Here is a 1,146,871-nt window from a genome sequence, read left to right on the forward strand (position 1 = left end):
AACCCTGCAGGAGCCAATAGCCAGGATGCACCCATCACCCACAGCCAGTAGCGCTTTGGCCCCATCTGCACCTGGAGACCAAAGGTACCTCTGAGGCAAGGCTGACACAAGAAAGGGAAGAATTTGGTTGGGATGTACTATGGCTTTACTGGGAGTCTGTGGCTTTCAGTCAGAGGGTGGGAGGGAAGAGAGTGAAGTGCAGGAGCTGGAGCAGTCCACCCTGCGTGGGCTGCACGAGGATTGGTAGAGCAGCAAGGAGCCTGCCTGCACACCCGCACAAGGCTGGGCTGTCAGCTGCCTCATGCTGGGATGCTACAGGATTTTTTTTTTTTGGGTAGTATCCAGAACAAGTTTGAATAAAACAAAGTTGAAAAAAAAAACATTTAATAAATACCAGTGGTAAACACTGTACTCTTCTAGAATGAGTTCTGGATTTTAAGCATTTTTGTTGAAAATTGAAATTTACTTTCCTTCTTTGGTCAAATTTATTAAACTAACTTATTACTTTTTCCTTCTGAAATAACTTCAGAGATTCTGTTAATTCTAGAGAATATGAAAACTGAGAAAACTCCTTAGAAGTAAGAAAAGAAAATTTATGAAACAGTGCTCCAATTAGCAATAAGATTGCTTATTGCAGGGCACCAGGATCTCTTAAAATCCTAACAGCCTCTTTTTCAAAATTAAAATATTTAAAGCTGGGTAGCAGTATATTGGTTTTCCCCTTTCTGACCTTTAGATCTCTTTAGAATCACATTTGTAAGGATAAAGAAGTATTTTCTTTCAGTACTTTTAACAGTGTGATGTTTTATCTGAATTGAAAATTTCATTTAATTCCTGTCTTTATTTTTTTTTTTCACCAGTCTTTACTGTGGCTGCATCTGCAGAAACTGGGGGTGTAAGAGAGGGAGAAGTGTGATTTACACTGGTAGAGCTTACTGCTGAACTCAGTGGTGTTGTGTGAGGTAAAGCTAAGCACATATATTTGCCTTATGATTGGGATAGAGTATGAGTATATGCCTCAAGACTGGGATTTTTCCATTACCCATTTAGGTTGGCTGATATTTTGTGTCACTAGATCATCCTCTCTTCAATTTTTGTTTGTTTGGTTTTGTTTTTTATTTGGACCCCCTACCCCCCCAGAACTTAAAGGTTCTTTATATATCACTCTAACAAATACATTTTTTCTACCTGACTATCTATATGGAGTTTTACTTTCATTTTTTAAATTTCTCCCTGATGCTTCTGTTTCAAGTATTTGATTGTGGTTTTTTTCACTTTTGTTCTTCATTTTTGTTCTATTTTAAAATCCTCTCATTTAGATTTCATTCTAATTCTTCCAACAGTAATACCTCACAGATCTTTTTCTTCCCAGTGCATATTTCCATCAGTTTTTCTCAGTAGATAGCACGTATGCTCTCTCCAGCTTCCAGTAATTATCACTTTTATTCTTGATTTCCAAGTGACAATATAAGTGATTAATTCCGTGCAATTATTTGTGATCCAAAGTTGACTAAAAAAAGGGCTTTTACAAGCTGGATTTGTCCGTGAAACTTTATGCTTAATATAAACCCAACTTCTATCTGCTGCAATCTACCAGGCTATTGAAGGATGTAGGGGGATGGAGAAAAGGATTTGGTAATGGTTCTCTTAGAAACAAAATATATCCTTCCAGCCATTGAATTGCTGCTAATGGCACTGGCCCCTTCAAAACCAACCACACATTATGCAGATAAGATGCCAGGCCAGGAGCTTTGTGTGATCTGTGAATTTATGGAGGTCCCCCCACCTCCAACTCCTTTCTAACTCTGATATTACTGAAGATTGTCCCTACTGAGAAAAATACATAGGTATTTATTTCTTTCAAAGTCTTAGATCAGGTATTCTCCTCTGTGTTTCTCATTTCTCAAATCTCTATAGGGAAGCCAATAGCTCTAGGCTAATAACTTTATGCATTTATATTTTATATAAATTAATATAGGTTGTAGAGTGATAAAAACAGAGCTCTGCACATCAGCTTCCTGCTTCTGCTATTGAATGCAAGTAATTCACAAATACAAAAAACCTCTTTTAGTCCTTTCTGGGATTGTGCTGTATTTACTGAGGAGCTCCCATCATTCTGGGAATGGGACCTCTGAAAATATACTAAAAAATTGGCTGCTAGAGTTGTTTAGGAGAACAAGAGGTTCTCAGACTTCTGAAATTTTAGATTAGAATGATCATGTGTATCTCCATGGCTACCAGATCAGTTCATGAGCATCCTGGCAGATTTCTGGTAGCCATTTTGGAAGGTCTCATAGATAAACTGCTTAATGAAAATACTACTGTGGCCATGCAGGCTTGCTGGGGAAACCAAGAAAGGTTGAACCAAATGACCCCATCTATGGTCCCTTCCAACCTTAATCACTTTGAACGCTATAAATATTTGACCATGAGTTAGAAGGGGGAACATGTTACTGCACCACCTTATTATTTGATCCTGCTAGACTTGGTGTCAGGGCTAGAGATCAACAGCATAGTCAGTTTAGTGTCTTGGGATCCAGTGATCGTGGGTCTGTCTACAGTTCTGTGAAACCTCAATTTCTAGAATGCAGGTATTTTGCTATGGGAGGAGGAAAAGTGGTGGTGCCACTGAAGGGAAGGCTTTATGTATTGTGTCTACTTCCAGAAGCATCTTTTGATGTTTAAAGAGGCGCACAGGACACAAAAGGAAAACCTCTTCAGAACGCTCAGCACTTGGGTATGCCATCTGTACCTTCAACGCATCTTGGGTGTGCCACACTGCACATAAAAGAAAAACTACTTGCAACGGAGATGGGGAGAGAGAAACAAACACTATCTTAAAGTTATCCTAAAATACACAGCACTGATACTCAGCCTACAAGCAACAGAAATATGATACAACACTTTTCAGGCGGGGCATACTGAGCTCTTGGAGGTTGGTTCTTAATCTGGTGAACAACTGCACATGAGCATTCACTTACATGTCTTGGTCTTTGAAAAATTGAGGTTAAAATACTTATCCAGGCTCCCAGTTGATGTCTGGTAACAGAGAACCCACAGTTACTAATTTCAATAGTAGATTGTCTCTAGTTTAGTTACAGTGGTTTAAGATTTTACTGTCCCAGCAGCTGCACTGTTTGAGAAGTGACAAAATGGGATGTGTAACCACTCCCTGGGCCACAGCTACGTTTATCAATTTAAATTATTAAATATGTTGTGCTGTGTTGAACAGCCAAAGCGAGGGGAAAGGAGGTGGAGATACACCAGGACATCCACATCCATTGTTACAAGATTCTTCCATTACAGAGTGAGAGATGTGAGCTGGTAGTGGAAGGTAAGGTCACTAAGAGACAGTATTGCCTCAAATCACTGAAGCAAGGTTTGGTCTTCAGGCTTCCAGAATTTGTGATTTAGTTAAAAACTGGACTCTGTCTGGTTGAGTTAATCTGAAATGACAGTAACCCCAGATTTCAAGGTGTTACTGATATATACTGCAATGCCAATAAATACTGTTTTATCATGCAAGCATATATAAACCAGATAAAAACTGTGCTTCTGTTTTAATATATATTTCAATAAGCAATTAGAAAAAAAATAATTATCTTGCACTGTAAGTGGTACCACTTTTACGTTTATTTCCATAGCCATCCTGTTCCTGAGGGAAAACCATGGTGCTAATGAAATAGAACTGGGAAGAGTTTACCTATCTAGGTTTACAGATCCAGAGTTTCAGATGGATTATTAAACTTGTATTTCCACTTTGGGAAGTTCATTTAGTAGGTAAAACTTACATATATATTAAGTAGTCCATTTTTTACTATCCTGTGTAGTCTTAGATATGACTTCCTTAAGTGACGAGGTCATTGATCAAAGCTTTCCTGTGCTTTAAATCTTTATATCTTGGAATAATCTCAAGACTGGGATCACTGACCTGTGTATGATCAGTGTGTCTGACAAGCAACTGTCTCATCAGCAGCCATGGCTTAAGCAGTTATTGCTCCCTACATTATGCTGTGGGTGTTTTTATGTGGCTATTCAGCAATGAGAACTTGTCTCACAGAGTAATAACCCTTTAGTACTTTGTGGCCTATTTGTATTTCCTGAGTTATTTTTCAGGTTGTTTGTCATTTCCCTGGTGAGGTTCATTGCATGGTTTCATAAATTCTTAAGTGACATAGCTCTGAATGTCCAAACCAAAGGCAATTTAAATGACTTTATCAGGATGCTTAAATGCCTCTTCCTGTTAAGTCTCCTTTATTTGCATTTATCTGTGGTGTCTATTAGAATCAGTTTAGCATGGTGCAGTTTTCTCTGCTCCTTAGGTCTCTGCATGTGGTAACTGCTTGTCTTTTAGTCCCTCAAGGGACTAATGCAGTCCAAATGAGGGAAGATAATAATGCTACAGTTATTTGGAAATTATGACCAGTGCATTCTGTTGAAGGGATGCAGTTTCTTTTCAGAGCTGAAAAAGGGATTATATGTCCAAAACCACTGTGTTGTTGTTTTGGGTTTTTTATGCTCTCAACAATGTCAGCTAGTCTAATAAATGATTATGTCTCTTTTTCCAAGCCCTGCTTTTGCTTCCTTGGTGGACCTTTGTATGAATGGAGCATGACTGGAAGATAGTTCAGCAGTCATCTGATTTGGGAGAAGGCTAAGTCAGTGACGGAACAAAGGTCCCTTCTTGGAGGATTGCACCAAAAGTGTCAGGCTGCTCCTCAGTGGCAGGTCTGTATTTCCTCAGTCCCTGTCAGTTGTTCTTACACTCTCCTTTCTGCTACAGTAGCCCAGCTCACAACCTGGTAACCACAACCACATAAAAAGTATTTTCTAGATTAATCAGTTTTCTCCTCAGATCCTTTCATGGCTATTCCTTGGGTGATGGCAGAGAAGGTGATACAAAAGGAGATGATGCCTCTGCTTGTCCTGGCACAGTGACAAAAACTCACCAATCTGAAGTATTTGTTATTGCTCTTAGTTTGAGTTACTGTGTCTAAATGGTGCAGTAGACAAACACTTCCTATTTCTAGATTTATGCCACATCTAAATAGTTGCACTGGCAAAATTTACAAGTGGAGGAGTGGTTTTGATAGCTTATTTTCTCAGCTCCCTAGAATGAAGAATACAGCAAAATGTCAACTCTTTCTGGTAAAATTGGCTGAACTTCAGCTTTTGACAGTCTATCAAGCTATTGTGGTATGAATATTTTACATTTATCACCAACGTGCAAAGTATCTGAGCACAGATTAGATTTTCATTAATACAGCTATATATCTTCTTGCCACAGTGCATCAAAGTTCCCTATCCCTCATGAGGGAATAAAATACTTCAATTTTTTTCTTATTCTGAAGGTATAGAAAATATTTCTGGGATGTATCTTAGTTCTATTTCTTTTTCCCACTCCTAAAATAACAACACAACTTTCATTTTACAATAGTAAGTGTGTATAGGAAGTCTACAAAACATACTCTGTACAGTATCTTTAGTTAGATCAGAGTTAACTTTATTTAAATTTGGAAATACATTTGATATCTGCAAAATAAAAGCTTATATTTAAGTAATGAATGAAATTAATGAACCTGGAAAAATAAGCTAGCCATGCAATTAGTCTTTTGAGTAAAAAAACACTGAGATGGATGAGAATTAAGGTGGTGCTTATGCTGTAACACTAGGCTTAATCCTCTGCTATTTGTGTTAGTGGAGATGAATAAATTGTGAATTAAGATGTCCCCCAGAGCTTAACTTTATTCCCACTGAAATTCTTAAGTTAACCTGAGCAGGTAGTGGGGTCAGACTTGTAAAGTAAAATCCTGAATGCGATAATGGGACTTGTTATGGAAGATGATTTCTCCCTTACCATCCTACTGTAGATTTAAAAGGATAGTGTTACATCAGTTATCCAAACATTGTCTTCACAAGCAGATGGTCTAGAATTTTTTTTTAAATAAAAATTTGTATTCTGAAAAAAGTAGAATAATCAGAAGTGCTTAAATCTTCTATACCCAGGTTCATTTTGGTTTTATTACTAACTTAGTGAGTACAAGATTTTCATGTCCAAATAATCTTGACAGGTGACAGAAAAGGAAGTAGTTCTGCTACTCATGTGCTAGGAAGATTTTTCTAAGTATTAAAAAGTACTATATCATGCCTCAACAGATTAAGGGCCATATATGATCATTCAGATGTATAACCTTCTCTCATCCCAAGGTTAACTACTTTTTTTGTCATGGCTGATGTCTTTGTAAGATGTACTTTGGGCTTATTTATCTCTGATATGGCCTTTATAATATTAAATTGCATGTTGTGATATAGCAAACAACAAAGTAAGAGCTTTTTTTTAAAGGTTAGCATCACAATATTTGTAACATAAATATAATTCCATTATTCAACAGCCCCATTCAATTACAATTGTCCAAATGTCAGTCTGAAACCTTGAATTCGTGTTTTCCTCATAAATATCTATTTTTAAACAGCTTCTAGATAACCACATTATCAGGGGGATACCTTAAATATTAAATAATTATCAATTAATATTTTGCTTTAAAAAAAAAAAACAGTAAGATGAACCTTCTAGGACATGTCAAAACCTTTCTCTTTGAGTATCCTTTCTTCTAATGAGACCTAAAGCAGGTGCTCAGTGGAGAACCACACAAATTACTATCTTAAATACTCCGTCTCTCAACCTCCTACAAATGGTTTGTGATTGAAAGATCTCCTAAGCTAGGGATGTTATAAAGTATTTCCATGTCTTCAGTACCACTCACAGGTTTTTCTTCTTTTCTTCGGAAGTGTGAAAAGTCAGTGATTTGACAGCATGTTACTCGGGATTTTTTTGGCATGGTATTAAAACACGGAAAGAACTTTCTCAAAGAACAGAGAAGGGAAGAATGGAGTTTTAATGGCATTGATGTTCCAAATATCATTGCTTTTCCTTCTTGCAAGAGCAATTCCACTGGCATTGTCTCACTACTCCAGATGTCCCTCATTTCCAAATTCCAGGCTGCTGGCTAACACATTCTGGGTTCCAGAGGAAGGTCTTGGGAGATGGAACGTCTTCATCTGAGGAAGAAGGCCTTCTTTGCCCTTTTTCAAGGGGTTCTTGAGCTTGGCTCAGCTTTCAGTGCTGAGCCCCTGCTGTGGAGCACGGGGAGAAGTACTCATGGCAACCCATGTTGCTAGGCAGATGGATGATTGTGTTTTGTTCCTGCTACTGTGTTCTTGGGGATCCTGGCTTCACTTCCAGATATAATTAATGGTAATAAAGTCTGAAGGTTAAAATATAGGGATCTCTAGGGCCATTTCTGTGCCTGGGTTGGACGGGGAACAGTATCCTGGCACTTAGACATAAAAGAAAGAACTTTTTTCTGTTGCAGGTCTTTAGGCATAGTCCCAGAGGCCGAGCACTGCCAGCAGCTCCTTGACATTGAAGAATATTGCTGCAGTAAAGAAATGCTTCCTTTCTCCTAGCAACTCATTTTTAATGTGTGTTCAGTCACTTTTCTTCAAGTGCAGCTTTGTTGAAGCTGGACAGGAGGAGCTAAAGATCCATAGGATTGTAGCTGTTCGTGAGCAGTAAGAGATATTTGCCAGGACAGTTCCAAAGCCATCCCATGGTCTGAGAAGGGTTTGAGATGCTGCTATTATCAGCAGCCTTCAAACCTGATTTTCCCTTTCTTCCTTCAGTGTTTTACTTATGGACTCAGAAAGCCTCTGAGCTTTTTCCCTCCAAAAAAACATCTAACCCTTCCTGCCTTCCCCTCTATTTCTTCCTCTCTTCTAATTGCAGGGTCCATCTTCCTGGATTGCCGCTGTACTAATCTGAATCCCCCTGGCTTCCCCTGCCCGGCAGAGGCACAGTCAGCAGCCGGGGGTCACCCCCCTGGATCTCGAGGAGAGTCGGGGAGCGGCTGAGGCAAAAAGTTTCACTGTCTGCCTTGTTTGGGGGAGTCGACTCAAGGCTGGGGAGACAGTTTCAGTTTTAATCCAGGCTCCGGGGAGCTCGGAGCTGCAGAGCATTGTGCAGCCAAAAGTGGCCTCGAGGCTTTCCCAACATCTTAAAGACCGGGGCGGTAACAAGGGGAAGGGAACGCCCATTGACCAATGGGGGGATTTGGGGGCGTGGACGGTGAAAGGATAGACAGATACAAAAACCAATGGGGGAAACTTAAGGGAGGGACCCCGGACCCTCATCCAATCCCACGATGCCCAGGGTAGAAGATTCGGGAAGAATGGGATGGGGAGCCGAGTGATGGACAGGGTACCAGGGAGGGGACGGGGAAGTGACCGAGCATTTTCAGGGAGATTGGCACTGAGGGAAAGGCAGGAAAACAAAATAAAACACTGGATATGCTGATCAAGATGCTTGTCAGATCCTTTTCTGGGTGTCTTAAGAGGACAGAACACTATTCACTTTTTGATGGATTGTATTTTTACTACCTCTGTGACTCATATTTGCACTCAGTGAATGGCAGAGCCAGCACAAGGTAGAAGGAAGATGTGCAGCCAGCAGGAGGGAAGGAAGGGCTAGACTTGGATCCCTCCCTTTTAGCACTGGTGAACTCTGTATACAGTGTCAAGGAATCATACATACGCTGACATTTTATTTAAGAGGTCAGATTTTGGGCTGCTAGGTTTATTACCTGTATAAAAAGTACAGCAAATTATGCCAATTTATGCACTTTTATGTACAATTTATGAACCTTTTGCTGTTTTGTAGGTGAGAACAGGAATAACAATTTTTTTGAAAGAAAGCAAAATTATGACAGATAAGGTTAATATGAATATACCAGCAGCTTGGAAGAGGTCAGGAAATAATGGAGGGCACGTCTGTATATCTGTCTCTGCCTGCTCTGTTAGGCTTCTCTTCATCTGCTCCAAGCATGGGATCAAAGCCTGCAGTTACAAAGAGAACAAGCCGGAGGAGAAACTGTCTTCCCCTCCTACACATGAAACGAGGTAGTGCTCTCATGTAATTTACCTAAATTCTGTAGGGAAAGATACAGTATAGGCGAGGAATGACAGAGTCTTTTTCTCATTTTTATCTGGTTACTGTGTATCATTTGCGTGAACAGCTAGTGTTTAGCTAATACTCTGTTTTGAAGAGTCTGTTTCTGAGTCACTGGAGTCCACTGCTCATCCCAGGGGAAGAGTGGAATGAAGGTACACTTGGGTCATTCATGTCACATTGGTGAAAAAGGGTACAGTGACATGGAAATGCCTGCTGAACAGCACAGCTGTACCCCTTTAGCTGCAGAGGAACTATAGGTAAGAGTCCTGCCAGAAAATCATAATTACCCACCTACTTTCTCTGTGAAGGATAAATGAGTAGGCTTCTTTGTGCCTTCACTTACATGATCCTCAAGGACCCACAGAGGGTGTCCTATAGTGAAGATGTTTGGCAAATGTTTGGAGCAAAGATGTGCTGAGATGCTTGCAGCCCTGAAGCCATGAGGGGATACAGCTTTGTAGCTTTTTGTTATTATACCTCCTTGAACTGCTCTCTCTTAATGTCACTTCTTCCATTTTAGACCTGTTTTTTTTTTTTTTTTTTTTTTTTTTTTTTTTTTTTTTTTTTTTTCTGAATAACATTTCTGAACATATGCATGGAAAATATGCAAAATGTGTGATAGGACCCTGATAGCTGAGAAGAATGTATGGGATGAAATTAGGAGTGGAGGTAAGGGAACCTTATGTCTATGAGACTTCAGTGGATTCACGCTTTAAATCAATGATGCTGGATTATTTTATAATTTTCCTGAGATATCTTCTGACATTTTTAAAATGAAGAATCACAATTTTAAAAGGGTATGTTCTCTTCAGAGGAGCTCTGTAAAGATCTTGCATGCAGCAGCTGATATTTCAAGCTGTTGAATTAGTAGTTCTGGGTTTCATTTTGTACTTGTCTGTGCCAAAATGTGATTAGTTGTTTCAGCCCACTCATACCCTTGGTTTGAGGTATCTGTGCATTAAGTTAAAAGGGAAACAGCTATATGGTTCAGGTCCATATATGAGGTATTTGATCTGCATTATAATTGTTAACATTTTTTCCCTACACAGATTTTTCAAGATACATTGCCAGGAAATTTTAAAGCAGTGAGTTCTCATTTTGAACTGCTTTCCCACTCAGTATTTTGTTCTGCTTCTGGAGACAGGAAAGACACCAAAGCCTGATGTGCTAGGAATTGGGAGAATAAGGATGGTTGACTGCAAACTACTGGGAAAAAAAAGGAAACTCCAGGCTAGAGTGGACAATGCAAATGAAGCACTTTGATTTACAGTAATTGTCCTGAGTGGAATCTCAACAGCACAGGCAGGACAGTGCAAAATGCTGTTTGTTGAAATTTGTATGAGCTCTGAGACAGTGAAGATTCTGCAGCTAGGCTAAAGTTATAAAACTTAACAAGTTTGATATGAACATCCAGGGTTTGAGCAGTTCTATACTTCCAACAACACCTTCCCCAAGGAGCTATTCTAACAGCTCATGAGGGCCAGTCAGTGGCTGCAACAGGACATAGATGTTGTGATGTAAATGACATGTCATAGCTGTGGTACACTTCATGATTTCCCCTTTCTTCATCAGCATTTACACACTGCTTTCTTACCATCCCTCTTGGAGGAAACAAAGATTAGTGCCTGTCAAAGAGGAAGGAGTTGTGAGGAAAGCCAAGTGCAAGCCCTGGAGAAATTGCTGGGAAGATGTTAGAGGTGGATGCCCAAGTGCAGTTACTGTCTTACCATGTCACAGTTGCAGTGACTCACTTCCATTCAAAATCTACTATGAACATGCAATAATCTCAATAAATATGCAATATGCAATATTGTATTTATTTTAAAACTAAGAGTTTTTCATATTTTGGGCATGGATTTGTCATGAAAACTCAAACAACAGGAACAGGATTTTATGAAGGTTTTTTTAGGGTTGTGTATTAAATACTTTGAATTAGTGTCGCATTTGTAGAAGAGCTATAAGTATCCTATGATGAATGATCTGGAAAATAATAAAAGAAATCTAATGCTGGGTACAGTATTCAAGAACATGAAATTCTACATTTGAGATAGGTGAAGAAAGAGATAAGAGAGGTCCATCCTTGCCAAAACAATGTAGTTTGCACTTTTCTTCAGCTTCAAACATGTGACTGACTCACCATCATAGGTGTATAATCAGGAAAGACAAGTTTTCTTTGTGGAGTGGTTAAAGGAATAAGAAATAGGACCCCTGTAAGACTGAAAGATAAAGGTTTTTTTCTTCTGCTGCTGCATCCTCTAAATTAGTCTGCTATGCTATTCTCTATAAAATTTCTGTTAGCAATTTGAGAGGAAACAAATCTGTACTCCTGTAGTCAAACATGTAGTTTAAAATATTTAGTTACTTTAATAAACTGCTCAAGTCGGTAGGTAACCTTTCAGAGGGATCAACTTTGTTAGAGAGCATAATCAGCTGTTTTCCCAACAGAATAAAGATGTATTGTCTTGGGTATCTATTATATCCTCTTTACTCTGAGCCATGTTCAATAAAAAATGCAAAAATAAGTGGCTGAAAGGCAAATAGCAAATGTTAAAATATTATTAAAAAGTGATCGTTTTTATAAACAAAGAAGCCCTATTTGTGCTCCATGTGTTTTTGTGAATTTCAGGCTTCCATGAATATTGAGAACATCATTAACTCTTTGTTTGAGAGGTGAAATTGAGTGTGTGAGGAGGAGTCATCCATGTGGGCTTTGCAAAACTGAACACCTGACAAACAAGCACCTGCTGTAGTGAGGACAGGGTTTTAGCTCTAGGAATTTAATAAATATTTATTTTGTAGGAATATATGGTTGCATCTTGCCAGAATATTAATTTTTGTATTTTTTTCTACTTTCACAGTTGTTTTAGAGTCAGAAGAACCAGGCATCGCAAGCCTGTCTGCTAAAACTCACAGCTAAATTTAAACCGCAGAGTTTTATTTAATATCACTAAGACAGAATATTTTAGCTGTTTTGGCGTGACGGCATTTAGAATAAAACGTTCTTTCACTTTCTAAAGCTCAGACGCAAGGAAATCTCCGCAATCGCTGGGGAAAGCTGTATTTTTAAGAGAAACGGGAGTCCTTTGCCGCTGGTTGAGGGGCTGGCTGGATCGCTGTCTGCAAGGGCGGCGGGCGCGGAACGGGGGCTCGGACACGTTCCCCCCGCTCAGCCCGGCGGTGCGAGGAGAGGGCCCGGCCCGGCCGCGGCGCCATGGCGACAGCGCGGCGCCGCGGCCATGGCGGAGCAGGAGAAGGGCAGGGGTAAGGCCGGGCCCGGGCTCCCCCATGGCGGAGCAGGAGAAGGGCAGGGGTAAGGCCGGGCCCGGGCTCCCCCATGGCGGAGCAGGAGAAGGGCAGGGGTAAGGCCGGGCCCGGGCTCCCCCATGGCGGAGCAGGAGAAGGGCAGGGGTAAGGCCGGGCCCGGGCTCCCCCATGGCGGAGCAGGAGAAGGGCAGGGGTAAGGCCGGGCCCGGGCTCCCCCATGGCGGGTGTGCGGACAGACCGCGGGCCGGGCGCCACCGAGTGAGGCCCGCCCGCCTCAGGGCTCGGGCGAGGGAGGGGCGGCGGCGCGGGGAGCTCTGGCCGGAGCTGGTGCTGGGGGACGCTCACCGCGGGACACAGACACGGATATACATACTGAAGTGCACACGCACACACACACGCACGCACACGCACACACACGGGTTTGTGCGTGTGTGTGTTTGTATTTCGGCCTTCGACATCTTCACGAGGGGAAGAGGAGGGGCAGACACCGAGACCTTTCCTCTGGCGTCCAGTGGCAGGAGCCGAGGGAATGGCCTGAGGTTGTGCCAAGGTAGGTTTAGGTTGTGTATCACGAGGAGGTTTAGGTTGTGTATCACGAGGAGGTTTAGGTTGTGTATCACGAGAATCCTTCATGCAGAGAGTGGCTGGGCACTGGAACAGGCTCCTCAGTGAAGTGGTCACAGCACCAGCCTGACAGAGCTCAAGAAGTGCTGGGACAGCACTCTCAGGCCCTTGGTGTGATCCTGCGCAGGGCCAGGAGTTGGACTCGATGATCCTTACTCCTTCCTGCTCAGCTCATTCTGTGATTTTAGATATGTATGTGCACCTATCTGTTCGCACACATTGTGCATGAGTGTGTGTATACGTGTATATGAAAGAACACACACGTGCATATTTACACAAACAAGATGCATTCCCTGACTTCCCATCCCATTCAGGGTGGCCACACCACTGCCTCTTGCCTCAGGGTAGGGGCTACTCTGCAGCACTCCCTGCCACAGGGGTGCCACAGCTGCCTCTTGGTGCTGGCAGCCTTGTGGTGTTGCTGCCACCACACAGGGTGTGCCCAAGCTGGATGGTGACAAGGCTGACTGCCTTGTCATGGCATGGGGTGGCTGCCAGGGCAGCTGGGATGGCTGAACCTGCTGCTGGCTGATTGTGGCCCTTCGCAGTAGTTTCTGGATGCATTGGGCACTCTCTGACAGAAAAAAGTAATCTGTGCTGCTGATAGCACCATGGCTTATTTCTAGAGGCCACTGTGTTCTACTTTAGGGAGTGTTGCCAGAAATTCTATTTTATAGGCTAGAGGTAATTCCTTCTTCAAGGATATTCAAGTATCATTTCAAGGAAAACATATTTTCTGTAAAGCCCACAATATTGTTACTTCTGAAATCCATCCTTTCTGTAACTAAACTTGTGTGTGTTGCAGTAGTTTGCAAAGTCTGAACATTGTAGTTGAGATAATTAATCAATGGAATATTTAATATTTTTAGGAAACAATGCATGTTGCAGAAAAGTCTTGTATAAACAGTTGCCGTGGATGGTACTAAATGACTAATTTAATTTTTGTAGAAGTATTTCTAGCTGCACTTTGCAACATAGATATCTTGAAGAAAGAAATTAAACAGTAAGATGTAGCTTCCTTGATCACTGCTCTTAAAGTGTTTTTTAAAATATTTTTAAGAATTTTTGTTTAATCTTGTGGAAGCCTGTCTTTTACATCTTTCTAGTGGTGCAAAGGCACCTGAGGCACAGTACTGGCAGAGGAGGATAGAAATGATAGCCTAGAAGTCTGCTGAATCATCTGAGATGAGGGAAGTAGTACTGGGAAGCCTGGCTCCTTATATTTTGGGTTCCCATATGTATAATATTGAGATTTTTACCATTTTGTCGAGCCACAGCCAGAAACTCTAGGAGAAGGAAGGTCATGGGTTTTTGATTGCTCAGTTAAAGACTTTTAATGCCTTTCTTTTTGTAGTTTCAAAATGAGAATACTTTGTAAGAAGTTTCATTATTATATTACTAAAGACAGACTCCCTTGAGGGTTTTTTATGCTTCATGTTTTTTAACATTCTATAAAACACTAATGTCAGTAGAGCATCAAATGTCATCTTCTAGAGGAGAATTGTAGCGTCATCCTGAATGACCTTGACCCATAAACTCCATCCCTGGCCCAACCAGTGGATCATGGGAAGTGACATACTGGACTTTTTCTTATCTGTAGGATGAGGACAAAAACTTGTGTCACTCAGACAGTAACTTCTGTCACTCATGAGAATCCCAGCCTGCTATTAGGTAAAACAGTTGTTTATTGCCTTACAAAGGTGCCTCATTACTGTAAACATGGCTGAGGAGAGCTAACAGTCAGTGTCTCATTAACAGAAGCAATCCCTTAGGATTAAGTCGCTTATACCATTTCAGAATTGCTATTAGCCTTCCTGCTGATAGCAGTTAGAGGGTTAATTAGGATTCTCCAATGCTGGATTCACACATCGATTGTGCTTCCCTTCAGCAAGTACTCCACATCTATGCAAGCTGCAGGTTTAACTTTATTATGCTTCAAAATAATACCATTAGTTGTATTGTCAAATAATTAGTCCTTAGGGTATTCCGCTCGGTGCTTTGCAGAACTACAATTCCACCAGCTTTCCTGGAAAGGTTTCCCTTAGGTCCTATTATTTCCAAGTTCAGTCTTCGTCAAAGTTGAAATGCCTGCTTAAATGTTTTACAGATATACATGATGTACACAAGGAAAAACAGTGAGAGGCCAAATCCTGCTACCTTTTGCACATGTTACTCACATGAGTATTACCCTCTAGCTTATGCAAATGTTGCAAAAAAAATCTTTTATGTGCATAAGTGTTAACGGGACTATGCCCATACAGTATGTATGAATTTATGTCTGAATTTATATCCCTACAGCTGTGCTTTCAACAATGTTTAATGTTTCTTCTTCACACCTATCTGATTACGCTAGAATGTTTGTTTAATCTTTCACATTTGTACATTTGTCCCTATCTTCCTTCCTATCATTCTGTTTCTTTCCCCTTTTCTGCTACTTAATTCAGTCTGTCTGTTCTTCCATTTGCTCTCAGATACTGTCTTTGTAATTTGACATAACATGTCAGATTTTCTAAGTTTTAATACCTCTGATCTCAATACCGATGTTGCTAGAACCTGAAAGCAAAATGTCATACTGGTACTGCCTCAAGTAGAACTAGACTGAAGACAAATTATTCTCCATCTAGGATTTAAGAAATCACATGAAAGTACATAAAGGAGAAAACACTTCAGTGTTCCTGTATCATTATCGAAATGTTATGTAATTGATCAGTATTAGTTTTTCAAAGACCATATTCTTTGTGCTAGATAGTGCATATTTAAAATGACATTAATAAGTCATGAATTTTAATCCAAAGGGAAGTATATTGAATAGTCTGAGCTGCTACTTCACCCACTTACATCTGTATGGAACCAAATACCTGGTTGTGGATAATATCTGTCCCCAGAAATTTGCTTGATTCTGCTGTGAAGACCTATGGAGAGTAACTGTTCAGCAATGATGGTTTTCTCTGGTAAATAATTAGTAGTTGTTCTAGGTAGCAATTTGTAATCAGGCGTCACAAAATTTGTAATCGGGTGTTGCACACCATGGATGAAGATGCACCATCACGTGGATTTTGGGAAAGAGTTTTCACTCCTATTTTAGTATGTAAATACAGTAACAGTGTGTTCAGTCATACATGTATGTCTGCTCTTTGCCTGCCCCAGTTTGATGCCTGGCATACTGGTGAGATCAGAGATACTGTAGGTAACATTTGCAGAGAACTAATTATGCATTCAACTACTACCCTCTTTCGAAGAAGCAGAGTTATGCCTGTATCACCTGCCCTGCTGAATCTTGTGCCTGGAAGGAGGATCTAAACCTTCCTGTCCACATCACCTCACCTGTCTTTGCCTGCCTTTTGTATTGCTATAGATACTGAAAATGTGCTATTACTGCTCATTCTGTTTTAATGGCTTGAGTCGAAGCTGAGAGAGCCTTGTAGCTGCCGTGAGCACTGTAGGCAGTCATAAGCATTAAGTCTGCTTGGAGCACATTTAATTAACATGAAAGTTTCAAACCCAACACAGAAAAGCACTTAAGCTGTGCACGACTTTGGGGAATCCCACTGAAAGGGATGATGCACATGATGTTGAAGCATGTGAGTTCTTTTAAGAACTTCTTATACTGAGAATTTTAAAATGTATTTCTGAGAGTTTCACAAATGAGCACCAGCATTTGAAAGGTACAGAAGCTCTGAATTGAATGCAATAAACCTTCAGGCTAAAGTAGTCTATCAGACAAATTTTCTCTAATTTAAAAAGTGGCAGTGTTTAATTTATGGGGAAAACACATGAAATTAGTATGAGCTGTTAAGAATAAGTAGCTTTCATAGGACTCAAGCAAGAAGTATTTCAGCTCTAGAAGAAAATCTGAATATATGAGATTACTTAGGAAATCAATGTGCAGTTTTATCACATTTATCACAGATGAACGCTTTGAATATTTTTATATCCTGTTGTTGATATTGCTGTAAGAAATTACATTAGGAGGAAAGTTTATAGTCTTTATTAGACTGTAATGCAGTTTAACATGCACCCTGACATCAATCTGATTTATGTTTTAATATTTGTATTTATTTGAGAATGAAACAAAAAGTAATCAATGTCAATCTCCCATGACAAACACAGGTTGTAGATCTGAACCTGTTGGCTATACTCCCACAGTAGAAATTGATCTCAAATGGATGTAGAATAGGTACTTGCAGATTAACAGGTTTCTTGTTTCCATGGTGCATAAAATGGCAGAATTTTTTCAGTTTGGCTCTACTTCTAGCTGATGTAGTGCATAAAAAATTGGGTGGTGTGCAAAGAAAGGCTTTAAACTTTTTTTTGTCTTTTCAACAATGCCAACCAGTGAGCTCAAGAACTCCCACAAATTACCTTTCCAACAGCAGTTAGCATGTTATTAAGAATTTCCATGTCTACATACTAATTACTCTGAGATCTGAGGGGATGGGAGGTTTTTTCAGCTTAGCAGTACCTGTTTTTGTGTGAACAGATACTGCTTTGTTGCTATTAGCAATAAAATGTGTTGGGCAAAAGATTGTGGAAGGAAAATGGTCTTTGGATAACAGAAATGTGATGTGAACCTGTTGTCACAGCCAGTGTTTAGCCCCCAGCCTGGAGGTGGCCATGCAAACAGGGGTGTTTGCCACACCATTGCTCTGGCCTGGCCAAATCATGCCATGAGGTCCAGCTGTGCTGCTGCTTTCTGCCTTGAGATAATGGCTGAGGTGCGGGAAGAAGCTTAAAATAGCTCCTACACATCTGTGAGGTATCCTGAGGGAAAGCAGAAGGTGCATCAGTGATGTCCCAGTTCAGCCTGTGCAGAGGTGGGCCTTGTTCTCAGCATGGCAGTGGCATGGGAAGCGAATGGAACAGTCAGTGACGGAACTTGGAGTGCTGCAGAGGTGGCTGGAGAAGCAGCGCTTGCAGATGCCCAGTGGGAAGGTAAAAGCTTTCAGCACAGGGAGGTGCTGGAGGTCCCACACCAACCTCAGGACTATGTGCTACCTCAGCAATATTTTTATCAACAGCCTTAAATTGTCAATGCCCATCTTTAAGAAAATACAGACTCCCAACTTTTGGGAAATATATTCTTTGCTGTTCAGTGTTGCATAGGTGTGGGTAGGATGTGACAGGCTCATGAATGTGAGATTGGAACGGATTTTCTTGATTCCAGCCTAGGGCTGTATAGAGTCATAACCTTCAAAAGCTTTCCAAGTACTATCTTAAAAATGGTAGAGATTATTGTGTCACTGGTGGAATCTCACAGGAGGTTCTGAACCGTTATTGCTGATGGTCAGGAAAATTAGAAATTAATTCTGGAGTTCATTTTTGAACAACTTGTGTACTTATTCTCCAAGTTTGCTAACTTTTTCCTTTAGCTTAGCCTGCCTGAAATGATGAATGCCAGAAGTGTCTTATTCCCCATTATATTAAATGTATATGTCAGTTGTCAGCTAAAATGCTGTTAAAATTCAGATTATTACTCTTAGGTAAACAGAAAGAAAATTGGAAATTCGTATTCATTCATGGTATGTGAAGATAATGATTTAGCACTGTAAGCGATACTTTCAAGGCAGTGCCTTAAAAACCAAACAGCTGCAGCAGCAAACCCCTGTAATTCCTTGCCATTTTGTTTTACTCTAACAGTCTTCCTTTGCTTGGGCAAAGACATAGTACTGCAGATAGAATTGCAACCAGTCTAGAAACTATTTTTTAAACCCATTTAAGACACCAAATTGAAGGGTTTCTGATATATTACATAATAACAGCCTGTATTAAGTAATATCTAAACCCCTCATTCTGCCATTATGTTGCACATTCAAAAGAAGAACATTTACATACTGCACTGTTCTAGCAGCAGTACTGTGGTATTGCAGTTAAACTTCATAATGTCTAATGCTGAAAATAAATTACTTCTCAGAGCACTCATATCCAGTTGATTCTGGTGCGTGGTTCTGGACCACTTGAGCAATCAGTGTGCAGAGGCAGTTCAGGAGGAATATTCAATTTACAAGGTGTTTGCTGCTGCCACACATGCAATCAAGTGTGCATTGGCAGTGACAAGTGACATGGTGCCCTGTTGGGACTGTCCCACATCCTTGGCAGAGTGAGCTGCTTTTGTGGGTCCCACAGCAGCGTGTGCATTGCCTCATTTTGGTGAAACTTGGTCTGGTGCATATGTGGGTGTCAGAGTTGTCCTCTGCAGCTCTGCCATCTGCTTGCAGGGCCAGCACTGTGGAGAGTGCAGGAGAAATGGAGACAGATAACAAATGCCTTCTGTGAATGCACAGCGTAGCAGCAGACCTGCGTTCTGCCAGTGTGACAGCCTATGGAAGCTGTTCTTTTTCAGCTGCAGCTGGAGATACAGCAAGACTCAGCATCACCAGGAGAGCTGTATATCCTCACAGGGCAGATTGCTATTGGGGATGAAAGAGAATGCAAGTATGGGCTAGACATAGCTCTTTCATTATATCGCAGGTGTGGCTGAGATGATGGATATAGAACAAATTGCAGTGAGATGACTGTTTTTGCCAGCTCTGAGCTTCCACAAGAGTGCTGGCTGGTCCAACTGCCAGAGTTGTGATTTCAGGGATGTGTGAGACATTCCTAATGGAGATTTATACTGAGTTTATCTCTGCCTTGTGAAAAGGGACACTGCATGCAGCTGGTATTGACTTAAAAAAAAGTATCACCGTTATACTTTATTGACTTTAAAAAAGTATCACCTTCATCCTTGACATTAGGCTAATTAATGTCAAGCACTGACATTTCTTTCACTTCAGTGAAGGAAGGATAACATCATGAAGTATAAGATAATCATTGCATATTACCTCTGAATCACAGGTGTGCAGAAAGCAATCCAGATCTATGCAAAGATTGGACTTCCTTGCTTTCTTTGGATGACTGGAGGCACATCTCCACATCATCTGCTCCACATCTCTTCAAGAGAAGATCTTATGTATTAAAAGGATATCCCCTGAGGCTTCTGGGTCTCTGACCACTCTGCTTGTCAGAGAGCCGAGTCCTCGGAAGCCGGATAGCGTAATGAAATCTTCCTCTATGAAGGCGGGACGGCACACAGGCGGCTTTATTCCAGGAGGGTTTATTGAGGAACAGCAATTCAGGGAGCGAAGGGAAAAACAACCACTCCGGGAGGGAGCTCGCTCTGAGAGCGTCGAACAGGGGGCGGAATCGGGATTATAACGGGGACAAGAGAGGGAGGGTCCAGGCACGAAGCGTTCAGTGAGGGAAGGCTTCGGGGGCAGAGTCAGGGTCGAGTGGCAGGGTTATAACCAATGAGGGTAAGGGGAAAGAGCGGTTTCAGGGAAGGAACCAATGGAGGTATAAAGAACAAAGAATTTTCTAGCACCAAGGGATGACAGACATACTGATTGATAACAGGGGAGGCAGGGAACTACACACCTGTCACCTCCCAGGGTAATTCGGGGGGACAGTTTCCCAAGTCCCCTCCCACATCTCCCCCGTTCTTGTTAATTAAATAAATATTTGCCAAAGTCTTGGTAAGCGTCTTTTTGAAGATGGTTAAGGCAACTGAAATCAGAAGGATAATTATGAAAATCCAAAAGAGTCCTTTTAAAATGGAGGCTGCCCACCCGGGAATGCCCCACTGCATCAATAGTTTGTGGACGGGGTCCACAGCCGAAGTTTCCGTTTTGATGTCCTGTACTTCGGTCCGGATCCGCTGGATGTTGGCTTGGATGGAAGTGCTCCGTGATGTTAAATTGAAGCAACACAATCCTTCGAAGTCCTCGCAGCTGTGGCCATGGGCGAGCAGCAGGAAATCAATAGCCGCTCTGTTTTGTAATGTGGCTTGCCTGGTGGTTTGCTGGTCTGCCAGAAGATCGGAGAGGGCGGCAGACGAGGCGTTGGCATGCTTACTTATCCAACATTCTAGGTGAGAAAGCTCACCGAGGGCCTTAGCTGCCGCATACCATGGTAAAAAGATGGATACAGCGACCCTCTTTGTTTTTCCCCAATCGTAAATTTCGGAGTCACAATTTTCGTCGAATTGAGCATATGATCTTTTGGTGCGTGCCAATTGTCTTTCTTTTTTCCAATCTAGAATTTGAGTTCTGTTTGGAGTGAGGGTAGCAAGCTTGCCAAGGCTGCATGGGCCTCCCTGGAGCCGAGATGGAATTCCCGACCATACTCTGTCCCCACAGATAAGAAACATCCCCCTGGGCAATGTCTTGGGATGAGTGGATGAAACCGAAATCACCTGGCTAGTATAATTGCACCAGGTTTGGCTGTTATATTTTTTACTGATAGGTGTTACATCTTTCCGGTATGTGTTTTTGGCCAAGTCAATTCCGTGCCAATTTTGACTTGGCCTCCTATAATAGAATTTGACACAATATCTAGCTGTGGAGGACCCCAGTAAGTCCAATTCTTGGGGTTCCTCTTTGCTGTTGGGCAAAATTTTGGTCCACTCATCCCAAGTATCGACCGGGTTAGGCCTCCTACCCGTGGTTCGGAGCAGGTCGGAATTGGATACCGGCCAATCATCAGCTACCAAGGGGACCCCTACCAGGCAAGTGGACAGGGGATTGTCCACGTTGCCCATGGCCAGACATAGGTTATCCTGCTGCAAGGACTTTGCCAGCGTGATCCAGACGTTTTCTTTCGGCTGTGGTACCACCCAGCCATCTGCTACATGCAGCCACAGGAGGATGGAAAGCGTGGCTGCAACCAGCTGGGCGCAGTGGGACATCTTCTGTTGTTTCTTTTGGGTGAATGATGTTCTGGCAGCCATCCTAGTACTAAAATTAAACAAAACAATATTACCAACATACATTTGGTTCCCTCCCCTCCCCCAGCTCCCCCTTTTGGGTTAAAATAAAAATAAATTTCAGGACGGAGGGGTAAAGGGATGACGGGTTAGGTATGAGGGTAGAGGGAACGGCACAGGAGGGGATGGGGTGGCGGAAGTTGTTAAGTCTTGCAGAGGTAGGTATGTCCTTGTGATGAGGACCCGGGAGACGATGTTGGGTGGTCTTCCGGTCCTCTTCTTTTTTCTCCGTCGCCACGCCACTGCATTATCTGGTGGTGATTGTGATGGGGTCGCTGGGTTGCTCCTCGCTGGGGGGTCCGTGGTAGTGCTCTCCAGGTACGGTTTGACGTATTTTCCAGGAATCCATTTGGGACCCTGGGCTGTGGAAACACAAGCGTACCCTCTCCCCCACGTTATCAGAGGGTACGGCCCTGAGATGATTTTTGATTCTGGGTCTCTGATGAGGACTGGCGGACGCTCTTTCAAAACTGCCCTGGTGTTATTGCAAAAGTGTCTGAGTGCAGGGGGATTCGGCTCTCGGTCAGAACAATTTAAGAAATTAAGAACATAAAGTGCCTTGCATAATCTTTCAACTGGTGTCATGGCCAGAGCCGAATCGTGTTGTTGTTCTAGCAGCCTTTTTAACTCTTTGTGGGAGCGTTCCACTATTGCCTGTCCTGTGGGGTTATGGGGAATGCCGGTGGAATGGGCAATTCCCCATTGTTGTAGAAATTGTGCGAATTTTGTCGAGGTGAATCCAGGCCCATTGTCCGTTTTGATGGCTTTTGGGACTCCTAATGTGGCAAATGCCATGAATAGATGTTTGATGATATCTTTTGTTTTCTCACCAGTGTGGAGTGACGCGAACACGGCCCCAGAAAATGTGTCTATGGACACATGCAGGTATTTCCGGCGGCCAAAAGGATTATAGTGAGTGATGTCTGTTTGCCACAGCTCCAATGCTGCCAACCCTCGGGGGTTTATCCCCGTTGGCAGCGGTGGAAGGGCGAAGGACTGACAGTTTGGGCATGTGGCTAGTATGGCTTTGGCTTGTTCTTTTGATATTTTAAATTGTCGGGCAAGGGCAGGTGCATTTTGATGGAAAAACGCATGGCTGAGCCTTGCCTGTGCAAAGATGTCTGGTAAGGTTAATGAAAGTGCAGGTGCAGAGTAATGAGATGTCATTGCAAGGAGGTCGGCCATCCGGTTCCCCTCTGCAATAGCTCCTGGCAGGTCTGTGTGAGCCCGGACGTGCATAATATAATAGAGTTGCTCTCGGTGGGAGATCAGCCAGATTAATTCTGTGAGCAAATCGAATAACTGTTTGTTTTGAACTTCTTTGAGCAGGGCGTGTTCTGCCCGTTCTGCTACCCCGGCAACATAAGCCGAATCTGTTACCAGATTGAAAGGTTGCTGAAATTTTTTGAATGCTCTCACGACCGCAGCAAGTTCTGCGATCTGGGGGGAACCCTCAACCAGTTGGATGTCAGACTCCCACTTCTGACTCTCCGGGTCCTTCCAAGTGATTACCGATTTGTGGGATTTTCCCGACCCATCGGTGAACACCGTGAGAGCACCTTTAATAGGTGTTTTATTTTTGAATGACTTTGGGGCCAAATATAACGTGTCTTTGAATATTTTATGTTTAGGGTAATGAATGGAAATCTGTCCAGGGTAACTGTCTAAAGCAATTTGCAAACTTTCGTTTGTCTGAAGCAGGGATTCCAATTGTTCCAAATTAAGAGGTAGGTAAATGCACGCCGGGTCACACCCTGCGAGGGTCCGGAGGCGTTGTCTGGCTTTTATTATTATCCTAGCCATCAACTCTGCAGGAGTTGAAATAGTTTTCGCTGGCTGGTGCGGGAGAAACAGCCACTCAATGATAAGGAGTGGGTCCTTCCGCCCAGTGTCCCATTGAAAAAGCAGACCATGGAAGTTTGGGCACTTACCCAGTATGGCAAGGGTGACGGGAAGGAGCCGATCCACACGGTGGGCCTGACGGGATCGTATGGCCTCAGCGACTCTCTCCAGGGCTCCTTTGGCGGCAGGTGTTAGCTCGCGAGGGGAAGCTAGGTCGCCATCTCCTCGTAGCAGGTTGAAGAGCGGCGCCAGCTCCTCCGTGGTGAGTCCCAGGAGAGGTCGGATCCACGTGATGGTACCGCAGATCTGCTGGAGATCCCGCAGGGTCCGTGGGTCGTCTTTGACGGTGACAGATTGGGGCGCGACAGTCCTTCCCGTAATGTGAAAGCCCAAATACTTCCATGGCGCTGACAGCTGGATCTTTTCTTCAGCAATTTCAAACCCTGCAGCTTTAATGGCTTTAACAGTTTTGGAAAGTGTGATCTGCAGATAAGCTTGTGTTTCAGCGCAGATCAAGACATCATCCATATAATGCAGGATGATCGCTTCAGGGAACAGCTTTCTGATCGGCGAAAGCACCTGGGCCACAAAAGTTTGGCAGAGCACCGGAGAATTTTTCATTCCCTGGGGCAAAGTGGCCCATTGGTACCTCTTATAAGGCTCCGCCCTATTGATTGAAGGGACGGAGAACGCGAATCTGGGGGCATCTCCGGGATACAATGGGATGTTGAAAAAGCAGTCCTTGATGTCAATGACTGCGAGCTGCCAATCCCGGGGAAGCATGGAGGGTGAGGGAAGGCCAGGCTGCAGGGGGCCCATGTCCTCGATTACCTCATTGACCCTGCGCAGGTCTTGGAGCAGGCGCCATTTGTCTTTGCCAGGTTTTTTAATAACAAAGACAGGAGTGTTCCAGGGGCTGGTGGAGGGTATTAAATGCCCCAGGCGAACCTGCTCCTCTACTAATTCATGGAGCGCTTTTAATTTCTCCTCCACAAGGGGCCACTGGTCCACCCACACGGGAACATCGGTTTTCCAATTCAGCGGTGGGGAGGTGCGCTCCGCAGTGGCCCATACTAAAAATCCCATGCAGGGCTAGGGATATCGAGGCGGGCACCCCATTGGGACAAAACGTCCCTGCCTAATAACATGATGTTAGATGAAACAACAAAAGGCCGAATGGTGGCAATCTGTCCCTCAGGGCCCTCCACACTTACCAGGTGTTTGCTGCGCATGGAGTTGACAGCTCCTCCCACTCCGGAGATTGTGCCACAAGGGGGCACCAACTCCCAGTCGCGGGGCCACTTTGACCGGGGTATGATGGTGACGTCTGCCCCGGTGTCTGCCATCAGGTCCAGTTTGATGGACTTTCCCTGAAGCGATAGAACAGTCTCAATCATTGGTCTGGATTTGCAAACATTTTGTGTGAGGAAGACAAAATTGTCTTCCCCGGAGTCATGTCCAGCGAAATAGTCCTGTACTGGTGGATCGGTGAGGTCGGCCACGTCGAGGAGGTACATGGCAGCGAAGGGGAGCCCCTTGGTGATGGTGCAAGGTGGTTGATGGCAGACGACCGAGACGGTGACCTCGGACCCCGGCTGAAAACACACCACTTCAGGAACGACGGTAACACGGTCTGGTGTGAGCCTGCAATCTCCGAGTATTAACACTGTTACCTCACAATTACGGTAAGGGGGTTCCAGGAACCCAGCGGGAACTCTCACCAGGTCCTCATCCTGGAGAGTCACAGTGATGGAGCTTTTGAGGACCCGGTGAGTGTCTGAATTTAAGTTGCGGGTTCTACGGAAGAGGCGGAGCCCGTCGTCGTGGCTCCGCCAACCCTCCGGAACTGTCCGCTGGGCCACCGGTCCTCCCGGATGGTGGGGAGGCCTGGGCGCTGTGAGGGGCCACTTGTTGTCCTTGCGCGGCCCCTCCCCGCGCTCCGCGACCCGTTTCCCGCCTGCTGATGGTAGGGCATCGGGTTCCTGGGTATTGGTCTTGGGGAGGGTGTGTACGAGTAGTGTGGTTGCTCCGGGGGCCAGTATGGGCAGTTGGCTTGTATGTGGCCCATCTGGCCACACCCGAAGCACCGGATGGTGTTCATCGTCAACATCGCCTCCCCAATCCCCTTACTTACTGCAAGGGCGACAGTGGTCTCGGTGGTGGCGGCTTTCGTGCAGGCCTCCACCATCTGTGCGATGGTGGGTTCGGGGTCCTGAGGTAAAGTCCTTAATATCTTCTTTGTCTCGGCTGTCGCGTTGGTCATGGCCATCTTTCTCAGGAGCTCTTCCCTCGCTGCAGGATGGTCTATCTGCCGGTCGATGGCCTCCCTCAGCCGGTCCACGAATTTTATGAAAGATTCCTCTGGGCCCTGGGTAATAGCTGAAAAGTTCTGGAGGGGGGTTTTCCCATCGGGGATTTTTAACAGTGCCGCTCGGCCAGCCTCCTTGATGTCATCTAGGACCTCCGTGGGTAACAGTATTTGGTCCTCTGGCTGGCTGAACTCCCCCTCCCCTGCCAGGGCTTCTATGGCTTCCTCTCCCTCTCCAATTGCCTCCGCTAAATTGTGTTTTTTCAGAAGAGGCTTGAGGAGCTTTCTCCATTGAATGTCCCACAATAAAAGCTCGGTGGGAGTGAGCAGGGACTTGGCAATATATTTAACGTCATGCTGGACCAATGTATGGCCCGAGAAAGTGAGGTCCAATACATTCTTAAAGAAAGGAGAGTCTCGACCATAGTCTTTGGCAGCCTTCCTCAGTTCTTTAATCTCCACATATGGGAGTTGCTCCCAGTGTGGCCGCTGCCCCCTGGTCCTCACCACAGGTGCTGCGAACGGCCCCAGATCTTTTGCGAATTCCAAATCCCCATCCTTAATTGCCTCTGCCCTGATCCGGGCCCACCCACCTCCCGGCCTAGGTGTGGGCCGGGGGCTGTCGCTGTCCCCATCCTCATCGGAGGATGAGGCAGGACGAGCAAGGGCTCGGACCTTCCCCTTGGCCGGTGGGCTTCGGTGGCATGAAGCCCGGCAGGCCAAGATGGCCTGCTTCCGGCCAGGCCGACTTCCGGTTCCGGTGGCGTGGGAACCAGAAGAGGCCTGAGGGGAGGCGTGGCCAGGCTCACCCACCGGGGCGTGGCCTTCCGGCAGGGGGTTCCCTCCCACCGGGGCGTGGCCTTCCTGCAGGCCGGTCCCTCCCGCCGGGGGCCCACCCAGGGGTGTGGCCATGGGGGCTGGAGGGGCGGGTCCCGACGACGTAACAATCGACGCGGTGGTAGGGGCGGGACCCGACGCAGGGGCGGCACTCGACGGAGGTGGAGCCTGAGGGGGACTGGCAGGGGCCCGAAGGGAGTGAGGAGGTGGAGAGGAGGCGCCATTTTGTCCCTCGGTGGCGGGCTGCTCGGCCATGTGGCCGGCGCCATTTTGTGAGGTGTGGTGACAGAGATCAGGAATCGAATAACATGGTTTTAAACTGGGTACAGGGGTTTGAGGGCTTTGGGGAGAGGAAAGAGTCGCACTGGGATGGCCAGTCCCAGGACGAGGAGAGGACAGAGTGGGGCGGGGAGCAGCAGGGAGACGGCAGCAGCCCTGTGCCTGGTTATGGCAGGATCTGCTGCCCGACCCACCCTTAGGGGAAACCGGGTTAGGAGTGGGGGGGGCGGGATGAAGGTTAGGAGAACCGGGAACCCAACTCTCACCCTTTTGTTTAAATAAAGTGTAAATAGAATGAAAAAGTGGAAAAAAATGCCCCACAGAAAAATTCCCCTTTACTTGTAATGCGTATAACAGTTTCCCAATATTTCCCCAGAAAATAAGAGAAGAAAAATCATCCCTGGAGGTGTCAGGGAAGTTATCGAAAATAAGATTAACAAAAGCCTTAAGGTCCCTCTTTTTAAAAGAAATGTTACCCAAAACAAGGGAGGATTTAACGTGGAGGTAAAAATCCCGCCGGGCAGGAGACAAGCGATTGCCCATTCTCACTGCAGAAAAAAGGAAATCCCCAAAGAGACAAAGAGAGAAACGAAAAGGAAAAGAGACAGGGTCGGGTGCCAGACAGGGCACCAGGAACTCACCACAAAAAGACCGCTGTCAAAACGAAAAAGCCTCTGAGGGGGAGAGGAAGCGCTGCAGGTCTCGTCCCGTTCGGAGTCTGCTCCCAAACTCGAAGTCGAACCAGGACGAGGTGTCTGCAGCCCGCGAGGTAGGCGATCTTCTTCAACGAAGAGCAGCCGCTCGTGGAACTGGCGGCGAACGGCGCTTTTCGTCCTCGGGCAGCCGGATCACAGAGCCGATGCAGCCGAGGAGACGCTCTGCGGCTGACTCCTGAGAGGGGCCAGTCTGTTCGGGCGCCAGTTGAGGCTTCTGGGTCTCTGACCACTCTGCTTGTCAGAGAGCCGAGTCCTCGGAAGCCGGATAGCGTAATGAAATCTTCCTCTATGAAGGCGGGACGGCACACAGGCGGCTTTATTCCAGGAGGGTTTATTGAGGAACAGCAATTCAGGGAGCGAAGGGAAAAACAACCACTCCGGGAGGGAGCTCGCTCTGAGAGCGTCGAACAGGGGGCGGAATCGGGATTATAACGGGGACAAGAGAGGGAGGGTCCAGGCACGAAGCGTTCAGTGAGGGAAGGCTTCGGGGGCAGAGTCAGGGTCGAGTGGCAGGGTTATAACCAATGAGGGTAAGGGGAAAGAGCGGTTTCAGGGAAGGAACCAATGGAGGTATAAAGAACAAAGAATTTTCTAGCACCAAGGGATGACAGACATACTGATTGATAACAGGGGAGGCAGGGAACTACACACCTGTCACCTCCCAGGGTAATTCGGGGGGACAGTTTCCCAAGTCCCCTCCCACAATCCCCCATCATTCTGCACATTCGTGTGACAAAGCATGCTGTTTCACTGTCCTTAATGTTGGCTGTGTGCAATAGCAACTGCTTGGCAACTTGTCTATGGACACCAGGTAGCAGGTGTTCTGTTAGAGCTGGACCTGTGCAAATGACTTCAGGCTTTGTGAAGGCAGACTTAGATGCTAGTTGACTAGCTGCAAAATGATGCTGTGCTTTGCTGGCTGAAATGCAGGTCATAATTGAGACCAATTAGATCCAATTTGGATACATGATTCTTCTTAAGAGTCCTTATTGTGTGCTGCTTCTGAAGTAATAATCTGCAACAGTTGTGACACCTGTGAAACAAGCAGTGTGGGTATGGCTGACTGCTTGGGAAGACAGGCAGGGCCAGGTCCTGAGAGCTGCAGTGGAACATTTCATGCCATGCCTATATTGTTGCTTTAAAAATGTTACAGCTACTTCTGGCATAAAATGTTTGACAGCTTATCAAATGAAAATGTGTGTCACTGTAATCCATGAGTCAGTAGCTTTTTCTGTCCTGTAATACCACTGTAACTTTCCCATCACAGGGTCTTGAGGCCCATGTCATCAAACTTCCAAGAAGTGCAAAAAGGCTAAATGGGCTTGAGGGAAAAAAAAAAACATCTGTTCCAACATTTGACCAAATACTAGGATGAAAAAAGAAGAAACTGGCTTTTCTTCAAGGACTCTGCAACACAAATGCAGAAAGTCTGGGCAAGCAGACTTATGTGAAGTCTGGGAAGAGAGAAATCCCCAGGGCACAGGTAGGTGCTGTTGTATTACAAAAGATGCTCAAGAGGACTGCCAAGTGTTTCTGCTGTAAGTAATGACGACTCCAGATTAATTCAAGACCTAGGAGATTATCCCTAATTTTTATTTGAGGTTTGAGCTTACACAGAGCAGTCACTACACGCATTCCTTCTATTTCCCAGTGTTATGTATTCTCCAGAGGGTATAGACAATAAGATGTATTTTATAGTTCACAGCATGACCCTGCACTATTTACAACAGGGGTGAGGTGACAGTGGGTCAGAACACAAGGAATAGGGTGCTTAAGAAGATAAGGTCAGAGCATTAGGTCTCACTGTTGAATATTTCAGAGCTCAGATTTTGTACTCATGGTGATAAAAGTCTTTAAGCTGTAGCTATAGAGAAAGGTGCAAGACAACTATGAAGTGACACAACAAGGTGCTTGTCACTGGCCATGAACTGTGGTACCCCCAGCAAGAGACTGTGGGGGATGACAGGAGGCCAGCACCAAGGAGCAGGAGCAGAGCAACAGTAAATTTGAGCTGGAGAAGGACTGGGTATTTTGCACTTCCTTGCTACTTAAAGGAGGTAATCACAATAATCTCCCTGCCCAGTGTCATCCTGGCTGGTCAAAATAAAGAGCAGAAAACCTGCCTGTGCAGCTGCATGTGTGGGAATCCAAATTGAATTGCGTTTTCTGGTGGAAAGGTTTCTGCCCACTACCAGCAAAGTAGTGGATGATTACCTCCACTGGAACATTTTCCTTGTAGATGTAAAAGGAATGTTCTAGAACAGCTTAAAAATTACTCATTAGAAAATGTGTCAGAATGTCTTGCAATTTTAATTGACAATGGGCCAACTTTTCTGGTGTTCTTATTTTCCTGGACATGCTGGTAGGTCCAGAACACTTAATCAGTAGGAGAACCTGGAGCTGTAGCCCAGTTCTGGCCCCAGCCTACAAACTTTCAAGACCTGGGCTAGCCCATCTCGGCTATATGCTGTTATGGACCATTGCCTGGGCTTGTGTCAGCTCAGGAATCCCCGCCAGAGTCTGTGTCATCCTAATTGCTTTGAGCTGGAACATGATGCATGCTGCATCCCAGATGCATGGTCATACCAATAAGCCAGCCACTGCACCTCCATTTCTCCTTTTTGGCAGATGTGGATCAAATCCCAAATTCATTCTGTGAAGTAGGAAGAACTCCTTTCATATCATCCTGCCAAACAAACAAAACCAAAATCAAAACCAAACCAAACCAAACAAAAAAACCCTTAACAAAGAACACCCACCCCTTCTGAAAAAAAAAAAAAAAAGAAAGAAAAAAGAAAGAAAGAAATCACTCGCTCATCAAACCTCCGTGCTTCAGGTTTGAGAAGACCGAACTCCATAATAGTATAGTCAGGTAGTATTCCTTGGTAATTTCCCAGGATTGCAGGCTTCTCTGCTGATGCTTATACAGAATGATGGTTCAGTATCTATAGATACATATGCAGATATAGGATGTCTACACAGATTGCGTACAGTAAAACATCAGGGCATATTCTGCTGAGCTTTTCCTGGGATACATGAGGAGCTTGGATTGATATATACCTGTGGTGCATCACTCAGACTAACTGCCTACAGGGAAATGATTTTTTCCCTGTAGTGTAGTTCCCAGGACTGTGTAGATTGAGCTTACCCTCACCAACAAGGTGTTCAGGAACTCTGAGCAGCAGGAAAGAAAGGATTTTCTTCCCCTTGTCTGTAGAGCAAGCACATGAAGAGAGCTAAAAATACAGAAAATTATGGTTTGTTGGTCCTGTCCAATATACAGACAATTTTGTTTTGGAGCAAATATCTCTTGAGGAATTTGCAGAGGTAGCAAGGGTATCCCTCATATTTTGCCCATCTCCATTCTCATAGGCAAATGCGTTACCTGTAGAAAGCCCAGGCAATAGTTGTAGTACCACTCGGGCTTCATGCTGACATACTTTGTATCCCCTGGCTTCAAGAAACACAGAATTGAGAAATGCAGGCTAAGGACAGAGGATGCAAACAGGATCCTGGTCAGGATGTGGGAGTCATGTTTAATAGAGCAGCTGTTGAAGGTGTTACATCATAATGACTCAGGGCAGACAGGTATGAATGATCAAGGACTGCGGCTACAGATCTCTGTGAACTGCTGTGGGCCCAGTCTGCCCAGCACAGGCCAGGGAAAACAATGGCATCTTGCAGGAGTAGCCAGAAGTGACATCATTAAAGTGGGCTTGATAACCAACAAGAATGTGTACCATGAGGGAAAGAAATATTTTTCCTGCTGATGAACAGTCGTGTCTGATTCAGAAGGGAGAGCAGAAGACAGGATTGTCCATGACTCCAGCACCTTTGGAGAAAGATAAGTTGGACGAAAACTTTGTCAATGGTGTATATTCCCTTTCAAATCAGTGACGTTTTAGTATGAACTGTGTTTAGAGGTAGTGTGAACTATGGGTTTGAACACCTTTGGAAATTCTAGGTGATGCAATACATTGACTATGGCTTCTTTCCCTGCTTGATGTGGCATTCTTCGTGTCCTCTTTTGTTCTGTGTTACAATGTCAAGTAGTTTAAGAATTTTTTGAGCAACTAGAAGCTTGACTGCTTCAAGGCAGTTTCTACACTTTGTTTCTCAACAGTTGAATGAATTGTTAATTGCTCCATTCATTTTGTTAATTTTCGTTCCCACATGTATTGAAACATCTGAATCTGTGGTAGATTAGAATGCCATGGCATTTAAAATGCCATCTACTGAACAGTCAAAACCCAGGATAGTATTCAGAATATCTTGTTTCATTAGGTTAAAAGTTACTGGCAACTTGTAACTTCAGTAGTTGCTGCCAACTGACTAGCACAAACTAGATATATTTTACAAATTAATGTATTATTACATTTTTGTACTTCACAGTTGACATGCACAGTTGCTTTATAATGCTTTAATGAATTTGTATACTTCTAAAGGAAGTAAAGATATTTCCATTGTGCTTGGTCTGAACTCTTGTTTTTTTTTATTGCTATCAGAATTCTTTAAAATAATTTCATTTTTGTAGCCAAAACTGGAGTCAAGCTAGTGCTTTCTTTTTACATCACAATTTTGCCCATGTTACAATTATTTTATGTAAAGAAGACAAAAGGAAAAACTGTGTTTAATATTTTTCTGTCTGAATATGAAATAGATTTTGCAGTTTACTTTTCCACAGCCTTCATCAAACTGATGGCCTGTATTTTAACATCAGACATCAAATTATTTACCTGATTTTTTAAAAAGTCTATTTGCTGTTGGAAGGTTTTTTTAATGGTTGTTCACACTAGGTGCCATGGGGCTGTGCAAAGATCATTCTGATTGCTCCACTCTGAAGGTTCCCTCCTGTCTATCTGTTTCTAAATGTAATCCCTTTATTTTTTTTCTCTGTTAGTTTTCCAAAAGGCAGTTACTGTGGTGGAAACAACCAGGTAACTTTTCAGCTCTCACTTGTACTGCCATTAGGAGAAGAGGTGTGACAACAGCGTGAGGTGATGCTCTTGGTCCAAGGTTGCTCGCATTCACAGTGATGGGTGTGGGATTTTGGTTTTGTTGATTCGCACTGGTGATGGGCTTTGCTTCTTATCTGGATGCCACATGGTGTATGCTGTGACAAACATAAGCAATGGGGAGCAATGACCTGGCTAGTTCTCAATAATTCTCAAAAACATGAAAGAAAAAGCTTTTGCTGTTCTTGAGATTTCATTTTTTGTACTTTAGGAATGCTTGAAAGTGACCTCTGTGTAAACCAGTTAAGCTTTTTTTTTCACACAGACTAAAATTCAGATTGCCTGAGTATAATCTGTGATAACATGGGATACCTCTTAGTAGGAGAGAAATCCCTCTCCTGAGTCTGCAGGCCATAGTTTGCATCCCCAAACTGGAGTAGGTGATACAGGCAGTGAAGACACCAGCTTAGTCAATTCTTGGGAACTGACGTATACGAAATTTCATAAAACTATGTATATTATCTCTTCACGTAATCTGAATGTCAAAACTCAGGTTTGCTGTTCAGGAATAGGTTTACCCCTTATTTGGAGGAATCAAGCTCCATAAACCTCTTGTTTTTCCTCAAAATCTTCTTGTTTTGTCCTTTTAGAATGCAAACTCTTCAATGATAACATATCTTAATTACTTAATATGTATCACAAGACACAGTGAAACAACATTGTGTATTCTACAAGCTTGCAGCTTAATCCTATTGTATCTTTTCTGATACCTAATATATGAATATTATACATCCTACTGCAGGTACAGAGTAGAGAAGACAATATTTCTCTTACCTCGATATTTTTAGAGCATGGCCTACAATTGCTGGTTCAGCATATTGGGCTGACTGTACATTTGGCTTCCTCTGAGAAGGAATTGAGAAGGTCACTAAGAAAAAACTTAATTCATGCCTTTTCCTCTATGGAGCAGAAGGATCTTGCCAATAAGTCAGATTCAAGTGGTCTCATGATGATTTTCTCCATGTTCCTGTTCCTCAGTGATTTCCTTAAAACGGTATTAGTTAAATGCTTGTATTGGTTTGAAAAGACAGGAGTCTGTGAAGGAAGGCAAAAGCCTCCTGTGAAATGGAAAAGGTAAAATCCCTCCCTCTGAATTACTACAATTTTAAAAAAGGCTCTCAGGCAAAAATATGGGAATGGAAATAACAGTTCTTTACTAGGAGAAAAACGAAATAAAAAATAATAATAAAAATGTAATTAGTACAAACAAAACTAGTGATGGAGTCAGAAACCTGACACCCTGAGGAGTCAGGGTGTTGACAGTAGTCCAGTTAAAATAGTGGCAGCTCCTCCTGGAGTGGCAGATGAAATGCTGCTGAAGTGGTGATCTCTAGAAGGGTAGAGTTTTCTCTGAAGGTCTTGTAGTAGTTGGGCCTGGTCTTCCTCTGGGAATCCAGCAGAGAAGAAGCTGCTTCTCTGGGAATCCAGCGAAATGGCTGCCAGTGTCCCAAAAAGTGCTGATTTTATGCAGGTAAGAATGCTTGGCTCCTCCCTCTGAGTGAAGCATCTCTCAATGGGATAATGTAACTTTACCAGTCATGCAGTGAGTCATTCAATGGCCCATTAACAGAAGATACCTCCCCAGAGGGAGACATTGTTCTTGGAAGAGGTAAGAAAACTGCCCCACCTCCAACAGCAATAGAATACATGCTTATCTTACAAGCCAGGACATTATGCATGTAAGGTTTTCTTCTTTGGGGTGAGGCAAGATTTCTGAGTTATTTTTATGTCAGCCAAGCTCCCCACACTTCATATGAATTCAACATACATGTTTGTGGCAGAATACTGATATCATCAACAACAATTCATGTTATGAGACCACGCTGGCTTTCCCTTTTTATTGTGCAGACACAATGCCTTGATAAAACTGATGAGCTTATTTGACAGTGTTTGAAAATTCACCTGTACAGGTGATGTTGAGTATTGTGACAGCTTTTGAATATGTTGACCAAGGTGATGGTCCAGTTAGATCTTGGTTAAAAGCTTGATTAGATCTCATAATAGCTCATTGATAACATCCTCAGAGTTTGCATTGTGAAGTCTCTTGCTGTTTTTATTCTTTATATTTGAGCAAATATACATTGTACCTTTCTTCTCATTAGAACTTCTGTCAGTTTTGGAGGTGTTTGGTTTTTTTTGTTTGTTTTGTTTGTGTTTCCTCCCCCCTCCCCAATTCTTATGCCCGTTTCCATTTGTGGCTTTGGGAAAGATTCTGGCAGAGGTCATGTGAAACAGTGTCTGCAAACATCAAAGGCAAATCTATTATGGTTCTTAGTTTGTCTCTTTCATCCTAAAAGCACGCCTAGAGTGGTCATAGGAGCCTTATAGAAGTGTTGGAGTAGAGTGGAGAGGGTGGTTAAAAACAAGAAGTTGCATCTGGTGAGCAGAAATAGAATGCTGACAGAAGTTGAGTGTGGATTGCAGTGGATTTAAAGATGCACGTTTTTTCGTGTGGCTGCCTGCACAGTAACATCCTCTCTTGTGTCAGCTACCTTCTTAACAATGTTTCTTTTTCTTCATGGCAGTCTTTGTATCTCATTCCCAATTCAGCTGACAGGACCAAGGTTGCTGCCTACTTTTTTTGGTTGAAAGAATGGCTAGTGGAAAAGAGAAGGAATGGTGCTGAGTATAAAGCCACTGATAAGATTTTGTACTTCTTTTTGTACTTCTTTGTACAACTTTGTACAGTTGATAAGCCCTAGTTACTGGATGGGGAAATCTACAAAAGAGTTGTTGATAACAGCACTTAAAATAACACTAGAATAACAATGTAAATGATTCTGAAACTGTCCTGGTTGTGTCCCTTGTCCCTTCAGACTGACAAGTTCCACAAGGCAGGCCCACATGAGAAAGGGTTCCTGTCAGCAGAGACTTCAGGGGCTTCCTCACATCTGCCTGTAGTCACAGCATGGTACCATAGAAAGAGGATGGAGTAATTAATAATTAATAAGATATCTACATGCATATAGGAGCTTAAATATAAAATTGACAATATTTATTAAAACACACCTAAATTAATGTTTATAAAGACTAATGTTTCAGGTGTGTGCAGCAACACAAAGTAATAAAATCAAGTCCACTGGTACTTCTACAAATCAACCCTTAATTTTACTCTTTTAAGTAGTGTAAAAAGAGTTTAAAAGTGTTTCATAATGCAAATAGTTCATTAGGATGCATTGGGACTAATCTTTTCCTGTGAGCAACAGACAGATGCTGCTCCCCAGCATTTTAGTGATTGTTTAATGCTGGACTATCTCTTATGATAACTCATTTTTTCTCTTTAGTGAAAGAAAGGGTTGGCTTTCTGAACCATCTGAGCAGCTGGCCCCTAGGAAGGAAAGAAAGCAAGCTAATCCATTAAGTGAATGGTAGAATCTAGCAAATTGTATCAACTAGAAATCCTTTTTAAAAATTCTCATTACTCAAGAGTCTGGCAGAGCCACATCTAGCTAAGTGGTTTATGTTCCCTACAAAGTCTGAAAGTGTGGTCTATGAAGAAGAAATGTCACAACTGAAGCAGGTATTCTGCTTAAGGGCTGCTCAAATGGGCCTCAGAGTGCTAGGGAACAGTCTGGGCAAGCTGAAGAGGAACAATTCATTCTTCAAGAACCACCAGAATTGACTTGGGAGTCCCAGTTCTCTGTCAGTCTTACTTAACTGGCACTATTGAGAATTTTATCTAGTTCACACTAAACAAAATGGGAAAATAGCAAAGGATTGTATAGGAAAGAAAACCTGATAGTGAATACATTTTCAGTTAATGTATTTATTTGAGAAATAGATTTTAGGACATTTTTTCTTCTTATTGCATTTGTGATAGGAAAATAAATTAGGATGGGACAATGTTGACAAGTATCTCAAGCATTTTAACAGCATAAAAATGGAAATAATGCATCATGCCTACAGTATTTCTTTGAGTGAATAAATAGATGTTGCTATAGGAATCCTTTTTGGCATGCTATATTTCAATGTTTATTTATTTACTCCATTACAAGAAGTGAGAAAATTCTATCCTTGACACTGTATATTGTTTTTCTAGTTTGTAGAATAAGTGAGTGAAATCTTTTTCTGTTAGAGTGTAGATATTCCTGTTCTGAAAGACTGCTAGACCACTGTCCATGAAACTTACATTGATCTACCCATGGTGGAGAGTCTCCTTGTACAGAATGATTTCAGTACATTAAAGCACCACATCCACTGAGTTAACTGTGGTGTCTGATCTCTTGATGCCCCTCTTGAATCAGTAATTTTAAAACTTAACCTATTTCTTATCCTGGGGTTGGAATCCGTGTACTTTTCCCTCACAAGGAAAGGTTTACAGTGAATTGTATAAATTTTCAGATAAACAGCTTTGCCAGCCTGAACTATGTTGAGCATCTTTGGCTTTCATTCCTGGAGGAAAGACAACAAATATAGCCTGTAGCTTATTGCGAGTTTACTCATCTCACAAAGAGTCTTTGAAAGGACAACAGTATATTATGTTTTCTTCCAGGGATATGGCTCTTAGTCACAACTTCCTCTTGGTTCTTGGAAGAGATACAGATTATCTGGTACCTAGGTTAAATCAAGTTCATCCCATTTGAGGCCTTTTCTTTATCAGATCTCTTCAGAAGGTAAGATTAAAGTATACTATCTTCATGGAAAAGAGCTTGGAAAGGCTGGGTGCTTACAGAGTACCAGCACTAAAAATCTCTCCCTGCCTTCTCTTGGCTAATTTTTATTTCTACAGAAGACTCATATACCATGCCAAGAATATACAGCTATAAATATTCCTTCAATGTTTCTCTATTGCAAGTTGTAGTGTACAATTGAAGCGCCTGATGTTAAGAACTAAACTCTGAGTCTACATGGGAGACATGATGCAAGATTCTTTGAAATAACCAGAAAAAAAAAACCCACCAAAACTTTTCTACAAGGAATCAGGTCCACTTAGATTTAACTAGGTGTTTTTTTTTTTTTTTTTTTTTTTTTTTTTTTTTTAATAATTAAAAGTTAATTTTACTGGCACATAGGCAGAGAAAAAGTAGGCATTATTGTCAGGCTGTGAAAAGGGTACAGTTTGTCCTGTGCCTGGGGACTGCATAGGACTTCTCATCCTCAGGGAGCTCCAGTCTCCAGTCCATCACACACATACCTGCCCATGCTTCCACTGGGGCATAAAGTTAGGGAGAGGAATATAGGATATGTTCCTACTTATATTCTCCTTGTCTATCCTCTGGGGACTTCAGTACCAAATACAGATGGAAAGCAGGAGTCAGCTGTAGCTTTATGAGGGGATGCACCTTTCTTCTACTTGCAGAAGATGTTCCTAATATCAATCCACTGTTGTATTGAAGTGCTTTGTAGCCAGCATTGGGCTGGCCTTGGCCAGCTGCCAAGCACCCTTTGCAGCCTCTTTCTACCCTTCTCAGCTGCACAGGAGAAAAAACCACAATAAAAAAGCTCATTGGTCGAGATAAGGAGGAGATCACAAAGCCAATGTGTCATTCAGCTGTGTTCAGTTCTGATACCCTTTGTCAGCAAAGTGGCATTTCTGTCATGAGTGCAAGAAGGCAAATGAAAAAAATGCACACTACAGCCCCAGGGGTTCCCAAACTATTTGGATTGTAGAAAACTAGGTATAAATTTGTTGTGTCTGTAGAAAACAGATCTGGTGTCTTAATGTTGGCCTGAGCTGCTCAACAGCACGTAAGGCCACATCAGCTAAAGAAGGAAATATATTGTCTATTAGAGGAGGGTTTTGTTTTAGTTATTATATTGAAAATACAGAAGACAAGTATGAAAATGAACAAGTGTTCCTCATACCAATCTCAATTTGGCTGTCATTCACATTTTCCTTCTGGAATCTCTGTGGAGGCTTGGAGGCTAGCTTAAGAAATGCTGTCTCATGGGTTGCAAAACATAGTTTGCAAAACAGAGTTTGGGACCAAGGGACCAAGAAGTCAACTTCATGTCACTTTGTTTCCTATATTCTGTCATTTGAAGTCAAACTAATAAATGGAATACCAGTTCGCTATTTTTTTTACCCTGGCTTTCTTGCCAGGGAGATTTCCTTTTGAGATAGACCCATTCCCCTCCTTATATTTTTTCTTCAGAATTTATTTCCTGATTCTTAGCTTGCTCCAAGAATGCAATTTCTGGCTTATGTGAGATATATCTGTGATAACTAGTGGTTCTTCTTTCCCCATTCTTTGAGATTGAGATACAAAAAGCAAATGCAGAAAATTACACCTTCTCCTTTGCTGAGATTGTCCTTCCTTTCCAAACTCTTACTATGAATTATTTACCATGAGCCATATTCATTGTGTACAGATCTTATACATCTTATCTCTTTATCCCTGGTTCTCAGCTTTTCATACATCATGACTGAGTGGACATGAGAGCACTTACGTTTTCCTGGATGCAGGAACCTGGATGAAGTGACAGCCCCATCTCAGGGCAAGTGTGGTCCAATGTTTGCTTTGCTCCTTCCACTGGCACAGTGGCAGCCAGGGAGGGCTCAGGCCTGTGGTCTAGGGTGAGCTGTGGCACACTCTGGGCAGAGTCCCACCCAGGCAGCTGTGTGTTCATACACCTGAGGCATACCATTGCCAGCAGGCTTGATGTAGCTGCAGAGCCATAGCAAGGCAATATTACTAATATAAATGACAGATCCTGCATTTAGAGTGGAGGTTTTTCATAACTTCTGCTTTTTCAAAGTATCTTTCCTGTCTGCTCTTTATCAGTTTTGGTGTTTCTGCTGTCGTAAGTCCCAAATTGGAAATATATTAGCTGTAACAGCTCAGTGAATCATTCTTTATGTTTCTTTTTGCAGATGGCCTAGTAGCTGAAATTGAGAAAAAGATTACAGAAGCTTTTGAGGTGTTTGACCGTGAATCCAATAAAACTGTGGATGGCAGGTTTGTAAATATATTCACAAATATATTACAGAATCTCAATAGAGATAAACAGCTCCCTAAACTGGCATCTGCTTTACCAGAAAATGTCATAGAATCAGTTCTTTTCACCCTGTTGGACAAGTATGTTTGTAGTGGATAGACCTTGGATGGATGCCTAAATATTCTTGGATGCTTTTAATTCTGGTATTTTTAAAGTTTGAATATTTGACAGTGCTACTTGAACTTAATTTTAACATAAACATTCATACACGTATAACTTATGTTATAAAATGCATAAACCACATGTTTATGTCTCAGGGAGCAGGCTCTGAGGTTATAAGCTGTTGTCATGAAAGTTTACTGAAGTAGTTTTTCATATTTATAATTACTATTTTCAAAATAATATAATTTTAATTATAAATCAGTTATTGAATAGAAACACTACAATGGAGTGTGAGAACTGGTGAAATGTTGTCATTAGACATTCTGCATGAAGACAAATTGAAAAACATATTTAAATGTTCTGAACAGCTTTTCTGTATTACAGAGAGGAAATGGAGGTGCAAAATATTTACGTGATGGTTGTAGCAATGCATGTTTACTAACGATTCTAAATGTAAGAAATTGCAGGTATTCCATAGAAGTAATGGTTTTTCAGCTATACCCGATGGGGAGAATATCAGGATATGTCTCCATACTCAGTATAGTTGCTGTTCCCTTGTCCGTAGGGCTCTGCAGGGGAGAGTGATCTCTTAAAGCTCTTAAATCTCTTGGTCTGTGCCCAGGGAGGAGCCTGATGACCAGGGCTGGAGCTGTCTCGATGCCCCCTGGTGCCCTGCTCCTGGCTGGACAGTAGGGTGAGCCCTGGCTGCCCAGCCTGGGCAGAGCCCCCACCAGTACCACCCCCAGCCCTCACTGCATCATGGCCTACTCACTGCTTGTTTGTTTGTCTGTAGTCTTGGCATCTGCAGTCTTGGTTAGGCAGCTGTAGAATTTTCTCCACTTCTCACTCTGTTATATATGGATATACAGCTTGGGAGCATATTACAACAATGAAATGATACAAGTAGACTTTTAAAAAAATGTATTCATTCAGACAGGGGACATCCAAAAGTCTATTTAATGTAGTAAATGCACAATTTCACATTAATTTTTGTGTAGTACGGGTACAGACAATGAACAAAAACTTACTGTCTAATTATACCTAGGTTCATATTGCAGAACTGTATCACAAATGGGATTATTAATGGCTGATTATCTTGTATCAGAAGGTGGCAGCACAGCACAAGTCTTAACCACAATTGTAGCTTTATCAGTGTTAATGCCTGAAATATCAGATATCCATGAAGAAAGGAAAATGATACTGGTTTGACAAGCCAACATAGGTATTCCATGACTCCTAGTACAAATTAGTAAGAAATTAAGCACTAGGAAGATGGTATTTTTCATTAATATTTCATGTTCTTCAGTCAAGGACTTTTGTGATATTGCAAATATTGTTATTAAAAGTGTTATATGTAAAGTGAAAACCATGACCCAAAATTGTCATTGCATCTGTGTTACAAAACTTGTATGATCATAACTTTGATTTAAACTATTGTTTTGTATTCTAGTAACTACACAGCAGAAACTGCAGCTGCTGAACTAAGTGAGAAGAAGGGGCTGGGAGCAAAATAGTTTCCTATCAGGTCCTTTAAACTCCATGTTATTACCAAATGGGTCCTGACTTTTTTTACCACAAGCACTTCAAGCAAAACCCTCATGCTGGCATGCAGGCAGACTGCCAGATAGAGCATCCAGCAGTGCCAGATTTTGCAGACTCTTCTAGGGTCTGACTTACCTCAGACACATCACAGTTCTGCTGGGTGTGAGTGAAGTGGGGCAGGAGGGTGATGGCAGCATTCCCATTCCTGGCAGTCTGTGAGAGCAGAAACAGTGTGGGACAACAAGGACGTAGGATTTGTGTTGGATGTTGCTCTGGTGGAGGCAGGGAATAATTACAAGTAGCTGGAAAATATGAAGGAGTGCAGAAGTGAGAACAACAAATGCAATATTAGACATACTAGAAGTAGGATTATGGACAAGGATTATGTCTAAATGAGTGACCTCCCTGAGGCCATTAGCCATTCACACCCACAGGGGCAGGGTCATTTGAGTAGATGGTTTAATTTCATAACACATGGATGTGTGGGATTTGGTTTTGCTCTGTAACTAGTTTTGTGCAGCCAGCCTTTTTCTCTCTTTTGTATATTGTAGTGCTTCTCATGTTTTCAGTCAGAATGGGAACTCCTTGGGACCTGTCCGAGGAGGTCATAGACTTATAAATATAATTTTGCATGTGTTTAGTGTGCTGCATTCAGGGCCTTACGGTTGTAAGAAGATTTTACAAAAATCATTCCTGCTTGTACTACCATTTTTATTAGGCAATCTGATTTTTGCACAAAATGGAAAAATTTACCACTGGTCAAGATGAAGGAACCACAGAGGTTTGGATCATGAAAACCACTGGCACTGTGAATAGATATTCAAATGTGCTTAAATTTTTGTGTTGTTGAATTGAATTGTAAGTCACAAGCTTTATTAATGCTTCTGTTATTTTTATTAAATCATACCATAAGTCTCATTAAAGCTTCATTACAGCCTTACAATAATTTTGTTTCTAGTCTGTGACATTGTTCATCTGAGACAACTTTGAGGCACTGCCAGTTTGGTCAGAATTTTATTTAGAGCCTCAGAACAGCTGCACCAGGTTCAGCAGTAAATGCAAGCTATGAATATATTTACAGCATAAACAGAGTGGTGATAAGCCACTTTGTTGCTCTGTTTGACTCTCTGAGAGCACAGGATGGACATACAGGGCTGCCTTCTTCCTCACCTTTTGTAATTGTTCTTTAATGCAGTTAGAATTTGTATCTTTATAGCATTTAATGGAAGTATGTATTTTATTTGTTACTTTGCATCTCAGTAGATTTTCAAGTGGTTTGTTAACTACAGATATATAGACTTTACTGAAAAACATTACAATTAGAGAACAGCAATGTAAAAGTAACTTGCGCACAGTAAGTGCAAGTGCAACACAATAGTAAAGAATCTTTTAGTGAAATTGCAAGAACAATTTCAAGGAGCTTCAGAATATTTTCTGTCCGAAAAAGCAGACATTCCTTACTGAGGCATCAACTTAAAATTCCAAATAGATTTTCTTGTGTGCCTTTATGTGCACACCCCTATATGCAAGCTCTGAATTGGTATCTGTATTCTCAAAAGTCTTGTATTGCAGACTTATTAACACAGATCCTTCCTTCCTTCCTTCCTTCCTTCCTTCCTTCCTTCCTTCCTTCCTTCCTTCCTTCCTTCCTTCCTTCCTTCCTTCCTTCCTTCCTTCCTTCCTTCCTTCCTTCCTTCCTCTCTCCCTCCCTCCCTCCCTCCCTCCTTTCCCTTTCCCTCTTTTCTTCTTCTCCTCTCTTTCAGAGAGATTGGTTGCATTATCAGGTCACTGGGTTGCTTCCCAAATGAGGCAGAAGTACAGGAACTACTTGCAAAGGTAAATATTTCGATCTACTTTATTTTTTTTTCAGTCTTCAACTTGCAGAAGTTTGGCCCTTCTACCTTGCTGAATGGGAAATCTAAACTCTTTTCCAAGATGTTGGAAGTGTCATGGAAGTGTTTCCAGCAGACAGTCTTGTAGTTTGCCCTGAATCAGTTCTTTAGGCTGATGAGGTAGCGATGTGTTAAAATGAGGAGTCTTTGACTCTTTTTTGCCCAGAAAGGGACTGTGACACTGTGCCAAGCTGGAGGGACATTTTTAGAAAATGGAGGAAAAACTGACTGATGAAAAAGAATGTCCTAAACCTCAGTCAGATATCCAAACTCTAACCATCTCCCTCTTTTGGACATGCCATGGAAACACATTGCAGGGTTAGGTAGTAAAAATTAGTTCTTGAGCAGGTGTTAAAATTAAACATCAGATTCAAAAAATACCTAGAGGGAAAGCCTGCCATTTTTTGAACTAGGTCCTGTTATTGCTGCCTTATAGCAACCTTTCAACATTCTGTCCTTCATGAGGTCTTTCTCAGTCTTGGGATTTCTGAGTTATAGGTTAGAATCTTTTCTTACTTGATTGCTTAAATTTGTAAATCAGGCTTCAGGACATGAAACATCATAAAACCTAGTGGTCCTCTCATTCTCCCAGTGATAGACAGGGTAAGGTAAAGAAATTACATTTCTCCACATTCTTTTCCTATACTAATTTTTGTCTCCTTTCATCATGCTTGTAATAGAAAAGTGGTGTGCTGGTGCCTTGGCATTGTGTAATTAATAAATAGGACAAAGAAGTGGGAAAAAGAGTTCATATTCTTTTTGCAAATGGGCACACTGCTTTAAGGAGTGGACAGTGCTGGAGCTGAGAGGTGGGGGTAAGGATTTTTCTCCTATTCTTGTGTAGGTTAGGATGCTGGGAATTGATATCTCATACTGTTTTCTTCCTGCTCCAACAAAAATTTGGATAGTTGCAGTAGTAGTGTCTTCTCACTAGGCTTGTCTGGTCTCTTGTAGATCTGAATTTAGTGTGAGAAGTCTTGCACTAAGTCTTGTGAAAATGATGCAGCTGCTTCAGATGAGGAAGTGCAGAGATCCACTAGAGGAGAAAGCTCTTTTAACTTGATACTGCAATCTGTTTGCTCTGGTTCTGTACTCTCAGAACCAGATTGTCTCAGCTCCCACTGACAAACAAGACAAAATGGAAAGAGAAATTATGGTGCTTAATATAGATGAGGTTTTTAGTGTCCCACAGTGACTTTTCTTTACAGCAAATGAACAGTGCAACTCCTCACTGAAGATACAGATTTGTGAAAAGGGGATGCCTTGACAATCCTGTTCAAGTCCAGGGGAACCAGGAGAATTTAAGGCCTGCCTCATCCTCTGGAAGGGATTGGACTTTTTTTTTTCCCCCCAGTTTTCAATATTACTAAAAATGTGAGATAAGTAATACATAAATAGTACAATGCAATGTAGCTATGAGGTCGAAGATTCTTGAGATATAACAGTGTAACATGTATGAAAATGCTGATTATAAGAATATTAAAATACAAATACTGCAAGAAGAAAGAATACATTCAGAGTGATGGTTAACCTTAAAGAACACTGCACTAGCAAATAAATAGCAAATAATGTTTCATGGTGCTTGTAAATGAAGCTTTGGCATAGGTACATAGAACAACACTATCTTCTTGTGGAACCCTTCATATATTATGATAATCACATAATTTATGTAAGATGGCACTGTAATTGGCTGTAGTAATACCATTTTATCTTAATCTAGATAAGGTAAAAATTCTTTCTGTTAGCCAGTTTGTAACCAAGCTATTTCCCCAGTATTGTTGCCCATTTCTGTTTCTCACTACGTGTCTCTGTCATCTCATCTTCCTATTAGCCTTACTGTTAAACTAGCACATACTCCCATCATGTTATTAATATCTGCAAAAGCAGTATTCATATAATTATGTAATCTCTATAAATTAACATATAACATTTCTTATATTGCCTTATACTCAATTTTGTACTTAATATCATATCTCTAGGGTACTTAATATCATATCTCTAGGCTTACTTACAAAGATAAGATTAAATGCTAAATCTAGAGATGGTGGAAACTTACCTAAGGGTTACTACAATGCCTGGAGTTCGGTACAGTGCTCTGCCTGGTAACTCTGGAGGATGTTTTTGTTTCTTTGTATTTCAAGTACCCCAGTATTATGGCTGAAAGAACAGAGATACAAAACATAATAGGTGCTACAATACAGTTGTTGTGGGAGCTGTGGATGTACTCAAAGGAAAGGAATAGAGTGAAACTCACAGAGTCTGAACAAGCAAATACTGTTACTGTGAAAAGAGGAGGAAATACAGAAAAAGAAAACGTGAATTAGAAATGAGGTGTAGAGTGAGCATGAGGAAGAGTAAGAAGTGATAGAAATAGGATTAATTTTAACTGCTCAAGATGCTACTGTATCTATAGACACTCTGAAATGGAAGCTGTTTGTTCCATGTCAGAGGAAGGTGAGGTTGCTGATCACCTCCCAGGACAAAGTTTTGCCAGGTATTTTGTTACATATTTTCAATCAAGCAAGCAGCAAAACAAGTGATTCTGTAATGGTAAAAGGTTCCATTTGGTTTAGAATGAAGCATGCAACATCTTTATTTCCTTGCTGAAGATCCTTTATGCTGGGCTCACCAAATAGAAGGCAAATGGCTGTCTTGCCCCTTCCAGAACACTGGAAAAGAGCATGCAGCAGCAGTTACATCTTTCCATTTAAGCAACTGGATGTATAAGGAGCTGCCCCAGCTATGACCCAGTGTCCAGGAGGAAGATTCCTTACTAAACTTTTCCTGGCTCAGTTGTAAGATATGAAATCAGTGCCTGTTTGAGTTTTCTTTCAATCTCAGCTGTGTCTCAGGGGGCCTAGCAACCTCAAGGCATGCATCCAGTTTCAATACAGACAGGAACAGGCTAGCTCAATTAACAGGGCTCCTTTTGCAAGCAAAACTTGAAATTTTCAGGGAAGGGATGCACCCCAATGACAGAGAGCTGTTTTTTACCTTGTTGCTTATCTCCTGTGGAATTATAGGAATGCATTGAGAATGCTGCTAGAAATCCCCAGCATTTTGGGACTAATTTGTTTGCTGTTTTGGGTAGCATTTTATAGGCTGCCTTATGGCTGTTTTGGTTTGCCCTGACTCAGTCTTGTCTGCCACTCTGGTCCTTCCCCTGACAACTCTCTTTAACTATGAAACATGAAAGCAACAGAGTCTATCGTTAAGGTGCATTGACTGGAGATATATCCAAGCTAGCCAATTAAATATGCCCAGAAACATCCTTGAGTGTTGAAGCCAGCAGGCACAAAGCAGCTCATGCCCAGCCTGGTAAATGCTTTATGTAAAGGGCTGCACCAAGCATCCTGCTGGGGAGAAGTCCAAGCCAGCATCTGCTGGGCTAAATGTTGGGTGGCATAGTTCAAAATCATGCCAAGGGAACATGCTCATGGTTTGCTGTAATGAGTGTTCCCATTACACTGCTTGGGAATGCTCCAGATCCTGATAGACTTTACTGATACGGCTTCAGCGTGAATGTTTAAACCTCTGCTGAGTTATTGTGGCAGGTAAGATCAGTTCCTCGGTGTCCAGTTCCTTTGCATGAATGGTTTTGAAGCACAAGAGGGCAATACTGAGTTGCTGCAAGTGTCTGGTAGCAGACCTGTATTTCCCTGGGATATTAGTTCTTCCTTGAATCTCTTTCTATTTGATCACAAGCTTTTCACTCAGATGCTATGGTGCCATATGATATTAAAGACCTGATATAAATATCCAAAGTCTAATGCTGTAGTTTTAATGCAGGGATCACCCCAATTTTCTGTTTTTTGGGTTAGTTTGCTAATGAGTCATATACACTGCCACACTTAAATTTTATTTTTAGATTGAAGAACCGGATGGATTCGTTCATCTGGAAAACTTTCTTCGAGTGATGACAGAAGTTCTACTTGACAGAAGGTAATGGAAAGTGAATTTTATGTGTCTGTAGTTTAGTCCAGATTGACAGGGTTGATCCTGAAAAACAGAAATTTTATGTAACTGGAAGGAGTATAGATCTTCTTTGTTATTTGAACTCCTTTTACATTAGCTATATAGATTTTGTTTCAAAATTAGTTCATCTACATTAAATTATGTTGTACTGATGATATACGTAATACTAACTTATAATCATAATTGTGATAATATGTAGCTTTTTAAAAAAAATTGAATCAAAATTGCTATTCAACACACTTTGTATACCTCTGAAATATTTTGCATGCAAATTAAGGTCACAACTATTGCTTTCTCTGAACATATGAGTTACAGTTACTGAGAAACACTGAGTGTTACAGTGTATTCTAAAGAAGTTGTGCAAACAAGCTTCATATTTATGTCTCAAAATGGCTGCCAGGTAGAGCTGAACAATTAGCACTCTAAAAGACTGCTGATCTAGAAGTGATCACAAACGTGCATAGAAGTCTTTGCACATCCACAAGGACTCGTGCTATTTTGACATTTTACACTAAAGCAAGATTACTTACAAGGAGTTTAATTTTAAAGATGGTAGTCAAGGCTTTTGAGAAACTCAGTCTTGTGCAATCCTGAGAAGTTATTTTGCATATAGAGGGCCTTTGGTAGGAGGGTGTTCTACATATGAAGTAGCTGTGGCTCCACACTGATGTTCAGAAAATGATGCCTTGCTGCTCTGGGCTCTTCTCCTCCTCCTCCTCCACACCCTCTTCATGCAAGCTCACACACACACACACACACACACACACACACACACACACACACACACAAACACACACACACACACACACACAGATACCTCCTGCACGCTTTCCCCAGGCTAGTGCAAGCTTGTCAAGACCCACTCCATCTTCTGGGGCACTGTCCATAGTTCAGTTAAGCAAGGGTACATGAGATTTGGATAATAAAATCCAAGGCTTCTTAGAACATTTGATTTTTAGATAGTAAAAGACTGAGGCAGGTTCGGACAAAGCAGTCAAACAGTTAGAACTTCCCTGGAGCTCCTTCTCTTTAGTATTCTGAGGGTTTGGGGTAAACCTGCTGGGATATGGAAAGTCTCCATTGCTGCCCTGAGCTTTCTTTCCTGCTCCAAAATCAAACATGAATATGCATGCATAAACGTGCCCAGTTCTCCCCTCTCTCTGAAATTGTTAGTGACAGACCTTTTATAGCTACCAGCCTCCTTTGCTCATCATCAGCTCATTAGGCTGCCCAAATCCCACTAGGTGATCTGTTGTCTAGTTACCAGCCTACCTGGACAAAACTTTGTTTTCTTGGTTTGTCCATTTCTGTTCAGTGCACTGGCTTTGTGGAATGATTCATCTGTTGCTGATTCCTGCTAACCCACCAAGCCAGCCCAGACATGCAGAAGACATTAATCTGGCTCCTCAGCACATGGGAAATTAAACAGTAGTACAACAAAAGATGTAAGAGTTAAATATATGCACAGTTCCAAAAGGTCAGGCTGCAATTAAATGTTTGATAGACAAAACTTAGTAAATTCTCATAGAATATAAGCCTTCCTTTCCCTTAGTACTCGTGTTTAGTTTTTTCAGAACACTGGCAGTTACTTAACTTTTCTGATTCCATGGTTTCAGATTCCAGCCTATTCCAGAAGATGTTATTCTACATGCATTTGAGGTCTGTAACAAAATATTCAAGTACCTAATTGCTGGGAAGAAGTTTCTGCTTTTTGATACAATAAGCTTAAAACCACAAGTTTTATTCTTTTTCTTTAAAGGCTTTGGATGAGAATAAATGTGAATATATTACCAAAGAGGACCTGGTCAAACATTTGACTGAAGAAGGTAACATGACTTCTGTAATATCAATATTTAAGTAAAAAGCATTACATAGTATATGGTACCTTGAGGTCCTCACCCTGCAGGCCAAAACCTGCAGGAGTAGATACATTGTCTTCAAACAATGCTGTTGCTGTAATGAGTGGTTACAGACTAGGACGTTTCACTTGTCAGTGATGCAGGGAAAGAGCATTTATCTGCCTGCTTGCAGACATTATAAAATAGAGATTTTTATTCTTATCCTTATCTGTAATTCAATTATGTCCGGATATTTTGTGATTCTGTGCACACCTCTGTGCTCACTAAATATGTGACTCTTTTGCTGTCCTGTAAAATTGCAGCTTAGATTTCTGGATGTTTCAGTGGTTTCAGTGCTCATTATCTTGATCTTAATTCTAGAGCTGCATGCAAACAAAGAGATTCAAAGGTGAGATTTAAGTTGTACATTCTGTAATCCTCAATATTTCTTGAAGAGCCTGCTTTTCTTGCATGGCTGACTCATGCCTACCTGCCTCATGTTCAAAAGGGTGTGCAGGTTTTGTGCGAGATCTAGCCTCAGATGGCAACCTGGTTCTCTGAGGGATGAAGTAGGCCATAAACAGCTTTGAAGAGAAAAACCGGAAGTCTTTCATGATGTGAATACAAGTGCAAGGAGAGCCAAATGAGAGATACTAATTCTAATGTCAGAAGAAAACCTGACAAAAGTGGTTGTTTTGAAATCCATGGCAGAGAGGAACAGGCTGTTTTGGGGTCTGTGAACTAGAAGATCAGATAGGTCCAGATCATCTGTCTCCTTCCTTTTGGACTGGCTCTCTTGGGTGCAGGACTTATATTGGCAAAAGGGAAGGAGTAAGATACTTAGTTTTGTTCCTTTTCTCCTCTGTGTGAGAATCAAAAGGAGATCCTTACAAGGGAAAGGCAGTGGAATTTGCCAGTCCTTGAAAGTATACTTACCAAGATAAAATGTTATTCTGTGCTGTCTTTCAGGTGAGCCCTTTACTCAGGAGGAAATGGAGGACATGCTCGCCGTTGCTCTAGATCCAGAAACAAATACTCTTCATTACAGAGAATACCGTACAAAGCTGGTAGTAGATGAAACTAAGACCTTCCCTTTTAATGTCTGAGATGCCTTTTGGTAACAGCACCATGGCTTGACAGATAGTTGAAATATGTATTTTAAAGTATAACAAAGCTCAGCGTGTGACTTGGTACTTATAATTAAAATGAAATCTGTGAAGTTACATTTCCTTGGGTTCTGTGTGTGTGTGTGTGTATATATACATTTAAAAATATATTCACACCTGGAAAAAGACCTCTTGACAGAAATACCGTGTAAGGTCTGGAAAAGAAATCATGGAATTTTGTTAGATAATAGCAGGAAATATAATGTTAATGAAGTAAAGAAATAACTCTATGACTGCTCTTGAAAAAATAAGAGAAAATGAGACCTGTGAAAACATGTAATAAGCAGGTAAGTGAGTATCTTAAAATGACTAATATTAGTGAGATGAAGCTTTTAGATTTAATTGTAGTCAGTCCTTGTTTGTGTTTAACTAATAAGGAACCAGGTAGGTTGCACCTTTTGAAATAATATAATAGATCAAATAAACTTTCTATAATTTCTAATGTTTTTCAAATATTTGTGTTTTGTTTACCATAGGCAATTGAATTGGACCAATTAGTTCCTGTTTATATTACTAATCTACTGACATGGTATTTTGCTTTCATATTAAATGTGCAGAGAACACTCCAACCATTTCCATAGTCAATCTTGAGAACATTTTGGTTACCTTGGTTACTTTAGGCAAAGAACCATTCCTGCTTTTGTAACCAGCTTGAAAGTCAGTAATTTAAACTCTTCAAAACTTAGGATCACAGGTTGAGAATTTGATTTTCATAAACTGATGAAGCACATGAAGCACGATTTTTTGAAAGATATTAGCATAGAATGGGTGTCTCAGCTTTTCTTGCTAGCAGACCACCACAGATCTCACAGCTCTTCTTATTTCTAGTTTGATAATTTTCTGTTACTGTACTGCTGTTCTTTAATTTGAGTTCAAGTTCTTTCCCCCTGAGGTCTTGCCATAAATAATCTTCTAACATGTGACCAGCAGCTGATGAGGTCTCAGCTTGTAGGAGATTCTGTGTTTTGCTTCTCAAGAGTAGCATCTTGTACTCCACCCCATTTCTGTTTTACTACTCTCTATCAAGTTTGCTTTCCTCTTGTACTATGTTCCGCCTCTCCTTTATTTCATGTGCATATTCCAGCTTTGTGTCATCCACAGCCCTCATTAGCTGATGAAATCTGGAGAAGACTGACACAGAGAGGCACTGAGTGCCTTACTCCCTGTCATGTCTTTTGTCCTACCCATTTGTTTCCTTTGGGCTGGAAGCTCAGACAAACTTTTCATTCACAGCTAAAAGTGACCTGCTGTGCTTCACAAAGAAGAGATTAGCATGATCTAAATGGGGTGATGGAAGCAGTATGAAAGAGACCATTTTTTGATTCGATTTTTACTTCTCTAACCCAAGTTGTCTTTCACTGATACTTGCTTAAACAGCAAGACAATGAAGAATTAATGCAGGTAGACAACATTTGCACAGTTCTAAGCTGCATCTGGGAAACACTGTTGCACTGCTCCTAAGACTCAGCAATACACTCTGGTTACCACAGTTACTGTGTGTTCCAACTTCATTGCCAGTAAGAAAGAAAAGCAAAGGCTATCATTATTATTACACTGGGAGAAGATACAAGGTTTTAAAGGTTAAAGCAAGAATAACAAAAGCCTTTTAAGAAAATACATTTTTATTAGCTTTCTTCAGTCTCTCTTTCAAAGCTGAAATTATTTTCTCTAGATGAATCTTCCAATTGATGTGGAAGTGTATTATACTGGATTTCTGATGCAGGTGGTGTGAGTAAAGTTTCATTCATATGCAGACTTGGAGTCCTTGTCAGTGTCATTTTGGATATCAGCAGGAAGATACTTATTTCAGGATATAATTTCATAGCTCCCAGTGCTCCAGAGAGCAGAATTTGTTTCTAGTGGTGTTTCCCCAGAGGCCGCCTCAGCTGTTGCTGTGTCAGATCAGGATGTCCACATACAACACTGTTACCATTCGTAGTGCAGATAGGATATTAACATGCATTCTTTTATTTTATATATATATATATATATATATATATATATATATATATATATATATATATATATATATAATTTTGCAGTCCTCAAATGCAAGGAAAGAGGGTATTCTGGCAATTAAGAAGCGGGATTGTGATTGTGTCTGAATTTATTGTACCACAGCTCTTCTAGTTCCATCTTCTTTTACCCATCCCCAAGAAAGATAGATGCAAATGTGACCAACAAAAGCAAGTTGCAGTCTTTTATTTGGGCATAAGTAAGCAAGTTTTATTGCCCAGAGAGTTTCCAAACTGGGGGTGAAAGAATTGTCGAGAACCAATCTCGGACTCTGTAGGATCCTAAAACCTGAATGCACTCTTACAGCTAGGATCAAATAGAGAGGTCTGACAGGCTCATGAAGCAGCTGTCCCAGGGCTCACCCCAGAGGAAGTTGAGCAGTGGCCACACAAGGCTGTTCCCTTGCCTGTGCCTTTCATGACTTGCCAGCCTGTGGCCATTCATTTCCCCATGGTGGTGGTAGGCTGCATGAGGGACTGAGTGCCCTGCTTCTCTGTGCTCCCTGGGGATGAGCAGGGACCCATACCTTAGGGAAAGGGAGAGAAAACTTAGGGAACCATTTTGGTGAAACCAATGAAACACAGCTGAAAAATTAAAACTCTGTAATTTTAATAAAGATTTGTAGGGAATTATATATTTATTTTTACAGTGCTGGACGCATGTGGGGACTCATTGCCAGCAATGGACTTGTGCCTCTCTGAGAACTCCTGATCCTTTTTTATTACCCTTAATAATTTCCATATGCATAGAATTTCACAGTAGGTTCATGCATATTCACTCTGCTGATTTCAGTTACACTTACAGCTAGTTACACTTGTACTCAGTTTTTGTCAGAAAGTACAGAAAGAACTCCTGGGTCACTCTGCACAGTCTTTTTCAAGGTCCGAGGAGTCTTACCTCTTATCTTTTTAGCTTGGAAATTTGCATTCTTTCTCTTTAGCTGGAGTAATTTTGCTAGTGCTGCAGTTACTAGACTAAACAGCATATTTTACTTATGTTAGCAAGCTCAAAGCGACACATTTCACCTAAATCTAAATGGATTTAGATCTAAATGGATTTAGATCTAAATGATTTAGGTGAGACTCTGTCTCACCCTCTTTGTTTCTAAATGTGAAGGAAAAATATGTTACTTTGTCCTCTTCTTTGTGGTGAACAAATTGAACTGCTGAGTGGTCGTGAGCTATCTTTTATTACATGCCTCTCTCTGCTGGTTGTTTTGTTTTTCCCTTAAGATCAGGAACCAAGGTTTGGGACTGGAACAAAAAGAAAAATCTCCATGGAGGAACCAGTGTAGCACTTGGATTTCACACAGGGACATAGAGCCAAGGCATTGAAGAAACTGGAAAAGTCAGGGTTTTTTGACCTAACTGAAGGAGGGAGAGGGAAGGGAACTCTTTATCCAGATATAAAAAAGAAAACAAAATTAAAAGAAGAAGAAATCAAAGAAGCAAACACTGGAAACCATCTACACGTACAACTGAATCAACAGGCTGTTTACATCACTACTGTGAGTTTTAGGCTGGACAAGACTTGTTTAAAATTTTAAGTAGGTTCAGCTGTGTCAGGGCATATCTGGTGTATAATGGAGACCTCAGTCTTACTGATACTGTGGAGGAATTCTTCTAGCTGCTGAGCTTCTTCTTGGGAGTACAGTTGCTCATACTCCAGGTAATATATTGCTTTTTGTCTTCCCTTCATCACCTTTGAAGTTGTTTCTCCAAAACACTCTTCTGTCTGTTAGTGATAGTCCCATATATATTCATACCTGAAGACTTCAGTGTTTTCCCACTACAATGCACCAACATGATATTTACAGCTGCTTGAGATCTCCACTGGCTCGAGATCTCTACTGTGGGTAGAAACAGAAGTTGCAGGACTTCCTCCACCAACATGCTAATGGGCCACATCAGAGCTGGGACTCCATGGAAAGAATTGAGCTGTTCATCTGTGTACCTCCACCCATGATATCACACAGGTAAGAGCCTGAAAAATTTTCAGGCTCTTAGCTCTGTTCAGGAAATAAGAATTTCTTATTCTTATTTCTTATTTCATTTATTACCTTTTTCTCTTGTTTCAGTTGGTCTTTTCTCTTGATTCTCTTATGTGTCATTTCATTAATACAGTTTGTGTGATATCTTACAAGAATTGAAAATGCAGGAGAGTTTTGCTCTGCCTCACACCACTGATGCACTGCTGCACACTCTGACAGCTGCCCATATCAGGGTGGGATTTATCACCAGTTCCAGACTTGTTACCCCTGAAATCAGCATGGAAAAGCCTTCATCACAGGCAACAGGAAAAGCCTGAGCCTTGAGTTGCATGGGGGAAAGTGGCTGGGTATGCTGATGTTCAACCAAGGCTGGATGGGAACAGGAAGTTAGGATGTTTAAGGTCCAGTAATGCACTGTTATAATTGTGTGAAAGGGGGAGAGTAGTCTTGACAGTGACAGGAGGCTGACAGGAGGTTTAATTTTGGACTTTGTGAGAGATGTTGGAAGGTCACACAGTCTCTTGTTACCTGACCTTTCCATGTATAAACTCAGGGGAATTATAAAGAATAGGAGACAGGGAGCATCAGCCTTGCCTACTTGTATTGCTGACTTTTTGTATCACTAATTCTGATGTTTGCATGGTGTTTTGTACTATGATAGTCTGGTAACATAATTAAGGTAACATAATTAATAAAATTCTCAGCCTTCAAGTCTTTTGTTCCAGACTGTATGTTCAGGTCTCAATTTCTAAACAGGTCAGTCCATATTAAGTATGTTTTTCATTGCACACAACTCGTATTTCATAGTATCTCATGCCATGATAGGTTTGACTATAAAACTAACTATTAAAACATCTGCTGTTATTGTTGCAGGGTGTTTTTGGTAGGTCAGTGCTAGGCATGGGGACCATGCTGATTTAAAAGCTAAAGAAAGATGTAGGTTGAAACAAAGCAGATTCTCCCATTCAACCTATTTTGAATCCCTGGGGCTACTGTTTGGCTTAGTGTAGTTCTGAAAGCAAGAAAATGTTACTCACTATGCTCAAAAGATTGATCACAGCATTTGTGTCCTGAGGCCCAAATCCTAAAACTCTTATTCACAGAGAACTTCCATTGACTTCAAAAGGAATTCTGTCTACAGAACAGCTTCAGAAATAGTGATGCACTGCCTCACAAAGCACTATAAAACTTTTTAGTCTCTTTAAAGAAGATTTATCTGTCAAAGATCCAAAAGAGATGTCCAACCAGCTGCAAGTTGTGTCATTGAAATGACCAAAACTGTAAAACTGTGGGTGTAAATAGTTAATTCTTGTCTATAGTAATGCAAGCAAGACTTAGCAAGAGTGAGCAGTCAGAACTTTTCCATATTGTTCAGAGCACAAAAAGTGAAACTAGGCATGCTTCTGCATGGAGATGTAAAATTATCTTTTCCTACTATTATCCTGGAGACATCGCATCCTTAAAAACACACACACATGTTGCTTCTGTGTTTTCATATACTAAACCAATTCCTTTTATTCTGGACTCTATTTCTTCTAGAAGCCTTTTAGAAGAGGCTTCCTTGTTGCAATTACCTGCCTAAATGGTAGCATAAAAAATAGTTCATAATAAGATGCTTCAAATAGAGGAAAGCCCTTGAATATTTGCTGTCAACAGCAGTGTCTTTCTTGCCAAGACAGCAGCATCCCCCAGTACAGAACAGATCCTAAGATTTGCCTTACAATATGCAGCCATGTCTTCCCCTAGATACCACCCTAGTGATTAAAATAATTAGAGTGGAGTTCTAAGGGTTTCAGAGGTGTGGTTTTGAAGTGATAATGCAAGAATTTGAAACTCTCTGAGGTCTTCTGCATCCATGAATTATTCAAGTTTTATGCATTGCAATAGATTTTACAATGAAGGCTATATTATGGTTCATTTGGAAACTGGTAGCAAAGACTGAAATTTTAATCCATAGTAACACAGCCAGGAAAAACTCAGTATTGCTGAAAGGACTTTGTTCCAACTTTGTTGGAAAACCTATTTGCATGATGAAGTTGCATTCAGTATTTCAAAGAGAAAACTAAAACCACCCCATCATAGCCAGTTTTCATCTGGTCTTAAGGTGTTGCTTTGAGAAGCAATGCCATTCTTCAGAGCTCCCACAAACACAGAGGTGCACTGAAATTCAGCTCAAATTTAATAGAAAACTGAGAACCTGTCTCTAGTTCTTCATGCTTTGTCAAAGTTGCAGAGACTAATTGTTACACTAATATGATGGTTTACTATCATTGAGATCATGAAGGGATAACTTTCTGAGAAGCTATGTATAACTAGTAGTGGGAAGAAGACCCCTCTAAATACAGGGCCCTTGTCTCAATCCATTCAAGACAAAAAAAGAAGGCAAGAAAGAAAGCAAGAAGGAGAGAAGGCAAAAGAGAAGGCGAGAAGGTGAGGAGAGAAGGAGAGAAGAAAGAAAGAGAAACAACGAAAGAAAGAAAGAAAGAAAGAAAGAAAGAAAGAAAGAAAGAAAGAAAGAAAGAAAAAGAAAGAAAGAGAGAGAAAGGAAGAAAGGAATAAATAAATAAATAAAGAAAGAAAGAAAGAAAGAAAGAAAAGAAAGAAAGAAAGAAAGAAAGAAAGAAAGAAAGAAAGAAAGAAAGAAAGAAAGAGAAAGAAAGAAAGAAAGAAAAGAAAAAAAGGAAAAAGAAAAAATACAAGAGCTCCACCAGAGCCACAGTTTGTTGATGTTCAGGAAATGTTGTAAGACATATCTATTTGCCCAGGATAGCTATTACTTGGTGTACAGAGACTGGCTTAAGTCCCAGATTTAGCTGTTTGGATGCAGTTTGTTTCCAATGCTTGTCTCATCTGGAGGCACAATGCAATGCTGCTCTCATTCACCTTTTTATTACAGTAACCAGGTTCAAATGGGGAAAACCCCCAACAGTTTAGTCTAAGAATATTTAGCACAAAAAGCAGGGGGCACACACTATAAACCCAATTACTCTTTTTATAGCTATTTAATTACAGCTCTTTTATTATTTATATTAAAAAGCCATGGGTTTTCTATGTTGCTACTTTGTCAGGACAGGTTTCCTTTGATGTCACACCAGAGTACATATCCTGGAAGAATCTTTAAAAATCCACTGGAAAAAAAGGTAAAAGAAAATGCGGAGAGAATGTAAGCATTGGCTTTACTACACCAATGTGAAGAAAGAGGTTTGTCCTTTTTCTTCATTTCCTATTGTCAGTGTGCATTGGGATTTCAGGAAAATGTTCTCACAAAACTCATGTGGCTCTGATGGGGTAGAACTAAGTAGCCATGAAGAAAAGTGGCATGTTGAAATGTGTCATTTGCATTTTCTCATGTAAAAGACTGAAACTTCTTTTTCCATCTTTCAAACCACGAGGGGATGCAATATCTTTTGGCAAAGTAGTACAACATAAGATGCACTTGTTGGTGATATCTCTGTTTTCTTCTTCAAAAAAGTACCACCTCTCCAGCATAACTAGTGGATTAGTTGGAGTAGAGGATCTGCCACCAGAATGTAGTCTTCAAAACAGCTAAATGAACACTGGAGACAGTAGCAGACACTGCAGAGCTTAAACCCCCCTCAACGAAGAGATAAATCTTTTTGTTTCTAATTGCCAAGGGTATGTTCTCTCTGGCAGAGATGATGTAGCAATACCCAGTGAGAGGAAGAGTTCCACTGACAAAAGGGAATAATGATAGCTCTTTATTTATTTTGGGTGTGATGGCAGAATTTTAACAAGAGAATGCTCCATAAACTCTCTGTGTAGCATCCTTATTTCAGAATCTGGGCACTTGATGCTGAGGAGAAAGGACCATTTAAATGTTCTGAGGTACTTCTATACCTACAGACAGTAGTCCTTATCTGTAGAAGAACACATTCTCTATGTAAGCCATGCTAGCTGGCCTGCAGTAACCAGAAACTGTTGCTCCCACAGGAGGCAATGTCAGCTGGAAGCGTGCAGCTAAAAAATGAAGAGAAAGTCTGTTCTGTTTTCTCAGGATAACACAGAAGTTAAACTTCATTGCTCACACCCTACCTGTTCTCATGGGGGAAACAAAGGTTTTACAGTGATCCAGACAGAAGGGGAAATACTGAATGGCAAAGTGCAGACATTTGGGACATAAAGTTGGAAAAAGTGACCTACAGGTAGATGTGTTGAACCCTTACACCTTTTACATGCAATGTTCACCCCCAAGATAGATAATGTCAATCAAGTCACGTGCTATTATATGCTTACAGAAAGGTGAGCACAGGAAAAACATCCGAATTTAGAGGAAAAAAATTACACAAATCAAGGTGGGAAGTAAAATCCAATTTTGTGGTGAGGGCTTGACACATTAAGTTCCTACAAAACAAGAAGCAGCAATATCTGCATTCAGAGACTCACAGTGAAAGTTGCTGCCTGGCCTAATATGAAATCTTCAGGAGCTCAATAACCATGGAAACCTCAGTGAAAGGAGTGCATCTTCAAAAAAATTCAGAAAAGAGAAGAAGAAATGGTAACTTGAGAGCAATCAGAGGCAAAAATACATGTACTTCCTTCCCCAGAGATGCTTGTAATACAAACAGATTTTATATTAAAAAAAAATATTCTTACTGGCATCTGTAGGAAACTATTTTGTGCAAAGGCTTTATAGTATCTTTTATACAGTTGTCACATATTTGCATTTATGAAGGCCTCAGTTTTAGAAGCTTTGGGGCAAATTAACTCCCAGTTTTCACTTATAAGAAATAAGAAATAATTTGTCTTCCTCACATTTCTCAATAGCTTCAAAACCAATAAAAGCCAAAAAGAAGTAGCTCTGGAAGACTACAGCATGCCTTTCTAACTTGTATTTAATATGTATTGTACTGTCCCTTATTAGGAGCCAAGTTTGCATTAGTGCTGTCCAAATATGACTCTTATTTCTATACTCAGTGAGGTCTGTGAGTGACACTGTCAAAAACTACAGGTAAATAATTTACAGGGGAAAAGACCAGCTCTCTGCATCAGTTAATGAATAAAGCTCAGGGAGCAACAGAAGAAACGATGCATTCAACACTGCTAAAATTTAACTCTGTAACTTACCTTTCAATAAAACTTCATAAGAAGGACAATAAAAATGGCAACAGAAGAACATTCTTCTCCTTTCTCTATTGTCATTGCCTTCTGTTTGTTCAACTCTTATGTGTATCCAGCTGAGACTAGTAAGTTCACTTTACTTTTGTTATGATCTGAACCAGATATAAACTGTAAGGTAGAACTCTGCACTAAACTTTTGCTTTGTTGATGAAATCTTTAATCCTTACAATATTTGTTAAAGAATAACAGGTACGATTCTGTTTGCCAGGCATTTTTCAGATTTGTTCAGAGGTGGCTGTTTTCAGTTGCTGCTGATCAGTGAGTGTTCCTCTGAACAGCTATTCCTCACCTGGGGAGGAAACCTTGCACTGTCCCATTACTGCTCCATGTCAAAGAAATTGCATTAATGACAAGCCTGATTGCTGAGAGTCACAATCCTCTTGCTTAGGATTGTAAAAATAAACTAAACTCTCCACATTCTGCATTACTACAATGATGTTACCAATAACAATAATAATCTCCCACAACACTTGATAAAGGTCCAGCTTTACCATCCACTAAGTGTTCATCTCACAGAGATGGTAAAATTTTCATCATCTTTGCCCTTCACACAGTAAACACCCGAGGGTATTTACTTTGTACAGATGTACAGAGATGCCCCTGGAGATGTCAGGAAGGGGTCCCAAAATCCCCATCTCCTAGGTCTTTGTCAAAGGGGCTCACAGTTAATGTGAGCAATAATAGTTAATAGTTAGCAAGCTCTTTGTCTTCTGTGTTCATACCATAGACTCTATTTTCATACAAATTTTCAGTCAACTGGTTATATCTCCATATAGTGGGGTCCCTGTAGGTTGAGAAGAAATTGGTGTCTTTGAAAAAAAGTGTGTATAACTGAGCTACGTGTGCTGGGTCTGGTTTGTACAATTAACTAGTTTCTGGCCCATTAATACCTGCACTGTCGAATGCATACTAGGGCTGTTGCTAAAGGGGCCTGTATATTTTGGAATAGAGGACAAGTGCCTATACCATTTCAGCTGTACATCTAGCCAACATCAATGTGAAAAGTGCAAATCACAAGAGCCACAAGGTCTTTAACTTGGAGCCTAATCTAATGGATTGTTGTAAAATCTGTGCCTTGCTTGAGCATTTTACTGAAGGCAGCCCAGAGGAACATGGTTAATGTACCCAATTTCATGGTATTGTGTAGATCTCTCGTTGCTCTAAAATCTGCAACCTGTAATATTTCCTTTGAGTTCTCTTTGCCTACCTTGATTCTCAGAATGCTCCAGACACATGTCCCTAGGGAACCAACAGTGGCAAACTGCTTTCTCATCTTCTACCTGTCCTCACACCAATGCATCCAAAGAACATAATTATTTCCTACATTGGAAGTCTGGGTGAAGAGCTGTGCCTTCAACAAAAGTGCATATGTGAGAGCATACTTTGAGTGCCATCTTCCTCCTCCTGGAGGAAATGCCTCATTCTGCAGGGATTCTGATGGTGTCAACTGCATACTTTGGATGCCTGCTACTTACAGAACTCTGTAGATTGGCCATGCACTGCTACATTCACAGATTATAAAATGGTTTCTATTTTTGCAAACATTCTTTCAGTTACTCATTAATTTGGGCTCCATGATCCACTTTCCTGCATGGCCAATCTGGTCTGTGAGTTAAAGGAAGCTGTTCCTTTGTAAACAGAGCCTGTTAGGACAAATTTTTCATATTTATTCCCCTTACTGACATCTTCAAGACGATGAAGAGATTGAGCCTGAGAAGCCAGAGTTAGCCTGGGACCTTCCTTACAGCAGACGTGATGTCAAAGTGCGCCAACTAAAAAGTCTCATTAGGATGCCCCATCCTGGTACCAGCCACGTGGCAGGTATTGTGAATAAGAGAATGAAGTCCCTGTTTAAATTTAAGGAACTTCTTACCTGCTTGAAGAAGGCATGCAGAAGAATTTCAGGACTAGTCTTTGCTTCATGGAAAAAAAAGTTCTTGTGATTGTGATGTAAGGAAATTATCCTCATTTATCAAGACAAGAGCTGTATGGTTTTTGTGTTTTAAGGATTGCTGTTATCAATATCCCATGTGACTTAATCTTGAAAAGCAGTAATGAGTATGCAGGATGTTTGGTTTAGTTAGCAAAGTAACTTAATTTATGTAATCCACTAAAAAACCACCTCCATGACCTTTTTGCTCAAGGGAATGTGAATGTGAGCACATGATTCAAGACTGAGGACCATTACTGTTAACACTTATGAGATGTATAAAATAAATATCTGTAATGATTTCTTGCTTACCTTCTTAAAGTTTTAGTATCTCCTTAGTAAGTCTGAATACAACTCTAATGCCTAATTAACCCCAGGTTTATTTCACTAGTATGCTATTGTCTTGGTTCGACAAGACAGGAGTCTGTGAAGGAGGGCTAAAGCCTCCTGTGCAATGGAGAAGGTAAACCCCCTCCCTCCGAATTACTAGGAGTTTTAAATTAAAAGGCTCTCAGGCAAAGATATGAGAATGGGAGTAACAATTCTTTACTAGGAGAAAAACTAGACAACAATTTAAAAAGGCAAATGCAATCGGTACAAACAAAACCAGTGAAAAAAGTCCACAACCTGAGGATTCGGGGTGCCAGTAGCAGTCCTGCTGGGACGATTGCTCCCCTTGCAGTGGTTGATGAATTGCAGCTGCAGTGGTGATCTTTAGAAGGGTATAGTTTTCCTCTGAAGATCTGGTGGCAGTGGGGCCGGTCTTCCTCTGCGCCGGGGTTGCCTCTGAGCTCCGCCGCCGCCGCCTCCCCGGCTGTTTCGCTGCGAGATCCCGCGAAGAGAGAGAGAGAGCTGCTTCTCTGGGAATCCCGCAAAGAGAGAGAGCGAGCTGCTTCTCTGGGAGTCCCGCAAAGAGAGCTGCCTCCTCCCCAAAAAGCTACCCCTTTAAACAATAATAGAGTGCTTGGCTTCCCCCTCTGGGTGGGACCCCTCACAATGGGATGGTGTTACATTTACCAGCCCGGCAGTGAGTCAGTCAATAGTGTATAAACAAACCATTGCCTCTACGGGGCAAACCATTGTCTTTGGGAGAGATAACAAACCTGCCCAACCTTTCGACAGATGGCAAATAGAATACAAGCTTATCTTACAACCCAGGACAGCTATAAAAAAAAAAAGAGCAACAAGTGTTGAGGCAGCCCATATAGTAAACAGTTCAACTTAGGAGGAGATGTGCATGTTTTTCTTTAAACACAGAAAATGGTAAACACAAAGTCACACAAAAACCCACACCCAGCCATCCATTCACCCTTTGCCAGACTCCTGAATGCTGCCAGGACCTTCCCCTGAAGAAGCATACAAGATTGTAGCCTTCATTTTATTGCTATTTGCATGGCAATTACTAATCCTGAAGTTCCCATATGGCCCTGGCTGCCCATTCTTTTTCCAGATGGATTTGAATTATACGCAGCAATTTTGTCTGCCTAGTTTCTCAGAGACTCATGCAACAAAGATTCTCCAACTCATGTGGACCCCCACTGATAAGCTATCATCTGAGCACCTTCTTAAAATACTTCCTTAGAAGATTCTAACCTTCCTTTTGAAGTCCATGGGAATTTGGCACTTTTTAGAAAAATATGTTTGCTTTCCAGGTAGGTCTGAGAACCACCTTCATGAGACATCTACCTTTACAAGTGAAATTGAGGGTGACTGACAGGATAGACTCTATCTCCACACAGGTTCTCCAAGTGCTCTATGGCATCTAATAGAAGGATTTCAACTAAAGAAATTTTGACAATACTCTTACTGATCCCTCTGGAGATTTCTTCATACTTTTTAGCAACAAAAATGTTTTGTCTGTGATAAATACATCAGCTTGAAGCCCAAATAAAATGAAAATTCTCTGAATGATACAACTTTTCACAAACTCCTCTCTAGCAGGTGATCCTTACATCAACTGTCATCACTACCCTGAGGTAGAGTGCAGCTTTTCCTAGGAATCAGAATTGGTGCATTTATTTTTATGTTTTAAGTAGGCCTAGCATGCTACAGAAACACTCAATTTCTTTTGAGATCTTCCCCTCTCTGGTACTGGTTCATTTATTTATTTGTATGTAGACACAGAAGAACACACATCCCAGGTTTGCAATATCTCTTCCACTCAGAAAAGACAGACTAAAATGTAAATAACATGGGAGCAAACATCAGCCTCTCACTGCCAACAAGAACACAGATAATACAAAATCACCAGTTCCTGTCCTCAGGCTGCCTCCCCAGCTGCACTCTGTTCCCATCAGTGAACAGCGAAGCCCTGGCTTCTCCCAGCAGTATGGAATGGCTCCCGAACGCATTCACAAACACAGAAATTTGCCAGCTCCAGGGCACAGATTCCAGCTCTTTTGGGCCAAAAGCATGCTTCAGTTTGTAGTCTCATTAGAGAAGGAACTGTGTGAACATACTGGCACCCAAGGCTTCTCAGTAAACACCAAAATTATCAACAAGTGCCCTCACTTAGCAATGTTTATCCCAGAATATTGGTTCATACTTTCAAATAGGACCAGTCTCAGCTGTCACTGCAGCCCACTGCATTTTTCTATCGCATACCTGACTGCTTCCCAAAACTCCTTGGTCACAGAATGTCATTGTGAGTCTCCTACAGCACCAGCCACTTCCAGGCCCTCACCCAGCCTGTGCTAGGACATTTGGAACAAATGCCTTATTGTAAATTGACGTTGTTGCATTATTCCAGATCAGGCATCATGCAGTGAATATAGTGGTGAGGCTAGCAGCGGTTAAATGCTCAATAATGCTAGTTGCATAGGTGAACATTTCTTTAATATGGACAAGGCTAAATAATCAAATTAAAATATAGGTGATTATAAACACTCTTGAGAGTGTTTTTAATGCATAAAGAGACATCCTGATGGGTCTGTGAAAAAAGCAGTGAGGGTCTGTGCAGGCAGACTAAGAGTTTTTTCTTTTTTATTTTCCTTTTCATTGCAATTTTGTATTATTGTTTTTATTTATTTATTTATTTCAGTTGTTAAACTGTTCTTATCTCAACACATGACTTGTCTCACTTTTACCTTTCCAGTTCTCTTTCCCATCCTACTGAGGTGGAATCAGTGGGTGACTGTGGGGTGGTAGATTGCTGGCTGGAGTTAAACCACAACAGGCTGTTAGATTAAAATGGCTTTTTGAAACTGATGCAGCTTTATGTCTGAGCATAAAGCTGATGCTCTCCAGTTCAACTTGCACATGCTCACATAGTTACAAACTAAATGGGTGTAACTCGTAAAAGGAGATTTACATTCTGAACAAATAACCATCAAGGAGGCTATGCTAATTTCATTAAGGAAATTTGAACTTCCATTTATATTAAACTGGTGAAACTTTCATGAGCAGACAAGTGCTATCTAAAGAAGAGAAGACCTAGTTCTGCTGAATTTGGTAACATGGGGTAATGCATTACACTCTGCCAAAGCTTTCCAGCAGTAGAAAGAAATGCTCATCAGTTTCTGCCAGCCCACCTCTGAAGCTGTGTTTGTCTCGCTAGATGCGCAGGCATGGGATTATTTTCCCTCTGTCATGGTGTCTGACAGAATGGTTATGGACCAGAAAAAAGACACTTCACACAGCTGCCCTGTACTTGTGTTGCTTTCAGGGAGTACAACTTGGGACCACAGACAGAGAGTGAGTATTCCTGTGCCACACTACGACACGAAATAACTCACACACACACACCAGGTGCAAAAGAGGGGGAAAAGCGGAAGTTTATTTCTGACTCCGTAACATATAGAAGTCCTAAAATAACAGTGGATTGGAGGATGAAATTGCCACCTCTCCAACCACACTGGTCAAACCAACAGGCCACCAATTCTCTTCTCCCACAAAGAAGAATGCAAAACAATCATTATTGACATGAACAGTGTGAGAATTCCAGTAGAAATATGTAAACATCAGAAGGCATAGAAAACTTTTAGAAGAACTTTAAAATAACAGGAACTCTCAATGCAACAGGGCAACATTCCTGCCCTGAATCTGGGCAGGAATACTTTACCCCAGCCTGCCTGGGCACACAGGCTGTTGGAGTCAGCTCCTGCACACTGATGTCTGTACTCAGTGACAAATCTGCTCTTTTTTTCTTAACCTGAAAGAAGTTTCTGTACACAGCAACTCTGTTCACTGTGTTCACCTGGAGCACTGACTTCAAGGTGACCCTCTGATGAACAGGGATGCCTTACTCATTCCCTGCTCTCCAGAGCTGTGCTGCCAAGTCTGAACACCCCTTGACTGACAGACACAGAAACTGAAGTGATCTGGGTCCAGTCATGAATCCTCCTGGATTTCCCCACTGGGTTACTCATGAAGTCAGAGCAGGACAGCAGAAAACACTGGAGAAAAACACATTTTAATAGACAGGGAAGGGCAAAGAGAGCAGCTCTGTACCTTTCTTGGTTCCTGATCTACAGCCACAGGATATGCAAGGTCTAGCCATGGCTCTGCCTCCCCAGCTGCATGTGAGCTGATGAAGAGAGGGATCCAGGGACCAAATTGTGTCTTTCAAAGCAAACTACAGATAGGTAACAAAGAGCTTTGAAGAAAATGGCAGGCAGATAAGCTAGTCATCAGCCCTCTGCAGTTGCTTCATAAAGAATATAATCAGTGTGGAATGATTTACTGCAAAGAGAAAAATGGAACAATAAAATTTTTGGAAATCTGCAATCTCTGTGGCTCACTTTTAACCCTGAACTGTGAATAAAAGGAGTGTATGAGATGTTTGAAGAGGAGCCAAAAAAGAGTTTCAGATGAAACAGATGCTCTGAGATCTAGAGTGGCTACTGTTATAAAAATCTCAAGAGTATACACTGCAGTGAGACCTCTGATGCAGCTTATCATGAGTGTAATTCTCTGTTGCTTGAGCACTGAGTTGAATTAGTTCACCTCACATGAGCTGAGAGGCAGGAAAGAAATCCTGCTGACTTCTATATCATCTTTCATTTAAGGCATTTACACATTGAAAACGTGATGCCAGCTCTGTAGCTGGTCTGCACTGCTATAAATTACTCCTACAACAAGAAAGGATGCAGCATAAAAATGTGATTATGTAAGTGCTTTGCTGCTTGTTTCTCAGGGCTGCTTGGTCACTTTGCTGTGCTATGACCACTTATCTGCTTCCACACCATCTGCCCTGTGTCCCTGGCTCTAGGGTGAAGCAGGCACACATGCTGGTTTGGCACTTGCTACCCTCCTTTGCCTGCTTTCTCACTTTGGCACATGCTAGCCTATATTCCTCCTATTAATGCTGTTGTTTGCTAATACCATTAATGCCACCTTCTCCCCTTTTCTGCCCAAAGATATTTGCTGAAACTAATTCTTTTGGAAGACATATTTTATCTTGGTAGCTAGAAGGTTCTTTGAAAAACATTTAAAATAAATATTTCACCATTTAATATCTTCAGCCATGTCTCTGTGCTCAGGTAAAATTGCTAGCAGCATTCCAGAGCCAATTCCTGGCAATGCAGGAGGCCCACAGAGGGAAGGAAGGTTTCTAGACAAGAAGCAGCCTGTATCTTTCTTCATGAGAGACTGTGACTGGCTGTTGTTACTCCAATGATTTTTTACTCCAATGATTTTTTCCTCTGTTGCTGTTCTATGTAATATCTTCATTGCTGAGACTTGGTGCTTTGCAATTTATAGGTACTCCCAGTTTTTCAGGCTTGTCTTTAGTTCTGGAGTTGCAATGAATACTTATTGTGCCTGAGAAACAGAAAATGGGATTTGTCAAATTTCAGTATTTGAATTTATGAACTTAACCAAAATTGGCTGCATGCCTGTCATTGCAATGCATCCCACTGCATAAAATGATTGCAAACTTCTCTATGCAAACCCTGCTCCATGAGTATATGTATGTGCATGACACTGTATCCTTTATTACTTATGAAAAACCCATCAATATTTTATTAATAAGCAGACATTGATTTTTACTGAGAACATAAAGATTTATGGAAGAAGGCAGAGCTGTGCAGCAAAACCTATGACAGCAGTTTCTAAAAAGTCTATGGAATATTTTATATTTGAAACATAGAAAAAAATGCCATTCAGAGTGAATCCAAATAGACAGTCCTTTGTGGAAAATAAATTTCTTCTGGTATCAAGTACAGGTGAATTTTAAAGACAACTGGTTTGCAACAGAATAAGACTCTTTTTCCAAATTTGAACACAAGTGGCTTCCTTTTATTTTATGGAGATATTCAAGGAGGCTCTCAGTGGAGCAAAGAGAGTACAAGCTAACATCTGTGCAGTGGCCCTGAGGCAAAAGGACTACACCAAGCAAACAAAGAGATGTAGCCCTGTCAGGAGCACAGGAAGACCCCCTGCTGTTGTTTGCTGTAGGAAGAGGTATACTCAAAGTGGACTGATTTGGGTCTGCTGGTAACAGCAGGAAGCTGAAGCTGTAATAAGGGCATCCTGGAGGGTTCCCTCTCTACTCTACACCACCTGCAACTAGGGATTGTAGCAGTGACTGGGAAGTACATATTTTCCAGTGTCAGTGTCTATTTTTACCCTGACACACAAGGTAAATCTTGGGACTGATTTAGAAATTGTGACATAGCCAACACCCCAGCAGATGGCTCATATGGAGGAAATGCCCAGCCTTCATTCTCCATGACATCATGTTCAACAAATGTCAAGAGCAAGTAGGAAAATGCCCTACAGACACATTGTATGTCCCAGATAGTATGGAAGTAACATTACCTGCAGTACCAGAAGAACAAATTCAGTCCATACAGCTGAATTCCTCCTGTACTGCATGTATTCATAAAGTTGGCAGAATACTCAGCCTGGGGTGATGTGTGGTTCTGCTCATGTGGGGGCTATACAAAAGGGTAAAGGGACCTAATGTGTGTGATGTACCAGAGCTTTTTACTGGAAAGGTCCTATAGTTTGGTAAGGGGAAGAGAGCCAGAACTGGAATAGTTTTAGAGATTAAATATGTCAAACTGAGAAAGTTCTGGTGATTTTATTTGTAGCTCTTAATAATTAGCTGCTTCTATCTTTACAATTAATTCTTCATCAGTATTACTACAAATGCCTTCAATTTCCTCACTGTCCCCCAGTGGACTCCAGCTCATTAACATGCAGCTTTAAGCAAGTATTGGAGATGTCAGGCATTTCAAATCTCCCCTAGGAAGCTTTTAAAAATTGTGAGTAAGACCTGATACTGAGAATTATTAGCATCAAACCTGGAAACAAAGCTTCTGTGCAGGCAGTGATGACTCAAGTTACAGTTGCTGTCACCTTTTGTACTCTGAAATTTATTAAAAATGTGAACACCTCAAAGCATTTCTTTGATGCAGCCAACATTTCTAGCTCCTGTAAACTGCTGTTTGTGGATAGAACTGGGCTTGTGCCAGCATTTCAGATTTAAAAGATAAAGCTGAACTTCTAGGTCGGATTTAATTGCACTCACACTGAGAAATACTCAGAAGAAATCCACTGAAGGCAGCAGAGAAATAGTACACAATGGCAAACACACTGCAGTATGATGGAGAAACTGGAAGGTTTTATACTTGCTAAAAGACAGGTCATGACAGTCCACAGATGTGTCATACCTAGACCGAGATCAAAATCCAGCCACAATGCTTTGAGACCAGCTTTAGCTTGAACCTCTAACACTTAAATCTGCATCCAAGGGCTTTGGCTCTTGCTCATTTACTCACATATGTCTAAACAGCCCCATTTTTTCGCTCCGTCTCAAATTAAGAGCAACAATCAGTCTAACTTCTGAACTGCAAGCATAAATGATTTACCAGGACTAAGGTTAAGGCAGATTTCCATGACTGCCAGCTACGATGACAGAAGAAATGTGTAAACTTGAGAGCTGTGGAGCTCCCAGCATGCCATGGGCATGTTGGTGATTCTGCTAATCGTCTTTCATTAGTGACATATGGATTGTAAGGTTTTTTTAAGAGGAAACGAAACCAACTTCCATATTAGAGAGCCTAAAGAGAGAGAGAAAGCCACGCCTCAACGGTTCTCAGAGAGAAAATTGTTAGCCTAGAGAAAGGGTTCTTCACAGACCTTCTTGCTGGAGTGATACTATTGTACCCCATACTTAGTTCAGCACAAAATAAAAAGAATGGGAAATATTTTAGCAGAAATACCTCAAACTAGAAAATATAGAATATCTCTCAGCTTCCAAAATTGTTCATAATTCAATAAAGTCTTGAAAACCAAAGTGCCAGTAAATACTGACCCCTGTCAGGAAGGAGAGCTGATGCAACAGCAGCAGACCTATTGACCAACAAAATTACAAACCGGCAAGCTGCGAGAGGTGCTCTCCAAATGCACCTTCTTAACATTTCCTGCCAACGTGAGACATGAGGAAATGCAAATTTGCTACTGAGACTCGTCAGGCTCAAAGCTCAATTTCACTATGTCCTCAGGTCCTATTTTCTGGCTGGAGGTGTTCTACATTCTCACCAGACATGACCTTACTTCTCCACCCCAAATCAAACCTAGCCATGAGCTAAGGACCGAGAAAGGCATCCTCCTCAAGATCCTGCTATGTGGAAGGCATCTACTTCTGTCCTGCTGGGCTTCTCCATCTGCTCCAGCATCCCTTCACCCGCGCTGCTGGCAGGCACCTACCGAAGCCGTGAGTGTGAACCCATCTCGTTTGGGGTGATGCCGGAGCCCTCACCCAGCCGGGGTCTGAGAGTGCTAGGAAGAGTTCCGCCTGAGGAGACGCGCAGCGCTTTGCCGCCGCAGGCAGCGGTTCCCCGGAGCAGAGGCAGCGCTGCGCCCATCCGGGTCCCGGTCCCGGTCCCGGTCCCGGTCCCGGTCCCGGTCCCGGTCCCGGTCCAGGTCCCGATCCCGGTCCCGGTCCCGGTCCCGGTCCAGGTCCCGGTCCCGGTCCCGGTCCCGGTCCCGGTCCCGGTCGCGGCGCGGCCGCCGCTCTGTGCCGTGCGCTGCCGGCAGAGGGCGCGCGCCGCCCGCCAACGCCTCGGGGCCGCGCCCCCCGCCCGGCCGCCTCAGCCCCGGGCCGGGGGCTCCGAGCTCGGCGGACGGCGCCGTCCCGAGCCCGGTCCTGCCGCCGGGGCCGGGAGCGGCGCGGTCACTCTGCCCGCCGGCCTCCCACGGGACGGTGCCCGGCCCCCGCGCTCCTCCCGCCCGGCTGCCGGGGGCCGCGGAGCCGCCGTGAGCCCCCGGGTCTGTGCGGGGAGCGGCGGCCGCGGGGCTGGCAGAGCTCGGCGTCCCGGTGCCGCCCGGGCCCGGCGCGCTGCTGGGAGGGGCCAGCGCGCCGTGCCCCCGGCGCTGGGCAGCGCCGTGCTGCGCCCGGGGCCACGGTACCCGGGAGCGGACGTGGTCGGGGCAGGCAGAGCTGGCAGCTGGGGAATTCAAGGTCTGCCGAAAAAAGAAGGAAATCTGCCAGCTCGGCGCCAGGACTGAGGGCAGAGAACGAGCGGTTCTACACCGCAGTGTGAGCGCTGCCCCCAGTCAGCGCCGCGGGGCCAGGGGAGGCTGCTGTGCAGCCCTGTGCCGCCGTGGGCTCGCACGGCATTTCCCTGCCTTACCTTGTCATCCCTCTCACGTCTGCCTACGGAACAAACCACGGGATCTCCACATGCGGATTTATGTGAAACCCATTCACGTGCAACAGCAGCTGGGGTGCGCCTCCTTTGTTTGGCCGTTTGTTCCGCTTTTTGGGGTCACCTATGTAAACGCAAAAGGCACCGCGATGCAGCCTGGCTATCTCGGATGGCATCGCTTGTGTCAGCTTTAGATTAAAGCTTTCCTAAACACATCAGGAATGGCTGCTCCTCTCTCAGAGTGACAACGCAGCGAAGTAAAAACACAACAAGCATTTTACACATCTTTACTACTGGTAGAGTTTCTGGAAAGACACGCAATCTCTGGGAGCTTCCTTGCTCAGCGATTCAGCAGGCTGGTTTTGTTTCCTTATGGCTGTTGTGGCCCAGGTTACACTAGGGGTGCTGGAAGGATGCATTTATATGGAAGTAAAAACAGGAGGTTGGAAAGGTGGATGCAAGTCCCCTGTGCGTTCTGCCCTCTCAGTTGCATCAACATATCCATGTTATGATCCTGTCAGGGGATCTCGCATTTAGTTCTTTATTGCCTCCATTTCTGAGAAAATTACCAACTCGTTTTGAGGGAGAAGATTTATTAGAGATGATTTTTCTATCTACAGGATTTGAAATAAAAAGGGATATGTAATAGATACACATGATCAGCAAATGGAAATCGTAATTAGAAAGAAAAGATTAACAGAGACACAAGTCTGTAGAATTTCATTGTTAAGAGATCGATTTATTATGCCCTTGACTGCAAGTTAAATTAATACACGTAAAATTACAACATAGAAAAGAGATGCCAGTGACTGTCATAAAACCAGCTTGCTTTTCTTTCCTAGTTATTTAGGGGGGATTGGGAATACTTGTGAAATCACGTTCATTAAAGCCTGAATAGAGGCAACTAACCAATAACTGCGGTGGAAGCAACAAGGTTCTCCCCCCTCCTCGTACCCACCCGCCCTTTTCAAGAACGGGGGGAAATCACAGACGTCAATCAAGAAATGCTGCAAAATAAAATGGACCCTCCCGGCAGCCGAGGCATCGCGCAGAGCAGCGGTGAGGCTCTGGCAGTCTGCTGGCAGCCTCCGGCGCTGCCAGCCCTGCAGCTGCGCCGCTGACCGGGGCGAGCACGGGGCTCTGCAGCCCGGGTCTTTCCTTCCCTCCATTCCAAAACTGTCAGGCACAAATGGGCAGGAGGACATTGGCTGCCAGGGGCGCGGAGGCTCCTCCCAGAGTCTGGATCCCGATATTTTTGGAGGATTTCTTCTAACTCAGTGACAAACCTTGGCGAAGGGAAGAAGTTGCCGCTGTAGCGGAGGCAGAAAGCTCCTCTGCTTGGGAGAGCGCGGCTCTCGCTCCCTCTTTCGCCTTCCCAAGGCTACGTTGGATGCTTCACCTCAGCTGCGGATGAGAGCTGCGCTGCCTATTGCGGGGGTGGGGGGAACCGCTACTGATTTGGATGTTGCTGTTTCTGTGAAAACACGGTTTGTAAGGGAATGAAAGGGGCGACAATGAAGAAAAACCGTTCGGGAAAGAACCCCAGCCCCAAGCGTTTTCCCGAGAACTGACGGGTGTTTTGGGGCTGAGCGATCCCGTCGGAGACGGCGGAGGGAGCCAGCCTGCCCGCTCCGCGGTGGACTTCCCGGCACCGGCTATTCCCTTCGGATGCGGACTGGGAGACCTGTAGGAAATTCTCCCGCCGCCCTGCGAAGCCACCATGAATTCAGTGGCTGGAAACAAGGAGAGGATTGCGGTCACGGCGCGGGGCAGAAAATATGGGGTAAGTTGTCGACGCCGGGGCGGCTCGGAGCGCTGGTCGCCACGGTGCCGGGGCTCCTGCGCCCCCCTCCCGGCGGCTGCCGCCGATGGTCTCCCGGCCCCGCGCAACTTCCGCGGTGCGGGGCGGCGGCGGCTCGGGCGCCCCGCGGAGGCGGGAGCAGCGCGAGGGCCACCGCGGGCGCGGAGCGTCCGAGCAAAACTTGCCGGCGCCGCCGGGCTTCCCTGCCTGACCCGCTGCTCCTTCTCCTGCTCCAGGTGACTGACCCCTGCTCCCCCACCAAGCCCGCCGCCCCCTTCTCCCCCGAGAGCTGGTACCGGAAGGCGTACGAGGAGTCCCGGGCGGGCGGTCGCCCTGCGCCGGAGGGAGCTGGTTCTGCCCTGGGCTCCTCCGGCACCCCGTCTCCCGGCTCTGGCACCTCTTCGCCGGGCTCCTTCACCGGCTCGCCGGGACCCGCCTCGCCCGGCATCGGCACCAGCTCCCCCGGCTCCCTGGGCGGCTCGCCGGGCTTCGGCACCGGCTCGCCGGGCTCCGGCAGCGGCGGCGGCTCCTCGCCGGGCTCGGACCGCGGCGTCTGGTGCGAGCACTGCAATGCCCGCCTGGCGGAGCTGAAGAGGCAGGCGCTGAAGCTCCTCATCCCCGGACCCGTCAGCAGCAAGGTGAGCGCGGGGCCGGGGGAGGCGGGGGGGATCCCTGCGCTCGGAGTGGTCCCCAGCAGCCGCCGGGGCTCCCCTCTGCCGGTATCACCGCGGAGCGCTTTGCGGTTTGTGTTCTCTCTCTTCTTGATCTTGTTCCCTTGTTCCATCCCCTGCTGCCTCATGTGGGGCAGCGTGACTCTGCCTCCGGAGGGCGGCCTGGTTTCAGGAGCATCTGTGACAGTCCTTCCAGCGTGCTTCTTTTCTCCATCTTTCATTGTATTGACAGTGATTCGGTGCTATTTCCTGGGCGTTTTTTTTTTTTTTTTTTGGTGGGGGTAAGGAAGGGTGGGAATATTACTGGTCACTGGTCCCTTGCCCTTTTGCTGTCTTTGATTCCTACAGCTTGGATTTACAAATCGTCGTTAGACTTGTCAGACAACTTAGCAGTGAAGTGTGTAGGTATGGTCTGATGCCAGCGGTTTCTACTTCCATTAAGGGAGAAACCTTTCTGTAGCTCTGGGTTGACATGAGGCATTGAAACACTTTGTGAGCCCAAAGGTCACTCAGTGAGGCTGTGGCAGACCATGGCATTGAATCCAGTTGTGCCAGGTGTCTTTAGCAGAAGGATAACTTGGTGATGCTTCTCTTATAGAGAAATGCCAGATTTTTTTTTTTTCCCCAATAAGATTTGAAAATACTTGAAGCTGCTGGACTCTGAATGTTGGGTTGAATAATCCTGTGCTGAAAGAGGATGTAAGCATTGCTGACATTTTGTCTCACGTTTTAAGAGCTCACTCATCCTGAATACAGTTGGAAACCTGCTTTCTAACTCTCTTGGGGTATTTGGTACCTCCAAAGGCGTACTCTGAAGTTCCTTGTTTTGTTTGGGATTTTTTTTTTTCCTTTTGGTTGTGCATATAAGATTAAGGCTAACAGCCCTAAAGGAATGACCAGCAGCCCTTGGCTGACCTCAAGCTACTAAAATAGTAAGCACTGGGTTCCTCCATAGCAACCCCATGAGCATTATATTGTGCATGGGTCTGCAGCTCCTGGAATGCAATTTTGTTTGCCTTGTTGGGTCCAGGTACTATCAAATGATAATATTTACTCTTCCACTTCAAAGAGTTTTCATTAGTGGTTACAATAAAGAGATATCATGGAAGAAAGCCGTCTGCTGGGAGAGGGTCCCTGGTACTGCTGTTGTGTTGTACTCTCCATGATTTATTTATGTGCTCTTTGAGAGGGAGCTGGTGCTCTCATGAACAAAAGACTCAAGGGCTGGTTGTTACCTTGTCTCAAGAGCTGACTTAACTGAATTATTCATGAACAGGGAAAGGTGGATCCATCAAAATTAAGAGTAAATTTAACCATTAATACATGGTTGATTCACTTTAAAGTGGCCCTGTACCAAAATCTTGTTAAATTTCAGGCTGTGTGATTTGACAGTAATTACCAGCTGTGAGTATAGGTGGGAAATTACTGATACAGATATGGGAGCCATCAGACTAACTGAGAATTAGGGGTGGAGGGGAGGATGAAACTAACATCAAGGCACAATGCTAAATAGAAATTGACTGATTTTAGTCCTGTAAATATTTGCAGAGGGCTCCTTTACTGCAGTAGTGATTGAAATTGCCCATCCTAGCCTTCCTGAAAGGTTATCCTTGTGTTCCTGCTGCTATTTGTTCTGCTGCTCACTTAGTTTAGCTGATGGTGTTGTACAGGCCAATCTTTATTTGTATCAGAAGCCTTTTAGTCTTCTTACCTATGTTCCTTTTTCTCTTCTTATGCCTCCTTTCCAAACTTTGCGCTTCTGTAGGAGTGACACTGACAGAAGTGCTGTCCAATCTGTGCACTTAGGATCAAGGGAGGAGGCAGAAGCAAGGTGGTCTCCATGGGCATGGGTGACCCTCTCCCCTATTTGCTATCCTCAATAATAGTTGCAGGCTCAGTCGTGAATGAGGTGCCTTTGTTGAGTTGTCAGCTGGCTGTGACTGTTTGCAGAAGCATCTTTCTCTCATCCTTTCTGGCTTGTGACTGTTAAGAACTTTCTGGGCTTGTGATTTTTGCCTTCAACAGTTGCTGCCCAGCAGAGTGAGGCTCTGGGCTGGATGATGTGGGGCACAAACATCATGGCTGGTGCCATTGACTTCTTTGGGCTGGGTATAATGTCTTAAAAGTCTGTTTTTCCTGGTGTAATGGGGTAGCCTTATCTTTGTCTGCTTTGAGGAAAGCAAGGTGTTGGTATGGGCTCTGCTACTTCAGTCAGGGCCCATGAGCTGCCTCTCTGTGTGCCATAGTAACACTCTGGGCTTCCCTTCTGAGTGTGAGATGTACAGGGTTTCTCAAAAATCTGGAAACCTCTTTGTGTATGGGGAAAACTGGCTTTGGTTTGGATTGAGACTGAAGTCTAAGTGTACTGTGTTAATGTAGCTGGCATTTTTTCAGGGTCCTGTGAGTTCTGCTCTTGATTGCTCCTTGGAAATGGGGGCTTTTTGAGTGTGGAATGGATCCTGCCACTTGAATTAAGTGGAAGAAGGAGCAGATCATATTCCTGATTCTGGGTATTCCCTCAGAACTTGCAAAACATCCTACAATTCAAGACTGTGGTGCCTGTAGGACACAGCTATATTGGTGAGATTCCTTCATTAGAACTATGAAATGAAGCATTTAAGATGTCTGTAGCCAGATCCGATGTATTTTCTGTTGTTGCTGTTGAAGGCAGCCTAGTATTATGGTATTATGAGAGTACATAAACACCTGTTTCCCATTTATGTTGTATTTAGAAATGCTCATCATCTGGGATAGTGTGTGTTGCAAAGCAAGCAGAATATGAGAGTATCTGTGTTTTAATGTGTACCTAGTAGCAGGTATTGGAATCTGCAGTAACCTATCCAAATGTGAACCTACAGTGGTATTTATGACAGTGTTCAGTCCTGTAAAGGTTTGCATATATCTGTCAAGTGTAATTGTGTGCTTAATTGCTTCATAAACACACCAGGCTTTATGCATGAAGCTATGTACCAAAACTTTTAATTTGATTGAGAAAAAGCCACACTTTAGCTAGAGCAAACTGCTTCTGACTAGGTCATTGTTAGTGTTGAGGTGTTTAGCTTTCCATTCTAAATAGAAACATTGTCTCCTAATACATCAACAGGATGGAAACTTTTTTTTTTTTTTGGTGAGGCACAAAGGTGAAGTATATGTAATTATAGCTACATTAATTTATTTTAGCCATTTAAAATGCCAGGTTCCCTGCCAATAGCAAAAAGAATAGTGCTAAAAGCTTATTGTTTCTTTCTCCTCCTCTTGCGGTACAGATGTGACTTAATGATGTTCAGCAATTACGTGCATAGAAGGGGTTATATTTTGTGTGAATTAAATCTTATTGTAACCCCCAAGCAAAGCAGGCCTGTGGGAATTGACTAGCACAGGTGGCTGATATAGATGCACACTGCAGTTTGTGACTGAGGGCATCTTGGAGCTTTTGGTGCCTGTTGTTTGTGGGGTTTATGTTGCATGATGATAAAGATTATCTCAAATTATTAATACAGGTTTATTTTCTATACTAAGCTTTTTCTTAGGCTACATTTTTAGAAGAGCATCAGACAAAGTTCTAGCATAGAAATTTCTGGCATCATACTCTCAAATATATCAAAATTTCTGTGACATATGTTTGTTTTGAATTCAAACCTGTGATATCACCTGTCTTCAATGAACACCTCACAGGCATCTAACAATTAAAAAGTTGTTATATTGATGTGTAACAAATCACATTGTGTGCAAATAATCCATGGAATGCTAATAAGAATGCTCACAAGCTGACAGTTATAAATTTGTTAGCACATAGTTCCAAAAATCCTGAATATGGCTTTTAAACTAAACTAATTTAAATGCGTAGACATGAATTGCTACCTGGGCATATTGTGATTGGGTCAGGAAGTAAGGGTCTACTATAAATGGTGAGGATGGATAGCACTGATGTTGTTAGGTGGTTTATATTGTAGACCTCCCCTCACCTAAAAAGTCTGTGCTTCTAAGAATTGGGTAAATTCTGAACACAGTCTTTTCCATCCCTCTGAGCTCAAGAGGGAAGGAAAGAGCTAGCATTCAGGGTACAGTTTTGTTTTGGTATTTTTTGCCCACTTACTGGCACTATCTGATTTCTTTTTTTTTGATGTTTGTTTTGTTTTATTTTGTTTTGTTTTGCTTTGTTTTTTGCTTAGATATTGTTGAATTAGTCTTCTCATTCAGTGGTCAAAATCTTGACTCATAATTATTAATAATGAAGAAAACCCTGAAGCTGACATAATGAAAAATAGGTTTCTGTTAGCTGGTAGCTACTTTAGAAACATTCCCAGTAGAGACAGGACAGTAATAAACCCTTCCTCAAAGCTTAGCAAATGGCAGAATAACAGAATTTCACTTCTGTCCAGACCTTTAATTTGTGAACAAGAACAGCCAGTCTGTATAGTGACTTAATTCACTGTGCAGAAAAATCTCAGGCACCTAATCATTTCATCCCAACTCATTGTAGTGCAGATAGGATTATTGCATTAGAAATGTGATTTTAAATGGCCCGAGGCAGTAATTTGTCAGCATTTGGGAGGATTAACTCCATTAAAGTTTAGGCAACAACAACCATTCTTTTGTGTTGCATCACAGGTCACAATGCCGAAACATTTAGCATAACTCATCTGTGAATCTTTTTACAGTTGTATGATTCCTAGCAAGTTGAGAAACCGAGCTACTTCACTTGCACTGGAATTACAGCTTGCAGAGGTCTGGAGGAGGCAAATAGATATGCCTTTGCTGCTGATGAATTAATGTAAGCCCTTTCCTAGGAGCAGCTGTAAGTCTTGCTGCTGCAATCTGCAGAGTCAACATGTGAAATAATATAGCTATTTCTTTTGAGCTTGCAAATATCTTTGAGGTAAGGGTGAAGATGCTGTGTGGTAAAGACTGCTCTTTAGGAAGCTGTCAAAGCCATTAGCTCTGCAGATTTCTCTATGGGATGAAAAAGGCTTGTCATTACTAAGTGCATTGGAAATTAGAAACCAGTTTATGGTTCTATTTTGTGAATTGTAACTATAGTGTTTCCTATCAGAAAAGGTTCTGTTGCGGAAGATAGATAAATATGATTATTCATAAATGATACAGCCAGGATGAGAACAGTTCTCCCAGCTGGCCAGATGACACCCCTGCCTTTGGATGGGTCCTGGGGTCAAATGGACTGTTCCATCTCACCCCCCAAAAGATGTATGGTTCATCCCACACCTCTGTCCCTCCCCTAAAACATCAAGTGTCTGTAACCCCATTGGCCATGCTTTGTTCCAACCCACCTTGAAGCCCCTTTATAAGGAGGCTTCAAGGGGCCACGCGGTTTCTTGGAACTTCCTCCTCTCTTGGAACCTTCTCTCCTCTCTTGGAGCTTCCCCTCTCCTGGAGCATCCTTTTGTCTCTCCCCTCCCCCACCCTCTCAGGCCCGGCCACGTGCTGTGTCTGGGAGCACGAGGCAGGACCTTCTGCACCCCCAATAAACCTCTTTCCCCAAGAGCAAACTTCAGAGATCTCTGCCTCCTTTCATCTACACCGTGCTGGAGTGTGGTATTTTCCACAAGGTTCTGAGCTCAGAACTTTGAGGGTAAAGAGAGAAGTATTGGTGAAGTAAACCTCCAGGGAGGAGAGCATTGTTTCTTTTTTTTTTTACAAAGACTTGGCTGTGCTTCTGAAAACATTCTGTTCAGAAATACAGAGTCAATGCTGAATATTTAATTGGCCTCTTTATCTGCTGGGTGATGAAATTACTTCAAGGTGTTTTATGCATGCCATGAATGCGCACTGATGTCCAAAATAATCTTGTATCTTCAGATAGTCACACATTTCCTTATAAATAAATGTTGCAACATCCACAGAAATCTTGTATGATAAGTGAAGGACTTTGGTGTATAGTTTTGGAAGGGGACAAGGCACAAAGATTGTCCATCTGAGTTCCCCAGACAGTGTTTGAAAAAATGTCACACACTACCAGTGTGGATCATGGGCATGTGATGGGAATCACGCTGGCATCAGCAGATTATTAGAACATTGCAGGGCTGAAAGACACAGTGGTTTTGCCACATCAGCAGCGTGTGGCCTTTGACATCATGTAATTGGGGTGCTTCCAAGCACTGAACCTGCAGCACCACAATAAACTTGACTGTCATGCTCTACATAACGTAGTCAGAACTGCAGCATTTTGTGACATGAGGTCTGCGTGTCAAAAGCACGAGAGATGTTCTAAGCTAAATTGCCAGCTTACATCTTGCTAGCATAATCTGTGGCTTGAGAGGCATTGAAGTTGTTAAAATGGAGGAAAACAAGCATACACCCTTCCCCTCCTGCCACCAAATAAATAAACCCTAGCCCACAGTATCTGTTGTTGAAGCTGCAATTCAAGAAGTATCCCAATTGCAGAAAAGCAGATTTTTTAATCAGGCTGTTGTTACAAATTACAGCTTGCTTAATTAAACAGACAAAGTAGTATCCTAATAGCAGAAAGTGTAGAAGTTTAGAAGAACCCAATGATTGTGTTGCCCATTTTTATTTTCAATTACTTTCTATGCAATCTTCCTACATTAAACCAGGCTTATTTTTGTTCTTTTTTCTTTTTCATAACTATAAGCCTAGTGAAGCTGCTAAGAATTGTGTTTGTCTCTGGCTTTGAAACCTGAGATATATAATCAGACTTGGTACAGATTAGATTTTTTTGTACAGTTATAATACATTGTATCATCTGCAACCAGGATATGAATCTGCTAATGCCTCTTTTACTTGTACTCTCCTGCTCAGAAAATTTTACAGTGTAGCTGAGTATTTTGATGAGAGAGTGTTTGAAGTTTCTTTAAGTAAAATTACATCAACACAAGATACTTCATAGAACAGGGGAGAATTGACTGAACTGTTTTGAACTTGTCTGAAATTCAAGGCTGAAACATGAAGGCTGAAACACTCTGCGAGGCATACCAGAACATGAAAATTCTTTCCTTGGTATAGCATGACTGTTTCTTCATTCTGGATCTGAACCTTGTAACTCTAGTGACTTGCATGAAACGGACCTTAGTGGGGGCATTTGGACTTCAGGAAAATGAGTAGGATTTAATTTAGGCCACAGCTCTATGCATGATATGCTTTAACCAGGGAATACTTGTGTGCCTTCAAAGCAGTGGGCATGCTGCTCTGGCAGAGCAGATCTAAGATGTCCCCTTGTGGGCTTCCCATGTGCCTTTCCTTGTCAGAATCCATGGTATTGATGATTCCGAGATTGTAGAAAGTCTCTGTCTTTCTGCCCCGCTGCCAAAGAAGAAGCCATAATTCGTCTGTGCTGGTTTTCAAGGTTGTTTATTCTTGCTTATCTCTAACATGTTCTGCTGCCCTGCCACAGGTCTGTCCTGCAGGGCAGCGTGTGGGGCTCTGCCCTCAGTGGGATGTTACAAACATTAAATACCAGAAACTACCTGTGCTATATTTACAATAATGTGCCCATATCTGTCACCTACGTTGAACAGTGTGTCCCCAGCCTAAACCAATAGAAAAATGCCAACACTACAGTGAAACATGGAGGGCATGAAGAAGGAGAAAAAGGACAAGACACACCCAATTTCCTCCATCTTGTGCCCTTTGGATCCCTAATCTGGAATCCTAAAATTTTACTTTTGCACCCGTGCTACACTTAATTATTACTTATATCAAACACTCAGAGCTGGTAATTAATCCTGTAAGATTGAAAACTCTTTTCCATGGACAGAGATCAGAGACAGTGTCTCTGGGGGCTGTGTACAGGGGGGTTCCTGACCCTCTGCCAGGGTCCCAGGCCTTCCAGGGCAGCCAGAGGGAAGCCCTGGATTCCCACATTTCCTCTGTCCTGTGAGCTTCCCATGTGCCTTTCCTTTGTCCTCTCCATATGAAGGTCATAAGTTAGCAACCCTGCAGGTCTCCTGTGTAAGTACACAGTGATTGCTCCCTGCCTTAGTTCTTATAAAAATGATAGCTCAAACACTTTCAATAATGCTTCTTTCTAAACTCAGATCCTTTTGATCAGGGAGTGACTAGATGTGCTATTACAGCAGCAGATGCAAGGAACCAGTGATCTCTGAGCAAGCTACTGATGAGAGCAGCATGAGCATGATGCATCCAACCATAGCCTCCATTGTAACTGGAGTACAGAATACAGGGATTATTTTACAAAAGAGACAGTAAAAGAAAATATGGTACCAGCTATACAAAAAAATCAGTCTTAAGGAATTGGTGTGTTCAATTGCAGCTTGAATTTATTGCTATGGTATCAGAATTCAATTTATCTTATTTAAGATAATACAACATAGTAAGGCTGTTAAAAACTACTTACTGTTTCAACATTGGTATATTTCTTAAAAATTATTTTTGTCTTCAACTATGTTTATTTTTGTCTGTCATGGTTTAACCCCTAGCTGTTGCTTGCTTGATCCCACACCTCTGGGATCAGGGAGAGAATTGGAAGGGTAAAAGCTGGAAAACTCATGGATTGAGATAAAGAGAGTTTAGTAGGGAATGCAAAAGCCATGCACACAAGCAAAACAGAACAAGGAATTAATTCACCACTTCCCATGGGCAGGCAGGTGTTCAGCCATCTCCAGCAGAGCAAGGCCCCATCACACCTAATGCTGACTTGGGAAGACAAATACCACCACTCCACTTTGTCTTCACAGCAAAATGCTGTGGAAAACACAGGGAAGAAAATTAACTCTACCTCAGCTGAAACCAGCACATTGTCATAAGGATCTGTTTAATCTGTATTGGTAAATCATTTAGTTTGTGGTTGATCTTGAATTTTTTATATATTATAAGACATTTTCTGGGAGGAAAGAGAAAAGACTTAATTCTGAAGAAACTTCAGACTGGTTTCCTCTTCTCAGCTTTCATCTGAAACTGTATTTGGTAGTAGTGTTTGTAGGTTTGAAAATAATAAATTGCCAGGGAAATTCTGCTCAAGACAACTGAGGAAACCAGTGGGATATTAAACTGGATTTGGTTTGCAACTCACCATGAAAACAAAAGACTTCCCTCAGAAGGAACTGAATACTTCTAGGTAAAGCATTTTTTAATATTTTTTTTTTGTATTGTTTAAGTTGTTACACCTTCCTATTAAACAAAGAAGGGCTGAGGTTTCTCAATTCATTGCCCTCCAAATTACCTTGTTGTTCGGGTTTAAAAGCAAAACCAGTGAGAGACTCCAAGTCAGAAATACAATTTATTGGGAAAAGGACAAAAACACATGCAATAATACAAAGGGAAAAACTACTGACAAAGTCAGAATACAACCTGGCTAGCATACTGTTAGCAGTCTAAATTGGAGTAGCTGTAGTCCTCTTGGGATGGCAGATGTAGTTGCTGTGTCTTCTCAGAGAACCTGTGAAAAGGCTGCTCCTCTGTCTAGAAATCCCCAGTTTTATCCAGGCGGGAATGCCTAGCTCCTCCCCCCTGGGTGGAGCATCTCACAATGGATTATTATGAGTCACAAGGTGTGTCCTTAATCACCTCCTTCTCCTGGACAGTGTATCTCTGAGTCATGTGGCAAGGCATTGATGGGGCTATTAACAGCAGATAAGGAAAACTGCCCCGAGGCAACTCCTACTCAGATGGTAATAGGAAAACTTTTTTTTGGTCTTCAATCTTGGACACTTGTGGCCTGTAAGTTAAGTCCAAGTTATCTGCTTTGCTTTTTGTCTGGTCAATGATCTTATCCAATAGATTTGGTGATTCAGGAAAAAAATTGTCAAATGTCTTTGAAAAATTACTTTATTGTAGTAAGAACTGCTCCAAGCCCAATTGAGTCTGCACCTGGAAAACACTTTAAGTTTCTTGCTGGTGGTATGTGACAAAGGAACTGTGTATGCTGAATGTAGGATATCTGTATCCAGTGCAATATGACGTGAATGTGAATGTGAAAAATCCGTCTCGCTCTAGGAAAGCTAGCTTCCTTTTCTGTAGAAAAATTTAAAAGTGGGAATATAATCTATATTTTGGCTTCCAAGTTACCTTCAAGTAGAACTTACTCTATATGCATTTTTTTCCTTTCAAATGTGTTTTGACCTGTGGATTTCTTATAATCTATTAATAGCAAGACTGTAGTCTATTTCCCTATGCTCCCTAAATCATATATAGTTTGACGTGATCACTTACTTGTACCTGAGTATTCACAACAGCTTCTCTATTCCATGGATTTGCACTGGAACAAAATTCTATTCACATGAATGTTTGGGTAAAAGCAAATGAAAGAAGACTTTGATATCTACCACACTAAATATTTTATTTTCCTGAAGAAAAACTGAAATTTCACAGTGGTTTGGAGGTTTCAACTTATTTCAGAACTGTGTGAGGAGACCTGCCTCAGGATGGAGTTAATTTTCCCCAAATTGTGCATGTTTCATTCCTTCTTCCTCTACCTCCCTCAAAACTGACTGAAGATGAATTGAATAGGGATTCAAACCCTCAGTTTGAATACAAACCCTCAGTTTCTGTAGCCCTCTGTGTTGTTCTGGTGAGAATTTTCCATTCCTTTTATCAGAGGTGTACTTGAAGATATGAGGGACAGTCCTGCAGTGCAGAGGGTGCTTGCTTGGAGCTCATTATTAAAAGCAGAGCAGAACGGGCCTCAGCATGTTTCTGTCCTGGCTCCTGTAAGTCACACAGTCAAACTCCCATCTTACCAAAGCCAAACTCAGACTTTATTATGCTGAAGTTATTCAGGAGAGCAGACTTCTGCATGCTAACTGATTGCTTGGATGATTACATGCTACTATTTCAGTTGGAAAGTTTTATTTTTCTGTGCCTCTTGGCTAAATGAACCTCTGACTCGTTAAGTGCCAAATGCTGAAAGAATTACTTGTTTACTCCATCCACCCGATGGACTCCAGCAGAAAGCCTAGTGGGCAATAAGGCAGCTTTGGCTTTAAGCAGGTGCTGAACAGTGAGAATAGAAGCCATTACTCTTCATTTCTCTATTAGTTTCACTGCTCATTTAATAGTGATGGGCAAAGAAAAACATTAATATCCTATCCTGCAGCCAAATGCACTGAAGTGGGAGTGTGACTTGTGTGTTTTCCTCTTTCCTAATGGTATCATTAAAATTTAACTAGTCCTCTCGATCATGTTATTATTCCCGGGGTTAATATGCTGAGATTGCTGGCAGCATTCCCGCAGGAAGAGTTAACAGTGGCTGAGGCTCTGTGGCTGGCATTTGTTGCTCAGAGGGAAGTGTTGGGACTGGAGAAGCCCTGGCACCAGAAAGGCACAATCAAGTCTTTGGTGACAGGGGCATTTACAATACACAAACATATTCTTTGCCATTTACTTCTCTCTTTCCACTCCCTCCTTCCTTTTCTCTCCTCATTAGCCCTAAAGCTGTCAGTTCATCTCATCTGCTATTGGGTTTCTAATGGAAATTCTTGACAATAAGTCTGCATATGTGTGAACCTAGTACTGTGTGTGATTTAAGAGATTGTTAGACCATAGATGGCTTTTACTGGAGGTCAGGTAGGCTAACCAAGAGGGAGATGCAAATAAAATGGTATTTGTTAGAAAGGAAGAGCTGGCTGTCTGGGCAGGCTGAATGTGGGGAAATGATGGGTAGCTGGAAGGCCATTAATGATGGCTTTGTAAGCAGCTATGCAGTGTGGGTGGTGAGCCTAAATCCAGAGCTATACTTGTATTATGCCTAACAAGACTTCATTTTTTTTTCCCCTGTGTGTCAAATCCTTTTCTGAATAATGGATTTCACAAGAATTCTCTGGATTTTGCATTAGATTTAGAGGTGGGTGGAAGAAGTTATGGTTGGTAGGAGAAGAAACTGGCTTTCACCATTACCTTGAAAACAAGGCTCTGCAAGATTTTACGGAGTTGATCTTTGTAAAGTCATGGATTACAGTGCTCTGGCAAAGAGGCTGTTGGGTGAGGAATAAGAGATAGGCAGTCAACTCATTGAAGTGCTTTCTCAGTTTAAATGAATAGTTGGGATCTACTTCTTGTAAGCTCTTGACAAGAGCTTAATTGTTACAGGTATTTGATCACATCTTTCCTTTGTCCTGTTTGTTTGGTTTTTTTAATCAATTTTCAAATTTGCAAGGAGTGGGGTAGACACTTAAGGCAGGTTGGCCAATATGTTTTTGTCTCCTAAAAGACATGAGCATCTGTAAGTACAGAAAGGGCCCAAGGAGAAATGTGTAAGGAAGAATACAAGATGTGGACATGGAAATGAAGTGGGGAATTAAGTTTGTCCAGGCAGCAAAGCAACAGTGCTTCCATGGAACAGGTGGCATGCTGGGAAAGCAAGGAGAAATGGGTAATAAATCAGTGTTCTGTAAAAGCCTGAGCTTATTTTAAAGTCTTGTAGGAATTATGCATATGGAGTTTGTGTTCTGTTTTTCCTTAAAAAAGCTATCACTAAAATTTATTGTCTCTGTTTCTCTCTTTCTTAAAACAGAAACTAGCAAGCAGCTAGAAGAGTAGAAAGCATTGACTGAAGGTTGTCTTTGGTTTAATGCACTTTGGTATTTTTCATTCTGAAATTAATTTTTTTAGCCGAAGGCTAAGGTGCTGGCATATCCTGTGATCTAAAGATGTGACTGGCTTTTCTTTCTTACATCTAATTGGTTTGTTTCTCTTTTTACCAGTCACAAAGATATCTGTGTTCCATAATGTCAATTTGAGACTTGGTATGAAATAGAAATTCAGTTAATTGCATTAGCAATTTTGCCCAGCATAACAAATAAATGATGTATGTTGTAGTGCATCAGCAATAGGAATGAATTCAGTCTCACTTTTTCTTTTCCCTGTGCCTGTCTCTGAAGGGAAAAAATGTTGGATTTCCAGATTAATTTGAATTCTTATAGTGTTAAGCTTACTAATTCTGCAGTATTATTGTACTGGACACTCTAAGGCATATTATTAAGTAGCAGTACTTGTTAATCCTTTAAAAGCAGAATAGAATAGACTTGAGGTGTGAGAGGACAGCTGAAGGTGAGGGAGGGTATACATGAAGGCTGAATGCACTGGCACTGATGGCTCTAAATGAAGCACTTTACAGATCAAAGTGCTTTAAATTGCCATCCTTCTTTGTCAGTCCTAGTTACTTGGTTCTTCCTAGCCTCGTCTGCTTCTGTCTTGCCTGTTTAATATTCTACTTAAGTATAACAAGAGATGAAACATCCCAGATGCCTGTATCCTCCAGGAGTCAGCACTACTGATGGGAATACTTGTGTTAGCAGTTTATAAGCAATGAACTAAACAGGGCTATAAAGAGGAGAGGTAGCAGGAAGGAAACCATTGTGACTTCTCTTAATTTGCTGTTCTTTTTATCAGCAAAGAAAATAAATTTTGTAGCTTTCCTACTCCAAACCCATGTGCTCTGGGTAATACAAATTGTCTCAATAAGCACACACTGCTAAGGCCTAGATAAGGGTAATTTCTGTGCCTGAAATATCAAGGACTAGAGTGTGCTATATGGAAAGCTGGTGTGGAATCGGGCTGCTGAGGAAGCTGTGTGTAGTAATGTGCATGGGTGACACTGATAAATGGCTCCTCTAAGCAGGCATCTACAGCAAATTGTCACATTGAGACTTCCCAGCATACCCTAGACCTCTGCATGAATGAAATCTCTGTTGTGTCATTATTTACCCACCTCCATATGAAATGAGAGGATAGGATTCATTGCTTCAGTGCAGCTTTTATAGGAATTTGCTCTCTTTATGTACGCATTTGCATCTATATTTCTTTTTTTGCACTTTCTGCAGCAATGGCTGCAGAATTCCTGGTGTTCTCACTGTGATTAGAGATACAGCTTTCTGAAATGGGATGAAATGGCTTTCAGGGTAAAGGATGGGTCTTTTACTTCTAAAAACCTAAAATGAAATGTATTTTATTTATTCTGATTTTTGACTAGACACATGTATAATTCAAGGTAAATAATAAGCGTGGTTTGTTTTTTGTTGATTTATTTTGTTGATTTATTTTATTTATTTTGTTTTAGTAGAGGTTGTGGTGGCTGGAAAAGGGGAGAAAAGCATGAATTGTTTTCCTTTCTTGATGAGTCATAATTACTGTCTTCAAAAGGTAGTGAGATATTCTTCAAATCTATTTTGCACTGAAGGAAACCTCATCTTTTCCTTGTTTCCTGTTATCACTGGACATCACTGATTCATGACAGGAATCAGACTTTCTTATCGTCTTTCTTCAGTATACTTGTTTTTTTACTTTTTCTGTCTTTGAGGTTATTTTCTAGGATAACTTAGCATTGAAACTCTAGTAATTTAAGCTTTGATGGAAAGGTCTCTTGAGGTCAGGGTAGAATTTCTGGCCAACCTAGAAAAAAACATAGCCAATTTTTTTGTAGTTAGCATATATTCCCAGTACATAAAGATCCCGATAAATTCCCTACTCAATTCCAACCAATACATCAAGCTTCAGGGCTCTAAGCTGCTAGGAATTTACCTGCAAGGATATAAAATGATAACCTCTGATGCAGCTGCACACAGGTAACACTGTATCAGGGCAGAAGGACTGAGCACTTACACAAAACTTGGCTACTGGATTACACTAATAAGCACCTTGGCCAAAGTTTGCTGTTATGGTGATGTGCTAAATCTGACAGGGAATTTGGGTGCAGCTGAGGTGAGGATGGATGTCCTGTCCCACCACCCTGCTGTGGTGTTGATGGCTGTCTCCTGCTATCTGCTCCACCCTGCTGCTGCAGCTCTCTTAAATTGTTTCTTCATTATTGGCTCCCTTAGCTTCTTGCCGTTTCAGCCTTTGCCCTCGGACTATTTCTGTGTATCTTGCTGGTTTCAGTAAAAATGTTGAATATTTGCTGGTGATGTGGAATGGGACTTTGTCCACCTAATTTTCCATAGGTAAGGACCTTTTTTAATAACTTGGTGGAAGAGGACAGTTCTTAGAGGTAGTTAGGTGGTTTGTAACATCAAGATGCTCACAGAAATCACAGAATTCCACACAACTGTGAATATTCACACCAATGTGCCCATTACCAAAGTATGTACATAGATCTCATCTGAGTGAAATGTTTGTCTCTTCTGTTTTTACAGATGAGATGAGTTACAGAACAATGTGGTTAACTTATTACTTGCATGAAATGAAGTCCAGGGTTCTTATGTGCTTGTGATGTTAATTATCAGACTTTCCCCTTTTTTGCTAATGTTGATCATCCCATTCTCCAGCAGTTTTGTGCTGAGGAGGTGTTGATTTCTCTGACTCTGTACAGAGAGGGAGAAGAGACTTGTGGTTTGCATTTCAAAGCTGTCAGCCTTAAAGGAATTGGACTATGGCAGTTGAATATACGGTAACTAATTACCCATGTATATATAAAAAAAAAATATTTGGAAAGACCTTGACTTCTGATTCTTTGTCTGGTGCCAGAAACTGGCTGCTAGTTTAAAAACAGCAAAATTGCTAATGGAGTTAGGTGTGTTTTATGTGATTCTTTTTCCCCCCCGGAGTGTGTTTATTAATTCTTTCTTCCTACCTTGGACAGTTCATGTCTAAGGATTATTTAATTGTCCTTGACTTTTTGCTGGTGTGCATGACATGCTTTTAGGCATTCTGTATTCATGTAGTATTTGTTAATGTTTGTTTTGTATTCTGTCTGCCTCTCTGCCCTTCCAGAGATCAAATGGATGATTCAAGACTTGACAGCATATAAATGCTATTAAACTGCATCTGAAAGAACAGAAAATGAGGCCTTTGTCATTTAATTAGTTAGAACATTAATTGGAATAGATTCTTCAGTGTTTTTCTTTTCAGTGGAGAAGTAAATGTTTGTGAAAGTGTTTTTCTACTTTTTATAAAGTTTGTCATTAGAACATGTCTAGAATTTAGAAGTAGCAATTTGTATTGGCTTACATGATATCTCAAATGTGTTCCATCTCTGTTTTCTTTCCCTAGACATTCTTTTACATTGTCATTATTCACAAGTTTTAAACTGCAAAAATATTAGTTTTTGGATTTTAATTCTCTTTGTCTTCACTGAGGATTGTATTGCTTTAACTGCAGTTGTCATTATATTTGTTAAGCAAAAAGGGGCATCTATACATTTTTTGTTTCCATCCTTTCTGATCCAAACATAATCTTTATGAGGTATTTATTAGATCCTGTCAGTAACCATCATGATCCTTGGGCTGAGACCCTGAGAACAGTAGGCAAAAAGCACACTGAGATACTGCTGTCTGCAGTTTTGCCAGGTGACTGGGAAGCCAGGTTAATGCTTTATTGCAATTCTATGGAGTGATCTCACTGTCTCTTTCTGACAAAGTTTCATCTCTCAGAAAAAAACCCCATGCTATGAACAGGAAACAAAAATATTTTCTATCATGGGTTAATTGTTTGATGCCTGCTTTCTTGCTGGCTATTATGTTAATAGTAACTTTTTAGGGTGACACTGAAGTTTATCATCCATGATTAAAGAGTGTTGGAATGTATGTTGCTGCTCTAACAGCCTTCCCTTTTGTAGCTATTTTGCACGAGTTCCCCTGAGTTCCTCAAAACTGTCTTCATGTATTTCTTGTGGTGCCTACCAGAGTCCACTATGTGTTGCCAGGCTTCATAAAAATGTTATATATCCCTTTAGGCAGAAGAGGGTCTTTTAAGGCACTTCTGATGGTGGCTGCCTTGAATGAGGAGGAGTAATTTCCCCAAAGCCAACCCCAGTGTGCTGGACAGCTGGTTAGCAGGGATGTGTTTGCTTTGCTCAGCCTTTAAAGTCCTGCCCTGCAGCTCTCGCTTGTGGTGCCAGCCAAGTGGCTGTGCTGGTGAGCTCGGTGTCAGTGCTGCAGTGTCCCCTGAGAGGGGTCTTTGGAGACACCATGCTCAGTGTGGGCAGTGCTGGATGTGCTGCCTCTTTGTCTGTAGAATGGCTTGTTAGGCTGCCTTTAATTTGAACCATCTGTAGCAATGTGCATGCTCTGTTATAATACTGTTTTTATGTCAAACCTTCAGTGGCATGCTGTGAGAGAGCTGGAGAGCGGCATGGGAATTAAGATAGAAAATCCACGGGAAACATATTGCAGGGCATGTACAAATAACTGGAAAATAATTATGCTCGTTGTTAACTGTACATCCTGCACCAGACCCCATAAATGCTTTTATTCTGTTAGCTGTAGTGACTCTGAAATGGCAGGGTATAAAACAAGGGTGAAATGCATCTGTTTATTAAAGGGCACACTTATGTTGAGTGAAGCAGTATTGGACTTTGTGCTTTCCTTTATCATTTTCTGTGGAAGGATCCATTCAGGCAGTCTGAGACTTGTTACAGCAACCAAAACATAGAGTTGCTAATTGGCTTACAACTCTGTCCTTCCTTTACATACTGCTGTTTCTCTTCCTGTAACCAGGAAACATAGTGCATACCTCTTCCCTTTAGAAAAACTTCTATGCTTTTTTTAACCTCTCTACCCTATTTTCTGATCCCTTTTGATAATTTTATTTTCCCTAACTAATGGCTCACCTGGACAGGATTGCCACTGGCTTTGTGATTATAGCAATTAATTCTAACCCTAAGGAAATGGCTTGCTGTGTTGCCTAGCAGCCAGGGTCTGCAGGAGCTGGTAAAAAAGAACAGATCACACTTGCCTTTACTTTCCTTTTAACCTTGTTATTGATTTTTCAAGGAAAGCAGCTTGCTGTGAAGGATCTTGTCCATTTTCAGGTTGACCAAGTTATTCCAAAATCTGTTGACTAATTTTTCAGAGTTGCTGTGAATTTCTTATGACTTGGAGCAAACTACAGTGGGTTTGGCATATCTGTAAACAGGGCTTCTTGACAGTGTTAAAGGGATTGAGGACTACAGCTGGAAACTCTGTCATAACAGTATTTTCGTCTGCATGTTAGACTTGATTCTATAGTGGTGTTTAGCTGAGCCTTAGTGTTGTCTTTCACTTGGTGGTGTAGAATAATGAAAATCCAGTTTTAAGTGAAGTTAGGGCCTTGGGAATACAGTGTTGTCTTTAGCAAGCTTGCTCACAGATGAGTAACTAACACCAGATGTGTAAGCAAGAGCTTTGAATGCTGGAATTGAGCATTGTGTGTGTAGGTATCTGAAAGCAGGCCTCACTCTGTGCACCAGGTGTTATCAAAGAGCACCTCTCAACTAACAGCAGAGGCCATAATGTGAACAAGCTGTCTGAGCTGGGGTGGCATGGCACAATTAAATCTTTGTAGGGCTAACCTCAGCCTGCTGAATTGGCTGCATGAGAGGGTAGATCTGCCTACAAACACAGGGCTAATAAACCTACAACTTGTTTTTGTGCCTCCATAGCCCCCGTAATCATTCTTTTGCCCAGATGGAAAATTTAAACCAAGCTCACAATTATTTAGTCCAGCATCCACTTCAAAGCAGGGTGGACTTCAGTGTTAAATCAACTTGTTCTGGGGCTCATGCCCCAGATGATGAGCATCTGCAAGGCCAGATATTGTACAGCCTCTTGTACCCCTGTTGCCCTTGCTTTTGCAATCCTGTCCTCTCAAGTGCACATTCTTGCCCTGTCTCATGCCAGCATTTTCTTTTCTCATCTCTTGGTGAACTTGATAGGGAGCTAATGTGGCAAAATCAAACTATTCCCCAAATTCATGGTACTGGCAAAAAGGGAGCTTATTGCATTCAACATTCCTCAATAAATCAAACCTTGTTTAACCTGTGATCTTCAGTCTGGAGGTATTTGTGTTTTTTCGAGCTGATTCTACACCCAGCTGACTGATCAAGACATGAACTTCTTATCTTACATCACTATACATAAGCACTATGATTCAACTTATAGCCATGGGCAAGAAATATTTTTTTCCTTTTCCCCCAATGTATATGAGTGCATGATGAAAAAACATGCTTGTAACTAGAGGGGAAAAAGCCAGCCTTTTCACAAACTGCAGTCTTAGTTATTACACTTCTGCTAGCATTCCTCATGGTATTTTGCTGGGTTACTATTTTTTTTAAGGTGACAGAAAGATGATCAATTTAAATGTGAGAATCCCTACCCTTAGAATTGGTGGGAAGGCAGTGAATTTGTATGACAGTGCAAATAGAAGAACTGCAGTATTGACAGTAGCAGTTTAAATGTAGTGTTTCATACTCTACTGATGTGTGGTCATGGGAGACCACTTGCAGTGACAAATAGTGGATTATATATAATCTAATCAAAGAAAGTCTAAAGGAAGGAAAAAGGTGCTTGAAATCCATAAGTGGGTCTTACAGACACATCTGGGTTCCCCCTGCATGTGCTGAAAAGATGGAATTTAAGCCTGCTGAGACCAAGGTGTTTGTGCTGGGCTGTACTGGTGTCTGTTTCCTTACCAGGCAGTCCAACAAGCAACCTTATTTTCTGCAGCTACCCTGATCTGCTTTTCCTGTGGCTAAACAGCCTTCTGCAGGTGCCTGCCTTTGGAGGAGTGTGACAACAGGTGCATGGGTCTGGTCCAGGTTCTCTGTTTCTGGTCAGCACAGGCAGTGAGCCATTAAGCTCCTCTAGAGCATGTCCCTTAGCTGTTCAGGGCTTCAGCCTGTGCTGTTGATTATTTTTCCCTTTAGCTCTGCTGGAAAAAAGAACTAAGTGCAAGTCCCTTGTCTGTAACTACCAGTCATACTTCGGGGTTTAGTACAATACAAGGGTACTTCTACCTGTTAGAGGTATTTCATCAATCAGAGGAATCCTAGGAATAGAGTAAACATTGATTGAATTCCTTTGCACTTCCCCTTTGTTAACATTTCTGTCCTATACACTCATTAGCTGTCTCCGCTTCCCTTCTTTTAAAATTTTTTAAAAACATTATAGCTGTTCTGAAAACTTACAAAATGACCCAAAGTTTCTTTGAGTAACCCTCTTGGTAAAAATAAAACTATACCTCTAATTGTCAAATTTTAATGAGATAATGGGACTAACCTGGCTGCCAGACACTGAGCAAGTATCCTTTTAACTTCAAATGGTTCTGAATTTGGTCTACTCCGGTCGTTTTCAAAGCTCATGTATTGTAGTTGTCTCTTGGGCCAAAAGTGTAGCAAGGTAGAAATGAACCCTGACAATGGCTTTCCCTCTCTCTGAGTGGATATTGGTTCTCCCACCACTGCAGGAATGGAATTCCTACATGTGAAGAAACATGGATGCTAGACACCCATTCTTAACCTGGGCAGATCCTCTCGAGGTTGATTGCCTGGGTTTGCTGGCCAAATTGCCTGGTGGCGTTTTGACTCCACAAGTGGCTTCTATCTTGTACTGTGAAACCTTGGTGAGCATGGGTGATGGAGAAATGACAGAGCCCAACCTGGTTTGAGGGCTCCGTGTGGTGGAAAAGTCTCTCTTCCAACCCATGCTTCCAAAGAAAACTCTGCAGCCTCTTGTTGTTTGGTCTCAAGGCAGTTTATTGCAAGCTATCTAGAAGGTTGTCTTCTCTGGCTACTGTGTTTTGCTCAGCAGCTCAGGCAGAGGCACACACACCCCTGACACCCTCTCTGTCTGCTGTCTTCTTCTCTCCTCCCACCCCTGGCTGCTGCTATCTTTTATATGGTACATTACGTGATACATGTTTACAGTTTTTCCCCAGTACCTACTACCTATATTAAATGATGCTTTTCTACTCTAAACCAATCTGTGCGTGCCAACATCACCAAGAACATGGAGGTAAGGAAGAAGAAAGAGGAAGGACAGGACCGGCCAAAATTCCTCCATCTTAAAACCTCTGATCCACCATGTACAAAACTAAAACCCCCCTGTACAGGTGTTAAAACCCCCCTGTACAATACTAAACTATTCTTGCCTCTACTTTGTAACTACTTCTACTATAATATCTAAACTTTTGTGACTTCTTGTTCTTCCTGCAAAGTTGGTAACTCATTCCATGGCTCAAACTCAAAATCACAGCTGTTTCCAGCTGCCTGCCAGGGTCTCAAATGCTTCTGACCTGGACCTGGAACCTCCAAAAATGTCTGAGGGACATTTTGAGTTCCAACAGAGAAAGAAATGGCCAGACAAAGAGAAAAATCCACCTCAAGTTTTAATTCATTGCTGTCAGTTTCCAATGTCTTTTGAGCTGCCTCCTTGTAGCAATGGGAATCATATTTAATAGGAGCCTTTCCATCTTCAGATAGTTTAATTATTCAAAATGCATTAAGACTTTTTAAATATCGGGACAACCTCTAGCAATAGATACATGAGTTCAGTTTTTAAAGTGTGCCCAATAATTCCCAAGTATTAATAAATTATCCTCCAGGCTTTTGTCTGCCCTGGGGGATATATGACTAGAGATCAAAGGCATGGAGGAGTGAAATGACTTGCCACAGTCACAGAGAGTGTGATAGTGTGATTCCCAGGACCTGTGTTTTAATGACAAAAAGCAATGTGTCACAGTGAATAGTTCCTAAACTTCTATATGGAAGCTGAAAATCTCTTTACAGTAGCATAGACAAATCTGATGGCCTTGAACAAACTGTTACCTACAAGTTATGTTTGCCTTTGTTTGCCCTGACTCCTTCGTGACTCTACTAAGAATGTGAATTCTCATTGGGAAAAACTTTGACTTGTACAGTGCATGGCATAAGGGTTCTTTATATTTTTTAGTTACTGTTTTTAGCTGTTGACTTTAAGTGCTACTAACATGTTAAATATAAAATAAATGTAGAAAAAGATTTTGTGTAATGTTATTTCAAGTTTTATTTTCCCTAATGTATTTTTTTGCATTGCTGTTTAGCACTGTGTGTGTCTATAGTGCTTTAGATTGTCATAAAGCCTTATATTCTATATACTTGCATAGAATATTATTTTCTCCTGTCTAGTTGCTGTTGTTATACAAATTAAATGCTCAAATAGTGGTCTATTTCACCCTCTCTCACTTACCCACCTCTTATTCTGAATTATGAAAGAACTAGGTACATTTGAATTAACTACTCCTGCTCTGTGTTGTTGGGTTTTTTTTTATACACTGCATATAAATGCATTGACAAATTTAAATTAGCCTCAATAGTAACTTATTGTTTGACTAAGATCTACTCTACCCTAGTGTATACTGTAAAGAAAAAAAGAGTGTGCTAATGTCACAAACACGTCCTTTCTTTAAGGTCTCTGTAGTTTTAAGCTGCATGGTTGCCTGTGTAATGCTTGCTGACACTCACAATTTTGTCTTCTAATTGTAGCAGGGGAAAATACAACCCCTGTCAGAGTCAGTGGTGGGTCAACGCAGAACAAAGGCAGCAATCAATCCATGGCCTAATTAAAGGCAATGGTGCCAGGAAATGATAGGGAATTCAACATCCTGACACTCAAACTTCCCTAATTGGACTAGTGTTCTTAATAAACTGCCCTGTGCCCCACTGCATATTGCCCCAGCTATGATATCTCACTCTGTGCTGGGTGTTTAGCTTTGCTCTCTAGTTCAAGGCAGAGTTGGAGAATCGATTAGCAGAGATTGCTGTCAGCTCATGCTCTTTCACTTAACTCTCTTTGGTAAAGGCTCAGTTTCTGAATGATGGTTATAAGCCAGACAACACCCTACCATGGTTGTTAAGCTCACAAAAAAGGATGAGGTAGCTCAGAGAGGAATATTAGCTGCTGCTGTTCTCAGGCTCTTAAAATCAGAGAGTGAATAGGGGAAATGGTACTTTTGGATGTAGGAGGTGACTTTGGTTCATTAATGATTTCATTTGCAGTGTTGTAGTTTCTACCTGATGAAATTAAAGTCCCTCTGAAGAACTTGAGATCAGAAGAAGGGATCAGAAGAACAGGCAATATTTGTGACCAAGGAACAAAATTGCTTTCTGCATCCATACTTGCATTTCACACATCTGATAAAGTATAGCAGTAGCTGCAGGAATCTGAGGAAAAATTTTTCAATCTCTTTGAGTTCTCCTAAGTGTAAAGCCAATAAATACATGTTAACATGAGTTGTGCAGTATGTTCTAGTTAAGTAATTTTAAACCAAAGTTTAAAAGCAGATGCTCCTGCAGAGCATCTTAAGTGCAAAAAAGAAATCCTAATAGAATCTTCAGTAGCCTTTGGAGACAAATATCTTTTGAGCATCAGACTAATTGTATTTATGCAGAAATTTCTTCTCCAACACTCATCTGGTGGACATATCTGTACAATGGTGAGCAGTAGTTAATTCTTTCTTTCACATTGAGAAAAACCTGCTTGGGAATGTAGTGGAATTAAAGTCTGGAAAAAATATTAAAACCTAGCACTTTTTTCTGGACATGAAGATCTACAGCTGGGGACAGGGAGAAGATTGTGGGTGGTAAATTACAGTATGTCAGAGTTGCTATACAGTTGACAGTACCATGCTATATGTAGTTGATTTGATTCTGAATTTTTGCAGTTGTATCACTCTTGCACATCCCTCCTCAGCTGTATAATAAGATGTCATAATACAAGATAGTCAACAGTTATTTATGAACTTCCATGGAATGTTGCACATATAACATTGTTATGATACAATTAATGAGAGATTCCTCTGCCTGAATTAAGGTGCAAATGAGACCAAATGCTGAAGCCAATAGTAGAGATTTTATTTAACAATGAATGTAAGGTAGAGAGAAACAGAAATGTGGGGTGGTTGGGGTGAGAGAGAGGTCAATCTAGAAGATGGTCAGCACCTGTGGATCCAGTGGCTTCCTTTCATCCTAGACTTCTTGGTGGTGGGGATCCTGAAGTTATTAAAAGTTTTTTGCTATTAATACATTTTAACAAAGGAATTTAATGCTAATTTGTTACATAATTCTATAATGCTCTTTCTTAAATCATCTCTCTTCTTTTGGGTTGCTGAGTTTCTAGGGTCAATGGGCGTGAGTTGGTGGTTGTGATCTCCCCCTAACAGAATTACATTTTACCTAGTCTGAGCTGATTCAGCATAGTTGCTGAGTTGGCTTTCCTTGTGGCCCATAAATTCTGCTTTTTTTTCCTGTCCATTATCAATGATACATTCTTCTCCCCCAGCTTTGTTAACCTCCTCCTAGGTCTGAGATAACACCTAGACAATAGTACCACTTTTAATCCCAAGTTCCTGCTGTGTGGGCTTATCTTACAGTCCAAGTTCCCTTCTGTGCTTATCTCATGGCAAAGTCCTTCTGTGGCCTTAATAGTGTTTGAGATGGGCAGCTGTACTCTTTGGGTCCTATCCATATGCCAGCATATTTCTGTAGGGCTGGGCTGCAGGTTAGGCTGTGGCATTGGTGTGCCCCTGGCAGCAGCTGAGCCAGGAGCCTTCCCCTGGGCCAGCTGCCCATCAGTGAGTGGAACATGTGCTTGTTCAGTTTGCTTAGGAATGTGAGTGCTGTGTACAGTGCAGACAGGAATTGTTCCCTGGAAATGAAACGATTTGAGATATTTTTGATTTTTTTTCAGAGAAATTGCAGTAATTATGACCACATCTGTCTAGCTGCTCATTGAATTATTTAAGTGAGTTATCCCTATGACTCTTGCTTCTTGAATATATCTTGTCTGAGAATTGGATGCCACTGAGAAAGAGGTATTCTTCATTGTAAAGTGGAAAGACCATTATAAAACAGTATTTAAAATACAGATAAATGCAAGCTACCCTGTTTGTGTTAATAGTGATGTCTTTTTTTTTTTTTTTTTTTTTTTTTTCACTCCAGAGCCCTGTAGAATTTCAGGGAAAAAAAATATTTATACATATATTAAATAGATCTGAGGTAGCTAGATAGTCTCTAGACACAAAAGAGGCCGGTCTCAGGTGCTTTCTCCATGTCCACTGTACCTGACTGCAGAATAAAATCTTCCGATGAAAAGGCATTGAAGGAAGCACTGAGTAACTTTTTTCCTGTTTTCTGGTAAAAACTGCTGCTGATGACACTTGTAAACATGTTTAAATTATGCAGTCTAAAAGCAACAGAGCAGATTTTTTCTTGACAGACAGATTTGAGTGGAGTTGTTTTCTAGTAATTAATCACAGTAATGAAAGTTAATGAAGTTTGAACTTCAAACAATTTGAAGAATAACTAATAAACATAACTAATGAGTGGGCTCTCTGTGTATGTATTAGAAACAGGGTTTCTTTTATGCTACTTAAAAAGACTTGGAAATGTCTCAGTTGCCTATTGTAGGAGGTGTGGAAAACTCTCCACAGACTTGCCTGTCTCCTAAGCGGCCAGCCTCCTGCAAATTATACACCTTGCAGGGAAGCATTATTAATTCCAGTGGAATGGCCTGTGGCACCATCCAAATCTGTTTATAATCCTTCAGCACTCTGATATTGCCTATACTCCTAACAAGAAGGATCCAGAGGCATGTAGAGGGGGAGAAATGGATCCACATGTCAGTGTGAGTAGTACTTTAGAAAAAAAAATAAACCAGCAATTGTTCCCTGTTAAATATCTGCACTTCAACTCTGTCTAATAGCAGAGGAGTTTCATAACTGTTTGCAAATTAAAAAAAATAAACCTAAAAATTAATAATTATATCTACCCAATGAGCCAGTTCCCAAAGATGTGGGGCAGGGCTTTTTTTTAATCTACGTGGTATTCTGATAAACTAAGTTCTTGGTCAGATCCATGAACATCATCTCAAAAAAAAAAAGAAAAATAGATTTGGTGGGGGGAGAGAAGCCAAGACCAAACCATAATGAAATCACTGTGTTGTATCCCAGGCTGTCAAAGGCTGGTATATCATTATTTATCTTCTTAAGCTGATGAATTTATTACTGTTTTTGGTTGCTCTAACAGGTTGCCATGTACTGGGACCTAATAGATGCATATTATATATGTGTGTGTCTATATTTTTTGTATTGTACATACATTTAACATATATATATATTACTTAGCTGCAGATCTAGCTGAGTAGCAAGTTTCAGCAAGAGCAGAAGGACCAGTTAAATTCTGAGCTCTTTCTAGTTGGCAGGTTAATAACACAGCTCTGCTTCTATCTGGCGAGATAAGTTTTCCCCAGCCTCATTCTGTTTTACTTCTGTGCAGTGTGTAGCAGATGGATTTGAGTCACAAGACTGGCTGATGCATCATGTAGTATGCAGCCGAAGATAGAAACCTGTGTAAATTCTCCTAAACTTAGTGCAGAGAATAATGGTGGAATAAAACAGGACGAGTAGGTTTTTGGGTAGACTTCAGAGGATTTGTCAGCATCAAATGGAGAATTTCCTCTGGCTTTTGAGCTGATAATGTACTTCAGTTGCAACTGAGTTTTTTCTGGTGCAGTAGTTCAAAGGCATCCAGATTACAGCTAGTCCATGTTATTACTTGTCAACTTTACATGTTAATTAAATCAGAAAGCCTTCTGATGAAGTGATGATTTTTCATCATCAATCTGCATCTGAGCCACTGCACAATATTTGTTTGATACCTGCTCTTGTTTATGGCATTAGCAAGATGAAGTCTTTCAAAGAGTCCAGCTGCTTTCTGCTGTTGCCGAGTCACCAGTTGCACTTCAAATTGCACTTTGACTGTTCATATGAAAGCTGGGGGTGTAACTGAGTCCTCTGTGGGCTGGTGGCTGTTTACCCCCATTTTTAGCCCTGAGTGGAAGTGGGCAAATGAGAAGTTTTCACTGGTAGAATGTGTCAAATATGGACCAAGGACTTTGCATGCCAGTGCTTGACCTTCTGCCAGATGTACATGTTGTAATGGTATTCAGACAGGGTTATTAACTTATGCCTACCTTTTTCTGAGATAGTCTTTTTGAATTGGCATCACTGACAAAATTGGTATCTTCTTTCTCATATGTATTCAGATTTCCAGTGCATGCCTCCTAACCTGTAGCCATCAGTGAGCTTTTACCAACTCATCTGATTACAGCAATGTTGCTCCTTTTGCTTGTTCTTGCCATTAAAAATCAGTATTTGCTGACACCTACACAACATTCAAAGCTGAAATTCATTGATGTGAGCCATGAACACTTGATGTCTGTCAGATGCAGCAGGGCACTAATTACAGGAAAATGACAGACTCCTTAACAATGTTGTTATGTTTTGAACATTGAACTTAATGTTATCTAGTGTCTTACATGAGATTGTCCTGTTTATAATAGGGCAAGCTAGGGGAAATAAAAATACAGCTCATTGAAATTGTTTATGAAAGTTTGTACACAGTGTCCTGTTCTTTCTTGCTTCATTAGTATTGGTTGAGTTGTTTTCTGCTCTTTTTTACCTTTTCGTGCCTCTTGGGTAGACTCCATGTTGGCTGTTGTATTTCATTATTTGCTCAACTCTATCTGTGCAAAACAGGGTCCTATAATGGTGTGCACTACATACACAAAAGAAAGGACTGCTCTCTGCTCTGTAATGATAGCAGCAACACTTAAACTAAGGAGACTGTCTGAAGGTGCTGCTCTGAGTATGTTTTCTCTTGCTGGTGACATGAGAGGGCTGTTTAATGATGTTACACCAATACTTATTCACCCAGGCAGTTTTATGTTTGGAAAGATTCCTAACACTTCTAAATGCTGTGTAGCCCCAGAAAAGGGGTTGCCAAGCTTAGAATGGGGGGGTCTCCGTATATTTCCAGAGCGTGCAGGTGTCGGAATCTGTGGTATTGATGATTCCGAGATTGTAAAAAGTCTCTGTCTTTCAGCCCCGTTGCCAAAGAAGTCATAATTCATCTGTGCTGGTTTTCAAGGTTGTTTATTCTTGTTTATCTCTAACATGTTCTGCTGCCCTGCCACAGGTCTGTCCTGCAGGGCAGCGTGTGGGGCTCTGCCCTCAGTGGGATGTTACAAACATTAAATACCAGAAACTACCTGTGCTATATTTACAATAATGTGCCCATATCTGTCACCTATGTTGAACAGTGTGTCCCCAGCCTAAACCAATAGAAAAATGCCAACACTACAGTGAAACATGGAGGGCATGAAGAAGGAGAAAAAGGACAAGACACACCCAATTTCCTCCATCTTGTGCCCTTTGGACCCCTAATCTGGAATCCTAAAATTTTACTTTTGCACCCGTGCTACACTTAATTATTACTTATATCAAACACTCAGAGCTTGTAATTCATCCTGTAAGATTGAAAACTCTTTTCCATGGACAGAGACCAGAGACAGTGTCTCTGGGGGCTCTGTACAGGGGCGTTCCTGACCCCCTGCCAGGGTCCCAGACCTTCCAGGGCAGCCAGAGGGAAGCCCTGGATTCCCACATGCAGGGAAACCTGTAGAAGGATTCTAGGACTGAGGCAATGGGATGGAAATGAGCTTCACGACTTTCAATGGAACTTTCTACAAATTTAAATGCCTGAGTTTCACAAGCAAAAAACCTATTCTAGAAGGGCCACAGGAAATTTAAGCTGGTATAAGTTTTCTACAGAAATCTTCAGGTGAAAGTTGTCAAATTTTGATGCGCTGTGGTTAAATCATATTATCACTCTAACTTATCATCACAATTGTAATAGCATAAATGGATTTGATGATTAAGTCAATATACATGATTTGACATGGTAATAAAAAAATAATTCTAAGCTGTAAACTGTAAATAGAGCTACTTATTCTGTTTTTATTGTAGAAACAAATGGAGGATAAAATGTTATGTGGATAAAAAATTCCCCAGGTCTCTGAACTTTCAATGAGTAACGCATTGGACAGAAAGTAGAGATGTTTGAAGAAACATATTTTTGTTTTTCTTTTCCTCCAGGCAGCAATTTTCATGACTATATGGAAGTTTTGCCCTGCAAGGCTTATTTAACACCTGGATCATTATAGCACTATAACTTCTAGGATGTTTCTACCCAAAGGCAAGAGGAGGTAACTTTGGTAAATGGCATATAATTCTAGGTCTTGCATCTTTCACCCTACCCAGTGCTTAGTGCTTTGCTCTGTAAACACGGGTGGAGACAAGCTTTGGCTGAGAAATAAAATGTCATTAAATGCTCTCACAGGTTATTACCTTGCTTACAGATTAGCTAAAACTGTCAACACAATCAAACCCTTCTGCTTGTGTGGTGACAGCCCTTTTCTGGGGATTGTTTTTCAGTGGTCAGTGTGTATAGCTATTGCTCTGATCCTGCAAGCAATTGAACTGGCAGGGTAATTCTGTGCCAGTGTGTCTGTGAAGGTTGGTAATGGGTTCCTGGGTGTAGGTAAGTGGTTCTTGTGCTGTCAGTGCAAGTGCCAACTTGCCCTGCCAGTGAGCACTTCTATCTGGCCTTTGTCCTTTCTTGCTGTGGTGCCCAAACGTGCACAGTTAGTGCGGGGTGCTTCTCTTGTAGTATGGCACTGTTTTTGCCAGTTTTGCTGGCTGTGGGCTAGCTCTAATGTATGGGCTTTCCATTAAGCACCAGGGGGCTGCTCTGTGTCCACGTATGTATGTCAGCTTGGTGCTTTGTGTTCAGAGGCAGCACAGTGTGCTGGCATATTTTGTCATTTGGTATGTCAGGAAGGTGCATGGTGTGTGTTACTCCTATGATGCCAATGCACAAGCTCCTCTCCTGCTTCTCACTTTTGTGTGAACCAGTGCATGGCACTTCAGCTAAATTCTGTAGTCTGTAGTCTGTGGTCTTAGGAGCATGACTCTCTTCAGTCTTAAAATCCATGGAAGGATGGCTGTGTGAGGAAATCCTTGATTTGTGAATAAGAACACTTTGTCTGGACTTGGGCACAGCTTGGTTCTTAATTCTCCGTGATTGCTTGGGCTAGAGCAAAATGAGCGCAAAAGGGTGGAAATGATTATTCTGTTTTGTTTGACACAGCCTAATCCTAGTGAAAATATAATGTGCAAGGCAGCAGGGAGCACAAGGTGCTCTCAACTTGAGTAGATTCTGTCATTAGCGGAGTCATGTAATCACATCAGACTTTAATACTCTCACCTGCTGGATTTTGTTTTCTTTCAAATGTCTATAAAATAGAGGTGTTTTTTTTTTCCTCTTGTGTTTTTTTTCCCCTGAAATCCTGAAATCAGTGCTGTGATGACCTTTATACCTAGTCTACTGCTCAAGTAGTGTCTGGAGAAATTCATAAGACTTCAAAGTAAGTTTTGCTTGGATGAGGATATCGGCATTTGGTCCAGTGGATATGGGTATAAAAGAAATACTTTGGAGAGGTGGGGATGTGTTGCCTGTGCTTTTTAAAATGTTATTTCACGTGAAATGCTTCATCTCTGTGTAAAACAGCATTAAGTGCTTTACTGCTGTTATGGTGTGAGCCTTAGTAGAGGGGAATTACAGGAAGGGGTAAAAGGGAATTTTGACTTGACTTGCTATGAATCCCTAATCAGGTGTTGAGTGAGTGCCTAAATATTAACACCTTTCAGGACACTAAGCACTTATAAATTCTGCCTTAAATTCCTGTATGGATACTTGGCATGGAGAAGGCAGAAGCAATTTGTTATCAGGGTAGGCATGCATTTGAAAAGAGTTTGTTGATTTGAGAAGCAGTGCCTAATCAGGTGCAATGATGAGCTAAATTTCTAGTTCAAATGCAGCTGTATGTGAGCAAAACTGAACAAACGTTGTTTTCTGGATTTCAAATTGCAGGTGTACCCCACTTCCAATTTTCCCTTACCAGTAGAACTGCCACCTAGCAAGCCCCTCAGTGTTGGGCTGATCCTAGCTGGAAGGTCAGCCCCTCAAGAGTGACTTGCCCTCCAGCAGGATGGTGATGAGAATTGAAGGGCAAAAGCAAGGGGGAAACACTTGTGAAATGAGATAAAGACAGTTTAAAAATGAAAAAAGAAAAAAAGATCTCCCCTCATTCCCACACTGAAAAACAAGCCATACAAAAAGTTGTAGTGGGTTCTTTTTGGCTAATATTTTTTTATTTTAGGGTTCTTGTGGGTACAGACTACAGATACATGATTTGTACAGAAAGTAAAGGTGGAAAGTATATTGAGCATCACTTTATCTCCCCTTTAAATCCTACGTTGTGACTTAATGTTTACCTTTTCCTGATTTTAAGTCTTATAATTCAAGCAGCTCCCATCACATTTCTAACCCTTCTGTTGGATGGCAACTGAAAAAACAGGTACAGCCAGGTATCTTCATCTATCCATCTACTCAGCACAATCTGTGGAAAAAAATAAGGCATGTGAACCTCTATATTAGGAGGTAAAATTTTATTTTTATAGTCAAAATTATGTGAACAAGCAGAAGCAAAGAAACAAAGCCAAAGTCTACATTAAGTTAACCTAATTATCTGAAGGTGCTGAAAGTTTCTATTTTGGGTGAAGTTCTAGACCCACTCTCACTTTAGCCCTGACTTTAAAATTTTGTTATTCAGATTTTTTCAGTTTCCATTCTTCCTCATGACAGAGCTAGCTGCAATTACACAGAAAATACTTAGAGTGCCTGTGGGCTTTCTCAGCATGCAAAATAATCCTGAACTGTGGCCTTTCTTTAAAAACATCAAATGCTATTACTGGAGAGCCTGTATTCTTCAGAATAAGCAAGAGGGCGTAGGAAAGGAAGAAAAGGGTCAAATTGCCTGCAGCAAGTAAAAGCAAGTGTGCTTTAGGTAGTGATGGACTGGCAGGTTGTCAAAACACAGACGGATGTGTCTGTAATGTATGAACAACATGACATCAGAACGGTGCTCTGCTTCCCCAGCCTCCTTCCACCCCTGTCGAGTCATTAGCTGCATTGCATAATTTGTGTGTGTGAAACATTTAATAAAGTCACTGTGGTACTTGTCAGGCTACCTGTCATTATCCCCCATGTTAGGCAGTTATTCTGTCTGCCTCTACTTTGGTTTGCTCCGCGCCTCGGGAGGTACAGCACAGCTGACTTGGATTGCAGTTTTAACTGGCGCCTAAAATTGCCCCTTCTAAAAGGCATTGATTGACTTTTGGTGGGAGTATTTTGTTGTTTATTTTTTTACCTTTAACTTTTCTCAGTTCTCTTATAAAAGTGCTGTACACTTCTGCTTAGAAGCATGTATATTTTATGCTTTTGGTAGTCTGAAGAAACCCTTATGAATGTGTTGGGCTCTTAAAAGTATTTAAACTCATGCATATAAAAACAAATTTTCATCATTGTTAAAATTTATAGGACCAGATTTTTATCTCAGAAAATTAGCAAGGAGGAAGTGGAGAAAGACTCCCTATATTCTTTGATGTGTCAAGTTGTATCTGTGAGGAGGGAATGGGTGGCAAAAGCTGGGAAGTTTCACTGCTGATGAAAGCTGGCCACAGGAGGCGAGTTTTTTGGTAATGTTTGCTGAGTGTCCTAGGATCTTGCTTACAGTTATATTGTAAAGAATATAAGATACAGCAAGACACGCACACACAAAAATTGTAGGCAAATTTGGCCCCCAAATACATGTCCATCAAACTGTCCAGGCTTGTTTGCCTTCATCTTTTCACTCTGGCAGGTTTCAGGTAGCTTAGAGATGTCACAGGCACTCGAGAATAGCTCCTGTCAGTGATGTGGGCAACCCCCTCTGTGTTCCATGTGTATGCAGGAGATGTTGAAGTAGCCAGCTTCTCTGATTTGGGTTTATGCTTATTTCTGTTGTTTCTATTTCTGCCTAAGTGTGGGCACAAGTCACTTCAAAAAAATGTCTGGAATTGGAATTGTGCTCCAGCTGAGGACATTCTGACAGTGCAGTGTATTAAAATCAGAAATAACTGGGCTGTCACACTGTGTGCCTCTAAGGCTGATGTGTACCAGTAACATTCAAGGACAAGGTAGGGATGTGAAGGTGTGTGTAAGGTCAAGGGGACAGATAACTATCGGAATCTTCAGGGAGGATGAAGGGACTGATGGAATTATGATGCAGGTGGCCTGGAAGTATGAAGCATAGAGATGGGATATGTGGGATAAACACTGGGTTTGGATGTGGGATATGGGGAGAGGAAGAGGGGACATCCAGGTGCTATAGGGTGTTTTCAGCTGCAGGTTCTGTGTTGGCCTTTGCCCAGACTGCTGCATCCCAGAGTGAGCTCTGGCTTCATTTCCTGGTAAAAGCAGACAAGCACAGCTTGTGGCATGGCCTCCATAGTAATGAAGAAATGGTAATTAGTCTCTTGGGTGAGTAGCTGTGCGAGGCTGCAGGAGATCTGTTTGTTGCTTATGTCCCTCCAGAAATGCCAGTACAGGGACAGAGCAGGGTGGGACCACTTGTCCTGCGGCAGAACCAGCCTCTAACTTGCCTTCTGCAGAGCAGGTTGCCACAGTAATTCACAAATGAGTGTGATGTGGTTAATATTATAAATCACACCAGAAAATTAATCTTGAGAGTAAAAACTCGGCTACATAAAACATCTTAAGTCAAAACAAGGCCTGAACGATGCAGGTCTGGAGCAACTAGAATTAGTTTAGGGAAGTGACACATTGCTGTTTGAAAATGCTGTTCTTGGTTGCTTAAGAAAATTTACTGGTCTTCACTAGCAGCACACCCTTCTCTGAACTAGCATTTTCTTTTTCAAGTGTGTGACACTTCTGTGTTGGTGTGGTAGAGCTCCAGATCTCCCCTATAGACAGAATGGTTTTCTTGGCAATCTGCAGTGCAATTATATGTTGAAGCATGCAGTGAGAGACTACTTTTGGCCAGTGATAAAATGACAATGATTGCACATAATTGCTGAAAACAATTTTGAATTTTATTAATGAGATACTCCAAACAACATCTTGTAGACCATTGTCTCAGTTAACAGCCAATTCCGTAAGAGTTGTGTCGTGTAATTTACATTTATTTCCCCTATTTGTATTGAAATGACACTTGCTGTCCATAATTACCCATCCTCCAGATACAAGTTGTTGCTTTTCAATTGCTGTTTCCCTTGAAAAAAGTGGAAATAAACACACAATCTAGAGTCATATTGATTAGTCTCATCCAGGGTACAAGTAGAGTTTCTATTATGCATCTCTTTTTCTACATTTTGGGAAGGCTAGCTACAGGCACCAAGAATAATTCTTATAAAAATTAAAGTGGTAAGGCTGGTCACAGGGAAGGGGTTTTTTTTACCCAACAGTGGGAAGTTGTAGGACTCTTTCTGGTCCAGATTCAGCAAAGATTTACATATGTAACTTTCTATATCCTGCTTTCATTAAGACTATATAAAGAAAAATGAATAATGAATATGTAGTAAAAAAAGGAAGAAACAAATCTTAGCAGAGAGAAAAATTCAAAATTGTCATGTCAATTTATGGTGTGGTTTGGCACTACTCCTGGGAGGAGAAAGCAAGTAGGAGCGACGGGTACAATGAGGTGTTTGTGGGAATTCTGGATCTCGTTACTTACATATCAAGCAAAGGCAAGGACATGTAAATTCCACCTATCTGGTGAGAAAGAAAAGATTTCCTTGTGTGTCCTGCATATAATGAACAACTTCTCCCCAAACTTTGATATTACTCTTTACTTTTCGAGTCAGGTGGAGGAGGGATAAGTGCTGTTGACTCTCATCTCATGCCTCCCACTCTTTCTTCCCTTCTGTCTTCCTTGCAGTGAAGTTTTGGGTGTACTATCTTCAGTGAACTTGGTTCAAATTAGTATAAGAGTTCCTCACTGATGCTGAAATCAGCTCACCTGAGTGAATTCCTACAAGCTGGCCCTATTCTGGGAAGGAAATGGGATCTGAGACTTCTTGAGGTCCCTTTCAGTCTGAGGGATGCTGTGATCCTGTTCTGTGATTAATGCATGCTTTACCCCTGTGTTCCAGCGATGCTGACTCCAATCTGAGGAGCAGGAATTACTGCGCTAGGTTATATGTAATGCTGCCCTTCTTTTGTAGCATTGCTTTAGCAAGTTTATTTTAGGTTGAAGCTTTAGTAGTTGTCTTGGATCAACACATTAGGAAAAGCAGTTCTCCAACAGAGCAGCAGAGGAAGCTTTTATGTGCATCATTTCTTTCCATAAGTATTTTCAGATATTATAGGTTTGAGGAAATAAAGTCTATTGCAGGAAGATGTGGGGAAAATGAACAATTCCACTTGTTCTTGCTTTGTTCATCAATGCTCTCTGTTTTGGGATAGAGGAAATGCTGAGGTAAACATAGGGTTTGGGACTTTCTTCCCAGCTGTGACAGGTTTAATAGAATAGAATAGAATACATATGATTGAGTGATTTCTGGTTTGGTTTGGTCTCCCATCAATTGCTGCCATACCTGGCGAGATATTACTGCCAGTTTCCTGCAGGCGGTGTGAAGCCTAGTAGAATGTTTTATCTCACTGCAGGAGAGGAGGAAGAGATGGTTAAATTAAACAATTAATTTTTCTACTGTGAATTCCAATGCTAACAAATACCTACCTAGGCTAGTGGAACTCCATCCACAGACTTGATATTACCCTCTATGGTGAAAGAGCAAGCAGGAAACTTCTGACAAGGATCTATCTTGATTACTGAGTCTTCAGATTTTTGTATTGTGGTAACTAAAATGCTGTATATTTGTACAAAACATGCATGTCTAAATATTATCATAAGGGGCAGTATATTAAATAATTAAACTCTTTGCTTAATCAAAAAATTATTATATTAAAAGATCCTTTTTCAGAGGAAATGCTCTGCAATTCATCTTCTCATTCCCTGTCCTCTGTAGGAACTGATACCTTAGTTGTTGCAGAATTCACACAAAGGGTTGTATAGACTGAGGAAAAAGAGCCGAAGACAGCTTTTCTCATTCCTTCAATGATGAACAAATATGTCACTGTGCAGCTCTTGTGAACAGCACAGTCTAATAGACAGTTGAATTTCTCACTTATCTGATGGATTACAGGAATATTTCTACAGATGCTACGTGGTGCAATTAAGAAGGAAAGGTACATATCTCTCCCCCCCTTCTCTTTTCCCTCTTCATTTTCTCCTGCTAGCTTTGCCTTTGTGCTGACTTGCTAAGGAGGAGCAGAAATACTGGATTCAGAAATGCACTGCTCTGAATAAGAGTGTTCAGTGTAGTCGCTGCATCACTGAACCTGATAATAGAAGATTGGTTGTGACTTTTTTTTTTGCTTGTGAATGTATGAATAAATTTGTTGATGATTTTGTCATTAGGGAGGTCTCCCAATGGTAAGTTTAACAGCTCTTGTCCCTTACCTTCTCCTTAAAACAGGATCGCAAGAGCCTAATAGGTCTTAAATAAGAAAAAATGTTGGTCTGAACTGGTAGAAAGAATGGAGTGAAGCACAAAAAGCTTGCAACTCTGATTACAGGGATTAGTTAATCAAACACTGAACTTACTCATTTAATCATGGTTTCCTTCATCTTTTTCAGGAGCCTGCAGTAACCATAAAAATGAAGGATTTCTTTTAACTTTGCAGGTAGCAACACTGGAAATACTTCAGCTGGTTCAGTTAGTTTTGAAGAAACAACGGTACTAAAGAGACCTGTAATCAAAAAGGCCTGTAAATAGTAATCACTGGGTAAGAAATTATGGCCTCTTTCAGACACAGGGAATATCTAAGTAATCCCTGAAGCTATGGGTGGGCTAGAACCTGCTGTGATGTCTGGAAAATGGCACCTTAGGTGTACATGGGCAAGAGAGCATAATAATCCTTTATTAAAAAAAAGGCAAACCACTGAAAATTCAGATGACATCCCCCTCCCCAACAAAACACAAACCATAGTACATTTTTTTCCCCCAAATTCACTGTATTATTCTTATTCAGTTTCTTTTTGCAGAGGTCTATTTTGATCAGTTTTTGAGAAGAGAATGAGAGCCAGATGCTGACATTCACAGCATTAAATATCTGTCCATCAAGCAAGCCTTGGATTGCTTTTATTAATAGCCATTAAAGACTATGCACATTAAGCATGCACTTGTAGGAGAATAGTCTTGTGCACAAGGCACCTTTGTGATGTACTTACCTTAGTATGAGGTGGGTTGAAGCCTTTCAATTTAGTTTTGACTCCTAAACAGAGATATGTATGCTTGCCTTAAATGCCCTACTCTCACCTCCCCTCCCCTCTTCTCACTTTTCCCCCCCAAAAATCTTAATTGAGTATCTTCAGGAAGTTTGTGGGGCCGGAATGGCTTGTCATATAGAAATGAACTATTTTTACATAACTGATGTGTACAGGAAAGTTAATTCTTCTGCTTTGAAGAATAACATTTAGTCAGAGTATGTAATGTCTTCTTGCCAAACTTGAAAAGTATTTCACTATTAAAGGTAGAAACATCTTATTTGTAAGACAATTTCAGCTGTTCTTGTGGTTGCATGTGAATGCAAGATGAATCACAAACACGAGAGAATTAAGTTCCATTTGGGCAGGTATGTACTACTTGTTCTGTGGTACATGGGTTACTGTTTTTGTGTCTCTGTGGGTAGCAGAGTTCCTCAGGGGCTCAGATTTGTAAATTAAGCCAGTCCCAGTGATGGTATGAATTTGTAGTGAAGTAGCAAGGTGAATAAGGGCATTGGGATTCAGGGGAATATATTTTCCTTAGTGTTTGTACTGTCTCACACATACACTTCTGTCAAGTAAGGTTTTCTGCCAGATAATTCTGGCATTAGTGTGTTGATTATGCAGCCTTTAACTGTTGCAGCACTAAAAAATAAGAAGTTTAAGAAGGTTGTCACTGAGGAGGAGGTACAGCATCTGAAAACAAGAAACCAGCCCCTGGATAGAGGCCCCATCAACATGTACCATTCCAAAACAGGCTGGTCCCAAGACATGAGGGCGTTGCAGGATGAGTGATAAGACCTCTAGTATGTCATCCATGATCTGAAGATTCTCTATCTGAACAGTATAAAAGACCCAAAAGCTTGGGTCACATTTTTTGCTATATAGTAAATGTTTCATTATTTCACAAACTACTGAGGTTTTGTGTGTGGTTTTTCTCAGTCTGGAGGCTCTGTGAAGGCTTGGGATTACTATCACAAGGCAATGTGTCCCTTTTCTAAAATCTTGAATCACAAGTCTTTCAAGAGTCTAAATCTGTAGAGTGAAGTTGATCATAAATTCATTCTCCCTCTATTTATTGAAGCAGTGTGAACTGTTTCTGATGAGGTTATATGCAGAGTACATTTTCCTGCCTGTTCCTCTGATTTGCTGCCCCAAGGGAGATATGGGACCTTGAAAAAAGATTTGACTACATGAGTGGAGGAGAGCCTGACCTTCAGATGGTTCACCCTCCACAACTGAGGGTGGGGAGATAAGAGTTTAGGCATATACTTGAGGGAAGAGAGATGTGCAAATCTTGCTTAGGGAGGCAAAATCCTTATGCTTAATTACTGTTTTATCTGAAGGAAACTTGATGGTTTTGTTCCTGCTGTTTCATTCAGGAGCAGTAACTGATGTGGGGGACAGAGTAATAGGAAAGAAATCCTTACAAAAGCTTTCTAGAAGCCGACATTTCATTCTGGGATTTTTTTGTTTGGTAGCAGCTGGCTTGCCAGCTTGCAGTACTGATCTCTGGGTGTTACAGCAACTGCCTTCTTTCCAAAACCCATCCTTTTATTCTACCTCATCTTCTCTAGCCAGTGGTGTGTTTCATGAGGTACAGGGGTGATCACAGTTGCTGCTAATGGCTGAGAAGTGAGACATTTCTGGGGTGCTAGGTGTTATCTAGACATAGATGACGCTTGAAATGAAAGTTTTTGATGTTAAATCCAAGTGGTCACTAATCTCTGGGCAATAATCATCTTTGCCTCAGGTCACTGTTGTTCATGTGAAAATGAGCACATGAAACATTTTGCAGGTTTACTTTTATGTGCCCTTCAGAGGTGTTTTGATGCCAGTTTAAACCACATCATAACACTTAATATCTAGGTGTCTCTGGAGACTTGAAACCCTCATGGTCTCAAAAATGTGATGGAACTATTTATGTCTGAGTATTTCTGTTCTGCCTGATAGCAGCTCTCTCAACATGTGTTTGTGTCTAGACTGTCAATCTAGTTGTCAATAGAAGGATCAGATATTATTAACTTTATGAATCTATGTAGTCAAGCTTTTATAATAAATTGTGACTCAGAACTTAACTCAGGTTATTGTTGCTATTGCCTGGCAGCATGATTTCCCAACCTGAGCCTATCAAACATTGTGCTTCTCAGACAGCAAGCAGCTTGAAGAACAACATGAAAACAGCAGGATAAGAGTGATAGAAAGTGTTGGACTCTTTCTTCTTGAAGTGCTGCAAGACTAGTGCTGAAACACTTGTAACTCTTGAATCTGAGGGCTTTCTTTTTCCATTTACTGGATCAATCACTTTTAGTTGGTGAAATAATGAAATATCTTTATTTGGAAACAGAGAAATGGTGTTGCACGTTAGACCTGTGTTGCAGTGGCGTTCAAGGTGCTTGTAATACTTTTCTTGGACTGATAAATTCCACTAAATCTGCAAGTGAGGACACTCTTTCTTTCATACTATCATGTAGTACAGGACTATGGGGAAAACCTTATTGTGCCATGCTTCATGCTTTCCTAGCTTGATAATGAGTTACCAAGAACTATTGATGAAAAACATGGGTTTTCTTGTTGGTTTTATTCTTCCATCCAGCTGTGTGCTTCTTTAGCTGTAATTTGATATAAACCACACTTCAGTAGTCCACAAATGTATGTTCAGGCAGTTAAGTTGTACGTCTAATCCTTTTCTGCCATAATTTAAGTCATATATTGGTTTAACAGTATTTGCTTTCTGTTGACTGTTATTCCCTACATGGTTCGAAGTTGTTTTCTTCTTTCACTTCAGCATTGCTATGGGTATCAAAGCTATACTGATCATCCCTTTTAATCTCTCCCTTTCTGCTGCTAGTAATTCAGTTTGCCTTTTTGGGGATTCTATCTATTTTGTATGAATTCTTAAAAACTACTTTATTCTTTAGGTATTTTTGGTACGTCTCATTGAACCATGTCAGACTAAATATATAGTCTGTACCTTCTTAAATTAATTGCACTTTTTTTTCCTTTTTTCCTATCTTAAAATTCTAATTCTTAATTCTTATTAAAAATAATGCAAAGCCTAAGGTAGATGTAGTTGTCTGAGCTGTGCTATCAGGTATTTCTTCACATTCCCTGTTGGTTAATAGACTATCCTACAGTAATGGATTTGTCTATTCTGCATTTTTCTACTTCTAGTTATTAATCTAACTTCCTTATTGTAACTTTTTATTTCCCTTGGTAGTTGTGACTCATGGCATGCCCATGCCTTAGCCTTTCTGACTTTTGTATCTCCCCTGCTTGTGTTCCTTTATACTCACTTGTATCAATGTATCTTGTACCTCTCCTCTTTTGACTTTTGTGATCCTGAAAAAACTCTTCATGAAGCCTTACTGAGCTGCTGTTATATATCTTGACTTTCATCCCCAGAACATTTTGCTATTGCATCATTTAATGCTACTCTCCTATAGAAAAGAGCAGCTTTTCAGTTTTCCCTGAGTTTCTTCCTGTGGGATCACAAACTCCCTCGCCATGTCCTCCCCTCCCTATTCACACTCATTGTTGCAGAATCACTTCAATCTAAAATGCCTTTAATCTTAGTCTGGCAACTAGGAGCATTTGTTGCAAAGGGGGTTGGTTACAAATGTGATCACTATTTTTGATAGAATTGACAAACTAGGGTGACTGGAGTCTGAAGGAAACTTGATACCAGAAGGGTTTGTGTTACTCAAAATCAGATTAAATATCTAGAAATAGAGAAACTCTCATGCATCAGGGACAAATGAATCCCTAAACGAATTGGTATAGAAGAGATGGATGGACCATTACTGTGATCAGATACATCCATTTCTGTGCTTGGCTGATAACCTGAGAGGTGGCCAATTGGTGAATAGTCTGTCAGGAAGAGGGAAGAAAATTTAATCTTCCACCGTCTATCAACAGATGTGTATTTTGGTGTTAAGGATTAAATAATCGTAATAAACATCAGTGTTGCAACTGGCCTTGATAGGGAATTATGTATGTATGTGAGCTGTGTATGGGATCAGATGCCAATATGTCTACTGGTGGTGTCCATGGAGAGGAATTTATTCAAGGTTTGGGGAATTGTTTTAAATCTACCCTTGTAACATTTCGTATTGCTTATAAGTGTAATGCATCCGCAGCAAATACATGTGTGTGGGGACAGATGACTGAAGATGCAGTAATTTTCATTTTCCAGTTCTGCATTTGCCAGCAGGATTGGCCTCATGCTTATTGTCCATTCTATGATATTTGTGTTGTAGATACCTGTAGACTCTTGAGCACAGAGAAACTGAGATTACTCAGTTGTTCCCATGTCTGTGTTTATTAGGCATATGGCAAACAGAGATGGAAGCTTCAGCTATAAGGTTGCTCTGAAATTCACTATTTTATGAAACTTTCTAATGCCAAGAAGGACCAAATGTCTTTTAGCTGCTTGTTGTTTTGTGTTTCTGTGGTGGCTTCTTTGGGGGTATTTTGACTGTTTAAATCATGTTCCCAAATAACTTCTTCTGTGTGTGGGTTTTCTGTGACTTGGTATAAAGTACATCACAGACTTTGGAAACCAGGGAATCATGCTCCACAGAAGCATTGTTTGTTTGTTTGTTTTGTTTTGTATTTCTGCTTGATGTCCTTATCAAAGCAAAATGCTTTTCCTATGTTAAGCATGTTGCTGTGGATGTAAATGATGCTGTGTGTCTTAAGCATGAGCTAGTGTGAAGCAAACAGACCACCCATTTTCAAAATGTTCCAGAGAACAAAAGATGTTCATACTGACAGATCACATGTTCCATCATTGTAGCACCAAACTATTAAGTAAAACTGTCCCTCAAGGCAAAACATTTCATTTATTATGCTTTGAATGAGTATCTTGTTTATTCCGATGTACTAAGTAGCTAAATCCAGATTGTACTGCAGGCAAGGAAAATTGATTTATCACAGATCTTTGTTATTGGGTGCTTTATATTTAGTGTAATTACCTTTAGTTTTAGACTAAGGAGGATATTTTGAAGAGCCAAGTCCTGCTCCAGAATATGCAATTTGCTGTTTTTAAGCTTGCTCACTCTAGAAGTTGTGGTGACTGACAGCGTGTGCTTGCAGGAGTGAGCAAGATGCATAAGCAGCATGTGCATACTTGTCTTTACTGGAGCTTTTATATTGAGTAGGGAAAAAACTTGGGTTTCTTAGACACTGGATCTTGTTTTGAAGAATGAAAATAGGTGTGGTCATGCTGAATTCTGCTTATGTAATCTCAGTAAGGGTCATCTGGTTAACATGGGCTGTCATTAGAAGACATAACATGAGGTTTCTTGTTCTGACATTTGTTTCCCTAAATTGTCAGAAGAGATGGGGGAAGGAGTAAACTGGGGAAGACAAAGAAAGGAATTCTGTAAGGCATGGAAGTGTTTGAGAAATTATGTGCTTATGAGTTATTGTGGAGGTGGGAGGCAAAAATGTTCTCAGTGTCATTTATATCTATACATAGGATCTTGATCTAGCAGAAGGGGCTAAAGCTCAGGGAGACAACGGTCACACCAGAATTAGTGGTAACAACTAAGAATCAAAAGAAAGTAAAATCCCAGCTTCAGATGGTCTAACCCTGTGCAGTGCTACTCAGTCATCTTGTGGAGACACATGGTGCTGATTAAGCTTAAAACTGCAAATAATGGTATAAATTGACTGGCTGGTTGTAGGCTGTTTATGATCCCTAGCTTAGCGAGATTTTGTTACCTCGTCCGAAAAACATCAACTTGGACGATCATGTCTAAGACTTTTGGGAAAGATTTTAGGGAAAGCCAGTGGTAACATTGCTAACAATATCTCCTCCCTCCTCCCAGATGCCTCCAATCTTTCCATTCTCTCTTTTTCTTGAGAGAGAAGAAATACTTACTGTTACATGTCCTGTAGCTCTTGGCGCGCTGGAACTACTCATGGGTTTTCATTCCATCTGTGGACTTGGTCTCTGTCCTCTAGATTCTTTGAATTTGTTTCGGGCATGGCTTTGTGATGAGCTATGCCACTGAGATTTAGTAGCAAAACCTTCTCTGACACACTGTTAATCTGAGAAAGCTGCAGTGATGCCGAGCCTCATTTCCTCCATCTGTGGAAAACTGAAAAAATGGTGGAATGAAATATTACCTGTCTTATTTCACAGGAATTGCCAGCAGCCCAAGGAAGCTGTGATCTCTAGACGAGCACTGAGCAAGTATATAGCACACCTGCCTCTGGCTTTAACTGATTTGTCTAAACCGTGATACAACTGATCATGATGGTTTGTATCCCTTGGTTCTAGAATAGGAACAAGGAATTTCTATGGAGAGATTATTCTTAGAAGTCTGTTTTCTGACAGCTAGTGCTGCCACCTCAAAGATTGTTGTAGGATCTTTCTGAGACTTGAATCAAAGTTGACGCTGACACTATGGCTGTGCTGGGTGTTGGAGTCAGTTAATACTGACTTGTGTGTGCTGGGTGGGTATCTTCCTATGCAATCCCCTGTGACACCTGAATCATCTGGCTGACCAGGAATATGTCTACAGTAATTGTGTGGAAATCAGGAGCACACTCATTAAAGAATACTAGCAGGCTACAGCTTAGCTTTCCATTCAAGATATTTCTCTGTAGCACATGTGTGTTTTATCTTTCTCATTTGTTCCTTTTGGGAGGGAAAGGAGAGGGGGAGAGCAATAAGCTACAGAGCCTCCTGAATCCAATTTATTTTTTCTCTTCCCCTTTTGAAAGTCTTATTTCCCTACTCAATGCAGACACAGCCGTGTGGTCTAACTACAAAATAGATTGTAGTCAATTCTGCCATCTGCTGATGGTCTATTCTGGCTGCTTGCCAGCATGCTTGTAATATGGAGCTAAATCCAAATTAGCTGAGGACATCAGTAGGGTTTGCTCCATGCTATAGGTAAAGAGAGGCAAAATGTGGCCTGGCTTTTGATAAAACAATTATTTTTGCACTACTAGAGTTGTTCTTCATGATCTAAATGAGCATTCACAGGCAAGAACCGAGTTTTGGTTTACAGGTTTAATAACTATGTCATATTAATCTCTCAATTACTGCTGGTTGCAAAAAGTGATAGCTAACCAGTGTCTTGAATTTGAATGTTTCCAGTTTCTGGGAATATGGGCAGTGAGAGGGGATTTCATGTGTTGTCAGGGAGTTAAACCTTGCTTGTGTTTGTATTGGGATATACCAAGCTTGCTTCTACTGTGATTTGCAAACAGATAAAATTGCAGTGATATATTAATTGTTTGCAGATGATTTGGTGAGGGAGCTTCCAGAAACAGTATCTAACAGTGTTTGTGGTTTTGGGGAAAAACTGAAAGAACAGAGTGGAACTCTATCCAGCTGTTGATTTTGTATTTTCATTCCTAGTACTTGCCTTGTCCTAGGTCCCAGTGCCTTTTTGAATGTATCCCAGCACTAAAGGCCCCCTCTTGGGCCAATCTCTTCCTAACGATTGAAACACAAAAGCAACAAAAATGAGAGCAAGCTTACAATGAGCTTGTAGCAGATAACTTACAGAGCATATAAAGATACAATACTGAAACAATCTCTGAAGATATTCCTCCTTTATTTATTTTTATATTAATTTTTCCTATAAAAGAAACTGTTGCTGTGTCTGCAGTAGGCAGGATGCAGATGCTTTCAAACAGTTATGTGACATTGGCCCTCATTTTTTAGGACAGGCTGGTCACTGGAGGAAGGGGAAAGGGGCTTCTGGTATATTGCACATCAGACTGAATTTGAAGTGTTTTGCATCTTCCTCAGCATGATACAGTTTCCTGATTAGAACAGAAGTTCTAGCTGGGTTGTGTTTCTAGTGTAATATTTTTTACATGGTACTTCCAATGCTATATTTTAACTTCTTCTTAGTAGTTGAATATGAAACAGTTTGCAAAGAAATGATCACTGGAGTTTTTAAATCCTGTGCATGTTGGGCAAATAATGTGAGAAGGAGTTAAAATAAATGTGGAGTGTGTGGTATTTTAATAAGAAACTGTACCCAAAGAACATGCTTGTTAAGGAATCTGCCCATGAGAGCTGCTGAGAAAGTGGTATCTTTTAGTCTTGAGTTCCCGTGTTTTATCTGTCTGGCTGCCATGTTATTCTTTAAAGTATTTCTGATAACACCTGTCTTGGGAAAGTTGAAGCTAAGACCAGAGATATTCTTGATGCTTTTTTTTTTTTTTTTTTTTTCCCCCACACTGTAGTTTCCCAGCAGAGCATCTAGAAACTCAGTGACACACCTGGAAGATTCTTTCCTCTGGGTTCCTCTACAAGTTGTACTGTGGCTTGGCCTCCATTTCTACTAGATATGCTTTAGGTAAAGGTACCAAAGATTAGTGTAAATGCAGAAGGAAGGCTATAGAAAGATCTGAGTAGGCCTCAGATAATGACAAAATAATTTTGAAATTTTAGCTTTCAATCCTGGGGGTACTTAAGTACCTACTTTGTTGTATGCACCATGTACAAAAAGCAATGGGACTCCAAAGACCCTGATGCAGTGCAAGGGTTACATAGCTTTACAAGCAGGCTCTCCATCTTCTTGCATCACAATATGGTTTTGAACTGAAATTCTGAGAATACCTGGTAGTTGAAGTACAAAGAAGGTGAGTGTTTTTCACCAACTGTGGTTTTCCAAATACACTTTGTGCTTACTGCTTTCCAGTTCTAGATACTGCCCCCGTTTCCCTTTTTTGTCTGGAGAAGCAGGAAGTTACCAATTTATTAACAACATTTCATATTCTCAGACAAAAAGGCCAGCTGTAAATTAGGATGAGGGGAGAGAGGGAGTGAGTATGAACCACTGAAGAGGTTCATGGGCTCTGCAGCAATACACGCTCTGTCTTGGATTGCTGCCAGCCACTGGGGGTTACAGTGCTGTGGGAGGGGAAAAGGGGTAGGTACAGAGATTTATTTAGCTGTTAATTCAAGTGGCTTGTAAACTTCTGAATGTTGAGCAATCAGCCCAGTAGGGGAGCTCTTCCACTGTCTTGTGATGTGTGCTTGCTATTAAGTGTTTATAATAGAATGAAAGCATGTTGTGTTAAAACACAGGGTACTTAGCAAGCAGCCTGCCCTTGGCTAATCTAACAGACATCCTGTTTTTGGCTGGAGAAGTAGAAGAGGTCAGCATAGCCTTTATTTTTTAAAATTATGTTGCTTAAATTCTTGTTGACCTCCATCTTCTTATGAAGTAACTGAAAAGTCAAATCCACAAATTCAGCAGCTTTTCTTAAAATCTTAAGTGCTTCGCTGGCACTGATATTGAGGGAGAGGGTATCGGTGTCTCCTTGCCAAGGCAGTGTGCACAAGTTCTTACCTGAGCAGGTGTTTAGAAGGAATAGGTGACATACACAAAGGGATCAAGTGCATCCCCAGAGAGTTTGCAGATGATACCCAGCTGAGTGGTGTGGTTGATGCCCCTGAAAGATGGAATGCCACCCAGAGGACCTGGATGAGCTTGACAAGTGGGCCCATGGGAGTTTCATGTGGTTTAACAGAACCTAGTGCAAGGTACTGTGTGGGAACTCAAAATGTCCCTCAGACATTTTTGGAGGTTCCAGGCCCCGGTCAGAAGCATTTGAGACCCTGGCAGGCAGCTGGAAACAGCTGTGATTTTGGATTTGAGCCATGGAATGATTTACCAACCTTGCAGGAAGAACAAGAAGTCACAAAAGTTTAGATATTATAGTAGAAGTAGTTACAAAGTAGAGGCAAGAATTTTTTAGTGCTGTACAGGGGGGTTTAGTTTTGTACATGGGGGTCAGAAGTTTTAAGATGGAGGAATTTTGGCCGGTCCTGTCCTTCCTCTTTCTTCTTCCTTACCTCCATGTTCTTGGTGATGTTGGCACGCACAGATTGGTTTAGAGTAGAAAAGCATCATTTAATATAGGTAGTAGGTATTGGGGAAAAACTGTAAACATGTATCACGTAATGTACCATATAAAAGATAGCAGCAGCCAGGGGTGGGAGGAGAGAAGAAGACAGCAGACAGAGAGGATGTCAGGGGTGTGTGTGCTATCTTTTAGATAGCTTAGAATAAACTGCCTTGAGACTGAACAAGAGACTGCTGAGCCTTTCTTTGGAAGCATGGGTTGGAGGAGAGACTTTTTCACCACATGGAAACCCTGAACCAGGTCTGGGTTCCGTCAGTGGTCTACCAGGTTTGGGGCACCCCTGGTATCAGCACAGGCTGGGATGAGCAGATGGAGAACAGCCCTGGGGAGGACTTGGGGGTGCTGGTGGCTGAGAGGCTGGATGTGACCCAGCACTCACAGGTCGGAAACTCAAATGTATCCTAAGCTGCATCAAACAGAGTGGCCAGCAGAGCAAGACAGGGGATTCTGCCCCTCTGCTCTGGTGAGACCCCCGCCTGGAGTGCTGCATCCAGATTTGGGGTCTCCAGCTGAGAGCACTGGGATTGTTCCATCTAGAAAAGAGAATGCTTAGGGGTGACCCAATTACAGGCTTCTAGTACCTGAAGGGCATCTACAAGAAAGATGGGAAGACAGTCTTATTTACAAGGGCATGTAATGGCAGAACATGGGGTATGGCTTTCAACTGAGAGTAGGCTAAATTAGATATTGGGGGAAAAAAAAATCTTTATTGTAGGGATAGCAAGGCACTGGAGGCTTCCCAGGGAAGTTGTGGATGCCCCATCCTTGGAGCTGTTCAAAGCCAGGTTGGATGCGGCACTGAGCAAGCTGGTGTAGCAGAAGTTGTCCCTGTCCATGGCAGGAGGGTTGCAACAGGATGATATTTAAGGTCCCTTACAAAACCCAGACATTCTGTGGTTCTATGATTTTTTAAAGTGACTTTTAAGCAATTGGCATTTGTGCCTTTGATTTGTTTATTTCTGTTTTTAAGTACAAACTTTTAAGTTTGCCTTATTCTCTTCTGTGTCTGTACTCTTCATTTGTGTTGGGAATATTGAGTATGTATGATCTAGGGTGGCAAGAGGACACATCAACTGAAGAGATTAAATCTTAGCCAAAGGTGTTTTATCTACAATTTTAATTATATGGTTGTGTTAACTGAATGTAAATAAAACACTTCTAAAGTAGTCTGACCTAAACCATAATCTCTTCTTGGCTGTTGTCTGTGGCTGTCAGGAAAGGTGGTGGCAAGATATATTTGGGATGTTGGAGAGTTGTAACGTGCTTTATGATGCATTTTAGTGTCAAAGTGAGTACATGAAACGGTGTGTAATTGTACATCCCCAAAGATGGTTGCTATGTAAGTTTAGAAATACAAAGTAATAGGAAGAGTTCTCCACCTAAGAACTTTAAAGGTTTTTAGATGTGATTAAAGAGGTGGAAAATAGTGGATGAATTTTTCCTGGTTTGTTTTGTCTGGCTAGATCTTGTGAACTCCTTCCTGCTATAAGCAAATTGTAAAAAGCAAAGAATAGTGGTAAACCCATCATGCATGTCTTGTGCTCAGATGGGGAGTTTAAAAATATTTTTCTAGGCTTTCCATCAGTTGGCTGTAGGCACAAAGCAATTCTTTTGCTTTAAGACTGGTGTTTAAGGACTGTGGAGAGGAAAGGGGCAGCATTCCTGAGGAAAAGGGAAGATCTGTTTGTGCAGAGGAGTGGCCCCAGTGCAAGCTGGTCTTACAGCCATACAGCTTCCAGGACTTGTGTGCATGGTGAGGGAGGAAATAGAGCCTGATTTCCCCTGATACAAGATGGCAAATTTCAGTTTTGCGTGGGAACTGGGTGGCAAGTCCTGAAAATGTGCAAGGCCCTGCTCAGAGGGGCACTCTAATTTCTGAGACCATGGTTGCACCAGAATCTGTCGTCTGGTGCAGGTGAGAATTGCATTTTCCCCAAATTTTTGGAAAACACTATTCTGCTTCAGTGAATAGCATGTGAAATCTGCTCTTGTTTAGATCAGATATATAAGGGAATAGCTTTCTTTTTCAGTCCTTCATTTTATTCCTGATACAACAAATGTTTTGTGCTTCCACTAAATGCCAACAGATAACAGATGTGTGTCTAGCCTTCCACTAGTTCCTGTACAATATGAAGGTGTGTTCAAGGCTGCCACAGCAAGGTACCAACCATACAGTAAAATCCTTAAGAACCTTCCAGTGTTTTTAAAAGAAGTATCTGTTTCCATCATATTGAATTGAATGTTTCATAGAATTAAAAAAAACAGAATAAAACCAATCCAAACAATTGTTACCAAGCTCAGTCCACCTTTTTTAAAGTCTGTGGTGGTCAAATAGTAATTGGTACCAGTTGTGTCTTGATACTCTTTAGCCTATGGAGAGGTTAAATACTTTTGCATTTTTAGTAGATATGGCAGCAGCTGTTAAAGTTTATTTTCCTTAAAGGTAAATGAATGTTTAGCTGCAAGAAAGTCAGTGCAGGATTTCTGAGCCGGAAGAATCTTGAGTGTTAATAGCAAGAGTTGTGAAATATGCGGCAAATCTCTGAAATAATTCTAGATCATGTCAAACATATTGAACGCTGTATGTAAATAATAATATTTTTCTTGGAGGTGGATCAAAACTCTCTTTTGTTCTGTTTTAAATAGCTAAATAATAAACAGGTTAGTGACTAAGGATTAACATTTATTTTAGTAATTTCAGGTCTGCTTGATTAGCAGCAGGCTTCTTTCTAGGCTTCACTTTTTTTCATGCTGGGCTATCAAACTGCAGGGTGTACAGGCTCTCCAACTGACTTTTCAAAGTGGTAAGAGACAGTGTTCAGAAAATGTGATTCTGGACTTAAATATACTTTATTTATTTACATCCAGGTAAATATACTTTAAAATAAGCCAACAGACTTCAAACCTTACAGCTGGTCTTTTGCTGTACTGAATAATTGGTTCCTTTTTCTCTGTTGGTTCCTTGCTGATCCAAGATATTTTCCTAATTAGTGATTTATTTTCTTTAGCAACCTTTAGTAGAAAACTTTCCTGAGAGTATTTTTAGAACTAGAAATAAATGAGAAATTATTAGCAATTCATTCTCTATTTACATGCTGAGGAGCTTGAATAGATGGTAACAAAGCGGACCTTGTGTGGTCTGTACCGAGCAGCAGGTTAATGGTGTGTGGCTTTCCTGTAGTCTTCCTTCTGCTACAGAACAAATGGTGATGGCACTCTTGGGTCCAGGAAACCAGTGTAAAGTGTTTGCCTGTGTGAGTCTGACACTGCCAGCAGGAGGTCTTCCCATGTTTGTTATCTGTCTTCTGCCAGGTATCTGCAGGACAGATGTGCAGTGCAGTCTCCACATGCTGAGGCTCAGGATGAGTCTGTTGGTAGAACAGATGCTGTGAAAGTCACAGCACCTATGGCTCTCCTGTCACACACACTGAGAATATTCTGAATTGGTATGGATAGAGCCATGCAGAGTCAGGATCAAAACTGGGACTAAGAGCTGGTGTAAAGTGTGAAAAACTGCAGTGGTCCCTCACATGAAAAAAAAAAAAATTGTGCATCAAATTCTGTTTCCCTATTAGTAAAGAATGGCAACAGGACATGCAGTAGGTTAAACTGCACACAGTACCTTCATTGTAAAGTTCATTCCACATTAAATATTGGATTTATCTGGACTTTTTCATTACCTAACTCATTGAGAGATTGTTCTCTCAGCAACACCAAAGCACCAATTCACATATCTGATGTTTTTTTGTTTTTTCTTTTCTTCCTCTCTCTAACCTCCCCTGTCAGCTTTTCCATTTTTATGGAAAACAAAATGCTAAATAAATTAAAGCAAACCCCACAGCTGGGTTTAGCCCTGTTTTTCTGAAACAAGTCTGGCATGCCTTCTACCTTTGAGAAACCTACATGTTCTGCAGAATTCTGGGTTACACATCAGCAATATATACTGTGGTATTGTGAACTGTTGGTAGTATTTCTAGATCAAAATGATCAGTTGGCTGTTGATTATATAGGAAAAGATTTAGCTCCTCCTGTGTTAGGAACATGGGTATTGACTACTAAGCACAAATACTATTTTGATGTGATGATTTTATTAAAAAAAAAAACAAAAACAACAAAACCCAAACCACAATACAAACAAAACACCAATCCAAATCAAAATCCTAAGTAAATAAACCAATCTTTATTCCTAAGTCATCCACTGTTACTAGATGTAGCACTGGGGAGCATCAGGAACTAGTTGCTATCCCAGAATGCCTACTGGCATTTGAAAAAGCAAATCACTCTGGAACAGTTATGTGTCTATTCCCTTTTTCTAAAGCAAATGAGATGGTTTGGTTTTCATTATTAGATACAGGAAAAGGTCATAATTGCAATGATACAGCTGGTTTTTAATAAATTTTCTTCCACCACTACAGTTCTATATGGGTCTTTAGAAAAAAGAATACGAATGCTGTCAATTGTAAGTACCCATGTAAGTACTCTATACTTGGAACATGTCCTGAAGATAAGTTTGACTTCCTGAAGGGAAGTGTAGGGATCTGAGAGCTGATTTACAGAGCAGCCATAAAATGAGTTTGTGTGGTTTAAGTGTACTTAGAGTTGTTCAGGGATATGTGTGAGCTGGTGACAGTGCCTTGTATGGAAAAGATCAAACTAATTAAACATCTGACTAATGGCATTCCATCAGATACTCATATTTATTTAGGAGAATTGCTGTCTGTAACGTCTTGAAGAGAAGGAGAATAAAGTAGAAGAAAATATAGACGCCTGGGGTTTTGTCTGAGATGAATCTGTGGGTTTTAGGTATATTTTTTTAAAATCAGAGAGCCGACTGAAGGTTTACAGACAATTCAAATATGCTGCATGGAGCTTTCTGTTTGATAATGAAGTACAGTTTTGTTCTTATCAGTACTGACTGTTCTCAACATAACTACAGGCATGTGAGAAACAGGATAATAAAAAGCTGAAGCCAGTTGAAGTCAGTTGTTTGAAATTATGTTGTTTCCTCCTATGTAGTTCAAGAGTTCAAAACATTCTTGTGAAAAGTGTAACAAGCAAGAAATGCTGTACCTAAGTATGTTAAGTAATAGTAAACTTGAAAAAAGTTGTGTAACTGGTATTTTCAGGGTTTCTTTTGCAGTTTTCTGATCATAGCTCGAAATGTTTATCAAAATTTGATTTCAGTCATTCCTGCTTTAGTGGCTCAAAGCCTTTGAACATTCTTACTGTTTGTCTTCCTGTCTAAGGAGGATGGTCCACAAATGACCATTTATTGCTGGTCCCCCATCTTGTGTGTCTCCAGTTTGCTTTGACTCCTCTTTCCAAGCTCTGAATCCTTCTTTTGTGTGTATAAGACAAGTTCCAGTTTGAGTTTTTGCTTGAATCTTTCTTTACCTTTCATTCAATATTCATGTGGGCAGCTTGACTGGGCCTCAAAATTGATTTGTGGGAGTGGAAATACATTGTGTGACTGGGGTATGTCTGAACTCCCCTGGCTGGGATAGCAAGCTGGGGAGAGGGGATGGTACCATGAGTCAAAATAATTCTGGTGCCTGTAGATGGGCTCTGTGTGTATGGTAGGAAAACTACTTCAACCTCAGTAAAGGATTCTACTGAGTTGCTATTTATAATGGCTTTGGTGGATTTGACCTTGAAATTTCATGTCTGAGAATGTAAGGCTAATTTGTAGGATTGAGAGAGACTTCAATGACCCCTATCTTAACTCAGCTGTCAGAAAGACAGATTGACCCCCTTCCAAGATCTTTCTTATCATTCATCACTTCTGTTTTAGTCTGAGAGCTCAACTACTCACTTACAGTTGCCCACAAACACACTGCTTGCATGTGATAAGGAGGCATTTGTTAAATCATTTTTGAAACAAAAGCTTAGAGAGGTAGGCTAATTTTGGCAACCTTTTGGTTAGTTTTCTTCCCTTATTCCCAAAATTACAAGTAATTTACAATATACTGTCTTACTTAAAAAGTTACAGTAGTTCTTAGCATGAATGAAATATATGTCAAACTACATTGACTGTATTCTTTGGCTATTGCAAGCCTGATACATATTCCTTCAGAAACTAAGTCTAATAATATATCTAGGAGTCCAAATCACTTGTAACATTCAACAGCTACTTGAATGTCCTACACTGGTCACTACAGACAGTGAGGTTAGTTGTAGGTTAGTTATTTGCATCTGAAGTGGGGAAAAATAATTCTATTGTATGTAACTTTTCTTATTTCCTCTGTTTTTCTCTTGTTGGGAAAGACCTGCATTCAAAAGTAGTTCTTATTTTGGGGCTGAGTACTGCTTAGGTTTCTCAAGGAGCAGAAGTGGGTGGAGGTGGGTGTTTTGTTCCTTTGATATTTTTGGATTTCTTTGTATGTTGACATTTTTTAGTACTGCAAAAATGTACTTTTTCACATTTATTTCTAGCAGCATTAATTTCTAGCAGCATTTTTTTTTCACACAATATATAGCAGAGGTTAGTTTAGGTCTCCCTGATTTTATGCACTACTTCTTTGAACACTTTAAGAGTGTATGAAGGTACAGTTTTACTTCTTGTTTCTCTGTTGTATTCTTCACTGTAGTGTAAGGCTGATTCTGAGCTAACAGAGAGGGAAGCTGGAAGCAGCAAGGTTTGTGTAGAGTTTACCACATTTAAACCAGCATAGGAAGAAAACAAACTCAGAAGCTTATAGCTGAGTATATTTGTTTCAAAGTTGAATATGGTTTGAGCAAACTACTTGCTATGATCATGTGTTGCTCTTTTGATGCATTAGAATAGAAGCTCAGAAAGACAGTTTAGAAGAAGATTGAGGTTATTCAAGTTTAAGAGGAAAAGTTCTGTCAAGAAAAATGATTCTAAGAGCAGTTCAAAGAAAAAAATCAAAACATGAAGGATGAAATATTGCAGAATTATAATGCTGTAATTTTTAACCTATGCCACAGACTGCATTTCAGTCATTGTGCATAAATTTTAGTCCAGCAGTCTGCATATCATTTATGTAGGCAGCTTTTCAGCTTTTCAGCTTTTCTCTGTTCATTCCATTCACTTCGAAATATTCCATTTTAAGTTCCACTTAGTCTTACAGCTAAACTGCAAACTGTATGTTTCATGATATCTCTTGCATGCTTCATGCTTTACTGATTCCTATGGATCTGCTTGCGCAGATAAGTACTTGGCTGCTGTAGGGAAACCCAGAGCATTTGGTGTTTTAGGGTCCAGACCTCAGCCTTCCTCTGATGGACTTATTGGAACATGAAATTTTGAAGTCAGTATTCATTCAGGGTATAGTTTAAAAAAGAAATAGTGAGAATTCCTGCTCTTAAGTTTGAGAATACTTTAGAAAAAACCCTGAACCTTTCTATTTTAAAGGGCATGATGTGTTTTAAGAGATTATTGGCAGCATAAAGATGCAAAACTACTGTGTTGAAAGATCGACAGGCAAACACGTCTGTGACAATGGACAATCTACAAAACTTGCATAGGACAAAACTTCTTCCCTGACTTTGTTATTGAAGGTCATAGGTTGTTGTTCAACCACTTTTGTGCTGTGTCCTCCCTTGTAACATGAATGAGAGAATAAATAATACCAAGAGCGGTTGAACTGATGACTTATTTCCTTCTCCATAGTTCCAAGCATTTGCTTTTGGGATTTTAAAATTTTTTTCATTGTTTCCCTTCTTTAGTATTTGAATACATGAGCTTGTTCTGTTTATTAGCTCTGGAATCTGGAAAACATCCCGTGTCATAGAGGGCCCAACTTGTACCTGACACAAGTTTAAGAAGAAAGGAGAAATATCCTGGGCAATTATTGATGGAGACTTATCTCAGGAAACTGTTACTGGAAGCACTTTTAGAGTACAAAAAATCTTTCCACAACTTGATTGTTATAACGCCAAGTACAAGAGTTGCCAAGCCTTCAAAAATCAAAAGACTGGCATGATAAATACCAACTTCCATAATATGACAATTTAATTTTAAAAGGTACCTTGAAAATATTGCTGTTTTTCAGTGTCTGTGTGAGGAGGAGGAGTGGGGATAGGTTCAGAATTTCTGGAAGTTTGGTACAGTGTCTCTCAAATAACCTTTACCACCTCCTGGTAATGCCACCATGTTGACCCCACACAAGTTCTAACGAAGGCTGCAGCCACCCTGCTGCCCTCCCAGAGCTTGCTGAGATCTTGGGAAGGATTAGTAGCTGGTGGCTCCTTCTCTGGCAAATGACAGGGCTGAAGGGAAAAACTTCCAGGCGATCTTCCCTGTCCTTTCCCCCCCATACCTGCTCTGCTGGGCAGAAAAGAGGAATGTTTTCCCCTTCTGCAAGAAGGAAAAAATGCACTTCCCAAAGCTTTGACAAACAGTCAAATTCTAAGAGATCAAAGTTTCTCTACTGACTTGTTTTGTTTAATGTACTATATTTTGGGGTGGGTTTTTTTTTTTTTTTGTGGTTTTTTTTTTTTTTTTTAGTGTAGAGTTAACAATGTGAGTGCTTGAATGAATAACTAGTTTTGAAAGTTCTAGGACAACTTTGCCGAAGAAGTGTGACAGCAGGTAGAAACACTGATGTATTTTGCAGCTACACCAGAGACTGTTCCTTGTCAGTGGCTTGCTCTGGTTTCATGATTAGGGGGCTACTAAATGATTGTATAGTGCTTTTTAAGGATTATCAGATCTTTGGTCTAACTTCCATTAGAAACCAAACAAAAACATACCTCCGAAGAAAAGACCCTACACCTTCAAGTAATACTTTTTCTGTTTCACAAAGAAGCAATTATGTTCTATAATTGAACCATTTTAATTTAACTGCTACTTTTAAAGAATACTTTTTGTGGCTTTTTTCCCCTCTCTCCCCTAGTAAAAGCAATGTAATGAATGTAGCCAAGACAGTTTGATCAAGTTTGCTGGAGCAGTGAGATGATTCATTGATAAGTTGGTGAGCTAGATGGTCAAAAAACTACTATGGGAGTGAGCAAAGACCTGAAGAATGCCAAGGCAGATCTTTGATTATTAAGATCAGGTATGAGAGAGAAAGAGAAGTCAGTTTCTGAAGAAGCAGTTCCACCTTAGATTCTAGGTTTGGAAATGATGGTTAACTCAGTGTTAAAAGGAAAGAAGTGATCATATCTAGCAGAGACATGGTGTTTGTGTGAGTGTGGACACTGTTCTGTGTTGCCTGTGGAAATCTCTGCATGCCCTCCCCTATTGGGCTGCCCCCATATTGCCCATTATCTTTAGTGCCTGAACAAACCTGGTGCTTTAGAGCATCTCAAGATAATCAGTCATCAGTCTGCTCAGTCATTGCAGCCCACAAACATAATGTAAAGGAACAAGAGAAATCAAAATGACCACATTTCCCTTGAAATATAATTTCTGAAACCTGAATTTCCCATCAACATATGAGCATTGGTGTGCACGTATGTAGGCACTGTGTGTGTGTGTGTCTTTGTGTCATATGTGTGTTTACAAAATTATCAAATGGGTAAGAACAACAATAACATATATATTTGGAGTCTGAGCAGAATTATCCACAAATGGAAGAGCTGGGGATTTTTTTCCCATTTGTTTGCCATTAGTGGGTATTTTCAAGAAAATACTGTGTTCTAATGAAAACCTAGCAGTTGGTTTTTCATATGCATGTACATAATCCACTCAAGCTATTCCCTATTCACCTCATACAACTCAGTTCCCTCCTTCCATTTAGGAAATTCAGCATTCTCTAAAGCCCAGATAGGGGTTATCAATCATGTTCAGTATTAGGTTACTTGCAGAAGAGAGTCATTACCTTTAATGTGTAATAACTGTGCCATGAAGGTAATACAATAAAATCCAAGAAATGTAATTTAAAAAGGCTTCCTGCTCAAGCTTAAAAAAAAAAATGTTATAATCTCATCCTTAGGGTCACAGAAAATCTGGTTTATTTTATTCCTTCTACTTTGTGTCTTTTGGGGCTTCTTGCAGAGTCATGCATCATCTGCCTGGGATGGTTCTCAGTGTGGGTCTGCTGCATTCAACTATTTCTGTAGAAACACCCAAGAGTATTGGTGGTGTAGTACAGCTGCTATGCAGCACAGAGAGCAACTGACCATTGTGTTGGATTGTGATTGTAACGGTCCTGCTGAAAAATCCTTTGATTTGATGGATTACAGGGAGTAGGATTACACTGTATTTTTGACATAGGTGTGAATGGTACCCTAATAGAGGTTCTGGAAACTTGAAAGAACATAAGCAAGTTTTTTGTGGTCAAATGTACCCCCAGGGAAGCAAAAATGGCAGTTTTTTGGAGTGGCTTCAGTGGAAGGTCAGGGTGTGGAGCTGCTGTTACTGCTGTGTACCTTTTCCTTTGGCTTTGTTCTCCAGCATTGACACAAAACTCTACCTGCAGTCACTCTGAACGGGAACAAGATAGTGTCAGCCTTAGAAGGTAGAAAAACAATGAAGAAACAAATAGTAAAGAGGACTCCTGTCTTGGGAAGAGCAGTGTAACCTGGTTATTTCAAGCAGTGTTTTGTGGGAGATTCCCTGCTCTCTCTGGATTTCCTAGTAACCATTTAATGCAATAGTTCTATTATCATTATTATTATTATTATTATTTTTTTTAAATTTAATTATTATTTTTTTTTAAATCTGGCAGTGGAAGATCCAAACACTGTAGTTTCAGACTTGAACAATGTTTCTCCAGTCCTAGAGATGATGTGGCTGGTAGATGTCTTTTAATGAGAGGATAATTCCTTTTTTTTCCCCCTCAGTGCCTTGGATTAAAAATCTGACTCAGTTGCCAGAATTCTCTCTTCATTCACTTTATTGTCAGATGTTTACCATTTAAAAATATTTGGTGTACTGTTAATTTTAATTTTATTTCACTAATTTTTCTCTATTGGGTACTTTCCCACAAGGCTATATGTTGTTCCACTTACTATAATTCAAATTTCAACAGCTAGGTGTTTCTGCTGGTTTGATAAATTCAAATTTCAGTGTTGGAATTTTCAACAGGGAGAGGGCTTCCATGAACTATTCTCACTAGAACTACAGATGGTAGACTCCATATTTTTAATTTCCATCTTTCTGAGTGTCTTTGCTGTGATATATTTTGCTGTTAAAATTTTAATGGGGTTCTTATTATTTTCTGTTGGAATACGCTTCCTCCTGCTCTTGTCTCTGATTGTTCACATCTTGGAGAGCAAAGCAACCTTGATAGGTAAAAATGACCTTCTTTGGAAGGTCATCTTTAGGTGCATTTCTTTTAGGTGCATACTTCTAAGTAAGGAAGCAACCATGCAAAGTAACAAAATCAGTCAAAAAAACCCAAAATCAGTCAACTGAACTCATGTCCCTTTTGATCTATAATTGTAACTAAGCAGTTGGAGTTTACAGTACTGGTTCTCTGTACTACTAGCAGAGGTAGTGATCGATATTTGCGAGGTAGATTGAAACAAGAACTAGAGTACTGCTGGGAAAATGCCATTTAGGATTTTACCCCAGAGGAAGACACTAGAAAGCATGGACAGCTATCCAAGCTCCTGAGCTACTCCTACATAGAATCACAGAATCACAGAATAATGAGGTTGGAAGACACCTCTAAGATCATCAAGTCCAACCTATGCTCTAACACCACAACTAGACTATAGCACCAAGTGCCAAGTCCAGTCTTTTTTTAAACATATCCAGAGATGGTGATTCCACCACCTCCCTAGGAAGACAATTCCAGTATTTTATTATTCTTTCAGTGAACATTTTTTTCCTAATACCCAACCTAAACCTTCCCTGATGTAGCTTGCAGGCTTTGGCCAAGTTATGTGGTACCAAGGGGTCTGAGGTAGCTCCCGCTGGGCAGGAGTGGACTGTTAGCAAACAGTGTCTTGCCACTTCAGCTCACTTAATATTCAACTCTGAAATGTGATGTTTCAGTAGGCAATATTAGCAATTCTGCTTCTTTAACAGTCCAACTTCAGTACAGTAGTATGAGTTTATAGTTTCACTAGATAGTTCTATATGTAAATACTTTGAAAAAAGCCTGAAGGCATTTGGATTTTCTCTCAATAAGAAACAGCTCTTTTCACCAAAGCTCTGAAAAAAATAGCTATCAATTAAAAATAGAGGCAGCTAAATATACATAAAGCTTTCCTCTTCCTTGTGTTACTTTCCACATATGCAACCAAAACTCAAACTGAACTTGCTCTTAAAAATTCTCATTATATTGATGTTGCTTTTTCTCTGGACACTGAAATAATACAGTAAATGTGCTCTCTGCTTAAGTGCAACTTTAATTTGAAAATCACATCCATAGCAGATCTCGGAAATCCTATTTGGAATTACTAAGCATGATTGCTCATGCTGGAAGTGCTTTAAAAATTCAGTCCAGTCAGACACCAGAAACTATTTCAAGTGACTTTTCTAGCCAGCCTTTGTTGCATGGCATGGATTAGTCTCTGCATATCAAATATAGTCAATACACTAATTATTCTGTGGAGCAGGAGTCTTGACAAAGCACTATGGAATAAATTTTAAAAGAGAATTGTTGTTGATATACACTAAAAAAATATGAAGTACATTTGTGAAATTACTTCTGTTGTGAATTAGTGTCTTGGCTTCAATTAATACAATAAAAGTATCTAGAGACTATTTTCAGGATCAAAGGTGTTGATGCAACATCATATTTCATTTATTAAATATATTTTTCCTAATACTGCACCTATTGCTACTCATCACTTGTTAGATGTTTCTTACTTTTATAGCCTTAAAAATTTATCTGAAATTCCAAGGGTCAAACTTTGTTTCTTCCTGAAATAAAATGCTGCATAAGTGAGAGAGTAAATATGCATATATGCTTGTGGTTGGCTATCAGATTTTGCTTAACTGGAAACCACATCTGAGTAAGTACCAACTTTTGGAAAGATGTCAGCATGTTGTGAATCCTGACCCCTTACTGGAGGAGTGTGTGTGTGTATGGACAAACCAAGATAACAATTTTGCAGTAGATTAAACAGGGTTTTGACTAAGGCTGCATTTCCATTAAAGTTCTTACAAAACTTTTCTCAAATACTTGGCTATAGAGCAGTGATGCTCTTACTTCTCACTAAAACAAGGCATCACAGCCTTAGTCACACATCACTTCAGTTTGTTCTGGGCATTGCCAGTATGCAGTTGGAGATGCTATCCAGAATATCCTGCAGCTGTTTGGACTAGCATTGGTTTGGAAGATAAACATCTTAAAAGTTGTCAACCATCTGAGGGAGCCCATCTTTCTTGGATTAAGTCTCTGCTGGACTGGTTGGAGATCCCAGTGGCTGGGTAGCTGCTACTCAGACACCCAACATTCCCATTTGCTGGAATGGGAAGCAAAATTCTGTCAGTGAAGCTTCAAGCTGGTTAGAAGTGGTGTATAAAAGTCTAATCTGAGAGTAAATAATGCAGGCAACCATGCAACTTTCTGCATAATGATTTCTGGCTCACAGCATGGAAGTTTTCTATGAGCTGTGGGTTTTCCAAGAATACTGAATGTAATCACAGACAGCAAATTCATATTAACACTGCAATTTAGGAGTAATATGTCTCACTTCAGTACTCTTCTTTTGAGAGTGTTCAGTTCTAAAGTGAGAGACACTGTTGGAATACTCTTGAAGTGTAGTGGCAACTGGTGATCTTTGCTGACACCCATTTTAGCTTTGATTATAGTAAGGGCTAGGAAACAAGACGGATGTTCCCAGTTTAGCTCTTAAATCATTAATATAAAGAATGGTTTGAAATGTGCTTTGCTAAACAATGCCAGTCTGGAGACTTGCCATTTTATGTGTTGTTGGAGAATTTGCCCACTTTAATGTGAGAAGTAGTTTTCAGTATTTTCGGTTTTTAATACTGAAATGACTTGTAACAAAAAATAGTTTTATGGTGAATCTTGTAAATAACTTTGCTTAAAGGGATATCTTATTTTTTTCAGGTTGCTGCCTTGCATTGTAAGACTGCATAGCAGTGGATAGTGTGCCTTTTCTTTATTTTTTTGTGTGATTTTACTTACTGTGTATAAACCCACATAACAAACCCAAGATTGGTGTGCAACTATATAGCCCTTGTGTTCACCTATGTGTCTGTGAGGTTATGTGGTTTCCTCTGAAATGGAAATGACTTTAAAGTGTATGCTCTACTTTTCTAACTTGGGAGCAGTGTGTCAGACAGGAGAGCCTGTGAAACTGGGGAATAAATTTTTTTTTTCTCTGAAGGCAGAGTAGATCTAGGGCTCCTATTCCTTTGTTCTTTTAATAGCAGCCTGCTTTTGTTTTGCTTTAAGAAAATGATTCTGTAGTCTGTTTACTGTGGCCAGAATCTCAAGCAGGGAGAGATGATAAAACCATCTGGTCTGGTGCTCCAAAACACAGTTTGTTTGGGTTTGTGATTAAAAAAATGTGAAAATACACTTGCTTAAAGAGGATACCTCTTTCTTTGGACTCTTAGTGGAAATGCAATGGCTTGAGCAAAGCTTATTTATTTCCATAATTTACCCTTGTGTCTGTTTCTTATGGCTTCTTTTAGCTTTGTTGCTTGTTTGATACTTTTGCACAATGTTAGTTAAAATCTGAACTAGGAATAGAGGCATCAGTAGTGTCAGGAGATGTAGGCACAATGTAACTTAGCATTTCTTTGGCTACCTTAGACTGATCTGGTTGCTTGATTTTTATTTTGCTTGATATCTGTGACTAGACTTCTGTCAAATGTATATACACACACAAAGTGGTTCTACTAAGCTGAGTTTATTATTTTTATACAATATATCTAAGTAATATATTAATTCATTGTCTTGAGTTCATAGGTCTTAAACATACAGAACATGCTTAGTATGACAGCACAGTGGTAACAAATTCTTTTTTATGCCTTTGCTAGATTTAAATTTGACAGTGATTTCTGAGCTGTTGCTCACAGCATACTTGTTAGTAGTTAGATGGGAGCAGTAGGGTTCTGTGGCAATGACTGTCTCCAGCTCCCACTCACATTAGGAGAAAGCCACACACGTGATGCCCTTGCCAAGTGTAAATCTGTGGTTCCTGTCATCTCTGAACTAATGCAAAATAATGGCTTGGAGAGATGTACACTTTGTGCAATAGGAGGTTGTAGGGACTGTGTCTTAAAGTTCCTACCAGTAGCCATGCACTGTTGTGTGAAAGCATTTTGGAAACGTTGAATTGCTGGATTTTGTGTTTCTTAAAAAAATAATAATAAAAAAATTCCTGTGAGTTTCATCACAAGATTTATTTGTGCTGTTAACTGCTGTGATGAAGGTGATCCCTGCAGTCTTCAGCACAAGCTTGGTAACAGATGACTTTGTCAGAGCTGTATATTGGATCTGTTACAAGCAAATGATATATGACTTGGTCAGATCATGTTTATCTTGGGTTTCTGTTCTCTAGTAGTAGAAATTTTGTTGCACAGTCTTTCATGGGATTATTTAATAAAGACAGATATGCCAGAAGTATGTGCAACACATGCACTAGTGTACAACAAACATTAAAAGCCTAAATTTCTCTAATTTAAAATCAAGATTTTCATTTAAATCTCTTGACAAAGGAGTTCTTAACTCCTTTGTCAAGATAGGAAAATACTTGCCATGTATTTTATGCTGGTTTTTGTAAAGCTTCACCGTTTCTTTTAGGCTGATGGATCAATTTCTTCTGAAAAGCAGGACATGGACTTGTCCTGGGCTCCTTGCTCTCTGTTTCTCAGTAGTGGCTGTTTTGCATTGGATTTGGAATTGGTTCTTAGTTGCCTATAAAAATATAATGAAACAAGAATAAAATACTAATTTATATTCAACTTGGAGAATTTTAGTTTTCTTTGTTTGTATGGCTAACCCAAGGGAAAACAGCAGGACAGTGTTTGTGAGTTGGGCAAATTGGATTTGTTCTTTGAATTTGTGAAAGAAATATTTAGATATTGAACAAAACCAGTTGCAGTATCTGACCTGCTTATGGATTCACCAGGCTTTTTTTCATACTTGAAAAAGCAAAACTTGGATAAACAGATGGAAAATACCATTGGAACTGGAATGAATATAGCTTTTGGTAGAAACCAAAATGTGATTTGATCTAGTAACCTTTCTTTTCTATTATTTTAATTCATAGTATTGCATTCAGGGAACAAAATGAGTCTTCCTGTGGGTTATTCATCACCTGTAATTTTCCATAAGTGTTTCTCAAAATCTCCTGGAGTAACTGTATTTGTTTCACATATCAAAGGAAGTGAGATCAAATCCTGTTATGGTGTTCTTTTCCATCAGGTTAACTGAGTTTTCTCATTTTAGAATGAACTTATGGGGGGATGGGCAAAAAACCCATTAATATCATATCAGCAGTTTTTTGGCTCTTACATATTCAAAATTGCATCTTGCAAAGACAAAATAAGAAAAACCTTAGAGAAGATGAGACATGAGAGACATCCCACAAATATGTGAGTGTAAATGTGTTCCATGTGAATGTTACAATTGCTGGGCTCAGGCAAAGAACCTTGCAATAATGTGCAGTTCCTAACTCTAGTCCTCAAGCTGTCCGTTATAGAAAAAATTCTATTGTTTCTGTAGCCATTGGAGGGAAAACTGGCCATACACAGCCCCTCTGACCCATGACTACTTGGGAACTGTTGATTTCCTTTCCCCCTTCCCTATATAGTCAGAAATACTAAGTGATTTTTATTTTGAATTAACTTTTTGTGGGATAGCGCCATTGTCAGAGGAAATTTGATGTGGAAAGTGCTTGCATAGACTCCATGGGGAAAGTGTTTTCCTGGAGTCTGAGGTGCAACATATGGGAAAATAGATTCTTGAGAAAAAAAAAGTGTTGTCAGAGTATTTGGTTGAGTGTATTTGTAACTCATAGGTTCAAATCATGTTGCCTGAGTGAGGCAGAGCAGTCATCACAGAACTTAGGAGAAAGTTTGCCATTTTAGACCCAGTTTGCATGAGGAGATTAAGCTTCTACCTGGGCAACTGAGTATATTGCTTGGTGGCTTAGACAGTGGCATTCTGTGTAAGAGTTTGATGGTAGGAAGCATCCTATGCCTTACACAAACATCCAGAATTTTGTGGGGTGAGGACACAGATGATAGAAGCAGAATACTGTGTTTCACAGGCATTTATCACAAGAATTAAAGTATTCTGACTCATCTGGAGATATTCTCATTCTATCTGATTAGCAGTGGCACAAAGATGTTCTCTACAACATCAGGCCAGATTTTGGTGTCTGAAACATTGTAGTTTTGGAATGCATTCCCTGTGGAACCTGCTGCTCTGTAAATGGGGTTGCAAGCTCTGCTCCTCTGGTTTGTCCTCCAAGCATTTTGGATAGGCTTTTTTGGTGGGTGCCTTATAGATTCTGATTGCAGAATCTCTCTGCAGGAAGTCAAAGGAGAAGAGGTTTCAAAAAAGGGTGACATCAGCAGAGAAGTAAGGTGATTATTTCACTATTAACCAGGCCCTTTGGTTATTGGCAGCAGCGTGAATTTATCACTGACTTGGAGTTGCTGTGTCCTCTTGGAAGTCCCATTCTTTGGAAGCACAGCAGCCTGGATTTGGCTCTGGCTCTGGTCACTCTTGTACCACTCTCTCTTGGTACTGCTTGCAAAGTACCTACTTACCTCAAAGTTGATGGTAATTCACCTCTTTCTAAAAATGAAAGTATTTGCTGGTTAAGTTTATGGGAAGAAACCTCAGAAACTGGCTTTTAGTTAAAAAAGAAACCAAACCAAACACCATTTTACAGCTCATCTTTTTGTTTCAGAGTCATGTTTTTGTACCCATTTTTTTTTTGCATTTGACAGACGATCAGTAGCTGCCAGATGCTAATGAAATTGTAAGGGATGGAGATGCTGAAATGGCATCCCTTTGGTACAACTAGTGTATTCCAGGGGCAGTCATAAATGCAATCTAGCAGAAGCAGGGAGCCATTTCACTCCAGCACAGATGGTTAAATGCAGCTGGAAGAGAGGAGGAGAGAGGATAAACCCCACCTGAGGGGTGACAGGGGACTTGTGAGTATTGCAGCCTTGCAGCTGGGATATAGGATAGGGCAACTTCAGAGATATGACCTATCAAGAATGATGCATCTAGGTGGGATTTACAGCTCTGTATTTGTCTGCCCAGGTAGATGATCAAGGTTCTCTGACAAGCTGCCTGGTTGAAAGTATTTTTATTATTTAATTTTAACCTTTTGTTTTTAATTGTGTAGGGCAGTGTATCAAGTACTCTAGTAGCAGAGCTACCACTATGGCCAAATTCAACTAAATTGTTGAGGCTGAGGGTCCATTTGTTAAACTCCATCCTCTAGTGCATGGTGTTATTTTTTTTGTAATTTTTTTTGTATTTTTCCTTTTGGGTGGCTGAACTCTGTTGGGGAATTGGGGAAGAGCCCAGGGATGCAGTTATCATGGTGCTCAGTAATGGAAGCTCTGCAAGTAAGAATGCGGGGCTGTGAGACCTTGGGTGTTGAGCTGGCAGTAAAACTGTCCCTTAGGAAAGTGTTGCAGTTGCTTCTTCATGATTTGAAGTACATCTTCTTTACTCTTCTCATCACCATTTAGGTTGCTCTGGTGATATATTTAAAGAAATGGGGGAGATAACAATTTTAACTTTCTGACTTTTCTGATTGCATTCTCTGACCATAAGGACCTGAGGATGAGTGGAATTCCTAGTGTTATGGGTCACCCTTCTGCTCCTTAATACTATTGTTCCTGCTCTAGTGTGGCAAAGATTATATGCTTGGGTTGCAACATGTCTAAAAGTGTGGTGATCATATCTAAATCTAGCTAAATATGCCATTACATATAGACAATTTCAGTTTTAATTCCTTTTAATCAGATATTCAGTGGTGACCCAATATTCAATAGCATCTGTGGGTGTTTTCCCCCCCAGTATAAGAGATTCCCATGTTTTTTCCCATCTGAGTATTACCTAGACAGGCTGTTTCTAAAATCAGTTTCTGGACTTTGTCCAGGATGTATGCAGCACTGGGTTGTAGGCTGTGTAAAAAGATGCTTATGAGACGTTTTAATTTTTTCCTCTTTCTAAATGTATTCCACTGTGAAGTTGAATTGTTGAAGAGCTGCATATAATCTGAGAAATTACACCTGAACTGTAGAAACAAAATATGTAAGAGGTGTAGACCAAACTTCAGTTGTACAGCTTGTGCCCAGGGGGCCAAGGAGGCTGATGGCATCCTGGGCTGTTATCAGCAATAGTGTGGCCAGCAGGACCAGGACAGGGATTGTCCCCCTGTACTGGTGAGGCCACATCTTGAGTGCTGTGCCCAGTTCTGGGCCCCCCACCCCACGAAGGACATTGAGGTGCTGGAGAATGTCCAGAGAAGGGCAATGGAGCTGGTGAAGGGTCTGGAGCACAAGTTCTATGAAGAGCAGCAGATGATGTTTAGCCTGGAAAAAAGGAGCTTCATGAGAGATCTCGTCAGTCTTTATGATTGCTTGAAAGGAGCTTGTAGCGAGGTGGCAGTGGTCTCTTTTTCTTAGTAAAAATTGACAGGACAAGAAGAAATGTCCTCAAACTGTGCCAATGGAGGTCTAGACAGGATATTAGGAAAAGCTTATTCACAGAAATTCACCAGAAATGGTTGACAAGTACTGGAACAGGCTCCCTAGGGAAGTAGTTGTGTTGCTGGCCCTGTAAGTGTTTAAAAGATGTATAAAACTTGTGACTAGGCACATGGTTCAGTGGTGGACTTGGCAATGCTGGGTTCATTGTTTGATGGTCTTAAAGGTATTTTCCAACCTAAATGATTCTATGATTCTAAAATCTCTGCTAATCTGTATCAGCACTATAGGTGACAGAAACATGTTTGTGAGGGCAAGCAGGTTATTAGTGAATTTCAGATCAGAAATTCACTAGTCTTTCTTCTTTTTGTAGGTAGGTGTTGGAGTCCCAACAATTCAAAGGGCCCATTCTATGAATGATGCTAAAGCTGAAGCAGTTTCATTTTACTGGAGAACCTTGACAAATTGTTAATCTGCTGCTCCTGAGAACAGGAGTGAAAGAGATCCATTCAGGAAGATGTATTGCTTTCAAGGATAAACCCAAAGAAAATCAATCTGCAGCCATCAGATAAAGCCACTTCCATGTCGGTTGGAACTCTGTTTATTGCAGGAGTTTTAGCCATGCTGGTCTGGAAATTGCTGTGTTTGTTTTTATACACAGGAGTGTTGTTCATGTTACTGTTTTTTTATTATTGTGAGGGTTTTTGTTGTATGGGAAGGTGCATGTGTGGATTGTTTGAACTTTTTTCTTCTTTTATTATCTTATATGCCATCTATATTGCTTGGTATTGTGCTTTCACATACCAAGGAGCCATCATCATTTCATGAAGCAGATTTGTGTGAGAGTATTTCATTTCAGAATTCAGAAATGTATATCTAATTTTATCATATTTACAGTTTTTGCTCTATTTCTTTCATAAATAACTTTAGTGTGCATTAAGAAAGAACAAAGAACAAACATTCAATTCCCTGATTGTTCAGTATTTACAGAATAATCTTGAAAGCATCCTCCTACCCTAGCTGAAGACAACTGATGCCTTTTTACAGGATTTAGAATACATGGATGTGGTTCCTGACTTCGCAGAGGCTCTCACTTTAACCTGGTTGTGTTCTCTGGATACTCCTTGGGTATAAATACACCTGTCATAGCAGTGGCAGATTCATCCTCGCATGAGAGTGATGATGCTCTTTTCCTGTACCTGTCATTACTTAGACCAGAGGGGCAGGAATACCTGACTGTGTGCTTTATTTACCAATGTGCTTTATTTTACCAATGTTTTACCAAAGGGGAGTCCAAGGTTGATATTCAATCTGTGCACTAATGGACAAGAAAAATTACAAATGTGGTGTTCTTCTGTCATCTCAGGGGTGCTGCTACACTTCTGCTATTTGTGTTGCTTATTCCCAACACTTTAAAAGTTAGATTTTTTGGAATAGCCTTCTGTTTGTTTAGGAACTGCATGAAGCCAGCCCTAAATCACCCTATTACTGTTTGGTCTTTTGAGTAGTAGGTGGAATTATTCTTTAGCGCCTAAGCTGATTTAAAGGATGAGAGATAGCAGAAATCAGATTTCTTTTGTACTTAAGGTAAGAGTAAATTGCCTGTTTGTGATTTGTATTTGACAGTACAGGATGATTCTTCAGAACATAAATATGTGCTTTATGTGGTGATCTTAAGAGGCCCTTTATCTTGGTGATGTTTTTCAAAGTGAAGATATGGTCTGAAAATTGTAAGGTGAGAGTCTAAACTGAAACAAAGTGACATGGTCTGTGGAGTTCATCTAGTCACAGGCTGATTCATCAAGTTTAATCCATGCTCCTTTTCAAACTGCCTGTGAAAGTGGAAAGTGTAGTATTTCTTTTATGCTGTACTATTTTGTGACATTTTCCCACAATTTGTGAGTGCTTTTCTTTTCCTTGTATTACCTGTGACCTTCCCTCTGCATAGATAGTATCTATGTGAGTGTTCATATGGAGTGTCCATACTTCTGGGAGAATGCAAGCAAAGCTTATAAAAGCAGACTTTGCCCTTGTGTTTAGGGAATTTCAGGATGTTTGTACTAGGAATCCATGTAAATAAACCATCAGCAACAATTTTGATTTTTCAGTGGAGAAAATGACTTGGAATGTATTTCAGTATTTTAGCCTTGCTAAACTACATGCTGTATAATGCTTAGTCAAACCACTTGATGTATTTAGGGTATTTTTATAGTCAGTGAAGGAAGGCACAGTCCTCAAAAGGTGACTTTACTGAGACACTCTTAAAGGTGACCTGTTTTCTCCTTTAACTGTAGTGTGTATTTAGGCTCACGCGAGTATCCCATCTTTGTATATGGCTTCATGATGTTGTCCAAATGCTGTTCAGATATGACCTGAATTGAAATCTTTTGCATCATATTCTCTTTTCATGCCTGATGTTACCTTTGGCTATATTGCTGTGTCAGTGAGGAACAGTTACTACTCTTTGTTTTGTCTTTTTGAGGTATGTGTAATTGTCAGCTTTTCAGAATAGGTTGAAGTTGTGGTACAGAACTATGAAAGTAACAAAAAATTCAACTGCACTTGTAAATGTGTCCAAAAGTCTGCCAAGCATGTGGACTCCTGTAATTTAATGATCAGATTCTCAGATTCCACATGGATTCCTAAGACAAAAGGTGTGCTTGCACCAGCAAAAACTGGTTGCAGGTATTCGTCTTTTAGTACAACTAATAAAATCCTATCTCTGAAATAGTTGGACTTGTCATTGAGAGATCCCTAAATGAGGGATCCTGACCTTATCACAGATTCCAGGTCAGGAAGGCTAATGTTTTCTATGCTGAATTTTATGAGACCAATGAGCCTTTCCTTGGTCAATAAAGTTTCACTTTGCTGACTATTTTGATTTCTTTTCCATTCATTTCAACTTCCTGCAAGAATTCCATTTGCACTGGCTTACTGTATCCTTCTCATCATGTTGAGTTTTGGTCTTGGACTAACAGCCTGCTTCATAAGATGTGCTAAATCTTATGTTGGATGGAGAAAAGTGGATATCTCATCAGCTCACTAAGGGAATCTTGGTAGGGGAAAAAAATTAATATACTCCTTCCACTCACAGTAGTGTTAGTTAATCTGCCACCTGGGCAGATCTGGCTTTCAGGTGGGGTGTAGCTGCTTCTAGTTTTGTGTTTGTTATCATCTCCTTCTGCTCCCTGATGGCTGGGCTTTGGTCGCTTGGCAAAGACAGTGATGATCTGAATGATAACAGACAGAAGGACATTCAGTGTACCCTTGCTAGTCTGTGGGTTTGTGAGACAACTTTAGGGAGGTCAAGGCAGAGAACAAATTTATTTTTTCTTAATTATGAGTGCTAATCCAGTAGAGGAAGTAGCAGAATTAGACTGGTATCTGTTAGCTAGTCTGTACTGCATGGAACATAGCTTGGGGGGCATAAATCTGTACCTGGAGTTTTTGTGTATACCTTAAAGATTTAAATGAAAAGGTGAAATGGTATGTGTAAAGAAATGTGCAGTGCACAGAACTTTCCGTCTGATGCATTTCTGCTATTGCAGAAGCATTTCTGCTACTGCTCAAACCTAGCTCTTTGGCAATGCAACCTGCTCTCCCCTCTGTGCAATGACTTCCAGTGAAACAGTGCCAAACTTGAAGTGCTTAGTGAGTAGGCTTAGCATAACTGAACTATTAATTAAAATTCTGGAGTAGAAACTGAATATCCAAGGCTAGTCAGAGTGTAACTACAAAAGTGAAAATACAAAAGTGATTGAAATATATCTCAAGCCCCTAGCTTGAGGCTGAGTCTCAGTAAAATCCATTGCAAATCTCCCTGTAGCCTATTTCACATACAAAGTAATTTCTTTGATTTGGATTTCTCTAGCTGCATATATTGTGATTTGTGTGGTCAACATCTGTTGGTCTAAGCACCTGGTATGTCAAAAGAAGTGTTCATATTCTATTTTATTTGCTTCTCCATCTGGAGAGAAGATGAAAACTAACAGTTTAATTTTAGAGCTGAAAGATGATTACATACTGTAGTGGTGAGTGGAGTAGAATTCTGGCAGAGCAAAATGTCCAAATATCCACTTTCATAATGTCTGCTCACTAGTGTTTGTGTTTCACTTCAGTCAACACCCTCCATCTATTAATATTTCTCCATCATACCTAAAAAATAAATTATCTGTTTAATCTTCTTTACATGCACAGCTAAGCTGGCAGGATGTTGGTTACTAAAAGTCAAAATCTTGAGCAGTATCCCTTTCAAACCTTTTCAAATTATGCCTCAATTGAGAGACTGATATTCAGCATCTGTTTTGAAGAATGCTGAGGATGCTGAGATAAAAAACCAACTAACTCAGTGGTATTAATTTGCTCAGCTACTTGGTCAAAGATTTCTTATGGAAGGAAAACATGGTCAAAGACAGTGTTCCAGAAACTTGCTTTTCTGTTTCTTCCTTTTGAAAGGGGAAAAGAAAATGCTCCAAGAACCATTTTTTTTTTTTTTTACTTAAGCTTCTCTAATTTTAAATAAGAACACTATTTTCTCAATTTTTCAGAGACAGTGGAAAAGGGAGTTAATTCTCAACACACAGTGGTCTTCTAGCATTTCCTTAATGGTAACTGCTGTGTGCTGTGTTTGCTGATAGTTGTTGAAGTGCCATATACAAATAAATCCTATGGAAGGACTTCTTTTTAATTAAAAATGGCTGGAAAGAAATTAAAGTTGTTGCATGTCTCTGCAGTACTTATAGAACAATGAGTACTGCAAAACTAAAGTTTTCAAAGGAAAACTTCGAGACTCTGTGTGGAGGGAAAATGGAAAGATGCAGTCCTGAAATTCAGTACTAATGGAATTACTGTGAGCAAGACCAGGCCTTGAGTGTTTTAAAGGATATACAGCACTTTGAAGAGCTAAAGACCTGCTCTTGTTTTCTGACTGCAGTAAAAGTTATTTATCATTAGAGGCAAAAAATTGGACTCCTTCTTGCTCTTGCAAGATTTAGTTTCTTTTGGTTAGTATTTTACATTAAAAAATCAAATGTGTTTCAAATTAGGGTAATTTGAGGTTTTGGATAGGAGCTTTCTCATAAACATAACCAGGAAAAGATGTTCCATGAATTAAGTTGCATAATATCTGAATTTGTGACCGTGTTTTATTTCCCCGTCTGCCCCACCCAAACAATACCAGAAGAGTTTACATTTATTTTTAGCTTCACAGGGTTTCTATTTTATTTTTCTAGTCACTTACATATCACAGTGGTATCCTGACTTCTGAAAAGTTTCAGGTAGCTGGAAACCCTGGAGAGCTCCAATGGGCAGGAGAGTGTTGGGGGGATGGCAGGGAAGGGAGAGGGGGCTGGTTCAGTACCCACAGCTCCTCGCCTGCATGGTGCCTCTGTGCTCTCCAAGAGCAGAACTGAGAGGGTGGTATTGCAAACATCTGAAAACTGAATTTTGTACTGGCACAAAAGCTCAGTGGCCCAAGTCAGGGAGCTCCTCAGCTGTGAGCAGGGTGCTGTGGGTCTTCAGTATGGCTACCCAGACACTATGTTTGTTGGGCAAGCCTTTGTACACCTCTGTGATAGCTGTGACATGCATTTCCCTCACATGGGATTTTTCTGCATATAGGACTGCTGTGATACCGTTTAAAATTATCATCTGGGCTGTTTCTTATACTATTTACTTCTGGTTTTAGGCTTGTTTTAAAATTAAGTGAACTTTGTAGAAGGCAAAGGGGCAACATTTCTGTAGGTTAATGTGCAGTCATAAAGCTATTATGACTCAAATATGTCCCTCCCTGTGGAAGTCCCTTTACAGCCTTATTTGGCTACATGAAGAACCACTGGGTTGCAGACTACTGACTTCACCCTAAAAAATCCTTTCTGTTTTAGACATTGCTTGTGGTGACTTAGGCAACCTGTTTCATTGATTTGTCTCATGGGTGATATACTAAAGCTGCAAATGAAATGTGACAGAGGAATCACTTTCCTGAGATGAGACCTAAGGACATTTTAATGCATTGCATTAAGAATAGCTTAAGACTTAAGGAAGTGTCCCATATCTGTCAGCAGGACCACAGTTGCTTCCCACCTAGGCAGAGCATGTCCCAGAGCTGAAGGGTACTTTTCTGCACATTTGCTCCTGCTTTGCAGTATGCTAAAATGTATTTGACAGTAGACTTGGTCATATGAGTTCTGAGCCCAGTTTGTACATGTAGAGTAGGTGATTTCTGCTCTGTCACTGTAAAGGAAACCTGAGGATTCCCTCATCTGAGGAAGTAAAGGAGAAGGACTTTCAGTAGTGGTTGCTGTGATGTGTAATGTATGTACAAAGATGGGGAATCTCTAGCAATGATGTCCCAGATGGTGACTGGAGCATCTGTTCTGCCATGTACCATAGCCCACATGGATCTGGATTGCTCCAAAAGAAATAAGGAAAAATGTCAGAAGCTTCCGTCTGAACATCAGGAAACACTTTCACCATGCATGTGACTAAGCACAGACTCAAGTTGCCCAAAGAGGTTGATGTTCAAAAGCTGCTTGGACCAGACCTGGTCCTGGCAGTCTGTTTTAGGTGGTCCTACTTGGGCAGGGATGTTGTACAGACAGCACCTCCAGAGGTCCCTTCCAAACTCAGCTGTTCTGTGATTGTTTCTGTGCTTCTCTTACTGAAGAGTCTACAAGTACTCTTGGACCAGCCAGAACTGGGGACCTGGGCAAGTAAAGCATTTGAAGTGCATGGTTTTTCAATTTCTGCTTTTGCAAGAAGGGGTCAGAATTATTTATTCATTGTTTTGAAAATTTCATCTTGAAGTTACAAGTGCTTCTAAATGTCTTTGAGAGAAATAACTTGGGCTGTCTTCAAACCTTTGAGATTTCTTTTTATATTGCCCTCTGAGAGCTGACTTTATATGCTATTAAAAAGCAAAGGCCCTTTTCTGTGTAGATTTTTTAAAAATACCAACATGGGCATGAGAAAACTAGCCATAACAGATTTCAGGCCAGAGATATTTCAGTGCTTATTTGTGTGGAAGAGGGCTGCAAACACCTTATGCGTCTGATATGTCTGGCATTGCTGCCAAGTATAAGTGTGAAACCAATTTCGTACAAAGCCTGGCTGGGAACAGGGGCAGAAGGTTGGATGGGGAATGAGAGGTTCACATCTGTTGTAGAAGATGGTGTAGAATGTTCTAGCTGTGCAGGTATAATTCTCCCTAGAAATAAAATGAACTTAGTAAGTAGTGGTATATTCAATATTTATTAAAAAAAAAAAAAAAGCCATAAAAGCTCTGAATGTATACATACATGTGTCAGATTTCATTAGTTATATTTCCACTGGATACCAACTGATGCCTCTGTAATCCTTCCTTTTTCTATGTCCCTTAAGTTTTGCATAATAAATTCAGAAAACGCTACAGAAGTGGATGCCAGAAAAGGTCTCTGGTGAAATTTTATGAGCATGTCAGAAAATATTCTGTGTATGGTAACTTGGGAGAGTAAGTTAAATTACAATACTAAATGCAGGGTTTAGTTGAGAACACGAAAAGCATTTCATATTAGGGGAGGGAGGGGGGAGCTGGACTTCCCAGTAACTCCAGGCTGCCAGTCCCTCTGGTAATCAGTGGAGTCCTCAATGGGAACTCTGTAAACATTAATAAAACAAATGATCCCAGTGTTCTAGTATCACATCTGGAAAACCCTAGAAAATCTTATATGCAGCTCGTGTAGTGTTCATGATAATATAATTTCAGACAGACACTGTGAGCTGGAGACACAGTTCTGGTTATTAATATCAAACTATATAAATGGCAAAAAATAGCTAAAATGTTTGTAATTAAAAATGTCAAATAATTTGATTATGTAGTGCAACTGTATATCCATCTGCAGAATTGAAGTGTGGGTGACAAAAAATCCACTCCACTTTACAACATACTAGGTGGAGCCACTTCCAAAGTGGTCTGTTGGCATATAGGAATGCATGCAGGTCATTGCATGCAACTTCCAGAAGCAGTTTGTTTTTCCTATGGGACACAGCTTGTGTTCTTGCTAGCTTCAGTAGTGCAGTATATAGGGCTCTTCTGCCTGTGCTACTTGCTCATAAGAAAAAGTAAATACAAACTAAGAGTGAATCATTGTAGGGCAGTCTCTAACCTTTGCTCAAGTCCTGAGTAGAAGGGCTGACAATGGACAATCTGTTTAATTTTTATAGTATTTTAATTACTTGGTGGCTGTTTTTTTCTCTTTTTCTGTTTTCCCATCTGCTGCAGTTAGCTGGACTTAGGGGCCCCAAGAGATGACTGCTCTTGCACCCCTTCTAATATAACAGTAGAGACTCTGTCTTATCTTGCCGTGCACAAAGGTGGACAGTGCAGTTTCTGAGGAGATGGAGGTTTTAAACCCCAGAAGGCTCCTCTGCTGCCTGGTGTGTGTGGCCTGAAGGGTGCAGCTATGTGGAGAGAATGGTCCAGCTGCTTTAGCAGTCTGGGAGGATCTAATGATCTTGGCAGAACACCTCTGGAGCTTAGAACTGTAAAAAACAACCTCATGCTTGGCAGCTTTTCTTTGCAAGGTTGTTTGCTTCCCTGCCAGGTGTCACTGATCAAGAGTCCCTGTTGTTCATCATAGTTTATCTAAGGGCTGTAGGCACCAAGCTCTGAGATGCAGATACTGCAGTGGGAGCTGGCTGCAAAATGCTTCACTGGCCATGCTTTGGGAATCTGGCTTAAAAACCACAGTGGCAACTTTAATCACTGCTGACCTACTCAGGCTCCTTCAGACCTCTCTCAATCTTATCTCCCTCTCAGTGCAGCTCTTCTGCTCCAGCACTAGAAATAGAAATAGTGAGATTTGATGCTAACTCCAGGACATTATGCTCCTTAGCTTGTGCCTCATTTCCTTCAGAGAAGGGTAATCTCTGATGGGAACTGATTGGTTCTGCCTGGATCAGAAGGAGTAGTTGTATATGAGAGATAAGTAGACACTAGTCATAAAAGGGGAACCAAGCTCTGGAAACAAAAATAAGGTAATGCAGTGGTAGGAGAGTTTTCTCACAAATGTTTTCTTTCTGTAGCTTTCAGCTATTCAGACAAAAATAAATTTTAGCCAGTTAAAATAACAACTCCCCTTTCCCCCTTCCTTGCACTGTTTCCTTGAAGCATCTTTCTCAGATGATGTTGACACTATTGTCTTTGTTTGTTTAGTTTGTTTTTAAAAAAATCTAAATCCAGATGGTTTGTCAATAAATAACAAAAATCAGGTTTTCTTTTTCCCCAGGTTGCATGAATTATGCATGTATGTAGAATTTAAAATGTGTTTACTTAATTGGTGGTTGCTGAAATTCATAGAAGGTAGTTTAAGAGGCCATTGGGTTACTGTGTTGATTGTAAATTATTTTTATTTAAGAAGGTATGTCTAGATTTTCTTTATTGGGTTTGATTTCTGAATGTAAGACCTGAATCAGTAGTGGGGAAACCTGGAGCTTGATTTAGAGGGTAACTGTAGATTAATTGTGGGAAGTCCCCTTGGGGAGAGGGAAGAGCAGCATCATAGTGGCAGTGATTGTTTTTAGAACTATTAGCTTTGTTCATTCAGATGTGATTCCCATTTCCCTATTGATAATGCACTGGTGCACAAGAAGTCCTGTATTATTCTGAAGTCATGATCAGTGTCTTTCAATCTTTACAAAAGTTGGAAATTCATACTGCTCCTCACTGGTTTTCATCTGAAGAGAGCTTTTCATCTAAAACTGTAACTTGAGGTACATTGTATTTTTGTTTAAGACTGGGTAATGTTACCAGTCTATACCACTTGGGGACTGTTTGGAAAAAGATTTGTAATCTTAGCCTTCATCAGACCACACAAGTCAAGAGGCTGATCCCCTCTTGGGCTTGTCAGCGGTCAGCTTAATCAGGACAGAACTTGAGCTGTGGAGGGAATGGGCTGGACATGTTTTTAGCCCGCACTTGTAGGTCGGTGTCATGGGGGGCCAGCAGCACTGAGCTGTTTGGCAGTGAGGGCTCATTATGTGCCTGTCCCCTGTGGTCCCTCAGCAAGGGCTTGAGGCTTCTGTTCACTGTGAATGGATGTGAGGAGGGGAGTGCTTGGCAATGCTTTCATTGAGACCTTGGTGAGGACTCTTTCCAGCTGAGCCCCGTTGCATTCTTCATCATTTGAATTGTTTGGCACTTTGTGAGGGTGCAGAGGATGGAATACAGGCTGTGGCAGCCTGGGGTTTCACAGTGTGAGTAATTTTGAACAAATCCAATAGCTCTGCACTGAAACAATGCCTACTTTTTGAGTTCGTGTTTATTCTTTTTTTAATAGGTGACAGCAACAGCAGGGATATTAGCTGTACTCCAAAGCTCCCCTAATCTGTCTGTAAAGATATATATTGAAATAGAGCATTTGCCAGCCTGGAGAAGCACGGTAGTAAATGTTGCTTGCTGTGAGTGTTCAGAAGCGGCAGGGGTCTCAGGGGGCTGTTTGTGGCCCACAGGATCATATTGTACCCTATACCAACTTCAGTTGCCTTCAGATTCATGAAGGTTTCTTCTATACCCACATCACCAGATATCTAGCAGCCAAGATGGTCTCATCAGTCTCTGGACCCAAGCTGGCACCTGCCCTCAGGGCAACCCCTATATCTTGCAGCTCTGTCAGCTTGAGCTAGTGCTGGTGTAGTAGGTGCCTTCTGGATCACTTGGCACAGAAGCAGCCAAATTCAGGTTCTGCAAAAGCCATGGTGAGTGGAGTTGGAGCTCTCTTCTTGTCATGTAAAGCCACACTCAGCAGCCCGACAGCTTCCATCCTGACCACAGCTTCTTGTCTTCCCCACACATCTTCCTGCACTCACCAGCCCCTCAAAGCCAGACTCTGTCACTTACTCTTGGCACAAAATACCAAAACCTGTGCAATTCCTGCCTCGGCAGATGCAGGCAGAGTCTGCTGAATTGGAGCTAAGCATATGCTGAAGTATACACACGAGTTTATAGTTTGGGTAGAAAGTCACACACTGACATAGTGTAATGAAATTTAGCAGGTATGTTTGCAGCAAACTTAAGCAAAACAGGTTGTGTGTCATAACACACTTTCTGCCATGTGTGTTGGCATGTCTAAACAGTGCAACTACCCTAAGGCTGGAGAAAAGAGCTTTGCTTGGAGACAAGGTGTCCTGTGCACGGCAGTTTGTCCTCATGCTGTTTGTGAGGAAGTCCTGACAGTTACTCAGTTTGCCCTGAGAGCACTTCAGAGTCCTGTTACTTTCATGAGTTTCTTTAGGATTTTGCTTTTTTCTCTTTCTTCCCCTTTGCATATCACAAATGTTTATAATGTGCTAATAAAATATAAGCTGATCTTGCAACTGGAATGGAAATCTGAAAACAACTTTGCTCATGAAATTATTCCCAGCTGAAAAACTGAGGTGTCCTCTTACCCTGTATCCTAGATGGAATAAATGTTCTTTCATAGTTGTTCTAATGCTTTTAGATTTGGCTGTCTGAGAGTTAAGGGCACGCAACACCCTCAAAGGTAGATTTTAACTTTTCTGGTGCATTTTTTGTTTGTTTTCATATGTCTGTAATATTTTTTACAAGCATAAAAATGGTATCAATATATCTAAACTGTTGCATATGAGAAATCTGTAGAATATGATGAGATGAGAAATGATAAAAGAAGTATACATGCATATACAAATTTCACTTCAAAAGAGAAGTTTTTGATGTGACATCTCATTTTTAGGTGTTCCAGGGATCATGGAGAGTAATTATAAGTGATTTCATGTACACAAAATAAATTAAGCAAAACCATAATTAGACAATTTGATAACTATGTCATTAACAGGCTGTGCTAATGGAACAGCTATAAATACAAAACTATATCTGGTTACTGTCTGGTATTACATCAAAGCTGAGGAGCTTTCACAAGCAAAGATAACTCACACTGAAATAGTGTAAAACTGTTAGAATTAAATTTCCCTGCGTTGCACACTGGGATTTTTCTTTTCTCAGTTCACAATATTAATAAAAACAAACCCAAGTGCTAATAGAAAAGAGCAAATAATATGTACACCCAAAGTGGTAAGTATAGTGTCAATTAACCTGAGCTGGGGTTTGTGTGCAAAGTGGGGTGGTGTCACATCAGAGGGGAAGGAGAAGGTTTGGGGGGAGTACCTGCAGAGTTTGGGAGCTGCACACCTGATAAGCCTGGTGAGCCCCAGGCTGGACTCCAAGAAGCTGTGCAAACCAGGAAGGGAGCATGGCCATTGTATTGCTGGCAGAAAAGAAACAGGATGGTGGTTCTTTTCCCTCTCTGAGGTAAAAAGGAGAATTCCAAGAGGCTGAGTCACTGAAAGGTAGTTTCATCTTGGACAGGATGAGAGTTTGCAGAGTCCTGATACAGAAGGAAGCAGAACAGCCCTTCCGTGGGTGAATGGTTTGGGTTGAGAAGGAGGTGACAATGATACCAGGCCAAATGTTGCTTAAGGGGAAAGATTTCCCAGATGGCAGTGAGATTGTGAGAGCCTGTATGGCTAGACAGCAGTGGACTTTGGCTGCCTATGGAGCAAGTATCTGTCAATAGCTGGTATGTGGCCACTATTTAAAGCAGCAGCCCACTGCAGGTCTGGTATTTATCAAGGATGATGTTTCAGACAGGTGGTGTCAAACATCAGTGTTGCTTACAGGATGCAATTTCTCCCCATCCAAAATACATAGCAAAATAGCATAAAGTCCTTTGGGAAAGCAGGGTAGTATAGAACTCATTGATAGGAAAGTTGTGATCTTCCTTCTAGGTCAGCAATTGTTTGCCCCATCAATAGACTTTCAAATTTCTTTTGTCAGAAATTAGGAGAAAAAAAAATTCTTCCAAAGGTCATTGCCTCAATTTCTTCTCTCTCCCTCCCTCATCCCCTTCCAGTCTCACCATCAGCTTGAAGTAGGTATTTTGTCTTTTTCTTCTATAGTCTAAAGGATTGTACAGTCATTTTAGGACAGCTCTCAGTGTCTCAAGATCTCTTAACTAACCCTCCAGCTTTCTCAAGGCCTACTTACTTGATCCTGGGTGCTTTCCCATGAAGGAACTACCTTCTAAAGAAGGCGTGTAACAGCTCTTTGAATATTGAGTTGCATGTTTAGTTAAGAAAAAAAGCTGATGGAAGTTCCCAGTCAATAATATTAGTGTGAGATGTGACTGCCACTGAGGGGTAGGAGCAGGCTTGTGTGCAGCTTGGAATGCTCTGCATGTATAAGGATTTGAGAGCCAGTGCAGGGAGGAGACTCCAAATTACATATTCTTAGCAATGTTATCTAACTAATGCAAAGTTGAAACATACAGAAGAGGCAAATACATTTCAGTTTTTCATGTGCTTCTTGCTATGGATGTGCATGCGAGAGGCTTCATCATTGCTGTGAAGTTGTCTTTGTGATCTCCTTTCCCAGTGGTCCAGAACAATATTTATTTTCTTGTTTCCTAGGTGGCATGCAGATAAGCTTCATCTGATTTGAATAAAGTGGGCAGAAATTTACTTCTACTTGCTAAGATTAAGATTTCTTGGGTTGCTTAGTGTTTTCATGTTCAAGGACATGAAAGAAGATCAGTTTAAAAGAGTGAATTTCAAAGGTCCTGTTAAACTGCAACTCTTCAGGTTTTAACTGTCCATGATTAGTTCTGTACTAAGGCTTGCAGTGCTCTAATTCTAATCAATCTATATCCTTCACATTCCCTCTTCAGTCAAGCTGAGATGGGCAGAAATCTGATAGCAGCAGAAAAGAAGCTGGAAAAGAGAGCCTGAATGAATGTTGCTTGAGAAGAGCATATTCAAGATGAATGAAAGGTAGCTTTGCTTCACCTCATTGGAACCTTAGTGTAAAGTGGACAAAATTATAAAATTCTTTCCAAAAGTGAAGTGAGTTAGACAAAAGAACACAATAACCCAAAATGAAAAGGAATTTTCGCAAAGGCAAAATTATTTACCCATTGAATAAGCCACCCACAACCGTATCAATCTATTGACTTTTTTCCATTTTTTTGGTTATTGTTTCCCTTCCAAAACAGTGATCTCACATGCAATTTAGAGATAATAATGCTCCTCAGGGAGGAGAGAAAAGCATAAGAGTGAGTTGTATAAATGGTTTAAAAAAGTAGAATACAAAAGTTAGCTGAAGAGGAGCAAAAGTTTTTTGTTCTCTGATGCCTATCATTGGTAGATGTGCTGAAGCAAAATAGATTTGTTCACAAAATTGTACATATTGAATAGTTCTTTTGAGATTGCTAAATCATTGAATGAACTCCACAATAATCTTTCTAATAATTGTTTGCTTAAAATAACATATTCTCATGTTTGAAAAGCAGTTACAAGTGGTTTTAGCTTGCTGCAAACCTCCTTTAAATCAGGGGAACAGTAAGCATATAGGTGTACAAACATTGTCCTGGCCTTCTCATTTGTGATATTGAGTTACCCTTCTTCAGGTATGACAGCTTTTGGCAAAGTCACTGGTTACTATATCAATAGTGGCTCAGGCTGGCCTTTTGTTAAAGAACTCTAATGCTTTCCTCTCAGGAAAAGCAAGCTAAACTTTGAAAATTTGGGTGCGTGTCAGAACAAGAATTGCTACTGTAGCCTGGTTACTCAAAGTGGTTCAAGTGATCTGTTGATTAGATGTTCATCAAGGCTTCTAATAATGAGGAGTTTTGAAAGGATGAAAGAAAAACGAATGTTATTCCAGTATTTTAGCATGTCTGGCCCATGCAATCATGGTCATTCATGCTTTATGCTTATCCCAGATGAGCTTGAAAGGGTGGGTAAAAGGATATCAACTGCACAGAACAATGTCTTTGTGAATGGCATCAGAGAGATTTTATGGCAAAAAGGTATATCTGCCACTATGGTGAGGAGTGAGAGTAACTTTTGGTTGATAAGGCTAACAATTTGTAAGCTCATGAAAGACATCTAATCCTGACAATAGCTACATCAAATTTGTGGCTGGACCTCAGTTGTGTGAAGAAGCAGCAATAGCCACTGACTTCTGAGACGTGACCTGAGCAAAAATGAATGCATCTGAAGTACATCTGGGCTTCCATGCATGACACTAAATTGCTTATAGCAATGATGCACAAAAGTACCAGGGGATCAAGGTGAACAATCAGTTGAATACAAGCTCATAGTGTGCTCTGGTGGCTAAGAAAGCAAATGCAATCTTTCCATATCTAGTCAGGAAAGTAGAATGCAAAGAAGAGAGAATAGAGCTGCTGCTTTTTCTAGCATAAGGGTTGAAGTTTCTGCAATTCTGTGTTTGTTTTTATTCTTTGTTCTGTCAAAAGGGTGCTGATAAATGCTTCCCTTTCAGCAACAGCTGAGTTTGTCTGCCACATTACTGTAGAAGAATCTTCCCTCTAGGAGACCCTGTTATGGTGTGGACAGAGATTTAGCAGAACTCTACTCAACTTCATAGCAGAGCTCTTTGGTTAAGACTTGGATTTGCACCACTGAATGTGAATTTAGATATTCCTGCTGCTAGTTCATATTTTCTTTCCAACCCAATTAAAAATCTGGCTGCTGCCTACCTATCGAATGCTAACACCTGTGTGCCAGATGTGTACAGCTGTAAGTCCATCAGTGCTGATCCATCAGCAGAGCCATGAGCCAGTCCATGGAGCAATTAGAAAACACTTCTGGGTGTTTTTATTTCTCCTCATTTTTCTGTCCCATTTTTAATTCTCCTGTTTTCTCAGGATTTTCTGTCTTCTGCTTCCTGCTGCTTTGAGTTTGTAAGGTGAGCCTTGCTCAGACTTTCTGTCTCTTTCAGATAAGAAAACACCCTAAACCAAAGGAACACATTTTTCTGGCTGCAGAGTGGCTGGTTAATACTGACAAGTGTTAAATTATAGAAGTCCAAATGTCAGTTGTATGTACCAGCTCAAGAAAAACACCTTGAAATACAGATGTTGTGAGGGTTATATCAGACAGGATTAAGACTTCATTTTTGAATTCCCTCTCTTTCTGAAAAGAACTGGTCTTCCAGATGTGTTTTAGAGATACTGACTGTAGGACAGGGTGTACTCTCATTGCCTTTTTGAAATGAAATGCTCAAGTCAGCAGCAGAATGTTCAAGTTTGACAGACAAGAATGGCAATAGTTAAAGAGGTGAGGCATAATAATACTGCTGAGATTTTTCCTGCTTCTGGTAAGAGAGTGCTTTTACAAGGGCTTTCTGGAAACAGGCTAATGTAAAAAAGCTTTTTCTTATTCTGCTAGGCTTTCCTTATGACTACTCTCACTACTGTCCCCAGCATGGAGTAACAGTGGGGAATGTTGCCACTAGGGAAAGACGAGCGTTTCAGAAGGAAGAGTGTGAAATATGTTCTCTTCTAGCAGAGGAGATGGTTTCATTCACTCAGCTGGGAGTGGTAACGGATGGCTTATTTGAAAATGCTTTGTTGGGTGTGAGGGGTGACTTCTGTGGCAGGGAGGGTAAGGAGTTTGGTCTTGCCCAGAGAATGTGTCAGTTGCTGCATAGAGAGCAATAGAAAAAGGGAGGAGGCCACCTTACTGCCCCCTTGGTCTTGCCCATGTGCAGCCTTGGCTTTTACTTACCAGAAGACTGCTCATGCTAGAGCAGGTCCCATCAACTTAAATAATTCAGATGATTCAGTCTTTACTGAATGATGTGAACTTATTTTTATCCAAGAGCTCCCAGCTCAGTTTGGTGCAGTGCCACTAATTTAAAGTCACAGTGTATATCCTGTCATATTTATTTGACAAAAACCTCCCATTGGCTTCAGTATATTTGGACTTACTTTTGCTTTAACAGAAGTGGTGCATTGTAATGATGAGGAGCTGTTTTTTCAGCTATTGGGGATCTGGAATGCTGCAAACAGAAAATCTCTCAAATGTAGCCTAGAAGATGATAGGACATGTTTAAGTTAGGATGCAGAGTCACTTAGAAAATAGCGTGAGTGCCTTGGAAAAGTAAATTACAAGTATAATCTCTTTATTGGGCAGGAAAGTACACCCTCAAGAGAGAAAAGAGAATTGATGATATTTTCTCATTTTTCCTTTTTTCTTTTTTCCCCCTCCTCCTTTTTTTCCTAAATAGAGACTAACTGCTGACTAACAGTATTGTGTTTAGAGCAGAGATACTTGTGCAGTCATGGAATAATTTGAGGATTTTTATCAGGGTAAAACTTCCTTCCTACTGAAGTTTCTTAATTAGTTCTTCTACACCCTGCCTATGGAGTGGGAATATCTGGAAAATGCACTCCTTCCTGGGAAGAACTTTGATCATTGCTTTCCCCTACCTCTCCGCTTACCTTATGTGATGAATTAAATACCAGCAGTCATTTCTGCATGGACCCATTCAGAAACAAAAGAACTCCATGAGCTTTCTGTGAGCATCTTCAAGCAGAAGCTGGCCTCTGTGATTTAGTTAGTATGGACTGCTTTGTCATGTGTAACTTGCATAGGCTGTCATTGACCAAATAAAATACAGTTATGTATGAAACATTAGTGAGTATGAACTATATTAGTATCTGCCTGCTGTAGGCTTGCAAAAGAGTAGAATGTGTATGAGGCATTTGTATATGAATCTATGATCAACTAGGTTCCATGTAACATGTAAAAGTACAGATTGTTCATCCTATTTCTTGTCTGTCTCTGTGTCCACCAGCTGAGCACATCCTACTTTCATTGTGTCCCCTTGTGAGATTTGTGTAAATGTATGTGTGAAACAGAGGGTGCTTCGTGCTGGAAGTGGTTGTTTGCTTTCTCTTTTGAGGAAGATGGGCTCTAAGCTGGGTGGCAGGAAGGAAAAGATTTATTCTCTTTGTTATCTTCTTTCCTAGTGATGGAGTTAGAACACTGTGAACACTATGCAGCAAGGTGCAGATTTATGAAGGGGTATGAAAGAGGTAGAGGATGCTTCTCCATTACCTTGTCATACAGTAATCATGCAATTCCTTCTCCCTCATGAAGTCAGGACTGCATTTACCCTGGCAGAGCTGTCTGTGTACTTCAGTGTTTAAGTAGCGCCTGTTTTCTGTATATGTTTTCACTGGGTAAAACAAGAATTCATCAACTCATCTATGATAGGTCTCTGACACAGAATTTCCTCCCATCTTCTTTCTTTCCCATATGGGTTATTAGTTTAGGAACAAAGATGAGAAATTAGTTACTGTCTTGGTGTTTACTTGACCTTGAGAACCCAAAGGTAATATGAAAAGCCTTCTTGCAGAATAGCTGTGTTTACTCTGTTTAGTTTGCTGCTTGCCTCGTGCATTTATGCAATGGTCTGTATTGTGGCTGATCTCCTGAAGTTTTCAGACCTCTTACATGCCTTCATTTGTTTGTTATAGGAATAGAAGTTTACAGTAATACTGTTTATACTAAAGTTGGGTGAACCATTGCAGCAAGAAGAGATACCATCATGAACCTTTGCCCTGAACTCAAAGCAAACTCTCTTGTGGTTTTTAAAGTTCTGTTTCAGTTTTCAGTGTCATTGCTTTGTCAGGACTGGAAATGAATGCCAAAATATAAATGGCATTTTCAGTGTCAACCTCAGATTTCATGAGCAAATCTGCTCCTGTGCCAGGGAGTGTGGAATTTCTTAGACCTCACATGTTTTGTTAGAGACTATAACCCTTTTCAGCTCCTGCTGCTCTGTGCAGCTGGCTCACAGTGCTTATCCAGAAAGGCTTGCCCGTCACTTCTGTATGGGACAAGATATTGGCTATTGAACTAATAAGCATTCCTGGGGGAATGTGTGCAGAGGATTGCTTGCAGATGAAATACTGAAACAGCCAGTGTAGTATGTCTGCTCTTTGAGCAAGGGTAAAGGGATTGTTCAGCTTTGGCCTCTTCCCTGCTAAAGGTGTTGTAAGACTGTCAGCCACTTCTGTGAAATTGTAGTAAAGCTGCTTAGCACAAAATAAGGAAGTAAACTCTCTAGGCTCTCTCAGTTTTGATTTGAGAACAGAACTGTGACTCATGTCCTTCTGGAAGCTGAGTTTATCCAAATTTATTTGCTGTCCTGAAAACTTTTCTGTTTTATATCCTAGATTTGGATCCAGTATTGAGCTATCCATCTAGTAGATTATGATAGATTAGTAGAGCCAATCTTGGGAGTAATCAGTTCAAGTTGTGCCTGTTTCTTCTTTCTGCTCCTGAGGAGGAACAGCCTACCTTCTTCTCTCCCTCCCTTCCTCCCTCTCTCTCTGTTTATTGTTGTATCATAGAATGATCTGATGTTTGTTTTAACATTGAGATGAAGCTGAATTCACTGCTGTCCAGCACTCTTTAAAGTTGGTGTGCTACTTGAATATTTATATCATGATGACATTTGCTTATGTTAGAGAAGGCTTTATTTCCTTGGAATATTTATCATAGTATCCAGAAATTTCCATGTTCCAACTGCTGCTGGATCTGAATATTGTATATAATTACCTGTTGCTTTGGGGAAGTTGACTTTCAAAGAACAGCAACCACCTCTGTGGCAGTTATTAGCTGAAGGAAGAGCTGGCAAGGATTTTTCCTGCACTGATGTGGAGCAGCCTGAAAAGAAGACTCATACCTCACTTCAGCTATATAGGCAGCTTTGTCTAGCTTATTATGGGGAAAATAGAGAACCACTTCCAAGCACACCTGGCATCATGGAGTGGATGCCTATATCTGATGTGATCTGTTGACCTAGTTATGATCTGGGATGGAAAATGTGATTTGACATACTTTGCATCCTGTTTTTTCCTCCTGATTTCCACTGGTCCCTTTCCTGAAGGTTAATGGGGAAGGGTTAGTGTAGAATCCAGTTCCTGCCTTCCTGACACACTTTGATGCTCTGACCCCCTTTGTGCATGGAATAGAAATGACCAGCTTGATCAGACCCTCAGCCTTCTGTTGTTTCCCATCATCTTATATGACTCTCCTGGGCTTCTGTGGCTGGAACTGCTCTTTTGCTGTTGTGCATAAGGAGACCCTGTGATTTATGAATCAATTAATCACTGCATGCTGAGGAGCTGTTCATGGTAGTTAAACAGTGAATGTAAAATGCTTCAGTCTATAATAAAGACAGATCATAATGAATATGACCCTCTACCAATGAATTCTCTTCCTCCCTATATTATACCCCCTATCTACTTTCTCAGCACAGCCAAACTATCAAGACATGAAATTTGTTTATCTCAATGCATGGGGTTCATCAAATTACTTAATTATTTGATAAGAGTACTGACTGTAGTTTTTTTCCCTTCACACAGACATGCACTTTCTGATTTTGCTGCTAAAGCTGTTAAAGTCACAAAGATAAAAAGATTCTAATACTCTTGATTTTAAAACTTTTGGACTACTCGTAAAAAAATCCACCAGTAAGTCTCTAAAACTTAGGGAGGGGCAGGTGAAGTCTGTCCTGCCTGATCTGTAAAACCACAAGAATGTGGTGTGAAAATTCCAAGAAATATTTCTATCAAATAACTGCCACTTTTTGCTCTGTGCAGTGCACACATCGTTGCTGTCTCTAAAACTGTGTGGTACTATAAGAACCAGGCCAGTTTGGTGACAAGCCTGCTTTAAGATTGCTGTTTGGCTTCACAATTTGCATTTCAGTGATGGCGTCAGATCAGGGCTCATGTTGCCCTGTTGGCAGCACCACTGATGTTCAAATATCTACCCATGAGGTAAGGCTATGAGACAAGAGGCTTTAGAGCTGATTATGTGGTTTTGCATCAGAACTAGGCTTTCAGACAAGAAAACGATTCTTTACAGATTACTAATTCTATACATGTTGTATTTAAAAAAAAAAAAAAATAAAATTTTTACTTTTATGTTATCATCAGATAACCAAAATAGTGCTAGAATTTTCATTAACAAAAAGGTTGTTTGTTTACCTTTTTTTTTTTTTTTTTTTTTTTTTTTTTTTTTTTTTTTTTTTTCTGGAAAGTGTATTCTTGGTAAATGACTTGATCAGCTATCCATCTGTTTTGAATTCTGAAAAGGATTTTTCAGAGAGTGGTGATACTTTTTGATACTTTTTTTTTTTCTCTGCTGTTTTTGAAGTGTTAAATTTTTGTTGCAGAGTATTTCCTGGGTTTTCTGAATACCAAAAGCTGAGGTTGATGAGTAGATGGATTTGTGAACCTTGCAACAAGTCCACTGGCTATAGTGGAGCTGCTCTTAATCTCACCTATGCAACTAAGAGCAGATTTCATTCAAGCCAGAAATTAGGTGCAGTGGTGTGAAGCAGGTTAATTCCTTTTCTCTGCAATGCATTGAAGCTTGCAGTGGATTTATAATATTTGCCACTTATCACTAAAATAATTTTTCCTTTCCAACACAGTCTAGTTTCTCGGTTTTGTTCAGCTCTGCTGCTGGCATATGTTGACTCTATCTAATGGCTTTTGTTTGCATTCTAAGCTTATCTCATAAATTTGCTTTTGAAATGTAGTTATAATATTTCACTGTGGTGACTGTGGTTAAACATTTCTCTCCTATCCCCACCTTACCCTTTTCTGTTTGATTTTTAGGACCCAGGTTTCTCTTCAGTGATTCATGAGAAGCTCCAAGTTCCCAATACCATTCGTAAGGCGTGGAATGAGAAGGACAACAGATGTGATGTTTGTGCCACACACCTGAACCAGCTGAAGCAAGAGGCCATTCAGATGGTGCTGACCTTGGAGCAAGCTGCTAACTCAGAACATTATGATGCCTCACCAGTCTCTCCCCCACCTCTCTCCAATGTCCCCACGTTGGTGAGTCCCCGGAACATGGGCAGCCTGCAGCACAGGGACTGGGCATACCTGCCTGCTCCTTATGCTCCATCTAATTATACAGGCTTTGCTGCCAACAAACACAGTGGAAAACCCAACAGTCTAGGAATTGGAAATGGGGTGGAGAAAAAAAATGGCTCTCCTGGACACCAAGCCAAGGTCAGCTTTCAAATGGCCACCAGCCCCAGCAATGGTAATGTTCTCAACTCTGTGGCTATCCAGGCCCACCAGTACCTTGAAGGCACCTGGTCTTTGTCAAGAACGAATGGAGTCACTCTCTACCCCTACCAAGTAAGTATTTTCAAGTAACAGAACGTTTCCTTCCCACTGAAGCTGGCAGGGGCATGCTAACACTGTTTGCTCCTGTGAGGTAGAAGTTGAGCTGTCTAAGTGAGCACTAGGACAAGTAGTGCTGTAAATGACTGATAGGGGATTGAGTTGGGGGAGACACAGATCAAAAGTGGTATTAATGAGAATACCTTCTATGAATTCAGCTGTTACTGTTACTAGCAGAACCGAGCTGGTTTTTTTAATGGCAGAGAACTAATCATACAGTATTTTCAATTATTTGCTTGTGGGAATCCAGGGCTTCCCTCTGTCTGCACTGGAAGTTCTGGGACCCTGGCAGGGGGTCAGGAACCCCCCTGTACAGAGCCCCGAGAGACACTGTCTCTGATCTCTGTCCATGGAAAAGAGTTTTCAATCTTACAGGATGAATTACAAGCTCTGAGTGTTTGATATAAGTAATAATTAAGTGTGGCATGGGTGCAAAAGTAAAATTTTAGGATTCTAGATAAGGGGTCCAAAGGGGACAAGATGGAGGAAAGTGGGTGTGCCTTGTCCTTTTTCTTCTTCTTCATGACCTCCATGTTTCACTGTAGTGTTGGCATTTTTCTATTGGTTTAGGCTGGGGACATACTGTTCAACGTAGGTGACAGATATTGGCACATTATTGTAAATATAGCACAGGTAGTTTCTGGTATTTAATGTTTGTAACATCCCACTGAGGGCAGAGCCCCACACGCTGCCCTGCAGGACAGACCTACAGTAGGGCAGCAGAACATGTTAGAGATAAGCAAGAATAAACAACCTTGAAACCAGCACAGATGAATTATGGCTTCTTCTTTGGCAGCGGGGCACAGAGACTTTCTACAATCTCGGAATCATCAATACCTCAGATTTCGACATTTGCTCACACAGTCCTCACTCACTTCCACTCAAAATAGTCAGAGCAACAGTCGGGAGCCAGCCACACTTGGTTACTCCCAAGAGGAAAGTGACACTAGTGCACCAGTGATTTCTGAGCTGGTGTTCAGGGAGGATCTGGATGATCTTTTATTCCATCCTCTGTGTGTGTGATTATTTGGATACATATAGCAGCCACTGACTTCTTAGACATGTTTTAAGTTGACTACATTCTTGATGCCAGTGGGTTTGATGGGTCCAGTAATCTTCAGATCCTAGCAGTTCTGGGAGATTTTAATATATTTTTCAGCATGTTCTTTTCCTCCTCTTTGGTCTGTTGCTTTCTAGTACATCACACCTGTAAGTACCTGTAGAACCCATCCACACCAGAAGGCACAGAAGAAGATTTTTTGTGCAACAGGAGATGGGCTTTCTGACACACTAAACTGCAGCTGATGGGATTCTCAGAGTACCCAAGCACTTGCAGATTGTGACATAAGCCTGTTCTTCACATGTTCTCACAAATGTCCCAGCTGGCTTCCTTAGACACATAAATAACTTTGGAAGTTGGTCTTTTTACTAAATGATAAACATACTACAAGATAGATCCCTAAATTAATCTTTAACTTTTATTAGTATGACTGATATTATAGCCAGAAAAAACGTGATGTTATTATTAAGAATTAAGATATTGTCATGCACCAAAGCAAACTGGGTAAAACCAGAAATTAAGTTCAGTTATTTTATCTGGAAAATATGTGACTTTATGCTTTTGTGGATTTATGCTCTACTGAACCTGAATAATTTTTGGGTAGGTCAGTATGTGATCATAGTTTTGATCTAAGGAAAAAATGTGATCTATGCTTCAGCTACTAAAAAACTAAACAAAGAATACACCTTAACAAATCTGAATAGCTGTTATTTGTATTGGGAAAATTAATTCCATTTTAATGTATTCACAATTTTTTAGATTAGTGTTCTGTGAAAATGTAGGTTTTGTTTACTTTTTGTAATGTTTGAATTTCCTTGATGATTAATTTTGTCTTAAAAGCATTCACTAAGACGAATCTAATATTCAGAATTTTCTAGACAGATTCTGTAGTTTGGGACCAGTTAAATTCAGGACTCTTCTCTACTCTTGATTTTCAATAGCCTTGAAATAGAAAAGACTGCCTGCTCTCAAGACACCTCTCAGCCAAAAAACTCCAAACCCAACACAAAACCCAACGAAAAGCCCCAATTAACAGCAAAATAAACAAAAAATTATGAACAAAACAAAACAAAAAAAAAATCCCAAATGAGTCTAGCAATGCTGGTCTGTGTTAGAATATGTTGATCATAAGTTTCATCTTTTCCTTTAAGATTCTACTCTCAAATGTTAAAATTCTTACTGTATTCAAGTTGCCACATTTAATTCTCCAGCTGAGAAATAACAATTATAGCTTTTTTCTTTAAGCACACTAAAAGGATTTTAGTGCTTGTTTGCATAGTATCTGTGTTAGAGTGGGAATTAGTCTAGTAAGAAAAAAAACTTTGAAAAGTAATTTGTTTATAATTTCAAGTATGGGTAAGACGCAAGCATTTCTTTTTTTTGCTTTTGTGTGCAGAAACCAATCTTACTTGCTACACATTTTCAAAACATTTTAGATCTCTGTCCCACACAAATACATTTTTGTTATGCACTTACAGTTGCAAAACTCTGCTGGGGAACAGCGTGAGGAAGAATGAATCTGTTATCTCATCTTAATTAGAACCCTTCTTGATTTGGAGGTGAATTAAAAAAAAAAGTGCTTTTAGCCTACTTACTTGTGAATGTTTATATATTAATTAAGTTTTCTTGCCTTACCTTAAGAATAGTGATTAGAAAAACTTCATTGTGTGTTAGCTGAGAGGAGTAGAAAATAATTTCTTGGGATAAAAAAAAGCTTGCACTTCACACAGAGAAGAACAGTACCCTTCCACATCATAATCTTGTTAAGCAGATGTCCAGGGAGAAGTCAGTCTCATGGCTCTAGACTTAATGGCACCTGTGGTAGACATATCCCATTGTAAATCAGTTTTTCTTAGACAGTCTAGATAACTTGAAAGAAATGGTTGAGTACCTTGAAAACCGATTGTGATGTCTTCCTTAAAGTATCATGAAAAAAAAAAGAGAAAACATTAGTTTGAAAGTGATGTTCTGTGGCTCAGAATTGATTCACTGCAAATTTAAGCACCAAAAATATTCCTACAGTTGTAAGTTGCAGGATGTTAACTCCTTTTTAGCCTCTTCCCTACCAGACTGCCTAAAATTAGAACCTTATTATGGGCAGTTAATTACTACTTTTGTTTCGGTTCCAGTAGAAAAACAATAACAATAAATGAGTATAAAAGGGAGTGTTGTGATATTGTAAAGCTCAACTGCTGCAGTAGTTTAGGACAAGTCTTAAATGCCACTATTCAATTAATTTTGCAGAAAGAGCACTTTCCAATGAGGAGTAATTGTAATGTACAAATCAGAATTTATACATTACAAGTTTTAGTAATATGTTATATGTTTAAAACCTGAAAAAAATGGAAGTGTACCAGATTTAACGGGCAATTCATGTCAGATCTAAAAAGTTTCTGGCAATTTCATGGATGCATTATTGGAACTAGTGAATGGAGTCTCCTAAGAACGTCAGAGGAATAGCTTCTAAAATTTTTTTAGGCAAAACTGATCCTACCTGGAGACTGGGAGATGGTGCAGATGACCACATCAGTCTCCACTGTCCCTGTTTTATATGATTCCATATTAAGGCACTCCTCAAAACAGAAACAAAAATCTGATTCTAAAGATCTGTGATGTCCCCTAGGCCTGACTCAAAGAGGGCTGAATCAGATTTTGGTGGTAGGTCCTTTTGCAAAACAGGGAATCAGAAGCAGGGAAATGGAATTGATTGGTCTTAAGCAAAGAGTGTGACCCATTACAGCACTTCTACAGAAACAGGAATGCTGAAATGGTCAGGGTGAAACTGACCTCTTTCTGTTTAATACATGTAGAAAAATACCAGCCAAACTTTGGTAGAATTTGATTCAGTCTGAAAATAGTTCTCTTTCAGTGCTGGTCAGCAGAGAACATTTTTGTGCCTCATGGGTCAGACGGTTTTGACACTTGTAAAGAGTTCTGTGGATCTCCCTATCAATCAAAGGGATTTCAGTCCTCCCCTGCTCAGAGAAAACTCTTTTAAATTGTTGAGGTTTACCTGAGAAGGGCTGTAATTATTTCTGCAGCTGCTGGTATGAATTACAGGATCCCACAGTGTTAAGTACACTTTTGTTAGTTACCAATGATTACTGAACACTTCTAAAGAGAAAAAACCCTCTGGGCCTGGGGTGCTAATGTAGGAGAGAAAAGTCCAAATTCCTTGATGAAATTATTGCTTTTTGTCATTTTCATAGAGAATGAAATATTAAATTTAATGCATAACACTTTTATTACTTTATTATCACAAGCTGATAAAGTAGCTAAAACAAAAGCTGTCACATTAAAGAATAAGATTTGAGTCCTTTAGAGTTCAGACTGATGCAGGGTTCGCTTTCAAAGGGAAAGGAGTTGATAATAGTGACTAGATTAAGCTGGTTGCACATTTTTCTAGAGTCAAAGCTCTCCAGTTTTTACTAAAATGTTAAATTACCTACTTGCCTCTCATGTTGGTGTGTCTTTAAACCAACAGCATGTTATTAACTTCATCATGGTTGTAGTCCCAGAGCATAAAACAGTAGGCATTTCCTTGCTCTTCTAGTTACCCTCCTGAATCTGCACAAGAATCTTTCATGTCTTGAAGTACATAATTTTAAAAGGCAAACAAAAGGAAATTTAGCACAGTGTTTTTGGTAGATTTGAGTGACAGGAAGGTCAGAATGAGCCCAAGAACTGGAGAAAGTCAACAGTTTCAGGAACAATTTAGGCCATAAAAGGGAATGATGGGTAACAGAAAATGTGGAGGCTGATGTGGGTGAGCACCTCCTGTTCCTGACCTTGAGGCTGTGAAGTTTGCTTTTCGTAAGCAACAAAACAGTGCATGTAAGGATTTGAGTAGGGGCACTGTGAACAGAACATATTCACAGAAAAGGTGTTTCTTTCTCTCCTTTACTTAAAAAGACTCTTTTGACCAAAAGTTTGGAAAATTAGATCTTAAACTACTGAGAGCCTCTTGGCCCCAGGCATAATGATCCCTAACCTATTCAGAATTATAAAAGTCTTTGTGTACAATTGATAAAAGTCTTCAATATGTGCTTTCTGTTACCTCTTTATGTATAATGTGTGTTTAGAAGAACAGTTCTCTGAGAATGTACCAGCTTGTTCTGGAGCACTACTGTGATGAATGATTTGTTTGGAGTTTACTAAGGTCATGGCTCTCATATAACACATCAGTTCATTCAGGCCCAGGGTTTTAAAAAGAGACTGGTAATGATTAGAGGTGCAAGATGGAGAGCCAATGCCTGTATGGGAGGTATTGCCATCCAGGATTTTGATTCCAAGTTTTTTCCAAGTCTTTGCTGTATAATGTATTTCTCTTCCATTTGCTGCTGCTTCTATTGCTTCTTAGTGTTCAGCAGGATGAAGATAAAATGTTAATGATTGCTACATTTGTGCTAGGGTAATTTAAGTAGCTTCTAAAACATACAATGCAAGGTACAGAAATCAAACTACTTGCTCTATTTGCAGACCAGCAGGTGTCTTCCATAATTATTCCATGCTTCCTAGAGACAGACTTATTTTACCAGAGCATCTTAGCAACAACAAAAAGAGGTATCTGTATACTGACCTTTCTAGTAAGGTGTTCTTATGCAATCACACACAATTCCCTGAGATACCAAATGCTGGAGGTATTTTGCCTTTGTGCAGTTAGGCTTTGGTCCAGACTTTTTTGGATGGCTTATGTTTCAAAAGCAGTTCAGTCACTATATGTTTGAGATCCACATTTGACTATGATGGCTCCCTGAATGTAGTAAAAACCTTTTTGTTCCTATTACTGTGAGAATCATAAATGATGATGCTGAGAATTCTTGCACTGATTTTTTTTTTTTTTTTAATTCTCTGACCTGGACTCTTAACAAAGTGACTCCATAATCAGACTATATACTGAAAATTTAAGAATTTTATTTACAAAGATTGTTTGACTGGGCCAAGAAACAGATTGTCAAACAAAGTCATTGGCACTGAAATGATATCATTGCTTGATTATCTTTGTTGCCCTCTTCCCCCATGCATTAGTTGTTATCTCTGAAGTAGCTTTCTTCTTAAAAGCCTTTTTAAACCAAATCACTAATAATTAGATATGACTCCACTAAAGTCAGCGTATGTCATCGGTTGACATTTTGCCATGATTGTTTGATCATCCAATTTAAGTATTACTGGAGTTGGCTATTTGTATTTCATTCCTCCTGTCCACCCCTTCAGCTAACAGCCCAGTTGTATACTGCTTTTCTAATATCATCAAGGGGGGGAAACTGGAGTCTATGTGAACTGTAGGTGAGGTTTATTTTTTTGCACTACTCTGGCATGATTTGATCTCTTATGGCATTTTTATGCATGGCTTAATGACCTTAGAATCATTACTTTTCCCCTTCATGACACTGTGGTGACCAAGGGAGGAAAGAGGTAAAGGGTATCCCATGGACTGAAAAGAGCTAAATAGGCTTATCCTGTGAATATGAATACCCCGTGACTCAATTGTGATGTGAGGAAGAAATCTGGACTATTATAGGAGTGAGTTAATCCTGCAAATTAGCAAAAGCCAGAAGATCACAATTAGTGAGGATTTGTAGTCTTGGTTCCTTCCCTGCTTGTAGCTTAAGGATATTGTCCATGTGAAACTAGTTTCATTTCTTAAATAATAGCTGTGCTGATTGCTTGCAATTGAAAAAAAATTTTAAAAAATTTAATTGAAAAAAATAGAAACTGAGAGGAGGTGTTTTAACAGTGAGAAAATGGATGTAGAGATGGGATAGAAAAGGGGGAAGACAAACTGAGACATTGAGGCAGAATTGTCCTTTTATTTCCTATGGTGTAAACAAGGTGCCACAGAACTAGAGAGAAAAATGGTCAGCTCCTGCTTTTTTTTTCATAGTTTGATAACATAGCTCGTACAGCCAATTTGGAAGTGAAGGGAAATACATTTTTTTTGCAATGTACTGTTTTTTTGAAACTTATTAGAAAAAGTATTGAGGCCAAAAGCTTAGGAAAATTCATAAAAGGATTATGTGGACAGTAAAAATGCCCCTTCTTTATGATATTAAGGTTCAAAAAAGTGGGATATAAATTGCTATATAGAATAAGGTATTTGGTATAATCTGTGGAGAAGGCTTCTTTAAGTACATCCAATATATAGGTAAGATCTATAATTTCTGAAACTGCCACTGAATCTTGCTGGCATGGGTATAACTGGGTTCCCTGGGAGGAGGATACTCAGTGCTTAAATAAACTGTGTCCCTCTGTTCTGAAAGTGAGTGAGAGGTGCTGTGTTTTGGAGGGAGGCCTGTGATAAACAGATCCCTGAAAAGTGCTTTTCCAACAGTTTCTACAACATTTCTGGAGTTCCATGTAGATGTTGCACATTTCAGAATTATTTTAACCTTTTTTTTTTTTTTTTAATTCCTTACTGAAGTGTGTGAAGATTATAAAAGTTCTCTTGGGTTGAATCATTCATCTGAGAAACATTTTGGTCTTTACTTTTGCATAAATATTCAGTCTTGTGGATGAGACTCCAGTATTTTACTAATTTTTCAGCATCTGTTGCAAAGAGAGGGAAAAATAATGTACTAAACCAAAGGCAGCTCACTCTAACTGAGATCAGAAGGAGGGGATGACAAAGGAATTGGAAAGCAATATTTTAGGAGCTTCCCTTTAAATTCCTAAGGGATATCACTCAAAAAAGACACAAATCAATGTACTGTCTCATTGACTAAGGCATTTGCTTCTTGCCTTGCTTTACATAAATGGGACATAGAAGAATTAACATTAGATTTAGAAACACCATATTTTTATGCCTTTTATAGAATTCTGTTCTTTGACTTCTTCTTAGAAAAGTATTTGAGACTTTAAATATGAAGAAGTATGTTACTATACAAAAAATAAACTTACAAAACCTATTGCTTTGATACTATGCTGTGCTTATGGGAAGTAAGGAATGCATGGCTAGAGACTCATGTAACTATGAAATGTGATTCTACAGAGCTATCATGTAAAACCATTGTTTTCTCTAAAGTGCTTCTGAAATAGAATCAGAGAAGGAACATCAACTTGTCTAACTTGTCTCTTGGACCAGTTCTCTTCAATTCAGTAGCTTTGAGTTAAAGTGGTTGGTCCTCCACTTATATTCCTTCCAGGGCACTGAGGACGTGAGAGATGGGTGTTGTCAGATAGAACACATTTGGGACCAGACCCTCTTCTGTCTCACTCCAGGATGATGGCTTAGCAGCTGACATGGTTACATTGGTGTAATACAGATGAGACTGAGAGCAACACCAGCCCTGTAAGATCTGCTCAGCCGGAGTGTAGGAACAGCTGTGATTGGAGCCAATGTGGCATTTTGCACTCAGAGGGGCCAACTCTTCCCTTTTGGGTCTGTGAATGGGGAAGCTTTTCTTCCTCCATACTTTTCTTGTGTCACCCTGCTCTGAAGAGTCTGTTGGAACTGTTCTTGACAAATGAAAGCAGAAACCTGATTGTCCAGCTTCTTTTGAACTTTGAATATGTCAAGATGTGTTTTATGAAGGAAAAGGAAGAATTGCATCTGTATAAAGGTGAGAAAAAGCCCCTCTCAGCTAATGAAAGCATCTTTTAAGTGTGCAAACTGCTCTGAGAAGAAATTAAATTGCACTTCACCTTTCACTTCCACATAATCTCTCAAGCAGAATTCAGAGGTGCTCCACAAGTAAAAGGAATGGTGATGAGCTTTCATCTTCCAAGAGGTTGGTTGGTACTCATTGTGGCTAATGTTGCTAGCAAACCTCAGCAGAAGGTTATAGTTCCTCCTTGTATGAGAGCACTGAAGTTACCATCTCATCTGTCATTCGGGTATCTGAGGACTTGGGTTCTATACACCAGGAAAGTCTCATGTCTGACTGCTAGATGTGAGTGTCAAGTTGCTAAAGTGCAACCAGTGCAAGGTCACAGTTGTGTGCATTGGTGCGTGAGTGAAACATTTCTATTGTGAGAGCTCTTTGAATCAAATACATGCATCTGTCAAGCTTTACTTCAAATTGATACTTTTTTAACTTGGGAAAGTGGCATGTATAAGTGCATATTAAATATCTCCCTAAATTTATGTAAAGGCTGGTGGGAAGGGCAGAAAAAGAATTAAAAGTTTGAGCACTGCTTGATGAAATCACTTCTGCTTCCCTGACTTTGCTGTGGCTGCATGCTTAGTGTCACTGGATAATTGTAAAACATCTGTAAAGTGAATCCTGCAATCCTGCCAGTTCTATACTTCAGGGCAGTTAATAAAAGCAGAGTTTAGGCCTGGTTTTGTAAAAAAAAAACCCACTTTTTAAAAGCATACAGTGATATACTCTTTCCTGTAAAAGATAGATGACAGATACGGTTTATTTTTGCTTTCCTTCCTGACAGGTTTCAGGCTGATGGAGCTAGGCAATGTAGCTGGATTTAAACACAAATCATAAGCACAGTCATCTCTTTGTTTTATTCTTGTATATTTTCTCAGTTATTGCTGTGCCACATAGAAAATGGAAAATTAATTCAAGTGCTATTAAATAAATTATACAGAGTGCATCACAAGAAAATGTAATGAGATACTATCAGTGTTTAATTGATCAGTTTCTCTGATCCCTGAAGCCTTTGTGTGAAGTTTGTTGCCAGTGTGTAGGAGGTGGGAAAGGATGTAACATGAATTGTAATTGTACGATACCGATACATCATGGCATTGATCAGAGACAGGACTGACAGGGAAAATGTGCTCAGAAAGCTTTGTCTGTGTTTGGACCAGTTTCTACAAAAGTAATTTGGAAGAGTCTTGCAATGCTAGGTGTGTTGAACTGAGGCTTAGTTTGCACACTTGTTGAGATTTCTAATACTTTACTTTGAAGCAATATAAACAAAAAATAATTTTGTTTGTCCTGTCCAGTAAATAATATGACAAGATACTATTCAAATGACTTGAGAACAATGCAGCAAAAGGTTCCTGGCCACCATGCTTTGACAAATTACAAGAGCATCCGAGGGGGTCCTAAAACTTATCTATTTCATTTTACTTTTACATGTAAATAATGAATGAGGGATCAAATTGTTTTCATGCAGCTAAGTGCTTTGGAAGGAAAAATCTAGTTCTTGTGTTACTAGCATTTCATTGTTTTCCATCCTTAGTCAGTTGTCACAAGGGTCTTTGCCTCTGTAATCCTAAATGCAGGGATATGCCATTTGCAGCCAGAATTTAGCAGTGATGTTTATGATCTCCTGACTGTTGTCTTGCACTTCAGAACCTTTGTAAAGATCCTTTTAAACGTTGCCACAGCCCAACTTATCAAGATTTATTCCTATTTATGTAAAAGTAGATGAAAAGCAGACACCTGACCTGCTTTAGTTCAAGGTTTCTGGAAAGGGGCTTGAGATAGGGGTGTTATGTATGTACAGATTATGAGGCTTTTCCAATCTCAGCAATATGGATTTCTCTGCTTCCTTTTCCATTCACTGCTCAATCACCTTAATCATATATTATGCATATTTGCTACTTCTCCCTTCCATCTCAGTGCTTTGTCTCTGGAGCAGGGACAGTTGGCACCAGTGCAATGGGCCATTACTTCTGTGGCCTCTAGGCATTTTATGATTCAGTGAATATGAATAATAAAGCACCTTATTCCTCCTCTGTTCTCCAGGGAAGGTGATTTCAAGTGTGGCAGTGGAGAATTATTATGGCTTGGTTTCCTTTTGAGTGTGAGAGAGTGGGAGGGCACCTACACATTATAAATGCATAGCAGAAATACTGGAAATCAACTTTTTACTCCTCAGTATCCCATGCTATCTGCTGGAAAATTTTATATGATTCATTATTTAAAAAAAAATTCTTTGGTAATGCTATTGCTGCTAGTAGTTTTTTGTCCAATTTAAATACATTGATTATAAATACCTCTTCCTAGTTTCTTGAAAAATCTTTAGATGCTACCACAGAAAGCCAAAGAACCTTTCAGTAGCCACAACTCTACTACAGCAAGAGTTTGTGCTTAGGCCATTAGAGAATTTCCTCCCAAGGCTTTTTAAACATTGCATGGACATGGAGTGGGGAAAAATGAAATTTTACTGGGAAACATAATGTAAACACAGTTGAATTGGTAACTATATATTTTGCAGACTTTAAAGTCCATATCTTTAAAATGATAAAAAATTATTGGAGGGAGGAAACAAATTCTATTGTGCTATGCTTTATGTGTTTAGAAATAGATGTACAGGGGGGTTGAAGGATATTCCTTAGGTGGCTGCTATGCAGCCTGTGAAGAGATGAGAGAATAACCTTTTCTCCTGTTACACTCAGGTCAAAAAGGGCAATCTTGTTATTTCATGTGTTGAGGTTAGATTTTTCTGTGCCTGCCTGAAAGAATCAATATCATAGTGGATTATGAAACAGAAATCATAAGGGTTCAGAACCATTTGAAAAAACATTGGTAACAGAAGGGACTGACTAAAAATATCTTGCTGGTTGATTGTTTTTTTTATCTTCAAATACAGCTTGAGCTGGAATTTTATCAACTGCACAGAGTTCATACACTCTGCCTTTTAAAACAAGCTGCTACTGTGCTTTCTGAGAAAAAAAGAAACTTGCAAATAAAGACTCTGCTTTAGTGGGATCCACTTGAAAGCATACCCTTGGGAGAGAAAAAGACTGTAGAAGTTCTAAATTGACCTCTGAAGTTTTTAGGTTTTAGCATCTTTGAAACATATTTTTTGAAAAAGCTCCTTAGTCCAGGATATATCTTTCTTGTTTACTTGCCTTGATTTCTGACTTTATAAAAGTATTTTCAGGAAATGTTAAAATCCTTTTGTTCTGCTACAGTACTGTGTTTTTTCCTAGGGAACCTTACAGTAATGCTTTTCTGCTGTAAAAAGGAAAAAATTACTTTGAAACAGTAATATTTTTTTGTTGGGGGTTTTATAATCATCTTTTTATGCTGGGTAAGACTGAACCCTGTGTGAATGAACCCCATTGTCCATAGAGGACACTGCAGTAAACACCAGCAAGCATTAAATTTAGAAGGCTTGGTTGTTATCCTGCATATATAGTACTTCTCTACATTCTGGAGCTGCTTCATGCCCATCTTGTATTCCCTTTGTTCTAGAGTGAATGTCTGTGCAGGATGACTTATGAAGTGCCTATAGTAAACCCTGTGACAAGACAGTGGGGCCTTTTACTTCAGTTAAACAGATCACAGCCTATACTTGCACTGACCTGTGGTCAGTGATCCTACTTTTGACGTGTTGCTATGGAGCAGCAAATCAGTCCATGATGCTCTGTTAAAAAGTAATTACAGTACAATAAAGAGTTCCTTTCAAAAATTAATTGAAAAGTAACTTCTGACAATTTTACATTGTAAACCCTCTAAATAAAATGGAGGGAGAACATTCAAAACAGTTCAGGTGCAAAGAAAACTTCTCGGTGCAGTAAGCCAAAATTAAAACTGAAGATGACAATGAGACATTTATTACAGTTCAGAATAGTTTACTAGAGTTCAGGCATAATTTCAGATGGTGTTTTAGTTTGTTGCTGTTATATTTGAATTTCATGAAATACATTTAGTTAAATCTATTGTAAATCTGTTTTATCCCCTAGGGGCCAGTTAGTATAATCCTTCTGTTTGCTTATAAAAATATCAGCCAGTTGTTCCTGCACTAATTTTAATCACTGTTTATTTTTAAACAATAGTGAAGTGCATTTTGTCTGTTTAGTTTCTTGTGCAAAGTCCTTGGGGCAATGAATTTTGGTTGTTTTTCATGTCCTGTGTAGAAGAAAGTTTATATTCATTATCAGAATGTAAAAAAAAAAAAAAAGATAAAAAGAAGAAAAATAGGTATAACAGTGTCATTTGAAGTTAATTTAGACTGACTTCGAAGAGAAAGAAAGCAATGTAGTTGTAAGACTTGATAGTATACTTTCAGACAGTAATAAAAATGAGCAAATTATACGAGTAAAAATTAGGAAATAATAAGCTTTCAAGGATGCAAAACTTTAAAAGACAAGAGTCTTAGACAGTTTATGAAGAACAAATCTACCTGAGATTAATGTAGTTCAGAGATAGGCAATAATTTATAACAAAACCTGGAAGGGCATGCTCTGGATAGGTACTGTGAACAAGTTCTGCTGTGAAAGTATACACATAGTGTAGCTATGAATAAAGAGTAAAGAATTGGTAGTATTTACTATGTGTGCTGCATTCCAGAGTTAAATGCATTGGGTGGCAAGATGCATAAGACCTTGCATATGTCTTTTCTTAGACAGCAAATCATACAAAATCATTAAAGTTGTGTGGTGTCTACCCTTGGTTTGATCTGAGTTCTGTTGTAGTGGAAAATAATTCCTGATGAATCAGGTTGTTATTTGTCCATTCAAAATTGCCATGATAGGTTAGACTGATAGAATTTGAAAGAATATAATCTCTTGAGGAATGATTGTTATTTGTTAGTGCTGCCTAGTGCTGAATGGATATTCAGTAGTTCTCTCTCCTGCATTTTCAGAAACAGCTGTAAAGCACACCCAGAGTAAAGCCTGTGCCCCTTTCTCTCTCTAATTAATTTTTCAGAATGGTGCAATTTTGAGAATGTGCATGTCTGTAGAGTATATCTTCCAAATTGATCACTGATTTTTTAAAATCCCATCTGAAAATAGTAAAGAAAATATGTCTCAGCATTTTCTAAAAAAGAGTAATTTAAAATCAGTGATGAGAGTCAAATATTGTTCTTCATCTGTCCTTATTCAGCTTGTCAGTGGAGATGGGGATTGGTATTAATTACTCAGTTTGCAAGTGAATGTGCACAGAATTAAAGCTGAGAATGGACAGTTAGCATGTTTAAAGTTCTTAGTGTACAAAGGCCCTAAGGGGACACATGGGAATGTCATGTACTGTAAAGCTGTCATAATGAAGACTGATTATGATGGTTCCTGCAAACCAAAATGCAAATTGCATATCCTGGGGAAAGATCATTGTGTGCACTTGAATTAAATGCTAGATCAGCTTTGGATAATGTAGTATTGAGTTAGAGCCTGGAAAACTGTGCTAAGCTTGGATCCCTTCAAGGCTTGCAAAATCTAAGATGAAACAAAAAAATTGAATGGAAAACATACCAGAAGTTGCAGCAAATAAAAGGAGACAAAAACATGATTAGCTTGGAAAATAGGAGTAGTCTAGGAGCACATGTAAAAAGCTGAGGCTGTTCAGTGCTCTGTGTAAAAGGTCCATCCCATTCCAAGTAGAGTGCTGTACCAAGTGTGTGTCCTGATGGTCACAAGTTCATCCATTTGTGCCACTGAAAGGGAACCAGAACAGAGAGAGCCTCACTTACTAACAGTATACAGTATGCACCAACTAAGTTTAAGTCCAGTTGAGGATGTGCTTCTGCTTCGCCTCTTTTTTTTTTTTTTCTTTTTTTCTTTTTCTTCCCCGTTTCGTTAGATGAGAGGGCAATAAATCTAGAGCAAACAGAAGACAGCATAGCATAACTGAGCACCTTGTCAGCCTATGGAATTCACCCCAGGAAGTGGCCTTCAAGTCAAATGCCTACAGTTGGGTGATTTTTATGACTGTTAATAACAGCTGTAGCTATGCAAACTAAGGTAATAGGGCAACCAAATGTATGGCTTAAGGCATTCACCTTCAGAGCAGGAAGCAAATGTTTCTGTCCAGTTTCTGTCTCATTTGAAGGCTCTTCTGGAACTTTTTGAATTCTTTCCATGTATTCCTGTTATAATTGTTGCTGTAATAAAATACTTTAAAAATGTTAGCAGGATTTTTTTATTATTAACATGAAAAAAAGATATGTTCATGTATTCTGACAGATTAGAAAGACCAACCTTGTTAAATTTATAGAGGTCACTCCTGCTGGTGCATAACTTCTGCAGAACAGTCAGGTTTTTTTCTTTAGCAATAAAAAGCTAAGGACTCCTCTGGAAATGAGACACTTTCATGGCTGCTCCCATGTGCACTGGTAACTCGATATAAGCTGTTGCCCCATCTTGGTACAGTGAAGTAAGGAGCATCTTCAAGGGACTATTCATAGTAGGGGGACAGAAAAGGACAATTTGGATTGTTGTGGATCTGCCAGCACTAATATTATTAAACCTGTGTCAGCAGTTTATAAGAAAACTGATAGTCATTATTTATTTTCGATGGGGAAGCCCCTGGAATGGTACTAGTTTCCATATAGAAACTTTCCAGATCCCTGGGGGTCAAACACATGCACCTTTCCATGAGCAGGTTAGTAAGAGACTGCCAAGTGTGTATTGATCTTAACCCCCAAAAAGGAGGGGGGGGCTAAGATCTTGCTCACCTTGAGGTGATTAAGTGTGTGGACTGAATTTGCATTATGCCACATTCTTATGCAGCAATCATTTCAGGACTCTCTAAGCCTGTCAGATGTTTTTTTCCATACTGTAAATGAAGTAGTTCTTTCTCCTTGCATTTTCGTGATAGAATTCAGCCATATATCTTTGCCTAAATAAAGACTAATGAATCCACCTATGTGTGGATAAACTAATTGTGTTTTTTATTCCTTATTCTCTTGCTAGCTACAGAAAGAAGTTCCTTTCTGGGTCAGTAATGCCATTTAAGTTATGCCCACAAGCTGTCACACTGTGGTATATTCTAGAGCTGTTTTTGTCAACTGACAAGTGAAAGGTCAGTGTCTCACAGATTGTTGTTTGTGATAAGGAAACAGCTACAGTAAGATTTTAACTTCTTATGATGTCTTGACATTGTTGTAAGTTGGTAACTGATCAGAGAAACAAGAGCTTGTTTTCATAACAAATGCATTACTCCTGCATGCAGTGAAATAGAGCTGTGCCTCAGCTTCAAAAATGCAGTCACTTCATTTAACTACAGCCCCACGTGTACAGACAAGAGTCAGACATACTCCTCTTTTGATTGCTGCACCAGTTATTTTAGCACAAGTAGCCTGGCTGCTAAGGACTCAAAAGGTAGCTGTTGAAACAAGGGATTACAGTGAGAGTGCTGGATCTGGATATATGAAAGAAACTTTCACTGAGGCACACAAAAGAAAGGCATTTTCTCTTGTGAAGTGTTACTAATCTGATAAAAAAGAAGTCATAGTACAAAAATATCTGATTCATTTTCAGCTGCACAGATTTATAATGCAGCAAGATGTACAGATAACTAAGAGAATTAACAACTTCATAAAAGTAGATAAAAAAAAAACTTCTGAAAGCTATATGCTATCACAGGGACATTTCTCTCTCTCTCAGGATTTTTCATAGAGGTGCACAGAGAGAAAGAAAGAGGAAACAGTTTCTATTTCTGCTCCTTGTTTTTCCTATGTGGAATGTGCTTGGTGAATTCTTTACCTGGAGTGAGTGCTTGATTGGATTCTGGTGAGCATTGTTTGATCCTGATGGCCAATCCAACCCACCTGTGTCTGAACTCGAGAGAGAGGGTCACGAGTTGTTAGATATGGTAGAGAAAGTAGTATGTAGTTTTAGTATCTTCCTTTATATAGTATATTAATGTATTTTAGCATAGTTATAATAAAGAAGTCATTCAGCCTTCTGAATTGAGTCAGACATCGTCATTGCTTCCCATTGGGTTCGCCTGCATTTACAATAACAGGCAGCCTCAGCTTTCCTACAGATTGATATGTTATTGCCATCTTCTTGATGAGAAAGAAAGCAGTTTTATTGTGTCGCTGCACAGTGCCTTTTCTTGCATTGCCAAAATGCTTAGATACACAAAACTGAGAACAGAATCTCTCTTTGCTAGCTGATGTAACTATTTTTCATTTGCAGAGTCGGTATGGGAATATGTCAGCTGGGAAACCTTAGATTGCTGTTGTGTCAGCAGAGGATTGGCTGGTGGAACTTTGTGAATGAGAGGCGTACACGGGCCTGGCTGATGATGCTTTACTCTAAAGGCATGGCTCACAGCCCTACAGGGGACTGCCTGTGGCAAATCTGCTTCACTGAGGGCCCTCTGGGGCAAGGAGGGCCTGCATATTTACACCCCGGAATGGCTATCCAGCCTGTAGCTTCCTTGGAGAGGAATAGAAAAGGCTGGCATAATCCTGAAGGGGCATGAGAAAACTTTGAGGGTATTGAAAAAGGTAGTTCTGATAGGTGTTTTGGTTTTGTAACAAGGTAGAGACCTTACTTTTCAGAAAATAATTCAATAATTAAGAAGTAGGCAATAAATAAAATTTGTATGCTGTGTCACTCTGATTAAAGGAGTACTGCAGATTTGAATCTACTTCTGTACAGGGGTTGAGTTCACTTGAGATAGATATTTGCTATCCTGAATTCAAGGTGTGTTATCTCATCATAAAAGGAAGCCTGGTTTGACAAGCAGGATATTCCCCTTACAGAACCATGCTGGCTGTGACCAGTGACTGTATTGTCCTTCAGGTGTTTTGCAGTAACTCCTAGTATGATCTTCCTCATAATTTTACCAGGCACTGAAGAGAGCCTGACAGGCTTGTAGTGACCAGGGTCATTCCTTTTACCCTTCCTGAAAACTGGGACAGTGTTTTGAAGCTTTCAGTCAATCAGGACCTCTCTGGATTTTCAAGACTGTTCAGTAATCATTGTGAGATGTCTCACAATGACATCAGGCATCCACTTGAATAGTACTCTTGGATAAATCCCACCAGGCCTCTTAGAGGGATCCAATTGGAAAAAAAACCCTGTTTTGTAAGGCAGAACAGTTAACGTGTAAGAATTTGAGGAAAATGTCTTATGGAAAAGGAAACCACCATTATTTGGATGCCTGATTAGCCTTTAAGTAGCTGATCTTGAGACATTCAGCAATTTGTGGCAAATTGTTTCCATTTAATGAGTTCTCGAGTAATTTATGGAAGTAAATATAAAATAGCAGCTTTGATGGGAAGATGTGCCCATGCCTGTAAAAATTTGGATTTCATCTGTGCTGAAGAGTTCACACTGGATTTTTGTTAATAATAATAGTGATAACGATGATAGTCATCATCACCATTATTATCTCCTTTATTGTTGGAATCTGTAGTATTGATTATTCCGAGATTGTAGAAAGTCTCTGTCTTTCTGCCCCGTTGCCAAAGAAGAAGTCATAATTCGTCTGTGCCGTTTTAAAGGTTGTTTATTCTTGCTTATCTCTTAACATGTTCTGCTGCCCTGCCGCAGGTCTGTCCTGCAGGGCAGCGTGTGGGGCTCTGCCCCTCAGTGGGATGTTACAAACATTATATACCAGAAACTACCTGTGCTATATTTATAATAATGTGCCAATATCTGTCACCTACGTTGAACAGTGTGTCCCCAGCCTAAACCAATAGAAAAATGCCAACACTACAGTGAAACATGGAGGTCATGAAGAAGGAGAAAAAGGACAAGTGTTATGGTTTGATATTGGCATAATGCCAGTGCCCCTATGAAAATGTAATTTTTCTATTGAATGCTGTGAAGTGGAATTGAGAACAGAGTAAAGTAGGCTTAAGCTTAATAATAGAAAAAAACTTTATTAAGCTATTATTATAAAAGGAAAAAAAAGGAAAAAGAAAAAAAAAAGCACAAAATATCAAAATGAAAACCTTGCAAAGTATTCTTCTTCCTACTACTCAACTCTAACAAACTACAGTGAGACACAATCTGGACTTTAATTAGGTTTCTACTTTCTAGACAATTGATACTCAGCCTATCGAGGGAGACAGGAGTTTTTCTTGTGCCACAGACCCCCCAAGAAAATACAGCTGCCACATCTTGTGTTTCTACACATGGTACTGCCTGGAGAAAAAATGTTTTCTATAGTGACTCTCTCCTTTCTATGCACAGTGCTCTCACTACTAATGTATGGATGGACAGACTGCTTTTAGGATTTTTCTTTTTAAGGATGCCCTGCTAAGAGGGGAGAAAACAACAGTTCATTTTTTTTATTGTTTGGGACCACAGTCTCCCCTGTTTTTCTTATTTCTCTTGGGGCCGAGGGTCTAAGAACAGAGATTTTCTTCTCTTCTCCTTCTTTTGAGGACAGGGGGCACTACTACAAACTCCCTAACTTTTTCTCTGTTCACTCTACTTCTGTCTTTTCTTAGCTGAAGCAAGTCTCTTGACTCACTAGCATCTTCCTAAAATACAGTTTCACTTAAAAGAGAAGATTAATTTAATTTGTGGCTAACATGGAAAAATCTAGCCAAAAGCTACTCCTTCTCCCCCTCCCATCTAAAATTTCTCCTTCTAACATCCCAGGGTCTATAGTGTCCCTCTTCCTATTTTTTAAACTAAAGAAGAGAAAAAAAATTCACAAAGCTTTCATTTTTCAAGAAAAAGTTAAAAGTCCAAACTCCCAGGATAGCTCAATACCCAGACTCCAGCTCCCACACAACTAGACCCCTTGCGCCCCACCCCCCCCCCCTTCTTTCCCCACAGTAAAATTACTAACAAAACTGCTACTGTCTGTTTTTCTCTCTCTCCCAGGAGAAAAACTCTAAAAAGAAAAAAACAAAAACATCCTAAATTTCTCCACCCTTCTATCTACAAGAGGCCAACCCTGTTCTAGTCCCTCCACCTTTGAACCTACATCAGTCAGGCCATGGGCCTTCCCCTCCCCCACCCAGCCACGGGCCAAGCAAAAGAAAATTCTGCACTATACACTAACCAGAACTAAAAAGAGTAAGTTCTCCTAAGAATTCTACTTTTAACTCCTCTGTATTCTCAAAAGCGTATCCACCTTTAATTAATCAATATCTAAACTAACCTCTTCCTTCCAGAAAAATTATTTTTCCGTGTCAAACCACGACAACAAGACACACCCAATTTCCTCCATCTTGTCTCCTTTGAACCCCTAATCTAGAATCCTAAAATTTTACTTTTGCACCCATGCCACACTTAATTATTACTTATATCAAACACTCAGAGCTTGTAATTCATCCTGTAAGATTGAAAACTCTTTTCCATGGACAGAGATCAGAGACAGTGTCTCTCGGGGCTCTGTACAGGGGGGTTCTTGACCCCCTGCCAGGGTCCCGGACCTTCCAGGACAGCCAGAGGGAAGCCCTGGATTCCTACACTTTATAGAGGGACATGGGAGGTGGCTGTAATAGTCAAGTCATCTTTCTTTTGAACAGCAGGAAGCTGGAGATTGCAATTAAACTCTACATGCTACAGGGTAACAAATTTATGTTTAAATAAAAGTAGCTTATGCTAAATCATAACTCTGATTAAATACAAAGCTTAATCAGCATTCTTGCCATGCCAGTGATTCTCCCTTTGAAAAACCTCACTCTTTCTAAGGTGTCTTGTTTTGTGTTTATGCACAATCTGCGCTGTTGCAGTAGCCCCTTCCACTAGATCAATATATCGGATGTTGCGTGCAAGTTTGTGTAAAGTAGGAGCAAAACGTGTGCAAAGATCCTCCCTGGAGTTTCAGTGCTCACGATGAGCAGTGTGTTGCCTTCACTAAGCAGCTTCAGTCCATCTGCATCCAAGAATGAGTTTGAATGCAGCAGACATTGTGTGTCCTTTGTCAGCCTTTTCTGGTAGAACACTCCCTTTTGACAAGGAAAGGGCTATCAGGATCTGCGGTCTTGCTGTTGTTCAGTCTGAATCAGTAGTTGCAGTGGTCTCTGGCTATAGAGCTGCTCAGTATTTTACTGGGAGAGCAAAAGGTCATAATCAAATGGCAGAATCCTGTAGGATTGTGTCAGTGCCCTTAGTTATGGGAACTTCCTTACTGATTCAAAATTATTTATTTTCTAAAGGTGAACTTTGTGCTGAATAATTCTTTAAATGTGTCTTCTGTTGTAGTGAGAGATTTGTGAGAGATGCAGAGTATGTCGTTGGTACTCTGTGGTTTACTAAAAGATAAATGACTTTGGAAATCACCACCACTTTCAAGCTGCTCTGATTGAATGCCGTAATTGTTCCTTTTTGCCCTGTGAAGGATGTGTTAATACTTTGATTGTTGTGTGGGCAGCACAAGATTTCTCTTCTTCTCTAACCCTCTGCCCTTAAAATCCAACTTCAGTTTAATGATAGTTCAGTATGTGCTCTACAAGCTTTAACTCAAAACATTTAAAGCTGTATTTAACAAGGGTATTTGAAACCGACCCATTGTTATTTATCTTTTGTATTTTCACATGCTAAGATCTCCCCACAACATGGTAAAATTATGAAAATGAAATGTCAAATTACCCACATTTTTCTTTTTTCTACTGAATACAATGAATCCTAGCTGTTCTTTTGTCCTTTGAATGCCTCCAAACATAAATTTATGCTGCACTTTTCTGTTACTGAACAGAACTTAATGCAGAATTTCCATGTTAGGCAAAAAGTCATTATTACCAGAAGGGCTCAGAGAAAATTGCTAACTTGTGGGAAGAGGGCCTACTACTTACTGATAAATTCCCTTGGAGAGAAATGCCTTTTGCAGGTAAGGTAGAATTCCAATATTTTCTTTATTAACTTCCCTTCTCAAGACGCTCAAGAAGTGTCAGCTCCTTCTCAGTTTCTTTTCTGATGCTGCTTCCTATAGGCAAGTTACTGTAATTCCACTGACAGTTTTAGTGACTGGGAAGCTGGTGGCTGACAGAAAACTTGTTCTTTATCTCATTCTGCAATCAACTGCACCAGCACATCAGACAGTGAACTCTTATGTACTAAAGAAAGCAGACAAATTATTTCAGTTTTCAAAATTAATTTGTAAATTAGAGTCTTGCCTCAATGTTTAAATTCTTAAACCTTAGTAGATCAAGCCCAGGAAAAACAGGGCTGCTTAGTTCTTGGGGAAGATTTGGTTTTCCATGCTTGTGTCAGAAGAAAGACCACATGCAGGATGTACTGTGAGTTATGCCTCCCACTGCTTGTTTCATTACTCCCATACACCAGAAACCAGCCTTCTCGAGCCAAATGGGAAGAGTAACTTTATCTTGTTATGACTGAGAAGAAACTGATGAGCCAAAAGGAGCTGGTTGGAAGGTAAAAGATTAATGTTGTAGAACAGCCAGAATACCTGATTGTGTGTAATGGAAAACTTGTTAAGTCATACTATAAACAGGTTTATATTAATTTATGGTGTTTTGGGTACGAAGAGCTTTGAGAGATGCATCCTTTAATGCTTCCCTCAACTCATCATTAAAAGAGGAGTCTTTAAGAAGACTCTTTTTCTTGGTTAATGTAGACATTTATTGTCTAAAATAACCCAGGAAGTAATTTAGTCAGTATTTATTGGGCAGAAAATTCAATGCTGCTCTGAATAAAGAGTGGATTGCCAAAGAAGTCATTCATAAGTGTATGTGAGTTTATGAAAGAGAGCTTTCTACCTTCAGTTTCTTCTTGCTGGTGAGCTTCTCTCTTGAGGTTAGGAGTTCTGGACACTGAGAATTGCTTTATAGTGAACTTGAACACAGATTTATGCCTTGAATTTAGCTTCAGATATGGATATATTTCACACATTTCTGTGCATCCACTTCCTTCGTCAGTTAGTGATGTTAGCTAGATTGTGAGGATATTCCCAAATGTTTCACTACCTCCAGAGAAATGGATATTTCACATTTTTCATAAATGCTAACTTTCATTTGTAACATAATTTCAGTTGGGAGTCCTCAGTTAGGAGTTTTAGAAACATTAATGATCCTGGCTATAACATACCCTTATGTAAATATATTTAACTTCATACTGCATGATGGCAAATCTTATGTACAGAGAGACTTTGTAATTGGAATGGGAAGAGATTTTATCCTGGCTGACACCTGTGGTTTAACTGCAGAGCCATCTTTTCCCTATGAAGTACAGAATTTAAATAATGATTTATCTCCAGCTCTTGCTGTGTAGTGTTAGAAAGCAGTGAAAGAGGAGGTTAATGGTTGCCTTGCATTCATGAGACAGAATAAAAAAATTGAGCCTTGGGAGGGATATCTGTCTTCTTCCATGTGCACTTAAAAGGTTTTATTGAGGCATGAAAGGTTGCATTGTTTCATGCTTTGTCTTTTTGTTGCTTATCCAGGCAGTGATGTACTGCCAAAAATTCTATAAAGGAATTTCTCAAAATATATCCTATTAACTGATATTAAACCTCATGTATATGCTATGTGGGTACTCACAGAAAAGAAAGAGAATTTAGGAATGGAGTATTTTCCCCCTTAAGTACAGAAACAGCATTTACTAAGAGAGTTGGTGACAGTAAAAGGATAGATTTCCATGAACTCTTTTTGCCAGGTATATGTTAATATGGAAAAAGAGAAAGGTGAAAAAAAAATCACCCGAGTTTGTTAATGTCCAAAGAGTAATTTTCAACTATATTTTTTGAACTGGAATGGGGAAAAAAATTTCCAAGAGCTTTGGAAAAGTCTGTTCTATCAGCATTTTTCCTTAAATGCATGATATATCCTGGGTGATTTACTCAAATTTGTATATGTGTGAACTTCAGAAAACAAGGCCAGAAGAGGAAAAGCTAATTTGGTACTATTACTGTAGCCCAGAGTAAATGAGTTAGTAAGATTGCCTCCAAATCCCACTCTCAGTTTGGCTTAATAGCTTGAATGATTTCTACACTTTTAATCTGTGAGGCAAAAGAAAGAAATGCAAAATAACTGACTTGAAGTCAGTAGTTTTTGGATATGTCCATGTTCCTTTCTACCCCCTGCTTTATATGTATATGTATTGCATTCTGGGAACAATGAGGTTTTATCAGTCAAATATTGTGGGCACATATCTTGGTGTCTGGTGAGGTACTGAGCCTGTAGATTGACCCACATGTACAAATTTGTGCAGTAGAAACTATACTTTGGAAAGTACTGGATATATAAAAGGTTCACAGCTGGACACAGAATTTGGCATGGCACCACCTTTTCCTTTGTTTCCACTGGCTGCATGACCAAAGGGATGTAAGGAAAAGATAGCAACAGTGACTTGAACTCGTTCAGACAAAACCTGTTAGAGGTTATGAGTGTTGCAGTATCACAAGATACTTCTGTGGGCCTTTTGCTATGTAACACAAAGTAGTGCTGCAGGTTTCTCAGATTAAAAATTAGAGAATGTCTGAAATTCAGGTTAATATTTCAGTTTTTGTTGCTTCTAAAGACATTTCACTATTGAAAAAAATCCCACAATAGCAGAAAATAAAAAATGCTAAAAGTGCAGATCATTTCTAAGCTAGGAGATCCTGAACTGTAGCTAGGCCAGTTCTTATTTTATATTGATTTTTTTGTATCTTAGGTATGTTCCCATTTTGGTATCCCTGTTATATGGTCTTGACTAAGAAATCAAAGGAAAAGAGGAGCAAATGGGACTGCTGAGGGAAAAAGTAAATCGATTGAGCGCAAGGATAGGCATAATGTATATTTGGAATTTAGTTCTGAGTGAGTTCCTGCTAAGAATAATTTTTTTTTGCCTAGGAAGATTGCCAGCATCAGTAAAGAAACCAGGCAGTGTTGCTGGACCCTCAGGATCAAGAGGGTCCTTTACAAGCCCAACATGCTGTTTTGTAAGTGTCCATCCAGGGCACTCAGGGATGCTGCTTTTCGCAGATGATATGTCAATGTAAACAGCAGCTCCCTGTTTTCTGCAACAAAGCAAGTGGTGTGATTGAGCAGGAAGGAGAGCTGCTGCCTGTCCAGCAGGCACTGGTGGTCAGTACCATAGAGCTGTTTCAGAACTTGAGCAGCTGACCATCCCTGTAGTACTTGGACTGTTGTGGAGGACACAAAACAGCATTTATATTATATTATTTATATTACTGGAACCCCTACAATTAGGGAACAACCCCATTCTACATCTGCCCATAGTATATGCGATTACTAAAATAAGTATTATTTTTTTCACTTCTCTCTGTTCTGTTTTTGGTACTCCACAAATACAGAATTTGTGAGTATATTTGGTTATTTACACCTTCTTCTTAATTTCCTTTGTAGTTTACAATAAGAAACTGTCACCTAAATAACAAGCTTTATAAAATCTTCATCCCCATTTATTGAAAAGCATTAACATTCTATTTGCTGACTAATATACACTTCTCTCTGAGTGCATAGGTGAGGGACAGTGGTTTATATCTTTCTAAAGGAATCTCATGTCTCTTTGGTAAGTGATTATTTTGGAGTGCTTGTGTATAAGGACTACTTATCCAAAAAACTCAGAAATTAAGTATCTAGACAATTTCTGGGAAGCTTGAGAGTTTTTCAAGCAATGTGCGCCATCAGTTTGAAGCATTTACTTGTTCTGAAGTTCATGTTAGACTTGTGGATGTGGACGAGGATCATCAGAAAGTCTCTACAATTGCAGAAACCACGTCACCAATGTGACTTTTATGTTGTCCTAAACACCAAGACACACAAATACTTTCCTGTTTTGCAATCGTCTGAAATGTCTCTCTCAAGCCTCATAATTTCACAACTCAGGGGATCTGCTGATGCCAATAGAAGTGTATTGCAGTGGCTGTGAAAATTCATATTTGGAGCTGCAAATCTTTATTTGGCAGAAGATGGGGAGTTTATAATTTATTAGAAATGTTCTTCTTTCCCTCACAAATAAAAATCAGTTATTCAACTTTGCTTTTAATTACTGAAATGTTTAACAGGTGAAATAAAGCAAGCCTAAGTGGAAAAATAACTGCAGGATGATTTCAAATACTTTTTTTTGATGTGCCTCACAAAGATGTTCTGCTGGTTTTGTGGTGTTAAGTAGAGGTATGAAATTGAACAGGTGAGAGACTACCTCTTGGAAACTTCCTGCAGGGGGAAGAAAGCTATGCCATGGATGATTGCTAGCAATAACCCGGGAGGGTTCTTTTTAGGCATATGTTGCAATTTTGTGACATGCATTGGTGAACAGAAGCCATTTGTCATGGAAATGAGGAAGGAGGAAAGGGAATTTGTTAGGAATTGCATGAAGTATGGGAGATGACATGACAGCATTGTAAATCCATGCAGAGTAAGTCAAGAAACTGAACTCAAACGATCGAGGAGTTGCTTCAGTAGAGCTTAACCAGCTTTCTCTCAAGTCAAAGATTTTCAGTTGATTTGAGGAGAACTGGGTCAAGTCTGATAGAACTTGGATTCTTTTCAGACAATGAAAGGCTGAGATGTGACTTCCTAATAAGAAAAAAATGTCAGATGGGCCATCAGAAGAATGAAATCACATGATGTTTAAAACCGTTTAAGAAAGGCAATGAAAGTGAATATTAATGATCCAAATTTTGCAGAGAGATGATAAATTGTCTAAAATCCCGAGGGACTCTCTCCTGTGCTGTTGAGTTTGCTAGAGAAAGGTCAACAAAAATGTTTAATACACTAGAGAGGTGTTATTTTATGAAGACAAAAAATACTGTTCTTTTAATTCCCTTCCAACCCCCTCTGAAAAAAATATACCTACAGAGTATATTTTACACTGAAGTAAAATATACCTACTTTGCACAAATCTAATCTGTCTTTCTTTTATCTTGAGGTAAGACGAAGCAAGGTTTATAGTTTACTCTTTCTTTTCTGTGTGGATAGAAAACCATACGAATTATTGACATTTTTAGTGGTGGGATGAATTTGTCCCATTCATATTAATGCAGACAAGGTTAGAGCTGAGCTTAAGTACTGTAGATTAGTATGAAAGCAGCAATAAGCATTTCATTTTTTTTATTCACAGAGCAGAGAAGAGGGAGTGGAGGAAGCACCTCTCTCTTACTCCGTCTCCAGTCCGGAGGCATTGCTGGATTAGGATGGGGCAGCCAGTGAGCTTTAGCTGATGACACTTCTGGTTTTTTTCTGTCTTCAGATATCTCAGCTTATGACAGAGACCAGTCGAGAGGGCCTGACTGAAGCAGCACTGAACCGCTACAATGCAGATAAACCCTCCTTGTACAGCTTCCCTGCTTCCCAGAGCACATATGTTGCCAGTGAAGTATCCACAGGCACCTCGGTGGCAGCATCATTTTTTGCCAGGTAAGAGAGATTTCTCAGATTTTCCTTTGCTGGACATATAATTTCTTTTAAAGGACACAACTCCATAGTGAAGAAGGATATAATGTCAAAACCTGGGTATAGATATACATCTATCACAAACTTGCAGGAATTACCATGAAAATGTTGTTTAATCCACCTACATGCATTTATCTGTAAAATGGGATGACACTTCTACCCTCTTCTGTAAAATATCTCTTCAATGCTTGATTTGGGTTAAAATGTGATTGTGCTCCCAGAATAGCACTTGACTTTGTGACATATTTAAAGGGGTGTATCCCTGAATGAGAAGGGCCCATCCAAGTAATTTCATGAGACAGGCAATTAACTATAGAGCTAAGTGGAGGTGGCTAGTTCAGTTTGGTGGCAATCTTCAGACCTCTTTTGTGAATTTTACATCCATCTTGGGAAATTATCAATTTTTCACTTTCAGACTCAAAAGTTAAGGTTTCTGATTTCAGCTTCAGCCCCTGTCATTACACTAAATTGAGCTGAGGGTCTAAATTCAGCCTTGGAACATGCTTTATGTTGAATAGTCAGACATGAATGAGATAAAGTTTAATTAAAAAAAATCTTGTGGCTATTTTGATTAATTTGTTAGTAAAATGTTTTGTTAAATGAGCATATCAGCTAATAAGTGAGATTTCAATTATCACCAACAAAAATGTTTTTTTTGTACAGAAATGTGCACCTTACAGAACAGAATATTTTTAGCCCAGTTGAATCCTTATGTAACAAAAGACATTGAAATAATCCTTGTCTTAAAAGACATTAAAAAGCTTTTTATTAATTAGAAGATTGATTTGGGAAGAGTAATGAAATAACAGGAGAGTAAGCCATTATTATAGCACTTCCAATCCAATGCAGTGAGAGATCCTGATTTCAAAACATGGAGTGAACTTTGAGCGAGCGCCTCAAGCACTTTCCAATCAGCTTCCTTCCCTTGAGAGAGTCAAATTATTAGTAATTCCACGTGCTTCTATTTTATTTTAAAGGTAAATGGAAAACTTATAAAGTTGTTGGACTCCATAAATCTGGAAAAAATATTTTCCTCTCTTATTTTTCCTCACTAACATGAGGACTGCATGTGTTCGATCAGTGTCATACAGCAAGTGAGTCATGTAAAAGGATCAAGTGTAGCATTTTAGATGGTCCAGTTGTCTGGGGCAACTTTGCCATTTTTTCTTTGCAGATGAGATGCTGCAATAGCAAATGTGAATAATGACAGTGGTCTTGGTTTGCTGCCCTTTTCTGTTTAACTGCAGGCAATTTAAATTAAAATTGCTGAATGTACACACAGTGTAATATCTAGTTGGAGTGCAGATTGGGATTAGCACATATTTTAGAATGAATTGATTTATGAAGATGACTTAACTCATTTGTTCTTCATTGTTTCATTGTTTATGTTGAGAGAATTCATTTGCTCTTAATATACTTTGCTGAAATGTAGGAAACTAATTAAATTTGCTCAAAATCCCTAGTGTAAATCATAGCATTTTAAGTAGAACTCTGTTAGATTCTAGCTGATGTTGTGAATTCTTGGGTGTGCTTGGTCCAGCAGAGATCTCATGTTTAGACTGTTTATTTTTAAACTGTTCTTAGCAAGACAAAAGTGCCTGGTTTAGTTTGGGGTATTGCATAATTAGATTAATATCTCTTATGTAAGTCAGTTTTGTCCTGGATTTCAAATTACATAATCTGCTGGCAATTAAGCAGCAAATTCAAGTCAGTTGTTCACTGCTTGACCTTTTAACAAGAAAATCTCCAAGTTGTTTTCCAAACCTGAATCATTAAGTTTTGTTTTATGTCATGTGTGTCTATTTGCTCTTCTGTCAAGTTGTGGTAAGAAGTGTAGGGACCTACTTGGTACGTGTATTTATGAAATGTGAAGTAGAAGGCAGCAGTTGTCTAATTCATTAAAATGGTGCACTGTTTACTATGTGAAACAGTTCTTTGTATCAGACCTGTGAATTCTAAGCTTTTGCTTTTTATGGTTGTCAGTGGCACATGAAGTAGTGACTACCAGCTATATATATGCATTTTTTGAAACCATACCATGTTTCCACAGTGAGTAAATAAGAAGTTATTACAAAGCCAGAGAAATTTGCCAATTGTCCTGGGTTGTAAGATAAGCTTGTATTCCATTTGCCATCTGTCGAAGGCGAACCGGTTGGACAGGTTTTTTGTTATCTCTCTCAGAGACAATGGTTTGTGTATACACCTTTGACTGATTCAATGAAAGGCTGAAAAAAATGTAACGCCGTGAGGGGTCCCACCCAGAGGGGGGAAGCAGCTCTCTCTCTTCTTCGCGGGACTCCGAGAGAAGCAGCTCTCTCACTCTCTCTTCGCGGGATTCCGAGAGAAGCAGCTCTCCCTCTTCTTTGCGGGACTCCGAAAGAAGCAGCTCTCTCTCTCTCTCTTCGCGAGATTCCCAGAAAAGCAGCTCTCGCTCTCTCTCTCTTCGGCGGCACTCGCAGCGAAGCAGCCGGCGCGCGCAGAGGCGACGGCAGCGGAGCTCAGAGGCAACCCCGGCGCAGAGGAAGACCGGCCCCCACTGCCACCAGATCTTCAGAGGAAAATTATACCCTTCTAAAGATCACCACTTCAGCTGCAACTCATCAACTATTGCAAGGGAAAGCAATTGTCCCAGCAAAACCTGATACTGGCATTCCTCAGGTTCTAGACTTTTTCTTTCACTAGTTTTGTTTGTACCGATTGCATTTTCCTTTTTAAATTGTTGTCTAGTTTTCTCCTAGTAAAGAATTGTTACTCCCACTCCCATATCTTTGCCTGAGAGCCTTTTAATTTAAAGATCCTCGTAATTCAGAGGGAGGGGGGTTTGCCGTTCTCCATTGCACAGGAGGCTTTGCCCTCTTTCACAGACTCCTGTCTTGTCTAACTAAGACAGAATTTGGCGCATCAACGTGAGGCCCGAGGGCATTGAGAGGGAAAAACGATTAACAGTTCTTAAGTAATTTGGTTTTGTTGTGTGTAAAAACATCTTCAGCATCACCATGTGGTCTAGTTTACCTTGGTTTGGGTGGCATGTGATCGTAGCTATACTTTTCCCATTTGCAGACCCTTATCTAAAAATGGGTCCTATGACTAAGGCTACGGTGTCTGTTATCAAGTTTGGCTTCTGGGTTAATTGGGTGAGGAATTCATGGATCTTTAATTTCCTCTGGAAGGCAGGTACATGGATTCATAGCTATCACACGTTAACTGTATGTTTTTGGGGTTACTTTAATAACGGTACCTACTGCGAGGAAATAGCACCTGGGCAAACTTTCTCTCAACCTTTTAACCATCTTTTTGGGTCTGTTCCACCAGTTCTCAAAGAGTTAAGATCCTTTATAAGTGCTAATGATACCATACAATGGGTGGTGTTGCTGATAGTCCTGTTATATTTAGCATTCAGAGATAAGGGAAGATTAACCTAGATAACTACCCTCACACCTACACCACAGACTCGAGATGCTGCTGCTCCAGAGCCTGACCCTGCCCCACAGCCCACCTCAGAAATGAACCGCCCAGATTGGGTGAAGGTTCTAGTTAAGGAGATACGAGAGATGCTGAAGGAGTGCATTTCCCCAGCTGGTGAGAAACCGGCCCTTTGCCTTGAGGAGGGACAGTCTAATAGTACAGCTGTGGAACCCACTAATGTTACAACTGTCCAGGTTCCAGCTGAACCACAAGGGCAGTCACGGTCAGCAGCAGTGGCCCCGGTAGAAACAAGGAAGTCTAAGGTGAAAGCAGAGCACCCTGCAGATAGGGACAGGAATGGAGGAACCTCACAACCCACAGGGGAGCCAGAGATTGCTATCATCACCGAGTCCCTGACGTACAAAAGTCTTCGCAATCTGCATAAAGACATTGTGCGACGAGGGCGTGAGGCTTATGCTACCTGGCTACTCCGGGTTTGGGATCTTATGGGTACAGGCGTGCAGCTGGACGGTGGTGAGGCAAGGAACTTGGGACCCTTGACCCAGGACTCGGGTATAAATCAGGTTTTTGTAAGGGAACCAGGGTCCCTTTCTCTCTGGGAGCGGCTCTTAATGAGTGTCAAGGAGAGGTTTATCCACAGAGAGAGAATGCAAGAGCACCATCATAGAATGCGCTGGAAGACCCTCGAGGAAGGGATCCAACAGCTGAGAGAAGTGGCAGTATTGGAGGTACTCTTTGGGAGGGATGGACGACACAATAATGACCCTGACAAGGTCAGGTGTACGGGACAAATGCTGTGGAGTCTGGCAAATCTTGGGCCATCTCAATACGCCACCTTCATTGCAACGATCAATGCTGACACCCACCGGGAGACAATAGGTTCTGTTGCCAACAAACTTAGGAATTATGAGAGTATGATTAATGGCCCAATGCAGGCTCATATCTCAGCTGTGATTAAGGAGTTTAAAGAAGAGATGAGGGAGGAGATAAGGAAGGTTAATACAGCACCCGTGAGAGTCACAGGCCCCAGAATCAGCACCCAACAATCCCCAGCTAGAGAGAGAAGGTACACCCCAAGGGCTAATCTGTGGTTCTTCCTGCGTGACCATGGGGAAGACATGGGGAGGTGGGATGGGAAACCCACCTCTGTCCTGGCAGCACGGGTCCGTCAACTCAAGGAGGGAAACTCTAACCGGGGGAGTTCCACCAAAGTGAAGGTAGCCTCAACCTCCCGTGACCAAGCTTGTGGGTACGATCTGTCAGACCCCCTTGAAGGGACCTCTAGTATGTATGCCCAGGGAAGGAATGATAACCAGTGTTAGAGGGGCCCTGTCTCTAGCCAGGGAGAGGCACGGGAAAACCGGATCTTCTGGACAGTGTGGATCCGATGGCCTGGCACATCAGAGCCACAAAAATATGATGCTTTAGTTGATACTGGTGCACAGTGTACTCTGATACCATCGGGACATGTAGGGGCAGAGCCTGTTTCCATTGCTGGTGTGACAGGGGGATCACAACAATTGACTCTGGTGGAAGCTGAGGTGAGCCTGACTGGGAAGGAGTGGAAGAAACACCCTATAGTGACTGGCCCAGATGCTCCGTGTATCCTAGGTATAGACTTCCTCCGGAACGGATATTACAAAGACCCAAAGGGACTCAGGTGGGCTTTTGGAATAGCCGCTGTAGAGGCAGAAGACATTAAGCAATTGAACACCTTGCCTGGACTGTCAGAAAACCCCTCTGCAGTAGGACTCCTAAGGGTGGAAGAACAACGCGTGCCAATTGCAACCTCGACAGTGCACCGCCGGCAGTATCGGACGGATCGAGATGCCGTGATCCCCATCCACAAAATGATTCGGGAGCTGGAGAGCCAAGGGGTGGTCAGCAAAACCCACTCACCCTTCAACAGCCCCATCTGGCCTGTGCGCAAATCTGACAAAGAATGGAGATTGACTGTGGACTATCGTGGCTTAAATGAAGTGACTCCACCGCTGAGCGCTGCTGTGCCGGACATGCTGGAACTCCAGTACGAGCTGGAGTCCAAGGCAGCAAAGTGGTATGCCACCATTGATATTGCTAATGCGTTTTTCTCCATTCCTCTAGCAGCAGAATGCAGGCCTCAGTTTGCTTTCACCTGGAGGGGCGTGCAGTACACCTAGAACCGACTGCCCCAGGGGTGGAAACACAGCCCCACCATCTGCCATGGACTGATCCAGGCTGCACTAGAAAAGGGTGAGGCTCCAGAACACCTGCAATACATTGATGACATCATTGTGTGGGGGAGCACAGCGGCAGAAGTGTTTGAGAAAGGTGAGAGGATCATCCAGATACTACTAGAAGCTGGCTTTGCCGTCAAGAAGAGCAAAGTCAAGAGACCTGCCCGAGAGATCCAGTTCCTGGGAGTGAAATGGCAAGATGGACGGCGCCAGATTCCCACTGAGGTCATCAACAAGATCACAGCTATGTCCCCACCAACCAGCAAAAAGGAAACACAAGCTTTCCTGGGTGCCATAGGTTTCTGGAAAATGCACATTCCTGAGTATAGCCAGATTGTGAGCCCTCTTTATCTGGTTACCCGAAAGAAAAATGATTTCCACTGGGGCCCTGAGCAGCAACAAGCCTTCACCCAGATCAAGCAGGAGATCGCTCATGCTGTAGCCCTTGGCCCAGTCAGAACGGGACCAGAGGTCAAGAATGTGCTCTACTCTGCAGCCGGGAACCATGAGTTGTCTTGGAGCCTTTGGCAGAAAGTGCCTGGGGAGACTCGAGGCCGACCACTGGGATTCTGGAACCGAAGTTACAGAGGGTCTGAAGCCAACTACACTCCCACAGAGAAGGAAATCTTGGCTGCCTTTGAAGGAGTTCAAGCAGCCTCGGAAGTAATTGGCACAAAAACACAACTCCTCCTGGCACCCCGACTACCGGTGCTGGGGTGGATGTTTAAAGGAAAGGTTCCTACTACCCACCATGCCACTGACGCCACATGGAGCAAATGGATTGCCCTCATCACTCAACGCGCCCGTATTAGAAACCTGAATCGCCCTGGGATTTTGGAGATAATTACGAACTGGCCAGAAGGTGAAAACTTTGGTCTCACTGATAATGAGGAGCAGGTACAAGTGGCAAGGGCTGAAGAAGCTCCACCATACAACCAACTACCAGCAGAGGAGACCTGCTACGCTCTTTTCACTGACGGTTCCTGTCGCATCGTAGGGATGAACCGGAAGTGGAAAGCAGCCGTATGGAGCCCCACACGCCAAGTTGCACAAGCTACCGAAGGAGAAGGTGGATCGAGCCAACTCGCTGAACTCAAGGCCGTTCAGCTGGCTCTGGACATTGCTGAAAGGGAAAAGTGGCCAAAGCTCTACCTTTATACTGATTCATGGATGGTAGCCAATGCTCTGTGGGGCTGGCTGGGAAGGTAGAGAAAGACCAACTGGCAACGTAGAAGAAAGCCAATCTGGGCTGCTGATATATAGAAAGACATTGCCTCTCGGGTGGAAAAGCTGACGGTGAAAGTCCGTCATGTAGATGCCCATGTCCCCAAAAGTCGGGCTAATGAGGAGCACCGGAACAACGAGCAGGTAGATCAGGCAGCAAAAATAGAGGTGTCAAAGATAGACTTAGATTGGCACCATAAGGGGGAGTTGTTCCTGGCTCGATGGGCTCATGATGCCTCAGGTCATCAGGGCAGAGATGCCACCTACAAGTGGGCACGAGACCGAGGGGTGGATCTAACCATGGACAGTGTTTCCCAAGTTATCCATGACTGTGAGACGTGTGCTGCCATCAAACAGGCCAAGAGGGTGAAGCCCCTATGGTATAGTGGGCGGTGGTCCAAGTACAAGTATGGAGAGGCCTGGCAGATTGACTACATCACACTGCCCCAGACACGCCAAGGCAAGCGCTACGTGCTGACCATGATAGAAGCCACCACTGGATGGCTGAAGACTTTCCCTGTACCTCATGCCACTGCCCGGAACACCATCTTAGGCTTGGAAAAACAAGTCCTGTAGAGACACGGCACCCCTGAGAAAATTGAGTCTGACAACGGCACCCATTTCAAGAACAGCCTTATCAACACCTGGGCCAGAGAACATGGTATCGAATGGATATATCATATTCCCTATCATGCTCCAGCTGCCGGCAAAGTTGAACAGTGCAACGGACTCCTTAAGACTACCCTGAAGGCACTCGGTGGGAGAACATTTAGAAACTGGGAAATTAACCTGGCAAAAGCAACCTGGATGGTCAACACCCGGGGGTCTGTCAATCGAGCTGGCCCTGCTCAGTCAGAACCCTTACACGCAGTAGATGGAAATAAGGTCCCTGTAGTACATATGAAAGGTATTTTAGGGAAAACTGTTTGGATTAATCCCACCTCAGGCAAAGACCAACCCATTCGTGGGATTGTCTTTGCTCAAAGACCTGGTTACACTTAGTGGGTAATGCAGGAAGATGGGGAGACCCGCTGTGTACCACAGAGAAACTTAGTCTTAAGAGAGAACTGGGTGTAAGATTTCATGGTGTGCAGATGGAAATAGAATAAGGGGTGGATAATGTCCTGGGTTGTAAGATAAGCTTGTATTCCATTTGCCATCTGTCGAAGGCGAACCGGTTGGACAGGTTTTTTGTTATCTCTCTCAGAGACAATGGTTTGTGTATACACCTTTGACTGATTCAATGAAAGGCTGAAAAAAATGTAACGCCGTGAGGGGTCCCACCCAGAGGGGGGAAGCAGCTCTCTCTCTTCTTCGCGGGACTCCGAGAGAAGCAGCTCTCTCACTCTCTCTTCGCGGGATTCCGAGAGAAGCAGCTCTCCCTCTTCTTTGCGGGACTCCGAAAGAAGCAGCTCTCTCTCTCTCTTCGCGAGATTCCCAGAAAAGCAGCTCTCGCTCTCTCTCTCTTCGGCGGCACTCGCAGCGAAGCAGCCGGCGCGCGCAGAGGCGACGGCAGCGGAGCTCAGAGGCAACCCCAGCGCAGAGGAAGACCGGCCCCCACTGCCACCAGATCTTCAGAGGAAAATTATACCCTTCTAAAGATCACCACTGCAGCTGCAACTCATCAACTATTGCAAGGGAAAGCAATTGTCCCAGCAAAACCTGATACTGGCATTCCTCAGGTTCTAGACTTTTTCTTTCACTAGTTTTGTTTGTACCGATTGCATTTTCCTTTTTAAATTGTTGTCTAGTTTTCTCCTAGTAAAGAATTGTTACTCCCACTCCCATATCTTTGCCTGAGAGCCTTTTAATTTAAAGATCCTCGTAATTCAGAGGGAGGGGGGTTTGCCGTTCTCCATTGCACAGGAGGCTTTGCCCTCTTTCACAGACTCCTGTCTTGTCTAACTAAGACACCAATGTGAAGCTGAAGTTCAGAGTTTAAGAGTAGAACCTATTCTTTTGAAATTTGAATAATGACCCACAGTATTTCACTCTAACTTCCCTAACAAGCAAAGCAAACCTCAGACAAGGTTCAGATATAAGTCATCTGTCATCAGGAAAAAAACCAATTAACTAAAATAGTATGGAGGAAATGCCAAGGCATCCATGGAACTTTTGGTTGTAATTACTTCAGAAATACCAGGCGTGCAGTAGTGGGAGCTCATAATTTTTCAGTTCTCAGGCACTAACAGTTCAACAATGGCAGTCACTTGACTTGCCAATAGCTGGCATTGAGCCATGGAGAAGTATCCTCAGGCCTCAGGGACTCTCAGTATTTTTAAAAACCAGGAGACTTATCAGATGCCTCAATAATTGACTGTTATGTTTCATGATCTATAGCTGACAGATTTCCAAAAGAGCTAAAAGGACTGCAACTCCTGCAAATTGTCATTTGTTGGGATATTGCTGCAAGGGAACTTATGACACATCAGGATTCCCATGAGACAGTATGTGAATGCTTTAGAGGAACAGACATTGAAAACTGTCCAAAGTGCTCAGTTGGTAGGCTTATGAATATTAGATGATACAGGTATGAATAATGAATTTCTAATGGTGAGTCAGACACAGAAACTGAATTCAATCAATTGTGCTTTTAGTGACAAGCACTAAATTTGCCATTTTGTTTAGGACTATCACTCATTTTTGTCTCGGATATGTTTCAATCATGCTAATTTAGCAATATTCTTGATTCTTACCAGTACACATTCATGATGAGAATAATTCATTTAGTGAATGTGAAATAATGTTAAGACTCTTTACTCATAATGGATTGTTTACAGAGCACTTTAGAATTTTTTTTTGCATGCCTTAACTTCTGCCTCCAGTTTGGATCTTTGTCCTAAGAAGCACAGCATTTTTGGGCCATTGCAGCCTAAGGTGTGAGAGCCTCTTGCCTCATGTCCTCCCAGCACAATGTAGGATTGTGCCACCCCAGCTAAGGGATAAATAGATTCCTTGCTGATACTGCCAAGCAACTGAGGGAAGGGCCTTCTGTCTCTTGTTTCCCTGGTGTCTTTGTGAAGCTTTATCAGGCCAAGGGGCATAGTAATTTTATTCCTATCTATGCTGATTAGAAAAAAATCATAGAGAAAACTTCTGGGACTCTGACTTCAGCTTTGGCCTGACTAGTCTGTAAATAAACCTGCCTTCTGAATAAGAGCTCTCTGTTGTGACTGGACTGTAGAGTTTCAGTAGTCTCTCTGAGAATGATAGCATGATGCAGGAACTATAAGTCAAAACTGGACCAGAGTCTTTCTGTTGTCCGTGGCAATACTTTAAAGTTTTTGGGATCTTGGTGGTGTTACTTGTTACAGTAAACTTGCTTATTGGAGAGGAAGAACTTTTCATCAGAGCAAAGGAGAGACATAAAAGCCCATTTCACTTGAGATGTAAAAAAAAGGTAAAAAAACCTTTTGAGGTGGAGATATTTTTGAATGTTTGTCTTTAAAGTTGTTTCCTATTGCTAGTCAGGAAGTGTAACAGTGTATTTGGAACAAAAGCCTGCCTCAGTCTGAAATCAGATAGTCATATTTGGATTAATTGAGCCTAATGGGAATATAGATAATCTTGAAAGTAGCCTGAAAAATCTGTTCTGGGGATCATTTTTCATGTCTTTTTGCAACTGAACACTAAAGAAGGCCACACAATGCTACTGCTGTAGATGTTGCAAGGCATATTTTTCAAACAGAATGTCCATTTTTTTAAAAAAAGCTCTTACATTAAGACAAAATAAGAATAGAAAAACTTAGTTGCATGTATAGTGCATACACAGCTACTCAGTATGGGATAAGCTCAACTTATTAGTTACCTTAATTCTTGGAAAAACTGCTGGTGACTCTTTCCCCACTCATTCCCCATCCATCTGTGGTATGGCAGCAGGGGAGGAGGAGGTGAGGCAGTGCACTGTGGCCAAGGGGTATAGTGAATGTTGTGTTCAAAACACTGCTGAATATGCCACACGTTTCCCTGCCATTCAAGAGAATCCTTTTTGAATATTTAAAAAAATTCTCTTGCATGAACTACAAAGCTGATATGAGGACAGTATTTGTTGGGGGCCTCTTATTAAAGCTGCTGTGCTGTTTTGATTACTTAGCACTCCAGAAACCTGGAATCTCATGCCTCCCTGTTTTTTGCATGTATGTGGAAAACTTAATTTAATCACACAGCTTTTGATGTTTGCTGTTTTTCCTTACAGTTAGTCTGTACAATCTTCGTGTATATGTATGTTTTAAAGCTCAAAGGAATCTGGAAACACAAGGGCTTTCCCCTAAAGTGTGTTGTAGGTGCACCATTATAACATCTTGTCTTGAGTTTTTCGGAGGTCTGGGGCAAGTTTACAAAAATAAATTTTTCCTGGCATTGCAACAGAGAATTTGTCAGAACGTGCAGAGGAAAAACAGATAAGAAACAGAGGCAGCAACTAGTAGAGAGGGCAACATGTTGAAGTAGATATTCTTGTTTCATGGAGCCCAACTTTGGCATGGGAAGGCCCACAGGAGAAATACTGGATTTGTGGCTGTAACCAGTGTAGCTGAAGTGTACCACTGGCAGATGTGAGAGCCAGGTCAGCAATCTGCTGCTGATACTCCTGTGGCAGGGGCAGGTGCACATCAGGCTGTGCAGGCACACCCAGGGCATTGGAGCTGCAGAGGTCTCAGAGACCTCTCAGGAAAGAGCCTGTAGCTGTGAACATTGTCAGATAGTGAAAGCTCCTTCTCTGTGCCTTTCTAAAGAATATTTTAGTCTGAACAGCAAATGACTCAGATTATAGTGTTTCTTCATCAGTTGCGCTTTCAAGTTGCAGTGGTTCCCTAGTCTGGACACTGCTTGGGAAGTTCTTGAATTTAAATAGTTGTCACCTCAACATTCTTAAGAGAAAATTATTTTCTGAGACTTGGATGAAAGCACATTTTGTTTTTTTGTTGTCTGAACTATGCAGAATCTTATAGGACTTTCTTTCATTAACTGAACAAACAAAATTTAACAGTTAAATTGTGGTCAGATTCTTGGACAGTTTGAAGAACTATATATTAATAACTCTAATCAGAATTTCTGACTCTTTTCCCTCATCCTTATCATATACTGCATAAGAAATACATAAAAAAGAATGTTAAGATAAAAGATCCACAGACTATCTTTCAGCAGGAATGCTGGCAGCAAGTTTGGAAACATCTGTAAATCATTTCACACATATTTCTACCTTCAAAGCCTGTTGTGGGCTAGCTCGCGGGGGAAATTTTAATCACAGTGATCTCAGTCTTCCTGAAAGACCATGAAACGTTTAAAATTGGCACCTAAGTCTGAGTGCACAACTTCAGTGGCTGATTTTTCATACTTGCTCAAACATTCCTCAGTAACACAAGAGATCTATGTTCATAGTCACTGCTTTTCTGTGCTTCTTGTTGCTCTGAGAGCCCTAACAAGCTGTTTCTGCTTTCTGTTATTGGTGTTATTTCATGTATATAAATTAAATGGTAGTCAAAAGGGAATTGTGACTCTCATGAAGCGAAAGAAATCTGGCAGTTGAGGCATAAGGAATACTCATTTTTTATGTTCAGTGTAAACAAAATGAAAATATCTTGGTGAGAAAGACTGTGAGAGTTACATGCAAGAATAGTCAGTGTGTGATAGTGGAGACAATGATCTGATATGCAATGAAAAAATTAAGACTTAAGTACCACATCTGGAAGAGGGAAAACAAAGGTATTTCAATGATGTCTAATTTGCATGGTAGTTCTATCTTGGGTCCCAAACAATTTCCAGTGATTTTTTTTTCTTCAAGGTGGACACATTTTCCATGAAACTTTTGTTGAATCAGTTCATGTTATTTGATTAAAAAAACCCCAAATGCTTAACAGCAATATTCCACAGTAGGTCCATTTCTAAAAAGAATTGTGTAGGGCACATGTCTGAAATAATGGTGTCTGAATCTTTGCATATCGCATGCTGCCATTATTTAAACAAAAGCTTAAGAAAATGTATACACTCTTTAGACCTGGGTTGGAAATCTGTTTGAGATATGTTTGAGTTGCCACTGGGCAGTGAACAGAATTAATTTGAATTTTTATGCCGATTATATCCACTCTATGTTGGTTGCAGATTGTTAGCTTTCATTCACATCTTAAAATACAGATAATAGACCTTGATTTTTAAATAGGGTTTGGGGAGTGACCCATGAAGCTATAAAAAGAAATAAGCTAAAACTATCCTAGGTTGTTGTAGAATACTATAGTTGCAGGGGTGTGCCATCTGCTTAGCCTCAAAGCATGTAACTGATGAAAAGGATGTAAATCATCCTCATGTTCCTAGTATCAAAGTAAGCCACTTAAGGCAAACAATTCTGTATGTTTAAAGTTAACAGATGTAGTTTTCTGGTCTAAGCATGTTTTAAAAATATATCTATTTAGAATAATCTAGAAGAAAAGATTACTATCCAGGAACAAATTATTTGCCATTGAAGAGAGAAATTAAAATTCCAGCCCATGAAAGGTATGTTACTTTGATATTATGTCTTTATTGAAATATGCTACACCTGCTTCTACGCGCTACACGAGGCGTTTTCTGACCTGCACTTGCCCCACATATGGTTTGTTTTGTATTGATGGTAATGGTAGTCACTAAATAATGTTGTTTTTGAAGTAGTCATCAAGATTTTCAGTTTCCTGTGTAACTAGCCTTTCACAGTTTTGAGAAAATTTGCCCCTTTTCTCCCTTTTTCTTTGTAAAATTTTGAGATATAATGTTCCTCTGTGATGCAATGAATATCTGGTTCTGTAAAGCAAAGGACACATTCTGTGGAGTTTTTTCTGCTTAAGAGATTATCTTAAAATATGGATGTCTTGTCTCCTAAGTATAATTAATTGTATTATATTTTTTCCTGGTGTATATTGCCTAAAACCCAGAATCTCAGCTTTTTTTCTGATTCCTGAAGGAATCAGTGGCATTTAGTTATAACCTTTGATTTCTGTAAACCTATATTTTGCACCATTTTATTTTTACTTTTTTAGATACACAAATTTGATCTTATGTCTAGAATTCATTTACCCTATTAATTTTTACATAATCAGTTATGTTCAGTTTTTAATACAATGCATTTATATATACTTTTCTCTCTTTTTTTTTCTGTCTGCTTATTTTCTTAAGTACAAATCCATGAAAATGCATGATAACCAAGCACCCATTTACCTAGTAAGCAACCCCCTTCTGTCTCTCTGAGATCCTAGTCAACAGCTGATTATATTACAATGAAAAGGGCCAGTAATGCAAACACCTATTTAATCTACTTCATGCAATGTAAATGCTTAGTAGAAGCTCTGAGTGTTATGTAGCCTCCATCAGGGCAGAAGGAGGTAACCAAGACACTTCCTGTGTTCAGTAATTAGTGATGGCCTTTGTCCCATGTTCTGAGATGTTCCCTTAGCTTAAGGTTTGCTTTGTCTATTTGTGCTCCACTGATTGCTGCTGTTAGAGATAAGAGGCTTTAGACCTGTAAATTACTGTGCTGCCTGTGCTGGTCCATTCTTGCTGCAGCTCTCATACCTTAGAAGCCATGTACCAATAAATGCTTTCCATGCAGGGAAGAGAATGAGATAATCTGCCACTGAGGTCCTGATTATTTTAGTAGTTTGTTAAAGAAGGAGGTAATTTTTCATGGATTTGTGTTCCTAATTCTTCTAGGTAATTTCAAGCATTAACTACAAAAGTACCTAGGTGTATGGAAGTTGAATTCCTGCTGCTCTCCATACACTATGCTAAAACAAAGGTAACTTCTAATTAACCATAGGTTTTGTCTTCTAATTTCTAACAGGGCTTCTTGAGTGCCAGAATGCTTGCTACTTGAACGTCCGCTCCCTACGTTGATTTAGAAAAACTTAAAAGGAACTAAAGCTATTTGCTCTTCGACATTGCCTTTCCCTGAAACCTGACATGTACATTGAGAAAAACTGCTAGCAGCATATGCAATAATCCCTCAGCACGTGTTACCAGAGACTTCTGGTGTTCAATCTTGCTTTTTACTCTTAGGGCAGTGGAAATGGAAATGGTCAGCATTAATCTTTTGACTTCTAGTATAGCTGTGCCTGCCAACCATAGTATAGGAAACCTCATGTTGATTTACTGTTTTGCATATTTCTTGCTTCCCTTAAACCTTGACATAAGGGTTCTGATTTACAGTATCTCTATCTTGATTTGTGGGGTGAGAAAGATGAATTGATGTAGTTTCACTGTCTATAGCAAATATGCACCACCAGTTGGTTTTTTTTCTCTGTTTTTAAAAACAAAATAACCTTTGCTCAAGTAGATCATAAATCCATAGTAATGAGACTTTTTCCTAAACATCTGGAAGTTCAGAGTGGCAAACTCTTATTCTGATAATTTCTTTCCTGTTACAAGTACTCTTTTAGTGCTGCCCCAGCAGCCTTGAAATTCAGCTGTGCTTTACCTTGTCTGTAGCATTCTCCATCACATGCTCAGTCAGTGCAATCTGTTCAACTGCTGAATGACTGGCTTTTCCTTACAATTACCAAGGAATGCAGACCATTTTAGTTTTCCTTGCTCGTAGAATAAAAACCCAACAAGAAAAGGTGCTGAAATGTTGAAGTATCTGTTATTGCCACATAATCTCAAATTAGGTAGACAACTGATGGTTTGGCTTGTATATATTCATCTCTGTGATGTGCTTATAAAATATAAGACCACAGTGCACCTGTATACATGACTAGGTGTCTCATAGCAAAGGGAGATTTAGAACTCTTTCCTCACCTGTAAATTGAACATGATGCCCATCTCACAGCTGCTGTCTATTGGCATATTTCGGTCAAATTCTTGGTCTCTTCTGAGTTACTTAAATTCAGGAATACACAAATGCATTGCATGCAGAACTGGGACTCCAGAGCTTTCTGCCACACATCTTGATTTGACAATACTGGTTGCCTTTTGGGAGACAGACCTGTTAAAGAATAAAACAAGATATAAATTGCTGCGTCTCTCCCTCCATCCACGGGGACAAAACCCCTGTGGAGCCCGGCCAGCTGGGCAGTGGGGTGAGGCGGGCAGAGAGAAGGAACTTCTCCTTGGATCACGGGGGGCTTGGAGAAGCTCCCTCGTGAGTCCAAAGACAAGCTGGTCCCACAAGCAAAGGAAAGAGGCGCTCTCCCTCAGGATTAGTTCCAAAGTTTAATGAGAGCCTGAAGAGGTCCCCAGGCCACATGTGGCTTCGAAGGACCCCCCGAGAAAGAGAGCGAGCCCCGCCCAGAGCAGCCAGATATAGGGAGGGTGGGGAAAACTGAACAGCCAATGGGGGAAGGACAGGGGAGTGGCTCTCGGGGGGCAAAGGAGGGGAAAACTGGGGTGGACTACACAGGTACAAAGAGGGCATATGGAAGGATAAACCAATATGAGGGGATATACATTGGAAACACAACTCAACAATAAATGTACACATTCATAAGTAATTACAGGAACATTGCAACTAACAGCCGTAATTTTCTCTGTGAACACATTTCTTGAGATTTTGTGAGTTTGGGATGTAGCTTTAGGGATTTTTGTATGATTGGGGAGTTCTAGAGGCTTTTCCTTCAAGTGTATTTTCTGTTGTTTAATAAAGAATTTTCAATGATATCTTCGAAGTTTTTACAGGGTCTGTCTCTTTAGCTGTCTATTTTCAGGAAATCAATAGAGACCTAATGTCTTTAATATCTCTGTTCTTCTAGTCAAAATTAGGCAGTGGATTCAAATCTCCTCTTGGAGTCTAGTCAGAGATTTAGGTAGGTTGTACACTAGTACTTTTTTTTTTTTTTTTTTTTTTTTTTTTTTTTTTTTTTTTGAATAACCAGGGTAGAGAACTACTGCTGCTAACTAGTGATGTGATCTTTGGTTTTATCAGCCCAACAGTCATAAGAGGAAAGCACCAAGATAGTTCCTCTGTTGTGAGACTTACATCAAGAATCTCTTTGAATCTGAGAAAGAATGCTGAGTAAGTGAAAGCTGTGGAAATCTAGGCAAAGACAGAAAATACCTTAACAGAAATTATAGCTGGTTTTTTTTTTTACTGAACACCTCTATGTATGTCCTTACCTACAGCAGGATCAACCTTGTATTGAGACACAACTACTTTAATGAGCTATGTTATGTTATGGAAATACCTGATTTGTTGTTCTAGGTGAGAGACACTTGAGTTATGTCAAACTACTTATTTCTAAAATCTGCAAGATAGCACTATTCAGGGATTCCCAAGGGTCTCATGGCCTCTAACTCAGATCACTTAGTTAGACTTAGGCTTTCTGTCTGAAACTTGCTTATTCTGATTTATTTTGGTTCTTTCAATATCTCAATAGAGTTTATGCTCCAAAGCTAGCATTTCTATCAGCCTGAACTATTATCTGTCATGAGTAAGATGCAAATCAACAGGAGGAAAAAAAGAAATTCCTTGAATCTCTGAGTTATGGGTCTTTAGATTGTGTAGGGTTCCTGCTTTCTTTTTTTTTTTTTTAAATTTCTCTCTGTACGCCTGAAGTTCAGAAGTAAACTTGCATAATGAAAGCTGAAAAGAGTATTCCTGTGATTCCACAAGTTAAAGAGAAACTTTTTTGTATTACAGAACTCATGAAATAATGTTGAGGGCTGATAGAAATAAAAATGCATGTATCTTTTCCATCAAGCAATGTATGGAGATGGGACCAGAAGGAAGAGGAAATACTTCTATTTCCTCTGAAGAAGAAATAGAAGTATTTCACTAAATCATGAAATTCTGAGAACACCAGGGAGGTAATATGCCACTATTTAAGGCAATACTACCTTTATTACCTATTCAAGAGTTTAGTAGAGCCATCCAGATCCCCATAAAACATACTGGACATTACATTGATGCAGGGCAAAGAGGAAAATTCCTATGATGGGATACAACAAGAAAAAAAACATTGCCAATGAGTTTAGGATTATGGAAAGCATATGTTGGTAATACTGTCTTGAAATGTTACTCCTGAGGTGATTGCATGTTCAGTTAATAAAGTACAACTGATACAATACCATCTGGATATATCTCACTGAGCTGTTTGGTTTAACACCCTGTGAATTATTGATTAATGCATTACAGCAATATGAAACAAACTGGGAATGCATTAAATAGATGAAACTAGATGAAATTCTGTATCACGTTAAATGACTCTGCTCCTGCTGGGATTCGGTAGCGATACAGAATTCCATAGAGCACAGAATGGAAAAAACACTGTTAAACCTTTCAAGTTGTGTTGGGAAGATGGCTAGTAACAGTGATCTGTGCCAGCCACAGATGTCAAATGTAATGTCATAAAACCAACAAAGAATGTTGACCATACTGATGAAAAAGAGACCAGTGGACTGAGAAGTGGCTATTGGAAAAGATCTGTGTCATGATTTTAGTTGCATATGAGCTCACAGTGGGACACTGTGGCCAGGAGGGCTAATGCAACTCTTAAATATCTTAAAAAAACATATGAAGAGAGGTTGTGAAGAATTATCTCTGTATCAGAAGTAGATATAGCCACCAATAGAATACTCTGTTTAATTCTGCTGTCCACAGTCAAGAAAGATATTGAAAAAATGGAGAGGGCTCTGGGAAGAGGCCCTCAGATGATTAACAGTGTAGAAACCATGCCTTCAAACAGCTTGACTTTAGTTTATCAAACCGATTTACAGAGAGATGTGTTGACAGTGTGCAGGGAACCTCTGCAAGGAACAGAAACGTGATACTGGAGGACTTCAGTCTAGCAGACAAAAGCATGTCAGGATGTAATGGCAGGAAGTTGGATCTAGACAAATGCTGAATGGTAATGAAATGTGCATGTTTAGGAAGTACATTTAGTAAAGGGCAATGACCTGCTGAAGTGAACAAGGGTAGCAAACAACAGATAGTTTTCTTTTAGCGTCTGTTTATTAAATTAGAATTTATATTTGGGGAAAAAAAAAGCTGAAGGTAACCACACTTTGTGTGGGCTCTAAGAGTTTCATGTAGGGAAGATCCATTGCTTTTGTTATGTGGGAAGCTGCATTAAAGAGTCATAATTGTCACACTTAACAATCTGGGAAGACACTTGTGTGTGAAGGTGCAGCAACAAGGAAAGTATTTCTTCTGCTCTTTCAGACAGCAACACTGGAAGAAAGCATGAAAAAAATTTGCCATGAAGAAAGGAGTAAACTATTATTTTTCTTAATTTGTATAGGAATGATTTAAATGTAAGTATTTTAATTGGAAGGGGATTTTTTTTTTGTAGATGAACTTCAGAGGGTTTTGCTTGCTTGTTTCTGTTAAACTGCCATTAGCTGTGATTTTAATTTTTGTGCTTTTATGCAAGAAGATGTGGAAATCTTTGTTTTTTCATAGCTTCTCTGGGCACACATCTGCTGTAGTGGTACATTGTTTTCCTGTTCCTTTGAAATTCTATCAGTTTCTTGTCTGTTACAGAAAGTACCTCAGTGTATATATCATTACAGGAAAAATAAGGAAAAGCCTTCCTGAAGTTATAAAGGCTTTGCTTCTTCCTTTGCCTCTTGGATTGAGTATGTCAGTCAAAAAAAGTGATGGTTTTTTTGCTCCTGACACAAGTATATGTGCAAAAATCATGAGAGTGGGAAAAGAGCATCCTAATATTTTGACATATAAATGAAGAGTACAGTTTAGCAGCAAAAGCTGAAATAAAAGCATATTGTATCTGAAGACAAATGCTTTGAGGTGAATGTCTAGGCTTGAAAATTATTGAATTGAAAAAAAAAAAAAAAAAGGCAAATAAGAAAACCCTACCAAAACACATCCCAGCTGTTCCACTTGATGGCTCATAAAATCTGAATAAAGACCTTCAAGAGCTTTTTTATAGGAAGATAGTACTTTTTGTATGCATAGTTATGGCAGCATCTGGTTCCCATCTTTGGGAATTCAGAGACTCCACAGGCACCAACACGCTGTCTGCTGCAGAGAAGCTCTACAACACAGATAAAGGCTGCAGACAAGTGTGCAGTGTGTAAAGTGATATCATTGTCTTCAAGCTGGAAAGATGTTGGGGAGGAGGAAAAACCTGAATCAGTAAATTTTGATTAATGTAAGATGTAGGAGCAACCCTGGCATAAAATTTCCTTTGTTCACCTGTGAAGAATGGACTGATAAGCTGCCAACACCTGAGTCAATAAGATTAATCAGTCAAAGAAGGTAAGCTAGGCATACGTATGGCAAGAAGGGCCAGAGGGTTTTCACGGAGGCTGTGTCCTTTACAGAGGATTCAAACAAGGGGATCAGTAAACTAACTGTCCACAAATATGAGCAGGAAATATAAAGGGCCTTTTATGAAAAATCTTAGTGAATTTAGTATCAATGAGAAAGGAAATCAAATCTTGTCTCAGGTATTTCTGGCTCATCACATTTGTCCTTCTAAAGCTGCCTTCTTTCTAAAAACAGGACCTGCGTGTAAGCAGTAATCATACTATTGCATTATGTGAACTTGTAAGAGTAAGTAATTAAGTAAAAGTTTGTTACACATTATTAACATCTAGTATCAAAGAAAGCAAAATGTTTAGGTTGTCTTGAACATGGGCACAGACACAGCATGGAGTTTTTTTCATTTATATTGTGCTCAGCACATTGTTTTCACTTAATGAGTAGTAGGAATGAGAAAATAGAGAGAACATGTAAAAATTTTACTTCTCTTATGGCTGGTGATGGACTCAACCTCAAGGACAATCAAACCCAATATGCCTTTGAGTACAACTCTGTGCTTGAATGAAGCTTACCTTCATGCTAGGACACAGCTTATACACATATACACACACACACACACATACATTTAGACATGTAAAAAGGGTAACATAAATATGTCATGCCTCAGATAACCACACTATATTGTATGAATGTTCTGGAGTTGTATAGTGACCAAGAGATTTGTGAATTTCTTCAGAAAATTGAAGAACTGGGTTCTCAGCATCTCTGAACCTGAAAAGAGCGAAAAACAACAGCTCATACAACTCAAAAGATTGTATTTAAATAATATGCAGGGGTGGAATAGGTGTTTTCTCCTGTATTTACAATAATGTCAGTTGAGATATGGAGGGAGGGAGTGCAGGATCCACAGGGCCACTGGCAGTGAGTGAAAGGGAATGAACCCTTCCTTAGATGCGGAGAGCAGGGTTCAGCAGGCGCTGTAGCTTCAATTCTCTTCCTCCAGCAGTCACATCTAAAAGAAAAGGGAGGTGCTGGCTATAACTGTTGACTTTGTGACTAAACCCAGGAAGAAATTTGTGTCTGTGACTCCCTTTTCCACACAGGTCTCTAATTTTGAGCTACAAAAGAGCTGTGGTCTAGGAAAAAGACATGGTTTCAGAAATGTCTGTCTTCAGTGCTCCCCGAGGGTCAGTTTATATGTTTGCAGCACAGGAAACTGGGGTGTCATAAAGCCAAGTGCCTTAATCTTCTCTGTCTATAGAAATTAGGTACCTAACTGAGGTTTTAACTCTCCCATTAATAGAGTTGCTAAAAAATTTCCATGCTTAAGGATGGCAACTTCACCTAGGCTGCAGTTCACACCTGGAGATGAAGAGTATGTACAGACTGAAAGCTTCAGGTTTAGCTTGCACTAAAAATGACAAGTGCTTTGTGCAAACAAAACAATGTATTCCTAAAAGAAAGAAATCAAGATTGCAGGAGAAGTCAGGTTTCCAAGAGCAGTGAGATGAGAATAATTCAGAACCATTTTCAAAAAGTATTGAAGCGCTTATGAGCTTAAGTTACAGTGACTACCACTGGAATCCAGATACCTGCAGACATAAGTAACTTCTGAAATGGTACCTGCGAAGCAATCATAGCTTTTTCAATACTTTCAGGAGACAGCTCTTATAGATGTGTTCTGATTCAGATTTATCTCTGGTTTTGCCATAAAACACTATTTTTGTATTTTGGAAATTATGTTTATATTTAATTCCAAATAAATCACTACACTTAAACCCCAAACACATTATACATTATTTTAGCTCCAAGGGACAAACTCCTAAATGAAAACAGATCCTTTTCTTTTTCTTCATGCCAGCTCTTTTTTTAGTAGTATGACAATTGCACATACATATTCCAGATGTTCATGGAAACAAAATTCCCCTTTAATTTACAGCAGAATCTGGTTTTATCTCTTGCTGGCTTTGTATTTGTCAAACAAACAAATGTTTAAAGCCATATAAGAAAATATCTATAGCAGTATTTTGCATGCTTCTTAAAATCTAAGGTTTAAAAAATCACAGAAAAATTCTGATTGGAAGACATACCTGAAGGTCATCTTGTCTTCCCTGCTCAGAGCAGATCCAGTTATATCAGGTTACTCAGGGCTATGTTTCATGGAGCTTTCTATCTCTGGATGGACTCTCTAAAATTCTGAGGCCAGGTTCCAGTGGCTGGTTCTGCTTGTGGTAGAAAAAGGTTCTCTTTATGTACAATTTGGTTTTCCCATGTTGCAATTTGTGCCTTTTGGCTCCCATTCTGACCTTTTGCACCTCCAAGAGGGATCCTGTCCCTGTCTTCTCTAAACCCTCTCCTCATTTGTAGACAACACCAAGAGCTCCCCTTCACCTACTCAAGATTGAGTAAATCCTGTTTTTGCGACATCTCTTCCCACAATGCATGCTTCAGCTCCTCAGCATTCTGGATGTTCACCTTAGTAAACAGAGAGATCATTGTCTCGTTGGAGAGAATATCATGGAGTTGTGCCTTCAGCAAGGTATGGTTCTAGATATATCAATATGGGAGCTCCGGCTGCTTTGCCATTTAGCTTGTGTTGGGACTGGACTTAAAAACCATGCTCCAAATCTGAATTTTGACATTGAGGTTTTAATCTCTGACCCTGGCTTTATTTTCCATTGCTTTTACCTGAGCAATACATAGTTAGGAGAGACTGAACTTATTAAATATTTGTTAAAAAGATGTGTGATTTCAGATGTAGTAATTTCTATAGCTAGTGTTTTATTTGCTCTTTCAGTAGTAAATATTGGCAATACTGTGGAACACCCATAGCAGATCACTTGTATTTGCTTTACAAAGTCCTTGGCTGGAAGTCAAGCAGCCCTGACAGCTGAGCCTCTGTTTCACATGCTCAGGAAGTATTAAATATTGATGTTTCTTGGAAAAAGCCATCATTGCAGATTGAGCCGATTTGGGCACCACATGACTGTGTAGGCCACAGAAGGATTTTTGCCTGGAGAGCTTTTCTGAGCAGGCTGCTGCTGTGGGCTATGGTGGATGAAGGCCCAGCTAATGCCACGTCTTGTCAGGTGCTGTCAGGGCTGGATGACAGGAGCAGGTGGCCAGGGCCAGTCCCGTGGCACAGGCAGGAGCAGCCCTGGCATAGGGCTCCTCCCTGGGCACAGGCAGGGCTGTGGGCTCAGCTCAGCGGCACTCACGGCTGTGGGGAACCCGAGCTGCTGTGGGTGTGAGGCTGGAAAGGGCTGCAAAACACCAGGGCAGGCTGTGCAAAGGCTTCTCCTGTGCCAGCTGGCTCGTGTGGGCCTCGGCGCTGGCGGAGTTCAAGTTTACCAAAGCCTAGGATTAGGATTAGATGGTGTAAGCCTAGAGCTGCAACTGTCATGGGGCTGCAAAGAAGCTGCAAAATTGTGGAGTGGTCTGCGCAAAGATTTCTCCCTCAGTGGTTTGTAGAGAAATTTAACTGAGGATCATGTTAATACAAGGGATGAGAGGAATTTCTGCACTGCCTGCAAAACTCGCTATACTGTAAGCATCTACCAGGTTCCCCAAGCAATCTTGTGTTCATAGCTCCTGGGAAACATGCCTGTACATAGACCTGTCTGAACTGTAATTTTTTGCTGGAATGCTCAGTTTGTTTAGCACTCCTTATTTTTGTGCTGGAACTAGTGTATTTTCAATTTTTTTTGACACCCACTGTGGAGGGTCATCAGAGATGAATACAGGAGTGACACTCATCTCCCTGGACCTTATCACATTGACAACTAACCAGCACTGCTTTGTTTTTCTTCTTCAGCTACTAGTGAAAGGAGGAATAGAGAAGTGAAATTCAGCCCAGGCACAATTTATTTTGCACACAAGCCACAGAAAAACAGCAAGTGCTAATTTTATATTTTAAGGTGAGCTCTAAGTGTTTATGTGTCTGCAAACAGAAAATTCTCTTCACTCATGTATTGGAAGACATATAGATGGTATTGAAACACGCAAACACATATTTGTCTATAAATTGTCTTCAGACTCTCCCTCCTTAGTATGGGTATCAGAATAGGAGTTTAACTTGCTTGAGCAGTCTCTCTTGAGTAGTTGGATCTGCTGAAATTTAGTCAACATCTGCCATGGCAAGCACAGGAAAGAAAATAAATTCAAAGTGATACAGTGCTCACAGAATGTCCCTGTTCACTCTCAGTTTTTTTCTTCCTTATTTCCTTCAGGACAAATTGTGTTTGTGCTCACCCTTGCCTTGATGCAGGACATTTGCATCTCTCTCATAAGCTGTGACGCTTTACACTCTTGTTTTCCATCTTCTCCTCACCCACTTTTGTAAGGAGCTCTCTGCCAAGTGGGTCTGAGTTGCTGTGTCAGGACTGGACAGGGAGCTTAAAGGTGGATGGTGTTTGGTTTTGACCTGCAGCTTCTACAATTGAGTTCTCTACTGTGTTTTTCACACTTCTCTACTGTTTTGAAAGCACACTGTTGCTCATGATGATCCAGTTATGCACTCAGCAAAACAGCAGCATATCAAAATTAATAAAGATTAATTAATAAAGAATTAAAAGAAGGCATTGTAATTAATGCCAATCAGCATGAACCTGTGGAAAATAGCACTTATCAAAATGACTTATAATCTCATCAAAAAGGAATATCAAGTAGAGTTGATTAAATATAATTGCATTGATGAGAAATTGGTAGTTTATGACTTAAGTCTACTGGGTGTGTAAAGACAGGCAAAGGCTAGGGAATAAAGAAAGGCCCAGAGTTGAAATAGGGTCTTTACTTTGAAGACAGTGAACCATTACAGATTGAAGACTGGTAAAAGCTAATTAATGGTGATTTGTATAAATGGGCAATACAGATATGTGGCCTGTTATATAAAAGAGCAACCGTGGTGACCATTGCACAAAAAAAAAAAAAAAAAAAAAAAAAAAAAAAAAAAGAGAAAAAAAATTACACAGCTACATATTTACTTGCTGCCAATTTCTATTTACATTATATAGTACCTTCTACCACTATTGCATCATTTAAATCTGTGGGAAGACATTGGTCAGAGTATGACATGGTGTTCAAGCTTCATCTCTTTGAGAACAAGTACAAGAAGTGTTTTTTCTTAGTTTAAACTCAAGTGAAATTGAGCTGGAAGAATCGTGGAGCTTCCTCTAGGACACAGTTCCTTCCTTTCTATGCCCTTATTCGAGGTCAGATGTTAGAGTTTGTAATTTCCTTCTGACAAGCTTCCTACATCATATTTTAGTATCCCTTAATCATCTCAGTTGCACCAAGGGAAAAAGTAGCTGTTGAAATACCTTTTTTCCATCTTCTTATCCAGTCCTTGCCTACCTAGTGTGGTGCAAAAGGGTCAGTTCTGATGAATTTTTTTAAACTTAAATACCTTTCTCAACAGAAGTAGTGTCCTGAACAGAATCTTGTCTTTGCATTAGTGTGAAGCCATTTAGACCTGCCAAGAGCAAACAGGATAATTGGTCTGCCCAAATTGCAGACTTAGTGTGGCAAGAAGAATCTGAAACACAAGCTGTAATGTTTAAATTTACCTAGTGATAAGCTTGCTGTGTTTTGTTCTGTGTGATTGCCTTCTACTAAAGGCTTCTGAGGAAAAGGAATAAGCCAGGTATGCTCTTGGCTGCTCTTTCAGCCTTTTGGCAAACTCAGCACCTCGGTGCCACACCACTCAGGATGGTGGGTGTTAGTGGCCTTTTCCCCCCCACTGTGATAATATATATGCCTTTAACTCATCTGTAATACGAGCAACCTCATTCAAAATTTCAGAGAGAAAAATATATCTGTCTATCAAATATTTTGTCAGTTTTTGAAGCTAGAAGTAATGCAAAGCCCTTCTTTATTTCTGGTTTTAATAAATCTGACAGACTGAAGGCTCTCAGAAGTATTAAGCCTATTTTTAACAAGGCTTTTCTGCTCTTCTCACCTTTCCACATGTTGTCCCCCACTTTGTCTCTCTCTGGTACATATATGCATTATCCAGTCATCACAGATTATTTGTGACAGTGCATGGATAAATATTGGAGAGTGATCCAGTTCCCACTGAGACCAGTAAAAGTGCTTAATATGATTGAGGCTGGGTTGAGTTCTTTGTAAGGTGTCTGATAATAGTTGGGTGATATTTGTCACTTTTGAAGTAACATCACTTCTTTGGGAAAGATAACCTTAGCTTAGGTCTTCATCTTTCTAGAATAAGTTTATTTGTGGAGAAAGAAGGCTTTAGCTCTACAGAAACTTTTTAAAAGAACACTCTGTGAGGCATAGTTAATAATTAACTCAATGCCAGACAAGGTAATTTAGATAATAAAATAAGAAGTCATTAACTCTGTATTCCTATTAAAATGAAATTTATTTCCTCTCTCTCTTTTTCTTTTTGGCATATGGATTATAAATTGTACACAATGTCATGGGCCACTGGACAGTCATCTGAGTGCATCTTGCTCTGAATAAATGATGCTGAACAGCATTAGGCAAGTCTTGTTCCTTTACATAGATAATTTTTAATTTAAAAAATGTTTGAACTAAAAACCAGGAAAGGAATGAATTAGAATTATTAAGAAGTATTTCAGTTGGCATAATCTGTCAGTTAGAAAGAGAAAAAATCTCTCCACCACAGAGTGTTCTGGCACCATTTGTACTGCCTTTGTGTTATGATCTTGATTGACAACTGGAGGGGGAAGGAGTTGTCTAATCTGTAGTATCAAATCAATACTTTTTGCACAATGGCATTCTGAATAGCATTAGGGGAGCTCCTTTCTCTGTTAAATAAATGTTAACTCAGTGTTTTCTTAATGCATGGTTTTCATCACATATATTTAATGCTGTTGATACACTCCTCTTTGCTGTTCTTCTCTCCTCCTAGGTGTCCCTGAACCAGTGGCCATGGTAACTCTTACCCGCTGTACATTCGGTTACTTCCAACACTGCCTTACTAGGGCTGCTTGCTAATGAGCATCATTTGCTGGTTCATTTGTACAAGGTCATTCTTAATTTCCTTCTGGCTTCAATGCCAGCTCAGCACTGAAGAATCTCAGCATTAACATCTCTTGGGTATTTTTTTTTCGGTCTACAAGAAAAAAAAATTAATATATACATATTTAAATATATATAGTACTTTGTTTAGCATTTAGCTGATGTGTCGTCTTGCCAGTTTGTTATTTATTTATTCATCCTGTAACTGTTGAAATATGAAATGTTACCAATTTCTGGCTCTGCACTACATGTCTGTGTCCTTCCTGTATACATTACAGTTCTGCAGACAAGTTCTTAAAAATACCATGGATTTATTTCTGTCTCTCTACCTGTGGGCTGGTGTATGGTGAAGAGTGTTATTTGCATATGATTATATAGTTCTGCCTTCATTATTAATACATTGTGTGCCATTGTTCTGCTGACTGACAGAGCCCTGTCTGGCTTCAGCTCTTTCTGAGAGTTGATTAGGCAGCCCTGTCTGTATCAGCCTGGCTTTCACAGACCCTCCCCTGCAGTGGTGAGGGAACTGACTGAGCAGCAAGAAACTATGGCCAGAATTGCTGAAGAGTTGAACACTGCTTTTAGAAATGTGCTATCTTGGAATTAAAACTGAAAATACTAAGTCCCATTTTTAAGGCCCATTAACATTATGGAACCCATAAAGCCACATGAGAGAGAGGTTTTTTGGCCCAAACATGCCAATTTCCTTCCCTCTGGAAGCACAGAACTGTGTGTGCACCTGTTGCACACACAACAATTCTGCTCGCCTATGCCAGAGCTCCCTTTGGCACTGAAAAAGTGAGTCACAAATGACACAGTTTTCTTTCAGCTTGAGCAGCAGAGGTTAGCAATGGGAGAATAATAATCTTGTGAATTTGAAAGCAGAAGTAATTTGCTCATGGTAAGTGGAGGGCAGTTAAAAAGCTGCATCTTTTACCAGCATTTCAGAGTGAAAACTGCTGGAGGGTCCAGGGTTTACCCACCTGGACGGTATGCAGAGAAATTAAATGGTACTTGTAACTCCTTGCTAACTTGTTCATTTGTTGTATAAGATATTTGTTTGAATGTTATTTACAGGGCTTCCTTTTTCCAATCACTTCAGTGCCAACTCATAAATTAGTTATGCAGCCATTTAAAGGGAATAAGAAACCAATTTAGGAAATTCAATTCCTAAACAGTATTGCAAGTAGTTGAGTGAGACTTGCTGAATCACCTAGTTATGACAGCATCATGGAACTAATTAATAATTCTGTCACAAACAACACATCGGCTGGAGAAAGCAGCACTGAGAAACTGGTTACAGGTGAAATATTTCTGATCCCTAAACCTGAAGTTTTATGTGGTGATCAGGCTCTGATGTCACTACTTTGTGAGAAGTAGAAATGGTGTTTCTGGAGCAAAGAGAAAGGCAAATGAAGGGTAATAGTAACACTTGTTTTTATTGGATCTGAAGGGAAAACTGCAATTATACCTTAAACCCCCAGCATTTTCAATTTAATTAATAGCAGAAACGGATTCATGCCTCTTTGCATGTCCCATGGTGGCATGTATGCTGTGTGCATTCATTGAAATGTTTAGTCAGGGATGTTGCACTTTACAGCTAAACAGACTACATACAAGAGAGCGAAACTTGTCTAGTTTGTGAAGTTACTGCAGAAAAAGGCCCAATACCTTTGACAAAGAGAGGGACATGTTTCAATGTATGCATAATGTCTGTTAAAAAAAACCTAAAAACCAAACAACCTATGAAAAACATGTCATATTTGTAAGGATGGACAGTTTCTGGAATGGAATGTCTGAAGTACAATCTGAGTTTCAAAGAATAGGCATGAAATGGAAAAAAAACCTCCCATGTGCTGCTACTTTTGTCCTGTTTTCTGTCCATAGATGGTGATGGAATACTTCCACAATGTGCCAGTGCTGGCACACCACCTCATTCCAATCACCATCAAAATAATCAAAAGAAGCATTTGACTCCTTGTCAAGTAACAGTTTGGAAAAAATATTCTCTCTATCCAGAGGATGTCTAAAGATTTGTTTTAAATGTTTATAGGAAACCCACAAATATATGAAGGGCCCCCCAAATATATGAAGGGCCAATCCATAAATAATAAAAGCTGTGGGTTTTTTTCAGAGTAGTGAGTCTTTTAAAGACAAAAAAGCAATTGCAGAACAGTGGGTTGTAAATATGAAGTACCATGTTTGTTTCTCTGTGTAGTGGTTGCTGTCTTAGCACTGGGTCATGTTAGCAGAAAGTTAATCAAGCACCAAAGCCAGTGCTAGAGAAGAGGAGGGAGTGCAATGCTAGAGTCATGGGAAGATAAAAATAATGCTTAAAATCAGCAGTGGGAGGTGCTGAGGGCAGTTTTCTGTCATGAAATGCCCAGTGTCAGGTCAATTGCTATGGGTTAATTTTGCTAGGGGGTCTCCTTGGATTGAGGCCTAGATACTCCCAGTCATAGCTACACCTTGGTTGTATTGGGCATTGGAGAAGCATCTTCTCTCTGGGAGCATAGGTGCACTATGATCCAGAAGGATAAGTATATTATTCATTCACTCAAAATAAATGGTAAGGAATAGATAAAACATTGAAAGGTCTCTAATTGTTCTTCCTGAGATCTTCTCCTTTCCTTGCAAATCTTTTAAAGTTAGCTGCTTATCCTCCTACTCATAAGACACAGTCCAAGCTGCCACACTTTTTCACATGATGATATTAGGATCTTGCTTAGGCACCTACTGCCATTTGTTTCTAGCTTTCTCTGTAGATCAAAGTCTTTCATACATTGACTTCCACTGCATCCTACATTCTGGATTTTCTGAAGGAAGGAACCTGCATCTGAGGAGACTGGCATTTCTTCAGTAGGTAGTTCTTTTCTCTTGTTTTACTAGAGCCTGATCTTTCTGATAGTATCTTTGGTGTTTTCTTCCCCTGCTTCTTCTCTATGGAGTCAGATTAGTTGCCGTCTTGATCTACCTCTAATATAAAGCTGATATGCATAAAAGGAACAGTGATCTGTCACCCTTGTTCTTTGCAGGACAGCTATCAGCTATGGAGAGATATGTTTCCTGTATTAGTGCACTCTGTACAAGAGAGAAAGTGACTTTAATGACTGAACAGAGGGCTCTTGTATTGTCCTAATTTTCAGTACTTTAACCAGATAACTCAACAAATTTTAATGTAGTTTTTAAAAATAAATGAAATCTGCTGTATTACATATTTAGTACCTCTCTCAATGACAGCTTAAGGCAATTGAACAGTGACAACAAATCATTCTATCAGCCTGCTGCAAGGTGGTGCCATTAGATCTTTGTTGCTGGAATTTTACATGAGCTAAATCACTTTAATTTCTGTGTGAGCTCATGTCTTTAGTTTCCATTGAACAGACAGGAATATGTATGCACTGCCTCTGTGTGCATCATATCTTGTGGCTCTCAAATATTGCACTGGACTATCTTTGTTCATGGTGTTCCAACTCTTGACATAGCATAAGCATGTATCAAAGGCAGAGGGATTAAAATAACTTGCTTTTATTCTTTTATTTTACTTTTTTTGTGACTCAGACTCTGCATGCATCAGGCACTACATATTTCATATACCTCAGTCTACTGAAGCATGGACTTTAAATCAAGCACTTGCTGTAGTTTGTAGTTGCACTTCAAAATGTTGAACATGTGCCTCAGTGATTTCTGGACCTGAATCTTTCAATATGAAAAGTGTTTATTTTGGTTAGGGAGGGGAGCACAGAGTAAAAAGTGCATCAGGCAGTGGATTCACAAATACTTGTTTTTGTTTTGGTAAACTTTTTTCAAGGCCACCCAGAATCAGCGGAAAAACAGGAGGTGGAAAGTGCATATCTTTGAAATTATGTCAAACCATTCTGCCATTTCATGTTTGCTTAAGGTATGTGAAGAGCTAATTTGACTTTATAGACTATTTTAATTAGATTGAGTATAATCTGTGCTCCCAGCATTCACAGAAATGCCAGCATGAACTCTCTAGATAGTGATTAAGCTAGATCAAGAGAATTTCAATTGTATGCTTTCCTCCCCATTACAACAAATTTTACTGCTGAGTAAAGGGGAAATATGCAGACAATGTAGAACCATGACTTTAACCTTTGAAAATTAGAGAAAGAAGTAAATATGGAGGCTAAATTGCAAACTACATCGTAGAACCAAGTAACTTGATGAGCTGACTCAAAATTTTGCATTGTTCACCTGTTCCCAGTCAGGACTGCAGGCTGTCCTGGTGGTACACAACCACAGAAGAAACTGGATATGTACCAAAGCTCAGGATATCTTGGACTTATTAGCATGGCCTATACAGTGGCACCACAGGAGGCAGCAGGAGGGATACAGGTGTAAAAGGATGCTGATGAATCAGCAACATAATTCTTGCGGAATGAGGAAACACCTGTGCAGCTTTTCTAGAGGAAAAAAAAAAAAGGCTAATAAAACCAATACCATACTGGATATTTCCTGACATTATGAATTTTCACACCATTTTTGTTTTTTCTTTGGTGTGTGTCATGGTCTGCTGCTGTCCCAGTAGGGGTATTTAACAAGTCCTAGAAAAGAGAACTTGTGGAAGCTGCTGTGCACATTTGGTAGGATGTTAGGAGGTAGAGGCAGAACAATCAACTTGTCGAGACACAGCATTAGGCAAAACCAAAGTGAAGATAAAATGTATTTTTTCTTTTTGAAACAGTGTAAATATTTTTACTGGCAAGCTCAGCTGTATATGCCTTTCCTTTTACTTCCAGGATGTCTGGTTTTGACCATGAAGGCTTCAGAACAATCTTTGTAATATACTGTAAGACACAGTGTCTGCAAAGTCAGTGCTAAGAAATTGGTAATCCTCTCTGAATTGCAGTCCTACTGTGATTGTGGTTAGCACAGCACCCTTGCTTTACATTTTTCCTTTGTAATATATGCTCCACTGGATTTTGAAAAAATGTTGCAAAAGCTTTGAAGATGGATAACACAATTTCATTTCCACAACACCAGGAGCCTGCATTGTGGATGGAAGAGGCAGTGAAGTATTCCAGCAGGAAACATGTTCAGTGAATAACTGGACAAGAGGTCTGTTCAAGTGTATTTCTAAGAACTGTCCAGAAGAAGGAACTTCATAATGCCATAGTATTGAGACTGTATCAATACCATACAGGGGCCTCTAGTTCTAGTTGCTTGTAGTGGCTGTTTCACTCAGAAACATCATAATAGGGCAATTATTTCTGAATATGACTATGAGAAAGTGCCTGTACTGCCACACAGATTTTATGGTACTCAGCCTTGAGTGTTCAGCAGAGTCTATGAGGGCTAGGCCAGAAACTCACAGAGAGGTTGCTGAAGGTTGGGTTGGCAGTTTGAAGCACCAGAACTAATACTGACAGATTCAATTTCTTCCTGTTACAAGGCTATATAGTAATTTTACTCATAATTTATTTAAAACATAACTTAAAGACTTCAGTTTGATTTGTAAAGTCAGAAGCTAAAATGAGAATGCTTGATCATTTTGTCAAATTACATGAACATGTAAATTATTAATGCACATGGAACAGAGATGTAGACATAGGAAAATATATTTGTACACTAACTGAATTATTCCCTTCTGAGTTCTTTTTGGTGGGAAATTATACAAGATGGAATGAAATATTGGAGTGGAAATCAAAGAAATGTCATCCTGTATGATTTGGTATAATTGCACCTAGGGAGCCTGAAGGTGTCTCAATTTATCATTTCCAAGACAAGCACCTTGCATTTGAAATGAAGCAGGAAAGCCTTCAGAAATGTTCTTTCAACAGCTCCATCTTAGCATCTGTCATTTTCATAGTGTACTTGAATTCCTCTAAAATATCCTTTGGTTGCGTTGACTCACAGCTAGTGAAACCTACTTTTCCAAATAAAAAATGAAACTAAAAATTCCCTTCCCTGTTCTCTTCAACTTTTCACCTACTAAAAACCACTCAGCAAAAATTTTTTATTCTTCCTTAAGAGTTTTCTCTGACTGGGACCCATAGAATAAGGGTCAGGATGAATGCCTCTGTATTCTTGCCTACTCAGTATTTTCTTATGCTAGTATACCTCATATCTCATTGTGCCCTCCTTTTCATTGGTATTTTTCCATCCATAACCTTGAAAATTCTTCATTCATTTAGTTTGTACTTCATCATGTCCTACCAGCTGCTAGGAGTGAGCCTTCAATCACAATCACAACATTGGCTTTCCCCCCCTGCTTCCCTCCTGCCTTCACCTATGCTGCTTTTTATAAAAACCAACTAAAATATTAAGCTTAAATGAATTATTTTTCTGCAAACCTGTCACTGCTCTTGTGCACATTCTCTTCTTAGATTTCTCCAGGGAGATCCGGAATATTTGCTTCATTCATTAAAAAGTCTTGAAAAATTTGATGGAGGCCTGTCTCCTATTCATAACTTTCTTAAAGTAGCTCATGGGATTTATTAGGGTAATGGCTCTCTGCTACAGAATTCAGTTACTTACATAAATATTTTTTGAACTCTCCTGTGACCCATATGATGTTCAGAATAATTTTTATACAGTTTGTTTAGTTTCTTTTAAACTTTATTGGTTTTATCCTTATTGTATTTGATGGGAATTTCTTATGAGAAAGGGAAAAAAACCCAATGAAGTATGACATGAAAAAAAAATACCCTCTTAGTTGTATACATTTTTTGTAGAAGAGATGTGGAACTGTGTCCTTAATTGGGAACATAATAAACTGATGTATGTGCCTGCATTCTCTTAGGCTTATACTGTATTTGGGAAAAAATGTGAAATTATGAACGTTTTTCAAAATATAAAAAGCTTACTAAAAGATTGAGTAAAACCTTCTTCATTAAAAAAACATTCATTATTGTAACATTGAGATGTCTGCATAGTTTTTCTCTGCTTTCTCTACTTTCTGAGCTTCTGAGCTTTAATACATTTGCATAGTATTAAATATGCCATTGTATAAATAATATGTACTTTGTAAAATAAAAGTTTGTATCAGAGTAAGTGAAACACAAAACAACAATACAGACCATAGCACTCTGTTATTGGGATGACTTACTCTTTTCTATGCATTTCAACATAAACAGAAATGTAGAGAGTGCCTTTCCTAAAAGTGGTGAATTTTGTTTTCTGTTGCACTTTCTTCTGAAATTCTGAAAGCACAGCAACAGTGTCCCATTGAGCTTGAAGCTATTACTGACTTTTAAAATTTAATCAGTGCTTTGGATTGTGGATGGGAACACAAAAATCCCACTATCCCTTGATACAAATACACTCTGTCTCCTGTACTGGTGGTTTGTATTGCACCTCTGTTAGACATTCAAGTAATATATGACCAAGCTATGGCTCTGGAGCTGTAAATACAGTGTTTTCTGTTAAAATATTTTTCATATGTTTGTCTATTCCACATAGTGCTATCTGCAATGCCATAGTGCTTTTCACTGACCTAGGGTATGATAATATTATAGATAGCACCAATATAAAAATATTATTTGTTTGTCTTTGCTTTCATTTTAAGAGACCTAATCTAGGGTTGTTGTAACTTCCTTCATGTCTTGGCCATTTTGCAAAGCCAGCTATTGGACTGGACTTGAGAGCTGAAGAAGAGGTTTGAACTGTAAGAGTGACTTTCCCATATCAGGTTTAGAATTTGCAAGGCAAACCACAGTATCAATTCCTGTGATTCAAGATTCCTTAAAGTTTTCAGGGCATTCAACAGTTTTAAAACCTTATAGGAACATAACTAGTAAAGGAAAACACATAAACCTCTATCTGTGTTTTCTGATTATGTCAAGACTCCAAACTGTGCTTCTCAACATAATTATGCTACACATAGGTGGTGTTTTCATGTTATTTACAGTCCCTTCAAGTAATAAAGTTGGACTTCATGGCTGATTAATCTGGAAGGGAAATGAGGGAATTTACAGAGTACTTAACATCATAAAACTTTATGAAATCAACAAGTATAGGAGAACATTTAGATTTAAGAATGTAGAAGATGCTAATGCAGTAAAAATGCAAAGGGCAGTTTTGTATACATCCTGTATGGAGCAGCCAGGCACAGAAAGATCAGCAGTTGAATTTACACACCCTCTCTAATGGAAAAGGTGGCTTTTGAACAAAGAGAAATGCAATGACTGTAGGACTACCAATATCTTAACGTGGGTCAAATGAGAGACTGAAATGAAAATATGCCTGTATCTCTGCTGGTTGAAGTTCTTTTGTCTTGGTCTTTTTTCCTAAGGTTTTGTTTCTGCCCCCTGCATGTTAACTCTCATTACTGTGGTCCCACCAAGGATGTGCCATCTTGCACTGCTTGCATTTTCAATCTCATTATTCTTGCATGATTGGAGAAGTCAGAAATTGAATTGGAAACCTTGAGGGTCTCTAAAGTGAAAAGTCAGGCAGAGATGCTAAGGTTAACACTATTAGCTCTGTCTGCTTAATTCAAAGTTCAGTAGCAGATTATCTTTTACATCAGCAGTGTCAAAACCTTCATTAGAAATGAAACTATTGATGATGATCGTGTGGCAGTCTGTGAACCTTACCTAAGGCCTGTTTTTCTGGGGCAACCACTGGAGAGAGTAAGAGGATTGCTTTGGTTGGCATTATGCTGTGCGAATAAATTTGATTTGATACTTCTATGGAGCTGTTGAAATGAGGCTGTGAGGAGGTGGGGTTAAAGGGAAGGAAATGGTTTTAGAGAAATTATGTTTTTCAGTTGCTGGCATTTCCTGTTTCCTTAAAACAAAGAATTTAAAAACCTGACAAAACCAACATGAGTCTAATGAGGATGCAAACACTGGGATCAAAGTGAATCATGTTCTGTGACTATGGATGAGTTTATGTGATTTTTCTCAAAGCAGGGATGCTATATCTCTTTGGAGTCTGGATTTTAAAAGCCAGCTTCCCAGACTCCCAGTACCATATTTATAGCTGGCAGCTAGCAAGCTTCATATTACCTGTTCAGGTATTTTATTGCCTTAAAAACAAACAAAGAAACAGGAAAACACTACCATAATCAACCAACCAAAACCCAACAAAATGCAAACGACCCTAAACATTAATGGTGACAATGAAGGAGCACAATTTGTTGGGGCTTGACATGATGGACCTTTCCCAAGCTTTGGTGAGCATGTTATCCTGCTGTGCATGCAGAGGCTTGCAGACAGGCTGGCTCTGTCAGCTCTGATAGCCACAGCTCTGATTGCTTTTCCACCCTCAGCCGATTTACTCCAGTGCTTTTTCATCAGATAACTTATTTAAATAACGCTAACTGAAAGATGGGAGCAGTCACTAAGAAAGCTCTAGTGGCTTAGATGGGCAAAGGGAGATTTTAGTTAGAATCATTAACCGCTGAATTCATAAGAGGTCTGCTGTCAGACAATTTTCATCATGGTGTTTTAGTGTCTTTTCTATCTGTGGTAGATCTCTGGTATGTATTAGCAACAGCAGGAGATCCCTATTTTCCCTTAGTACAGGCTGTGCTAGTGAAGAAATTCTGAACAATGGGAAATACTTTTTCAAAATAGTGAGTGACAGGAGTTGAGCATGTGATTTGGATTTCAATTCTGCTCCTAATGCTAACACTGCTACTAGCTTAACAGGAGTATTTCAAGATAGAAGTATATAGAGAAGAAAAGAGGTTTCTTCTTCTGAATAGAGCAGTGGAGTTGGATGAAAGTCCTGTGGAAGTGTTCTGTGATTAGATGTGTAATTGTTTTAGACACTGTGAGAAGTAATGGCCTCACTTACTGTCATCGCTGCTTGTTCTTAAAAATCAGTCGTTCACCCAAAAAATATTGAATTGTCCTTGGAGCTTCAGAGATCTAGACTTACTATTTTTTTCTCCACTAATTGATATGAGCACGCAAACTTACTAGATTAATGAAGTCCTTCTCTGTATCCTTGTGTTCCTGGAGAAGGTTTGCCTACAAATGTAGCAAGAATATTAACTGAAGCCTTTTAACTTGCAGAGAGATTTGCTTGTTCCCTTAGCTTGTACTGGTGTAAAGCAGTCTGAGGAGGTGACAACACACAAAGCCGTCGATTATCTGCATCCAAAAGCTTTATCATGTCTTGCTGCTGCCTAAATTGTGGCGATGCCCATTGTTTTTTGTAGGTACCTGTGACTTGATGGAATGTCTCCCCTCATGTAACTGAACATGTTTCTATCCCAAGATGATCGTGTAGATTTCATCCATCATTTCACAGTGCTGACCTGTGTCTTGCTCATGTAGTGGATGTGCATCAGGCCACATGCCAGGGAGAGGCAACAGAGCCCTTAGAGGGAAGAGTGGACAGAAGTTAGCTGATGATGCCAGGACAATTGATCTTTCTACAGCCCAGTCCCTGTCCCTGGCTGAGGGCCCTGCAAGAAAACAGGGGTGGTAAGAAATCATCTACAGGTGGATGAACTATCTTGACAGCTTGGTCCTTGCCTGCAGTATGTAGGAGTAGTACCTGCTGATACCCTAGGGATCATTCCTTGCTTAGGCTTTTTGAAGTTTCTAGATTGGTGGCAGTGGTGTGAAGTTGATAGTGCTGATGATCGCAATGAGAGAAACACAATTTTCTGCTGAACACCTAATACTGTCAAAGGTAAGTTCAACAGAAGTAATGTGAATGCATCTGGTCTACAACATGTTAACATATTGAATGCCTTGTGCAATGTTGGCAATGCTTTTGGTGTTACTGCCAGCAGCTTCATTATTGCCAGCTAACTTTCTTTTAGGGCCCTCAGAAAAATACCAGGAGTACCTTGTGGCTTATGTCATCCTCAAACTCCATCCCAGCAGAGACATGCTCCTGCCCAGGTCTGGGACAGTGCTGAATTAGAAAAGCTAAGTTGTTGCATTCTGAAGCATCTGTGAGCTCATGAAGGTGCAAAAAGATGCTGTAGCCCCAAGTGGCAGAGTGGGTAATTGCTCCATGCTTTATAAGCATGATGATTGGATGCCTAGGATGTTAGCTTTGCTGTCATACTTCTTCCTTTATTTATTAGTTTAATTATTACTTTTTTGTTGTTGTTGCTGTATAATGTACGCACAGCTGGGACTACTAGCCATTTTCAAAAAGGCTTAGCTATGAATGGAAACACTTTAATGAAACTTGAAATTAAATTCTTCCCTTTCAATTGGCAAGTTTTTCAGTTTTTTCTATTTAATAAAAAAGGTTCAATGTGTAGAAAGGGCAACACTCTCCATACAGATGTGTTCAGTCTGTTTTGTTGTGGACCATATATAAAAGACTCAACTTTTTTTGGACACAGATAATTTATTTTTAAAATTATGAAGTTGTCATCAATAAAATGTCTTAGGCAAATACTTGAGTGTGTTTAAATGCATGTATAGTGCATTTTATGGTTCAAACACAGTAAAATGCATTTTACAGTAATTTTTTTGTATTGCAGCAGGCACTTCTTTTGTTTGTTGGTAATGTCACCTTTGATTTGATTTACATGCATATTAATTAGCTACCTGGTAACATATGTGTCCCATCAATGTTCTAAGTAGATGCATAGAGCTTAAAAATGAGGCTTAGTGCTGTCAGTCTTAGAAGACTGGGAGAGAATTCTGCAGTGAATAAATTTCTTTTCTCTAACATATTTAAACAATACACTATCTCAACAGAAGGTGTGGGCTCATAGTGATACTGGCTGAGTGTGTTTCTGTGGCTTGTGTTATGCTGGAGGTCAGAAATAGTGGTAGGATTATGCTTTTGCCTTCAATACAAAAAACTAGCTTCTTCAGAAGATTACTGAACACTTCCCTTCTATTTTGCAGAATTTCACAAATTAAGCTTGTATTATTGCATCCCACTGTTTTCATACAAGCTTTAAAAAGACAGAATCAAGCACAGACTGTACTCGAAAGGAGTGTTTGTATGCTTTTTATACATTTGGCAGTTGCCATGGTTAGTGTCAGCACAACACAGTTTACAATCTAATGAGCTAGTTTTGAGAAAACTCATTAACTACAGAGGACAAGTTTGTGCATATGAGCTTGTGCACATGCACATGCACACAGCCATTCACTCTGGTTGCATGCTTGTGACCCAGACATCCAGTTTAGTGGTTCATCCTTCAATGAACCAGCCTCTTACCTTAGGCATGCGTGTCCTGGAAAGAGTAACATTGTTTGCTGCTTTTGGAAACTATCTTACGGTAAGAGAAGGTATTATGTAGCTCCTGAGTGCTTCTACCAGCATTTGACATAATTCTGTGTAATAGTGGTTTCCTCATTACACTAGAAGAAGGGGAACTGAAAACTGAAAAACCTAGATACTGCAGTACTGAGGGGTGATAGCTGAGTGAAGTCATTCACAACTTGGACAGCTTTGCGCTAGAGCTACTAATCAAATGCTGACTTCTGTGGATCAGAGAGGAGGCCAAGGTTATTCGGTCTGCCAGAGTATTCATTTGTGCTGCTCTTCATTGTAGGTAAGACTGTTTCCAAGAACCTACAGATCCAGGAAGCGTTGTCTGAGCGGCTCATGTGGAGGCATGTCAACTTGAGTCCTTCTGTGGCTGTTTCCAGCAGCAGCTGATACCTGAACTGCGGTTCAAGGCCACTTGTGGTTGATGACAATGAGCTCAATGGAGCTCCAGGGCTTGTAATTTAGGCAGGCCTGGCATCAGGTCAGAAAGTCTCTGTGATTGTCTCTATATCAGCATTACTGTTGATTTGTCATGGTTAAATTGTCCTGAAATACTGAAAGATTGACTGGCTTTACAGAGTGGTGACTAAGCACTAGAAGGTTTGAACATAGAAAGCTTATTTTGTTGCTTGAGGCTAGAGGAATTAGTCTATTAACTGTGTAGAAGAGGTAGATTTTAAATTGAGCCACTGGAAAGAGTGATGTGATCTTGTGCTTTAAAGCAAGTGTAGTACATAAAAGATTTCTCAATGGACTTTTTTGTAGCATACCTTTATTTCCAGAGCAACTGTGAACAGGACTTGTCTGAAAAGCAATGCATGTAGATGGCTTTGATGAAAATGTAAACATTTTATTGCTGTCTACAAATTTTTTTTTTTACAGAAGTAGTAACATTTCCTACCTCTTTCTTAAAAAAAAGAAAGCAAAACACCCAAAAAACCCCAACTCCCCCCAAACCTATGAAAAGAAAGATTTTCAACAAAAAAATTGATGCTGGAAACCAGCTGGAACTTTGCCTCATCAGAATATTGATTTTTTCCTTAATCTTTTATGTGGGCTAAATTCCTTACCTGGTCTGGGCATTACTGATGATAGAAAGCTGTGTGTGCCTTTCATGAAGGAAAAATTTCTGGTAGAGTTTCCCAAATACTTACATTTCTTTAAAGTAAAATTTTGTGTCAGAACTTTTCCACAAGAATTGACCAACCATGCTTACAAAAAGGCATTAAAAAAAAAAGGTCCTCCCAGGAAGAATTTCCTTGGCATTCCCTGAAATGGAATTCCCAGGAAACTGGAGGCTTTGTACCAAATAGTGCACAATTTCAGTGAGGGAGTAAAGAGCCCTATTTTTCTTCTTTCAAACACTTGAAGAGAGCTTGTAGATGTTAAATCCTTGATACTTTAGTTATTCCTAGCACACACAGGCTGTTCTGGAAAATATGCCCTTGGTGAGTGCTGAGGATCCAAGCAGTATTATTTCAAGGGTACAAATTGATCTGAAATGAAATTTCAGGGCATTTCTCCATATGGATATTATGGATTGTTCCACTGTATTGGCTAATTGGGGTCTAGTGGTATAACTGGAATTCTGGAAACATAAATTACTGTCATCTTCAGAAAGATGAGCTAAAGAGCTAAATGGCATACTTTTTAGTTATTCCTTTTAGATCTACTGTTATTCCAGATATTTGTAAGATTAAAAAAGAGGCCTACTATGATAAATTCTGTAAGTGGCTAGATTGGGTGCTTGAGAGAAAGAAATTATTGTAGTCTGAGAGAGGAAAGGTCCTTTCAGACTTATGCTTACAGATACCCCAGAATACTAGTATTACTACTTCACCATTATTTTAAACAAAAATCAAACAGTATTTTAAAATTTGAAAGATTAAGAGTAATACAAGGACTTAAATAATTGTTGTGGTTTATCCACCCTTTATTTTCTTATCATGGCTTGTCATCTGTGAGCTCTCAGTGTCCACTGGAGTATGTTCCCATGTAGTTAAGTAATAAATTAACAAAAAATATAACTATTTTATGAAAAATACATAAAAGATAAGTGAGCAAGCAGATAATGATATGCATCCCTCTAATCAGTTTCCCTAGTTCCCTTTCCACAGTATGTGTGTTTGTGCTGTTCATCAAGCACAATATGAGAAGAGAGGGGACCTGGGAACAGGGCATGCAAAGGTGACTGAGAGAGCCAAGGGCAGGGAAGTGACTTTTGAATTTTCTTAGTGTGGTTTCTATCAAGCAGAGTTCTGCTTAGTACCCTGGCATGCTCCTGACAGCTCCAAGGATTCTGCTCATTCTCATCACAAATTGGTTTCTGCCATTACAAATCCAAGAGGAAAAGTGAAGCTGCTAATTGAATGTAAAGGCTTTCTGACTTGGCTCACAGCTTACTCCAGGGCTGCTCTGTGTCTACTTGCAGGCAATAAGCAGGAATGAGTTTTCTGTTTACAAACAGTGCATTTGGCTGTGCTGAGGCTGCCCACTTAGCAAAAAAGAAAGCAACTGAAAAATGTAGTGTTGTGTTCTATTTGAAACAGTCACTGGTATCCATTGAGGCAAGTGAGGTTTTACCACACTAGGTTATGCTGCAGTCTGAACTCATTGTGATTGCTTGGTAGGCATACTGTCAATGGAAAAGATGCCGAGCTGCTTTTAATCTTTAAAGCAGCAATTGTTTTCTTCTTCTTAGATTTGCTGTCTTGAAGCTCTGAACAGTTATTGTTGTTTTTTATTTTGTTTATAAATTCCAGAAGATTGTCAGGGTGATACTCAAATGCAAATTAAATGCACCACAGTCAACTGTGGTTGGAAAACTTGAATCTGTCATTACACAGAAGATTGAAGGTTGAAACTTGTTGAGGCAGGTTTTCAGAATACAAAATAAATTAATAGGTTCTATCTGCCAAAACTTTTATTCATGTAAAGAAGTGACCAGAATATGCAGATATAACTGAGGGAAACTTGTGCTTAAGAATAACATTATTGGATATTTTATTTGACTTTGAGTGGTTTTACACTTTGGCTGTCTACAAAAAAATTATTTTGATGATGCAGATAATTGCAAATGGATTTTTTTGCAAACTTTTGGCACATCTGTTCATTCACCCTGAGTGTATTTTACTGCTGAAAGGTTTTTCCATGTGCAAAAGGAGTTCATGATGAAGGATTTCTGTGTGAAGGAGTTTCTGCAGAGAGGCTGCTCTGGTCTCCTGTTTTGGGAACACTCTGCAGAGAAAGTGTTTTCTGGCTGTGGATGCAATATGCATTATAACTTCAGCAGATGAATTGCTCTGGATCAGGCAGATAATGGCAGCTCTGCTGGGTAGCAGGACGTTCAATGATGAATTACATTTTGACACTCTTTCAGTGCTCCTTCATGATTTCACTCTCAGTGAGTTGCTTCTATTTGTGATTTATCATTCACATCACTACAATTCTTACTCTTACTCTCTTGGTGTATTCTGTTTGTCTCCTTGCCTTTTGCATGTCCCTGGTGTGGTAGGCTCTGTGTCACTGCCATCCCAGGTGCTACAATGTCCCCCTCACCCTACATTTCTTATAAATGCTCCGTGATCCCCATGTTAGCATTGGCAGTCCAAACCTCAGTCGGACTGGACCAGACTGTGGAAAAGCATGTCATCTACATCTAGTTCTGATGCTTTGGAAAAGTTCCTTGGTTAGTTGTCAGTGGCCCGAGAGTGGAAGTACTAACTAGGATAAAAATCAGTGGTTAGGTATGTTCCTATTCCTGATGGGTGTGCTTATGAATAAATATTCGGTGGTCTAATGAAAATTAAATATTTTACTTCTTGAGATGTGGACATACATTTGATTAAGGAGCCAATGTGAAAAAAATAGTTTTGAGTCAGAAAATGAAAACAGATTTTTTGGAAAACGTGTTTTGGAAAAATGATTATAAAGGGCAGCAGATACTTAGAGCTGCCTCTAAATCTGAAGATGCAGAGAAAACCTGCAGGTGCAACTAAGAATAGAAGTTACAGCCTTGTGATTTGCTGCAAGTCTCTGGAGGAGGCTGTATCAGTAGTAACTAATTTGTATGTGTTGTGCTTCATGCCCATCCAGCAGCCAAGCCCCAGCACCTCCTCAATCTCTCCCCTACCAGGGAGAGTGGGGAGAGAATGGGAAGGATAAAAATGAGAAAACTCATGGGTTGAAATAAACACAGTTTAGTAGGAAAAGCAAAAAACTGTGCCCACAAGCAAAACAAAACAAAGAATTAATTCACCACTTCCCATGGGCAGGCAGGTGTTCAGCCATCTCCAGCAGAGCAGGGCCCCATCACATGTCATGGTCACTTGGGAAGACAAACAGCATCACTCCAAACATCCCTCCCTTCCTCCTTCTTCCCCCCACTTTATATACTGAATGAGATGCCATATGGTCTGGAATATCCCTTTGGTCATTTGGGGTCACCTGTCCCAGCTGTGTCCCCTCCCAGCCTCCCATGCACTCCCAGCCTCCTCACCAGTGTGGCTGCAGGAAAGGCAGCAAAGGCCTTGACTCTGTGTAAGCTGTGCTCAGCAAAAACAAAACCAGCTCTTTATTATCAGCCTTGTGTTCAGTTCAGTACAAACCCAAAACATAGCCCTGTACTAGTCACTGGGAAGAAAATTAACTCCACCCCGGCTGAAACCAGCACAGTAATGAAGGATATTTTTGTTAAACCACCTACTGTTCTTATCTATAGGGAAGTTAAACTCCTACAAGGATCAGCTTAAAATGGGAACTTAATAAAGATGCTCTCAATGTCTTAGAATAGTTTCTCTCTCTCCACAGACTATATAGAGGCTAGACATACTGTTTGGACAGCCGAATCAGGTTCATGTGATTCAGCATTATGTATACACCTAATTGTTTTCTGTACACTTCCCCTCATCAGAGTTGACATAAATGTGAATTTCTATGCAGATGGAAAGACAAAAGAAAGTTACTGATTCAGCATTTGGCAAATTATTTGTTGCTGCTGTCAGAACTACCTTTTTAGAAGGAACCTAACTGTGACTTCTGCTCTTGGGCTTCTTTCTCGGTTAGCTGCCTGAGCGGTGCCCGAGGGCCCTCCTCTAGTTACATATAAAGTCCTTTCCCAAACAGCACTTTTATCCTTTGAAACTCAGACAGTATAGTGAATTGTGCAGGGCCAGTTTATTTACTAATAGATCAATCCATTGAGAAGCTAGACTCAGTCTAGTCATACAGTATATCCACTGTTTTAAATGAAAGGCATCCCAGAATGGAAATTATATCAATTTTAATGGAAAACTTTGAAATCATGTTCTCCATAGACTGTAGTTAAAATAGTTGCCTCAAAACAGAGTCTTCACTGATTGTTACTACATTACTTATTGTAAGATTGCTTTCCTTTCCTATAATCCTTTCAGAATGTAAATGAATTTAGATTATTATAATTATTTGCCTTAGATCCTGCCAATTAAAAAAAAAGAAAGATGGAATAGAGGTATTGTTTTGCAAGTGACAATTAGATATATTGCACTGCCTTAGGTTGCATTTCTGCTTGTTTTCCTAATTTCCTATGAATACAGTTCTGTTTTTTTTTTTTTTCTTTATTTTCACCTTTTTCTTTATTTTCCATGGGGATTGTCAGCAGAAAATTTTAATCTAATTATTCATGGATCATGTTCATATCATGGAATGCCTTTCTTGCCACAAAGGATTGTATAGGCACCCCATGATACTTCTGGCTGGCATCTTCCAAGCACTGGAATTTTTCTATTCACATCCTGGTTATGTTGTTGAGTAGAAAGGCTAAATCAGCCTCTTGCAATAAAAGGTCTTTAAGATCTATTAGAGTTAGCTTTTAAGTGGCTTGACTGGTGAACGTGAAATGCTGTCCATACCCACACACAATGCAAAATGTCCCAGGTCTGGTATGGACTGTGGTTTAGGACAGCACGTCTGAGGGCCCCCATGATGGTCACGCTGTTACAGTGCTGCCATGACTCACCAGATGTTCTGTGCTCATGCCTGCCACACCACAGCTGCACGCACGTGAAGCAAAAATGGCTTCAGCTGCAGAAGCGAAGGACGCATCATGTCGGAATCTGAGGTATTGATGATTCTGAGATTGTAGAAAGTCTCTGTCTTTCTGCCCCGTTGCCAAAGAAGAAGCCATAATTCGTCTGTGCTGGTTTTCAAGGTTGTTTATTCTTGCTTATCTCTAACATGTTCTGCTGCCCTACTGCAGGTCTGTCCTGCAGGGCAGCGTGTGGGGCTCTGCCCCTCAGTGGGATGTTACAAACATTAAATACCAGAAACTACCTGTGCTATATTTACAATAATGTGCCAATATCTGTCACCTACGTTGAACAGTGTGTCCCCAGCCTAAACCAATAGAAAAATTCCAACACCACAGTGAAACATGGAGGGCACGAAGAAGGAGAAAAAGGACAAGACACACCCAATTTCCTCCATCTTGTACCCTTTGGACCCCTAATCTAGAATCCTAAAATTTTACTTTTGCACCCATGCCACACTTAATTATTACTTAAATCAAACACTCAGAGCTTGTAATTAATCCTGTAAGATTGAAAACTCTTTTCCATGGACAGAGATCAGAGACAGTGTCTCTGGGGGCTCTGTACAGGGGGGTTCTTGACCCCCTGCCAGGGTCCCAGGCCTTCCAGGGCAGACAGAGGGAAGCTCTGGATTCCCGCAGCATCGCTGCAGTATGCAGAGCCAAAGCAGGATCAAAAGGTCAAGAGTTTCTGCAAGACAGGATGTATGCTAGCACGTCATCAAGTGCAAGAGTTGGTGAGTTAAGCAGCAGCTGTTGCAGAAAAGAAATAACTTCTGGATCATGTTCACCTTTGTTTATTCCACTGTTCTCTTTATAATGAGCAGCTTGTAGGTCCTGAGGGAATGCAAGAAATTCTGTAGGAGCCAGGCATAGCACATCTTCTGACTTCTAGTACAGAACTATGTGGTTCATTTTGGATCTGGTTCAATCCATGCATCATCAGCTTGGCCAGTCACGTGAGGCAGTGTCTTCCTGGCCAAGCCAGCTGCACACTGTTGGGAAATATTGTCATGCAAGTGCTCATCTGGGTTGGAATGGCATTTCTTCAGCAGTCTGGATGTAGTGCTGGGTTTAGTACCTTAGTACCAAAGTTTGCCATTATAATACTTCAACTGCAGAGAACATGTTAAGCTGTAAACAGCATCAAACTAGATTTCTTCCTGTTTCTTAAGATCTAGCTATCTTTATTTGATAATTGAGTTCACAATAGATTTTCAGCAAAATAATTGACCACAATTTTGATAGGAGTAGTGGGGAAAAAAGCTCTAAACTTTAGACAGTATAAAAATGTTAATTTTGGGAAAAGCCTACTTATTTTTATTAACAGGAAAGCCCAGAACTTTTTCAAAAGGACTTCTGCAACTTAGCCAACTGCAATAGAACAATTGCTGGATAAATCAGTTATATGTTATAGTTTGCCACATCATACTTAAAGAAAACTCCAGTCAAATTTGATGTAAACTTTGTAGACATGGAAGGTAGGATCTAAGAAAGCCCTAAGAGATTTTTTTAGAGACAGGCAATACTACATAAAAGAAGAAATGTGACTTGAATCTGAAGGGGAAGTCAGAGGTCAGTGACAGTTGAGCACAGGCTCAGGATATGTCGCTGACATTTGGACTTCATAATATAAATGGTCAGGACAGTCAGGTTCCTTCTACAGAGAGAAAGTTATGCCAGACAATGTTATTTTGTTGATCTTTTGACCTACTATTTAAATACTGATGAGAACATTTAGATGGCCATTGGAAAACAAAATTCTACAGTGATGTAATCAAATCTCCTCTAAGGTTTACCACCTTTCTGACATGTTCTGAAGTCATAGCACCTGGTAAAAGATATGTTGACCTGTCAGTTAAATTTAGATCTAATAAATATATCTTTAGGTAGTGTTTCATCATTTCTTCCTAGTCAGGTACTGTTATTTTAGTAGCTATGTACACCTGTGCACAAGATACAGTTCATATACTCAGCCAAAGCTTCTTTCTAAGAGTAGAAGTTGTTTTTCTGGTATATGTTTTCTATTAACCACCAGGGCTACTCAGCAGATGAGTATTTATGTCACCATCTCTCATCTTGTCATGCTTGTGGTTTGCCTTCTCTTACTGCTTATGTTGCAGAGGTCTCTGGCTGAGCTTCATTTATGTAGGTGTAGGCTAAAGCTATGGGAGAAATGGGGCAGGATGTACCCTTGCCTTCAGACAGAGGCAAAGCAAACTCAGTTCACATTCCCTGCCTCCTCTTTACGTCTCCAAAGCATCCCATTCCCAATGGGTGGAGAAAGGGATAAGAATTTGTTCTTACTCTCTCAGTGTATGCCGTAGCCACTGGGAAGGATTCATTCTGTGGGAGGTAAGATGTACTCTATAAATATTTCCTGTACCTGCTCCCCAGTCCTTGCCTCTATGCCCATCTTTTGTGTCAGTGTGATTCTGTGTAATCTCTTTAGCATTTCAGAGCCTTTAGTGGTGTAAGCCAAAGCCACTGATACCAGCAGTGAATTCACATTACTTTAGTGAGGCAGTGCCTCACTGAATACTCAAAATCGGTGTTTTTGTTAAGTACTAGCCAATTATTCAGGGTGTTAGGTGCATCAAGGTGCTGCTGATATTTTCTAAAAGTCAGGGTTTTTGTTGCAGCCAAAACTTACTGAAAAGCACGCATGGTGACAGAATCATTGAAACTCTAAAAATAATTAGGGCAGTAGTGAGACATAATTATACCTACCTTGTTATTAGAACTAAACTATGCAGCACTGAAAATACCATTCTTGGAAAGAAAATTCATTCTTAAATATCAGTCTCTGAATACTCAAACATATTTCCTTTAACACAATACGTAGTTAATAGTATTTAAGCCAGATTTTAGGTATTTAGATGCTTAAACTCCAGTAGCTTTAGATACTACTGAAACTACGCAAAAAACATTTCAAAACTGGGCCTTTTTATTACTGCAGCAGTGAACATTGTACTAAACCTTGAGAGAGCAATGGATTTTAAAGAAAAAATGTATTTAAGAGAAGTGAACACAGTTTGAGATGGAGGCAAAAGCCAACTCTTAATCCTATTTGTAGGCTTTGCTCCAGCTGTGTGTGTAAGGGAAGCCAGATTTGGCACTGGGAAGCAATAACACTAAAGAAGACATAGGGATGGAGAGATGCAGTATGCAAGAGCTAAACTGTATTCTGTATTTCTGGGAACACTGGAAAGAGGAGAGTTCCTCTCTACAGTGTTGTGATGCAGGAGCATGGGGAATACAATACTGGCTACAGTGTTGTGAGAGAGATTGGGAAACCAGGGAGTTCAGGGGAGGGGATTAAGAATAATTAACAAGTTCTAATAAAAAGGGCTAAGAGAGTATAGTTTGGCTAAGTGGTAACTAATATGGCCTAAGGAATAGAACAGCCCACAAATATCTGAGGGATGGAACTCCTGCAAAGAGAGAGAAGAATTATTTAGTATAAAGGATGAGTTGTAGCTTTAAGTAAATGGAGGAAATCAGACAAAGAAGAACTTAATCTCAATATTGGGAACAATTTCCTGAATGAGAGCTCAGTTATTACCCCCTGGAATAATCATCCTCATGAAGTGTGGAAGCCAGACTTTTCCCTGTATTAAACACTTGGCTGTAAAAGTACCACACACACACAAGTGAATCAATCTTAATCTTAGTATGAGGGGATAGAAAAGTTCTAGGGATCCACCACCCCTATGCTATCTGAAGGAATAACACATCTGTGGACCTGTTTTTCTTCCCTGATGTTTGGAAGTTTTTTTTATGAGGAATCAGTTTAAATTCCAAAGTATATTGGCAGATATACTTGAATAGGTGCAGTTGCACTCGTGCCACAGGAGGCTGGCCCTGGCTGCCTGGCAGCAGCTGTGCCAGGGAGGACAGCTGTTGTTTATTTTATTTGATTTAAAAAAAACCTAGTGCTAGTCTTCAGGACCACCAGCACCTTGGGCACATAATATATATGATGATATCTTTTTTTGTATTGCTGGATAAGTCTTCACAATTTTGCTTTGAACAGAACCTCTTCTGTTGGGGCTGTACTGAAACATTGTTTTTACCTGGAAAAGAAGGGAGCCTCAGGGAAACTGTAAACAGCATGGAGTCCTTGAGACAGCTCTGCCTGTCTAAGACACAGCTGTGTCCGGGGAGCATGTGGCTTCCCACTGTTCCTTACTGACATGTTCCTGACACTGTTTTCAGTCACAGAAGCAGTGTGCTTCCTGTGTGTGCTGTAGAAATGTGGTACTACTGGGAGTTTACACAAATGCCATTACTGGAGCTTCTTCCAGCTGTAGGGACATGGTGCAGTGCTGCCTGGGGTGTCTCTTTGCTTCCAGGAGGGGATGCTTCACTTGCTCTGACATTCTGCCTCTTGTGCAAACATTTCTACTGAGGCCACCTGAGTTTATAATGCTTTAACAACTGAATTTTATGCAGGTGTAAACAAGTAATGAGTTTGCAAGATAATGAAAAATCAGGCCTGAGGTCCTCAGGAGCAGGTTCCATTCTTATTTGAATAAGTAGACACACAGCAGTGATTCTAAAATCTCAGGAGAGTTTTAGAAAACATGCTTAAATCAAACTGCAGTTAGAGAAATTAAATTGAAAGCCATGTTATGGCAACAGCTGGAAGGAAGATCAAAGAAAGGACCAAGGTGGCACAGAAAAAGAGTGTGACATAAAGAATCACTCGACTTCATACTTCTTGCAACATCTTGATTTCATGCCAGGGTTTACTGACCTCCTTTTCCTTTCCTTCTGGATGCTGTGCCAATGTAACTCTTTGTGGATCAATGTTGTTAATTGGATCACTGGTAGGCTAAAAAGGCAGCCCTTCAGGGGTGTGCTTGCTCTCTCAACATTACAAACCATGACCAGCAGGGCAGCAGAGGGAATTATGGTTCGTCTTGGCTGTTACATGTGAGCCTTGGCTTTTGAACCGAAGCAATTGGACATGCCTTTTCCATCAGCTGTTCCAACACCAAAGTTTCCATCTATACAATAGAGATATATACTATGTCTATTTATGTTTATATGTACTTTGCTATATAAATATTAGTTATGTGTATATTATATTGTAATATAATATAATATAATATAATATAATATAATATAATATAATTCATCATATCATACAATATCATATAATCATATATCATATCATAATATAATACATAATATATGATAATATGATATTATATTATTGATATGATATGATATGATATGATGTGATATGATATTTATTATATTATATTAAATTATATTAGTATATTTAGCTCATTGTATTACAGAGGTAAAAATTACATTCTGTGCATGTATATGTAAAGAAATGTGTAAAGGCTTAACCTCTTCAGCCCTGGGTTACTGGTTAAATGGAGTCCCAGCAGGTTTTTGCATCTCTCTCTGCCTCTCCCAGTTACACACATGCTGTGTGTTTTGTTTTGCTCTTTCATAGCCACTCCTTCATGTTGGATAGCACAGAAGAACCAAACAGATGCAGCTTCTTTCAGAAAGCTGCAGGGAGAAGTTTGTAATGCACTATTCAAAACCTCCTATAAATGAGAAAAGATTGCTAGAGTGGGTGCCTTGTGGGGTGGGAAGTTACTGCAAAATTCAGATGAGACCCCTCCTCAGATGAAGTCTGTTAGGCAGTAATAGTGTTTGCCCAAGGAATTGTAACTCCACCATTCCTTCCAGTTTTGCGCCATCTCTGTGGATTTGGGGAACTTCATGTCCTCACCTCCCTGCTGTTGTACTTCTGTGAGGGAAACTCCAGCTCTAACTAGGAACATCTGAGCAAACTATTTTGTTATCAGACAAAAAGAAATGTTTCTTGCATTTGATTTTCTAACCATAATGTAGTAATGACAATGATGGAATGGAAGGCAATATAATTAACAGGATTATAGTTATTTAGATGGGGAACTGGAGGAGTTTATTACCTTTGCTTCTTTTATAAGTTTCAATATGCCCATTTAAAAAGTATAATCAAAACAATATGTTTCCTTGGTTTAAATGTTAGTCACTATGAAAAGTTCCTAACACTGAGCTATACAGATGTATGTTCATGAAGGGTGAATTTAATATTACATGCACAAGATGTGCCTAAATGGCTCTTTCTCTTTTTGAGCCAGCATACCAAGAACTAAATGGATAAAAACTGGTAAAGCATTACATCAACATGTAGTAATATTCAGTTATTGCAAGTTTCAATATAATTTATATTTTTATTAGCTGAACCTAACTTTCATCCTTTCATCTTTTCTTCTGCTATTTTAGCAGTCTTTCGTGGATTAGGAAGCTTTTAGTTTTGTATCTAATGGGGACAAAGAGTGGTGTAAATTTCAAATTCTCCATGAACCAGCTGCTGTGAAATCACACAGAAATATTTGAAGCAAAGATAACTTAGATTTCCTGAAAATTTGCCCCAGATGTGTTATGCACAGTTACCTCTTAATGTCAAAATTATGTTTTCTTTCCTTGAGGTTTGCAAAGTTTCTGTGTGGCATTGCTTTTCTGGATATGGGCTATTCCTGATCTATACACCTGCACAGCCCTGGGAGAAGCAGTTAGTGGTTGGTGGAGGTAAAGCTCCATAAACCTGGATAGTGGCCATACAATTCCTCCTTTAATTCTTACCAGGCTAGTAGGGTAATGCTATATCAATCACTGGTTTTTTTTTTTTGTTTTTTTTTTTTTTTGTTTTTTTGTGTTTTTTTTTTTTTTTTTTTTTTTTTTTTTTTTTTTTTTTTTTGTTTGTTTGTTTGTTTGGAATCAGAAATGAAACTATCGAAATTCTGGTTTGAATTAGACACAGCATTCCTTTCAACCAGTGACAATTTTATTTCTCTTTCCATCTATGATAAAGCTTAAAAAATATGCATGTATGGTTTTAAGGTATAGAAATGTTTTACTGGTCTAGTTAATATTCTAGTATATCCTTTCTTGTTAATATTCTAGTACATCCTAAACACCATCTGTGACCAAAGCTATTATCCAAATTCTAACCCCTAAACTAGAAATCTAAGAAACTGAGGATTCCATCTTGTCCTGTGTTATGTGGCTGTTCTTGTAGAGAGAAAAGGTAGAGAAGGAGTGTTAGCTCTTGGCACCAGTAGCTCTGGACACCACAGTAGTACCTGCAGGCTAGGCTGGATAGTGGTTGAGGAGCCAGCTGGGGTACCACAACCCTGAGGGACCCTTCCAGTGTTCCTGCTAAATTGGACATGGACAGTTGATCTTCACTCTCTAGCTTTTGGACAGAGAAACTCTCCTTTGCCAAGCAGCCACCTGTGCTTTGCCTCCTCGAGAGAATGTCTTCCTGCCCTGAAGAATTCAGAGCAGTGTCAGTGGTTAGTGCCTGTAAATACCACACACCGATCCCTACCCTCATATCTGAGCTTGCCATTTGCAAAAGAATAAAAAAAGACCTCCTTTCCCCTTAGCTTTGGAATGATTTAGATATTATGTAGGCTTAATCTCCATGGCAATTTCTTCCTCTAGTTCAACCTACAAAGATTTATATAACCAACATTTTGCAGACTAATTAGAACTAACAATCTTCAAATGGTGTCACATACTTCTTTATACTTCCTTTGCTTGTGACAGTGTGACAGACGGTGTTCAAGAATCCAGAATAACTGTGCTTGTTTCCTGTTATATAAGATGCCTCCTTAAAATAGATGGCTGAGAAGTTGGTGCTTTTTTTTTCTTCCACCAGCCAGCTTCACAATATCACTGCTCTGTCAATGTGACTGCCTGTTTGCCTCTGCTAAAATCTTATTTAGTCTTGGTAGAAAAGAACATGAAAGCAAGCTTTGTTTTTGTCATTTCATGCTTTCCTGTGGCATCAGATAGAGAAGGGAAAATGGCATGGTTACATGCCTTATATTTATTCTCCTTTCATTACTAAATGCCTTGCTCCTTGAAGTTCTCATGATAGTGAGTTTATCTGCAGCAAAGGCAGCCAGCCTCTTTCTGCTGGTGAGCCAGTTTTACTCCCAGCCAGGTGTTCAAGGGCAGATGCAATTCAGTCATGCTTGAAAAAATTCTGTATCTGCTTGGAAAATAATGATAGTGTAATCATGTCTTGCCCTCCTAACACACATCATGGTAACCCTAGTTTGGCTGGCTGCCCGTCCAGCCAACTTTCCTGGGAGACTCCTAAGAATCATATTGATGAGCTCCACGCATGAGCTAGTTGCCTTGTGTTCTAACTTTAGGGCTTTCTGTTGTCTCCTACTTCAAAAGAATGAAAATTTTGTGCTTCTTTTTCTTTCAGCAGCAATACAAGGCATCCATCATGGTATTGGATCTGGACCTCAGACAGGAATTGCTTTTATAATTTGGAAAATGCCTGTTCCTGAAATTTGTCCAGCCCCTTAAGGTCCCGTTAGTCTCAGTAGGAGCTAAAGGCATGCATCACATACCCCAGGAGATGCCTGGATCCTTGCAAAATTGAACTTGCAGGGGAAATTTATTATACATTCAGAAACAAGTGACCCAAGATTGGCCTCAGTGAGCTTTGGAGCATGATTGTATCTCTGGAGAGTCATTAAAACTGCCCCTTGTGTTATTTTTTGAATTTAATGTGATCAGAATATCTCTTTTTGCAGTGTTAGATGCATGAAATACAACCATGCAAAAAAGTCCCACAGATACACTGATTCTCCTGGTACTGTGTCACATAGTCCATGGGTCTTCCTTCCATATCTTTGTTTTCAGAGACAGGTATCTAGAACAGAAAAGAAATCCAAAGGGGAGTATAAATGCTCTCTAGCTGGGGGAACAGAATAGCAAATGAAAGTCTAAGCTGGTGCAGTGGGCAGGTGCTAATTGTAAAATAAAGGCTGACATTGCCCATGAGTGGGCATTGCACTGTGGGTGACAGGCCAAATGCATTTCATCTGCCTGCTGTGTTTCTGAAAGTACCTGTTTAAATGAATGGATGTAACCAGACAAAGAGAAAAACAGGTAACACAACAGATGTAAAACAGCTACAAGTAAGCATAATAAAATGGAGGGAAAAGGAAGTCAGTGATATTGATGACTGAAATGGAGAGATCTGTGGCCAGTGACTCTGTTTGGTGCAGAGTTGTGCTGTCCCAGCTCAGATGTGAAGCTCTGTGATGGTGTTTGCTCATGCTAGCATGGCCCCAGACTGAATCCCTGTCCCTGTACTTTTCTTTGGTTTGTGCATGCAGGACTGGTGTGGGTGTTGATCTCTGCAGGGAAAGTGAACTTGGCTGTATTACATGTGTGTGTTCGTATATATACACAGCAACAATTTTTGTTATGGGGAATATTTCTTCTTGCCAAAATAATTGTATCAGTAGAGTCACTCCTGAGTAATTGCAAATTTATTGTTAGGTAGTATTTTACATTGTATTTCCTTATTCCCCATGCTGTTTAGGAATAAACTGGCCAGAATAAATGCTTTCATACTAAGAAGGCCATTTGCTGTAACTATACTGTTGAAATTACAGTGGGATAATTTATGTTTATGCAGCGGTAAAAAAATGTGCATTTATGTGGCTTGTCTGTCTATATCAGCTTTGCAGTGCTTTTGTACTCTGGACACACAGTGTATGCCTATGGCTTTCCCAGTGAAGCACTGTATCAGGGAAAAGAATAAAGTTTATATTTAGAAATCTATTATGTCTTGTGGTATAAAAAGGTTGTGTTATCAGCTACTTCAAGCTAAAGTACTTTACACCCCTCTTGCTCTCCCATATTTGCCAGTCTTCTGAGTTGTAACATTCATCCTTGAATGACTGCTTGAATGAGGCCACTTCAGTGATGGCCACAGTTTATAGTTATATTACAAGTGGGTAAAACAGAAGATTTCAGAAGATTTACTAAAAATAATGTAATTCTGGAGAGCATGACCTTGTGTGTGGCTGTTTACAAAGCTGTGCAGAGCCTCACACTTTATTATGAGTCTAATGGGTCCCGTTAAAGACAAAGGACTGGTGTTAAACTCTGTGGCTCAGTGACAGGGTGCACGGGGAGTTTTTTGGTTGTGAGAAATCAAAGTGTTACAATACACTGATGTCTGCAAAAAGCCTTTTAGAGAGGGCTGATTGCAAGCTGAGTTTGCTGGGTACTAGGTCACAAAAGAAGCAGGGTGGGAGCATGAGGGAACAGTCTGCTGGAGGCTCCTCAGGGAGTGCTGCACAGGTTTGTTATCAGCCCAGGAGGCCTAAACTGATAAAGCTAGGCAGCTTGAATAAATCCCCAAATAGATCAATATCTTCTAGATTGAATGAAATCTTCATTTTGTTCTGAAGCTTCAACAAGAATATGTTTCACTCTGAAGGAGCTGGAGAATTCTCTAATGCAAAGAGGCAATCCCAGATAGGCCAGATCAGTTGGTCAGCTTAATTTTAACTACACTACCCCATCAATAAGGCTTACATCCTCTCTTGTTTAGATCAGCTAAAAGCATTTCAAGCAAGAGCAGAATCTTGTGATGTTGGAAACAAAATTTTGAGTTTTATTTTCTGGCCAGTTTAGGTTATTTAAAATGCCTAATATGCCAAATGTGTGAGTGTGAGCAAATTTCCAGAATGGAAAATAATTACTTCTCTTTCTGCAAACGCAGGGTGAGGTAGCATGTGATGTGCTTGTGCCTTGCTGCAGGTGGCTGTAGCAGGGCAAAAGAAACAGATTAATCTCTCTGTTATCATCTGCTCTAGAAAGCAAAGCATATTCAACTTTTTCTGTATGCAGAAAGTGCTCTCTTCTTCTCCTGACTTCTGTCTGGTATAAAAGAAATACAGTAAGAAATACACTTTGTGTCTTATTCTTAGAGGGGCCCATGTACATTTTAAGAGTTAAATGATTTTTCTGGATAGTGTTACCCCTTGTATTTGTAATATCTACCATGCACCAAGGAGACTCAGAACTGAAGTCCCTTTGGTGTCATGGAAGAGCAGACAAGATCCTTGCTAATTCCTCTGATATCGCTTGCATCCTTCACTCTCACCTATATTTCAGCGATATTGAACAGGAGTTACTGGCACTTGATTCAGGTGGAACAGAGCTTCAAATATTGCTTTTATCAACAAATCATAAAAAAGATTGAGGTCCAAGTAAAATCAAAGAGCAAATGCATTTTCCTGCCTTTTTTATATGAGACAGGATGAGTTTAGAGAAACATTTTTGCATAAAAATTTTGAGCTGTTTTTAAATAACTTATTTTCCACTTCTAGAGGTATTTTCAAAAATTTCCTTTTGCTGAGAAACTTGTTCTGTGTCTCAGTTTATCCAACTATCTGAGAAGTGCCCTCAGAAATGAAAATTAATTGGCTTTCACTGAAATTTGAACAGGTAATAAACAGAAAGCTTCAGATTAAAAGCTTTACATGTCATAAATTCTGCTTTTCTTTTTTTCTGATGGTGTCTGTGCCACACATCTGTACAGTTCAATTTTTCTAATTCTTCCTGGCAATGCCTTACTACTCTGTGCGGTGTATTTAATTAAATGTTGTTTTTTTTTTTTTTAATTTCACTTTACTGGAAATAGAAAAAAAAAAGAACAAAAGGTTTATTTAAAAAATATCAGCAATTGCCAAGACTAATAGTGTTTTCCAGTTTCATAATTTTTTATAATCATTCTGCAGCAGGATTAAAGTAGGTTAAATATTAAGGTCAGCTCCCAAAGGAGGTGGGGTCCAAGCCAGCAGAATGCTGAGCATTCCTGCAAGAGGCTGGGGACATGGACTGCCCCCTGCAAATGGTAGGATATGAGGACATTTATTGTTGTGTAGAATTACTGCCTGAGTCTTCAGTAGACAGAGAGAGAAAATCTTATCACAAAACATTGAAGGTGATGTGGGTCAAATTTGTGTCAATTTTTTTTCTCAGCAAGAAATGTAGATTTCATTCAAGCTTAGTTCATCACCTTCTGCTGATTAGCTAATTATCTGCCAGAAAATCAAGAAGTTTTTAATCTGTTTTGGTTACAGCCTTGCAAAAAAAGTAGCTATTACCTTTTTCAGGTAGTTTGACATGTCTCCATTTATATTTAGATTAATATTCTAAAAATGAAAGCTTTAATTTTGAATTTTGTAAATTTCTGAGACTGATGCCAAGTGATTCTGTTGAAAATTTTCAGAGAAAGTACATTCTGAAAGAAAAAATACAGATTTGTATTCACTTTTTTTTTCTTAACATCATTGGATTGTGGAGGCTGGAGGGCACCTAAGGATATTTCCACCAACTTCCTGCTCAAAGCAGGCTCAGCTCTGAGATTAGACACATTGCCCTGGCCTTTAAGCACAAAACGTCACATTCTTGCTTGGATGTCCTCAGGGTGAAGGAGCTTTTCCTTATACCATGTTCAAACTCCTCTGACTTCAATGTATGCCCACTAGCTCTTGTTCTCCTTCCATACCCTGGCATGGAGCACAAGTCCATCATCTGGGTACCCTCCTTGGAGATACTGGTGGGGATGCTGTTAGGCATCTCCAAAACCACTGTAACTATTTGTGAATCTGCTGAGAAAATCTAAATGAATTGATTATTTCCCACCATTCATGAATTTCTTTGTGCTTCAGCCTATCTCTAGGAAGGCAGAATCACAAAATGTCTTTATTTTGTTTTGTCTACTTTGCTTATAAGCCGTTCAGACTGGACTGATTTTAGTCTGCTAAGAGGAGGACCTCAGATTTGGACTGTAGCATGTTATTTATAGTAACTGTTGTAGTCTCCAGTAGCTGAAAACAACTTGTATCAAAGAATTAGCACCATCTCATGGTGGGGGCTTAAATAAGTTTAAGGCAAAACTAACAGGAACTCTTAGAGGAAATCTTTTTTGCTATGACAGGAGATGGCTTGTCAGAGCTGGGCTTAAGTGCATTGAGTTTCAATGCATCTGCCTTGTCAGAATAGTTTACCATTTGTATGCTGGTGTTATTTTAAATGTGCTGACCTCAAAAATATTGATGAGGCAAAACTCCCTGTACAACATACTTGCCTTTTAACCTTTTTATGGTTCTGCCAACCGGAAAGTTAAACAATGACAAAATGGACTGTGAATCTGTGTGCTGGCTGCTTTTTCTGCTGGTGTTATGAGAGGTTTTTGCTGAATGGGACAGATATGAAACAGAATAGCTTTCTGCACAGTATGTGGTCAGACTTTAGCATTCAAGGTAATAGAATAGCTGTAATCATATAAGCTCCATAAAACTTACAGCTAAAGTATTTTCTTTATGTGATTTTGAGGACTGTTATTAAATGACCAGTGGTTTATGGTCCCCACATTGCAAAGTTCCTGTTAGTCATGTTTTTGAGCTGTCATAACTGTTCATGAGGAGAGCCAGCTAGAGGCTGACTAACCAAAGTCAAATCCAATGGTTTGGCATTTCTTGTGTTATCTCAGACATAGGGAAAACCTGCCAGCTTATTACTTCAGGAACTTTCATGAGAAGGCAGTGTATCTGTGCATCTATACCTTTAATATTTTACAGTTAACAACTGTAAGGTCTGTGTATATTTCTTGTACAAAATAACACTACAAGGATAAAACAGTGCAAATCTCCTTCCTTAGTACTTGGTGGCAATGCTGGCACCTTGCAAAATAAATTTTCAGTATAAAAAGGCAATACTTCTTAACACCCAAAGGCTGAGCTGGATAGAGCCTGTTTCTGACCCTTCTTTGGAAGATACTAGAGCCCCTGCCCTCAGCTCTGTGTGACTGAAATAAAGGCTACTCTGGTCTGAAAATGGGTTGTCAAGTAACCATGGTGGTAAGTGATAAAGATATTAATCTGAGTTACAGTAAATATATCTGTTCTAGTGCTAAACATCTTACTTCTATTTTATCCAAGTATAATGGGGCAGCTTGCTTCATGCATTAAGCATGCAGTGACACATATCCATTTGATCCTCAGAGCTTTTCAAGAGAAGGATAATGTTAGTACTGTCCTCTGTCTGACTACCAGTTTTTATTAAACCTTTTTTCATTGAGAAAAATAAGCTAGATTAATAGTAGAAACAACCTTTACCCACTATTTTAAAAAATTGACTAGTTATTTCTCTTTGATATTTGATTGTTCAGCATTTTTTCATATGGTTGGGTTCTTCTGCTGGTTACCAAAATAATTATTTTTTTCTCTAAAAATGTTGGTTGATTATGTGTGCTTGCAGTCAGTAACACAAAAGAAAAGGTGAATCTGGTAATTTTTATTATGTATGTGACCACTACCTTGGTTGGTAATGCTTGAAATTTAGGAACCAGACTAAGAAGAGAAGAGAATAAGGAGAAAAAGAAATCAAAGTAATCAGACATAATCTTTCTCTAAATGTATCAAGATATTGAGTCAAGTAGTTTTCTTGATAGGTATTATTGAAAGACAGGGACTTGAGCTCTTGTAGAAATTCCAAATATGAAGGTTCATTTGAGTTGTTATACTTTTTGCCAACATTACCTTTATGCGTGAGTGCTATTAAATTATTCTTTTGCCAAAGGCAGAGAGACATCTGTCACCAAAACAGAGTTTCCCAGGAACATATAGGTTAGATAAAGAGATCTCTGCTGGAATACAGTGCTACCTGGTGAAGAGAATGCTGTAAATCAAACAGGAATGACACGAGAAGGAATTTGTTTCAAATCTTGTTATAGCTCTCTCTGAAATGGGGAGTTTCCTCTCAAATAACAGCTATGTAGAATATATAATATATTCTATATTCTATAGAATATGAGTCCTCTCTCCCACAGTACAGTTGTGTAGAACTTCGAGCTTTTCATTGGTCTGCAAGAGTATTCCTCATCTTTGTTCTGGTGCAATCCTGGAGCAGCTCTGTTGTCAGTGAATTTACTCAACTTTGAAGCTAATAAAAGAGCATCTGTGCTGCTAATTTCACAGAGTTTGCCTGTGTACCTCAGCTTTTATAAGACCTAGCCTGGATAAAGTTTGCAGTCCTATTTTGACTCTTTTAGAATAAATAAGTAAAAATTATTGAGTTTCTTGGCAGTTACAGTACAGTTCCTGGGGAGAGTGCAGTCATTAAAGCACTGTGGCCAAAATATCTGAACTGCCACCCAAGATGTGCAAGATTACAGCCTTGGACAGCTTTATTGTTGCTATGAAATTGAATGCATGCATAAAAATAAAGAGAACAATAAGGGGCAAGTGTTTACTGGGCATTAGAGACATATTTATTATAACTTCTACAGAATAAGCAGAAAGCTCAAATTATCTCCAGATTTTAAAGGTATTGTAAAATAATTAAACACAAATACAAAGAATATTACTGGAACTACAAATCCTGCAAATGTTCCTCTAAGGATTTTTATTTCATTCCTTACATATCTTACTAGGCTGCCACACCACAGCCCTGGGTTTGGCCACCCTGAAAATTAAAGTGGAATAAAGTTGTTCTGATTCTTGTTTATAGCTTGTAGCTTCCTGTTGGAAGGCAGTGAAGGAGGAGGGACATGGCAAGCCAGCTGCAAGATTTATCACTCTCTCTTTTTTGCTCTCACTCTGGGTGAGAAAAACTGTTCCATATAGAGATATGCGGAAAAGCTCTTGGACGGTGTTCTTGCTTCTTGAACAAGCTTCCCAGGTGGTACCCCTGGTTCACAGCCGATGGTGGAGGGGTGGCAGAGCAAGCTGTTAGCTTGTGGGCTAAACATCCTCTAAAGCATCTTTCTGCTGTTTGCCGTGGGAGATGCAAGGTAAGGCATGGCACAGAGGAAGCCACGGCTCCCAGCCAATTTGTTGCCCTCCAGATAGAAATACAAGATTTATATGAAACCGCATTTCATACCACATGTCTCAAATTTTAAGGCTGGGAAAGACTTTACCACAGTAATTCAGGCATATTAACCATGTCAAATAAGTATGATTTAAAACACTCTTGGCACAAGCCCATTTAGGAGGTTAAAGCAGTAGCAGCCAAGCCAAAATAAATGTGAGGAAAGAAGCAAGAGAGGGAAAAGAAGTATGCAGACAGGGCAGTGGCAGGTGTGGGGTCTCCCCTTTTGGTGGTAATAGTCAGGTCAGCCTGTCTGTAATGTCACCTTACTGAGCCTGCATCACCTATGCAGATGAATGGAAGAAATAGAATAAATGGTGGAAATGTAGAGAGGGTAGGTTAGAGCCCTATAATCAGAAAATGTGAACATCCCATTTAGTGCACTCTGTCCAGTTTGTATGGGCAGCATATAGGTGATATAATTCAGTAATGAAAGATCCTGGATGAAACACTGTTTAGTGACCCTGTGTGACTGAAAATCAACACTGGCTTTTCTCACAGAAAAAGAATCTGCATGGTTGTAAGTTTTCTGTATCCTATTGGTTTTTACCTTGCAGCTACATGAGGACTTTTATATGCTATGATGACTAATTTCGTAGAAACATATTTACCTAAAGCAGAAAATACACTTGGAAATCATGTTGGCAAACATTTGAGTTGGAAATAATCAAAACTAATGGCAGAATTCCAGGATACCTTTGTTTGACATTCTATCAGTGTTGTAGTTTAATCCCAGCCAGCAGTCAAGCCCTAAGCAGCCACTTGCTCTCTCCCCCACCAGTGGGTCTGGGAAGAGAATGGGAATGGTAAAAGTGAGAAGATTTTCTTTATCTTTGAGATAAAGACAGTTTAATAGGGAAATCAAAAGCCACACATGGGGGCAAAGCAAAACAAGGAGTTAATGGTTCAGTGGTTCCCATGGGCAGGCAGGTGTTCAGCCATCTCCAGCAGAGCAGGGCCCCATCACACGTCATGGTCACTTGGGAAGACAAACAACAGCATTGTGAACATTCCACCCCTGTGTCATTCTTCCTCTTACTTTATATCTTGAGCATGATGTCATATGGTCTGGAATATCCCTTTGGTCATTTGGGGTCACCTGTCCCAGCTGTGTCCCCTCCCAGCCTCCCATGAACTCCCAGCCTCCTCACCAGTGTGGGTGGCTGTAGGAAAGGCAGCAAAGGCCTTGACTCTGTGTAAGCTGTGCTCAGCAATAACAAAAACATCTCTACTTTTTGGGAATCCAGGGCTTCCCTCTGGCTGCCCTGGAAGGCCTGGGACCCTGGCAGGGGGTCAGGAACACCCCTGTACAGAGCCCCAAGAGACACTGTCTCTGATCTCTGTCCATGGAAAAGAGTTTTCAATCTTACAGGATGAATTACAAGCTCTGAGTGTTTGATTTAAGTAATAATTAAGTGTGGCATGGGTGCCAAAGTAAAATTTTAGGGTTCTAGATTAAGGGTTCAAAGGGGACAAGATGGAGGAAATTGGGTGTGTCTTGTCCTTTTTCTCCTTCTTCGTGCCCTCCATGTTTCACTGTAGTGTTGGCATTTTTCTATTGGTTTAGGCTGGGGACACACTGTTCAACATAGGTGACAGACATTGGCACATTATTGTAAATATAGCACAGGTAGTTTCTGGTATATAATGTTTGTAACATCCCACTGAGGGCAGAGCCCCACATGCTGCCCTGCAGGACAGACCTGCGGCAGGGCAGCAGAACATGTTAGAGATAAGCAAGAATAAACAACCTTGAAAACGGCACAGATGAATTAAGACTTCTTCTTTGGCAACGGGGCAGAAAGACAGAGACTTTCTACAATCTCAGAATCATCAATACCACAAATTCTGACACGACTTTATTTTCACTGTGTTCAGTACACACCCAAAACACAGCCCCACAGCAGCCACTGGGAAGAAAATTAACTCTAACTCTATTCCTGCTGAAACTAGCACAAGCAGTTAACTAAAATACTTCACAGATTATGTTTTACTTTGTAGGTGATAGGAAAAAACTTCTGCTTTTTTTCTACAGGAGGAATTATGTCTTGGGTTAAAAAAAAAAAATAGGACACCTGTTGTTTTGAGGGTGTGGCTGGTTAAAGGTGTCTTTCACTTGAAGGAGCTCAACCTGAGACCATAAGATACGAATGTTTCATGCTGGGTGGCCATGTGTATATCACAGATATACTGGTGATATAGATGCACAAATATCCTTAGGGAATGTGCTCAAAGACTGATTTCCAAATGAAACTTCCATCTCCTTTCCAACATACATTAAGATACACCAGGCAATGCTGTTTTGGGTAAGTAAATGTAGTGTTTTAATTTCTGGGGAAGGTCATCAATCTACCTCGAGCTTGTCAAATCAAGTGATCAAAGTGTCAGATGAAGGCTCTGGTAAGCCATCCCTTGCACAAATAAACTTCATACCTTACTCCTTGAATGGTGTACCCAGCCAAGAATATTTTTATTATAAAATGTAATGTATGTCTCCAAATAAAGAAGAAAAACAGATTTTTAGTTCAAATTAGAATTGTCAGAATGTACAATAAATTCATACATGGTTGTTTAGCATCCACAGCTTGTAAGTAATCTCCTCAGTGGAAAATAGGATATAAAAATGAAATTTCAGTTCCTATTTTGACAGAGAAACTGATATGACAGCTCTGGTAGCCTCTATGATGGAATTTTGTTTCCAAGGGTAATAAGTACTGGATGCATTTTAGTGTGGTATGAACATCCAGTAAAGAATAAATAAATTATACAGAGATACACATCTAAGGAAATCTCTTCAGATTTCACTGATGATGGAGTGTGTCAGTCAGTGTTACTTATCAATGATCTTTGCTGACACAAGTGAGAATAATATTTTAAATATCTACTTAATGTTCCACCTCCTTCTGAATCGAATGAACCTAGTGGGCCTACTGACTTCTACTTTAACAGTCCTAAAATTTTAGCTTTGTCTTGGATAACGTGTTGCTGAAAAAAAAAAATTCTTTTCTCAAGTTAAACAAGCATCCCTTGAATTTTATAAGCATTAATTTAGAAGCCTGGGTTTGAAAATCCCAGCTTGCTTGTAAAGTGATAAGAGGGAAAAAAATTTATCATTTTTGCATAGATGGGATGTGAAAACAATTTTGACTGCCTAAAAATATACATAATTAAAGTTTTATTTTAAAAAACAAAATGCAGAGAATATCCTTTCAAGAAATTATCTCAGTCTTTGCTATGGATCAGGTGGACTTTCAGAGCAGTTCCCCTTTCCTGCCAGGACAATGTGTTAGTTTTATTTGGATTGAACTTTAATCAGCTTTCTAATGTCCCTCCTGCAATTTCAACTCTTGATCTTGCGATTATTTCCTCTGCCAGAAATCTTTTAAGCCTTCAAAAAGTCTCCAGCTGCTTGTTTGCATCAGGACTCTCAGGAAAGAAATAGTCCAAATTATCTGAAGGCGTTAATCCAAAGTATATTAGCTAAACTGGATTAAATATGCATTCATTTGGAAGGTAATTCAGTAAAATGACATTAAAAACAGTTCTGTCGTGAATGAGTATGCTCACACAGTGGTCTAATACAATTTAAATTATGCCCTTCGAAAATTGAATTTGGATCAAGTTCTTTGTGTGTCTCTGTGGACACAATCCCTACCACAGCCACACCACACACAGTGGGGAAGTGGTTTGCAAGGCACTGGGGCTCCCTGCACAGCCCTGCATATTCCATGGCTGATATCACTTGGCTCAAGTGGGAGCTAATACAACCTGGAGTGTGATCAGCTTATTGTCAGTATGTAAAGCCATGCTGCCATCACTGCCATCACCATTACTGCAGCACTGTGCAGAGTCTCAAGTGGAAATCAGAGCCTATTATGCTCGATATTAAATGAAAGAAATAAAATAGCTGGCTTCTGCACAAAGAGCAGAGCCTAAAGAGCTGCTGGCGGAGCTGTGCAGGCTGTGAGTTGTGCTGCCCTCAGGTCTCCCAGGGTCCAGCCTGGTGCTTTGCCTGAGGAGTCTGGTGATCCAGAGAAGCTGTATGAGAGAGACAGGCCTCTGACTTGCTTGGAGAGGTAAAATATGTGATTTTCTAACCTCCTGTGCTAGATCACAGGCCAAATCAGTATCAGCTGGGATGACTGGCTGTGTTTGAAGCAATGCTAGTCACTCAGGCTGAAGGAGTTTTCTCACTCAAATGTACTCACAAGAAAGCCACTCTTTACCTATTTGTGTCATACTGCAGCCTACATGTGGTTATACTATCTTTCTCTTCCTAATTAAATGCTCTGGGAATTAACTGATGCTTGTTGCCTTTTTCATCCCCTTCAAAATTCAATCCAGTCTGATAGGGCTTGTAAATAATTCTCTAGCCTGCCATGCATTGATTTCTTCTACTCGGGGGAAAACAGAGAAGAAGAAAACATGAACTTGTGAGAAATAGTTCATTGTTTTTCATACATTTTGCCAATCACAGGCCAAAAATAAAGGGAAAATGCAGGTAATTCCATTTGTATGCTATCTCAAAGGTTATAACTATCAAACTATAATATAATACCAAGATTTTGAAAAGGCTAGGTACCTCCAAAAATGTGTCTTCTGTAAGAAAATATCAGCTGTGTGCTTGGTTGAGTCAAGAAGTGGTTTGTATTACCTGTCAGGTTTGTAAAAAGAACAGCAAATTCTGGAGGAGCATTTAATGGCAAGAGGGATATTAGCTCTGTCAGTCAATTCAGGAAACAGCTTTTAGGAAATGTTTCTTCACCACGGCATGTGTTAATGAGACCAGATAAATGACCATAGTAGATGGAGCCACTTCCTATGTTTCAGACTGGACTAATGAGCTTTTATACATGGGTAAAGCTTTCAGTATGTTTGACCAACACTTAAATTTTCAGTTGTTGAACATAGAGTACAAGATTTCTCTTAAAATAATTTCATAGTGAAAATAAGATGTACAGATCTTGATTCAGCATGGACAACTTCATAAAAATGCTAGTGATGGACAGTGTGGAAGCTGACATTATTGAATCCTCTCAAACCATGGAAATGTTGCAAGGAAATGTAACAATGGTTTTGACCATTTTGAGCACATGAAAGTATATGCTTAAATGAGAGGGACAGGTTATGAACTGTAGTCTTTAGGTCAGCATAAAGACAAAGAATAAGGAGATGGTACAGAAACTTCTGAGTTTTAATTCTGTGTCAAGTCAGTTAAAATCTCCTAGTGTTTTTCTTTTATTGGAAACGAATATATCTGGAAGTGCTTTGCATATGTCATAGGCTAAAAGAATACACTCTGATGGTGCACACAGTGTACTTGTGACCAGCTGCCATATTGTAATGTCATACCAAGCAGTAATTTGTCCATGTGTCTGAGACACCTGATACAGACACAGCATGTGTGTGTGTGTGTGTATGTGTATATTCAGTCTGTCTTCCCTGACTCCTTTGGGTAAAATGATGTCATTACTTTTGTAAGTTTTGAGTTGGGTCATATAAACTGATACCAGTACAGCTAAAGCATCTTAAAACTTAGAAGGATTTAGAATTATTTGTCTTGAGTGTTGCATTGCAACAAAGCAAGGAGAGCTACTGTCAGCACCAATTGCTTTTATACATATATTAAGTCACAATTTGTCTGCCAAAGCAAACAAAATTGTTCTATCCATCTCTCCTTTGAGTTGGTACTCCTTCTGACCTGCTCTGTTTAAAGTGTTCTGTTGTGCAGAAGGGAAACCATGAGACAGCTTGATTAATATTGATGTTATCCCTGGGCAGTGCAGGATACAAAAGTGTTGGAACAAACCAGCTGCAACAAAGACTTGAATGTTGTATTATCTCTTAAAATAGATCTTTGGTTTTGCAGAACAAAAATACTGAATGTTTATGCTCCAGAAAAGCTTAGCTTTTTAATCAAATGTTATACATAATTCAGCATTCTTATATGAGAATTCTGTACTAATAAAAAGAGTCTTCACCGTTTCCCCTGCTTAGTGGTTAATGCAGCTGGAGTTTGTATGATTGTCTTAATCTCATCAGAAACAGCAATATTTTCATTGGTCAGAATTTGTCCAACTTTTAGACTGGCTTATGTTTTAAGAGGTGATAAAAATTTTGAACAGCTAGTGCAAGGCTTCTTACACCTCAGCAGAGTCACTTGGGCATTTATCACTAATTAACTCTGCACAAGTATTTTTTTTCTAATCAGTGACCTATTCATGGGACACAATTCTGCTTGAAACTTTTGTAATTTTAAAACAGAAATTGCTGTATAGCTCATTGGTTTGGATTTGGAGCTTTCTTGCAGACTGAATTGTTTCAACAGATAAAATGGTGGCAAGAGGCCTGATTGTGACCCTGCTTAATGAAGACTCTAAATTTGGAGCAACTTTGTGGTCCATGGCATTAAAAGAGTACTAAGGAGTGAAGAACAAGAATTATAAAACTATTGGGATCAATGAGGTCAAAACGGAGAGCCTACATAAATAGTAATCCGATAATATTTTTATTTGTTCTTGTTGATGAGTTTGAGGTTGTTTCAGCTTACTGTTTTTGCTTCTCCCACAGAGCTGCTCAGAAATTGAACCTGTCTTCCAAAAAGAAGAAGCACAGGCCTTCTGCATCATCTGTTCCTGAATCTCCTCTCTTCTCTACCTGCTTCAGCAGCATCCTTCAGACCTCCCCACCCCCTGCACCACCATGTTTGTCGAGGGCAGTCAGCAAAGTGAAAGACACTCCTGGTTTGGGCAAGGTAGGCCTTGCAAAATACTGATTTTCTTTGGGAGAAGATTTTATCCTTGTGCAAAACAATAAAGGAATTGGAAAACCATGTCCTTTCTCAGCTGGCTTTGCTGTATCTGGTCCCTGAACATGTGTTAGAAAGCTTAACAACTTGAGTTAACTAGTGCAAGTGGATTTCTAATAATGTTGAGTTAACACAGACGGACCTAATTGTGCAGCAGCTAGATACTTCAAAGCCCAGCTACAACTAATGCACCTGCACTGGGATCACAGTGCTACTAGGTGGAGTTAATGTCCATCCTGCCAGGAGGTAATATCCATTCTGGGTCTCAGGAGTAGTTGTCTCTGTGGCTGTGAATAAACTGCATAGTGATTGTTTTCTATGGTATATTTTGTGTTCCTGATGCCTTTGCTTTCCAGACTGGTATCTTAACTGGATACACTGTCATTTGCTTCTGGCTTAAGTTTCCTGGCTTTCTTCCAGTATATTTACCAGAACAAAACCTATGCTTTTAATGATAAATTGCTTCTTTTTTCTTTTGTCATGTTTTTTGCTCCTATTCTGCATAATCATTCCCTCTTAAAATGCTGTTTAGGTGCACACTTATGTTGAGGTGATGGAGGAGGTGTGTATATAGTTTATTATTGCTTTGTAGTTTTTCTGAGTGGCCCTTCCCTTTTTCCCTGTTACAAGTGGAGAGCCTGGTATATTACATCTGGGAATATGAGCATGCACTTGCTGAGAAAAGCAGTTTGCTTTAATCAAGGTAGTTTCTTATTAAGCATCTCTGTGTGTGGTTATCCATGTTCATCAAATACCAAGTAGTGACAATTAATTTGGTGGAAGTTTTTGTTTAGAAGAGAAATTGCACTGTATGATCTAGGACTGCCGAGCATAGGATGGGCTCCAGACTTTCCCTGCTGATTTTGGATACTCACTTATCTTGTGCAGTTCCAGTGTTTCCTTTCAAATGACAATGGCATTACTTTCATGGCTGGCTTAATGCCTGTTTGAAAAGAGATTCCCTACACCTGAGGTTCCCTTCCCTTCCTCTGGCCTGGTAGGTGGGAAGAAATGTAGAAATCTGTCATGATGTTATAAAACTATAATAGGGATGTGTGTTCTGACTTTAGTGGAGGAAAGAGGAGTAAACTTGAACTTGTTCCTTGTTATAAGAAATTGCAACACAATAGAGTAACAATAGAAGCCATCCTCTCAGAAGTCTTACCTTTCTGCCTGGGAGGCTTACATCTGAATAAAAATACCATTGAGGATGGTATCAAGAGTGTTTTCTTGGAAACAGGGGCTCATCTCCCATCTTGGACTGCATTAGCACTTTTCCTGATTATTATTTTCACATGTCCCAAGGAAAGGATCTACGTACAGAGACACAAACATATCTCTGTCTAAACATTCCAAGGTGATTTGACTGTTTCTTGTTCCTCTTGCCACTGGTTTCCAGTGGAGAGGGCTTGGGAAGCAGTTTTGCAATATTCCCAAACAGACCTGTGATTTGCTTCTGCAAAACCATGTACAAGAACAGGCTTCAGGCTTTCCAGCTATGTAAGTAAAACTGAAATTTTGCAGCCCATGTGATGAAGGTGGAATTTATTTTCATTTCAGACTTACTGTCCCAAAACTATCAGAGTATATAAGTAGCGAAGAGGTTTTAACACATTGACACCCATTCTTCTTCAAAGCAGTAAATCAAATTATTTCATATAATCAAACTAGAGAAAATTAAAGTTTTCTGCATTTCCATTAGCAAAAATATGTCTAACCTGCAGTTTCTGGAAGCCAGTTTCATTTTTCACCTGTGATTTCTTTTAGGAGTCACCTTATAATTATGACCTGAAGCTTGCATACTTTCATCAAAGTTTTCCATCAGTTTACCTCTGCAGAACAATTTTCATTTTAATATGTCAGAAATAGTTCTGAGGCACAATAAGTAAATAACTTCAGGATAGCAATGTAATTTATCTGTCAGACTGGGAAAACTTTAGACAAGGTAATGGAATTTCCAGGTTATTTGGTTTTAATTTTCCATGTTTATGTGTTCTGTTTAGTTAGGTTGGGATAAGTTTTGATAGGAATATGTTAAAACCAGTTACTTTTCTCAGCATTTATTCTCATATAGTGTTTTCTGCAAGGGTATAAATTTATGAAATGTGAACCCATGTGGAGGAAGGGGGCTCAGGGAAGCTAAATGTTGTTTTCAACATTTTAGAATTTTTTCCTGGTTTGTATTTAAATAGCATTTTGTGAGCAATCTCAGTGTGATAAAACTCTATTTCACTTTGGGTTTGAGTGGGCTGGGCAATTTCTAATGTGACCATTTGTTACTGGAAATTCTGATTCACCAGAACTGGAGAGATGGCTGTTGCCAGGGATTGTAGATTTCTGAAACTCCAGGGGACAGCTGTGCTCAGACTGCCTGGAAGGCTGTGAGCCCTGGCGCACACACACTGGGTGTTACTGGCTTGGTGTCAGCTTGAGATCTGTCACTTTTCCAGGGGAGGTGGGTATCCAAGATGTGAAGGACAGAAAGGTGAGTATATTAAAACTTAGGCTTTCAGGGTAAATTTCATTTCACAGTTTTCTAAAATGAAATTGCAAGCAAACAGTTGCTATTTTATATTTTCACTTCTACTAGAAATTTCAAAGAATCTACTTCTCATTGCAAGATTAATGACAATGATTTATTGGAAATTATAGAATTTATCTGTCACATGTAGGCATAATGTTTTTTTTTTAAGCTAAAAGAGGAAGATCTGCCTATCACCAATATATTTAAAGTTAGTAAGCAGTACATTTAGGATGGATATGGGTCCAAACCCCCACTGGAACATCTAAACTGATGAAAAGGGTTAGAGAGTATATATTCAGGCTGCATGCTTCATGCCTTTTCTTACAAAATGCCTTTCAAATCAAAACTGTACCAGCCTGGACTTTGAAAGAAGTATTATTTGAAAACTGAAGTTCAGCTTCACAGAAGCAGGAAGATGATATTAATAATGGAATGGTAGGGCTGCATAATCAGCATTTTACTTTGATGTTAGATACACCACTGAGCCTAGCAGAAGTACAACATTGTCAAAGAAACAAGTAAAGGATCAGATTCTTTTGCACTCATTTCCAAATAGCTCTTCCTGATGCTAAATACAAAGGTGTGACCCTATGGTAAATATGTTAACAGGAGTGCTTTTATGGATCATAACTTATCTGTGTACTTTGGATTTACATTTGCTGGTAGAGGGGATGATCCTGAGTGGTAGTGTGGCATCCCTGCAGTCAGTTCTTGAGAGTTTTCCTTTGAGCTGAGTGCCCAAAGGAAATCCTGCTCCATAAACTGCAACACCTTGAGCAGCATTTCTTCTCTCTCTGTTGTCTTTAGATCCTCATATTCTGACTAACAGATTGCTTTTACTGAGTTTATCCAGAGAGAGAGAGAGAGAGTGCTACTGTTCTGGATGGCTGTACATGAAGTTTCCCCAAATCTCAGTTTTCTGAAAGATACTCCTTAAGTCTGCTGTGTCCTTTCTAACAACAAGCCAATAACACAGCAAAATAGTGTTCTGCGCAGAAATAATGAATTATTCCACGCCTGCACTGAGATTAACTACTCTAAGGCCATTCTAGTAAGGTTTGCTTTGATTTGCTCCCCAATCTGCTTCCTTCTGTCCTCCCTCTACACCTCCTCTTCCATTTTCTGTCAAACAGAATCAAAAGTAAACCAACACTTTTGACAAGAACCTGAAATGTTCTTTCTGTGAATGATGTTGTTTTGCTGAAACCCACATTTGACATGAAAAACAACTGGAATGAAAAATTTTCTGCCAGCCTGAATAAATAGGTTTTCAGGTGGCAGGGGGTTAGGATAAATGAATGTGGTCTCTCTGCTTTCTTTCATTTATTATGTTTCTGTGTGTAGTCTTATAAACCTCTGTCAGTGAGAGGTATTTGTTATGTTTGGGCAGAGATTAGTTTACTTTTCCTTATGTATATATATACTTGTTTTTGTTGTTGTTTTTTGATGTGGATTTTTGTTATTTGGTACTTGTTAATCTCAAAATAAAATAGCAATGCTTGGGCACTAAAATCATCCTTATGCACAGGGTTTGTACCTGGGAGAAGCAAGTCACCATTGAACTTTTTTCAAGTAGTCTTTTTGACCTATTAAAAGAACACCTGTAATCTGTGCTTCTGTTCAGTTTTTATTTTTCTGGAACAGCAGCACTTTGGTTTGCAGGGCCTAGACCTATTTTGCTAAATTATGTGCAAATTCAGATTAAAAAAATCCCTGTTTCTGTCTAGAGCAGTTATGATCTCACTGTAGGAATGAGGAGCAGAGAGATGGGAAGCAGGAAGAGACAATGAGGTGTTTTTGGTCATCTTGGTAGTGATGTCCTCAACCCATCAGCAGTGTAATGAGAGGAGATTATTAAAGGGTAAATAATAGATTATGCTGCAGGTGCTTGTGAGGGGCCCTTTCCAAGTGTGTAGGACAGAGCAGGAAGTGGCACAGAGAGGGGGGTTTGAGAGTCTAGTGAGTGAATGAGAGATATGGTGGCTGATAGCTCATCAAGCACAGGGTTGATCATGGAGTGTGCCTGGGAGGGGCCTTAAATGGGAACCAAGACACAGCCAAATGGCAGGAGTGGCAGCAGGACGCTGGCAGTGTGATAGATACTCCTAAGTCATACAACTTTTTCCCAAGGATCTATGTCATACAGTAAAGCAAATCCAGTTAAAAATAATTTTTCAGTGCCTGGCTGAAGAATCTAATCTTCGTCACAACACAGTATTTGATTGAAATAAGCCCAAAATCTGCTATTCACTTTACACAGCTCTGCAGCTTACCTTTTTCTCACATTGATTTACATAAAACTGTGTATGGAAGCATCTGAAACATTTTGTCTAACCTGAAAGTGTGTCTACCAAACCAACGCAGTATTTGTCAAAAGTAGCAGTGAAGAAAGCTCTAATGCACAAGTAGTTTAGGTTTATGAGTAGATGCACAACTGTTTTTTGGCTGGGACAGAAACATATGCCAATGTTTTGGGTTCACAAGCTACTAGTATTTCAGCTGTTCACTCCCTTAAAATAGTTTTTGTTTACTTTTCACTAACTCAAGCAACAATTACTGCACTGTCTTTGACATGCTTTAATCTGAGCTATATAACAGTGCAACAAGGGTGTTAATAATGAGTAACTATTATATTGGCTATGGCCTCTATGGATCATGGTGTGAATAGTTATTGTCAAAAGATGTCTTGTCAACTGTTTGTATCAGTGCAGGGAAGAGATGTTCTTACATTTGCAAAGTTGATTTGGAGGGAACAAAATTGATTCACATCTTGTTTAAGTCCAAAAGGTATAGGAAACCTCCCTTTCTACTATTGGAGTTTTCATTTTAACATGCTGGTTGATGGATGTCAGGATTTTTTTGTCTACATGAAAATTGTCATACAGTTTTGTCTATGTTTTCATCATATATTTAGCAGGAGGTTATAAAAACCTGCGCTATGGTCAGCAAAAATCCCCAGCCCAACTTGCAAAATATGTCCTGTATTTCACTTCACTGCCAGCCATCTTTAAGGTGTTTCCAAAAAGAATGAAGGAGAGGTTCTCTTTCCTTTGTAAAGCCACAATCCTTCCTTTGTAAACCTTCATCCTTCAGGTGTGTAGGGGCAAATGTTAGGAGATAGATGACAAAAGTGATTTTAAACCCTGTATCACAGAAAACAATTTCTGAGATGAGAGCTGTTTTTTTCCCCCCAAAGTTACCATGGCTACTGAAAGGTGAGAGGATGAACCCTTGAGGCATTTAAAGGAGACATATGTGTTCATCTTTGTTGTCAACATGATTGTTGTACAAATTATTTAGTGCCACTTGGAATGGAATCCAGGGCCTTTTGCCCTACAGTCAGAATTGCTCAGAACTCTATTTCTCCTCACGAAATGCACTGTTTGGACCTGGTGGAAGCTTTCTTGCACTTTGCCTACATTCCTGCTAGATGGGATTTTCTAGGAGGAGTTTTAAAATCAAGCTGCTTTAAGTAAAAGGTGAAATTATTAGAATCTGGAAGAATTGCTGTTAACAAAAAATCTCTTACCTTTGTCAATCATGTTTTTTATGAACACTTAGTGTGCCTTTCTCTAAAGTAAAGCTTATTCTGGATTTGGAAGTACCAACCCAAGCATGCCAGAAGCCTGTCAGATTGAATTTTGGTTGACTTGGAGGTTTAAAGTGTATTTTAACATGTAGTTTAAATAAATTTATATGCAGTCATGTTTTCCATGATTTAAAGAACAGCTGTAACTTCTGTTTCTTTGCTTTGTGAAGCTTCTGGAAGCTGCTACTTCAAGGGAACTGGGAGCATTGGAAGTGGTCTACTAATGTAGGCACCAATCTTTCTCTTAATTCCTCTGTCTCTGTTGATTTTCCTTTTAAAAAAGCCATCCATCAAAAAAATAGTGAAATATCTTTCCTTGTAGTGACATCTTCCTAGATATATTCAGAAATTGTACTGATGAGCTTGTGAGCACAAGAGGTGGCTGAAGGAGATTTACAGGTGGAATTGGACTGGACAGAAAAAATATGAAAAAGGCTGTACCTCAACTCACTTTGATGGCATTTTTTATTTATGTGTTAGAAGAATCGATATTTTCTGTACTTCTTTTTTAGTATGTTTCAGTGAGGAAGAGAGTGACAAAATATAGTTTTGTATTGTTTACCTTGGTCTGTTTTGGTGAATTTTGTAAACATTGGTGAAAAAAAGGAAAATTAGCTTGTTCAAAATGCTTCAGGCTGGTGGTACTAGGTTTTGTACATTTGATTTTATTTATCCAGTACCCTCTGCTTTGTCATATGATTTTATGCCCAGCAATCTGTAAGTTTTATGCCAGTAGACTGCTTTCTTGCCTCACTTATGACCATGGTTTGTGGGCTCCTACTTGGCTATGGGCCTTATACATAAGGCTCACATTGGTCAATTAATGTTGATAACCTAATGAAGCTACAGAAACCTTTACTCTTGCTCACCTTGTAAGTACATTTTCAAAATATTCTCTTATTATTGAAATAGTATGACAACACAGTGGCCACATATTTTAAAGTCTCTTAAACGTTGAAGGACATGAAATTTGAATGAAAATTACTCAATTTTTCTAGGATAAAACCCCATTGTTTTTAATACTGATCTGCTCCAAGTTTTTCTGAGATACTGTATTTTAATTTGCTTTTTAATTTAGGTGATACTGCTGGTTGATATTTTCAAGCACTTTGATAGTTCTGGTTAATAATTTCCATTCCTTTTTTAAAGATTTCACTAATACTTCTAAAAATGCCCCCTTCTTCCCCGCTCTCTCCTCCGCATCTCTCCTTATTAAATTGATTTTTAAATTAATGACAAAGAGATTAATATAAATCAGGAAAGTCAAGATGACAGAAAGTGAAAATTTAATGAGTATTTCTCATGCTCAATGCTGAAGAAGGAGTTTAAATACTGAATAGTTTGCTAAATCCAGGACCGTGGTGAGTTTTCTGAGATGTTAGGCAAGTAACAGGCTCTGTACTTTGAGTAGTCAGCTGTAGACCTTATTACAATTCTTTTTGCTTTAAAATTTCCTAAAGTTCTTCTCCTCCCAGCCTTTTCCTTTTGTGTTTGACTCCTCTCAGCATGTGTCAGAGAGCAGCGGTGAAGGCGGGATGGTGACACGGCAGGAGGCTCTGCTGTAGCACTGCTGTAACATCATGGGCTAATGATCTGTCTGAGCCTCCTGGTTCAACTGCAAGGTCATTATGCTTTTCCTTTTCTAAGGGTCTGGGCCTTACCTTATTTCTCTGGTACAACACTGACTTCAACAGATAACTAGATCAGCTGAGTAAGAGCCAACGTGTACTGCATTTTAATACAGAGAATACCATTAAATGTATCTCCTCTTATTCACTGTCTCCCCATTTTTTGTCTTTTCCTTTAGGATTCAAATCCATTTTTGGGAATATCTCCCTATTATCCATTTTTTTGTGAAGCATGCATCTCCATGTTTCAAGTCATTGTATTCCTATGTTTTCCTTCACGCTTTAGTGCTGCCATTATTGCCACCTTAGGATGGATTCATGTTGCTAGCTTAGGTGACCACTACCCTCCTGATCCAGGCTGTCCAAATGTATTCCTCTCATGGAGAAATGGAGAGAATTGGGCTGACTTGCCTCTTTTTCAGATGATCACAGAGGTAACATACACAGCTGCCTTGGAATGAGATATTTGTGTTCTGGCTCAAGTAAGGTGAAATTAACCTCTCCCTGAGTAGGAACAGAGGCTCTTCTTGTGTTCTGCTCAGAACCTTTAATAGATGACCAACTGCTGTGAGATACAAATAACAAGGTGCTCACAGAAAGTTCTAGGTGCTTTGACCTCTTCTCAGGTGGAAGTCTGCATCCTCTGCTTTCCTCTATATGGCACCCAGGTCTGGTTGAGCAGACCTGCGTGCAACTGAGCAGGTTGCATAAAGCAGACAGACCTTTGTGGAAAAGGACCAAGCAGACTTTTCCACATTTGACCTTAGGCAAATCCAAGTAAAGCAAACTGTTCTTTATTGAGTAAAGGACTGGAGATGTGCAGTTGTACTTCTGTCAGACTGGTTGTGTAAAGATGATCATAATGTACACACCTGTTAGATTAGAGCCTCTGGCCCTGGATGGCCAGATTTTCATTGCTGTCATGTGACCTATACATCACTTCCAGGAAGAGCTCCTTCCTGGATGTGTAGGCAGTGTGACTTGGGGTTGGAAACATTTAATTAGTGACTATCGGGATTCCTGATAACCAAATGCCATTTTGTTTTCCAAATGTAAATAGACTTTCTTTTCTGTGTTGTTCCCAAAGTGATTAACAGTTAAATTATCTTTCATTGGATAGTGAAATATGAAATACCAGGTATGAAAAGTAATACTTCAACTGAACAGTTTGATCAAATCACTGACCTGTTTGATATGACAAATCAGGAGGTATGTCCATACCTTTTTAGGGCCTGTGATGCTCAAAACTTCTTCTGAAACACTCAGAAGTGAGAAATGGAGTAGGTGCACCTGTGATGGGTGTGGATGGACAGGTGTTTGTGTAATACTCACCTCATACATGAGGTGTGTATATTTGCATCTATAAACGTATAGGTGCATATATGTGTGCATATTCATCTCCTCTTCCTCACCAGTGCAGTGGAAATATAGAAGAAAAAGCTATATGTGGATTTTTTGAGGAAGTTATCTGAAAAAAAAAAAAGTAAGGCTAACTGGCTATGGACTACTTGCTTTTTATAAATGAGCAGATTTTTTTAAAGACAACTCAACATTCCCTTAAGATATTGCCATTAAACTCACAGGTTTTAATCCAGTCTAATACCCTTTTTCTTGCTTAGTTCAGTCTTACAATACAGTACAATACAATACATTATCTTTTTTTGTCCTATGTAGTGATTGAAAATGCTTATACAAATAGCAGCATTTTACATAAAATTCTCTAGGTGTGTGAGGCTCTGTTATGTTTCTGTAGATCCTAACAGCTTCCACCCCTATTAGTTGCTGCTGGATTTTTTCACAGATCTGTTCAATTTACAGTGCTTATACTGAAGGAGAGACAGAAAAAGATGTGTTGGCAAAATGAGATATGTATTGAAATGTCAGGAAAAAAGCTGTATAATAACCTTTACAGCATCACATATGCCATTACAGAAACATAGATGTGGGAAACCTTAAAAACTGTTGTTCCTTTTTTCCTTGCCCCCTTTTTCTCCATGAAAAAGTATGGTATATGTACTTCAAACCATATGGTGTGAGAGTAGTTATCTTTGCTTTAATATCTTACCCTTTCTTTCCAACATTTAGTATTACTGGAGTTTCCTCCAAATACAAATTTTGATTTGCAATAGAAATCTATCCTTGGCTAGCTTGGCTGCATCACCTGAGCCCAGATTCTGGAGGCAGTGTGACTAGAAAAGCTGCCCTCCCTCCCTTCCCTACCCACTCCTACTAAAACACCTTAAATATTGCAGATGGTCAGCTCCGAGGAGCCGTGGTGAGGCTGTGCTGGCACGAGCTCCAGCAGAGGCACCTGGGGCATGTCTCCTGGCCCTACAGAAGGAGAAGGCATCACCATGTGGTGAGCACAAGGAGGCCAGGCTGCTTTGGGGAAATGGAATACCAACTCAGGGCAGCCAATGGGATTCCCCCAGGGTCTCCTAGTCTGTGAGCAGAGGGAATCATGAATCTCCTCAGCTGAGAAGGAGTTATTCATCATAAAGACTATTATGCTGTGCAGGGCATTGCTGAAACAGAACACCACCAGGCTATTTCCTATCTTATCAGGGTATATTAATAATGCAGTAGTAATAACAAAAGTACAAATTAAAAATAACTGGATGGGCAGATAAGCAGAGTTCTTGAGATTAAGGGTATTGGGATTTGCTTCAAACAGTTAACTGCAGAGTAGCACATAGAGGGAAATCTGCCTTTATTATTTTCTTATTCTTTATTTCATCTCTGAGAGCATTATTTCTAGAGCTTTGCATAGACAGTAATAGGCAGAATATTTCCTCAGGAATTCAGACTGTTCTTTTTTATCCCCAGAGGAATGAAGTACCTTTTGCTAATGCATCTAATTCAGTAGGAATTAATAATGCTGAATAAGAAGAGTATTCTGGTTATTAGCCTTCCTCTACAAAAATCTCTTACCATTTTCTCCTCCCACTCCCATCCCACAGTATAAAGGCAGACAAGACACTACAAGTGTCAGATATTCAGGCTTCAGGATGCAGGGATGCAATTGTTTCCCAGAGGATTGTGAGTTCCTTTTGGGTTGCAGCGGCATGAAATCCCTAGAGTCCTGAATCTCTTGAGGTGTAATAGGTGTAATGTTGGGCATACAGAAATGTAAGTATCTGGTTCTCTGGCACTGGATGATTCTGCTACCCCCAAGTCATGTTTTGCACTACCTATATCTGTCAGTTATTGATCTGTCAGGCCTCTGCATCATTCTTTTCCATAGAGTTAAAATAATGACTCAGAACTATACTTTGGTCCCTTGCTGGGTACCAAAATGTGCCTTACTTAGCGCATGACACTGGATTTCAAGTCCTATTTGCTAAGAAATTGTCAGGACACTAAATCCTGCTCTCAGTGAAATAGTACTGAAGCTAGTGCAAATGCACAGTCATTTCACACAGCTGCATCTGAGCAACACTGGCCCACTGATGGATAAACCTATCAAGGGAAGACCATTTGTTGGTGAAACAGCAGCTTAGCAAAGAACTGCACCCTCACAGAGCAATTATTTTTTTTACGCTTATTGTTGAGCCTCTTTTATTCCTGTGAAATAGAAGGCTATTCACCAAATTCTCTGTCCCCTTTGAAAATCTTTTAACACTATGCTACTAAGTAAACACGTCCATTACTTAGTCCAGGATCAAGTGACCTGACAAGAAGGATAAAGCAGAGCTGTAGTGTGGGAACAGTTTCACTGGAAGCATGGGTCTGCTGGATGATTAAAGAACAGTGAATAAATGAATTATAATTTTATCTTTTTACGGAGTATGACCAGCTGAATAAGATTATTGGAAGGGAGTGTGTGCCCTTGGGTTGGAAGACAACCACCGAGGAATGTGCCAACTTGGAAAAGCAGTCTGTGTGTGAGTAGGCATGGGTGTATGAAATCTTACTGGCTGCATTGTTGGATCCCCTCGTGTAACCTTATAAAAGAGCTAATCAAGGAAACAAAGCTAGTGTGGCATCAAATACTGACTTGTGCTTTCTCACTTGCCACAAAAAGTGCCTCATGTGAGGAACGCTTGGAATCTGATGGTGACCCTCTAATGTAACAGTGAAACCAAGTGTCCACAGCCAGAAGGACAACAAACCCTGTTGAATGGGGGAGTTGTGGGGCCAGAGCAGGGATATGGGGAAGTCTGCCTTGCAGGAACATAAACTTTGTTTATCTATTTTGCAATGGCTTTTGCATGCTTCTTGCTATAAACTTTTGGATGCTAAAATTATTCAGCTGGCCGTGATCTGTACGAAAGATAAAATTATAATTAATTCAGTAATTTTTCTTTAATAATACAGCAGACCTGTGCTTCCAGTCCAGCTGCTCCCACACTGTAGTAACTTCCTCTTGACACCTTAATCCTTACAGCACTGCTGCCCATCAGTGCCCCTTGATCATCTCCTTGGAGGAGTGTTTGTGGCTTCTTCCCTACTGGCTGAGGAAAATGCACAGAGCCTTACATTGCAACATGCTTATTTGTTTTGATGTAAAGTATTCTGGTCCAGTTTTGTAATGGTTGTTCAAAGCTCCAGCTGATAAATACTAACTGTGAACAGTTAAGAACTTGTAATTGATTTTATGTTGATACTTCTGGAGACTTGACCTTTTATACTTCATCATGAGCTATGTTTTAGAAAATTATGGAAATGCAACAAATAACTAAGATTTGAATCAGAAGATGAATTGACTATTTGTCATGTAAATGTTACCTTCTGAAGTGAATTTCTTCATAACTAGATATCAATACAGATTTTTGAATAAAGGCAAAAGGTTGTAAAGCTCTATAAGGCTTACTGCTTTGAGAAACTCTATAGACCAATTCAGCTATGACTCTTACAAGCAGAAGACCTGAATGTTTCATGAGTGCTGCCTTTCTGCTACTGGGATTTCAAGAATGGAGGTATAAATTTCACCTTGCTTTTGTCTTGCTCTGCAAGCCTAGGAAGATTGAAGATCTGCTGCCCTTGTTTCCACCTAAAAACACCACTCATGAGAGCAACATGTGGGGTAATGGAGTTCAAGGATTATTTAGGACATCAGTTGCCTCACACTGGGGAAAAGTCCCTCTGTCAACTGCTTGTTACTGTGTGGGAATATACAGGAATTCTGTTCTTTCTCTTCTCAGAGAGATGCTGTCCTGGAGAAATCAAAGTCTGAAAGCAGCCATGGGAGCCTGTTTCATTTTAATGTTTGTTATTGTATCCCAAAATGGAAGCAGAACGGAGAGATAGTTTATTAAAAGAAGATTATTAACACCTGATATTTTCAAAATTCAGACAGGTAGAGATTCAGAGCTGTAGAGGGAAGGCTGTTGGTGGTCTCCCAATGAATAGACAAATAGATCAGGAAAACCAATATGTGAGTTAGCAGTCTTGACTGAGAGCCTAAGATTAAACAGGCACTCACAATAAACAATCCTTTTGCCCCTTGAAAGTCAAATACAGCTGAGGTATGTTAATGGACAAAATGATCTGGATGTGGTTGATGCTGTACCCAGTCTCTTTAGAGAACAAAACTGTCAACATGGCAACTTCCTAGTTTTTAAGTCACTTCATGAAAGAAAAACCCAACAAACCAAAAAAAACCCCAAATAAATCCTCATTTATGCACGTTGGGCAGGCTGACACAGCAATCATACCTTTGGTTCACATCCCAGCTTGAGCATGCAAAAGTCAAACAAAAACATCTCTGTCATGCAGTGATGCCTTTTAACTTGCACAAACCAAATAGCTGCCAGAGACCACATCACTTCCAAGAGTGTGCAGGACAAGGTAGAAGGAGGAGGAGGATTGTAGACTGGCAAGAGCTTCATATTAAGTGAGATGTTAATTTTCATTTGGTGCTATTGAGCTTGAAAATAAGGGCTATTGTAACCCCATAATGTAAAAATGCTTTTGCTTGTGCTTCTTTCCTCCCATAAGGAAGCCAATTTCTCTCTGTGTTACTGAACTTAAGAGGTAAGAGATAAGGAGAAGTGAATCTTCCTGTCAATTCAGACTGAAAAAATCCCCAGCTTTACTCCTACTTCCATCTTGACATGCCTTTGTCATCATGGTTCAGATCTGGTCCCTTTGAAGAATTTCTTTTGAGCAGATGCTAAAATGTCAGAAAAGAATGAAGGAAGACAAGTAAGAATGAACTGGAAATTCTTAGACCTTGTCTAACTGAGAGCTTTGCCTTCACAGAAAATACGCAATGTGGTGGGTAAATCATTACTGCAGATAAAGCTACAACTTTTTTGTTGTTGTGTAAATTGCTGTATTTTGTCAATTACACTCATCTGACCCTTATACTTGTGGACCTGTAAGGATGTTACTTGTAATTCATGGGTTTTCTTTCCTTTGAATTACCAGTACAAGCAGTTGGGACAATGCTAAAAGAATTTAACTGAAAATGGAAAGGTAGTGTAATTTCATGTAAATCAGATACAGAATGCAGTTTAGAGATTCAGGTAGTGTATTGTGATTATGAAGAGTTCCTTGGAAATAATTCTTCCTTTTCTTTGACTGTGTGAGTTTTTTCCTCTGTATTTAGTAGAGTGGATGATGATGTACAGAGGGCAGATAGTCTAAACAAAGGAGACTGATCAGAGCAGTATCAAAAATGTAAATGGAGATGCACAGGGATCAGTGTGCTGTGCTTATCTTTTGTTGTAGTTTTTAGCTACTTCATATCACAAATGCACAATTTTAAATTTTTTTTTTTGTTTGGTCACAGAGAGGTTACAAGGATGCTTCTGATGTATTTACATCGATTCTGCTTTAAGCCTCTGAATATTGTTCTCACAGGACGTTCATAGCTCTATGCTTCTGCCAGACAAAGAGAAATAATTTCCGACTGAAAGATTAGGTGCTTCTAAGGACTAGCCTTTTGGAATAGTGTCTGAAGTCAGAAAGACTAATTGTCCAGATAATAGACATGTGTGGTTGACTTTCCTCTTTATGCAGCCTTGATTGAGACATGATGAGCATGGTGCTGGCCTTTGCAATGGATAATTTTGTTAGAACAATGTCCTTCAGGAAAGGCCTTTATATAGCAAGGATGACAAGTGTGTCAAATTGCTTATAAACCCCAGACCTAGAGGCTTCTCTTTCTGAAAGCTGCCAGCCCACAGTACAGCAGTGCTACAAAGCTGGAATTCAATACCTGTTTATGCTGCTGTAAAAACTGTTACTTTTTTTCCCCTAAATTTTTTGTGTATTTTCTCAGAATACATTTTTCCACAGGTCCAACAGGTTTGTGAGGCCCAGAGTACATAAAACCAGAGCAGGATCAAGTATGGATTGCTTGTCCTTACACCACTAACAAGAGAAGTGATCTCCTCCTGATGGAGTGAAATCTTCTTTCCATTCCATTTCTGATATACAAATTTTGCCTGCAGCTTCTTGCCTTTTTAGTTTTTTTGCTTTTTATTTTTTCTATTTCTTCTGTTAACTGACATCAGTTGCCAAATTCTATCCCATTGCATTTCTTACACACTTCACAGTGGTTGTACAAGTGTTTATTTTGAGGTGCGCTGGTTTTCTGATCTGTGTATCTTCTGAGGTAGTTCACAGTGAAAGGCTTCTTTTTCTAATTGCTTACAGTCTCATGAGCAGAAATAGTCTCTGCAGTGAAATAAAGAGGCAAGGCATCATTACCACAATGGGTGAGAGATTTGAAAGGATTTATAGTCTAATTTTAGTTCATTAATGACTTTGATACTTAACTCTTCCAGCCTACCCTTTTCACTGTCTCCAGTTTTCTGGACTGCAATACCACTGCAGGATTCAGCCCCTCACTACAGCTTGCCCCTCATTGCCTTATGCCTTTGCTTCCAAAATATGACCTATCGATGCTGTTTTACTTACTGTCGCTTTTTCATCCTCCAGCATTCAAGTCAGGACTGCCTTCCATGTTAGCTTCTTATTTTTGGAATCTGACTTTTCCTTTTACACCAGTCTGTGTCTTCACTCCCATGAGCTTGTCCCCGCAGTCCTACCAACCATACTCTAATAAGAGTGGAGGGAGCTGCCTGAAACACAGCTGAAGACAAGAGTGAGTAGATCAGGGCAAAGTTCTGTGCGGTCAGCTCTGCTGATCTATGCTCACATCTCCTTAAGATCTAGTAGTAGCTTGTGCCTGATGCATCATGTCTAATTTTTTTTATAGATGGAAGCAGCAGAACTTAGTTTCACTCAGGTTATGTGAAGAGGCATACAAAAGAACTGTAATTGGTGCAGATATCAAATGTCTGTATTAGCTGGTATTTGAGATGCTGCTTGCCAGAAACAGCATCTTAACAGAATTACCATAGACAGAACCTTCATATTCTCTTCCCTCCTTCTCAAATAATGCTGCCCAGATAATTTTGGCCCTGTGGGCCAGGGTGGTGCTACCAGCTGCCCATTACCCTCCCTTCCTGACTTTTCTCTGATGCCTTCTAACATGAGGATATGCTACTATTTCTGCCATGCTTTTTATTTCTGCTGATGCCATGAGTTTTATTGTACCTTTAGGAAGTATTTGTATGATATGAATTATATTTTATTCCCATGCTGGTTTCTCTTTTCATAAACAAGTCTTACAAAAATCTCTGCATTGGGCAGTTACATATAAGTTTGATCCTTTTGTTCTCTTCAGAGGGAGGATAAGGTAAATAATTGATTGCATTAATAAAAAATGTATATTGCTGCATGTAAACTGGTCCCTTATGGAATTCTTCTGTCTGTATCAACAATGTGTTGAACAAGGCATTCATTTAGAGAAGGGGAAAAATATCACCTAGCCTGAAAGGTCAAGTACAGTTAGTACAAAGTAAGGATTAGTGAAACATAGAAGCACTTCTTTGTCTAAAAAGTGTTCCAAGGAGAAAAGGCCAGAAAAAACCCACCTGGAATGTGGAAAATTAAGAACTCCTTTTCCATTTTAACGAAGAGTGTGGCTAGAGGTGTGCTCATTATTTTTTAGTATGCTTGCCTGGAAAGCAACTTAAAAGGTGAATAGACTGTTCTGGCTTATGCATACAGTGGGTCTTGACAGAGTTCTCATACTTACCTGTTGAACATAACTGTAGGTGTTGTACCAGGATGCATCCTAGTAATTCTAGAGCAATCTCAGGCAAATCTTGACTGTCCTAGCCCATTCCTCCACCCAAGAGAACTGTTGTCATGTGAAATTCAAGTACTCCTGAAATGACTTACCATGTCTGTTACATCGTCTTCCTATTTGCAAGTCTCTGGCGGTTATCAGCACCATTAATTAATGTGTCATGGATATTCTAGAAGTTAATATCACAAATCAAAGTATATTTATACTGCTGGTTTAGAAGTCAGAGAGTTAGAAATGTCTAGATATTGAAACAAGAAAATCCTCATCATTCAGTGAAAAAAATAATGCTGTGTTTTCTGTCATCAAACTGACATTTACTGCTGTAAATAATAGTGACTGATAAAATCTCTTGTCTTCCCCAGTGTATGAATCAACCAAACATGGATTTACTGGTTTCCTCTGATGTGGTTTACATTAATCCAATATCCTTGATAACAGGAAAAGGCCTTTAAATACAACATTTTGGTTTCTCTTCTGTATATGTTGTGGCTTCTCAGAAAACACTCTTTAGCTTTAGTCAAGTAAACTTTAAAAATCTGTTAAAAAACCTTAACGATGCCTGCGGTCATCTGTGCAGGGCTTTTGCTGGGACCCTGTGGCTGGATGCATGTGCCTCAAAATTAACTTGAATACTACCAGAGACAAGATGTACAGATTGCTCCTGCCCTTTCCTCAGACTGGAAAGTCTGCAGGTGGGTACTACTGCCCTATGTTCTGTCCCTCATGTGCTTCATTTCACATGGGAATGACATGAAGGATAGTGGGGTCTCTAGGCAGCTCCTGACCTTCCTTGTGTTTTAGCTTTATCTTCTCTTTGTGGTTGCAAGAGCTGCAGCATTCCTCTCATGTGCTTTCCATGGTCCTGCCAGCAGCTGCTGCTTTTGCCTGAGAGTTTTTGGAGTGGGACATGCTCCTGCAGCATTTCCTTTGCTCTTGGCATGCCTTTATCACAGTGATACCATCTGGATCTGTTCAGTGAGAATACAGATTTCCCAGGTACGCTGCTCTACCTTGGAAGCCCCTTTTATTGTGGGTACTGTGAGAATATGGGATTCAGTAGCTCAATTACTTTGCTGTGCTGCTGCAGAGAAATACAGAAGCCAAATTGCTCTCTGAGGCTGACATGCAGGCAGACCAGCAGCAGACATCTGTGTTGAATGGTTTCATTTTAATGTTTTAGCAAAAACCAAGGTGAGAGTTATTAAAGGTGACAGTACTAGAAGCCAGTTTCTTTGGCAATATCTGCACTTTCACCTTTTCTAGATGCCATTATGTTCCTCAATCTGTTAGCAGTTCACTCTGTGGTACTGTCACATTTGCTGCTTCTGTCCCTTTCAGTCATCAGATTTATACCAAAATTATTAGGGATTGGAGGGAAAGACATGGGGAGACAAAAAAAGAGAATGAGCAGGAGAAACAGGAGTAGTAAGTTACTTTATTAGAATACAGGTGGGCTGATAGCTGAATAGCTTAACTGAAGTTTTTCGTAACAAAGCAGAAAACTTTCCATCCATGTGAATACCAGAAATACCTCTGACTTCTTGCTGAGGATGGGGAAATACTTAGTGCCTTAGAGCTAATATATTGTCAAGAACCTCAGAATGTACGTATCACATAACTTTTGTTTGGGATTTTTAGGATTTTCAGTGTGTGAGCTTATCGCTGGCCGGGGGCTATGTACAAGTCACAAACGGGATGGGACTGCTGTGGAACGCGTCTTGAGCTGTTTATTTTTTAGCATCAGTCTCATTACACGGTTATGACAATGGGAAGATGCCAGCAGCTCACATCCAGGCAACAGACCAATAACTTAATGTTACAACTTACTTTATAAACTTTTTGACCAGTCACAGAAAGCAAAAGCATATTGACAGTAGTTTTATCCAATCACTATAAGCACACGTACCTTTAGTTAAAACAATGCTTGCTTATTTCAAATACAATACTTGCTTGTAAGCCTCAAGATACAATGCAAAGAGCTCCATTATTAAGCTTAGACCTTCCTAATATCTCACCAGAGATACTTTTCTGCAACTTAGGAAGTTATTATACCCAAGCGTTAATACACAGACCATTGTTCTATTTGTCCTTTCTTTCTACTTCTTGCATAATTTTTCTGCTGACAAATCTTAGGTACTGCTTAGCTTTAATCACCATCCTGCTGTCTCTGAGGCCTTTTGCAATGTGCCCAAAACCCTCTGATTTTAAGGAATCCCACATGAGATTAGCTGAGCCCTTCAAAGGTTGGTGTTCCCAGAAAACCAGGTTTTCTTCTATTTAGGAATTCTGTAGACTTTCCACACTTTATGGGAATCAACATTTGGTGAGGGAGCACCTCATCAGGGCTGCAGTGCTAGAGATGGGACAAACAGTCACAGTTTAGAGGGGTTTAAGGTTTAAGCAAGGTTGTCCAATCTTCTATGATGTATCTAGATCTGACTGTGGTTGCACCTCAAGCTCCCCTCCAGCCAAAACTACAGTTTCAAAGCTGGGTGACGTGTCCTCCTTGCTTTCTGCCCTGCTGACTGATGTTCTGGCTCGCTGTGCCTGGTCTGCTGGGCCAAGGAGGATGAGTGCTGCACCTGGAACAGTCCATGTTTCCCAGGCTAGCTCTGGGCTCCTGCACCCTGCGAGGGGATGTGCAGCTGTCCTGGCATTCTGTTACATGACTCAGCACATGGAGTTTCATCTACAGGAACAGAAAAAAGGATGAATCTGACCTGACATCTGTTTTGCACTCCCTCAACAGATATTTTATACCCTCAAGAGGTACATCATACCTATGTGGGTTTTCTCTTGACTACCTAAGTACACACTCAGCGTCCTTCACCACATAAACCAGTCTTCTACATCATTGTGAAATTGCCTTTGCTGCAGAAAAGTAATAATTTAAGCAGCTGGGAATCATAGAAAGGAGGAAGACTGAGAACAGAAAAGGAAGCTACATCTCTGTCTTAATGAACATTTTTAAAGACTATTTCAGGGAGAAAAATATTTATTTGACACTGTAATTTTGCAGTGTAAACAATCATTTCAGATGAACTCATGCTAAAATATGACCTCTCAATTTTTTACTTTTCTTTTTTTTACTTTTCTTTTTTTCTTTTTAAAATACATTGGAATATTTTCAGAAGGTTGTGTATAAAAGTATGGAAACTCACAGCTTGGGGGAGAGAGCACTGATTTTATCATTTTCTGTAGAAATGTATATGCACAGACAGAAGGCAAGTCATTGAAATAGTCTGTGACAAATGGATCTGATCCAGAAAAGTCTATGTAATTAGATTAGCCTTTGACCTGGCAAACACTTAATAAAGTTCTGTTAATACAATGTGAGAGAGCTAGTAAAATAAAGAGGAATTAATCATGGGCCAAAATGGGAAAAAACCCAGAACAACCCTATTCTTTTTTAATTTCACAGCAGTGAATCCACTGGATAAATATGCTTATTGGTTAGCCACAATAAGGTTGTTAAACTATGAATGCTCAATTAACAATCTTCATCTTTTTAAGAGCAGTATTTAAAAAATCTTTACAGCTCTCAGATGAGGCGTATCTCCCTTCCATCATGCACTGAAAAAATTATTTAGTGGCAGTTGTTGTTTTTATCTCTCCCATCAGTTTGTTCAATGTTGTTCATCTGCTTTTCTAGTCTGATTTAGAAAATAGGATAACATATAGGAGTAGGTTATGATCCTATGACCTGAGAAAAACAGAGTCTGAGCTGTGGGATAACACATGGGCAAAAGGGCAGAAGCTTTGGCAGAACACAGCAAGGACTCACTTCTCTTCCTATTCCTCTGAAGGCAAAAGGAATTTTATCACTGGCCTCAGTGGCAGCCTTATTGGGTCTTTGAAAGCTTTTGAAAAAATCCCCCTTCATTTCTGATTACAGTTCTGTGTGGTGTCACTGGAAAAGTATGCGTCTTCTGTCAGTGCAAAAGATGGCTCCACATGGAACTACTTTTCTCTACAAATTAATATTCTAGAACTTCTTTTTTGTCACGATGTGGCTGTGAAGTACAGCCTTGCCCATTATACAGCATGAGTTTGTTACAAATGCAGCCAAAAGGCACAGTAGGTTAATGCAATAGTTTACCTCTAGACATCTGGGTTCACACCCTTGCTCAGACCATTTGTAAAATTGAGTCTGTAGTCCCAGAGGACTCCTTAGCACACCTCATTCACAGTATTCACAGTACTCCTGCATGTTTTGGCAGGTTTCCATCTCTATCCAGAAAAGACTTAGGACTGGAATACCATTAGAGTTTTTCCAGGTGAAAAATGAAGAGTGCTGATAGAAAGCTGCCATAAAATCACTCAGGCTCTGGTTGTGGTAGATGAATAGAAATACCACCAATATCATGCAGGAGTGGTGGTGGGTTGATTTTGTCCAGTGGCAGAGGGGAGTGGTGGAGCAGCTTTGGTGGGCACATGACATCCAGTCTAGGTCAGGGCAGCACACGTGTATGCCTGAATGATATTGAAAGGAAGGTGAGATCCTGCAAGTCCTGGGGTTACTTAACACTTACTGTTTCAATAATTTAAAGAGTAATTTTGCAATTTAATGATAAATAAAATTACTATGTTGAGTAATGCCTTAGTTTAAAAAAATCCATAGAATTTATCAGGAGAGAGTAATATTTAACCCAATTATGTCTTGGATTTCTTAATTGTCAGATGCTGAGGGCAGAAAGATTAACATTTCTTTTCAAGATACTTGAGTTTCTTACAAAGTAATAATGGTATGTACCTAATGAGTCACAGGAACTTGAGTTGTGTATAAATGTAAAAATGGAATGGACAGAATCCTTGAAGGCATTGAGCACAGCTTCAGCTGCAAGGACATCAGGTAGATCCATACAAACTCATGTACATGCCTGTCTGTAACAGGCAAAAGTTAGGTCAGTGGTCTGTACAGTCCAGCCTCCTGATGCCTTAATCAAAGGCCCTTGCCTGGTGGATTAAAGGACATCTTGAACTCAATTGTAGACTATGAAGCAGCCTTGGCTGGGAAAGTCAGGGGAAGGATTCTTTACTAATGGTTGTGGACAATTAGGTGACATGGTTGTAGGTTTGGTTCTTAATGCAGTAGTGAGTATTGCATATTGAAGGGAAATGCTTTGTATTAACATTCTTAGAGTTACTTCCCCTGCTTGATAATTCAAAGGGAATATGGGATGTAAGAAATAGAGAAACCAGCTTCATCTTTCTGCCATTCACAAGCCTCTGCCTACTAAAGTTCCCAGTATTTCAAATTCCCAATGTACGGAGGGTAGCTGAACTCACGATGTCATATCTGGGGGAATTGTGTTGCTGGATGTACTGATCAAGTGTTTAGCCACCTGTAGATTTTCTTCCTCCTCTTCACTGAGGGTATCAGTAGAGTCAAAGTACTCATCCATGTTGAAATCCTGGGAGAGATGTTCAGAACTTGGGGCAATGGTGGTCTCCAGCGTTCCTCTTGCTTTGCTGAGGAGGAAGTCCAGCCCCTGATTTCCAGCCCAAGATATGGTCCCCTGTCCAAAGAGTTTCACTGATGCTCTTAATGGTTTCCTCAGTTGTGAGACCCTGACTTTTTGGGGTTACTGTGACAACAATCTTCCTTTCTTACTTTTGGCCATTCCTAATAGTGAGAGCTTTACAGCCTCAAAAGATTCCACTAATCTCCAAGAGTTCAGTTGACTTAAACAGGTCAAGGTCCTATGATTATCTAATCTCTCTGAAAGATGGTATGTTGATAAAGCCAGTGGCCCTGTTTTGAATTTTCTCTGCAGAAATATTGACATATATTAAAAAAAAATAGACCTACCCATGATGATTTCAAGAGCTTGTATACTTCTCCTGTATTTTTTTATTCTTGTTAAGAAATTATTTGCAAAGGGTTAATAATGATTTCTACATGCTTCTCTAGGTTTATATGTAAAAAGCATTCCTACTTTTTCCTTGGAAAATGTAGATTTAGAGCAGCATGCCATGTATGTCTACAGAAAATTCAAAATTTTCTGTGCAAAAATGTGTTGACTTTTAGGCTGGATTTTGGGGGTATCTTTTTGTAGAAACAAAACTCATTTTTCTTCATGTTAAGATTTTTTTTAATAGGAAAATGTAGTGTATGTATGTAGGCTTTTCCCTGAATATTCATTTCTAGAGAGAATAATGAAGTGTAGATTAATTGCAAAATACATTACACTACTTCAAAAAATAATATAATTGTGTGATTTGAACTCTTTATACATATCAATTTACTCAGTGTTACTTTCCTCAGTTTTACGGAGTCTAGTATAAATATTTAAAAACTAGTTGATTTTATTGTTCAGCTTGGATTTTCTGAACTCTTTCAGCATTTAAGTGTTTAATACATACCCAGTAAGTAGGTCTGGTTCTACTAAAGCAACAACTTAGTTTCTTATGTCTTGTTTTTTTGTTTCAATGCCTATATTTCAAGATAGCTACTCCCTGTCAGGTTATGCTAGTTGCCAATATTCTTTTAATTGGGCTATTTAAAAATGATGGTTGAAAGTAGAACTAGTGATTGAGCTTAAAAATAGCTGAAATTTTTTCCAGTCCATTGTTGCTGGGTTGATTTATTCTTTGTTTTGGTTTTATTTCCTCCCCACAAAAAATTGTGTTTACACTATATTATAGGTATGAAGTATTTTAATTTCATATTTATTTTTTTGTTTATGTAATGCATCATATAAGCTATATTTTGAATGTATTTTTAAAGTCAGAGGGGAAAATACTGTTTTACCAACAAAGACTTTTTAAATTAATCCAAAATAATTCCATTATTTCTTGGAAAATCATAGTCTTTTTTACTTTTTATTTCTATTCAAATAAAACAAAATTTTTGTCCTGAAAAAATAGAAATTCTGAGTTTTGAAACTTTAAAGATGTAATTGGAAGTTGTCAAGTTAAAATGTAAATTTTTTCCTGTAACCAAAAGAGCTTCAATTGTATATTTCAACAAAATACAGGTTTTCAGTCTGGGTATGTTTGAGAGGTCTTCTGTTACCCAAGAAAAAAAGATATTTTGCAAAATATTTTGCCTGATTTGAGCTTGGCATTTTAACTTCAGGGCTAAAGAAGCTATGTGGTAGATGTTCAGCAGGACAGGCTTTGAGTTCATCCCTGCCTGTTGAGGCAGATGGGACAATGTTCTCATGCCTTTTGTGAGTGTTTGCAGCAGTGAGTTACACAAGTGAGTGACTTGGCCCAGCTGTATCTCTATGGTCCGTAGGACCATAGGATCCAGAATGGCTTCTTTGCCTACAGAATCTACAATTTCCTAAATGGGCTGAGGTTTGTTTCAGTCTTCAGAAGTATCTAAAGGTGATTAAAAGTTTTGGGCTCAAGTGGATTTTTCTTTGAGGCTCATGTTAATACAGCAGTCAAGATATAATCTGCCAGGTATTAGAAATTTCTCTCCTGTCTTAGGCCTGTAGAAAGTCATAGCATACTGAACCAGCAAATAAACTACCTCTTTCTAAAGGAAATCATGGGAGAGCCAAAGCAGCTGATTCACTGAGTGGAGTCCTCGTAACATCTTCAGCATTTGTGTACCTTGTTAATGGTAGAAACTTTTCTGCCAGGTGAGCTAGTAGGAGGGATTTTGAGTTGTTATCTGGAAGTCACTGTTGATTAAAGGCATTTTCTTCCTCATGCCTTTGTTAGTTGCAATGTTTGGGAGTACATTTCAGAGGATGCTGCAGTCTGTGGATGTTCATGTGGTAAGAGATGTAGTGAATTAGGCTTACTCTGCGTGTCAGTGAGCTATACAGAAAAGATCTGAACCATAGACCACAACAGTTTGGAAAGAGTTATTATAATATGTCAAGTCAATAATTCACATTTTAGAAAAGCCCATAGATTAAATTTACAGTTTGGATTAATTTTACAACCTATGAGACAAAAATCAGGCCTATGTAAGGTCTCCTAATGCAGTTTTATATAACTTGTATGTTTTTATTTTGACATGATTAATTGTAATATTGTCATTAAAATAATATTAAGAGGTTTAGTGAATCCCACAGTATCCAAGGACATCCTGAGTTAGCCACTCCGTAGAAAATGTGTCTTGTTTTATCTTATTGCACACAGAGTGAGGAAAGTCCTGGAGCACCTTGACAGAGACTACCTTTCTTAAAACATCTATACAAATCAGTAGAAAATAACGTCAGAATTCATTTCCTTTACATTACATGCCATTGTTTGCATAAACATTCATTTCAGATGCAACAATAACCTTAACAAAACTTGTATTTGATATTTGCTAATGTGCATTCACCTGCAGTCAGGTAATTTAATAGAATTTAACAAAATTCAGTGCAGCATTTAACAGAAATACAGGAAGAGCAATGGTGTAGACAAAGTAATGTGTAAACATATTATCAATTATTAGCTTTATCTTATGGAATAATCGGAATCAAAATCTAGATGTAAATATACCCAAAGCTGAGATGTACAGATGTCCAAAGATCTATATCCAAATTTTTCATTTGTATAGTAAAAATAATACGTAAGAATGAAAGATACTTGACTGTTGAATAGTTAAGCACAGGGTTGCATGGTTACAGCGCTGACAGATGAGTATTGCTGTGAGGGAAGTCCTTAAAAAAATGAAGGACTAAAGTACAGCTTTAGTAATGGACATCAGGTGATAAAGGCAGCTTTAGATATGCAATTAAGAACCCAAATTGTTAATTCTTCACCCTAATAGTTGTCATAATACCTGTTTCTGTACCTCAGTCTTCCCAGCTGGACAGATTTGTACTCCATTCTGTCTAAATGTAGTACTGTCAATTCCAGGAACTATTTGAAAGGTTTTATATACTGAAATAAATGAGGAAAAGCTGTAATTTTTTTAACCAAAGTTGATCCAGGTTTGGGCTTTGGCTCCACCAGTGAAAATCTGAATACTGTTGTGGTTGGCATGACTCTGATTTGGTTTCTGGCCCACTGGCTTTCTGTGCTTCTCAAGTTTCATACTGGTGTATATGATCAGTCTGGTTCAAGTCATTTCAAGACATATCCTTTTCATGTTTAGTGGTATATACCATCCTTCACTAGACAGACAGGCAGTAGATCTGTCTCGTTCTCTAGCACACAGCACTGATTTAGGATCACGTTAGATGTCAAGTTTGAATATTTCATCAAATTTCCTTCTGTGCTGCACATTAAAAATGACTCTGTAAGTGTAATTTGTTGTGGTACCTTCTCCATTTTATCATTCTGATACATCTTACTTTGCTTATTTGCTCTGTCTGTACTCTAATCTGTTGTGGGAAGATGCTTTTTAATTTAAAAAAAAAAAGTAATCTTCACCCCCCCCCCCCCATATTCCCCTTCATTAATCTATTTTGTGATAAAACCTTACAAGCATCAAAGAATGTTTTTTTCCTGATACTAAGCTGTACTAGTGACAAGCATGGAGGATGAATTATCTTAACAAGAAAGATCCCTTTGTTGCTCAAGAAAAGGCTACTTGCTAGTTGCTTCAATCATTTGTGAAATCTGTGGACTGACTGCTACTTTTATAACCATTGTCTGGCATGCCATGCCACCAATGAAAAATAGCAGTGTCACAGTGTCACCACAGATATTGTCATAGGTGGAAAGGCACTGTTTAAAGAGATGGATTTAGAAACAGGTTAATTGGTGTAATAGATAGTGTTATCTTCAATAGTATCAACAGAGCTGCAGGCTCTCTGCAGGAGTTGTTGCCCACTCAAGGCACCGAGGCAACCAAACTGGAAATCTTCAGATTTTAGAGGAAATTAAGCAGTCAGCTTTGTCACCCAACTCAGAGAGAGAGAAATGGAGCTACAGAATTGTGACCTGCCCACCCTCATCAAGATTCTCCACTTGTTCTTATCCACCACCAGATCACTCTTTCTGCCTGCATCAGAAAAATGAAATGGCTAGTGTAGTTTAATGTAGCTCAAAGTGAAGCCTTCTTAAGTAGTTCCTAGTTGATCAAGAGGCTGATCTTTAGACAGTAAGGTTATAAAGCCATTGCAGTCCCCATCCTGTTGCATCCCAGGTACAGTGAGAGGAGCCTTGCTTGGCTACAATGAGATTGATTATGATGAAATTATTCTTAGCTATTTAAATAACATACCTTGAAAACTGATCACACTGTACTCAGGATCTGACACCTTTGCCACTTAAAATTAAAGTTTTTAAGCCATGTAGGACTAAAGAAAACTTCATTAAACTTCTATTTTCATAATCTTGCTCATGTATGTGAATTATGGTTATAGCCCTTAACTTTTGCTACTCTATATAATTCTGGATGAGAAATATCAGCAAAGGAGCAGGAGTTACCTTGTGATTCCTTTTTAGACCATTTATTAAGAAATGTAAAAGCTTTCCAAACCAGTAAAAACTACTTGTTCCTTTGACACATGCTGCACCTAGATTTCAGGAAGACATAAAATGCATGCTCTTGTCTTGGTTTGTAATGTTTGCCTGATTACCTTGTTAATCCGAGATTTTGAAACTCAAATACAAATGCATTTTCATGTTTGCATTAAGCAGCTCAGCCTGTCTGGAATTACAGAGAGGATTGTTTTAAAGGTGCACCTGGAAACCAAGTTTAATATAATCCTGTATAACTAGCAGCTTAGGGACAAAGTACTACTGTGGCAGAGCTGTACTTTAACAAAACTGGTAAAGCCCGTTGCATTCATACTCAATAAATACTTATTTTGTGGAAAAAACTAGTTATACTCAGTACAAAAAACACATTTTCAGGACCCAACAATGTATGTTTTTATAATTTCTGTGGACAGCAGCTGCAGGCTATCAGCCTGGGCCCTTGATAAATGATTTTGACATTTCCTGGAGACACTCCTCATGAAAGAGGCTTTTTATTTTTTCTCAGATGTTGAATTCTGCATTATTGATCAGGCACCATTCATTAAAGGCTGATACTTGCTAGAAGAAGTACACAGTTCTTAAGTTACATGCAGCAGAATGAATTATTCTGTTGACAAATAGCAGTATTAAAGGAATGTTAAGATTGCATGGTTTAAGCACTCAGAATTCAGAAAATGGCAGTTGAGGTTGAAGATGACAGAAATTTTGCCCAAATTAAGACTGCAGAATTACAACTGAGGGCACATAGAAAACCTACTAACAGGCACTGGATATTCATTCTAGGGCAAGTGGTTGGTTACTGATCTATTCACAAATATTGCTGAAGTTATTGCAACATTTAAAAAAACAGCAAACAGTGGATTAAATCATGAGGTAGGGGTCACAAGGCAGAGGCTCTTCTCTGGCTGTTTCTCATTGCTATAGAGTTGCATTTATCAAGGAGGAGGGTCAGTGGCAATGTTATGCTGTTATACTGCAGCTGAGGGTAAGAGAAGTTAGTGGCCCTCTGTGACATGAGACAAGTTCTATTTGTCAAAGTACTGTTTGCATTTAGTTCCCATCAGGGGCTCCCATTCAGTCTCTTTCTATTGTTTTTGTTTGCCCACCTCTCTGATTTGGTATAATTTTTGTTCTGCTATGTTTATGTTTAGTACAAAATAAAAAACCACAGGAAATCAGTATATTCCCGGTGTCTTGGTTCTGTGCTAAGCAGACAGTAGCATCCTCATTGCTTGCATACCTGGATTACTTCCCATGGGAACAGAGAATGCAGTGGAGATGAGCTGTGCTGTACCTGGAGTCAGATGCCCAGGAGTCTGCATTGCAGAACAATACACAGAGATCCTTAGAACCAGCACTGTAGACTTGGCTGATGCGTGTCTGGGTTTTTCCAAATATGTAAGAGCATCCTTGTACTACCAGAGGCTGTGTTTACTTTTAGGAACAAATTTGTTGCTGTTGAGGCAGGACGGGAATGAAGAGATTGGACTCAGAAGGCTGTGAGAATAAAACTCCGATTCTCAGTTTCTTTCTTTGACTGAATCTGAGACCCACACAAATTTTCTCAGATATACAACTTCCTTGGACTTTATTTCCTTCAGGGGTAAGGGTCTGAAAATCCCAACATGATGTTCACTACTGGTCAGAAAACAATAAATTGTTAGGATTAGGGAAAGCATTAAAAAGCCCAAATTCTGAGAAGCACAAGCAAGCAGAGCCTCAGCAACTGGTTCTGGAAGAGCTGAGAGAGGCAACTTCATGTCTTGTATGTTCTCAGGGGAGACTTCTGTGGGGCAGTTCTCACCCCACCTCCAAAAAGAGTGACAACATTCCACAAACAGCACTATAAACATAACCAACCTCAGCAGTGTTCCCAGTGGGCTGCAGATTTGATTTAGACTACAAGCTGACTCATTGGAGCCTGTGGCTCTATCCTGATAGTATATGTTCCTCCCAGTTTGCATCCTGATAGGATGCAAGTGGCACGTGAGCCATACGTGCTCATATGGTTGCCAACTGGTAAAGCATAATTTGGGAGGGAGCAGAGGGATGCCAGTGCAGCCCACGACAGTGGGAGGCTCACGGGCCAGAATGTTGGATCACTGTTGGAGATGGAATATTATGGAGTTATACAAACCTTCAGATGCATCTTGTATTGTCAGAATCCGTGGTATTGATGATTCTGAGATTGTAGAAAGTCTCTGTCTTTCTGCCCCGTTGCCAAAGAAGAAGCCATAATTCGTCTGTGCTGGTTTCAAGGTTGTTTATTCTTGCTTATTTCTAACATGTCCTGCTGCCCTACTGCAGGTCTGTCCTGCAGGGCAGCGTGTGGGGCTCTGCCCTCAGTGGGATGTTACAAACATTAAATACCAGAAACTACCTGTGCTGTATTTACAATAATGTGCCAATATCTGTCACCTACATTGAACAGTGTGTCCCCAGCCTAAACCAATAGAAAAATGCCAACACTACAGTGAAACATGGAGGGCATGAAGAAGGAGAAAAAGGACAAGACACACCCAATTTCCTCCATCTTGTGCCCTTTGGACCCCTAATCTGGAATCCTAAAATTTTACTTTTGCACCCGTGCTACACTTAATTATTACTTATATCAAACACTCAGAGCTTGTAATTCATCCTGTAAGATTGAAAACTCTTTTCCATGGACAGAGATCAGAGACAGTGTCTCTTGGGGCTCTGTACAGGGGGGTTCCTGACCCCCTGCCAGGGTCCCAGGCCTTCCAGGGCAGCCAGAGGGAAGCTCTGGATTCCCATATTGTATGACTTTGTGTTCTATTCTCTTGTTCCAGGTGCAAGAAATAATTCTGTTTGTTTCCAGGGAATGCAGAATCAAGCCCAAAAACCAAAAGTCTGTTGCAGGGATTTCTGTTAAGGCTCAAAAAACAAGCACTTTTAATTTGAGATAATGCACAACATTACAAATGGATGTCATTAATTCTGAGTGGGTGCTTGGCTTTGAAGTTATTGTGCCTCCCTGTACCACTGCCAAAGATATAAGCATGAGGGTAGCATTAAATAGGATACGACGCAAAAGAAAAAGTAAATTAAATATTATGTTTATGTCCTTGTAATTGTTATAGTCCACAGTTATGGGATTAGAAAGGGAAGAAACAGAGTTCAGGTAGTCTGTTTAGGTAAAGCACATTTTTCCTTGGATCTTAGATGATCCATTTACTCTTAAGCTTTATTTCTGCCATTGAAATTTAGTAATAATTGTAAATATATATATTGATCCTGTCAGAGGACTGCAAATCCCTGAGGGATCTTCAGGTGAAATGTTCACTAGCAAAATAGGTTACATCATTCCTTGGACTCAGGTCTTATAATTTCCTTGTTTTCAAAATTTGATTTTATTGCTGGTTGTTCAAAACTAAGGTCAAACCCTCATCTCTTATACTTGCAGATAAATGAGTAATTATTGCTGAATTCAATGACACTATAATGTATTGCATTCCTCACTAAAGCATCTAGCTCTGCTCCTTTAAGTTTCTGCTGATTCTTTCATGAAACATATAGTACAGGAGGCTGCTTATATTCCTTTTGGAGACTGGATTTTTCCTCTGAATACCTAAGCAATTATTAGATATCTTACCTATATTGCCTAGTATGATGACGGTACCCCCTTCCATTTATATTAACTCTCTTCCACAATGTGGCCCTGTGCTTTCTTTGGAATTTTTTCCTCACCATGAATTCCCAAATTTCTATTCAGAACAATCCCTTTTATTTACTGTCTGTCATTACTGGCTGCCACTCCAAAGTTTTATACATCTTTTTCCCCACCCTTATATGCATTAAGCTGCAATTTTTCACTTCTGGCTTGGTTTAAATAATGTAAATCCTTGTCTGATTGTATTACTGCTTGTTATTTATGGTGCCATGGTGTACACTTTTATGTGCAGACTGGGGAATCTTCTTTTGTGTGCAGTCATGGAGATCATCTTTATAAATAATGGAAAAGCTTACAATTGTGATTATACATCTCTTTGCAATACCTGTATAACCATTGTGTCTCTAGCACTGAAAAGACATCTCAAAGACATGTGAAAGGGAAACAGTCTTATATGCACTCTTTCCATGGAAATTCTTGTTTCCTTAGACAAAAAAAAAAAAAAAAAAAAAAAAAAAAACCACAAAAAACCCCCCAAAAAACAACAAAAACAGAGAGCCTTGTTCATCTTGGAATGCCTCATCTCCTGAGAATATATATTGTGAAGCTCTCAGTGCCACACTTTCTTTAATTAGTGGTAAGATGACCTGTTGCTTATATGACCAAGCTGCATCCTGTGCACCTCTTCCACAGCTTCACTTAAAGGGAAACTGGGGCTTTAAGAAATAATATAGCAGACAGAATTATTGAGGCACGTGCTTGAGATATTGCTACTGTTGATACTGCTTCTCCTTTCTATCAACACCAGTCCTTGTGACAGCCAAGGCAGTTCATGTTTTGCTGGAAGGGCAGGTTTCTAAGAGGAAGCTTAAATAAGCAAAGCAAAGATCTCTTCAGTCTTTCTGCACAGCAGCAGGGTAAGAATATGGCCTATGAGAAAGAGCCAAGTTACTCACCATTGCTGTCTCCCTCCTCCCCAGGGGGCTGATGGCAGCGGGAATGACAGCAGCCTTGTCATCAATCACAAAAGCAGAGAAGTTCCTTGAGGGAGCCTGCCTTGCTGATGCTGCAAATGCGTTTAATGGATTTGGCTGATCTGTCTGTAGGATCTGTACATATCAAGCCAGGTTGGAATAGAACAGAGCAACATATGGCACATCACATGCTTGGAAGGCCACTCCTGCACAGGCTGAGTTCCTTGTATTTAATTTAGAGACTGCTAAACATGGCTAAACTGTGCAAGGATCTGTGACTGTGGCTTAACGATGGCAGGTAGCTCAGCCCCACACAGCCTCTTGCTCACTCTCTCCCAGTAGGATGTGCAAGGAAACAGAAGGGTAAAAGGGAAAACTTGTGTGTGTTGAAATAAAGACAGTTTACTAGAAAGAGAAAAAGCTTAATGCACAGGCAGAGCAAAATAAAGAATTCATCCACTATTTCCCATGGGCAGGCAGTGCTCAGCTATCTCCAGGAAAGCAGGGGTTCCTCACTTGTAATGGCCATAACTCTGATCATCTCCCTCTTTCTCCTTCTTCCCCCAGTTTTGTATGGTGAGCTGCTATGTGCTGGGGGATATCCTTTCAGGTGCTTGGGATCTTCCATCCCAACTGTGTCCCCTCCCATCTTGTGCACCCACAGACTACTTGATGGCAGGGTGACATGAGACGCTGTAAGGCATTGACTGTATAAGCTGCTCAGCAGTAACTAAAATGCCCCTGTGCCATCAACACCATTCCCATCATAAATCCAGAGCACAGTCCCATACCCCAGCTATTGTGAAGGATCTAAACATGGTAAAGACTATCAAATAAATTAAACAGGAACAGAAAATATTCCTGGGTGCTGGCACTCTATCATTGTAGTCCTGCATTGTTAACAAGGTCCCTGGCATGGTGTTGGGCACTTTTCTCTCCCAAACAACTCCAGGCATGGCTCTTAAATTAGCATGGGCAAGGGAGCATCTTGCAGACTGTTGGATATGGCCATATCATAGCAGAGGACAAGAATTACGGGGAAAACTGCCAGTTCTCCATTTTGTGCCAGGTAACAGTTTTTATCTTGTTTAAACTACTACATAGATACTGTGTGCCTAAAGACCCTTTTGAAAAATTTGTATTAAGTGGGAAGAATGGAAGGGGAGAAATCCTCTAAACAATCACTGAAGTGAAGCAAAATATATGCTTGATTTTGAAAGGCACCAAGGAAAAGATCTTGAAATTCACAGCAGTGAACTATACTTGTCCTGTGCACAGAGAAATAAATTCTCATCAGAGTGGGGGAAGCAGAGTAAATTTTTGCAGTTGTGTATTGGGGCCTTAAGTTAGCATCTGCTCACTGTAGCAGTAGGCAGTGGGTACATACTTACATACTGCAGATCCACTGCTGCAGGGAAGGCAAGATTTGCCAGCTGATCCCATGTTGCTCATGCTGAGACTGTTGAAGGCTGTTTTGGCTTGTTCACCTCCTATGAAAATGCTACTCTCAGTATGTTTAAAGATATTCTCAAAAAAAAAAAAAAAATCCTAGCACATGGCCTGAGTTAGGCTGTTGTTGGTCCCATCATAAGTACAGGTACATGGAGAATGCCAGAAGCTAGGAATAATCTTCCTCCTGCTTGAGGCAGCACACAGGCTACCCAGTTATGCAGCTCTGAAACACAGACTTACCTTAAAGAGATCATAAGGAAACAGAAGGAAAGCCAGGAACCCAGTTTGTGTGTGGGGAGCATTAAGAAAAGACTTAAGAAAAGTTTTCCATGATGAGATGATCCTAATGTCTTCTTTGGCGTTTCACTGTATTTTTTTTTTCCCCTGTTGTTGTTGTTGTTTGGTTGGTTGTTTTTGTTTTGTTTTTTAATATCTTTTTATTTAGAAGTAGAAGAAAGGTGCAGTGCTCTGTTAATTTAGAATCTAGTAAATGCTGAAGTAGAAATGTTAGAGCTGAATGGTTGGTCTGATGCATATACTGGTTTGAGATATTGTTTTTGCTCAGCATTGTCTTTCAACTGTACCAAACCACAGTGACAAACTCACAACTACTGCAAACAGTACAGGAAACCACTGAGCCGTGCCCGAGCATATTTCACACAAGATTTTACTGAATGGTTATTAAAGTTGCATTGTCCAACTGAAAAAGTGTGCAGTCGTGATAAGTGCACATTTTTTGAATAACATGATTGGTGTTTGCATACAGTGTGCAGCTGCTACTTCCCATTATTGCTAGAAGTCCAAATTCAGCTGCTGTACAGGATGGGGTTGATGAGCCGGTAAAGTTTTAGCAGTTACACAAGATAGAAAGAGAGGAACTGTTGTAAAAAAAGGGGAGACCTTCATGCTCTAATGCTATTGCTTTTTCAGTTATTTTCAGTGCTTTTCCAAAGCATCAGTATCAGTAATAGCCATTTCCACCAACAGCAAGAGTGAGCAGGCCTATGTGTTTTCTAATTTGTGCTGAAGCCTAGGAGTGTTACATTTGTGAAAGTAGAAATAGAGGAAAACAAGGCTTGTTTGCACATGCTTCCTGACCAGGTTACACTGGTATAATTCATCCCAGTTTATTTGTTTGTCATTTTTTCTAAATGTGATAATATTTCCATTAAAGCAATGTCCACTTATACAATCCTGCATTTGTTGCCTTCTGGGTTAGTCTGCTTATCTTAACCTCCTAGATTTCATGTTAGCATGATCAACTAATTGTCTCATAATCTGTAAGAAAAATCTTTTAACATACTTAACAGGTGGTTTCATATTGTCTGAGCACAGTAGAAAGGCTTCAAACTTTACATCCCTCATGCAAAAGCATGTGTGGGATGGCCTATGGAATGTATGGGATGGCCTGGATTTTCCAGTACTTTGTGGCTGGCTGCAGCAAAAATGCATGCTTCACTCCATTATTTACAACTGTAACAGTGAGAAATTACAAAACCTACTCTTCATTAACCTCCAATAAGGCTATTTCTGCAGCCAGTGATTGCCATTACATTGATGGAGTGCTGAAACAGCTCAATAGTCCTGGCTGGCCTGTCTCTCCTGTGACTGCACTGCAGCTCCTGCCTCCCACCACTACCCAGAACACATCCAGCAGAAGCTGCTCAAATGATTGATGAGAAAAGCAGCTCATAAAGGCAAGCAGAGTGCCTGAAGCAACAGCTGTCTAGCCCTGTCCCTGCAGTAATTAGATAAATGAACCTCAAATGAAATCTTACAGGCAAGAGTAGAAGGAAGTTATAAAATCCCCAGTGTCAATCTCTGCTTGTGTTGCCTCATCCCAGTCTGTGTTTGTAGCTCTTGGTGTGTGATACAGATTAGACACAGTTTTCCTCTCCCACCTCCCCTGCTCATTTTGCTGCTGGTCCTGCAGACAGACCCCCATAGGCACAGGAGACATGGCAGTGTCAGGGGCTGGACTCTGCCTTCCTTTTTTTATTTGTTTGGCAACAGCTCTACTGTGCAGAATGTGCTGAACCTTTGTCCTTCTCCACAGAGTATGAACATAACAAAAGGTCTGCGACAGGTCACAAACTGAGAAAAACCTGCAATTAGCAAATTCCTTCTAGAAATAGTAGGTGTGTTTATGGGATGCATTAGATAAAAAAGGAGAAAGAGAAATGGCTCAGGCAACTGAAATTTTCATAGAGTTGATAAAAAGTTTTATGCTTATTTTAACAGTAAAGTAGTATAATGATAATACATCAGTTCCCTAGGTTTTCCCTTGATGCTACTGAATGGTACCCATGAAGGAGCCCATCAGTGCCAATAAAGAGAAATTTATGAAAAAAAGTAGATCTTTATACATAATCAGAAAATGTATATGCTTTTAAAAATTGTATATATAATTGAAATACATGCAGGTATGTGTGAAATAAGTACATAGACAAATATACAAAAAAAAAAAAAAACAAACCAAAAACAAACCTGTTGAGGAAGCCTGAACAGTAGAGCTCTGATTCTGCTTTTATTTGTGGCATCTCACATCTGGAGTAATATTGTGGAATTCAATGGCTGTAGAACTCATGTAAGAGCAAGTCATGTCTTTGAAGGCAGGAATTGAAATGCAGAGAAGTAAATGGGAGTGGTATTGAATTAAATAGTTGTCCAGTGAAATACTGTAAATTCATAAGAGAAAACACATTAAAAAAATGCTACCATCATGAGCAGAACTAAGAAATGAAGTTATACCCTGTAAAAGGCACAGAAGTGATGCAGAATAAGTGACCTTTTCTTTTATTCTGTCTCTCCACTCCTAAGATAGAGCAATTCTTGCTGACTTCAGCCAGATTTGCATGGGTATAACAGATTAAAATTAGGTCCAGGTTGTTTGTTTTAGCAAGAGCACATCTCAGGAGGTTGCTTTTGTGTTTCCCCATAGAACAATCGGAGGTGAATCTAAGGCTGGGCACTGTCAAGACCTGATCACTGGAATTCAAATGAGACTTTCTGGCAGACTGAGTGGTCTCATTAATTGCAAGTGGTATCTCTGAGATGCTTCAAGTACAAGAGATTAGTGGGAAACTCTAGCAGTGGACTGAAGGAGTAATGACGCATAGGAAGTGAAGCAGAAAGCCTTTCTTCTTTTTAAAGAGAAGTTCAATTTATACTTTATTTAAATATAAATTGCAAGCATAAAGTGTTAACATTCTTAAACTTCACTCTTCAGTTAGTTTCAAATCAATCATACTGTATTTCTGAGTTCCCCAGAGCAGCACCATGATCTTCAGCCTGTCTGTTCCTTACATTGAGCTGAAGTCTTTTAAGCCCAGTAAGTTCCTGTGCTATCCCCATAGCTGGCTGAGTTACATTTGCCCATCCTTGTGCTGGCTCTCCTGTGGTGTGGATTTTCAGGGGCCAGCACAAACTCCGAGCCTCCCCTGTTAATCCCCCAGCTATAAATTGCATGAAGTACTGTGAAACAACAGAGCAGGAAGCTGTGGTCTCCCATAATTATTACTGCTGTTAGTTGATTTACTCTCATCATAACCACTGTTGGGAAATGCTTTGCCTGAATTCTTGGATTTAGGTTACAAGCATAATAATGTTTCATAACGGGGTGTGGAAAAAGTGGCTACTGCCAGTTCTTTGAAGCCAGTCAGTGACTGGATCTCTCTGTGTGCCTGGCAGTGAAGTAAGCTCTGACTGTGCCTCCTGTACAGGTGGACAGTATGAAACAGGTTGCACCACAGGCTCAGTCATACTGCATTCAGACACAGACATCAGGAGGGGTCCTAGATCCCCAGTCTCAGGCTGATTCTCAGACCACGAGCTTACCTTTCTTCTCAGAATTTATATCTGGCTCAATGTTTTAAAATCTGTTTTGGTCTGCCTAGTTCATTGTGCCACTGCTACATACATAGTTCTGAATGTGTTTCTCAGGACAAAAGTTTGCCTGTTTTGCCTGCCCATTGGGGTATTTTTAGAGTCACAGCTCCCATGGCATATAGGGGACCTACAGTCTTCACAGATGGGATCTAATTGTTTTCTCAATTAATGTAATGTAAATCAAGAGTAATTTGAAAGGATTGCACTAGTGTGAAACTGGCCTGGAAGATATTTAAGTGCCTACAAATTACCAGATGAGTTCAAATCATCTATTGTTACTACTTGTATTCTGTGTCCTTGACACTCATTTGCTTAGCTTTATTTTGCTGGCATGTAGTTTTGCTGGGGACTGTAACACAGACTTTAGCATGTGTGCACTATGGAATTTGGGCCAGGCACTGTGCTGCCCAGAAGGAACATTTTTATTATGCTCGGAGCAAAAATAACAACTTTAAGCAGTCTATAATGTAGACACCTACATCTTGGGTAAGCTTTTAAGATGCCTGTGGTGTTATAGAGAAAGCATGAGGTATTTGTGGAGTTCATCTGTTATAAAACAGAACATGCAAATTCAGTGCTAGAAATGTCTCTTCCTCTCTATTGCCTGCAAAGGGGTCAGACAACTGACTCAGATGGAGACAGCTCCTGTAGGCTGATCTAAAAGGAGGTGAGCAGAATTACCTTTGATGTGGTGTCCCAAGGCACACAGACATCTTCATGATGAGTAAGAAGTGGTCCAGCTAAGAGGATATCCACATGTAATCAATACAATATTCTTCTGCCCTAAAGCATGTGAATGTGCCCTTTTCCAGCCTAAACTATTTTAGGATTCTGTGTAGTCATGGCACTTGGGGACATGGCTTAGTGGTGGACTTGGCATTTATATGTTAACAGTTGAACTCAAGATCTTACAGAGTTTTTGCCAACCCATGCAATTTTGTGATTCTGTGAACCATTAGGTCTCAAACCAAAAATCCGTAATGCACAGAAGTACAAAGGTTTATGGCAATAGCAGTGTTTTTCTTGAGAGATGTCTTTATTTGGCAGTATTGAGGAGCAATATATTCTGTTTGACAGTTCCTGGGGCTTCTGAGTTGGGCATTTTTTTGTTTGCTTGCTTTTTTCCTTAATAGAGGTTCATTCCATTTATCTGATGCTAGTAAATTTTTAGAATTTCAGTTAAACTAGTATTTTACTCCTGGGAAAGAGGAACCTGATTCCTTAGCTTCTATCACTATAGCTATTGGAAGTTAGAAGGATTTGTAGTATTCCTTCAGTAAGAAGTGGCAGGTATTAATCTGATTTTGTGTGAGCAGGTTTAAATCCAGCCCGTGCCAGTGGTATTATACCATAACCAAGCAAGTGTAGCTGCTGTTAAAACTGCATGCCCATACAGTTTGAGGCCAGAAAGAATTCTTAGACTGCCTGTATATGAAAGGTTGTTAAATTTCACACACTGTCCATTTCCCAAACCCCAAAAAAACTTAGCCCAGAGTATTCTGTTAACTCTGCTTTGCACACAAAGATAAGGATCTGAAGGACATGAATTCACAGCAGCCAAAACTACACATAAGCTTATAGGGAAAGAGCTTTCTAAAGCAAGCATTTCAGTTAAATTAGTTGAAGAATACAATTTATTTTGTTTTCCAGAATATCAGCCTCATGATATTGGTATCTACTTAAAAATGTGAGACAGTAAAAGAAATCCAAAGACATATGAAGTTGAATATAGGAAAACAGCACAGGATTGATGCTACCTTTTATTTTCTTGCACCCCAGGGATTTATAGATGTACTCCCTTCTCTGCTAACTTGACCAATAATGACCAGTGCTTCCCTTCTGATCTTCCAGGAGACCTAGGGCTGGAATTAACAGACCTTGCCCAGTCCATGTGGACTGACTGGGTGTGTTGGCTGCTGTTGTCCTCAGCAGAAGTCAGCTCTGCTTAGGGTTGGGTCCAGAAGAATGCCTTTGGCAAGACATTAGAGGTGGCTTTCTACCACCTCTAGTGGTAGAAAAAAAGTTAGAGGTTAGGCTTCATAAGCAGCACAGCTGAGAACACATTCCTACCCAAGCAGTATTTTTCATTTTTATCTCAGATAATTGTGTAGAACTGAAATTGTGTGAGCAGATTTGTGACCATTTCACCATTTAATGACAACTTATTTTGCCAGGTTAAAATACGGAAGTTAAATTAACCATTTGACTCACTGTCATACAGAGAAGATGTCACAGAAATACTGAATAATACCAGTTAATATCTGGTCTCATCCTGTTGTCTTCAAAGGAGTTGTGTCAAAAATTAATTTTCCCAGATTTTACTTCTCAAAGTAGCTGATTTATTCTCATGCAGGGTGAGCTTGGCCCAGCATGAGATGGCACCTACATACAAAGAGCAGCAGCCACAGTGAGACCAACAGGAACTGCAGCACATCTTCTGGGGTTGCAACCTCCTCCCAGAATGCATCTGCCATTCCAGCAGCAGATGTGCTCCCACCCTGTGCTGACATGACCCTTTGTGGTCACTTGCATGCTAGATGTGGGTGGGTTTAATAGAAGTGACATATGATTAAGAAGCATCAACATGTAAGTTGTGTCTAGTCGGTGTGAATGCCAGTCTGCTCTAGGAGAAAGTTGTGCAGGTGTGACTAGAACTGGCAGACAGGTGATGTTCGCCCTCTGAAGTCAGGAGCTCACGTGCCTGCCAGTGGTGAATTTATGGCGAAAACCAAAGCTAGATTGATTGTCATCAGTTTTACTTACATCTAAATTGCTTACCAACTCAGCTAAGGATACAGCATAGCCTCATTAAATCTATGAAGATTTATTTTTGTCTCAGGAATAACATCTTATTATGTAGCTATTTAATGAGTTGTGAGCTAACATGTTTTAACAAATCTTTTATCGCTTATTACATTCTCTCCCTTGACAGTAATTTCAAAATCTGACCATTAAAATGAAACTCTTTTCACAACTCTTTGATGATGGCACTGAGAACTGTGCATTTCATCTTTGCTTTTGGCTTAGAATTGTAAAGGTGGAAATTATAGATCTGCCTTTTATGGGCTCTTATTGATCAGGCTGTTTCGTAGAAACCATAGCAGTTCTGAAAGCTTAGCAGTCTGGAGGATCTTTCAGCTTTCTTAATTGGGCCACCAGGGTATGGTTAATTTTCAATTTACATTGAGAATAAGGCAAAGTGATGCAATACTTCCTCGTTGTACTTGAGTAGCATCAACACTAAAACACCATGATGTGCATTGTTAATTCTCAATACACAAGTTCTTGTTGAAATAGATTGAGAGTTCTGGCTTCATTCACTTCGTAGTTTAGGACAAATTCTGCCTAATATTTCTTGTGTGTTTACTGGCTTTCACTGAGACACTAGCTACAAAATGCAAATATGGTTTGGTCAAGTGTAGGTGGAAAATTCATTCAGTATACCAGTTGTAGAGAACTGATGTTACTAATGCAACTAATGAAACCTGCTCATATTTTGTGTGTTTGCTGACAGGTCAAAGTCATGGTGCGCATTTCTTCCACGCTTGCCAGAGACACGTCTGAGTCCAGCTCTTTCCTAAAAGTTGACCCCCGTAAGAAGCAAATCACACTGTATGACCCATTGGCCTGTGGAGGTCAGAATGCTTTCCAGAAAAGGGGCAGCCAGGTTCCACCCAAGATGTTTGCTTTTGATGCAGTTTTCCCTCAGGATGCATCACAGGTAGGCCCTGTATGATCAGAAGAGTTATCTAAGCAGCCAAATTTATTTCTGCTGCAGCAGTAGTATTTTCAGTGAACTTCTACCAGGGCTGGATTTGGTCTGCCATGATCATCAATAATGAATTTGGTTTATTAAATTTTTGCTGAAGAATGGTATGTTTTCTTTATTCTTTAGTGTAAATAATTTCCCCTAAAATTATACATTCAATAAATGTGCTAAATGGTGCCTAATAGGAAAATCCTCAATATCAACAAGTTACTGTGTGTTATAAAACATTACTGTTGGGTGTTTACAGAGATGTGATCAGAACTACAGTTCTCTAATGCAGTTGTCTATTACCTAAGGGATCAATGATTATTTTTACAGTCTTCTACTGTACAGTTTGCAATAAGAAAATTGAGATTTTAATCCACAGATTTTTATTAATAAGTATGTATTCAGGTTTCTTATCATTATCAGACTTTGGTTTGATGAACTATGTTACCCATGAGGACAGTAAAAGAGTAAAGAAACATTGCAAAATTTAATTAGAAATTAGTCCTGTAAGGCTGGCTCTGTATTCATAAACCAAACAGAGCTAGGACACAAGGCCATCTAAAGTGTTGTCACATATGTCATTAGGTCACTCCCTCACCCAGCCCTAGTCCAAGCAGCTAGCACCTTGCAGACTAATTAATGACTGGATGCAGTTCAAGGGACTGGTCTGTGAACAGTCCCTTTCTTGGCCCATTTAATTATCTGTTGTAGAGATAGTCTAGAAGCAGCCACGAACCAGGGTGAGTTTACTTGATGTGTTGTCAAATGCAGAGTACTTCCCATGAAGGCCTAAACTGTGAATTCTGATTGAGTTTCATCCACTATTGGTAACCAGCTGCTGTAGGAGCACTGTTGACCATTCAGCCAACTTAACCTTTAATCCAGGAATGCCTGGGGTAAATTTCTGTGTTGTACTTTTTAAAATACTGCTACAGTCTTCAGAATGGAGTCTGCTACTGAAGAAAACTGAGGCGATTCATAATAATGTTGGGTCACCTAACTAATTCCAAAGAGGCTGTTTGTTCCCTTTACATTCCTTACTCACATGCTAGTGGAATTTAACTTAGTCCATAATTGGGCAAATAATTGAGCCTGTAAAAATTCCTCAGTGTTGGATTATTTTTTAATCAAAACTGTATTTTAAAATCCCTTAAATAGTCAGTTCTAACCAACCAACTACACACCCTAGCAATATGTGTATTTTTTTAACCTCACAAAGGATGTTGATGCATCAGCGAATGAAACTTACTTAACTTACTTGATCCAGAACAAAGGTCCTGCTTCATGTTCTTACACAAGTAATGTAATTCCTATCAACAGCACAGGTTACATGAATGAGACAAACAGGATTAGATTTTTTGATACTTCAATATGGTATCTGGAGCAGAGAAGACATTACTATCACTTTCCAGTAAAAATAATTATTTTCCTTGTTATTGTTAATGCTTTTGTTTTCTTTCTTTCCTGTTGTTTTATTCTTTTTTTCCCCAATACCTGTGACAGGCTGAAGTATGTGCTGGGACTGTGGCTGAGGTGATCCAGTCTGTGGTCAATGGGGCAGATGGCTGCGTGTTCTGCTTTGGTCATGCCAAGCTTGGTTGGTATTGCTAAATTTCCCTAGTCAAGCAGAAAAATGAATATATTTAACACAGAATTGCTAGTCTGTTAGGTTAAGGAAAGCAAACTTTTATTTGTCTGTGTTTATGAAGTATATTTGAAAGTACCTGTGCATGATCTTGTGCTACATCTTCACCTACTGCTTACACATTTATTCTCTTTTCTTATTGTGTAAATGTTGGACAGCATGCTCTTTGGAACAGAACTTTAAATTATTGCTTAATTTCAGCCCTTAAATATTATAGCAATTTTGTCTTTCATTGTCTTCAGTTGTTAATGAATGGTCCAACAGTGATCTACAGTTTTCCAAATGTGCTTGGTGTTGGTGAGGGTTTGCCCAAATGCCACTTTCATCAAGCTGTGTACTATGAATTTTCATTCAAGTACTTGATGTTTGTGATGTCACTTTTATGGAGTGTGGCTGGGCACTCAACAGTTTGATTTGTACTCTATTCCCTGATTAAACAGTTCACTCATTACTGACCTCTTTCTACTGTGTCTTCAAAAAATCTTAGTCTAATGGTTAACTGAATGTTGCTGATGGATCAAAACTCAGACTTTGGACATGCTTCAATATCATTTCAGGTATTCATGGAAGGACAGTAAAAAGGAGAATCATCATCATTAATACACTATTATTTTGAAATAACTGGATTTTGAGAGTAATCATATGTTTTGTTCATGTTTATCTAATTGTATTTTGGAAGTACTTTCTCTTGAATTAAGAGGGCTTCATTGCATATGTGCATTGATCTCCATTCTTTACTGTCTCAAAGAACCACAAACGTACACATAGAAGGATAATTCAGTTTTGCAGGTGGTAAAGAAAATCAAGCTGTATCAGGCTACGATTATCCCAAATTATAGGCAACAAAACCTGGAGAGCACTGAATGCTGTAATGCAACCAGGTCTGGTACAATGAATGGAGCAGGTTGATGTTCCAGTTACACCAGATGGCCCCTCTGAACCAGGCAGGAGTGACACTAGGATGAGCTCTTAGATATTTAACCCCCTGCCAAACAACATTGCAAATGAGATGGAAAAGGAAGCCACTAGCTAATAGGTTCTCACAAGTGCTACACATCCTTTAGAGAGGTATCCTAGCTAGGCTTTTGCTGAAGCATGTGTTGGTTTTCTGCAGTTGCTCTGTTAACTGCACCACCACCGTTCCACAAATCATGGACCTACCCAGGCCTTGACACAGACATGTGCATAGAAGTATTTTTTCACTGATCTTTTTCCACATAGATTCAACATGAGAAATGAAACAAGGTAAAGAAGCCACAAGTACTTGCCTGAAAGAATGTATACCTTTATAATTTGGCTTATAAATTTAGGAGCTCTAGAAAACTCATCTAAAGGCATTATATGTAGTGACACCTAAAGGAGTTTAAGATAATACTCCATGTCTGTTCTTAATTAACAAACTTTTACAGCAAAGAAAAGGTGGAGCTATAATTGCAGAGTTAAAAAATACATAACCAGGGAATGGTTTTGACTAAGATGAAATATTAATTTTAGTGGACCCACTTCTGCACCAAGTGATCACATATACCTGGTTGGTTTGGGTTTTTTTTTTTCTGAATGAAGTTACATCTGTGTGATTCTGGGATCAGGTTTATGTCAATCTCAACTCCAGCATTTGAAATACCATCTAGTGCTTTGAAGTAAAGTGGTATTGAAAGAATACCACATTTACAGTATTCAAAGTAGAAGTTTTTAGAGACCATGGCACTCCTCCTCTGGTCAATTCCCTGCATGATTCAACCACGTCAGATGCTGCTGCAGCATTGCAAAGTGGAGGCCTGCAGCACCCTACCTTGGGAATGGGAGATGTCAGGGGAGTGCATGAGGTAATGATTTTTGAAAGAAGCTCAAGATTTCATCTGCATTTTCCATGTCCTATTTGTCTACCTGCCTCTATTTTCCCATCGCTGACTGTCCTTGTTGTAGTGAAGTTGTTTTCATTAATGCTGTGCAGGATAACCTCTTTTGGCAGAAGGCTGTCAAAGTTCTGGGAATGATGTTTAATTTTCTTCATCCCCCATTCCTGACAGGGAAGTCATACACCATGATTGGGAAGGATGATTCCATGCAAAACCTTGGAATAATTCCTTGTGCCATCTCTTGGCTATTCAAGTTGATTAATGAACGCAAAGAGAAGACAGGAGCACGCTTCTCAGTCCGGATTTCTGCAGTGGAAGTGTGGGGGAAAGAAGAAAATCTGAGAGACTTGTTGTCAGAAGTGGCTACAGGCAGCCTGCAAGATGGCCAGTCCCCAGGTGTCTACCTTTGTGAAGACCCCATTTGTGGCATGCAGGTGAATCCAAGATTAATTTTACAATGAAACAAGTAAACATGACTTTTTAGTTTTCTTCTGGAGCTATTCAAATTCAAGAGCTACCCAGAGCATAAAGTTTATAGACTTGACAGTGTTTAATTTAAAACATGCAAGAACTTTATGACCTGCAGCGGCAGGGCCATCTGCTATCCTGGCCTAAATATTAGTACCTCTGGTATAAGTGATATAGAGCAAGGGCTTGTGTTTGCAAAAAAATGTGAAAACAAAAATTGTCCTCATTCTTAAAAAAAAAAAAAAAAAAAGAAACAAAAGGGTGTTCTCTCTTTTGTAAAACAACAAGCTAAAATAATTACAGTACTGCATAAATTGCTGTAGGCCATTAATATGGCTGTTTATTTCTTTATAAACTACATTATTTATATCATTTGCATTAGCAGTGTTGTATGGAGGATTAATTGCTATTTATTACTTGCTGCCAAGAAGTAAATTCCTGAGCTGGGCAAGTCAATAAAAATGCAAGCTCTTCTTGGGTTTGGAGTTTTAGCAGGAATGAGTAACTGGCTCATCTATTTTCTGGGTAATGATGAGAAATTCTCAGAAGCCCTATTCTTCCCTGTTTCTTTTGGTCTGAGGGGAAGAAGGATCTATTCTTTCATTTTGCTGTTTGTGAGGGCATAAATCTGCTTTTTGTATGAGTAGATGAAGAGGGAGCAAAAGAACATGATGGAGCTTGAAAATGTTCTTTCATCCTGAAAGATGTTTTTGTTGAGAGCCCTGCTTATTCCAGGATGGGGAATGGAGGGAGAAGGGAACAGACCTACAGGGTCATGTACCTTGTATCCACCTCCAAGCATCTAGAGATCATGACTCACATGCACGCAAGTCATGAACTTGTGAGATTTTAAACAGCAAGTAATAAATTTTGTGTCTTATCTCTTTATCGCATACTTTTAGGCATACCAGCTTTTAGGCATACTTAGGTCATATTTTCCATTATTTTGCATTCTACCTAAAGACTATGAAGTTGTGTTTTGATTTTAAATAACAATTAGGCTCCTCATTTTCACTTCACTCCTGACTTTAGTGTTTTATGAAATACATACTGTATTACAAGAGATCTCACCCTCTGGTATCCAGTAACTGGTGCAGTCTAGTAAATATGAGAGACTCAAGTCTGGGGTGATGGATGGCTCAGTTAAGAATTCGCATATGTGTGTTGCGTGTGTTACATAACTGTGTCACAACCAGCATCTCCTTAGACCTTAATTCTTTATTGTGCTAAGGTATTTTAGCACAATAGCAATAATAATAAATATTCCATTATGGTAGTTTATTTTTATAGAGATACAAAGAGTACAGCTATATACAAAATTAATTATTTTAGATGATTGAAGAAGAGATAGTTCCATGAGACACCTATGTATCTCTGCAGTGTGAAAGACCGAATTAAATTGAAAGGAAAGAAGCCTTTTTATGTGTGCTTACAAGACATTCTGGAGTCATGTGTCATACACCTGAATTCTCCAAATCCTCAGATGAAGGGAGGATATTATATTATAGACATGCAGATATGCAGAATCAGCAGTGTGTATAGCAAATGAGTGATCACCATATGTCATACTGTTTGTCACTGGACCTTTTCAAGTATGCACATTTTCTTGTTGCTTACATTAGTGAGATCAGCCCACAGACTGGCCTGCCTTCTGCTGGCCTTGTTAACTCCTTCCTGTCCTCCTCCCTCTTTCCTGAGAGAGCTCAGCCTTCAGCTGTGCCACCGAATCCTATGCATAGCCTCAGCTTTATCCCTCCTCAGACTGATAAATGGTTGCAAAGCGAAAACAGAACTACTGTCTTTTGGAAAATTTTCCTGTCAGCTATATTATATAGCAAGGGAACAGACCCCATGAACAGGGGGCTCCTTGCTGTTTTTATGCCAGAAAAGACAATCTATCCTATGGGCTGTGGGCCAGTTCTGTGTACTGCCAAAACTAATGCCATCAGATTGCACAGTCACGTATCCCATGCACAGGCAAAATAGTCATAGGTGCCATGAAACATGCATGCATTCCTCATGTTAGGAGGGGTTAATAATATCTGCTCTCCTATGCTGTCTGTCACTTAGAAGAGTTGAGGGCAGGTTGGTGACAGGGATTGAGGTCCAGCAAATATGAATGTTTGTACATTAGCTGCCTTCTTTCATTTAATGGATTGCCCTGGCTTATGAGCAGGTGCATAATAAACTTGTGGTATGAAGGGGCAAGGAAAGGGCTTCTCTTCTGGGCTGCTCCTCATATGACATGGGGCAAAATACAAGCTTCAGTCCTGTTATTTTTGAGATTTACCTGTGGGCTGCTTTCTTCTAACACTTTCTGAATGGTAATGTGTTACCCCTGCCACTGCTGTTTTCCACCAGTTGTTCAGTTTGGGATTGTAAATTTTTTTCCTACTTCTAGACATGAGGGCTCCTGGAGGGCATGCTACTGCTACTGCCAGTGTCAGGAGGGTCTCATTCCATTGGGCACCTCCTTATTTTTAGTCCCAGTAGAAGCCAATGTATCTAAACCATATGTCGATTGCAGGAAGTTTGGTGTCTGGTGGCGTTTACCTGGGTGGGAATTTCTCAGCCATTTCTCCCTGGTGTTAACTGCAGCTGCAGAATCAGAGCGAGCTCCGCGCCCCCACAGCAGAGAAGGCCGCCTTCTTCCTGGATGCCGCCATCGCCTCGCGCCGCAGCAGCCAGCGGGACTGCGACGAGGAGGATCACCGCAACTCCCACATGCTCTTCACGCTGCACATCTACCAGTACCGCATGGAGAAGAGCGGCAAAGGTGGAAGTAAGCTGTCCTCTTGCTCCTCACTGTCTCCTCCAAGCCTACCTGCAAACTAGGCCTTCAAACAATATTATTGAGTGGTGAAAATCAGCAGAGTTCTCCGTTCAGTGTGGAGCAGGGCCATTCATACAAGCAGGCTGTCCAGTGCCTGGTGAACGCCCACCAAAGGGCATTAAAGGCCACTGGGGATTATTACTGTCACTTGTCAGTTCAGTTGTTCTTGTGGAGCCACTGGCAGTTCACAGCCTTGTGTGGGCCTCTGTATCTGAAAAAAAAGTTGCTTTTCTGTCGCTGTTGAGGCAGGATGGGAATGAAGAGACTTTGACCAGAAGGCTGCTGAGAGTAAAACTCTGGTTTATTCAAAATACACTGCTCTTTTATACAGAGCTTTGTGAGGACCAACTCCATTGGCCCTGAGGTGAAAACAACCACACCATTAGTGCAAAGTGCTTGACACACAGTGATAGAACTTAACTATAAACAATGTGAACAACAAGAGAGATAAAGAATCATTTACATTCTTCTCCAGCTCTTTCCCAGGCTTCTGCCTGGCTAGAAATTCTCAGTTTCTTTCTTAGACTGAATCTGAGACCCACACTTTTCAAATTGGTCTTTATTATTATCTTAACAGATAGTATTGAGGTCATGGATTAAAATATTGTGGTGACTGGAATTCCTTGCTACCCTTATGTTAACTGTTCCTCTTTGGCACCTAAATAGGGCAGTGTGTGTGGAAGCTGATGCTGGCAATCCATAAACTGGGAAGTTGATGTTTACAACCCATAAACAATACCCTTTCTTGGAGATACATGATGTTTTAGTTGCTGGCCCAACTGTCTGTGTACAAAGGACTCTTGTGGTTCTTTGTAAAGGGTCTGGATTTTTCAGATAGGCTTGTTCCCTCTCTCTGTCATGTATGCTTTCACTGGCTTGTGTCTTTACTTCCATATCCCACTTTTAAATGGGGAAAAGGTGCTTCCATGTTGAATTTTATGTTTCTATAATTTTCAACGCTTTATTTTCTCTCATACCATTTTTATTTTTTATTACACTTGTCTTCTGTTTCAAGTCTCCCAAATTGTTTTGACTGAAGATATACAGAGAGGGGTTTTGTAAGTAAATTCCAATGATAAAAGATTTGTATACGATAGGAAGCACCCCCACTGAAAAAGAAAAATCTGATACTAAAAATATTTTTTTTTTTTAATAATCATTTATTTACAGGGAAAATGTTTGTTTGAAAGACACCAGAGAAATCTGCTTCTTCAAATTCACAGGCTTAAGCAATTCTGCAGAAACAGCATGTTTCAGCTCCCGGCTCTGCATAGGCTGCTGGTAATAAGGAATAGATTGCAAGGCATGATGTGTTGTGGGTGATCACCACTGCAGTATTAACATCTAATGTTTAAATGAAGAAAATTTGCACAGACTGTACTTATAGGAGAAAAAACCAAAAAGTTGCTCTAAATGGAAATGCAGCTTGCATGTATTTAAGTAATAACCCCTGTGGAATTTGCAGTCAGAAATCTCAATTAACTAAAGATTTATTAATTAACCACCCTGTGGTGGAAAGGAAGACAGTGAATACTCAAACAGACTAGTTTGTAGGGAAAAAAATGTCTAATTTTGAGGGAATAATTATTGCAATTATTTAATGCTCCATATTTTTTACTGCACTAAAGTACATGTACACACAGTCCTTTTCTTTTACTTTAAAATACCATTAATAAAAGGGAAAATATTATTTTCTTGTGGCTATAATTTCAGAAAAAGAAGACATGTCCCTGTTGGATTATAATATGGCATGCTTTGCCCACTGCATCTAGTTATATCTTTGTCTCGTGGCCAGACCATACTCCTGTCTTCAAGTTCCCATATCTGAGTGGCCTTACAAGCTAGGCAGGGTCAGATCCCACTGAAAATTGAATGAGGGGGAATTCCAGCTGCTCAAAGGGCACCTAGTGATTATCACTGCCTCCTGCTGTAATGAAGGACTTCTGAGAAAAAAACCCATGAAGATAGTAGAGATATATAGATTGCAGTAACAGGATTTAAAAAGAACAGGAAGAAAGGGGGGGAAAAGAAACTCACCTTCTAAAGAATAAGAGATTAGAGGGCTAGATAACGTGTGATTTTGGTAAAAAAATGACTGTTCGAATAAGGCATTGGTACTGTACTTACCTCCTTGTTAAATTAATTACAAAGAATATCATGAAGCAGGCTTAGCACCGTTGAAATAAATTACATTGTGGCAGAACTGGATCACTGTCATTTTTCAGCTGTCAGCTCTGCAAAGTCTCTGTGGCCATAGAAAAAAACCCCAAGTGTTAGGATGTTCCAGATCTTTTCTCTGTAGTAGCCAGGCATATTAGTGGACAACTTGCCTAACAAATACCTTCATTTTTAGATTAATCAAGTGGATCTACAATCTCAAAAATATTACTTCAACATGTAAAATAAATAAGAAAGAAACAACAGAAAATCTTATTCTGGATTTCCTCAAGTTGTATAATAGGACTATATGTGCAAACAATATGACAGTTTTTGAAATGCAGTGATTTCTTCCATTTTCTTTTGTTTCTCTGGCATCTGGCAATCTTAGCAACAGAAATATCTATTATACATGATTCAATAAAGTCACCTACAGTCATTTGCAGTAGCAACTAAATGCGTTTCTTTGTTTTTCTAAATAAATTATTGTGAGACACTCAAGTAAGGAATTCCAGCCTTAGAATAGAGATGTTAGAGGACTCACGGACTCTTTAAGGGGAGACTCAGAGGGGAGACAAAGGTCGTCCGTGATCAGTTCAGAGGCGCAAGTGCTTTAGTGGCTCTCCAAGGCAGCCTAATTTTTTGCAGTAAGTGCAGGAGCCCATAGTGTCTGTGGATACTTTCTGGTGAGAGGAATACTATATTAGTAGTCCAGTGTTGCCTAACACCTGATAGAGCTGAGGAACTAAGAGGACTTAAAGAAGCAGAAGTCACAATTTTAACAATTGTTGGCAGTGATACTGGATACATCTTGGAATGCTATTCACACATCCCATAGGAGGTTTTCTGTCTTTGTTCATCTTCTCTCTTTTTTCTTACCAAATGTGCAAGTTGAGATCCTGTGTCAAAAAAGCTGTGAATTAACTTGCATAGAGATAAACTCAGATGTAAAAGTATTTGTGCTGCTGTTTAAGGTGTGTTTATGTCCTCAAATATTGCTATTACCCCTCTCTTACAACATATTGATTCTGTTCTGTTCTGTACCTATTGAGTTAAGTTCCTAGAAATAATTCTGCCTTTTCCTACTGACTGCTTCTAAACTACCTCTTGAGAATGGGGAGGAGTGGTCCAAGATCAGATGCAAAAAAAAATCAGCTAGGAAATTGTTCTGAGATAGTAGAGAGCTAGAAGCACTTCTGTGTAGTCTACTTAGTTCCATAGACTTTTAAAGTGAGCAAATTAATCTTGGTGTTTCAATGTAACATCTTTTCACTCTGGAAGTAGTGTTTTAATGCAGAGTAAACAAGAAAAAACCATAAAGATCTATTGCCGGTTTTTACAGAAACTGTTCTTAGAACAGAGGTGCTACTTCACAATCCATCACCCACATCTTGGCAAAATTCTTAGCTAAAATGATACTGTGAAAGTATATAGATTTGAGGAAAAGCTGAACATTCCACAGATGCCACAGTGTCTTCTTAAGGTATGGTATTCAGGATGAGAAAAATAAGAGAAGTATCCTTGCTTACTAAGAAGGAATTCCCAGACTGTAGTTTTCCAGACAGAGAAACAGTAGCGACAGTTACAGAAACAGAGCCAGGTCAGGTGCAGGCTAATAGAGCTATAGTTAAAAAAATATAGTCACATTGGTGACTCTCACAGTTAAGCCTGCAGGAGCAAGTGAATACTCAGCAATTTTTAAGCAGGTTCAGAGTAGACAGCAATGTACAGCCATAAAGGCTGTTAGTGGGACCTCTACAGCCGTGTCTGCTAAGGGGAATGAGGGAAGGCTTCTGGGTTGTTTCCTCTTCACAAGTCACAGTGAGTCTTTTGCTTTTCTGGGGAGCTGCTTTTGGAGGCCCACACTAACTGTCTGCTTTCTTTATTTATGGCAGTGTCTGGAGGCCGCAGCCGCTTGCACCTTATTGACCTGGGCAGCTGCGTGAAAGTGCTCAGCAAGAACCGCGAGGGAAGCTCCGGCCTCTGCCTCTCCTTGCCAGCACTGGGCAATGTCATCCTGGCCCTTGTCAATGGAAGCAAACACATCCCATACAAGTAAGTGGTGGGCTGGGTTATGCCTAATGAGGATGCTTTAAAGCAGTTTGTCTCTCTGTGCCTGAGGCAGATTTGGGTAAGCAGGAAAACGGTCTGGTCTGCTGGGGTCAATGCAGCCCTCTTGAGCCATGGCAAAAGCTGCCTGAAGTTCAGTGACACCTTATCTGACCTTAAACCTGGTAGCTACACACTATGTTTGGCAAATAGTTTTCAAAGGAAGAAGCCTGCTGAAATTGCACCCAGGTGACTGAAAGGTTTGAAGTTCAACACATTAGGGTTTTGTTTTCTGTGGCTGTTCAAAGATTTTTTTATTTCAAAGCACTTGAGAGTGTTTCATATTTGTTTCAAGGAGAGGAATATTGCTGCTGTAATGCAGCACTGTGGCAAAAATGATCTCGCTGTCCACTGTATGGAATTTACTTTCTTGGAAATATATGTCACAATGAGCATGCATGTTTGTCATGAGATTCGTTCTGTAATTTAAGTTTATTTTGCAGAGGTTTTTTTGCATGGTTTGAATCTCAGTGTCATATTTTCATATGCTAAAAAAGAAGTGGGCTTTATTTGCCAGAGTAAACCTTTGCTACTGCAGGTTTCTTCTGGGAAACAAGAGGAATTGCTCATCTAGTGAGTGTTCCTTGTGCTCATTTCTTGTCATCACTGCCTCTCCCTATGTGTAATGTGTGCAAGTCTGAGAGGAAGCTCAGATTCATTTCGCAGCCCAGGGAGTCATGCTACCTTCCTATTGAAAGGTTTCTGATTTTGTGGGTTGTATTGCTTTTCTCTAGCCTACATCCTAGGGAGCAGCAGTTAGCATCATGGGAATGGCTTCCAGTAGCATCTTGTAATCAAACTGCCCGTGAATGTCACCATTCGTGAAGGACAGGTGTATCACATCAGGAGTTAGGAACAACAGGATGACACGGTGAACAAACCAAGTCATCCACAGAGCAGTATTTTAGTCCATGCCTTTTACCCTTTTTAGGATCTAAAAAGCTGCAGATGTGATTATTTGCAGATGTCCATTACATCTTTGTTTTTGTCTTCATTTTGGCAAGTAAAATTTAATTGATATTGGTTATAATATGTTTCTCTTCCAACCTTTAGTTTCAAAAATTATTTGGTAGCCTGGACTTAAAACACGCTTTCTGGAAATATTCCCATTCCTGGAGCTTAATCAGGCTGGAATTCAGTTAATGACTAACCAAATTTCTGTGTATAAATATTCAATAAATGTTTCATGGATCATGCAACTTGTCATAGCATGAAAATACCTTGAATTCTGCACTTCACAAAGTGTAACTCAGGCAATGCTTATCACAAACCTGTCTTTCTTCTTGTTGCATTTTATGGATCAAAGATAAGGTCACTGGTAGGAATACAAAAGATAATGTTAGTAATGCTCACTAGCCTAGAACTAAACATACAAGGAATAGTTACTAAATACAACAATTGTTTTTCCTGGCAATGACTGACCAGGAGAAAAGCATTACCAAACACATCTTCTAATTGCTGTGTGTTCTATCTCTTTTTGCTGTGACTCCCAGCTGTTGCACTTCTGAGCCTACACAGCCAGAGATGTCAGCATATTTTCTCATAAATGTCTGTACTGCTGAAAGAAGATCAAAGCTCTCTTCAGGCCACATCCCCTCTTTAGTTCACTCCTAATAAGAAATCTTCCCATAAGATATTATAGACTGTAGAAAAGTGGTTGGTCATCTGTAATTCAGAGTCAATGTCCTGTTTCTAAGAGGACTTTTTAAAAGATACTGGCATATTTTGGAGCTAACCTTTTCTCCCTCTTGCTGAGAAGATTCTAGAAAACAATTTTCCCATATGTGGTTTATTCCTAAACAATGGAAATAAGAGTTTTGGTGGCTGGATGAGCACCAACACCATTAGGTCAGTGATCCAACAGTACAGCTGTGTCCTGCTCTGGTGGAGATGAGAGGAAGGAGGATCTGGATGTGCATGTGCTGCATTGTAGAAGAGGCTCAGTACCCCACAGATAAAGATGATATGTGTTCAGTGGCACCACTTGTTTAGAGCAGTGACTAACCTCTCTAATTGGAGTAGTTCCCCCGTCTCTAGGGGGTGTTCTCTTTCACTGTTAAGTATAAAATTGTGTTTTTTGTTAACTGCCTTTTTTGAGTGGGACCAAGGGAAAACAATGGAAGCGTTTTCTTATGTGACAGCTCTGCACATTGTGTGTGGTCTCAGTAAATTTCCACAGAGTAGCAGACAAAATAGAGCATCTTTGCTGTATCTGAGCTATTAAACAGAAATTAAGTATGTTATGGCAGCCTGTCAGTAGCCACTGCATGGCTTCCTGGGAACCTGGAAATTCACAATGCATAGTTTTTCTCTGACTACAAAACTTTGGTTCTCTAAACTTTGAGAGGCTGCAGGCTCTTAAATTCTCTTCACTTTCGTATCTAGCTTTATCTCCACAGGTAGCATTTGTAGGGAAAAGCTTGTTCAGATTCATAGCTGGTGCAAGCAGATGCCACTGCATTGCCTTCAGTGGTCTCTGTGTTTGTGCCAGGATGAATTTGCCTCTCCACCTGCAGTCTCTATGAGAAACACATGCTGTTTTTCAGCACATGTTGCTTTTCTTTAACTTTTACCCAAAGGCTAAGCCTTGGAAAGCATTAAGTTGCAATCTCTCCCTTGGGAAGATCCCCCCATACATTCCCATTTTGGGAATGGTTACAAAGATTTATACTAGCTTTAGCAGGAACTTGTTTTCTGAAGTTGCTAGAAAGTAATGTAGAAATTCTTGGACATCAAACAATATGGTTTGATATGGTTTTGGGGCTCTTGTCTCATATTCAAGTCAAATTTCACATGGGTATGAAGATGGGACAAGAATCCCTACACTGGGAAAATACTTGCAGCTAATGAGTTGCCAGTTCATGATTTCTGGGAGTTTGTATATTTTATATATGTATTTTTAATCTCTAATCTCTCAGTGTCACTATTATTGTCACTATTTCCAGACCTATTTTGAACCTTAGTAAGAACATTGTTCTGTTACAGTATGAACTGCTAAGTTCTTCCAGCTCAGTGTCATATATAAAAATAAAATTTTTATTTTACTTAAATATGTTGCCATTTTATGTCACAAGTTTCTTTTGCTCTTGAGGTATGAATAAATCCTTCAGAAGATTAGGGAAGAATTATTTTCTCCATGGGAATGTCAAATGTCTTCAAAAAAATTGGAAAGGGGTGCTTGCAAGCTCAAGGAAGAGCAAGGGAGACAGTGACCAAATATGGTTTGGTTTAGATCTGCTACAGAAGGGTTTTGCTAAGATGCAGTAACTGTTAGAGCCATTTTATGTTTTTAAGAGTATTTCAGTTTTATGTCAGTGCTGTATTATCTGTCTTTGATTTCCAAGATGAATGTGTTTTAAACCCTCAAATGAGCACCCATTTGCACAAACTCCAGATACTGGTTTATATAGCTCACTATTCAAAAATTACTCCAGTTGCTAGGCAACATGGGTGGTGATAATTCATGGTAATGCTGTTTTGGAAATAATCATTTTTATGCATTTTAATGACTGTGAGAATGTAAGGAAAGTGTTTTGGAGAATGCAAGGCTGTATGAATCTCTTCCAGAAATTGTTGCTTGTTTTATTTAATAGGTGTCTCTCTTAATGTGCTATCCCAATGTGCTAGTGTTTCTAGAGGCATCCTATATTTTCAACTACATGCTTATGCTTATCCAAGGAGGGAGTCTAGTCTGTAAAACAGATGAGTGTGTTAAAAGCATGAATTTTATTCTTGGCACTTTTGCTTCACTGTCATATGGTTGCATTTCCTCACAGATCTTACAGGCTGGTATTGCTTTATTCGATCCTACGTGCAAAAAATAAATTTGTATTAAGTGACTGGTGTAAGGTTGCACAAGAGGCTTCATGGCAGAGCCACAGTGTTTTAAGATCTAATTGCGTGCTTAAAGCTTGGGTTAACCCATTCTTTCTTTCTGCATGACCTTTGGAAAAGGATTTATTCAGGTGTTTATTTCTTTATTCACATTTATAAAACTGAAATAGAAAAAAATCAAATAGGATTTATAAAGGGCATTCAGAGTTGGAAAAAAGCACTATATACTTTTTCACTATTGCTAGGACTGTTACCCTATTTTTCCTCTTTCTTTAGAGTTAATGACTCACATAAATAGTCCCAATGGCATGCAGAATGTGAGAGTTTTTTTGGTCAAATGTAGAATAGTATTACTTTTGAGTAAAGAGAAAAGGGAAAGTGTTGGATTATATTATTGTGGTATACTAGTTTAAAGAATGACCTGTATATCAGATATTTTCTTTAAATTGTTAATCAATTATTGGAAAAAAATGAAAATGGGTTTGGATGGATCCACTACCTCAGTTTCTTTTCTTAGTTAGATGGGTGTATCTATCTGCAGATTTTTCATCTTTGTAAAAATCTGTGTGTGAGAAGAACTGAAATGCCAGGTAACTTTTGTTTATATGCATTGCCTTTGCATTTTTAGCATGAGTTATATTATTTTTCTCAGAAAAGATGGTAGGATTTTCCAGAGGATGTTAGGATTTTCTTGGGCATTTATTATTATTAGTACTAGAAATTTTACCCTTATTTATGAGCTTGTACAAAGTCCTAGCTTTGTTGGCTTCACATAACCATGTCTGCTTACTAGGCCTAAGAATTTAATGACACATTCGAACTATATGTCAAATGGGCAATCTATTTAATGCTTACTTCATCAGCACCTGAAACTAGAATTTTTTGTTTTTGTTTTTGTTTTTCATTAAGGAACTTGAATCATACTTACTTTCCACTGCTTCATCTGTGTCTTCTATTTCTTAACTTTTGCACCTGCTCAATGAGTGTATATTACAAAGATCGCAGCCTCTGCTGTGCTCTTCAGAATCTCCGATCTTTCTGTGTTAATTTAATATTGAATATACTAGAAGTGGATGAAAAAATATTTTGCTGTTTTACTTGAGGAGCTATGAGACCAGAAGAAGGACTTGTGAGACAACTGACACAGAATCACAGGGCTGGGAAATGGCCTAAAATGAATGGGAAAGCTCCAATAGACCCTGAAACAATCCACAGAGAGGAACTGGGAAGCAAACAAGGAAGAAGAGATGAGCCTATTCAAAAAGATAAATAAGCCTAAGAAATACCCTTGAATGATCCAATTGTAGGAGAGTGTAGTAGAGTGGTCAATGGACAATTTGTTGAACATTAAATAGTTCCTAATTAGTTATCAAAAATATGGTCTGTTCAGGAACAAAATAATTTTTCCTTGATGTTTTCAGTCAGGTCTGTGTGGACTAGAACCTTGGCTAACAGACGCTGAAGCCACTGGAGCAATGCCACCTTGTACCAGTGGAGGACCTGGCCCTTTGTCACTGGGCAAGTGAGATGCAGTTGAATGCAAGAGCAATGAAACTCTGTCAACATGCATATAATGAGGACAGCATGAAAACAATGAGCATCTGGCAATTATGTTCACCTTTGGGGCTTTTCTGTATCTGACAGTTGTCTAGGTTAAATTTCTGGCAATTTCCTTCTTTATTCCAGGGAACTATATAAAATAGGTGGAATTAGGGATGCACCATTTGTGAATGTAGGAAAATTTCCTGCATTTTATTAGAACAATTTAATCAGCAGCTCAGGAGCATGAAGATGATGGGTCTTTATGCTCCAGCAATTGCTGTTGTAGTGTTCCCCAGCAATGCCCTTTATTGTAGAATAGTTTTTACAGTGGATAGTGGAGGTCTGAGCTTCATCTGCACACATCTTACAGCACTATGTTTCATCATCAACTTAATGAGAGACAGTAGACAAAATCCTCAAAAGAAGAGCTGCAGTGGAGCTGCCATTTCCCAGCTTTGGGTTTTCAACTCAGTCCTGCCAGTCCGGCAACGTGACAGGAATTGGAACAGCGGTGTCTGTGAATGGGTGAAATGGGTACAAGTGGCTATGTTGCATTCACTGAGCTTGAACTCCTGTTGCACCAGTTTACAATTGACCTCAGCTGACAAGCTCCATTCTGCACAAAATTTCAAGTGAGGAGAATCAGGCCTCATGAATTATTTCTTTGAATGCTCTTTGAACCAGTCAGCGGATTAGTACTTTACGGATACTGTGAGCAGCAAATAATGATGGACTGCGAAATGAAATGAGAAGGGAAGTGCTGTGGTTTATAGTGAGACTTAACAGCAATTACTAATTGCATTTAAATAGCTATTCCTATGAGCAGCAGATAGCTGCATCACAGAAGGGCATTACTTTGGTCCTGGGCCAGCACAGACGTGGCTGATAATGAACAAGCAATCCAATAGTGTGCAGTTATTCCTGAAATATAGCTTGAGTGGAACCCAAATAGGCCATTGTGGCAATTTCATACAAAAATTAATCTGTATTTAATTCATTAAAATATCATTTTGAACCTTCAGTCAGGGTATCCAGCAGTTTATTCTTACCTGTTCCACCACTGGTTCAGGCTCAATTGAACATTAATACATTTTCTCTCATGGAAATGTGGTGATAATTCATTTAATGTATAATTGAACAATTTTTAAATAGTCATATCCTTGGAATAACTACCTCTTGTACAATGCAGTAAATTATCAAAAAGCATGTCATAATTTTTATTAGACTTATTTCACATTTTTGGTTATCTCTTTGGTTTCATGGATAGTTGCATATGGATATGATGTGTTGAATTAAATTTCATTTCCATATTGATCCTTCTTTGCTTGTACAAAACCAGTGTGACTCAGAGCAAAAAGACATTCCACTGCAGTAGACCAAAGAAAATAGCTTTTCTATTTATCTACCAGTATATAGCTGCTTGTTTGGAGTTGGGCATCTGATTGCTAAGAAAAGATTACAGCCTGCAGAGAATTTAAAAGAGAAGCAAGAAGAATTATGAATGGTCTGAAATGAAAGGGTTACTTACCTGGAAGAACACTGTGACAGAAATAAAGCTTCATAGCTTGTAGGGAAAAGGAGGCCTTTGAGAGAAGAGATGACAACTGCTCTGTAGTGTTTCAAAGATGTGAGTACACACAGGAGAAGAGAATTGTGTCTGGTGAGACAAAGTGGCAGAATGATTTCTTATTTTAGAGTAATGATGTGGAGGAATATAAACTTTAAAGCATGCTAACAGGAATTCATATTAGTGGAATAACTACTCAAGAGCAGAAGTGAACACTTAGTTGGTAGAATCATTTAAAAGCAAAATAAACTTGTAACTAATAAATATCCATTAACAGTTACATATTAAACTGCTAAAGATGGGTTAAGGGTCAGCCTTATGCAATTTCAATGCAGAGTTCTGGGTTCAAATCTTTGACAATTTTCAATATCTGTAGTTCCTTTCCATAATTTGTCTTTGTCCTTGATTGTCAAATGTGGTGGCTGGCAGTTATACAAATAAACAATAAAATGTGTTCCAGTGTGTCTACTAGAATAAAATCTGCTTTTAGGAGCCTGAAGAACAGTGGCTGGATGGATTGATACACTTTCATGACTGTCAAAGAAGTTCAGAAATTCTCAGTGGTGTGTTTCTCAAGACCCTACCCTAGCAATTCATCCTGTGCCAGATGATTTAACTGAGTTAACAACTTTTTTTCCTTCATCATTTAGTTACAATTTTTTTTTAAGGTCTCTTTCTCTTCAAATTGCAAAATCAAGTTCTCCCAGTGCTTGATCCAAAACTCTATGTAAATCAATGGAAATCTTTTTATTGGGATTTGGCTTAAACCCACAGATTAGAAAACATGCTTATATTTAATTAGATGAGATAATCCTCAAATCCTTGCTAAGGGATATTTCATATTCTGTATTTGATGATTAGCAGCTTATTTGCTGAAAGAGGCAGTATGTGGTTAAGTGTTACCTAATGTTAAGTTTGTTTGGAATTGCAAGGGACATAATTGATGGAATTGGTGAATGTGAAAACTGCAAAAGTACAAGCATCTATTGATTGTCTGCAAATAGGTCTGTGACCATAAATTTGAAGCTGAAAAACTTTATGAAGAAGAAACTTGCCACACAAATGGGGATTTGAGACTACTGAAGTGGCACAAGCAGGACTATTTTTTTTCCTCTTCAGTATATATAAATAGTAATTGTGACTTTAACTTAAGAATAAACATAACCTTTGCTTACATTTTCTGGGCAAATAGTCGAACATTTTTTCTTCAAACTCCTTTTCTTGGACTCTATTTAGACATCACCCTCTCAAAGGAGTGGCAGGCCCTAGAAGCTTTTAAGATAATTGTGTTGTAAGTGGAGGATACTTCAGCCAGTTTGCCTTCCTGCTTAAGGAGTATTTGAATGGCATTATAATTGCAAGATGTTTTTTTACTGAAGTTCTTATTTTCATAACACATTTGTGAGTAAAGCAATGGAGATAATCCTCTTGTGCTCTTCAGATACACAATTCTGCTGGATGATCAAAGTTTTTGGCTGGTGGTTGCCTCCAGGTCTATACACAATGAACAGATGTGGGTTTTTTAAATATGCATAGACTTTTTAGATTTAAGCAGGCTGGTTAGAACTACCTTCTGAAATATGAAATTACCTCTCTCATGCTGCAGGATTAACTTGTTTGATTATTTCAGTTTTTAATTTTTTTTTTTTTTTGTAAGTCCCATCTAGGTGATATGCTTTTTAGCAATATCTGACAAGACTCAGCAAAATTAATATCAGACAGCAGATTTAGCTGTTTTATCTATATTGTCTTTTAGCTTTGTTTTGCCTTATAATCCCATCAAAAAACCTACTGCATTTAAAATTGCTAGTTTCAAATTTTTTTTCCAATGGGTTATTTTTGAGAGATGGTTCATTTTACCAAATTGTTTTCTCCCTACTCCTTAGTTCATGCTCTTGGTCAGAAATAAAACCTCAGTCTCTTTGAAAATCGATGAAAAAATATATGTCCACATTGTCAGAAATATCAGTCCTTGTGGCTCTCTTTGGTGCAGGTGGCTCCAGAGAGTAGTGGTGGCAGCTGTTTTGGGTGCTGCTCAGCTCAGAGACAGCAGAGAATGAAGCAGGGGGGGCCCTTACAAGGTGAGCTGTTAAAAGCACCTCATAATCTCTGTGCAAGTGGAACCTGAATCTCCTTGGAGCAGTCTTTTAAGGATTGAACACAATTTTCATGTCTGCCTCCAGCTATAAATAGAGTAACAGAATCTTTCGTGCTCCTAGACTGTGCTCCTTCTCCGTTGCACACAACAGTTTTCACAGGCTCTGAGTGAAGTGTTTTTAAGTTGCATGCCTGTGCAGGAGGATGGGAATTAGATGCAGTATCCAGATCTGCTACCCAGCTGGCATGTAAGCATAACAAACAAAAATGTTTTCAAAGGTATGCTGTGGGAGAAATAACTGCACTTTTTCTGAGAGGGAGCACTCTGGGAGCTCTGTGTTCTTAGTCAGATGTCAGATCTTGCCAATGCACACCTCTTGAATCCTGGACATCTCTGTTACATGTGGACATTACTGGTGTGACGGAGGACAGTTCTCATGTCACAGGAAACTGAGAGTAACTGCTGTAGTTGTAGTAGTTTACACTGATGTATAAACTACGGGGGGGGAGGAGGGGCTGATGGAGGATCAAACCTGAATAATATTTGACTCTAAAAATACGTGTGAAAGAGAACCTGTTGGCAGCCTACCACACTGTGCTCTGGTGAGATTTGTGAAATACTGTTTTTTTCAGCTAATCTTGTGGCCACTTACTGTGGAGTGGTTTTTGCAGAAAAAGTGAGGGTGTGCTTTGGTAACTTTTAGAATCTTTGCATCACACAGAATACAAAATAAGACTGTTGAGCTGGCAACAGGTTTTCTGTTGTCTTGTTAGGTGACTGCTGCCATTTTGTATAGCCATGTGCTGTGCAATAGCATTATAATCAGTGGCTTTTATTGGTTTTGTGCTACTCATGATTGCAGTCTGCCAGGGCTGAAACAAGGATGCAATCCTTTGTGAGCTCCTTTGCCTGGAATCATCTATGTATGTGTCAGACGTAAAAATCAAGTGTTTTACACAAGTGGTAAAGTCCTGTGTGTCCATTTGCAGGTCCCATGTCTATTCTCCTCACACCCATCTCAGTGCAGGGAGCCTCATGGCTGTGAGTATGTTGTTTGCAGGAAGTCTCTGGCTGCTGTGAATCTGAATGTTCATGCTCCCAGGGACTGTCACCTTCTTCCCAGCAGGGCCAGGCATAGTCCAGGCAGAGACATAATGCTTCTGAGGTGCTGTAGCAGAAATCACCCGGTCTCTGATGGTATCACAGTACGTAAGGTGAACTCTGAAAATTGGAATGGCTTTTTTCATCCTCCCAAGAAAATTCATAGTTCCTCTGAAAATGCTAAAGATAGTATAAATAAATTTTTTATTCCATTGGCCCGGTTCCATCCATCAACAGTGCTTCTCTCTGGAGCAATACCTGATTATTTTAAGGAATGTGACCATCACACTAATAGCTGTTCTGATACCTAATCATAGGGAAAACTGCTGTTCCTAAGCATATTCCTCCCATGGAAGACCAAAGAACAATAATTAACTGAAGAGAGTGAAAAAACTACCAGATCTTTTAAACAGGCAACATTTAGCTGTGGGTTATGAAAAAAGAATGTTGCAGGCTGTGTATGAAATTATAGTAAGCTAATATTCAACTACAACAGTAATAGTGTGGCTAAGTGAGAGTCATTCTGGCCAGAAATTACTTATCTATTTTATGTATTAAACAGCTGTGTTATCTCTCTATTGGAACTAAACTTAAATTCAGAACAAACATAACTTCCTTAATAATTTTGTGTTCATATTCATATGGGTATAACTGTTACCAGTATATTGTTTCACCTTAATTAATCTCTTAGAAATAGAAAATACCCAATGTTTCCTACTAATATCTAATCGGTAATCCATATTAGCTAATACAGAATTCTGTAGTCTCTGTGTATTATCCATTAATTGTGCCACTAACTGAAGCTGAATATGAGTTCCTTTTTGAGACTCATAATTTGAAAGTACTTTTTCATTTCGCCAGAAGCCAACTAAAAAATGTTACCAAGGATTGTTGTAATAAATACAGAGTCTTATCTAAAAAAGAGTTAAGTATTCTATGATGACATTGTAAGTTATATGCTCCTCATATTATCTTTCACTGCATTTTGCAAAGCCTGAATGTGTGAGTAAATTCTCCTTGGTTAACCTCATATTTAGGTTTATCTGTACAATGCTTTTTCCTTCTGACTCCTTTATTATAGTGAAGGAACATCTTCCAGCCCTGTGGCCTAATTATGCTCATATTGAAACATTTCTAGCATTTAAATTTGAAAACCCTTGCATATTTATGTACAGAATATTCTTTTGGGAGATGTAAAAATCTGGGCAGAGTGGCAGATTTTCACTCCTCTTACTGTGCAGGTTCCAAGAAGGGCAGTCATAAGGGATTTTTGCTCCTTCCTCAACAGGAAGAGGAAGCCTCTACTGCCATATTTAGGAAAAAGAAGTTCAGTTTTTGGCATATTAAAAACTAATTGTCTTGAGGTCAAGGCTGGATGAGTGTTGAGAACATGCTCAGCATAATATGCTCTGCCATTATCCAAGTTTTGAATTGCACAAGTACTGCCAGCAATGGATGTGTTTGTATTTGAGTGGTTGTTTTAGAGATATAATTCAGGGGTTTGTAGGCATTAATGTGTGATCATCTATTTTTGACTCATTTAGCATTGGAAACAGTGAACATAGGAAATAATTGGTATTGTTGGGTGAATATCACAGTCTTCAGAAAAGAAACTCCAACCCAGTGAGATGGCAGGAGATGAGATAGTCCCTAAATGTGATCATATTCTGCTTTTCAAATATTTCTGTCGTTGCTCTCATTTTTTTATATTAGTTATTAAATATAGGACTTTTATATCCCAGTATGGCCTTAATTTATACAAGTTTAGCAGAGTATGGATCAGACACCTTTTCATACCTGATCCCATTTATGTCTTTCCATCTATAATATTTTCTACTCACTAGCAACTGGTAGCATTCCTTTTGCATCTCCAGAGTATCTCAGAAATAACTTTGATTTATCATAGAGTTCTGGCAAATAACTGTGAAGCAGCCACTGTTGCAGTATCTTTAGTTTCTCAAATACTGTCATAATCTCAAGCAGGTGGGGGAGAAGGAAGCAGGCATAATTGTTAGCTGCATTTCTGATTCTGAGACATTCCAGGGGCCCATCCCCCCATGTTAAATCTTTTGGAGGCTTACCTGGCAGCAGGCCTGCCTGACATTGCCACAAGACACAGTGCACAGTGCTGTGACCCCATTTCTGACAGGTCCCCACTCCTAGCAGCAGTCACATCCTTGGCAAGCTGTTTTTGCAGGAGACCCACAGGAATAGTGTTCTGACTGATGTCTCAGTGTCTGTGCTCCTACACATTTTCTCATACTATATATGATATTGTGGGGGAGATCAAGATGTGTGAAGCTTTCACCCTTTCTTGTTTTCCTTTATATGCCAGGTCTGGAATGGAATGATATGTTCTGCTGTCCTAATTGATTAAATGGCATCTATCATAACATAAAGAGATCAAGCAGAATTATTTTTGCTCCCATGTTACCATTTAGAGCTCTCAATTCTTTGCGGATCATTAGCATATCATTTTCAGATGAGCTGGCCAGTAGGTCCCTAAATAAAAATTAGTAGAAAAGATTAGCTAGGAGAGCTAGACTGGTAATGAGTTGTTGCACTATAGTAATGTGATAGGTTTATAGTTCATATCTAGCCCTAATCAGTGCTAAGTGCAAGTTGTCAGCATTTGATAGCTAATTGCTGTTTCTAGGAATTACAGTGCAACAAAATCACTAAAATGAAAATAAAGCTTTTCTTTAGATATGACAATTCAAGTGTTAATTATAAATGCGTGGGTCAAATACACCTCTTAGCTACAGTATATACAAATCAGTTGCACTGAGAGAAGGTTCATGGGCTGTCAAAACCTCTTTGGTCCCTTTTGGGTAATTATTACTTTTTAAAATTTTGACAGTAGTGGCTTTGAAAACAGAAAAGGCCATTTAAGCCCTTTGCTACATATTTAATATGTCATACAACACACAAAAACCCCTTAAACCTGAACTACTGAAGATTATTAACAATACAATGACAACTTGAACTCTCGTAGCAGTCCATTTCTTAATGCTTTTGTTTACTCTGTGTTCATTTTAGAACTGCTGTCCTCACACAGAATTAATTGGATATAAAGTCATAACATGGATCTGAAAAATTATAAGGCAGGAATAATCTAAGCCACTGGATAGGAAAGACTTAAAAGACATCTGTGAGCTGAGATTTTTTTCATTGCACAGCTATATATAGGTGGCTCTAATCACTCCCGTAGTGCTAATACTGGAAATGTTCCGTCTGTCCTCAGTAGCTGGTGGTGGGAATGACTGCTATGCACAATGTTGTGCTTCTAAATTGTGAACCCAGACAAACTGCGAGCAGACTTTTCTCTGACATGGGTGCTGTGAGAGAATTTTAGCTATCTCTTGAGAGGCTAAAGCATACATGGTCAATCTCATTCCTAGTCATCTAAATAAATTTTTAAATTGGCTGTTAAATTGACCATTTCCAATCAGACTTAATGCAGGTGCAGGCCTTTAAATATGAGGTCTGAGCAAGATTCTTGAGACTGAGAGAGGGGTGGGGCAGAAGCAGGCTGGGCCATGAAGCTGTGATGACAACAGTCTGATGCACACTCTGGTTTGCAAGCCAGCCAAATGCCAGCCAGCATCCATGAACCAAGAAGAGAGAGACAGTGCTGCAACTGAAGAAGGTGAGCTAGGTGGGATGTGACAAGGTGGGGTTGAGGGGAATGCCAAGGTATAGAAAATGGAGTAACACAGGACACAAACTCAGGGAAACTAGCCTTCATTTCTTCCTCTGTTCATAGAACAACTTGTTCATTTATCCAGATCCTCACCATTTGAAATGCAATTACATGAATGTATTTTCCTACTGAGTAAAATTCATACAGTCGGCAGACAAACTTCTCTCTAAATTATTTGCTCATCAGTGTGTGGAGGAGGAGGGGAAGAGCTGAGAAAAGAGAGAATTTCAAATATGTTCACTGTTAAATCATATGAATTAAATTATCCATTTAGTGCAATAGCTGCAAAAGTTAATACTGAGATGTTAAGAAAGACTTGTGGCAACAATAATTTGGTATTATCACTCAGATGTGAGAGGAACAAAAAAGGAAACTCTGAGTTGAAACAGCCTAAAGTAAATCCAGACGACAGATACTGTCTTCTCAGATAGTGAACCTTGAAATATTTTGACTGTACCCAAGAGCAGGAAATCTATAACAGACATCTGTGCATTTAAATTCAACCCTCCTTTCAAGATGGGGATACATTTGGACACAACCTTATGGATACAGCCCTCACTCTCTGTTCTATGCAGATGTGGTACCTCATGTCTGGGTGAAAGAAATTTCATCTGTCTAGATCTGAGTAAATACCTGAATTGGTGAACCCTGAGAATTTACTAGTCAACTGAAGAAGACAAGGAGTGGTAAGATGCATCAAGTAGTGAAGACTGCAGAGACAACAGTAACCAGCATCAAAGTGGGAGCTATCAAACTACAGGAAAGGCTATTAGGGAAGTTCTTCAAGGACTAGTTGTAGGAGAGGTTTTATTTGGTGTTATCAGCAGCAGCCTTGGCACACAAAGCAGGAGCATGCTAATCATAGTGACTGCTCACAGAAAGCTGAGAGCCATCATCTGTGCAAGGGCAGATCAGAACATCAGATGGGAGCAGCTGAGGGACCTCAAGGGCTGCAGTAATACAAATGGCACTGATGCTAGGGCTTGCCCTGATGGACTGTTGATAATTTCTGATCTAATCTAGAAGCTCAGCAGCTAGAAAGGAGATGGAGGTGTGTGCTGATTTAGGCATGTTGGCTGATGATCACAGGTGTCCACAGCTAAATTAACAGTGACAAGGTAATGAAATTTGAGGAGATATTAGGAATGACAGCAGAAAATTAGTAATAGTTATGCAAGGGGCTAGCGATTCCTCTCATAGGTGCAGTGCTGGTCTCCCATATGGATGAAGGATGAATTGAGACTGAAGCAAGAACAAGAAAATCTGGCAAGGAGAGTTTTTCACATGAGATAAAATGAAATTAATTTGCCTTGCATACCCAAATAGAGTTAAAGGTTAGAGAGCACATGTGGCCAGGAGCATTCCCATCTCTGGGGAGGGAGAGCAATGGAAACCAAAGAGCATGAGCAAATAGAAAACTAGTCGGCATGCCACTACTAAATGGAAATGTGTGGGGGCAGTGTTAGAAAGCCATAATGTTTTTAAGGACGGGTTTTCTAAATGCTTAAGGAGGATTATATTACTCTCTGTACTGGGTAGGGGCAGGAGCTAATAATTCAGTTTCTTCTCACCCCATGCATCACCTGTGCTTTGATGCTGTCCCATGGGGCTTAGGCTTACAGGACCAAGAAATACATTTCTTTCCTCCTTCTCCCTCTATGGTGGTTGTCCATGTGCTATCTTTACCAGAATGACTGTCTTTCCTCTTGGTCTCTCTGTGTCTCCAGATGTATTGGCCAGGGTTGGGTTGATTAAATGCTGAGGAACTCTTTGCTGTGTCCTTGGGAGGTCACAGCAGGCATGCAGAGGGAATGCAGGAAGGAGGCTGCAGAGTCAGGCTGTAAACCTTTAAAAGCCAATTCTAAGAACGTACGAATGGCTGTACTGATTCAGGCCAAATGTCCTTACAGCATCCTGTCTGGCTAAATTCAACAGCAGATGCCAAGGATAGAGTGTAAGGCTAAAATAAGTACTTTGCCAAAAAGTACTCAAGCCTCAACTATTTTCAGCTGTGGGAATTCCTCCGTATCAGCAGCAGCTTTGTAAACAGAAGTAGGACCTTTCAGGCACATTGTAAATTATTCCAGTCTGAGGCTTTTTAAAGACAGTTAAAGTTTGAAAAGATCTTTTTATGAAAGACTGGTTCAGCTTACCTCTGAAATTTTGTTTTAGTGCTTCCTGGATTTTGAACAGCTAACTTTAAGAGAGATCTTTTTTGTGATTTAAAACTAAATACATACAAACTTCAGTATTGTATATTGCTTTCTGCCACTCACAAATCTGTTTTGACTATCAGCCTTGTGGAGAGGCAGCTGTTAACATGGAAATATTCAAATTTATAGTTGTTTTTCTGAGCAGAATAGATATAATGGGCTCTAAAGCATGTTCTGGTCGCCTCAGGTAAAACTGCAAGCAATTTTGTCACATTTGTTACTACAAATGTAACAATTTGCTAACCGCAAGTTTAAGGCAGCTCCTTTCCTTTGCTGTGTCAGACTATGGGAAGATCTCAAAGTGTCAAGTATACAAGAGCCTATTGAGAATCTTGTTTAATCATTATTACTATAGTGGGCAAAATAAGCAGAAGAATCCATTTAAAGCAGGAGTGAAACTTAAGGTAACATGGAAAATGCATGTACATAATTTTAAATTTTAAATTGCTGCATGGACGGAGATAAATGTATTGAAACAGCCTATCTCCAGTTGGTTTAAATAGAAAATATATATTAAAAATAGTTATATACAAATTTTGCTACTTTTACTTGCAGCACATAGCACTTGCATAGCCTGGAGTCCCTCAGGTTTTATTTAGGTACCTTTGTGAATGAAGTACGATGGAGTGTGAGAGATATAAAAGAATCAAACATTTAGTTTCCTTATGCCTGTGTTTATAGATGACAGAATTCCTGTTCCCTGCACCAGCTGGTAGATTTGGTCCCATGCTGCCAAAACTGTCATCATAAACATGCCTGTGGTTGCACAGTTTAATTTCAATGCCATGTATTTGATGTCAGAAGGGACCGGTTTAGTCTTTGTCTCATGTATCCTGTCACTAAATTTGTACAAACCCAGTTCAGATGCTGACAAAGCTTATGGGAGCTTTTCTGGAGATTTCAGTAACAGCTGGGTTTGGACCATGGTGCCAGTGGATTTCAGTTAATAAAATCTTAATTTTTGGGATTTAACCAAAACACAGGCGCAGGCAGGAAATTTTCATCTATGATCCTTATTTGCCATGCAAGTCACCATCATCACTGCTATTGCTCAGCCTGTCTCATCACATCTCTAAATCAGCCAGTTGTGTGAGTGGTTCAGCCCATCTGTGGATGAAAGTTTTGGCTGTCTGATAACCATTCATTTTTATGTGAAAGGAGTTCTTGGTGTCTCTCCACTTCCTCACCCCACCTGCATTGACTGATGGCAGTACAAATATAGAGGCCAAGGATTTGCAGGCCAGAGAGTGCTCTGTTCATTAGATTCTGCAAGCATCATTGCACATGTGTAACAAACTTATTTTGACCCTTGACTAGTAAAGAAAAAAGTAGCAAATTGAGACCTTGAAGTGCAATTGGCTTCCAGTCCTAGGTTTTTAAAGAAATAGGTGTAATAGACAAAGTCAGCTTTCTTACTCTTCTCTAAAGCAAAAGAACATGTAAAGTTAGCTATCTAAGTCCATGCTTACCCCTATTACTTATCCTGATTTTTAGGAAGATAGTTATGCATGTTGTCTAGGATCTTTGCATAGCCCCTGTACATGCCAATACATTATTTCTAAATGGAAATAATGGGTTTTTAGTTTGGAGATGGTTTGGAGCTGAACAACTGAGGCCAGTGTGTGTCTGCTGGAAATGGGAAATGACGTAAAAATTTCCTCCTTTTTAGAACTTTCTTCACCTGCTTAATTCCCATCCTAGTTAGCAGATCACTTGGCTGCTGCAAAGTTCATCTTCCTTGACAATAGACAGGGATTGCTTCTTTTATCAGGTTTTAGCAGTTTCATGCATCTCTGTGAGGCAATTTGGAACTGTAAGTGAAAAGGAAATTTAAAAGGTATTATACTGACTACCAGAAAAGGAAACATGAGTTGGGACTTCTGACTGTATATTTTGCTTTAATGTTGATGGTTTCATATTTTCATTGCTTTACTTTGGGTTTTGGCAGTTTTTAATCAAGACCCAGTATCATGTAAGTGCATATTTTTTTGCTGTTGATCTAAATGAACAGTTTTGTGAGTACCAGCATCAAGAACATAATGTTTCCAACATTATGTTTCTAACTTGTCTCTTAGTCTGACATCCAAAAGGGTGTAAATACTGGCCAGAAATATTCCTGTGTTTGGGAATTTCTCTCATCTATGTGCTTTCTCTGGTGCTTTCAAGAATTGAATTGAAGGCATTTGTCTTATTCTGTGGGAGCACAAAAAAGATTTCAGTCCATCCACCCAGCTGCTAATCCTCCCAGCATTTACATACACTTAAAATATTCAAACTTTGCATACTATTTTCTCAAACTTTATTTCAATTTGCCAAAAGCCTGGAAGTTTATTGCTGAAGGTGATAAGGCAACCTTGTGTGCAGGTGCAGAGGCAATGTGAACTCTTGATCCTAACTTTCTTTAGGGAATACATCTAATGAGGGTATAAATGAATTGTTTAATTTCCATATCATTAATGGCAACCAAAATCTGCCCTTTTTTTCCTTTTTTTTTTTTTTTTTTTTTTTTTTTTCCTTTCCACATGGGAGTATGTGCACTTTCACTGCTCTCTGCTATAATGCTGTGGGCTGAAGGCTCTAGGAGGTTGACATATAAAATGATAGTTATCAAAATGCGAAATGTTTTGTGGAGTGACCTTCCCAATTTCCTGGAGATGTTATCTATTTACACAAGGAGCAGTGCCAAGTGGAATGGTTTCTAAAATGAAACAGCAGTCAATTTATTTTCAGGTACCACTCCATTTGGGATTGCAATCACAATAACTAGAGCTGCTCTCCAGCACAGGAAACTGGGAAGGTCGTGCTGCCAAATTGTTGGCATCTTGATGAAGGAGTGTAAACTACTGCTGTCGCTACTACAGATCAAATGAGCCTCAGCAGAATGAAGTAATTATGAAATCCTCCCAAAAGATCATGAATATTCATGTATCAATTACAAACATTTAAAGTTAATTTTCTTTTGAGGAAATAACCCTGGTATTTCACCCCTGGGTCCATCTGAATGCTAGCAGCGAAGGCTAGGGCGCTGTTATCTCGCTGCCAGGGCTCCGCAGGGTGTGGCAGCGGGCAGCTCCGCCCGGCAGCGCGGCGGGGCTCCGTGTGGCAGCCAGCTGTTCCCCCTCTGTCCCCACTCCAAATTGCCACGGGGTATGGCTGAAATGGTTCCCGAGCTGCCTGGCGTGAGGGTGAGGCAGGAGTCAGGCCATTGTGGCAGCTTGTTCGCACCGAGAGGGGAGCTGAGGCGGCTGCTGCCCTGCGGAGCGTGTGGGAGCCCAGCCCTGAGACTGGCAGCAGCTCGGCTCAGGGAGGCCTCCTGACAAACCAGCGCTTTCCTTTGCTCTTGAACGCACGTTGAAGAGCCTTGCTTTATTCTGCCCGCTGCCTGGCCCTCGGAAGGCAGAGGGAGCTGCAGGCAGCAGCGCTGGAAGATGCTGAACAAAGGAGTGTGCCCATGCTCATGCAGGGCTGGTGGAAACGCCCTTACTTGGGTGACTGATCTGCTCCTATTCATATCAACCACCCAGAGGGGCTGGTGGGAAGGTGCTTTCCAGAATGTGTCCTCAGCAGATCGTCAGGGAATGTTTCTACACTTTTTTTCTTGCTATGTTTTCCCCTATGACTGCACTATTCAGCTGCATTCCAGCCCTTCCCTTCCCAGCACTCCTGCTGCACTGCTGGGGCACAGGCAGCCCAGGGGAGAGGCAGGCAGGCTCCTAAGCTGTTCCAACATAGCAGCTATGTTCTTCTCATATAAAGCAACTAAACCATACAGATAAGATGAGCCAAACTTGTGGTTGCCATACTACTTCCAAGTAAGGGAGCCAAGGGAGGAATGGGGAGAGAGAAGACATTTTCCTTCCCTTTATTAGTGTAGCTTGGTAGAAGTTAGCTTAGCCAAGTACAGAGTTCCTAAATTATTTAAAATCTGGATCATGATTGATTTTAACGGCAGGATTTTTTTTCTCCTGTGAATCACAGTCTTATTGAGCATGTTTCCTTAACAAGTGGCACTGCTGATTTTGGGGAATCTGGCTTTAGCTCTAACATAGAGTTGCTGAGCCTAATTAGCTCCTTGGATTGATTGAGTTTCTGTTTTTTAGCTAGAATTTATAAGAAGCAGGCACTGTAATTAGACAGACCACTAGGATACTTTTCGTTTTGCTTATCATTGAGCTTTGTTTGGATGTTTTTAATGGCTGCTTGTGAATGCTGTTTGTTTCTGTGCTGAGATTCAAAGTAAAGAGGGGAGAGGGATCCTTTTTTCATTTTCAGTGTAGTCTCTCTGAAATAATCACTGGCCCTCAGCAGAGCTGTGTTCCTAACTACCTCCTCTCTTCCAAGACTTGCACTTACTATGACTTTAAGCTACATCTGGATCTCTGAGCTCTCTTTAGGGTAACACACTCAACTGTAAGTAACTATATATGTGTTCTGTTTGGTATTGCCAAAGTGCAAAGCACACTCAAACCAAACTACATAAAATTCACAGGGCTGAGGAAGAGAGGAACTTCTTTCTCTTGTTGGTTGGAGTATTTGACTGAAGGTTGTGTGACTTCTGCCCCACTGCTGGCACAAGACAGAAATTAGAAGATGGAGAAAATGTCTGTGTGTCTGTAGAGCTAGCGTGGTGGTGCCCAGCTTACAGCTGGGTTGGCACTGTCAGAAACCATGCACTTTTTAATATGTCAAGGTAAAAGTGGAGTTGTGTGACAGCAACAGCTTTATTGCGAAACAGTTCTATTGTGACATCAGTCAGCAAGACCTTAAAAAAGTGAGGAACTTCTTGTCATATATGAATAACAGGGTACTCCTTGTCAGTTTTGTGGACTGTTTAAGCTTCATCAGCTTTGGAGCAACTTTTACACAAAAGTTACAGCTCTTGAATGAGCCCCTTTTATGGTGCGAGGGGTAGCTCCCTGACTCTTGGGAGAAAAAGCCATCTTGCTACAATCTCCTTTCAGGTGGTTGTAGAGAACAGTGAGATCTTCCTTCAGCCTTCTTTTCCCCAGACTGAACAACCCCAGCTGCCTCAGCCACTCTTCATGAGATTTGTGCTCCAGACCCCTCCTCAGCTCCATTGCTCTTTTCTGGATATGCTCAAGCACCTCAATGTCTTTCTTGCAGTGAGCAGCCCAAAACTGAACTAATTTGAGGTGCAGCCTCACCGATGGGTTTCTGTCCTTCTGTCACTGATTTGCTTTTCTGCCTTTAGTAAAAAATAAACAAAATATGCTCTTTTGTGCATCTGCCACATGCTCATGGGATGTCACAGGCACAAGGATTGTTCAGCAATATGAAATTTTCTCTTAAAAGACAACAATTGTTGGAGGAATCCCCCTACCTTTTTAATGCATTTTGTACTAGTACAATTTAAGATAAATCTCATACTTGCAGCAGCACCTTTCTCCTGCTCTTGACCTCTTGACTGCTGTAGTGTCACATCCCTTCCAGATGTGGAAGTTTCCTGGTACTGAACCTGAGCACAGTGTCTACTAATGTAGTCCTTTCAGCTCTCCCTTCCTCTCTGCCATCACCACAGGGCTCTGGCTTGTGCTAGTGCACCTCATACAAGATAACTAACTGCAGTGGCAGTGGAAATTTCCACTATGCTTCATTTTCCCTTTAAGGGTAGTCAATTTCCACCTGGAACAAGTTCATTGTCTCCCCAATGTCTACTTTCACCAGGTGAAGAATTCCCCAGGTTAAAGGTCCAACACCTTACCCATCTTTCTTCAACTGTCTCATTTTGTCCTGCTAACAAAGCCAGGCTTACGTAACTGAACCACCAAGGGCTTTATCTCCCCACCTGGAGATTGCTCCCATTTCCTCTCTCTCTCTCTCTCTCTATATATATCAAAATTATTAACAGAAAGGAAAGACATAACTAAGCAAATTATACTGGTTCATAGTGAACTCAGCTGTTACACACCTGTAAATCTGCTCTTGGGCTTGTGCTTTTTGAGCTATAAACTGTCCTTTGTGGAGATTATTCCCATGTAGTAAGAGCCAAAACCCAATATAGTCTTTATGTGGTTCCTTTGTAATGTAAACATTTATTACTGTGAATAAAGAAGTGCATCAGCTCAAAGGAGCAGAATTAAGATGTTATGATCAAAAATAACTGTCATAGTTCCTGAGATTTTTTTCCTTTGACATATCTCTATAAATAATTAGATTACAAGACACCTGAGGGCATACATCATCTGATGCTGTAACCATAACACCTGGAGGGAGTCAACAACTTTCTCCTTTTGGCCAAGTGCCTAGGAAGACTCTAAGGTGTATGATTAATAGAGAGCACAAACACGCTGTCTTGCACTTCCTAAAGCTTGCTGTACTATTGTATAGACTCCCTTGTGGAATGTTATTATTTCTATTTCTGATGGTACTGCTGTTGTCATTGAATAGCCAAAATCTGCACAGTAGTGGGGTGACAGGAAAGAGAAAACAAAAGAAATATTTGTTATTAGGGTGGAGGGGTGGGGGGGAGGGGGGTGGGCAGATGCAGGAAACAAAACATACAACTGGGTAAATAATTCCACAGAAAAATTGTTATTCCAACATTTCAGCCGAATTTTCCTCTCCAGTATTACCTCATTTTTGTGAAACAATTCTGTGTTAGTGTCTCCCACACACAGAATGAAATTCTGGGCAACAAAAATTCCTGTGAATTTCCTGAGCACAATATTTATTCTTATTGCTTCATTTTCTATTCATGAATTCTATTTTGCAGCCCTACACAAAAGCAATTACCATTTGCCTCCTTTCTATGTAGCTCACTTTGAACACACAGATTTTGTTAAAGCTGGAGGACCTGGCATAGGAAGATCTGGGAAGGCACTGACCATTCTCTACCCCCTCGCCTGGCCTGCCCCTCACCTGGCAGCATGATACAGCAGCCATGCCAAATTATGGCCACGTTTTGCAATTCCTCTGCTGGGTGTCAGTGAACAGCTGCAGGGGGAACATGAGTGGGGAGAGAGGTCTTGGAGGTTAGGCAGAGAGAGTGGAAGATGTTAATGGGAGGAAGAGGGGGAGAAAAGAGAAGTTTAACACTGGAAGAGTATCTAGCAGTGATGCTGGAGAATGGCAAAATCTGGTGCAGCTGCTTAGACCACTACAGGATGAAACTGAGCTCTGCCAGGCTGTTTCGGGAAGGAACTGGGGTATGGGAAGAAGAACAAGCAAAAAGGTTAGATGAGGAAAGCCCAGGATAGATGCTGATAGAAGATTGTAGGATTGTAGGCCTGATCAGAGAAGAGCATGTCAAAAAGGATATGAACACATGAGAGCACAGCTTTTCTACCATGCGTGAAAGGAGTGTGTTACACCCAAATCTTAGTGTTTTTCTACAAGTAGCAAATGCTAGACAGCCCCCTGGTAAATTTTGAGTCATTGTCTCCTTCTCTACTGCTTGTCCAAACAAAAGGTGTCAGCCAGCCAGCTGCTGCTAGCTAATTTAGAAACAGAGGCTATTTTATACACAGGAATGTTCCAAGCTTGTTGGTGTCTCGTTGAAGTGTAATGACAAATCCACATGAAATTACATAAAATACATATAGTAAGTGCCTTTAGAGCCTAAAATCAACTGCTATAGGCTCGGGAAATGTCAAAATTAATGGGCTATGTGTATTGTGTTGTCCTTTCAGGGCTCTCCCTCCATCCCAAAATAACATCATTTTTCAAGGCAGATAAAGGACCTGCTTTAGACATGAATCAGGACTGTACAGTGCTGTGATCATTGTCAATAAACATATGGAATGGAGGACTGTGGAAGAGAAGGGAGATAATCTGAAAGGACCAATACCACCCTCAGACTAGTTCTGACAATGTGTTCCTAAAATTTTTAGATGGGCTACTAATTGTATGTTCCTGTTTTTTTGGGTATCCTGATTTGAGAACCAGCTGCCCCATTTGCTCTTGAAGATAAGTCAAAGTTAGCTGTACTTTGAAGACTGTAATGATCAATACTCTGAAAGATCAGTGCTTCACACCAAACACCTATACTTAATGAAGTCTTCAGTGATTCAGGTACTATCAGAGGAATATATGCCTCACCTCGGGGGATTCATCAGTTACTGCATTGATGAGCTACACGGGGAAAATAAAAAATTATAAAGAGCCTCTGAAGAAATCGGTCATTCAGGATTCAGAACAGAGTTTGTGTAGTCCTAAATAAGGCATAAATCCATACATTGCAAGGCAAGGATTAAAAGAAAGATTAAATAAATTATGTTTCAGTGGGCACTGTTTATTCTGTGCAGGGTTTAAGGCAGGGCTCTAGTGGAAAAATAGCATCCAGTCACAAAATTAAAGACTTTGACTAAATGTACATGGGCAACTGGGATTTATGCAGTGTCCAAGGACACGTATCATGATATTATGTGCTTCATTCTTCAATGTAAGATTCTATGTTGTTTGAAGTTGAATATAATTAATCATTCATGAGGAAGGGAAATACAGATGTGTATAAGAGGAGCACAAAGATGTACATCTTTCCTTCTTGCTGAAAGGAAGATGTACATCTGAATGAATTGAGGCTTTGTGCCTGGCCGTCTGCACCTCTGTACAATACCTGCTGACATATATGTAGAGATACCTGAATTTAGTCTCCTGCACACAGGGCTGTTGCCTCTGGACTTTTCCAGGGCTACAGCTTTGCATACTTTATTTTTTGTTTTTCCCTGGGTGGGATATATATAAATAATATTTAGTAGTTTATTTTCTGTAGCCATGTTTGTATAAGAAGCTAGGCAAGAAAAGGTTTACAAGTAAAGGAAATGTATTTTATTAGAACAAGTGATGTAGTTAGAAAAGATGAGGTGACTTAAGTACTGAAAAGACTGCAGAATTGACTTACTGATATACAGCCTCTGGAGTCTGAAATGTGGTATTCTGATCCCACCTTCAATTTCACATGTGTTTTATATCCCCATAATCATGCTGGTTTGGGGTAAATTTCCTAAACTGTGAAATCATTAGTGTATGGGATAGAAATACATTTAAAATGAAGACAGGTATATAATATGGAGTCATTGTGTTGGTCTGACCTATAATTTTTATTACTTTTGGAGCAGAACAGAAATAGACTATTAACATTCCTGAAGTTCTCTTATTTGCCATGAAGACATTGATGCATTTCACTCTGCTGCCATGAGAAATCTGGGACCTTCTGTTAGCCAGCCTCTGCTTAACACAGTGAGAAACATACACCTGGGAGCAGCAGGCTCTGTAACTTTCTTCAAAATTTTCTGTGTCTTAGTTTAGATAGTAGAGCAAGAGGATCATCAAAGGTCTTGCTTCTCAAAGCCTTTCCAATGCAGGCGTGCAGACCTCTTTGTAAAACTTCTGCTTTCACAGGAAAGTTTGCAATTTCAGATAACAGACCACAAATGACCTAATGAAATAATACATAGCCTTTCATTTTTTTTTTTTTTTTTTTCAGGTAGAAATACCATGCCAGCACTCAGAAGAACAAAGCATCTACTTTGTGTCTCACACTGACTGCCAAGCAGATTTCAGTGAGACATCCAGAATGTTTTACCAGTATTTTAATTGAAGAGGATAGAGTGGGTTAAAAATTAGGCCACACATTTTTGTGCCTTACATTTTCTTCCATTTTCTTGCTTTCTTTCCTTCAGAAGTTAGTAGGTGAGAGTTATTGTGAGACATCACTGAACCCTGAACAGCTGAACTTGTTTTATGACAATATCTGGATTTGACAAAAATCTTTGTTTGGTAACTTTTTCCCTCTTTATGTTATTTTTCAGTGTACAGTAGTGATGCAAGGCTGGTTATTTTTTCTGAGCACGAGGTGAAGTCGAGAGTCAAGATGTAGCCTGTGCTGAGTGAACAAACTCTGAAATTAGAAATCAGTGCTAGCTGGGCATTTTACTGCTAGGGTCATGCTTTAATCCTTAACAAGTCTGCTCTTTAGTTCCCATCCATGTCAGAGGATGAATTATAAATATATATTTCTTCAGTATCATTATTCTTCTTGCAAGTGGGCATTTCAATACAAGGCAGGTGGTACAGTGTTTTTTGTATTCCTAATGCATGTATCTCTAGGAGACCCACGCCTCAGAGCTCATGCTGGCTGCATGGGTTATGTATTCTCAGGAGACCAACATGTTTAGAATGTATTCTTTTGCACTTTCCTCTGTCATGTCATGTTTTGCTATGATAGAAGTACTGGCAAATGAAATGCTTGTTATTGATTTCTGTGGAAATGTTAATAATTTTTGTGTTACCCTGCATTGGAGTGGCAGTAACTGATGTACAAAATTTGACATCTTAATTATTCCGTGATGGAAAAGAGGGACACTAACCTGAGACACAGCAGCCTATTACCTCTGGATCTGTGGATTCAAAGCAGCCTTAGGTCACAAGTGAAATGAGTGTGGCTGTCTCAGTATAGTCTTTATGGATGTTTGTTTGCTTCTCAAAGACACTAGATGTGTTCAATGTGTCTGGAGCAGATGGAAGCAGAAATCCTCAGACAAAAAAAAAAAAAAACTTTATTTTTAATATTTCTAGTCAAGCTGAAATTGCAAGTATGAGAAGCCTCAGGAGATGAGAACCCTCCAGAGCCATTGCATCAAAATATGCAGCCCAAATATTGTAGTTTATTCAATAAAAAAGAGAGGTCCAAGAGTTTTGGTGTTCACCCATTGGTCCCATCCAGTGGCCTAGCTTCAGTTCCCAGCAGCTGCAGCTTTACACGGAACTCCTGTGAGCTGGAAATCTCAAGCGAGTGAACAAGGACACACATGCACCATAGGTAATATGCAGATATTTAACAGTGAGCCCCAAAAATTGGATCCATAGCCACTGACAGTTTCACCATCATTACAATAGTGAATGCAATCCCTTTAGTGATAGATAAATATCAGGCTGTTGCTGTCTTTGTTTCCAGCTGTATGTAATCATCATCCACAACCTTTAGCACAGAGGAGACACTCTTCAACACAATGCCATTTCCCAAATAACCATCCAGCTGAGTATACACCATAGAGCTAATGGTCTCTTTAAAAATTATATATTGTGCATTTCTGACTACAGGATTAGATGGCCACCTCAAAAGTATTATATATGCATCATTATTCTGTTAAAATTCATATTCTCAGTCCAGTCACAGACAGCCCCACAATAAAGCATCAGCATTTCAAAAGCTATCTGATGCTGAACAATAGAGTAAATGGCAAGAACATAAAATTTGATTTCTGCCTCGGTGAAAGAAAAGATCTAATATGAAAGAACAATTGTATGAAGCTTGAAGGCTTTATTGGTTTTTATTTTACCAGCATCATCCAAAACTGACTTCAGTGACTTAACTGTTACTAATATTGAGTTACCCAATGCCCTAGGAGGCAAAAAAAAAAAAAAATTGTGTTCTGTAATCTAATCCAGTACCCTCTTGTCCTCCAGAGCTGGGCCAGGGTTTGTCTGGGCACTGTGCACTTCAAAAGAGCATCAGTTTGATGTTTGCTGCTGTGGCTCCTTAACAGTGCTGGTCTGCATCTCTCTGTTGACAATGGTAACAGTGGAGAAAGGACTGAGACCAAAAGGAGAAAGAAAAGGGGAAGTGGGAAAAGAAGTTTGAATTGTAGTCCAGGGTCTTTCAGCATGCTCAGCTGCACAAAGTAGTGCAAACCTGAGGAAAGAAACTAATTAGGATTCCATTAAAAAGAGGAGAAAATATCTTGCCATGATCCAAGTTGCACCAAAGCGAAACCTTGCTGGCTGATGTAGCCTTAATTCATGTTATTTTGCAGGGACAGCAAGCTGACCATGTTGCTCCGAGAGTCTTTGGGGAACATGAATTGCCGCACCACGATGATTGCTCACATTTCAGCCGCTGCGGGCAACTACGCTGAGACGCTCTCCACCATCCAGATTGCCTCAAGGGTCCTCAGGATGAAGAAAAAGAAAACTAAGGTGAGATGATGCGTTACTCCCTTCTTATAATGATGGAGGAAGGAGGAAGAATGATCCTTCAGTGGATAGAATACCATGTAACAAAATCAGTAATCAGTTCCAAAGTGTATGGGATGTATATACCCAGTCCTAGGCAAGTGTCAGCATGCAGTATCAGAGGAGTAAATGCTTCAGCTTCAGAGACATAGGAGTAAGTTCAGACACATATGTTGTAGCAGGTTTGTAAGATGACCTTGTTTTAATAATATTGCTGTCAGGGAGCATTTATTTTCCTTTATGCTCTTAGTGCTAATGAAATAATGAGTGAAACTGCTGTAGAGTTAAAGAAAATTTGGGTTAATTAAGCATTAGATTCAATATGCTTCTCAGAGAGAGTGGAAGAAAAATAAAGGCAGAACAATTGTGTCCAGTGCCAGCATTGACCACTGTTTTATTCCCACTGCTTCTAAATATGGGTGATAGATTTTCCAAGAAGTAGAGTGAAGATAGATTATATTCATTTTCATGTTAGAGAGTTATGGTTGCTTTTGTGCAACTTATGGTGTGAATTGGGCAGAATGAATGAATTTTATACATTTAATTTTACTTGGCAGACTGACAAAAGCTTTTTTTTTTGTCAATTGATTGAAGAGAGACAAATGAAGTGTTCAGTCCACACACCGTCAGAGCACTCTGTCTCCAGAGACCTCTGGATACACATTATACAATTCCACACACTGGTAGTATGTGGTCATATGTAATCAGTTTTTTTGTTCCTCTTCAAATACACAAATGTACACGCACACACAAAATAAGCAAAGCCTTTGCCAAATACCTGATTTCTTTGGCCAGGCAAAGGGACATAACTTAGTCCATATTTTTAGTACTTTTTTCTGACGTCTTATGATTTTGAGTGGGACTCAGAGCTGGGGCTTTGGGTCCTTCATTGAACATAGCTATGACTTTGATCCAGGGCTGTGGATAAGCAGCTTCAGAACTTTGTGCCTTAGTTTAGAGATTTCCCAGTTCATATGTGGCCATGAATTTTTTGTGTTTGTCATTTGTGCAAGGAGCAGCTTGCAATGCTGAAATGTCAAAGACGTCTCTCTCTCTCCCCCGCCCTCTCTCTCTCATGTTGCAGTACACATCAAGTTCTTCTGGAGGAGAGAGCTCTTGTGAGGAGGGCCGGATGCGAAGGCCAACCCAGCTAAGGCCTTTCCATTCTAGAAACACTGTGGACCCAGAATTCCCTATTTTGCATTTATCAAGTGATCCTGATTATTCATCCAGCAGTGAGCAATCGTGTGACACGGTGATTTACGTTGGCCCCAATGGCACTGCCCTTTCTGACAAGGAACTGACAGATAATGAGGGCCCCCCTGACTTTGTTCCCATAGTTCCTGCTCTGCAAAAGACCAAAAATGAGGGCAGGTTGGAGGAAGTTAGTGAATCAGGGCCCAGCACATCTGAAAGAGACTGCCTGAAGTGCAACACCTTTGCAGAGCTCCAGGAAAGACTGGATTGCATAGATGGCAGTGAAGAGACCGACAAATTTCCCTTTGAAGAGATGCCTGCTCAATTTAGCTCAGACCAGATGTCTAAGTGTGCTGTCTCAAGCCAGCTGGCAGAGCTTAGCCACTTACCAGAGTCAGATAAGGAAGATATCATGCCAGAATGTCAGCATCCTGATAGAGAAGCAAAGGAAAATACAAACACAACACCCAGCAAAGCTAGGAGAAATTACTCCCCTATTCCTTCTGGAGCTCATAGCAATCTTTCAACTCCTTCTTCTCCCAGGAGTGTAACAGGCAGCTCTAGTAAAGAGCTCAACTCTTGTCAGTTAGCACACAGCACCAGCTTGCAGAGCAGCAGAGAAGGTCTCAACACTTCTGCATTTGTGGAAGGCAAACCTCGGCCAATGGGTTCACCCCGGCTTGGCATTGCAAGCCTCTCAAAGACATCTGAGTATAAGCCACCAACCTCTCCTTCCCAGAGGTGCAAGGTCTATACACAGAAAGGAGTCCTGCCCAGCTCCACTCCCCCACTAGCTCCCCTGTGTAAGGATGCTGCCATGACATCTACCGAATCTTTATTACAGCCAGAAATCCGGACACCACCTGTAGGCATGAGCCCTCAGATTATGAAAAAGTCAGTGTCATCCAACAATGGGGATTTTGAAGAGACCATTCTCAATGAAGATGGGCAACAAGGCATTTCTCCAGAATCCAAGAAGGAGATTCTGAGCACAACCATGGTGACTGTCCAGCAGCCATTGGAGCTGAATGGAGAGGATGAGCTTGTGTTCACCCTTGTGGAAGAGCTGACCATTAGTGGTGTCCTTGACAATGGGCGCCCAACCAGTATCATCAGTTTTAACAGCGACTGCTCTGTGCAGGCTTTGGCCTCTGGCTCTAGGCCAGTCAGTATTATCAGCAGTATCTCTGAAGATCTTGAATGTTACTCCAGTGCAGGTCCTGTGTCTGAAGTCAGTATCACACAGTTCCTTCCTCTTCCAAAGCTGAGTCTGGATGACAAACCCCAAGACGATGGCAGCAGGCGCTCATCCATCAACTCATGGTTGAACGAAATGAGCACAGGCAGTGACGGTGAACATTCGTGCCACAGTTTCATAGCCCAGGCATGCTATGGGCATGGGGAAGCTATGGCAGAGCCCCCTGTCTCCGAGTTTGCGAGCACCATACAAAGTGCGAGCATGATTTGTGTAAATGACAAACAGAAGTCAGTGACTGACAACATGCTTATAATGTCGGAAATGGGGGAGGAAGCTTTCGGCAAAGTGCCATCCATCAAAGGCTGTAAAATATCAGCTCTAGGCAAAACTACTGTCACAATCAAAAATACAGCAAGTCTCAGCAGCTGTGAGGGCTACATCCCAATGAAGACGAACATTACTGTGTATCCATGTATTGCTGTTAATTCCTTCAAAGTTCAAGACACTGATTATGCTGTACCTACTGTAACTGCAGACCCAAAGGCTGTTCATCCCCATGATGGGAAAGAATCCATTGAGAAGAAGGTTATCAAATTTGAAGACCCTTGGTTGAAGAGAGAAGAAGATGTTAAAAAGGACAGCTCCGGGAACAGTGATGGGCCAAGGCCTGATGCAGTTGCGGTTTCAGCCAAGCCTGAGCACAGCACAAAACAGTCCTCCATGGACAGGTTTAGCAGCAGCAGTGGAGACACCTCTATTTCCCCAGGATCTGACAGTTTAAAAAGGATTGTGGATGGGTGTGAGGTGGCAGCATCCAGATCTGCAACCCAAAGCCCTGTTCATTTCAGTGATGGCTTGAAGAACTGTAGCCTCCCTCGAGGGCTCCCAAAGGCAAGCAAGGTGGAGGAATCTGACAGTCATCTCCATCCTACTTTTACTGACAGCAGTGGAGTCAGTTCTCCTGCCCTCCTCCCCTTTTCTAAGGCTAGCCTTGACAAGAAAATGTCCTCTCCCAAACACTGCATACTCACTCGTCCCAAAGGGACCCCTCCTCTGCCACCTGTGAGAAAGTCAAGCTTGGATCAAAAGAACAGAGCCAGCCCCCAGAACAGTGCAGCCAACAGCACCACAAGCAGTCCTTCCAGCCAGCCTGTGTCCTTCCTGGCCAGCTTCCCCGAGGAGCAGAATGCCAAACAAAAAGGCCCTGGCATAGACAGCAGCATCAACAACAGCAGCAGCAAGCTCTTCAGTGCCAAGCTGGAGCAGCTTGCCAGCAGGACCAGCTCCCTAGGGTGGTCCACAGGAAGCCACTATGAGTGTTTGTCACTGGAAAGAGCAGAAAGTCTGTCCTCTGTGAGCTCCAAAACGAGCCCTGGCAGAGACACCACCATGCCTAGGGCTGGAAGGACCCTCAGCCGCAGTGCCATGTCCTCACCCACCAACTCAGGCCTCTCTCAGTCGGCAGGTGCCTCCCCAAAAGCTAGCCAGTCAAAGATCTCAGCTGTCAGCAAGCTTCTACTGGCAAGTCCCAAGGCCCGCAGCCTCTCTGCCTCTGCCACCAAAACGCTCAGCTTCTCCACCAAGTCTCTGCCTCAGTCTGTAGGGCAGAGCTCCAGTTTGCCTCCAAGTGGGAAGAACATGTCCTGGTCAATGCAGTCCCTCAGCAGAAGCCGGGGCTCCAGCCTTGCTTCCAAATTGCCCCTTCGAGCTGTCAATGGGCGGATTTCAGAGCTGCTCCAAGGGAGCACCAGTGCCAGAGGAGTACAGCTGCCAGGAAGCCTGGAGACAGAGGAGTGTGGGGGCCTGCTGGGAGATGAGAAGCCAGCTGTTCACATGCTGCCTTCACCTTACAGCAAGGTCACCCCTCCTCGAAAACCTCACCGCTGCAGCAGCGGCCACGGGAGCGACAACAGCAGCGTCCTGAGCGGGGAACTGCCCCCTGCCATGGGGAAAACAGCCCTCTTCTACCACAGTGGGGGCAGCAGTGGCTATGAGAGCATGATGAGGGACAGCGAGGCAACGGGGAGTGCCTCCTCAGCGCAGGACTCCATGAGCGAGAACAGCAGTTCTGCCAGTGGCAGGTGCCGGAGCCTCAAAACCCCAAAGAAACGCTTAAATGCAGGTGAGCTTGTGGTAGTGGGAAAGAGGGATACAGACCAAAGCAGATTAGTATGCAGGGGGTAGGCTGGCCCTAAGGGTGAGCTAGTTAAAGACAAGTTCCACCTCTTAGCTGAGAAGCAAGGACATGGTAAGTATCCAAGGCTCTGCCTTTTTTCATTTTGGAACATTCACTAATCCTGTGTGGTTGTGGTTGTATTGCCTTTGCAGTGGTGCCTCCTCCTGAACTCTCACTTTGGTTTACTTCAAATGAACAAAAAACTGGTTAATATTGCCAGTGACAGTCACATTCAAGTATTTATACAAATATACTTCTGGTTTAATTCCAGAAAGGTGCTTTAATATGATGTTTCACCAGCCCAAGACCAGAGTCTTGCTGAATAGCTGTATCTTTTGTGAGCCTGTTTCTGCTCCTTGTGTGCTCTGGATGCCCAAAGGTGCAAGATGCCCTACATCTGAAAACCACTGTTGAGTTCCTTCTCTCCACATGGGAGATGGAACACCATGCCACTTGAAAGATGTCATCCTGTACCTGAGACTCTTGCCTTTTGCGTTGTTGCTCCTTTCCCCAGAAATTTATTTATAATAAATAATAGGTAATATTAAGAACAATATATGGAAACTATTGCACTGAAGCATTTTCAAATCTGAAATTTTTTAGTGATCATGGAATGGATTGGGAAGACTTTGTTCAGACATAATCCCTAGTAGCTTCACACTACATCAGGATTTTAATTAGATAGCTGAAGGTGCCTGGGTCCTTCGACCTCTGGGCACGCCAGAGTCGGGTCCACAGGAGCCGGATAGCAGTAAAGCAGCTTCCTCTCAAAGGCGGGATGACACTCAGGCGGCTTAGTTTCCAAGAGGGTTTATTGTAGGAAAAGGCAGGTTGGGGAGTGAAGGGGAGAAAACCACACTGGAAGGGAGCTCGCACTGAGAGCCCCAAATTGAGGGCAGGGTGAGGATTATAACTGTGGCAGAGAAGGAGGGTCAGGGTAGGAAACACCCAATGAGGGAACGGTTCAGGGGTGGAGTAGAGGGAATGATGGGGTTACAGCCAATGGGGACAAGGGGAAGGAGTGGTTACAGGGAAGGAACCAATGGGGGTACAGAGAGCGAAGAACTTTCCAGAACTAGGGGAAGGCTTACTTAATGATGGACAAGAACAAGGGGAAGGTATAACAAAAGATTGACAACAGGGGAGGCAGGAAACTACACACTTGTTACCTCCCATGGTAGTTCAGGGGGACTGTCTCCTAAGTCCCCTCCCCCAGATAGCATGTCTCCTGGGTCATATCAAGAATCTGTGCAGGTACCTCTTTCTATTACAGCAAGTTTCATGAAGTTGCAGAACAGGGATGGGGACCATTTATGAGCTGATCAGTTCACATTTTTCCTGGATGCCTTTTTCCCAACCTGTAGTGCAAAGCCTGCCTAATCTACTTCTGAAAAAAATTTAGGTTGACATTGGACCTGGTGGCACAGGTATGGAATATCAGTAGCTACTTATTCTACAGTAGCTGCGTCTTTCCAAAATGTGTTTTTCTCATAGCATTCCTAATTCACCAGCCATTCCACTTGCTGCGATACTCCACTTTGGAATTAATTTCCAGTGAACAGAGTAATGCATAACTCTCTCTTTATGCTCTTGACTGTGGTAGCAGAAAGAACATGTGCAGCACAGATATGCTATAATAGATACTGCTATTAAAACAACATCCATAAATGCAGAGCTGATTGTACCTGTTCAGAGGGTGCATCTGAAAGTGATCATTCAACATAATGCAAGCCCAGACCTAATGACTGAATAATATTTTTGAAGTTAACTTTGCATCCTCTGAGAAAATCTCTTTTCCTAGCCCTTGAATTAAATGGTACTAAATTGATTTTCCTCTTTCTGAGGAGCTTTGCCTCTAAAAACCCCATTCAAATATAAACTTTTTAATAATAACTTGCAAGAAACAGAAGGATGATTTCTATCTTGTAAAAAAGGAAAACAAAGCTGTCCACAAAGACAGCATTTGTGGGTGTTTACTGATAGCTTGATTCTGTCCTGTGGAGAAGCTGCCAATCTAATATGGGCTTTTTCTGCAGATCATTTAGATGGAAAAGTTTATCAATTACTGCGAAAAAACAGGCAGCTGTGCAGATGAGGGAACAGATTAGATACTAGAGAATGTTCCCCTTACTCCCCCAAGGGAGATGTTTTACAAGAAAAGTTGTGAGAAAACTTCAAGCAGAACCTCCAGATTCTTTAGACTTCAGAGTTCATCCCCAAACTGAATCACTAAAGGACCAATATTTGTTTACTCTGATGCTCACAAAATTGCTTGTTTCATTTCATTTCTCTCTGCTCTGATAGCACATTGGAGGCTGGACAATGTTGGAAATGCAAGTGACAAAAGCATTGTTTTTGTGATGTGACAAGTTTTATATCTGTGTGTTGTGTTTTATACCAGGACTGTATTTTGGCTCTCAGCTTTGGCTTTTGATAAACCCTGTGCAGGACTGAACATTGTGTCAGTGGTCATGAAAAGAGGGTTATGAAGGAGAGATCTGTTTGAGACTCAGATTTAAGATTGTTCTTGTAGCAGTCTGGAGGACACACCAGGAAAGAAGAGGCCTTGAGCCTATCTGGTAGAACATTGACACTAGTTTGTCATGCAGTACAGGTATGCAAAATTATCAAGTGATGAGGTAAGTACGAGCCTTTCATTAGCAGGGAAGATAAGGAGTCCTAGCTTTGCTGCTTTTTTTACTGCTGTGTAACTTTTTCCCCAAAACCACCTTTTTTAGCCAGCCAATAAATCAATCTAATTGCTGATGTAAGGTGGTTCCTTTCTCCTTAGTCAGAAACATTGCAATTATCTGTTTGATGCTGGACATGAAGCTCTGGGCTAGAGGGTTTTTAGTGAAGGGCCTGTCTGTGTCCTTGGAAATTGCCTGTCCTAGTGGACTCAGCATAGCCTGGCACACTGACCTCCCTTAAAGTAATTTACAAGGCTTTTCTCTTAATTTAGCATGTCACCTGATGTGGAGAGGTTCTCAGTGTATCATCTCTGATGCTTTATTTTTGAGAGTGATTCCCTATATCAGCAAGTAATTCCTGTATTGTATGGAATGACTTGCGTATTACTGAAACCAGGGCTTTTATGGAAATTAAAAACTCAATCTTTACTACTATCCCTATTTCTAGCAGAAAACCACTGCCCAGAAATTAATCAGGCTTCACTTTCATGTAACCCAGCTCCTGTTTGCATTTGGTCTGGCAGCAGTGAAATCATAATTCTGTTTTGATGTGTTTGATAATAGTATAATTTTTCACATGTCAGCAGATTTATGATGGCATAAAAGCAGGATTATTACTTCAATGCAGGAGAACATGAAGGAGGAGTTAAGGTATAAGGGAGAATAGAGCTGTTCGCAAATGTATTTTTATTGTAAAATGAAAAAATATGAAGTTTTGTAATCTTTCATCCTCTGTAGCATCTCCTTTCTTATAGTGTGAGTGTTATCTTTTAAGGAACACTTTTTAATGAAAAAGCTAGCACATAAAGGTTCTGAGATCTTAAAAGACAGATATTATTTTAATATAAAGTGTCAAGAGCATTGGACCCTTCCTGATTTGCGGTCACAGATCCACTGTGCTTTAATGGATATGGCACTATAGATATGCTCATTTCAGGTCAGGCAACCTTGTCCACTTTATTTATGATTATTATTAACAGAAATGCTAGCTGTCAGACATGATCAACATGAATCAGCCCAAGGCCCCTGTAAAAGGAGCTATAAAGAGTCTTTAAGAGAATCACCAGAAGATCTCGCAATTACTTTTGAAGTTCTGACACATTGGAGAGAGATAATTTTTTTCTTGAGATTAAGATCCTTTCTTTCAGTGCTCTTAAGTGCATTATTTGTATGTGTAGGTGCTTCTGCCTTGAATGTCATACATGAAGCATCAGACCTACACTGACAGCTTTTGAAGGATAAAGTTAATTCATATCCTTCACTGTTAACCTTAGGTGAATTTTTGGGCTCTGTCTGGGTACCTGTACAGTTCATGGACAGTGCAGTACAAAATCATATATGTACAAAATTAGAAGAAAATAATAATAAAAATATTCCTTTTGCATTATGGTACCTATTGAAAAATCCTGTCTTTGCTTTGTGAAGCATGTAAACCTTTCCCCTGAAGCTAATCTATGCATTTAATAAATATTCCCATTTTTCTAACATCTAACATCGGTTCTGTAATATGATGTCAGCATATATTGGCCCAAAGTGACTGTGGCAGAACAAAACTGTTTAGCCCTCTATGGTTGTACATTTCCAAACTTTGTATAGCTTCTCTTTAATCCACACTGTGATGTAAGTATTATTCCAGACCCCATTTTACAGATGGAGAAATGAAGGTAAAGATTGTTGCTGGCTTGCCTAATGCCCTCAGCCAAGTGAGAGCCAGATCCAGGGTTGAATTACAGGCACCCTCAACTCCTAACCTCAACCACAGTTAACTTTGCCATACATCCTCCTCTGCCCTTGCTGAGCAATAGAAAACAGAGTTCCATTTGTTATTTTCTTTTTGTGACAGGCCCTTCATCCTTCTGTGCCTGCAATCATCTGTACAACTGCGTTGTACTTTGATTTCTCTGCTCACTCCATTAACCCTTTCCTGTAAGAAACAACAGCCATATTTCTTTCTCTGGCTTCAGCTTCCTCTCTCTTGGGTAGGCAGTGTTGTCTTGAACACACTGAAGTGTTACGGCATAGTTTGTACAGTTACAAATTGCAGCAGTTATTTATTATTTTTTAACTCCTCAGAAATTCCAAGTGTGGTGGCCCAGTACCGCTCCATGGAAAGGCAGTGATAAGAGTGCTTTTATAGTACATACTCTTATATGTGGTCAGGAAGTGTATTCTGGTTTAACTTTAGTTTTACCAAGGCTGTATTTGTATCCCAGGGGTGCAACAGATATGAGAGGGAGGCAAGCAGGGCAGCAAATTAGGGCTTGCAAGGTCTGTGCTGTATTCTCTGATGTGCTGCTGGTTCGCTGTATCACCTTGGGCAACTCATGTAATTTCTATGTTCTCTTGTTACCAGCTCATAAGAGCAGATAATGCTGGTACAAAAAAAAAAAAAAAAAAAAAAAAAAAAAAAAAAAAAAAAAAAAAAAAAAAAAAGTAATAGCAAGGTCCTTGGATCATAATGCTATCTACCTCCTTTTGCTCTTCTGGTTTGATTTTTTAGCATCTTGTACTGAGTTTGGATGTATGTGGACATTACTTTACAATAATTCTCAGTGAAAAATATGACTGGATTATTTCAGAGATGGAGCCTTGGTGTTAACTCTGGGACTCACCCACTGTGAGGTAATAGCAAAGGAAGAGTCTAGGCTCTTATAAGGTTTATCCAGTAAAGCCAAGTTGTGTTTGCATTTTCATGTTACATACATAAATGTGTAGTTTCCAGATTTTTCCTGTCGTCTCCTACATGTATTTACACGTTCTTGTCCTTTATAGTGTTTCAGTAGTCTCTGTAAGGAAACCTACTTCCCTGGGAGCAACACAAGAGGAGGGGTTCTGAGATGATTCATCATGAACAAGGCCTTTTATGGAGATTACACTGATCTTCCTGAAGCTATTTTCTTTCCTGTTCCCTATGAGATAGGTTTGGGACCTAAGAAAGTCCCCATCCCATGTAACATTGAGTTAGACCTACAGGCTTCAGTGTGTCACTTCATGCAGGCCTCTGTTGAGATAGGACAGACTTCTGCTAAGGAGTGTATCTCCTTTGATTCCTCTAGTTTTGAAGCTTTTTGGAGCTGAGTCTGAGCTTGGAGCTTTGCTGGTGCTGGGGTTTCTGTCAGCAGGGTGAAACACTGAAGGCAGTGATCTGTGGCCCCAGCAGGGCTGGGGGAGCAGCAGCCATTAGGTGCTGGTGGAGACCCCCGCTTCTCAGCTGGTGTGCACAGGCCCTCTCCTGGGACTGGGGCATGAGAAAAAGATGTGAGACAGAAGGAAGCAGCTCAAAGACATCAGACTTCGGGCATAAAGTCCTTTTCAGTAAAGCACTTCCCAGTTGGGTCAGTCAGAGCCACTGGTACTTACCATTTTCCTGAACGTTAAGTATCAGTGAACATCAGAAAACAAAAACCTAAGAGATATTATTGAAAGTCAGGCCAAGTAGAAACAAGACTGGGGAAAAATGAAGGTTTCCAAAGCTTGAATTCCTGAAGTTTAAAGCTATGCCCTGAGCTGGATCTGCGTATCTTGGAATCTGGAGAGCCCTGCTTTTGTCAGTCCAGGATAGGATTTGGGTGTGTGTGTTTGTGCACATGCCTTTCATCTTCTTTGCATGGGGAACTGACTACAGATAATTAAAGATTCCTGCTGCAGCATTTGATTCTCAATGAAAAACAGGACTGGATTATTTCAGAGATGGAGCCTTGGTGTTAACTTGGTAGTGACCCCTTGCAGCTCTTTCTCAGTACTAACGTTCAACACCAAAGAAGAGCAGATTGCTACATGATTTTAAACACTTTAATGAAAAGACAGACTGTTAAGACATAACTAATTATCTACAATTAGCCTCCTTTTTCCTCATGCTCTGGGTTTCACTGATGGGATGGTTTTAAAGATGGTGATATAGACGTTCCTGGAAAGCCCTGAAAACTCTATATTTGAACATATTTAGTCTCTGGAAGCACTTAGCTCCTTCTATGAAAGCAGCAGAAAAAGCCAGAGGCTGAATCTACAGCCTGTAAATTATGAAAGTCTGTCTCCAACCAATATTGCAAAGCATCTCATTTTGAAACATGGCCAAAATTATAATGACGAAACAAAACACCAACAGAGTCTGAGCTTTTCTTGTTGAATCCAAGTGAAAAGGAATTTCTTATGTTTAGACTGCCTAAGGCACAGTGTGGGGAGCTGAAAATTGCCCTTTGTATCAGAAAGCTGTAGGGCACCTCCAGCATTTCTACTTTAACTTGCTTACAAGTGATGGCAGCTAATTGATAGCCTGCACTATGCTTTTACCATGACAAAGGATGTTTAGAATTATATGAGTAAATGCTGTTGGCATGCAGGCGACCACTTCATGCATGTGACTTGCTGACTGGACAGCCCTGGGGTGAGTAGAGGGAGGGGAAGCTCAGGTTTCAGCTCCAATTTTTTGTTGTTGTTGTTGTTCATTAAAACAAAAGCATTGATTTTCCCAGGTCAAAGCCAGGCCATTTCATGCAGCAAATCTGTGTTGAAAGGGATCAGAGTAATCATTTTTTACATGCTTGACTACTGCATGCCAGCACTGAGCTTTCAGGTACATGAACATAGGAATGATTTAATAGAGGAAGTGGCAGCAGGCTATTGTGCACGGTGAAGGCTCCATGTAACATGCATGACTGAGTCGCACACCATTAGTCTGGGTGTAAATAAAACCTGCTCCTGACACTGCTACAGAATTGGCTCACCGGAATGCCTCCACCACTGTCCTGGTGGGAGCCACTGTTCTGGCTTTAGAGCCCTTCCCCCTCCAGCTCTGCCTTTGCTGTCCAGGTGACTGGAGCAGCTCTTCAATGCAGTACTATAGTAATAATAACCAGCTTCTTAAATAAGGCCACAATGCTGACAAATGCCTGTTAAACCAAAATCCAGTCTGAAGAGAGAGAAATGTTAGAAGAGACTGTTTGGCTCTTTTTTTTTTTTTTTTTTTTTTTTTTTGCTAGGAATTGTGGGTGATGTGCATCTTCCCTGGAGCATCTCTCAGATTACTTGTCAACCTGCCATGTCACAGGAGGCCTGCTTTCTTATCTGGTTTCAGCAGTGCTCATTCGCCAGCTCTAAACTGCCCTGAAAAGCTCCTTTAAAAATAATAGAGTAATTCAGAAAGCAAGGTTAAGAAATAAACTGCGTAGAAGATAGAAGAAAATTAGAAGTTGGATGTACATCAGCACATTCCTTATACTGGTACAGAAACAGCATATCTAGTATAGGTGTGGATGGAATATTATAAACAAGCATTGCTTCATTCCAATAAACATGAAGCAAGTGATTTCTTGCCTCAAGTGTCCTTGTACTTTGTATCAATTGACAGCAGTGGGCTTGCCTAACAGTCAACAAAGAATATGGCCTGAATTATTTTACAGTGAGATGGACATATAAAATTTTCTTCTGAATGATGGATCCTCCCAATGTATCCTGTTCCAGGTATTTGGTTGCAACATGGTCCTTTCTATACAATCTGTGTAATCTGAGTTGTGAGGATGAGTGATTGCTGTTTGGATTTTCTGGCAATATAGACCTTGGTTCTTTGGTGTTTGGAGTACTGACTTCAAGATGGGAACCCTAAATACTTCTGGTGAAGTCCCCACATCAACAGAGGGGCCTTCCACTTGAAAACACTGGCAAGGACTTCCCCTTCAGGAGTGGAACTGTGCAAACTCTATGAAAATCCATGGAGTGAATAGCTAGTGTGCTCTTCCCTGGCAATAAAATAAACTAGGAGAAAGGAGGTCAAAGGAAAGGGGAGGAGTTGGTTCAATCATGGATAATTGACCATAAGGTCAGATCCCATTAGGAAATAAAAATGAGAGGCAGTCAGCATCACATTTTAGACTCAAATGGAATGGAAGCCCAGTTGTCAGATAGTGAAGAGCAGCAGAGGAAATAGGATAGATAATCTTTGCTAGTAAGAAAAGCTTGACAACTGACATCAGTGCCATTGCTGTTGGAACCACCAGAGGAATAGCTTAGGTGTACTGCTCTAGTTAACCAGGTCTGGTTTTTATAATTACCTTGGACTGTCTGGTGAGGAAAACCAAAATGCTGAAGAGCAGCAACTGTACAGAAAGGAAATTTTACATCTCATAACATTAAATGTTGTGGGGAATAGCTTTGGCTCCACATCCCACCTTTGAGCACACAATATAAACTTCTGAAATGTTGTTATATCAAGTTACAGTTTCATTTTCTGTTTGAACCACCTTGAAATTTCTAGGACAGCAGTTGTTTTGCATCCCATTTGGATGTATCCTGCTTTGAAGAGATATGCATCACACTGTTTTTCATTAAGATTTTGTACTTGCAGTTTTTGCCTTTACCTTTTTCCCAGAAAAGATGCTCCATCTGGAATGTGTGCTTGGAAAGCAGCCTAAGGAGAACACTCCAAAATATACAGTACTTAAGCAAAACCAGACTTTTTAGAGCTCTTGCCCTGGTCAAAACACACTTTTATGAGCACACATCCTTTTGCAGTTTGGCAATTTCGCTGAGGTCAGTGTGCCTTTTTATCCCTAAAGTTACTCTCACATACCTTGATCTGTATTTCTCATACCTTAAGGCTCCTCTGGTCTTACCTTTGCTGAAATATATTTTAGCTTCAGTACCACTATTCACTCTTCAGATCTACTTTCACACTGCACACCTTCACTGCTGTGCTACTCTCTTTATCATAAATTTAACCTGCCCAAAACTTAACCTATAGCTTAAGGTAGAGCAATAGATCTGTTGCAAAATTAAATCTTGTATCCTGTGTATTTTCTTGGCTATTTCACAGCCTGGTTATTCATACTCAAACTAGGTTCAAGAGAGGTTATTCTGAGAGTGTGTAAATTCAAACTAAGTGAAAAACACATTATTCAGGGCATTTAACAAATGACATTTTGCTTTACATACTGCATGGTCATAAATGAATGTGAAGTTATTTTACCCTGAGTTCATCTTACTGTGTTTATTTCTGATTGATTTTTGGTACAATTTTTTTTTTTTTTTTTTTTTTTTTTTTTTGAATGGAGGAATGAATTCTATTTACATGGTGGCAGGGTCAGCCATTTTGCCAAGGTGCAGAGGTGGGCAGAAGTGGGAGGGTGCTGAGATCTGCTCCTATTGAGCTTCCTGGCTGCCCACTTTCTTCATAAGTCATACATAGGGAATAGAGGAGTAGTGTGCTGTAATTCCCACAAAGCATGTTATTTATTATAGAATCAAAACTGATGAGATCCTAACTCCATCAAGCACACCAAATAAATCTGGGACTTCAGATGGATATTTTCTATATGAATGGAAAACTGCACTAATTTTAACAAATTTAATTGTTGTGTGTTGTTGGGGATGAGAAAGCTGTCAACTGCTTTGTGATATTCACCCCAAAGCTTTGCTTAGGCTGTATTTCCTTACTGATCCTAATTAACATAAAATAAGATAAAAACCAGAGACTAAATGGAGAAGTCAGTGTCAGGATCCTCCTGTCAAATGGCACCATTATTTTCTGTACCTGGGCTAATAAGCAGCCTACTAAGCAGTGTATGTTTAGAACAAACTAGATCCACTTTTACCTTACAGGAAAGAATAAGAAGATCTTTCATTTTAATTCCTCCTCAAAGCACTCTACTCCTCAGATAAATCATCCTGAGATGAGTTCAGAGCTGCAGCCTGTCCTGTTGTCATAACCCACAGGCAATCCAGACACGAGCTCTGGCTAGAAAAACACAATGAGTTAATGTCTCCTGCCACTGCTGCACTCTCAGTTGCCTCTCTCCCAAGGGCCAAGTGCTATTAAAGGAAGCCTCAGGTTAGAGCACTCCTTCTAGACTGCAGGCTTCTGCTTCCCATTGAGCCAAACTGATATGAATTAGAACAAAATACCAAAAAAAAAAAAAAAAATTACTATAATTCCTCTACTTTGTACCCCAGCAATCTGTTTTGCTTTGCTTCAAGAAGGAGGCCGATGCTGTTCATGTGGCAAGGTGCATTGGAGCCATCCACCTGCATTTCCAGAGAGTCTTGGACCTGGACTTTGACTCTGACTGGAGACAGAGTTTTTCCAGTGGAGTGGTTTAAAACTGCTTCATTGCACAAGAAGGTGGTTTTAACAGTCACAGTGGGGAAAAGAAGAAAATCAAGCATCACAGAAAAAGGCACTTAATTGTAATCCAGTCATGCATGGAGAACTGGGCAGAAGGAATTTCCAGTCTGCTCAGCTGCTTCCTTGAAATGCTACAGCTAGTCTAAAGGCATGTCAGAAAAGGAGATGTGACCATGCTGTAGGGCAGAAAGGAAAAATAATTAACAGCACAGGGTGCATTAAACAGAAGGTCAGATCTGATGCTTGTAGGTATCACTGTCTCTAAAAGTTGTCGAACAGCAGAGAGATTGTATTTACACTCTGACTAAATTTGAGAGGCTGCTTCTGTGAGACACCATGGTTAAAAGCCTGAAAAGTATTTTAAAACATATTTAATGCCTAAATCCTTTTGATCTTGAGTAACACTAGGATGATGCTCAGGGTCCTTCCCATCTAAGCAAGCAGAGGACTTGTTTCCCAGGAGGGTCTGAGCCTTTTTCAGGATCTTTGCCTGCATGTAATAAAATTGAATAGTCCACCATGCTCTCTCATCTCCCTTGAAGTGTGCAGCTGCTCCCAGCATTTGGTTACCTTCCTCCAGCACTGTTGACAAGAGTCGCCATTAGAATCGCAGACCCCTTTGCTGGGCTCTTCCCAAACTGCCTGTCTTGTTGTTGTCAGGTTTTGGCTACAGTAATGGGTCAGGTCTTGCCTTTCCTTTTATCAAGATCTGACTCTTCTCTTGATCAGACATTTTAATCTACAGATTAACTGAAATGCATTCAAGGTAATGGAATGCTGACATTGTCTTCCAGTGACTGGTACCACAGAACTAAAATAACTCCTGCTTGCTGGTATTTGTATGGCTTCATTTGTTCTGGCATGAGTATTTTTCCTGGGGTGCAGTTTGAGCAATAAACACAGCTATGACAAGTGTCATAGGATGGCAATTTCAGGTTGTTTGGTATAAAGGGGCCTTGTAGAGATCCATGTCTGCCCAGAACTGTCTGTCAATCAGCTCTGGTTGTGCTCTCTTTTTCCTGCATTGGGTTATCTCAGATGTATCCAAATAAAAGCTCTATAGACTAGGCTTCCCAATAGACCATTCTCATCCATTTAAAGCTAGAATTTGAAAGTTAATTACTTGTCTCTAACAGAGACCTACTGGTCTCTAGCACATATTATTGTAGTCAGAAATCATGGGATAAGATCATGGGATAATAGTTCTCAAAGTCAGCACAGAAGCAGACTCCCGTGAATTAAGCTAGGTAATACTTTCTTACTTGAAAATCTAAAAATTAGAAAATCAATAGATATTTTGGGGTTTTTAGCTTTTATCGAAGCACCAAGTTGACAGACTTGTTGAAACTATTTACATTCAAGTCTCAATAAATATAATGTGGGAAAATCCTATAAATTATTTTATCTTATTTTTAAAATAAAATCTGCATGATCATTCAGCATCTCTTCCCTGCTGGTTGGCATCACTTATGTATTTGCAGCCAAGAAAGACAGTAAATAGTTTCATTCAAACTTGCTGGCTCTGGCTTTTGTTTTTGGCTTCTGCCATCCTTTTTATTTCTGCTGTGTTCTAGGGAAGACCCTGTGTCAGATACAAACCTTTTTGGTTTTTGTTGTTGTTGTTGTTGTTGTTGCTGTTGTTGCTGTTGTTGATGTTGGTTTTTTTGTTTGTTTGTTTTGTTTGGGTTTTTTTCTGGCCAAGCCATTGCTCTGATTGTACTAAACTAAACAAGGAAATACAACCAGTTGATTTTATTTTTTGTGTGTGTTTTTGTTCTTTCTCCCAACAGACCACTGCCATTAGGCCAGGGACATACATATTCCTCCTTGCTCTACCATGGGCCCTGACTTGGCATTTTATGTGGCAGACACTTTGCAGAAGTTGCCTAATACTTGTCCTTTGACTGTAAGGGTCAGTGGCAGTAAACAGATAGGAAAGCCAGGCTAGACTAGGTCCATCCTACTGGCTTGGGTCCTTCATCTGCTCTCCTGTATGTGGTGAGGCCTAATCAATGGGGAGCAGACACAGGCTCTGTGAACTTCAGGGGATGTGTGCCCTCTGAATGTCAAATCCTGGTGTCACTCATGGTGGATCAGTACTGCACATTGCACCTACAGCTCCCATGGCCTCCCTGGGCTATCCCTCCATTTTCTTCTGTGTCTGAGAAGGCCAAACATGCATCATATGTAGACTTCTCTGCAATGGAAAGGACAAGCTGTTGGGGAAGATGAAACAAGAAAGCCTTATAAATAAGATTGCCTGGCAAAAGATTTAGGAAATACAGAGATTGAAATGGTAACTAGTTTTGAGATACCAAACCTTAGTTACTGCACAACTAGAAAACAATAGTACAGCCAGGATGAAAACAATCCCCCGCTGCTGGCTGGACAATGCCCTTACCTACAGATAAGTCCAAAAGTCAAATGGACTGTTCCATCTCACCCCCCAAAATGTATGGTTCATCCCACACCTGTACCCTCCCCTGAAGCATCAAGTGTCTGTGGCCCCATTGGCCCAAGTCTTGTTCCAGCCCACCTTGAAGCCCCCTGATAAGGGGTCTCTGAGGGGCCAGACGCCCTCTTGGAACTTCCCCTTTCTTGGAACTTCCACCATCTCCTGGAACATCCTCTTATCTCCCTCTACCCCTTGCCTCTCCCTTCCCCGACTCCCTCAGACCTTGCCACGTGCTGCGTCTGGCAGCTCCAAGCAGGACCTTTCACCCTCTCTAAAAAACCATATATTCTAAGAGCAGCCTTCAGAGATCTCTTGTCTCCATCCATCCAAACCATCCTGGAGTCCAACTTCCCCGCAAAGCAATAGCTCTGCTAACATGCAATGGCACTTTCTCCATTTTCAGGTTCACAGAGGAAGAGGCTTATTCCAGCTTTATCCCTTGACATGGCATCCCCAGCAAGGAAGCCTGCCAACAGCCCCGGGGTGCGCTGGGTGGATGGGCCGCTGCGGAGTGGGCAGAGGGGGCTGGGGGAGCCCTTTGAGATCAAAGTCTATGAGATAGATGATGTGGAGAGGCTCCAGCGACGGCGAGGTGGGGACAGCAAGGTGAGTGCCATCCATGTAATCTTCTGGCAGGCGTAAATTGCAAAGGTCAGCATTTAAAACATACGATTGGAAGGAGTATCTGAGATTGAGTATTTTAGAGTAATGATGGATTATGGACTTCATTATTATTTTAAGGCATTTTTTCTTTCTAGTTTCTGACACTTGTTGAAGCGAAATGTGATGTTTGGAGAAACTTGTTGGAGTGGGGTTTCCACTGCACTTCTCCCACAGCAGATTTGCTTACAGAGGAGATTGTGAAATAACGTTGAGATCTTCACACAGTCTTGGATGAGGATAGTTCTGTTTTTGGAATTGCTTCCACACTAGCGAGGGTAGCACAGTCCTCAGATGGTTTATTTGCTGCAAGTCTTTGTGGCTGCCACCCCTCAGAAGTCATGTGAGGCCAGGCTGGCTGACTCCAGCACTGCACCTCATGCTGTTACTGCGCTCCAGAGCTTTACAGAAAATGTATCTTCTTTATTAATGACTATGAATTGCTAGTGCTTTTCATAACATTCTCCCTTTGTTTAAGGATGTTTCAAATTCGATATTGCTACCAGTTCTCTTATTTTAAAATATGACTAATGCATTACTTATGCACCAAGCACAGGGGTGTATTTAGGCTTTCAATACAGCAAGCAATGGATTTCCTACTCCCAAGAGCTTAGATTTTCTTAGCCAAACTGTGGTGAAAAAAAAAGAAATGTTTTCCTGCAGTTAATCTAATTTCAAGATGCTGCCTGTTATTAATTATTATGGTTTATTATTAACTACCATTGCAAAGTCTCCAAAGCTCTGATGGAAAACATGAAAACCAAACAAAAGCAATAAAAATAAAGCAGATGATGGATGATTTCATGCAGTGATTCATAAGCTTCCAGAATAAATGGCTCATTGTCAGTGTTATTGACTGGAAGGTCATTTCACTTAATGGACCTGGATAATTCTTCTCATCTTCACCTATTTGTTCCCTGCTTCTTTTTCCTGGCTGGCAGGAAGTGATGGGTTTCAATGCCAAGCTGAAAATCCTGGAGCATCGCCAGCACAGAATTGCTGAGGTCAAGGCCAAGTATGAGTGGTTAATGAGAGAACTGGAGGTGACCAAACAGTACCTGATGCTGGATCCTAATAAGTGGCTCAGTGAATGTAAGAGCATTGTTTTATTGCCTGAACTCATAGGTTTCCTTTGGTTTATTTAATAGGGGGATGGAAGGAAGCAGAAATGTCTGGTAAGAGTGAGATGTAAGCTACTGTTTGTAAACTAAAATGAACCAACATAGTACCTAAGGGCAAGCTTTAGATTGACTGTCTTTCTAGAACTAGTTCCTATAATTCTTATTAAATGTTAACTGTAGAACTGAACAATCCTTTTTGCCTGAGAGCTGAAGGTTGAAATGGTACGGCATTCTAGTGGTAGATGTTGCCATTAGTAGATTAACGTTCACGTGTTTCAGTCCACAGCTCCTGAAAATGAGATTTTTTCTTTTGGCCTCAGATCACTCAATCATATGAGCAATATTATAAATCTGCTCTTCTACCACAAAATAACACTGTGGAGCAAACTTGTCCCTTGGCAGCAGTGGGCTTACATTTAATGAAATGAAATTTGGACCATTTTTTATAACTATAGATGTGTAAAGTTCAGAGAGCTTAAAGAGCATTCACATGCAAATAAAGAAGGACCTCAGCACCTCTAAGAAAAAAAAAACATAAAGAGTACTGCAGTAGTTATACAACAGTTTTTAGTGTTAGCAAACAGATAAGTTCATATCAAAGAGTTCTAGAAAAAAACCCACAATGTGCAAAAGTTTATTTAGGATAATTTCAAGTGGCAAAAGGAGACTGGCTGGTGTGTTTCCTTACAACATCCTAACTCTTCCTTTGACAGCTGCTTTAAATTGACACCAGATAGGTACATCCTGAAAACAACCACAGTATAGGTTTCAAGAACACTATAAAGGAAGAGAGTTAAAAAGGACTGTTTTAAAGAGAGAGAGAATTTGCTATGTGTTGCTATCCCCTTACTGTGTGATACCTTTGTAATTCCAGTGTGGTAAATGCAGAAAGCCTGGAGGGTTGCAGAGACCTCAGGAAACAGATAAGATGGGCAGTGCTGGCTCAGACAATGCATCTCACACTTGGCTTCCATGGAAGCTGTTGGGCACCTGTATTGGAGAGATTGATGACCTTGCTGGAGTGGTCTAGAGGGAATCACATGGAATAGGGAGAGGTGTGAGGAACGAGGAGCCTAGAGGTTTGTTTTAAATTCCAAAGGCAAAAGCATTTCTGGTGAGGATGACAGACCAGATCGCTCCAGAAAGCATCCAATGCACCTTAAAACTATTTTTCATTGTAGACAAGCTGCTGTATCATTTTAATAATCATTAAACAAAAAAGGCAACTTTTAAAGACAATGGCAAGCCAGAGGTGATGTTGTATATAGTACTGATGAGTTTGAAGACTTGAATTAGCTCTAACTCTCCCACCAGCCATCACTAAGTTTTGTCTACTTTTCCTATCTGTTATTTTCTTTCTCACAGTTGATCTGGAGCAGGTATTTGAGCTGGATTCTCTGGAATACTTGGAGGCCCTGGAATGTGTGACTGAGCGTTTGGAAAACCATGTCAACTTCTGCAAGGCCCATCTCATGATGATCACCTGTTTTGACATCACCTCTAGACGCCGATAAAGGATGAACCTCAAGAGAATTTCAATGCGCATCTCTGTCATCCTTCTTTTCCCTTCCAAACAGCATCCCAAAGACAAAAGAATGAGGATGAATGTTGGAGTAAAGTCTCAGCTGTGTGTATGAAAAATTTGCTATAATATACAGAGGAGTAGTATTAAAAAAAAAACAGAACAAGCATGGAAAATGGAGATGGAAGGTTGTTGATACTCTTAGCCTAAAAGAGCACTTTGCAGAACGTTTTACAGACATGTCTGTAAATAAGAACTGCTGGCAGAAGACACTTCTTTCCCTGCATTAGCTGAGGAAGGAGGAAAGGTGTTTGTGGGACTTCCATTGAGAGGTTCATTAAAAGAAAACCTATCCAGAAAAACTGTTCAAGTGCCTTGCAAATCTTTGTTATCCAAACATTTATGTTCATACTTTATTGTGTACAGATGGTGCTAGTCAAGAAAACAAAAAGGAAAAAAAAAACAAATACACTTTTGAAATGTATTTACAGCTTGTTTTTCTCTTGGTGTTTTCTCCTATTTCAGACTTGCTGTTTCTAAGTAACTTGTGTTTGTAGAGATATTTCCTAATCAGTACAACATATGAATAAATGTTAACTGTCTTTTCTTGTTACCAGAGTAAGGCCACTCAAAGAGAAATTCAGCTTTCCCAGATGACACAAACATATTTCTAGCAGAGAGTAAGGGTTGTTTAAACGCTCTTCTGTACTCTCTTACATGCTGGAGAACACCGTCATTTTCCCAGCTTGTAGGTTTTGCAGTGTATGAGAGAGAAGTGACATTACTGTGAAGTAAATATCTTTTCAATTTGATCCAACCCCCATAATTTGTTTTCTTGTTCATATATATTTTGCTTTGTACTGGCTGGAGTTATGAATGAGGAGGTACTTTTATCCTAATCCCTTTTTCTGGTGCTAGTAACTTGCTGGAAAATTGTCCTCTAGGCTAAGGGTTCCCATGTTTATCAGTTCAAAAATGAGTGATTTTTTCTTGCTTGAGACTATGGCTGGTAAAATTTAGCTTTGCCTCTTTATGACATACACCACTGCGAGACGTGTTTTGTCAGCTTCTGATCCTTAGCCCTGTGTGTCCATACTCAGAGATGTACCTGAGGAGTGCAGGCTCTGATCAACTCAGCACATCTGGAAATAAAGAAAATGAGTAGATACAGCACTTCAAGCATGTTGGCTATGGCATCTTTACTAATCCTCAGTACCTGAAGCCATGGCAAAATTCACATTGATATCAAAATGACAAGGGCCTGCATGTCCATGCACATCCAATTATTCTACTAGTTGGCCTCTTTATCTACAAAACAGTATGTGGGAAGGAACATATTTTGTATTTAATAAACAAATATGCAAAACCCACATTTTAATTACATATGAGAATGAAGAATTATTTTCGTGAATTAGGTTTCTTATTTCTCTATAAGGAAATAAGCACATTTACAAAAATTCCTCTCTCACATACATTTCTGCTGCCCTCCTGTTGCTTATGAGGAAATAATATCATTTAATATACTCAAAATGCATCAATTAACTGTTCCTCCTATTTTACCTGCACCATCCTATCAATGTTGTCTTACAATACACCAAGCAGCAAGTCCCAATGGCAAAACACTTGTAGATTTTCTAGTGGTTAGGTGAACAGAAAAACTTTTTTAAAAAAGTAGAAGTAACATTTGTTTAGTTTTATTTTCTTTTAGTGCTCTACAACTTGTAATAACGAATCTTACTTACTCTATTGCCTTTGTCACTAGCTTTTGGAGAAAATTCTTAGAATCTATGGAATTATTTGGAAAGGAAAAAAGATCCTGTGTGAAAGTCACTTTCTAGTCTGTTCCACAGCAATTTCTTATCATGAAACTGATATTCTAAGTATCAAAGACATATCCCTTTCTCTCTCAAAGAAAAAACCCAACCAACTCTGAAAATCCCCCCAAACAATGTAATTTATCTGGCTTTCTTCTCTTTATAGCAATTTCAGTAACAGTTACTATGTATTGGTTTTTTGGAGGCCATCTCTTCTCTGCAGGGCCCCATGGATTGAGAACAGCTGCTGAGAGCCAGGGAACTAATCCCTGCACACAGTCTCTGACTTACACAGGAGTGGTGATGCTTCTGTAAATCAAGTGGACACATTTTGGAGCTATTGTAAAATACCTATTGCACGTAATATTCCTCACCCACAGTAACTCAATTAGTCATTGATGCTCGATTTGGTACTTCTGTAGCTTAGGATGCATAGCAAAAAGCATGTTTTAAATGGCATAGCCATTGTTTTAAAGACTAAGAGCATACGTTCACCCTGTTTATCACAATGAATAAAAATTGGTCCTTGAAACCAAATTGATTATGCCAAGGATGAATTTTGAATATTAAAAAATATGTACGAATTGAGCAGGCTCATAGTACTTACAAATATTTTCTTTCTGGGGACCTAATTAGAGTAGCCATTAACTCCCATGATATTCATTTTCTAAAATCCATATGCATTCTTTACTTTCTGTCATTTCATTTCAGAATTTGCCACTATGTTTTTAAGAATTGTGATGGCTTAATACAAAAAAAAAGGAATGAAAAATTTGTGGAGATTTGACATTATGAAATGTAATCTTCTTGAAAACAGCTTTTTACTTCAGAATTTATATTAATATAACTCAAGTATTTGCAAAACACATAAATCAAAACGTTCAGGACTTTATTATGAAATTGATCTCAGTTTGCAGTAGCCAGCATTTTAGAGAAGATACATACACTTCTGCAAGTCATCCAGAAAGCCCTATTCTTTAAGGCATTGCTATCATAATGCTGTTTTTATGTTGATTTTTTTAAAGGCATCGTGTAACCCAAAATACACAAGAGCAACATTAGTGTAATGTCTAATCATTTGCACGTTCAGAAATCAATCTTATTTCCCTGGGACAGCTTTTGTAGGAAACAGCAGTGTTCACGTAATTAGGTTTGAAGGTTAATTCTTTGTTCACACGTGTCACGGGAGATCGCAGCTCTTCACTGCCGGGCTGTGAGATGACTGAACACCAGCACGGCTCCAGATCCCCTCCGGCACCTGGGGACGCTTCCTGGGAACTGCTGCTCTTGGCATACGTGAACCTTATCCATACAAGTGACAGGAGTTGCTCTATAGCCATAAATTCAAGTGTAACCATAGACTGGAGACTTCAGCTGTGCTTAGGGTGATTCAGACATCTCTTTTGTCTGTGTCAGCTCTCACAGCAGGCAGAAGCCGCTTGGCTTTGGGAGCTGGTTCAATTTGTGCTCTGAATGGTGTGGGAGAGCCCTAATTCCTGGTACATTTGTCACACATCTTTCTTTTGTCATGCATGGTTTGCATTTGCCTCAAAATGATTCCTTGTCAATTCATTCAGATCTAAGTAATCCAAAGTAATCCTTTGCAGAAGGACAAGGAATAAAACTAATACTCTCCTTTCTTAGGTTTTCTTCTCATCTAACCTGTTTGATAAAACTGAGGCACAATTGCATTAAGAATCAAGAGTTATAACAGTTAACCCAGTTGTGAGGAAAATTCATTTGCCTGCAATTTTTTTGGTGCATTTACTGTTAGTTATATAGTAGCAGATTATGCTACTCTTATGTATTTAACACCCCTTCATGTAAGGGCCACATACAGGGCTATTGCTGAACATCTGTCTTTGATCCAGTCTAAGAAGACCTACTGCCATAAATCCTAGCTTATGAGACTTGCAGGTCCATAAAATAGTATGGACCTGCATCCTGCATGGTATCAAGCAATGGCATGATCCTCTGACATGATTCTTAGTGAGAGCTGCAGAAAATGTACAAAAAGGGATCAAAGACACACACTGGCATTTTTTCTTTTATCTCCAAATATGGCAATTACAGATGCTGAAAGCTGAGAGTGATGCTGGGAGTAATACATACCAAATCTCATTTTTCCTCATAGAAAACAGTCTATCTTGAAGTGTGGGCTTTATTTATTCACCTTTTTTCATTTATCTCAATAATATGCTTATCTTAAAATAGGGACCTGTGGCATGGAATTCAAATGTTCTTCAAATGATGACAGCTGAAAAATACAGACTATTTTACAAAAATCACCTTTTGCAAATGTTTGTGATTTTTCTGTATCATTTGTAATGAGCTAAAAATCATTGTAGAAACAAAAGTTGTACATACACTGATAAATACACACGCACACAGCCTGAGATGCAGGGAAGTGGCAGAGCTGCTCACAGATGGCAACATCACCACTCCCCTTCCCTCCTCCGAGGATGCCTGCCTATAAAACCATTCCCTTTGCACTCACCTGGATGAAGTTGACATATGCCACACTATAGGGAAACCTTATGCTTGAAGTTCTTCCAAGGGCTTCTTTAAAAGGTTCTTTCTTACCCAGGTTCTTCAGCCTAGATAGCCAAATTACTGCAGTTCCCATGTAGAACCTGTTAAATCCTGTAAAAGTATTCTAGATTAACTACTCTATATTTCAGAGTGTCATGAAATTGCAACAAGATAGTTATAATCTCAGCTCTTTAACACAACAATTTCTGCATATGCTTGAGGCATACAGCATAGTTACATCCACTGAGAGCCTGGACTCTTGGTGGTCTGTGAAGCTTTCTGCCTAGTCCTAACAGAGTTAAAATTGTAAATTGAAGTTTCTGCATTGCAGAAGCAAATTCAATTCTCCCAAACCAGAGGCTGAGCAACCTCTGATGTCAGTTCATAGATGGGTAAGATGGTTGCACAGAGTCAGGGATGCACCAGCTCACTGCAGAGATCATTAAATACCAATAGGAGTGGATTATGACCATAGAGAGAGGAATTTCTTCTCAAATCCATGGATGGTAGTGTACCTCGCTTAATCCTGATGTCCTTGTGGTCTATGTTTTGTAACTCCACAGGCTTTTGCACTGGCAACACACAGCAGTTTTTGAAGACATAAGGCTGGCTGTTGCTAGCTATCCTAAGGTGTGTAAGAGGTTTCCAAATAACCATAGCAAACAAAACTGTGAATGATTTGTCAATGCAAAGTTAATAATCTCTCTCTCTTGCATTTATTGTGCACTCATCCCAGGGTTATCTGAGCTTCCATACCAGTTCCTGGAAATAACAGACCATTTTATTATTGTCTTTATCTTTTCTTCTTTCTCCTTCTCAAGCAACCTTTCAAAACAAACACAAAAAAATAATTTTACCTTGGAAATGTAGCACCCTTTTGCCACCAAATTCATGAACAGCAGTCTCGTGCTCACTTATGCAAACTTTTGAAGCTCACAAAGGGCATGATGATTCTGCAAAGAATGGAGGTGCTGAAAGTAGCTGAAATAATAGCATTCAGTAGCATTCAGCTATAGTATTTCAAACTACCTTCAACCCCTCCTGGACAGGAAATAAAACACAACCCAAACCATCTTACTTTGAGTGGTCCTACTTAAGTATTGAGCAAACTTTATAATAATGATAATAAATTGGTGCTTGAGGCAGTTTCAGCTATATTACATATTCTCTATATACTATAGATATGGATGTATTCACCTTCTTTATTGTGTATGTATGTGTGTGAATATTTACATGTAGCACACATACATATATGTTTTATGTATGCATAGATACTAACTTTTCTACATTTTACTTCTTTCCCACCCATAGCTGAAACTGCTGGTTACTACCATCCACATCATATTCTATGTATGAAGGATATAATTTATTTGTAAACTCAGGATGTTCTTGTTTTATAGAGTTGCTTGTATTTTATAATTTATTTACACATCATGGTTGGAAATGCTTATCTAAGTGCTATACATTGAAGTGTATGTTTGCTAAATCCATTTCACTCTGTTCATGGCTATGTTCTTTCTCATTATAACAGTGGTATAAAATAGGGCTAAGGAGGAGAGAAACTGAGAGATGTAGAGCTTATGCTGGTCCCATCATTGGGCAATTCTGGGAGAGGATGTATCAGTATATATATATATATATATATATATATATATATATATATTTTATCAACTAAATTTTATGGTGGAAAAAGGAGAAAGAACAGCATGAGAACAAGTTCAAAATATGATAAGTCACAGCCATTTGCCATTAAAATTGTAAAGTTTATTGTCTGCTGGCTAAAAAAATATCTCTTTTGTGGTATTTGAGGTGTGAAACATTGTCAAAAATATGATTGTCAAAAATCAAACTATACTGGCATTAAATGTTTACTTTTATCTTACCAATATATCTGCTTCCTCTTTGTCCTAGTTTAGGGCAAATTTGGGAGAAAAACCTCTGGAAGGAGCCCCCAGAAAACAAACCCCCATGGCCCCCCTGCCCCCAGCTGGTTCAGGAAGAATTTTCTCAGAAAGAAGTGGAAAAGAACATCTTTATTTAACAAACAAAACACTCCCCACCACCAGAAAATTAACAACACCAGATGACAATAAAACTCTTTCGCCACTCTGAAGAGATGACAAATCCAGAAAGTCTCTCTTGGGAATGACGGCCCGGGTCTGGGCGCTGGGGATTGCTCTGGGCACTAGGGATGGCTGCTGTAGATCACAGAGTGCAGGCTCTCGGTGCTCCTCGGTGTTTCCCAGGTCCCAGTCCAGAGCAGGTTGGATGGTGTTCAGGAAAGGGAAAGGGAAAAAAACCAGTCCAGGGAAATAAAACTGGACTGCTTAGCTAAACTAACTAACAACCAAAAGCAAAGGCAAAAGCAGAAGCAGGAGCAAGAGCAAGCAAGCAAAGTGAACAAGCAAGCAAAGCCAGCAAGCAAAGCAAAACAAGCCAGCCAGCACTAGCCTCTTCTAGACAGCAGACTATGGTGGGAGATGAGCCGGCTGATAACAAGACAAAGCAAACCTTCACTTTCAGAATCAGTTCTGAAAGCACAGAACATAATATCAAACATAACATCACCCTATGATACTCCTCCTCTTTCACTTTAGATAAGAGCATTTAATGGCATTTCAAACCAGAGAATGCTTTTGACCCACAAGAGGATGTGTATCATAACAGTGAAAGTGAGCAAGAGAGCAAGATTAAACCTGAAAATAAAATGACCAAAGGGGCTCTATCAAGCAAGTGTTGCTGAGAAGCAAATTCACCAGAAAACAATAAGGAATTGCAGGGTTTGGTACCAATGACAGAATTACTACAAGCAAGCACAGCAGCATTAACTTGCCTGCTGCTGTCTAGAAACACAAAGAAAACAGTCACAGACCTGAAATAGTCAGACTTTTACATAAGCTGGTTATGCATATACACAGGGATTGCTCTTTTGCATCTGTGAGCAGAGGAAAAATGTGAGACCAAGAAAATATAAAAGATGTATACTCATAGGTATAAATTTTTATCATCTTTAGCAATTGTGTCACATTTCCCTTGGCTGCCATGCATGGGAGTGATAAAAAGAGTTTGTGTCCATTACTAAAGACATTTTTCACTCTAAGAGGGGCAGTGGTGGCAGGTTCAGCTAATCCCAGAACTGCTGCACAGGTGTGCACAATATCTGCTTGCCTTCAGCTCATGTTTGTGACATTCCTTGTTGATAATTAAGAGAGCGCCTTGCTTGCAGGACACTATGTGAATGAGCTCTCTGGGCAAATCTCACATGCCCACCAACACCTGGATAAGCCCTGATAAGGACACTAGGCTCTTCCCATTAGAAGAAAATCACAGATCTTATTTTCTGTGAGAAAGATTTAAAAAATCCCCAAATCATTCAAAATATATTTTAAGACAAATCATCTGCCAGCAGATGTCTTTCACATATTCCTTACTTTAGGAGGGACATGTTAGGGTTTAAATATTTGGTTAACAGTTTGATGAGAACTTAATAAGGTCCTTTCTTCTATCTTACATAGCAGAGTGGCAGATCTAGCAGCCACAGTTGCAGGGAATGCAGTTGTTTATGGTGACCTCTTTTAAACAAAAAATATTGAGGTGGATAGAATGGCAAAGGCTGGCAAAGATGGTGACGGTCTCCTCTTTTCCCCTCTTAGAGGAGCAAGCCCTGTGTTACCTTAGCTGTTGCTCCAGGCTGGTGAATTTGCATGCTGTGCCTCTCCACAGTACCTGTAAATGAAGATAAACAGCCATTTATTTTGTCTGTGGGCTGTTCAGAATAGCTCTGATTTGCTCTAAAGAGCTAAAAGGCTTATTGCCTACTTTTGAAGTAATTTATCTTCATTGCGGTTATCATGCAGCCACATCAGTTATTAAGGAGCCTGAAGTGCCTTACAGAGACAAAAACAGAAAAATGGATTAGTGCAAGTCCTAGACTTTGTCTAAGACAGAAGTGATGGTAGATGAGCTGAAAACAGAATCAATTCACTCTTGGTCAAATCTGGAGCCTTGCAGCCCCCAATGCCACATACTTCTGATTTGGGGCAAGACAGCAAGGAAAGGTTTCATTCACAGAGTGGAAACAGGGGCCCATGGTCCTTATGAGGCCTGAAACTGTGATACCTCTTGTAAAGTAATGCCCGAGCAATTACCAAGTTTTGTCTTTTAAATCCCTAACTTGCCAGACTAAAAATCGGGTTTAGGTTGGAAACCTGACCAACCCCATTATGTGGCCCCAAAGAAGCTCTCTAGCTATTGGAAAACCAGGAGGTCCCGTTGTTGCTAAAGAGTGTTCCTCCCACATCCATCTTCAAACCAGGCTCCCGGGAGCTCACCCTCATTTTGGCTGACAGTATTTGCCTGGAAGACAGTGAAGAGGGATGAAGGCTAGAAAATTCAGTTCCCAGTCTTTGAGATGAACACAAAGTTAATATTTAGTTGCTCTGGAAAAGGCCATCTGTGGATTTTACGGTTTATGATAGTTAGCAGTCTTGACAGTTGCCGATCTGGCAGTTTTGGAGGCCAACATCTGCTATTTAACCACTGAGCAAAGCTTTGCTGGCTGTGACCACACAAATGCTTTACATTGCTCAAAGACCACTTTCATAACCTCCAGGAACAAGTAGGTAGCTTGGAGGTCCTGTCCAATCTCAGGAATTATCCTGGCAAGTGCTGACTTGGGAAAAGCTTCTAGACAGCCAAAACCTAATCCATCTCAATGGATGCTTGTCTGTTGAAAAGACCTGCATTCATTTTAATATATGTTTATATGTGTCTCTTTCGTGGACCCTCATAGCACAGGTTTGGCACCCATGATTTGCATCAGATTGTGAGTTGCATACCAACCAAATGACAGCCAAACATATTCAGCTGTGTGTGTCTGGCACATATCCATATTGCTATTTCCTAGGAACCCAAGTACTGCCAGACACATCAGGATTATGTGCAGGACTGGAGGCTTGCTGAGGAGACAAAGTCACACCTCCAGCAATGAGGGACCTTTGTCATTCACTTTAAAAGGAGCAGGGACTCTCCTTGTCCCTGTCTCATCCTTGCTCATCTTCATTCCCCAAACAAAAGAAAACCAGGGAGGTGAGAGAAAGCTGTGACATTTTCTTATATTTAGTTTGTCAAAAGGTGGATTGCTCATTGTAGCTGCAATACAGAAGGAAGGGGAGCACAAAGCCACCCCACTTGCTGGGCTGTGCTGTGCAGACTCCTCCACACTGGCACCCTTGGATGATCTGTGCCACCCAGCCCAGACCCTTGAAAGGTGCCCCTTGGAGCTTGATTGAAATGAGCTCCTGGCACAGACAGAGCAGCAATACTCCCACTCACCCTGCCTTTCAGTGCCCGCCCGTGCACAGGGCTCAGCTCGCTCCCTGTCTGGGCTTTAGCTGGATGCCCAGGGACACAACTCTGGAGAGTCATGGCAGCTGCCAGGTTTTATTTAAGAGCAAGCTGCCTGCTGATAAACCATGTTTGATGGAAACCTCACAGTACCCAGCAAGGGGTACTGAGGGAGCCAAGCAAGACACTGTAAACAGCATTTTCTCCTAATTTCTGAGGACAATGGTAGGCATGGCAATTACCGGAATAATGAGCAAGATATCAGCTGGCTCCTGGCCCTGCTGCTGGTGACTTGTGCAGCCCTGAGGACTGGTGTAACTCAGGCTCACACCTGCCTTGAGTTTCCAGAGGCTCAAAAAAACATATCTGAAGGTTATATGTAAAGCCATTAAGATGCTGTGAAATCTACAGAAAAGCTTCTGGACAGCACCTAAGATGGGGAATTTCAGACTTTGCACCATTGAGCCCTTCTTTCTGTTGTCAAGGCCTAAATAATGGGAGTACCCATTCTAGCTTGCTTGACAATCAAAATTATGGTGGCATGAAGCATCTACAGAGCAGGTCAGTCACAAATATTAAGTGTGTGCACATTAAATAAAACTGTAGCCCTAGCAAGAAGGCTTCATACCTGAAATCTGTGATGGTGTTGCAGTTCATATGAGAGTACTGAAATACTTCCACGGTGAAAAAATTGTTCTGGGACTGATATCTCCATCCAGTAAAATCACCTAGACATCCGTGACTCATTTTATGAAATATTTATTTATGGCTCCTCTGAACAATACCTTGCTTGCTTTTATGTCATTGCTAATATTTTGCTTTCCCAAGTTTTCCACATATTTGCAACACACAATGGCTCAAGATGAAGGTTTCCCAGTTCTTTGTGGTAGATTACTGTACTCATCAGTCAAGGCATGCGAGCTTTCCAGGAGGTTGCTGCAAAGCTATCTGTAGTTCCTTATAAAGGTGCTTTTAAGGCTGCTCTGTGTGGGTATTCTCAGTTCAGTCAGAGAGAAAATGGAAAGTTTCTAACCAGGCAGAAGCCTGGGAAACAGTTGGGAAAGAATGTAAATAATTCTTTATCTCCATTGCTGTTCACATTATTTATAGATACGTTCTGCCACTGTGTGTCATTCACTGCACACCAATGGTTGAGATGTTTTTACTTCAGGACCAATAGAATTGGTCTGGATGACGCTCTCTATAAAAGAGTGATGTATTTGAAATAAATCTGAGTTCTACTCTCAAGCCTTCTGAAGTGGAGTCCTTTCATACCATCCTTCCTCAATGGTGCCAGTTCTGAACTGGCCATTTTCACCACTATACATCACACAGACAGCAGGACAGTGATGCTGCCTGTGCACAGCCCCTTAACACATCCCAGAGTGATGATAGCTCCTCACTTGTCCCTACAAAGGCACAGGTCATGAAATGGCACCAGCTGGCCAAAGGCCTGATCAGAGGCACAGTTTCATTTTGGGATTCATTGTGTTGTCTCACTGGAAGCAGAAAACCCACTGAGGCTAGGAGACAAAAGCAAACAATCCAAACCCCTATAATGTAATACTTATGTTGAAGCCAGCTATGAAGATTTAGGATGTTATTTCCCCTTCTCAAACAAGGACTTAGAGTAAAACTGACCCTCATGCTAAGCCATTTTGACCTCTTCATAAGCTTACACCAATAAAGTGTGCAGGCTGTTACACTGCCTTATCTTGCTGGGATTGTAAACCTTTGAGCTTTAAATTCTACAACCCTAGAAATCCTTCCCTAGGCAAGATGGAATGAGAATTTCTATTTTTTTTTTTTTAATGCACTGAAAGGTAACTTGCAGTTAAACCTGTTTTTCAGGTGGGAAATCTGTAAGCCCATTTCACTAAGGAATCCTACACTTGGCCACATCTGGAAGTTCTTGGCTGCAGGACCATGCTGGCTGGCCAGGAGCTGTTCAAGCCTAATTGCAATGAGATTGTTTTTCCTTTGCTGCCTTTTGCAAACCCCTTCTGTGGGTATCCCGAGGTAGCAAAAAGGGCTTTGTCCACAAAGTGATGGTGGCTGAGTCCAAAGCCCTGCAAACTCCTCTCGAAGGGCAGAGCCAGAACAGGCCCAGCTCAGTTGGTGCCAGAGAGCAGCAGGCACAAAATAGCTGCTGTGATCCAAAGCCAGTGTAGGAGTTGAAGACTTATCCTGCTTTACTCTTTTCTGATATTTGCCAAAAGTGAAGCAGAAAGCTAACATTTCAATGCCCCTTCAGAAATTATTATGTTGTGGTTGGTATTTTCTAGAGAGCTTTTTGCTCTCTGGCCCTCCTCCCCCTGCAGCAGGAGCTGGACACTTGATATCTTTTTACATGGGGAAAATCTCCACAGCTTCAAGGACAAAGGCCCCCTAGGAGAGGCTGCACCAGTGACAGAACAGGACAAAAAGTGGTCAGGAAGGCGCTGCTTTCCCAGTGAGTGAGTGCAGTGAGGAGCAGGAAAAAGGGAAGCTCCCCCAGGCTCACAAAGTGCTCACATTGCAGTGAGAGGTGGATGGCCCCAAACACCCCACGCCCCTCTGTCCTGTACAGAGGATAATGCAAGAAGCTCTGAAGTTGGCTTTGGCACATGGTTGCATTCCCCCACCTGCAGTGGAATGGTGTTGCTCAAGGCATCACCTTAGGCAGGAATAAAATCCTTGCCTTTGCCTCCCTCAGCTCCTCATTTGGCTCTGGCCTGAGCTGGGGTACCTGCCCAACTCAGTGCCTGCCTGGCAGGCCTTAGTCAAGAGGAACATTAGGTTAAAGGCTGGCTGGACCATGAGCTTGATTTGAGCAAGTATGCAGGGCTGCAGGGTTTCAAACCTGTCTTGACTCTGCAGTCTGCAGAACAAGCAAGCAAACCAGTCTTTCCCCAAATCATATGCAGGAAAAGCCCTTTGCTCCTACCATCAAATAACCATCATTTTATGTCACATAGCAGCAGATTTCAAAGGGCTCTTTCACAGCAGAAGGACACGTTTTGCCAAGGCTTTGGATTTTAATGGTAAAACAGTTTTGTGACCTGAGTGTATCAGTTGCTTTACATGGATTGCATAAACTGCTTTGGGGCCACAATGAAATTAATTTGGACAATGCCCATCTCAAGGATTTTTATTGATTTTCCCATTTGCCAGCTGTAAATAGGGCAGCATCCTTGCCTGGTTGCTGGCAGGCTGCCCCTTCCCAGATCAGCATTCCTCTGGTCTTTGCAGAAAACACAAAATCAGATTTTTGTTTATTGTTCACAAATTATGTAACAGTCCCCACAGAAAACATTTGGTAATGATAAGTAATCTTTGTATATCCTCATTACTCTGACCTTTAAAAATTCTGTTATTTACTGGTGCATTCAGCCACAGATGTTCAGAAATTAACATTTCCAAGTCATGATAAGAATTTTCCTCAATCATCATTTCTGTTAGCATGATGGGGGAACATCACTCTCCAGTAATTGTATTCTGATTGCAGTCTTATTCATGGTACAACCTGGGTACACAATGTTAATGACATTATTGAGAACAGAAATCCAGACATTACCGGTACCTCACTGAAGACTCTCCGCAGAACTTGACAAGGAGACTGAAGTACAGCAAGGGGGAATGGGAAAAGCAGAGGCAAACTCCCAGCAGTGATAGTCTCAGGCACATGATGTGACTCTCAGGGATGATGCTGTGCAGGGCCAGGAGTTGTGCTCAATGATCCTTGAGGGTCCCTTCCAGCTCAGCTTATTCTGTACTTCTGTGATCTTTGCTACTCCAGTTCCCAGACTGGAGTAGAGCTGCCCCTCAGCTCTATGGCTGCCACTATAGGTATGGAGAGCCATTCCTCCCCACAGCAGTGTGATGCCTGAAATTCCATCCAAAGACTACAACAGCCTTTCCATCCCTCCCTGTTGGCTCCTGCAGTGTGCTGCTGCTGGTAGGAGGGATGGCAAGCTCCATGGCTTTGTTACACATCACCTGGGTCTCCCCAAGGGACAGAACAGGGAGGATCAGGCCAGACATCTTCTCTACCTATTTTATCATGGGTTTCTCAGCACCACAAGGAGAGACAGGAACAGGATGACAGCACAAGAAATACTTCATTACAAGGAGCTTCATTAAGAGTAAATAGGCAAGAACTGCTCAGAGCAGTGCACAGGGCCTGGGGGAGGGGAAGAGTGGTGCTCTGCTAATTTCCTCATCAGACCCTTCTCTATTACTGTCTCCTGGCTCTTGCTCTGAAAGTCAAGTGGAATTGTCAAGAGGGATTACCTGTGATGTAAAGTGCAGTTTTCCTTCAAGATGAATGTAAATTTGCCACCTTCCTATTTGGAGCCTCTGGGACTGGGAATCAGAGCTGCTGAATTAGAGGGGCGGAGGAAGAAATCACTGCTCTTTTCTCATCTTGTCAACCCCACTAGACCAGCCCTTAACTGAAACAGAGATGGGAGAGCAGGCTCATTAGCTGGTACCTTACAGAGAAGGTAAGGGGACCAGCAAGTGGTGCCTGCCCCACCCCTAGAGATGGAGGGAAACTTAAGGCATTGAAGAGGCTGATTATCCTCTCCCTCCTGTCCCGGGTGCAAGGAAATTAGAAGAGATTGTGGTCTGTCCTGATTTAGCCATCTTTAGAGTTAAAATGAACTCGAGCACGATGCTTCAGCCCTGCCCTCCTGCCATAAGCCCCATCAGAATTTGGTTAACAAGGAGCTGGAGCATCTGAGACTGCTGGAAAGCTTGTTGTGTGTATGCATTTCTGTGTGCGCCTGTCTTGGTGGCTATATAGAGATATGTTTAAAAGAAGGTTAATTGGTCTCCTGGGAACTATAAAGAACCTGTTAGGTTCCTTGGTGTGAGCAGTGACTGTATGAAGCCTAATTACTAAGCCTGAGTTATTCTTTTATATGGGGGGAGGGAATCTCTAAGGTTCTTATTAAAACCTACAAAAAGTCTAAGAAACTATCGAGTTAGAATTGATTTGTCCATGTTGCTGAGCAAATAGAAACATTGAGCTTTCCCCAGGAAATATTAAAGGGGCCCGCCTTACACATCACTGTTGTGGGGATAAACAAACCATTGTTCTAAATTACAAGAATTGCAGGCCATAGACTTTCAGATAAGGTGCACTCCTTTTGCTTAGGGCAAGGAAAATTCAGGGCTACCCTTTACAAAAGAGACATAACAAATCTATTTTCAGGCTAAATAAGTTTGTAAAAAAGGAAAGGAGTTTTATTTGGAAAAATGTACATTGAAAGGAGAGAGAAAATAGTAATCAGAATAAGAATAAAAGAGAAAAGAAAAAGAGGAACTCTAACATGGCTTTGGTCTGAAATAAAGAAAAGCACTTGCTTTGGATTTTTTCTTTAGATGTTGCTGAAGCTCTGTGGGTGGAAACAAAGCTCTGTCTATTTGGAGGAGGTAAAGCGTAGACAGGAGCAGCTCACAGCTCTCTGCCCAGGTTTGGCACTCAGTTGTGAAGGAACTCTCACAGAGTAATACCTGCAGTTATGACAACTGCAGTGATGCCCTTCCCACCTCTGCCACAGCCAGCGATGGCAGGGCTGTAACACAGACACTGCCATGTTGCTGCACCTCTGACACCAATCTGGACATGTTCATGTGAGGCAGAGTTATTCAAAGTGCCATAGAGAGTCTTTTCTCCTTCCCTCCCCTCCCCTCCCCTCCCCTCCCCTCCCCTCCCCTCCCCTCCCCTCCCCTCCCCTCCCCTTCCCTTCCCTTCCCTTCCCTTCCCTTCCCTTCCCTTCCCTTCCCTTCCCTTCCCTTCCCTTCCCTTCCCTTCCCTTCCCTTCCCTTCCCTTCCCTTCCCTTCCCTTCCCTTCCCTTCCCTTCCCTTCCCTTCCCTTCCCTTCCCTTCCCTTCCCTTCCCTTCCCTTCCCTTCCCTTCCCTTCCCTTCCCTTCCCTTCCCTTCCCTTCCCTTCCCTTCCCTTCCTTTCCCTTCCTTTCCCTTCTTCCTCTTTTCTTTTCTCTTCCCTTTTCATTATTTTCCAAGGATCAACAATAAAGAAATTCAAGTATGGGTGTCTAACCCTGTCTGATGTGCCCAAGGTCAGACACAATTTCTGGTGCAGCAGAGAAGCCATGCCAGGACTCCATGTCCATAATTGTAAGACCTTCCTCCTTCTTCTTGTCTTATGGAAGGTTTAATTCTGATTCAGAAAAAAAAAAATCCTCATAATTGGCACAACCTCTGTGAAAAATGGAACTCTGTTCATTAAGAGATTTGCAGTGGCCAGGGACTACTTGAAATATACTGTATGGGGAAATAGCCTCTGTATTTCATAAACATGCTCTGTAAAAAAATAACAAGTCTAAGAAAAGCTCATTTAAAAACCTAGCTATCAGAGAAGAGGGTTACAATGAGAAGCAGAAAAAAGGCTGAGTAGTGGGTGAGTTTTCTTGGCATAAACACATACATGATAGACTTCACACACAGTTTGATAGACTCAAAGCTCTAAAAAACTAGCTGACGGCATTTTCCCTCACTGCTTTTCTTTTACTTTCTACTACCTCTACTAAGCACTTCATAATGGTCTGTTTGCCACGGTCTCAAAGAGTTTTTACTTCCAATGTCAGGTCAGCACCCTTGAGAGGCATGGATACAGAGAATTATGACATTCTTAAAGAAATAACAGAGTTTAGGGAGCACTTTTTTTTTGCTTAAGACAAATATTCTGTTCAACTGTAATCAGTTATTCTTAGCAAAACTGTATCATTCCCCATGGTTTTTTTTCCCTGTGTTCTGCTACTGCTTTTCTTCCAAACAGATACTGCGATTCCGCTTCCTCTGAACGCAATCTATCATTGTTTTTCCTGGACTAATTTAAGGGAGAGCAACAAAACACAAGTAACTCAAAATGCATTCCTAAAACTTGAGGTGAACTCAAGTAACCAGTGCTTTCCAAAAGGCACCAGAAAAGCCTCCAACCTGTGGGAAGCAAGCAGCAAACCTGTCAGCATTACAGATAATGTTACAGTCTACTTCTTTCTGACTTTAGCATCTTTATCTTACCACAAATACCAGCACCTGAAAAATTTGACAGATATTATTCATGAAAACTGAAACAGGATGTCTGTGCAAAGATAATATTACTTGATTTGAAATGAGTGCTTATCTAATGCTACCTCCTCCCTGGCACCCTTGCTTGCTGCCACTTTCAAACTATGCATTCAGGTAAATCCCTCCACAATCACAGACCAGCATTCTCTGCAGAAAATATACTGTGTGAGAACTCAAAATGTCTCTCAGACATTTTTAGAGGTTCCAGGCCTTGGTCAGAAGCATTCTAGACCCTGGCAGACAACTGAAAAACAGCTGTGATTTTGAGTTTGAGCCATGGAATGAATTACCAATTTTGGAGGTGGAACAAGCAATCACAAAAGGTTAGATAGTATAGTAAAAGTAGTTACAAAGTAGAGGGGAAATTTTTTTAGTATTGTACAGGGGGGTTTTAACACACGTACAGGGGGGTTTTCACTTTGTACATGGGGGTCAGAAGTTCTAAGATGGAGGAAAGTGGGCTGATCCTGTTCTTCCTCCTTCTTTTTCCTTACCTCCGTGTTCTTGGTGATGTTGGCACTCACAGATTGGTTTAGAGTAGAAAAACACTTGGCAACGTAGGTAGTAGGTATTGGGGAATAATTGTAAACATGTTATACGTAATATATCTTATAAAAGATAGCAGCAGCCCTGGGCAGAGAGAGAGACGAAGAAGACAGCAGATAGAGAGGATGTCAGTGTGTGTGTGCCTCTACCCAGGCCACTGATCAAATAGCCGCAGTCCAAGAACATAATCTGTTAGATAACTAGCAATAAACTGCCTTGAGACCGAACAGCTAAAGCCTGCAGAGTTTTTCTTTGGAAGCACGGGTTGGAGGAGGAATTTCACCACCACATGAGGCCCCAAAGCAAGGCCAGGGTTCTTGCAATACTGGAGCAGGACTACCAGGAAAAAAAATCTGCCCACAACAACCTCCTGTGCAGCACTGCTGGTGGTGTTAGTGCATGGGAAACTCCAAGGGAAATTGCACAGTAAATGACTGAAAACAACCAGAAAATGTGACTCTTGCCTTGACCAAGCTGAAAGAAGTTTTGCATCAAGAGTAATGAATATAAAGCCCATGGGTTATGTCCCCACACTGAAGATGCTGGTGCCCATTCAGTTTCTTGTGCTGCAAATGGATTTCCAACAGCTCTGCACTCATGGCAGCACAGCTGCTGCTGTGACATTCCACAGCCAACAGCACTCTCTTTCTCTGTTTCCTATCAGGCTGTCATGGAACTCTTTCCTTTGTACCTCTTCTCTAAGTGTCTTCTTAGAGAACACTACTGCTTGGGAGAATGCCGCAGCACAGGTAGGTGTTTCAGCTTGCTGTAAAGTAGCTGTTCTCATCTGACAGCAGGCGACTCTGCCTTTCCCCCAGCTCCTACCATGGACTGTTGAGATGTCCTTCTTGATCAGAAGCCACAGTAAACTGTGCTGCACTTCATAGCTGCAGATGTGTCTGCATTGCTGAGGGCTTCTGGGCTGTCTCCAGAATATGCTGGACAAACTGATGCATCACCTGACCTTATATTCTGAAGTCCCCTCTATTTGCAAATCTTAGTACCAGATATGTAAACATGAGATAACATAAGCATGACCTTTACACAAAAATCATGTAAATTCTAATATGCATGTGCCCATTTAAAAGAAGAAAATAGGTTTTGAAGACTGGCTGTCCATCAGTACTTTGTCAGAACTCCCAATGAATGCAAAGGTCTGACCTTTTCCCCCAGACAATTTCCTTTCTATAGCAGCAGGAAGACCCAACCAAGCAGTGAATTTCTGTGAGGATCACTGCACTTCTTGGGTGGCTGATACGACCTGGCCTCTGGCAGCAAGCCATGCTATGTACTCCAGAAATGCATTGCATTTCAGAGGTTATTGCCTGTACATTACTGCTGAGCAAGTAAACACTCCAAATGCTGGAACAAATTCAAACGTCTTGAAAGGAGATATCTTCCTCAGCCCTGGCATTCATGTGCCATAGCTGTAAATTATGCCCAGAGTGTTCATTTTCTTTTTAAATGTGTTCTCATCTTGTAATAATTAATGGTGTCAGGTTACTGGTGTGAAAAAAGCCTTACTTTACAACAACGATGGATTAATGAAATAACAGTCATGGCTGGAGTAGCAGCAATAAATTGTTAGAGGAGTGACACACCTGAAGCAATACTTTCAAAGGCCTTAAATTATTTAAGTTTCAATGTCGCTCATAAATATTGGCTTTTGTTAATATTTGTTTCTGTGTTAAAAATGGCAGTAAACACCTCTGGCAAGAACAAGTCTCTTGCTGATGAGCATGGGGAAATAGTGTGCCTGTGCTTTCCAAGACATGCTTGTCTTCCCCAGGGATGACAGTGTTCATCTGTAGATCTCTGGGCTTCTCTGTTTGGGGATGTGACATTCAAACTCCACAGACTCAGCAAGTTTCAGAAGCCACAGCACTGAGCTCACAGGTCCAAATATCTGCTTTTAAAACTGTTAAGAAGTGAGAAACTTTTGAAGATGGCAAAATGGGAAAAAAGCAGAGTGCAATTTCCACCTATGATAATTTTTTTTATTTAATCCATTTTAGTATTCAGTATTATATGGTATGAAATGGAAGAAGAATACAGACAAAGCCCTGCAGATCTATTGGGAGGGAAGAAAATCTCATATAAAACATTGGGAAGCTTATTTGATGTCAAAGAGCACTGGATCAGGCTTTTGGAAGTCATACCAAAGGGCAAGGCAAAGGGAAAAAAGTATATTCTCTTAATTTATAATGTGTCTGACAAGAGAGTCCTAATTGCCAGCATAAACTGATATAAAAAATTGACTGCTGATATCAATTGAATTAGATCACTTTGTAACTAATGATGACTCTGTGTGCATTTCCCAATACTTGCAATCAAATAATTAGGTATTGTTAGTTATTTTCAATAAGACTGATGATTGATGACAAAAAAAATCTCTGAAAATGACAGGAATTCTGTTAAACACCAACTCAATCCAGACCATACAGCAAAACTAATATTAAACCCTTTTGTAAAGCAGCTAGGACCTAAAGAAAAGACACTAAAACCATTGAGAAGCTTCACAATTAAATAAAATCCTCTTCTTTCTCCTTGAATACTTTGTTTTCCATACTAGAGATAATCTTCACTGTATTCTCATCATGGCCTCACACTCTTCCTTCATCTCCATCAAGACTTTCATCAGGCTGTGATCTGTCCCATGGGTCACCTTCATAATATTATAGGCCTTTAGGAAAGAATAGAAATGGACATGTTAGTCACTGTGCAGACCATGCAAAGGGGCTGAACCCTGGAGCAGGGTGGGATGTAAGAACTTGTCCTCAAGTGGTTGGTACCTGGGGGCTTGCATGCATGGCATGGCTGAAATAGGAGTGAAGCATCCTAAAGTGCATGGTGATTTGTCCCTGACAAAGAAGGAGGCATTGACACATTATTCCTAGGTTTTAAAACCCACAAATAAGTTGCGCAGCTGGGTGTATGGAATAGCAGAAAAAGATAATTTTGCACTGAGACATGAAGGCCATTTCAAGATTGGTCAACTACAACACCCAAGGTTTTGATACATTATTTAAAATATGACTGTGATGTTCATGATGTTAGGAGCCTGAAAGTACTGAAAAAATAGAAATGGATTAATGCTTAACACATGGAATAAAGTACCTTAACTCTAACAGGAGCAACTATACATAGCATCAAACAAAAAAATGAGTACATTAATAGTTTCACTGTCAAAAAGCATGCAGGGAAATGGGTCTTTGCTACTTTTGCCAGGGACTATTTTCCCTGTTTGTCATCTTCTACTGCTGGGCAAATTTACACTTGCTGACATTGCCTGTAGTGTTGCCGATTTCCTGCCACATATTTGTCTGCAATGCTCTTTGCCCAGCTCCTGTTTAGATCATCACTTTTCATATGGCATTTCTGCTTCTTCCTTCTATGAAATTCCTCCTGCAAGGAAGGAAGTCCTAGATGGAAGCTGACTCAGCACTTCTGAAGATAGAACAAGGGAGATAGTAGTGTACTGGCAGAAGAAAAGATCAGAGATTTTTCATCATCCTAAACAGAAGAATTGCAAAAAACTAAATGCAGCCTATGTTTCAAAGGGTTCCTTGTCCAGTAGCTGACAAAATTCAGGTAGATTGGCTTTGAATTGCCGCATTTTTTCTTGGGGAAGAAATGTTGAGGAAGAGATATCATTTAAATTGGGTGGACAAAAGTAAATATATATTTTTGTGGAATGAATGAAATCCTACTTCCAAATTATGAAGACTGGCAGGCATATGGAAATTCCAGCAGCTTATTTTTGTGTCAAATTTGCTAATTCTTAAAGGAGGGAGGCAGCACAAGATTGAAAGAACAAGTTGAAATATCAGTCAAAACAAATCACAGCGAGCAGAGCTCTAAAAATAGTCAAATATGTTTTAAGCTACCACAGTGCCCTACTACTAAATTTACACAGTTAAGAAGAATGATAAACCAAAAACTTTAATTGCTTTTGGAAATGGCAAAGAAATGTGAAATAAAATCAGAAATACTATATTTTTGTAACAGGCAGCTGCACCCAGACTAACTAGAAGGGGACAGGATCACACTAGAACAAAGTGACTGGGTGAATTGGTCCTGGATCCTGACAAATTGGTGCACAGTGCTTGCATGCACTGTCCCAGAAAGCTGATGGATTTATTGTGAATGATGTATGCTAAGAGCTGTGTATCTGGATACATCTGAGTGACAATCCTGGGGCAGCTGACCTGGATCTTCGGCCCTACTACAGGATAGAGGTCAGGCTCATAGTGATGCACTTGGACCCTAACACCCTGAGATGCACAGCCAGAGATGTCTGTATAGATGTACCTCCATTAAAAATCAATAATCCTTAATATCAAACCTAATATTGAGTTAATGCTACCATTGCTGCCTTTCTCCCACCTTCAGCATTTTCTTTCCACTTCTTTTTCTTGTAAGTATGGCAGACAAAAGCACTCAGTCTTTATCCTTTTGTTTCCTTGGAGGAAATCATTCTTATGCAATGTACCATCTCATACACTGCTGTACAAGTCAGAATCAGCTGCATCAAAGTTAGAAGAGCAATGACTTGGGTAATCCCTAAATTCGACTGCTATTAGGCTATGTAGCTGTTTTGGCAATGGTCAGTGCAAAACTGGGAATAATTTCGGCTCCAGTGCAAGGAATTGTTTTATTGGACAGAAGCAGGACATGGGCTCTCTGCCTACTCCCCTGCTCTCAGTCCCACAACTCACTGGCAGAGCTGAGGCTGAGCAGATTTGAGTGGTCCGTGTGGTCTCCTTTTCAGCTAAAGAGCAAATCTAATTATGAAAAGCTACAGCAACAACGCAGGCCACAGTGTCATCAGCTACACCCTGTCTCCCTGAAGAATATAAACTCCATTAGAGCAGAGATAGGGCTGCTGGTCCATGAATGTAAATGAGGAGCAGTGCAGGTGTTTGTGCCTGATTTGAACGGGGATGGAACAGGATGCCCATGGCTGTGGGCAGCTGCAGGATGGCACAGTTCTGACACAGGGAAAGAAGGAAGAAAATGGCCATGTGCCAGAGTGGCAGGAAGTCTAGTCTAGTACTTCAGAGGGAGTATCTGTGCTTTTCCATCTCTCTTGACTGAAGAGTACAGGTTGTTCAAGCAGGCATAGGAATGCTATCAATGACGGCTGGTAAACAATTCAGTGCTTGAAGCAAACACCTAGAGAAGGGATTTCTTCAGTGTTGCTCTGATACCTGGGAAGGATTTTTACCCAAATTCTTGTGCTTTTTGCCTCCACAACAGGAATTTCTATAAGAAAGGAAGTTGTACAGTACATGTAGATGTTCATGAGACAACCTATCAGCTCATGGGAGACAAAAGTACTCCCATGACCAGGCCACATCAGGCTCTTCAAATTGCTTTTCAGATTGGGCTCCAGTTCCTGTCTTTTGCTAACAAAAGCTTTCCAGATCTATAACTCAATCTGTCCTCTAATACATCTTTCATTATATGTATATAAATATAAAAATAATATGTTGGTTGTAAAATAAACCAAGGGCTACCTTCAGTTTTCATTCCAGTGGAGTATTGCCTCTCTGTAAAACTTCCATTTCAAAATCTAACAGATAAGATTCTGCAGGGCCTAATGTAAGTTTAGGGGTGATTTCTTTCTAATGGGCAACATAAAGCCCTCCACATTATTTAAACCTTCTTCAGGGGTGCAGATCAGGGAGCTAAACCCATAGGGCCCTAAGAGCAAGGTGGTTAGGATAGTGATTAATATATTTGTGGCACAGAGAGCAGCAGTGAGGGCTTGGCTGCAGAGCCAAGAGAGATCTACTGGTCTTAACAGACCATGTATCTGCTGCAGAGGCTGTCAATCCCCAGCAGCTCTGAGGCTATACCTGATTAAACAGGATTTATATGCGAGGTGAATTCCAATCAGATCCCAATTCCTCTGCACCTTCCATATCCTTATTCCTGATGCCACAGTGAAATTAGTCTGATGAGGATTCCAACAGGGTACTGCTATTCAGTGTCAGAGTGTATTAAGAAGAGTAATGAAGCAGAGAAGGTAATGGAGTTTCTGCTCTGAGCATGTGGCATGCTCCATTGACACTTCTAATCACAAAGGGGCAAATTGTGTTCTCATATAACTCTAGGACATTATCTAATATTAGGAATCACATCCTTTAGTCACAACAAACTGGGAATTTTATCTTCCTCTAATTTGTTCCAGTGTAGACAGCAAGGAAGTGAATCAGTTGCAGAGCTCATCTGAAGAAGTTACATGGAGAAACAGGAAGAAAAGAAGTTCTTGCTCCTCTCAGCTGTGCTCCCAGGGAATGGGAGTTCAGTCTCTCCTTCTCCCACACTTGGGTGAAAAAGGGGAGGCTGAATAGGGAATAGGCAAAGCCATGACAGGATTCTACGCCTCAGTTGTAAAGCACTCACTGTGTGCCCTTGTGGAGCACCAATGGCTCAGAGCCTCCGTTAGAGGATCACTGAAGTATGACACAGAAGGGCAAGCAGCACCTAAATGTCCCTTTGCAGAGAAAGTGGAGGTCACAGCCTAGAAAAGGTTTCTGTGTTAGGCATTGCTCAGTTTCCAAAGGATCATAGAGTAGCAATCTGGCTTGCAATGAGCAGCTTCTTCACCAAAAACACACAAATCCCCATTGCAATGTCCACCTTCTCTGACCAGCAGCATTCATTTTTCTCTAGGGGAATTCTCTCCAGTTTAATCTAATGAAGTATCACATTAGAAATGCAAATAGAACAATACCTGTTGATATAATTTTAGCAGTGTTAATAAAAACAGAAGGTCCTCTGACTGGAATCTCATTCCATTGCTAAATGGGAAAGTCTGAATGTTTGGAAATTATCAATATTTTTGGGGAAAGAGCAGAGAGATTACCTGGCACATGACAGATCTATGATATACTTCTGAATATCACATAAAAATAGAATTGATTACTCTTCTGTCTGCTTTATAATGATCAGAATTGGCTATAATATAAGTAAAATATATCAAGTGAAGATTTAAATTATACCAAGACTTAGCAAGAGTGGCACCATATTAAATACTAATTTATTACTTCAAGATATGAAAATTATTCAGCTTGCATCATTAGTCAGATGTTAGAACCACAGAGATATGGAAGTTGAAGAAAAGGTAAGTACAAAATACTAATACCCAGAGAGTCATGACTGATATTATCTTTACAGGGGACCTGGGCAGGAGTGGAAAAGCACCCCTCCCTCATCTCCATGGAGACACCCATACCCTTCTACCCCAAGCAGTTACACAAAGCACTTCACATGGCATGGACATTAATTGAAGGGAATGTAGAGCCAAATTCTTCACTTCCTTCCAAAACTGGTGCCAGAACCAGCCCTGCTCCTGCCCAGCAGACATCAGCAAGTGGCTGGGCCAGGTGGCTTTTGGCAGCACCCAGCAAAGGCAACAAGGAGCTCTGTCAGGAACTGGAGGTGAGCCAAGAGCCAGGACAGGGAACCACATGGAGTATGTAGTGTCTTCAGGGCAAGCTGATCACAGAACAAACAATAACATAAGAGAATAAGACCTTTTTGAAGGTAACTACAGGCAGCACATCTTCCAGGGGGAGCAAAGCACCCCAGCAGTGATTGAGGGCCTGAGATGGAAGGCAAGATTCTACATCCTGAGGACACATTGCACATGGAAAGGGATTATTTTATACTTAAGATGATACTAACAGCAATATAACAGCAGGACAAATAAGAGCCTGAGGTGCAATGAAATGAATATAAAAGTCAGCTCAGGTACAGAAGGGATGGCTTAAAGCTGAAATGTAACTAACAAAGCACAACTGCAAAACCTGATCAAAGATGATGAATGATAAGAAATACAAGGGATCAAGGGACACGTCTGTTGATTTCAGTTTGGCTCACAATAAAATATACACATTAAAGACAAAGTTTTCCAGCCTGAAATCACAGAACCCAATAGGGAATAAGGAGGGTAGAAATTGCAGCTCTCCTTCTGTTCCTGTACTCTCAGTGCTCTCAGAATCACTTTGCTATGGGAATAAGGAACATATGAAGCACTGAGATAATTTATCTCTTCAGAACTAATAGTAATTTTTCATCCAGGCACCTCTGAGCTACCAAACTGTAATTAGCTGTGACTGATGCTGGAGAATGTCAGTGCCTGAAATGCTTTGCTGAGCAACAGTGACCCATCACCACACCCAACTGCATCCTGGGGAAATACCACTGGTGGAAGAAGTGGGGAGGAGCACCCAAAGGGAAGAGGGGGGAACAGCAGTTTTAGGGGAAGCAAGGGAGGGGGATAGAGAAAAAATATTTCACCACACTGACCTGTTTCAAGGTTTCCAGTGCCTGAGGAACCATGCCTTGACTGTACTGCAGTTTGCCCACTCGCATCAGCTGGACAGCCCTCAGTGGATGGAAGCCAGGATAATAGAGTCTGTAGAGAAAAAAGGAAGAAAACATGTCACTGTCAGCTCTCACCTTCACAGTCACTGCCTCTGCGGAGAGCTATTAGGGTGGGACTGCAAAGTCATTGTGAATGCTAATAAGGTACTCAGAGAAAATTAGCTGCAATACTGAGAAGCATGAAATACTGAGGGGAATTATCAAATTATTACTCTCCATCCCAGAGGAATGTCTTTAACATTATCCTGCTAGCAAGTGACGGGAGTGGGATTATTTAATTTCCTACTGTTGGATAATACAATAGCATTTACTGTACTTAGTGTTGCAAACAGAGGTCCTTGACAATTTTGGGTCTCTGGAGAGGCATAATTTTAAGAGGAAGCTTCAGCAAGGAACTCAGTCCTGGATTGTCCAAGAGGAAGGAGTGGGACTGCAGTGAAAGCAGGTATGTAACATCATGACCACTACTTCTGAGGGTTTGTATGCTGCTCCCTGTTGCATAAAAAGAACTGGTTCTGCACATTCAAGGAAACATCTAAGACTTGGCTTGTTCATCTACATGAGGTATCTGCTAGTATGAGGATACATTCCTGTTCTTAATTAATTTCAAAGAGGTTATGTAAAAAAAAAAAAAAAAATCACCCAACAGAATTATGCTCTCTTTTTTCTAGGGCATAGATAGAGAGTGCTATCATCACTAATTGCTCTCAAGATGCTCCTGAAGTAGTCACGGTGGCTGCTCCACATTTTTAAATCTCACTGACCCTTGGCTCACCAAATGTGTATTGCACCCTAGCCCCATGTTCTGGATCATGATATCTTGAAAAAGCAACTTGGGGATAGCAGAAAGCCATGGATGTTAACTTGCCTGGAACTGGTCATCAGGAAACATGAGGTAAAGGGACACACTTGGAAATTAAGGTACTTACAAAAGACCTTATATATTTTTTACTAACTATCCCAGAATCACAGAATAGTTAGGGTTTGAAGAGACCTCTGGAGATCATGTGGTCCAACCCTCCCATCAAGGCAGGGTCACCTAGAGCAGGTAACAAAGGAACTCATCCAGGTAAGTTTTGAATGTCTCCAGATGGAGAATCCATGACTTCCCTGGGCAGCCTGTTCCAGTGCTCTGCCAGCTTCAATGGAAAGAAGTTCTTCCTCATGTTTTAGTTTATGGCCAGCAGTCCTTGTTTTGTCACTGGGCACCACTGAAAAGAGTCTGGCACCATCCTCTTGGCACTCTCCTTTGAGAGGTTTAAATGTATTAATGAGATCCCCTCTGAGTTTTCTCTTCTCCAGACCGACAGGCCCAGCTCCTGCAGTCTCTCCTCATAAGAGATGCTCCAGACCCCACATTGTCTTTGTGGCCTCTGTTGGACCCTCTCCAGTAGCTCCTTGTCTTTCTTGTGCTGAGGAGCCCAGAACTGGACACAGAATTCCAGAGGTGGCCTCACCAGGGCTGAATCACCTCCCTCAACCTGTTGGCCACTCTTCCCAATGCTCCCCAGGACACCTTTGGCCCTCCTGGCCATACAGGAACTGCTGGCTCATGGACGACTTGTCACCCACCAGGAGCCCCAGGTCCTTCTCAGCAGAGCTGCTCTGCAGTAGGTCAGTCCCCAGTCTGTGCTGACACGTGGGGTTGTTCCTCCCCAGGTGCAGGACCCTGTTGTGCCCCGTTGTGCTGCTCTCTGCCCAATTCTCCAGCCTGCCAAGGCCCCACTGAAGGGCAGCAGAACCTTCAGGGGATCGGCCGCTCCCCAGATCAGTGTCAGACTGGCTGAGGGGCCTCCTGTGCCACTGAGAAACAAGTTGGATAAGAATGGAGCCAGTATTGATCCCTGGGGAATCTCAGTGACTACAGACTATGCAAATGAAAGAACAAAAGCCTTAAGCACAGCTCACCAGAGACAAACATCCTACTTGATCAAAGAGCATTTTTTTGCTCAAGTACACCAACAGTTGTGCTTGAGCAGTGTCTAAAAATACAAAATGAGTCACAACTTCAGGAAGAATTGCCAATAAGCTTTCCAAAATCTACTTTTTGAAGAAAATAATTTTTTGTGTTTATGCCAAACCTATGATCATCAGAGTTCAGGGTAACTGTTAATTAATGATAGCACTGCAGTCAGGAAGACATTTACATTTGCATGAATATGATTAAATGCATGCTAAGACAATAAACGATGTGAAGTTTTACAATGTACAAAAATCTTCTGGTAAGTCTGCATGTAAATTAATAAGGTATCTTTCCCTGTTATATTTCACTAATAAAAATGCAAACACAATTAAATACAAGGAATTGTTTAAATGGCAGCATAACTGGCTGTCCTTATAAATCTCTAATTAGGATGTGTAAATATAATGAAAAATGTTTTCATACCCAAATTCTCCTATTCCACTGATCCCACGCAGTTTCAGTGAAGACATACAGAAATACATGGAAAGCATGCCTGGCAGGATCTCAGCAGCAACAGCTTTTGATCTGCCAAAGCCTCTCATGAAACAGCAGAAGCCAATTCCTAAATGAGAATAATCCATCCTGAATAGCCTCCTGCTCAGCCCCCTTGTGGCTTGCAGTTCAAAAAGGCTGAAAAGCCAGCATACAAGAGAGAAGAAAAATGATAGCACTTATCTCAGTCCACTGACCGCTCAGGAACTTCTAGGGTCTGGTCAAACAAACACCAGGAAATTATCAGTAGATTTCTTTTTAGAATTTGTTTCTGGTTATTATATCAACATGGCGCTATCTGATATTGGTGAAATAGGGAGAAAATGCAGAGATTTTGGTGTGAATTAATGAAGAGTAATAGAAATTCCAGCACTAACATGGACACAAATGGAAATAATGAGCACATGCACATCTTCATAAAAATTGAAAAGAAAATATCTATATGATTGCATCCTTCTGCTTTCCTCTGTGACTCCTGCAAAAGAAGGGGTGAAAATGTAATTTCCTCTACTCTGTACCACCAAAAGGCCAGGATGCCTGGGGAGGGATCATGGCCACAGAAGGTGCCAGGGAGACACAGATTTTTCATGAGATGATAATCCATCTCTGTAGGCCTCATTAGACTGTTCCTGCTGTATGCTGACAGCTCTGATTCTTTTGCCACTGTTCTTTCACAGCCACTTCACATCTCTGTCATTCCACGCCTTTATCTTTCATCCTATCAACAATCTTTTTAATCTTCCTTTCCTCACCCTTCTGAATAACTAGCCAACACAAAGAGGGTCCTGCCTCGCCTGCAGCCAAATAAGGGGTGGCAGCTCAAGCAGGAAACTCCAGGCTGTGCTTCAGCTCATCAATGTGGTGCCTGGTAAATTTCACTCAACACAATGTGGGTCCATCAGAATTCAGAATATGCCCCTCCATGCAAACGTGTTTCCTTCTATAGATCCTGCATTCACCTGCAGTCACTAAAGGTCTAGGATTGTGGCATATGCAATACCAGGGAAAACAGGCAGCAATTTAGCAATGTCAGGTACTCCGCCCAAACTACCAACCATAAACTAAAGCAAGTGAAAGTTTAAGATGAGGACAGAGAAGGAGTAAAATGTGTGAAATGAGGAGCCCTGTGCTCATAAATATTTACAAAGCTGTTTCACTGAGCTGATTTATGCTCTCATCTTATGCATGTACATAGCTCCATTTTGCAAGTCTTAAAACTGGCATTTGAAACCACCGTTTATTTTCATATTCTGGAATAAATCTATTAAACTACTGGAACACTGTTTATGGAAGAACATCCACTGAGTTTACTAGAGAAATCCAGGCAGCTTGCAGCTCTTCTGGGAGATGTGCAAGTGGGGAAGATGCTGTTGGTTTCTTCAAGACATTCCCAGGATTCAGTATTATGAAACACTGGAGTGACAGAAAGAACTAAGCAATGTCAGTCACTTGTGGGCAAATTTATTATCCCCATGCTTTGCTCTGAACAAAAGGAAGTGGATAGATTGAAGAGTAAGGAAGATATCTACCAGCCAAGGAACTGATACCTAAAGTCTGTCAACAAGAGACTAAGATAGCTATAGAGAAATACATGCTGTAAAACATGTTACAGCTTGGGAAGAGTAGGATTTCAATCTGAAAAGGATTTTATGAGATTAATGAGGGCCTGAGGGACAAGAAAGGAAACTAACATACTGAAAGCTGAAGTAAGCATAGTTCTGTGGAGTGATGCTTCCTTGCCCTTGGTATTGGTCAATGCTCAGTAGATCACTTGCGAGGAGAGATTAAACAAAATACAACTAACAAGTAAAGTTGCACTGTAAACAAGACAGCTGGAGGAGGCTGAGGAAGAGCTGTACATTTTTTATCACATCCTCTGCTTTTATGAGACAGCACAGCTTTGTTCCCATCTATGCCCAACAGCATCCATGCCTGCATGTTCCCCCAGCCTCCTCTCCTGCCTGTCAGCTGCTCCCCTGAGAATGGTGAACTTCTGCAAACCCCACAGAAGTGCCTTCAGTTGCCACCTCCAGGTCATTGAAAATGGTGTTAAACAGGACGAGGCCCAGGACAGACCCCATGGTGCCCTTGCTGTTACTGGCATCAAACAGGGAACAGCCCAACAACCCAGTGCACCCCCCCAGGCAGGACTGTACCTGTCTGGCTCTCTGCTCACCTGGGCCATAACACTCTAACCTGCATGCTGGCTCCCTGATCATCTCAACTTTGCAAAGACAGTGAGTGCATTGGCCAGCTCTCTCAGTGCCTGTTCTGGAGCGAGCCATCCTGTCTGACGGAATTGTAGGGGGTCACACGCCCTCAGATAATCCCTGGCTCAACCCTTATCCTGGGATGTACCTGGGACACTTCATAAGTGACCAGTGAGGCAAAGAAGGCACCACCTAGTTAACTATTCACAACCACAAATGAAAGCTATTTCCCAGTCTTCAGGTAGCTTGCACCAGTGCTTCACTGTTCCAAGCAGCAACAGTTCCTGCATTTCATTCACAAAATACCAATTTTCACTCAGCAAAGAAATGACATATACTATGTAAAACAGTAGCTGTTTCTAAGGAAATTCACTGTTCCTCTTGAAAACTCAGCCTCAAGGTTACCTTGATTAACCCTCAGAGAAGTCACTATTCATATACTGTATAAAAAAACGCATTTTTTTCTTCAGTCTATGTATTAGCTCTGAATCTCTTGAAGCAATCTCTTGTGTTTATTGTAAGGGGCAATGTAAAAACACAACCCTTGACAAAATTTAGCCAATTCCTTCAAATAGAATAATGTAGTTCCATTAATTCCACTCAACTGATCTCCAATTACAGGGAAAACAGAGCTTTTGTGTTCCCTTGTGAATTAAAGCCTAGTATTGAAAAAAAAAAAAAAAAAAAAAGAGACTAAGTAAAATCATTGCCTTTTCTGATGATTCATATTTTAAAATAGATGTCTACCATTCCTTGCAGACCAGTCTGTGGGGCTAACATTTATACTGCTGTCTTCAGTCTGATGTAATTAGAAGCAGGATTTATAAAACCTGAAATAAAGTTTTGAAATGGAAATGTTACAAGTCTCTTTACTAAGATGACATGTAAAAAGTCCTATATAACTGTAAACTATACATAACTGTACACTGGTTTTCAGTACCTTTCAGTGCAAATAAATATGACAGCATAGAAGACATAAAGCAGTTTCAGGAGCCCCAAAAACACAGAAGGGATAAAGAGGCTCCAGGGCTTCAGCAATGGTGGCAAGAAAAATATAGAGGAGAGTATCAGCTTCACAACAGAATGTACACCACAAATACAGCACCCAGTAAGTTCAACCTTCTCTTCTTTCTCTGACTTGTTCTTGATTTCTGAACTCCTCATTATTTGAGTACATTCATTAAAGCTGTTCACTGAACTGAAGCCTAGGAATTGTTTTTATGTTGTCCAGTTACTTCTTTTTTTCTTCAGTTGGTGATGTGAAACTGGTCAACTCATTCACATAGTATTTCTATTCTTTGGCTGGGATGCTGAATGGGTTCTATACACAAGAACTATAATAAATATTTTTAGGAAAGATTTAGAGAAAAATTTTTATTTCTGCTAAAATGTATGAAATAGTCAAAGAAATCACATGCATCAGGAACACAAGACAGGTAAATTAACTATACTGATTTAGGAGTTTCCATATCTTCAAGACAAAGTACTGTTCAGTCTGATCTGCATGGAATTTCACTTAGCAATTCCTGCTCCAGACCCAACAATTTGAGGCTAAAGTAGTGCTTAAGAAGAAATGTGCTATTTATAGAAAGTAATCTTAAGCAGCTTTATACATAATTTGGTCATTTTTTTATTTCTTAATGAGCACGAGTGCTGTGTTAGAGTTTTGCATGGAACAAAGGCTACAGTGTTATTTTTGGAGAAAGTGAGAATGTGTCATTGCTAGTGGACTAGGTGACTGTTTTGAATGTTGAGTATTCAAAACAATCTGGTTGGAACTGTTAAATTTTTTAAGGCCAATATATCTGTATTAACCTGTGTAAAATACTTAGGAGTCCCTGTGAAAGTCTTCAAAAAAATACTGGCCTGGCTTTCATGTTAATATTACATTTTTATATTAGAATAATAATGTTAACCTGTTATTCTTTCTGTTTTTTCTTTCTCTTTCCCCCTCTCTTTTTTTTTTTTTTCTTAACAACTTCCTGTCTATCATGGATGACCAGGTAAGTTTAAATTGGTTCAGTACTTCACAACCCCCATTATACCTTCTGCAGCCATGCAGTTTTTTGAGTAGAAGACCAAATCCTTTACCTGTGGCTAACCTGATATCCTCCAGCTGCCCTGGAATGTTTATTGTCCATTTTATCTCCCCATCGTCTCATGGAGATGATCAAAGCATCAGTGAGAAGTTTAATTCTGGCATCAGACTTTACTATTTTTTTCCTGGATTTGACCTCTCTCATTTGGATTTTGGGATCAGATCCTCAGCACTAGCAGGGAGGAAACCACATCCTTAAAGCATTATAAAAATGCTTTGCCAGCAATGGGAAAACATTATTAGAAGAATTTTTTTGCTGGGAGGCTCTTACAAACTAAAGCAGGAGAAATTGCTTTCTGTGATTACTATACAAAACTACTAATTATCCCTAAGAGACTTATTCTGGTCTAACCAAATAACACCAGAAGATGGTCAGAATTTTCTGAGCCAGCTGGGTGATATCAGTAGAGATGTACTGACCTAACATCTCTGATCAGAGTTCATTTTGAAGACTCCACACTTTTATAAATATATCCTAGCTGTATATTTTCACAGCCTAATTTAAATGTGCTTTCTCTCTCTCTTTGGATTGTTTTGTATTGACAAAACTCTTGGTTATCCCCCAAGTATTTTCACCAGTGCCCACGACTCATGCATGAGGCTTGTCCTACTAGGCAGCAAAGGGCATGGCATGACAGTCTTTGTTCTGCACAGATAAGATATGGAGGCCCAGGCAAATGGAATAATTTGTCCAATGTTACAAGATAAAATCTCTGCGAAAGTGAAACTTGGATTTCATTTTAGCTCTAGGATGGCTTTTGGTTCATGCAGAGTCTGGGTCTTGTGTTTGTGCTGTCTTGCCTACCTGTCTGGCTCTAACAATCCAAATAAAAGTAAACATAATTTTAGAGGCTTAACAGGCTTGCTGTATTTTGTAAACAAAATGCAGAGACAGTAACCATACTGAAGAAACTTTTGCTCCAGACTGATAACTTATTTTTCTGTTTCTTTTATCTATTCTGTTGTCACTCAAGAAATGTCCTGTTATTTCTGTGGAACAACTGCCTCTAGAAACTATTCAGGATTTAGACCTGTGAAATAATGCCTCAAAGTATTTTTCATCACATCTGCATCACATACTGTTACATTACTATTTTTTTTAAATTACTGATGTGATCAAATAAGCATTCATACTTCTTAATTGACTGAATTCTCAGAGAAGTGTTAGCTATCCATCTCAGAAATTATTTCTCTCTGGCTGCTGATCATTCTGCCATATTCCTTATGATGATAATTTATGTCACATTAAAATGAATATTGTTTCAGATGTTGTCTCTGCCAGGATTTGAATGATAACTTCAATAAAATGAAAAAATGGGATAAACTGCAATTTTCATCTTGGCTCTTGATCTAACTCATCCACTTAAAATGCTAACTCTCTCAGTTTGAGCTGTCCAGTTCAATGTTCTTTCCTCTTCTGATATTATGAGATGTTAAGGAAAGAAAGAGTGCCCAATCTGGAATGGAAGTAGGAAAAGAAAATATATTGTCTCTTTGTCCTGGCTGAGCTTCAAAACATCTTGTAGCTATTAGGTTTTTTTTGTCCTAAATTCACCACCTCTAAAGTTAAAGATGGCAGTGTGGACTGCCCCTGCAGATAGGAACACACTGTCTCCACCCTTGCATAACCAGGAGAGTAAGAGATTAAGATAGACAGTTTAGTTCAAAGGATTTATAAAATTATTTTAAAATCCATACAGATTGCATTGGGAGAATGCCAGAAAACACAAAAAGGGTAAGAGCTGCAGCAAAGGAACAAAATGAAAGCTAATTAAAGAGAACATGCATGGGAAGAGAAGCAAGAAACGGAAGGGAAATGTACTCTTGAGACACTGTAATTTGTGAAAAAGGTCTTGGCATCACCTCCTCTTCCAGTGATGAACCTCTGTCCAGCTGTTGATGGTATGAAAAATGACTCACTTTCCTATCTCATGAAGCTGAGAATACAAGATTGTAGGTACAAGACGTGCAAGTTTAGACTTTGGTCTTAATCAGAGACCTACAGGTTTGCATGGTCTCTCTTCTTCATCCACAGAGAGTGACAGGAAAACATAAAACAATGATGGATCTCTATGCAAGTCACATACAGCCTTCCTCTGATTGATTCCCTCTGCTATGACACGAGTACCACTGGTGTCAGCAAAACTTGGAGAAGTAGGATGAGTGTGTATGGGTGTCCACAAGCAGCAGAAGGAAGGACAGAGGTGGTAGCACTGACATCTCCAGTGCAAAATGTCTTCTCTGTACTCATCAGTATCTTAGATCACCTCAGAAGTCTGTTGTAATACAAAAGTGCTCATTTTTGTTCATGTTCTTTTTTAACCACATGTGCCTTACAGACTCACCTCTCTTGTGGTTTTTTTCTTCCTTTCTCCCACCATGTTGTCACCTTTCAAAATTTATCAGGCTTGTGCTTTACCAGCAGCCATTTCAGTTTGTCTATAGTGTTGGATAATAACAATAATATAACAATAGCAACTGAATTAGCATTTGCAAAATTTAGTGACAGTCTCATGCATAACTTGTTACCAGTGTGTCTAAACAAGAACTCTATTACCTGATGTCAGATATCTCATTTAGACAACTAGCCCTACTCCTCCTCATGTCTCAGCTTTTCCATCTGTAAAATGACAATACTAATCTCTTTATTCAGTACCATGAGGGCTAAATACTATCATGTTTGTGAAGAGCTTTGAGAATTCTATAGGAAGATGCTGTAGGAGTTCAAAATATTAGCAATAGCTCTGAAAAGAATGACAAATCCTTGGTAGGCTATAGAGTTAACATGTGACAGCTAAACAAGACCATCTGTCCAAGCTGGAGAACACGTAACTTCCATCCAGTTGCTCAGCTGGCTACAAAATTTCTTGCATGACCCAAAAGGCATGTAGATTGCTCCAGAGCTTCCTAGGAAATAAAACAGTCTGGAAGAAATGGGAGGGGGGAAATAGCATTCTTTACAGAAAAAGAAGGAGACCAGCTATGAACAGCAATCATGGGAAATAACGTCTCCCAGGCTCCAAAGCGCTGCCTGAAGTGTCAGCTGAATATAAAGGAGCAATTTTTTCAGGTAACACACCACAGTGCCTCTTCACAGCATGGAAAACAGTGTGCAATACTTCAAAATGACCAAGGCATGCTTGAACTCTGTAATTGAAAGGAGCATGTTCACTGAGCAAGCATTTTTCAAGGAAAGACAGGTTTGTGGTACACCTTGATTAATGGGTATGTTTGTACCTTGGTAATACAGGCACGAGTAAAAATTTTTAAAGGGAAGATCTCAAGCCACCATTTCATAATTATGTGTTGTTGTTCCAAAAGATTGTAAGGGTTTTCAAAATTGCACCTAGCTATAGTTATATGGTCCAGCCACTCAGAGCTTGTTTAGAGATGTATTAGAACATGAAAGATACTCTCCAATAGGCACTTTCCATCAAATTTCCTCAGTACGAGGTTTTGGATTGAATTTCTAGATTAGGTCATTAGAGGTCCATGTCTTGACATAATGAGGGTATATTTCTATAGACAAGATAAGGGATGAACAATTCTTTAAGTTGAAGTGCAACTTTTCAGTCTGGGAAGGCTTTGTTTCTGTTTTTATACAAGAGATGCATTCAGGTACCTACTGAATACATCTCTTGTATAAAAACAGAAACAAAGCCTTCCCAGATTGAAAATAAAGGGCACAACACACCGGAACCCAGTTCCTAAAGAATGAGCTGGTTTTTCTTCTACTTAGTGCCAACTACATAAAAATACATAATGGATCTGTTGCAAGGATGTTTTCCCCAACTGTGAGAACTCCAGCCCTTTGTAAGCAGAGCCATGGAAGGGTGGCCACCTCTCTGAGCCAGCCCACAAGTGCAGTGGCTGAACATGTCACTGAAGCTTATGGCCTTGTGCACACCTGAAGAACAAAACCAAACCAAACCCTAAGCAAATGAACAAACAAAACAAAAAACCCCAACCAACCAAAAAACCTGCTCTAGAAACTGCAGAGGCAGTCCTTTGGAGTTACTTGACAGAGACTTGATTAGTCCAGCCCTTACAATGATGCCTGCCCAGGCACCAGTGGAGAAACAGACATTTTGTGTCCAACCTCCTTTCCCTAAAGGCTATGGGTAGGTATCCCATGGTGGAGCACACTTCGCACAAGAATCCTCTGAAACAATCTGGTAAATGTTTTCCCTGCACCCACTCACTGAGGGCAGTACAGGCTAGAAAAGAGGAGCTACAGCTGCACTATCATGCCTAAAGCACATGAGTAAATGGCTTGTAACAGTCTAAAATTACAAAACAGTGAGCAACCACATTCTCTCTCAGCTGATTGTACAGAGGCAATTGCCATATTGATTTATGGATGAGTGGGGATGGAGGAGGGGAAATGAGCAAAAAAACCATATGTGGACTCTGTCAAGTACTATTTTTTTCTATCAAATGTTATTTGGTTCCTGCTGAGCTAAAGAAAGACTCTGTAACACTTGGCTCACAGTTCCCAGTAGTGGACCTCTGTGCAATGAGTTCACAGTTCTAGTTCAAATTGTAGCCAGCACATGGGGGAGAACTCCAGCAAGCTGCTGTGCAAGTGCAGCAGAGCTGTCAGGGTAATCAATCTGTGGGTCTTGGACCCCTATTTCATCCCATGTCCCCTTTGTTGGCTAAAGCTCTCTGGCATAATATTTACTTTTGGTTTCCCATTACATATACCAGCTGTGTTTGAGGCAGAACTCCAGTCTGTCTCACAACTCATTATTTCAAACAGCAAGAAGAAATTCCCTTTTCTCCCTCTTTCCAGATACTCTTCTTCTCTGTTTTCTTCTAGTTTTTGCATAATTTTTTTCATAGCATATTTATCCTTATATTTTCTTTTTTCAGTATTCTCTACCCTAACAAGCTGCCTTTATTTCCCCTCTAACCAACTCTTATAATATTTTCATTCAAAATTTTAATATTTTTTTTCACTCTGAGGTTCTCTCTACCTACCTATAACCAAAGTTCTAAGCCCTGTGTAGACTAACTGATCGTCTGGATGCACAATATGCAAGATATCCATCTTTGAAGGAACTGCTAGACCCACTAACAGCTGTTTCAAAGTAAAGTACCTTTATGCACTGCAAATTACATGTTAAGACATGCAATGGTTAAGACTGTGCATAAAGCCTCAGGAAACCACCCACTTATCTATGATATGTCCATTAATCTCTGCAGCCTAAAGGGCATCTTTCTAAATTTGTACAGGAACCAAGCATGAGAAGAAATCTGTCAATATCCTTTGAGAGGCACAGGAAAAACCACATACTGAGTCTTTGCTATTAAATGTGAATCCATAGAATGAGATAGTCATCAAATTCTCAAATGGCATTTACTTGCCTCAAGCAAAAATAAAATGTCATGGCTTCTTCTGATTTTGCAAACTACCACCATTTGATTGTCAATTTGTGATTTGTCTGAAATATGGCTTAGATATCTCTTGGCTTTCATGGCATCTGTTCTGAGGATTTTTGTATCACTTCAGGTTTGTACTTCATGCTGGACCGGATGTATCTTAATAGAGTGCAGAAAAAGGTGTCTGCTAGGTGACAGCTTCTCTCCCAGAAAAATGGAGATCTTTCCTGGAATTATCCTGCAAATGCACATCATGGCACTGCAAGCTTTTGTAATTACAAGGATTTCATGTTTCCCCTCTGATCTGTATTTTCTTTCTTTCTCTGCTCATGCTGGTACATCAAGTAATGCTCTTGGTCCACTTCCTCCCCTTTTTCATGAAAGACATGTTTTTGAAAGGGCTCTACTAATTTCTTACTGGCTTTCAGAAGACTTTTTTGGGCAAAAAAATTATATACTTTATCAGGGTCCTTGACATTTTGCTATTTACATGGTCCCTTATGAGGGACAGCTGATGAAAATTGTAACTTCATATAAAAAGCTCTTACAAGTTTTTACAAATTACTATAAATTACAAATAATGCTAATAATGCAAATGCGTTTTGCAAAATATGTACATTTGCTAATGCTGGTTTGAGGAACAATAGAGTAGTTTCTACAAAACTGTAAAGTATTAACTTCTTTGTGACATTTGTTTATGAATAGAGATGAGCCAAGAGGGAAATTTTGCTGTGCATGGATGTACACTGACAGAATGAATACTACTGTGAAGTAAAAGTATTTCCATCATGACATAAGTAGATTTAAAATGAGTGCATGCAGATACGCAGATTGCCTAAAAGATGAGCCCAGACAGATTAAATATGCCCATGCCACAATTTTTTTTTTTTTGATTCCTATATGATAGAATGCAGATCAAGTAATTTCATACAGTATGTCATACAATATTATACAACACACAAGACATAACAGTTCAAGCCTTTTTCATGTGGAGAAGTACTTACATCAGAAAACAATAACTAAACGAGGTTATCTTCCCCTCAACAGAGAAGCCATAAATTGAGAGATTACTGTGTTAGAGAGTACAGGAATGCCTTGCTTTTTCTCCATGCCAAAGCACATACCTCTGGAACATACATTCACCTCTTCTGTTCCTCTCTACCTTACAGAGAGATGCAACAACTTAAATAGGTTAAAGACAATTTATATATACTTTAAAGAAAGAGTACTTGGCCAAAGCTCAGATTTATACTTGCCAGTGTACAGGAGATTATCACACTTTATTAGAAATTGAACCTCAATATGAAACCTTTCTGAAATTACAACTTCAAATTTACAGCACTTCCAATATAGGGGCAAGCTGACTGATTTTCAGGAGGAGTTTGGAAATAACTGCAATTCTTGGTAGGCATAATTCTTCTGCATAATACCAAAGACAGCTTGTCTACCTATAGACTTTCAAGGTTAATTTGAATTCAGTAATGGTGTGAATTTAAAATTAATCACTTAATAACTGCATCAGCCATGTTGTAGATTCTGTCACTGAAAACTAACACAGAGTTATTTCATATTTAGGCTGATTCATTTCCAAAGCAAACTGGGCCAGACTGCAGTAAATTGAGAAAAACACATGTATTTGAAAAGATTAATTAAAGGACTCTAAAATCTATTTGGGTCTATTTACCCTTGAAACAGAAGATTTGGCCAAACAAAAATTGTATGCCTAAAAACCAAAAGCCCTTCACTCTTTGAACATTGGCCCAAAACATATGTAAAGATAAATCCTATGATGAATATCATGTAATTGTCCTCTCTTTAGAACAAAATTGGATGGTCTTTATATGACTTGTTCCAAACAAACAGGAGATAGCTAGGAAACTGACTAATCTGGAAGGGAAAAAAAAACAAAATTCTGTAAGATACTACACAAAACAGGGCAAGAGTCAAACTAGACACAAGACTTATTTTGCATTATTAGGTTAATAAACTGATTGTGCTACATTTTGATCAAAATTTGATGGTATGACAACTATAAATTATGAAGTATTAGTTAGAAATGCCATATTGTGCTTAATGTAGCAAATACTAACACACCGGCAAACACACAATCAGTTGCTATAGCAATTCTAATCTCCACCTATTGCTCAAGAATTGTTAAGGGATGTGACGAATTCTGTCCTTTACAAAATGTGTATTTTCCCATAATCGTGTTTAGTGGATTTTCTGCAGAATCCCCATGTGCATACTGCACAGGTCACATAGTGCCTTATCAGATTCAAATAACTGATTTGAATTTTTATTGAGTGCTGACCTTTCCAATATACATTTAATATGCATTTACATCTAATATATATATATATATATACATATATAGTGATCTCAAATATTCCACTCTGCTTGTTTTTAAACAGAAGGCAGCATGAAAGCTGTTTATCAGGAGAATGAAATCTGATCAAAATGAATAAAAGGAAAGTACAATAGTTAATTATTTCAAGCCTAAAAACTGGAAGCAATTCTCCCATGTGTAAAAGGGCCAGTACAGGTCCCGTACATCAATTAGGCCCATTTAAAGCACATTTTAAAGGCTTAGAGAGGATTTATATGTGCATAAGCCTAGGGCTGTCTGCATGTCAATTTCATTCCCTATGAATATACCTGTCAAGATAGCTGAAATCTGAACATTAAGGAGGTTGTTAGCAAATTTAGCAAATCAAAATCAAAATTTGCAGACATTGTTACCTCAGTTGTATTTTTCTCTTCCCTTTATTGCAGCAAAACAAAGTGGTTACAGGCACAAAGCAAGTTCAAGAAACAGTGGCCACAGTACTAAATTTTCTCATTTAAGCTGCCATTAAGAGGAAGATGGATGGGAATCTCTGAAGAAAAAGATTGTTTCTCTGTCTTGATCTTCTAAAGGAAGAGCTTTTAGTTGTAGTCCATAAAATTAATTTCTATGTCAGGAAAGGTAGGGAACAAGAAATACTGCACTAAGCTCACAAGATCCACAAGCCTTCGATTACTTGTTTTGTTCACATGAATATAAGACTTAAGATGCATGATTAAATTTCATTATATGTGGACTTGGTATTAATCCCTGATGAGCAATTATTTAAGATTCATGGATTCTTAGTAATGACATGTTTCCTTTACATTTCTGCATTAGTGATCATTTCTAAGGAAGGCAGAATCTTGAAATGTGGAATCTCTACTTACCTCCAGAATTTTAGAATTTTTATTTGAGACATGAAACATTTTAACAAGCATTCAACTACTTAGATCCATGCTAAATTATTACATAAAGGAAAAATTACTGGAATAATTGTGTTCATAATTCCTGGGGAAAAGTCAGATACTTCCTGTGTGAAATTTGCTCTAAAAGCATACAGAATTCAGGCTTTGCATTCTGTTGGAATTTCTCCTTTAAGATCCTATCTAATCTATCAACAATACCAGAACTGAGAAAACTTTTTATTTTTTCCAATTTCATTTCTGGACATTTATGTCTGGATCTCCTGATTTTTCACTTCTTGTCAAATTGCCAAAATACCACCATTGCCTTGTTTAAAACTGTTGAGAAACAACATATTCTGCATTATCTGAAGAAAGTAGAATTTTTACCTTTTTCCACCCTTTAATCATGTGTCCAAATCCTTTCCAGAGCTTCCTACAGTTGATTCTAAAGAGTTAATAAATAATCAGATCAATAACTATAGCTGAACATGACTTCAGAAAACTCTGACATGACAGCAAATGTAGGATTTATCCCAACAGTGTATTCACACTGACAGGTCACAGGCATCTCACTTTAGATGCCAGGATAGGAAGCTTTATCTTCCCAGTTTCCCAGTGTATGCAGTGCACAGTCAAGGACTCTTTGAGAAGGAAATTCAGAATATACAACTCCCTCTGCTGAATATTCCTCAGCATTAATAATTCAAGATCACTTTATGAGCTCAGTTTTCTGTCACATTGGCTCAGACTCCTAACTCTGGCATAAATTGTGTCACACTTTGATTCTTCAATTTGAAATGAGGATACAGAATGATTGATTTTGCTTTTCATTTACTAATCTTTGATAAATATAGAAAGCTTCAGCATGGTGCATTTCTACAGAAGCAACACACTTCCAAAGAGAAAAGCCACCTAGACTACAAACCTCCTCAAATAAATATGCTGGATGTGCAGACTTCATCAATGATCACATTTACTACATGCTGTAGCAATAAATGTCTAGAGACTAAAAGCACAATTATCAAAGGGCCACAGTTTCTAATTTCTTTGGAAAACAAACACAATCTACCATGAAAAATGTAATGGCACTTTAATTATCAATCAGTTGAATACCATGAGTTATGCTTGCCTTCATTTTTAATACCTTTTGCCATTTCCAGCAAATTGTGGAAAGAAATAATGGATGCCTTGAGTATTCTTCCTGTGTATTTCCACCAAAGTAAAAAAAAAAAAAAAACACAGAACAAAAAAAAAAAAAAAAAAAACCAAAAAAAAACCAAAAAAAAAACCCACAAAAAAAACAAACCAAAAAACCCCAAACAAACAAACAAACAAACAAACCCAAAAAACCCTCTCAAAATGAAGATTCAGATTCTTTTGGATCAATCATAATCCAGGAGGAACACAAGAAATAATGAATATGGATATGCAAACACAGCTGCAGCATTCACATCAATAGCAAAGTAATGCAAAACTTTGCCCCTTTGGTAGAGTTCTGCTACATTAAAGTGCTAAAAAGCTCTTGGTTGTCTGACTCTAGGTTGCATCTTCATTTTATAAGGTCAGCGCTCTAGAATTTGAAAAATATTTTGTATTTTGCAATATTTATCTCATTTCCTTCTCCAGAGATGTTGTAATAATTCAGGAATAGCAAAGCATATTGCATATATAAGAAAAACCCTTATGAATAAAAACATATCAGCATTTTGAAGAATTTCATTAAACAGGAATAGAGCTAATAAAAATATTAACCTGTCTACAGTGCAGTCTAGGCTGGGTTTTATACCACATCCCACATACATACAGTGTCATCTGAACAGCAGAAAATTTTACATTATATTGGCAAAGTCTCTGTAATTCTTAAATCTTCTCATAACTGAAAATCAACTTACATTCAAAAAGAATTTCAGTTTAGTGTTATGGGGAAATAGGCAAACCAGACCAAATGTCTCCATTTGGGTCTCAATGGCTTTTGTTCATGCTGACCTCCAGCACAGGAGGGCTTCCTAAATATCAAAGTGTGGCTGAATTATTTAATTGAATATATTTAGTACATAGCACTGAGGAAATAGCAAGAATAAGAAGTGTGTGATAGGAAGAAATTGTTTTGTCTACCAATGCTCTTAGAAAGAGGATGGAACAAAAATGCATGTGGAAAGCTCTGTGTTCCTTACCATGATAACACACTTGATGACAGGACACATGGATTAGCTACAAATGAACATTACAAATGTAAATACACGTCTGGGAATGAGGACATTATATTTTTGGTAAATGTGCATCAGGCATAGCAATGTGGATATAATAATACCAAGAACTATTGTTATTGTTATTGTTATTGCTATTATTATTACTACAATTTTAAAATAATTAATTAAATAGTGATACAAATGATCAGAAGAACCTGTGCTGCTCATTGTGATAAATCCTTACTGCTGCTTTGCTGGAAAGACACATCTCACAATAAATCTTTGGCCTCTAAAGATACACTGCTGTCAGAACTGAAATATCAAAATACTATCACTTGTCTGTCACATCAGGAATTAATATTATACTGAAAGTCTAAATGAGTCAGAAACAGGTGTTTTGATTAGCACATTTCAGACTAAAGATCTTGAAAGGATCCTCTCAGAGGAAATGATCTTGAATTTTTTTTCTCCAAATTCCTTATTCTATATTATACTATGCAGCACTTTAAACATCCTGTTTTGATGAGGAGCAGTAGGAAACCCGGGAAAATAGCACATGCTAACTATGGATAAAGCACCTATTAATATAAGGCTATCCAAATTGATAATGCATAGATAAGGAATATTCACTGGAAATAAGTAATTCTGAATGACATCTTGCATATATATGCATATCTATGATTTAAGCCTTCTAGCCTGTCTTGCAACTATTATAATGATGAAAGAGTACAAAATAAAAGAAATCTATTATGATTTTTTTTTCCTGACAACTGTGAAACGTAAGTTTTTTAATATCAGAATAATATTTTTTAAAAAAAGCACCTGGAAAGCCTTGATGTTTCAGCGGCATCTTAAAATCTGACTAGAAGTTTCAGAGGTTAATATTAGTAATTTCTTTCTTACTGCTGTTCTCCTTTACTCCCCACAGGTTTTCCATGGACAGTAGGAATTTGCATAGGTAATACAGTATTAAAGGAAGAGGCTAGAGCATGGATAGCTGAAAAACTCTTATGTGAAAAGTCAGAATCATTTGCTGGTGTTTCTTAGAACACAAGTGTTTTTTACAGAATTTGCACTGGAAAATAATATTCTTCTGGAGCACTTGCTCTGTCTCCACTGTCCAGGATGACTAATCACAAAAGCACTGGTGTTAAACCAGTTAGCAGAGCTGAAACACAGCAAAATGTGTCAAAAGTAGATGAATTTAACCTTGCAGTATTCAAGGAATGGAAACTATACGCTGGGGCACATTAGAGAAATACATGGATAGTAATTATCTAAAAGGAGATAACCAATGTGGATTTAGAAAGGCAAGAGCCTCCCTAACTAATCTACTTGACCTTTATCATGACGCTAAAGACAAGGCTGATAATAGGCTCTGCAAATAAAAGAGTGTATTTGTATTTTCAGGAGGTCATGTGGGCATCCACAACAGATGAAAGGGGTGAAAAGAAAATAGGTCTATAAAAAAACTCTGAAAACTCACAAGAAAGCACATACTGCAAGGGAATTTGTTTAATCCTCCATTGACCACACACTTGCAGCAACTCAACAGCAGCACTGGGGCAGCATTTGTTGCACTATCCATGTAGTGAGTTTGCCCAGTAAAGTAAAAGGTAGCCAGAGACTAGTTCCATGGGAGCTGCTGATCCTTTTAAATGTAAGTAAAAGAGAAAGTTTTATAGAATCCACAGGAATTTTAGTGTAAGTAAAAAATTGACTTGACAGACTAAGGAGCCGTAGTATGTAAATCCCTTTCTACACTCAGCTTTTTTTTTTTTTTTAATTGTTTTTTAAATTATTTTTTCAAGAGAGCAGATAAACCTAGGGATGGTAATGCTGTGATGGGTAACAAAGGTAAAACTAGTCTCAAAAAAAATAGGTTTTCCTTGAAACATCTCCTCTAGTTCATGACAGTCAGCAGATGCTTTGTGTAGGGAATGCTTGGGCCACAATGAAAGCCTGACTTCTAACCACTTTCAAACCCCATAGAAATTAATGAATTAATGACATTTGGAGGATGCTCTCGCAGTTTTATTTCACTCTAACCAGGTGCCAAGGTGCTCATCTGTCCATTTGGAATAGAGCAGCCAAGCTCTAGTGAGCTGATTATTTTTCTCTTGCCTGCACTGCCTGAGCACGGGACATAGTTCCCCTCTCCATGCTGAAAAGATGAAAAAGATCCTTTGACACCTTGGTTGGAGGAATGACAGTTTATAAAGGGGAGATTTTGTGTGTCAGGGGCAACCTTTTCATTGGACAAAGGAAAAGTTAAGTTCTAGGGTCTTCATCCCTTTCCCACAGGAGCTACTGGAAGGAGGACTGGTTTTCTATCTCCTGTGGTAAAAGGAGAGGCCATCAGTGATGACACATATTTGAAGCTGCTGAGGAAATAGAGGATAAAGGAGAAGAAATTACTGAAATACATCCCCCCCCACCATTTATTCACCCACACACTCCTTAACTCATTCTTCACCAAGGGACAGAGAGAGAAGGCAAAGAAATGAAGATAAATAGTCCAGAGTTAAGGAAGTAATGAGGAGTACAAAAAGAATTCAGGAGAGATTCAAAACATGTCTGTGTCTGAGTTAGTTACCAAGACAAAAAGAAAAAGAAGAACATGAATTTAGGGATTCTCGAAGACCCATACTGCCTCTAACACCAAACATTCACAGATCTTTAAACCCCAGAATAAAAATGTGCCGCGCTCCCGCCCCAAATCCCTTTGTCTCAGCCCCGGCTAGCTCTTGTGGGGCGAGGGCGGGCGATTGAGGCACCCTCCGCCGCTCCCAGCTGGGGTTTGGAGAGTGCCTTTGTGGGTTCCGGGCAGCGCTAGCAAGCCTCGCGGTGGTAAATGAAGAGCGGATCTTGCTGGGGGCTAAGTCCGAGTTTATTGTAGCCCAACGGGGCCAAATATCCTAGAACGGTGCCAGCCAACAAGAACAAGCACAAGGTGCTTGCACTGGCTTATAAACTGTAAGGGAGGGGTATCCAACGACCAATGGGGATAGGGATAGGGGGTGGCTCCGGGATGGGGGGATATGGTGGGGTCCAATGGGGGAAGGATATGGGGGGAGCCCCAGGTCCTCGCCCAATCACCCGGTGCCCTGAGTGGAAGCTTCTGGATGGATGGGAAGGGGCACCGAGTGATAGACAAGGCACTCGGGGGGGGTAAAATGCCTCTTTCAGGGTGATGGATAGATACTGGGAAGGCGGGAAGGGCGGACAAGGCGGGAAAACTGGGGATAAACCAAGTTGCACACGGGGGTACAAAGGAATAAACCAATACATAATACAGGGATAATAAAACATATACATAACGCAACTCCACATCTCCTCCTTTTTTTGTTTAAAAAGAAAGAAAGGTGAAGAGGATAAAGTAAGTCTTTAAACGGGGTCTTCACAGTCACTGGGCTCATTTTGAAACTAGATGTTTCCTTTTTCTGGAAATTCTTCTTTTTGAAACCCTTCTTTGTTCAAGGGTTTCAGTTCATCACTATGTTAAAGCTTGTAAGAAACACAATGAGTCTCAGCAGCAGCAAAAGTCCTGTTTCTTTAGAAAGCAACTGAAATTAATAGTCGAGGTAGGGGAGGTCTAACTCAAAGGGGAACAGAGAATTTCCGGAGCCAGGGAGGGAAGAGGGGGGACCAGGTGAGGGGGACCTTTTCCGCCGTCGGAGGGCGGCGTACCCAACTTGAGGACTGTCCGGTTTTCTCTTCTGGGTCTTAGGGACATATGGTCTGACGAATTTGGAAGGGACCCATCTCAGGCCTGAGGGCGTGGATACGCAAGCGTACCCCCGTCCCCAGGTGACCAAGTCATAGGGTCCTTCCTGCCGCCAGGTCTCAGGGTTTTTAATGAGAACTGGCGGCTTTTCCCTGACCTTGCTCTGCTCGTAGGAATTAAAGTGCCTCGCGATGGGGGGGTTGAGGCACTCGAAGGAACAGTTTAAGAAATTGATGGTAAAAAGGGCCCGCGCTAACTGAACCTGGGGGGACTCATTTTTAGCTGACGACTGTTGTTGTTTAAGCATCCTTTTGATGCTTTGATGAGTCCTCTCTACCACGGCTTGACCTGTCGGGGAATAGGCGATGCCAGTTTTATGTTCTATTCCCCATTGCTGCAGGAAGCCTGCGAATTCCTTGGATGTGTACCTGGGGGCATTGTCTGTTTTTATCTGTTTTGGGACGCCTAGCATGGAGAAGGCTTGTATCAGGTGTTTCTCTACTTCCTTGGCCTTCTCCCCTGTGTGGGCAGAGGCGAAAACTGCTCCAGAGAAGGTGTCCACGGAGACATGGACGTACTTCATCCTCCCGAAGGAGGGGATATGAGTAACGTCCATCTGCCACACCTCACAGGACCTCAGACCCCTAGGATTAGCCCCTGCGCTCACTGATGGTAGTGGGAGCGACTTACAGGACGGGCATGTGGCCACAATGGCCTTGGCCTGGTCCCGGGTTAGATGGAACTGCCGGACCAGACCAGGCGCATTTTGATGGTAAAGCTGGTGGCTGATCTTTGCTTGCTGGAACTTGTCCGGGAGCGGCGCCAGCTGTGCGGGGGCGGCAGCGAGGGAATCGGCACGGCGATTGCCCTCGGCCAAGAACCCCGGCAGGTCGGTGTGTGACCTGATATGCATCACATAAAACGGTTGCTCTCGGTGGGAGACTAGCCTTATCAGCTTAGAGAGCAACCTGTTAAGGGCATCGTTGGAGACACCTTGCAGGATTGCATCCTGTGCTCTAGACACTACACCTGCTACATAGGCCGAATCAGTTACCAAATTAAAAGGTTCAGAGAACCGCTCAAAAGCTCTAACGACTGCGGCCAACTCAGCTACTTGAGGGGATCCTTCTACTTCAACAACATCTGCCTCCCACTGCTGAGTTTGAGGATCTTTCCAAGTCACTACTGACTTGTGGGACCCTCCGGACGCGTCCGTAAAAACTGTTAGAGCCTTTAAGGGTTTTTTGCTCTGAATTTGTTTTGTTGACAGAGTGAATTGGATTTCGGAATTGAAAATTTTGTGGGCCGGTCTCAAAACAGAAATTTTTCCGGTGTAGCTGTCCAGTGCAAACTGCAATGATTCATTCTCTTGCAGCAGGTGTTCTAACATTGCCTTTGTGAATTGGCCCAATTCTAATTTCAAAGGAATGTGGATGTGATCAAAGTCACACCCCGCCAGCTCCCGAATCCGCGTTCTCGCTTTGCGGATTAGCTCTGCCACCAGCTCTTGTGGCCGTGTCAACCTTTTGGATCGTGAATGACTCAGGAATACCCACTCTATGATGGAGAGTGGGTCCCTTTTGTCCTTATCCTTGCCCTTTCCTAGGGTGTCTGCCCATTGGAAGATGACACCGTGGAGGTGTGGCAGTCTGCCCAATATGATGAATCTGAAGGGCAGGCCCGGATCGTACCTGTGGGCCTGCCTGGCAGACATTGCCTCCTGGACCTTCTGCAAAGCAGCTTTGGCCTCTGGAGTGAGTTCCCTGGGAGAACTAGGCTCTTCCCCCCCTTTCAATAAATTGAAAAGAGGGGCTAGGTCTTCGTTGTTAATACCTAACCAGGGTCTCACCCAATTTAAAGACCCACACAGCTGCTGCACGTCGGCTAGAGTCCGAATTGAATTTTTTATGGCCAATTTCTGCGGAACAATGGTCCGCTTGTTTATCTCCAAACCCAGGTACTTCCAAGGTGGCATTCTTTGAATCTTATCCTCTCGCAGCTCGAACCCTACAGCAACCAACGCACTGGTTGTCAGTTCAAGCGCGTGTGTAAGTAGATCGCTGTTGGGGGCACAAATAAGAATATCATCCATATAGTGCTGGATGATCACGCCCTCGGTGGCTGCACGCACAGGGGACAGCAATGAAGAGACGTACCACTGGCAAATGCTTGGGCTGACTTTCATGCCTTGGGGAAGAACTTTCCAGTGGTATCTCTCCATTGGGGCTTCTCGGTTGATGGAAGGAACCGAGAAGGCGAACCGTGGTGCGTCATCAGGGTGTAGGGGAATTTGGAAAAAACAATTTTTGATGTCAATGACAGCTAATTCCCAATTTTCTGGTAACATCGTGGGGGACGGCATCCCTGGCTGGAGAGGACCCATGTCTTCTATTACATTGTTGATGGCGCGAAGGTCATGAAGGAGGCGCCACTCGTCTTTGCCAGGTTTTTTTAGGACAAAGACAGGGGAATTCCAGGGGGATGTTGTTTCCTGGATATTCCCTTTGGCAAGTTGCTCCTTCACGAGCTCCCGAAGCGCTTTTAATTTCTGTTTATTGAGCGGCCACTGCTCTACCCACACTGGTGTATCTGTGAGCCAATTAAGTTTTCGGGTAGGACGCTCCTCAGTGACTGTTGCCCGAAAAACCTGGGGGGTCGGGATGTTAATTGTGACCCCCCACTGGGCCATCAGGTCTCTCCCCCATAAGGGTTCTGTGTAATCTAATACGAACGGGCGTAAATAGGCCGATTGTCCGTTCGGCCCCTCAAATTTTACGATGTTTTTTGATTGCTTTGCCAATTGAGAACCCCCTACACCTTGAATTTTCCCTGCCACGTTTTGCAATTCCCAGCGTGACGGCCAATCCCGTTCGGGAATGACTGTTACGTCTGCTCCTGTATCTAGGAGACCGCTTAGGTGTTTGTACTCCCCATCCTTCCGCATATAGCAGGAGAGCTTTGGTCTTTCCTTCCCTATGACCTGGGCCTGGCACACCTGGTAGCTCTTCTTCGCTGACTTTTTCCATAGATCCTCAGGGTGTGCCGGAGGCCCAGATGCTGGAATGGCTTGGGCGATGATTTGGCCCTTGGGAAGGAAGACTGGAGGATGGGGGCAGTGCAGCCACACCACTAATCGCTCGGTGTTCCTGGATGTCAGGGATGGTGCAATAGTGACTTCGAGAGGCGTGAATTTTGTGTCCCCAAGAACGATGTACTTACTGTGGAGGTTCCTCCAGGTTCCTGGGTCCTCTGTGTCGACAGCGATGGAGTGCCAGTCGCTGTCCCTTAGGTGCAGAGCTTCAGTCAGGGCCAACCTATATGGGGAGAAACCAGATACGATGTTAAGTATCGGCTTGGGCTGGTTCGGGCCTCGACCCAGCCAAGCAGTGGGAATGAAATCCACATCTTCTCTCATATAGGCTGGTTTGTCAGCCATAATCTGGTGTGTCAAGTCCAGTGAAATGTCCTCAGGTGGGCATTGCAGGTAGTCGTCTTTCTCCTCCTCTGATGTTATAGAACCCACCATATTTATGTCCTCGCGCAGGGAGGGACTGCGCTGATGACTCAGTTTTTTTGTTTTCCCCCCGAGTTGGGGGCACTCTTTTCTTGTCGCTGTTGTTTAAACCTAAAAAACTCGTCCCTCAGCGGGCATTGGGAAGCCCAATGTCCCTTCTGCCTACATAGATTGCAGGCCTGATGGTGCTGTTGTCCCCTCGGGGGTGCTCCTGTAGGGCGGCGATCTGGAGAAGGGGTGGCTGGCGGTGTCACGGCTTCAACGAAGGCTACTCTCTTTGTTGGTGGTTTAGGAGTCTCTGGAATGTCTTTAGCAGGAACTGTCACCTTCCTCGCACAGACTTGTAGCATGCTTTGAAGGGTAGGCTCAGGGTCCAGGGGCAGACTGAGGATTGCTTGCCGGCACGCGTCGTTAGCGTTCTGCCTCGCAACTGTGGCAAGCATCCCCTCTCGCAGCCTCTCGTCCGGGACCTGAGCCTCCATCGCGTGATGCAAGCGATCCACGAACGCGACAAAAGGTTCTAGGGATTCCTGCTTTAGGGACAAGAAGTTAATAACCGTACCGCTGGGTCTTAACTTAAAAAACGCCTTTTCTGCTGCCCTAGTGCTGACTTGCAGCGCCTCTCTGGGGATTTTTTCCGCCTGCTTGGTCCCCATTTTCCAATCCCCCTCCCCGCACAAGTGGTCTAGCGATATTACAGCCCCATCCTCATCCCTAGAGCTATCTGCATTGGCCCAGAGGTCAGGTAACACCTCTCTGATCTCCCGCTTCCACTCGGACTCCCAGATGAGGAATTCTCCGTGGGTAATTAAACAGGAGAAGAGAGTTTGCATGTCTGCTGGGATATATTCTTTGGAGTAGAGGGTTGCTTTTAATAAGCTTCGGAAGTATTCGCTTTCCATCCCGAACTCCTTCTTGGCCTTGCAGAGCTCTTTGATGGTCTGCTGGGGGATGGGGGACCACTGTGCAAGGGGCCTACCCCCCCGCCGCGGGGTACAGGTGACAGGTGCGGCCGAGAAGGCAGGTAGGGACTGGGGTGGATCGGGGTTCCCACGCTCCCCCCCCCGGAACCGAAAGCGTGGGAACTGGAAGTGGGGTCGTGGGAACCAGGGGACGAGGCGTGGTCTGGAGCAGGGGGAGTGGTATGGTGGGGACTCCCCTCCCCGGGGGTGGAGCTGAGGGGTGGGGTGTTGAATAATTCAAGGGAGGGGGAGTTGACGGGGGGTGGAGGAGGGAGGTGGGCGGAGAAATCCGGGGAGCAGAAGGGGTTGGTCTGCCGGAAGGGATTATGGGAGGGGGGAGGACAGGGATCATGGGAAGAAGGAGCACGAGTGGCGGGAAAACCCACGCGGTCACCTCCATCTTGTGTCCTGGGGAAGGGGGAAGAAGGGGAGCCATTTTGGGGGGTTTGGGGATGGTGGATAGGGGATGAGGGATCTTCGGGGGTCTGGGATAACTGAAAACGAACGGAGTCTCTACGGGACGGGGCTGTACAGCGCGGGGAAGAAGGGGAACGGGTAGAAGCAGAGACAGTGCCTGCACCGCTCTGCGGGGTGTCTAGGGTATTCTCAGAGGGGCCAGAATCTGCCTGCGGGCAATGCCGGGATGCCTGTCTGATAATACCCGACTTCGGGAGAGAGGGAGAGTTTTGCCGCAGTTTTCTCGCAGCGCCCGCCGCAGCCGCAGCCTCGGGAGCAGCGACAGCAGCCGCCCCGTGCCCTGCCGCAGCCGCAGCCTCGGGAGCAGCGACAGCAGCCGCCCCGCGCTCTGCCGCAGCGGCGGCTGCCGCATCGTACTGCAGCGACCGGGCTGAGGGACAGGGAAGCGGAGTAGGGTTATATGAACTATCCGCCGAACTGGGGATCGGTTTGTTTGCGGCTGGCTGTGGCAGACTTTCGTAGCGATATTTAATTATATCGCGAATTTGGAGAGCCAAATGGGTGAATATGGAGAGAGAGAGATCTGACTGTCGCAGGATCTTCTCCGCTACCTGTTCCCAAAAAGGGGCTTGGTATAATTTAGCTGGCGAAATGTCAGGGAAAGTTTGCGACAACCACTGAACGAATTGTTTTACTTCAGATTTTTTAACCTTAATTCCCCCCACTAAAAGGATACCTACAACTTGGGAATAAATGCTCTTCTGCGGCACGGACAGCCTTGCACCCATGGCTGTTAGATGTTAAATCGTGCTGCAGCGCCTACGATTGGGAAAATACGAACGAAAAACAAAAGACCACACTTCCGGCTTTGTCGCGGTCCTTAAGCTTCCCGCCCGGAAAGGGAAGCACCAAAACCAGGAATTTTTTTCCCGAACTCCGGGGAAAAAGAAACCCACCAAAAAGGGATCCTTCCCCTAAAACCTAGGGGAAAGGAACCAACCAAAAAAAAAGGACCGGGAAAGCCCCAGGGGCCCCTATACTCACAAACCACAGGGGTCCGAGAGGGAAGGGTGGAAAAGAAAAACCAATCGCAGGGCTTCTCCGCGAGAGAATCGACTCCGGAGGTGCTTTCCAGAGCTGCCGATCCTGTCCCCAAGAGTGCCACCCACTAAAACGTGGGTCTGCTCTCGCCGGGGTAGCTGACGGCCAGGAGGACGATTCTTCAGGTCTGCGCGACCCTAAAATCCTCAAACGAGGGTCCAACGCCGCGAAAACGGGGCCGCTCGTTGGGCGCCAGCTGCCGCGCTCCCGCCCCGGTTCCCTTTGTCTCAGCCCCGGCTAGCTCTCATCCTGGGGCGAGGGCGGGCGATGGAGGCACCCTCCGCCGCTCCCAGCTGGGGTTTGGAGAGTGCCTTTGTGGGTTCCGGGCAGCGCTAGCAAGCCTCGCGGTGGTAAATGAAGAGCGGATCTTGCTGGGGGCTAAGTCCGAGTTTATTGTAGCCCAACGGGGCCAAATATCCTAGAACGGTGCCAGCCAACAAGAACAAGCACAAGGTGCTTGCACTGGCTTATAAACTGTAAGGGAGGGGTATCCAACGACCAATGGGGATAGGGATAGGGGGTGGCTCCGGGATGGGGGGATATGGTGGGGTCCAATGGGGGAAGGATATGGGGGGAGCCCCAGGTCCTCGCCCAATCACCCGGTGCCCTGAGTGGAAGCTTCTGGATGGATGGGAAGGGGCACCGAGTGATAGACAAGGCACTCGGGGGGGGTAAAATGCCTCTTTCAGGGTGATGGATAGATACTGGGAAGGCGGGAAGGGCGGACAAGGCGGGAAAACTGGGGATAAACCAAGTTGCACACGGGGGTACAAAGGAATAAACCAATACATAATACAGGGATAATAAAACATATACATAACGCAACTCCACAAAAATGCAACATGGTCTTTCCTGGAATATTTACTATGTCCCCCTGCCTTTTTTACTGAGTAGACAATGGTCATTGTCAGCTCTCCTCGATGGAGTCATGAATTCACTTGCACATATCCATTTCTGTCTTCTTGGGCAGACAGGCTAAGAAAATATAACTGAGTCAGCAGTCTTGAATGTCAGCATGTGCAACCATTAAATCAACTTTCTCATCTTTAACACCAGGTTTTTCACCCTCAACAGAAGATTTATTTACTGTCCTGTTCACACACAGAAGTTAGCTAAGGGATTTTGAACATCTGGATTGCTACTTTAATCCCTCTTGATAGTGGTACCACTGGATTCAGCACAAACACACGGCATTGCACTTTTCCTCTCTTTTCTGTTTCAGAATGAATGGCTTAGGTGGAATATTTTGGGTACCTTTGGGAAGTCAGGACCCATTCAGAAAGTGTTAAGCAACGGGGCTGAGAACACAGAAGAGAGGTAAACTAAATCAGTAAACTAGACTATACAGTAAGTTAGACCATATGGTTAAAAAAATCCCTACATATAGTAAAAAAGTAACCCTTTGCAAATATTTTAAGCATTTGATCATGTAAACGGCATCTGGAATAGTATATGTTGCTTCTTCCCTCCCCCCCCCCCCCCGCATTTCAGAAGAGTGCTTGAAGCAGCAAAAAATATCCTATACTTTGCAATGAAGTAGAACATACTTTTTTGCATTTTAACTTAATTTATCAGGCCCTTGATTTTGTTTCATAGTCAATGACAACTTGAATTCTACTATAATAAATATTCCATGCATATTCCAGTCATTTGTGTGAATTAGTAAAGTTAAAGCTTGGTTTTCACAATTAAAGCCATTAGTAAGGGTTCTAAGATGACTCTGCACGTGTGGAGAAACTTGCAAAAGAATTATCTCAATTTTTTAACTCCAGCATTTGGCTGGAATTGCTTCAATGCTCAGCTAGTATGGTAGAAAGCATTTTTACCTGAGGGATAAAAATTGAGCTTTGAGTTTTCAAGGGTCACAATACAGTCAACAGAATAAAATATTCAAACATATTCTAAAATACACTCATTTAAAGAACTCTACTGAAAAGAAATCTGAGAAAGCTGCAGATTTGCTCATGGCTATTCTAAAGGCAAAGGAGGAAGTAATTTTGGGAAATACATTTGCTGTTATTAATTCATTTCTCAGCTCTGTTAATAATTTGCTCTGTCCAAGCCCAATTTTAATAACATTGATGAACGCCAGTGACCTCCAACTGAGTTGAACCATGTTGTGGGGGAGTGGCACATTCAGTTCCTGAAAAATCATTACTGGAAACTAGAAAATGCAAGACGGTGGTTTATACTAATATAGCAATTCCCAGGATTTGGTCCCTTGAGGATTGCTTTGGGTTATACAAGGGTCTCCCCTTGATTTAAATATCTCAATTTTAAATGTTGAGAAAGCATCCAAAGGTGAGGTAAGTATTATCTAGAGAAAGACACCATCTGGGTACTGCAAATGATAGTATTTGTGGGCTGCGGGGGTTTGTAATTTTCCCTTCTTCCCCCGTTCCCCCTTCCTGCGCGTTCCCCCTCCCTCCCACGGTCTCTTGTCCCGACCCTTTGTTCCCTTGTCCTTCCCCCTCACCACGCGGTCTGTCCCTGTCCCCCCGCCTTTCCTATCGCTGTCCCCAGGGTTTCCCTGCCCTTCTCCCCTGCCTCCCGTCTGCATTGGCCACGGCTCAGGTTCCCCTCGCCCCAGCACGGGGTATAACCAATGCCAGGTCAGTGTCCCAGAGTCTCGGGAACGCGCTCCCACAATAAACACGTGTCTGCACCCGAGCCCCGTGTCGCCCTCTTGTCTGTTCCCGCACTAGAACTGAGCCTCGCAGAGTCAAAGGGGAAAAGCGGCGCCGCCTCTCCCCCGCTCCTGCTGTGTCCCACTGGTGCATGCCTGGAGCCGGTCGCGAACAGCAACAGTGGGCAAACACAGGCAGGCAGGAAAATCCTGTGCTGCTGCTTTGTAGCTTGTCTTCTAAAAGAGAAAAAGGATGGCATTTGGAAATAATAATACATGCCTATAGCTGGGAAAGTGTCCTGAGATGGGCAGGAATGTGGGAAAATAGGAAGACAGCATTTGGTGTTATGTAAGACCAAGGCCATATGGAAAAGAAAGTAACTCAGAGATTTGGCAGATGCCAAAATTGCCTTTGAAAAAAGAAGTTGAAGCTCCACTGCAGTCAATAGACTAATTAGCTAAAGCTACCTAATCAGTGCTAGGGTACCTAAACAACTGAGATGTTCAGTTGTCATTGCTCAGTCATACTAATCGGGAAAACCCCCCACCAATTTAAACTTTCAGATTTTCCCTTCTGCAGCTCAAGCTGCCCTTCATACCTGGAATGTATGCTTCCTATACACATCCATAAAACTGGTTGGTTAGATTTCAATAAATCCCTCATCAGAAATCCTCCTTGTCACAGTTCCTGGATACTGCCTCGATCATGTGGGAATTGCTGACCTGTCACCCATGCACACAGACTGTCTCAGGCTGGAAAGAACTGATGTCCTGGTCACACTCTATCTTACTGGAAGCCTGTCCTTCCCTGACCTGCTGGCTTTATCTTCTGTGACAGCCAAGGGAAAAAAAAAATCCCTTTTTCAGCCTGATAAGATTTATGGGCCATCATCCATCTGCCTGTTCTTCTCTAGTAATTTCTGAATCCGTTGGTCAATTTTAGTTAAATTTGGCACTGAAGTAGAAATCGCAAAGATGTTCTGGCAATCTAAACCACCAAGATAACAGAAGATAAAGATACCAGTAGTACATTCCTCAAGGTAAAGAACACAATATAAGCTTTGCCCTGAGAGATATGATGGAATGCACACATGAGAAATGCTATAAATTCTCTGCTCCTGGAAAACTCTGGTTTCTGCACTATAAATTTCATTATGCCCGTGTAAAATTCTAGAGAGTTCCAGTAAATTCTCTGATGTGTAACAGGTGCTGCATGAACACTGCACTATAGCTATCATTCAGTGAACCAGCATAAAAAGTCAGTCAGTCAGAGGCAAAAATCTAATTGAAAAATAGCTCCCTTAGCTCTGCAGGCCAGTGAACAAATCCATGGCTGAGCACTGGCATGGTGGTATTTTTTTTTTTTTCTTTACAGCTAAAATGCCAGGAGATTTTTACAGGCAGAACCTACCCTGGTGTTGATCACAGCTATCATGAACTACCTGTGCATTAACAAGCAGTGAAAGGCTAGAAGGAGCATACTGAGCTGGTCTCTGAAATCCTGTGATTTGAGGAGTCCACAAAATGCAAATTTCCAATATGCTTATTGCACATGTCTTCAGCCAACTTTTCTGTATCCTTGTACATTTATGGATAGCACTTCAGGAAAATCTGTGCTTTACAAAAGGCAAACATTTACATGTAAAGAAGAAAAACAGATCTCGAGTGACTGTTGTTAGCAAGCAGTCTTCAGGGGGAGAATAAACCAGACAACACTCTTTAAAGTATGCCTATTAATTTTTTTAAATTAAATAATGTAGTATTCTTATTAGACACAGAAGGTTGGATATATCTTACATAAGTATCACTTGACTCTGGTCTCATATGATTTGTATCAGCAGAAACTTAAAGGTCAGTGATAACTGGGACAAAGGGCAAGCAGAGATTGGCATTGGGGATGAAACAGGGCAACAGGCAGTGACACAAGGCAGACAATGTACAAAACTGGACATTTTTTCACACTAGAGAAGGAGCAATGGTGGCAGCTATTGAAAACAAAGCAGTACAGAAATCAGGGCTTGCTGCTTCAGACTTTGATGAGCCATCCATAACACTTCCACAAACAACATATTACCAGCATATCAGTCAGAGGCTGGATTTATTCTTACTAAGGACAAACTGGCCTAATTTTTCTAATACTCCAAGTTAAGTAGTATCACTATCTCTGGTACCCCTAATCCACCAACTTCTGTCTGCTTTTAAAAATATTTTGAAATAAAGTCACTGTACTGAAGTCACTGAAACCCAAGAGCTGTGAAAGAGTAAAGAAGAAGGTGGCAGTCATGCAAGCATCCACCCTTACACCAGTGGATACACAATCTTAGGATGCTTCTGGCCCAATATAATCCCTACAGAAAAAAATGTTTCTGAGAAATGTTAAGTACACAAATACCAGTTTATTAAGGACTGTGATAGTTTGTGACAAACTCTTACACTGCACAATGTGCTTTTCAAATGGAAAGCCTTGTAAATGGACAGCTTCAAAATTTTAAATTATAAATTAAATTTTTATTCCTGTGAACTCATTCAGTATATTTTGTCTCTGACGTTAAGTTACAGGTTCATAACTACCAAAAAACTTGATAATGTCGGGTTGTCTTTTTTAAATTATCCAAAATCCTTTTGCTTAACATAAGAAAGGGCATTACAGAGTGAAGAGCGTTATAATGATGGCTCACAAAATTTTCTCAGCCTTTTAAGTGGCTTTTCTGGGTCACATGATAAAATAATTTGTTATCTCCATCAGGCTGTGAAAAACAGGTATCTTCAACTATTGAGAATAAAGTAAAAATGTAAAACATGTTTGTGCTAAATTTAAAGAGCAGATCCATTGAACTCAGGGAGAAATAAAAACATCTGTCAACATATTGTAACAAGACCTCCTGCAGTGATCAAAAGCTGTAAGTGTAGCTCACTTACAGAGAAGTTATCTTATTTAAAAATTATGTACGTGAAAGGAGTCAGGTCTTGAATTTATGAAAATGCACTTTCCCATAGAGATCTGTGAAAGAGGAACACACTGTGGGAACCACACACATGAGATCCATGCACAGGATGACAAGTGCATGAGAGTGTGACTAACTGCACTTCCAGGCATGTAAGAGAGGAGGACCTGTAGCAGCATTGCTCCTGGATAACCAATTATCCAGAGAGATAAATTATTCCAGATTACTTTCCCCAGGGATCCTTTTCGTCAGATGCAACAGATAAAGAGAAGACAACAATGACTCTACCAGGGGTGAGGAGTACAAAGGAGAGGTCAGAAGACCAAGTTTCCTGCCTGGCATGTGAGATTTGACAGCTCTGAAAATACTGGGGACATTTCCCTATGACTCATCCCTAAGCCATCTACAGCTGACTGATCTAGAACCAGCACAAGAGATGAAACTCAAGCCTTAAGGAAGCCAAGAGAACTTTTCAAATTACTGCAACAATGCCAAGTACTTCACCTGATGGCTTTGAACTTTTTCCAAAAACATTGCCAAAAACTGTGTTGACTTTGATATATGAAAGAATGCAGACTCAACAAAACTTCCCAACCTCATCCAGGCAGTGTACTAAGAACTGCTGTGTATGCAATGACTTTTTCTTCCCCATAATGGAAGAACTGCTGTGTATGCAATGACTTTTTCTTCCACACGATCTTCAGCTAACAGTGAAACAGCAGACATAATTTAAGATTTTCCTTGGTTTTAAAATTTCTACCCATTTTTTACTATGGTTTTTTTTTATCCATACATTAAAAATAAACCAAAACTAATTAAAACATACCAAATTCACAATTCCATAGCACAAAAAAAAAAAAAAAAAAAAAGGCAGGAAAGCAAATGTTTTCACTGACACTGTGTAAATTCTGTTAATCTGAAGTGTTCATTGAGATGCAATAACACAGAGCACTATGTGTGTTAAATGTAGATGTTGGGCTCGGATGACATAATTTTTAAGATAAATATGGGCCTCAGAATAAAGAAATATATTGGCTACTATTTATGGCTCTTTCATGTCCTTTGTACTTTCTCCCTTTCCTCAACAAGGGTGACAGGAATTTAGCTTCTACCTATAGCTGCCCCACTGAGGAGAGCAGCAGAATCAAAACTTTCAACTAATTGTAGGAGCACCCAGATTTACCAGACTCCTTATGACTTGTAGTTGTTTTATGCTGATAGGTGTGGAGCTTTTTCCCCTCCATTGGGACATTAAAAACTGCTTTGTGCTATGTGGATATTTTGACACCTACTAATACATTCAAACATGAGCTTAAACAACTTCTCTCTTTACAGGCATTCTATATGTGGCCTCTTACCTTCTACTGACTTGTAGGAACCTCATACACTTGACATCTCTGTGCAAGTTGCTAGGTAGCACTAACAAGCAAAGGTAGACACACAGATAACACAATCAGAGAAGCCTCACTGACACTGAAATGCCTTTAATTTCTAACTGGTTGCTGAAAGCCCAAGCTCTTACTGGGACAATGTATGGCAATCTTTCTTTTATGGCATGTCCCTGGACCTTGCCATTCTGCTCTCAGTGCTCTGGGTAGAAAGAATATTCATGACACAATATCACTGGGAACAACTGAGAGTTTGGTTCTTTGTTTTTCTGTGCAGCTGTACACATTTTACCATATTTTGCATAGTCAAGATTCCCTTAGGAAGAGGTATGACATTTATTGAGCCTTGCAAAATCATGCTGTGTCCTACAAACACTACATGCAAAATAGCTTAATAGAATATTACATACTGTACCCTGAAGAACATATAAAATGTAGTTTTAAAGTTAACTGAAAACTGCACACACAACTCACAAGAGTAGAATTATATTTCCAGAGATACATTCTTAATATTATTTCTTACTCTGTTCTCCCCAGGCAAATTTTTTGCAATCAGCTGAAACAAGATCTGTGCTACAGGTACAGAAATTCTGCACTACACAGAAGGCAAGGTGGCAGAAATCCACATACTCTTTTTAATTTTGGCAGATGCATTGATATGCTTTCTTTCAAAAAATGAAAATCAAGCCTTTCTTTCGGTTCACTTATTAAACTGATTTAGTTCAGTATAAAACAATTAGATAAATGTCAATGCAGGCTGTCCAAAAATTCATGTCAAGGTTCAAACTTCATCCAAATTCTGAAATGGAAAAACTAAATTGTTGCTGCCGCAGTGGCACACAGCTCAATGTCCTTAAACTAGTGGTGAAGCATTGCACAAATATAATGATGTAGGATTTATTATCAATCCTTGATAAAGGGTTTATCATTTTTCAGATAAGTAGGTGGAACAGACCAGAAATCATCTTTAAGTATGCAAATGTAATGCCTTCCTTACATGCATACCCTACTGGCATTCAACTTGCAACCATAACCATTGTCTGCAGAGTTTTACAGTGTAGTTCAACAGATCTGTAGGATGTTTAACCTTTAATTTTAAAATGTTACAGATTTTTGTGTAATTTCCATGCAACCATACCTCATTTTTATAGATGTTATTGATTTATACCAAAATTTTAAGACATGCCTGATATGGACTTAATTTTACATTTAATTGTAATTAGACTACAGCATTGTATTTTTTATGTTGTTGTCAAATCCTTAATATTTTTTTTTCAGTTCCTTAGGATATATCCTCAATTATATGCTAATTTTTACTCATCTCATTATTTTAGGAGAGAAGCACACCTTTTAAACAGAAGTCCCTTCATGATGGGTTTCTGTGCACTTATTAATGTTGGGTTCGCCACATGTAGCTACCAGCACCTTTCTGAAAATTCAAACACATGTGGCCTGTGTTTATTTGGGTTAAAGCAAGAAAGCATCAAGCAAATCTGATAGAAGCTGCACACTTTCACAAATCAATCAATTTTACAGGTTCCATCTGCTCTTAAGTGCTTCCCAGAGAACAAACACTGTGTCACTATACCACATATTTCCATTGCACTATCCCAAACACACTTAAGCTGCTGACAGATGAATGCTTAGTTCACTTGTAGCATACATTCTTGGGCTCTTACACATGTTCTTATAAGGAAATGGAACTCACCAAGCACTTAATCACAAGCTGGGCTATGGCCTTGAATACAACACACTAACTCTGTTTCAGGAACAGGCTAAGGTATCTTTACTTAAGCCACTAGCACTGCCAAAGACCCTCAAATCAAATTACCTTTGTCAACCTCAGTTAAACAAAAGGAAGCAGAAATTTGCCAAAGGGTAGCCCTGGAAGCCAGGGATGAGCCACCTGAGGAGTGTGCAGAAAGGGCCAAAGGAACGTGCTGTTTACTGGAATGCAACTTGTCTGGCTTAAGCATGTGTATATTTGCTTGAATCCATTAAGAAGAAATCTTGGTAAAAGGACTGAAAAGACAGGAACTAATATATAAAAATCAGTATTAACTGAAAAACTGAAGTAAAATACAACACAACTTTCTAAAGATGCCCAGTTAATTGTGGATTTACCTGGTTAGAAAGCAGTGACAGCAAGAGGAACACATTTGAGTATATGCAAATGTGAACATATGCAATGAATGTCTGCATTTGTGCTTGAGAGAAAGGTGAAGTTTCATGGAAAATCCTTTGCATCCTTACTTGATGTAAGCCAATTTCTATCAGTTCAGAGCAGTCAAGAACTTTATCTTGATTGATGATTAAATACAGGACACAAAAAGGAAGGGAATAGCTTTTTGGGGTGAATAGCAGGAAAACTAAGTTTTTTCCACATTCAAACTGGTAAGTATCTATCCAGTTCTGACCACTGAGATAGATTTCATAGAGAAAGTTCAGTAATTCACTCCCTAGACAGATGGATCCCCCACTGTGTACACCACACCGTTATCACCAGCAGTGAAACTTAGAATCATAAAGGTTGGAAAAGACCTCTAAGATCATTGAGTCCAGCTGTTAACCCAGCACTATGGAATTCACCAATAAACCATATCCACAAATGCCACATCCACACAACTTTTGAATACTTCACCAGAGATGGTGATTCCACTACTTCCCTGGGTAGCCTATTCCAGTGTCTGATCACCCTTTCAGTTAAGATATTTTCCCCAATATCCAATCTAAGCCTCCCCTGGTTCATCTTGTGGCCTGTTCCTCTCATCCTGACACGTTACCTGGGAGAAGAGACTGACTCCCAGTGAAGTGCTTTTCCCAGTGAATTGTATATTGCTGAGGGCTATGGTGAGATTTGGATCCACAAGCCAGCCCTGATTTCCATGAAGACGTGCCCTTTTAATTTATGAGAGACTGTTATCACTCTTCTCTTGTTTAGCTTAGCAGGGTCTGAATGTAACTTGCTGTGGGTTTTTTTAGTGTCACTGGATGCAGTTAATGCTCTACGATGGTGTTGTTCAGATGCAAAGATCAAGAGCAATGACAGTCCTCACCACTGCAAACAAGATGGGAAAAGTCCTGTCCCACTGTAATATCTGGAGATGGTTGTTCTTTGATGGACATAGTTTAACACATCATAGGTTAACCACTGGACTTTCTTGTTCTCCTCAAGGTATCAAAGTCAGGAGTACTTCCCTGGGACAGTGTTGTCTCAGAGCAAGGCAGGGGTTTGAAAGCATGAGACATTTAATAAAATTAACAATTTTAGTTAAGTCAATATACTTTTGTATCACAGATTAATGTTGATGGTCTCTCACATGGAAAAGACCTTGCCACTCACACTTCCCACTCCCTACACCTCTGCCTTTTTCTCTACTGGCACAAGCAACCTAACACAATTTAATAGCATCTCTTGATAAACATCCAGCATTGGTAGAGCTCGCTTGAACTGCAAACTTGGCAGCAAGTCAATACACAGATGAACTGCATCCAGACAGTAGCAACAGATAAAGCTTGAGTATGCATTCAGGATGTTATGTTACTGTAAGCATGTAAACCCGTTTTCCATCTCAAAATTCTGAGATGTTGAATTGGTAGAGGCAATATTACCCAACTTGGTTAGGCATTTTGAAATCCTTAAAAAATAAAAGACCTTATACTGGTGTGGTACTGAGACAAATATCTAAGATAACTTATCTTTAGCTATGGTCATGAGGCCATGCAACTAATTAGTAGGGCATTCCCTAGGTCATAAATTACTCTGGGATTTTTTGGTAAGATTTGAAAAGTTGTGTTGCATTTCATAGGACAGAAGGTCTGTGTTTCAGAACATCTCAAACTACAACATGCAGCAATTTTCCACTCTTCTTAAGTGAGGTCTCCAGTTGTATTTACATAAACATTTTTACAACATATAATTTGTGTCACTGTCTAAAGCGAAGCACTTAGAAAAATGCCTTGGTAAATCTTGCAAATTCCCCTTATGCTGAGAAAACTAAACTCTTATATATTTTTCCTTTTTATGACTGTATATACTGAGACTTTTGTTTTGTAACAAAGTAGGATCTAATTCCATTTTTCAAAGTCTGCCAAGCACACTATTGCATGAAAATATTTTATTTTCTCTTTCTCTTTTCTATTTCATCAACAGTGATTCAAGTATGAAAGACCTTCAGGACACTTCCACTTGTTGGCTGTCACTTTTGCCAGCTTTCAGAAGGTTTCTGAAAGGCTGGCCAGCCTTTAAAGAACAATATATCCTTGGTGTGCATCATACCCGATTTAAGATGTAATTCAACATACCTGAATTAAGATGTAAATGAATTCATGATGCTGCTACAATGAAAAAACTTTGATTCCAGAACTTTATCTTCTCTTCTGGCAGCCCATCAGCTGTATCCTCCAAGAGCACACTGCACGACTAGAGAAGGCTGATTTTCCTCTTAGGAGAGTGTTTGCAACTGTGGCCATTTGCTTTGTCCTCTCCCTTTTTGATCTTTTGTGATGATGGGAAGAGTTAAAAGAAAGACCTTTTCACCCTAATTTTGGCTAATTTCTGGGCTCCTTGTCCTTGTTCTTTGGTTCCCTATATCATATACCCCTACTCTTCCTTTAGTGGACACATGTGCATTGCATTCCTTGAAGATAACTATATATTTTTAAACCAAAATAAAGACTTTATTATTAATCAATGGACTTGCACTATTTTCTGAGGGTGATTCTTTCCTCTTTGATATATTTCTTTTGCTCTCAATTTTTATGGCTCTTTGGGCAGCCACTTTCTGATTCTCTGAACCTTTTTCCTTAGCAGCACCATAGCCTGCCTTTTTTTTAGCCTTCCAGCATTTGTAATCAGTTGCCATCTTTGTTCTGCTCTCTACCCAAAATGATTTGCTTTTTGTTTCTTCCTTCCTACTTTCATCCTCAAAGTCACATAAATAAAGTTGATTCAGGCTTCTGTGTCTTGCCTGATGATAAAATGACAAACTGAAGCTGAGAAAAGAGGTTCCAGTATACTCAGGGGGAGAAAAGAAGAGAAAAGAAGCACTGAATCACCTCTTTAATTATGGAACTGGTTTATCTGAAGGCTGAAAAGAATCTCAGTGCTGGATACCAGCAGACAGTAGTTGGGATCCTGGCCTAAAGCAGATAGAATTTCTAAAAGAAAATCAGAGTGGAAAGGAAGCACCTTTTGTGGCAGACAAGGCAATACATGCAAAAGGGTTTTACAGTTGACCAGAAGGTCAATACATCATCAACTCTTTCACTTGAAATTGCATAATCCAATATTAGATGTTGTCCAGGTAAGTAAGAAAACAGATTAGCCATTGACTAAATTTCTGAAGGCCATAAACTACTGTATTTATTAGGTAGCACAAGTAGTGTTTACATAGTAGTTGGTATTCTCAGCATTTTCCCTGTGGCACAATTCTACTGCTAATTATATAAGGCAGAGTGCTATCCTAATGTGGCTGTGTTGGTTCTCATACCAGGATTAGATAATTTAGAATTAGATTTGATAGCTCCAAAGTTCTTTGTATAGAAGGATTGGATTGTCTGGTTTTATGGGGTTAAGGAAAACTGATTAACAGACCGTGACCAGGTCAAGTGAAATATAGTTCATAGAGATTTGGTATGGTGGACAGGAGTGAACCTGTTAACAAAGGTAGCGTCATGCACCCAAAAATAAAGATATTCCTGGTTTTCAGGTACATCCAAATAAAACATTCCCAATTACATATTCCACAACATTTTAACCTTTTTTATTCAATAACAGGCAAATTCAAGATCCAGTGAGCTTGTAGTCTACCATCACATCACTAACTATGTGGTCTCTAGGATTTTCTCACTACTGTGAGCAAATTTTCCTCCCCTCTGCATGCTCATATTTTTTTCTTCCTCTTCCTATCAATATGAGTCTGCGAAATTTGAGCTATATTCAGCATCATCTATTTCACTACAGAAACTCTGTGATCTTCATTCTTTGGATTCCCTGCTGGATGGATCATCTCACTAGGAACTTAATAATTCATTGTCATGGTTCTTGTTTGACAATACCCCCTTCAATTTTCAGGCTCAGCACAACCCTCTTCAAAGCACCATCTTTCCATCTCTCACTCTCCCTGGCCATTCACATTGATTCACTCTTTAAACAAACTACATTCTTCAATTTCTTTGCTCTCCTTATCCATTGCTCCTTTCCTCTTCTCTTCCTCATGACTATGGTTTTCCTTTTCAGTAACTTTTCTGGATTTCAATAGGGAAAAAAACCTGCCTTTTCATCTTTTTCATCCTTTTCATCCTTTTTCTCTATTATCTCTGTTTTCTTGCTTAAATACCACAATTCTACTACAATATCACAAGTTTTTCACTATGGTTCACATCTCCAACAGAAACTCTTAATGGATTTCCTCCTTGGAAGTACTGCTAAGTCTCCTCTCTCTGCTTAGTCCACTCAAATTGACAATTTATTCAAAAAAATAAATAGTTATTTTATTACTAAAATCAGACTCTTCCTAATTCTCCCCTCAGAGAATGCATTGTTCCTTACAGCTTCTCTGCTCCCATTTCCTTCATGCCCTCTCTTTTTTTTCTCTTTCATCAGAGATATAATTGTAATTTATCTGTCTTTGTAAGTGATTCTCCTCCTATTTTCTCCTTTCACCATTTCTCCCTCAAAATAGCTTTTGCAAAACAATGTTCAGTTACTGTCAAAGGAATCCAAAATGCCATAGATGTTTCATATGTCTCTATTTTTTAACTGTTAATTGTTCCCTTGAAATCCCTTCCCAACCCCACTTAAGCTTAGGTTTTAGTTTTTAGGGTTGTAACCAAACCTTTGTTTAGAATTTGTATGCCATCAATTCCACCTTTTTTTTCTTAGCAAAATCCATACTGACACTGTAAATTCTCCAAAATTGTTCTCAAAATTGTTTCAATAGAACAACTATGTTGTATTTTTTTTCACAGCACACAAGTCTGTAATATCTGCTCATGCATTGTTAGAGGGAAATGCCGCGGGAGACAAGACTTATGATATCATGATCATCAAGTCTCAGTTTATTATAACAGATTACACAGTTTATACATGTTCGTTAATTAGCTCATACATATTGCAAAAGCCAAGCTCATGATTGGTTGCTATGTGACTTGTACTATTATCTTAAAAGTATCTTTATGATCGATACATGCCTGTCCAGCTGGCCTTGCAGTTAGAACAGCTTAGTACCCCTTTGTTCTTCTCTATCTACTTCTACATACCAAGCAGTTTCAATATCCTGCTTTCTGCACACCATCTACTCTTCAGGGCCATGCGAACTTTGCAGCAGTCACGTAGCCCTCCCTATTTGGATTAATTTTACAGTATCATGTCCCTTGTCGTTCAACCATTCCTCTGTCAGGCTCTCTTCATCGCATATACTCATTTCTGTTTTTTAATGTGTGTTCTTTAACTGGTGTGTAAGAGTAAGCAGACTAATGAAAAGAGCTCTGGTAATGGCTGCATAAGTCCTTACTTTGTAAATTGCAAGCATGCATGTACAAAAAACCAAGAAGGGATCCCCTGATTACAAGACAAAAATACCAACTATTACTGCTTAATTAAAAAAAGAAAAGTGAACAAACCAAGAAACACCAAAACCAAACTGAATCTTTTGGCTCTGGTAGGCAGACAGACTGGGACTGAAATTCTTATTTGAAATAAAGCATGAACCTCTGAATGGTCTAACACCTTGATGTGAAAGTGATCCTACAGTGAAAAAAAAAACAACAAAACCCAAAAGAAATCCCTGCAGATGAAGTAATCATTGCAAAGAAAATAGAACTTTCAAGATCTGTGAAATCTAAGAACACCTAGAAATGTATGTGAGAAGTGAAATCAACACCTGTAGTTGTGTCAGAGAAATAAGCAACTCTGTGAAACTGATTTAGTTCACTAATCTCAATAAGAGATCACTACCTGTAAAATTCAAATTCAAATAGCTCTTGACATAAATGAAAGATGAAACTAGAAACTAAACCTGAAACTAGAAGCTAAAACTGAAGAGAGTAAGCACCAGTATACAAATATAGAGCTACTGGACATGTACTGACCCAAAAATCTTGCAGCAACAAAGCTATTTAAGGAAACCTTAGCCTAAGAAATATGGCATATACTGACCATGGTACTGCAAATTAACACTGCTGTTGCTGAATTTCTACTCATGGGTGACAGAGTACATTGGACAAACCAGTGACATCAAAATTATACCCAAAAACCAGCTGGCATGACTGGAGAGAATAGTAAGAATTTTTACCCATACGCAAAATATATGAAAATGAAGAAAGGTAGAAGGTGAAGCACGTATTGGATTGTGAGTTTATGGAAGTCATTGAGGATTATGTAGGTCAGTATCACTTTGGGGGACCACTCATGGCTGTAATGGAAACAAGAAAAACAAAACTAGGATAGAACCAAAGAACTTAAGGTGATGGTGCTATGCAGAAGTACAAAGCAAGAAACCAGCAAAAGACAAAATCCATTTCCTACATGGGAAAGGGATTGATCGGGTCATAGATAATTTAGGCACCAGACTTCAGATGTGAAACCTCTCTTTTTCAATTTTTGGAAAAGGCTGTTGGGACTGGAGAGCAGGAATGGAAGACAGAAGTGGGCTGCTGAAGTGTTTTAATGGATTCCTAAACATATCAGCCCAGTGATAAGCATTATCCCTGTGTATGGACAAATAGGTACACTGAAGCCAAAAACTGTGCAAATATTGCTAGAAACATCTGTCTTTTGGAAGAATTACCTATAATTAACCAGAGACAATACACTCTCTTATTTATACTGGGTTTTCCTCTTCTTTTGACACATTTTGCTCTAAACATTAAATGCCATGGGCATTTTCTAAAACCTCCAGCAAAGTGAATAAGGAAGATTTAGTTCTTCCTGTTCTTTGTTTCATTATTTCTTTAAATTGCTTTCTCCACCTTGACATTTTTCTCTCCCTCTCAGGTGATCCCAGAGGTAAGATTTATGTTTACAACTGATGGTTTATGATTAAGACATTGAACTTTGGTCACGGAATTAGTACTGTCTCTAGGTTGAGAAACCGGGCAGCCACGCACGCACGAATCCCCAGGGGACCTTCCATAACCAGGGTGCCGAGGGGCAACGAATCCGGGCTGTAACCCTTAAGCAGTAGCATCCCCCAGTGGCCCTGGTTATCACTGCAGTGCAGTTTTGGGGATATTTTTCAGATCTCTAGCTTTCAATATAAAGACAAATTCAAGTGCCTCAGAACTAGCCACTACACAGAAGTCTGTTGAGCTCAGTAAAGACCCATATACAGTTGATTAAAAAAAAAAAAAAAAAAAAGATTTCCAGTCATTGCATATATCTCATCTGTATTGCAAAACACATACCTGTAAGAACAGGATTTTTTCTCTATATGTATTCAAAAAGGGGGAAAATCAGACCAAAAGCAAGTCAGACTATTTACTGAAAATCCTTCTTGAAGAAGAGAAAATAGGTTCAGAGTTAATTCCAAGAATAGTAAGTTCTACAGGTTTTTTTCAGCTTTTTTACAAGATTGTGTTTCAAGAAAAGAATAGCAACCACCAATTTTTAATCTGCCTCTTGATTGAAGTTCACATACTTAGAAAATAAAGACCATCATATATACTGAATTAGAATTCTAAATCTAAAATTCCTGGCTGGCATTTCATTAACCCAATGAAAATTCAACCATGTTCTCAGAAAAAAACAAGAACATATCAGCCACTGTTCTTAATCCCAGCCCTTTACAGAACAATCCAAAACTTCCCTCACAGGGACTGCTTTCCTTGTTCCCTGAACAAATTCAGTCACTGCCAGAAGGCGAAGTAATGGGGTACTACAAAATATTACTGGAAGCAATAGAGAATAGGAGAAGGTAGAAGGGCAGGCAAATGATGCACAGATAGCACAAATATGGGGTGCTTGCACCTACCCAGCTCCCTCCCACTGCAAAAGCAGAGCAGTCACATTGCACAAGCCCTGCATTTGTGCTGACTCGGTGGAGAGGGGTTGGAGGGGGAAGGACGTGCAAGGCTGCTGGGTGAAGAGTCAGAGCAGCATTTCTGCACAACATTTCTGTATGGAATGAAAAGAAGGAATTTAAGGAATTTTCTTGTGTATATTGAAACCCTCCAGTTACCCTTAATGCTGCAGCACTGGAGATTAAGGGTTTTCAATTAAAACAACCCATCTGAAGATCAGTGGGATTTCTACATTAGCTTGAAATTCAGCGGGGTTTATAAGCAGTGCAGAGCAGAAATCGATGAACATTTTTGTTGTCTCTGTATCAGAATCTCACCGGACCTGATGTGCCCTGAGCCCAAAGAGGTGACATGGTGCTATCCAGAAGGTAAACCCAGCAGGCCTGTGGTGTCAAGTTTTTTTCCTCCTCTTACCCTTGTCACAATAGCTAAGGACATCTAGCAGAGTTTTATAACAGATGCATTTTTCCACTCTGGCAGCAACGTAAAGCACTGAATACTTGAGACATGGGGAAAATATACCCCAAACCTAATCCCCAGAACATATGTGCCTTGTCAGTAATTTGAGGGCTAAATGCTGGGTCCTTCCTCTGAGGTAACCTAAGGAAAATCTGTCTTTCTCAGTATCTCTGAATCTGATCCTTCATGAGCAGCAGTCAGACCAGAGTGTGAATGTGCTAACTGAGACATGACAAACCCATGTAACACCTCTTGCTGATATTCTGTTATTCTGTGGTTAAGGCTCATGAGGATTTTTGAAAGGAAGTTTATTTTTGCAAGCTGCTGAGTGCTGACTATGACATGGGGCAGCTTTTACTTAGGCAAATATCTTAACTTTGGTTAAGGCTCTTGGACAGACAGGCTTTTAATGGGACATTTACAAGGAAAGCCATGTAGATACACTTGGCTTAGGCTATTCAGTGAAAGTACATGTTGTAGGTTTTAAGAAAAAAAATGGATGGCTAGGGTTTGGCACAAAAAGAGAAGGCAGCTTTTCATCTTGGCAGGCACTTCCTTTCTTTTTGTTAAACCATTTCAGAGGTCCTGAACAATGCTTCTTATAGGTTATTATTGCTACCTAAAACACAGGCCTGGTATCCAGCATGACTAATCAGTTTTATGTAGTACAGATCTATCTCTGCCACTTACATGAAATGGATGATTCTGAAGAGTCAGCAACCATAACAATGAAAACATAGATTATGATACAATGTGTCACACAGCACTGAAAATTAATCCTGCTGCTAAAGAAATGGAAAATGCACAATAAACACATTACCCGAAATTAAAACGGGTTCTGACCAAATCTCTAGAGCCTTTAAAGTTATAACAGTGATTTCCTATTTATATGGACTGTGTGAATTCTCAGGCGATTTCCTGTGGAGATCTGTATGAATACTTTTTCCAGAGCTGAGGAAAGGAAAATAGGTAGCTATAATGGAACTGCAGGAGCAGCCAAGCAGTAGATTGATTCAACAGGAGAAATTCAATGTATCCCAAAGGATTTCCTAGGATTTGCTCTCCTGCTGCTTAGGGCACCATTTGTTGTAATGAGAAACTGAGGATTTTGTTTCAGGTGTTTCAAAGCTTGTAGTGATGACTTGAAGGTATAAAGAAAAAGAAGCCACTGAAAATCTCTCTTAAATAATGCTTTTGCATGAGGAGAGAAAAATGACAAGCACTCCAAGATGCAAAAAAGGTCAAATATCTCATGTAAATAATTATTAGCTTAAGAGATGCTAATTAGAGGCACAATCAAATCCTTCATCTCCAAACTGCTGCATGAAACAGCTTGAAAACTATGGTACACTTCAGCAAGCAAAACAGAGAAAGCTTTATTAAATTATCTGGTAAGATTGCACATGGTCTCACTGTAATCTCTGCTCTCAGAAATGTCTGCAGAAAAAAAATGCTCAGTTTTCAGTTGTGAAGAACCGAGCAAACAACTTATAAAAAACCCAATCCAAAACAACCAAGGTTTGGGGTTTTTTTATTTAATAGGGGAACATTCAAACATGCATACTGCTCTGTTCATCTGAAGTGTGCCACAAGGTAGAACACTGGCAGGAAGCATGTACTGCTGCAGTACTACATAAGCCTGCATAAAAGGTTAAGTGGGACATGCACAACATGAATTTCACCCTGAAGAAATGTGAAAACTTTTAGGCACTCATGTCCTTCCCTACGAAAATGATTAGTCATTATGAACACAGAGCTACTCCATAGTTGTGATGCACCATAGCCTATTCAGGTTTTATCAATGATCACTTTTAAGTGAAAGCTCTGAAACACTGTGTTCCTCAAGTGAAGCCCTGAGTTTTATTCAGGAATGGGCTGCCACATGGGATTTTGTGGGTCTCAGATTCAGTCAAAGAGAGAAACAGAAAGTTTCTAGCCAGGCTGAAGCCTGGGAAAGAGTTAGAGAAGAATATAAATAATTCTTTATCTCTCTTGTTGTTCACATTGTTTATAGTTATGTTCTATCACTGTGCGTCAAACACTTGGCAACAATGCTGTGGGTTATTTTCACTTCAGGACCAATAGAGTTGGTCCTCACGAAGCTCTATATAAAAGAGCAGTATATTTTAAATAAACCAAAATTTTACTCTCAGCAGCCTTCTAAGTCAAAGTCTTCTCATTCCCATCCTGCCTCGACAGTGATGGGATTTCCTCAGGCAAAATGCTGAATGGTGATGGTATCTCCATTTGATTAAGGAAAATACATAACATCTGAAGTGTTCATATTCACGGCAGAGCATATTGCTCAGCTCTAGCATACTCCTCATACTTCTCAGCATCACATATCGTATTGAAACATCATGTGGTGCACCAAGAGAGAAGAAATGGATGCTCTAAAAATACCTTCCCAAGAACAAACATTCATGTGTGAATGACATTGTAACTGGACACTCAGTGTAGGCTAACACTTAGTTACAAACAATGCAACTATTCAGAAACCAAAGATGTGAGTCTTCTAAAGCTTTTAGCACACTGACCAAAGAAGAAGCACCTGCCCTTTTTCTACTAGATGACCAAAGTTGCATTACAACTCCAGGCTCCAACAACTTCAAGCCTTAACACATTATGTATGAACTCCTAGGCTGCCCTTCCTTATCAACAAAAGACCATCAGACTCAGGAACTTTCCCAGCACACAGCACAGGAACAAGTACTGATTAGGAGAGAAGAAAACCAAGTCATTCACTACCTTGATTGCTCCCCAAAATAAGAACCAGGAGCTTTTTAATTTCCTGCATTTTGCAAGACTTTTTTATTCTTTCTGCAAAATCTATGTATAGAGTATAGGGAGAATACAAATTTCAACCAGCCACCTGTCCCTCGCTTTTGCTCTATCTCAGCATAAAACACTGATACCCTCATGTCAATGGTGCCTGAAACACCTGATTAGGGATGGGGCAGCATCTGAACACATGAAAAAGCAAGGAGATAATAATCAGTTATTATTATTATTATTATTATTATAGGTTCCTGTTATCTTTTTATTTGCTTTCAGCCTGACTGTGAAAGCAGAATGAGCATCCTGTCTCATTCACTAACATAGAAAGCAACGCAAGGTACACACAAGAAATAAAAAATAGTAAGAAATACCAAGATGAAGTAGTCTTCACTTTTAATGAGACAGCCAGCTCTCCCCTATCTTTGAGATCAGTTGAACCAATTACATCCCTTACCTGTATGGTTCCAGAGTCCTGCTGCCATAATACAATGCTTCTTCCCAGGATTCAAGGTTAATACAGGCATCCATGGCACAGTCAAGCATTTTCAGCTGATAGATATTTGTATCTGGTAGATGACCCTTGTTGCTCTTCAAGAGATTCTGGCATCTTGCCAGAACATGCTTCCACTCTGTTATTGGCCTCAGTTAAAGAAATATATTTAATCAGACAAAAATACAACTTCTAAATGCTGTTTAGCAAGGAGTAAGAGCCTCAAAGCATTAAAATAGAAAAACTGTCATCATTCCAGACTGCAAAAATTCTTGAATACTTAAATGCTGGAGTAGCAGCTTAGGTAACTGTGTTTTGTTTACATGTAGCAAAACAATTTCTAAAGAAGGCAGTATTTTAGCAATAAATGGTAAAAAAAAAAAAAAAATTAAAAATTGCAAGGATATTTTAATACATAAAAAAATTCAAATAACTTTTATTTAGGTACTGAAACATTGTTTACTTAAAACACTCCAGTTCTTAAAGACAAGGGAAAGACTCCATGGAAGTTACTTTTAAAAAGTCCCAGCAGCTAAAAAAATAATTTAAAAACAAAAAACAACAACAACAACAAAAGACTTGTTATTTTATGCTGCACATTTTTTTAGAACTCTCATTAAATTAGAACCTTTTCTTAAATTAATTATTTTTTTTCCTTGAAACACTCATGAAGAGCATTGTGATTTGTTTTTTCATGTACAACTGCACATTTCATGCATGAGAAACAAAAGAATCACAGTTTTGATGTCTGATTGTAGTTCAGGACTAATGATCCTGTCAGTAAAGGAGATTTTCACCTCCCATGCTACAAGAAGATTATTTTGTGAGTTTGGAATGGAGGGAAGATAACCTTCCACTCACTTTATTTAGATATTCCTTAGCACAAATCACTTTTTCATTACATTCTGCACTGATCTGACTTGTCTGTGGACCAGATTCTTCTCTCTCTGACCACACCTAATCTGAACCCCAAAACTTGCAGTTTTCAAATGAGTATTACCACCTGTGAATGTACCCATGGGAGCTCAAGGAAGTCCAGCAGTTATCTTCACCAATTATTGCACGTATTATTCAAACTAATCCAGCAATGAATTTAAAATGCACAATGACAAACCTGTGATTAAGTAATTAGTCCATCTTGAACATAGGAATATTTACACACTTAAATTTAAGAATGCTACCACCATGGGCCAAGATTTATAGCATGGCTGTTACAAGGCTAAACTAATTATTTGTGAATTGCTCTCATGCCCTTGGATTGAAAGAGGCTTATAAAGGAAGAAATGTGTTATTATAACATTGCACCTTAACCTTTATATCTTTGGCAAACATCCATGTATTCTTTACAACTGATTAAGGACAAAAATCAGAAGAATGAGGGATGTTATTTCCACTTCATACAATTTTTGTAGAAAATACAAACCACTGACATTCTTGAAAGATTATCATTTTACCTGATGCACAGTACATCTTCTTTTACTTCTCATTATTCTGCTTTGTTCACTCACTAGCATCTGATAGTAGATGTGCTAGTAGCATGTGATAGTAGATGTAACAAAATCTCTTGGGACCAAATTTGCAGGTATGTAAAATTGCAAACTAGAAAACCTGCCATCAGCTGCAACAGTACCAAAGAGCTGCATGTCCTACATCAGTCCAGGAGTAGAGGAGGACTGCCCCAAGCAGCTCTAACTGTAAATTTAGCATTTCAACACCACATCAGTTACAGTCAGTAGGTCAGAGTGTGGGAGTCACCAACTTTCTCAACTGTAGAAACTGTTGGTTTAATTTGTTAAACAAATGATATTTGCAGGAGCTAATAACTATGTGTCTCAGTCTGCCAGGAAGGTTTTCTACTCATTATTGGCAAGTGGACAAAAGTCAAGTTCCCTCTTCAATACTGCACTTGCCACTGCATGTCAGTTAACACTGCTATTGTGATATGGTGAAAGGAAAGATGACACATTTCAAATAGTGCATGACTGAGAACAGAAGCTGAACAGATAACAAGAATTGATTTTTCCAACTAGTTCAGATGCCTTTTATCGTGCATTTGATTAATTTTTAAGTATCAGTTAAATCAGTAATCTTAAAGACACTTACAAAATACATTAATGCAACTTCTCCTGCAATTCAATACAGGAACATTAAATAGGACCAGTATTCTCACTACACAGTTTAAGTATTAGGAGCTATTGCACCTTTGGGTTGCATATCTATAATTTAACATGCAGGTTGAAACATGGGCCCTGAAGATCTATTTTAGTACTGTCTGTTTCAATGCAGTGACTACAGAGGAACTTAAAACAAACTAGAAACTATGTGAGATTAAAACAAGGTGAGATGATTGTTTCCCCTTTGCTAAAAAATTAATCTCTCTGGATGGGAAATTGTGATCACTTGCTTCCAGCCTGGAATATCACTATGCAAACTTGTTTTTCATGCTGCCAAGAAGGAGTACTGGAAGATTAAATTCTTTATAGCTTGAGAGAAAGCCCATGTTTCTCAAAATGGTAAGGCATCTTGCTACAATAGGCCAAATTCCCAGGCAGAGAAATTCCACTGAATAGACCAAGATAAGAAAGAGATGAATAAACCCATAGTATTCTAGTAAAAATGTCCACCTCTCTTCTGCTCATCTTTTCTTGGTTGCTGCTGTTCACTAATTTCTTTAATTGGATTGAATATTTACATGACAGCCATTAGACAGCAGTTCTGTTTATTAATGCACGGTAATTTCATTAAATTTGCTTAATTATCAATTATTATATATTATTATATCTTATTATAATGATGCTATAATGTCTGCTGTGAACCTGTCTGTGATTATTTCCTTGTTATTGTCATTTTTATGCAAAGAATGAGAACCTGTAAATGTTCAATGGAAAAAAGAATTTAACAACATTCTAAATTAAGCTTTCTTTCATTTAGAAGTGGATTTAAACAAAATGGTGGGCTGTGATAGACGAAATCTAAATCAGAGCCAAAATATCTCTTCATGTTCTTGGTAGCTACTATCCCTGCCACAAAGCAGTTCCACTCCAAGTAATGAGAGCCTCTTATTAATACAGTTAAAATTTTTACACATTTTAAACATCAGATTAATTAAAACACATTACAATAAAAAGAATGTAAATGTAAGGAAACTAATCTCAAGAGATTAACTGCATACTAAAGGGATCTTTTCACAACTGAATGATGGACTGCAGCCTGTCACTGAAAGGATACCTTCTTTTGATTTTGGATATCCCAGTTCATTTACAGCATCTTTGACTTCTTTCCAGGCATGTTCTTCACCAGCCAATTTCTCAGCATCCTGGATAATGGAAACAAATGCAAATAATGAGAAAACCAGTAAAATGACAATATGCAGTAAAGATGAAAAACAGGGTAAAAGGACTTCACTGTTAAAAGCAACGAGTAGAAACTGTATTGCTATTTTTTGTAAACGCAAAAAACCCATTTCATCTGGAATTCATACTCACACTCTTTTTGTAAGCAAATGAGATAATATAAAGAAAAATGAATGCAAACTTGAAAACATTAAACACTCAAATCAGATATTAAGCTTGCAACAAGAACTATGATTGATCAGAACAAATAATAGCACATTTTTATTATCAAAATGGATTGAGGAGATCAAATTCTTTCAAAGACCTGCTACCTAAGACTTCCCCTAAGCACACTGTAGAAAGGATTTAGCAAATAATTTTACTTAACCACATGGTGATTATAGAGACAAACAGTGGAAGTTCAGCTTCTTCCATTACAGTTACAAACATGAGGTTCCAGAAGTCTACAACTCAGAAAAAAGCTGAACTTTCATTTAAATCATTAATATTTCTTCCCTAGTCCATTGGATTCTACAAACAGCTACATTTTCCTATTGCTTTCTCATAAAAGAAAGCAAAAATGAATAATGGCTACAGCATTAAGGAGAAAGTTTCCCATTTCAACTCTCTAGCAGTGACTAACTGAACATTAGGCAAACCACTTGGAACAAATGCATTAAAGCATCTACAGATGCAGTTAAGCATATTGTGGGATTTCCAAAAGCATCTAGTTCTTCAATTTCCATTGCTATAGAACTTAAATACCTTTAAAACTCTGGCCTTGAATACACTGCAGTTTATTACCACTCTCTCCTTATAAAAGGCCCTGCAACTTTGAATAAGATGTTTTTTAAGTATAAAGTCTTGCAGGAATATTTTAAATTCAGTTCTAAAAAGATCAGCCTTCAGCAGGTGTAGAGGCCTACAGAAGAAGAGAGAAAGTGTGTTAAAATCTTACCAAGCACTTTGTAACCAAGAGATGCTCACCAGGAATCACAAAAGTACCTCCACTGAAAAGCCCATCATCTGTAACTGCTTAGAATTTTATCATTTTCTTATTCCACTGCTCCCCATTTGCCATAAATTCAGAAAAAGAAATTTACAGTAAGAATCAGCACTCAGTTTCACATTTAACTTGCAGGTTTGTCTTTCCATCTGCTTCATGAAACAGCAGACCTCTGTGGATTCCTGGGGTGATTAAATCAGGATTAAATCAAGGTTGTTCTCAGCTACCCTACCTTCCTGTAGGGCCTTACAATGAGGGTGGCCTGACCCCACTGCATTTTGAACATGAAGTTCCCTTACAATCAGTTCTCTGATCAAAATTATCACCTGGAAATAATTTTGTGCAGAGCTGAATTTGCCACCAGAAGGCATAAGGTGAATGTTAGGACAAACCAGCTCATACCACCAAAATTTTATCAACACAGTGAACAAACCTGCCCAGCCCTCTTCCAGCTTTGCAGTGGACAGACACTGAATCTCTTACTGCCAATGCAACCTCTACTGATTTTTGTGGGACTGTTCTACTTCTGAACACAGCTGGTTAACCTGAAACAATCTCTTTAAAATGCCTTAATGGATCAAGTGATGCTCATTGACTGATCTAAAAAAATCATCCATCCTATAAGATACTAACAATGATGTCTGTGAAATCTTCCATTTAAGGAGCTATGAAACCAGGAAAATTGTTTTGAGTTATCTTTTCTCACTAGCCCAAGTATCATTCAGAGTGTTTCTCCAACACATTGTAAGCCTAGCAACTAAAACCTCAGAAGCATGGGAATTGAGAGAGATTTATAAATGAAAGAAGGAAAAAAACTACGCAGCAAGGACAAAGACTTAGGGCTCAATTTGCACATAGCAAGACTGCTGGATGAATGAGTAAAGTGTTCACTCAGATGGGATTAATCTTTCTCTGTCTAGCGCAGCTTTTTGAGTTATTGTTGTCTTCTAGCAAATAATTAGCATCATGAAGCAGGGCAAGGTTGGGGGTTCCAGCCTTCACTCTAATGCTCAGGGTTAAGTCAACACTGGCTTCATACCCAGGTAGAGAATAGACTGTCTGTTGGACCAAAAATCCCCCAGCCCTCTCTGGATTCATGGCCTTGATCCTTTTTGTATGAGAGTTTAGGATGGAGGGATCTGGGCAGGATGCCCCGCTCTGGGAAAGATTTAAGTCACAGGTTTCATTGACACATTTTCTGTTTTCTCAATATGAGGCATTTTAGGGATTGGGTTGACATAAGGACAAGCAAAGATACAGCTGGCTCAGCATTTTACACTTCTACTGTTCTTCATCAGATTTCCACACATGAAAGAAATCCTGTCCTTTCCTAAATGCTCTAGTTCAAGGTATGGAGGCTATTTCCAAACAGGCAGCCAAGCAGGGGCTGCAAAAAAAAAAAAAAGAGAGGTTGTCACTGGGAACACTGCCTTCCAGCCTAATAAGTTTCTCCAGGTAAGTTGTTTCTCTCCCTTGGACAACACCTTCAAAGTCATGGCCATGTGGTATAATTAAGCCAGTTAAAAACACAAAAGTGCCTTGGAGTTGGAATTATGAAAATAATTAAAAGCTATGATTAAAACATGATTAAACATGATTAAAAGTTACACTGAATTTTTAAATTCAATCTAAGAGCATGACTATAACTCTACGGGAGAAACAGCTTTCTGTGGAGTAACATCCTTTCAAACATCTCCTTTGAGAACATGTTCCCAGTCAAACCTCCAGGTGTGCAGAGCTGCCAACAATAAAGAGAGACTTTTTTCACTTATAGAAAAGAATACCAGCTGAAGAAAAAAAGAGGCTTTTGAGCAAGAAGGAAGTGCTGGCAATTTCTGCATAATTATTTTCCTTATTTCTAACTCTGACACTAAACACAAGAATTTGCTTCTCAGAACAACAAAATATTTTACTTTTGGTCCAAAAAATAATTAGACCAGATAATCTAATTACAAAGCATTAACAAAATAGAGAGAAATAAGAAACCTGGAAAGAATCTGATAAGTACTGTAATCTTTTTGAAGACTGGTCAAATATAAAATGATCTGCAGTTCTAGGTTTAAGTGATAGGAAATTTTACTATAAAAGCACCATCTCATGAAAAAAGTACAGGCATCAGACACCACAGAAATAAGCATTTGAAAATAATCACTTGTTCCATTCTCTAGTATTTGTATCTAAAAATTACTTCTCTCTCTATCTTTTCTGAAATTTGAGTGTCTTGAACACATTCCATCCTTAATGGAACTCTCCTTAGAAAGGAGTATAATCTACAAAGTACAGATAAATGCTTCTCTTTCCTCCTGTTCCTTCACACCACTCCTTCCCCCAGTTACTCTTCTGTTTCTTACACATCCTGAAAGTGCTCCCTTTCTATTAATTTCAGGCACCAATTCTTTCACACACAGAGATAGCAATCACTGTTCTTTGTGATCCCAGCATTAAAAATCCTGATTGCTAAAAGATTCCCACATGGACAACATGTCCTCTGAGAGAAGATATTTCTCTTACCAAAAAAAGCACATGGTAACCAGCAAGCACCATTGTCCTCTCCCCAAAAGTGCTCCCACAGCCCCACCACTGCTTGTGTGTTATGCACTGCACCTCCAAAACTCTCCTGACCATTACAAAGATTGATTTAGGACTAATTTTCCTTTCACATTTAGGTTACAGTACAATTATAAGACACGGATTTTCTGTCCTCTCTACAAACTTAATCTTTCTCCTTATCATAGCTGGAGGTAGAGAAACAAGCCCAGCATTGTCCACAGAGAGGAAACCATGAAGCATTCCCCACCTCCCTTCAAAAAAAGGGAGAAGTGGCAACTGGAAAATCTAAATGGTAAATAACCCCTATGCCTCTTTTTCTCCTTCCCAGAATTCCTCCTATTTGAATTCCTCCTCTGCCTATTTTCAGTATTCAGGTAGTCAGTCCCACATAGGCAGAAAAAAGCAAAGCTTTGTAGGAGGTATTGAACTTCCAGGCTGCCCTGAGACAAGTGAAAAAGGACTGAAGTTTTCCCTGACCAATTATCTGCTCTTCTAAATATACAAATGGATTAAAATGATGCAATGTAACCAGCAAATGTCAATTTTACAAAGGCTAAAAACATATAAACCATAGTTCAAACAGAAATTAGAAGTCTAACAAGAAATATGATTCTATATATTTCTGCAAGACTGAGAAATCACAGTAAATAATAATAATAATAGTGTTTTCTGAACACGAAATCTATTTCTACATCATAATAATCCCATGTAACAGCAGCAGATAACCCTGTTCTCTCTTTTTGTGGAAGTTTCAGCTTTTAAATTTTCTGAATTGTAATACTTCTAATACTTTAAAGGCTGTGGATACCTCAAATACATAAACATTTCAGACAAATTGTTGTCCATCGCATATGATTTGCTTAATTTTTAAAAAATTCTAAAAATTTAAGCAACTACAGATGTGCATCTGAACAGAATAGAGGAGCTCATACACATTTAAATTAGGCCATGATATTTTAGAACTGATACACTGTACTCTGAAAGTATAAATAATGATTTTCTATCTGATTCTATTTAAAAGTGCAGGAGCTACTGAATGTTTGTTTCCAGTAAACTCAGTAACTCATTGTTTTATGCTAGACAGCAAAGAAAAACATTAAATGAGTAAAGAAACCGCACATCTTCTGAAGTTTCCCTTTCAGAAAGATGAAGCAAAGTGTCAGTGAGAAAATGTGATATGCAAGCTGTGATATTGCAGCTATACGAAATTTCTGACATGAGTTCTTTAGAGCAAAGAGGGCATGAGGGCCTGCCAGGCAATCACAGGTGCAGGCAGCTACAGACATAGCAAAAGAAAAACCACACTTGAGTGCTTCCTCAAAATAGCTGAGGCCATCTCCTATGAAACATTTTCTGGATAAAGTTTAAACTCAGACTCAAATATTTCTCATTTCTAATGCTGAGGGGCTGTGGTTTATAGAAGCCTGCAGCTTCAGCTGAGGATTCACTCACCTTCAGTGTTGTGAAAGTACTTCATTAAGAGCTATAAGTACATGAAATTATCAGTGCACACAGCCCCGTCATGACTCAAGATTTACATGCGATTTCTGAAGTTTTAAAAGCTCCCTTGTCCTGCTCCATGAAAAATAATGCCAGGTTCACAAATACCAGTTATCTATTCTTTGCAACGCACATAAGGTTGTCCTTGCCAGAAGTCTTGTCTTTTCTGTCACGTGGCTGGGACACATGACAATTCCAAAGGTACTCTATTTGCAGACAAAAACAACACTGTGTTCCCTGTAAGGCTATTGGGAGGGGGTGGGCTTTAACTTCTGAACAAATTGAATTTGTACTTTTTATTTTTGAATTCTCAGAGTAAAATAAGACATATTAGAGCTGGATGCCATATTAAATCTGTGCAGTACATTGCTCAGCATTAGGCAGGCTACATTCCCTCACACAATCAATACCAGCTCTTCATGGATTACTGGCTCTGGTGTCTGGAAGTTCATAAGAGCTGCACAGGCTGGTAACACTCTAAATCATATAGATATTGGAAAATTTAGCAGTTCTTCACATCATTCACATTTAAGTGCTCTACTTAGGCATTGAGATAAAGATGAAGGTTCCCCCAGATTCTGCATAGAAGTAGTGCAAAAAGACAAACACCTTCACAGAGCAGTATGAATAGCCTTCCCTTAACATTTTCCAACTTAGCTATAACATTACTATACTTATGCAGAAATTTAAAAGTGACATCAAAAAGAGCTGTGGGAAATTTATTAAAATGAGATGCTTTCCATATAGAGAAAGTTAAGATCAGCAAGTCTATTTTAAGAAGTCAGTTTAATTTAACAAAATTAAATGTGACTAAGATAAATTCATCTTAGATTTATTTAAGCCAAACTATAAGGTAAGAGGAGCAAACAGACAAACACTTCTTAGTTTCTACAGCCGCAAGTCCGATATCTGCCAGGTTCACAATTCTGCACAGCAGAAAATAGTAATTATATTTCTGTCAGAGTCATACTCCATTCTCCTTCACTGCAATCCCATTTCAGCTATTAATTTCTGTGATTTTTTTAGACACACACATTTTTAAACAGCCTTTTCAAAGATCACTGCATCTGTATTTTGTATGACATACGGGCAATCTCATAAATGTTTTGTAGTGAAGAAAATAATTCTTCCTACTCACTCCCTTGCTATATAGATTCAAGGGTCACATTTGCTTTCCTTGCCAGAGGAAAACACAATGTTTTCCATTTCTGTTCAGACACCCACACTGAGATTCATCTGCTCAAATGTAGATATTTGGGCCACTCTTCTATATGACAAAGAAACACTCTCTTGGTGCAACTCATATTAGCCTAAAGCAGGCTTCTAAAATATGTCAGATGAATAACAGTCAAAGTGTGTTCATTCTTCTCTATTTCATCCATAAAGAAAGCCTAGAGCAACTAGCTCAGATGATGACATTTATCCTGTAGCTCTCTGAGATGTGGTGTAATAAATCATAACTGTAGATCCCCCTTTCAGATGTAGAATATGTGCATCATCTTTGGTAGTGCATTATGTTTCAATAGGTCAAATTTACCAGCAATTCCAGTTACTCTTTATTATTTACCTGTTCTCAGAAATGTTTATTATTCTCTTAGTCTTTGTCATTCATTAATTTTACTGGCAACGTTTTTGCAATTACTTCCACTTCATTCATGAAAATGCTGTGTACTGTACGAACAGTGTTATTATGAACACACTTTGGAATTAATTGGCAAGCATTATATAGAACTAATTGTTATGGTGATTTAATATTTAAGTATGTTGTCAGAACAAGCTCTAGAGTCTTTATATATTTAGAGTGAGCATATATAAAAATTCCTGTAGTAAGAGAAAAAAGGCTCAAAGTTTTCCTTAGTTTCAAACATCAGCACTCAACGGAACTTCTTTAAACCCAATAATGCTCCCAGATCAAGTGTTGTAATTAGAGCTTTTCTGTTTTATATCTACAGTTTGTGATAAAAATCTCAAAAAACTACTACAGTGTTACAAACACTACTACAGCATTTTCTCCCTTAAAAAGCAAAATGAAAGGATGCTAGGCTACCTAGCAAGAAAGCATGACAGTATCTAGATAGTTCTGTCAAAATATAATAAATACACAGGGCTAAGCAGCTAAACTACATCATAGCATCTTGCTACCTGGATACTCCTCAAAAGAAAGGCACATGTATTTAATGCAGTCTTGAAGTAATTTCAGTAAAGTATAAGTCATTCTGGTTTTTGACCAAAGTATTTACCATATATTTATTTAAACTAGGTTCCTTACATACTGCTACTCTTTTTGGAGTCATACTTGCACAGGGGCTATCCTTGTGTCACATACAGCCCAGGCCCCTGGGGATGACTGACACTTTGCAGGCTCAAGACCTCAGTCAGGATGATGAGCAACAGGACTGAGTTTTGTGTCTATAACAGCAGTGCCTTTATAAACCTCCCTGTGCCAGAAGCTTAGGGCTGACTGCACAATTCCCATCCAAGCTGCATAGGTTACAAGCAGAAAAAAAAAAATTGATTGGATAGTGGGAAGAACAATAAATAGAAGTTCACTACTTATCAACACATAAAAACCAGAAGTGAGGAAAAGCAAAGGAAATTACAGCTTAGCAGGAGTGAAAGAGGGCATTATGCCAGATCACCCAAGAATTCTTGTCACATTTGTAATTCCATTGTAATTCCCAGCATCAGTACAAAAACAAACCTTTGTGTTAGTTCATTTACCTGAGCAAGGATACTGTTCAGCCTAATCCCTAGCAACAGTGAGACTGGTTTTTCACAGACTGTCTTCAACATTATACATTTGTTTAGACAATCTCTAGATCTCTCACAGCGCACAAACTGACAGCTATAAGGTAAATCTTCCTAATTCTGCAAACTGTGGAGATATGGAGTGCCAATGAGTGCATTTAGTGTCTCGGAAGAGATTTGTAGGTCCAAAATACTCAGAATTTTCAGTTATTCACAAAGTATAATCCAATCCACATTCATTAGTTCACTAAAATATGCACTTAAGTTTAAAAGCATATGTAAATCCCATGGAAGTTAATATCTATGCAAATGACTAAATATTTCACTAAGTAGAAGTGTAGTTACTTGTGAAGTTCAATATATGCTTTAGTGATCTGAACTGTGCCCATTGAATTATTGGTTCTCACTGAAGATATACTGACATTAATTTAGATACTATTTTTAAATACTAATATCAAAACAATTTAATACCTTAATGCATGAGATTCCACATGATGAAATTGTAGCTATAGTAATTCTGTTTTATAATGTATACTGTGTTATGTGTAGTAAATATCATTCGCTCCATTCCTTGTATGAAATATGTAATATTAGATACTTGTTAGATTATGCCTGTTGTATTAGTTCCCCCACTCTTTTCAGGCAAGACTGGGTGTATATTGGAAACTGATTTACAAGTAAAAGGATGTTGCTCGCCAGGAGATGGGTCATGTCTGGACTCCAGGTGTTGATCATCGGTGCTGATTGTCGCATTAATGGCTCGAGATGGATATCATGGGAATCCTCAGACAGATCCATGTGAATGCAGCCTTCCCGTAAACTCTCATCAAGAATTCACCTACTCCGGACATTGAATTATTTCTCCTCATCACCAAAAAAGAAAATCTTGTTGCGCCACTTTGGGCGCCACTTGTTGCTTTCGGGGGTCACTCGCCGCTGTCCCCCGTCCCTCCCCGGCCCCCCGGGACCCTCCGGCTAGCTGTCCCCTCTCGGGGCCGGGGTTTTGCCGCGGTCCCGCTGCCCTGGGCTCACCAGGCAGCGTGTGGGTTAGCACGGTCCGAGCTGCGGCGCTGCCTCAGTCGCCGCAAGGAGTCGGGATAAAGAGACCCAGAGAGACCAATGGTATGCTTGTCCAGAGAGATTGTATTGCCTGAACGGTTGCAGGGACCAAAGGCCCCGGGCTATTGCCCAGATACAGTTTTATACAGCAAAATTAAGAGGTAAGGTCTAAACAATGGGGATACTGTTCAGCTAAGGCACATCAGAACCACCCCAGGGGCCGGGTCCAATGGGAACTGCTCAGGGGTGGGGAGAAGGGGGTCTACAGAGGAATGCTGAAGCGGGACTTTCCCGAAACAGTGGAGCATACAGAAATGTATCTTTTCCCTCAGTTTCTCATTCCCAAAGCCTTTCTAAAACAATGGGGCATACATGAATGTATCCTTTTCCTCAGTTTACCATTCCCAAGGCCTTTCTAAAACCTTTCTCCACACTACCATGTCAGCATGATAGCTACAAATCTTATTAACCTATGGACTCTGAATAGAAGAAAAGACTGCTGAAATCTTGGACTCAGGCGGGATTTTCCCTATAAAAACCGCTTGTGCCAGGATGGAGGTGTGTGGGCATAGGGGAAGACCTCTGCTGAGGTTGACTCCTTGTTGCACACCCAGGGCTGATCCCAGGCTCGGCTCTGTTCTTTCCGTGTGGCTGGCTAGATAGAATTTGACCGCTAATAAAATTATTTTTATTTTTAATCTGGCTGAATAAATTCTCATTTATAACAACTGCAATGTAAAAAAAATATTTTCTACTTCACCAACATGATTAAGATCACACATAGCTGATCAATCCACTCTACACCTTAAAATATTTGCTGGATCTCAAAATTCCTAGACTACTGATAAAAACTGGTTCCTAACTCACTAGTATGCTTCTTGAATATTTAGCATGAGTACTCAAATCCATACTCTCCAGTCTCCCAAGTCTTTTAAGGTCATGAATAAAGGAGGTTGAGTTCATTTTTTACAACTGCAGCTCCCTGAGTGAGTACAATACCTAGAGTTTCCTCCTCTAGAATTTTGCCAACATATTTGACTTATGACTAGATTAATATTAGTTTAATATAATTAAAGAGGTTTGCAAATACTTTAAAAAGATGATGTATAGTGTTTTAGTAATTTCAGTAACTTCTTTGGAGAATTATTACTGACTGGCCCTTGACTAACACCACCTTAAACAGTAAAAGTTCTTACAAGGTTTAAGGGAAGCAGCCAGAAACACTCCATAAGGCAAACGAGTGCTTGAAACAGTTTCCAGTATCTTTCTAGAACTCTGTTGTTCCAATTCAATATTATGAACATTTTAATCATTTTCATAAAAAAATATGAAACAATGAAAAGGACATTCTCTAAAATGTCATAAGGCCATGGAAACTATTGTAACACCCTTGAATATTTCTCAGGGCCTTTACTTACTGTTTGGATAGGTAACATGCAGCTGGCTCCTGTTGACTGCCAGTGTTAGAAGTATTTACATGCCTAAGCATTTAATGGTAATGGGCCAAGATAACTCAAAGCAAGAAGAAGTAGCCTACATCACAAAATATGTACTGAAAATTAGACATCTTGACTTACCTCAAAACAATTGTTCATGGGACCTGATGCAACAACATAATTTGGTGTTACACAATCTACACTGGATTTCAAATTTTCCAAAAGAGCCCACAGTACCATTAATCTATTTATTTATGTCCTGAAAAGTATTCTCCTCTAAGTACATCACTCATTACTTGAAAACAGACAAACTGTCCTAAAATATTTCTCCCAGTCAGATGGATGAGTGCTGTCCTTCCAAAAAGCTCCCTCAGCACTTTCTTTGTAACATTTCTTGTGCAGGTCAGGGTTTGTGGCAAGGGAGCAACAGCTCACTTTATATGGACCCCCACCTTCTTTAACCAAATACAGTGTAGTAGCTACTGAACCTCACAGTATTATTCTCCACTGTACAAAATGTCTAGAGATTGAAACTACTGTATTATTGATAGTAGCTGGAATCACATCTAATACACTCAGAGCTCAGAAGGATTTCTTTTGTGCATGGGAATGATGCAAGCTTTACATAAAGCTATATACTAGAAATACTTTGAGAGTAAAATTTTGTTGTCTAGATATTGTAAAAGGAAGTACAGGAGCTTTAGTTTATATCCAACACTAAGACAAAGATTCATACCATAATCAATATGATGCAGCAAAATATTTTTCTTCATGATGGTGTTCAGATAAATCTTGGGCAGAATTGTGATACACTGTTTTACTAGAGTCCCGAGTTCAAACCAGCGCTTATGGTAAAATCAACATCTTCCATACAATACACTGAGCAATCGCATGCAAAACAGCAGGACATCCTGCAGTGGGTCAAAAAAAATTCACAATCCTGTGTTAACTCTTGTGGCTGGAGTACATACAGCCTTCTAAAGCCTGACAGCTCCTACACACACAAAAATTTCTCTTCATGTCTCAGAACTGAGCTTACAAATACAAAATTTATAACTACAGCTTTAGTTATTGCATTGTTGTGACATGAATTAAATTATGGCAAGAAGCTGATATGGCAGATTGCTTATCATAGCAATTTTTCAAGCCAAAGCATTTAGTCTGCAGTTTTGCAGTCTCAAAAGTTACAGGCTTCCTTGTTATTCAAATGGGCTCATTCTTGCTTTTATAAACCTCAGAGAATATTAGTTAAGGACTGGAACTGATTTAGGCATTGAAGAGGATGATTTTGTCTTTCTCAACCTATGGTGCTTTCTACTAATTCAGCCAGAACCTCAATTTTGAATTATTACACTGTTAAAAAGCAATTAGAGTGAAGTCATGATACCTGATGACCTTGCCACAGGGTTCTAAATCAGTCAATCAATATTTGAAAAATAAAATTTGGCCTGGAAAGACTGTTTAAAAGCCTAGAGGCAGCTGGCAGGAAAGCCATCTCTCTTGATTTAAATAAGCCTACAGTGAAAGATGCACTTTCAGAATGTAGCACGGGAAATAGCAATGCAAGTCTTTTTAGTAAGTTTCATACTGAGATATACTAAAGAATAACTCATATTTTTAAAATTTTACTTGTATAATGGGCATTTCAGCATCTAATTTATGGAGGGAGATATGAAATAGCTATTACCTATTTCACCGTATCTAACAAAGGTCACAAAACAAAAAGAAAACAATCCCTGCCATGTACTGGATTTGGAATATATTGTTCATGAAACAGGAAAATCTTTAAAACAGTCCTTGCATGTTCCATGCATGTACCTTTGCAATATACATGCATACAATACTGCTTTTCCCATTCAGACCTGTGTTTGTCCAGTGTAGGTACTTGTCCACCACAAAAAAGTGATCACAGTGAAAGGGTTCACAGAATATGGTGTTCTTCCAAGAGAGGGAATGGTTAATTCATAAATTTAATGATGGGTAGATTACCAAAGTAAAATCAGGAGCACTAAGTTAAACTATTCCCAGCCTTTTTAAAGCCATTATTGACCCATGTAAGGTAAAACCGTGGTCATACTTATGGGCTCAATGTGCACAAACCTGCTTAAGACAACCTGCCATTATTTTTCTCCTCTGTTTGGAATTTTCAGTAAACTGGGACAACAGGCACTGCAATGAAACTAATCTTTACCAAGAATTTACACCTACCATATTTGCAGCATTTATTTCTAGTGATTTCCAGGCACTGTATGGTCAGTAAACGATATCAGAAAAAAATACACTGTAAGAAAGGTAAGATTTATCAGGACAATTTTTTTTTTGGCTAAGAAAAACGAAACAAAAGACAAATTGCCAAGCATCATAAAGTATATAGTATACAATCAGGATGGCATTAAGAACCAGAAATTTGGAGTATGCAGAAAGCATATTCAGAATCTGAAAAGAAAGACACATAATGCACTGATATGAAGGAGAATTATAAGAACCGTAGTTGAAAACATTTCTTCAGAATGAAAAAGATTCCTGTGAAGTAGTATTGGGTGATGTCTTCAAGACAATGTCTTCAACACGGAATGAATTAAAGACAACAAAAACTTTAGCTGGAATTACTTAAAGATGACATATTGCAAAAAATTTCACTGAGCTAATAAAATTGTGTCCTATTTCAAGAAACTCACAAATTTGTTGATAAACAGTAGACTACTTTTCCACCTTCTTTTCTTCCTCCATTTTGGTGTGATTTCAGATTATTTGTTGACTTTAATGTTGCTATTATTTATCAAACTGGCAGTATCAGAATCACAGCTACATTATTTTGTAGATTTTTAGACTGCACTGAGTAAAAAGAGTTATTTATCCCAAAAGCTGAGAGTCTAAGAGGAGACAAAGCAATAAAATGGAGGGATCAAAATAGAGAGCATGCCCACAAAGGCTGACTTTATGGTCAGCCCATACAATTTTGCTGTCCTAGCTTGGGTTTTTAAAGGTAAATGATATATTTCTTTACTCTTAGAAAGAATTTCGATTACATCCAGAGAACCAATGAGAAAAACCTTTTTATTTTCACTCACTTTCTTTTACTTTTTCTTTAAAATTCATAGCTCATTAAAATACACACTATGAAAGAAAAAAAATCCAAGTTCCTAATTTAACTTGATTTGGAACAGGAATCTAGACAAAAGATACAGTGCACATCTTGGACTCACCTGAGTCTCACCCATCACCTGAAGCACTAAGAGAGTTGTGGGATTCCCTTACCCCACAGGGTCTGCTCTAAAAATGTCATTCTGGCTGTGATGTAGATATTATTTTACTCAAAGTGGACAACCTTCAGCCAGAGAGATTTTTGTGTCCAGAAATCTGCAGTTTAAAGTTGCAACATCCTTTTTGGTTTTTTTTGGGTTTTTTTTTTTTGTTGTTTTGTTTTGTTTTGTTTTTTGACTTATGGGATCTGAATTGAAACTTATATTTCAATCAAATTACCTAATTAATGGAATTTTAAAAGATCGAACACGCTGCAAAATAGAAAAAATTGACTGATAAAAAGATCAAGAAAAAGCACCCAAAATCAAGATTATTCCCTAGGGTACTACTGTTATTGAAACCACCTTGACAGGCTGAAACATACAAGACCTTATAGGAATCTTAGGGAAAGAGAATGTAGAGATTCAAGTTCAGATAATGCAATGACTGGCTTCTATACATATGTAGGAAAAAAAGGTCTGTCCAAAATCATCGCAGGAAAAGGCATTTAGAAAGTGATTTTTCTGATCTATCCTTATATTCTGATATATCCCCATATGGCTGTTTCTCTCCCAATATTCTATATTTATTTTGGATTGCTAATCCAGAGTGAGACTATTCTTATTTCTGCTTGTTATTCCACAGAGACCAAATAGTGACTGCTATAGTAATGACATCTGAAAAAAGAAAGCCTACCAGTAATAGCTAGTTCTAACATTCACAAGGAAGTTGGATATCCAGAAGGATCCAGGCACTTAAATGTAGCTGCAACAGTCTAAAAAAGTGATGAGAATGCCCTCTCTTCCCTTGGAAAAAAAAAGTGTTCCTCCTTAAAACATCTGCCAGAAGATTTAAGTTTCCTATTAGATGGCTGGATCTGAAAGGAATGAGATTTTGCTTCACTGAGAAAGCAAAGACTCCCAGGAGGGTGCCACACTCCTAGCTTCTATGTTTGCTTTAAATAGGAACTCGATGGTCCAAACTGATACAGGTTGCCCTATTAAGGATCACCTGAAAAGGCAAAGACTTTAAATACACCTTTCACCTCATGTCTATTTATAAGAACAGCCAGATCTTTTCCATGACCTTGACAATCCAAGTGAGCTGCAGCTGGATGCTGCCAAGTAGTGACCAGAGCACACTGAGGCAGTCCCAAAGCAATTAGGATAGCCAAGCTGTCATGGAAAATGATCACAGTGCATTTGCCACTGTCTTTGGAACTGCACTTTAGAGGAAAAAAAGTACAATGCTGAAAGATGGAAGGAGCTTCAGAAGTCATGTAAGAAATGCTAAGAAGCTGAAGACATGCTGTCTTTGTTAATGAACAAGAGATCCCAGAAATTAGAAGTGGCTGCCTTGTTTTTTACTCTATTTTTTGGCACTAGAAAAATAAAAGCCCTCTGTCCTTGGCTGTTTGGAAATCCATCCCAAGAGGGTAAGATACTCTGAAAGAAACAGAAGAGAGTTAGTCTGACTGCTGGATTTCAGGAATGAATCCAGGGTTTATGTCATTACCAAATGCCTTGCCAGAGGGAAGACATAGCCAGCCACCTATAGAGAGAAACAGCATTGTGTCCCAGTGAGCTCCAATTACTGCTGCTGACTTTTGTAGGCACTGGTTATACTGACATTGGGCTGGGACAGTAGGTGGGTGAAACACAACATCTCTGGCTTGATGTCATCCTGTAGTCTGCTTCAAAGGCAATTCTACTGGCAAAGTAGTAAAAAGATGAAGAATGAAAAATTTCTACAATTAATTATTGCAAACTCTGTACTTTGATAGGAAATTAATTGCACCAGGATTCTGTTGGAACACAATTCTGATAATTTTTTTTTTAACACACGGTTTGGTACATTGGTACTTAGCAAGTTTTTTTTTTTAGAATTGTGATTAGAGAAACAGATGCTCCTTGTTTTGTCTTTGCTTTCAACAAAGGGTTTTATGTTCAGTTAGCTGTTAGTCTAAAGAGACTTGTTTTCAACAATCCTTTCTTCCCAGGCTTAATTTTTTAAATTAATTTGGAGGTCTCATCTTTTATATTCTGCTTGGGAAACTTAGTGAATGTACTTCTTACTTAGAAAGTAAATGTCTAAAATTAATAAATATTAGGAAAACTGGGACACAAACTTATGGAACTTCACAATTCAGCAATTTTAAAAGGCACTTCATAACATATAATTTTATTTCCTGTGTCCTAAATATATGATCCCTGAGGGAGGGGTGACATTTTTGTACTAACACCTATACAGTCATCTAGCCTATATATCCTAATTAAAAACAACAGTCAATAATAATAATCTTCATGTAACAATGCCTCTGTAATTTAAGCACATATATTCTTCAGAGGTATTGCTAAGAACAAACATGAATATCAAAGGTGAAATTGTTGTAAAATGGAAATTTGGCCATATTCAAGTCTCTTTCAGCAAATCTGGTGAGGCAGATCAACCACAGACAGATGCTGTAGCAACTAATTTGATCAATTTACTTACATTAGATGAAGTGCTAAACTACAGTTGTGTTGTTCCCTCTGCTAGAAAAATAGTGTCAAAACTTCAGATTCAGGAACTTATTTGAGGGGGGTGTGGGTTTATAACAGAGCTGATGAAGGTATGTAATAACAGGCAAAGAATTGCAGATGTTATTTTTATGTGGTGATTGGTAGCTTGGTTGCTGTTCAGGTGACCTGATTTTGAGAGCCCTTGAGTTGGAAACTGGACTTGTGATGTTCTCTACCAAAATTCAGACTGCGATATAAGGAAGTACTTCTTGCAAAGCAAAAAAAAAAAATTAAAGGAATAACATGCTTACTAGCATTATGTTGTTATTAATTTTGGCAACTCTCAAACACTGGCCTAATATAAAAATGACTCAGAGTCAAGTCCATTGCTTTTGACCTTGTAATAAATAAAAACTTTCCAAAAACCAAGCTAGACTAAAATATTAAATCCTGGCTCCATAAGAGAAACACGACTCATAACAAAACCATTCTATAAGCACAAATGTCCCTGAAATCCTTGGCTGAAGATGCACAACATGAACAATTCTCTGGCTCATGACTGTGGAAAAAGCTGCTCTTCATTTAAATGTTTGTCATCAATGTAAAACCATCTTTAATTATAATTAATGGAAGGGGCTTTTATGTGCTGAATAGTAATATGTTGCCAAGAGTTCAGCTTGGCACACATTCCTGAATTACAGTGGAGATTGATCTTAAAATGCAACAAAGAATAATGTGTAAAGCAGTCAAAGATACAATTAACTGAAGACAATACAGTAGCTATAACTTAAAGTATAGACAGACAGGAAGTATTCTATGAGTGACTTAGGAAGTCATATTTTTTTCCCCTCTTCTAGCTCCTGATTTTTTTTTCTAACTTTGGACAAAAGTCTTGTTTAGATTTCTAATTAGTGCCATTTAATTTGTCAGGAACTGAACCTCTAAAACATTTACCTCAATCTTATCTTAACCAGCTTACAATGGTGCAGTTGTACTTGCCAGGTTGCTTGACCAGATGCTAAAAGACACTGGCCAGCATTATAGTATGTCTTTAGAATTAAAATGCAGCTCACTTTGAGGCTCAGGCCAAAACTTGAAAATATAGCCTTTGCCTATCTCTAATATCTGAGCTATTTAGAGTTCTCAGATCCTGACAATTGTGCAGGGGAACTGGGTACATCTAGGCAGGGTTGTAACTGCACTCTGGTTATCCATGTCAGCTAGCGCATAAATGTAATCATATCAGTCTTGATTTTATGTTTTTATATATTTCATGGAGCAGCACAATTTATCTCACCAAACTTTATCTGTCTAAAGAGTGGGCAATTCACTTCATGACATTCCTTTAACCTCTTTTATCCATTCCAATTTTCATGGATTTCTACTGAAGACAGTATGAATCAGCTGCTTGTCTTTACTCTTGGTATGAGGGAGGCACAAAGCATACAGATAAACCCCAAATCATTCTGCTTCAAGGAATTATTTTCATTTAAACAAATCCATCACATAAAGATCAAAGAAAATACAGCACCTTTCTTTATTATCCTTTGGGCACCAAAATACTCAGCAGAAGTATAAATAACCTATAAATTCTCTTCTCACTGCATTTGTAGATACTGAACAAACCAGAGCTTCACAGAACATTCACTAAAATGATCCCCAATACAGTCTGATCTGTTTTCTAGTCAAAAACCTGTTGAGCTCCATTTGAAATAGTAGCTTCCTACCAATTATGAAAAATAAGGGTTAGATCTTAGAAAATACAAAAGTTGCTCTTGAATAAAACAAATTTCCCAAGGTCACTTGCAGTCAGTAGCTGCTTTGAGAACAGAAATTTGATACCATCTTCCTTTTTTCACTCAGGCATTTAACACTAAATGAACAAGCCTTTAAAAAATACAGCAGGAAACATAAATTTCATTGATAATTATCTTGCCAAGTGTTTTTATAAATATGAATAAATAACAATACATGTAACTAAGTACAAATAAACATAAGGTTTATGGGCTCTTCATATAAACTTACAACATATATTTCCCAGGAGATTTGCAGGGTCACTTTTAAAACGTTACAGAAGATGTAGAATAAAACTTACAGTGCAAATCACTTGACTTAAAACTTTACTCTAAATTGATGTGTGCATCTTGAGAGCTTTCATTAGTCCCTAGTAAATGTTCAGCAGCTTGCAAGCACATTCAGCAAGACTAGAGTAATACAAGCTCTATAAGTGTTTGGGTGTTTATAAATGTAATTTCAAAAGGGGTTCTAGTTTTTTTAATGAGATAGCTGCAACTGAAAAAAATCCCCAATGCATGAGAAGTTACTTGAATGAATAAAGCATTTCTGGAATTTGCATTTTTACCTATAAGAAAGGTACACAAGATGAACTGCTGTTGACTAAACTATCTTTTTTTCTGCAAAGCAATGTTGTAATATGGGAATTTACTTTTAGCTGACTATATCAATCCACAATATAGACTCTGCTACTCTTGATGACCCAAAGTTGAAGCTGTTGCCTATCCTATCGACAAAGATTTTGCTTTTTAAAAATTTTCTGAGATGACTTGGAAATTCCTCTCAGTATCAGGGATTTTTCAGCAGGGATGTTTTGAATCATTTTATCAACTTTAAGCATCTAATTCTAGACATTTTGTAGTTTAAAACCCCAGAAGTTCCAAAAACATTATCTCCTGCTGTACCTGCAGTGTTACGTGACTCTCAGCTTACTAGTAGTGACTGAGATAAAGGAAAAAAATTACAAAGATAGTCATGGAGAGATTTTACAAATTCAGTTCTCACTGAGAAAATGGTACACAATACTATGAGGAGTGCTGCAGATAGCATTTAATCACCCTAAAATGAAGATGAGGATAAAAATGTCTTCTTCATAGACATTAGCAGACCAATGTCTGCTAGACCAACGCTTCTAGACCTTCAGAGACCTTCTAACATGGTAACAATGAGACACGCACAGAATTTCAGAATGCAGTCACAAAGAGCTTTCCAAACATTCACAGTATCATTCCCAGGGAAATTTTGTGAAGGGCAAAACAAAGATATATAGACTATGAACACAAATGAAAACCATATTTTCGAAAACAACAACAAAAAAAAATCATTAATTAATTTTAACCTATGTATGAGAGTATTGCTTTCATTAATATATGCACATATAATTTCACTACAGTATTTTTTGATGCTATATGTTGATTCTTGCAATGACATATACACCAGCCTTGGGATATTATTTCCTAAAACATTCCACATGCTGAATGGTCTTTACACCACTTGCCTACCCTTTCACAAACTGTTAAGTGATCCTTGAAGTATTGTTTTTCTTAATCATCATTGCATCTGTGAGGATGCCATTTACCTAAAACTAATCCAAGATTTCATGGCACTTGAGTGACCATCTTTAAAAGAAAGACAAAAAGAGGCCTTCACTTCACTGCCTCCGAGTAGAATTGCATCAGATTTATCAGGCACAGAATGCCAACACAGACAGGAAGTAATTTAGCATTATGTCATAAGCCTAAACTTTTTGTGTTCTCTTTTTTGAACTGCCTACTGATGAATCAAAGCATATGTTACAGCTTGAACTTTGGGGGTTTCTTTTTCTCCCTTTTTTTTTTTTTTTCCTGCACAGCTATTATTTGAATCATATTATGCTCCTTGGAATTTAGTTTTCATCATTACCTCCTCTTACTATTTCTAATCTTCCAGGAACACATTTAGCTATGGCAGGTGACTCACTCCAAACAGTCATTTGTGAAAATAAGAACAACTCTACATATAATAAAAGAGACGAAGTGCATAAACTGCTATAAAACCAGTCTCATTTTGCCTATTCCATTTAATCTCTCATCAGCCTCTGAGACAAATTTAGTCCCAAGGTTGTATAACTATTAAGCAAACCAGAATATAATCAAATTAGGCTAGGCTAAACCCTAGTAAGAGATCACACTCAACAAAAGTTTATCTACTACAACCACTGACCTGTTCCTCCAAGAACTTGTGATGGAAGTGAGCATAAAAACTACCAAGTCACCAAGGATGTTCACCATTCTCACTATCAACTGCTGAACAAGCTTGGTAGTTTTTGAAAATCACTGATGCAGGTGTTTGGCAAAATTAATTCAACATTATTTTGAGGATAAGCACAACCTTCCTGTAGTATCAGACAACTGGCTTCAGTTGAAGTTCCAAGATTACTCTTTTGAAGAGAAAAATGCCAACATTTTCTGTTTTTCTTTAATTCAGAGTTGTCTTTCATAGGAACAAAAAACCTCAATGAGGACAGAGGTAGTTTTCTCCCCTATTCTGGCCATTCAATTAGTAGCAAAAGATAAGTTTTACAATAAGGAAGGAAAGCTGTGGACAGACCTTAGAAAATTCTGTTTCACTGGCAAGGAATTTCTTCTCTCAACCTACCTTCTCTTGATTCTGGCAGAGTGGACAATCACATTCAAAGCAATACTGGCGCATCAGCTGCTTTTGGCGTTCCCTGGTAGGCATCAGTGATTCCACGTAGCTGATGGTGAGCTGTATCCAGTACATTAAAAAAAAAAAGAGTTTGTATATTTTGCAAAAAATCAATTTTCTGTGTATGTATTAGCAGAGGCAACATTTTTTTTGATACAACATTTTTCCCGGCATAAAATAAAATGCTAACAGATTATTTTCTAGAAGAAATTGACTACTTTTACAGAAGGTGAAAGAAAGAGAAAAATAATTTCCATGGAAGAACACTTTTTCACATTTCAGGATCAATATTGTTTGAAAATATTATTTCCACCCAAAAATATCACTATTTCAACTTTTAATCCTAGATTGGATGAAAAATAAAAGACAAAAGGAGAGTAAGAAAAGATAGCAAAGAAACTATGCATAAAGTATCTGAATCCCTTGTGCATGAAATCTCATTTTCTGTCTAGCTCCAGAGCTTAAGTGTGTATTTACCACTACTGTGATACAATATCCAATTATCTCTTCTATTATCTATTTCTGAGGGAGGACCCTACTTTCTTGCAAATATATGTTTGAGCCTGAGGATAATTTCTCTTATGCCATACCCATTTTCAGTATGTCTGTGATGTTTCCCTTATGACCAAGGAAGCACAAAAGCATTGCAGTCGAAGTTGTTGAAACTATTGACAAGAAGATTTATTAAAATGATAAAAGAAAATTTGTGCCTACATTTGTGCCATTTACAACTTCTTACACTGCACAGAGTGAATTACAATGAACTAGAGAGAAATCTGTAGTTTGTTAGCTTTGATGCCTGCCAGAAAGAATTTCACAGGACTAACCATTTGTAGAGTTCTTGAAATGCTTAAAGTTCTTCACAGGCACAAACTAATGATTAGGAAAAGAATATAACAAAAAGACAGCTCAGTTCAGACCACCATACAATCACATGCTATTCACTATACACTATATGCCCAATGCACTTTGAAACACTCCAGAGGGGTCAGAGCTGAAAAAAATCAGATCACATTATTTCATCCTGAGCCTAGACACGTCAACTAATTGGGAGAATTTTCATATGATTTTTAGTTAAATCATGAGAGTCCATTCAAAGAAATTACAGGAAAACCTGACCAATTTTAGTAATGACCATGAAATCCATTGTAAGAACCTGCATTTTTGCAAATTAGTGAGCATTTTATTTGAATGAGCAATTAACAAACAACTAAAACAATGCCTGCATTCTTTTTCATTTATTATTACAGTGTAATTTGATTACATATTGAAGGAGGATTGTGTTAAAAGAAGTCTCCTGAGATGGCAAAGTCAAGCATTTAAATAAATACGACCTTAAAATTGAAGATTAATAGTATAATTAATGAAAGAGACAAATGAAAATTCCACAATTAATCAAAAGTTAGAAAATGTGAGAACTTTGTTAGGTTTAGAATTCTATATAATGTTGTGTCCCAGCTTGTGCATGTCTGAGCCTAGAGAGGATTAGTTTCACCAATACTGTCTTACAGCAGAACTGTCTGTACTAATATTTTACATGGGAGCCAGAGGCTTCCCGCTGATCTTTCTGCAGTGAATGGATGGAAATTGTGCTGCTTATTTATTTTCCATCCTTTTCTTCTAAGCTTTGTCTCTCCTGCCCCATTTTCTCCAATGTCCCTCTTTCTCTTCTTTTCTCTACCTCTCAACGTGAGTATCATTTTCCTGTCTTATTCTCAACACCTTATTATCTAAACCTGTTTTCTAGCCATAAATTCTAGTCCTTGCATAGCCACTTTTGGTGCAATGAGATGATTTCCTCCTTGTGCCAGTCTCAGATCTGTCCTTTAGCCTTATCTTACACCTTTCCCTGTTGTATTCACTTGCTTTCCCAAGTTAGCAGTCCTTGTTGACCTACTCTGATTTCTCAAAAATCTTCAGTGACCCCAACAACTTTGTCCTCACTTCTTTCCACAGCTGGTCCCAATCTGCATCCCCCTTGGTGTGGTAAGAAAGATCTGTCTCTCTTCCTTCCTACAAAACATTTTCCAACCAAGCTGCAGTCCTAAGCTCATCCTTCAGACATTCAAAACCCAATTTCCTTCTCCCATCAAAAGCCTTCCAATCTTCATGTCTCCTTGCAACTCACAAGTGTTTTCTGTCAAAATCATTTCACACACTGGCTGTTCTCACTCTCTTGTCCTCTGCATAAACATCTCTGGTTTTTACTCATGTCCTACTGGGCTTTAAGTTCTGGTGGCATCCACCAGTAAAAAAGATTTAACCAAGTTCAGACTTAGTGCAAGACAATAGGAATCTTCTGGGGGAAAAAAAATCATGTGAGATTAGTCTATTCTTTGCCAAAATCTTTAAGACAATGGTCTAAACCCTGTCATTACTATTGAAACTAGCATTAGGCAGGGCTTAGTTATAATATTGCAAATAAACACAGAGCCAACACTAAATATATCTTATCTATCCAGCCCACAGACTTCATCCCTTTCTCTCTACATATTTTTGGTTCCTTCCCCCCCGCCCCCCCAAGACCTTTTCTCATTTATGTTGCAGAAACCATGGCGGTAGGAAGAAGTTTCAAAAAAGACATTTCTATTTCAGAGGTTACCAAACAGTTGTGGATATAAACAGTCACATAACAACATGCTCTGGATTAAAACATATGACTGGACAGAAAGAGGAGAAAATTCTTCATCACATTTATCTCTTCTTTTAGCATTTTAACAACATATGGTCTTTCTCGCCCAGGTTGAAATTCCCAGCCTTGCCAGCAGAAATCCATAAGGGAAAAAATGTTTGTAGCTGGCAGACTGAGTGGTAAAATAGAACTAGAATATTTAGAAACATGATCAACCTAACAGTGACTGAGTGCATACTAATAATTTAATTGTTTAAAACAAAAAATTCTGTATTCAAGTCTCTCATCTTTAATCCTTGCTTTAATTTTGGATCACTTCATTAGATGCAAGGCTCATTTATCTTCTACATATTTGGGAAATATGCCCATTTATCAAAGGTTGTCGTAATGGTATTTGCATGTGGGATGTATACTACTAATTAAAACATTACTTCAACTGACCAAAGCTTGCCTCTTAATTGTATCTTTTATAAAAAATGCAGTGAATATTTTCCCCCCGAACTGGAGAATATATATTAAAAACATTTATGAAAGCAAGAAATTATTTAACAGCCATGGGACTTATTCACTCTTAAGACTTCCTCCTTAGAAATCAGCACTGTCTGAGCCCTGCTTCTTGCTCTGACACAGAAATTCTTTTATCATGTATATGGTGGTTGGTTTCTCGTGTTTCTCATCTGCCAACTGAGGTAGACACAATTTTCCAGTACTGCCACGATGCAGTAGACTTAATTTATGTGGGGTTTTATTGTTGTTGCTGGGTTTTTTTTGTTTGGTTTTTTTTGTTTGTGGGTTTTTTGTTTGTTTGTTTTGTTTCTTTTGTTTTGTTTTTGTAATAGAAGCCACAACATTTCTAGACAGAAGATTCTGTAAAAAATGAACATCAAGTATTTCAATGCTAGTGGCAGGGAAAAAAACCAAATGGAATATTCTTGGTTTTGCAATCATGGGTCTCACACTATTAAGGAGGGTTGTGTATCTGTTCCTGAGACAGAGTTATAGAAGTGCTTAACAGTCTGCACTCTTTCTGTTTCGGTATATAAGATCAAAATGCCTTCTGCAGTGACACATCATCACCACACTTTCTAATTCAAGGAAAAAATTGTTTCCAAAAACTTAAATGGGACAAAATGTAATGTGTCAAGCATACACAGATACAAAACTTTTCACAGAATTACAGTAACAAAAACATTATATAACTTGGTTGAAATGTATAATGAAAGTGGATTTATTTGCTCATCATCTGAAATCATTATTTATTTTCAGTATTTAAAAAAAAATGTTGCTCTGTAAGGTACAGTCAGTTATATGATATTCTGAAGAAAGATACAAATTTGCTCTAACTCTGAAGCTGGTGAGAATCAAAGCACCCGTTTTGGAGCAGAACTGCACCTCAGCTAATCCATTCTGTCTCACAGCAAAACTAGTTGATTTGAAGCCATAAAACTTCTGATTGGAGAGGAGGTGAAATCATCTTATGTCTGCCTGCAAAACACCAGGTAGACTTAACAACTAACAAAAAATAAATTGAAATAATAGCACACATCTTGATCTGTTTGAAGTGGTTACTTAAGGATAGGGAAATGAGGAAAGCCTCTTAAAAGTAAGCTGCTTGCCTTTTTGACAAAACTTGCTGATGGGCTACTTTACCAGTAAAGGAGCCCTCATGACCTCTAGATGAATAATTTTTGCTTCTTTATAATCCTTCCTCATATCTCATCTTTCTTTGCAGCATTTAAGTTTCATTTTTGCAAAAAGCTACAAGTAAAGGAAATCTTTGTTTGCTATCAAATAAACATCATCTAAAGTTACAAAAACTGTAATAGTCAACATTACAGAGAAGTTTTGGAGGCTCCATCCCAAGTAGAGTTCAAGGCTGGGCTGGATGGAACTCTGAGCAACCTGGTGTAGTGAAAGTGTCTCTGCCCACAGTAAGGATAAGATGATCTTGGAGGTCCTTTCCAACTCTAAACATTCTGTAATTCTGCAATTACCTTGAAGAGCAAAAAGGTGTCATAATTAGTGTTATAATTAGTTCTGAGATACTGGAAGCAAAGTTCAGAATGCTGAGGTGACTATGTCTCTGTTTTCCCTGCAATTATAGGTGGTCAACATGAGTAAACTGCTGCAGTGTACTCTAACAGAATGCGTTACAAATGTGCAAAAATATATTCCTTTATGGATGGAATAGTCCTCTTTTACTAATCTGAACTTGACTTGCTACTTAGCTTCTTATTTCTGATAAATCTTATTGCTTGATTTCTATTAATTATTTTATAGAGGATCTCATTCTGTCTGCATCTAGTGTAAGTTTGAATAGGATAAGAGAAAATTTCTAGTGATTATAATTTTCTTGTTGCTTCGTGACTTGAAATAATCTTCATCATACCATCTCAGAGCACCCAGTTTATCCAGAAAACCCAATCACTTTCCTCCCTAACATGTATTATCTTCATTAGCTCATATCAGTAATATAAGTTAAAACTCAGCACACAACAGATGATACAATTTCACATACATATGTTTGTAAATTCAATAAATGGCTATTACTAAAACTGAGCTCACCACACGGCAGGCAAGCAGAAAGGCAGTGTGGAAAGTTGTACCAAAGTCATTATGCAGAACACAAAATGAAAAGTGGTACAAGTTGTGTATAAGGAAAAGTAAATAGGTACTGACAATAATATTGAACTGCTGACTTGTACATACCCTCACAAAAATTTTATTTCCCTTCCTCTTTCCATCACAGATCTAACCTAATACTGACTTTGTAGCTTTAAGCCTTAGGCCCATTTTCTTCCTGGTAAGACATTAAAATCTGTTGTATTTTTAAATAAGCAACCTATCCTAGTGAACTTGGATGCCAAGAAAAAAGTTATGGTTTATGGATAAAATAGAAGGAAGGTGTCTATAATAACACTTAAACAAGAATACTGAAATGAAAAATGCCTATAATTAATAGCTCCACAAACATATATTTCTCCTGAAAGAGTTATCTTGCCAAAAAGGTAAGTATGCAAAAATATTTCTGTTGATTCTTAACAATGTTTCACCAAAAAAAAATTCTACCACTTACTTATTTTGATGGCCTAAAAAATTTTTCATCCATTTACTTACTTTGATGCCCTACTATCTCTGAGAAAGAATACAGTAAAAAAGAAGAAACTTCATAGGGAGGTAAATAAATACTGTGTCTAAATCAAAATAAGCATGGTCTTCATATTCACACAGTTTTAAGAAGAGGCATGAATCATATGTACATTAGGTTACGATTTTGAAATAACCAACAGCTAGGACTGTGTAGGCCACTGATGCATCTGAAATTACATATATACACACATCTCTTTTCAGGTCTTATTAAGCAATTTCAGTACTGCATTGCTGCAAAACACTTTTTTTTTTATTTTTTTATTTTTTTATTTCCAGCCACAAATGCTTATTTTCAAATTAATACAAGTGCTGTTGTAAAAATAAAGTGGAGAACACATTAGATCAAATCACAAATCTCTTGACAAGGATATTTTGAAGACTTTCTTAGTGAAATGGACAAGAAAACAAACCTTGTTTTGCTGCTTTCACTGTCAATGAAAGGTTTACTACAACTGCACAGTTGCTGCCTGACAAATGTTATTGTTGCAATGACTTAGGGAACACTGCATTCCACTCAGAAATATTTTAAGCATTCCCATCAGGGTAAGGACACTCAAATACAAACAAAATGAAGTGCCTAGAGGAGCAAAGGAGGAACAGGAATTTATCAAGACTGCTAGTGATTTATGAGAAGTAATGATTACGGGGCCCGGGCAGTGTGAAGAGATGATTCTATTTATCATTTCCCCCCCCATAGCTATGTGCTAGAAAGTGGCATCAATATATCATCAAAACATTAAGCTGGTGGCCCAGCAGTCTGGAATTTATTTAGGGAGATGTCATTATTGCAGGTGTCTGTGATGGAAGGGAGGACAAGTTAATTACCTCTTCACCAATCTGCATCTCTCGGACAGAGTGAAGTAAAAGCTGGTATCCTTCAAAAACAATCACACAGTTTGGGTCACAGCTGTGGTTCAGTAAAGACATGCTGTGAGGGGTGCAAGAAAAAAGAAAAACTTAACAGAGGAGTCTCAACTGCCATTTCCCTTTAATCATTTGAAATCAGCTAACATGATTACATCTGAAGTATTGAGCAATTAAATCACAAAACAAATAAATTCCCTGTTAAATCAGCTGCTCTTGGTTAGGGGAGGGAAATGAATGCTTAGAAGATTTATATTCATTGGTAATAGGAGCCATGCCGGGATCTCTTCAAATGTTTCTGCCTTTTGTGTACTTGGGGCAGGATGAAGGCAATGGCCTCCCATTGCCTCTTCGAGAGCCCTGATTCAGGGCATTGGGCAAATAGGGAACAAGGTAATCTTGTTACCTTGACAGTTCAGAGCAGAGGGGACTGAGTTGTATTTCTGTTGTTTCTGCTCAGTTTCAGGGTACGAACCTTATCAATTACCTGACTGTCATTGCAAGCACAGCTCAAAGGGGCCAAAAATCAACATGGATTTCTTATCCGGAGAAAATAGAGTATACTATGTCCGAAAGCCGAAGAAGTTGGTGTATAGAGTTGAAAGAAGAAACAGGGCCATTGCCTCTGTTTTCATGCATATTTTGGCCCAGCCTTTGTTCTTGTGGCATGTGACAGCTGGGGCAGCACAGCTCATTAGGGAATGGCTGGCACCCTCAAGAGACACAAACGCTGCACAAGCACTCCCTTCCTTCTCTCTGAAGGAGGCTATATATACTATACATGCTATATACTTCGGAATCACGAGTTTCCTTAGCTGAGAAACAACTGACTTTGCCAGGCAAACATTTCTGCTACAGCAGATCAATGGTTCTTTCCCTATGGGAATGACCCACTGAAAGAATAATTCTGGTATTATCAGCCTGGAAGAAGAATTTTGGCTTATCCATCTCCTGGCTGCATTTATATTCTGTCCATGTCTGATTCAGCAGTTGAAAATCCCAATGGTTGTTGGTAAAATAGAAAATGTTGCCAAGGCTCTGAGCCCTGCACCAAACCATGTTTATTTAGTTTTTTGACTCTTACAGGAGGTATCAACAGGTGTCTGACTCTTTTGGTATCCCTTCTGGCCTAATAAAATATCTGTGGTTAATCTCCTCAAGAACCCACTGGGAGAGTATCCATTACACTTATTGTGAGATCACTGGGCACACTCTCAAAGCTGCTCCCAATGTGAAGCACAGCAGAACCATAGGATTTTACCTACATTAAAATATATTGTGATGCTGAAGCTATCAAGCCATACAACAATATACAACCTCTTTACAAGGCTTAATAAAGAACTTTTAATTAAATCTCATGTCGTGGAGAAACTTGTGAGTTTGCTGACAATTTCCTCTGGAAGCATGTGAATTCATCTGGAAGGACATTTGCCCAGGACTTGTAAACCACAGATTTTATGTTCTCAATTTTCCCAGCTGTGTTGCTATAACAAAACTCAAACTGCTCTGAAGTGACCTTCAAGGAAAAGAGTCTCTGGCATCCCTTGGCAGTGCATTATCACTGAACATAGACAGATACTTTCTTCACAGTTAAGAGCTTTTTTACAACCAAAACCAAGCATTTCCCTAGTAATAATAATGATCAAAAATAATATTTCATTTTTCTTAATTATTGTTTTCATTCCATTATGAAATCAAATTACTATTTTGCACTTTTCATGACACTAATTCCCATGTCCTCCTAACTACTTTTTCCTCATCTTTACTACAAAGCAGACCCAAGATATTAAGTGTCCTTAGTTAAATCTTACATATGACATTAGAAGGAAAAAAACTGGCAATGATAGGCCCATTGAGATACTGACAAACATAATTCAACTATGCATTAACAAAAAAAAATTAGACAGTAAAACATACTTTTAAACTACACATTAATTTTCCATATTTATGACTACAGGTTACTAATTCTGTGAAGAAAAACCTTCATTGGTACATACTTCTTTCCTAATACAAATAAGAAACAATAATAAGAAATTCAAAGATTGACTCTATCTCTTAGGGGACCTATCTTTTCACCTTACTGGTTTCTTTGTTATGGTAATTTACTTATAAATATATCAATCTTTTTCTTTTAATTACAAATTATGAAGGCTCTGAGCTGCAAAATATCTGTATTCTAAAGCATTGTTGAACAGGTTTCCCTTACTAGTCCCAGTCACACAGTGTTGATGACAGCATTTATTCTTACTTAGAAAAGACTACCACCTCCATAAAAATAAAATACAAAGATGTACACTATTTAAACTGCTTTAATGCTGTAATCAGGACTATTAAGAATGCTTTCAACTAGATTGTATTTTTTTATTCTTCTTTAACTTATTTCCATTTCCCAGTTTCTCATTCAGACATGTTACCTGCTGCTTTGATGGTCCTTGCAGCTACCTTGGAAAAAAGGAGAAATAACTGACATAGATTTTGCCTGTGAATGAAACAGTGTCCACAGTACCTGGGATACAGGCCAACACCAACATCCTGCATCTCTCCATTACTGATGGTGAAACAGTTACAGGTCACCTGTAAAAACAAGGGAAAAAAAATCCAGGATTACCAGAATAATTTGGAAAGCCCATATTCAAGTGAAAAAAAAACATTCCAAAATAAAATGAAGGGGCAAACAGTAATTAGATGGGAAACATTCAAGCCCAACACTAGTGCTCTTTCATTTTAGATCAATCACATCTGGGACACACTCTCCTGTAAAACTGCTGTCAATTAAAAACAGAAATATAAGTATCCTGAAAAAATGTGGGGTTAAACACATGCAGGGGCCCTACTTTCCTGTAGGGAGAAGAAAAAAAGTCACCCTATACAGAGGCTGAGAAGCTCAGCCCAGGAACAACCTAGCAGATGATAGTGACTATCGATGGAAAGAATGGCTGTTTTCCATGTGGGGACTCTCCTGATGTCAGGCTCTCACAGCACATTTTAGTGAGGAGCAGTGGGAACCAAAGAATATATATGGGACTTATTTGAAGTAAATAGCAACCTCAGTTGTAGCAACCTGATGTGGACACAAATGCAAAGACTGTGCAATAATTTATCTATCACATTATGGGTATTTTGGTTTGCATGTAGAAGATCTGACGACAAAGCATGCTCAAACTGCCATCCAGGAGAAATACAACCTTTTCTTTAATTTCAAATATTCAGATTGTAAATGTATTCTTCCTTCATACAATGATACCAAATTAAAGTGGTTTTAGAAAAGAATGGAAGTTTCCTGTAAACAGATTTAGTCCTACCCCAAAGTATCAAACTAAGCCTTCTTGGTGTTCAAGGTATATCAACATTTGTAAATTATTAACAAGTACAACTTTCATGTGGTTAAATGAAAAAACAGAATTCTATTGTAATTTTTTAAAGTATTTGATTTTTGGGGAAGAGCTGGTTTTGGTGTTTTTTTACATTCATTTTTTAGCTATGTCAATCAGTTATCATCAATGCATTAATATCTTCTTTAGAAAAATACTGCATGATACTGCATATACAAGAAAGTCCCAGGTCTTTTCTGCATAGCATTGGATTACTAATATCATTAATTCTCATTACAACAGAAAATTAGTTAAGAGTAGGGTTTGGCAGACATGGAAATGAGATTTGAAAGTTGTAGCTTTATTCACAGAGTAATTGTCCAGAACAGAAAATGCACACCTATATTTTAAAGAGGTATGCTGAACAATTTAGTAATATAACTTATCTTATAAATTGACACATTATTATTTATGAGGCCATTAACTATAAGGTGAAAATGAAATACTCTTTCAAAATTTCTCATAAATTATGACAGCAACATTAATTTAAATAAATGGACATGCAGTAGGGCATGTGTTTTTGTAAACCGTTAAACAGTACTTTGATTGGTCTATTATTTATGTAACCCATTCAAATGTTCCCTATCAATTACCAAAATTATACATCTTAGCTATTTCTTTCCTGTTGACATTGGGTATAAAGTCTCAAACAACTTCTGAGCAAAGATTAGTCCATTTCAAGTAGCAATTATCCTGGTTCTAAAAATATTGACTTGATTTTGGTATTTACTAAAAAAATTATGCCTTCCAGGTAAAATAGAAAGAAAGCAGCTTTTGTGTGCCTTACCTTTCTCTAACAGATGATAAAGTAGTAGAGGTCAAGCATCTCTTAGAAACAAATGAACTCCTCTTTTTTGCAAATCTCTTAATATTCTCATAACATTTTTATATTAATAATATTGAATTTTGATCACCATAGAGTTATAGGGACTGTTTCATCATTTTCTATTAATGTATTATATTATGTGAAAAGTTTTACACACAGAAGTCGCAAGAGTTTTACTTCTTCCTTTTTGAAACATGCATCAGTTTTTTATACCAGGATACATTTATAGAAAAATTTGAGATGAATGAATATGCTGAGATTCAGACATGAAGAGCTATTTTTAATAGTAGTTCACTGTGAAGCACTTTTTAACATCTCAGATATTTCTACAGTGTACAGGTGCATATCAATATCCAGTGAGGCAGTGAAATGCCATCTAGTTTCTAATTATTTCCAGTTTCAAATATAATATTTGGAATCCAAAGTATACAGGGTGAAATCTAAAAAGGTATTTAATACACAAACACAGGCAGAAATCCAACTGGTCCCATGAGTTCTGAGCTGTATGATTTAGTGCACAATCCTGCCAGAGGCATAGGAAGTTTCAGGTGATCTGAGGCTTGTTTAACCCCTAAGAAGACAATCTTTCCCCCCTTTTAAGCTCAAGAAAGGAAAAAAAACAACAGTGATACACAAATATTGTCTACTGCAGATAATAACCTTAGTAATGGCTGCTTTCTGTGCTCAGCAAGTGGAGAGAGAGGAACTGAGATTGGGGTGGAGAGAGGAGGAAGATTTCAGCATTTACAGTGTGAGGAATTCTGATGTAATGACAATCCTCCATAGACAGCTAGCAGCCTGATATAAAATATGAAATATTCATAGTCTTTTACTATATGGTTGGTTTTTTGTTCTCTTTGAGATTTGTTACAAAGTTTCTAAAAGTCTACTAATCACCTCTACATTTCTATTTACATAAACTTCTGGGATGTTTTAAGTCTGAGTTAAAGATCTCTTCTATCAAGGGGACTTAGGAGATTTCAAAACAAGAGTTGGTGTTGTAGATCACAACAAAATGAAGATGGGTTTTTTTTTTAGAGAACACCCAAGAAAAGTCAGTTTTTCTAGCATCCCAAAATTCACAGATGTAGCTCAAATAACAGCCAAATCTGGAGTATCCAACATTTCTGCAGGAGAGTATGATTAAGCTGCTCACTCCTGAGGCAATTGATTACAGATCAAAGCCTACTGGGACTGGAAGTTAACTAACTCTGTTTCTAGGGGAAAAAAACCCAAACACATAAAAACAAGGCAAAAAAAACATTTTCTCATGCATCACAGCATTTCTTTCAAGTTTCATGGTTATTTTGTGCTTTTTTTTGCCTTAACTGACCGACCTTATTCCTTATACTACAACCAGGCTCTATGTGATCACAGATTTAAAAATAAGAAAAATAAGCAATTCTCAGCAACTGAGGGCTTCAAAACCAGCATTCTTCCATACAATGGTATGTTCCTTGTTGTCTAAACTCCTGCACAATCATTTATCTCAGTAATTTAATTTGTGCTTGTCCCTTCTGAATCCTTTAAAAATTCCTCTCTATCCAGCTACGAAGCACTGAGACAGCATATCCACATACAGAAACAGAACCAAGCACTCACAAATAAAGAAAATTGCCACATATTTCAGCACTTCAAAGTGCAAAGACAAATTCCTTGCTATTTCTAAGATTTCTGAAAAAAATACATCTCCCAGCATGAGAACCAAGTGAAAATTCTGAGGGGGGAGTCACAAACTTTTCAAGCCTTCAAAATGCAAAACTTCTAAATATTCTAGAGTGATCAAGGTTAATCATCATAGCCTGTTTGGCCACAGAGCTCTAGTCTATAAACTTAACAGTTTACAGAATCACTTCTGAGTGTTTGAGTTGCCTCTACGGCAATAAATCCTGCAAGGTTATTTAAAAGTAGGTCCTATTTGAAACAACCAACATTGTTATATAAACTGATTGAAATAAATAAAAATATTTGTTCTTTTGAGGCTGTACATATTTTAGAGAAGTAGGCTGTACCCCGTAAGGTAACGTAAGTAGAAAGACGTACTCTCTCCTAGACTGGTAAACACATAATGAGTAAACCAACTCTACTGACTGGCCAATATTCTCAGGCATACCTTATCACCAAACAAAAATTATTGCAACCTGCTAAATTTGATTTCCTCTCTGAGTGACTAATGAAAACTCTGTAAATTTACCCTGTAAAGAGGTCACTGTTCTTAAGATGTCTAAAGCTACTGTCTGAGATATCTCTGTCAGTGCCAGACTCACAGTCTAGTGGACAATCATGATTTATATTGGTGGTTGCACTTCACAGAGTCCAGAGGCTTCAGTTTTGCAATACAACAAGCTGAATTTGCTTTCAGTTCAGACCTCATTCCTACAGCTTTATACTGAGGATTTGCCTTTGGGTTAAATAAAACAGATTAAGACTTGATGGCACGACATTCCAGATTTGGAATTTCAGACACTCAGACAATGAAACACATCAATAAGGGTGTAAGGGAAAGAAAACAAATCATTATTGGCTAACACTTGCTGCGCTGATCAAATTACAAACACCAGGGCTAATAATCAATCATTTTGTCTCCTGCATTCCTGTTACTGCAGCACAGTGAGGCAGCTCTTATAACACATGTAAGAAACCCTCCCAAGGACTTCCAAAGGGTGTATTGCACTGATAAGGGTCAATACAATTTTCAGCTCGGATATACAATGAATCCAGCCATCTCTGTAAGTAGTGTGTTACAGCTGGTGTACTCTAATCCACCACCAGGAAGAAAGCCATAAGGAACAATTTTCCCCCCTAATTTATTAACCTAATGTATTGTAAATTAAAAATAGATATTAAAAAGAACCTTTTCATGGATTATTAAGTTTCTCATTCATACCGAAACTGCCTGGGTATCATGGTCACAGCCAACTATTTAGCAAAAGATACTGCAATGAGTTCTCATGTAATAGACTTCTCAAGAGACTCAAACATTTTTCCAGGAGAAAGGGGTGAGCAGTAAATGCTATGTGAGAGGCACATTACCTCAAATGACCAAAGCACACCCCCAGAGACTTTCTAGAACCACCACATTCCACTACAGTTCTGCACTGATAACACTTTCCCACTCAAGGATGAACAGATAACAGGCACAGATGGTTGTTAGATCTCAAATCTGCTAATGACTTCATTTGGCACTCAGAGCACTAGTGCAATAATGCTAAACTGTAATGCACAGTATGCCACAGCAGTGACAGGCCTGTCAAGCCCCTGTTTTATGTGTACAACACTCAACTACTTGTGCCTACAGTCCAGGACATCCTGGCTTTCTCCTCAGACAGAGCTTCTCACTCTGAAATGGCAGCTCTGTTCACAGTGTGTGGGAATCCAGAGCTTCCCTCTGGCTGCCCTGAAAGGCCTGGGACCCTGGCAGGGGGTCAGGAACCCCCCAGAGACACTGTCTCTGATCTCTGCCCATGAAAAAGAGTTTTCAATCTTACAGGATGAATTACAAGCTCTGAGTGTTTGATATGAGTAATAATTAGGTGTGGCACGGGTGCAAAAGTAAAATTTTAGGATTCCAGATTAGGGGTCCAAAGGGCACAAAATGGAGGAAATTGGGTGTGTCTTGTCCTTTTTCTCCTTCTTCATGCTCTCCATGTTTCACTGTAGTGTTGGCATTTTTCTATTGTTTTAGGCTGGGGACACACTGTTCAACGTAGGTGACAGATATTGGCACATTATTGTAAATATAGCACAGGTAGTTTCTGGTATATAATGTTTGTAACATCCCACTGAGGGCAGAGCCCCACACGCTGCCCTGCAGGACAGACCTGCGGCAGGGCAGCAGAACATGTTAGAGATAAACAAGAATAAACAACCTTGAAAACCAGCACAGACGAATTATGGCTTCTTCTTTGGCAGCAGGGCAGAAAGACAGAGACTTTCTACAATCTCGGGATCATCAATAGCACAGATTCTGACGATGGTGGGAAGGCATCTACTACCTGAACACTGTGTTGAAAGGAACCCTGTAATGAGGCACACTTGAAAACTAGACCTTTGTGCCTTATATATACATGCTTAAAGGTTTGTGCTGTATCAGGAACTTAGAATCCAATTCTACGTTGCATTCAACTCAGGACACACTTAGTGCTTCCATGAGAGCCACAGAAACAAAATGAGATGAAAGAGACATCAGAAAAAGGAAAGTAGGCGAAGAGGAAAAAAGAAGCTTCTTCGGTGTTTTGATAGACTCACAGAATAAGCTGAGCTGGAAGTGACCCACAAGGATCATTGTGACTCCAACTCCTGGTCTTGCACAGGACAAGAATCACGGCATGGGCCCAAGAGCATTGTCCAAATGCTTCCAGACAGAAATAAAAACATATTAGAAGAACTTAAGGAAAGTTTTCTTATTTAGATTTTTCAGACTAAGTAAAGGGCACAAGAAGTTAACTGTTTATGATATTTGCTCAGAAGCCAAAGTATGCTGTAAAACCATGAAATTTGAAAAAATTTTTTCACACCTTGACTGAATTCACAAGTATTTAATTTTACTTCAAAGACTTTCTATTAATCTCTTGTGCCAAAGCATCAACATTTTGGCTGAATTAAAGACTACCATTACTTCAGAGCTATTTACAACAAAGATATGCATTTCCAATTGCTTTCTTAATTCTTTAAGCCTTTGGACATCTTTCTTCACATCAACTAACAATATTTCAGGCCTTTTTTGCTATCCTAGCATGTGATATTTTCTGATGAGTGTGCAGAAAACAGGTATACCTTGCAGATAGGCTGTCACCACCTACAAGACAGGAGACCAGAAATTTGCCCTGACATTAACAGATAATTTAGTGCAAGTGTGCTTCAGGCATTCCTTTATAGAAATCAGCTAAGTGGTGCAATTTTGATTGAAATGGAATGAAAATAGGTTATGGCAAATTACCTCCTCTCTTCTTAATCCCACACATAATTCTCCAGTCTTTCAAATAAAAATATTTAGCTATGCAGCTAAATATATTTGATTACTGAGAATTTCAAAGCAATCATTACTAGGACAAATGTTATGTTTGCTATGAACACCTTTGTTTTAAAAAACCAAAACATGAGCATGTGCAACATGTAGTTAGGAACCTGGACTTGAAAAGGTAAAGCTTGAAACACAAAATTATTGCACTTCTAGTGTAAAACAAAGTATCTTGAATTTTTTCAGTACTCCCACTAAAGTTTTGTGCAACCTGTCTTAGCCTTTTCACAAATTTTCTTCTGACAAAAGTCAGCAAGTGTCATGGTCCTCTTGGTGAAATTTTAGCTTATACCCAGCTCACTACTAAATGTTATTATTATTCTTGCTTTTTGCAACAAAACTGAAATGCATCTATTTTGGGAGCAGAACAGCAGAGTGGGAGGTGCAAAGTCACTAAAGGATCATATTACAGTATGCTTGCAGCATTTGGCATTATTAATTGGAGTGGAGTAGGAGCATGACCTCCTTCTCTTCATCCTCATTTTCCTACTGGTAACTCCACTCCTGAGAAATGGGGCTGAGTTACTAACTTGATTTAAACAGCCATTGCATGCCCACTTATTACAAACACACTGCTTGTTTATGAATGAGATCAAACTTCATGGGCATTCAGGAGTCATTAACTGACATTGTGTTTGTCTTGCCTATTTTGTTATAGATAGATGTTTAAATGCTTTGCAATGGTATATTAAAAAAAATTTAGATTACTATGAATTATTAGGGTGAGATTCAGCTACAGATGCTTGTATGACAATTACATAGGCAAAATCAAAACATTAGTGAATTACTCTTACTTAACTTCAGCTAATAATATAGGTGGAATGAAGTACTATGTGCTACCTCTTTCCATTACCTAGGTAATTTCCTCATACCAAGCTGCTAAGCAGCTCAAGATAGGTCAGAGAAATTCTAACCTAAATATTTCAGTGTTTGATGACATTTTATCACAGAGGCAATATACTTGTTATGCCTTTTGGAGGTGCTTGTTGAGCTGGACCTTCAAGTATATTTAACTTCTTAAGTTCATCAACAATAAGTCTTTGGATTTGGTCTATTTGGCTTAGTGGAATTTTTGCCTTTCCTCTTCCTCACTCGAACTATGGCACAACAATATCTTTTCTACTGAGGGGAGGGGATAGGGAATGAGGGGGACTATAAAAATCTGGAGAAAACTTTTTTCATGCCATTGCTTTAAAATTGTTTCCACCAAGAAATTTCTGAAAGCACAAAAGCTGAGAATGTTTGAAAGACACTTCAAAAAGCGTAGAAAAAAAAGGAAACACCTCTTCCAAAATGTAATGGCCTGAAATGAGTACTTTTAATCTTAAAAACTTAAACAAATGTAAATAAACATCTTGATTTTGAAACTTCTTCTGAAACTGGCAACAAAACCCATTTGATTCAATTAATTTAGAAACATGGAAACCATTTTTTTTAAGTAAAAAACCACTTCTTTTCAATTTTTTTTTATATGAAGCATGTGGCTTTGGAACCAGAACTAGTCACTTTGCTACTTGACTTACAACCGAAAACAGAGATGACTGGGGAGTTTTAGAACTGAACCTTTTTTTATCTTAGTATGCTGAAAAGAAATACATGGCAACCCCATATGGAGCATACAACACTGACAAACCTGCCTGTGTCCTTGGTCACTGAGAAGCCAGGCTAGCCCAAACCTGCTCTGTTTTGCATTAACCAAACAAAATTTCAGGCTCTTATAATGTTTGTGTATTGAGGCCCAAAAGAAAACTGATACCACTGCCAGTTCCTTCCATTTTTCTTACAGTTTTTCTCTATAGATAGAGATAAGCTACTATTGTTTTTCTTTTGACATGCAGTTTTATCCAAAGGATTAAGTATTGTTCTTTCCATCATATCAATGAAGCAAAACCAAAAGTGTTAAGTTACTTGGATTTATTTGTTTTCCAATCTATTCCTACAATTGAAACTGGGCAACATTACTAGCTCTAAAAGTCAGTGCATCAGACATGCCCTTTTTTAAATTCATCACCTTTAGTGACATAACCCCTTTTTTCCCATTAAAGACAGAAGGAAATCAATATGACAATAGGAATCATGCACTATGTTCTTCTACATAGCTGGCAGTCAAACATCTTCTGAGAGCAGGTAATTTAAATTTTGTGTAAAACCATGATTTGACAAATGCATGTTCTGTTTGTAAAATGCCAATGTAAAATATCCTAAATAAACTATGCTCCTTTGAAAGTTTTTGAAAATTTGTTTAGCATTTGCCTGCAGAGTGCATTTTTTCTCTGAGACCTTCCTTCCACAGGCAGTGTATAAAGAGTACTGTCAGATACAATGACTGATGCTACTGTGCCATAGCAGGTGATGTGTCTGAGGTGGGCTAGATCTGTCCAGGAACAGCAAAAAGGAGTGGAGTACCACCTGGTATTTATCCAGTATATCAAATCCAGGACGTAATTAAAAGTTTAACGGGAAAAATAATAACACAGTGAAACAAAATCTCACTCTGTATTCAATTCTGAAAAGCTGATTGCCTTAATGAGAGGTCTTTTGGGGGAAAAGAGTAGTGGCCTATTGAAGAGATTGTTTAATCCAGACCACAGCTGAAGACCTCTTCCTGACTGAAAGGGGAAGACTGTGCTCTACACCTGTGCGCTGGCACAGAAGGGTGAATATGCTCATATGAGAAAACAGCAGGATATGTAAGCCAGAATGCATAAAATGAACTCAAGGTAAGCACGAAGTAGAACAGTATTTAATTTAAAGATGTGATGTGATGCATAGAACAAATTAAAGCTAAAGCAGTAAATTTAAGGCCTGTATAACTCAAGCACTCAGTATTCAACGAGTTCTTGGATTTCTCAGAATCTGTGCATTCTTAATATATCTGATCAGTTCCCCAAGGATTTCCAGCCTGCATTTATTTTATACCTCTATTTTGGGGCCATTTTTTCTAAACAATGCTATGATGAGGAAACAGTTGATATAATTCAGTTTTTAGAATTTCATAACACTGGACATGTCCCAACACAGCACATACATGTTCAGTTTCGTGCTGATGCTGCTCATTTTCTTATTCTCCCAGTTCTGGTCCAACATTCTTGGACAATCCTATTTGATGAGAAACCACAGTCAGTCAATGACATATAACAATACCAAAGACAATTTGCTAGCATTTTATGCTATATTTGACATGAGGTAAATCTAAAAAAACCCAATCCTGCTCTGTGGTCCTGGTCTCATTTGGAACACAAGGTGCATGTGGCACCCAGGATCTAAATCAGAACATTGCAGAGCTGCATTTCTCAGGCCTGGCCAAGGGATTTTGCTTGAAAGGCAACCTTCTCCAATCAGAAATGACTGAATAGTTGGTACCACCAAGTCACAGGAAATCCCTTTCATATTTTACTTGGATTCCTTTTTACTTTTGAAGATGTTGGTAGAAAACAACTGCTATTTATACCAAGAGAAGGAACTATGTACATATATATCGGGTGGTTCCATGGGAACAAGGCTTTCAGAACCTTTCAATGCCTCTACTCCAAAACCAATACCCAGAAACACCACTCCATCCATCAGGATTCCTTAGCAGAAGACCATTATCTCAACAAAACAGAAAATTCCCAGCATATTGTTCAGCCTACAACAGAATGGAATACATTTTCCTTTGAAACAGTGTTTTTCTTTACAGTACCAGATTAGATGTAGCCATTATACAAATTTTCTGCATTGTTAATATACACTATTACTATTTAAGACAAAAACATGCAATACTTAGAGGCAGCATTAAGCAACACCTCCATTTGAGTAAGAGCCACAGAGAAAATGTAACAATTTACTCCAAATTAAACTCAGAGAACTCCAAGTCAAAGAACATCTAGCAATAAATTGACAAAAACACTGTAAAACAGCTAGATATAAAGTAGCACAGTTAGAATCACAGCTTGGAGAAAAAGTCACAATAAAGCTGAAGTTCTGTGTATTCTTTCTACTTAATGAACTCTCTCAGGGTATACAGACTGTAAATTGGTGAGAAAATGGTCAAATAATTGCATTATTTGATCTTTCACTTGTAATGGGGAAAAAAAAAAGTATTTAATTTTTAAAAGTGTCTACTAGATATCTTGGAAATAAGGGAAGGTTATACAAACACTGCATTGAGCTCACAGTTCAACTGCTTGTGGGTAGCTAACTAAAGTTCACAGACCTGTATGTAATTGCTGTCTACAGGAAATACTTATGTTAGTGAAAGAATTTTCTCCCCGCTCCTTCACCTTTGCCCTTCCACAAACTCAGCAGAAAAGAAACCTTCTAAGAGCATTTCTGTGATGAACAGGGCTTTTCCCACCCCTACAAGAGGAACTAAATCCAACTGTCAGGAACAGAATCTGTCAACTTCTCAGAAATATGCTTTAGCAACTATTAATGAATAAAGGATATACTTTAATACAAAAGAGCTTGAAACAAAATAATCTGCTCAATATTCATTTATCTTTGCTAAACTTCAAATGGTTGGGTTTTTTTTTTTTGGGGGGGGGGGTTAAAATTTTTTTTAAGCTTGCAACAAGAGTAAGAGCACAAAATTTACACTTACTTTAATGTAAATTGGCAGTGACTTCAGTGGCACCAAATAAGTTACACAGAACAGCAATCAGGTAGGAAAAAGTTCATAAATAAAATTTCTCTGAGCACTGAAGTTCAGTAATCTAATTCCACATGCTTAAATTCTGTAAAATTCAGACAAAACAAATCCCTGACAGTCTGCAAACTTTGATTTTTCTTTTTTGTTTAATTCCTAACATAAGCTCTTCACTACAAATGTCCAATGTTAACATTAAATAATAAAACAAAAATCTTTTTTTTAAACTAATACAGTATTTGTGATATCATTAGATAGCCTGAATAGGGTAACTGGATGTTGAGCAAACATTTTTAAAAATAACATTTCAATTTTTTCCCCCTAGCTTGAGACACTTTGAAAGGCACAGAAACTTTGCATTTATCAAAAATTGTTGTGTTTTCCCAGGACTCAAATGATATATTGCTATTTTCTGCCACAACAATACATTTTTCCATGGGCAAGTGACACTTCTGGGTATGTACAAGTAGCAAAGAATCTTTACAGGAAAAGTTGTATCATCTCATTTATACATGCAAGAGCAGGCAAGTAATTACCAGAGTGTACCCTGAAAAGCTGATGCCTTTCTTTATGTTACAATTTTTAATTTAAGTCAATAGTCTTCATAACCTAGATTCAGGATATCAGAAACTTTAAGAACACAACCTCTGCATTTCAAAGTCCCAACATACAATCCATTCACTGAGAAAATTACAATGGTCTTGAGTTATATATTCCAAGGGAGACAGATGGCTGAGAGGGCTGTGATGGATTTACAAAACTAACAAAATATTTACAAAATACCCCTTTGAATCACAATACTCTCCTAGTACTTCATGCTAATTTTTTCTTATATGCAGATAGTTCATCACAGAACTAAAGAAAGTGCAAAATTGGATCAAAAATATGATTCACAAGGCACAAGATAATTCAAATCTACTGTTGCATTTCTCCTACAGTTTATGACACTGACTCCCCTCCTAAAGCCCATACTGTTTTTTTACACAAACATCATGCCAAAAACCTAGATGTCAAAATAAATTCTTCTGTCCTGAACTAAGACCTTCAAAGCTGAGTATTTGGTTATGATTATTTAAGAATATATTTTCCTTTCATTTATAACTTGCCTCTTATCTGATTTAGCTGCATATGAAAATTTTACCTTTAAATTGTTATACTTTCACAAATAGAGCAAGGTAAAACTACAAAGTAATTCCAAAACCTAAGATATTTACCTCCAAGGATTTTTTCATGATACAATAAGATTTTAATACAAAAATTACAAAATCATATTAGGTAAGTTTTCATTTTTAGTTTTGGCTATAAGAGCCATATGAGAACAAATGAAGTAGAAACAGTCGGTCATTTTTCCACCAATGTGGGAATAATTCTATTGTTTACATGTTATGACAGAAATAGTAAATAATTCCATCGATTCCTGTTTAAGTTACCGTTAAAATATACTTTTAAAGTATTTTACATGCTTTAGCCATTCATTTAAAATATAAATCAGCTCTGTGAAATTGTAAAAATTGTAACCTTTATGTCTTATAGCAAGAATCTAAAATATCAAGCTTTCACATATCAAATACTGCCCTGGTTTAAGTTTGGTTTTGTATTTTGTGGTTTTTGTGGGGTTTTTTCTTTTGTTTTTAATCCTAACAGAAACACAAAATATTTTGAAAGTCTGAATCATGATTTAGCCTTTGTGGCCAGTCTTTCCAGACTGAGTCCAGCTGTTTTTCAATGGACAGTCAATAATACCATATCCTCTGTGAAGTGGAAACAGGTGCCCCTTTTCATTGGCAAAGCTCTGACATGAATGAAGTACTTAAGCTTCACTTTTATTACCTCTTTGACATTTTATGTTCACTGTAATAGTACCACATGAAAGTATCTTTTGAGCTGTTACTATTTGACGGATCATCTTAGTCTGTTGTTCAGATTGTGTAAGATATTGAAAACAAGTATGTGAAAATCATCCCTTAGGATGAAATTTAGACTTCTAAATCTTTTTCTCCAAACTGCATCTCCAAATCTTGAGTTACATGTCCATGACTTTTAACAAAGATAACAAGCAGGAGAAGAAAAAGTAACAGATACTACAAAATGAGTGAATTAATAAAGAGAAATAAAATAGAACCCAAAACTACATGAGATGATGTATTTGAAAGATCAAAGAGCTAACTTGATTTGCAATTAGCTCTTATGAACAGTATGTGGGCAGAGTGTGAAGGAGAGAATCTGGCAAACTACCAGTCAAGGCTAATGGTACTTAATTTCTTCCACCAGCAGCTCAAATGTGTTACAATATGCAGGCTGCAAAAGAATATAGGTAGAGTTTTGTTTTTAAAATTATTGCAAAACTTAGTTCCCCCAGTAGTTCTATGCATCAATCCAGCTCAGACACAGTACTTACCTCTAAGGGCCTGCTGGTGTGATCCTGAAGGTGTCAATGCAGCAGTCAGTGATCAGGAGTAGCTTTTGCCTCTGCTCAAAAATGCAGAGCTGAACTCAACCCTTTGCAGCTGAAGCTTCACCTACCCGTGGATCTCAAGGTCCCTGGCTCCAAGCTACACTCACTAATTCACAAAATCTGTCTCTTATTAACTAAGGATTTAATATCAGTGGGACAGCTTGGCTATGTAAATCATACATCTTGCCTTGGGAAGGGGGCTGTAGAAATACTGGACTCCATCCACTGACACTGTCGGAATCTGTGGTATTGATGATCCCGAGATTGTAAAGTCTCTGTCTTTCTGCCCTGCTGCCAAAGAAGAAGCCATAATTCGTCTGTGCTGGTTTTCAAGGTTGTTTATTCTTGCTTATCTCTAACATGTTCTGCTGCCCTGCCGCAGGTCTGTCCTGCAGGGCAGCGTGTGGGGCTCTGCCCTCAGTGGGATGTTACAAACATTATATACCAGAAACTACCTGTGCTATATTTACAATAATGTGCCAATATCTATCACCTACGTTGAACAGTGTGTCCCCAGCCTAAAACAATAGAAAAATGCCAACACTACAGTGAAACATGGAGAGCATGAAGAAGGAGAAAAAGGACAAGACACGCCCAATTTCCTCCATCTTGTCCCCTTTGGACCCCTAATCTAGAATCCTAGAATTTTACTTTTGCACCCGTGCCACACCTAATTATTACTCATATCAAACACTCAGAGCTTGTAATTCATCCTGTAAGATTGAAAACTCTTTTTCATGGGCAGAGATCAGAGACAGTGTCTCTCGGGGCTCTGTACAGGAGGGTTCCTGACCCCCTGCCAGGGTCCCAGGCCTTCCAGGGCAGCCAGAGGGAAGCCCTGGATTCCCATATGACAGCTTTGCACCTGGTCAGCACCTATCACATGGATATTGCACTGCCAATTGTCTTATCATAGGAATGCCTGAACAAACAAGTACTGACACCTTAACCACATAATTATTCTCTTCTGCTGACTTACAAGTAAAAAGGTTCAGATTGTCATCTAACTTTGTACAAACTATTCAGTCATTTGATGATGGAGAAATAAATGATCCATGCTTTGTTCTTGATTTAGAAAGAGATCCTGCTCATGCAAACACTTACAGAGAAGTTTTGTTTTCAGCTGAGTATTCTCAATACCTTCTAAAGGGTGACTCACAGGTAGGTTACTGCTGCCATTTCTTGTGCATCTCAGTAAGTCACCCTGCAACCCAAGCCCCGTGAAAGGCTCGCCCATTCACTTGAATATTGCTATTCCAGTTATACCTAGTTGTGTTATATGGCTTACTGTGTCTTAAGTCCCTTTGGTGGAACCTCTGTAAGAAAGAAAATGTTAACTTTAAATTTATATTTTATTGAATACACATATGATTTTCATGCTAAATCTGGCCATTGGGAGGATTCCCAAGGCAGAAGACCAGCACCAGTCCCAGGATGTGTGCATGAGATGGGAAGAAGACAGTTACAACCGTGCAGGGTGATTTTTTTTACATGCTGCTTATTAATACATATGTCACTACATAGTACTTGACAATACTAAACAAAACGAATGCAGAAGTCTCTTATCAGTGGAAACATGTTTAAGTGGGAAATCTAGTGAAGAACATTTGGTCTTTATAACTAAAAAATGATCTGTTCTTCAGTACTTCCCTAAAACTGGATAACAACAGCAAAAGCCAAGAGAGCTGATCAGTTTCTAGGAGAGCTGCATCACTACCAGTATGTGGGAAGATAGAAGCAGGGATGTTTTAGTCAGAACGTCTAAACAAAAGCCATTATTTAAAAAGCTTTATTTATACAAATCTGACATATCTATCCCAAGACATATAAAATGAAAATTGCAAATTAAAGCTCATGGATATTTACTTATTCAGAGTTCTCTCTGGAGATCTGTGTGCACGACTATGAACATACCCTCATGTCATTTCATGTGTTTGTCTAAAAAAAGAGATGTTATTAAACAATATGGTCTTTGGCAGAAGTTAGCCATAAAGCCACACTTTTTGCAAACCAAGTATCCATAGTCACTAACTGCACAATAACTGAGCTTAGATATTATCAGTTTCAAAATAATTCACAAATAAAAATGCTACATATTTAAATCAATAAACCTCTGAGTCTGTTCATTCCCTTCATTTCAACAAGCAAATAATTTACAAGAAATCATTTACCCTCCAAAACCAGCTTTTTTCTTTAGTTTTGGAATCCCTGATAGCAAATTGAAAATCTGTCAAAAATTATTTAAAATCAGCTCAAGCCTTTCATTCTTGTTGTTGCTAATTTTTAACTCCATGAACCAACCATTAACTATGTAGTAAAAATTCACTCAAATACTAAAATTGTGACAGTTGCTACATCTGCAGACATGTATGCTGACTTAAAAATTAATGCTTTTAGCTTATTGTAGTTTTCTATATTACATTGCAACATAGATACTAAATGTAAATCACAATCCCAAAGACAAAATGGAAGAAGTCCTGCCCTAATACAGTAGCAATTAATGGAACAATAATCTTGGAAAATATTGATTCTTTATTTTTTACCCCTCACAGAAATTCTCACCCAGACCACATTGAGAACTTTTATTTTGGGAATAAAATTTTCTTTTCTTTTCCTGGTATCATCTCATTATTGGAAGAACTATTTTTGTAATTTTTCTTGCCCCAAATTTGGGAAGTAAAATAACAGAACATTTCATCAGTAAGAAGAAAATAAAATGTAGTGCTTTTGGATTTCCTTTCCTCATTGCAGGTTCTCACAAAGCTTCATTCCTGCTTCTCACTTTGGCAATTCAGTTTTGTGACTACAGATTGAAACCAGATTCCAGAAGGCCTGAAATACTATTTTTGTCTATATATGTGTAGCTTTATATTTCTGTGTGCTCAAGGACATCAAGCAACATGTAGACACTAATTAGTTAAGCATTACAACACCCCTGTGAAGAATGCAAATGCAGAACTGCATAATAAAGATGTTGAATGTAACACCAAGGATACAAAGCACCTCAGCAGCAGCTTGGCATACAAAGGAATTTTCTTGAAGTCATTGACTGTATCCAAAAGGTTCATGGTTAGAAAGAAAAAAAACACCTTAATGTTATTTGGAAAATAACAGAAACATAAAATCCACAACTGAAATAGGATTCCTGGCTTTACACTTCCCTGTGGCACGTGTTGATGGTGCAGTGCTATAGTACAGCTGCAGGCACAGTGTTGTTCATGTTATGCCAGTTAAGGGGCCATGTATTATTTCACATCTTCTGTCTTGGCTGCATGATGCTGTGAAATTGGACAGCAGCTCCAGTGCTGCTTCTCTGGTACTTGCTGGTATTTTCAGCCTGCACTTGCCTTTCTCCGCTTATGCAGATTACTGCATGACCATTACACAAGCAAACTCATCAAACAGAAAACACAAAAGGGGTAACACAAAGAAGAGTTGGAAAAAAATCTCCTCAGCAGCCAAAACCTAGAAAGCTGCAGAGTGCTTTTTAAATGTCAACCACAAGCCAGGAAGGGAGAACTCTGAAGTACCTGGGACAAGAGCAGCCAAACAGCACAAGACAATGAGCTACTGGAGAGGGTCCAGGAGGACCACAAAGATGATGAAGTATCTGGACCAGCTGAAGGAGCTGGGTCTGTTTAGTCTAGAGACAAAATGTCTGAGAGGGGATCTTATTAATACATATAAATATCTTGAAGGTGGGTGCCAAGTGGATGGTGCCAGGCTCTGTCTTCAGTGGTGCCCAGTGAGAGGATGAAGTAAAATACAAGAAGTTTCACCTCAGCATGAGGAAGGATATCTTTATTGAGGGTGGCACAGCACTGGAACAAGATGTTCAGGGAGGGTCTGGAATCTCCCACTCTGGAGGCATTCAAAACTCACCCAGATATGCTCCTGCACAACTTCCTCTAGGTGACACTGCCTTGGTTGGAGTGGATGACCTCCAGAGGTCCCTTCCAACATTAACTATTCTGTGAGTCTGTAATATGCCAGAGCACAGAGAAGAGAGGCTGCACAGCTCACCTTGTCCCCTTGCTGCATGGCCCTCACCACCCTGTTGCTGTCGAGGCAGGACGGGAATGAGAAGACTGACTCAGAAGGCTGCTGAGAGTAAAACTCTGGTTTATTCAAATGTACTGCTCTTTATACAGAGCTTCGTGAGGACCAAATCCATTGGTTCTGAAGTGAAAACAACGCACACCATTGGTGCAGAGTGCTTGATGCACAGTGATAGAACTTAACTATAAACAATGTGAATAACAAGAGAGATAAAGAATTATTTACATTCTTTTCCAACTCTTTCCCAGGCTTCTACCTGGCTAGAAACTCTCCGTTTCTCTCTTTGAATCTGAGACCCACACACCCATACGCTGCAGCTGCCTTGGTCAGGGAGATGCTGCCTCTCAACACCCACAGCACGGACAGGGAGAGAGCAGCTGCCTTGGGGAAGGAACAGCTTTCCTGGACTCTGGCAGTCAATGGGGACAAGTGGGGGCTGCAATCAAATGGGCCTGACTGTTCCAGGCCAGGAATGCACCCAGAAAATACACCCAGCACTAAAGACATCCTGCTCCAAATCCAACACTAAACCAAACAGAGCTGGCATGCTTTCCTGTGGGCCCTGCTAGCATTCACACTTCCCAAACACTTCTGACTTGGGGTCTGAGAAGGTCTAAGTTGGCTTCTGTCTCCCAGTGAGCTGAGAAAGTAACTTGTGCCCCAGAGTGAAGCTCCCTGGGAAGGGCCCTCGGTCACCAGGAAATCCTGAGGCTGTCAGAGCACAAATATGACAGAGCTTCTTGTCCGTGCCCGGCAGCCACCAGCGGGCTCTGGCCTGTCCCAGCTCTGAGCCCCCACACTGATTGTGCACAGGGACAATTTACATCAGTTGCTTTCTTCAGTAAACCAGGTCATGGAAAAGATTACAGTACTTAAGACAACAGAAGCATAATTATTCGCCTGACAGCAAATACTTTCTGTTCCTCCTTCCTACCCTCCGTGACAGATGAAGACTCCTAACAAAAAAACTACAGAAAGCAGCTTTAGTGTAAAACTAGTAAGTAAACAGATGCTTTTAAAACAGGTGTGACAAGAAAAACAGATTCTGGAAGAATTTAAATTATTTTCTTTCAATGAAAGAAGAAAATGTGAAAAGAGTTAAAAGGCTGTCTTGCCCCTTCCTCTTCTTTCATGAAGAAATAGCCCTCTGTGGTAAGTACTTGCCACAGCCCTCAGTAGTCAAACATTTACCACACACAAGAAAAACAATTTGTCATCAATAGTGTATTTTCCAAAATTATACTCTTGTCTGTATATTGAAAGCATGTGCAGTTTCTGGCTCCAATACAAGTTATCTATAATGAATTTTAGGAAAGAAAAAAAGTGGGCTTTTTTCCTGAGAGAACCAAAACACATATAAATGGTGCATATAAATGTGTGTAGGAAAATAATGCATGTGAGAAAATAATGTATGTATCTACAAAAACATTCACTGCTATTCATTTTGAGTGGACAAATACTATGAACTATTTTTCTTGGAGTCATTGAAAGTGCACAGTGAGATCTGTGCTATTTTCCACTTTAGGAGAAACAGGTTGGGATGAATGGCAACTTATTTCCTTCTGTTTTCACAGAAGCCCCCAACTAGAGAGTCTTAATTCAAATTCATATGGAACTTTTTAAAAACTGTGAGAAAAATTATAGTTTCAGATCATACACGCATTTGCTCAAGTTTGCATCATATCTCAAAAATTATTTAAACAGATTTCTGGTTCTCTGAAGCCTTCATATATGCTTTTACAGGTATACATGCTGCATATAGCCTTCTGTGAATAATGCCAAAAGTGCAAGCCTTCTGCAGGAATAAAAGGCAAATCTTGTCATATAAATCATAGTCTCACTGGAAATACCAGTTTTCCCTTCTAGGGTCCACAAGCCTCAATAACAACACCAAGTAAAAGAAAAATGCAAATTATTGCATATTCATGCTGCTTTCAAGAACATTTCTTCAGTTTTCCTGCAAGACAGTTAAAGCAACTCTGTAGATGCCATGAATATAGGAGCACAAAAACATTTAGATTAGCAGACCAGATGATTTGTTCTCAAGCAAGATTTTAACCAAAGTGTTGGTGTTAAATAGGACAGGGTACCTGAGCTATGTTTTACCCAGACAATATCTCTTCTGGAGATTATAATCAAACACAGCTGGGATCAGCCAAGTGAGAGGAGAAGATCCCTCATAGGAACATTAAGGATAACCTGTAAACTAGATTTAACTGATGGTTTGTCAGTAAATGTCATCTTGCAAAATCTTGAGTGTTTTATTGAAATGCCAGTCTCATACAATTCAAGCACATTTAACTTAAGCAACAACCTTTATGAGATTTGGGGAGTTTTCTGAATTATTTTCCTGGAATTTCCTCTTTGTAAGACTTTTTTTTTTTTTTTTTTTAAATGAAGTTTCATTCTAAATTGGTGGGAGTCAGGCACCTGGAGCTCAACCAGCCCTATCACTCCAAAGCACACAGCAACAAAAATAAATACATTATTCTAAAACTACAATAAATGTTTCTAATAGCAATGCTAAACAGTCTGCATATCCTACATTGAGCTATTTGATTTCTCAAATCAAGAAACAACTAGAAGATGCCTGTGCTAATGTGACCATTCTTGCAACATTAGGACCATCCAACCTCTGAGACCCAACAGGTGCTTTCAATACTAGACCTGTTCCTCAGCTGTGCATATCAGCATGGTTCAAACAGATTTCACATGGTACTGATATAATTTATAGCAATGAATGATCCATCAGACGGTGACAAAAACGTAATATAATTGTGGAGAAAGTTGGTTTCTTTCTTTGTTATGTTAAATATTTACCTAGGCCAAACTAATTGCTAAATTCTTTTTGTCTGAGATTCACTCTCATTCCTTTTTTAACATGTATCTCTGTTAAGGTTAGAATGAATTAAACATTATCACAAGAAAGAAAATGGCAATAAGTACATTAATTGTACTGACAGCAGTTTCATTGATAGCACTCTTTTTTTGCTGTACAGCAGTATATTTGTCAAAAGGTGGATTCTCTGCTGTGAGAACATGAAAATATAAAACCAACCAACTCTTATGTGGAAAAATCAGCAAATTGATCAAATAAAACTTTAGAAGATTTATCACAAAAGTCCTTGACTTCCAAGACAGCTTTTCAAGTCAGTTAACTTCTCTTCTTGAAGTAGAACAATTTTCTTATGCTTATCTCAGACTGTCTGGGTAGATGAATGAAATCAAGTGTCTGTGGATCTCTCATAAAGATATGATGTCTCTGTTCTCAGGCTCTAACAACAACTCTTGGTTTGTTAAACCAACATGCCTGATGAATGATACAATTTTCACCATCATTCTATATATTCAAAAGAATGTGTATAATTATTTTCTAAATATACGCCTGATACAATCTCAGTCTCGGTTTTTAAACTGTCTAGCTCGAGCCCTAATTTGGCAGCACTCATCGCAGAATCTGAGCAACTTTCTATCAGTCTGCACTCTGTATTCTGGAAGCCTGTCTTGTCCCAAAAGCTCCCGCAACAGCACATATCTGTTTATTGTCACATTCTGAAAATCTCGTTCTTCTGAAGATTACTCTCTGGCTATGAAGAACTTTACTGACAGCCACAAAAACTCTATGCCTGTGCCAATACTGTGTAAATCTAGACTGAATAAAGGAATCTTAAGTGATCATTCTGTCTCATGCCTTGTCCTTCCTTCCAAAATGTGCCAAAATTATATCTATATAGAGATGCTTAGTAGGCAATGGCAACACTTAATAGACTCCCAAGAAAAGTCCATATTAGTTACTGTATACAAAGATGTCAACACCTACCACTGTTTACTTCAGTAAACACAGCAAACTCAAAGGCAGCAGAGAGGATACAGAAGCCACACTGTACCCAAGGACAGAGTGTTCAGTTCCCATGCCAGAGCAACTATTCTGCCTGATGGGATGCCATGCACCTGCACTGAAACAGAATCTAAAACCAGCAGCGGCATCCAGTGCCACACACACATATCCCTGAACAAAATTTTCTGAAACATCCAAGTTATCCTTGTATTGACTCTGTCAGATAAATAAGCTTTAGATAGCTTGTGAACAATTTCAGACTTTGTAGTGAAAAAAAAAAATCAAAGTATTTAAAAGAATAGATTGTAAGGTACAGTCAGTCAGGCACTGCATAGTGACTTGAATTGCCATTAAATTAGTTAGAGTTTAATTGTCATGAAAGAGAGGCTTGCAACAATCAGTTGCTGCATCTCAGCTCAAGGACAGTAACTTCTAGACATGCCAACTTAATAATTTACAATCATCTTCTCACAATTCTAATTTACATGACATTACTTCAGCAAATACATTACACAGGTTGCAAATGGCCTGCAGGGATATCACTGTATTAGTTAAAATTGTAACAATGCAAATTAGGACAGTCCCCTGGCTATACACTCAGTCAAAAGTCATTATTCTAGTGGTGCCAAATGTAGAATACATGACATACTAATAGGGTTTTCAGAAACTGGCACATCAGTAAAAATATAGCAGCTACTGCTTTCCTGGATTGTTTTTCTGTGTCATAAAAACGTAAAACAAAATGTAGCAAGTACTAGAAGACAGTAAGAAAAAAAAAAAAAAAAAGACGTTATTTGCCCGCAATGCACATTAATTCCTGCAGAAAAATAACTGAGAACATGAGCACCAATTTTCCAGCCTTTGACTTGCAACATACTTCCTCTGTGGCTTTGGTCAAATCACTTACCCTCTATGTGACCCAGAGCTCTGCATTTAATAGAAATTTTTTTATCCAACTTCACATTTCTGTATCCCAATTTTCTTTGTTTTCTCCCTGTCCTGTGAGGCTTACAATACCATGTCATAAGAATATGATGCAACAACAACAAAAAGCTCAGGCCCTTTGTTCTTGTTTCCTACAACTTGCCCTAATGTCACAGCCTGTTTTTTATACTGAATAAGCCCAGAGTCAAACTACAGCCAAACCCCTTGGAATGTAAAATCTGTTCATGTGACATAAACCCAAACAAGCTAAACATTACTGTTTCAAACATATCTGAACTGTTAACCACAATTCACTGACTTTGATTAGACTCATATCATCTATCTCATATGGTTGACAGACAGATGCCAATTTCACAAACACTGTTATGTAAAAATGTGCTTCTACATGAAAAAGATACCCAGAGGTCTTGCTTCAACTATTTTGTATAATTCTAACTTCTGTTTTTTTTGTTTGTAAAAAAAACCTTTACCAACTGTGATTTCCAATTATTCCAGGGAAGAAAGCATCAAGTTTTTTTAAATGTAGCTTTACAATGTAGCAGCATCTTATGTGACAGATAAAATTACTATAGTTAAACTTACTGTAAATGAAGTACTTCTCAGTGAAAGATTGTTTTAATTCAATTATACTTTCATCCAAGAGGAAAAGAACAAGTACAACAAATACTAAAGTGGTTAAAGAAACTCTCAGTTCATGGGAAGAAAAAGTTTTCTCAAAAGAGTCCCTGAATACTTGTAATTTTACTTGCTCAAAACCAATTGAACTGAGGAATTACCTTGCCCTTAATAACATCATAGAAATTTAATCATGGAACTTTGTTGTCACTGAGCAAACATATCTAAATTTTTCTTTTTACTGTGGGTGGTAATGAGTGTGTAAGAAGTGGTGAATATTCTTTCAAGGAATTGCTTTTTCACGTGTCTCAAGCATCCCATTTATTAAGAAGAAAATTCTCTCTTTAAAGACCATTTTGTCCCTGGTCTTTAAGGCCACCAGAAGAAGTCAGGAAGAAGACAGCAATACCTGCTATCACAGGCAGATGCCCAGTATTGCCATGACTAAGGTCATTCTGTCTTTAGCATCTGTCCTGTAACACTCAAACCCATCATGTGTTTGCATTAGAAGGGCAAACATTATACTTGGTCTCTGCTCAGGCTTCAAGGAGTCACCAAAAGATTTTAATTTGCTCATCAGCACAGGATGAGGTAAAACCTATTGGCAGTCTGGCAAACTGTGATGCAGAAAAACAACACTCATTCCCCAATTACAGTATTAGAAGAGTGGAGAAACAGATTCCCCAAGTCCAGCATGTTAGCACAAGTTATAAGCCACAAGCATCTGACACAGAGCTCATGACACTCAATGAAAAAATTCTCACTTACTTCAAAGTATTTTGATCCACAGTTTTTCTACACAAACCTGAGAGAAGATGATTTGCAGAAAATGAAAAAAATAGAGCATATTTTCACATTATTATTTTGTTTGTCCTTTGGCATAATAACATCTGCCCTATAAAAAAAGGAATTTTTTCTCATCCATTCCTAAGGAATTTTCCCCCAACTTTTATTTATAATCATGATATTTAAATACAAACCACTTTTGTAAAAAAATAGATTATAATTGGTGAAATATTTGTGCTGGTACTAAAAAGCATTTCCACTACTGCTGGTAGAACATTAATATATACACTGAAAAATTGCTGGGAGCAAAGAATTCTGGGTTAAAATTATCTTCAGCAGTAGTCTATGGCAGTATCAAAATTTCCTGCAGAACAAAGCAAAAAAAAATGTATTTTGCTGTCTGCATATTCATCATTACCATCCATTACCATTATTGTAGACTATTTTCTGCTACTCCAGTAAGGCATTCAAAAGCATTTTCCCAAAAAAGCAGTAGTAGGATGATCACAAAAGCAGTAGTAGGATGATCACAAGTGTTTCCAAGATAACTGCCTATGCTTTGGTAGGAATGATATGAAGCTATATAGGCACTAATAGTACCTAATTTTTCATAATGAGAAATCAAGACTAGTCACAGCCAACCCCTCTGATCTCTGAGGTCCAGCTGTGTGGGAACTCAAAATGTCTCTCAGACATTTTTAGAGGTTCCAGGCCATGGTCAGAAGCATTTTAGACCCTGGCAGGCAGCTGAAAAACAGCTGTGATTTTGAGTTTGAGCCATGGAATGAGTTACCAACTTTGGAGGTAGAACAAGCAGTCACAAAAGGTTAGATAGTATAGTAAAAGTAGTTACAAAACAGAGGGTAATTTTTTTTAGTATTGCACAGGGGGGTTTTAATACTTGTACAGGGGGGTTTTACTTTCTACATGGGGGTCAGAAGTTCTAAGATGGAGGAAAGTGGGCTGAGCCTGTTCTTCCTCCTTCTTCTTCCTTGCCTCCATGTTCTTGGTGATGTTGGCACTCACAGATTGGTTTAGAGTAGAAAAACACTTTGTAATATAGGTAGTAGGTATTAGGGGAAAACTATAAACATGTAATACATAATATATCATATAAAAGATAGCAGCAGCCCTGGGCAGGGGGGAGAAGAAGAAGACAGCAGACAGAGAGGATGTCAGTGTGTGTGTGCCTCTGTCCAGGCCGCTGACCAAGCAGCCGCAGCCTGAGAAGACAATCTTTTAGATAACTTGCAATAAACTGCCTTGAGACCGAACAGTAAGAGCCTGTGCAGTTTTTCTTTGGAAGCACGGGTTGAAGGAGAAATTTCACCACCACATGGGACCCCAGAAAAAGGCCAGGGTTCTCACACAGCTGGAATGCAAATCTCTATAGTTGTAATACAACAGGCCTCTGCCATCACTTCCTACTCACCACAGTATCAGCTACTGAAAAGAGCATAACCATACATGCTGCCTTTGCTCTCTACTAAAGTTTCAAGCTGAGTGTCAGATGGTGCTACTAGTTTAGCATCACAGGAAAACACTAGTTTTAGAAATGTTCATGACTGATGAAGTTCAAACCTAACTGTCTATATTACAGTTTTCACTCTAGGTTTTAAACATCTTTTAATTGACTGGATGTGACAAGATAGTCACCAAGGAAAGACAAGAAAACTCAATCAATAAAAAAAAGTTTATAATTTGCAAACTGGACATGAAATTATGCTCATTTTCTGAAGATGCTGCCAAGTTTCCTTAGTCTTTCACTATTTACTTGCCATCTGAATTTTAAGCGATCAACTACTCCACTAGGACTTCCCAGCCTCATCCCTATACTAGGAATACCCTTCCAGCTAGTGGACTGTCTTTCACCAGTCACCTCAGCTAGGTGCCTGTGGCACAAAATGCCCTTGCTATTCCTGTTCTTAGTCCAGTCAGACATTTCCTCTCATGAAGAACAGACGCACAAAGATTAAACTTCATTTTTTGGTGGCATGGATACAGTGAGAGATATAATGCGAGGGACAGGCATTCCATTATGGCGTCACCTTGACAGGAAAGTCTAAGTGCTGCAGGCAGTTAAAATGAAGAATGTACTTATTTACTGAAGGATTATTAAATCAGTCTATCTGACAAAAGCACCTGTTCTGGAAAAAAATTATGTCTGTGTTTCACTCAACTCTGTTAGAAGAATAAAGGATGATAACTGGATGACATACTGCATGCAAATATATAGCCTAAAGCATTAGGCACTGACATTTAACTGCACGGTACTTTTCCTGGTGTTCTGGTTGCCTGAAAGTGCTCCTCAGTGACTCAGAGTTTAAAGATACAGAACTGCCAATTGGTCATATCCTTACTGAGGAAATCAGACCAGAGGGACCAGGGCCCAGAGAAGCTGATGCTCCATTAACCTGTGCAGTAACCGCTGTGCCATGGGTTCACCCTGAGCAGCAACAAAGCACCCACCTGGTACTCACTCCCCACCACTGCCTCAGCAGGATGAGGAAGAGAAGAGGAAGACAAAACGCAAGAAAATGTGTGTTTAGACAGACACTTTAATAAGCAATCCTCACCCCTACCCCATGACAGGGGTTTCTTTTGTTGATAAAGATGTTATACAGCATGGAATATCCCTTTGGCTGATTCAGGTCAGATGTCCCAGTTGTGTACCCTACTCCCCAGTCTACTCACTAGGAGAGGGCAGAGTAGCCTTGGGGCTGTTCCAGTGCTGTTTAGCAACAGCCAAAACATGGGTGTGTTTCCTACTCTATTTTAGTCACAATTCCAAGACACAGTGCCATAGGGGATGCTATGAAGAAAGTGAACTCCACCTTGGCCAAACCAAGTACAGTCTAGTACATCTGAAACTATTCTGTGTTGACAAACTAAAAAAAAAAACAGTGTCCTCTATGCTCCCTAGTGCTCACTGTTCTTCTCTTGTCCAGTTACATTTACTCAGCTGAAAGATATCATAGCTAAACTCTACAGACCTGACATTTCTGTTGCTCTCCCATGTCATTTCTGACTGCTCAGAAATGCTCAGTAAAGCAAGGACACATGATGCAATTCACCTACACTGCTATAGATGATAGTTTAGAGATGGAATTTCAAGTGGAGATTGAAACAATTAAAAATCAGTGTGCTAAGAAATTCTAAGCACATAAAGAATAGAAAGTTTAAAGGAATTGGTCACAATTTATTTTGCCAAGAATCTCAGCCTTTGGGAAAAAGATGCAGAAGGATCTACCAAGTGGATAATCAAGTTAGCAGAGGTAGTTCTGGAAAAGTTTTGATGAACATGAATAAATCCTCCTGCATTTGAACTCTTAAATACAGAGCATGTACCTTTCCAAAATATAATGTTTTAATTCAGACTTCAATCATTGGCTGTAATGAAAGAAATCAAAATGTTGCAGTCTGTGTCTGACAAAAAGCCTGGATTATTATTCTAAGCATTATGATTTTCAGAATGAGAAAAAAAACCCACCTTAAATTCTTTTCCACCTTTGATTATTGTCTCAAAATTAAATCTGTATACTTCCCTTTAAATCTTCTAGTGTGCTTCTTCATGTCATTACCTAGCCCAATTCTGGCCACTCCACTGCAATCTCTGCTCACCAGAGATCTGTGCTTTCTAATAACACTGCCTGGAAAGTCTGCCTGGGTTAAACTCTGCTTAACATTCATCAGAGCTCCTTTCCTTATATTCTTTACCTTTGTCAGATACAATGTCTCAAGTAACCAATAATAAAAAAGTATCTTAAAGTATCTTGATACTTTCAGTATCTTACTTTAAGATCTTGAGAGATTGATGTCAGAGGAAATAACAGGTAAACTTTTGATCTTTTTTCCAATTATATCAGAGGGTCTAACAAAAGCCTACCTCAGACTATAAGCCTGAATTCTTTCTTGTGACATTCATGGTTACAGCACAGTTTCTAAAGCCAGGATCTCTCCTAGCACTTCTCATAGTTTTGGCCAGGACCTTAATGTAATTCAATACCAGCTCACATCATTGCCAGGGCTGGGGGAAAGGACTCTCTCCAGCTTCCAAGAAGAAGGGCATTCCTTCCAGGAGGAGAAAGTTATGGGCAAAAATGGTTGGGTACTGTTTTATTGTACATGTAAATGGTTTCTTTGTCTTAAACCTTTTGTTCTTAATATTATTGCTGTTGCTGTTCAGTTTTTTATTTCATTGCTGTTAAATTATTTTTATTTCAACCCACGATCTTTGCCTTTTTTGCTTTCAGTTGGAGGGACACTGAGCAGTGGAGTGGTTTTAGTGGGAGCATTAAATTGGAGAATACCATTACTAAGCCATTACAGCACTGTATGGAAGCCAGAGCTGAGCACTGCAGAGACAGTCTTGTATTCTCCCACTGGTATTGATATATACAACTCACACTGAGCCATAGAAGTAATGTGAGCTAAATTCTGTGTGTTCCTTAGTACATACACCAATCTTTTATCCACTTTACTATGGTCTGTGCAAAAGTATTACAGAGTGGAAAGGCACTTCATATTTTTAATATATTTCTGAAAGTTTTATGTAAGTAAAGTTTTTATCAACTTACATAATCAGAGATCAAATTTACTTTCAAAAGAATTTTGCCTTTCTGAGACACAATTTAGTTTTCTGATTTGCTAGCTTATACATAGAGTATAGAGACTTTATTAGGACCTCTCCAAAATCTTGATGTATCATTTAAGAATTATAAAATTATCTACCATTTTTACATAATCTTTCATCCAAAAATATTTTAAAATTCACTACAGAGTATACTTTACATTGCTTGACATTGTAACTTGTTAAATAAGAACAACATGTTTTGAGCCTCACATCAACTAATGTTGCAGATGCTCCTGTATCACAAAGAGTTGTCACACTGCATATCCAGCCTGGCCAGGTGGACACACTGCTCTCAAGGGGAAAGAAAGCGTTATGTTAATTCTTGTTCCATCCTTTCATCTCTCTGTTATGCTCTTACCTGCAGATTTTCAGTGGGTTACATCACTACCCTTCCCCTCTTTCTCATGAGAAGCAATATGGGCCAAATTATGCCTTTAATAAGCTGTATTCTCACACTATGCCACTTAGTGTTCTCTACAAAATGAATAATTTCATTTTCTATATACAGTTAATTTCTATGTCCTTTCATCTGATATATTTGGACCTTCTTTCTTGTAAATACCTCCTCAGGTATGGCAGTACCATGAAACACAGAAAAAAAGGAAGGCCATTTAGGAAGTCACTTTCAGTACTAAGTTACTCTTTGCATTCTTAATATGTAGTACAGAATTCATACTCCAAGCTCCCAGTGAACTAGAATTGATGAGCCTGGTAACAGGCATATTTACAATGAGTACTTCTCATGCAGTGCATGATTTGTAGATCTGGGTAGCAATTGTGGAGGTGCTGTAAAGAGAAAAAAGCCAGCCAAGCTGGAAGGAATGTGCTAATTAAAGGATACAAGTGAAATGCAAGTTAAAAGCAGCCAGATAAGGAGAAGGGAAAATCCTGTCCCCAAACAAGAAGGAAGGAAGGAGAGAGAACGTACCCCTTGCTAGATTTGCATGTCATATCCTAGGGCTCAGCTGTAGCTAGCAGGGGAGGGAAACACAGAGAAGGCACATCTCTATTTAGTGCAGCTCCCCAGGCAGCTTTTCTATTGAAAAAGATCTAGGAAGGAAGTTAAAAAGAAGGACAGATGACAAAAGGAACAAAAGAGGAGGCGATGGAGTGGAGCTCAGAGCAGAAGTTGCTCCCAGGAAAGGCCAATATCTCATCAGATATCAGTGTATCTCACCCTGCAGATACAATCCAAGGACGGCCAAAGTCATTCCAGTCAAAACTAAGACATGGTGACTAAGGAAGAGGGAAAGTTCAGAAGCTGAGTAGTGGCATCACTGCATTCCTGATGGGTTAAGTATTTAGGCAAGGCAATATGTGTAAGCAAAGCTAATGCCTTTCACCAGAGCAACAGATTACAGTGTGAAGGGGGAGGAAAAAGACAATTTTGGCAATATAAGCCCTTCTTCAAGAGAGCTGCTGAGGTGTGACACTTAGGTGCAGTGTGTGAGTCAGGACAGTGCCCTCAGCTCCAGGAGTTGAGTGAGTCCTGAAAAAGACCCAGGTTTAAACCACAGGTATGCCTGTGGTTATGGAAAGAAGGTTTTAGCAAAATGTTATGTGCTTTCCATGAGCTTCCAGGTCTGGGAAGATGGCCTCTAGCCATTGAATTATCCACAGATATAAGATGTAGAATTTGATAGTATAGTCCAAAGTCTCCCCAAGTCCATTGTGAACCTGTTGACTTAGGGGACTTTGCATCAAGTCCAGAAATCAGGTGTCATGTGGGAAGCCACAGACAAATCCATGAAGCAAAATGGATGGACATTGCAGTTCATATCTGAAATAACTCAAATTATTTCCATGGTTTTAAGTTGCAAATGTCCCTTGCTATTCAGCTAGCTGGCTTTTCTCAAACCCAGTCTGCCAACAGTGGAAAAGAGACCTAAGGAGGAAGCACTTAAAATAATTAACAATCATTATGGGCTAGGTTTAGTTTAAGCATTATCTGTGGTCTTGGAATATTTCTCTGAGGTTTACTGGAAATTTATGAACCATGGGAAAAAAAACACTGATAATGAAAGGAGCAGGCAAGACCAGAGTGTTTTAAAACTGCAGAACCTGAAGGAGTTGCTGGGTTTGATTTATTTCAAAAATATAAATCAGAGTTTTTTCCAGATTTTGTCCAGACTCTGAACAGAATAAAAGAAAAAAAAATATACATAAACCATTCTTTTGACTTCTTAGAGCTCTGTAAAAATCTAAATTCTGAAGGTCTTAAAAGCCAGTTCTTCAGTAAAGGGAATAAACAAATTAAACCACCATTCTTCTATTCTCCTCTGGTATCGATGTTGTCAAATAGTCTCCAAATAACATAAAAGAGAAAACGTTCAACTGTTGAAGATCAGAAGGGTTTTTTTCAGTTTCAGTTTAATTAGCTTAAAGCTAAAAACATGTCCCACAATCTAATGCCAAGTTCTTAGTCCACCTTTTCACATTTTGTGCCATTAATTATTTCTGTTATGCCAGTGGGAAAACAAAGACACAGGCCCTAATCAGTGCTCCCAAGTGTTTGTTAGTGAACTCTGAGGGGGCCAAATAGTCATAATTGTTTTTCAGAACAGGAAACCTTCCTTGCAAATAGGTCTTTGTCTGCATATCACATCTTTATATAGCTTAATGTTGCTTTTATCACTTTATTGCTTTTGTTACTTTTTCATGTGGGGAAATGTTTTGATTAGATAGAATATACCCTCAGAGATTCATCCTTATCTTTCACAATAGCTATCTCTGCATTTACAGCAATAATTCAATCTGCATAATCCCGATTTTGTAGAATTTTCTCATTGTTTTATCATAGCACTTATCATCCTCTAACATACACAGACAGCTTAGCAATTATAATTACTATATTATTACCATTTAACAGTCAGTTACAATATTTGTGACTAAGATAGAAAACTGGGCCAAAATCTAATTTTCAATAACAGAACACATCATTGTAGCAACACTAACAAGATGCTTTAGTGAATCTGTAGTATTCTTTTGTATCTGTGATTACCATGGTATTTCTGGACCAAGATTCTGATGTAAATGTCTCCTAAGAAAGCTCTAAGCAAGCAAGGAGGCAAATTGTTTCTAACAGCTGCCTAATGTAGGCTATTTGAGATTATTGCACAGCACATCTACAAAGCCATTGGATTGCACTCACACAGGTGCTTCTAAGCAAGTCAAAGTTATTACAACAATTAATACTCAATTCAATTCAAATAGCAGCCAAAGCAGCTGAACTGTGATATTGGCCAGCAGCTGTGTGCAGGTGAGCTGGTACAGCCTATACTGGGGAGTATGCTGTGACAGCTATGCTGCTGGAGCCTACTTGGGCAAGTCTAGAGGTGCAATGCACATCTCAGCTAAGTGCTGAGACTGCTTTATGTTACACATGTGTAGGGTGGCTGAAGGGTGCTGACTCAGCCTCCTCAGATAACAGGAAGGGGCAGGTAGGACTCTCAAGGCAGGAGGACTCCCCAGTAGAACACATATGTTTCTCTTTCTCCAAAGGAAATACCTGCCTAGCCTATATTGTTGCTGTTGGTTGGATCCCAACACCTGTGCAGACTTGCCTGTCACATAAAAGCATTCCCTTGCTTGCATACGAGTTCCCCAACGACAAATTATGCTCATTTTTTTGCCAGACTGGGTGTGAACGAGTTGCAGTGCTTTGACTTTCCACCAATGCAGCCCTCTGCTGAGAACACTGAAAAAAAAAACAGCCATCACACTGAATTCAGTCCCATCTGTATCTTTTGTGGTGTTTTTACAAAAACAATTGTTCTTTGTAAATTTACTGAGGAATGATGCAGAATAGACCTAGAGCAGAGCAACTGAACTCTCATAGAGGAAATAAATTTCAGAGGAAGATCCAAAATATTTCAGGAAAGGGATAAACAACTTGGTTACTTTCCTATTTAATTCTAATGCCAAATTGTAATCACTAATCTGCTCCTCAGCATAATCTAGAAAACATATAGTTTACCATGCAGTTCTTAAGCTTTCAATTTATATTAAACAAAAAGCAAATGTGCACATACTTAAAAAATCTGGTTTGATATCTTGATATGAAATTGTGGCTCCATTTCATTTAGTGGAAAATTTGTCATTGACTTATGTACTTAATAATGTCAGCAGGCACTTTTTCACATAAAAGACTAAACTTTCAGAATAAGCATGAAGGGACTGGCTTTGAAACAAAATTCAAGATTTCTTATTACTTCTGATCCTCTCACTCCAAAAGAAAAGAGAAATCAATATAGGTTAATACAATGTTTACATTTCTGTCATCCTGTTTTAAAACTAAAGTGAAAGGCATTGTTTTAACATGGCAAATGCTTCTTTCCTTCTTTCAAGGTTTGACATAAGAAAAGCATAACTCTATAGGGAAGCTGAAAAATATTTAAAGCATTTTTTCATCATCTTTGAACACATGGAGTTCATTGCATAGATTTATTACTATTAACTCACAATGTGTGCACTCACACATTTTTTTTTTTTTATTTTTGTGTCCTGTTCTTTCTTATTGTATCTGTGTCAGCCACCTCCCTTTTCTTCAAATCCCTACTTAGCTAACACCTGTATCAGTCCAAAAGTCAGGGCAATGCTGAGGGCAGCAGGAAATATTGTTTGCTAGGTGTAGCTGGCTTTCACAGTCAATTATATCTTTTTGTACTGGAAAATATCCTCTGTTGAGAAGGGATGTTTCTTGGGAGTGGTCAGAGTAATCAGACCTTTGAAAAGAGGCAGGCATGACCTTCTTTTGCCAGGACACAACATTCCCTGAATAAACCCTCAAGATTTCCTACCTGATCTAGGAAGAATGAAGGCTGAATTGAGACTAATCCTGAAGAGCTCACTGAAAAATGAAAGTGACAACAGTTCCTTTTCTCCTTCCTTTTGGTTTTGGTTCTTTCTCTGGGTATTTTTTTTGTTTGTTTGTTTGTTTGTTTATGTTTTTGAGCAAATACAGGAGAATTTATGCATTGCTTAAATAATACTAGGTAATATGACAGTAAGAAGGCAATGTGACCAGAGAGGATTTTTGATCACACAAATCAAGAGTATGATTCAATAATAAAAAAAAAAGTGGTACAATTTTACATTTAAATCTATTAATCCTGAAACAAATATACACCAAAGATTTAATTAAATTAGGTAATAAAAGTAATATACATAAACCAAAGTAGAAGACTAGGTTTGTGCTTCTATGCAGAACTATTGCATTAGCTTTTTTATTTTAATTTTCCATTTTAAAATTTCTTTTACTTTTAAAAAAATTAATTAATTTCATTTTAACATATATTCGTGTGTCCCCAGGAGCCACTGGGATTATAGTACTGGTAATTACCACTAATATATATAGCAAATAATACATGTATGGACCAAAGCTTCCTTTTTCTAATGTCTGCTTTCACCCAGTTTGTCTGCTGGTATAGATCAAGTGCACAGCTCTACTGTTTCAGTAAAGCAAGGCTGATTTATACCAGCTGGAGATTTAGCCTGTCTTGTTTCCATGAGTCCAAACAGTATCTTACAGAGCTGTACAAATCTCTTATACAAGTATGTAACAGAAAATGTAGAAAGCTCTAAGATGGCTGAACATTTCCTTAGAGTGCTGAGACTTCATTCCTGTTCATTACACTTGTAAAACAGAAATAAATCTCTGATGACTTGACCTCTTCAAAAAGAAAATAATTCTGTACTGATATATGCTAATCAGATCAAACTGAAAAAACAAATTTATTTTACTATGCTCTGAAAACTGAAAATTATTAATAATTCCTTGTCCAAAGGCATAAGGATCAATTCTGAAACAAACACTCCCTATTTTAGCCTGGAAAATCATTTTACCCATTTGATTTACACATCACTGTCTAGTGAAGAACTAGTATGTGTTTCCCTACATTACACCTATCATTTGTGCCTCCATTTGTTAGGATATAAATCATTAGTCTTTACATTGCTTCAGATAATGGTATGTCATGGCTCCAGGTCATCTATATGACCATACAAATTAATATGTAAAAACTGTCAGTATTTAACAAACTTATATAAAATCAATAAATAGCTAAGAAAGATTTGTCATTGCATAGACATGCAGGTGCAAAAAGTCTTGATGAGACAATACTTTGGGCATGCTGACAATTATTATTAAAACATAATCCCTGAAATGGATTTTCTTCTTGTAAGAGATTAAGAGAGTGTTTCCAAAAATGAAATAAAGTACACAGTGCTATTGTGGTTGGGCAGACGGGAGAAAATATTAAATTCTCCAATTTTGTCCATTAAAAAAAGAAGCATTTATCATAAGAGGGTACTTTACAAGATGGTGTAAATTATATCATCTTCAAACACTGACTTTTGCAGAGGACTTGGATATGACAGGGGGATATTTTTGCCTCTTGAAGTGTGATTTACAAGAAATGCTGTGCTTGACAGGCTACTATAACATGTCACAGTGCTATTAAATGCAAGTCAGGAGTTCTTTATAATTCATTAGCATTCTTTCTTGATTGGAAACTACACCTGCCTCTGCTGTTATTCAAAAGCAGAAGACAAGGTAGTCATTCAGAAAGTGGTGGAGTGACAAGCATTTGGTGGGGATGAATACCAGTATATCAAAAGACAAGTTCAGAACAAGAGCAATGAAACTGCACATGATTTACTGGTCAAACTACTCATGTAAACTTCTGGGACTGCTGGGACTTATTCAAACCTTGTTTCTGCATCAGATAACCAGGGAGTCATATCAGTATCAGGCAACTTCCTTGTTTCTGAGACACTGAATTTCACAGCAATCATGCACAAAGTTGCCACACCAATTATAATGCTCACACAAATTATATAAATAAAAGAACTACCAGAGAAAAATCTTCAACATCAAAAGGAAATCACTACCTAGTGTAACATATAATTTGCACATTCTACAATTTTCACCAGTGAATGCCGTATCAGATTCCAAGGATTCACCTGCATTTTCATCCTCAATTCAATCAAAAAATACAAGCATATAATAATGCATCCTACTTGTGCCAAAAATTCATTTCTTGCACCAAGAAATAAAGAACGAAAAAAGTCCTTTTATACAAACATGTCCATAAAATTGATGAATATAATCACTTACTTTTTCCTGTCATAGTTAATGCTGTAGACAGGCTGGAGGAAGCACTTCCCCTTTTGATTTCTTTACTTTGAAAATTATATATCTAAATGTGAAATGGAGATTCTCTCCATTGCTGATGTCTGTTTAGGAGTGACATTTTTCATAGACAAGAAGCTGCCAAAAGACTGTCATTGTGGTCATTGACATTTCACATACCCAGGTCCAAAGACAGACTGTGACAGTCATATTAGACTATTTGCTATGCCATGTTCTTTAGACATACAAAAAAATTATGTATCCCCAAAAGTGTAGCTACTTAAGCTGCAATACACTTTTCTTCAAGTAATGTAAAACTATAAAGAAATACAGAACCACCATGTATTTTGAGTACACACAGTTACTAGCTCATAAGAGAGACCTGGTTTTCACTGAGCTACTTACATGCTTACCATGTGAAGCTTTTAAAAGGTGGATTTGTTGATAGAAATCCAGTCACAACAGTGAGCAAAGTGAAGTATTGCAAAGCTGAATGTAAATTATGCCACATCTGGCAGGCCTGTTTTTCTACATGGAATTTGCAAAAGCAGTTGAAAAAAATGTTAAAGAGGATCGTGCTCTGGAAATCTTCAATTTTGAAAACCAGTAACTAAATTCTCAAAATCCATACACATCCTTCTATGCCTTAAAATTATTATAAACCAAGTTCACAGCAATAGTTATTTTCTTTCTGAAAAAAAAGGGCAAAGGAGGAATACAATTTCTAGATCAAAATTGAACTGTGAATCACATCTATAATATCTATAAAGACTTAATGTGAAAATAATTTCCCCATTGCTTGCATAACACTCTTATACTATGCTTATTTGTATGCATTTAACATATGAACACATGCATTTAACAGATGAACTTATTAATCACAATTTCAAAATGTACAGTTGATTTTTTTCGATCTCTACATAGAGGGTTGTGTTGGGAAGGATGGATAAATATAATTATTCATAATAATACAGCCAGGGTGAAAACAATCCTCCGTACTGGCTGGACAATACCCTTATCTACAGGTAAGTCCAAAAGTCAAATGGACTGTTCCATCTCACCCCCAAAATGTATGGTTCATCCCACACCTGTAACCCTCCCCTGAAGCATCAGGTGTCTGTAACCCCATTGGCCCAAGTCTTGCTCCAGCCCACCTTGAAGCCCCCTGATAAGGGGTCTCTGAGGGGCCAGACGCCCTCTTGGAACTTCCCCTCTCTTGGATCTTCCCCCTCATAGGACCTCCACCCTTTCCTAGAGCATCCTCTTGTCTCTTCCCTCCCCCACCCCTCAAGCCTCACCACGTGCTGCATCTGGCAGCTCCAAGCAGGACCTTTCTCCATCCCTAATAAACCTGATATCCTAAGAGCAGCCTTCAGAGATCTCTCATCTCCATTCACCTAAACCGTCCTGGAGCCCAGCACTCCCTACAGGTTTGGTAAAAAAGAGACTGAGAAAAATCCTACATGAGGAAAACAAAAAGGAAATTACAGTGAACCTCCTGTTATTACAGAGGAGGGTAGATAAGCAGTACAGCTAGTATTACAATTTTCTAGACTGCAAAAGCCCAGCATAATCATTGTATACACTCTTTCACCTTGGACCTATACACCATGTACAACTCTTTCAGTTTTCAAGGAACTATTTACTACTTAAAGCCCTTCCTCTGGAGGTTTAGACTGGACTGTGGGAAGCATTTTTTAACTAACTGAGAGGGTGGTCAATGCTGCAACAGGCTTCCTAGAGAGGTGGTTGATGCCCCAGTCCTGTCAGCACTTAAGGCACATTTGGACAATGCCCTTAACTACAAGCTTGGTCTTGGCTGGTCCTTGGTCAGGCAGGTGGACTAGCTGTTCATTGCATTCCAACTGAAATAATCTATTCTCTTCTATCTTATTCTATCATACCTCTCCTCTAACAAGTAGTAGGAAAGCAGGGGATCCAGATTAGAAAAAATTTTAGAGCATCACAGCTGAGGAAAGTATGCCAATACCACACCAAATTCTTCAAGTATCACAGCATGAAGCCTGGTAAAGTGGAAGTCCTCTTAAGGAAAGTATTTACAAATAACAAACAGTGTTGAATGAAAGTTTCAGTGTTGTCTCTTTCATCAGCATTTACACAAATCACCTCCTGCTTTACCACAAATATTGATTTATACTAATCACGAAACTTTCATGAATTGCAGGCATGAGAGAAAATCAACACAGTATTGTTCCTGTTGATCTTCTGCTAGCCAGCATATTTGTGTGATGGAAGAGGGCACACAATGAAGCCCTGTGGTAAGTCTGTAGGTAAACAGATGAGAAGTGTGAGAGCAAAAATGCTGATAGTCAATGGAAAGTAAATCCTTTAACAGCCCTAACACAAATATGCTCCGAATGCTGATTTCATTCTTTCATCTCAGAAGCCTATATTTAGCATTCAGTATGAGAGAATAGCTCTAGGAACCACAATTCCACTAGGCATTTGGTACATCTCAGGCTTATTATTCAGATGTTACTGACAGATTTCCTCTCATACTCTTCATACATAAAAATTTGCCACAGTGAAGCCTACTTATTCAATACTAACAGTACATTTCATTCACACACATTTCTCTGTGAAACAAACATGACTGTGTGACTTCATGACCCACGTAACATTGTGCTGTTCAAAATAACACCTCCATAATCTCAAACACACCTGTGTCAGGAAGGTCAGCATATGGATTAATTAGTACTTATGTGTCACTGGAACTGATAGCACCAGACCTGTAGCATGAAAACCAAAGCACAGATGTCAGATGAATCACATAGCTAATAGAATGAGACTAAAGGGAGTAAAATACATCCATCTGTGCTGAGTGAGGTACTGACTCCTTAGACTGCTCTGTCTCCTGAAATGCATAAGGCCAGTGGAGCCAACAGAGATATTCCTATTTATGTTTGCAATTAATTTTCATGTAGAACTCTTTCTACTGAATTGTGGTTTGCTGTTCTCTAGCTTAACCTAGTTCTGCTTAAAAAATAGTTATATTATGCCACGTAACTCTGTAATGGAGTGCAAAATAAAGATTATAAAAGTCACTGAATTCACTCTCCTAGAGTGACCCAAAATGCCTTTTGCATATAAGAAATTTTGGGAAAAGTAAGTTTTCTTTTTGTATTGTACCAGGGAGGAAAAAACTAGATGCCACAATCTTAATTTCAATTTTACATGCCAGGAAATGAACTACAAAGTCAGTGGTTTGCCTCTGCAGAAAATGAAAGCAGAATCTAATTCTTACTAACAGAAGACAACATAAGAAAAGTATGAGTATTCATTAGCTGCATGTCAAGAGATTATAATATGGCTAATGTTTTTTTAAAGCTAACTTCTGATATTAATGAATCTCAGCCACAACAGCTGCATTTCATTTACAAGGCTGTCAGTTTGTCTTTAAACACAACAATTTACAAGAAGAACCAAAATTATGATCACAAAATGAACACCTATCTAAATCTTTAAATCTAATTTCTATAAACTACTTACAAATGATCTCTGCAGTCATGCATTCCTCTCATGACAAAATGTTGAGATTTGCAGGAAATTAAGAGATACTATTTTCTAGCTCTCTCTAGAAGCCCAGGAAATAACAGTTATATTGTATTATCCTTGTCTTAATGAAGCTGGAGAGACTGTCCAGAGCATATGAATAAAATATAAATATAAAATATAGTAAAAAATTTAGAGGTGTTAGTCTTGACAGATTGATTGATGTTCTTTCTACTCAGGTCAGATTTTCTCCAGTAAGGTTACTGACTGGTGGCAGACAAATAACAATCAACAAGAAACAGATAGACATAGTGTAATGGATTACTGTGTGGTCTCTTTGATTTCACTTTAAGTCATAATTTCTGCTAATTTCTGCTACTTAGAGGTTGAATTATCTAAAATTGTTCTGTAATTTAAACAACTGGTAAATGTCCTAAAGTAGCAATGCTAATACAGGCTTTAGAGGAGGAAAACAAAGCAACAAGAAGGAGGTTTTAAAAAATATTTGGAAATTTAAAAAATAATTTTACTCTACAAGTTCAAAGAAGTTCAGTATACATTGTATGGAATTCAGTAAGTGGCAAAATTTATCTGAAACCATCTCCTTCTTGGCATACAGAACCTCTGTATTGTGTGACAAATCACTGGAAAATATTTTACTCTAAAAACAAGACCCATGTCACATCATGCAGCCTCTGCAAAAATTGTGAGGTTTTTTATAAACCAAAATGCTTTACGGAATCAAATGTTCTGAATTTGTTCACTGCTGCTGTTTTGAAAATTTCAGTGGTTTTTTCCTGCTATTTGAAACTGAAGCCTCAAAACATTTAATGCAAGCACTAGGTATTTCCCTGAGTCCTTATGTAACATTACTTTTCAAGAAAGTCCATTTCAGTACAAAACTTGCAGTCCTCAAGCACTGGAGAATTGTGGAAGCTGTAATTCCAGTGGCTGCCACTTTGCCTTCTGTGCCAACTACAATGTCTGTGGCCAGACTGCCAGCCTTTTGCCAAATTCAGGAATATTTGTGTGCACAGAGATGTGGGAGTGGGCAGTAGAGGAGGAGTGAAGGATGAGGGAAGAACACACCTATGCATGGCTCCCATGAGGCACCAGTGCAGCGCACACCTGCCATGCAGACCTCAACGTCACCTGAAATGAGACTTTGCCATTCAGCAAACAGTTTTCACTTCATTTGATTCAAACGACCAAAGACAGTAGATTTCCTTAGATTTCCATGGCAGAATAATTGTATCTGAAAGCACTGAGTGGGAGCTGAGGTTATTGTGCTTTCTGACCAGATAAGACATGAAACCAGGCTTTGCAGCATCCTGCAACTCACAGAATTCATGAGTTGTTGTGTTTCATACCATGCAGGGCCAATACTGCAAGAACTCCAGCTCCACACAGCAGCAATACTTCTCCACAGATAAATTCTATGGCTATGTAATTATATCCAGTTCTTCTGCAGTTAAGAAAGTGGCAGAAATTTACAGCAAGGGCTAGCATGGCTATCTCAGCCACCTTCAACCTTGATATTAAGTACAGAATATCTCCATTTATCTCATTTGTTCCTGTCATAAACATCTTTAGAAGAATTCTACCTATTGCATAAAAAAATATATTACCTCAAATTACTACATCATGCATCACAGTAATTTCAACACTTATTTTCTTTCAACAATTCAGATGATTATGTTTAAGAACTTAGAACAAGCTTACATAAAGTTACTTTACTCAATTTATTGTGTGACAGTTGCTGTATTACTCATGAGTAACCAGAGCCTGTCACATTGCAAAATTTCATGAATAATATGTCATATATTATGCATGCATGTATAGTTCAGCGTCATCAAATATAACCAAACAATTAATAAAACAAATGAAGAATGCATAATTGAAGTGCTAAATCTGAGAACTCAGAACTGAAATTACTAGCAGAGGATCAGTCATCTGCCCGGAAAATATCCATTGTAAAGCAATCTGAGTGCACTCAACCAATGTACAGTTTTTTAAAAAAATTAAGTATTGCTATTAGAAACTGATTGTACATTTTAACAGCAATAAATCCCCATGAAATTAGTTATTGTTTACCATAATTGTAGCATGAACCTTTTGAAAGAAATTTAGCAAATTGCTAGATAATGCTAATGACCTATTTTGAAAGGGATTACTCCTTAATTATATCATATACAGCAGTAGTCATAATATAGGATCATTTTGATGCCAACTGCACCTTAACAGGAACAATCTGAATTGGAATAAACAACATTAATCCAGAATCAGTAGCTTGTATAATTAGAAGGATCATGAGGACTACTTAGATATGTTATTTTTGTATGACCAAGGAAAAATAAAAAAACACCTTCGGTTTAGATTAGAATTATTATTATGCCCTTTTAAAAGAACTGCTAAAGCATGGAAAACTGTCTCCAAGGACCTGCCTACTGTCAGACCTACAGTGTGCTTGTGTAATTGTCTACTTCACGTGACCTAACCACCAGAACACAAGGAAGCATGGCATAGCCCTATTTTTCAAGAAAAACATTTATTATTTAGGAGACCCTGAGTTACTGGCTTTTACAAAGGGCCACTAGCTTCTTTTTTTTTACAAAACCACCACCAGAAAAGCAAATAATCTCTTCAAAATCTGTCTCTTCCATGTAATATGTCACAAGCCACTGTAGCTATGGTGTTAAATGCAAATTTCAGAATCTGATCAATATATGCAAGATTGTTTAATTAGATTGTTGTTGGTTTTATCTATGGTTGAAAAGGAACAAAATAAAAAATGATCAAAACAATTCCAGTCTCTTCTTCCAATGGAACTTCAGGACTTGTTTTGGATCATAGCTCAGGCAGAACTCCTGCGTGCAGAGGAAGTGCCTTTTAGAATTTCAGGTGGTAAAACTCTAGCAAATACAACTTCTTACGAGAAGAAGGGATTCTCTAGCACCTCCAAGAATTAACAAAAATGCAAGAGAAATTCTCTAGCACCTTCACAACAGAAGTGCAAGAGAAAAGGGAGAAGGTTGTAGGCCGCTGCCACACCAACTCCAGCAACCAAGACCGTCTTCTGAAGTTCAAATAAATTAAGCAGTCTCCAGCATTTTCTATATTCTAATCCATTCAATTAGGTCTGGAAGATGAACACAAGATGTCCATTTTTATGCTTGCAACAGCAGAGCCTCCAGAAGTGGAGTAGATATCACATCTTCCAAGCAGAATTTGGGGCTGTTCAGCAAAAGGCGGTGATGTCCTACAGCAAGTGCAACTCACTGTGGCCATTTCTGCCCACAGTTTTGTGACACTGGCCAGTGGCTGCTACATCACTGCCAGCACAGTGGCTTCCATCTCTTCTCCCTTAGTGCAGTTGAAGAGCAGGTTTTAGAGTAGGATACGAGCTCACTCTCTCTCCTGCAGATGAACAGGTCCTCCCTAAAGCACAAGATCTAATATGGAGGCATGAGAGGTATTTATTCCAAACTTGATTTCAGGCTCATTTAAGATTGATCTACAGTACAAATGACAGAGGACTTGTAATTTATAAGTTTGCTAAAATAAAGAAAAGTAAATGGCACAGAAAATCTCATGTAATCCTCAGGATAATCAAAACTGCCAAAGGGCTTAAATACTTAAAGTATTACAACTGCAACTTGAAAATCATCTTTGTTCATGTTTCTATTTTATTTATATGCATGGCTAAGATGAATAAAATCTCAAAGCAGAGGGATACTTACTCCCAAACACACAGGCATTTGGATCCAGATCTGAACTTTGTGGCTGGCCTTGCCTCCCTACTGGCTGAAGCCCAAACCTCCATTACCAAGCACCTCAAACTGTGATACTGCTGGGAACACGTGTGGGAAACTTTGCTCTTACGCACACGTAACTCCACAGTTGTCATCACTTCCCTCTCCACAGCCTTGGCTGCAAATTTGAATGCAGCCCAGTGGTGCCGCAGTCCTTTCCTCCCCCTCTTTATAATCATCTTTTTATTCCCACTTTGAAATATATTTTCATACAATGCCAACTGAAAGCCCTCAAAGCTGGAATGCTTGCTGTCACTTAGACTATGCAAGGGAGAAAACTTTTATTGGAAACATTCCTTCCCCTCCTTTTAATTTTTGCTGCTCCCATGCTGTTATTGGCAGCTTTAGATCCATATCAGAAGAAAAGCTTGTAAAATGCATGCAGTTAGGCAGTGGTCCTGTAAGGCACTTCATGTACACAAATATCTGCAGCTGTGCACTGCTTCTGATCTGTAGGAGACTAAACTTGGGCACTGAGATCAGCACACATCAAATCCCTGTTATTAAATGCATGTGTCTTTAAAGCAATGAGTCTTAATTCGTGCTGAGTCCAATAATAATAAGAAAAAAAATTATATTCACCCCCAGCAGAAGGGAAATTATAATCTCATTCTCTGTTCAGGTCATACCAGCCCAGAAATGCAAGAATATAAAATACTAATAAGGCTTCTAGCGAGATGTCTTAAAAAAACCTGAAGTACAATTAGCATTCAAACCATATTTATGATTTTTTCCTTCCTATTGCCAGATGTCTTTGATGGCTTTACACTCTGGGTAGGCAGCAAGAAGCATCAGCTAAAAACCAAAACTGTGTATTCAGATTCCTACCTAATGTACATTTTAACAATAAAGGGGAGAAGATGGAAACAAATTAACAGGCAAGGTATTAATCTCCAAGCACATTTATATTGAGTTTAACTATCTTACTGAAAGCAGTCCTTATAAACTAAGGAGCACAGAGCATAATAAAGGAGAAGCTAAGTGATAATTAAGGAGTTGCTATATGCAACTGAGACTAGCTGGCACAAAAGTCCACTTTGGCTTCACTGAATGAAATCATATGCTGCAAATGAAGTAAAGACAAGAAGAAGATTTATTGAAAAGCCAATGAATATCAACACTTTCTTGCAATTATTATTTTTCATATATATATGAATTGAGATATAACTACATGTTGAACTTTGAAATACATGCCTAAAAAGTACAGCATTTTTGCCATGAGTTTAGGAAATGTAATGTAAGACAAGAGACTTAGGAAGGCTTACAATAATAATTCATAGGAAATACTGCATTTCTGTCACGTAATTTCACAACCAACGTAAATTCAGATGGGTGCAAATTCCCACAGAATGAAGCAGCCATATACCTCAAAAGTTATCAACATTAGCAGAACCTTATCTTGCAGCCTTGCTCATGCAGAAATTCCTACAAATGCCTTGAGAAAGTACTGGTACAAATAATATAAGAGACAACAGAAAAGCTGGCAATATGCAGAAAAAAAAGGTTTTTCTTTTTCTAGACTCTGCTTACCCAGGTTACTGATAAAATCAAATCTTTATACAGGTTTGTGTTTCTGCCCCGATTTTATTTTCAGATTGGCATTATATGTGCAAGTCTACATTCCGTCACTGATCCATGGTTGTGCATGAGGTGTTTTGGGACATTTCTCCAGCTTGAGCACAACCCCTGGAGGAGACAGTTGTCCTGATGAGCACAGCAACTCACAAAAGACTCACAGCTATCATGTTCAGGGAATATTTGATGATATGCATGGAATAGGTTGGTGATTCCTACCCTAGCTGACCCTTGTGCTTCTAGTGAATATATAGATCCAACAGGACACCCGTCTAGGCTCAAATTTACATATTTCTAACTTTACTTACAGAAGGACAGAATCATGACTATAACATTTAGCAGGGAAATAAGAGAATTGGTGCTTTTAAATAGGATCATTTAAAAAATACTAATTAGTATTTTTTAATACTATTAGTATTTTTAAATACTTAATTCTACATATCTATTTTTGAATACTTAATTCTACATATTTAAATACTTAATTCTACATATAATTCTATTACATATATAACATGTAGTAGAAGTAGACCACAAAACAGTTTGAAAAGGCTGGAGATGTTTTGGGGTTATTTTTGCTTTATTTCCCAGTGCAGTATAACCTTAAATTGCAGATATGGATATCTAACATTACTGTATGCCAAGCAAAGCACTTTACACTTTTATTTATTTTTTTTTACCCAGCAGATGGCCACCAAGCTTTTGCACGGAGGTGTATAAGAGTTGCTCTAATATCCTTTATCTTTGGAGTACGGCAAGCTTGGTACCATTTAGTTACTTTCCCTCAATGTGAGTCTACCACTGCATTTTCTATTTTCTCATCCTTGCTGGGAAATGATGAATCTTGGTTGTGTTTGTTTCAAAAATACTGCAATTCTCCTATGAAACTGATGAAATTTTCAGTTGATAATATATCAAAAAATGTTCCTTGCAAGGCAGCCCCTAACCAGTTCACAGGTAATATAAGTGTCTTTCTTAAAGCTGATGTCAGGAATATTTTGTCACTTGAAGTGAGGCAAGGACAAGCTTCAAATTCACACTGATCATCTTGTCTCCAAAACACCGGCATTTCAATTCCTACATCCCTCTGGTGTGTAACTGATAGGCCTGGGCAATTCATCTCTTTCCTAAATTCCCAGTCTGCTGTTACCAGCTTTTCTTACACTGAAAACCAACTCTTGTTTGCAACTGGTCATGTAAAATATGACTTAAAAAACATACCAGTAATAGGGAAGATGGTAATATGAAAATACTAAATTCAGACTGTTGTTTACTTTGGTATTACATGTTTGATGAGCAAGCTGGAATTCCCAAGCTGAGGAAGCAGTTCATTACTGCAGTTAATTACCAGCACGATGGCTGGCTCAAATACACATCCATCCCTGTGTGCAGGATGGTCCTGGTTTCTGTTAAGTGGTAGTAACAGCCTGCATTCTTCATTCTTCTAATATCTAAAGCCATATTGTAAAGGTAACACACATGCAAATTGTGACAAACCTGCAAACCCCAAAGTTCTCCGGGTGGCAAGAGCCCTGTTCACATCAAAGGATCTTTTACTTTCCTTAAATGCACAAATCAGATGATGACTCAACAAGCATTGGCAAAGCTCTCTGCAGGCAATAAGATAGTGGTGACTGGAACAGAGATTTAGAGGATGTCTTGAAAATGCCATAATGAACAATGTAGAACTAATTTCATTTGGCATATATGCCCAAATTTTACCAATTTTACCAATTACCAAGTGCTAGTAGCTGTCTGTCAAGGAATACAAATATGATATAATATTTACAACCTCTTGAACTGCTTCTGTGCCTTCTCATAAAGTATACATACTTGACTTTTACCTCCATTTTAATAATCTGTGATGCTACAGTAATATTTGGTACTTTATCTCACAGCAATAAAAAACAGAGGAATTATGAATTCGATTTTAGTGACCAAATTAAGGATTTGGTTTCAGTTCAACCTTTTGGAACCTCTTAATCTTACTGAACATTTACAGTTCTACCCCATCTTTCTTAAGTGTTTTTTAATCAATGGAGTTAGTAACCTGAAGGAATTCTGTGTTTGGAGGTCTGGAGATTTTGCCCACACAGATCAGATTGTGATTGCATATATCTTTTTCTATGAATTTTCCTATCTTTACACAAGGACCAGGAAAAAAAAAGAATATAGAAATTATATAAGAAAGAAAATAAACAAAAAATATAAAGCAAAGGATTAAGTCTCCTTGATTCAGATTTTCTAATGTACTTTTGTATACAAAATTCATCATTTACCTTTTTTCCTTGCTTTTGCTGAAAAATACATTAAAATAATTATGCCTGTCTTTTCTGAGAGAGCTGTTGTATATTAAAAAAAATCTATGGCTCACTGAAAATGTAGTTTTATAACAGAATGCATTAGTTGTACATTCATACAATGTGTATTAAAATAAGAGGAAGCAAAACTTGCTACAAACAAATTTCATCATTTCATATGCATGAAATATACATATGAAGTGCATCTGTACAAAACAGCAGCTGGAACAACTCTGTAGGGTTTATAACTTTCTATTAGTGGTTCTCAACACCAAAATATGAGTGTTATACATGCACAAACAGAAACTGCCTCACCATTATCAGAAAGGCAAATGAATGTGTTATTTTCTCCCTTTTCTCCTATGCCTAACTAATGTCTCATCATAACAATCTCATCAGCTATCACTGATAATCTGCTCTACCTCTTGTCTTCATCTCAAACACAACCTCAAAAATGACTATGAAGTAATAACCTGCCTGGCTGTGAGCTGAAGGCAGGCAGGGAACAGGGAAAAGCTGCAGGTGCAAATGGCTGACCTTCAAAACAGCCCTTTGCAAAAAGTATGTGCTGCCACAAAACAATATTAAGTAACCTTTCCTGTGCTGCCACTCTCAGATTCACACTGAGGCTAATCAATATTGCCCTGCAGCACCAGACAGACATTTCCACATGCTCTTGAAGACTCCTGGTTGAATGTCATTCAGCCTAATTACCACTAGCTTTAAAATAGCCCAGCAAACCCAAAAGAAGCGGAAACAAAGCAAAAGGTCAGGCCAGGCCACACAGCCCAAAGTGCTTCCTCTAGCAGATGACCCCACTGGGACCCCCTCCTGCAAAAACCCTCCAAGACAGAAGCATGTTGAGGGCCAACCAGCTATACCATAGAAAATTAAGCTGACCAGGTCAGTGAATTTGCGACTTCTGTGAAAGAATCACAGAATCACAGAATAATGAGGTTGGAAGAGACCTCTAAGATCATCAAGTCCAACCTATGCCCTAACACCACAACTAGATTATAGCACCAAGTGCCAAGTCCAGTCTTTTTTTAAACATATCCAGAGATGGTGATTCCACCACCTCCCTAGGAAGACAATTCCAGTATTTTATTATTCTTTCAGTGAAATTTTTTTTCCTAATATCCAACCTAAACCTTCCCTGATGTAGCTTGAGACTGTGTCCTCAGTCAGCTTTCCCTTCACCCAGCTTGTATGTAGCTTTATGGGGAAGGGGTTTTGTTTTATAAGTAAGGCTTTGTTTTACAAGTAATGGTCTGTGCCCATGAGATCTTGTGGGGCTCACCATAAGTGCCCTTGCTGAGGGATTCCTTTCCTAATATACATCTGAATATTAGACTGCAGGGTCCTGCACTCCCTCAAATTGAAGAAAACACTCAGTAGTATTATCCAGAGGCCTGTGTACCCAGCACAGCTTCAGCTGGAGCCCTAATCCATTCATCCACAATGGGCTAATGACTGCAGCTCAGAGCATGAGGCACACACAATAAAAAAAGTGTCTGAAGACAACTTTTTCCCTCTACTTCATTCATTTGCTCTGGTGTTCTTCAGGCCTTGCAGCTCCCTAGTTCACAGCAGAAACTTCAATCCACTGTGTTATGACAGGCACACTCCAGCAGCTAAGGACCTCCTCTAATGCACTGGCAGTCTAATTTATAAACTCCTTCCAGCATTTCAAAAATTAAAAAATAAGCTTATTCGCCATGCATCTAATATACTTCTTCCACACAAAAGTCCGTGTGCAAACATAAATTTTAGATCTTGCTTTCTCCATTACTGATTCCCTCCATATTTAATGCTTATACTTTGTGAGGCACAGAATGATCTGTTGTTCATTTAAGAGCTTAAAATCCATAGCAGTTTCTCATAACTAATGCCAGCACACTGCTTTACTCAAGCAAGACCTACTGCACAAAACACAATTACCTATCAATTGACTCCACATCAATGGGACAGCACATGATTAGACAACAGTGGAGAATCCTTATGATCCCCTGTGAGAATTAAGAGAGTGCAAGCCTCACATTTTCTGCTCCATGATGTGTAGATGAAAAGTGCACTGGAAAGAATACAAAATGAACGGCAGTAATTCTGTGTGCATCCTAACTTTATTTCCATGGGAATGTGGAGATGTAACAAGACTATGATTACCACATGGAAGATGAAATAAAAAAACACTGACCACAATGTCTTACTTAAGAGCGCAATGACTTGTCCAGTCTCTAGCCCTGATGTTTTCAAAATGTCTGTTAGACACACATACTCAATCTCCAAGAATATGGAGGTTCATCAATATCCACAGGTAGATGTCAGATACACTGTGTCACAGTTTTAGGGAGGACATTTCACCTGTTTTTGGATGGAGGATTATTCCTCTGACAGGCCTGCCAAAATAATACAGCCCTCCCAAGGCCAGGCATAGTGCAACAGCACACTGCAAGGATGCTGACTAATTTCTACTTTTGTTCATTCCATTCTCCATCACATGGGTGAGGGAGAATTCAAACCATTCATATGGGTTTATTTAGTCTTTTGAAGAAGAAAATAAATTTTGAATGAGCTATATAAACCATGATTTCACTCTATTCATTTCAGCCCAGGACATCTCAAGAGAGATCTGAATGTTACCAAAGGCTATCAAATTAACAGAAATACATTGACAAAAAAGAGCTATGCTATGTCAGTGCAGCGATAATGGTGCTAAGTGATGGCAAAGCATGGCTAAGCTTAAAGCAAAATTCTATTTTCACATGTTCAGAAAAATAAGCGCAATTCCTGTCACCTGATTTTTAGCCTTGCTTGATCTGTTTGACATATTTTAAAGTGATTCTGTGGCATTTTCTTTTGTGGTTCTTTCACAATCGGTATTTTACAAGGTGTGACACAGAAAGCTCTTCAACAAAGCTGATCAAATTTCTTCACAGTTTTAGGAAATTTAGTGATGTATACACCACAATACAAATACAGGAATTATACAGGGAAATTAGGACATCAGTGTCCAGCACATGCAATTTTGGCAGGAACCTCCTGTCTTTCCTAATTTCCTACAAAAACCTACTATCTTTCAGTAACTGGATGTTTTACTGTTTTGGGTCTCTTGTGTCACACAGTAAAAATAACAATGTTTACTTTGTTTTCTGGGCAGCCAATTTTGTGGAGCATATGCCAACATTATCAATGAGATTTTCCATACTAGATTAACCTCTTAGTTCACCTTGTCCAGTATAAGTGACTAATGTTATCCATATGGTATTTTCAGATATTACTTATTTTACCAGTCTCAGTAAACCTAGTTTGGTTTCCTTCCTTGGCAACAGATGTGCATTGAATGGGCTCTCAGTGAGCAAGAGCTCTCTAAAATGTAGGTCAGTTTTCTCTTGTTAACTTTATTCTCTCCCAAAGCTTTCCTATCTCGCTGTTCAATTGCTATATAATTAGTAACCTCCCTTCTTTCTTTAGTTTTTTTTCATCAGTACATGTCAGTAGAAATCAGTATGACTTTAAGACTCTTTGAAGGAATTAAATGGTTGTTTTAGACTGAAATTTATCTATTGCCATGTTGGATGATGATCAACATGAAAGAAGTACAAGTAAGGCACTTTTTACAGTGCTCTATGCTAAGTCAGCAAAGGACTGGTAGAGAAAAGATGAGGCCATTTTTGTCTTTCCAGCATGCACAAACACAGTTTTTACAAGCATCTAAGACCTGCAAGTCTGCCTCAAACCCATCTTTCCTTCCATTGCTCTGATTTTGTGGTGAAATATCTCATGCAACCAGAGGAATCTGACAGCACATCTATTGTTTCTATTATTTGTACTCACCAGTGTAGTACTTGAGCACTTAGTGATAACAAGCAGTGTACCAAAACCAGCATACTTTGACAAACATCATTTAGGATGCTTCTTTTGCAAGCTGCACACATATAAAGTGAATATCACACTTCTACTTTGAGGAAGTAATAAAGCCTTTGGGTCACAGACATTAAAATTACCCATATACTGGGAGAGTTGAAAAGGTGAAATACAAAGGCTCCTACGCCATGTTTTGGATTACCTTCTCACTCCTAAAGTGCCAATGAGTATGTGATTTTGTTTGGTCCCTGTCTCAAGTCTTTCCCTGTACATTCAATTAGCAAAAATAATTGCTTCATCACAAACTGAATAAAAATGCCAAGACCCATTTAGAGACAACAGCAATCATTAAACAAAACCCATTTGCAGGAGAGTTGAAGGCATTTCAAATATGCATATGAGATTTAAAAATAGAAGAACACTTCAGAGTGTTCAAACTGCAGACAAAATCCTGTTAAATTTCAAAGGTGGCAGGGTTACTAATGCACCAGCTACTTCAAAGACGAGAAAATAAATTGCTTTTTTAAAACACTGGCAGTTCCATCCAACATGATGGGAAATACAAAAGATTTACCAAATATGAAATGTAATGTGCACAAGTTGTTCAAAAGATGCCTTAATTTGCATGAATGAGCACTACAAAAGGCATAACTTATCATCACAGTTAGGCTCAACTTTGGAAATTGCTGTTCAGTCATGAACCTCAAATAGTCAACCCAGAAGGCCATCTCTCCATTTTATTCCATAATGCTGGAAAAATAAAGTGTTGTTTATATAAAACACAACAGGAGAGTGATTTATTTAATATAATTATTTAGCATGTGCATGACCATAGATAAATAGCAACCCACTGAAGAATTTAAGGCCTCCCCTAAAATATTTTTATGATCCTCTCAAAACCAATGAACTTTTGACTCAAGACTGGGTTTCGTTTTCCACAACTATTTTTCCTAAATCTGTTAGCAAGCTCTTATTACCTTTGTACTAAATGCAATTAAAACCCAATATCATGCACATATGAAGGGATATGCCTGGTTACTGGGATTCTCATTCTCAGGCTGGGCTGGCAAGAGCTGTTCCTCTACATTGAATTTAACTAGCTTTATACAGCAACTCAATAAAGTTGCCAAATTAAATATTAACAGCCATGTTTGGTTTATGTTAGAAAAGTTTCCTTTGTATTTAGGACCTCGTATAAATACAACACTGCATGGATAACACTGGCTGAGTCCCTAGGCTTCTCAAGTGTGCTATGCTCTGTCTTTTGCATCATATTATCTCAATGACAAAATGGTCACCTAGAGAGATTCAAGTCCACCAATTTTTATGAAATTATAGTTTATGGATCAGGTGATCCTTTAAGATACCTTCAAAAGATGAGAATAAAGAAATATATAATTAAAAAATTCCAGTTTATCAACAAAAACTGGAGAGCTGCGCAGGTGTTTTCAAATAGTGGCTGGATAAATAAGGATAAGTACACACTGTATAAATAAGGATAGGTACACACTGTGGGACAAGGGAACAGTTTGTTGCCAAGTCTGAATTTTTACCAGGACACACACATCTCCAACTGATCTAGAGAGCCAAAACAAGAACTCAAGTTCTACAACTGCTTTGAAATTGAGAGGAATTGCTACCAGGACATTCAGTGATAGTGTAAACCATGTAAAAGAATTATTCTTAATGATATGTATTTACTATATGATGGATATTGATCCAGTTATTGAATGTGTTTTATAGGGAATTGAAGTATTCCTGAAAAAACAAAGACAATAATGAAAAGTAAATGGAACTTTTAAAGTTTAAAGCTTTCTTCTATCACTTTCACACATATATTTGTATATATATGGATATACATATATAAATAAAGTATAATACTTAAATTGGTGTCTCCAGCTTTTATCAAACAAAAGAAATGTTGAAGTACTAATATCATACTTTTCCTATTAATAAAACAAGAAGATAATATCACCTTTCAGGAGTGGGACTGCCTTATGATGTTCCCCCTTCCACTCCAAATTCATTGAACAGTAAATATTTCAAAGGGCTCAAGCTTGCTCATTCAACTCTTTTTTCCTGCAACTTTGTATAGCTCTTTTGAAGCAGATGTCTGATTAGAATTTTCTAATCCTGTTTCAACTTCTCAGCAAGACTTCTGAGTTCTCTTAAATACTGGGCAACATTTTTCAGCACTAAGGCCTTCTAGGCATCTGAACAAGGAATGAGACCCCAAATACACTAAACAAAGCTGACATTGCTGCTGGCCACAAAACTCCTTAAAGGAGATAATTTCCATTAACAAGAAAATTAAAAAAAAAAAAAAAAAACATGATTTAAACCAGCCCTTATCATGCCATCTGAATAAAAAAACATATGTACATAAGAAACTTCTACAACAAAGTAAATTGGAAACAACTGGGATTTTAGCAATTGTGCTATATATGAAAAACGTTCCAAAAATGGTCGGATGGAAAGCCAAATGTTCCTGTGTATTCCTTCCTTAAAATGCTGTTATGTTTAGCAAAGGTTGTAAACTACCCACTGTCACATATAAAGCATAGGGTGTGAATCCTATCACAACAGTCCTGCAGGCAAGCATTTTCTGTAAATTTGTACTATTCTGGGAAATTGCAAGTACACGTGGACACGTGTACATGTGTGTGTGTGTGTGTGTGTGTGTGTTTGTGTGTATGTATGCGTGTGTGCACCTGGGCACACTTGTGAGAGCAAGACCACAGTATTATGAACCTCCATATCTCACAAGTTGAGAGTTTCAGATTTCAGCTGGATTGATAGTGCTTCTTAGTTACATTATTCTTTTTCCATTTCTGTGAAATATTTGTTGACACACAGGATGGAGATTTTGTTTTCTGAAATTTAGAATGAATCTTGGGCAGATGTTTGGGTTATTAATATCATGCCAATATACCAAATTTCTTCTCTAAACAGATCACCCCTCCTACAGTTAAGCGATTTTACAAGGGAACTGCCGACTCAGCCTGCTGCACAAGGCTCCACAAAAAAGCTCCTGCCCAGAAGGTGTCACGATGGGACTGTGCCAGTAAAGGTGAGTTCCAAAGTAAAAGATATGCTGCTGACCTTTAAGTGTTCCTCTGAGATGTGGTGCCATAGGGAACTCACAGGCAGGGTGTGTGCTGGCACCACGGGAGTTTCTATCCTAGCAGTAAATGCAGGGGGCAAGCTGCCAGCCACCTTCCCTTCATGCAGTCAGAAAAGGGGCACAGAGGGGTCCATTGCTCAGCTAAGGAGTTCAGAGATCAGATCAAACCCTTCAACTGTAAGAGGAGAAAAGATCGAGAATGTACACACTAGTGGCACATCTCAAAGTCAGACACAAGTGAATATCCTTGTGATATCCAAGTGAGTATGCCCTTCTCCTCTGCATGAGTGCATGTGCATTCTGTGGATAGCTTCAGTTAGGACCCCATGACTTAAAGACAGGGGAAGCACAGTAGTGTCCAAAGTCATGATGTGAACAAAACTGAAGCACAGCCTCTGCCAAGTTTAGCATTGCTCCTAAAACATCAACAGTGACACAGTACAACTCCAACTGGTGCTCCAGGCAGCTGCCTTGCCAAATACTCAGACATGGAGAGTAACTAGGAGACCTTGAGTTTGGCTGTCTGGCCTTCAGGGAAGTGGGGAATCCCAGTTTGAGATTTGAGAATGGTCCTTTACCTTGTAAGAATTCCAGTGTGATTTTTTTTTTTTAACTTCTTGTCACTTTGATTCTTAAGACTTTCTAAAGCCTTTTGAGTTTACATTTCTTTGGAGAACTTTCCCACACAATTTCTGTAAACAACATATTGTTTACATTCTTTTATGGGAGTGGAGAACACTTAATATACTGGTAGTTTATCCAATGTCTTTGGAGAGGTGGCCCATTCACTCTCCAATCCAATGTCACCCTTGGAAAGGTATAAAAGACAAAATCAGATAATAAACATTCCTTTTTTACCTTGCAAACAGCAAGTAACTCGCGTCGTGCTTTCACGTGTCCTACAGCAACAACTTCTTTTGTTTGTTTGTTTGTTTTATTTTTCTGTTTGTGTTGTTGTTGTTGTATTGGGGTTTTTTGTTTGGTTTTGGGCTGTTTCTTTGTTTTCTTTTTTTGAGAACAGGAACCTGTTTACCATTTTTGTAGTAGTCACACAAAGGTAAGTAAAAAGTTGTGTTCTACCAACACAGAAAACCAGAAACTGTCAGCAGTTCTCATGCTGACAGGGTTCCCCTGAAGACCCATTTTGTATGGTTTAGGAGCCCATTTGATGAGAGCACAATTTTCTGTTACTGTCTTATTTCTTACTTCTCATTACTTGTTTGCAAGTTACAGATCACGGAACGGACAAAAAAATGAAACATCACAAGGTTCATAGATGAGTACGTGGTTTTGCAATATTCACTGACTACAAAACACAAGCACATCAAAGCTAGAGTTACAGATCAAAGAGACAAGAAAACCTCTAATTGGGGATTTTTTCACCAAAGTCCCACATACACATGGAATTAACATGAGTAATAATCCAGGCTAAGATTAATCAACCAAATTCTAGAAATACATCCCAGAGAGCTGTTCAGTTTTGCTTTAGAACCACTAGAGAAAAATAGACTTTTCTAGATCATGAGTTATCTTTTTTTTGAAGATGCTGTCTGGTTTAGATTTTATGAATTTAATTCCATTTTACTTTTTAACCTCTGACTGCAAAAAGAGCATGCCCTGCTTTGAAACAGATACCTATCTTTAAAAAAATCGAAAATTTCACAGGATACATTCCATCTGTAAGGTAAGGCCCATTATGGTGAGAAGAAGTTTACTCTAAATATCAACCCATTTGATAGCTTTAGCTATTTCATGGAAGCTCAGCTCATTCTAGTCTTTGGCAGACTTTAATGAAAGGTCTTTTAACCCAGAAAAGCTCAATTCTAGAAAAAAAGTTCTATAACAGTTATGCAACAATGCATTTGAATTTAGTCCTTGAGAAATAAAGACCATGAGTCATAAAAATGTGTTGATCTTCTCTTAGCCTTTTTTTTCTTTAATAGGGTTTGGGTATTGTGGCACAGTTTAGCCTTATACAGGCAGAGCAACCATATCTTTTGAGAAATCCATCACACATACCAAATGATTTGAGGTGATAGAATTTATGATGTGCATTGTGGGTAAATATTTTCCTAATTTCTCATTACTTAGTCTCTTTTATCAGAGATTAATATCCCAGTATGTCCGAAATTTGGAAGTTTATAAGTTTTAAACTGCAATTTTATACTTCTCATCACACATAATTGTCAGAAAAGTCTGGATGAAATGTGATGATGTTTGACTACATGTCCAAACAATATATTTGCATGCCAATTTTATTAAATTATTAATTCCAAACTCAATTGAAGAGTTTTGAAGCAATAACTCCTGTAGTATGCCTATAGATACTTTTATCAATGTTAATAATAATGAAGCTCAACTACAGAATGTGAAAATAAGTCCTATAAAAATTTTTCAACAAATTCTTCCCATCTTTCCTTAAAATGTCACATGTAGTGCAGGGGACTGTGTACTTGCTACCTGTGTAGTATGACCAACAACCTCAAAATCTCTCTATTCCTCTAAAAGCTCTTTGAGTAACAAAATTAACTTCCAACTGGGTTAACTTCCAAATGGTCATCTGTAACTTCAGTGTGAATTTGTGAATATAATTCAGCAGTTTCAGAACATGTACCATAATAAAGATGAGATTTCAGAAAGCAAAAACTGGAGGAAGATATGCCATGAAACACTGCCCAAACAGCATTGACTACATCCTGCATGTAACAAAGATTTATTGTTCCTATATAAGAACACCTTTTGACCATATGATGTTCCAGACTCTGCCTCACACTCTAGAGGAGCTCAAAAAGGAGCTCAGTTCTGAAATTGTTAATTCCTCATCTAAACAACATGCTTCCTTTTCCCAGCTGAAGTTGAGAGAAGAGAAGCAATTCCAACTGATTCAATTTGAGGAGCAATAGCATATGCCAAAAGATTAGGACAGTATGAGAGATAGTTTGAGACCCTTGTTGAAAGAACAACTATTATTAAAAATAACTCAACATACTGAAACAAAAAGATTTCTTCCAAATTCTAAGTTGACAGAGAAAAGATTCCAAAATGAAGAGAGATTAGACAAAACATAGGACAAACAAGACATATGAATAAGATCTCAAGTGAGCTTGGGTGAATACAGTGTGTGGTACCTGAAGATGGTCTAGCACTGGACGTATTAGAAACCTTCCTTTTCCAGTACTAAAGATAGGATTTGGGAGACTTTATATCAGTTTAGTAGTGCATTTTATTGCATTACTGTGGGGGGAGGAAGGAGACATGAAGAACAAGGGAGGGACCAGTTGGGGAACTCTACACCCATAGCTCATTGGAAAAAAATACTGTAAGAGAAGGCCCTATGCAAGTTGCTTGGCAGATAACACAGCAGCTGGCTTTCTTTGCTTAAATAAAAGGTTTTACTAAAGTTGCATTCAATTTAGAATTTAAAGAGGCTAATGATTTTTCAGTACTATGCTTTTATTCTGCTGAATGTTTTGAAACACAAAAAGAAGAACTGCTTCCAATATTTATTCACTTTCCACTCAATTTTTTAGAAAAGGAATATCTAAAAGCATATCTGGCAGCCTGTTTCTGTGCTGAGTCCTTTCAAGTTTTTATTCCTGCAAAGGATTAAATTCAGAGATTAGCTATACTGTCTTACAAACACAGGCTCACATATTCATGAATAGCAACAAGAAAACCTAAATCAGTACTTAATATGTAATTTTGTGTTGCATCTTCAAGAGCAGCATGCTAACAACTATAATAATACAGAGACAGAAGTCATTCAATAAGCTGATTCTGATATACAGCATACAAAGTTTTGGAAGGTTTTAGAAGGGTTTTTCTATTATTTAAGTTTGGGAAAATAAGCTCAGTCTAGTTTTAGGTTGTTATTTTGAAAGATAATTAAGATTTCAGGCAATTTCACTATTTTTCATAGTAAACTGTAGATGGCAAAATTTACATTAAGAAAAATATTTCAAAAATTTGCAATAGCAAGAAGAAATTCAACATCATTTTAAAATAAGGTATTAAACAAATATAATTTAGGTATAGCGCTGGAACCCTGCTTTTGCTCTGATTAGCATCCAAAACTGATGAAGACTGTGAGCACTGGGAATAGGCTTTGACTGGATGAAGTACAGCAGAAGAGAAAATGAGCCTTGCTATGGTCCTACTTTTTCAGTGGGTCAGGAGCCAGATCCACTTTCTGCAAGTCCATCACTGTAACCCAGTTCTTTCCTGCTATGTCCTGGAAAACTTCTGCAATGTACTTTACATCCCAAAGAGGCTTCCCACTGGCTGCAACAACTTGGTTTGGGAAAATGGGCACAGATTCAGGTCATGATTCATTTTTCAACCTTTTCTTGCACATGGCATGGAACTAATAAGCAGCTTGCAAGCCTTGTGATTGTCAGTAGCGCTGACATAACCTGACTTCTAACAATGACAGCAGGGACCACAGCAATGAGCACTCATTGGCCTCATATAATAAGCAGAACTGTCTAAAAGTCTAAGAAATATAGAATTAAGGGATTATTTTAGCCATTATTGAAGAAGCCAAATCCTAGAAGTATGAAACTCTATGGAAAATAGCAAAATTATTCACATTCTATCTTTCTTTACATGCTTCTTATTGGAAAAAATTGTTAAAGGTTTGCAACATTTTTTTCCTAAAATTCAGAAGAGTAGATAAAGAATAAAACTGGCGCTAAATATGCAGTTAAATTTTTATTCATATATCCTAAGTGCAAATATCATATAACTAAATCTGCAAATATTCTAAAATGCAACATGCACTTGAATCTTTAAGGTCTTATTTACCCCAGACATTAATGATTTTAAGTGCTGGCATGTGAAAACTGAACTATTCTACACACACAGAGTATTGTGATATACTTCTTTTTCAATCTTTTCTTTTTGTTCTTTCTCAAGCAATTAAAATAGGTTGGAGAACTCAACATTGTGTTTCATAGATTCATTTTTAGCACTACCAACATTTTCATTTCAACTTTTAATTGCTCTATTATGCTATGGAAACAGTATAATTTTGTTTTTACAGTATGTAAATGATAATACAAAATGCAGAAATAAATGCTCTCAATAGAAAAAAAAATGAAATACACACATTCATATTAACATTGTGATTCTGAAGAATCTGCCTATCTCAGTGTAATGTGTGTTGATGGGAACAAACACAGATCTGATTTTGAATGGGAACTGCTGGAAGTAGGGCATGGGCAATATAAATGCTTTTTAATCACTAATCCAATTACATTTACATAAATCAAAGTGTGATAAATGAAAACTAGAAACTTTGCAGATATTCACACAGATCATAAAAGGAATAAACGCATGTATTCCTTTCATGGTGCACTGGACATGGTTGAAAAAAGTCAGTGGTCTGATTAGTAAGAACTTGCACATAGTCACTAAAATAATTCAAACAGTGTGTCTTGGCTTTAAACACTAATATAGTTGTATAATTTCAGAAAATTTTACTGCATTAATGTTTTTTATAGGCAGCTGTCTCTGACAGAACCTAATATATATATATATATTGAGGTGATGTACATTTGAGAAAATTTCCATGAGCTAAACTGAAATTTTAGCACTTCAGCTGAAGTGCTGTGCCTGTCTTAAGTTTTGAGTTGCCCACAGTGAAGCTATCAGATTATTTTAAAGCTTTTCTATAATTAGATCCCAAGTTCTTAATTTTGTTTTGAGCTGATATCAAGTTTCTTGTCATAAACACCAAACTCCCATTAGAAACAGGAATCAGAGTGGCTGAGATATAGTAATGGACTGAGCATTGAATCTATGTTTTAAAATCTGGATTCACTTCCCAGCGTTCTTGCATTACCTTCAGCAAGTTTCTTCACCTTCCTGCACCTCACTGTGTTTTTTCCCAGTTCCTTTTGCTGTTACCATTATATATTCAGGGCAGAGAACATTTCACATAATGTGTTTGGGCACTTCTACAGGGTGACACTACTCCAAATCCAAACCTTTAGATGCTACTAGCATTAATCAGAATGTAAAAATAGAAGCTTAAGATGTTTTCTGAATGTCACTGTTTCCATCCTGAAGTGTCTTGTACTGTGACTAGTGCTATCTAATAAATCATTGTTGCAAAAGACTAAATGTTGTTAATCCCTAATCAAAATATTTTTCCAATTTATTAACATGAAATTTACACAGGAAGCAATTTTAAATACTTACTAAATATTTACTTGCCTACTTACCATGATCTTATGAACCATTATGAGAAATTAATGGTGTGAGCTCAACTGATATTAAAAAAAGTTTTAAAACATTTATGTTTTCTTTAAGCTTTTTTCTAAATATATCTTCAACAGCATTTCAGTGACTTTTTTGAGAGAAGGAGGAAGAGAACTGCATTTGCCTACCTACATCTGCTAATATGGTTAGCCATTCTGAATCAGTTGTCTTGACATAATATTTTAAACCAGAGAACAGTCCGTTTTCAAACAAGAAACATTCTCCTCAAAGTGAGAGCTGAAATCTGAGTCTCTCATCTAATTTCCTGTCTTTCTGGCTTTTAATCAAAATATGTGAAATCATTGCTTAAAATGGGTATTCTGTCACATGAATATTGTGGAACTTCTAGAATATAGATGTTTAGCAGTAAAAGAGAAGCATGACAGAGGTTAAATCCCACTGATCTCATTCCTTATTAGAGCAAATGAATCACATTTAGATTATATTCAAGGCATCTCACATAAAGACCATGAACCCCCTACATGCTCCCCAGCAGTACAAATTTGTTATCCTATTATATAAATATCTAATTATTCGCCAAAATGTTGAATGCTCATACAAGCGCATAGTTCAGGGTGGCACTAAAAACAGCATTAAAGTGCTCCGCATGTGCCTCACTAAGGACACAAAATTGCAAACATTCTCCTATAAATATATACACATACACACAAAGAGGAAGAAAAAGATTTCCCTCTTTAAATTAAATGTATTTCTGATATTTGTGTAATACAAAATTCAAAGCACTTTTACATGTGAACACTCTTAATTAATACTGAGTAATCACAACTCCTAAACTGACAACAGTTAATATTTATTTCTTTAACCAATCTAAATAATTTATTTTAAATCAGTTTTAATGTTCCAGTTACCCTGTCTCCTTGAGGATAGGAAAGATATTTGATCCTCATGAGGCAGCTTTACCCATTATATGAGACAAGCCTGCATAAGGAATCCCAGGGAAGACTGGCAGTGCTCTTTCAACATGTCGTGCTTTCACAAGATCTCAAGTTGATATTTGTGGTGGGTTGACATTGGCTGTATACCTGGTGTCTGCCACTCTACCATATCCCTTTTTAGCTGGGCAGGGGAGAGAAAATACAATGAAAGGCTCGTGAGTCAAGATAGGGAGAGGGAGAGATCACTGACCAGTTACTGTCATGGGAAAAACAGATGAGACATAGGGAAATTAATTTATTACCCATCACCTCAGACTAGGGACAATGAGAAATGGAGCTATTCTTATAACTCTTTCTGGTTGAAGTTGCACAGATTTTTATCCCTTGCTTCTTGACTCTGTTATCCCAGAGGCTTTACCACTGTCACTGACAGCCTTGGACTTGGCCAGTGGTGGCTTCATCTTGCAGCCAACTGGCACTGACTTTGTTGGACATGTGAGAAACATCTGACAACATCTCATAGAAGCCACCCCTGTAGCCCACCTGCTACCACAACCTGGCCACACAAACCAAATACACAAGTTTATGTTTTATATTACAGGAGCTAACACAAATTTTGTTCCTGCACAAGTATCAAACTGCTCTTTCCCATTGTGATGCACCAACTTCACAGATGTGACACTCTGAGAATGTGGTGCTCCCATTTTTACAAAAGAGATGGGTTTCTCAACAAGACTGGGCATTTTTAAAAACAGAGTGCTTCTAGGGAATACCCTAGGAATATACCTCAGAAAGGTATGCCATCTTGCATGACAGAAGCTGCTCTCTACATGAAAGAATGTTACAACACCGGATCAAGTAAAAGATCAGAACTTCAGTTTCTTTATAGAAAAATGATAATGAGTTAATCACACTTTCATTTTCCTATAATGCTCCAGGTAACTGAAAATTTGAACAAGAAGAAAATATAGATAGATATAAATATTTCTTCTGCATGAAGCCACCCACTCAAATGATTAGAAAAAAACAAACATCACCAGCAGTAGTTGCATAAATAAAGTGTAATAGGTATACTGTCAATACATTTGTACTGCATATTCCAGTTTGGTTTTCTACTTGCAATTACAATGTTACCAACTTTTTGTATTTAATGTGCCCTTAGTACCCGGCACTTTAGCTCAAGTTATTTCCTAAAAACTCTCTTGCAATTCACAAGGCTACACAAGGTCAGAAATTTCAGCTATTTGAACCACGGCCATCTGAAACTAGTTTTCCCACCATGAACATCTTCAGATATCAGATTGCTTTTTCCATGTTTCAATTTTCACTCAGTAAATGAAAATTATATGCATCTCTATTTTAATGAGGAAAAAAAATACAAATTGAAGATCTCATGTCAGAAATCCAGTGGTTCAAATAAGACTGTTTTCCTTCCATCTCCCTACTCTTAATGCTTATTCCTCTTTTCCCCTATGTTCATTAAACTGTCCTGTCTGCAGTAATATGGATCAAAGTCCACTCAGAGTTACAAAACCCTAATGCAAAATGATCTACAAAGAACTTCATAATGCTGCTTAATTTGCCCATCTTTAGGGTAAGTTGCCCAAGATACAGAGATGCCATTTGCATATCAGCTTTCCTAATGACTGAAACTCACTTCTTAGATTATTCCATAGGAAAGAATACTCATCAAGGCTAATTTAATCAAGTGTGTCTAAACAGCCTCCAGTCAATGGAGACAAGAACATTCACCAGCAAAACTTAATCTGACTCCGAAGTCTCTGTGTGAAAGACAAATGCCCTCTCCTTAACTGAGTATAGACGGAGCTGATGGAGATCATCCTTACTGAGCTAATGGCAGCATTCACAAAGAGCTCCCTCAGATTTATCTGCTCACCTCTATTTTCCTTTTTTCAGTCTTTACCATCACAGGACAAAACTGCTGCCAAAACTCAGCCCCAGAGGACTTAAGGAATCTTTAAATAGACTCCATACCTCCAGAGTGTATACATTTAGCCATTCTGAAATTCAGATGCATGGAAATGTCAAATTCCACACATCAAAATCTCACTGCAGTGGAGTGGTCTAAGAGATCAAAATCAAACTAGAACTAAAAGCTTAGATACAAACACAGAATTTACAAAGTAAACTAAAATCTGAGCATCTGGGAAAAATCATATGCCCATTTTTTGTTGTGCAGGTGACAAGCACAGGACTTTATGGGATATTAACAGAGCACTATTAACATAATGCTATTGGACATTATGTGTATGTATGCCACTAAAAATCAAGATGTGCGTGTGGGTATTGACCATATTCACCCATGCAAGTGCACTCAAAAACACATTCAGTGACATGAAAACAGTGTCATTGCATATGTATTTATGACTTTAAGGTGGATTCCTGCATTTTTTAACTTTCTGAAGCAACTAAAGAGTTGAGAAAGGAAGCTGATGCTGTAATGTTGATCATAACCTCATCCTGAGCATCTGTACTGTGGCACAGGAAGAGGCAGGGCCTTGACAACAAGCAGCAGTGTCATTTCTTTCCAGAACATAGTCTTTCTGATTGTGCAGGGACCAGGCTCAAAAATACAGGCAAGATGTGTAAAGCAAAAAGAAATAGAGAATGGATACTAACATCTATGCAGTAAGATTACTCTCCAGGCTTCGTTACTTCTTTGGTTCCTCTGATATTCAAGGGCACTACTGACTCACAAAACATCAACCTTCACAGCAACCCCACATGGGGGAGAAGTACTCCCCTCACTGCAGAAGGGGGACAGGAGGTAAGAGAGCATAAGAATAGGGAGGAGGGAGTCGGATGCAGCCTGGAAGATGCCACTGAGAGGTTTGGCCAGCTGACCAACCTGAGATAAGAACTGAGGAGCCAGAGCACATCTCCTCATTCAACTCCTGAAGACAGAACCAGGGACTCAGTCATGCAAGACTTGCAAGTTAAGGCCTGTAAGCACCAAGGGAAAGGACTGTTGATCACTCTAAACCCTGAATGAAGCACCACCTTTCCACATTTTTCATTAATAATTTCCATGAGTATTTCTTTCCACAGCCATAATTGTCAATGAACTAGATTTTCCTATGGCACATGGAGAGGGGATTCCCCAGACTATATAAAATTTATTTTCCTTGTTTGAATATATAACATCTAATTTCCTGATTGCCATATGTCATATAACTATGTTCAACACCAAAATAGGAAAACATACCTGTTATAAACTGCTCTTTTCAAAACATACCACCAGCTAAAGCATGGTACTAAAGTTAATTTTAACATAATCTGAAATAGGATAAGAATAAGGAGCACATTTCCCATATTACGTATATTTTCAGATTTAAGATATTCAAAACTAAAATGCTTACATTTTCTAAATTTAAAAGCAATATGCATGGGAAATTATATTCTGGCCAACACTGCTCATCAATCAAACATTTCAGGGTTTTCTTGGACATAGAGTGCTTTCACTGCAATGATTCAGGCAGAGTTAAATATAAATTTTTACCTTGAACCAGACAGAGGACTTAATAGTTGCTAATGAAGGATTACTTTCAAATTCTTCTTTTAACTCATTTCTCATCTTCAGTCACATTTTCTCTGAACTTTAAGAATTAATGTAGGCTGTTCAGTTTAAGGAAAACTAGCTGGATAAATCAACAGCATCTTACATTTTGCATCAGACTAAATATTGATCCATGAAGAGTTATTTCTGAAGATTATTAGAAATTGAAAACTTCTATGTGTTCTTTTCTTGTAACTCATTCAGTTCCATATATGATTTTTTTGGTTTGGTCTACACTTTCAAAAAATATTCAGGAGAAGCACACAAAAATTACCATGCCATTAGGAATTTTAAAGTATAAATCTACACTTTTAAACTACAATTAACCATTTCAATACTTTCAAATAAAATAATAAGCTATTTTATTATTTATATCTAACTTGTTTTTCATAGAAACCAAAATTAAAAATTTTAAAAATTTGGGAATCACAATTGCACCAAAAATTTAGGGATCTGATCTCCCAAGAAAACACAGACTCATAAAAATTTCATCATTAATGCATTAAATTCCTGGAGAATTAAAAGCACAGGAATATTTACAGAATTCTTTATTACATTGTACACTTTGTTGGGCTTTTTGAGAACTCAGTAAAAACAATAATTTTCAGCTCAGAAAGACAAGGCACTATGTACCTTAGCTGGAAGCTATTTTATTTGTATATTATTTAAATATTTTCAAAAGGATATAACACTGGGTTTAGTTTCTACCCTGGCAACTTTTTTCATCTGCTTTATATGAAGTTTGCTGCTAATAACTAGATAGGATGTAAAGTGCTAAGGAACATCAAAAAGCAGTTCTGGGATAAATATGTTTCACTGTGAACACAGAAACTGAGTGTTTGTGCAAATCTAAGACAGAATTTGGTTTGGTTTTCTTTAGCGTCTGATGCTTTGTTGATGCTTTTAAACATAAACAGTTTCCATAATGCATTCAATATATTAAATTGCCAGTTTAGCTTTCAAGCAGAGTCTACTGTCACAAGTCTGCTCTACCTCCCATATGTTCCAAACTTTAAAGATTTTCCAAATATCTGGTTTGGTCCCAGTGCCTTTCTATTGACAACAGGCCCAAACAAAATTTGTACGGTAATGAAATTACAGAATATGTGACTTTGATCTGTTCTTTTCAGTGCACCACACAAAGCAGACCCTGAAAAGTACATCTGAAGATAAACAGCTCATACAGTTGAAGCACTGTGCATTTTCAGCATTTCCTGTGCTGAAACTCAGCCTTGAGTGGGCTATGTAGATAAATGAACACCATGAAAAGCATATAGATAGATAGCTTGATAGAAAAGCAAGATAGATCTGCTTGTGAGATGCTTAACACTGCCTGTGGGATAAACATTCATACAAGTCAAGACTCCACTGAGTATATATAAATTAAATATATCATTTGGAAAAACAATAAACAAAGATGTTGCACAAACTTAGAGCTGATCTAAGTAACTGCAGATCAAGCTAAGTAAAATCTTATAAAATTACAGAACCGCCTGACACTGCAGCAGTGTCTGCAGACACCTGATTGCACCAGATGTGTCCCAGTCTCCATGCCACATACATTATGTTACATGTTGTACAGTGAACTGAATGAAAACTTAGGTGAAGGCACAGGCTAATGCTGATTTTTGCTAAAGTGGTGAGCAGCAAGAGTCTACCTGGGTGAAACAATGCTGGAGAACCACCTCCCTTCCAGAAAACAGGCTGCAGAGAAATGATAAAGCCCTAAAGCACAGGTACACCCACCCAAAGAGAGTTGTTACAGTGTGCTCGGGCTATGCTTTTCCCCATTTCCAGGGACCCCTGTGACTGATCAGAGTGTCCCCTCCTTCTTGCCCTGATGGGGTTGGCAGAGAGCCAAAAGAGCCCTCCCTGTCCAGAGCCTAGATAAGCCCATAACCCTTCCTGTTTGCCCTCTTTCCCCCTCTTTTTCCCCCAGGACCTCATGGAATAAAGAAGCTGGACAACCACATCGAGGCGAGAGCCTCTTTTGAATCTTTGCCCATCTCCTTATGTTCCTCCCCTCAAGGTCTCATATCTCTGGGCTAGCCTAATAATTTAGGGGCTGAGAGAGGTAGAAGCATCAGAGAGACACTTGGGTCCTTCAAAGGATGTGCAAGAAACAGTTGTCTTCCCTCAAGCTGACTGGTTAGTGAGAGGGAACAATGTTCACACCCAACACTGCACCCTTCGCATCAGTTTCAGCAGATCATTTTCTAGTCTTTCTCAAGCCAGTCAGCATCAGGCAAGCACTGGCTTATGCACAAGTAAGGTGAGTTCTCCTCACAGAAAGCTTTAATTATCTTAACCTGACTAGTTATGTTGGAAGCATCTACATTAAACAATCTGTTTAGTTTATTTAAGATGTGATAAGGAGGCAGTTTGTGCATAGTCTGTGTGGGACAGTTTCCTCAGACAAACTCACATTTCAAATCAGTGGAAGCTGATGCTAACCAAATTCAGGCTAGAAATTTAATCACTGCAACACCACACTGGAATGCAGAGACTTTACCACTGCCTGACACCTTGAAATCAAAGCTAGCTGTTAAGGATCTACTGTAACTCGGACATGTATTCATGGGCCTGCAGTAGATAGGGACAGGCAATCAGAAGATTTTCAGAATGTGATGGAAAGAAAGACCCCCTTCCCCCTCTCCTCCAGCAGCACATTATCCATTATCCCAAAGAATGTAGCCACACCTAACCCAGTAGTTTTCCACTCCTGACTAACCCTAGAGACCCTACCAAACCCCCCTGACATAGCAAAGTCCCCCAAGACTATTTAAACCCATGAGATAAGATAATAAATGCTTTCGACCGTCCACCACACTGGTGTCTGCGTGTGTCATTAGCCCAAGTGGCCTGGGCTAGGCTGGGCTGCCGTGCTGTTCCTTGCAACCAGGTCGCCCTTGCCTCCCATGAAGGCAACATGGGCCTGTAGCAACTACTGTTGTGGTTTGTTTGCAACATTATAAAGGTTATCACTGAAGATTTTGGCTCTATCTCTGGCCACAGAGCACTTAAATCTATGATGCTATTCATTTTACTTCTACTTTGTCAAAAGAAAAGGTAAAATGAATCAGTCTGGATATGAACTCAAGTCACCAGCCTAAACACATAAGGAGGGCTAAAAAGATAGAAACTATTCATTTTAATAGATTTTGCTAGGACAGTTTTAAGTCTATTCTACAATGTGAGTGGTTTCTTTTGTTCAGTTGTTTTTTTTAAGAGGAAAATGGCTGTGTCCCTTTGGATGGCTCGGTTCACAAGACGTGTATAGAAAGCAAAAGGATCCTCCTCCTCAAAAACATTTAATATACACTAATAAACACAAATGAAATTGATGGAAAGTATAGATAAATTATATTAAAAATAATTACAATAAATTGCCCATAGACTTGAGGAATGTGAAATAACAGTTACCTGGCTCCAGGTGGAAACAATTTCTGTTTCCTTTTTGCAACTATTTCTGATATACTTCTATTATAATATAGAGTGAAATTAAGGCCTAATTTTAAGTGATAGGGCATGTCAAAGATATCTTGGAAAATACTTCAAACAGGCTTTCTAGCTGAATTCACTTGAAAATTCTCTTTGTTTGGTTTTATACTGAGGGTAAGATCATGGCAAGAGTGAAAGCAAGAATAGCGTAAGAGCATTTGTAGGAAAGGAAAGGAGTATAATGAGAGAGCCCCTGAGTGCTCTCTGTGCCAGCTTTCCTCTTCAAACCTGAAAAATAAAATATCGGTGCTTTCATATTCTCCTAATAGTACTTACCTTGTCTAAAGCATTTGCTGATAGCAATCTTCCAAACTCTTTATTCTCTCCAGCAGTTTTTTTGGAAATGACTTTCTGAAATGATCCTACTTAAACAAATAAAAACCAGACATCTTCTCAGGACTAGAAATCACGGGATACAGCAACACATGACATTGTAAGCAAAGATGGACAGGAAAAAGATTGTGAGTAATCCATCAGGCAAAGCATTCAAAAAAACCATAAGAACAGAGCCATGAGGAATGTTACTGTGCTAGTTTTGGCTAGAGTACAATTGGTTTTCCTCACAGCAGCTCGTATGGGGCTGTGTTTTGGATTTGTGCTGAACATGGTGATGATAATATAGAGATGCTTTTGCTATTTCTGAGCAGGGTTTACACAGAGCCAAGGCCTTTGCTGCTTTTCCTACAGCCACTGGTGAGGAGGTTGGGAGTACATGGGAAATTAGGAAGAGACACAGCTGGGACAGGTGACCCAAACTGACCAAAGAAATATTCCAGACCATATGACATCATACTCAGGATAAAAAGGAAAGGGGAGGATGAAGAAGGAAGAAGGGGAACATCTCAGTGATGCCATTTGTCCTCCCATGTTAGTGTTATCTGTGATGGGTTCCTGCTCACCTGGAGATGGCTGAACACCTGCCTGCCCATGGGAAGTAGTGAAGTAATTCCTTGTTTTGTTTTGCTTGTGTGCATGACTTTTGCTTTCCTTATTAAACTGTCTTTATCTCAACCCAAGAATGTTCTCATTTTTACCCTTCCCATTCTCTTTCCATTCCCACTGGTGGGGGAGAGAGTGAGTGGCTGCCTGGGGCTTAGTCCCTGGCTGGGTCTAAGCCGTGACAGTGGCTCAGTGAAAGCCTCAGGAATGGACATACGAAGAGAAAGAACTACTCTTCCTTCCAGTACTCTCCTGTACTCTAAACATTTACAGCCACAGCTTTTCTTAAGCCAAGCATGCTTTCATTCATTTACTAATTCTCCAGAGACCACTGCCAGGAATTTGCGTGATGTTTCAATACACACAGTGGCCTGTGGCAAGGATTTCCACTGATTAACAACACATGACGTAAAGAACTGGCTGTTCCATTTTGCTTTGCATTTTTCACCCACAAATTTAAGCATGAATCCTTTACCAATATTCAATAGCTGTAACACTCTTAGGAAGGATAAACACCACTGAAGTCTAATGTCCTACTCTGTCCTCAACTAGTTTTGGCCAAAATAGACAAGTAATAGCAAAACAATCTGAATCACTCATCCAAAATGCTTCCTGCAGGATCCCTGAGAAATCATCCCCTTGCCTAGGGTTATCCACCTTCCTCTAGAACAGGTATCATGAGCTCCAGCAGCCACAGGCAGCCCACCAGGACCCAGACAGCTCTTTCAAGGACACTTCTGTCACCTACCAAGGAAGCGTAACCCTTCCTGTGATAATCATAATCTCTTTCTCAGAGACAAATCAAGTGAATGAGTGTTAATAATAGCTTGCCTTGCTCTAATAAAGCAGTTGCACCATTAGTACATTAAAGAGCGGTGGCCTCCTTTATAGCCACATGGATCAGAAAGACAAAATCTCTACCCACTGACAGATCCTGCTTTTGCCAAGTTTGAATGCTATGCTGTTATTTATTTAACTTTGGTCCTTCCAAAGTAAACAGACAATTCTGGTTACACATATCTTTGACTGGGTTAGAGAAAATTAGAAGCAGATGGTAGCAATACTAAGTGTACCTGTAGAAAACAAACACTGTTCTAAGGGCCTGGTTTAGAGCTATCTGAAATTAAGAGAAGCTATCACCAGGAGTCTGATGGGATACCAAACCATGCTGTGAACACTTAGTGACAGTGTCCAAAGCATCCAGCCATGGGTGAATGGCCTGGTGCTCTCCTTGGCACAGAGCACACACCCTCCTGGGTAATGTGCCCTGGGCACTTGCACTAGTGGCAGGAAGGAAGAGAAGGGCCACACCCACACCTGTGCATCTTTGGTGGCTGAGTGGGTTGTGTTTCTCAGGAGGGAGTGTGCTGATGAGTTGAGCAAATGTAAACCACAGACAGGACTCTTCAGCCTTCACAGAAATCAGCATCCCTGCAGGTGTGGAGCTGGAGAACAGTTTTGCAAATTCAGTGAGAAGAAAGCACATGAGGTGGCTCCCCAGATTCTGAGTGACACTGACAAACTTCCACAGCTACACAGCCCAAAACAAATAGACTTAAGTAACTGTCCGGCTAACACTTCAGCAAAAGACTCCATAAGTTTTTTTTTTTTCATTATTCCACTAAAGTCCTTTGGCAGTCTTCCTCCATTCCCCAGTTAAACCAAACTTCTCATTTTCTGTCAGCAAAGAAGTGAGACATTTCTCTTAATAAAAGAGAAATGTTCACAAAGTGTTACATTTCCATTCATCAGAAAGCAAAAGCACAGATAAGGTATGAGTCCCACTAAATCAAGACCTACAATTAAAGAAATTGTCGTCTGCAGTCCATAGCCAATTTGTGTTTACATGGCAATTGTATCCACCTTGTCACCTCATCAGCTTTCAGAAGAAATATTGCAGAGAATTCATTGCATAGTTATATTATGCTTTCTCCTCAATTATTTCCCTTAGATTGCATTAATAGGTCATTTTATAAAGATCCTATTTGTTTTTTTCTGGCTAATAACTAAGTAAAAATTCTTTATGTAACCTAACATATTCATATTTAAAAACATTTTGATTGCATCTAGAAAGATTCCAGAAATTAATTTGAAAAGAATTCCCAAGTTACATGCTGCCTTTATGATTTTGCAAAAATTTACAATCTATTTTAATTAGCATTTACACTTAAAATGTAATGTATCATGATCCAATCTCAATCTATTATAAATCATTAAAATTATTGAAGAAAGACAAGATACTATTTTTTTCACTTCATCTAGGAGGGGTTTTTTCAGTTCATTATTAGTATATACTATCAGTTCATTATTAGTATATACTGTCCATTCAAAGATGGGAAAATTGATGAAAAATAATTAACAGCACAAATTAAGTTTTGCTATCACCCTGAAATGAAATAACCATCACTAGATGTTAATTAGCTGGCAAATATATAAGGATAGACTGTCTGACAAGGGCATTCAGGAAAAAGTACCAAGTTCTTTTAAGTAAAATCATTCCATTTTTATGTGCTGCATGCTTCGAGCTCCCCTAGACAAGATCTGTGTGTAAGCGCAAAGTGGATGTTTCTCTCCTCCTCAGCAGAAGATAAAGAAGGGCCAAAGAGTCCGTGCAATGTCAGTCACTTTTCTAAGTCAAAATTCAACCAGCTATGAGAATAATTCTCAATGCAGTGATGATGCAAATCATAGTCTGGGTTTTGTTTCTTCTTCCTCTCACAGATATGACCTATACATCAGGCTGAATTCTGGGTATCTTCTCCATATGCTAAATTATGCAAACCATTGCATTTTCTTTGAGCTTCCTGACATACCTTTACTTTTACATCTACAGAAAAAAAAGGTGCTCCCTCCCACTTCCCCCCACCTCCCTTCAGAAAAAGGGCAGGCTGTCAGCAGTAGCTCTCATTGTTTCTATGCGTGATCTAAGGGACAGCAGCCAACATGGCATGGGAATGTTCTGTGCTCTCCCTACAAGGAAGAGAACAAAAGCAAGACACTCGTTCGAAGATTTTGCAGACCTCTCTAATCCTGAAAGGAACTGTAGGATTCAACCATATTAAAAAAAAAAAGCAGCAGAGTTTGGCAGAAGGGGTAGGAGCTGATGTGCCATGCCTTTTAGTTGAATTTGCTCACAGCTGCTATGCAATACATACAGATTAACTGGGCAAATATATGGACAATTTCTTCAGTAATTTACTTAAATAAAATAGATAATTGGTATAAATGCTAAAAGAGGAAAACAAACTCTTGCTCTATTTCTTGGCCACTTCTTTCCTCCTATAACCCCATATTCCAAAAACTCTGAGGGTACAAAGGCAGCCAGTGCAGCTGCCAGGACACAGCTGAGGGGTAATAGTATCTGCTGAACTTCAAGAGCAAAAGCCAAGAGCAAACACAGGCAATGCTGTCTCAAAATCTCCTACAGACAGAGCAAAAAGACACATTTCCTACAGGGTCCTTCCTTGTTTATGTCTAGGAGGTTGTCTGAGACTAAAGGCTACAACCTTCCCAGTCACTTTTAGAATGTTATATGTCTTCCTCTTCTTCCACTCATGTATTTTTTTATTTTTCAATAAATTACATATGTTGGTAATAGAAAACACAAGCTACACAATGTGGATTCCTAAATCCTTGGAATTAATTAGTACTTCACTGAAGGGCCATTTAAGAAAAATGGACTTTTGTTACTATGACTAATCAGAGCAATGCCGTTTGCAGCAAGGGTATATTGTAGATGCCTCAAAACTGCTTTTGCAATATAGAAGAAAAACTGGCAGCAAAAGGCATATATTGGATTGCATCCATGCTGTTCCAGGTTGGTTATATTTACACTGCTCTGTAGAAAGCAGGCCCCAGTGGATATGTGGAAATATGTCAATATATCTGTGTTCAGCAGCCAGAGTTTCCTCTAAAAGAGAACAAGTTGTTTTTGTGCCAAGAGGAGGCCAGAAGACAACTGACACTGGACAATCACAGAGCTGGGGCCATGGTGCAAAACAGAGATCGAGCCAAAATGAAAGCATAAACATATCCACAAAATTCATGTCACACAAACATGTGTAAATCACTTTAGGAGATTTTGGAAGGACGTCTATAACATCAAAAATGATTTGTAAACTCATCACTGTGTGGGCATTTACCACTAAAGCACACAGTACCCAGGGTCATGGTCAGAGAATTAGTAAGATATGAAGCTTTTCCATCTGCTTTCATTTTGCTTACTTTCTACAATAGCAATCCTTGGTGCATACTGAGTTTTGCTCTCTCCATGTGCACATGCAGTTCTGTGGGTCTTAAATGCACAGGTAGAAAAGAAAGCGAAAAGAAATCATTGAGACAGCAATATACAGCAGGAATATGAACAGCATCACATTAGGCAAAGCTGTTGCTTCTTTTTTGGTTGCTTTTAAATCAGCAGCATTTCACTGTGCCTCTTTTTAATTAATATTTTTCCATAACAGGTTTTATTTGTTGTGATTTAAATTATTTAATTCTTTACAATATTTAAGATATTTTATACAACACAAATGTCTCTCTGAGTCCCTGCTCTTTGTTTAAATTCAGAGAATTTAATCATCAGTCTAGCAGTTAACAACACTCACAAAGTAAACCAGCAAGAATTCTGTTCTCACTGGACCACTATTTAAACTGATGTTTATTTTGGCACTGGTAGGTATGGTAGGTCTCTGTTAACATAACTGTGATCAATAAATGGACAACAAAATTCTCTTGCAGGAGCCATCCATCTGTTACTTGCTGTTAAGGTATTGATTTGTATTCTGTATGTGTAGCCACATTACCACACACTATACGTAATACAAGGATGCAATTTCTGAAACTAGGAGCTAAACCTTCATTTCTCTCATAGGTGGGGCACATAAAAATAATGGGCTAGTGACATTCATACACAAGCAGTATTATTACTTCCATCCCTCCATTTTGATGCCAAGGAAAATACATCCACATAAAGCATACCTCGCAGTATCTTGAGAACAACAAAAGGTTTCAAAAGTTATGGTATTGCAATAACTCCCCTTTCAGAAAGCTGATTAGACAATCTTAATAGCAAGTTCAGAGTTTCCACAACAACAAAAAATCCTCTGCCTCATTTAATGAGATTGTTTAATGAAGAGTGCTCAATTACAGTTTTATGAAGACTTCCTCACGTCCCTTTAATTGCTCTTTCCCGTTCTAATTAACCTCTTGAATGCCAATCTAGCTTTCTTTCTGCTTTCTGGCATGCCCATTACTGTGATGTGGTTGCTCACAGCAAAAGCAGGAGGTAGGGCACCCCCGCCGCACCACACGCGATGTCCCCGATGAGCATCCTGCAGGTGGCACCTGTCCAGGCAGCCTCCATCTGCTGAGCCACCACACACACACACACCCCCCTTTGCCAACAACTATGTGCTCTGCACTCTGCTCTCAGCAGACCTTTGTGACTGAACCATTAAATGGGAAGAGTAACAATTCATCATATTAATTAACGTATTTTAGAAATCTATTAGTAACTGGAAGAGTCACCAAAGATTGCGCATTTTTTCCAACAATGAATGGAAAGCCCTTTCTGACTGTCTGGATGCTGATCATTTCTGCAGCCGCTTGCCACTACAAAAGATGACTCTTATTCCAAGCTGAATTTCAGGGATTTTGGCCAATATTTCTGAGGAAGTAGTGCAAATTATTAAGTAGTGGGGAGACAAGATGTATTTTAAAAAGAAGCCAAAGATTTTATGGTAGTTAGGACGAAATTAGTAATGCTGAGAGAGAAGTCAGAAAATCTAGATAATTTACAGAATAATAAGAATAAAGCATTTTTTAAATGTCTTTTTTTTCTTCTTTCCAAGATAAACTACTAGAAGTTTAAACTGCTACTCCATAACACTGTCTTTTTTTGCAAAACAAGAAAGAAATATTGCAGCAGACATGAAAATTGTATGCAGTATATCTGTTCCTTTACTCCCCACTTAAGGCAGGGCAAATATGGCACAGATGTAAGAAAATAATTTAGTAAAGGAAACTTGTCTCCTAACAGACAGCAACTAAAACATTTGCACTATAAAGAGCAAATTGCCATAAGCAATCCTGTATTAAGCTATGTAAAATCAAGAAGAAGAATAAAGACTGAAAATTCAGAAATGTCTGCATAGGCAGAGGAGAGAAGTAGTGTGGGAGATGTAAACAATCTTGCTGCAAGTTTAGCTCTTCACATGCCTTCTCTGTTTCTTGTCAAGTGCTCCCATAGCAGGAAGATCTCTGTACTCATAAACACACCCCTGGCTGTAGCTTATCTTCTTGTCATTCAGACTTTCTTGAACTAAGAGCTACATTTCTCTAGAAGAAAGTTTACAGGCCACTATATCTCCCTCACATTATCTACCATTTGTGAACAGCTATTTTTTGTAAATGCATATTATTGGTAGGTTACAAAATCAAAGAAAGTAAAAAAGATGACTGAAAGACACATTGATTTCCTGAAATCTCATTTAAAAACTCAGTGTCTTTTAAACAAGGTGAACTTTTAGCTGTAAGTTAACCAGAAACAAGCATTAGGTTTCAACCCCATGTGTCAATCAATCCTGGGAAGATCAGCTTTCTCAACTATTGCTTTCAGCCCATGATAGTTTGACTGCATTTAGAGTATTATTGCCATAATTAATCAATAAACCTGTTTCCTGAAACAGCACTCTAATTGCTTATTTTATGTTATTGTTTACACCTTACATGCATATTTCTCTTATGGGAAGCCTCACTGAGCCCCTCCTCACAAAGCAAGTTTGTTTTCAAAATCGGCCTCTATCAAATAATGTTCTTGCACCTCTTATGTCTAAATGAAGATGTCAATGGTGTCTGTGTCCAATGTCTACTCCCATAATCTTTTTATAAATAAACCACCATCAGACCACACCTCTGGTAATCAGTAACTCTTCCAAGCATGGCTGTCAGTGGATGTGGCACTGGCTGTACTGACAGGAAGCACACCACAGACACAAACAGTGACTGGAAGTACTGGTGGCTTATTTTACACCCCCAGGTATTTGGATGGTTGGAGAGACAGAGCCAGGCAAAAAGCAGTGCCTAAGAGAAGTGCAGAGGCTACAGGGAACTGGGAATACAACAGAAGGATAAATACAACTGTACAAAGATAGTACCCGCTCAAATGTATCTGCATCTCTCAGACTTTATCATTTAAAGGGAGAGTATTTATCAAAAATTTGCTGCTTCGAAGACTGAGAGAACCTGCATATCAGTGCTTCAGAGCCCTCAGTCATGCAATCAATTTTTTCCAACTGAATTAAAATTCTCCTGGAAACATAGCTCAGGATAAGTGAAGGAACCTACTCCCTCTCCTCCCAACTTTTATTTTCTAGGCCATGCTGAATGCTATGAACAAATATAATCAGATTAAATGCCCAGAAATGCCTCCCAAGTCTCTAGGCTAGACTTCACAGAAACAGCTTTCACTTTATTCCCTCAAAATAGAAGCTAACAGCATATGGACATTTTTTAGTATAGGGAATAATGATACAGACTCAAAAATGGACTGATGTCACAGATTCCACATGAACAAATTACAGCAGCTAGCAGGAAGCAAGAATACTGTGTAGGTATAGAAAAATTGTTTATCTCATAATATCTTTAGCATAATGCATAGAATATTCCTTTGTCTGCTATGAAATGGTTTCATTTAAATCCAGACCAACTATTTATGTGACCAAGTCCATCTTTCCCATGACTCCTAGCATTTCAAACAGTTCCTGATTTTTTTTTTTTAAATATATTTGTTTTAAAGCTTTATTAATTTCAAAGAATCACTATATATAATAAGAATCACTGTATAAATATATATATAACTGACTTCTGTGACATATATTTACACTCGAGTGATGAATCAAGTTCCCTTTAAGAAGAGAAGGCTTAGGTATATCATAGCTTTATTGTAACCGGTTATTACTCTAATACTTTCAATGCTCTGAGATTCTCAATAATAGGTGGAACTCTCAGCAGTGTTTTGCTGTGTTCTTCTACTATAATTTAAGAATCCTATATAAAAATGTAATTTATTTTTCCGACATGGAAATAAACAGGCTGATCTCAGTATATTGAAAAATCATCTCTATTTAGTACTGTGATCAAGGAGTCAATATGTCATGGCTACCTTTTAGGAAACCTATTGACTCTTGAATGAGACACAAACCATGATAATTCTAAACCCAAAAGAATATGGGGGTTTTGAGCCTGTTTTTAAAGCTCAGAAGATATCTATATATTGACACTTATATTAATGAGGACAAACCCAAATCTTTTCAGAGACTTCAAAAAAAGCTTCTGCTTTGTTTCTTTCATGCAAAGTTAGGATAGAAAAATCTGAATCTTGTGCAAAGTTTGACACTGAATGTGTTTAACTTCACATAAATACAGCACTCAATTTTTAGGTGTGCAGCTTCATAGCTCAGCAAGATTGCTTTGTTCTTAGTGACACTGGAAAACAATGGATGTCACACTGTACCAAAACTTTCAGGTTTCAGTTTTAAGCCAGTGCTCTGCCAGCTTCTAAACTACATTAGAACAATCCACAGAGGTATATGAAGAAGGAAACAAGGAAAACTGGAATGAAACCGGGCAAATAGCATAGAGCCAAAAATGGTCATGCCAAACCATTAGGATAATCAACTTCTGTTATCTCCTCTGTACTGCCGATGTAGACTGGAGTGAATGTTCATCCATATATTATGTCTCTCAGTCATGAACTTGAGTAGAGGACATTTTCAAAATTAAGAAAGTTTCAGGAAAACCTTATAAAATGTCCTTTAAGACTTTCTATAAATTCCCCCAATACAAACCCAGTTGCCATTCACCTGCTATCCTGGTGTAAAAAACTTGGAGGATGGCATACAAGCCTCACCAGAAAGTTTGGATGCTTGGTTACAGTGTCATTCTAAGATAGAAGAAAGTATGAAAGCTATTTTTTCTCCAATCCTAAAATGTCAGCAGAATTTATTCCTATTTTTTCCTCCAATCCTAAAATGTCAGCAGAATTTATGAAGGAAACATTACTCAATAAAGGAAGACTTTTTCTTTTCCAACTTTTATGAATGGCATTGCAAAACACATTTAGCATCCAACTGTGAACAACGAGTTCAAAGTTAAATAGCCATAGTCCACGACACAATTTACACTTTCAAAGCCTTCAAATCCTTCCAGACTATTAGCATTGCAGGAAGGATCCTAATCTCTAATTTCAGAAACTAATTTGAAGTAATTCACAGGCATTTGTGTTGAATCCGAGTTAGTTTGGTGTGAATTTCGTCTGGTGGGCCCCCTGGTGGTGGCCTTGCTTCTCCAAGTGGGACAGCAGCTTCTCCAGGCACCCAGGGAGCTGTGCTCTCAGTAGAAAAGGTGCCACAGCAATAAAACACCTCCTCCAGTAACTCCCTGCTGCCCTTAGGTCCCTCCCAAAATCATAGAAATTTTGTCCAGCTCCCATTTCCAGAGAGATCAGCATTCTCATCTGCCACAACTTTGTCATGCATCAAACCTACACCACTCACTCACTTAAAAGATGCTCTTGACAAACTGAATTGTTTACTTTAGAAGTGACCTGATTGAAATTAAAGCATTTTGTTTAGATTTTCCTAAAATAAATCAAAGTCTTTCAGAAAAAAGCATATGGATTCCCATGTGATAATTTGTTTTTAATGGAATTTCCTTTTTCATTGTAGATATACTGGCATAGAATGTTGCAAATAAATTTCATAATTTGAAGTATAATTGAAGTATAAAAATTGAAGTATAAAAACTACCTGGATAATTCAGTTTATTATTCTTATTTTAAGAAACAATACTGAGAAATGGGAACTCAAGTCTAAAAATTAACAATATAAGAAAAAAAAATACTTTTCAATAATGCAATATGAGGTAATGAATACATACAACTAAAAGGAATAGAAACTGATACCTCAGCAACACATGTTGCATATGAGAGAGAAGTCTCAGGTTAAGCTTGGTTCCAAAGTTCTGCTTTATCATGAGCCTACATAAGGGACAAAAGTAAGGTATCAATAGACAACACCATTTCTCTAACTCAACCACAAGAAACAGAGAAATAGGGTGGCAGCCCTGACTGTGATCTTGCCAAGATTTATCCAAAGGCCTCTTAGGGACAGTGAGAGTTTCCCTGATCCTCACAATAATTAATAATTAGAATAGAATAGAATAGAATAGAATAGAATAGAATAGAATAGAAACAACAACAACAATTAAACAAACAAAAAAACCCCACAAAAAAATCCCCAAGTAAGTGGCTTGGGTAACATCAACTTAAGACACAGCAATTTTCAAGCCTGCAACAGAGGTGCAAGTATTTTGTGTAACGCTCATATGTTAGCACTTTAGGCATCTTCTGGCATATCTTCTTTTTCACTCATGTTTTGTCTGAAGTAAATTTAATTTAATCTTGTCATAGAAATTACAGGAATTCAAAGCATAATATTTAATTTATAAGTACTTTTGATAGCACTAAATTCCAGAAGCTTTTCTCTGGGACATGGCTTTTCCCTGAGGCAGCTATTGGCTGAAGGGAAAGCAAATGCCAAGCATACCTGCAGGCTCTTCATGCAGGGTGCTGACAGGAATTCTGCTACCAACCCAGCTGACTACAACAGCTCCCAAGACAAGGTGCATCTTCCTCTGCAATACTTGCTTGCAATTTTGTTCCCCTGCCAACTTGTTAAAAACCATCCAGAGCCAATCAAACTTTTTTTGTTGGTTTTTGGCTGTTTCCTTATCAAAACTTTATAAAACTTCAATTTCAGCCTCATGAGCCCTGCAGCTGTAAATTAATTGAATAAAATTTACAAACATTATGCACTGATAAAGCACTTCCAAGACTTTTCCCTATTCAGTTGACTTAGCTGCTTCGCATGACAGTTTTGCTTGACATGAGTTCAGAGCCTCTGGAAACCTTCCTAATCCCAGTCTTCAGGCCTTGTGCCTATTCATGGAACCATGTTAACCTAACTCCAGAAAATTAATAAATCTCAAATGGTTTTAAGCCCTCAGAAACATCCCTTGATACACATTCCACCTTCTTTATATTGCAGGCATCTTGTTGCACAAAGTAACTCTTACTTGAAAGACCTAAGAGGAAGCCAGTCTAGTCCCCAAAATTATTAGCATTTAATAAATATCTCATTGAGTTGAAGCATAATTGCATTTACTACAGTCATTCTGACATCATCTGTTTATGTTTCAGTGCAATATTTCTATATCAGTGTTCAAACTAAATATTTTCCATGGAATCCCTGGATGATTTTTTTAATACTAAAGAAGAAAAAAATTTCTTTTGTCCATATAGCAATCCATAAAGACCCTCATCCTCACCATTTCAGCTAAGATTTTTGATTAGACCACAAAGTACAACTTTTTTGAGACACAGCAAGCTGGTAGCAAATTAAGATGATTTCTTACATTCTGTGCCAAAGTAGAAGTAAAAACTATACATATTGTATGAAATATTTGTCTGCATGGTAAAGGAGTTTTCTAATATTTTTATCTGTTTAGTGTTTTGAAAATAACTGTTAGGCAATAATCTGTAGAGACTACAATAGCCTTTCTGCTTAAAATGCAAATGAAAGTCAAGCAATATCTCTGAGTCATACTTAGTAGAGCTCACAAGTGAAGCACGTGGAAGTAAATATCCAGGCTGTAAATAAGTTGTTACATCAAAGAATGAATTAAAATGAAAGTCCATATTAACCTAAATTATAGATGTAAATAGCTCAATAAAGTTTTGATGGGGATTAATTGATCCAAACAATTTTATCTCACCCCAAGATTTTTTTATTTCTATTTGTTTGGGGAACTAACTACAAACAACACAACGCTAAAGCAATGCCAAAACCCAGAAGTACTACTCTTTAAAGTAGTCAAAAGATTGTGAAAAGTATTGGGTGCTTAAGGAAGGGAGGACCAGCTGTTCCCAAAACTGATATACTGGAAGAAAGTTTCATAAAACCTTCATGCATGCAGCAAAAGAATGTGATTCAAAACCAAGTCCATAACATAAACAAAATATTGAAATCTATCCAGCCATGTAAGAGATGGAGAGAATACAAAATGTTCCTCATGTTTTGGCAAACTAATCATTTTAACAGAATCAGATCATTATTTGCATCAGACCCCTAAATCCACAGATGTGATGATGTAATGAAACTCTGAGAAAAATGTGTAAATATATTTTAGAAGTCAGATCAGAGCTATTGAATGACACAAAGAAATATGAAAGAACAATTATTTTTTAGCTCATCTTACTCATAATTCAGTCAAGCACTACAACTAGCCAACACTCCATGGGCAGCATTTAAGCAACAAAAACCAAAATAAATTGGGGCCAAAAGAAAAAGCGTTTTCAAAGGCATCCTTTCCATGCCCCTTTCCCACATTAGGAAAACAGAATTTAGGCACATTACTGTTATTTTTTCCCTTGAAAAGCTGCCAAATGAATCGGCTCTGTTGTTAAGACCCAGTATTTGAAATGCCTTAGACTAATTTTAGGAAGGAAAAAAAAATTCTAATATACACTTTGAGCAATTGTTACAGTAATACCCTTAGTGGAACTGACCACATGGGATGCATTTCCAAGATTTTTCCCTATTCAGTTGACTTAGCTGCTTGGCATGACAGTTTTGCTTGACATGAGTGTGTCGCTGAACAAGGGACATCAGTGCCAGGGAGAAATATTGCACCGGTGTTACTCAGCTGATCCCTGGAAAGGTAATGCAAGCCTCACCAAACAAGGAGAAAAGAACAAGAAAAAATAATTGAAAATAGGGAAATTTTCAAAATCCAGTATTATGTTGACTTGATGTACAAAATTTTTACCTGTTACTTCTAGTTAGAAAAATATTAATCATGTGCCTAGTATTTAATTTATACAGTTCTAATCTTTATCTATCATGACACACTCGAGTAGCTAAATGCATCTTAGCCAACACATACTTCATTAAAGAAGCCGAAATACAAGTTTCTTCCTGTTGATAGTCATAGGAGAAAATGTTAGGTAATTCCATAAGATTTTGCCTTTAATATTATTTATTTAATATTATTTATTTAATAAATACTGATGGAAGCCAGGGTAGTCTAGGTAAATGATAAATCCTAAAACCTGATAGTGATAGTAAAAGGGTTTTAAAATAATGGGGATTTAGGGTTAAAAGTAAAATTAAGCTTAGTAGGCCCTGAAAAAAATAAACACCCTAGGTACATGAAGGCCTTGTACCTTGCTAGAACTGCACCTGTGTAGCTAGCACATGATAAATGATATACTTGTTAGATGTGATGATTGATTAGTAATTAAATACAATTACTGTTTAATCATAAGAATAATCATGAGAAACTGTGGTCAGGGGCCTAAGAAAGATCATGAGAAACTCATGCTTGAATAAAGTCAATGTATAAAATAGAACAGTATAAGTTTAATATGTAAGTTATATAATGATAGAATATAAAATACGTTCAGCTCGAAAGCCGTGTCAGAGTCAGATTTGGGTCTCTACCCCTGATTCTCAGAGCTCTCAATAAAAGCACCTGCATATAATCATATTCTGTGATTATGTGTGTTCCTGAACGCTAACAATATGAATTGTATCTGAAGCACAGTGAGGAGTCACAAGTAGTAAAACAGGTTTTTAAAAGCTAATGTTTTTGAGCTTGTGTTTTGCTTTGAACCAATCATTTTAAAAGGGTTCTGTCCATTGCATATCATCTCAGCATCATTTGAAGAGCAAACTTTGTCATTCTCTCATCACCCAGGCACCCAATATTAATTCTTCACACCAGTGTTTTGATATCAAGAAGGCAAGCAAGTTAATGTCAGAATTGAACTGAAGAGCAGGAATTTTGTTGTCACTTCCATGTGAATACTTGGGAAAATATTGAGGTAGGCTATATATTTTATGTATCATCTCCTTACAAGTCACTTGACTTATACTCAAAAATCCTGCCAAACCAATCTCTTACACCTAATATCATGGTCTGTATACCATGTTACATTAGCTGGTTGGCAGGTTCTGTTGCTCATTTATCAAGATGTTTAAGAATTAAGGGATGAATCTCCTTCTGCTTTTCTATTAGGGATACTGATAAAGCCCTGAATATGCTGGAATAAAGGAGCTCCAAACCAGGTAAATTATATGGTTGTTTTGATAAGCATAAATAAATAGCAGAAAGGACTGTGAGCCTAACAATTCATAAAGCCTGTGAGAGACACAGAAGATCTCTGTTAAGTACAGTTAACAGCTAATATATTCATGGTATGGGTTTTTTTATTAAATGGAGACTTTTTAAAAAATATAGTGATAATCATATATAATTAACATGAAACCCATGGCAACACTAGGCTCACAAAATACACAGATTTGTGAAATAAGCAACAGATATTCCCCTTCATCAGAACAAACTAACTTTTAAGAAATGTGATTTAAAAGTTGAATAGTAGAACTTATAAGGTACATGGTTTTGCCCACTATGAACAATCTCAGACCATAATAATTGTATTTTTTCAATTAATGTTCTTTTCTAAGTTTCTCTGGTTTTTTAATCATCACTGTTTGTTACAGACAACATATGATTGCCCCTTTGCAAAAGAGTGGCAATTTGGAGGATTCTGCTACAGGTATCAAGCTTTTCTGGCAGAGATCTGCTTTTTATTTTCTCCTAGTTTCTTTCTATTCACAACATGTGCACAGACTGAAATAACATAATGAGGATGCTGCAAGAAGTTGCCAAACCACGCAAGGACAATCCCCATAGCAGCCCAGATTAAATCACTTTGTCCAGGCAGGTGGTCAGAAACTACTTTTTCAGCTTGTGATATTTCATCCCAACTCAGCAAAGTGCCTTCCTACACCATTTGCACTACCTTCACCTGACCCTGTGTCAAAGCTATGTGCCAGTAGGAACACTAACTCAAAACAGCACGCATTTTCCTTTCTCCCTGTTCCAGTTTTGCTCCCTTGTTCCGAGGACAGAATGTATAATGTAGTGCTAAAATGGCACATCTAAAAAAAAAATCCAGAATATAATGATGCAGTTGTAAAGCTGAGACCTTGCTCTTCAAGTACAGTCTTAAATGTGATAAGCCAAATGATCTAGAAAGATAATCACTCTGCATTACTCTGAGGGAAGACTAAGAGAGGAGCTGGTGAGCCAGGAGCATGTGTAGACACAGGGATTCTGCTAGAAAATGAGCAGTGATGGCTGCATAACTCACGGATGAGAGTCTGAAATCTTTTCAGATGATCAGAAAGTGAGCACTGCATTGATAAGAGTGCAAAATTTCATCTAATGATGGACAGTTTCTCTAAATTATTTGGAGGCCAATGTACCAAAATTGTTATATTTAAATGGATATCTTTGGAGGCATTTCCCAGATGAAATAGAGACTTGAAGCATTTAAGTCACATAAGTATGAAAGAGGTAAAATTACACTAAAAAGGAAGAGTAGGTTAAAAAATTAAAGAAAATAAATTAGGAAGGGTTATTTTTAGCTGTCTTAAGAGAAGAACATATAAAAGAGAAAACATAAATACACTTAAAGCAACACTGTAAGTGCTCAATACTTCCAGTCATGCCACTTAATCAGTGCTCTGACCTTTAGAGGGTGAGCACCAGTTCCCCAGCTTCACCTCTGCACCATTAGAAATTATGCTGCAGGTACCTAATATGTGTTTTAGTAATCATCTTTTGGCCATCCAAACATCAAAAAGAGATCTGGCCTTCAAAGGGTGAAAAAACAACAAGCACTTCAGATTTTAAAATGCTGTATCAGTGAAATAGAGACAGTTTCAAATAACTAAGCCAGAAATGAGGTCTGTCTTTGCAATAACTAGGGAGCAAGAGGACAGATTGCCTATATCCATCCCAAAGTGTCTTCATCCATTCCACAATGGACCATTTGTGAAGATAATATAATCAACAGTGTCTTCTATTCAGCTAAAAATCAAGTAAGAAAGGCAACATACTATTAGATAACTGTAAATACTGCTTGAGGGCTTGTGTATGTAGGGATCAAGGTCTTTTGCAATTCTGCAAGCAGATTATCACCCATTTAATTATTGAGGTCTGTACAAATTATGGAAAGACATCCAGATATAATTAGGAGGGGTAGTCTTTTAATGAACTAACAAGAAGTGCTATAGGTACTTAAACACTTAATCATTGCTGCCAACAACACTAGAAGCTTTCTCATTAAAAAGTTAGTTTGTGAAGACAATTTTTTCAGGTGATGAAAAATGCATGTAGGAACCTAATACAAGTTAAATTATGACTTCTGCTCACTCTGAGCTCTCCTTTTATGCCAGAAAAATAGTAAGCAATGCTCTGGTTCATTACTCTCTTGGTAACATGAAGTCATGACTTCACACTTACATACAGGAACAGGAAGAGTAGTGTACTATGAATTAACTCAAAGGGCCAGGCAAAATCACACTAGGGTACATAAAAAAGGAAAAGCCTCACATGTGACAAGACAACTGTCCATCTTCCAAAGTTCAAGCTGTAGTCAAACAGATGGGAACATTACTTTTCACACAGCCAATCATGAACTGGAGCATTCACCATGTTAAACCTTGCTAAAGCAGGTAAAATTAAATTATTTGGACTGCAGAAATACCATCCTAATTCTTCAGGACTTTATTCACTCTAGGCTGCACACTTGAGTTTACCTTAGAGTCTTAGAAAGTATCCTTTTACCACTAATGTTATATATACATTTTACCAACTACTTGGAGGAGATGACAGATATTAAAAATGTATTTTAAACCTACATTGTTTCCAACAGAATTTGAAATTCCTAAGTTGCTAAAGCAAGTGATTTTATTTGTTAGTAATCAATAAATTAACTGTGGGTTTACAAAGGCTGCCTTAAGTAATCACAAGTACTCACATTACATCATTTGTAATAAAAATCCTGCATTATCACAAACTTATGAACCTATCTAAAAACAAATGTGCAAATGCTAGCTTTATGAATGTAAATGGCAAAAGGTCTATTGAATTTAAAGCATCAAGGTTTGACTCAGTACTTTTCTAGATCCAAAAATACTAAATATAATATAAATTCTGAGACTTTGAAAGGACTCTAAAACTAACTTAAACATAGTAAAAGGAAAGTTTCAGTGACAAGTTCAAATTAGTCTGTCTTAGAAAAACTAAATAGAAAGAAGAAAAGAGCATCTTTGTCTTTTTTACATAATTAAAACCAATAAATTGAAAACTGAATTGAAAATGAGAGCAGAAAATAAAGGCAATGATTAAATATTCACTGCATGCCAAAAGTGGCCCTTTAAATAAAGCTTTCATAGAGCAGCTGAGCTGATATCCTCTACTAAATTATGTTGTTATTCATAAGTGGTTTTGACAGGAGTCAAATAGATGCAATAAAATAAAGTTGCACCATCAAATTTAAAAATAATTAAAAAATAACTTGGCAATTAATATAGCTCCAGAGAAACAAAACAAAACAAAAAAAAAAAAAAAAAAAAAAAGTGGGGGAAAATCCTAATATAGCTGTGAAGAAGTTTGAAACCACTATGTGCTGACCTTTCCACGCTGATTCAATGCTCCAATAACCACTTCCACATACTGTATTGTCTTTAAGTCATAGCAGCAGCCACCAGCCCATAGCTTGGGCAAAGGAAGATGGATGCAATGTGAGCAGTGAGAGTCCCAGTTTGAGCTTGGGGTAGTGTAACTACTCGCAGGGTTCCCAATTACCTCCAAGCTGTGTCACTTGCACCAAAGACCTGGATAAACCTAAACTGAAAGATGAGCTACCTTTCCACCAGGGACGCTTCCCACTACAATGAGGACATGGGAAAATTGCCTACGTGCTGTAAGCAAAATGAAGATTTCCAGCTTCTTAGTCAACTCTATGCCCCATGAAGTATTCCCTTGAACTATCCCATTACTGAGTAGTAACTGATGTCCAGAAACAACATTGGATGCCTCTAATCAGCTGATACAATCATTATGTCTATTCTACTAATGGTGCCTCAGATCAAACCCTCATAGCACCTCAAAAAGACAAGGAAGGAAATGGGAAGTTTTTGCCAGGGAACACAGGATTAAGTCAGAGCAGCTTGAACATACAAACCAGTATTGGCTGCCTCTCACATAATGAAAAAGAGGAGGTCCAACCTGAAAATATCCTTTGGAAGAAGAATAGGAATAATTCCACAGTAAATAAAATTTTAAAATATACAGGGGGAAGAAAAATTTTCACATATCCATAGTAATTACAGTAATATACGTATACCCCTAGCTTTTAAATTCTATACAATTTTCTAAAAAATCACTTAAAAGAGCAAAATAGAAGTACTTTGAATCTTTTTTGATAAAGAAATATAGAAGTACTATATTCATATACAGAATTTACTGTATATTTAATATTACTATTTAATATTATTATTATATACAGAATCAGAAAGAAAAATCTTTTCCAGTTAGATAAAGAGGCCACTTGAATGGCTAATATCAAGAGGATTACTTTTTATTGTTCATTTCCAGGCAGTGAAATCTGTGGCTAATGTGGCTGCCCCAAAAGTGCTGCTAATACTCTAGAGATGCTTTTTGATATTCTGGTTTCCAGCACTGCATGGCAATCCTGAGAGACGTATGGGTAAAAGCAGGACACTGCCAGGCAAACACACTTAGTTGCACAGCCCCTATAAACTGTTCAGTGCAGGCATACATTAAGGACTTGCTTTACGGTATACCATAGTCACTAAAGGAAATTACTACCAATGACATTAGAAATGGACTGTCTTTTGTACTTAGTAATACTTTTTACAGTTTAACTCATGACCTAAAGCCCTAAGATTTTAGCATACCATCAAGTGCCTTTTTAAGAGTCTTTATAATCAGTCCTGTGGGAGCAGGAAAGATGCAAATTGTAAAGGGCACATAGTGTTGGACACATGAATTCATAAATGTGTTTTACCCAATTTCACATCCTTCAGTTTCTCAAGATTGAATTAAATCAAGAACTGGATTCAGAATCAAAAACAGTGTTAAGAGTTTCCTGTATAACATGAGGAAGTCTAATACCTGTTCCTTAATATCCCTTTACTTAGTCAGAGCCAAAAGGAGGTTGGGAAGTATGAAGCACAGAGGTTCTGGAAATACTAAAAAGAAGCACAAAGGTGCTTCAGCAATGCTACAGGTAAGCTAGGGCAAGCTTTGGATTGAAAAGTAGTACATACACATGAGGGAACAAAACAGCAGGGAAAATTTTTTCCATGTTTCAAATCATGTCCCCTGGTCAAGTTTTGAATCTCTAGGTAATTAAACCCTTCCTCACAGGTCAGACTCACAGTGCCCATGGAGGCAGAGCTGCCCTCTCTCCTAGTTTCATCTCTCCTGCCAAAGGGGTTCATCTGGGTCTGCATGAGAGGAAAGTTCTGCTCATCAAACCTGATTCCCTTTTATGACAAAGAAACCCACCTAGATGACCAAGAGAAACCAGCTGATGGGATCTTTTTGGATTTCAGTAAAGCTTTGAATACTGTCTCTCCTTCTGGAAAAAATGTCCAATATTCAGCTGGATAAACACATCATGTGATGGGTGAGCAACTGGCTCACAGGTCAGGCACAAAGGGCTACAGGGAATGGGGTGACATCAGACTGGAGACCTGTCACTAGTGTCCATCTTAGACCCTGTGCTCAGCAGCATCTTCATAAATGACTTGGATGCAGGACTGGAAGGGATACAAAGTTCAGAAAGTTCACAGAGCACAATACTGGGAGGAGCTGTTGACTCACTTGAAGTCAGAGAGGCCCTGCAGAGAAACCTCGACAAATCAGAGGGCTGGGCAATCACCAACTGCATGAAGTTCATAACAAAGGAAAGTGGCGGAATCTGCACGTGGAATGGGGCAACCCTGGATGTAGGGACAGACTCGGGAATGAGATAAAAGGTATTAAGCTATTAGACAGCATCCCAAAAAAGGGCTACAAAGATTGTGAAGGGCCTTGAGAGGAAACTGTATGAGGAGCAGTTGAGGTCACTTGGTCTGGTCAACCTGGAGAAGAGGAGAGTGAGGTGAGTGAGTAACTACCTCACTGTAGTTACACCTTCCTCGTGAGGGGAAGAGGAGGGGCAGGCACTGATCTCTTCTCCGTGTGACTGGTGACAGAACCAGAGGGGATGGCCTGAAGTTGTGCCAGGGCAGGTATAGGGTGGATATAAGGAAAAGTTTCTTCACCCAGAGGGTGGCTGGGCACTGGAACAGCTCCCCCGGAAAGTGGTCACAGCACCAGCCTGACGGAGATCAAGAAGTGTTTGGACAATGTTCTGAGGCACATGTTATGACTCTTGGGGTGTCCTGCACGGGGCCAGGAGTTGGACTTCTAAGATTTTTGTGGGTTCCTTTCAACTCAGCACATTCTATGATTCTGTGTGATTTATGGAAAATAAATAGTTAATTTATTTATAAGGTAATTTCACTATTTTCAATTAAGTATTAAGTTGGTCTCTTTTTAAGGCCAAGGTCTTGCTCCATTTACACCAACATAAAGCTAAACTAGTCCCTGATATTTTGTGGAGAGTCTATAACAGACATCACAGATCTGCTTTTTACTTAAAAAACATGGCTTTCATTATATGCCTCTATTTTCAGAGGCTTACCACAAGAAGTTAATCTTGTAATTTCAAATACTGGTATTTGGAACACAAGAGAACAATACTCAAAAGAAGTTAGTTTGCTTTGCATTTTTTTTGCTCACAGGGAATTAACAAACTTTTAGCTGTATTCCTGTGTTAAATTAGAACTGTATAAAGCAAAACAGAAATTACCAAACCAAATATTAACATGACATAACTGTAATGGTTTCAATTTTAGGATATCAATGTAACTGGCAAATCCACAAAGTAAGCCCTTCAGCAGCCTAAAATAAGAAAAAACAGCAGTGTCACAAAGCTGTGAGTATGAAAACAGCCCACCACAGCCTGACAGCAAGCAGCCAGCAGCCTTTGTGCTCTCTTCATGCTCAGGAATACCCTTTAGCCACCTGCATGTGCCAAGGAAAGCCATCTCTATTTTCCCCCTGGCACTTAAGGCAGCAGTTGTGACCACAAACACTCAGGTGAAGGAGGGCTGCATCTACTTCTTGCCCAGGCAAAGGTTATCAGAGCAAATACCTTCCCAGTATTGATGCTCCTCTAGCTTGTTGCCCTTCTCTTCATTTGAAGTTTTGCTGTCAAGAACCTGTTATTATCAGAGGCCACTTGCCATTTGTTATTGTTTTCCTCAATGGATTTATGTAGCTCTAAGGAGCTGCAAGCAAAGGTATCACTGCAAGAAATTGTTTAAACTGAATGCTGCTTTCTTGAACAAATAATGCTCTATTCTATTTCCTTCTTGAAAGTAAGGTGGGAGGATACATCTTCTGTTAAAAAAAAACCACAGAAATCTACAATCTAAACTAACACAGTTGTGTTGATTTCTGGAGCCAGGCAAGACACAGTGTGTCCTTTGGGTTTCACAAGTTTGCCATGTGAATGAATCAGATTCTCTGAAGAATAATTCCTGCCATGTCATTCAACTTGCGGTTGTCCACCATAATAAAATTGTCACTTTGGGTTCTTATTAAAAAAAAACACACCAAAAACTTACTCAAGTATGGGATGACAACCACACTGACTATTCAAATTATGTAGGTATAAATTATAATTCAATTTTTAACATGGTCCTGTAGGACTAGCCATGAATTTGTACTTTTGTGAGGGAACCTGGGTAGTCATCTTCTTCACATTCTTTAACATTATTTTAGGGCTTTACACATGGTCTCCATTATTGTGCCTTGATCTATTGGCAGCAAAGGAGTGCTTACCCAGTATGCTGTATTTCTTGCTGTCTTTTAAAAATGCTTTCCTTGCTTAGCCTGCATTCATGTCAATTTGCACATCGAACACACAAAGAAATCTAGAGACATTTAAAGGGGAAGTGAACCAGATTTGTTCATTTTTCTGATGAGGTTAAAGGAAGACCATGATCTTTAAATGAAATAGAAGTAGACTAACACCATAAAATCCACGCTTGCATAGAAGCTTTTCTTCAGCTAAGTTTATTGGACTGAGATAATAACCTGAGTCCTTCACACAAGACTTAAAAGCTGCCAGGTAGACCCAGTTGTCACTGCAGGGAGTGAACATGGGATTGTCAATGGGCTCCATTCCATAAGATTTTTCAGAAAGCCTCAAAAGTCCTCCTCTGAATTTTTGTAGATCTTCCTTCTGGTTCCATTAACATGCTCCTAATGTTCAGCAACCATTTTTTCACTTACAAAGCACCAGTTCTTAACTTATAAAAAATAACACTTTATTTCAGAATAATTGCAGCATCCATCATCTAGCTCATAAAATGAGAGCTGGAGCCACTTGGTCATTTAGTTAATGGGTTCAAAAAATGAGAGTTAAACAACAAAAAACCACACCACAAAGAAAAACCAAATACATTAGATTACAGTAACTTTTCATGCCCTGCCAGAGTTCTCTTCCCTGAATTAAATTAAAATTTGCAAATATAAGGAGTCTGGCTTGGGGCTAGTATTCAAGATACACAATATCTTAAAAAAAAAAAAAAAGAAAGAAGATTTTTTTCTTTTTCCCAGTACTAATCCTACTAGACCACATTTTTGGTACATCATGGTACAGAAATTCAGACAGTGTCCTTTATTCACACTAAAACTGTCAAACAGGACCTGAAGTTATAGAAACTTTCACAAATATGTGGAAACTATTTAAGGTATCTAATAAAGATTTTGGAAGACCAATTATGATGATTTCTCCACATAGAAGAGACTTGGAGTCTAACCTGAAAATACTTTCCTTAACACACATCACTCTGCTTTGTCACAAACCAAATACTTCTTGTTCAAAATGCAATAAATTGTATCTAAACCCAAGATAGAGTGGTAGATTGTTCATGTTAATCAGTGAGATAAAGAGAACAGAACATGGTATACTCAGAAGAAAAAAGGTATTATGAAATTTCATACATCAACATAAATTTCATACATCTAATGATGTATGAACCTAATTTCATACATCTCTGCATAAGGATAAAATATCAACTTCAGCTTCACTATTGAGTCTTTCCTTCTTTTTAGAAGAGTAGGAGTATAATGTATAATTTTAGAGTATATTATTATTGAGGCTTTTTTCCTAAAAGCATTCCTAAGTATCTTAGGAGGCTATAAAAATAAAAATAACAGGATGGACTTTATCAGTAGGCATTGGTAGACTGACCTCCACTCAGCTAGGAAGTCAATAAACTCAGCAAATTTTCAGGCAACTCTGAGCTAGGCAGAGTGGATGACAGGATAAGTGCCAGAGCCTCAGTCCAGGAGACTTCAACAAATTTGAGGGTCAACCAACAGAAAAGTCATGACCATCAATAGCAAAAAACACAGGACTCTGCAACCAGAGTGGAATAACCCCATGCACTGACTAAAACCTCACCAAGCAGCAGCTGTTGAGAACAAGCCTGTGATGTTACAGGGCACACCACACTGCAGAAGTGAGCCTTCACTGTGCCCAGAACAAATTGTGTGCTGAACTGTACCCAGAGGAGCATGGCAGCAGCCTAAGGGAAGCCCCTGCTCAGTCATCCTGGAGGGACCCTCAGTTCAAGAGGGATGCAGAGAATATTGGAAAGGTCCAACAAAGGTGCCTAACACACATACCCTATGTAGGGAGGCTGAAGGAACTAGGCCTGATAATTCTGGTAAAGGAGAAACCACGGAGGTATTTAATACCTGCTGACAACTATATGAAGGGCAGTTCTTTGGACACCACCACCAAACACCTCTTGGTAGTGTCAGACAGCATAACAAGGAAAACAACCACACAAAGCAGTTTCAGAGATTAAAGCTGGAGAGCTGGAAAAATATTTTTGCTAGCAGCACTGGAATATTTTGTCAAACAGGTTGAGAGATTCTGTCCTTCAACAGGTTCATCCCAATAAAGCAATGACTGATCCGGTCCTTTGTTGCAACAGCCCTCTACCAAGTAGTTGAACCTTGGATTATTGAAGGACTAGAACTAATTATCCCTTGAAGGGTCTTGAAGATGACATTTTTATCATTTCCCAAAATAACAGAGTTAAAAAATATCCCTCCATTTATTCTCAATCTACTATTTTACTGATCAGGTATTGTAAATGTTGATTGTTTTTTTTTCCTTTATTTCTACTAGATATTTCAATGTGATAGATGTATTCACACAACACAACATCTCAGTGCCTCTTTATACTATTACAAAAAGCTGTTTTTTAACACGATCATGTGTGTATTTGCCTAATCTGGAGATCATTTACAAGACCTATTATGTTAATTATTTTACTTATTGCTTGATTAAGTAGTGTTTATATCACTGCACGAAGATCTTGATTTTATAAATGACCTATATTGTTATACATTCACTGGCATCACAAACTGGACATTAAGCACAATTGAGGGAGATTTGAAAGAATACTTAAAATGCATCAGCCAGACAGCATCACCTCCTAGAATAATATCAGAATCCTCATCGTAATCTCTGTACTTGCTAAAATGTACTGATTCATTTAGACCAAAATGTTGCATACAAAAAGGGAGCATATCATCTGGGAAACAGAGGTCACTAAAAACCACTTTGTTCAATGAAATTCAAATGTTTTAATCAATGTCGAAGTTTCATTCTTAGAAGAAAGAAAGGTAACTTCTTCTTTTAATTTCTAACCAGGTGATGGTGTGTCAGTATTCAAACTAGCGACAAATGGTATCCTTCATCTCTGAAAGAGAGCACATATGCCACTTACAGGCAATTTTTGAATGGCTTTATAAAGATGAAAGGGAGCAGAAATCCTATCACTGAGTAATCTTACTGAAATCCTCATGGACTCGGGGCTGGGAGGAGGCTGGGGAATGGACACTGCTGAGTCACTGACCACCAGCTCTCCTTTGCTGGTGCCCACTCCCCAGCCTGATGCCTTGTCCTTTCCTCCCCACAAAACTCCTCATGCATTCCTCTAGGGGCAGGAATCACTGCTGCCTTGTCAGGCCATTTCTAATTAACAACCTGGCTTCATTTGCAAATAAGTGCAAGGTACTGTTTAAAGATGCAGCTTTTGGTACCCTGGCCATCACAAATCATGTGGGCTATCAGGGTTCTTCCAGAGGGCCACTCAAGCCTGCTGGCAGCTAGTACCACCAGGGAAAGGGAAGAGATCCTACTTTAAGTTGTCCAGGAAAGAGAGTCTGTATCTCTTCAATGGCTCACTAAGCATCCTAGCTTTGAAGAGAAAAATAACAAATGGAGAAATCAACCAGCACTTATTTAGAAATCGCTGCAGTACGGGAAATGAAGAATAGCAGCAACAGCAACAAAAACCCCACCCCACAGAGGAAAGCTGAAAGGCTGATGATGTCCTTGGATGCCTTCCAATAACAGGCAGGCACACTTCATGCTGCTATAGCTACATAAAGGTGCTTGCTTGCAAATTCAGCAAGTGTGTTGCCATCAATAAACTGTTTTAAATAAGAAGCTTTGATGCAAATAGTTTGCTCTGATCTTTAGTTTAGTGAAAGTAAAAATTGTCTTACAGCAGCAAAGAGAATGTCTCTTCAACAGATCATGAGTATGTCTTACACAAGTACATATCCTTTAACCACTTTCAATATTTCTTTTCCATTTTGAACTCTTAGCATGATGCAACACAAGTAATTTGAGATCAGAATAAACATCTGATTTCACATGCAATACAGACTATTATGTAACAGTTAATTTAAATAAAACTGCTACTGCCTACCTAAAATTATTAATGGAAAATATTCAAAAATCATTTAATATTTGTCTATCTAAATAGTTGAAATATTGCTCACGGTTAGCATGATTCACAGAACTTTAAATACCCAGACTAACACTCATTAATTTCTAGGTCCTCAACACTTGTGTTTAGATGCATCACAGAGCATAAGCACGTGCTGGCTCCTTGGTGCTTGTGCCAAGGGAGATCCTTCAGTAAGAGAAACTTGATTCTGGGATAAAATGCTGTCAGTACAGAACAGGAGAAAATGGAGAGGTTCATCTCCACAGCACCCCAGACAGCCCCTGTGGCTTGTGCAGGGGACAGAAAATCATTAAGGCATTCATTTTCCAAAACATACAATTTTTGTTCATTAGAGATGGAAGATTTGTTAGGATTGCAGAGGGAGCAGGTTAGACCAAGGCTTGATTAATTTCCTAGCTGATGCAGGTGTAACTTGTCCTGCAGGTATGGAACTACTTCTACCAAACAGGTAGAGAGATGAGACAGGAATATACTATGTCACCCCCAAACTGTCAGGTCAGAAATAGAGAATGAAAACATGTGCATGAAACAAGCCTTTCCAACAGATCAAGTCCCCAGCAGCAGCAGCCTTTTCCATGACATATTTTGTTCTCATGTACAGTATTATAAAACTGCTGTTTACATTACTGCAGCAGTTTCCGCCACTCTTACTATCACCACAGGAAATCAAAATCCATTTGGAAGGTTATGGGGAAATGCTGAGGCTCATGCAAACAAGCAAGACCAAGCATTACTATAAATGTATAAACACAATTACATTTTAGAAGTGAAATAACTGAATTAAGAGTGCTATCTGGCCAGAGAAAGCTGATTAAAGACAATGGAGATAGAGAAACTGAGATTGTGAGATTACATCTAATTAGCTAAAAAAAAAAAAAAAAAAAAAAAAGCAACTCCTACAACTCTAAGGTTAATTAATTAATTAAAATTAGAAAAATATTTGCTATGTAAATGTAAAGCACCATATTTAAATTAAAAGTATCTCATCTGTAGAATTACTTTTAGAATTAGAATTAGATTAAATTTAGAATTTAGAACTAGCTCACCTATATAAGGTTTAATAGTCATCTTTGGGAAAGGACCATCGATCATTAAGTACAGAAGAATACCTGACACAGCATATGCCACAGGTCTTTCCATTTCTTTTGTGCATCATACATACGGTATACTTAATATAAAGTAATACTCTGGCTTATCATGGAGTTCATTTCATACATACATTTCATACAGATCCAGTATTTTTGAAGGAATGAGAAAACACATTAGAATGTCTAAGAAGTTCCTTAGAAAAATGACCTTTAAGAAAAAAAATAATAATAAAAGAGAAGACAATAAAATTTCTAAAATAAGTTTACCTTCCAAAATCAAATTTTTCCTTTTCCAAAAGAAACATGAGCAATGAAGTAAGTTAAAAATGAGGAATATATCTCAAACATGTTAAAATCTCTAGCACTATGTCAAACTACAGCATCTTGAGGGAATAATTTTACATAGGAAGCAAACAACAACATATACACATTTTCCAAGCATCCCGAGGTACTTCAAAGAGATATATGAATGAATTACATGAACGAATCAGAGGAATAAATCAGGGTCAGCTGTCAGGAAAAAGTCCAGAACCAGCATCTCCCAAGACCCAATCCAGAGCTGGGTTCTCAAGCTGAGTTATGCACATTTATACATATCTGGAAATTAAGGCAAATTCACTGCTTAAATACACTAAATTTATGTTTCTGGAAAGCCAGAACCAGAGAACGGTTCTAGGCAAGGAATAGCTCAATATTCTCTTGAAATTAATTACTAAATTCAGTTACTTTGCAAGGTCTACTGGCAGATGTCAGTAATGTTTCAGAATTAAAAAGTAACAATTATAAATAAAATAATTCAGAAAAGAATAGGAGACAAGATTTGTAGACACTGATCCCACAAACACACCATGAAATATAACTGCTGGAAGTAATGTTAAAAATATAACAGCCAATAGAAATAATTGGCAAGCTCCAGGTTCTTCTTAGTAGAGACATAAAGAATATCTCCATCCTATCATGTCAAGACTACTCAGTGCCTTTTTCCACAGGCCAGAATAGCAACTTCAGTAGGCATAGAAAAAAATTATTTAAGGATGCCTTTCCAGTTTCCAAAGTAGAGTTGTTGGTATAATTATACTTTCTCATTTTCTCAAAAGTTTCCTATCTTGTGCTAACATTTTACTAAATATTCTCATTTACTATATATATATATACACACACACACATATTCTTGGCCAACACACACATCTCAGACATTATTTCAAAGATATTTCTGTAAAACACAACATGGCAAGCATAATAAAAAAAAGGGAAAATAGGTCTATTTTAGATCCAACAGAACAATAACTTTCAAATTTTCAAAAAAATCATGAAAATCTATTCCTTGGGGGGTTTTTAGTCAAGTCTAAAGAATACAATTTATAAGGAATCTTCTCAGTGACAGTCAATTTAACATAAACTCCACACACAGAGACCCCTCCTGTGAAGTCTAGACTCTGCAAGCTGGGAGTTGGCTGTTTTTTTCCCAAATTCTTGTTTGAAAATAAAACTTATCTTCACCCCTTCATATTCTTGATGTTTAGATACTTCAGACCCATGTTCTTATATATAAATAGACTAAAAGGTCAGGCACATTTACACAGACAAAAAGGAGCATCTATGTATTTACATATATATATGTGTGTGTGTGTGTATACATATATATATATACATATAATCATGGGTGTGTAGCAGTCATGTGCACACAAACACAAAATGGATATTCAATGCAAACATGAAACTTCAAACACATACAAATTGCACAAATTCAAACACACAAATTGTTTCTTAATACTCATCCTCACATCAATTAATATAAATTATAATAATAAATATAAATTAATATTAAATGAATACTGAGTACTTGAAATAGTTGATATATACCCTGACAGTCTCTAGGATTAACACCAAATTTCACCAGAGGATAATAGTATTAAGAACTCTCACCAGCCATAGCCTCTTTCTGTCATTTTTAACATCCAAAGGGCAAAGAAAAACTAATCTGAGACAGGGTTTCTTTTTGCTTGCTACAGATAAGTCATCTCTGGCATCAGCAGACTAAGTCCAGGCTTCACATTGATTTTTTTTTTCCTAATGTATACAGTGAAATTGAATACCTATGCATTTCTGTTAAATGAGGTTCTGCCTCAGCTAATAGCAAACTATGACAATGGTCTGCAAAGAATTAGATAAAGGAAAGCAGTCTTTTAAGAAAATTCACCAACAGCAGCTGTTAATTCATACCTGTCAATAAAATTGCTGAGGTTTTTATATGCACATTAACAGCATGCTTCAGTGTAAAATGAGATTCTTAATTCTTTTCACAGAGCATTAAATCATATTTAAGATTAGAAAGAATCCTCAGGCAGCTACTGGCAGGTGCCCTCCCTTTGAAAACCTCTCTGCTCCCTATGTTTTTACTTTGTTGACTTCAACAACAATCTAATTGCAAAAAAAATCTTCTTGAAGTAAAATCTAGAACAATAATTGCAACTACACAATTTATGTTACTCTTCATTGACTCTAAGGACAATTCCAGGAGCCTAATGTGTTTTCTTGTAATGCCAGTGAGATATATTTCAAAAGGAATGTAAGTCACAAGCAGAAGATGGTGCAGGACAGGGCTTCAGGTTCCTTCAGCTTCATGGGGAAATGTTTTATACTTATATAAAACCATACTGCATGAGGGAGCACCCTACATGCTGTGAGGATGGAATGATGGTTCCCAACAGTCTGTAAGGACTCACTCAGGAAAACAATGATACCTCCAGAGAACTGACTGTTATCAAAATGTTTCTCAGTTCCCATATTCCACTGGGCACCAAGGGTACCTTCTTCCTCTTGCTTATGTTTCATCCTATCCCTCAAAAGTAACATGAAATGTGCTAGACAAAATCTGTCCCTCTGATAGCTTGTTCCTTAAGGGATTAAAAAAACTAAGTGACAATCAGAGCACCTCCAACCACTTGTCCACTCATCTTTCTCTTAACTTCAATGCCAGTGCAAAGCAGTTAAGGCACTAGGACACCACAGGAGCTGTGCATATTTAATCCATGACTGTTGCTAAAAAAAAAAAAAATTGCTAAAGTCAAAAAACTCTGTTGCTAGGACAATATATCACTTGCATTTCTTTTATATTATTATGAATTATTTCTTCTTAACTGTGATACTTCCTTTTGGCAGGAATTTGACTGTGACTTGCAGCATCTTTATCAGAACTCTGTGCCTGTGCTCACTGGCACACTGTCCATCTGCTGCCCTGTTACACGTTTGCCAGCCCTGTGCCCATCCCTGTGTTTCCAGCGCTCACATAAGCATTTTCACCCAGGCCAAGGGGCTCTCTGGTGTACTCAGCTTGTACTCTCCTCTACTCAACTCAGTGTGCTGGCACAGCACATGAGGGGTGAAGCAGCAGTGTTCAACTTCCCAACCTTCTTCAGAGGAAATGACATCCTGAGCAGCCTGTTATTATGGAATTGAATTTTAATGAAATGCTACTGCTGCATACCACTATACAAAGAACATATGTGGCTGCAAGTGATTAATTACAGTCTTGAGTAACCTAATAAGAGACTCTCATGTTTAAAATACTTTATGGCAACTATTCATTTTTTCACTCTAGTTATCAAAATAGCAATGGAGTAATGCCCCTTTCATCTCAAATTTGCTTATTTTTCATTTTTTTTATCCTACAGGTTTTTTATGCTATTTATTGGTTCTGTGCAACAACCATTCTTATAGATATAAAAAAATTGTATAGATATAAAATACATCAAGGATTAAATCAAACAAAAAAAATTAATCAGAAATAAGTATTTTTTCATAGAAATGTCTGCCCTAAGAATTTCACACTATATTGTTTTCACATTTGCAAAGAGAATGAATTTCAGTATTGTGACTCCCAGGGGTCTGTCTTCAGATGCTGAAAATTCCAAGCAGAAATATGTCACCTTTAAGTGATGAGCAACTACTTTTAAGCACTGAAATTCAGCAGTAGTGTGCAAACCCAAAAGTATTGGCAATTCAGACTTATGCACACTAACTTCAGGGAGCTACATTCTCACTCCATCCAAAATAGAAATATGATTTTTCACCATGCTGGCCTATTTGACAAGCCCTATGTTTTAAAGAGGAATCTACAAAAAAACAGAGGAACTAGTATTTGGGAAATGGCTTTGCTTTTTTGTGCTGGACTGCAAGCAACTCTGAAACCAGTTATTGACCCAAAATCACTGTCCAGCAGCAGAATTTCAGTACCAAGTCCTAACTGCTGAAGGAATATTTTTCACACTGATACAAAGTTTCATACTGATCAAATGTAACAAAACCCCATTTAATCTTTCACTAATACACTGCAAAAAAAACTTCAAAGAACTTGCTGTTATCGTAAAACAAACACTTGTGTGAAGAAATGAAGAAAGCACCCACACACTGAGATTACTTTTCTGAATATTTCTTTATGGACAGTCGGAATGTTATTTTTCAAAGCCAAACTATTCTTAAACCTTTATTTTATACAGCTGAAAACTGGCCAAACCCAGAAGAGAAAATAGAAACCCTCAGGATACTAATCCATACACCCCTAAGTTTATACCTTTTCCAAATGAAAAAAAAAACAACCACACCCTATCAATATCTATGATTAATATCTATATTAAAAAGCATAACCAATTTCAGGAAAAAGTGGTTCTTTCAGGCTTTCTTAAAATGATTTTTAATTTTGCAGCAGGTCCATGTACCTCTGCCATGACAGCTGGCTCAGTGGACGGCTGTGCACGCACTGCAGAGCCGCAGGCACCAGCCTGGCTTGCCAATGTGCACTGAGGCTGCTGCTGCTTGCAAGAGGACAGCCAGCTCAGGAACAATTTTTTTGTCTTCTACCACTCCTGTTGCTGGTAGCTGCAGTCAAAGCACTTAAAATGACATCAATTTGCTGCCATCTACAAGTGTCAGGGTAGAACAAGACAAGCACAGACACCTATGGTAAATATGTTTGCCTTTGCAAACCTGATGGTAGCATGAAAGCCTCATTTTTTGGGAAAATTAACATGATGAGCTCTGCTGGTTTGTCCCTTGAAACACAACTCACATGTGAAATAGTGTGTCCTCAGAAATGAGCAGCATAATGATGCTTTATTGCTTGAGAAAGCCATGTATCCCAAGAGAATTTGTGTCATTATACACCATGAGTAAGGCTGATAGAGCTGACTTTAGGCTCTAATAAAAGAGGTGGGAAAGAGATGAAAAAACACGATGAAAAAAGATGCTTTTGTTACTTGTTGAGATAAATCTGAATCAAAATGTGTTCACAGTTATAATTTCTTGTACAATTGAAAAAACTGCTAGTAGGAATAGCATGATTTTGCTTTCCAGCACCACTATAATTCTTATTCTTATCAAAGGAGGCTGAAAAAACTGCCAAGTTATTTCATTAGGAAATACAGCTAATTTACAGGCAGGGTAATTTTCCCACTACAAAATTGTATAATGAACTTTGAACTTGCTAAATAAAGGGTCTCTTCTCTGAGTGATTGTGCATCATTTACACAGGAATTAGTAGTGACTGGATCTCCTTTCAGAATTGCTTTAAAAGAGCTGCATTACTAAAAAAAAATTAAAAAATCAACAGCCTTGAAAAATATCCTAACAGTCGCTGGAGTAAAAAATACTTCTCTGTGAAGCAGTGCATAAATACATTGTCTTCATAAATATCTTTTAGAGGATAAGCACGTAACTTTTAAATTGGGTATCAAAAAATCTCTAATGCTGATTTGATATAAAATTATTCACTTAGGCACTATGCTGATAGAATGTATAGAAAAGCCTAAAATAACAGATGGACAGCAATGCAAGGGAGCAATCAATACTTTCATTTACAAAATTGCTGTCATTGTATGCAATGTTGACTATTTATTATTATTTGTTGATATTAATAATTTTTTTATGGTGGGTTTTTTACTGGTTTGTCAATCCAAAGAATGAACACTTTGGTTCATAGACAGTTCTTACCAAATGTAGTCCAGTTTTCACAAGTAGTAGCCAGAAAACTCCAGCATCTCCAAAATTCAGGTATTTTTGTATATTTACATAGAAACTAGGCATTAGAAACCATTTCCAAGAGCAGCTTGTTAATGGTATCACTACAGTAGTAGATATCACACATAAACATCATTTGTCCCTGGCAAGTTATAAAGGTTATTAAAATTCCCGTTACCTAAAGCAGTTGACCCTGAGGTTGTGGAAGTAGGAGAAACACATTTGGAAGTTTCAGTTAAAAGTTTCACTTCCCCAACTTCCTTCATAGTGTAGGAAATCCTTATAATCTTTTCACTCTACCACAGAAACGAGATTCGTAATATTTGTGGTCTGGAAGGGGCCATTAAATAAATCATATAGCCTGTCCTCCTTTATCAAGGCATGCATTTCATAGGAGGTCTACACATCACACAGAATCAGCGACATCTGTGGAGGTGGTCAATTAAATCAAAGCCAAAATATTGCGAGTCAGCAACACAGCCCAAGACCATGCTATCACAGCAGCAAAGATATCTTACAGAGAATGAGGAGAAATTAATTGGGGAAAAAAAAAAAAAAAAAAAAGAAACAGTAGTGGAAAAAGAAACACGGCAATAACTGGGATGCAATCCATCCTCGGTGTTATGTGCAGTAGATATAATTCGCGCCATTTCCATTATCAGATATGTGATAGTGAATATTTGTTGGAGTATACACGTTGGTATTAGGACTCCCCCCCACCCTCACAGGTGAAACCTGTGGGAGATGGGCCATGTCTGGAGAGATACAGGGTCGCCCAGGTGCTGATCATCTTGTGAATGACCCGAGATGGATATCATGGAAATCCCCAGGGAGATGCATGTGAATGCAGTGTTCCCGTAAATTTCATCAAGGGATTCAACAAATCCAGACACTGACATCACCAAAAAAGAAAATCTTATTAACATATGGACTCTGAATAGAAGAAAAGACTGACTGCTGAAATCTTGGCCTCAGACGGAATTTTCCCTATAAAAACCGCTTGTGCCAGGATGGAGGTGTGTGGGCATAGGGAAAAACCTCTGCTGAGGCTGACTCCTTGTTGCACACCCAGGGTCGACCCCGGGCTCGGCACTGTGTTTTTTATTCCGTGGCTAGCTAGATAGAATTTGACCGCTAATAAAACTATTTTTATTTTTAATTTGGCTGAATAAATTTTCATTTATAACAAACATATGAAATGTTTAGTTTAATATAAAAGCACACGCCAGTGCTGCAGCCAGCCACCCCCCCCATATTCGGGTTCCACCTAAGCCAAACAATATCTCATTTACAATCTAATACATATGGCTCGCCCGGAGATGGGCTGTCCCAGGAACCGATACCGGGACCCTGGAAGCTGATCATCCCAGTACGACTCGAGATTGGAATCTCTGGAAACCTCCGGGCTGATACATCTGAAAGCCACAGTTCTTGTAACTTCATCAGCAAGATCGTCCACACCTGGACTTGGATTGTTTGGACTTGGCATGGAGAAAAAGAACTTTATGAATATGGGGAACTCTGAATGGAAAGAATAGGTGGATGGCTGAAATCCTCGCCTCGGGCAGAAAATTTCCTATAAGAACTGCGGGGTCTGAGAGGGTGGTGTGGGTGTCCAGAGGAACCTCTACTGAGAGGTGTCCTGTCTGTCACTCACCCAGCACTGAACCCGGGCTCGGCACTGCCCTTTTTCCTTGTCGCTGGTGAGATAGATTTTGATCATAAATAAAATTCTTTTTATTTCATTTTTAATTTGGCTGGACAAATTTTCATTTATAAGATTGCCCCTCTCTACTTCACCCTTCCCACACCCACCCTAACGTGGCTGGACCTCCCTCTAAGTCTGGAAGATGAGCAGTCCAAAGGTGTGGAAGTGGATCTGGTAACTAATGCATAAGCCAGCACTGTGCCATGAACACAGCCCGAGTGTGAGCTCTGCCACAAGCATTGTGAGCTACAGCCAGAGGCTTCTCTGCAAGTGGCACACACACTACCCAGCTTCCAGCAGCTTTGACAGAAGGAAACCCTTGGATCAGGTTCCTCATGCAAAGTTACAAATGTTTTCTGGAGATGTTTTGTGCCTGGAAGTAATTTGCACGCTTCGGAACCAAACAACAAGACCAAAGAATTTGGGAGTGACAATGTTTTTTTCTGACAGAGAAGTCTCTACTTCATTGTACAGAAATCCACCCGTATGTGGGTGAAACATCTGCTTCTGAAAGTGACTGTATATCCATATGATGTATGCAAAAGGAGCTTATGCCTCTTGAATACAAATGTAGTAAAGCACCTGTGAAAATGTTTTTTAAATAATAACCAGTATTTACTGAACTGACACAAACCACTTAAAATAATTTAGATAATAAGCACTATCAAAGAACATAAAATGAACTTACTAATACCCACAGAATAATAAGGGACAACTTGCTGACAGTATTGATACTCAACAGAATTTGCCCACCACAGCAGCTCACATAAACCATTCAAACCCACAGACTTAGATTATATATGAATTTTGCATGACTGCACATAGCTTTTGGTAGCAACTGGATATAGCCTTGGGCACTTCTGGGAGAAGTACAAGTCCACCCCCAGTTTTCTCCCTCCCTATCTCAGATCCAGGTACTATACAAACTGAGGAGGCAGCTCCCATAGCTGGCTGAACAACCCATCCTGTGCCACAGAGCCACAAACTGGTGTTTGTTGGTTTATATATCCTGCACACACTGAGAACTGCTCTGATATTTCAGGGAGACTGGGAATTGCTGCTCAACCTGTTTGGGTCAGCTGAATGTCTTCAAATAAGTAATTTCTCGCCATCCCTCCAGCATCTCACTCCCTATCCCCCCTTACAAAAATAGGGTAATAACAGCAACCTCCTCTGTGTAGCAGCTTGAGATTGTTATTTATAAGAGGAAACTATTATTGCTGAAATTAAGTCTTCAAACTTCACCACATATGTGAATAACAGTGGTCCAGGAGCAATTTTCCAATCCAGCAGTAATTCAGTGTTACTAATTAAAAAAAAACTTTCTTGGACTCTGTTATTGACTATGAATCCTTTTTCCAGGTCATTTCTGCTTCTTTACCTTTGTCTTTTCCAGTCATTTTTTCTCTCTCATTCACCACAGCCCCCCTAACAGTGCCACACTGGTTTATACTTGTTGCACCTCAGCCTTCAGTAGCACTGAACTTCATTCAGCAACTTCATAAGCTCAATCATTGTGTTGTTACTGAGACACTCAGTAACTGGTACATGGAGAGGTGCTGAAGCTTTGCACAGTGCCTGGAACAGAATACTGTTAAAACTCACAGAAACTTTCATTCTCCAAAGCATATGTAAGGCTAAGACATAGCAACAATGCCCCAACACAAACAGCTGTGAGTTTTTTGAGGATTAAGAACCACCAGTAAGAAGAGGAGGGAAGGTTTATCTGCCATTGACCCTAAAGAGTCATTTTTGGTTTGCACTCATTCTTCAGGGTATATGGAAATGGCACAGCACATCATCAGACAGCCCTCCAGAGTGAGTTGTACTCAGCCTGCAACTGAAGGAAGAGGTTCTTAAAGCAAGGATCCTGTCACTTCTTTTTGCATAGAATCAAGAACTGGTTTTGCAGATGAAGAAATGCTAAATATTCATAAATGCATTTAAAAACTGGGCAGAAGAACCCCTCCCATAATTCTCACCTTTGACATTCCTCACATACTAACACTTTCTGACCTGCAGAACGACACACATTTCTGTGGTATTTTACCAGTACTAAGCACTGCAGGGTCAATTTTTTTGCAGGAACAATGTAAGTATAAATTACAAAAGTGGATACAGTATCTTTGGAGATGGTTTGACTTCATGAGGAGGTAAGCATCCAAAAGGCTCATAGTGGCACTGGCTACATATATGTTACCAGGTATTACAGACACATAGGAACTGGTCTATAGACCAAAATTTAGTGCTGAGGATCTGTCATCCCTACTGTATGTATTTCAGGTTTTTCTGTTTCTCTGTTTAAACTTTGGACCAGCTCTGCTTTGATGCCTTTTCCTGAAGCTCACTTGCACCTGGTGTACCTTCAAGACTCCCTGAGCACATCCTCTAGTTTAGTCTCAAAAAACATCAATTTCCTGTTCATGTTCTGCTGTTCAGCCAAAACCAACCAAAGGAACAGAATCAGAGGAACACCCCAAGCTGAATTAAAACATGAATATAGATGCACTTCTTAAGACACTTACTTTTTGTGGTCCATTAAGTCTTGACAAATGACCATATTTCAGTAATAACCACATGGAAGCTCATCACAGGAATAGGATTTGAATTTTTTCTGCAGTTACATTAGACAATGACAGAACCCCTCAAGGACTTTAAGCATATATACACTGAATTGTTTCCTTTAAAAAACAGCTAAATTATTTTCAGACTGAGCTTAATCACAGCTTAGCATCTCAGCAGGCACACTTTCAGTGGAACTGGCTTGTTACCCTCTTTACAAAACCCTGTGTTTTTTATTGTCAAGAAATATGCCAAATTTCCATATTAGTCACTCACTGAATTACAGGGCATGGGACCCTGGGTATGGCCAGCATAGCAGGGACACCAACATCCTTGCTCCCAACTGCATTGCCCTGCTCAGCTGAAGGATGAGATCCTGCTCTTGCCCACATTCAGGATGATCTGGATGTAGAGGAGAGGACCCACACAGTAGCAACCCCCTTGCTCTAAGTGGGGCATAAACATCACATAAGTTGTTTCTATTTTGTAGTTTTTCAGCTTCAAAGTCAAGTTATCAAAATGGCTGTTGTTCTTGAAGGCATTACATAGAAGAAAATAAAAGCTTAGAAAAAGATTGTAACTGGGAACAGAAATTCCTCCATAAGCAACTTTTGTGAATTTGTCCCAAAAACCCATTTTGATCATCACTACAATTTATAAACACCTGATTGCTCAGGGACATTATCTTGGCAGTGTCAACCCAGACTGCAGGCAAGCGCTCAGTATCACCAAAGTCAGCACAGAAGTTACTGTTAATTTGCAGCACTGTGGAAAGGGCCTGCAGACAGGAAAAAGGATGAAATCAGAAAGGGGGACATCCTCTCATAAACTCAGATGTGGCCCCTCTGATCTCCCTGCTGAGGCACACTGACAAAACAGAGCAATGAAATTGCCACTTGTGCTGTTCTAGAAATACTCCTTCCTCCTGGAAACTGGGAAATTGAAACACTATCAAGAAATGAATCAGCTTATTTTCTACTTAATGCAAGTTTAATGTTTAAAAAAGTTTAAAAGGTCTTTGTTTTAAAGTATGTTAAAGAAATAGTAGGAAATAACCAAAACAGCATTAATTACCTGTTACATTTGAACAGCTAGTGAACTACAAAATCTTCAGTCAGTTCTTTCCATTTTTTTGTACGTCAAACACTCAGGTTTTTTTCTCTGACATAAAATAAAGATTTTACAGTTGTTAATGGAAGAAATTATGCCTTGTCTTCTTGCTATATGAAATACCCCTTTTGCTATCATTCCTTTTCCAAAGCTTTTAGAGAAAGTGGGAGCATTCCTTTCACATTTTCAAGATAGTACCTAAATTTTCATCTTACATGTTCCAATAAGGCAGTTAGCATAAAATATTTAGAAGCAACACAAGACACAAATGTATTGGGGTGACTCACTGAGAACTGACAGTCTCAGATACATCTCTCAGCCAGCCACTGTTCTTATGCTTTCCTTCACTGACAGAATTACAGTAAGGAAAGAGTTACAAAATGGGGAATGTGACAGATGCAGGTTAAGATGGAGTCAAACTGAGATGAACTGATATTTTTTTTATTATTTTAATAAATACATAATCTAACTGCTTTACTTAGATAGATGCATTGTTTCCAGTGTAATTATTTCTATTGCTCATGGTGCTTGATGCTCTATGAGAGTAAATCCCTATCACCTTAAGCCAATAGAAGAGCTAATCTTGACTGCCTATAAAAGGCAAGTACTGTACAACTGCGGAGACAAAGGGAAGAGTATCATTATTTCATGTGATGTTTGGGATATTACAAAGCTTTTACAATGCTGAGGATATTCTTAGGAAAATGTGAGGCCTATTTTCTGAACAGATTTTTTTGTGTTGTTTGAAAATTAAGAGTGCAAGAGGAAAAGAGGTACCAAAGGAAAAACAGCAAAGTAACAGTGCTTGAAATGTTATGGTGAAACAATAAATGATCATGGCTGCATTTTGCTGCCAGTGAATATGAGGACAGACTTCCCTTTTCAATACTGTCAGAAAGTCTGCCTGGGGAAGATGCCCAAAAATGCCCAGCCCAAATCACAGCCAGCAGATTAACATAAGATGATCGTTCTCTTAAGGCTCTTTTTAGTAAACAGGCTCATCCAAAACAGGAGATAAAAAATAAAAATTTAAGAGCATATATCTTCACCAGTTGCTTTGAAGAAATAACTTATTTTCAATCACTTTAGCATAGCACTCCCAGGTAAAAGCAAAAAAAGAAAAACTACCTCTAGAAATATTGCCAGAAACTACACAGGTGTACTCACTAGTCACTTTTCTAGGAAGTTTCATGCACGTAAGGCATTGCCTTTGAGACCATTTTCCAAATAAAATTAAACACAGCTGAAGACACAAGAAATTTCTCACATAAGAGAACATTTTAAAACATTCATTTTATCTCAATCTGAATAGCCAGTCTATGGAAATATTGCAGAAAATGTATTTGACAATTCAAGAATACACGATATTATTTTGAAGAGATGCATCATATTTTTTTGGACAGTCTTGTGATACATATCAGTCCTCAATTTACCCAAAAGAGTCATTGTTGTTGCAGTATGTGCAGCATATGTGATGTACTCCATTTCTGCTGGAATGTAAAAAATATGCAAGGATATATGTACAATCTTAGGAGAACATATTGAAAGTCATGTAAAAAGTATATTAAAAACTCCACAATATAAATAGTCAAGGGTTTTTTGGGGGTTTTTTTTGTACTTCTGCTGTTCAGAGGTAACTTTCTCAGTAAAAAAACTCTGCTAGTAGTTTGAATTGGGGTAACCAAATCCTACTCAGCATGTCGTTTTAGAATTTCATAATTCCAGGCCTAACATGAGGCACTAGAGCTAGGAAATCACCTCTTGAAATCCTTTTCTGAAGTGCAACCTGAGTCTGCCAGGAAGAACTGTAAGACTCACCTCCTCACTTCTGAGCAGACAGAATAAATGAAAACACAAATGGAAAGCATCCATTCATCTTTCCTATTTATATATACCAGCCCTGTAACCCACCTGCAAAAAAATTAAATTTATGGAAAACATAACAATGTAACCAACTTAGCATGCAGGAGATAAAATGGGGATGCAAACTGATAATGGTGTTTCAAAGCACAGAAGAAATTCAGAGTTTACCTCTGCAAAGAATAAATAACTCCATGTTCAGTATCAAGTCTTGACAACTTTAGTGTCACATATTTAATTTCTCTGTTTAAATGTGACCACATCTACCACACTTTTTTGTGTGTGCATGTACAAACATGCATTAAAACAATCTCAGGGAAAAAAGTGATAGTTGATGTAGAGCAATAATGCTCTGGAAGAATAGTTTACAAAAGATGACAGAAAGCAGGAAGTACAAGTCAACTTCTGGAGAAGATGCCATGGGAAAATGAGAAAGCAAAGTCAAAGAAGATCAGATAATTAGGGCACAGGTATAATAAATACACTGCATTGCTAGATTTTAAAATAAATGTAGACTAGATCATAAACTTACAGGTGTTGTCAATGTACAGTAAAGTTTAAAGAGAAATCCTCCATGACTAAGGATGAGTGAGTTGTGTGATCAGTTAAAGAGAACAATCAGAATTCAAAATAAACTCTTCCCCAAGCCAAAAAATAGTACCTGTGAAGGGAAGAAAAGAACAAATGTTACTGAAAAGAAAAAAAGAAAAAAAAAAAACAACAAAAAAAACCCACAAAAAAACCACAACAAAAACAAAACAACAAAACCAAACCCTAACAAAAAGAAAAAAGAAACAAATAAAAAGACCCCTCACCAAATAAGAATTCTATGGAGTTGAGCAGTAACAAGAAAATGTTCTACGAAGTTAAAACTACAGGGAGGAAAACACAATCACTTTCTAAGATGATCAAATGCTCAAACAGCATCAGTGTCAAGTGCTGAGAGTCATCAGTCTTGCCACAAGAAAAAATGTGCCATGTACACTTATTAAATTCCCAACACTGCAGTGCAAAGCTGTAACACTTTTCACAGTATATTAACAGTATAACAACTGCCTCTAGAGAGGCTGGGAAGTTAAAAAAGCTAAAAATTAACATTTGAATTTCAAAGTTTGCTTGGATAGCAACTGACTACCATAGAAAGACTTTCAATTAATGGGAGCTGTGATGCATACTAGAAAAACCAGATTTATATTATTTTATAACAACTGTGCACCACAGAGGATGGCAAGCCCGGCCAGAGCCCTGATAGTGACACAGGATGCATCTTTTCACCATATGCTTCTAATAGGGTCTTTTCGCCACTCTTGGCTTGGACTATATGATCTCCAGAAGTCCCTTGCAACCGTTCTGTGATTATTTCCCCATCTGAAGGGGAAGAAAGATGACACTGACATATTTTAGCAAGCACACTGAGATCTGTTAATTATACTAGAGAGATAATAACTCTATGTTAATAATATTTTCATTAAATTGAAGACTGGATAAGCAGAAGAGTTTTAGCTATCCAATAATAAAAAAGTTATAGGGACACCAATGTTTACACACAGCATTTGTGTGAGATTTTCATTCAGTTAAAACAACTTATGAGGTTACTATAGCTGAAAGGAGTTGAGAATAAAAAAGAAACCCTCATTTGTTTCTTGTGTTTAAAGTAAATATTGTTTGCTCAACTTCCTTGAAATATTGCCTTGAGTATTTATATTTATTTCTTCCTGGAACAGATGAATAACATTTTAAGGAGAAAAATGTAAACCCAATGACATCTGCAAACATTCTGACTAGCATCTGAAACAAATGTTATTGTATGCCTAACCCCCTACTTTAAAGAAAAAAATCCAGGAATTCAATTTTAATTTTCCTAATTACAAAATATACTTACCATAAATTGTTCACTATTGGGTGCTTGTGCTACTTACCTGCAAAACAAATCAAACAAACAGAGAGTTACTTCACAGCACAATAAACTACATAGGAGAGTGGATGTAATTTAGGTGGCTTGATGATCATCCCTTTTTTGAATAGCAGAGTTAGATGAAAGAATGGAGTGAACCCAAGGATCCAGGAAAAAAAAAAAATGCACTCCAGCTGGAATACTGATGATGTAAGAGGAAAGCTCAGTCTCAGCAAAAGCACTTCATGATTTGAACATCACTGTCCCCAAGGTGAAGGGAAAAGTGCCAAAAATAAACTTGCTTGCTCTGACTCTCAGAATTGTTTCTGTCCCACCTAAGATGAGCATCTGCAACATGGGATACAAGCTCTTTATGGGGTACTGCCTCCAGCATATTTGTTTTCCAGACCAACTTCACAGGAACCATGAACCAACATTGTTCATCTTACACAGAATTTCACAACTTAAATGCATTTATTAGCAAGCTCCACTAAGGCCTGTACACACTCACTGAGAGTTGAGTAAGAATAGGCCCGTTACTGCATTTGACATTGCTTTGTCTTGGCCTCATTTTTCTTCTGAAAAACTTTTCTTCTTCTGAAAAATATAAACATCTATTAAACTATAAGCATCTGTTACTATTTCTCTATCAAAGGTGACAAAATGGCAAGGTTGCAAGTAATTAATAGCAGTATCTTGAATCAAACAATGATAGAAACACTGGTTAGAAAGAACCTTTGGACATCATCTACTCCAACTTCCTTTATTGGGAGTGCATAAAATTAGATCAACTATTGATTTTATGGTTCTTTGAAATAGAAATTTCAAACAAGAAATTCAATAAAGGAACAATCCATGTTTAATTGATAAAATATTTTGATTAAACAGTTTTTGGTATGTATTGCAGTCAGACATTGCATATTTTTATAGCAGAAACACTATTATTGTGGTAGTTGGAGATACAAAGGTTTGAAGCTAATAGTTAACTCATAGTTGCTCATTCAAGCCCCAGTTTTGCAGGAAATTGTCTGAATACTCCTTGATATACAACATCTTTGACACTATTATACCAAATAAATGTTATTTATCTATTAAATAATAAAATGTATACAAATATGACAATTTTAAAAGTACATAATCCATACCATATCAAATTAATGCTTTTACTAAATATACATGATGTCCAAATTTTAAATTCATAGACCCATTCTGCATTTATATTGGCAGCTTCCATAACAGAGAAGTCTGACAAGTTCATTTAAAAGTATCATCTATTATAATCCATCATGACAATGATGGCTTTTGCTTTGAAGATTTAAAATAAAATACAAATTTGAACAACAAAACTTGTCAAAACCAAAATATTTATTTTGGGAAATAAAATAAATAAGCAAAATCAGATATGAAGGCAGAAGAAACAGTGGAGCTTTAAAAATGGCAAGAAATTCTCTCTAATAATTTACCACTGATCATACCATAACCTTTGTTAAATGCATTTAATCTCAGCTCAAAATTTGAAACAGATCTCATGTACACTCAAGATGAATCCAGCAAAGTTTCATAGGTATATTCTTCTTTTAAGCCAAGAGAAGCTAGAGAGCATAGAAAAACAATCTTTAGATTCCTGACTATCAGGAACAGTCACTTTTCATATCTTGAATTCCCCATGTGATGTAAGGATATTAATACAAGACACTATTCACAACATTATTACATGCTATAATTATCTCCATGGATGCCAGGAACAATTTTGACCCTTGTGATAGATTGGGTAGTATCCAAAAGATACAAACCTAGTACAGATTTTAAAATACGTGGGAGCAAGTGCACTATACTTTGATCACACTGACAAAAACTTGAAGTAAGCCAAGGGTAGCTGGAGCTCTGAAATGATGATGCCAATTTAAACTTCAAGATTGACAGCTCTGTTTAGGATAAGGAAAGCTGAGTGGATGTTATTCAGCAAGGGAAAATCACTGTGGAGGAAGAGATGATGTAGGACAGTAAAAATAAATACGGAACTTGAGGACATGTTTAATGTAAAGTAAGCCAAATGCTTTGCTAAAAAATGTGGCCTTTGTGGTCTTTAGAAACTATTACCATAGTTTTCTTTTCTCCCCTTGAGCTAAGTTCCTAAGACGACATTAATATATTTGTAAATGGTAATTAGTATTCAGGAACACATTTTAGCATGAGAAATAGAAATGTGCCCTGAGGAGCTCAGCCTTGCTGCCGTGGGCCAAGTCTGTCCCCAGCACCAAACCTGGGCAAACAGCTTCCCAAGGCCTTGTGCTGCCATGGCTCCAGGGGCACAGAGTGACACCAGTGCCTGCTCCTGCATGAGTGGATCCCAGGAAAGCCCAAGAAAAGTGACAGCAAGTGACAGTGAAGGCTCTGGGTGGCACAGACACACAGGTCTGCCACCCTGGTGATAGAGAGTGATAAGCACTGCTGGAGTCTTCAAGAATCTTGAAAAATCTGAACTTGCAAACCAGTTGGAGAGAAGGAAAAGCGGCTAAGAAAAGCTTCTCCAACTAAAGGCAGCTCTGGGAGCAAACATAATGTCCCAGGAGATGCAGCTCCAGTGTTTGCACAGGTCTGCAACCTATATGCTGCTTGTAATAATAATTCTCATCCAGGGTGCACTGCTTTAAGGAAGAACCAAGACCCTTCAAATTTTACACATCTTCTCCAACAAAAGCTAACTGGCACTTCTGCATCTGCTCCTAATTGGGACAAGCAATCAAGAAACAGAAACAAGGCCAGAATTTGGCCTCAAGAATTTCCCATTCCAAAAATTCCATTGATGTAACAGTTTCTGCCTTCATATGACAACAGTAAAATTGCACCCACAGTGCAATCTGATGCCAGGCCCCTGAGGATCATTTAAAACTACTGGCTTGAATCCTACCATACACATTTTTTCTCCAGGAAGGAAAAATATAATACTCTCAATGATTTATATAGAGCTGTTGAAAAGCCTTTGCCAACCTCAGGAAAAGTTGGTTTTACTGGGTTTGGACAGAAGGGGAAAACAACACAAAAACTGCTACAAGAGATAAGGATGTGTTTCCAGTGAATAGGCTGTGATTCATTTGTTACTCGTAGGAAATGACTTCACTCACATTTGGAACAGGCATGGCAAACCTGCACAGCTACAGATTTCTAAACTCACCAAGTAAGGCCTCCAGCTTCCAAGTTTTTACATGTACATATTGTTCACACCAACACTGTCAATGTCCACTGAGGCAAAAAGGAAGAGTCTTTCTGTTTGCATGATAATCAATATCTCTAAAAAAACTTTCCCTAAAATAGGTAAGAAGCATCCCTATAGCTCTCCTTCAAAATTTCCTGTCAGAGCCCTGACTGTCTTCTAGAAATCTGAATATTTAGGCTTTACCAAAAATTTCTTATTAAAACTAACACTCTCCTTAGGCCCCATTAGAGATCCCATGAACTGATTTCTTCCACCTATGCACAGATAAAAGGATTTATTTCTTTGGACAACAAATAACAATACTTTAATGTTAAATTCTGTTTTAATATATATTTCTGCAATGCATATGTTATTTCTCTGATAGGACTGTATTCTGCTTCCCAAACATACCCTTCCCCCAACACAATATATGTGCTATAACTGATCTACTGGGCCAAATCTAAGTTTAATACATATTAATAAAATATATTGCCTAAAAGGTTTTATTCCCTTCCTAAAAATAGTGCTCCAGCTTTCAAAAGCATTTAAGGTGTACCTTCAAAGACATTACACATTGACTTAATCAAAAGCAAAATTTGGATCAAGTTTTTGGTGCTCAAAAAAAGCATTTTTAAGCATATTTCTTTGAACTCAAATATATTTAATTCTGTTCTGGACCTGTATCTAAAAAAAATATTTTTTCAGAAATAATAATTACAAAACCATTAATTAAGTAGTTTCTAAAAAAGAAATTTTAATGAACTTGCATTCACAAAGTTAGTGTTCTGGTATGAATTGGAACTTATTGGTATGAATTGGAACATAGCAAAGAACATTATTCACATCATTTTCTTAATCTATAAAATGTAAACAGCAACAATTATTCAACTATTGGTAATGGGTAAAAAAAGGCTTATCTAAAACCTGATGACTTTTGAAATCAGTAGTATTAAAAATAAAATATTGCTTTTAAATTAAATGTAGATAGATCTTGGTGTAGCCTTATTGTACTCCAACACTTACCATAACAATGCACTTCATTTATTTTCTAAAAACATCCTAACATTTTTTGAAGTTACAGGGAAAATTCTTACTCAAACAATCATTCCATACTCTTGGAATTCTTACTCAAACAATCATTAAGTTTTGTTGGACCAAGGACTGTAGATTTTGTAGATTCAAAAACATGGACAGGGAAATTTCTCCTTCCAATAGATCTTGATGTAATACGTTGGTTTCTCTTACAGATCTGACTTAATCCGGGTAAATTCCCAGGTGAGTTGCAACAACTATTACTGAATATACAAACTCAGTTTGATTAGCTTTAAATAATCTGCATCTCTTCCCTATAAACAAGTTGTTTCCTTCATGTTGAAAGGTATTGGTGTCAGGATGAAAGCTGGTACATGAAAGCTGCAGGATAGCTGATCACCTTGCTTTCAGCTTTTCTCAGTATGGTCATGGAAAAGCTCCAGATTTTATTTTCAAAAACATTCCTTTCTCCAAACATCAAACAGTCATTCATGTTACCAGCACAGAAGTTACTTAGAAACAGCCACAATAATAGCTGTGATCATAATGTAATTATGCATTACAAGAAATTGATGAAGGTTTTGTTCCAGAAGATGGCAAATTTGCATGGATTGATCAAATCTGTGGTTTGGATAAAGTCATTCATATCAAGAAATAATCTATGAAGATTAGTGGTCAGCAGGGTCAAAAGTCTGGGCTTGTGCTAAAAAGTGACATTTGAAATGCAGTAGATATACCATTATTTTTAGTTTTGGATATTAATAAAAACTCCCACTGACACAAAATACAGCAATGCTGAGCTTTGCTAGGTAAAAACCTCTTTTAAACCAACACAGTCTAAAAATTAAAAAGTTTTTAGACTTTTTTGGTCTAAGAACTTAGAGACACTGCAGTCACTGCCAGTGACTGACCTTGATGCAAACATCAGCTGATTATTTGGCAGACATCCCCTTTTTGACTTGCATATACCTTTCCAAGCCATTGATCATTCAATCTCTCATTAGCACGGCTATTTTCTGCTCTCTCTTTTCGAATTTTAAATACTGGAATAGAAACTATTCTTTTTATAACTTCCTTAACACTTTTCTCTTAAATATCTTTTAATATTTACATTATTTTCCTTATTTTGAAATCAAATTTCATTCCTTGCCTCTTACTGTTTGTTTATTGATATTCCTGCATTCTGCCTAAGCCCTCTCACTGTCACACATACATTAAACACTAATCTGTTATTTTCCAGTGAAATATCTGTTCCACCAATTCTCTCATATCAGGTCTGTCATACTCTATTCCATTTATGGTTACTAAATACATAACAGCCTTAAAGTTAAATACAAAATATAGAAATGCAGCAACCATGGAGAATTTCAAGTCATGACTTCATAATCACAATACTAGAACCAGGTTTTAGATAGAATTCGCTTTAATTTAGTTTGCTTCACCAACAGGCTATCCAAAACAAAACTCTTAAGTGGATTAAAAAGCACTAGCTAAGCTTCCAATTGCATAAATTGGCTTAAAATGCTTCTAAGGGGACAAAATAATGCCAAATAAATCATAGAATTAAAAAATAATCAGCTACTATTCTAAGGAAATGGCTGATTTTGTTTAGCCATGGAAAAATACTCCGAGGTGGAATGCACAGGAACCCAGCATACAAACTGAGTACACATCATTCTCTCTCTCTCAGAAATGTCTCTCTTATGGGCTGTCATATTTTCATCTTGGACTTGCTCAGTAGAAATGTTCATACAAAGATGATGCCCAGTCAACTGAAACATGAGCAAAATCCTTAGTCTAGTGTGGGCTCCCTGTGACCTTTCCATGATGCCTCAAGCCTTTCCACATGCATGCAAGGTGCAGGCACTGGGGAGCACCTCGGATTTGCCAAGCAAATTGCAGACATGCTGTTACTCCTGTCCATGTGCTCAGGAAATAACAGGGCATGATAGGAAAAACCAGAATGCTGCCAGATGTACTGAAACGCCAGGCAAATTACTCCCGAGCTCTACAAATTACTCCTGTCTACCCTGAAAAACACAAATGGTGTATTGAGCAAAAGGCTGCCCCTACAGACCCCCATGTCAAAGTCAGTTTGGTTTTGTTTCTGTTTCATGTATTTTTACAACTGCTCCTTCTGAGGGCTGCTCCAAGGCCTCGCCACATTCTTGCTTAAAACATTTTTCTAATTAACAGTCTTCATCTATTCCTTCCCATTATACCTATTAGTGGTAATAAAGTTACAGAGAGCAGTACAATGCTTTTCAAAGTCTTCCTTTGACATCTCTGAGCAACCAAACCCTTTTACTCCTCCCTATTCTCCATAATTAATCATTTTCATAGCCCTGCTTTGTACCCTGCTCCACTCCAATTTCATTGCTAGCAGGAGTTAAGCCACATTTAAAAACCATTTCTGCAAATTCCTGAGCCAATAACTTTCAAGAACGCATTTGCCTTTTTTTGTCAGCATGTGGCTGGTGGTAGTGATTGATGCTGTACATACTGATCAGTCATTTCCAGACTGGTGGAAATCTCTGGGAATGGTGGCTCACACTCCATAAGCAGCTCTTGTTATCTGTCCCCAGCCACTGCAATACAGTTCTGTTAATCGAGGTTTTTAAGACAAGGTGGTCAAATATTGAAACAGCTTGCCCAGAGGAGTTCTCCCTCCATGGAGATAGCAGATCTCCCTCCTTGGAGGCAGTCCAGATGTGAGAGGACACAGCCCTGACACAGAAACCTGATCTAACCAGATCTGCTTTGAACTGTACTAGATGAGCTCCTGGAGGTCTCTTCCAACTTAAGTTATTCTAGATTCTTTTTATTCTAGTGACTTGACCAGCCAGTTTCTTAAGACTGATGAACAGTTATTATAGATAAAGTACCTACATTTCACCTTTGCAAGATTTAAGCCAGTGCTGCAATTTAATTTTACCTTCATTTTTCCTAACTGCAACAATAAAGGTATGGTTTTCATTTGCTGTAGGCTTTTTCTCCTCTTCTTAAGATCTGTTTTGAAAGTGGTTATTCATCCAACTAGATCTGTAGTCTTTCTTTACCCTTCTTCCCAAGAAAGACAAGAATAATTTAAGTTTTCCTACAGGTTTTGTACCTCTGACCTATGGAGTTCTAGTTTGACCCTACATTCAGTTTTTGAGCTCACTACTGCATTAATATGAATGAGACTCCTTTAAGTTGTTGCTTTCAGAGTTAGTTTTTGTCCATTCAATCAATAAATTTAAGTAGTATTACAGGGAGTCTCTTCACAGACATAATTTTTGCATGCCTAAGTCTAGCCCAACAGAGCACAATCTGCTGGTACGGGGGTTATTAAGTAAAGAAATGTCATATATCATGAAATAACTGGGTTCAACCATCATTCTCCAATATAAAATTAAAAGCTAATACAGCATGGCTTTTGTGCATCTTATTGTGTGGCTGTGAGTCAGAGTCATATTAAAATAATATAAAAATGCACAATTCATTTTGCAGTACTTATGATGCAATGTATGAACACAGGTGTTTGTTGAGCAATGATGAATGATGAGACTAAAAACCAGACATCTGCACTGAGTAACACAAATAATTCAACTCCTGTTTGCTCCTCAAGAAGCAGAGAGGATATGCACCTTTAAGAAGCACCTGCAAATGTTTAACTGTGTCAGCTGTCAGGTGCATGTCTCCCCTCAACAATCTGAGAGAGACTTGAATTATTGCTGCTCAATTAATCACATTTTAGCAACCATGGAACTCTGTAGTCCACTAACAGCATAACACCATTAAAACCCACACAAAACTTTCACCTTAACCTTTCAGGCCAAGAAGCTAACCATTCCTGGAGGCAAAAGAGCCTGATCTTGCTATGGAGTCAGTAAACCCCTTGGGTTCACAGGATGTAGCCAATTTGGTTACAAAGGTAATTCCCTGCTCACAGGTGGGTATCATACAGAAATACCACTAATAAAGATTACTTCAGTTTGTAGTCAGTGCTGTGGGAGTTAGCACCAGCTGGCAGGAGCCTGGTATCTTCTCAGCTCTCTCCAAGTACACTTTCAACAACTGGGAGAGCTGGTTCTTATGCTTTCTGCTGTAATCCTAAACTATCTGGAGCCCTTCAGTACTTCACTTGATTTAATTCTATTCTGCTAATTTACTTGCTCTGGCTCTTTCAGTCCTGAGAGCACACACTTAATATCTCAAATAGAGCTGTCAAAATAGATGCACATACTTATAGCTTGAAGCTAAAGGGTATCTAACACTGTAAAATTAAAAAGAAAAAAAAAAAAGGCACAAAGCAGGCAGTGCTTTCTTGCTGACAAACATGTAAGAAGATGTAGCAGACACACACTTTAGAAATGCAGGTGGGCTTTTATTCCTGGCAGTGCAATGAGAGAGGTAATTCCAGATGTGGGGAAAACAACACCCCTCAAAAAGGGATTTGCAATGATACAGCACAGAGGAAGCCTGGAGCAAACTGGCACCATCTAGAAAGCTGGATGAGAGTGAAACAAATTATGGCCCAGGCTCTTTGGAGCCCTGTTCCCCCCTGCAGTGGGAACTGCACAGGAAAAGGAGATTGTGAGAGGGTAGATGACGAGTATAGCCTTCACTATGCATGGAAAGGGGTGTAAATTACAATCCCTTGTGCATACAGAGGCAAAGTGAGAGTCACAATGCCTTATTATATTAAGCTACATTATGAAAATTACTGTTTACATTGGTTCATTAATGTTTGTACAGGGCTGTGAACATGCAAGGTGGTAAGTATCAGCACAGGCATCAGCATGGTATCTCAACTTTGACAAGTTCTTGAGTATTGTAACAAAAGAAAATACACTTTACTCATAACAATTATTGCCCACGAAACATGGTGTTTAGCATACTGTCTCTCTACATCATTTCTGACCACACAAAAAATGGTATAATTAGTGTGTAATGTTATACTGAGTAATTTATTCTTCCAAATGCCTAAATGTGTGTAATCATTAATAAATGGACAAATTCTACCCATTAACTCACACATTTGGTACTGCAAGTCTATGTAAGATCTGTGCTGTTAAAATACCTTTAGTCAGATGTAGTACAATGCCTTATGCTGTACTGTCTGGTGAAAGAAGGTTACTTCTCGGCTATTTTTTCTTTATCTTTTAATTATTTTGTAGCTCTAGCAGACCTCAAATCAACATGAGGTTTTAGGATTAACTGCTGAGATCTATTGCCTGAGTTGAGTACCTCAGCATCTCAGAAAGTCAGTTTTGTTAGGATGCCAGCTGGAGCAGTAAACACTATTAACAGAAGAAATATCTGTTCTCTCTGCTGGGTAAAAGAGTGAAAACAAGAGGGACTGCAAACGAATCTCTTCCCCCAACCTCTGTGCCCTTGCAGCACAGGCCGTCCTCCAGACAGCCTTTCAGCTGAGCAATACCTGCTCGTTTCATGGGTCAAAGCAAATTCTCCAAGGCCTTTCTTGGTGCCCTTTCATATATATCTCTGCCATCCCCAAAGGTTGTCTGTGCCTCTCTGCCTCTCCTGGCTGCAGAGGCAGAACTGACCATGTGAACTTACCAGTTCTGTTCCAGCAGCCTCTCCTCCACAGGCTTTGGGAAAGAGCAGCCTTCCCTGTGCCCCAAAGGCATCTGCTTTTGGGATCACAGGGGTTAGGGCAGGCTTCCCCTCCCCTTAGCTGCAGCCTGTTAGAGGAGCATGTGGCAGGAAGGGAAGTGTTAAACTTCAAGCAGGTTAATAATGAAAAACCCCTTGAAGACTTGGGGTTGAGACCAATCTCACTTAATGCTAGTATTAATGACTGGCACAAAAATATAAAAACGAACAAATAAATTCCCTGAGACCTGAATGTCTGGAGGGAGGATTGGGGGTTCACATAGCAGGGGGTGGATTATCTGGAAGGGTAATAGAAATGGGATGAAATTGAATAGGCGTGTGCAAGGTCAGAAGCTTTGGGACTAATAACAAGACTTTCTGCTATAAACTTGTGAGGTTGTCACATGAAGGAACTATGTAGGGAGAAGTATATTTGTAGAATATAGGATGACTGCAAATCATCAGCCATGAAAAGAGCAAACACATGAGGTGATGTATATTCAGAAAAGTAAAGGAAGATTAATTTTCCTTGTAAATGCCCCTTTGAGAGCTCCTCCTTTGAGATACTATGGACAATGCCAACCATATTGGAAAGGGTCCTTCCAACCAGAACAGCCCCAGAAACTGGCTTCAAAATCAGCAAGATAATGTTCTGATGCAACACAACTGAACAACCTGACTTCTTACTCTAGCAAGACCAGGACAGAATAGCGTTCCTCTCTGGTCATTCAGCAGGCAAATTAAACAGTCCAAATGGGACACACAGGTGTAGATTTTAAAAGATAGATTTTTAAAGAAGAAAAAAATGACCCTAGCAGAGAGTTTTGGAAGTGCCTTATCTTAGATGAGTTTTGAAAAGTTCAGAGGAAAGTGAAGGTCAGAGGATCAAATGAGGAAAAAGGACCTCATTTATAGTAGAAAAATTACTTCCTATGTGATACATATTTGCACCAGACTGTTTTCCAAAACTTGCCTCTGTGTTTCTCTGCAAAACACCTTCACAAAAATTGTTTACTTCTTTTTTAGCACTGCTGAATATTGGTGGCAATATTTTTCCCCTCCATTTCTTGCAAAAGTGCCAATAGCTTTTTTACTTTTCACACTAATGCCGTAACACTGCATCTCTCAAACACCTGAAGGCACACCTGACATCTACCTGCTGTACCCCACAGAACCTCTTTGCAACAAGTAAAATGTCAAGTAAATGGGAATGGGAAGTAAAATTTGCCCATTCTGCCTTGCTCCAGTGCCTCCCCTCAGCTGATGTTATTATTTTATTATAATAATATTTTATGTTATTTCTGAATATTTTATATTATATATATTATATATAAGTTATAATATTTTATATTATTTCTGAAAGAGTATGGTGCATCCCTTCAAACCTGTGCTGTCACACTTCCCTAGCCTATAATGAGCCACCTGTTAGAAACAGATCATCTGCACTGCTTCCTCCACCCAAATGCCATTGCAGATCCCTTCCCATTAAATAAAAACACTTGTAGAGCAGCTTTGTCTTTAGCCTTGCACCACAGTAACTGCTCATGGGTTATCCTCAGGGAAAAAAAGCACACAAAATACAAATCAGACTACCAGAGAGACTAAACCCTGTGAAAAAAAAAAAATCTGTAATAAGGAGGCCTGGAAAAGTTGAATAAATAAGGCAGCAGCAAGAATTTTGAGGAATGAGTTAAAGGAGTTAAATAAAAAGTGAAATTGAAGAGTTTTCCTGATCTCAAATTCTAAAAGCACCAGAGACATACACAGTTCCTCAGAGCTCTTCCTGTGCCTGAGAGTGATTTCAGGAAGCCAGAAACATCTCATCAATGGTGCTAAGAAAAGTGGAAATGTATTCTGTGTTTTCCTTGACTAGACCCACACATGACATAAACAGCTGCTGGAGAAGGACAGCCAACAACTCAGAACTCCAGCTAGGCTAGCTAGCACAAGAAGCAAAGTAGTTAAATTGAAATTTGGGCAGAAAATTAACGCCTTTCCTCAGAGGGATGTGTCCACAATCCCCTGATAATAAACAGCAAAGACATTTCTTGAGAGAGCTGTTTGCTGTTGAAAATATTAATTTCATCAGATTAGGTTTGATAAACATTTAAACAGAGAAAAAAGAAGAACGTTTTTGTCAATTTGAACAGTACTGAACTTGAAATATTTCTACACCCCTAAACCAGAATATTACAGAATGTTTTTTTTCCAACTGGAATGACAGAAAATTCAAAAATGTTCAGCTCTCCTGGGGAATGGAAATTCCAGTTTTTAGTCAGCTTTCTTAGGTGTCACCAACAAAACTAGGCTTTGGATTGTCCCCATGCTTTAAGTGGGCTCACAGTATTTTTGCCTTTCACTGGGGCAAAAAAAATGCATTTATGATGTAACTAATAGCAGCACTGACCTCTTCTGTTGCACCTTTTCAGGCCAGTTTTATTTTGTAGGCTGGAGATAAATGGTCCCTTCTTAAAAGTTAGGCGCCAACTGCTAAGCCATGAGTTTAAATAAACCAAAAGACATTTAAAGACCACAACCCAGAAGTATGATCAGTTCCTCCTGACTCTATATCTATTACCTAGACTTCACTTTTCCAACAGCCTCAGACTCAAGCCCAGTGCTCAAAGCTGCATCTAGTTTTTAAGTAAAACAAGCAAAAGTTTGATTTCTCTGGCTCCTTCTGTTAAAGAGCAAAGGTCTTTTTCACCTGCTCTTGGAGAACCACTCAAAAATTCCAAAGGCCTTAAGTAATTCAATATAAATGAGCTCCTAAAAAAGTTCAAGAGAAACAGTTTTCTCACTTTCCATGTTAAAATCAGTCTTTCACAATGACTGAACATTAGAAAATTGCAATTGCTGCCAACATGAAAACTACACTTAGATCACACGAATTAATGAGTTTACTTTTCACCTTTATCTCCCCCTTCTTCAATGCTTTCTTCCCCCTCCCAAATAAATGAGCCATATTTCCAACAAAGTGCTTGAAAAGAAGGCTGGGAAATTCAATAATAAAATGCTTTCTGAAATTAAGTTTCTGGCAGTGCTTAAAAAAAAAGAAATTGTTATTACTTGGTCCTTTGCTTTTCCCCAAAGCAAATTTCAGTCCTTTGAGGACCACACAAATATAAAGTAGATACTTTACAAACTTTTCATCTGGCAATTTGCCTGGTCCAAATAATCAAATATAATAGGAATTGCCAACTGAGTATTTAAAGATTCTAGTATAGGAAAAGAAACTGCACATTGCAGAAAAAGAGTCTCTATCTAAACTATGAAATACTAGACTTCCAATGGGGCACAAATTGTTGAGCATGTTAATGTTCATAGGAAATACAAGGGAGCATTAAGAAGTGAAAACCCAATGACAGTTGCTGGAGTTCTTATCACATAATAAGTTTCCTAATCTCAGCTCTTTCGCATTTGCTGCACTGAAGATGACAAAGAGGAAGATACCATGTTTGCCTTATTTAAGTTCAAAACCTGAAATGAGAAAATATTTAATGAAGCAAACCCAGACTTTTCATCTGCTCATGTCTTATTAAAAAAAGTTATCAACATACTTGTGACAATTTAGGAAACTAAAAACTGTCAGCTAAATTGGTAAAAACTTAATCAGGAAAACAAATGCAAGGCAATTTCTCTGATTTTGCATCATCTATAATGCTTTCAGGCTCTTTCTTACACAGTCCTCAAAGAGCAGGGTGAAAATTAGGCTCCGCTGAATTTTCTCGGAATTTTCCTGTTGCATTGGGTTAGGACTGTGCCATAATGCAATACATAATTCTGTAGAATCATCTAGCAAAGCACCTACAGGCTAAACTAAGAGGCTCTGATATTGACATACATATCATGGCCACCTTCCTTGTAAAATCAAAATCAGCCAAGAAATTGGAGTTTCAGGCTGAAAATCTGTTAGGTCCTGTGCAAGTTTAAGTTTAGACAGATTAAAATTTTGAAACCTGTGTAAATGACACCTTGCTATTTACAGGCAAGGAACTCATCAAACTATTAATTTTTCACTGAGAAGAGTCGAGAAGAGGCATACACGTATCAGAAGCAGGCAGCTGGCTCTGACATCCATTTTGTGATTATATGTTGTTTATCCAACAACAGCAAAGCATTCTGATGGTTGAAAGCTACAAATTCTATGCCATTTTTCACATGCTCAGTAAATTCTACTGGAAATTGTTTTAAAGTGGCCAGAATTTTCAAAATACTATGAATAATTTCTAAACAGCTTCTTCCAAGTTTAGATGAAGGAATGATGCATGAACAGTTATTCTTCAACCACTACTTTAAATAAAATAAAAGGTTGAGACTATGTAAATGAAACTTTGACCCTATATAAATATAAAGGGAAATATAAAGAGAAGTTACCTACGCCAGAATTTAAGATTTTAAATTCAAGCATCACTTCAGCCTTAACTACCAGATAATTTATATTATGTAAGTCATTAATGCAAAACAATACCTGTTTTATTATTTTATCTTAACTCTAAAACTTCTAATCACAATTACACACAAAGTTTAGCGATTAAATATGTCTAACTTGTGTTACTGAAACATTCCATATAATCTTGATTCTATCTTGATTTATCTCTCACATAAAGATTTGTGAAAAAATATACATAAAATATTTTATTTGTGGAACTGTCCCCACTAGTAATAGTAAAAGAAGAAATCTATGAAGGCTTACAGAAACCTCTTTTTCTCCCACAGGAAATATAAAGATCTTCTGAATAACTACCAAGAACAAGATATTTGCCATAGGATTTCTGATTCAGCTACAATTAAATTTCTATGGCATGGCTGGACTACTCTCTGTGCTTTGAGATTTACAGCAGGCTTAGAAACAAAACCCCATCACCACATTAAGCATTTTAAGTTCATAATGGTTAAAAAGCATCTTCTCCCTTACAAGAGCAATGTGGAAAAGTTCTTCATGCCACCACAGCTGACATACCTAAGGCTGAGGTGGAGCTGAAGGTATCCAAGTCTCACTTGCTCTTACAAATGCCTCTTCCATCAAAACCTATTAGCATGGGCTCTTGGCTGTCTCCTGTCTTTGCAAGCAGTGTAAAGCACTTCCAAAAATCTTGTGTCTTTTAAACAGCATAGAAGACACTGGCTTAGCTTAATCAAAGCAGGTCCCCCTGGTAAAAGGTCAAGTTATGCCGTTAAAAGGTTAAATTATGCCACATAATCATATTAACTTTTGCTGTGGATAGGCACAACTAAAGCTGCTTGCTTTTTTCCTTATGAATAGGAATTGTATATTAAAAAGAGCTCCAAAAAAACTGACAAAGTGTGTATAATCCTTGGATGAATTAGAAAAGCCAGAATCCATAAGCAATTCTAAGAAGGATTCCCAAGTGCAGAATCTCATCCTGAATGATGGTACTTTTCAGAGGGGAAAAGGGAGCAGAGAGATTATCCCTCTACATCTTGTTCATGCCCGGTGTAAAATAAAGTGGGGTTTTCTGTAAAAGCAAACAAGCAAACAATAAATTAAACCATGTAGCTTATGGATTCACTATAGAGCTGAACCAACTGTGCTGGGAGGAGAGATGCTGTACTCCTGAAAAGGGAACATTCATGGCTTTGAGAACTAAGGGGAACAAAGCTTTTATGTACCCTTCCAGAGGAACAATTCACAGGGACCTTCAGCTTTACTCAGCTGAAAATGTCAGAAAATAGCCTTCTCTAGTTTTAGAGTGCATTCAGAAGTAACCAAATAAAAATACATCACACAGTAGATTCCACATTTCTGGAGCCTGCTTCTGATATTCTTTATAGGATTTACAAGAATGGTTTGGCTGAGAAGAGCCATATCTGGTCTTTCATTAACAGGCTGCATTTCACTTGAGAAGACACACCACTGTACCACACATCACCTGCTTTGACAACATCACAGAAGGCTGGGAGAAGCGGTACTTGCTCCTACAGCATCATTTGAAGAATCCTCAATACATATCAAAGAAGGACACACACTGAAGGCATGGAAAAGCCACCAGGACACAGCTTTGACACTGGTGGCCCCGAAGGGGATGAGCAGCACACAGTGGGCTGTACATCCCAGTTCCAGGGAGGACAGCTTCTTGGTCTCTGTGTGTCTTAGACTGCACAGGGGGACTCACCACAGCTCAGCACCCCTCCACCTACTGCACCATTCCTTCCAGTGTCCTACAGGATTACTTTTAAACTGCAGACCTCAGACAAACCTGGAAAGTTAAATCCTCTGGAAACTAAGTGCAAATAGGATTACCTGTAACTCTTGTTCCTCACCCAGCTGCACCACCATGGCTTCTCTGACCTCTGCAGTGGAACAGAATTCACACAGCAGAACATCAAAGGATTTTGGGGAGTTATTTTACTTTTTCCTCACAAGAGAAAGGAAGTCAGAGGTAAGAAAAACTACTTATTAATATTTTTATTCTGACTGTACAATTCCCTCTCTCTTCTGGCTTGTACCACTTCACTGCTCTTGCTGACTGAGGTCTGCCACACTTCCCCACAGAGGGAACAGCACATATGAGCCAGTCTGGCAAAGACAACCCTCCACTTGGACACTCATACCCCTCACTCAGCTCACTCCTCTGCAACACCAGTTTTCATCCTTATCCCCATCCTGCAGCGGGAGCAGTGCCATCCCTTAATCTATAGTGCAATAAAAATAAGTGCTGCTCATGCTGTTGCAAAGTCCCCAGGCAGCTCTGCCTGGGAGTTTTTTACTACACTGACTGATTGGAGTTTTCATTGCCTTCCTGGCCCCTCAGACACCAGCACCTCAAAGGATTATCTTTCTGCTCTTTCAAGCAATAATATAGCTAGTTTCTGGGTGAGCAGAAATGTAATACTTCAGGGTGCAAGAGAAAATTTTTAAACAGAAAGTTACTTCACTTGACTGAAATTGTTGGGATAGCCTTTTGTCAGTTCGTGTACTTTTATCTACAGGGAAGATCACCTCCTACAGTCCTTTGAGAGAGACCTACAGCAACCAACAGAGAACAGCTGAAATTAAACACTCCTAAAGCCACTTTGGTTCTGCATTTCAGACTTCAGAAAACATTGGGCTGGCCAGTTCAAGAAACAGACCTGAATCCAAAGCCCAAGCCCAGAGTAAAGGTGCAAAAAACCGCTGGGGTCCTTGGAGCTCAGTGTTCAAAACATCCTAAAACTTCCTAATTGTGATACTGTTGACTGATATGAACACATAAGCCTCAGAAAATGTGATCTGTTAATTCAGTGCAGTCCTACAACAACTGAAGATTTTCTCATCTTCATTTCAGTTGATTTTTCTTTTAAATCTTTTTGCCTGCATAGAAACTAGGGCCACTGTTTCAGAACTGCATCAGCCTTGTACAATAACCAGTACGAAATATTCCTGTCCACAGAGTTTGCTTATTATTACCCTGAATCTCTGATAATTTCTGCATTACTCTATGGCTATATATTTGCCTTTATGTATATTCTTGATTCCTACTGTAGATGTAGGACCTTTCCTAGATTTACCTGTAAATAATTATTGTAGACAAAACAAAACAACAACAACAACAAAAAAAGAAGCAAAAGTAGCAGTGAAATATTTTCTGCTAATACAAATAGCTGAGGCAATAAATTAAACTCATTCCTCCCAGGGGATGGGAGATTCCCCTCTGATTAGATTTCAGAGCAGTAGGAAGCAGACAATTAGGTGATGAAACATCATCTCCCACTCTGGAAAGACTGTTTGAAGTGTTTCAAATATTTTTGTAAACATAATTAAATGATAAATAAATTTGGTTTTTATTTTTTAAAACACTCTAACTAACTTTTAAATACAACTAGATTTCATTCATTCCATTCCTTAGAAAACATTTATTTGTCTTAATACATCAAACAGTGATAAGCAAAATTTCCCTTTAATTAGTGTTGATTTATATTTATACATATTTATCTTAAACTCCTCCCTCCCTTCCAGTGACTAAATTTTCTGTATGTGAACATCTATATTATGGCTTCTATGCATATTTATTTTTTTTTGCCAACACAATTAAGACCAATTAACCTTGTTTTTGTAAAGATTGCTATAATATCTTGAATTTGTTGGAAACTGAAGCTAAATCCATAATGTATATTCTTCTTAATTCCCATACAAGCTGTGAAAATTTTAATTCTTTAGTTCAGTTGATTTAACAAAAGCACCACTAAAACAAACAAAAAAGAAAATAACCACTTTTTAAATAACCATTTCTTTTCTGTGCATATAACCCAAAATGGCCTTTTTGCAAGACAGAGGCAGCTGGCAGCAAAGTTACCTGTCTCTGTTTTTCTCTGTTTTGCAGGTATTTGTAGTTCCCAGCTGTTTGGAAGAGCTCCCAGCCTTGCCTCACAGCAAGTCAGGTTGTGTACCCAGCTAGCATCAAGCCATTGCCATTATGACAAACTGCAAAAGGCTCTGAAGAAGGAACAGCTTTTCACAGAAAGACAAAAAAAAAAAAAAAAAAAAAAAAAAAAAAAAAAAGTAACTGGACTGTGAGTGTAAGACAAAAAGTTTAAGGTATTCAGAATTAAAACCTCTGCAAGAAGATCTTTTTGTACCTCTGGATTTCAGAATATCAGCTAGTTTGGGATCATCTGTCCTTTCAGTGTAAGTGCTACCAGCATGCAGGTGGGAAAGCTGTCTAATCCAATCCTCCTGATCACATTAAGAGACCTTACAGTATGTCTTTGAGCTCTTAACTGATTCTAGACAGATGACATTTTAATGGCTTTTTTAGGACACTCAAAACTTCAGAGAACCCTGAATAAGTGAAAGTAGCTTTGAAGTGATGCACTTTTGTGGGAACAGCTACAACATGTCTTATACTCTACTGAACTTCTATAGAGGTTTTTCTGTGCTAGCACACAGTAAGGAGATACAGAATTTAATACAGACATATGGATTGATCGGCCTATTTGACAGCAGCTGGGGTGATGAAGTCAGTTCTGCAGCCAAGAGAGCACACCCAGCAGTGAGCTCAAAGGGAGCCCCAGCACCAATGTGCCACCCAAGGAGGGACTCGGGCACAGAGGGCAGCACCTGCTTTGCCACCACCAAGCCAAATCACCAAGACTCCTCACAGGGACTGCAGAGAAATTTATTGTGAGTGCTCAGCACCAGCTGTGTCCATGGGTGCACAAGCATTCAGAAAGAATGAGGAAAGAAACCCTGTACTAACACATCATGGATTAAATAACCACTTATTGTGGCGAACCCACAAATGATTCAAACAAGCCTTCACCAAAATGCTATTATCAAAGCAGGGATAGAAATTACAGGGGCAGGAAGCCAATGAAGGGTCAGGAGTCATCTATAAATCATAGGAAACAGAAGGCAGAAAGCCATGAGAATCACAGTGCTGACGGACAAAGCAAAAAACAAAACTCAAATTCCCGTCCTCATACTTGGACATAGTTGAGCCACAGCTGCTGATGCTCACTCACGACACAGGGGAAGGTTAGTTTTAAAGAAGAAACTTCCGAAACTATGCAACTGTTCCTAGAAATTTTGCAATATATAAACAAGAATTACAAATCAGCTTTGCCATTTATACCCTGGATTGTTTTCATAGGCTGTCAAACTGTCTGTCTCTGTACCTTTACTTACTGATTCACTTGTCACTTCTCTTTAAAGAAAACAGCTTAAAAATCTTGATTTAATAGGAAGAGTCAAAGGAAACACAGAACAACGCATTATGAAAATGGATTATAAAACATCTGTTACAAATCTTCAGTCTATTGCTTAAGGGATGGCAGCAGGTGTCCTGTACCCTGAAGCTAGTGAAAAATCTCTTCTATCCTGCAAAGCACATCAGCAGTGTCAAACTCTGAACATAAGCATGGTTCATCAGTTATTTAGTCAATCTAAAAGCCTCAAACTTGAGTGTAGTCTGAGAATGAGAGTGAAGATCAGAAGCATGGCAAAGATCTTACCACTTATTTGAGAAAATTATTTGAACTGCAAGAATCTCAAGGATAGATCCTGATTCTGGTGCCTAATAACTGCTCTAAGGTAAAAATGCTAGTTAGCAATGTTTCTTAGCTGGTTTCAGTTGAGTTCCACTTATTTACTGATCCTTTCTCTTCTGCCATAAGGTTAGGGTGAGATTAGGACATAACTTATATGGGACACTGCTCTGTCCCTACCTTGGGAATGTTGCAGAGTGAATATTTTGGGATTCTGAAAGAATCAGCTCTAACTCAGAGTGACAGAATTACTGTGGGAGTCCACTTCAGTTTGCTCTTTGTAGGTGCTCCACCCCCACCCCATCAGCATTCATCTGCAGATAGCATATTTTTTGCTACAGATAGTAATACCAAATTCCAAGTTCCCTGACCTTCCTTTCAGCTAGCATAATTTCAGTGTAATTCTTAAAATCCTCCCTGTACTGATGGCCATTTTGGAGTTCATGGGGCAAGGAAAATGTCTTCCAACCAGGCAGACCTATTCCATAAATCTCCCTTTATTCACCAGTCTGGAACAGTGCTGCACACCCACCTGACCATTCCCTTCTTTCCCATCTTCTCCCCTTTTACACACTAAAAAGTCCAAACTGTGCTATGAGAACTATTTATAACTGAACTTCTAAGCCATTTTTAAAACTAAAGCCAGACCCTCCAGTGTGCCCCACAAAACTTTTTTTTTGCAAGCATTTTTTTATGTCCTCTCATCCAAGCTACAGACATGAGTCTAAAACAGATTGTAGATGTTTTCTTTGTTTTACGTCAACGAATATTGATGATTAAATTCCACATCATGTTCTCTCTACCACAGGCAATGTTTTAGCTGCTCTATTGTTTCCTGGTCTTGCTTTTTCAGCACTTAATGCCCCTGTGGTACTTCACAGGTGAGTCTGCAGTTTCAGATGAGTTCTGCACATGCATCCTGCAAAGGCAATTCCAGGCAGAGCACACAGGGTGCCCAGAACAGAGCTGTGGAGTTGCGTTATGTATGTGTTTTATTATCCCTGTATTATGTATTGGTTTATTCCTTTGTACCCCCGTGTGCAACTTGGTTTATCCCCAGTTTTCCCGCCTTGTCCGCCCTTCCCGCCTTCCCAGTATCTATCCATCACCCTGAAAGAGGCATTTTACCCCCCCCGGGTGCCTTGTCTATCACTCGGTGCCCCTTCCCATCCATCCAGAAGCTTCTACTCAGAGCACCGGGTGATTGGGCGAGGACCTGGGGCTCCCCCCATATCCTTCCCCCATTGGACCCCACCATATCCCCCCATCCCGGAGCCACCCCCTATCCCTATCCCCATTGGTCGTTGGATACCCCTCCCTTACAGTTTATAAGCCAGTGCAAGCACCTTGTGCTTGTTCCTGTTGGCTGGCACCGTTCTAGGATATTTGGCCCCGTTGGGCTACAATAAACTCGGACTTAGCCCCCAGCAGGATCCGCTCTTCATTCACCACCGCGAGGCTTGCTAGCGCTGCCCGGAACCCACAAAGGCACTCTCCAAACCCCAGCTGGGAGCGGCGGAGGGTGCCTCCATCGCCCACTCTCGCCCCAGAGAAGAGCTAGCCGGGGCTGAGACAAAGGGAACCGGGGCGGGAGCGCGGCAGCTGGCGCCCAACGTGGGGCCCCGTTTTCGCGGCGTTGGACCCTCGTTTGAGGATTTTAGGGTCGCGCAGACCTGAAGAATCGTCCTCCTGGCCGTCAGCTACCCCGGCGAGAGCAGACCCACGTTTTAGTGGGTGGCACTCTTGGGGACAGGATCGGCAGCTCTGGAAAGCACCTCCGGAGTCGATTCTCTCGCGGAGAAGCCCTGCGATTGGTTTTTCTTTTCCACCCTTCCCTCTCGGACCCCTGTGGTTTGTGAGTATAGGGGCCCCTGGGGCTTTCCCAGTCCTTTTTTTTTTGATTGGTTCCTTTCCCCTAGGTTTTAGGGGAAGGATCCCTTTTTGGTGGGTTTCTTTTTCCCCGGGGTTCGGGGAAAAAATTCCTGTTTTTAGTGCTTCCCTTTCCGGGCGGGAAGCTTAAGGACCGCGACAAAGCCGGAAGTGTGGTCTTTTGTTTTTCGTTCGTGTTTTCCCAATCGTAGGCGCTGCAGCACGATTTAACATCTAACAGCCATGGGTGCAAGGCTGTCCGTGCCGCAGAAGAGCATTTATTCCCAAGTTGTAGGTATCCTTTTAGTGGGGGGAATTAAGGTTAAAAAATCTGAAGTAAAACGGTTCGTTCAGTGGTTGTCGCAAACTTTCCCTGACATTTCGCCAGCTAAATTATACCAAGCCCCTTTTTGGGAACAGGTAGCGGGGAAGATCCTGCGACAGTCAGATCTCTCTCTCTCCATATTCACCCATTTGGCTCTCCAAATTCGCGATATAATTAAATATCGCTACGAAAGTCTGCCACAGCCAGCCGCAAACAAACCGATCCCCAGTTCGGCGGGTAGTTCATATAACCCTACTCCGCTTCCCTGTCCCTCAGCCCGGTCGCTGCAGTACGATGCAGCGCTCGCCGCTGCAGCGGGGCGCAGGGCAGCTGCTGTCGCTGCTCCCGAGGCTGCCGCTGCGGCGGGGCGCAGGGCAGCTGCTGCCGCTGCTCCCGAGGCTGCGGCTGCGGCGGGCGCTGCGGGAAAACTGCGGCAAAACTCTCCCTCTCTCCCGAAGTCGGGTATTATCAGACAGGCATCCCGGCATTGCCCGCAGGCAGATTCTGGCCCCTCTGAGAATACCCTAGACACCCCGCAGAGCGGTGCAGGCACTGTCTCTGCTTCTACCCGTTCCCCTTCTTCCCCGCGCTGTACAGCCCCGTCCCATAGAGACTCCGTTCGTTTTCAGTTATCCCAGACCCCCGAAGATCCCTCATCCCCCATCCTCCATCCCCAAACCCCACGAAATGGCTCCCCTTCTTCCCCCTTCCCCAGGACACAAGATGGAGGTGACCGCGTGGGTTTTCCCGCCACTCGTGCTCCTTCTTCCCATGATCCCTGTCCTCCCCCCTCCCATAATCCCTTCCGGCAGACCAACCCCTTCTGCTCCCCGGATTTCTCCGCCCACCTCCCTCCTCCACCCCCCGTCAACTCCCCCTCCCTTGAATTATTCAACACCCCACCCCTCAGCTCCACCCCCGGGGAGGGGAGTCCCCACCATACCACTCCTCCTGCTCCAGACCACGCCTCGTCCCCTGGTTCCCACGACCCCACTTCCAGTTCCCACGCTTTCGGTTCCGGGAGGGGGGAGCGTGGGAACCCCGATCCACCCCAGTCCCTACCTGCCTTCTCGGCCGCACCTGTCACCTGTACCCCGCGGCAGGGCGGTAGGCCCCTTACACAGTGGTCCCCCATCCCCCAGCAGACCATCAAAGAGCTCTGCAAGGCCAAGAAGGGGTTCGGGATGGAAAGCGAATACTTCCGAGGCTTATTAAAAGCAACCCTCTCCTCCAAAGAATATGTCCCAGCAGACATGCGAACTCTCTTCTCCTGTTTAATTACCCACGGAGAATTCCTCATCTGGGAGTCCGAGTGGAAGCGGGAGATCAGAGAGGTGTTACCTGACCTCTGGGCCAATGCAGATAGCTCTAGGGATGAGGATGGGGCTGTAATATCGCTAGACCACTTGTGCGGGGAGGGGGATTGGAAAATGGGGACCAAGCAGGCGGAAAAAATCCCCAGAGAGGCGCTGCAAGTCAGCACTAGGGCAGCAGAAAAGGCGTTTTTTAAGTTAAGACCCAGCAGTACGGTTATTAACTTCTTGTCCCTAAAGCAGGAATCCCTAGAACCTTTTGTCGCGTTCGTGGATCGCTTGCATCACGCGATGGAGGCTCAGGTCCCGGACGAGAGGCTGCGAGAGGGGATGCTTGCCACAGTTGCGAGGCAGAACGCTAACGACGCGTGCCGGCAAGCAATCCTCAGTCTGCCCCTGGACCCTGAGCCTACCCTTCAAAGCATGCTACAAGTCTGTGCGAGGAAGGTGACAGTTCCTGCTAAAGACATTCCAGAGACTCCTAAACCACCAACAAAGAGAGTAGCCTTCGTTAAAGCCGTGACACCGCCAGCCACCCCTTCTCCAGATCGCCGCCCTACAGGAGCACCCCCGAGGGGACAACAGCACCATCAGGCCTGCAATCTATGTAGGCAGAAGGGACATTGGGCTTCCCAATGCCCGCTGAGGGACGAGTTTTTTAGGTTTAAACAGCAGCGACAAGAAAAGAGTGCCCCCAACTCGGGGGGAAAACAAAAAAACTGAGTCATCAGCGCAGTCCCTCCCTGCGCGAGGACATAAATATGGTTCTATAACATCAGAGGAGGGGAGAGACGACTACCTGCAATGCCCACCTGAGGACATTTCACTGGACTTGACACACCAGATTATGGCTGACAAACCAGCCTATATGAGAGAAGATGTGGATTTCATTCCCACTGCTTGGCTGGGTCGAGGCCCGAACCAGCCCAAGCCGATACTTAACATCGTATCTGGTTTCTCCCCATATAGGTTGGCCCTGACTGAGGCTCTGCACCTAAGGGACAGTGACTGGCACTCCATCGCTGTCGACACAGAGGACCCAGGAACCTGGAGGAACCTCCACAGTAAGTACATCGTTCTTGGGGACACAAAATTCACGCCTCTCGAAGTCACTATTGCACCATCCCTGACATCCAGGAACACCGAGCGATTAGTGGTGTGGCTGCACTGCCCCCATCCTCCAGTCTTCCTTCCCAAGGGCCAAATCATCGCCCAAGCCATTCCAGCATCTGGGCCTCCAGCACACCCTGAGGATCTATGGAAGAAGTCAGCGAAGAAGAGCTACCAGGTGTGCCAGGCCCAGGTCATAAGGAAGGAAAGACCAAAGCTCTCCTGCTATATGCGGAAGGATGGGGAGTACAAACACCTAAGCGGTCTCCTAGATACAGGAGCAGACGTGACAGTCATTCCCGCACGGGATTGGCCGTCACGCTGGGAATTGCAAAACGTGGCGGGGAAAATTCAAGGTGTAGGGGGTTCTCAATTGGCAAAGCAATCAAAAAACATCGTAAAATTTGAGGGGCCGAACGGACAATCGGCCTATATACGCCCGTTCGTATTAGATTACACAGAACCCTTATGGGGGAGAGACCTGATGGCCCAGTGGGGGGTCACAATTAACATCCCGACCCCCCAGGTTTTTCGGGCAACAGTCACTGAGGAGCGTCCCACCCGGAAACTTAATTGGCTCACAGATACACCAGTGTGGGTAGAGCAGTGGCCGCTCAATAAACAGAAATTAAAAGCGCTTCAGGAGCTCGTGAAGGAGCAACTCGCCAAAGGGAATATCCAGGAAACAACATCCCCCTGGAATTCCCCTGTCTTTGTCCTGAAAAAACCTGGCAAAGACGAGTGGTGCCTCCTTCATGACCTTCGCGCCATCAACAATGTAATAGAAGACATGGGTCCTCTCCAGCCAGAGATGCCGTCCCCCACGATGTTACCAGAAAATTGGGAATTGGCTGTCATTGACATCAAAAATTGTTTTTTCCAAATTCCCCTACACCCTGATGATGCGCCACGGTTTGCCTTCTCGGTTCCTTCCATCAACCGAGAAACCCCAATGGAGAGATACCACTGGAAAGTTCTTCCCCAAGGCATGAAAGTCAGCCCAAGCATTTGCCAGTGGTACGTCTCTTCATTGCTGTCCCCTGTGCGTGCAGCCACCGAGGGTGTGATCATCCAGCACTATATGGATGATATTCTTATTTGTGCCCCCAACAACGATTTACTTACACACGCGCTTGAACTGACAACCAGTGCGTTGGTTGCTGTAGGGTTCGAGCTGCGAGAGGATAAGATTCAAAGAATGCCACCTTGGAAGTACCTGGGTTTGGAGATAAACAAGTGGACCATTGTTCCGCAGAAATTGGCCATAAAAAATTCAATTCGGACTCTAGCCGACGTGCAGCAGCTGTGTGGGTCTTTAAACTGGGTGAGACCCTGGTTAGGTATTAACAACGAAGACCTAGCCCCTCTTTTCAATTTATTGAAAGGGGGGGAAGAGCCTAGTTCTCCCAGGGAACTCACTCCAGAGGCCAAAGCTGCTTTGCAGAAGGTTCAGGAGGCAATGTCTGCCAGGCAGGCCCACAGGTACGATCCGGGCCTGCCCTTCAGATTCATCATATTGGGCAGACTGCCACACCTCCACGGTGTCATCTTCCAATGGGCAGACACCCTAGGAAAGGGCAAGGATCAGGACAAAAGGGACCCACTCTCCATCATAGAGTGGGTATTCCTGAGTCATTCACGATCCAAAAGGTTGACACGGCCACAAGAGCTGGTGGCAGAGCTAATCCGCAAAGCGAGAACGCGGATTCAGGAGCTGGCGGGGTGTGACTTTGATCACATCCACATTCCTTTGAAATTAGAATCGGGCCAATTCACAAAGGCAATGTTAGAACACCTGCTTCAAGAGAATGAATCATTGCAGTTTGCACTGGACAGCTACACCGGAAAAATTTCTGTTTTGAGACCGGCCCACAAAATTTTCAATTCCGAAATCCAATTCACTCTGTCAACAAAACAAATTCAGAGCAAAAAACCCTTAAAGGCTCTAACAGTTTTTACGGACGCGTCCGGAGGGTCCCACAAGTCAGTAGTGACTTGGAAAGATCCTCAAACTCAGCAGTGGGAGGCAGATGTTGTTGAAGTAGAAGGATCCCCTCAAGTAGCTGAGTTGGCCGCAGTCGTCAGAGCTTTTGAGCGGTTCTCTGAACCTTTTAATTTGGTAACTGATTCGGCCTATGTAGCAGGTGTAGTGTCTAGAGCACAGGATGCAATCCTGCAAAGTGTCTCCAACGATGCCCTTAACAGGTTGCTCTCTAAGCTGATAAGGCTAGTCTCCCACCGAGAGCAACCGTTTTATGTGATGCATATCAGGTCACACACCGACCTGCCGGGGTTCTTGGCCGAGGGCAATCGCCGTGCCGATTCCCTCGCTGCCGCCCCCGCACAGCTGGCGCCGCTCCCGGACAAGTTCCAGCAAGCCAAAATAAGCCACCAGCTTTACCATCAAAATGCGCCTGGTCTGGTCCGGCAGTTCCATCTAACCCGAGACCAGGCCAAGGCCATTGTGGCCACATGCCCGTCCTGTAAGTCGCTCCCCCTACCATCGGTGAGCGCAGGGGCTAACCCTAGGGGTCTGAAGTCCTGTGAGGTGTGGCAGATGGACGTTACTCATATCCCCTCCTTCGGGAGGATGAAGTACGTCCATGTCTCCGTGGACACCTTCTCTGGAGCAGTTTTCGCCTCTGCCCACACAGGGGAGAAGGCCAAGGAAGTAGAGAAACACCTGATACAAGCCTTCTCCATGCTAGGCGTCCCAAAACAGATAAAAACAGACAATGCCCCCGGGTACACATCCAAGGAATTCGCAGGCTTCCTGCAGCAATGGGGAATAGAACATAAAACTGGCATCGCCTATTCCCCGACAGGTCAAGCCGTGGTAGAGAGGACTCATCAAAGCATCAAAAGGATGCTTAAACAACAACAGTCGTCAGCTAAAAATGAGTCCCCCCAGGTTCAGTTAGCGCGGGCCCTTTTTACCATCAATTTCTTAAACTGTTCCTTCGAGTGCCTCAAACCCCCCATCGCGAGGCACTTTAATTCCTACGAGCAGAGCAAGGTCAGGGAAAAGCCGCCAGTTCTCATTAAAAACCCTGAGACCTGGCGGCAGGAAGGACCCTATGACTTGGTCACCTGGGGACGGGGGTACGCTTGCGTATCCACGCCCTCAGGCCTGAGATGGGTCCCTTCCAAATTCGTCAGACCATATGTCCCTAAGACCCAGAAAAGAAAACCGGACAGTCCTCAAGTTGGGTACGCCGCCCTCCGACGGCGGAAAAGGTCCCCCTCACCTGGTCCCCCCTCTTCCCTCCCTGGCTCCTGGAATTCTCTGTTCCCCTTTGAGTTAGACCTCCCCTACCTCGACTATTAATTTCAGTTGCTTTCTAAAGAAACAGGATTTTGCTGCTGCTGGGACTCATTGTGTTTATTACAAGCTTTAACATAGTGATGAACTGAAACCCTTGAACAAAGAAGGGTTTCAAGAAGAAGAATTTCCAGAAAAAGGAAACATCTAGTTTCAAAATGAGCCCAGTGACTGTGAAGCCCCCGTTTAAAGACTTACTTTATCCTCTTCACCTTTCTTTCTTTTTAAACAAAAAAAGGAGGAGATGTGGAGTTGCGTTATGTATATGTTTTATTATCCCTGTATTATGTATTGGTTTATTCCTTTGTACCCCCGTGTGCAACTTGGTTTATCCCCAGTTTTCCCGCCTTGTCCGCCCTTCCCGCCTTCCCAGTATCTATCCATCACCCTGAAAGAGGCATTTTACCCCCCCCGGGTGCCTTGTCTATCACTCGGTGCCCCTTCCCATCCATCCAGAAGCTTCTACTCAGAGCACCGGGTGATTGGGCGAGGACCTGGGGCTCCCCCCATATCCTTCCCCCATTGGACCCCACCATATCCCCCCATCTCGGAGCCACCCCCTATCCCTATCCCCATTGGTCGTTGGATACCCCTCCCTTACAGTTTATAAGCCAGTGCAAGCACCTTGTGCTTGTTCCTGTTGGCTGGCACCGTTCTAGGATATTTGGCCCCGTTGGGCTACAATAAACTCGGACTTAGCCCCCAGCAGGATCCGCTCTTCATTCACCACCGCGAGGCTTGCTAGCGCTGCCCGGAACCCACAAAGGCACTCTCCAAACCCCAGCTGGGAGCGGCGGAGGGTGCCTCCATCGCCCACTCTCGCCCCAGAGAAGAGCTAGCCGGGGCTGAGACAAAGGGAACCGGGGCGGGAGTGCGGCACAGAGCTACATTGCAACACTCCCACCCAGCTGGGAAAAAAAAGGCCAGATGTATCTCTAATTTCCAAGCTGCAAATAAAGTATCCTGTTCAATTTTGTGCTGTTACATTATTTTCACTATACCATGCATCTTATATTTTATGGGAACCTAACAACATTCTGGCTCTAGGATTGAAGGATTGCTAAATGCTTCTGTAGTACTACCTTGCCCAGACTGAAGTGAACATTCAAGTTTTCTAACTGATCACACTCGGGAAAGATACAATCATAGCTACCAAAAGATTTTAAATGACCCAAAATTAGCCATTTCTTAGTCCAGAGTGCTTGACATTTACAAAATTGGCCTGATTTAAAAGAAAGGAAAAAATTATCTTGAGGGTATCTAAGGTCACAAGGTTATTAGCTTGAGGCTCATTGAAGAATGGTAATGAATTCATTAATTCCTAACATGGCAAAATAGTTAAGGTGAAGAGCACAGTCTCAAAATCCTCTGCACCCCATTTCTATTTCAACTACTTATTGTTTATTAGCTGCCTAGCTTCCCAGCCTGCAACACACTGCATGCTTCAGAACCCAAAGGGGGATTGGGGCTGCTTTGTTGCATGTCTGTGTCTGCACTTGTGATGCAGGAGCAGGATGTAATTTTCCTGCTTCACAAAAGGTTCTGGAGAAGCAGCAAATGCAGTAACATCATGCTTAAGGAATTTTAAAAAGAGAAAATCCAGTTTTTGACATTTTCTGTGATAAAGGAAGGAAGTGAAGAAAGCTATTTTTCTATCAGTAACAAAGCCAGGATTCTTGGTGTTTTGGCTACTGATTCTTATCAGTTCACTTGGACATTTTTGAGCTGTCCTCTGAATCGTAAAGGTCAAAAATTTATATCAAGCAAGAAACATAAATAGAGTTTGCTGAACTTGCCTATCAGTAGGCAGCAGATGACTCTTAGTTCTGTATTTTATTACTACTGTGTCCAGATCAGCCACACACATTTCTACCACAGCCCTTGAGAATATGTCCCACGTGTCTTACCCAAGGCACAGGTCCAGGAAACTGGGTACTAAATATTTGAGAGCTCTCAAAAAACACCAAAGTGGGAAAAATTACACTTTATTGCAGCTGACTGACACCTGTAGCCCCAGAGACAGAGAGAAATTGATGAAAACACCAGAGTGACATACAGGGCACAAAGAAAACATTTTATTTGGCCAGTCTCTGTGGAAGGCCAAAAAAATAAACTGATAAATGTAAAGATCTCCATTTGATGACAAGTTACCCCTTGGCCCTGAACCAAAAGCTAGGCTAGCTTTATTGCATGATCACAGAAATCATCAGTCAGACTGGAAAAGTTTGCTTACTATTTTGGCAAAGTGCTTAAAATGGTATCAGATAATGTTTTCTTCCTGACATGCATTAAAAACCTGCCTGCCTCAAAAATTAAATAAGAAATAAGGTAACAAATAAGGCACATAAATATAAGCAAATAAGGTAATGATCCTCCAAGAAATTTCACAGGACTGAAATGATGGTACCCTCTCCCTCATCAAAATACAAGATTTCAACTGCTGTAATAAAATATTCACTGTGACAGTAGTGACCACATGACATTCCCTGGATTGTATTCACCAAAAACAATGTCCTAAATTCTATTTAAATATAATACTAGAGAAAGAATAAATTGTGAATATTTTGAAATTAAATGGAATAAAATAATAAAATCTTGCAACAAATCTGCTTGCTGCCTGCACACAGTCAGATCTGCTGGTTGAAGAGCAAACCAGAAATTTTTCTGCCATTTTTCAGAACAACTTTTAAAGTGAATGCTGGTTGAGTCCACTTGCTGGACTTAAGGTCACACCAGAAGTGCCATTCTGCTTTGCCATGAGCTGGCAGGGTGGAAGAGACATGGCACAGGGATACCCACATCTGAGAGCCACCTCCCCTTCCCTGTTGGACACACACCTGGCTCCACTTGCTGTGCATGTTGCAGGAGTTACGTGCTTTAAGCTGGGCTGGAGTTCAGCAGTCACGTGTGCCAGATTTTGTTCTGGATAAGTCATCAATCAACTCTGGCAATCACGGATATCAAGACTTTGTGTTGAAATTTTGGTTGGTCCTCCAAGAAACAAGCAGCTTAAAATGCCATGAGTTCCTATGTGTGACTGATACATATTTTAAAGCAGTTCTACACTGCAGAAATTCCTTATAGTAACCTTTGGTTCTAAGGTATTTCAAATATTAGCATAATGGAGAACCTAAAAAAGCAGAAGGCTATCTGCTAGTTTAAATAATTCTTAAAAATTGCAAGACTGTATTAGGTATGCCTGCCACAAAATTAATGGATCCACAGTAGCACTTATATTCCAAATTTAAGAATTCCTTAATTACCATAGATTTTCAGTACATTGAACAGTATGTGTTAGAAAAAGAAAAAAATAAACTGAGTTCAGAGAAAACTTTATATCATAGCCTTTGCTTAAAACAAAACAAATAAACAAAAAAAAGCAATTAAGGAAAGAGATTAACTGTGAAATATAACATACTCCAATTGTTTTAAAGAGAGCAACACTTTTTCAGCTGCCAAGAATATGCAAACACAAAAGGAAATGCTGACTGCTTCAATGAATTCAATGGTTCATCTTCTAATCTCAAAAGGTGACAATTTTCAAGAGCATCTACCATGGTCATTGCCACACTGTAAGAATACTAATTAGAGAGGAGCCTGGCTGAACTCTAAATCTGACTTTTCTTCATTTGGATGTTTAAGCAAGATCCCAGTTACAGCTTTGCTTGTTTTCCATGACAATTGGAATTTCAATGATAAAAGCTATAGTTTCTCTTGTGCAGAAAGCTTTCCCACACTCTGACTCACCTGCAATTCAGAGCTACCACATGACTTCAATTGAAATGTCAAATCAGAACGATGCAAAATTAGCTTGCTGTTATCTTTTTCTAGATGAGGACTATGTTCCCCATAAGAGTATGTGATCTTATTACACGAGTCCCTTGTCTACAAGTTTTTCTGAATGAATTATCACTGATTAAGGTGTAATGTAGCATGCAAACTGCCAGAGGCATCTGAAAAGCTCTGTTGTCAGTTGATGCATAATTTCCTTCAGTATTCAAAACAAAAGTAAGTTCAGGTGGGCAGCAAAGATGCTTTCTTCACATGCAGAAATGTTTTATTACATCTCTCCTCTCTACCATATTACTGCTTCCTAGAGTAGTTCATAACTCATTTTCCACAAAGCTGTCTACCCCATCCTTCTGCCATCCCCTTTCACTTTCCTCCCCCTACACTTACTGAGTAATCAGCTTTCAAATGGAAACTATCACAACACATTGCCTATACTCTCTTTTCAGCTAAAAATCCCTGTTTCATGATTTCTCAGAAATCAGTGCCAGTGCTCCATCTCAGATTCCTGACCTGTCAGCACTGCATGGGCAGACCAAAACCACCCAACTCCCACACTGCAAGGCTGCGTGCAGCATGTGTCTGTGGAGGCAGAGGGAGAGGAGCCGAGGTAGATCACTGCCATTTTTCGATACTTTGGAAACAAATGTTAATATTCTACAAGCTGTTGTAATAATATGAGCAAATGACAGGAACATATAACAAGCTCACAGATAAGACACTGGATTTTCTATTAACCACTTGAAATGTTCTCCAGTTGTAACAGAAGAGAAACTCTGCTAGGGAGAAAATCATGTAAGTTGCAAGAGTATCTACAGCAAATGATAGAAATTGTTATGTATTCCTATATATGGCAGAGTATGTTGCCATGCCACTGAAGCAATGTCTCCTGATGTGCATTTTTGGAATAGTGCTAATGCCATGACTGCAAAACTAGGGCTGATATTCTCAGGCACAAGTTCAATTTCTGTACTGATAAAAAAAATAAGAGCATTTGTACATTGGGATAAAATACATAAAAACCAGCTCAGTACTTAATTTTTCAAATTAGATTACAGAGATAAACTCTCTTTAGATTATCCTCATCAATATACATGAGAGCTGTAAAATCTTTTTGTGGCATATATTCAGGTTACTAAATCCTCAAAAAAAAAAAAAAAAAGCCTGTCATTGCTGGCTGTGTTTCCTATTAGGCTAGCTTTTGGCTATGGCAGACTTGAAATACTTGAAGTAGAGAGCTTTCATTTCTAAAAATCCCATTGCTACACTAACATATTTTCAAATGTATCAGCATATTTTTATATCTAATAATTCCACCTAATTACTTACAGAGCCCTGGCAGAGGTTCTGGGAGGGCAGATGCAGCAAACTCCTATCCCTCATGCCCAGGAACAATGCAGGGCACACCAAAGAGAGAGCACCCACCTGCACATCCAACAGCTTCATCATTCAAACCATGTCACAGATGAATGGAGTATGAGAACCCAAGCAAACCTGAAATGGCCCAAGAAAGCTCACTATCACAATTAGCATTTCTTTAAAAGATAGATCTTTCCAGCAGGGCCTTCATGGACAACAGATTTCCAAAAGACAGCCATGATAATGTATTTTCCCTAGAATTAATATCCTTGCTTTCTTAATGCATGAAAATGGCAGCCACTACCAAATGCTTTCAGTACTGAAATTTCAAGTCAGTGCTTCAGGCAATCTTTAATAATTTTTGGTTTATTAAAACATTGCAGGAGTGTCTGTGTCTCATTGAGAAACAGGATATAAAGAGTACCAGGATGCAATATTACCTTCAACTGCTAAAGAAGTGTGGTTTTTAGTCAGTTGTAAGCATTTTGCTTTGTCTTTTATATCTAAACGTGGTTTTCTCCTGGTATGTATCATCCTAAGACAAAGCATTTTGTGTGATCTAATGAGATCAGTGGACGGCAAATTCCGGTATAATGAGATTATTAAAGAAAAACACTTTATTGAATCCAATATCTCCTTTAGCACAAGGAATTCTAATTTTCCCTCATTATGCAGATGTTTTTCGCCTGAATTTCCATCCTAGCATGGCAGAAGTCCCCAGCTGCTCTCCTGTCTGGAATATGTTGCTTTGAATGCAGCCTCCAGTGAAATACACACATGAAATCTGACACAAATAGATTCTTGAGATATAAAGAGTCATAAAGGAGATTTGATGAGCTTTAACTGCAGCGAAATGATACACAAGGAACATACTCTGCAATAACATGTACCTCATATGGATCCTATTTGCTTCCCCATGATAAAGTGGCAACTTAAGCTGCAAAAATTACTGCCATCCATCTCACCCCATGCATTCACATGCTTGGGAGGCCTAAGTGAATATGCAGCTACGTGTTTCGCAAACAAAGTATTTCTCCTAAGTTGAAGAACAGAGTAACGCGTTTCACAAGAAATGATCAGGCAATGCATGAAGGCCTGGCACGAGTCCAGCCCATCAAAGCCCATCAACCCTGCTTCACACTGAACTCTTCTACTTTGTAGGCCAGAATCAGATCCACGGTACAAAGGTCCAACAACTCTGAAGTCAAAAGGGCAGAATTTATTCCTTAACTCAAAATTTTCTTTGTTATATGCTAAAAAGGCACATCCTTCTGCTGTTTTTCTGTGCAGTGACAGTACTTGTTCTGTCCTCCCACAGGATCTCACTGATGTCACAGTGTGTTTATATGAAGCTTGATGTGTGAGGACCACATGGGCATATGCCTTATAATGCAGATTTATAAGTGTGTATATATAGGTTAATGGCATTAGAATAAACTCCAGTCCTCCAGCAGCAGTACATAACCATGAAGAAATTGTATGTTCTGCAAAATAGTGCTTTGTGACTTCTAAAAACTGTTCTGTTAAATTTTTCCTTTTATTTCAGGATCTTTTTTAAAAATACTTCCTTGAAATATAAGACATTTGCATTACTTAGGTCACTTTTCCTTTTTCCTACATTACCAGTTCTTTATACACTTCTATCACATTTTTATTTGCATGATATCTCTTTAAATCTGATAGTTCTTTCACTCATTTGTTTTTTTTTTATCTCTAGTAATACCATCAAACTTTCATTTTCTGCCTTTGGTTCTTTTCTTTATCTACTTTGCCACAGAGAGATCATAATCCCACATTATTCATTATCTGACAGTGATATTGAAGAATTTATTGCTGCTTATGTAATAGGAAAATCTAATTATTTTAATAAAGATATTATTGAATCCATTAGATGAAACCTTGGTCTGATTTTTTTTAAGACATTAACTCAGCAGAACTCTTACAGTTGCAATCTCTGTGACTGATGGTAACATGGCAGTGTAACATGGCCCTGTAAATCTGCAAGCAGGAGCACATTCCAGATTTTTTCCCTAAGAGCCAAACACTACAGTCTCTGCATATCTTTTTGTAAAGCAGAATGAGTTACTGAGACATCATATATATTCAGAGATCCAGGGACTGGACCTCCCATTTTCATTTGTCAAATGGGATAGAAATTTAAAACTGGTTTTGCTCTTAACAAGTGACAAGATATTTACAAAATTAAAGAAATAAAAGAACACTTCCACCAAGACACAATTCCTCATTTTAATGACCTGCCTGTATTATCACTGTTTTCAAAATGAAAGCACAACACCTAATTTTATATTAGTATCTCGACACTGTTCTCTTGTGTTAGATGAACAATCCCTATGGACGTTTTCACCAAAGTTTCTCAAACACTAACCACTTGGGGAAGATTATTATTCCCATTTTACAAATGAGAAGACTGTAGAACTAACATTTTGTGTGATCCCACAACTCAAGGAAACTGTGACTTGTTTGCCTCTCAGCAGAGGCAAGCACTGCCCAGAGCAGTGCACAACCTGCACCTGGCCAGCGCAGGGGCCCTGGGGTGGCATCCACTCTGCAGATTGGTACTGAGAAGGCTGGCACATACAAATCCTGAAACTACACACAGACCCATAAATATTTTTTGTAAATTAAAGAAGCACCTGTTCAATCAATAGACAAAATGCACAAGTAAGCAGCAAATGCCAGTCCTGTTTAGTGTCTTTATCAAATCTGAGTGAGGGGATTGAATGCACCCTCAATAATTCCGCAGATGACACTAAAGCTGGGAGGAAGTGCTGATCTCCTGGAGAGCAGGAGGGCTTGACAGAAGGACCAAGCTGGTCAACAGCAGCTGAACATGAGCCAGTAGAGTGCCCAGGGGGCCAAGAAGGCTGATGGCATCCTGGCCTGTACCAGCAGTGGTGTGGCCAGCAGGATTGAACAGGGATTGTCCCCATTACTTGGCACAGGTGAGGCCTCATCTTGAATCCAATGCTCAGTTCTGGGCCCCTCACTGCAAGAAGGACATTGAGGTGCTGGAGCGTGTCCAGAGGAGGGCAATGGGGCTGGTGAAGGAAATAAGTCATATGAGGAGCAGCTGTGGGAGCTGGGCTTGTTTAGCCTGAGGAAGAAGTTGGACCTTATCGCTGTCTTACAACTTCCTGAAAGGGATCTGTAGCCAAGCAGGGATTGGCTTCTTGACCCAGGCAACAAGTGACAGGACAAGAGGACATAGCCTCAAGCTGCACCAGGGAGGTGCAGGCTGGAAATTGGGAAGAATTTTTTCACTGAAAGGGTAGTTAAGCATTGCAATGGGCTTCTCAAGGAGGTGGTGGATCTACTATCCCAGGCAGTGTTCAAGAAACAACTTGACATGGAACTTCACAGAATTATAGTCTATGCTGAGTTGGAAGGAAACCGCAAGAATCACCCAGTTCAACTCTTAGCACTGCACAGGACACCCCAAGGATCACACCATGTGCCTCAGAGCATTGTCCAAATACTTCTTGAACTCTGCCAGGATGGTGCTGTGACCACTTTCCTGGGGAGCCTGTTTCAGTGCCTAGCCACCCTCTGGGTGAATAAGCTTTTTCTAATATCCAGCATAAACCTCCCCTGACACAGCTTCAGGCCACACACCTTCCTCTTTTGCCTTATTTCCAAGAGAAGATTCCTGTTCAGCCAACCCAGGCTTCTTCCTCGCCTGCTTGACTTCTGACATTTCGAAATTGCCTGTTCCTGTACCCTTAAGAGGTGATGTTTGAAAAATGATCAGCACTGATGTACTCCAGCACCTGCAAAAAAAAATTTCCCAGGCAACATTACTGACTAATTCCTTGAGCATCCTGAAATCTGCTCTCCTCACATCCAGAGTATAGGTTTTGCTGGCCTCCTGTCATTTTTCCTCCTGTCAACGGGGATTTTAAACTCAATTGCTTCATGGTTGCTGTGGCCAAGACAGCCACCAATCTCCACTTCACTCATGGGATCCACTCTGTTGTGCTACAGTTTAGCTGATATGGTGTTCAATCAAATTTAGACTCTATAATCTTGGAGGCTTTTTCCAACCTTAATGATTCTGTTATTCTAACAGAAAATGAATGGACAGTAAGGAATGACCCACTTCACATCTAAATACTCTTTTGGTAGAATTCCCAGAGAAGGGAGAAAGCATGGGGAAACCACAGAGAAATGTTAAGTCAAGAGCCCAAAGTGTCAGCACTATCAAGACTTGAAGAAGTTCATGCAGCCACCTTTGAAAGTATCAGGGCCTGAGCATAGCACCAAAAATGGAAATTCAGATAATGCAATAAGGAAAAGCTATTTACTACTTTTTCTTCTTCTGTGGATGCAGAGACACATAAAGCAAAGAAATCTACATTAATAATAAGGCTGATTAATTTGTGAGAGGGGAGAAAAAAAAAAAAACAACAAAACAAAAATAGACTCACGACTTCATTACCCTGACATCTTTTACATTGATGTACACAGAAAAAACCTGGCAGACAGAGCTACTATGGTTTCCTCAGGATTGCTGAGTGACCTGGAAAACCAGCAGTAATATCACCAGGACAGGTTGTCCCTGATAGTTAGCAGGCATAGTGATTCAGTGCAGACTGTCAATTAAAATCTTTGTATCACATTTTCTATCATCATAGCAGCAGGCCAGAACTGATATCAAACATTTAAGACTGAAAAAATTGTTTTCATTATTCTGAATTAACAGAGAGATACTGTTTATAAAAGATTTATTAAAAGACTTCAAACAGAAAAATGGGGGGGGAAGGGATGGAAAAAACACTGTTCCACTTTAACTTGCTCTGTGCTTTTTATGGATTTGGAAATATATATCATATATACCATATATATATATATATATATATATATATATATAGTATGCTGATACCACATCTAGGACATTTTGGGAGCTGTTTAGTGTAAATAAATAGTAGTAGTAGTTCCCTTTGAGGAGCAGTAAGTGTCCTCAGATACTGGATGGGCCAGGACTTTGAACTCTATACTCATTATCCCCAGCTCAGACCTCAAAGCCAGTTCCCCACAGGTACAGAAGCACAAGGGACGACCTCAGGACCCAGTGGCTGAGAAAAAGAAAAGGTTGTTCCTAAAGTGTCCCCTGAAAAGGATGTTTCCCAAAGGCAGCAATACTAGCAAGATCAGGCTCAGCAAGCACATGCAAACCTCCCAAGGCCAAAGCAACCAAAAGCCACCATTCCAGGTCAGGTCTCTGTATGTAGGCAGGACTAACCCTGAGCAGGCAAAGGGAAAAGAAAAAGGCATTTTTCCCTAGGTATGACAGGAAACTTTCAAAATCAGCTTTGGATAATTAAGGGTGGGCTGTGATTTTTGACTGGTTAGTGGATTCAAGAAAGGCATAGACACTGGGATGATACCTGCAAGGAATAAGAGAGAAGAGGATGCAGGTGGAGAAGATAAAATCATTGACAAAAATGTCTCTCCTGGGTCCTTATCCCCCAGGTGCATGTAGCTGCCATGCAGGGTACAGAAGCAATAAGCTTTCCAAAGCTAGGAAATGAATGGTGTTGAACATTTACATTTGGTAAGTGGAGGAGAGAAACAGAAAAGTGACTGCCAGCACTCACTGGGCTTGTTTAAATTGCTTTTCACCAGCACTATCAGCTGAACACATCTGTGCCAAGACACAAGCAAAAGATATTAGTATAATAGCATGTTTAAGCACTTCAGAGTGGTACTGGAAAGTATTGGAATAGGGATTAGCATCAATATGGAGATATCCAGAAAAAAGGAAGGAAAAAAATAGGTGGATGGATTCAGAATGAGTGGAAATACAAAGTTCAGGAGGAAGCAGTTTTCCAGTGCACAGCTGCACAGATTACCAAGTTAGATGGTACCCAAACAAAATATCCAGTACTGAAATTAACAATCAGTAAAAATATCCCAGCAGAAAGATGGAGATTCATTGAAACATAACACATTATCATAAGCAATTATTACAGTAATTTTTTAAGGATACCAAAAAGTACCTTTTTATAAAGTACATCTTTATATACTTCATATATTTTATAATAGGAAGAACTGAAGAATCTGTTCAGAAATCAGTACAGTGACATATGAATAATGTTTGTGGAGTTAAAGGACCTTCTCTAAGTAGTCCAGAAAAAAAAAAATCAAAACCAGCCATTTATCAATTAAAAAAATAACTTTTGAAAATTTTACCTTCTGATTGTTATTTTTTAATAATCCAAAGAAACAATACAAAGAAATTAGTTGGGATTTCCCACGTGTCCTGGGTTGTAAGATAAGCTTGTATTCTATTTGCCATCTGTCGAAAGGTTGGGCAGGTTTTGTTATCTCTCCCAAAGACAATGGTTTGCCCCGTAGAGGCAATGGTTTGTTTATACACTATTGACTGACTCACTGCCGGGCTGGTAAATGTAACACCGTGAGGGGTCCCACCCAGAGGGGGAAGCCAAGCACTCTATTATTGTTTAAAGGGCTAGCTTTTTGGGGGAGGAGGCAGCTCTCTTTGCGGGACTCCGAGAGAAGCAACTCGCTCTCTCTCATCGCGGGATTCCCAGAGAAGCAGCTCTCTCTCTCTCTTCGCGGGATCTCGCAGCGAAACAGCCGGAGCGCGCTGAGGCGACGGCGGCGGAGCTCGGAGGCAACTCTGGCGCAGAGGAAGACCGGCCCCACTGCCACCAGATCTTCAGAGGAAAACTATACCCTTCTAAAGATCACCACTGCAGCTGCAATTCATCAACCACTGCAAGGGGAGCAATCGTCCCAGCAGGACTGCTACTGGCACCCCGAATCCTCAGGTTCTGGACTTTTTCACTGGTTTTGTTTGTACCGATTGCATTTGCCTTTTTAAATTGTTGTCTAGTTTTCTCCTAGTAAAGAATTGTTACTCCCATTCCCATATCTTTGCCTGAGAGCCTTTTGATTTAAAACTCCTAGTAATTCGTAGGGAGGGGGTTTACCTTCTCCATTGCACAGGAGGCTTTAGCCCTCCTTCGCAGATTCCTGTCTTGTCGAACCTAGACAGATTTTGGCACCCAACGTGCGGCTCGAGGGCATTGAGAGGGAAAAAGGATTAACAGTTCTTAAGTAATTTGGGTTTTTGTTGCGTGTAGAAACATCTTCAGCATCACCATGTGGTCTAGTTTACCTTGGTTTGGGTGGCATGTGATCGTAGCTATACTTTTCCCATTTGCAGACCCTTATCTAAAAATGGGTCCTATAACTAAGGCTACGGTGTCTGTTATCAAGTTTGGCTTCTGGGTTAATTGGGTGAGGAATTCATGGATCTTTAATTTCCTCTGGAAGGCAGGTACATGGATTCATAGCTATCACACATTAACTGTATGTTTTTGGGGTTACTTTAATAACGGTACCTACTGCGAGGAAATAGCGCCTGGGCAAACTTTCTCCCAACCTTTTAACCATCTTTTTGGGTCTGCTCCACCAGTTCTCAAAGGGTTAAGATCCTTTCTAAGTGCTAATGATACCATACAATGGGTGGTGTTGCTGATAGTCCTGTATTTAGTATTCAGAGATAAGGGAAGATTAACCTGGATAACTACCCTCACACCTACACCACAGACTCGAGATGCTGCTGCTCCAGAGCCTGACCCTGCCCCACAGCCCACCTCAGAAATGAACCGCCCAGATTGGGTGAGGGTTCTGGTTAAGGAGATACGAGAGATGCTGAAGGAGTGCATTTCCCCAGCTGGTGAGAAACCGGCCCTTTGCCTTGAGGAGGGACAGTCTAGTAGTACAGCTGTGGAACCCACAGATGTTACAACTGTCCAGGTTCCAGCTGAACCACAAGGGCAGTCACGGTCAGCAGCAGTTGCCCCGGTAGAAACAAGGAAGTCTAAGGTGAAAGGAGAGCACCCTGCAGATAGGGACAGGAATGGAGGAACCTCACAACCCACAGGGGAGCCAGAGATTGCTATCATCACCGAGTCCCTGACGTACGAAAGTCTTCGTAATCTGCATAAAGACATTGTGTGACGAGGGCGTGAGGCTTATGCTACCTGGCTACTCCGGGTTTGGGATCTTATGGGTACAGGCGTGCAGCTGGACGGTGGTGAGGCAAGGAACTTGGGACCCTTGACCCAGGACTCGGGTATAAATCACGTTTTTGTAAGGGAACCAGGGTCCCTTTCTCTCTGGGAGCAGCTCTTAATGAGTGTCAGGGAGAGGTTTGTCCACAGAGAGAGAATGCAAGAGCACCATCAGAGAATGTGCTGGAAGACCCTCGAGGAAGGGATACAACAGCTGAGGGAAGTGGCAGTGTTGGAGGTACTCTTTGGGAGGGATGGACGACACAATAATGACCCTGACAAGGTCAGGTGTACGGGACAAATGCTGTGGAGTCTGGCAAATCTTGGGCCATCTCAATACACCACCTTCATTGCAACAATCAATGCTGATGCTCACCGAGAGACAGTGGGTTCTGTTGCCAACAAACTTAGGAATTATGAGAGTATGATTAATGGCCCAATGCAGGCTCATATCTCAGCCGTGATTAAGGAGTTTAAAGAGGAGATGAGGGAGGAGATGAGGAAGGTTAATGCAGCACCCATGAGAGTCACAGGCCCCAGAATCAGCATCCAACAATCCCCAGCTAGAGAGAGAGGGTACACCCCAAGGGCTAATCTGTGGTTCTTCCTGCGTGACCATGGGGAAGACATGGGGAGGTGGGATGGGAAACCCACTTCTGTCCTGGCAGCACGGGTCCGTCAACTTAAGGAGGGAAACTCTAACTGGGGGAGTTCCACCAAAGTGAAGGTAGCCTCAACCTCCCGTGACCAAGCTTGTGGGTACGATCTGTCAGACCCCCTTGAAGGGACCTCTAGTATGTATGCCCAGGAAAGGAATGATAACCAGTGTTAGAGGGGCCCTGTCTCTAGCCAGGGAGAGGCACGGGAAAACCGGATCTTCTGGACAGTGTGGATCCGATGGCCTGGCACATCAGAGCCACAAAAATATGATGCTTTAGTTGATACTGGTGCACAGTGTACTCTGATACCATTGGGACATGTGGGGGCAGAGCCTGTTTCCATTGCTGGTGTGACAGGGGGATCACAACAATTGACTCTGGTGGAAGCCAAGGTGAGCCTGACTGGGAAGGAGTGGAAGAAACATCCTATAGTGACTGGCCCAGATGCTTCGTGTATCCTAGGCATAGACTTCCTCCGGAACGGATATTACAAAGACCCAAAGGGACTCAGGTGGGCTTTTGGAATAGCCGCTGTAGAGGCAGAAGACATTAAGCAATTGAACGCCTTGCCTGGACTGTCAGAAAACCCCTCTGCAGTAGGACTCCTAAGGGTGGAAGAGCAACGAGTGCCAATTGCGACCTCGACAGTGCACCGCCGGCAGTATCGGACGGATCGAGATGCCGTGATCCCCATCCACAAAATGATTCGGGAGCTGGAGAGCCAAGGGGTGGTCAGCAAAACCCACTCACCCTTCAACAGCCCCATCTGGCCTGTGCGCAAATCTGACAAAGAATGGAGATTGACTGTGGACTATCGTGGCTTAAATGAAGTGACTCCGCCACTGAGCGCTGCTGTGCCGGACATGCTGGAACTCCAGTACGAGCTGGAGTCCAAGGCAGCAAAGTGGTATGCCACCATTGATATTGCTAATGCGTTTTTCTCCATTCCTCTGGCAGCAGAATGCAGGCCTCAGTTTGCTTTCACCTGGAGGGGCGTGCAGTACACCTGGAACCGACTTCCCCAGGGGTGGAAACACAGCCCCACCATCTGCCATGGACTGATCCAGACAGCACTAGAAAAGGGTGAGGCTCCAGAACACCTGCAATACATTGATGACATCATTGTGTGGGGGAGCACAGCAGCAGAAGTGTTTGAGAAAGGTGAGAGGATCATCCAGATACTACTAGAAGCTGGCTTCGCCATCAAGAAGAGCAAAGTCAAGGGACCTGCCCGAGAGATCCAGTTCCTGGGAGTGAAATGGCAAGACGGACGGCGCCAGATTCCCACTGAGGTCATCAACAAGATCACAGCTATGTCCCCACCAACCAGCAAAAAGGAAACACAAGCTTTCCTGGGTGCCATAGGTTTCTGGAGAATGCACATTCCTGAGTATAGCCAGATTGTGAGCCCTCTTTAACTGGTTACCCGAAAGAAGAATGATTTCCACTGGGGCCCTGAGCAGCAACAAGCCTTCACCCAGATCAAGCAGGAGATCGCTCATGCTGTAGCCCTTGGACCGGTCAGGATGGGACCAGAGGTCAAGAATGTGCTCTACTCTGCAGCCAGGAACCATGGGTTGTCCTGGAGCCTTTGGCAGAAAGTCCCTGGGGAGACTCGAGGCCGACCACTGGGATTCTGGAGCCGAAGTTACAGAGGGTCTGAAGCCAACTACACTCCCACAGAGAAGGAAATCTTGGCTGCCTTTGAAGGAGTTCAAGCCGCCTCGGAGGTAATTGGCACAGAAACACAACTCCTCCTGGCACCCCGACTACCGGTGCTGGGGTGGATGTTTAAAGGAAAGGTTCCTACTACCCACCATGCCACTGACGCCACATGGAGCAAATGGATTGCCCTCATCACTCAACGCGCCCGTATTGGAAACCTGAATCGCCCTGGGATTTTGGAGATAATTACGAACTGGCCAGAAGGTGAAAACTTTGGTCTCACTGATGATGAGGAGCAGGTACAAGTGGCAAGGGCTGAAGAAGATCCACCATACAACCAACTACCAGCAGAGGAGACCTGCTATGCTCTTTTCACTGACGGTTCCTGTCGCATTGTAGGGATGAACCGGAAGTGGAAAGCAGCCGTATGGAGCCCCACACGCCAAGTTGCACAAGCTACCGAAGGAGAAGGTGGATCAAGCCAACTCGCTGAACTCAAGGCCGTTCAGCTAGCTCTGGACATTGCTGAAAGGGAGAAGTGGCCAAAGCTCTACCTTTATACTGATTCATGGATGGTAGCCAATGCTCTGTGGGGCTGGCTGGAAAGGTGGAGAAAGGCCAACTGGCAACGTAGAGGAAAGCCAATCTGGGCTGCTGATATATGGAAAGACATTGCCTCTCGGGTGGAAAAGCTAACGGTGAAAGTCCGTCATGTAGATGCCCATGTCCCCAAAAGTCGGGCTAATGAGGAGCACCGAAACAACGAGCAGGTAGATCAGGCAGCAAAAATAGAGGTGTCAAAGATAGACTTAGATTGGCACCATAAGGGGGAGTTGTTCCTGGCTCGATGGGCTCATGATGCCTCAGGTCATCAGGGCAGAGATGCCACCTACAAGTGGGCACAAGAACGAGGGGTGGATCTAACCATGGACAGTGTTTCTCAGGTTATCCATGATTGTGAGATGTGTGCTGCCATCAAACAGGCCAAGAGAGTGAAGCCCCTCTGGTATGGTGGGCGGTGGTCCAAGTACAAGTATGGGGAGGCCTGGCAGATTGACTATATCACTCTGCCCCAGACACGCCAAGGCAAGCGCTACGTGCTGACCATGGTGGAAGCCACCACTGGATGGCTGGAGACTTTCCCTGTACCTCATGCCACTGCCCAGAACACCATCTTAGGCTTGGAAAAGCAAGTCCTGTGGAGACACGGCACCCCGGAGAGAATTGAGTCTGACAACGGCACCCATTTCAAGAACAGCCTTATCAACACCTGGGCCAGAGAACATGGTATCGAATGGATATATCATATTCCCTATCATGCTCCAGCTGCCGGCAAAGTTGAACGGTGCAACGGACTCCTTAAGACTGCCCTGAAGGCACTTGGTGAGGGAACATTTAGAAACTGGGAAATTAACCTGGCAAAAGCAACCTGGATGGTCAACACCCGAGGGTCTGTCAATCGAGCTGGCCCTGCTCAGTCAGAACCCTTACACACAGTAGATGGAGATAAGGTCCCTGTAGTACATATGAAAGGTATTTTAGGGAAAACTGTTTGGATTAATCCCACCTCAGGCAAAGACCAACCCATTTGTGGGATTGTCTTTCCTCAAGGACCGGGTTACACTTGGTGGGTAATGCAGAAAGATGGGGAGACCCGATGTGTACCACAGGGAAACTTGGTCTTAAGTGAGAACTGGGTGTAAGATTTCATGGTGTGCAGATAGAAATAGAATAAGGGGTGGATAATGTCCTGGGTTGTAAGATAAGCTTGTATTCTATTTGCCATCTGTCGAAAGGTTGGGCAGGTTTTGTTATCTCTCCCAAAGACAATGGTTTGCCCCGTAGAGGCAATGGTTTGTTTATACACTATTGACTGACTCACTGCCGGGCTGGTAAATGTAACACCGTGAGGGGTCCCACCCAGAGGAGGAAGCCAAGCACTCTATTATTGTTTAAAGGGCTAGCTTTTTGGGGGAGGAGGCAGCTCTCTGGGCGGGACTCCGAGAGAAGCAACTCGCTCTCTCCCTCTTCGCGGGATTCCCAGAGAAGCAGCTCTCTCTCTCTTCTTCGCGGGATCTTGCAGTGAAACAGCCGGGGAGGCGGCGACGGCAGAGCTCGGAGGCAACCCTGGCGCAGAGGAAGACCGGCCCCACTGCCACCAGATCTTCAGAGGAAAACTATACCCTTCTAAAGATCACCACTGCAGCTGCAGTTCATCAACCACTGCAAGGGCAGCAATCGTCCCAGCAGGACTGCTACTGGCACCCCGAATCCTCAGGTTCTGGACTTTTTCACTGGTTTTGTTTGTACCGATTGCATTTGCCTTTTTAAATTGTTGTCTAGTTTTCTCCTAGTAAAGAATTGTTACTCCCATTCCCATATCTTTGCCTGAGAGCCTTTTGATTTAAAACTCCTAGTAATTCGTAGGGAGGGGGTTTACCTTCTCCATTGCACAGGAGGCTTTAGCCCTCCTTCGCAGATTCCTGTCTTGTCGAACCTAGACACCACGCAGATCAGTCTGAATTAAAGCAGTAACAAAACTCCAGACCAAATGGGATGAACTATTCAAAATTTCATTTTTGCAATGCTAACACACCTCTCTAGTAGTAAGTTTAAGGCTCAGGAGAGAAAACACTACAAAGCCATCCAACATACTGAAATAAACATTAAGCAGAGTATTTGACAGAGTGTTATATAGAAGTAGGAAGAAGTATGAGTGGAGACTGCTAGACAATAACCAGCTTAACCCATGGTGAAATAATGTACTGCACCAAAGTGTGGATAATCATTTACAAGAGTTAAATAAATCTAGGACATTTCTAACACACCTCATTATAGAAGTACTTTCTAAAAATCTGACAGAACCCAATACAATGTAAAAAAAACCCCAAATAAATCCCCAGCTGACATGCAAAAAAAAAGGAAGCAGAAAGACATAATGTCTTAAACCCTTAAAATATATTTCTGAGTATTTCCAGTCTATTCAGAATTTAATTCAGCTTTAAAACAGACCTTTAACATCAAGGTCTTTGTTAGCACATATGTTATTTAGTATGTGTCAGCACCTTTGGTACATAAACATAACTGTGCATTATGTTTTACCACATATTTCACAGTTCTTTGTTCTTTGCACCACAAATAGAATGGTGTTTTTGAAAACCCTCTAGACACATGCTGCACTTTTTGCAATCTCTTTTCTACAAAGAATTGCTCTCAGACTAGGTAGCACTCTCTCTGGAATGTGTACAAAATACAAGAATGCTGGGACACACTCAGTAGTTATTTATGCCCAATACCGTTTTTTTTTTTCTGTCTGGTAAGTAAAGGATAAAGGCAATTATATCGGTTCATGCTGAAAGCAGAAAAACAGCACAGAAAATAATAAATAGCAGAAAGAGGGTATTTAAATAGGCATACAAAGTATGCTATTTACATTAAAGCAGGGAAATATGATCCCATTTTAGCTGAACCTACAGAACAGTAGTACTGTGATCTGCCCAAAGACTTATGATCTTACATTGACTGAACAATACAATAAAATATGACATTTTGGCCAAAATAATAAAATTTCAACCACACAGTGAAACAAACAGATGGCCATCAGGAAAATACCACAAACTGAATCGCAACAGTTGCAGCAGGTTTTTCAAGAAAAGCAGGCTGACTGAAGACTAAACAGAGAGATGACCAAACAATGTCCTTCATTAAGGTGGCATAATTTCCAACATATTCTACTGACCACGGTACATTACTCAATAGGGGTATTCCAGTTTTAGTACATCATAAATGATTTCTGAATTGGTTTTTTAACAAGGAACTTTACAGCTGGCCTCTGCAATCAGTGGGAAAATCAGATTTGCACAACAAAAATACAATAGTTTCTTCTTTTTCCTGATCCCCAAACTGACCCTAATATGATGTTGCAATGTAAAGGAAACTGTGCTATTACAGGAATTTGAAGGATACCAAGAGAAGGTGGGGTGCTTTCGGGATTTATTAATGTTGCCACTGTAATGCCCTTTCCTTGAAAAAATAGCACATAGTACCATTCCCTGCTGACTCTAAAGAACAGTGAATGTGAGCACAGCTCACAATTATGGCAGATTTTGAAACCTGTCAGTCAGGAAACAGAGCTGCTAATGCCAAACAAAACAGTAGACTTACACCTGGGAACTGAAGCTATAAAAGAAGAAATACATTTTCTTTGCTCTAATTTATAACAATAGTAGGAGAATTAACTACAGGGGATTCTTAGCATATTTACGAGACACTACAGGAGGCTTTTAGCATATTTACAAGTAACAATGGTATAATTTTACATGCAGAAGTTTAAATACTCTAAAGTCTGCTCTGTCTTTAGTTTCTGTGATTTAAAGCATCTCTATCCACACCTTAAGTTTAAACAGCTCCATGCTCTACTAACTTGTCATGCTCAAAGAGATTTTTATATGAATTCTCTAAAAGCAGCAGGGCATTTCAGTTTGGAGTCTCATTTTATTTTATTCTTTAGAAACGTGAAAGAACAAAGCTTTTCTAGTGCTTCAAAATAACACCAATTTTTATTTTTACACTTTCTTTTTGTTTGCAAAAATAAAATGTGCTGACACTAAAGATGTGTGCAGTAGCTCCAGACATAAGACCTGTTAAGCTGCTGGGCCTTACTTCTTTTACAGAGAAAGAATAAGAAATCAATACATTTTCTGTTCTGGTCCTTGGTCTTGGGAAAAGATATCTGGAGGGGAATAGAAGGAATGGAACATATGACAAGAATATTCTGTGTCTGCTACATACTTGGTTGGGTGTAAAAAGCAAACTGGGCCTGGCCCAAACAGAAATCTGTTTCTGTTCTCCAGTTCTGGAGGCGCATGGGCTCACTGGACACAGTCATGCTCTGTGGCATCTGTTTTGCAGCCAAACAGAGGTGGAGCTGAGGGGTTCAGATGGCAAGACTGGTTAAAGCTGCTCTTTGATCACATCCATCTTACATTTTTTTATTTGAAATATAAAACCTAGATTCTGTAAATAGCGGTCGCATCACTCCTAAGTTTTCTGTTTTAAGGGTTTATGTTAAAATGGTGTCCCTGATCTAAGGAGCGCAGTGTGCGAGCACAATGATATACAAAATTCATCCTTGAGACAGACTGAAGGACCAAGCCTGCCTGTTTTCCCCACAGGAACAGCACCTACAGAGGCACAGCAGTCAGCAGCATATACTCCCTACCACATTGCAGCCTACGATCTCTTACAACATTAATCTGTGACATGCAACTACAGGCTGTGGATAAAAATCAGTTTCATTCCTCCTCTTTCCCTGTTATTTTGTCCAAACGCCGGCCTGGTTCAGGGGTTCCGTGTGGTGATAAAGTCTCTCCTCCAACCTGTGCTTCCAAAGAAAACTCTGCAGCCTCTTGTTCAGTCTCAAGGCAGTTTATTGCTAGTTATCTAAAAGATTGTCTTCTCTGACTGCTGCGGTTTGCTCAGCAGCTCAGGCAGAGGCACACACCCACCCTGACATCCTCTCTGTCTGCTGTCTTCTTCTTCTCTCTCCCTGCCCAGGGCTGCTGCTATCTTTTATATGGTAAACATGATAAATGTTTACAGTTTTTCCCCAATACCTACTACCTATATTAAATGGTGCTTTTCTATTCTAAACCAATCTATAAGTGCCAACATAATCAAGAACATGGAGGTAAGGAAGAAGAAAGAGGAGGAACAGTACTGGCCTACATTCCTCCTTCTTAAAACTTCTGACCCCCATGTACAAAGTAAAACCCCCCGTACAGGTGTTAAAACCCTCTTGTACAATACTAAAAAATTCTTCCCTCTACTTTGTAATTATTTCTACTATAATATCTAAACTTTTGTGACTTCTTGTTCCACCTGCAAGGTTGGTACATCATTCCATGGCTCAAACTCAAAATCACAGCTGTTTCCAGCTGCCTGCCATGATCTTAAATGCTTCTGACTGGGGCCTGGAACCTCCAAAAATGTCTGAAGGACATTTTGAGTTCCAACATATTTTAACACATTTACTTGCAGCAAGACTTGCACAGGCCTAAAAGGAAAGATAAGAGAGAAGACAGATGCATCTTCACCTGAATTTAAGAAAGCAGCTGAGGGATTTTATATAGAAATGTCCTCCAGAGTTCTCCTAGACAGGTACTCATGTCCTAAGTGTAACTTAGCCCACCCACAATCAGCTTCAATTAAAAAAATAAAAAGCCAGAATTACCAATTGCTTGAATTTGACACTAATTAACATTAATCAAAGCAAAATATTGTAATATATTTTTGGTAGATATTATTATTTTTATACTTTATAACACATTCATATTTTTAATAAAATTCTAGATACATATCTATAAAATTTCCCTCAATCTTTTTCATTAATTCTAATAAAAATTCATTATATATTCATGCAATTCCAGGAAACTTACCAATTATTATGGTTTGAGCTGAACTGCAATGTGTAATACTCACAAGATATATTCATGCAGGATCTAAGTAAACATAATGTCAAAAGAAAACTGGAATTTTCCACATGTGGGTTTCTTTTGTAAAAGCAATGCTTTAACCTCTCAGATGCAGTGAGACACCAGAGAAGATAAAATCAGGAAGCAGCTTGGTTATTTTTAGTGTAATTATAGCTCACCCCTGAAGGAAGGTGATGAAAAAGAAATGAGAGTTTCAGAGGTTAGAAACATTGGAGCTTAAGATAGATCCATTTTCTGGTTTTCATTTTCCCCTAAATTTTAAATACACCCATTTCATTAAATTAAGGCAGAATCAAGACATGGCACTGTATGTATAGATTATCTGTTTGGGTCTTAGGCTATATATAGGAAGGAGGGGTTTAGTACCTAATGTTATGACTAAATTAAATACTTGGGTTTCCTGACACCATAAAATCACCTAATTGAGGCAGGTATCTAACACAGATGCTCTGATTTCTCTGTGGAAGTCCCAGTTAAGGAGCCTAAGCTAACGGGGACTGAGATTACATGGCATGTGGGACTCCTGTTCCAACACATGGTTTCATTCACACCCCTACCAAAAACATTTGTGATCACAAAATAGGATTTTGCCTCTAAAAAATGAGTATGTTAGTTTGTTGTTTTTTTTTTTTTTCTGCGTCTGATACCATTCCTGCTGCTATTGCACCATGGGGGGAGCAGCATTCCTCCACTCTTATTTCTTCATCACTGCTCTGCTTTCCCTTCCTCTTATTAAGCATATGACTGTGTGCTGATCCACAAACCCCAGTAACTCAGAGCTCATGAAAACTGATCCCTTCTAGTGCCTGAACTACCATCATAAATAATTTGGATTTAGACTCTGTTGCAAAGTAACAAGACTGCCAAATATTAAGCTAGTAATTAATTAGCTGAGCTTAAAAGTAGTCATTCTTCAACTTCATAAATTGTAACTCGTAGAAACTGAGTCAAAGCCCACCATAAGAGATATACTATACTGCTTTAAATGTAACTGCTCAATACAACTTGAGATGTGCCAGTTAAATATCCCTGAGTATATAAATTCTGTTATTTGGATTATTTACTACTCTAGGATGTGTCACTTTGGTACTATTCATATTACTTGCCTTTACTGTGTATATATTTCATATTCAATGAAAACCCATATTTATGCAATGATTAAGTGATACAGGATCTCTAAGGCTCCTCTCACAGTAAAATACTTTGATAGCATATGGTCTGACATATAATTATTTTACTCTATGATTTATTTGTATGCTGTAAACTACAAATATTTAGAAAGTTATCATATAGATTTGAATATTGGCCTATAAGAATCTGGCATTATTGCTGCTTTATTCAGGAAACTACTATTATACATAGCCTTGTCTCATATGTTGCTCCATTTCTGTGGCTTTCCCATTTTGTATTACTAAATCTAGAGCAGTTGAGGGGATTCATTCAAGTCTATTTCACTTCATTATTTAAATTTTTTTTAGTCCATAAAGCAGCTTGACTCACCTTCCATTTTCATTGGCATTTTTACAGCACAAAATTTGATGCCTACTCTATCATACAGATAGGCAAATTTTTCTCACAATTTGTGCTGCCTTTGAAAAGGCTGCACAAGATTTACTTGCATATACATGGTATGCCAGCCTGAGCCTCAAGAGAGAATTAACTTACTTCAAAAATTTTATGATTTCAGGAAAACTACCTATGGAACACCATACACAAGGGATGCACACTGCCCCTCAGTCCATCCCATTGGAAAACAGAGGAGGCAGCTGAGGTGAAGTGGTGGATTTTCAGATACAGCAGCACATTGGAAATCAGCCCAAACTGAAGCTATGTCCTTGCAGTCTCCAAGAAGGCATTTTTCAGCATATATTGTGGCACAGGACGCAGTGCATTTGCTTGCAAAGTGATGTCAAGGATAATATTGGCAACAAGTAAAACTTGAGCTATATTGATAGTCTAATACATTGCAAAATGACTTCTGAAAGTCATTTTCTGAGGTTTTTTTTTTATGACCATTGAAAGCTAACAGTAAACTTCTAGGACATAAAAAATACATTCTTAACTTGCTGCAAATACCTATGATACCTTTCCACAAAGAATGCTGTCTTTTAAGATTAATTTTAATGCATTCAAATGATATTCAAATTTCTGTAGAAGACAGTATTGAGTTGTATTAACAGTTTTCCTGTCCTGGAGGAATATGTCCAGAATCTTCTTCATTTCACATCAGGAAAACCATAAAAATTAGAAAAATAGAAGACAATAGACTGAATACTTAGTAGTGGCAAAGCACATATGCATTATTTACAAGGCAAAAGAGTTAAGTATTAGGAAAGTTGAAACCAGCTCTTGTATTAAAGAAAGGGATGTTTGAGATAAGATTACATTACTTCAATGCTAATCTTTTAGATATTTTGAATTAAAATTCTATTCAGTAAGAGATACTGTAGATTGCCATGCATTTACGAACAGTAGCCAAAAACATCTTTTCAATTTTATCTTTAACAGAGTTGGAACAGGGGGGAAATCAACTTAAATTAACAGAAGTGAAGAAATGAGTAAAGGCTTGCAGATTCAAATTCTTTTGTTTCTAAAACCTGATTAGAAAAATATGTAATGAAAAATTACCACAAAATAGCAAATATCTTGTGAAAAAGACCACCACTGGTTTATGAGATTTGAACCTGTCTCACTGGTCTCTGAGCAGGCACTCTCAAAACCACATGACCTCTCCAGTGGAAGGGAGAAAATCAGAGTTTCCACACACAGAATTTGACCCACTGTGCTGTTGCAGCACAAGAACATTGTTTCAGTCACTCAAAATGTTTGACCAATTCTGTGTCAAACAGAGCAGAAGGGATCTTTGGCATCTCAGGATGAGGCTAAATCTTTGCTTTAGTAAGCTGCTAAAAATGAGCCCATGTAAAGAAACCCCCATGACCACCTACTCTTGCAAGCTAAATGTAAGACCACGTATTTGGTTCACAGAATCAAATATTTGACAAACAGACAATGACCAGTGGAAGCTTAATGTACGTGGTTTAACTCCTCAAAAGGATATAGTAGAGCACATGCATTGTAGAAGACAAAATAGAAGGAGACAGAAGTAGCAAAGAGACCAAACCATCTTCTGAGATATCTGAAGCCAGACCTGCCCTGCCTGGCAGGAAAAACAGCTACTGAAGAATATTCCAGATCCTAAAAAATTCAAGTATACATCTACATCTAACTTTCTTGTAAAATAAAACAATAATAAATGAAATTCTAAAGTGCTGTCCATCACTGCTGCCCTGAAGTATGAAGTTACCAATGTTCTATTACAAAGTGTATCTTGGTACATGCTAAACACTCACCATGCACATTTGTGTCTATAGAGTTATTGACTCTTGGTGAGGCTTTGTGACTTCTAAGAAGCATTTGTTTCTACTGCCCTAAGGCAGCCAATGTGCTTTCTCTGCACTTATTCTACCCTAAGTCCAGGACTCCTGAGCCTACAGCACTACTGTAAGGCATGGAACTTACCAACCCATCCCACACACGATGTCTCAGACAATTCCTAGCTAGGGTTTTTTTTGTCAACTCTACAGAGACCCTTATTTTAACATAGCATTACCACATATCATAAAATAATAAAATTTTTAAGGGTGGAAAAGACTATGCCCCTGTCATAACTTCCTGTTATTTATGATTTCTATTATTTTCCTACCTTCATTTTAGATTTTATTCTAGCTCCTCTCTCTGAACCAATTTTCCTTTAACTGGACATTTTAGTACATATTTCATTTGGTTGCATGCAGCAGGGAAATGGAGTCAGGAACAGTGGAATTTTTGCTGCTTAAGACAAAGATGCACCCATTTCCAAAGTGGTACTTCTTTTTGCTTTCTTTTTCTTCCTTTCTTTCTTTTCCTTGATTTACCTTCTTTTCAGTCTTTCTTTTATTTGGCAAAATTTTTCTTCAACTGTACATGTTAGAAGAAATCAGAAACAAAAAGCCAGCAGCAGATTTCTGAAGTCCTTTTCCCAGTGTCACCTAGCCTGAATTAAGTGTAGACATCTTCATCACTTTCCATTTCTACACAGATTTCTGCTTTCTAGTTATTTCCATATTCTCTGTACCGTTTCCTTCTCTTCTGTCAATTCTTTTTCTTTCTTTCTCATCATTGCTTCCAGACACCACCTCATTCAATTCAATACCTCATTCAGCCTATTAGCAACAAAAGACGTAAACAAGTGGCATTTTCCTCTCAAAAAACACGTCACTTTTAACATGCATTTTCATGGTCAATTTAGAGACATTGTGTGAGCAAGGTTTACTGACCTTTCTCACATGCATCTTGTTAATGAAAATGATCTGTGGAGAAACCTTTTCTAGGGTATCAAGACCATTTATGCTTATGTATGTATAGTGCATTATACTTAATTCACACTTCTATATTTTAAGCTTAATGTGGAATGGCTGTGTTTTCAGAATGGTCATTATTTATACAGAATACCTTGCATTGCTTTGCAGAACCTGAAAGTCTATATTAATTGCCATTAGAAATCCTGTTTAGTATGAAACAATAGTTGCTGTTCTGGAGGAGCAGAAAGTCACTCCTCAGGCTTTCAGCACACATTTTTGGTATAAGAGCATCTTCCTCAGTGGCCCATCTTCTTTTCCCAGGCTTGTCCTGAAAAACCTACATTCTTTAACCAGCACAGGACCAATGTGAGAAATAATTAAACTTGCTTCCTCAGCATCATATCACTTCCCCAGAAACTCCAACTGATGTCAGCAGTATAAGCTTTAAAGGCACCTGAGTAGACTGCTGGCAGTTTTATAAGAAAGAAAAAAAGATTATAAGCAAACACTTCTCAGCCAGACCTACGTTGTCTGACTCTGTTTCATGTCGAAGCTAAAATGTACAAAAACCCTATCATCATTTCAGCTAATCAAATTCTGTGGTTGCTAGCATGTGTGTGCACACACTGACCTCTACAATGTCATGACTTTCAGGTTACTCATTGATTTCCAGGAATCAAAAATGTGATGCAAATAAGGAATTGCAAATCAATTAGCTCTTATCACGAGCTCGCAGTCTGTGGCAATGGGATGGCATACAGTTCTGCATAACAATTGGAAACAAACATTTTCTAGCCAGGTAAATGTCCTCAAAGGCAAGACATGCCCCCTTTCACAAAAAGATGTAGTCAGCAACATGATTAAAGCCTTTGCACATAATACAGTACTGATTTTAACATTTGTCAGCAATTTCAGATGGTATGAGCCATCCCTTCTCACTTATCCTATACATGTGATACCAACGTATTCACGGCTTCAGACTGCACACAGAAGGAAAGCTTTTTCTTTCCTCCTTATTACACTTCAATTCCATCACTGCCAGCTAACTGTAATGAATCAATTTGGAGCTCCTTTAAAATTCCTATCATTTACCATATGTTCATTTAATTTTTAAGAGACAGCTATATAGTGCAAGTTGCAATTTTTTGCCTACTGATATATGTCATTAAAATGAATGTGGCATCACCTACCAGAGTCATTAAAAGCCTGGTAAACACAGCCCACCAGTACCTCTGGCACTCATCAATTATGAACTTTAACTCTCTGTCTGCAAGTGCTAATCTCAGTATAAATTAGAAAAATAAAATATTGGTATCAATTATCAAAGTTTATCAGTTTCATTAGAAAATTAGGATTTTTAGAGTACCTCCAGCATGCACTTATCTTTATTACAAGTCATTAAAATGTTACCCTCGACCGGTTCAAACAAATACAAAACCATTTAAAATTTTTTACAAAACCATTATAATTTTTGTGTCTAGATTTTATGAAATTGCCATTATCCAAAAGGACAGATTTTTATAAATTACAGAATTATTAGCATTTATTATCTTAAATCACAGAATCCTAAAATGGTTTGTGTTGGAAGGGATTTTAAAGATCATCTAATTCCAACCAACCTGATATGGGCAGGGACATCTCCCACTAGACCACATTGCTCAAAGACCCATCCAACCTGGCCTTGAACACTACTAGGGATGGGATATTTACAGCTTCTCTGGGAAAACTGTTCCAGTCCCTCACTATCCTCACAGCAGAGAATTTCTTCCTAATATCTAATCTAAATCTGTGGTAGGGGACTTGGGAGGAGTTTCCCCTGACATGCCATGGGAGGAGGCTGTGGTGTAGATTCCCGCCTCCCAGGATGTCCATCAAACCCTACCACTCCCCCCCGAGTTATATAATCATCTGTTATACCCACCTTTAGTTCTATGTCAATCATCTTTTGCATTTACCCTTTGTTCTAGAATGTTCTTAAGTTCTCTGATTGTAATTGGTTCTTCCCCAGTTACCGCTCTCCTTCCCTCATCCTCATTTGTTCTATCCCTGTTACCCCATCCTAACTCCTCCCCCTAACCCTGTTCCCATTGGATCCCTTGTATCCTGCCCCTCCTACTCTGCACCTGGTTATAAACCCTAACCCGCCCCTTGCTCGGGGCTCTCTTTGAGCCTGTTCCCTTGCTGTGTGGTTGGGTCGCAGATCCCAGCTGACACCCAGCCCTCAGCGAAATAAAGCAGATTGAAAGAGTCATCCCACCTGGTACGAGCCTTATTTATCCACCATTGTAGAAGAGCTGCTAGCCGAGTTCTCTGCTACTAAGAGATCTCGCGAGGCAGAATTCTACATAAATCTACTCTCTGTCAGAGGAAAGCCACTCTCCCTTGTCCTGTCACTACCTTTAGAAAAAGTCCCTGTCTCCTTTTAGGTACTGGAAGGGTGCAGTGAGATCTTCCCAAGGCCACTCTTCCCCAGGCTGAACAATCCTAGATCCTTTTGCCTTTCCACTACATCCCTCTAATCATCTTTGTGGCCTCCTCTGGTCTTGCTCCAACTGGCCCAAGTCCTTCCTGTGCAGGGACCCCAGAGCTGGATGCAGGGTTCCAGGTGGGCTCTCACCAGAGCAGAGGGGCAGAATCCTCTCCCTCCCCTGCTGCCCAAGCTGCTTTGGATGCAGCCCAGGACACATTTGGCTTTCTGGCCTGTGAGACCCTGCTCTTTCTCAATAGGGCTGCTCTCAACCTTCAGGTGAGATACTGCAGAACCTGTGTGTGAAATAAAGGCTCTGCTGCCTTTTCTCTTGTGGAAATTTCTCAGTGCAAAGGCAAATCAAACACCAGTTTGTGTGTGGGAAAAGTGAGAACCAACAGCTCATTAGGAGCTGTGTGATCCAGAGCATTCCACCCCAGCTTGTCCTTGCACACGGTAACACACCCTAAGAGCATATGGAATGAAAAGGTGCTGCCATTCCACACCCACTACATTTTGGGTAAGACTCATCCCACCTGACCCTGAATGTGCCCAGGGCATCCACCAGCTCCCTGGACAACAATCTCTGCATTTGGCTAAACTATACAAAGAATATGCATACCCTTAAAAACATGGAGTTTGCCTTCTTTTTTTTTCCATATATGCCAGATTCTCTTCAGCCTATGTATAAGGGTTCACTTTGGGAGGTCGTTGCTCCTGGAAAGATCTAGGCTTTCTCTGAGGGCTCACACTTTAAAGGAGAGACCAAGAGAAACAGTTATCTGTCACTACTCCCTGGCCAGAATTTTCCCATCCTCTGCAAACACTGCCAGGAAGCAAATTCTTGTTTCATTTTATTTTAGGCAACAAAATAATTCCTTCCAATAAGTCAGTTTTTTTCCAAAATATGAACTCTTGTTGATATTCAGTTTTTTGTGAATGCAGCCTTTCACACTTGTGTGAAATCCAAGGACCTTTGAAAATCTGGTCCTCATGCAAGCCAGTGTAAGATATACAACATGTTGTATGCCTGTATACAACATGTGCTGAACATTCAGCACCTAAAAACCCTGGGCACGCAATCTTCCAAAAGGCTGGCAGTAGCCATCCAAGCAAATAATTAACCAGAATAAACATGGGATCTTACTCAAAGCAAGCAACCAGGAACTGCTCTGAATTTCCAGCAGTCTATTATAGATGATGTTGGTGCAAATGTCTTTACTTTTCATTTTGGTCCTTGTATCAATGGACAACTGAACAGATGGTACATGAAGAGTATGCAAAACATTTAATAATGCCAGGAAAGGTACAGTAATACCAGCTGCTCTGGCCTGCTGACCTTGCTCTACTTTAGATAACATTCAAAGAAAGATGCATGACATTTTATTCTCTTTTTTCCCCTCCGAGTCCTCTTTTGGTGTCACCTCTACAAAAGAGAAGCTAAAACTAGGAAATTAGACTTAGATGCTCTAAATGCAAGAAGAATTATACACATTTTACCTTGCCCACTTAATACTAAAGATAGAAAAATAATGCAACCTGTAAAATTGCTGCCTCCACAGTCTCCTTATCCTTCTCAGGTCTATGGCCAAATATCCGTATAGCACATTAATTATGACCAGAATTTGGCTGCAGGTGATTATATAAGCTGAAAGTACAAAAAAATTAGAAACAATGCTCCTCCTCAGATGAACTATGGCTGCTGGAGTGATAAGAGAAGAGGATACCTACGTCATTTTTATTATGTGTCACCTTTAAAGCCAAAGAATTGTAGCTGCACCTGTAAGCAATTCTTGCTGGACAAAGAGGAAAGGCCAGGAGCAGATGGAGTCCTTGGACCAGTTTTTCCAGCCAAACCCAAATTGAAGATGATGATATAGAAAAATAGGAAATTAAGAAATACTCCTGCACCAACAATGATTTTGTCCTTGTCCCAAACACATATATTTTTAGTAATATCTAAGCTTCTAGAAAGTAAAACATCGTAAAAGTTAGAAACAACAAAAGTTCATCACATTAATAGATCAAAACCCACTACAAAATTACAAAATAAGCCAAAACTAAGAATTATTTTAACCCAAGATTTGGGAGAAGTTATTTCAGTTTACATTTCTTATCCACATCTCATGACACTTTCCTACTTCAGGTTGACTTTAGCATGCATAGCTCACTCCTGCTTCACTACAAGGGCTGAACTACTTCTATTTTTGATTGTCAGCTACCTGCACAGACCCTAGTTCTATGGTTTGCAAAGATAAAAACATAAATGTCTCATAGAAACCATGATCTTAAAAATATTTGAGCATTTCAAGTTAGTTGGGGGATCTTTGCATGAGGGCATGCCACACCAGAAAGGGATGTTTAGAAAAATGGAAAAAAACTTGTAAGGCCCCCTGGCCATTACAAGACAATGCTTCCCCCATATTTGACCTTTTTTTTAAGAATGAATAAAAGGTACTTCTAACATTCCCCTTAGCTCACATTCTCCCTCAGTGAGCCACTAAGCCTTCATTAAGCTATCTGAATTACTTTTTAAATTAAGAGACAAGCACACATTCCTGCAAACAAGAACAATAAGAGGTTTTTGGCAATGATCCTTCTCACTAATTATAATAGTCTACATTTATGCACTGCCTTTCAACTCCCAGGGTTCCAGAATGATTCACTAAACAGTGGGCTCTGCTCATAACTGTTGTCTCCCTGTCACATCATTTTTGTTCACAGGACGTGCCAAGTTTGACCGACTTCACTGGAGTTTGCCTCATACACAGAGACAAAAATGCCACTGTTGACACTATATTCAATAACTTTCATTAGCATAGAAAGCATAGGAATAACACATTTGGTCAAGGAAACTGGTCTCATCCAATGAAATCCAGCTGAAAAAGGAAAATGTTGCTACCAGGCAAACCTGCAGTCCCTTAAAAGCAATGGCAGCAACTAAGGTACATCTCCTAAACTCCTCCTGAGAGCAGCGTTGCTCCTGGTGTTTACAGTTACACATTAAAATCCCTGCCACAGGTGAAGACACTCACACTGCATAGTTAATTACAGCCACCTTTGACCATGAGGCCATTAGTCAAAACCAAAGGTCACATCCTCTCCCCACCAGCTGATCACACAAAGTGAATCATTATCACCATGCTGTCACTGAAGGACAAAAGCCAGCTCTCTCACCATGAAACCATGGATAGCCTATGTCTGGGTATCACCTATTGACAACACAGCAGTAACAAGTCAGCTCAACTACACCACTCCCAAAAAAAACATCTCTAGCTGAGAAAGCTCCCCCAATTGTAGTCGTGCAGACTTCACAAAATCTCCTGCTGGTCTTCATTTCTGACCAACAAAATCTGGGAAGATGGAACAACTCCCACAGACAAGGTTTTGGCAGAAAAAGTGGCTGCCTTCCCACACACTCCCCCCCACCATAATCACAGCTGAGCTCAGCATGGGGCCATTTTCTCCCAGGCTTTTTTTCTATTAAATGGAAGGGATTGTGATTTTGTTTTGTTCTAACAACTGCGAAATGCTTTTTTTTACCCCTGCAAAGCACTGCCATCCCTTAGACCCTCAGACCTTTTGTGAGTGCAGAGCTGTACAATCCATCTTGGAAACCTGTGATTTTGTGCATTGTGCTGGTTGAGCTGTGAGCAGGGCTATAATGGGAGCTCTCACCAACCCATTAATTCATAACAAGCCACTCCACTAAAGTCACCATTCGTCCACTTAGAATAGAAGGAAAGGAGAATGTCAGCAGTGCTTCAGCAGCTGCTTCAGCTCCTTTTAGACATTTGGTAAGTGTATGTGTACATAATCACATGTTGAAAATGAAAAGGCAAGGGGGATGCAGCAATCTGCACGAGGTGGTTCTGGTTCCAGCCATGGCCACTCAGGTCACAGGTCCAGCAGTACAAGCATATGCTCCTCACACATCTCTTACAGAAATATCAGGAGTTTGGATCCCATAGTGTCATACTGGTTTTAACCCCAGACACACTTCATAGTTTTCTTGATTTACACATACATGAGATCAAAATAAGCCCCTCACCATCTTCAGCTCGTTGTAAACAAAAAAAAAAAATCTTGCAAATCTGACTGGCCCAAAAATCAAAGTCCCTGAGCCTTTACATGGAGGCAAAAAATCTGAAACCTTCACAGATTTTTTCTACAAATAATTACCAGTTAGACTTGTGTTTCTCATTTAGAAACTTTCCATGACAATATTTGAAGAAACATGGTAAAAAGTGTGACAAGATGGAGCAATTTTAATTCCTGCAAGTGAAAATTATGAAACAATTACAGAAGGAGGACTCACACTCTGCTGAGAGACACCTCCCATCCAGTGCTCAGTGAGCTAACCAGGAGAGTATACAATTTGCACAATGTTAAATTAGAGCCATAAATATATGCTAATCATACCCAGCTGCAAGCATCTCACTTTATCTCATGTGCTTAGAACAATGAAGTGGTATAAAAAATTAAAGATAAGCTTGTGTTGCAAAACTTAAAGGCAAATCCAAAGTTCCTCAAACTTGAAGCTTGTTCTTAGCTTGGGGTCTTTAGAAGATTTCAGGCAGAGCAGTCCCTGGAGTCTGTCTTTAACTTTCCCCACACGATTTCACTGCCAGCCTATCTCTGTAAAGACCTGCTGGCCTACTGTTCTCAATACACCATTTTCATCTTGCAGACTTTCCATCAGCTTTCATTAAGTTCCAGATCAAACAGAAGCAGTTTTGAAATAATTTAAAGCTTAAGTTACCACTATCAGGAGTTAAGCACAGCAAAGCATCTAACCTGTCTGGAGCTGACAGGTCCCATTGTATTAAAAAAATCAAAATCCATCTAAATTAATTTCCCCAAAAGGCAGGGTTACTCATGACTACACCTTGGGTTATAGCAAGTCTATACAGTATGGGAATATAGAAAGATAATAACTGCTGCCCAGAACACATGCTTTGTAGTTGGTTTCTTCACAGGTGTTTAGAAAATACTTCTAAGTGCAGGTAAACAGAAAATTTTCATTAATTTCTGGTATTTTGTTGAAGGGAAAAAAAAAAGATACCTATAAATCTCTGCATTAGCAAACCCAAATCATTTGCAGATGCATATAGCACTCCAGACTCTGCATGAAGAAAGCAAACAAAACACAAGTAAAAGAAGTTGAGATTCAGGCTTTAAATCAAAAGACTATTACTTAAGTAAGGGACTTAGCAAAATCTAAGATACAATTTTATAGCCTGGTGATGGTAACAAGAGTGGTAATGACTTTAAGAGTATGCTTTAGGGTTTTCTATGTCAAAATAAATACAGACTCAATGCAAAATATTTGTGAATAAGAGAAGTGATATCTTTGCATATTTCATGCACACATTTGTAAGTAATAAATTTCATACCTAAAAAGAAGGTTTTTGGTATGGGTACTGCATGCGTATGCACTGTCTGTTGATACAAAACCAAAACAGATTAGGAAAATCAATATTCAATTCCCTTTCTAGATTTTTATCCACTATAGTACACAAAAGCAATTTAGGTCCTGGCTGCACTGGATCCTTACTTCAGCATTTATTAGATGAGTATATTTGTCATTTCTTCTGACAAGCAGTAGATAACAGGTGGCAAATCAAGATAGTTTCATATTTAATACATTTTTTAAATGCAAGCAAAACAGAAAACATTTAAAAAAAAAATATATTCAATTTCTGATGCTAAGAGAGACAAAAGTGAGAAAAAGCATCAGCCATTTTTAACCATGACCACGACCACTTGTATTCCAGGAGTCCATAGGCTTTCTAAAATGTTGTCACTAGAAAATGAGGAAGAAAGGCTGATGTCATGATTAGCTGACTGTTTCATATATCTGAATAAACACTGTGTTCAAGACCATGCTGTATGAAAAGCATCCTTCTCTCACACTGACATTGACTGGTCTGCAGACTAAATCTGTAGAAACAAGAAAGAAACAGTTTTATGCTGTTCTACAGAAGAGAAATGAAAATTAGTTTTAACCACAAACTACATGAAAAGATTCTGGTAACCTCACAGGATGAGACAGTTTGGGCGCTGAAATTTGGCTCCAGTCAAATATACCATATAATTTTTAAATTATAAAATTATATTTGAATTATCTGTCCAGGATTTAGGCCAACTAGGAATATTTCTTTCCCAAGAAAGATTTTTAGAATTTTCTTCACTTTAATCTGTGTTTCCCTTCTCTCTTTTGAACAATGTCAACTGCACCAACTGTCCATGTTATATCCAAATAACCAATATTTGCCTTCTGACTGTATGAAGGGCTCTGATTTTTCATCCATGTCCTTCATGGATGTGTTCCTGTCCTCCTCTGTTTTCAGTATTCAGTAGGATGTGTATGAAATTCATGTATTACTGTCTGTTTTTCAGAATCTCCTGAAACTGCAGCACAGTGAAAAGAAAATGAGTCACAGCTCCAGGAGAAGGAACCTTCATTGAAGAGTAAGGGCAAACACATAAATTGCCTGGTACTGGAAAGAAATAATAAGTTGAAACACATGACTAGATGGACTGCAGCATCTGCCTAGTGTGTTTTCATACACTGATTCAGATGAGAACCAACAAAAAGGAGGACCATGCATCAGATTCAGTGAAAAGTTAAAAACAGAAGGAAGTTATATAGGAGATGCTTTATAGTCACAAATTCAGGAGCCATAAAAAAAAAAAAAAAAAAAAAAAAAAAAAAAAAAAGAATAAAAGCAATTTGAAAATGTCCCCAGATCTTTTAAAAATAAAATATTGAAGACTGAGGAGATTTTCCATTATGAATAAGGCTAATGAAAATAAGATAACAGTGACAAAAGTTATGATTTCAGCAACTTTTATTCAGTGAAGCAAAGAACTAACAATTTCAGGGACAGAGATATATGTAACCACTCCTGTCAGACAAAATAGTATATTAGCAGAGCAACTAATACGTAAGTCCAAAACTTAAGTATCACCTTCTTTTATTCCTAAACCACAGTCACATTCCCTCTACTCTGTATTAATCTAGATGATTGCAGTTGCTATCTCAGCACTTCTTCAATTCTCTTTTGAATCCCAGAATACAGGGTATGCTGCTTATTGGACTAAAGACAGGCCTGGCTTAGCAAAATTATTCAGCTTCCCTCTCTACATCCATAACAAATAGATCATTTGTTCAAAACACAAGAAAAAAAGCTAAAATACCACTATTCCTAGGATATTTGTGGTACTTCAAAGACATCTATGCTCTAGAAACTGAAATGAGACCTCTAATGTATTTCATACAAGTCCTCCAACAGTTGTCAAGTGTTAATGACTTTTACAGACTGGGAAAGATTAGCTTCTGTCTTTTTAATATAATATCTAATTCTCAACTGGAATAAAGTACTGAAAATGGCTGGTTTTGCCATTTTGTTTCTGCCATGGCTGTTTCTGCCAAGAATTCCTTTCCTTTTCTCATGGTTGAAGTTATCTGTACCTTTCAACACACCTGAAGCACTACATAACAATTCATCTAAGAAATTACTGAAAGTCATTTCAAAAATAGCCTAATCCTAACCTATATCTGTAATATTCATTATTATTAATGTAAAGTACATGTCTAGAGGAAGAGAGAATATACAGCCTGAGACCAAGCATTGCACTGCTGCAGGAAACTGAAAAGAAAGTCACTGCCATTCATACTAAGCAACTGAAGTACAAACATTGCTTCTACACCATACCAAAACTGTATCAAAGTGCGCTGCACAGCTGATGATTTTCTTGATGGCGCTACACCTGTTCATTTAATGAGATTTTAATAGTTGGGATGAGAGAAACTGAGCTTTAAAAGGACTTCTCAGAAATAATGGAGCTTTTCCCTTAAACTTCATGATTGAAATATATTCAAAGACAATTTAAAGAAAAGATTGCTCATAAATATTAATGTATATTTTTTAAAAATACACATTAACTTCTCCAACCTCAGAGGGTCTCTCTTATCTTCTGAGGAAGAAAAAGAAAATTTACAACATGCAAAAGGAATGTAATTCATCTTCACTAACATTTTTTGTGATTAGTACAACATTTAAAGCCCATCTGATGAATTGATTAACTGGTAAAAAACCAAAACTAGGCATTATTCCATACAACAAAAACTACTTGTAAGGGTTAAACAGTGATGTTGAGATTGCCATGAATAGAAATATATTGTAAGTCCTCTTTCATAAATATTTTGTATTTATGTTTATAAAACATCAGCACTGTTAGTTCTGAGGAAAACATAATTATGACTTGATGGGCAGGCTAATAATCAGCATTCTTTCTTATGTGAGTCCTTATAAAATTACATTTTCTTATGTTAAAACTGCAGCTGTACAGAAACCTCATTCCTTCTTAGAACATGCATTTAACTTCTGAGCATATAAATGGTATTATTGTGTAAACTTATTTAAAAGGTCAAATCCATTCCTCTGGAGCTAGATAAGTGTTAAAAATACCTATCACAGCACAAAATTCCTACTTCAAAACATCTGAATTCCCAGGAAAAGCAATTATGTTTAGTGTACCTTTTTAAAAAAAATAAGCAGACAAATAAACTGCTAGCATTATAATAAACATCACGAAACTCAAATAATAATTCTGGGTGTGTGTGTTTTCTCTGCCAGGTTTCAGTCCTGAGAAGTCTCCCATTCTTTCACCATGCAGCAGCCCAGACCTGTTTAAGGGGGTGTCCACAGCCCCAGAGCTCTCCCCATACAGCTTGTCTGCACAGTACTGAAAACATTTACCACCTCAGGGACCCTCAACTACATGACGTATAATTACTGAAATGACAGCAAAGGTGGGAAGAAAGTTTGCCATGCACTGATTAATTAAGAAAATAAAACTGGAATACCTGTGGTTAAAACTCTTTGGGGACTTCTTCCTGCCTCCAGTTCTCCCCCAGCACTCAGTGTCCCATTCCCTTCCAGGCTGTGGAAACAGGCACTTTGCAGAACAACTAAAGGTGCCCTGCCTATGTTGCTCCAGGGACACCACAGCTTTCCTACAAGCAGCCACAGCTGTATACACGATATGGTACAGACCATAAGCCCAAACCATAGGACCCAGATTAGTTTCTTCTGAAGAGATAATTAGTTCTTTTAAGCAAAAGGAATTCTTCCCGTCTCCAAACTCTCTTTCTGCAAAAGAAAAGACAGATCCTCCCTCCTATATCCAGGGTTTAAAAACAAAAAGGCTGCTCACAGCCTGGGAAACTAAAAAGGTAAAATGAACACTATCACAGATATTACCTTTTACTGAGTATCAACTGCAGTAATTTAGCCTCATATTCTCTAAATTACAGTTCAATTATTCATAGTTTAAAAATCGGATGGGATGATGAACCCTTTTAATCTTTTCTTTGCCTCATTCACATGCCCATGCCAAAAGCCATCAGAACATATGGCACACAACAGAGTAGCAAAAGAGTCTGATTTTCACCACTCCCAACAGCAAAGATCTTCCGAAACAAGTGGTTTTGCATACATTTGGCCTTCTAACTCTGAGGTCTTCTGGAAGGAAATCGCGACACTTTAACACCCTGAACATGAATTTTCAATTGACGTCCAAACAGACTTCTCTCTTACGCTTTGTCTGGAATAAAACATACTTAATTTTGAATTGTAAAAGTAAATAACATAAGCAAGCACATTCCAGGAGTTAAGTGTAAATGATAAAAACATATGTTACACCAGTGTTAATACAGAAGCATAGATCACATTTATTGAAACACTCTGGTTATTGTCTTTCTAAGCACTTCTACAATGCTCTGAATACTAATGATGCTTCCTGTAAAAGAAATACCACAAAATCATCCTACATAGCTGGCCAGAGTGTATTACTCTGAAGGAAAATATATCATGCAAATTCTATACAGACCACTGAGTGTGGGACTGAGAAAACACAGGGTCTTTTTTTAGCCCTGTTGCTATTTAATGTGCAGTTACAGCAGCTTTTCACAGGGAAGTCTAACATTTCTGTGTCCCATTTCTGCACATGGAGAATGGGAATAAGGACTCCTTTTTTTTAACACAGCATTTTGTGATCAACAGGTGAAAACATGCTATTTTGTCTAATCTGGTAAGCTTTCTCCGTGCAATCTCATTTGTATTACTCGTGCATCAAAGATGTAAGGGAAAGGTATTTCAGCTCCACAATGCTAAAATTGTTCTCCTTTGCTATTCCCTGCTGCTGCTGTAACATATTTTGCGGCCAGACTCCAGTATGGCTGCTGTTAAACAAACAGGAATGGTACCTACATCTGCTCAGAGAAAGGTTGCCTAGCAACTGCAATCAAAGTGTGCTCTACCCTCATCAATCTACTGTAAAATAATAGAATTTTCTCTGCAATATTCTAACAATTTTAGTGGCTATATAAATGGTTTATTATTATTGTTATTATATTTATTTTGTAGCTTATGTGTTTCATTATCTGATTCAGGCACAAAACAGAGCAGCTAGAAAAGGTCAGATTATGAAGCACAAAAAGGTTCAGAGACTTCCTTGATGTAGAAATATTCTTTGACAGCTCATTGCATTTATTTACTATACCCTTTTCTTCTGCCATTTCAGAATCTATTTCAGCTGCCCCATGGGAGCATGAAGCCATTAGCCTGAATTATCATTCTGAATGCAAATTTTACTGGATAATACCAAATCATGAAGGTTTTGATTCCTGTATTTACTCAGATGCTTTGCATTTGGAGAGGTTACAGGTCTGATATTTGTTTGCGTATTAACAGCATTGATTTTCAGTATACCTGACATTACAATGTTCATTTATCATATGTGTAATAGCTGAATACCAGAAGATATGCTGCAGTGTGCATGTCAACACACAGAAAAGAAATTAGTATCTGAGATATTAAACAGGCTATGCAAGCAAGGAACCAAATCAATCAAACTTAAGCAAAGAAAGCTGGTAGAGCCTATTCATCAGGTTTTAACAAGTTTCATTTCCAACCATGCTGAATAGGAGCAGCATTTTGATTTAAAAGGCTTTTACTGAAGACACTGAAGCACAACTGGGACTTATTGGTGAACATTAAAGGTCTCATGCTCTCCTCATTACAAAATAGCTATCTTTGCTAACAGAAAGGATCAAAGAGACTGGTAGAACCCAGATGTACCTATTTACCTCCTTTCTTCCACTATGTCAAGGCACACTTTCACCAAGTCTGCATGTGAGCCTGCCAATGTCCTGGTCTACAGCCAGCCCTCAAAATGTCCTCCCTTTGATGCAGCTGCCATTTGATCTCCAACTTCCACACCACACACATTGTCCATGTGTATTTAAATGGTATAAAATTATTTAAATGGTGTAAAATTATTTAAATTCCTACATCTGTCTCTTTACAACTTTCCATGTATTAATTGTCAAAGGGGAAATGGCTTTGCTATTTGCTAGATGTAAGCATTTACCTGGACAGCAGCCAGTGGAGCAGGTTGTTATGCAAACATCCTGATGGAACAAAACCAAGCATGAAGCAGCAACAGAGAGAAGAATATACTTGTCCTCAAGCAGCAATCTCCTATAAGAGTCCAGGCAAAGCCAGGGAACAACAAAAAGAGCAAGATTTCATTTGCTGTGTCCATAACTATAATAAAGGTGAGGAAGTTGAAAGCTTTGCTTAGAAGATTTTCTTTCTCCCCATTTCTTTTCCCTCATATCAGTGCCCCATGCTCCATGTAATCCAACATCAAAAACAACTCTAGCAAAAATAGCTCCTTAATTTTTCTGCTGTGCTTGTCTCTGATTAAACGGTGAACTTTAATGTAAACAGCACTTCATCCAAGGCCAGGAATTCACACCAAATGGTAGGATGCAAGGTGGACTTTCAATACTTCTAGAAACTACTGGAGCTTGAGCCATGCATGTAGCGATTATATGCATGTGAATTTAGCACCATCTGTGTTTGTATCAGTTTTCATAATCTTAAAAGATGCACTATGTGTTGTTCCCTCAGCAGAAGACGTGCAGCACATCCTGTGAGAATAGCAGCTAAAGATCCAGAAGTCTGATACAAGACTGGTTAATAATTGCACAGCTCTCTTGAAAATTCACTTTGAAATCAAACTCTTTAGAGATAGGGGCTTGTTTGTTTGTGTAAAGACACATGTTAAACTATTGTATTTTCAATCCAGGAAAAATAACTGTGGTAAAGCTGACGTAACTCAGCTTAAAAATGCATTTCTTCACACTTGATTTATCCAGCCTAGAGAGTCCTAAGGTATGGATTGTCTAGAATGTAAACTTCTTTGCAATCTCAGTCCTTCTTCTAGATACCTAATTGAGATCTACCACAACTTTAGGAATGGAGTAGGAAGAAAGGTCCAAATGTGAGAGCACCACTGACTCACAAACTGGTGCTGATATTCCTTGCTCTGTTTTCCAATTCCTTTTGCAATAATTTCTATTTCTACTTGTGAGCTTTTGATTGTCGCCCTCTCTTGTGCATCATTTAAGACTTCTTTACACTGAATTAGATCAAACATTAATTATCACAGTATGCAAGCTCTTTCCTGTACCATGTTGGAGTATGTTGTGCAAGTGCTTGTACCCCCACTGGACTTAACTGATACCATCTCTTCTCCAGCTGAGCTAACACCAATACATTTTTTTCTGTTTTATCTTTCAATCAATGGATCATCCTCTAATTTCATGGGAATTTAATATCTTTGAGAGCCTTTAATGAGAAATTTCCCTTACATACACTTGCAGAGACCATCAGGGAATTACACTGATTTCTGAAGCATATCTTCTCTTTACAACTGCTGTGTTGGCCATCTTCATGTGGCCTTTAAATTCACATAAATTAAGGGCCACATGCCCATAATTTTCAATCTTTACAACAGTTCCTATACAATTCCTCTGACATACTGCTTTGTGATTTACCTTGGAGCTTTTTTTTTTTTTCATTTTATTATTTTTTAACTGGGATGTCATTAGCCTCTTGAAGCCACAAGGTAACAAAATGGCTTTATACAGCTAGTTGCACACTAAATCATTTGGCTACTTCTTCAAGTTCCTAGTAATAATGCCCTGTAAATTATTCTTATTGGATCAACACCTTCACCTATCAGCTGTTCAAATTGAAACTGACCCTTCCTGTAAAGGAGAATTAGTTGGACCTAGTACCTTCTAGAATGTTAAAAATTATAAAGAAAATTCTGCAGAGAACAGTCCAATGGCAGCTAAATTTACCTTATTTATGTAGATCTTTTTACAAAAACATAAATACATAAACATGAGTTTCATAAAAGCACAGAACTGGTGGAGGTAAAAACGAATAACTTAATTATGGCAAAGACACAAGGTAGCACTATTATCTTTAAAAGGTGCTTTTTGTTCTTTGATCTCATATAAAAGACTATCGGAAACACTTTCTGATGCCAAACAAAACAGAATCGTACAAGTAGTTTTTCCCCAAAAAAAGCCAGTAAATATTAACTTGTCTCTGTAGCCAGCCATACCAGACTCTAGCTCCTTTCCTGAGGCAGGACTGTGACATGGAGTAAGTCAGGAGCACAAGGAAGGAGTGACCAGGCACCCAGGTTTCTCTCTGACATTCACAGATGTACGTCTGTTTAATGAGTATTAATTTGTTCATGAAGCTGACAGGTGAATTTCCTCTTCAATCTACATTGTATTGCATGTTCCTTTTGTTGGTTTCTGGGGAAAAAAAGGAACAGCAGCCCTTATTTAAAAACAAACAAACAAAAAACCCTCATGATGAGATTGACACAAAAGAAACTTGTTTCTCATCAGTAATTGCTTCCCCCTGGGCTTGATCATGTTTAAAAATGAAAGCTTTTCCTTCATATATGGCTTGACCTATCAAGAATTATAGCTGGTGCTACTGATCCACACTCCTCCCTGCACGCAAGGCTTGCTATCTCAATTTTGTACTGTAATTAACTATTTTCTGATGGCACATTATTTATTATTGGTCACCTTCAGCTCTCCTGGTGTTTATAGATCTCCACACATATTAGCAGGCAATTCAAAAACTGTTATTAACAATATTAATATCCTAAGAGCTTGTTTGATGCGAGTGAGACATGGGGCTGGAGTGCTAGAATGGAAGGAATAAGGGGTGGGGTTTTTTTTGTTGGTAGTTATTTTTTAATTTGCACATTTTCTACTACCTTGAAGTCTTTGTTCACAAAGATCTTAAGCAGTCAAGGAGGAAATATTAAAAAAATAATGAGTGAAATTTATAACTAATCTCATTTGACCATTACAAAACTACCTAAGAGTGAAGCAAAGAAAAAAAGAGAAGAATAGGCATAACTTTGTTATTTTACTTTTTTATTAATTTTTTACTCTTGAAAATAAAAATCTAAATAAGCCACATCTTTCCTCCCAAGACCAGCTTCAAAGATAAGTAGGACCTGCACTAGAAGGAAAAATCATGATCAAACAAAAGAGAAATGCTATATTTCAGTTATTCAAACCTAACTGCCCATATGATTCTTCCAAAACTTCAGGGTTGGGTTTTTATCCTTACTCCTCTTCTCTATATTCTCATTTATACCATTTTAATTTAGATAAAAGAATTAGCTGACAGACTCAACTCACTGTGCTTCAGAGCTGGTAATTAAAAACCTTCAATTAAAATCCTAGCTTGCTACAGTTACCATCCTTAAGCCACTCAGCTTCCCATTTTGCATCTTGCTCCATATTTCCCATGATCTCCTCCAGGTCACAGTTAAAACCCTGCATCTCCCTTCCCTCTTTCCCCAAAGAGCACTGAGGACAAAAGGGACTAGCTGCACCTTTGTGAGCTCAGGAGCCAAGGATCAGGCACCCCTCTAGCCCTTCTCAGGCAGGAAGGACATCAGAGATTAGAGCCCTGAGGAGAGTGGGACAGACACGGATGGAATGGGTGAGATACACTGGAACAGGAAGAGCAGGCAGAGCTGACATGGGATCCGTTTTGCCTAGTGTTTTGCTTACAATATAATTGATGAATGCAATTATCTGCTAAAAGGAAATTGTGTGTGACCAGAATGTTTTTTTACAAAGAAGATGATTCCAAAAGCCCCCCATGTGCTGCATGGTGCTCACAGCCCTGGGGCAGCAGGAGCTGACTGGGAGAACGCTCAATCCCCAGAAGCTCTTGGCAAGGGACAAACCAAGACTCCAGCTAAGTTCTGAAATGGCTTCAGCTATACACGAGGGGACAAAGCAGCAGCTGTTCTTCTCCAAAATTATTTGCTGGCATAGCAAACCAAGTTTAAGATGACAGAAGAGGCTCCACATGCAAAGAACCTGTAACCATCAATTAGTATTTTCTTTTATTATAAAGAAATACCACTTGAAAGTATGTGCACAACGTAGTAAGGAAAAATACATTGCATGCTGCACAACTATTAGTGCACACTAAGAATCATAATTGATTGCTAAAGCTTTCGTTATCCAAAAAGCCAGAGTTTTTCCTATTTTGCTAACCCATCAGAAAAAGGAATTGCCTTGGCAATGGTAGCTTACTTGGGGTTGAAGTGCATCCAAAAGCCAGGATTGGCAAACCTCTTACTTCTCACTTACTGTTAAATTAAACCTAATCTATTTGTTTTTAAAGATTTTATTCAGGCCCTCTGATACGTGCTAGAAATATATTGAAAATTATGATTTTACAAAATTTTATAGACATTCCTTATCACAGCAAATTTTATCAACTGCTTTTAAAATGCACAAATTAAAATATGCATTTTGTTTCCAACATTTATATTAAAGTAGTTCATGTAGTGCAATGCAGTTAAGACACTAATTAGCTTATCTGACAAATAGTGAATTTTCAGCAATTCAAGGTACTGAAAATATTTTCATTTTCTCTACTCTTACTACTCTATTTTTGAGCTGTAAAGCTATGTATATTTATTTATATTTTTTTCCCCTCAACAGAAGAAATAAATTAATAGTATCAGGAAAATGGGATTTTACCATGAGTTAGCATTTATCACACCAAACCACTAAGACATCTTGCTCAGCTGGAGCTGTGCACATTCCCAGATGGTGTATTGGATTATAATTTCACAAAATTACTTTACTCTCTCAACAGCTTCTCTTGCAATTTCCTCTGAAAAGTCATCTAAATACTTCCACAGTCTACTCCTACTCCCTGTGGAGTCTCCCAAATCTTTTCTGTATGGCATTATTTTATTTTGCTATAATAGAATATTATATGTAGGAATTATGCTACTGAGACTCTCCTATGGCATTCTTTTTGTTCTTTCATTATAGTATTTATATTAAGTTCTTTACAAGTTGGCTTTTAATTTTTTTTTATCCAATACCTTTCACAGGGTTCATGTTCACTGTACCTGATATCTCTTATAACTAAACTATGACTTAACATGTCCATGAAGGACAAGGAAAAGTAAAAATTTATCTATCATGGCTACTAGGTGAGAGGAGAGATGCACAAACCCTACAAAGACAATAGCATTTCTGCTGTATGTTAAGAGAAATTTGTTGGCCTACAGCCTGGGGCCAGGAGGTTACCCTGGATTTGCTGGGTATTGGCACTGAGTGCCTGCCCCAGGAGCAGCCTCTCCTGCTGCAGAGATGGGAAATGGTGGCAGATCCATGCTGCTTTCACAGCACACACTGCCCAAACCATCTGGTGTGCTGGGGGCTGAAGAGAAGGCAATAACAATGAGGCCAGAGATAGTTTGTGTTTACCTGCAGTCAAACGAGGAACCCAACAGCAACTGGGTTAACGACCTAAAAGTAATGGAGGCACCACCTTAACCTTCCTGAAACAGAAATTTCTCCTTAGAGGCATCACCTGCAAGAGTCTCCACCTGAAGGTCATGAGGCAGACAGAAATAAGCTGATGTGGACTGTTTTAGAGATGAAACAGAACATTTTCCTCACCTAATCTGTGCTCACCCAACCTTAATTCTATGATTCTATATTAAGTGTATCAAGAAAAGAAATAGGTATACAGCTAAATTAGTAGGTTACATTGCTCAGAGGATAACCCAGCCTTAAAAATGGGTATTCCGCTTGTCAGTGGCATTATATAATCCAACAACCACAGAGTGATATTATTCTCCCTTTGTTCTCAAAGGTTTATTGACTTTGAACAAGAGGAAGTAAGTTCATGTGTAATTTTTGGTGGTGGGACATTACAACTCTGATTAATTTAACATTTCCCGTTAAACTGGAATGTGACTTAGTTTGCTAAAATATTTCTATATTCCAGAAGTTCAAAATTTTGTTGTTTGCAGTGCATATATACATTCAGTATACTTCAAATAGCAGTGGACCAAGCTCACACAATGAACATGGCAGTTACAGCATTGCAGTGACACCTTTACTGCAGACCTCCAAAAGTAGCCCATTTTTTGTAGTTTGTGTAGATGCTGAAACAAAACACAATTTCTTATGAGAATCACTCTTGTTCCCAGAGATAAGTAATGAAACACAGCCATATACTCTCAAAATAATTCTCCTAAGTGAGCACAAGCAAATTTGATATCAAGCTAAGCCTCTTATTTGGTTATAATCACTGTGTGGATGCATATTCGAGCCATGCAGGGCATGTGCAAGTTGCTCAGTCAAACATCATTTCTGATTAATGACAGAACATCTCATACATAAAACATTAAAGTTTGGTTGGCCTTTACACTCCATCTTGTGCAGCTTCTCAAATAGTTTAGCATGCACAATGTATTAAAAAAAATCATATAGGAATCTACAATCCTAACAAACATGAATCAGTAACCAATCATTACTGTTCCACTGTAATCTCTGCTGTCCACAATGTCACTTCCTGAATGTGGAAATGAGAAAGTAAGGTGTGTATATATATAATTAATAATATATAATTATATTTTATAATTAATTATACATATATATAATTAATACAGATATTCACTATGTGCTGCTCCTACAAAATCCTGTGCACTATGAAGCTATTTAAGCTGTCATAGGAACTGACACACTGATCAAAGCACCTGGAAAGGAACCATGTTTCGAAGTGGAGCTGTGCTTTTTCCCTCTGCCTTACTGGAGCTCTGGTGACTAATCTGTAAAACTATTCATGCATTTCTCCATCATTTACTGTTTTCAGCAATTTACTCTGTTTACTTAATGCAACAGGTTAACCTTAAGAAAAAGTGTACTGAAGAAAATAATTTAAAACTGTTTCAAAATTCACAAATTTGGTGTTTAACAAAAATATGCAAATCCATAAATCAGTAAATGGATGCATTCACTTTTTAGTTAACAAGGGTAGTAATTTGGGATTTTTATTTTCCCCATGCATTTTATGTTTCCTGGATGACAGATTTTACTAGCAATGGTTCAACCCATGAAGGCAGCACATTGGAATTAGCATGCATAAATACATTTATAGTCCTGTACATATAAGATGCATAAATACATATATGCCTCTTTACGCACACATATATGCACACATTCCTATATACACAAATAACCTTTCAGAGACCCAAATGCACTAGAGCATTTAAGCAAAACACAAGAGGAAACATGGTATGTATGAATTGGTAGATCTGAAAATCAGCCCCTGGCCTGGCAAAGAAATGCTTTTTCTCTGGCAGTTTGTGAACATATGCTCTTAGATGTGAGTCATATGTCAGACTGTATCACATACACATATAAAATAACATGTCATTTACAAATTATAGACATTTCACATCTAAGTGTTTCTGGAACATGACTGAATCCAAACCTTTAGTACTCCAGGAAAGTTTATTGCAGAGACAACTTAACAGAGTAGAAGATGCCTTTCCCAAGATACTTTTCCAAATTATCTTGGGTTATTTGCTGAATGGACAGAAAAATATTTTTCATGTTTCAAATAAATTTCTGGTCAAGGCCAAGAAGTGAGAAGGACAAACAGTCAGGTTATGGTTATTCAGTCATCTCAGATGGCTAAAGATAAGGCTTTTCCCCAGCAATTAAAGCCCCACCTGCCACTCTGGAGATGCATAGCTGTGCTGGTTTTGGATGGGATAGAATTAATTTTTTTCAGAGTAGCTGGTAAGGGTCTGTGTTTTGGATCTGAGCTGAGGACAGTGTTGATAGAACAGGGATGTTTTAGTTAACACTAAGCATTGTGTACACGGGGCTAAGGCCTTTTCTGCTTCTCAACCCATCCCACCAGTAAGTGGGCTAGAGGCGCACAAGAAGTGGGGAGATGACACAGCTGATCCAAGGGATATTCCATACCATACAGATCAAACTCACTATAAAGCTGGGGGAAGAAGGGGGGACGTTCAGAGTGATGGTGTTTGTCTTCTCAAGTCACTGAACACTTGCCTGCCCAAGGGAAGAAATGAATGTATTCCTTGCTCTACTTTGCTTTTTGTGCACAGTTTCTGCTTTCCCTATTAAACATTTTTTTAAAATTTCAACCCATGAGTTTTCCCACTTTTTCTTTTTCAATTCTCTCCTCGATCCTAGTGATGGGGGAGTGAGTGAGTGCCTACCTTGGGTGCTGGCTGGGGCTAAACCATGAAAACAGCAGAGCCATTTGGCAAGATGTATTTTTCAAACACAGAGGAAACAAGACTATTCAATTCTGATGTAAGAGTATTCAATTTTGATGTTGAGTTTCCTGTGCAGCCAAACGTCTTTCAAATGCCTCAAAGTACTCCATAACCTGGAGACAGGACATAGAGCTGGGGCTTCAAAGACCAAATCATATACTCCTGCTGTGCTTGATTCAGGGACATACAACCAATTACATCTAGCCCTCCTTCTCTGTCTTTAACCATCCCAGTTTCTCCAGTGGTAGGCCCAACCTCAGACCCTGAAGAAACATTAGATTGCAATATAGTTCTGGGGTGGAATTGTTAATGGTAAGGAGTTTTGCTATCTGAAGAGAAAGACATTCCTATCCAGCCTATACTCTTCTGGACCAGGAGGATACCACACGAAGCATTGATCACCCTACCAGGGGTGACTTTTATTTTCAGTTCACCCTGAATGGACTAGAGCAAACAGGTAGCATTCAGACACATAGCTGCAGAAGAAATCCATATCAGCATTTTGACATTCATCAAAGTAATGAGTAATGAGTGTTAAAGGTTCAGAGAAAGACATTTCCTGGTATTATCTTCCTGTAATCATTGAACATTAAACAGCAGTTTACCAGAAAGCTGATTTTCACAGCCTTTGGCTACCCACAGATAGCAAGAACACTTTTTCTCTACTTATTTCTCTCAAGCACTACTTTTTCTTTTCCCCTACAGTCCTTCCCAACCCCCCACCCACCCCAACACACACAAATTTTGCATTCCTCACTGTACTGTTCTTTGTGCTAGGAAACATTTCATTACATCTTCTCTTACGTTGAGAGTTTTCTTTAAATTCTATTTGGATTTTTTTGGCTCTTTATTCTTGAAGTTGCCATTTCTGTGAATCATTAATTCAGAGATGCATGAACAATCTTACTTGATAGACTGTATATTATGTTACCTCTCACTTTCCTCTGTTATCTTACATGTTGTCAAATCAGACTTCAAATTATGTCACAGCTACTCTTTCTGAATGGTTAATTTTTCACTGAGAGTTACACAGATGGGCAATTATTTTAAGGCTTGAATACCTGCCAACAACTGTAGTGGCATGAAACTGATCTCCAAAGCCCACACAACAACAAAGAACACCAAAAAAACAGAAGATAACTCTGAATGTAAACCATGCCAATTTTTATGGGTTGCAAAGTTTAAAGAAAAATTTTCCACATCATTAAAAAAGCTTTCAATCACTACAAGCATCTACTTCTGTATGTACAAACATGCAAAACTGCACATTTTAAATCCCAAAGAACAACTAGAGAGAACAAAACCAACTAATAGAATAACAATTTTTCATTTATTTGTGCATTTTAAAACAAGCACAACTACTCAGGGGAGAAGTGGGGTAACCCAACTTTAAGCTTTATATATTTATCTATAAAAATGAATAAAATATAAGCACCACTCTTGAAAAAGAAACATTACCTAGAGAAGTGGGAAGTGAGTCATTTTCCATTTCTTCTAGCCTGACAGCAGAATGGCCAGTGACTAATAAATCCACTTTTAACTATCCGTTATTTATCCACTAAAAGTGGGACAAGAAATATAGAGTCCCTCAAATAAGCTTCTGGAAAACTATCTCTGCATTGTGGCTGTCTCCTGCTGCTGGCATACATTGATTCTGCATCCCAACACTGCAACTGCTCCTGTTGTCCCACTTACAGAATATCCCAGAGCACAACTGAGATCAAAAGCAATCACCAAACATACTCTACATTCACCATGAACAATGCAATACGTATAGCAGTACACAGAAAAGAGTTTATCTCTAAGTATACAAAGTCATACAGCACCCAGCCAAATCTGGCACTCACCTAAAACACCTGCTGCCTTCCCTTATCTCCTCCTAAAAGCCCTCCAAAATTTTTATCAATTTTCCAAAACTCTGAAAAATGTACATTGAGAATTATAACTTCTTGTTTTCAACAGGATGAAACTAAGCACTGATAATAAGGATTAAACAAGACAGCCACCTAAAACAGACTTTCAACAGACAGCATTGCCATGAAGCAGCCCATGCTTCAATGTGTTCAGGGAGAAATCTTCGATATTGTGAAGACATATCATTTACAGAGAGACATAAATATTTGGTTCCAAATCAATAAATTAAGAAGTTAAAAGCTAAATACATGAGCCAGTCTTGTCTGAAAAGAAAATTCATTAACTGTTGCAAGCACTTTTTCAATGGCATCAACTTTCTTAGCATAGTACAGACTTCTCTCAACAGTGAACAATGGAACATGTGATGCTTCATAAGCAGACTCGGTAAAGGCTGAAATTTGAACTACAAATTTCTAGGAGAGTGCACATTTTACCAGGACTCTGTTCAGTACTTTAGTAGACAATACTAGCAAGTACCATCTCCATACAATATATACCATTAGAATAAAAGGGAAAGACAGATTGTAAGAACAAACCCTGCTATTATTTGAGTATTTTCCTGATATAGAAATTTTGTTTCATGGGAAGTTTTTTCACATAGAATTCTCTTTCCTTTTCTCCATTTCTTTTCTACAAATTTAGAGAATGGTCATGTTTGTAGAATGTCTGTTATGGAATTTTGAGGAAATCTTGACACTGATTTCAGGTGCATGAAATTGTGTGTTCATATGTGGCCACATGACCAGGCCTTGAGAGCAATTCCTCTTGGCATGAGTGTCCCACTAACCAATTACAGTCCATGAGTAAACAAGAATTGAGAAAACGAAGGGAACACACCAGAACATGTCAGTAATTTATGATTAGCAAGGCCAACAATACACTCCACTGTTGAGTTTTAAAATTTCATTTCAATAAATTAATTATGCTGTTGAAACAGAGCTGACTTCATAAACCACGTAAAGTTCTGATTCTAGAGCATGCAATAATTAAAAATACAGCTGCTGCAGAGATTTTCTATTTTCAAGAGGAGTGAAGTTAATTAATTTCTGGCTTTCCACAAGCATTAAAAACAAGCAGCAACCTTCTAGACTGTGGTGATTTGGCCAGAACTGGTTTATTAAAGCAACTTATCCACCACATGGACTACCAAATGCATGTTCAGCTCTTCATAGAGGAAGGACTGACTGTTCCTCTAACTCATGGCTACTTCACCCAAAACAGTCCCCAGACCAGAGGTGAGGTATTAATGGTGGTAATCCATCAGCCAAAGGGAGGGAAGACTGCACATCTCACAGAACCATGGGCTCAGGGAATGACTTTACACAGAAGATAACAAAATAAGCAGTAGTTGGCTATTTAGAGAGAGTAATTGGCTATATAGAGACAGGGAGCACAAGAAAAAGCAATGTACTACAGGGGAAATCAGGCACATGATGGACTAAAAAAAATTCATCAGGAATTAGTATGAACTCTTCTATTGCTCTCATTCAAATAAATGCTCTCTGAGCACAATACCTACATGATTGTGCTGTGCTGGCCTTGCAACTAGATGACTGCTAATTACTAACTATCTGGACTGAGAAAGATGCTCCACTGTTTTAATACTTGAGAAACAACTGGGTTGGAAACCTCTGTATAATTAGGTTCCTAAAAAGAGAAAGGATTTCAGATGTATGATGCCTGAGGAGTAGGGAGAGAGGAGACCCCCCATATTTATAAATACATTTTTGTTCATTCTTTTCTCTCTAGTGACCTCCCCTTTGTTTTCCTGTACTCTAAGGGACAAGTTATCATTAATGGCATAATGCATATTATTAGCACATTCATTAGCACTATTTTTCTTATGTCAACCTGTCTTACCTTGTTGACTTTCACATTTCTGTCAGAAACTCACTATATTTAAATACATCTATAAATTACCACTATGGCGTTCCTTTAAAAGAAACCTGCTCCTACAGCTGACCAAAAAACTATAATTAAAATAATTTTCAATGACAGCATGTCTTTGAAGGTACTGTGGTTTTGCTAAGTACTAATTAATTTAAAATAACACCTGGAGTATTTTTTTTCCTAAATCAAAATATTTTATTGCACAGCAACATCTGCTGTAAAACATATTTTACTTCATTCACTTATGAGTATTCCCCATATTCATTCATATCATCACTGACAGCAGATTTCAACTGATAGCCCAGAATGGCAAGATACCACAATCATTTGATTTAGTATTACAGCTTAATCAAGGACATCATTAACTACTAATACTGTCATGAAAAATTGAGTAGAAGTCAAAATTAATTAGGTGTATAAGAAAATATAATATTTTCTTAAGTTTAATCTTATATGTAATTTTATGTCCATTTCACAGTATGTTTTGGAGCTATTTCAGTTTTGTAAATATGAACTCAATGTGAAGTGCTTTCTCCCTCTCCTCTTGTTATGCCGCTTCAGCTTCTCTTATTCACCAGAACCAAACCCTCCATGGAGCTTTTCCCATCTCACATAGGTCTGTATAACCCTATAGAAAACTCAAAACACCAGTCCCACAGCAACTGCTTTCTCTCTCTCTCTCTCAAGATAAGAACCAACATTAGAGAATTATCATCTGCTGCTACGGTACAGGTGCACAAGGCAAGTGTGCAAGTAACTTCAGTCATTGCTTCTTGGGATTCTCCAACACAGCAGCAAAATTATTTTACCATATATATTTTCAGTGGCTAATAGGATGCAGCCATGAAATCCCTCTTGGACAGCCTGCTGGAGAGGGAAGATTAAGTTATGATAATATTTTATAGGAAATTCTTATAAGCATCTCTGGTCTAATGGACATTTTGGTGTTATTCAAACTTCAGAAATCTCCAGAGGCTTCGCAATCTCTAATTCTAGGAGTTGTAACACTACCAGCACTGAAGAAAAATTAATATTAAATAAAAAAAAAAAAAGAAGAAAATTAAAATACACAGAAAAAATCAAATCAGAAAAGGTCTTGTTTCATTTAGATATATTTCAGTACTGTTGTCATTGCCATGCAGCCTGAAATATATAAAATAATCACAGGACCACAAAACCTCAAAGACAAGGTGAAGAACTGCTTGCTTAGCAATATTTTGCTGCCCCTATTTCACCTCCCTTGGTGGCAAGAAGCCTTTAGCCTACCATGCTGAGATTTGACTGGAAAAAAATTTTATGCCAAATCCCAGCATCTGTAAAATCAAAGAGAAAGTGTTAGAACTGGGTTCTACATCTGTACTGATTGTCAGTGGTCTTGGACATAGATATCATATAATTCTAAGCTCTTTGGTGTGAAAAAGCTACCATGGTAGCATTTCTCCATATGGAGAATTTATGAGACTTTACAATAAGCTTTGACAAGTTTTTCCCATATAACTTTATGCAGGCTCATCAATCACATAAAAGTTTTGAATTTATGACACTACAACATTTTATAAAGGAGATAAAATCCATTTCATTTTCCATCTTTCCTGACAGAAGTCCTTTTCTAATTTCTAATTTCAAAGTCCTTTATTCACTGATCAGGGACTACTTTGCCATTAGCTAAGTTTCAGGTAAGTGCAGACAGATCAGAGACACAGATATTTCAACATTAACCATTACTATCTGAAGTTCCCCCAATGCATATTCCCTCTCCAGGCCAGTTAGCACCAAAAAAAAAAAAAAAAAAAAGAAAGAAGTCATACTCACCTGCAATAATGAATGAAAGAGTGAATGCATAAAGACACTGGAAAACTAAAGTGCATATATTAAAATAACAGAATTTCTTTTCATTTCTAGAAGCATAATACTTCTTTCTAAACACTGCCTAAAAGGGGAGGGTTTAGGCTACTTGCATTTTTAATATGAAAAATATTCCATGAAAATGTGATCTTATAAGCTAAAATTCTAATTTATATGTTCATTTACTAGCCAGTCAGCCCACTCCACCTGTAGCTATCTCTAGAGGGCAAAACAGATTCCAATTAGTAATTCTCAGCCTTGGAAAAAGTTCTGACCTGTGCACATGGTTTATCAAGGTCTTCTTTCTCTGCAACAGCTACAGATGGGGACAATCCTCAAGAGACTTGCCCCTGCTGTTTTCTCCTGATGAAGCAACCTTTTGCATCTCCTCTGGTTTTTATTAACCAAAATACAGCTCTCATCAATAATTATGGGAAGGAGACATCTAGCTTGCCTTTTAGTGTTTGAGGTTTTTTCCCCAAACACAAGGCTAGAATATAAAGATTGAATCCATTAAGGTTTAATGGTGAAAATGGCGACACCAAGCATTCTGTTTTTGTAAAAGTTAGTGAAATACAAGGGAAAAGAGCTGAGAAAATTCCTGGCAGTGGTGTGAGAGTAGGCTCTTTACACAGAGGCTCTCCACAATCTTTAAAATATAACCTTAACCATGAAAACAAATAGAGTCCATGAATAATACACATATTTCACATCACCACTTACATGAATGCTAAAAGTTTCATACACAGATTTGATCCAGAGTCAGCCCAACATAACATTGATGTTGATGGTGCTACTCTGGATTATGTTTTTATTATGTCAATTAAGGGTGCAAATTTTGCCTTAAAGAAGTACTAGATATGACGCTATTTCTGTAACACCTATGGTTTCTTTGTGGCATGTTTTTTCTTCCTTAAAAGCACAGCAATAATTTCTTCTCATAGAGTAGAATCTGGAAAGGATTCCAGATTTATAGAGATTGAACTGTGTCCTATAAATATTGTTTCTACTACATCTACATGATCTAAGATAATGGCTGTAGTAGAAAAGACAATGAAAAACAATGAATGAGTTCACTTGAAATACAGGAGGCTTTGTCTTACTGGTAATAGCCAGAGGATGCCATAAAATAAAATAATATTTTAAAAATGCCAGTCCACAAAAGTAGTCAATAGACATAACAATAAGCACTTACTAATCAATAGTGATAAGCCAGCGTTAACTTAGCTGAGAGGTATTTCTTCAACAACAGTTTTTCTAATACCTAACTCACTAGAATAAACATATCAGGCCAATATTTTAAGCAGAAAGCCCTTCAGTTGATCGTAAGGCAGCAGGATGAAGACAGCACCATACCACCCCCTTACCAATCACCCCAATCTGTTCTACATTGTGCAGAAAAAGCCTCCTCAGGGACACTGTCGTCTACCAAAGCCTTATTTTTACATGAGGGGGGAAGGACATAAGGACTATCAACACTCCTTGTCAAAAGCAACTGAACACTGCAGCACTCGGACTCTGCTTTCAGAGGATGCAGAAAAACATCAGCTACTGGGTAAAAGGAACTTCTGAGTAACCACAGCTTTGATGTCTCTAATAAAGAGGTAAAGAATAAATAAGGAGAACTTATCTCCTCAACATTTGCTTCAAGTGAATTGAACTGAAATAGCACACATTGCTGTTGGCCATTTTTTCAAGTGTGTTCATATACTTTCACAGCAGAAACCTTATCTGTGTTTGGGCAGACTTAAGCAAATTTTTTTTTTTTTTAGATGTAACATGCTACAAGACTAAGTCTTACTTTTGACAAATGTAGTTCCTTACTGCGGTCCATTCCCACATGGTGCTGTAGGGGGTCCCAGTCCCATCACTGCAGCTAGGCCACCTGTCTCTTTGGGCTCACCTTGGTTTCTCCTGCTCTCTCCACTCAGACACAGGCTCTTTGACCACTAAGGTGCTCTCTGTCCTACTGATCCCTCTCTATATCCCTGAAATTTTGCTTCCCAGTTTGCCAAGGACAGCAAGGTGAACTGCCTATTTGTTAGAGTTTCAAATTGCACTTTTCTGTGCACATCAAGGAGCAGCATTTCACTTTCTAGGGTTTTGCTATTGCTGTGCAATGTGTTGACCAGTGATGTTACACTGCACTCTCTGAATGATGGAATGGGCCACAAGTATCTACAGCTGTTCTCCTTCTCCCAGGTTCACTTCAAATAATATTTTTATTTCTTTCATTTATTTTATCTCATCTTTTAAGTGAATTCTAAGCTTCTAACCTAAAAAAAGTGTTTTTAAAGGCCGCTCCCTTTAAAGTCTCCAGTCAAATTCAAAGCCTTGGGACCAATTGCAGGCAGGGATTTCAGCTTGTTGTTGCTGATTTAAGATACTTATTTCTGTGACAAAACCAGGCAACTGTTAACACCTGTATAACTTCACTGCAAAACCAGAGAATACTTGTGATTTCTCAGACACCTAATAAATTAGGAAGGCATTTACCTGGGTGTTGATTTTTAAAAAGTTAATCAGTCATCTTATTTTCAACCTGAATATTTGGGACAAACAAGGACACAGGTTGTAGACATAGAAGGCACCACCTATTCTCCAAAGTAATGGTCATGGTCAATCCTTCTGACATGGCAAATCCTTCAGTACTGATAGAGAAGCCTGTCTGTGCAATACAGCCACAAGGGAGACAGTTCTTTCACAAGTTTATGAGCCACATCAGCATCTTTGCCTTCAGTGGGCAAGAAACACTTATCTAATTTGCTTCCCCCCCCCCCCCCCTAAAGCAACAGCACAAAATAAGCAGATGAAACCCTTTCAAATAAAATAAAGTCCCTTAAAGTACACCTGCCTCTCTAGAAAAGTTGAAAGAGAAAATCACATTAGTGAGGGTATCAGTTGCCTGAAGCAAGATTACTTAACAAAACTGAGAGCCATGTGAGATGCACTGTGCATCTTAAACAACCCTGGGGACCAGCAGACATGGCACAGACACAGCACCTGACAGAAACCAGAACCTGGAGGTCAGGTGGGGCACTCAACACTCTCTCAAGTGAAGATGGAGGTTTAGGCTCACACTGCAGCATCTGGCCCCTAAGGTGTTACTCAAAGTTTTCAAGCACTGCATTAAGAAGAAATTAAGAACCCATGAAGTAAAAGAAGGCCTCTGAATAAGGCTGTCATCCCTCACCTCCTGCACAGCAGGAGGGCACTCTTAAAAATCGATCTTAATATCAATGAGCCTCTCTACTTTGTCATAGGAATTCAGATTTGTTTGATCTTTTAAAGGCTTTAACGATGCAGCAACACTTCAGATACTGACCCCACTGTGTAATCTTAATAGAACTTCTGAACCATAGAAATATGAACACTAACACCACCAGAAGTTATTTTTTATTTCATAACAATCAAATTTTATTGCCACACCACCATAGATCTCTCATAAAAATAGACGCTGAGGAACAGAGACCATGACATGATAGTACCTGTACTCTCAATCCCTGCATGTACGTGTATGTTGGGTGAAGTAGAATGAGGCAAAGGAATTCTTCAGATGCATTATAAATTACACTTGAGTAACAAGGCAGGGACAAAAGAAAATTCTGCCAAAACTTAAACAGAGGTGTAAAGAAAACATTTAAAATATTCTATTGGTATTATCTTTCACATTTTAATACTCCCCCAATTAACTGAGCAGATGACTGCTTTGTCTCACAGTTGACAATTGAAGGTGCTTCATGAATGCCAATTTTGAGAAAAGACATGAATTATAGCTGAAACACTGTATGTCCCACATCCAAAAAATACCAGCTGATTTTTCACTGCTGGCAATCATATTTTTTTAAGAGAGTACTAAAATCAGGTTCTATAATTCCTTATTATAAGGGGAAGAACAAAATCAATCAAGAAGTGTTTATCCTTCTGCTTTGGTTGTGGGGGTGAGGGAGAATATTACACAATGGTGTTGCCTGGCTTGTAGTCAATTCTATATAATTTTACTATGGTAATAGTTGCATCACTTCATATCATGCAGTCTCAGATGAAAAAATGAAACCAGCACCTCCTCCTTTTATTCCTACACTTTGATCCTCTTGGAGGTGGACTTAAAAGGTGCTGCTTCCCATATTTCTATGTCATTGAGCCTGTGCTTGTAAGATTACTGATTGAACGGATTTTTCCTATTTATAATTAATTAGTGAAAGCATTTTGCTTTGAAAGCTCCTTTGTGCTACACAGTACATCCAGTACTTAGGGGGTTAATGCATGAAAGGGATCACTGGGTTGAAAATAGAAATCACTGTTAAAAAAACCATGGTATCAGGAGAATTAGGCACAACATAATATTGTAACCACTGAGAATTCTCAACAGTAAAATAAAGCCTTATTATCCCAGCATTTTCATTAGTTTTCCAGTAGTCTGGACGCAGTGTGAATTACAATGAGCAAGAAAGCAGTGGTTGCTCTCTTTAAAGAACATGCACTGTATAGGAGGAAGTAATTTCTTCAGATCATACTGTGCTGGTTATTGGTTTGTATTTGCTGGTATGTATTTTAGCACTTAGAAATAATATTTCTCTCCATTGCAGGGTATTCTGCATATAACCTGAAAAACAATACACGTGTAGAAGCTCTCAAAATTAATCTCATTCTAAAGTAAATATTTGTTTAGAAGTCTAAACAGTGATATAAATCTGTAGAAAGAGCATTCTGCACCAAATTTTTTCATTGAGAGGATGTTTTTTCAGTCTGGACAGGATGTGCTGTGTTTTGTTAAAACTGCAGACAATAACATGCAGATAACTAAAAGCCAAAACTGGACAAAAATTGAGGTTAATATAGCTTCTACTACGATTGTTGTTTTGTTAGTAGTTCGCTATTTATCAGAAGAAAAAAGAAACAAAAAAGGAAAAAAACCCCAACCAAAACAAACAACCAAAAAAGCCCTAGGAATAAACTCATTTGGGCAAATAGAGCATGCATTTTATGTGGTTTAATCCTGGCCCAGTCCAAATGATTACCATATTAAAATACCACTGATTATCTTGGAAAAGAGGCTAACAAGCTTATGTGTACAGAACTACTAATTTCTCTGAAACCACTACTTACATAGCTCTTTAAGAATTAAGCATATGATCTGTATTTAAAGGAAGACTTGATCTGATTCAGGCCTTAGCTTGAACCTTCCAAATACTTACTTTGGGAATCTGTAAGTATGAGTCAAGAAAAAAACCCCAAAGTAGATGTGCTCTCTGACCATTTGCTAAGCTGCATGATATTATCTAGAAAGCCAAGCTCAGATCAACCTGCACATTCAATGGAAAACTGGAGCTTCTTATTCTTAAGAATTCTTAAGGCTCCAACCAGCCTAGATAAAGTTGTTACAGAGCCTGCAATATGCTCAATATCACAATATGCTCCTCCACTGGGATGACTCTGGTATGAATCCAGTGATGAGCCACATGTAGAAGTTTGTAGAAAGTTTCTTAGAGCCTAACTTCATTCAAGTCCCTACATCACAGAAAGCCTGAAAAGTGCTGAAAACCAACTGCTTGCCTCCTAAACAATTACCCTACACAATATGGACATTTCACATCTTTTACACACAGTTAATTTCAATGTCATTCACAGAAACATTGAAAACTCCTAGAGAGAACTTCTGCCCCTGCTCAGACAGAGTTGCCTGAAGCAGGCTGCCCAGGACCATGCCCCATCAGGACTTGAGCACCTCCACAGACGGAGACTTAACAAAATCCTTTCCAGTATCTGATCACACTAAGAGAGAAAAAGCTTTTTCTTTTGTCCAGATGGAACTTCGTGGGGTTTTTATTTCTGCCTATTGCCTCTTGTACTATCATTGGACACTCCTGCACCATCCCAAATTAGGCATTTATACACAGTGATAAAATTGCCCCTGAGCCTCCCCATCTCTAGGCTCAAAATAATAGGCTTGGTCAGCACAACATCTTTTGGATTGTTATTTTCAAATTTTAACATTATGTCCTATGTTGTCTCATTATCCACTTTCTTTTGATGTGGCACTGCCTTTCCCTCAGGAAAAGTGAGGTGGATTTTTTCCTTTTTAAGGAATAAATTAAAAAATAGTATTTTTTAATTTTTTCCACTACTTAAAGGGAAAGATTTGTCTTTAAACAACTATGCTAAAAACAGAAGATTCTAAATCATGCAATTAACAAGTATTAAAGCTTTTTTCCTTAACAAATAATTTGATATTGTTCTCTTAAGAATTCTTTCTTCTTTTTATCCCCCAAATGCAAAGAGCAAGCTGTTTACAAAGTCATTAAGATTAAATATTTACTGAGGAATAAATAAATAAAATTTAACAACTAATAATCAGATTTGGTGGTATTTTCTGTTTTAGAGCACATACCTTTACATACCAAAATTTTGTTGGACTTCAGTGGCAATGAAAGGTAGGGAATACAATGTGTAAGGCATTTGCTGTATTTTCAGAGGGATAACCAGAGTAATGCAGCCCCTTTGAACAAGGGACAAGCAAGGATGAGTGAGGCAGGGAAGGGACACCATATGATCTATCATGTTACACCTGATACCATTTACTCCCCTTATAGGATAGCAAAGGAGAAGACCACCAGTTAAATCAGTGACACATCATGACATAAAAATTATCACATCACCAATAAAAATTCACCACATCATGAAATAAAGATCAGATGCAGCTCCATCACTGGGTTTACTACAGCAGATCTTTATTTCATGAGGAAGATGCATATGAATGAAGCAATTGCTCTTATGCAGATTGTCTGGGTTGAACAAGTAGGACATGACCTATCTGTGAGGTTTGTCACACCTCCCAGACACTGGAAAGCCCAAGGCACTCCCTGCTCAGCTGACACTATGAAGCCTAGTTTCTGGGGCTACAAATCCATCTTCTGGGATGGATTCACCCCCAACCTCTGCCTGCATTGGGTACTTGCAAAGCAACCTACCACTGTTGAGGAAGGTCAAGCAAACATCATAACTGTGAGACCTTCATATTCTTACCAAAGTCAGTAGTGATGGTTTTATAACACTTCTGAATAATTATACAGCAACAGGGAGAGACTGAAAAACCTTCATTTTACTAACAGATCTGGATAAACGCAGCCATACAACAACAAAATCAGGACAGAGGAGGTAGCCACAAATGACATGCTAATAAAAATTCTCTTTGAGAATACAGATATCCAGCAAACAAAAGAAAGCAATCCTGAAGAATTAGCAATCCACTGTATTTTAACTTTAGTTGCTCCCCACACCTCAGAAAAACGATTTTAAACCTTACCCTAAAACTCTCTCCATGGAAGTAAGACAGTGTCTAAGTACCACAGAACTCCATGAAGCAGGCTAAGCAACACTTCTTCCTTGGAACACCGAGTACAAACAACAGTGTCACAACTGTCACGTTTCAAATGCATGGTTACATGTTTCAGGGGAGAAGTGGAAGTATGAAGGGGCAGCAGAGACAGCTTGTGATTAATTGACTGCAATTCTCATTCCCTGTCCCCTGTGCTGCTGCAGGGCGGGGTGGGGAGCAGGTAGAGGGCATCAGGAGTGAAGCTGAGTGTGGGAAGAAGAGAGAGGTGAAGGTAAGATGTTTTTAAGAATTTTATTTTATTTTAGTTTTTATTTTTAATTACCCTTCTCTGATTTAATTGGTACAAAACTGATTTCCCCAACTGGTGTCTCTTTTGCGTGTTACTAAATAATCACTAAGTGATCCCCCTCACCCTTACCTCAACCAACAAGACTTTTGTTGTATTTTCTCTCCCCTGACAGCTGAGGAGGGGAGTGATAGATCAACTTTGGTGGGTACTACTGTCCAGCTGAGGCCAACATCACAGTAATACAGGTACCACTTGTGCAGTGTGTCCTCAGCAGCAACAGCTCCACACGCCAAGGCAGTCTACAACATTATTTGTGATCATTAATAATCGGGAGCCAGGATCTCTATCTTTGTCCCACCTGAAAGTCCAATAAACTCGCCATTTGCAAATCAAACTCAAGCCCTCTCTTAAGTAGTAATAAACCTATAAATTTACTTTTTTGTGTCATCAGTGCCTATTACAGAAAAAAGTAATATGCAAAAATAATGTTTCATGTAGTGAAACCACTCAAAAAGGTTGGTTCTGTCAATTACAAAAGATGCAACATTCATTTACTGCATTTAACACAGAAAACATCTCATTTCCAATTAAAAAACATTGCCTAGGACTTCAGGTGTTTTTCAACAAATATTAGAAATTAAAAAAAACGTGCATATTAGGGTAATATGCTAAGAGTACTTATGTTTTTCCAGGTGTTTACTGTGATTGGAGTGCTACATATTTGCATAAGTTTTGGATTCTCTAGATGTTAAAAGAGAAGAAAACAGAAAGAGAAGCCTGTGATTTATCAAGTGGTTTTTCAAGAAGGAAGAGCAATTTTCCTTTAAAAGCCATCTGTACAGTTCACCCTGTAAATAATTTTCTGTTCAAGATAACAAAATCTTATTTTACTTGTGGGTTTAACATACACGGCACAGTCTCTCCTCTATTTTGTTCCACCACGCGAGGACTCATTAAGAATTACTAATTAACACAACAGCTACACTAGCAGACACAATAATGAAAGGACATTTACACCTTAAAAGTCTGTTTTCTTTCCTCTATTTTTAGCCATTTTCAGGGAGGGGTGGGCAAAATATTTGTATACAGTTTATGGATGTTTCTACCACAAGGTTTTTCATAAAGATAAATTGTGATCACCTTCCAGTGGCACCTCACAAAATCTCCTGAGTCTTTATTTATTTATATGGAATCCATCACTGCAAAGTCTAGGAGCACAAACAGATTAAATACACTCCCTGTGTGCACCAAGGCTGCTGCCATTGACATTGCCCAAGAAAGAAACTCTAGATTGTATTTTTTTTTATCCCCTCAAACCTGAGTACAGCAGGGAAATGGTGAAGTGAGATTTCCTTTCTGAGACTAAACCACGCTATTTACTGAGCATCCGTCATAGACCAATTGGCACATGCTTTAGCTGTGGAGAACACAGCAAAGCTTCAAACCTTTAATTTTCTTAACATCTTGATACACAGTGCTGGAAAGACAGAAAACCCCCAAAAAGGTGCTTAGAAAAGAAAATTTTAGCTAAAAACCAACTTACTGTTTGTAAACTGCAAATATGTAGCTGGGTTTTTTCCCAAATAGAAACATCTGCTTTTTCCTGTAATTTCCTTGTCATGGGTGCCCTCTACCAAAGCACTGGTAATTGATACATTTCATTTTACTGGTCTGAGGTTCAAGAGTGCAGTTGCAATGCTGCCAACCCAGCATTACTGTGACACAAACAGAGCAGCCCAGAAGATCATGAACCCATGGAGAAATAAAGAAGAAAAGATGACTTTCTATGGAATTCTTCTGCATAGACTATAAATTAGCATACTGATAAAGCAGTCAGGTCAGAGATTCCTCTCCATCATATTTTTCTGTTACAGGGAAATTCAAGAATATGTTGTGTCAGGTATGATAAATTGTTTTCTGGCATTTAGTTTTCACAGATAAACACTAAAAAACTTATCCCTTTCAATAACCTGGCAAGAAATGGCCTAATAATTAGGTACCTTGATTTATGTTTAAACAGCCTGTGGGATTTAGGGCTTCCGCCGCCTCTAAAACTGTCACACCTGTGCCCTTTTAGCACTACATACTAGCCTAGTGTTCTCATTAGAGTCTGGAGATTAATATTAATGAGGCAAATTCTCACTGGAGGCACACTAACTTACATTACTTTAATTTAAATATTTGAGTGCTACTTATTATGAGAATTTACCTTTATTACTATTATTTTTTAAGAGCTTTCGGGTTCTTTCTCATCTCAAATAATATCAGAAATAATTCCACCTTGATTAAAGCCAGGAAAATAGTAATCAGAATATCAGAATTTATATTTAAAGGATATTTCTGGGTCTGTAATCCTTTTCTCTTTGACAATACATAAGTTGGTTTTGACTCAGGTAGATAAGCCTTGAGTAAGCAAATGATTTGTAAATACAGAGGTTCAGGAAGAATACTACTTATGATTATCAGAATTCCTAATTCAGGCAACCTTGTAAAATACTAAGATTACACAGTAAAAAAAAAAATAATTCCTGTTATCTACAGCAAGATGAAATCTAGCTTTGCAGAATGGGTTTTCTGTCTGTCTCATAAGGAAGGAATTACAATGCAATTCAAGATTTAAAATTTCAGTCACCTTTCAGGGTTCCTCCACGAATTCAGTATAACACAGGAAAATTTGCCCTGCTGAGAAGAAAAATCCACTGTGGAATAGAAGTGTATTAATGATATATGTACAGTAATGCTTCAATTGCTGAATCCAAACAGGCAGATCAAACACACAGGGACATTTGGATACTGCCTTCGTAGCAAAAATAAGGTGTTCTTTTTTGAGGGCTGGGGTGGGTTTTCAGTCACAGCATATGCAAAAGTAGGCTTGCACAATCCTATCAGATCTTCTCCTCAAATTTTCTAGTCTATTCTAGTTTTATTTGACAACAGAAGAGTGGTCTGGAAGAGATCACATTTTAGCAAGTTACAAGAAAATTAGAGGCTGGGTAGAACAAGGGGAATGTAAAAATTGTCCCCATGAGGGAACATCAGCACACTGATCAAGTGCTCTAGCTGGACACTGGACATGTTACCTCATAGGTGGTCGGGAAGACACACAGAATACAATAACTGAAACAAAAAGCAGTTTAGGACATAAAGTTCAAAATAATTTTTTTTTCCAAACTTTTAAGCTTTTTTTTGCAGATGAAAGCTGAGTTCTAGATAACATAGCAAAATTAATGGGATGGCCTAATTCTGTAGTTGTGCACTGATACTTCTAAAATACAGCAGCTCACTGTGCTACTGAAAGTTGTTCTAAATTGCATTATTCTCAAATCCAATATATCACAGGGTGATGCCAGCCTAAAACAGTAGCCATTTCCCAGATCCTTCATTAAAAAACAAAACAAAACAACTCCACAAAACCAAGCAAAAAAATCCATAAAACAGAAAACTCAACCCAAAAAGAAAAAAACTCAAACAAAAAAAAACCTCAGTAAATTGCCTAAGCACCTTCTGGGAACGCTTTTTGTTCTATGCAAATAGGAAGTTCACAAAATTAACTCCCTAACATAAGACTTGTAGATTTTGGAAAGACCTCAGCTAAATAAAATTTGCATTTTTAATTTACTATTTAATAACGACCCAAACTCAATTATTTCTTCCTGCATAGGTTTCTATGCTTAGAAAAAAAAGTAATATATGTCAAATATATTTAAAAGCCTACAGCAATTCTGCAAAGAGCTTCATTATTGGCCAAAGGTGACAGGATACAGCGGCCCTGCTCTGCTGGCTATGCATTACCAATGTAGCTACACAGGATTGTTTTGCATTATGTCCCAGTGGAACCACAAAGAAAAATTAACTGTTCCACATTACAAATTATCTTGTTTTCAGCTACAGCAGGTAATGGCATTTCAAGGTGCACTTACAGCATATGACAGGAGGGAGGAAAAAAATTAGGCTTAGCCTGTATGCTTCACAATCTCATTTGTTCTCTGGATTCCATTATAGCATTTGTAAATAATTCAGATTTGCTCTCTTACTTTGCAAAATAAGAAAACTTCTTAAGATTTAAGAAGCAATTGAATTTTAAAGTTTTGTTTACTATGTATTTTTCAGCATGCACCAGATTGGCTCACAGACAGAAGGGCAGCTAGGGCAGGCTTCCCTTGGGGGATGCATGAAAGTGCCAGAGAACAGCAGACCAGGCTGACCATGAGATGCCTACAGCAAGAGGATTTGAAGGAAAGCATTCCAAAGAGCTCCCCACAGCAGCACAAGGGTTTGTGCCTTCCTGGGATGCACCCAGGTCCAAGGGTGGAAGCACCATGCTCCCTTCTGCACTCTGCCTCTAGCCCATGAACAGCAACCTGTAGCTGTCAATAAGGTTAAATAAATTTAACCCCTTTAAGCTTCTTCCCTTGTAAACAGCTACTATTTGTTTTATATCACTTTTATTATGACTGCTATTAATAGCATCTTTCTGTCTGCTTTTCTTCACACCATTTGAGTTTGAAATTGTCTTCCAGGGAAGAGATCAAAGAGGGAGGAACAAATCTCAGTGCATCCCTTTCTATGCATTCATCACACTCCTTGGTCTTGCAAGGCAAATCAAGGCAAAATCTTCCCCAAACTGGTGTGCTTTTATCCTATATTAATTGTGCTGAACATTCCTATTCCAACCACAATCCTTCATTACCTGCAACTCTTTTCTTCATAAATATTCTTAGATAGCATTTATGCATACACTTGTAAGTACTTATTCCTGGTTCCATTAAAAAGTGCAAAATTAAATATAATCCTCATAGGACATCATATAAATCGTTCCCATACATTTCTATTTTAGGATGGGCAGATTGAGAGCACTCCTGAGAAAAAAGACTTGGGAACATTGGTTGACAAGAAGCTTAACACATGCACTCTCAGCCCAGAAAGCAACAGCAACCTGGCTGCATCCAAAGCAGAATGGCCAGAAGGGCAAGAGAGGGGATTCTGCCCCTCTGCCCTGCTGAGACCCCACCTGGAGTGCTGCATCCAGCTCTGGGGTCCCCCATACAAGAAGGACATGGACCTGTTGGTCTGAGTCCAGAGGAGGGACACCAAGATGTCAGAGGGCTGAAGTATTTCTCCTCAAAACAAAGGCTGAGAAAGTTGGGGTTGTTCAGCCTGGAGAAGAGAAGGCTCCAGGGAGACCTTATAACATGCTTTCAGTATCTAAAGGGGAGGGGCCTATAGAAAGCTGGAGAGGGACTTCTTGCATGGGCATGTAGTGATAGAACAAGGAGTAATGGAGAAAGAGGGTTGGTTTATATTAGCTATTAGAAAGAAAATCTTCACTATGAGAAATGTGAGAGTGGAAGAGGTTTCCCAGAGAAGTTGTGGAATCCCCATCCCATGAAGTGTTCAAAGCCAGGTTGGATGGAACTTTGAGCAACCTGGTCTATGTGTCCCTGATCATAGCAGGGGGTTAGAGCTAGAGGATCTTTAAGGTCCCTTCTACTCTCATTTCAAATTTGATTGTAGCACCTCTGAAACTTGAGGGATAAAAAAACAGAGCTGGGGTTCAAGCATAAATGAAGGGCTTAGTCTTCCCATTAACATATGGCATGCAGTTGCATAATCAGGGAGGTTAATCCTAAATTCACAGTCTTATTTTATCTAGCCAATGCCCTGCTATAGATCTTCAAACAAAACAAAAACCAAACAAACACACAAACAAAAAGCCACACACACACCAAAAAAAAGAGCAATATTGTTTTGGTACTCCAGCAAGTAAACTATAAAGTGAATCCTCCACTCAGGTTTGTTACACCCAAATTCCCACAACAATCTTTCTCTTTAAAGATAAGGGGCAGATGGCTATCCTTTTCTCTTGCCCATGTGTCACATACCATAACTAAATGCTAGATTTGTCCAAATTCACTAGAGTCAGGTGCTGCTGAAGGCTTCTCTCTCTCTCTACCCTCACACCCAGAAGGCACAACTACAAGGGCTGAAGGAGCACAGCACCAACACAGCTCAGCTCACATAGGAGCAGCATATTAGAACACTGCTAGAAAAGCATGATGCAGTTGTGTGGGATGGGATAACAAAGATAACAAGGACAGCCAGCATTCATGTCCTTTGACATGACATGAATGATAGAAAACATGAGAGAAATAGAACTGTACAAGCAGAAGAAAATTATTAAAATCCCAAAGACAAAATTAGAGGAACAAAAAATTATCAGAAGCCCAAAAACAGAGAATGAGAAGGGAAAAAACACACAGCCTTCAATATTTTAGTGATGCATTTGCATATGAAAAGGGAAATGGGACAGCACAAAATATGAGACCTGCTGATGTGAGGAAAATAACAATGGAGGAGAGGGAAAAGCACAGCAGCAGTGAGAAAAAACCCAAAAGCAAGAGATTATAATGGTCACAAGTAGCAAGGCTTGGAAATTCCCTTCTTTAAAGAAAATACAGATGCATCAAAACCTTGTTGCTTTGTGTGCTGAAAGCAGTTTGGCAGTAATGTGGTTTAAACCTTCCAGTTCATAAAAGTATGCTACAGTATCACACAAGAACCTTTCTGAACTTGAGTTTGGTTCTTAAAGACATATATGTGTCAAAAGAAGCAGGCTTAGATAAGTCTCACAAATGTGGTATGCCTGGTAGCATCAAAAATGAGAGATTCAGCAGTTTCCTTCCTGAAACCAGAGAATAAAAACCTTTTTGGTCCAGATTCCTAAAACCCTGTAGGAGCTCCCTGGTGCTACAGAGCTCCAAGTGGCACCTGGAAGCCAGGAAATGCAAGTTTCTCTAAGCATGGACATTACAAACATTCCTACAAGCAACTCAGTTAGAAAAGCTAAAGAAACCCAGGAGCTGACATCTGCAAGCAGAGGAACTGGCAGGGATGGCAGTGTGGCAAATATTCTATGGCACCAGAAAGTAGCAACAGCTGATGTTTGTCCTCCACACCTTGGACACTACACTTCTAATTAGAAGAAATTTGTCACTATTAAAACCAAAATATATTTATTTAATCCTAAAACCTTGATACCGTGTATATTCACGTTCAGAGTTGTAGAAAAGGAGTTCTCTGTAACCACCTTAGAATAAATCAATTTTTTTCCTTCTTTTTTAAAATTTTCCTTTCCTTCACTGTTTTTTCTTATGGAAAGTATTTGCTTGATACAGAAAATAAAAATTGGTCTTTTCATTCCAAGGTTCTGGCAGTTGGGTAGTAATGAAGGCACTCAATGTCTGAAACAGGAAAACAATCTGAAGGACTGGCCAGCTATAAATCAGGTAAAGGAACCCAGGGTGGGTTGCAGTTTTGCTCTGGCATTTCACAGTTAACAGACAGCATATTTATGTGCAGAGAATAAACTTTCTTACTGTGGCTGGACTGGTCCATCCTACCTCTACCTCTGCTGTGGATGGGGCCAGGGGTTAATACTGCACTAGGACAGTGCAGCATTTAACACGATTTCTGCCACACCAAGACAAATATTTTTAGAATACCTTCTAGTCATTAAACAGACCATAAAGCAGCATGCCTTACAGTTTCTACCTTAGGGTTACTGTACACACTTCAATAAGTTAAGCTACATGCAAAAGCCAAATTTATAAATCAAATCTTAGCAGTGTTAATTAATAAAAGAAACTATAACTATTAAAAGCTCAGGGAATTGCAACTGTTGGAAAATCAGACTTACGGTTACAATTATATTTTAAATACATATATATGGTAATTAAGAACCATAGAGTCTGATTGGAAGTGAGGCTATAAGGAGACAAACAGAATAAAAAATATTTATATAATTGTTTAAAAATTCATTGTAATCTAACCTGAATTCAACAAAATCTTACTTTCTCACGGTAAATTTTGTATTGCATAAGATCCATTGGAAATTAAACTGAAGATATTCAGATGCTTTATATTTGCCTTGTCTTTCTAATCTAATATTTTCTGCAACATACTACAAAATATCTAATTTTGTAATTTCCAGTTATAATTCTCACAGAGCAACTGCACTAGCACCATTTTTTGTTCTTGGTACTACCCTTCACTTCAATAGCATTCTAAAGTGATTTTTTTTTCCTAGGAGACTTTAAAGATGTTTTTTTTCTTTAAATAAACAATCCACATAAATAAAGCATCATCTCTTACAATTTAAATAAAACTAGGAGCTTTTAACAGGCAAGAAAGTACTTGTGTTTCTTTTTTTGACTCATCTATATCTGGAAGTTGAAATCATATCAAACATTAAACACAGCTATATTATTTAGCACTGATGTTTGTCTGAAACCATTAATTAACATTAATCTTGTTCAGCTACTCTATAGTGGATCAATCCTTCATTTCAATTTAACTTTGTAAAGGAGTAGAGTTCAAGCTTGCAACAGGATTACAAAAGATAGTATCTTTGCAATAAATAGAGTGGGGGCTAGGAATACAACTCACAGCAGTTGAGGAATGTCTCTTGATGTTAAGTTTTCATCCCTACTGACTGGTATTGCCCAGCCATAAGTAAGGATGATGGTAATAGAGTTTTACTAAAACATACAGGAACTCACAAATGCACAGCATAACACTATGTTAATGGAAACAGCGGTCCAGTAATAAAAGAGGAAATAAAAGAGTTGCTGAAATGTTTGCAATGGCAGCCTCACTCAGGATTACAGATTACAGACAAGGCTGCTCAGAAGACTGCACAGTCTCACCATTGTGAGAGGGCCTGGGCTTTCTGGTGTGCCCTTAGAGCAGACTCAGCTTTCAGCACTGTGGTGAGCACAAGTTATCCTGTGATGCTGTTCTATCTGTTCCAGTTTATCTAGGATGATGGTATGACATTTCTTGTAAATGAATAAATGAGATTTTCTATTATACAAGCAGAATATATCTTTAAGCAAGTTCTTCAACTTCAAAACACCAAAAGGTTTCTATATAAAAACTTGTATTTGTTTATGTGTTGGTCTCAGATTCAGTCAAAGAGAGAAACGGAGAGTTTCTAACCAGGCAGAAGCCTGGGAATCTGTTGGGAAAAAATGTAAATAAGAGGTTTATCTCTTATTTGTTCATATTGTTTATAGTTAAGTTCTATCACTGTGCATCAAGCACTCTGCACCAAAGGTGTGAGTTGTTTTTGCTTCAGGACCAATGGAATTGGTCCTCACAAAGCTCTGTATAAAAGAGCTGTGTATTCTGAATAAACCAGAGTTTTACTCTCAGCAGCTTCTGAGTCAGAGTCTCCTCATTCCCGTCCTGCCTCAACATCGTCATTTAAGAACAAGTGTCCCTGAATTTGCATAACTGTACAGCAGGTCAGAAGGAAAAAAATCTTTCCTAAAACACATAAATAGAAGTGAATAAAAAATCATCTCCATAGAATGACTGGAATATACTGGTATGGTTACATTGTCTTTTTTTAAGCAAGGGAGGTCTCTGTCAATCAACTCAAGATGACACTCTTCTATCATAGTGCTCATGTCCATGTCATTACACTTTTTAGCACATAAAAGACAAAGCTTTTCATATCATAGAGTCATAGAATAGTTAGAGTTGGAAGGAACCTCTGGAAATCATCCAGTACAACCTCCCTACCAAAGCAGGGTTATCTAGAGCAGGTTACACATGTCCAGGTGAGTTTTGAAAGTCTCCAGACAGGGAGATTCCACATTATTGGGCTGCCTGTTCCAGTGCTCTTCCGCCCTCACTGTAAAGGTAAATCTCATGTTGAGGTTTAACTTCTTGTGTTCTAGTTTATGGCCATTGCTCCTTGTCCTCTCACTGAACATCAACAAAAGATAAAATATTTTGTCAGACCTTGCCAATTTTAGTAGGATCCATACAATACTGCAGGAGCAATCAAATCTCAATGCTATCAAAGAGATGACTACAATTTCAAATGTCATTCTTACACATTAGTAATGCTACTCTGTCAGCAGCCTAGAACAAATAATCAGGAAGTGATTATATTATAATTATATACAATTATAATAATATATATAAGATTATAATCTTGTTACAAGACAGTGAAGAATAAACAGGATTCCAACAGCACAAGGTATTAGTGACTATAATCTGCCATAAAACATGAGATGTCTCATTTAGATTGTCTCACTCACGCTCTTGTGCTTGCTCTAAACAACAGCAGTCTCATAAGAATTGCTCACCTCCTCTAAACCCTATAGCCTAAGCCCAAATTTCATGGTGAAGGATACAAGATCTTAACAGAGTTCTACTAGTGCATGAAAAGTTGGACATTGAATGGAAGAAAGAAAATGAAATACTGTTTCTGACTTAACTGCTTGCATTTCAAGCAGAGACACAATATCATTGACCAAGTGATCAATGGATTTTTGCTGCTTTTGCAGAGTGTGGCTCCCCACTGAGCTGCAATGCTGGGAGTCTCTGCTTCTGAAGAAAATTCGCTTTTCAGGTCTAAGGCTTCTCAATGTCTTCTGAAGCTAAATGTGGACCCTTTGTCACCTTCACATATCTTCTATTCTGAACATGCATTGAAAGCAGAGAAATTACTATGTGCAAGAGCTCTTGGGTGAACTGAGCACAGCAAGTCAGAAGTCAACACCCCACCAGAAAAAGGAGGATCTGCTTTCAACATTTGGATGGAACCTTTATTCTCTCTAAATCAGTCCTTCACAGCTCCCACCTACTGATAGCAGGAGCAATTTCCCATGTTCAAGGTGGCTGTAAGCCCCCAGCCATAGGCCTCCAGGCCAGAGAGCCTCATGGTGCTCCTAAAGCCATTCTTTGGGGGTGGGGAGGTGGAGGGGGGAGGCTCTTTCCCAAATGAGCTACATAATACAGTTACATTAATAACAAATAAATAAATAAATAAATAGAGTGATGTGATACATTATATATATCTAATCCAAGTGTTCCTTTCATAACTGAAAGCAAATCTTTCCCTTCCTTTCAAAGCCAAACTGTAACCTCACCAGACGCAAAACTCCAAACCCATGTTCTTTCAACTTGTTTCCTACTCTGAATAAGTACCAGCAGCCAGAAAGAGTACCACACACAAAAGAACACACAAATGGAGTTGTAACCCAAACATACACTTAGAAACTGCTGTAAAGAGATTTATGAAGAACTATGACAACCACTGCAGATGCAAAGCCAAGCCGGTCTCTGCAGACAGAGATGACCACATGCTTTTGGAAGCATGCTGCTTAACACCAAACATCCAGACCTTTAAATCAGCTAATGCGGTTTCTTGGAACAGCTATTCCCTTAAGTCTAATCAAATACCACCATAGAGGGTGTTGATACATGTGTGAAGTGTTTATCTTTCAGCTGCCAATCACACCTGCTATCTCTCTTAGAAACTGCTCAGTATTTCACAGTGGGCTGCATGCTGTACGTGTGGCTGGTATGCAGCCTGAACTTCAGACCCTGTCTAGTACAATAACAACTGGCTTTAGAGCATCTAGCTTTGCACAAATGCCACACTGTAGCTATGGGAAATCAATCACTACCCAGGGAATATGAAAGTAAGCAACATTGATCCTTAGTCAACTTAGTGCTCAACTCTTGAATGAACAACATCCATCAAGAAGGTCTTACTGACAACAAAGCAGATAGTCACCATGCCCAAAACCACCTTAAGGTTTGCCCTAGAAATCTCACAGCAACATGATTTTCTGGGGTTTGCCACCTACTTGAGACCAGAACAGTATTTTATGACATTCTGAGATACTCATAGCTTTGATAATCCTGGTACTGCATATTCAGGATATTGATACAGCAAAATGCCATAAATTACCAGAAATTTATATAATAAATTACATCCAGCACACAGCTGGATAAACACATCATGCAGTGGGTGAGAAACTGGCTCATGAGTCAGGTGCAAAGAGTTACAGGGAATGGGGTGATATCAGATTAGGAACCTGTCACTAGTGGGGTTCCACAGGGCTCAATCCTTGGTCCTGTGCTCTTCAACATCTTCATAAATTACTTGGATGCAGGACTCTGAGGATACTAAATAAGTTTAATAATGACACTAAATTAGGAGGAGCTGTTGGCTTCCTTAAGAGCAAAGAGGTCCTGCAGAGAAAACTTGAGAAATCAGAGAGACAGCAATCACAAACCATATGAAGTTTAACGGGGGAAATGCCGAATTTTGTACCTGGGATGGGACAACTCTGGTTGTGTGTATAGACAAAGGAACAAGAGGCTGGAGAGCAGGACTTGGGAAAGGGACAGGGGTATCCTGGTTGATGGCAAGCTGACTGTGAGACAACAGTGTGTCCTGGCATCTGTGTCCTGGGGCTCATCAGGCACAGCATCACCAGCTGGTCAAGAGAGGAGATTGTCCTGCTCTGCTCTGATGCAGCCTCACCTCGAGTGCTGGGGGAAGTTTTGGGTACCACAATACAAGAAAGGCATTAAGCAACTACAAAACATCCAAAGCAGGACAACAAAGATGGTGAATGCCTTGAGGGGAAGCCGTATGAGGAGTGGCTGAGGTCACTTGGTCTATTCAGCTTGGAGGAGAGTGAAGAGAGACTTCATCACAGTTGACAATTTTCTCATGAGGTGAAGTGGAGATACAGGTACAGATTTCTTTGTTCCTGTGACCAGTGATAGGACCCAAGGAAACAGCACAAAGCTGAGTTAGGACAGGTTTAGGTTGGATATTAGGAAAAGGTTTTTCACCCACAGGGGATTGGGCACTGGAGCAGGCTCCCAAGAAGCATTTGGACAATACAGACACATGGTGTGATCCTTGAGGTGTCCTGTGCAGGGCAAGGTGTTTGACTCAATGATCTTTGTGTGTCCTGTTCAACTCAGCATATTCTATTCTTGACAACAATCGAATTTTGATAATAAATTTAAATACAGATAAAGTATAGTCACATTACAGACTGTATTTCTGTAGGATGATGTAGAACACAGAAATTGAAATTAATTTTTAATGTGGAAAAAAGTAAATTTTGACCTCAAGTAGATCCAGATTTAACTCTTCTTGAAAAGACTTAAACTACAGCATAGTGCATCTAGGAAAGCTACCTTAGAAGGAAGTCAATTTTCTATATTTGTACTTTAGTATTTATCTCTGGTCACTATCAGACAAAGGAGTGGGCTAGGAGAATTTTGGCTTGACCTAGCATAGCTGTTTTGTTCTGATTGCCCCATCCTTGTCCCAGTGAATCCCACCCTGCTGACGTCCTACTTCAGGGCAGGGAAAGAGAGAGCTTATCAGATTTCTTGTCTTGACCTCTGTTCTTTCATCTCTCTAGTGGTTTCCCATAAGGACACAGGAAAATCCCTCTGTAAATCACAGAGATGAACCCTAAGGAAGACAAATAAATCCCCACACTATCCTCTGATCCATTTCATGTATCTCTAAGCTGCTGCTCTCAGTTTACTTTATAATACAACTGCCATCACTACTGGCATTAACTACCACCTTTGCTGACACTTGCAGATGAGACTGACAATTCATGGCCACAAATGGCAGTCTCCATGAACAAGTTCAGAAAATTGTGGTCATCTCCCTCCAAATATCAAGAGCTCAGAGACACAAGTATGCTTGATGTTGGAGGATTGATTCTATCAATGAAAGGAGCACCTTTCTCACCTCATTTTTGTGTATCAGTGTGGTTTAAAAATTTTCAAACAGCCAAATCATTGGATCCTAACTCCTCTTTGAAATAGGTAAAGTAGCTGTGAAGTGACAGTACGCCTGAGAATTAGTCCAGTCCCACCGTTATCAATAGAATATATAGATAGCATATCCATTGCAGAGCTGGCACACAAAACAAAGCGAAAAAATTTCAGAGAAAGGCTACAAAATACAAAACTCCACATACTTGCCTGCATTTTCTATAATTTATGTGTGAGGAAATTAGGTGCATCACAATACCATCTACTGAAGAACAAACATGGGGCAAACCAACAGGAGAAGATGCGAGAGTGGAAAAGCTCTTTGCAATATCTTATGGCAGGTTCTGCCAAGTATGTGTGCCCAAACTCTTTGCCTCTTGTTTCTAACCAAGTTTACCTCCTTGCCACTCTGCACAATGCTGTGATTCTCCTGATTACACAAATGCATAGACCAAGCATAACCAAGCATAATCCTTGTATAACCATCTGTCCTTCAGATTACATTTACAAATTATCACTTATACTGGCACAACTTTTCAAAAACTTTAGTCCCACATAAAGAACAGAAACCAACATTTCTGGAAATAATTTTGTAGTTTTATAGTACTCATGTAAGATTTACATAATAACTTCCAAAAACTCTACAGAGCATAGTGGTATCAAGGGAAGCCAAGTGTTTGTATCACCCTCTAGAAGTTCTTTCCATATTGTGATATGGAATGCACGATTCGCTGCAGTCAGTAGGTTGGCAAAGAAAAAACAAGAATTAGGGAAAGCAGCAGGACTAACAAAATGCTTAGGATAAGGTTCCCTTTAACATTATCAGTAAGAACTTCAGTAGAAACTACATCACTGATTATAACTGGAGTTGGAAAAGTGCTATACTTGTTATTTAGAAAAAGGGTCTGAAGTGATGTACCAATGAAGTTTCAATCAGTCACATGAAAAAGCAATTATCTGATAACTACCTTTAAACAGCTAACACACAGTCAACAATATCATATTAAAAATAAAGCAAAATTCATAGACAATATAATTTAAAAACACTAACTGAATTTGACACATATCAATTAGTATGTTAATAATGAAAATCATTGCTCTCTTTGGAGCAAATGGATAATATTTTCATCTTCTGTGTATCCTAGTATTAATGTTCTAATTTAAAACTAATTCTAAAATGCATGGACTGAAGCAGTATCTCAAATGTAATAAATGTTTTAAAACACATTCTGTTAGTAATCCATCATTTCATCTTGATACAGCAAATAAATCTGCTTACAGAAAGAGTTTCTATTTTCTCCCATAAATGCTATATAATCTTCAAACAAAGACACTCACTAAATTGAGGATCTGCATTTTAATAAATGTTATCAGTCTAAGAAGCTCTGAAAATTAAAAAAAAATAAAGAGAAAAAACTTCATAATACTGAGGACACAAAATAGTTAAAATATAAATTAGTAACATAATGAGTTGACCTTTGGAAATATAAGTAAATAATCGCTTTTCCTCTTTCACAGGTTATATACCAGTTTTCTTCTCTGGAAACTGCAGCAGAGATTAAATCTATAAAAGAATCTAATTAATGACACAAACAGCAACAATATTTTTTGCATCTGTCACTTAAAAGGAAACTTACTGGATGTGGATATATGCCTCCAATCTAAAAGGTTAATGGGCACTGCACATTTATCTCATTGAGCTGTGCTTTGAATCACTGCAAATATACCTGAGCATTTGTGCTTATCTGCTTTTTCATTGGAAGTAAACAGATCTATGATTTGCAAACAGTATTTTGTGGGTTCATTAAATAGTAGAAAAAGCAGGTGAAACATGCAAATGAATCTATAACATAGCTATTAATGCAGATCAGAAAATTCAGGAAAGTATTGTACTTTCAGACAGTTTTGCTAGGAGATCCTTTTCTTAATCTGTTTTCAATTACCAAAAATATCAACAACAAAGCAGAATATTTTTCTGTTTTTTCACAGTTCTTCTCTCCCTGCTGCTTATTCTTCATCTAAATTCACAACTATAGATTGGGTATCACTGTTAATTGCTTCATAGAGCATGAAATGTCAAAAAAGTAGGTGGCTTTGAATTAATGCAGGAAATTAAGCATGAGAAACAGCAATTCCTCAAGTCCAAATTCATTAACTGACATTGTTTAAAGCAATTATCTTTCTTCTGTTTTCTAGGTTTCAAAATGTATTATGCAACACGGTAATTATATGTGGGGAATTACAGTTGTGAGGGTAATTTTTTTCCATTTTATTTACCTTCTTCAAACTTTGTAGTTGAGAAGGAGGAAGGTGGCAGCTTTAATTATCTTTCATATTTTTTAGCCTTCACACAACTTTCACCCCTGAAACTAGTCAACAGATTTGGTGCACAGTGAATTCTGTAGGGTTTTCAATTTTGATTTGCTTGGCTGTAGATAGAGGCACAGCGGTACCTTTTCAGCTCATACCACACATGCTTTGTATTTCCCTTTATTGGTAACCTAGAACATGGGAAAAAAGTGGAAATGGATAAAATAAAAATGTCAGTAATACTGGAAGACAAAAGTTACTACAGTGTACAGGACCAGACAATAAAATAAGGCACTTCTGAGCATACTAAATGAACTTCTAAAGCAAAAGCAAAACAATCTGTGTTTATGAATGCAAAATAAGTGAGAAAAATGAACATCCAAATTATCAACTCAAGAAATTCAGCAACACAGGGAAAAATGGTAGAGTAAAAAAAATTTTTTTTCAAAACATCAGCTCATCAGCAGTTGTAGTTAAAGAACAACAAAGATGAATAAGGAATAATATAGCAATGCATGTGGAATAAAATATTAAGGATATCACTGAATTATTGGATTAAAGAGGAGAATTAAGAAAATCATATTAAATTGTATGTATGAAAATCATATATACAAGTCAATCCTGACTTACCTTTGGAAAGAAAATCTAAAAGCATATGACATTGTGAATAGTCTAGAAACCAGTTGTGAGCTGCTCATAATTTAAGAAGTTAAAAATTGAAGAGAACACTCAAAAGACAGTCCATTCAAAATGGATTAATCAAATACTCTACCCAAATTATGTGTTTAGCTCACTTCCACAAGAAAGTAAGTGAAAAAATCTTAACACATTTCAAGGCAGGAATGGATACTCTGGCATTTGTCAGTAATACCATTATGATTTAAAATTAATTTCTAGGAGACATGTTCATCTTCCTCAAATCAATGGCTTGTGAAAATAAGCCCAAATATCTGCCTATTAAACCCTAATCTATTCTTCTAACAACGTGTTGTTTACCTAGAGTTGATTACGTTTGGAATTTGGTGACTGATGTAGATGGTTGCTATATCTAAATTAATTGGCTCTTGCAATGATTCAGATAGCCATTTCCATGCTTCCTGCAGGACCTCCAACAGCTTAGAGGTAGAAAGCAAAGGAAGAAATGCCAAATAATGCAATTTCCTATCTTTAGCAGAAGTAACAGTTTCTTCAAATTGTCTTCAGAAATTTCAAACAGCTAGATATTTTGTCTGTTTCATTCTTTCAAAGTGCAAATGCTTTCTAAAATGTTTATTAGAGATGGCATTACAAAGATAAGTGATCAGAGAAGAAGTTGAAAGGGCACCAGCTCATTCTGGAAAAAATAGTCTTCACATCCTCACTACTATACAGTTTAGGAATAGGAGCTCATTAACAGTGTTTTACCTTGAAGTACTAGAGAATGTTTATGGACAACTACCATGGAGCAGTTAACAACATCTGCTTTGCTCACGTGTCTAAATCCTCACACTCTCACAGTTTGAAATAACTCACTGAGGTTTGACATTCATTGTTGGTTGAGGTTTTTTTCTTTTCCTTCCGCTGCAAGATGAAATTCAATTTGATATTCCAGCTTCAAAAACATTATGAAAAAGTGAAGATAGTTTCATTACTTGACATACCTCTCTAGGGAATTAAACTTCAATATAAGAGTTTAATGCAGGCTACTGTACCATCATCAGCATTCAAATGCAGCAGTTTGAAATTAGTATTAAAATTATTTGTTAAGCTGAAGGAAAAATAACTTGATCTGAATAAAAGAAAAACAATGTAGATCACACTGATTTAGCTTGTGTCAACCTTAAACAATTCCAGATGCATTCAAGTAAGATTTTTCACTAGTTTACCTAAACCAATTTTTAGCTAAATTCAACAAATACTGTGCTTTTTCTTTTTTTTTTTAAATAAAACTAGAGAAGGAAAAATTGGCACCTTCGGATTTTTCAGAATGACAATGATGATCTTAGTTAATAGTGCTGAAAGAATTCAAAAGGAAAAGAAATTCAGTATTCTTTAGTGCTTATACGTGGAAAACCTATGAACAGGCAAAAAGCAGAGAGAGATAAGAATGAACTAAAAAGCCTTCAGTTTACTGGATCAATAATACTTTAGTCTGTTTTCTTATTAACCAGCATACAGGTCATTCTTTCTAGCAATCCCTTTGAACTGTCTTTGGTCTGCAAATGCTGCTGCATAGAGAATAACAATTTACATTATTATTATTATTATATATTCATTATATTTATATTCATTTTTACAAGCATGTATCTCTTCTCTCCTCACACATTCATATAGCTGTGTAAAGAATGAAATAAGTCAGTGGATTTCTCCTATTCATTTAATCTAATATTAGAAATAACAAATTTATATAATTAGCATAGTGAATGAATTTATATAATCAGTGTAGTGACAATGGCCTAAGACAGATTTGACTTTGCTTTGTTTCTCCTTGTAGGAAATAATGGGCAAATGCTGAAAAACATAAGGTCATCCAAATTATTGCTCGCAAGAAAACAGTGTCCTATTGATTTTCTTCTGAAGACCTCCTCTAATGCAATTTAGAATATTCCTCCAGCACAAAGAAATGTCATCCTTTCCCATAATGTCTATGCTTTTTCACCATTACACATTTAACATACACAGAAAAACTGATAACACTTTGTTCTTGCCTTAGAAATAAAACTACTATAAAACTAAATGTTCAATAACATTAAGGGCCAAATGAGAAATTAAAGCTAAAAGGAATGCATCACATGTACAGCTTCTTATTAATTAAATCTTCTTACCAGTGTAACAAGGAGGGAAATAAACATACTCTTCAGAGGGCAAAAAGCTATTAAAATCACAGATTTCTACAAAGGCTTTTTCTTTCAATAAGGACTTTACCCCAAAGATTGTATAGTTTTCAGCATCTCTTTCGTAGCTGCTGCACCAGGTAGTTTTGAATACTATTATTTCTGTCTCATTTCTACTACACTTCTGGATTATATGACTGGCATGCAGAAAGCCTAGATAGTAAATTTCATTCATTTTAAAAGAGCCAAATTTAAATCATTAGTTTATGTATCAACTGAAATTGGAGTGAAACGCCAAGTCTAATAATTTGACTTCTATATATTTCACTGAGATTGCTTAAGGAGCATCAGAAGTCATAATAAAAGATGATACAGATAGATATATATAAGGTTCTGCAGACCAAAGGACAAAACATAGCTGCTTAAACTATTAGAATGTCTTCAGCCATTAGACAAACTTCCTGACAACCTATTTTTGCCTACCTTTGGCTTGACCTTAGTGAAAATATGAGCTTTTCTGACTCACAGAATAAGCTGAGTCAGAAGGGACCCATGAAGATCATCAAGTCCAAGGACTGGCCTTGCACAGGACCTTCCCAAGAGTCACACCATATGGCTCAGAGCATTGTCCAAATGCTTCTTGAACCCTGTCAGGCTGTGCTGTGACCATTTCCCTGGGGAGCTGTTCCAGAGCCCAAGCGCCCTCTGGATGAAGAATCTTTTTCTAGTATCCAACCTAAACCACCCCTGACACAACTGCAGTCCATTCCCTCAGGTCCTATCACTGGTCACAATACAGAAGTGTCCCTTCTCTTTCTTGACTCAAATCACAGCTGAGGACCTTAATGAATTCCTGGCTCCTCCTGAGACCACACCTGCTCTGAAAGGAAGAAAGAACTGCTGACTGAAAGTTATGTTGATGGAGTTAATCAAAATTACTTCTGAATGCTGAAGGTCATATAAGTTGCTTTGTTTTAGAGATGATGAATTCAAAAGTCAGGATGATTTCTTAACCAATCTGCCAATTTGGTTTGAAATTGAGCAGAACAACTGCTGAAAATCCTATCTGAAACCCAGTGTATTTAAGCATCTATCTTCATTGTTTCCAGATGCTCTCCTACCCAATGTGTCTTCTAATCTTTCTGTTGTACTCCCCTTGAGCAGGTACTGCTGAAGTTTATTTCATGGGAGAAGCTATGGACATAACTGAATGCTAATATTCAACACCATTGCTCTACCCACATGTGTGGAGTAATTTCTCACATATTTTGTCCTATTTTTTATGAAGGACCATTTGACAATATTGAGCATTGAGATTGAAAATACTTTCATCATTCTGGCCTACTAGTTTTCCTTTAGTCCATTTCATTCAATGTTTTCATCAGCATATAGTAGTTCCCTCGCATTTCATGAGCAGTCAAGAAAATACAAACATTATCTAGTACTAAGAATTTACTGGCATTAGATCAATGCTTTCTCAGCTCCCCATTAAGATGAATTCCCTGGCTTCTGCCCAAAATATAACTGATAAAGATTGAGAAATGAAACTTTATTAGCCATAAAATTCACACATTGTTATTGCTGCCTTGTAGATCTGCTGATTTACACAAACACAGACCAGCCTCTGCCTCACTCATCAGAAGATACTGAAATCAGTCACCTGAAATAAGCCATCCTTCAGTTGCAAAGGTGTCAGGGTGTATAATGGTTGTTGGGGACATGGGGCTTTTGTGTTTTTAATATTGCACAATAGTTTATTCTGTTTTCTTGTGAAATACTTCTTCTACACATCAGTATAAGTGTGGGGACATATAAGTGTAGGTACCTTCACATAAGTGTAGGTACCTATAAGTGTACTGTAGGTGCCTATAAGTGTAGGTACCTTCACATAGAAATGTTTCCTTGCCAAGGTTTGCACTGAAACACCAAACTCCAGAGAATCCTCCATCAGAATCCTTTGCAGGTGTCTGGTTTCTCAGACCACCATCTTTATTGGATCTCATTTCAAAACAAACAGGAGAAATTCCCATATTCCATCTCTTATCCTGTGGGGCATTTATGCACTCATATATAGGCTTATATATATTTAAAAGCAATATTTCCACTTAAGAGACATAGCAGTTTCCTGTTCTTTGTTACTGTATTTCATTAGCCTCAAAGTATGCAATTATTGAGTGATTGCATATGAAAATCTAATGATCATAGCAAATTACTTCCATATCATGGAGAGTTCTGCCAATATTATCCTCATGAGCCATTTTCCACATCTTGCAGGCACCACACTATAAGCCTGATACATGTTCTGCAAGGATAAAAGTTCTGCAATCAAGTACTGATAGGGGCATCTTAGGTTTTCTACTAATTGACAAAACATTGAAGTTAATAGAGGGTTTGGAGCAGGAATTGAAGAATCTTCACAATTTTGGTGCTCTCTCCCACTTCCTCTCTGCAGAAAGCATAGCAGTCCTCCTCTAATGCCCTAGCACACAATACTGGGAGACCCAGGCCCATCATGGGTCCATGAATAGAACTGCAGGAGACATTTGTTCAGAAATCTTGTTGCTGGAACTTTTCAAATCAAAGACATGCTAATTCAAGATTTTCCCAACATTCTATAAGAGAATCTAAATACCCTTCATGGAAAGAAGCCATTACTTATTCAAAGGAAGATGAGCAGTCAAGAAAAGAAAGGTTTTATCCTTTGTGGAGGGCAAAACGGAGAGCCATAAATAATTATGAGCAAGCAATACAATTTCTAAGACTTAAAAATGAAGACACAGTGAGGACAGACCTTGAAAGGCGGGTGCCCAGTATATTTGAGTGCAAGAGCATAACTGAGGAAGAAAGTAATAAAATACCATGGAAGAGGAGAAGTCAATTCAATTTCTTGTGTTCAAGGCTTCAACAAACTAGAAACAATAATGACTTAAAACCTGTATCCAAGACTTGTAGATTCATCTCAGGGGAACTAGATTGCTAAGAAAAGTATTTTTTTGTTGTCTGTCGGGGGGGAAAAAAATCACAGGTGGCAATGCAGACAGGTGAACACGTGGAATCACACAAAAGAAGCAAAGAACTTTGAATTGCGGCAGCTCAATAGGGACAACTGAGAAAGAGAGCTCTAAGCTACTTTTGGACTAAGATTTATCACCACACTACTCTCTAATTGAGGAAGGAAAATGGCACTCAGCACTTGTAAAATTCTGTAAGTATTAGCAGTCTTGCAATTAGCAATCTTTCAAAAATTGGCCAAAGCTAACTTTGTAATGGAAAGCCAGCCAACAGGTGCATAATTGACAGTATAGGTTTTAAAAAGGAATACAGTTTGTTTCCAAATGTTCAAAATTAATTTATTCCTTGCTGTATCAAACCTCACACAAGACCATTTAAAGGAATATTATATTCTAATGGCAAAATGGTTCCTTTTGAAGTATTTAAAAGTACAATGAATAAAACTATTCTAACTCATGACCTCTCTCCAGAGAAAACATGGCCAAGTCACTAAGATCTTTCAGAAACATAAACATAGACTACTTAAGGTTTATAGATAATATAGAAACATGGTATCTAACATGGTACCTGAAGTCCCAAAGTTTGGGGAATCTTGAACCAGGGAACAAGTTAAAAACTGTTATATTTGCTGCTGCTGGAACAGTCATAAAAATTTCCAATAACATGATGTTATTCCAGTCTTTCAGTCTTAAAATATGTTATTTCAGTCTTGATTGGGCAACAAGTTTGAATAAAAATCCCAACTTTTGAATGTTCTCAATGTTTATATCATTAAAACCAGTATTTGACTTAATTTGAACTCTACTTGTGAAAGAGTGATCAAACACAAACTGAGAATTTCTACAGGTGTTACTATCAAACTAACAATAAAGTGAAACCTTTCTAAAAGATATATATATACTGTCATTTAATTTTTCCTGGAATACAAGAATCTAAAAATGGATGCGCCCAGGTAATTATACAAATGCAGCTCACACTGAAGTGGCAAAGACTGCAAACAGAAGACAAAGCCAAATAAATGCAGAAAAAAACAACTGCAAAAAAAAATATAAAGCTCACAGTAAATCTCTATATGAGACACTTTTTAATTGTTTTTCCCTGTTTTATTCTCCTCCTGCTTTCTATTTTGTATGTTAGACATGTTTACCTTAATGAATAACTATGGCCATAGGTGATCTCAGGCAAACACTGGAAATTCAAAAGCACACCAGTGGTTCTAAAGAAGTCAATACAGGTTTCTTTATGGAAGGAAGGAAGGAGGGAAGGATGTGAAGGTTCAGGTGATGGGTAAGCTCTATGCATATACCAGTACTCTTGTCTTTGAAGCACTTGACCTGAAGACTTTCACATACCTACCTAAGGTTCTAATTTTTTTGGTTTGAACATGAGACATCACAGAAATCAGTCATTTTTTCATATCCTATTGTTTCTATGCTTTTTTGTAATGAAGATACACTTTTTTGCAAAGTGTCACCATTCACATACTCTTAAAGGACAAACTCCTGAAAATATTGTGGGAAATCAGCAAAACTCCAGAAAAGGTTATTCATTCAATGACTTTTAAAGAAAGACTCAAATCCAAATCCAGTAGGAATAGCAAAAATGATTTTAGTCACTCTCTTCCAAGTTATAGACATCGTTTATTTGCAGTCTGATTATACAAACTTCCCATTTGTTCTAACTCCTCAAGTGTACATTACTGCCATTTCAATTTCCATTGGTGCTAAACTGACCCTTGCTGGCATGATTTGTAGTTGTTGAAAACACCAGGATACTTTAGAAAATTTCCAAATATGAAAACAGTTTTTTAACGGTACCAAAAAGTGTGCTAATACATTTCCTTGTACAAATCTTTGTAACACAAGGAACTCAAAACATTAGTTTCTGAAATGATCCAGAAAGAAGCAATGATAATATGAGGAGAAAAGATGAAAGCAGACATGTAAGATTATGTGGTTATTTGTAGTAGCGCGGCACGCGCTCCCCTCGAGTGGAAGCGTGCCAGGCGGCGAGAGGGAAGAGAACGGGCGGCCGCTTTCCCCCAGGGTGCTCTGCTGTCCCAGTCGGTGGTGCGGGAACAGACAGAGGCGACACAGGACTTGGGGGTGAACAAGATGGTTTTATTCAGTGAGCCCCAAGACCCCCTCGGGAGCGGGAGCAGAGGTTTTATACAAGAATTCAGGGAGACGGGTGTAGGAACAGCAACCAATGAGGGAATAGCAGGGGAGGAGTTTAGGGCAGAATTAACCCATCACAAACCTATCAGGGGGAGCAGGGAAGTGAAATAACACAAAATAAGCAATAGGGTTTCGAGTCTCACTAAATAGACAGGGAATGCTCTGGAAGCAGAGGAGGGGGCTAGGAGGAATGACAGGGAAGGTTCCAGGGAAAGGGGCAGGGAAAGGGAGGATTGACAACTTGCAGAGGAGGGGGTTAGGGGAGAGCTAGGGAAGATTGACAACTGGGAAGAGGTGGAGATTAGGGATGGGGGGGGGGGTGAACAGATATTGAACAAATATCAAATTAAAGAAAAGACACACCACCGCAGTTATTCAGCAAGTCTGTGCATGAGTCAACATTTTGTCCCCCCTTTTAAAACCATAAAAACTCTTTTAAAGAAAACTATGCCACAATAAAAATACTTAAAAGTATTAATATAGTCACACATTTTTGAAGTTGCATTAATTGACAGTTAAGATACTTCACTTTTTTGGGGGTTTAGTAAAATGTTAACAGCAAGTGTTGAAACTGGTGGTTTTTCTTGGAGATCCTTTTCTCTCTATTAGGTTTTTTTTTTCCCAGAGAATGCAAATAAGAGGATTATCTGGAGTAACAAAATGTCCCCCCACCACCACATGGGTCCCATGACTGAATTTTCTCAGAAGTATAAATTTGAAGGGAAAGTTGATGTTTTGGGCTTGGCCTAAGCTTCAGCATCTCATGCTAATAAAACTATTCATCAGGAGAAAGGTCATGTAAAAGCTGAAAAAGCACTGTCATATTTTCCTAAAGGTCTTCAAAGTGCTTCTCTTATACGATCTGATTGCACTTCACCCTTACTTCTAATTCTACCAAATTTCCTTTATTGCTATTCCCTGTCTGCTAAACAGCAGCCTCTGGGATGGACAGAAAAGGGAGTCCCAGCTTAAACAAGGTCTCATACATGTATGTGTGTGAGCTTGGTCTTTTTTTTAAAATAAATTAAAATAAATGGCATTTATTCATTCTATATGTACATAATCGACATTGTCACCACGATGAAACCAACGTGACAATGTGTGTGTGTGTTTTTCATATTTGTTTTGGCACTGAAAATGCTTCACACAAAGTGAATCCACAAACACCAGAACTCACAAAGCATATTCTCCTTGGCTTTCATTCACATCTCTCTCTGCTTCAATTACCTTGTGTCTAGCACTATATTGTGGTGGCCATTTCCTTAGTGGAGACATTAAGGAGTCTCTTGCCTTCTCACCTACATATCACATTCCCTGAAAAAACCAAGCCAAAATCAAATGTGACTTGAAAATAAAGACCACAAAGAAGGAAAAAGGAAGTATGTTATAGAAGAGAAGAGCTAGAAAGTAATGTGGCTTATTTTGGAGGGTATTTTTTTTAGGACAGAATAATTAGGAAGTAGCCTGACAGCAACAATAAACTGAAAACATTGCATCATCTGCATTGGGAAAATAGGGTCCAATCCACTCTACTTTTTAGAGTACCTGTTTTTTCTTGATCCTTTCAAAAAGAACTCAGTCATTTCCTTCATACAATAGTTCAGTCCTTTCAATTGCCATTATAGCATACAAAGCTTGGAAAGAAAATATTGAAGATAGCAAGATGGAAGATGAAGTTTAAATTAAGAGACAATTCAAACTAAAATTCTCCAAAGATATTATTCTAGACACATGTGCACACATCTCCCCAGGAACTGATGGGCAAACTGTTCTTTACATGTTTGAGTGTCACATACACATGTGTGCAAAATATAATTATAAAAAACTTCAAGAATATATCTGAAATATCTGGAAAGTTTGGATTGATGAAGTATCATGTATTTGTAAACATGCACATACTTTAGATACAACAAGACCAGCAGTTGCCCAAATATTTCTAACACTCCCAGACAGGGCCTACAAAATATGATCACAACACAGTAAATTATTTTTTTAAAAACTCCTCATAATTTTTTTGTTATCTTCAGGTAATTATGTGGGCTTAGATACTCTGAAATATTATGTGCTTTTATTTAGTATTTAAAAATATTCAAACTGACATCAGTGAATTCTTACTTGTAAAGGAAATTATATGATTAAATTACTAAGATGATCTAAACATCTTACCTTAAATAAGGATTTTTTAATTTTTCTTTTTAATATGGATAGAAATGCTGTTGATGCTATGTATTAGTCTACATACAGGGGAAAAAAAATCTATATTTTTGAGTCAGAAGAGAAACATTCTGAAAAGTGACAAAAACATAACTTCAGGTATAGAATTGTAGTGCTCCCTATGTCCATGGAGCATATCTTCCCCCATACATCCATTCTCTTCCTTCCTACTGGAATGAAATCAAAACAAAGCTTCAAATATAACTACTTAAAGAAAAGGAAAAAAAAAAAACCCTCATAATTTTTTTCTGGCTTCACATCTATTCCCATCCATCACTTTGCAAGTTGCTCCAGACAAAATTTGTCATTTGTTTGCAAAGTGTGCAGAAGTACTGAGAACATCAAAGAGGTTCATATTAACATTCTGTTTTGATGAAGGGACACAACCCAAGAACTGCCCCTTGACTAGACTAGGCTGTCTGAAAAAATTCTTCTAGGGACTATACAAAGAAGCACATGCCTTTCATACATATGCTAGGGGGTTGTTCTCTGCAATATCATAATCTAAACTAATGCTGAACAGTGACAAAACCTATGACCTTTTTAAATTGTATAGTAAAAACTTGTTGCTGTCACTTACCAGCTGTAAATGTTTTCCGGCCATGTGTCAACCTCATTTCAACAAGGCAAATATATTTCTAAGCATTCAAGTGGAACTCTATGTAGTATGCTACAAGAAAACTAGTTAAGAAGACTGTAAAGTAAACTATTGCAGCTGAAGGAAAAAAAAAAAAAACAACAAAACAACAAATGCAGAGAGAATGCATAATGCAAAATACACTGTTAAAAAAATGTCTCCTGCGCCAAAACTCAATTCCAGGTTAAAATCTTAAACAAGCAAAAAATTAAAGACAGAGAAACCCAACAAGTAAGAAATAAGTCAGCAAGAATTCCAGCATGTATTATTGATTTTTTCAATATACTCAGCAAATAAATTTCTGCCTCAGTTTTTTTCATCTGAGCAATATATGCAAAGTACTGAAGGAGTCAATAATAAATCAAATACAGGAACATTTTAAAGACACAAAAATTATTTTAAATAATTCACCAGTAAAACCAGCATAATATATTTCATCTCTGCTTTGTCATCTCTCGTCTCCTATTAATGGTTCACAAATTTTAAGAAGTTAAAGACTAAATACATACATAGGAAGATAGGGTCATATAAAAGAGTACTGAGCTGAATTAGGTAAGTACACTAATTCTGCTTATGACAAAGAAACGCTGTTTCAGCTGGCTAGCTGAGAAGGTAAGTCCCCTATTCTCTCAGTTGCATCTGAGCTTAAGCACCTTGCTGCAATAGCTCAGCCTTATTCCTGAGAAGGATGAATTGTTTTGAAAGCAAACACAAGCTTAGGTTGCCCATATTCTAACTCAGAAGCCAGGGCTGCCTTAGCACTGAGCTTACCAGCCCCAGCCGAGGAACAGCTCGGGCTCACTTCCATGCTAACAGTGCTGGTCTCAGAACCCCCCAGGACACCTTTACAGGAGTACATTGAAAGCTGCCTGCTTAACACTGAACCAAAATGCTCAGTCTTTTCTTCAGACCCTTCTGCTTAGGGTATCAAAGAAACTTTAGTTAAGTAAGATTATTTTAAAGACAAAGCAAGTAGAGCACTCTTCACTGTACATTTAGAGGAGTGCTATTTGCAAACCACGTATCTTAAGCAGTTTCTTAATAAAATATGCCTCTGTCTCTCCTTCTGAATACATACAAAATACAGTGATCATACAGAATTAGTAACTGAAATTCAATGTTTTCTTCTGTAAATAGTATTTACTTGTTCACAGCAGTGGTAAAAGCCTAATTTGTGGCTTGCATTTAGCCAGAAGTACTAGACCACATGTTTGGAGGCCACAAGGAGTGTAGGAGACCCACTGCACCTGACTGTCTTTATGATCTGCATCCTGCTTATTTATATGTGGACTTTAGCTCAGTTTCAGATAAGGTAATTTCCTAAATTAAGATGAATAAATAATGATTCTTCAAAAATTACAGCAGTCTTTAGAGATGATAAGAAAGGTAGATGAATGCTGAGAAACTTGGAATAATACTACCACATTAAAAATATGTAACTGTTTTGCTGACAGAGTTGATCAGAGTTGTTAAAATAGCTTAGTCAGCACAAATGTCCATATGCCTAGACCACTGAGTACAACCACAGTTTGCATATACAGCATGGGTAATCTATCTTACTGCAAACTGAACAGACAAAAACATTTTTGACAAGAAACAATCCACCACACTCTGAAAAGGTCAACACAGCTACTCAACTGAATAACGCATCCAGACTTGGTTTTACAGATGCCAACAGATTCTCTTTCAAAAAGTCTTTTTCATCTTTCTCAGAATTACAGTTTCCAGTGTTAATCTGGCATGATGACTCCCACATCTTCTTTCAATAACAAAGACAAAGTTCTTCAGCAGATCAAATATAATGAGAGAATCATGTTTTGGGTGGGGTTCCTCTTGTTTTCTTTCTAATGGAACAGGTTGATACATGAATTCATAATTTCTGCCTGTAGAGGTTTGTTTAGCTTCCACAAGTACATTGATTTGTTATTCACAGGACTATCAGCAGAAAGAATGCAAATTTGAAGGTAGCCTTTCAAAATATTCAGTCAACTGGCACATATAAATAGCTACATAGAATTTTAAGCTTCACACAAAGGATAAATAAGTGCTTTCTTAGAGTTCAAACCAGCATATTAACAGGATGACTAAATTTTAAGAAAACTGGTTTTTTTTCTTTTGTTTTGCTTAATAGAAAAATATTAGCTTGGTAATGGATAAAGGAAATGGTTCTCTAGATCTGAGGCCCTAGACGTTATTAGCTATTCTCAGAAGCTCATTATTCTTCCATATCAGTCATCTGTTTTAGATTGCATTTTTGAAGCAGATTGACAGATTTAGGCTTTATTTTTTCTTTTTTAAAGATCAGGAGATTGCAAGGGGAGTGAAGTAAAATAAATATTTTACTTAGTAATATCTCAAAAACTTTGGGGACTGACAGAAATATTTTCTTTTGCCCATAACAAAAGAAATCTTGTAATTATTTTCTTGGGTTACTGCAAAATAATAAAATGTATTAGATGTGTCTAAAAATGATTCACCAGAAACCAAATTTATAACACTTGGAAAAAATACCAGAAAAAAATATTTCAGTACCAATTTGTTAGAGCTGAACCATCTTCTAGTTTTGCTCTAAATACACGTTAGTCTCTCGACTCCTAAGTACAACTGAAATGGTATTTTCCAACTTGGGGAGTAACTAGCTTTTCATGCCACCTTCCTTAATTTACTTACCCTGTAGGTTTTGAAAACATAGAAATATGTTGATATATTTGTATGAAGAAGCTACTGCAATTGTTTCAGTGAATCGGTACTGATCAGGACCATTGTTAAGATAGTAATGAAAATGCACAAGAGATCCCATGTTTCAGTTTATAATACTACTACATCTCATTGTTGAAAGACAGGCAGATCCAATCAGAAAGCTTAAATACTCTATAAAGCAAAACAAATGGACTAAAGGAAACTCAATCTCTTATTAAAAACCACAAACCCTGTAGATGCAAAATGTAATTCAAATCCTTCCTTGTTGCAATGGCTTTTCCAAGAATGGAAATACATGAAAGACATCCTTAGCATAACTATTGATTAAAGATATGATGCAGAAACTGTAATAAGGCAAACTTGTCTCTATTGTGTTGCCAAAATTGTTTTTACCTTCTATAAATATACTCTTCAATTTGATTGTAATAAGAATGTTATTAAGCCTCTTTTTTTATCTGAGGGTTCTTACTGCCACAGGCTTTTAGTGTTAACAAGGAAATACCAATATGCTTGCAAAGAGAATTTAGATAAAATATCACCAAAGAGACCAATAAAGTAGTCGACATATATAAACCTCAGGCATTGTCATTCTGAGAACACTGCCAGCATTTAAATATAAGGCAGCAGACCCTGGGGTCATAATACTCACTCCACCTGTAAAATTAAAAGATTTTGACCTTGACACCAAGGTGGGAAAAAGCCACTAGCCCCAGACAGTTGGATTCCCTGAGCAGCAAAGATAAATTGCGAAACAATAAAGAGGTGTGCCAAACAGAGGAAGGAAGAAAGGACACAAGGGATCTAAATTCATAAAGCCAGAGCAAAGATGAGGCTCAAAGAAAGCACAGAGATTTAAAAAATAGCTCTCCTGATATATTTTATAAGTAAGTTGATTTTTGCACTCAAAAATGTACTTTTTAGCTTTAAGCTTTTCTCAGCTTTCAAATAGATTTTTTAAAGATTTGAAATGGCATTTCATAATGCATCAAGGCATTGAGTTGTTATAACTCAAACCATGCTAACTGAACACACACTACAAAGGAAGTAAATTGAGAAAGTGTTTTGGAGAAGGATGGCCACATAGAAGTCTACTAAGCAATCCTACACTTACATTTGAAACCAGCAAAAAACACCCCTCCTGTATTTACCGCCTCTCTTGTTGGAGCTATATCATATATCACCCCAGCTCTTCCCACCTTCCCCCCAATTTCGTCACTTCATTTAGTATCTTCTTATTTCCTTTCTTTCTAACACCCTCAAGCATAACATGGGTAGCTCCTCTTACTACCCTTTTTTTGCACTCTATGCTCTGCTTTTCCTTTTCTCTCCTTAGCCCACTTGCTAGTTTGTGTTTCTCCTACAACAGTCACCTATATTTTAAATGGACTCCTTTCTACCTGAGAAACAACTTTTTCAAATACTTGCTCAAATCCTTCTCTCTCTGTCTGGCTCTCTGTTACTGGTCTTCACTTCAGTGTGCTTGCCTCCTGCTTTGCTGCCTGATCTTAAAAAAAAAAAAAATTCTTACAGCAAAACAGTAAGTGTACTTGAAATAGTGTAGCTCATACAGCCTGTTCAAAGATCAGTCAGGGCTGCAGCACCTCAGTAAATGTGACACCTGAAATCTATGTTTGTATTGAAATTGCTTTGCTCTGCAAAATTCCCTTTTCCTTTTAACAGTAATTTCTTATTTTCTTGCAAACTCTTTCCTAACACAGAAATGCATATACTGTCCTTGTGGCATGTTGCATACACAGACTCATTTTCAATTCCCAATATATAGGGAAGGAATGAAGAAAAAATGGGTAAAGGGAGTGAGGAATGTTAGCTAAAGTCCACTACAAGCAGATTCCAAAGAACATATTGGAAGAAAAAAAAGGCAATTTAAAAACTAAAACTATTTATTTTTGCACTTCTTTCCCAAGTTGTAATTAGTTCACTTCTAAGCCTGTGCCATAATACTTTATACTTGGGTTTGGCAAAATACACAGGAGAGCATTTTGTTCTGTGCTACTGTGGACTCCTTTGAATGAGAAGAAATGAAGAGTTATGTTGGTGTAACTAATTTGCATTCCTTCTGTGTGAAAGTAGTTCTGAAATCCACAGCTAGCAGAGGTCATGCTCCTACTTCTCTTTTAAGAGCAAAGCAAAACACAGCTCCTGATTGCCTTCTCTTTCCTACACCTGAGAGAGCTCCTCCTCTTCCTGCTTAAATAGGGACAAAAGGAATTATTAAATTGACTATAACCAGAAGTATGCAGGAGCAAATGTCAACTGAACCTACAGAGACAGAAGAAAGAAGCATTTTCATCACCAAGCAGCCCTTCTTTAACTACACACTTCTTGATACTTGGAAGGAAAGTATTATGCTTCTTGTTCTGCTGGGTTCTATCCATCCTTCTATTTACAAGATGTTTTATACACAGGATTATGCAAGTGTACAGGTCCATTTTTATAAATCAAATGGTCGGCTTCAGCTATTCAGGCTTTGCAACCTCTTACACACACTTTCAACATTGCTCAAAATAGAAGAATAATGAATTGACTTAACTACACTATTGCTTCATTTCTTGTGAATTGTTACGTGGCATAAATAGCAGATGAGGAGTCTGCAATAGCTCTGGTTATTGTAATCCATGTATAGTGTCCATGATTTTCAATCCTAGATTACACTTGGACACAGAATAAATTTTTTATATGCAAAAACTCAGAACACCCAGTCAGGAAATTCTGAAAAGGAGAAATGCAGAAGAGAAACACATGTTTATGTTGACCTAAGAACCTTAGAATATTTTTTTTGTAGTTAGAAGAGTACATGACACAATGTGGGGAAAGACAAGAGGCCATCCAGTTCTAGCAGTTCAGGAACTAAGAGGAACTTCTCCTTTCCATTAGTACATTCACCCCATACCAGGAAATCAGGCTTAACATTTATGACTTGTCAAAAAGGTAATGTTACTGCAGAGTCACACTTGCAAGTTAAAAATGCTGTGCTAGAAAGACTCAGGAATCCAGCCTGTCTTATAGTCCTGGTAAATTACTCTAACAGTTTTGATAACTATCAATTTCCATTGTTAGTTGCAAGAAAATTGATGCTTTTCTGAGGAATCAGAGTGCAGTGCTAGAATTTGAAAATGAAGCTATTTTATATCATTCATCATAGCAAAGTATGTACATGCTATCTCTAAAAAGTTACAGACTACAAAACATGTGTGTACAATTCAAATTTTGCTAATAATAATTTTAGTATTCCTGCATCTGAAAAATTCAGATGTATTACATCTCTGGATGACTATATGTTGAAATAAGTCATCAATGTTTCAGACTGCTGGTCCAGTAATTTTATGACAGATAGATAAATTGATGTCATTCTAGCAAGACACGTGATGAACAGTAGCTCCATAATGGATGACCTTGTGCTATCAGACCAATAACAAGAAATACTGAACCAGTAGCACAACAGGAGCTAAGGTGTTCCAGCCATGTAAAACAAAAAATCCCTTCTCTCTTCTTAGCTGGAGAACCACAGCCCAGGCTCATTAGCTGTTGATGAAGTTTCATCAAGCAAAAGACTCATCAGAGGCAACTGTTTCTGATAAAATGGAGTTAAGTGTATTATATTTTTCAGCTGGTTCTCAGAAAATGGAAGGTACCATCATAATGCAAACATTATTTTGTTCAATTCTTAATGTATCATTTTGCTCTAAATTGCATGCTTAATGCCTTAGCTTTTCTGGCCACTGAACAGTACCATATACAAGTACAACAGCATGTAGCTGTCTACTATGAAAAATCCTACAGGCAGAACTTATCAGAACAAGTCAGTATGGAAAAAAGCTGTTTTTATCATTATCTTTTCTACAAGAGGTGAAGGTTTGCATTGCCTATTTTATGTTTGCCAGCAAATTGACATTTAATATTGCACTAATTCTTTCTCCATCAGATAAGTTTCTTGGCAAAAGAAAAAGTGATACTTTTTCATCTTTAAATGTCAAAAATACATTTACTTTTTTGGCTTGTAAACACTGCAGACACAAAATCCAACCACAGAGGGTAACACAATCTCTCTAGGATTAATTATGCTTTTAATTAAATTAAAAGATTCCTCCTTACATGACCTGCATGTGTGTCCCATATGCACGTTATCTCTTCTCAGGCTTGTCTCGGAGGGCAACAGACTCCCCATTACAGAACTAGATCATTTTGACTTTTGTTGCATTTGCCAGGAGGCTGTTTGGAATTTAAATCTTGTCCTTATTTATGAAATATAACTTCAAGAACAGTTGTTTGTATGACAAATATTGTATGAATTTGAATTTTTACTGCAACAGTTACTGTAATGGATTCTATTTTTGTCCTGTACCCTATTTTTGAAGACAAGTACAATCTACCTTATAATTAAATTTCATGTGCCCAAAACAGACTATCATAACTGAATACCAAATACTCTAGACATCTAATTTAAAACATACGTGAACATCTGCATACATATTTTACGTACAAACTTTTTGAGAGGCTAAATATTCCTGACGGATATCAGCAAGCCAAATAGGTTTACACTGGGAGGAAAATAAAAACAAAAATGAAACAAAAATAAAAAGTAGCCATTCAGTGCATACAAAGGAACAGACAAACTGCAGTGGCATGCAGCACTGCATACACAGAAGGTATGCAGTAAAGAAAAAAATATTGTTCATTAGTCATCTTCTGCAGCAGAGGCTGAATAAAAGAAACAAACCCTCAAAACTGAATTAGGTACAGTCTGATAAAAGAAAGCAAAATAAAAGCTGTAAGCAATGTAATAGGTTCCCTACATGAAAACAGGTTTGTAATACAATTCTAGATAACATCCCTTTCCCTCTTCCTTTCTGAGCAGCCACAGCAGCAGCATTAGTTTCTCACAAGGCTGTCACAAAACTTGAGGGACTGGAAATCCACTCCACAATGATGAAACAGAAGATAGATTCCTGACAAGTAGTAATCTTTCAGACTTTTACCAGAGTTTGTTAGAAGAAAACAAATGGGAATAGGTTGACTCTTTTCCCCCATGCACCTTAGCACAGCCTCGTTCACATTTCGTTTTGTCTTGACACAGTTTTATTAAAGGTGATAGAAGGGGATTGTGGGAAGTGACATCCATCTCTCATGAAAACCTAAAAAGCACATTATATCAGTACTCGGCAGAGTTCAGCAAAGCATTGGCTCATGATATTAACCACTGGGAAGTGTACTAACAGTATCGAGGATGAGGAGTGCTCCTCTCGACAGGCTATCACCTCCCTTTCTGGAGGGCACCCAAATCCACAGAAAAGATGCATTCCAGCACTACCAGCGGCACCAACACAGGCTTCCACGTGCAATCAGCAAGAGTTGGATGATACAGCTTCTTCCACAGATAGCAGTGAAGAGGCATGCAATATGACCCTTAAACTTAATTTTCAAGATTAGGAACATACTGGTTAAAAATAAGTTTGATACCAGGGCAGATGAAAGCCCTCAACAGTTTTTAGCTTATCTAGGCAATTTCTGTTGATATTATTAATGAATTATTATTAATTATTAATTATTAATGAAGCTTTGTTAGGGTCAGAAGGATGATCCAAGGCATTACAGGTCCATCAGCCTCATGTCAAGCAAGATTATGGAAGAGATCATCCCAAGTGTTATTACACATACAGGACAACCAGGAGATCAAGCCTAGCAAATATGGATTTACAAACAGAAGGTCCTGTTTGACCAACCTGATCTCCTTCTTTGAAAAATTTGACTTAATGCTTAAAAGTCTCTTCCAGCCTTGATGATTCTGATTATTGTAAAAGGCCTGTACCAAGTATCTCTTAATATACTACTCAGCTGAAAAAATATGTAGAGTCATGTCTAATTAGAAAGAAAAAAAAAACAAAAAAACACAAGGTTGACAACCCTCATACATGAAACCCAACACTCTCCAGACAAGTCCCACCATTCAGGTAACTGCATTTACTGTTTTGGGCATTAATAAGTCCATGTGCCCCTCAAGAACAACTTACAAATATTACAAATAGAATATACAGTTATCACTAACATGATGCCCTAGAGACAACACATGGAAAACTAATGGATTTAAGAGGATTAATTCTGAAAAGCAAAAGATAAAATACATTTCTTGTACCTAAAATGTCTTAATTTTAAAATTAATTTTAAGATGGAATGTAAAATACCACTTTCTGGAAAGAAGAATCTTGGTAATATATTCAATATTCCTCATCTCAAGTTCTTGTTCAGGAATTTTAACAACCTTCTTCATCCAAGCTGTCAAAGCCCAACAGCTTCCTCTGCAATGGCTATTGCTGTCCAAAGGAGTGACTCACGTTTTAATCTAATGTGCTGAACAGTTGTCTAACAGAGTGGCATTTTCTCCTTACAACATTAATTACCTCTGCATTTTGACTAAAATGGGGCAAAGTCCTGCTGGTGTATTTTTCTAATATGTCTATCACTCTAGCGTGAAGATGCCACCTGCATACTGAAAATCAACATGACAGAACAACAAAGGCAGAACATCTCCTCCCTATCCAGCACTGACTTATTCTACAAACAATGGGAGAGAGCATCTAATCAGGCATTCTCCAGGAATGACAATCACTATTCTGCAATTCTTTTACTGGAAGAGCTTATCAGTTAGACAAGAGGCTGTGATGTTCCTGGAAACAAAGGAACTTCAGTCACTCTAGAGCTCAATGCTCAAGGATTTCCTTACTTACCCTCCTGGTACTGGGAGGTGTTCAGGCTAAATCCTGCCGATATTTACCACGTGTATCACACAGAGCAGCAGCAAGAAAGGTAAGAACTGTGACTCACATCAAGAAATGTGATTTCACCCTGCTACACATTTTTAGTTGAGGAATACTGTCATAAATCAGATCTTTTCATGGACCAGTGCAAACTGCTGTAACAGCTTCTCTTACATGAAGTATTTTCAAAGCTAAGGGAAAGGCAGAAAGTTCTTGTATAATTTATTTTTCAGTCCAAAGGCCATTTCAATACTGAAGTGCCATCTGTTCCTGCTCTATTTAAACTTTTTTTTAAATCATTGCATATTTTACAATTAATGTAATCATGGGAAAAGCAACAAATACATGAATAATGGTTGAAAATACAAACTTTAAATACTGAGATAATTTTTCAAAAATAACTGTAAGGTGCTGTTTTATAGAAAAATGTAAGCTACTTTTAAATCGGATTTTAAAACATTACTGGTTTGGGATTTTTTTAATTCAGAAATTTGATTGTTTCTAAACTTGAGGGACAAAATTCAGCTTCTCACTGAGGATCCCAGACTGCAGTAGCAAGCCATGGAAGGGACAGACATGGATTACTCTAGCAGAAATTTAAATAAATACAAATATAGAAATAAGGAAAGAAGTCATAATAATTTTTTAGTCCAGGAAAAAGTGAAAAAAAACCACTCTGTGACCTCTTACAGCCATTTGAATATCTGATAGCTGTAACTGCAACCCAAAATAACAAGATCTAGTTTGGCAACCAGAGAAAGATGCTTTAAACATGGGGAGGGGAAAAACAACATACCTCCTATTATTCATCTGTGATTTTCCATCCCAATGGAAAATTCTGCCAGTTTTCAAAAATAGAGCTTGTATTTGGACAAATATCTGACTTTTGTACACAGTAGCATGATTTGGAAAGCCACAAAAAGCTAGGAAATTATGAGTTAATATTGTTTGTGTATCAACAGTATTCAATCGTCCCTCTCTATAAGGCTTCTTGAGGCTCTGTGATAGACTGTCATCAACATACAAATTTCATTGGATTCTGATCTATTTTGGTTAACAATTAAAATACTTTCCTGAAAGTCATTCTAACCTTATCAGAATACGGTGGTAATGTACTACTACACTAGAAGATTTCGTAGAGCCAAGAAAATCTAAAACTAGTTTCAAAAAAATGTTTCCCAGTCCAAATCTGAAGTGTTTTCCCTTTTGGTATCAAAAGCACAACCTCAATATCTCAGGCTACAGCAAAGTTTCCCATTCCAGCTAAAAGAAGAGCAGGCAAACACACTATTTTTTTTAATGTAAGGGAGATATGAAAAGAGTAGTACCAGAAAAAGTAAACACATTAAGGGGCTGGTTTTGCTTTTTGTTTTCTTTCTTCTTTTTTAACATCTCCCACTGAGTGAGTTATCCCAATATCCTCTTATATAAACCACAACAGTTTCTCATTATTTATTTGTGAATATATTTCTTTATTTCTTTTATTTACAGATCTTCCTTCAAATCTACCTGATGAGGAAACAACAACTCAACAAAAACACTACAGAAAGGGGGAAAATAAATGCCTGAAGTGCAGTGTGTACACTTACTCTCATATACTTATGCAGCTATACTTTGCTGTTCACCCAAATTTTATTTCCAGGGCAAGCACAACTATTTTTAAAATTACCTCTGTCTGCTAAGACAGAAGTGGCCTGGTCTCACTTCTAATATGCTCATGAAATTTCACCCAGAAGCAGCATTCAACCATAGCAGAGACAAATTACTGAAGTTCTCATTACTTTCTAGCTGGTACAAAGTCATGGTTGATATATGAGTCCATCACTCTCAGCATTGATTTGCAGAGCTCTCTGAATGTCTCTGAGCAGTTCAGTTCCCTTAAAACATTTCTCCCTTCTCTCTTATCATACATCATAAGTCAAATTGTCAAATCTTATTTCAATTTCTTTGCTACATTTAAAATATTCAGTACATAAATCATTATGTTTTAGTTATGCATCTTCTAGCCTTTAAAAAGAAAAAATAACCCAAATCATAGCAACTAAAAGAAGACTAGAGAAACAGCTGATGCAGCAATGTAAGCTTCTCATGACTTCCATAATGGCAAATGTTAAAGAAAAATATTGCAGATATATTTTGCCGAAGTGTATTGGTTAAGCAAAGACTTTCTTGTGACCCACTGTAGGCATTGCTCACATAAGCAGTCTGGGGGTGAAGATCAATGAATCTTTCACTAAACACTTCATGGTCTCTAGCTCTCCTCTCTGAGTAGACTTACACAGAGTAATTGCATCATATGCAGGTAAAACACACACAAAAGAATAAGCCTCTTAAAAAACCACTGCTTTACTGTGTATATTCATTTACACAACATATTAAATAATAAAATCATATTTTGACAAAAGCATAGCATGTAAATTCACATAAATAATGACTTAGTAAAACTAAGAAACTGCATGAATTTAATTCTACATGAAACAAGTTAGTATGAATATTCTTCATGGGAGGTAAGGAAACTGCCCCCTCAGCATGTTTACCCAACTTGTGTGTGCCTGCACTACATCTTCAGTAGGTAATCAAATACAAGCATGCCTGTCAAAGGCCAGATGTGTTCAGCTGACAAACTGCTCTACTCAAGCAGGAAGGTAGCCAGCATTTCAATTTTCTTTTACCTGCATCATACTGAAATAAAATCTGGAAAAAAAAATCAGAACAAACTATCAACATAAATGTTTGCTAGTACTCATTACTAAAGCTGGCATATGATGGTGGTCTAACAACAAAGGCCCTAGGCAAACACACAAACTACAGGGTCTCCACATGTATTGTTTATAATCATTACCATACATTGCTTTGCTTAAATGAATTTTTTTCCTTACAATTTTTGGTCACTGACAAAAAGGAAGATGGGGAAGAGAAAAAGGAACTTGCGTACAATTCTTGCCACCTGATGAGAAAAACTGGCCTAAATAATATTTACTACTAATTTTATTATGTCTGAATCTAAATTTAATTCCTTGTTATAAGTGGAAGTATCGCCAGTTCAAATACTCCCTAAAGCACATTCTGGATCGGACCAAAAAGTCTTGCTTAAACAACCTTCTACTTTCATCTGTCTTACCTTAAATTGCTCCATGAATATTCCATGCAATAAAGCTGAACATTTTTTCCCTTACTTTCAAATAATATCCTTGGATTTCTCCAGCCAAAAAGAAATTCAAATACTAGGTACCCTATAGCTTTTTTATGCCACTTCATAATTGCTGATAAGTAGGTCTCATTTAAAAGAATCTGAAGTAGTAAGAATGAATTGTCAACAACTGGGCCGCTATACTTCATTCAGAAATATCAGCATGGTCAATAAGACTTTTACCAAGAGACATTTAGAATCAGATCTTTAAATACTTTGCTTCATTCCTGATGAATTTAGTTTAAAACCAGAAGGAATGCTCTATTATATCAAAGGTAAATGTGTGAGATCAGTTAATTTACTGAAAGCTCACTCACAAATTAGTTATAGCAGAAAGCACTGAAAAACAAATATGCTGAAAACAAACGGAACAGGAATTTTGAATCACCAAGTCCCGCTATGCCTGGACTTATAATTATAATGCTACCTTCAAGCCTACTGTTTTATTTATTACTTTCACAGATCTGGAGACTTCTAAGTTTTTTGATCTGCTTTTCCATCTCACACAGATGAGACTCACTTTCTCTGGGATTGGCTTTAACTGGTTCAAGCCCTGACTCATCCCCTCTATTTCTGGTCAGTTGAGTGCTAACGCTGTGGCAAGGAAGAAGCAACTGTGATTAATGGAGGCAAGAAAGGGAAATCAACAGTTAATTTACAAAGTCATGGACTTATGCATTCAGATACAGTTTGCCCCTACTTTATCAGAAAAAACTTTATCAGAAGAGCTCAGTCCTCTAGCCCTGTCCCCGGCTGTGTCACACCTCCCCCTTTACTCTCTCTAGCCTCTTGTAGCCCTGCAAGTGGAGGATGAGACATTTCCACTGGCTGACACAAGTAAAACACACACACAAACAGACACAAACTCTCACACTGCCCCTTTGGAGAATTAGGCTTCTCTACCAGCAATGTTTCACAGCTAGCTCAGTTTAGTGTAGCACTCTTCCATTCATTTCCATTTCTGGCATCGGTACCTGGGGTCCAGGCACATAAAATTCACCTTCCCTCTCATCAGCCTGGCCTTACTAAATCTATGATCCAAAAATTCATAGTGTAACAAGAAATCAGATACAAATATACTGTTCTGCTAATTTACGGTCAGGTAAACAACCTCAATAGCCAGGCCAGATGTTTGTTCACACAGCACAAACACAGCACAGGGCAACAGTCCAATATGTTTAACAAACTTTCAGCACTTCATGACTGTACAGTCACCTATTAAAAAAAGACTTAAAACCAAAGTTGAAGTGACAGCTACAATGGTGATTTGAGCACAGGCTCATATGGAAATGTACAGTGATAATTAATCTCTTGTAAGCAAAAGCTGGCTTAGTCCTATAACAAGATAATTGAAAATGTCAATTCTGCTCTGATATTATTTTTAGATAGTGATCTAATGTTTAATTATATTAATTTGGTAGCTGACTGGCACTTTTTATAATACCTGCCTTCACCTGAAACCTTTTGAGATTCTTTTCTTATGTGAAAGCATTAGAAATCTAATTGAAAAATGTGCTTTTAAACAGAGTTTCACTTCATTGTATGAGATTTAAAAATAAGATTGTGTGGACTATTACATGCTGTCTCTGCTATATCAAAATCATTGATCTTGTTTGCTAGAAACACACAAATCAATACAGCAAGTATAGATTGTAATAGACTAGAAATATAGAGGTATGCATTTGATTCATGAGAGGAAATAAGCTAATTCAGATAGTTAAAAAATTACTTTTTTGTGATAGAAATAATTTTAATGACAGGGAGAACACATTCTTTCAATTGTTTCCAAGGACTGACTTCAATAGACTATTTTTCCCATAGAAATGTCACTTTTCTGCTGTTTTTACACAATATTCTGCTGTATTTCATGCTTCAGAATAGCAAACTTCGGCAACAACACATTTTTTCTGAAGCATCAAAAAGAAAATGCATGAAAATATATGGGGGAAAAATATTAGAAATAAAATCTGTAAAGAACTTGGCATGGGTCTCAAGCTTCTTATGGAGAATGGAATAAAAATGCTAAAATGTAAGGAAGATTTAAGTAACAGCCTGGGGGAAAGGGTCTTATTTTACCTGTTTTTCCCTTTAAGGAGTCAAATGCAGATTTGATCTCTGGCAAAAGGAGGAGTTGGCAAAAACTTGGGAGTTATTCCAGCATTTTAAGCAAGTTTGAATATTTTGGAAAATGTATAGAATCTTCAATTTCTCCTTTTTTACCCAAAAAAAGCACACTCATCCTGATCACAAATATAATTTCCTTTAAGAAACTGTAAGGTATTCAAATACAGCATCAGTGTGGCATTTAGTCCATTTTCAAAATTTCCTTTTCTTTCTTCAATTGTTTAATTTAAATATACCACCCAAGAAACTCAGAAAGTTACAGAACCAACTTATTTTGTGGAGGTAACAAAAATTCATGCTATTATCATTCTAATTCTTTTCTTGACATCCATCAAATGCTGCTTCTCAATCTTATCCAATGCATCTACCTTGACTCGTATGCTAAAAAAATACAAATTTCAATTTACCTAAGTGATGTTTACTGATAGTACACCAAGTACTAAAAGACAGTCCTACATTTTTATTTATGACTATAAACATCAGATAATTGATACAATATGTAATCTGTGGTTAAATACATATTGCCTTTCTTCATAAACAAATATACACAGAGGAATAAATGAATAAAAGGGAAAGTATTTAATCAGGAAATGTCTCATGCAAATTACAAATATTGTTGGGAGAAAGGTATTTTTATTTTTTTTTATCTTTGTTTTTTGTTTGTTTGTTTTTGTGGTCACACTTGTAGCATGTTCAGATTTCTTAGTGGAAGGGGAAAGTTGTTTATACTATAGTAAACGTTCCCAATGGTAAACACTCTCTTGTAGAAAAGTTAAGAAATGTAATTTCATCACTGTGTTCACATTATTTCCTTTTGTCTATTGTTTCCCATTTGCAAGTATTTGAGGAGGGAGGTAGGTATACGAAGTATACAAGAATATTTGGACATAAACTATGCCTCCTTTACAAGCAGTACCTTTATATATGTACAGGGGTTAGGATAAGGTTATGAAGTTACTACATCATATGTTTTATATAAAGCTGTTATAGAGGACTTGCCTCAAAAATAATTTTAAAATAATTAAGCAGCATTCCTATGTGACAAGATCTACTAAGCAGAAATGTTATGGTCTAGACAAATTGCAAATCCCTAACTGTAAGGATTATACTTCCAACAGCTATAATAATATAATTTGATTTGATGTTTTTTAATGAAATAGCTTCATATTTCATTAAGGAAGTTCACAAGTTCATTTTAAGTGACTACAAAGAGCAAACTGTTAGTTCCTCACTTAGTAGTGTTGAAACTAACAGTTAAAGGATAGGAAATAGCTGGAATTGCTCTTTCATAAAATGTCTGAGATGCCTGAGTCTACACATGAAGTCCAGCCAGGACTCTATTCTGCCTTGGTCAAAACGAATGGTATCTCACAGTAGTAAGGTTAGCTCAGTATTTCCCATTTTCAGCACCAAGTTTCATGTTCATAAACTATAATCAAGCAGTGCATAAAAAACCATTAGTAAGCATGTCATCAGCACAGCAGAACCTTGTCAAATCTCAAAACTTGAAATACTTGGCTAAATATCACAGCAAATACAAACTGGCATATTAAGCAATTTTTCCTCCAGCTCTTTTTTGGTGACTTCTGACCATGTTTTAAGTATTCACAATTCTTCACACCCTACCTCCTAAAACATAATTTATTAGAGCACTCTTTCCAGACAATCTGAGGCAGGGAGAGGTTACCCTCTGTAGTTTAAGGGGAAAAAAAGCAAAATTCCATAATACGTCACAAAAAAAGCGCACAAAACATACATTCATAATAAAAACCTAACCAATCATGTCTTATGGAGATCTGACAAACTTAAGGAATACCAATATGGGAGCATTTGCAATCACTGATTCAGAAAAAGCTGAATTGACCTGCATCCATACAGCATACCAACACTTTAAAATAAACACAAAATAGTGGAAACCATAAAAGAAAAACCTGCTTATACATAAACAGTTTCCAGCAGAGGGCCCATGTATTTGCTCTTGGAAATTCCCACAAGCTAGCTACAGAAAATTGCATCCCTCATTCCCATGAGGACAGTGCAAAGGTTTTATGGCCACTCATCAGTTCAATAGAAAGACATAACTGGTATGTTTGAAAGGAATTTTGGTCAGGCACAGTTTAATTACTCTGACATCATATAATCCTTTGACTTGTGGAAGAACTGAGGATTGCAATCATTTCTTCAGTCTTAAAGCACATGAATCAGACATACATCTTTAACTGGAGCTACTGACCCCTGCATGAATGCAGTCAGAAGCTGGACCAGATGCAGATGGCTATGGCTGCTAAGGCAAAACTGAGCTAGAAAACTGTGGAAATCAATCAGAACAGTAGGGGATTACTTCAATGCTTTTGCTTGCCAATACTAACAAAATTATTACAGAGTATGAAGCCTTGCTTTGAGGTAGAGCAATCACAACACAGTGCCATGGCTTCTATGAAGGCAAACTTAGTAGGAGCAGTGGCCACATGAAATCAATGCAGAGAATATTAGCTGTTACTGAGCTGGTGAAATGCATTTTTAACAGGACAGAAGGAAACTCTTCCCCTTCTTGGAGTAAATACAAGGTTGGTCTTTTACAAAAACTTAGAAGTAAATTTTAAAGAAAAATTCCCCAGAAAAAGCCTAAGTTTCAATCAAGTGATGACAGTGTGCACAACTGCTCTAGGGAAGAAATAAACTGCATTTCTTTTCATACAAGATCACACCTAAGGGTCTCATTAATTCTTGAGAAACTCCTGTTCAAATGGAGAGTCATAAATAAGCATTACTTTTTTGTCTCTTCTGTTCCTGTAAAGAAATATGTAAGAAAAGACAGTTCCAGTAATGCTCATTGCTATGTTTACCAAAGACTGTCACATCGGGACCAGATTACTGTAACATAATCCAGCCAGACCACACAAGGCCAGCTAAAAGCTGAATGCAGTGCAGAAAAGAGCTGCTTGTTTAACTTTGCTATATGCTAAGAAAATAATACAGCTTGCCTGTAGATTGGCCTCTAGCTATATATTGTTTCTCGGATGGCAGTTACTGTTTACAGCTCTACATAGGGTACCGTTTGTTTACCCTCAAACATCCAGCTAACACTCTACTTAAAAATCTTTGAAGAAAAAACATAAATGATCAGGAGTTTTCAATGAGAAATTCTTTATTCCAGAGCTCACTCCTCAGCAGAAGGCAAAGCCTGCCAACTTTACCAGATCAAGCTTGCATTTTTTTCTTCTCATATGGGAGGGAATACTGGCTGCAGGACATATTATGAAAATTAGTTCTGCATCATTAAGTGAGAATGTCAAGATTTTCCTTGGGATGTGATGTGAAGATGTAGCTTATTTTTCAAGAAGTGTCCACAATTTTTGCTGGTTAAATTTTAAAGAGAATAATCTCATATATTCCTCATTGAAGTTTCCTTCTCATTTCTAAGAAACATTTCCATTTATATGAGGTCAGAAACCTACTTTTTAAAATCACCTGCATAAAATGACTGCACAGACATAGATTTATGATAACAAAGAATTTTCTCAGACAATTTGATTATCAGGAAGAATATCAAAAGATTACTTATCTCCAAATATGACATCAGCATTAATTTTGTCAGTAAGCCACAAAAAAATTAGAATACTGTATTTTTTGAACTTGCTGTATCTCCCTCTCACAGTCTCGAGTCTACCCAGAAATTCTGCATATTTACTTCCTTCTATGAGGCCAAGATTTGCAAGTTTTAAATAAGCTTTTGTACAATTATTGAATATCCATGTATCAATCCATTTTGTGAGTTCCTAATACAAAAGGCTTACATTTGCACAAAATCCAAGACCTGCTACCACAATAAATGGAAAATAAGTTAATTAAATATTTTGAAGCATTTTAGTTGTTTTCACTCACTGGAAGAGAACATCTGACTCCATTCCAAATAAAACATTGTAGAGACAATATCCTTATCTAGTCATGCAAGTAATTAACAAACTAGTCCTATCTGAAGGGGTACAATGAAATTGCGCATGGGGGGACATCTTATTATTAAAATGTTTTGTCATTGCAAAACCAATGTCTAGGTCAAGACCATCCATAGTATTTCCATGACTACAAACCCCACAGAAATAATTGTTTCTAATTCCCCATGGTATGAGACCATCATCTTCTGCTCTTCCTCCAGGAACACATCCTATGATAGAGCAAAAGCTGGAAACAAGTACACACACACACACCCTGCCTTTGCTTCTCATCAGTAGCCACTCCTTTCACCAGTACCTAAACTAAAATCTTAAAATCCTAGAGAACAATTTAAGGAGTGTGTCCCAGCTACTTCTGCTGTGACATTTTGGTAAAGAATTATCAAGAGAGCACAACATTCCCAAATCTTTCTGAAGAAGTTAATAAGTTAAAACTTCAGCTTCAGAGTGAGTAACATACAGCTTCTGACCTCTATGTCTTTTTTTATAGAGAAAAGTAACAAAAGCATTATCAAACTCAAAGTCACATGAAAAGTCATCCAAGCATAATGAAAACAATCAACTGTAGTGAGACACATTACTGAGGTAATCTGTTGGAGAAAGGGAGAAAAATACTTTCTGCCATACTAGCTTTTAAAACAGAAGACAATGTTTTCCACACACTGCTTAGTTTAAATAATTCCTTTTGTTTTCTTCAGCTTCTAAAAAAATGAAAATAGATCAGCTCTCTTTCATCACAGAAATTGAATAATGAAGACTTTAGTCCTGACTCTTTAAAAATCTCCAGAAGTTTGTCACTCTATGCCCATAAACAATTTCTCTTACAGCAAGAATATATGGCTTCCTCCATGTGAAGATGCAATTCACAGGGTAACAAGGAATAAATATTGAATTAAAAAGTTCCGGTTCATCCCAATGTCATACCAAACAGCTGTAGTTTAGCCTAGACTTTAGTTAGTGTTTGGGCAAATGAATAACGTCATCATTGCCTACAAAGACACTCACTAGAGTATTGAATAGCACAAGGTTAAGAATGCCAGACATGTCTGTGAGTCAGACATGAAAAAAGCATGTACAGGGAATATTCTCATTTTCAATGAATGCTGTAGTAACTGTAAAATTCTGCAAAGCTTTCAGGTTATCATGTGATCTACTTTTTCCTTAATTTACATGACCAAAAAGATAAAACTTAGTTTAATAGCAATATTATCTTTCTCCACCAAACATGCAAACTCATCAACAAAATCCTAGAAATAGTTTATTAAGCATCTATTTTCCATAAGGTCATAGAGTCAGCTGGAAAAGACATTGAAAATCAAGTCCAACCATAATCCTAGCACCTAGCCAAGTTCCTAAGTGCCACATTTACACATAGTTTGAACATCCCCAGGGATGGGGACTCCAGCACCAGGCAGTCTGTTCTAATGCTTGACAACTGCTTCCATGAAAAGAAAATTCTTAATATACAACCTAACTGTTCCTTCACATGACTTGAGGCTGTGTCCTCTTGTCCTACCTCTTGTTACTTGGATGAGACCAACATGCCACTCACATTTCCCCCGTGCCACCTTTTGTACAGACTAAATCAATTAAGACTCATTTGGTAAGATTTGATTTTCACCCATATATTGTCTTTATTAAGGATATCCTGTATTTGACACTGACATTATCATCAGGGAAAAGTGGAAAATAATTGATGCCTGCTGAACTTTTTAATTATTGATTGATCATCTTTATGGTGAGAAAAAGACTTGTGGAATTAAAATAAAGCAAATATTAAAAATAACTAAAACAAAACCAAACAAAATCCCACAACACATTTTTTGTATTAAATACACTAAAAAAAGAACAGCAAAAATACGGACTGGTGTTATGCATTATTCACTTGTTTAGAAATATAACTGCTAATATTTTAACCAACACCTCTATATTCTCATCTAAAGACCTGCTTTGTGCAGCAGGGATGCACATGATTCCTGTAAAAGGACAAAAATAATTTATTTGCTCACTTTCCTGCGTAAAAATCAAATGCAGATAATTTCCACCTATTGACCATAAAATCCACATTATTAATCAGCTGCCTCCTTGCTAGCAACCATTATACTTTGTTTCTGGAAAGTATAGAGCTGCAGTTCCCAGTGCTCTCCACTGCAATCAGCAAAGCTATCTGAATTTACACCAGTTAAACTATTTCACATGGTATGGAGAGAGCATATCAACATACAAAAATAAGCAGTTTTCATTGTAAGGTTTAAGATTCACAGTGATTGCTACCATTCCATACACCATTTTATATCCATCCTGTTTAATACCATTATCTATTTAAAAGATTTCTATGTATTTGAAACACATAAGATTTAATTCTACTCTGTTAGCGAGTTTTAATTCTTATTTTTAAGAATGTGAGTTGACATGGGGAATTCCATTGGTAGGCTCACAGATCATCAGGTTACTTTTGATAAACAGGATTAAAAAATCACTATTTAAGGACAGCTGCTCCAGATGTGCAAGCACAATAACATGTTTCTGACCAGCCCACAGCAGATTCTTTGTGAAAATGTAAATACATAGAGAGAGAGGGATCTTTCCACCAATATATCCATCCCAGTACCCACCAACCTCTGCTTTAGGAATTTCCTGAGCCAAAGGCTGTATTCATTTTAAAACTGACAGGGACATTTTTTTCAAATCAGCAGACAGGCAGTCACACCAGTCTAACACATGACAAATCTGATGTTACCTTCTCCCCTCAGGCCTTACCATTTGATCTCTGACTTCTTACAGATAACAGTACTATAGCAACATAGCATTAGAAACACAGGATGAAATGGCTCCCACAGCTCCACCCAACTTAAAAAGCCTGATGAAGTAGAAATATCATGTCAGAGAAGCCAGATGGTACCACTGATGAAGAAGAATATTCCAAAGTCCAAGGTAACAGCTGTCAAGGCAAACCTGCCAACTCAAAACTTGTCTGTAGCTACCCAGCATCTTGGATCCAATGCATATGGACCAAAAATAAATAAAAATCACTAAATGAAAACCTTTACTTGTCCTTTTCTACTCCTTCTCTCTCTCTCCCCTGCCACTCCCCTCCGGCTTTTCCTGTATCTTATTAACAACAACAGGGAAAGTGAGGATCAGGGCTCAGCCACAAGAATAAGTTGCCATTTATTCTGTACCATGCTAATCCAAAATATTTTTAATTTAGGAAAAATGCTCTATAGCATCATAGAACATAGATCAGAATCTCATAAATTTCTTCATCTGCTTGGTATAGCAACAAAAAGAGCAAAAATCTTGAAATTTAAAACACTAGGCGTTTTAATCCTTTTTAAAGGGCTTCATTAAAACCATTTGCCATAAGATCCAAAGCTTGTTTACTATGAAATGCTACATAAAATGCAACTGGAACACTGGCCTTTTTCTCATTGATCTGATATCTCCCTACCTGAAGCTAAATGGGAGAACAGGAAAAGGCTACCCAACTCCTTACTTCGGCCTTTCTTGCTTGTTTCTTCTAGGTAGGTCAAGAACAGTTACTATTTTCTGTATTTAAATAGAAAGGAAAAAAGGGGTTGAGTCAAACATACAAGAGCTTCTTTTTACAGCTTCAGGGTTCAGGAAACATCAATCATTTAAATTATAATAGTATTTTTTTAAAAAACCAATCATTGCATTAATATGATTAGATCACAATATACTGACTTAGTTCAGCTTAAGTAATTTGATGGTAACAGGCTGTTAGACAAACCTGAGCTTTGATGTGAACTAGTTCTACCCTTTTCAAACTATTTAGTAAGAGAACAGGAACAGAGCCTCTGTTAACAAAGCCATTTCTGAAGACCACATTTAAACACCAGTCATGTAATTCTAAACAGTCCAAATTGACCTGCAAAATCTTGATATAGCCCCTTTTTAACAGAGACAAATGAGTTTGAAAACTAATCTATCAAAATAGATTGTGTAGAGTCAAAACTAAAAAAACAACAACAACAACAACAACAACAACACTATCAGCATCCTTTTAAAGAAAGCCAAAAAGTAATTACCAAGCAGTCACAACTAGTTTTCCTAACAAAGCTGAGCCTACACAGAAATGCCAGTTATAATAAAGATGCATTGAGATTATTCTTCCATGTGTTTTCTAATGCTAAAAAAGAAAATTTCAGATAAATGCCAAAAGGAATAAAAACTCAAGCAATTTCATCCCAGATCATGTCACACATGATCAGCATTTCCTGTTTCCTAGCTCAGCTTCCACCAAAGGCAATTATACTTTTTCAATTATAAGAAAGAAGAGTCCCATTAAATCTTGCATCACATCTATAACATACTTTTAAAGGGCAGAAATAATTGCACTGCAACCATAAAATTCATGAGGAATTTTGCTGAAAATTTCTACATTATGTCATGTCTGAATATAACTACTGTCTTCACAAAAGCAGCAGGATGGTAGCAAATCATGCTTAAAATAAATTGATTATTTCCTATATTATTGTTTTATCTCCATGCACTGGTTTCTTGACACATGTAGAATAGCATTAACCAAGATGCAGAAAGCTGTTACAAATAACACTAATATTGTTTACATTGTGGATTTTCTCTTAATCCAGTAACACTGCAAGAAGAGAAAAAAAAAACCACTGCAGTGAAATGTCTTCTTTAATTTTGCATCATATTAAAAAAAAAACATGTTCAAATGACCTTTTGATTGCCTCTTCTGCTCTCTTCAAATCTCCCTAGCCTGTAGGAGATGCCGTTGCCTACCAACATGTACTGCTTGCAACAATCCTTTCCTGCAGCCAGAAATTTCCACAGGATGCAGTTCTGCAAGTGTGGCCTTACCAGGCCCATTTGAACAGACCAATGAGAAAGTCATTCAGATCCAAAGAGAAAGAACTTTCCTAAAAGAACAGCAATAAAAAAAGCTGTTCATGAAGTTTTAAGTATCACAATGGCTCTCCTTTTCTGTGAAGAAGATGGTGCATTTCAGTTAAAAAAAAAAAAAAACAAACAACATTGATTTGAAGTCCTTAGAAATTCCTCTATAATAAATGCACCACTCAAAGAATCTCAGTATTGTTATTCTAGCCTTGTCTCTATGTGTGTATAAGACATAACTGCTGGAAAACTGTCAAAATTACTTCAAAAGACTTATTTATTTCACTGTCACTGACTTGTTAAAATTTAAATTCATCATTTGCTTGGAAATAAGTAAAAATAAAGATTCTTATTTGTATTTAAATCTAAAAATCTTTTTCAGTTCAGGCACTGACAGGTTCTCATAACTAAGGGAGTTTCAGAAATTCCCAAAAGCAGTCATTTATTAAAACAATTTTATTTAAAGTATTTTGGTGCAATCCAACAGCTATTTCGGTTAGACAAGTAGGCTGTTGACAACAGATGTTGAAGCTTAAACTGATAGACATCAGGCAAAAATTTTGTCTCAGATTGGAAGATATAAAAGGTAATTGCTTCTTTTAACTCACCAGCTACAAGGAATACATCCACAGTAAGTTTTCCTGGGTGAAGTCCATTAATATGAATAACTGTATAATCAAATGCTGTTTACAGGGTATTTTTAAAATCACATGATAGTTATGAATGGATGAACTGTAGCTCAACATTTTTAATTTACAGTGCACATTCTATCCCTTATGCTTTTGCATATAAGCCTTCAAACTTATTTCCCAATTATTCAGTCACAGAACCACAAAGCCCTCAAAAAATGAAATACACAGGAGTTAATTTGAGGAATGCCTCAGAATGAAGCATCAAATGAGTACATTTTCATCTGCTACTTTTCCTTTCTCAAAATAGGCTATCAACGATGGCTACCCTGGCAACAAGGCACAAACACACAACATCACTGTTCAAGCAGCTAATCAAGGACAGATGTCTCAAGAGAGCATCAAAGCAGACTTCTGCATTTCCCAGCATGTCTTACTTGTCTACAAATAAAAATATCCCTATAGCTAGGAAATCCAACTGAATTCTCAAAGTAAAGACATGATTTTTTTTTTTTCCAGTGCATCTTTCTATATTTTAATTACAGGTTCCCTGCCAGTTTAAATAAAGGAGCAGAAACATTTGCCACAGCCATATGGAAGCATCAAAGAGCAAGAGTGTTTTCATGGGAAATACTTCTAAAGTAGTTTTCATCCTAACTTCCAAGGTACTCCAGCATTCCTTTATGGTGCTGAGTGCCTTAACTTATAATAAACACATCAATAATTTCAAACTGATTTCAGAGTATTCTGGCATTCTTCATTAAAGGTCTTCTCTCAGGGTTTCAAAGATCATAGACTCATATGTTCCCTTTTGCAGAACCTACACACACAGAAGTCTTGTGTGATCTATAAGACTTCATTTTCCCTAGAAAATGCATCTACATCAATAAAACCCCAAGCAATTCTGATTTCAGTTACCTTTCTTTTGCATAACAACATATGTTTGTTACATATGTGAAACAGCTTATAGAACAGATTATTCAAAACTTTTTACAGCATGTGACTACAGTGCAATATTAATTAGTAACACTTTAATAGCAGTGCTGATTAATTCTTCCTAACCTATAGAAAAACAGCATATACAATGCTGCTAGTGTTATCATTCATGGTGTACTTTTCACACTGAACATACATTGTGCTGATGAGAATTCCAACATAACATAACACAGAAGAGCTAAGACAGAAATGTGGAGGCAAATTGATTTGCCAAGACAGAACGACATGTGAGCAGATGCAGACAGTTTCTGGCAACAAGTCAGTGTGGGAAAAATTCAAGTTTTGTTCCCTTTTTGTTTGCTCATAAGAAGCAATGAGTACATTCACATCTTGTCCAAATTCCATTAAATTAATGATGGGACTCTCGGTCTACTAGAATCTCAACACACAAGGCTAAACACAAGGTCACAGGGTCAGAATGGACACCAAGTCAAGCAGCATATATATGCACAGGATCCCCATACAGATCTGCAATCTGGACCACAATAGAAGATCACCATCACTATGTAAAATTATCTTTCAGCCTTAAAAATCTTTCAGGCATTCTGGATATAAAATCTGTTGATTTTTTTTTCACATAGACCCAGTTATAAAATAATTGTTAGTGAGAGGAAAGCAAAATCGACTATTTTAAAAAAGCTAGTTAGTTTTCAAAAAGACCAAGTGAACATTGGAGGATCCCATGGCCAGATCTTTTACTGTATCCTTTTTCTTGAGAACTCAGTTTTACTTGGAACAATGAATCAAAGTCACTTTGCCTCACTATTCTAAATTCCAAAATTTAATCAACAATTTGAATTTAATCAACATCATTTGCTTTCATGAGTTAGAATAGTCACCTGCCCTCCCTCTTGAAGGTACTCCAAATTCTCTGTGCAATTTTGATTCTAAAAAGTGGGACGCAGAGCTTATCATTTGCTAGTAGCAGCACCATAACAAGTAAGCAAATTTTGTTGGTCTAAAAGAGTTCTTTCTCTGCCATAAAGAACTAAGACAACTAATAGCTCCCCACTGAAATGGCAGAAGATGTACAACAGGAAAGATGAGACACCAGGAGAAAACTTGTCAAGCTGCAAATACACACCTTAATTCATATTGGTCTCATGAAATTATTTTTTACATGTAGCAATGAGACTTCTAATCACTAAGAATACTAAGTACAGGATTATCATCAGACAATCAAGCATTCTCTCTATGTAATCCCAGCTCAAATAAATACCATTTGACACTGAATGACAGCATGTAACACACTCCTACCTTCACATCTTGGAAAGCTGACTGTGAGAACTTTGGAGTAAAACAGTTCAGGAGAAGGCAGTGGATAAATACAAATTACTGTTATTATGTGCTTGTTTGATCCAACAAGCTGAATGCAACAAGCTTCATCTAATTTCTGTCTATGCACCATTCCTCCCCTCCACCACAGCAATGCAAAAATGGAGTCCAGAGAAATCTCCTCAAATTGCAACTGAAAACAGAACTTCAGTCAAAGGGGTATCAACATGATTAAAACCATATAGTGACATATTGTTCACAACTTCCCACTTCCCCGATGTTTAATGCTAGTAAAATAATTAATATAGAATATGATGAACTAGACAAATGAGTAGGAACTCACCAGCCTCTCATCACCTCCATTTCTCACACTTAGGCACATTCACTTAAATTTCTACAAATACCTGTATGTTTGTCCCCAAAAATCACCAAGAGATGCTCTGACAAAAAACAGTGGTGGCTCAAATGTTGTCTCAGACCTAACTGGAAAACACCACATTCCCTTATAAGCAGGTTTGTTTTTCTCTTTCTGTGCCTTTCTTATGAGTCTCCACATTCCTCTCATCCATCTCATTTAGAAAATTAATGAATGGAAAACTAAATTTGCAAATGTCATTTCTTGTGAATCTATAACAATTAGATAGTAGTAAAAATAGTTGATAGAAGTGATACAATTTTGGATCTACTAAATTGTGCTGGTCGATTTGCTTATATCATGGGCAGAGTTGCCAGCATAAATTTTATTTATTCTGTCGTCTGTAGTGCAATTCCTCAAAGATAAAAATTTCAAAGAAATACAGTTAGCAGGAACATGCTTGGAAATAAGATGTGCATATGCTTACGTTTCTCCCAAGCAATTGGCTACTTCATATTCAAAAATCTCTTACTGCTGTGGATACTCCAGCTCTTTCAGTTTGCTTTTCTAGCAGATCTTTACCAGTGGATCACAGTTTCTTCCAGAATACAAAGCTACCAGACACATCTCTATTTAATTTGCAGTGTTTTTCTGTATTTACACAATTTGTGTGGTTATGGAGATTTATCATCTCTCTGGACTTGTACCCAGATACAGATTCACTTATAGCACTGACCCAAGAGCATGCACTATGATTTATTATCTACTGATACCACCAGCAACATCCAGGGCCATTGTGAGACATCAGAACTCCACGTAAATTCAGCTGCTTCCAAGAAGATGCAAGCTTTTTCTGCCATGACAAGGTATTACAAAGACAGTTCAATAATATATAGGAAGCATATCCATTAACATCATCATTAAGTCAAGCAGTTTTTTTGGTAACTGTAAAGTTTAAGTTAACCAGGAAAAGGTATTTTTCAAAAACACATGTTAACACAATTAACCCAAATTGCTTCTAGTTTTTATACCTTGTGGTTCACTCATGTTGAAGATGATGGTACAAATCTTGCTGTGATTCTCAGCAGCCACTGTTAATTCATTTAAAGTTTTTGTAGTTGTGGGGTTTTTTGGGGTATTGTGTGTATTTTTGGGATTTTTTTTTTTTTTGTTCAGTTTTGGTTTTGGTTTTTTTTGGGGGGGGAATTGCTAGATGCACTTATTCCTGATTTAACTATCAGGTACAAGGATGGTAAGACAACAAGCTGAATTCCTTTCTTGGTCATTCCTGCCATCATTCAGTCAATTGGACAAATTTTGGTCCTGAGTAAACTGACAAAATGGGGGCAAACTAGTGAAGTACTGCACTAACATTTATCCTTTGAGCTTTTCAGAACTATGGCTTTCCAATTGAATTAACTGGAACTTACATTAAAAATTACCATCTGACTGTCTGATATCTAAAAGGATAGCTTAATGGAAAAAAAAATGCTATGGAATGAGAAACAATGATCTTGTATAATTAGGGCAGTAAATTATGTTGGACTAATATCTGTCCTTGGTCCAAACCCACTAGGAAAATTCCAACACTATCATTATATTCTCACAAGCTGCTTCTTCAGCTACTATATATTTTTTCATAAAACAATATACTTCTTAATAGGTGAAAAATAGTCAATACATGCAATATAAATTATAAAACCTAGGCAAATGAAATCTCTCATTTAGAGAGATACTTGGTCCAGATTTATACCATTTAAGTTATCACCAGGATGATGGATATTGTCTCAGATTAAAAGAAATCCTAAAAATATAAAAATACAAAAAAGAAGTTGGAAGTTTAAAAGTAAAACATGCAATTCTATGCTGTTGCAAAATCTTCTCACTATCAGCAAGCTCATGGAACTTTACTCATAAAGTATAAAAGCAAACATGACTCTTTCACAGCACAAATGCACATTGAGCAAGCTCCTGTTTAAAATACTGATTTTTAATTTGAGAATGAGCTTAAAGGCTGAAATTACTACAAAATGAGAAATATGTCAGCATTATGCCTCCATAATTTCTGCATAGCAGAAAATACTGATGTCACATGTGCACTCTTCTTTACTATCTTCTCAGACTAAAGACCCAAACAAGCAAAGTAATTTTCACCCACAACACTGGAATGGATGTTGACAAAGCAGTAGGTTAGCACTTCACCATTTCTATCTTGACTAGGAACAACACTTCACCACATCCTATCAATTTACATGATGAAACTCTGACTTCAATGACTTTGTGATGTATAAAAATACCCTTCAAAGAGTGGGCATCCAATCCACTTTCCTCTGAAAGTTGAATGAAAACTTGGCCTTGATGGTAATAGAAGAAGAAAGATGAATTTTACATTTGTGAGTACAGGCAAAGCACAAGGTTTGCTGACAGACTGAAGAATATTCTTGTGGAATGTGAGAAGGAAGAAAGCATTAATACTGCAGATTTCTATTTTAAACTTGAAAAATACTGCCAGACTTCCAAAAGTGATTATAAAAACTTTAATAACAGCCCACAATTACCTTAAATTCAGAAGGAAGATAAGTTCAAATCTATTATCTGCAGTATCTGTGACACTGGGGATACATTTCAATGAACACATTTAAAATTTCCAAAAGCCCATAACCAGCAAAGAAATTTTCAAAGGATCTATAAAAAGAAATGCAATTTATTGGTGATTACAGACATGAAAATAGTCTAGTCAGTATTTATATAATGAGGAGGAAAGGAGGAGGGAAAAAAATTAAATCACTGAGGCAACTTAGATGATTTCCTAAAGGGAATATGCCTCTATCTGACTCTGCCAGTCAATCTACATCTAACTTTCCTGGGGACAGCATGGGAGCTTCCAGTGTAGCTGTGTAAGGAGAGGCAAGCACAAATGGCATGACAAACCATCCTGGCAGAGCTCCTGCACCTTGTTTGCACGATCTGCTGCCAGCCACTATTGGAGAATATCCATAAGCACTGTCATGTGCTGCCATGAAACTATTTGAGACAGCCTTTGTCAACTTCAGGCTGCTGTAGCACAAGCGAAGTGATCTCACACCAGCCGATAGCACATCCGTGCTACAACCACGTTGCGACAGCTGTACCAAAATACACCATACCCAATACAGGATCAATACCAAAATACAGGATCAATTCAATCATGATATTGAACGAGTACCATGGTCAAATTGTTTCTTTCTCCAGCTTATGTCTACAACAAACTTAGGAGTAGTTTCAGATGACACATCACAATTACTGTTAAAGCAAAAAGATATATATTGGGGAATATGGAGAGAACACACTATACAGGACTACATTTCATGTAGGTAGGTGTCATTTAATTGACACCCACTGAAATGCCTACACAAGACAGAACTTGTTGCACCCTCAATTGATACTTCAACTGCAACAGCTATTTGTCTCTACATTATACCTTAGATATTATCCTCATTTTCACAGAGACTCTGAAGCAGCTCAGAATATAGCAAGTCAACAATAGCAACACAAATACATGGTTCCCCATCCTATATTCAAAAAGCATGGTATTTTTCAACTGACTATCAATCTACTGCAATGTCATTCTGGAAGAAAAAGAGTTTTGTGCCTTTTCACCTATTAAACATGTTGAACAAGCCTCAGAGCTGATTAATAATCCTTCCACACAAACTCCTAGCTCTGCCACAGCCAAAACAAACAAACAAACAAACAAAAAATGCTTTAAGCAACACCACTGCAGGTCATCCTAAAGACAAGGACAGACCACTTTGCTGCCAAGAGCATTATAAACAAGTATCAGGCTTATCCTCCTCAATTAGAGGCTTTTAAAACTGCTAATAGAGGATGTAAATGGTTTTGATTTACTACTCAGATCTTTATTAAACCTCTCCATGACCCTGTTTCATGCTGGCTTTTCCTGAACATAAAAGTGCCTCACCCCACACAATTTTTTGCATGTACTGCAATTGCTACAACCACTAAAGCCTTTTATCATTACTGTTTCCAGTTCATTTCCATAAGGGTGTCAGAAAACAGACAAAAGACTGATGTATATCATATATCGGAGACCACTGGCTTTTTAAAATGTGTTTTGTGGATATGCTCTGAGCATAATTAGGCAAATTAATAGTAATTAATGTCCTGGCCGCCTGGGTCCTTTTCTGTTCTACACTAAAGTATAAAATCTAAAAAAAAAATTAGAAAAATAAATAAATAAATGTTTAAAAAACCAAACTGTTGCAAAATAGCCTTCTCTACCCTGTCATTTATTTCTTTAAACTGTTTTCTGCCATCTTATTACTTTCAATTTAGCCCAATAGAAGAAGCATCAAGTAAACTTTCCTTTCACACACCCCACACATGCTGGCTTGCTCCAGTCAGTAACTTTTCTATCAGTTTATGCTTTTCAATCTGTGCTGAATTAACTTCCTTAAAATTAGTATTTTTGCTTCCCTTCACTCTTCAAGAAAAACGTTTGCTTTCCTATGATACAAAACTAAATTATTACAAATTCTACCCAACCATTCCTTGTAGCATATTCTTACTTTAAAACTCTTCTACCTCATTTTCTACACCTGGTGGTTATTAGGGTACAAGAAGTTTTGTAAAACAGATGGTACATACAACTAAATGAGGAGACCCCAATTATACCATAAATTCAATTTGAAGTATTGAACCCTTACAGTTCTACTTTCACTGTAACAAGCTATGTTAGCATAAGCTTATATTTTAATTGTGATAATATACTATAATTTAAAATCTGATAGAATGTTGAAGCCTTGTTTCATGGTCTAGTATAATATCCTCTTGCTCTTCAAGATAACTACTGTGACTGAAAATTAAGATAGTTGCTATGGAAAATTATTTCCCCAAATTATAATTCAATGGGGAAATAACAGAAAATCACTAAACCTGAAAAATCACCTTAGACAAAAATAACTTCCTGTGGTGATTCAACTTTCATTTGGCTAAGTAAAGAGAGAGGAGTCTTGTAAGACTGTTGCCGTGCGACACCAGCTCCAGACGGGGGCCGGCGGGACACAGCGGGAGCGGGGGAGAGGCGGCGCCGCTTTTCCCCTTCGACTCTGCGAGGCTCAGTTCTAGTGCGGGAACAGACAAGAGGGCGACACGGGGCTCGGGTGCAGACACGTGTTTATTGTGGGAGTGTGTTCCCGAGACCACCGGGACACCAACCCCACGGGTCAGTTATACCCCGTGCCAGGGGCGGAGGGAACCTGAGCTGCGGCCAATGCGGACGGGAGGCAGGGGAGAAGGACAGGGAAACCCTGGGGATAAAGATGGGAAAGGCGGGGGTGGGGGGGGCACGGACAGGCCACGTGGTGAGGGGAAAGGCAGGGGAACAAAGGAACGGGACAAAGGACCGTGGGAGGGGGTGGGGGAATGAGGGGAAAGAAGAGAAAATTACAGATCCCGTATAAGACTGTTTATCACCCTTATTCTAGAGTATTGCTGCAATATTTCTTCTTATTTGATTAAAACAATTACTAATTTTTCTCTAATCTCAATTCACACTATTTCTTCTAAAGCTGATGAATGGTGGTTGCCACGTCCTGTGCAATCTTGACTTCAAGAAACAACATTGAGCTGAACAAACATTGTGAAAAACTGCATTGACTTGTTTGTTTATCAAGAGTGTGAAATTAGAGTAAAGGGTGGGGGTCGGGGCATGGAATTTGCAGGCTTGGGCAAGGCTGGTAACCGCAAGCAAAGATTGTGAAGCAATGTAATGACTATATATATATATAAAAGAAAGATCTTACAGGACTTGCTGGAACTGATAACCGCAGCGGAAGGAGATCCATCACTTCACTTGTGAAACCAATTGTTGCTGGAACTGATAACCGCAGCGGAAGGAGACCCATCACCCCCACTTGTGAAATCAACTGTTGTAAGCCTGGTACAATGCAGAGAATGCGAGGCAGAAAAGTATAAAAAAAGGGACTAAGGAGAGGGAGGGGTGTCAGCCCTTGGCGAGCCCGGACTCCCCAGCTGCACCCAGCGCTGTTTGCTTGCTATCGCTTGCTGTAATTAATAAAATTATTAATTGATCTTAAAAGGCTGAATCAAATTATTCGCCTCAATTTATAACAAACATGAGAAATACAACGCAAATCCTAGTAACATTATAGAACTATTTCTGCAAAATTTAAAATATACAACTTAAGATGTAGGCTCTTAAAAACAACTGTGCATATTCCAGCCATCTTTACACTTGCTTATTGTTCCACTGCAGAGACAAGCAGCAGATTGTGACTGCTACACTGTGTGGTAGGACAGGTGTGGTTTGGTTCCGATTGCCCTCCAGAACTCTTATGAAAAGGCAGCTATAGGGACACTTTCTATTAGTCTTATTTTTCTAATAAATACTTGTCTGGTACAAAAGAAAACTATAAAGAATTGTTGCTAAATCTTATTCAAGTTCTTCTTGAAGTTTACTGGAAGCACCACACAAGTGAAGAGCATTACTGCCATTTAACAGACATGTGTGAGATAAGTGGAAGATCATTTGTTCACTGTGATATGCTCGCTTACCTTGGTTTGCATAAGAATGTACTGGTGTGTCTTTGAAATGCTTATTTGCTTACAAGGTGATAAGGAGGTTGAGATTAGAGTCCTGGGTGTGTATATCTGGTCTGCTTGCTGTATCTCAAAAGAAGAGACTTAGAAGCTATCACAACGACCAGACTCAGACTACATCTGGAGAGTCACGCCTGCAAGGAGAAGGGGGGGGATAAAAGGAAGGTTGGAACAGAACATTTTTGCGCGCCGTTGGTGGAGCAGGAGACTCCCCGGCCGCCCAGCGCTGTGCTTTGCCTGCCTTACTCGCTTGCTATTTTAAATAAAATTGCTTTATTGAATTAAGACACTTCAAATTGTCGTGTCACAATTTATAACATGTGGAAATCACAGACCAATTTAAATTAAAAATAAGGTCAACTGCAGATTTTCTACATACTCCTATGCTTTCAAGAGCAGCAGAATTGAAAGGATACCAGGCTGAAAAACCTGTGATCCCAGACCAAGGGAACGAGTTATTAAATAGCCCCAAGTCTTTCCTCACTATTCTTTGCTAAAACACCAGCTCCTTACTTTTTTACCCCTCCTTGTACTTAAAAAAAGTCACCCTTCTTCAAAAGAGCCAGAATGAAGGTTCAGCACAGATTAGTCTGCATCACACACTTCTTCTAGTATTGTTCTCGAGTCCAGGGGTCAAACAGCTCTGCTCATTAGATGACACTGCTTCATCCAAGCTCCTGCAAGGTTGTCCAACAAACCTGAGTGAGCTGTTTTACCAGGAAGCATGTGAAAGCACCTGAGCCTTTCTGCCTCAGTCACTGGATCACATCAAAAAGGAGCTTAAAATGCTGAAGTTCAAGAACGTAAACAATAAAATAGAACATTCAAATAAATTCTGGCTGTTTTATATGCTGCACAAACTAGTGCTTAGTTTTCTCCTAAAGCTAAGGAGAAAAAGCTAAATACATATAGCTTTTCCCAATTCGTTTGAGTTTGTATACTGCAGAGGCTGATCTTAGTTTAATCCCCTCTTGCTAGACAAGACAGCAACTCAGAATCAACAATACATATTAGGTAAGTGATGATTCATGTTTTCTCAGTACAACTATCAGAATGACTTCCGTTATGTTCCTGTGGAATACACTGGAAAGAGTACAGAAAAATTCTCTTGGAGCTATTTTAGCAGTAACTTATACAGTATTTCTAATGATTGCAAGTCAGTTCTTCACAGCCTAAGAATGAAGCTTTCAACAGCTTAAAAATCACACACACAGACAACTGAGGAGTCTATATTTCCACCAAACAAAACATTATCAACTAAATAGCACTATAAATATTATATATAGCACTAAATAGCACTATAAAACCTTATCAACTAAATAGCACTATAGCTAAAAAGATAATCACAAATCTCACGCAGTAGACTTAAAAATGGCAACAGTTGGAGAAAAAGGTTTTGATATAGTTTGATAACCAGGAACATAGTCTTACAACTCTAAAATAAAAAGAAGAGTCAAAAAGATTAACAAACAAAAATATATGTTGAGCACCTAAGCTTAACCAATGTTGTTTCAGGTGTAATAATTCATGTAAATTATAAGACTTTAGCATTTATAATAAAAAAGAACTATCAAAATTTAAAAGTTTTTCCAAAATAGTTTCCCGGGCAAGGACTAAAAATAAATTTATCAGTATTGGTCTTCAATTTACCATGAGACAGGGTAGCAATGCACATTAGTTTTGAATGATACAAAGAACTATGATGGATTAAACATGCCACTTGCTTTTTTTCCTGCCTCCAGGAAAAAAACTTCACAGATTCCCATCACAGGGAAACTGAACAAGTGCATCCAGAGTTAATTAGATTAGCAAGCCTAGCATCAGAAAGCAACCTTCACCTGTATGTCTTCAACAACTCTTAACCTGCTCATAAGTTTATCCTAATTTTTTTTTTCACTTTCTTGTTACAAATCGATTTTAATTTCCCTGATTCCAGGAATTATTAATTTAATGAGTGAATCCTAAGTAAGAGTAACCGACTGAAAGCATTACTTAAGAATATCTTGACCAGGCAGATATGTCTTGTATTCCAAGGTCTTCTCAGAGAACACTGAGCCTATTGGATCTGAAGGAGAAATGTGAAGATGAAACACACTTTATCAGTCACATCATTAAGTATCTCCTTCAACTTCCCCATAAAATAACACACAAATAAATTACCATAATTTAGTATTCAGGCTTTACAAAGGCCAAATGACTCTGCTCAACTACTAGTTCACTTCTGCCTATGCAGATCCATACCAAAACCCTTTTAACAGTGAGATTTCTTTTTATTTGGCAGTAATACCTCTTATGTTGAAAAGAAATTCTTTCAAAGCACTGAGTATAATAAAAAGTAAGTACAGAAAAGTTAGGAAAAAAGTGGAAATATCTAAATTTTGATAGGAGAAATAAACAAAGGATTTTAAAGAGACTAGGACATTCTAGTGTCCCTCACCTCTTGAGGGATGTATCTCTGCACTTTATAGAGCCTCCTTACTAATTCTTAAGTTAAAACAAATCCAACTACACCAACAGCCTAAACAGAAAACTGGCCTCCTGGTAAAACTTTTTGTGGGCACAGAGACTGGCCTACAGCATCAAACTTGCATCTCTTCTTTAATATCAATTTCACAAGCCTCAGAAAAGCGAGACAAAACTAATCTGACATATAAACATTGCACACATGTTTCTAATACATGTGGATACTTCTTTTTGCACTATCCTAGACTTACAGCTCTACAGTCAGTCAGATGTGTTTTTACTCTTTGATCTGTGTCAATTCTAAAGGGTCCAACAGCACCTGAGAAGATAGTGGCAAGCAGCACATCCACCACCTGCATTAAGAGGACTGCTCACCTTCCACATATACAGGTGTGTGACCTCTCCAGTGAACTAAAAGAATGCAGCACACCTACTTTCAAAGCAGAATCTGTTCATAACAAAAAGGTGTCAGAAAAGATTGAAGATTTCATAAAGCTAAAAATTCTTTGTCTAGTCCCTATCATCCCACATGTGGTTAAAATACTGTCCAGAAGTGAATTTTTGCACAACAGGAGAATTATGGAGACTGCTATTTCAGGAGATAATTACCATATCTGCTCTATGTGTTGCCTTTTCCCAACTTGGAAATTAAACTTGAGATAATTTTAGTAAGGAGATAACATAAAAGAGGATCTTTATTTGAAGGCCTTCAGGGACAGTTATGGAAAGACACCCACAAAAGCCCACCTCCACAGGGATGAATACATATTTGTAGGTTTTAGGAAATTAGCATAATTGATAAAAAGCACCAATTAGGAGGACCCCAGGTCTAGCCCCTTCTCTGGAGCACCCCCTTCAGCACTAGTTGTACTTTGTCCATGAAAACATATAGCAAAGAGTTGTTCTCAGCCTTGGTTCCCAGGAAGAACCAAGATAGCACTGGAGCCTTGTACCCCCCAGGGCTTGGAGTTCTGGAATTTGTTTTGTCTTTCTGCCTAGGGAAAGGTCATGGAAAATTACTGGCAAAACTAGCCACCAATACAATAGGCTCCAGTGCTACAAATATATGTGCCAAGAATACAGAGGATATATAAAAGGTAAAAAAAGGGCAAAGCCCAAAATAGCACCATATGGGATTCCCTAAATTCTTCAATCCAGTATTCTTTCCCAAAAGGTTTATCAATAGTTTCATCAAAACATCCCCTAGAAAATTCTTTATAAGAATATTATATTTTAAGTTTACTTAATTGCCCCAGAATACTGCCTGTAACAGTTCATTAACTGCCACTGGATTTTATCTTACTGCTATTTAAGGCAAAGGTGGCCTACACTTTACTATTCTTATAAATGTGAGGACCTGAAATTAGGAGATCTTCAAAATGGCAATCATAACAGCACACATCAGAATCTCTTTTATTTATCATTAGTTGGAAAATAAATTTTCAAACTATTTCAAAATGCACAAGAAGTCAATTCTGACACAGTATGAGTAGTTGCAATTCTATATTCAGTCTAAAAGAAGTCATCTTAGGCTTGATTCCTGTCACTCATAGGTTTATGGTAGGTACAGAGTTTATTCAATGTCTTAAAGAGGTTCATATTGTTCTGTCTGCTAGTATTAAAAGAACCATAAATATATACAAAAATTTAATTCTTTATCCTTCATCCATTAGATGTCTCAAGGACGCCAGGTCATCTCCTCACACATGTAAGTAAAAGCTGAAGAATAAAAAGTAAGGACTGATTTTATCTCAAGGTTATGGAAACATCATTAAACTATAAAACCACACTGTCAAAAATTTATCTTGACATTAGAAAATGTCTCAGTGGAGTTAAAGCCTTACCACATAATTAGCTGCAGATAATTCTGTTTAATACTGAGGATCAGAATTTTAAAACAGTCACAACCTTGATAAATGGCACATTAAATAAACTGAAGCTTGCAAAAAGTGATCAGATAACAAAAATGAGAACATTCAACTCCAGCTCAAAGGACAGTTGATACAAAAGCAAATTGTCTAGTAAGGACAAGGCAACACTGTCAGAAAGAAAAGTACATAACCCTTCTGAAATACCTCCCCATCCAGTACAGCTGGTATTTTCCAGAGATCTCATGCAAACTAAAAATACATTGGGGTGAAAATCTGCCCCCATGGAAAGAAATGGCAAAATTTTCTTTGATTTTAATGAGGAGTTTCTACAGTTGAGCACTCAGGGGGATTCTCTGCCTATTAAGCATCACAAGCAAGTGAATAAAACTATAATTAATTTTCACAAAGACAAGAACAATGGACAGCAGAGAAGGAAGACTGTTTAAAGAGCTTCTGAGAAGCCCTTTTGACCTAAATCAGGTTGCAGATTTTCCAAGAACCATCTGGAATCTAGTCACCTCACTGCAGGATAATTTTTCTCTTTTGTCTGGCAGTCTGTTTATTTTCCTTCTTGAGAATTCAGCATCAAACAGAACAAAAAAATGACCTTTGACTGGATCTTTTTGTGGCATGCAACAAAAGAACTGATCCAAAAAAGTTCAATGTTCAAATAAGCACCTACTGAACTTGAAAAGAATGTTGGAAGCAATTGGGAAAACAAGATTACATATTGAAGTAATGTATCTGTAGCATTTCTTTATCCTTTTGACCAAACAGGGAAGTCATCACAGCTGGTCTTCTTTAGAGATACACTACAGAGAAGAGACTGCAAAAGTCTTAGCAGAGACTTTACAGTTCCAAAGTCTTAAATTTTACCTGCTGAAAATAAAAAAACTCAGTTTAAAAAAAAAAAATTGCATGGACATCCAGCTTATCTTCCAAAGAACATTCCATGGGAATGGCAGAAAATGTCTGCTGCTACCTCTCTAAGGATGGAGAAATACTAAATTAATATTTTAATAGAAAATCACACTCACAACAAACTCATTTGACAACCAAATTGGGAAAGCTGTAAAATGCCGCATTTTGAAAATTAGAGTGACAACAAGGTCTCACAAAAAGCTTGACAGTTGTGTTTGACTGAACTCTGAACAAGATACTAATTTTACTCATGTAAAGCATATGGCTGTTGACTGCTCTTTTCTGTCAACTCACCTGTCCAGTCAGATTCTCCTATCCCTTCTGCCAGTTCTTTTTAGTATTAATGATATCAAGTATGTGTAAACATGACAGGCCTATATAATTTGCTCTCCATTTTCCCAGAGCAGACTATCACACAAACTAAGCAAAACCAGCAAAAGCATGAAAAGAGGTCTAGTTTAATGGACAAAAAAACCCCAAACCAAAACCAACAACTTAAAAACTCAGCACTTTGCACTACATTCAGTAGGGTGGGGAAAAATTCACAGTCAACATATGGAATACAGCAAGTTAAAAATATCTTTGTGATACCAAAGCTACAGTAGGGCAAATGTTGTCATTAACAGGAGCATTCCCAGCTCTCTAATTAACAAGATGGAGCTGGGAAGTCTTGGCTTTCACTCTGCCCTTGATGGCCACTTACACCACCTTGGTAAAATACATGGGAGAGGAGAGGAGGTGCTCATATGTGTACATGCTTGTGCATGTGTGTAAACAAAAAAATTTAAAACCTTCTGCACTTTCTTCACCACTGTTCCAATGTGTTTAGTAATCATCACACTGTGTCTGTAAAGCCACATGGCCATTCTCCATCTTAAGCTACTTGTTACATAGAAGCTAAAAACATTTGGAAAGAATTTCTTACAAGCTGCAACTCCATTCAAAATGAGTATGCAGTGATCCATCTTCTGAAAATCAGTTTTATCTTCAGCTGAACAAACTCTCTACACCAGATAACATGTTTCATGTGAAATGCATCTGACAATGCTCAGGCCAAACCAGCATGCCAACACAAGACAATACAACAGCTTGAGTGGAGATGAGGTAGTACTTAACAGGTTTTATCTATGCACCCTTTTGACTGGGTCTATTTCAGACTCTGTGATTTTTCAGGTAAAGTTGCAACTTTACATTACAGCAGTCTAATCACCAACAAAAAAAATCAAGAAAAACAACACAGTGGATTCAATTGCTCCTACTCCTGCCCACAGTAAAAAAAAAATAAAATTAAAAAGGTCTTTTAATTGTTCAGAGTTCTTTTAAATGTTAAAAAAATAATTTATGCAATTTTTATTATATTTCTCCCAGAGGCTTGCTCTTTTATTTCTATCAAAAGAAAAAAAAAATGTATTCCAAGTGCATTCTTATGAAGTAAGCCAAAAAAACTTTGGCTTACTTCGTAAGAATATACTTACTAAAACAACAAAAACACAAGTTAAGATAAATCTTATGGCAGAATTTATCAATTAGAAATCAAAAAAATTAAATTGAGTTAAAACTATGAGTACTCTTCATATAAAATATTTCTGCTAGCATTGTTTGAATTTAGCTTCATGAGTTGAAAGTAATAAAATACCTACACCAAAAGCCAACAATATTTAGTTAGCAGCACAATAGACATCTTACATACTGTGGAATCTAATTTTAAATACCTTATATGTCATCTTTCAGAATAAATAATCCACAAGACCTCTGGAACAAGCAGTTTGTAGGATACAGTACTATCACAAACATTATCATATGCCTCTAAATGACAAAGTGGGATGGGAGGATATCTGAAAATATATTTCAATTTACAGAAAAATTCTAGGCTGAAGAGTAATGTTATATGCTCTTCATTACTGTGAAAAAATTACTCAGGTTGATTGACTCAATTATATTTGAACTTTCTTGGGTTTTTTTTTCTCACCCATCAACTTTAACATGATTATTTTACAAAAGGAAAAGGAAAAAATATCCTATGGCTACTGCTTTAATTTTGAAGTGCTGCAATTATATTAAAGTTATACTTCTACTTAAATACTGACTGAATAAAAAAAATAGCTTGAATTCACTTTGTCATATATCACATTCTGAATGCATCTACTGTACTCCCACTCAGAAATAAATAGTGAACGTGAGGAAAAGATAATTTATGAGTTGTCAAGCAAGAAGATTTTAACACTTACTTTTGTGAAGATCTGGAAAAAGTCAATTGCAGGTGGCAATTGAGACTCATCCTGGATCTCAGTTTTCAAATACAGTTGCAAAGTCTGTACAAGGTGCCTGAGGCCATCTTTCATTTCTTCACTTAACTGTTCAGTGTCTTGTTGGGAAAGGGAAAAGAAAGTAGACCATGTCATAAACAGAACATTTCACCAAAACATCCAATGGTAGCCATACAGCCTAGACATTTCCAATCCAGGAGTTAATCTTGATGGAGGGCAATTTTAACAGAGGGCAGATATTTCACATTTTTTGTGACAATTACCTATCAACACTCAGTAGAGTTTATCAGTTTGCTACTGTTAAATCATATGAATGTGACAGCAAGTTAAAGATCAAAATACAATAGAGAAAGCAGATGTGTAAGCAGATGTAAGACATTACATACAAAAATTAGGCATCTGGGTTTGTAACATTAACCACATTATGCTTGGAACTTTATGCAGCAGTACATACTTTTATACTGTATTCTCCATAGATGTGTCAGAAACACTTCATGCTAGCAGATGAAACAGAAAAGTATTTATGAATGAGTTCCATACAGAGCAACTGGTAAACAATTAATATGAAATAATAATAAGTAAATATATCTTTATTATAAAGCACCACTATTCATGCTTTTCAGATAGAAATCCTGAAGCAGAAAGAATCACAGTTCCTCATTTTCTAATTAAGTGATTATGCATGCATCAGGTCTCAACACAGAAAGTGAAATTGCTGCTGCACCCTAGCAAGTTCACTGCCTAACTGCTTCACACTTTCTTTTTACTACCAGTTAGTACAAAAATGAGAATGTGAAGCTGAACGTATTCAAGCACCAGACTATAACAAAAGGCAGAGATTTATGATGCACTATGAATCATTTTTATCTCTGCATAATGGTGAATTGTTATTTTATTATGAACATCTATAGATGCACACGGCACTCCCCAAATGCAGTTAACAGTGTGGATGTTGGCAGGTGATTTTGTAAGCATGAACAAATGTACATGTTAGAAATCCAGACACATACATATTTCACAATGTACAGAAAATCTCTGGTATAGAAAAATATAGTATCAATGAGGACTGTGTCTTCAAGAGAAGCAGCAAACTTTTAGACAACTGAAACAATCAAGCTGAAAAAATATAAAAGAAAAATTATAAACACACACTTGCATTTCTTATATCCCTTTGGAAACAAAAATGCTTTTTCCTTCAAATGTAATTATAAGACAACATGTGATTTACCTTAAACTATCTATAATACATTACAAAATGTATTATAACAAAGAGAGGAAGACACGGTTTGTTTCATTATTGGCAAATAACCCTAGACTAAAGAAGAGAAATCATATAAGAAAAGCATGTTACAAATGGACACTGTATTTTAGGACAGATGTGAACATGAATACCAAAACCAACTGGAACTTCAGGGAGAACTGATAGAGATAGAAGCAGAATGCAATTATCCACACTGGAATCTGTCCAGGATATCAGAGCTAATGATCCAGGAAAAAAATCCCATGGGAACCTTAATGGAAAATGATCAAGACCTGGTTTTCCAAGCACCAAAAAAAAAAAAAAAAAAAAAAAAAGGACAAAGGCAAAATGAAAGTTGTGTATGTTTTCATTTTATGTTTTTAAGGAATCTTTTTCAATTGTTTAATAAACCTGATGTGGGAGACAAAATGCAACAAAAGGCCTATGAAAAAAATTCTAAATAAGGCATGGGGATTTAGTTATGTAACTGATTCTTATACAAGTAAAGTAGCAAAATATCTGCCCCGTAATATAGCACACAAACTAATTTCTGAATACTGAGTCTTGGTAACTAAAAAAAAAGATGATTTCTGAATTGCTGTAACATACAGAGGGCCCAGAGAACTAAGGAAGGAAGAAATTGTCTTAAGATAAATGAGAACTAGCAAAAGTAACAATGCATAGAGAGACCCCTCCTCCTTAATCTGATTTTCAGGACATATAAAGGAATTTCAAGGAACTATGGAGATTGGAAAAGAACTTCATAAAGAGCTGGATGCCTTCGCATGCTGTGTGATTTTTCATGTATTATTTGTTTTAGACAATTATTCAAAAACTCTATAAAACTTTTTAGTCTTCTATTCAGTTGATATGTCTCCCACACTAAAAAGCAACCAAAAGTATAAACTAATGTTGAGAAGTAATAGTGTAAAGCAAAATGAGACAGCATAGTGTCAATAAAATTTTCAAAAAGAAAGTATTTTTTAATTACAAGTGGGTGGAAAAACAAACAAAAAAATGATTAAAAGAGTAATAATGAGAATTGTGTCACATTTCTAATTACTGTTGAAACATTATCTTCTACTACAAAGATGCTTCCTGAGAATATCTATGTTTCAGATTACAGCCTGTATTTATAGTTTATGTGATTTTGTTCAAAGAAATCTTTTCTCCTATATACTTAGACCTCTAAGGAAAATGCATTTCTGATTTTCCTATAGATTCCACTAAGTACACAAAGAAACACAAGCTTTATCAACACCATTCATAAATTATGCAGCAAATGGGGAAATTGTTATGAAATAACTGGCACTTTTGGAGCATACAGAGGCAGCAAAAAAACATCACAGCTACTACAAGTTCTCACACCAACCCAAAACACTTTTGGGGTATTTTAACTCCAAAACCATAGAGACCATCTATTCACTCTAACAAGGAAGCCAGGCAAACAACACAAGTAAAGAGCCAGCCAAAACTTTTACATAAGATGATGCATAGGCCATTTGTACTGTAGCCTGAAGTATCAAGTTCAGTTAATGTGTTAATGTCCTAAACACTTGGTGCTGTGAAGTTAAGAAGATGCCACTGGAATTGTTATTAAGACTAAGTACAGATTAAACACTCCATGTGGATCTCTCATTTGTCTTCTCCTAAACTAACTGGCTATGTACCAGTTATTTCTGTATCAGTGAGAGGACAGTCATCCCATCTGTATCACAGGCCATAGCATCATTTCCTTCAGAACTATTATTTTAGCAGAAGCTTCTGGCCACTCTACAGACTTTTGTACCATTCATCCATTGCAGCTCAGGCCTGTTCAACACCAAGCTTCTCTCCAGAGAATTTATCACACAATTGCCCTTTTCTCCAGTCAAGTCAAGGAAAACTGGGATCATCTCCTGAAGGGCACTGAGAAACCAGTTTGTATGGAACAAACAGTTACAAAACAATTTTTGCCTACACTAGAGACAATTGCTGTAAAAGTGATCAATATTTAATTTTTAAAGGGAGACTCTTCCAGTCCAGTTCCTCCTGCACCATTCTGCAATCCAATTTCCTGGGATCCCAGCAGTGTCATGAAGCATAAAAGTCCACATTCTGAGTAATTTTAATTTAATTTTAAGCATCTGTTTTCTATAATCCTTTGTCACACTAATTGAGAATATCCATTGTAGAAAACCAGTATGTTTTAAATAACTGAAATCTATCCATTTTAATTTGCTGCCTTGTTAAGGTCTTTTGCCCTTGCAGTTTGGGATAAGGCAGAAAAATGTGAGGGTATTTGGAAGTGAAATTAATACTATGTGTTGCATTTTTTAATGTTTATATAGGTTTTATTTCTAACTATACCAATTGATCAAGCTGCTTTGTAGCCAAAATTCTGCATAATGCTAAAAAACATTGAGGTAATCAAAATATTCACATTACTCTCCAGAAAATCCCTCTAAACAAGATGCAAAAATGAACCAAGAATGTATTTATTCCTTTCTAAGTCTTCAAGATATCACAAAATATGAAAAAAAAGTTTTCTACTTCAACATTTGCTCTGCTGAGAGATTGTAATGAGCATCATTTTCTACCCAAGAACTTGGAACTTGTGAAGCCACAGAAGTAGTAACTGCACAATTTCATCTTTTTTCTCTATTGAAAGGTCACGTAGAAGAAAAATATACATATATCCCTTTTAAATTTAACTTTCTTTCCTATTTCTGGAGGTTATTTTGAAGTTTTATGCAATAGCAGATAAGTATGAAAAAAGTAAAACCTCAGTGTAAAAATATATGTACTATTGTCTATGTAGAAATATTGACACTGTATGTGTCAGACATTGGGTACATTAAAAAATGAACAGGCAAGATGTTAATTGTAAAATGCAAAAATAAAAATACTAAAGCAAAAAAAATCAGGAAGGTTTTGCTTCAAGACAACAGGCATGTTTTTCCTTTTATCTTTGAAATAACTGTTCTTTCCCACAGAGGTTTTTGTCTTTGATTCTGTTAGTCCACAGAACGAACATTCAGAAGGCAAGCTGCATGAAAATCAGATGGCCCTTTCAAAAAGCAGACCTTGGAAGTATTTCCTGAAATCTGGCTGGCAATTACTTACTTGACTGAAGATCGGAAAAAGAGTAGAGTCTCTCAGAAGGGCATACTGATTGTCTGAGCTGTAGAGGAAAATCAGATAATTAACACTCACATAGCATGTTTTATCTTGCAAGCACTCTACAAGACTGATTATTCCATGTGATAAAGATGAAAGATAATCAGGTACAGCCAACAGCATCAACATAAATCCAAGACTGCATAAACTATCCTAAAAAACTGAATTTCTTTGTTGTTATAAGAATTTCTACTAATTTTGAATTTTTTTAACACTTTGGCACCTTACCTTTAGTAACTTAATTTAGCCCTTTAGAGCATAATTGAAATCCAATTATGAGGTTTGTAGCTTCAGAGTTCATGTGACTATAATTAATGCATAGTATTTCTAGGTACATATTTGCCCTTTAAAAACTATCATGCACAAACTCTTTGCAACAATGTATAAAATAAATGTGAAATCATATTTTATCACCTCAGACCACAACAAAGGCCTGCACTTTTGTCCAACACAGACAACATCATAGCAGGCTCAGAAAAAAAATTTGATTTACAATCTCACACATTTATAAGCTGCTTAAATTATCAGAAAATTTAGTCCATATAAAGTAATCAAACCGTGGGATTGGCAAACACCCAGGACTTCTAAGAGAGTTTAGAAAAACATTTAAAAAGGTAATTGAGATTAAGAGAATCCAACATGGAAAGCATGACATTATGCCATCGAAAGAACGTGCTTCTGCCCTTACCACCTCATTCTAACAGGCTTCCATTAGGTTAATAGAAAAGCACCAATAACTTCAGTAGTATTCAGTAGGGGAAACAGTGTTTCCCTATGTTTTTCCGCCAGGCAGGAGTAAGCTTAGAATGCTACCACATAACCATAGGAAAAGAAAGTCAATAAACATGTCCCTCAAGCTTAGTTATGTCTGTTTTGGAATCTCTTGATCCCTTCAGCATCTCAACAAATTAATCAGAAAACTTGTAATGCAATTTGCAGTCTAATTTTTTTCAGCACACCCAGTCACTTGAGTCTTGTAGTTCATAATTGCATTAAAAATGTAGAGTGAGAAAGCATTTATCAGAATTTGCTGCACTGAATAAATCTAAAAAAACATCACTTACTAGTTTAAAAACAATCCTTCCAGCAAGTCTGACAGAGTCTGGAGGAAAATTTGGCTTGATGCTCTTAAGACACTTGCATTCCTGCTTATGGTCCAGCCAAGCTTCTTTCTATCAGGACATTTTAAAAAGGAAGAAAAAAAATTATGTGCATTTTATTTTACATAACCTGTATCCTATTTTTTTTATACATATAGTTATCTGTATTTATATATGCACACAAACATGCTCAAAGCAATATGCACTAATTCTCATTTGTTGTGGCATGTAGATGCTTACTTCACAAGATTGGAGAGAGCTAGAAAAGATGCTAACATATACAAAACTCTAGGCACGTGTTGACTCAGCAACCAAGATTGCAGAGGCTTTCAGAGTCCATTCACTGCACTAAATGCAGCTGCTCTAATGCAATGGTCAAGTTTTCAGTGCTGCAAAAACTGTCACCAAATATCCCTGAACTGATGTGATATCAATGCCCACAGCTGGGAGGACTGGTAGTGATATACCAAAACAGAAGACAGAACCAAAAATATTTTAGTTACATCTATTGCCCAAATCTCCAATTTTTGTTTCACAGGCCACATTGATTAGAAGAGCATAAAGAGACTAACACTTCCATAGCAGAGAAGAATCAAGATGACAAGATAAAGGAAACATTGAAATATGTCTCTTTTTTTCCTCTACCATTCATTATTGCACCAAGAGTAGTGCAGAAGAGCAGCAAGAATGACTATTCAGCTAAAGAATTGTGTTGGAAAAAAATTTCTGATCACTTTTTTTTTTTCCTTTCTTCTGTCTCTACAAGTAGAAAATTCTGTTTATAATATACAAAAAGTCCAACATATTACATATTTACACATTTTATTTGCATAGTCACAGTTCATGTTCAAAGCCAGACAGCTGTTTCAAATAGTTTTAAAAGCAAATTAAAAGAACAAGGCACAACAAAAATTTCCTACAATGACAAGTACTCACAAGCAAGGGCTTCTGAAGGTGACATTTTCTCACAAATACACAGTAAGGGAAAAAAAAACATGAACGCAGAAAACCAGTTTCTGTTAGGTGAATGTCACAGAGAAAATTATTGTCTAATGTTAAGTACATGCTCAGCAATTAAAAAAAAATATAAAATGGCAGAGGTATGTGTAAGGGCACATCAGACCTGGAGATGCTGACATGTGAGATATACAGATTCCGAAGGCAATCACACAATTTTTTCCTAAGCTGCATTTAAGTGAGGGAATTGTTTCAGGTAACTAGGTTTCAGCACCAGTAGCATTTATTATATTTAATTCAGGATTTTTTTCCCCCCTGAGGCTTACACATTATAAATAAATTGAACTTTTTATTTATTTCAGATACATGAGAGATTTGTGATTTCATTTATTTTACCCATAACTCTACAAGGCAAAAAAATTACACCAAGAAGGCATTAATCCAAATACAGTTAGTGTCACATGCTGTCTGGCAAATAAAGGTTAAGTATTTAGTGCTGAATAAAATTATCCTTGTCTAGAAAAACTAAAGTCATGCTTGTAAATGTCCAGACATCATTCTGCGTAATAAAATTATATTGGCATTTTTATCCAACTTAAACTAAAAATGTTCTAGGAGTAAGCCTTTACTGTCACATTTTTTCCTTTACATAAATGTTGCACAGAATTTTAAACATGCTAGAGGTGACATCCAAATGATTAATAAATTACCCAACCAATATAGCTCTAATGAGATTAAATATTGTGGACCACATAACATCATATGCCACGTTTCTTTGAGAGCATTCCCACGTGATAAGAATAGTTCAAACACACGCCTTTTGTGAAATAGCACTTTGGCCAAAACTGATGCTAAAAAGGAATCACTCTGATTCCTCTGCAGAGGGAGCTAGAATAGAATGGGGATTGCTGGTCATTTATTCCCAAATGGTCAGGGAGAGAGAGGAAAGCTCCAAATGCATTAAATATAATGAAATTCAACAATATTTCTTCTTACTATTCATACAACATGGATACAAATTACAGGACAATATGAAAAAAAGATTTGTGACCCTGGAGAGGCCTACTTTTAAAGTCAGTCTCTAAAAACACTTATTGGTTGGACTTATGTTGGTATCACATCTCCTGGTGGAAGGGTTTTCTTAATTCTGTGTATACTGGCTTTCAGTCAAGGTTTTTATATCCTATATCCAGCACGAGTATAAACACTGCAGTGCAGAGATGTGGCCACCTGGTATGACCCTTCTCCTCCACGCCAGGGAAAGTCTTCCAATTTTGAAGCACAGAGCTCTTAACTGGTGGCAGCTTGAGAGTCTGCTTGCTGAACCAGCACCAGACCAACTCCAACACCTCCCTGCACAAGCCAGGATCACCTCCTGCTGGCTCAGGTCATGGGCAAAGACCCCTCACAAATTCCCGTAATGTCTTGCATATTTTCAGCTGAGCAATCTTTCCAATGCACATCCATTCTTTCACAGACATATGCTATTGCTGTCTCCCTTTGGAGCTTGAATTTACAAAAGATCCTAAAGCAATGTTGATTACACAAAGGTTTCTCTTGTCTTCTATGCAAGATCAGAAAAAATGAACACTTCCTGCAGATTAATGTGCTAATAAAAAGCTATTAAATACTAGAGCTGATTAACCAAAAAAAAAAAAAAAAAACCCATAGGATATTTTCACATTGGAAGGCTTTGATCTGTTAAAAGCAAATAATCTGTAATTTCCAAAGAACTGTTTGAATTTTCACAGGACGTCCTTTTTTAATTGTGACATTTTACTTTTATTACATTGTTTCAATAATATTTGATAATATCACATTCTGGATTCTGCCTGAAATTAATCTTCCATTTTTCAGGGATTATCATCTATATTATTGGTCCCCAATCTGTAGGATACACCATATTAAAAAACATTGCCGGGGGTGATCACAACAGTGATTATGAGGAGGAGCAGTAGATGTGACAACCCTACCTTTGGAGAGACACCCAGACAACATAACATTGCTAGAAGGCAGGCAGTCCATGAAACTAGGCATCAACAAGTGGAAAAGGGGCTACAAGAGGGAAATGCCAAATAGGGGCAAAAAAACCAATGAGGTCTGAGTGAAAAAAAAAAAAAAAAAAAAAAAAAAAAAAAATCTGTATGTACTTGATCCTGAAAATCAGAATTCAGTTGCAAAAGGTCAGCCCAAACAATCTCCTGTGCTATGTTCCAGTTTCACATTTCTATTATTTTTTAAACTAAACTAAAGTGGTAAAAGTGAAAACAGCTTGCTTTAACTGGGCTGAAAAAGAAAAATAATGGGAGATTTTCTTAATTTGGAACAACTCACTCATAATCTTTAATATAGACATTATGAAGACTTGTAAAAAAATGGGGATTCTGATTTGTATATAGGTTTTTTTCAGGACTACCAGCTGTGCATACATATTCCCTTAAAAGATAACTATTCTCACTTCAAGTTTCAAAAAGAGAGACATTTCCAAAAACAATTACTTCTCCTTAAGGTTAGCCTGAAGATAGCTTTTTGTACCACTTGACATTTTAAAACAAATGAAGATGTTTATAATATATTTGCAGCTTTAAAAATAGCTTCTTTATTCTAGACCCGACACACATACGGAGATTAAAGTTTTTGAAGTCATATTTTTATATTAATTCTATTTTCATATAATGTAATAATTAGAAAACTTCAGAAAAATTACTTAGGTTTTAAGCCTAAGTGTTTTGATTTGCAGTATCACACACTCAAAAATAATCAAATCATTCTGCAACTAAGTGTGAACTGCAAATTCAACTGCATAATTTGCACTTCAAAGTTATCTGTATTCATAAAACTAAAATAGTCCTGTTTTGCCAGTATTCACTTTTTTAAATGTGCAAAATGCAGTTTCATCAATACCCTGCTGTTTATTTGTTGACCAATTAGTTCAGTTAGAAGTGCACATATTAATGAACTGCATTTAAGCTACAGAGGCTAAGTAGGGCACAAAGCATTTGGTTTAGCTTTCCTAACAGCTGCTATAAAACTAGAGCAGCACAATGGTTTAGCTGGCTTATTAGAACAAATATACGAGGACAGTTCTCAAGAGCAGAGAGATCTGGTTGGTCTCAGTTTTATCTGTGCCACCGTTTCAAGACATCAATCTCAATAAATTCAATGCTTTGACTACAAAATAACTTATCTTTTCCTGTTACTCTCTATCGCTACCTAGTATCACAAGATATTACATATATTAATTCAATAATAGTTTATTTATATAAACAGTTCAAGAAATTATGTAATTGCAAATAGACAGTATGTTATGTGCAGATTACTTTTAGCAACAGTAGCCTGCCTCACTGGAATCCCTACCTACAACTATGGATGGCTTCAAGCATGTGAACCCCAGAGCTGGAAGCACAAATCAAAGACATTCAAGATGGCTTCAGGCTATCCCTTAAGAATCCTTGAAGAATGTTCTCACAGTTGTGCAGAAGCAAAGAGGAAGCTCCACTTCCTACCTCCATAGCCTCTATATCTAAGTTGAACAGGTTATTGCATTATACCTTGCAGATTTGCTTTTGCAGGTCAGTGCCAGCAGTCTCATTTCATATTAGAGACCTGCCAACACAAACTTTACCAATGACTCTCTTAGAAGACGTTTTAAACTTACCTTGCAAATACTCCAGATTTTACAGACTTTATGGCCATGTTTTCCTTATGATCTCCCATAATAAATCTACCTGTGGCATTATTGATGCTACAGTATGCACCTAATGTACATTGCACACATTAGGCATACGATGAATCCAAATGACAGATCTTCCTCTTTTCCCTCTCCGTATGTTTTAAACTCCAAAAGGAGGGATTTATGGGATCTTGAGAACACTACAGATTATAGTAAAGCAGAATTGTTTATAGAAGCACATGATACATAACAAGATCAGCCCTGAGGAGAAAGACTTGGGGGTGTTGATTGACAAGAAGCAATGGGCACTCTCAGCCCAGAGAGCCAAACATGTCCTGGGGTGCATCCAAAGCAGGGCAAGGGATTCTGCCCTCTGCTCCACTCTGGCAAGACCCTAGCTGGAGTCCTGCCTCCAACTCTAGGGCTCCCAAAGCAAGAAGATGGCGCGAGTCCAGGGGAGGGCCACAAAGATGACCAGAGAGCTGGACCACCACTCCTATGGAAACAGGATGAGAGACCTTGCAGCAGCCTTCCAGTACCTAGAGGGGGGCCTACAAAAGAGCTGGAGAGGGACTGTTTACAAGGACATGTAGTGGAAGGACAAGGGGGAATGGCTTCAAATTGAGAGTTGTGGAGTTGCGGTTGTCCCTTTCCTTTTAAAGAGAGTATACTTAGTTTAGACATTAGGAAGAACTTCTTTATTGTGAGGGTGGTGAGGCATTAGAATAGGTTGTCCAAAGAAACTGTGGATGCTGCATCCCTGGAAGTGTTTGATGCCAAGTTGAATGGCATGCTTTGAGGAATGCTTTGAGCAACCTGATCTAGTGGAAGGTGTCTGCCCATGGAACTAGATGATCTCTAAGGTCCCTTTCAACACAAACCATTCTATCATGCTTTCATTCTATGATCTTTGGAATGTCAAAAACTTAATTTAAAAAGTTATAGAGTATTACTGCTAGTCTACTTTGACCAGTAGCTGCTTTTTTTCATTTTTCTCTATTTAGGTAAAGAAAAAAAAATTACACATACATATCCCCCCAAAAAACAAACCACTACCAACCCTCAGCCTCCCACAAAAAAAAACAAAAAACAAAAAAAAAAAAAAACCACCACAGTGCAAAACTATGAGGAACTATTTAAAACTTCAAGTGTTCTACAAGGCAATCCTATATCAAGTCAAATACAAAAGCTGAGATTTTTAGGCCTTTGAGAACTTTTCACCTTTGAGAAGTATTTCATAGGATAGAATCACAGGTTAAGTCAGGCTGTATGGATCTATGGAGATCTCTAGTTGCAAGGCAGGGTCAGCTCTGGGGTCAGACCTAGTTCAGAGCTTTATCCAGCAGAGTCTCCAAATCCTCAAACACAGAGATTGCACAAACACCCTGGCCAACCTGTCCCACCTCTTGACTATCAAGAGCTTTTCCTTGTATCCCATGTGAACCTCTGGTCTGTCTACTTAAGCCTGTTGTCCCTTGTCTTCATGCCATGCACCACTTTCCTCCTTGGAAAACTCCTGAGATGCAGTTTTCCTTTACACCTTCTCTTCTCAATCAATTCTTGACTCTTATTTCCTCTTAAAAAAAAACTGGAATATAGAATTTACCATTATAAACAGTACTCCTGAAATACTAATTGTTTTACTGCAAAATTGCCTTAGAGCTTTCAGTCTACAGACAAGCTCAGAAATTATTCCTCCCCCTCTCACCAAGTACAGTCAAACACCACACATTTCAACTTATTTTTGTCTTTTGTACTGATCAGAATCTCACATTTGTAGCTTTAAAAATACTTAAATAAAACAAGCACAGCATGTTTTATTTAGCATGTTTACCCATCCTGTCCAAAACTACAAATAAATTACAGTGTGGAGGTATGACAACATGCAAAACATATGGAGACTGTAAAAAAAGTCTTGAAATGCCTATTTTCTTAAACCCTTTATAGCTGTTATTTTTATCTTACCTGACAAGATCTACCACAGTATTTAGCAACCTTACACTGAGAGCACCTGTGCAGATTTTCATTCCTGTTTAGAAAAAAAAAAAAAAAAAAGTAAGAGTTATAAATACAGATGAGGTTTTGTACTTATCCTTCTTATCTAACTAGCAATTTCCAAATGTTACAAGTCACAAAAAATATCTTAAAAACAAGAATAGTCTAAAATGCACTGTAATGCAAGAATAAATTGTACATAGTTATGTTCAAAGCTATAGTCACAACCCTTTACTTGTGTCACTCAGCAGCTCTGGAGCCATTTTGGATCAACAGGAAAATTATCAAATACGCTTTTGTCATGTAGCTGTAACTCTGAGAAGTTTGATTTTGTACATAACATCATAATTAGAGCGATGCAATACAGCTAGCTTATCTATTTACTACCTGAGCCTTGTCTTAAGCAAGCAAGTATCACTATCTGTTTTAAACAAGACCTTGCTGTGAACCTGCGGCTGTGACATCGAATTTTATCTTAATAACACAGTCCGAAGTTGACATATCAGCAGACATTTCTATTCTAAGAAAACACTTCTGATCAGTGGACAATGAAAGCAAAATAAAAATTCATGAGGGAAGTAAAAAATTCCAATGAAAACTAGAAGAACTACCAGACCTATACATTATATTCTAAAAGTTAAAAACACCTCCTGACTTGTAGTACTGTTTTCTGATACTGTCTTAATTTAGCTATAAGACTTAAGAAAATATCACTGAAGTTCTGTATATTTTTAGACAGTAAGTAAACATTTAATGTGAAAGCACACAGAGAGCAAATCTTGTACCCCAAATATATAAGATATTTACTTCAGATGAGTAGAAATGAGACAGATTTTGAGGCTTCCCCTCCCTTTCATATTCCTGTAGAAGATGCTGAACATGATGCATTATTCTGGTAATACTGCAAAGCATTCGCTTTCATTTCTTAACATGCAAGGCTGCATGTGATGTGCTAATGTGAGTTATGGTCATTCATTAAGTTGGAAAAACAGTACACTTTTTTTGTTGTTAAAACCAAAGGCAGGCAATTTACATAACAGACAACTATTATCTGAGCTCTGTGGACAGCACAACCCTTACTACTTCCCTCAGACTTCCTCCTGGCCACCCTTCTGATCTCAGTGAAGAAGAACAGGTACCTCACTGCATGCCACTATTCCCTTTGTGAGCTGCACAGGGCTGAATATGGCTCACTTACACCCAGCAAACTATCACCAGGAGTTATTCCTCTGTAGCCCCTTCTCTCCATCCTTTTACAAGGCAAGGAAAGAGGTCTCAGTTGCCACTGTCCCCTTCTAAAGGTAATTTTAGTAATGGTATCTTTATGTTGGTATAATGTTTTACATTTAGCTGCCTCAAATTTTGTTATATAGATTAATTCAGCTTTCAAATTTAATTGACAAATAGCTGTCTAAAACAACCCATTTCAAACTGAAGGGACAAGTTTAAATGATCAGATGAAGGACTTTACTTTGCAAGATCCCTAGTGTCTGCACATCAGTACCAGATGTGCTCTTTTTTCACTTGCACTCCTATCTGATGCAATGAAAATACGTAATTTGCTGTTTCTGCTGTCACCAAAAGAAAACTCCTCTACTGTTGTCAGCCATCTAGAGACTGTATACAATAGAGTCAGATTCCCAGACCAACTGCTTTACAATGTGACCTTCTCTTATTTACACTACTTAGTTGTCCCCAAATCTTCATTTCTCTGGGTGACTTCAAAAACATAGAACACTTTCCAAAGGCCACACGCAAACCAGACAGAACCAACATGCCCAAAAACTTCAGTCTAGAACTTCTGGATAATCAATGTAGCCCACTTATTTCAGCTATGATGCCACAACTGAAGAGTACAGGCAAACCAGAAATACCATGGAGCATCCATTCTCCAGCAAAAACCAACCTCCCCTTTCCCTCAGGTCTCACAAGTGAGAAAGGTATTTTGCAGATATATCAAAGTTTTACTATGTTTGAATTATTAAAAGAGCTGATGCATTATCTTAGGACTCATATTCATTTGGGAAGTTTACACAGCTGCATTGGTCAAATATTGAGAAGAGCATTCTGAACAGTTCATTAAAATCAAGTAAAAATATTTTTCTTTCTACTGCATAAAAATCCCTATTTTGTCACACTATATTTTGTAGGTATTCATACTAACTACCAGGAGAAAAGTAATTTATAAACATTTCACATATAAGTAGATGTTTTTCTACAGCATTCTTTACCTTCCTACCTGAAAAGCCAACCCTTGAGAGAGAAAAAAAATAGCAACCGTTGGATTTCTATAAACAGAATCTAAAATCTTGTACATGTACAATAGGTTTTCAATTTTAAGGCGCAATGCCTGAGGATGATTCAGAGTTCGAAACAAGTGTGAAATCTTCATTTTGGGGAAAGCTGCTTCATCTTCAAGGTTGAGTAATGACACAACCTTAACGTTCTGTTAGAAGAGGATATATTCTTCACTTTACATTAGAAGCTCAAGGAAAAACACTTTGAAGGCAGACTTTCTTTGTTCTACATGTTATTCACCAAAACACAATAATGAGCTCAGAATCTGAAAATGGAGCATATGCAATTTTTTAATCCCAAACACACTGACATACCACATAGTCCCAGCAGCAACAGGTAAGATGCAGATTTCAAAAGCAGAGTAATTAAAACTTTCTGGAAGCTGAATTTAAATGAATCAATACCCACAACAATCAGAGAAGCCCTTCCTACAGTTTTCACATTCTTCCATGAGAAGGCTAGATGCAATAACCTTAACACACTGCAAAGATAACTGGCCTTGGTATATCTATTGGCAATTTTCCAAGAGATGTCAGGATTTACTGGGATCATTAATGTCAAGTCACCAACACATATTCCATTTTTCTTTTGTAACACAACAAGTAGGCGTGTTGCCACAAAGCACCAAATTGCCTCAGCAGCCTCATAAGCTTCAACACCTTACATTAATACTTCCTTTGTATCCCTTGTCCCCAAGGGTGAATGACGCTGCAGTAACAAACACATACACAAAAATCTAAGCACCACTCAAAACTGGGATTTTTGTCAAACTGACACTTCAGTCAGATTATTTGAATAAGGCGACTCCCTTCTGGTGCCATTTAATGAATGAATTATCCAGTCATCTTTGAGATTTATTTGAATGACATGTAGATGTAGAATGCCTGTCAGAGAGCTGAATAGTAAAGCTGCTAATGAAATCATTGCCTTATCTTCCAATCCTTCTTCCCCCTCCTGGAGCAAAAAAAAGATTCCTTTGTATTAATAACATCTCTGTATCGTGCTACATGGCAGACTAAGTGTAAAACAGCATGATCTAAAGAACTAACTCTTAAATCCTTTATAGTCAGATTCATGTATTCATAAATAGAGGATTTATGTATTTTAGGACATTTTAAGAAGTATGGCAATTTCCCTGATATATTTCTGTCCTTCTCAATATTTTATTGATGTCATAGGCTTTATTAAAAGAAGTTTAATGTCACTGTCAGATACTCCCATGCATTTCTTATTACCTGCAAACTTCACCTGGAGATAGTATCAGGTCCCTTACCCGGCACCTACTGCATCTTACCTAATGTTACTAATTTCATGGATGAGAGAATGCACAAAATTTGATCTAATTGATCCAAATATACTTTAATCTCTAAAAAGGTTTCTGCTGAAATAAAGAAGATATAGTAATTTAAAATAAATTATTATTTTTCCAACACAGTATAAACAAGATTTTGCAAATGACCACAACCCCTCATGAAACAACAAGCATAAATTAGCATCTTTGCCTGTACTAAAACAAACAGCCAAAATCAACAACAACAACAACAAAATCCAAAACCCATATGTGTAAAGTAAGCAGGGCTTGTTAGTTGATCTCTAGAATATCTTTCCTCTGAGGAATTTGGTTATTGCTAAATCTTGTCATCATTATGGTCTACAAACACTGTTCATAAAATTAGCTCTTCCAATGTGTACTGAGAAGGCAAAAGAGCAACACCAAATGCAGAGGTGGCTAGAAGAATTTCCAGGAGATTGACATGGACAGGAAACAAAAGAAAACTTATGAGAAAGGGAAAAAGCAAGTAAGACAGCTTGACTGGAATTGCTCCAGTGGACACACTCTCCCCAGAATTTTTTTTTCAAAAAATATTAAAATCTTAAGAAGAAGGTGAAGAGGCTAACAAGGGTTTGCCTGGACTATCAGGTCCTATCAGAGTCACACCTGCACTCGCATAACTTAAAAAATATGTGTACATTTAAAAACATCACACAATACTTCTGCTTGCAGGAAATGGTCTAGTAAGTTTCAAATACCACAACAAAGTCAACTAAATACAATTAGACAACTTAATTTATAATGGAAATGCATCTACACTTCTCTGCTGATTGCAGGCACTTGACTTTCAGCCCTACTCACAAGTGTCAGATATAACAGAACTGATTACCAGACTGTGTTCAACATGCCTTTCCACATAGTTTATTCACACTTCTGCTTTTGCCACATCTTGCAGGAAAACAGCACTATCTCACACAAACCCCCTCCTGCATTTCTCTTGTTGATATTGTTTTTCAGTTAATAATCCTGCCCTGTATACATGAATGAAAAGAGCAGCTCTTTTCAATGAGTGTCAAGCTGAACTAATTTCCTGAACAAATTCTTAGACCTCTGCAATTCAGTCAAGCCTGTCAAGTGCATAGTCTTCTTGGATTTTCTCAAAAATGTGCATTTCAGACCTGTCACAAAGTGAAAGCAATCAATACCTACAGTAAGCAAAGAAGCCATTCATCATTTTAACTAATAAAGCCTCTGTCTTCTAATAAAAAAATAAAGTTTTGAAGGGCAACAGCCATCTTACATTTGGTAAATTTGAGAGCACAGGGGTTATGTTAAATGCAATTACAGCTTTCTCTCCACACCTCTCTCTCAATAATGAGGTGTAGCAACATGTTTGGTCCCCAGTTGTTACCCCACTGCTGACTGACATGGGCACCAGGCACTGTGGGGAAGATGGCTCCAGGGACAAGGATGAACAGTGCTGAGGGCCAGGCAGCACAACCTGGGGCATATGTGCCTGTAACATACCAAATTTAAATTTAAGTATTTAATTTAATACAAATTAAGCAAGGAAACAACTCTGCAACCAGTGAGTTGTGCCCACAGCATGGGTTCCCAGCCCCTCTGGTGCCCTGGGTGCTGACATGGCTCAGCCTGGCAGGCTCATGCCTCTCCCTCACCAGGACCCTGGACCTGCTCAGCAGTCTCGGATGAGTTGGCAGAGGAGAAGACATCCTCCACAAGCCCCATGGCCTACAGCCTCTGAAACAAGGCTGCCAGGCTTTTCTGCCCTAAGGCTATGCTGTACACTGCTCTCAGGTCCCACACTGGATCTGGGCAAACATGAGTACACCAGGTAAGAAGTCTTTGAATTCCCTGATCCTAAAAGTAGTGAAAAAAATCTCCCATATTCTCCACATGCACATTTCACTGTGTTAGGTATACAAATTAATATTTTTTTTTAACCTAAGAGCAACACTGGGAAAGAGCATTCTGGGAGGTAGAATTAGAGTTAAAAGATAGCAACTACAGCTAACCATCAATAATCAGAGTCATTATTCAAGTGAGAACTAAGACCTTTTATATAAGGAAAACACATCTACTTTATTTCCAAATAAAATTATCATCTACTTCCTACCTGAATCTTCTATGAAAGTGGTATTGCATTGTCCAGGTAAAAGAGAACAAACGAACAACCAAAGCACTGAACCGGTTGATGAAAGGTTAGTTAAGACAACTTGCATTATAAAGGACACTACTTACTAGCAGAAACAAAAATTTGGCACTCAGGATGACTCCCCATAACTTAAATACTGGTTTCTGAAATCTTACTTGTAACCCTGAATGCCCAGTATACCCAGACATCCACTTAACACCCTGAAACATTTCCACATATATTCTACAAGGAAAAATTAAAACTCAAATGGATGAGGAGAAAGATAATCCTTCTGCTTAGAATGGGTGTCAGTTCTGTTCAAACCTTACAAAAATTTTCTGATAGATGTCTGTATTTGGTTTTAAAATACACACTCCACAGATGTATGGGTCATACAGCTTTAGCTGACAAAAGGCTATGGATCTTATTTTTCCTCTGGTTTTGTGTATTAGGTATATCTCCCATCATTCTTTTCTTCATCTTACTTTTCCTTCTGAAGAATACCAGATCTGCAAACTGTGAAATACATATTCTAAACAACATTTGTAAGGGTCTACAGTCATTTCTTCATTGCAATATAACGTTTCCTGACAATCTACATTGGAATTTTAGTTTTTTCTTCTTTGGAGGATGTAGGAGCCAAAGTCAAGGCTGGGAAAAAAGAAAAAAATAAAAAAAAAGTGTTTATTTTTCAAAACCTTTGCACTATTTTGAAAAAGAATGGTGAGATACTCCTTGCTGAAATAGAAAAGTTATCTAGAGCCAAAAAGACATGTTGCTCCCATGGTTAAACTGAATATAAAAAAAAAACACACTGACATTTTGAAAATAGAGACACTAGAAGTGTAGTACTTATTCTGATACAACCAGAATTATACTCCTCTCCACTAAGTTGGTAAACGGTGAAACGCTTCAGATGGTCTTCTTTCCAAAAAAACTAGAAGGAACTTGTAAGAAGAAATACTAAAAAGTATGACCCTCAAATTGGCATGAAATTTAATCTTACCTTTGAATTCTACTTCTCCATTCAACATTTACCTCTCATCCTAACCTACACATGAAAATGCCAAAAAATCTCTCTACTAAAAACCAAAATATTTACCTTACAAAGAATTTCAGTAGTACAAGGCCCTTAAACTTGTTCAGGAGAAGCACTCAGCATATCCCAAAACACTGAGTTTTTTGTTCCAGATGACAAGACTAGCTTTGGAATATAATGCCTTTTACATTTACATAACTACACACACATTATATGTACACACATACACCTTATCTATGTTCACAGTGAATAAAACAAACACCATCACAACTGAAATCAGTGGTTGTGTGAAAACACTGTAATTATTCCACCAGCAAAACTCACAGCTCTCCTCCACTGAGAACACTGAAACAGCATCACAGCAGAAGGTGGCTCCAAGAGCATCAGGTAACTACTACAAAATGTCTGTGGCATCTCCTTGCCCTGCAAAGCTGCTTTGACACAGCTGCCCTCAAAGCAAGGCCATCTCCAGGGCTTCACTGCAGTGGGCACGCCAACACGCCTCCAGCAATTTCAGGCTTAAACAGATTATTTTCAGTCACACAGTACATTCATTCCACCCTGGGATTTCAATCAAAGAAGAAAGCCAAATACTGTGCAAGACTAAGACTGCATTTCAAAATATGAAAAGGTCGTATCTATAACATAGTAACCTGGAAAAAAGCTACATGGAATATTTTTAAATGCTCATTTCTGGAACATGTGGTTAAAATCCAATGAAGCTAAGTATAATAAAACATCCCATCTTTCACTTCTCCCTATAAAAATGATTAATTTGTTCATAAATCTTCTGTATATCTAAGTAGTTTTTTTCTTCAACCCAGAGGTCAATGTGCCATCAAAACAAAGCTGTTACTCTAAAATATCATACTGATGTAAACATTTACATCCTGCTAGTATTACTTCCGGCATCATATGGATGTATAATTTTCAATTAAATGCAAACCCTTCTGACCCTCTCAGAGAAAAATATCTTCATGAGCCTTTTTCTTTTTTTAGCTCCTTTCCTTTCTTCACTACATTTATATTTTTAGCATAAACATTTTTAGAGACACTGCACACACACTATTCACTTACTTTTCTTTTTCCAAATGTGAACATCTATGCCCAAAAGATCTTTCATTCCCTATGGAATACATTTTGAAAGTGATGAACAAAAAAATAAAATATTTCAGGCAAAAATCTTTGACAGACATAGTAATACAGATAGGCGCATAATAAATTCCAGTGCTTTTTGCCTCATAGATTTAGAATTGGGAAAGGATATACATCAAGTAAACTTTTCATTTTCAACTTGCTTAGCCCTTGTGGTCAGATCACATCCAAGTTAAGATTCAACTATAGGTGACTAGAACAGAATAGTCAGTTCTGCTTACTTATGAGCTGAAGAACCTGCAAAGATAGAAAATGGGAGTAAAATGCAGGAAAAATGTGCTCGTATCAAATAGCAGAAAGGGCAGAGAAACAGCTCGTTTCCAGCTCAGGTGCAATCTGATATTGTGAGGTTGTGATGTCTTGTGAAGACATCTGAAGTGGTCTTGTCATGAACTCATAAAATCTCAATGAAGACTTCTGCATTGGAAGAACATGATAATGTTCCTGATATCTGCAATTCTGCTTCCCAAACCATCCAGCAGAGGATGGTTTTCTACTGTACCTGCTTCTCTTGGGATGCACTTGAAATGCATATAAGCTTCCCTCAGACAAATGCAGTTTTCATATTGAGTCCATCCCCACCTCCTAGAAATGCAGTCTATTCCTGAGAGTACCATTGTTTATCTCAGAAACTATTCTACACAACTGTGAGACACTGGGCAGACCTGAAGAAAGATTACTTTTAGCAAATCTATAAACACCAGTAATAAATTTTCAAATACCTGCCAAACCAATTCTCTCTCAGTTTAGTTGGATGCATAGTCTTTAAAATTACCATTAATTGACACATTCCATCATAATTTTCCTTCAAATATTCTGTATTTTATCCCTGTCATTTTATAATGTCCATCTTTGCAGGCATTTTGGTTTGTTTGTCACTGTTCATATTTTTTCTCTAATTTATTTCAACACCTTTCCCATTTCAGAATGTATTTCCCCTTTTATTGATTATAAAGGCATTGTCTTTTATCTCCAAGAAGTCTTATTTTTTTCCCCACCAGGCTCAAATCCATTTTTGCTTTATACTCCTTCCAGGAATTTTCGTATTGCATCAGAGTGGCACTTCCAATAATTGATCTGAAAATATTCCACAGAGCTTCTTCCTATCTAGTACTTAAATAAAATCTCTTATGTCACATCTCTCACACATTTCTCCAATAGATTCTGGATGTCTCCCCTTCTGTGTTCCTTCTTTACATGTCACTGAAAGGTGGATTCCATAGGTCCCACACTAATGCTTAATTTTGGTGTCCAAGTTTTAAAAAAAAAAAAAACGTTTTCCAATTCCCATCTGAGTAGGAGTTGCCTTGGGGCAGTTTTCCTTATCTGTTGTTAATGGCCCCATCAATGCCTGAGAGGTAACACCGTCCAGGAGGAGGAGGTGATTAAGGACACACCTTGTGACTCAAAATGACCCATTGTGAGATGCTCCACCCAGGGGGGAGGAGCTAGGCATTCCCACCTGGATAAAACTGGAGATTTCTACACAGAGGGGAGCCTTTCCACAGGTTCTCTGAGAAGACACAGCAACTACATCTGCCATCCCAAGAGGACTGCAGCTACTCCAATTCGGACTGCTACCAGCACGCTGGCCAGGTTGTATTCTGACTTTGTCAGTAGCCTTTCCCTTTGTATTATTGCATGTATTTTTGTCCTTTTCCCCTTTTCCCAATAAATTGTATTTCTGACTTGGAGTCTCTCACTGGTTTTGCTTTCAAACCAGGACATTTGGAAATGTTCACCAGTAAGAATGAAGGTATTTCATATTAGTATTGGTACAGCAGTACTACACAGAAATTATTCAGAAAATGCAGAACACATATTTATATATTTACTATTGACTCCTATAAGTTAGTTAAAACCAAATTGTTATGTTCACAGACCTGCATTGCACTGTTACGATGGAAAGCAAGACCTCCAACCAGAACTATACAAATAATAGCCAAAACTTAAAGTTAAGCTTTACAGCTAAAATGGCCTAAAGTCCATTTATAATGCCACATTGCCTGGAAGAAATCTTAGTGTTAAAAAATATACTCACTCAACTTTTCACATCTCAAAGCATGAAGTCCTTAAAGACTCACTGGAGCCTCATCTAAAGGTTCTCAAAGGTCTTTGGAAGGGTCTCCTGTGCTTTAATTAACCTGTTTGTACTGAAACTCCTGCAAACATCCCCAGATTCAGCTGAGCTGCTGCAGATTCAGTGCTTGCAGCAAAACCCAGGCAGTGCCCAGGGCTGCCCAAAAGGTGTGGAGTTGCGTTATTTGTATGTTTTATTATCCCTGTATTATGTATTGGTTTATTCCTTTGTACCCCCATGTACAACTTGGTTTATCCCCAGTTTTCCCGCCTTGTCCTCCCTTCCCGCCTTTCCAGTATCTATCCATCACCCTGAAAGAGGCATTTTACCCCCCCCGGGTGCCTTGTCTGTCACTCGGTGCCCCTTCCCATCCATCCAGAAGCTTCCACCTTGGGCACCGGGTGATTGGGCGAGGGCCTGGGGCCCCTCTCATATCCTTCCCCCATTAGACCACATTGTATCACCCCATCTCGGAGCCACTCCCTACCCCTATCCCCATTGGTTACCGGTCTTCCCCTCCCTTATAAGCCGGTGCAAGCACCTTGTGCTCGTTCCTGTTGGCTGGCACCGTTCTAGGATATTTGGCCCCGTTGGCCACAATAAACTTGGACTTAGCCCCCAGCAGGATCCGCTCTTCATTTATCACCATGAGGCTTGCCAGCGCTGCCCGGGACCCACGAAGGCACTCTCCAAACCCCAGCTGGGAGCAGCGGAGGGTGCCTCCATCACCCGCCCTCGCCCCAGAAGGAGAGCTAGCCGGGGCTGAGAACAGGGATCTGGGGCGGGAGCGCGGCAAAAAGGCACCTGACAGAGCAGAGGCCACTCCCCACACACCTGGCAGGGCACCACCACCCAACAGTGGGGAGCAAATGAGATAAGTGAGTAATTAGTAATCCCAGCACAATGTGTGCAGTGGAGACACAAGTGGTTTTCAAGGCCTCTGCCAACTATGTCACTGTAACAGGCAGGGAAATACCAAGGCTGAAGTGTGTGGTGGTATTTGTTCACCTCTTGTTTGCTTCTTCCCCTGCTTCGCTATTTTCAATGCCCCTACAGATGCAGGACAAGGTGCTGAACCCGTTTTGTGCTCAATATTCTGAATTTAAGAGAGTCAGAGATATGATGAAACTGGCCAAGATGCTGACACTACTGGTCTAAGAAAGCCTCTCCAAGGCTAGAGCCTTCCCAATCCAAAACAAACAGCCAAGGGAAATCATAGATCAGTTCCACATAAACACATACTCTCTGTACTCTGGTGACATCCAATGGCTAAAAGCATAATAGAAGTTTCTTCAGTTTCAAAGAGCACTTATCCAAGTTTGCCTTTTCCTTTTTTTCAATAGAGAAGCAAAAAAATAGTCAAAAGAAATGCCCCTAATTATAGTGACAGCCATGTATTTTGAGAAAAACAAGGAATTTAACAGCTGTGAGCCCTAATGTTAATTTGCCTAAATGTAATTCCCACCCATTCAACAGAAAGTTTCAGTAAGCAAAATGTACACAGTCTTCAAAGTTTTAAAATTTGCCCTTTTCCAGCAAAAAGATCTTTTTAAAGAAACCGACTCAGTTCCAAGAGCCCCTTGTCATCACTAGCTTTAATACAATTTTTCCTGACAAAGAATTGAGTTTAACCAGGAAGGCATCAAACCCCAGGAGTAATCCTGAAAATTTCCATCTCACTAACTGATGTGCTTAAAGATATCCACATGCTCAGGCATGCCTGTAAATGGCAGCTCTCTCTCACAAACTGGTTCTGTAATTAGTATTGCTACATTTCTAACTACAGTCAATACCTTCACAAGAGACCTATTCAAACTACATAAATGTCAAAATAATTTAGTGTCTCCTAGAAACTATTTTAGAGAGGAAGCACAATAATACTTGCAAATAAGTTTTCATAAATTCTTATGGAACTGTAGAAATGAAGATAAAACTTCCACTACTTTTGTTTCATCCTGAATGTTTAATAAAAATTCCCATGTATTTTTCAGTTAAAGCATATCCATTTCTAGCTATTTTATCATCATGATATTGCATCAACATGAGAAACAACCAAGTGATTTTAAAAATCTGAATCTATTATTTAAATATTTTAATTTAAAAAACCTATTTCTTAATTAAGTCATGGGAATTTCAACATACAGCATGCTTCCCCACACTTAGCTACCAGTTCTCATGTTTCTCTTAGAACATTCCATAGCAAATGTTAAAAGAAGAGGAGCTGCCAAGTCATAATATGTGTCATAAGATAAGAGATTGCAGTTTACCTTCCTGCTGATTTGTCCCAATGACAATACATCAGTGCACACTTTTCTATTTCAAAAATTGCCACTGGTATTGAAGAAGCTTCAAATGGGCATAGACACAGCAAGGAGGTTTAAACTAATAAGGAAAATCACAAATTTATATGGATTGGCCATGGATTTTGCACAATTACCTAGTTAAAATTGGGGTTTATGTTCCAGAAGGTACTACTTTTACATAATTATAAGTCTTCAGTTAAATTTCATTTTCTCCATGGCCAAGTAATATGAGCCTTTAATCATTAAACCATAGCTTTAGCAATGGGTCATGAGTGAAATCAGATTATTTGTTTCAGTTCAACAACCATGGAATGAGACTCTGCAGAGCACAGTGCAGGAAAATGAGAAATATGTTATTCTTTATTTGCAAAGGAAGAAAGCTAAGGTTTATTGTGATAGGCAGTTGCTGGGAGAAAGCTGGAGATTTTGTTAATGCACGTCAGCATTGATATGGCTTATAGGTATCAGTAAAAGTTAAATAACCAAAAGCAATGCTCTGCTTCGCAGAATAAAAGAAATGTCAGCAGTATATGTTGGAGAAAAATGAGTCTCGGTAATTTTTAAAGTTAACCATCCCTCAAATCAATGAACTGAAATAACCTGCAAGACGAAATGATCCATTGCAACCACACTGTTTCATAAAAATATCACTTTCATCAAGATTGAAAAATAATAAGCTTTTAAATGCATGCATATACATGAATATATTCTTATCTATACATATACTACCTATATTGGCATTTTATTCCTGTTGTGACTTTTCATCTCACATCTGTTATTTCCTCCTGTATCTCTTGAAAATGTTTAACTCATCACCGTTTCTGAACATCCATCACCACTCCTGCAGTAACACAGTGAAACTCAGAAGAGGCTCAGCACCACCCTGGGTACCTGTCCCCTTCAGCAGCTCCGTCAGTGCACACAAGTGACTTAGTGGCATGGTTTGGAATGGGAAGAAAATTTAGGGAAGTGATGCAGAAGCTTTTGAAATCTGAAATCAGCAGACCAAAACTACTACACTTGTGCACATTGGAAAGGCTGGAAACTATCAGAGGGATCTACATAAACCCTACATTCAGCTTACTTTACTGCTTGAATTCTGGTCTCCAGTCAAACTTTACATCCAAATTGGTTGTCATTATAAATGGAGGGAGAGCCAGATGTTCTCCTGTGCTTCATGCCAACAGCTTTATGTAAATTCTGTTGAGTCCCCACTGTTGTTACATGATGGCAACAGGTATTTAAGGAAAAACTGATTTGAGTGTTTCTTATGAAAACATGAGTTGTACAAAGCAAAGTTGTACATGAGAGAAGTAGAGAAAATGTTCCTCCACAAGTCAGGTGTAAGACCAAGTGACTTGCAGACTGAGAGGCAAACAACCAACCTCTGTTGCTCTGGTTCCTTAGGCTGTGCAGGAAATACTTGCTCAAGAAGGTCTCTTCTTAATGTCAGACCAAAAAAAGCAAAGTTGAATTGTCAGCATGAACAGTAGGAGATGCAGGCCTAGTTTGGGGGTTAGGGATTTTTGGTTTGTTTCATTTTAATCAAGACATTGGCTGTTAATAACTGGGGGTATTTCTCAGCTAGTAAGGGGATTAATGCCTCTGAATAATTTCATACAGATTATTAAAACAGCTAAAAGAATGCAAATTACACCTACATTTTTAGCTGAATATAAGAATTCCACATGAAATTACTTGACTTCTCCTTTTGGTGAAGTTCTCAAAACCTGAATACACCATCTGAAAAAGAGATCAATTGTGCTCACAAAAAAGTAGCAAAAGGCACACAGTTCAGTGAAACACAAAAACAAGTCCCACTACTACAATATTTGTCTGAAGAATACCAGCAATTACACATTTGTAAGTGCTGCATATATATCAGTACTCTGCTAATACAAAATAAAAATTATAAAAACATTCCAATACAGGAAGAATAAAACTAATGACAAAAAGGTAATGTATACCTTTAACCCAGTACAATGCAGTTCCTGTTACCATGGCAAAATTCACCTTTGAGGACAATGAGATTTCTTCACAGCTCCAAACCATGGAACAAAATTGAATTCAGTCAAGGAAACTACTCAGATTTCAAGTCTGAAATCTAACCCATAGATGATCCACACAGATTTGGGTTATTTAATTTTAAAGTAAAATGTATTTTGAAAACAGCATATACTGCATATCCTATTGGTACGATGGCTTTCACATTGAACAGGTTATGTTTAAAAAATATATGTTTGTTCAGGGCAGTCAATTAGAAAAACTACAAATTTTAATTAAGCTGTGCTCTTTCTTTAAAATAATCCTTGTTTTATCCTTAAAGCAGACTGAATATTCAGTCTGCTGTTATATAGGTATTTCTGATGTCCTGGAACACCCTTACTCAGCAGGGCTGAGTTGTGGCATCTCCTCTGATGTGCACCAGTGTTTTTGAAGTCTGGCTAAGTTGGTTACATGTAATTAATAAAATGTGTTAGCTTCTGTAGTAGATAGGGACAGGCGAACTGGAGATTTCGGGATATGACGGAAAGAAAGACCCTTCCCCCCTCACCCTGCAACACGTTATCTACTACCCCCAGAGCATGTAACCACACCTAACCCAGTAGTTTTCCACTCCTGACTAACCCTAGAGACCCTACCAACCCCCCCTGACGTAGCAAAGTCCCCGAGACTATTTAAACCCATGAGATAAGATAATAAATGCCTTTCGACTGTCCACCACGTTGGTGTTAGCATGTGTTGTTGGTCCGAGTAGCCCGGGCGAGGCCAGGCTGCCGTGCTGTTCCTTGCAACCAGGTCGCCTTGCCTTCCCCTGAAGGCAACAAGCTTCACATCAGAACCCCTGAATTTTGTAGAATTTCTTCACAACAGAAATATTCACAAAACTGAAAAGCTTCCCTTTATGCTACTATATATAAATATATATATATATCTCAACTTTAAATTGGGAGCATATTATGGAAGACATTGGCACAGAATAATTTCTGGAATCGGGGCTACATTTTTGTACTTCATACAATGCTACTTTTTCTCCTAATTTGATAAAAAGAAAAGCATGATACTAGGTCTTTGCACTGTTGAAGATGAGCCCTTCTTCAAGAGAGAAAAAAAATTCCTAAGGCTTTGACCACTGCCTTCATTTGAAAACAAACAAAAAAAATCCACAAGTTCCATTATTTGCAAAAAAAAAAAAAAAAAAAAAAAAAAAAAAAAAAGGCACAAAACAAACATGATGAGGCAAGAACTAGTAGAACTGATGGATGACTCACACACACAACCATCTTATACCATTCTTCTACATTCCTCATCCTAAACTATGGGTAAGGTGAGCAGCAGCATTGTCTCAACCAACAAGAGACAGAAGAAATTCCTTAACCTACCTGACTGGAAAAGGGAACTGCCAGGTTCATATTCATAATGAATTTTAAGAAACTTGTGTGGAAATCTGGATTAGAGTGTATTTGGTATTAATTGTTCTTGTAAAACTCATGAACCTTGAAAATGTCTGTGAATATTTTAAGCTAAGATGTGAAGTGAGTTTCCAAGGCTAAATTGTGCTGGCAATGTCCAAGACAGAATTACAAACAGATGTTCTAGGTCTAGGTCTGCCTGGAAAACTAAGGGATTTGGGGATAAAAGTCTTCTGAACAATTAATGATATTGCCAAACTAAATAAATATGCAGTCATCTGCTCTATATACATATAAACTAAACACATATAAGCACATAACCCCAAACCAAAGTATAAATCCTATGAAAATATCAGACAGATTAAGATAAACTAGGCAGTGCCAAAACAGTTGTTTTAGGACACCAGAAGACCATGGTACAACTCTCTTTTCAAGTGAAATTATTATATATTTAGTAGTGCCACTGCATACCAAAAAAAAATTTGGGAAAAAAAAATATCATTGAGATCTGGACTCTGTTAACTAAGGATAAAAACAGACTATCAATTTATTAATACTTGTACATGGCCTTAGAAGGTGCTTTTATTTTCACAGGAACATTGACTTTGAAAAGAAAATTAGATTTTAGAATTTTAGAAATCTGGGAAGAAAAATTAAATCCTAAATTAATTACATAATTATATTTAATTTCTGTAGTATTAAAATAACATATTCAAGATACCCTAAATTCATTTCAGAGAAACTGGCAAAATAAATCATCCTACCATCCTATAATCCCTATAATTCTTATAAAAACATAAACCAAAAATCAGTTTATGACCATTTTTGTAGTGAATTCATGTCATGCACTTTGAAAAAGGAATTACTTGTTTTAGGATATCTCCTACTCCTAAAATTTTCTCATTCTGTGTAATTACCAAAAAATACAAAATCTCTCCTGGTTAGGACTTGAAAAAATGAATGAATTTCCCAAATATTTATTGGATTTAAACTGTTCAAGAACATTTTATAACATAAGAAAAATTTTGTTTACAAAAGCATACTTAGAATATATACATTAAAAAAAAATACACATTAGCATTTTCTAGTGGAAAATGTGTTTGCTGCATGAGTGGAGAGCTGCAGATAAAAATACTGGATAAAGGCAATTAGGTAAATGAAAGGAGGAAATCTGCCTACTCTGGGAATGAGAACTGGTGTTTTCTCCAGTGCTGATTTCCAAGTCCAAAAGCCCTGACCTTCACAGCAGAATGCCATGACCTTGCTCAGCAATGAACTTCTACTGTACCACTGAAGGCTTTGACAAAGTTTTACCAACTACACTATTGCTGGATGAATGCAGTATTAGAAAAAACAAGTCACTCAACTGAGTCAAACAAACAAAAAAATAAACCACAAGAAAACAACTGAGGATAAAAAAGCCCCACACAGAAACTACCACCAAAAAAATCAAAAGAAGAAGCAAAAGATTCCTTTATATAACAACACATTTAAGAATGGTACTGTTGCGGACAAATGGATTAAAAACATAGTAACTAAAAGTATAACCAAACTTCATTATAAAAAAATTTAAATATACATATTTAATAAAAATGTACATACTAACACAATAAAATATACATATTTAATAAAAAATCAGCATCTATAAATGGCAGAAATTACCTTTTTTTTTTGTAATTCCTGTAACAAGGAAGCTTACTATATTTAGGATAAAAATTTAAATGCTTGCAATTACCTATTCATTCAATAACTACACAAATACTGTTAAAAAAAAATAAAGTAGCTCTTTTTCTGGTGAAACAACTTAGCAAATCCATCTGAAAGAGGATGGGACATTCATATACAATAAGATTGTGAGTTTGTGACAGAGATTCCTCCATTCATCATGCCAAAAAAGGAAAGGAAAAGTTATACAAGTTAATAGATTGGGAATAGCCATAACTGACTTTGACATTCCAGTACACAAAACACCTTCCAATGATCACTCACCTGTTAGAAAATTTGTATGAATCAATGCTTTTTCCATGCTCAAGATATAGATATGAAGACAGACTATAATTATACAAATCTTTACTACAATACATAATTTTAAGACAGTATGTATTTACAGTAATAAGAGGACAAATATATCCTCAATTATAGATGCTCAAGTGTCAGTGATGGCTTAAATACAAGATGCAACCTGAAAAACCTACATTCTCATATTGAAGATTATCTTTTCTAATACAATATTTGCAATTATAAAAGACAGCTTTCTCCAAATCCTCCTCTGTTCCTCCCTTCGTGGGGGTTGAGGGGGAATTCTTTATTTTCTCCCCTACAGCTGATCACTTTCAGGTTCAACTGAACTCTAAATGAACAGGTATCAATGAATTTCACTTCATTGTTTTGAGTTCTATGCAATTGATTATTTTCCACAATGCAGGAAGAGGCAATGGGTCATAAATTCTTGAAAATGCTTAAGTATTGTGGCATCAATTCCAATTCTGAACTCGCATTACAGAAGGAAATTAACTTTTATTTTGTTTGGAAAGCAACAAAACAGAGAAGAATGAAATAGGAAACAAGATAAAAGCATCAAGCAAATGCAAGGAATAAGGAGGCAGACAAGAAAACCATGCAACTTTAAGAGACCCAAGTTCGAAAGAGCCTAGGGCAGCAATTTAGAGGAAGAGCCACAGATGTTGACTACCCCCCTGGCAGCAGACCAGCATTTGCAGAGGCAGGCAACGTGGCCAGACTCAGAGCAACAGCACCTTCAGCCCTCTGCCTTTCCACCACTGTTTAATGGGCTAATGCCACAAGAAATGCACACAACTGCACAGGCGGACACACATCCTGCTTGCCAAAGACATGCTGCCTCTCCCTCTTCCACAGGGGCAATTTGGAGCATTCCAAATTTCTCTTGCAACCAGTCACTGCTGCCACATAATCCTCCTATGTTCTGGAGGCTTCAGCAAGCTCAAACACCAGCAGAACAGTATCACCAAGCCCTGTCAGTGGCACTGGCATTACACATTAGGCAGCTTGACTAAATTTAGTGTTACGCAGGGAACTGTCGCTATAGGACACAAGAAATCACAACACGAGCCACTGCGATGGCAAAGTAAAAAAGAAGAAGGTTTATTTTATGATTCCAACTTTTATACTTTTCCAAAGGTAACAGTGGATTGGAGAGTGAATGGGCCACCTCTCCAAAGACATTGAACAAACCACCAGTACATCAACTTCCTCCACCACCACGAAGGAATGCAAAACAATATGCTGTTTATAGAAAATGTGTGGGAAAGTTTTCTAACAGAATATAAACTCAGAAGGCTTTAGAAAATCTTAAGAATTAGGGCGACATCCCAACCTTCTTATTTAAAAAGAAAACAAAAACTGAGCAAGGTTCAGTGTCTGTTCATGGAGGAATCATCTGCGTGATCACTCCTATCATCTTCAACTGAGTCATCACTCAACAATCCATCCATTTGATGTCTTTCAGTTTGGTCACAGCTTCCATGTTGCCTGTGGGTCGGATTCTGTCTCTGCAACTGCAGGTCAGGGCGAACACATTTTGAAGGTACCCAGAGTACCCCCTTATCTGTGGACACACAAGCATACCCACACCCCAAAGAGATAAGGTCATAGGGACCTTCCCATTGTTTGGTGACTAAATTCCGCACTTGAACTTTTGCTTGAAGCTGATGTGCCTTGTCTGCAGCCTGCAACAAGAGATGATGATTTAAAGTGACAGGGTTATTTGAATTATGCTGCACCATAAGATGATTGATGGTGTACAATTCTTTCTCCAATCGACTGTGTGGGGTCTCACCCTGCATTCCCCATTTTTGTTTTTGAAGAACCCGCTTCATGAGCGCGTTCTACAATAGCGTGGCCAGCTGGAGAGTGGGCGATACCAAACTTGTGTGACACACCCCACAACTACAGGAAATGCCACACCTGCTGTGATGCGTAAGCAGGACCATTGTCGGTTTTCACAGCAGAAGGTATGCCTAGAACGGCAAAGGCCTGCCTCCAGTGGGCAATGACATTGTGGGCCTTTTCTCCAGTGTGAGCGGAAGCCCACATCGCAGAGGAGAATGTGTCCACCGTGACATGCACATACTTGAGCTGGCCAAACTTGGCAATCTGGGTGACATCGGTCTGCCAAAGCTCCAAGGCCCCCTAAGGCCTCTGGGTTTTACCCCTGCTGGTAGAGGCGGAGCAAGTGCATGGCAGTCATCACAGGACCCAACAATGCCACAAGCCTCTGTTGGCATCAGCTGAAACTGCTTTTGCAGAGTATGTGCATTCTGATGGAAAAACCCATGCAATGCCTTGGCCTGCGCTTAGCCAACTTATCAGCCCGCACGTTACCTTCTGCTACGAACCCTGGTAAATTGGTGTGACTTCTCCCATGCAGTACGTAAAACAGATAAACCCAGGCCTGAATGGCACACCACAAGGTCTTCAGTAAATGCAACAGGGCAGGGTTACTCACCTCCTTCAAAATCGAGTGACCCAACCGCTGTGCAATGTCAGTACATAGGCAGAATCCGTTACCAAATCGAAAGGTTCCTGGGAAAATCTCTCAAATGCCATAACAGCAGCCCTCAACTCAACCAATTGGGCAGACCCATCCTGATGACCTTTGATTTGCCCTGAAAAATTTTCCAGAGCACATTGCATGGACACATAGTGTGCAAAGCTCCATTCAAAGTCCTCCCGGGATATTGGGAATACCATCTTTGCAGGATCCGCACCCATCAATTGCAAACGCCATTGCCAGCATTTGATTATCAACCGAGCAATCAACTCAGCCAATGTCATTGCCGTCTTCTGCGGCTAATGGGGCAGGAAAACCCATTCCAAAATGTGCAAGGGGTCAGACCATTTGTCACTCCATTGACCAATGATACCTGTGGGATGCGAATCTGGAGTGGTAACAAACACAGTGACATCAACAGAAAGATCAATGCGATAAACTTGACAGGCAGAAACAGCCTGCTGAACCTCCTCCAGCACCTGACATGCCTCAGGGGTCATTGTGCGAGGTGATTTTAAATCAGGGTCACCTTTCAACAGATCATACACAGGAGACAGTTGTGCGTCAGTTAGTCCCAAGTATGGACGTAACCAGGTGATGACACCCATCAGTTTTTGAACATCAGTGTCTTCACCGAATGCGCAAATTGCACCTCCTGGTGTTGGATTGTCCGTTCCAGAATTTTGACCCCCAAATACTTCCAAGGAGGTTGTTGCTGAAGCTTTTCTGGAGCCACCTGCAGCCCATGAGCATGCAAAGCATTGAGCAGCTCCTCCTGAGTGGACACAGCCACCAAGATGTCATCCATATAATGATACAGACGTGCATCAGAGAACTGCTTGAGAACTCCAGACAAGGCACGAGCCACGTACCATTGGCATATGACCGGGGAATCACAACACGAGCCACTGCGATGGCAAGGTAAAAAAGAAGAAGGTTTATTTTCTGACTCCAACTTTTATACTTTTCCAAAGGTAACAGTGAATTGGAGAGTGAATGGGCCACCTCTCCAAAGACATTGGACAAACCACCAGTACATCAACTTCCTCCACCCCCACAAAGGAATGCAAAAGAATATGTTGTTTATAGAAAATGTGAAAAAAGTTTTCTAACAGAATATAAACTCAGAAGGCTTTAGAAAATCTTAAGAATCAGGGCAACAGGGAACTGCTTTAAAGAAAGACAAATGTAGCTAACCTGCGAAGGTTTGATACTTAATGGATGACAAACTCTAGAATAAACACAAGTCAGAACAGCGAGGCAGACTCCCAGATAGGCTTTTTAGGCATTTCATATCAGCTTCATTTGTATGTTACCCCATGATGTACTTCAATAAAATTTGGCAAGAAAATCTTTCAGCAAAGTAACAGTTGAGCACTGTTTGCATGCCCCACAGGAGTCACACAAAGACTGATGCTCTGACTAATGCATAAAAATGACTGCCTGAAGGTTGCACAGATGCTCCACTGTGCATCTGCACAGAGTATGTGGTCATTTTGAAAAGCCTTTTCCCAATCTGTTACGGAATACCTGTTTCTAGCTTCCCGACTTGGGGAACAAGCTTCACCATCAAATGGCTTAATGAAAATTGCCTCATGTTCAATGTGCTATGAATACAATGCATGATACTCCTGCCTCACTTTAAGGAACAGTTGCACATAAAGCAGAACTCACAGTAGCATTTTGGTAGATAATATTAGGTAGATGATAAACATAGCAATTACATACACTCAGGAGTCTGCACTTTAGTTCCTCTACGTAATCATGAAGCTTTTAAAAACTGATAAATTTTCCCCTCCAGCACAGCTCCAACCATACTGCCTGTGAGCACTAATTACAAACTAGTCAATGGTAGCCCATACTCCTTCCTAAATGGTTTATAAAGAATGAATAATAAAATTCTATTGCAAATGGAAACAGATTACCTTATTATCATAGATTTTCGGTCTGCATTCAACCATTTGCCATCAATGATAACAAGAATGAATCCACAGTAAAATTTCTTTGCTCTCTCTCATCAAGTAGAAGAGAAAACTAGGTATTTACAGCTTATGCATGGAGGGTTGAATGCAAGAGTTCTCAAAGATAATCTAGCAGCAAAATTATTACTAATAAAAATAAAAAAGACAGTGAATTTAAGATCACAAGGACAGAGAACTGTTGCACATAACACTATTTCCACATTCCATTTGCATCCAATAACTTACAATGACTTGGGAACCAAAAATGTCCCCTACAACAGACAAAGCTGCAATAATAGAGAAGAATTCATTTCATCTGCTGTTACACTACACCTTCTCTAATTTTTCAGATACTCTGCCACTCTTATCTTAAAATTTGCAGAGAAAAAAAAAACATGTCTTCAAAAAACCCTGGCATATTGTGGTGGTTTCACTTTGACTATCTTTTTTTTTTAAAGTTTCATTTTCTTCAAATGTATATATAGAATTGGATTTCACAGAAACTGATGATCAGTCAACAGCTGCAGGTGATAAAGCCCATACTTCTGTCAGAGGAAAAAATGTTGATAACTTGACTATTTTGTAGAAGACAGGAATGATTTGCAATTAAACTAAGTTTTGAATCCATCTAAATTAAGAACTCAGATGCTGTGTAAGAACTGTATCAAAATAATTACATCCTGACTCCAAAAAGAAGGAAAATTATTATTTGAACATATATCCAGATGTGGATTTGACTAAAGTTACTTTATTTCACTGAATGCTTTTTAATATTCAATATTGTAACATATGTGCATACTGAAATCTCTCAAATATTTACTGGCTAACTACACTTGGCCAGGAAGACTTTATATATGTAAAAACTATAAACCAATTGAAAAGCCAATCTGTTAACTTTTGCATTTAAAATGGTGCACAACTTCTAGTTTTCCTGCCTGTTTCCCTATCTGGCCATGAGACAGACAATTTAATATTGGTTCAAAACACAAACACTGAATGAGATGACACATTATTATACCACCTGTAAATTTGTTTTGTATAGAACAAAAGCTATGTATTATATGCTATTTTTGCCATAAGGATTATTGCTACAGTAATCTACTCACCAGAAAAGTAGCACAATTAGTAAACATTAATTGCAGGCATAAATAGCTATGGCAAATGCCTCCAATATAAATTGCCAATTATTTTTAACCATTTAAAAAAAATATAAGAGATATTACATTAAGGGATATGCTTGTTAATTATAACCTGAATTTCTTTTTCCCTCTATTTAAGAAAAATGAGTCAGTCATAGCGTAATTTTTGTTCAAAAACAAACACACACACAGACACAATGTGTACAGTAAGTTTATTTGTTCTCCTTTTTCTAGGGGCCATGTGGCACCAGCCCAACTAACCAATTAAAAACAAAGACTTAAAATGGGGCTTGGCAAACCCATAATTTTTAGGTTTTATAAAGCAGTGATAGTATCAAGAACTAACACATTGAGTATGAGTTAAACCCAAGAAGGCAAAAGTAAAATCTCTGATAATTGGTACCAAAGCACCTCTTTGGGAGAATTACCTGTGAACTTAAAATCACCTTGAAGCTTATAAATGTCTCGTAAGATTGTTTGTACTATCAAACCTATCTAATAAGGGCGAAGTGCATGGTGACCACTGTCAAACCAATTGTTCAATCAAGAATCAGTAAGTAAAAGGCATTAGCTCTGTTATGCTCCACTGCATACAGTTACATCTTTGATAACTGCCCCATGGGAGTTTATGGATCCTACATGACCCCTGTCGAAACTCAATTGACTTCTTCCCTGCAAATTCTATTAGAAATGGTCCCTGCATCACTGCCCACAATAATCAAGAGCAGAGAGACTGATTTATGTATAAGCATTTTGTTTCAGTCAGTAGAATATAAACTAGATGAGGTTACAAGATAGCTGTTTAAAAAAAATAGTCAACTACATCCCATTCTGTATGAGAAATTAAAAAAAAATATATATTTTAAATCTTTAGTTTAAAAACTGGAAAAGCTTCAGGAACAAAGGGGGGGAAATGAAAAATAATTTTGTCTAAATATTGATCTTCCAAAAAATACCATAATTCACAAAAAAAATCATAATTAACACAGCATGCAAATGTAACTGCTCTAAAGTTTACTTACAGCAAGAAGCATTACTTTTACAGATTTTAAAAGTTCCTAGTAGGAGCAAAACTAAATAATTTATTGAGAAAGCATATGCTATTTATTAGCAAGTTTAAATATCTGGGTTAACCTTTTTCATAGACTTGGAAACTGCAAACAAAAGGTCCATAATCCTCCATTTTCCTAAAGTTATTGACTTTCCTCTGTTATAAATATTTAGCACTGTTAAATTCCTAATCTCAGCTTATATTTTTAATACATTAAAACTGACCAACAATCTAAAATCTCCATAACATGGAACACTGGTGCAACAAAGGCACTAACAGAACTTTATGTATTTCTTTTTCATGATTTTCATTTTACTCCTGAATTTCTACAGTTTAAATTATTCTACAAAGAAGGACCCAAGTAACTTTATGTATAGAAGTTGCTCTTATCATTATGAAAGCTCTAATAAAATCTTCTGAAAATAATTATCAAATTATGAGAACTACATACTTACAGAAGAAAAGCAGATAAATTTAATTAGCCAAATATCATACTGTAATACACAGGACAGTGAATGCAAGAAAAAAATCAGCTATCAGTTTCATGGACATCAGAGAATGAGCATAACCATACTAAAATTTCAGGAGGTTATGATGAGGGTTATAGAAATTAGGAAGGGACCATTCTCAGCAATGTTTACAGTTAGAGAAAACATAAGGGCAATATAACATTAAATGCAAGAGATAAGCAGACTACATCCCAACCAAAAACATTTAACCACTTGTAGTTTAAATGCACTTTGGAAGCAATTTGAAACCATGCAAAAGTAGTCAGATTTCAAAGAGTACTTTAAACATTTGAACTAGATACCAACATAGAAGCTCTAGAAGAGTTAAGCAGCCAATGTAGAAAGAGAAGGGAAGGATTTGAACAGTCACAACCACAGGAATTGTGTACCTACAATGCAGAGATTAGAAAACCTGCAAATACAACAGAACTGATACTGAGAACAGAGCCTTGCATAGGCCAACTTCACTATCCTAACAGAAGAACTCCTCTGCTGGTTTGCTTTAAACTGATAAATCCTTCCATTAAATATATCAGCTAAATCAAAATTTTAACTAGAGAGCAACCCTGAGATCACAGGAAAATCCACACAGCTCATTAACCATGTAACTATATTTACTGCCATAATCCTGACCACTAAAAGTCAAGATGCATCACTCAATCAGGCTTGTTTCCCTGTAGCTTCACAAATCCAGAATGCATCTGTCTAAATCAAATTGATCTCAAATTTGGACTAGCGACGGGAAAAAGTTAAATTCAGATAAATATATACTAGTTGTCAGAAAGCCACATATTTACAGCAAGCTTTTTTTAAGAACCATTTTTTTAAGAAGTGTTTTGTAGACAAACTGTGCAGTACCTATATGACTATAAGCCTACCCCTCCAAAGAATTCAACATTTCATCTTTCGCCAGTTCCAGGTGTTTAAATGCCAAAAACAATATCTTGGATGTGACCAGATCAGCTGGTACCAACTCTTCAGCTATATACATAAAAAGTGCTCTTCTTGAAATACTTTTTCGCACAAGAAACTCCTCTACCCTTGCTCTCTCTCACTAAAAGTGAGCTGTGTACGTGCTCACATCTCACCTCTCCATCCCAGCAAACTGCACTACACATGGTCTATTTCACCAGTGGCTGGCTTGCTATGCCAACCTACTCAAAATAAAGCACATCCCTCCAGGAAAACTTCTCTACTTAACGCTCCATCTCAGCTACTTCAGATTTTGTATCTAACAGCTCTGCAAAACACTGAGCAGGGGCTTAAGCCCACCCTAAACCTGACAGATTACACCTTAATATGTCATTGTATTTCCTTCTATAAACTTAATTAGCAAAACAAGCCATATTCTAACATGAAAAATACCTAGGGAAAAATACCTCTCAAAGCCTAAATAAAAGTATGAAAGCCCTAAGTAAGGAAGTATTTATTAAAGCCCCCACACTGACATGAATTTCAATTCATGTAAGGTACAGTTACTGAGACCAATTTGGTAGCAAGTAACAAAGCAGTAACAGTAGAAAAAAACTTGCATATTTGCAGATAAAAAGATACCTGCAACAGATATCTGCCATAAATTAAAAAAAAAAAACAAAAAGTACAATTTCAATTCTCATTTTATATTTGCCTCATGAAGAATATTTATTAATTGTGCTTATAAAATGTACTGCTAACACGCCTCTGTTAGACGAAGCATTTAATATCCATGCAAAATTTACTACTTTCATCAAAAGAAAAACTAAAATACAACTCCTAAAAATATACTAAAGCCATATGACAAAAACGACATTGTTTGCATATGACAAACATTACAATCTTTAAAAGAATATATAAATACTTCAGACTGACTGTGAATATTAGAATTTTATCCATTTATTGGGAAGAGCTAACACAATGATGATAGCGGTTGTGGGATGCCTAAAAAGTCTGTCAAAATTTCTCATTTATAGTCACTTTATTGCACTTTCTACATCCTAAAGACTGATTACAAGTTTAAATTTGCTTTTTAAGGAGAAACAAAAAATCCCTCTTCAGTGGAAGAATGACCACATCAAAGTCAATCATTATGTTCTCACAAAGACAGTTTTCTTAATGAAAGGAATATAAAACAATATTTAATCTGAATAAATTTATTCCCCATGACTAAATATATTACCCAGGATTAATGTACTTAACTTAGAACAGAATTATCTTTTTTTTGCTACTATTATAAGTACACTCTTGAAAATGTCTTCATTTTGTAATTGCAGATGACTTTTCACAGACAGTCTCAAGTCTATTGGTTTTTTTTTAATGCAGTACTGTATTTGAAATATCAGTTGCACACAAAAGAAATTCTAATATCTGGAAACAAGATTTTCTCTGACAAACTGAAGCTGCCCTTTCTAAACCAGGAAATATTTGCAGGACTCCAAACCTTGTCAGCCACCACACAATGCTGTAAGGGCCACCAATACCCAAACTGGTGATCAGCACCATAGAAGCTGCATCACTGTGAGAACACCTGACAAGTAACTGAGAACCCGAGGGATGAAAACACTACAATTTAACAATTAGAAGCAAACCTCCTAACAGCAACAAAAGACTAATTAAGGTATTAAAATAAATGCTATTCTTAGCATAGTATACAATTTCAGTCAGTCTACACTAGTTGAAATCTGAGTTTTATTCTACCAAAATTACTAAACCTTTTTTGTCTTTTCAAACCAAACCAATCCAGTTTTCAGGCTCAAGATCCATACCTTAGGTATAAAGCTAAAGTTTATTTCTACCAATTGTTTTCATTAGTTTCCAAAACATTCTGAATTTTGAACAAATATGAAAATGCACTAATATATTTGTATGCATTTAAAAGTTACTGGTTTTGCTCAAAAGTAGACTTCTAACAAATACCGAACTCAACAAAGGTAACAGAGTTTGAAACCCAACCTCTACTTTTTATTGTTTCTTACATAAATCCCATACCACAGAGTAATTGGAAACTTTAATCCAGATACTTCTCACTACTTTGTGCCCTGCTAAGCTCCCAAAAGCCGGGTTAAGTGTCATTCTGCTGGCACCCAGTGAACAGAGCACAGCCTCATTGCTGACCTCCTATTAAAACAATACCCTGCTGGTTTCTCCTGAGGAAACCCTTATTCATTCATTACAGGTACACTAGAAATAAGGAGTTCACTGCTCACAGGGTTTTGAAGAAATCAAAATTGTCTCCTCTAATGAGACCATTCCAATAGTTCAGATCAGTAGACACACTGCATGTGATGGACTATGAAAACAGATGACCTGCAGCTATAAACACATCTTGGAGAATTCCCCATAACCTTCGGATAAATTTGCATTTATTGTCATTGATTTGGATTGGTCCGTAGGAGAGGACAACTATAGAATCAGCTTAGATAATAATTCTAGTATCTAAAATAAGACATACATGAACTACCACAAAAATTCATGTAAAAAATGAATTTTAATGGTATTAAAATTCATAACTGACTCTTAGGAAAATGGGATCCATGCAACATCAGAAACAGCTCAGGAAGTTGTAAAAGAAACACAATTTAACAAACAGACCAGGACAATTTGCATATAATGAAGCCCAGATCCAACATCTAAACAAAGTTAACTACAACGTCCATATACTAATTAAGAAGAAACAAAGCATGGTTTGCTCTGCTTCTTTTTTAGTATTTTTTAGTATTATTTCTGGATAAAGGGGAAAGCTTGAGGCTTTTAACCAGACTGCACCTGATGGGAATGGGCAATAGAATGAGTGAGCCATCAATCTTACTCTACCCTTGGGCCACCAGTTACCGCCAGGCTGCAAAGCCCTAGCCACGATGCATATACCCAGTTTTTTAGCTTCACTTCGTTCCAATTGAACAGGGTTTCTTAGACCTCCTTGCAACCATGTCCTTTGTGTCATTCCTGCAACAATCTACTGCAATGCGTTTTTTCCCAGTGTTACTTTTGAAGGGCAGCTGAAATTTCCTATTATTTCTGGATACTCCAGCCAGGCTGCAGAGGGCAAGTGCCGCGCTCCTGCCCCAGATCCCTGGTCTCTCTAGCCCCGGCTAGCTCTTCCTGGGGCGAGAGTGGGCGGTGGAGGCACCCTCTGCTGCTCCCGGATGGGGTTTAGAGGGTGCCTTCGTGGGTCCCTGGGAGGCGCAGGCAAGCCTCGCGGTGAGGAAAGAAAGGGCGGATCCAGCTGGGGGCTAATTCCACTTTATTCTGGCCAACGGGCCAAACGTAGAGGAACAGCGCCAGCCAACTGGAACCCCGAACGGGGGTCTGACACTGGATTATAAACCTTTGGGGAGGGGTAAACCTTTAGGGAGGGATATCGGTAATCCAATGAGGAGAGGGGAAGGGAGTGGCTCCGGGATGGGGTGATCTGACCTGGTCCAATGGGGGGAGGATATGGGAGGGGGCCCAGGCCCTCGTCCAATCACTCGGTGCCCTGAGCAGAAGCTTCTAGATGGAGGGGAAGGAACACCGAGTGACAGACAAGGCACCTGGGAGGAGACGGGGGAATGACTCGGCACTTTCCGGGGTGATGGACAAGTACTGGAAAGGCGGGAAGGGAGGACCAGGCGGGAAAACAGGGAACAAACCAAGTGGTAATGGGGGTGTACAGGGACAAACCAATGGATAACACAGAAATATTAAAACATATAAATTGCACAACTCCATAGGCAAGGCTTGGTATGCAGAGTCTACCTCTAGTTCATCAACCATTCTAATTCACAAACATTTCTGGATGTAATTACAGGCAACTGGAAATCAGTGCAGTGAGCCAAGACAGATGCAAGGCTCACCCTGTTCTGAAAGACAAGCAGCAGAATAAGATTTCTCCTGGCAATCCTGAAATTACACAGCATAGTGGAATGGCACATGGCTGAAGGGTACTCTGCAGTCCTGCTACTTCAAATAAAGATATTAATGGGGTGGAGAGAGAGGTTTGTGCATCTTTAAGGCACAGCTTTAAAGGACACAGGAAATAGAAGGATGCTTAGTACAGCAGGAGGTAAGTAATGTATTCTGCATTTTAGGTTCTATTTTGTGTTACGTTTTGGGGTTTTTTTTTACATAGCATGTAATCTGGGGTGCCACTAGGCATCATGTAAGAGGGTACATTATGACAGCTCCAGATGAGGTAATATCCCATTGCTTACTAAAATTTGTCCATTCTCTCAATAATCAAAACACAAGTTCAGCTATTCTCTGCAGAGGCAACAGCAACAACACTCATCATGTGGTTCCCCTCAGCTTTCAGATCTTGAGCTTATTCTTCTGTGGACTCCTGTACACAACAGACCTTTCCTTAAGATGCCAGGCACATTCTCTTTAAAAAATGTATTTCATTTTGCTCACAAACACAATTGCTCATGCATTATTTTAACCTAGGTTCCCCTACACTTCCAGAATGTAACCAATTACAGTTGAAAAACACTCCCCCCTTATAATTTACTAGTTAGCAACAGAAGTCCTTCACCTGTGGAGTTGTGTTATTATAAGTTTTATTATGTAATGGTTTGTTCTTATGTACCCCCATGTTCTATTTGGTTTATTCCTAGTTTTCCCGCCGTACCCCACGTGTCAATCCTCCCCTAAAGTGCCTACCCACTCCCTTGCCCCCTCCCAGGTGCCTTGTCTGTCACTCGGCATCCCCTCCCAGACACCTAGAAGCTTCTATCCTGGGTGCCGGGTGATTGGACAGGGGTCTGGGGACCCCTCCTACATCTGCCCCTCATTGGATCCCATACACATCACCCCACACCAGAGCCACTCCTTACCCCATCCCCATTGGTCAACCAGTTCCCCTCCCTCCCCGGTTATAAGGCACTGCAAGCACCTGTCAGCTGCTCTTGGCAGCAGGATCATTCAGGTGTTGTTAGCCCCAGTTGGGCTGCAATAAACCTCGGATATACCCCTGACAGAAGCCTCTCTTCTCTCATCGCCGCAGGGTCTAGCAGCACTCGGAAGACCCACGGAGCATTCTCCAAAGCCCCTCGGGGTCCAGCGAAGGGTGCTTCATTTGCCCCTCTCGCCCCATCGGACAGCTAGCCGGGGCAGATCGGGGGGGGGAGCGCGGCATTCACCAGAATTGTTACCTTTTTTTAGTAATTTGTTTTTTCACAGAGTAGGATGCTACTTGTTACCACAGAAGAGCTGACGAATATATGATGTTATTTCATGATGCACACTAGTATAAGGAAAATAGTTCTAAATTGCAAAGTTAAAGCTAAATAAAAGTTCTGTCCTTCTCTATGGCATACTAACTTTTTTTTTTTCTGGTATATGACAACCATGAAGAAAGAGTATCTTTTAACTAGGAATTGGCACTGAATTGACTCTGGCAGAAGGTAAGACAAAACAGCAACATTCAACTCCCTTAAAATCCATACATGTATGACAAATCTGTGAGCAGAAAGAAAAACAGCCAGCAAAGTCTTTTTGTATCAAATCAATCTTTCCTCACACAAGTGTCACATGATCATAAAACTGTTCCACTCAACTCTGTATGCTTTAAATTAATTCTGAGCCACCAAAACCATTTCATAGAAAACTCTATAATCACCAAAGTGATTCTACAGGGACAAATGATGGGAAACATACTCAGTTATTCACAGCAACCACAGCTGATATATAGAGATTTTGTACACAACCTGTTACAACTGAACATGCAAGAGTATAATACCACCTAATTTCCACTAAATAAAATCCACAATTGTTACTTATTTCATATAACGACAGAGTGTGTAACTTTTATATCCTATATTCCAAAGCAGGAGGGATTTTAAGTAGAATCTGCACAGCTTTTTCAGAGCCTAACTCATCATTCATAATTCCAGTTCTTTATAGTCATTTTGTTTCTCATTAGCAAATTCATTTCTTAGCTGGCAGAGTATACAACAAATACATCAAGCATCAATAGTCAGACCAAAGAAATAATTATTTCTCGGATAGGTCCAGAGCTCTAAATGATAGTATCTACAGTAGTTTTAAACATTTCAGCATAAGAGGTTCCCAGTTTAAGATCCCAATAACTGAGCATCTTCTAGTCACAGAGCGACTCACAGTCATTGTTCACATTCTGTTAAATAATTCCCAATAAAACAGATCTATCATTGGAAGACAATTTTTCATTTCAGTGTTAACCATGTTTCCTAATTCACCAAAAAGATCACCATGAGCATTGAGGGTACATTTACATCCAGGGGAGAACCTGCAGATTAAAGCTAGTGTGTCTGAACACAAGGAACTGGCCCCAGTTTATACGATCAGTGTGATTGGAACCCTCCTCACCTTTCTGTTTTGAAAGTTCTTCTCCTTTCCCAGTGGGGTTGGGTTTTTTGAGTAATCCTGCAGAACTAACCTCCAGAACAATGTCAGCCATGCAGTGTCATAGAATGGGATCAACCATGAGGAAGGAACAAAGATACTTAAGTACAACTGCATCAATAGTAACAAACACAATATATCAAAATCTTCACTTGCTACTAGTAATTTAAAAACCAACAGGGGCACATCTGAACATATAAATCATCCCTTCTATTACTGAAAACTTCTCAGTATTAGGATATTTAATATACCAACATTCAGAGAAACAGTCTAGTATCTTTCAATTGCAAAAGAGATCCAGATTTTGTATCAAAAATGTTATACAGAGTAGTTTGCAAAAGCAGGAGGGAAAAAAACCCTAACAAAGAGATCTTCCTGTATATAAATCAGGCTTGATTTTCTAAGCAAAATCCAAATCCACAGTCCAAGTTTTAATCAGAAGTAACTTTAGCAAATGAATTGCTTAAAGATCCTACAGTTGTGAAAAATGCTGCAGGCTTACTTTTAGGTCTTCTGCAAATAAGAGGAGAAAAATTTAAGAGGGAAAATAAAAATGTTGAAGGAATTAAATAAAGCAACTCCAAAATATATAGAGATCTAAAGGACTTATTTTTCTTGTGCCAGGCATGTGAAATGTACATTTCACTAGTACTGTGGATGTTCTCATGTATTCTTGAAGCATAATTTTCCAATTCATTGCAGCATCTTATAGAAATGAAATGGAAAGAGTAAGCATTCATTCCCTGAAACTTGACTTCAAACACTGATTAGGTCAGAAATGAAGTGAAACAGCTCAGTCCTACAAGATAACCTATCTCCTGTATTTTATGTCCATGGTCTAATCCCTTCAACAGGAGTGGACACACCTAAACACCTCCTAATGTCAGACCTTGTGTTCACAGATAATAGAAAACTACAAACCTAATCCTTTCTGAGAAATCTAATTGCAACTGCAAAATACCTTTAAAATAGAGTACAATTCCAAATTTCAGATTAGCTGAAGCATCAACCAAAATTAGTGTTGAAGAACACCAACTCCTGTTCTGTTGGAGACACACAAGTGTACTTTGGCCACCTAGAAAGCAAAACCAAAGCATCATGAAGCTGCAGTTAAACTTTGGTGGATTTCTCTTGCTTTTCTTGCTGCTGGTCATTTTGCAAGTAGGTAGACAAACTTCACTTATAATTTCTCCTTTTTTTTTTTTTTTTTTTTAATCTTAAACTTATATACACAGAGAAATTCAACATCTGTCAAGAAAGATGAAGTTGCCTAAGTCTTACAGCCTAACTGAACACTGTTTCTGTGTCTGGCAGTGATTTTTTTAATCATCATCTTTTCAGTGAAACTGAGCATGCAATTTAAAAACCTAATCACACTACTAAGACTTTTTAGACAAATTAGCTTTTTTAATGTTGAGTATTTAAAGTGAGTTTAGGAACAACATTAGTTAAATGCAACTTAAAATTGTTGATTAGGTTTAAAAAAAAGAAAAGCAGAATAGTGCTTTTGCACAACATAGAAAAGCAATATAATTCTGGATATTTGTTGGTTTAGGCTTGGGGTTTTTTTTCTACAATTAAGGTTATTGTTAACTAGGCTTTCTCCAGGCATATTTTTAAGTCCCAATCATATCTATTCACTTTTTCAAACTATATTAAACCTCTTGAATGTTCATTCCCTGGGCTGCTACTACCTGCGTTCACCAGAAATGTCTTCTCTTCACAACATCCTGGAAAAATTCTTCATCTTATTGTGAAACAACTTTGCACAACAGACCAGGACACATCTGCCCTCCCTTTGGAAACATTTTGGCTATGGTATCTCCCCCCCCCAAAAAAAAAAAACACAAGCCACAGAGGGCCTTGGTCATTGGTGAAACCCCAACAGCTGAATTCAAGTGGTGAAAGGAAACCACAGTTCCTGAAGACAGGGCCAGGCTCTGCTTGGAGCAGGTAATCCAGAAACAATATGGAGCACCCAAACTCCACACCCAGCAGCACCATCACACACGGCCTAAATACCACTTTGGGGGGTTTAAAGCAAAGCACAAGGGCAGCAGCTGCACTGACATCCCCCAGCATAATTAAGCAGTTTAGTCTTTCAGTGTGAGGAGAAGGCATATTTGCTTCCAAGTCCACTGCTGAAACAGGCTAAGGAACTAGACTGAGTAATTGGAAAACGTCACTCCTCACAGACAGTCCTATAGGAACTACAGTCACATCAACATACAGTTTTTATGCTGTATGCATTTCAGAGTCCATTTTATTTCAATGACGCTTTGTCAACACACAATCGCACAAAAGATGAAAAACTAATACAAAGCAAGAAGAGAGTCCAAATATTTTTAATGTTTTTCCAGTAACTGCTATGACATTTTTAAAATAGAAAAAAGATGTAACTTTTATTTGAATGGTTCCTCCAAAAGCCTGATATTGACGACAATACAGTATAAAGATTTCTAGTAAATCTCATTAAGTAACAGGCCTATTTGATGGCCTACCACTACCATATTACCTTGCACAGATGACAGCAGTAACTGCACTGCTTTAGTAAAACCTTGTTCTCTCAAATGCACACCATATTTATCTGCTAAATACAGCCCCTGTAACTACAAAATAAAAATTAAGGAATAAATAGATTTTTATAATTAATCTAATCTAAAACTGATTGGGAAATAACTTTTCAAAATTAAGAACTAATTTTTTTAAGACTGTTCAAACATAATTTTTTACTTATTTCCACTATGAGATAAGTTTGAGAACAAAATTCTCCCCATTTAAAGTAATCCAGATTTACTGCATAACAACCATACATATGCATAAAAAGAAAACACACCCAAACAAAAAAAAAATCACCTTTGGAAATTACCAATTCTAGGAGCCATACAAGCTGAATAAAATGCAAACCTTTTTTCTGTCTTTACTGTAATAGGAGATAACTGCAGGGGTGAGTCCTCAGAGATTTTTTTCTTCCTTATTGTGAACTCACATCCCCAACAGCAGTAAAGGGGAGATACACATGTCAAGGACAGACTTTATTTCATAGGTACAAGCCTAGGAAAAACTGGAGGTCATTAATTTTCACCAGTCAGAATGACTACTAAAGACTCACCACAAAGTAAAACAAAACATCTGCTTTACTAAAGGCTACAATGAATTTGTGGTAAAATTGGAGGTATTTCAAAGCTGAGAAAAGTTTTGCTCGCAGAATGAAGCAGGACAGCAGGGGAGGAGGTTTCTGCTGTGTAGTCCTGGAAGAATGCAGAGTCTGGAATAACATTCTTAAACCTACAACCACTGATTAAACATTGTCTTAAGGCAAAAATTCTACACAATGAACTTAAGCATTCATTACAGTTTGTAGCTAAGTTATTATCTGCAATAAACTGATAACCACTCATTAACTTCTGAGCATAAGAGACAACTGGCAAACTATTTCATGCCCCAATTTACAACAAAAAGGAGGCAAACACACAGTGCAGGTGACTTTGTATTGGGAAAATAAAATGAATATTTAAAAATGCCATTATCTTCCAGCTGTAAAATGGATCAACATGGAGATATTCCAACAAATGCAGTTTTTAAAACTGATTCTGCATCCTTATGTGCTATAAGCAAAAAAATAAGCATGGTCTTTAAATTAATAACAAACAGCTATTCATAAAGTACTTTGTAGCAAATACTCATTCAATATTAAGGCCTATATGAACAAGTACCTAATATATGCTTCACAAGTAACCCTAACTACAAGATTCACAAAATAGTATGTGTACTGAACGATACAGCCTGTAAGACTCCATGGGGGGAGGTTAAAAAGAAGATACGAAAATTAAAAATTAATAAGTCTACAGCGCAGCAGTTCTGAACAGACATATTCCCAAAGTCACAACTTCCAATAAAATCTCTAAGGACAAGATCCTTGGCTTCATAATAATTTCTAACACACTTGGGCGTTCTGTAATTTATTTCATCTGCCTCAGAGCAGATTAAGGGAAGAAAAACCGCAGCAGTGACCAGAGCCCTATGTCAGCTCCCCACAAGAGAAAGCCAAACACTGACACTGCTGAGAGCTACTTGTTCAAAGGCAAAATATGTCCTTTAATAATTCAACTCCCCCTGAGACTCAAGAACAAGATAAGAGGCTAAAACCGACTTTGAAACAGGATACTTGGAACTGCAGGTAACATCCATGTTTATTGGTACAGACCGTGATATCCGAGGTGCTTTTCTACCAGCAGGCAGCATAACCACCCCAATGGCATGATGCAAAGAGCCCCATGCTTTCATCTCACAGCCCTCCTGATCAAATACAAAGACACAACTTTCTACTGCCTAGCTCAAATTCCAGTTCCCTGCACACCAGTTTGCCTACAAGTTCATAGAAATGGTTTAAATAGACAAGATTCTTTTTTTTATTTGAAAATATCTCTATCTTCCCTATAAGATGCATTTCAACTTCTGGAAATCCAAATCTTGTACAGAAATTTGAATCTCTTGCCCAATCCTGTATTTTCCTTGTCATTTTTTTTCATGCTCCCATGAGTCACACAGAGGGTCATAGTCAAGTAACTTTCCAGGGAAAATTAGGACTTCAGGTCTCACCTTTCCAAATCTCTCTGAGATTTTTACACAAAAATCAGAAAGCATTTTTCATTGCTTTTCATATCATAAATACATTGTTAACTTCAGCATCCATGTGCTAATTTTTTTCTCTGTTTTGGTAATTGATTTATACCAGAATATCATCCACAGCAGACAAGTACTTTAAAAAACTGTTGTGTTCTTTCCTTATGATCAGTTTTCCCCAGAAATATTTGATATCCCTTCTGTTATGAGCAGCTATCTAGGTTATGTCTCCTGAGTCCATTTCAAGTAAACAATTTTTTACACTGACATTTTGTTTAGTCTGTTGTAATTCACATTCGACTGGCTCTTTACTGTTCCATCTATGGTATCAGTTAAGCTCCATTTCTTTTTTTCCACACAAAAACTTTCTTTTTGCCAAGGACAAGCAAGTTTTACAGCTTTTGAAACTGAAAGGAACAATCATAACATCCATCAAATTGCATGGGCCATAAAGTTATGCACAGCAAAGCTTTCAGCTCTGGCACAATTAGGACATTTTACCAATTTTAAAAAGCCATATTAATTCCAAGTATACATAGAAATCTGTTGGTGTTGGACTGTTTCCTAGTGGTACTAATAAATTTATAGCAGATATGCTTTCTGCTGCCTGTAACCACTTTTAAGATTCCTTCAAGTGGGTTAAGGTCAAATATTACCATTAAGGTGATATACAAACATATAATTTAAATATTTTATTTTTCACTCTATCAACACTATCTTCTAAATATATGGATAAATGCAATAAACCTCAAACCTCTCTCAAACAGGTAATCCAGGAAAGACCTTAAATTTAACAGACAAAAGAAGGGCTCTAATACTCCAATTATGTATCTGAACTACAGGGTTTTCCTTCATCTGTCATGCTCCTCACACATGCATTAAAATATACATATCAGCTGACAATAACTTTAGTTTTATACACGAGCAAGACATTTTAAAAAAGAGGAGAGTACAGCCATTCTTTGATTTTATTGACCCCTCCTCTCCCAAGCTGTGTTCAAAGACTGTACATGGAGGAGAAAGGAGAAAAATGACCACTAGTCCTTACAAGTGGGTTGTGAACACAACGTGGCATGTGTTAATTGCAAAGGGAATTTCTAAAAATGCAGTGAGCAGCACCAAAATGTGGTAAATGCTCCCTGAAATACCAAATAAAACAAACACCATAAAAATATACTCTTGAAAGATCCAGTAACTTCCTAATCAACAAAAAATTAGTTGAATATACAATTCAGTACATACATACCAAATTTCACACATTTATTTCTTTTTAATACTAAATTCCAAAGGGGCATTAACTCAGCACTAATAAATCCAACCTGTGTCATATTTTATATACATGTAACAGGATTCTCCTGTCAGTGCATTAATCAATAGAATGGTGAATCCAGTAAAACAACCCCATACCAAATTTTCACAGTCTTTAGATGGGCCTAATTCTTTTGCATACAATGCTCAGCAAGTCTGCAGTCCTTATAGAATTTCATTAAAAAATTAATTTAAGTAGTTTTGACATATCAGAACACAGATAAATCACATAAAACAGTCAGTGCAATCCAATCAAAATGACTGCCAAAGCACCAAAGGGTATTAATTGGCAGCAAAACTCACACATAAGAAATACACAAGCAGACTACATGTCTAATAAAATATTAGATATCCACTGGAAGTGACAAGATTAACTTCTTTCAGCAACTGGGTTACCAACTATGAGCCTCTATAACTTTTCTGCTATTTTTATATCTGACACTCTTTTTAATGCTCATCAGCACAGTTCATCTACTTTCTTAGCCACAGAAAGGGACATTTTATAGTAAGAGATATTTACCAAAGTATAATGTGCTTATTTTTTGGAAAACCAAACTAAAACAAACAGAAGATCCAACATAATACTGTAAAGGATCTTACTGATGATAAAATCCATTTCATTGCTATATCTGTTTTACACCTGATATTATACATATCTTGTGTGGATTACTGCATAGCCCCTTTTCCTGGGGCAAAGGCTTCAGATAAATAAATCTTGAGTTTCATACACTATTTCAAGAAATTGTTTCCATGGCTATTCCATCTGTTGTGCAGGAGTATCAACTACTATGACTGTTTTAATATGACAAGTGGATAAAATTCATAAATAGCTGAATAGCCAGTCTCATTTGCTAAACCAACATAGATGCTTATGACCATAAATTTCTGAAGTGGTTTTCTGTCCCATTTCATTTTTCTTTTAAATCTCTCAATCTGTTTTTGCTTTTTCAGAAATCTGGACTAAGAAGCCAGCTACACAAAGTACAAACCCACACCAACATTCACTCAATTCTTAAAATATGGGTATCCAGAGTTTGAAAAAAAAAAAAATCTTAACTTTTTTTTCCAAAGCAGTGTATTAGCCTGGTATAAATTTTCTTATCCCATCCAATATTCAATAAAGATTTCAAACACAATGATCTGCAAGGTGGAATTTATTTCTCCCACACAAGGTACATAGAAATGGAGGAGATAAAATCTATGAGATATACTTTTATACACAGCAAGTCTTCCTTGGTATGCCCCTTATCTCAGAAGGAGTAGCAGACTCTATTTCTGTGATGGAAAACAGCCATAGCCCACAAAAAGAAGAAGAAATGTCATAGTTTATCTTACCAGGAAAGATAGTAATTAACACAACAGGAAAAACAACCAAACAAACAAAACAAGAACAAGAGAGCATTCCAGTTTGAACCTTTATGATAAAGTGAGCTGCCTTCAAGTTCTTCTTGACTAATAAATAAGACGAAGCTTCTGCCCAAGCACAAAATACACTGAACAAGTATTTTGCCCTAAGAAACACAGACAGTTTATTCACGCTCAGTATTTCCTGAGACAAATCCCTCCTCCCTGAACACCATGCTTCAAACATCTCAACTTCTTTCTCACTCTTCTACCATGCTCCTTCCCACTACCAAGAATGCCATCGCCAAAGAAATTGTCTTTTCAGATCACCAGTGCACACTCTGAGCAGCTGAATGAGACATTTGAACTAGATTGTATGAATCAGCCATATTAGGGTGAGTTGTAAGAAGTTGATAAGACCAATTTCATTTCCTCTTTTTACTTAGTGATGCTATTTTACTCCTTTTCTGCACTTCTACATCTTCTGCAATTCTGCGATCATAACCATGCCTAATCACACCCTCTTAATTAGTGTTCAACACATTGCTGGCTTTTTTGCTCTAAATGCTTAAACCTGATGACACAGGCAGCACACAAACACTACATGAACAGCCAGGGCAAGCCCTCCCTGAGTGAAGCCAAAATTGTGTTTCCTACCTATTGACTGCAGGATAAGGAACTTAGAGGCCAAGAAGATACTTCAAAAAATACTCAATATTTAATTTCAACTTAAACTTCAACAATGAAATTAATAGCAAATCTGAGCTGAAGGCAGCTAGCAGTTATGATGATAAACATGAAAGCTAAATATTCCATGAATAGGGGATTGCAGCTTGAGTTGGTGTTCAACCAACTGTTCAACTGGTGTTCAACCAATTGTGCCACTTGACACCAATCCTACAGTCATCAGGACATTCTTGGGAATGATTCAAAACTTTTGGTTGGCCTCTAAATGAAATCCCCCAGTCAGCCACAGAGGCACAGTGAGAATTGTGACTGCTAGAATTAAGCACAGATCCCAAAATGAGTAAAATCAGTTTTAAAAATGAAGTCAGAAAAATTGATAAACCCCCACAGAACTAAGACTTCAACTGCAAAAGTCTGCAGTGTTTCTTCTGCTAAAGTGAAGCTAGGATATGCTTCTGAGGAAGTAAAATATGACTGAAACATGCCTTGGTAAAGAAATGAGGGTGGGGTCTCACAGTCCAGAACTAGGCTAGACTACAAGGCAGAAAAAATTGTCCTCAACATTAAACAACCAATCAATCCTGCACACCTGAAAGCCCTACTTCTCCTCAAGACATCCATAAGAGCTCAGAAATTCCTCTAACTGTCCTTAGAGTTTCATCTTTAGCTACAGGAGACTAAAGGCCAGCTACTACCAGACCACACAGCCCTGACCATCAGACCTTGACCCCTGTTCAGTGGCCACTTCAGCTCTGTTCCCCCAGCAATAAGCTGATTCAAGGGCATTAAGACTTTTCTATTTTGATAAAGTATGTTTCTGTCAGTTTATTTCTCTGCACCAGTGTATCATAGGTCATATGAGCAACAAAGTGCCAAATGAGAAGCAGGAAGGAGAGCAAGAACTCAGGAGAGCCAATAAGAATGCCTGCCCTTTCAGCACATGAGGTAAGCTGTCATGCATAACCCACTTCAAAACATGAATGGCTGGGGCGGAGAGACATGCAGAAAATTCTACCAGCCCCACCCATCTAATTTTGGATAATTCAAAACAGTTGTTGCAACTGGTTCTGAAGACAAGATTCTTCAAAGGAGAACAGCATCATTCCATACACCATACAAGAAAAAGCACAGAGTGGCTTTTGAGGACACTCAGTGGAAGTAACCAGTAGCAATTCATGAATTCCAATACTTATGTCCAAGATATCAGTAACAGTTCTTAAAGAATTTAAACAATAAATTCCTAATGCAGTACAAAACTTTGAGAAACTTACACATAATTTAAAAATTTCTTAGGGAAATATCTAGATCTAATTGTGTTGTTACATTACCTAAAGGTTACCATTGTTAAATCACTTATGTTTTCCCTTCCTGTGCTGATTATAATTTTGTACTTCAACAATTATAGTTCAACCTAAGGAAATGCATACTACAGACAATCCAATCTACAAACTTATTTTCATCATTTTATCAATAGCCACAAGCAAAGAGTATTTATGCATAGCATCTTAGTCTTTTAAAATTAATATTAATATTAGGGACTGCACCATGCAGAACAGAAATATAGTATCTAGTGTGCATTGCAGATACACAGCAAAACCTAAATTGAGTAAAATCTACAAGAATGTTACAACTTAAATGGTCAGTCACAGCTTGACAGGACAACAATTTTGATACCATACCTTTCAAATTATAGAGCATGAAAATTGTATACACAAAATCCCAACACAGTAATAGCTTTAGGGCCCTTTAAACCATGCCTAAAATTTTTATTTTCCGTGCATGACAGGCATGGCAATAAGAACTCTTGACCTGGGAGAATTTATTTTTAACAAAGCCTCTCCCGTTTGTGTTTCTCCTGTTATTAACAGGAGCAGAGCCACGTTGGCAGCAGCAGACATGAACAACAGTCTCGAGACTACAAGGCGGGGGAGCAACGGAAGATGAGCAGTGACCCATGTATTACCTAAAGCAAGCCCAGAGTATCCAAAGCAGTGAGGAGGCACCAATTGAAGACCAAAATACTATACAATGAAAATAAGAGCTTACATCTAACAGAATCTGAACTACATTCTCAAAATAAGCCCCCAGGATAAACGGTCAGTCAAAAACACCTACCAAGGGATATTGCTAACAGTAATACACAAAACTCCTGACCATGCTAAAAAGGGTGCTGGGAGGGAAGTAAAGCAAACCAACAGGCAGGCCAGGACTACAGCTCATGAATGCTGTCCTGAATGCCAGAGCTTCCTTCTTCCCCCGCTTCAACCTAACTCCAAAGAGAAGGAATGGGAGATGGAGAATGTAAGTGTAATTTCTGCTACAGACCTTCTCTGGATAGACAGTGCAGGAAAGCACACTCTATGTCTTCACTCCCTCCCACAGAAAACTTTCCTGGCAGCATAGGACAGCAGTCTGAAAGCCACTTCTATGGCTTCAGCTGGCATGAGGAAAGAAAAAAAAAACATTTCTATATTGCTTTCCATAAAGTTGCTTCAACACTATGAGAGTAAGTTCAGATGGGGAAGAGAGAGTCTCTTCTAAGGAAAATGCTGCCTCTTTTTTCAGACTGTCATCCAGCTACGGAAAGAAACGTTACTGGTGGTGGTGATGTTCAATTTCTCAGGTCTTGGGAAACATTCTCACAAATGTACACAGACCCTGAAATTATGATATTTTGTATAGCTTCTGTCTCACACATAATTTTTTGCACATGCTTTGCCTTTAGTTCACACTTCAGGTGCATCAAGAGTCAGTGCTGCAATTTCACTCCTAACTGTCAGGATGCTCCATCAAATTATAGCATATTATTCCCTAGATTATCCTATCCGGAAGCACAAAAACATAATTACTCCTAATACTCACACTGTGATTATATTCCTCTACTCCATAAGAAGTTACACATTACCAGAACTCTGCCTAGAATTTTGACTGGTACTGAAGGGACACCAAACACATCATATATCTCACATTTAAAAAACCTTATTGATTTATTGACATGGCACCAAGTCATGCTGACCAACTTTATTCATTTGTGTCCTAAGTCTAAGAATTATGTTCTGACATATGGTTAAGGAATTTTAAAAACATTGTTGTTCCATTCTATAAACAACCATGGAAATACAATATTCTACAGGAGGGAAAAAACCCAAAACATCTTTTTATACAATCAAACTATAAAACATGCATATTTGGATATTGTTTTATATCTAAAGAACTATAATACTTAACTATCTTCATTTGATGACAACTGATGAAAAGTTAAAAGTCACTGAATGGAATAATCAAATATTCATTTTCCACACTCAAGAATCCCTGTAGAGCAAAATATACATATACTAGGAACACCTACAGCAACAAAACAGAATGTTTTCAAGAAATTAGCCTAAATGTAAAGCTATTCCTGTATTAACCAGCAACAGAAGTATTTTTCAGATATAAATATGGAGGCAATGTAGATTTTACAGCTTTGTGCATCACTGGAAGTCACACACATGCTAAACATCACATAGCAAAGCTGGAAGCAGCAGAACTCAGGCACTCTGCTAACAGAGCATCTTTAGTATTAGTGAATGACAGAACCTTCATGGAGAAACTCCCATTGCTAAAGAGCCAAAATAATGAGCTCCTCTCCTTCCTGACCTCCCTGCTGCAGTGTGAAAGGGGTACTCTTAAACAGTTAACAACTAGCTCTCCTCAGACAGAACCACACAACTCTAAGCCACAAGTGGTAGGAAGGATCACGCCATCACCAACCTCTCCCCTTGTCACTCTGAGTCAGATCCTGCTTCTCTCCACTTAAAAAACCCCATACCATGGTTAAAACCTAAGGGTATTTTTGTACCTTCGGGCTGCCATTAACTTTGACACTCCACACTTTAACAATGATATGCCAACTTTCATGGTGATGAAATCACATGATGTAGTCTTAGCAGCAGTAACTGTATTAGTAGGAATAATAACAACAAAGCAGCCAATTTAAGAGTGTGTCAATGATGAAAACACAGCTGAATGCAAAGTTCTGAATGTAATGGTGTTTCCATTTGACTATTTTTAAATCAGGTGAAATAAGCAAGGAGCACACAATTGCTGGCCTGCATTTAGTACACTGTAATCTAACATAATCAACTTGGTTGATTATGTTATATTTCCCATACTGGAATAATGTTTGCAGTCTTATCTAGCTTATCAACACTCCTACCTTTAATATTTTTTTCTCTTTCTAAATATGTTTAAAAAACTTGTAGTCATTCAAAAATACTTTCAAACTTACTCTTAACCCACTTCCAGAGTGTGAACCTCTGACTTTACCCAAGCAAGAAACACTAATTTCTTTTATTTCATAGTCTATATGTAATGTTATTCATTACTTATTCTTATATATTCATTTTCCTTAAAGGCATAAATGGTATAGCATTTTGAAATAGGATGGTGTCACCGCTTTTCTCCTACTTTTCCTGAGACTTGGACTCTATAAATTTTGTTTACTTGCTCTGAAGTATCAACTTAAATTTTCTTGCAACTCTTCCTTGTAACTCCAAGGTATCACAGGCATGTTTTGTGAAAAGCAAACAAACACCAAAGGTATCATTGACTTTCAATTCATTTTGATTCCAAATCTGTAACAGGCTGGGTGTATTTTCAATTCAACATCTGAGAGTCAGCCAAACATTAGAGGTATTGAAGCATAGAAGAAGCCATAAAGAAAACTTTCAACTAGTAAGGAAAAAATAATCTTTCCCCAGGAAATTGTTGGAAAAAGATCCTGGCCATTCAAATTTTGTCACACTACAGATACTCTTGCAAAAAATGTACCATTATGCAATACATCATGTTCTCCCAAGACACTGCTACCATAGAAATACACACTGACAACACTCTATCAAAACTTGTAACTCAGAGCAAATCTTTATTATGTATCCTAATTCAGGGCAGTATTTTTTTATAACTGCTAACAGAATAACATTCAAACAGCTATGCTATCATATTAAACCATCTACAGCACAGCATTTTAGCCCAGGCTTGCATTTAAAAAACCCAACATGAACCTCTTCATCAGAAAATACAGGGTTCTATTTGGAGTAAGAAATCAAAAAAAAAGGGGAGACTGTGAAAAAAATCTGCCATGTGCTCTATGTATGATGTAGACCTAAAAACAATGACCAAAAACTTATTGTCACTATAAAAACAGTACCAACAGCCAAGTAAGATAAGGATGGGCTACTAATCTTTCTACCATTAGATGCATTAAGTACATATATATATATATATATATATATATATAATGTATATATGTGTGTGTGTGTGTGTATATATATATATAATGTATATATGTGTGTGTGTGTGTGTGTATGTGTGTGTGTGTGCGCGTATGCGTGCGCGTATATGTGGCAAGCACATTTCTCTCCCTCTCAGGATTTTTCATAGAGGTGCACAGAGAGAAATGAAAGAGAAAATTTCTATTTCTGCTCCTTGTTTTTCCTATGTGGAATGTGTTTGGAGAATTGTTTACCTCGAGTGAGTGCCTGATTAGATTCTGGTGAGCATTGTTTGAGCCTGATGGCCAATCCAACCCACCTGTGTCTGAACTCGAGCGAGAGGGTCACAAGTTGGGTTAGAGATAGGGTCAGAGAAAGTAGTACGTAGTTTGAGTATTCTCCTTTTATATAGTATATTAATGTATTTTAGCATAGTTATAATAAAGAAATTATTCAGCCTTCTGAATTGAGTCAGACATCATCATTTCTTCCCCTTGGCTTCGCCTGCATTTACTATATATATATATATATATGTATATGTATGTGTGTGTGTATGTTCTTGTATATAAATACTTCAGCACTTTAAATCCACAATAATGGTCACTTTAATTGAGGTAAGACTAAGCAGAACTACCGCACTGAGCTTTTCTTTCTAAAACAGAGCAGCAAACTGCCCCCAACAGCCAACCTTACCCTGCTTTGGTACATCAGACCCTTGCTGTAGGAACTTGGCCAAGGCCAGAGAATAGGTCAGCACCATCCAAAGCCTGTGACCCCAGATCCTGGCAAGACCATGCTGCCTCTCAGCAGGCAGTCCAGAAGGAAGATACTCTGCACTTCACTACCCATCTTCTGGCTCACCCAGAACTTCTCATACAGCCTAAAACTGCATCAAGCAACATTCACAACTACAAGCAGACAAAAGTATAGAATTACACGTCAGTGTAAAGCCTCAAACATTAATTGCATCAATAAAAGGATTGCTAAACCACTAAATCAACGTTAAGAATTAGACTTTTTTTTTTTTAATTTGTGTTCCTGCACTGCCACCTAAAGATCAGAGTGAAAAACAGGAACAGTAGTGGACAATGTGACTTTTATCTGTAGTCCTGGAAGAGAACAGTAACTTTTTTCTGGTACCTCACTTTGAAAAAAGACCACACCAGATTCAACAAGATCAAAAAATCCAGATAGATGAAACAGTTCTATTGCACATCACAGCTTAGCAGTACTTCATTAATTGCCTAATTTTTATACATTCAAAAAAATATCTCTGTATGGATGTATATATATCCTTTAATTAGACAAATGTCAGCTTGGACAGTCTTGATCTATAAATTTTGTCTACTCACACATATTTTGCAAAGGAAAACAGATTGGTGTAAATATATTTTTTACTTCCTTAGTCACTTTTTAAAATTTAACTGCTATCACTATATAACCAAAACCACAAATTAGTAACCTCTTGTGATATAACAAACTGGTAGTACTATTATTTCTCCCACAAAACATGCCCTGGTTACACATGTACATCTGAACACCTCAGATTCACTTTTATTCCACCTGTTACTGCACTCAACTGTTGGAAAGGATGGATAAATATAATTGCCTGGCAAAAGATTCACAGTAGTACAGCCAGGATGAAAACAACCCTCCTACTGGCTGGACAATACCCTTACCTACAGATAGGTCCAAAAGTCAAATGGACTGTTCCATCTCACCCCCAAAATGTATGGTTCATCCCACACCTGTAACCCTCCCCTGAAGCATCAGGTGTCTGTAACCCCATTGGCCCAAGTCTTGTTCCAGCCCACCTTGAAGCCCGCTGATAAGGGGTCTCTGAGGGGCCGATGCCCTTTTGGAACTTCCACCCTCTCCTAGAGCATCCTCGCTACCCCATCCCCTCAGGCCTTGCCACGTGCTGCATCTGGCAGCTCCAAGCAAGACCTTTCTCCATCCCTAATAAACCTGATATTCTAAGAACAGCCTTCAGAGATCTCTCGTCTCCATTCATCTAAGCCGTCCTGGAGCACAGTATTCCTTACAGACTGGCACCCATTCCTTACACTCGGCCTGTCTTCTGAAGTCTGCAACCTCTCACAATTTCAAGTAGAAAATGTTCAGTCACCACCCTGAAGGGCTGTTATGTCCCAAGTCAGACTTCACAGGCATAATAGCTAAAAAGCTCTTGAGTTTGGCATTTATTAGGGTATTGGTTTTTTTGGGTTTTTTTTTTGGGGGGGGGAGGGGGGAGTTTTTGTTGGGTTTTTACTTTGGTTGGGATTTTTTTTCAATATGCTGAAGATGTAAGGTGCATCTTATAAAATGCAAGCATCACCTGAAATAGATTGTCAATTTTTTCTTTGATTAAATGAGAACCATGCCTGTAAAGGACAGGACACAAATCACCTGGACTGTTTCAACAAACAAAACTTCAAATGCTTTCAAAATAATCCCCTTCCCCTCGCCCAAAAAAAACCCAACCCAAACAAAAATCAAACCAAAGCAAAAACCTAAAAAAGAAAAATTAGTGATATTGAATGTTCTGTCTCTCTTCCTCACATCTTGGCAATTATACAGGGGTTTAACTCATCTAGCAGAATGTTTCATGTGTTAATATACAGATGCTCCTTTAACAGCTCTGCCACAATCCGGCTTGCTAGAATACTGTTCAAGTTTAAAATCCAAATTTTTTTTTCCTTCTAAACAAACACAGAAAGTTACTATGTGTCAGTTTCCACTTGTAGTGATATGCGGGAAGAAGGCAGGCATTTATTTACGGCATGTCTCAAAGCCACGTGCTTTTTACGGGATAAACCTGGCCAGGCGACCCGAAACTCAAGCATAGCCCGCTGCTTATTTCAAGAAGGCTGATGCCCCTCAGCTGTGCGAACGCCGGCGCACAGCTCCCCCTTGCCCCGCCGGACTCGGGAGTCCCCGAGCGGCGGCCGGACGCTCCCGGCACCGCCAGCCCAGCGGGAAAACTGCGTGAAGCACCAAGCCACGCCGGCACTGCCGCCTCCTGTCAGCCCAGGACACTTCCCCAGGGACTTCCCGCGCCCGGGGAGAGACGACATCTTCAAAAAAAGCCGCTTAAGATAAAAGCCCCCAGTTAAAAACAGAGGCAGGAAGCGGCAAGCCCAGGAGCTCCGCCCTGGCAGAGCACAGCCGCGGGACCCGGCACAGCGCAGCACAGCCGGCTTCTCTCGGAGCACGCAGCCCTGCCCATCCCGGCTCCTCTCCGGAGCACATACCACTGCCCACCCCGCCCGGCATAGCCAGCTCCTCTCCGGAGCACGCAGCCCTGCCTATCCCGGCACAGCCAGCTCCTCTCCGGAGCACGCAGCCCTGCCCATCCCGGCACAGCCGGCTCCTCTCCGGAGCACGCAGCCCTGCCCATCCCACCCCGCCCGGCACAGCCAGCTCCTCTGAGGGCGCGGACTCCCGGCCCTCAGGCACGGCGCGCCCCCGCCCCGGCGGAAGGGGCGGCGCTGTCCGGGCGGGGCTGGCTGCGGAGTTCCCGCGGGTACCTGCGCAGACAGCGCTCGCACACGCTGTCCAGCTGCTGCTTGGTGAGGACGTAGGCGAAGGGCACGGCGCGGTAGAGCAGCTCTCCGGGCCGCACCCTCCGACGGGAGCGGAGACCGCTGCCCTTTCCCGGGCTGTGGAACCGCTCCAGCGCAGCCGACTCCATCCTGCCACGCGCGCCGCCACCGGAGAGGAGAGCGCGGCCGCCCCGCCCACCGGCACGTGACCCGGCGCTGCCGCCGCCATCTTAAATCAGGGCAAGGGCGGGGCGACCCCTGTGGGGATGGAGCCCGGGCGTGCGGCACACGCGGTGCTGGGCCGGCGCGGCACGGCCGCACTGAGAGGGGCACGGCAGCCCTTTGCCTGAAGAGGCAGCCAATAATACGTATCACAGAATCCCAGAGTGGGTCAGGGTGGAAGGGGCTACAGTGCGTCATCTGGTGGAATCTCCCTGCTTAAGCAAGTCCACGCCAGAGCGCATTGCACAGGACCGCGTCCAGAGGGGTCTGGAATATTTCCTGTCAGGGGGACTCCACAGCCTCTCTGGACAATCTGCTCCAGTGCTCAGTCACCTACAGAGTAATAAAGCTTTCCTGCATATTCAGGTGGAACTTCCCGGGCATCATTTTGTGCCCCTTGCCTCCTGTACCTGGCTCCATCTTCCTGGCACCCTCACTTTACACATTTACACCCCAAACATTAAACAGTTTGGTTTACAAAGGAGGGGATGTGGCAGTAATTCAGTTAAAAGACGTGCCCAAAAAAGGACATTATATTTGTGAGCTGGCATCTGGATGTATTTCTGGATTTCACTGTGATCTGAATACAAAGAAATATGACTGGGCCAGTAGCTGCACCTATGCCCCGGTGGTGTTTCTCACCGAGAATGCACCCCATACACCAGATAACATTTTGTCAGAACCATGAGTCAAATAAATGACAATGGAGAAAGCAAACACTTGCAGAATTAAATAAGAGCATTAATCTGAAATGTTGGTGCTCAAAGCTCGTGAAACAAATGCTTTCTCTATGGGTCTGCATAACTTTCATTCATTTATAAGATGACACTCATGATGTACGCTAAACCTGCTAAACTGCAGATCGGCTTTACCTGGTTTTCCTTATCATGCCTATAGAGGGAGGTAGGGCTTGTGCTTTGGAAAGGAGCGTTGATTCATGCTGTCAAAGAACACTGACACATAGACCTAACAGTTCCGAAGCAGCTGTACAGTGCTAAAACACTCTCAGTTGTGTTCTCAGTAACTGTTATTTCAGTCTGGAATTGTTTTCATACAAGTTGCAACAAGGTAATAAGGAATGGCAATATCCGTATCTAAACCACTGCTATTAGGAAGAACCAAGGTGCCTAAAGTCAGAGGATTCTCACAGAAAAATATATTTTGGCATTTGCTTAATGCTACAATGATGTAATTCATTACCAAAAGAACTGACAGCAATCTAGCTGTTAGTGAAATCATTATGCATGTTATTACGCTTATCTTTAGCTCTTCTAGCAAATTTTTAAATGTGTTAAATTACAGTGTTACTGTGAATTTCTCAAGAATTAACCTTAGCAGTTATTAAAATATTAGGGAATTAGCTCTGTATTTGGCCTGTATGCTTTACTTCTTCACCTATTAAATGTTCTGCATTTCCCTGTCTATGATGTTTTAGTTTCTAAGCAGGCATCACCCAAAACCTGTATCAAAAACAAGCCCAGTAATAACAGAAGTTAACATCTGCCTCTATTAGTGGATAAATTTAAGAAATGAATGGTCAAATAAAATGCATAAACCTAAAGGCCTATCCATGAACTGCAAAAAGTGAACTTGGGGAAGAGTGAATATAAATATATTTAATTTTCATTATTTTCTCTTTCCTTCTTGGCAGGTTTTCTCACTTACATGTCCAGTAATACAAAAAAACTTGCAAAGTACAAAAACTCATCCAAGGGAATGCCAGTCTTTTGTCACACTGACACACAAACAAAATGAAAATCACATCCTTGAAGAGCCCAGCTACTCTAGGAAGATTTGAAGTATGTATAACTGAAGAAAAGTACTTCCATCAGTTTGGCATAAGTTGTACAGGAAACAAGCCACAGAAACTTGAAAACAGCTTTTAGTTGACATTGCATTTCAAGTGATATGAAAACATAATTGCAGTAATAGAGATTTTCTGTATAGATAAGCTTTCAAACACAGCATTGAACAGTTTAATGCAGTGTTGGATATTTGGACATCTGTATGAAGGGCCTGAAGAACTGATTCTACATACCTCCATCTACAGGTTAATGACAAATGTCCCCAGGAGAGCCATTCAACAGTCTTTGAGCAATGGTGATCAATGGAATGCCCAACATTGGAATCATCAGTCTGAATTTTCTCTAAAGTATGATGTCACTAGGGATATATATCCTAGTAAGTGCTTATTTATCCCAAGAATATATTTAGTTGAATTTAATCCCTGTTATCAGCATGGTATTTTTATATGACCAAGTTATACACAGACCTAAACAGGTCAGACTTCTCAGCAGCTGTTTGAAGTGCATGACACATTCTGGACAGAAGAAGCTGTCAAGGAGTGTAATGACGGCAGTTTTGAAGGAAATATCACTTAATTGTGGCTGATGCTGCTGAATTAGTCATATGTCCTTACTGCCAGGAGACACGGTCATGGAGCTTTAGCTCTTCTATCTCAGGATGGCATGTTTTACAACATGAATTTAGAGAAACAGATGTGAAATCATTCACATTCTGCTCCTTACTCATAAATGTGCAATAGCCATTCCAAACAACACAGCACAAAATTGTAAAAAATCTGTGTCACTAACAGCATAGAATAGCTATCTATTAATTAGCTGAAAGCTTGTAAGTACAGTTAAATCTTTTATGAACACGTATCTCTTGAAGAGGTCTCTTCACTTTCAATGTTAGTGGGCTAGTGAAAAATTGATTCTAGAATGTTAAATTAAAAATCACTGCAGAAGCGTTTTAAGCACAAATTTGTAATTTCATATAGATTTTATCTGTTGATTTTTTTTAACTGGGAAATTTACCAAACCATTGTATCTTCCCTGCCCCAAACACGTCAATTTCCTTCAAATGACAGAAGCAAGCTCAGGAAGTTCTGAGCTGTTTGTTTATTAGGGGTTGTATCAATAGGATCAACCACATGAGTGCTTAAAGACATTATGAGTAATCGACTGTTTCATTTGGTGTATCTTAACTACTCCTAATTTCCCTAGGGCTTCCTGTGCTTGCTGCATGTTGTGTTCTATCTGCTGGAGACAGTCAGTGTGCTTATTTTAGCAGTGACAAGTTAAAACAGCCCACATGAGGAAAGATGCAATAGCTGTTAAACAAGGCTATAATGTGAGCGAATAAACATCTCCTACTTTTACTTTCCAGAAAAGTAACTTTGTTATTTCCTTTTTCTCAGCATTTACAGAAGAAAGGTATGGCTCTGCTAATTAATGTCATACAAAACTCAAGTCAGAGTTTTCAATCTGCAGCCCCACAGATTGTGTTCAGTCTGACAAAACAATTAATTCAACATGCTTCTGAGGAAGCCTCAGTTTCTTCCTATCACATTTGCACATCCTAAACTATACCACACAATCTGTTTCTCAAGTTTTATGCTGATATTTCCATCAACATTATCATTAGCCTGCAAGGCTGAGCTCTAATTATTAAAATGTCCAATGCTGAACAGGTTTACAGCCAGTACAGACACATTCCACCTTAACAACCTCTTACCACAGCATCTACTGGGTTAATTACTGCAAGGTCAGAAACCCTTCTTCTAGATCAAAAGTGAACTGACTATAGAGTTCAACTTAACTGACCTAATTCCAAGTGGCAAAAATTCTCATTAATTGGACCAAGTTTGTTTCTGTCTCTATTTGTGTTTGTTATGATTTAAATATAGGTAAGTAGGAAGAGCTTAGGCAATTGCTAGCACAGTCATAATTCTCTTTCCCAGACAGATGGCACAAGTGATGAGGGCCACTAGAAAAGACCAACACCTAGCATCTCCGAAGTTACAGTCAATATATCAGCTATGATATACTGGTGCTTTAATATGGAATGCCAAACAGCATTTTTGGGCAGCTCCTCAAAAAATTGGAAGACTGAGAGAAATACTTAAAAGTGTTTTACTAGATAGTGCGTCACATGTGGTTCATGTTTCAGAGGTTCATGTATTAAATCAGTCTTGAAAAAAAAAGAAGGCAGTTATGCAAAGGAAAGGAATACAAATAATACAGCATTGGTTAAAAATGGTAACAGAAATGTATGACAAGCCTTCATATACAATTAAAAATTTGAAAGTGAAGTGAAAGTTCAACATTATCCTACAAAAGCTAAAATCCTACAACAGTAGGAATTACTGAGTGGATAGCATTAATTAATCAAATATATAGACCTACTTAATTTTCATTCCCTGTGTATTTATTCATATACAATAGTCATTTTCACATTTTCAATCTTTTTCATTAATACTAAAATAATTTTTATCATGGCAGGCATTTCTCCCTCCATTTCACATTTGTGATCAGGGCTAAACATTGCTCACACTTAGCCTTAATAGTGCGTTTCTGTTGAGCATTAAATCTCACTTCAAGTCCCCAGTTACGCAATATTCCTTCCACTTACAGACTCCTGCTGTTAGTCTCTGCATTGGATCATTAAGTGCTGCTTTGCAACAGCATCAAAATAAAACAAATTTCTTGTTTTCAGTTCATGTTTGAAATCTTATCAGCACATAGCTGAAGAAATTTATTTAGGCAGTGGTGGTGTTCCATTTCATGTATAGAATACTTCTCCTGGTATGCTGGAGGTGTGAGACATCTTGCTGCAACAAGAGCAAGGTGCTTTGATTCAGGGTGGGGAGGGGGAATCAGCTCAAGAGACACAGCAGTCTTGCAGACCAGTAGATAAGACAGTTACCATTTAATGAGACTGAAAAAGGTGGAACTGCTTCTGTTAATGCAAAGTTGACATTCATTGACAATTAACAGTGACTATCTCTGAAACAGTCAAAGATGTAAGCAGAAAAGAAGCCTCAAATCTTGACAACCTGCACCAGAACGCCAGCAGGGCTCTGAGACAGACTGCAAATTAAGCCTCAGCCTTTCTAGGAGTTTCACCATAGTATTACAAAAGCTCAGCTTTTTAGCTAGCAGAGTGAACTGAGGCTGCTCAAAATCAATTTGTCATCTGCAGCCAGAACTGCAGGAGGAAGACAGAGATTAATGCTTATCACATCTATACCTCACAGTAACCTTAAGAAATATAATTCTGTTTGCATTGTTTGGGGAACTACTGTTATTCACAGCCTGATTATGGCCCAGCCTTCACCAAAATGGCATTTAAAAACTAGTGCTTTGCCAAAGAAGGGTATTTTTTGCCACAGCTCTTTTCAGAGGGTATAATATACAACATATAAACAGTACAACCTCTCAGCATTGTTGAACAACAGAACAGCTAGATGGTAAAACAGAGAAATTTGGAACAGGTTGCCTTTCGGAGGGAGTACTATGACTAAAACCAGAATTTTAATAGCATATGGTTTTGAGTAATATTTTGGTACATGTATTACATATCGAAGACATTGGCAAAGGTCTTAAAAAAATAAAATCATCTTATTTGAAATCATTTATACAGCACTTAATATTCTGATAACTTTCAGACCTAAAATAATCCCTATACATGTGTAGGTGTTTATGTATTGCATTACAAACTAGTACATGTTCTCCCTGTTATTTTCAAAAGAAATAACTGTTACAACTTTTCCTCAGGGATACCACAATCTTTATTTTAAGCAACTCTCAGTTAATATTTTATCACCCTGTCATTACCTTGCCTTCTATTAACATATCACTATTAATTTATTAGCATTTTTTGACTTGAGGCTGCAAATTCAGAATGGCAGACAATGTTGCAGGCTCAGTTGTTGTAAACACAGTTGTTGTAGAAGTTGTTGTTTGTATTCTGTGAATCTGTCAAAAGGGCATTCTAATCATTAAGCACTAAAATAAAAACCAAACAAATAATAATTTGGTCTCGTAATTTTTTTTCAAATGTTGTAAATACACAGCAACAGTGTAACAAAAAGTTGCATTTAAGTGGCACAAAGTAGCATGACCTAATAAGCTCCTGCAAAAGTTGCAAAGCTTGTCCATCCCAGATTGGATTGTGTCCAAAGCTTGTCCATTCCAGGTAGGATTGTGAAAGGTAACTGTGAATTTATTACTTTTATCCTAAGTAGAAGGGCTCTTGTTACTTGCTAAATTTTTCCTGTTTGGACAGGAAATCATCTAGCTAACCGTATCTCTGATTTTATTTAAATCACTTTTTATCAAAGTAATCTTCCAGAAGCAAAGGTGATTTTCCAAAAGCTTTAGATTTATGAGTTCATGGACCTTGTACTTGCCAAGACTTCATCATGGAAGAAGGTCTCAGCAAACAAATCGGAGTTTTGCAAAGCCTCGAAAAGACGCTTATAGTCTTCTGGATACAAGTTACACATTGAAGCATTTTTGGGAATTTCTAGTGCTTTCAGTAATGTGTCACTATTGTCCAAGCTCCATGAACTGAAACAAACAAACAAAATCATAATGGAGCATTTATTTCTGTGAAAAATTAAAAAGCAAGAAACATTATCTGAAGGTACACTTCACTCCTTCACAGCCTCTAGAAGAAGCTAACCTCTTCTTGCAACACAAGTTACCTTCAATCCATACTGCAAACAGGAAGAAACCTCTGCTATTAAAACACATCAATAGCAAATAAAGCCCCCAGCACACACAGACAATACCAAACACACAAACATCCTCATTACAGGATAGGTGCTCTCTCTCCCTCATCCACCCTAAATTCTTAAGTCAATAACAGGCATTACAGCCTAAAGAGGGTGTTTCAGTGCTGGAGAAATTAAATTCAAGGATGACTCAGTACAGCATGAACTAGTGACTTACACCTCCCAGGTACTTTCTTCTCTACATAAACAGATGTATCCACCCTCCCCACATCTACATCTTTGCTATGAAAGCTATACTTTTATAAATGTGCACATATATTAACTATTTCCCAGATAGGAGGAGTGTATAAATACACAGAAGATGCATATTAGAAGCCTTCAACTTCCTAGCTGAAGGATCAAGTGGAGATGAGGTATACCACTGAGCTTTAAGAAAGAAATCCATTAAGGCTCTTTGGACTTGTATTTCTAAGAGAGTTACTTAAATTTAGTAGCTTATTTTTCCCCCCTTTCTGGAAGTTAACTTTCATAATCTACTATCAGCAAATTAGAAGTATATGCATTATTTTCATCAGCAAGAAGTCAATGCTTTCCAGACTGTGAACACCTTCAATTTCTGGGAAACAGAAATCTACTGATCATAAAGAAATGTGAATAGCTTGCATAATTGGTAAAGTTTAAAGCCTATTTTTTTAATTAGATAACAGCCATTTGAGGACATCCCCATTCCACCTTCTATAACCTTCAGCTGTTTTCATTAGCATGACTTTGATGTCTGTTGTGAGCTGAATCTCTTTCAGCTTTTAGTTTCTGTAACTGCAAACCTCTTGGTGGTTTTATTATTATATCTGTAAAATAAGTGAAAACTTCTTGCAGATACATGACCTAAGCTCCACTGGAGCTACATGAATTACTGCACATATATATTTTAAATACTTTCCAACCTTCCTTACAGGAACAGTCCCCAGAATACTGTATAGTAGATTGCATAAATGAAATCTTCTATTCTACATGTTGATAATTAATTAAGAATTAATTAATTCATTTTTTTAAAAGGCAGTATTTTATCAGCAAACAAGTACTGCTTTGGGAACATATTTTAATATTTTCATATATTTCTCTGAAGTATAAAATTGTAATTCTTTCTTACTTACTTTAATCTATCGGTAAGTTTAGACTTAGGTTTAGCAAAAGACTGCTTCACCATGAAAATAAAGGTAGATGCATTTGAGGGCTTCAAGCCTCCTGTAAATAGATTTTGCTGAGGAGTCAGTCGTACCAAACAGATATGGTCATTTGGCAGCCGCTGCAAGAAAAACAAAGCAAATCACTAAAAAAAAAAATCACTGTTTAAGACAATATCTATCTTAAGCTAAGAGTTTCATCTTTGCCACCAGTAACATTTCTTATTAAAAGGCTTAAGATTATTTCATCAGAAGATGTGTCTGTGCCTCAAGCAATAAAGGAAATAGAAAACAAACAAAAGATAATATAATTTGGGGTTTATTTCTATATTTTAGGACTGGACTTTCTTAGTTGAAATGGACAATACAGACTTGATGTGAGTTTTCAAGATATTATATGGCCTACTGTATTCCTATACTATGCAAGGTACCAAACCTGCCTTTTATATATAAAGACGGAATTATGTGAGTGTAACACTAAGGACACTATTGCAACATGAGGATTTTATAAAACTGGGACAAAGTGGAGTCTTCAAAGGAAATAAATGTACTTCTGTATTGGCAGCAATGGATATATTAGATCTGACAGCTGTACTTCTGACGTTGTTCTGGTACCTCTTGCATAGCCTACCTGATGGGCCTCTCCACATGGCTTTTCAGCAACACAACTAAGCACATAAGGCACACCCAGTCACTTACATATTACAGAAGTATTGCAAACCGTACTCAATACAGCACTATAGTAGTTTTCTGGGGAGTGTGAAACTCAAAATATTAAATAAACGTGCTTTTATATTATCAGAATTAAATAGGAATATTCCTTTATTATACAAAGGAACATCATTACTTTTCCAAAGGAGAGAAGTAAATAACTTTATACAAGGTATTTTTGCACTTCTCAGATTTAAGTATGGAGACTCTTGCTTTTCCACAATTAACTTGCACATGAAACCTATAATAGACATGCGAATAATTATTTTAATCAAAATCAGCAGCATATTGATTGTGTTATTAACTGTAGTAACACTTGTTTTGTTCAAGAAGGTAGATGTGACCATCACTAACTTTCTCTGAAAAATACTTTACCTATTCATATTCCTTTATGCTGTTTACTCACTATATTTTTTCCCATCACAGACAATAAAGTTATTAGTTTATTTCAGTTTCTAAGATAATAGCAATTCTTCACTCCATTTTTAATTAATCTCTATGCTGCCTTAAATATGAATTTGAAAAGTTCTTAAAAATACATCTGTAAATGCTGCTATAAAGTTTCTTTAACCTTTAATTAAAAGTAGTTTAGCTGCATCTTCAGAAGAAAAGCCTATACAACAATCTTACCCCCGCTTTTGGTATCGCCAGTCCCCCATTTTTCAAATTAGTTGCAAATGAAGACCAAGGTTCCTATAGGAGAAAGCAAATGTATTATGTATCATGGAATTGAAGTGTTTTGTTAGAATATAATAGATTATTTCAGTTGGAAGGTACTTGCAGTGATCATTTAGTACAACTGCCTGAGCAATTCAAGGCTGACCAAGCTAAAGTATGTTATAAAGGGCATTGTCCAAATGCTCTCTAAAATGCTGACAGGCTTGGGGCATTGGCCACCTCTCTAAGAAGCCTGTTACAGTGTTCAACCACCCTCTCCATGAAGAAGTACTTGCTAATGTTTAGACTGGTCTAAACCTTCCCTGGCACAGCTCTGAACCATTTGCATGTATCCTATCAGTGGATACTAGGGAGAAGACCTCAGGACCTCCCTCTCCCCCTCCCCAGGAACTGAAGAGGGCAGTGAGCTCACCCCCTCAGCCTCCTTTGCTCCAAACAAGACAAGCCCAAAGCCCTCAGCTGCTCCTCATGGCCTTCTGGTTCCTTCACTGGTTTTGTTGCTGTCCTCTGGATGTACTCAAGGACCTTCACATCCTTCTTAAACTGTGGAGCCCAGAACTGCACAACTGTTTAAGGTGAGGCTGCACCAACACTGAATTCAGTGGACAATCCCCTTTCTTGACAAGCTGATGATGCTGTTTAAGGCACCTCAGGGTGTAGTTTGCCCTCCTGGCTGCCAGGGCACAGCCTGTTGACTCACCACCAGTCAGGTATAGCCCAAATCAGTACAGCCCTCTGAGCTCTGCCTTTCAGCCAGTTCTTCAACCAGCACATCCTGAACCTGCTCATCCCACAGCTGGACAGCTTTTCCAGAAAGATGCTGTGAAGGGCAGTATCAAAAGTCCCCCTAGAATCCAGAAAAATTGCATCTACCTTTTCCCTTCATCCATTGGGCAAGTGACCTTATCACAAGAGGGTGTCAAATGGGTTAAACAAGACTTTCTTTGTGAACCCATATTAACTGTGCCTGCTGAGTGCATTGCTCTTCAAATGCCTTTCAACAGTACCCAGCAGACTCTGGTACTCCATAATGGTTGCAGGTACTGAGGTCAGACAAACAAGTCTCCAGTTCACTGGGTCTTCCCTCACATTCTGCTCTGTAGGGGGATGTGGAATAACACCGGCCTGCTTCACACAGCAGGGACCTCCCAAGACCTTTGGTACCTGACCAAGAGAGGTCCTGCCATAATTTCACCAGCTCCTCAGTACTCTGGGATGAATTCCATCAGGCCCAAGGACCCCTGAACATTCAGCTGATACAGCTGGTCCCTTCCAGTTTGTCTCCATAAATGGAAAGTCACAGTTCCCACACTCATGGTCCTCTGGCTCAGGGGGCCAAGCAGCTCATGGCTTATCAGTATTATTAAAGACTGAGGCAAAGAGACATCAAATGCCTCCACTTCTACTTTATCCCTGTTAGTCAGGTGACCTCCTTCAAAAAGTACTAATCTTCAACTTCTTAATATTTACCTTAATGTATATCTTGTAGTATAAGGTATTTGGAAGATAATGGACAGTGAAACCTTATTTTAGATTAGCAAAACATTTAAACTTTGACAGAGGGTTCCTAGAAAATCAGAGCACAAAGATAAATCTGAAAAGCATAAACTAACTGAAAGCTGATGGTCATATGCTCATGAGGAACTGGGGGAACAACATAAAAAAAACTTTTAAAACGAAACCATATCATGTTTCACAAGGTAAGAAGGTACTGACTAATAGGAGAAGCAGGTATTCTTAAAAGCACCAAGACTCAAAAATATTTCTTCTGAACACAGCTTAGGAAGTCAAAAGTATACATGTTGGCAAAATTCAGAGGATATAACAAAGAGCAGACTATGACAAATTGGAAAAGCAGACTTCTAGTTTCACAGAAATATTAGCAAAATGAAAAAGGTTTATCTGGTGTGTAAACATTTTTTTTTTTACCAGATTCTAAGAATAAATGTTTTTGAGTGCAATGGCTTGTAGTGAAAACACTGACATTATAGTGAATAACAATGTCACTTAATTGAAAGCGTTATACACAAAACATTACTATTTTAGCTTTTTACAAAAGTTTTCCAACAGTTCTCCAACTGATTTAAACATCAAATTAGCTTCAATGGTAAACCATTATAAACTCTTTTCTAAATGCATGTCTATAGCTTTAGGGCCTATCAGCTGGTACAAAACTCTTACCTTATGCAATAGTTCGATTTCATACCCTAGTTGTGCAAGTACAGTAAGTGCTTGATAAATCTTTGACTTCCCAGGCTTTGCTGTTAATACCTAAAAAAATGGCATAGAGAAAGCATTTTTATTGCAAAATCCAAGACTGTGTCTTTATATAAACAGTAAGAAATTCAGTTAAGTCTAAAATTCCAAGGTAAAGTTACAGTAGGCCTCTAACATGTGCTTTGTGCTATTTTAATTTATCTTGTCAGAAGACAGGGTTAGAAGATGCAATATTTGAAGTATTTCTTCACAGCAGTTATTTGGATAACTGAACTATGTATGACTCTCCAGCATATACTTTCTGGTCCCTTTTAAGGCAGAGAAGTTTCACACAGAACAGAAATGAGGATCAGATTTCATATAAAAGCCACAGCTTTGGCAGAGTTATCTGTGCACTGGTAAGATAATATTCCCAAGACACACAAATGAGAGTAAGGAAAACATCAGGTGTTCACACTGAACATGAAGCAACTTGCATAGTCATCATCCTGATCAATGTTACAAATCAAACAACTCTTATGGTAAGGAAAAAAGAAAAGCTTGTGATTATTCTCAAAAAGGACAAGGAGAGAAGTAAATTGTAGCAGGGAGATTTAACTTTGTGGAATAGATTTACATAGCCTCGTCATATGATAGAACGCCAGAACAACCAACAAAAAGGAGTCAACAATGTCTTGTTAAAGAAGGTTCCAACAGCTTTTACTACACACCTCTTATGTAACAGAGTTCACATTATAATCAGGAAAGTTAATTAAACAAAACAAAAAAAAGAAACAGGGACTACCTTAAATCAATAGGCTGCCCTGTATTTAGTAAAACATCTGACCATTAAAACATACTATAACATGGGTATTTCAGTAGCGTACAAACTGTCATTTCGTAAAGAATATACTTAACATGTTTAATTTTTTCAGTGGGGTGTTAGGACACAACACTGGTTGTATAAGCAGACCCTTTGGGACAGCATAAATTAGGAATATGTAATCCAAAAAAGGCTCTGCACTTTAGTGTGCAGAGCATTAATAAAAAGGAGTGTAAATCATTATATATTTTGTCTATTATTTTCAGTACTGCATACAGAACAACTCAAGGGGACAAGTACATCTCACTGTATTGGTATTTAGTGACTCAGAATCCTCTTCACTTGTGCTTTTGTGTTTTGAATTCAGTCTTCATTAACTACTACCTGCAACTAGTAAACAAATGTTTTGCAAAAGCATGGCACAGAATTTAATCACTTCACAATTTACAATGGAAAGCAGCTAGTCTGCTGCTGCACATACTTCTCAAGGACCAGTCTTCACATTTTTAAATCTGCGGTTAAATGACAACAGAATGTTTCTTTATAGTGTTCTTACAGCATAAAGCAAACAAGTAGAAAATTGACAATACTTAAAAATTCTGGTAGGAAAAAAAATCCCTAGCAAAAACACTAGATATACAATATAAATGGGTTTGTGTTCTGTAAAGCACTACACCTTCATTACCTGTAAAATGCTTTGCACATACCGTATACTCTTTTTCACTTATAAAGAGGTTGAGTTCTACTCTTCCGTATCTGTATATGGAACTGCATTCATACATGGCAAAAAGAAGTCTCCAAAGTCTGTTTCTTTCCAACTGTTCCGGTATGATTCCAACAATTTTCAGAGGAACATCTGTTTCCCACAATAGCAAAAGTATCTTTAAAATTTTGCAGTATGTATTAGACAATCTCATTAATTCTAATGTCTTAACTACAAAAAACTAAGAGAAGAAAGTCTGTGAGTTCATGTTGTTAAAGAATGAATACAATTAAAGCCTTAGCCAAAGCTAAGCCCTGTTTGCATTAGACTTTAAATTACAATAAAATACCTAATTATCTGATATTGCCATGGGGTGGGGCGGGGGGGGAGAGGAGTGGTTCTGAAGCTATCATGAGTCTTAAGCAAAGCCGAAACATAGAAAACAGCATCTATCAATCCAGCATGAGTCTTAAATAGAACATATACTGCAAGCAAATCCCCAGGTTTTTGCCAAACTACCTATGCACCCTTGAAACATGTTTGCAATGTGCGGGATCATAAACATATACCTGCCCTCCAAGGAACTGCTGCTACACCTATGGTTTCAAAAAGTTTGTCAGAAGACACAGCAGGTGGTTTCAAAGCTCCCTTTGCCAAAGGATCCAGTCTGAAGAAGTCACCATGAATCACCTTTAACTGCCCATCCAGGCTATTTTCTAGGGACTGAATAAAAGTAACTTCAGTTGAAGAAATCTGCATACAGTAACTAGCTTTGCAAAACACCCAACCGAAACAAAAAATGCATTCAAGCACTACCTAAAATTGTTACCCAGTCAACAAGAGTCAAACCTCAGAGCTGCTTCTTACAGATGATAAAAAGAATAGCTGATAAAAGTAACTGCCTCCTTTACTGTGCAGGACATTTTGACATTTTTTGTGCTGTTCAACTTCAGCTTTTAAACCACATTCTTAAATTTATAAGATGTTCTGCCATGTTTTTGAAAAAACCACACAAACTACTAAACTAAGTAAACCACTTCTTTTAACAAATTGAAACTAGAATTCTTCATATCTGTGGAGAGGATACCTTTTATAGACATTTTAAGTCAGGTGAGAGTCATTAGTTCCAAACCAGCTCTCTAATACAAACCTTCTAGAGCAACTTCTGCAGCTCTGTGTCTGACCCGCTTTGAATCCATGCAAAGCCCAGGTGAGCAGAGAGGACAACGCACGTGTCAGTTGTATGAAAACAGATTAAATAAAACTGATATAATCAGAATAACTAAGAGTATTTTTACAGATTTTTTTACAGCTTCATACAGAACTCTTGCTTAAATATAAACATCTACAATGACTTCAATCAGTTTCAAATTTAGGCATGAAATTTTATTTATGCATAGAAAGACTATGTATGAACTTGAATTCCTACATACACAAAATGCCAAATTAATTTAAAAACATTCGGCATTTGTGATCTACAATGCCAAACTACATAGTGTTATTGGGCATTAGGTCAGATGCTGCAAGTAACAACCACTGCCTAATTCCTTTTTGATCCAACAATTACATAACAATTTAAGCTAATTTCTCATTTTCCCTTTAATTTTGTTTTAGAAACGTGCAACTGAATCAAAAGTATACCTGTAAGTCTGTAAGAAAATCTGAGTTACTTTCCAGAGCTACCACTCTAAATCCTGCATCAAGCAGAGATCGAGTCAAAATCCCAGGACCTGAAATAGGAAAATAAAGAAAAAAAATGTAAAAAAAAAAATAATAATAAAAAAAAAAATTTAGGAGTGTGTTTTTGTTTGTAAGTGATTACCTTTAGTGATTTTCCCCAAAAAAACACGTGGGACATATCACCTTCAACAGGTGTGTTTGTTAAACACACTTCAAAACAAGAGTTACAGAAACGATTTACAGGCAGTCTGCCCAAGATTTCTCACTGTATTACACTAAGCACAGCGTTACAATTAGATACTGAGCAGCACTGGAAATAATGTCGCAAATATTTCTATTGCTTTTTTTTCTGCCAACTGAAATATACTGTGGAATCTTATCCATATTATCTTTAAAATACAATCTGAAGAAATGCAAACAAAAGAAACACCCAAACTGCAGAGGATCTGCCGTAGCCCATAATCCTGGGTGTGCTTTTACTGATAAAACCACAGTAGAAATTGCTATCTCTAGTCACTCTACAGCAGTTTTAACACGATTGACTCAGCTTCCAGCCTGCAACCTCACCCATCCCGCAGGCTCTGCATAAATGGGACGCCCAGGCACACCCCAGATGTCCCGGGAAGGTGCCGGGGCGCGGGTCCGGGGCACCCCCAGCCAGGATTGCGGCCGGGGGAGCGCCGGAACGCAGCGCAGCTGCCACCCCCGCCCGAGATGCCGGGAGAGGCACGGCCCCAGCCCCTTCCCACAGCAGCGGGGCCGGGGTGCCGGCACGGCGGATAGCGAGGGCGGCACCTCGCACTGACCCCCCAAGGTCACCGGGGCGCGCCGGAGCCTGGGGCAGCTCACCGGGCGCGAACTCGAGCAGGAGGTGCTGGGGGCCGGGGCCGGCCCCGCCCTGCAGGCAGCGCCGCACGGTGCGCGCCAGCTGCGGGCAGGCGATGAAGCGGCGGACCACGAGGCTGCTCCGCTGCTCCTTACGCACCAGCCGCTTTTCCTTCGTCGGCTCCGCCGCCCGCAGGGACGGGTACTGCCGCCCCGCCGTCACCCAGCACGGCGACAGCCAGCAGAGCAGCGGCCGCCGCCCCGCTGCCAGGAAGAGGCCGCAGCCCGCGGCGCCCAGCGGCGCCCGGCCCGCCAGCATCGCCTCGCCGCCCGCGCCGTGCTTCCCGCTCCGGGGGCGCGATCGCCGCGGCAACCCGGGCGTCACTTCCTCCTGTGCCCGGCCTCTCGGCGCGCTTCCGCTCCGCCGGCGGAGGCTCTCCGCTCGCCGCCCGCCCTCTCTATGGTGCCCGCCCCGCACCGCCGGCAGCCTGCGGCAGCACCGGCCCCCGCGCCTACACGCTATGCCGGCTGGCGGGTCCCGGCCGCCCGAGCCGCCGCGGAGCTGAGGTGAGCTGACAGCGGCTTTTCCGCAGGGGGAGGACTAGGGGAAGATGCGATACTTCCCCTGCTGCCGCGCACCGCCGCCGCCTTCTGCTCGTGTCGGCCGCCGCCGGGCGCTCCAGGCGCGGACTAGGGCCGCCGGGCGGGCGGCGGGAAGAAACCGGTGCCGGGTGGGCCGGCCGGGGTGGGCAGGCGGCGGTGCCGCGGCTCCCGGCCCCGGTGCGGAGCCCCCGGAGCGGAGCGCAGACAGGGCTGGGGCCGGAGGCGGCTCGGGAGAGGGCCTCGGGCCGGCGGGCAGCGCTCTGCCGGGCGCCCGTGCAGCGATGTGTGCTCCGTGTGTCGAAGTCCCAGGAGCTACGTATTTAGTTTGAGGTTTGCCTGGGTGTTTCACGGGAGTCTTTGATGTCCGCGTCTGCAGCTAAATAGTCACTCCGGGACTCGGTTGTTTGTACCGCCCTGCCGCTCTCAGCAGGTGCAGGATTCTGCTCCGGCCGATCTCCGGCATCCGTCCTTGCCGGTTTCTCTCTGCTCCGTACCTTGTTGCAATTACGGTTTTAGGTGAAGTCTGTAATTTCCAATAGCAGTGGCGTTGTCCTTTCACCAAGGTCCTCAATGCCTGAACGAGAAGTAACTTAAGATTATCTTCAAAACGTTTCCAAGTTCTGCCAAACTGGAGTTCGTCCTTCGTGCCAAAACCTGTAAGTGGCAGGTGAGTGGCCGCAGTGTGATGGGGGAAGGGAGAGAGAATCCTTCCAAACGCGTTTCCTTGCTCCTTGTCTCATTTGTGCCGAGGCAAGAGACATCTGGCAATTGCAGGGTACACCTGGTCTTCACATTAATGGTTGATAAGTAGACTTTCTGTATTATTTTCTGCAAATTACTTATTTTTTTGTATCTTGTTTCTCTGCTTGTGAAGTGAGAAATTAACACTTTTCTACTTACTAAACAAACTCGTTTTGTTTGGTATATTGTTCAAAAACAAAAATTGAGATAGAACAATAAAGCCACAACTTTCTGGTTTTGGGGGACCTACATGTGGCGTGAGGAGTGGCTGGGGTGAATTTAGAAAAATGCCTTAGCAGATGCAGCAGTCCTTCAACTCTGCAATTTATTTTTAAATACTCAGCTTTTTTACACTGAGTGCTGTAATAGTTTTCCCTGTGCCTTAAGGGAAATAGACAGATTGTTCTGCTGGATGATGATGGGATAGACCTCAATCCATTTTTAAACTGGACTTTATGTTTTAATAGCTTTTTCCCTCTCTTACTAATTAGTCTGATAATTCAGTAATTTGTAGGACTTTTAGAACATCAAGCAGAACTTGATTTTCTTAGAGCAAGTGTCTAGTAATGTCCTAATTCAGCATTCCTTATCAAAGTTTATTGACAGCTATGATCACAGAAAAGTTAGGTATAGTTTTAAGCTTAATTAATGAATTTTGGAAGTTTTTGTTGTCAGTTGGATGACTCAGGAGTGTTAGGGTCATCTTTGAATGGGCTGTTCAGATCAACTGAGATTATTCAAAGGAGTGTTTGCTAATAAAAACCAAATGACAAAATGCCCTGACAAGTCTTCATACACTAGAAATTATACACTGTTCTTCATGACTTTATTTATTTTAGCTTAGTGCTTGCCTGGATTGAACCACAGGTCTCTATGGGCTAAACTCATGGTTTGGTTTTTTTTCCCCCTGATAGAACTGCTAAATATATGCTGAATCTTTCATGCATAAAGGACTCCCTCTTTATGACCTGGTCATTATCTTTGACAAACTGATGAAATCATAGGAAAATTGTAAGGTTTTTTTTTTATTTAGAAATTACAGTGTAGAAAATAGTTTAATACATTGAAGTGTGTCACAGGAACATTTGAACAGTTATTTTTACATTGTGGTTAAATATGGAGGTTTTCTAGTTTAATCCAGCTATCACCACATGCAAATATTTGAATTTACAGTCTTACCTCAAAAAGCCTTATGTCTTTGTAATTTATGTGCATTGTTAAGTGTTCTGGAATTGTTTTCTCCTAATTATTGTTTCCTGAAATAAAGCAGAGGAAATCAAAAGGGTTACCTGTTCGATTGGATTCCAGACTATGTTTGAACCAAAAGAGCTCATTAGTTGCATGGGTCAAAAGGATAGTAAAGAGATTGGATTTTATTTTCAATGGTTCTAAATACCTTTTGCATTTACCTTTATTTGGCCCTATTTAAAGCTTATTTTTCAAGTTAATATTATAGCATTAGTCTTTTAGTATTATTTTGCCATGTTATAACCACTTAGCCATCGTAAATATTGGCAATCATTTCTAAGTAAGGGTGAAAATTGTGGAAGTACCTGAATCTTGATCTCAGTTTTTCAAACTCTTATGCCCATGCTTCATTTTAAGTACAAATTTGGCAGAATTTCTATCTTCCACAAAAAGAAGCTGATGATTATTTCAATGGAAAATTACATGATGGTACTTTTTCCATGTCCTCCTAGTGGGTACTTATCATAGAGTCTCCTCTAAAGACTTAGAATACAGATTAAGTTTGAAAGGTTTACATGTTACCAAATACCACCTGTAATGTGACTTTTAGAAAAAGCTTTCAACAGAAATGAAAGAAGCTCTTACAATAGAGCTATTAAGCCTCTTTGCTTCAGTAATGTGAAAATAATCTGCTACATGCTTGAGGTGACAGAAATGTCTCTGCTTTGCTGAGATGCAGGATGCTGCAGAATTCTTGTTTTCATTTATTTTATTAAGCAGACTTGAGTAATTTTGTTGTAATGCTTTGATTGGTGACCAAGGAAAATAGGAGTGGTAAGAGATTTTTTTCAAAAGTGCTTTAAGGAAAAGCACTTCATTCAGGAAAAGAGTCTCTAGGAAGAATTATTTTTTTAAAATCTATCAGAGACTAGCCTCATTCTTTTGTCATATTTTTTAGCCATCACTGTCCCCTGCTTCAAGCCCATATATGCACAAAGGAAATCTCCCAAGAGCTGAAGTAGCATTTAATCCTATGCCACAATCTGGTTTGATATCCAGTGAATTTGCAGCCTGTGGCTTGTGTTGGATAGCTTCCTTTCATGAAGTGAAAGTCTTTGCCTTTATAAGGAGGTCAGCAGTTTTGTATTTAGAGCTGTTGTGGTCTATAAACATTAACTTATTGCTTCCTACGTGTCCTCTGTTGACAATTAAAAATTGCTTGACATTTGGATAGGGGACGGTGGCTGGGGAGTGGGGGGAGTTTTGCTGTTTGGCCAAGCTATTAGTAGCAAGGGAAATTAGAATCCAAGGTTCCTTGGATGCTCGCCTGCACCATATGACAATGTAGATTCCAGCCTAGTGCTGAAAACCTGATTAATAGGGAGTTACTGTCCATTAAAACTCTGTTAGATCAATTGTGCAGATCACTGGAGAGTGACTGCCTAGGTACCTATTAAGTGAAACTATCAAGTCAGTTCTCCTTCAAGATACTTTCTGAGCATTAAGTGTGAGGTCATGTATGCTAGGATAAGCTTATTTGAATAAAAAAGTTAAACCACTCCTTTGCTATTTTTCTTATGTAATACTATGCTGTTTCATAGAAAAGTTTTTTCATACCAGGTATAAATTGGCTTTGCAGCCTTACAAACACTGCAGCAAAGTTCATAGCTGACAAAAGAACCATTCAGAACAAAAGTAAACATTTTTTAAATTATCTGATGCCTTGAATTCTGTCCCTGTTGATGCTAACAACTGTGTCCATGTTTTATTTTCCTTCTAATGAACACTAAGCAGTATTTTTGACATTTTCAGTGGAGAGGTTAAGGGTTTTGTAGTGTGAAGATGGTTGCATAAGCTGTGTATTACAACGCATTTTGTCAGGGTCACAAATTTTCTCACTCTGTACTTTGTGTGTACAGAGAATCTCAGTCCCTAGGGCTATCAATCTGGCATCTTTCATCAGCATTAAATTTACTGCACATAATTTTTGTGTGCACGCAAAAAAACAGTACTATTGAACCTTTGTGGGTAGGAGCAGAAACATTCAAATAGATGCTTTTTCTGTTTATTTCTCTCAGAATTTTTCTTTGTTGAATTCTGGTGAGCATGTTCTCCTGACTTAAATTCACTCAGCATGTGTTTGTGTGTCTATCTCATCGTAAGTCTTTATCCAGATGCTTTTGAAATGTTGCCTTGCTCGAGAGCCTGTTGCACCAAAGATTTTTTTTTAACTTGTTTTTTCTTATTAATCTACTTGCAATATAGCTGTGATGTCTTTGAAACTGTCTGGCTAACCGATAAGGAAGGTGTATAAGTGAAAGGCTGCTAGTGCCAGAGATTGCTGCAGACAAATTTTGCTGTGTTGTGTGCTTGTTCTTTAGGAACAGAGTTGCTTAGCACAAGTGTGAAGTTTGTTCCTTTACGCTGCTCCACCTGTCCCATGTGAATTTGCTAATGTGTGACTTTAGAATTTGAGCTTTAGCACTGCTTTTCTCTGTCCATGCCAATTATTTTCTTGGGGTTTTTTGTTTGGAACATTAATGTTGCACTGGAAGGCAAGTTCCGATTAATTCAGAATAACTTTAAAAAGAGAAAGAACATAAAACTAATCATGGTATTCATTTTATGTTGGTAAAATGAGCATGTTAGGAAGATTTTTAAGTTCACTTGATGAATATGTTACTGAAATTATATGGAAATTCATAATGTACATTTTGGAGGTTCTTTCTCAATGGTTATAACTTGGAATTTTGTGTGCTTTTAGCCTCTGAGTGCATAGTGATCTTATCACTTCAGACCAACATTTCATCTGGACATGGATCACAGTTCACGTGTTCACTCTGTTTTTCCAGTTCTACAGTCGACCCAGTTTGGCAAAATAAACAAATGGGGGTGCATCTTGTCCTGAAATTACATGTTTATCAGTTGTTCAGTAATATTTTGGCATTTTCACTGACTCATGTCTTTATTTTATAAAGTGATGTACACCATGCAGAGTTTACACATTTGATCCTAGGAAGATTTGATTTTAGCAAGAGTTGGCATATAAAATTACTCTTTATTCAGTGTTGTTTTGGGAGCTGCTTACCTGGCTTTTTCTCCTGGCTTTTTCTCCTGGAAGACTATTGAAGTCTATGTTACTACTGAAATAAACATCATTAACACAAAGAGAAATAACAGTTATTCAGTTTCTCTATGGGCTTTTAAACTTCTTCTGTCATGGAATCACTGAAACAATCTCACTTTGGGTTTTAAGTGAAATTAGTTTTTACCACCTTACAGTATTGAGTTTTCTTTATTTTTTGTGATAGTGGGGATTTTGTAATGGAAAGATCTTTTTTTAATGGAAACTACTTAAAGTGACCTTGATCATAATTTTTTGAAAAGCTGATCTGAAACAAATTAGATCTCTGTTTACAGGCTCAAGTATTGCAAGCATTCAAATTCCATAAGGAGAAACTGGTAACTGTGTGCTTCAGAAAACCTCTCTAAGATCTATTAGTCAAAAATACGTGTAAATTGTAGAGACAGCTCATATAGCCAGTATCTGTTTACACAATTGGAGCTGAAATGAATTTACCATAATGACTTCCTGTTGGAATGGGGAAAATTGAAACAGCACTCTAGGCTAAATTCACCACTGGGTTTCAGTAGTTGCAGCTTCATTAACTTCAGTCAAGTTACACCAGTGAATAATTTTTTGGGGGTTGTGATTTGTTTAACATAGGTCTCTTACAGTTCATACATGATTAAGTTTTTGCTCATGCATTTAAGAGCCAAAAAAAGAAAGAAGAAAAAAGACCAGATTAAATGTATTGTACCTCCTTACAATCCTCGTATTAAATATTTATTTCATAATCTCTCATTTTATTATTCTTTGCCACATTCCTGTTAAATATATCAGTACTTTTTGGTTAAGAAATGCAATACAGATGATGTAACATTTTGACAGGAAGTTCATGGAGGAGGTTCAGAGCAAAGAAGGGATTTGATCTCATTCATTTGTATCTGACTTTGAATAATGTAGAAACTAGACTATCCTTGTTTTTGGAATTAAAAGGTAAATAGATGCAAGATTTTAGTAGAGCTGCTGGGTATTCTGATTTGCTAATGATGGCAATTATTGAAGCTCTAACAATTAGCTCTCTTCTTAATTAACCTTCTGGTTGGACCTGCAGGCTTGATAACAGAGGGACTGCAAGTATGTAATACTTATGGACAAGAATTGTTTCATAACTTTTATGGACAGTTCTCCATTCTACTTGTGGTTGTTTCTGGCCTTGATATGATTGAGGATCTTACTGAATATTTTTATTACACTAACTTTCTGTGTGTGAGAGCTATAAAACTTGTTGGTCCCTCATCAATATAAAAAAGTACGTAATTCAGTCTCACTATGAAATGTAATTCTCAGAAAGTCTTGAACATTCTTCTTTTTTCAGCTGGGCAACTTTCAGATAATTGCCTCATTCTTCTTACGATTTCAAGAGATTTGTTCTGTCATTTCTGCTTTTTCATATATGTTGAAAATTGTTACCCAAGATCATGAGAGATTTTATATCATATGTTTTTTAGCAACCTCTTATGAGATGGTAGGATCCAGCAGCTTCTTCAGGTCCTCGGAAACTAAAGATTTGGATAAGAGTGAGTTGAGCTGATTAATTCTCATAAATACAGTCTGTGGATTTGCAGGACTTTTTTTTCTTTTTTTTTCTTGTAAGGAAAAAGTACCTGTCCTAGAAAAGATGCATAAATTTGTCTAATAGGAAATTTTTCTTTTTTGTTATGCTTTGTAATCAAACTTGTGCACATGTTCTGAAGTGTAACAAAAATCAGAGAGTTCTCCAATTAGAATGAAAATTTTAAAATCAAAAAGGGCAAATTACTACTTTTCAGAAGGCTTAAAAGGAGGTTCATGCATCCCAAGGCAAGACCAGTTACTCATAGGTTATTCCTGAACAACATTTGTCTAGACTAGTTTATAAAAGAGCTGCAATGATGAGATTCTCCATTCTCCTAAAGCAGTCTGGTTTACTGTCTTTTCTACCATATCTCTACCCAAGATATGTTCTGGTGTTTTGTTGCAGAGAAGAATAAAAAAATTGAACACATCAAATTGTGAGGTTCCTTTTTGTTCTTGTAACATTTAGTCAAATTTGTTCTAGTGAAGCTTGAAATCCAAAACTTTTCAAACACTTGGGGGACTCATCATTGTGTACTTTGAGTGCTGACAAAGAGGTTCTTTGTGTGAAATTTTTGAGGGAACTGTCATATGTTCTACTAAAAGCTACTATTTGTTTCCAGACAAACCTCTTGTATTTGGCTACATGACTGAAACATATTTTTTAAGTGATGTTAAATGTGGAATAGTAGATTCCTGGCAGTATGTTTATCATTGTTTATTAAAACTGTGAATAAGCAGTATGACTAGGAAGCTTAGAAGTTGAAAATAGCATGTGAAGCTTCCTCTTTAAACCTCACTATTCCTGCTGTTTATAGATGTGAAGCTCATTGTGCCTTTAAATGCCGCTGCTGCTTGAGAAATGTCACTTCAGTGTCAGAAAGTACAAAACCACCAAAGTGTTCACGCTCAGACATTTTTGTAAATTCAATGAAATGAGTATCTGATATCTGAATACTTCTTGAAGGAAAGCAGACCTCATGCATTTGAAAAAGTAGACCTCTTAATCTGTGTATCTGACACAGAAGAAGAAAGCACGTAGAAAGATATTTTTGCCCCAGTACTTTTTTTTTCAAAGTTAGGCAGGGCGTACTGAGCAGCAGGAGGATATTAATGAGATTTTCTTATGGTGAGGCTGCCCAGTAAGTGGATTGTACATTAGTCTATCTTTTGAAGTGAGAAGCTTCCACTGAGTCCATGCTATAAGACAGCACAACAGCATGGGGGTGTGCTTTTCTGCAGAGGTGTCAGGTTGAATAATGGAAGTATACATATGAATATCTTTATTTCCCTTCCTTTAGAAACAGTAGTGTTACGACTACTATGTTTCACATAAAACACAATGCAGAGCAGAATTCTGTTAGATGGAATTGGTCTGGCTTTGTGAGATGAAATGAATTGCAACATGAATTGCCTATCACCTTTGTCTTCTCTGTTTCTTTCTGTAGAAAATTCTGTGATGGTCAAGCACATCTTCACCAATTTATACTTTTCTTGGTTGTGGTGAGGCAAGGGCACTCTGGTGATAATTTTCTAGGCTTCTGTAGGTATATCTTGGCTTCCACATTAGATGAAGAAATAAACTGTTGTAGAGAAGTTGCATTTGCACTTCGCTAAATAAAGTGTTTATTAGCTCCTGTAACAGCACAGTAGACATTGTCCTTTTTCTTGCAAGCTAATGAACTCGTAATGCTATGTTGTATGTAGTTTTTGCATAGTGTCATGTAGACACTGGGTCATTTAGAATTTCCCCCCCATCCCTGAATCTTCGTGTTCGTATTAAATATAAATGTTCATAAAATGGGATAAATCTTTTTCCTTCTATGCGGATGTTAATGGGCAGTAAGAAGAATTTCCAGTATATGTTTTGATTGTCTATGGCCATGATAGTTTTCACATTGGTTTTTATTAACTTGGAGAAGATTATTTATCGATATGAAAAGAGATACATCACAAGAGAATATTCAAATGATAGTATCTTCACACCAGCTATCAGAAAGATCATCAGATTTATTCTTAAGAAATATATGGATTAGGTTTAGTTATTTTTAAATTTTAGTATTTATGCAGTTTTCCTCTTTTTGTTCTAATGGTAGAAGCACCAACTCTGTAAACATAATGATTTCCTGGAATCAATTTTGGTATTTTTTTCTCTCTAGGACTTGAAAAGTTGCTTGTATTTAAGTAAAAAAGTATGTGTGGGAGAAGATACTAAAACCCCTGCAAGAATATAGAAAACCAAATTACTTTAATAATAGTTAGTGCCTATTTTTTACCTGTGCTTAAACCTGAGACTTGCTGGATTTCTTCTTTATAATGATGGGGATTCCACAACATCTCCAGACAGCCTGTTTGTTGTTTACACAGTGACCTTGTTTAGACTGAATTGCTATTGCCAGATGTAGTGCTGACCTTTCCTTTCTAAAACTCTTCTTTTGCTGGGATCCAGGTTCTCTTGTGTACATCTTGTTCTGTGTGTACGGTGCACAGAACAGTCCCCATGGTTGTAATTGATAAGTGCCTGGTAGAACATAATGAATTCTCTTGCGCATGTAACACTTGCTGTATTATATCTCAGGAGAAAAAGAAAGCTTGGACTCATGGTCAGTTTTCAGTCCAGTTTCTCTTTGAGATGCTTTTCATAATAACAAAATGACTGGTTAATCCCTATTTCGGATAGATGTGTGTATTTATTCCAGGAGTTTAGGGATATTCTGTTTGTGTTAGTGAATTTTATGTCATTCCTTTTGGAGCACTTATTGCTACAATTAATTTTGAATTAAATCCTCAAAAATGCTTATAACTGCTTCTAGCTGCAGACTATATGCTGCTATCGTGGTTTATCATCAAAGTTAATGAAAATATTGCATAGAAGCACCACTGGGAACCAATTTGAAATGACCATTCATTTTGAATAGAGCAGCATTTGTGATATAGTGGGGAAGCTGACTTTCAAAGAATTAAAATATTTAAATCTCTTTAATTAACACAGGAAAATTAAATGGCATGAGAATGAGAGAGGGAAAATAGTGTCTTTGACAAAGCTATATGAAACCAATCAAATGGAATTAAAAAAACAGTTTGATGTAAACTTTTGAATGTTAGAAAAAACAATGTTATGATCTGGATTGTTCTGTAAGATACATCCAAGATCAGTAAATGAAATACTACACTGTACCTTCAGTAAACATTCACAGAGCCTACCAGCTATTCAGGATAAAGGAGCTGAGTTAGTATGGAAGTTTAAGTTTAAGGGGCCTGGTGGTGTTTGTAGTTTTGTTCTGCTTTGTTTCTAATGCCCTCTTCAAATTTTATCCACGCCAGGTCAGGAATTATCTCACTTCTTACTACCTTCTTTTTTTTTTTTTTTCCCCAAACAGCTATATTTAAGGTTATATTTCCATAGTAAAGATGGATGGAAAAAAGCGAGCAAGTGAAAAAGTTGTCAAAATTATATTAAGTTGTATGAAGTACATGAAAGGGAACACTAATGAGTATGGGCCTTTTAAAACTGGAGCTGACCTAAATTGCAAGCGAGGGCCGTTTAATATAATATACATACTGTTTGTCCTAAAGTAAACAAACATACAAGTAATTTCTTCAATACAGACTTAGTTTTTTTGCCACTTGACAAATATTTTCCATTTTATTTTTCATTTGTGCTATAATCACCATGATTATATGTGCCAATTGTGTGAATCTGTGTGGCAACTGAAGCACTTTTATTCATCAGTACCTTTTAACAAAGGTCAGCACAGTTCTACTCAGTGTTAGCTATTATTTCAGTTTTGGGCAACCAGTGAAGGGAGGAAAGATGGTCCTATCAAGAAACAAACATTTTCTTCTTAACATGTTGTTTGTTTTGCAATTCATTTCAGTGAAATAAATTCAGTAAATACAGGAACCCATGTGAATGGTCTTCTAAATAGCATTTAAATCTAAAGAGATTTTAATTTCATTTTTGTTTATAAATAAGTGTTTCTACTTTTGTTTTTAGACAGAGCTAAAGTTAATTCTCACAGGATTTAGATTGACTTTGATACCTGCCTAGTGCCTTGGTAGACTCAAAAGGAATTGCAAATAGCAGCATTGAAATCAAGAAGGTAAAAAATTTCATCTGAGTGGGAGGGGAAATACTTGTAAAAGATCAAGGGCAGGAGTGTTCTAAATTCCTTGAACTAGCTCTTTTTGGGTTTTCATCCTCTAAGGAGCCTTAAGGATTGTAGAAATGAATAGATTTTCAGGGCTACTTCTATTTGGAGAAATACTGAGTTTTAAGCAATAAACCAAGAAATGTTCTGCTTTCCAGCTTCTCAGCTGTCATTTTAGCCATATGTTCAAAGGAAGTGAGTTAACATTTTCCATCAGAATGTTAGCTTCATCTACAGCAAATATCACTTGTCAAAAGCATCTTTTCTCGTTTTTCACAATTAAGTAGGAAACACCTTGTTCAAATGCATTTGTATTTCTCTTCCCCTTTGCTGTCTGTTGGAAAAATAAACTGTTTTCTATAGGTGGAAGCAAGACAGTGATGGTAGGACATTCTGATTTTTTTATTATTACTATTATTATCATTGGGTTTGGGCAATTTACTTCAACCTCTTTTGATGCACTATTTGATCTATGAGCTGGGGAAAGCAGCAGTAGTTATTATTTCATGTGGCATGAAGACTAAAAAGTGAACTTTTCAAATATAATACTGTGTTTGGGATTATTTTTTTAGTGCTTTAGAACAGGTACCAATAAATCAACCTAACTGTAGTATGAGTGTCTAATAATATCTAGTTCTGATTCTTTCTGCTCTGATTGAAGTTCTGTCCTCCTATTAACCTTTAATTTTGTGTTTAACTCTCTTAGAGAGAAAATGGTTTGATTAAGGAGCATCCTTCTAGTGAGTGTGTCTTTCTGGTGCTCAAGGAAAATCAATTATCATATAATGTGGCTGCCAAAGGAAAACACAACTTTCATCTCTATGTACAATGCATAATTCTTCTATACCAAGATAGAATATTTCCATCAGAAGGGACCTATAGTTAGTACCTTGTCCTGAGCAACTCAGGGCTGACCAAGTGTGTTGCAAAGAGCATTGTCCAAATGCCTCTTGGACAGGCTTGGGACATTGGCCACCTCTCTAGGAAGCCTGTTGCAGTGTTTGACCACACCCTTAGTAAAGAAATACTTCCTGATGTCCAGTCTAACCTTCCTTGCTGCTGCTTATGTTTTAGGGTAGGCAGTAATTTTTGTTAGACTGGTATGGCTGGAAGTGGTTAGCCAGTTCTTCAGGTTGGAAGCAGAGATGGAGTTGCCCTGGGTGGTGCTGGCTTTTGCTTTTGTGTTGCCCAGTTGGTGGTGGCTTGTTGCCCTCTATATGCTTCTGTGGAACTCCTCACCATCTATTTAACCAGGCCTGTACTTTGTGTGGTTGTCTGTGAGCACGTTGTTGGAGACAGTGTCAAAAGCCAGGCACAGTAAATCGCATCCTTTATTCCCCCTAATTCTGCTAAGCAAGTCAGCTAGTTTTGTAGAACCACAACTTATCCATCATAAGTCCATGTTGACTGCACTTGATGACCACCTTATCCTTCAGATGTTTGAAAATGCCTCAACTTGCTGTTAATATCTTCTGAGGACTGAGGTGAGGCAGAGCAGCCTATAGCCCCCTAAATCCTTTTTCTTGTGCCTAAGATAGGAGTGATGTTTTCTTTTTCTTTTCTTTTCTTTTTTTTCCTCCGTCTTTTTAGCAACTATGAAGTTTATGAAGGAATGATTTGGGTAAAATCTCTTTAGTAATCTTTGTCAGAAATATGTTTCTATGTATGAAGGAAAGCCTGCTTATTCTTCCAATTTTTTTTCCATTTTCTCACAACTTTAATTCTTCTAGCAAGTAAAATGAAAGACTATCTTGCAAACTTCCCAAGTGTGTGTTTTGTTTACTCAACTTGTGTATACAAAGAGTTAAGAAAGCCTGGAGAAAACAGGTATCCTAAAATGTACTTTCATTTAAGGGAAAGTATAGGAAGCTGCTGTAAGCTCTTCTATAATACAAGAGTGCTTGCTGTTTCTTGGCTTCACTGTTAAAAACGTGAGCTAAATCTAGTCAGATGGACAAAATGGAGCTGTATTTCGGGTATATGGTTGCTAAATTAAAGAGCAGTATTGCCCTGCTTCTAAAGGCTAAAGATAGGAACTGATACAACAGTGGTCCTGTAACATGTAGGTCTTCTGGTAAGTTACTCTTTCTTTGTTATCATGAATGTGTCCAATTGCGGCATTGATTGGAGTTGCACCTTCACAAATAGGGAAAATTGACTCCTGCTGAGAGTAGGTGGGGGTTTTGGTTTTTTATCAACAAACCATCTGCTTCTGTGTATACTGAACACATGTTGAATGTTTTCTTGAAAATAATGTAACAATTGAGGCAATAAACAAGTTCTACTTCCATCTAACTCTGATAACACAGTTAATCTACCTGCAAGTTTGATCTGATACCATCACTGATAGAATTAAAAGTTGTTTACTTTTATTCCTCCCAGGTTTATTTTTATTATTTTTATTTCAGGCAAACTGTGATCTTATTTGACAAGAATGCTTTTGTTTTAGCCATAGATTTAAAGGGTTGGGGGGAAGGGAGATGTGAGGTAGCGTCTGTTTATCTTTTTGTTTTTCTCATTACCTCAGCTGTAACAACAGAAGCACTGTTGTAAAGAACAGCTGTGCTTTTGCTCAGGTAGCTATAATTTATCCAATTATAATTGGATAAAAATATAACTTCATAGGGTTTTTTGTATGTAAATATCCCCCGTGCTAAGACTTTAAGTAGGTCAGTGAATGAAAGAAATTCCCCATACTTTTAAGGTGTATCACTTGGCTGATGTGAGTCTTTAGTGGCTGGCACTGGCTGACATAATTTATCTGTTATGCTATACATATTGTAAATGCTTCATTCCATTTTATATTTCAGGTCAAAAAATATCTGGAGGGAGATTAAGTGGTTCAACAAGTAACGCTCTAATGGATGACAGAGACTTTCCACCAAATGATCTGCAAATAGACTCAAAGGACAGTCTTCCTGCTAACTATAGGGTAGAAAGTTTGGCATCTCGTTTGATTCCTTCAGCTGATGAAAATGAAAATCAACTTGATAGTGATGGGAATGAAGTTCTGATCAGTAGTAACACTGCTATGGGACGACAGGATAAAGGTGAACAGGATAACATCAATAATAATGAAAATATGGACAGTGGAGACTGGATCCCAAGCTGTAAAGAAAGTGAGACTGAGAGAAGATCTGTAAATGTCCATATGGACCCTCAGCTGGAGGAAAAGCCTATTACAGAAAAACAGCCAGGTGGAAAAAGAAGTCCAAGAAGCAAAAGAAACTCCAATAAAAAATCTAAAGGTACTTAATTTAAAATATTTTTGTTCTGTTTATTTCAGAAGTAACACTGTAGTTTAAATCTGTGAGCTGATAAGAAATATATTTTAGGTGTTGTACTAATTACTTTTAGCATTTCACTAAAGGCTTGGTGGGTTTTGGTTTGTTTTACTGTTTTTCTTTCCAGAACTGCTATTAGTCTTCAATCAAACTACATGTTTTCACCTTCTGTATTTTAAACAGTGGCTATGTAGCAAATGTAACACATCAAGTAAACAGAAGTAGAGGGAGGTACTCAGTGTCAGTATGGAAACTGGGCTGGCGTCCAAATCAGAATGGACAGAAATTCTGGCATTACAGTTTTGCTCATTTGAGTATCATGGTCAAGTGCAACATTTTGGTGCCTTGATCCCATATCAACATTTGAAATCTTGTTCTGAGTACCAAATATCTTGATCTTGCCCAGTTGTTGTAAAATTTACTTACATTTTTCAAAGCTTACCAGATAGGCCAAGGTTGTTTGTTTTGGGTAACAAACTGTTTAAAAATATGTTCCTACCAATTTTTGATGTTACTTTTTCTTTAGATATTTTGGATGTGAATTGGATAAGGAAAATGTAATGTTTATTGCATATTCTTATTTGAAATCCTTCTTCCCTTTTTGAAGGAGTAGGATTTAGTGTAACAGAATGTGTTATATTAGGTTTTTGCATACATTCTAAAGCTTATGTGTCATAGTGCTGTATATATTAATTAAAATCAGTATGTTTCATGCACAGGTTTCTTTGAAAGAGCTGATTCATCTGTGCTTTTCTCCATGCATTTTAAACTAAATTATTTTAAAATATAACTTTCCTCTTAAATGGCAAGTATTTTCGTGACCTAATTGGAAAACTGGTTATTATTTTAAGGGATAATAGAATAGGTAAAAACAGGAAAAGAGGGAAGCCTTGCATGCCATATCTTGTACAAATAGACAAAATCTGAAAAGAAAAATTATATTTTCTGGTACAGATAAGAGTTTTCTGAAATCTCTCATTACAGGGAGAATGTTTTCTGAATAACTTTCTTCAGCACTTAATAAGCAGATATATTTCACCTGTAGATTTAAGTTTTAATAACATAATACAATAATTAAAATTAGATTGGCAGAAGTAATTGAGAACCAGTCATCTGTATCATAGGACTAACAAAAAACAAGTTGATGAAGAGTTGACATAGGTATGTAAAGCACAAGAAGAGGAAGAAGAGGAAAAAACTCATGTAAACACTGGAAGTTAAACTTGGCTCATATTCTTTCTCCATTATTTTGTATTCTTGTTGAATTAACTGGTACAGAAATACAGTAAAATGAGCTGTCCACAGTTGATTGACAATTTAAGACAAAAATCAGAATCCTGAAAATACAGAACATTCCATGGACTAGTCTGGCAATGTAGAAGACAACACAAGAAAACATCCTGTCTGCAAAACTCTTTAGTTTTGTTGAATTCTTTAGAATAAACTCTTGTTACTTTATTAGTAAAGAACCTTGATTGTTAGAGAGGAAGATCAAAATACAAAATTACATTATATCTCCCATTGTTTATGGGCTAATATTATGGGCTAATATACATTTAGTAATTTTTTTCTATAACTCTCATGTAATGTTTCTTCTGTTTTCACAAAATGCAGTTGACTGTGTCACAATTTCTTGATGATGCAAATGTCTTTATTTTAGTGGTGATTTTCCATTTAATTTCCAGTACCAGCTATTTTAAATTATTCCTGAATATCTCACTACATCCTCTACATAAAGGTCCAAACTTGCATTCTTCTCTTTATACCAACTCAGAGATAAGGAGAGAGTAATCAAGCTAGAGTGGAAGATTCCTGAGTGGGTGATAGCAGAGTACCCACAAGCAAGCTGGAATATCAAACTAAATACTTGCATGGCATGTATTGTTGTGAATTTTATAAAAAATTATTTTAAACTGTTGAGAAATCATGGATAAGTTACTTTGACTCATAACTAAGAAAGAGATTTATGAATCTTTTTCCCCATAAGCACACCTGTTATGATTGCTGTTAAATGTTGCTATTCTAGAAAAGATGAAATTTGACTTCAAAAGCACATTGTTCATATTCCTCTTCTTGCTAGTGACTAAAGCAATTTATGTGGAAAATTACATTTTAGTCATTTTTGTTTACTTGTGACTTGCTCAGCAGAATATTGGTGATCATTACAGAAGGCAATCTTCGGCTCCAAACATGTTTTTACTTTAGAAGAAAGAGCAAGTACTCGCACTTTCAATATGGCTGAAACTCTCTAAATAGTTGTTCGTGAAGAATAAACAGTTGTAAGTTGGATTATTATCTGTCTGTATATCCTTGGGATCTGTTGAAGCTAAAATTATTGTAGCTTCTCCTATCAGTAGACTGGAATGCAAGTTTAACTGTCTTCTGGTTCAATATTCTTCCTGTCAGAGGCCAACAGAGGATTTGTAGGTGAGAGTACAAGGCAAACGCAAGTTCTGCTCTCCATCTGCAGCAATCTCAGGACTTCCCCAAGTGGAAATTGATAGACTGTAATACTTTAGAGTGAATTTGTCACCTGACTTACAGTTGCTTTTTGCATCCATTTCAGTATCCTGAAGTAAGCAGTTCCAGGATTTAATCTATTTGTTGTTTGAAGAAGCATCTCCTTTTAGCCCTCTTGATGCTGTGGGAAATTGAGAGGGGATGGACAAGTCTATAGCTCCTAGATCCCAATTTTTTCTCATACTCTTTTTGTATACTCATCATAGTTTTGAATGTACTATGATGGTATCTGGTTAGGGAGGATTGATGACCAAAGAACACATGTACATTTTAACTGAAGAATTTAAACTTTGGTGATTATTCATAATGTTATTCCTTGTAAAGAGTTGTACTAACTTTAGTGTGGTAGATATAGTGATTCTATAGTTTAATAGTTTAATTCTAATAGTTTAATCTATTCTGATATATTTTTGTAAATATGGACTTCAGATTATCCTTATTCTCTGAAAATAAGTTCATCTTTTTGAAAAGGTCAGTCCTGGCATAACTGAATATTGTCAAATCATTATATGATTCCTTACATCGTATAACATGGTAACCTGCACTCAATTTTTTTTCCCCAAGTTAAATTCTGCAACATATGCTTTTTCTGTAAATTATCCCACTTATTTCTTATAGCAGCTTGAAAGTGGAGGAAGGAAGAAGGTTTTTGGAATGGAATTGGTATTGGAGGAAATAAAATATATGAATATAAGATAGTCAAATTACACGAAAATTCAAGAAATGTTATTTAATTTAGGGTTCTGTACCAAACGAAACAAGGTTTTGAGCTTGCTCATTTGAAGTTATATCTTTACCACCAACACATCTATCTCAAAATCTCTTATTTTAAAAATGAATAGTTTTTAAATACTTGCTGGTCTTTTTTCTTATTTCCTCAGTAGTTCTTGAATGAATCAGTCTGAAACAGCTTTCTGTATTGGGTACCAAAGAATGCTTAAAAAAAGAGATTGCCATATATTTTCTGTACTAGAAACTTCTGTCACTGGTGACTTAAGCTAGTGCTACTGAATATGAAAATTCAGATTAATATAAAAAGCAGAGGGCAACATCCATCATTTTATTTTGATAGCAAATCACTCATACTTGCACCTTGGATTCATCCTCAGGCAGATAACAAAGAGTATCTTAATTTCATGTACTTGCAGGACTGAAAAAGAGAAAACCTGAGACATACTGAAAAAATGTGGGGCTTTATTCAAAAAGTGTGTCAACATTTGATCTTTTTCAGGAAAACTTGGGGCTGCTTCTGTGAGCTGTTTGGGAAATTGAGAGAAAGTTTGCTCTCTTCATATTTTAGGAAACATTAGCACACCCATCTGGGTGTAGAAGGGATCAGTTGAAACATTTGGGAGTCTGGCAGAGCAAAAACTTGAGCCTGGCTCTTTGGCATGGACCTGCTGAGTGCTCTGGCCCCTGATGCCTTCTGTGGATTTTGCACATTTTCATAAAGGCTTTGGTTCCATGCTGGGGTGGAGTAAATATCAGTTCTTTATAAAGTGAAAAATTTTAATCCTTATTAAAAAATTCAGAAATATATGTATTACACCTGTATCTAGTGGAAAAAAAAAATCCATCTGCTTTGGACAGTAAGAGTGATTGATTCCTGGAAAAAGTAGAGTGCTGTTTTCAAGAATGAGGGAAAAAATAGAGATTCTGGCCCATCACATCTTTATGGTGAAATAGCATTACTAAGTGTTATAGTAAAAGTGCTGTGTTGTAATGCTACTAATGCACAAATATTGTCTTGTGTTGAAAATCAGATAAGTTAGAATTAATGCACATAACTATAAGGCCTCACTTTCAAAATCAGGGAAGAAATTTGAGGGCAGGATTTGATTCAGAGTTACAACTCAACCATACAAATAATAATGCAGTTTATGAACTGTGTTAGCAACATGAAAACATTAAAATTAAGGTTTTTCATGAGAGTTGCTATTGAACGTGTTGCAGTCAATGTTCATATTTTGATATGACAGGTGATTATTAACTGCTTAAAAAAGTGCAGCTTGAAGTGACTTTTTGTTGCTTTGTTTTTCTGAGAGAAATGGTTTGCAAGAACACCAGGACCCTCTTTTCTGGTTTAATGAGAATGTGCTAAACAGGAAGCTGTATTTTTAAATACAGCCTTAATTCCATCTCTAGAAGTATTTCCTGGTTTGTATCTTGCATCCGGTTGTGTCTCTTGTTGCTTTTGGCCCTCAGGAAACCCAAATAAATACCGGAAGATCAGACATGTGCATTAATTTTGAAAAAGCAATGTTAAGTTACACCCATATTTTTTCTGGCAGTAAACCCTGTGAAAATAGCCACCCACAGAGATTATTAGTAGTCCTAAACTGGACAGTTTACTAAATAAAGAGTTTAAAATAATCAATGGTGGAGTGTTGCATGGACAAGCTAATACCTTTCTTAGGTCCTAAATCTTAAACCTGAATCATCATTATTGGGTTTCAGAGGTGATGAAAACGGAGGAGTCTGAAACAGAAGTGTCCACACTGAGGACACAAGGATACTTGAAACAGTGCCTCAGCTGCCCACCTTTCAAATGATAACATGATTTCAGAAAATGGGTGTAGTTGGGGACCAATACTCATTCTAATCTGAGTTTATTAAAAGTTTATTCTGCACATTTCTGTGGCCAAATTCCCTAAATTGATTTAAACAATTGTGGGAATTTTTTAAAGTTCTGTCTTATGCAAGTGTGTGAAATTCAATGTTTTATGGAGAAATAAAAATGAGTTTATTAAAAGTTGGAATCAGCTGTAGTTTTCTGGTTGCGCTGTGTTTTATGGAAAGCTGTAATTTATTGCTCTCTGATCTTTGTGAGAGACTGATCAAGTCAGTATATGGGTAGTTGATTTCTCCCACTGCTGCTGTCACTACCACTACCCTCCACTTCTTCGTTAATCTCATTTAACATTTTCTCATAACTATTCATGATCAAAAATAAAGTTTTGCATTTCTAACAATAAAATGAGGAATTTGCATCCAGCAAGTTGTTTTTTTCCTGTAATATTCTTGTACGGTTATGCTTTACATTATTTTTCGTATCTCCACTTGAATGCCTGACTTTTTTTGACTTTGTGAAAAATGCCAATCACTTGGTTTTTAAAATTTTAAAAGTTTAATAATAATAAAATGGTTATAAAAATAGTAATACAATTAGAGTAATAAAGTTTAGAGTTAGGACAATTACAAGACAATAAAAAGCAAAGACTTCCGGACGTCTGGATGCTCTCGGACACTAAGTCACGAAAAGCATGCCTTGTGAACAAAGGAATCACCCTTAAACCAATACACTTGTTGCATATTCATACATCCTTTATGGCTATGCATACATTCTATTCTAAATAAGAAACACTGTCTGCTGTATGTCAACTGTTTCCTTTAATCCCCTGGTGTCTTGGAATCTGAGCAAGGCCTGAAGAAATTAGCTTCTTCTGATAAGAAGCCATATATTCCTCTCCTGTGGAAGATTTAGGTGTTCCTCAAAGCAAGTATCTCATTCCTAAAAAAAAAAAAAAAACTTCCCCACATACATAGTCTCTATTTTAACATTATGTTGGAACCTAAAACTACACTTAACACGATACGTAAGAGAATTAATACAGCATAAATTTCTAACATTACACATATAATATTCATTGTAACATTTGCGAAAAGCCCCTGATAAAATATGCATTTTTCACAACTTCTATAAAACTGGAGACAGACAACAGTGAACTGCCAGGAAATGTACCATGGAGAATCTAGTTTTCCGTCTAGCAAGTAGTTCTGGGATCTAAATTCAGTTTACACATCCTTGTGTCATTGTTACCAACATAGATTAGCACTACTGACTCTTTCCCTGGACACTCAAAGAAATTATCCAGCTATGGAGGGGGGGGGGGGGGGTCTTCCTTTTCACTCAATAGGAAACTCCCCATAGACATCTCTCTCCTACAACAGAATCCCACATTAGCATCATCTGCTTCTTTCTGTTCTTTAAGATCCTGCTGTCACTGTGAGGAGCCACTGTGTTATCATCTAAAAAACAGGAACCCATTGAATTGTCCTGTTTCCCTTGTGTGTGTCCATCCCCAGGACACCTCCTTGTCCAAGCTCCGTGGCTGGAGCAAAGAGACAAACTGAAAACCTCAGCCATACTGCCCTCACCTACCTGCTATTTGCCCTTTTTGTGCAAAACTGCATTCTAAGCCCTTTTAGGTCATCCTGATCTCTTATTAATAACTCTGTATAACACTTTCTAAGTGTTCTGATTTTTTTTTTCCCATAAATGAAAGCAGGGTCCCATTTAGAAGTGTACAGATATATCTGATGTATGTTACTGTGTTCTCTTGGGTAGGTGAGCTGACAGTGAGACAGACCTGTCACAATTAATTTTGACAAGGCCAGTATTTAGTGTAGCAGTGATGTTATTTGACATATTCTGTTCATAATGAAATTTCCTAAAAAAGCAGCTTGATGTATTTTCTTCTTAATCCTAACCTAAGTACTTGTCCTTTTTAAAGGCATTTCTACAGTGGGAACCACAATGATCCAGGATGAAAATGCTCTTCATACAGATACAGATTTTGTGCAGGCTGAAAGTGCTGTTGAAGCAAAGGAAAACTTTGATCCAAAAAACCAAAAACAAACATTGCAGTCTCTTTTCTCTTTGCTCCGTGAAGAGGTTGAGCAGATGGATTCAAAGATACTGCCCCTGTGTCTTCATCAGGTACTTTCTAGGATTTTGCGGTGCTGCACCCAATTTTACTTTTATTTGAGACCTTTGTTCATTAGGAAAAATATGCATAAATGCAATTGATACCAATACTCATATCTAGACAGGATGCTTCAATACATAACAGATGGTCGAGGCAAATATCTCTTATAAGATCTTCTAATATTTCTTAAATTATAAATTGCCTTGTAAGTAAATTCTGTAGTTAAAGGAAACTCTTTAAGGGTGAGTTTCTAACTCCCCAAATGGTGAAATTAGTTTGGCAGGAAGATTTAGCAAAAATCACTCTTTTATCTGCCTTGAGTAAGGTTTGTAAGATACTGGTATAATTACAGAACAGCCAATACCTGAATAAAAATTTAAGTCTGGAATTGTTTTTACTGCTGCAGACATCTTTCTAGCATAAATTTTATGCATGAATATTAAGATTTAAGATTTTCTTAGTGTATATCTTTATATTAGCATAGTTGCCACACCTGCAAGATCAAAGGGAAAACTGTGGTTTGAAAAGCAGTCTTTCTTAGAAACTGGCCAGTATGTTGCTTGTTTTTTTCTGGAGGTTATGATGCAGAATGAATATGTGGATAGAACTTGATGCCGTATTAATGTACAGTTGTTATTTAGTTGTGTCAGACTGACAGTAGACTAGAAGACCTTTTGCTTGGCTGTGATGTCTAATATGGGAGATATGTAGATACTATACATGTCTGATTTGACTTAGCTGCATTGTCTTTATTTTGGAAGATATTTTTAATTTTTGAATTGCAATGACATTCCTGCATTCTTCTTCTTTAATACAAAAAAAGCAATTATATGGGAGAAAGGTTTCTCTTTAGGATTGCACATTATAGATAATCTACATTTGACATAGTATTTTTAATTTTTTTTTTAATCCATGCTTGTGTGAAGATATTTGATACTGTTCCTTAACTTATCAGAAGCTTAGCTTTAGGGTTAACAATTTTTGCTTTTAGCCTCATCAAATTTGGTAGTTTTTCATGAGTCAGTACAAGGGTCATTTTTGGAAAACAAGATACAGCAAAAACTTTAAATGCTTTATAAACATCAAGGGGATCAATTGCACATGATGGAGGTGAAATGTGTTGCTTTTTAGATGAGGAAGCCAAACACTAAGGGGATTAACCTTTTGAAAGTCGTACAGGATCTGTGACAGAGCTGAGAACAAAATCTGCATATTCAGATTGAAATATGTATTTAAACACTGTCTTTTTTCTTCCTAAAAATTATCAAGATTTTGAATGGAGCATTTGAAAGAAAGCTGATGGAACTTACAAGGCTCATAACCTGGTTTTTTAATAGAGGATGGGAGAGGGGAGGATTTTAAGTTTAGCATTCCTGTACAGTGAGTCTATTAAGAAATTTTTTCCCTTTTTAGTGAATTAACCTGTCAGCTTCAGGTTTTGTTTTTTTTCTTTTTCAGATTGCTAATACAGCCTGACAGTAACATTAAACCAGGTCTATCAAATACTCTTCTACAACATCCTTTTTTTATTCTATCTGGCAAATTCCAATGTAAAATCAAGAGCTGTGTTGGCTGTTCTGGAGTATTAACCTCCATGGTGTTTGTGGGAAGCTTGTATTGAATATTTAAAGACTCTTGGATAATAGGGGTTGTTCTAAGAGTCAACTTCTAATTAAAATAGGATGTAATTTTTTTTCCTGTCTTGAATGGGAATAATGTGATTTGTTTACAACTTGTTACAGAATCTGAGAGGTATTTTTATATAAAACTTAGGTAGAGCTTTGACAGCTCCAAAAATATTTAGGAGGCTATTGTGGACAGCAGACAAAATGTGTAGATAAAAAACATTAAAAGTCACTTAGCCATTCTCTTTCAGAGGTACTGGGCTCAGAATGGTCTAGTGGTTAGCAGTAAGGCTGAGAGCCAGGGAGTACAATTTGTAATCTAGACTCCTCTATCAAATTGCTGTCTTTTGTAGAAGTCTGAAGATAATTGCTAAGAAAAGTGTTTATTTAAGCCCTCTATATTATAACTACTTAAACTGATATGTCCCAAAGATCTTGAGACTGAATTTTTGAGTGCTCCCACAGAAGTCATTGGGGCATCATCTATGAGATGCCTCAGCCTGAATGTTGTGGTATCACTGTGCCTGCAGTCCTGGACACATTTTGCAAGCTCTGCCCTTGCTTCACCATGCATGGCAAACAGGAACACTGCCAAAATTTGCTGTCCCCAAGAACTGATTAGTTGCTGCTTGTAAAGGTCACTGGTAGTGTAGAGCTCCTTAGAATACTTCTGAGGTTTATATCTTTTGTATTTCATCGCATTTACAAACAATGATGTTAGTATTCCTCAGCTTTTTAGGAAAGCCTGCACAGTTTTGTAACAAGCACAAATAAGTTATTGTTGGAATTCTCAAGTATTTTTTGTCTACAGGGAGACAAAAGACTGTTCTTTTCTCATCAGTCAGGAAACTCCCATTTCTATTTTAACACATTGCAATGTATTGCTCAGGAGAGCACAGCAATGATCTTAATTTGATCAAACATAAGGAAACATTGGCCAGGCACAGAATTCAAACTTTTGAACTGGTATCAATAAAAATAGTACTTCTGTTGTAAGTCATTTTAAGCTTTCTATTAAGATAACTAAAAGTGTTTCTGAAATAATTTTTATAGTTGTAGGAGAATAATACCTTACTAAGGTTTTCTGGTTTGTGTAATTCTGTAAATTACACAAAATCAAATCAGTTTTGTGTGAGAGGACTTAATATTTCTATGGTCTTTGATGTTCTTTCAAAACCTTTTTCCTAGAATAGGAATACATGTATTTTGTCAGAACATTCATATTTTACCCCAACAAAATAGGAAGCTGCAAACCAGAATTTTAAAGCTATGATAAAAAGTTTATATCACATCCTTACCACTGTCATGAAAATTATAGATTCTTAATTTTTTTTCCACTTTTACAGATAGCTGAGACCTATTTTCAAGAGGAGGAATGTATCCTTTTACTTGCAAAAATTGTTGCACAGTATTCAAATAATGTGGTATGCTTTGCTGTTAACTCACATCTTCTGGGTCAGGGTTATAAGGAAGTGAAGGACCATAATTTACCCATGAGCAAATACACAGTATGCTAGCAAATCCTCCTTAATCAAACAACTGGAATGTGAGTTAGGGATAAATTCACTTCCAACAGCTGTACTGATGCAATCATTAGTAGTTGGATGTCAGCAAGGAAGTAAGAAAACATTTTCAAAGAACTGTTTTTATGAGATAATTTCTATTCTAAGTATTAGTAACTGGGAAAATGTCCAATTTAGAGATAGGATATGTATTATATCAAATAATTATAGTAATGATAAAATTGTCATAGGACTTGATTAGAATATGTACTAAAAATGTCTAGATTGGAATAAAAATACCAAACACATGGAGCTGAGATCAGCAACCTGCAAAAAATAGCAAAAGGGTGTTTGACAAATGCTAATTAGTCAAAATCATATCAAGGTAGTTTGAGAAATTGTTGTAGGAAAATATGGGTAATTGCTTCTGGGAACAGTTTAGCAGTCCAGTTTATTTTGATTTGTTCCTAGATAATGCAAGTAAGTTTGGTCAAAAATTTGTAATAGTTGGACTGCTGGTAATTAGTCTGATATATTTATATTTCAGTAATTGTGTGAGAGAATAATAATATTAAACCTCAAAGTTAAGTTAAAATTTTAAAAAAGGTGGACTGGGATTTCCTCTTTGCTTCAAAGGGAAGTGATCAGATTATAAAAAGAAGATGCCAGTGGCAAGCCCTTAAGGTATATATGATTCCTTAAAATGCATCATACATTACAGAATTTATGCATACAGATTATTTCTTTATTTTGTAATTTGTACAAATAAAATACAGCAAATAGGCAATTGTTTAGCATGGTAAGTAACAAGGCATAAGAAACCTAAACAAATTATTTTAGCATGCAGCTAAAACCAGAGAACTAACAGTTGCAATGTTATAAAAGCAACATATAAAATAAAATCATCACTGTTTTAGAGGACTGCACTTTTGTTTTGGACCTCCTAATTCAAAAGTGTCCATCAGAAAATGTGAATTGCACAGTGTTGTCCTGATTTTTAAAAGTGTTAAGTTTTCTTTTATAATTCTTTTGAAAGTTTTAAAGTTCTCATAAAACTTCTTTAGCCTCCTGATAATGTTTACATATTTAAGAGTCAGAGTTCCCACACAATTTCATATATAAACAGAATAGTTTACATATTTCTCTGTGGGTAGAGAGAATGATTAATATTTGAACCAGTGTACTTAGGGAAGTAGTAATTCCATCCTCCAATCCACAGTCACCTTTAGAATTCTATAAATACCACATGTTTGAATAATAACGGGTCTTTTCTCTTTTGAACTCACCAAACTCCCGTGTACTCATTTTGTGTCCAATAACAACAGCACAGCACAAATGAAAGGCATGGAAAAATGCTGTAATAAGTCCTGATGCGGGGGGGCATTTAGTAAATTTAAAATATAAATGGCATGGTAGAAACAGTTCCTCTTTCATTGGAGTTGCTTTAATTGAAAGGCATTCTATTTAAAGCTGATCAAAGGAAATATTTTTTAATGCAATGTACACCTGATGTGTGGAATTCAACACCACTATATAATACATATTTATGAAGGATATCTGCATTGTACCTCCAGCCATCAGTTTCCTGAGGTTAATAAAGAACCTACTTGATCATGTTACACTGTATTAATTATCTATGACAGACATTTTAATTCATTCAGTATGGAATCTCATATTAAAAATAATTCAGGGTTTGTTGCATTGATCCTCTAAGGCTGTCTCTGTGATCTGTAATTCTGTTTCTAATAACAGATTGCCTGAAGACAGGGAATATTATTTCCATTAATATTGTTGTTCATAAGCCATGCCATTGCATGAGGCTACTGGTTGTGTTTTGTAATAATTACTCCAGTGTTTTAATTAGCATGAATAATGGAAAGTGGGTTTTCCGTATTACTAAGAACCTTTTTCTTTGTACTTCTATCCTCATTGTATTGTAGAATTACATTTCAAATAGCTGGTAAAACATCTTCAAATAGTACAACTAACAGCTCAGGCTTAGTGAACTAGCATTATCCTGACTATTGTAAGATATGTGACTATCAGTATACCTTTGTGAATATATTGATAACCCTAAGCATGGGGAAAGAGTTCTTCATATAGAAGAAAAGTGAGCAAATCTTCAGGAAGACAAAACGTAAACTTAGCAGTCCAACAGTGTTGCATACAATGGTTGAAAAAGGAGGGGGGAAGGTATTTTTCAAAAATTGAAGTTGGATTGTTTTAATACTGTCACCAAATGGTCATAGAAAGGAGTCATATTTTCAGTTAGTCATGGTTATTGGCATGTAATTGTATTTCTTGCAAGATATGTGCTGGTATTTGTGTCATTATTTTGCTTTTCGTTTCCCAGAGATGTCATTTTTTCATTCAAGTTATCAGCATAATAACATCTCAGTCATTTATTTTTAAGAAAAATCTTTTGTTGTGTCAGGCACATGGGAGGAGATACCTGCTAAAAAGAATAGGATTTTCATTTTTTGAATGTTTCTCCACGTATTTTACTTCTTGCCTGCCATTTTCATGTCTGCTGCTTTTTCTTTCTTGCACAGAAATCGGGATGCTAGCCATTATTCATTTTGATTCACTTATTTCAAATTTCAAGTGTGTAATTACTTCCCATTCAACCATGATGCCATTTATAAGTAAGTCATGCCATGTCCTCGTATGTGTGTGTTTGCCTTTAACCTTCCTTTCAGATGAGAAGGCCATGAAGTTCATTCAGCTTGAACGACTTTATCATGAGCAGCTGCTTGCAAATCTCTCTTCCATACAGGAACAGTGGGGTGAGTACCAGATAAACTAATATGGTAGAAGAAAGACTTCAGTTTGTATCTCTAAATAATACATTTCCAGGATAAAAAAGTTAAATAGCAAAAGTGACATTTATATCGGAATTTCTCTGAGCTTGTTACAAGAAGAATATTTCTGCTTTGGATTTGTTTGCACGCATTTAATTATAAATGTGGAAATAGTTTGTAATTCTTTATTCTGTTAATCAAGATTTTGATCCACAATTGTTTCAAGCTTATTTACGGGTTAGGATTGGTGGGTGTGATGTGATGAAAATAAAGTGTCTTCTGAGCAAATATGATGCTGTTCTGCATAGTCTGAAACAAGACTGTAGAGCACAGATAGAACAGTTGTCAATATTTCTCCGTTAATTAGTTTCACCAATTTGTTTAATGTTAAGCTACTCTTACAGTATCTTGAATAAAAAATATTTTGATTTAATGTAGAAAGAAAATGGAAAACAGCAGTTCCCAGTCCAGTTACAACACTGAGGAATTCAGATAAAGAACTGAGTGGCCAAGAACTGGAAAAGCTTACTAGAGTTTGCTCCTCGCATCAACAGTAAGTATAAGAAAGTATTATTACTCCTCAAACTAATGTTTTTGTAGCTGTTGTCTCCTTGATGTTATGGGTATTTTAAAATAATCAGTGTCAAAATAAAAGTTGCATCACTGACTTGAATTTGGTTATAACGTGGTGGTTCCTTCTGATATGTAACTAAAATCAGTTACCATCAGTTTTCACATTGTTTTAATGTTGTTTTAAGAATGCATGAAGACTAAATCTGAACTCATTTTAGCTAATCATCAGTTTTCCAGAACTGGAGTTTTGAGTTTTATTATTTCAACCAAAGGAAATGCTGAATAATGTTAATTTAGGAAGAGAGAGACTGTAGAACTAATGATGGTGTTCATGTTTAATACCTATTGGTTTACTCATTCTTTCAAAATGCAAGTGTCCAGCATCTCACACTTCAGCACTCATACCTACGCTATAGGATTTTATTCCCAAATTTCCACATTTCAGGACAATTCCTTAATGCTTAATGTAGTTCTTGTTACTTTCTATAAATTTCATATCAGTTGTATTTACATGAAGCAGTAATTCTGTACTTTCCTAGTGTTATGAACAGTGAAATCTCAGTTGCTAGCTGCTTTGCCTGACCCATCAGCCTCCAGAATCAGTTGTATCACAGTATAACAAACTTGTGGGCAGTGCCTAGGGTGCTTTTCTGGGTAGTAACATATATGGGATTGTACCCAGCAGGTAGGAGGAGGAGATCTGTTCCTTCATGTATGAATGTCCTACTGTCCCAACATTGATTTTAATGTACAGATGGAAAAAATCATACGAGCTGCCACTGAAAAATGATCAACCAATAGCAATAAGGAAACTACATTCAAAGCTTGAGAAAAGGCCTGCCTGTGACAGGCAAGATGCTCTCAATTAGATGGGGAGAGAGAACTTTCTCTAGTACATTTGCATTGGCTGAGTCAATCTGGTTATAACAAAAACTAAAATGCTCCTGTTGCTTATAGAGTATTGATTTGGCCAAAGCCAGGGACCTCATAAAACGGGAAAGCTGGGCAGGACAGAACGCACATCCAACCAATATGATTAATGTAACATTCTCCATTTATTCAAGAGAAGATGGCAGTTTATATACACTTCTATATAGTTTACAGTTTACAAAGGCACTCTGATTAGCAAGCTAACTTTGTTTATCTTTGTCTTAAGGTGGCCCAAACCTTACACTATAAACCTATACTACTTAACACCCAGACAGCCCAGTGCTTCCCATCACACCTTAATACAATTTCTAACTGTGCCACAAACCCTTAATTTCTAACTTCATCAGAGGCTGGAAGGCCTCACAAGGCCCAAATCTGAGGCCTAGACTGGAGTAACTCAAATCTCATTCAAAACATAAATCATGCCCCTCTCTCTTTCAGAAATGCTGCAACATTTGGCTGTCAATTTTGTTCTTCTGGGTGATGTTTGAAAACACCCCAGCTGATTCCCAGAATCCATGCAGGGATTTTTCAGGTGTATTCTGAATGCCTTTGTGAGGGAGTCCCTGGAAAGGTATTCTTGCATTCCCAGAGGATAAGGGGGCAGGTGTGGCACTGGAGGTGCAGGTTTGCAGCTGCAGTGTGCTGCTGCTGAGAGGTTGTCCCAGCCTGCGTTTCCTTGTGCATGACCTGCTGAGACTCAGCTCTGCTGGGATTTACGTGCTGCAATGAGCAGCACCTCCCTGGTATCACCTGGGTTGTCACCTTGTTGAGAATAACTCTGCTTTCTCCTTCATTTCAGTTTTGAAATGTCATTCCCTGCTCTGAGAAACCCTGCAATTTGATAAAAATTAAGGCTTGTGTTCACTTACCATGATCAGTGCTCTGTATGTAATACTGTTACTCTTTCAAGCTCTGAAGGCAAAAGCCTATTTGCTGTTATTGTTTCATATAGAGGGGTTTTCCTAAGTTTTAAATTAATTCTACTTTTTAATTGAAATTACACTTTAATTTTTAATGAATAGCATGCAGGTCTTGGAAAATGTGAGCATTTTGCTTTTTTAATTGAAAGTAAATTTTTCTGATACTCAAGTTCTATAGCTACATACTGGACATGTTTGCTCTTTAAAGATAGTTTTGAATGTCCTTTATTTGAATTTTAAATGGTAAAATTTAAAAGGCAATGTAACTTTTTGAAGTTTTTGTTAGACAGTATGAACATAAGTACTCTTCCCTTCTCTCTCTAACATTTTTTCAGTAGCTTTAAATAAAAAGCTCCACATTTTATTTTCATTGCTGTATGAAAGACTACAAGACAGATTATGTGTGATAAATCACATTGTGCATGAATCTGGATCCAGCTGGCAAAGTTCACCCTGACTGTGAGCAGCGTTGGTGAATCTGAATGGAGTCAGTGGGAGCTTCTGTACCTTACAGAACCCAGAAAATGTCCCAGTCTGTGGAGAAGGAAATATCATTTCTGGCGAGGTCATTTCATCACTCAATCTCTTTTATAGTGATCCCTATTTTAAATAGTAGTAGATAGCAAGTTCTTTTATGATTTTTGAAAGTTGGTAGAGTTTCTTCTGAGCATAACCTTTTACAGGAATGTACATTTCTTGATATGTTGCAGTAAATTTCCTTCTGACGGCTTTCTCAGGTGGAACAATGTTAGGACTAATTTGTCTTCTGATGATATTCATGCAAGCACAGATCTGTGCTTGAAGGTATGCTAGCAGGCTGATACTTTCAGTGGAAGAAAAGTTCTATGCTAATTTTAGAGCACAGCAAAAGTTTCTAAGATTTCACTTACACTTATTATGAAGAATGTTGCCATTAGGTTATTTAATTTATTCTTTTTCCTTTATTGCCACAGGCCACAGGCATCCAAAAATAAGGTAAGCAGCTGTTTAATTGAATTCTGCTTTGTCAAAAATTGGTAATAAATATATTTTAAATATTAGATAAAATCTTTCAAGTTTAGAAGCTTTTTGAAGTTTCAATGTCTCAAAAAGCCACAGCATTCCTGTTTAAATCTAAAAATTACACATAATAGTATCATATTTTACAGCTAGTAGCTGCAGAAAATACATGGGAAAGCAGTTCTTTACCTCAGTTAATGGAATCCAGAACTTTAAAGGAAAGAGAAGCTACTGCTTTTAAATCAGGTATGTGTGTATGTATGCACATGTGCATACATTTGTTTTAAATATGACACTGTATTGACATATTCCTATAAATAAAATTAAGCTATTTCATTTGAAGATACAGCATCTGTTGGATCTCTACAGATGCACAAATGCGTGATTTTTTTTTTCTCAGCACAATGGATAAATAATGCAATTTTAATTAGTTGTTGATATTTATACTTGTGAAGTAATTCTAGCCTCCATTAAAAAAATTCTTACATGTGCATGCATTTATATTAGCTTATGTAAGCTACCAAATTGTATAAAACTAGAGATAATAATTTGCATGTATAAAAATATTAGGTAATCAACCTGATGACAGACATTCTGAGGTGTGGCAATGGAGTACAGTTAACAATATTAGTAACTATTTTAAGTTACATGCAGTGTACTGATTTTGAGATGCATTTTTCTGAAGCAACACAGAAAATGATAAAGCTTTTGAAGGGACTTGAAGAGAAAAACTCAGTTAATTGTTTACAGTACATACTTTTATGTAATTTTAAGGCTCATTTTCCTTTTTCTGCCTTGGGGCAAGGGCTTTTTTCTTTGAGTAATTTGTTAGAATCTTTGGGTTCTTAGGAAGCATTTACAAATTAATTAATTGTTAAAATGGAGACAGAGTGAGAAAGAATATTGGTGGGTAACCAGGCTGTGCTTTATCTCTTGTCTCTCTGAGCAAAAAGTTTCTGGTATTTTGCGATACTACAGTTGCCAAAATTGACTTAAGCTAAGTACCTTCCCTCAAAAACGGCTAAAATTCACAAGATGAGACCTGGCCTAAGTGATCCTAGGAAGTCCCTTTCAACTTAAACTATCTTACATGTGTGTATCAGCCAGGATGTTCAGGAGAATCAGAAATTAATGAAGATACAAAGTCACAATTCTCTATGTATGTGGATCCTCCTTATCTGCATGCTCTTTTACCATGACCCCTATACTGCCTTTTCTCCACTGCTCTTCTTGTAACTAAATATTAAGCATTAGAAACATTGAAACAAACATATTCTACAGGTCAGAAAGCAGATCAAAAGAACACAGGTGCTTTTTATTTTTGGATGGTTGGAAACTCCCATGGAAAAAAAATAGACAATTACAATTTTTGCTCTGATTTTTTTCCAAGTGGAAACAAAAGCTTTCTGGAGAGCAGAATTTCTGAACACTTGAACATTCTTAATTAGGAGCATTTTGTTTCAATGTTGAAATACTCTAGTACAATACTATCTTGATATAATGTGGAAGGAATTAATGGTATAAGTGGATCTTTTCATGCCTTTCTCTAAATGTAAATCTTGTCAAAATATCATTAAAATCTTCCTGTGAAATGTTGGTAAATTGATAAAGCTGTGTCATCCAATAAAAAGCTGTTCTGCTGAGAAATTTTCAGCAGTTCTAAGCACTTTCAACACAAAGATAGGAATGTTTCCACCTTCTCTCAAGTTTAAATGGTTGAGATTTGCAAAAGATGCTTTTCAAAAGATGAGTACATTCTTGAGGAAGCAATGAATTATCTCCCTGGTGAGTGTGAGCAGCTGTTGAGGCAGCATGTGGTCATTAGCTGCTGCTGCCCTTCAGTGTCAGTGCATCAGGAGCCTGAGGATGAATGAGTTTGGTTGCAGTCAGAAGGATTTGGGTAGGGAAAGCATCAGGATGAACTAGTACAGAAATTTGACACAGAGGTGATTCATAGTCTGAAATATCGTTCAGATAACAAGTTGTGCCTGAGTGATCCAGCCCAGGACTTGAAGCAATATGACCACTTGGAAAATGGTTCTTGATTTTGCCTGAACCCCAACAGAATCCCATTTTACAATAAACCTACAGTTCCTAAACCAACAGTAGCGTAAGTGCATGGGCCTTCTCACTGAAAATTTACAATGCTTGACTTCTGCTTTTTAGGTGTTTTTTTTCTCTACCAAAAAAAAAAAAGAAAAATTAAATGAAAAATGAGAAGTAAACATGTAAAGTTTTACCTTTGTAATACATGTATCTGCCAAACCACAGGAAGAACTACTTAACTCATTTAACTGCTTGTAGTAGAAGACTGACTTACAGGAAGACAGGAAAAGGAAACTCTTAGGTGTTTTGAGAACTGGCCTTCATATGGACCCATATATAATAAGAATTTATGTAGCAGTTATCAGTAAGAATACATAAAATGCATTGTAGCAATATCTATATTACATTGTAGAGACTATTGCACTGCACTATAGTAGCATCTTTGAAGTAAAATCAAACTTGCCTGGTAATCTTAAGCAAAAATTACTTCATTCATCTGCTAAAGTATATGGGAATATATTTTGAGCCTCTGTAGGCAGTTGATCCTAAGAATTCACAGTTCCACTCTCCTGGGGCTACAAACAGTGACCAACAAACAGCTTTATAAGAAGTTATCCAGTCAAGACTCCTGGGACCAGTATCTAATTAGTTTTCTGCCCTTCTGAGCAAGGGTTGTGAATGGTCTGTTCTATTACATTTTACTTTCTGGCAGATTTTCACTCTGAATCTACCAACAGAGAGAATTCGGCCCTTAATACTGTGTGTGTGTATTGAAAGATGAGATTTGATAAATCATTTTCCCATTAATTTTTTAAGTTTCTGACTGAAAGCAGAGAGTTAATAGCCTTAGTGTTAACTAAAGATAAATTAATGTGTTTCATGAAAACCTTCCTAATGAAATAATTGAATTTAGCAAGACCCTTAGCATAAGTTTGCAGTGTGTACATATAGTTTAGATTCAATTCCAGGATGGGGAGGAAGTCTTTATACCCTGTTTTCTTTTAGGTTCTGTGGGATTTGTTTTTACTTGGGAAGAAGGACAAAGATGGAAATGTGTGAATTCTCCATTGGTAGATTACTGTAGATCAGTACTCTGCTAAGCTGTGTTAGATTAACAGGACAAAGTGGTGCCTACACTGTGATGAGCAAACCAAGTGGCAGTTCTAATGCAGCTCTGTTTGGGGGAAAAGAAACCATTTTTTAAATTACCATAGGTGCTTTTGTTGCTAAAAAAATTTCTGTAGACACTTCGTTGTACCTCTGTCAGTCAGGCAAAATACCCCTGATGAGTATGTCTTCAGTTAACCTAGTATAGGCAAAGGCATCTTTTCTAATTAAGTCTTCAAGTATTTGTCTTAATTTGCCTTCAGTCTGTAGTGGGCATGGGTTGCCTGAAGTAGTTGTAAATATTGAACACTGCTGAAAATTTGATGTGAATGATTATTGTATCCCAGTTCTTGCACATCTGTGGTTACATAACAGTGCTAGGATCATTTATTACTTTCTTAGGAACAGTGCCCTGAGCTCAAGGGACACCTTTTGCAGTACAGAATCTGATTTAATTTCCGATTCCATTTAATCTTTGTTGCAGTTGGGGCTGCCAACAAAGATGCCTGTTGTAATGTGGATATATCCACTAGGAAAAATTGACAGATGGTAACAAAATCTTGTACCGATAATCCAGGCTGTGTTTGAACTCATGACCTGTATGTGAAGGGCTTGATATCCCATTACAAATCCCTTGAGCTATTTACTCATCTGTGTCTCATTTTTTAAAAGGCCCTGTCTCACACCTATTCTTTCAGTGTTTTATAGAAGTTAGAGTCCTTGTACTCTTTATTTCTGTTAATGTCATTCTGGGTTTTTTTCCCACATTTTGATTTTCTTGAATATTCTCTTTTTCAATTTTCAAGTCTGTCTTTTCTGTGCTGCCTTGCATTTCATTATCCATTAAAAGGGGGATAGTTTGGAATTTAATAAAATTGTTCAGTATATAATGAATTAATGCAAACATTTGTTTTAATGAATGTGACTATTTTGTGTAACAAGTTCAGAAAATAGGGTCACATTTTAAGGGAGGTTTTAACAGGTGTGGAAGAACAAAATTGGCATGGAGAACTCAGTTAAGAAGGGTGTTGTTTGATATCTTTGTTAATCTGTTCATAAGACCTTTCTGCTCTTCACTATGACCAAAAAAATGCAAATAAGTGCTTTCTAAAGTTACTAATTTGTTGATTGAGGTTACTACTATTACTGCAACAGTAATCCTATTATAACATAGTCTTAACATATTTTTTATTAAAGTATGGAATAAAAGGCAGTTTCTGTCATAGCTAACTTACTTTAATATTTTAATTCTTAACTGCCTGTTTCTTTCTTTTTAAGCCTAAAAACAAAGTTTTGGCTTTCTTGTAATGCTTAATATCTAATAATTTCATAGATAACTTGGGCTAAGCATCTACTCCTTCATCAGCATATCATACCAGTAGGTGAATTCACAAGCTATGTAGAGCTCCTTGTGTGTCTCTGAAATTTCAGATAAGAAAAAATAATTTTAATATGTATTGTAAATATGAATACAGAAGTAAGTTGCATCTGATTGCATTTTTAATATATAAACTTACTAATCCAAAAAGCAGCATCTTTTTATGCTGTCTATTTATGGGAAATGTAATTTCTATTTAGTTTAGTGTTAACCAAAGGACCTAATGATATGCAAATATAAAATTTATTAAATTAGTAGTGTGATTGCAGCTTCTTTAAAATAAATGCAGATATCTCCTTAGGTGACAGATACACTTGCAAAAAGGTACAGTTTCATGTCATTAAGTGCATTTGCCTAAATTCCAGGCCTCCATGAGATAATTCATGTAAAATGTCCATTAGAAGACAAGTGACTGTTCAGAAAGATGCTCACATATTGGGAGTAGCTTTTTTCAGAAGGACACTGAATCATGTGCTTCACCTGCAAGAATATGTGCAAATACTTTTTTTTCCTGAATCAAGAGTCAGAGACTACTAACAGAAGTTATCCTGACTGTAGCATAAAATCCCTGCCCTTTATGGGAGAGCATTTTGAAGCATTAGGTTACAATGTTATCAAATCACAGTATACTCTTTCCCCTCCTGGGCTGATGCTTTGAATCATTTAAAAACTCTGGAACTGTTTTTCCTATTGCACTTAGGTACTGAAACTTGTCCTGGCGTTGCACCAAAGAAAGAAGATAAACAGCTGAGCACTGTTTGCCTGGGTGAAAACAAAACTGAGAGACAGACAGAGGCAGCAAGTCTTCGGGTAGCTGCAGGAAAGGACCACATGGAGGAGCAGCACTGCAGTGCTGAATCGACACTGGAGCCACACACCCAGTCCACAGGGACAGTGGGCAGGCCTTCCTCGGGCTGTTTATCATCTGGGGATGCTGGTAGAGATAACAGTCTGCAGCTGAGGGGAAGACAGCTCTCCAAGGATGCAGTGAAAATAGAAGGGGCGGGGGAGCCTGGAGTGAAACTCCCTCTTGAGCCGATGGTAGATGTTTTGGCTTTAACAGATGATGATTATATGTCTGCTGATTTGGTTCCTTCTGATAAAGATGGGCCAGCTGATAGAAGTCTGCTCAGATCAAAACATGCTGCTGGGTCTTCAGAAATTCCTAGTGGCCAGCTTGGAAATAGTGACTTAAGCCAGCAACAGATACAGCCTGATGATGATGATGATGAGCAGTCTCCATGGGACAGAACTTCCTCTGGCTGTAATGAAGTGTCTGAGCATGACAGTACTGACCATTCACAGGTGTGCAAGGAAATACAGAGAGCAGCAGGACAGGAGGAAAAGGCCAATAATGAACAAGAAGACTTATTTCTGAGATTTTTGAATGGTAACATAATAGACACTGAAGAATCTGCAGACTTTGCTGACTTAGCAAACCAAGAGGATTTTGACACTGTTCCAGATATTTCACCCGAACGAGCATCTTATAACTCCCTGGAAGCTTTATCACTAGATGACAGCTTTTCTTCTCTTGATGAACTTACAAGAAGGATAGAGATTACTGAGGTAAATATTGTAAATCCTATATAATCTTCCATGTTTGTCTCAGTTAAAATATTTTAGATATTGCCAACTTCAAAATGTGTTAAATATTCCTTTATGTATCACTTTACCAAATCTGAAATCTATACATATTTAATTTCTTTTGAGCCTACTGAAAATGCTGCATTTTAGCAGAGTGCTGTTCTGTTTCACATAGATATAGCATAAATTAATCCAGTAGCATCTATTTTTAAATAGCTATGTTTGTGCCATTTGTGTTTCAGAGGATGGGATAGGAAGCAGCATATTGATACTATTAGAAAAATTCTTGTGTTGATTGTCCCTGTGACTGATGATGATGCTTTGCAGGGCCTCTAATTTCATTTCTAGTTTGCTCTCCTGGTGCTGGGACTGCCAGTACTCTGATGGCAGAGTTAAGTCTCTGCAGAGGAAAAAACACCTTGAGTTTTTCCATAGTCCTTCTTCTGGCCATCTGTTGTTGCCAGCTTCTGACTGTGTTTCAAAGTTCTTTGTTGGCTGTACAAATCTTGTTTCTATAAAATGACTGTCATTTGGCTGCATTGGTGAGAGTCCACCTGAATCATTCATAGCAAGAGACTCAAGTTTTTTGTGAGGCAGGGGGCTTAAATGGGAGAAGGGAAGAAGGATTAACATCAGTAGCAATTAAAGTTTGTCATATGCAGCACCTGGGGTTGTTTCACAATACTTGGGATTTCCAGGTGACGAAGGGTGAATTAAGGACAGCACACCAGCTTGTATTGTTTCATTATATACGTATAGGATGTTTTTCCAGTTAATCTTACCACCCATCAGTAGCCTAGGGATTGTTTTTCAGAAGTGATGAGCACCCACAGCTTTCTTGGGTGACACATTTGAAAGAGTTTGGCACCCCTGAGAAAGCAGCATTGTTAACTTGTGTTCATTGATTCTGTTTTAGTGCCAAAATAAGATTGCACTGAAGTTTTGACGAGCAGATAGAATCTTTGTACTCAGCTGTAACACTTCTTCCTTTCTTGTCCTCTTGAAGGCTTTGAAATTACATTGTTCACGCTATGGCAACCTAAGAAGATAATGGTGTTTTCATACACTGGTTGTTAATGAGTATCTAGAAAATGCATTGGTAGACACATGAGTGAAATTAAATTAATCACATTAAATGACCAATGTGGCAGTAAAAAAGAAAAAAATAATCAATTTGACCGTGATAAAACTTATCATGAAGTGTTTACCTCACTGCCACAAACAAATTAGAATGGAAGGTGGAAGTAAATATAATTTTGAAATAACCTGGGGACAACACCTCTATGCTAGAATAAAATTTCATTAATGTTCTTCAGTTGATATGTAATAAGAATTTATTGAAGATGGGGAAGGGTAAATCTTTGTATATGTATTTACAGTTCAGAAGTTTTGCTTGGCTCCAATTTGAGATCCAAGAATCATCTCGTGCAGTTTTCTAACTTAGATGCTTTGTCACTTACTTTTAGTTTATTATTTACAATAACTAATTGCAAGAGTGAAAATTCACCTAATTCTGACTCTAGATTTAAATAGCTGCTAATGTGAAATAGTATTTTTTGTATTGTACAGGCCCTTATACTGGCTATTTCTTCACTAGTACAAACCACATCCAACAACAAGCAAATTATGGAAAACCACAGTCATTTTACAGAAACAAGATTTGTACAGCTAACAAAGAACTTTGAAACACAGTCAGAAGCTGGCAACAACAAATACTAGAAGTATATAGTTCTTAAATATCTTTGATATCATTTCTGTGAGAATGAAGTGGCAGTGGCAAAACAAATTGTAACCTCAATAAAGTTACATTTTGCTGTATAAAATAAAAGGTTGTAGAATAAACTTGTTATGTGAGAGACAAGGAAGTTAGTAAAAACTTAGAAGTTTTTCTTTATTAGAAAATTATAATTGGGAAATTCTTGTTAGAAAGCAAAGATAGTGAGACTGTCTACCAAAACATTAAGCTTTTGGATGGCAGCTTGTATACCAAGAAATGAAGTCTCCACTAGGTTTAGAGGCAGTGTTGTGTATTTTCTGTTCTCTTGTATGGCTTCAGTCCCTTAGCTTTAAGTTTGTAGTAACTTTGCTCCCACGTGGAGTGCTTACATGGTATCAGGTGTCTGTTGGTGTATAAAGGAGCTCAGGTACTTGCATGGCAAGTGTATCAGGAGGAAAAATATTACCCTCAGTAGCTGTGGTGTGAATACTGAACCTACTAAGTCAGCTCTTTTTCAAACTCAAATTACTTATGTATCTAATGTATGTTATTGGCAAAGGGGTTTTTCTGCTGGTTTTACTGTAAAACAGGGAAGTCTTGGGTTTTGTCATTTTGGGGATTACTTTAAAAAATCTGGTATTGTTGTAATAAAACTACAGTCCTTTGCCATGTAACTGAATAAGGAATACAGCCCACAGAAGAATACACAAACTTTCTTGAGTAGTTTTCTGCATTCAAACCAAACTACTTCACACAGTGAGCTTTTCTTCCTAGTTCCCAGTTTGTAGTGCCTCCATTTTGGGGTTTTTATTTATGTCTATATGCTACAACTAATTCTAAGTGTCAACTTGAATTACAAGGCCTTATTTTCATAGTTTTGTCCAGTATGTTTATAAATATACACACATCATATTTGTTGAAGCTTTTTGATATTTTGTTACCAAATTCTGTTTTAAACAGAGAAGAGACAGGTAGTTCAATTAGCTTATTTCTTCTGATTTTACAACCTGGTTATTAAAATGTATATGAGAAGTGGGAAACTTTTGGCTGAAGCAAATTCACTTTCTACTAATGGTGGGGAAAAGAGAAAAGCTTTTTTTTAACAGAGTTTCAATTAACCAACAGTCATTGCTGCTTTCATTTTTGACTGTTGATGAAAATGCCACCATACACGTGCATGCCTCTTTCAGTTCCTGTACAGTGACTGTAAAAACTCCTGTCAAAAGATTTTGTCAAGGCCAGCAGATCTGAGCAAGCTCAGTTACATAGATGCTCCAAGACCATCTTTTGTTAATTATCCACCTTAGAATTAAGAAAATATCTGATTTTTCAATAGGGTCCTTTATGCACCTCTTTCATGTAAAAGCTATTGGTAGGGCACTCTGGTGCAAGCCTGTATTTTTCTGCCTGTGGTTCAAGTCAAGCCTGTGCTTGACTTGTGGTCAACTGTATTAACCACAGTTCCCTCATTAACTTCCAATATAAACAGTATATTCTTCCTTTTTTAATTCCTCCTGACACCTACAGAATGGGATGTAAAACTTCATCTTGTGTGGCAGCTAAGCCCTTCTCCTGAGATGTTTCATTACTGGGAAATGGAGCTAATAGAATCACTTTGTGTATTGGAAACAAAGACAAAAAACCTTAAGTGTATAACTCATAAAATTCAAAGGCAAATGAAGTATAGTGATGCCATGGAGCTGAGTCAGGAGAGGTTTATGTTGGATATTGAGAAAAGTTTCTTCACCCAGAGAGTGGTTGGGACTGGAACAGCTCCCCAGGGAAGTGGTCACAGCACCATCTTGGCAGAGTTCAAGAAGTGTTTGGACAATGCTCTCAGGCACATGGTGTGACTCTTGGGGTGTCCTGTGCAGGACTAAGAGTTAAACTTGATCATCCTTGTGAGTCCCTTCCAGCTCAACATATTCTATGATTCTATTCTAGGAATAAATTACATATATAAAGGGGCTGTTTTTCAAAATACAGTTTATGGCTTTTGTTGAGATGGGGAAGTAACACTAGCCACAATTATTTTTATTGCAAAATTGAAAGCATTTTATCCCTCTTTTTAAGCAAAAGAAGATGTTCAGAAGAGAGAAACTTGTACTGTGTCACATTAGTTCTTTATACATTTAAAGTAAATCCTGAAATGTATCTATGTAGGCTGACAGGGAAAGTAAATGAACCTCATTGTAGCAAGTCTTTCCTCCAGAAAGCCTTTTATGTAACTGTAATTACTGCAACACATTTCCACATAATCCTGTCAAGGATAGCCCTCTGGTTTTAAGCTTGGAGAAGACAGGAGTTTGTGACACAGTCATTCAGAAACTACCAAGAGCCAACAGACAGAAGGAAGTGCCTCAGTTTGCTGGGATGTCTTGCAGAACAGACCACCACTTCTAATCTTTGGGCAGATTGGTAGGAATGCCCTGCCATCTCTGGGTGACATTCCCACCTTGTACAGTCCAAGCCACTTGGGAATAATCATGCCAGGCAACAGCCAGCCTGCTGTGTGGGTGGTGTGGGAGAAGCAATTGATCCTCTTTATGAAAGCAATGCTGTAAGCAGAGGCTTAAAATAATCTACTCTACTAAAGGATATCATTTTGTCTCCACCCTTCCAAATAAATAAGTAAAATTAAAACACTCCTACATAATCCCTTTTCCTTGTCACAACAAAGAACCATAAGTGGTGATTTTTCTGTTGGCCTATTAAATTTTTGTTTTTGCAAGGCTAATTTAGCAGTACCAGTAGAAGCTGCACCTCAGTGCACTCATTTGTTGTGATGAGACAGTTGCAAACTATTATTTCTGGGTCATTTCTGCCAGCTATTGGTCCTCTGCATGTTGACTTAAACAATTTGTTTCCTCTTTCTCCACACTTCCACTACTTTCCAAGTACTTTCTAGCATTGTTTCATTAAATAATCCATTCAAGCTCTTGAGCATATATACAAAAGGGAAAGTGAATATCAAAAGTGTGGCAGAGATCAGTTTTATCCTCTGAGTTGTTCTAGGTAATGTTATTTGTCCATTTAAGGGCTATAAAATACTGCCAGACCAGAGACCCACGAGTGTAATTGCCATATTTATCAGTTCAATGTTGCAAAGGCCAAAGCTGCTCCAGTACCTATTGGATTGTGCCCTATGTCTCCCTGTGTGCAGGGCACCGTCTCTGACTGCAGCATGCATTGATGCATTATATAAGTTCACAACATGAGGCAAGCTTAAGGATATGAACTTGGTTTTTTTTTCTGTTTCTCTACTGCTCTTAGAAATGCAATGCATAAAAGTTTTTATGGATGGTCTTCTAACTTATGTTATAGATACGCTTAAGTAGTCCTTTGTCTGCAACTACAGTGTTACTTGGAAACTTGGGGGGTTTGGAGTTTTTGTGAAAGTTAGAGACCTTTGGGGTTATCTAATAGATGAGTTGCAAATTCAGTTGTAAATGTGATATGTTTTATCTGTAGCACAATTGTATGCATATTACTTTTCAATTTAACAAATGTTACTGTTGATCTACAGAATTAAGCTTTTTAAAGTCCTACTGCAGTCTAGGTAGAAATAATTACGACTTTTTTTGAGGCAAGGAGGTTCACAAGGTAGAAAAAAAGGGCAATTCTGAACATACTTTTGACTTTAATTTCTATTTATTTGTAGCACACCAGAAGCTACTTGCTTAGGAAAGCATTTTTCTCCTGGTGCATCACCTACTTTAATTTCATTAATAACAAGGAAGTTACAGACTGCTCAACCAACCCAGTATGGCTTACCATATATTTTTGCAACTAATGGAAATACTATAGCAAAGAAAAGAGAAGGTGTGGTTTATTGACTTGTTGACCATATTGCTGTTTGTGCAAGCTGTTTGAGTGACCAGCCTGTAGGGAAGGATTTTTGCACTGCTGCTGTATCCAGAGAGCTTATTACAATGTGGAACTCAATGTGGAATCCATCCAGAGCACTGAAGCTTTCTTTTTCCCTGTTCCCTGGTGTTCCCTCTCTTCGGTTTTGTAGCCCTGCTGTAGCTGCTTGTCCGCCCCTGGGGAACCAATTGCAGTGCTGGAAAATTAATCTCACAATAAGTATGTGATGGGCTCTGCAGGATTATATTTTTGGAGGGGCAGCAGCAGTGTGTCATTGACTTGTTATTGCCCTCTGATGATAATGATTTTGACACAAATCCACCTCACCACTGCCCCTGCCCACGTGAGCTTACAAAGTAGCACAAAGTGTGATCCAAGCAGAAAATGTGTGTGCATTTAACATTTATAACAATTAAAGGCAAACAGTGTCAGTAAGCAGCAGAACAATACTGCAGCTGTCCTGTCTGTTCAGGACTTGATGTCTTCAAAAAGGAGGCTTCCCAAGTACTGCAATGTTTAAGAAAAGTAAACTGGAAACCATTTATTAACTGTTTAGCTTGTTTCCTCCCTGAGTCATTGTGAAAAATTGAGCAGGAGCTCTATTTAACATCTCTTGTGCCACTCACTGACTTTCCTGATAGATTACCCCAGTGGAAGGATTGGTGTCTATATTAAAGAAGAGAGATGACAGAGATGGAAAAACAATTGCTCAAGTCCAGCAAAGGCAAACAAAGAGAAGAGTGAGATTCCAAGAAATGGAAGACACATTGGATCAAGGTAGTTTAAATTTGTTGATTCATGGATTGTTCTCTTGGTCAGTCTTTTTGTTCACAGCAGCAAAACAGGCATTTATTGAACATACTCTCCTGGTTTTTTAAAACTTAGTAAGTAAAGGTGATTGATAAAAGATTTTTAGTCTGTACCAGGTTTGGGTAACAAGACTACAGAAGGATACAGTGAGCATACTTCTGTTTTAAAGCTTGGCTGAGAATGAAGTCACTGTTTTTTTCCTCTGGCTGAATGATTTACAAGTGACAAATAATTGAAGTCCTTTCATTAATGATCATTGCTCAGAGGTGTGAGGTGTAGGCTTTCTCCCTAAAGCCATTTAGTGTGTAGGTAGAGGGATGCAAAAGAAACAAGTCTGTTGTGCTTTGTCCATGGGTACATTTCCAACCCTTTCTAGTCGTTTCCATGCGATGGGAGGGTGTTGGATTTTAACCTTTCTTTATAATTTAATATCCATACATATTTGCTAGCTGTCATTAAATCTGGCTTTACACGTTTTGATGGGCTAAATAGCCTCATGAGAAACACAGTACATTTCTCATGTTATGCTTTTTTTTTTTGAGTTTAGAGTCTCTATTATTCAAACTGAAGAGACACTAAGAAAATTACCTTTGATTACTAATGATATAGAAAGTTCTATCTGTTGTGTATGCCAGCCACTATATGGTATAAATTAGTTCTTAAGAGTAAGTTAGCGTGTCTCAAACATTCACAGCCTAAAGAGACCCTATCCCATCTTTTTTTGAAATATTTTAAAAGTATTTATGTTTTATTTAAAATTCAATTAGAGTTTTTTTATATGATTTTTCCCCAGGATTTAGTAATTCAAAAGGAAAATTGTTTTATATTATTGTTATTATTACTTCAAGTTTGATTTCAAACACACACAAAAAAAAATCACACAAATGTTTCTTTTACCCCATTTTTCTCCTGGTGTAGAGTGAAGGGAGTACAGAAATTTCCTTAGAGTCATGTCAGGATGACAGAAGACACAGATGTTGTTCATGCATACAGATTAGCAAGGACAAGTGAGATTGTGAGGATGTAGCATCACCTCTGCAACCTCTGCATTGCTTCTACTCTGGAATAAACAATCATGCAAAGAATTAGCAGAGAATAACTGAGATGTAAAATAACCCCTCACATTAGCCTGCACTGAAGGTTTTGTGTCTGCAGTCAAAATGTGAGAGTAATCACAAGCAGTTCATTGTAGTGCAGTCAGTGTCATTAGAAATGAAGCAAGAATGTTTCCATTTGGTTTCAAAGCCTTTGTTTTATTTGAACTATTCCATAAAGGACAGCTTTGGCTGTGGGGTCTTGTCACAGGTGAGCTGTGAAATGACTCCACAAGTGATCTCAGCAGGGACAGGTACACAGATTGCAGAAATGAAACAATAGAATTATTTAGGTTTCTGAAAAGACTGAGAAACATAAAATTCCCTGTGTGTATTGTGGTCACTTTAACATGTTGAGCATTATTCTCTTTACCTCTTGACCCATTCATGATAAAAACCTATCTCAGGTTTTCTCACGTGTATTTGCATTGCTTTGTATACCATCTTTATTCACCTCTTCTGCTCTTATTTACAGATGAAGTGTCTGGTGGCTCCTGCATTTTGCTGATCCTGCTGTGCATAGCAACTGTTTTCCTTAGCATTGGAGGAACTGCACTGTATTGCACCTTTGGTGACATGGAATCCCCTGTGTGTACTGATTTTGCAGCCAACATGGATTTCTATTATACACAGATACTGCAGAGTGTGGAAGAACTTAAACACTGGATAGTCTTCTCATAGCTGAAAGGAGTGGACACAGCACAATGAGAGCTCACCAGTGGTTATTGGAGAGAGTAGAACAAAATTGTGATTTCAAGTTCTTTAACACTTGCCACTTGCAGGTGATGTGTATTTGATTATATACTTTCACATTTACTTAGAAATCAAGAAAATTTTAGTTTAGCTATCAGGTGGCAAATGTTCACATCTGTTCACAACTGTAGCAGCGTGGTATGGGAGCATAAGAAGTTATAATCTTCATCCTTTTGAAAGTAGGCAAGTAGCTTTTCATCCACTTGAGCAAGTGAAGAAGAAGGAAGAAAATTATGTCTTCTGTATTCTCTCCCATTGCCACACATTGTGTAAGCAATCTCTGGAAGCTTAGTAAAAGGACAGCTTTCATTTACAGCTGTTTGTGCAAAGGTGTTGCCTCCAGCTATCATGCAATAAGTCTCTGTTTTATGGAAACATTATTTCTTTCTAAGTCTTAATGTTTTTATCTATTTTATTTCTCCTGGTGAGCCATGTAATTATTTGGGTGGAGTGAGAAGAGTGCAGTGGCATTCACAGAGCCCTCATTTGGTCATTACCAGGCTAACCCTGTATCTTTTAGCTTGCAGTGAATATCATGAGTGGAATAAATCTGCTGGCAGATTTCACTAAATTTCTTGGACCTTTACTCTCAGTATCATGCGGGTTGTTTTAGAAATGGAAGGTTAAAAAATAGATCACTGGTCTCACTAAACACAGAAACAAAAGATGCTTACTAAATTATATTAAATAATCAGGTGTCTTTGGCTCATTTTAAAGCACCTGGTAGCAGGTGTGGGGCTAACTGGGTTTTCCTCCACCTATGTCACTGACTTAGAGTAATCACTTTGTGCCTCAGTTTCTCCTCCATAAATGGGGAATAATGATCCTTGCCTTTGTCTATGAATATTTATTGGAATTAGGGCTCATGTCTGATTCATCAAATGAGTGCACAGGATCCCAGAACTGTGTGGCTGCAGCCTCTGTCAATGAGTAAAGGTTATGTGAAGGGGGACTGATCCAGCAGAAGAGGTTCAGAGGTTCAGTGCAGATCCACAGCCTGTCAGTATTCAGAGCACTTGTTCCAGCCAATAAAGCACATTTGCATTTATTTGCCCTGCAGTTCTGAGACCTGTATTTTAAAATCTGTTCTTTCTCTGTCGGCTTTACAAACAAATTTAGATCAGTGCGAAGAGTAATTTGAAGTGAGTATTTCTATCACTTGGTGCTCAGCCCTCTCTGTGTGGTGGTGAGGGAAAGGCTGGAAGGACAGTGAAGGTGAGGATGAGGTACACAGGCCTTTGGGCCGTGTTCTGCTCAGGATGTGGCAGCTCTTCTTGCACAGAGCACAGTGGTGCAGCCCTGTTGACGGGTGAGTTTGAAACCATTCCTTTACACCTCAGGAAAAACAGCATTTTTGAGGGGCCCACTTCACTCCGCTCTGTGATTTCCTGCTTACTAACCTTGTATGATGCAGTGTGTTCAAGTTTAGGATATTATTTTGTAAAATGCTATGAAGTGAAATTTTTGAGATACTGCTCAGAATTACATCATTAAAGATCATGCTTTGTGACATTTGCAAGCAAATTGTCCCTCTAGTGAGCTTGATTGTTCCTAATGCACTGTTACACTTAACGGGGTTTTAAAGTGAAAGTTAAAATCATGGTTTTTTGAGACTAAACTGCATGTATGATTTCTCTTTTGGTTTTCACTGTGGAGGCTTTGTTTATTTATACCCTAGGAAGCCTCATGTGCAGCTTTATACTAAACTAGCACATTTCAAATGCCCAAATTACTGAAAACTTTTGCTTTTAGAATGAAACTTGAGAATGGTAGTTAGGGGGTTGTTTGTTGTCCTCAAGAGTATCATAATGCTGGGCTACTCTATAGGAGAAAGGGAAAGACACTTCCGTGTTTTAAAGTGTTACTGGCTGGTTCAGTTTATTATTTGAATTCTGTGTTTGTTTATTTATTTAGTTTTTCTTTTAAAGAGAAGCTTAATTTTCTATTTTGACAATTTACTCACTGAGTAATTAAAAAGCATGCTTTCAGTTAAAGTATGTATTTATAGTGACTATGTTGTTAGAATATATTTTGGGTTTCTGTAACTTTGCATTGAGTGTTTATGGATATTAAGTTTATTCCTAAGGAGACAGCTGTTCATTTCAGCTTAAAAAAATATATATTTTTAACTTTTTGTGCACTTCATCACCAAAAAGATCAAGAGGTATTTATAGATCTATTTATTCAAAAGTATATCAGACATGGATATCAAAGATTCACAACTTCTAGGTTCATTTAATTAAAACTACTTTAAAACAATTATTTTATTTAAAACTATAAAGCTATTTAAAGTCAAAGCAATTTTTAATGTTTGCATTTCTTTATGAAAACCTGATGGTGCAAATTCTTGCTTTGTTTGACAATTCTGTTAGTGCAAATGGTCTGTAGTGCATTATCAAACTTGCAGCTACCAACAGAACCAAATTTGCTTTGCATTGGACTCCAAAGAATGTGCAGGCAGGCCTGATGTTGACCTTCCTGTGTGTTCTGTTCTCTTTGGAATACTGGTGACACTGCTTCTTTCAACTGGGTGACCTGAGGGCTTGGGATCTTACAGACAGATAAAGCAAAAAGAAATAGTGGATTTGAACAGTTCCTACTTGTCTGAGTGTTTGAGGTAAAATAATAACAAGCAACAGCTAAGGTTGTTTCAGGAGGAGGAAAGCAGTGCAAGAAGGCTTCTCCTTCACACACATGCTTGGTGTAAAGCATTTTGTGTGTAACTTTTTATTCATTGTTTCCTTCCCTGCCACTGTCTTTATGGCTGTTCTACTTGGCAATAGGGCAACCATACTGTGCTAAGTTGAAAACATTTGGAATTGGTAGGAAAATTCAGTAAATGGTTCCATACTTGAGAGAGTTTAGTTATGAAAAAAACTTTTCATAAAATATGACTGGATTTCAGGCTGCTAGTGTACCAGAGAAGTTGTGCCACTTAATCACCTGCAGCACTCTGCTAGAAACCCCCACCTTCCTGTTTATTCTTTGAGCATAATTACTTCAAAGAGATTCTTGTGATAAAGAAAAAAACAAGGCTTTTTGTGTAGATTCAGCATTATGCTGCCCAAAGATCTGAGCACATAATTAACACCCTCACCCCAAACAGTCTAGACTACACTAAGAAAGGCACTGTGCTGTAGTGTAGCCATACCATACTACAGGCTTCTTCTCAAGACAGTGTAAGGAAAAAGACATTCCACAGCCCAAGTATGTCAGCAGAAGTTTATGATCTAGACACAGGCTGTGTTTTAATTTTTTTTTCCATTATCTTTGCTTTCATACCTGGAGAATGCATAGTAGCCCTGGTGACAAGCAGTAGGAAGTATTGTAACAAAAAAGGAAATTCTCATTTAGGGTTCTTGGTAGTAAAGAGCAAGTTTGAACTATCAAGTAAACAGAGTACATTGGAAGTCCAGATTCTTGTGTGACTGGGTACTGTCCCACTCAATAACCTAAAGGGATAACCCTCCTAAGGAAACATGTTTGCCTACTTTGTACTGTAATATAAAACCACGAACATCTGAAAGGAATCAAAGTTATTTGTAACAAATTTATCTTAAGCTTCCTTAAGCAAAAGGAGTAAATAACTGTCTTTGAAAGTCACCCAAGCTTGTAATTATATATTGTAGCAAAAAAAAAAAATAAAAACTGTCCCAAAGAAAATACATGAACCTGTATGTATACTGTGATTTCTAAATGTCTGAAAAGATTGAGATTTTCTGTGAAATTCAAGTAAATGGGCAGTACCTCCAATAAGAATTTCATTATTAAGCCCAAACCAGAATGGAAAGTGAGGATAAAATGTGTAAGGTTTGGTCTGGGTTTTGGTGTAGTTTTCCTGGGTGATCTGTCTTTGTTTCAATAGTTAAACAAAGACTCAGTTTCCTCATAGAGCCTGGTGCTGCCAGACAGGTGGGTTTCGGATACTAAAATGTTGCCTTACTGTATCATTGTGAAAGCAAGGTGACAGATGGTGAGTTTCAGAATTCCTAGTAATTGGTGAGTGACCTGGATAGTGGTCACAAGGCATTCTGCTCTCTGAAATCAATTAAATAAATAAAAATACAAACAGTTGCAGATCAATCCAACCTATAGTCTCTGATCTGAATAGGAGTATATCAATGCTACATTTTGCAACACTTTCCTACCCATTTTTATTCCTTCTGCCTCCACTTTACCACTTCTTTCCCAGTATGAAACAGCACATTTTCTATCATTCACAGGACCTCAAAAAGTCTCTAGTCCAACCTTCTGCTCAAGGCAAGGTCAACTGAGATCAGACCAAACTGCTTAGGGCTTTATCCAGTTGGGTCTTGAAATCCTCCAAGGATGAAGACTGCACAACCTCCTTGGGCATTTTCCTTTGCCTGGCTGTGCTCAGGGTAAAAAGGTTTTTCTTTATACCTGTATAATCTCTCTTTCAATTTGTTGTCTCTCATGCTCCTGATATTCACTGCTGCAAGGACATTTCTTAGTAACCTCCTCAGAGAAATCATCTCTTCTCCAGGCTGTACACTATTTTCTACCACTGTCCTTCTGATTCTTCTCACTTTCTTTTCCACAGTATCTTCTTTCCTGACAGAGATTCAGAATTCTATTAAATTCTATTCTATTATTCTATTAAAATAGGGATCCTGCATCCCTTTTCTCTTCCCCGTTATACTCTGAAATTCAATAGTAAGATTTAGAAATCAACAATGAGGCCACAGGCAAAACTGAAATAGCAATTACAGCTAGTCTTGCAGTAAAAACTCTTGATGACTCTCACTGGCTCACCAGTGTATAGCAGTGATGGCAGAACTTAGGCTGATTCTTGTACTACTCCTAAACAGCTGGTATTTAAAGGACTGCATGCTGACGTCCATGTGTCTTACAAAATATTTGAAATATTTTCTCTAAAATAGCTACCCTAGGAAGCCTAAAATATTTAACTATAAAGTCCTTTTTTAAAAATTAATTTTTTAGAATTTGGAGCTTTAATGCTCCTTTATATCATTTGTGATTTGTATTACTTTGAATTAAAAGTCGTGGTAGTTCACGTTGTCATAACATGAGCCTAGAATTTACTAATTTCAGTAATGTCCAAATATTGTGGTCATCTCTTGAAGAAAATGATGGTGGGGAGTAGGTGCATGTTGTTTTACAGTTGCTCTGTGACAGCTGTTACTGAATTGATACCAGTGAATTTCAGCCAAAATTGTACACTTGGCTTCATCCTGATTTTTTTCTTTTAATATGTCAAGCAGGTGAATATAGAAAATATAGAGACAACACTGAAGCACAGCCAAAATTTCTAAGATATGTCCAATACTAGACCAAAGTACTCCATTATTCTAAATTTTAAGCTGCTCTTGAAAACAAGTTTGAATCCATCTTCACATGACATCAAATCCATCAGCTCTCTCCCTCTGCTTTTTGCCAAGGAGCTGTCTGGCAAAGTATCATCTTTTAGTCAAGTTGGGCCCCTGGTGTAGCACTCATTTGTTAGGCTGCTGGGAAGTTTCCAGTAACACTTCTGTAAAGTGCCAGTTCATGAGCCTGTCACCTTTCATTGCCTGGCACTGAAAATGAGTTTAAGCCCCTCTATTGTGCTTTTATAGACTGATCAGCTTTAAAGCTGTTACCAAAAACAACTCTCAGAGTGAGAGCTAAATGTTTTTCAGAAAGTGCCATGTGCCAAGTACTGCAGTGAGAAAACTTGGCCGGTTTTGCCATAATGTGTCCAGACTCCACAGCTGCTGTTCACAAGGTATGGAAGCAGTGCCCCATGCTGTGTTTCCAGCAGTGCACCCCTTAAGCTGGCCAGGATCCATTCTGTTCTCCTGAGCCAGCAGCCTTGCACCAGAAAGGACCATGGTTGCGTGAGAAGTCATGAAAGCATACATGCACTTGAAGCTGAGCAATGTGAAATGTGAGATATTCCTTCCACATAAACCTTACACCTAAATCTAGAGGTGTTTTTTTCTTTTTTTTTTTTTTTTCAAACTTTCATCTAGGAACCATTAATCAGTTTTCTTTCTTATATTTTTATTAGAGAAATACAGCATTAAGCCAATTCCTCTGTTTCTTTTCCAGAAATAGGAATTAATGCTTTTTGCCAGTGAGAACATGCATCTTGCCACTTGATGCTGAGAATATTTGTGCTCATACAGTTTTTTCTGCCAGAATTTCTTTTGAAATGGATGGATTGTCTCTGAGGCTCTCAGAGTAGCAAGAATATTTTCACACTACTTTTCCTGAGCGAGCTGAATCCAGTGCACTATGGAAGGGACTTGCAGAAAAAAAAAAGGGGAGTGGAACATTTGAGTCACCCACCACCATCAAAGAGTATGTTTAAAAAGAGTTCCAAAGCAAAAAACCCCAAAATATTCTGAGGTTTTTAGTGAACTTTCAAAGATCTGAAGATTTATGTAGAAATTGATAAATTAAATAAGGGGGAACAACTCAGTGTTACACAAAGGTAAAGACAAAGTATCTTACGGGTAAAAGAGCTGCAGAAATGATGTAGCAAAGGCCTTAGATCAGCTATGGTAATTTTTTACTGGAAATAATAAAAAATATTTCTGATAATGGTAGCTATCAGGGATGGGGTTTTTTAATCAGATTTTACAGAAACAGAAAAAATATGCACAATAGTTTAATGGCATCAGGGAGGAAAAGGGAATAAGCATTAAAATATTGTTAAATTCTTCATAGGACTCCTCAGGAGCAAGTAGTTTTTACAAGGTCATGTAGCAGGAAGAAGGAGAGCAAGATCAGAGCTTATAAATTCTATTTTATGATATTTTGTCTGTTTCCAGTTCCCAGTAGGACAACACATATTAGGGAAGATAAATGAGTACCCTTTTGTTCATAATCTCTTTGACTTTACAGAGCTTTGAAGACTTTCTTTAAAGATATTTTTATATTCTTATAAATTTTGTGGTGATCTGAGGAAACAGTTTTATTCAAGGGAAAAACTTCCTTTCTAGTATGCAGGACAAACTGCAAATGCCCTTTTATCATATTTTTAGTACTTGATATCATCATGGTAGCCGGCTGCTATTTACATGTATTAAAACAAATGGTATCAACAGACCACAAACTTGTGGGAACACAAAGTATAATGGCAATTTCTATAATCAGAAATTGAGGCTCAGGCTGTCTGCAGTTACTTTGTGTTTCACCATCTAACTCATGCTCTGTTAAGTACCAGGAAAATAATTCTCAGCAGAAGGGGCCCTGCTGAGAATCCTACTCAAGGCACAATCTCACAGCTCTGCTGGGCTTCACACAATACCTCTGGCTGTGCCAAGAGGGAGGAAACAAAGTGATGTGGAAAGAAGCCACAGTCACCAGATTCTGCCTCTCAGCACAAATTAAGTTCTTGTGAGGCACAGAAATCTTTTGACCATAGAGTAGATGTTGTCATCACTGCAAATGTGAAAGATTAAAATATTTTCAAATGTTCTTGGCATCTCTAAAAAATTACTTTAATAACCCTATTTTCATTTCAATTTTTGTGTTACTGAAAGCTTTCCCTTGGTTGAAGGAAAAGAAAGTTATGCAATGGTTTTTGAGGGGGTTCTTGATGTGTACTGTCTCTTGTATTTTTCTATAAATAGGGAATTACTTTTCTGAGTCAATTCACTGGGTAATAGCCCATGACATACCTACAAAGGCAAAGTAGATGGCCATTAGCAATAAATGACCCATTTATTATAAAACAGCCCCATTAAATAGAACCATCCCTATCAAGTCAGGCAGTACGATGATGAAACAATATTTTCAGTGAATAACCTGAATTTTGCAATGCGTAGCAAGCCTTGCACAGCCCACCCACACTGCCAGCTCAGTCTGGCACTTTGCTGCAATTTGTGCTGGGATCTTTCGTGGCTAAAACTTCTCAGTACAGAGCAGCCAAGAGAAGAGTGTTCTTCCCTTTGCTCCTTTCACCATAGAGATGAGCAGGTCTCTCAAAGCTTAACAGCCAAGAGTTGTCTTTAAAGGCACCTACAGTTTCAGTAATGAAACCCCAAAACTGTGAATCAAATGTTCTGCTCCCAGGAGATCACGCAGTGTCCTTTAGAACTGAGCCTGAAATTGTTATTTTGCCTACAGTCCAGCATAGAAGAGACTGTACAGTGTGCCCTGCTACTAAACTTGCTGATATTCATTAAGTGGGTATATGCAGTATGAGGGATTGAGGATTTTGGGATACCTGAACAAAAGCATCATGGGAACCCTAAAAAGACTTGTAGAAAGTTTTGAGTGGAAAAAGTGCTGCTGAGACTGCTTCATTAATTCGGTATTATTCAAATATGAACAAGTTTCTTAAAGTAAAAAGGCTGCACTCTGTGGCACTTAGATCACAGGGAACTTAGCATCACAGTCATGAATTTAAATATGGTTTAACAGGTCACTAGATCAGAGACAGGGCAAATATAATTTTACTTTCTGGCTATTGTTCCGAACTGCACTGTTAAATAGAAAACTATTTCCAGGTTTTTGGGGGGTTTTTTTGTTGGTGGTGTTTTTTTGTGTTTTTTTCTAGTCCTTATATTATTTTCCATTTTATTTTCCTCAAATCTTCATCCCTGCCTCTGGACAAATCCTTATTAACTAATTGGCTCAGTAATTTTTATTTTTCATAGGGCCAGAGAAGGAAATTACTGTGGCTGAAAAAGGCTGCGCTGTGACACAGTTTGAAGTAGTTGGGAGGAAGAGTTGATGAAGTGATAAGAACACAAACCTGGAACTTGAGAGGGCTTACTTTAATTGCCTGCTCTTCCACAAATTTCCTGTGTGTTCTTAAGCACATCACTTAATTGTCCAGTGTTTCAGTGTGCTGCAAGTGGAACAGGGACAATTCTCTGAAGCCCCCTGTGGCAGTACTCATCCTAATGATCCTGAGAGCGAGTGGAGTCATGGTAATTTCAGAAGTAACACATTCTAAGCAACATCAGCAAAACTTGCCAGTCACACTTTGACTCATATGGTTACCCTACATTGTCACAAGTAATTGCAATGAAACCTGCATCTGAGAAAAGACAGGAAAAAAACCCTTGTTATTCACTTTCTTTCTTGAGTTTTCTCTGAGTATGAAAGCTGTTTCAGAGGGGCTATAGGAAAGTGTTATGGAAAACTAGGGAGATACACTTTAATATTTCTGACAGCCTTTGTGCTGTGCCATCAGGTACAAAAATAATTCAAAACCGAATTGCATTCAGTTTTGGTTTGGGGTTTTTTGGGGGGGTTTTTTGGGTTTTTGTTTTGTTTTGTTTTTGTGTTTTTTTGTTTCTTTTTGTGAGTTGCTTTAGCATCATAATGACTATACTGTGACATTTTACAGCTATTTTGAGATATCTGTAGAAATAAAAACTGTTTTTACCTCCCTGCATTTCCCTGTGGGAGTGAGGGATAAAGTCAGTTACTTGATAGATTTTAGTCTCTGGTATCTGCAGTGCACAGACTTGTTGGTCCTTCACACAATTTTTAGTACCTGCAGAGGAGCAGAGCTTTTAATGTGCCTAATGTTGCTGGTGGTCTCTGCGAAGGGTGGAGAAAGGAGAGGGGGAGTTGGCAGGAATAAACTGTGGGAAATACAGACAGGTTGTTTTTTAAAGTCTTAATGCTAAAAGCTTTGAAAGAGAATGTGGAAGTCTGTCCCCCATTCTTTTCACATTTATACCAATTAGGCTTTTTGCTACCTGTGACTCACTACAGTGACAGGATTAGTTCAGATTTAGTGATTTAGATTCTCAAGTTCACTAAGAAATTGCCCATCATAAACTATTCACTGGAAATCTTGAAAATTATGTGGGAGGCTGATAAAGGAAGAAATGAGCCTAATTAAGTTACACCTTCCAGTTCAAGCACAACCTAGAAATTCTCTAGTGCAGCTGCCTCCAGAAACACCCTTCTCTCACAGGTATTAGCTGTGGAAACTACCCTTGACTGCACAAAAAGTCGGGCATCTTGTTGGTTCTGTGGGGTTTTTTTTCCCCTTTTTTTAAGTCACTTTCTTGTAGGTTTCTGTGCAGAAGGTAGAGGTTTTGCCCATTTTCTTCCAAATATGTACCCAGGTGGTGGCAGAGAAGAGTGATGGTACCATCATCTCTTACTGAAATAGAAAAATATTACGGTCACAGCAGGTAGTACCCATTTTTTGGTGCTATTGTTACAGTTCTGTAGACTGATTTTTCAGACCCATGCATATCCTATTCTTTTCAGTTGATGCTGGGAATACTAAATACAGAGAAACCATCATTTAATGCTGTTTATCCCTATGTCACACAAGAAAACCAGAAATGGATGCTAAATAAATAATCCTATCAGCCCCTATTAAAATTCATTGTTATATCTCTGTGAGCTGAAGTACTCATCTCAGCACATCTCACTGAGGTGCTGGTTTTCAGCACCTCATGATTTCCAGGGCATGTTTGAGTAAATGATAAAAAAACCTTTAGGAGGGGGAGGGAAAGGGCAGGTCTTGTAACTTAGATGAAAATAAGTTGTATGAATGGGATTTTCCTTGTGATGAAATAGTCATTGCTGCCAATCTATTCAAAGTGGAGAGAGACAGAGGAGCAAGGGATATAACTGTATTGTCCTTTCTTCAATCTATTTCTTGTTTCTCATTGTTTCTTGACCTCAAATATCTCATTCTCCAAAACAAAATTCAGATTCCTGCTGCTGCTGCTTCTGTTACTGTGAGGAGTGCTGCTTTCTTAAAGTAAACTACTGATAAATTATGTCACAAGCAATGCATATTATCATAAGTTATTTGCTTCCTTCTGAGTTTTCCTCCCTTAGAAGAACAATTTCATTTAGGTGTACTGCAAATTTGAAGTGTAACTACCTTTGAATTTCAAATCCACTTCAAACATGAGCCATGCATGGTCTCTGTACTTGGCCAAGCTTGCACCAATTTAATGGACACTGTCAAGCAGCCTTCTCTCAAATTATGCAAAAGTGTTGGCAGAGATCGAGTCTTCTGTCTTTTTAAGGCCCAAATATTTAATACTTCAATATTTACAAGAAAGCCTTCAAACACTGTAGTTAAATGAGTGCTAATCCATCACTTCAAGTGAATAGTTCCATAAGCAGAACCTGATGTGGAAGAGGCATGTTAACTAAGACCTGAAACCACTTATTGAGTAAGGAAGGCAAAAAGATTACTGAACACCTACCCAGTGACTACATGAACAGGAATCTTTGAAACAACAGGATATGCTAATGTAATTAAAGACAGCATTGTAACATAGGTACCAAAAGCCCAAATCACAAAGTTCAAGCAGTCTTATTTCTGAGATTGGAGACATTTGCTTTACTATCTTAATAGAAAGTGCTCTTTAGAGAGCAGCAAAGAGCTGCATTGCTTTAAAATACTCAGCTCAATCAAAAGCAGACCACTTCTGAGTGTTGGGCTATTTTCTTTCAAAACAAAATCACAGCAAAATGGAAAAAGCCATCTGGTAGTCCTGCAGCATCATCTCTAGCTAGAGCAAAGCCAGCTTTTTATATGCTCACAACTGTTCTTACACAGATATTCCAGTGTAGATTTGTCACTGACCTTCCAGTCTTGGAGACAAGCATTTTATTGCTATTATAATTAGCATTTAAAGCTTGTTATTGTGTCATACTGCTTTGGCAGTGCACAGGTCCTGCTTCACTTCTGGTGTAGGCCTGCATCTCCCCAGACAAGAGTCACAGAGAACAGAGGCAGACCTTGCTCTGCCCTGTTTCATCTCTCCAAAATGTGGCCCTGCCCCACAGAGAAGAGCAGTGCAAGAGCAGCCCAGCTCCCCAGGTTCCAGCAGCACGTGTGCCCCATGCTTTGCTGCACCATGGCTGGGGTGCAAGAATGCTCAATTTCCCACTCACCAATGCAGCGAGCCCCACAGAGAAATTAGATTTCAAATACTTTTGACACATACCTACAACTCGTAGAATGCTTTGAGACACTCTTGACTTTTTTTGCTTTAATGCTAAAGAAAAGAAAAATATCTCATGGTTATGATTTGACACTATGATTTAATTTCAAGCTGTGAATCTCATATTTTTCAATAAATGACAAACTGAAAGAACCCCACAACCAGCTGCTATCACTTTTCTGTTGTTTCTATTTGTTACTATCCTGGTATAAATTTTATTTCATTGGTTCTTGTAACACTGCACTTCATAAAGGGGAAAGCAGCATGACACTGCCTAATTCCTTTTCATGATACTGACATCTTGAAATTATTCTTTTTTTTCCTTCCAGGTTAACAAGAGAGGCTGGATATCTATTTTTATGGCAAGTTTTTATTTTCCTGCAATTCATCTTTTTCATGCTAGCTGGGTCATTTAATTTGTTGTTGACCTAGTTTCAGTTAGGAAAAATTAGACTATTCATCATCAGAAAAGATTTATCCTTTGAGACTTTTAAAAAATATATACTATCAATTATTTTATGTTCCAATATTTTTCTTGTCGAGTCCCTTGTTTCAAATGAAAACAGTTTCTTTGTACGCAGCCTTGACAATGATTCCTTTTTAATAGTGAGGTGTAATTACTACCAGGAAGAGTGACACTGAAATTTAGTCACAGACCAGCTGGCACATGATGGAGTTGTCACAGACCACAGCTTCGTTGTAGGGATGTTTCCCTCCAGCAATATTGAAGCAGAAGCAGCCACAGTAATGAGAGGTTTGAAACCCACGTTGTAATTGGTTCTGTCACACTGCTCAGAATGAGTGACCCTGTTAAAAAGTGGAAGGAGACAGAAAAGCAGGTTTAGAAGCAGGTTACCTGAGTGATTCTTGCTTGCCTGCTCTCACTTTGGTAGTCCTGGGAGGAGCAATCAGCTCTCTCAAGCTTTTTGGCAATTTGCCCCACTTCTAACAGGTTTTGGGGAGGACCTGGGGCCAATTAACCTTGGACAAGAGGTTGCAGCTGTGAGCATGATGGCTATGACTTTTTTTGGTTCCACCTAGAATGGGAATTTGTCACAGTTCCAGCAATGAATGATTAATTTCCTGAACATGTAAGTCAACATAAATCTCTGGTGTCCATAAGGAAATGCAGTTATTAGTAATTATAACTTCCAGTGGACTTAAGGCAGTTCAGATTCTTTTTTTTTTTTTTAGCTATGCTTTAGATCTGGATGCAGATCCACGGTATTGTGTTTGGCCAGGAGTTTGGTGGAATCTTGGACACATTCCCAAAGTGCCTGTGGCAGGTTTTTAAGGTGGCAGGATCTGCAGAGCAACATTCCTGAAGGTGCTCTGTGATTAAAGCTGAAGTCTCTAATACCATGTTCACTATTAATGTTTCTGCTGTTTTCCCTTCTAAATATGGGTGTAGAAACAGTCCTTGGAGACCTTTGTGTCCTCCATACCCACCAGAGTATTTTCCCCTTCTGTTCCCAGCTGCCATAGGGAATTTGGGGTGAGGGAGAGATGTAGCTGCATTTAACAGGGATGCTAGCTCAGCCTGGGAGAAAGTAAAAGGGCCCAGGGGAATGAGAAGGAATAACATTTAAAACATTACAGCCACAGTTTTTGGATTTGGATGACACAGAAACTCCTCGTAGGCCTTATTTGTAAGGTTTGTTTAGGGGTATCCTCTATGCAGTCTAGAATCCTTACCTGATGCTGGGTGATTACACAATATGTTAACTGAGATTTCAGACATTTTATGCAATCAGTTGTTTCTAGGAGACTGATAATCAGAGCTAAAGGCTTCCTCTGTGTGCTGTGTTTTCAACCCTTTGTGTTGTATCCCAGGTCCAACAGTGTTTTTGTAGTCTCAGCTAATAAGTGTGTATTCTGGATTTTTTAAATTTAAAACTTTTGTCCCTTGTGGCTATGGAGAAACAAATATTTTAAGAAGATTGAAGCTTTAGAAACTATAAATATAAAAAGCTTTAATTTCACTAGACTGTATTCAGATATTTCAGGGTCAATATTTATTGTCCATCAAAGTGTACACAGATACTACTTGTTTATGTCCATAGACCAGTGTTAAGCCAATCTCATATCCAGCAAAACAGATACTGCAAAAATTAAGAGGTTATTAAGATGTTTTGCAACCAACTCTAACCCCAAAGTCCTTGAAAGATCCTCTGCCTGGAGGATGTGAGGAAGACAGATGTCATGCATGAAAGAGGACCTCTTAGTTTGTTAAACAAGAAACTGTTCTTCCGGTTTTTGAAAGACACCTGTGCAGAATCAAAATGAGTTCTTGGTAACATGCTGCCTCATCAAACTGAGGAGATGTCCTCTGCCTTCCTGTCTGTCAGTAAAATGCAGGTAAGTGTGAGGTCATGTGGTCTGTGCTCTGTCTGCACATTTGGCACTTTCAGATGCACCAGAGATAACACAAAGAGGACATAAATTGGAAGAGAACACTGTGGGAATCCAGAACTTCCCTCTGGCTGCCCAAGGTCTGGGACCCTGGCAGGGGGTCAGGAACCCCCCTGTACAGAGCCCCCAGAGACACTGTCTCTGATCTCTGTCCATGGAAAAGAGTTTTCAAGGATGAATTACAAGCTCTGAGTGTTTGATATGAGTAATAATTAAGTGTGGCATGGGTGCAATCTAGGATTCTAGATTAGGGGTCTAAAGGGCACAAGATGGAGGAAATTTGGTGTGTCTTGTCCTTTTTCTCCTTCTTCATGCCCTCCATGTTTCACTGTGGTGTTGGCATTTTTCTATTGGTTTAGGCTGGGGATACACTGTTCAACGTAGGTGACAGACATTGGCACATTATTGTAAATATAGCACAGGTAGTTTCTGGTATTTAATGTTTGTAACATCCCACTGAGGGGCAGAGCCCCACATGCTGGACAGACCTGCGGCAGGGCAGCAGAACATGTTAGAGACAAGCAAGAATAAACAACCTTGAAACCAGCACAGACGAATTATGGCTTCTTCTTTGGCAATGGGGCAGAAAGACAGAGACTTTCTACAATCTCGGAATCATCAATACCACAGATTCCAACAAGAATACAAGTGGAGGATGGAGACAGAAGGAGAGATCTCTGGGCACAGCTTGATGGCTTCCAAAAATTGGAAGGAAGGACAAAGGGAAATCTAAAGCCAATCTTGTTCAAGTAAGAGGCCAGATACAACAGTGCCCCTCACTGTGTTTAGTCTAGCTGTGTGTACCTCCCCAGTCTTGCTTTTGGCAGAAATTATTATTTTCACTTTCATCCCTTCACTCTTCTCCACGGTCCCTGCAAGAGAGAGAAAACAAGGAGTGTGTGGCCTGATGATCTGAGAGAAGAGATAATTGAAAATTGCCACAAAAAGAAAATCAGTCATGGTCTCTGGGAATGCTGATAAGCAGAAACCTCAAACCCAAACAAGCATCCAGATTTTTATTTCAAAATAAATACTGACCTCTGTGCAGCAAGTACTTTGCAGGCTGCTGCTTCAAAAATAGAACCTTTTACATACTTAGCCCTTCTTTGGGTTTTTCCCATCCCTCCTTGCCTACATCGAATGCAACCCTCCCCTCCCTGAGGTCCTGGCCCTGGAGACAGGAGTGGAGCGGGGCGGTGCCACCTCCCGGCTCCTGCCTCCCTCGGCTCAGCCCAGAACCTGGAATGTCCCTGTGAAAAACGCCAACCACTTGGTTTTTAAAATTTTAAAAGTTTAATAATAATAAAATGGTTATAAAAATAGTAATACAATTAGAGTAATAAAGTTTAGAGTTAGGACAATTACAAGACAATAAAAAGCAAAGACTTCCGGACGTCTGGATGCTCTCGGACACTAAGTCACGAAAAGCATGCCTTGTGAACAAAGGAATCACCCTTAAACCAATACACTTGTTGCATATTCATACATCCTTTATGGCTATGCATACATTCTATTCTAAACAAGAAACTCTGTCTGCTGTATGTCAACTGTTTCCTTTAATCCCCTGGTGTCTTGGAGTCTGAGCAAGGCCTGAAGAAATTAGCTTCTTCTGATAAGAAGCCATATATTCCTCTCCTGTGGAAGATTTAGGTGTTCCTCAAAGTGAGTATCTCATTCCTAAAAAAAACTTCCCCACATACATAGTCTCTATTTTAACATTATGTTGGAACCTAAAACTATATTTAACACACTACTTAAGAGAATTAATACAGCATAACTTTCTAACATTACACATATAATATTCATTGTAATATTTGCGAAAAGCCACTCACAAAATATGCATTTTTAACAGTCCTCAACTGCAAGGAACACACAGGGGTCATCGAGTTCAGCTTCTGGCCCTGCACAGCACCAAACCAAAGAGCCACAGCAAGGGCCTGAGAGTGCTGTCCCAACACTTGTGGAGCTCTGTCAGGCTGGTGCTGTGACCACTTCCCTGGGGAGCTGTTCCAGTGCCCAGCCACTCTCTGGCTGAAAAATCTCCTCCTCCTGATATCCACCCTAAACATCTCTGACACAACTTCAGGCCATTCCCTCGGCTCCTGCCGTGGGTCCTGTCACTGGTCACCACAGAGAACAGATCTGTGCCTACCCCTCCTCTTCTCTCACAAGGAAGGTGTAACTGCAGTGAGGTCTGTGTGACAAGCACATAGCACATATCTCTCCCTCTCAGGATTTTTCATAGAAGTGCACAGAGGGAAATGAAAGTGAAAACAATTTCTATTTCTGCTCCTTCTTTTTCCTATGTGGAATGTGTTTGGAGAATTGTTTACCTCGAGTGAGTGCTTGATTGGATTCTGGTGAGGTTTGTTTGAGCCTGATGGCCAATCCAACCCACCTGTTTCTGGACTCTTGAGAGAGGGTCATGAGTTGTGTTACAGTCAGAGAAAGTAGTATGTAGTTTTAGTATCCTCCTTTTATATAGTATATTAATGTATTTTAGCATAGTTATAATAAAGAAATAGTTCAGCCTTCTGAATGAAGTCGGGCATTGTCATTTCTTCCCATTGGGTTCGCCTGCATTTACAATAAGGTCTGTCCTCAGTCTCCTCCTCTCCAGGATGAACAGATCAAGTGGCCTCAGCCGCTACTTTCATGGCTTCCCCTCTCTGGGACCATCATCATCTTCACAGCCCTCCTTTAGATGCTCTCTATTATATTAATATCTTATATACCAGCACCCAGAACACAATACTTTAGTATCCATAGCCTGTAGTTATTTTTAAACTAAAATGTCCTAGATTCAGTTTCAGCCTCACTTGATGCATCTTGTTATTTATTCCTCTAAAGAAGATTAGTAAGTAAAAAAAAAATAAAATTTCAGGGTGTCGTGTAAAAAAAATACAGAATAAGCAGGACAACCAGAGCTCTTAGTATTTATCACTGGTATAGAATCATTATAGGACATGAGAAAGTGTTCATTAGAAATTACCTTTCTTCTGCAGAGGCAGGCATGGCTGTTAAGCACATAATGAAATATAAGAGCACTCTGTCTCCAGGCTCATTAATGAGCCTTTGCTGGTGCTACTTCAGCACTTGCTTTGTTTTAGTGATGTGCTGGCTTTTAACAAGGCCTTGGCATGCTGCCAGTAACTCGGTTTTATGTCTCTTTGGTGTTTTCATAGCTGCAGGCCAGATGGTTTCAGCATTATATTCTTCCTCTAATATGAAAGCTGATCATGGTGCTCCAAATTACCTTCATTCCACATGCTATATGTTTTGTTATGTATCACTGTGCATTCAGCATTAGTCATTTCAGCTTAAACTAAACCTAGGAAATCTTCCATTTTGCATTAGACAGCAGGTATAGCTGGTGACCAAGCACAGCTGTCAATGGGGCTCTTACTCTCTTGGGAAGCCTCAACTGCCACTGGATTTGTAGGACAGGGTAGAGTAATTGCTTTGAAAAGTTCCATTTCAATGTTGAGTGCGTTATTAAATGGTGAACTAGCCTGGGAGGTGTGTGAAGACAGTACAGTGGTTTCTACTACCTCAGCATTTAGGGTTTCCCCTTCTTCTGACATCTTTTGCAAAAACAAGCAAACAAAACTCCTGTTGGGGAGCCTGTGATGAGCCTGATGTGATGGGCAGGGAAATGCCTGGTAACACCAAATGCAAACTCCAGTTCATCCTCTTCCTCACTTGGGCAAATTAACTTTACAGCTTTCACTCATCCTGCTGGGATAATACTTCTCATGCTGCTCTGATTAACTTCATGGCTGCTCTCTTACTCACTCCTGAATGTGTATCTGGATTTGTGACCCCCAAATGAAAGGAGCTCTCAGTGAGGCAGGGCAGTGTGAAGACAGAAACTATGAGAGAACAACTTCTCAGCTACACCCAGAAGAGGGTAGGACTGTAAAAGGTTATTAGTGGCACATATCTAGGAGGCAATAAATTTTTTTTTTTTGTTAAACAGGAACCTTGAAATAGGAAGAATATATATAACAGAAGTTAATTTGTAGTTGTGGCTGAATGATGCAGTAAAATGCAGTCTCATGAGCATAGCAAAAATGCTAACAAGACAGAGAATATCAGCAGCTGGGAACAGTATTGCTGGCACCTACAGTTTGCTGTAGCAGCCAGAAGTGCCTAGACAAGGGTATAACCAGAACAAGGGGCTCCATATTTCTCTGTAGCTTAAGCTCATTGTATACAAAAAGGTCCTTTCCATTCCTCATTCCAGGAGGAAATAATTAAACTGGCAGGTAGAGAAATGACATTAGGGGGGAAAAAAAGAAAGTCTCAAGCTGCATATTCCATGATTTTTTTTTTCCCTGTTTTAATTTGTTGGGGTTTTTCTAATTACTGTAAAATTTGAACAAATTCAAATATTTTCCAAACTTTGCAAATTGGAATTTGTGGGAGGATGACAAATCTTGGGGGGAGATTTAAAAAATTGCAAAATCTCCTCTTTAGGCTTACAGTGGCCATGTCTTAGATTTTGAACGTTGTAAAGAAAACTGAGCAGTCTGAATTTTAGAAAAGCTAGTGATGCACCCATTTGCTTATTCCATAAGCTATCAAGTGAACTGATTTGTATGCCAGCCTTATTTCTGACAGCTGTTTTTGCATTCATTGTAGCAAAACCTTCTACCACACTCCTTTCCACGTTTTAGAAAATATTTCTCTCACCTGCAGTAGGAATTTATACAGCCCTGCTGATTTTGTTTTGCAGGTGGTTTGGAAACAGTTTCGTTTCAGTCATCCATCATCATTACAACTGCATTTGGACTTTTGAGCTTTTCTAGAAACTTCTGAAAAGAACTTAGCTTTAGGAAGCAGAAGTAGTGTGAGCTGTTACCGTACAGGTACAAAGATCCTTTGCCTGTTTATTTGTTTTGAAAGCATTTGTGTCTGAATTTAGCCTTTCAATCAATAGCTATACGGCAGCCGGTAGCTGTCTCTGACCATAGAAAACCAACACAGCTCACTAGAGGGAGCGCAGACACAATTTCTGAGCTTAGCAAGGAGCTATTACACCTCACCCAGTTACTTGCCGTGATTTTGTTAAGTCTCCCCAGCTGCTTAATTTACAGTCCCCGTGTGAGCAGCTACATACCCTACATTATGAAAAGTACACTTAGATTTCAATTGCATTAATTTGCAAATCAATACTGCACGGGGCAGAGAAATCTCAAATTTTGTTTGTTAGCACTGGTAATTATTACCAGAATACCTTTTTTGAAACTGTAAAACTGGGTCAGAAGAGTTCTGTTTCAGTCCCTGCTTGCCTATTCCCTGCTAGTGCTTTCCTTCCTCTTCACTAGAGCCTCAGATGTGAGAACTGACACCCTTCTGCAGCACGTCCTGCTCCCACAAACCAGCGTACCTGCCTCAGACACCCTCCTGGCACAGCAGCACACCTCAGCTTTTGGCCTCTGCCCCCAGCCTAACCCACTCACCCAGCCAGGGCACATCAGCTTTCATCAAAGTGCTTTATCTCATGCTTTGCCCTTATCTTTCCTTGCCCCAGCACCAGGAGCTGCAAGTGCAGGTTTGGGCACTGCTTGTGCTGCACTGGAGGTATTCTGAGAGGAGCAGAATGCTCTGTGTACAGCAGCAAGGTTCTGCTGGCTCCCTGTAGCTGCTATTGGGAAAGTATTTATCTGCTGTCCCAGAAGTGATTAAGGAGTAAAGACCTTTAACAATCGGGTCAGGTATTATCTGCCATCCGGCAGTCCTGCCCATGTCATGCAGCTGCTGCTCACATGGAGGCTTGTGGCAAGCACATTTCTCTCTCAAGATTTTTCATACAGATGCACAGAGAGAAATGAAAGAGAAAACAACTTCTATTTCTATTCCTTGTTTTTCCTGTGTGGAATGTGTTTGGAGAATTGTTTACCTCGAGTGAGTGCTTGATTGGATTCTGGTGAGGATTGTTTGAGCCTGATGGCCAATCCAACCCACCTGTGTCCGGACTCTTGAGAGAGGGTCACGAGTTATGTTAGAGTCAGAGAAAGTAGTATGTAGTTTTAGTATCCTCCTTTTATATAGTATATTAATGTATTTTAGCATAGTTATAATAAAGAAATAATTCAGCCTTCTGAATGAAGTCAGACATTGTCATTTCTTCCCATTGGATTCGCCTACATTTACAATAGAGGCTCTTGTTCAGGGAAGAGTCAGCACACGGCATACTGGGGATCTGCTGCTGTGCTGTGTTAGCTCAATTTTTATTTTAAAAACACCTGTACAAAAGTTTATGTGGCACACCTTGGGAGCATTTTTTTGCTGGAGAAGACTAAAATGCTGATATGAGTTGGAAAAATCATCCAAAATGCTTAGGACAGTCTTAGGCACTCTGCGAGAGGGAAGGTGCAACAGGAGGAGGTCAAAAAAGATGAGGCACTGGACTTTTACCCTTATCACCCCACACATGTTCAGATCATAGTGAAAATGGCTAATAAGGTCAATTCCTTTTTTCATATGCATTGAGCCAGCTTCAGTAGATGACAACTAAGAAGTTATTATTCAAGTAAAGCATTAAATAACTGGTTCTCACCTTGGTTAAACACCCTGATGATAATCCAGAAATTCATGAAAGTGGGAGAGAATTTTCTCTCTGTTGTTAAGCAAGACTCTGTCCTGGCACAAACCAATGCAGGGCTCTACATAGGCCTTGCAGAATTACCTGGTGTGTTGCAGGTTCTCTCAAGAAGGCTAAAAGTGCTGCACTGCAGATATTCCTCACTTTGTAGGACCATTTAGTTCTTTGGGATTTCACAAATTTCAGTTACTGGCCCTTCATGCTGTTGACCAGGCAGTTTTATTAAACAAGGGGATTTGCTGTCTCTGCATTATGTTCTGTGCTTTTGTTCTTTCTATCCTCACAGTACTTTACTCCATGCACTGTCTGTTCTGTTTAGAACTAAACTAAGTAGTGAGGCAAGGCAGTGGTCTGAAAGTTAAACTTCTGCTTCCTACAGAATGAGCAAAATTTAATAGTTGTGGTAATTCTCAGAAAACATCTTTGATGAGATGTATTTGTGAGCAGAAGATTTTGAAAATGTGCCCCATTCCAACACTACAGACAACAGGGATCTTTGCTATGTGGAGATGGAAGCCACCTTGTCTTTGTCCATACTACAGACAGATCTAAATTCAATTGCAGCTGTGCTGTGCCAAGGTCAGTTAGGGGCTGTTGAAAAGTAACTACATGGGAAGACACAGAGGGATCAGCTTGGAAGTGTTGCTCATCCCCCTTATTTCAGCACAGAAATACCTCGTCAGGGTACAGTAGCTGAGAGCACAATTTGAAACTGCTCTCAGCCCCAAAACTGCAGAAGTTCTGCTGCACAAAATATCCACACAGAACAAAGACAGCTGAACAAAACTGAATGGTGTGCTCTTTTCTCCCACTTTCTTCCACAGGAACAGAAGGGAGCAAATAAAAGTTCCACCACTATGCCATTTCTTCTCACCTTATCAGCAACTCCCTGCCCTTCAATCTCTGATAATCCCTCAGGATGTAGCATTGTGGTGATGCAAGATCTGACGCCCTACCCCCCTCTGTCTTCTTCATGATCACAGGGACACTCTTTAGGCCTCAGCCTTGATTATTGGCTCGTGGGCAGTCAGCTTATCAGAATCTGAGCTTATCAGAAAAACTGTCTCCTCCCAGGAACTTCTGTTGCCTAACAAGCTCCTGTTTTCTAACAAATAGCCTTGAAAACTGTCGTGGTTTGACACAGAAAAAGAATTTTCTCAGAAGGAAGAGATCAATTTGGATATTGACCAATTGAAGGTGGACACGCCTCTGAGAACACAGAGGGGTTAAAAGCAGAATTCCCAGGAGAACTCACTCTCTTTGGTTCCGGTCAGCCGCAGTGCAGCCTCTCCCCTGCCCGGCAACAAGCTGGGTGGGGGAGGAGAAGTGTTGGAACTCAAAATGTCTCTCAGACATTTTTAGAGGTTCCAGACTTTGGTCAGAAGCATTTTAGACCCTGGCAGGCAGCTGAAAACAGCTGTGATTTTGAGTTTGAGCCATGGAATGAGTTACCAACTTTGGAGGTGGAACAAGCAGTCACAAAGGGTTAGATAGTGTAGTAAAAGTAGTTACAAAACAGAGGGGAATTTTTTTTAGTATTGTACAGGGGGGGTTTAGCACTTGTACAGGGGGGGGTTTACTTTGTACATGGGGGTCAGAAGTTCTAAGATGGAGGAAAGTGGGCTGATCCTGTTCTTCCTCCTTCTTCTTCCTTGCCTCCATGTTCTTGGTGATGTTGGCACTCACAGATTGGTTTAGAGTAGAAAAGCACTTTGTAATATAGGTAGTAGGTATTGGGGAAAACTATAAACATGTATTACATAACATATTATATAAAAGATAGCAGCAGCCCTGGGTGGGGGGAGAGAAGAAGAAGACAGCAGACAGAGAGGATGTCAGGGGTGTTTGTGCCTCTGCCTGGGCTGCTGACCAAGCAGCCGCAGCCTGAGAAGACAATCTTTTAGATAACTTGCAATAAACTGCCTTGAGACCGAACAACAAGAGCCTGCGGAGTTTTTCTTTGGAAGCACGGGTTGGAGGAGAGACTTTACCACCACACGAGACCCCAGACCAAGCCCAGGGTTCTCACAGAGAAGGACCATGGCCTGACTGAGGTAGGCCAAAGGGTGGAGGGACTGGAACCGGGCTGGCCCCCTGCGGATGGAAGGGTGAAGAAAATCTGGGATGTCTCCATTCCCCCCCACAGAGTCGAGAGAGAGAGAGAGAGAGAGAGAGAGAGAGAGAAAGAGACAGCAGCAGCAGTTTTAGCAGCAGTTCACCGCGGGGAAGGAGAAGAGCAGGGGGGCCGCAAGGTGCCCAGCTGCCTGTGGGAGTTGGAGAATCTGGGCATCAAGCCATCCTTGGGAGTCGGGACTTTTAACTCTTCCTGAGAAATGAAAGCTTTGCGAAATTTTCCTCTTCCTCAGATTGAAAGAGAGGAAGAGAGACAGCTTGGACCCTAGGATGTTAGAAGGAGAAATTCTAGGTGGGAGGAGATAATGGAGTGGCTTTTGGTTGGACTTTTTCCTTGGTAGCCACAGACTGAACCAATCTTCTCCTCCAAGCGAGACTGTATTTTAGGAGGATGCCAGTGAGCCAAGAGACCTGCTTCAAATGGGAAAAGACAGAAGTGGAGCGAACAGAGAAAAGTAGTGAGTTTGTAGTGGTGTCCCCTGTCCTCAAAGGAGAAGAGAAGAAGATCTCTGTTCTTGGACCCTTGACCCCCAGGGGAAAATGGGAAAATGGGGGGGACTGTGGTCCCAAAAAATGAAAAACTGAACTGTTGTTTTTTCCCCTCTTGACAGGACATCCTTGAAAGGAAAAATCCTAAAAGCAGTCTGTCCATCCATGCATTTAGTGGTGAGAGCACTGTGCATGGAAAGGAGAAGAGTCACCATGGCAAACTTTTTCTCCGGGCGGTGCCATGTGTGACATGGAAACACAGGATGTGGCTGCTGTGTTTCTTGGGGGGTCTGTGGCACAGGAGAGACTCTGTTCCCTCGATGGGCTGAGTATCGATTGTCTGGAGGGTGGAAACCTGATTGGGGTCCAGATTGTGTCTTGCTGTGGTTTGCTGGAGTTGGGTGGTGGGAGGAGGAATACTTTGCAAGGTTTTCATTTTGATCTTTGTGCATGTTTTTTTTTTCTTTTTTTTCATTTTATAGTAGTAGCTTAATAAAGTTTTTTCCCTGTTATTAAGCTTGGCCCTGCTTTGCTCTGTTCTTGATTGCATTTCACAGCATTCAATTGAGAGATTGCATTTTCATGGGGGCACTGGCATTGTGCCAGTGTCAAACCATGACAAAGCCTTATTTTTGTCTGAGTAACAGCCTAAGTGGAATAATATTATTATTAGACTTCTCAAGGAAAATTCCAGTAATTACTGGCCTGGACTGTGGCCACAGTGGAAATTTACTGACAACCAGAGTCAATTAACTTGCAACCCTGTAAAGAGTGGCACTGAGACCCATCAGGATCCCCTGGGCTGCAGCACATCTCCCTCTGAGCGGGACATCTCTGGAGCTCAGCAACTCAGAGGATCATTGACAACTGAGCCCAGGCTGATATCCCCCCTCTCCTGAAGGCTCAGCTGTTGAGAGATGCAAAGGCATCTGATGTGAGTTCTTCACTGAACTCCTGGGGCATTTTTCACAGGTATACCTTTGTACATACTTCTTTGTGTCTGTGTGTGTGCACGTGTGAATTGATTTGCATGTGGGACAGCAAACATACAAGTGTTCCCATCCCACATTCATAGTTAGATTAGATTTGTAATTAAGTTATTGTTGTGCTTATAAAAAACCCTGTTGGATCGTTTTGTAAATGTCAAATTAGTCAATGATTAGGTTGTGCTACATTCCTTGGATACAAACCATTGATCAAGTCTGACAGTAAGTTTGGCAAGGGGGGGTTTACTCTGAACCTCTTGTGCCAACAAAAGGAGTCTCTTTGTCCTTTGGCATCCTTGCCCTACTCCATCTTTAGCCTTTTGGATCTCCACAAATAAATAATTCTGGATTGGTTCTAATGAGATTTTCCTTTGTGTGCTTTACTGAATAACAGTGGTAGAGTAAACTTTGCCATCAAACTTCACTGTGCTTTTGCAAATTTACATGATACATATACATTTCTAAGATATATATTTATCTTGCTTTTGCTGATATCTTTGCCAGTAATTCCATAGCCAGCCCAGACCACTCATTTGCAACAAACCTCAGAGAGAGAGGGTGGCTTCCAGGGAAGTTATGATGGCATAAAGGTATTAAAACTCTTATAGGAACAGAAGAAATGTGCTCTGCTTGCAGAATGAGAGAGGGAGATTTGCACTAAGAGGCTGTAGCTTTTGGGATGAAGATCAGAATTTTAGGAAGGACCATCCTTCCTAACCCTTAACCAAAGGAAACAGGTACTGTGGATAGCTGGCTTCCCACTAGAGCAGTTCAAGATAGTATTGAGAAAAAAGAAGTCTTTGGAGGTCAAAACATGGAATATATTACCACTGCAAAGATAGCTACGGGGCTATACAAAGCTTTTGCGAAGTTACATGTGTGTAGTTCAGCTGTGATTTATAAATGTAACAAAAAATAAGCAGTTATGGTTTTGCCTATGTGTAAACTGGATAATCTGATAGTCCTTCTTTGTCTGTGAACAGACAGCATTTAAGCTGAGAGGAGAAAAGTACTTGTGGATACCCTGCATGAGCACTGACAGATCATTCAAATGCTCTGAACAGAAGCACATGGGTGTGGGACCAGTCCTCCTTGAACTGACCCCCAAGGAGTTCTGTAGGCAGCTAAAGTCAGTAGAGTACAGAAAATAACATCAAGGAGCTGAAGGCTTTTGCCTGTGAGCAGTTTCAGCTAATTAGAGCATATGGCTATTTTCCCTTTACAATGACCTTGCTTAAGTAAAATGCAAGGAGTATTTAAAGGACTATTAGACTCTGGTTTTATCTTCACAACATACTTGAAGGAAAGGTGCCTAGAGAATTTTACAATTCAGTCTAACACTGAAGACAGAAAAGAACAGGGGATCTATCCAGCCATCCACTTCCTCTTATTGCAGCATAAGGCATATTGCAGTTAACATTCTGGTGCTTTGTCACAAAATTACACAGTCAGTTTCAGATGTCCTGTCTATTGGCACCTGTCAAATCACAGGACTTGTTCTCCTATCAACACCTCCCTTGCTTGAGGAATGGGTCATGCTGGTCACTCTGTCAGTCACGTTGCTCAGGTGGCATCTCTTCTTGTACTGCAACCAAGACCTTCACTTTCCATCCCTAAAAGTTACATCCTCAGACACTTCCAAAGTCTAATCATGCCTCTGTAGCATGTATACCTTGAATTTGGGATTTTTTTTTTTCCTGGAAGATGTCTTCATTCCTGTTCCTGGATAATTCATTAAAATTCCTGGGTGATTTTCATGCAACTGTCTTCAATTTGTAATGAAGTGGCTGAACTGGAATGCAGTGTTTTAAATGACAGTTTCAAACAGAGACAGGTTTGTATTTCTTTCTATTCAATCTGATGCTCAACATTGCTAATGTCTCCCACATTTATCATCCTTTGAGCAAAACAGTTATCCCTGTTTCTTTTAGCACAGAAAAAAGTTTTCACTTCTCTAGTAGAGATTACCTTTCATTTTCTGAATATTTTCACTTTTAGTTCCTTACCAGCCTTTAAATTATTTTCTTCTGCAGTTATCAAAGAAAGTTTCAAATCTTTAATTGTTGTCATCAAAATGCATACTGAGCTGTGACATCCTGCAGAGCCCTCAGCAGAAGAACTCTGACATTTAAGTCTTACTTTACTGGGTGCCCACTTTTATTGTAGAGCATTCTAACGTAGCACTGGTTATTACTTAGTATCACCAGATAAAATGTGCTCTTCCTCCACATTGTCTTGTTTGGTCTTCCTGAATTGACAAAACTATTCATTTATCTGTCTTTTCATACCTGTGTTTCCAGTTCAGTGTGAGAAGTGGTAACTGCAGTAAATACAGAAAGAAGAGCCTGAACCTGCAGTGAAAATCAAAAGCTTTGACCTTGGCTGTACTTCTATGTGTCAATGGTGCCTTCATTTCCTTTCTTCATGAGATTTTTTTAGAGCTGTGTATGAATGGAAATGTGCACAGAGCTTATTAAAAAATAAAAGTATGGGATCTGCAAGTATTATAGGCTGCCATCTGTTTCTTTGTAATCTCCAATTTAGAAATAAGCAAAATAGGTAGAAGTAACTTTATTAATGTATTATTATTACTTATATAAATATATAACATATGTATACAACATACATATAACATGCCTATATAGATGTATACAATATATGTATTACCATATACATATTACACATAATATGTATACAATATACGCTTTACATTAATCTGTATGTATGTATGCATGCATACAGGTTAAGATGGTCCCACACTTGGGTCACAACAACCCCATCCAGCGTACCAGGCCTGGGGGTGAGCATCTGGAAAGCTGCCCAATGGAAAAGGACCTGAACATGAGTCAACATGCACCCAGGTGGCCAAGGAGGCTGATGGCATCCTGCCAGCAACAATGTGGCCAGCAGGACCAGGGCAGTGATTTTCCCACTGTACTGGGCATTGGTAAGACCTCACCTTGAGTGTGCAGTTCCAGGACATTGCAAGGACATTGAGGTGCTGGAGTGTGTCCAGAGAAAGGCAACGGACCTGGGGAAGGGTCTGGAGCACAAATCTGATGATGAGCACCTGAGGGAGCTGGGGATGTTTAGCCTGAAGGCCCAGGCTCTTGTCATTCTCTACACCTCCCTGAAAGGTGGGGATTGGCTTCTCCCAGGAAACAAGAGACAGGATGAAAGGAAATGGCCTCAAGTTGCATGAGGGGAGGTTTACACTGGATATTAAGAAAAAATTCTTCATGGAAATAGTGGCCAAGCGTTGGAACAAGCTACAGGGGGAAGTGGTGGAGTCACCATCCCTAGAGATATTTTTTAAAAGTGTAGATGTGGTGCTTAGGGACATGGCTTGCGATGGACTTGGCAATGTTAGACTTGCATTTGGACTCAGTGAACTTAAAAGTCTTCTCCAACCTAAATAATTTTATGATTCAAGATTGTTTTTTTTTTTAAGGTTAGATGAAATTTTTAAATTAAAAAAAATAAACTTAAATTCAAGTAAAATAAATAATGCATTACTGAACTGTCTCATGTGGCAAGCCTGTTGGCTAGTTAGCAGTTTTTTAGTTTAAGCTGCTCTTTTTTTGTCCCAGTCTAGATGTTTCTGTTTATTACAAATTTTTTAAGGTCTGTATGGGCTGGCATTTTGGAGCCAATTGCCTCTTGATTATAAAGTAATAATCTGCACAAATTAAGGATGACACTAAAATTGTGAGCTTTGTTCCAGAAACTCTTGTTCTCACATTCTTAAATAGTAACTGTAGCAACTCTAGCAGGTACAGAGATGCCTGCCTTTTTGCTTTTGCTTTTCTAAATCGCTTTTATACTCACCCACATTACTCTTCATTCCCTGAAGTGATTTATCCATGCATTTGTTAATCAACCTTATTTCCCAACACCTCTGCCTACTCTATGTTTCATAGTAACTTTTGCAATTATGCAAGTCAGCTATATTATTTCATCCTTAGAGGTACATGACAATTGTGTTTAAAAAAATTGCCTTCATACAGCATTGTGCTCTTTCTGTTGATAATACCTTGGTATTATTTTAATTATGTTAAATGAATTTTAATTATTTTAATGTTGACAATACCTTGCTATTATTTTAATTAAAAACAAGAGTAATAGAACATCTGCATTTCCACTTCAGTAAACAATAAGTGCCCTAAAGTTATGAGTATAAAAAACTCTACCACAAATATTGGTGTCCAAGAAATATATGAATATTGATATAAAGGAGTTTATTGGAACAACTGGTGCATGAAATGATGAGGCATATGGGTGCTTTTAAAAATGTTTGCACAGATTTCTCAGATCCTGTCAGATGCTCCAGATGGAACAGGATAAGCTAGCAAAGGGAGGCAAGCCCATTTAATTCCAGGAATTTGAACAGATACACAAAGCACACACAGGAGTGTTGAGTGTTTCACTTGCATGCTTTTCTAACCCAAAGAAACCATCAGGGACCTATAGTAGTTAAAGTTGTTTTAGACTGAATCTGTCCAGCTAAAGGAGGCTTTAAAGTTCTGAAATCTTGAATTATCTGTATGCAGATACACGTGGAAAAAAATCCTACCTTCAAATATGAGAAACAAAATTTTAAAAGAAACAGCAGTATCTTTTTATTTGGTGAGTTTCTGAAGCTGATTCAGGTTGGAAGCTCCTTTGCAGAACTGCACTTGGCAGCAGATCTGGCATTTCTTGTCTTCCTATTGGACAAGAAAAAACTGTAAGTCATCCCACTGCTTTCCCACAGAGTATTTTATGCAATCCTGCATTGTTGATACTAACTATGGAGATGGATTAACATTTAGTTTTAGTCAAGTCTGCTGTAAGTCTCCCATTTAAAATCAGAGCCGTGACATCACTTTGATGTTTGCTATTTTGAAACCTACCTGTCTACTTGTTAGTTCAAAGGCAGGAATGGAAACTGGCTTAGAGACTTTGAATTTTGTTCTCTTTTTATGCAGAGAGCTGGAGTGAAACTCCATACAGAATTCTTCAACTTGCCAAACAGAGCTCTCCAAAGGAAAAAATTCTTGGAGCTACCATAGTGATATTTGATGCAAACAAAAAGGGGAAAAAAAAAAAAAAACCAACTATGTTTGCCACATGTTTTGATAGCCCTGTGCTCATTTCTTGTCCTTCTGTAATTCTTAAACCCTGATTTCTCTCATGTAAGTTTTTATCTTACTTCCTTATCAATTTATCTTGCTCCAGCAGTGTGTTTTAAAGAAACACAGCTGACATTGAAAGAGCAGGTGAAATCTTGAGAGCTGTGGATTGATAAACAGGGTAGGTCTGCCCAATTTGGTGTAATGTTTCAGTCATTAAGACGAGACAGGGCACACAGCACTGCATGAAAGCTTGTGCTCACCAAGCCTCTGCCTAACTACACAATGAAGGTCTTATCAAATACATATGGTCCAAGGAGGCCTGTGCAGTCCCGATTCTTAACAAATTATTGAGTCAGAATCATAGGTTTATAAACTGCCTCGTGTTCTGGGGGATAACATGGAGAGGGAGAGTGGGCAAGAGAGAGAAACATCTGAAGCAAAGGGATGAAGAAAGCAGGTTGAGGATCCCAGCCAGCCCTGCAAACTATGTCAGGATCCCTCTGCAAATCTGCAGACTTATTACAGCTTCCTGTCACTGAATAATTTTTAAAGTCTGGAAAAAAAATGTTGTTAACTTCCAATTAGGGGGAAAACATCTAATGTTTATTGTTCCAATGTTTTTTCAAAACTTTTGCAAGAGAGAAAAGAGAATGGAAGACCAAAACCAGGGGCCTCAAAGAAGACTTTGCTTTGACAATTGGTGGCAGAAGATAAAAATCAAGCATAAGAGCAAAGTAGGTCAGAGGAGTTCCACAGTATTGTGAGCACAGATGGAAATTATCCTGGTGTGTAGGAAGTAGAAGAAGGTAGTAGAGGCAGCTTGACTGATGATGTTCATTGACCTCTCACATAAGAAACTGGTTTTTCAGGGTTGCTCTGTAAATCAGATCAACAAAATTATCTGAATTAAAAAGGAGCACAAAACAGTCTTTGTCCTTCCCTCCCCCACTCTTTGTTTTTTGTTAGACTGAGTTGTTTCACTGACACAGCTGATGGTGTAGGCCTACAAACAACTGCTTCAGCACTACTCAAGGAGCTGATACTGATGTTTGGAGGAGAGGGTCTGCTGCCTCAGAGATGAGATGTTTAGCATATATTCAGAAAGGTCATTACTCCTCAGTACAAATCTGAGATGGCCAAAGACAGGCTAGGCAGCAGTAATTTGAAAAAAGCCTCTGAGGTGGAACATTCGTGACCTGTAGGTGCAGCAACAATGTGACACTTGCAAAAGAAAAAAAGAAGGCAAGTGTTTGAGTCATGTAGAAACATGCAAATTCCAGCATCTCACATAACTTTCTCAATCGATTTCACACTGACAGGGTGGGATCTAGTACTGGACATTATGTTACAAAAAAAAAAAAAAATGCAAACCAGCTGAAGATAGCTCAGAAGAGAACAGGAGAAATACATGTTCAAAGTGTCCTGTAATGAAAAAAAATCAAAGGATTCTTTTTAATAAAGGCTAAGGAGATGCATGGCAGCTTCCAGCTCTGCAGCATCTTTTTATATATTCCTCAAGGATTAAATCTTTTGCCAATGTCCTCAAGAAACAGGAGAAATCGTATGGGACTAAAACTACAAGAGCTGAAGATCTAGCTTCTTGTCTCCATCTATATTTATAACAAATGCAGGAAGAGACTGCCTGAGGAACAGTATGAAAGCATTTATCACTGGAGGTTTTAAAACAGGTTAGACAGGCTTCTGTTGGGAACAATTAAATATGGTAGGTGCTCCCTGGGAAAATGGGCCAGTGAGCAGGATTCATAAGGCTGCTTCCTTCTGCGTGACTTGCTGCAAGTCTCTGGAATTCAGGTGAGCAGCCTGGCCACGAAAAACACAGCAAACGTGGCCTCACCACTCCATGCAGTCATGGATGCTTCATACAGGTTTGTCTGCAGGGCCACAGGTTCTTCCTGCTGCAGCAGGAACTTCACAAGTTGTGTCATTCTGCTTTTGTTGTTGAGCAAAACATAAGTATTTGCTGCAATTGCAGGGGAGCAGTGTTTTGTTTTACTTCCAGTTCATTACATTTCTCTCTTTTATTAGTAACAGTCTTCCAACCACCTGTGTTACCTGTGCTGAAATGCCTACAGAGCCATGCTCATCATGAGAGAGGATGTCTGCTCTGGGACCAAAAAGCGGTGACCCAGAGGAGGACCAACAAGTTGATCAGAGGGATTGAGCACCTCTCCTATGAGGAAAGGCTGAGAGGATTGGGATTGTTCAACCTGGAAGAGTGAAGACTTCAGCATGACTTAATTGCAGCCTGGGGCAAGGCTATTTACAAGGCCGTGTAGTGGCAGAAGAGAGAATGGGTGCAAATGGAAAGAGAGTCGGTTTAAATCAGATATTGGGGAAAAAACCTTTAAGAGAGGTGAGGCTCTGGAACAGGTTGCTCAAAGGAGTCGTGAATGCCACATCCCTGAAGGGGTTCAAGGCCAGGTTGGATGAGGCTTTGAGGAACCTGGTCGAGTAGAAAGCGTCCTTAACCATGGCAGGGGGATCTTTACGTCCCTTCCAACCCAAACCATTCTGTGACTCTATAGGGCCTCCCCCTATAAACGCCGCTTACGCCTGGGCTCCAGGCCCCCCTCGGCCGTGCTCTAGCACACTTTTACTCCTTCCCGGTCTGGTAAACGCCCCGGGAGACCGCTCCGCTCGCCTTGGCCGCCGGAGGCCGAGCAAAGGCCTCGCACGGTCCGGGCGGGCACCGGCGCCGCCACAGGGGCGGGGCGGGCCGGGCAGAGCGGGGTGGGGCGGGACTGTAATGTCAGCGCTGCCCGGCGTCGCGGGCGGTACGACGGCTGCTCGCTGCACTGCCCGCAGTGGCACCATGACGGGCGGGCGGGCCTACGACATCGTGGTGTTCGGCGCCTCGGGCTTCACCGGCCAGTTCGTGGTGGAGGAGGTGGCGCGGGCGGCGGCGGCGGCGGCTGCCGGCGAGGGGCAGCTGTGCAGCGGCCGCCTGCGCTGGGCCGTGGCCGGGCGCAGCAGCGAGAAGCTGCAGGCGGTGCTGGAGCGGGCGGCCGAGCGGCTGGGTACGGGCCGCGGCCGGGGCGGGGAGGCCCGGCGGGTCGGGTGTGCGGGAAGGGCTGAGCAGCGAAGCGGGGCGCGGAGGGGGCTCGTCCCGGGCGGAGCGGTGTCCGTGACGGCGGTCTCCGGTGCGCAGGGAAGGCGGCGCCCGGGGAGGAGGTCGGCATACTGTTCTGCGATGTGAGCGACGCGGGCTCGCTGGCCGCCATGGCGAAGCAGACCCGGGTGGTGCTCAACTGCGTGGGCCCGGTGAGTGCGGGGGTGCGGGCGGGGCGGGGCCCCGCGGCAAATCGTGCTCCGGGGCTGCCAGCGCCCGAGCGGGGCACGGAGCGCTGCCGCGGCTCCTGGAACTCGACCCCGCAGCTCCAAGTACAGCCGTGTACTGCAGTGGCCGAAGGGTTTCCCGCCGCCGCCGCAGGTGATGCGGTTCGCGGACAGGTCTCCGCACTAAAACACAGCGTTGTTGGTTTTCGGTCTTATACAGGCAGACCGAGATACTGATGGTAAAGGTTGGGCCAACATGTCAGTGGTGCTAGGGTTAAGCACGGAGTTGGAAAAGGGACCCACAGGCTTGCTGCCAGAAGCACTTGTCCCTTCTAAAACTTCGAGTGGCAGTATTTCCAGTGCATTCAGAGAGCATCAAAGTGTACGAGGTGGAAGTTGTGTCATGACCATGTCTTTGAAATTCAGAGTGTTAAAGTAGAGAACATGCTGATAATAAGAGTGTAGAAAGTGTAAAGTGTAATTAGTGGCAGTATTCAGTTGGTCTTGGTAATCTGATATCATGAGAGAAATCAGGTGCAGTACTCTGCAGCAAGCTCCATTATCAGCAGTGAAGTTTGTTTTCTTCTCCCTACACTGCCAAGAAATAGAAGTGCTGCTGCATTTTAGCCCCACTTAGAAAAATCAATAGCCACCAGGTTCCCTTTTATTGCAGAGATGGACCTTTAGGTAAAGCACACTGGGTGAGTTATGGTGTGTGGGTTTTCTTTTGTTACATCTAGTGTTCTTTCCTTCTATAGTATAGATTCTTTGGAGAACCCGTGGTAGAAGCTTGTGTTGAAAATGGTGCAAGCTGCATTGACATTAGTGGAGAACCCCAGGTATGTGATAGTAAAAAAACATTACCTTATATCAAGGCTCTGCAAAAGGACTATTTGTTTAGTATGTTTCATGCTTCTGCTAATGTTTCTGAACATGAAGACAAATTCTGCCTCCTGATCTCACAGTTTCAAGATGCAGTAATTATTTTAAAATACACTATACTTGATTGTATAGTTTCCTTGCTTTTAAGACAGGAGCCTCTTCGGGTCTCTGTGGAAGTTCCAAATTGTTGAATTCTGCTTCAAGCCTGTGTTATGATACTACATAGGAATGTTGTACTTTTCTTTTCACTGATGTGAAACTTTCGTACTACAGACCAGGAATCATGTATATTTGTCAAAGATACTTGTAAGTGGTTTGAAGCATGGAGGGTGATATGATGTGACAGTGAAGCGCCAATGGCTAATATTTGGGATGGCCAAGAATGAATTTCAGCTTAAAACATTTGTTCTGGCTGTGTTTCAGTTCCTGGAAGGAATGTACCTGAAATACAATGAAAGAGCTGCAGAAAAGGGAGTATATATCATTGGAAGCTGTGGCTTTGACTCCATACCGGCAGATATGGGAGTACTGTACACCAGAGACAAGTTGAAAGGTGACTAGAATAAGTGTATTTTTATGGTGAAAAAGGAATGCAGAGTATGCTCTCATCCAATTTCCTAAAGCAGCAGTGGTCCTGTGGAAACTTTCTCAGTGTCTCTTTTTGCCGGCCTTTACCAGGTGACCAGTTTCAATCACATGTGGTAGAGAGGAATTTAAAATCAGATTCCTATTGGATGAGTCATTGGGTAGGGGAAGGATTCATGGCCATGTTGGTCACAAGAGGGCCCAGTTGTTCAGAGCAGGGTGCTAATAACAAGGTTGTGGGTTCCATCCCCACGTGGACCATTGATTCGATGATGCTCATGGGTCCCCTCCAACTCAGAATATTCTGTGAATCTGAGAGGACAGAATGTTCAGCTGCAAGCAGCAGGCTGCTCAGCCAATGTGTGGATGTCCCTAGGCACCCTCAACACAATTGCCTCTTGTGCAGTGAGAATCTTGTAGGGAAGATACAGTGGGAAGGGGTCCACAGACTGGGTGGTAACCAGGTTTCCCAAGTTTCCTTTTTCAACTGCAAGCTCTGAGAAGCTGTTTTGTGAGTATAAGTAGCAGTACCTTTCACTTTAATAGCAGCTAGAGGGTAACTGAGAGAGAAATATATTTAAGAAAATATGTGTGAGGATTTAGTTTTGTGTAAATAGTACTTGATCCTCATCCCAGATGAGGATACTGTGTTCATCAGGTCTGACTTTCAGCTGGGAGGGCCCATAAGAGTATCAAAATGTTTTGCTTTTATGGGCTATTAAAAAGGCTGCTAAATGGGATCAGTTTACATTGGAGTCAGCATTCAGTTGAAGAAACCTCAATTCAGATCTGACTGGAGGAGAAACAAGGTATGGAAATGAGTATCTGGATGTTCATGAGGTTGTAATTTGATGTTTCATACCTGTTTTGAATAGATATCTTTTATCTCTTCCTATTTTGACTTTATGACACTGCCTCTGTCTATCTATTTGCTTGCTATATTGAAATTTATCCATACAAATACAGTTTTCCAATCTCAGAAGGAACTAAGCAAAGCAAAACAAGTAAGAATTTGGAGACGTTGTGTTCTACTGTTCATCAAATTAAGCATTCTTTACAGAACACTATTTAATCTATGCTAAAATTAAATATGTTTTGGGTTTGTGGGGGGGTTGTGGGTTGTTTTGTTTTGGTGGTGGTTTTTTTGCAGTTTGGGTGTACCAAAATTTTTAAGTTCATGTTTGCTTTCACAGCCTACATCTTCCTTTCTTTTGAAACTTGAAGGAAAACTGAATGTGGCTCTCATTTTACCTTCCTCTTTTTTCAATTAATTTTTTACATTATTTCATTAGTTAGACAAGAGAAATGAAAAAAATTAATGAACAGGGTATTACTTGATCTGTATGGAAGTAATTTACATACAAAATGTAATACTTGCCAACTCAAATGGCTGTGTGTCTTGTTACATTATTTTGCTTTGAGATAAAGATGTAACTCTGCTTTTTCAGCTGATAATGTTAGTAGCCTGCTGTTTTGAGTCTACCAGAGCATTCTCTGGCTTTGCAGACTAATGACTGCATGTGCCAAGTAATGTTTTCCACTCCCTTACAGGTACCTTAACTGCTGTTGAGAGTTTCCTGACGGTGAAATCTGGGCCCGAGGTTAGTTGGTTTCTTCCTTCCTAAAATTCATGAGTACTCGCAATAACATCACCATAGCCTGTCAGAATAACTGTTGCTACATTAAGTCAGACCAAGTAGCAGGCTGGCAGGTCTTTGATGATAAGTCTGAGAACTTTATTCTTTAGGAGCTACTAAAAGTACCCGAAGGAAAAACACCCTTTGTTTAAGGTCTGAGCTTAAGCAGAGCTGTCTACTTACACTTTGCTCTGGTAAGCTCTTCCAAGAACTATTTTACTTTTGCAGACATGTGGGAAGGATTCTTACACAAGTGAAACATAACAGGTCCAGAGTGTATTGCCAGTAATCCTAGTGTTAGGCTGTTTGGGTTTTTTGTTTGTTGGTGGGGGTGAAGGTTGTTTCAGTGTACTTTAGTGCATGTAATGATAATACATGTAGGTAGTTATTGTAATAATGTTTAATATATCTAATAATTCTAATGCTGTTGTTAAAACAATACAACAGTGATCCCAGTCAGTCCTGATGCCCAACAACCAAACACTACTGCTCCTCGCATGAGCATTCATCTTGCCTTGCTTAAAAACATCTGGAGGAGTGGAGGAAGTCCATGGACTGGGAGAATAGTATCTGTCTGCTAAAGCAACAGGAGATAGTAGTTAATGGGAATGTATAAATATATATGTTGGATATGAAAACATATTTAAATACATAGCATAAGTTCAAAGTGTTGGTAAGAAGGGTTTTCAGTATTGAGAATTACCTACACTGAGATGGTTAGAAGAGCTACAGATATGTATTAAATTCTGTGGGTCCTGAGTATGTTGCAGATCATATGGAAAAAGAGGTGGAGATTGCATTTGGTCTGGCTTCTCTGGAGTTCATTTCCCCACAGCTGCCCTCAGAGTGCTGTGCTTTGTGTGGCAGCTAGAGGTGTCAGTAATACAGCAGTGTTCTGGCTTACTGCTGAGCAGTGCTGGCATAGCACTGAGGCTGTCTCTGCAGCACTTCCCCCCTCACCTCACAGGCTGGGCCAGGCGGGATGCTGGGAGGGGATACAGCCCAGACAGCTGCCCCAGACTCACCAAAGGGATGTTCCATACTCTATGAGTTCTGCTCAGCAATAAAGGCTAAGAGAAAGGAGGAGAAAGGTTGGGGGTAGGGGGTGGGGAGGCATTTGTTACTACTACACTTTCACTTCCATGTGCAAGCTTTTGCCTTATTAAATTGCCTTTATCTTTACACACAAGGGATTTTTCCATCTTATTTTCTTCTCTCCCTGTCTTAGCTGGGAGGACAGTTATAGAGTGTGAGCACCTGACATCCAGCCAAGGTCAACCCACACCATTTCAATATACTATCATCATAACATTTACATGTAATAATTGTAATACATGTAGAGATTCTAATATTATTAAAATAATCCATGAAGCCTTTAAATACTGAACTGTTTCATGGTATGTCACAAGGGTCTTGGTGTACATGATGGGACCTGGAAATCAGCTGTCTACGGCCTTGCAGATGAAGCCAACCTGAAGAAGCTTCGAAAACAGATAGGATATGCCCCTGTTCCAGTAGTTGGTGCAAAGCTTAAAAAAAGGTATAAGCATAAGATGTGGAATGTGTGGTCTCCTAACAGTTCCAGTATTTATTATACAGATTGCTACAGTATTAAATACTAAAAAGATGCATTTAGTATAGTATGAAAACATAGGTGCTCATCTAGTAGACTTGAAGAATCAGTCTTACTGATTTCTTCACATCTTACTGAAAAGAGAACATGTCCCAGCATTTACTGGGTCTCAAAATTAACATGTTCTAAAGGACTTCTAATGACATGGGAAACTTTTGATTTCAGAAGTGATTAGTAGAATGGAGGGGAAAAAATGGAAAGACTTGATTATCAAATTCATTCTTGATATAGCGCATATAGTGAATTATATATAGTGAATTGTATGTAATGAATTTTGAGTGAGCTGGGGGTATATTTGGAATTGCTTGCTTTCAGTGAAAAGAGATAATAATGTCACAAAAATTCTTGAGAGAAAACTGGTAATGGTAAGGCCATTGCAGTCAGTTTCTTTCAGTTTGTGTGAAGATTAGAACATTTTTTTTTTCCGACTTAATTTTTTTTTTCATCTGCAGAGGCTTTATGTTTTACAGTCCGGAATTCAAGGAGTACTGCATTACATTCATGGGATCTGATGGTTCTGTTGTGAAAAGAACTCAGCGTTATTTGCACACTGAGTTGCAGCAAACACCTGTAAGTTATTGTTATTTGTGTACTGGCCTGTTTCATGCTACCTGAGACTATGGCTGATGAGCCTGCCTTTGTTAACGTGATTGTTATGAGACTGTCTTGCTGGGTTCTCCTGTCTGATTTCTAGGTATGTATTTGTAGGGAATGGAAACCTCGAGTTACAGGAATATTTGAAAGGTAGCTTTCATGATGAATATACTAAATTCTCTTTTTGTGCAGAGACTATTCTTCTTGTATCAGCAGAGCTTCTAAAAGCATCATAATTGTAGTCAATGGTAGCTTTAGCCAGCTCAGTATAGTGTAGTAAATATCCTGATACAGAATTCATATGCTGCTCATTTGTATCTGAAGATTTCTGTGATGCTTGGGTCTCCAGTGTGCAGAGTAAAGACCGTGTGAAGTAATGGTGGTGGAAAAGATGATAGATTTTTGTTTTCCATGACTTCCTGAGAGGAGATGAGCGCCAACAATCCATATAACTGCTGTGCAGAATCACAGGCATCTGTTAAGCAATGAGGGTGAAATGGTGCTTTAAAAATTTCTTAATTTAAAAATATTTGTAGCACTTGGAAGCTACAAATGAGAAAGGCTTGCTATTGCTATTTCAGTTTCTCTTTAAAAAAAGCACAGAGAGGAGAAAAGGAAGATCTAGGAAAGAAGACTGAAATTGGATATCAAAACACATCTTTCTGTTAAGTTTTCTGTTCTTGTGTACCATGTCTGCTCTCTCTTCACTCTGTAGTTACATTGTCTTCCCAGAATGAATGATTATTTGAAGAATACTTTTCACTTTATTTCTTAGAACTAAGAAAATTGTTTAAGGCCATGTTTAAACCAATGTATGTTGTACAAAATAACTGCATCTTACTTTATAAAAATAATTTGATGGAAAAAGTTAATGTAAATCCTATCACTGAAAACACATTCTTGCTTCAGGTCCAGTATGGTGCTTACATGACTGTAGGTGGTCTTGGCTCTGTTATCAAGCTGATGTTTCTGGGCATGTTATTTCTTCTTCTGGTGAAGTTTAACTTTGGAAGAAAACTTCTGACAAAAGTAAGTTTTCAAAACACAAAATAATTTCGTGTTTGGAGATTATCTCTTTTTCTCCCTCTTATTTACTGTTGGTCTTTTTTTCTTTTCTTTTTTTTTTTTTTTTCTCTCCTCTATTCATACAGTACCCAGAATTTTTCTCTGGTGGATGCTTCTCAAAGAAAGGACCAACTCAGAAGCAGGTAACTGACTATTTTCTACCACAGTTATAGAATATATTTGTCATGGTAATGGTGGAATAGTAATTTAGAGTCAACTGCTTAGCCTCAAATAAATAATTTCTAAATGAATCACAGAATATGCTGAAGTAGAAGAGATCTACAAGGATCATCCAAGTCCAACTCCTGGCCCTGCACAGGACACCCCAAGAGTCACACCATGTGCCTCAGAGCATTGTCCAAGCACTTCCTGAGCTCTGTCAGGCTGCTGCTGTGACCACTTCCCTAGGGAGTTGTTCCAGTGCCAGCCACCCTCTGGGTGAAGAACCTTTTCCTGATACCCAACCTAAACCTCCCTGACACAACTTCAGGCTATTCCCTTGGGTCCTGTCACTGATCACCACAGAGATCAGCGCCTGCCCCTTCTCTTCCTTTCACAAGGTATAACTGCAGTGAGGTCTCCCCTCAGTCTCCTCTTCTCCAGGCTGATCAGACCAAGAAACCTCAGCCTCCACTCCTACAGCTTCCCCCCTAGGTCCAAATGCATGTCGTGTGTCTCTTTAGATAGATACTGGATATTTAAATAACCATGCTTTCTGCTTTTAGACATCAGAGTGTGTGTAACTCCTATGATGAATAAATGGATAATGCATTTTATAATGGCCTTATGTATTCCCATGGATGGCTCAGAGCACTCTATCAAAGGTGATGACCAAGGGAGACTGATTAGCAAAAACCCAGAACTGAAAGTACTGAGAGAACAAACAGACTTGAGTACAAGGCCGGTGCAACAAAGTGGAAGCAATTAAAAACTCGGATTATACCTTTTAATAAGTAATTAATAATAACTTCTCTCATGTTTAAATGGATTATAGTATTTGGCAGGATTCTGTATATAGAATTTGGATACTTTTATTTACTACTTGTGCTTTCCTGGTAGCAATCAGTTTCTCTTTTGGTGACCATGTTTGTCTTGTCCACTACAGATGGATGGAACCTCTTTTACAATGACTTTTTTTGGTGAGGGTTACAGTGAGGGACAAGATCTCCAGAATGGCAAACCAAATGTGAAGATCTGCACTGAAGTGAAAGGACCAGGTATATATTTTGCCTAGCATTCCCTGCTCTAAAATACGTTTCTGATTGCACTGCTGTCCCTTTAACCCTTGAGAAGCACTTGCAACAGGAACAAAGCCAACAGCCTGTACAAGGCATTAACTTGGATACTAGAATTCATTGTGACTTGGTTTTTGAAATAGCCAGTTCACTTGCATTCCTGTGATTCTTTTTCCTCTGACTTTACCTGGTCTGATTTTCATTTTTGCAGAGCAGACCTTCTGAAGGAAGAGGGCTTTAAGAATAGTTTTTAGTTTTTACAGCCTGGACTTTGTTTATTTCCAGTTCCCTGAGAGTGAACTTAAATGGGTCTGGTGTGGTATAATTTCTATCGCATACTTTTGTTCAGGTCATTCCTTGAGGGGAAATGACACTTGATGTTTGGAGAGAGCAAGAATGTACATTCAGAAATGAGTTACTGTAGCATAGCTTCTTCAGATAACTAGAGATGTGGCAGAATGCAAGCGTTTCACCGTAAAATTCTGAATTTAAGCACGGGATGGGGAAAGCTCCTGCTGCGTCAGAGAGCCCTCTGTCACCATCATGTGGTCACTCACAGTTGTGTGGTTAGAGGCCATTATGTGAAGCAGTATTTGTCTGGATTAGATCTTGATGATTTCACCAGCTACTTGGTCTGATTACTAGGTAAAAATGCTGTTCTTAATTGGGAAAGGCTGTTTCATTGTTAAAGATATTATGTCTTCAGAATGCTGTAGGGAAGGGCAAGATTACATTGTACATTTCAACACACTATTTCATTGGGGGTTTTGGTTTGGTTTGGCTTTTTTTGTCAGAGCCTGGATATATTGCTACACCAATTGCAATGGTTCAAGCAGCTCTCTCTCTTCTGGAAGATGCAGCTTCTCTGCCTAAACGGTAAGTACCTTCCCATGCTGAGCAGCTTGCTCTCCCTTAAAGCTACTGTGTGCAAATGTTTCTCTTTGAAAATACACTTAACCAGCCTGTGAATCTGTGTTACCTAGCTGGCTGTGCAAGGGAGATGCTTCACCACAAGCTGATTTAAAGACACTTGCTCTTCACCAGTTGATCAGTTTAAAAGGATGTAGTCACAGGCTTTTAGTCAGGCCGTTGCATCAATGTCTTTATGTTCAGTTACTGGAGTGTTTTCTGTAGTTTGCTGGATGCAGAAATGAACCTATGATTATAACCACCCTGCCAAATTCTTAACTCACTCTCTTCTCTGACTAAGTGGCTTTTTCTTTCTTAGTCAGGGAGGCACATCTCTAGCTTCACAAAAAGGTGTCCCTCAATCACTGTGCCACTAATGTTTCTTCTTTTTGATTTTCACTAACAGCGGTGGTGTGTATTCTCCAGGAGCTGCCTTCTCGAAAACAAAACTGATTGACCGCCTCAACAAGCATGGTGTTGAGTTCTCTGTTATTAGCAAGCCTGAAGTCTGAAGTCAGAACATAATTGTATGAACTAACACCTTTCCTGGGTCTAACTCTAATAGAACCCATTTGGCTGCAAAAGCCTAATCATAAAACAGTTTCAGCTATTGTTTGCAGCAGAAACAGAAGAAAATTCAAGTTAAAAGCTATTATATTTGCTATAGTGAGCAAACCCCTAAAGGGTGGGTATTGAGTGTTAATTCACAGACATATTGAATTGGTCACTTCTTGGGTACTAATTCTGGAATCTTAATCTTATTCATCTAAGTTCAAGTTCCTACTTCAGGACCTGCTATAGCATCTGCTTCACAAGTAAGCACAGCTGCCTTGCTTTGCCCCATTGTGCAACTATGTAAAGCAAGCAGCCTGGAAACAGAAGTGCCTTAGCAGATAAGTTACTAGTTATTCCTAAGGTGTGTTTGGTATATGTCTGCATTAACATCTTCAATTAATCTTTCCTTTATTTAATAATTGTTCTTAGTGCAGATCTGTGTGTAGTTTCTGTAGTTAGGTAAGTAGTCATGAACTGTATTGTGCTTTTGCTTCTGTAAAAAGGAGGCTTGTTCTGTTGATTGCTTTTGGAATCTGACCTGATGTGATCCGGGTTCTGGATGCACTGGCCTGTTTCATGCTACTTGATACTGTGGTTGATAAGCCTGCTTTTTGCTGTTAGCCTAAGAATTATGAGAGAGTCTTGTCCTGCTGTCTTATTTCTGGGTTTGTATTTGTGGGAATGGAAGCCTTGAGTCACAGGAATGTTTGAAAGGTAGCCTTCATGATTTTCAGGACTGTGAATGCATTAAATTGTTTCCATGTAGAGGCTTTTTTTTGTTGTATCAGGAGAACTTGCAAAAAGTATGAAAGTCACTCTGAGACACTTAAGGTCATAAAAGTCTTTATTTCCCTCAGCTGCATTACACTGACCTTTATTATTCTGAGGCAAATCACACACAAACTGATGTTTTATAGTATCATAGATGTGTTGAAGATTGCTTTATGGATGTAGTTCACTATATTGTGGGGTTTTAGGTGCTGCTTCTTAAGTTCATGTTGTCACTGCATTGTCTTCAATAACCTAGAATGTCCATTGATAGTTTAAAATTAAAATACATTTAAAATGTCTGTTGATACATTATTCAGTAGCAAATAGACTAATTTCACACTGAGCTAGAAAAAATTAAAGACACTGAAAAGTTGCTTTTCCCTTCCACTCACCCCTGAATGTGAAACACGCGTACACACTCTGTACTACCTTACAGCTGAGAGTTTATGTATTTGAGGCACAGGGATCAGAGATGTCCCTGTGCGCAATTCACACGCTCTGTTTCTGATATTTCTGTTCAGAACTGACCGTTTGCCACTGCCCATGACCAGGAGCAGTTTTCCAGCACAAGGTGTGTATGCAACCAGCGGTGACCAGTACATTGCAGTGCCCTCTGCAGCCAGAGTGACCCACTCTGCCCCTGACAGGGTAAAATACAATTGGGCCCCCAACACTTAAAGCTTCAGTCATGACAACAGAAAGGTTATATTTCAAATTTCTCAAAGAAAGAAGAATATAGCATCTTGTTGTCTACAATATTCTCTCCCATCGCAGTAATTTTTGCAATTTCTACACTGCTCTTTTAAAAGGCACACAACCATTTTTCTGCAAGGCAGCATTTTCCATTACTGTATTCCAGATGCCAGTCAAGAGAGCAACAGCCACAGCTTAGTTCTGCACTAATTAATCTGCGCACAAGATGAAGGGATAGTGCTGTAAAAATACCTACATATCTTCGTGTAGCAGTGTTCAGGTCTTTCTGGCTCAGAAATGTTTTACAGTATTGAAAGAGTAAGAAGGAAGAAGGATGAAGCTTGTGCAATAGTATAGATGATATTTCATAACAAGAAAAGGATTATAATATAGGGAGATGGCAATGATTTCGTTCAGGAAGGCAAAGGAAAAACTATCAGAACCGAAGTGCCATGTCAGGTGTTACTGCCTTGCATGGTTAACAGTTTGATGGTAGTGACTAGAAATACAGTTTAACGTAAACAACTGATAAGCAAAACTGCTGCAGAGAGTCGTCACTGCAGCTAACAGACTGACATCACTGGGATTGCATAGCTGTCATTCATGTAACTGGATTAAGAGTTTGAAGCACAGTTCTTGATTGTAGAAATGCACATCGAACTACACCAAGCTTCTTGGCACTTAAATAATGACATGGTTAAGCCACAAAGTGCATTTATAGGCAGCTAAGTACAGATTGAAAAGTCCAGGTTGAACTTTGTTCCATAGAATAAAAACAAGTGTATTTCTCAAAGCTGTGCAACAAGGTGACCACTTGAATTAATTAAAAACTAAACCTTCCCTCTGTTCCCATTTTACTGCTTTGAAAAGGACTGTGTATACAATAATGACATGCACACTAAAAATACCACAGTTTGAATCCAGGGAGCTTCATTTTAAACAAAGCTCACAAGCTTCTGGTTTGGTTAGTTGCTACTGACGTTTTAAAATACAAACCTTGACCACAAGAGGAGTTTCCAGTACATTCAGCTCTGATGCTCTTGGCAGATTCTTTTGGGTGCTGGAGTGATGTGTATCTGATATCAGGGGGCTGGATGCCACAAAAGAAGTAGCAGCTTTGCATGGGGACTGCCAGCTCTCATCCTGAGCCACAGAGCGGGAAAGAACAGGACGAACCACCAAATCCAGCAACCTGTTAAAATACACATTTCACATTAGGAATATCAATAAATAAATGAAAAAAAAGCATGCTGTGATAGTCTCAAATGCTGACAACAAGAACACTCAGTGAACAAGAAATACAGGTGAACCCTCACTGCTGGGGTGATATATTAGGCTCATGTGGAAGTGACAGGCACTTCTTTTTGTTAGTCTGTCAAAGTCTGTACACCAAGAGCTTGGTGGTAGTCAAAGCTTTAGTTTCAGCTGTCTTAAACTTTCTAAGCACATTCCTCTTCATGTAAATACATTTATTTGCCTAAGATTATCATAGCAGAAAAATATGTTTCTCCAAATATTACTTATGATTGTGTCTCATTATATATCTTATGTGCAAAAAAACAAAGCTGTATTCACATGTACCTTCCCACCAAGACACATACATCAAATAGATTTCTCACCTCCCCCTTTTCTGTCTCCCTGCAAACACATACAACAAGGCTAAACTTGGTGAAAAGGATGCTTACTTATTATCTTCTGAGAAAATGGTTGTCATGTTTCCTAGCCATGCTTCTTTAAATGTGGACAACACTTTACTGAAGAAAGTTGTTCTTGTACGCACATTTCCTGCATTAGCCTGCCTTGTTGCTGTTGATAATGGTTTTGGCCTTGGGACTGTAAAGCAAGAGGGTAAAGTATCAGCCTTGTGTAATCAAAGTGATGGCCAGCTGCACATCCTATTTCCCTTCTCTAAAATTACCTTCTCTTAAGACCGATGAAGGCAAATGGTATGGCTTGGCTCTCTCTACTGCCAGCTTCCTTTGAACTGTGGGAAGGATCTTGCCATATTGGTCTAACAGGGAATTTCTGGCTACTGCTCTCTCTCTCAAGCGAGGATCACGATCATTCTGACAAAAGAAATGTGTCAAGCAAGAAGTTAACAATTCACCAGAAGTTCATTGCACAGAACTCTCTGCTCTTTCTAAGCTAGGCCTAAATTTCTCTACAGACAAATCCACTGCAGAGAGCCACAGCAAGTTTTAAGTTCGACCCAGGAGCACACACCAATTGCACCTGTTTTGGATAAGTGCAAGGAAGACTAGTTAAAAAAATCAAAAACATAAAAACACCATGCAACTCAAAAACTCAAGCCATAAGGCAAATTTTACCAGTGGAACATTCAGGCTGCTCTAAGGTAAAAGCCAGATACAAGACATGACATACAACATACTCTTCATTCCAAAGAAATAAGTAACACAACTTCTTAACCTAAACCATACGTAACAGAGGGATTTGAGGAACTGAATGAAAAGACAAGACATATTTATTCCTCAGATGTAAACAAACTTTTTTAACTGGAGTGAGCCATGGTCTGTAAGTTGTAATTCTTAATTTCTCACAGCAGGGCTGCTACCCTTACCATCAGATTGGCCTTCATGGCCTGATTCAGCTGGAGTGCTGGGATGTAGTTGGCACGCTGCAGATGGTGGACTAAGAGGAATTCATGATTCTGAACACCAGATTTGGTCTGTAAAAACTTCTCCAAACACTCCTGTGAGAAATAACACGTTTCAAATATCCATTACGATTCTGCCTCTTCTCTTGCCCAAGAGACAATTAAGATTTTTTTGTTTCTTCTCCAAACTCACTTTTTCTGTGTCTGTGAAGGGCAGCTTCAGCAAATCCTCCATGAGCCCCATCTCCTGACAGATTTCATACATGTGCTTTAGCAGCTCTTCTATGTTTAACTTCGTGGCGTGTTGCTGCAACAGACCCCAAGCCTCCACCATGCACCTGCAGTTAAGGTTTTGCACATGGAAAGGAATGGGAACCCTGAAGCCAAAAAGATGCCCCACAGTGATGGTACTCATTCAAAGCTCAAAGGAAATGGAGAGGAACCCCATTTGTGTCATCACTTCTCCACATTTCCCCATCTCTGAATGCCAGAACAGTGGGAGATTTCCTTACCTATTGGACAACAACACGGTGAGGAACAGCCGCACTTCACTGCTGCTGGACATCGACGGCTTCATCATCTGCATGTACCTGAGGGCTCGCCTGTGCTCTCCCTGGCACATGAGGGACTGAATTATCCTCATGTGTTGCCATGACACAGTCTTGATTGTAGCTGGATGGAAGAGCAGGGCCAGGGAACTCTGGACAAGGTGAGAGCAGCTTCATTACCACATTACCCATGCAACAAACACTCAAAACTTTTGCAGCAAGGCTGGACTTGGCTTAGAGAAACTTAGATGTCTAAATAAAAAAATACTTGATCCAGGACATATCAGTAAAATTATTCAGTCTTTACAGGGAAAAAAATGCAGCCATACAATCGTGAATGTCTTAAAAGGAATTATTCAGATTTTTTCTAAGTTCATGAAATTCTGCGTACAAACATCCCTTTCTATAAATACATTACTGAATAATAAGTTACTTGACAATCAAATTGATTCTATTGCTATAGTGACAGATAAAGAAAAACCTAAAGCATTAGGAAGAACAGGCTGAAACATCACTCCTGCAGTCTTTTTTCTCAAATGTTCCTGCTACCATCACAGTTTCCATGCTTCAAGTACCCAAAACACTCTTCTAGAAACAGTGCCCAACCAGTCTGCTGAAAACCTCCTAAAAGAGATATGGCGTTGAAAATTCAAATATTAAGCATTATTTATGCTAATTATGCCTTTGTTCTAATAAATTTCTAGTTAAAATAACTAAGTAGTTAAAGCAAAGTTGTTAAAGCAAAATTTCAAATCATAACCTGTTGCTGAAGATGTCAGAGCAATGTTATAAAAAAGATTCTTATGCTCCAACAGCTTCTTATACCTAACTACCAATTGTAAAAATAATTTTATTTCTTTATACTCTGCAGTGCATTGTGTGTCTAACTCAACTGTTTCATACTTACTTCATAGTCACTGTGATCTAGAAGCCAAAACCCTCGAATCAGCTTAACAAGACCCCAGGGGATAGCAAAGGCAGTTGGAAAGGAGTCAATTGAAGTTTCTGTTTTATTTGGAAAAGAATGCATAATATCCAGCAGCAAGTAAATTGTCTGAGAGTATCTAATTAAGGTGAATAAATTGCCAAGACCAGAAACTTGTATCACATTACAGTCAGCAAAACAATGAAATAAGAATATGAAAATACTAGAAAGCAGAACACCTCAAGGTATTGATCTTGCCATTTTAAGCTATGAGAACCCATTATATCAATAGTTAGGTCCTTATCACAAAACTGCATTCTGAATATACTTCAGAAAGAAACACAGATTTTTGTAAGGCAATCAGAAGGGCAGATATTGGGTATTTATATACTGCTGTTACAAACCCAGGCTTCTGCTTCTGTCAGTGAAGCCAACAGTTGGACACTCAACACACTTCAACATCCAATGCTTAATTACTAAATAAAAGAAGTTCTACAGCTGTTTTATTCTCCTCATTTCCCATCTTCACAAATCCAACACAAATTATGGTGTCTGTACAATGCAACTTAACACTTACCGATTGAAACTCTGTTTAAAACTGCATGTGGATCCCTCACTCAAAGTGTCATCTACCCTTTCTGACATCCCATGTTAGGGACATGTCTGAGAACGGCAGCCTGGGACTACAACCATTTTTAACCCCTTTGCTCTCCAGGCTCCACTCTTGGTTTAGCCAACAAACAAGAAAAGGTAATTCTGCATGTTCCAGAAGCTTAAATATTAGGCTTCTGCCCAATGAATATTCTGTTTCTCTGCACTTTCTACACAAACCAAAAAAATCAAACACTCTTAGCTGGGCTGGGAAATGAATGATTTTGGCAAAAATCAGCAACTGAAAAACCACTGTCACTTCACCCTTTGGCTCTGAAACAGTACATTTTAGGGCACCATACTAACAAGCAGTCATACGCTACATATAGGGGTGTCCTAAAACATAAGTAACTGTGCTAAAATTTGAGAAGAACTAAGCAAGGTTTTTATCTTGAATACAACTTAGAGAACATGTTTTCTCATACGAAAAGAGACTTTGCAACAAAACATTTAAGAAATCAGAAAAATTCCAGTCTAGAAAGAAATTAAGCAATCCTTCTGTCTAGGACTTAATTCTATTCTAAATGCATTCGCTCACATTGTGTTTGAGGCATAAATTTTAAAGTGCTGCTAACCACACACAGGTGACAAGTATATAAAAACTTTTATGTACACACCCTGAAGGATTAATAACAGAATCTGGAAAGGATACAATTGCATGTTTGTTGCTTTCTTCAATGCTTTCTAGCAAATAGAGATCGAGCAGTGCCTGAAATGAAAGATGAAAAGGTTTTCTAATGCTCCTGTCTTCCACAATCATTGGCTTTAGGGGACTGCTGCTGCTGCTCCTGGGGTTTTCAGTGAACAGAACACTCACATGTAAACTAACAGGTGGGTATTTCCCAGTGCCGCCTTCATCTCTCTGCCACAACTTCTCCACTTCCTCTCCCAACTGGGAAACCATTCCATCAATCATTAAGCAATCAGAATCCCATTTGCCTCTGCAACAAAAGAGAGCAAGGGCTTGCACAGTGTAAAACACACAATCCAGCCTCTCAGTGTCACACATTTCTCTGAGTCAGAGGAAAGATGGTCTTCAGCTCACAATTAACTTATTAATTAAGAAGCCTGAAGCATGAACCCAAGAGAAGAGCTGCAATGACCTTCTGGGTTCCAGGCTTGCTTTCTTGCTCTGTTAAGTGTAATGCCAAGGAGTGCAGACAAAGGGTTTTAACTGCAAAAATAACACTCTCACAAGTCTAACAGTGTCAGCTTTCTAGAGAATTCCTCTAAGTCTTACCTTGATAAACGCTCGAGTTTCTGTCGGTGACCTGTATAGTAGCTCTGAATCAGAGGGTAATTGTAGAAAGGTCGAGACAAATGCATGTGATCATCTACAGGTGACAAAGTAAAAGCAAGTTAAAGAAGACCACATTTTTCAACTAAAACTTTGGACTAGACAGACAGATACCACACAACCTCAAGAAGCCTCCAATTCTCAGAGAATCCGATCCTGTTTCTGCCTTTGCTAACGGAGAACTATGACAAAACTACTACTGCTGCAATCTGCAAAACTGCAACTTCTTCTTGTCTCAAGACCAGTTTCGTGTCTGTGGTTGATGCAGCATTCAGACCAAGAAGGGTAAGCTCAAGGCTACTCCTAAATAAACAACTGTCAAAGGGAATGATTTTTTGAACATATGACCATCTGTAAAACAATTACAGCTGACAATGGAATTTATAAGGTGTCTGAATTAAGAGCATTTCCAAGGACTACTTTCACCTTGAGCAAAAAATCAAAGGTTCAAAACCTGCAGGTACTGATTTTACTATCAAAACAAGTGTTTTGGTACTACAGGTTCTGCTTACCTAAACCCTCGGGAAGGAGACTGGATTGACAGAACCAGATCACCACTTGTGCATACAAAGAAATGAGGCTGGTTACCATCTGCTTATTTGTCAAGTCTGAAAAACCTGAAAAAAAGGCAAAACAAGATTTGAGTATTGCAATTCCTCCTATTTTACAGAACTCCCTTTGCAGAACAAATAGAAAGTATGAACAAACACAGTAGAAACCTGCCTTTGTAGTTGTCTCTCTGGATCACTTATGAATTTGGAGAAAAAAAAAACCACCATTCTCCCCTCGCCAAAAAATACCCAATCACTACAAAGAAACAGAATCACCAAAGATTAAAATTGAAAAATAAAGCCTAAACTATTAGATATACTTAGGAAGACAACGTTTGTTTTCCATGTAGCAAAGAGCTTTAGTTTAGTGAAAGACATTATAGTCCTCTATTTCCATCAACATGCCAACAACAATTTATAAAATCAGAAGCCAAAAAAAACTCAAGGAAATGGCTTTACAAGTTACTCACTTTAGTTTCTTTCTATTTCCCAGCAATCCGCACACAACTATCAATTGCCAGCTAACAATTAGGAACACTTCTCAGCATTACCACACTCAGTTGCTGCAATTGCCACCCAGGTTCTCACGCAAGTCGGTGCTGAATCAGTGTAGCCTCCCATACCCAGCCTCATGGACTCCACAACAAGCTGCTTCCCTCAACTCAAACAGGCTTAAATCCAAGTCCCAGCTGCTTAGATTTAAGCCTCTCCTTCCAGCTCAACTGACTCTCTCCCAGTCATCCAAAACAACAATAGCTCCTATGCCCAGTTACAACCAAAGCATCCTTCCAAATCTTACCAATCAGACCAAAGGCCTAGCAGTGCTTTCACCAACCTTTCTCAGTAAGCTCTCGGGCTTCTGTTAGGAAACAGTTCAGGACTGTGCTGAGGTTGCTCAGAAGCAGCTGGCAGTGCTGAAGGGACTGTAATGTCTGTGGGTCAATGAAGTTGCAGGAGCCATCAAAGAGCGGAACACCTTGTCAAGGAGAAATATTCAATCGTCACTCAGCAGAGAAACTGCACACTTCCAAACTTAAACAACCACAAGAGACTTAAAGAACCAGCAGCATACACTGGCAGATTGCTGAAGAAGATCCTTTATGAAGAATGACTCGAGGTTTCAAAAAACCACTACACCACTACTCACATATTTGGTCCAGTTCATCTTTTGTACAGACCACTTTGTTCCACATCCACTCAAGAACAAACCGTAAATTTACAGCAGAACTTGGCTGCTCTTTAAAAACAGAAAACAAAAAGGACATGAAATCACAATTTCTAACCAAAACAGACACAACATAAAAACAATGGAAGCAGCATTACCTTCAGAAGTCCAGTGTTTAATGCATCCTGTCAGAAGTTCTAAAGAACCTGTCTGCACAGCAGCTGACAACACTGCTTCTAACTGCTCCTCCTGAACAGAACAGACAAAAGCAAATCACAACCTCACATACTTTTCTTTTAAGGCTTACCTTGATAAACACTGGAGTTTCTGTCGGTGACCCGAATCAGATACTACCTGAGCCACAACACAAGTGTTTTTTTTCTAACTGGATGCCCACTCAGACACTAGTTGCAAATGCAACTAATTCCATATTCTTGATTCTTTCTTAATTCGAGCCACAGGCTGGACTGCTTGCTGGTTTGAGGAACACAGAAACGTTTTCCTCTGATATCTCAACTTCACACAGGCTAGTTTCAATCTCTGTTTCTGTGCCTTGGGGTTTCAGTCTTCATTTAGTGAGTCCCAATTAACTATTTTCAGTAACATCCTCTGCTAATACCCGTTATGCACTTTGGGCATGCCCTTTTGCCATCAGGAACACGTGAAGGGGACACAGCAAGCACCACTGCGTTTGCATGGAAACACTGAAGCTGAAGTCAAGCAGCTCCTGAGACTAGCAAGATATGAAGCAGCTTTGACAGCCAAAACATTAAGTTACAATTTTTTGAAGTACCAGAAAGAAGTGAAACATTTTAGTTCTAACAGGCTGGAATTTCAGCCTGTTCAATTACTGTATTCTATTGCCATGGCAGCCCTTGAGAAAGATAATGCACAGGCATGCACACACATGGGAAATAATGTAGCAGCTTATTCCAGCTGGTGTTCAGACATTTATTTCAGGTGAAATGATCCTGCATAGAATTTTTCCCTTTTTTTATTCCTGTATTTTTTTGAAAACAAACTTTTAAAGTTTGCATTCTAAGTAAAATCACGACATTTAAGAGTGATTTCTACATATTAGAAGACATACAGGATATTTCCATCATTTTCGAAAATGCATTTCAGAGATGGAAACATGCCAAATACTACTTAGCATACCAAACAAAAATTTCAAGCTACTTGATCTTAATTCTGAATTTCTTCTTTCTAGTAATTTAATAGCAATCCCTGCTTAATGCAGTGTCTGAACAATATAATCACAATTCAGCAAATGCCATAGTAAAATGTCTTGCTTTCTCAAGTAAATTCACACCAGAGTTGACATCAGAAAATCCAATCAGAATCTAAAGGCCTACATCAGGCTTGCAAAATAAGCATTCTATGGGCCGGGTCTGCTTGCCAAATTTCTTTTAGCTACCACATTATGCAGAAGCGTTATTTTTCCTGACACATTTCCACAGTCGGGTGAAGAATCCCACAGACAGGAAGATGAAGGCAGGGGGAAGACTGCTCTCCTCTCTCCTTCCTAGTGCTGCTGCTCCCTCCATGATGACCACATCCAACCCTTCAGCTTTGACCCTGCCTGGAGAAAGATGGGCTGCTCATCACAAAGACTCCTCCTCTCATGAAACTCTTCAGAGGAGAAACAAAGTTCGCTGCACCGAAAACGGAAAACCCATGAGAGAGGGGTGTGAAGCCACAGACAGAATGTAGCAGTTTTGGAAGATACATTATTTCTGCTATCTATATGTCAAAACCTGCCTCTCAGAGCAGCTTGCAATCAAAAATCATGGTCTTACAGCCTCTTCAGACAAGATGATGTATTTCCCCCTGGATTCCCCAAAGTACACTCACCTGACTCAGACTGGATGGCTGGACATCAACCAGTCTTGGAGACAGCAAGCCAGCTACAAGACACCGAGTGTAGCTGTCACAAATGGCTTCACTTATTAAAGGACCAGATTTCTTCAAAAACTTCAGGGTCTGAAACATCAATCAAAACACACTGGTTAAGACAGCATTCAGTCACTAAGGCTCTGCCTTAAAAACAACAGCCAAACTAATGGTTTCCATTTTAAAAAGTACCCTGCAGAAGAAAATATCAACCCTTACAATGCTAAAAAAAGTACTTTCCAGCCTGTCAATACAAAGGCCCTGGTATTTTCTCAGATACAAATTACATTCAACAGAAATGAAACCTAACACACAACTTTAAATCACACATCTGAGCTTGTTTGTTCTGAAGCTGATTCATGTTACAGTATTTAGTGAGCTGGAAATTAATTTGAAAGGGTTTGTCAAAAGCTGTGCAGTGGCTCAGAAATTATAATTTGGCCAAGGTTGAGAAAAAAAACTGCATTTCTTCTCAAACAGTTAAATCACTTTTCCCTTTCTCCATGCTGTTCTCCCTTCTCAAGTTCATCAACCCTAACTCCACTCTATACAAAGAAGTAAACGCTTTCCCCAACTTCCACCACACTTGTCCTTCTGACTACAGCAATGCTGCAATTCCTTTCCAGCCATTCAACCCCTGCTCGTGTCTCCTTAAAACAGGGCCATTTGCACAAAACTGGCACGATATGACTGAAGCTATGCATGTGCATGGGCAATGTGAGCATCAAGAGGTCTCTCACACTCAAAGCACTGCAAGAGAAAAGTTAGGAAAGGTTCATCTCTTGGCACTCTCAATACAATTAAAAAGTCACCTCCTTCTGGAAGCCGGTGCAAGTCATGTGAACAACTCCCGAGTTGAGCAAGCACGTCACATCTGCAGAAACAAGGAACGTTTGACAGACCTTGTTACCTTAGCTCCACTTGATGCTTTTTAAATAGTGCTGTCTGCAAAGACAAACCTCCAGCACCCCTTTCCTTCATCACATCACTCGCACACTTCCCATAAAAACTACTTAGTCTCTGTCTGTAGAAACTTAAGGTTGAGTGCTATCCAGGTGCCTCAGCTCAAAGGTATTTAATTTTGTGACCACCACCCCTTCCCAGGCTATGTTACAAAAGCCCCAAAACCCAAAACTCAGAAGCCTGTCAGATGTGTTTCACAAGACTAAGTACCTTGTCAGGACAAGGAAATCAGGTTGGATGAGGTTTGTGGGCCTTTTTTGCATTTGGTTTTTGTGTGACAAACAATGAACAAGAGAAATGAAAGAGAACCACTAAAGTGGCATTTGACCTCCACCGAAACTTGTCACTATTGAAATGAAAAGCACTGAAATACCTACCAAAATTATAGGTGCTTGGATTAAAAAACTGTTCTGGTGGTGGATAAGAAGGGGGAACCCCCCGACTCAGACTACGCTCGTGTACCAGAATATCCAAAATGAGGTTTGGAGATGTCATGCTTATTACAGGATCCAGTGACCACAGTGCAAAATAGGGGCAATCATGAAGCAATTCTTCTGGCCTTAAAAAGAACAAGTGCATAAGCTCGGCAGCAATTTTTAAATTAATCCTTTGTAGGGATATTGAAACCACTTAGTTAAAACCCACCGCAATGAGTCTGGCATTTGAGCATGATACCAGCGATTGATGTCAAACACACCCAAATAAACAGATGGTTTTTCTTGACCATAGGTATTCACTTGCCAACTGAAGATCGATACACTGGTGTCAGGAGAGATAACTGTCAAAGACAAGACATTGTTGTTTGTAGAACATATATTTGCTGTTATTTCACTCATGAAACAAAACATTTTAGTAGGAATGATAAAAAAAATTATGAAATAGCAACCATCTCTTCAGTAGGCCTCAGTCATACTGCCTCTTTTTCTTATTCAAATTATATTTGTTTTAAACAAAATCAAATACACTATTATTAATTAAGTTTTGCATGCTGGATGAATAATTTGGTGGAAAAATATGATGGGAACTCATAGATTGCTATTTTTAGAAAGCATATTTGTATTTATCATATACAGTTTATTCCTCACTAGCATGATTGATTTCAGTATATGACTAAACAGGAAGCTTAAAGAGTCAAAGAAAATAATTAAATTATCAGACTAAATAAATAATATAATACTTAAAAATACAAAGAGGACATAGCAATAAAGATTTTAACATAAAACATTCACAATGTTCTATTCCAGTTCCCTCTGTAATTGGAATGTTTTGTGTTCTCTGGGGAGAATGCATTCTCTAGGTCTAAAACCATGTGAATAGCATTTACTCTAATAGAACAAGAAACAAGAGAAGACTGTATGTTTGGCAAAATGCTTCTCGGTTCTCTCTTCAATTCTTCACTAAGGATTCTCACACACTTTGCTATGCCTCATTGTGAACGTCTGTGCCATTTCAATTTTGTCAGCTGCTGAAACTACCTTAGCATATAGCAATTACCTTCCCAACTGAGAAGACAACCTCACTGCTGGCCTCAACACATATCCAGCAGAAGCTCATGTATGCCAAGAACTTAACTTGAGCAGATTTGAATAAAATTTAATTAGAAACCATCAGAAAACTAACAGGTATTTCACCATGCCTCATACTTGATAATAACAAGACAGAAAAGGTTTTTCTTCTTGTTATTTTGGGGATTTGGAGTTTTTTAATGTGGTGGGGTGGCTCATATTCAGCCAGCTGTCATGTAGGACACCTTGGTACTTTTCCACCAGGCACATTTTCCAACCACTTTTCCCCAAGCCTGTAGCATTGCAAGAGGTGTTTGTACCTCCTACACTTGGCCTCAGTCCATCGATCCAGCCTGTTCAGATCCCTCTGCACAGCCTTCCTATCCTCCAGAAGATCAACATCCTTGTCCAAGATGGTGTTGTCCCAAACTTACTGAGGGTGCACTCAGTCCCCTCATTCATTGATGAAGATATTTCATAGGACTGGCCCCAGTTCTGAGCCCTGGGGAACTAGATTCAGTGGATGCACACTGGATGCAGCCAGAGGTTTGAGCAGGATAAAAAAAATTCAGGTAACACTCCTAAACAGTAGACTAAGCAATAAAATGATCTTACTCTTCAATGCAGACAACTGGCAGAACAAGCTGAATGACCAGTCTTATACAGATGACCCCATTCACTGCTCTAGCATCTCAGCAAACCTAAAATAAAACCTTTTTTCCTTTAAAGAATGATGTTCAGGCGGGTAAGAAATCTCACATTAACTTAAGTACATAGTTTCTTTTAATAAACCCAAGAAGGTCAGCTAGATGAATATTTAAGACTTTAAGACTGTGGGTATAGAACAACATTCACTGCTTAAATTTCTAAACCATGTAGTTCAGAATAACCAAACAAGGACATCAGAACAAACCTTTATTAACGCTATCCTCTCTGACAGCATGGTTGTGAAATTTTCCTATGGTCTGACAGCTGAGGAATTTAGTATTGCTGGTCTGTCCTCTCAAGGGAAAGATTCCACCAGAGAGATCTAAACTAAAGAGTTTGACACAGTATGTAAAACCCTGGGGGGAAAAAATGAAAAAGAGAGGAAAGGTAATTTTGAAATAACAACATACATTATACCTAAGTATGAATTAATGCAAATATCTGATATAATATGCTTATTTCACTGTATGCTTCCCATCAATAGGAATTACATCTGACATGCACGAGAATTAGGTGTCAAGTCATAATGGGCAAGTTTGGCTCTAAAGGCTTTTGCACATTTTCAAAATTTAGCATTTCCCTATGTCCAAGATTAAAAAAAAAATGTTTTCCTATTACCATCTGAGTAGGAGTTGCCTCGGGGCAGTTTTCCTTATCTGCTGTTAATAGCCCCATCAATGCCTTGCCACATGACTCAGAGATACACTGTCCAGGAGAAGGAGGTGATTAAGGACACACCTCGTGACTCATAATAACCAATTGTGAGATGCTCTGGCGAGGGGGAAGGAGCTAGGCATTCCCACCTGGATAAAACTGGGAATTTCTAGACAGAGGGGCAGCCTTTTCACAGGTTCTCCGAGAAGACACAGCAACTACATCTGCCATCCCAAGAGGACTACAGCTACTCCAATTTGGACTGCTACCAGCACGCTGGCCAGGTTGTATTCTGACTTTGTCAGTAATCCTTCCCTTTGTATTATTGCATGTATTTTTTTGTCCTTTTCCCAATAAATTGTATTTCTGACTTGGAGTCTCTCACTGGTTTTGCTTTCAAACCAGAACACCCTAACATTAGTCTAGATCTAAACATGTGTTGCAGAATTCCTTGCATCATCCAAGTGCCTTTACAAACCTGAACAAATACTTACAAAGAGACATCTAAAACAATGCAACACATCTTGACACAAAGCCTTTGCTCCATGTTTTGATTACAGAACCTGACATTACAGCAGCTAAAGGTCTGTCAGGAGACATTATTGATAAGCATATCAGTGGAATGAACACTCATCTCTCTAGTAACAATGAGAACTCCCTAAAGACTTTAAACCTTCTTTCAAACCACATGAGCTCTTATCATGGAAATATCCCTCAATTCCTTATGGAGAGGACATAGGATGAATGGACAATGTGTTTAAGATCCCAAATTACTACAGAGCAAGCAAACTCCTCTGAGACACACAGAAATAAATCTACAGAAAGGATGGCCCTAAACCTCTGCCACCACCATTTTCTAAGGAAGCATTAAGTGAAATACTGTCTTTTCAGTACAACTCTCATTTCACCTGTCTACCATACAACATGTGAATGTGTGTGTATTGTGGACAAATAGCAGCTCTACAATAAAAAAACCCAACAAAACACCAAACTAAAAAGCACAGCAAAATTACTTCCAAACAAAAACTGAGTTTCCAAAACTTTTAGTGATCTAAAATGAACTGGCATGAAACAACACATTCTAATTCTATACATTTAATTCATCTAATCTGAGAAGAGACAAGCTCACTCTTAATGGTTCCAGGAAATGCTATAAATAAATATCAGATGTCTAAAATAAATTAATAGATTAAAAGTTTTTCATTACTGAAAAGAAAAAATGGTAACATCTGTCCTGAAACATGCACATTCTATTCTATTTTATTCAGAAATTTTGGAAATAACAAATACACATGCACTGTAGTTAAGAAAAATCAAAAACATCTCTTTGAAAAACTAACATGAAGCCTAAGCAAAGAATCTCATCTTATGAAATGACTAAAGATAAAATTTATTTTAAAAAAAGATGAGGATCTGAACAAGATGTCCACCATACCAAAGGACAGTTCCATAAGATAAAGTACTATAATTCTATAAAGTCATCAGGCATTCATTTTAATGAATGACTAGAAATTTCAGCTTTCATTCATATACAAAGAGCCAACTTAATTGATACTCAGGGAAACTTTATCTTTTCATCTCTTACATATAGCCTGTCTTACCTCATATGTGACTTGTCCTGATGCCAGACATTTCCTGTCACCAAATGCTAATTGCAAGAGATGCAAATTTACAGCATTCCCTTCACTGGAAAAGGTATAAACGAGGAGATTTGATTACAAAGCTGCTTTACAATCCTCATTATCATTTTATTAGACCTAGGCTGAAACTAACCTGAGAGCATGCTCTTGCTGAAAAGAAAAACACTGCTTCTCAAAACATGGTAATTGGTCACACTTAGCCAGTAAAACCGAAAGGAGGAAATTCTGACATGAACAGCTTCAGGGGCAAATGCTAACTATACCATTGGAAAGCTTTAATATTCAGCATGGACCTAAAATTGTCAAAAATAGCTCTTCACAGTAAAGCATTCTCCATAAAACTGCTTTGAAGTAAAGCTCAAGAAAACTGCCACTCTATGAACGGCTGGGCTGACTAAGAAGCTTGCTGATGCCGAGAGAGAGAGGTATGTTTGTCCCCTTCCCATCTAAGTTCCAGTCCCTCTCCTGCATGCAATGCACCCTTCAACACTCTGACTTATTCCTTATCCAAGCTGGAAACCATTGATATGTTTGCTGAACACTGCTCCTTTTCTACCAGAGAAGCTGAACTGGCACATAAGGACTCCAAAGATTTCTGAAGCTCTCATGAAGCAACCAGCAATATTGTCATCATCCTCTTTTAGGGACAACTCTATGTGAACAAATATTAAACAAACAGTTAAATTAGTCACTTATTGTAATTTTTATTCACCTTTGTTGTGTAGACTGAACAGCCCATAAGTAGCAACAATTTTGAAGATCATTCTCAGGCTCTTGAAAAGCAAGAGCACAGACAGGAATCCTTCCTCCTCCAAGTTGAGTGTAGTGCCTGCAGGTTTGAAAAAAAAGTAGAAAAGACAAATAATGGTATCAAGCAACTGACTACCTTTTATGCAGCAATCAAGGTGAGATTTCTGTCCATCAAAGCAATAACCTCTATTTATGTCCTCCTCTGCCTGAGGAGGAAGAACAGAAATGATTAGTTCAGCTGCTACGGAAAACACTGTTCCTATTGTTGAAGTCTACTTCAGTACTGAACTTAAAATGCAGTACATCTGAACATATTTAAAACAACACCAAACACAAGGAGCTTCTCATTTCTTTATTTGGACATTGAAACAAACTTTTTCTTTCAGACTTCTGAACCTTAGTTGTAACTTCACAATCTTTTCCTGATACTTAAATGTGCCTCCACTGTCTATTTATGCATTCATAATTATGGTAACTGCAGATTTGCTAAAGTAAACCCCTATCTGAATTTCACCATTTATTTAAAGTGACACCACTCTTTAGCAGATATTAAATAATTTCTTAATTTTACTATTGTTTATAAATTTACATGCTTCTTATTCTCATTTCCAAGGCTTCCAAGGAAAAATTGGCTCATGTACATCAATGCTATTGAATTATTATGTCTCACTAGTTTCATCCTGGACCCCTAAAAAAATATAATCAGCAAAATCACATTATTCATATAATGAAGCTTTTCAGTGCATGCTCTCATTGCAGTAACTGGTTGTGAAAAATAATTTCTAAAACCTGTCTCATGGAAAAACACACAGTGCCGTATTTCACTGAATATGACAGGACAGACGAAACTGACTTAAAAAATCAGATCTCTCACATCCCTACTGTCTGACATGACCCAGTACTTTCCACAAGACCTCTATGCACGGGCTCTATTTCAGTCCACTGCAGAGGAGCTGCTGCACTTAATCCATGTATGAGTTAAGAGGATTTCTGAACACACCAAGGTTATACCCAACATCCCACACACAGAAAATGGGCTCTTGAAATTAATATATTTCCTGAAGCAGAAAAATTGAGACTCCTGTGCCTCCAAGCATGGCCAAGTAGAAGTGAGTACTTACGCCTTCTTCAAAGTTTTCATGTTCCCCAGTGACAAGTAGCCATCAGAAAAACCCACAACGAGCTGGTTGCTTCTGCTTATGTAGCACAGGGTTGATATTGCTGTTCCTGAAGGACTTCGTAATTGAAAACAGAGATGCCTCCCTTCCCTGGTCACAGCTTCTCTTCTTTGTGGAACTTCAGCAGGAATTCTAGTGACAACTTCTAGATCTACACACATAAAAACAGGCCAGAAATTAATGCATTATGACACTTCAGTTGCATTTTAAACTGATGTGATTATACAACTTGTATAATCTAATTCTTCAAGCAAAACACCGATTTTTGCAGCACCTTTTTTTGCTATTCCCATTTGTTATTCCCCTGTTATTAAGCTTGGGTCTGCTCTGCTCTGCTCCGGATCGCATCTCACAGCATTTATTTGGGAAGCTGCATTTTCATGGGGCGCTGGCATTGTGCCAGCATCAAACCATGACATGCACCCACTCAGAGAACAGAAGGACTCTCTAATGGGACAGGCATTCTCACTCCTATTTCAAAACTAGGTACAAATGTAACCATTGCAGACCAATTCCTTTATTGGGACTCACAAGGAAGCTACTTGAAGAGACATGAACTCCTGAAGCCACTCTGACAACACCCAAAACAGTGTATGCAATCTGAAAACACAAATTGCAGGATTCATTCACACAAATGCAAGATTTCTGATAAGCCAGATTTACTTTAAAACACAAGCCTAAAGCCTGACCCAAGTCATTCATGGAAACAGGAGAGAACACTCCCAAGGAATTTGGCACCTCTGGCACAACTTCCTATCCCACAGTTGCACTGACTCAAGTGGAAAAATTCCTACCTCCCACTGGCAAGAACCACAGGGGCAAAGGCATGTGGGCAGCAAGAGGCCTTCTTGACATCGGGAGGAGTATTAAGCCACTCCCATTTTTTGACCAGTTCAGAACCATACCACGTCAAACTGCTGTCTGCAGTCGGCAATGTCAGTAGTCAGTCAGCACGTGCTGGGCTCTGCATTGGGACACAAGCTGGGTTTTGAAAAGAAACACATTTTCTTACTTCTAAATTCAGTTTAAAAACTGCAGCTTACCTGATGCTTCTACTTCATTCTGACTGCAAGATAAATCATCCAAACAAAGGTCAACCAGAAGGACATGGCCAACATCTGTGGCCACTGCTGCCACTCCAAAGAGCCATCGCAGACTCTGATGAAGGTGCCGCGTGCTCACGCTGGCTCCGCCGTCATTGCTGATGGGTTCGATAGCAGTCACCTGCAGGGAGCTGCACGTTAATATCAAAGCTCTTCCACAGGCTCAAGAGTAATCCCCAGAAGGAAAGCCAGCATTAGCACATCAGAAACAGGAAACTAAATACAGAATAAGATGTCCATGGGAATGAAACAATCCCAGAAAGGATTGGAGGGGGATGCTGGCTTACTAAAATCCACACTGGCTCTCACTTTGACTGATAATATCCTATAAAAATTTTAAATGCACACCAGCACTCTGTAAAAGGCAGCCTAAGCCAATAGCAAGAGACTAAACAAGAACTCAGCCTATGGCAGGAGCTCTCTCTGCTGCCTCATAGGCCAAGCACTCCCCATGACCTCAGCACAAGGTGAACAGACCCTTCAGCACCCACAGCACACCCAGGACAATACTGACTGCTCTAGCAGACACAAGCACACCAGGGCTCCTGCACTAAAGCTGCACAACACAAGAATAGGGGCTATCTTCTGGCCTCTTACAAATACAGCACCATGTAAGCAGACATCAGCTGTACAGCAACAGCAAAGGTTTGTCTGAAACAAAGAAGTGAGCATTACAAGTGAGCATCTTTTTATGTAGCTTATTTACCCCCAGATGTATGGAAAAATATCCAAACTTATAGGCCCCCTAAGTTTTTTTCTGTGCTGTATCAAGCACTTGCTTATGCACTGCCTGGCTACCTGCAATACAATCCACCTTTTACCTTGAACACAAGTCCAATCCTACAGCTACCTCTAGTAAATTCAGATAATTTTGTTTTCTTTCAGAATTCCTATTCAAATTAAATTTTTAATCTTTACTGCTGCTCAGAGGACTAACAAGAATATTTTGATTATTCAAATTCTTGTGCTTTGAGTCTTAGTGAGTGTGATGAGGAAATACAGAACACATCTTGGTGTGCAATTACACAAGGTTCAAGGGGTGCTTCTTCTAACTGTTTAATGTTATTATTTTCATTGTACAGCTGGATTCAAATGAATCTTTATTAGCTCTGCATAGAGTCTTTTAACAATGTTCCATGTAGAAGATCCTGAAATGACATATTTTTCCACTAGGCTATGCACTGCTTTCTCCTATTCTCCTAGAGTACTGCCAACTCATTCTGAGGAAGAACAGAGAAAACTTTTCTCACTGAATCTGAATGCTGCCCGTCTGCCTCATACAAACCAGGAAAATTTGAAAAAACACCATGAGGCAGTCCTGAAACATGCAATCACAATAAACCCACATGGAAAATAATACTAGAAATATGGTGCTCCTCAAAGCTTTAAAACAACAAGGACAAAAATGCAGAAAGGGGTGTTGAGAAAAAGGCTCTCTTGGCTGGGTACTCTGAACTGACAATATGTTAATAAAATTCAGAAAACATACAACCTTCAAAGAGATGTTCCAAGCATCTCCTGAAACAAGATTCATGCAGCACCAAACAACACAACATTTTCATTTCCCCAAAAAGATACATACCCTTCCTGGAAGAACAACTGCTTTAACCACTCTCGAGATCCCAAGGTCATACAGACAGAGAACACTTCCCTCTGCTTCCTCCAACCCAACCAGGAGCCCAGTCCTCTTGTGCCAAGAGAACTCCTTCACCACGCGAACAGTGGAAGGCTGCTCGCTCACTCCACTGAAGCGATACGCAGAGAGCCGCTCCCCGGTCACTGAGTTCACCACCTCCAGCTGGGGGCCACACGCCAGCCACGCCAGGCCACTCCTGCCTGCAGGAAAAAGAAACACCACTCAACAAACGCCCAGCAGAAGAACTGAAACAACAGCAATGGCACTGCCACTGGGCCTTTCCCTCAAATGCACCTAAAGAGAGGAAGGCCAACCTGCCTACACCTGGACAATTATTTTAAATCACCCACTGCAATCCTCAACCAATACTTCTTAAAATTAATAACCCCATTCTTTGGCATTTATATTTGTCATTCCAGCACTCAAGAACGTTGACTGTTTGGGATAAAGATTACAATAGATTGAGCTCTAGCCTGTATGCCATACTTGGCCTGGTTTTGCTAAGAAACACCTAGATATGTACAGGAATACAAGTCTCAAAGCATACTTCAAATACAGGCCATCTAAACCAATTCCTTTCCAGTTAGGAATTTTGCTTGACACATGACTACTCTGGGCAGGGATTTGGATAGGAAATTATCTTAAAATGGGCACTGAATGCATAATTACAACTTTTACATGTCCTGATCCCAGAAAGAATTTAACAAGTGTTGTTTCACCAAAGAATTTAACACTTGCTCCTCTACTGAAGAACTTCAAGGTCAAAAGAAGGATGAGCTCCATTACTGCAAGTACAGTCATGTAGGTAAGATTCTACCTGCTCTTAACAGAAGCCCAGACATCCAGACAGGCATCCAGCTCTACCTTCGGATCACCTAGAAAGTCAACTGCTTAATCTGCTTAGCTGTTGTCAGCAACTCTCACTGGGTCCTCATCTGCATCCTATTCAATACCTTGGAAATACATGGGCAGCGCTTAACAGAGCTGTCCCTCTTTCTGCTTTTTATTTAGACTAGGGAAGAAAAAGGAGCATATTGTGTCTCTCTAACTGTTTCTGCATGAGATGCTATGATGGACATAGAGCTTGAGCTGGTAAAAAGAATACCTCCCAAAACCATACTATTTCTTCCTTGAAAACTGCCTTCTATTTCATGCAAAGCTGAGGAGGGCATGGCCAGCTATACTATTTAAATAGCACATGATTCGAGCAGGCTGTTGCAATTTCAACTCAGCGCTTCTAATTATTAAAATATCCTGTCAGCACTATCAAAATCTGATGCATTTTACTTAAAAGAATCAACCTGATGCCATGACCCTGTGCTTCAGGCAATAACAACTTCATACCAAATCCAAATTTTAAAGGAAAATGCTCACCTCCAGAAAACTTCCCACACAGCGCAGAGTCTAGGGTGATCTCATCTTCCCCAAGTGCCTCAACAGTCACCTCTGGAAACTGCAGCAGACTGCTCGTTACCTGAGCCGTTAGGTCTCGCATTCTTCACTGCAAATAAAGAAAACAAGGCAGAGACTCCCTTCAGCCATAAATATCTTTGAGACTGACCCAAGCTTCATCAGTATGCAGTGACAAATCTCCCATACATCATTTGTAGCTCTTTTTTGCTCAAAAGAAATGGCACTTAGGACAGTTTTTCATCTCACAGCAGAGCAAAAGGAGACTTGTGAGCTTTTCTGATGCCTATGAGATCAACAAAAAGGGACACAGAGGGACAGACAAGATAAATAACAGGGAATAGAACAACAGATCAAGTTCAAGGCTACTCATACAGACAGGTTAACAAGATTTGATCCCAGAAAAATCATATTTTAAAAAGTTTGTGCTTTCCAGGAAGCATAAACCTACATCAGAATATAAGAAGTAGAAAGGATTCCCAAGCTCTATCCCCACTTTATCCCACTCAGCCCCCAGCATCTAAGATTCTGTATTAGATGCAGACCAAAGGTTTGATTTTCCTCTAAGTGAGAAAACTAACATGGATCAGAACTGGACATTAGGGCAAATTTACCCAGCTATCTGCTGCGGCTCTTGTATGACACAACTCTGGTTTCATTTAAGTGTTGTGCCTGTCTGACATGGCTAAGCAAGCAAAAGTTCCTAAGGTCTGCACTGAGTCAATGCTTGCCTCTACATTGCTCCCTTTATCTGGACAAACAGACATAGGTGCCAAGGGGCTCAGTACAGAACACAGCACTGAGGTATTTCATTGTTTCTCCCCCCAGCACAGGTTCTAGAATCTCGGCTTTATAACATAATTCTAGAATGGCCTTCTGGAACCACAGCAATCATCTTGTCCAACTGCCCTGCTGCTCAAGCCACCACCTAGAGCAGGCTGCCCAAGACTGGATGCAAGTGGATTTGGAACATTTAATTCTCCAACAGGTTTTTACAACCAGCAACATGACAAGATCAACTGCAGAAACACCTGCAACCCATGCAACAAGGCCTGGTGTTTGGTGACTCTCTCCTGTCCATTTAAGGATTCTATTCTCTCCACCACACCAGCAAACCAGCATCACAGCAGAAAAGACCTGTCACCACTGCTTCTCCAAAGCTATATGTGACACCTTAATTCCCAGAGCAGCACTCAGGCAGTCCCTGGCTGTCGGGCCCCGCCGCCCCCGGCAGCCACGCCGGCTAAGCGGCCGCCATGTCGCGCTCGGGCTGGTGCGAGCGCACGCCCCGCCCCTGCCGCAGGGCCCGGGCAGGGCTGGGGCTGGGGCTGGGGCTGGGGCTGGGGCTGGGGATGGGGCTGGGGATGGGGCTGGGGATGGGGCTGGGGCGGGGGCTGGGGCTGGGGCGGGGGATGGGGATGGGGATGGGGATGGGGCTGGGGCGGGGCGGGGGATGGGGATGGGGCTGGGGCTGGGGCTGGGGCTGGGGATGGGGCTGGGGATGGGGCTGGGGCTGGGGCTGGGGCGGGGGATGGGGATGGGGATGGGGATGGGGCTGGGGCTGGGGCTGGGGCGGGGGATGGGGATGGGGATGGGGATGGGGATGGGGCTGGGGCGGGGGCTGGGGCTGGGGATGGGGCTGGGGCTGGGGATGGGGATGGGGCTGGGGCGGGGCGGGGGATGGGGCTGGGGCTGGGGCGGGGCGGGGGATGGGGCTGGGGCTGGGGCGGGGGCTGGGGCGGGGGCTGGGGCGGGGGCTGGGGATGGGGCGGGGGCTGGGGATGGGGATGGGGCTGGGGCTGGGGATGGGGCGGGGGCGGGGGCTGGGGATGGGGCTGGGGCGGGGGCTGGGGATGGGGATGGGGCTGGGGCTGGGGATGGGGATGGGGATGGGGCTGGGGCTGGGGATGGGGCTGGGGCTGGGGCTGGGGCGGGGGCTGGGGCGGGGGCTGGGGCTGGGGATGGGGATGGGGATGGGGCTGGGGCTGGGGATGGGGCTGGGGCTGGGGCTGGGGCGGGGGATGGGGATGGGGATGGGGCTGGGGCTGGGGCGGGGGATGGGGATGGGGATGGGGCTGGGGATGGGGCTGGGGCTGGGGCGGGGGATGGGGCTGGGGATGGGGCGGGGGCGGGGGCTGGGGATGGGGATGGGGCTGGGGCTGGGGATGGGGCTGGGGCTGGGGCTGGGGCGGGGGCTGGGGCGGGGGCTGGGGCTGGGGATGGGGATGGGGCTGGGGCGGGGGCTGGGGCGGGGGCTGGGGCGGGGGCTGGGGATGGGGCGGGGGCTGGGGATGGGGATGGGGCTGGGGCTGGGGATGGGGCGGGGGCGGGGGCTGGGGATGGGGCTGGGGCGGGGGCTGGGGATGGGGATGGGGCTGGGGCTGGGGATGGGGATGGGGATGGGGCTGGGGCTGGGGATGGGGCTGGGGCTGGGGCTGGGGCGGGGGCTGGGGCGGGGGCTGGGGCTGGGGATGGGGATGGGGATGGGGCTGGGGCTGGGGATGGGGCTGGGGCTGGGGCTGGGGCGGGGGATGGGGATGGGGATGGGGCTGGGGCTGGGGCGGGGGATGGGGATGGGGATGGGGCTGGGGATGGGGCTGGGGCTGGGGCTGGGGCTGGGGCGGGGGCTGGGGCGGGGGCTGGGGCTGGGGATGGGGATGGGGCTGGGGCTGGGGATGGGGCTGGGGCTGGGGCGGGGGCTGGGGATGGGGATGGGGATGGGGCTGGCTCTCCCTGCCCGCCTGCCTCAGCGGCAGCACCCGCGGGCATGAGCTCACCGCGACAGCGCCGTGCTAAACTCGGGCAGTGCAGCCAGAGGGCAAGGAAGATGGGCCTAAGGGGGAAGCTGTCTGAGGAGTGGCTGAGGTTTCTTGGTCTGATCAGCCTGGAGGAGACTGGGGGCAGACCTCGCTGCAGATACACCTTCGTCGTGAGGGGAAGGGGGGGGCGCGCACCGATCTGTGCTCTGCGGTGCCCAGTGACAGCACCTGAGAGAATGGCCTGAAGATGTATCAGGGGAAGTTTACGCTGGGTATTAGGAAAAGTTTCTTCACCCAGAGGGTGGCTGGGCACTGGAACAAGCTCCCCAGCACCAGCCTGACAGAGCTCAAGAAATGTTTGGACAATGCTCTCACAGGCACATGGCGTGTTTAGGGCCAGGAGTTGGATCCTTGTGGGTCCCTTCTAACTCAGTTATCTGTGATTCTGTGTGAGAACGTGCTACATTTTGGTGTTCAGCTCCAGGATGACAGATATGTACGTAACACTACATAGTACTTCAAACCAATGAACACCAGACATATGCATTACACTTAGGTAAATAAGGAGAGATAAAAAACACAGACCAATCTACAGCAGTGTATTAGTGAAAACTGGTTTTAGTTGCTTCTCTGAATAAGATCTTACCTGGTCCATGTAACTGTTGGGTCCTGCTAAGATGAGCACACTGTTCTTGTCCTTTAAGGAAGATAATCAGGGTCAGAAGTCTCAACAGGTCAGATCAAAAGCAAAGGTTTTTCTGTGCCCCTGACTCCCGGGATCATCTATGCTTGTGCTATTGGTTTTCACAGAAATCACACACCCACCTCCTGCATCCTTCTCTCACTGTTATTAAAATCCCAGTTGTAGTATCAAAATACAAGCAAGTAGTCATTCACTAATAATTCATGTTTCAATTCAGGTTTAAACCAAGTTCTGCAGCAATGCACAGCACATAAATGCCTGCTGTAAGCCATGACACAGCCAAGGAGGAACTGACCTGAATGGTCACATCAATAACCATAACTTGCATAGTAATAATCAATAACCATAACTAACATAATAATTTTTCACTCTACCTCACATATTGGTCATCCACACAGCCCAGGGCTGGAAAATGCATTTTACTTTAGGAACAGCTTTAATTAATCAGGAACCACAGAATGTTTATTGTCAAGCATATCAAAGGTGTGGGAACCCCAGGCTTGCTCTGGGGTCCCATGTGGTGGTGAAATTTCTCCTCCAACCCATGCTTCCAAAGAAAAACTGCACAGGCTCTTGTCATTCGGTCTCAAGGCAGTTTATTGCTAGCTATCTAAAAGATTGTCTTCTTGGGCTGCGGCTGCTTGGTCAGCGGCCTGGACAGAGGCACACACACACACTCTGACATCCTCTCTGTCTGCTGTCTTCTCACCTCGCCCAGGGCTGCTGCTATCTTTTATATGATATATTATGTATTACATGTTTATAGTTTCCCCCTAATACCTACTACCTATATTACAAAGTGCTTTTCTACTCTAAACCAATCTGTGAGTGCCAACATCACCAAGAACATGGAGGTAAGGAAGAAGAAGGAGGAAGAACAGGATCAGCCCACTTTCCTCCATCTTAGAACTTCTGACCCCCATGTACAAAGTAAAACCCCCCTGTACAAGTGCTAAAACCCCCCTGTACAATACTAAAAATATTTCCCCTCTGTTTTGTAACTACTTTTACTATACTATCTAACCCTTTGTGACTGCTTGTTCCACCTCCAAAGTTGGTAACTCATTCCATGGCTCAAACTCAAAATCACAGCTGTTTCCAGCTGTCTGTCAGGTTCTAAAATGCTTCTGACCAAGGCCTGGAACCTCTAAAAATGTCTGAGAGAATTTTGAGTTCCAACACAAAGGGACTCATTACCTTGACTACTTTGGTGAAAAAAGCATTCCTGGAATGGAAACCCAGAAGTTTGCACAGAAGACAGAAAATAAACAAACACTCTCCTATTACCTAAAATCCTATTATTTCATTATTTTCAGATTGGCCTAGACTAATTGGTTGCAAGCATTGCCGAACTACTAATGAGAACTTGTAGATTGTTTTCTGCTAAAGTTTCTTTTTTCCCCCCACCAGAAATCAAGAACTTTGCTATATAGTAGTTACATGGGAAGTAATGAAATTGCAGCAAACAAATTTATTGCACTGACAGCCCTGAGAGTAGTCTTCCATGAGAGGAAGTTCTGATGGGGGATTAAATAGTTATCTGTGCCCTTACTTGCACACTGGACATGTACAAATATTAAGGCAAATAAACAAAATCAACAGGAATCAGCACTTCAAACACTGAGTGGCTATTGAAAGTAAAATAGATTTAACTCTCCTTCATGTTATAACCTAGAACAAATACTTTAGTCAGCCTTAGCTTATATTTAAGAAAAGAAAGTTTGTGAGGTAATTCAAGATAATCATTTCCACTGTAACATTTATTTTCTTACAAAATACCTTTCAACAGCCCTTATTCATCCTCCCATCACTAATATCTCCACCTGCGTGCTTCGGAAATAAAGTCTGCCATTGCACCCCATTTTATTCTTCCTGAAAGCTAAGATTCTGCTGACCCAAGGTGGTCAACCTTCCAGTGGAGTTTTCTCTGGGGTTACACCCTAAAAGTACAGATGCACAATCTGGCTTCAGCTTTTACCCATCCAGCACTTCTTTAGGGGATAAAAGCATTAAGGAACCAAGGAATTCCCTTTCTATAGAAAAACTTCAGAATATTCTATTTAGCAATGAGCTATAGCTCCTGTGAAATTCCCACCTTGTTTGCTAGAAAATTTCAGCTCTGTGCCCCGTTTTTTGCATCCATCCATCCACCATCACCATGCATCCCACCTCCTCTACAGGTCCCTCCTGCCCTTCTCTGACACTGCTACTCTCTCCTTCTCAGATCCATGTGCAAACAGCTGCAAAGCTTTTCCACTCATCCTTCACACAAGTAGCAAGCCCACACCGACAGCACCCACATATAGTCTATTTTCTCTTCATTACAAACCCATCCTTGAGCTGGCACCTTAACACTTGTTCCCCAACTTCTTCCTTTCTTCAGGCTCTAAACAGAGCCACAGTGTCTGGTTTTGCTTCCATTTCTTTCTATGTCCTTCAAATTTCTCAGCGCCCACTCCTTGATACACATTATGTTCAGGAGGCTCCTTTTTAAACTGTTCCCTAGGGAAACTGATCAGCACTGGAGAACTGCGCACCAAACCCAAGTTACAAAAAAAGGGAAAAAAGAGTAAAACATTTCAACACATAATTAAAACTCCTTTTAAGTAAAAAGTTACTAGAAAACTGCAAACCTAAATTAAATCTATTGCCAATCGTCTTCTGCTATTGCTTGCTTTCTGACTAAGCACAGAAAAATGAGGATATTTTAGCTGAAGTATAAATAAAATAGATGTCAAAATCTAATAAAATCTGCTAATGCTATATTTTCATTTTTTTCGAATAATTTTTATACCAAAAAATATACATATATTTAAGTATAAATTGCAGAAATGCATTAAAACCCTATTAGGCAATCTTCACTAGCATTTCATCAATCAATTAAATTTGACATTAATCAGAATATCTTACAAATACTCTTGCACACTACATAAAACAGATTTGATATCTGTATTCTATTCAAATTTTGAAAATTTTACCTTTTACCCCATTTTCTGAGCTATTCACTGCACTTCTGAGAAATGTGAATACAAAAAAATTGCTAAACTTCCCTCCCCTTTCCTCTCTGACCATATTTATAGTCATTCATGTACAAAATGCACAGAAAATAATTACTAACTTGGCTCAAAGGTCTCCGTTTACCACCACTTTCAGATTTTAAACTTTTGACTTCTTTTTTTAAGCTATCATTCAATCTTGAATACTTTCCCAAAGAAGAAAAACATTCAAGTGCATGCAATTGCTTCTCTAGAGTGATCTGTTCTGAGATAGAAAAACCAAATCCCCAGAACAATCTTTCACAAGCTTAGTCTGTTAATACATTCATTCACTATGTACTATTAATTATTAATTAAGCTATTAATTAATAAATAACTTATGTCTTAAATAACTGTAGTAGTTTTTACTAATTGAAAAGTTTAATATCAGGTTCCACCATTTCTGTAGTCTTCCAAGTTGCACCTATATATAAATTAACATACAGAAAAATAATCAACTGTCTAAAAGACTGCACATCAAAATAGTACTTCCATGTCTGCTTTTAAAAGAATAGGTTTGTGACTTTATTTATACAAATTGAAACTTCATAGGGACATATACTCCTTAATGCAAGACTGTTAATGAAATAATGATTCAAAAATACAGTTTGTAACTAAGATTTCTGTACATTTTTGTACCTTTTTCAGACTATTATATAGGCTTTGCCATCAGGTTTTCAGTGCTGTGATATGCAGGTTTTAAATACTGCAAAGCATGTTTACAGACAGTAAGTATTTCAATTATAGTAGCAGTCATATTATGAAAATAATTTTGGCTCAAATTTCAAAGTATCTGGGTAGTATTCCTTTACATCAGATATGCTATTGTAAGCATCACACCATCTGTACAGTTAACTTTTTGCTGACAACAAATTTTAAGAAATAATGACACATCTGAGGTGTGATCTGTTTTTATGAACTGAAGAACAGCTTTCCCAAAATTTAAGACAAATACAAAAAAAAACATTACACAACTTAAAACACAATTGTTTACATTCTGACTTCAATACAGTACAACTTAACCGTGAATGTAAGGAATTACCAGTTTGTATTGTAAGTCCGATTATTTGTGCCAGGTCAAACATAATTTAAAAATTAAAACTAGTATGTTTAAAATGTTTACTTGTTACAGGAATTCTAAACAAACTTTTTAAAAGCTTTTGGAATCACTTTTGAGTCTGTAACTCCCACAAACCAACATTAAAAGTTCTAAGCAATAAAGGTCATTCAACCCAATATTCTCTCAAAAATCTATCAGACAGTAAGCACATTGAGTATATATTTTTATTTAACATTCCTAAAATAAGCTGTATTTACATATTATATAAATGTATGAAGTCTTAATATAAAATAGAAAACTGCATTGACTGAGGAAATCACACTCCATATGGAGTTACTTACTGAAGACCATTTTTTATGAAATTTTACAATAATTTATATAAATTATCTGTTCCAAATTAGATTATTTTTCTTATTTTTAATAATTCACACAATTTTGATGACTATACAAACAGTGGTGTACATTATAAACTTAAAAAAACAGTTACAGCATCTTCCGGCACACAACTGGCTTTGGAAAATTAGACAGTCTTTTTTTGTTCTTTCTTAGGGTCTTCCCTGATGCATCTGTAGTTTCTTTCTGTCTGGTTTTTTTTCCATCAACTGGACTTCCAAAAGGAGAGATGAATTTTATTTCTACTGGTGGAGGTGACCAAGACTCTTCTTTTGTGGTTCTGAAAAGAAGGACAAGCATAATATCAATTTTTCCGTACTAACAGTATTTAATTGAGGAAAAAAATGACATGGAATTCCAAAATCAATTTTAAAAAATGCATGGGCTTCTTTGTAGATAGAATTAAAATAACATAAATCAGGTTTGCTTTGCTTTCATTCTCTTTATTCATTGTCTGGCCAACTCCCACCTTGTATGAGAAGCTAAACTGGAGGAGCCTGAGTTCATAAGGTGGAATAAGAAAATGTAAGAGTATTGCAATGTCACCACTGCAATAAGTATCCACCTGCCCTTTTCTGTGGAGTTGTGTTATTTGTATGTTTTATTATCCCTGTATTATGTATTGGTTTATTCCTTTGTACCCCCATGTACAACTTGGTTTATCCCCAGTTTTCCCGCCTTGTCCTCCCTTCCCGCCTTTCCAGTATCTATCCATCACCCTGGAAGAGGCACTTTACCCCTCCCTGGTGCCTTGTCTGTCACTCGGTGCCCCTTCCCATCCATCCAGAAGCTTCCACCTTGGGCACCGGGTGATTGGGCGAGGGCCTGGGGCCCCTCTCATATCCTTCCCCCATTGGACCACGTTGTATCACCCCATCCAGGAGCCACTCCCTATCCCTATCCCTATTGGTTACCGGTCTTCCCCTCCCTTACAGTTTATAAGCCGGTGCAAGCACCTTGTGCTCGTTCCTGTTGGCTGGCACCGTTCTAGGATATTTGGCCCCGTTGGCCACAATAAACTCGGACTTAGCCCCCAGCAGGATCCGCTCTTCATTTATCACCACGAGGCTTGCCAGCGCTGCCCGGAACCCACAAAGGCACTCTCCAAACCCCAGTTGGGAGCGGCGGAGGGTGCCTCCATCGCCCGCCCTCGCCCCAGGACGAGCTAGCCGGGGCTGAGATCAGGGATCTGTGGCGGGAGCGCGGCACTTTTCTATTCCCTCCCTCTTCCATTTCCATTAGCAAAACAAACCCTTAAATGGGAAAAGGTGCCTATTAGACCAGCGAGCTGGATTAGCTGATGTAGTGAGAGAAGACCTGCACAGCCAAATGTGGAAAAAGTAGTTAGATACTTCTAAGAGCTGAATCACCATCACATTAAGAAATGCAAATAACTATTCAAAACTTATTTCATACTTGCTTGCTTTCTTCATTTTTGATTTTGGAGTTCTACCTCTCTTCAATTTTTGCTTTCCCCCGGACTCTGTGGATTTGGTATCCTCTTCCTCTTTAGCTGGAAGCTCCTATATTAAGACAACAAAAATTTTACTCATTAACAACTTCTTAGACTTCTATGGAATAATAACTTTTTTTTCATTAAGAAATCATGCCAAAGTTATTTCCAAAAGTACCCTTTGTTTGCAAAAACAAACCTTCCACATCAAATTATTTTACCATCCTAAAGGTTAAAATTCTGAAATTAACAGATAACATACCAAGTAAATTTAAAGAGAGCCACTGTGCCTTTTGCTAAAGGCAAAACAGTATCAATTCCTGATTTACAGAGATTCAAAACTGACTTTTGTAGCTAGTTTTCATGAAGAAAAAGAATTAGATTTTTAACTGAGTCATTTAAAGCTCTATTTAGATGTTTCCAATGAAAAAGGCAAGGCATTGCAAAGCACAATCTCACAATCTCAAAAAATGCTACAGAATTAAAATCAAGAACATGGGACAACTGGAATTTTTACTTACTGCTTCTTTCACAATTCGGGAAATGCTAGGTACAGTTTTTCTCTTTGACCTCAAAAGAGGGGGTGAAAAGACAAATTGAGAAGACAAATCCGGATCTAAATCCTGAAACTTCACAGGATGGTCTGTTTTTCCAGCTAAAATAACAATGCATTGTTAGAATGCACATACATTATACAGGAAGGACCATAATATTAAATTACAGCTGACAAAGAGCACAACAGCTTCCCAAAATAAAGGTCCAATCAGCTTTATAAACACTCCATGCAAAGGTGTTTTCCCCCTAGTAACCACCTCTAGGGATTCATTCTTTTACCATAAATAGTGAAACGAAACTAAGCCAATGTAGTGATTTTACCTGCACCTACATAATCAAAGATATTATACTCCAGAGGCATCAACAGTCCTTACATATCTCAAAAACATTTACCATGTACTTTAATTAAAAACTCTTGTGTACACTAACTTCACTGACAAAGTATACACTCATGAAAAATAATCACACATTTAAACAGCTGAACAGTTTGTTGCAGGATGCAGCTCATCTGAACTTGAAAACTGAACAGAATTTGGAAACATGCATCCTTTATTTTTCTTGTTGTGGGGGGAAAGGGTGGCAATCACATATTCACAAATAATCTCTGGTTTTCAAAATCTGACAGAAATTAAGTTTCTTACAAAAAATATAGTTTAAATTTAATTTCATGGCTTAGATCAGCTTCATAATCTATTTCTACCAGAACTAAGCAGGCAGTCACATAGTCTTCAGCCACAAGATTAACTGTCTCTTGACAATTTTTTTCTTTTGCATGCTTACATTCTTTACAATACTTAAAACATCCTCACAGTCTGTTTTTGGTGGTTTAAAGAAGAGGGTATGCCCTCTTTTGCATATAGACATAGTGTACTTACCTTCAAATTTCTTTGTCAGCTTTGTGAGAGGAGGAGAGAAAAGGAAAGCCTCATTTTCCTCAAGGGACAGTTTCTGATGGATGGCAGTCCTGCTGGATCTGGTTCTTGTAACACGATCTGTCAGAGCTCTTGATGTCTGATCATGTCCTGAGGGGTTTATGTCTTCAAGCAGCAAAGGACTGCCACCAGGTCCTTGGGAGGTCTCCTCAGACATTGATCTCCTCTTCCTGCCCCGACGCCCTGTCCTTACCGTAGTCCTGGGTGTGGTTGGCTTCTCGCCTGGCTCTGCAGGAGTTTGTTCATGAGTATCCACTTTTTCTGGGTTCTCATGTGGCACTTTCCTAGTTTTTCTCTTAGGAGTATCAAGGGCTTCTACTTTCATACCTGAATGTATGTCTTCCTGAGAAGAGGTAGACTCTGGGTCTGCCAAGAGGTTTTGTGCCGCCTTCCTAGCACTTCTTCTAGGCGTGACAGGAAGTTTAAATTCTGTTTGAGAAAGCGATGATTTAGACACATCAAGATCAGAATTTTCTGAAACTTCTGATGAACTAATCTTTCTCCTTCTGCCTCTTTTACTTGGCACAGGTAAAACAAGTTGGTCACTAAGCTGCACCTGTTGATCTTTGGCAGCATCTTCTGTAAACTGTAGATTAAAGCTTTTCAATTTTCTTGCACTTCTACTGGGACTGACTGCTGTTTTTACTTTGTGATCAGTGTCAGTCTTGCCAGCTTGTGGATTTCCAGCTGAACGTTTTCCTCCTTTAGTCCTTTTGGAGTCAAAAGAAGCAATAATGTTGCCTTCAGCAAGAGGCATTTCCTCATTAACCTCTTCTTGGAGTTCAGATGCAGCTTCCTTTGCTCTCCTTAATCCTCTTCTGGAAGTAACAGGCCGTGTACTGTCAGATAAGGTTTGTCCATCAGAATGGCTGCTTTCTGTTTTTTCTAAATTAGACAGTTTAGGTTTCCTACCTTTCCTAGGAGTAACAGGTGTTACAGGTATTTGCTCCTCTTGAGCCTTTCCCTCTGTTTGGAGCCTGGGAGTCTCAGAGGATTCTTTTGTTTGCCTGGTACTTCTCCGAGGAGACAGTCCAAGCAGAGCACGACTGTCGGTCTGCAGCAGCTGCTGAGTGCCTGCTGACAGAATACCCAGACTTCTGCTCAGCTGTCCCCTTGTGCGTGTTCTTGGAGCAGTGCCATAATGAGGTCTGCTGGTTTCCTCTCCCACTGCTTCTAGCACAGGTGTTAAGGGAGCTTTTGCCTTCTGGAATCTAGTTACCTTTTTACCTATGGTTTCATTAATTGATTGTTCTACAACTTCAGATGTAAATTCTTTACTTCTCGTGTCCTTGATTACATCCAGTAAGTTTTCAGCAATGGCAACCTTAATAGGTTCAGGCACATATGGGAGTGACTCTGCAATATTTTGGGATTCCTCATCACCAGTTACAGTGGACACTGAGTTTGTAACATGTTCCTGGCTTTCAGTATTTCCTAAATTGGTCACAGGCTTTTCTTCTGTTCTTGTGTCATCTGGTTTCGAAGCATCTACTGATGTAGGGTCTCCCATCTCTGCTTCACCTTCTTCTCCTTCCAAAACTAAGGTAAAATTATTCTGAGCTAGAAAAAGGTCTCCGTCTCCCTCAGCTACATCACGTTCACTATCTTTATTATCATGCAAATCACATGCAAACTGTTGCTCTATATTTTCATAGCTATAATGAAGATCGCTTGATGGATCTAGCTCACTATATGGTGATGTTTCAGGTGCTGGTTCTGAGGCATCTTCTATAACCTAAAGTTAAAAAATGTCTGTTAATACTTTATTCAATACCAAACAGACTAACTTCACACTGAGCTAGATGAAACTGAAGACCCTTCCATTAAGATCACCCCTGAATGTGAAACAATGTGCTTTTGTACTCCAGCTAAGTGTTTATGTATTTGAGGCACAGGGATCAAAGACATCCCTGTGTACAATTCACAAGCTCTGTTTCTGATATTTCTGTTCAGAACTGACCATTTGCCACTGCCCATGACCAGGAGCAGTTTTCCAGCACAAGGTGTGTATGCAACCAGCGGTGACCAGTACATTGCAGTGCCCTCTGCAGCCAGAGTGACCCACTCTGCCTCTGGGAAGGTAAAATACAATTGGGCCCCCAACACTTAAAGCTTCAGTCATGATAGTTCTGACAATAGCACTTACACTGGCCAGGTATCACATCCAACAACTCAACTTTGACTCCTCACTTTGAGGAGTCACTTGGATTGCATGAGATTACACATAGTTTCTAAATACCTCCATCTCTTGAAGAAATATCTTGACAATAAATTCACTCATTACTGAGAATTCTGTGTCTTAAGAAGGAACAAACGACCTATGCACCTAAATAATTCTGAATTTGGTTCTCACATTTTTTGTCCTTTGGTAACTGGCTACCAGTACAAAGAGGCTGCACTCCTGTAACTTTTTTATTGTCTTTAACATTAAAACTATTTTTTAAAGTAAAATGAAGTTTGAATTCTAATAAATCAAATTAATGCCTAACTAGTTTAAAAAATAGTTTAGGTTTCTATTTTGGTTTTGTTTGCTCTTAAAGGCTTAAGTCTTGACAGGTGCCATTCATATTATAGGAACAGAAAATGCAGAAGAGAAAAACATATCTGCCCTTACAATACTGAGTTTTTAAACTTGTGTTAAGCAGCTCAAGAAACATACACATTTTTGAGTGTCTTCAAATTGTCATTAGAACAGGTCTGTCCTCAATTTGCAAACTATTCTACTGTGTAGAAATTGGGAAAATAGTTTACTTACATTAATTTCCTCCGTTTTTGGAGGATTGTAAGAAACAGGGACTTCTTCAGCTTCAGCTGCTTCAGGGTTACATTCTTCAGGTAAATCCACACACTTGCTCTCAAGGCGATTTTCAGACTGAGTACTGACCATGTCCTCACTGTCAAGGATACTTATCACAGCTAGAAGAGATTTATGCAATTTTATCTTAACCTTTATATAAATGATGGAAGTTTAAGCAAAAAGAAGTAACAGAGCTAGCAAGAGCCAACAATATGGTTCTCCATCCTGCCACATATATTGGGCTTTTGCCAAAAGGTAAAACTATTGTGCTGGTTTTGGCTGGGATAATAATTTTCTTCATAATAGCTGGTACTGCTCTATTCTGAATTTGTGCTGAAGGCAGCATTAATAACAGGGATGTTTTAGTTACTGCTAAGCAGCACCTACACAGAGCCAAGGCCTTTCCTGCTTGCCAACAGTGAGTGGGCTGGGGGTGCACAAGGAGATGGGAGGGAACACAGCCAGGACAGCTGACCTCAACTGACATCCCATAAAATATGGCAGTATGTTCAGCATAAAAGGAAGGTGAAAGAAGGAAGAAGCAGGAGACATTACAACTTATGGTGTTTGTCTTCCTTCCCATGACCCATTTGCCTGTTTTCCTGGAGATGGCTGAACACCAGCCTGACAACAGAAGTAGTGAATGAATTCCTTGTTTTGCCTGACTTGTGTGCAAGACTTTTGCTTTCCCTATTAAAGTGTCTTTATCTCAACCCATGTGTTTTTTCACCTTTAGCTCTCTGACCCTCTCCCCCATTCACCCAGGGGAAATGATTGAGTAGTGGGGCTTAGTTGTCAAGTGGGTTTAAACTGTGACAACTACAGATCAGCTAAAGGATGCAGTCCCACGGCAAGGAGGAAAAAATAAGTTGTCAAGTCCATGGAGGCGACAAAAAGAGGACAATGTGGCTGGAAGGCACACTGGTAGACAGTTGCTTCAGTCTGAATACTGAGGATCGTCTTTTAAAATAGTAAATCAAGCAGCAGATCCTATGGCACACAAATTGGAAGTGGTGTACAACATTAAAATAAATACTGATCTCTCCTTATAATACTTTAAGTTCTACCAGCATCTCAATATTCTGATCAAGAACGAAAAGATTCACTATGCACTGTCTACAAGGACTTTCTTTAAGGTGGGTGTTCTCTCTACAGTTTAATTAAAGTTAGCAGTAACACACTACTACTATTTCAATCTGTGACCCCTACAGTGGTATGGCACATTTGACTTGAGAAGCTCTGCTACCCTACCACACAGAACATTTCCAACATACATTCACGGTCTGCCTCTGGGGATTCAGCGAGCTGTGGATTTGTTGCAAGCAGTATGGCTTTTTCTTCTGATGAAGAGGTCATTTCAGACTCCTGGTAGGTTGTTTCACTTCATGAAAAGAGAAATTCATCATAAAGGTTGAAAACACACCTTTAAGAACCTTACAAGTCACTTTCTCACTGTAAAATCTTCAAGTTTCAAACCACAAAAAATACTATAAAAATTAGAAATCCCTCTATCAACATATTCAATTTGTGACTCAATTTGTAATTCACTTTGTAACTCATTTTATGCAACGAATTACTTAACAATTCTTAACATTCTTAATAATACTTAACATTCTTTCCAGCTACCCAACACTAAATAATAACATAACAGAGATGCATTACAGAATAATTTAGTATTTATCTTCTGTAGAAAGAGGGCAACTACAATAACAGGAGTTCAGGACCAACTGAACAGAAGTCTGTACAGGTGAAAGTTACCACTTGAAATTAAAAGTTCTCTCACTGCTAACATTCTGTCTTTATCACTCAGCAGTTGCAGCTTTTAAAGTACCTGGTGAGAAAATGGCTTCCTTTTCCATAAACAAATAGATGCTAGTTGAGCACACACAGAAAACAGAAATCAAGTGTAAAAAATACGTCAGAAAGTATTCAAACTCCAAAATAAACCCACTGAAGTTACAGGACACTCAGGATTCATTTTTAACTACACAATTCCCAGAAAAAATTTTCAGGGCTTATGTTCAGTTATCTGCTTAGTAAGTCTCACAAAGTCTGTATGGGACTGTTGAATGAAGTCTTTATCATCATATTTGGGGGTCTGCAATGATTTGAGAAAAATGGCTCAAATTGACAGTTAGTCAATGTGCATTACATTCACACCAGATTACTTTTGGTCACAGACAGAATGGAATAGACAGGCTCTTACACATAACACGGGAAAGTACTAATCCCAGATCAAAATCAGTTTTCAAACACAGAAATGCCAGCAGCTATATGCTGTGTGAACCCAAAGATGTATCTACTTCATAAGCTCACCTTTCATTTCCAGTCCCAGAAGTTGCAGCCTCAGAAGCTTTAAACACCACCTTATTATACTCAGGAAGGGTATGATTTTCAGCATTTGATTCTTCCACAAATCCTACAAAAATTAAAGAGATGGATGACTTCCCTGTTGCACTCAACATCACTTACTTTAAACTGCTCATGAGTTAAAAGTGATCCTTTATGCATTTCACCTAGGATAGGGACTTAACAAAATAATGCTACCAAGACTTCAAATGCATAGATGGCCTGTGTTCTACTTTCCAGTAGAACAAGAAGTCTGATGCATAATTTCAGTCAAACTATGTAAAAATTCCTGCAAATTATAGAAGTACCCTTAAACATAACCAGAAGCCAATGTTTTAAACACATATCCCTTTCAAAACTCCCATACTGTTGCTTTTCAGCTGCAGCTACACAAAAAAAAAAATGTCAGCCAAGGAAAGTATACATTCGTAAGGTCCAGGATACCTAAAAAAAGACTTAAAACATTGAGGTAATTTTAAAAGCCTAGGACATTTGTGAAAACTCATCATTAATTGCTGCACTCCTCAGTAATTCCGTCTTTTGAAGACATTTGAAAAATTCAGAAACTGAGGTTATCATCATAGGACGAAACATACCTGCTTCTTTTCTTTGTCCTGAAGAATCTGGTTGTTTCATCTGGAAAGGTTTATCTTCAACCATTTCACTTTCTTCCTCTTTCTCCAATTCTTGAACATCAACAGTTTCTTCAGTGGAAGAATTAGCTGGTTTAGCAGCTATAATGATGATATCATCTTCAAAATCACCAGATGATTTTGCATCATGATACTCCAAAGTGGTCTGGTCTGACCTGACAGAGAAGTTACTATTTTCCTTACTGACATCCATCTTCTCCAAACCATCTCCAGGTATGCTTTCTGAAGATTCCTGCAATTCAGCATGATCATCCCCAGGACTGCTCACAGTAAACAGAGTTGGTTGAGTTCTACTTTCTTCAGACCAAGCATCCTCCACCAAGCCACGATGATGCTCAGATGAAGCTCCAAATAGTGCTTTATCATCTTCTGTCACCTAAAATAAAAGTTCTGATCAGCAACATGAGTCTGCTGGTTGTCAAAGCAAAACAAAAAAACCCAACCAATACTGGTATTTCCAAGTTTCATATGTCCCCTTAGCAAGGGAATGAAAAATTAACTTGCATTCTAGCATTATCTTAGATTTAAGGTGGGGTGTAAAAAATAATTACACGTTAGATTGCTTATTGAGTTTCCATGACCTTGAAGAATTAAGATTAAATCAGTCTTGCTCACTATGTCATTTCAAGGCTCTTCACTAGGTTAACTAGTGTGTTTTTGTGAAGACAAAGCTTTGCCTAGTAACATCCTAACTCAAGATTTCTCTAATTTATGCTTGCCCTTTCAACAAACACATATGCACTACTAAAATATGCTGGTGTTCAACTATGCCTGTGACATGGAACAAGCAAATTAATCTGGCCACTATTAGTAAGAATTTCATACAGGAGAGAGTACATCTTGTTACAATTGAGTAGCTCCTTGTAACATATACCAACTACTCACACATGGCACATGCCCCTGTTGTGCCCCCAATTTGGGTACATTATGCTGGCAATTGGCTGATGGGCTGAACCACAGAATCCAGCTACACAGCTGCAGGAGCAGAAGGGACCACAGCTGGTCAGATCGACCCACTGCATTTGAAAACTACATGGGTGCTATCCCTGGTGCAAGGCAAGAAGCAAACCCGAAAACTTTGAGCCTGAGAGAACAAAACACTACAGTTCTCTTCATCAGGAGTCTCTTTTTACCATCATTTAAGTAAATCCAATGTTGCAAAATGACAGGTTAAGAGTCAATGCATCTTTATGACTTTTGTTACTTTCCTAGATGCTCAATTTACAAAATTTAACAAACCCAAACAAGAGGCTCCATTATATTCCTTACCTTCCTGCAACACTACCATTTGAAAAGGTACAGCTGAAAGGTGAACTAACATTCTGAACAACATCTGAGTAAAACCAACCATGGTCCCTAATGTATGTTATGATTATGTTCCTGCAAGAACATGATGTTACAAAATGTCTAGCATAACAGTCTTTGTTTTTTATCAAATTCTGCCATTCTGATTCACAATCCAGATTCTCAGTATAAGGAGTTTTGGCAAACTAAAGTCTAAATTAAATCACAGCATTATCTACAAAACTCACTAACTGCAGTCTAGCTTACCCCAACAGTCCACTTTGCATATGAGCTCTCTTCCCTGAAAGATATTCTAGGTTCCTTTGCTCGTAGAGGAGGAGTAACTGATCGTCCTGGGGATGCAGAGGGAGTTGCTAGGGGCGTAGTGCGAAGGCTGGACCTGAGAATAGACTGAGGAGTAAACCCAGGAAAACCAGAAGATGTGGCCAAAACTTTAGCTCTCTAGGAAAAGAAATAAAAACAATTAATTTAGGACCAGTTAAATCTTCAAAACAGAAGACTGTACATAAATTACAAAAAATTACATTACCCTAAATTGTGAACTGTTTACAGCAGCAGAAAGTTTTGCCTCTGCACTGTTCTTCCAAAAATACCAACATTTTCAAGATAAAAATGCATGCTTTTTATATTTCCCTTCGTTTGTCTTCGTAATGGCATAAAAATAAATGTTATTTTTCAAAATTACTTCTTCAGGAAGCAAGGATATGACATCTTGTTTTCTGCAAGATGTTTTCTGCAATCCTACTAATTTTTGCAATTTCTACACTGCTCTCATAAAAGGCACACAACTTTAACTTCACTATGCACAACAGCGTTTTCAGTCGCCACATCTGACAGCCATCTGCAAAGAGATGGACACACTTTTTTTTCATTAATTAATCACCTACACACAAGAGGAAGAGACACTGTTGCAAAAATACCTACACATCTTCATGTGGAAGCATTCAGCTGTTCTTATCTCGTATTATTTTACAGTACTGAAAGGGTTTCAAAAGAGGAGGATGAAGCTAGTTCATCCTTCTACATATCGTACGTATGGTACTTCAGAAGGTGGAAAAACGGAATTGCTGCATACAATAAAAATACATTTAGTTCACAAAGCTATGGGACAATCAGCTGTCCACTGCAATCAGCTGAGACCTAAAGTTTCCTGCTTAAAGACTGCTTCCAAAAGGGCTGTGTATATAATAACCACATGCATACTGAGAATTGAAATCCAGAAGCACTTCTACTAAATACTTTGGTGATTTCACTTAAAACAAACCTCAGGAGTTTTTTATTAGGTTGGTTGCTACTGTGTTTTTAAAATACAAACCTTGACCACAAGAGGAGTTTCCAGTAAATTCAACTCTGATGCTCTTGGCAGATTCTTCTGGAAGCTGGAGTGATGTGTATCTGATCTCAGGGGGCTGGATGCCACAAAAGAAGTAGCAACTTTGCACGGGGACTGCCAGCTCTCATCCTGAGCCACGGAGTGGGAAGGAACAGGATGAACCACCAAATCCAGCAACCTGTTAAAATACACATTTCAAACAAAAATACTGGATGAACAGGAAATATAACCCCACTGCTGGGGTGACCTACCAGTCCCACAAACAAGTAACAGTCACTATGGGGCATTTTTTCATTATTTCTTTACATTTCATACCTAATTTCCTAAATCCCTGCCTCTGACATAAGAATACCCCAGTTTTAAGTTGCACAAGTGACCTAATTCTTAGCAGCATCAATGCAATGCCAAGGTCATTGGCATGTCAATGCAGAGACCATTTACTATTGTCTACCTAATTTTATCCCTAAGTTGACCTTTTCTTTGAGATACAAAACTAAATGCAACAGAACCCTTGGTAAACCAAAAAAGCATACACACATGCACATGTTTTCACATGATAAACAATACCATTTTGAAATATAAAGTTTGTAGATCTACTATACCTTGAACACTTTTGAGAAAGTTTTGTAATAGGTGTCCCAAGAAATGCATCAGGCAACTCTGCAGCAGGATGTCTACTGACTGCTGGCTCTGTAGTTCCAGGACTAGAACGAAAACAAAAACGTAACTGATTTTCATTCCCTAAAAGTCCAGCCATACCAGAATTAAAATTTCTACATCCAATGCAGGACAATCACCTGACAATTTTAAGCCTCTTATCCACTCTTAGGTATTTTGCTTATTTTTAAATAACCACGCAGGAACTGGTAAAACATCACACAAACTAGTCTATAAAAGTCAGTACGCTAACAGCTTCATGGTAGTGGCAGTTTGAGTTTCAGCTTCTTAAACACTGCAAACACATCTGCCATAATGTAAATAGGTGCATTTATATAGAGAAGATTATCACAGCAGAAAAGCTCTCTAAACACTATGTATGATAAACTGATTCTTAGATGTTATGGAATATATCTGTAGAAAGGCAAAACAAAGCTTTATTCACGTGCATCTTCCCACCAAAAACCTAACACAAATCAGGTTGAATTCTCTTTCTCTTCCCCTACAATTCACTCACTCACTCTCCACCTCCCACTCGAAACATGTAGATGAAGACTAACTTTTATAAAAGGCTGCTTACCTAGCATATTGTGAGATATTTCTTTTCTCCTCATTTCCGAACCATACTTCTCCAATTTTAGACAACACTTTATTGATGAAAGTTGATCTTGTACGCACATTTCCTGCATTAGCCTGCCTTGTTGCTGTTGATAATGGTTTTGGCCTTGGGACTGTAAAGCAAGAGGGTAAAGTATCAGCCTTGTGTAATCAAAGTGATGGCCAGCTGCACATCCTATTTCCCTTCTCTAAAATTACCTTCTCTTAAGACCGATGAAGGCAAATGGTATGGCTTGGCTCTCTCTACTGCCAGCTTCCTTTGAACTGTGGGAAGGATCTTGCCATATTGGTCTAACAGGGAATTTCTGGCTACTGCTCTCTCTCTCAAGCGAGGATCACGATCATTCTGACAAAAGAAATGTGTCAAGCAAGAAGTTAACAATTCACCAGAAGTTCATTGCACAGAACTCTCTCTGCTCTTTCTAAGCTAGGCCTAAATTTCTCTACAGACAAATCCACTGCAGAGAGCCACAGCAAGTTTTAAGTTCGACCCAGGAGCACACACCAATTGCACCTGTTTTGGATAAGTGCAAGGAAGACTAGTTAAAAAAATCAAAAACATAAAAACACCATGCAACTCAAAAACTCAAGCCATAAGGCAAATTTTACCAGTGGAACATTCAGGCTGCTCTAAGGTAAAAGCCAGATACAAGACATGACATACAACATACTCTTCATTCCAAAGAAATAAGTAACACAACTTCTTAACCTAAACCATACGTAACAGAGGGATTTGAGGAACTGAATGAAAAGACAAGACATATTTATTCCTCAGATGTAAACAAACTTTTTTAACTGGAGTGAGCCATGGTCTGTAAGTTGTAATTCTTAATTTCTCACAGCAGGGCTGCTACCCTTACCATCAGATTGGCCTTCATGGCCTGATTCAGCTGGAGTGCTGGGATGTAGTTGGCACGCTGCAGATGGTGGACTAAGAGGAATTCATGATTCTGAACACCAGATTTGGTCTGTAAAAACTTCTCCAAACACTCCTGTGAGAAATAACACGTTTCAAATATCCATTACGATTCTGCCTCTTCTCTTGCCCAAGAGACAATTAAGATTTTTTTGTTTCTTCTCCAAACTCACTTTTTCTGTGTCTGTGAAGGGCAGCTTCAGCAAATCCTCCATGAGCCCCATCTCCTGACAGATTTCATACATGTGCTTTAGCAGCTCTTCTATGTTTAACTTCGTGGCGTGTTGCTGCAACAGACCCCAAGCCTCCACCATGCACCTGCAGTTAAGGTTTTGCACATGGAAAGGAATGGGAACCCTGAAGCCAAAAAGATGCCCCACAGTGATGGTACTCATTCAAAGCTCAAAGGAAATGGAGAGGAACCCCATTTGTGTCATCACTTCTCCACATTTCCCCATCTCTGAATGCCAGAACAGTGGGAGATTTCCTTACCTATTGGACAACAACACGGTGAGGAACAGCCGCACTTCACTGCTGCTGGACATCGACGGCTTCATCATCTGCATGTACCTGAGGGCTCGCCTGTGCTCTCCCTGGCACATGAGGGACTGAATTATCCTCATGTGTTGCCATGACACAGTCTTGATTGTAGCTGGATGGAAGAGCAGGGCCAGGGAACTCTGGACAAGGTGAGAGCAGCTTCATTACCACAGATATACATACCCATGCAACAAACACTCAAAACTTTTGCAGCAAGGCTGGACTTGGCTTAGAGAAACTTAGATGTCTAAATAAAAAAATACTTGATCCAGGACATTTCAGTAAAATTATTCAGTCTTTACAGGGAAAAAAAAAATCAGCCACCCAGAACAAAGCAAATGTCTTAAGAGTAGCAATTCAGATTTTTGTAAATTTACAAAAACCCTCCGTAGAGACATTGCTTTTCATAAATACATTAACTTATGCTATAAAAAATTGGTTGTATTGATAAAGTGACAAGAAAAACATTTAGTATCGGGAAGAATAGGTATTAGGTTGAAATGCCACTCCTGCAGTCTTTTTTCTCAAATGTTCCTGCTACCATCACAATTTCCACGCTTCCAGTAGCCAAAACACTCTTCTAGAAACAGTCCCCAACCAGTCTGCTGAAAACCTAACTACAAAACGCATCGAAAATCCAAATATTAAGCATTATTTGACTACTCCTTTATTTTCAAAAGTTTCCTGTCAAAGTTGTTAAAGCAAAATTTAAAATCATAACCTGTTGCTGAAGATGTCAGAGCAATGTTATAAAAAAGATTCTTATGCTCCAACAGCTTCTTATACCTAACTACCAATTGTAAAAATAATTTTATTTCTTTATACTCTGCAGTGCATTGTGTGTCTAACTCAACTGTTTCACACTTACTTCATAGTCACTGTGATCTAGAAGCCAAAACCCTTGAATCAGCTTAACAAGACCCCAGGGGATAGCAAAGGCAGTTGGAAAGGAGTCAATTGAAGTTTCTGTTTTATTTGGAAAAGAATGCATAATATCCAGCAGCAAGTAAATTGTCTGAGAATATCTAATTAAGGTGAATAAATTGCCAAGACCAGAAACTTGTATCACATTACAGTCAGCAAAACAATGAAATAAGAATATGAAAATAGTAGAAAGCAGAACACCTCAAGGTATTGATCTTGCCATTTTAAGCTATGAGAACCCATTATATCAATAGTTAGGTCCTTATCACAAAACTGCATTCTGAATATACTTCAGAAAGAAACACTTACAGATTTTTGTAAGGCAATCAGAAGGGCAGATATTGGGTATTTATATACTGCTGTTACAAACCCAGGCTTCTGCTTCTGTCAGTGAAGCCAACAGTTGGACACTCAACACACTTCAACATCCAATGCTTAATTACTAAATAAAAGAAGTTCTACAGCTGTTTTATTCTCCTCATTTCCCATCTTCACAAATCCAACACAAATTATGGTGTCTGTACAATGCAACTTAACACTTACCGATTGAAACTCTGTTTAAAACTGCATGTGGATCCCTCACTCAAAGTGTCATCTACCCTTTCTGACATCCCATGTTAGGGACATGTCTGAGAATGGCAGCTTGGGACTACAACCATTTTTAACCCCTTTGCTCTCCAGGCTCCACTCTTGGTTTAGCCAACAAACAAGAAAAGGTAATTCTGCATGTTCCAGAAGCTTAAATATTAGGCTTCTGCCCAATGAATATTCTGTTTCTCTGCACTTTCTACACAAACCAAAAAAATCAAACACTCTTAGCTGGGCTGGGAAATGAATGATTTTGGCAAAAATCAGCAACTGAAAAACCACTGTCACTTCACCCTTTGGCTCTGAAACAGTACATTTTAGGGTACCATACTAACAAGCAGTCATACGCTACATATAGGGGTGTCCTAAAACATAAGTAACTGTGCTAAAATTTGAGAAGAACTAAGCAAGGTTTTTATCTTGAATACAACTTAGAGAACATGTTTTCTCATACGAAAAGAGACTTTGCAACAAAACATTTAAGAAATCAGAAAAATTCCAGTCTAGAAAGAAATTAAGCAATCCTTCTGTCTAGGACTTAATTCTATTCTAAATGCATTCGCTCACATTGTGTTTGAGGCATAAATTTTAAAGTGCTGCTAACCACACACAGGTGACAAGTATATAAAAACTTTTATGTACACACCCTGAAGGATTAATAACAGAATCTGGAAAGGATACAATTGCATGTTTGTTGCTTTCTTCAATGCTTTCTAGCAAATAGAGATCGAGCAGTGCCTGAAATGAAAGATGAAAAGGTTTTCTAATGCTCCTGTCTTCCACAATCATTGGCTTTAGGGGACTGCTGCTGCTGCTCCTGGGGTTTTCAGTGAACAGAACACTCACATGTAAACTAACAGGTGGGTATTTCCCAGTGCCGCCTTCATCTCTCTGCCACAACTTCTCCACTTCCTCTCCCAACTGGGAAACCATTCCATCAATCATTAAGCAATCAGAATCCCATTTGCCTCTGCAACAAAAGAGAGCAAGGGCTTGCACAGTGTAAAACACACAATCCAGCCTCTCAGTGTCACACATTTCTCTGAGTCAGAGGAAAGATGGTCTTCAGCTCACAATTAACTTATTAATTAAGAAGCCTGAAGCACGAACCCAAGAGAAGAGCTGCAATGATCTTCTGGGTTCCAGGCTTGCTTTCTTGCTCTGTTATGTGTAATGCCAAGGAGTGCAGACAAAGGGTTTTAACTGCAAAAATAACACTCTCACAAGTCTAACAGTGTCAGCTTTCTAGAGAATTCCTCTAAGTCTTACCTTGATAAACGCTCGAGTTTCTGTCGGTGACCTGTATAGTAGCTCTGAATCAGAGGGTAATTGTAGAAAGGTCGAGACAAATGCATGTGATCATCTACAGGTGACAAAGTAAAAGCAAGTTAAAGAAGACCACATTTTTCAACTAAAACTTTGGACTAGACAGACAGATACCACACAACCTCAAGAAGCCTCCAACTCTCAGAGAATCCGATCCTGTTTCTGCCTTTGCTAACGGAGAACTATGACAAAACTATTACTGCTGCAATCTGCAAAACTGCAACTTCTTCTTGTCTCAAGACCAGTTTCGTGTCTGTGGTTGATGCAGCATTCAGACCAAGAAGGGTAAGCTCAAGGCTACTCCTAAATAAACAACTGTCAAAGGGAATGATTTTTTGAACATATGACCATCTGTAAAACAATTACAGCTGACAATGGAATTTATAAGGTGTCTAAATTAAGAGCATTTCCAAGGACTACTTCCACCTTGAGCAATAAATCAAAGGTTCAAACCTTGCAGGTACTGCTTTTACTGTCAAAACAAGTGTTTTGGTACTAACTACAGATTCTGCTTACCTAAACCCTCGGGAAGGAGACTGGATCGACAGAACCAGATCACCACTTGTGCATACAAAGAAATGAGGCTGGTTACCATCTGCTTATTTGTCAAGTCTGAAAAACCTGAAAAAAAGGCAAAACAAGATTTGAGTATTGCAATTCCTCCTATTTTACAGAACTCCCTTTGCAGAACAAATAGAAAGTATGAACAATCACAGTAGAAACCTGCCTTTGTAGTTGTCTCTCTGGATCACTTATGAATTTGGAGAAAAAAAAAACACCATTCCCCCCTCACCAAAAAAACCCCAATCACTACAAAGAAACAGAATCACCAAAGATTAAAATTGAAAAATAAAGCCTAAACTATTAGATATACTTAGGAAGACAACGTTTGTTTTCCATGTAGCAAAGAGCTTTAGTTTAGTGAAAGACATTATAGTCCTCTATTTCCATCAACATGCCAACAACAATTTATAAAATCAGAAGCCAAAAAAAACTCAAGGAAATGGCTTTACAAGTTACTCACTTTAGTTTCTTTCTATTTCCCAGCAATCCGCACACAACTATCAATTGCCAGCTAACAATTAGGAACACTTCTCAGCATTACCACACTCAGTTGCTGCAATTGCCACCCAGGTTCTCACGCAACTCGGTGCTGAATCAGTGTAGCCTCCCATACCCAGCCTCATGGACTCCACAACAAGCTGCTTCCCTCAACTCAAACAGGCTTAAATCCAAGTCCCAGCTGCTTAGATTTAAGCCTCTCCTTCCAGCTCAACTGACTCTCTCCCAGTCATCCAAAACAACAATAGCTCCTATGCCCAGTTACAACCAAAGCATCCTTCCAAATCTTACCAATCAGACCAAAGGCCTAGCAGTGCTTTCACCAACCTTTCTCAGTAAGCTCTCGGGCTTCTGTTAGGAAACAGTTCAGGACTGTGCTGAGGTTGCTCAGAAGCAGCTGGCAGTGCTGAAGGGACTGTAATGTCTGTGGGTCAATGAAGTTGCAGGAGCCATCAAAGAGCGGAACACCTTGTCAAGGAGAAATATTCAATCATCAATCAGCAGAGCAACTGCACACTTCCAAACTTAAACACTAAAACAACCACAAGAGACTTAAAGAACCACTTAAAAGAACCAGCAGCTTACATTGGCAGATTACTGAAGAAGATCCTTTATGAAGAATGACTCAAGGTTTCAAAAAACCACTACACCACTACTCACATATTTGGTCCAGTTCATCTTTTGTACAGATCACCTTGTTCCACGTCCACTCAAGAACAAACCGTAAATTTACAGCAGAACTTGGCTGCTCTTTAAAAACAGAAAACAAAAAGGACATGAAATCACAATTTCTAACAAAAACAGACACAACATAAAAACAATGGAAGCAGCATTACCTTCAGAAGTCCAGTGTTTAATGCATCCTGTCAGAAGTTCTAAAGAACCTGTCTGCACAGCAGCTGACAACACTGCTTCTAACTGCTCCTCCTGAACAGAACAGACAAAAGCAAATCACAACCTCACATACTTTTCTTTTAAGGCTTACCTTGATAAACACTGGAGTTTCTGTCGGTGACCCGAATCAGATACTACCTGAGCCACAACACAAGTGTTTTTTTTCTAACTGGATGCCCACTCAGACACTAGTTGCAAATGCAACTAATTCCATATTCTTGATTCTTTCTTAATTCGAGCCACAGGCTGGACTGCTTGCTGGTTTGAGGAACACAGAAACGTTTTCCTCTGACATCTCAACTTCACACAGGCTAGTTTCAATCTCTGTTTCTGTGCCTTGGGGTTTCAGTCTTCATTTAGTGAGTCCCAATTAACTATTTTCAGTAACATCCTCTGCTAATACCCGTTATGCACTTTGGGCATGCCCTTTTGCCATCAGGAACACGTGAAGGGGACACAGCAAGCACCACTGCGTTTGCATGGAAACACTGAAGCTGAAGTCAAGCAGCTCCTGAGACTAGCAAGATATGAAGCAGCTTTGACAGCCAAAACATTAAGTTACAATTTTTTGAAGTACCAGAAAGAAGTGAAACATTTTAGTTCTAACAGGCTGGAATTTCAGCCTGTTCAATTACTGTATTCTATTGCCATGGCAGCCCTTGAGAAAGATAATGCACAGGCATGCACACACATGGGAAATAATGTAGCAGCTTATTCCAGCTGGTGTTCAGACATTTATTTCAGGTGAAATGATCCTGCATAGAATTTTTCCCTTTTTTTATTCCTGTATTTTTTTGAAAACAAACTTTTAAAGTTTGCATTCTAAGTAAAATCATGACATTTAAGAGTGATTTCTACGTATTAGAAGACATACAGGATATTTCCATCATTTTCGAAAATGCATTTCAGAGATGGAAACATGCCAAATACTACTTAGCATACCAAACAAAAATTTCAAGCTACTTGATCTTAATTCTGAATTTCTTCTTTCTAGTATTCAATAGCAATCCCTGCTTAATGCAGTGTCTGAACAATATAATCACAATTCAGCAAATGCCATAGTAAAATTTCTTGCTTTCTCAAGTAAATTCACACCAGAGTTGACATCAGAAAATCCAATCAGAATCTAAAAGCCTACATCAGGCTTGCAAAATAAGCATTCTATGGGCCGGGTCTGCTTGCCAAATTTCTTTTAGCTACCACATTATGCAGAAGCGTTATTTTTCCTGACACATTTCCACAGTCGGGTGAAGAATCCCACAGACAGGAAGATGAAGGCAGGGGGAAGACTGCTCTCCTCTCTCCTTCCTAGTGCTGCTGCTCCCTCCATGATGACCACATCCAACCCTTCAGCTTTGACCCTGCCTGGAGAAAGATGGGCTGCTCATCACAAAGACTCCTCCTCTCATGAAACTCTTCAGAGGAGAAACAAAGTTCGCTGCACCGAAAATGGAAAACCCATGAGAGAGGGGTGTGAAGCCACAGACAGAATGCAGCAGTTTTGGAAGATACATTATTTCTGCTATCTATATGTCAAAACCTGCCTCTCAGAGCAGCTTGCAATCAAAAATCATGGTCTTACAGCCTCTTCAGACAAGATGATGTATTTCCCCCTGGATTCCCCAAAGTACACTCACCTGACTCAGACTGGATGGCTGGACATCAACCAGTCTTGGAGACAGCAAGCCAGCTACAAGACACCGAGTGTAGCTGTCACAAATGGCTTCACTTATTAAAGGACCAGATTTCTTCAAAAACTTCAGGGTCTGAAACATCAATCAAAACACACTGGTTAAGACAGCATTCAGTCACTAAGGCTCTGCCTTAAAAACAACAGCCAAACTAATGGTTTCCATTTTAAAAAGTACCCTGCAGAAGAAAATATCAACCCTTACAATGCTAAAAAAAGTACTTTCCAGCCTGTCAATACAAAGGCCCTGGTATTTTCTCAGATACAAATTACATTCAACAGAAATGAAACCTAACACACAACTTTAAATCACACATCTGAGCTTGTTTGTCCTGAAGCTGATTCATGTTACAGTATTTAGTGAGCTGGAACTTAATTTGAAAGGGTTTGTCAAAAGCTGTGCAGTGGCTCAGAAATTATAATTTGGCCAAGGTTGAGAAAAAAAACTGCATTTCTTCTCAAACAGTTAAATCACTTTTCCCTTTCTCCATGCTGTTCTCCTTTCTCAAGTTCATCAACCCTAACTCCACTCTATACAAAGAAGTAAACGCTTTCCCCAACTTCCACCACACTTGTCCTTCTGACTACAGCAATGCTGCAATTCCTTTCCAGCCATTCAACCCCTGCTCGTGTCTCCTTAAAACAGGGCCATTTGCACAAAACTGGCACGATATGACTGAAGCTATGCATGTGCATGGGCAATGTGAGCATCAAGAGGTCTCTCACACTCAAAGCACTGCAAGAGAAAAGTTAGGAAAGGTTCATCTCTTGGCACTCTCAATACAATTAAAAAGTCACCTCCTTCTGGAAGCCGGTGCAAGTCATGTGAACAACTCCCGAGTTGAGCAAGCACGTCACATCTGCAGAAACAAGGAACGTTTGACAGACCTTGTTACCTTAGCTCCACTTGATGCTTTTTAAATAGTGCTGTCTGCAAAGACAAACCTCCAGCACCCCTTTCCTTCATCACATCACTCGCACACTTCCCATAAAAACTACTTAGTCTCTGTCTGTAGAAACTTAAGGTTGAGTGCTATCCAGGTGCCTCAGCTCAAAGGTATTTAATTTTGTGACCACCACCCCTTCCCAGGCTATGTTACAAAAGCCCCAAAACCCAAAACTCAGAAGCCTGTCAGATGTGTTTCACAAGACTAAGTACCTTGTCAGGACAAGGAAATCAGGTTGGACGAGGTTTGTGGGCCTTTTTTGCATTTGGTTTTTGTGTGACAAACAATGAACAAGAGAAATGAAAGAGAACCACTAAAGTGGCATTTGACCTCCACCGAAACTTGTCACTATTGAAATGAAAAGCACTGAAATACCTACCAAAATTATAGGTGCTTGGATTAAAAAACTGTTCTGGTGGTGGATAAGAAGGGGGAACCCCCCGACTCAGACTACGCTCATGTACCAGAATATCCAAAATGAGGTTTGGAGATGTCATGCTTATTACAGGATCCAGTGACCACAGTGCAAAATAGGGGCAATCATGAAGCAATTCTTCTGGCCTTAAAAAGAACAAGTGCATAAGCTCGGCAGCAATTTTTAAATTAATCCTTTGTAGGGATATTGAAACCACTTAGTTAAAACCCACCGCAATGAGTCTGGCATTTGAGCATGATACCAGCGATTGATGTCAAACACACCCAAGTAAGTCGATGGTTTTCCCTGACCATAGGTATTCACTTGCCAACTGAAGATCGATACACTGGTGTCAGGAGAGATAACTGTCAAAGACAAGACATTGTTTCTTGTTGCAGAAAATATTAGATATCTGCTGTTTTTAAAACATCACTTTCTGTTGGCTTAATCTGTTATTTCGCTCATGAAACATAATATTAAGAATCATAAAAACAATATACAGTGTAGCAAATGTCCATGTGATAGGTTTTAATCATACTGCCTCTTTTTCTTGTTCAAATTTTATCTCTTCCAAAACAAATCAAATACACAATTATCAGCTCATCAAGTTGTTCATCCAGATCATAAAAAAAAAAAAAAGATTTCAAATAGAACTAGCTCCAATACTGAGCCCTGGGAAACACCACTAGTGACCAGGCGCTATATATAAAATAAAAAAATCAGGTAACATTCCTAAGCAATAGAAGGAATGGTCTTACTGTTCAATGCAGACAACTGGCAGAACAAACTGACTGACCAACCTTATACAGATGACCCCATTTACTGCTCTAGCATCTCAGCAAACATAAAATAAAACCTGCTTTTTCCCTTAAAGAATGATGTTCAGAGGGACAAAACAAAATCCCACATAACTTCAGTAAACAATTTTTCTTTTTAAATAAACAGAATACGGTCAGCTAGATGAATATTTAAGACTTAGGACTGTGGGTATGGAACAGCATTTATTGCTTAAATTTCCAAACCATGTAGTTCGGAATAACCAAGTAGGGACATCAGAACAAACCTTCATTAACGTTATCCTCCCTTTCAGCATGGTTACGAAATTTTTCTATGGTCTGACAGCTGAGTAATTTAGTATTGCTGGTCTGTCCTCTCAAGGGAAAGATTCCACCAGTCAGGTCTAAACTGTACCTTTCATCACAGTATTCCAAACCCTGGGTGGAAAAAAAAAAAAAGAAAGTAATTTCCATTAGATCTACTAAGAAAGAATGTATATATCTAATGTAACATGCATAGTTTGCTGTTTATTTCTAATGAACTTATTTCTGATAGCAAATAAAAACTACATCTGACATTCAAGACAATTAAGTGTCATATTTTTACAGATATTGTCTGAAAAGGCTTTGCACAGTTTCAAACATTAGCATCTTCTTAGCAATACTTTACTCTGAAGCATGCACAGTTCACGCTATTTTATTAAGGAATTTTGGAAGTAACAGATACATGCAGGGCAGATAAGAAAAATCAAAAACATCTCTTTGAAAAACTAACATGAAGCCTAAGCAAAAGACCTTATCTTCACTGTAGGATAACTAATCACTAAAACCTATTTTAACAGAGTCCTGAACAAGAAATTCACCATTCCAAAAGACAGTTCCACAAGATAGAGCACTAACATTCCGTAAACCTGTCCAGCACTCATTTTAATGACTAGAAAATTCAGCTTTTATTCATATACGAGGAGCCACTCCCACATAAATTCAGTGCAGAGGGGAAGGAGAAAGTAATACCAAATAGTTCCTGGCAAAGACAACTTCCTAACCAAAGCTGCGCATTTTAAGTTTTCCACACCGTGGCAAGCAAATACTAGATAAGTGCACAGAAGATATTAAGCAATAATGTTCCAGACCAGTTAAACAGGACAGTGTTCAAAGGAGATGCACTGGTCAGACTCTGACATGAACGCAGAGACTGTACACAAGCCTTGTGTAGCACAAATATAAGGATACACTCCAGGACCATGAACTGATTAGCAAGATACAGAAGCTGCTGAGATATCTAAAAGAGGTCTTTGGAACTCTAATGTAAGTGTATCTTCCAGTCTTGTTCCTTGAGCAGATTTATACCAGTCTTGAAGGCAACAGAGACTCAAGTCTGACACGTTTATAAAACACAGTGCGCCACATGTTCCAAAAGTCCTGTTTGACTTTACCATGATATGAAGTAAAATATGCATGGTTTCATAGCCTCAAGTCTGATTCCTGAGATGTACAGTACTGATGTAAGCAGACAAGTGTTTTAAGCTCCTGTGACTTATACTCAGTTGTCCTAGGGTGACGTTATGGTGTTTGTATCTCCAATTGTGTGTTCTGTTTATGTTTGATATTATGTTCTGTGCTTTCAGAACTGACTCTGAAAGTGAAGGTTTGTTTTGCCTTGTTATCAGCCGGTTCACCTCCCACCATGGTCTGCTGTCTAGAAAAGGCTGGTGCTTGCTTGCTTGGCCTGCTTGCTTTGCTTGCTTCTGCTTTTGCCTTTGCTTCTTAGTTAGTTTAGCTAAGCAGTCCAATTCTTTCCCTTGCCTTCCCTTTTCCTGAATACCATCCAGCCTGCTCCGGACTGGGACCTGGAAACACTGAGGAACACCCAGAGCCTGCATTTCGTGATCTGCAGCAGCCATCCCCAGTGAAGGAGAGCAATCCCCAGCATCCAGACCCGGGCGACCACTCCCAGGAAAGACTTTCTGGATTTGTTCATATCTTCAGAGTGGTGAAAGAGTTTTGTTGTCATCTCGTGTTGTTATTTTCTTTGGTGCTGGGGAGTGCTTTGTTTGTTAAATAAACAGGTTCTTTTCCACTTCTCTCAGAGAAATTTGTTTTTCCTGAACCAGGTGGGTGGGGAGGGGCCGCGGGGGTCTGTTTTCTGGGGGCTCCTTCCAGCAGGTTTTCCCCGAATTTGCCCTAAACTAGGACATCAGTGAACAAGAAGCAGCAGCAGCAGATTAATTTCTCCTTGTTTACTCAAGCTTGGCCTGGCAAATGGGAACAATTCTTAAATTTTATGTCAGTGAAAACCAACAAGAAGCTTGATTCAGTCATGTACACAGAGAGCCATCATGTCATATTGACCAATCTGTGACCACAATAAGTATTCCAACACATAACTGTCCACTGGTGAGCACAAATCCTATTGTGATGCATCCGTTGTAAATAGATTCAGAATTGTTTTGTGGGGATTTTTTGGAAGTAGATGCTATCAGGTCTCAGCATGAAAGTACATGATTAAGTGCTTTATCAGTATGCCAGCTGAAGAATCAGTCTTTCCTCCTCAGAGGGTGCAGATGTTCAGCTCTCTTCAACAGCCTTCTAAGACTGGTTCCTGTTATAATCTTTCCATACATACAGGTGAATTTACTGCTGCTTGTATAGTCTGTAGAGGGGTTCAAGTCTTACTTTAACTACACCACAGGTTTTCCAGGTCACAAACACAGTAACATTTTTAATCACTTTGTGTGATTTTTTTTTTAAAGCATGTCAACTGGTATTTCTAGTAAATCCATTTTAAAAGACTGATTAAACATATCAACTCTCTGAGGTAAAAACTGACATCTTGCTCAGAAAAGACAACCAAGACAAATAACTGCCAAATAGTTAAAGGTCTCACACTTTAACATTAAATTTTCAGACAGAAAAAAGTAGTAGCCATGGGGGAAATAGAGACAACTGCTTTTTCCCCAATGCAGAACACAGTAAAAGGTATTATTTTTAGCTACAGTCTTAGCCGTGACAAAGACAACTTTTTAAAGAGAATAAAACAAAACTGAAATTCAAAAGCAAATTTTGAGAAGATTAAAGAAACTTCCTCCTATCAACCTGCCAAAGTGATTAGAGCACTACAAGATGCAGGAGTGAACTGCAATGAAAGCCCTTTAAAAAAAAAACCAAATAAACAAAAAGCCCCAAGCAAACAAGGTGTTCTGTTCCTCTAGAGAAATGTGTACTTTTGTCACTTAAAAACTGCACGTGAAGATATGACATGCATATTCAGACACGTTGAACCACTTAAAGGTATTTCTACTTTATCACTGTAATAGATGATATATTTTAAAGAAATGCCACCTTCTCCAAACACCTAACCTTTATCTGTTCAAAAGCAACACTTCCAAAACAGGAAGGCCCTTTCCTCCGGATAAAAGGAAAAAAGAATAAAATTCAAACTCATTCAAAAAATTCAAAACTCAAAGTCCCTATAAAAAAAAACACCTTTGAACCACAATCCAAGGATTACATCAAATTCATTTTGTCCTACTGAGAACACAAAATAGCAAGTGTCAAATAGAAGGAAAGACTTGCTGTGACTTAAGATTATTTTCCCATCAAAAAGATCTTGGTAGAGTTTAATGCATACTGCTGAACAGAATTAAACATTACAGAGGTGCCTCTTGTCTCTGTTAGATTATCTGAGACCTAATAATACCTCTCCTATATTTTATCTATTCTATACCACAGCATCTCTGGAACCAGTTCTGAAAATTTACTGAGACTTTTCTGAACAAATCATACCACTATATATTGTATGTACATCTTTTGTTGGCCTTAAGAATAGATTTTAGAGACTTAAAACAAGAGTCATCTCTATAGCTACTGAGTTTCAGAATCAACACTGAAGAGACATGGTAGATAGTTTTATAGGTGTATTTAAAGTCAGACTGATAGAGTTTAAAAGAAAAACAAGATTATAAAACAGAGATCATGAATGTATAAAGAGAAATATATGACCACATAAGAAAGGGAGACAGGCAGAAGCTTTCTCAAATCTACAGTTTGATATCACAAAGCTAATCAAAGCCTTTTCTTCTCTTCCTACATGCCATTCATGTGATATTTAAAATAATAGTAATTTCATTTCTAACAGCCATTTCCTCTTCAAGAATCAGATGTATAAGGGCTCCTTGCAGATGAATCTAGCTGGAACACATGACACTGAAATATAAAATTGTATGGCTTCAGCATGGACAGATAGTGTCTGACCAATCTGGTCATCTTCTATGATCGAGTGACTGAAACCCTTGATGAGGGAGAACTCATCAATTCAAGGTCATCTACCTAGTCTTCTACAAGGTCTTTGACAGAATCTATCATGACATCACCATCTCCAGATTGAAGACAGGACAGGCAGATTTGAAGGGTGGACTATTCAGTGGATAAGAAATTGGTTGGAAGGACCAAGCCAGAGAGTTGTGGGAAACAGTCTGTCTCCAGGCATGGACCAACATTGAGTGGTGTCCCTCAGAAACCTGTGTGGGGACTGGTGCTCTTCTGTATCTTCATCAATGTCACAAACAGTGAGATCAAGTGCACCTTAAGCAAGTTTGCAGATGACACAAGGCTGAAAGGTGCAGGTGACAAAACAAAAGGACAGGATGTCAACCACATGGATTTGGAGAAGCCTGGGAGGTGGGCCAGTGGGAATCACATGACATGAAGGTCAGCAAGTCCAAGTGCAAGGTGCTGCACCTGGAATAGGGCAATCCCAGACATGACTACAGACTGGGAAAAGTGACAGAGACCAGTCCTGCCAAGAAGGACATGGGGGCTCTGGTGGACAAGTAGTAATATGCACTTACAGCCCAGAAGTCCAACCTCATCCTGAGAAACCACAGTGCAGCCTTTCTGCACATAAAGGGAGCTTATAAAAAAGAGGGAGACTGACATTTTACGAGAGCACATAATGATAGGACAAAGGAGAAGGGGTTTTCAACTAAAACAGGAGAGAATGCTACAGATGTCCCATCCCTGGAAGTGTTCAAGGCCAGGGTGGAAGGGGCCCTGAGCAAACTGATCTAGTGGGTAGCATCCACAATCATGGCAGGGGATTAGAACATATTATATTTAAGGTCTTCCAACCAAAACCAGTCCATGATTCTATGACTTGTTCTAAAAATCATGGACAAAAGAATGCCTAAAAAGACTCATCAAAATATTTTTTTCTTATGTCTCACTGATGGTAACCTAACTGATCCTTACTTAAGACAAAATTACTATTTTCATCTTCTCACACACAGGCCTGTCTTACCTCATACATGACTTGTCCTGATGCCAGGCGTTTCCTATCACCAAATGCTAACTGCAGCAGATGTAAACTCACAACATCGCCTTCACTGAAAAAGGTATAAATGAGAAAATTTGATTACAAAGCTGCTTTACAATTCCCATTATCATTTATTAGATCTAGGCTGAAAGTTATTTAAGAGCATGCTCTTGCTGAAAAGAAAAACACTGGTTCCCAAAACATGATAATTGGTCACATTTAGCCATTAAAACAGAAAAGAGGAAATTTTGACATGAACAGCTTCAGGGGCAAATGCTAACTATGCCTTTGTTTGGAAAGCTTTAATATGCAACATGGAGGAAAAAAATTGCTGAATTGCTGGAAATAGCTCACAACAGTAAAGTGTTCTCCATGAAAACTGCTTTTAAATTCAACTTAAGAAGACTGCTAGTCTATGAACAGCTGTGCTGAGTAAGTAATTTGCTGATGATTACTGTTCTGCATCTGCAGCCTAAACCACTTTAAACGGTACTGAATATCATGGTAGGAATACCAAACAAATCTTGAAGCAGTCATCAAGATACAAGGGAAATCATTTGAGACTGCAAGCACAAAAACATAGCTGCTGTTTCCTCTGCCTTCTTCCACAAGGTAGGAAAGTCAACCCCTCTTTGCAAATGTACAATTACAATCCTGAAAAAAATGCACTGTAAGCTTAACACTTTTCATCTCCTGTACAGCTAAAGAAACAAAATGAATACACAGGTACAACCAAATATGAACAAATATTAAAAAAAAAAAAACCAAACAAAAAACAGTGACTTATGGCAAGATTTTGTTCACCTTTGTTGTGTAGACTGAACAGCCCACAAGTAGCAACAATTGCGGGGATCATTCTCAGGCTCTTGAAAAGTAACTGCATAGACAGGAATCCTTCCTCCTTCAAGCTGGGAGTGGTGCCTATGGGTTTGTAAGAAAAATATAGAAAAAAGGAAAGCCTGCTGGTTCTGGCTGTTTGTAGAAGGGTAGAAGCATCTTCTGGGAAAAAAGGGATTTGAATGCTTATCCTCCAAATACAGATGATCATACTTCCATTTAAAACAACGGATGACTGATAGCCACTACTTCTTAAGTATTTGTCTTCCCAACTTCTGAATTTCAATTGCAACCTCACAATCTTTTCTTTGCATCTAATTATGAGACCACTGTCTATTTATGTATCCATAATGCATCCACAACATATACATCAGTTCTGATGAGGAGGCACTGTAGATTTCCTCAACTAACAAGTATCTGAATGTGGTTATATACTTCAAGTGGTAGATTTAAAATCACCTATAAATTTCACTATTGCTATGTATGTATCCCTTATTCTGATCTCCAAACCTTTCAAACAAACTTTCATTTATATATGCAACCTGGTCTAGGAATGAGCCAAGCACCTTCTATCCAGGATGAAAAGTAGGAAAGAATGTGTTTTCAGGCACAGATCAACTGTTGAACTATAGTGTTTCAACAGTGTCCATGATGGACACTGTAAAGAATATTATCAACAAAATAACATTATTCAGACAGTGAAGGCTTTCAGTGGATCCCCTAATTGCAGTAATTGGTTCTAAAATCTTTCACAGAAACACATGCGTTGCCTGGGTTCACCAAATACGCCTGGACAGAACAGACAGACTTAGAAAAATCCGATCCATCACATCCTTACTGTATGACTTCCTGAGGCAAAAAACTGAGACCCCTTCACCTCCAAATGTGATCAAGAGGAAGTGGAAGTACTTACTCCCTCTTTAAAGTTTTCATATTCCATAGTGACAAATAGCCATCAGAAAAACCCACAACGAGCTGGTTGCTTCTGCTTATATAGCACAGGGTTGATATTGCTGTTCCTGAAGGACTTCGTAATTGAAAACAGAGATGCCTCCCTTCCCTGGTCACAGCTTCTCTTCTTTGTGGAACTTCAGCAGGAATTCTAGTGACAACTTCTAGATCTACACACATAAAAACAGGCCAGAAATTAATGCATTATGACACTTCAGTTGCATTTTAAACTGATGTGATTATACAACTTGTATAATCTAATTCAACCATAACACCCATTTTTGCAGCACCTTTTTTTGCTATTCCCATTTGCTATTCCCCTGTTATTAAGCTTGGGTCTGCTCTGCTCTGCTCCGGATCGCATCTCACAGCATTTATTTGGGAAGCTGCATTTTCATGGGGCGCTGGCATTGTGCCAGCATCAAACCATGACATGCACCCACTCAGAGAACAGAAGGACTCTCTAATGGGACAGGCATTCTCACTCCTATTTCAAAACTAGGTACAAATGTAACCATTGCAGACCAATTCCTTTATTGGGACTCACAAGGAAGCTACTTGAAGAGACATGAACTCCTGAAGCCACTCTGACAACACCCAAAACAGTGTATGCAATCTGAAAACACAAATTGCAGGATTCATTCACACAAATGCAAGATTTCTGATAAGCCAGATTTACTTTAAAACACAAGCCTAAAGCCTGACCCAAGTCATTCATGGAAACAGGAGAGAACGCTCCCAAGGAATTTGGCACCTCTGGCACAACTTCCTATCCCACAGTTGCACTGACTCAAGTGGAAAAATTCCTACCTCCCACTGGCAAGAACCACAGGGGCAAAGGCATGTGGGCAGCAAGAGGCCTTCTTGACATCGGGAGGAGTATTAAGCCACTCCCATTTTTTGACCAGTTCAGAACCATACCACGTCAAACTGCTGTCTGCAGTCGGCAATGTCAGTAGTCAGTCAGCACGTGCTGGGCTCTGCATTGGGACACAAGCTGGGTTTTGAAAAGAAACACATTTTCTTACTTCTAAATTCAGTTTAAAAACTGCAGCTTACCTGATGCTTCTACTTCATTCTGACTGCAAGATAAATCATCCAAACAAAGGTCAACCAGAAGGACATGGCCAACATCTGTGGCCACTGCTGCCACTCCAAAGAGCCATCGCAGACTCTGATGAAGGTGCCGCGTGCTCACGCTGGCTCCGCCGTCATTGCTGATGGGTTCGATAGCAGTCACCTGCAGGGAGCTGCACGTTAATATCAAAGCTCTTCCACAGGCTCAAGAGTAATCCCCAGAAGGAAAGCCAGCATTAGCACATCAGAAACAGGAAACTAAATACAAATCATTGTTCCCTATTGTATCAAACCAAAAGGAAATGAATAGAAAGAAAGCTCTCTCCACTTAAATGGCATAGTCTGTCTTTATAGCTTACCAGTTTCCATTTACTACTTAGAAATAATTGCATCTAAGAAGAGACATTAAATCAATTACATGCTAGAAGCTTTACCACATGTAAAGAACTTAAATAAGAAAGACAAAGCTAAATCTAGCTCTCCCACGACTCAAAGCCCATCAGCACTGTGATGTAGTCCAGGCCTTCTTTACCCAGCATTTTGTAAGATAAATCAGAGCTGCAAGGCAAACAAGGCAGTGGCCGTGGGGTACACCAGACATACCATTTCCATGGGAATGAAACATTCCTACAAAGTGTTGGAGGGGGATCCTGGCTCACTAGCTACGCTGGCTCTCACTTTGACTGATAATATCCAACAGAAATTTTAAATGCACACCAGCACTCTGTAAAAGGCAGCCTAAACCAATAGCAAGAAACCAAACAAGAACTTGGTCAGTCTGAGGCAGAAGCTCTCTCTGCTCCCTCCTAGGGAGCACTCCCTCAAGCACTCCCCATGACCTCAGCACAAGGTGAACAGACCCTTCAGCACCCACAGCACACCCAGGACAATACTGACTGCTCTAGCAGACACAAGCACACCAGGGCTCCTGCACTAAAGCTGCACAACACAAGAATAGGGGCTATCTTCTGGCCTCTTACAAATACAGCACCATGAAAGCAGACATCAGCTGTACAGCAACAGCAAAGGTTTGTCTGAAACAAAGCAGTGAGCATCTCAAGGTAGTCCATCTTTTTATGTAGCTTATTTATCCCCAGAAGTGCGGAAAAATATCCAAACTTATAGGCCCCCTGAGGTTTTCTTCTGTGCCATATCAAGCTTGTGACTGCACTTCTCTCCAGTATCTTGCTTATGACTGTGCAGCTTGGCCACCTGTTATACAATCCACCTTTCACCTTGAACACAAGAACCCCAATCTTACAAGTATCTTTAGTTATTTAGGAAACTTGATTTGCTTTTGGATTCCTTATTATTCAAATTAAATTTTTTTATCCTCTCTACTTTTCCGAGTACTAATGAAAGTATTTTGATTACTCAGATTCTTGCGTTCCTCATGACTGAGGAGGAAATACACAACACATCTTGGTGCACAATTTGTCAGGGTTGAAGTATTGCTTGTGAGTTCTTTTTAAGTTATTTTTTTCACTGTACAACTGTCTCCAAATGAATTTTTCTAGCTTTAGATAGGCTTCCAAAAACGTTCCCTGGTTACTTCAATTTTCCATGTAGAAGCTCCTGAAATGACATATTTTTCCACTATGCGATGCACTGCTTTTTCCTATTCTCCTAATGCTTTGCCAACTCATTCCGGGTAAAGAACAAAGAAAACTTTTCTCAGCTCACTGAATCTGAATGCTGCCCTTCTGCCTCATACAAACCAGGATAATTTGGGAAAATACCATGCAACAGTTCTGAAACATGCAACTGTTATAACCCAGTTCCATGTACTTCATGTTTTTAATTCAAAATCCAATCCAAATCATACTCATCAACATTTTTAGTCTTCTGCTGCATTTCATACGCATATCAAGAGCCATCAAGAGACACTCACAAACACAAGATATTATGCCAAAATTCTTCCTAAGCTCCTGAGTTTGGGTTTCTTAATTGATTTCTTTACTCTCTGAACAACTCAACACCCACTCTTACACTAAAAAGCATTCACACAGTAACAATAAACACCCTGTATTAATACACTAACAACTTGACACCTCGGAGCAGAGCTGCTCTAAGTTAAACTGTACAACTTAGCTGTCCACAGAATTTATACCTATTGAGAAAATAGTCCCGAAAACACAGTTCATTAAAGGTTTAAAAGAGTAATGACAGAACTGCAGAATGTGATGTTAAGATCCACATTTTACTTTAAAAAATAATCAATCTGAAAATGAGAGAAACATTCTTGCAAATCAATTCCCCCAAACTATACATTACATAATATACAAATATGAGTTTCTGAAAGAATTCAAAACATATAGAGTGCAAGTTTTATCTACTAGTTTTTGCTTACCCTTACGCCCATTCCCAGCCTGAAAGTTAAGACTCCAATTAGCAACACCTGTGTCCTGACTATGCCGACTTAACTAACACAATACCAAAGACATAGGAAGCAAAACACAAGCAACAGGCCAAGCATACTTGTAATCATGAGCTTTCAGGGCATAAGAGCAAAACTTTCAGAGCAGCTTTGGTTTTATTTCAAAATTCCTACCCTCCAACCCAACAACCAACTCTTTCCTGCAGGGCTTCATCTTTGCTCCATCTTTTGAATCAGTTTTTGTGGTACAGAACAACGCTAATAAAACTGATGGTTGGAACTAGCTTCTATTTCAAAACACTTCCACAGCTACAGATTTGACATGCAACATAATCTTATTTCTTAACCTGTGCTTTTCCTAGCTTAATTAGATAGAAGAAATAAAACCTAACACATCATCATTTACCAAAACATAATTTACTGATTTTAACTTCATGCTAGCACACAGCCTGCCTTTCCTTGAGCCTACAATTTGAGCAGATAGTGAAATAACCCACTGGAACACTGGTAAGACTCGTATCTTTAGAACTTAACACAAACGCTTACTTACTACTAACAAGACCTCTACCTGTATTCTAGCAAGTCAAACCAAACAATGTTAGGGAAAACTGGGCAGTAAATAAGTATTTATATGTTGAAAAGTCTAAAATTATAAAAACACAATGAATCTTGATGTTGTGATAACTTAATCTGATTCTTGTTTCCACTGCATTAATGAGACACAAAGACACATCATCATTTGAATTCAAAGGTTACAGAAGGCAGAAAAAATTATCGATGCTACACCACTATATCCCATCTACACAAACGCTATATTCAACAAGCAGAGATTCAAGGACTGTAGACTGAAAGTAAATCTGGCAACTACCTGACAGAGAACTCACTAAAATCTTTTTTCCAATCCTAAATTAATAGAAAAATCTGTTCTGATCCCACGTTACCTGCTTCCTACTCTGAGACTGATGGGAACGTGTCAAAGTCATTAACAGCAAAATGATGGGAGTCTGAGATATTTTAAGGACAGTATTTCTGACAGAAATTAGCCATTTAGACAGGGTACATTACAGACAATTTCCGTGGGGTTTTCTTTTTTCCTCTGAAAAAAAATAAAGGATTTCAATGTCTTTATTTTTTTTTTTAAAAGCAGAGAATTTCATCACTATGTGCTCTACAAGGTTTTTTTTTTTACTATCAGTAAACTCAAAAGATATGGCAATTGCTAAGTGGAAGATTTTAAATCAAGGCTATCCTGACTGGATAATCTGAACTGACAATATGTTAATGCAATATAAAAAGGATAACTCATACAAAGAGATGCACAAGAGCTTTTCTTGGAACAAGATTCATGCAGCACCAAACAACACAACATTTTCATTTCCCCAAAAAGATACATACCCTTCCTGGAAGAACAACTGCTTTAACCACTCTCGAGATCCCAAGGTCATACAGACAGAGAACACTTCCCTCTGCTTCCTCCAACCCAACCAGGAGCCCAGTCCTCTTGTGCCAAGAGAACTCCTTCACCACGCGAACAGTGGAAGGCTGCTCGCTCACTCCACTGAAGCGATACGCAGAGAGCCGCTCCCCGGTCACTGAGTTCACCACCTCCAGCTGGGGGCCACACGCCAGCCACGCCAGGCCACTCCTGCCTGCAGGAAAAAGAAACACCACTCAACAAACGCCCAGCAGAAGAACTGAAACAACAGCAATGGCACTGCCACTGGGCCTTTCCCTCAAATGCACCTAAAGAGAGGAAGGCCAACCTGCCTACACCTGGACAATTATTTTAAATCACCCACTGCAATCCTCAACCAATACTTCTTAAAATTAATAACCCCATTCTTTGGCATTTATATTTGTCATTCCAGCACTCAAGAACGTTGACTGTTTGGGATAAAGATTACAATAGATTGAGCTCTAGCCTGTATGCCATACTTGGCCTGGTTTTGCTAAGAAACACCTAGATACGTACAGGAATACAAGTCTCAAAGCATACTTCAAATACAGGCCATCTAAACCAATTCCTTTCCAGTTAGGAATTTTGCTTGACACATGACTACTCTGGGCAGGGATTTGGATAGGAAATTATCTTAAAATGGGCACTGAATGCATAATTACAACTTTTACATGTCCTGATCCCAGAAAGAATTTAACAAGTGTTGGTTCACCAAAGAATTTAACACTTGCTCCTCTACTGAAGAACTTCAAGGTCAAAAGAAGGATGAGCTCCATTACTGCAAGTACAGTCATGTAGGTAAGATTCTACCTGCTCTTAACAGAAGCCCAGACATCCAGACAGGCATCCACCTCTACCTTCGGATCACCTAGAAAGTCAACTGCTTAATCTGCTTAGCTGTTGTCAGCAACTCTCACTGGGTCCTCATCTGCATCCTATTCAATACCTTGGAAATACATGGGCAGCGCTTAACAGAGCTGTCCCTCTTTCTGCTTTTTATTTAGACTAGGGAAGAAAAAGGAGCATATTGTGTCTCTCTAACTGTTTCTGCATGAGATGCTATGATGGACATAGAGCTTGAGCTGGTAAAAAGAATACCTCCCAAAACCATACTATTTCTTCCTTGAAAACTGCCTTCTATTTCATGCAAAGCTGAGGAGGGCATGGCCAGCTATACTATTTAAATAGCACATGATTCGAGCAGGCTGTTGCAATTTCAACTCAGCGCTTCTAATTATTAAAATATCCTGTCAGCACTATCAAAATCTGATGCATTTTACTTAAAAGAATCAACCTGATGCCATGACCCTGTGCTTCAGGCAATAACAACTTCATACCAAATCCAAATTTTAAAGGAAAATGCTCACCTCCAGAAAACTTCCCACACAGCGCAGAGTCTAGGGTGATCTCATCTTCCCCAAGTGCCTCAACAGTCACCTCTGGAAACTGCAGCAGACTGCTCGTTACCTGAGCCGTTAGGTCTCGCATTCTTCACTGCAAATAAAGAAAACAAGGCAGAGACTCCCTTCAGCCATAAATATCTTTGAGACTGACCCAAGCTTCATCAGTATGCAGTGACAAATCTCCCATACATCATTTGTAGCTCTTTTTTGCTCAAAAGAAATGGCACTTAGGACAGTTTTTCATCTCACAGCAGAGCAAAAGGAGACTTGTGAGCTTTTCTGATGCCTATGAGATCAACAAAAAGGGACACAGAGGGACAGACAAGATAAATAACAGGGAATAGAACAACAGATCAAGTTCAAGGCTACTCATACAGGTTAGCAAGATTTGATCTCAGAAAAATCATATACATTATTTTTTTTAGTAGATGTCACAGATCAGCCCTGTCTTGTTTACTTTTTCCAAGCTTATATTTGACATTCAGGAATACAAAGTTCTTGATCAAATTCATTCTCAAATTCCTCCAGAAAACATAGTGCTAATACTTTCAAGCAATACTGACTTTCACAGCTCATTAATTAGAAGTATTTTTCCATACAGTTAAGAGGTGAAAGTAACACAAGACTTCAAAATATTGTTCTTTCCTCTACTGAAATCCTTGTATTTCTTATTCCAGTCCCTTCCTGACTACTGCCTTTCCTTATCACATCTCTGCAGTATTAGAGAAAAAATTTCTAGGCCTCTCAGACAGATTTATGCTCATACAGGTGGTTCCACAAGAGTACACATTTCAGTATGTCAAGACAGATTTTTTTTTTTTTCTGGAGAAACTGAAGAGCTGAACTAATTTACAGGATTAAACAGGTGGCTAAATATGAGATAATCCATATGCATGAAAATACAAATGACTTTAAGTATCTATGTTTTGCAAGTCATCTGGCTTATAGAAAAATGCCTCTGACAGACAAGACAAATTCAACTGCCTTGTTCAAACAGTACTGCTTTCTTCATGATGTCTCAAGATATTATACACATCACTAGTGTACACACTGGCTTGTGCTCCCATATCTGTTGCCAGCAGGACAACAAGTGCATGAAGTACAGGAAGGGCAAGTCAGGTTCCTGCACTAAGCATAAGTCAACATTTTGACAAAAATGTTGCTGATGGCAAAGCCAGTACTGCAGCCAGCCAGCCTGACCACTCTGCCAGCATTCACTACTAGCACAGATAAGGTTCCAAGTGGGACAACTCACTTGCAGTTTTTGCTGAGTTTCTCTTTTGGCACTTGCCATCAGTTTCAAGTGACAACTTCTGCACTGTATCCAGGGGTACAGAGAGTAAAAAGCCTCACAATTTGACCAGCCTTCTTGCTTAATTTAATTGCAATTTAGTGTATGTATTTTAGGATTAACCCATAATACCAAATACTAATTCAGACACATCTGGTTGATGAATTGCATCTTTGAAATGTTTCAGTGTGTGCTTGCGTTCCTGTCACTGGGCACCACTGGAATATTCCTGGCTCCATCTGTTTTACACCCTCCCTTCAGGTATTTATGTGCATTGATGAGAAGTCTCAAGCCGTCTCTTCTCCAGGCTGAACAGTCCCAGTCCCCCAGCCTTTTCTAAGAGAAGAGCTGCTCCAATCTCCACTAACTATCTTTGCAGCCCTATGCTGCACTCTCTCCAGTACCTTCATCTCTCATCTTGAGAGGCTGGTGAGCCTAAACCTGACACAGCATTCCAGCTGAGGCCTCCCCAGTGCAGTACTAGAGGAAGGATCACCTCCCTTCACCTGCTGGCAAAAGGTTTTTCCTCATGCAGCCCAGGCAGGATACCATCAGCCTTCTTTGCTGCAGGGGGACAGTGATGACTCATGGCCAACTGGGTGTCCCAGGGCCTTTTCTGTCAAGCTGCTGTCCAGCTGGGCAGGCCCCCACACACACTGGTGCCTGGGGTGGTTCCTCCCCAGTGCAGGACTTGGCACTTTCCCTTGTTAAACTACATGAGGTTCCTGTCAGCCTATTTGTCCAGCCTGACAAAGCATCGACTCTGACAACATGTATTAAGGAATTTTAGAAAAGAGCATAAAATTCCAGAATTATTGCAGTTAATAAAATTGTTTTCTTTTTCTTGTAAATAAAAATGGAGATGTCTGTATGGTAAGTATATGATTATTAATACCATATACCACAATAATAGCAAGATAGTTTTAAGAAAGGAGTGAACAAGTATCTTTCAGTAGGGCAGGTAAGAGCATGCAAGGAAACTTCTCAGCTGTGTGGTCTCCACGAATCACCCTGAGCGACCCTACCTGCTGTGCCAAGAGCACAGAACCTTGTGTGGCTAAATTGGATATCAAATTGAAACGTCCTCTACTGCGGAGATTTGAGTTTAAAAAACAAACTCCTCACCATCCCAAAAGAATTCTTCACAGATGAAAAGCTCATATGTTAACACAGTGTACTCCTGCCCACTATATTAAAAAAATCGATCCACAAACACCAGTAAGAAACATCAAGTAAGTAGAACTCCAAGACCTAAACCATTTTTGTACAAAATGAAAATACTAGAGCATCAGGCATGCTCAGTTTTGCTCCAGTAAGGCAATGACCAGTTTAAACAACTCTTTTTGCTTTTAGAAATCAGGCATGGAACAATGTTGATTTATAACAAATTATGAACAATATATACTGACCTCTCTGTAAGGCTGCTTTCCTTGCATCATTTTGCTAAGTTAAACCAAGAACTGCTAAGAAATCAAAACAGAGGGGAAATCCTTAGATCTAGATTAAAGGCACAAAGCCTCTCAATTTCAAGAGATATATCCAACAGCAACTGCATTTCAGCTCTCTTTGAAACAATAACTACAATCACATTCTTATTTCTCTTAGAAATCAGATTAGGGTAAAATGTCACATGCTTACTCTATTTTCAGGAATAAACTAGAATTCAAGCACCCAGCTGTATCCTACAGCAATGCAGTCTGCATGCAATTTGCCAAAATGAGTATTCTTTTTCACCCTAGGAACTTATAACTTCCAAACACCACAAACTATTTCCAAAGACAGAAATGTCATAAATTTTTGGATTACAAAGCTTGGGAGAGGGGAGAGGGAAGGAGGGAAAAGAAAGAAAGAAATTGTGTGTTCAAGCAGAACTACATACAGCCAAATCAGAGTTCTGAGATGTCAATTTTGACTGATGGTATTACACAAAAATCAATTTAAAAGGCCAACAACATTATGGGCTCACTGAAGAAAATGCTAAAAATATGGTCAGTCACAGCTGAAGACAAGATTTCACAGGACATGTTGGCATCACTGACATCAAAACAGAGACCTTGCTGCCATTTCTCATCTCCTATTTGTTCCTTTGTTCTACTACTGTATTTTCAAAGACATTTCCAGCATACCACACTGGTATGCCATCCCACTGCTGGCCCTTCTCAGCACAAATTCCAGAATCACATCAAAGAGAAAGACCTGCCAGAATCACACATGACCACCTCTTCTAAACACCCTGCTCAAGCCATCACCTAGAGCAGGCTGCCCAAGGCTGTATCCAGATGGATGTGGAACATTTAATTCTCCAACAGGTTTTTACAACCAGCAACATGACAAGAGCAATTACAGAAACACCTGCAACCCATGCAACAGGGTGACTCTTACTTGCCAATTTAAGGATTCTATTCTCTCCACACCAGCAAACCAGCATCACACCAGAAAAGGCCTGTCACCACTGCTTCTCCAAAACTATGTCCGACACCTTATTAGGCAGAAGACGCATAATTAATAGAAGCTTGATCACTCTTGAAAAAGCCAATCACAGGCAAATCCATGCACGAAGGAGAGCTGAGGCAGCATGTAAATGAGGAGCTGTCCTGACCAAGATACAGAGCTGTGTGCCCAAGTGCATGGGACAGCTGCCAGCCAAGGCTGACACAAGCAGCCAGACTGGCCCTGCAAAGGCACCTGCACGGCCAGGCACAGCCCTATACCCCAAATGGGGTGCAGCCATTCCGACACAAACAAGTCCCTCAATTTCCTCCAATTTCCCCAGACACGACCAGGAAGCAATCATAAGACCTGGAAGACTGGCACCAAGCATTCTATTGGCAGAAGCTCCAGACACGGACTCACAGTTTATTAAGGAACTGAGCAGTTTTGTTTAAGCAAGCAGCAACTCTGCTTCGCGATGTTTCGCTTCGTGCAAAGACGCCGAGACCCCCACAAATTGCACTGCATTCTTCTAAAGCTGTGGCCTCCCCACTGCACCCATCTCACGTCCCGCAATCGCCGCTCTACGCACAGAGCGCATTTCCCGCCTCCTCATGGAATACAACCCCGACGCCCGGCGGGGGAGGGGGAAGCCGAATTAGAAAAAAGAAAAACCCTCCAAATACACGACCGAACGGGCGAGAACAGTGGGCGTGCGCCGGGCAGGAGGGAAAGCTACTGGCGGCAGCCGCCGCATCTCCCACGTCCCCCAGCCTGCCAGAGCCTGCCGGCTGCGGAGCCTCCCATGTGCGCTGCCCAGGCCGCGCCGCCCGGGCCTCTCCCGCCGCCGGGGACCGGGGCACGTGTGGCGGACACAGCGCCGCAGCCCGGGGGTCACTTACATAAGGGACAGGCAGCCGGGCCCGCCCGAGGCCCCCGCGGGCCCGCGTCAGCGGCGGTGTCGGCCTATGAGGCTCGGGAGCGGCCGGTACCCGCTGGTACAGGGGGGAAGGAAGAAAGGGAAGAACGAAGGCACACGGGCGGGCGGGCGGGGGTCGCCGGTGCCGCCACCTCCGCCGCCTCCTCCTGTCCGCGCCGCTGCCCCCAGCCCAGCCGAGCCCGCACTCCCGGTACGTGCCGGTGCCGGTGGCGGCGGCATCTCCCTCCCGCAGCGGCGACAATGGCCTGGCCTGGCCTGGCCTGGCCTGGCCTGGCCTCGCCCGGCCCGGCCCCGCGCGCCGCGCACCCACCTCGCTCGCTCACCCGCCGCGCGGGGGGCGGGACGGGATGGGCGGGCGGGGGGGCGGGGGGGCCGAATTCTCGCGATATCCGCAGCGAGCCTCCGCGGGAATTTTCAAATGCGCGGGACACGGCCCCGGGCGCTTGCGGCGGCAGACTCCGGACTACGGATCCCGGCGTGCCGCGCAGCGGCTGCTTCCGCTCCCACCCCGGTGTCTGCCGTCTTCCGCGGGGCACGCCGGGAGCTGTAGTTCGTGGGCTGGCAGGACCGGCGCCCGGCCGAGCCCGTTCGTGGCCCCCGGGCTGCACCTGGTGGGGACGGCTCTGCTCTCCTGCCCCGCCGAGGGGAGCCGCCGGCACAGAGAGAAATGGCCCTCCCTACCTGTGTCCCTCTTCCTCCAACCCCGGTCTATCTGGATTTCATTAAATCGCACAATGGTTTGGGTTGTGTTATGTATAGTAAATATAATTCGCGCCATTCCTTGTATGAAATATGTAATATTGGATGCTTGTTAAATCATGCCCGTTGTATTAGTTCCTCCCCCCCCTTTTTGTAGGTGAGACTTGAGTGTATACTGGAAACTGATTTACAAGTAAACAGATGTGGCTCGGCCGGGAGATGGGCCATTGTCTGCTGATCGTCTGTGCTGATCGTCTGTGCTGATCGTCCAAGATGGATATCATGGAAATACTCAGATCCATGTGAATGAAGCCTTTCCGTAAACACCCAACATTGAATTTTTCTCCTCATCACCAAAAAGAAATCCTTATTAACATATGGACTCCGAATAGAAGAAAGGACTGATTGCTAAAACCTTGGCCTCAGGCAGAATTTTCCCTATAAAAACCGCCTGTGCCAGGATGGAGGTGTGTGGGCATAGGGGAAAACCTCTGCTGAGGCTGACTCCTTGTTGCACACCCAGGGTCGACCCCGGGCTCGGCTCTGTCCTTTCTGTGTGGCTGGCTAGATAGAATTTGACCGTTAATAAAATTATTTTTATTTTTTAATCTGGCTAAAATAAACTCTCGTTTATAACAGTTGGAAGGGACTTTAAAGGTCATGGAACTGCAGCCCCCCTGCACGGACAGGAACACGTCCCACTGAACCAGGCTGCTCAAAGCCCTGTTCAGCCTGGCCTTGTACACTCCAGCAGCTTCTCTGGGCAGTCTCTTTCAGGGCATCGTCATCCTCACAGTAAAAGACTTCCTCCTACTATCTAATCTAAACCTACACTCTTAGTTTGGATCCATTCCCCTTCTCCTGTCACAACATGTTCCTGTAAAAAGTCCCTGTCCATCTTTCTTGTAGGAGCCCTTCAGGTACTGGAGGGCCAGTCATTAGGTCACCCCTTTAAAAGGATTTAAAGGGGTAGGCTATTTAGCTGCAGTTTTCCTTTTAATTTTAATAAGAAATTGTATGTAAAATCCCAACAAATTAACAAAAAATTAATGTTACACTGTTAGTCACCAAAAGGAGAAAAAGTAAATATGAAGTCAGAAGTGTAAGTCTAATGCTACTCCTTTCAGTGTATATATTTTAATGTGGTTAAAAGTGTTCTTTGATCTAAAAAAAAATATTTTCAGATACTGATAAACAAATAGTCGAGAGGAAGGCATCCCTACCCATGGCAGGGGTATTGGAACAAGATATCTTTAAAGTCCCTTCCAACCCAAGCCATTCTATGATTCTACGAAATTTGCAATGCTTCTAAGCAGAAGAAGAATCATCAAAGGGGTGGCAAAGGCATTTAATTTTTCCCATCATACATTATGCCTAGATTACAGCTATGCCTCTTAATGTTGAATTGCCATTATTATATTATTATGCAAATCTTTTTTGTGACTTGGTGCTGCTGTTGCCACTTTAGATCTATTAATTTTTTATCATACAAGAGCACAGGTCACGGAGAAGGAACCCACCATGCCAAGCAAGAGGATTTCACAGAGCAGCCCAGCCCCTGACCTTAGGGGAGGCTGTGCACAAGTCCTGGGGTGAGACAGGATTTTCCTGCAAAGAAGGAAGCCTGGCCCTGGCCACCATCTGATGGCTGATGGCAGAGCTGACTTTTACATGTGAGAGGCTGTGTGTGAGAGAGACAGATCTGGGGTGGGCTATGGAAGAGCTCAAAAGCAAGGACAAGCAGCTCTCATCTGATGTGACAGAGAGTAGGGAGCTAAGGGAAAAATGCAAAGATTGGCATGGCAGCACCAGAGGACCAGCTAGACTTATATCCTTTACAAAGACATGTAGAGTGATTGTGTGCAGGAAAGGGCTGTATTTACTGAGGGAAGGACAAGTGTTTTGGCAGTAAGCACAATTCAAAGTGGCAATTCAGAGTGGATGAGAGCCTTAGCTCCATGCATGGAGACAGAAAGGCTTCATGTCAGAAATTATTTGTGGAACAATGTTTTCAAGGTTTGGGTATGATCTGAATAAGGACACGAGGAGGAGTCTGGACCAAAGCTGCCCCCCTGTCATAGGCATATGTGAACATTGGCCTAAACAGCAGCTGAGGGGCTATGGGATGAAGTGGGCTGGTTTAGCCAAGCTTGAACTTCAAGTGACAGCAAGGCTTATCTGAGCAGGCATCATGGGCAAGGATGCATTTGGAAAAAAGGGTCTATGACTCATCTTGCCCAGTTTTAGGTGTCTGTGTTACAGTCATCAATGCATTCAGCTGGACTCTCTTTTTAGGTGAGGAAAAGAAACAGCCCTTTCCCGAGTGCCTCTCCTGGCTGGCTTTAGATACCTCCTACAGGATTAGCTGTAATGGCAGCCTAGGTGACATTGTAGGTAGAGGCATCTATATTGTACCCTTTTACTTGTGGTTGGCTTGATCTCTCTTTTAGAGATTTGTCTGAATAGAGCACTGGATTTTTAAGCTGCTAGGGAGTTGATTTTATGTTTGTGGTAGGGATTACATAGAGATAAGTAACAGAAGAGAAAGAGGACAAGAACACAATTTTATACCACCTATTCTAGAGTCTGGAGAGCAAGATAAAGAGGAGTCTCCAAAAGGCATGGTCCTCAAGCAAGGGAAGGGAAAGGGGAGGGTAGAGCTCTGAATGACAGAGAGAATAACCTCTCAGGGAGAGCTAACTTATGGCAAGTGCCTGACAGGTGGTGGGAGATATAGGGGAGAGATGGAGCTGCCTAAGAGGAGGTAATTTTGAGGCTTCCACAAAAACAGTGCTGATTGAATGTGGGGGCAGGTGCCCTATGAGGGAGAAGGGGTTTCATGAGGAGTCCAGCCTTTCACCGAGTTTACAAAGAAAAGAGAATAGAGGTGCATGTTTGTACTGGGTTTGTGTGGCCAGATTTTGGTCGTGGAGGAACCTCAAGGGTGGCTTCTGTGAGAAGCTGCCAGAAGCTTCCCCTGTGTCTGGCAGAGCCAATACCTGGAAGCTCCAAGACAGACCTGCTGTCTGCTAAGGCCAGGCTCATAACAATGGTGGTAGCTCGTATGGGGTAACAGATTTAAGAAAGCAAGAAAAGGCGCAATTCCAGCCACAGAGAGGAATGAGAATATGTGAGAGGAACACCTCTGTAGACACCAAGGCCAGTGCAGAAGGAAGCGGAGGAGATGCTTCTGTTACTGGAGAAGAGATTCGCTTGCAGCCTGTGGTAAAGACCATGATGAGGCAGCTATCCCCCTGCAGTCCCCTCTGGTCCATGCCAGAGCAGATGGATGCCCAAAAGCAGACTGTGACCCTGTGGGAAACCCACACTGGAGTAGGCTCCTGGAAGGACCTTTGGACACCATGGAGAGAAGAGCCCACCCTGGAGCAGGTTTGCTGGCAGGACTTGTGATCCCTCAGGGAACCCATGCTGGAGCAGCCTGTTCCTGAAGGACTGCACCCCTTGAAAAGGGACCCACACTGAAGCAGTTCATGAAGCACTGCAGCCCATGGGAAGGATTCCCATTGGAGAAGCTTGTGAAGAACTGTCTCCTCTGGGGGGGAGTCCACACTGGGGCAAGGGAACAGTGAAGTGTCCTTCCCTTGAGGAGGAAGGAGCAGCAGAGATGCATGCTTAATGGGGCTGCAACCCCCATTCCTCTGCGCTGCAGAAAGGGGAGAAGGTAGAGAAAATCAGGAGGGAAGTTGAACCCAGGAAGATGGGAGGGGTGGAGGCAAGACATTTCAATATTTAGCTTTTGTTTCTCATTGTCTCACTCTGATATAATGTTTAAGAAATTAAGTTCCTTTTTGCTGAATCAAGTCTTTTTCCCATGACAGTGACTGGTAAATGATCTCTCCCTGTCTTTATCTTGACCCATGAGTTTTCATTACATTTTCTCTCCCCTGTCCAGCTGAGGAGGGGAATGATGGAGTAGTTGGTGGCTTGTAAACAATAAGAGTATTAATAGTTGCATTTATTGAAATGAGAAAGAGCCAGAGAAGAGTGAGCAATTAACAAGGTAAAATGAGTATGGGATAATTAAGGAGATGAGAGAAAGTGGAACCAACAGCAAGAAAAGGAGCAGGATGGAAAAAACAAAGAAGAGAGCTCTGTGCCTGTGGCAAAAGCGAAGACTGGGAGAGAGATAAGTGGAAGTGAGTTTGAGATGCGAGGATTGCAAAATCAGAATACAGGAAGAAAGCAGTGAGATGTTGTGCAAATAGAGAAGGAAGCAGGAAGGAAGATGCAGCGAAGAGGGAAGATGCTGCAGCTGAAAATGTATGCAAAGTGCATGCAAATGGAAAATGTTCAGTTGACCTGGAAAAATTAGGCTGCTTGGTGTACCAGATGTCATCAGGTTTCATGCAGTTAAGATTGTTGAAAACTTGATGGACAGGCTGTATTAGAAAGCTTATGTTCTTACTCATAGCCAGGTCTAATTGTTAAAGCTGGGTTGGGAACCAGTGGAGTAACAGCTGCAGCAGAACATCAACTCTGAAGTGGAGCTCCCCAGACTCAGGCACCAATTCAGCTGCTGTACAGCTGTGGGTGACTGGACACCGGGTCCTGATGCACCCATGGGGGTACCTGGCCCTGGCAATACCCCTCCCCAGAGGACTGGGAAGCCTGGAAAACAGCACTGGGTGCAAGGAGGGGGTCCAGCACTGCTGCCTTCCCCACTGAGTCAGAACAGCAACTCTGGGAAAGCTGGGAGAAGACCCCAAAAGCAGTTTTTGAATTACAGGGAGCTGGATGTGGGGTTTGGGCTCCCCAGTGATGTCCTGGGCAGCACACCCTTTCTTCCAGGTCGTTAAGTTGATTATGGGTGAGACCCATAAGCACTCTGCTGCTTGGTGCTGCCCCAGCACTCTAGTGTGGCTGTTGCTTTGGTGTATCCAGTTGGCATCCACTTTTTCCTTTGTCTTGTATTGAGTATCTGTGATTCTGCCTCAAAAAAGTTAAAATGGAAGATGTTGCATGCTTGATAATATTTTTTTCAAATCACTGTGAAGAGTGTACAGTAGCATCCTCTACAAACACTTCTTGGTCTTTATGGTCTGGAATTTTCAGTAAGCTATACCAAAAGTAAGTAAATTTTAAGATGAAGAATGCCCTGTGTTAAAATGAAGATTATACTGTCAGCATATATCAGGAGTGTAAAGGTGAAAAAAGAAGAAGATGCTGCAGTGGTATAATGATTATTTTCAAGTACAGGATTGTTTATAGAGACAGGATGCTCAGCAGTGTGGTTATACTTATCCAAATTACATGGGTACAAGTTTAAAAACAAGGAATCTGTCTTTCCACAATTACAGAGAAGGAATCTATTTTTGACAGTGTATGTGGTGTCTTTAAAGGCAAATATTAAAAAGACTCAGACACAAAAGACAAGTGTTTGGGCTTTTTGAGGGGTTTCACTGTGAATTGTTTCAGCTGATAGAATTGTTTTAGCTGAGATTTTTGTAAGGTTTAAGAGTCTTAATTTAATTTTCTGGACTCAGAATGCCTGGTTATGATATATTAGCAATTAGTTCTATACATCTCTTACTCTTAAGTAATATTTAAGTATTCTCATCTTTTAATTCTACTATATATTTCATTGTGAATAAATATTTACTATTTTTTCCTTTAAAATTGTATTAAATCAATTGTAAGGCTTTAATAATATTACCCATTAAAAGAATTAAATAGAGCTTTCAAGTATCAAAATCAAAGTAATTAGAAACTTAATGAACCAAATATAATATAACAGGATCTCTTCTATTCTCCACTAGAGCAGCAATAATTTGATATGAAGACACACTCCAGAATTTCCCAGAGAAAGAAAAAATTAAGTTGTGGTGGGGTTGAAAAATGCAGTTGCAGAAGTGTCATGCAGTCACAAAAATAAGAAGGGAGAAAAGTGTCTGCATTTCAGTTTAAACAGAAAAAAGAGGGTCCTTAGGAGACCTTGAAAACTGCATTCTTGAGCAGTGTACTCTGAGTGATAATACTCAGCAGTGAGTATTATCACATCTCCATTTCTCCTGTAGAAAATGTTACAGATTGGTTGTCACAGCTATTCCCAGCTGCATTTTATGCATTATAGCATTACATATTACTAAGTTTGGGAATTCTTTTTTCTTACATTTTATTGTTGTTGTTGGGTTTCTTTCCGTTGTAATCTGAAGCCTAGATGTCTTCCACTTGCAGACTGAAAACATGGCTTTTCTTCCCTTAAATCAGACTGGGACAGGAAAGTTTTTTTGTTCTGGTCCTCTGCCATCCTGTGTAGTCTCTATGTGTAGCAATTGGGGAAGTGCTGTGGCTAGTGGGTTTGGTGTGAGCTGTGACACTGGGAAGACCTGTCCTTGCTCAAACACTTAGTCTGCATACATTTGTTCCTAAATGAGCAGCAGAGAGAAGACAAACACTGCAAGCTCTACCTTCAGGCAAGTGGGAACCTCTGAGTAATATTAGTAGCTTGGCTAATGCCATTCAGGCTTTTCATTTCATAATTTATGAACATCATGTCATTTATTAAAATCTGCACAAAGCAAGTCAAAAGTGAGGAAATAAGGGATTTCAAATATTTTACATATGGGTATGGCTTATGCCCACAAAAGCCTTTCCCCCCCTCCCCCCAAAGTCAAAGCATTTCTTCACAGTACAATAACCTTCATGTTAAACCAAAATTAATATGGTTCTGTCAATAATAAGGCTGAGAAGGAAGGCAGATATATCTTGAAGGGAGATTATGTCTTCTAGAAACAAACTGGTCATTATGGTAGGATCATCTCATCTAACTTCAGCTGTATGAAAGATAAGTATCAACTTTAAGTGTTCCCATAGACTGTTTTCCTTCAACTGTGCTGATGGATCTCTAAGTCAGATTTTCCTTGCTGGCAGCCCTGCAGTGCCCTCTACCTTACCCTGTCCCGTCTACAGCATCACTTCCAATAAATTAAAGAAGCTATCTTGGGTCCCTTTTCTCCTGTTTTTTGGAGGAAACAGTATGCACTCCAGCAGACCTTGTTTGTCCTTTGTGGTAGAGACACCTAGGTAGGGGTGCCTGGTTCTCCCTCTAACATTAGGGGAAACTTAGACAAGTGGCAAGGAAAGGTTGCTTCACTTTTAGGTAGCTATCTAGAGCTGGCAGGAATCACTGTTCACCAAGAGTTGGGAAGTGGCTGTGGTTTCACACCTTCTTTGGTGCATAGCCAATTAAATCCCCTTAAAGTGAGCTTCTCCCATATGTTGTGCTTCTTAGACTGCTCTAAAACCTTCCAATTATCCATGCTGATCGTGAAATGAAAGGCAAAATAACTCCCAAGACAAGGAGTCTCTATACTGCAATTCTTTGTAGGGAAGTCCATGGCCTGCATTTCTTTATCCCTCCTTTTATGCTTATTTTTAGGTTTCTGCAGGTAAAACTAGATGGTTGCTTCGATGTATCTAAAACAACCAACATATCAAAGCAAACCAAAGGTAAGCAGAGCTGATGTGGGCATGCCTTGCACCAGTCAATTCAGAGCAGGAAGTTTCTTTCTTCTCAGTTGTTTTGTTAACTGACCACACAAGAAATTCCCAAGTTCACCAGCAGTATTTCACTTGCCTAGCCTTTTTGATAACTGATATTCCTCGTGCATCATGAAGGTCACACAAGAAGAATACCCACCAGCCAACAGAGAAGGACCTTCAGGTTCTAGAGGACCTGGGCTGCATTGCATGCCTTGAGAAACATGGAGTTTATACCCCATGGCATAAACAAACAACACTTCTTTACGTAGGAAAGGAGTAGAATTTCCTGCATAGCACGTGTGCAGTCTGGCTAAGTTAATTGCACTATATGAGCAAAATGGCTTTTATGCCTATGGTTTTGTTGATAAATCCCAATGATCAGCAATCCAAAATCAAGCTTTTTGCACAAAATAAAATATAATTTATTTGTTGCTTTTCTGACCTGTCTTTCAGCTCTGACAAATCCCCATTTACCCTTCACATTGAAATAAAGGAATAATGAGCTTGCACATTTGGAAAGTAACAAATTAATCCTAAAGAATATGATCTTAAAATCTATCTTGGAAATAAAGTTTCGCTGTGATTTCTGATGCAAGGGGAGTTTGAACTCAATGCGGTGCAATAGCAACAGTGCACTGAACTGAAGAAATGGGTTGCTATGCTGAGGTGCTGCAAACTAGCTTGCAGATGCTTTCTGAGGTCTAAAATAAAAACACTTCAGTTCCACTTGCACCAAAACCTCTATGCTGACTTCAGTTCATTATCACTGTGCAAATTCTGCATGTGTAAGGTGGCTTATATCATGTTCAAATTTGGAATGCCCTAGTTCAACACAATCTGAGCTGAGGACCACAATGACATTATTGGTATTAGACATTTTCTTTGGTTATTAACCTCTACGTGTGTGACCTCAGGGCAAAGGACTAATTAGGTGTTAACTAGAAAACTTGGAAGCAATCAAGTCCAAACTTAGGTAGCAAAACCTGAAGTTCTGGAAAATGCAACCTGGAAAAAAATTTCAGACTGGCTTCTTTTCATAAGAAATGTGGTCGTATATGTTGAAAAGATCAATCAAGGACATATTTTTGCTAAGCACACAGTACCCAGCAGTTCCTTTATAAGCAGAGAAAGCAAGTTATAGAAATTGCTCATGGCCTTGTGGAGAGGAGCTCAGGATATCTGTGTTTCCTCAAACCATCTGCAACAGACTGGTTCTTGAAAATATTTGAGAGAAAGAGTCATTTCCTAGTGCAGGTAAGATTCAATGTCAATGTGCCCAGCTGTGCAAGAAGCACTGCTGAGTGTGCGTGACTAATACATTCGCCAGCACAGCAACTTCAGTGTGTAATTTATTGTTGTGTAGGCTATCTGGGTAGCTCAGCCTTGCAGCCTTTTGTTTTGTCAGAGGCTGATCACCTCCTGAGAAGTGCTAAGACATCTCATTTGTCAGTGCGTGCTTGGTGCCTTGCAGAAAATGATCAGAGCCTTGTTGGGTTTGTGACCCACCAGTACTGAAAAATTAAGGTGATCCATCCTCTACAAACAGAGACAGATAACACAAAGCCAGTGCCCTTGAAAGAGCCACTGTGACCTCTGGTTTGAGCAATTTAGAGGAAACATCACTCAGTCTGCTGAATCTACTCATTAACTGCTGGAACAAAGAATTACTGTGAATAAATAGTCCTTTTAGCTTCCCCTTCTCCATCACTTGAAAGCTAAAAAATATTTTTCTGCAAGTGGCATAATGGAAATTAACTGATTGGCACCAGCTTGAGGTTCTCCCTGGCAGCCTCAGGCATGGGGCAATGTCCAGCCAGGTGAGCCTCTGATGGGTAAACCCCATGATTTTCCCTCCTGCCTAACAGCCCCTGCCTGTAGTGCCTGGTGTGATTTGTGTTGGGCTCATGTCCTTGGCACAGCTGGGACAGCTCCCAGAATTGGTACTACCAGACCTGCATGAGACTTGGCTTCTTTGCTTGGGGCTCCAAGGGGCTTTCTGGGCAGAGGCCTTTTTCCTTCCAGAGACACCCAGCTTCTGTGTAGCACCAACAACTCTATTGAAACACATCACCCTAGGCAAGGATCAGCTGGATTGTTTCCCCACCTCTACTAGAAAGTACACCAGCAGCTTGTTAATTATACAAGACAGTGCAGCTTTCAGGAAATAAATGGAAGGTGATGCCCTACAATGAGCATTTAAGATGAGTATGTTTGCCAACTTGTGTTGCTTGATGCTTGTAGAAAAACATTTCCTATTAATGAGGGAGGTATATTTACTATTTTCTCCCTTCTGCTAGCAAACATTCCTGCTGCAGGTTGTATGGCGGCCAACATCAGCCCATGGGAAAAACATGGAGTTCCCTGAAAAAATGCTAACAAAGAAACAATATATTTTCTTGATGCTGAGTCTCAAACTGTGGATGAATGTAGAAATTATTTCAACAGCTGAGTAAGGACACAGGGCAAGGTGCCTCCTCCCTGCCACCAGTGCCTCCCACAGAGCCAGCTCCTTCTCCTGGGTGCCACCACTGCATGCTGCAGCACCACAGCTGGCACACTGGTACCAGGAAGCTGCATGGTGTCTAGCTTCTTCCCATGATGGATTCTTTTAATCTAGAATTTTATAGGACTTGTGCAGCTTTTGGGGATCACTTGCAGCTGTCCCCCGGCCCTCCCCGGCCCCCCGGGACCCCTCCAGCTAGCTGTCCCCTCTGGGGACCAGGGTTTTGCCACGGTCCTGCCTGGGTTTACCAGACAGCGGCTGGGTTGGCACGGTCCGAGCGGCGACGGGCCTCAGTCGCTGTAAGGGATCGAGATAAAGAGACGAAGGGAGGTCAGTGGTATGCAGTCCAGAGAGACTGTATTGCCTGAACGGTTGCAAGGACCAAAGACCCTGGGCTACTACCCAGATACAGTTTTATACAGCAAAATTAAGAGATAAGGTCTAAACAATAGAGACAGTGTCCAGCTTAGGCACATCAGAATCACCCCAGGGGTCAGGTCCAATGGGAACTGCTCAGGGGTGGGGAGAAGGGGGTTTACAGAGAAATGCTGAAGCGAAACTTTCCCAAAACAATGGGGCATACAGAAATGTATCTTTTCCTCAGTTCCCCATTCCCAAGGCCTTTCTAAAACCCTTCCTCCACACTACCCTGCCAGCATGATAGCAACAGACTTGGAAAAGTCTTGGACATTTAAAAGCTGCCAGGGGTTTCCAGAGGAAAGCATCCAGTACACGTGGCCTGTCAGATGACTCACCAGCTGTGTGATCCAAAACTGGTTGTGAGCAAGCTGAATTCACTTCATATCATTGATATTACAATGCCAGTCAGTGGCAGGACTCTGGTTGGGGATCTCACTGAAAGCAACTTTTTCCTGGTTTTGCTATGTGACTTGTCCTGTAAGAGGAGAGTTCATATTTCCTTGCAGCCTCTGGATCTGCTGCTGCTGACAAACAGGCTCCTGAGTATTTTTTTTCAGATGTACCTAACTAAAAAATCTAAACTCAACCACTTTGGTTTAGTCTGAGATCAGAGTCCCATCTCATTAGGCTTCATATAAAGACAAGACTACATTTATTCCTGTCACACAAAGTGCTTGCACCTTGACAAACTGGAAGGTAAGCAGCTATAGTGAGAAACGCCTTGCCAAAATTCATGCAACAGATCAAAAGTTGAACCAGAAATGTTAACCAGCTATCCCAGTTCCTGGCATCTGAGGAGACCTGCTTCAAACTGGCTAGCTGGTGGATCTGTGTATTTATTCATACCAATGGCTACTGCCTCTTAAGAAATGTGCTCAAAAACTTACACTGCAAAATTAAATATACTTTGAAGGAACTGCTGGCCCCTGGCTGACCAGCACTTCAGCCAAGGAACAGCTCCAGCAGCAGCTGCTCGTGCTGGATCATGAACATCACATTCCCTGAATTTTGTAAAGCTAACAGCAGACAAGGACCCACTGAAGGGCCAAATGGGCACCATTGACTCCTAGTCCACATGTGTCCTTGATCACATCAGTTAATATAATTGCTATGACTTGACCCTGGCTTTGGAGAATAAAAATGCACAGATTTTTCAAGCTTTAAGAAGCAGATTCAATATTCTGATCTCTTTTCTGCATAAGAACAAATCACTGGATTTTTCCTAGTCATTTCCATATCCAAATAATGACTTTTGTTTGAATGACAAATTATGCTGCTACAGTTTTCATGCTAGCTGAGTGCCTGTCACTTCAGCTGAAATTAAATCACAGGAGTGAGTATCCTCCTCTCCAGCCCATTTCCTTCTGAATGAATGAGGTTTGTCCCAAAGTATCACAAATTATTTTAGCTCCTTACACATGTTAGAGATTTTAGCTGCTCTTCACTTTTTGATTTATTAATCAAAAGCATCTGACTGTGAAGAGTATTAGATCTAGAATTTGCTTTTGACCATGTTGCCCATGACGTCTGCCAGGAAAAAGCTACTGCTGTAACTGGAGAAACCTTACCCTGGATACTGATAAGCTGGATCCCTGATCATGCACTTAGAGTTATGTATGTTCTCTTGTGGTTAACCTGCTGGATTTTAAAGAGGGGATTCCAAGTTCTCTATACTACTGCATCTCTTTTAAGGGTATTTTGCAGTGAGTTGACCCATGTTATTTCACCTCAGCATGAAACTTTTTTGATCAGTACCAGAATACAGTACTGTTGAGACAGATAGAGAGACAAAGGTGAGGTCTCAGAATGAAAGAGAGAGAAACAAGTAATTGTGCAAGCTATGTACAGTGTTAAAACCTCACAGCTGATGGAGGGAAATCAAGGTGATGCTGATGACAGTAAGTGAGCAGCTTGGCTGCCAAAAAGAAAAAAAATAAAAAGGAGAAAAGTCACAACGCAGGGGTTGCCTGTACTGAGAAGATTATTTTTTTCTTTCTTTGATATATATTAATAGGGATTGGGTTTGCCCAGCAAAAATTTAGCTGTGCTGCAGAGCTAGCACTATATGGGTTGCTGGTTGTTGTAGTACCTAGGCTGCCTTGGCAGAGACTTCCCTGTGAAAACTGGTGGCCGTGACACTACAAAATTATAAGAAAAAGCAGTGTACACCCCTAAAATCATGTGTTTCCATCTAGTTCATCAGCTCAGGTAAGGAGGCATTGTGCTACTGGAGCAGACACAGCTTGCAAGTGTCCATGGGCAGCAGAAAGCAGAGGAGGGAGCAGCCTTGCCCAGGGGAGCCCAGCTGTGCTGCTCCCTTGTCGTAAGGACAGCAGTGTGGAATTGGCCCAGTGTGGAACAAGAAAACAAAGTTTCTGTCAAGAAAAAGACTTGCTGCCCAGAGAGACAAGGAGTGCAGTTGTTGATACAGCAACAGAAAGGGACTTGTAGGGGAAATCTGAGGTTGTGCTCCATCAGGAGACCAGGGTGATAATTTCTGCTGCTATTGTCCTTTATCATACAGGACAGGTCTGGGTGTAGGGTCATTAACGTCTTCATGTGGACAGTTTGGGTTTTTTTTTTTTTTTCTTATTTGAGTGCCAACCATAGGAAACAAATTTGATTCATTGCAGAGCTGTTACCATTTTGGGGAGTTATTTTTCTTTGGTCTGTTACAAAACTCTGTATGGGATGAGCATCAATAGGGCAAACATTACACTTGCTAGAGGCAACAGCTGTTAAAATTGTGCTTGAAGAGGAAGAAAGAAAATCTTTTTGTGATTACTGCCAGCAACTTCTTCATACTTTTTGGATAAGAGTGAGAAAACAGCTGGTACAGACACATGTTCCTCTTCCCCCACATCTTGCATTATTAGCAACTGTTAGTGCAAGTCAAAATAATAGTCATTTGCTGGAAATAAGTAATTTTATCTGAAAACAGTTAATTTCCTTCATGTGTGAACAAATTCTCAAATTAAAAGGTACAAATTACCCATGGTAATTTTATTGAAATAAATGGGGTTTTAGGCTGTTTGGACTGAAACTTACACAGTATCTGATGTTTATGGCTATAGCAAGAAAATTATTGTGGCAATTTCATCAAATTGTTTGAATGAGAGGTTAAAAACTTGAAATGCTCTGTCTGACACACTAGTAATTTGACAACACTCAGCATTAAGCAACTGCAGTGTTGCAGTTGATAGGTAGTGAGATTTGTCAACATGTCCTCTGACCAAGGGACAAAAAATATCACCAAAACACACTTTGCTGTGATTGAGAAGTCTTTCCAGGGAGGAGAAATAAAAGACAATAAACTGAAGGGTTTTGCACTTGACATCAGGAGCTGGTGATGTGCAGTGCCCAGCCCAGCTCAAGCAGTGCTATGGCTGAGCTACTGCTCCAGCCACTTTTCTTCTTCACTCCTTGCTCCTTGAAGGCAAGCAGGCCCAAAGCACCTTTGTTTTCACCATTTCCGCATGAGATCATGTGTCGCTGCTGAGGCAGGACAGGAATGAGAAGACTCTGACTCGGAAGGCTGCTGAGTGTAAAACTCTGATTTATTCAAAATACACCGCTCTTTTATACAGAGGTTCACAATGATTAAATCCATTGGTTCTGAAGTGAAAACAATTCGCAGCATTGGTGCAAAGTGCTTGACGCACAGTGATAGAACTTAACTATAAACAATGTGAAAAACAAGAGAGATAAGAAATTACTTACAGTCTTTCCCAGCACTTTCCCAGGCTTTTTGCCTGGCTAGAAACTCTCAGTTTCTTTCTTTGACTGAATCTGAGACCCACAATCATGTATCATTGCTTCTGTTAACTTAGTCAGCTCAAGGAAATGGAGGAATAAATCAGTGTCCCATTTTGGGTGTATACTTTATTTTTTTTCCTGGGGAAGGAGTCTGCTTTACTCTTTCAGCTCTTTTGCATGCCTTTCTTAGCCCTTTTTGCCATTTCTCCTGGTGGCAGCTGGGCAATGTATTTTCATAGGACTGAAGGACTTTCTCAGACAGCAGGATGAAGAGAGCATGGCATCCATCTCACAAGAGTGAGCATGCATCTGCCTCTCCCAACAGCTTCCCTACAACAGATCCAGCTGGGCAATGCTAACAAGCTGCTTCTTGCAAGGATCACCTGCTAAAGCTGGGCAACTCTCCAGGCTGGATGAAGCCTCCCTAGGAGGTCTTTGCAAGTCACACAGAGATCCTTGGAGGAGGTGTCATGGCTGGGCTCTGTGGTGCATTAATCAACCCCTGGACTATGATGAGTCCCCATTGTGATACATATGTAAATCAAGGTAAGAGCTGTTGTCAGATATGTCAGGCCAGGCATTTGCAGGAGGCTTTATTGCTATTGCATAAAGACAGAGACTGAGGCCTCGCCTGCCATCCCGGGACTGAGCCTGGTCACTTGAGTTCAGAGAAGATTGAGTTAGATGGAAGAAGGTGGACATATGGGGCAATTTTTGGCAGAGAATGTGCTGAAAGATGCCAAGAAGAAGTCTCTGCATCTTTTGTCAGGGCTGCTAATAAGGAGAGCACACTGGGAGCCTCTCCAGCCCCACCACTGCCCTGTGATGTAAGGCTGCAGCTGGACTGCAAGCCAGCTCCACCTCTAAGTCATTGCCTCGCCTCCAGCACAGCTGTGACTCATCCCTCCTTGGCTTTTCCTCCTCTCTCAGTTAAAGCACAATAGAAAATCCCAAACAAAAGTGTGTTAGGTGAGGGAAGCATGGTGTTCTTGACAGAAACCATCACACACTCCCTGACCTCCTGGGGGATGACCAGGCAGACCCACTGCTGTGGTTAAGATCTTTTCCTCTCTGTAACACTCTAATTGCCCAGGACATCTGGCATAATAAAGCCCATTCCTTTATTTTACTCAAATTCCAGTACACTCAGTTCCCAGTCACTGCTTCAACCAGGGGAGCAGGGGTGGCTGAGGCTGGCAAGAGCTCATCATATCCTCTGAGCAGCAAAAGCAACACAGTGTCAGTAGACCTCAAATGAGATGTGCTCACAGTAAGAAAAACTGAGGAGAGGCTGCTATGACACTAGCTGCCCTGCAAAGCGAGGGCTCAACCAGAAGTTGTGGTTTCAAAATAATGGAAACAATTATTTGAATATATTCAGGTGATATCTGGATTACCAGAACATCTAAACATCATCTCCAGACAATGCTGCACAAATGGGTACATTTGAGCCAGCATTAGAATCTACCTTTCTAATAAAGAAGCCCAATTAGTAAACTTATTAGTAGTCTTTCTAGCCAGGACCCATTCATCTAGTCTGGGTAAGTCAGAGACAGACTGGGTCTAAACAGAGCCCTGGTCAAGAGAGAGTCCCATGGGACTCACAGCCCAGCACCAACCACTGGGATGAATCCACTTCAGAGAAAATAATACCATGCTCAGAGCAAAGATGGCACCCTGAACATGCAGACCAGTCCACTGATACTCATCAGACCTGATGTTAGAGATGTTCCTTCATCCTTAGCCTGAAGTGCTAAGACTGGGGATGTCTGATCTGAGCAGAGAGCATTGGCCTCACTGATGCCTTTATGCCATCCTGAACTTCATCCCCAAAGTTCCCAGTGACCTTCCCAGCCAACAGCTTTCCCATTTCTTACTGTTACTGAACCTTCTATAGAGCTCCTCATCTGACCTGGCCTGACCTCCTAAGCAACCCTGCTATGGACTCCCTGCTCTAGTTCCAGACCTGACCCTTTTGTCCCTCCCAGGGCATACAAGGAATTGCCCCTGTAGTCACCTCCTCCATGACCTTCTGAAGGGTGGAAATTCAGCACTCTTCTAGTCTCTTCCAACTTTATTTGCTTTTAGGGCAGAAAACTCCATTTTATTTCCTCTACTGGCTTCTCTTTGCCACCTGAGATTTTAGGCTTCATGCTGGGTAGGTCCATAGTGGAAGTATGCAGGCTTGCATCTCCCAGGGGGGCAAAATCCCAACTGCAGCATCAGATAGAGCCCAGAGCTTCAAATGCTTAAATCAATTTTAAAAAGACAAAAGGCAAAGCCTAGGAGATGGATGAGAGGAAAAGTTAGAGATGGAAGGGCATAAACTACACAGAGCCAAGACATGGCTCAGGGACTGCCAGTTCAAGTGGAGTCTGAACGGTGACGCTGAACTTGCTGACACAAACAGAATGCCACACAATTCAGAAGACTTCAGAAACCTTGGATGGGGCTGAAGGAGAGGAAACTCTTCAAGGAAGTTCTTCATGGCACACGAACAAAAAGAAAAAAAATAAACAAAGCAGACAATAAGTTAATTAAATGCTGCCAGGTTTTGCTGTCATGGGATGCTGAGGGAGAGATGTTTGAGTTGGCCTCTATGCCACAGAAGGACAGATGCTCTCTGCTGGGTTGCAGGAATGGCAGTCTCTACCTGAGCTGGTAGCTAAACCAGACTGGAAAAGAAAGGGAAGGCAGAGGTATACAAACTCAGTCTATCCTACTCCTCCTTGGAGGTAATGTTTGAGAGCCCAAGACCAAGACCTCGGAAGAGAAGAAATTCTGATATGCCTGTGAAAAGCATTTCAGCAGAAATGAGGGAAAATCACAATATTGTTTTATGAAAAAAAAAGCTTGCCTGAGTAGCCAGGGTTAGCACATGCTGGGTAGAAACAGAGCTGAAAAATCACTGGCTACAGGCCATTAGTACATCTGAGCAGAGAAAACACATGTGAAACCAGATCCTTGCTGAAGTCGGGGGACTTTCGCTGTTCAATGTGCTTCAAAGTTGCTGAGTTCAGCCCAGTGTTATCAGCACAGCTCCAGGGTGTCCAAGCTCAGCTTTGGGAGTCCCCATCTTTCTGTTTATGACTTTATGTGCAGAAATGCTTGTAATCCTTTGGGCTCAGGCTCTGGCTTGATGGCTGTGAAGCCAGAGTTGTATCACATGTAAGTGGACTGCCTGGCATAGCTCAGTTACCATCCTCAGAAATATTTCTCAGTGCACAAGCCTGCCAGGATGTGCAAGGGTAACATTCACCCCACTGTGCAGAAGGCAGGTTGAATACATTTAGTGCTGAAATACACATTTTCCTATTTACTACCAGTTATAAATTACCAGCAGAGAGAAGAGAGTATTTAGATCAGGGGACTCCATTGATGTAAATGCATTTTAATTCCAGCTTTTTATCCCAAGAGTGATATTTGCTGGTATTTTAAAATTGCCTGTAGGCCTGCCAGAGCAAATTTTCCCCATCTCTAGAACATCCACTGTGAACATAATTTTCTTGGTTTCCTCTGCTTGAATGCCTTCCAAGTTTCTACTTGGTGAAAGGACGGGGTTTCTGTTCCTACAAATATCTGAAACACAGATTTTCTGGTCAAATGGCAGAGATCCTATTTTGGCAGAGAGTGATTTCCAAATCATCTGTGAGCTGCTCTCTTGCCAGGGAGATGGAGGAGTTGAGGAGTTTCCATGACAGATTCACTCAGGGCTGCACATACATATCTGACTGTGCTGGGTGAGGAGGGCTTTGCTCTGGTGTAACATTTCTAGGTGTGGCAGCCCCCGTTTTAGGGAGGATTGAGGATGAGAAAGATGAAGATGAGGATGTAGAGGAGGACTCTCCCAAGGTTTTCAGAAAGCTGAGTTCCCCTCCACAGGTGTGATACCCAGTGCCCTGTGGGCACAGGGAGCCTATAGCCAGCTCCCAAGGTCTGGTGGGCACAGAATAGGGGCATAGGGGGCTCATGGAGCTGTTTCCCTTCTCACCACTCAGGCAGAACAAACTCACCTCACACAGATTTCAGTTCAGGCCCAGGCAAGACTGCTGTAAACTCACTGAAATGAGCCCCTCATCAGCCACCCCCTCTTTTACCACATAGCATAAAAAGGCAACATATCCACATGGCCTTTCCTCATGGCAGCAACACTTTAGGGCAGGGGGATATTCAGCCTGAACAGACACGGTGTATTTGGTCTAGTCAGGAAGTGTGGCCAAGACAATATCATGTGTAATCTTACATGGCAAAAATAGGCAAGTAAACTGGAATGCAACCTGTCAGGTGCCTGTGATGCTGGAACTGAAATGGGAGGTGTTCAAACAGGATAACTCAAGGTCTGGGAATAACACTGCTGGTCAGAGGATCCAGACACAGCTGTTTCCCACCTGATCATATGCAATGCATATGCCATTAAATTAATGGATGTGGGCTTACTGGGATGTACTTCTAGCATCCTTATCTCTTATTTGGGAGATATCCAGCCTGGGTGTTGTAAATTACTGCCTGGAGGAGCTAACATCTCCACTGACTCTGCCAGAGCGGGAAGACCTCGACTCCTACTTGAAAAGCATGCTGGTGGGATTATTCCAAATACTGAATCAGTTAAAATCAGTCTCTTCTCTTAATATGCAAAGGAACTAGCTTTGCATATTAAGTTAAACCAGGTGCAACCTGGTCCAGTAGAAGTTATCCCTGTCCATGGCCAGGGGATTGGTGCTCTATGATTTTTAAGGTCTCTTCCAACCCAAACCTTTCTGTAATTCTGTGATTCTGTGAAAATGACCTTCTGAAAACTGTCTTTTTCTTTTACCTTTCTGACTCAGAGCATTGAAGGTAGGTTTGTTGGAAAGGCAGCAGTAACTTGTTACAACACAGACAGAATCAAATCCACCTATCTTCCTTTACATTTGCAGGTGTTGCTATTAGACATTTCTAAATGTTTGCCCTCCAATTTTTCTCCTGCAGAGATCAAACTTGCTACCTCTTTTTGAAGTGAATAATGGCATGTTCCCAAGCAGTCAGTGGCTCTCAGTGCTTTACTCACAAAGCACGGTGCTACTTGTGAGGAGCTGGCTCTGAACTGGTTTCCTGGATCACGTTACTCACACAAGGACAGCAGTGTCTGAGTCTGACAGGAGACATCTCTAGTGATGCTTACTCTGAGGAATTAGACTGGTTCAGGAGAACCCAGAAGTGGCTGATGAGAGGACATGAGGCTTCCAGAACTATACTTGGATTTCAATGAGACCCTGTGGTGATTTGCATTAAAAAGGATTTTGTTTATTGGACAAGCAAATCAAATGCATGCAGACAAACTCTCTGCTGTCAGCAAATGATCATCAGGTTCAATGGGTTCATAAGGGGAAAGGGAAAGGGAAAGGGAAAGGGAAAGGGAAAGGGAAAGGGAAAGGGAAAGGGAAAGGGAAAGGGAAAGGGAAAGGGAAAGGGAAAGACTCCAGAAGTGGTGAGTCACTGAGTGGAATTCGTCAGCCAGTCAGTGACACAGTCAACAGTACAAACTGATATTCTTGAGCCTGAGCCATTAGAGCATTCTGCCTACCTAGAGAGAGTTCCTCAGTAGTTGTGATACCAGGATATACCATGGTTTGATATTTCTGCAGACATGTTCAGAGCTTCTGTCCAAGCATAAGAGGCTGTATTCCAGGAGAGTAATGGGAGCAGGAGTGCAGCTCTCAGATGAGTGCTTGTCTGAAAGGCAGACACTCCAGGGTCAAAACTGGAGGGGGCTTTGCCTTTTGTGTAAATATATTACATAAAATATGTACTTTGAAACAACTAGGAGTGCCCTACATTGCCTGGAACTGAATTCTATTGTTTTGAGTGACCTCTTATCTGAAGCATGAACTAAAGCCAGGCAAAGGCTGACATGTGTGTGGCACACTGAGATGGGAATGAGGGCTGGCAAGTGCCATTGTTCTCCACTTTGCTGCCCAGTGAACAGCATTTAATTTTGGGTTTGGTTGTCAGAAGAGATTAGATATCTAAATTCTGGAGTTCATAAGTGGCCTGACTGATCTCTTAAGTGCAGAAAACATTGTGCAGCAGAAACTGTCAGATGCATGATTAAACCATTTGTGTATTACCACAGCAGTAATAGTGCATGTTTGCAGGAAGTCAACTTTAAAAAAAAAACACTTGAACAGTAAAAAAAAAATTAAATTAACAAGAGTCCTGGAAATAAAGGATTCATTTTCCCAGCAGACTGATGGCAGGGATGAAGGCTGGGTTGTCAGCTCTGTGTAAGAGAGGTCTTTCTGTCAGAGCAGCAGCACTAAGAACTGTTCTGAGAGAGGCTCTTTCCAGGCAAACAGCACCCAAACATAAATGTTCCTCGAAGATTAATGAAGGCTATGATGTGAATGATGGAAGGAAACCAAACAGAAAAACAGTATTGCAAGAAAGAGAAAAGGAACGAGCAGAGGACACATCTGTTGGGTTTTGGCAGAACAAAAGAACATTGCACAGAAAGTCAGGGAAGTGCTGCTTTGCAAAATATTCTACGGTCAGCTCTGAAATCATATGTGTACATAACTTCCAGAGGCTTGAGCAGAAGGATATGAAAATGTCTGCTGCATTTCTTCTTCCACAGACAAGGGAAATATATTTTTCCTTATAAAAACAAAGCAAGATGAAAGAAATTTCTCAGGAGGTATGCTGCCCTGGTGCACTCCCACAGAGGATCTCCATATGGGGAGAGCCTGTACCACCTCTCTGTGACAATTAACTGCAATCGTTGCTTGTAGGAGGTGTCTTGCTCCTGCTGTCCAAAATGTCACAGGACAGGGCAGAAGGAAAATGTGCTCCTTTCCTGCCTGCAACCAACGATTTTCCATGCAACATATCCAAGGCCCATGACAGAGAGGATGGAGTTACTTCTGCAAGATGTCCAGCACCTGGAGGCACCCTGTGCTCAGCAAGTGCACTGGGCCAGGCTGTGGGGCCCTCCAGCCTGCAGACAGGCATCTCCTGCCTTGCACCAGCACCAGTTCTCCCACTGTGACCCCCAGCTCCATGCACTGGTATCTGGGACTGACAGTGGTGTCACCCTGATTCTTAAGACTTTCTAAAGCCTTCTGAGTTTACATTCTGTTAGAAAACTTTCCCACACAATTTCTATAAACAACATATTGTTTTGCATTCCTTCTTAGGGGTGGAGAAACTTGATGTACTAGTAGTTTGTCCAATGTCTTTGGAGAGGTGGCACCTGCACCCTCCAATCCACTGTCACCTTTGGAAAAGTATAAAAGTTGGAGTCAGAAAATAAACCTTCTTCTTTACCTTGCAAATAGCAGGTGGGTTGCATTGTGATTTCACATGTCCTATAGTGACACAGTGGCAATAACAGACTATCTGCTGCACATATTAAGCAAGACAAAATAAATGCAGGAAATAGTCTTCTTCAGATGTGAGGGACAGAGAAGTCTGCACAAGTCCTGTTCTGGTCCAAAGGGTGAAGCAGAGCATGGTCCCTGCTCTCCCCTGGCTCAGAAATAGATGGAGGAGAGCAGCTAGGAACACTGGCACTCATGGGCTGTTTGCTCTCTCACCACTTGTGAGGCTTTGAAGGGGAAAATTGCAAGGAGGGGTCATCAAGGAGGATATGCTGAGGGAAGGAGCTCTGGGGAGCATGGCTGCTGCTCATACTCAGCATCCACTCCCTGGGGAAGGGGTCATACTCTCCAACCTGGCATCCTCATTGCCTCCAGCCTTGCTTTAAATAAGATAACCAAAGTAAAACACGTTTGTGGTGCTAATGTAGAAACTCTCATCCCATGCAACAACAACTTTGCTTGCATCTTATTTTCTCCCTCCCTTACCTTTGCCTACACATGTCTCTCCTGTGGGCTGTAGAGGGACTGCACAGGGCAGCCTGAGCTGGCTGCTCTGTTCTTGTAGTGAAGATAATTGATAATATGAGCAAAGAAGGGAGGGTTTGTCCAGAAGGAGGAAGCTGGTTTGAGCAGAACTTGGTAAGCAATGTCACAGAGACTTGTTTCTGCAAACAGTAAATTATAGGCTAACACAACTCTGAGTTTCACAAAAATTTTATTGTGTTTTGGAGGAAATTGCATACAATCAATCAGGTTACTCCAACAGCAGGTAGTATGTTCCATGTGTGCAGTCTGGTATTTTTCTTGTCAGCTACTGAGCATAATTCTTAGCAGGATTTTATGTTCTAAAGAGTATCTAAAACTATCAGCATCCAAGGGGACATTTCTTCGTATTTGGGTTAATGGCATTTTTTGGAAAATTCCTAACTACCCTGAAATTAGGAAGAGGTATTGTTTGTAAAAATTCAATAATATCTCTGCATCATTTCCTAATAAGAGTATCTGAAAATATTCTCCATAGACAAAATGTACTGCCAGTGTCAGAGAACATTTTCTTCAACACAGAACTTTTTATTTGTTGTAATTTTTGTCATACATCACCATTTCAAATGTTTTTATGAACAACAACTGAGTGGAAAAATTTTTATTCTGAAAAAAAGATCTGGATTTACAAGAGAAAAGAAATGCGAATGGAGCTGCAATTGCTCTAACAAAGTACATATTAAAAAAAAACCCGATGGCTGAAGATTAATCATCTGATAGTGAGGAAAGTAACATTTAAGGAAGGAACACAGACATTGTGTTTATGAGTGCCAACTTCCATCTTCCATGTACCTCACCTTACTTCTGAGCCATGGCATCCTGCTCCCAGCCTTGTGCCAGCACAAGTTCCCTCTTGTTACATTGTGTTTCTGGGAGTTAAGGTGGCTTTTAGATGAAAAATAATGGGCTGAGTAATGTTTTGGCGACAAATGAGACCCCCCCACCTCTCTGGTTTAAAGTGTGGCAGCACAGGGCACTGCCAGCAGAGCGAGGGGACGTGGAGGCAGGAAGGAGAAGTTGCAGAAGTGCTATAAATTAGACTGCTGAAGACTTCCTCCCAAGTAATGGGCTTACTTTTTACTTTTCTGCACCAATATTTGGCCAATATTTTTTTTTCTCTGATATGAATGAAGTTTTCATTCATATTTATTTTCCATAGATAGAACTGCACTGAGAAGCAAATATGTTTTTTTGGGGTGTCCTTTTGCCCACAGCTATCTGCAATTTCCCCTCTAATTAAAACAAGAACTTCCATTCCAAATTACCTTCTTGTCTGTTACAGTCCGGGGATATCATCTATACAATTAATTATAGTCAGACTTAGCACTAAATTAGGAATTGGAAAAAAAATCCTATAAAAACAAAACAAATAGTCCATACTTCAAACATTAAAAAACAAAAGGAATCAAGGCTTTCCTTGATTTTGGATAGTCCGTAAATGTCTTGAGATAGTACCTGAAAGAAAATAAGCAAGACAGTGAACCTGCATAGAGGGAAACTGCACAGTTTCAATACAGATCAGCTGAGGAACCTTTCTTTGTTATCTCAGTGTGTTATTCTGCAAAAGAGCAGCTCAGAAACTATTTACACCAGTTATTTAATTAACTAATAGTAGTGTTAGTTCTAACAGGCCTAAAGTAAAAATTTTAGGAATTCAGAGCATATCTACTCCAAAAGATTGCAGAGGTTGCAGGGGAAACCTTAGGAAAGACTCACATTTATGAGGCTTTAGCAGGTTGAAAGCAGTGATGCAGCTCATATCAGATTAAAAGACTGTCAGGCCAGGGGCACTAGCTGACTGCCTGCCTTATACAAATAAGCCAGTACACCTCCTGTACATGGCATTAGATTTCAGTTCTATCCCAAATCCTGGCTCTGGTCCTCCCTGGCATTTTGCAAACTGCTTTCCAAGGGGAAGTAGCAGCATATGGCAAGGAACAGTTTGATACCTGTGATGGTGATAAGCACGTGGACCAATGCAGCAAAGAGTGAAAAAGGCAAAGGCGAAGGCTGGTAGGGACCAGGTTGCAATGGCAAAACCAAACCATTCCAGAATTTCTCCAAAGTAGTTGGCTCCAGAAACATAGGTGAACAGTCCTCCTGCAGCAACAGACAAAATATCTATTTTTTAAAGTCATTTCCTGCACATGGAAGGTTCTTGCACATAAAGTCAGCAGCAGAATATGTACCCTTTTTTATTCAGCCTGTGGCAGCAACCTAAATGCACTTCCCTGAAGCCAATGGAGCCATGCCAAAGAGGGATCTTGTTTGGAATTCTTGCATAAATGCAAGAATCAAGGGGGATTCTGACTCAGATGTTTCCAGCACTTTCACAATCATTTATTTTCATTTGAAAAATAACTTAAGAAATACCATTATGAGATTTAAATTATAATAATTAACATTAGTCAATTCTTTTCATGCCCTAAATATGTTTTGCAACTTCGCTATCTTTGGGGAATGCAAAATCTGGATATCAGGGTTTTGCAACATTTAAAAGAGGCTGGTAAATTTTGGAAGTGAGAAACTCTGGGAGAGACATATAACCATCCATAAGCCAGCAGAAGGAGTCAATACCAAGCCCAAGAAATTCTTGGATCTCCATTCATGTTGCTCTCCAGAGCTGGACATATCCTGGAAAGGCAATTCAGCATCTTGCATCCTTGCTGTTATTATTTTCCCCTAAAGTTAACACTTTGAATCCACTTTTTGCACAGTAAGAGGTCCACAACTACTTCTTTGCAGCTGCCTTTTGCAAAATTAAAATCCTCTTTCTGTGTCCACTTCAATCTTCTTAAAATTACCAGCCAATTTCCTAACTCTCTTCTCACAGTTCGTATTACCCAGATACTCTTGCTGCTTTCCTTGGACTGCCTGCAGCCAGCTCGCACCAGTCCCTGCAGCTTGGGGGGCACCGAGTACCTGCTCAGGATCAGCTTCTCTGCCATTATTGTCACTTTCCTGCAAATTCAGTCAGAAAACATTATTTATTCTGCTGCCCTACTTCCTTCAAGGAAGAGGGAATAAGAATATACCTTGGGGAATCTTGTATGTGACTTCTCCGGGTTTCCTCAGCTGGCGCAGAAGGAGATCACTGTGAATGTTGATTCCCATTCCCAGGAGAAATAAGAGGAGGCCTAAGAAAACAACAAGAAATGGATAAGAAAGACAGCTCTGACCTAGATATCCCTAGTCAAGCTCATGTGTGAGGTTTGTCTTTGCAGCAGACAGATAGGGGTAATAATGTGAGATGGGTGGATTCTTTTTCAAGCCAAAGATGCACTGCTACCATGAAGGCTGCAGAACAGGAGAAGCACAGGTGACTGGTGACACCAGAGCACTTTCAGCTGAACTTCCAGGTGACCATAGTCACCATTTATGGAATACTTAAGGGAGGACATGAAGTACCCCATGGCCACCACAGCTGTTGACAGCCAGCCACAGCTGTGCACATGACTGCAGAGTAAGCACTGAGCTGTAGATAGGTACCAATACCCTCATTTAACTGCTGAGGAAAGGGGAGCACAGAGACACAAACTTATCCAGCACATAATGGGAGCCAGGAAAGGAACCTACATCTCAGTACCTCTCAGTGAGGCTGCCTGGACAGAGCTATGGGTGAGGAAAGCAGGCATTTGCTGAAGGATGCTGACATTATCTGGCTAGAGTGATCCATTGACCAGACTCCATTTAACTGAAAAACCAGAGGCATTTGATTGAGGAAGTCTGCAGGTGACATGCCCTTGCCCTTCATTTTGTGACACATTGGACACTGAGAAAACCACCTTTGACAATGATGGGAAAGCAAGAAAATAAATCGTGTGTGCACTACAGTATATAGATAAAAAAATAAATGCTGATAAAACTTCAACATTTCCATTAGCAACAGAAAGTTGGTAAGAGTCTGTAGAGGAAGAATATACTGTTTATTTTTTTCCTTAATATTTCAAGTACTGCTAATGCCGATTTTCTTTTTTCTTTTTTTTTTTCAACATTAAATATATACTTTATTTGTAATGAAAATTAAGTGATATGGTGTTTTCTTTGCTGGATATGAGAGGTCATACTAAACAATGTCCATAATTTTTAGTATGTGATGCTATTTGAAAAGACTGGACTTGCATCCACGGTCTGAAGTAGTTCCTTTGTATGTACTTGTAGTATCCAAAACCTTTCCTCAGACCTCCGTGTTAATCCTTGTTTCTATGTTTACATTTAAAACAACTCTCTGTGCACTACCAAATCCGTAATGCCATCTAACTACTACTCTTGTTCAGTTATTCTCTGAGGGTGAAATTCAGCCAGGCTATTAAGTTACGGAATATAAAGGAATCGTATTAACATACAACCAGACTGTGCATGATCTCTAATCTTCCCCTGGGCCTTACATGACAAGAAAGAGTTCTTTGTCCCTCATTCATGCTGGGGGTTTGCCCTGCTTTTCTCTCTCACTCAGAATAGCTTCATCGAGTGCAAAGCTCCCTGGCAGGGAAAATAAAGCCCCAGCTTGCGCTCGCACACAGCCACTGCTGGGTGCACACTTCTGGCTGAGCAAGGGCACACCCCCATGCACCTGGGGCCTGAGATTGCATCTCCATGGCCCATAGCAGCAGGAGGCTCTGGAGTGATGTCAGTAAAACAAGGCTTGTGATTTGAGACTAACACATAACATTATATACTTTCAAAGGTGGCTGCCTAGCAGGAGAAAAAAAAAAAAAAAGTTACTGCACATTTACTTGTTTTATCTGGGCTAGCAAGCAGGTCTTATGCTGATTTCCATCACAACAGATTTGACTCACATGTTCACTGAAGATTAGGACATAATTCAAAATGCTTACAAATTGCTTGGAGATTAGATCTTGGGAATCCTGCAGCTGTAATTACCTGATGTAAATCTGATGTCGGTGCACCAATTGTTTGGGTATTCAGCGCAGTAAATCAGGTAGTACCCCTGGAGGAAGCCATTATAGATACAGAATAACATGCCAAAGAAAAGCAATTGCAGTGGGAAAGGTCTGCCTCTAGTGAAGAAAGGGTAAATAAATGTCCTAAGGTAGATAAGAAAAAAAAGTCAGCACATTGCTCATGATAACATTGTATTTGCAATTTCTCTGCTGTAGGGAGAAAAACTTGAACAAAGCACAAAGTAGAAAATAGGTCAATAAAGACAAAAAAATTTGAAAATATCTATAACAATATAAGATCAGTAATTTATTTGGAATATGAAATCCTACAGATACACATTTTTTTCTGGTCCTTCAGGACTGCACCCAAGGTGGGAAGTTAGAAAGCTCATCCAGATTCACTGATGCTTTGCGAACGTCTCAGTACCTTTCTCTAGACTTGTTAGTGAAAATGAGGAATTAGTGCCCACAAACTGCATTTTCATTTCAAGACTTGATTTAATGCTCCAGTGGGCCAAGCAAGGATTGGTTGCTGCCGAGGGATATGGGTACATGATGTTCAGACATCGGTGATGTTTGTGAAGGGCAGCACCAGCTGCGATACTGATTCTCCAAACAAGGATTACTGTGCCATGAGCATCAAGCATTGTGGAGGAGCTTTGTTATGGAGAAGACATTCCTGATCCCTGAGAGCTTTAACCCACGGTGGCAGATGGGCTTGGAGGCAGTGTTGAGACCCCTCTGGCTCTCTCACCCAGGCAGTATACAGCCCAAGATGTAATCCACCTTCCCAGCCTCCCCCACTTCACTCAGAAAGAGACCCCCATGCATCTCTAACACACAGCAGCTCTGTCCTGCTCCCCTTGTCCCTGCCTCCCCTCCATGCTTTCAAGCTTTTGTTTAAAACAAGAAGAGCTACAGCCATTAAGTTTAATATACTAAACACTAAGATTTCTATGCAGCTACAGCATCTAGGGCTTTCTTAGACAACAGCCATGGTCACAGTAGCATTAACATCTGTATGAGAAAATAATTGGTACTTGTATAGTTTCAATTTATATGTATGTTTTCTTCAGGTGGGAGTATCCCCCTTGACACTTCAGGAAATCCATATCATCTCTGTGAGAGTGAAACAAAGAAGCTATATTCATTTTTAGTAAGTATTTTCTTGCCTGGCCAATTCTGCAAGTAGAAAAATCTACACTCTGAATTTCTTTTCTTTTGCCCTCTTGGGTTTTGCATAGTGCTCATCATACCAGTATATAAGCATTGCTGGTAAGTAATTCACATCCCATGGTGCAAGTGTCAACTTAAGCAAGCTAAGGCATAAAATCTCATAGTATTATAAATCTAGATTAAATCATACTATGTCTGGAAGTGAATAAGCAGAGTACAAGCAGCAGCATGTTAATGTATTCACTGCTTTCCAAAGCAAGACAGATTTCCAGCAATTAAGGCAGCTGTGATGCAGAAGTGTTAAATATTTTTAAAGAAGGAGAAATGTAAGACATATGGAAAATATTCTTCAGATAGTGGTACCACATTTGTCATATTTATTACAGATTGGGAAAGAATGCTCTTTGGAGTAATGCTACCAATAATTACTGATCTTGCCCTTTGGGAATGTGATGCTGGATTTATGAGTAAGCAAGGCCAGTTTTAGCATTCTGATCTGCTGTTGAAGTCATATTGACAAATTTGACCTGAATAGTTATGAGAAAAAGTGTGAAACTTGCAAATGCAGGCTTGAAGACAGCAAATTGTATAGAAGAACTAATTTTGTATAAACCACACAAAATTAGTTTACGAGGTGCATTTATACAGTAGATTCAAGTAGGACTGGCACTGCTTTGTCCTTTGCCTGAACCAGTCAGGTTTAAGTGTCTCTGAGTTTTGACAGCTCATGCAAACAGAAGTTTATCAGGTCCCAGAAAAACTGATTATTTCCATGCTTCTTCCTGGTGCTGCTGTTGCTGTAGAGGTTATAAGCCCTTGAAAGATGATTTGTCCTGCAGTAAGAGGAGGCCACAAACCTCTCTGCCATGGAGGGCACACAAGACAGAAAGTATCTGCGTGCAAATAAAAGTACAATGGCAAGGGAGCCAGGAGGCATCAACTTTATTTGTCGAGGTAGTAAAATCCTGGCATCACTGCAATCCTGCCTCATAGCAGTTTGGATTTTATCCAAGAATCTTTGTTGTGGAACAAATTCTCCAAGGAAATCTCCGTGGGTCTGTTAAACCAGAGGCCAGATTCAGTTCTCTGTATGAAATTGTACTACAGGGCTAGTTGAGGGTGCACAAACTATTCCTGATGAGATTTGAAAAAGCAACAGAGATAAAGCAGGGACATTTAATAGCTTTAGATATTCCATGGAAGAGTCTGTAGCTCTGCTGGAATTATTTTGCAGTGTGAAAATCAAATGGGGCCTGAAGACCACCATTACAGAATAACTGAACAAATCTGACCTTTTGGTTTTAGTCCAATGACAAATCTGACCTTTTACATTTGGTGCAGTATTGATGACTAATTCATTACTCCTTTATTATCTTTACCAGCCACAGGCACTGCATCTGACTAAACTATTGCCAACAGCTTCTTTTCAATGAATAAATAATGCATTATTCATTTTCTTCCCCATCATCAAAAGAACAGGTTTTGAAGAGAAAATCATTTGACATTGCATCAAATTTTGTCTTGTCAAAACTGGCCTTGCTTAGTCCAGCTTCTTGAAAACTCCAAAGATTCCCACCTAAACTCAGGGAAAGTATAGGTTTGCTCTTCTTTCCACAGAAGGTGGAAATCTTTTCACAAATGTTACCATAATCCACTAAGAGTAGATTGTCAGTCCTCCAACATGTTGTCAGTCAGAGATGTTTATGCTTCTGCTGTGTTTTCTCCTCTCTGGGGCCTAGATGCAGCATTTCAGACAGTAACAGCTCATTTGTCACCCTGGAAGCACAAGGTGTTTCATGCCTGGGGCCAAGAATTAAGGACACCTGGTTCCCTCCAAGCCTGTGGGCCACCAGCCTCCTGCTGTGTCTGCCCTTATATGCCTCTGCCATCAGGTCTTCTTCTGCATCTAACCAGGGTGTATAAAGGACTAGTGTGGGAGTCCAGGGCTTCCCTCTGGCTGCCCTGGAAGGCCTGGGACCCTGGCAGGGAGTCAGGAACCCCCCTGTACAGAGCCCCGAGAGACACTGTCTCTGATCTCTGTCCATGGAAAAGAGTTTTCAATCTTACAGGATGAATTACAAGCTCCAGGGCCGATGAAGGATTCTGGCAGGAGCAGATTAATCTTTCTGGGGCAAGAGATAGAGGCACACATCTGATCAAGGGATGGGAGAAGCACTAAGGAAGCCCTGAGACACATGGCACCATAACTGGGTTTCAAGGAGTTCTTGAGAAGCAAGGTAATGGGAAAGAGAAAGTCTGGTTGGGATTGAATTAATCCAAAGACATCAGAAACACAGTAGAATTCAGTGGGAAAATGAGAAGAGACTTGTAAGAAACTGCCATACTGAACCATGGGAACTGCTGCACTTATATTGAGGTTTAATAAGAATACAATTATTTCAGATAAGAAATAACACACAGTATTAGAAAACAATTTATTTAGGAGAGCTGAATAGATGTGACCAACAGTTGTCCTGATACTAAAAGGAAGTTAGTTTGAATGCAGGCAGATTTCTGTTAAATGTAATTACAGAAAAAACACTGAAGTAAAGAGCTAAGTAGGACTGAGAGAGGGAGGATAATTAGAAATTACAGACAAAGGCAGAGTCTTTAATAAAGAGAAGACAAAGATTTGGAATTAATATTTATTCTTATGTTTCAGGGGATAAATTATATTCCATTGAAGAGAGGCAGAAGGTAGCATCTGCTGAGGACAATTCACCACCATTTAGTGCATTTTGTTTTGAATGATCTGGCATTGGCTTCTGCCAAGACAGAGTGCTGACTGTGAAGGACCTCTGCTCTAATCCAGCATGATACCTTGAGGGTTTCATAATGTCTCATGACTCATCTAACATTTTATACAAACTGAACATCTGAAAGATGATCAACTCCTTAGAATAGATGAGCAGTTGCTGAACACCAGCATTTATAAGTAAAGCTGCAGAGTGATACTTGCTGTGCCAGGAAGGCTGACACCATGGATAACAGCACTTGCAGGACAGTCAAAAGAACCAGCAACTGCACTTGACTTGTGGTCACAGAGCTAAAAACAGACTTCAGGTTGAAACCTTGGTGACAGGTCAGAAAAGCTTAGTTTCTTACAACTGCCTTTGAAGGGGGGGGGGGGGGGGGAGAGGGGGTGTTATAGGAAAAATATTAAAAATATTTTCAAAAGCATGAGTATCTGATGGAAAAGGCTAAAAAATGGTGCTTCTGTATCATTGTCAATCATTGAAGGAAAAAAAAAAGCCATGATTCATTTAACCTTGGACAAATTTAAGGAATCTGAGCTATGTAATACTCAGTTCCAACATTATAAATACCTGAACTAGTCATTGTGACAAGCTAGAACTAGTCAGTAATGCCTCATTGATTGATATAAATTGTTAGCATGCTGTGCATTTAGCAAAGTAAGAAGGATAAATACAGTTTATAGATAAAGCTTAGTCCTCTTCACATTGCATACAGATATTATTAAATGTGCTATATTTAATAAAATATAGGTGTTTGGAAAATAAATTAGGAAAAAGGAAAGGAATAAGGCCTTAAAAAGTGTATTTGGTTTTAATTAGTAGAGAAGAATTTTGTAGGCTTGACTCCAAGGCAAAAATTTTTGCTCTTCTAAATTCACTGTAACAGTGGCCAGGTTTCAAAAGTGTTTTGAAATTTTGTTTATAAATTACTTCATTACTCCTCTTGGTTTTCTTCCATTATTTCAGAAAATAATGCTGGTTTGGTGCACTATCAAGCTGCCTCAGCAAGTCACAATCCATCAGCAAATTACACTCAGTATACATTTATACCAGCATATTTGTTTCTTAAATGTTTCTATTTCAGTATAAACACCAAACAGGTTTGAAATATTCTTAATTTAAAATCTTATGTTATTTTCATTTGCAATTACCCAGCTACTTCTTTTTTTTTCCATCTTTGTTTGTATTGTGGAAAGGAGATCAGAATGAGAGCTGAACTAAACAAAGGGAAGAATAGATTGACTGTCCTTAACGAAAGGCAACTGAAACAACAGCCAGATTAACCAGATATTAATATCTTTCTCACCACCCCTTGTCAAATTTGGCATATTCATCAGAAAGATGGGGATTTTTTTAAAAGTACTTTTCTCTTTCATAGCCAAAGAAGGTGAAGTGGAGCTAATAGAGCAAAGGGAATATGTCCCCTGTACAGATCTCTACTGAACTCAGTACCATACCCTACAAACTCGTAGTTTGTCCTCAGATACTACACAGCCAATTCAGTGGAGTGCAGAATGTGCAGCCTGATGGACTCCTTGTCTGAGCAGTAATATTTGTAACAACCTCTTTGACTCAGAGTCCTGTGCGTCTGTAACAGCAGGGAACAGGACTCATTTCCATATGCAACTCAGGTAACCCTATTTTCATGAAGTAGGTTTGTTGAGTGAAGGAATTGACATAAATTGGACATATTATAGGAAAGGGATAGTAGGAGCAGGCTATGTCTTGCGTCTTGACCTTAGATTTTTTTACAGTATCACATGTCAACCTTTTAAGTAACTTGGAGTTTCCTGATTTAGAGGATGTTAGGTGGCTGCAAAACTGAAAAATTATATCAAGGAATAGTTCACAATAGTTTACTATCAAACTAGAAAGATCTTTTGAGGGAGGTTCTGCAAAAGACTCTTCTGGTACTACTCAGGAGTTTTTTCATTAATATCATGCCTCTGGGGATAAAAATCTTTGCAATGTTTGTGGCTGACATGGCTTTGAGAGATGCTGAGCACACCAAGAATGAAGACCAGAGTCTAGAATAGTCTTGAAATATTTGTTTGATAGTTTTAAAACAGTTTATTTAATTCAAGAAAGACAATGGCAAAATACTACACTTAGTTAAGACCAAATGTAAAAGACAAGCTGAAAAAAGGACTGGACAGGAGAGGGCATGCTGGTAGGTGGCAAACTGAGCATAAGACAGTGAGGTCAGGCTATTGTGAAAAAGAAATGTTAAAATGTGTTGTGGGAATGGGCATGTTATTGAAACACCTGAGGTAATCTTTCCCCTTTGCATGGTGCTAGGAACTCCATTTAAGTGGGAACTAAAATGATACTCTGTCCAGCTCTCTATAAAAGACAAAGTGGAAGCAGCCCAAAGCCAAACAGCTGTGGTCTAGGAAGTGTGATGTGAGGAAAGACTGAAGGACTCAAGACTCTTTAAAGTAACTAATAGAAAACCAGTGGAAGACATCATAACAATCTGCAAATGTATAAAAAGCTCCTGAAAAGAAGAAAGGAGTCAAGCATTCTCCTTGTCTACTGGGAACACAGTAAGAAGCAACATGCCTGAACAGGTGTATATGCAGCTTAGATATTAGGGAAAGACAATGAAGCATTGGAACATACTAGGAATCTCAATAAGCAGCAGACTAGACAAATGTCCATCAGGAATGAGAAGAAAATTTGAGAACTGTATATGGCCAGGAACTGCCTGCAAATGGGAACATAGTGCTATTTTAGTCAGAGAGAGGCTCTGATGGATTCAGCAACAGGCCAGCTATCACAGTTGAAACCCTAATTAAATTTGGTCCAGATTTGTACTTTCATGGGGATTAGAGGACAGGATGACTTGTATGGGGATTAAAGTTCAGCTTGACTAGATGGATTGTAGTGATGACAAATCTGCAGATCTCACAGTGCTTCATGATTATCTCTACTACTTGATAGTATCTAAAGGGCAACAGTACTTAGAGGTTATGAGAATATTTGTTGGTTTATGTAAGCAATAGTGTGTCAAAGCCTTAGCCAGCCAAAGGTATCTCCCTCTTTCCTTCTTCAGAAATAACTAATTGGTATTTATGAAAATAGATCACTTTGTTCCCATTGCTAAACTGTGGGAATCTGCCAAAAGTGTGAAATACATGCCAGAGTAACTTAATCAGACACTATGCTGTGCACTTCAAAAAGTTCTCTGCTCCACTGGAGCAGAGTTCTAAGAGTTCACATAGGTTGAGATCATGAGCAGAACAGAAGGATGAGTACATAAAAACTGGCACAAAATGCACAGTACTGTGCTCTTATGACTGCACTTATCAGATAAAGTGTCATTATTTTCCATAAATTGCCCATGTGGGCCTGAGAAATGACCAAAGGAAGACAGACAATTGGTAATCTATCCTTAATCAACATTAAATCTTGGCCAGATTATATTCAGCCAACATACTCAACCTCTATGACCTCATGGTCAGATCCTGAGTTTGTGCTTACATTAAAATAATCAGAGGACTTAGAAGCCTCTTTTTTTTTTCCCTAAGGCAAAACTGCTATGGGCTGATTCTGAGTCACAATCGTCTCTGTTTCCTTGCAAAATATGTCAAAATATTTCCTAACACTTAAAGCTGCTGAGTGAATCACTCAGCACAGTGTCAGCATCATCTCCTGATACCTGGATATTGCCCTCTCACTTCATGACCTTTTCCGTCCCATTTCTTCTCACTCCTGCCCCACTACTGCCCCAGCTGTTGTTAACAACTCTCCTGCTGATCCCTTCCTGTGCTCTTTCAGCTGACATTTCTGTCTCTTCCCACCTTGTAGCCCTGACTGTAAACCTCACAGTGATTTTTATTTCTCTGCATTCAAGACATGTTGTATTTTTCCTAATCCATGTTCCTACTTCTTCCCTGTTGATTATCCTAGCAGCCAGAAAAGCCTTGCTCTGTCCCTACAATGCCAGCCTAGAGCGTACTTGGCTGGATTGCAGGCTTGTGTGCTGTGGTCCTGCTTACAGCCTGAGATGAAGCAGAGGAACAAACTCTAAAAATGTTAGCTGATGACCTTTATGTTTGAACAGATACAAACCCACTTCTCAGACAACTCCGCCAAGTCTCAATTGCTTTCCCTAGGAAGAGTCAGAGACATGTCTCATTTTAGTAACCTTAATCTGGGCCAAGTTTTAAAATGCCTTAATAGTTCTGGTTTGTTTTAAAAACAACAAGTTCTAAAAAAAAGCAAATGGGCAAAAAACCCTCAATGACATAATGCAAGTACTTTTCTTCCTCTGTTTAATTCCTCAACATTTCTTCCTCTCCTGTTCTCAGGAGCAGCAGAAGTTTAATCGATGTCTATGCATTGTCCTACCCCAGATGTGTGACAGGAGTCGCTGGAAGGTTTGCTTAGGACCACACTGTCTGGAGGTGTTTGCATGTGCATCTCTAGCAGGAGACCATACTAATGTGACTGTACCTCTTCGGATAGCACAGCTCACTTATTCAGAGCTCTCTGTAGCCTTCCTGCCCACGCTGAATGATGGCATCATTACCTAGATCAAGGAGCTTTGGCTTTGCAGTAAAGTCACCCAGCCCATCTTTACCAGTGCATCAAAGAGCTGCAGGTCATCACCCTGCCTCAGGATCTGCTTCAGCAGAGTCTTGCCCGGGACCTGATGTGTTCCTTAGCATCTCCCTGAGGCAAACCCTCTTTCTCTAGCAGATAACACATCTCTTTAAAGACAACCTTGATAAGGTGGCATTTTCCAAAGCAATTTCTGGGAGGCAGTCTTCCAGCATGGCAGGTGTTGGATTAAGTTGGTGAACTCTAGCACTGTTGTAAGGAAAATGGTATCTCATACCTGGCTAAAGCTGACAGTGGATGTTGCTACTCTATTATATGTTTATAAAGGGCAGTTAGTAAGGAGGAAATAAAACCCAGCTTCCTTCAAACAGGGCCTTTTTTAATTGTTGTTGAAGGTCACATTTGGATACACCTTCTTAGGAATGATGAACTTTCTTCCCATCCCTAGGTCTTAATACAGTAGCAACTGGTGTTTCAAAAGTTCACAGCTAGGTAGAATTTAGCTGATTCTTAAAATAAATTTGGACCTGCAGAAGAATTTGCTATTTTTTCTTCTTATGAGTTGCCTTTTCCCATTTCCCTACGTGGAACATTTTAACTCAGTTTTAATTGGGGGTTTTTTGTTGGGTTTTATACCAAAATAATCCCATTGCTATTGTAACAATGAGATGTTGGAAAAATAATTAGAATGTCAGCTGAGTGGTCAGCAAAGAGTAAAAGAGCTCTTACATTTAAATGGGTGTAGATGTACATGAATTTAATTATTTGACCAAATTCAGTAAGGATCATCCTACTGATCAATTCACCTGCCACATTTAAATCAATTTCTGGACAAAGAAGAACACCTGTGAGATGTATAAATTAAGAATTAACTCTTAATTTAAGTTTGAAAGTCTTTCTTTATCATAACCCTTCTTGACCAAAATTAATTTTGAAGGAGATACCAAGAATATAATTTACACCAAGGGAAATATGTGATGTCTGGGATAGACACTGACTTATATCATACTACTAGGAGGTTATTTCACTATTTTATTTTTCTTAATGGAGCTCCATAAAACTGGAAAATTACCTAATTATACTGGCTTTTGAGTACACAAAGGAGGTATTAAAGTGTGTCCTTTTGTTAAACAATATTTGTTGGCTTAGTATGAAAGTCCTACCTCCTCTTTAACGGCTGCCTCTACTATGGTAAGAAATAAAAAAAAAATTAGATTTGTGGATCTTGAAGGGGCAAGATCCATCACAAATTTCCCACTGGGCATATGGAATGGACCTTAACACTTTTCTCTTGGTTTTTATTTCCTACTTAAAAGAATAGCCCAAATAATGGACTACTGCAGACATGATTAAAACAAATAATTTTCTTCTTCAGTAAAAACATTATTTTCAAGTAAAAACATTTACAGAAACTCCTATATATAATTTAATTTTTTTCCTGTCTCTGTTTTAGTATAACCCTTTATAACTCTGCTTTTCTGATATCAGCACTGGCAATGTGGTGATGCAAATCCAGATCTTTACCAGATCCTTGCCAATCTTATCAAAGTCTGGTGAGGTTTGGAGCTCAGATTGTTATTGTCCTATCAGGATTTAAGCTCACAGGGTAGCAAGTGCTTTAAGTTCCTCGGTGGGCTCAAGTCTCACACAGGTGAGATCAGAGCAACCTTTCTGTGCCTTGGTGATGTCCTGGTGGCTGGGACTCAGGTGTCTGCCCTGGAACTGCAGTTTGGATATTTCACTGCAGACCAGCTGGACTGACACCCACTGAGTCATTTTGTAATTAACAGCAACACTGAAGTCTCAAAGCAGGTATGAATACTCCTTTAGTGCATTTAAAGCTGCCTGGTAATGACAAAACAGCACAAGTGAATTAGCATCTGATATAAAGATACTCCTAAGAGGCATGTTGTCTTGAAAGGTGAAAAAGTATAAAAGTCTTAAGTTATCTCTGCAGAAAATCTTCCAGACCAAGAGACAAAAGGAAAAATCAAATGAGTACAATTTGGGTTGGGCAAAACCAATAGGTTTCTGTAGTGCTAGCCCACTTTCCATTGGAAAGGGAGTGTATAGATAGGATTCTTTGTGCAAATTGTTAGGAAGGCAATCAGAGAGTATTCTGTTTTGACAACAGAATTAGAAAGGTATTTCATAATACTAGAGAAGACTGCAAGGAAGCCAACTCCACACCAGCACTGGGTACATGAGCATTTTACAATTCTGAGGCAAAGCATATGAAGACATGCTTTTGTTGGTTATTAATACATTAATTTGAGGAACCTGAAAAAAAACCAGCATTGAATTCAGTATTTTTGTGGAAGAGAAGAGATTATATATTAGCATTACTGTAATGCACTGAGATGCTTGGGGAGCAAGGAATACATAGAAGAGACAGAGCAAATGGCCAGTCTTTATTAGGGATATTGCTGACAGATCTAAAATTACTGCCAAGGCCAAACAGCAGGAGAGAGGATGCAAATGTGCTACTGTGTAGCTGGTGAAGGCTAAACAGAATCTGGTCAGCATCTATTCCAAAGCATCAAGATGAAGGAAAAGAGTACAGGATTTGTTACTTGTCAAATACCTGCAGATTGTGGATTGGCAGATTAATTATACAGGTTTCAAGTGGCTAATAATATAAATGTCTTTAGTTATTGACACTTAATAATGGTAACTTTCTAAGGCCAAAGGATAAAATAACTATTTCTGTGGGGGAAAAAAAATAATCTCTGGATTAGATCTATTGGACCTGGTGGTTATTATCTGGTCTGGTAATAGTCAGTACTAGCAAGAAGAGTACCACTTAAATATATAAATATCTTTCAAACTTAATCTAATTTCTGTTTATCCACTTCATGTTTCAAAAAGCATAACTAAAACTCTGTATGAACTAATATGGAATACCTCTAAAAATTATGAGCAAATTAATTTATAAACAACTTACTCATTTGGAGCCTCCATACTTCAGCATTTCTCTGGAGGCTTGAGCTGCTTTTCTCACTGATGACAAGTAGGTATTCCTACCTGAAAAAAGGACCAGTACAGATGTGTCCACAGCACCTGCCTGACAAACCAGGCAGTACAGGCTCTACAGGGAGGCACTGCATTCTGCAGAGCCAGGGGAGAGCAAGAACCTTTTTCTTTCTCCTCCCAGCTTAGTTCCAGAGAGAGGGAAACTGGCCAAAAGAAGTGTTAAAAACTTATGTGAGGATGCAGTTTTCAAATGCTCCTCATTTCCAATTCTCTTTCCACAAAATTCTGCATTTCCTGATCTCTTTAGAAATATAGCAAATATAGCAAATATAGAAAATATAGAAAATCAATTACAGATGCACCAAACAGGTCACCTCCAATCAGAGGAATCTGGGGATCCAGCTGCATCTCAAAGAGCAGCCTTACTTAATGTCTCCAGATTCACTTCAGTGCACTTCAGAAATGAAAACAGCAGTTTGGTTTGTTAATGTATTAACAGAATAAAATGGAAAACAAAGATTTTACTTCATTGAAAACAAAGTTGCAAGAGAAGAAAAAAATTAAGTAAATGTAATTCTAGGTGGTCTTTGAAACTGAAACATCTCTTTAAATTGCTTGTGCCCCAGCTATTAAGGGCAGCACAGTCTTTTGCATCACTCTGTCTTTTGCATTTGCCTGCAGCACAGGCAGATGCATCACTCTGTCTTTTACACCTCTGCCTTCAGGATTATCTTTGTAAGTCAGTGGGACAAGGCCTTCCCTGCTGCCATTGCACATGGTGGTGTCACCTCTGCTCCCTCACCACTCTGTTTTCCTCACTGGCAAGAGAAATGCAATATTAAGATTTATATGGGATTGAATTGCAAATGTTTCCTCTCATTGCATTATGTTTCCCACCTTTGTTTTTTGAAGCTGGACTGCAAAATGGAAATGCAGCAAATGGGTTTCTCCTCACCACCTGAGGGCTTCCACAGGTCCTCCCAGCACAGCCCCTCCAGCAGGAAACGGGTACTACATATTATATATTATAAACTATGTTTCAAAGTAAAATACTTTGTAAATCATTTATCACAAGAAGTGTTCCTGTATGAACATCTTACACCACTCATCATTTTCAGCTCATGACCAGCTTTCCACAGAGATTGCATATACAGATGGCAGACTTGACAGTCACTTCTTTTTTCACTTTCTTCTTCCTTTTCTCTGCCTTCCCTCCCCATCACTTTTGGAGGCCCCTGAAACCACAGAACCTACCCTATGAAAGTAAAGATGCTATGAGCTTACTGAAAACAGACATAAAAACTCAGATTTAGATTTTTTCAGATTCCCAATAATTCAAATTTTAAGAATGCCATCTTTTGCACCGGAGAGCATTTGAATTTGATGAAACTCACGCCATGTTGTATTAATAAAATGCACATTGAGACACAAAGAGCTGGCCAACTAAGGAGAGCAGCCAAAGAGGCCAGGGCTGGGATTCCTTCCTTCCTTCTCCTCCCCTCAGCAGCAGCAGCAGTCTGCCTTCATCCCTTCCTGAAAGCCACAAAGAGAGAGGCTGCTGCCTAGTGGTGGCAGATAAAGGCAGAAAGTGTTCTGCTGTCATGGATGGAGGAGAGGTCTTCTGGCTCCATCCACTTCCCTCCTGAATCCACTCAGACAGAAATCCAGAATCCACTCTGTTCTGGGCAGCACTAGGGGAGGGCTGGCTCTCTGGCCAGTAGTCAATAGCCAGGTGACCATCTCCTTTCTCTGTCAGGAGTGGGCTGGATGGGGCATAGCACTGCCAGAAGTGATTCACAGGACTCCAGCAGGCAAGCAGAGAGGTCCTCTGAAGTCCTTGTCAGTGAGGCACCAGCAGCGTTAACCCAGTTTCCAGAACAGTATTAGGGTGGTCCCTTCAACACTCCAGCATATTCCTCAAGAGCCTGACAATAAATACAAAATTACCACTGATTAAGCTGGCCCATGGCACGAATTCTAGACAAGCAGTGAATACAAATGTGGGCAGGACAGCATTTCTGAGCAGTGTGCCCATATAAAAAAGTTATTTTACAATTAAGGAAATAGAGTGATATAAACAAAAACCACTCGTAAGAAGTGATAGATTCTAACCTTGGTTGCAATCCAGGTTACACCAGCTCCAGAGTGTTCTAAGTAGCCTGGAAAAATAGGATGTGCCTCTATGACTCCAAACAGAAAAGCACTCTTCCAATCTGTAAACATCAGAGTAGGATGGGGGAACAGGAGAGTAATGTTCTCACTAGGCATGCTACTACAGCTCTGGCACTGTATTATATATCACACACTGATGTCTTCATTTTAAAATGGATATAGAAGAAAAGGAGAGGGGAAAAAAAGCCACAGAAATTATCTGAGGACTGAGAGGGGAAACAAAAGTGTTGCATTGAGGATCTGCTGTGTTTCAGTGATATTATAAATCTAGTTTGCGATACTTCAGTTCAAATAAAAAAATATTGTAGCTATTTGACAACATGTCCAAAAGCAGGACAAGTTAACTATGGTGGCTTAAATGTGTTCCTAAACTTATGAAAAGGTAATTTTATCCTGACCAACTTCATGTCGGATGAAATATCGTATGTCTGCACTATAACACCGTGTCAGATCAGGTAATGCCTGTTCCCCTATATCTGGCATAAATCCACCACAAGCCCGTAAATTCAGCATAAATACCACATCATGTGTGGTAATTAATGCACCAGAAATATGATAATGTCCTCCTATATCATCTGGATCAAACTGATGCTGACAGAGAACTTGACAGCTCTGTAACAAACAAATGGAAACATGATCCAGTACCGTGTAAGTGATATCATGGTAAGAGAATACTGAAGGACACTAGGGAGTGCTTTACATTAGCACAGGGTGGATAGAAGGAGCAAGACCCACTAGGAGAAAAATCAAGACCACTCAAATTTAAGCAAGACATTTTAAACATGTTTAAGTAAGGGTAAAAGAATTCAGAAGATAACACTACCAAAGAAAAGACTTTGGCAAACATCCATCATTTAAAAAATGATGGATTTTTCATTTTCAGGGGTCTTCAGGTCAAGACTTGAAGTCACACTGAAATATGTGCTTCAATTCTAAAAGAAGTTACCAGAGCAACGCAGCTGGCTAGAACATAAAGGAAGGTAGAATAGCTAATCACAGCAGTCTTTTGAAAGTCTGTGTTTCTCCATTATGGACTATAATGTCCTTCTGAGCATACCTCTAATGAAAACTTCCCTTCCTCATGTATGTTTGCTATAGTAGATGAGACAAGATTAGGAATTATAAAAGCTCTCCTGTGGAGAGAAAAAAGTCACTAAATTATGCAACAATGTACAAAGAAACTGTTTCATACAAGCACAGAGGAATGCTTAAGTACAGATACCAGATGATCAGTATGAAAAGGAGGAGTGGATTAACAAAAATACCTTCATAATTAAGAGTGGAATACCTTTATTTCAAAATTTTAAAGTCAGAAAATGCAGTAGGCTACACCCATTAGGAAAATGCAATTTTATTATTGATTGATTTAATGCTTTACTCATTATTGTTGCAGTGAAGTTTAACCACAGAAGTATTTTAAACTGTTGTTAGATTATTCCAAGTAAAGATAATAAAATGAAAAAACAAACAAACAAACAAACAAAAAAAATTCAAGCTAGATCCTGACTGTTATGTCAAATTACTGAACCTCTTTTCTAACACTGTATGGCAATGGAATGTTCTAATGCAGTGTCACCAGTGCCCCTTGGTAATATGATTTATTCAGCATCATTTTATAGGCAAACAGCCATAATATGAAAGTGCACATAATATGTAAGTGCACTTCTTTCCACCCTTTTTTCATCTCTGCAATAAGACAGCTTGCCCATCAGCACTGTCACCAGGATGTGGTGGCACCCAGCATGAAACAGGGAAGCTTAATTTCCCATGAGGTACTACCTAGAAAATCCAAAAGCTACAGTTGGGCTTAGACTGGAACTGATTCTGGATGACAAAACCTGGGAACGCCCAGTGGTCAGGGATATCTCCTCCATCGCTGTTGTCTTCCTCCAAGGACTGAGTAAAACCATTCTTTTAGTTAAAGGCTTAATCCACACTACAGTTATTGTGTCACTTACTGATTGCTAAGAATTTGACCCAGCCTTCAGAGGGTCCAAGGACTAAAAAGTCTAGGTAGCAAAAAAGTCTGGAAAAGAAGAAAGCTGCAGAAATTCTTTTTAACTGTAAGATATGCTACAGTCTAAAATATTCTCTGTAACAACAAATTACTCTACCTGCTAGAAATTGTAGATAACAATTATCTGCACTGATTGTTAAAACTTTCATGTTATCAAGAAGGCTCTAAGCATAAACCATGTGCCCATAGGTCATTCCACCAAGGATCCCTCAAAGAACCTGCCTGTATTATAGTATTGTCAAGCAAAACCCAGAAAAACATCTATTTTGTGATTTTTCTGCTCTTTTACATAACAGCAGAGTATTACTATTTAATACAACATTTCAAATATTAATTGATTCAGCAGATGGCTTGTGTGAGAAGGGGCTGCAGCCTGTGAGAATAATATTGGAGTAACATGCTGTGTTAGAAAGAAAAGCTTTATACAGACTTGGTTGAAGTGAGGGCTTTTACTTTTACAGGAGAATAAGTATATTCTAGCAACAGACAAGAAGATCCCTAAACTGTCTGGCAAATAAAACATATGAAAACACAGTGGCTTTGCATAAGTCCAGCAGTAAATTTGGAAAAGAAGCTACAGAGTCAATAGATGTGTGCATACTGGTAGGGTAACATTTCTTTCAGTTGTCTAGCAGTGTTCATTGATAGTTGTTTTTCTCAAACAATCAGAAGTTCTTGATAACAGAATGCATTACACTAAATTCTGTATAACTACATATAATCAATTCATCTAGTTTTCTGGAAGCCAAATATGTTATGGGTTTGTCCTCCAGCTGACTCCTGCAGTAAAGACAATGGGAGTGATAACAAATACGTCTAAAATAGTGCTAGCATCATAAACCATTCTGTGTTTTAAATTTCTGCAGAACAGCCTTGAGTTTCTATCCCTAAACTATCTATAGGGATACTGGATTTTCAATATATTAATTTTGGCTGAGTAGCAAATAATAATTGCTGGCCAAATATTACAGGAATGTTTTCTACTTCTATGAAGCAAACTATAAAAACAGATATAGGAATGGTGGTGGAAAACGGCAAATCAAGTCAAGTTTTTCCTCAGAAGTTACATTGCTCTTTACTACATAATGGCACAACATTTTCATATGCACTTGCCACTTGTGAATAAAAGCCATTTTTTCCCATATACAGAAAACCAAAATTCAACTTTCTCACGAAAGAACTCCACAGAAAATGGAAGTGGAGCAGAAGATGGATTCTGGTGATATTCTCCAGAACCAAGATCCACTGACTTCAGAACTGGGTGACAGTTGTAGAGCTATGTCTCTTCAAAGTTATCACCAACACGAGATAGAAACTCTACTATTTATTGAGCTCCTGATCAGTAAATACAGAATTAATTAGAGTCACAGCATTCGTTGACTCTGAGAAGATCAGGTTTCTAAAAAGAAAATATATGAAAAGAAAAAAAAAAAAAAAAACAAAAAAAAACCAAAACATAAATTGGTACTTCGCTAGTAGAGCGGGAATGACGAATCGAGCGCAAAGAAGCAACTTTGGTGCCGCGGCACCGCCCGGCCGCAGCGCCCGTGCTCGCCCCGCGCGGTGGGCAGAGCCGTGCGCTCCCGGCGCTCCGTGGATTTGCTCCCGGCCATCCTCGCGCGTGTTCCCACGGCTCTGCGTTCGGCGGCCGCTGCTGCTCCCGTCGCCGCACACGCGGCGCTTCTCCTGCCCGCAACAATCGCTTCCTATGTACCTTTACAAAATACTTGGATGAGTTTGATTCAAACCTTTGTTTCAACTTAGCGAAACCTCCTTTTTTACTTTTTTTTTTCTTTTTTTTTTCTTTTTTCTTTTTCTTTTTTTTTTTTTTTTTTTTTTCTCTCCCCCTAAGAGAACAATTCAAAGCATCCATCCTCTCCCCGGCTTCAAGCACCCGAGCACCACCTGCTCCTTCCCCTGCCGGCCGAACCGGGACAGAGATGCCCACCCGGCCGGTTCCTACGCTTCGAGCGGAGTCCGGGGCGCGGATGGCCAGCCGGACTCAGGACGGAGCGATGCTGCCAGCCAGGACCTGCCCCGGCCGCACCGCCCGCCCGGCTCCGGCCGCGCCCGTTCCCGTATCTTCCCTTGGTTTGGTTTCCCGAGCCGTGCCCGGCGGCGGTACCTGTAGAAGTAGTGCCAGCAGAAGAGGCAGCAGAGAAGGCGGCAGCCGAGCGGCTCGAGGCGGGGCGGGCTGCGCAGCGCCAGCAGCAGTGCGGGCACCAGGAAGGAGGGCAGCTCCTGCAGGAACCAGGCGCAGCGCGCCGGCAGCCGGCCCCGCGGCGGGCACGGCCGCTCCTCGTGCTTCCCGTAGCGGGACGGCACCCGCAGGTGCAGCGAGAGCTGCAGCAGCGCCAGCGCGCCCAGCAGCGAGCTCAGCGCCAGCACCAGCCCGGGGAGGCACTGCATGCTCGGGGGCGGGCGGGGGCAAGCAGCCCTCGGCCAGCGCCAGCCCCGGCCTTATTAGAGCCGCGGCCGTCACCCCGCCCCGCCGCGCTGCCTCCCGGCACCCAGGATCGTCACAGGGCGCAGCCCCTCATGCCGGGGCGGGCGAGGCGCCCCGACCCGCCCGGAGGGGAGCTGACCCTCTCCGTCCCTCCCTCTCGTCCCATCTAGAGAGGAGATGTCCCCCTCCATCCGTCTCTCCCGCCCCGCCCGGAGGGGAACTGTCCCCCTCTATCCCCGCCATCCATCCCGCCCGGAAGGTAGCAATTCCCTGTCCCTCAGTCTCTCTCTCTCGCCCCTTCCCTCCCGTCCCCCCGCATTATCGGGGTCCGCGCCGGACCCTCCCGCCGCCGGTCCGGTCCGTCCCGGGAGTGAGGGAGGGCCGGGGCGGCGAGGCGGCGCGGTCGGCACGGAGAGGAGGCGAGGCGAGGCGCGGCCCGGAGGTGAGCGGGGGTGACTCTCGCAGGAGGCGATCGCTGCCGGCGAGGTGGGAGCGAGCGGCGGCGCTCCCTTCCGCTGCCCCGGTGTGTCACCGTGCCCCGCGGCTCGCCCGGCCATCTGTGCTTCCAGGCTGAGCGGCCGCCCGGTGCCAGGCAGCGCCGTTCCACTGTGGGCAGATGCCAAAGGTCGGATGAAAATGAGCAAATGTAGATGCTCGCGGTAGGACTAGGAAAACACAGACCAGGAGCCACGAGTCTGACAAGTCCAGGTCATTTTCAGCATAACCCAAGCATGCTGAAACTTTTTAAGTGCCCCAAGATTTAATGAAGGTGGTCCTAACGTAGGTGCTAGATTTGGGGTGTGCTAGGGAACCCTTTGGTCTGAACCACATGAAGTAGTTTTGACAAGTTTGCCTAAAACTACAGTCCTTTTCTTTGCCTGTTTCCTCAAGGATCTTCAACTGGTAAGGATTAATAGTATGCTGAATTACAGGAGGAGAGCTAGCAGATTATTAAACTCTGTATTTTTTCTGGCCATTACAGCATATCACCTCAAGCCATAAATTGCAGTGTCATCCATGTCATTGTGCAGCTTCACTGAGAAAGCAGTTGGATGCAGCTCTGCAAAGGATTGGGTGCCACACAAAACTGCTCTTCTGGAGCAGACGTGGTAATTGATTTTTATGCAAGGTCTGGTAATTGATTTTTATTCAATGTCTGAGTGGTGAGTGCACTGATTTAGGATGTAAGAGATCTGGGTTCAATTGCATTCTGCTTAACGGGATTCCCTTTTTGCAGAGGGAGACCAAACCACCAGCTGTAGTCTGTCCTATAGTTCAGGGGAGCAATTTGTTCTGTTATACTGCCTATTTGGGGCAGCTACTTTGGGAAGCAGAACTCTTTCAGTCATAGACAATTTCTTCCTTATCCTCATAGAGTGCTGTAGTTGCCAAGGTCATGTTTGTTGCAGTGAGTAAAACAGGTCAGGTTTTTTTTGCCTCCAAGATGTGTGACATGGTAGGGCTGTCAGCCACATGCCAGAGCAGTTTTCCCCCAGAGAAAGATGCCTGCTGGTAGCAGTCTGTGGTGCATGCCATCTCCCAGCTGTGTATGAAAGAGGGCAGGACCGGACTGTGCCAGTTACCCCAGCCATAAAGCAGTACAGATGGTCACAAGCTGGCAGCAGTGGTACTTGTGTTCTTGGCTGTCAACCATCAGTGGAGGAAGGTGCTTGTAGGACAGATTTTAGTAATCTCCATCTGTATCTTAATTACCAAGAAGTGGAATCCAAAACAAATCGTTGTATAGCAAAACAGCTTAATATGAGAATTTGTCAACCATAATATGCAAGTTTCATGGGGAATTACTTCAAACTGCCTCTAGCCTGACCCTGTGCATTGAAGACACACTTGCCATAGAAGCACATTAGGGGCATTTATGGAGTGAATCTTCTGCCATAGTGCCTTCTGAAGGAGAACTAGTGATGGACTCAGACTTTGACAAAGCATATCAAAGCTCAGTAGTTAGATGGGGATGACTTCAAAAAAATGCATTGTATTCAAAGTAAAACCCTAGAAGAGGCACAGCATAAGAACTAGAGAGGGGTGTGATCCCAAACAGCACTGGTAGCTTCAGACATCCCCCGGTTCATCATCCTGGGTGGTTGGATTCAAACTGAAGGGTTCTAGTTGTACTTGTTTGCAGGGGAAGACTAACAAACAGAAATGCTACTAGTGGTGAAGCCGTGAGCTACTCACATAGAAACTGTTTCCAGTCCAAGGAGAAAAGGAGGAACCTTTAATGTGAGATTCAGCTCATCCAAAGAGGTAATGAATGAGCGGTATGATCAATTAATTGTAATGTAGAAAAGCTTGTTTCTCTCCACTGGCTCTGAAAGATGTCTAGAGAACTCTGTCAGGAAAACTAAATCCCACTTTGCTCTGTAAATTAAGGTTCAGAAGAAACACTCCTCCAAGTTAAGTACCATGGAATTTATGTTCATTGCTGGAAACATACACTGTATGATTATTCATCATATTCAACCACTGCACAAATCTTCTCCTGAGAATTCCTTCTTCTTGCCTAAGCACCATGTGATGTGTGAGGGATTGTGATGAGAAAGGTGAAAGCAGTGCTGCAAAATCTTTGTATTCATCATGGGTTTGGAGAAAGTGGCAAGGTCCAGTGTTGAAAAAAATGTGGTTTCTATAGGATTACCTACAAATTTTATTTTAAACCAAACTTTATTTTTTCCAATGAAGCATATTTGGATATTTGTTTCACCAGCCCAAAGGAACACAAAGTAGTAATAAATCCTGCCCTGAAATTATCCCAAGTCAGTATGCTCAAGCTACAAAACACAGAACATTTAAGTCAGAATCTTTTCCCCTCCAGTAAATTAAAGATTTTTTTTTTTGCATCAGTGATGATTTTGCATCAATAAAGAATGCTTTTGTTGTCTCAATAGTGAATAATTCAGTGGGAATATTTGTTAAAAATGTACTTCAACAATAAAGTGATTTTAGGCCTGCTGAATTTGAAGAGACAGGAGGAGAATGTACAGGCAATACCCTGTCAGCATATCTGATAGGACTTCAGAACCCTTGGCTTGTTTTATCTTTATAAAGAAAACTCCAACCCTTCTGAAGAATTGAATTGTTCAAAATGCATGGGAGATACAAAGCTACATATGTCATAGACATTTGTACGTATGAGTCATCTGGAGAAAAACTGGGGTCATTTATATACCTAGAGGTCTATAGAAGTTTTTCAGAAGAAAATGACAGATGAAAATCAAGGTAATTTTGTGCTACTGTGGGTCTCTTTCCCTAAGTTCAGGAGGTAGCCAAGAATCCTTGTGGCCCACTGTAGAATCCCAGAATGGGTGGGGTGTAGCACTCCCCAGGCTCAGCTTGTCACCTCCTGACATGCCCATGTCACTTTGGATGCCATGGTGTGTCTGCACTCTTGCATCTCTGGGTGGAAACAGACTGGTTCTGTTTGAGTGCTTTCCTGGGACCCGGGGAAACTCATCTGGGAAAGCTCCCGTAAACCAGGATCAGAGCACAGGGAAGTAAAGTGGTCTGTCCCTGTCAGAATCTGTGGTATTGATGATCCCAAGATTGCAGAAAGTCTCTGTCTTTCTGCCCTGCTGCCAAAGAAGAAGCCATAATTCGTCTGTGCTGGTTTCAAGGTTGTTTATTCTTGCTTATCTCTAACATGTTCTGCTGCCCTGCCTCAGGTCTGTCCTGCAGGGCAGCGTGTGGGGCTCTGCCCTCAGTGGGATGTTACAAACATTATATACCAGAAACTACCTGTGCTATATTTACAATAACGTGCCAATATCTGTCACCTACATTGAACAGTGTGTCCCCAGCCTAAACCAATAGAAAAATGCCAACACTACAGTGAAACATGGAGGGCATGAAGAAGGAGAAAAAGGACAAGACACACCCAATTTCCTCCATCTTGTGCCCTTTGGATCCCTAATCTAGAATCCTAGATTGCACCCATGCCACACTTAATTATTACTCATATCAAACACTCAGAGCTTGTAATTCATCCTGTAAGATTGAAAACTCTTTTCCATGGACAGAGATCAGAGACAGTGTCTCTGGGGGCTCTGTACAGGGGGGTTCCTGACCCCCTGCCAGGGTCCCAGGCCTTCCAGGGCAGCCAGAGGGAAGCCCTGGATTCCCACATGTCCCTTTTACCAAAAGGACTGGAGCTTGAGTGTAGGGGACACCACCAGGGGTGTCACTCCATGAGTGAGCAGCTGCACAGTACTTGGTGGCTGGCTGGGGTTTAACCACAATCCAATTGCACAGGTATAATCTTTAGGAAGGGCTCAGGATTCAGTTTTAAATGAGAAAGCTCAATAAGGAGAACAGTTGTGTGAGGTAATTTCTCAGAGCTCCCTGTGCACTGGTGCAATTTTGAACAAATCTCTTTCCAGTGCTGGCATGAACGTAGCTTGACTGAATTTAGGAAACACTGGGAACCATCAACTGCCATGTACTGTTTAGTTTGCATCATATATATCCTGTGCTGAATAAGGAACTCTCCATAGCCTCTTGGTCCATTTGCTATTGTGCTATTCTCATAAAATTTTTAATTCCACAAGAGCAGAGTTAATAATCCAATACAGACATTTCCCTCTCAGTCACAAGTAGTCTTCTAATACTTTGCAGGAATTTTTATGCACTGACATAAGAAGCTGCATGACTTTGTGTTGCATGTTAGATCCAGCAGGTCAAAGATGTCTGTGCATAGGAAGAACAGGAACCAAACAACATGTTGTTAGTATAACTCTTTTAAAGGCCTCTCCTTTGAGTTGTGCAAGCAACTGTAAAGAAACAAATAAAATAGGAGAAGTGGGCATTAACTTTGTTTGTGAAATTTAATTAAATAATTTAATAAGTTGTACTCCTAACACTAGTGAAAGTGTGAGAACAGGTTTTGAGGAAGACAGGGCAGATTAGTTCAGTGTGTGTGAAGAAGGAGGAATAAATCTTTTACAGAACTAACTTTAGTGCACAGAGAGTTTTGCAGCAAGTTATTTTTAATAGTGTGTTCACATAATTACTGGAATGAACATAAAAATAAAAAACCTATGACAAACAAAAGCCCACAAAGGATAGGTAGAGGCTTAATATTTTAAAGCTTTTAAAGGCTTTTCTTTTACTTCAGATTTTCTTGAACAGTATCTATATAGAAAAGCCATGAGATCAGAATCTGACACCCTAGTTAGACACCATGTCCTTTAATTAATATACTTTTATCTGGTGCTCACTCATGCTATGATTTATGGTTACCATGTTCTGATCTCTGCACAGTTCTTTCAGCAGAGAAGGACAGTACCTTTACACCTACACTGCCTCACCTATTCCAGTGTATTAGCACTAAAACATCCTACCCACTCAATATTACAAGATGAGGAAACACACTCAGGTTAACTGTCTGAACTCACTGGAGCTGAGCCAGAGAATCACAGAATGAAAAGCAGGGGGAGCTTGAGGAGCACAAGAGAATTTTCCTCACTGGTGTCTGGTGTAAAGCACAGAGCCCGCACAGCACGGAATTGCAGTTTCTGTGCTCGCCAGAAGCTGGGACATTGTTGTTGCAGACAGTTTCTCTGGGAAAAATTAGTTATAAACTGTAATATGTTTCTCCTGATCATTGTAAACCACATATTTTCAAAGACTTCTTTCTTGGCATGTCCCAGATGGGGAGACCATCTCCTGACAGATTTCATGTGAATGCCCCAAAGCTTGGAGGTGCTAGAGCAGCTCAAAGAAAATGCCACCTTTTTTTTTTTTTTTTTAGCTTGGTTACTTATTTTGTTTTCAGAAACAGTTGAATTGTTGGCTGACCTTTTCCAAAACTTTGAGCAGGCACCAAGCTTGGAAAATGGCAGACTGTATGGTTAGAGCTGGAAAATTTAAAAACATCACAAGACAGAGCCTAACTATGGGAAATGCCAGGCATCCATAATGATTTTTAGTATTTTTCCCTTATCTGCCATGTATGGAAGTAACAAATGAGGTAGAGCAGCCCCTGTGCTGACAGGGGCAGGGTTTGTGTTTCCCCAGCAGCAGGGTTTGCCTCTGCACCACTGCTGCTGCATGCCCAGCCTGTGGCTGGTGGCACATGTGGTGTGAGCCAGCAGTGCAGCTCCATCTGGAAGCTTTGGTTATGCCAGGTTGCGGGCCAGACATCTTCCCTGGAGAACCTCAGCTCTTTCCAGTTAAAATCAGAGACCTGCCTGGAGCTGTGCCACAACTTCCAGCTGATGCTGATGGGTTTCTTCTCCTGGAAATGGAGAATCCAGGAAGAGGGCAGGACATGGACAGGTCTGGTGCCTTATACAGAGTTGACTGGGTAACAACTTCTGAATATCCAGGTTCTGCAGACACATTTTTATACCTCTGTAGGAGGTAGGATCTGTGTAGGATCTGTTTCCAACTATGTAAATCAGAGAGCCTATTGGTTCTGAGCTCTTGTGGTGGTTAGCAAATTCAGAAACAGGACATTTGTTAAATACTTTAGGTCTGTGGTTTGCTAAACTTCTAGCAATTGTTTTCTGTAATGGGGTGGTGTGGAAAGTTTTCTCAACAACAAGCACTCACCTTCCTGGCTGGCTGTGCTGTTTTGTTCTCCCTGTTTGCTTTCCCCTGAGGCACCAGATTAACTTGGGCTCCTCTAAGCACTCCAGTACCCAAATTATCTCCTAAAGGGAGACTCCACAAGTGGAGCCAGACTTGCAGCAACCCCCAGAAGCTAGCTAATTCTCAGTATCCTGCAAGAAACCAGGGTAGCCCAAACCCTTACCAAAAAATAAACAAAAACAAAAAAAAAATTGAATGGGATGTTTGGGATAATTCAATGTGACCCATTGTCATGAATATTTCTGTATGATCACCTGTTCATGCTATAGAGTGCCTTCAGATCTCATCAATGCACACAAATACCTGAAGGGAGAGTGTAAAGAAAATGGAGCCAGAACATTCCAGTGGTGGCCAGTGACAGGAACAGAGACAATGGGTACACACTGAAACACAGGAGGCTCATTCAGAATGTCAAGAAAGACTTTTTCACACTTATGGTGACTGAGCATTGGCACAGGCTGTCCAGAAAGGTTGTGTAGATATCTGTCCCTGAAGACAGATATCCAAAAGCTGTCTGGACATGATTTTGGGTGGCCTGCTTTAAGTGACTCTGCTTGAACACGCATGTTGAACCAGATGACATCCATGAGCTCCTTCCAACCTCAGCTGTTCTGTGATTCTGTTAAATACTGTGGCAGCTCCTTTTAAATTGCGGTAGAGAAGTTACCAAGTGAACCATTTGAATGCTAGTAATGCATTTCTTTCAGTAACTGGGTGCATTTGTTTGTGCTTTTAGTGCTTTTTGATTTTATCACAGATTTTGTGGTTATCATCACACATAATAATCACATTTGTATTTAAGATTGCTAGTCCTTTGTGGTACTCTGTTTTTCATTTCCAATTGTTCTCTTCCAGAATTACAAGAACTGAATGTCTTCATGTAAACTCTTGATCCTCATAATTCAGGCTTTATGACAAAACTCAACATAGTAATATTAAAATGATGATGCTGTATGATGGGTATAACTTTAATTTGGGCAAATGCATAAGCCTCATCCAAGCCAGGACCAAAACAACCATTGGTGGCATTGGAGCTGAGAATAGCTGGCATGTGAATTGCAAGTGTGTCTTGGACTGTGACCTGTCCTGGTGAGAGGAACAGAGCAGGTCATGTTTTCAGTGACAATACTCCAGGCAGTCTGTAGACTCATGGACACATTTTGCGTGTAAGATGTTTACAGGGAACAGACCCCTGCCAACAGTAACTGCCAAAGCATGCATTGTAATCCCAACAGAAGGTTGTTTGGTTTAGGCCAAAACTGTGCCAAGGATCATTCTGGCAATTTAACAGTTGCCCTCTGTCTTGGTTCGACAAGACAGGAGTCTGTGAAAGAGGGCAAAGCCTCCTGTGCAATGGAGAACGGCAAACCCCCCTCCCTCTGAATTACCAGGATCTTTAAATTAAAAGGCTCTCAGGCAAAGATATGGGAGTGGGAGTAACAATTCTTTACTAGGAGAAAACTAGACAACAATTTAAAAAGGCAAATGCAATTGGTACAAACAAAACCAGTGAAAGAAAAAGTCCAGAACCTGAGGGGTGCCAGTATCAGTTCTGCTGGGATAATTGCTTCCCTTGCAGTGACTGATGAATTGTAGCTGCAGTGGTGATTTTTAGAAGGGTATAGTTTTCCTCTGAAGATCTGGTGGCAGTGGGGCCGGTCTTCCTCTGCGCCGGGGTTGCCTCTGAGCTCCGCTGCTGTCGCCTCAGCGCGCGCCGGCTGCTTCGCTGCGAGTGCCGCCGAAGAGAGAGCGAGAGAGAGCTGCTTCTCTCGGAGTCCTGCGAAGAGAGAGCGAGCTGCTTCTCTCGGAGTCCCGCTTAGAGAGCTGCCTCCTCCCCCAAAAAGCTACCCCTTTAAACAACAATAGAGTGCTTGGCTTCCCCCCTCTGGGTGGGACCCCTCACGGTGTTACATTTACCAGCCCTGCATTGGATCAGTCAATGGTGTATAAACAAACCATTGCCTCTACAGGGCAAACCATTGTCTCTGAGAGAGATAACAAAAACCTGTCCAACCGGTTTGCCTTCAACAGATGGCAAATGGAATACAAGCTTATCTTACAACCCAGGACACCCTCTAGTGCCATTCACAGCATCATCCAAGTCAGCAGTGTAGATGAAGCCAAAGTTTGTCAGAACATACTTATTTTTAAATTTATTTTATTCCACTACATCTGTCTGAAGCCATTAGCAGCTTCTAAAATAAATTCCATAGTCACAAATCAACACCTTTTTTTGTTATGATTTTAATGTGGCTGTACAAATTGCAATTTTGTAAGCCAACCTGCAGAGTGCAAATAGTGAAAGAGAAATTTTTCCTTGAACCATACATCTGAGCAAGAGGAGTAATTATGGGTGTCTGTCATTCCAGTCTCAATATCTGCAGAGCCACTGGGGTGCCATCTGTTAAATTAACTCCTGGAACCTGGATATCCTCCCTCCTGACAGGACAACTCCTTGCTTATTTTTTACTCATCATCTTGTGCAAGTTTGGTCTTCACAACCTACAAGAGATCAGCCCTTCATTTATGTTGCTAAAGCACATGCAACCAACTGTCTCAAATAAAAATACTTAGGTGGGACCTATTGGGATGACTTGTAAGATGAGGACCTTCATTTCCTGACCTCACATGAAATAGGGAGGAGTTGTATTTTCACCTTCTCAGTTGTCTCCACCTTCCCCTGTTACTTCAGGTTCTTTAAAATCCATACAAGTTACAGTACCACCTGCAAGAGTAATTCTTTTTCCAAATTTGCCATTAATATTATTATAAAGAATGTTTCCGAAATTTCTGAAATGAGCTATAAAATACTCCAGGACTGAAAAAAACCCAGTTCATCAATAATTTAAGATTATTTACTTATAAAAATTGAGACATGACTTTATACAAGTGAAAGTACCTTCATGGGATAAAATACTTGATGCTGACTCTCTAGCTTATCAGAAAAATGTGCAGCAAAAACCAATATGTGTAGTTAAAAACAGACAATGCCAATCAAAAATCATGATTTTTAAAGCTCGAAATTACTATAATAGAACGAACTTTCAAAGAGCAGTAGCTGATTCTCTGCTTCTTAATGGGATTTCCAACTAAGACTGTCTGCATTTCCAGGAAGTGTACTTCAGGTGAGCATAATTACTGAATGCAATACATAAGTAGCTGGATAAAATGAAGTGGTCTCTGTTGGGTACTTAGAGAAGATGAATTAGGTATTTTTGGCCCTGAAAAGTGCGAGTCTATGAGAAGCAAGAGGAAGTCATTACTGAATCTATTAAATCCACTTCTGTTCAGGTTATGAGCATGAGATTATGAGGCTGTGCTGCTCATACCAGAAATACTCTTCACTTCTTTGACCATTCAGGAAGTCAGCAAAGAGCCTAGAAATAAAGAGCTCTCCAGAGCAGTGTGACATCGTAACCCAGCCACTTCCACCTGTCATATGGAGCATGGGTGAGCTTCTTTAACAGAAGCCAGAGAAAATAAATAGAAGCACAAAGCTACCTACATAGCTTTGGGCATGCCGACTTACCAGCCCAGCCTTTAGAGTTCAGCTTTTCACATACTGAACTGAATGGTTTGATTAGATTTGCAGCAACAGTAAAACTAATATGATATTAGATTAATAAAGAGATTTTATATTATTAGGTAGTGAGTTGGATTGTTTCATTTGTTCCTTATGTTTATACACCTTCTTGTAAATCATTCAATGCGTTTATCTTAAATAGGAAAATGGTGACAGTAAAGACTGCACAATGTAGAAGTTGGAAAACCAGCCTCCTTAGACTTGGTCTGCTAATATATACTTGATCATATTATTCTTCATATTCTTGATTATATCTCCAACTGGTTCTTAGTGTATTTTTCTATCTTCACAGTTTGTTTTCATTTTTGGCTCTGTTATTCTTTGGCACTGAACTGGTAACAGTGAAACCACACCTTGCTGTGTTGTAATTGCTGAAAGCCTGGCTGCATGGTTACTATTTGCCAATGTCTACTAACTTCCACTTCTAACGATATAATAAGCAGTGGATACACCCTTATGAAAGTATTGTGCAGAATGAGAATGAGCTGTGTCTGGCAGTTACAGTAAGAATCAGGGTAATGCCATCTGGATAATGAAAGGCACACAGAATTTGTGGGACGATTAGGCTCCTGCACGGTGGGGGTGTAGGGAGGCAGAGATCTCTGACGCTTGCTCTTGGGGAGAGAGGTTTATTGGAGGATTCAGGAATGCCCGAGCCTCGTGCTCTCAGGCGTAGCACGTGGCTGGGCTTAGGAGGACGGGGGAGGGGAGAGAGAAACGGAGGGTTTAGGAGAGGGGAAGCCCCAGAGGGGGAGGAAGTCCAAGAGAGGAGGAGAGGGCCAAGAGACCGCATGGCCCCTCGGAGCCCCCTTTTCAGGGGCTCCCAGGTGGGCTGGGACAAGGCATGGGCCAATGGGGTTACAGACTCTGTTTTAGGGGCAGGTACAGAGGTGCGGGATGAACCACAATCTTTTGCGGGGTGGGATGGAACAGTCCATTTCACTCCAGGATTCATCCAAGGGTAGAAGTGACATTCGGCTAGCTACAAGAACAATCATATCTATCTATCCTCTGCAACAAGAATTTATATTGGTCATTAGAGCTAAAGATGTGAAATCCAGCACCTGAAGTGCCAGCAGGAATTGGAGAGGAGACACAAGGAGGGTTGGTCATGAATTGAGCAGACTGGTGGCTGCTAGATCTGCAAGGAGTCAATGTGAGGAAGGACAGATGTGTAATGTGGGGCAGAGCATGTGAACTGAACATAGGATTAAATATGTTTGTGGATTAAAGCAGAATGTTTGAAGTACCTCAAGTATAATATGCTCAGTGTAGTTATCAGGTGACAAGGTGCAGCAAAAAGGACTGTTCTCTAAACTGGAAGCTAACACCAAATGCTATGGCTTGTGGGTTTTTCTACGTACACATCCGTGGTTTTCATAGTTTAACCAGCATAGCATCTGATTAACATACACTTATTTTCTATTTGCTACATACCTCCTCCCCACCCTCTAAATTCATCATAAATGCATTGAGATTACTTGACAAGACTCCTCTTGACTTCAGAAAAGTTGATTGCAACCTTTTCTTAGATTTCAAGAGAATATTAATTTGCTACTATTTTGTGTGAGATTTCATCAGCATCATGCAAGAGGAGATCCTGGGGTGTGTGTTTTCTCATATTGTTTCTTCAGATTTTGCTGCTCTGAAGTATACGCCTGAGGAGACAACAGAAGTTTAGCAAGAGAAAGACAGCTTCAATATTTACCCAGCGCTCAGGAGATCTATGTTCACTTCTCAGATCTGCCAGAAACTCCCCAGGCAGTTTTGAGCAAGCCAATCAGTCAGTTTCTCCCCGTGTGCCTGTTTAGTCGAATGGCAATTATAGCCCTGCACGCAGTCACGATTTCCTGGCTGGCGAGCAGGCTGGTGTGCTGGGGACTGTCACTTCCCTCAGCACTACAGTAGAGTGAGCTTCAAGTTTAAAATAGCCCCAGGGAGCCCAAGTGAGGGGAGCGTGCATCACCAGCCCTGCCAGAGCTTGGCTGGCAGCAGCTTTGCGCAGAGCCCACGTACGCCTGGGGCACAGCGAGCTGTAGCTGTGATGGAGCACTGCTGACGCACAGCCCATGAGGCTGGCACACTCCTGGCCTGACCCTAAACCCCACAGGCCACGCTGCCTTTGTGACTCTGCTGTTGAAACATACGACTTTTGATTTACTCATGCTGGTATTCTTTAAGGAATAGTTTGTCGTTCTTCTTGCTTAAGTTACAAGCATCTTTTGTTGTTCTTCTATTTACTTTTTTTGTGTACTTGCAAGCCTGGTATACCACTAGTGATAAGGGAGAGGCCATGATATTCTTTATTTCTGTTTTGCCAGGCTGCTCTGACCATCCTACAGGAAGTCAAAATCTCTATGTTCAGTACTTCAGGCTTTTGATTACTTCCTTTCTGGAACTGCTGAGCCTGCCTTCCTAAGGGATTGGCTGTACCAAGAGATGTATCAAGCTTACTGATTGCTATTTTGTTTATTGTGCTCCTTTTGTGTCTCTTGAGTGCATCCAGTGAAATCATCCATCATGCTGTCCATTTGGGAACATCTGGGGAGCTGGAGCAAAGGTGGAAGAGTGGAAAGGAACAGGAGGGGGTAAGCATGTGAACCAAAAACTGCATCTCTGGAGCAGTAGCTCTAAAGTCATATTGTCCCCTGTAAGCAGATGTCCTTCCACGTAAAGCAGGGCTGCCAGCAGCCCTCCCCAGAGGCTTGACTCAGCTTGAACACTTGAGCAGAGCGGAGAGACCTTTCCTGCCAAGTCTCCTCTTGGGTCACAGTGGCAGAAGATTTGGCTTTCCTCGATCATTTCACTATCAGCTGCACTCTCCACTCACAGGAAGCTTACAGGACTGGTCTGAAGCCAACACAGCTGAACACAGCTGAGACTTGGCATGGGCTGGGGGAAGAGTAGGGGAATAACTTCTCTGTGGCGATATTCTGTCATTTTCTCTAGGTTTTTCCTTCTCCATGCCTGTTGAGAGTAGTAGAATCTAAGCTCTGTTTCAGAAATATGCCACTTGCCAGTCTCTTGAAGAACCACATACTTTTGTTCAAGTTAGTAGTATTGTAATCATCTTACTAGAGTAAGATCAACATGATTTTCACAGAATTAGAGTATAGCTCTAGCTAAGTGCTGACTATATAAAGAAAAGGAACAAACTGAGAACATTTTGACTTGGCATCAATGGCAGGAGAAAAACACTTTGCCTGCATTAAGCCATATGACAAGTCCCATAACTTAAGAAATTCTACATATTGGCAAGAATACAGAACTCATACACTTTTAAAACTCAGCAAATATCTACTTTCAACTTTATAGAATTTCTAAAAATGTCTAATTGTGATAGCAAGTGGAATATGAATTCAGATGAGCTTAAATTAAATTTCTAAAACTAGAATGAGCATTTAAATTAGTGCATACCGAGGAACAACTCAAACTAAATTTTGGGCCCTCTTAGGAAACATTCTGAATTCATGTATTACATGTCAAAGTAGCATATATTTTTACAAATACCTAGGCAATTCAGCATGTATGAAATTGTAAATATGTGTTTCTACAAGTAAGTAGAACTAGTACCATTAGGCAGAGGCATGATTATTGTTAGTGCTTGTAATATCTTCTGGAATAATAAAAACAAGCTGGGTCTATTATGCCCCTTTTCATTATGTTTTATTTTATTTTACTTAGGCAATTTAATTTTCTTCATCTGTTGTATAATATAATAATTTGAACAGAAAATTTATGATACTGAAATGTTAGAGGCAACTACAAAAGAGCACAGTCATAACTGAGGATTTTTTTAAATGGGGGGGAAAGACTTTTGCTGATATTGTATTTTTTTTCCAATTTAACACTTTTTTTTCTCTCTAAATAATTGGAAAGAATTTTTCTCTTTTGTTAGGAGTTGAAAGTAAAATATGTAAAAATGTCCTGCTGATGTACATACATTGTTCTGTCACAGCCTGGGCTGAAAGCCCCACTTTTCTCTGAAAGTCATTAACATATGCCAAAGATCTTGTGGAAGGCCTGATAGAGGATCAAAGTCTATCCTAACAGCCTTGAGGGTCTTGTCATGGAGACATGCCTTCTCACTGGCTTCACCCCAGCAATCACAGAAAGCTAAAATATATCAAGAGTACTGGGAAAACAGCCACTCCTGAGATATGCCCCATATTGTGACAAAAACAGTGAACTGCATTAGGACTGTAAAAAAAAATTAAGGATAATATCATTTATTTATAATCATCAAAGCATCTCCAGTGGAACTCATCTGACAAAGGAGTGTTACATTAGGACACATAACAATGGTACCAGAAATTTGCCAGGAGATTTAACTGGAAAAATGCCTTTCCATTTTCAGGCACTCCCCACAATGGCAAGAGCAAAAAGAAATTAAATTCAAAAACTGAAAAAGAGATTGTGGGGAAAAAAGCCCATTTAATCTGGCAGTGCTGCTGGCAGTTGGCTAACATTTTTATGCCATGTAGCTGTGTGGTTTCTCTGTTCTGGTAACCCCTGCCTGAGCATGGCCTGCAGAGAAATCTGTATTGATCTCATGAGTCATTCCCAGGAGATGGCAAATGTGACTAAAAGCCTGGAATACAAGATATATGTTACAGGATGAAAACCAAAAGAACTGGAGGGTGTTTAAAAAGTAGCCAGGAGATTAACTATAGAGAGACGGTGTAAGGAAATGGGCATGAAGGAGAGATGCAGAACATGATCACATTTATATAAAAATTACCCTTTGCTCCTGTTGTCCTCCAGAGCTGCTGCTGGAGTGCAGGAACTCTATGGCAACCCTGCAGGGAGCTGAAGGAAGAGACAGTTGTCTCACTGGTCCCAACCCCGAGACAAGGAGACGACTAATGGTCCCTCTGGCACGCAACTACCATTCTCCATTACACAAGTACCACAGACTTCAGATATCTGTGCAATAGTTTGCTTGGCATATGGCTGACATTGTCCTGCTATTTATGAAATCAATAAAAGCCTTCTTGTTTCTTGAGCATATGTACTTAATTAAAAGGCTTATTGAAGCACACTTGTCGTTCTTAAAACATGTGGACATCTTTTGGGATGGACAGACAAATTTTCAATGTCACAGAAGGTCATATTCAATTACAAATACCATAGCATGCTAACATGTGTACAGCAACTTCAACATGACAGTGGGACATAATGGGCACATAATTAAAAGGGTTGGGGGCTTTTTGTGAATCAGTGCATGAAGAAGTACTGGGTCACACCTGATGCTTCTGCACCCTGGGTTTGAAGATAGAAGTGCCTCCATGCACTTGTCCAGCTGACAGAAGCACTGAGAAGTCACCTCTCCTTCTCTCCTTCTCTCCTTCTCTCCTTCTCTCCTTCTCTGCTAAGAGGAGTTTTCTGCTGTCCCACCACCCACTGAGTAGGCATTTGCCTTTAGAAGATTCTAAAACACAATATGCATTGGTAACACAAGGCAGACATTTCTCAAATGCTTCAAGCCATGTCCTGACATGTTTCCATTTTTCTTTCCCTCTTCCAGAATTCATGCATATTTTTAAAAAATGGGTCTGTAGCTCAGAAGAGATCTTTCTCAGATTTCCACTTACTGAGAAGCCTGTCACCCTGAAAGCAGATAAAATCAAAATAACAGTAGTACTAACACACCATTTAATGTCTGCAATGTGAGGCTGTGGACAGTGAGGGAGATGCAATATATATGCAACCAAACGAAACATCTTGGCATGAGAAGCTATTCCAGTACTTTGTAGACCATGTAGCCTGAAGCAATTCAGGGACAGAAATATAGAAATGTGTTTTCAGGTTCAGTTCAGTATTTTGACAGAAGAGAAACAAATAAAGAGAAAAAATTAGTCAGTATTAGTCAAAAATGCATTACAAAAGGGTGTTTTAATTTAAAATGTGAAAAAATGCTGAAGCTGCTTAAATCTGTAAAGCATAAATTAATATATCATTCACAATTTTTAAAATATCCTATTTTACCTAGTTTCTATTTTGTTGGGGAAAAAAAAGCCACTAAACAATTATTTGTTTATCTCTACCTGAGGCTGCCTGCTGTATGGCATTTCTTGTTCTCTTTCAGTTTTAATTCCTTTTTTGCACTTACACTCCATCTTACTATCTCTATCTCATTCTATACCATTATTTTTAGATTAAAAGAACCCATATTTTTAGTTACTCTGAATCTAATAGTGAAACGTGATGAGAAGAAGATATTTTATGTAAATGTGCCATTTTGTTTGGACAGCAGAGATATCATTCTCAGCTATGTTTTTTAATAACACTTCCCAACCAAATTGGGATAAAAAGCAACATAAATGTTAGTCTTGAAAATTAATGCAATTCTACCAAAACCAAGTTTTAAAAGCACAGCAGCCTATTCTATACTAAGTTATTGTGGTGTATAACTTCAGCCAGTGTGGGCTTTTAATTTTATGTTACAAACTTTGGAAGGTGACAAAAGTACACTAAACATATTAAAGAAAAATATATTACCACTGATTTATTAATTTAGAAATGTGGATCAGTTGGCCAATTACCTTTTCATCTTTCTCTATGCAAAACTTAGTAAGAACAAATTGTATTAGAACTAAGCACTTGCTTAACATCTGTTGGTTAGCGCAATTACATTTAAAGTCTTGTCTTCATTTCCTAAAGGACAAGTTAGACATACCTTCAGCCATGGTGTCACTGAACTTCCACTTCTGTCTGCTGTACAATTGATTGAAACATCACTGTATTCTTGCATTTTTCTTCATGGAAGAAATTAAAACAGGTTTGGCAGTGAAGGAATGTTGCAGCAGAAAGGTTCACAAGATAAGTGCTGGATGAAAACCAAGACTACCATTGTAGCAAAAAAAAAAGTTATCTAACTTGATTTTATTTTAAATTTAAAATGTGTTTTAAATTTAACTGCAGTTCCAGGACAGCATTTCTTTGCTTTATGCAACAGTGGCTAGCAATACTGAGATTTATTTCAGGAAAATCAACTCAAGTTTTCTTTGGGTTTGTAAAGTCTTTTCCCTCACCACAGCACTATCAGTTTGGACTGAATAGGGTTTCCTTTTGTATTTTTCCATGCTCTTTGCTCAGTTGAAAGGCATCAAATAAATTGTCATTTGTTGAGAGACTGGCATCTAGCAGTCACTGTTAAAAGTCAAAGCAAACTTTGCCACCACAGAGAAGCTTAATTTTTCTAATGGGTGTGTATGGTAGGATGCTGAGTGAGGTTGGAAATTTCCCAGTTCTAGTAGATATTAAGCACCGGATGACTTTGCAGCTTTCATTTTTTTCTGAAATTACAGTGCTTTTAGAAGTATTTTCTTTTGGATTCTTAGGGAAGTCTAAGAAAGTCTGACCTGCATGTGTGGGAGGAGGCTTTGATGTACTTCTGCTTTGTATTCCTGTCACCTGGAGCAGTGACTCATGAAGTACATGTACCTACAACATGCTGGCTCCCGTGGAAACCCTGCTGACTCCCTTCCTGTGAGCATCTCCCTGGATGCTCTTGCCAAGGGGATGCTCAGACACGAGGTGCAGGGACAGATGTGGGATAATGCCACAGACACTCATGCTAACCATTGGACACTGGGTATTCATGGATCTGGAGTTCCCCAGCAGCTGAGCTGTGCTAGGCCCATGTAGCTTTGTCCTTCCTTGATGAGAGTATTTTTAAGCTACTATTCCTTTCCATGTGAGAAGCAAAGAGGTTACCCCCAAAAATAAATGGCCTCTTTCCAGCCATCACTATTAAAGGTGTTGTAAGGAACGTGGGAAGGCCGTGTGTCATAGTTCCAATGAATGCCAGTGAGAAATGGGTACCTAAGCACCCAAGGTGCCTTGGAAAATCCCAGACACTTATGAAATCAAGCAGCTCTCAGCTGTCCTTACATGTTCCAGCAGAGGCTGTCTCTCATTTTCAGGCTCCAGACTGTCTCTCTTTTCAGCGTGGGAACAGTGATGCTTCAAGGAGCGACGACACGTTCCTGGTGCATGACAATGTAAAACCCTTGCTGCTCTGAAAGCATCTATGGCCTGACATATGGGGACAACAGATCCCACTGAAGATAGGTTCATACTCTGGGTGTCAAAATGTTTCCCAAGGACTGGGCTTCCTGTTCAAGCTTTTGCTATTTTCCCTGGTTTATATTTTGCCACTCTTTTTTTTTTTTGCATTCTTTTGCTGCTAGCTATTTTTCATTAGTATCTCTGGTCAGCAGGAACCTACCCTGCTTCAATTTTACAAGAATTTTGACAATTGAAATTGACCCCATCGTGTGTTTCAAAGTGAATCACAACAATTCTTCATTTATTACAAGCTTTGAATTGCTGAGACATCTGACCCAAATTATGGCTTCAGCTAGCATGAACAGGAATTTACTCAATGAAAATCAGTTCCTCCTAAAGAGTTTGTTTCATCCATGCAACATTTTTAAATTCAAGTTTGAAGACTAGTAAGGACCCTGTATTATCACTTACCACCAACTGTTGATTTCCTCCACTATTTTAAGAACAGATGGAAAACCAATTTCCCTGAAATTTCATTCATTTGTATCAATACTAAAAAAAGATTCAAAATAATAATACTTTAATGACTTAAAATGAAAATGGGAGATTCCTGTCCAACTCCCTCAGTTTCTTTTCATCCTTCCCATTTCCCTTTCCATTTTTTTAATGCCAGCAATGTTGCTGTCTATGCCTGTCTATGTCTGTGTTGCTGTTTCTATGTCTACAAGATTCAAAATGTAAGAAATTGCCTTGGGATTTAATTTATTTTTTCACCAGCTCAGAATTTGATCGCAGCTGAATCATCTCAGCAACAGGTCTTGCATCCCACATCAGATTCCAGAGAACGGGTGCAATTTATCTGCAGACAGGTGTGCTGTCTCCATCCCAGGCTGTCTGAACCTGGGATGGTGGTACCCATCTGATGGTTGTCGAAGACCACCCTAGGTCGCGGGGTGACTTCGTGTGGTGGAAAAACTTCTCCTCCAACCCGTGCTTCCAAAGAAAGGCTCAGCGGTCTCTTGTTGTTCGGTCTCATGGTTGTTTATTGCAAGCTATCAAAAAGATTGTTTTCTCAGACTGCTGCGGTTTGCTCAGCAGCTCAGGCCGAGGCAGACACACCTCTGACATCCTCTCTGTCTGCTGTCTTCTTCTTCTCTCCTCCCACCCCTGGCTGCTGCTATCTTTTATATGGTACATTACGTGATACATGTTTACAGTTTTTCCCCAATAACTACTACCTATATTAAATGGTGCTTTTCTACTCTAAACCAATCTGTGCGTGCCAACATCACCGAGAACATGGAGGTAAGGAAGAAGAAAGAGGAAGGACAGGACCGGCCAAAATTCGTCCATCTTAAAACCTCTGACCCCCATGTACAAACAGAAAACCCCTGTACAAGCATTAAAACCCCCCTGTACAGCACTAAAAACTTCTTCCCTCTACTTTGTAACTACTTCTACTATAATATCTAAACTTTTGTGACTTCTTGTTCTTCCTGCAAGGTTGGTAAATCATTCCAAACTCAAAATCACAGCTGTTTCCAGCTGCCTGCCAGGGTCTCAAATGCTTCTGACCAGGGCCTGGAACCTCCAAAAATGTCTGAGGGACATTTTGAGTTCTCACAATGGTAGTACACATCTGCCCCATACTGAAGAATTTTACTGGGACCTCACTTGCCTCTAGACAGATGAAGTGCACTGATTTCAGCTCTAGGGTGCCTTCTGCCAGCCTTTCCTTAGCAGGCAAAACCCCATATTCAGGCTCTTCCAAGTACTGAAACTAGTGGCACAGGTCACTCAGAGCCCTTCTTGGCTAGCCTCACTTCTTGGAAGTCCTCCTGTTCTTGGGAAATCTCATCTCATAGCTTATTTCCTCTGGATAAAAAGAGTAAAAAAGAATGCAAGGCCACTTTAATTTCCTAGGAAATTATACACAAAAGTACCCTGAGCTGTGATGTGCACACACCCAGTCTCATCCCTGTTTGTGAGTCTGAGGCAGCAGACAGAGCAGGAGCTGTGATGGAGACCTTGCAGCACTGTAATCCCCACTGATGTGCCCTGTGGACAATGCACACGCTCGCTGGAAAGCAAACACAGCTCTGCAGGGCCTCTTGCACCCTCAGAGTCTGATCATGTCCTGACACCTTCTTTTCCTGGCATCTCAGGGTCTCAGCAGTTTGTGCTGGGTTTCCACAGAAGAGTTTATATCTTGTTCAGACACTGCTGTGGGAGAGCACACAAGTCTTAACAACACCTTGTAAAGTCTCATGAAAGTGGTGCTGTGACACTCACCTTTTTAACTGTCCTGACAGCTGCAGCCTTAAATAAGGCAGCTGCCATAAATACTGATGAAAATACAGTAGGGGCTGCCACAGTGTGCAGCCAGAGTGACACTGGGTTGCTGGAAGGGCCACCCATGCCCAGAGGCAGAGTAACACAAGTGTCAATATTTCATAGCCTTTTGCCTTCTCTTCAAGTCAGGATACCATTGCAGTTAGAGGAACCCAGGAAGTGCAGGAAGGGCAGGAGGCAGGTCCCTAAACACAGGTGTCTACTGCCATTTTACACACCATATTTATATGTCTCTCCTCCTCTAACGTGCTTTGTCTATTGCACTTGGCTTTAATCCATCTGCACCAAAGTCCAGCCACATGCCATCTGTCACACTTTCACAGCATCAGTGACAATGGTCTTCTTGTGCACCACATCAGGTGCTCATCAATATTCTCCCTGCCTGTGTGTGATCAAAACATTCCACTTCACAGTTTGTCTGCCAAGTGTCATCATCGAAATGACAGCAGTCATGGCTGGAACAAAGCATGGTATTTGGTGACACAACTTGAATTTCTCTCTTTCCAACTCACCTCAGTGTTTCTGAGTGCCTATCTCAATGCATGTGGTTATTCTCAAGCCTATTTCAGAAAAACAGTTGCACTAAGCAAGAGTTTAGATGCTACAAATTTACTTGATGCTGAAAAGACAAGGTTTAAAATTAATTTGCTCCAGCACATCTTTGTACCAATGTATCAGTGTTATGTTTTAGCCAAAAGCTGGTGCCATGTCTCACCTCAATCTCCAAGGCAAATTTCCATCATGTTATTTAAGAGGGAAGGAATTGCTACATAAAAGAACGTCCAGAGTCCCTCAACAGCATTTGGTTCTGAGTGCATCAGAGAAACCTGCAATTGGCACTCTTGCCACTTACATGGGGCTTCTTTAGAAACAAGTTGTGAGAAGTCTAATTTTAATGGCAAAGTCTAAGGATGCTGCTTTAACTTCTCTTGTGATTAATGTTAATTAAGTGTCCTTCATATGTGTCTACTTTGTGTATGAGTTGTGAGTTTTTGGTCTGAGTGACAACCATCTTGGGTTACAGTTCTGAGACTGGGAGCAGGGAATCAGGGATGGTTTTGCTCTCACCACACCCTGAGAAGGATATGCTCATTTGGTTTTATGGATGATCTGAAGATGGTATAGGAGGGATTTTTTTCTGGATTTTGCCTTGCTTTACATACCTGATCAATGTATTGAGGTGCATGTCTCTAAACCTACAGCCTGGCAACTGGAAATTATACAGGCTAAAAAATGAAAACTGCTTTCTGTGTTGGACCAGTGATGGTGCTGGGGATTTATGACTATCAACCATTTTAGATTCTGTAGTTTGTCTGAGGCTCAGCAATTGACTCCTTTTCAGTTTCTGTAAAAAATATTTTGTGAGCTATTCAAGGTGTCAGTCTCTTCTTGGTGCATGTTCCAAGAGCTGACAGATTTATGTTTTGCCAGAGGTGCACTTGGGTAGACACAGTTACGCTGACTGTTTTACTGAGCAAGGAAGGGGAGCTTTCCTGAGTTGTGTTGTAGAACTTGCAGCTCTATCTTGACTGTATTTCTGTTCAGGAAGTAATTCCAGGTTGTTTATTGGTGTCTTGAGTGCTTCTTTTGATCAATGTAATATCTTCTTTAATTTTTATGTTTCTTCCATAGATATTATCTGTTCTTTTGGCAAATTGTTTAATGCCTGACCTTTTACTCTGGAGGAATGATTTGAAACACTCTTAAATAGATGCTACATGGAAAACATTTGGAACCGCATCCTCTCTGATCAGTAATTTAGCCTTGGCTGATATTTGGTAACATTTCCTTTCCAAGGAAAGACATAACTTATGGCTTTTTGGTGCCACACTCTCTGTGGCCCATTTGACAGGTTTTATTACAATGGTAGATAATTTATTTTCCATCTTTATTGTCTCTAACAAAGCTGTAGATAAGAATTTGAACTGGTACTTCATAGCTCATGTTTTATTTCAAACGTTTTCCTCCCATGACTTTCTATGACTCACCCTATATAAAGCATGTAGTTGTGGTACTGTGGAATTTCTCCTAAGGAGATGGATTTCTTTTGAGAGATGGCTTCTTCTCCATTTGGGAAGTATTGAAAAATATGAAATTGAATAATAATTTTCTGTAAGCAGCACATAGAAGTTCTGGGATCTGTAGAACTAACACTATCAGTCTTTTGATGAGCCTTAGGCACTAGCAAAGAGTACAAAATAGCAAAATCAGTCTTATAGGAGGTGTGGTATGACAAAGTTTGAGGTAAGTGGTCTGGGCTTGAGCTCCCAAATTTTTGCACCAACTCCCTTCTTTGCCCTAGGCTAAAGTGTGGGACACACAAGGGAAGTGGCAGTGTCAAGAGCTGGGAGGACCAGCTCTTCTTTGACCCACCATGTGAATTGACACACAGAGGAAGCCATGGCAGCCATAAAATGCAGCAGAAATGTGAATATATTGCACTATCTCACTAGCAACACCAGGCAGCTGAGACACACGGGTACACAGGCTGTGCTAGGCTCAGCTCATCCTAGAGACCAAAGGCACACAGGGGTACAGGCTGAGTTAGGCTCAGTTGATCCTAAAAGGCTTTGTGCACACACAGTTTATCACAAGGCTGTGTTTTTATGATCTCTCTCTCTCCCAGCAGGAGGCTCAAACATGTCTGTTAGAGTGTTATCTCTACACAGGAATTCTGCTTCTCGAAGCAGGCAGAGGATGAACAATACTAGGCATAATAAATGGAGTTTTCCCACACCAACTTTCTTTGCATTCCCAGCTGCAAGGTTCCAATTCCCAACTTCAAGCAAAAATCATTCTGGCCTCAGCAAATCCTCCAGTTTTAACCCTATCCTCCCAATACTTACATTTTACAGAACAGTGTCCTGTTCTGACAGGATCTCATCAGATCTCATTAAGATACTGGCAGTATCTCAGCTTTGGACCTGCATGGGTTGGGCTGGAGCTGCTTCTTTCCACACTGAGCCGTGACTCGGTCAGCTGTGTTCTGGGGTGGCACCCAGCACTCATGGTTTGCCATTAGCTTAAGATTCACAAGCTCTTTTTTCAGTTAGTTAGCTCTTTTCTTGGAGAAAAAAAGAGAAAGACACTTGGGAATAAGTTTTGCCACTTAGTTATCACCAGGCCTTTACCCTGAGGCTTGAGGAGAGATTGACAAACCTCCAGGGAATGAGGCAGTGCAGAGTTTTGTCTATTCTTTGGCTGCCATCTTTAGGCCAAGAATATGGCAAATAGATGGCAAACTGTGTGGTTTGGCTGTGAACCCTCATCGTTCCTCCTTTGTTCTCAGTAGGGTTTTGTCTTTGGAGCATTCAAATTTTGCCTAAAATACATTAGGTTTTTCCACCAGTTTGCTTTCTGTTGATGGTGGATGTCTTTTGATTATGAGCATCAAGGGTTCTCTGTCTGTATTCCAGGTGTTTTTGGAGTAATAGCTGCATTTTTCTCCTGTCTTCAGTTATTGTAAAGTACCTAGAAAATGAGACAGGGCTTGGCTCTCACTGAGTCTCTTTTTAACTGAGGCTTAGTAAAGAATATTGTGAAATTGCCTTTGTGTCCTTTCCATTTTGCTGGCTCTTGGCTGCATCTGAGTAAGCAAAAGTATTTGAAGAAGGTATCTGAAAAAATTGGAATCAGATGAAAATTAAAGTTTTCACTCAAAAATATGCACAGCCTGACATAGAAATTATTCAGATAATTTCAAAGTTGTCAAGGGGACTAGAACAAATAAAACCTCAGCCTAACATCCTGAAGACTGGGTGAAAATAACCTCAGAATGATGCAATCTCATCAAACCCACAAGGGGCAAACAAGGTGGCCTGAAGATGACAAAATCAAAACCACAGGGGATAATTTTAAAAGGTGTAGAATGGAGATGGGTAGTTATCAATTGATTGAAGGAAATTTCCATTGAAAATATATTGGTGGAAAAAAATGAACAAACTATATATGGAAAACAAAGAAGGTGAGTATTAGCTAAGATAAGTTTGTCAAGTATAAATATATTGAACTGGTTTGCTTTCCCTCTGCAACAGGAATAACATTTCTTGTGGAAAGGGCAAAAGCAAGAGTTCGCACATGATTCTAGCCAGGCCTTCCCCAGCACTATTTCATTTGATACTACAATTTAGGGAAGCACAGTTTGCATGGTTGGTTCTCTGTCTTTTCTAATGTAGAACCATGAGGAAGCTCACAGTACTCCATAGTAAATTCTGCTTTCTGAAAACATGCCTACTTCTCTTTGCTACATTTCAAAACCCCTTAGAGGCCTAAAGACAATATTTTCCCAATCACTGGTTCACAAAATCTACCACAGGCCCAGTACAAAACTGGTGACTACAGAGTAGCCCCTGCTGGTCCACTGCTCAGTATAAAACATATAGAAGTGGTTTCTACAGAACCTCATCTCTGTTTGCTCTGTCTTTAGGTAGTGAGCCAAAAGCAGAGAGGTCCCTGGAGTCATAAATCCTAGCTGGGAATTATCCAAGGGGAATCAATAAACTAATTTAAGAAGTTGAACTCATATCAATGGTGTTTGTCTGCTGACAATAAAGTAGATACCATTCTTATAAAAGCAAGACTACAGAATCCAAGACATAAGAAATTACCATTCTGCTCTACTCAGTGCTTGGCGACAGCTCATCTGGAATATTTCTTATGGTGGTTTGGCTTTCATCCCTGCAGATGGAGAAAGGCAAGGAAAAAACAGCACAATGACTGGTGATCTAGAAAATACAACTTGTGAAGGAAGATTGAAGGAACTGTGTTCTCAGACTGAAGGAAAAGAATATTTTAAAAGTCAGGAAGTTCTTTTATGTCCTTAAATTTATGTATAATGTTGCTTTACAAAGAAAATAAATAAGCTATTTCCCATATTCACAATGAAAAATAGTAGGCCTAATTTACTGCGAAGGACACTGAACATAAACATTAAGGAAAACATTACAATATTAAGGGTTGCAAGATGGGGCCCTTTGTTTTCCCTAAGGTTGCAGCTTGTTGAAACATGAGTCCATCAGGAAAGGAAAAAGTACACATCATTCAGGTGATGGATTGTATGGTCAATCCAATTGACTGGACACCAATGGATTGCTCTCAGAAGTCTCTTTACAGGCTCTATTTCTAGGAGCCTGTAAAGCTGTTCAGCTTAAGCTAGGATAATATTTTATAGCAGATTTCAGCCAGTCCTTTTGGCCAGGTATCTCCAGTTAAAGAGTCAGGATAATTTACAATAAGCAGTTTTTTATAATACTGATTTGTAGTACTATACTTGAAAACTACATAGATGAGACTATAAATCCAGATTGTAGTTGCTATTTTAGTTGCACCTGGGTTAAATTTCAGTTATGTCTTAGACTTTGTAACTTTGTCCATTTTTACCAGTACAGATCTGCTTGTAAATCTTTATGTGACTTGGAAACCTTGACTGAACTCAAGTAAGTATCTGAGTAGATATTTTACTCAACAAACTTTGTTGTCCCACTGTTCACACATGTCTGATTGTTTATGTACATGCTGAAAAGCACAGACTCCACCACTGATTCCCTAGGGATTCCACGGAAGTCTTTTCTCCATTGATAAAATTTTATTTTCCATATTCAACCCATTATTGATATACAAATTATCTTCCTTCTAACCCCCTGGCAATTTAATTCTTTTTGAAAAGCTTCAAAGGAATCCAACACGCATTGTGACTTTTCTCTCTATGGTATGACATTTTTCCCAACATTTATCACTGTGACTGCTAGTCTTAGTCTGTGCCATGACCCTGAGTGGAAATCAGGATTGCTGATTTGTTTCCTGGATTAAAAATTGTGGTCACATCTATCATCTTCCATTCCTGTGGCATTCCAGCTGAGGTATTATTCCTAGATGGATTATATACCCAAGCAGTAGCTTTATGACTCAATATCTGAGTTACAGCTATATTCAGAAACCTGGTTTGAATAGCTTCCAGCCCTGGAGAGCTCCCTTGCTTGAAGTAACCTTTTACCCTTCCTGGTTTTTTTTTGTTGTTTGTTTTTGTTTTTTGTTTTGGGTTTTTTTTTTTGTTAACTTCTGTTAGGTTCTACTGGCTAACCAAACTGACTTATTTGCCATATCAGGGATTTTTCAGAGTTTTATTCATTTGAGAGATGCATTTACTCTCAATTTCTAAAATGGTGTCCTTAAAAGAACCTCTGGGATTCCAATAACCATATTATTCCCAGTTCTTTTTTAATTCTTTATCAAACAGCATCTTCATTTTTTCATAAATCTCTTCTAAAATTACAAAATAAGTCAATTTTGTGGGGTTTGTGTATGTGTTTGTCTTTTTGTTTCTGCCAGAAGGCTGGATTTAATACATTATGAGCCCTTGTGTGGGGTTCTATGTAAATAGTTGCCCACTGAGCCACATGCCCTGCTGTGTCTTTGCTGCAGGTCCTCTAAGGTCACGGATACAGCGTGACTTTAATCACTTTTAATTAGTTTGTGACACCGCTGAAGAGGATGGTCTCCCCTCTTTCTCCCTGCTACTGCTCCTTCCCCTGTGGATCAGGAAACAGAATTCAATAAAACTGTTTGACACTTAAAAGTCCCATTTGAAGCCTGCCGCCTTCCACTTCGAGAACAGCATGTGAAGGAGGGAGTTGAGCTGAGTAAAGCTCAGGTTTGGCTGGGGCTGAAAGTGCTGCCAAGAGCAAAACTTTAACAATTTGTCTTGGGCTCAGCTCTCACCCAGTCTCTTGTCCTGGCTTACTGCAGACCCGTTGGGAAACATGTCCTTTGATTTGCCACTTGCCATGCTTGAGCAAGAGGGCCTTTACTTGGCTCCTGAAAAAGCCAGTGTAAAAGTAGAGGAGGTTTATCAGGAAGAAGTTCACCACCTGTTGGAGGAGCAGCCTTTTGCACTCTTCCGCAGTTTTAGGGGAAAGGTTTTGGTCTCCGCAGCTGGTAATTTTTTTGCAAAGAGAAGGAGATGAAAAACATCATGCTTCTTACCACCTTTGCCAAAAGCACTTGAAAACAACTTCAAAGAAGAACATCCCTCCTCCACGCTCAGATTACAAAACACCCCTTTGTAGGGAATCAAGCCAGACCAATGAAATGGGGGAGAGACATCATCTTTAATCATTTGTTGCTCAGACAAACTCATGGGTAACATGAGTTTAGGTTAATTAAATGTTACTTTGTACTGACAAACTGAGCTTGTGCTAAAGCCTCAGGATTTGTTTGTGTGGCTAAAAGCTTGCACTCCCTCATAGTCACGGCATAAACCACAAACCTTCTAGCCTAGTAATGTGCAAACATAATAGCAAACAGCAAGATACAAGACCTGACCTCTTGGCTTGAGTACCGGCTTTGGGGAATAAGCTTCCCATGTCAAGAGCTGGTTATCTTCTCAAAATCCATTTTTTTTCTTTCAGGAAAGAATCATGCATTCAGTTTTTATCAACTTTCCCATTTTTGTTTTCTTTTTCTTTCTTATTCTTTTTTTCAACTGCTCCCTGATCTGACTGGCTCAGTTAACTTGCTTTCTCTGCAAAAAGGAAAAATGGGGAGGAAGGAGAAAACAAGTCTTGCCTACTCCTTTTATGATTAGGGGTAAGAAGAACAAGTGTGGTATAGATGGAGAGCTCCAGTTGCTCTGCAGCTTTCCCACTGCTTTCTCATGTCTGTATGTCAAATCTTGCAAAGCTGAATGATAGCACAAAAATCCCACTGTCATGGTAGAAGCATTATTTCCATACGGTGCTACTTATTTGCTGCCTATCTGAAATAGCTCCTGTCATAGCAGAACAATTAAAGCAGAAGTTCAGCAGTTTCTTGGGCAGCCTTTTTTTACCTGGACTTTATTCTGGGCAGATCTTCCAAAGATTTCAAAAGGCTTCAGCTACAGGAAAGAACAGAGCTCAAAACTACCCTGTGGTGCTGTGGATGTCAAGCTGCTGGTGACAAGCCTGACTGTGAGTGCTGCCTCTAGAAAAGTGTTTCTTTCTACTGGGACACCACAGATAGCACCAGATGATGCAATGCAAATGCTGACTAATGTTGGGCATCATCTCCAGAACAGATCCAAACAGCCAGGTATCTGTATTTGCTGGCAAGTGGACATCAGGGTCCTAATTTCTAATATGTGCATATGGTGGAGCACATGGAAAGTAACCTAGTAAGTGCAGGGTAGTCACAGAATTGCCAACTACGCCATACAACCATCACACATCAGGCTCTTTCTTTATATAAAGGCATTGTTTTTAAAACAATTACATTTAAGAAATACCCATGGCTTTTTTGCTTGTTTGAACCCTTTAATAGAAAACAAGTAACAATTTCAAGCTTCTCTCTAGCTCATGACAGCTAGAATCTGAATTACTACTTTTAATCAATTCTGGGATTGTCCTGCGTTTGCTGGGCTGTGGGAGTCAGGGCTCTAAGAGACCCTCTGGTAGCATAATTACAATAAAATGCCTCAGTTCCACGGAGCACACCCTTGGCAGTGGAAGGGCAGATCTGTTTGTGAATTTCATTCTAAATAGCTGTTGGATTTAATTCTCTTCTGCTTCAGTTATTTACATTCAGGCAATGTGTGCCTCTCCAGGGATGAGCTCAAGCCTCTCCCACCAGCACAGATAGTCTGGCTTTCAGCCTGACCAGCAAGGGCCATGGGAAACCCTGAGAAGGGTTTGGCCCCACTACCACACAATATTTCTGTTGTCTTGTCACTCAGGAAGGTGCAGAAAGCTGACAGTGCAGCTTTCACATGGGACCTTTTGTGGCAGGGCTGCTCTCTTTTAAAGCATCTGGGTGCTTTGGAACACTTTTGAGCTGGCATTTGCAGAGACAAGAACTGAAAGTCAGCTTTTAATTCAGTGTGTGGGAAATGAAAGCCTGCCAATGCTGTGACCAACATGTGTGTTTTTGCATCAAGACACCGAGCTCAGGACATGGGTTTCATGGAGGTGAAGTGCTGGTAATTTGTATCATAAAGCTGATAAAGGTAAAATGTAGGCTGTTAGCCTATGGCCAACCTCAAAACCCAGCACCCAGTTACAAAGCAACTGTGTCCTGCCTCTGTGAGGTTTCTATCAGGGCAGCTTTATTCCAAGGTAATAATTTTAAGTATCTTTCACATGGTCAGGACCCTTGGGCAGAGGCAGTACAAATGCAGCTCTCCAGAGCACAGAAGAGACCAGGATAGAGGGAGTATAACTCAGAAGGCCAGCAGAGCTCCAGACTGTGTTCCCAGAATTATTCTCGCTTTTCATCCAAAAACTAGAGTGCAATGTGTAAGCAAAGCTACCCTCTGCCCTGAAAGCACTCTCAACCCTTAGCTACAGGCTCTTTCTTGCTGAAAATCTCTGATGTGGGTTTGAATATCCGCCAGCTGAGAAAAGCTTAAAAGGCACGTGCCACATTTCCTGAGCATGTGTTCAAACCACTAATACAAAATTCAGCATTACCACCAATGCCCTTTTTTAAATATTTTTCCTTATTTTTAAGGATGCAAAGAACTTGTTTGGTTCTGAAAGGCAACATGCTATCACTTAGCCTCAAAAGAGGACCCAGGTTTGGGTGACCACAGTCTGGAGGAAGGGACTAGACCTTTCTCAATATGTCTATTGAAGGTAAATTGTAAAGGCACCTTAACCCATAGCATGCCTGGTTTCTGATCCTCTTTAAAGGGTGCCAAACCTCATCTGTCTCATGTATCAAAAGCATGAGCTTCAGGTTCTGGTTTCCATGTCAGTAGCCCTGAGAGGCTGCTACAGCCTTGCAGTCCCACAGCACTCTCAGGACTCCAGAGCCAGTCGTGCAGGCAGGGTAGAATGGACCAAGGATCCACTTTCAGCTTCTCAGCTTGTATGGTGGACCATACAAGAAGCCACTTTCAGCTTCACAAAGCAGCACCCTGATGGCTTCCCCCAGCATCCAATGCAGACTAAAGCTTGGCTTTGAATTTTGGAAATATTACCTCTTGCTGCTAGGGAAGTATAATAGAGCATTTAAAAGGAAATAATGAGTGATTATGCAATTGAAATTTAATAGAAATTATGCTTCTGGTGTCAGATACTTCATGATTATAACACCACCAGAGAAATATATGTTTAATGAAATTATGCATTTTAATAGATGCTATTGCATAGCAAAATTCTGATTAGTTTCCTTTTTAATAAATCACCTAAGAATTTTCCACACAGATTGAAGAGGCTAACCTGACCTGGCAGTCATGAAAGAGAAAGTGTGTTTTTAATGCAAAGCAGTCTTGTCAAAGGATTTACTTTCAGAATACTGTTTTTGTAGGAAAAAAAATACTATTGGTAAGAAAACCTCATGTATTGTCATTCTAAATATAAATCTGCTTTCTGGAGGAATACTGAGTAATCTGTTCTGATCTTCAGGATGAAATATTATTTTTACTTCAGCTCAAAACAACACTCAACCCTTTCATGGTCCAAGTTAAGATAATCATCTTGCCCACTGCAGACAGAAAGAACTTTTCTAAACCAATATTAGAAAAATTGGGTTTTCATTTCAGGAAAAATGTAAGAATCATGCTTCTCTTTAGATTGAGTACTTGATGATGCTAAAAAAAGAAAATATAACAGATTAATAGTTATCTTGTCATAATCTAAATGTGCTTTATTCTCTGAGGACAACATCAAATCCAAATAACTTTTCAGATTCCCTGAGCAATGCACCAAGCCCGTCAAGGTCCCAAAAAAAAATTCAAGTGTATTCACCAAACAGGTCACCATGGGACTGGGATCATGCTGTGAAGATGGTAAAAATCTATGTTTTATTATAAATTTCTGTGCAAGTGTTAATTGCAGGGACTCTCCTGCTTTTTAAGTTTTTCTGAAGCTGATACCTGCCAAGAAACACTGTTCCACAATCAGCCAGACTGATAAAGCCTGATAAAGCCTGATAAAGCCTAAAGCTCCATGTGGATCCACCTCCCTGCTTGAGCCATGCTGCAGACTTTCTAGAGAGCCCCCATCTCCTCCTTCTCCTTCTCTTCTCCCATGCTGCAGACTTTGTGCTCAGTTCTTCCCCACTGCCTTCTCCCAGCAGTGCCCTCAGCACCCCAAACTGCTGGGGTTAAGAGCTGCAGGCTTTTCAGCAAGCAGGGTGAGGATAAAATTGTTCATCTGGTGGGAGAAGCAGAAATGTTGTCCATCAACATCCCTCCAGGTGTTGTGCTGAGCCAGGCACACTTGGATCCAGAATCTCCACATCTGCCTTGCCACAAGGGATGCCTTTCCTCATACTAGAGAATGAGGAACAAGCTGATATCACACCTTCCTTCAGCACAAGCCAGAACCTGTGTGAATTTGTCTGTGAGGGACACTGCACTTCGTTCACAGGATGGTTTGTCCTTAGAAATATTTCACAACTATTAAAGAAGAAAAAGGATCCATGCCATGAGCTCTGTCTGCAAACTCTCTCCCACTTCTTGGCAGTGGAATTTATTAGTGGTGCTTTTGCACCATCATGCTCTCCCAGGATGAAATGATCAGTTGTTTTAGTTGTTTCTAATTAACACACAATTTTAAATAAATTTTCCACATAAAATAGATTTTTACATTCTTCAGTAGTGCCAGATGGACAGAGCCATCTGTCAGAGATTAACATTCACTAAAGGACAGCTAGTATTCAAAAAAATTAACAATAATGTAACATTTTAAAAAATTTTTGCTTCATACACTGGTTGAACAAACAATTGCATGTGAAGCTGCTCTTATTTTTAAAGATCATAATTTGTGAATGCTTTTATAGTACTTCACTGAATTTGAAACACAAGATCGTTGGATGATTGGCCCATTTTTACAGCTTGGGGACATTTCTGAGGGTATCAGATCTGGGGTGATACTGCATAAAAAAATTGGAGAACTAGAAACCACACAGCCATCGACAAGTCATGAATTGCTGCAGGTAAGAGTGAAGCCCTGAATGAAGTGTCGTTTCCTTTGAATTGAGAAGAACCTGGATAAAAGTTATCAAAAGCATTGTTTACATGATGGACATTGCTATTACTCCAGACTCCCTTCTGGAGTTCTTGTTTGTATTTTTTCTCCTCACTGTTCCACCACCAGCCAAAGCTTTGCACTGAAGGCTCACAAGTCCAAGCCTTGGCACAAAGGGCTGAGGGAGAGGCTCTTTGGCTGTCACAGCCCACTCTGGTGCTGCACCCCTTGGGCCACTGCAGCCTCCTCCTGCCTTGGGGACTGCTCCCCCAGGGCTGCCCTGCCAGCTTCAGCCCATTTTGCCAGCCCTGCAGCAGTGCCTGGAGCCTTGCAGAAGCTGCCCACCCAGCTGGTGCTACAGCCAGCAGTAGGTACATTATCCTCTGTGGAGGGGAAAGGCAGAAGGTAAATCCTCAGCTTTCCAAAAGCTCAGCCTGCTTTTTCAGTGTTAGCAGCCCAGGGTAAAAGATCTTCCTGGCACCAACATGCTGAAGAGGTTTGGCTTGTTAGGTGCAGGGACTTGTGTAGTCTCTGCATGGTGTAACACTTTATGGGCACTGGAGATAGGACTTGCTGAACCAGGTTGTCCTTTCCTTCCCATATTTCTATCACTTAAATCTATCAATGTCAAATTTGTCTAATTTTCTTTCTATTTCCACTGGAGGGATGAAGCCGTGATTGGACAGCTGACAAAACTGCCAACAAAAGACTGAGATTTCAGGGTGCTTAAAAAAAGAGAAAGCTACCTAAACTTATTTTTAAAGACCATTTCAATAAATAAACCATTTTCAAACTTGTTATATCTAATAAAAGACCTGATAGGTATTTCCGCCACTGGCAGAAACTACCTGAGAATTTGGGCTAAGTGACCAAGGTTTCACAAAATTGATCAAGGGCAAATGGAGACTAGCTTAATAAAGGAGGGACAGAGAAGAAAGACAACTGCAGACCAGTTGGCTGAACTTTAGAACCCACAAAAACACTGTAAGAACAAATCAGGCTACTTGCACATACATAAAATGTGCTAAGCAGATAAGTGATGGCAAATAGAGATTAATGAGGAACTAACATTTCAAACCTTTGCAGGTTCCTTATTTGAGAGAATAAAAATGGAAACTATAATTCGACATAAGCAATAGATGTGCAATTTCTTATATGGGGTGTTATACGGGGAGGTGACTTGAGTCTGCATGACACCATTATAAGGACAGTTCAGAGTTGGTTAGAAACCTTGCTTCTAAGAGTCATTGCCAGTAAATTTCTTGTCAAACTAGAAGGATGCATTAAGTATGGATTTCACTGAAGCCAGTCCATGGTGCTACATTCTATCTTCATTAACAGATACTGACCTCCTGATATACTATTGATAAATTTGAAGATGATGGATAGGGTAGGACTTCTAGCATACAAGAGATAGCCTAGGAATTCAAAGTGATCTAGCCAAACTGGAGAAAGTATCTGAAAAACAGGAGGCAGTTTGATAAGGACAAGAAAAAGTGCAAACCTGACATGGTTTTCTAGAACAGCAGATATTTAACAAGGCAACACTTGGTATACAGTTGTTCTGTTGAATTTAGGTGTCAGTGTGTGTCACAGTGACTTGTTGCTAAGGAAGGGGAAGCATCATCCTGGGTCACACTGTGCAGTGGTGACATGTGAAAATATGAAGTTATACTCCCCCACACTTGGCACCAGTCTGGTCTCAGCACAAATGAGTCATTTTGGACGCTCCAGTTTGAGGAAGTGTTGACCAGCAGCCTTGAGGAAAGCACCAAGAGCAACTAGTCATGGTGTAGAAAAGGATGGAGAGAACTGGGGCTGTTCCTGACAGGGAAGAGCAAAGTGAGATTAGATACAATCAGGTCTTCACAATCAAAACCAGCAGCTGAAAAGGAGGTAGAAGAGTTTAGTAAGTCTGCTGGGATAGGAAAGTAAATAAGATTAAATTGCAGTGAAGATAGCTCAATCCAAATGCCTCCCAGAAAAGGCAACCAAGCCCTGGCAGGACCATACTGGGGGCTAGGGATCACCACACCAAAGATTTTCCATGAACACAGTGGGGAAACATCTGCCACAGGCAATTTAAGCTTAATTCAGGGCATCCTGAATGAGAGATGGGTGGTGGACCTCCCAAATATCACATAATATAACATTGCTACCTCACCAAATGCCTGCAAGGGCAGCAAGGCTGGTGAAGAGTCTGGAATACAAGTCCAGAGAACAGCTGAGGAAGCTAGGGTTGTTTAACCTGGAAAAAAGGAGGCTCAGGGGGGACCTTATCACTCTCCACAGCTGCCAGACAAGAAGTTGTAGTCAGGTGGGGGTCAGTCTCTTCTGCCAGGCATCCAGAGACAGAATGAGAGGACTCAGTTTTAAGCTGTGCCAGGGGAAGTTTACTCTGGACATCAGAAAAAATTCTTCACTGAAAGAAAGAATGATTGGGCACTGGAATGGGCTGCCTAGGGAGGTGGTGGAGTCCCTGTCCCTGGAGATATTTAAAAAAAGACTGGATGTGGCACTCAGTGCTATGGTTTAGTTGACAAGGTTGTGTTTGGTCATAGGTTGGACTTGATGATCTCAAAGATCTTTTCCAACCTAGTTAATTCTGTGATTCTGTGTAAAGACTCAGAGGTCACTAATGTCTTTCTGCTATCAAAAGGAAGCCGAGTACCATGGTTTCTACTACAACAATGAGGAATCTCAGGCATAGATCCTTGCTTGGATGAAAATTCAACATCAAGCACAGAGCTGGGCAAGAAGGCCAGTGCACTCTCACACAGAATATGCAACCCCATCATCAGGGGTCTGGAAGAGCAACTGCCCAGCTTTGGATAAAATGATCAATACTAGAATCAGGGCTTATTTTTGTGTCAACATCATGTCGCTCAGGGAAGTATTCAAGAAAAAAATGGAGTTGTGTTTACAGAACAGTTTAGGAAAAGTTGAATTCCTTTCATGAGGTGTAGACATGAGAGAAACTTGGAAGATTTCATTGCCTTTCATTTACATGTAAAATTGATGCACCCCTCTTACTCTATTTTTCAGAAGGTGAGGTGTTTGTCTGCAATGCCAGAAGGAAGAGGGCAGCTAAAATAAGACTTAATTCTTCTGATCTACAGATGGGAGGGCTGAATAAGCTTTGGCATACTTTGAAACATCTCAGGAGAGCCAAAACAGAATGCTACTCCTAAAACATCTTTACAAAACATTTTGAAAGCTCATGATGAAAAACAGCCCATGGCAGCGACTGTACCAGTACCTGACTGTACTGTATCAGTGACATTGAACCCAGAGTGTCAAGGGTTACAACTATCCCACATCATATCTGGACACTGTGCCTGGTATTACTCCCAGTCAAGAAGGACATCAAAAAACTGGGGGCAGCCCAGCAGGTTTGGGGGTGGGGGGGTTAGATAGTTATAGGATTGGAGACCTTGACACATGAAGAAAGGCCAGAGGGATTGGGACATTCAGCCTGGTGAAGCGAGGGCTTGGGGGGATTCCATTCCTGCCTTCCAGTGTTAGATATTGAGAGATTATGAAGGCACTCTCTTCACAAGGATTCACTGTGATGGGCAAATTTTCTCTCCAGGCACAAAACAAACTTTTCCTGTGAGACCAACTAAAGGCTGGGACAGGCTGTCTGGAGGTGTGGTGCCATTTCCCTTGATGGAACATGCAGGGCTTTGTTTGGCAATGCCCTAGATCACCTAAGGCCCTGCTTCTAACTCACATAGGTCCAACTGCACTTTCTGACCCTGGTCAGTCTGGGCTTTCCCCCTCAGTTTTTGTTTCTCTCAGCGTAACAAGATGCTGGAGAGTCCAAGACACACTGTCTCTTACCTCTGTTTTACCTTTCCTCCTATGAGGGTACAGCTCTGCACTAGCAATAGCCAGCATCAAAAGAGCATCTTTAGCACCCTGTCAGCTACACCCATGCAAAAACAATATAAACACAGACACAGTAGCTGCAGTACCCATTTCAGCACACATCTTCCTGCCCCTGGACAGACAGCAACACCAGTGCTAGGTCTGAATTCCTTGGTAAGGACTAGTGATGGCACACTCCAGCACATCAGGAGCTGCCAGGGCCCAGATGCTCTCCAGTGATAAAAACAATCCAGCATGGAAAGAGAAAAATATAAATTTCAAAATTTCTTCACTGGGCCAACTCTGTTCCAGTCAGAGACAGTTGGGGAAAAAGTGGAAGTTCTCTTTTTTCTTTTCTATTTTTGTCTTTTCCAGCATGACTTTTTAGACACTCACCTTCAGACTTCATTCTGGAATGCTGCTTAAGTATAAATTAAGCTGGATCTGGCCTGAGATTTCTCTTTCAGATAAATACGAGGTTAGCTAAAAGAAACTAGTTATGGAAAAACTCATATGTCAAGAAAATCAAGATGTGTTAATTTTTTTTTTTAAATCCCAGCAGCTTGACTCCTATTCCTGTTTTTAGTGAACAGAATAATCTTATAAAATTAACTGAAGATCAGATAAACAAAACTTCTGCTTAGGGCTAGATAGCATGGACATTTATCTCCAGATACAATTTGAGTGCATCTTCTTCATCTTTGCTTTTGTTCCACTGCATAGGCTGCCAGTATCCTCTTCCCACAGACTCTCCCCAGGTTACAACAGCTGAGACCTGCCTCCCTCACCACTTTCTTGAGCGGTTCCAAATCTTCTTAAGAATGTGAAGTTTGATCCATCTCCCATTGACTTCAATGAGAGCTTGGTCAGACGCAGAGGTATTTTTTCAAGCTTTGAAAAGGTAAGTATCTGTACAGAGGTAGGATGCTGAAAGATACACGGCTTGGTGGGTGTCCCTCATCTCCATGGGGGGAACCCTCCACTTGCCAGGCTACACCAAACTCACAGATCAAGGTCTTGGGGTGCAAGGCTGGGGGATGCCAGAGGACACTCACATCCCTCCTGCTGTCCCCAGCTCGCGCAGTGCAACAGATCCAGCTGCCCCTTTGAGCCCATGTTGCCAAAAGCCATTGGATCCTGGACACCTTTAACAATAGCAAGAGCATGTGAACACTTCCCAATTGCAGTGCCACTTACAGCAAAACCTGGGAGAAATCCTTCCATCACACAACTTGGAACCCAGGCTGCCAGGTTATCTTGAACTGAAGAACACCCTTCCTGAAACACCCCAGAGACCAAGTGCTGCAATTTGTGCAGGACTCACAAAACGTGCACTGGTTACAGCAGAGGCACAGTGGGAGCTGTGCCATTGCTTCTCTCGGAGCATTTGGTTATGAGCTTTGTCAGCTGAAAGATTTGCACGTAACAGATGCGGTTACCATTTGTCCTGTAGTTTGTGACAAAGGTAACTAAGGATTTGCATTTAAAACATAGAGGCTGTTGGAAAAGGGGCTTTTGGATGTGGGCCAGAAGCTCAGGACAAGCTGTAAGAGGCAAGGCTGTATGTGGTATTTCGCAGATGACAGTGGCGGTGCCGGGCGGCCGCGCTCCCACACTGACACCTAGCGCCAGCCAGTCCTGCTGCTCGCACTCTCATACCTGGGGGGGGGGCTTTTTCTTTTCTTTAACTCTTGGGGAGTTGTTTGGGTTCCTGCAGTTTTGATTAGTTTTTTTTTTTTTCTGTAAATGAACAAGAGACTAGCTGCATAGTCTCCATAACGCAGATTTACCTACCACAACATGCATGTTTTCCACTTACATGGAATTATTTTCCCCCATCAGCCCAGCGCGTTGAAGTTGACTTGGAAATATGTGGGGCACTTGTCAATAATGCATCCCGTTGCCCTGCTGCCCGTCTGATGGATGCAACACTGAGCCCATTCCAGAGCTATGTGCTTACATACAACAACCAAGTCAGTTTATTTCACAACAGCTTGAAATAAGCATTTGGTTACATCACAGCTCTGCAAACAGAAAACCATTCTTTACAATGGAGAAATATGCTTTCTCCCTGAAAGCAGCTGTGAGGCCAGATTGCATTTCCAGACCACCCATTTACAGCAAATATCTTACTGACAGATTCTTTGTAACACCAGCTCTTTGGATTGTGATCATAAAGAAAAATAAATTTTACCAGTAAAAAATATGCATTAATTAAATACTTATTCATCATAGCTGAGCTTAAGGGCTCACTCTTCAAAATCTTTATAACAGTTCTGGAGACAAATGAAAAGTAGTTTAAGTCTCAGCTGACGAAACCCAGGGGATGGTTTTCCCTAGCTGCCCACACAGACCAGGAGCCCAGACAAGGTTCTGCAGCCCAGGCACTAAGATGCCAACACTCCACTTTCTGCTGCAAGAGGTCAGCAGAAAAATAAACACCTTTTACCAGAAAAGGGACTTTGTTGCACTGCAGTTTTCAGTCTTGTGAAGTTACACTCACAAGCTCAGGAAAGTAATTTCTCACTTTTTAAAAACTCACTAGAGGAAAAAAGAAATCTGAGACACTTAGGTTTGTAGAGTTCTTAATTTGATGTTTAACACAATGTTTTATTCTTTGTCATTTAGGTCTTTGTCATATACAGAGCAGATACAGGATCACTCAAGTCTAAAGTTTCATTACTGGCTTTACTCACTGCAGAATCTGAGGTCCTGGCTAATTCTTTTAATGAGATTTAAACCAAGAACAAAACATATCACCTTAGAAACCTGGGGAGTATGGAGGTCTATCTGTCACCTTTGTGAAAAGGCAGAGATGCCTCTATTTACCTTCATAACTTAAAGATTTCAGCACAGGATTCTCACTCCTGAATTTCAACAAACTGAGCTCCACTTGACAAGATACCTCCAGCATGTTTTCTCTTTGAAGCGGCAGTAACAGGCTGTTCACTACTGCACCTGAAACTGCACTGCACAGTGCTTGGCAGCATCTCAGCTCCCAAACCAGATAGCTGATAGCAGGATAGTTGCTCTTATCAAACTTGAAAAGCAACTGTTTTCTTCCCCATCTTCTCCTCATTTCTCTGCCCCTTCCAAAGAGATCCAAGCATCTAACCAACACACCTTCCTGCAACCTGCAGGAAAACAAACTGATGTAATTGCTTTCTTAATTCAGATATATCAGTACCACAGCATTTTCATTCCTGGGGCATAAGCAATGGGAAAGATGCCTGAGCCTCCGGCAGTAGGGGATGCACATACTAAAGAGGCAGCAGAAAAGACATGAAGAAACAAACTGAGTTTTCAGCTAATCCTGGCATAAGATAACCCCCAAATAACATCAGGTATTTGGAAGTTGTCTGTAGGGACAAATTGTTTCCAGAATTAGGCAAAATCAAGTAAGAAAAAAAATAAAACAAACTTTAGAGACAATAGACTGTGCATTACTGAGAGAATCGAGTAATTTCACCCCTACAGACTAATTCCAAGTCATGTTTTGCAACCATCTATTGAAAAGGCCATCTGGCTACACTGTGGATCCTAACCCAAAACATCTCAAAGCTTTGATATACACAGGACCCCCAAATTCATACTTGGTCACACAAAAGATCTTTTCAAGGCTAACTTTCAGGAAGTTTTGCCACTGATGTAGGAAGGCAGAGGGATTTTCAACATTTCTCCAGAAACACAATAGTTCTGGGAATTTTTTGAGAGTGGATCAGATGTCAGTTAGCCCAACTCAGCCTGAGGAAATGGCAACTGCAAATCATAGTGACTATTTCAGAGCCAAGTTTCCTTTGATGCAGAGCTTTTTGTTTTTCCTGAGGGAATAAAGGGAAAATTAGAAACAGGAAATGACAAAACCCTACAGGTACAGAAACAACAAGCTGAAGTACTGTGTGCAAGTGTCCAGCATCCTCTTCTCCCTCCACCCATTTCACTACTTGACATGTCAATCCAAAATTCCTAAGTAAAGCCTAAAGAAATATGCAAGACTCTTCAGACACAGCAACAAGCCCCTGACTGGGAACCAGTGAGAGCAAGAGCTGCCTAAAAAAGTGAGGGCAAGCTCAGTATTTCTGAGGGCACTGAGAAAGGAGAACTGCACTGGAGTAGAAGCCCAGCTTGAGAACACTGGATCAAAGCCACTGGAGCAGTGACCTTTAAAATAAGCAAATACAACCAAACTGTCACTGTAACTTGACAAAGGCTGAGAGTTGGAGCAGCTACACCCAAATCACTCCATGCCAAGAGTTCCAAAGCAGGAGGTGGCTCCCAATGTCCACAGAGGCATTCACAGAGGCCCCGCAGAATGATGCAGTTTCTGCCTCTGCTTCCTCCTATTTCTGCTGATCTAAACACAAAGCAGTGGAAGACCTATTATGCCACTTCAATGTGAAAAACATTGAACTAAAGAACTATGAACTCAGTAGACAGTATTGAAAAAAACTTTTTAGGCAGTATTTAAGGGAAACAAGATACATAAAGCTCCTTTGTGAACAACATGAGAACAGAAAAACAGAGGAATATTTTAATCAGCATTTTCATACGGTAAACATTTCTCTAAAATGCCAACATTTTTAAATGGCAATCAGGTCCCTGGCTGGATTTCCTACACCAAAAGAGTGGTGAAAGCTCAGGCATCCTATACATAGAAGAAACCTCCAGAATAGTTAACAGGACTTAACAGTAAGTATTGTCTAAACCAGAGACTTTTTGTCCCAACATGCTATATACAAATGTATATTTAAATTAGAATAAAATGTGTGGTAAAGCTAAAACAATGAATTAACACTATTCAGTGAAGATTTTTCAGAAGATTCTGCTTTTCCTCCTGACACATCTTAAACACACCAGGAAACACAGCACTGAAATCAACTCCTTCCAAGCCCACCAAAAGGAAAAAAAAAAAAAACCCAAGTTCTTTTAAAATCAGGTATTTCTTGCTTTTAAAAAAAAAAAAAAAGAAAAAAAAAAAGGCTTTTACAAGGGCTTTTTAAGTTACAACAGGTTTCATGAAGCTTTAAATTTCTCTCTGAGCGGGTTTCTGAATTGTCATTGCTGGTTATTACTAGTAGGCACAGAAATTCCCATTTTAATTAGAAACTTTATTTTGAAATACATTGTACAATTTACATGTGAAGTGTTTTCAATATAAGATTTTAATAACATTACGCTGAGCAAAATGGCTGACCAATTTCCTCAAAGGTCTTCCAGTTATGGGCTTTTTTCATTAAAACTATCTTACAGAACTAAGATGCAACTTAGGCATTTGTATTGAGAAGCTAATTGCTATGTTTACCTTAGGGAGAAAGTATATACTTAACTGTTCCAATTAACTGTATGTTTCAATAATGATGTTAAACATGTGGCATAAGACTGAAAGAAACCCAAGCCCTAATTAAACTTGTATTCACCAAGGATTTTTAAAAAACACTTCATGATCAAACTACTTTGTTAATAAGGCACAGTCAGACAAGTATTTGCAAAGACTGGCTACCAATTCAGTTTTACCTGCACAGCCTTCTTGCTGGTCTGTCAACAGTAATCTGAAAGTTGTTTTCCCTGTCTGCTGCTGAGACTTTCCAAGAACAAGGCAGAGCAGTAAGGCAACTTAAAGAACAGGCATGCACAGGAATTTGGCATTTGGGATGGATTTTGAACATCTGCAAAGTAGTTCATTTTATAAATGGAGCATTCACCTGCTATTATTAAAATGGTGGCCAACTGTGATAAGATAAATAGAAGTGATGCAAGCAGAGGGCATTTTAATAGGAATTAACAAGATGTCTGGTATGCTTTCAGCTAACACTTTGCATGCAGCAATTCCCACAACTTTCAGAGATAATCTAAATTTAATTCTGAAATTCCCCTCTGCCACTTGGAAAAGCTGAATGTACCAGGAAGTTTCTTAATAGCAGGTGAAATATCAAGGAATGAAATCTCCATTTAGATAATGAGCCAATACTGCATCCTACTTTGCATTTCTTATTAGAACAAAAAGGAAGTCTTTGGGAACGAAAACAGAAATAATTACATAATTATTTTGGCTGCAAGAAAGTTCAAGAACTTTTAACATGGGATGTTTTAAAAACATGAAACAAGTCTACCCACAGTCAAAGAATAAAAAATACAAATGAGGAAAAAAAAGAGAAGCCTTACCTTCCCCTTCCAAATAACCTTTGAGGAATAATTGCTTGAGATTAGCATTGTATGGCTTCTGTGGCCTATGAATGCCAGATAGATACTCTAAGAATTATCATTTTCAAGCTACTGCTTGTTTTCAATTTTTAGTAACTTCAAACAAAAATACATTGTCTATTTCACTTGAATAATAAAACTGAGCTTAAAAATCATTAAAAGTGTATTGCTGATACAAATTTGTATCACATACTTCATAGATTAATTATGAAACAAAAAAGATTGACTATACAAAAAGTTTTCCAAATTCTTTTGCACAGGTGAACTCATAGTGCAGGTTTAAGATAAAAAAAATCTGTAAATGATGTCATCAAAAGATGTTGAATACAAAATACATTCTGAAGTATTTTACAGAATGGCTGAGTTATCAAGCATAAGAACTGAGGATAAAGAATGTTAATGACAAGCAGCCACATACAGAACACAAAGCAATAAGTTTAAATCAGACTATTTTGGTTTGTGTAGCCCTTTATTAGCAACTAAAATAGAAGATATCTGTTGTACATCACGGGTAGTAACTGACTATACTGGAGTTTTATTATATTCTAATACAGAATCATTTATAAATGCATTGTTTTCCTTTTTTTTCTTTTATTAAAAAGCTTCCACCCCCTTTTTCCCCCCTTTTTCCATTTACAACTTGCAAAACTATTCTGAAAGCTGAGTATATGTGCACAGGTCTGCAAAGAGTGCAAATTTAGGATATGGTAAATACTTTACATGTTTTGTTTTTAAGGACAGTCTACCACCATGCCTTCTTAGCCATTATCTTTATCTTCAAAAAAAAAACCCAAAAAAACAACTCTCACAAAAAGCTCCAATACCAGTCTTCCTTTCACTGTCCTAAACAAGAAAGCATTTTTAAATGAGTTGAAACTAAAGAAGGACTACACCTACTAGAAAAGAACAGAGTTGTATTAGTTTGAGGTTTCAGTATACCCAAAGACCAGGGACTGTGTCTTTGTAAGGGCTAGGCTGGGACCCCGAATACAGAATGTGTGCAGGTGCCATCCCTGAGCATTCAGAAGTTCAGTGGACCATAAGTGCTCCAGCTGCATAACTCACTGAGCTGTCTTGCCAGTTTCGACACTGGCTTGACTGAGCATAATTCAAAAATGAAAAGCTCATATTCATTCCATTCTTCTGGAGCTCGTTGATAGCCTGAGGAGGGAAAAAGAGCTGTTTAAAAAAAGGTATCAGTGAAATTATATTTCCTAGGTCACAAAGGTCCTTGCACCATCTCTCATAATCTCATTATATAAGCACCTCCTAGTAACTAGTGGATCTAGCCCATTTCTGTGTTGTTTCATTCACTGACCCTTCCCCCACTGCATTGTGTACATCCATGCAGTTCTCTAAAGCAACGCTGAACCTTTCATGAGACCTCATTTAAAAACAATCCTTCCAGTTCCATGGGGAATTTATACAGAAACACAGATGCAACAGAAAAGAACCCACCACTAATAAAACTTTTCAGATTCTATTTCTTCCATCAAGGAGAAAGAAGGTACAAAGGTAATTTATTAACGCGTGACAATTGGCAAAAGTCAGTAAACAGAATTTAGCTGTGATTCACTGCAAAACTAATAATTATCTGAGAGTATATTTGCAGAGTTGTCATAGCACTGAACTTTGCTACATGCACCCCCAATATTGATAATGCTCATACAAACTTTTATGGACTCCACTTTAAAAGGTTCCTTTCTATGCTCTCCATTCAGACTACATTTCCAGTGAATCAAGTTTTTCCCTTCTAAAAAAATTAACAAGCTTGCTGTTTCAGATTTGAATTACAGTAAAAATACAGTGAGATTCATTCAAGCAATATGACAAATCTCCAGCACTCAACCAGTGCCATAAAGCAGCTGCAACCAAATTTAGACAACTAAGTTAAGCCAGGTTTATGTCTGCACTGCATCACCAAAGCAGAATTCGGTAAGCAGAAAGTAATCTGAATTCTAACTGCTGTTAATTTATGAGTTAATGGTGCACTAATAGTTACAGAAGTCATCTCTCACCATATTTTCAAAACTGAAAAACACTGCTGGACATCACAAGGCACAATAGCTAGCTAATAGCAATATAGAGAAAATAAATACACATTCATAAGTACTGACTCAAAAGAGTAAGTACATACTTCTTCAGGGAGATGGATTTATTTGTTTATTTATTTAGGGCCAAGAGAAAGTGAATGATTGCATTTCATTGAAATTCAAAAGGAATGTGCTATCTCATCACCCTTAGGGAACTGAAAACCCTCAGCCCTTTCGAGAGCTTACATTTGTCTATATGCAAGACACAAAAATCAGAGACCAAACTGAGAATTATTAGAAAATAAATTAATTCAAGGTATGACACTTTAGAACTAACGAATACCACAGCAATCTTGTGTTTTACAAATGCAAAACATTTTCCCAGAAGCTACATTTTTCAACAAATCAACAGTTACTTACATTTAATAGCACTCCAATAGGATGTCTTCCACATATTGTGTTATGGTATTTCTTCAAGTAATTGCTAAAAGATACAGGATCTAGCTGCTCTATAATGCTCATACCCTGAAAAAGAATTGATAGCAATAATTACATTACACATTCACAAGCAGGTGTTTATACATCATCTATTTGTTACAACAGAGCAGGAGGAAAAACTCTTGCTTTGAACCAAGGATATTAAGCGAATCTCAGCACATGAGCTCTAGCTTGTAGTAATCTTGTTTCCATTCCTTGCCAAACTAAAAGTGCAGGAGGTCTTCCAAAGCTGTCATTAATCCACAGATCTGTGAAGTTATCTTTGCAAATACCAGCTAAGCTCATGTTAAAAAACCTCTGAAGACTAGTTGATCCCCACCATCCAAGACTGCCCTACTTCCATAAGATTTGGTACAGCTATAACCAGGCAAATTTACTAGAAGGGCAAAGCAGGAAGAAGTTGTGATTCCATCTGCTCTCCCTGGTAACAAAGTTCAGGGCCAAGCACTTGTCTGGGACTTCCAGATGTCAAAAAATCCTAGATAAAACCAACATTATACACATGCAATTCACGTGCATAACAAGTGTGATGTATCCTGGACATATCAGGCATGCAAGGCAGTTGATCTGGGCATGGCCTGGCCATTTGCTCAGAGCATACAAATCAGATCCAAAACATCTCTAAAGCACTATCAAGTTGGTGCACAACAAAAAAATATAAGAACTGGGAGATGGTGTTTCTACTTTACATGAGACAGTCACATGTATACATCCTTTCCTCCGTTGAAAAAGAGATCCACGATCCCATGGAGTCATGCTAAGGATACTCGCACACGTGTGGAAAACCAAACCTTACATACACATATACAAACATTTGCATTCTTAAAAGCAAAAAGAATCCTACAACTCCAGTTCTAGTCTACTCTTACCCCATCCCATAAAGCAGATCAAACACCATGAAAGTAGTTTAAAAATAAGTGTAAAGCAATTATTGTCTTAGTTTCTTCATGGGTTTGCTCTTTTGCCTGTATTAGACTTCACCCACTTATTTTTTTCTTTCCTCAGAAAATTATTAATTCCCTTCACCAGGGAAATGAGCTACAGACAGCCACTAACTCAATAAAATACATAGTTATGCTGCTTCTGTTGGTGAAACAGTAACTTCTTCCTTAGAGACTAGGAAAAAACACGGGAATAACTGGAGGATGATACTAGAAAACGAGACAATTTCTTCTAAGATTTCTGTATTTGTCCCAGCTCTTTTCCCCTACTTTTGTGTGATAAAAGCCACAATGCAGGAAGAAGTCAGTCTGAAGTCTCCACCTCAAGAGTGAATTATCCACAACACTGTGCAAGGGCATTGGATGATCTGGCAGATACCAGCTAATTATTCAGGCTGGATCACTGCTTACAATGGAGGAACAGAAGATTCCCAGGAGAGCTGGGAAAATTACAAACAGCAATGATAACTACTACCCTTGTGTACTTTTGAATAGAAACACACATAAGATTAATTAATAAAGAAATATGTTTTATGAAAAACAAACAACAGCAAAAAAAAAAAGCTGGCCAATTGGTGGTAAAAGCTCAGTTCTTCTGGATTCATGGAGAGAATTTTTGGACCCCTGGCCAGTAATGACAGCTGTTAATCACTCCAGATCTACAGAGCCTAAATGAGTGCCAAAAAAAAAAAAAAATAATGGTAGCTATTTTCTAACTAGCAGTGATTACATAGATACCATTGCATTTCCAAAGTTTCCAAAGCATATATTTCAACCATCCATTTACTATGTCAATATATAGCTAAAGAAAGCAGAACTAAACTTGACTACATACTCAAGTGAAACTAAGATATATAAGGCATTTACTCAGATACTGAACAGTTCATGAGAATATATTTTATCTGTTTGTAAAACCCTTTCATGACCTTTTAAAAACATGGAAATGGCTGCTCAATTGAGAGACTCATTTTACAGTTGTAAGACACTGGAACATACTGGGCAGAGGCATTTGAGCATTTGTCTCAAATGAATGGACATGGATTTATGAGAATGCCTAGTAAGCTTATTTCAATGCACAGTTCAGCACTGCAAAACATTTACAGCTATGCAATTAATCCCAGAAAATTCTAAGAGTTCTATACATCAGAGATGAAAAAAATCTATAGGCAATTGGTACAAACAAGATGTCCTATAAGCATTAGTTGAACTGAACTTTTCAATCTTTTGGATTTAAAAATCCTTGTGGCAGAGGAACAAAGACTATCAACCTTGTTTCTCAGTCTAAAATGGTGTTGAGGAACAAAGAAAAAATTTTTGCCAGGTTGTGTTTTATAAAAAACAGAGGTATATGAAGCTAATAATGTTCAGTATTTTAAACAACTCAGCTAGGCATGGCTCAGAACAGAGTTAAAACACACATGACAAAAGTGTAAGCACAGTTACACAGTTTATCACATGGTCATTATGGCATCGTGTAGAAATTGCATACCTCAGTTACCCAGATACTGTTAATGGCATCAAAAATAGCCTAGCATAGTGCAATTAACATGATCACAAAGTTACATTTTCAAATATCATCCCTTAAGCTTACAAATAAACTTTAAAAAATAATAACCCCACACATATATCCCAAAACAAGCAAACAAAAACTCCCTCAAACAAAATATAGACTTATTTTATACTCTATGCCAATAATGCTTTGGCTGGTCACATTAAAGTTTGTTATCAGTTATTTCAGCTGTTCCTTCACATTTCAAGATCTAAACTAACGGGACTCTAATGGAAATGGAAACAAACTTGGTCTTAGTACTATCCAGCCTAACTATCTTTGCATGTGTGAGTCATTCAGACTACACAACAAATAACCACCAGGAAAATTACTGTCTAGGCACAGAGAACAGGGACCTGGTGTCCTGGTTTGTAAGATAAGCTTGTATTCTATTTGCCATCTGTTGAAGGTTGGGCAGGTTTGTTATCTTTTCCAAGAACAATGGTTTGCTCCAAAGAGGTAATGGTTTGTTAATGGGCCATTGACTGATTCAATGCAGGGCTGGTAACGTAACACCATCCCATTGTATGGTATCATTAGCACTTAGAAAGGATCTTAACCCTTTGAGAACTGGTGGAGCAGACCCAAAAAGATGGTTAAAAGGTTGGGAGAAAGTTTCCCCAGGTGCTATTTCCTCGCAATAGGTACCGTTATTAAAGTAACCCCAAAAATATACAGTTAGTGTGTGATAGTTATGAATCCATGTACCTGCCTTCCAGAGGAAATTAAAGATCCATGAATTCCTCACCCAATTAACCCAGAAGCCAAACTTGATAACAGACACAGTAGCCTTAGTTATAGGACCCATTTTTAGATAAGGGTCTGCAAATGGAAAAAGTATAGCTACGGTCACATGCCACCCAAACCAAGGTAAACTAGACCACATGGTGATGCTTAAGATGTTTCTACACACAACAAAAAACCAAATTACTTAAGAACCGTTAATCCTTTTTCCCTCTCAATGCCCTCGAGCCCCACGTTGGGCGCCAAAATCTGTCTTGGTTTGACAAGACAGGAGTCTGTGAAGGAGGGCTAAAGCCTCCTGTGCAATGGAGAAGGTAAACCCCCTCCCTCCGAATTACTAGGATTTTTAAATTAAAAGGCTCTCAGGCAAAGATATGGGAATGGCAGTAACAATTCTTTACTAGGAGAAAACTAGATAACAATTTAAAAAGGCAAATGCAATCGGTACAAACAAAACTAGTGAAAAAAAAAAGTCCACAACCTGAGGATTCGGGGTGTTGGTAGCAGTCCGGTTGGGATGATTGCTCCTCTTGCAGTGGCTGATGAATTGCAGCTGCAGTGGTGATCTTTAGAAGGGTATAGTTTTCTCTGAAGATCTGGTGGCAGTTGGGCCGGTCTTCCTCTGCGCCGGGGTTGCCTCCGAGCTCCGCCGCCGTCGCCTCAGCGCGCTCCAGCTGCTTCTCTGGGAATCGCGCCGAAGGAGCTGCTTCTCTGGGAAATCCCGCAAAGAGAGAGAGAGCTGCTTCTCTGGGAAATCCCGTAAAGAGAGAGAGAGCTGCTTCTCTGGGAGTCCCGCAAAGAGAGAGAGAGCTGCTTCTCTGGGAAATCCCGTAAAGAGAGAGCTGCTTCTCTGGGAGTCCCGCAAAGAGAGAGAGAGCTGCTTCTCTCTCTCTTTGCGGGATTTCGCGGAGAAGCAGCTCCTTCAGCGCGATTCCCAGAGAAGCGGCTGGAGCGCGGTGAGGCAGCGGCGGCGGAGCTCAGAGGCAGCTCCGGCGCAGAGGAAGACCGGCCCCACTGCCACCAGATCTTCAGAGAAAACTATACCCTTCTAAAGATCACCACTTCAGCTGCAATTCATCAGCCACTGCAAGAGGAGCAATCATCCCAACCGGACTGCTACCAACACCCCGAATCCTCAGGTTGTGGACTTTTTTTTTTTCACTAGTTTTGTTTGTACCGATTGCATTTGCCTTTTTAAATTGTTATCTAGTTTTCTCCTAGTAAAGAATTGTTACTGCCATTCCCATATCTTTGCCTGAGAGCCTTTTAATTTAAAAATCCTAGTAATTCGGAGGGAGGGGGTTTACCTTCTCCATTGCACAGGAGGCTTTAGCCCTCCTTCACAGACTCCTGTCTTGTCAAACCAAGACACCTGGGCATCCAGGCACAGACTCCTAATCTTACATTATACCAGCCTAAGAAGCCTGCCCAGGCTGGAGCACTGTGGAAGGTCCTGGCACACTGCAGCAGCATTGCAGAAGCCACCGGAATTCTGCAGGTCATTAGAGGTATCTGAGAAGCCATGGGTGCTGAGCATTTTTCATGGACCAAGTACTGGCTACTCCTGCACAGCACTGCTCAGTGCCTGCATTTTCCCCCATCAGCATTCAGGGTAACACAATCCTCCCATTGACTCAAGTGAGGTGTAAAGTATCCCATACCAAATTTATGCTGATATAAAATGAGCAGTGCAGTGAAGATTGAAGTGAGTAATCTGCATTTTCAGTCTAATCAATCAAAAACCATTACTTGTCAACAATGTCTTACAAAATACTTGCCCCACTTTATGTAAAAAGATAGTGTGTTTCAGGTTATGATAGACAAACTAATGCACATCATCTGCTCAGTTACAACTCTTCATTTGAAGGTTCTCCCCTAAGGTACCCCTTCTAACCACAAGGCTATTTCCTCCTTTTGCCATTACATCACGAAGTTGGCTGTAGTCACAGTTGTCAGATAAACAATTACCATGGAGAAACTGAGGTCTGCCCAGCAATATTTCTTACTCTGTATTTGTTTTATGCTGGAGTCTAATGGCTCTAAACTTCAATGCCCAAAGCGTTCAGCCGTTTTTATACACTAAGTGAGAAAATACGTTTATATGTAAGGTCCAGTCCAATTAAGGAAGAGGCCATCAATTCCCAAAGGCATTTCTAAGGAAAATTGACTTCATCTTGCCCAAGAATACCTTCCTGCTTATAATGTGGTCAGCTGATTGCTTCCCTAGTTAGAGCCAATAAAATGAAAATGAAATAAAATCATAAAATAAAATTAAGCCAGTTTTAGTACAGTTTTGTCTCTATCTTGATGCTATTTTGTCAGTCTAGAGGCCTACTGGTCACCAAAGTACAAGTTTGTTTAGCACATCAAATCACATGAAAAAATCCAATACTTATCTAAGGAAATGAGAAGTAGTCAAGTGGGACATAAAATTGAACAAACTTCCAAAAACTGGAATAATGTGGCAGGGAGAGCTCTGTGATATTGCTAGCAATAAATCTCTGAAAAATCATCCAAAACAAAACCTCCTCCATATAGCGTCTGAATATGGAGTCACATGTTCAGATATGCCATGATACAAAGAAGCAAAAAATAACCACAGTATGCTGCTATACAGCATGTTTAGTTTTCCAGTTAAACTTCAGATTGAAAAAGTATTTTCATAATTATTAAACAGTAGACATGATTTTCCATGTTACAAAAAAATGCCATTTCCATTTAGGTGAATAAGTACCAAAAGGAAGAGTGGTGCAGCAATGTATTCCCTAAAAGTAATTAAATGCCAAAGTCCAATCTTTCTTCAAGCTTTCTAGAAATTAACAAGGGGAGACTAATGTTTGTTAATGCACCCTAATCTGCTCTCCTGTAAAAACATTCAAAGCTACTGATGCTGGGATTCTGTAGAACAACACTTTCTTGATAGAGAAGCCTCTCAACTGACTACAAGAATTATTAAAAGTGGGATAAGCAGAATGAAGGCAAATTATTTACTGTCATTATTTCTATTCCAGTAATGAATAGTAGAAAAACAAAGAGGTTCATATGTATACACAAGGCAAGAAAGTCTAGAGATGTCTCCAGCAGACAGGAGACAAGGAAAAAATTAACATGCCATGAATAAGAACAGATCTCTGTTCTAAAAGATTCTACATAAGTTACATAAATTATGCAAGCAGTTGTAAATCAAATTTTAAGGTTACATATTTCCAGAAGAATTACTTCTAATCGGTGCCTTAAGTATAGTCTTGAACACTAAATTGTTGCGGTTTTCTTATGTTAAAAAGAAATCCTTGGCTCCTGTGACTGCAAAGAAAATGCAACATAATTGGCATTGGACCTTTAGGTATGTAACATTCCTTTCAGCCTTTTGCCAAACTCAAAATGAAGCATGGTGTACTGCTTTTTCCCCACCACCTACTACACAGTAAGGGGCAGCGGGAAGGCCACTCCCAGGGAAACTCTCAGTGGCTTTTACTTTCCTGACCATTGCAATGCCCTACTACAGCCTTTCCTCCTCCAAATGGATGTTGCTGAAACCTTTGCATAATCACAATGCTGTTTCCATATGCAGGTATTACAGCTATCAAGCTAGAACTACCATTCCGTGGAAGTACCGATTTTTCATGCATAATTTCTATTGGTTTTCAAAATCATAAGAGGGTATACATAAGAGGGTAGACAGAAATTACACTAGGGCATTTTTAGGTAGGCGAACATGCATTTTTTTCTCATTAATTACGCTTACTAGTTTATATCCACAATATAATTGTGTGCAGTCAGTAAAAGGGAGGATACTCGCTAAAACCAACAGCTAAATTCTTATTGTGGTAAGCAAAGGAAAATTATACATTCAACAAAATAGCTAATCTATTATATCTTGTTAGAAAAATTTCTAAAGTGTTCAAAGAAATGGAATGTACAGAAGAAATTTGTTAGTTAGTTCCACCAAATCTGAAAACTTACCATTTTATCTAGGTGCTCAATGGATCTATAAATTTCTCCTTGGGATTCATCATAGTAACTGTAACGGAACCTCTGACCTTGAAACAAAAATAATGTATAAAATAAAAAAGGGAAAAACTGTAGCTAAACCACTCCCTAATACTTACTAAATATTTGAAAGTATAATACTTATAAAGTAGTCATCTTCATTTATTTTATACCTTTTAGTTCCATTGAGGAAATTCTAGGGCAATCATAAAGTAGCAGCCCAGAAGTAAAGTAAAAAAAAAGAAAAAATACATGATGGGTGGCTATATTCCTAAAGAGAAATCTACTATGCAGATCTGACACTGAAGTATCACTCACTAATTGCCTCTTAATGCCTTAGACTCTAATTCTGTAATGAAGAAGTAAAGCAACATTTCATTTTGCTATCCCTCTTGACAAAGTCAGCTGTGGTGTCAGGCTACTTCTGCTTGCACAATACCCTCAGTAAAGGTTAAAATAAAAAATTCATGATAATTCAATGAGCAGTTTTAGATGGGTCATTAGCCACAACAGAACCAGGTCATTCTTATATACACCTTCCACCTACTCCACAATTCAAAGATGAGTGAAACATGCACTTAATTAAGTTGACCAAACATGACAATGGAAAAAAAAGGAAGAAGGTCTCTTGTGTCACATATATTTCTGAAGCAGTCACTTTTCCAGCTACTATAACACTTAAAAGAAAAATAATATTATAAAGCAGGGCAGAAGTCAAGGCTTCTGGAGTCTTTGTAGCTCTGTCACCAAGATGAACTGGGGTAGCACTGGTGAATTAGCATAAATAATCTATCTGCTATCTCACCCAGCAGCATAAAACATATAAAAGATATAAAACTTATTTCTGCCAGAGGAATGTGGCCATGCCCAGTGAATTTTTAGCTAATTACCTTTGAAAGTTGTTTTGAGGTGCTTAAAAGAAGAGTAAAAAGAGCAAGCAACTTCAATTACTTCATTGCAACAGTAAAGAGATGCATATAAATTCACACACCTTCACCATTTATTTCCTCCTCTATACTGAAAACACATTACCATATTAATATTTTTACTTCTTATTCCAGATTTTAAAAGACTTTAACTTTATGAAGGCATTTAAGTTGTAAAAATGAATTTACCAGAAGTTAAAATGTTTAATGTTTAATAAAATACATTATTTGGAAATAGTTACAAAATATTCAATATACCCTTATAATGAAATATGGAACTTACCCCAATGGCAAAAGTCAGAAGAAACCACAAAGAGATTACTAGGATCAGCTAGGTATTTACTGAAGAGTTTTCCAAATTCCTGCTCTTTTGACTCACTCAGTGCTCCGACCAACACAGGAATAATAGTAAACTCATCCTTATGGCTTATGAGCAAAAGAAAAAAGGTTGTAATTCAAGTAACATCTGAAGATTTTTCAGGGCTTTCTAACTGAAACTGCAGAATGGTTTAAAAGATTGCTATTGATCTGGAGATAGCAATTTGGTAAGGTTATACTAGGATGTTGTTTTAGGATCTCAAAATACTTCCATTTCAGAAAACACACACCCCCAAAAGCAGTATTTCTCTCTGCTGCAAAGTAAAAATACCAGGCAAACAAAAAGAAAAGACACAGTGAAATCAGCAATGAAGTAAGAATTAAATTTTCCCTATATAGATAGTGCATGTTAGGTAATTCTCCAAAGTAAATGAAACTTATATGAAAATGCTCAACACAGTACCCAAGTATATACTGATACTCTAAGGAAAATTCAAAACACAATGGCAATTAAAAAAAAAAAAAAAAAAACGAGGGATGAAGCACATCTTAGGGAAGAAAGCCCAACACAGATTGACAATTTTTATTTCAAGTAAACATCTGAAACAGCAGCTATAAACACACCCCTGTTTTCAAAATTATTGAATTTGGCTCCAAGCAAACTTAAAATACCACAGAAAACTATCTAAAGTTCTTTCAAAGATGCCTTGAAAAGTAGAGGGGAAAATCAGCTATTGAAAAAAGTTCATGAAAGCATATCTAATATTAACTCTATTAAGTAAACCTGTTTATAAGAGGTGTTATAACTTCATTATTTAGGTGTTTGCTTCGCTCACAGTTTCAATTACAGCAACTTATCCTAGTTTGACCCTCTCCTTACCAAAATTTTTATCATGGGATGGAGGAGTATGAGCATTATATACATCATAAGGTCTTCTATGCCATAAAATGTATTATTATTTCCTACTGCACTTCAGGGTAGCTCAAATATTTAACACAGATAATGTTCATTCTTGTAGAAGTAATCAGCCTAGTACCTTTCCATGGCTTTAGCAGTATAAGGCAAATGCATTTCAATACTGTGTTCATCTTCATCTGTCTGTAGGGACATGCGCTCAAACATTCCAGTCTTCCACAATTCTCCATAAACTGAAAAGAATTAAAGATGAGTTTTTACTACATTTTTGCAAACTACCTCAAGTGCAAAAAGCAAGCTACAGTGTATCTTTATCAGAACATACTCACTATAAAAAAATTACTTGCATCCAAGTGCTATTATAAACCACTTGTTTCTAAATAAATTCAGAAATAAAATTATGTTCAAGTCATTAAAATATAAGCATAATTGATTCAGTCGTGTTAAATCAGTGACCTTACTAGTATATTGGAAAAGACTCAGTCATGATACAAAATTCAATTATACAAATAAAACACATTTGAAAATATACATGCATTTGCCAGTTAATGAATTTTTATTTTCATGAACAGTCCATTATATGTTAAAAAAAAAAATCAGATGAGCTATTGTTCAATTAGTTACTATTTAATTGATTATTGACTGAATTATGAAATATAAAGACAACCACAACTGATTAAGTAATCCACATTTGTAAGTTATCTTTTTTACTCTCAAACGTACTTGAGAGTATACAAAGTCATCTCCATATTCTGAAAATTCTCCACTGGATGATGAATTTGATGTAGGGCTGTGCCTCCTTCTCACCTCCATAAAGGAGCTCTACAGAAAGCAAAACATTTCTCACCTAAGGAAATTCAGTAGGCACCATGTAAAAAGTCTGAATTAGCTTGCTTAATCACAGTTACAATGAAACACAACACATCTGTGCTAATTAGCCCTTCTGAAAAAGATACCATATCACTTAGGTATACCTCAAAATACATAAAAGTCAAAATATCAAATTAATCTTCATTGCACTTAGTTCAAAAGACTGGCATTTTATGGACTAAGTTTCTAAGTTTGCAAGTTAGAAAGTCACATGCCAGAAAGTCATGTTCCTTTATTATCAGAAATAAAACTCAAACCAACTAAAGAACTTTTATTTCCAGCCAGAACACTTAACAGGAGAATGGAATATATGTTCAGTGAGTTATTATTTGATGTGACACTTTTTTTAGTTTTAAAACCCTGAAGCACACACTCAAAATTGAAAAGATAAGCAAAAATTTGGAATTCTTGCCAGAAGGAAGAGAGACACTATGGTTATAATGTGACCATGTCTGAAATAACCAGAATCATTCAGAAGTTCATTTTTTTTGCACTTGTATGCCACTTACAGCAAGGAAATGCCCAACAAGAAGAAAGTCCTCAGCACTGCAGTACCACAGTCAGCACCCAAGCCTCAATGATGTCCAAGCTCTACAATGCACTTACTCTTTTGGTCAATTCGAAGATCATACAGAGGTGTTCTATAAATGTCCACACTGGAAAGTGCACATCGGGAGAGGGGCACGTGATGGGAAGGCCCAAGAATGAAAATTTTTCGGCTACAACAATTAACACAGAAGGCCACAATTAGACAACTGGGATTGTGTAGCAACTCAGCTTAGAGTCACAAGTTTAATAAAAAGCTACAAACTGATACTTTCTCATGGCTGCAACAGTTTTACTCTGTTGCACTAAGACCCCGCATCAATCCATGGCCCAACCTTGCTTGGTATCTCAAGAATTATCATGAGATCAGTTCAATAATGCTCTAGCCTTAAATGTCTTAAGCAGGTCATACGTGAGAGGGCACTCATCAGCTAGAAATTTGTCTGACTTCACTCATTTAGAGGCTGAATGATGTGTTGCAGCCACTTAGAACAGATTTTTGAATTCTCTCCTTGAATCAATACACTACTTAGCACCTTCAATAAATACAGGATCAAATAACAATTATGGGTTTATCATCTATTAAGAGTTTTCCACTTATTTACTTTATTAGCCTTACTCAGATTTCACTAAATTAAATTTTAAGTCCTTCTCAAATGCTGGGTTTATATTGTTTTATGTTATGTTTTTTCTGCTGTTGCATCAACAACAGAGACTTGGACAGGCACATTCATAGCTTTAGCTGATACTGTAACCTTTTACTTGTCATGACATCATTATTTCATCCAGTCCTCAGTTCCTGGCTCCTGCATAGATGTTAAGGGCCTCCTGCCACAGGACTTACAAGGAAAAAGAAAATATAGAGGCAATTCAGCTTTTCAGATTCAGGATTATATTATCTTGTTTCTGGCACTGTATTAAAGGATGGGGACATGTAAAGTTCTGAGGGTTTGGTTTGCTTAATCCCTTACACAGGGAGTACTATAACAAGATATACTAAAACACAAACTCCCTGCAAAGCTAATAAAAACAAATATTCAAACATGCAATCGTCTAGCCCAAAGATGAGTTCTAAACATCCCACATAGTAAAAAGCAAATGATCCAGCAAGTTCAACCAACTCCTTATCAGGGAGCCTAGAGAATGCAGATTGTTCCAGAAATTTTAGAGAAACTAGGTATCTGTCATACCATGAGCTATTATCACATAATTTGTAATAGCTTAGAAAGAACTAAAACCATTGTCTTTGAAGAGTATTACAGTGTGTTATCTTAGGAACAACTAGTAAGCCTAGCCAGTTCTTATTTAGCATTGCAAAATACATACTTTGAGTAAATACTGCAGACAATTTTGTCATTAAAAAAAATGTTGCAGTCAGTAGAACATAACAAAAATTACATTTCTTCATCGAAAAATAACTGGACTCAAATTTTCAGAGGCAGACACAGACTACAACTGCATGTTGGGATTTTTATTTCATTTTCTTTTTTTAAACTTGTTAAAAACAAAAGTCCATTTGAAATTATTGGAACAATTAGCTTTCATAAACACATTGGTCACTTTGTCCACGGCAAAAGAGAATCCTGGCAGTATTCAGACCGTAGTCCTACACTAAAAAAATATCAATGCAGAAGGATGGTGAAGTATATTAAGTATTTTAATAGATTTAATAAAACAAATAAAACCTCCCAACGATAATAAAAAAGCCCCAAAAAAACCCAAAAAAACTAGCATGGGCTTTTATAAAAACAGTGGAACATCAGTAATAAACTGTCAAGTCATTAATCCCTCCCTTGCAAAAAGCAAGTTACCAATTATTTTAACAATATTCCTTTTTTCCCTCCTTTTGTTACATCTAATTTGAATATTTATTATTTAAAATACAAGTGATGCATAGAAGGCTAAAAAGAATACAAAATTAAAATGTTAGTACTTGCATATGTAAGAATGTAGCAAGAACACTCCACTTGAATTGCAACCTCAGGGTCTTAGGCTTTGTAAAGAAAGCTGTAATACTCACGTTATATTGGGATCCACCTGTTTGTAAGCATGGGCTGCACAAGATCCACAATAGGTGTATCCTGCATGGCTGCAAACCAAAGTGTACAAAACGTTAAGATTTAAATATTGCTTAACATCTCAAATATGTTGATATTCAGTGTTAATCTCTCAGGATTTATTTTTTGTCTCCAGTGAACTAGAAATTGTAAGAGTGATCCAGAATTCCTGAAAGAGTAGGAAAGCACTGCTGCAGTATTGCTCACACATGACACGTATTTGTTGAAGAACTGGCAGTGACCATTTACTGACCAGTTAAAAAACTATCAGTGACCATTGAAGATTCAGGAAACCCCCCAATCAAAGGACCTTCCCTTATCTGTATGGATGTATGCAGACTGCACAACTGCCACAACTGCCTGTTATCCAAAGCTCATGATAATGCTAACAGCGCAGCCAGTGAACAAGGGAAGTGGCAAACTGGCAAACTTGGAGAAAGCTCTTCTAACCACACATCAGTAACTGGATATAATGACAGTAGAGGGGTCTTGGCAAAGACAGATATGTCACAGCAGATAAAGAGAGAATAAAAATGCTCTGTCATTGAAGAATGACTTAGGAACAGAATGAGCAAGCACATGGAAATGGGTGGAAGGCAGCATGCTAGCTTTTACTGCAGGGAATAAGATACATGCTTCACCCTTTCCCATCAGTCTGACATGGTCTTTTCTCAACCTCTTTTCCTGTGTGTGCTCCAAAACAATTTATAGTTATTTTGACTAGTTGTTTCAAATATTGCCTTCAAACCTGAAGAACTATTCTCTTCAAGCCCATTAAAATGAGTGAAAATTCACGTTACACTGCTAAAAGCATTAATTTCATAGAACATTCATTCCTAGAGTCCCAAGTCAAGTGGCAGAAAATGTCTCCTGGTCACTCAGCAGCATGTCCACACCACAGCTTTACACAATGACACTGAGAATGATGCACGCTGCAAGCCCTGAGGTATACAGGATGTTTGAAGATACAAGTTCCCATTGACAGCACTGAAGGATTTTATATGTATTTATATGTATGTATCCTCAGATCCATCTATATTCATCCACAAACTGATAACCTAGAGCAAGTTACCTTCAAAATGAACCCAATATTTTACTTCATCTCACTCATTCTAAAGAGCTCAGGAAAGTATTAACATACATGCTAAGGCAAGAAACCAAGAACTCACAAACGGGCAGGACATGCTATTAGACAATGTCAAAAGAGCCTGCTGAAATGTTCCCTCTGCTACAGGCTTCTTCCATCTTCTACAAAAATATTAAGCACATCCAATTTCACAGGTGGTAAAAAAAGGGCACAGTTAATGAAAAAATGTGGTGAGATCACAGGAAGACTCCAGCAATTCTGGAAAAATAACCAAACTACATAATCTGCAGCTGAAAGGTCTCTTTCCTGGCATTCCTGCAATAAAGACTAAGGCAGATGTGGGACAATTTCTTCTGCACACTCAATACTATTATGCAGTACTTCAAACATTATGACAATGCTATGTTAGCACAGGAAAAATATAGTATTTAAGAAGTTTTTCCCAGTGTTTCCTTCCAACTCATTATTACTTGGAATGACCAACATACTTTTGTCATTACATGTCTCAGCTATCTCCAAGAAACTGAGTTGTCTCTAAACAGTTCAGATGATCCCTATTTTACCTGTGGACAAATAGCTCAAACAAAACCAAACTAAAATAACAAAAGTAAACCATTTTGGATAGTTGAATAGTGTTTAATTGCTTTTTGTTTTTAAGGTCTGCTAAATTTTATTTAGGGACTATGAGGAATGCACCTGTTTTGCTTATTTTGTTTTGGAGTTGGTTTTTTTTCTGTTATTGGAGGGGTTTTGTTTTTCTCATTAATACAACTCTGACCCATCTTATTGGATCACAAACATATATTATGTGTGCAGTCCATCACCAAAAGCAAGCTAATCATACACCCAAATGCACACGGATTTCCGCCATTCTATGCTATATCCAAAATACTTACTTAGAAATCATACAACATTTCTTTCAGCTAAATACTAGCTTTAAACATTTTTCAAAATCACCAGGGAAAAAAAAGAGCATTCAAACAAGCATTAGATACACTGAACTTCTGTTTCAAACTTACGGTGCAATAATGGCTCTTGCAGGTCTTTTTGTGGACTGTACTTGGGAAAGCCAACCTTCTAGCTGTGCATTCAGCTGGGGTCCTGTGAAGAGACATGGAAATACTGAAGCCATAAAAGAACTTAACACATCTCAAAAATTCACAAATAAAGCTTGAAAGTCCAGCAGATTTAAAAGTCATCTTAAACATTCAAAGCTGGGTTTAAATCTAAAAACAAACCAACAGAAAAAACCACTACTCCAAAATACCCAATGCAACAACAAAAAGAAACCCCAACCCTGTAAAGTTGAAGGTTATAGCAGGAAAGTTTCAACCTGCTGGTCTGGGAAGTTCATTTACTGCACATCCAAACACACACTTATTGTTTCCTGCTCTTTGGGGACTAATGAATACACCACTTCCATTTGAAAGAATGGCTGCCGATTTCAAGAGTTGCTAACAGATGACTGTTTCCTCTCATAAACAAATCTGCAGAACTCAGAAGTAAAAAGTTATGATCCTTATCAAGAGAGCCCAATATGAGAAGATGACATAACACAAAGGCCAGACACTTGCATGATAGCCAATGACTATGGTAATAAATCATTTATTAAGCAAGTATAAGAGCATAATACAAAACACTGTAACCTGGAAAATGTGTAAATGCACGGGAAAATGTTAAAAGTGAGAAGACATTCTGCTTATTCTAACACCTTAACTTCTGGTCAATCAATATATACTACAAGTACATGATCACTTAGTCTATATTAACTTTGATAACTAGCCAATCCAGAATTTAAATTTTTCTAAACTAAGTTCTGTACCTCAGCAAGTAGCAAATGTTCTTAATTCAATCACCTGACAGATGATAAAAAAGCTTTCTAGAAAAACAACATTAAAAAACCCAAAACCAAACAAACCACATTTGATTATTTCCCATCACAAGAAAACTTTCTGATTTTAAGCTATACTTCAGGAAGCAAGTCTGGCAAATACAGTACAACATTCTTTCTCATTAACAAACACTAAACAAGCTTTCAAGAAAAACTCATTCAGCTGCCATTGTTACAAATAACATAGCATTAACAAAGAAAATAGATGCACTTTTTTCAGCTGATACTATGCTTTTGATAGAATCCTATGCCAGCAGAGTTTATCTGTAAAGTATGGTGCAGCAAGCTGCTTTTCCTCTTCCATGCACATTGCAGATCTTTGTATCTTTCCCAAGCAGGTGTTGAACTACCAACTGGCAGCATCAGTCAAAATCAAATTAACTACCTGAAGCCATTTCACAGACACATTCCAAACAGCCCTGACAAGGGCTGACAGCTCTCCAAAAGGCTGACAAGAAGCACAGAGAATGAAAGAAAATATGTCAACTTTTGCAGAATCCAATCAGTCTCTGACTGAGAGACAGAGTCAAAAAGTTTTCCCTAGGAAATGCAGGTTGTGAAGGGTAGAGATGTTGAAGCCACTAGTTTTTATACAAAACTTAAATCCATGTCTCATTGAAAAAAGACAACTTCTGTAGTTCTGAAGAGCCCTACCTTCTTACATGAAGTAAGTGAACAAGTGCATCATCATTTTCCTAAGCCTTCTATTACACCTTGAAAGCCTTAGTTACTGTCTACAACTTTAACAACGTGAAAGAGTGACAGAGCAAATGCTGTCACTCACATAATACAGCAACTTTGTGAAATTATGAAAATGTTATAAAAATTTCACCACATACCAATTTTGTTCTGCTGCTTCTGTTGCTTGGGGAAATTAGAAAGAGCTGATGTGCTATAGAGATAAGCACAATGACATCTAAGAAAACGGAGGCTATTGGAAAAGCTAAGTAAAAATAAACAGGTCTTTATTTTCACCCCTTTCCTAAGATAATAGGAGACTAACAAAACAGTACTCTTACCATATTACCACTTTTATTTGTTGTATACTTCAGTGAAGAAACAAATCACCTAAAAAATGTTGTCACTTCCTAATTCTCCCAAAATATGTAGAAAAATAAAATACTGTCTGAATAAATACTTTCTGAAGCTCATTAGGGGGACACTTTTTTTTCCCCAACACTGACTACCCAGACTTAAACATTACTCTGCCCCACCTGACCCGTTCTCCTCAAAGAAGAGGCTCCATAGGCAACACAACTGCAAAAGTGACAGAATTTGTTAAGCCAAGGGGAACTCTTTCCCTGCAAGAGACTATGCATAGCCCTCCTTCATCCCTTCTTTAGCAAGGATTTTTCACTAGGGATGTGGTTAAGACGATTTGCCCTTGGTTGAGATAAATCAGGTAATCTGCTGAACAGTTTAAAAACCAAGGTCAGAACATCTGGTAATATTCTAAAATTCCATGATTGGTCAAATCTGACTAAAATTTCTGATCTTAAAGTGTAGTAGTGGAGTAAGACACCCAGGTTTGCTTAGTTTGCTATTACAGATACACATGCTAACAAAGTAACATTTTCTTCCTAGAGGCAGTAAAATAACAAATCTGTATGACCCAAGGGATGCAACTTCCGTCAGTGTTTACTTAAGGGCCAAGTAACACATCTGCTTTTAGATTTTCTTCCTTTTAATGCCAAGTATAAGCTGCCTGTTTAAATAATTAATTTTTATCTAATGTAAACTTTAATTTCAACTTATACTTATCTGCACTACTTTAATAAAATACGCAAACAAATTTCTCCCTCCAGAGGACTAACAGAGAGAGAATGGAGAGTACAACACATCCATGGCCTTTTAGCTAAGGCAAAAAAAAAAAAAAAAAAAAATCAAACAGCACCCACATGAATTCACAGAAGTATAGCCTACCTGCAGCTTCCTATGCTTACAAATACTTTAAGGGGGATACTCTAGAACTGTAATTTTCTTGTTACCAAATTAGCACCAACTTTTTCTCTAACTGTTCAGAGAAGTTTTTCTCCCAACTTCTTAAACATGAGGATGCTTAAGGCTAGAGTCAAAATACTTGAATTGGTTATACAAAATATAAATAAGCCTACACTATCACAGCAGCTGTGCTCTGCCATATGGTACTGTATTACAGTACATCAGTAACTTCTTCATAAAGAAGTAAGTTTTATTCATATTTAAATGAAGCTTAACTGGAAAAGCAGTCATCAAGACAATCGGTGAAAATGCATCACCTCAGCTGACCAGCATGGACAGTGAACAGCACTGGCACCCATGTATCCTTTTGCTCTTGTGGTGGGAAGCAAAAGAGGTCCCAGCTGCTTAAGCCTCATCTTGAGAAAGCTGGCAGGATGAGAGCAACAGGGATTTTAAGGCTAACCCAGACAGAAGGGCAGAAAACCTTATGGATGCAATTTCTGGATGCAACAATCAGCATACTTTAGCAGTAAGATACTGTAAGATCAGACCTTTCATTGATCAGAAGGTTAAGCAGCAAAATATGAGCTTCACTGAAGTATGTAACATTAGGATCTGCATTTCAATCCTATGAAGTCAGGTATAAACACAGGTAACTAAAGATTTCTGACATCTGTGGATATTTCATATCCTGTTTTGTTTTGAGAACCAGCAGAAGTTATGCCAAGGTTTAAAATAATTGTAAGCACAGACTAAGTCTCCACTAGGCAAATTTATGGAAACACCTACAGGCAGCATTTATTCAATTATCTTGCCCAAAAGGACAGCTTATTTTAACAATAAACATTATCCCATCACAAAGCTCTAGAGTAAGTAAGAAAGAATCCTTCCACATTACTTACATGCCATTGTCACCCAGGGAATAATAACACAAAGACATCAACTCAGACAAGTTCAACACCCCAACTTACAGCTGTCATGGTCCAGACTTTATAGGTTAAACCAAACCATCACATTCTTTCCAGAGCCAACCTCACCTTGTCGGTGATGCTATAGTGCTTATATGCCAAGTGTCAACACAATGTAATGGCATTTTGCTCCTTTTCCTGCAGCCAACATTACACATAGAAAACATACTTATTCAGACTGGTAGGGAAGACTCAGTGTTTGCTCTGAAACCTCAGTCTCAGTGAATACTTTTTTTACTGGAAAAGCATAAACCTCAATCAAAATTTAGAGCAGCATCAAGGAAAATTGCTCAGGTCCACCTTGGCTGCATGTGTACAGCACTCACAGCAAGGCAAGTAATGCTGGCACACAATGACAGTAACACTGCAGTCCCCAGCCTTGACAGCTTTTACTTGTCCAAGAATGTCTCCTACCTATAGCAGCCACCTTTGAGTCTTCCACTTTTTTTTTTAACTACCTTTTCCCATTGAAAAGTCTACACTTTAAAAATGCTTCTAATAAATATTACAACATGTGTGGTAAGAAGTAAGTCTTTACTCCTGCAGAGTGTTAGAAAAATCAAATCCCCTGGGGGATGGCATACAATTAATTTAGTAACTGGAATTAAGGGAACACCTTTCTTCACAATTCTGAAGATGGATCTGAAACACTAATTAAATTGTTAGGTAAACTGAAATCTGAAACATGACAGAGGACCAACAGTTAAAATTGCATAAAGTGTAAACATTTCTCAAAAAACACAGACTACACTTGGAAAAAAACAAAAAACAAAAAACAAAAACAAACCTGCTTCTCAAAGCAACAAAAGTCAAATCCTTGAATAAAGAACAAATTTTAGCTATGCAAAGACTAGGATTTGTCAGGAATAGAAGGCGATTTCCAACAATTCATATTAATGGGCACATTCTCCACTGCTAGCAAATGCTCTCCTCCAATATTAATAAAATGGCAAAATCTGACTATAGGCAACCCAGAAATTTACCAATGCAAACAAGAACCTGGGGGAAAATTAAGACACAAATAGAGATTACACCAATGCCACTTTAATTCCTATTTATACACATTGTAAGATGGGACTAAAACTGCAAGTAGTGCTTGAACAGGGAAAAGAAAACCTGAAGCCACAACAGAAACACTGAAACAGATATCAAAAACTGCTTTGGTGGCATTTCTTACTTACATACCCCAGTTCTCCAGTACTCAACTAGTTATTAATTTTCCTTTACTGAAAGTTGGCAGGAATTTAAAAAAAAATCAAACTATAACACCCTTCAACCAACATGTACCTACATAGCTTCATAAAAAACATCAGTACCTAGGTCATTCAGAGATCCAAACAAATGACATTCTGTTCCATAACTCTGAGAATGATTTTGGCTCTAACACACACTACATGTAAATGAAATTTGTGACAATGTTCACTAAGTGATATTTGCAGACCTATTTTAATGATACCAGAACTATACCAAATATAAAACTCTTTTTCAATTCCAACTGTACAGTGAAAGTTGATTCTATATTCTTTTATTGAAGTATATTAATTTTGACAGTATTTAAGTGATTCAGCTAGAAATAATAGCCTAGAAAGTGTATTTCAAATTATCCCAGTACGCTTTTTCAGTATACAATGCTAAATAATACAGTCTGCATATTAATGCTGTGTTCCATGTTTAAGTCATAAAAGAGTCAATAATGACACATCCAGATTGCCCCTAAAAAGCCTAAAAAAAAATAAATGACCAAAGGGAGAGAGCTATTACATTTTCTATTTAACATTGCAAAGCAAATACTTGATGAATTTGTAAGACACTGATTAGTTGTTCACAGATTGCAAGGCAAGAACTTAAGTTAACAGCTGTATTTGTAATGCTTCAGTTAATGTCACAACATTAAGATTTCACAATCAGTACATTAATTATCCTGCTACTGCAGAAAACTCCTTTCACTACAAGACATCATATAATTATTCAATCTGGAAAAGACCTTTGAAATCAGAGTCAAACCATAAGCCTAAGACCATCAAGTCCACCACTAAACATCTTATTTCAGTGACCCCCACATGCTTTTTCTATGTTTTCCTGGATCTATTTGTCTATGACCATCTACCAACAACACGATGATTCACTACTTCTACATTATATTTATGAACAAACTGTGATGAGTTATTCCAATTTCGGGGAGTATGCCAGGGTTCTTGGCATGCCACAGTAAACCACTTTTATAGACTCTTCTATGGCATAGAGAACATCTTTCTTAACTCCTAGTCTGAACCACACAGAGTCACGTGATTCTCTTCTGACCACTTCAGCTGCTGTAGAGACCCATATTCAACACACTAGAGATGAGATTCTGCCCTAAATTAAGGTGGGATGCAGCCACTCAGGGTCAATGAACCCAGCAGCAGCATCTGTCTCAGAAACCGCGGGCAGCAGTCCTGGGGAATGGATTACATGTATACAGCAACGTCATGGCAAAGCAGAAACAGCTGTAACTGATGCACACACTTTCTCTAATGCTGATGAGAAGTTCCAGCTCATGCCAACAAGCATACAAATGCTGGGATTACAGCATTATTCATTAAAATGAACAGTCATTCTCACATCACTCCTCAGGGCCCCCAAGCCCCAGAAGGTACAAATGAGAACAATTCTACTATCTAAGAATCACACTGCTATTGCACCTTGAAGCTGCCTACCTCACAGAGCTACTAAGAGAGTAAGTGGGTTTTGACATCAGAATAAAACAGTATTTGGTACAAAGGCAGTGAAAAAGCATTCATACTGATTTTACTGGGGATTACAAAGGAATAGAAGGGGCTGCAAATGTGCGAAAATAGTGGCCAACTTAGGGAAATGCAACTTCTAAACTGATCGTTCATGGCACACAATTGCCTTTTCATTGATTTTCTGATCTGCTGAAGTTCTTCAAAGCATTTTACTTTCCTGCTGAACTACACACCATCATGTAGACTTCTGCCCAACAGACAAGGCTGAAACATGGCTGGCTGTACAACAACCAGTTATTAGAGAGTTCTGGCATTTCTTGTCCAAACAAGTTAGAAGTTTAATCCTTGGAAATGGCAGCAACAAGATGTCAGTGCCTACCTCCTTTGGGATTATTTTGCCGACAAGCTAGGGCAGCAGAAAACTCTAAACACAAGTGCACCATTAAGCCTAAAGTCTCCTCAAATATTTACTGGCCATTTACTTGGCTCATCATAAAAAAGAGCACTCTAGACAATGAGCACAATGGTGTTTCAAGTCTTTGACACAGTAATTACTCTGCCAACTCACATTTGCATTAATAAGCTTATGGAAATTAAGGTTCTCCTAGTTCCAACAAGTTGGCACAGGCTAACAGCACACCTCTAGCCACTATATTTTGGTCAGGGAAAGCAGAGAAATAAGCCCTAACTAATACAACAACAAGATTGTTTTGCACGGCAAGTTTCACATCATTTAGTATTGTTATTCACACACACTCTCAATTTGATTTTTACTCCTGTGACCTGGAAGAGCCTACTAAAAACCTTTATGTTTTACTTGCATGATCATGCCACTGACTGGGGAAAAGTTGAAACAAGAACTCTTATCACACACATTAATAAGGAGCAGCACAGCATTCAGTCAGCACTTCCAGGGGCCAGACAAAAGAGACCAGCTATGAGCCCATAAGCCATGTTCAGCACCATAATACATCCCACATGTCATGACATGCTACAGAGGAAAAAAAAAGACACACATAGCTAATGTTTATTCCTATTTCAGGAGCATATGGATTGATCTCCTACAGCAGTAACTGCCTAGCACTTACTGAATCTACTCATATCAAAGTAAACACCCCTATCCTACATACAGTCCGTGCTTAGGATAGCATGTCATTTCCATTGCATTTAATCTGCTCTTTTGCATCTACAAATGTGTCTACCTGCATTCAAAGACATTGAAAATTATGCCATTTTTGTTTCAAGTTGTCCTTAATCTTCCTCTTCTACCTGCTGGTTAAAAATCAATTTCTCAAGACATCTGGATACTAGGTGGTTGAATTAACACAGCAGGACTGGGACTTTCTTCCAAAAATAAATGTGAGTGTACTACTTTTCACCACAAAAGAGCAATTTTTTTTTTTTAAACAATCTACATGACAGCAGTGCTGTGTGATATTTTTATTTACATTGTATGCTTTTATCTAAATTTTGCAGATGTTTTCAGTGGCCAGCATATACCAAGCTGGTAGTCCACAAAAGCAATGGCAGGTCATATACCATTAACTTTTTTAAAAGCAGACATGCATATCAAGCTCTGCAAGTAAAGAACAAGGTTGTTTAGACCAGTGACCTACTATCAGCAATAGGCACAGCACAGTTTCCGTTTGGAAGCTTGGCTGTAAAGCTTTCCATGCTTAGTGGTGCTGCTAAGTAGGAGGAGGAACAACTGACCAACTTCACCATTCTGTTTGCTGCCAATCAAATACTCCAGAGGTATATACCTCAAGTTCATTAAGATGTTGCATTGACTGATGTGGAATGAACATGAATGTGGAATTCTAGAGGAATTAACTTTCCTCTAGAATTCTTGGTATGTGCAAAGATTACAACCATTTTTTAATTAAAAAAGTTGAAATTGTCATACTGAACTCATCTGCTGAAACTTCTTGAAGACCTTAATTTTTAGATTTTTTTTTTGTTACAACAGCACACAATGAAGAACACATAGGAAGTCAAGTGCTATAACATCATGGTGAAGTTCATCTTCCACTTCTTGCCCCCTTCTCAGCTTCACTGAGTAGGAAGCAGTGAGCTTTCTCCCTGCGACCTAACTCTCCCTCTAATACTAAGTTGTTTTCTTAGATGAAATATTCTAACATGTGAATACATCTGGATGTGCATAATTTCCCAGCCGGTCCAACCTGCTCTACAGTATTCATTAGCATCATACAAGTAGGTGGTGTATTCATACTAGAATGGAGTGCACATTTATATTTTCCAACACAGAAATCTAAGCAGTGCACATCCTATGGCTGGAGAAAATGATGAAGCTATGGTCTATTTTCAGCTGAGGCAATTGCTGCCCCATGGAAATGAGCAGCCTCTAAAGACAAGAAGTGGCATTTCTTTCAAACCCTCTTACACACGTTGCATTGACCATTCATGAAGAGTAGTAGCTCCCTCTTGGTTGTGCCCTCACTACCGATATTGCTTCTACTCGTGGAGTGAAGGAGACAGCTAACCCAGTCTAAGAATATACTCTGACCACAAAAAAAAAAAAAAAAAAAAAAAAAGGACTGTATTCTGGATCCATCCTTTGTCTTCTCCCCACCTCAGCTGGCTTTGGCCCTTCTCTCCCAGAGCTGACTTCTACAGCCAGATTTTAGAGAATTATTCTTTTTTAATAGCAATGGGTGCTTCACTTATGCAGTAAACCCCCTCCAAAGTTCAGGATGTTGTGCATCATCTGGATGGTGTGTTGATGCTTTAGCCCTAGGAACCAGGCACCTCAGGATACTCTACCACTTAAAATCCATATCCTCACTAAACCCCTTTAAAAATTATTTCAGATGTAAAGATTTTGGATGTCTCTATTAAAAAAAAAAAATCACATTTCTCATTAGCCTTTCAGATGTGTCATCTTAACTACAGAGCAGGATGAGGGTAGCCAGGGCATCCACTAACCCTGTGTGGTCAAACTCAGCTCTGTAGAAAGAGAGCATTCTGGAGGAAACGGGAAGCTTAAATACTAACTAGTTTATATATAACACAGCAAATCACTTCTGGGCTGAGATAGTAGCGCGAAGAACGGAGGAGGTAGGAGGACTTGAAAAGATAAACCCCAGACAACCATGGGAACACATTGAAGAACTATGATAATTCAAACTAATCCCTGCCTCAGCTCCAGCCTTTAAGTTGTGCAGGCTGAAAACACATGGTAAAATCCACTTTCTTCAAGTAGTACAATTTAGGAGACCATGTTACAAGTTTGAGGTAGCAGTTGACATGTGAGTCTGGCCTGAAATACAGGAAGATTTTAAGTTAAATCCACAATGAACACATAGCCTCTTGGTCCCCATTTGCTTTCTCTCAAGTTTTGATGGATTTTCCTAAATGGCACACAAAAAGAGCTTTCAAGCAATAAATAATAGGTAGCCCTTGTCTTGCTGAACAGGTGTAATTCCTGCTCTCATATACCCAGTGCAAACAGCAGAAGAGAGTTCTATAGCAAGACACATAATATTCCTTGCTCATTTAAGGAAAAACATTTCCAAAATCCCCAGATTATGCAGCATCAACCAATTACCCCCACCATACATACTGTAACAATTTAACTTGTCACAAGCACAGCTGTCATAATTCATTATTACAACATGATTCAGTTTGGTTGGTGTTGCAGAGGGTAGATAGATATGTTTGTTATCTTAGCTAGCCGAATGTCACTTCTACCCTTGGATGAATCCTGGAGTGAAATGGACTGTTCCATCCCACCCCGCAAAAGATTGTGGCTCATCCCACACCTCTGTACCTGCCCCTAAAACAGAGTCTGTAACCCCATTGGCCCATGCCTTGTCCCAGCCCACCTGGGAGCCCCTGAAAAGGGGGCTCCGAGGGGCCATGCGGCCTCTTGGACTTCCTCCCTCCTCCCTCCCTGGGGCTTCCCCTCTCCTAAAACCTCCGTTTCTCTCTCCCCTCCCCTGTCCTCCTAAGCCCGACCATGTGCTACGCCTGAGAACACGAAGCACGGGTCTTCCTACACCCCCAATAAACCTCTTTCCTCAAGAGCAAGCTTCAGAGATCTCTGCCTCACTACACCCAAACCGTGCAAAGGAGCCTAATCATCCCTCAGGTTGGTTGTTTTTTTTTTTCATGCAGTGTGTCTGGGCAATCATCCCACGTCGCCTCAATAAGCAATTGCCAGAGGGCTGCCCAAAAGCAATGGGAGTAACATGCTTTTCGATGTCCTACTACAAACAACTTAGTACTGGCCAAACTAGTCACACACACTTACCAGAGTAGTCTAACTAAATTATGTACTGAATTTTCACAGAAAAGAAACCAGTCAAACACAGTATCCATGCCTCTTAAATTATTTTTTAAAATTAAAATTCTTATTTCCAAGTATCCAGTAATAACTTGATATGAAGTCCAGTACCAAACAAACTACAAAATTTGTGTGTAAGGTCATGTAGCCATGCCATATCACAGATCAGTTTTCTGCCTTACTCATAAATAAAAATATATATTGCAAGACCAAGGTGATTACCACAAAGCTCTGATATGCTGATGTCTTTGCACATGGTTAAATCTATACCTCTGACATGATTTTGTACATTTTCCGTGAATGGAGTACTACCTACCTTCCTAGGTCATTTGAAATAAATGTAGTTGCAAGCTGTACAAAGATTTGAGGCCAGTTTTGTAACAGACAGAAGAATTATGTTTAGAATATTAAGGGCAGAAGGAAAACAATCATCCTCTATTGTCTCAAAATGCCTACCCAATCATTTGAAGCCCAGCTACTTATCACACAATCCACCTCTTCCTGTGTTACCCTCTTCCCTTTCATTTTTTGCCTCATACCTCATTCATCAATTTATGGAGGTGAGGGGAAACCACATCTATTTTAGCCAAGAGAAGCGTATGACTTTTCACATTCAATTCTTCTTAGATGTTAATTTAGGATCCTGAATGCAACGCTTCATTGTTTGATTTGGTTTATTTTCAACTGTACCCCCTATCTCTCTGAACTGCTCATTACGACAGCCTCTTGTTCATCTAAGCTCATTCACCTGCAGTTTTGTAATCATCTTTACTCTGAGGGCCAGTGAAAGAACATCCCTTACAAATCTTATTAACAGCTCTGAAAAGACAAATGTGCATCCTTTTCATAAAAGCGGTTCTGCCCCAAAACCGAACAAAATTTATCTCCAAACATATGTGCTATCAAGCCTTTTTTTCCGCGTGGGCGAGGGGAGCGGTAGCTCGCCCTCCAATGCACCACGTTTTTCTTCTATTCTTCTTCTGCAAGTATCACATGTTTAAATGGACGGAGCCACTCTCCGCTATTGCTTAGTAACTTTTCACTCCTAAAGAAAGCGCTAGGGAAGGAAAAATAGAAGGTTTGCTCGGACTACAAGAAGAGAAATAAATCTCCCTATTTTCATACCTCGACAAGAAGTAAAATAAACCACCCTATTTTCACACCTTTCCCCTTGCCTTCTAACCTCAGGCGGGCGGTATTTTCTCACGGAATTAACAAAACAAAACAAATAAACCCCAGGAGCAGTTGAAAATACGGAAATCCGTCCGTGCGTTCCGACCGAGAGCAGTACTCGGCACGAAGCACAGCCCCGGGCCGGCTCAGCCCCGCTGCCGTGGCACACGGAGCCGCGGCGAGGCACGGCTGCCGGGCAGGGCAGGCACACGAGGCGCAGCCGGGGGCTCGATGCATCCCCAGCGACGGCCAAACGCCGGGTTCCGCCGAGAGGCGCCGCCGCAGGTCCCCGGGCGGGAGGAGAGGGACGGCGGCGGCCGGCAGGTGCGTTCGGGGCGCCCCAGCTCCGCCCGCTGGCCGCGGCGGCCGGGCCCGGCAGCCCCCAGCCCCCCGCCCGCCATGTGCCGGCGGAGGCGGAGCCGGCGGCCCCTCCCCGCGGCCGGTGCCGGCCCCGGCGGCCCCAAAGTGCTGATTCAGCCCCCGTCGCCCGCTCCCTTCTCCCGGCGGCGGTACCTGAGGCAGTGTACCAGCTGCCGGCGTGGCTGGCCTCCCGGCAGAGCACCCGGTTGGACATCTTGGAGCCGGAACCGCCTATGGTGTTCGGGGGGGGCGCTGGGGGACGGGCCCGCCCGCGACGGCGGCGGCAGCGGCGCTGCTCCCGCTGCTCCCCCTCCTCCCCCGGCACGGCCCGGGCCCCGCGGGCGGAGGCGGCGCTGCCGAGGCGGCGCGGGCCGGGGACGCGGGGCCGGGCGGGGTCGCGGAGGGGGGACGCAGGGACAGAGCCCGAGGCCGCCGCCGCCGCCGCCGCCGCCAACTCCGCGCCGGCGTGTGGAGGGGACGCGGAGAGAAGGAGGCCGCGGCCGCAGTTGGGTTTGACCCCGCTCGGCTCCCGTGGACTAAGGACGGCGGCGGGCGCCGCGCCCCCATTGGGCACCAAAGCAAAAGCCTCATCGTGATTGGCCGCCCGCCGCTGCCGGCCCCGCCTACTGCTATGACAAGTGTACCACCGCCCCGCGGAGGATGGGGTAGGGGGCGGGGCTATGTGGGTGAGCCAGACGCTGATTGGTCGGCACGTTGCCATGGTGATGGGTGGTGTGCGCGCTGATTGGCCGGGCCGTGTCTCCGTGGTGGCGGGGCAGATTCCGGGCGTGGGTCAGGTGAGGGGAGCGGGGCGGGGCGAGCGGTGGGAGCAGCGCCAGCAGCGCCCCGTCCGCCCGGTACGGCCGCGGGGAGCACTCGGCAGCTGGGGGCTCGTGCGACGGGGCCCCGTTTCCCAGAGGCATCTTTGGGAACATGGATTTTGCTGCGCTGGGCCTCCGTGTTTCCGAATTAGGATCCTTCTCTACGCCTCGCTGCCCGTGCCGTGACGCTCGTGGCAGCGTGGCAGGGAGCGAGGGCCATGGGAATATAGCTGTGTGGAAGTCTCCGGTTCTTCTTAGCTTAATATTCCCCATTCCTTTATGTTTTTTTAATTATTATCTGGTGAATGGACTGCTGCCATGGAGACATCAAGCGTGGCTCAAAATAGGTAAAGAGGCAGAACTGAAAAGGGGAGTATTGCCGGTACAAAAGGGGGAAGGGAAAGAGCAATTTGAGCCGCTGACGTGAGAGATGCAAGCAGCAGAGAGGAAACCACGACAGGAGAGATGATGAAGGGCTACAGACATTAAGGCCTTAAAGGCAGACTGGGCCTTTGTGAGGTGGAGCACGTGTGGGCCAGGTCAGGAAACACATTCTCCTCCTCCCTCTTTGTCATAGAATTCTTCGAAAAGTCCCCCAGGCAGTTATAAATGCGTGCGAAATACGGAGGTGTGGGGGATTGTTTTGGTTTTGTTTGCTTGGTTTAGCTTTGGTTTTGATTTTTTTTTTACAGTTAAGTGAGGGGACAAAGGCATTATTCTCAGTATGTCTTGGAGATCAAAAAGGCTCATGCTGCAGACATGGCAGGTCTCCTTTTTATCAGTGAGGATCCTCCTCTGCACCCATGACACTGCCTTGCCACTGCAGCTGAGGGGCAGGAAGGACTGGGATCTACAATTAATATTTCTGATGGGTAGCCATGAGGAAATGGGCCCCAATTATCCCAGCAAATGTCTAATGTTTTATGAAGCCTTCACTGCTCTACATATCCTTACAGTATGCTATTGTTATTTTACAGTGTCTTCAAAAAGGTTAACACAGATTATAACTGCTACCTAGACCGAAACAAGCACCCTACCTGAATGTTTTAACATAAAACCATATTAATAGCTGTGATACCCATTTGTACCTCTCAAATAGTTTACATAAATTTCAGTAGTAAGACTAGTTCCTGAAGTGATCCTTCAATAAACTAATCCTAATCCTTCAATAAATTTAGCGATTTCATCAGAGGATGAATTTTACTGTGGGAGAAAAATACATGTTGTGATTATATACTTTAAAAATGGGTCACATCAGAATATATTCAAGTTATTGATACACCATTATCCCACAGTCCATCACCAACAGTTAGAAGAGGCTGCTAGGAGGAACATTTTATTATAAAACATAATTTTTAATTATGTGGTATTATTTTCTATCACTTAGAGGAAAAGCTTTTATTTTCTCTAAGCATTTCCCTTTCAATTAAATTAAAATATAAGAATTTCTGAATGGTAATCCAGATGGTTTAGTAAGTAAAAACATTTTATAGGTATTTTCTTCTGGGTGAACTTTCTTCAGCAGTGCTTTTTTCCTCTTCAGCTTGTCTTAAAATTCCTTAAATATATTTCTTTTTGTTGCTATATAACAGGCTGGATTCCTTTTCTCTTTATGCTTCTTTTTTAAGCTTCCTTCTCCCTTGCTTTCCTCATTACCCCTTCTTTCATTGTGTGTACTTTTACCTCTCCAGACTAGGATGAAGTGTTTACATGACCATGGCATCCATGTAGATGCAGAGGAGCACTACAGCTCAGTGTTACCAGGTCACAGAAAGCACAGCCTTTCTTTTTGCTAATTCTTAAATTGTAGTATGTGCCACAAACACTGTGCCAGCCAGGTGAGTCTTTGCCGTTCTCTGTTATCAATTAGCACTGTCAGTCCAGAGCCCATGGAAGCTGAAGAACATCCTCCAGTTTTTGCTTGTTCCTGACAAAGCTTGTCAGCCATAACACTACAAAAGCAACTTCTGTCATTTCCACTGCTAAGGGTGACAGTAGGATATTAATTTGTACCCTATCATAAGTGATCCTAATACCACTGAGCAGTGTTTAGTGAGTTGTGGATTCCTGTTGGTAACTGTCCTCTCCTGATCAACTGTCTGTGTAAGGGCTGGTGATGTGCTCCCTCAGTACCACCTGTAAATGGAAGAGGCAGAAACAGAAAAGCAGTTAGCTCTTCAAGAAATGTTTGCAAAACGCTGTCAGGCACATGGTGTGAGTCTTGGGGTGTCCTGTGCAAGGTGGGAGTTGGACTTGATCCGTTTGGGTCCCCTTCCACAGGGTGGGATCCCACTGATGGCAGTGCTGGGCCTCTTGGTGCTCAGGACATGGAGTATGGAAATGTTCTAGCCACAAACAGAGGAACTAGGCTGAGCTTTCAGTGGAATGATGTGAAGCATGGGTTCAGTTGGGAGATAATCCTACTTCATATACAATTCTTCCAAGCACTGTTTGTATGGGGAACAGTAATGGGAGCACTTAACAGTTCCAAGCTGTTATTCCAGTCATTTTTCTCTGACATGCAGGAGAGAGCTGACACAATGCATGGACAATACCCCAAGTTTGCACACCCTTAAAGCACAGACCTCTGCTGCACATGTGTGTCTGTTGGCAGTTTGTTCCTTACTTGGAAGAAAAGCATGAAGGCACTGGCAAGTGTCCTCAACATGCAGGGTTTTTCTTCAGTAACACCCTGTGACCAGCTGGGATGGAAGGTTTTCAGCTGGCCCAGCTTTCATGGTCTGCTGCTTTCTTGGTTTTTGCTCTCATTGTTCTGTTACACGTGGTTCTTTCCTACGGTGTTTTTCACAGAGCTCTCTTCCTGTCCCCTCCCTTCTCAGGAAGCTGTTCACTGTTACTTTAGGTTTTTCTATTTACAAACTGTTGTTCTGCATCTGAGGAACCTGCTGTTCCTACCAGTCCTTCCTTCTACTGTTAGAAGCAGACACCCCCGCCTGACTCCCAGCTTCACAGTCCTTACAAGGGAAATATCTCCACTTCATGTGCAACATAAGACCATCTGAGATAATATCAGTAGGTAATTATCCATCTTGTAAATACTTCTCAACCACCCAGCAGTCTTTTATCAATTTAGGCTCCTCTTGGAAAACAGGTTTGTAGAAAATTTCAGGCTCCGGCACGGTGTGGATGGATAGAGGCAAGAGATCTCTCAAGGCTGCTCTTGGGGGATCAGGTTTATTGGGGATGCAGAAAGGTTCTGCCTCGTGCTCCCAGACACAGCACATGGCAGGGCTTGAGAGGGTGGGGGAGGGGAGAGACAAAAGGATGCTCAAGGAGAGGGGAAGCTCCAAGAGGAGGGAGGAGGTTCCAAGAGACCGTGTGCCCCTCGAAGCCCCCTTTTCAAGGAGCTTCAAGGTGGGTTGGAACAAAGCATTGGCCAATGGGGTTACAGGCACTTGATGTTTTAGGGGAGGGTACAGGTGTGGGGTGAACCGTACATCTTTTGGGGGGTGAGATGGAACAGTCCATTTGACCCCAGGACCCATCCATAGGCAGGTCCGTCTGGCTAGCTGGGAGAACCATTCTCATCTTGGCTGCATTATCTATGGATAATCATATTTATCTATCTTCCGCAACACAGGTCTGTTACACACAATTGCAAAGCAAACTTTTGAGAGCTAAAAGCACATTTGGAATAGGAATATGTCACATTCCTAGTCAGTGTTGCACTAGCATTGATGTAAACTGCCCCATAATTAATTATTGATGGTACATTTACATTTGAAGTCCTTGCTTAAAAATATTTGAATGCGAACATTGGCAGAAATGGTGCTGATAGACTTTTCATCATGGTAAAATGCCTCTTTCTGTAACAACTGGCATTCTGTATTTCTGTGATCTATGCTATGTAGTCACTCTTAAAATGAATCCTGACTATGAAATGGCATAGGGAACACAAGCTAAGGTTTGGCTAAGAATATTTTTTATGTAAGTAGTACAATGATAAGAATATATCAAAACCTCCACTCTATGAAGCATGGTAGGCATAGGAATTTTTCTCATGTTTCCTTTCCAACCTAGGAGTTTCAACTGCTTGTATCTTTCAGAATTTTTCAGATTTTTCACTTGTTTGAAAGCAGGTCTTTTATTTCTAGAAAGTCTGATGGGGAGAGAAAAGTTTCTTTGATCAGACTGCTCTTACAATGGTGACAGCACCTCAGAAACTAAAATGGATTGCTCAAAGACATACTGAGTTTGGAGACAGTCCTTGATAAATCAGAGGAGCAAAAAAACCCACAGGATTTGGCAAGTCAAACTGTAATTTTAGGTGGTAACAGGCTTCAGAATAGTAAGATATAGAATCCTTTAATCAGAATTGTTTTTAGTGGGAAATCCTTTCTTCTGTCATTGTTCCCTTCCAGGTAAATGACAATGTTCTCAGTAGAAGCAGTTAAAAAGGCACACTTCAAAATACAACATATGACACATATATAATTCTTTCACAGTTACTGAATAGTAACTTCTGGATATTGGAGATCTAAAATAGTAATCTTGAAAGGCATGTTGTCAAATAAACTAGGTATTCCATTTCATTATCTACTCAATTCTACTACCATTTGGAGCATATACTCAGCTACTTGGGGTAGTGAACACGAAAAAGATAATTAAAAAAAAATAACGGCTTTCAGCTACTTAGCAGCAGCCTGTCATATACCTAACATTGCCACCTTCAAGCTTTTACTCTAAATGTATTTGTATTTCAAAATTAAATACAATTTATCTTGAAGCTTTCAGAACCATTATTTCCTGTGGAAAAACAGTACCACTTTCTAGATTAAATTGGGATAGCAAGCATCTGTCAAGTCTCTTCACAGAATTTTCATTGTAGTGAAGAGTTTAAAACAAGTAAATGCATTTAAAATTCAGGCTTTATCATTACTTTTGTAACTGAAAACTAGATAATACAGGTATTAACTTGCTACTTATTCCTGTTACAGAATATGCAGATCTCAATCAGTAAAACCAATTTGACAAGTAAAGGAAAATGGTTGTGTTTATCATACCTTGTCATACCTTCACAAGAATCACTAAGATTTAATTCTTAAGAGTGGTGAGTTCACTGCTGCTAGTCACATTGCAATTTATTTCTTAGAAGAGACTACCCAGAAAAGCTGCTGTAGTAAATCTTCTAACACCATCACTATGAGAACATGGCTTTTTTCATTCTTTTGAATTAAATCTCTAGCCTAGATGGGAAAATAATAGCAGATGACACCACATACCAGTGACACCAGTGGCTGAGTAGACGGCACGCTGGCAGGGACAGCTTCCCTTAGTACTGGGACTGATGCTTTGAGATTTCAGGTGAATGCAAGAGCTATTCAGAAAGCCAGAGCGTTTCAAGTTTTGTGCAGCTGCTTGACAAGTGTTAATGCGAGATAAATCTGACTGTATTTTGAATTCAGGTACAAATATCTAAGAAAATTGCTTTGTCTGGGGAGGATTAGGAGTGAAACTGTTTCTTTTTCTTTGGTCTTGCACAAATTTTCAACATAGACACTGGGGACTCATTCCAGAAAGTCAAAACACTGTTAAAATCCTTTCAGTATCTTTTTAGTGTCACTGATGGAGACTGTGTTCACTACAATGCAGTAGAATTAGTAATTTCCTTCCAAATTTTGGTACATTTTCCAAAAGATAGCTTTTAGGCTTGATTTAGGGTTTGCAGGCTTCTTTCAATTTTTGTTCCCCACTCTTACTGCTCTTAGTCTGTACTAATTTGATGTTTCTATTTTAAGATACTAAGATGTATGTAAAATAGTGAGAACCTTCCTACTAAGACTAAAAGCAAGACCTCAGTCCCTGCAAGTTTTTAGACAATTCAACTAAAGCAAGCAATATTATGTATTACAAAACTCTTAGACATCACATCTTAAATAATTTTGTTTCAGCTGAATCCAGTACACTGAATCCAGTCATAGGAGATCAATGACAAATGCTAAAGAGCACACCTCATTAATGTACCTATGTGAGACACTGGATGCTGTCTGGAGGGTGATCTGTTCCACTGCTGGATCTCACAGTTTGTTTTAACTAAATCCATTTCCGGCTGTTGGAAGTCCTCTCTACTTAATAAATAATTTTTAATTGTTCTACATTTGTTGGCTTTCTGTTTAGGCATGTTGCACTGGAGGGCTCTATATAAAACCCAATTAAGTTATATAAATTATCAGCCATGTGATTCTTGTAATGAATTGTTCCCCTTTATGTCACACATTCAGAGGACATAGCCCCATGGAATTATTCAGACTTTCATCCAGTAGTGCAGTTTCAGTACTTTATTTTGAAAATCTCTTAATAGCTAGTTTAAAACAAGAGAACAATTAAATGTAAAGTGTTCTTTATTAAATAAACTCAAAATATAAAGCAAATTGTGCAGTTAAGAAAGACAACAACGTGGCTAAAGGATTTTTACAGCAGAAAACAAATTGCAGCAAATGAGCATTTCAAGTCTAGCAGCCAAACTGTCCTCATTTTTATGGAGTTAATTTCGGTCCTCAAATTGTGACTTGTTTTTTAAAAGATATGCTGCTAGAAATTCAATGGGATTGGGTGGTCTGCAAAGAAAAAAAAGTAAATCAAAAGCAATTATTTTTTATTATATGAAATTAGGTAGCTGAAGAACCAATCACCTTCCCTTAAAAGCAACACAGCTCTTCCCAAACACTTCTAAGCATTGATTTAGGGATGACCAACTACCTAGAGTGACTCTGTAAATTTCCAGTTTATGTCTAATGAGAAAGTTTTTAAAAAGAGGTCTCAGTCATTGTGGGTTCAATGTTACTAAATTGCTAGAATAGTTACATACCTAAAACTACAGTCTGTAAGCATAAATACTGTATATACATAATTGGATATGACATGCTATTTAAAGTAAAACTCAATTTCTGCTGTTTTTGTCTTTCTTTTTTTGAGTGGTTATTGTGTAGCTTAGTGTATTTAGAGTTTTTTCATGGTTCCTCACAACTGACACACAACAAATCTTCAAGTTTGAGAAGTGCTTGCAAGTAGTCAATAATAAACACTTTTGATCACTGGCTTTAGTCTGTAGTTTTTTTAAAAATAACTCCTCCAGCTATACTGTGTGAATCCTGCTAATCTGGATTCTGTCCACAGAATAAATTACATACTTATTCCATAGTAGGTCAAACCACAGGTCTGGCAGCGAGCAAATATGCCTATAAAGAGCACAAAAACAAAAATATGCAGAGATACTTCTCAGGGCCGTCCTTTTGGCTTCTAAGCATGTACCAATTCTTGAGCTAGCACCCTTAATAGTCCTGGGTGGATTCCTCTACAGCTTTGACCAGTTGCTTCTTGAGCACAAATAAAATGTTAATGTCCTCAAGTGAAAGCAAAAAAATAGCTTAATTATGTGGCCTGTGAAGGATCAGCCCTTTTGTTAATTATGAATTTGCTACCTGCTTCATTTAATTTGAATACTGTATCAGAAGAGATAGTAAACAGACCATCCCAATTCATCATCTCTGTGCTGTTGTAATTTAACAGGCTCTAATGTTTGTTCACAGAAGCCTCTTTTCTAGACATCTATTCAGTCACTCCATATACAGATAGCATTCCATACTTATGACCACCTTGTCACTCTCACTTTTTCACAGTCTACAAGAATACAGGGAAATTACACATAATTTTAAAAATACAAGAACATCACAAATTAAAATAGTGATATTATGCTTGTTTTTACCACTTTCATTTTAAATCAGTTTTACCCCTTCCCTTTCTAAGTCCTACCATTCAGAATTTATTTTTGATTAAAGCAGTGCATTGACATATACATGCAACAGTTTAATGACATTTTCCCACAAGGGTAATTTTCAGCTCAGAATCTAACATTTTGTCAGTACTGTTTTTCACTACCCTCCAACGTCCACAATTTTATGTTTACTTGATTTCAATGTCACTTTCTGTCAGTTTAATTTTTTCATTTCAGTCTTCACAGTTTCATGAAGTTCCTGTGCAATTATTTACAATTTATCAACTTAAAAAACAAACAGAAACTGAAACCTAAAACTCCCTAATCTATTTGTAAAACTTAGTCTTATTAACTACTTTTGTCAGCTTGACATTTCAAATTCTTATAAATTATCTTTTCCATTATTCTAGTGTTGAACTTGTTTCACCATAAAAATTCAACATTTAATTCTACCCTCTATCTTATATCTTCCCATCAGTTCCTCATCCATATAAAGCTGTTTCCTTTAATTCCAACACCAACTAACTCTCTTTAAAAGCCAGTAGTGAATAACTAGCTGAAAAACTTTTTGGGAATTTAAACAGACAGACTGCATCATCTTCATTCCTCTTTATTGCTGACTCCTTCAATAAACTCCAAGACACTTAAAAGTCCAGACAAAAATTGTGTTGACCTCCTCCCAAATATGTCATTTGCCCATATGCTCACTGTCCTGGATGGTAATTTCTACTGAATTCCAGGCATGATCATTAGATGTACTGAGCTGTTCCCTGAACATTTCTATATCCCTTTGGTAAAGAACTTAGCATCCACTAGTTATTTTCCTGTTCAATTTTGAGCAGTAGATTATACAGCAGAGCTGACAGTTCAGCATTCACATTCCTGAGGGTTTATTATGCTCAGCTGAACAGACAGTTTGCCCTGGCAGGTTCATACTATTCATATTTTACCTGTTCCCCAACTCCTCCTGTCAATGATCAAATTTCACTTCTGTGATGAGCCCCCATAAAGAAGATGGAAAAAAGGCAAAGGGATGGGAAAGAGAAAGGGAAGGGAAAGTGAAGGGACGGAAAATGTTTGCCTGTTACACAGGTATTCAGAGTGTAAGGGTGGGGTATTAATCCTGGGCTGTGTTTTATTTTGAGTCAGCAGCAGAATTCCCAATGATGTCTGCTGAAGATCTGCACATCCCTCAGGTGTGCACATGGGTGCCTAATTTTGCTTAATTAGCTGTCTTAAATTGCAGCTTAAATTCCCAACTCCTTTTGAAATTCATACATTGTTGATGTTTTTTTCTGACTGTAGGTGCCATGATGCAATTATGGTCACCTACACCAGCTTTTAATTGTATTATTTCAATTTGAGAGATGGTTACGGTTACATGCAGTACAATTTGCCACTAGTGAGGACACACCAAAAGGCTAGAAATTAGTTTTGTTAAGAATAAGACCTGTTTGCTGTTATGGAAGGATACCTTTCTACACTGGCTGGTAAAGATAGCTGGGGCACCTCAACAGCATAATCTTTACTTGGAGGATAAACCATTAGTTGACTGCTTACTCTCTTGACAGTGCAGGCTTAGCCACACCCTTTAGAAAGTATTTTAATCTCTGACAAAGATGCATGTCATGCCTGTTTGTCTTTCCTTCTCTTAAATGTCAAGCAGAACTGTTTATAATTCCACATTACAAAAATCTTCAGTACTAGAATGTCCTCTTGCCTTGCTTCTCTAAGGTGAATTACATGATAAAATTAATAACAAAACCCCTCCCATTTTTCCCTCTAAAACTTTTGCAGTAGCATACCTCATTGGGAGAACATGAATTCAACAAATAACTTCTGTTGTGCCATGTGTGCCTAAGTGAGGAACCCATCCTGCATGATCAATCACAGTAATTCATGGGTTCATGAATATGTTATAATGAGGACCTTACAAGGAGCAAAACCATACTTGGTGTGTGAGGCCTAAAAGGTGCTGCACTGCCCAAGTTTGAGATCTACATTTTCCTAGTAACCGAAGGATTACAGAAGAATCTTACCTCTCTTTTGCAAGAACAGCAAGTCCCTGTAGCAAGATAGGTACAACTGTCTGATCCAAATAGGCACGTGTGGGTAATGACTGAAGATCCACCTTCTGCTTTGATGTTTTCTCGGCATTTAGTTTCTCATTTTCTACTATCCTCTGAAGTAAAAAAAAAAAAAAAAAAAAGGGGAATGAACATTGGTAATAGGGTAATAGCAGCCACATCTACTTTGAAGTGTGTGTGCAAAGTACCCATTTCTGCAATTCAATGGCAATAATTTCTTTACATCTTTCAAGAATATTTAAGTGCATATTCTTCCTTCCACAAAAACCTAATCCAGAGGAACTTCTGTTAAATTCCTATGTTTTGGGGAAACACTGTTTAGAAGTTGTAAGTTTTCTACAAGAGAAGACATCCAATCCCAGTATTTTTTATTTCAGCTTTTGCATTCATTGATTTGAACTCTACACCATTAAGACAGGAATGACTACCAACAAGAGTCTCAGTTAGATTTGCTCCTGTACATGTGTGCTCTAACACAAAATAGTAAAAGCACAAGGAATTCAGGTAAAGCCTGACAAAGGCGACTCTGCTAAAGTCAAGTACTTTGTGAGTGTACTCAAGTATAGATGGACACTTCAAAGAAAACATATGCAAAATGCTTCCAGGTACTTTTAGATCAAAAAGTGCTGAATCAGCTCACACCATTAACTATAACAGAAAAGTGATACCCTCCCACTGCCAGTAAACCAAATGTACTCAGTGCAATGTACATAAATCTACTGGCACGGGACCAATGTGTTATGATTCTGTAGGAACCATGGAAGCTGAGGCATAGAGACAAGCAGTTATCAGAGAGATGAGTCCCAAAATATGTTTTAAAATTGCTTCTGCAAAAGCTTAGCACAGAGTAGGAACTTATAATAAAGGGAGACTGAAGACTTCTTTAATAAGAAGAGTAATAAATGCCATAGAGTTAGGAAGTGACTCTCCCAGTCTACTCAGCATAGGTTGAGCCTAATGTGGATGGATTTTTTTGTGCCATAGTATATATCTGTATCTCTCACAGATAGCAATAGAACAGATAATAATCATACTTCAAAAAAAAATCCTGACTTATTAAAAGGCTCATTATTTACTTCAGTACCATTTAGAACAATGGAAGTAGCAAAACAGAAAATATATTTACAGCCATTTCCCCCAGGGACAGGTACTGCTTAGCTCTGTTGAGAATATTACAATTTCTGAAGTCAGACTCAAGAGTCAACATTTTTCTCCTAATCACAAATGTGACTTCCACTGCAACAAAATCTTTGTTACCTCTACATTTTCAGTGAGGCCATATTCAGAATGAGGATTTTCCGGAACCTGTAAAATAACATATGGTTAGCAAAGCTAAAATTCTCCTTTTACACATGTAACATAATGCACGTAAAACATTTATTGTAATACCTGTGGCTGTCCCTCCATAATCTGTTCTCCCTCCATGATTTCAAATGTGAAATTTGATGGACGTCCAAGAAGATCTTGGAAAGCAATAAAAAAACTGGTCAGTAAGCTGAGATGAAGCCCATGTGAACGGAGTGATATTGCATCACTTGATTACTAATGGTTACCAAGGCACAATTACTAGAAAGCAGAGGGAGTTGCTCCGCGCTCCCCCCCGCGCCAAACTTGAACTGGTTTCTCCCGCACGCAGAACCGAGAAGCGTCTTTTAAGTTTTGCCTACGTCCGCTGAAGAGAGCAGTACTGGGGTTAGAAAACACAGCCCTCATCCCCGCGGGAAGCCGGAGACATCCCTTAACCTCCCTCATTCCCTCCCGGCCGTGCCCGCCACAGCGCCCAGAGAGCCCCCGCGGGCAGGGCCGTGCCGGGGCCGCGCCGCCACCGCGGGCCACGCGCGGGCACCGCCCCCGGCCGTGCCCCGGGCACCCCGCGGGGGAGAGGCAGCCCCGCCGCAGGGCTCTCACCGCCGGTCGGTCCGAGATGGGCGGCACACCGGGGTGGGCGGCACACCGGGATCGGCGGCACACCGGGAGCCGCTCCGCCACAACCGCGGCTGCTGTCGCGAGTTGTTTTGACGTCAGTGAAGCGGCCGCGCGGCCGGCCCCAGGCGCACCGCGCCTGCGCGGGCCCCACCCAGCCCCGCCGCGCGGAGGGCGGAGCGGGGCGCGGGGCGGGAGCTGCTTTGTTGCCTGCTCGTTTCCAGGGGCTCTATGGGGAATAAAACGCGCGGGATGTATTCCTGGGGTTTTGGGGTACAGCAATGTGCTCGTAATCATTACGGCTTGGTTTTTGAGGAGGCCGCTGTAGTGTTCACGAAAAATAACATTGCTGAAGCTAACTTGGGTCTGAAAGTGGGGTTTTGTTAGTGAAATAGCCCACCAGAGCTGCGTAGTGTGTTTGGCGCAAAGGTGAGTGAGGACAGTGAATTTCCCCTCTGTTAACAAAATCGCAGCTGCTCAGCTTTCCCCAGGGATCAGCTCCAGTCATCCTGTCCTGTTTGATGCTGTCAGGAAATGGAAGAGTCTGCTGCTTCTGTAGCTGTTGTGCTGTGACAAACTATATCGGTGTGTGAACATCTGCACCTGACCGTTTTGTTTTCTTTTCACTAGGAATTAAATTTTAGCAAGAACTTCTTGATGAGGTTCTGAAATCTTCTCTAGAGGAGACTACCTGATTCAAAACCTGCCTGGGTGCATTCCTGTGTCACCCGCTTTTGATAACCCTGCCTTGGCCAGGGGGCTAGGCTAGATGATCTCCAGAAGTCCCTTCCAACCCTAATGATTATGTGAATTCTTTGTCTGGAAGTGTGATTTGTGCTAGAGAATTAAAATACCTTAAAAATATTTTGGGTTCAAACTGACAAAGATGTTTCGTTTCTGTAGGTTTGGAGTTTTGGGATGTTCTGGTTTGATTTGGGCTTTTTTTATTCATTTGTTTGAGGTTTTTTTAGAAAATAAACAAATAGACAAAAATAGGTCTACTTCTTTTCCTGTCTTCCTGTTGCAGTGATGACGATGCATAGGAATGATCTAGTTGATGCTCCTAAAAGATTAGTGAAATGGAGAAGTAACATAAATTGCCATGTTTTCAATAGATTCTGCTCTGACATAATCATCTAGTAGTGTTAATAATGAAGTGTGTGTACATAAATGAATTTGAAACAATGTTTGCAGAACTGACAATGTTACCAGTGTCATAAGCAGGCTCAAAATCTAGTGCAGTCACAGATTTGATACTCAACTGAAGAACTTGGAATTAGAGCAGAACTGTGTCCTGTGTTTATATATATTTTAGTGCCTAGTGCTGGCAGACTTACCTGATGCCAAAGAGGTGAGGTGAAAACACTGAGATTTCTTTACTAAAACTTAGAAAAGGAATACAAACAAATTCTTAATGTGAAGAGGTATAAGCTTTGCAGTCAGTTTTGAGCCTCTCTGAATTTTTCATTGTGTTCTAGTCATGACATTTTAGAGAATTGTATTTAGAGGTCATGTTGGGAAAGAAAAAACGTTTTCCTAATTACCTTTTGGTACAATGGTAAATTGTAGTGTCAGGGTAGTTGTACCTTTCTAATTCCTATGACTGTAACGTTGGTCTGCTCAGATTACTAAATCTTTTGCTGAGACACCAGATTGTATCTCTTCTATTTCACAAGTCCTCAATCTTTAGAGTAGAGTGAACACTATCCCACTCCAGAGGAGGCTTCACTTCTTCCACCTCTTGCTGGTGTTCATCATAACCTTTGCTGAGTCAGGATATCTCACTAACCAGCAGAAAGCCACCCACTGCTCTGATGTGGTTTAAGGGTTTGTGGTTTTTGGGGTTTTTTTTGGTTGTTTGGTTTTTTTTGGTTTTTTTTCAAAGTAGCATTAATCTTTACCAGATTATTAATTAGAATGGTTCACTGACAAGTCCAATGACTGCTAGAGTGATATTAATAGAAGAGTGTTGTTCCGATTTTTAAGATTTTTCTAAAGCCTTCTGAGTTTACATTATTGTAGAGAACTTTCTCACACAACTTTCTGTAAACAATCTATTGTTTTGCATTCCTCCATAGAAGTGGAGAAACTTAATGTACTAATAGTTTATCCAATGTCATTGGAGAGGTGGTACATTCACCCTCCAATCCACTGTCACCTTTAAAAAAATATAAATGCTAGAGTCAGAAAATAAACTTCCTCTTTTTCACCTTTGCAATAGCAGCGGCTGGTGTCGTGCTTTCAGGTGTCCTGTAGTGACAGAAGAAGGTAGGGAAATTAAACTTGCAGAGCACTGAAGTATTTAATAGCCACAATACAGAACTAGTTCTGTAGGTTTTCCTTAAAAGCATTAAGACTTTCTCACAATTTCACACTGATTCCTGCTTTTGAAGCTGTGTTTTGGCTTAAAGTGTTGTTATGCCCCTAAAAAGTGTACTCTTATTGTCATGATACTGTCACATAATTCACAAAGGTGTCATTCTAAATGTTTTAAAAAGTAAAAATAACTGAATAATCTGACTAGTCAGGATTGATTGAGATGCATTGTCTTCTATTGTCATTCAATATGTCCTTGTTAATAAACTTATTCCTTCTCTGGCTTTTCTGTTTTGCTCAGGAATGGGATGCTACTTTAGATAGCAGTGGAATAATAAACACTATAGATTGATAATCTGTTGTTACAGGCTTATTTCACATTTTTGAATGCTTCTTAGTGTTAACACTGCTTGAAGCTTCTGGAATTTCTTTGGTATTATAAAAATCTATTAAACCTTTATATCAGTAAGTGAGAGATTTTTTTAAAGGACAGTTACATATACAAAAAAAAAATTTCCACTCATGAGTGGGTGGAACATACTTGATAGTATTTTCATAGTAGAAGTACATAATCCTTACAAAACACAAAAGAAAAGTACTTGGTGTACATTGCTGCATTTTTTCAGAACTGATAGGTTCACCATCTATCTAACAATGGTCTAGGTCATGAATAATTGTTATATATTTGTATGTTATTTTATATTTGATAAAATTCTGTATTTTATACAGTAAAAAAACCACTCCACTCTGCCATTTAAGAAAATAAATACACGTTACCAGGGGAATCTGGAGGTAACTTTATGAGGCATAAACAAACAAGAAAAAAACCCAGTAGTTTCATAGTAATTTTGGAAGAATGAATAAAATATTGCAGACAGTAGTGATTTTAGTTTGGCATATACTTTTAATTAACATGCTCCACCAACTGCCATTTCATGCTATTAGCTAGGGGAGACTTGACTGTGCACTGAATTTTCTGTCTGCAGTTTTGGGACTGTCTCAGCTCCTGTGTGCAGTTCAGGGCTGCCAGAGAGATGATCTGTCATATCTAATATCATTCAGTATTTTATTTGTGGAACAGAGTGTTTGACAAAGCAAAACAACGGCGAAAAAGATTAGTCAACAGGCAACGCACACACAAAGGTGGGAAGGTTGAAGCAGAGAGGGACTAGACTTGTGGCAAGCACATATCTCTCCCTCTCAGGATTTTTCATAGAGGTGCACAGAGAGAAATGAAAGAGGAAACAATTTCTATTTTTGCTCCTTGTTTTTCCCATGTAGAATGTGTTTGGAGAATTGTTTACCTGGAGTGAGTGCTTGATTGGATTCTGGTGAGGATTGCTTGAGCCTGATGGCCAATCCAATCCACCTGTGTCTGGACTCGCACGAGAGAGAGAGGGTCACACGTTGTGTGAGAGTTAAAGTCAAAGAAAGTAGTATACAGTTTTAGTATCCTCCTTTTATATAGTATATTAATGTATTTTGGCATAGTTATAATAAAGAAATAGTTCAGACTTCTGAATTGAGTCAGACATCGTCGTTTCTTCCCATTGGGTTCACCTGCATATACAATATAGACTAAAGGTACCAAAGCATTCTTAAGTTTGAAATAACCAAAGGCATAGTGAGGTGGAGGATCTATCTCTTTGGTGAAACACAAATAAATATTATGGCTGGGCAAATAATTGACAAGGGTTTGGACAACTGCAAGTTCACTTTTGGTAAGTAGAGTGAAGATTTTTTTTTTTTTTTTCCTTCCAGAGTGATGTATCTATAATGTATAGTGAATTCCATTAGCCCCCTGCATGTGAGCAGCCAGCCTGTCATTCCCATTACAGAGCTGTGGAGCAGACAAAGCCCCGGCGCACACTCCCGGGGGGACGCCGTGGAGAACTGGCTGCTCCACGCCTCTCCGTGCAAGGGAGTTCCCCGGGGTCTGCCTGTGTGCCACTAGCAGTGATCCCAGGCGGGAGCGGCGCCAGGATTGTGCCTGTGGCGTGGCTCACAACCAGTCACAATAACTGATCCTATTCAATTATTCATCGCCCGTCCGCTCGGTGCGTCTCACGGGCCGACAGCGAACGGCCTCGGCTAGGGCTGGAGCGGGCTGGTGCTTCCACTCTGGAGCTCCCCGAAAGGAGGCTGCAGCCAGGCGGCAGGCTGGCTTCTCCCGGGCAACCAGCGAAAGGACAAGGGGACGTCTCCTCAGGCTGTGCCAGCGGTGGTCCAGGTTGGACACTAGGAGGAATTTCTTCACAGAAAGGGTTGTTTAACAAGGGAATGGACTGTCCGAGGAGGTGCAGTCACCGTCCCTGATCACGCTCAAGACCCGTCCGGATGCTGTACTTAGTGCTGTGGTCCAGTTTTACATCCGTCAAAGGCTAGACTGGATGATCTCACAGGTCTTTCATTGATTCTGTGATCCCGAGCGCCTCCGAGAACCCGCCCCTCGTTCCGCGGGAGCGGGGCGGGCTGGGCGCTGCAAGCGCCGTGCCCTCCCCTCCGCTGGTGGCGGGGCGGTGCCGCTTCGCCTCGCCTCTCCCCGCCCCGGCCGGGGCCGGCCGCGCCCCGCCCTCCGTCCCTCCCCCTGGGTCGGCCGAAAGGGGCGTCGCCGCCGCCACCATCGCCATGGCCGGTTGTTGTCAGTCTCTGGCAGCGGGTTATGGCGACGGCGGTGAATGAATTCTCCGGGCGGCCGAGGGAAGAAGAAGGGCTCAGCCGGCTCCAGTTCCGCGCCTCCGACCGCCGGCGCCTCTCCCTCCTCGCCGCCCAGGCCGGCGCCCCCCGTGCCGCCGGCAGGGGCGGCGGCGGCGGCGTCCCTGCACAAGCGGAACCTGTACTATTTCTCGTACCCGCTCTTCGCCGCCTTCGCCCTGCTCCGCTTCGTCGCCTTCCAGCTCGGGCTGCTCTTCGCCTGGCTCTGCGAGCGCCTCTCCCGCGGCGCGCTCATGGCCGCCAAGGGCAGCAGGGCCGGGGCCGGCGACGCGCCCGAGCCCGGCGGGGCGCCCGAGACGGTGCGGGCGTGCCACAAGCGGGCCTTCGAGTGCATCTCCATGGCTCTGCGCATCGACGAGGACGAGACAGGTAGGGAGGGAGCGCCCGCGGCCGCCCCGGGGTGCGGGGGGAGGCCGGGAGGGCCCTGTGCCGTGGAACCGCTTTCAGCTAAGAGCAAACAAAACCCGCTGGCGAAAGAAATGCGGGGAGCTGCGGACGGGCTGTGCGGCCGTGAGCCGTGCCGTGTCCGCATGCAGTGGCGGTGCTTTGGTCCTTGCCGCAGCCCGCAGGCGCGGGTCGGATCACAAAGCTGCGGCGCGGCCTCATTCCCCTTGCAATACAAGTGCTTGTATTTCTCCCCAAAAACATAATTTTTGCCGCGGGGGTCTGGGTGAGGCGGTTAAAATTGCGGGCGGGTGTGTGACTGTAACTAGCCTCCACCAAGCTAGCCGGACAACAAAAGCACCAAGGACAATAATAAAGATGCATCCTATAATGCACTGCCTGACAAATGATGTGAGTCCTCGAGCGAGGCTTCAGGTTACTTAGCCCTCAGAATGCCCACTTGGAGTGGTGTGATTTTAAGGAAATAAATACTTACTTTAAGTATTTTGGCAGTTTCTTAAAACATGTTTTTCTTAAACTTTAAGTTTGCCATGAATACTCTTAAAAAACCTAAAAACCTACCACTGTGTGGTGAGAAGACCTTAAGGAGAACGTTTAGGATTCAATGAAATAAAACAGAGGAGTGAGGATTTTTTTTTTTTTGTAGAGCATAATATAAACCCCAACCAAACAAAACACTTGATACTAAATTAAATTTAATCATTTATTCTAAATGCAGCAGCATGATTCTGTCAGCATGCAGAAGGTAGGCCTTGGAGACCTGCTGTGCTGGTGTTTAAAATTCTCTGGAAAAGTCAGATTACTTTATTCTAAACTTTCAGTTGAGCTTTACTAGAACTGCTATCCTAGAAGAGGAGATTAAAAATATAGGAGTAGGTCTTCAATAGGTGCTGCACACTGAGAGCGCCAGAAAAGCATGGGATGTGTCCTCCTTTGCCTTGACAGTTTGGGAGTGGCAGTGGTATGTGCTCTGGGAGAGAAAAAACTGCGCACCATGTGCAGCAGGGTTAGTTCAGCACAGGTGTACAGCGAGAGAGCACTGAGGGTCATAGGAGCAAAGCATGAAAGAAGGTGAGGCTTCAGTGTTGTTGATGATTGCTCTGTGAGGAGTAGCAAAGTCTTACCTTATCAGGCACCTGTTCCACTGCTGTGATGTTTAACTGTACGTGGTTTGGTGGGTAAGCCCTTAAATATGAATTTTAATAATTAACTTGCTCTGTAGGTATCTTTAGAGTGATCATACATGAATTAGCTGCACAGGCCATGCATTTAGTAAGATGATCTTTGCTGCTTATATGAGCAGTTACAAAACTGTAACAGTCCTGCAACTGCAATATACATCCCATTGAGAAAGAACTCATAGATTTGTTATTTGATATATAGATTTGTTATTTGCTTATCTGATTTTACCAGAATACTTGTCTTATCTTTGAAAAAGTTTTGATCTGTAAGCAAGCTTTTTATATCTTCAAAGACAAAACTATATGTTAGACACAGTATGTGAAATTGGTGGAATTTCTGAATTGTCTAATAACCTATTAGTTATGTGGCATTTTTGCTGTTGTGGGAGCTATGCATACTTCAGTAATTTTGATAGCACTTCTGGTAATTTTTTATGCTTCTGAATTAGGGCAGTTATTCTTGTTTTGGCATTTTTACAGTTTAATGCTTAATATTTTTTTCTAAGAAGGCACATATGGTGTGTTGACACCTGCAAACAGTTAAGCATCCACACAGTGGATTATTCTTCTCAGTGGGACAGGGGAGAGCATAGGAGGAGCAAAAGTGAAGGGGAAAAAGGGTGAGAAATCTTTCCAAGTGATGATTGCCTTGGAAGACAGCCCTCATTCAGTTATTCATCTACCGAGGTTTTTATTGATGAGCATTATATTGTATGATGCAGAATATTCTGTTGGCCTGTTTGGGTCAGTCATCCTGCTAGTATTCTCTCCCAACTTCCTGTGCACCCTCAGCCAACTCACTGGGGATCTAGATGGGAAAAAGAAAACCTTGAGGTTGTGCTGTTCAGCAACACCCAAAACATTTCTGTGTTATCAGCTGTTTTAGTCACAAATCCAAAACACAGTGCCATTGGGGCTGTTTAAGGAAAATCAGCTCCATTCTGCCAGAGCCAATATAGCAAATCAGCAACTTCCAAGGAATGTGACATTTATTTTATTTTTAATGTCATAATCATTGAGAACTAGTCAATCATTCTGTGTGGCAGTGGAGCACAACCTTTGCAAACAGCTTGATGTGGTATTGTGCTGTGAAAGCTTTCTCCAGTTAAAAGCTGGAAGTGAAATTTTAATGATGACCTTGTAATGTTTGCATCTGCCCCTAAGAATAATAAAGCCATTCAGGCTTTGTTAGCAGAGGTGGCTGGAATCATCTCAAATCAAGATTTTATTTAGCTATAATCAGTATTAGATTTATGATTTACACTGCAGTTGAAACTGTTTCTGTGGGTGGTGGAGAGAAGAAGCTTAAAGAAAAGTCTCAAAAGAGGATTGAAGTCACCTCAGGTAATTTCATTTATCTAGCTTTGTCCTTAACAGTAAGGATATGTGAGGCTGTTGAAGAAAGGGCAGTAATGAAATAACTCCCAAGGTGTGTGGTGTTCATTACTGTAGGCAGGCAGTCTGTGGTTTGTGGTGCTAAGAAGAGCAAAGCATGAAATTACCTGCACTGGGGAACTTGCCAAATGTTATTATTAAGAGATTTTTTTAATCTGAAGAGGAGCAATAAAAAACCCTGAAGATGATTCTAGAAATGTATTGAAATATTTTTGTTAAAACTGAAATTTGCTAGAAAATAGGTTTGGGACTGAAGTTATCAAAAGATTTGAGTGTACAAGCACACAGCTACTGGTAACTGGCACTTAGGAACAGTTTTGTGAAACACTGTCATTCTGAAACTAGAGTAATGGTATCTAAAGTTTCATTATAGGCTTTTTTAATTTTTTTACCACTAGTAGCTTGTTAATGCTGATCAGGTTTTAAGTTCTAATATCTAATCTGTTATATTCCTCTGTGGGAATGCATGCTTAGTGTGATATAATTATGTTGAGTATTTTTCCAAGAGTATTTTTCCATATGCAGACATATTCATTTTTAATGCAGAATATTTATAGAAAAGGAGCATTATGAAGTAGATATTAATAGGTCTTCAGTGATTGACTTGCAGTCATGGTGTCACATAGCTTAAGTCAGGCACAGGCATGTTTCAGGTTGTGTTTGCTGCAATATCCACTCAGGACATGGTTGGTACAGAGGTGTGTTCTAGCTCTGCCTGTGTTCTGCTTCATGTGAAAGTTGGCACACACCTGTAATACAGCAGTTTCATAATAGCATAAACAAAGAAATGCCCTCATGACAAATGAGCTGCACTCTACAAAAGGTAACCAGAGAAGTATCTCTCATCTCTCTCTGTAGTGTCTTAGACTTGTTGCTTTTCTTCTTGCGTTTCTGTGCTTCTAGTGTTATTTTGGCTGTTACTGGCTGTCACTGGAAGATTAAGAGGCTGTAGTTGATGTTTCAGAAGTAAAAACTGTTAATTTCACTGTTTATGTTGGGTTCCAGAAGTAAAAGCTATTAATTTCACTGTTTCTGTTGGGAATGAATATGTGTAGGTGAGCTTTTATATTTTTTTTTTTGGGGGGGGGGAGGGAGAGGGGAATTTATTTTGTTAAGGTAGATGAGGAATTATTCTTTAAACAGGCAAAAGTGATTTGAGGCTGGTGTAGTACCTGTTTTTAATAGAAAAGTTTATTTGATATTTAAATAGATATAAAGTTGGCAGTGTCCCTTTAAGACTTCCTTTAAATCAGAGATTTTTGTTAAAATATCTCTTCCTCTCTCTTGTTCTATGCAGCATTATGTAGAACCATTCCTAAGTTTTAATTCATTTCAGAAAATAATGGGCTCACTTCCTTTTTAAGCAGGACAAAAGGAACAAGCTGTTGAATGGTATAAGAAAGGAATTGAAGAACTGGAAAAAGGAATAGCTGTCTTAGTAATTGGTCAAGGTAAGCCAGTTTTGAGTTTTGTCGAAATGATTTTGGTTTATGACTTCTTTGAAGTGAGAAATCAATATTACTAAATATGGTAGGGGCTAGCAGCAGGCTGCTGTATTAATTATTTCATAAGGATCTTTCTTAGTCCCATTTTAGCTGTAGATGAGCACTGGTCCTTTTCTCGTTCTGCCTTAATATTCCGGTCTATATCACATGCAAATCCTGCTCCAAATATTTTCAGACTCTGCAAAATCATAAGGAGTTCATGAACACTGTTAAGTAAAACATGTGATTTCTTATATAATGGGAATGCCAAAATAATGAGTTTTGATTTGATTTGCTTAAGGTGACAGTTCATGTTCTCACTTATGCAGAATTTTATACTCCCTTCAGTGTAATCTAAAAAGAAACCCCCCAATTTGGAATGGCCTGACATTGTATTTCTGAATAACTTTAGGCCAAAATAACTGAACATTTCCAACAAAGGAAGAAAGCCATCTCTCTATGCGGAAACATTTTAACCTTTAGTGTAGAAGCAGGTATGTACCATAGAAATACAGGTGCAGTGAAGGACTTGCTGAAAATTTGTATCCTCAAAATAGTATTATAATAATAAAAACCGAAATCACCTGCCCCAAACCTAAACCTGTAAGTGTTTTTGCAGGCTTGTATTTATTCCCTCACCTGTGTTTAGAAGTATGTGGTGATCTTACTTAGGGGGCAATACAAGAGGCATTTGATATAACCTGTATAAATCGCACAGTTTAAAAAAAAGCTTGACTTTAACAGATAGTGTTTCTTAGAAAGTGATGTTAATGTCTAATTCTGTGTTTTGAAATGTAAAGGGACACAGTCAACTGAATTTAAATCTGTTAATTTTGCCAGAATGAATTCTTTCAAATTGTACTTGCCTCTCAGTCACTTTTCAAGCTTTTTAAAAATCTTTTTTTCATTTGGTTGCTGTTCAGAGAAATGCAGAGACAAGGGCCATATTAGGTCAGCATGAAATGTTAGACAATATGCAAAGCAGGGAGTGGGCTCCCATCACTCTATAAGCAGTGTTGTAAAGCAGAGAGTGTCAACTAACTCTAAATTCTTGAATAAATAGGAAACTTTAGAGATTTTTTCATTAGTTTTGTAATGAAGTTCCATAGTGGAAGAGATAGATAAGGGGTGGGAGGAGGAGGAGGGAAGGCTGGGTACCAGTACTTTAGCACTTAAGTTTACCAAATTGTGTTTTAACATGGATTTTTCTTTGTAAGGTGATCAGTGTGAACGGGCTCGACGTCTCCAATCTAAAATGATGACAAATTTGGCAATGGCCAAGGATCGGTTGCAGCTTTTAGGTACCAGTTACAATTCATGACTTTGGAAAGTTTGTAATTATTTGCACAACTTCATTTAATGTTTCTTCTAAAATATTACGTTGATTTTTAAAGTGAAGGAGTCATTATCTTTGTAGGGTCTCTTTAGTTTAATTTTAGTTGAGAGTGTTGTTGATGGGTTTTGAAAATGGGATTTCATGACCCACTTTCAGGTATAAAAGTAACTGAGAAGTCGTTATATCATAGCACACTTGACATATAAAATGAGGAAATCTTAATCGATTAACTCCTGATGAAGTTTGTTCAGGGTTTTTCTGTTAGTACTGTATTGAAATTTATGATATATTGCTGATCATGAGTGCTAAGTGTGCTTCCTGTAAGTGTAACTACTTAATATTCTGTTGATTTCGCTGTTACTTATATTAACAATTTTCCTTACTATTGGTAAATAATAATAATGATGATGATAATAATAATTCTTTAACATCATGTAGACCATAAGGTTGTGAAATTCTAATATTCTTGATTATTTTCTAGTAGTGTGCTATTTTAAAATTAGAAGGTGAGGTCATGTTTTTTCAGAAGCATAGTGTTATATAGCTTTATCTTTATTAAAATTAAATATTGTATATAAGCTCTTAACAGAGTAAAGATCCTCCCATCAAACAGCAGACTCGTGGCTCTGTGTAGTGCATCTTCTAAATTTAAAGCTTTGAAAATGCTTTCAGTTCAGTCTGCAAAAGTAAAACAAGGGATATTTTTAAAATTGCTCTTTAGGAGTACACTAACAAATGTACTTGATTTTAACTTGCATATCTCAGCTTTAATCATAAGCCTCTCATGTATGAAGTTCTACTAACTCATTCTTATAGGAGCATATAGAGCAGATGGGAAAACTTGAGCTCTTTGCTCCTCTTACACGTCTGTAGTCCTAATTGGTGATTGACAGGGGAGTTGCGACAACCCCCAGGAAGGGAGCCCCTTTTGTTTCCCTTGAGTTCCTAATGTCTTAAATATTTTCTGAAAAAAATGGAAGGGGACAGAAGGTGAAAGAGACATCTGTCTTCTACGCTTTTATGGGTATTTCTTGATACAGTTTTAGTATATGGAGAAAATATATTTTCCACTTACTAGGGTTAAAAGCTGAATTCTAGAGGTAATATGAACTAGGGAACAATGGAGTGAAAGTGGTTACATGCTAACAATCTTTGATAAGGTATGGCTTGAGGTAACAGTGTTTGTGTTGTGTGGATAGTGCTTCATCCTTGCTTGTATTACTTCAGTAGCAGTGTTTTTAAATTGCTTACTTGCTGTGATCTCCTGGAAAAGAAACAAAGGGTAAAATTCACAAAAAGCCCTGAAGTTGAAGTATATTCATCTCAACTATCAGAATGTGTGATCACATGCTACTTGTTTGCTTCATTCAGAGTGCAAATTGAAAGGTAAACAGATAGAATAGTGTTTATTACATCAGTTGATGTAAAGTAATGAATTATTTTTAAATTATCAGTTTAACACTTTGTTTTGCCTAGGTTCTTGTTATTTTTACTGATGATGTGCTTCATACAATGTACCTAAAAGCAAAATTTGGATAAAAAGGAGCAAGTCATGTGCCCTTTAGGAAGACAAAATATATGCTTTGGAGAGATATTTCAATGATTTTAAATCCCTACAAGTTTGATCATTAGAGTTCTATTTGAGTAATATGTTATGCCATCTAACCAACTTAGAAGTGTTGACAGCATATTTTTTATTATTTTTGTCTGCCATTTTACATGGATTTTGTAGCAATCTAAGGTAATCTAGAACTGAATTCCATGTGGTGTTCTAAACACACTTTTAGCCTGTTACTTATAGTAACAGATATTTGGAAGTTTTTGCATGGTGTAAAGATCCTTTTGTAGTTGAACTAACCATGAGGCTCTTGAAGCTATTTCTGTTTAATGAAGTGACTTTTCTTGTGAATTGAGCTCATAAGAATGTTGTCTGTTAATTCTGTGGAATTTCTCCCTTTCTTAAGTCAGCATAGGCAAGTCCTTTATTGCGTTAGCTGAAAGGATAAAGCAAACCAGACAATAATGCCAAATATTTCATCCTGCTTTCTAGAGGGAGATGTGATTGCAGACTGCCTAACTCAAAACCCATCCAGTCAAGCAGGTTACATTGGTAGCACATAGAAAGTGAAAATTAAATCGTGCTGATTAGAACTGTCCCTTGAAAGTGCTCAGTGTTGTTGGGTTTTTGCCTTTTTTTTGTTTTGGTTTGGTTTTTGGGGTTTTTTTGTTTGTTTGGGGTTTTTTGTGGTTTTTTTGTTTGTTTTCTTTTTAGTGGTGGTACATCAGTTTAAGTTGCATGACCCCGCTGATGGTGCTGTTCAACACCACTGGTGAGAGTGTGATGTCTGATCACACCCATGTGTTACCAGTCTGTCATCACACCACTGATGCCTTTCACTGTTGGAAGAGGATGGAGCTACCCATTGTGGATGATGAGTTTCCTACTTTGAGCCCTGTTTTCATACCGAGTCTAAATTATGTATCTTATGCTGTTGAAAGCTGTCCTGTGATACAGTCTGAAAGCTGAAGTGACTGCTGGTGTGTTTCAGGTCACCTCAAGGGGACTTGATGACTTTGACTGTCCATTGACCATATTGGGCTGTGCTGGCTGTCAGGGGACTTGGAAGTTCTTCCATTTGATTTGGTCCCCCATTTTTGACATGGTTTAGGGTATTTTAGTTGTGTGGTTAAATCTTGCTTTTCACACACCTGGTCTCTCCTGATTGACTGATCACCCATGTTAAAGTAATTAAATTTGATGTATTTAGAATGAGAGGAGATATATGTTTTCTATAGATAAACAGAACTTGGCAGCTTGTTGTTCCTAAGGATAGATGATTGTAATGGCCAATGCAACACTATTCAGTTTAATTCTGTTGATGTATTTTTACTTGTGTTCTCTCATTTCAGAGAGACTTTCTGTAGGGGCATAGATTTCTGTCACAAATGCCTTCCTGTGTATTTAGTGTAGCTTCAGTATTTTGACTGAGGTGTATATGCGACACATAATTCAAATATCTGTCATCAGTATCCTCTTTGGAGGGTGTTAATATTCCTCTATTCTGCCTGTGTAGATACAGCCTTCAATGGACACATTTTGGAATATTTCGCTTTCTTGGAGGAGATGGTGCTTTTTGCTTCAGGCTTATGTTACAGGGTGGCAACTTTTAGTAGAAATTAGTTCCCTTGAACTGAAGCTCCAGTGTTACCTAAATAAGGCAGTGACTGCATTGCTGGTTGCTTGGAAGGTTTATGTCAGTGTTGTATCGTGAAGGTGAAATAATGAACGAGAATCTGAATTTTCTGTCAGTGTCTGGAAAAATAGGGAGAAAGTATTTAAATGGAAAATCCTGTAATTCCCTGGAATAATATTTAAAAGCTCATTTTATTCTTGATATTCCAGAGGAACCTACAGCTATACCATCCCTAAAGCAAAGTGATGTATTTGCCGTTTGACATTTTATGTGAAATACTAAAATGACATGTTAATAGGTAATGCGATGAGAGGACTCTGAATCGAAACTGGGCAAGAGTTGGATTACATTTTTTCCTTTGGTTGGAGTTCTGGAGTTCCTGAATTCATGGAACTATCTAAGCATTGATAATTGTAGTAGAACCCTAGTGTCAGATTGTAGCATTTCCTGAATTCCTGCGCAAGCCAACTGGTGTTATTACAGTCACTCACTAGAAAGTTTTTTTTATTAAGCTCAGAAGTGTTCTCCAAAACTCAGCTGATTATCTAGTATCTTAAAAGTCTATTAATACTTAGCTTCCTGAGCTTCCTGTATGCTCTTTCCATTTGGATTGCGTGTACTGGACAGGGAGTAGCTGCCTCCTTTGGTAGTGCTATGTCTACTAAAGTAGTGCGCTATCTGCAGTCGGTCCTACTAAAAGGATTTTACTTACCCTTCTGGAGGGGAAAACTTATGAGGGTAACTTCTTGGACGTTGCGGAGCTTGTGGCTGTTTGTTAGCTGTTCTTGTGTGATTGACTTTTTTTTTTTACTCTGGCTCTTCAAAACTTTGAATTTAAAATTAAGTAAACCTTGTGTATTAATCTTGAACTTTAACTTTTCATATCTGCCTGTGACTAACAAATTTTCATTCTAAACCACATTTTGTTCAACCTGAATGTTATTAAGCCATCATTTTAACTCTGAGGTATAAGGATAATATTCAGGAAAGCTATGTGGTGAGTGATGAGGAGCAGGAAGAAGAGGAAAGGAATGAAGCTGAAAGATTAGACAAAGATCTGTAACAGGTAAAGAAGCCTAAGGAAGGAAGTGCTCATGCTTGTTTGTTGTTTCATCTACAGGCTCTGAATGGCACTTCTTCCTCCAGACAGGTTATTTATGATCTTAATTGTGTACATTTTCAGTAGAATTTGTCTGCTTTTGCAATATATGCTTTCATATTACCAGAGAACATTGGTTTTCTGCTTGGCATCTCTTTTCTTGCAGCTTCTTGGTAGTGTTATTTCTTGTGGGGGGGAGAAGAAGTAAAGAAAACACCAGGAGGGAATGAGAGAGTTTAACAGTGTATGCCTTACAGATTGGTTGGTTTTTAAAACAAGAGGAGTGTGTGTGAACTAAAGATGGGAGAGGTAGTAAAGGCCCCCAAAAGTATGGCCTAGAGGTTTTTAACTGCAGTGGGAAAAGCAGGAGTGGTAGCTGGGCTGCAGGGAACAAGTGGTCCTTAACTTTTCTTTCGTATTTGCAGTCTTAGACCTCTTTGATTTATGGTTTGGCTGTTTTTTGTTACTTTTTAGAGTCAATTTCTTTCTCCTTAATCTTTAGCTTTATTAATACTGTATTCAGGTGTTTCTGAAGTTAATCTTCCTAAAGAACATAATTTGTATGATAACTTTATTGACTTAATTTCAAGGTAATTAAATATCTAAATAGAGATGTCAAAAGACATCATTGTAATGTGTATATGGTGTTCTGCTTGAAGTTTGAAGGTTTCTGTAAAATGTTGACTGGCTGTTACTACTTAAGTGGAACATGTAATATGCAGAGAAGTGAGGACTCCTTGCACCTGATCAAAAGTAACATCTTGAGGACTTTCAGAAATGTGTTATCAACATAAAAAATTATTAAATTAAATGGACTTAATCCTGAACATTGTTTTTGAGAACTGCAATTCACTAGACTGGAAAGATTGTTGTAATTAACTCAGCCATAGAGGGTGAGTTTTAAAGCTGTTTTCAGTCATGCTCATACTAACAGAATTTTCTTACACATTTGCTGAATGTGTAGAATAGATAGAAATATTCCTTTTATCTTTAACTATAACAAAGCCAAATTTGACATTTCTGTGTTCAACATACATAAATTTTCTTGGTTCATTTTTGGTTTTTTGTTTGTTTATTTTGTCCTTTTTCCTCCCTCCCCCTCTGTTCTACTATGTAGAGAAGCTGCAGGCAGTTTTGCAAATTTCCAAGCCGCAAATGGAGATCTATAATGACAGTACTAACCTGGCATGCCGCAATGGACATCTCCAGTCAGGTGGGTTTGGTTTTACCAGCACCTATTGAGGGGATGTCTCTCCGTTCCTGGTGTGTTACAAGGCAAAATAATGCAATGCTATATTCTGGCCCCACCAGCTATAAAATAAAATTATTTATATTTCTGTTTTTAAGGGCTTTGTATAAAAATACATTCCATCCTTCCCAGCAACATCCTTTGACAACACTGTTTTATTTTATAGTATTCAGTTGTCTCTTACAATGACTGTACTAGAATTCAAATTATTTACTAAGGCAGCATTTTAGAAAATATTTCTCATGTAATATTCTTCAAGGAATTACATTAAACCTGTTTTAGAAAGTGTCATTGTTGGATATATAGGTTATATGTTGTGCCTTCATTAATTAGCTCTTCTTTTATGATATTGTGAATATGCATTAAGCAACTTTAAAATTCTGGGGGTTTTTACATCAAGAAAGTGATACTCAATTGAAATGAGGGGAGAATGATAGCAAGTCTTGTATTTTGTCAAGGAACATTGTTTTAATCCTTTCCCAGAAGACTGAACCAAACTTATTAATATAGCAAAATGAACTTTTTTTTTGTACATAAACAAGGTGTAAATTTGTGGAAGTCCAAGGGTTACCCAAAGTACTGAATGCTTGCAGTTGTGGGATCCCTGATATAGTGCAATGAAAGTTAGGCTATTAGCAGGTGTCTGGATTTCTTAAATGGTTGCTGCTTATGCTTTTGTGCTTGCTTTTTCTTTCTGGGGTGTGGGGTGAGGAAGTGTTTTTTGTAAGAACATAATTGTAATACACCTTTTTTTCTTAAAAGCAGGGTATAAAGGTGGTTATGCTTCAATCTGCTAATCATCTTGATGTTGTTCTTCCTTTATACATGTGTTTCCTTTATACATAGTGTTTTCATATGGACAGCTCTGATCATTTAAAAACACAAAGTAGATGACAGGGTTTCTTAGAAAACTACAAAATCAGTTTGCAGGCTACTTCAGATAAGAGGACTGAGAAGGTTGAGGTATTGCAGAGGTATTGAGCCACAGGGCTCTGGCATAAGCTTAGTTTTCTATCTGTGGAAAGTATTACCTGCCCTGTTGCCTAACAAGGTTGGGCTTTCTAAAAGTTCAGGATTTTATGAAATATGGTCATTCTTAGTTTTCACATAAGCAAAGTGTCTTTTTGCCCATTATTTGGTCTAAAATTACATTGCTTTCTTTTATTTGCCTTTAAAGGCCAGAGTTTTCACAGATGTTTTTGCTTCATAATTTTGTGTAAGATTCTATTCTCACAGCTAGGTTACACATTTTTTATATTTCCAAATGTTACTGATTTGAGACTCTTCGTTCTGTCAAGATACTATTTGTGTCAGCCTTCCTGCCCAAGTTACTTGATTGTAACACAATCCTGTCCCTGTCTTCAGCATTTGTGGTTTCCAAACTTACATGAATAGCTAGAGATTTTTCTTGGAAGTTTATTTTCCGCATTTGTACTGAAGTTTTTCAAGACCTTGTAGCAGTAGTATCACCTGCCCTTCAGTTGCAGAAGGCTATGCAGTTACTTGTCTTAAAATTAATAGCAAGTAGCTTTGATCCCAGCCTTTACTTGGAAATAATATTAATTTAATATTCATCATTCTTCTTCTCATAGCAGTCTTAAATTAGATATTTTTCTCCCTCAAATATCTTTGTTTTCCTTTGCATTGTGGATTGTTTTCTTTTTTTTCAAAACAAGCTAAGCGAAGAGAGTATACCAGTCTTGCCAAAGGCAGAGTTTGAGTTTTATGAACTCCTTTACTAGTCATACAATACCTAGAGTATTACAGTAATTCCAGTGTATACCATTCTATGTGTAAATCCCAGCATGATGGATGGCCAGAGAGAGCATTGCATTTCTATTGCCTCAACATGGATATTGTGCAGCTAGCTAGTATTTTATCTCATTTTTCACATGGAAGGAGTTGCTGGCCTGTCTTTAATAGTAGATATATACTGGCAATGTTTGTCATGGTGCAGAAGTTCTATTTTTAATACTGAAGTTGTCAGAGGAGTTCCCTGAGTAGAAGAACAAGTAACAACAAGATTGTTTTTAACAGCTTAATTTGACAAAAGCAGATCTTTTACTGATGTGAATCTGCCAGTTCAGAAAGGAGAGCAGCTGTAATTCCTGGCTTGTGTAGCTGTGCTACCATTAAAAACACACAGCACGTCCTTCTAAGTGCTGGAGCTTTCTGTTAAGTAGCTTTTATTGCTTGCATCTACCTGTTTGAAAAATCTGAATTGAATTTTTGAAGAATTATGATTTTGGGGGCTGTTGTGAATGCTTATCCTGAATAATGACCGGTCTTGCAATTGATGCAAGTTTAAAACAGCAGTTTAAAGTTTTTTTGTTTAATTGCTTTTTTAAATGAAATTACATACATAAAGTTACAGATAATTTTAGACTGGTGGATTTTTCTTCCAACTTGGTGTCCACAGACCGTGTACAATAACTTGTTTTAGTCCCTTTATCTTACTTCTCAATAGGCATATGTAGGTAATTTCTGAGGAATATTCCCTGATGATTTTTAAGATGTCACAACTGAAGGCTGGAAATTGTTCTGCGGTACTGGAATCGCTGCTGTTAATTTGAATTTAAGCTTTCTTTTGGATGCTTTAGAAGTTAGAGATTAGTAGAAGCTTGTTTATTGACATGTGCTTTAATCTGGTTTAAGTGCAGAAAAGAAAATATAATGGGTTTGCTTTTTAGAAATATAAAGAATGTTGTTATATTAAATAAATGAGCTACAACTGCATAATTTTAAGATTGTTTTTGCATTTCCAGGTATTTAATATAATAAAGTTTCTCTTAGATTTATTCAAAGATATTTGTACTTTAAAACCAGTTTAATAAGTATCCATATTATGTAATAACATTTAACATTTTTGTCTGTAAGGGAGTCTGAAATTGGGCACCTGTGTCTGCATCTTACCACAGTTCAGCCAGTAGAAAACCTCAGACAAAATTTTGCTACTTGCTTGTTTGTAATTTGTGTTGTGTGCGTATTTGGATGGCAGATTAAAATTGCAGGGATACTTTCAGGACCAGGCAGCTATTATGTCTGTGTAATCCAGTGGTGTTAGCCTGGAGCTATAAAGTAAATTATTCTGTCCAGAATTAGAGAGTAAAATCAAACTGATTAACCATCTATTACTATTCTATGAATATGTATGAAGTACGCAGTTGAATTGTTCAGTGTTTCAAATACACTTGAGAAAACTCCGTGATGTCTCTTTGTGATTAAAACATGTTTTAGGTACTTCCTTACTGTTTTTGACAGAACAGTGAGGCATTTGGCAAAAGGTTGCTGGAGATATTATGAAGGCATCAGTCACTGGCTATGTATTTCCAGTCTTTCAGTAGATAACAAATAAAAATGGGTAAGAAATGTGTTGGGGAGGGTTTTGCATTTGTTATGGCAAATTATATATTTTGCATAATGGAACATTAGGAGCTGTCTGATGTGTGATGTACACTTAAACACCTCATGCTTTAGAAATAGATAAGCTTTAGATAAACTTTAATTCTGAACAATTTGATACTATTTTTATTTGTTACTTCAATGAAAATTTGTACGTAAAATGAAGCTTCCCTCTGGAATTGACATTCAGCAAACAGCTATGTTTAGGAACTGTTCATCACTGCTTCTTTATGTGCTACCCATCAGGACTGACAACAAAACATGTAAACTTATGGGTCTTGAGTCCTGGAGGTGCAGTTAGAGTAAATAATAATTTGTATTATTTGTAATATTTTCCCTTCTTTCCTCCCTTCTGTTTCCAGCTTCCTGAAATATTCCTTACCTGTGCAATTTTATGACGCTCAAAATTGCAGTATCTGTGTATTGTTCTCAATGTGTGGGAGCAGTTCTGGGAAAGTGAGGTAATGGAGCAGCATGTTAGGGTGAAGGACGTAGAGAAAAACTAATGTAGGTTTTTGAAGCCTTCCCATGTTGACTTCAAGCCAGCTCTGCAAAGGGGATTGAGGTGGACTAAAAAGAACCCTGACCAAACTGAGTGCCACCTTTTGATTAAATTGGACCAAAGTGCTGAGTAGCAAGATATATTCTAGCTAGATTCATATCCTGCTTTTTGAACTTGAAAGTCACTAGGTATACGCAATTTTAAGGAGTTTTTGACTAGGAAATTCCTGTGCAGGAATGATTAACTAAATGTCCAGCTCTGGGGTTGTGTGTGGTTTAGTCAGTAGTCAGTTTTGGTGGTTTTTCTTGGTTTTGTTTGTTCATTTGTTTTTAAGAAGAAACATATTACAGGTAAATACACTCAATTATATTTAGTCAAGTTGCCTTGTTTCTTGCATATTGATGTATCTGCACTGTTTATTGTGACTCCAGCAGAGTTTCTGTAACTGTAAAAAGGGGTAGATTGGTGACTGAAGAAGGGCTTTAGAGACTTTTTCACTGAATTACAGCTACCTGCAGGCTTTGTAGAGATTAGGTCCTGGAAGTATGTTTAAAGTGTCTGAGAACATAGTAGTTGATCCTTCTTTGAAACTGTTTGACTGACATATTCTCTTGAGTTTTTTAAACACATCATTTAAAATTACAAGGCTTTTTACTTAAAGTATTTTTTAGTGAACTGCAATGTTATAAGTTAAAAATTCTTTATAGAGAATTTTCTAATTATAATTTCCTTAAAAATTAGAGTTCTTGGCCTGTTCCTTAGCAGGTTAAATTGAGTTGCAAGTTTCTACAATCCTAGTGAAGACACTTGCAGCTGAAATCTGTTTTGAACTTCCTTACCTCTGATCGCCTATTTCTCTTACCTAATCAAAAGACTCCTTAATCCTTTTGAAAGGATATATAATAAGACAGTATTTATAGTTTCCATTGCAGACAACAGTACTGTACTAGACAATTTACAGTAGTGTGTTCTCACCACAAAAAAATACCCTAATCTAAAGCTGTGCTCTAATAGTTAACCAGCCTGACCAGCCCGTCTACTTGCTGTATTGCCTTCTTACCTCTTAATCTGATTTGATGTTTTACACTTGTCATTTCTGTGCCAAGGAACTCATATATCCCATGGAGAATTTAGTCATCAAGTGCTATTTTGTTTACTCTGGACCAAAATGACTTTTTGTAGTTTAATGGCCTGTGGCAAATATTTCAAGTTTATCTATCACATAATTTGAGACTTTTCTACTTCATCATGGAGGTGAATAAGTTGTGTGAGTGGAATGTCTGGTGATGTTTAAACATATTTTAAAACATAATTTTTAATGTAGGAAGGTAAGCTGCTTTGGAGTTGTCCATTCAAAATTTACTTACACCTCGAGATTTCAAAAGTGAAAGATAATTGAAAGAAAAAACAGCTGACAGTGACTTGCAAGTATAACTACTACTGTAATTTTTCCAGATTAAAATGCTTGGTGAAGCTTCTGTTTGGTTAACTGGCATCCAATTAACTAGCCTGCTAACATCACTTAAAGAATCAATATTCAGAATCTAAAAGCTTGAAATTTGGGGGTTATTGTAATAGTTATTTTTAAGAGTTCTTGGGAAAGAAGACAGCAGAAGACTTTGCATTATAAGGAATAGATGGTTCTTCCCTTGATAATGGGACTGAGTTATCTCTGGCTTTTCTAAGATGGCTAACTAGGGTTCATTTTGAGAACTAAAGATTAGAATTTTATCTGTAGGTGAAAGCAGCAGTCAATATCCCTTTAAAAACACCAAAAGTCTTTAGAAATGTGTGTTGTTCTATAATGCAGTATTATGTGTTTCAGCAATTCTATCTTCTACTTGCAGTTGATGGTAAGAGTACGACTGCTGCAAATGTTCTTACAACACTGGTTTTCTTTATAGAAAGTGGAGCAGTTCCAAAAAAGAAGGATCCCTTAACACACACGAGTAATTCCCTTCCTCGTTCAAAGACTGTTGCAAAAACTGGATCCACAGGCCTTTCAGGTCACCACAGAACTCCCAGCTACAGTGGGATATCATCATCTGTGTCTAGACTAGCGCCTAATCCTACACCTTCAGCTCACAAGGTATTGTGGGGATAAATATGGAGGTATGCACTTGAAAAATCAAGTGTAAATTCCAGAAGCAGCTTTGGATTTAATGCCTTAATTGCAGTATTGTAGCAGCAGAAAGTTTTTTGAAAAAACTGAAACTCCAAATTTTTAGCCAGGCCTCTTGAGGTATAGCTGCAGAGTGGATTTTAGAAATTGGAGGACATCAGGTGGGTGCATGGGCAAAAGGATTTTAAGTACAATCACAGTGATAAATACTACATGTTTTTAAAATTGCATGGGAAGTTGAGTGAAAGTTACCTAGAAGAAAAATAAATGCTACTTATAGTATGTAAAACATGGAATGAAAAACCTCTTATTCCAAAGCTACAAGATTTTTTCCCCCTAGATGTTCTTCTCTTTCAAAGCATGCATGCATGCATGCATGCAGAGGTTGTTTTGCAAACACGTTGAAAAGCAAATTGTAGTTAGGCTGGGACTAAAACACAGAAGTCCTATAGTAAGAATATGGAAAATTATAGCATTTCTGTTGACCCATCTTGTTCCCTTCCATCTTTATTACCCAGTAAAGTAGAATAAAGAGCAGAATGGGCTGAACATAACTGTTCTGTTGAAACATTATTGCTGCTGTAATATAATATGAAGACTTAAGTGGCCTGTCTAAAAAGTATTACAGCAGTAGATGTTCTTGCTTATAGGTGTTGAGAACCTGAGATGGTTTGTGATGCTTATTTCCAGAGTATGCTGGGGGAAAATACTGTAGTTAAATAAATGAATTATCAAACAAAAAAAAACTCAAACCGGAGACCCTTCATCACTGGAGCCTAAGGTATCCTACTCATGGCTGACTAATATGATAGTATGATTTGTAGTAAAATACAGCAGTAGAATATTGGGTATTTGTTAACATGCTATTTTACTGGAGCAAATGAAATGTAGATCTTACTTTGTTTAACACTATGCTTTCAAAGTATTAATCTGGGTTTTTGGGTTTGTTTTTTTTTTCCTTCCCCCCTCTCCAGGCTGCTCCTAAAAACAGTAGAACAAACAAGCCTTCTACTCCTACCACTGCTCCTCGAAAAAAGAAAGACCCAAAGATATTTAGAAATGTGGACAGCAGTCTTGCTAATCTTATCCTAAATGAAGTTGTTGATAGGTAAGTATGAAGAAAAGTAGTCTTTTCAATCCAGTAAATCAGTTTTGCATTCAGTACAATCTTGGTCCACTTGGAATGAAATTAGTACTTTGTTGGGTTTTTTTGAGGATTTTTTGGTTGGGTTTTTATTATTGCTTTGGCAAAATAATATTTTAAAACACTTAACAATATAAGTTGTAGATTTTTTCAAAAGGGTTCTGTATAAATAGTGAAATGCATTAAATTAGTCAGCTGCAGCTGAAAAAGTGTCTCTCATTGTTAGACTAATTAGTATTCCATTTCTTTGTTAGTGGGCCAGCTGTCAAATTTGATGATATCGCAGGGCAGGAACTGGCTAAACAAGCTTTGCAAGAAATTGTTATCCTTCCTTCTCTTAGACCTGAGGTAAGCAACTGGGTATTATTATCAATATGTGACAGGATTAAAGAAGTGTACTGTGCTTCACACATGAAATGATGATTCTTGAATCCCGTTTTTACTGATTATGATTGCTACAAGTAGCTGTGGAGTCCTAGCCATCTTGGAAAAGGATTTATATGTTAAAATAGTACCATGAAATTCCTTGTCTTCTGCTTAATTGATGTTGCAGAAAGTGACTGGAGCAAGAAAAAAAAGAAACTCCATAAAAACTCAAGCCCAAATAAAGTCAGCAAACCTCAAACCCCTAAAAAAAACAAACAAAAACAGAACCATAATACCCCCACAACCCATAAAACAAACAAACAGCCAAAAGCAAACAAGCAAAATATGTCAGTGTTTGTCAGGCTGACTGTTCCAATAGCTATAGCTGTATGTCCAACCCTATATGGCCATGTAAAGGACAAAGCCCAAAACTGGAAGGGTGAAATGGGGGAAATTTGTGGAGGTAAATTAGGTGATGACACTATCTGTTTGGAAAAACGTTATTGTTTTTGACCAACATCCTTCTGTCAGGATGTTGGTCAAACACTGAATAGCTTATTCACAGATGGAAAGGATACCAGAAGTGTAGTGAACAATCAAATACACTGAGATGTATAACACTTGAGGGCAGATTTTCTCTCTACTTGGCTGTATGGAAGTTAATAATTTAGGCTTTTATTTATCATAGATGGTACCTCAACTACTGTGACTGCCTAAATTCAGGCCTGGTCTGCATATTAGTGGAATTCTCTGCTACTTTTAAGAAAAAATTAAAGTGGTCATTTTCTTAAGCTGAACTTACTAAAAGTTGCAGTATTTCTGAGGCAATTATATGCAGTGATTTTCTTCAGTGCTCTCATGAGATCTCAGCTAGAGTGCTGTGTCCAGTTCTGGGATCCTCAGCACAGGAAGGGCACATGGACCTGTTGAAGCAAGTCCAGAGGAGGAGCAGCTAGATGATCAGAGGGCTGGAGCACGTCTCCTATAAGGAAAGGCTGAGAATTGGGGTTATTAAGCTTGGAGAAAAGAGGGCTCCAGACTGATCTTATTGTATTATTTCAGTGCTTGAAGGAGACCTACAAGAAAACTGGTGAGGAACTGTTTACAAGGGCAGGTAGTAACAGAACAAGAGAAAATGGCTTCAAACTGAGAATAGGTTTAGATTTTGATATTGTGAAGAAATTATTCACTGTGAGGATAATGAGACACCATAGGATGCCCCACCCTGGAGTTGTCCAAACCCAGATTGGAAGGAGCTTTGATCAGTGTGGTCTAGTGGAAAATGTTTCTGCCCATGATAGGGAAGTTGGAAGTAGATAATCTTCAAAGTCCCTTCCAACCCAGCCCCACTTTATGATTCTATGATTATTTAAGAAAAATTGCCGTTTGTACTTTTTGTTTGCTTGTGGGTCTCATTTGTTACATGGACAGGTGACTGGAGTTGCTGTGTGGTTTTCCCCTTAATGTAGCTACTGGTGTTGAAGCAGCATAGGGAAGAAACCTTAAATCTGGCATAGCATCACAGAAATACAAGCTGTAAGGAGAAAAAAGCTTTGGGAACAAGGGTGTGTGCTTAGATGTTGTTATGCAGAAGGAAGATGTCATTATGGCATCTCTGTTACTACACTGCAATAGTATGTCAAGTGTGTTGTTCAGTGACACCAACACTGAGAGCTGGGTGGGAAGGATTTGGAGATGGGAGGCTTGGAGTAGCTTTTCCAGTAACATGGTATCTTCAATAAGGTTGTCTCATATTACTGTAGCTGGCATTGGGCCTGACCTTGGTGTAGGCTGAGATGTAATAAGGACAGAGAATCCCATGAATTTTTAAACTTTCCTTGGAAGTAGAGAGGGTTGGTTATATTCCTTATAAATGAGCACAACAGATGTGGCAACTATAGAGGGATGCTTAGTAAATTAACACTAGTTCAGTTTTTGATCTTAATGAGTTTTGAACTTAAGTTCATATTTAACATATTTAACAAGCCAGTGGTATTTTTGTAGGAGAGCAAAAGTTAGGTACATAAGCAGGAAACATTGGCTGAAACCATTTCAGTGGTAGGATGCTAATGAAACACTAGCAGTTCAGACCATGTTTAGTATAATTAACCTGTTAACAAAAACTTGAAAAGCTTTGTGTATCTCAGTAATAAATATCAGTGCAGCTGAACTGTAGGTGATGATCAGTGTGAGGAGGAGTTACAGATTTGATCTGGGCTGTGTGAAAATGGTGGAACTCCCCAGGAATTATATCAAACAAAAGAAGTCAGGCAAAAAAAGCAGCATGGACAGCAGAAACATTGGAGTGTTCACTTAGTAGATAGCTGGGTAACTCCTTCTAGGGATCACAGTCAAGCACAAATAAAATGCTGTGGATGATGAAATAAGAAAGAAAACACATGTTGGTCAGTCATGACAGAAATACAACACTGGAAATGGAGCTATTTGTTGTCATGGATATTGTGGAAAGAAATGCCTGCAGACAGTGCAGGATGTATATGAGATACCCTCCTATGGCTTTTGCTTGTTTATTGGAATTATTGGAAGCTGGAAGGGAGAGGTGAGTATGAGACCAAAAGAGAAACTCTAAAACTTTTGAGGAAAGGGGTAAAGATGAAGTGCTAGGGAAAACAGGCAGGAGTAGTAACTAAAAGTTATGTATTCTGTGAGAATTTGTAGACTTGCTTGCACTAGGTGTGGTGGGAGCAATTTTATAGAGAGGAAAGATGACTCTGGTGCAAAGTGAGTGAAAGGAGATGACTGTCAGTAGCATAGAGAAAGCAGGTGGTTGTTAAGTAATATTTTAAGAAATTTTGTTTAAAACGTGTCTTCTGAAGTTTCATTTAATAAGAAAAGATGGAGGTCTTCCATCCAGAGTTAGTAAGAACACTACTTTAGCTCTCCTATTGTACACCTGCATTGCTCCCTTTTTAACTGGAATTGATGCTTTAAACTTGATAGGCTAGTCTGTCATGTAGAAAGTGTTTTAAACTGCTTGCACAGTGCATCCAGGCAAGAACAATTACAAAATAATTTAGCTGCTGTGTGGGAAACAATAGTGGTGTGCATTAGGTCAAGTTAGTAACAGCGTGTAGTTCTCTCAAAGCCTGTACTGTTGTGGCACTCAGTGCTACTGTTATTATCAGTGCTAGCCAGTGTCCTCAGTCTTAAATCATTCTCTTACAAAGGTAAAGCAACATTTTATTCAAGTCCTTGATGATAACTTAAGATTATGTCCTTTTCAGTTATTTACAGGTCTGAGAGCTCCTGCACGTGGTTTATTGCTGTTTGGCCCACCAGGAAACGGGAAGACAATGTTGGTGAGGAAGTTACTTCATGCATGCATTCCTGGGCTTAAAATGTAACCACAAGGGGTGGCTTTCAGGTTGGGGCTTGGACTAATAAACTGTACACTCTTACAGAATATGTATTACGGTGTGATTTTATATATAAAAGGGCAAAATTGTTCTTAACACTGAATTTTATGGAGGGAATTGTGAAACTGGTCTCTCTTTAATTATTTTCATTATGACATGTAATATTTTAAAACTTAAAACCAGCAAGTCCAGATTTCATTTTCAGAGAGCCCAAAAGGAAGTGGCTTAATTGTTTTGTACAACAGTGTTTAATCAGAAATTATCTGCTCTCCACTGAAACATACTAGAAGTACATTTTGGAAATGAGGAGGGAGCACAGTAGCAAAAAAAGGGATTGTCTTACTCGCACACTGCTGTGCAAAGAATGTAAGAGCTGTGGAAGAGCTCTGCCTAGCCAGAGCTTTTTTTTTTCAGCCTGATGTGCTAGATCCAGAGAATATGCATCAGCCAGGGAGCATGGAGTGTCGTTGTCCTGATCACATGGTGTGGCTGCAGCTGCACTCTCTGCTGACTCTGGAGCTGGATCAGCTCTCAAGTGCAGGAGTGTGAATGTAGAGCAGCTCATGTAGGCTCATCTGTTATGTTTGACATACTGGAATATAATTGCTAATCGCTAAAATTAGACTCTCTAAGCAGAGAATCATAATTTCTTGAATATGATGAAACTGTTAAAGAAGAGGGTAGTCTGAATGAGCACTCCAACTGATTATTTTCCCTAGCTTTCCTCTGAAAACAGCTTTTGCAGAGATAAATGAGGGGAAAAAACACCATAATTTTTCTGTGACTTGATCCAACCGATGCCTTTAATTACCACCCTAAATTAGTTAAAACTGTCTTAGATGTTTACTCAGGATAAATGTAAAGGAAATGGAGACTTTTATTGTTCCATAGCAAGTTGTAGTTGGCTATGGAGTTAATGGGATTAGAAAAGTCTGTGTGAGTCTGGAATTTCCTCTATTAATTTGGCTGCATAGCCATTCTCATTTTTAAGTGACCTGGACAGAAGTTTTCCATACCACTTACAAAGTACTTCCTTTGAAGAAACAGGGGTTTTCAAAACTGTCCATCCAGGACATGAGTGGTCACTGCAGATGCAAAGAAGTATCTTCAGTATGATAGTTTTTAAAAGTACTTTTGTTTTTTCCTCTTTTACCAGGCCAAAGCAGTTGCTGCAGAATCAAACGCTACTTTCTTTAACATCAGTGCAGCAAGTCTGACTTCAAAATATGTAAGTAGTGGCTGTATATTACATTGATTTGAAAACACCCATGCTTTAATTGGGGCTTAAGAAAGCCAGAGACTTGTGATGAGTCCTTGGTGAACTGTTAGCCTATAGTTTTTTAAAAGTGACTTGTGAAGTAAAACAAGTTTTGTTTTGTGATTGTGATAAAGCAATGTCAAAGGTTTTTTCAGCTCAGCAATGGCAGCATTGCAGATGAGTGGTTGTGGGGTTTTTCATCCTTAAAAAGTGAAGTAGTTGGGTCCCAACTCTTTCACTCTCGTAATTTAGGCACCAAAATCTCTAGGCGGCTAATTCAGATGTGATCATAAGAGAAGTTGTAGTGTTTCTTGTAAGATGTAAGCAATACCATTGTATGTACTGAGCCAGTGATAATCTGAATATGTATAAATGGACTGAGTGTGGTTGGTTACCAGCAAGATTTTCTGTAGATCCTTCTGTTAGCTGTCTTTTAGTAAAAATTTTAACCCCCTACAAAACCAGTCTATTGTTATTTTAGGTGGGTGAAGGGGAGAAACTGGTGCGTGCTCTATTTGCAGTAGCTAGAGAACTTCAACCTTCTATAATTTTTATTGGTAAGACCTTAAATGTTAACTTGCATTTGCTTTCTTAAATAATCTTACTTACCAAAGATTAGTAATTAACTATTGAAATAGTTGGGTAAACTTCTTTTGGGTAATTCTGCAGCTCAGGACAGCTGTCTCGGATATGACCTGCAGGCCAATCAGTAGTTCGTATTAAGCATGTTAGATTACTGTTACATTATTTAGTTGGTGGTGATAGTGGGAAGAGGTGGTCTCTAAAAGAAAAATATTGTACTGTCTTTACTGTGTAAATCCATTAAATTTCAAACATGAAAATGTTGTGCTTGTCCTGAGTAGCAGTTTATCATCAGAAAGATTTTTTTTTTTCACCTTTCATTTGTGCTTGGCATTACCTATTCAAAGGCCAACACATCACACAAGTTTTTAAACTTTGCTAAGATCTGTCTGTCTCCTGAAGAATAAAGATCTGGTCTTTCTTAGTGGAGCCTTATATTAGCAAAGGAACTTAGGCAAATACAAAGACTTAGATGTTGTATGTTTAATAAAGATGTATTTCTGTTTTTTAGATGAAGTTGATAGCCTTTTGTGTGAAAGACGAGAAGGTGAACATGATGCTAGCAGGCGTCTAAAAACAGAGTTTTTAATAGAATTTGATGGTGTAAGTATTTAGTCTTGGTATTGTTTAATTTAGCTAAATTGGCTAATGTAGTGGGTGCTAGTACAATCTATAGGTGAATTATAAAGGGTTTGGCTGCTGGGACTTAGCTCAGCCTCCCTCCCACCTCACCATGCAAACAGCATTTTTTTGTTGTTCTTAATTTTCTACATGCTTACTGTGGTATTCTGGAAGATGCAGTCTGGACTGAAATGTAGTGATCAAGAGATGAGCTGTAATAATGTCTTGGAAGATTATGGACATAGAAAAAAGGATAACAGGTAGCAGTAGTAAAGGAGCTGTGAGCACAACTGTTCTTACAGGACAAGAGGGACTGAGGGTCATGGAGGGTAGAATCCATGTTTACAATTGCATGGCTTTATGAATCACTTTTCTTTATTCTAGCAAAGCAAAACAAGATTAAATGGCTTTTAAATCATTTTTTATTTCAAAGGAATATGTGTCCCAAGTATGCATTGTCAGCAGGTGAAACTTGAGGGATGAGGATTTCTAACAGACTAGTTCAGATTATATATATATAGGTATCTCATGTATACACAGTTCTGACACACCAGAAAGATTAATTTCTGTGTTAGTACACCTTTTCTTGAGCTATAACTTTTTTCTTGGTATCATAAGCTAGAGAAGACAGAATCCAGTAAGAAGTATTTAATGGCATGAATGCAGTACCCAGGAAGAGGAACTGGATTTCATAGTGGGACACACAAATGAGATCAGTGTATTTTTCTGTCACAGCACTGTTCTTGTAGTGAATAATTTTAGTTTGTGTTTCATTAGCTTGGTGGAATATTGCTGCAGTGGTGAAGCAATAGTAAAGAGGTACAAGAGGAGCAGATGACAACATGGAGAGGCAGCTAGGTTGGGAAAAACTCCAAAATTAATGAATCAGGACAAATAATGCAATGTGACAGTGATATGCAGAGGTTATTTACACACGCATGCAGAGTTTTTCCTTAAAATGAAAAGGGAAAAATAAAAATAATGCAAAATTTGCTGACTTAATATTTAGGGTGTAAATATGTCATACAGTATTTTTGGGGAACCTTTTGAACATGGTATGCTAGCAGTGAACCTAAATCTATGAAGAACTGAACACTAAGCAAATAATAATGTATTTGATAGCCTAATGTTTTCTCAAAAGTTTGGAAGGTCTAAGGTGAATTAGGAAGGAAATTGCTTTGTCTTTCTGCTATTACGGTTATTTTTTACCCTGTTTTGATTACTGATTTCTGCAAGGCCTGTGTTAGATGGATCTCTGTTCTGAGTTTGTGGTTCTGGCTATGCTTTAAACTTTTGATTCTCACCTTATAGGCTGCAAAATAGTGTTTGGTGTTAAAACTCCAGAACAGCAGAAAGTCTGTTTTTTTCACCATAATTATTTCCTGGCAACTAAACTGATGAGTGCCTTTTATAGTTTTATAGTCTCCGTTTTTTCCAGAAAGATTTTTTTCAGTTTTTTTCCCTACCTTTTCCTGGTTTGATTTTACATTTATCAGTAATGTTTTAAACCTACCTTAATGGAAAAAATGCTAAAGGATATATATATTAAGATCCCATTGGTGTGAATCCATAGCAAATTTTTAATTGGTTTTGTTGTATTTCTGCTTAATGTAGACTGTGTAAACTGAGAGCTGGCTTGCCTTCCCACATTATATAGGTGCAGTCTTCTGGAGAGGACAGAATACTTGTGATGGGAGCAACAAACAGGCCTCAGGAGCTTGATGATGCTGTTCTCAGGTATCAAAACATCTTTTTCTGAATATACACTAAGATGATATTCATTATGAAAGACAGGTTTTGCCTAGTATCTTGGTGAAGTTGTGTAATAAGTAAAAGCTATTCAGCAAGGCTAAATTATTTAACCTCTCAAAGAGGGTCTTTACTCTTTTCTTTTGAGAGGCATATGCACAATCATTATGGTCTTAGAATTGTCTGTAACTGTAGCACCTGTTGAGATCAAGGCAGTGCTTCTTAAATTTCTTGGATTTAATATTTTGGTTTTTTGTTGTTTGGATCTTAATGGCAAAATAAAGGAGAAAGTTTGATCAGTATTCCAGATTCTCCTTTGTGAATATTGTCTTCTAACATCCATGCAATTACAGATCTTGCTGTAGATTTGCCTTAGGACTTTTTTGTTAAAAGTACTCATACTTTATTCTCTTTTCATTCTTGATTGAGGAAAAGAGATATGTCAGCACTGCCTGAAGAAATTATTCCAAATATTTTTTTGTGTCAAAATTAAGACATGTTTCATTTAATTGCTGGTAGTCAGTGGTATTTCTGCCTTTAGAGTGTTTCTCCTCTGGGAGGGGTCTTATAACTTCAGATAAGAGTAAGGTGGCACCAGTGGCTGGTACATTTTCTCTTTTGTTGTTGTCCAGTTGTACTTCCTAGAATTTGATGATGAAAATGAAATTTTGTCACTTAACTAAATGAAACGTTAGATTTGTGTGTGCTAAATAGTTATAGAATAGTGTGAACAATGTATGCATGTTTGGATTTTTTTCAGACGGTTCACCAAACGGGTGTATGTGTCTTTACCAAATGAGGAAGTAAGTACTGTTTTCCACTCACATTTTTTAGACACTTATAGGCAATTCTTAACTTGCCCTTGTGGATGATACAGTTCCATGAAATAACTTCTGGCTCACCTTGACCATATACACTATGCTTTAATTCTGGGAACTGTTTAAAGTTTTTCCCTATTTTTTGTTTTCACTCATACTAGTAGCCAATCTGGTGGTAGCTAATTAGTGTTTCTTGAGTAGTGACATGTTGCTTACAGACTGGCAGACGTAGGCAAGTCTGAAGTAGGACTTACAGGAGCATGTTTGTTTGGCTGAAGTAGAGTGTTTTGCAGTTCCTAATGATTTTCAGTTCAATAGAACATCAGCACTTTTGATGATGATTCTAATTATTCTTGACACTAGTAGTTGGGCTCTTGATCTTGTTTTTACCCAGTCCTTATCTCTGCTCCTGAAGAGATGATATTGCACAGTTTAATTGCACAAGCACTGTGGGCAAGTTTAAACAGGTGAAGCACAAAAGCAAAACTGACAAAAGTGTAATTCTGTTTTTGCAACACAATTCTAAGTGTTGCATGAAAACGAGTTTTATATATGATAATTTTATCTTCTTTTCAGACAAGATTGATTTTGCTTAAAAATCTTCTAAGCAAGCAAGGAAGTCCATTAACCCAAAAAGAGTTGACTCAACTAGCTAGGTAAGTATTTTGTAACCATACTAAATAAATATATTCGTCTACTGCATTAATTCAGATTGTTTAATTCATTCAAAATGTAGCTAATGTAAATCATCCAGCAACAACAACATGAATTGCATTTGGGGAAGATGGTTCCCTGTCAGGCTATATGAAAGTGTTTTTATATATGCATATGAGGATACACCCAGTCAGGTTTCTGTTGTTGAAACATGCTCAACAGCTCTTTCCTTTGAGGAGGAGGGAGGAGGATGCTTCTTTCCACCAGTCCCTCAAGGAGTCCAGCTCTCCTCCCTGATGCAAAAAGATAGCACCAGTTTTGCACTTGGCATTCATTTCACATAATTGGCAAGATCTCTTTGCTGGTGCCTTGCTGGGCATGTTGAATGTATTACCAAGATAGCAGAGCAAGCACTAGATAATTTTAGGTTCTTTTCACTTTCAAATTTTATTGGCAAAATGTGGGTTAATTTTCCCTTCCTGTTATGAAGTGGAGTTGTTTTATGATTTTCATCATTGAGATTGACACAGTACTGCTGTTAGTCACCTAAATCTAATAATTTGTGTGAGGGAGATCAGACTAAAAATCAGGTAGGGCAGGAAGGAATGAAGACAGAGCATGAGATAGCAAAGATAGGTAGGTGAATGTACTTCAGTCTCTTTCTCTTTGTGACAGGACAGCAGAGGTTAGTACAGTCTTGGATGTAGCATTTTGTCACCCTGTTAGTAATGTTGCCAAAGTTGATGTGTAATCAAACTGAATACATTCCCTCTGTGTTTGAAGGTTGTTAGCTCAGGCCACATTTAGGCTGCAATAATAGCTAACTGGAGGAAAAGCACAGTATCAGTATTCTAACTGCAGATACAAGAACCAAATTACAAATGCAACTGGAGCACAGTTTTTTTTAAAGGGATTAGAGAAAATGTAAAAGTTGGTCATCCTACCTGCTTATTTTTCAATTTTTCTTTGTTTTGAAAGAGAGAAGTATTTAACCTCCATTATGATTTTTTGTTCTTTTGCCCCTCTGCAACTTTTTCTATAAACTCTAACAGACTTCATGATCTCCAGAAGACTAAGCTCTTGTTGCTGCAGCTAGCAACTGTTCTTACAAGGGTGCTGGTTTTGTTTTTAAATTTTCCTTTAGGTAACCTCTACTACTAATTTTCACTTATGTTGGCATTTTGTATTCGTGGCTTCCTGGTTCAGTGGAGGCCTTTATTCTCCAAAGTATTTCATTGATTAATTTGCATATTAAGTCTAATTCTGGAACAGCTCCTGCAGAGTGTACAGGACAATTGAGGTTTTGGTTTCATGATAATTGACGAATGTTGATAAACTACTGATACAGAAGTCTCCTAAGAGAAATAGTAAATGTGCTTGGGATCAATTTTCATCTGAAAATCCTAGTTGCTGCCTTTTTTTTTTTTCCTAGAATGTTATTTGGGACTTGAATACCTGTACTTTAAATTTAATCTGTGAAAGATCACTTACAGTGAACACACTTCTGATTTATTAAACTTGAAAAATAACATCAAAGAAATACTTCTTCCGATTAAGTAGCACTTGGGTTATCTGCAATTAAATTGATGTGGTTTGAAGCAAGTTTTTGTTTTTTTTTTTCATTCCTCCTTGACCCCACTTTTTACTTTGCCAAAGGATGACAGATGGATACTCTGGAAGTGACCTAACTGCATTAGCGAAGGATGCAGCACTTGGCCCCATTCGAGGTAAGCTGCAGAGATTTTTATTGAGGTTTTGACATCAGAATTATATTTTCTTGAATCTTTATAATTCTCAAACCTCTGAAATTTAACTTTTTACATTGTATTTTAGTCTGTTCCTTATAATAACATCTTCATAAGATTACTTACACAAAATCCTTCAGCATCTCACAATGAGAAACAGAAAATTTTTATGTCATAGGAGAAAAGCAGTGTGAAGTGTTTCTCACTGATTTGTAGGGTTTTTCACTAGTGACTTTTTGAGGCTGGTGTCATTTCTGTTGTAGCTAAATTATTACTTGAGTAGCAATTGCTGATTGCATTACTTGTCTTTATAAATGGGTCAAATCTCTTTCAAGTCTAAGGGAAGGAAAACTGAAACAAGATATTTAATGGGGTTTTTCTAGATACAGTTTGAATGGCATAGCTTTTTATATTTTTAACTCTTAATGTTGAATTGTGATCCAAATGACAACTGTGAATGAACTAGAGTTATATTTATATTTGTTCTTTCTCTGACATGTCCAGCTAGGAAAAACTCACAGTTCTAATGTGAATACTTTTTTTCCAACATCTCCTCTCTTTGTTCCATTTAACTAGCTAGTTATGTGTCCAGTAGCCACATCTAAGGGACATGATCTTGTTTAGTGGAGATCAGTAGAAGGGTTTTTGTGTAGAAAAGATTGTGAAGATTTGGTGTTAATTTTCTGTTTGTAGACATATTGTCCTACTTTACAGAGAGGTACTAAAGGCAGGCAGCGCAGAAGTGTTCTGTAGTACCAGCCTATTATGTGTAACTAAAGATTGTTGCAACTCTTTTAAATTATTTATAGGGAGGAGAGGTCTGTTCATGTTTTGTGGGTGTGTTTGTGTTATTATTTTTTTAAGTCCTGTAGCATATATTTTTACCAGTGCACTCTGTCTTTTGAAAGCAGCTGTTGGAATGTAATGTTTTTTACCCATTTTCTTTGAGCTGCTTAATTTGTAAAGTAGATCTTTCACAATAATGCATAATAACTGGGAAACAGAACTGCATTAAATGGCTCTCATAAGAGACATCGTGTCTCCTAAGAATTTGAATATATTTATTTAGAGTGGTGGAATTAATAATGTAGGCATTTAGGTATGCAGGCTTTACTTTGCTGACAACTCACTTCACATGCAAATCCATTTCAAGAGGAGACCGTGTAACATTGTGCCACACATTTCTTTTACTTGCTCCTGTATTCCATATAAAACAATATATTTTTGAAAATGTTTTGTGATATCATCCTTGCCAATCATTCCTAGATTCTTTTTATTGTGCTCTCATAGCAAAATGTTTGCTGTTAGATGTTGATACCATGAAAATATTGCAAGTTACCAAAAAAAAAAAATATTTGTGAATGATACAAGAATGTTTAGATCCCATGAGTGCAGCATAGGGCAAGAAGCATTGTAATGTGCCCTGCCTGATTTTATTTCAGTGCTTTTGGCTGACTGTAACTTCTTTTTCCTGAAATTCAGTAGGGAGGTTGTGGATACCACAGTAGGGAGTGGTAGCTCTACTGGCCTGTGTACTGTTTTCCATTCTTTAGGAAGAAGGAATAATTCTGCTATCACTTTGTGCTGCATCTGCAGTAACTGAGTGTGGGAGCAGCCTGGTTGAGGAGCTGATAAATGGGTAAGAAGGAGGCAAAAACATTATGTACCTTTCTGTACAGGAGTATGTGTTGAGGCAGAAAGGTATAATTTTTAGCTGCCGGGGATTTTTCCATAATAGAAGTGTTTTAAACATGTTTTATTTGTCAGAAATGATGGAAGTTTTCTTATGGAACTCACCCATCTCTATTTTTACAGAATTAAAACCAGAACAGGTGAAGAACATGTCTGCCAGTGAGGTAAGCTGATCTAACAGATGTATTTTCCCCTTTGAATAGAATGTTTTCTCACTAACTTTTAAGATCCATTTTTTATTTGTAGTATCATACAAAACAGGATAACTTCTGGGGGTGTTATAAATTTTAATCACTTCTTCATTAAATAAAATTCTTTAGAAATGGAGATTAAGAAGATCTGTCCTCAGATGTTAGAGGTTCATGGGTAGTTTGTTGGCTTTCAGCCTTCAGAGCACTTCCTTTTTTGTTATTAAGTCTGTTGTTCTTCATTTTAGCTGACTGTCCTGTCTTTTCCTTCACACTGAAGTGCAGTATTTGTTACCTAGCTGATGATGTCAGAGACCTGGCTTTTATTTAATCACTGTGTTACTTCCCAAGAACATTCCCAGAAGTGTTAGTGAAATTTCTTCTACCCCTTCCACCGCATCTTTGCATAAAGTAGGTTAATTTAGGGAGAACCTAAAACAGATTTGTGCATGTATATGTATAATACTTGCATTCATTGACATGGACCATCATAAAGAAAAAGATTAAGCTCCTGACCACAAACTGCAGCTGTAAACATGAAAGAAAAAATAAGGGAGACAATTGGTCCTGTGTACAGAAGTTTCTGTTCAGGTATGTGTGCAAGCCACGATTACACAGGGGAAAATGAAGCAAAACTTAATTTCTGAGTTGCTTTTTGTGATTAGCCTGAGGTTGTGTCCAAAGCTATAAGCTGGAAGGATTTGTTGCAGGAGGATGACAGCATCTGTGATTATTTGTGGTGATGTCCTCATATGCACCAGCTCCCACCACCTACTAAATAGGAAGTAATGAGACAGTCTAATGAGCTATTAAGTAACAAGGCAGATTGTTCTATTAGCAAGTGTTAGTTTATTAAAAAATGGTACATACTGGTAGCCTTAAATTACAAGACTCTTGCATCAGGTCATAAAGTAATAGAACACTCTGGTTTGGAAGGTAACTTGAAAAATCACCTGGTCCATCCTTTTGTGGCAAAGGTAACTTAGATGAGATTATTTAGCACCTTGCCCAGTCATATCTTCAAAACCTCCATCAATGGAGACTATACCATGTTCTTGGGGGGGTTGTTGCAGTGAGTGTCTACTCTGCAAAAAAAAAATTGTTACATCAAGATGCAGCGCTCATATAATGTGTTTTGTTAAAAGTGAATACTCAAATACTTCTTGAATAAACCAAAATGCATAAACCACTTGTGACCCTGATGTTGTTCATTTTCTGTTTAGATGAGAAATATCAAGCTGTCGGACTTCACAGAATCTTTGAAGAAGATCAAGCGCAGTTTGAGTCCACAGACCCTGGAAGCATATATTCGCTGGAACAAGGACTTTGGAGATACCACAGTGTGAGACACTACTTGAAGTGAAACACTGCTGCCTGGGAAGCACTTGGTGCAGACAACTGGGAAGCTGCCAGAGTTTACAGGACTTTACAGATATTTAAGTATCTGCATTAAAACTTGATATTAAGAGAAAATTATACAATGTGAAATGTGTTCATCAAAGCCTCCTTGCCATTTAGAGAGGATTTACACGCTGTAAGTAAGAGCACAACAGGACTTGAGATAAGTAAGAGTCCTAGCAATCTGATTCTGGTTTGAACATTAATATATGTATATTGTTTCTGCTACAAGGCTCTGATGATATTGATCATTGGAGTATCTTTCCCTATGTTGTGTGTGGGTTTTTTTGTTTTTAATTTTGCCATGATATTGATGAACAATGAACTTGGAACAATGATGTTCAATTTGAGGTTTGTAAACTGCAGTTCATTTTTTTGACTTTTTTTATCCTTAATGTGCCAAATAAAACAATTTCCCTGTGCAGAGTGGAAGAAAAGCATTGGGGAATTATGATTATTAAAATGTTAAAAGTAGCTGGTCTGTTATTATTTGTCTTTTTGTTTTGTTGTAGTGTGACTGAGTTGTTCACAGGACAGGTTTGAAGACCTTTCATAGCAGAACAGCAAAAAACCCCAATCTTATAAAACCAATTCAAACTGCCTTTTAAAAGAAACATTACTAAATAAAAGAATAGACTGAGATACTCATTTACTGGCAGTATTTTCTCTTAATGCATTTTGTAATGCTTTCATTGGTAGAATGTTAGCTATATGCTTACAGTGTACAACTTAAGCCCAGCTGATGTTTGAGAGAGTAAGTGATGCTGATTGTTGAGTTTCAGAAATGATGTGTTTCTACTCTGTATTTTGGTCTGTTTATGGTAATTGAAAGTAAAATTTCCATTGTGATAATTTTTTTAATCTCCACATGTAAGCGTTAAAATATGAGACTACATGTTTAATACATGGCACACATTAATGTTTTTATAGATTTCATATGTTTCAGTTTATATATTAAAGTATGAAACACTCAACTGATCTGCTTTTTTAAAAAGAAACTGCATCTTTGTACAAATACTTGTTTTTATTATATAAATGACAAGCTATTAAAAAAAACAAACTCTTAAATGATAGCCTTTAAATATCATAATAAAAGAAAGCAATTTTGCCTTTACTTCTAAAGGCCTCACATCTTGTTTACAAATTCTACACAGATTAAACACAGATGTTTGCAAGGCAGAACACTAGTTCCTTGTTAAAGCAGGTTTGTGGGTTGTTGGGTTCTTCATTTTTTTGGTTGGTTTGAGGTTTTTTTTTACACCTCTTCCAACTTAGTGATACTGCAAAAATGCCTATTGTTCACTGTTGTTTTAATGGAAATGAGTTGTAAGTGTTATTTGGTTTTGGTCTTAACAGAAAATTTGTTTTTAAATTTTCATTTAACTTATTTTTTTTAACTACTTACCTGAAAGTTGACTGTAAATAATATATTAAATGTATATAGGAAAAACCCCCAACCCTACCTGATAGATGCAGTTGTAGGTATAGTAATACTCTTGAGAGGACTATGCTCACTGTGTGGTATTGAGTACTAAATAGCAGAAACTCTGTCAAACCTTTGAGGTGCACATATGCAATATGTTTGTGATTATTTTTTTTTTCAACCAGAGATGCTTTTAACTGATCTTAAGATTAAAAGCAATCAAATAAGAGAAGATTGTGTTCCACTACTATGCCTTTTCAAATAGTCTAACCAAACCACTTCTAGCCTTCTAAGGATAGGATACTCTGAAATGTATGTCTTACGTAAATTAAATATGACTTTGGTTCCTGCGATTCGCTTTTCTGGAGAAATGCTAAAAGATTTCAGATTCTTAAATCTCACATCTTGCTTTGCCTTTGTTCTGCCTTCATTAGTACATCTCTGTTGTTAGAGATTCCTGGCTGACTTGATCTATATTTGTCATTCTCTTCATAGTGCTAAGCATGAATATTACTGTTGTATTGGCATCTGCCAAATAGCTACATCTAAAAAAGGGCCTTGGTTTCATTCATAAAGCTTTGGTAAACATTCCTTGAGACCTTTTGCAAATGAGAACTTTGAAGATAATGCTTCTGGTTTTGAGTATTCCTAAATGATTGTTACAAAACTGTAAACTTAATTTTGAGGAACATAAAAGTTACTTATTTCAAATGCATACTCATTGGCATGGATAGAGTTGATGTTGAGATAGAAGTCCCCATCTCCTAAAGCAGCACTGGTATGCAGCACAGAGTCAGAATCACCAGCTGCTACAGGAAAAGAAAAGGGACCAGCCTTTTCACTAGTTTGTACAACCAGTTCAGGTCAAGAGAATCTGTGTGACTGGTACAGCTGCTTTTTGGTCTTCTATTATGCCTGATTGTTTTCTGCTTAGTGAATGAACTACAGCCCAATAAATTAAAGCTGGAACACAGTAAAAAAAAAAAAAAAATTTGTTCTGCAACATCAGTTTTTCCCACAGCTGCTGGATTTTTGGCGCATGGCCAGGTGCTGTTTGATTCATAAATCTCCTCTAAATGTCTTGTCTTATGCTATTTTCTGAATAGTGTCTTTTAAGAGCAATTCAGTTTCACTTAAGGCATTATCTTCCATCTCACTCCTCATTTTGCATGTACTAAGTCCCAGTTCAGTGATTCCATCTATATGTTGGATTAACTGTGTGTAAGAGCAGATGGAAAAACAACCACAATGGGAAAAAACTACCAAACCTTCCTTCCCCACCCCCCCCAAAAACAAAAACCAAAACCACCCTGAACAACCTCAAATTACGCATATTTCCCAAGTCTATAGCACTCACACAGAACTTTACCAACTGTATTTTCCACAAAATCAGGTTGCGTCTAATACAATGTCTTGAATCAGGATAGACAGGACAGCAGCTTGGGTGCTTTTAACCTCTGTGAAGACTGCCATTCCATTATCTCTCTGGACTGATTTTTTTTCTTTTCTTCCCCCGTCCCCGCCCCCCCCTTTTATTTTCTGTGAATCTGCCCACTGCTAGTGAATGAGCAACTTGACCCACTTTTTTGACATGATTAGTAAGCAGCTTGTCTGGCTCTCTGCCAGTGTGTTTTACTAACTTCTCAAGTGTAGCAGTTACTGGAGGGAGAAAATAAAACCAACCCAAACCCCTTGTGTTTTTTGAACAACCTTTCTGCTTTTATTAAGCAGGTTCCTGCTTTTTATTAAGCAAGAGCCACACTTTGTCTTTCCACATACTAGAAGAATAGTATGTAGATTGCTCTTTCTCCTTAAAATGAGAATTTGTGGTGTGTTATGATTCTCCCTTTACTAATGTTGACTTTTCTGTGGATTACAGCAAACCTGTACAGGTACTCTGCTTATGCAAAGACAAACTCAGCACAGAATACTAAAGATAAGCCTTAACCTAGGATATTTATGCACAATTAAGTTTCTCTGTCCTGGTAGTTTTTTAAACTTTACAACGTTTAGTGTATCAGAAATAGGCACTGTGCCCTGAGATGTCTTGCTGACTCAAAGCCAGTTGCTAGTACAGTTCTGTTGAATATGGTCCCTCAACTTAATGTAGGAAACAAATGTGTTAACAATTTAAATTGAGTAAAAATGGGGTCTCTGAACTGAGAAGGTATGTTGTCACTGCACTGATTAGAGGCTATTGCTGGCTTTTCTGTTCCATTCTCTCAAGTGTTCTTAAAATGACAGTTTTTATACATTTAACTCAATATACACATAACTCAATCTTTCTTACCTTCTGGGGTAGGATAAATAGTAATTTTTCTATTCTAGACAAGTGAGGTTTAGCACTGCTTGGCACTGCTGTCAGGTCCCTCTTGTGAAATGTAAGTACTTTGTACTGGGAACACTGCAATCAGATGTGCTGGCAAATGGAACTGAGACATCTATTCTGCAAAGGAGAGCAGCGTTTTCCTTGGGGTTTCCTTAATCACCTCTGGTGAGACTTGGTGCCCTAGATTTCCATAATGCTTTCCTACCCAAGACATGGGTGATGCATAGTTGTGCCTAGGATGTACTTCTCTAACTTCTCCAGTGCTTTAGTGATGCTTCTGCATGTGGCAGCTTTGCAAGGGGGGACCAGTGCTACTGTATCTGACCAGATTTTCATTCATTCAAGCTTTTGTGATGCTTTAATTTGTTGGGGTTTCTACCAGATATCAAAAATGGAATGAAGAGTAGCAAGCAGGTATTCAATGCAACTAGTTATCTCAATCATTGTGCTAATTAGAGGCAGTTTTATTATTAGTTTCTCTTGAGCTGCTGTTTAGTGTTGAAGAATGTTGTTTTAATGACCTATGTGAATTTCCATGCTTAGAATGATCTGCAGACATCCTAAGAGATGACCAATTCATCAGCTATTTTCTTTTAGAATTTCTTATTTAATTATAGTTTTCAGTATATTTTCTTTTAATTATGATAATTATAATTTCACGGAATGAGGAAGCTAAGCTGTCACTTCCTCCAAATATAAAATAATCTTGTAAAATATGGGGAAATGTGTATTCTGTTTTTCCTGCTTCATGTGTAAATTATTAGGTGTCAGAGTGGAAGCTTCTTACCTTGTCAATAACTACCTCCTGAGTTCAGCAATAATTGGCAAGGTACACATTCCTCCAGTGGATTCAGTATACTGGCTCCAACACTGCAGGTTCTTCAGAGTCTGATGTTTTGATTTGAAAATGCTTGACATTACTTCTGGAAACTATGGTGATGAATCTTGTTTTGCTGTAAGACTTTCCTTGCCTTCATAAGATACACTTCTTAAAAAATCCTTTCTGTAGAGAAGTGGCTTTGAGGATGAAAGATCGGCGCTCTTTGTAGTTGGTTAATACAGGCGTAGTCATCAAAGATGCTGGGATGTAGCCTCTCAGTTATGGGTTCTCTCCCATTAGAAGTGGGGAAGAAAGTCCTTTGTCTAATAGTCACACACCTGTCAAAGGGACTGGAAATACAGAAATTGGTTTTGCCACATGATTCCCATTTTTAGTTGTGTGAAGGGCTAGTCAGTATTTTTCAGAAATCTGTATTAAAGTGATGAAAACCAAAGGTGGAGACAAAACACCATACCCCACCCCCATAAAATATATTGGACAACTCCAGGATGGGATTTATTTTTGTATTTTTTTGTTTAGAAGCACTTTTGTTTCATTGTTCTTTTAAGAATGTTTTCTGAAATGTTAAACACTATTTTACTAATAATAAGCAATGTAAAAAAGCATGACAAGCAGTCACATAGCTTTAGCTTACAATAAAACGTTTTGTTTGTCCTGTTATTACTGTTTTCTTGTCTGTTTATCAGATAAAATGTCCAAAACTAAAAGCCTTTTCATTAAATTTGAAGCCTATGAAATTGCTGGTGGTTTAAAAAAAAATTTAAAACATCAGGTGTTGTATACCAGATGATGGAACAATAAATGTGTAAATAAATCAATTTCTAAAGAACATAACTCAAGTTCTTAAAACTAATGTAAACAGAAGTGCTACTTCCTAAATAAATGTGCTTAAACTGAAAGTGTGTGCTTCTCCTAGTCTTGCTAGATCATGGTGAAAACCAGGAGGTTTCACATAACTAATTCTGGTGGTCATGGGAAAGTCCTGAAAAATTTGGAGCAGCATTTGCTTGGCCTCAAAATGGCTTTTCTTTTGCTTGGGGGAGAGTACTGCTGTTAATTCTGTTAACTATAATTTCTTATCCCTATTGCCTTACCATTTGTAATTCTCTGTCTTGAGACTGCATCTGGACTGCTTAAAGCTATTTCTGTTATTACAGTTACATCCTGAAGATAAAATTAATCAAACTTTATTTTGTTAAGACTAATTTTAATATTACATATCTGGCAGCATTAGGGGTCTCCCAAAAACCAGCATGACCACTGCCTTCCACACATCATCATGTCAATCCCTGCTCAAAGAAATCAACCCAATAAAAATCAATACAGTAAGGAAGAAAAAAACCCAAGTGATTTGGACTGAAGCATGTGAGCTATTCCTGCTTCTGGGAAGCAATAATTCCTTAGGAGAGAAAGCCATCACTGGTGTCTATCCAAGTTATCTCTCTTTGGCTGCTTGGAGGTAGATTTTGAACCACTGAAATGATTTTTATTGGTATTTTTGTGTATGGGTTGCAGACATTAGAGTATTTTATTCTTGTAGAGGAGATAATCAGATAAAATCAGTGAAGAAAGAAGAGCATGAAAAAAAATGTCCCACCATTTGCTAATTTGAAATCTATAGACACATTGTTTTTGGCAGCATACCCTGGACTGAAGTTTTATCTTGGACTCATAAATTGCTCCCATTCCTGCCAAGGAGGGGAGACGAGGTTGCATGCCTAGTGTTAGGTGCTGGTGTATCTCAGATGGAGATCTGTTTATTTCTGTATTTTAGTGCTCTAAGTCTGCTAGAGAAAAGGGAGAAAAAAAAGTAAGTTAAAAAGTTAAAACTTGTTGGGTGGTGGTTGTTTTTGTTTGTTTAGATTTTTTTTTTGTTATTAGTTTGTTTGGATGGTTGGGGTTTGTTTTGTTTTGGGGTTTTTCTGTTGTTGGGGTTTTTTTCCCCAATCGTATCATCTTTCTGCAAATTTCCAAATATGTTGTGAACTTGTGAAATCTAGCCTGTTTTCTACAAGGGTTCACATGGCTCTGAAGAAGACAGTTATGCAACTTTCTCTAAGTTATTTTTTATTCTATGTATCATGATAAACCAGAAAATACATGCAGTGGTGAAGGCAGAAAAATACTAAAGTCCATCATCTCTCAACACTTGTGGGATTATTCCAGGTGCTATTAAAAAAAACCCACATGTTTTTCAGATTATCAGCCTACAAACAACCTATTGAGCAAATTTTTACCACATAGTTTTGAAAATTCTACTTTTTGGTGAGTGTATACTGTAAGAACAATATGTTCTTTCTATGTCTGTAACTTCTGTTATTTTCAAATCTCATTTTAGTAATTTCTAGAAGGCCTCAAATTTGCCTCAGTAAGACATCATTGAAGACTGTTAGTTTTGTTATATGCAGAATGCTAGTATCAGCTGTGCTATTGTAGAAGTTTTTTTCTGTGAAGACACTTCCTCAAGTGCAGTTTCTAAAAACTATTGGCCTCTTCTGGGAGGAAATACCCTGTGACATCAAATAATTAAAAAAGCCCAATACTATGTCAATAGTGAAGTAACCAAACAACTTTGTGGAGCAAATTATACAGTGGTTCATCAGAGTTCTGATTTCCTCATTAAATTTGAATGGAGGCAGCAGCTGCAGTTTGAATTTCTTGCCTGATTCTATAAAGCACAGATCTATTTTCTGCAAATAGTTTCCAAAACTTCTTCTGTACACTGGAAAAAAGCTTACTTATTACAGCCAAGAACTTAGAATGAGAACTTAGAATTTTACTAATAATTAGACTTAGAGATTCCTGGAATGAGGTCTGAGACATTAAATATGATCTTAAGGAGCACAATTACCTGATAAATCCGGTAATTGTTCTTAATTAATGATTCTCTAAGTGAAATGAACAGAGTCTACGCCTTCATTAGTGTTCAGCTCTTTATTAAAATGTCAGCTCAGCAGGGGGTTGACACGGGGCTCACTCCCACTGTTGTAGCTTTTTTCAGTAGCCAAAGGGTAAGAAGGGATGCAGAGTCTGTCCCTGGAGTCTCCGTGATTCAGTGGTAGCCAGAGCTAACACCAAGAAGTGTGTTCTTTTGTGCCTGCTTCCCACAGCCCACTCCAGTCTGGTCCTCTGCAGGTTATGGTGACAGGTCAAACACAGCCTAGGGATGGGGTTCCCTTTTCCCCAACCTGCACACCCATCCAGCCCCCTCCACTGTGCCCATCTTTTCCACTTAGAGGTGTTTTTCATCCCCAAAACCTCCTCCCATGATTCCACTGGATTATTTTGCATCCTGGTCCTAGTGTGGGTGGGGTTGTAGGTGATTCCCAGGAGCAATTGGCTAATTAACATTTCAATGTCAGTACTTAGCTCAAGCCGATGTGTCCCAGCAAGGCTATTTTGTTCATAACGTAAGGACCAGATACACTCAAAATCTGGAAAATAAAGATTATTATTTTTTAAAATCAATAATAAAATCACACTCACTGCAAATGCATGGGAACGGGAGACAATACCCACAACTTAATTGTGAAGCAGATTAACTGTGAAGCAGATTAAGGACTGGCTTGTTCCTGGTTTAATTTAATGTACAGGCTTCTCTCTCACCCACAGTCAGGTAAATATTTTGGTATGTTATACAGAACAGGTGAGGTGTAAATAACATTTTTAACTATAGGTACTGGAGAACTGAATAGACTCTTTAAAAGAACAGAAATTAAGGCAGTATTACAGAAGGTTGTTTCAAGTTTCTTCCTAAGCACAATAACCTGCCTTAATAAAATATCTCACTTCAATTTTTATTCCTCTCTTTTCCTCTTACTTTGCAAATAATAATAAATAATCAATAAGCTATTTTGTGATTAAGTCTTTCGGTACATTTAATCCCATGCAGGTGCTTTGCAACACAATTTTTCAGAGCGATCCGAACTTCCAAGATGACTTCTGTTGTGGATTGCGTGGTACCTTCCATGCAAAGCGGTCCTGCCGTACACATTCCTTCTGACGGGAACTTCTGGCACAGTAAAGCCACCTGCTGGCCACCCACCCAGAGGATGGCTGTCACCTCGTGTCCCGGCCTTCCAGAGCCTCGGGAGCGGCAGTCAGTAGCAGAATCCTCTCTCAAAGTCTGCTTTGGATAGCAGCTGGCTCCGGGACGGGGCTGGAATGCGTGCGGATCCCTCCTCTGGGCTGCGATGCTTCTAATGTTCATCATATTCACAGCAACGGGCGCACTTCCATGAATCTCGGCACACAACAAAGTGACTAAATTGTCAACGTAATTCCTGTATTTTGGAGAACTGCTGTCCTTTGGGGGTTTTGCTGGGGAAAATAAATGCCCTTTGCAGGCTGTGTCCTGAGTGCCCTTAACGCCGGGTACCGCGGCACGGCGAGGGCTGGCGCTGGGGACTGAGAAGTGAATGCTCCTACTGGGAACCTATCCTTGGGGAATTGCTGTCATGGAGTATCGTGACAGACACATAGGCCTAGGACTATGACACTTAAGCTGTGCCATGGGAGGTTTAGGTTGAATACTAGTGTTATGTGTAGTAGATATAATTCGCGCCATTTCTAGTATGATATATGTGATATTAAATATTTGTTAGAATATACACGTTTGTATTAGGAGTCCTTCCCCCACCCTCGCGCGAAACCTGGTGTATATTAGAACCCGATTTACATGTAAAAGGATGTAGCTCGGCCAGGAATTGGGCCATGTCTGGAGAGATATAGGGTCGCCCAGGCGCTGATCATCGTATGAACGACCCGAGATGGATATCATGGAAATCCTCGGGGAGATACATGTGAATGCAGTAAATTTTATCAAGAGATTCACCAACTCCTGAAACTGAGTTGTTCTTCTTCACCACCAAAAAAGAAAATCTTATTAACCTATAGACTCTGAATGGAAGAAAAGACTGACTGCCGAAATCTTGGCCTCAGGCGGAATTTTCCCTATAAAAACTTGTGCCAGGATGGAGGTGTGTGGGCATAGGGGAAAACCTCTGCTGAGGCTGACTCCTT

At 39.4% G+C, this 1,146,871-nt stretch overlaps 12 protein-coding genes and 1 long non-coding RNA gene across 24 annotated transcripts; 6 read left to right on the forward strand and 7 right to left on the reverse strand.

Moving 5' to 3' along the window:
* The first annotated feature begins 12,034 nt into the window (after positions 1-12,034).
* Positions 12,035-50,205, forward strand: DRC8 (dynein regulatory complex subunit 8). Of its 2 annotated transcripts, none has more exons than XM_021550473.3 (7): positions 12,035-12,268; positions 39,507-39,591; positions 43,039-43,111; positions 47,036-47,109; positions 48,759-48,801; positions 48,902-48,968; positions 49,950-50,205. In XM_021550473.3, the coding sequence occupies exons 1-7, from the start codon at positions 12,244-12,246 to the stop codon at positions 50,084-50,086; spliced, it is 504 nt and encodes a 167-aa protein (XP_021406148.1). In that variant the 5' UTR covers positions 12,035-12,243; the 3' UTR covers positions 50,087-50,205. The 2 variants fall into 2 exon arrangements, with proteins under 2 accessions (XP_021406148.1, XP_021406150.1); XM_021550475.3 differs by lacking the exon at positions 12,035-12,268 and adding an exon at positions 12,395-12,464.
* A 2,010-nt stretch (positions 50,206-52,215) lies between these two features.
* LOC144246048 (uncharacterized) lies at positions 52,216-54,863 on the forward strand. The gene is made up of 2 exons (XR_013339694.1): positions 52,216-54,137; positions 54,286-54,863. It is a non-coding gene; the product is annotated as an uncharacterized LOC144246048 (long non-coding RNA).
* Positions 54,864-160,953: 106,090 nt separating this feature from the next.
* Positions 160,954-363,767, forward strand: KIF26B (kinesin family member 26B). The gene is made up of 13 exons (XM_021550443.2): positions 160,954-161,473; positions 188,284-188,450; positions 256,126-256,309; positions 297,056-297,262; positions 298,802-298,895; positions 300,974-301,236; positions 303,869-304,052; positions 308,156-308,315; positions 336,202-336,364; positions 337,485-340,917; positions 354,636-354,838; positions 355,834-355,984; positions 357,379-363,767. The coding sequence occupies exons 1-13, from the start codon at positions 161,075-161,077 to the stop codon at positions 357,525-357,527; spliced, it is 5,757 nt and encodes a 1,918-aa protein (XP_021406118.2). The 5' UTR covers positions 160,954-161,074; the 3' UTR covers positions 357,528-363,767.
* Positions 363,768-365,627: 1,860 nt separating this feature from the next.
* SMYD3 (SET and MYND domain containing 3) lies at positions 365,628-794,083 on the reverse strand. 2 transcript variants are annotated; one of them, XM_021550462.3, is made up of 13 exons: positions 793,889-794,083; positions 744,864-744,927; positions 738,233-738,340; positions 737,115-737,172; positions 732,731-732,867; positions 464,257-464,324; positions 461,712-461,814; positions 455,054-455,164; positions 434,476-434,563; positions 431,212-431,386; positions 383,172-383,280; positions 377,422-377,535; positions 365,628-365,768 (listed from the first exon to the last, which is right to left on the reverse strand). In XM_021550462.3, the coding sequence occupies exons 1-12, from the start codon at positions 794,050-794,052 to the stop codon at positions 377,434-377,436; spliced, it is 1,287 nt and encodes a 428-aa protein (XP_021406137.1). In that variant the 5' UTR covers positions 794,053-794,083; the 3' UTR covers positions 365,628-365,768; positions 377,422-377,433. The 2 variants fall into 2 exon arrangements, with proteins under 2 accessions (XP_021406137.1, XP_021406136.1); XM_021550461.3 differs by lacking the exon at positions 365,628-365,768 and having other exon boundaries at positions 376,828-377,535.
* Positions 794,084-799,676: 5,593 nt separating this feature from the next.
* On the reverse strand, positions 799,677-809,803 carry TFB2M (transcription factor B2, mitochondrial). Of its 2 annotated transcripts, none has more exons than XM_021550433.3 (8): positions 809,473-809,803; positions 808,585-808,673; positions 807,513-807,666; positions 806,948-807,096; positions 805,403-805,492; positions 803,174-803,236; positions 801,803-801,954; positions 799,677-800,481 (listed from the first exon to the last, which is right to left on the reverse strand). In XM_021550433.3, exons 1-8 carry the CDS (start codon positions 809,765-809,767, stop codon positions 800,295-800,297), a joined length of 1,179 nt encoding a protein of 392 aa, XP_021406108.1. In that variant the 5' UTR covers positions 809,768-809,803; the 3' UTR covers positions 799,677-800,294. The 2 variants fall into 2 exon arrangements, with proteins under 2 accessions (XP_021406108.1, XP_077638167.1); XM_077782041.1 differs by lacking the exon at positions 799,677-800,481 and adding an exon at positions 800,501-800,630.
* A 57-nt stretch (positions 809,804-809,860) lies between these two features.
* On the forward strand, positions 809,861-859,120 carry CNST (consortin, connexin sorting protein). 2 transcript variants are annotated; one of them, XM_021550460.2, is made up of 11 exons: positions 809,861-810,015; positions 823,623-824,060; positions 831,131-831,336; positions 834,297-834,327; positions 837,152-837,238; positions 837,692-837,806; positions 840,633-840,654; positions 840,828-840,924; positions 845,910-846,778; positions 853,022-853,157; positions 854,760-859,120. In XM_021550460.2, exons 2-11 carry the CDS (start codon positions 823,673-823,675, stop codon positions 854,963-854,965), a joined length of 2,157 nt encoding a protein of 718 aa, XP_021406135.2. In that variant the 5' UTR covers positions 809,861-810,015; positions 823,623-823,672; the 3' UTR covers positions 854,966-859,120. The 2 variants fall into 2 exon arrangements, with proteins under 2 accessions (XP_021406135.2, XP_077638168.1); XM_077782042.1 differs by lacking the exon at positions 809,861-810,015 and adding an exon at positions 810,610-810,718.
* Positions 859,121-887,457: 28,337 nt separating this feature from the next.
* Positions 887,458-898,156, forward strand: SCCPDH (saccharopine dehydrogenase (putative)). The gene is made up of 12 exons (XM_021550396.2): positions 887,458-887,734; positions 887,866-887,978; positions 888,752-888,832; positions 889,299-889,428; positions 891,012-891,061; positions 892,507-892,637; positions 893,183-893,300; positions 894,234-894,353; positions 894,476-894,532; positions 895,495-895,606; positions 896,419-896,500; positions 896,940-898,156. Exons 1-12 carry the CDS (start codon positions 887,464-887,466, stop codon positions 897,043-897,045), a joined length of 1,371 nt encoding a protein of 456 aa, XP_021406071.2. The 5' UTR covers positions 887,458-887,463; the 3' UTR covers positions 897,046-898,156.
* On the reverse strand, positions 898,026-916,751 carry LOC144246049 (protein ELYS-like). Its single transcript, XM_077782047.1, has 24 exons — positions 916,389-916,751; positions 915,538-915,745; positions 914,379-914,495; positions 913,628-913,712; positions 911,578-911,728; positions 909,805-909,937; positions 909,537-909,718; positions 909,009-909,070; positions 908,158-908,286; positions 906,462-906,552; positions 906,286-906,375; positions 905,974-906,114; positions 905,100-905,204; positions 904,531-904,624; positions 904,108-904,231; positions 903,943-903,999; positions 902,622-902,768; positions 901,679-901,866; positions 901,360-901,504; positions 901,131-901,262; positions 900,471-900,618; positions 900,238-900,385; positions 899,549-899,744; positions 898,026-898,111 (listed from the first exon to the last, which is right to left on the reverse strand). The coding sequence occupies exons 1-24, from the start codon at positions 916,495-916,497 to the stop codon at positions 898,082-898,084; spliced, it is 3,012 nt and encodes a 1,003-aa protein (XP_077638173.1). The 5' UTR covers positions 916,498-916,751; the 3' UTR covers positions 898,026-898,081.
* Positions 916,752-926,738: 9,987 nt separating this feature from the next.
* LOC110481665 (protein ELYS) lies at positions 926,739-968,851 on the reverse strand. Of its 3 annotated transcripts, none has more exons than XM_077782043.1 (36): positions 968,810-968,851; positions 963,803-963,929; positions 962,375-962,628; positions 958,585-958,765; positions 957,488-957,695; positions 956,542-956,658; positions 955,723-955,807; positions 950,711-950,861; positions 949,880-950,012; positions 949,612-949,793; positions 949,084-949,145; positions 948,233-948,361; positions 946,538-946,628; positions 946,362-946,451; positions 946,029-946,169; positions 945,156-945,260; positions 944,583-944,676; positions 944,160-944,283; positions 943,995-944,051; positions 942,670-942,816; positions 941,754-941,941; positions 941,435-941,579; positions 941,206-941,337; positions 940,544-940,691; positions 940,308-940,458; positions 939,673-939,774; positions 939,053-939,248; positions 937,984-938,178; positions 936,376-936,808; positions 935,747-935,849; positions 934,705-934,811; positions 933,389-933,549; positions 930,577-932,368; positions 929,668-929,801; positions 929,110-929,216; positions 926,739-927,973 (listed from the first exon to the last, which is right to left on the reverse strand). In XM_077782043.1, exons 2-36 carry the CDS (start codon positions 963,921-963,923, stop codon positions 927,784-927,786), a joined length of 6,756 nt encoding a protein of 2,251 aa, XP_077638169.1. In that variant the 5' UTR covers positions 963,924-963,929; positions 968,810-968,851; the 3' UTR covers positions 926,739-927,783. The 3 variants fall into 3 exon arrangements, with proteins under 3 accessions (XP_077638169.1, XP_077638171.1, XP_077638170.1); XM_077782045.1 differs by lacking the exon at positions 968,810-968,851 and adding an exon at positions 968,462-968,568; XM_077782044.1 differs by lacking the exon at positions 968,810-968,851 and adding an exon at positions 967,512-967,608.
* Positions 968,852-991,433: 22,582 nt separating this feature from the next.
* SRD5A2 (steroid 5 alpha-reductase 2) lies at positions 991,434-1,014,409 on the reverse strand. Its single transcript, XM_021545466.2, has 5 exons — positions 1,013,968-1,014,409; positions 996,163-996,326; positions 994,314-994,415; positions 993,228-993,378; positions 991,434-992,733 (listed from the first exon to the last, which is right to left on the reverse strand). Exons 1-5 carry the CDS (start codon positions 1,014,249-1,014,251, stop codon positions 992,667-992,669), a joined length of 768 nt encoding a protein of 255 aa, XP_021401141.1. The 5' UTR covers positions 1,014,252-1,014,409; the 3' UTR covers positions 991,434-992,666.
* A 41,335-nt stretch (positions 1,014,410-1,055,744) lies between these two features.
* On the reverse strand, positions 1,055,745-1,087,015 carry MEMO1 (mediator of cell motility 1). Its single transcript, XM_021545463.2, has 9 exons — positions 1,086,852-1,087,015; positions 1,074,353-1,074,434; positions 1,072,210-1,072,278; positions 1,070,250-1,070,362; positions 1,068,895-1,069,006; positions 1,067,823-1,067,965; positions 1,066,587-1,066,663; positions 1,059,312-1,059,416; positions 1,055,745-1,058,019 (listed from the first exon to the last, which is right to left on the reverse strand). Exons 1-9 carry the CDS (start codon positions 1,086,910-1,086,912, stop codon positions 1,057,888-1,057,890), a joined length of 894 nt encoding a protein of 297 aa, XP_021401138.1. The 5' UTR covers positions 1,086,913-1,087,015; the 3' UTR covers positions 1,055,745-1,057,887.
* A 6,788-nt stretch (positions 1,087,016-1,093,803) lies between these two features.
* DPY30 (dpy-30 histone methyltransferase complex regulatory subunit) lies at positions 1,093,804-1,099,380 on the reverse strand. The gene is made up of 5 exons (XM_021545465.3): positions 1,099,250-1,099,380; positions 1,098,731-1,098,804; positions 1,098,599-1,098,646; positions 1,097,294-1,097,436; positions 1,093,804-1,094,097 (listed from the first exon to the last, which is right to left on the reverse strand). The coding sequence occupies exons 2-5, from the start codon at positions 1,098,764-1,098,766 to the stop codon at positions 1,094,025-1,094,027; spliced, it is 300 nt and encodes a 99-aa protein (XP_021401140.1). The 5' UTR covers positions 1,098,767-1,098,804; positions 1,099,250-1,099,380; the 3' UTR covers positions 1,093,804-1,094,024.
* A 4,823-nt stretch (positions 1,099,381-1,104,203) lies between these two features.
* Positions 1,104,204-1,142,748, forward strand: SPAST (spastin). 6 transcript variants are annotated; one of them, XM_021545457.2, is made up of 17 exons: positions 1,104,204-1,104,664; positions 1,108,641-1,108,727; positions 1,109,978-1,110,061; positions 1,115,507-1,115,602; positions 1,121,447-1,121,631; positions 1,122,639-1,122,772; positions 1,123,063-1,123,156; positions 1,126,420-1,126,494; positions 1,127,708-1,127,779; positions 1,128,291-1,128,366; positions 1,128,903-1,128,994; positions 1,130,670-1,130,749; positions 1,131,522-1,131,564; positions 1,132,156-1,132,235; positions 1,133,890-1,133,960; positions 1,135,794-1,135,834; positions 1,137,082-1,142,748. In XM_021545457.2, exons 1-17 carry the CDS (start codon positions 1,104,259-1,104,261, stop codon positions 1,137,202-1,137,204), a joined length of 1,839 nt encoding a protein of 612 aa, XP_021401132.1. In that variant the 5' UTR covers positions 1,104,204-1,104,258; the 3' UTR covers positions 1,137,205-1,142,748. The 6 variants fall into 6 exon arrangements, with proteins under 6 accessions (XP_021401132.1, XP_021401133.1, XP_021401134.1 ...); XM_021545458.3 differs by having other exon boundaries at positions 1,108,644-1,108,727; XM_021545459.2 differs by lacking the exon at positions 1,115,507-1,115,602.
* Positions 1,142,749-1,146,871: the final 4,123 nt, after the last annotated feature.

The sequence above is a fragment of the Lonchura striata genome, chromosome 3 (assembly GCF_046129695.1).
Source record: "Lonchura striata isolate bLonStr1 chromosome 3, bLonStr1.mat, whole genome shotgun sequence".
Classification (NCBI taxonomy): Eukaryota; Metazoa; Chordata; class Aves; order Passeriformes; family Estrildidae; genus Lonchura; species Lonchura striata.

Bases quoted from the DNA above. Each gene is read 5' to 3' on its own strand.
- SMYD3 (XM_021550462.3), bottom strand. From the start codon at position 794,052: ATGGAGTCGGCTGCGCTGGAGCGGTTCCACAGCCCGGGAAAGGGCAGC. The intron at 732,868-737,114 runs GTAAGTAATTGC...TTTCCCAACAAG, and splicing joins TTTTTCCGATCTTCAGTCAA to ACACTGAACAGTTAAGTGAA. The intron at 461,815-464,256 runs GTACTGTGGACA...CACCCCTCACAG, and splicing joins GGTGTTGGCCTGTATCCCAG to CATGTCTTTACTGAACCACA.
- LOC110481665 (XM_077782043.1), bottom strand. From the start codon at position 963,923: ATGCGAGACCTAACGGCTCAGGTAACGAGCAGTCTGCTGCAGTTTCCA. The intron at 946,170-946,361 runs GTGAGTAGTGGT...CTCCTTGACAAG, and splicing joins AGATGAACTGGACCAAATAT to GTGTTCCGCTCTTTGATGGC. The intron at 945,261-946,028 runs GTTGGTGAAAGC...CCTTTTTTTCAG, and splicing joins CCGAGAGCTTACTGAGAAAG to GTTTTTCAGACTTGACAAAT.
- TFB2M (XM_021550433.3), bottom strand. From the start codon at position 809,767: ATGCTGGCGGGCCGGGCGCCGCTGGGCGCCGCGGGCTGCGGCCTCTTC. The intron at 805,493-806,947 runs GTATGTGCAAAG...CCATTTTTTTAG, and splicing joins TAAGTGAAAAAGAGTATACG to GTATTAACAGCAAAGCCTGG. The intron at 801,955-803,173 runs GTAAGATTGTTG...TTTTTCTTGCAG, and splicing joins TGGCGATACCAAAAGCGGGG to CGGCTGCCAAATGACCATAT.
- LOC144246049 (XM_077782047.1), bottom strand. From the start codon at position 916,497: ATGGTTCTGAACTGGTCAAAAAATGGGAGTGGCTTAATACTCCTCCCG. The intron at 904,625-905,099 runs GTAAGCAGAACC...TGTCACCTGTAG, and splicing joins TCTCCTTCCCGAGGGTTTAG to ATGATCACATGCATTTGTCT. The intron at 900,619-901,130 runs GTAAGGGTAGCA...TTCTTTTGTCAG, and splicing joins CCATGAAGGCCAATCTGATG to AATGATCGTGATCCTCGCTT.
- KIF26B (XM_021550443.2), top strand. From the start codon at position 161,075: ATGGTGCTGACCTTGGAGCAAGCTGCTAACTCAGAACATTATGATGCC. The intron at 161,474-188,283 runs GTAAGTATTTTC...TTCTGTCTTCAG, and splicing joins TCACTCTCTACCCCTACCAA to ATATCTCAGCTTATGACAGA. The intron at 336,365-337,484 runs GTGAGATGATGC...CTCATGTTGCAG, and splicing joins TGAAGAAAAAGAAAACTAAG to TACACATCAAGTTCTTCTGG.
- MEMO1 (XM_021545463.2), bottom strand. From the start codon at position 1,086,912: ATGTCCAACCGGGTGCTCTGCCGGGAGGCCAGCCACGCCGGCAGCTGG. The intron at 1,059,417-1,066,586 runs GTAAGTTTTCAG...ATTCTTTTTCAG, and splicing joins TTGAGCACCTAGATAAAATG to GGTATGAGCATTATAGAGCA. The intron at 1,058,020-1,059,311 runs GTAAGTAACTGT...TTCCCTCCTCAG, and splicing joins CTATTGGAGTGCTATTAAAT to GCTATCAACGAGCTCCAGAA.
- CNST (XM_021550460.2), top strand. From the start codon at position 823,673: ATGGATGACAGAGACTTTCCACCAAATGATCTGCAAATAGACTCAAAG. The intron at 831,337-834,296 runs GTACTTTCTAGG...CCACTTTTACAG, and splicing joins TGCCCCTGTGTCTTCATCAG to ATAGCTGAGACCTATTTTCA. The intron at 837,807-840,632 runs GTAAGTATAAGA...TTATTGCCACAG, and splicing joins GTTTGCTCCTCGCATCAACA to GCCACAGGCATCCAAAAATA.
- DRC8 (XM_021550473.3), top strand. From the start codon at position 12,244: ATGGCGGAGCAGGAGAAGGGCAGGG. The intron at 39,592-43,038 runs GTTTGTAAATAT...CCTCTCTTTCAG, and splicing joins AATAAAACTGTGGATGGCAG to AGAGATTGGTTGCATTATCA. The intron at 48,969-49,949 runs GTAACATGACTT...GCTGTCTTTCAG, and splicing joins CAAACATTTGACTGAAGAAG to GTGAGCCCTTTACTCAGGAG.
- SPAST (XM_021545457.2), top strand. From the start codon at position 1,104,259: ATGAATTCTCCGGGCGGCCGAGGGAAGAAGAAGGGCTCAGCCGGCTCC. The intron at 1,126,495-1,127,707 runs GTGAGGAAGTTA...CTCTTTTACCAG, and splicing joins GAAACGGGAAGACAATGTTG to GCCAAAGCAGTTGCTGCAGA. The intron at 1,133,961-1,135,793 runs GTAAGCTGCAGA...CTATTTTTACAG, and splicing joins AGCACTTGGCCCCATTCGAG to AATTAAAACCAGAACAGGTG.
- SRD5A2 (XM_021545466.2), bottom strand. From the start codon at position 1,014,251: ATGCAGTGCCTCCCCGGGCTGGTGCTGGCGCTGAGCTCGCTGCTGGGC. The intron at 996,327-1,013,967 runs GTACCGCCGCCG...TATCTACCTTAG, and splicing joins TGCTGGCACTACTTCTACAG to GACATTTATTTACCCTTTCT. The intron at 993,379-994,313 runs GTATATTCTTAT...CTGTTGCTGCAG, and splicing joins CACATACAAGATTCCCCAAG to GAGGACTGTTCACCTATGTT.
- SCCPDH (XM_021550396.2), top strand. From the start codon at position 887,464: ATGTCAGCGCTGCCCGGCGTCGCGGGCGGTACGACGGCTGCTCGCTGC. The intron at 891,062-892,506 runs GTTAGTTGGTTT...GTATGTCACAAG, and splicing joins CGGTGAAATCTGGGCCCGAG to GGTCTTGGTGTACATGATGG. The intron at 896,501-896,939 runs GTAAGTACCTTC...TTTCACTAACAG, and splicing joins GCAGCTTCTCTGCCTAAACG to CGGTGGTGTGTATTCTCCAG.
- DPY30 (XM_021545465.3), bottom strand. From the start codon at position 1,098,766: ATGGAGGGAGAACAGATTATGGAGGGACAGCCACAG. The intron at 1,098,647-1,098,730 runs GTATTACAATAA...GTTATTTTACAG, and splicing joins TTATGGAGGGACAGCCACAG to GTTCCGGAAAATCCTCATTC. The intron at 1,097,437-1,098,598 runs GTAACAAAGATT...TTTTTACTTCAG, and splicing joins GCCTCACTGAAAATGTAGAG to AGGATAGTAGAAAATGAGAA.